Below are 1,034,267 nucleotides of genomic sequence, written 5' to 3' on the forward strand. Positions count from 1 at the left end.
CACAGGAAAAACCATAGCCTTGACTAGACGAACCTTTGTTGGCAAAGTAATGTCTCTGCTTTTGAATATGCTATCTAGGGTGATCATAACTTTCCTTCCAAGGAGTAAGCGTCTTTTAATTTCATGGCTGCAGTCACCATCTGCAATGATTTTGGAGCCCAGAAAAATAAAGTCTGACACTGTTTCCACTGTTTCCCCATCTATTTCCCGTGAAGTGGTGGGACTGGATGCCATGATCTTCGTTTTCTGAATGTTGAGCTTTAAGCCAACTTTTTCACTCTCCACTTTCACTTTCATCAAGAGGCTTTTGAGTTCCTCTTCACTTTCTGCCATAAGGGTGGTGTCATCTGCAGATCTGAGGTTATTGATAAGAATGGAAAAAACTGCAGAAAATAAAAATTTAGCAGATGAATTTGAAGGCCATGTTCACTTAGCAAGCAAATGCCTTTTAAATTTTTCCAACTTTTAATAAAACTTGGACAGAAAAGTTGAAAAAGTAGCAATAAAGAGACATATACCCCTTTAGCTATGCTCAGTAATTGTTAGCATTTTCTAGCTTTCATTTTCTACTCTCTTTTCCTGTCCACACATGCATGTTTTGGAGCGTCTTCACTACCTGAAAATAAATTGCAGACATCAATACACTTCACCCTGAAGTTCTTCAGCTCTTTTTTCTAAGAACAAAGACATTTTCCTATGTACCTACAATAGCAATCACAGAAAAGACATTTGCCACTGATAATTGGTATTATGCAATGTACATTTCGGAGAAAGCAATGGCACCCCACTCCAGTACTGTTGCCTGGAAAATCCCATGGATGGAGGAGCCTGGTAGGCTGTAGTCCATGGGGTCACGAAGAGTCAGACACGACTGAGCGACTTCACTTTCACTTTTCACTTTCATGCATTGGAGAAGGAAATGGCAACCCACTCCAGTGTTCTTGCCTGGAGAATCCCAGGGACAGGGGAGCCTGGCGGGCTGGTGTCTATGGGGTCGCACAGAGTTGGACACGACTGAAGTGACTTAGCAGCAGCAGCAGCAATGTACATTTAAATTAAATGTCTCTTCCAAAATATTCTTTATATCAATTGAGGATCCCTGTAGGACATTTGGTCTTGTTCCAAACATCTGATGAGACATTCGGTCCATACCAAATGGTCATTTGTATTTTATCTTTCCAAAATGTTCTTTATTATATCTGTTAATGGGGCTTAGGGCAGGCCACCTCAAAATATGGAAAGATGGCATATTGATTATTTTAAATTAAAGTTATTTGAGAAACAGATGGTACGAAAAGAACACCCTGAGCCTCCTTTGTTTCCCTGGAAGTGGAAAATACAGCTTCTATGGGAAAGGATCCTCCCTGTGCCAGGAGGATGGAAGACTGGAGGTAGGGAGCTTGACGCTGAGAAAGCTCTATAAACAAACAGACTTTGTTACTCTTCATTAATTTGCTGCTCCAAACAGAAACACCTTTGGCTTGCCAAATCTTCACAAATAATTGATTCTTTATCTAAAAAGGTAGGTGAACAGCATGCCTCAGTCACTTCTTAGGTCCCATAGCCAAGGGGCCTCTGTAATACAAAATTAGATTTGATTTGCTCTTATTAATCCATTTTATGTCAATTTGATTATTAGACCAAACAAAAGAATCTGTAGGGATAGAAGAAAATTTTCCTCCTCTACATTGTTAACAGATTCATTTATACTAATTTTTTTTGGTCAGTATTGTCCTGAAATTGATGGCCGTTTTTCAGTGTGATCCTTAAATACCCAGTGATAACTTATTCATTGCTTTGCTGCTCATACTTTAACACTTCAATAAATCTCCAAGGATGTTGCACTACCATCAGCTTTTGAGATTTCCTGTACCAGCCTTCCACTGCATTGTTAGTCCTGAGTTTGCCATCCAGTTCTACTTCACAGACATTCCAAGGTTCTGGTGGAAATCTTGGAGCCACTGGTTGTCTTCTGCTTCTCCCATGCATTCCATGAATATACACTCTCTCAACAAAATCTGTTATATAAATTTTTTTCTCCCTTCTCCATAATACACTCAAAAGCTTCATGCACATCTTCCAAAGGACACAAATTAAAGTCCCCCAAACATGAATGCACATTTATAGGTATTTTCCATTGTCATGTCAGTTCACTTCAGTTGCTCAGTTGTGTACGGCTCTTTGCAACTCCATGGACTGTGGCATGCCAGACTTCCCTGTCCATCACCAACCCCCAGAGCTTGCTCAAACTCACGTCCATCGAGTTGGTGATGCCAACCAACCATTTCATCCTCTGTCATCCTCTTCTCCTCCTGCCTTCAATCTTTCCCAGCATCAGGGTCTTTTCCAGTGACTCAGTTCTTTGCAACAGGTGGCAAAAGGATTAGAGCTTCAGCATCAGTCCTTCCAATGAATCTTCAGGACTGAATCCTTTACGATTGAGTAGTTTGATTTCCTTGCAGTTCAGGGGACTCTCAAGAGTCTTTTCCAACACCACAGTTCAAAAGCATCAATTCTTGGACTCTCAGCTCTCTTTATAGTCCAACTCTCACATCCATACATGACTACTGGAAAGATCATAGCTTTGACTAGATGGATCTTTGTTGGCAAAGTAATGTCTCTGCTTTTCAATATGCTGTCTAGGTTGGTCATAGCTTTTCTTCCAAAGAGAAAGCATCTTTTAATTTCATGGCTGCAGACACCATCTGCAGTGATTTTGGAGCCCAAAAATATAAAGTCTCTCATGGTTTCCACTGTTTCCCCATCTATTTGCCATGTAGTGATGGGATCAGATGCCATGATCTTAGTTTTTTGAATGTTGATTTTAAGCCAGTTTTTTCACTTCCTCTTTCACTTTCATCAAGAGGCTCTTTAGTTCCTCTTCACTTTCTGCCATAGGGTGGTGTCATCTGCATACCTGAGGTTATTGATATTTCTTCTGGCAATCTTGATACCAGCTTGTGCTTCATCAAGCCAGACAGCTCATGATGTACTCTGCATATAAATTAAATATGTAGGATGACAATATACAGCCTTGATGCACTCCTTTCCCAAGTTGGAACCAGTCCGTGTTCCATGTCTGGTTCTAACTATTGCTTCTTAACCTCTATACAGATTTCTCAGGAGACAGGAAATGTGGTCTGGTATTCCCATCTCTTTAAGAATTTTCCACAGTTTCTTGTGATCCACATAGTCAAAGGCTTTGGCATAGTCAATAAAGCAGAGGTAGATGTTTTTCTGAAACTCTCTTGCTTTTTTGATGATCCAATGGATGTTGGCAATTTGATCTCTGGTTCTTCTCCTTTTTGTAAATCTAGTTTGACCATATGGAAGTTCTCGGTTTGTGTACTGTTGGAGCGTGGCTTGGAGGATTTTGAACATTGTTTTGCTTGCATGTGACATGAGTGCAATTATGTGGTAGTTTAAACATTCTTTGGCATTGCCTTTTTTTGGGATTGGAATGAAAACTGACCTTTTCCAGTCCTGTGGCCACTGCTGAGATTTCCAAATTTGCTGGCATGTTGAGTGCAGCACTTTTACAGCATCATCCAGGTTACCCCACAGTCAGTCTCTCCCATTAGGAAGCTTCCATGAGCCTCTTATCCTTATCCATCAGGGGGCAGATAGAATGAAAACCACAATCACAGAAAACTAACCAAACTGATCACATGGATCACAACCTTGTCTAACTCAGTGAAACCATGAGCCATGCTGTGTAGGACCACCCAAGATGGATGGGTCATGGTGGAGAGCTTTGACAAATCGTGGTCCACTAAAGAAGGGAATGGCAAACCACTTCAGTATTCTTGCCTCAAGAACCCCATGAATAGTATTGTCATATACTCACCTGTTAGACTCAAAGGAGACTGTTGTACCACAGTGATTGTGAAAAGTGAAACAAGCATCCTTTACTTCTGCATATGGCATTCACATTAGCAATCTCAAAATCCATCAGGTGCAATAAAGAGTTAATGTAGAGATTTCATTCCCATGCAAATGCAAGTACTTTCCTCTATATGTAACTGCATGTGTCTTCTAGTCTTTTCATAGTTAATGTATAAATCAGTGGCATAGTATAAACCAATACTCACACTGTGTACAGTAAGTAGCTGAATGAACTGTGTTGGTGGTGGTGTAAATGTATCATCACTGAATAATGTGTTGAGGTCAATGCATTCATTGTCCATTTTATATACAGGCTTGACCAAGCTCCTCCTTTCAAACTTCAGCTTTGTTGAATGTCTCAGACACATCCCATTAAATGTCCAGTCACATATTAAGGCATCATGAGTTTCCATTTTTGACTTGTCTTCTGTGCCTTTCTCTAACTGTAGGACTCTTCCTTGGTATGCATAGTTAATATAAGTTCCACTCTTTTACTCTTTTTCCAGGAATTAATGTTTTGATGTATTATACTTATTTTTGTTTTTTAATTTTTATATCACATTTTTGTTTCCTTATGCTTTCCTTTGATTGACTTTTTTTCTTCCTTTACCAGTTATTGGGTTGGCTGAAAAGTTCATTCAAGTTTTTACTTAAGATGTTATTTTGAGTTGAGAATTTAGCTTATTTTCTTTTATTTATTTATTATTTTTAATATAAATTTATTTATTTTAATTGGAGGCTAATTACTTTACAATATTGTATTGGTCTTGCCATGCATCAATATGAATCTGAAATGTTTATTTAAGTGTATGAGATAATGCATTTTTCTTTGATTAGTTCTTATGTGTTGTCCCACATGTACTGATGCAAAGGGCTTTCATCATCATTAATCTTAGAAACTGTCTCTCTTGGTGTGACTTTTCCTAGTCAGCAAATTGTTTAACAGAGAGCTATTCAATTTTGAGATAGAACATTTGAAAATTTCATACTAATTCCTAGTCTTACTGCATTTTGATGAGATAATGTTTCTATTATTTCTGTTTTGTGGACCTATTTGAGACATTTTGGAGATTAGATTTTCATAAATGTTTCATGTATACTTCAGAAGATATACTTTTTTAAGGTTATAAAATTTGATATGTATATCCGTGAGGTCTAACTTAACAATAATTATTTAAGTCTTGTATATTTTCTCTGGGGCTTCCCAGGTGGTACTAGTGGTAAAGTGTCAGTGGCAGTGCAGGAGACATGAGACACAGGTTTGATCCCTGAGTGGGGAAGATGCCCTGGAGAAGGCATGGCAACCCACTCCAGTATTCTTGCCTGGAGAGGACCCTGGCGGGCTATAGTCCATGGGGTTGCAAAGAGTTGGACATGCGAACAACTGAAGTGACTCAACATACATATTTCTCTACTTAACCTATGTTGGGCTAAGTATAGTACATTAAAGTCTATGATGAGTGTGCTTCTGTTAGCTCCTTTTTGCATGGCTGTAGTTTCTATTCCAGTACTCCTGCCTGGAAAATCTCGTGGACGGAGGAGCCTGGTAGGCTGCAATCCATGGGGTCGCTGAGGGTCAGACACGACTTTTTACTTTCATGCATTGGAGAAGGAAATGGCAACCCACTCCAGTGTTCTTGCCTGGAGAATCCCAGGGACGGGGGAGCCTGGTGGGCTGCCGTCTCTGGGGTCGCACAGAGTAGGACACGACTGAAGTGACTTAGCAGCAGCAGCAGTTTCTATTTATAAATGCTGTCTGTAGATTGTTCTATTTATTAATTTTTGATGTATAGATTTGTAACTATTTTATACTTATTATAAATTATAGCTTTTGTTATTATAAAATTTTATTTTTTGTTTCACTTGGTTGGGCATGAATTCTCCCTTGTGTCTGATATCAACAATGGCCTTTTGTACATTTGGCCATTTATGGCCCTTTATTCTCAGTATCTGTGTATCATTTTTGTAGTTATGTCTGTTGCTTAATATAGAGCTTCATTTTGCTTTGAGAATCAACTTGAAATCCTTTTTTTTTTTTTTTAATTAGGTCAGTTGAGTGTATTTACAGTTACTGTGATGGCTTATAAATGTGATCCTGACTTTGTCATTTTTTCCTGTTTGTATTGATTTATACTATTTTATAACATTTCTTCTCCAAGACATATGCTTTTTAAAAAGCTCCTTCAAAAATTCTTTTTTGTATTGGCAATTTGCATTTTTGCTCTTGTTGTTCCTTTATACTAACATTTTTAATGGTAGTTTTGGTACTCTTTTCTTTAGTTGATCTTTGGTTCGGGTTTGGTTTCTTTGTTTCGTCAACTTCAGAGGAATATATTCTGATTCCTGCTTCATACCTGTTGATGGGGGTGGGGGAAAAGCACAACCTAAAGGTGAGTTATGTTTTATTCAGGGATCTTACAAAGAACTATGGCGTAAGAGACAGCGTTTCAGATAGCTCTGGGGAGAGGCGGTAAATGAGGACGTTTTTTGCCAAAAACAAAGAACAAAAATAAAGCCATTTGACCAAATGCCAAAAGATTAATGCTAATCACAGCCCCACCCCCAACATTTCAGGTTAATGATTTTACTGTTTTTCTATGCATGGGAAGATGCAAAAGTCTGGACTCATTGACATTAATCCTTAGATGTGCATCGTAACTATGTCCAGTATCCTGTTCGTCTCCATCCCGATTTCCTTTGGAGCACATCATCAGGGCAGCTGTAGAGGGTGATGGCTAGAGGGTGGGCAACATTTGGTGTATACTGGAATGGCAGGTGACGTTCTTTGTCCACATTCCTGTGGGCAGTCATTGTGTTTATGTAACTTTCCCTTTTTTCTTTTCTGTCTCCTCTCCTGTTTGAATTGTGATATTTACACGTGTTTTCCAGCCATGCCTCTACTATTATTTTACATTTACTTTAAATATATCGAATATAATCCCATCCTTTTCTCAATCATCTCTTGATGGCATGAGGCTTGTTTTATAGTAGATTTTACAGGGATGTTTTATGAATACAGTATTCCACGAGGTCCTCAATATTTAAACTGTTTCCTAAATCTTGATGCTTGATGGACAACTTGGTTAGATTAAAAAGTCTTCAGCTTATCCTTTCTTTCCTTGAGTTGCTTCAAAGCACTGCTGTACCACGATCTTGCTCTTTGTTGTCATTGAGATATTTGATGCCGATTTTATTTTTTTTTTCCCTTTTTAAGTCACCTAATCCTTTTGCCTGGAGGCTCAAAGGATTATATTTTTCATCTTTAAAGGTCATTTTGGCATGTAGATTTAAATTTCCTATTATTTCTGTAAAGATTCTTGAATTATGTTTTTAAGTATTCTATTTCATTATGTTTTCTTCAGTGATTCCAATATTTTTAAGAAATTTTCTTATTAACCATATTTATCAGCATCCCTATAATCTTTTTTCACTCCTCCCTTTATGTTATTTTAATTTTCTTGGATATTCTCCTACTTCTTCTCAATTTTCCTTATTTATATTTCAGTTGTACTTATTCTCTTGTAGAAGGCTTAGACTTTGCCTTTTTAAAGAGATAGTTTTGTGCTTTTCTTCAGTTTCTCTTCTGAGTTCAACTAATTATCATTCCATAGTTTCCATGTTTTGTCCATTTACATTCAGAGATTTAAATGTTTAATTCAAACCTTTAAAAATCTATGCATATATTTATTTTAAGATATTTAATTCAGCTTGGGATATTGTGTTTCAACCTTTTGGTGCTTTATGTATTTGATGGAAATTTTTTTTTTTTTTTTAGTATGCAAAACATGGATTTTATGTGGCTTACAGCTTTGATGTTGTAATGCTAGTGTTCACTGACATTTAATTTTTGGTATAATATCGTCCCAACTGGTGTCTACCTTTTTACACTATATAATTCAGGCTATTGTTTTTTTTTTTTTTTAATTAATTAATTTTATTTTATTTTTAAACTTTACAAATTGTATTAGTTTTGCCAAATATCAAAATGAATCCGCCACAGGTATACATGTGTTCCCCATCCTGAACCCTCCTCCCTCCTCCCTCCCCAGTAATTTTTACTCTTTTTATATAAGATGATTGATTTATTTTGCTGTTAGTTACCCACCTCTCACCTCTACTTCCAAATAATGTCAATATAGATTATATTGACATTATTTGATGGAAATTTTTATCAGCTAAAATATTTCTTTTTCCTTAGAATAACTTTGTAGTGATGACTTCTGCCATTTTTCATTTATTTTAAAGGTTTTACATTTTCCTCCATTAGCAATAACAGATGATTCTGTCTGTTATTCTTAAGTTTTGGTGGTTTCCTAGATGTGTTAGTTAAGAGCACCCTCTTCTTTTGGTGCTGTAAAATCCACTAAAAAATAGTAGATTTTTTTTTCTAAGGGGAAAGGTGAGGAAAGAAGGGGAGGACATGTCTTTTAATTTTATAGTTGTATTTTGTTTCTGTAAGAGTCATATTTCCATAGCTTGCTTCTTTACAAGCCTTAAGAAATATGTTTCCCAAAGATTGCTGCCATTAGTCCCACATGATGCAACTAGCATTCTGATCCTCAAAGTCTCAGCTTTGTTCTTACTTTCCCTCATTCAATATGTGACTTCCTCTAGGGTTGATTGTATCTGTATTCCACCAGGGTTAGGGCCCCCACTACTCTCTTCTCTATTCTGTTCAGTCTCTATCCGACTGAGTTCAAAACTGAGCACTAGTTTCAGATATTTCTCTTACTTACATGTATATTGAATTATATTGTATTCTTTGTCTTCCAATTTCTGCCTTGACATGGCTTATGGACATTTTATTCACTTTATTTCTCTCTGTGATAGTTGTATGATGGGTAATGACATTAGATTTAGGAAGGTGCCATTATTCCATAGGTACCCTGTATTCTTTCAAATGAGTATGTTCACTGCCTTTACTTAAAGTACTGATAAGTAGTGTTTTTGTACGATTTCAGTGCCTGCATTTGTATTTTAGTATGCAAATGCTCTGGTGTCAGGAGAAGATCAAATGACCTGGGAGCACAGTATTTGGATTTGAGAATTTGTCAGTGAAATAAATCATTCATTCACTAAACTGTACCTGCACTCAGGTAGTCAGAGCCATATCTAAAAATAGTAAACATATATCACCTTTATAAGTATTATCTTAAAATTGTTGTTAGTTGTTAGCATAGTAAGTACACAATGAAATTCAGTTCAGTTCAGTTGCTCAGTCATGTCTGACTCTTTGTGACCCCATGGACTGCAGCATGCCAGGCCTCCCTGTGCATTGCCGACTCCCAGAATTTACTCAAACTCAGTCCATTGAGTCAGTGATGCCTTCCAACCATCTCATCCTCTGTCGTCCCCTTCTCCTCCCTCTTTTGATCTTTCCCAGCATCAGGGTCTTTTCAAATGAGTCAGTTCTTTTTTTTTTTTTTTCTTTTTTTCTTCATAAAGTTTTCTCTCTCCTTTTTTTTTTTTTTTTCAGTTCTTTGCATCAGGTGGCCAAAGTATTGGAGTTTCACCCAAACTCCAATGAAGACACAATGAAGACATTTTTTTTTCACATGATGAAGACATTTTCTTTGATTATTTTCAGCATTGTATTTTTAAGTGTATTAGTGAAGAATTCAGTATTAAAAGTAATAATTGATTGTTTAGAAATGAGTCCATCATTAGAAAGGAAAAATAATGATAATGATGGCAACTAAGTGATAGTCTGTTGTGTTCAAAATATAAAGATTTATAAAAATTAAACATTGCATAAAACAATATTACTTTATTATATTTATAATAAATCATTTTTTATAAGTATCACTTAATACTGTTGATACTGGAATTTTATTGGTCTTACAGTTTCTGTTGGTAATTTATAAATTTTATATGACTTTCTAGTTATGTAAGAATTATAAGTATAGTGCTTATTCTTATTTTTATGTTTGTGCATATTTATTTATTTACTTTAAAATTTTTATTGGAGTATAGTTGACTTACAATGTTGTGTTAGTTTCAGCTGTACAGCAAAGTGAATCAGCTATACATCTACATATATCTGCTCTTTTTAAGATTCTTTCCCATAGAGGTCATTACAGAGTGTTGAATAGAGTTCCTTACGCTATATAGCACTTCTTCATTAGTTATCTATTTTAAATATAGTAGTGTGTGTGTGACAATCTCAAGATCCCGATTTTCTCTCTCCTGCTCCCCTTTGCCCTCAGTCACCATAGGTTTGCTTTCTACATATGCCACTCTATTTCTGTTTTGCAAATAAGGTCATTTGTACCATTTTTTAGATCCCACATATAAGTAATATCATACGATATTTGTCTTTCTCTCTCTGACTTATTTCACTCAGTACGGCAATCTCTAGGTCCATCCACGTTGTTGGAAATGGCATTATATCATTCTTTTTTAAAATAAAATAATTTCAATAAGTGCTAGGAGTCTGGAGAATTGTTTCCCTTTATATTATATCTGCACTATTCAAGTCTGAGAAACACTGTTATGGTGTGATATAATTTACATTAAATAGAGCTGAATTCAGTTCACTTCCCTGTCACTTATAAGCTTTCTAAGCTCCAAATTCCTTACATCTGAAATGTGGAAAATGATTTGAACACCATTAAGTTACTTAAAGTTTAAATGAAAAGAGATAATACATATGATAGTAGATGTTTACAAAATTGTAGCAATTATTGTTATAGTTGTAATTTACAGGCAATTAAGGACTGATTTAATTGAGAATCACTATTGAGGTTCTACCATAATTTTCAAATGGGCTCTCTCTTCACTCTCCACATGAACTCTTATATTGCCCCTCTCTCCTCAAGCTCCTACTCTGAGTCACTACTGTTTGCCTCAACTTCAGTGGGAAAATAGGAATCACGAGAAAAGAATCTTGTCTTCCTCCTTATATCATCTAGAAAATTCCAGGATCCACTCTTACTTTGAAAAAATTTCTTCCTGTTACCAGGATGATGAATTCCTGCTTTTTTTTCAAAGACCATTTTTTCCCAAAAGTACTCTATTCTACCCAAGAAAGGACTTCTCTTTCTTAAATATACCTTCTTTCTATTATATTATCAAGCTTATCCCTATTAAATTATTTCTACCAGAATTCAGACAATTTCCTTCCCTTAATTCTAGATTGCTGTCTAGTAACCTATTTTTCTGTTCCCACTTTTCACTAAAACTCTCAAAGGACTTTACATCTTCACACCCTTATGTCTCACTTACTCTTCAGTTCACTTCAGTTGATTACAGGCCTGCTACTCCCTTAAACCTGTTTTTGCCGTATTAACCAATGACTTCCATATTACTTACTGCAGCTGGGTAAAATTTTTTTTTTTACAAATAAAATCGTGTATATTTAAGGCATACAACTTGCTGGTTTGATACATGTATACATTGTGAAATCATTCCTACAGTCATGCTAATTAATTTATCTATCACCTCATATAGTTACCTTTTTTCCTTCTGGTGAGAATATCTAATATCTATCTTTTTATCATATTTCAAATATACAGTGCAACATTGTTAACTGTAGGCAGACTATTGTACATTAGATCTCTAGAACTTAATCTTTTTGCATATCTAAAACTTTGTATCCCTTTTCCATTATTTCTGTTTTCTCCTACCCCAACCCCTGGAAACCACCAAGTTTGTAATACATATAGACTATGTGTTGACGATTGTTTTATATCCCCCATATGAAATAAGGATTATTATTTTATTCATCATTGAGAATCTATGGACTACCACTGTTTTACATACAGCAGGGCTGTATGTAAATATCAAAGGAAAAAACAATTTAGGTCAAATGGTTGGCATTTTTTACATTTTTGTAAATATTTCTAGTGACAGCTTAATAGAGGAAAACTGAATTTTCCTGATTCTGCATTCAGTCTGTTGCCACCTCTTACACCATATATCATATAGCCTGTAGAACACTATCTACTCAGGAGTGGATGAAACTGAAAAAGGCTAATAACATACTGGTGTTTGCCCTCATGGACCCACTGAAAGAGTGACCCTGAACTGTTTAAGAATTATAGTCTAGATCATCAACAATTTGTTAGGTGGGAGTGGCATGTACTCTTCCTAGACATGTTCAGAACTTTAGGTGATGAAAATGGGCCAGAATCAGAGAAGTAACAATCAGCAGAACTGGTTTCTAACTCAAGTCTTAAACACAGCATTATAGCATTAGATATGCTATTTGTTTAACTTCTATTGTGGATTGGTTTCTTCCTCTATAAAATAAAGTTAATTGTACCTTTATCAATTCCTCTATAATGAAGGTACATGTGATATGGCAGATGTAAAGTGGCTAAAAGAAAAATTAGCGGAGGCAGACAAATGCACGAAGTTACTTGGTTCTCACCAGCCCTGCTTCACAAAATGAAAAACAGATGCAGGATTTTCCCTTCATGAAGTTTCATTCCTGGTGGATTTAGTTTTTCATTGTGCCCTCAGTACAAGAAAAGTTTTGGAGTGAATATCGATAAAGAAGGCTGAGCACTGAAGAATTGATTCTTTCAAACTGTAGTGCTGGAGAAGACTCTTGAGAATCCCTTGGACAGTGAGGAGATCAAACCAGTCAATCCTAAAGGAAATCAGTCCTGGATATTCATTGGAAGGACTGGTGCTGAAGGTGAAGCTCCAATACTTTGACCACCTGATGCGAAGATCCGACGTTAGAAAAGACCCTGGTGCTGAGAAAGATTGAAGGCAAGAGGAGAAGGGGGCAATGGAGGATGAGATGGTTGGATGACATCACTGACTCAATGGACATGAGTTTGAGCAAACTCAGGGAGATGGGGAAGGACAGGGAAGCCTGGTATGTTGCAGTTCATGGGGTCACAAAGAGTTGGACATGACTTGGCGACTGAACAGCAACAATTGATTTTGTGATAGTCTCTATTTTGGGTGGAAGGTGTGGAACTAGATGAGAAGAATCTTGCTATGATTTTGTGAAAATCTATTATCTATGAAATTCATTTATTTATGTAATGCAAAAAAGTCAATTTTGCTCTATTTCATGTCGATTCTCTATTCCCTGAAAGAGATTAAGTGGCTATCTCAGCAGTTTAGCTTCCCCTAGCAACAGCTCTGTGGCAGCAAGAACATCTTTTCTAAGAAGGTGTTCTGCCTCTACAGAATCAGAGATGAATGTCTTGACAGTTTTCTTGTCTTAAACCCCACAACATAACTGCCCTGTTTTGCAAAATCTTGCTTCTGGTAAAATTAAGAGGCTTATAATATGCAACACATCTTTAAAAGTCATCAAAGTTTTGTAGTGAGAATAAGAATTTAATATGTCAAAGAGTAAGTTATTGTTTCTTCATGTTAAAAAAAAGTTTAATAGACTAGAAAATAAGGACAACAGTTGTGCTAATGTTCAAATCCTCAAATGTCCAAATTGTTGGATTGTCACAGCAGTCTTCAATCAATTCTGAAGTTAAAGGTAATCCTGAAGATTTTATGAAGGAGGGAGGTTAGCTAGTACTACAGCCCTATCCCACCTCCTCACACTCAGTGACACATACCACTACACACACACACAGACACCACACACCACTACACACAAACACACCACTACACACACACACCCCACCAATACACACACACACATCCCACCAGCACTACACACACACACACACACACACACACACACACACACACACACACCCCACCAATACACACACACACATCCCACCAGCACTACACACACACACACACACACCACACACACACACACACCACCACCACTACACACACACCACCACCACACACACACACCAGCACTACACACACACACATACATCACTACAAACACACACATACATCACCACACAGAGCCCTGTGAGAGAGTTTAAAGTATTTGGAATGACAGTAGTTATCCTGCACTTGATCGTGCTCTCAATAATCTGATACTTAATTTCTACCTACTTTAGAACAGGGGTTCTCAAACTTCCCTGTGCATCAGAATCACCTGGAAACCTTTCTAAAATACAGCTGCCTGGACACTACCCCTGCATTTCTGATTCGTAGGTTTGCAGTGGGTCCTCGAATTTGCACTTCTTACAGATTCACAGGCCTAGGGACTGCACTTTGAGAAATACTACATAAGCTTATCACAGGTCTTGTTTTCAGATAGTATTCTCAGTCCAGACACTCCATCCTTCAATATTTGCTCAGTATGTGACTGAGGACAGTTTTTATTTCTCTATGCCTGAATTTCTTCCTCTGAAAAGCAGGTGTAACCCATCTATTGCAAATGTCGTATGAGATAAAGAGCTTAAGCCTGGTGTCTGGATTGGTGAGGGTTCTATAGTTCTTAATGTTTTTTAAGAATTAGCTTCAATTCAAAGTTGATTCTCTGTGTGTTTTCAGTGTGGATGTTTTATGTTGATGATTGAAAAAGCATTTGTTATATTTAGGTACCCAATCCACAGGTGGAGAGTCTGACAATGAAATGAAAATTGAAACCGCTTTATTTTCTTGATGCCAGGGAGGGCAAAATACCTTTTGTAATTTTTTTTTTAACCAAAATCTTAATACTAGATTTTCCACAGACCCTATGATATTTTGGCCTAAACTGAACTGTATAAGTACCTTAACCCTTATTGGATAGACCATATTTTTTCTGTACATGTGTTTTAGATTTTCTCATTAAATGTGATTTCTTCTCTGACTTTCACACTGTTATGTTAGGAATGAAAAGGGGATCCCAAGTCTTTAAATGTTCTTGCTAAGAACCATCCCCTCCCTTCTCACTGACACTCACTGTCTCTTTGTTGCATCCTGCTCAAGGATTTAGAAATAATCAGATTGTGCCCTTCTTTCTTGCTTATATCAGTTACTGCGAACCCCAACATTTCCAAACCACCCCCCCCACATCATCCATGCTCATCTCTTATTCCAATAAACCTCTTTACTTTATATGAATCTCTCTCCTTTCTTATTCTCCAACCTATGCATGGTAAGTCACTTCAGTGGTGTCAGATTCTTTGCAACCCTATTTACTGTAGCCCGCCAGGCTTCTCTGTCCATGGGACTCTCTAGGCAAGGATACTGGAGTGGGTTGCCATTTCCATCTCCAGGGGATATTCCCAACCCAGGGATTGAAGCTGAGTCTCTTATATCTCCTGCACTGGCAGGTGGGTTCTTTACCACTAGCGCTTACTCCCCAAACTTTCCAATAAATAACTCTGGGACTCTATTATCAATAAACCCTCTGAATTTTGAACCTATTCACCTTGTAGCTCTCTGATTCTTGTCACTCTCTGAAGAACTCCTTCCCATGAAGCCTCTGAAGGAGGAGGAGTTTTTTCCCTCTGTTCCTTTCTTCCTCAAGGCCTGGAGATAGTTACATATTCTCTTGGTGCCTTTCAGACCATTCTCATTAAAAATATTCAGATTTGAGGTTCAAGCTCTCAGATTATGCTGTTAATTACTATACTTTGCTGCAAGTTTCTATAGCACTCCATGTCTCTTTCTCTTCCATATACCTTCAAACTCCTACTGTTTAACAGATTTATTCTTTTTCATTCTATCTCCCTCATGTGTGTATCTTATGAACACACATACTGGAATGTATATGCATGTAATTATATACTGTACACACATATATACACACACTTAAATGTATAAAGACAGAGAGAATGAATTTGCAAGATACTAAGTGGTTTCATTATCCACATGTCTACCATCTAAGTTCCTTGACTGTGATCTGGTGATCATGTTCTTAACCCTGTCTCAGGCCCTCAGGCGTTCACTTCTGTGGTCATAATGTAGATGTTGGCATTACCAGTGATTGCACTCCTCCATAATCTTAAGCATTAGACTCTTCAGACACTGTTCCTCTTTTTCCAACTCACTCTCTCGAGTGCTCTGACCCCCCTAATTTTAAGCCTTGCTGGGATTTGTAGTCCATTGATTTTAGTACTCCTTCAATATTTCTACACACTACATCTCCTCACTTCCACTTCCACATAGAATTTATATCCATTATCATAATCACCATTTTGCAAATGCCTTCGTGGACTCTACCTTGTATGCTTCTTGAAAATTCTGAAAACTGGCTAAATCCAATTCTTTTCCTAGTTTTCAGAGCTAAAACAATATTGATTGCTTTTGTATACATATATGTTGCTTTTTATCTGTACTTGGTCAGTTGTGTGTGCCGCTATTGAAAGCCAACTCTTCTTTTAAAAAATTGAGTTATAGTTGATTTACAATGTTGTGTTAATTTCTGCTGTATAGCAGAGTAACTTGTGATTATTTTTCATATTCTTTCCATTATGATTTATCACAGGATATTGAGTGTTGTTCCCTGTGCTATATAGTTGGGCCTCATTGTTTACCCATCCTGTATGTAATAGTTCGCAGCTACCAACCCCAGACTCCCAATTCTTCTCTCCCCTGACCTTAGCAACCACAAGTGTGTTCTCTCTATCTGTGAGTCTGTTTCTATTTCATGGATATGTTCATTTGTATTGTATTTTAGATTTCACAAATAAGTGATATCATGATAAAATATGGAGAAAAGCTTATCTGTTAGAATATGTATTCTCAGGAATTCCCTGGTGGTCCTGTAGCCAGGACTTGGCATTCTCACTGCTGAGGGCATAGGTTCAGTTCCTAGTCAGGGAACCAAGATCTCACAAACTGCACAGTGCAGCCAAAAAAATAAAATTTAATTTCTTTTGTAATAGTCATCACATATCTATATCTATCTCTTTATCTATACCTATATCTGTATCTTCTGGGGTCAACTCTTTACTTCTACACTGGTTCCCATCCCCTCTCAAGGATGTGACTCAAGTGATCATCCTGGCTGTCTCTTTGGCATCATTGATTTCTCCCCTTTACTGCTTTATTCAAATAAGCAATAATATTCTCAGTCAAAAATAAAATATGCTTAGCCTCACGTTCCTCCTCCATTCTTGTTTTATTTCTCTAAGCTTCTTACAGCAAAATATTTAAAATAGTAGCCTGTACTTGTTGCCTCAATATGTATGGTCTCGTTTTCCTCATTATTTCTTGAACTCATTTTAATTAGGCCATATCTACCACTCTATAGAAGGCTTGAAAGTTACTACTATGTTGTTAGATACAATGGTCAATTCCTAGTCGTTGTCTTCCTAATTCATCAGTATTATTTCATCATTTGATCACTTTATTTTCCTTTAAAAATATTTTTTTTTCATTTGGCTTTCTGGATACTTGACTGGCGGTTAAGCTTCAGTTTGATTTTCCTCATTTCCAAGACCTCTTCCAATATTCAGTTATCAGATCTCTACTATTTTCTTTTCGTACTCTCTAATGAAGTGATCTTATCCAACTGTAAAGACTTTACGTCAGCTGGTGACTTCCAAATTTATATCTCAACCTCTCCTAGAATACAGATACATATATTTTATGACGTGCTCCGCATCACCCTACTGATAGCTCATAGCTATTAAAATTTATCATTTCTAGAAATGAGCCAAGCTACACCATGCCTTGTCTTTAACATCTCAGTTGATAACATATTCATCCTTCTTTCTTGCCTTAGCTGAAAACTGTGAATTCATCTATCATTACATTTGCAAACAAAAGCTGTTAGCTATATCTTTAGAAAACATTTAGAATCTGACCACATCTCACCATTATGTCAGCATTCCAATTCATCACCATCATTTCTTAGCTGGGCTATTGCAATAGCCTCAAAATTGATCTCTTGAGGGTTTCTTCTGCCTCACATCCTGCCTTTTACTTTCAACATGGAAATCTGAGTTGTCTTTTAACAGTGTAAGTCAAATCATGTCACTTACCTGCTGAAAATTCGTCCATGGCTTCCTATATTTCAGGATGAAAGTCCAAGTCTTTATAATAACCTCTAAAGCCCTAAACACTCTAACCTCAGTTAAAGCATATGTGTTCTGGCTTCCATGCTGTTCCCTGAACAGACTAGGCATCCTTCCACCAGGAAACTCTTCCACCTTTGCACTTGCTCTTTCTCTGCCTTGAGTGCTCTTTCCTTGGATATTTGCACTGTTCACTTTCTCAGTCCCTTCAGATCATTTTTACAATGTCACTCTATCATCTGAACAATAAAATAACACCCCTCCTTGCCCATTCCTCTGATTCCCCTTTACTTTAATTTTCTCCATAGCCTCAGTCATCTTCTCATAAAATGTGTCTGTATTTATCTTTGTATTTTATTTGTTGCCTCTCTCTTAACAAGAATGTAAATTCTGTGAGGGCTGAAACTTTGAATTTACCACTATATCCTCAGTACACTGAACTGTCATTGCCACATGGTAAGTGCCTAATAAGTATTTGTTGAATGAATTGAATGGAACAGGTTGACTTCATATTAGCACTCAAAGACAGTGACTTGCATGCTAAATTAAATAGACCATGTAAGCTGCAATTACTTTTTATTTTGTGTCTGATTTTTAAAATAGGTTTTGCTTACAGAATCTTAATTTCCAGACTGTGGTTATATAAAATTCTTTGTGTCAATGGTGATGATGAATGTAATTATGATAATGCTTTAAGCAATGATGATAATAAAAATCCCTTCCCTTTAAAGATTTTAGTTCAGTTAAATAGGAGAAAAAACATGAGAAAATTAAGCAGAACTTTTCTGTGTGCTTAATGATTTATTTCTCTGTTTCAGTGAAAAGTTTAAAAACCTTTGAATCATGAATCTGAAATTTCAGATTAAATGTAACATTTAAAATAAAAAAAATCATATTGCTAACTGGATTATTCTCATCTAGTACATTGTAGTGAAAAAACTTCAGAATTTTACTGATCACACTTCTTATGAATAGTAGATTCATAATCTCCTATTTTCTGTGACATGCAAAGTAAATTTTAAGAAATATTGGATTTCCATATAACTATTCATATAGATAGTTTCTTTAGGAAGTAGAGGTTGGATATTGCTTAGACATAGAAGCTATTTGATAGATGTGTTCCTAGTGGGGGCCAGAAGTGATTTATTACCTTTTTTGAGGGAAAAATCAGCATATGATAGAGAAGACATGGTGGCAATAAGACTCAGAGAGGAAACATTATTAGTTTAGGGGTTGACAAGGAGTCGTCTCTGGCAAACATCCCAGACTCCTATGATTTCAAAATGTTGTATCATAGGAATAATAGTGAACAGGTAATAGTTCAGTCTACACCAAACTGAAACCTAGCTTTACATTTTTTCAATTTGTAATTAAATTAATATCATTTTGGATTATGCTGTCTCTAACAAAACTAAGGCCTCTCTGTAAGGAAGCAATTTACAACATGTAGCATCTTAAATTATCTTTCCTGATCTTCATTTATAATGTGTAGGACTCAATAAAGAATGGATAGAACACAAGATTTTTTGAAATCCTTAAAGAGTCGGACACAACTGAGCAACTGAGCTGAACTGAAGACATAATAGGTAACTGAAACAGACTCCATATAATGGAGTTATCAGACACAAATTTGAATATGATTTTGATGACTATGTTCAAGAATTAAAAGATTTAATGAAGAGTTAAGGTGGATTATTTGTATAAAAATGAAATACATGGCAAAGACCGACAGTCTAGAACTGAAAATATAACTGAAAGTAATAAGTCTATGAATGGATTGCTCTGTAGATTAGGTACAATTTATCTTATTTAAAAGATAAATCAAAATTTAAAAAGCCATAGATGGTTTTATCCAACTATGAAAATGCAAACAATTATATGACATACATAATATAGTTTGGTATAATATATATATATATAATTAAAGTTATCAGAAATAGCAAAGAATTGGCAGAAATAATTAGTATATGAAGAAAAATATGATAGAGTTGGGTAAAACTAAGACACAAGAGCATAGACTTAAGCCCCAAGTACATCACATAAGTGTAAAATGTAGTTGTGGTTCAGTTCAGTCACTTAATCATGTCTGACTCTTTGCAACTCCATGGGCTGCAGCATGCCAGGCCTCCCTTTCCGTCACCAACTCCTGGAGCTTGCTCAAACTTATGTCCGTCAAGTCAGTGATGCCATCCAACCATTTCATTTTCTGTCACACCCTTCTCCTCGTGCCTTCAAGCTTTCCCAGCATCAGGGTCTTTTCTAAGGAGTCAGTTCTTTGCATCAGGTACCTTATAGTAATATCTCTTTTCTGAAAAAGATAAAATATCTCTAAAGTTGCTAGAGAAGCAGATGAAGTAACAACAAAGGAGTAGCCGTAAGAATTATAGTAGATTTATGAACAGATTAAAGGCAGAGGAAAGTAAAATCTTGAAATTACTGAGTTAGAATAACTTCCAAACTAGAGTTCTCAATTCAGTGCTTATTTCATTTTCAAAAATGACAAGAAAGTAAACATATTATTAGATAAAAACTGAGAGCCATGTTTAATACAGCCACACTAAACTATATACTGCTGCTGCTGCTGCTGCTAAGTTGCTTCAGTCGTGTCCGACTCTGTGCGACCCCATAGATGGAAGCCCACCAGGCTCCCCTGTCCTAATGGATTGTTACTCAGGCAGAAGAAAGATGAGAACAGATTAAACTTCCAAGAAACAAGAAATAATAAAGGGAAATGATAAAAAGTAAATATGCATGTTAATTTAATGTAAAGATGACTAAATATATGTAAGAATTATATTAAATGCTTAACATATTAAAAATTAAAATACATGACAACAATCACTAATAACACAGGAAGGAGTATATAGGGTTAAAGAGTAATTAAACCAAGGATATTATCTGTGAACTAAGATGTTCTTCAAAGATCAAGACTATAGAAATTTAATTTTGACTGTTCCAGAACTCAGGAAATACTGTGCACACATGCCTTCTAGAAAAATATACTGGAGAACTAGCTTCATCCAAACAGAAAAACTTCGGCAAAAAGACATAGTATTTCATATATTTAGTTGTAGAGCTAAAGTAGGGTGTGGATTCATTAACAATTGCATTAACATAAACATGTATGTTACATAAACATTGCATGTTATGGCAAAATGAGGAAACAGTGAGGAAATAAGAATAGGGTCACTGAATGTTTTATAGATGACAGATCAAGACATATGATACTATCTGTAACTGACGTAACAGTTAGCAAAAAGGTAAGGGAAAAAAGGTATTAAATAAGGTAACCAGAATAATAAAAATAGAATCTTTTCTGGGTAACAGGTAAGTTTTTAAAAAGTAGAGAGCACAACAAATAGAGACGAAGCTCAGTAAACAGTACACAATACTCACAGTAATTACAACATATGGTCTCATAGAACTGACACTAGCTATAAAAGTTAGAATTAATGGGTTTAACTGGCCTGTTGAAAACAAATTTTCAAATTGGTTCATTAGGAAGAACTTAACTCTATATCAGACATGAGATATACCCAAGGAGCAGTGATTCATAAAGGCAATATAATTTTATAAGTGGATACATGTTTACCAGGTAAATGGAAAAAATAAGAAAACTGTTATTGTAATCCCGACCTGAGATAAGTGAAAAACAAGCCAAAACATTTAATGTGACATATGAAAATAAAATTTAATAGCTATGAATATCTATGTATAAAATAATGCATGAACACCTACATAAAACAAAATCACAAAAGATCCAAGGGGAAATAAATAGAAATATAGTAATAGTAGATACTAACATCACTTTGAGTAAGAGGCTAAACAGACAAATATGTGAGGATCTAAAACATCTCAGTAACATAAGGTCTACTGAGTATGAATTGAACCCAATACTAAAAAATATTATTTCTTTTCTAACATATAGAACTTTAACAGAAATTATTTATGCTGCTAAGTCGCTTCAGTCATGTCCGACTCTGTGCGACCCCATATACGGCAGCCTACCAGGCTCCCTGTCCCTGGGATTGTCCAGGCAAGAACACTGGAGTGGGTGCCATTTCCTTCTCCAGTGCAGGAAAGTAAAAAGTGAAAATGAAGTTGCTCAGTCGTGTCCGACTCTTAGTGACCCCATGCAGTGCAGGAAAGTAAAAAGTGAAAATGAAGTTGCTCAGTCGTGTCCAACTCTTAGTGACCCCATGGATTGCAGCCCACCAGGCTCTTCCACATACTAAAGCACAAAGAAACATTACTGGGTTACATAAAATAGAAATATGTATTAAGTATAAATACTGCTAGTAACAGTTCAAAATACAGTGAAAGCAGAAATGAAAAATAGATCTCCAAACCAAAAGGCCTTTTTATATAGAGATAAAAATTATTTACCTTTTTTAAATAAAAAAGTAACAAACCAAAAATCTAAGAGAAAAATGGATAAAAGACAATTCTCAACAAGAGAAAAATTAACCCATAAGCATATAAAAAGATAGTCAATTTCACTTACACTAAAAGAAATGATAAATCTATGGAGGACTTTTGATGGGAGACAGCAAGTTTGTTTACTCTTTAAATGTCCCCCACTAAGAATGCTTACTGGTTCTAAGAGGAAAATAGTGATTATACCAGGGTGAATCTGGCCAACTCCTTGATCAGGTGATCAAAATTAATTATCACTAATAAAGGGCAGATGGACGTGCTGAGTCCTCAGCTGTAAAACTTACAGGACACATCACCTACATAGTGTTCTGAGTTAGAATGCCTAATCTGAATGTAATCTTGGAGAAACATCAGCCAAACCAATAGTGAGGAACTTTCCATTAAAAGAAGGTGCTATCTTACTTTAAAATGTTAATATTGTAAAAGACAAAACAAGAAAAGGCTGTGGAAATGTTTCAGATTAATGGAGATTAATTGAGACAGAAAAACTAAATTCAATACCTAACCCTAGACTGTATCCTGTCCTGGAGGGGAAAGAGGAGTCAGTGGACAAAATTGGAATTTGAATGGTAAATTATCCTATCAGTATTAACGTTGATAACTGTACTGTAGCCATTTAATGGCTTTATTCTTAGGAAATGAATTTTAAGTTATTTGTGGGTAAAAAGCCATAATGTAATTTACCAACAAATGGTTCAAAAAAATGCATATCTAGAGCACAGATGCACAAATAGTCAAATTGATGGAATAAACATTATCAATAGATAATTTGATAAGTCTGAGTAAACAATTTACAGGAGTTATTTTTTTAATTGTATTCATTTTTATTTTTTATTTTTTAATTTTATTTTATTTTTTAAACTTTACAATATTGTATTAGTTTTGCCAAATATCGAAATGAATCCACCACAGGTATACATGTTTTTATTTTTGCAACTTTTTTATATTTTGAAGTTATTTCCAAATAATAGATTAAAAACATAAAATAATTTGAGTTTTTTAAATTAAATTTATTTATTTTAATTAGAGGTTGATTACTTTACAATATTGTATTGGTTTTGCCATACATGAACATGAATCTGCCACGGGTGTACACGTGTTCCCCATCCTGAACCCCCCTCCCACCTCCCTCCCCAAACCATTCCTCTGGGTCATCCCAGTGCACCAGCCCCAAGCTTCCTGTATCCTGCATCGAACCTGAACTGGTGATTCGTTTCTTATGTGATATTATACATGTTTCAATGCCATTCTCCCAAATCATCCCCCACCCCACACACAGAATCCAGAAGACTGTTCTATACATCTGTATCTCTTTTGCTGTCTCCCATACAGGGTTATCGTTACTATCTTTCTAAATTCCATATATATGTGTTAGTATACTGTATTGGTGTTTTTCTTTCTGGCTTACTTCACTCTGTATAATTGGCTCCAATTTCATCCACCTCATTAGAACTGATTCAAATGTATTCTTCTTAATGGCTGAGTAATATTCAATTGTGTATATGTACCACAGCTTTCTTATCCATTCATCTGCTGATGGACATCTAGGTTGTTTCCAAATAATTTGAGTTTAATTGTCAGGATATTATAAGAAAGGACTTTTGCCCATGTTTTCATTGATTCATCCATTCATTTCTAAATACTTATTGAGTGCTCACTGGAGACTGGTACTGAGCTTAGGCAGTGGAGATATTGTAATGAAAAGAAGGAATAATGTCATTATCCTATGGGAAAATGCATGGTAGGAAGGAGACATTAAACAAGTAATAACAGTAAAAACTGTATACATCAAATGGGATAACTGCTATAAAGGATTGATAGATATATACTACTAAATATAAAATAGATGAACAAGGACCTACTGTACAGCACAGGGAACTATATTCGGTATCTATACTGAATATAATAATAATCTAATATGGAAAAGATTCTGATAAGTGTGCATATATGTATAATGTATATATAACTGAATCACTTTGATGTCAGATCAGATCAGATCAGATTAGGCGCTCAGTCATGTCCGACTCTTTGCGACCCCATGAATCGCAGCATGCCAGGCCTCCCTGTCCATCACCAACTCCCGGAGTTCACTCAGACTCACGTCCATCGAGTCAGTGATGCCATCCAGTCATCTCATCCTCTGTCGTCCCCTTCTCCTCCTGACCCCCAATCCCTCCCAGCATCAGAGTCTTTTCCAATGAGTCAACTCTTCACATGAGGTGGCCAAAGTACTGGAGTTTCAGCTTTAGCATCAGTCCTTCCAAAGAAATCCCAGGGCTGATCTCCTTCAGAATGGACTGGTTGGATCTCCTTGCAGTCCAAGGGACTCTCAAGAGTCTTCTCCAACACCACACTTCAAAAGCATCAATTCTTCAGTGCTCAGCCTTCTTCACAGTCCAACTCTCACATCCATACATGACCACAGGAAAAACCGTAGCCTTGACTAGACGGACCTTTGTTGGCAAAGTAATGTCTCTGCTTTTGAATATGCTATCTAGGGTGATCATAACTTTCCTTCCAAGGAGTAAGCGTCTTTTAATTTCATGGCTGCAGTCACCATCTGCAGTGATTTTGGAGCCCAGAAAAATAAAGTCTGACACTGTTTCCACTGTTTCCCCATCTATTTCCCGTGAAGTGGTGGGACTGGATGCCATGATCTTCGTTTTCTGAATGTTGAGCTTTAAGCCAACTTTTTCACTCTCCACTTTCACTTTCATCAAGAGGCTTTTGAGTTCCTCTTCACTTTCTGCCATAAGGGTGGTGTCATCTGCAGATCTGAGGTTATTGATATTTCTCCCGGCAATCTTGATTCCAGTTTGTGTTTCTTCCAGTCCAGTGTTTCTCATGAAAGACAGTATACTAAGCACTTAACATGCATCACTTTGAACTATTAACTCTATGTGGTAAGAAATTATTATGCCAATTTTACAGAGAGAACCAAAGCAGAAAGATAAAGTAACTTAGTGAAAGTCTCATGGGAAGAAACTGTATACCCAGAATTTAAACCTAAGTCAGAGTGAGTTCAGAGCCCACTACTCATAACTAATGTTGTTTATGGCTAAGTGTTTCCCATGAAGTGGTGGGACCGGATGCCATGATCTTCGTTGTACATCTGAAACAAATCATTGTAAATCAACTGTACTTCAATTAAAAAAAAAAAAGTGCAGGTTGTTAGCACTCTTGAGTCACTCTTCAGTGATTTAACCTCTTGGTCAGAACTACTGAATGAAAAGAAAGGAATCCACACCAGCTAGATCACTTAGAGTGTATACTGCTCATTCTTCTTTTGCCTCTTTCCCATCTCTATCTTCCTACCCACAATTCTGTTCTTTCTTTCTTTCTTTTTTTTTTTTTTTTTTACTCTTTCTCTGCCCGACTCTATGCCCTTGGGCTGGCCACTATAAACTAGTAGGATCCCTTCCAGTGGGTCTGGAGTATGGGGCACAGAGGTCTGGATGTTACCTGGCTCTCTTTCTGCCTCATCTGTGGTTTCTACAGTGGATGAGTCTGTCTTTACAGCTCTTTTTGGGAAAACTTGTTCTCCAGTGCTCCCTCTTCTTGCTCCCTCAGACCTAGTGGTGATAAAATCCTCCTTCTGTCGGGTACCTTAATCTCTGTTATTGGTTCTTTTAATTTTTCCTCAATCACTCTGAATATGCCCTTAATTAAATTCTGCTGAAAAATAGCAGCCAAGTAAGCCTTCTGTTTTCTGTGGGGACTCTGGCTGATATAGAGCACTTCTCTATTAACTCCAATTAGAACTAAGATCCAGACCTCAGTTCCTGACTTGGTTTCTTGAAACAGATGTAGTGAGAAAATGTCATTGTTAAGAAGTCACCTTACACTAAGTGAATGAACCTGGAAAGAGAAAAAGCTGGTGTTTGTAATAGAGAAATAAAGCAGGTGTGCAGAAACTAGAGTCTGCAAGTGAAAGTCACATGGGTTCTGAGGGCCCTGTACTTTTTGTTTTTTTTTTAATTGAAGTACAGTTGATTTACAATGTTGTGTTGGTTTCAGATGTACATCAAAGTGATTCAGTTATATATACATTATATGTATGTACACTTTGCAGAATCTTTTCCATAATAGATTATTATATTCAGTATAGATACTGAATATAGTTACCTGTGCTATACAGTAGGTCCTTATTTATCTATCTTATATTTAGCAGCATATATCTATTAATCTTTATAGCAGTTATCCTATTTGATGTATATGGTTCTTACTGTTATTACTTGTTTAATGTCTGCTTCCCACCATGCATTTTCCCATAGGATAATGACCATATTCCTTCTTTTCACTACAGAAAAGGGTTCATTCCTGCATTTGTGTCCAGTGAAACACTAATATTAGTGTCATAAATTACCCCATTATTTTCTGAGAACAGCCCAAGCCAGTTTTATTTATAGTGCTATGAAATTTTCCTTTGTGTTTGAGTTTTTGCTTCCTCTTCAAAACTTGTCAAAACTGTGTTGATAGAGTTCTCAACGTTTTTCTACTAGAATAGAAAAGTGAAAACACATAAAGTAACTTAAAAAATAATCTGGGAGGGTATATAACATTTTTTTCCTTTTTTCTACTGTGTATAGGACTGTGACAGGATTTATTTTTCTCTGCATTGTCTTAATTTATTGATAAGTACATCACAAAGTAGCACATAGACAATGTTTTTTCACTTTAAAAGTTATTAAGATAATCTAAAACTGGATGTAAAAATAACTTTCAATTTTTTTCTTGGATTATGACTGAGAAGGTGATATTAGACATAATTTTATTCTATCCATTCCACTTATACTTGAGAAAAAAATGAGCAGATTTAAAATCATGGCATCTGGTCCCATCACTTCATGGGAAATAGATGGGGAAACAGTGGAAACAGTGTCAGACTTTATTTTTTTGGGCTCCAAAATCACTGCAGACGGTGATTGCAGCCATGAAATTAAAAGACGCTTACTCCTTGGAAGGAAAGTTATGACCACTCTAGATAGCATATTCAAAAGCAGAGACATTACTTTGCCAACAAAGGTCTGTCTAGTCAAGGCTATGGTTTTTCCTGTGGTCGTGTATGGATGTGAGAGTTGGACTGTGAAGAAGGCTGAGTGCTGAAGAATTGATGCTTTTGAAGTGTGGTGTTGGAGAAGACTCTTGAGAGTCCCTTGGACTGCAAGGAGATCCAACCAGTCCATTCTAAAGGAGATGGGTCCTGGGTGTTCATTGGAAGAACTGATGCTAAAGCTGAGACTCCAATACTTTGGCCACCTCATGCGAAGAGTTGACTCATTGGAAGACTCTGATGCTGGGAGGGATTGGGGGCAGGAGGAAAAGAGTATGACAGAAGTTGAGATAGCTGGATGACATCACCGACTCAATGGACATGAGTTTGAGTGAACTCTGGGAGTTGGTGATGGACAGGGAGGCCTGGTGTGCTGCAATTCATGGGGTCACAAGAGTCGGACACAACTGAGTAACTGAACTGAACTGAATGAATATTTTATATTTAAAATGAAAAAAAATATAATAATCCATTATATTATGCTGTTCAGTTCAGTCGCTCAGTTGTGTCTGACTCTTTGCAACCCCATGAATCGCAGCACGCCAGGCCTAGCTGTCCATCACCAACTCCCGGAGTTCACTCAAATGTAAATTACATCCATTGAGTCGGTGATGCCACCCAATCATCTCATCCTCTGTCGTCCCCTTTTTCCTCCTGCCCCCAATCCCTCCCAGCATCAGAGTCTTTTCCAATGAGTCAACTCTTCGCATGAGGTGGCCAAAGTACTGGAGTTTCAGCTTTAGCATCAGTCCTTCCAAAGAACACCCAGGCTGATCTCCTTTAGAATGGACTGGTAGGACCTCCTTGCAGTCCAAGGGACTCTCAAGAGTCTTCTCCAACACCACAGTCCAAAAGCATCGATTCTTTGGCACTCATCTTTCTTCACAGTCTAACTCTCACGTCCATACATGACCACTGGAAAAACCATAGCCTTGACTAGACGGACCTTTGTTGGCAAAGTAATGTCTCTGCTTTTGAATATGCTGTCTAGGTTGGTCATAATTTTCCTTCCAAGGAGTAAGCGTCTTTTAATTTCATGGCTGCAGTCACCATCTGCAGTGATTTTGGAGCCCAGAAAAATAAAGTCTGACACTGTTTCCACTGTTTCCCCATCTATTTCCCATGAAGTGATGGGACCGGATGCCATGATCTTCATTTTCTGAATGTTGAGCTTTAAGCAAACCTTTTCACTCTCCTCTTTCACTTTCATCAAGAGGCTTTTGAGTTCCTCTTCACTTTCTGCCATATAAGGGTGGTGTCATCTGCATATCAAGGTCATTGATATTTCTCCTGGCAATCTTGATTCCAACTTGTGCTTCTTCCAGCCCAGCATTTCTCATGATGTACTCTGCATATAAGTTAAATAAGCAGGGTAACAATATACAGCCTTGACGTACTCCTTTTCCTATTTGGAACCAGTCTGTTGTTCCATGTCCAGTTCTAACTGTTGCTTCCTGACCTGCATATAGGTTTCTCAAGAGGCAGGTCAGGTGGTCTGGTATTCCCATCTCTTTCAGAATTTTCCACAGTTTATTGTGATCCACACAGTCAAAGGCTTTGGCATAGTCAATAAAGCACAAGTAGATGTTTTTCTGGAACTCTCTTGCTTTTTCCATGATCCAGCAGATGTTGGCAATTTGATCTCTGGTTCCTCTGCCTTTTCTAAAACCAGCTTGAACATATGGAAGTTTTCGGTTCATGTTTGCTGAAGCCTGGCTTGGAGAATTTTGAGCATTACTTTACTAGCGTGTGAGATGAGTGCAATTGTGTGGTAGTTTGAGCATTCTTTGGCATTGCCTTTCTTTGGGATTGGAATGAAAACTGACCTTTTCCAGTCCTGTGGCCACTGCTGAGTTTTCCAAATTTGCTGGCATATTGAGTGCAGCACTTTCACAGCATCATCTTTCACGATTTGAAATAGCTCAACTGGAATTCTATCACCTCCACTAGCTTTCTTCATAGTGATGCTTTCTAAGGCCCACTTGACTTCACATTCCAGGATGTCTGGCTCTAGGTGAGTGATCATACCATTGTGATTATCAGTATTGCATAGGGACCTGTAATGTTAGTTCCATGAATCAAGGTAAATTGGAAGTGGTCAAACAGGAGATGGCAAGAGTGAATGTTGACATTCTAGGAATCAGCAAACTAAAATGGACTGGAATGAGTGAATTTAACTCAGATGACCATTGTATCTACTATGTGGGTAGGAATCCCTCAGAAGAAATGGAGTAGCATCATTGTCAGTTAGAGAGTCTGAAATGCAGTACTTGGATGCAATCTCAAAAAAGACAGAATGATCTCTGTTCATTTCCAAGGCAAACCATTCAATATCACAGTAATCCAATTCTATGCCCCAACCAGTAATGCTGAAGAAGCTGAAGCTGAATGGTTCTATGAAGACCTACAAGACTTTTTAGAACTAACACCCAAAAAAGATGTCCTTTTCATTATAGGGGACTGGAATTCAAAAGTAGGAAGTCAAGAAACATCTGGAGTAACAGGCAAATTTGGCCTTGGAACACGGAATGAAGCAGAGCAAAGGCTAATAGAGTTCTGCCAAGAGAATGCACTGGTCATAGCAAACACCCTCTTCCAATAACACAAGAGAAGACTCTACACATGGACATCACCAGATGGTCAACACCGAAGTCAGATTGATTATATTCTTTGCAGCTAAAGATGGAGAAGCTCTATACAGTGAGCAAAAACAGGACCGGGAGCTGACTGTGGCTCAGATCGTGAACTCCTTATTGCCAAATTCAGACTTAAATTGAAGAAAGTAGGGAAAACCACTAGACCATTCAGGTATGACCTAAATCAAATCCCTTATGATTATACAGTGGAAGTGAGAAATAGATTTAAGGGACTAGATCTGATAGACAGAGTGCCTGATGAACTATGGACTGAGGTTTGTGACATTGTACAGGAGACAGGGATCAAGACCATCCCCATGGAAAAGAAATGCAAAAAAGCAAAATGGCTGTCTGGGGAGGCCTTACAAATATTATGCTGTAGTATGATATATAAAATACTGTACTCACTCTCAGTTGAAATTCTCCCATGGATTCAGTATTGATGGGGATTTCTTATTGTTAATGATGTGCTTTCAAGCCTTTTCTACCTAACGGGTCAACCCATAACAAGCCTCATGAATCATAACTTAAAGAGCCAGGGGAAGAGTTTTCATCTATAATTACGGAAAGATAATTAAGCAAATGTATTTTTAAAATTATGCATGCTTATAGAAAATTAGAAAATCTTAATGGGCTGTTATAGATCTGCCAATGAGTGGCTGTAAATACTTTGTGGAAGTAAATGTAGTGAAGGGAGACTGCTAAAATCAGAGAACTGGCTTCTCTTTGTGCATTTTGTTGTTGGTTGTGGCTTTAGTTTCTCTGTCAATGTATGTGGGGAAATGACTCCATTTATAAATCCCCTGCCTGTCTCATCCAGTGATTGTGAGACTTTTTGTGGTTAGGGGATGTGTAAGTACATTAATGTGTAAAGGTTCTTGCAGCCAAGTTGTAATTGTTATGTTTAGATTACAACACAAAGGGGATCATTTCCTCCCCCTTTTTTCAATATGGTGAAGCTGAGGTTCAGGGTTTTTTTTATTATTGCAGTAATGATACAAATTGATAGTGTTTTTGAGTATTTACCAAGTCCTAGGCATCAAACAGTTGACTCATTGGAAAAGACACTGATGCTGGGAGGGATTGGGGGCAGGAGGAGAAGGGGAAGACAGAGGATGAGATGGCTGGATGGCATCACCGACTTGATGGATGTGAGTTTGAGTGAACTCCAGGACTTGGTGATGGACAGGGAGGCCTGGTGTGCTGTGATTCATGGGGTCACAAAGAGTCGGACATGACTGAGAGACTGAACTGAAGTGAGGCATTGTAGTGTGGTTAGATAATGTGCCAACAGTTGGGTAGTCATCCAGAGGTGATGAGTGGATGTGTTAACAACATCTTATGACAAGTTTCCTGTAATTTCCACTATTAATTGTGGGTTTCAGATTTATACTCATTTCCTAAATCTGTTTTATCCACGTACATTCAGATTCGTATTTGAGTGCAATATGAGTTTTTTTTCTTAAGCCTGTTGAAGAAGCAACAGTCATTTCTGGTGAAGAGTGTGAAGGAAGACTTGGAGAAATTGATCTCAGGATGGCAGATGTATGGTGGGGAGGGTGTTACTCCTTTGATGTGCTTAGTCAGGCTGTGAGTGACGTGGTTCCCTGACTGTCCTTACCTACTTCTGTGATAACTTTTTTGATCAAGGGAAAGTAATAATAACTTAATTCCTGGGAATAAATAGTCATTTCCTAGACTTTCAGAAGAAAAGGAGTAGATACAAAATTTTGGGGTGCTTCAGGTTTTGGAACACACAGTAAACACAGTTTATGATAAATAAACTATTAATAGCTCATGTTTGTGTCAGACTTGATAACATACACGGTCATTTCATGTATTTATGTGTGTGTGTATGTGTGTGTGTATGTGTATGTGTGTATACATGTGTGTCTGTGTATATTTAATTGTGAGAGTTCTGAGATGCTGGTATGGTGAAAATCATTCTTTTCCATATGGTGGAAATGAAGTGTAGATGTTATTACTGTATTAGTAGTAATGCTAATAACTACTGTAAATTCTACTGCCTTTTAATGAAATGAAAGGACAAAGTGGAACGGCAAAGTAAACGGGGTTGACTGGATCATTCCTGAGGAATGAAGAGGTAGGAGAGGTTATAACCTTTTGGCTCCAATTGCTTGCTTATGCAATAAAAGGGTATAATATTACCTTGGAATAAGTGAGTAGATCAATAACCGAATGAATTTGTATTACCTATCTAATCTATCATTTAAAGAGTCTAGTTAAAGTACAATTCTATCAGTGGTTCTACTTGTGTTTTTTCATAAGGCCCTGCATTTTAAAAAATTAAAGAATATATTTACTGTTGAGAATGTGTGCATATATGTGTAGTTTTTCATTTAATGTGTCACAAAAAATAGTTCTTGATGCATTATTGAACAGAATCTAGCAAATATCGTATGCTGAGATGTTAGAAACATCTGTTCTTTCATCCAACTGTATAATAAACCTCCCATGCTTATGTAATTTATTCTAATACTTGTGTCTTCAGAATTTCAGTGATGTATCTATGTATTCTCTGAAAGCATCATAGCTTGAAATGCATTTTAGTCACTATCCTGTATTCAGTGAGTAATTTCAGCCATGTGTTTACTGCTTCAGGTAGACCAAGTGCTGACTGCAAAGTCATGACCATTTTGGGGCTTGCACTGGGGAATAAAGAATCCCAAAAGAGATTTTTCATTTTTTAGATTATATTTTATGAAATTTGTCATATCTAGGATAAAGAATTACATGGCTCACTGTAACATTGTAGAGATTTGTCTTTAGATTATAGATGGTGACACTTTCAGGGTACTGACGACTATATAATTGATTAGCTATTATCTCAAGTTACAGTGTATACTAGGACAATGTTATTGGTAAAAGTAGTGAATATAGATGTAGATCTAGATTTAAAATCTTGACAAATCCACGTTCTTGGAGCCTACTCTTGTTGCATGTGGACTGTTGTAGGTTTAATCTCAAAGCTGACAGAGAGTTTATACTTAGAATGGAAAGAATATTGACTCTGCTTCTGTTTGCTGCCTACTCGTGTTTTCATATTAGTATTATATCTAAACTGATTTTTTTGCAGGAAATTTTAAAGTGTTTTTTTTTTTTTTAAAACAAGGGTTAATCTGGTCAAATACAGGCAACACAACCAATTTTGGACATGCCTGGTCTAGACGACTTGGTAGAGGAAAAACCAGTGGCTAACACATTGTATTTCTTTCTTTCTTTTCTTTTTTTTTTTTTTTACTTTACAATATTGTATTTGTTTTGCCATACATCAAAATGCATCCGCCATGGGTGTACACATGTTCCCCATCCTGAACCCCCCTCCCACCTCCCTCCCCAAACCATCCCTCTGGGTCATCCCAGTGCACCAGCTCCGAGCATCCTGTATCATGCATCGAACCTGGACTGGCAATTTGTTTCACATACAATATTATACGTGTTTCGATGCCATTCTCCCCAATCATCCCACCCTCGCCTTCTGCCACAGAGTCCAAAAGACTGTTCTATACATCTGTGTCTCTTTTGCTGTCTCACATACAGGGTTATCATTACCATCTTTCTAAATTCCATATGTATGTGTTAGTATACTGTATTGGTGTTTTTCTTTCTGGCTTACTTTACTCTATAATAGGCTCCAGTTTCACCCACCTCATTAGAACTGATTCAAGTGCATTCTTCTTAATGGCTGAGTAATACTCCATTGTGTATACGTACCACTGCTTTCTTATCCATTCATCTGCTGATGGACATCTAGGTTGCTTCCATGTCCTGGCTATTATAAACAGTGCTGCGATGAACATTGGGGTACACGTGTCTCTTTCCCTTCTGGTTTCCTCAGTGTGTATGCCCGGCAGTGGGATTGCTGGGTCATAAGGCAGTTCTATTTCCAGTTTTTTAAGGAATCTCCACACTGTTCTCCATAGTGGCTGTACTAGTTTGCATTCCCACCAACAGTGTAAGAGGGTTCCCTTTTCTCCACACCCTCTCCAGCATTTATTGCTTGTAGACTTTTTTTTGATAGCAGCCATTCTCACTGGCATGAAATGGTACCTCATTGTGGTTTTGATTTGCATTTTTCTGATAATGAGTTTCTGATGTTGAGCATCTTTTCATGTGTTTGTTAGCCATCTGTATGTCTTCTTTGGAGAAATGTCTGTTTAGTTCTTTGGCCCATTTTTTGATTGGGTCATTTTTTTTTCTGGAATTGAGCTGCAGGAGTTGTTTGTATATTTTTGAGATTAGTTATTCGTTAGTTGCTTCATTTACTATTATTTTCTCCCATTCTGAAGCCTGTCTTTTCACCTTGCTTATAGTTTCCTTTGTTGTGCAGAAGCTTTTAATTTTAATTAGGTCCCATTTGTTTATTTTTGCTTTTATTTCCAATATTCTGGGAGGTGGGTCATAGAGGATCCTGCTGTGATGTATGTCGGAGAGTGTCTTGCCTATGTTCTCCTCTAGGAGTATTATAGTTTCTGGTCTTACATTTAGATCTTTAATCCATTTTGAGTTTATTTTTGTGTATAGAAACACATTGAATTTCAATGAATCTGCTTCTGAATCTTGAGGTTCTAAGACTTCTTGGTTTTTACTTTTTAGGTAAAAAATCTTTTTTCCCCCAGCTTTACTGAGATATAAATGTCAGCATAAATTTAAGAGGTACAACACAATGATACAATACATGTATGTATGCATTGTGAAATGGTTACAAGGCTTTGCACTTCTCACTCTGCTTTAATTAAACGAATTTAGTTAGCAACCTTCTGCTCACATATTTACACATTTTTTTCCCCTTATGATGAGAACTTCTATGATTTATTCTCTTGGTGGTGGTTTAGTTGCCAAGTTGTGTCTGACTCTTGTGACCCCAAGGGCTGTAGCTTGCCAGGCCCCTCTGTCCATGGGATTTCTCTAGGCAAGAATACTGGAATGGGTTGCCATTTCCTTCTCCATTTATTCTCTTAGCAGGTTTCAAGTATACAATACAGTCTTGTTAACTATGGCCACCATGCTGTACATTACACTCCTGGAACTTATTTATGTTATAGTTGTTAAGTTTGTGCATTTTGACCATCTTTACCCCATTCCCTGCTTCTCACGTTCTACCTGTGGTAACTTTCATTCTGGTCTCTGCTTCTATGAGTTTTTTTTTTAAGATTCCACATATAAGTGATAATATATATTCTTATAATATACACCAACATATTCCTCAAAGCACAGAGATTTTAGAAAACAGATAATATGCTTGTTACCAGTTATTAGTATTATCTGATGGGGCTGGGGGGAAGATATATGATTTACAGGAAATCCTTTGCCCCAAAATCTGTCATTCTGGCTTCAGTTTTCTACTAGATTCACTCTTTTGCATCAGCAGGAGGCATGTATAGAATCATCCCTTACTCAAAACTACATTACTTTACTAACTCTATTATTGATATTCATGTGTGGATATTTTCTATATATTTTGTTTTCTATGTCAGACCAGATAGGATATAAAAATGAAGCTATCTATAACTAATATAAAACCATATCCTTCCTGGTTGAGTTTACCTCATCAGCATTAGATTGATTTTTCTTTCAAAAAAATTCTGATCATCTTCAGAAAATAAAACATCACAACTGCTTCTTAACCATAGTCATACTTGTTACTTCCTGGTTTCTTAGCTTTAATGATGACTATTCTTCCATGACACTGATGCCTTTCAAAGGCACTGCTATCAAAGCCTAAAGGTAGTTGCTTCTATCTGCCTGTCAAGGTTGTCTGTACTCACGTTTCAGAGAGCTGGTGTCTGAAATGAGGGCACTGAAGCTGCACATAACTCAATGCAAAGGGCATGACTTTTGTGGCTGTTTCCACCTATTGGTGTCATCACTGAGGCTACAAAAGATTGGTGAAGGCAGGATGGTGATATCTCATGTGAAGTCATCTTGTATTTCACTTAGCCTGAGGACTGGAGTAGCCCTGTGTTGAACCCAAGTAGGTGCTAATGTTTATTGAGGAAATAATGAATCTTACAGCATGAAATTACATATTAATGACCTCATGCTACTATTTGTAGAACTTATGAAAATTGTAATTAATTGGGTTTGCATGTAATTGTTTATTTACCCCCTAGTTTTAAAACTATCTCCCTACCAAGAAAGCATCATGAATTGAGATCTCAAACCATGTTTAATAGCATCATTCTATTTGCATCTTGGAAGATCATGGTTAAAACTGTAGGATAACCTGAGTCTTTCTTCTCAGTCTGGTCTATTGTACTCAATCAAACATTTGTGCTTCAGCTTCTATTTCTTAGGATGAAATTTTCCCTCATGATGCTCCTTTGTCCTTTAGGAACATAAACTCTTAAAGTGCTTCTCTCAAATTTCTGCATATTTGCCTAGGCACCCTACATCCATGGCCTGGATATGAACTACAAATGTGAAAGCACAGACTTCTGTTATTACCGATGAGACTGGAAGAAGACAGGAGACAACGTGTCTTGTACCACTCTGAATAAAGCAGAGTGAGAAGTGCAAAGCCTTGTTCTGAGTGCTGGGTGACACATTAGAGCTGGAAGATTTGAGAAATTGTGGGTTTGAACTTTTTTTTTTTATAAATTATTACTAGTAATGAGGCTGTCCTTTTTGTTACCCTTGCATTTTCACATTTATTGCTTGGAGTAGATCTAGGTAGTTCTGTAAGAAGAAAGGGACAAGACAAATGTGCTTTGTGAGCAGCAAAGTGACAAAACATTAATGGCCCAAATGAGAATATATGGGAGAGCCAAGGGCACAATTAATGGAAAAATACAGAGTACTCAGGATTCATGCTGCTAATTTTAATCTCTGAAATTTGAAATGTGTGGTACAGCTTTCTAATTTATACCAATTACTGGCTTCTACTGGCCTATTGGAAGTATCTGCTGAAGTCACATGAATTGAATTTGACCAATGGGACTTTATTTCAAAGTAAAAAGATGGTGTAATAAATTCAATTTGGGTTGGATTGGGTAAGTGAAAAGCTTAGTCATGGAGTAGCAGAGAAAGACATGATCAACAGCAACAGGAACTTAGATACAGGAAACAACTAGCTTGCAAAAAAAGTGCCCATCACTCACTGCCTGAGGATTGAAGTAGCCTCACTTAGTGAGAATGAATGATCCAAGGTACAATGAAATTTTAAAGTGCCTCAGAATTGCCCCAAACAAGACCCCATGTCTCTCAATGTATCTGTTTCTGTGTGTGCTTTGAATGCATGTTCAACAGATGGTGGAAACCTTTGGACTCTTTGGGAGAGATGACCAATCTCACAGTAGGGAAGGGGAGGATATCCTCTTTAGGCCCAAGAGGAAAGGACTGAGCTACTTTCTAAGCAGACATCAGTCTATTCGGGAGACATCTGCAGGGACTGAGTTACACTCTCCTTGTAACAACTGTGTCGTGCCACAATATCACTGATCAAAGGGAGCTCCTCTAAGTGGTAAATACTACGCCATTTCTTTTAGAAATCATAACATCATGCCACGACTGGTGCATTTAAGCAAGCTCTGCTGTTGCTGCTGCTGCTAAGTTGCTGCAGTCGTGTGTGACTCTGTGCGACCCCATAGACAGCCTCCTACCAGGCTCCCCCATCCCTGGGATTCTCTAGGCAAGAACACTGGAGTGGGTTGCCATTTCCTTCTCCAATGCATGAAAGTGAAAAGTGAAAGTGGAGTCACTCAGTCGTGTCTGACTCTTAGTGACCTCATGGACTGCAGCCTTCCAGGCTCCTCCGTCCATGGGATTTTCCAGGCGAGAGTACTGGAGTGGGGTGCCATTGCCTTCTCCGAAGCAAGCTCTAAGAGAAGTGAAATGTGGATACATAAGACATTAGTGATTCCCAGACCTGAATTCAAGGAACCAGGATAGGATCTGAAACTAAGAACTATGACTCAAAAGAAGGTTTAATAGTTGAGGAACATGAAGCTTTTTATTTCTTTATTTATTATTAGTCTTTGGGGTTAGTTTAGTTGCTTAAGGTAAATATAAGCTTACTTTCTTGCAAAATCTCAGTGAATGACTTTCACTCAGGCCACCAGGCTATCTGGGGCTTGCCAGGTGTTCTTCAACACCTGGCAAAGCCCAGATAGGTAAAGAACCTATAGGTAAAGAACCTGCCTGGCAATGCAGAAGACTTAAGAGATGCAGTTCAATCCATGGGTTGGAAAGATCGCACGGAGAAGGAAATGGCAGCCCACTCCAGTATTCTTGCCAGGAGAATCCCATAGGCAGCGGAGCCTGGTGGGCTATGGTCCATTGGGTCACAAAGAGTCAGACATGACTGAAGTGACTTCACACGCACATGAGGCTATGTAGAAGATGGGTGAAGCCAGAAGATATATGACCTCTTTGAAAGATGTGTGTGTTTCTTTCTCGTTGTTTTTTTTTTTTTTTTTTTTTTTATTCACTCATTGGCTGTGGTGAGTCTTCCTTGCTGCACTGAGGCTTTTCTATAGTTGGGGTGCACCAACTTCTCATTGTGTTGACTTCTCTTTTAGGGGATCACGGGCTCCAGGCACATGGGCTTCAGTAGTTGCAGCATACAGATCCAGTAGTTGGGGCTCTTGGACTCTAGAGCATTAGCTTAGAAGTTGCAGAACATGGGCCTAGTTGCCTGCAGCATGTGGGAAATTCCCGGATCAGGGATTGAGCTGGCATCCCCTGAATTGCCAGGTGGACTCTTAACCACCTGACCACCAAAGAAGCCCCAGACCAGCTTGTTTATTAAGACTATAAAATCTGTAGCAAAAAGATTAACTTTCAAGTGAAAGCATTTTTTGTTTGTTGTGTCAGCTATGGGCTGTAAGAAACATCAAAATTTGTTGGTACTGGTTGTAGGAGATTCAAGGAGACAGTTTTCATTCAGGGTCTGCCAGTGATCTAAAACAGATGGTTGACTTTTAGCTAGTAAAATTTAGAGATTAAAAACAAATACAAAAAGAATAAGAGAATAGAAGAAGAAAGGGGAAAAAAGGAAGGATGGAAGGAAGAGAACACAGGGAAAAATGACAAAGCAAAAGGCAGTAGGAGAGGAAAAGATCACATATTCCTGTTGACCCTCATTTCCCTGTCTAGATATTTTCCAGATGTCTCAAAATTTTTAATTCATTTTTTTACTATCAGGGACAGTTTTTAGTGTTTCTCATTATATAGGTCTACACTAAGCAAGTTTGTATATTCTACTGAATATATAGTATAATTTATGTGATACTACTTCTGTTACAGGTTTTGAATTACTGAACATAGATCGATTACTCTCATTTCCAATGTCAGAAACTCTAGATTGAGACAATTACTTCTGACTTCTCTGATCATTTCAGGATATTAATCCTGTTAACTCTGGAACCATAGTGTAGGTTAGAAAAACCATAGAACTGCTCAAGAGTTCTCTGGATCTGCCAAAGTTGGCTTTTGGCCACTGGGCGCTCCCTCCCCCTGTTGCTCATCTGCATTTCTGGTTTGTCCTGTGCCCATACCCTCCAGTACCCTTCCTCAAGAAGTTCTCAGGGCACCATTCTTTTGGCTTTCTTTCCTTTGATTCCCTGAGAGTCTAAATATATTGTCTCTGGCTCTTAGACGTTCTTTTCTTAGCATTCAGCTTTGTGAAAGTAGGAATAAAGCAATTTAAAATAAAACAATTGTAGCTACATTATGCTATTTTAAGTACTTATTTTTGGTAAGCCATCAAAAAATATGGTATTTGACTCTTACTATATTCTTAACATTTATAGTCTCTGGAAAACGTAACCTCTTCTAATTTATATATTCTATCATTGTGGGTATGAAATTATTCAGAATACTGATAAGGTCCTGCATGAGGTATAAATTGGATGCTACTGCATTTTATCATAGGTCTCATAAACTAAGAGGAGAATGGCCTGAAATAAATTTTCTTCTGTAAAACTTTAAACCTCTTCTCACTTTCAACTTGTTTGATTTTATTAATTTCTGGGAATGTATTCTTTTTTTTTTTTCTGATTTTATTTTATTTTTAAATTTTACATAATTGTATTAGTTTTGCCAAATATCAAAATGAATCCGCCACAGGTATACACATGTTCCCCATCCTGAACCCTCCTCCCTCCTCCCTCCCCATACCATCCCTCTGGGTCGTCCCAGTGCACTAGCCCCAAGCATCCAGTATCATGCATCGAACCTGGACTGGCAACTCGTTTCTTACATGATATTTTACATCTTTCAATGCCATTCTCCCAAATCTTCCCACCCTCTCCCGTTGTCCAGTTTGTTGGCATGTAATTGCTCAAAGTAGCATCTTATGATACTTATATCAGTTGGAACTTTCTGTAATATCAGTTGGAGCTTCTTTCTTTTTTAAAAAGTATGTTTTATTCATCTTTTGCCCCAACCAAAAGACAAAGACTGGCTGAATGGATACAAAAACAAGACCCCTACATATGTTGTCTACAAGAGACCCACCTCAAAACAGGGGACACATACAGACTGAAAGTGAAGGGCTGGAAAAAGATTTTCCATGCAAATTGGGACCAAAAGAAAGCAGGAGTCACAATACTCGTATCAGATAAATTAGACTTTAAAACAAAGGCTGTGAAAAGAGACAAAGAAGGTCACTACATAATGATCAAAGGATCAATCCAAGAAGAAGATATAACAATTATAAATATATATCCACCCAACATGGGAGCACCGCAGTATGTAAGACAAATCCTAACAAGTATGAAAGGAGAAATTAACAATAACACAATAATAGTGGGAGACTTTAATACCCCACTCACACTTATGGATAGATCAACTAAACAGAAAATTAACAAGGGGAAAAAAAAAAAAAAAACATGTATCTATAAAGTTCACTAAAGCAAAGCACAGTAAAATGAGGTATGGCAATAAAAGGTGTTAAATTTATCAAAAAAAAAAAAAAATAAAGTGCTGAAAAATTAAAGCTGTCAATTCTGTAATAGATATTCATTGAAAGTATCTTTTGAAATGGGGGTGAAAACACCTTCAGAGAAATGAAAGCTAAGGAAGCATGCACGAGCTATAAAAAATGATAAAGTCCTTTATGAATGATGATAATATCAAAACAAAACTTGGAAATACAGGAAGGAGTAAAGAGCACTACGAACAGTCAATACATGGATAAACATTAGAAACTATTCTCTTTTCTTAATTTCTTCATGGTAAACTATCAACATTATATTGTGAAATTTTTCAGAAAAAAAAAAAAGAATATGGTATGACATAGTTCTGTCTTAGATATTATGCAAGTGGGATGAATACTGAAAATAACTAAAGTACCTCATGGTACATATTTTCACTTATAAATTGATTTCATTTAATTGGCTACTTGATAGTGTTATATTAAGCTTCAAGCTGAGTCAAAGATTTCCTTCAGGAAGCAATTCTTTTTTTTAAAAATAGTTATTTATTTGGCTGTGCTGGGTCTTGGTTGTGGCATGTGGGATCTAGTTCCCTGACCAGGGATAAAAGATGGGCCTGCATTGGGAGCTTACAGTCTTAGCCACTTTAAAGGAAATCCCAGGAAGCAATTCTTTACTAGTAGCCCTTCCAGGGATCACAATATTTTTCCTCATTAAAAAAAAATAACACACGCTAGTAATGGAAAAATAATGAGTTATCCATAATCTTACTACTCCTAAGGATTATCACTATTAATATTCTGGTGTATTCTTTCTCAATCTTTTTTTCATATATATGGATATCCATTCATGTATTAACTTTGAAAAACAAATTATCCCTATCATATATAGTTTTGTATCCTGCTTTTAAAAAAAAAAAAAAAAGTATGTTTTAATTTGGCTGTCTCAGGTCTCAGTTGAAGCATGCAGGATCTTTAGTTGAGGCATGTGGAATCTAGTTCTCTAACCAGGGATCAAACCTGAGCCCTTGCATTAGGAGCATTGAGTCTTAGCCACTGGACCACCAGGGAAGTCCTGAAACTTCTCTTTCATTTCTGAGTTTTGTCTTGGTGAGTCTAGCTAAAGGCTTGTCAGTTTTGTTTATCATTTTAAAGAACCAGTTCTTAGTTTTTATATTTATATATGAATATAAAATCTTAGTTCTTATATATATATATAAATGTAAGTATACATTTATAAATTTATACATGTAAGTAGAGTGTAAAAATCGCCTACCATTACTGTATTGCTGTCAAATTCTCCCTTTTTATGTCTATTAATACTTGCTTTAGATACTTATAATTTCTTTATTGTGTGCATATGTATTTATAAATGTTTTATCTTGTGGCTGAATTGACCCCTATATTATTATAATGTCCTTCTTTGTCTTTTATTACGCTTTCGGTTTTGGAATCTAATTTTTTTGACATGTGTAGTTGCACCAGTTTTATTTTCATTTCCATTTGCATGGAGTATCTTTTTTCATGTCTTTAATTTCAGTCTCTAAGTGTCCTTACTTCTGAAGTGGATCTTTTCTAGGCAGTCTATAGATGTGTCTTGTTTTTTATCTATTCTCTGTCATTTGTATAATTTAGCCCATTTACATTTAAAGTAATCAAGTAATCATTGGTAGATTTATATTTGCTACTTTGTTATTGTTTGCTATTTTTGTTTTCCTTTCTGTTCCTTTCTTCTTTCTCCTTTGCCTTGTAGTTTGACACCTTTCTTTAGCTCTGTGTTTAGATTCCTTTCTCGTTTTCTTTTGTGTATTTATTACAAGTTTTTGCTTTGTGATTACTGTGTGGTTCACATACTATGTATATAATAATCTAAGTTGATAGCAACTTAAATTTGAACACATTCCAAAACTACATTTTTATTGCCCCCTACATCTTACAGTTTTGCTACTTTACACACTTAAACGTTTTATATATCTTTTTACTATTTATTAATCTACAGTGTTTGCTATAAATTTACCTTTTCCAGTGAGATTTTTACCTTTATGTTTTCTTGTTATTGTGCCATTTCTTTTCAGCTTTCCATGTAAAATTTCTTGTTAGACTGAGGTAGTAGTGATAAATTACTTTAGTTTTTGCTTGTTTGAAAAGCTCTTTATCTTTTCTTCAAATCTAAATGATAACCTTGCTGAATAGAGTATTTTTGGTTGGAAGTTTTTTTCTTTCCCTTTATCACTTTAAATATGTCATGCTGCTTCCTTCTGTCCTGCAAAGTTTCTGCTGATAAATCTGCTTATAACTTTATAAAGTTTCCTTATAAATAGTAATTTGTTTTTAATCTTGTTGTTTTTGGAAATTTTTCTTTAACTTTAAAAATTTTAATCATAGTTTGTCTTGGTATGGATATCCTTAGTTTCATCTTATTTGGAAACTTTGGCTCTTCCTGGACCTAGATGTCTGTTTTCTTCCCTAAGTTAGGTACATTTTCAGGCATTTTTTTTCTTTTCCTTTTTTCCTTTCTTTTCCATTTTATCCCTTCCCTTTGCTTTTTTTTTTTTAAACCATTATTTCTTCAAATACGATTTCTGCCCTCTTTTCTTTTCTTCTTCTAGGACCTCTATAATGTAAATGTTATTCTGCTTGATGTTGTCCAAGAGGTTCCTTAAGTTATCTTCATGTGTTAAATTCTTTTTTTTCCCCAATTGCTGCTTTGTGTGGGTGAGTTCCACTGCTTTATTTGGAAGCTTGCTGAACCATTCTTCTGCTTTTTTTGTCTGCTCTTGAACCCCTCCAGTGCATTTATCAGTAGTATTCACCTCTGCAACTTCTGTTTGATACTTTTTTATGTTTTCTATCTGTTGAAGTTCTCATTGTGTTCACCCATTCTTCCTAGTTCAGTGGGCATCTTGAGGATCTTTATTTCAAATTATTTTTTAAGTCACTCTCTGTTACCTCATTTTGCTTGAGTCTCTGTGTCTGTTTCTCTGTATTTGATGAAACAGCTACCTCTTTGTCTTGAAGAAGTCGCTTTGTGTATGATAATTCTCCTTGTTTAATCTTACCCTTGGTTGTCTCCAGACCTTTGAGATTGTCTATACTGCCTGATTTATTCTTAATGGGCTCCATTTGTTGAGGGTATCCCAAGAGCTGTCAGTATTCAACTGGAAGAATCTTGTTTAGCACCTAGGCTTCCTAGGTGGTGGCACAATTAGTAAAGAATCTGCCACAATGCAGGAGACCTGGGTTCTATCCCTGGGTCAAAAAGATCCCCTGGAGAAGGAACTCTTCCCCAGGTAAGAGTAGGTAATCATTGACTACAAGTCGGTAGTTATTCCTAGTCCAGTATTCTTGCTGGAGAATTCCGTGGCTAGAGGAGTCTGGTAGGCTACAGTCCATGGGGTTGCAGAGTCTAACATGACTGAGCAACTAACATTTTCACTATAGTATCAGGCTGATTGGCCAGAACCTCAGGCAGCAGCTTTTAAACAACTTTTAAGCTATATAAATACATGCTGTTCTGTGAGGCCTTCAGGTGTCAAGTCAAAATCTGGAGGTGTCTTCCGGGAGACAGTTGTGAAAATTGAGGCTCTAGAAGAGTATGTGAGCTCCTTTCTGGGAGATTTCATTGAGCCACAGTGAGACCTGGGATATTTGTGAGGTTGATGTCTCCATATGTTACCTGAGAGTGCTTCCTTAGTCTCTAGATGTAAGGGAAACTCAAAGTCTGTGCTTCTAGCAAATAGACTATTTTCACAGAAAGAATGAGTTTGTGTTTTAGTCTGTTCTCTATGCAGTGCCCTGAGGGTGGTGGCTTGGCAAGAACAGTCTTTCCGGTTATTACTCCTGTGGAGTTCAGGAACGTCAGCTCCCTTGACCACCAGAGCGAGATGATGGAGTCATGTCCCTTGTATGGATTGTGGACACATGCTGGCTTTAGCAAGGCAGTTGGAGAGGTGAAGAAGCAAGATATGCTGTCTGGCTTATGTTGTTTCATTAATTGTGACAAATATATTGTAGTATGTTAATAATAGGGGAAACTGAGTATGGTGTATGTAAGAACACTGTATGCTATCTTCACATTGATTTTTTAATTATCATTTTTTCTAAAATTAAAACTTTATTTAAAAAAGAAAGGAAGTATGAACATGTCTTGACTGTACATGTCTACAAGCTTCAGTAATGAAGGGTAGAGTGCCTTGCTATGCACTTGTCCTAGCCTCAGGTTGGAAACAAGAGAAAGCCTGATTTGTTAGTGTTCTCCAACCCCAGCCAGGGGGCAGGGGAGTTCCACAATCACTTCTGCTCACAGACTTTAGCCAGGAGCTTGTAAACACAGGAATAATCTTCCTGTGTTGTCATCTTGGACTTCTCTTCAAGTTACTTGATCTTGAAATGAATATTTTTTAACCCCTTTTCCACAGTACAAACTAGTTGGTTGTATTTTGAATGTTCTTCAGTTCAGTCACTCAGTTGTGTCCGACCCTTTGCGACCCCATGGACTGCAGCACGACAGGCCTTCCAGTCCATTACCAACTCGTGGGGTTTACTCAAACTCATGTCCATTGAGTCAGTGATGCCAAACAATCATCTCATCCTCTATTGTCCCCTTCTCCTCCCACCTTCAATCTTTCCCAGCATCAGGGTCTTTCCCAAGGAGTCAGTTCTTCACATCAGGTGGCCAAAGTGTTGGAGTTTCAGCTTCAGTATCAGTCCTTCCAATGAATATTCAGGACTGATTTCCTTTAGGATGGACTGGTTGGATCTCCTTGCAGTCCAAGGGACTCTCAAGAGCCTTAACCAACATAAGAGTTCAAAAGCATCAATTCTTCAGTGCTCAGCTTTCTTTATAGTCCAATTCTCACATCCATACATGACTACTGGAAAAACCATAGTTTGACTAGATGAACCTTTGTTGGTAAAGTAATGTCTCTGGTTTATAATACGCTGTCTAGGTTGGTCATGGATTTTCTTCCAAGCAGTGAGTGTCTTTTCATGGCTGCAATCATAATCTGCAGTGATTTTGGAGCCCCCCAAAATAAAGTCTCTCACTGTTTCCATTGTTTCCCCATCTATTTGCCATGAAGTGATGGGACCGGATGCCAAGATCTTAGTTTTCTGAATGTTGAGCTTTAACCCACCTTTTTCACTCTCTTCTTTCACTTTCATCAAGAGGCTCTTTAGTTTTTCTTCGCTTCTGCCATAAGGGTGGTGTCATCTGCATATCTGAGGTTATTGATATTTCTCCTGGCAATCTTGATTCCAGCCTGTGCTTCATCCAGCCTGGAATGTCTCATGATGTACTCTGCATTTAAGTTAAATAAGCAGGGTGACAATATACAGCCTTGATGTACTCCTTTCCTGATCTGGAACCAGTCTGTTGTTCCACGTCCAATTCTAACTGTTGCATCCTGACCTGAATACAGGTTTCTCAAGAGACAGGTCAGGTGGTCTGGTATTCCCATCTCTTTCAGAATTTTCCACAGTCTGTTGTGATCCACACAGTCAAAGGCTTTGGCATAGTCAATAAAGCAGAAGTAGATGTTTTTCTAGAACTCTCTTGCTTTTCCAATGATCCAACAGATGTTGGAAATTTGCTCTCTGGTTCCTCTGCCTTTTCTAAATCCATCTTGAACATCTGGAAGTTCATGGTTCACTTACTGTTGAAGACTGGCTTGGAGGATTTTGAGCATTACTTTGCTAGTGTGTGAGACGAGTGCAATTGTGTGGTAGTTTGAGCACTCTTTGGCATTGCCTTTCTTGGGGATTGGAATGAAAACTGACCTTTTCCGATCCTAAGGCCACTGCTGAGTTTCCAGATTTGCTGGCATATTGAGTGCAGCACTTTCACAGCTTCATCTTTTAGGATTTGAAATAGCTTAACTGGAATTCCATCACCTCTACTAGCTTTGTTCATAGCGATGCTTCCTAAGGCCCACTTGACTTCACATTCCAGGATGTCTGGCTCTAGGTGAGTGATCACACCATTGTGATTATCTAGGTCATGCATATCTTTTTTGTATAATTCTTCTGTGTATTCTTGCCACCTCTTCTTAATATCTTCTGCTTCTGTTAGGTCCATACCATTTCTATCCTTTATTGTGCCCATCTTTGCATGAAATGTTCCCTTGATATCTCTGATTTTCTTGAAGAGATCTCTAGACTTTCTCATTCTATTATTTTCCTCTATTTCTTTGCATTGATCACTGAGGAAGGCTTTCTTATCTCTCCTTGCTATTCTTTGGAACTCTGCATTAAAATAGGTATATCTTTTCTTTTCACCTTTGCCTTTTGCTTTTCTTCTTTTCACAGCTATTTGTAAGGCCTCCTCAGACAACTCTGTTGCGTTTTTGCATTTCTTTTTCTTGGGGATGGTCTTTATCCCTGCCTCTTTTACAGTGTCACAAACCTCTGTCCATAGTTCTTCAGGCACTCTGTCAGATCTAGTCCCTTGAATCTACTTGTCACTTCCACTGTATAATTGTAAGGGATTTGATTTAGGTCATACCTGAATGGTCTAGTGGTTTTCCCTACTTTCTTCAATTTAAGTCTGAATTTGGCAATAAGGAGTTCATGATCTGAGCTACAGTCAGCTCCTGGTCTTGTTTTTGCTGACTGTATAGAGCTTCTCCATCTTTGGCTGCAAAGAATGTAATCAATCTGATTTCAGTATTGACCATCTGGTGATGTCCCGTGTAGAGTCTTTTCTTGTGTTATTGGAAGAGGGTGTTTGCTGTTACCAGTGTATTCTCTTGGCAAAGCTCTATTGGCTTTTGCCCTACTTCATCTGTACTCCAGGGACAAATTTGCCTATTACTCCAGGTATTTCCTGACTTCCTACTTTTGCATTCCAGTCCCCTATAATGAAAAGGACATCTGTTTTGGGTGTTAGTTCTAGAAGGTCTTGTAGGTCGTCATAGAACTGTTCAACTTCAGTTGCTTCAGCATTACTGGTCAGGGCATAGACTTGGATTGCTGTGATATTGAATGGTTTGCCTTGGAAATGAACAGAGATCATTCTGTTGTTTTTGAGATTGCATCCAATTACTGCATTTTGGACTCTTTTGTTGACTATGGTGGCTACTCCATTTCTTCTTCTTTCCCACAGTAGTAGATATAATGGTCTTCTGAGTTAAATTCACCCATTCCAGTCCATTTTAGTTCGCTAATTCCTAAAATGTCAATGTTCACTCTTGCCATCTCCTATTTGACCACTTCCAATTTGCCTTGATTCATGGAACTAACAGTCCAGGTTCCTATGCAATATTGCTCTTTACAGCATCAGACCTTTCTTCCATCACCAGTCCCATCCACAACTGGGTGTTGTTTTTGCTTTGGCTCCATCTCTTCATTCTTTCTGGAGTTATTTCCCCACTGATCTTCAATAACATATTGGGCGTCTACTAACCTGGGGAGTTCATCTTTCAGTGTCCTATCTTTTTGCCTTTTCATACTGTTCATGGAGTATCAAGGCAAGAATGCTGAAGTGGTTTGCCATTCGTTTCTCCAGCGGACCACGTTTTGTTAGAACTCTCCATGTGTCGTCCTTCTTGGGTGGCCCTCCATGGCATGGCTCATAGTTTCATTGAGTTAGACAAGGCTGTGGTCCATGTGATCAGATTGGTTAGTTTTCTATGATTGTGGTTTTCAGTCTGTCTGCCCTCTGATGGAGAAGGATAAGAGGCTTATGGAAATTTCCTGATGGGAGAGACTGACTGAGGGCAAAAATGTTGCTAGTGCTTATAATTTCCCTGGAGTTAGAGGCAGTTTTATCTCCTTGTTTTAATATCAAATTGTTTTCCCTGGTGGAATTGAGCTTACATGACATTTGAGTAAAATACAAACATTTTAGCTAAAACTCAGTTATTTCCAAATATTTTGATGTTGATCTTACAGAAAAATCTGTGTGATTAAATGACTTAACCTTTCTTATAAAGTTACCTTTCCTGTAATTATTTGGAAATCCAGAGTGACACTAGTCCAAAGTCTTTTGGTAGTCATAATGGTGAAGTTTTAAAAACTAAATATTCTGATACCACCCCTCTTTGGAATATCTTGCTTATAATAATTTCAAACCCAGTGAGCCTTCTTGATGGAACAACAAATGTTTTGTGTTAATCTATCATGTGATGTATATCAGTTTAATTAATGTTTCCACCTGTAGTTCAAGAATAAAGCCAGATGATGAAAACAATATTTTGTTCAAAGTATAAAAGTAAGCAAAGTTTTACAGATGAAAATCTCTAGTGGAGATTCAGGGGTATGCTAAGTGGTGATTGGTTAATGACCATGGTTCTTTGTTGAAGATCAAAATAATTCACATCAGAAAAATAACACAGAATAAACTGAGATAGAACTCTGAGTGTGAAAGATAAAAGACAAGATAATATAGCCACTTGCTATGTGATAAAATGAATGTATGTGAACACTAGATGCTTGCATAGGTGCATCATTTTTTCATTTATTCATCCTTAGATAGATACCAGATTTAGCCTATCTCCTATAGATATCTCCTTTACACTGTATATTAACTCATGGTAGGAATAGTAAAGATTTTATTTGACTTACAAAGAGAAAGAGAACTCCTAAATCTTATGAAAAATCATGATTTAAGGATTCCCATGGGCTTGGAACTGTAGAATTTTAGAATTTGAAGAGATCTTGGAGATTGTTTGGCTCAGTCAATTTACATTTGAGGAAACTAGGGACCAGAAGCCCGGTGTGATTCTTCTGATTATGTTGCCGTGAATCCAGGGGAATTTAACTCTTACACTCATGACAGTGGCTTCCCAGGTAGCTCAGTGGTAAAGAATCCACCTGCCAATGCAGGAGATGCAATAGACCCAGTTTCAATTCCTAGATCCAGAAGATCCCATGGAGCGGGTTGCCATCCCTGGAGCAGGAAATGGGAACCTGCTCCAGTATTTTTACCTGGAAAATTCCAAGGACAGAGGAGTGCTATGGTCCACAGGGTCACAAAGAGTCAGACATGACTGAGTTACTGAGCATGCACACACTCATGACAAACATCCCTTGCTTCAGTTACAGATGACTATATGCTCTACAGATACCAGCTGAACTTTCTCCCCATATTCAAGGATACAAGAACTACTGTAAAAACAAGCACAAAGTTAAGTAATCATAGCTATCATTTATTGGGTGTCTTCTGTATAAAATCCTTTGGACAATATTGTTTATTATTCTGACAACTTGTGAGCTGGTAGTTATCTTTAATTATACTGATAGGAAATTAAAACACAAAGGCAAATTACCATTTTCAAATCCATATACATAGTAAGTAGCTGAGCTGAGACTTCATCTCTTTTTAATAGTTTCAGGAGAAGGAGCTGGGGGGAAGAGGAGACACAGATTTTCTCATAACTGTGTAAAATATTCCCAGGGTGAGAATTCACATAATGGGAGATTTGGAGGGGCTTGCATTTCTGGTGGTGACTGAGATAAACAGCAATATCAGACACAAATGTTTGATTTTTAAGAGTTGGTTAAGTCTAAATTTAGGAAATGACATTTATTCTATATAAAGATATATAAAAACCAAGGTATACATATATGCCATTAAACTTTTCTACTAGCTGAAGAAAATTTAAAAGTGATGTATACTATAGGCAGAATAGAATCTATTTGTATTTCCAGCATTCCATTTTATTCTTTTTTTCAAAGGTTTTATCTCTTTCATGAGATTTTTCATTTGTTCATGCAGATTGCCAACCGTTTCTACTATATCACTTAGCATATTAATTATAGATATTTTAAAGTAGTTGTCGGAAACTTCCAAAATCTGGGTCATCTCGGGGTCTAGCACTAGTGACTGCTTGTTCACTTGACATGGGTGATTTTTATTTTAACTTTTTTGTATGCCATGCTTTCAATTAAATGCCAAGCGTTGTATAGAAGAAGGGTACAAACTGAAATAAATAATATTTATGCCTGGAAATGGGTTTCCCATGTGGCTCAGCTGGTAAAAAATCTGTCTGCACTGCAGGAGACCTGGGTTTGATCCCTAAGTTGGAAAGATCCCCTGGAGAGGGGAATAGCTACTCACTCCAATATTCTGGCTTGGAGAATTCCATGAACTATATAGTCCATGGGGTCACAAAGAGTCAGACACAACTGATGGAGGTGATGGAATTCCAGTTGAGCTATTTCAAATCCTAAAAGATGAAGCTATGAAAGTGCTGCACTCAATATGCCAGCAAATCTGGAAAACTCAGCAGTGGCCACAGGACTGGAAAAGGTCAATTTTCATTCCAATCCCAAAGAAAGGCAATGCCAAAGAATGTTCAAATTACTGCACAGTTGCACTCATCTCACACGCAAGCCAGGTAATGCTCAAAATCCTCCAAACCAGGCTTCAACAGTATGTGAACCATGAACTTCCAGATGTTCAAGCTGGATTTAGAAAAGGCAGAAAAACCAGAGATCAAATTGCCACTGGATCATCGAAAAAGGAAGAAAGTTCCAGAAAAACATCTACTTCTGCTTTATCGACTATGCCAAAGCCTTTGACGGTGTGGATCACAATAAACTGTGGGAAATGCTTCAAGAGATAGAAATACCAGAGCACCTGACCTGCCTCCTGAGAAATCTGTATGCAGGTCAAGAAGCAACAGTTAGAACTGGACATGGAACAACAGACTGCTTTCAAACTGGGAAAGGAGTACGTCAAGGCTGTATATTGTCACCCTGTTTATTTAACTTAAATGCAGAGTACATCATGAGAAACGCTGGGCTGGATGAAGCACAAGCTGGAATCAAGATTGCTGGGAAAAATATTAGTAACCTCAGATGTGCAGATGACACCACCCTATGGCACAAAGTGAAGAAGAACTAAAGAGCTTCTAGATGAAAGGAAAGAGGAGAGTGAAAAAGTTGACCTAAAGTTCAACATTCAGAAAACTAAGATCATGGCATCCGATCCCATCACTTCATGGCAAATAGATGGGGAAGCAATGGCAACAATAAGAGAATTTATTTTTTGGGGCTCCAAAATCACTGCAGATTGTGACTGCAGCCATGAAATACAAAGATGCCCTCTCCTTGATTTCCATCCTAAAGGAAATCAGTCCTGAATATTCATTGGAAGGACTGATGCTGAAGCTGAAACTCCAATACTTTGCCCACCTGATGTGAAGAACTGACTTCTTGGTAAAGACCCTGATGATGAGAAAGATTGAAGGTGGGAGAAGAAGGGGACAACAGAGGATGAGATGGTTGGATGGCATCACTGATGTGATGAACTTGAGTTTGAGTAGGCTCCAGGAATTGGTGATGAACAGGGAAGCCTGGTATGCTGCAGTCAATGGGGTCGCAAAGAGTGGACATGACTGAGTGACTGAACTGAATTGAACTGATGGCTGGAAATGGGCTTTACTTCTTCCTCTGTCAAATCAAATCTGGGAAGTTGAGTGAATCTAGTCAGTAGTTGCACTGGGTTTGAGTTTTTGTTGCAATCGTTGCATTCAGTACACACTAGCTCTTAAATACTTCTAACAGTGGGCTGCTACTACCTTGGGTTTGAGGTGCCATGACGTTTTTCTCAGTGTTCATGTTCCAATTTCATGAACACTTTGCATGTATGGGCCACATTAAGGATTTCTCTCTACACTCAGCAGCAGGCAACTTTTGTTCCTATCCTCCCTGGCTGCTAGGGACAGTAGGATTTCCTAAACCTGTTCCATTGCTGCATGCTGTGTTTCACATAATGGTTCAGAGAATGGGCATATTCTGTGTCTGTGCTCCAGCAAGGTGGCTCATTTGGACTTCCTGCTCTGACCCTTGTCTTATTTTGTAAGCTTCTGCTGCTGCTGCTAAGTCACTTCAGTTGTGTCCGACTCTTAGCGATCCCATGGACTGCAGCCTACCAGGCTCCTCCTTCCATGGGATTTTCCAGACAAGAGTACTGGAGTGGGTTGCCATTGTAAGCTTCTAGTGGAGGCTTATGAAAAAGAGCTTGTGAATGAATACATTACTGATGATAGAAGATACTCCTTGTATCTGTGCTTCCAGGGATTACAAATTGTCCCAGTAATCCACAGTCAGCCATAAAGTTTTGTTTATTTTGCTGTTTCTTCTTTTCTTTCAAGCAGGCTGCATTTTTCTCTTGTGTTTAGTCAAATGTGAAACAGTTCTTGTGTCCCATCTTTCCTTTGGAACTCAGCACACTCAATTTTTCTGAAATCTTAGCTTTTGGTAGGCTTAAGAAAATATATGATTCTGTGGATTTCCCAGCTTTTTTCTTGTTAGGATGGGACTTATACATCTCTTGAAGTTTTCCATTAGTGACAGTAGAAGTCCCTGTCCCATTCATGGTTTTGAAAAAAAGAAAAAAAGGTGGGTATGCCTATCTACTTTTTCTTATGCTTAGCTCTAGATATTCATGCAATAATAGCTAGCTGAATAGTCTCAATTTGAGCACTTTTTAGCATTTTTCTTTGTCATGTAGAAAATATGAGTCAGGCTTGCAATGAGACTGGGTGTTTCAGTGAACCTAGAAGCTTGTGCTTATGGCCAGACAGTACTAGATGAAATCACCTAAATGCCACTTTGAACAATAGCTTATTGTGTCTGTGCTTTGTAACATTATAAAAATGGCATCATTTTTTCATACTATTGTTTGAAAATTAGAATATATTTGTTCACTCAACACACCTTTTTCAAGCATCTATTTTGTACTAGACACCATTGAAAGTCCTAGGAACACAGGGATTACAAGAGAGAAGCAATACTTTGCCCTTCCAAAGCTTGTATTCAACTGGGAAGAGACAGATTCTAAACGCAAAAAAATAAGTTTATGTAGTGCTGAGGTCCATGGGGTTGCTAAGAGTCAGACACAACTGAGCGACTTCACTTTCACTCTTCACTTTCATGCAATGGAGAAGGAAATGGCAACCCACTCCAGTGTTCTTGCCTGGAGAATCCCAGACACGGGGGAGCCTGTTGGGCTGCTGTCTATGGGGTCGCACAGAGTTGGACATGACTGAAGCGACTTAGCAGCGGCAGTGCTTCCCTAGTGGCTCAGACAGTAAAGAATCTGCCTGCAATGTAGAAGACCTGGGTTTGATCCCTGTGTTAGGAAGATCCCCTGGAGGAGGGTATGGCAACCCACTCCAGTATTCTTGCCTGGAGAATCCCCATGGGCAGAGGAGCCTGGTGGGCTACAGTCCATGAGATCACAAAGAGTCAGACACAACTGAGACTTAGCACAGCACAAGCACCTTGAAGAAAAAATCAAGTAGGGCAAAGTTTAGAGCGTGAAGGGGCCAGGTGGATATTGGGTGGTCAACATATGTGAGTAGGTGACTTTTGATTAGAAACTTAATGAAAGGAAAGATAAATCAAACTGGTAAAGGTCAAGGAGAAGATCACTCTAGGCACAGGAAGCAGCAGGTGTGAGGCCCAGCCCCGAAGTGGAACAAGCTTAGTGTACTGGAGCAACAGGAAAGCCATTTGACTGCCACAGAGTAAAAGAGAGTGCAAGTGAAATAGGGTTGTTTGGAAAGAGGCAGAGTGTTGATTATGAAGGCTTTGTCAGTCCAGATTAGAAAAATTGTATGTCTGCTTGATTCTAACTGCCAAATTGACAGATTTTGTTGTTGTTCAGTCACTAAGTCATGTCCAACTCTTTGGTAACCCCATGGACTGCAGCATGCCAGGCTTCCCTGTCCTTCACTATCTCCCAGAATTTGCTTAAGTTCAGTTTCATTGAGTCACTGATGTTATATCTAACCATCTTGTCCTCTGCTGCCCTCTTCTCCTTTTGCCTTCAATCTTTCCCAGCATCAGGGTCTTTTCCAAGGAGTCAGTTCTTCACATCAGGTGGCCAAAGTATTGGAGCTTCAGCTTCAGCATCAGTCCTTCCAATGAATATTCAGGGTTGATTCCATTTAGGATTGACTGGTTGGATCTCCTTGCAGTCCAAGGGACTCTCAAGAGTCTTCATTAGCACCACAGTTCAAAAGGACCACAATTCTTTGACACTAGCTTTTTTAATGGTCCCACTCTCACATACGTACGTGACTACAGAAAAAACATGGCTTTGACTATACAGACATTTGTTGGCAGAACGATGTCTTTGCTTTTTAATATACTGTCTAGGTTTGTCATAGCTTTCTTGCCAAGAAACAAGTGTCTTTAATTTCACAGCTGCAGTCACCATCAGCAGTGATTTTGGAGCCCAAGAAAGTAAAATCTGTCATTGCTTCTACTTTTTCCCTTTCTATTTTCCATGAGATGAGGGGACTGGATGCCATGATCTTAGTTTTTTGAATGTTGAGTTTTAAGCCAGCTTTTTCGGTCTTCTTTTTAACCCTCATCAAGAAGGTTTTTAGTTCCTCTTCACTTTCTGCCATTAGGGTGGTATCATCTGCATTTCTGAGGTTATTGATATTTCTTCTGACAATCTTGATTCCAGCTTGTGAGTCATCAAGTCAAGCATTTTACATGACGTACTCTGCATATAAGTTAAACAAACAAGGTGACAATATACAGCCTTGTCATACTCCTTTCCCAATTTTGAACAAGTCATTTGTTCCATGTAAGATTCTGTTGCTTTGTGACCCACAAAATAGTGTGATAGTGCGTGTTTTAAAAAGTGTTAATTCCTTTATCATTTTTGGTTGCTCATCTCCATGGATGATTATATTTATCCCACCCCAAATGAGTGATAGGCAAAAAAGGAATGTTAATACACTGCTTTAGAATTGTGAATTTGATTAAGACTAACACTAATATATATATAAAATAGTTAAACAAGCACCTACTGGGTAACACAGTGAATTATATTCAATATCTTGTAATAATCGATAATAGAAAGAATTTGAAAAAGGATATATACATACGAATCGCTTTGCTGTTTACCTGAAACTAACACAGTATTGCAAATCAGTTATATTTTAATTAAAAAAAGAAGAAATAGATAAATATGTCTAAACTGAGAAGACTGTGTGGAAATTAGGAAACTAGAAATTTTGTCCTCCAAACTGTATCAATATTCTACTATATGCTGACTGTAACTAGAATTCTAGGGAAGATCTCAGAGTGGTCAGAGTTTGTATTTTGATGTTCTAACTCCCTTAATTACTACATTTCTTCAAATGCTCTTCTGTCCTACAGATAGCGAGGCTCTTTCTATCACCCTATGAAAGCCCTTATTCCTAAAGCCAATATGTGAATTAGAGATTGAAATAAAATTTAGAGGTGAATGACTAATAGGCTTTTAAACTCCTAAGCCCTGTCTGTATAAATGCATTCCTGCAGATATATCTACATTTCAGACGAAAGTGGCTGATAAATGTGAGAAAAAGTATTTTTGAACAAAGGCATCTTGCATATTCAGACTTACTACCTTCAATCCATGTGACTCTGGAACCACAATGCATTCACTACTGTTTGTTAATAAGCAGATACCTTATCGACTCTTACCTCATTTTCTTTGAAAAATCTTTGCATTAAAAGAATAAGCGAACTATGACTTTCATATCAAAATTGGCTCACCCTGCCACAGAGACAGGTTTCAAATCTACTTTCTCATATATCCTTTTGTTTGCTATTTTAACAGAGAAAAGCATAATACTTGGATTTAAGAACAGAAACTTAGAGCCAAGGCTGAAAGTGTCATAGAGGTACTTTGTTCTACCACCCTCCAAAGTTTCTATTCCTCCTACAGCCCTGCCACAACATCTCATGAGTTCATCATTGGCTGGACAAGCTCCTCTGGTCACTTCAGAAGTGTCTCAAGACAAAAAGATTCTCTTAAATCTTACGTTATTTATTTTACGTTCTTCATTTTGTAGGTAGTCATAGGCACATCTCTCATAATTCTCTCATCCTAAAGTATTCATAAATATTGCATGTTGGATTCGGATAAACTCCAAGCTCTCAAAATGCTGATGTTTTTCCTTCAATTTTATTTTATCTTCCTCTTTTGAGTGTTGCCTGTTACCCTCATGATTTCCTCTCTGGTGTGTGCCTGTGCATGTGTGTTAAGTTGCTTCAGTCGTGTCTGACTCTTTACGACCCTATGGCCTGTAGCCCGCCTGACTCCTCTGTCCATGGGATTCTCCAGGCAGGAATGCTGGAGTGGGTTGCTATGCCCTCCTTCAGGGGATCTTCCTCACCCAGAGATTGAACCTGCATCTCTTACATCTCCTGCACTGGCAAGCAGCTTCTTTAGCATCAGTGCCACCAGGGAAGTCCTTCCTTTTACATATTTATATTCTTCTGCATTTCTTTTGTGAACTTGTCAAGTTTTTTTGTTTTTTGGTGATAAAAAAGCTTGACTTTTTTCTTTTGCTAGCATTGTTACAAGAAAAGAGAAGTTTACTTGTTCATTTATTAAATAAATAGTTATTCAGAGTGAGGCATTTATTTAGTACATTCACCGAAAGCACAATAGTGAACAAAATGAAATTTTTTGATTTAGATGTTGTGACACCTAACCACACATGTTATCTATTTACTTTTCTATTCCCTGAAACTTTACACAGATCCTCTATATACATATGCATAACATATACATGTGTAATTCCCTTGGATGTCAAGAATGAGAAATTCTGGAGGTTCTCTAATTTATGGGATTTTAATTCTTGTAAAATCATAAATACCAGTGAGACTACAGTAAGAACCACTCCATAGGCCCTTTGTTACTGCTAAGAATTGGGTACTTTCTCCCCTCCTTTAGTCTCAGTGGATTCATCCTGTGCTCTGGCGTCTTCAGAATCTCAGCACTTTGGGACTCTGCCTTCTCAGTGGAGTTGTCTTGATGGTGCTCTCATTTCCTGTCCTCTCTGAAACTCAGGACTTTGTTCTGGTTTGAATTAGACTTTTCAAAGCAGTATACTCCAGGTGACAGTCCTGCTCTGAACTACTACTTAAACTTCCCTTAGTTCCTGAGAACATTATAATCTCTTTAGTTAGTTCTTTAGTTCAGTAACGCAGTTGTGTCCAACTCTTTGTGACTCCATGGACTGTAGCACACCAGGCTTCCTTGTCCATCAACAACTCCCGGAGCTTACTCAAACTCAATTCATCTCATCAGTTATGCCATCCAACTATTTCATCCTCTGTTGTCCCCTTATCCTCCCACCTTCAATCTTTCCCTGCATCAGGGTCTTTTCCAAGGAGTCAGTACTTCACATTAGGTGGCCAAAGTATTAGAGTTTCAGCTTCAGCATCAGTCCTTCCAGTGAATATTCAGGACTGATTTCCTTTAGGATGGACTGGTTGGATCTCCTTGCAGTTCAAGGGACTCTCCAGAATCTTCCCCAACACCACAGTTCAAAAGCATCAATTCTTCTGTGCTCAGCTTTCTTTATGGTCCAACTCTCACATCCATACATGACTACTGGAAAAACCATAGCTTTGACTAGATGGATCTTTGTTGGCAAGATAATGTCTCTGCTTTTTAATATGCTGTCCAGGTTGGTCATAGCTTTTCTTTCAAGGAGCAAGTGTCTTTTAACTTCATGGCTGCAATCACCATCTGCAGTGATTTTGGAGCCCCCCAAAATAAAGAACCTCACTGTTTCCATTGTTTCCCCATCTATTTGCCATGAAGTGATGGGATCAGATGCCATGATCTTGGTTTTCTGAATGTTGAGTTTTTTTTTTTTTGGTTTTAATTTTATTTTATTTTTAAACTTTACATAATTGTATTAGTTTTGCCAAACATCAAAATGAATCCACCACAGGTATACATGTGTTCCCCATCCTGAACCCTCCTCCCTCCTCCCTCCCCATACCATCCCTCTGGGTCGTCCCAGTGCACCAGCCCCAAGCATCCAGTATCGTGCATCGAACCTGGACTGGCAACTCGTTTCTTACATGATATTTTACATGTTACAATGTCATTCTCCCAAATCTTCCCACCCTCTCCCTCTCCCACAGAGTCCATAAGACTGTTCTATACATCAGTGTCTCTTTTGCTGTCTCATACACAGGGTTATTGTTACCATCTTTCTAAATTCCATATATATGCGTTAGAATACTGTATTTATGTTTTTCCTTCTGGCTTACTTCACTCTGTATAATAGGCTCCAGTTTCATCCACCTCATTAGAACTGATTCAAATGTATTCTTTTTAATGGCTGAGTAATACTCCATTGTGTATATGTACCACAGCTTTCTTATCCATTCATCTGCTGATGGACATCTAGGTTGCTTCCATGTCTTGGCTATTATAAACAGTGCTGCGATGAACATTGAATGTTGAGTTTTAAGCCAACTTCTTCACTCTCCTCTTTTACCTTCATCAAAGAGGCTCTTTAGTTCTTCTTCGCTTTGGGCCATTAGGGTGGTGTCATCTGCACATCTGAGGTTATTGATATTTCTCCTGGCAATCTTGATTTCAGCTTGTGCTTCATCCAGCCTTATATTTCTCATGATGTACTCTGCATGTAAGTTAAATAAGTGGGGTGTCAATATATAGCCTTGATGTACTACTCCTTTCCCAGTTTGGAATCAGTCTGTTGTTCGATGTCCAGTTCTAACTGTTGCTTCTTGACCTGCATACAGATTTCTCAAGAGGCAAATCAGGTGGTCTGATATTCCCAACTCTTGAAGAATTTTCCACAGTTTGTTGTGATCCACATAGTCAAAGGCTTTGGAATAGTCAATAAAGCAGAAGTAGATGTTTTTCTGGAACTCTCTTGCTTTTTCAATGATCCAGTGGATCTTGGCAATTTGATCTCTGGTTTCTCTGCCTTTTCTAAATCCAGCTTGAACATCTGGAATTTTATGGTTCGCTTACTATTGAAGCCTGGCTTGGAGGATTTTGAGCATTACTTTGCTTGCATGTGAGATGAGTGCAGTTGTGCAGTAGTTTGAACTTTCTTTTGCATTGCCTTCAGTATCTCTTTAATGAGTTGAAAATCTTATATTGAAAACCTCCTTTGAGATTTCCTTGTACACTTTCGCTGTCTCTCTAAATTCTCAGGCGGTATCCTCAACAATGTCTCATTTTTTACTTTTCTGTGTTGCCTTGTTTTCATGTGTAAAATGTTTCCTTTTTAGTGAAAATTCTTTTTACTGGTCGTTCAAAACTGGCAAGTAGACTCTGACTATGAATCAGAATCTTCTGGGTTTATTTATTTGTTTTTTATCATGAAGACATTCTGAGCTCCTCCACAGTGGTTTTGCTCAGCCTGCCATTCGCTACCCACCTTTCGTCACATGTTTTGCCCCCTAGCTCTTTTTCCCGTAGTCAGATAAGGAGTCCTGTTGGTAGGGGCTGTCCACAACTAGTGTATATGAATGAAAGGCACACTAGGACCATGTTATCATTTCTATCAGCTAGCAAATTCCCTATGAATAGATTTCTCTTTCTAGTTCATGTACTTCTGTTTCTTTTCCACTACAAAAACAGCAAATTTTCTTTTTTTAGCCCCTCCATCATTTTTGTTTCTTCAAGTCAATTGTTTGTAGTTCTGATTTTTGCCCTTTATCCCTATCTCTCTGACAGGCTTTTTATATCTTCTGGTTATTTCTTGAGAGAACCAACCACTGCATAGGCCATGATTGGATCTGTGGGGCCTAGTTGCCTCTATTTATTATGCATATTTATGCTGTTTTCAGTTCTGATATTTTCTCTGGAATGATCTTGAAGTTCCACAAATGTCCATACACTTCAAGGAGCTACTATTCACTCTTTAATTTTTTTCCCATATTCAACCTTGGTATGTACAGAAGCTGACCTATTACATAAACACATCAACAGCCTTTTTGGTGAAGGTTATTTTGCAGGATCCTGAATAGGATACCATTTATTAGATTGATAGACATTCTCTTCATACTTCCCTCCTCCGTAATGTGATTTATTTGTGTCAAGTTCAAACAGTCTAACGTATCTTCTCTAATTTTATACCTTGATTTATTCTTTATGTGCCCATTTATTCTTAAATGGGTAGAGACTTAAACATTTTCTTTTTAATCAGAATATAGTTGCTTTTACAATGTGGTGTTAGTTTCTGCTGTATAGCAAATTGAATCAGCTATATATATATATATACACACACACACATATTTCCTCTTTTTTGGATTTCCTTCCCATTTAGGCCACCACAGCCCTAAGTAGAGTTCCCTATGCTATACAATAGATTCTCATTAGTTATGTATTTCATACATAGTAGTGTATATATGTCAATCCCTATCTCCCAATTTATCCCACCCCTCTGTTTCTCCCTTGGTATTCAGATGTTTGTTCTCTGTGTCTCTGTTTTGCAAAGAATATTGTCTATACCATTTTTTTCAGATACAACATATATGCATTAATACCTGGTATTAGTTTTCCTCTTTCTGATTTACTTCATTCACTCTGTATGACAGTCTCTAGATCCTTCCACATCTCTACAAATCACCCAATTTCATTTCTTTATATGGCTGAGTAATATTTCATAGTATATATGTATATGGCATCACTGACTCAATGGATGTGAGTTTGAGTAAGCTCCAGGAGTTGGTGATGGACAGGGAAGCCTGGCATGCTACAGTCCCTGCGGTCACAAAGAGTTACACAACCGAGTGACTGAACTGACTGACTGACTACATGTTTATCCATTCCTCTGTTGATGAACATTTAGGTTATGTCCATCTCCTGGCTATTGTAAATAGCGCCTTATCGAACATTGGGTTGCATGTGTCTTTTTGAATTATGCTTCTCTCTGGGTATATGCCCAGTAGTGGTATTTCTGGGTCACATGGTAGTTCTATTTTTGTTTTTGGGTAGAGACTTATAATACTTATTTTTCTTCCTAAAGCCTTTGGATTTTCTCCTTTAATTCAGTTTTCATAGATTTTTTTGTTCTTCATGGTTTAAATTTTTCTCAAACCATAGAAATTTGTTTACTCTGTATACTATATATATCATCTTTTGGGAAGGGGAAAGAGAAAAGTCATTGCCACTGCAAGGTCAGCAAAGCAGTATTTTTCTCACTGTCTATTTTTCTCCAATTCATGCTTAGTATTACTGGGTCACTTTGCTTTTGAGTAAACATGTTCTGTTTCTTTGAGTTGATATAAACATTTGTATTATTTGGATCCCCATATAACTACTTCTGGTTTTTTCCCCTCCTGTTTTGAATTCTGCTGTCCCCCAACTACAATATTTCTTATACTAGGTAGGAGCATGTTATATCCTTGAATCATTTTTCTTTTTCTTTCTCTCCCTTTTTTTTTTTTTTGAGAAATTAGACACATGATAAACTTCTAACCTAGGTATTGCTTATCTGTTGAAAATCCACAATGTGTGAAAAATAAATAAAAAGTGCACCCTAGCCTGTCTTTCTGTGGGCCCCAGTGTGAAGTGCCCCCAGTGGCCTGGTGTGTCTGCTAGTTGATAGGTACACGCCCATGTATTAGGATGACATGATATTTTTGATAGAAAGGAGAATCACTCTGCTTGTTTGTTTTTCTGCTTTATAATGGTTTTTTAGTCTTCAAGATTTTCTACAGATCCTCTCTTCTCCTTCCACCTGTGCCACCTCATGTTCCTTTTTTTGATTTTTTCTTGGAAAATGTCCTTCCTTTAAATCTTGCAGCTGCCTGTTAAAACCACAGCTGCCTGTTCTTCACATGCGTTTGTCTCTCTCTGAATACTTTGTGTCCACTTTCTTTAATTCCTAATTGATTTTAAAGTCAGCCTTCTAGAGGTATAATTTTCGGATACTAAAATTGTTCCATTTTAAGTGGAAAATTTGATGTTTTAAAATATACAGTTATATAGCTACAGCACCATGATAAAAAGAAAAGCTTTTCCATCATTCTGAGAAAGTTGTCTCATTCTGCTAATCGACCAGTATATACATATATATGTATATATATTCTTTTTTTTCTAAAGGGAGTACCAATTTCTCTTTTTCTTTTTGTCTTTTTCTTTATCAAATGGTCTTCATCTTCCTAGAGAAACTGCCTGTGTTCCTTCTTCTCCCCATCTCAGTGTTATAAACACATCTTCATTTTCAATTATTCCATCTGAGTTCCCTTCTTGAGATTCTCTTTTCCCACATGAAGACTCTCCTGAGTTGATTGGAGTGTATTTTACCTGTGCTGATGCTGATTTCCTCTTCTGTATTCTGAGCCCTGAACACATGTGCTTGCCTGTTCTAATCGTTTCACGGTCTTTAGGAGCTTGGTCTTTAATAGTTTTATGGTCTTTAGTAGTTTCTTAAAACAAATTATACAAAATTTTCTTCCTTTTCCCCCTCAATAAGATCAGTGATGAACTTGTTTTATTTATTTTTTTTTCAGTTTTATTTATTTTACTTTATAATATTGTATTGGTTTTGCCATACATTGACATGAATCCACCATGGGTGTACATGTGTTTCCCATCCTGAACCCCCCTCCCTCCTCCCTCCCCATCCCATCCCTCTGGGTCACCCCAGTGCACCAGCCCTGAGTACCCTGTATCATGCATTGAACCTGGACTGGCATTTCATTTCACATATGATAATATATGTGTTTCAGTGCCATTCTCCCATATCATCCCGCCCTCGCCCTCTCCCACAGAGTCCAAAAGACTATTCTATACATCTGTGTCTTTAAAAAGAGTTTTTTTTTTTTTAATTTACTACATATTATATTTCTTTTATTTCCATATCCATTTTCATTATGCATGGTTTTTGTAAACATTACCTGCCCGCGAGTGAAAAGTATCTGGCAGTAGTTAATCTCTGCCTCCCTTGTCAGAGTTTTACTCCATTTTTGTATTTCTGGGTCCAGATCTTAAAATTTTATTTATTTTTTTTCTAAAATAATATTTTTATTGCTCTTACAGCAAGCTTTTTATTTTTAAAGAGAATTAAAGAAAATCTTGAGTTTTTTTCTTCCTATTGTTGCAGTTCCCAAAGTATATATGTGTTTACCACTGACTCAGTGCTGTGTCAAATGCTTTAATTCCTAAGCATGATGAAGTGCTGAGGAAAGACAGTAGACACTGGAGGCAAACAAATTCAAAATTTGGCAATTCAAATAACTTCCATCCTGAGTTCTGATCATGAAGCCTTGATATCTAATTTCCTTCAGTTTCAATTTCTTCTTTTATAAAATGCAAATGATATCTTTTAGGACATTTAAATAATAAAAACTAGAGCTAGTATATGTAAATGTTGATTATAAATAAATTTACATATAAAACATAATCTATATAAAACATCGAACAGCATATCTGGCCCATAGAAGGTGTTTGTTAAATGGTCACTTTTAATTATTTGAGCAAATTAGTGCTTTGGATTTAAGTTTATTTTCCAGTGAAAAATAACAATGATCACATACATAGTCTCTTGTACCTAGTGTCACAGCTGATTTTTCTCTTCTTCCAGAAGTTTTACAGATTATATTTATTTCTTGGGTTCTCTTTTTTACCAGAAATTCTAGGCTTCTAGAAAGCTAAACAGTTGCACCAAATCTTTGCTTCAGATTTTCTCTTTCCTGCCTCCCTTGACTTCCATTTTTTCTTTCCTTTTTAAGATTTCCAGCTTTGCGCTGCCTTTTCTCTTTATTTCCATTTTTAAGTGGCCCTGATCCTTTGCCTTTCACTGGTGGAGGTCTGAGAGAATGCGAGGAAGAAACAGATAAAAATGAAGTCTCAGCATATCCAGTCCTCCCCAGTTTATGACTTTTCTTGTTGCACTCAAGTTTTTCTGTCTTCTCATGAAAGCAAATTCACTAGGCTCTTTCCTCACACTGTTGCCTCCAAATCTTCCTCCTATCATTGACCATTTTGTCTTTTTCCCAGTTAAATTTCTTAGTTTAGAAAACCCACAGCAAACTCTAAGTGTTATCATTACTGTCTTATATTGAATAAATAAGACAATTAGGATTTGCAACTGGCAAATAAAATGAACAAGCATATCTGGGTCTCACATGAGTCCTATTATAGGACTTTTTCTACCTGGCTAATAGGTGTATCTAGTTCAGTTTTTCTCAAATCTGGCTAAGCATGATAACCACCAAGGGAGATTTTAAGCAGTAGTAAATGTCTGAGATAAGTCATATTAAGTGATTCAGAATCACTGAGACTCTGGGCCAGGTCTCAGTGCTTTTAAAGCCTCCCTCAGTGATTCTATTGTACAAAATAGGTTGAGAAACATTGCTGTTATGAACCAGCTAGTCCTAAATTGCTTTTATTTTAAAATTCAATTTCTTGGTTTGAAACCAAAGAAATAATTTTCAAAATAATATATATATATGTGTGTGTATGTGTGTGTGTGTGTGTGTATTTTTCTTTTTTTTTCCTGCAGTGGAATTTTTTCTTTAACAGAACAAAAAACAAGTAAAATTGCTCCAGGTTGAGAGTATGGAGATCTACCTAACCAGGATGGAGAGCTACCTAACCAGTATCCTTCAGACTGGATATCAGAGCCCACAAGGCCATCATTTGAAAATCCTTAGCCTAGGAGTAGTAGACAGCAATGCATGGTGTGCAGTGAACACATTACAGCGGTGTTTGGACACATTTATCCCTACAGGCCACGGGTCATCTGGGCAAGATGCAGACGATAGCATTTCCTGGCCAATTGTCTCAGTAATCTAGTGCTGTATAAACATTCCCATTTTCAGTGTATGAATTCTTGTGAAAAATGTTGAGAAGCACTGGACTAAGAATAAGAATTTAAGTTGGTTTTGTCACCATAAACATGGCTACAGATCACACACACATACACACACTGCAATTGATAGTCCACTGAACAATTTGCAGCACCTTTAAAATGCTTTTGTGCATTTATCCATTCATTGTTTTTGCAGTCTTTTGTTTTCCTTTCTTCCCAGTGTTTATTTGGTAATTCTTTCTGAAAAGGTATGTAATTAAAAATTAATCCACAACTGGTTATAACAGGAGATACTAAACCAAGGAATCATTTCTGTCACTGTTACTCAGGATTTCTCATGTTCCTCATGGGGTACTAGCCTTGTTGATATATATTTTTTACAGTAGAAGCCTTTCTACCCAGAGTGGAATACATTTTCACATTCAGCTTGCCACCACTTGTAGGAGATTCCCAGGAGGAATGTGCCCACCCGGGGTCAATAATTCTCACCTCATTTCATGCGTATAATGAATTGCTGTTGGGTGTAGTTTTGGGGTATGAGTGAATTTCAGCTGTCATCTCTAGGGCAGCTTACCTAGAATTAGATCCTGCCATTTCAAATGCTATTTGTCTTCATTAATCTTCACTCTTGCCCCATTTATCCTAAACAGTTAACATGACCAGAATAGCTTAATGGTGCCTATTTGCTGGCAGTCTGGGTAAGACTGAAACACACTATATTCTTGAGACAATTTTACCTTTAAATCTAAGTAATATTAAATCCTTACTTTTTGTAGATTTGTTGTGGTTTTTTTTTTTTTTTAGCTTTTCTTTTATTATTATCTTTTTGGTAATTTGGTACCAAGACTGCTGCTGTCTTCCTATTTTATTTTTATAAGACAAGAAGCATGTGTGAAAAAGAGCCATCAGACAGTCTCTTGAAATCTAAACCAGTCTGAAAATGTCTGTTTTATTCAACAAGGATTTAATGAGCTCCAGCTATCTTCTAGGTAGTTGTTTTACTAAATTAAAAGTTCCTTGGGGTCAGGGAGAATGTGTTAATCGCCTTCATAGTCACTTCTAACACAGTGCTTGAGATATAGTAGGCCTTAGAGTAGGTAGTTTAATGATAAACTGAAGAACGGGAGAATACAAAAGAAGTACATTAAAGGTTAATTGTCCTTAAGGAGTATAGCAATCTCTTTGTAGAGAAGGTAACTCCCTGAACAGGAAACATTACATACATTGTATATTTTAATGTTCTTAACTATCACTGTGAGGTAAGTGGTATTATCTTCATCTAGAGACAAATAACAAGGTTCAGAGAGGTGAAGAAACTTATACAGGTCACAGGATGTATACTAATACATCCTGAGCATTTTAAAATCTCAACTACAGTTCATAGACAAAGGCAGTATCAACATTTGATTTTTTCCTTTAACTTCCCAATTTTAAACTTTTCAGTTTAACAGGGTGATGTCCTGGCAACCTCCAATGGGAACCGATAGTTTGTTTTTAAAATAACACTGTTAATTCATTAATTCTAACAAATACATTTCTGTTTCAATCAGTTGTTGTTCAGTCTCTATTTCATGTCTGACTCTTGGCAACTCTATCAACTGTAGCATGCCAGGGGTCCCTGTCCTTAGCTATCTCCCAGAGTTTCCTCAAACTCAAATCCATTGAGTTAGTGATGTCACCCAAACATCTCATCCTCTGTCGCCTCCTTCTCCTATTGCCCTGACACTTTCCCAGCATCAGGGTATTTTCCAATGAACCAGCTCTTCACATCAGGTGGCTTAAATATTAGAGCTTCAGCATCAGTCCTTTCAATGAATATTCAGGATTGATTTGTTTTAGGATTGACTGGTTTGATCTCCTTGCTGTCCAAGGGACTCTCAAGGTCTTCACCAGCACCACATTTTGAAAGCATCAATTCTTCAGCACTCAGCCTTCTTTCTGGTCCAACTCTCATATCTGTACATGACTATAGGAAAAACCATAGCTTTGACTATACAGACCTTTGTTGGCAAAGCAGTGTCTCTGCTTTTTTAATATACTTTCTAGATTTGTCATTGCTTTTCTTCCAAGGAGTAAGCATCTTTTAATTTCATAGCTGCAGTCACCATGCCCAGTGCTTTTGGAGCCCAAGAAAATAAAATGTCACTGGTCCTAATTTTTCCCCTTCTGTTTGCCATGAAGTGATAGGACCAGAGGCCATGATCTTAGTTTTTAGAATGTTGAGTTTTAAGCCAGCTTTTTCACTCTTCTCTTTCACCCTCATCAAGAAGCTCTTTAATTCCTCTTCTCTTTCTGCCATTAGCATGGTATCCTCTGCACATCTGAGGTTGTTGATATTTCTCTGGGCAATCTTAATTCCAGCTTGTGATTCATCCAGTCCAGCATTTCACATGATGTACTCTGCATATAAATTAAATAAGCAGGGTGACAATATACAGCCTTGTCATACTCCTTTCCCAATTTTTAACCAGTCAGTTGTTCCATGTTCAGTTCTAACTGTTGCTTCTTGACCTGCATACAGGTTTCTCAGGACACAGGTAATGTGGTTTGATATTTCCATCTCTTTAAGAATTTTCCACAGTTTGTTGTGATTCACACAGTCAAAGCTTTCTCATAGTTAATGAAGCAGAAGTAGATTTTTTTTTTCTGGAACTCCCTTGCTTTCTCTATGATCCAACAGATGTTGGCAGTTTGATCTCTGATTCCTCTGCCTTTTCTAAACCCAGCTTGAACATCTGGAAGTTCTTGGTTCACATACTGTTGAAGTCTAACTTGAAGGATTTTAAGCATAACCTTGCTAGCATGTGAAATGAGCAGTGTTGTACAGTAGTTTGAACATTCTTTGGCATTGCCTTTCTTTGGGATTGGAGGGAAAACTGATCTTTTCCAGTCCTGTGGCCACTGCTGTTTTCCTGAGTGCAGCACTTTAACCACATCATCTTTTAGGATTTTAAATAGCTCAGCTAGAATTACATCACCTCCACTAACTTTGTTAATAATAATGTTTCCTAAGGGCCACTTGACTTCACACTCCAGGATGTTTCATCTAGATGAGTGACCATACCATCATGGTTGTCTGGGTCATTAATTGCAGATAACAATATAATCACTAACCATAAAGCACACCATTCTTGCACCTTCCTTTTCACTGGTATATATCCTGGAGATCTCCTGTACATAGAGATATTCCTCATTACTTTTTTCATAAATTTTTGGAAATCTTTTCAAACTTACATTAAAGTTATAATAATACTAAAATAAAAATAAGACAGAAAACCTCTGATATTCCCATATTCTCTTCACACAAATGCCCGAATTATTACTTTAGCACATATGCTTCATCAACCATAGTGTCTATCACATCCTCCTTCCCTCCTACTTCCCTTCCTTCCTTCTTTCCTTTCTCATTTAAGTATAGTTGCTGTGCAATAGTATATGTTACCGGTATACAGTATAATGATTCATAATTTTAAAGGTTATAGTGCATTTATGGTTATTACAAAATATTGATTATATTCTCTGTGTTGCACAATATATCCTTGTAGTTTATTTTATACCTAATAGTTTGTGCCTCTAACTCCCCTACCCATTTACGTTCCTCTCTGTTACCTTTTCCCTACTGGTAACCACTAGTTTGTTCTCTCTATCTATCTCCTTCTTATTTGTTAAGTTCACTAACTTGTTGTATTTTGAAAATTCCATATATAAGTGATATCATATAGTAATTTGTATTTCTTTGGCTGACTTATTTCACTTAGCAGAGTGCCCTCCAAGTCCATGTGAGACATATTTTGCTCTAATGTTCATATTGAGGGAGACTTTTACAAGTCTTGGCATCTTGATTGGTATCTGAGTGCTGACCATAGAACATTTTTTTTTTTTTTTGGAGATTCTAACTAATCAAGAAGTGTGTCAGTGGTGGCGAAAGTAAACATGGTATGAAGGATGCTTTCCTAAAGGAGTTTCTGAAGCAGTGGAAGTTAGTTTGCCTCTTTGAGTGTATAATGATGGATTTGTCATTCCCCCCTCTGTCTGCCTCTTGATCCACTCAGCACTGGATCTGACATGAATTCTAGAGCTTTCTAACTCAGAGATTTCTGGAAAGCTTTTGGCTTCCAGGATATTTCTGTAACATTCAAATGTCACATAAAATAATAAAAATTCATTCCATACCTTAAGCTCTTCTTTAGAAATTAACCCAATACTATATTCTTCTACATATGTAGTGTGATACCACTCCACAGCCTATAAATTTACACAACCTCTGTTGTCAGTGTCTGTTTTTGTTAGTTTTGTCATTTGGGCCAGAGAGCCCTGAGGATCCCAGTGCTAATTAATAGTGTCTGAAACCAGTAGAGCTTCTTCTTATCATTGTAACAGCCTTGATCTTTGTAGAAAAATTTATTGGAGCATAGTTGCTTTCCAATGTTATGTTATTCTCTGCTGTACAGCAAAGTGAATCAGCTATACACATATCCCCTCTTTTTTGGATTGCCCTTCCATTTAGGTCACCACAGAGCATTGAGTAGAGTTCCCTGTGCTATGTAGCAGGTTCTCACTAGTTATATGTTTTATACATGGTAGTGTATATATGTCAATCCCAGTCTCCCAATTTATCCCACCCACCCTTCCCACTTGGTGTCTATATGTTTTTCTCTATGTTTGTGTCTCTCTCTGTCTGCTTTGCAAACAGATTCATCTGTAACATTTTTCTAGAGTCCATCAGTTTAGTTCAGTCTCTCAGTCGTGTCTGACTCTTTGCAACCCCATGAACTGCAGCACATCAGGCCTCCCTGTCCATCACCAACTCCCGGAGTCCACCCAAACCCATGTTCACTGAATCAGTGATGCCATCCAACCATCTCATCCTCTGTTGTCTGCTTTTCCTCCTACCCTCAGTCTTTCCCAGCATCAGGGTCTTTGTACATATACATGCATTAATATATATTTTTTTCTCCTTTTTTGATTTACTTGCTCTTAAATAATAATTTCAGTCTGACTCCATTCAGAACCTCCATACTTATTCTAGAAGGTTTGGTTAGCCACCTAGAGGTTGACTCTTCGTTTATGTCAGTATTTTTTCCTAAAAGGAAATATATTGAGAGAAACATGTTTCACGTCATCTCTCTGCACCACTAGCAACCCCCTCCTGTCCTTCTCTAGCTAAGTGGCTGTCACTACTTGAGACATCCATAGTGAGGATGCACTATCCCCAAGCTGGCCAAAGAAAACCCAAGGGATCCCTCAAACAGACATGAAAAATTCAAATCCCACTGTGAGTTCGCAACTCTTTTGGAATTCGGGGTCACAAAAGGCTAATTAGGCTTTGTGGTAAAGAGAGAGTAACAACACCTACTGTGTGACTGGTGGGTTACCATCTGCAGACACAGTTATGTTCCCTGTACACAATGAATCTATTACCCAGTACAAACTTGCTCTGCTTGCCACATGATAGGCCAATGAATCAGAGAGACCAGGTGTTGCGGCAAGGAAGAGACTTTAACTGGGAAGCTGGCAGCCTGAGAAAATGGCAGGGCTCAAAAAATTACCATCTTATTGGGGTCTGGATGCCAGCTTCTTTTATAGATTAGAGATGAGGGGGGCTTGAGGAAAGCAAAGGAAAAAGGCCATTAATCTTGCAAACATCTCCTAGAATGGGAAGCCTCAGGCAGCGGATGTGTTAATTTCTTCCTTCCTGCCATCCACAGGTGGACAGGGTTCTGAACAAGGCACTTGAGTTTAACAGTCTGGCAGAGGGGCAGGATTCTCTGAGGCAAACCATTCTGTATGATTATAATAACAAAAACAATGAAAAGCAAGTCAAAGAAACAGTTCCAACATGGAGTCAGAATTGGCTTCCACTCTGCAACAAATCCAGTCCCGAGAGGCTAATAAATTGGTGCTCTGTTTTGTTAGCTGGACAGATAAACATGGCAGATAGGAATATGGGTGTCAGAATCAGACTAACTTGTGTTCACAGGCCTCTCGCATTTACTGAGTGTGTGACTTTACACAGTTTTGCTAGATCTCAGAGCCTCACCTGATGGAGTGGTCCTGATGCAAGATCTTAGCCCCTTGCTCAGGAATCAAACCTGGTGACCTGGATGAAAACCAGGAATCCTAGTTGCTAGTCCACCAGGCACTAAGCCTAGCAGCAAAGCACTTTCCCCCACTTGAAAGCAAGGAATGTTTCAAGGAGGCAGAAACTGTAAAAATGGGTACAAATTTTATTTGGAAAGACATAGCACAATGAATGTGAGAGCACACAGGGAAAGAGTTTATTTATTCAAGTCAGAAGCTTGGTAGAAATACACACCCAAGCATATGGAAGAAAGCATATGGGCATCCTCTCTAGTGAAGAGAGCAGTAAAGAGGTGATTTTTAAGTCGCTTTCATAGGACTGTCCTTCCAGATCTTTGTTTACATTTGGCCAATATCTTGGTGTTTTGTGCTTTTTTCCTCACACCTGACTGGTCCTAGGACCCTCCCCAACGTGCCCCATTGCAGCTTTTTGCTAAGACGGATCCCACTGCAGAGGCCTGTGGGTGCATATCCATGCTTATTATATGGTGGCACCCCCTCCTTTTCTGACCCCCTAAGATGGTTGGATGGCATCACCGACTCAATGGACATGAGTTTAAGTAAACTCCGGGAGTTGGTGATGGACAGGAAGCCTGGTGTGCTGCAGTCCATGGGGTCACAAAGAGTCGGACCTGACTGAGCAATTGAACTGAAGTGAACTGAGGAGCCTTCGTGTACGCAGACAGGGAAGATTTCCGTGACCTTAGGAGTGGTCATCATATTTCTTATCTCTTAACTTCAGCAGAGCTCAGCTTTCTTCATTAGCTTTGTCCTTGGAGCGTCTGGGTGAGAACAAAGCTTCAATTTTACTCAACAGACACCAAGCGTCCAGTCCAAGGACCATCTCCTACCTCAATAATGCTATTTATTTCATGAGAATTAAAAATATAAAATACTTAAGTACTTAGAACAGTTTCTGGCATGTAGTATGTGCTTTTTAAACAAGAGCAATTATTATTAAGGAAAGAAAATAGCTCAGTTGTCTAAAAGATTTCCCAGTTTCTGTGTTCATAGTAACCTGCAGATTAATCACACACTATCATCCACCCCAGCAAATAGCTTATGGCTTATTTGTAGCTTATGGCTACAAAGAAAATATTAATTCCAAGTGTGTGTGTGTGTGTGTGTGTGTGTGTGTGTGTGTGTGTGTGTGTATATATATATATGTATGTGTATATATATATATAAAACAAATTGCTAAGGCCAATGGGAATAGTTAACTCTTGGAAAAGGGATGACCTCAAAGATAGAGATGGGTACTTCTGGTGGTCAATTATTACCTATTCATCTTAAAGAAAAGTCAGAGTTGAGCAATACCCATTAGTGGAAAAACTTGACTTATAGTAGTTACAAATAGGCCTCTTCTAATTGCACAAGTACCCAGTGTTCCCAGAAAGGAATCTACTTGTCAGTAGCTGGATTGGATTAGACCTAATACTAGACCAATCATTGCTCAGAAGATTTGATCCTAAAGAAGTGCCAGGCCAGACCTCGAGCAAGTTTGTGCTGGGTGTGTATGCTGGCATCTGCCTGATAATTCTAATCCATTTGAGGGATAAAAAAGCTATAGTAAAAGCCAAATGCCCACTGACATATTCAATCAAAGTTTCCTCATGTCCTGAAAAACACCCGGATATTAGTTATCCAACTGTTTCTAGGAGTTCAGCCATCATTGTCTGGCTTTTTTTTTTCCCCTGTGGTAAATGCAGGATGAACTAATAGCCCTGCAGACTGGTGCTAAGCAGCTTTTAAAGGAAGAGTAAATGTCACTTAGGATTACATTTCCAATCCTTGTGTCAATCAGCCGGACTTAACAGAACCCTGAGAGCAGGCAGGAAAAAATAGATGTCATTAGTGCTAGGGGGAGACACAGTGTCTTTTGTTTGTATGTTTCATCTGTGGAAGCCATCTCATAATCTCATCTGTTCTTTCAGTGCTGGTGATTTCAATAATGAAGGTTGAAACTTGATGCATAGAAATTCATAGCATGATGTACTTGCTGATTATTCTTAATCTGCCCCTCAGTCTGCATTCTCAGCTTTACCTTATTCCTGTGTTCAGGTGGCTGACCTCCATGGATTGTATAAACCAGCTCTCTTGCCTTTCAGCTATTGGTTGAAATGGCCAGTGGGAGGAACCAAAAGGAGTTTGGTGCATGAGAAGAAAGAGGCTGGAGTGTTCATTTCTTTAGTCCACTCTCTGTGTCTCTCTGCTTGAGGCCACAACTCCTGTTGGATGGCCCTTCTTGGAACTTTGAGTAACATCAACTGACCATTCCCCATACTTGCTTCCTGTTGTCCCAGGATGCCTAAACATCCTTTTTGTTTTCTCTTAACTCTGTCTTTTGTGAATCTTTATCTTATTGACTCTGTGCTATCATCCCTATTGAATGGGTTATTTCCTGCTGTGACACTGTTTGCAAATGATCCTAAAGGAGAAAGGATGGTTCAGTGTCCTCACGGATTTCTACTGGGTTTTGCTACATGCCTGTTAAGAATTAGAAAGTTTAGTAACCTCCGTTCGCTATATTCCTGACTATTGGCTCACAGCCTGAGGGTAATTGAGTACTTGGCAGTGTGGTGAGGTGAGCACAATGCAGACTTGAGAAAAATAAGACATATGTGGAAATTAACATTTTAAAATAACCCATAGGGCAATAAAGATTCCATGAGGGAAATTGAAAGTATTTTGAACTGAATTAAAATGAAAACAAAACATAAAATGTATGACATGAAACTTTTGTCAGGATAAACATCTAACTTGTGCGTGAGCATGCTCAGTTGTGTCCAACTCTGAGACCCCATGGATAGTAGCTCCTCTGTCCATGGGATTATCCTGGCCAGGATATTGGAGTGGTTTGCCATTTCCTCTTCCAGGGGATCTTCCTGACTAGGCAATGAACCCATGTCTCCTGCATCAGTAGGTGGATTCTTTTACCACCGAGCCATCTGGGAAGCCTCTATGTCTAACATATAAAAACAATTATTTAATATACTTCTATAGTCTAGCAAAGAATAATTGGAAAATCAAATTTTTTAAATTGCCATTTAAAGTGGCATCAGAGGACAAGAAATCACCAGGGATTGTTAGCTGACAAAATACGCGCAGCCTGAGAGTTGTGAGTTAAGTTTAAGTTGGGGCAGAGTGAAGCCCAGGAGACAGTATTTCAGATAGCTCTGAGAAACTGCTCCAAAGAGGTGGGGGGATGGTCAGTATATATGTGATTTTGGTAAAGGAGGAGTGCATGCAATTAAGCATATATTTTTTGCAGAAGGTTTCTGGAGCAGACATCACCATGAAGGATTTCAGTACCTTTCTATGTATGAGGAGATACAAGAATTGGGCTCATAAAATTGTCCCCTGAAAATATCTAATTATCTGAAGACCTGTTCTTCCAGTTTTTTCCAGAGCACAGAGGGCTTCATCTGTGCTCTTCATCCTGGGAACTCCTTTCAGGGGGAATTGAAGATCAGCAGCTCATAACTTAATCCTTGTAGAGGTAGATGGCAAGTGCCAATTTGTAGGTGACAGGATACATTTAACAAAATATGTGCTTGACCTATATCCTGAAAACGACAAAATATTGCTGAAAGAAATGAACACAGATTCCTGGATTGGAAGATTCGGTACTATTCGGATGTCAGTTCCCCTCAAAATGCTGTGGCAGATTCACTGCAGTGCCAGTTGGAATACTTGTAGTTTTTATTTTTTTTTTTTGAGAAATTGAGCTGCTTCTAAAATTTACATGAGTATGTAAGAAAAGAGAGAAGATACAAGGGAATTAGAATATCCTAAATAATTTCTAAAAAGAAAGAGTAGGATGACATACTGATTTAAAGGATTTCCATAGTTATAGTAATCAAGATAGTGTGGTATTAGTATAAGAAGAAATATACATCAAGGGAACACAACAGAAACAGAATAGAAAATCCAAAAATAGACACACATATTGTGTATGTATTTGTGCATAAGTTGAGAATGTATGTATTTCATTTTTATTTTATTATAATTTTTTAAAAGTACTGCAATCTTTATGCTATAAGCAAACATGACTTCAAAATGTGTCAAAGATGTAAAAGTTAAAACTAAAACAACTTATCAAAGAAACAGTAGGATAAAAGGATAAAATATTCTTGACCTTTTTTATAGAAGGTCTGTTAGGACACAGAAAATATGCTTCACAAATGAAAAAAGTTGATAAATGGACTAAACTAAAATTTAAAACTTATGCTCACTAAAAAATACCCTTGAAATGAATAGGCAAGAAGCAGAAGACAAAGATGAAATTGAATGTATGTGTGTATGTATCTGTATATGTGTTTGTCAACCTATTTATAAGACAAACTAATTAAAAATGAGCAAAAGATTTGAGCTTATCTTGCATTTATAGGAGTATACAAATATGCTTTTTTATCACTTACCATTAGGGAACTGCAAAGTAAATCTTCAGTAAGATGTGAAGATTGCCCACCCAATGGAATGACTTATATTTAAAATGCTGATAATAATATGTTGGAAAGGATATAGAGCAATTGGAACTTCATATTATTGTTTTTAAAAATGTCCAATCATAACAACCACTTTGAGAAACATTGTAGAAATTTTTATACAATTAAATAAATGTACACTTAGGATAAACAGAGGTGGCACAGTGGTAAAGAATTTGCCAGCCAATGTAGGAGACACAAGAGATGTGGGTTTGATTCTTGGGTTGGGAAGATCCTTTGGAGAAGGAAATGTCAACCCACTGTAGTATTCTTGCCTGGGAAATCCCATAGTCAGAGGTGCCTGCTGGACTAGAGTCCATGTGGTCACCAGAGTCTGACACAACTTAGGGACTAAATCACCACCAACATACTATACCTTAATAAAGTTGATTAAAAATATAATTAAGAATATATACATGTAGTTTTATGATTTATGTTATGATAAAAATGCTGCTACAAAAGAAGAATTTCTTTGTCCTTAAAATTTGACTAAGATAATTCTAAAAACTACAGAGATTCCTATTATCCTCAGAAATATCCCTCTGCTTCTACAAACACACACTCAGAGTTTGATTTATAATAGCAAACAACTTTTGTGTAGTGCTCTATGAGACATTTTTTACATTCTACAAAGCTATTGAGATAAGTTAATGATGGATTCTTTGGTAAAGAAAGGGTAGAATGATCTATATAAACCTTCCATTTAAAAAAATACAGTGTATCATGTTTGTGTCATTGAACTTTCACTGATTTTTAATTAGTTTGTCTTATCAATAGGTTGAATACATACACAGATACATACACACATACATACAATTTCACCTTCGTTTTCTTGCCTATTCATTTTCTCAAGGGTAGTTCTTGGTGAGCAGAAGTTTTAAATTTTAATTTAGTTCAATTATCAACTTTTTTCTTTTGTGAATCATGTTTCTGTGTCCTAACAGATGTTCTCTACCAAAGTCAATAAAATTTTATCCTTTTTATCCTACTTTCTTTGATAAGTTGTTCAGCTTTAACTTTTACATCTTTGATATATTTTGAAGTCATGTTTGCTTGTAGCATAAGGTAAAGATTGACATTATTTTTGTCTGGGCTGTTAAGACTTCTCCTACCACTGTTAACAAAGGAAAAGTGGTCCAAGAAGTATGCAAAGGTTTGCAAAGTTTTAGGTTTACTAGGTTATGATGGAGAACTTCATCTTCGCGTCCATATTAACTTACTGTTTAATTGGGCATTTAACTCTACACTCTAGGAGCTTCCTTGTGAAACAGTACTCTGTATAGGCATTCATTCAAGTTGTGAATACAGTTGCATTGCTGGAAAATTACTGGGATGATGAGTTCCCCAACTAGGAAGTTAAAATTCAGCCTTAAGAGTCTTCAGTTCAGTTCAGTTGCTCAGTCGTTTCCGACTCTTTGCGACCCCGTAGACTGCAGCACACCAGGCCTCCCTATCCATCACCAACTCTCAGACCTTGCTCAAACTCATGTCCATCAAGTTGGTGATGCCATCTAACCATCTCATCCTCTGCTGTTCCCTTCCCCTCCTGCCTTTAATCTTTTCCAGCATGAGGGTCTTTTCCAAGGAGTCAGTTCTTCACATCAGGTAGCCAAAGTATTGGAGTTTCAGCTTCAGCATCAGTCCTTCCAATGAATATTCAGGACTGATTTCCTTTAGGATGGACTGGTTGGATCTCCTTGCAGTTCAAGGGACTCTCAAGATTCTTCTCCAATACCACAGTTCAAAAGCATCAGTTCTTCACCATTCAGCTTTCTTTATAGTCCAACTCTCACATCCATACATGACTACTGGAAAAAACACAGCTTTAACCAGATGGACTTTGTTGGTAAAGTAATGTCTCTTCTTTAAGGGCTTTAGAGACAAACTCAACATAGAATTTCAGTGCACCAAATAGGTAGTATTGTACTGAAAGAGTAAAATAAACTAAGGCATTTTTCTTTTATTGTGGGGAGGTCAAGTTAATAAGTATGCTTTATCGTAAAAAAAGAAAGAGCACTTTCAAAATATTAGCTCCTTCTAATAAAAAATTAGATAAAGAAGACTTTTTTTTTCATATTAACATGTTAAGGTTATGTCATTACACTGAGTCAAAGTGTAATATTATGAAATATCTTGATTAGGCAATTTTTCTCAGTCATTCTGAGTAATTGCAAGAATCTTTGGGAAGTTAAATATAGGTAGATTCCATCATGACTTATGATTGGATGTGATTTCATAGAACTGATGTGGGTTAATATAACAATCTAAGAGAAAAAGGAACCGCATTTTGCCCCTAAGAGGAATGTTCCCCATTACCAGGTTTTTAATCTCAGAGTTGAAAGTAAAACTGATGCAGAGAGAAGGTTAATAACTTGCTCAAGGTATATAGCCACCTAGAAGCAGAATCAGAACAAAGAGTGTCATTGATATAATAAAGAACAAAAATCCTTGAAATTTCTGACTCCTATTACATTTAAAAATTAAAGCAGTTGCCAAATATCTTCTATCATTTCTTTGGTGGAGAACATTACATTAGTCAGCTACATGTTGTTTCCTATACACCCTTCCATAGGAAGGTGAGTGCATCCGGACTCTATCTGACTCCTTAGATGTGCAGCCACTCAGTCATGTCTCACTCTTTGCAACTCCATGATCTGTAGCCCGCCAGGCTCCTCTGTCTGTGGGATTATTCTGGCAATAATACTGGAGTGCATTGCCGTTTCCTTCTCCAGGGGATCTTCCTGAGCCGGGGACTGAACCTGAGTCTCCTCTGGCTTCCACAATGGCAGGTGGATTCTTACCACTGAGCCACCTGGGAAGCAGCCCCATGGCCAGTTCACACACACAGGGCCGCCTTCCATGTTTGTGGTACCCAACTGCCTGACCCACACTGCCTCTTCTGAAACCAGATTTTATCAGGCTAAGTTTCTAGATTTGTATTTGTTTCAGACATTGAGTATTTTGCTCTTTGGCTGGAATTGTGAATGTTAGCAGTTTCCAACTATGTATTATAGTTTCACCAACATGAGAAAATTTGACTTCTTGATTTGGATGCTAAAGTGAATTCCCAAACCCATGATAGGCAAGCCGAGCAGTGTTCTTTGTGCAGACAGAATGTCCTCTGGGTCCTTTTGCAGTTTCTCAGAATGTTCTTACTTCTGGTTACCACTGCTGTGGTATCTGTCTGCTCAGTTTGAAAGTGGTTGGAGAAGACTGAGCCAAGTGGGTGGAAACTAGATCCAGATAAATGGATCATCTAACAGGATTAGATGGTGTTTAGTGTAACCATCTGACAGGACACTTTGAACAAAGAACTCAGAGGTGGAACTAAGTGTCATGTGAGTGGTGGGAAATGAGTGAAGAATACAACAAGGAGATCAGCAAACAATAAATGTACGGAAAGTGGACTTATGCCCAATGTGCTGCCAATTTCTGCCTGCATTGAATTCTAGACGAGAATTGTAGGTAGCTCCTCAGGATGGATTCAAAATAAAACAGAACAAAAGGAGAACAATGTAGTAATCTTGTCAGGTTCTAGGCTAGGAGCAGAGAATGAAATTCAGAAGAAAAAGCAAATATCAAAGCCATTATTAACAAAAATAATAAGAGTTAGTAGTTCATACAACACCAAACTCATAATTGGTATTTATCATGTACCTCATTATACTTGTGGGAGCAAATTTGCCCATCAATAAGATAGTTATTATTGTAATTTGGAGATTAAAATTTAACTTGATACATAAGCTGTTACTAGAGAAGTAGCTAGTCCATGGAGGATGTATTATTATGCCTAATGTAGAACAGAAAGGACAGCCTACCTGGAACTTGGAAAAAAGAAGGGGAGGCAGGCAAGTTTCCTTTTTCTTCCAACTCAGTCCTTCACCCCAGCTGAACTTCAGATATGAGAGGCTTCCTAAAATCTCAGGCTTCTCTTCCTGGTGAGAGAGTCATCCTGAAGGACTATAGGTCACACAATTGGAATCAAAATGTTACTACATTGGCAGCTCGGAATTTGAATGAACTAGACTTGTCCAAGGGAGAAGGCAATGGCACCCCACTCCTGTACTCTTGCCTGGAAAATCCCATGGGCGGAGGAGCCTGGTAGGCTGCAGTCCATGGGGTTGCTGAGGGTCGGACATGACTGAGCGACTTCACTTTCACTTTTCACTTTCATACATTGGAGAAGGAAATGGCAACCCACTCCAGTGTTCTTGCCTGGAGAATCCCAGGGACGGGGGAGCCTGGTGGGCTGCCATCTATGGGGTCACACAGAGTCGGACACGACTGAAGCAACTTAGCAGCAGCAGCAGACTTGTCAAAAGAACCATGGAAATAATCAAGAGATAAAACTCTTGAAACTTATAACTCATATCAGAGATTTATAGCCCCTGCTGCCAAATAGTGAGTCTTAGACCTCTCAGAGGACATTTGTCTGGTCATCTTTGGATACTGTACTGAGATGTGGGAAAGTGGGAATCTCTGGGGCTCTTTTCATCCTGTCCTCTGTCCTGCTGCATCTACGGGGAACTTCTGACTTCATTTGATATGCTTTTGCTCATACATTCAAGAAACTTTGAGCTTCCAAACCCTAAGGATACAGAAGTCAAGGTTTAATAATGGAGATAGATAAGTAAACACGGGCATAAGATAGGAAAGGGCCATCTGGGTGTGTTTGTGTTGGGGAGGATACTGAAGTTTCCTACAAAAATATGGACCTGAGTTAAAGGCAGGCTGCTGGGAGCTAACTAGATGAGAAAGGATGAGGACAAAGGTATTCTAGACTGAGGACAGAGCTTGAAGTCAGCTTCCACTTGGACATTTTGTTTAATCAGTTTGAGAAGATGTTTACAATTTCATGAGTATATTTGAAAGACATTTATTCTCTGAAAGCTTTCTTTTTCCCTCATTCAAAAATAAGTGAGCTGTGCTTTGTATAGAGGCTGAGCATGGCAGAAAGTCTGAAGGAGAAGAACTTGAAACACTTTGTGTGACAGGTCTTAGGAAACTGAAGGAATTGGTGAATCTGAAGAGTGGATGGGTTTATTAATAATGACAGAAGGCTTTCTTGAAGGAGGTGGGTAGGGGCTTAAAGAGTGCCTTCTGTAGATTTCTTAAATCAGACTGGTTTTATCTGTTTCAAAGGAGACAGAGTTTATTTGATAAGGATATGTGGAATTCCTCATCCAGCAAGGAGGCTTGAGAATGTGGATAGGGAGCTGGCTGTCCAGTGGGAAATACATGCAGTTTTATGTTCAGAATTCTGTGTTCACTGAACAACCATAGTGTCCAGAAAAAAAATGTGTTAAAAAAAAAAAAAAAAAGACATCCATCTCCAGACCTCAAATTCTCTCCCTTGCACTGTGGCAGATTTCAGGACAAGGTCTTCTGTAAGTTATAAATATATATGAAAGGTTCATCAGAGCCACACAATGATTGAATGTACTAGGAGCCATTAAAAAATCAAAATAGGACTTAATACTTACAGGATGAGGAAATAGATATATTTGTATTTGTTCAATGAGTAATTTAATTAGCTGTTAAAAGTTTTGTTAAACATTTATTCATCCTGTTTGTCCATGATTCTTCAGCAGTAAAACTCCAACTATCTGAGTGACATAAATGAAAAGCTAGCCTCAAAATGCTGGATGATATTTTTCTCTGAGATGACCTTTAGCAAGTGCCAGGCTTTGTTCTTTAGGAGTTGTAACACTCATTACATACTTCACACACCCTCCACATCAAGCTTCTTATGTTACTTGAGACAGGTCTCCTGTCTCAAATAAGAGACAAAATTAATATTAAAGAATGTTCTTTAAACAAGGTGCTAAAAATTTCTATCTTGCCATCTCTCTTTAGAGTTTGACTCAAACATTTTTTCATAAAACAAAAGACAAACTTATTTGCATCTCTATTTAAAAATCTCATCAAATCTCTTCTTTAAATGCTGTTCAAAATATAATGTAGTTTTCTGGAAAAGGGGGAAAGGAACTAATATTTAAGTGCCTAGATTGTACCAAGGGCATGATGTGTTTTTTTCCTGATCCTCAAAACAAACTCAGGAGGTGGGTAGTAGACTCTATTTGCAAAGGAGGAAATTGAAAGTCAACGGTAAAAATGATTGTTCAGGGTCACATAGTTAATGCTAAGTAAGGATTTGAACTTGAGTTTGCATAACATCAAACTTCTTCTTCCTTCTTTTAAACACTCTGTCAGAGGGAATCCCCAAACTTTAGGCTGCCATGGACTCTAGAACTGCGAAGAAAAGTGTTAACATATACTTATGTTTCAGGAAACAACTTAGCATCTAGCATCTCAAAACCACTGAAATCTAGCAACAAAACAAAACAAACACCACCACCACCAACTTCAGTTTAAGATAAATCTTTGTACCTTCTCCCAAAGTATGAGAGTTGAGATGTTTTGTTCAGTTTGAAAATACCAACAGGAAGTGAAATGACCATCTAAATTCAGAAAAAATATATATAAAATTGTTAAAACAAATAATACTCAATCTCATAACAATACCCAAAGAAAGAGATATATTTGAATCATTTAGTTTTCTCTACCAGGATTCTGAAATTATATAGCCTTTTGATAACCTTTGCAGTAACATATCCTGTTTAATAGTAACAATCACACATGCTAAACATCCTTGAAGTAACTGTGGGCACATAAGAATAGTAAGGGCTCTTACGGGATTTTTTTTTTTGAGTGGATGATAGTTAAATATTGTGCTAATGAGCATGCAAAAAGCTTTTACCGAGTATCTGAGTTAGATGTCTTTATGTCAAGCACACACTAAGTAAGAGGTAGAAGGATCCGAAGAGAAAAGCAAAGGTCAAAATCAGCAACAAAGTCTTAGCACAAAGCCCATTTATGAAAAAAGAACAAGCTATAATATTTGACATTAAATGCAAAGGAAAATGTAATGTAAAACAAGCAAATTCCCTGGGGAAGTGTTAATTAAAGGGGTATTTTAAACTGTGTGTATTCAGACAGGATCTCAGTCTCACTAAGCACTTTTTGAAGCTTTACATGCTTCTTTTATTCTGGGAGTCCTTTTATTTTTTAATTTTTATGATTATGTTGGATAAAGATGCATTTATGGAACATGTACGAATACTGAAGGATTTGCTTGAGAATACTTGAGCTCTCTATTTCCTGTTCTAGACTAGGCTAACAGATGTTTATTTTCTCAGGAAATTTAAGTTTTTGTGGACTTTACTGGCTATTCAACTTTTCTATAAATGCTTTAGCCTTTGCAAAGGCTACTGCTATCAAGAAATAAGAGATAGTGTTATTGGTTCAATTAAAACCTCTTACCTACCTGACAGAATTCAGTTGTCTGGTTTTCAAGATTTAAAAAGTATCTTTGAAAATTATTATTAATGCTATAGAGATTGAATTAGGGTCATGTTCCTAGGGTCATGCTACACTGCTATGTTAAGTCTTTGCTCTTATTCAACTTTACCTGTTTATTTCTTCCAGTTACTTCCTTTCCTATTCTTCCCAAAGTAGCCAATTTAATGAAATAGATCTATGCAAATATGTGTATGTGCATATTTTAATGCAAAGGAAATATTTTCTCAAACAGATAACTTTGGGTCATGTTTTTTGGAATTTGAAATATTTACTGCATTTTAAAACTTTTCCAAATTTGTGAAGTGAGCTTATTTAATTAAAAAAATATATATATAAAAATTGTTATTAATGCTAATTGTATGAAATATGAAACACAGAACAGTAAAATAAGGAAAATGTAATCCATGATTCTATCACTTATTAATATTTTAGGATATTATATATTCATTTGTTTATTATAGCTATTTAATCTGTCTCTTTCCACATATACACCTATATTAAGACCCCTTTTTTTAAAGAATGGCATAAGAATGCAATAATGAGCAAAATATATAAAATTCATGCTCTTTGAGCATCTAGTGTGTGTTTTGAGAGAGGGTACAGGTAAATAACAAAATAACCACACAAATAGGTAATTGCCAATGTAATTTGATGCTATGAGGGAAAATATATGACACAAAGGGATATTAAGAGGAAATATCAGATGACTATGAAGAGACAAGAATATATGATAATGAGATATTGAGTCAACTGGATCTTTATCAAATAAATTCCTTGGTAAAAAAACATTTGAGATGCTTAAGGATGCTGAGACCAAATGGTTAAGTGTGGAATAAAGAGAAAGGGGAAAAAAAGGACTTCAGGGAAAGGAAACAGTCTCTTCCAAGACTCCAGGGGAAATGCAGAAGGTGCATTTGATGAGCATAAAGAAAGAGAATCTGGAGCACAGAATACAATGATGAAGAGGCACAAGACAACAGCTTTTCTTTTAGGTTATCTATTTTGATCTTTATCATAAAAACAAAGGAAAATCATTAAACTGTTTTAAGCAAAATGGCAACCCACTCCAGTACTCTTGCCTGGAGAATCCCATGGAGGGAGGAGCCTGGTAGGCTACAGTCCATGGGGTCGCAAAGAGTCGGACCCGACTGAGTGACTTCACTTTAAATGTCACTGACTTTAAAATGTCGTACTGCCTGCAAAGCTACAGTGTAGCTTGAAGGAGACGTCAAAATTGATTCAGGGAGAAAGGCTTTTAGGTTTTGATAGTAGTACATAAGGCTGTGACAGTTGTGTAGACCTTGCTGGTACTGGAGAGAAAAAAGAGGTGGGCAAATTTTAGAGATACCCAGAAGCTTAAATAGATAATACTTGGTCATGGATTGGGTGTGGGAGATTAGGGGGATTGCCTTATTTTGCCCCCCAAGTTGTTGGCTGACCTTAAGTCAAAAGAAGATAAATACCGTGACAGAAAAGAGTTAAGGTTGTTGAGTTGGAAGGGAAGTTTCTGAATTTAGCTTTGGTCATAGCAAAGAGTCGGACACTACTGAGTAACTGAACTGAACTGATGCTGAGTTTAGTGCTTCAGACTTTTATTAGGTTCAGTGTTCAGTTCAGTTCACTCAGTCGTGTCTGACTCTTTGTGACCCCATGGATTGCAGCACACCAGGCCTCTCTGTCCATCACCAACTCCCGGAGCTTGCTCAAACTCATGTCTGTTGAGTTGGTGATGCCATCGAATCATCTCATCCTCTGTCGTCCCCTTCTCCCCCGCCTTCAATCTTTCCCAGCATCAGGGTCTTTTCCAGTGAGTCAGTTCTTTGCATCAGATGGCCAAAGTATTGGAGTTTCAGCTTCAGCATCAGTCCTTCCAATGAATATTCAGGACTGATTTCCTTTAGGATGGACTGGTTGGGTCTCCTTGCTGTCCAAGGGACTCAAGAGTCTTTTCCAACATCACAGTTCAAAAGCATTAATTCTTCAATGCTCAGTATCAATAAGCAATTGGATATGGATATTTAGGGTTCACAGGAGTAGTCTATGCTGGTGAAATGTATTTGGGGGTCCTGGGCAAGATGGTAATTGAAGTTATAGGTATGGCTGGCTGTACACAGCTGAGATTTTCTCTTTCTTCCTACCTTCCTTCCTCTTTCCCTTTCTTTCCCCTCTCCCTTTATTTTTGCCTCTCCTTTTCTTCCTTCCTTCTGTCCATTTGTTTGTCTTATCAGTTCCTCACTGAAAGTGATAGTGCCAAAAGAAGAATGTTTAATAAGATTGTGACCAAATGCAACTTTATTATTTTCCATAGGAGCTATAACTCTTTCTAAAGGTTGGATATAGGATTAAAGGAATTAAGGTTGTTTTAAATATTTTTGTTACACTAACATTTATTACCTCATGTATGCTGTAGAGGAAATAGCATATAACCAGCTAGGATTAGGTTCCATTCTATATAATATTGACTTGAGCACCCAGTAAGTTATTTTTATTCATGTAAATGGAATCTAGAAATTGCTCTCTGGGGTCAGGGTATTGGTTCCACTACTTAAGGGTTCCAGGCTTAGAATATGGACCTTAAAGATGCCTTATGGTCCAAAACGGCTGCTATACCTCCAGCCATCACACCTGCAATCCTGGAAGCAAATATAAAGCAGAAGAGGAGGGCACTGTTGACCCACAGCTACAAGGGAAGCTGGGAAATATCATCTTTTAAAAGGGCACTTTGCCATTTGAAATAATGTCTTTTTTTTAATCATCATGACAGATATTTTATTTTTTTTTACTTTACAATATTGTATTGGTTTTGCCATACATCAACATACATCAAAATAATGTTTATTCTCTCCTTCTGTTAGTGAAGAAGAAGAGGACAAGGAATATGGATAGACAGCTAGATCTCTTTGCCACGGAATGTGTGGAGATTGGGTTTAATTCTAGATGCTTCTGTGAATGGGCTTTATTATCTTTTAAAAGCCCTATGTGAAGAATAAATGACATACAGTGTGTGAAAATGTTGTTTAGTAAGTGATACATTGCAATATTAGCCACTGTTATTTCCAAATTGACTAGCTCTATAAGTATTTGAAAAGCCATTCAGTTTTTGTTATAAATATTGAAAGACTACTTGGATTTCCAAACTAATGCTCTAGAAATAAAAGTTATTCTTCTAAATGTATGAGTGCTGCTCTTCCATAGTTATACTAAATATAATTTTATATCTTGCTTTCCTGTTTAATATTACATTCTAGGCATTGTCTCATGTTTTTGCATAATGTCCATAACCATCAACTTTAGTGGTTGTATAAAACAACAAAACCATTATTTTGTAAATTTGCTGCTACTTCAGTAATTTTTATGAATGAAACAGAGAACCACACCTCCTTTTTCCTTTGATTCATGCATTATTGCAGTCTTTTACTATTCCAGAAAAGAAACTTTCATGGAGTATATTAACATTTTGAATCACTATGTTGTACACCTGAAACTAACATAATATTGAAAATCAACTATACCTCAATAAAACAATAGATGAGCAAACAGGAAAAAAAATCCCAGAAAATTATTAAATACTGTAGAAATTAAAAAATTTTGTCTTTTCCCTTGTTTTAAAGGGATCATTTCTTGTGATAAGAGTGATTTACTCCTATTTTCTCTAAACTTTTATCTAGTATATATATTAAATTTCATAGTTTGCAGCATCTAATGGGAGAATTATTTAAATTTTGTGTATCAGTGTGATTTCTGAGGAGAAATCTATTCCATATATATATATATATATATATATATATATATATATATATATATTGCAATGCTGCTGAATAGTTTGAAATAATTTTAATTATTAAAATTTAGATTACTAGTCTGTTACTTGTGACATGTAATAATTATAGGAACACACATATATATATATATATTTGCCATGCGCCACTACTTCCATGACTGCCTTAAAATGCTGCATGTGACATCCATGATTATCTTCTGTCTTGTCTAGATGACTGCAAGTGGAGGAAGTGTGCTAACATCACCGTTGAAGGAAAAGTTGCCAAGGAGTCAAACAACTTGCATCCAGTTTACCGTAAGTAATAAACCTTTATTGTTTTCACATTCTTGCTACAGAAGCTAATGCTATTTATCCTAACATGGTTGGTAAGTAAAATCTTGCCAGAAAAGTGGACATTTCATCCATGCTTTCACATTGAATACTATGGATTTATAAACTTCTTATAATTTTAAGCCTCTGTGCTGTTATTTTTCTTAAAAAGTTGTACCTTTTGCATTTTCAATTTTGTTTATTATTTTGCCTATCTTTTCACTTTTCCAAAGAGTGAACGTTGCAGTTGATTTTATTAGCTTTTAGTGTAAGGCTACTATGGCCTGTATGTTACCTCTTTGCTCCCTTCCTCCCTACCTAGTTAATGATATTTCCTTTTTGGCAGAATATTTGATTAATATTTAAAAAATATCCCATACAGGCTTGAGAGAATATGTGTACTGTTTATAATATTTTCAGGTTTCAAGAGTGACTTATCAAGTCTTTCTAGTCTAAGTGTATTATTCAAATGTTATGTATTTTTTTTAAACTATATTTTAGTGTGTCAATATCTTCTAAAATTTCAACCAATGTTTGATTTTAGTTCTTACTCTTGGTCCTGGATTTGCTCAATTTCTTTCTTTTATTTTTAATTGAAACACTTGACATGCAACATTGTGTAGGTTTCAGGTGTGCAGCACATTGACTTGATGCATTTGTGCTTTGCAGTATGATTGCAGTATAGCTATCACCTTTATCACATCATAAAATTATCGTTTCTTTCTTGTGGGATAATTAAGATTCTCTTAAAATATCTGGTTTATAATACAATATTGTTGTCTATAATCACTAAACTATGCATTAGATCTTTGGAATTTATTCAACTACTAGTTGCTACTTTGTACCTTCCTACATCTCTCTTATCCCCCAATGCTTGGTAATCATCATTTATTCTGTTTATAATGTTTGACTTTTTCAAGATTTCATGTATAGTGGTATCATACAGTGTTGGTTTTTCTATGTCTGACTTACCTCAGCATAATTTCCTCAAGGTCCATCCATGGCAGAAAGTCCTTCTCATGGTTGAACGATATATCATTGTATATGTGCTTATCACGTCTTACCCAGTCATCCTTTGAGAAACAGGTAAGTTGTTTACATATCTAATCTGTTGCGAATAATGTTGTTGTGAATAATGTTTACACATGGAAATGTATATGTATTTTTGGTATCCTCTTTTTGTTTCCTTTGGGCATATACCCAGAAGTAGGACTGCTGAATCATATGGTAGTTCTATTAATTTTTTAAGGAAACTTCATATTGTTTTCCGTGGGGCTGTATGAATTTACATTCCCACCAAAAAGGTTTTCCGATTCTCTACATCCTTGTCAACACTTGTTAACTCTTGTCATCTTGATAAAAGTCATTTCACCAGTATGATGTCGTACCTCATTGTGGTTTTGATTTGCATTTTCCTGATGATTATTGATATTGACCACCTTTTTATGTAATTGCTGGCCATTTGGATGTCTCATTTGAAAAATGTATACTTAGTTTCTCTGTCATTTTTCTTATTTACAATATTGTATTAGTTTCAGGTACACAGCATAGTGATTCAATATTTTTATAGCATATACTCCATTTAAAGTTATTAAATAATAGCTGTATTTCCCTGTACTGTACAGTATATTCTTGATACTTAGTTTATGCATAGTATTTTATGTCTCATAATCCTATACCCCTATCCCCTCGCAATTGGTAGTCATTTGTTTTCTCCCTATATCTGTGAGTCTGTTTCCGTTTTGTTACTTTATGTATTTGTTTAATGTTTTAGATTCTGCAGAGAAGTGATTACACGCAGTATTCGCTTTCCTCAGTTTGACTTATTTCACTAAGCATACTACCCTCTAGGTCCAACCATATTGTTGCATATGGCAGAGTTTAATTTGTTTAATGGCTGAGTAGTATTCCAGGGTGGGTGTGTGTGTATGTGCGCAAGCATCATACCACATTTTCATCCATTCATTTGTTTATGGGCACTTAGTTTGCTTACTTCAGTTCGTTCAGTCAGTTCAGTTCAGTCGCTCAGTTGTGTCCGCCTCTTTGTTACCCCATGGACTGCAGCATGCCCGGCCTCGCTGTCCATCACCAACTACTGGAGTTTACTCAAACTCATGTCTATTGAGTTGGTGATGCCATCCAGCCATCTGTTCCTCTGTTATCCCCTCTCCTCCCTCCTTCAATCTTTCCCAGCATCAGGGTCTTTTCTGTCTTGGCTCTTATAAATAATGCTGCTGTCGATATTTGTGTGCATGTATCTTTTAGTAGTTTTGTCTGGGTATTTAACCAGGAGTGGAATTGCTGGATCATATGGTATAATAGTTTTATTTTTAGCTTTTTGAGGAACCTCCATAGTGTTTTCCATGGTAGCTAAGACCAATTTACCATCCTGTCAACAATATATAATTCTCTATATCCTTGCCAACATTTGTTATTTGAGACTTTTCAATGATAGCCATTTTGATGGGTGTGAGTAGATATCTCATTGTGGTTTTAATTTGCATTTCTCTGATGATTAGCAATATAAAGCATCATTTCATTGTATCCATTGGCTACCTGTATGTCCTGTATGTCTATTCAGGACTTCTGCCCATTTTCAATCTTTTTTTTTTTTATTGATACTGAATTGTATGACCTGTTTATATATTTTAAACGTTAACCTCTTGTCAGATACATGGTTTGCAAATATTTTCTCTCATTAAGTAGGTTGTTTTTCCATTTTGTTGATTGTTTCTTTCGCAATGGAGAAGTTTTTTTGTTCAATGTAGCCCCATTTGCTGATTTTTAGTTTTTGTTGTTTTGTATTCTTGATGTTATATCCAAAATATCATCACTGAGACCAGTATTAAGGAGCTGCTTCCCTATATTTTCATGTGGGACTTTTAAAGTACCATGTATTATGTTTAAGACTTTGATCCATTTCAAGTTAATTTAGGGAAGTAGTGTAAGATAGAGATTCAATTTCATTCTTTTTTTGCTTGTGTTTATCTAGTTTTTCCAGTACCATTTGTGAAGAGACTGTCCTCTTCCCATTGAGTATTCCTGGCTTCATTTTCAGATATTAATTGTCCATATATGTGGGTTTTTTATTCTAAGCTCTCTCTCCTGGTCCATGATCTATGTGTTTATATTTATATCAGTCCCATACTGTTTTAATTAATTTAGATTTATAGTATAGTTTGAAATCAATAACTGTGTTGCTTCTAGTTTTGTACTTTTTTCTTATGGTTTCTTTGGCTTAACCCAAAGTTGGCAGAAGGAATTAATTAATGTTCAGGGTGGAAATTAATACAGGACAGAAAAACAATAAAAACGATCAATGAAACTGAGTTTGAAAAACAGTTTTTCAAAAAAATAAACAAAATCGACAAATCAGTAGCTAGATTAAGAAAAAAAATAGAGGACTCAAATAAATAAAATCAGAAATGAAAGATACTATGATTAATGATACAGAAATATATTGGATCATCAGAGACTATGGTGAACAATTATATGCCAACAAATTAGATTATCTGGAGAAATGGAAAAACTTCTAGAAACATAAAACCTGCCCAGACTGAATCAGGAGGCAATAATAAACTGAACACACCAATAGTGAGTAAAGAGATTGAATCAGTAATCAAAAACCTCCAACACAAAATAACACTAGGATCAAATAGCTTCACTGGTGAAATATAACACAATTTTAAAGAAGAATTAATGCCAACCCTTCTCACAGTCTTTCAAAAAATTGAAGAGAAGGGAACATGGGGACACTTCCAAACTCACTTTATGAGACTAGAATTACCTTAATACAACAGTAAGATAAGAAGATTATAAGAAAACTTAACACTAATATCCCTGATGAATGTAGATGCAAAAATTTTCAAGAAAATATTAGCAAGCTGAGGTCAGGAACACATTAAAAGGATTCTATATCATGACCAAATGGGATTTATCCTTAGGGTACAGAAATGATTCAGTGTATTAAAAACTCTGCTGCTAAGTTGCTTCAGTCGTGTCCGACTCTGTGCGACCCCATAGACAGCAGCCTACTAGGCTCCTCTGTCTCTGGGATTCTCCAGGCAAGAATACTGGAGTGGGTTGCCATTTCCTTCTTCAATGCATGAAAGTGAAAAGTGAAAGTGAAGTCTCTCAGTCGTGTCCGACTCTTAGTGACCCCATGGACTGCAGCCTACCAGGCTCCTCAGTCCATGGGATTTCCAGGCAAGAGTACTGGAGTGGGGTGCCATTGCCTTCTCTACCCTTGTGCTAAATGTTCATGTAGTCTATTTCACACATTTGGACCTATGTGAAGAAGGCTGAGTGCTGAAGAATTGATGCTTTTGAACTGTGGTGTTGGAGAAGACTCTTGAGAGTCCCTTGGACTGCAAGGAGATCCAACCAGTCCATTCTGAAGGAGATCAGCCCTGGGATTTCTTTGGAAGGAATGATGCTAAAGCTGAAACTCCAGTACTTTGGCCACCTCATGTGAAGAGTTGACTCATTGGAAGAGATTCTGATGCTGGGAGGGATTGGGGGCAGGAGGAGAAGGGGGCGACAGAGGATGAGATGGCTGGATGGCATCACTGACTCGATGGACGTGAGTCTGAGTGAACTCCGGGAGTTGGTGATGGACAGGGAGGTCTGGCATGCTGTGATTCATGGGGTCGCAAAGAGTCGGACACAACTGAATGACTGAACTAAACTGAACTGACAGCTTCTTTGGGATATAAAACTTATGAGTGGAACTTGTGAGTGCAGTCTTATTGCTTTTTCAATTAGCTGTTCATGTGTACACACTCACTGGCATTTTTGGAAAGTGAATATCTCAATAGATTTTCCAATGGAAAAAAAAAGCACTTTAGAGTTTATTTGAGGTTCTATACATATTTTGGTCAGTTTTGGCATTTTTATATTTTTCCATGCTTTTATCTGCCTCATCTGGTTTTTAGAGCAGTTTTGTTCATTATTCCATTTATTATTATATTTCTTTTGGGCTCATTGCTCTTCTTTTCTGTATTTTATGCACTAATATCTTTTCTCCTATTTTTCTTCACTAGTCTTGCCACAGGTTTATCTATATTATAAGTCTTTTCATAGGCCCAGGTTTTGATTTTGCTCAACTTGATTATGGACTTTTTTGTGAGGAATATCCAGGTCCCTGATTTTAAAATTTTTTTCTTAACCTTTATTTTATAACTTTCTTCTTAGTTTCTTTGGCCTATTTTCTTACTTGTCTTATAACTTCTTGAGTTGGATACTTCACTTATATTTTTACAAATTTCTTATTTTTGAAATAAATATATTTAAGGCTATAGATTTACTTACATGTATTGCTCTCATATACAAATTCTGACATGTAGTGTTATCACAATTCAGCTTCAAGTATTTCTTCCTTCTTTCCTTTATTTCTTCCATAGGGCAAAGATTATTTGGTAAGATGCTAATTTTCAAACACATATAACTCTTAGCTTTTACTTCTTAAATAATTTATATTGTTATTGCTTTTGTCAGAGAATATATTCAGTGTGCTAGTGATCGTTTGGAATGTTTTGAATTTACCTTTATAGGCTAGTAGTTATTTTTCTGTGCTGTTTGCTCAAAAGCAATTCATATTACTCATATTACTTATATGTAGGATATAGAATTGTCTTCTTAATATGTGTTTAATATCTTGGATTTACTGATTGTATTGTTGAGATCATTAATGTCAATGACTATTCTGGAGGAATTTATAAATTTCTGAGATGGGTATAACATTAAATTCTCCAAGTTTATTTTCTGATTTGTCTTTTTAATGATCTAGTTTATAGGCTGTTGCTTAAATATATTTTAATATAGTCTGTATTGTTAAGTGAATGTTTATAATAGTTATATCATTGCCCCTCTTTTTTTCCCCTTGAACTTCAAATTGGAATCAAACAATCCTAGTTTAGATCTTGGTTTCCTTAATAGCTTCATGACATTAGGACATTTACTTAAGCATTCCAAGCCATAATTTTATTATCACGAAAGCCATAACCTTTCTTTCAAAGGTTATTATAGTATCAACCTCATAATGGTACTGTGAATATTAAATAAGTTGATGCATTTAAAACATTTAGAATAGTGACTGGCATATTCTAGCTCTCAGTTAATGGTAGTAATTAGTCATTAAGCATTGAGACCAATAAAACTCAAAGGTCAATTAACTAAAAGAACTAACCACTCAAGGCAGAAATATTGATGAGGTAAACATAAATAATTTATTATATTAAAGAATTATTATAATAACAAATATGAAGTGAAAACAGCTGGATCTTAAAAATATTCAAAATTTAAATAATAGACTTAATTTCTCCAAAACAAATGGAAGACTGCAAAAGGCCAGGAAACTGAAAAATAGAACAAAACAAAAAAAGCCAAATCCCCCAGATATAAGTGTGTTAAATTTCTTGACTGTTAATTCTGAGTTAAAAGTTATTTTGTGCATGTATGATAATAATGACTATAAATGACTATTTTGCTGTTCAGTTGCTAAGTCATGTTCGATTTTTGTGACCTCATGGACTGCAGCATGCCAGGCTTCCCTGTCCTTCACTATGTCCCTGAGCTTACTCAAACTCTTGTCGAGTCGGTGATGCCATCCAACCATCTCATCCTCTGTTGTCTCCTTCTCCTGCCTTCAATCTTTCCCATCATCAGGGTCTTTCCCAGAGAGCCAGCTCTTTACATCAGGTGGCCAAAGTATTGGCGTTTCAGCTTCAGCATCAGTCCTTCCAATGAATATTCAGGGTTGATTTCCTTTAGAATTGACTGGTTTGGTCTCCTTGTAGTCCAGGGGACTCTAAAGAGTCTTTTTCAGAATCACAATTCTAAAGCATCAATTCTTTGGTGCTCAGCCTTCTTTATGGTCCAATTCTCACATCTGTTCACAACTGTTGGAAAGACCATAGCTTTGACTGTACAGACCTTTGTCATCAAAGTGATGTCTCTGCTTTTTAATACACTGTCTAGGTTTGTCATAGCTTTTCTTCCAAGAGGCAAGTGTCTTTTAATTCTGTGGCTGCAGTCACCATTCACAGTGATTTTGGAGCCCAAGAATATAAAATCTGTCTGTTTCTACTTTTTCCGCATCTATTTGCCATGAAGCGATGGGACCAGATGCCATGATCTTAGTTTTTCAAATGTTGAGTATTTAAGTCAGCTTTTTAACTCTCCTCTTTCATCCTCATCAAGAGGCTGTTTAGTTCCTCTTCACTTTCTGCCATTAGTGTGGTATCATCTGCATCTCTGAGGTTGTTGATATTTCTCCCAGCAATCTTGATTATTATTAAAAAGCTATAAGTCATTCACATAATTTTAAATGGAGTATCTTTCTTACAAATTATTTCAGAAGAAAAACTTGAGTAAAACATAGTCAATGCCCCCCAGTATGTTGAAGAATGGAGAGATGGAGCCCCAGGACAGAGTCTTTGGTACTAAAGAGCCACTATTACCAACTTTTATTTGGTGCTGCACCACTGGGAAACATCTAGTTGTCAGAAGGTTTTCTCTGAACTCTCAAAGAGAGGCTACACTGGATGGACACTATCTCTTTAAGCTGTAAAGTTTAGCCTTGGGAGTTTAGAAGGGAGAGGAACAAAGGAGAGGATCATCATGAATATGTTTACACCTATTTTCACAGTGTTTTCAAAGTGCTGGGCCAGTTCAGTTCAGTTGTTCAGTTGTGTCCAACTCTTTGCGACCCCATGGATTTCAGCATGCCAGGCTTCCCTGTCCATGGGATTCTCCAGGCAAGAATACTGGAGTGGGTTGCCATTGCCTCCTCCAGGGGATCTTCCCGACCCAGGAATCAAACCCGAGTCTCCTGTGTCTCCTGCATTGCAGGTGGATTCTTTACCCACTGAGCCATCAGGGAAGCCATGGATATAATGTCTTCTTAGATCTTGTTAATGACATGGATGAGGGATTGTTCAAACTATCATGTTAATTCTTGATCAACTTTTTCACATTTTTTCCCAGAGAGATGTTTTGCCTTTTTTAAAAAATTATTTCTATTGAAAGAAAACATCTCTAAATATATTTATTATCACTGGTATTTCTCTTTTGTGAATTGCTTAGTGATAATTTCCTGCATTTTTCTAACAGTTTTTAAGCAATTTTTAAAAATATGGGCCATAATGTAGTTGAGTTTATTAAGCTTGTTAAAATATTTTTTATTTTTCACCTTTGTTCTTTTAGTCATTAAAAAGTTTAAAATTTTAGTTATGTGTAAATTTATCTTTTATGCTTGAAATTTTGTTTTAAAAGTTGTTCCTAAAAAAAAAAAAAAAGTTGTTCCTAATTTCTCTGTGGTGAAGTTAATATTTTTCTTCTAAAATATTAGTTTGACTATTAATTCCTAGGTGTTCAATTCATCTGGATTTCATTTTAGTTTGGCATTGAGATCTAGTTTAATCTATTTCTTTACAAATACAGAATATATACATTTATTAAATCTATATAATGTATATATATATTTTAATATATTTTTAAAAGTCTACACTATGCAACTTGATATCAAATTCTCAGATATTCATAGATCTGTTTCTAGGGAATCTATTCTATTTATTTGTCTATTTATCTACCTTTTTGTAAAGTGGGGCTTCCCTGATAGCTCAGTTGGTAAAGAATCTGCCTGCAATGTAAAAACATACATTATTTACTACAGCATTATGACAAATCATGAAACCTGTTAGAAGTGCACAGCTGGGTGGGTACTTGATCATTCTTCAAAATTGCCTTGACTATTCTTTTGCTTTCATATGAATTTTAAAATTAGTTTGTAGTCAATTAGAAAAACATATTGTTTTTTCTTTTCTTTTTTTTTGGCTGTTATGCTTTTAATGAATGGAGGGAGATACAAAATGCATCAATGCAAAAGAATGGTTTACATACTCATTAGCATAGTGATTAATGTTAATTTAGGGATACACAACGTGTTAAACCTCAACTACAAAGTTTCCTGCAACCTAGGATAATGGAAAAGCTGCTTAAGTTTTTACCCACCACCTTTTAAAGTTCTAAATGGTATCTGGAAGACCTAAAAATAGGCTCCTTTCAGCTGTGGTTAAGAACTCTAGTGAAGCTGTATGGCAACAACACTGGGACTGTGAAGTTTCCCCAAAGGGGCTGTCTAGATTACCACATCACAAACTGTAAAGGTATTTCCAGTAACAGGCAAGTTGAGTGGCTTAATAGTTTAAAAGTGGAAAGCAGCTAAGATGTCTCATTTTAGAGAATTTTAAAACGTGGTATAAATACCACCTCTCTCCTACAGAGAAACTTTTTAAAGCATGGACATAACTTTAAGGATACTAAGGAAACATCGATAGTTTTCATAAAGCTTCAATAAACACCCCAAGGCACAAGTGTTCAAAACTTCCTATTCACTAAAATGTCACTGCATTACACTTTTATTAGAGGTATAGGTATGCTGTCTTGCAGTGAGCGGACGTTTAATTTATGCCTAGTTAAAAGCACCATGTGTCAAGTTCAGCTTCCATTTACACAGGATGCACCAATAACACTTAGGATAGTGAACAATTCAAGTACACTTCCAACATCCTTTGCTTTTTGATTAGTCGGCACTGGGGCTCTGCTGCCTGCAGTTCTTCAGAATATTTTGGAAGAGGCTAGAACTACTCTGAATATAGTCTTCAAGCAATATGGAGCCCTTCTGAAAGAGATGTTCTTTCATAATATTTAGAGAAGGAAATAAAGACAGATCTTGCAAAATCTGAATGTCTTTCAAAAGAAGAAAAATAATGTAGAATCTGGCACCTAAGCTAAAATGTTTTGTGATAAATGTCAAAAATTGCCAAGACTTCAATATGTGTTTTGGTAAGAAAAAACCACTATCTTGGAAAGGTTATGATGTAAAATACTATAGTATATTAATTAAATAGAAGAATTCACCATTAATGGAAGAAAACCCATGATAAGGGAAGCATCCAAAGACTGCCAGTCAAAATGTAATTTTACTAGCTTTAGAATACATCAACACACTTTGATTATAGAACTATTTCATTTTTAAAACTACAGTGTTTTAATGTACTTCTAATAACCACCCAATCTAAGGAGCCATGGAGGCTTATAAGAAAGACCTACCCACTAAGATGCATTTCTAGCACAGGGGTGAATTAATACTTCTGTAAGCAAGAACCTGAATCACCTCAGAATCAACAAATCGCCTTTTTCTTTTACACAGTAATTCATAGTTTGATGACTTATTAAAATGTAATGAAACTCATTGGTAGATTAATTTGGAAGTAAGTATATTGAGTCTTGTCTTTCTTTCATAAAGAAACCTATGTTTTCTTTTGTTTTCTGTTGTCATCTATGCCCTTTAATAGAGTTTGAATTTTCTTACACAAGTCTTTATATGTGGTTAGATTTCTTCCTAAGCACCTTAAACTTTCTGTTGCTGCTGTGAATGGAACATTTTTCTTCCATCTTAATACAGTTTATAATTGGCTATGAATATGTCCATGTGTTTATGTGGGCATAAACAGGTAAGAATGTATATGAATCTTGCCAAGTGATTTAAATTCCCCAAGGTTCAGTTTCCTCATATATAAAGTTGAAATTAAAACCATGTTCACAGGATATGATTCATTAAAATTAAATCAAATCATCTAGGTATATATAAAAATAAAAGATGATTAGCATTTATCAGTGATTTTAACCTCCCTTTTCTATAATGCTATATTTACAAGAGAGAATACCCAACCATCTAATGTTAAGTTGCTAAGTCATGTCCAACTCTTTGCAACTCCGTGAACTGCAGCATGCCAGGCTTCTCTGTCCATCACTGTCTCCCTGAGTTTGCTCAAGCTCATGTCCATTGAGTCAGTGATGCCATCCAAGCATCTCATCATCTGTCATCCTCTTCTCCTTTTGCCTTCGTTTTTTCCCAGCGTCAGGGTCTTTTCCAATGAGTCAGCTCTTCACATCAAGTGGCCAAAAGTATTGAAGCTTCGGCATCAGTCCTTCTAATGAATACTTGGAGCTGATTTCCTTTAGGACTGACTGGTTTGATCTCCACCTAATATCATTGCTTTAAAAAATGTGAGAATTAACAGGCTAATTTAAATACCACTTTTGGGATAAAATCACAGTTTGGCTGAACTTCATCCCTTTGCTTTCTGGAGGCAGCCCTGGAGGACTGATTTTAGAGTAACAGAAGTGCCCCAGACAAGGTATTGAGGTGAGGCACAGAAGATAAGTTTAGGAAAATTAGTTCATAGGATTCCAGTATCATATTATGTTATTAACTAGTTGATAATAGGCTAGTCATTATATACCTTTGGGTCTCAGTTTCTTAAGAATTTTGATTAAATTATCTGCATGATTACTCTCAGCTCTTACATTTTATGATTCTATCACATCTTTTTCAAGAAATCCAAGTGTAGATGCTTACAACTTGAGTCTGTAAAACCTTTTAAATTTGTAGCCTAAATGATTTTATTTAAAAAAGTCATTTTTATTGGAGTATAGTTGATTTACAATGTTGTGTTAGTTTCTGCTGTACAGAAAAGTGAATCACTTATAATACAGATATCTACTCTTTTTTAGGTTATTTTCCCATATAGGTCATTACAGAGTGGAGTAGAGTTCCCTGTTTTAGACAGTAGGTCATTATTATTTATTTATTTTATATATAGTAGTAGGTATATGTCAATCCTAATCTTCCAATTTATCCCTCCCTGCCTTTCTCTCTCGGTAACCATAGTTTGTTTTCTACATCCGTGACTCTATTTCTGTTTTATAGATAAGTTCATTTGTACCATTTTTTAAAAAGGATTTCACATATAAGCAATATCATACTTGTCTTTGTCTGACTTACTTCACTCTGTCCGATAATCTAAAGAAATCAAAAGACCAATACATTATGAGTCTTTTTATTTCAGCTATCTCATATCAGATTTTTGGCAATTTAAAAAATCTAATTAATTAGCTTTGTTAAATGGTCAAAATATACCACATAAAGACGGTCAAATTAGATTTTTTAAAAAGACCCATGTATGTCATATAGGTGCTAGCTACTATTATCACACTTTCAATATAGTGATACAGATAGTTTAAAAGCAAAACAGTGGAAGAAGGTATACCACTCAAACCTTAAAGAAGACTATACTACTAGTAGTTATTGCAGGCTTTAGAACAAGGAAAGTTACCAGCATGAAAGAGGAACATTACATAACCCAATGAGAAAAACATCATAATCCTAAATATATATGCACCTAAATGTATATATTCTCTTGCCTGGGGAATTCCATGGACAGAGGAACCTGGTGGGCTACAGTCCATGTTGTCCCAAAGAGTTGAACATGACTGAGCAACTAAACACACACACATACATGCACCTAACAATAGACCTTCAAAATAAAGCAGATAGGAATGAAACAATAAATACATTCATAATTATATTTGGAGATTTCAACATTCTTCTCAAAGCGAAACAAAAAAAATCAGTAAAATATCGATGATCAGAAGAATACTTCCTATCAACTTGACTTTGTTAGATTTCTTTATAGATGCCTTAAAATTATAACTCTAAAATTATGATTATAAAATTATAAGTAGATTCTTTTCTGCATATGATATTCACCATGCATATCTTGGATCATAAAAGAAATCTTACCAAATTTAAAGAATTGATATCATATAAAGTATATTCTCCAAGTATAATGAAATCAAACTAGAAATAAGTAAGAGAAAATATTTGTAAAATTCCCCAAATATTTGGAAATTTACCAAGACACAAAATTTGTAACTTATGGGTCAAAGAAGTCACAATGAAAATTGGAAAATATTTTTAACTGCATAAAGACAAAATATAGCTTATCAAAATTTATGGGATGAAGTTAAAGCAGTGTTTAGAAGATTCGTGGCATTAAGTGCTTACATTTCAAAAGACAAAGATGAATAATCTAAGGTCCCACTTTAATAAATTGGATGAGAAAATTAAACCTATATCAAACAAATGGAAGAAAATAAAGATATAACAGAAAAGAATGAAATTTAAAACAGAAAAAAAATCAGTGAAATCAAAGTTAGTTCTTTTTAAAGATTAATAAAATAAATAGAAATGCAGGAAACAGTTTCCAACTCTTTAGGAGGCAAAAAATATCCTGACATCAAAACAAGACAAAAACATTACAAGAAAATAAAACTATAGATCAATAGAATCCATGAATATAAATGTTAAATATTCAATAAAATATTACCAGATTGAATTCAGCAATATGCAGAAAGATAGTACATCATGACCAAGTGGGGTTCATCTTAGAAATGCAAAGCTGCTTCAACAATTAAAATATGTCTATGTAGTTTACCACATTCACAAACTATAGAACACAAATTATATGATTATCTGAGTTGATGCAGAAAATCATTAGACAAAATTCAAAAATCATTTTTGATTAAAAACTCTCAGCAAAGTAGGATTAGGAAGGAATTTCATATTTGGGGTTTCCCTGGTAGGTCAGACAGTAAAGAATCTGCCAGCAGTGAGGGAGACCTGGGTTCAATCCCTGGGTCAGGAAGATCCCCTGGAAAAAGGAATGGCTACCCACTCCAGTTTTCTTGCCTGAAGAATTCCATGGACAGAACAGCCTGGAGGACTACAGTTCATGGGGTCACAAAGAGTCAGACACGACCGAATGATAAACACTTACTTACTAACATCATATTTATTTACTTACTAACATCATATTTAATGGGGAAGAATGGTTTCTCCCTGAGATTGAGAACAAGTCAAGCCTATCTTCTTAAACTCTAGCTGTAATATTGTATGCTATGAGAACAGATTAAAAGAGGAAGCTAATGTATTAACAAATGGATAAAACTAATATAAAAAATAAAAATTGTGCCTCTTCCTTATATATTGTGGTGTGAATACATTATAGAGGGATTTTAGTTATTATAAATAGTTTGAGACCACTGAAGTTGAATTCTTTCTAGGGTCATTAGCAGTGCTACAAGTTTGTATTGTATATGATATGATTAAATCTGCATAAATACTTCCTCCTTGTTCTCAAAAAAAAAAAAAAGAAAAAAAGAAAACAAGACTGTACTAGAAGCTATAGCCAGTGCACTAAAGAAAGAAAGGCAATAATATGCATGCAAATGGAAAGAAACAAAAATGCCTCTCGACATGATTGTCAATGTAGAAACTTAGGAATCTACCAAATAGATATTGCAAATAAGAAGAAAGATTAGTGAGGTTATGGGAACTGTGCTAATACACAAGAATCAATTTCTATACAAAAATGAAGAATTGAAATTTGAATTTTATTCTCAAGTTCCTGTGTACACTATTATACATGCACATACAGAAGAAATACTTGGTAGCATCTTTATGCTGAAAACTAACGCTGATGAGAGAAATCAATGAAGATCTAAATAAATGGAGACAAGTATTGTATTCATTAGATTGATGACAGTTCACAGTTAAGATGTCAGCTGTCTTCAAAATGATTTGTGGGTTCAGTAAAATCCCAAAATTCCACTAGTGTTTTAATTTTTTAAAGAATGCAAAATTACTAGAACAGGTGACATTAAAAAAACACACACACACACACAACATGGAAAACTCACAGTTTAAGACAATACAAGGCTACAGTAATTAAAACAGTGTCAAATTGGTGAAGAGGTAGGAATTTCTCTAGGGAAGGAAATAGAGATTTAAAAAATAGACCCACACACATTTGGTTAAATGATTTATGACAAAGGTACAAAGATAATTTACAGGAAAAAGTATAGTCTTTTCAATTAATGGTGTCATGTGGTATTGGAACAATTTTATTTCCCTATGCAAGTTCAGTTCAGTTCAGTTGCTCACTCGTGTCCGACTCTTTGCAACCCCATGAATCGCAGCACACCAGGCCTCCCTGTCCATCACCAACTCCCGGAGTTCACTCAGACTCATGTCCATCGAGTCAGTGATGCCATCCAGCCATCTCATCCTCTGTCGTCCCCTTCTCCTCCTGCCCCCAGTCACTCCCAGCATCAGAGTCTTTTCCAATGAGTCAACTCTTTGCATGAGGTGGCCAAAGTACTGGAGTTTCAGCTTTAGCATCATTCCTTCCAAAGAACTCCCAGGGCTGATCTCCTTCAGAATGGACTGGTTGGATCTCTTTGCAGGCCAAGGGACTCTCAAGAGTCTTCTCCAACACCACAGTTCAAAAGCATCAATTCTTTAGCACTCAGCTTTCTTCACAGTCTAACTCTCACATCCATACATGACCACTGGAAAAACCATAGCCCTGACTAGACGGACCTTTGTTGGCAAAGTAATGTCTCTGCTTTAGAATATGCTATCTAGGTTGGACATAACTTTCCTTCCAAGGAGTAAGTGTCTTTTAATTTCATGGCTGCAATCACCATCTGCAGTGATTTTGGAGCCCAGAAAAATAAAGTCTGACACTGTTTCCACTGTTTCCCCATCTATTTCCCATGAAGTGGTGGGACCGGATGCCATGATCTTCATTTTATGAATGTTGAGCTTTAAGCCAACTTTTTCACTCTCCACTTTCACTCTCATCAAGAGGCTTTTTAGTTCCTCTTCACTTTCTGCCATAAGGGTGGTGTCATTTGCATATCTGAGGTTATTGATATTTCTCCCGGCAATCTTGATTCCAGCTTGTGTTTCTTCCAGTCCAGCGTTTCAAATAGTAAATTAAAAATAATAAACCTCAACCTCAACCTCACATCCTATAATTGAACTAAATAACTAATTTCAAAATGGATCATGGATTATAGACCAAATAGTAAAATCTAAAACTATAAAACTTCTTTGATAGAACGTGGGAGAAAATGTTTGTGACTGAGTGAGGCAAAGAGTTTTTAAACAGCAAAGCCGTGATCCATAAAAGAAAAACTATAAATGACTTTTTCAAAATTTAATATTTTTGCTCTCTGAGAGACACTGTTATGACAAGGAAAGGAGTAGCCACAGACTGGGGTGAAATAGTTATGAGTCTCATATCTGAAAAAGGACTTATATATCCAATACACAAAGATGTCTCCAAATTCAACAATAATAAAACAAAATACCAGTTGAATAAATGGACAGAAGGTTTGCAGACACTCACCAAAGATGATATATGGATTAGAAATAAACAAATGTACTTTGTTTATACTCAACAGTGTTGATCATCAACAGACTGCAAACTAAAATAGAAACAAAAACAAAACCTGACAATATCAAGTGCTTCAGGGATTTGGAGCAACTGGAACTCTTACCCATTGCTGCTGGGAATATAAAATCATACAATCATTTGATACTTTTTCATAAAGTTAGCTGTATAATATGACCCATAAATTTCCATTAGTATATATTCCTTTAAGAGAAATAAACACTTACAGTCATATAAAATCCTGTATAGAAATGTTTATAATAGCTTTATTCATAATCATCCAAAAACCGAAAACAACCCAGATGTGTTTGAACTGGTAACTGAACAGATATTCTTGTATATCTATGTAATTGGGTATACTCAGCAGTGAAAACAGTTGATAGATGCCATAAAATAGATGACTCAAATGAATAATGCCTAATGAAAGAAATTAGGCTCAGAAGGATACCTACTATGATTCCATTTCTATGACATTCTGGAGAACATAAAACCAGGGGGACTGAAAATAGATCAGGGCTGCCGGGAGCTAAATGTAGAGGGAGAGTTTGTTTAAAAAGCAGTTGGATAATGGAATTTTGGAGGATGATTGAACTTCCCTGATAGCTCAGTTGGTAAAGAATCTGTCTGCAATGCAGGAGACACAGGGTTGATTCCTGGAGAAGGGATAGGCTACCCCCTCCAGTATACTTGGGCTTCTCTTGTGGCTCAGCTGGTAAAGAATCTGCCCACAATGTGGGAGACCTGGGTTTGATCCCTGGCTTGGGAAGATCCCCTGGAGAAGGGAAAGGCTACCCACTCCAGTATCCTGGCCTAGAGAATTCCATGGACTATACAGTCCATGGGGTCGCAGAGTCAAACACAACTGAGCAACTTTCACTTTCAGTTTTCTTTATGGTCCAACTCTCACATCCATACCCGAGTACTGGAAAAACCATAGCTTTGACTAGACGGACCTTTGTCTGCAAAGTAATGTCTTTGCTTTTTAATATGCTGTCTAGGTTTGTCATAGCTTTTCTTCCAAGGAGCAAGCACCTATTAATTTCATGGCTGCAGTCACCATCTGCAGTGATTTTGGAGCCCAAGAAAGTAAAGTCTGTCACTTTTTCCATTGTTTCCCCATCTATTTGCCATGAAGTGATGGAACCGGATACCATGATATTAGTTTTCTGAATGTTCAGTTTTAAGCCAACTTTCCACTCTCCTCTGCGGTCATCAATAGGCTCTTTAGTTCCTCTTCACTTTTGGCCATAAGGGTGGTGTCATCTGCGTATCTGAGGTTATTGACATTTCTCCCAGCAATCTTGATTCCAGCATGTGCTTCATCCAAGCCTGGGATTTTGCATGATGTACTCTGCATAAAAGTTTAATAAGCAGGGTGACAAAATACAGCCTTGATGTACTCCTTTCCCAATATGGAACCAGTTCTTGGTTCCATGTCTGGTTCTAATTGTTGCTTCTTGACATAATAATTTTAGTATATGCAGATTACAATATATGTGATTTGTTAAAAAGATAAATAACTACTACTATTTCTACATTTGCTTATAAGAAGTTTTTCATTGCAAGATGAGCCATTATTTACTGTTTAAAAAGGGGGAAAAGCACTCATTAATCTATACCATGACAATGACTATAAAATGTATCCTGATTTCAAAATTGTTATGTGAAAAATACATATTTTAAAATAACTATCATATGATATTCACAAATTGGAGCTTAGTCTCCATCAAGTCATGTACCCTCGTTTTTTATTTTGAAAAACAAATACCAGCTGCCTGAACAAGAGCGATCACCCATTTGTAGAGAGCTGGGACTGAGCGAGGAACCAGCTGTTTCAAACAAGGGACTGGAGTGCTTTTAAACACAGCAAATGCCAGGTAAGGCAGTCCCTTCCCTCTGCATCCCCATATTCTGCCAAGTGGTAACAGGGGAATCCGACATGATTCCCTTTCACTGAGTATGAGATTGAAACTACTATCAGTTCAGTTCAGTTCAGGCGCTCAGTCCTGTCCGATTCTTTGCATGAATCGCAGCACGCCAGGCCTCCCTGTCCATCACCAACTCCTGGAGTTCACTCAAACTCATGTCCATCGAGTCAGTGATGCCATCCAGCCATCTCATCCTCTGTCGTCCCCTTCTCCTCCTGCCCCCAATCCCTCCCAGCATCAGGATCTTTTCCAATGAGTGAACTCTTCGCATGAGGTGGCCAAAATACTGGAGTTTCAGTTTTAGCATTATTCCTTCCAAAGAAATCCCAGGGCTGATCTCCTTCAGAATGGACCGGTTGGATCTCCTTGCAGTCCAAGGGACTCTCAAAAGTCTTCTCCAACACCACAGTTCCTTAAAAGTGCTTAGTGTAGCCATATCTTTATATAAGAGAAATTAAAAGGTGAAAATAACTCTCATTTCAAAAATTTTTTAAAAGACCAAATGCAAAAGAGACACTGATGTATGGAACAGTCTTATGGACTCTGTGGGAGAGGGAGAGGGTGGGAAGATTTGGGAGAATGGCATTGAAACATGTAAAATATCATGTATGAAACGAGATGCCAGTCCAGGTTCAATGCATGATACTGGATGCTTGGGGCTAGTGCACTGGGACAACCCAGAGGGATGGTATGGGGAGGGAGGAGGGAGGAGGGTTCAGGATGGGGAGCACGTGTATACCTGTGATGGATTCATTTTGGTATTTGGCAAAACCAATACAATTATGTAAAGTTAAAAAAAAAAAAAAAGACCAAATGCAAAATGTTAAGCTAGGTTTGTCTTTTATAAATGTGCCTCCTTTAAGGGAAATTCAATACATAAATTATCCTAGAAATAGATGAATTACAGCAGGCTGTTATAAGGACATCTGATTGCTTACCTTAAATAATAATTCATGAAAACCCCTTTAAATAATAAATGTTTCACTGTGGTTTTAAATACCTCCTTTTAGCAAAATTTGATTTTCATGTGTTTCTTTGAGAACTTCTACCATAATTTTCATCTGTAGGTTAAAAGTCAAACTTTGTGCATTTTATCTAAAATAAATAAATAGCTTCACACTTTAATGGAGCCTATAGTTGGTGGAGGTTGCTGTGAACTTCAGAGGGATGACTAATTTGGTTATGTAAACACAACAGGCATTATGCCAGAGACAACAAATACTTATATCTTGGGAGAAACAACAAAGACTGTAGAATTTATAACTATCTCAAAATTAGCACTGGTACTTTATGATATTAATAAATAGACACAATTCACACCATCACCATTAGTGTTTGATATATATTGTACACACACACACACACAGACAGAATGAATAGATCCAATTAAACAAATACTGGAAATATACTTAGGTCGTAATTTTTTGTGTGATCAATGCACACCCAAACTGCTATTTATTCAGTAGTCTTGTGCTTTATGACATTAATGTACTCCTTAAGTCAATGTTCTGTAAAATCGTTTTAAATCTCGAATGAATTTAAATCTCGAATGAATCCTTCAATAAAATAATGAAACCTTTTGTTATGTATAGTTTTATTTAATGGTGTTGCTTGTCTATATCTTGTATGTTGAATTTTTTCATAGCTTAACAGTATTCAGAGACATGCAGACAGGTAGATACATCAGTTTTTTTTTTTTTCCTATTTTCAGGCTCATTATTTTGTAATACGCAACTTTTTCCAGGAACAAAATTGGATTTTTTTCCCTCAAATTCTAATGAGATACTAGAACCAAACATTGTGAAGAGTGTTCTATTCAGTAAAAAGGATCTGGATTTCTTATTCCTAAATAATGAAATGATGTTGCATATATGAAATAAAAAGGCAGAAGATACAATCAAGTATTACATGTGCTTAATATATATTCATTTATTAATGCATATGCCAGAGAATTGCATTGAACTATGCATTTGAAGACGTTATTAACAAAGCACTTGCCTATCAATTTAACATAAATTAGTGGATCTTGCTGTCTGTGGTTTCACACCCAGTAACAGCATGGTTCTGGGAGTCATGATACTTTTCACTTGTTCTTAACATATTGGACCAGCTTGTTCACAAAGCAGTCATTGTTACAGGGTCTTTTTTCAGCACGTATATGTTGCCCACTAACAGTTATGACCATAAATTACAATTACAAAGTACTGTTCTACAGCCAACTATTTAGGTACAGACTCTAAAAAGTCAAACCATAAAAATAGAGAAAGTGCAAATATTTATAAACTATTTCATATTCAAAATCCAACCTAGCTATATTTTAATCTACTGAGCTGTAATAAGTTGTTTTCCTATTGCATTGTATGCATCTTGGGCTTATAAATAACATAAATTACAAAATTGTAAGCAATTTGTTCAGACTTCATTTTACATTTTTCACTAAATAGCTGAAGACATGACTTTTTTCTCCAGTGCAATATATAATAATGCTGCATTCAGTACAAATTGTTGAGTATTTCTAAAAAGGAAACATTTAACTGATTATAGCACTCAGTAAAGGAGGAGTTAGTCATAACTGTCAGAAGGAAAACACTAACGGTATAGTTAATTATCATAGGTAATTTTAAGAAACAATCCTTCCATTGTACTTCTAAACCAATAATCCTATGACTTTCTAAAGAATGAAATTTGGTAAAGCCAAGACATAATGCTAGATGGCAAATGCTTCAACTTACCTCTTTTTTTCTTTTTTCTTTTTTTACAAATGTGATGTGACCTTGGCAGTTTTAACGAACAAAGTTTTGTTGATATATCAAACATGTTAACAAACTATTTAGCATTGCTTTGCATAAGTTTGCTTTAAGAGCATTTCTTCACAGTGATATTTCAGAAAGGTTGGAAACTGGTCAGCATAAAATATTTCCCACCTTTTCTATTTTATTTTGTATGCAAAAATCATCACAATATATCTGCAACTATAAAATTACAAATGCTTTCTAGAAGTAACTGCATTTCTAGTCATGGTAGAAAAGGGTAATTGTAAGACATCTATTATGAGGTAAGTCTAAATAAAACAATCTGAGTAACAAATGATTTCATATCTACCAGATATATAAGCCAATGTAACAAGAATAACTAATGGACAAACTCAAAAGACTGTGTTTTAGTATGTTTAATGGATGAGAAATTGGTAATGAAATAAACATTTTAAAAGATACTCTGGATATTTCACTTAACATCATGATTTTGGCACTTCATGGAACATTTATTTCTCAAAGACCAGAATTGGTATAAAAGTTCTGCAGTTTTCACACATACCTTGTAGACACTGTACTTGAGCACTGGCAAACACTGAAATGTAGTGAAATAAACATTCCCCTGTATTTGCACATGCATGCAGTAGTCAAACAGAGTTTGTGAATTCTCAGAGATGCGATCTTAGGGTATGGTATTGTTTCAAGCATTCTCTTCAGCAGATCTTGTTTCAGATTTAAGTCTTACAAATTCTTTAGCCACATCGTCACTGGTCCTCTGAGAGAGGATTCTAAGGATAGTCAGACCGGTTTCATCCATAGAGACATTTTTCAAAAGGGGATACCATGCCCCGTAGCTCCCCTTTTCGGCTATATTCTGGAGCTGAATTACTGTCATTCCGATAATTCGATCTTCTCTGGCAAAGCAGTAATCTTTAACCGAAAGGTGGAGTTCATAGGCCCCTGGGCGGTTTTCTTTACTCAGAGTGCTGTGTGGATTAAAAACAGGGATTTTGAGCATTTTCAAATAGGGATCGATATTGTTCTAATAGACTGTGGAAAATTTTATACATTGTTTAGAATGTTGTATTGGCAAATAAAGTATCATTGCATTTTAACTCTGCAAATATTCTTTAAATTTTCCTTAGAATGTATTTACATTGCTATTACTCAGCAATCTAACTTAAAAACTCCTTCTTTTCCTAGATAGAAATAGGAAATCAATTTAAAAATGCTTGACTGCCCCCTTATGTTAAGGATATTACTAGAAACTCAAATTAAAATATTATGTTGTCATTAATCATTGGGGGCAAGGTCTCCCCAGTGATATAGGGGTAGGAGGGGTTACTAAGGGTCAAGGAAGCTAGGCTGGGGGGAGGGGTACCTTTTGGAAGAGTTTCTGTGCCACTGTTTCAACATCCATTATTACCAATTCCTTTCTCTACCTCAGACTCCTGGATAAGCTATTATATGTAGGAGCCTTTTCTCAGGGAAATGCACTGCTCAGACTATGAAGCACTATTCATAAGATGCTAAATTGGATACAAATCTCCAGAGTAAATCAGTTCCAGCAGTGCCTGGTGCTTCAATGCCAGTGCTTTCGTATGGCAACTGTTAGACCTGTCAAGGTTGGGGCTGAGGCTAGCCTCTTCTAATAACGACCCTAGATAGCCTGTCAACGCAGAACTGAACCTAATGAAGAAGGCTGAGCAGTGAAATGCTGAGGATAATACCCCCTGTCCCTTATTTTAATTCCTCCTCAGATAGTCCTGACTTTCTAATGAATGCACTTCTATTCCTCAGTGATACAAGCTTCCAGATTCCTTCCTTTTCTAAGTGACTTTTTTCTGATCTAATATTTTGCCAGGTGAGACTTTTGTTTCCGAGACATGGACAACTAAACTGAGTTCTTATTTTAGAGACAGTCTGAATGACACTCAGGAAAATGGAATCTTGGAGGGGTGTGCTAAAGAATAGAATGGCAAAATATGACAGGCTCTGGGACTTCTTAAATTAAAATGAGTCAAAATGCTGCCTTTTCCCCAGAATTGCGGTCTTGGTAGCTCATTGCATTATATCTGAAATTTTGCATTATTCAGGTATTCCTAGAACTTTTTGGAAGACTTTTTAATTGGATCAAATTTTTTTGTGTAATTTGGAGGAGTAGATAGGTGAACTCTTGTGAGCTGATTTGTTAGCAGGCATTATTAGAACCTTTTTAATAGATGTAGTAGGATAGTTAAGTTTTAATGAGTGGTAAGGCACCCCACTCCAGTACTCTTGCCTCGAAAATCCCATGGACGGAGGAGCCTGGTAGGCTGCAGTCCATGGGATCGAGAAGAGTCGGACACGACTGAGCGACTTCACTTTGACTTTTCACTTTCATGCATTGGAGAAGGAATTGGCAACCCACTCCAGTGTTCTTGTCTGGAGAATCCCAGGGACAGGGGAGCCTGGTGGGCTGCCGTCTATGGGGTCACACAGAGTCGGACACGACTGAAGCGACTTAGCAGCAGCAGCAGCAAGAGTTAATTATTCAGAAAACAGAGTGCTGAAAGGTCTCTGGGAAACCAAGAATACGAAATAACAAAGAATCAAAGCAGTAAGGGAAGCTTGGTAAGTGTGCGTGTGTGTGTGTGTGTGTGTGTGTGTGTGTGTGTGTGTGTGTGTGTATGAAAGGCCCTAGGGTTTTGTCTCATGTTCCCTCCCCCTTGGCTTCCTATCTGTCCCTAGGTCAGCTCATCTAGATTTGTAGAATTAATTACATCTATATACAGATAATTCTCAATTTATGTCTAACCATATATTTGATATGTCCTCTTGGATGTACAATACCCATCTCTAGATTAATAGATTTAAAAGAAAGTCTTTGCTTTCCTCATGGCCTGTCCCTACTCTCCCATCTCAGCAAGTGAATATCTACCCAACTGCTGATGCCAAAACCTAGGAGTCATCCTTGACTTCATTCAGTGCCAGATAACTTCCGTTTGCTCCACCTGCATTCTTCTCCTTGTACTTTGCAGGAGGATGCTGACCTGTAAGGACTTCACCCACTGAGTTTCTCTGTGCTCTGGCTTCCAGAGGGGTTTAGCCAAAACAGCATCATTGGAAAGTCAGGGATAATGATGCAAGTGAGAGCAGACTTTATTTCTTTGGCTTCTTGCCTGTGAGGCTCCTCAAGTAAGCTGTCTGTCTCCACAGAAGGTCACTCTCCTAGTGAGTGAGTGACTACATATGAAGTTTTCACAGTCCCGATTTTAGTAACAGCTCTTCTCCTTTAGGTGCAGTGGTGTAATAACCTGGCTACAACTAGCCCCATTATTTTCTCAGGTTCCTATTTAAAAGTCAGAGAGGCTTCCCTGAACACTTCATCTTAGCAGCCAATGGACCACCCTATCACGCTGTTTAATACTATGCTTAGTATTCACTATCATATGACAGCTTTTTATTTGTTTATGATTTTGTTTATCAAGTTTTCTTAATATCTAGAGTGTGACTTTCATGAGAGCAAAGCCCTCCTGTTACAGTTTTCTTCATTTGCCTTGGATCAGTGATGAACAGGAATCCTTAAACCTACAGGTTTCACTCTCCTTAGCAAAGCCCGGTGCCATTCCTACTCTGTGAGTCCCCCGTAAGTGTAGCTGTACAAGGCCTATTTCCTGGTTGGAAAATGGAGCTGGGTTATAACTTACAACTGAAATGTTTCATTATACTTTGGTGACCATGTGTTGCTTTTTGTTTTTGTGCCTTGTTTTCTCTTCTTGTCTCCAAGGTTGGGTCCCAGCATACAGACTTCCACAAAGGGGCGGAACATGGCCGTGGTCTGCCAGTTTAAGTCATTAATAGCAATCACTAAAAAACAGAAGGAAAACGAAAGGAATATAAAGTGTTAGCAAACCCATGTGTGGAATCCTAGGCTTTCCCTTTGATCTTTAAAGTGGATATTTATTTTTAAAAATGATGTATGAAGCTGTAACTTGCATTTAATAACACCCTAACCCCATTGACTAGGATTAGGAAAAACAATTTTCTCTCTGGACTGCATGCTTGATAGGGCTTTCAGCTCTAAGCCATGTGGTGTTGGGATGGCAAAAAGCTGTAATTAAAATGACAATTGTTACTACTGAAAAGTTATGACTTTTGTTTAGGTGAAAACATGATGTTTCTCATATTAAAATTATGACTGTTCATGAAATATTTAGAAAATATACATAAAGTAGATTAAAAGAAAAATTTATAATTTTATCACTCAGAAGAAACGACTGTTAATATTTTGGTGTGATGCTTTCAATCCTTATATACAGAATAGGATCATAATGTGTTACAGTCTTAAAAATATTTTCATTTTTTTAAGTCCATCATGGAGAGCACTGTAATTCATTATATATCTTCCAGTTGCAAATATTTATTGTGTGTAGATTTCATTCAATATTCAACAAATCACTTGTTGCATATTATGGCAGTTTCCTAATTTCAGGCATCATAAATAATACTTAACTGAACATTCTTATACATACATCTTCACTCATTCTTTAATTATGGTGATGATATCCTTAAGGAGGTGTCTTATAATTAAACTTGCTAATTCAGGAGGTTCATAAAACCTCTAGCATTTGGTATACATCAGCAAAATATTTTTGAAAAATGTTTAACAACACTGGCATATATAGTCATGCCCACTTATCTGATGCTTACTAATACCGTATATAATCTATTATATACCATAACAGTGCTAGTTTAGGTAGTGAAACTTTGAAATATATTAGAAGGCCATGCTTTTGATTAAAATAGATACTATTTAAAGTGGCTGTCCATGATAATATAAAAATAGAACATGGTTCTATTGAGAAAAGTAATAATCATTAAATTACATCTTCAAAATGACCCCTAAATTCAGATTTCATTTTTATAATATAAAGCCAATTGATTCAACCACCCATTAAAAAAAAAATCAAACCAGTTGTTGGAAATCACATAGAAAAAGTAGGTAGATTATGTGGATAGTAAGAATGTACTGAGTTAACATCTAAAATGTCATTGGTAAGTTGGCAACCACAGCCTCAACCATAGAGAACATAGTCATACAGTTCTGAAATGTAATTATCAATGTATTTTAACCATTTAGACTTTTCAAGTAATATAGGTTAAATATCTATGCTATTAATTTCTTTTGTTTTAAATCAAAAGTTTTGTATTCATGAAGGTATTCTAAGTATGCCTTAAAATAATTTAATATAGATTTTAAAAAACAGAGTTTCCAGAAAAAACATTTTGGATATAATTATTTTTTGAGAGGTTAAAGTCTTATAGGCTGTTTGATCTACCTGAACCCAAAATATACCTTTTACAGTGACTTTATGCTCTCCGGTTCCTGGAGTGGCGGTGATGTCCACATGAACAGATATCTGACCCACTGAATCTTTGGAGGGGCGACCTGCAAATCAGCAAAAGTTTACTGGCCTGACCTTCCAGACCACTTAATAAGGGACATTGATATTCTGTGCATTGGGAACTTTAAAGTGTGATCGTGGAAACAAATGGTTCTTTTTGTTAACAGCACATAATAGATACTGATAAATGTTCACTAAGTTAGATTTGCTATGCAGGTTTGAGTCTTGGGTATAATTATATTTAGCCCATTTAGCTAAACTTTCACACAGTCCTCAGATACCATAAGGCATTCTGTTAGTATTACTATTGTTAAAAAGAAAAAAAAAAAAACTTGAAGTTGCCTTACTCTAGGCACTTAATAAAGCTCTCCTTGTCACTTACGTATGAAGATGTATCACTGCCCTTCATTCCTTTCTGAAGTGCTCTTCTTGAGTGTGCCGCACCAGAGCATCAAGGATACAGAGATGGCTCTACAGAGCACCTGGCCTCACGAGGCCCAGACTCAGACCAGGGGAGAGCAACACACACACACAATATATCGTGTGATATATTCTAAACAGGTACATTTATAATTTGATGATATAAAAAGGATTAATCAATTCCACCCTGATAAAGGTCAGTCAAGGGTTAGGAATGTTGTATTGAAAAGTGCCTGTGATTTAGGCCCTTGGAATTCAAATCATAGTCATGCCACATCTGGTTCTGTGATCAGAATTTGCGATGTTCTCAAGTCTTGGTTTTCTTATTTGTAAAACAGGGATAATTGTATCAACCTCATATACATACAAACACACATCTATTAACATATCATCTATAAATATATACATTTTTTTTCTCAAATAGAAACACATACTCTAATTATCCTTTACCTTACCTTTGTCTTTTTACCTAAAAATGTATTAAGATCATTCCATTTCCACATATACAAAGCTATGTCCCACTCTTTAATATGTCTGGAATATCACAGCATTAACTGCAAAGTCAAGGTTTCATGAATACTTGCTTAAAAAACAAATAATCTGCTTACAAATAATGAAAACATTAAAATATTTAAAATAATATTTAGCCCTTATTCCATTATATGGACATACCATTATTTATTTAAACACATTTTGGTAGTTTCTAGTCTCTTGCTCTTATGAACTATAACAAATAATTACTTTTCGTGTTTACAAGTTTATAGTATAATTTCTAGAAATGGTATTTATCAAAGGTAGGTGGAACCTCATTTTGCCCAACAGAGATTTTAACCATTTGCAATATATATGAGATTAATAAGAATCTTATTTTCATGAAATAAATGGCTAATGACTAAGCTGAAAAGAAGAGATTCTAATAGACTTCCAGTTTCTAACTTGAGAAAAAAATCTCATTTTTTTCATTTCATACATTTCAGCCAGAACCTCTTAACAGGATCTACTGAGAAAACCTGGTTCACCACAAGCACCACTCTCAGCCCGACCCTGCCCCAACCATTTGTTAATAAAAGGACTGAAAGACAGAAAGTGATCACTTTGGGCATTAGCCAAGGAGCTGCTCATTGCTTGTGAGAAGGGTTTCATTTTCCTGAAGTGAAGAAAATTCTGAGAGAAGTACTCTGAAAGTGCCAGCTAGATGAGCATTTCATTTTTTAATTGGCTGCGTACTTAGCAGACAGTATGACCTGAGCACGGCCAAGTGTGTGCCGGGACCTCCCTCTCTGCTTAAGGTCACAGTTGCTGAGAAATATGAGAGATGGCTCCTGAATGGGCTTGAAGTGCCAGCGTTTGGGGACAAGAGAGGGAAAATGTGACCATAGGCTCTGGTTTTATCAGGGATTGTCATCAACATGGTGAAGAGGCAAGCATCTCAAAGGAATGTATGTGCCTATACACCCAGGTGGGGTGCAGCAGGAAAAAGTGGCCAGGTCTTGAGTCTTGGAAGAGTTCATCGATGCCCTGGGGAACTACTTGAAAATACATTTCACACCAGCCAGTTCTACCAAGCTTGTACTTCCCCTAAGAGAAGGATCTGGAAAAGTTCTACTACTAACTGAGTAGACAGTGACCCTTAGATAGATAATGACTACTAATGGTCAGCATTGCAGTTTTTTTTTTTTTTTTTACTTATTTTTAATTGAAGGATAATTGCCTTACAATATTGTGTTGGCTTAAATAAAGACTCATCTGTCTCTTTTCTCTCTTTCTCTCTTCCTCAGTATCATGGAAATTGCCTTCAGGAGAAAGAGGAACGGTGCACATGAGAGAAGCCACGGCTTCCTCCTTCTCCTTTCCTCCTTCTACTGCTAGAGTCATTATTTTTCCCTGTTTGTAGAGAGAGAAAGAGAGCTTTTAATCCAATAACTAATTAAAACTTTAATGTGGGCAGAACAAGGTCTTAAAAACCTGAATAACCTTCTAACAGTGCAAGTAACTAACATGGTGTGTACCCGGATGTTGATATCAGTAAGGGAGGTATCTATGCAGTAGAAAGTAGGGTACATAAGAGGGACTGGTAATACTTTTTGGGAAAATAAAATAGTTTGACATCATCCCTAAACTGGTGACATCCTTGTGATATGAAGAATAGAACATATCTTGCCATTATTTAAGTCTCCTTTTGTGTATTCTAATTATGCTTTACATTTTTCTTCATGTCAATCTTGAACAGTTAAAAAGCTTATTCCTAGTTATTACATATCATTCTATTTTAAATGGGATCCCTTTTCCATTATATTGGATAACAGGAAGGCTAGTGATTTTTGTATATTTTTTTATTCAGCCAACTAAATTTTTAATGAAATATTTTCATTACTCGTTTTGAGTTTTGTAAGTATACACATGTATTATTTTCAATGAATTACACTTCTCCTGTCCAGTTTTTATACCTCTTAATATTTGCCTTGGCTAATTTTATTGGCTTATATTTGTAATACTACATGCCATGACAGTGTTACAAGTGGATATGTTTGTTATCCTTCACTTGGCTCTCCAGATTCATTTTTCACCCTTCTCCACTCCGTCCTCTGCCCCTAGTTGGACAAGTCAGTGGTCTCTATGCTCTATAGATGGTGAGAAGTCCTGGCAAGATATGGGAAAGAGGCAGTAGACTCAGGTCAGATATTTATTTCTTTAGTTTCCTTCCTATGGTGTCACCATTTTGCTGGAAGAATCCTGCAACCAAAAAGGCGACATTGCCCTCACCATCCCTCAGCAGGTGAGTCTCATTCCTGGTTCTAGGAGCTTTTTCCTCTCTTGTTATTTGTCAGTGAGGTTAGTTTACTACTCTTTCTGGTCTGTTTTTATCCTGCCCATCTGTTGTCCATAGTTTCTCCACTGAATCTTTTTCAAGTGTGGGTGTGCCATCTGATTCCTTCTGTGACCTTGGCTAATAGAGTTAACATCTTTGATTTGCTCATAATTTTAATGGAAGTGTCCCTGGTATTTTTGTAATATTCTTAGGTCTTGAACATTGAGACAATCTTGGTGGGGGATAAGATGTAAAATATGGACATTCACTGTTTAACAACGATTATCATGATGGATTTTTTTCAGGGGAGAAAATGCTTTAAGAGGCTCTTGAAGGTTTAGTTGAAATTCACTTTTTTTTTTAGACAGAGAAGCAAGAAATAGCATGTTCCCATATGTGGATGCGTAAAACAGAATGGTGTGTCCTGGAAACTGTGAGGAGTTCAGGATGTATGGAGCATAGATGAAGTACAATAGGGAATGTTAGAGAAAATGTTAGTACTTTGAATGTCATTTAAAAATTGTTAGATATTATCTTGGAGCTACGGAGAAGTCTTTTAAGATTTTGGCTATGGGTGGCATAGTCAAATTTAGGTTTTGAAAGAATTTGTCTCATCTGTGTAAAAGATCATTTTTTTTTTTTTTCTGTCATTGTTGAGATATGTCAGAGCAAACATTTTTTCTATTTATTTTTTTTAATTAATTTTATTTTTAAACCTTACATAATTGTATTAGTTTTGCCAAATATCAAAATGAATCCACCACAGGTATACATGTGTTCCCCATCCTGAACCCTTCTCCCTCCTCCCTCCCCATACCATCCCTCTGGGTCGTCCCAGTGCACCAGCCCCAAGCATCCAGCATCGTGCATTGAACCTGGACTGGCATCTCGTTTCATACATGACATTTCACATGTTTCAATGCCATTCTCCCAAATCTTCCCACCCTCTCCCTCTCCCACAGAGTCCATAAGACTGTTCTATACATCAGTGTCTCTTTTGCTGTCTCGTATACAGGGTTATCGTTACCATCTTTCTAAATTCCATACATATGCGTTAGTATACTGTATTGGTGTTTTTCCTTCTGGCTTACTTCACTCTGTATAATAGGCTCCAGTTTCATCCACCTCATTAGAACTGATTCAAATGTATTCTTTTTAATGGCTGAGTAATACTCCATTGTGTATATGTACCACTGCTTTCTTATCCATTCATCTGCTGATGGACATCTAGGTTGCTTCCATGTCCTGGCTATTATAAACAGTGCTGCGATGAACATTGGGGTACACGTGTCTCTTTCCCTTCTGGTTTCCTCAGTGTATATGCCCAGCAGTGGGATTGCTGGATCATAAGGCAGTTCTATTTCCAGTTTTTTAAGGAATCTCCACACTGTTCTCCATAGTGGCTGTACTAGTTTGCATTCCCACCAACAGTGTAAGAGGGTTCCCTTTTCTCCACACCCTCTCCAGCATTTATTATTTGTAGACTTTTGGATCGCAGCCATTCTGACTGGTGTGAAATGGTACCTCATAGTGGTTTTGATTTGCATTTCTCTGATAATGAGTGATGTTGAGCATCTTTTCATGTGTTTGTTAGCCATCTGTATGTCTTCTTTGGAGAAATGTCTATTTAGATCTTTGGCCCATTTTTTGATTGGGTCATTTATTTTTCTGGAGTTGAGCTGTAGGAGTTGCTTGTATATTTTTGAGATGAGTTGTTTGTCAGTTGCTTCATTTGCTATTATTTTCTCCCATTCTGAAGGCAATCACTGCAATCCCTTTTGGAAAATCTCCTACTTGCATCCTATTATACCTTGAGTCAAATCCCCAAATGCGGCCCTTTGCTAGGATGCTCCTGATGACCTCTCCTTCATCAGCACTTCTGGTCCACACTGTCTTTGGCTTAATTTTTTCAAACCTTTCTTTGTTTTCATCAACTCAAAACAAATGTTTAGAATACCCTTCCTCCATTATCCAATGAAGTGCTGTCCAAATACCTCTACACTAAAATATTTTTTTTTTTACTATTCTAGAAATAATCTGTGGTTATATTTTTGATCTCCTCAAACACTATTATACATAGACCACGATGTTTATGGTGCCCCTTGAATTATAAGACATGTATAACAAAGTATTAAATCCCTGGGCAATGAAACCAGACTTCCCTGATCATGAATCTGTCTGTCACACATTAACAGTTTAAAACTGTGAATTTGCATGTCCTTATTTGTAAAGTGTTGATAATCCCATCTACCTGGCAACATTATAACGAGGCTAAAAAAGGATAATTTTTGAAAAATATGTAAGATAATATGTGCCTTGCACATAAGAGCTGCTGGTAAATGGATCCAGGTTTATGATAATAATAATTCTTAAGAGTATTCCAAAGTTATTAAATACCTTGAAGATTCATAGAAAATTAGAGAGAAAAATCCTTTGACACTATAGTTATCTAAATCAAATATTGCTGTAAGACAAAAGCAGAGGGACTAGAGTTTTCCCCAACAACTTTGGAATTCTTAGTTTCTTCAGTAAAATTTTCTGGGTTGAGTACACTAGAGATGGAAAGTTTTTAAGAGCCCTCATATTCTTTCCCACTATGATGTAAAACCTTTTGTGAACCAAGAATTCCGTGAAATGAGTTTTCTTGATGGCTAAAGGTTATATTGTTTGTTTAACTATTGTTGAAATCACAGTAAATGAGAGAGTGAAAATGCATTCAGGTTGTGTATTTGTCTCTGTTGTTATACTCAAGATTAGAGTCTGCTCAGTATGTGGGTTTGTGATCAAGACTTTTATGGGTGATCATGTCAGTATTACCATAAGCAGTCATGTAGCAATGGCTGGTTTGTTTCCAGAGTAAACATCTAGAAGTGATGGTCAGGAAAGTTATTGATTTAACAAGTTTGTAAATGAGAAAAGCTTTCCATCAAAGCGCTCAGCAGGAGGTGCCATTTCTTCATCTGGGTTCCTAATCGGAAACTTTACCAAGGTAACTTAAAGGCTTTGTGTTGTTATAGAATCTGATTTTTATTAGAAAATATATAAAACTTGAATTTGGAAAATATGTGCTCTTAGTTACAGAGGAGACATTTTATGCTGTTTGAAAACAACTAACAGCTATAGAAATGTGCCTAAAACTTTTTAAAAGGTACTCTAAATGCATAGGTACGATTTTCCCTTTCCCAAATTGCTGCTCTCTCATCATCCACTTGCACATCCTAACTCTGTGCCTGTGTGTGTTTTCTAAAAAATCTGAAGGATTCCACTGGTGGGAAAAAAAACATGTTGAAAACCAAACTTATGTACTCAACAATCCCCGAACAATTTTGAGGAAACCCTTGGGTGTAAAGATTTAGCAGAAAACACATTTCCTTTTTTTAAAAGAAGATGTGAAATTTACTGCTCAATCACGTCAAGCATAGTCTTGAGAGTTGCTTGTTTAATGTGGTACACCCCTAAAAAGTGGAATTAAAAATGGGACAGTTTTCTGACAGTTCTCAGTAGAAGCAACTAGTTTAAAAGGTTTTATTATTATTGTAAGTATTGTTTAATAGTCAGGCTATTCATAATTGTTACCTGAGAACTCCGGGTTTGTGCTTCCATGGCCTGGTGTTTATACCACTCCACAGCACCCATGTTATGCCTAGTATTGTAGATAATCAGGCAGATTTTTTCTTTCTAACTATATTCCATAATGGCAGGAAACCTCTATTAATAATAATAATCCATACTACTTATCTCTAATTCATATAATAAATAACATACTTTTGATATTTATTAAATGAAAATTTAATCAGAGGTTATGCCTGTTATCTTGTCAATTCTGAACCCATAGAAATTAGACTATTGTGCCTCAAATCAATCAATGGGCTCCTAGAATGTGTCCTTTGTCACCAACATTATTGGATCATGAATACCAACCTCTATCTGGGAATGAGTCATGCTCTATGAGTAAACATTGGTAAAGGGAAGGAGAATAAAAGAACTAATTGTTTTATTTGAAGTTCTCTTTACAAGAGCAGCTTTTGATAAAAAACTTTTTGATAAGAGATCCTTATTACCATAAGGTTATGATATAGTATTATATAATCTCCCTAATAGGATGAATCTCTCACCTAACGTAAGTTTAGTACATTCTGTGGAGGAGTGAATAATTTTAAAAGCAATTAGTAATGATTATGCATGTAATGTTTTAAATTGATAATTACCTCCAAGTCTCAATTAGTATCCTGTAGGATATTAGATTGGAGAAGGCAATGGCAACCTACTCCAGCGTTCTTGCCTGGAGAATCCCAGGGATGGAGGAGCCTGGTACGCTTCACTCTACGGGATTGCAGAGTCGGACACTACTGGAGTGACTTAGCAGCAGCAGCAGGATATTAGATGAAAAATATCATAGCTGCTCCAGTCATTTGAACATGTTTACCAAACTGCTTAAGCCCCTGACAAAGGGGTTTGAATCTGTCCTCATGGGACTCTGCTGGGAGCCTCATAAAAGGTGTGGAGAATTAAGGAGGAATGACCACTCTGGCAGTGTAGAATCAGTTTAGAATCAGCTGACCTGCTCTTGCTACCTTCAAGTCTAGGACTCCAGGTGGGAGTAACTCACTTCTGTTCAGGCTTCTAGCTTGTTAGACATCATCCGAGGTGGTGGAAGTAGAATAAACCAGGAAGTGGCTTGACTTAAACCCTGTTCCTCCTCTTATCCCTTCTTGTGCTTTCCTTCTCTGTTCTTTGCTCATTATGTCCCTGTCATTTAACATTTATATCTGAAGTAATTTATAGTAATGATAACAATAATGGGTGCAATTTTTGACTACTTGTGTGTGCCAGGCATCGTGCTGAATACTTTAAGGATAAGATCCTGCTCTGATATCAGATAAAGGTAGTGTGTACAATGGGTGAAATTGGGCACAGATGTTAGTTGCCTGTCAAAGTCAATAAATGGAAAACTGAGATTTGACCTCAGTTCTCTGACATGCTGTGATGTTCATGAAATAGCTTCTCTTCTTCTCGTTCCCCTTCCCACTTTCCTTTTTCACATCAAAGAGGAGAAAGTAAACTCGGTCTTATTGTTGTTGTTGTTAATGGCATTTAAAGTCTTGCTGAACTAAAAGGCAGAAAGGCAGAAATTGAAGACAAGGAACATACAGAATATGTTCTGTAAATGTTCCTTTCAGGAACATACAGAAAACATCTATATATTTTAAGATTATGTTTTTTGTGTGATAACACTTGGCTTTCATTTACAACTGTCTATATTAAGTCCCACAGTAATCATTCAAATGTATGTTTAAATTAATATTGGCTTCAGGGACTCTTATGGTTTCATAGTTTTCTGTGTTTTATCCTTAAACTTACTATTGATTGAAACATTTTTATAGTGTTACTTTATATCAGTGAGTTTCCATGGCTATAGCATCCTTAAAGTGTTGCTAAAAAATTAATCAGTGATTACTAAAATTTGAAATGTGTCAAATCCTAGAAGTAGTTACTGAAAGTTTAGTTATCCTAAAACTGAAATATTTTAGTATTGAAAAATATAGTTTTTATGTTAGAAACAGTGTTGGTCTTGAAACTATTTGAGCCAATATCTTTGTTTCAGAGGTGAGGGAGTTGAGGCTAAGTGTCTCATACAAATTTCCATAGCTGGGTAGCATCAGTGGTGGGTCTCGTTATTTTCATTGGAGTTCTCTTTCCACTGACAAACTAGCTTGTCTCTAAAAAAGTCTTTTGGAATTCACACAATGGGACAGACTGTCAATGAATAGTAAAAATCTGGCAAGTAAGGTAGGATGTGGATATGACAGTCAGTGCTTTTTTTTCCTAAGTGGAAACTCAGAAGTGGCAAAAATCAGAAAACCAAACTTTCAGTTCTGACTAGTGACTAAGAATTATTTCTAATCATTATGTGTGTCACTTGATCTGTTAGCATCTCTCTTTTAAGATCTATTCATTAGCACCATGACTGCTAGCAAACACTACTACCTGGGGGAGAATCGGATGAGAAAGATTACTCCCATACAGTAGTAGGCAGTATGTATTCACAGCATAGAAATCACTGTTGGTAAGAGAGATGAAAATAAGATCCATTGAGGGATGAGGGCCTTAGGCATATCTTTTCTTCTTGGTAGTCACTGACATCAATAAATATAATAGTAGAAACAGCTAGGTTAGATAAGGCTAGGGGCTATACACTGCACCCCACCCCCAGCTTCAAATGTTTGGATCTATCTGTAACCAAAGTTTTTTGAAAAGTGTCTAAGGGTAATCCAGTTTACCTGAAATGTATGACCTGAATGGATCTTCTTATTTGAAAATAAGCTGAAGAATTGATGCTTTTGAACTGTGGTGTTGGAGAAGACTCTTGAGAGTTTCTTGGATTGCAGGGAGATCAACCCAGTCAATCCTAAAGGAAATCAGTGCCGAATATTCATTGGAAAGACTGATGTTGAAGCTGAAACTCCGATACTTTGGCCACCTGATATGAAGAACTGACTCATTGGAAAAGACCCTGATGCTGGGAAAGATTGAAGGCAGGAGGAGAAGGGGACGACAGAGAATGAGATGGTTGGATGGAATCACTGACTCAACGGACATGAGTTTGAGCAAGCTTCCGGAGTTGGTGGTGGACTGGGAAGCCTGGCGTGCAGCAGTCCATGGGGTTGCAAAGAGCTGGATATGACTGAGTGACTGAACTGAACTGGAACGTATAAAAGGTTTCCCTGGTGGCTCAGATGGAAAGAATCTGTCTGCAATGCATGGGACCCAGGCTTGATCCCTGGGTTGGAAAGATCCCCTGGAAGACGGTATGGCACCCACTTCAGTATTCTTGCCTAGAGAATTCCATGGACTTAGGAGCCTGGTGGGGTACAGTCCATGGGGTCGCAAAGAGTCAGACACGATTGAGCGACTAAGTATGCTAAGATACTTCAGGAAAATAATTTCTACAACACGAGGTAACAATATCTCAAGGATTTAGGTGAAAGCATACTGCTGGAAATGATGCTCCTGAAGAAACCATGGATAATCAAATTATAATAAAACCAAATTTCTTGAGCTTAAAAACAGCTCTGAATTTTTAAAGAATTCAATTTGTTTTAGGAAAATTGAAAAACACAAACTATACACATATATATCCAGGTAAAAAGAAAAGAAATTGAGGAGGAGAGAAGGAGAAAAGAGGAGGAGCAAGAGGAGAAAAGAAGGAATTGGAGGAAGAAGAAATGTATCCAAGAATAAAAATGCAAAGAATTTCGGCTGGCTTATATTTTTCCTCCCAAAATAAACATCAGAAGGAAATAAGCAATGGCAATAAAGTTATGAGAGAGAGTGTCTATGCTCACAGAATTTTAGATCTAGGAAAGCTGTTTCTCATGTAAGAATGAAACAAAAGGTAATTTTCAAAAATTCAAGAGCTAAGAAAATTTATTTTACACACACACACACAGTTTCCTCACAGAATATGACTTGGAGACATATTTCAGCCAAAAGAACCTCAGACTGGGGAAGCTGTGTTGCAGAAAGCATGTCACTGAACAATAGCACCATTTAAACTATCAGGTGGATATCAGATAGCTACACCTCCTTCATTAGATTTGAATTTATTAGAATAAGCCTAGTCTTAATTTTATATTCCCAGTGTCTAGCTCTGTATGTGCATATTGAAGGAGCTTCATGAGAGACTGAACACAAATTTGGATAATGTTTGTATTGAACAGGAAGGTAAGTGTTAGGAAGGGATGAACTGTTTAATGGGAAAGTAACTTTGTTTTCTAGGTTTTAGTGTTGTGTAAGTCAATCAATGGCAAAGTAATAAAATTACAGGCATACTTAATGTATTGGGTTGCCAAAAAATGTTTGTTCAGGTTTCCCATAACATCTTACAGAAAAATCTGAGCAAACTTTATAGTCAACCCAATAGATTTTCTTTATCAAATAAATTGTTATTGATATACATCTGGCTTCTGTTACAGAGAAGTATTCTCTCTTGTAATACAGTAGCTACAGAGGCAAGTTACTCTCTTTGCAGGAAAAATGTGTAAATAGCTGAAAACAGTTTATATGAATAGATGACTGCTGCTGCTGCTGCTTTAGTCACTTCAGTTGTGCCCGACTCTGTGCGACCCTATGAACTGTAGCCTGCCTGGCTCCTCTGTCCATGGAATTCTCCAGGCAGGAGTACTGGAGTGGGTTGCCATGATCTCCTTCAGGCTTTTGGGAAGATCCCTGAAGGATCTTCCCAACCCAGGGATTGAACCCAGGTCTCCTGCATTCCAGGCAGATTCTTTGCCACTGAGTCACCAGGGAAGCCCGAATAGATGACTATGGAGTTTAAATTTGCTCTGTAGCAGCTCATGGGAATCCCTTAATTATAGAGGTTCTGGGAGTTTGGGGTTATGGGTATTCAGTTCAGTTCAGTTGCTCAGTCGTGTCCGACTCTTTGCGACCCCATGGACTGCAGTACGCCAGGCTTCCCTGCCCATCACCAACTCCCGGAGCTTACTCAAACTCATGTCCATTGAGTCGGTGATACCATCCAACCATCTTATTGTCTGTCATCCTCTTATCCTCACAAATGTTACCTTGAGTAAAATTTCAAATACTTTTAGAGATTTTATACATATTTTGCAAAATTTATTTGTAAGTATTCTACTGTTTTATTCCTATTTTAAATGGATTTCTATTTTATTTCATATTCTAGTTAGCTATTAATTGTGTAGTTATGCTGCTGACTTTGTATACTGACTTTATGGTGAACGAGCTAATGGAAAATTCTTATTAGTTCCAGTAGTTTCTCTATAGATTTCCCTATGCTTTCTGTGGAAGTAATTGTGTTGTCTACATATAAGGACTTTGGTTTTTCTTTTTCAATTCTATTGCTTTTGAATAGAGGACAAGATAATAATCTCCATAGTTTTATATATAACATTGAGACAAAACATGGGTAGTATAAAAAAAAAACCTAACTAAACCAATTTATACATATAATTACAAAAATTCTCAATGAAATATTGATAAAAATACAACTCTATCACAGAGTAGGGTTTATCTTAACAAGAAATGGTGTTTTAAGTATTCTAATAAATATCACTAATATCTAATATCTCATAAATTCTGAAAAAGCATTTGATAAATTTCAGTGCCCATTAATTATAAAAATCTCTTATTCAGATTTGAAGGATGGTTCCTAGCTGTGATAAAGAACATTTCTTTTAAAACAACAACTGAATCATTAGAAATTCCCTTTCAAAACTGAAAACAGAATAAGATTATACAAAATAAGAATAAACACAAGGTCTGAAAGTTTATATAAAGGCAATGATTAAAAACAGAAAATACAGTATAGTTTCTGGAAATGGTGACATTAATTTTTTTGGTAATAACTAAATTAACACTTGACAAATTGAAAAGAATGTTCCTTGAGAGATTAAAATATAATAGACAAAGTTACATGATTTTAGATGACAATATATCATTCTCAAAGCAGCCAGAAAAAAACAAGAAAAAGGTATATACTGAAATAAAGTTAATTAAAATGTGATAAAACAATGAAATGTGATTTAGGCACAAAACAATGAATAAAGTTTAAAGTTAAGATAAAATGCCTTAAGGATATCACTTATTTGGATATTTAGTTATATATTTACTGCATTTTCATCAGAATCCCAAATACTTAATTTTTTTATACAACCCAAAGCTAATTAGGGAAGTAATGACAATAGAAACTAAGGATTTACTAAAAACAGAACTTATTAAAAGTTACTAAGAACTTTTAAAAACACTGAATAATTGAGGACTTACTTAAAAAGAGAGAAATGAAAATGTATTATTCTCATGAATATTAAAATACTTTATTAGGCAACAATAAATAAATTAGTCGAATCCTGGGCTATAACTGGTCAAATAGGAGAAAAGGTCCAGAAACAGAATTCCAATAAATTTAAGATAGAATGGCAAAAGAATTATCAGTGGGACAGGGCAGGATTATTTAATAATTGGTGGGGGGATCAGTTACTATTTGGAGAAAAGCTTTATAGCCTTATTATATATCATATACTGAAAACAAATTTTTATAAATTAAGTTTAAATTGAAAAATCCAACTGAAAAAAGAAAATATGGATGAATTTTATTTGATATTTACATGTGGAAGTCTCCACAGGCTTAAAATTAAGGATATAAATCACAAAGGCAAACATCTGAAAATATTTGTAGGTCAAAAGACATCCTATGCATGTAATCAGTTGAGTGAAAAATATTTGCAACAAACGATATAGAGGGTTACTATCTTTAATGAATAAAAGAAACACAAACTGATAAACTCAAAAGCACCATTAAAATGAATAAAGGTTATAGACGATTCACAAAAAGAAATTCAGCTAGTTAATAAATATTGAAAATGTTTATTTTTGTAATCAAATTAATTATATTACCTAATATATTAACAAACATTTTAAACAAAAACAACCACCTTGTACTAGAGATTTTGTGGAAAAGTCTAATATTCTAATCAACTTTTCATTGGAACAAATTTATAGTTGGAAAGCTACTTGGGCATTACATGCCTTCTAGATATTCAGAACTTTGGATTTGATAATTCTGTCTCTGGAATTCTATTCAAAACATAATTCTAAATACAGAATAAGTTTACCTGGAAATTTTTTAGTAAATTTTTAGTATTTTAAATTTACTTAAAATATTGACTTAGAGTGAGAAATAAACTTAAGTATTTTGTATTTTGAAATATATAAATTATGAATTATATGATTGGATATAAGCATGACATATTGACAAGAAGTTATATAAAATACTTATGTAGGAGTGCTATATGAAAGGGATACATATTTCATATAAAGCTTCTGAAGTATTTAAAATAAGGATACAATGAAGTTGCAGGAAAATGTATCCAAGTTTAGGAAATTATAAATTTTTTCCTTTTTCATATTGTTCTGTATTTTCTATTCTCCAATATGTATCTATTATTTTTATAATCAATACAGTAAAAAAAACTAGTTGAAACAATGTTTTAAAATTTATGTTAATAAATTTTTATTTTATATTGGCTAAAACACAAAATTTATCAATAAATAGGAATTTTTCACTTCTGATTACAGAGATTGAAACAGTATATCTATATATTTTTGCAGAAGAGTTTGATAATGAGATTAAAATAACTTAATCTTTCAGGATCCTACAAGTTCCCCCAGAGATTAACTCAGAAATACTTAAGAAAATACTCAACCAGCCTATGCATCAACCTTCTGACTTCTTTAGATGTTATCTTATTCCTCATATTTAATTATGAAATTTCTTGAATGTACCGTTCATATTTAATCACTTATTTCCAATTAAGTTTTAAATGATCTCTTGTCATCTTACAGCAAACTTTACTGGAAATTTTGAGAGTCCCCAATGATCTCTCTTTAAACTATATAAATATAAATACTTTCCCAGTTCCGTGCCATTTTTCCATGTCTTTAGCTTTGACATGGTTGATTACCTCCTTGTAGTCACATCCCCCTTGGCTTCCTTCATTGTCTACTTTCTGGATTCACTGTTTCTTTCTTTGGTTCAGTCCTTTTCTGCCATCTTTGTAGCCACCTTCTTCTTTCAGATTTTTGTTATGTGCCATTCCCCAGTATCACCCCGTGGCTCTCTGCTCTCTTTTCTCATTACCCTTTCTATAGTTTTACAGTTTCAGCTCTCATCTTTATTAAACTTTAAAAATTTATTTCTAGTCCTTATCCTCATCTTCCAAATGAACTCCATTTCTAATTGTCTAATAGATATCTTTGCTAGATGTTTTACCTCTAGTTTAACCTCGTCAACTCTAAAAACTAACATAAGGTGTTCTCAACCTACTCCAGTTCTCAGCATCCCCATTTCCAACCAGATGACACTATTCTTTCTGCTATCCAAGTTCAAATCATTGAAAACCTCATGGAACTTACCCTTTCTGCTTAATTTGCTGATCCTAACCAATAAGTTCATCTTGTTCATCATTTGTAACAGAGTTTATTTGATTCAATCTGTACTTAAGTATTCTAGTCCCTTAGTCTGGAACCTCTTTACCAAATCTAGATATATCTGTCACCTTCCAAAAAACATTGTGCTTTCATACATTACTATTATATTTTATATCTCTTAGCAGGACTAAAATTTCCAGCATACAGATTTTATCTTACTAGTCTTCTTCTCCTAGAACCAAGGGTTCCTATTGTTTTGATGGGAAATTCCAAATTCCCTAAGTAACTCTTGGCTTTAGAAATATTGCCTCCATCAATTATGATCAAATTCACCCCACACTAACTCAACAATATCCCTTTCTGCAAGCCTTCCATATACTTAAGTACTACCCTCCATCCAAGTTCTGCCACCTCTCTATGGCTTTCCCAGTCATTCCAGCCTATTCTGTTGACTCTCACTTGCAGCCACTTCTCTCTTCTTATCCATACCACCCTTTTTGGCACTTAATATTCTGCCTCATTTTGTACCCTTGTGTTTATTCTACTGACTGAACTTTATTGCATCATGAAATTACACCAAGATTTAGATAGTTTCAATGTTAAAAGATCTGTAATTATCTAAAAATTTTAATAATATCCACACTTGGCAAAGCTGACAGGATAACTAATATAAAAATTAATTGGAAAGCAAGTTTTAGAGATGATGTGCATAGAGAGAATCCAGGCCACATTCCTTAGATTTGAATTCAGGATCTACCACATATTAGCTAGGGACCTTGTTTAAGCTACTGAACCTCTTTGTGCTTCAGTTCCCTCATCTGTAAAATAAGAATAACAGTAGTACCTGCCTCACTCAATTGTTGTAAAGATTAAATGTTATTACCTGTAAAGAACTTACAGAAGCACTTGGCATATAGAAAGTCCTCTGTATTATCATTGTGGTTGTTTACTAGAATATTAAATCACTTCTTTTGACCTAGCAATTTATTTCCTATGAATCTGTCACGCAGAAATATTTGCATAAATACACAAAGACGTGCATGACTAAAGATTTCATGGAAACATTTTTATAATGGCTAAAAAAATTAGAAGCAACCTATATGTTTATAAGTAATAAAATAGTACACCATCATATATCTTGTGGGACATTATTAATCCATTCTAAAGGAGGGAAATCTGTATATGAGACATGAAAAGATGTGTATGAAAAATCAAATAGCACAATAGTATGCACATCACCCAGTTTTGAGGGGGAAAAAGAAGAAAGTAAGTTTTACACGTGCATGATTAAAAGGTCTGGGAGAATAAACCTCAAAACATAAAAGTGCACACAGGAGGGGTGGGGTTGGCTGAGTGTATGTATTAGCTTTTCCATCACACTGATTTGTTCTCAATGAGAATCTATCACTTGCTAATTAAAGTGTTTAAATATATAAAAAATAATCAGAAGAGTAGAACAGGAAAGTACAGATGGTGAGTTCACGTCACTGATTTAAAACCCTGCGCTCTCCCTACGTACTTCACTGATGTGGCTGCCATTTGACCAGGATGTTATCCACCCCACCAAGCAGATATCATGAACCAGTGGCTGAAGAGAGCATGTGAGCAAGTAATGAAAGCGTTGAGAGGGAGACTGGTAATGTGCCATTGATGGGTAGATGGAGCGGTGTCCACAGTGATCTGCTAATAGGTACCTAGATGACAGCAGAAGACAGAACTGACCTCTCTAGGGTAATCAGTCAAGAATGCTCACCCAGCAGAATATTCTCAAGCAGCAGCAGTAAAAGGCATTTTAAAAAAAAATGAGTTTTGTTATGGACAAGAATGAAAACAGATCCAAGACATAACCACAGTAGTAGCTCCTAGGTTCAGAGTATATAGCCAAGAGATCATTTAATGTAATAGACTTCATTGCAGGTCCAAAGGTTAAAGAACTGGAGGCCAGTGTTCTAATAGGAAAACGTAACCCTCCCCATTACTTTGAGGAGGCTACTCTACAGGAGGTGGGCGTACACAAATGAACTCCTCTGCAGAAAAGGCGCCAGCGTTCAGTAATATATTGCTCTGACCTTTTCATCAAGAACTGGTCTAATCTAACGCAATGCAGTGAGACAGTATAACAAGATGGACAGAATCGTAATGGGCAAAATGAATAACATTTTGGAAAAGAAATAGAGAATAGATATGGTTCTACTTCCTAGCAAGTACAGTAAACGTAGAGTTCTTAAATTCGGGAAACCCTCTGCGTTTTATTTTTTCCTTTTCTTTATTTACTTTAGTCTGTTTTGCTTACTGATCATTTTACAGTACTGAATAAGACTTTGAAATCTGGATATACAAATACTGAGTTACTGTATAGAATTTAAAAACAAATGAATTAAACATGATTTCTTCATTTGGTTAGTAATTTATCAAACCTGCCCATTTGCTAGGTGTTGGTGGGAGCAAACTCCAAGAACTGAGTACACTGCATTTTCTAGTTAGAAGTGGGAAAAAATAGTTCCCTAAAAACTGTACTTAGATTCCTGGGATTTTTATGCTGAATTTAATTGGAAAGATTTGGATTTGACTTTGGGCTCCACTGTTTGTTAGCTTTGGCACTGGGCGATCACTTTCGTTCTTTATGTGTGGAGCTAATATAATCCCATCTCATTCGCCAGATGAAATGGACAAAATGAGGTAACACTGGCCAAACTTACTGTCTAACACGTGTTAGGTGCTTATGAATGTTAATTCCTTTCTTTACGTTTTTTCTATTTTAATTTGAGTAAGATCTACTTTATTTTTTTAAATCCATTTTATATTTATAACAAATATCAATATATCTTGTTTTAAAGGAAATTATCTTGACTATACTAATTTGATTTTAGTTTTGATTGACCTAAGCCTTAGATTTAATTAAGAATAATTTACGTATCTACTCTGTTAATGCTTATTTTCTTGGTAAACCTTGAACTTACTAATTTGGCAACTGAAGAGATATTGGCATTTTTCCCCCTAGAGAATAAATGCTTTTGAGGAGATTTTATGTTTTGAAGTAAGCACACATAAAAATACAAAATCAACTATTTGTCCGAAACCATCAGGAAAAAAGCAAAGGGGCTCAGAAGAAATTCCATGACTGTATTCTTTATAACTGCCACCACTCTAACACCTTCATAAGTCCCAACAATGCTGAGAAACTCCATGGCAGGGTAGAACATGGCAAATTACTTTTCTTTTTAAAGGAAACATTGGATCCTACTCTGAAAAGGGGGCAAACATGCATGGAGAAACACAGAGAAGAGACAGAGTTCTGAAGGAATTTAAATACTAGCTTCCAGTAATTTCCTTGGTCTGATACCTCCCTGCACCGTGTGGCTCAGTTCTCACCAAAGAGTTGCCAGCATTTTCACAATTCATTTCCCTCTTTGTTTAAATTATTTAAAATTAGTCCTCTGTCAGCACCTAATTGAATTGAATTCACAATGCAAAATTTGCCATAGAACTGAATACCCCTGCCCTATAAAAAGTCAAGTTCCATGTATTATATTTTCAAGTTAAAAAGAAAAAGCAAATGCAGGATTTGAAGCTGAGGTCAAATGCCATTTCCTACAGGAAGCCCTCCACCAGCAAATAATCTCTCCTTTGATATAACTTTGTTTATAATCTACTTAAAGCTTTTAGGATTTTCTATTCCGATTACAGTTATTTGTATACAAAATGCATGTACTTCCAATTAAGCGAACTATAAACTTCTTTAGGATGGGGATTTTAATAGATTACTGTGTGTGGCCTACCCCAGCACTGCAGACTACATGGGGCTTCAGTAATGGAGCACATGGAGGGCATGGGAATAGACTCTGGAGTATCTTATAATAACCTAAAGTGGAAAATAATTTGAAATATACACACACACATACATATATAAACATATAACAGGGATTGAACCCAAATCTCTTATGTATCCTGTATTGGCAGGTGGATTCTTTACCACTAGTGCCACCTGAGTAGCCCACATATATAAAACTGAATCGCTTTTCTGTATGCTTTGAACGAACATAATATTATAAATCAACTTTACTTGAATTAAAAAAAAAAAGATATAGAACTAGAGTTTATTCTGGGGGAATCAGGAAGTTAGAAGAAGGGGAACCCCTTAGGATAAAGATAAAAGTGATCCCCCAAAACTTCTACCACCCCAGTCAAGTGTAAAGTGTCTACAAGCAAATATGCAACTAAACTCCAAGTTGTAGCTGCTATTTTTTTTCTGGTACAAAAGTACATGCAATTGAAAACTCTTAGTTATTTTTCTTAATTGAAAAATAACTGAAAGTAACCAAGTGTTAGATGCATGGTTAACTACAGTTTAGCCTATGGTAGGAGATGATGCATTCTTTAAAACTGATCCTTTCAAAGATTTTTAAATGACAACTGAAGTTTTGTATAATGTTACTGGAAAAAGCAGGCCACCGGATGATATAGTGTGGTATTTACAATGTCAGGGCATGAATGACAGTGGGGCCAGCCAGTCCAGTGTAGGATTAAGAAAAGACCAATTCCATGAAGAGATGTGCAGAGGTCTCAGATCAATGAGCTGAGGTTTGTTAAAGCATCAGAACCAAATGAAAGGTCTGGAAACCTGGGAATCAGGCATCTGTGTGCTGAGGGATCAAAGGACCTGTGAATATGTGGGAAAGAACACTTGGATTTTGGTAATAAAGACAGTCAGAACACTGTATATAGGAAGTCAGGTAGAAAATAAAACCATGCTCAGGAGTGAGCTTCCAACAGTCTATTTAAACAGAGAATTTCTTTGTGTCATTACCATTTATGTGTGAAGGAGTTTGGGGGTGAGAATGATTATAGATCTGGACGAAATACTAGCAAAAGAAGTGACTGCATGTGTATGGCTAAGAATGAGGTCAGAGCTACAAATAGGGTTCTGGCAGCAATTTAATTGTGGAATGACCAAAAAACAAACAAACAAACAAAACAGATAAAAATCTCTCAATATACAGAATAAGCATGTTTTCCCAAAGTTGCTAGTAAAGTGATTTTATGAATATCAAGTAGTATTCTAATTAAAACACAAGGCTCTATTGTTTCAAAGATACATTCCATATGATAAAAAATCATACTAGAATTCTGGGAAGATGGCTCAGAATAGTCAGCCTAATTTTTGAATCTTCCTATGTCCACAAAAGGACTTACAGAGAAACCATTTGGTGAAACCAGAAGATGAAGGAAAACATTCACCATATAACCAGTGCCGAGGGAGCCCTGAGTCCCTAACCATGAATATGCAGAAGTGACCACCAACAGCCACCAGGCTTTTGTGTAATTGATGCCTGTTTGGAAGAGAAGCAGGGGGACATCTGACAGATTTGAGAACCAGAGAGCTCCAGAATACCCAATGGGTACTCACCGCACAGTCCCAAGGGCCAATTTGAGATAGCAGCTGGAACTTGGGGTGGGGGAGGCGCCCCAATCCAAGAACAGGGGAGTACACAGGGAACAGAGTGAGGACTGAAGGGGGGCAGGGGCACCCCAAGCTCTAAGCAAAGACAGTCTACACTCATTCTATCTCCTGCTTTGCCTAAGGCACGGGACTTGAGTCTAGTCAAGCCTCTGGACCCAGTGGCTGATATGCAGGAACACAGGAGAATATGCTGAATCACACTGTACATCTTCAATTGGGAAAATCCAAACGGTGCGAGAATATAATCGAGCAACCCATGATCTTCAAAAGATAAATTGTCAAGAAAAAGGATGGAGGAGGAATTTACAAATCAAAGGGACTTAAAAGGTCCAAATTGAAAAGAATGGAGGAGATGAAACTCTCGTCTAATGAAACATTCTTGGGTATAAAACTAGAAAGAGATGCTAACAACTAATTATTATAAAAGTCAAGATAGTGGTTACCTTTGGAGGAGGGTCAGGTGTGACTGGGGCAGGGAGCATGGAAAAGCTTCTGGGGGTGCTGGCCAAGTTGTCTTTGTTGATCTTTGTGGTTCTTACATGCATTTAATGTGGTTCTTTTTATTTATTTTACTAAAAATGTAACAAAAAACCCTCAAAAACATACTCTCAAAGTAAAAATACAGTTTTAAAACATGCTACCTACTTGATGGTGGAACAATGGGAGACACTTAAAGGCTATTGCTGGGTCTCACTTCTATGAGGTTGGCTGCAAGTGGGAACATGCTCTTGCTACTCTCAGCTTGCTTTAACCCCATCTCACTTGCAGCCCAGTGAAATTAATCTATTGTTTTCAGTGAAAGCTAGAAACAATTGTGTTCATTATTCTGAGCTGTGTGTTAAAGAGCTATTATGGTAATTAAGGTGTTTCCAGAAGTGAAGTTGTCCCCTCTACCTCCAGGCTGCAAAGCTCCATGGAAACCACCTATGGCTTAGCTGCCTTTGGATGCTTTCTTGGTCCTCAGAGGCCAGTAAAGAGCTAATCTCTTCTCAGTAGCTGTTAGTTGATGGAGAAAGAACTGCCTGTTGAGTGCAAACTCTGCTGAACCAGACAAGAAAAGGGCTAGTGAGGAGAGAAGGCATAAGACCAGGGAGCCAGCTGTGGGATCACAGAAGAGAAGGAGGGTGGGAATTTAGGTCAACCCTCTCACTGATGGGGGGAAGGACTGGAAATCACAGCAATAGACTGCAAAGACCAGGCACCTCTCATCCCTACTTTGTCTTAACTTTTGCTTCCATGTCTCCACTGCGAGGGGGAATGTTCTTAAATGGATGGTGGTAGCCCTGGAATGGCACCTGGGTGACTTTATTTCCTTCTGCCTGAGGTTATAATTGAACAGCACTGACAGAACTCTTTTAAGGTGGAAGTTGGGAGGAAGGGAGGTGTCTGGATTGCTCCACTGTATCCTCAAAATGAAAGAGCATGGTGATAATGATCAGGAACTCTTGTACTCTCTGTGATTACCAAAACTTTTACTGTTGTTTTCTGCTGACAGTCGGTGAAAGCCAGTTAATTTTTATTAGCCGTCTGCAGAAGACAGTGATACAAATAAGGCGATTGCTGTACCACTTTGCTCAAGGTTTATGGTTTTTCTTTGATTCTCTGCTTGTTGATGACTGTACAATTCCCACCCATCCTTCGGTGTCAAGCTAGGTCTTTGTTCCTCCCATGTCTCCTCAGCTCATTCCTACCATTAGGTGCTCTCTCCCCTCCCTAAACCCACAGCATTGCCCTGTGATGCTGATAGGCCTGGTCTGGATTATTAAGTGATTTTGTTAGTGGCCTATTCCCCTCGGAGGTTTTCTTCTTAATTTTAGAAACCCTGTTACATTGCCCTCTGGATTCTCTGTAGCATCTAGCAGAGTTCCTGACATATAGATCATTAAACTGTGTTGTTTACTTGACTTATTTAACTCATATGCATTACAAGACATGCCAAGCATTTCATGAAACTAACTAATTAATTGCTAGGAGGAATGCAGTAGTTCACATTAACCTAACCTAACCTAATCAGTTTAGATGATAGATGACTTTAGAGCGGGATTGAAGTGTTAAGTGTTATGTCCCCAACATTTAGAATAGTGTTTGGCCTATGATAAACACTTAGCTAACATTAGCCACATGAATGAATAAATGATCAATCTACGGAGTTTAATTAACACATAAAAGAGGTGAAGTGTATTTTCTCAAGGAGAGAAAAAAAAAATTTTGTATAAGAAAAAAATGATTAGATGAGAAGGATGTTTATCCAGAAACACTTGGAAAAATAAGTCACAGAAAAGTAAACTCTAATGAGTACTGCAGTGTTACAGTTTTTATGTATTTAGAAATATGAAAGTTCTCTATGGATGAAGAAATCTGAGGCATTTTATAATCTAATCTGCCTAAGCTCATCCTGTTCTCAAACTAGACGTTATGTTTCTGACCCTTTGGCCTGCTCTCCCCATACCCTGAACACAGCCTAACTCTTTGCCTTCAGTGATATGATACTGTGTTCATAGAAAGTCCCTGCCTCTCTAAAGCACATGCCTCTGTTGAGATCCATCTCTAGACTTTTTCACATAGTTCTCCTTGGATAACAACTTTGTTCCTCTGGGATTTATAGAGGCCTGGCTCTAATGAGGTCAAGGAGCAGTCCAGACCATCTGCATTCCCACACTAACATGTGCTGCTTTGAAGTGACCCTCTAATGGCCCCATGCTTACCTGTTATGCTCTGGTGAATGAGACCAACACTTACTCTGGTAGGAATAGTGTCCATTATTCTCCTTGGCTCAAAGCACTTAATAGAACAAGGGGTTAGACAATGATTATACATCTGTTAAGTTACACCTATGAAATCGCTTCCTAAAAACAAAAATAATCAAAACACTCAATTACTTTAAAAGCAAGAGAGGAAATTAATCATTTTACAGTCTCTAATTTAAATAGTATATATATTGAATATCCTCTTCAAGTTTATTTGCAATGGTTGAAGAGAGGTAGGAGAGAAAAAAGAGAGGTCCATTTATTCTTTAGGTTATAAGTAACATACAGGAAGGAAAAAAAACAGAGATGTCCTTCATTTCCACTTGGAATAGAAACAGACAAAATAAGCTTAACACATATCCAGAGACAAAGTGTCTAGATATGGGGAAGGATTTTTCACTGTACAAGAGATTAAACACTGATGTAGGCCACCTAAAGGAGATTCTTAAAAACAGTGTAGACAAAAATGTGTTTTGGTGATTTAACATTTGATTACTATAGGAATAACTGCTCTCTTGAAATTCTTCCAGGGCCCTGGATCCATAATGGTCTAATATTATAGAAGAATCTTATTTTTCAAAACTTGGACAGTCTTACCAGAGTTTGAGTGTTGGTTTGTACCTGTTATTACTGTGAAGATAAAAATGGTAACAATGGCTGAAAGAAGATACTAAAGAAATAGAAACTACATGGGGAGTTTATAAAACATACAACGTCAAAGTAGAAGTAGGGGAAGGAGGAGTCCAATGCAGAGGCAATTGCTCAGCTTTGTCTCTTCTCGATCTGACCTCTGAAGCTGGCATCAGTGCTGATGGATAGTAGAGAACTGACTGGCTACGGAAACCTTAAACAGGGATTTTTGTCCTAATAATTAGTGATGAGGCTTTGTGTGAGTTTTTCACCTCTTGGAACCTCAATTTTCTCCATTGATTAGATAAGAACAACAAGATATGTCTACCTGTGTTTTTGTGAGGATCAAGTAAGACCATGAAAACTCTAAAATCTGCTAATACACTAGGGTCTTATTATTATGAGAGGGATTAAGTGGGAAGAAGGGAAATGGTGAGAATAATAATAAAATAGATTGTTTTGGGGATTTTTTTGTATTAGCACAATTGCTGATTTTTTCATTCAGTAAATATTGAGCACCAGGCACCAGGGGTAAAACAATGAACAGAAAAAAATGCCCATGCCATCATTTCTGAAAGAAAGCAAACTCTAAAAATTCATGAGTATATGTGTATGCATATGTTTTAATCAATATTTATAAATGGCATTTTGATTCATCTATACCAAATGGGCTTTGTAAGTAAGAGATTTCTATGAACAAATATATGTGGAAATATTGCACATTATGTCCTCTTCATAATGCATACTGGGAAATTTAAAATGAGGGAAAACTGCTTAATTTTTTAAAGTCAGAGGTCACAAAACTAAATTGACCACATAACCTATTTTTTTGTTGCTGGATTTTTTTTCCCTTGTATCTTCTATCATTATCCTAAGAAACAATTAGAAAACACTGAAATAGTCTTTATCTGGTAGCTCTTAAATAGAATGATTCAAATAGCTGTTCTTTGTAGTCCATCAGCCTGAGGAAGACCCATGTGTCCTCTCAAAGGCTAACCTCACTGTAACACAATGAACATCTACTGCATGTCTGCTCAGCAATACATTTCAGAGATGTTTTGATGGAAACTTTAGAAGATGAATCTTTATGCTTAATGCTTTATGCTTCATGTCTTATAGAGAAGCAGCCAAGTCTTTCTAAAAATGGAAGGGACAATTTAGGAATCTAGTAAAAACTACAACACCAAATTGAATTTTTACAATACTTGAGCTAAATCAGGATATTTTAACTAAATTATTTTAGGAAAAAATTAATACATGTTTTCTAGTGCTGCTTCTTTGGCATGATTTAACAGAACTTCAATCCACCCAAATCAAACATACAATGCATGGAAATGTCTCTGGAGAATATAAGGCTGTATTTAGATAGCTTTTTACGCTGAATGTCTAAAACCCTGAAACAGTCTTAAGAATCTTAGAATTAAGAAAGGACCTTAGAGGTTAAAATCTTTCATTCATTACAGGAGTCCTTCCTATGACATGCCTGGAAAGTCTTGCCTGGTCTTAGCCTGGTTATTTGCTGACACATAGACATTACTAAGAAGGCATCCCATTCTTTTACTGGCTAGTTGGAGTGGTTAGTAATTGTTTTTTAATGTTAAGCCAAATTCTACTTCGTGGGAATACACTGGATAACTCTATTCTAAAAAATCATTATTTTGTTCCATAAAAATTAGATAAAGTTGGAGAATGGCTTATATTATTGGCCAGACATAACACTGTGTTGGCCAAAAAAGTTAGTCTGGATTTTTCCATAAGATCTTACAGAGAAACCTGAAGAAACTTTTTGGCCAACTCAAGAGTATTTTTTGTACAGTCAGAATAAAATTTTTACATAATGTATTTGCTTTTCTAACACTTAGAATCATCATTAATATAGGCAATTTCCTGTGATATTTCTGATATAATGTATTAACATGTCATTCTGTGATTTATTTACTCAAATAACATTGAGTTCTTTTTATGTGTTAGGCAATAGATTGCCAGTTCATGAGAAGATCAAATCCAGTTCTCAAAAAAAACCAAATTATTACCTTTCACGTGGTCTAGGCTCTTTTGCCCCCTTCAGCAATGCCTCGGAGACACAACAATTCTCCCTTCCTCACAATTCTCCCTGCCTCAAAATTCTCCATCTCCTTCCATACGGCTTCCCCAGACAGATGTGTGAGGTTCATAAACTGAGGGGCCCAAACCTTGGACTAGATGAATCCTGGTGTGTAGAGGGTCTGAAGCAGCAGGAACTCCAGCCTGGAGGTGCTGTGGATGTCTTTCTACCAGAGGATACTGGTTTTACAGGGTTTGTCCTCCAGTCTTTATCTCCTAGCAAACCTGGTAGGATTGCTCTGGCTCTTGCCTTTCTCTGGGCAGCCAGTTCTGTCCAGTGCCTCACACATGATCATACCACATGTCACTAGAGACCTTTCTTGTTTGGTCTCTTGAGTTTCTATTGTGTATGTGGATGCATACATGCATAGCAGCAGGCAGCTCCTCAGAGTAAGTGTGAACCCAAAGTCATTTGACATATTTTTTATTTAAACTCTAGTTAATATATGAAAAAAATCCACAAAAGTAAAAATGTTATAATTGGTTGGACTCTGTAGTCAGCAGTTATATGGAGATAAATTATCTAAAAATAATAGGGAAGCATTTTTGCCATGTGTTAAAGGAAAGATTCTTTTTAATATAGCATTTATAGGGGAAAGAATGCCCACAGTTGTAATTAGCACTATTTATATGCCATAAAAGAAGCATTAAAAGGGTAAAGTGGGTCTTAGGAAGCATCACTACCAACAAAGCTAGTGGAGGTGATGGAATTCTAGTTGAGCTATTTCAAAGCCTAAAAGATGATGCTGTGAAAGTGCTGCACTCAATATGTCAGCAAATTTGGAAAACTCAGCAGTGGCCACAGGACTAGAAAAGGTCAGTTTTCATTCCAATCCCAAAGAAAGACAATGCCAAAAAATGTTAAAACTACCGCACAATTGCACTCATCTCACACACTAGCAAAGTAATGCTCAAAATTCTCCAAGCCAGGCTTTAACAGTATGCGAATCGTGAACTTCCAGATGTTCAAGTTGGATTTAGAAAAGGCAGAGGAACGAGAGATCAAATTGCCAACATCTGCTGGATCATCAAAGAAGCAAGAGAGTTCCAGGAAAACGTCTACTTCTGCTTTATTGACTATTCCAAAGCCTTTGACTGTATGGATCACAACAAACTGTGGAAAATTCTGAAAGAGATGGGAATACCAGACCACCTGACCTGCCTCTTGAGAAATGTGTATGCAGGTCAAGAAGCAACAGTTAGAACTGGACATGGAACAACAGACTGGTTCCAAATCAGGAAAGGAGTACGTCAAAGCTGTATATTGTCATTCTGCTTATTAAACTTATATGCAGAGTATATCATGAGAAATGCTGGACTGGAAGAAGCACAAGCTGGAATCAAGACTGCCAGGAGAAATATCAATAACCTCAGATATGCAGATGACACCACTCTTATGGCAGAAAGCGAAGAAGAACAAAAGAGCCTCTTGATGAAAACGAAAGAGGAGAGTGAAAAAGTTAGCTTAAAACTGAACATTCAGAAAACTAGGATCATGGCATCAGTCCCATCACTTCATGGGAAATAGATGGGGAAACAGTGACAGACTTTATTTTCTTGGGCTCCAAAATCACTGCAGATGGTGACTATAGCCATGAAATTAAAAGATACTTGGTCCTTGGAAGAAAAGCTATGACCAACATAGCATATTAAAAAGCAGAGACTTTACTTTTCCAAGAAAGGGTCCATCTAGTCAAGGCTATGGTTTTTCCAATAGTCATGTACTGCCTTGCTGCCAGTAAATTATTATTGATTGACAACTTTAACAATCTGCTCAACCTAGTTATATCCCTGAGTCAATAGTTGATTCTTCTTCTGTATATTTACCGTTCTAGTTCCTGTCTTCCCAAAGATTGAGAGGAAACACTGTTTTTAACTATACCTCCCAAATACTGCCCATGACCAAGGAAAATATTTAGGCATATGTTGAATTAATGTCTATAGTTAACTATCTCTGCTACTATTTATCCTCACAAATAAAAAGAGGTTCTATTAGACTTTATTGCATCTTAGTTCTGCTGCTTGTATAAGTAACTAATGGTCGGCTAACAATAAAGAGAAATGACTATGGACCAAAACTAGTTTTACTCATATGTCCAGAGCATTATTGTAAATGTTTGAAAAATCAACTTTTCAGTGAAAGCTTTGGTTAGTGGGTTGAGCAGTGGAAAATACCTTGTGTTTGGATTTTGAAGACTCTGGATTTGAGACCATTTCTATACTTAATATCGATGTAACTCTTACAAATCACTCAATCTCAGCCCTATCTTCTCCTCTGAGAATGGGTATGGTCTCATGTTGCTTATAGGGTCACTGAGAGGATATTCAGGCATGCTTTAAGTAATGGACATTTGGACCATGTTTTTCTAGGATTAGCTAGCCTTGCCATCTAAATGACTGTAACATCTACCTGCTAATTTCCAAATTGTCTTACTCTAAAGGAAAAGAAAAACTGATCCTCATTTGTATTTCCAGTACATCTGTCTATTCTTCCATTCTTTTGAATTTCTTTACAGTGGCTTTCCTGCCTTTCAAGCCCATGTTCTTTCCTTTCTAAATGATGTAGGACATGCTGTCTACAGTTTTGCTCTGTTTAGTTTCATCTACCTTGGGAGTTATTATTGCTAAGGTGGATGCTCTATCAAGTTACCTCATCTTTTCAGTTAAAGAGAATTCAAGGTGTTTGTAAACCAAAGGAATGAAATGACTTCAAGTGGAAAAGGAAATGAGGTGTAACTATATACTACAAGACAGCAATGCAATTTAGAGCTAGAAGGATCTAATGTACTCTAAATCTATCAGAAGTTTGCACTATAAACATATAGGTAAACAGAAGTTTTCCCACAAAAATTGGCTTTTAAGTCACATAACATTGTTCATAAACAAAACTGAACTGAAAATAATTGAAAATAACCCCTTTTGTTTGGAATCACAGGCAGTAATCAAGTTTCTAGGTTCTCCTATTACACTAAAAAGGCAATGCCATTTAAACTGAAAGCTGAAATATGAGGAGAATGTAAGGAAAATATGCACAGCTGAAAGTCAACTCTGGCAAAGAGGAAAATACTTTTTCTGTATTTTACATTTTTGGGTCTGCGTGTGTCTATGTGTAGTGTCTACCTGAAGATCTTCCTTTGAGGCTGTAAAACACATACTTTCATTTGGAAAAAGATCATTTTTATTGACTCTATACTTTCTTTCTATGCCTCTCATGTTCCTTTTATCTAGAGGTTTCAGCCTGAAAATGTTAAAAAAAATTGCCTGCAATTAAACTTTGTAGTCAATGCCTTAAATGAGCTACGGGTGGCCTCATTATAGGGTGTGTTTCTGTGCAAGGCTTTAAAATGGTTCTCAAAGTGTGGTTCCTGGACCAGTAGCATCAGCAGCTCCTGGGAACCTGTTACAAATGCAAATTCTCAGACTTTGCCTGGGACCTAATGAGTCAGAAATTCTAAGAGTGAGTCTATGTTTTAACAAGCCCTGCAGGTAATTTTCATGTGCACTAAAATGTGAGAACCACACATTTATTCTAAGAAAACCCGAAGTGGGGTAACACACTTCTTAGGTACATATAAATGGCCAACAGCCTTATGTTCTTCCAATGGTACTGAAGGCCACTACACAGTTTAACACTAGGTAGGCTAGACATTACTTTGCCATAGTCTAGTCAAGGCTATGGTTTTTCCAGTGGTCATGTATGGATGTGAGAGTTGGACTGTGAAGAAAGCTGAGTGCCGAAGAATTGATGCTTTTGAACTGTGGTGTTGGAGAAGACTCTTGAGAGTCCCTTGGACTGCAAGGAGATCCAACCAGTCCATTCTAAAGGAGATCAGTCCTGGGTGTTCTTTGGCAGGACTGATGCTAAAGCTGAAACTCCAATACTTTGGCCACCTCATGCAAAGAGTTGACTCATTGGAAAAGACTCTGATGCTGGGAGGGATTGGGGGCAGGAGGAGAAAGGAACGACAGAGGATGAGATGGCTGGATGGCATCACTGACTTGATGGATGTGAGTCTGAGTGAACTCCAGGAGTTGGTGATGGACAGGGAGGCCTGGCGTGCTGCGATTCACGGGGTTGCAAAGAGTCAGACACAATTGAGCAACTGAACTGAGGCTAATAGCAGTGATGGTCATAATGAGTATTTTTTCCTAGTGGGCTTCCATCACAAGCATGATGATTTACCCACAGGACTCACAGAGCTACAGACTTTTTCCTTCTCAAGTGCTCAGACTCAATTAGAGACTAAGGCACTGGTAGCAAAAGTGCTGAAATGGCACTGCTATTCACCCTGCCCTGATCTTCATCTTGTTTCTGGCCAGGCCTTTCCTCAAAGTGGTAGTTTCTCCATGATTTCAATTATCCTCCCTTCCTGTGTGCCCCTCCTCAGAGCTTCCACCCTGCTCCCGCTCCCCAGGATTCGGTCATCACTTCCTGAACGGAGCTGCAGGACTGACTGCTCTCACCATACTTCTTCCATCTCTCCAGTGGACATAGTTCCTTGTATGCCCCACTAGTAACACTGACAGAAATAAGTAAAACTGCGTTTATCACAGCTCCCTATCAATACTTCTACACTTTGCTCAGTGGTAGGTGTCACCAGTCTACAAGTTATCAAAGTTTACCACTTTTTCTCCTTTGCTTGCTTTGGTTTGTATTGACCTGTAGAATCTTATTCCTCCCTTGTTGTCTATTCCTGCTATTATTGTACTTATACTGTAAACATTTAAAACGTAAAATGATTTTCTAAAAGTTTTCTCCTCTCCTCCCTCCCTCCCTCCTTCCTTCCCCTCGTCCCTCCTATGCAAAAGCAGATGGCACACCATGAGTACTTGAGATTGATCTGTTGATCACCCCTTTCTTTTGGGCCTCACAGTGACTACAAATCAATCTCTACATGCTTGAGCCTAACATTCAAAGCTCTTTAAGTCCTAATCAAAACCTACTTCTTTCATCTCCCTTCCATTCACTCCTCCCTAAAGACTCTTTACTCTAGTGGTTCTCACTCAGTGGTCTGGAGGGCTGGTGATTTTTCCCTTTCATGTAGTTGCTTTTAGTTTCACTGTAAGCTTCCTGGAGCAGGGAATCTTCCACATGTGTCTCCTACCCAGCATAGAGCTCTGTGCATATAGCAAGGATTCAAAAAATATACAATTATTGGTAACCATGGCATATATGGAGGAGAAGTTCATAGAAACTGCAGGTATGACTCCTTAAGGTGTCAGTAGGGTAGGCTTCTCAGTCACTCAGAGAGCATCTTGGTAACTTGGAGGTAGAGCTTACAGAGGAGCACTTGACTGATTACTGGCTTCCCTGCTCAGATAGCTGCCTCCTAAGAGAGTTCCTCTTTGTTCACATTTGTAGAATAAGATGTACTCTTCAGACAGTGTATCCAATAATAATGATCCACTAAGAATAAACATTCACTGAGAGATTGTGTGTCATGAGTATTACCACTGTGATCCTCCCAGCAACCCAAAGGACTTTGGAATGAATTATGTTATCCATTCTATAGATGAGAAAATTGAGGCTTAAAGGAGTTGAGTGACTTGTCTCAAGATCATGTAGCCAAGCAGATGTAGGACAAATGCCTGGGCCATGACTACTGTTCCCTGCTGCAGCTAAGTCACTGCAGTCGTGTCTGACTCTGTGCGACCCCATAGACAGCAGCCCACCAGGCTCCCCTGTCCCTGGGATTCTTCAGGCAAGAACACTGGAGTGGGTTGCCATTTCCTTCTCCAATGCATGAAAGTGAAAAGTGAAAGTGAAGTCCTTCAGTCGTGTCTGACTCTTCTCGACCCCATGGACTGCAGCCTACCAGGCTCCTCCATCCATGGGATTTTCCAGGCAAGAGTACTGGAGTGGGGTGCCATCGCCTTCTCCACTGTTCCCTACCCCCGATGTAATGTAACACACCGATTTCTTGCCCCTTCTTCTCCATAAATAAGCAGTGACCTTTATGCCAGAGGTTTATACAAGCTTGACTTTAAACCTTTAAAGATTGAGATTTACTATTTCCATGCCACTTAACACAGTTGCTATTTCTTTTTCTAAGTTAAATCACACACTGAATAGTAAGGGTTAACTTCTGGTGCTAAGGAATAACTGAAGGAGGAAACATCCAATATCTTTTCTTAGAAGTTAGTTATAAAGGGCACATAGAGGTTGAGAAGCAATAGTCTGCAATTTTCAATTAATGCCACTGACCCCATTGGTCACAAAAACTTGATCTGAGTGAATGAAAACAGAGAAATTGTACTGCATTTTGCTTTCTTGACTCAGTGATTTGAAGAATGTTTTTCTGACATCTCAGTTTGTCAGTGTTTCCATAAAATTCCCAACATTCTAACCTGATTCTAACCTATTTCACTTTCTAATTAGTCTTAAAAATAATAGCAGTAACAAAATTTGTGAAGAATATCACAATTATCCATAATAAAAAAGTGTTAGATATTTTTAAGAACACCTGTTTTAACACTGACATAACACTTACTTAATTTTAATCAATATATTACACATTTACTGCTTGATTTCTTCATAAAATCAGATTTACAAATCATTAAATTACATGTACACATATAATATATATATGTTTGTAATTATATATATTTACATGTTGCATTTTCTATATGATTCTCCTACCTCCAGAGCAATTTTGAGATTTTTAGAATCCTAAGGCAAAGGTTTAAGTGGGCTGTTTATTTTAACCCACAGATTTACAATCCAAGGCCCTGAAAGACATCAAAACCTACCACTTTGAACTGATTATACCTTGACAGTCAATGAAACTAATGTACTTTGCATATCAACATATCAACATGTTTTCTTCATGTAATTCTTTTAAAATTATGATTTAAAAAACCTGGACATTTTTTGATAATTTTAAAAGTACAGAAAATTATAAGCAGGCAGAAAATAACCATAATTTCACCACAGAGAATTAAAAGTTGCTTTACTTTGCTGCTGCTGCTGCTAAGTAACTTCAGTCGTGTCCGACTCTGTGCGACCCCATAGACGGCAGCCCACCAGGCTTCCCCGTCCCTGGGATTCTCCAGGCAAGAATTCTGGAGTGGGTTGCCATTTCCTCCTCCAATGCATGAAAGTGAAAAGTGAAAGTGAAGTCACTCAGTCATGTCCGACTTGTAGCGACCCCATGGACAGCAGCCCACTAGGCTCCTCTGTCCATGGGATTTTCCAGGCAAGAGTACTGGAGTGGGGTGCCATTGCCTTCTCCGTGCTTTACTTTGGTACCTTATAAATTTATTATCCTAAATTTTTATTAATTTGACAAGATTTATTTCACCAGATCATGCCTATTACAGTGCTGAACTACACCTTAAACCTACTCACATGTCTCCATAGCTATTCCCACCAGCCTAGCCTCTTCCAACCTGTCTGCCTGCTTTTGTTTTGTCTCCCTTCAGTTATTTTCTCCATGCCATACCCTTGCTCACATCACTTCAATGGCATCTATTGCTTTTGGGTGAAATGGCCATCTCAAAAGAGCATCCAGTGACCTCTGACTCCACAGGGCTGTTCTCAGACTAAAGTAAGAAAAAGTTATTTGAAGATGCCTATAAACTATAGTAAGGGCTTCCCAGCTGGTGCAGTTGGTGAAGAATCTGCCTGCCAATGTAGGAGATGCAAGAGATACAACTTCAATCTCTGGGTCAGGAAGATCCCTGGAGAAGGAAATTGCAACCCACTCCAGTAATCTTGCCTGGAGAACCCCATGAACAGAGGAACCTGGTGGGCGCCATGGGGTTGCAAAAGAAGAGCACATGACTGAGCATGCACACACACACACAAACTATAGTAAACTGCAGGTATGAGTGGTTATTAGCTAGATCTTTGACTGCAAGGCCAAATTTCAAGTGTTCTGTCATTGTTTTGTTTTAGAAAGAAAATAATTTTGATTTTGTTTAATTTTAGAAAAGTCTATATGTTACTATCAGAATTATTTAAATACAGCTTAGTCTTTAAGAAACAACTAACAGAGAGCACTTTAAGTGAGAAAGCAGTGTTCTGATACCTCTGATATTCTGCATAGTCTTGGAATTAGATCTAGTTTTCACCAAATTGAGAAATGAAAAGATGCCCCTCCCCTACACACAGTTGTCTGGGTAGTGTTAGAGCAAAATTAATCTTCTAACTATTTATGTTAAAAAATGAATGAAGTAACAATGAAATAACTCTTTTTCAGACCTAGAAATACATACACACACACACACACACACACACACACACACTTAGATGAATGCACAAAGAACAATAATTTCCCCATTACATGACATATAACAAACATCTGCTTTGTGCTGTGAGGATGCTTAGATTTTGCAAATGATTTCACCAGAGGCTCCCAGCTGTCTCAATCTGATGTCTGGTTTTCAGAGATGAAACCCTGGGTCAAATAAACTGCACTATGAGAAAGTGGAAGCTGGGATTTTGATGACTTGGCCACAGTATAATGGAAATATCCTTGTGAGTGAAAAGCTCATAAACTCTTTTATTCATTCTGGACAGCTCAGTCATCAAAATGCAATGTTTTTTTTTCTCAGTCCAAAGATAATTATTCTGATGCTTGACTTGTTTATTTTAAAATGTTTATCTTTGATGATCTGAGTGAAAGACTTGGCATGGAAGAAAAACCTAGCAAAGCCATGAATATTTGCCTTTGTATCCATTGGGGTATCATCAGCAAACAGATGGAAACTCAAATTAGGGTCATTTTGGAAGGTTTAGGAAAGAGGCTGTTTATGAAGGTTTAGGCGGGGGTTAAGGAAAACACAAGGAATAGCAGGGCGTTAATACCTGTAGTCCCTGAAGCCTGAGGGGCATAAGTAGCTGCTGGGATCCTAAGGGAGAGTTTTCTAGGGAAGGCAACTTCTAGAGACTTAGAGTCAAAGGACAAAGTCAGTCTGAATGAATGGATCATGCCCCGAGGAAGCAGAGAGAAGGAGTACCTGACCTCACTCTTTCCTCCCAGGGAGCTTTGCATGGGCTCCCTACTGACTGAACCCAGTGGGAACCAAACAGTAAGAGAATCCATAGTTGTAATGCATATAGCCAGCCTCCTAGGGAGAGAGGAGGGTAGCAAATGAAAGATATTCAGCACAGTCTTTCATTGGAGTTTAACTAGCATTTAGCACAAAGCCTGGCACATAGAAAATGCTCCTAAGGGTGAGTTAGTTGTGACCTTAAGTCTCTCCATCTAACTTTATATAGCTCTTTGAGCTTCTCCAGTGGCACTCATTATCTTCTGCCTGTACAGAAACTACTGAACAGCATCAGCCATCAAACTGTGGGCTCCTCTCTTTCACCCCTTTCTCCTGCCCTCCTTTCTTCTCCCTCTTCCTCTTTTTGGCTGTAAATACACTTGCTTTCAATAAAGATGTGTAATTGCATCAATTCAAATATGAGGACTATGTCATATCACATAATTCTAAATTTTCTGCATTTAACTTCCCAGCATTTATTTTTTTTCTAAAATTCACTAAATTTACCTACTTTGTATCTAGCACTGTTCTGAGCACTTAGATTCAAAGGATGAGTAGGCAAGGTCCCATCTTCCCAAGGTTTACATTGGGAGAGCAGAGAAATGTAGATAAGCAATCATGATATGACTCTATCTGCAAGGGGAGTGTTACAAAATGGCATTTCTGCGGGTGGACCCAAGGGTGAGAAGAGTAGAAAAGAGAGAGAAGACCAAAGTAGCAACAGCTTTGCGCTTACACACATGCGTGTGCACACACACACATACACACACACACACAGAGTGGACTCTAGAGGTGAGAAATCAGGCTATATACTAATAGAAAGGGCTTTCTGAAAGCAGAATGCATTTTCTTAATTTCAACCTAGGTTCCTATAGTATAATTACTTCCAATTAACATTCAAAAGATTCTCTGGCCACTAAGTATGCCCAGTACTGGGGGTCAGAATGAGAAGAAACTGGGGAAGTAAGGAAGATGTTCTTAGGGAGAGAGTTTCTTGCTGATATGAAAACAATACCAACTGAAAGATTATCTCCTGGGCAACAGGGAGCTTTAGTCATACCAGAATGAGAAGTAAGGAGGATGAAGCAACTTCAATTATTCAAAACTACAGAGAAGAGAGCTTGAGTTGTAGAAAGTCATAATGACAGATTCTGCTTTCTTTGCTGATTAAATTAAGTGTGATACAGTGGGAAGGGTCTTGCGTCTGCCACTCACCTCCATGACTTTAGCAAGTTTATTAATATATTTGCGATTCTTTTCTTACCCTGACAAGTGTGGATGAAGTTACTCACCCGAGGATTGTTGGGAAGACTAGCACAGTGCTGGCCAACTTGCTTTTGGTGCCCAGGATTGCTCGGCATTACTGTCACCTTATCTAACACATTTCTACCCTGGGAAAGGATTCGGTGTTCTCAGAAGCATATCACATCACCACTCCTGTTAAAGATTTTTATGTACAGCTTTTTGATTGCACTGAAGAGCCTCATCTAGAGTTGAATGTCTTCAGACCAACTGCAGTGTTTGAAGAGCCAAAGCACACAAACCCTCCTCAAGTTTTCCACTGTATCCCCCAAGAAATGCTAACCCCTATCTTGGAAGGCAGTACTAACTAGTGGAATCCCACTGTTCCAGGGGTAAGACGATGACATAGGTCTATTGGAGGGGATTCTGGTTATCTGGTGATCTCTGATAGCCTGATTAACTAAAATGGGAAACCAGGTCTGACTATGGTTTCAAATCAGTATTAAATTGAAGATGGCTGAATGGATTTCAATATTATTTCCCTGCATACCCTGAAGACATTCTTCAACATTTTCCATAGATGGGATCAAGGTGAAGTTCCAGTTGTGGCCCTTGACCTTAAAACTAATCTCTTTATTTCAATGCCAGCTCTTCTGCCAACTATATACCATTAATGTTAAGTTCTACATTTCTGATAAGAAGAGATCTTTTCTACAGTAAGTTCAGTTCAGTCGCTTAGTTGTGTCCGACTCTTTGCGACCCCATGAATCGCAGCACGCCAGGCCTCCCTGTCCATCACCAACTCTTGGAGTTCACTCAGACTCACGTCCATTGAGTCAGTGATGCCATCCAGCCATCTCATCCTCTGTCATCCCCTTCTCCTCCTGCCCCTAATCCCTCCCAGCATCAGAATCTTTTCCAATGAGTCAACTCTTTGCATGAGGTGCAAAGTACTAGAGTTTCAGCTTTAGCATCATTCCTTCCAAAGAAATCCCAGGGCTGATCTCCTTCAGAATGGACTGGTTGGATCTCCTTGCAGTCCAAGGGACTCTCAAGAGTCTTCTCCAACACCACAGTTCAAAAGCATCAATTCTTTGGTGCTCAGCCTTCTTCATAGTCCAACTCTCACATCCGTACACGACCACAGGAAAAACCATACCCTTGACTAGATGAACCTTTGTTGGTAAAGTAATGTCTCTGCTTTTGAATATGCTACCTAGGTTGGTCATAACTTTCCTTTCAAAACCACTTCACAAAGAGTTTCTTTTCTTCTTATGAACATATCTTTTATAATTTGAACAACATGATTAGAGATAATCCTTATATATAATGAATATTGAAGCATATTCATAGATTCAAAATGTAGCTATCTGATGTACATTTTAGGTGAAAATGTACTATACTTTAGCAGAAAATAGATTATTATAATGACCAAGATGGTATTTAAATTTTAAGAAATTTCAAGTAAGCAAGGACTCAAAGATATTGCTCATAAAGAGTTAAGAAGAGGATAGGGTATAGAATAAAAACATTTCATTTCATATATTTTAATTTATACAGTCATTTCTTTTTGCTTTATGAGCCAGTTGTAACTTAGACATAAAAAAATTCCCTTTGGAAAGATTTTTAGATTTAAGTTCCTCAAACTGTGATAAATGCTCAGGTAAGGAAACAGAATATGACCTAGGATAGCCCAGCAATTAATCATTCTGTGCCTCATTCCAAATTGTTATCCACTGAAAAAAATCCTACTTAATATGTTAAAGTTTTGTACATTTTTCACTGTCTTCTACTGTATGAAATATTCGAAGAGCCCTTGGTATAATGAAATAGCTGTTAGAGAAGCTTTTTTTTAAATGATGATGAATAATGTAATTAAGATGCAAGAAATGAATTTTGTACCAGCTTCTAAAACTGTAAGTAGCACATCTTTGAGAAACAACAACAAGGAGAAAGTATAAATTTTCAAGGAGACTACCCAAGTTAAACCATAGCGTCAACTTCAAGAGGAAGAGTTTGGTAATTATTACAAATATTAATATAAGTTCTACTAATGTTACACAAAATAGTGTTAAAAAGTGCCTTAGAGTTCCTTACACTATCATTAGTGTCAAACATAAGTAGTGATATGGTGAATTTTGCTTTAAAAACAAAATAAACTGTTTCCTCAAAAAAATAACTGACAATATGCTTGACATATTGGGATTTTAAAATTGAGAATGCAAGTATATTCTTTCTTGGGCAGTTTCTGAATCCAAAATACCTTTCTCTTTCTACTTTCATGACTCAGTTTTTCCACTGACTGTTCTACCTTTATTTGTCTTCCTGAGTCAAATTGTTCCCTCTTCTAACACGATTTCAAGCTGGTTTTAGAAAAGGCAAAGGAACCAGAGATCAAATTGCCAACATCCTCTGGATCATGGAAAAAGCAAGAGAATTCCAGAAAAACATCTATTTCTGCTTTATTGACTATTCCAAAGCCTTTGACTGTGTGGATCACAATAAACTGTGGAAAATTCTTCAAGAGATGGGAATACCAGACCACCTGACCTGCCTCTTGAGAAATCTGTATGCAGGTCAAGAAGCAACAGTCAGAACTGGACATGGAACAACAGACTGGTTCCAAATAGGAAAAGGAGTACGTCAAGGCTGTATATTGTCACCCTGCTTATTTAACTTATATGCAGAGTACATCATGAGAAATGCTGGACTGGAAGAAACACAAGCTGGAATCAAGATTGCTGGGAGAAATATCAATAACCTCAGATATGCAGATGACACCACCCGTATGGCAGAAAGTGAAGAGGAACTAAAAAGCCTCCTGATGAAAGTGAAAGTGGAGAGTGAAAAAGCTGACTTAAAGCTCAACATTCAGAAAACGAAGATCATGGCATCCAGTCCCATCACTTCATGGGAAATAGATGGGGAAACAGTGGAAACAGTGTCAGACTTTATTTTTCTGGGCTCCAAAATCACTGCAGATGGTGACTGCAGCCATGAAATTAAAAGACGCTTAGTCCTTGGAAGGAAAGTTATGACCAACCTAGACAGCATATTCAAAAGCAGAGACATTACTTTGCCAACAAAGCTTCATCTAGTCAAGGCTATGGTTTTTCCTGTAGTCATGTATGGATGTGAGAGTTGGACTGTGAAGAAGGCTGAGCGCCGAAGAATTGATGCTTTTGAACTGTGGTGTTGGAGAAGACTCTTGAGAGTCCCTTGGACTGCAAGGAGATCCAACCAGTCCATTCCGAAGGAGATCAGCCCTGAGATTTCTTTGGAAGGAATGATGCTAAAGCTGAAACTCCAGTACTTTGGCCACCTCATGCAAAGAGTTGACTCACTGGAAAAGTCTCTTATGCTGGGAGGGATTGGGGGCAGGAGGAGGAGAAGGGGACGACAGAGGATGAGATGGCTGGATGGCATCACTGACTCGATGGACATGAGTCTGAGTGGACTCTGGGAGTTGGTGATGGACAGAGAGGCCTGACGTGCTGCGATTCTTGGGGTCGCAAAGAGTTGGACGCGACTGATCTGATCTGATCTAACACGATTTATGTTACATCACTTCTTATATTGTTTCAGTCTAGTATTAGTGCAAGGTGTCCCAGCCTCTGCACTACTGCCATCTGGAGACTTAAAGATCAGTTCCTATTGTAGGAAGCTGTCTTGTACCCTGCACAATGTTTAGCAACCTCCCTGGTCTCCATCCACTAGATACCAGTAACAAATACCACTCCCAGATCAAAGGATCAAAGCTCCTCAGACATTGACAGATGCCCCAGGGGGACAAAATCACCTCTGCTCGAGAACCTCCATAGTAGAGCACCTGCTGTACATAGCACTGGGTTCAGCTTTGAATATATACCTTATGGTACGTGATTTCAGAGATGAGATTCAGTAAATATTTAAGTGAATGCAGGGTATTTTTTGTTGCTCAGTTGTGTCCAACTCTTTGCAACCTCATGGACTGCAGCATGCCAGGCTTCCCTGTCCTTCACCATGTCACCATGTCAAATTCATGTACATTGAATCAGTGATGCCATCCAACTGTCTGATCCTCTATCATCCCCTTCTCCTCCTGCCTTCAATCTTTGCCAGCATCAGGGCCCTTTCTAGTGAGTTGACTCTTCTCATGAGGTGGCCAAAGTATTGGAGCTTCAGCTTCAGCATCAGTCCTTCCAATGAATATTCATGATTGATCTCCTTTAGGATTGACTGGTTTGATCTCCTTGCAGTCCAAGGGATTCTCAAGAGTCTTCTACAACACCACAGCTCAAAAGCATCAGTTCTTTAGCATTCAGCCTTCAGCCTTCTTTATGGTCCAATTCTCACATCCATACATGACAACTGGAAAAATCATAGCTTTGACTAGACAGATCTTTGTCAGCAAAGTAATGTCTCCGCTTTTGAATATGCTATCTAGGTTTGTCATAGTTTTTTCCCCAAGCAGCAAGCGTCTTTTAATTTCGTGGCTGCAGTCACCATCTGTAGTGATTTTGGAGCCCAAGAAAATGAAGTCTGTCACTGTTTCCCCATCTATTTGCTATGAAGTGATGAGACTGAATGTCATGATCTTAGTTTTTTGAATATTGAGTTTTAAGCCAGCTTTTTCACTCTCCTGTTTCACTTTTATCAAGAGGCTCTTTAGTTCCTCTTCACTTTCTGACAGGTGGTGTCATCTGCATATGTGAAGTTATTGATATTTCTCCTGGCGATCTAGATTCTATATAGCCTTGATGCATTCCTTTTCCAATTTGGAACCAGTCCATTGTTTCATGTCTGGTTCTACCTGTTGCTTCTTGACCTGCATACAGGTTTCTCAGGAGGCAGGTCAGGTGGTCTGGTATTCCCATCTCTAAGAATTTTCCACAGTTTATTGTGATCCACACCGTCAAAGGCTTTGGCATAGTCAATGACGCAGAAGTTGATGTTTTTCTGGAATTCTCTTGCTTTTTTGATGACCCAGTGGATGTTGGCAATTTGATCTTTGGTTCCTCTGCCTTTTCTAAATTCAGCTTGAACATCTGGATGTTCTCGATTCACATACTGTTGAAGCTTGGCTTGGAGAATTTTGAGCATTACTTTGCTGGCAAGTGGGATGAGTGTAATTGTGCAGTAGCTTGAACATTCTTTGGCATTGCCTTTCTTTGGGGTTGGAATGAAAACTGACCTTTTCCAGTCCTGCCACTGCAGAGTTTCCAAATTTGCTGGCATATTGAGTGCAGCTCTTTAACAGAGTATAGTGGTATTTCATTGCCGCAGGACATTGCTAGACTAATAAACGTGTTACTCTTATAAACCAATCTGTCAGCTTCACTTGAGGACTTAAGAATACTTATCTCTCCATTTTGAATTTGTTTATTTTCCAGTATTTGGAACAGAAGAGTGTTTTTCCAAATTTATAGATTTCAATTGGACTCTTTGGCTCATAAATTTCTAATGAAACTCTACCCCTTGTCATTTTTTATTATTATTATTACTGGAAAAAGAGGACATCTAAATCTATTCTAAAAAGAGGTCAAAGAAAGAGGAAGAGAAGGCGAAAACAGAGAGAATTGAAAAAGAGAAAATAAAGAATAAGTGAGCAAGATATAGAGTGTTTTTCTATGCCACAAACCCATTTACGTAAAAGCTGAATTAAAAATATTTTCCAAGGAAAGTATATCTTCACTTTGAAGACAGTGAAAAATATAACCCAATTAATTATTCATTTTTCCGTATATTTAATGTTACAATTAATTTTCTAACACAGAGAAGGATAATGCAGAAAGGAGAAAGAGATGCAAAAGAACATTTTAACAAAAGAAAAGGAAAGAAGAAAATGGACTAAGGAAAGAGTTTATGAGAATATGAGAACAAAATATAGATACTTTAAAAAGCACAATTAAATTTCTAAAGGATTCCAATTTCTTTTACACAGCATGTTGATTAACACTTGAATGATAATTCCTTAATACTTGCACATGTATGAGTTAGAAATTAAGGAGACAAAAAATCAGTTTGCATTTTATAAATCATAATGTAAAATATTTTTCAAATAATGTTCACTGTGTTATAAGTTGTTTCTCTAATTAGTTCTGTATTCCTAACTTGCGAATTTGTAAGAGAAAAAGTTCAAGTAAAGGAGAAAGATTCATTCAGGGTATTTGACCTTTATAATTTAATTATTATCAAGAAGATGCAGGCATGGTGGTTAAGAGCACAGGACACAGATCTAGAGTAGCTGAACTGGAACCTGGCTCCCTACTTTCTAGTAATGTGACCCTGGATTTGGGTTCCCCGGGAGTGAAAGCTGAGACAAGCATTCCACAGTAAAGGATATACTTGGGAAGTTGTCCTCTCAGAGAGGATGGAGCTTCACATCACAGGGGAATTCTGGAGTTTGTGTAGAACTCATGTTAGAGTTTTCCCAACTGAGGAAGCTAAAGTTTTATTTGTTTTCTTTTCTGCCAACTGCCTATCCTCCATTGGCCAAGGGCTGCTTCCTGGGATACTGACTGTCTGACACCCTAGCTTAGCCTGGATAGGGCACCTCAGGCAGAGGGTGGAAGGGGTTCTCAGTGTGTAGCATTAGCTCCCATTTCATATTTTATATTTGAAAGACACCATAATACCAGAATGGTCTTTCTAAATTGTATTAACAAAATATAAGATTGGCAAAAATTAAATATAATAAATCTTCATGGGTATTTGATACTGTGCCAAATCCTAGAAAATTATTTGGATAATTGCAATTGTATTTAAACTGGAAACTGAGAACTTATCTGATCATTTTGGACTCTACCTTGTACTAGGATAAGAAATACAAAAAGGGGAGAATTGATCCTACTCTAATTGTAAATACTCATCTGCAGGGATATAAAAGTGGCACCCAAGCTCCTTTCTTTTAGTACAGCCCAGGTCAAGCATTCATAGAACAGCAGACCAGTCCATTTAAGTAAGACTCTTGAGAAGTCAACTTTTCCATGTTTGTCATTTAAAGAACCTGAGGAAGCTGAGGTTCTTTAGAAGACAAAGAAAACATGGACTGGCCCCAGGCATTTGGAGGTCATTTAGGGTCTGTTACAGAAAATGGAGATTGTGTCCTTTAATATGTCCTATTTTTGGTTGTGTTATAAAGAATTCTAATATTCAGTGAATTTTCCTCTTAACTCTCCTTTCCATATTTTATGAAGGATATGGTATTGTTGCTCACTTTATTATTCAGTCTGTGGTAATGAGTATTGAGATAGGATTGTGATAGAATTAGAATAAAATATGAATAGAAACTCAGAAACACTGCATCCTTTAATTGGTGATACTGGCTTGCCTCATTTTTGATTGAACAAGGGTTGTGTTATATTAGGCAGCAGTATTTCTTCCTTCCCCTTCTCCTCCAATTTAAAAGTATAAACAACTATCTGAGCAGGTAGAGAGGAGAGCTAGAGAGAGATGGCAGGTGACAGTGAGGAAGTCCTCATGATCATCTAAAACGTGGAAAGAATATATGAGCTCCATTGGGCCCCATGGAAGAAGCTGGTCATCAGTCTTCTTGCTGGGACCTCATTACAGAGGGCTGGACACTAGAAGATATTCAAGGAGCAAGAAGCCATGGCATGTGCTGCAGGAGGCAGCAACTGAGGGGTCCCTATAGGGACCTGGGCAGACTGCATTCATCATCAAGTTCAACGGATAGGAGGTTCCCTAGCATTGGGCCCCTGGGAAAGTCAGCATATGGATTCAACTGTAGGGGGACTTTAAAGATATCTCCCCCTCTCCTTCAATTTCTGCCCCCAATACCCTGAAGCAAGAGGTATCTAGGAGATGATGGGGAAGGGGAGCAGAGGGCACATCAAACACCCCCCATACCTCAGGTTCTGTGGACCTGATCATGGTGGGCTGGGACCAGCTGGAGCGATGCCAAGGGAGGGACAGAGGAGGAGATGGAAATAGTTTCCATGGAGCATGCTTGAAGGTAACTATCAGAGAAAAGGCAAAGTCATTTCATATCTAAAGCTTACCAATTTCAATTATGCAGAAAAAATTGCGTTACTTAAAAAAAGCCAGAAAAGGTAAGTAAAAAAGAAAAAGACCAGGACTAAAATAATTAATATAGTCGGGATTATTGGGATAATGAATCCTCTTATTCCCCCACTCCCCATATATTTTTAATGTTGCCATACAATTCATACAAAACAAACATGTGTACCAAATTCCATACACCAAAGTTGAAATTCATATGTAGTTTTTTGGTTTGACATCTCTGCTGAAACATGGGTTGCATGTATATACACATAATGTATACCTACGAACGTAAAGCTAAGTTTTTAAACACTCACATTCTCTTGAGAATAAAGCAACAACACTATTATGATGACTTGTGTTAGAATTGCATTCATATTTATAGTTTGGAAAACCTTGAGAGATCATGATTCAAGGAGTAATGTATTTCTTGACAAGGCCTTACACTCAACTCTCTTCTCCTTTTTGGAACCATCCTAAGATGTAATCTGGGTTTGAAGATTGCATTAAAAGGGGTGTTTGTAGCATTTATTGGACAAGGTCAGAAAGCACAAAGTATTAGATAGGTCAAGCAGCTACCTAGCACCTACCTTGGTATTATCTTCAAATGTAGTTAGAAAAGTGAAAATATCCATGATGAAACATAGATAAGTCTGAAGGATTTTTATCAAGAAAAAAAATCTGTGTGCTTCCTTTGGAAGGATCTCTCATGAAAGAAGTTGTGTCCTCCTCCTTATTTTGATTATAGTTGGGTGCAATTTATTATGTTCTACAATTTGAGCCTGCATTTTTTTTTTTTTTACTTAGAGTGACATTTTCAGTAATCACTCAGAAATGCCAGATTTTAAATGCATGTAATTACCAAAATACAATAAATCACAAAGCAACTTGAAAGAAGGTTCTTTAACAGTAATATCCTAGAAACTTATGAGTTGGCAACTTTGACATATGAAATAGATCTGAGTTTCCACTAACATACTTGGCTCTTTTCAAAGACTTAGAATTTTCTTCTATAAAATTAAGAGTAAATGAGATTTCCCTCCTGAAAACCCAAGAACAGGACATTATTTTCATTTGAAGTTAGGATCTGAGGAATTATTATTGTACTTTAGAAGTTACTGAGACCGATAAACACTGATTATTTTGTACTAATTTGAGAATATCACAGTTATGGTTATTCACAACGAGGGTTTACTAAATTTTATGAAATTAAAACCAACAGCAAATGTTAATTATTCCATACAATTTTAGTATTAAGCATATCTCAGTATTATTGAAATTATTTATAAAATAAGTTTCTAAAAATTGAGTATATTTTTTTTACAAATCATAATCATTCTTATTGATGCTTTAATTTATTATAGTCAAATTACAGATATTATTTATAGTGATTTCTATGTTGAAGTTGAGTTGTATTCAGTTTACCTCTGTTCATGTCCAATGTGTTACTTACTCTGTGAGGTTTGGGTGTCTATGAATTTCTTTATCAAGGCATCAGTCGTTTGGGTATAAAGACTGAGAGCATATCTCAGAGACTGAAGATCTGGGCTTTTCTCCAAGAAATTCTTTTTCAGGCCATTTCCTCCTGCATGAAAGTATTGCTAAAAAGAAAAGAAAAACAATGTAAGCAGAGGCATTTAGAAAAACAGTATTAGATGAGGGATTTTATGGCCATAATCATGAGGTCCAGATGGAATAATACAGTATGATTAACATAAGATAGATACAAAGACACAGTACTGTATGGCCATGACCACGTCATCGCCATGCAGTTCAGGTTACCTTAGTATTTCAAGTGTTGCTCTCATTTAAAACTTTAGTTAAATGCGATCATGAAGATGCACAGGCCGGATGCTTACAGAATGCTAGGTTTAAGACAATGTGTCAACTCGATTGTTGACTTCTGTTTCTAGAGCATGAGAAAAATATCCAGGTTTGTCAGATTTCACAAATAAAGTATCTTCTGGTCACATGTTTTCCAGATACTGATTTGCAATTCTAGGGCAAATGCCCACTGCTCCCACCTTCCCTGTGCTCTAATCAGACAGTGGTACACACACATAGGCCACCCTTAGAAACCCAATGCCCCCTAAACTGTGTCTGAGAAATGTAATAAAACAGTTTCTTTCTTCTTATTTTTCTTTGCTACAGACATCCAACAACTCAAAACATCACCATATTTATAGGTTAAATAATAGAGAAGATATATATTTGACAATAAATACGGTCATTGAGGGATGTCAGAGTTTCTAATGTTGCAAGTATTAAGCACAGACTTCACTTCAGAGGGCAGATTATTTATCTCAAGATATATGATAGAGCTAAGGATGTTATTTCCCAGCAATTTATAGATAACATGTTTATTGTATTTTGTTAAGCTTAGATAAATGGGTCTGTCTTGCCCTGTACTAACACTAAACTTCACCCGCACTGCAACCCAGCTCACTAGGATATAGGACTCTCACAGGATGGCATGTTTTGAAAAAGCTCAACAAACGATTCTGATACACTCTCCTGTGTGTCATCAGTCTAGCCTACTCAAAGATTTCCAAGGTAAAACATGTCAACTGAAAATTCAAAATTACTTCAGTTTTCTTCCCTCTGCAGAAACATATTCTGAGCATTTGTAGGCATTTGGTTGGAATTTTAGAGACTATAATATAGAGAAAATTCAGGGCACAGGCCTGAGAAAGTAGGCAATGGGGATATAAATTGAAGAAAGTGTTCTACAATCACAAACTCCTTCCTCAAAAGGAAAAACCCATGGTCACTTACAATCCCATTCCATTGTAGCTGAGTGCACTGTGAAAACACAAATTGCACCTAAATCCACCAATGATTATGAAGAGGAGGCAGAGAAAAATGAGGAAAGCCTTTTCTTATTTTTGAAGGGATGACAAAGATATAATATTTAAACATTTTCTATACCTTGATCTTATATAAATATTAGATATTGTGACATATAGAAAGCAATTATTGTGGAGTTAGAGTCCAGAATTGTTTCAGGTACCTTGGGGGATGAAAAGATATCAGAATTCCTTTCTTCAGGAAGTGTGATATGATACTTAAGTGGAAAAGTGTTAATGAATGTATTGAGAGGGGAGTTTTGCCTGGAATTGACTGCTTTTCCTGGAGGAGTGGTGGGGTGAGCTCTGGAGCTCTGTTTACGTAATGAACCAGGGAAGCATCAGATGAAATAACACACCCTACTTACAAAGAGCTGCGGGATAGACTGAACCAGGACTTGGTGGCTTCTCAGGAGGGGAAAGCATTCTCCCACTCATTGTTTCCCAGACAAGTTCCAATCTTGTCATACCTGAGCATAAGTGCTGGAGGCTTAAGTTAGTAAAGTACAGGAAGAGTAATGAGCAGCAACTAAGATGATGCTTCATGATGTCTTGGGACTATATGTAGTTGTCAGAAAAAATTGTGAAAAACTTTGAAACGGGCAAAAATGTTTAATGAGTGCTCCATCTATGACACCTATCTGAGTTATCTTCACTTTTCACTGTCTTGGAGCTATGTGTGTGCTCAGTTGCTCAGTTGTGTCTGACTCGCCGCAGCCCCATGGACTGTAGCCTGTGAGGCTCCTCTGTCCATGGAATTTTCCAGGCAAGAGTACTGGAGTGGATTGCCATTTCCTCCTCCAGGGGATCTTCCTGACCGAAGGACTGCACCTGAGTCTCTTGTATCTCTTGCCTTGGACTCATTACCACTAGGGCCACCTGAGTTATGTAAAACTCTGTAAATTGTAGAAAATGGATAATAATGCATATGACTCCTGTCCAAAGAGATGCAAATTATTTATTTCTGGTGGGATGCAACTGATCACCGTTTTGTGGCCAGATCTGTTTTGCCTCTATTCAAATTTATTTCAGCTTTCCTCATTGCTTGTCTTTATGTGAAGCTCTTGGAATTCTTCTTTGAGCCAATTGTAAGATCTTACTGGTTGTCTCATTAGTTGATGAGTTAAATAATAGTTTGACAAGTTTTATAACTGCATGAATGTCACAGTTATACTCTTATTTTTTAAATTAATTTTTATTGGAGTATAGTTGATTTACAACGTTGCTAGTTTCTGCTGTATAGCAAAGTAAATGTCATTTTGTCTCTAGGCATTTAAAAAATATTTTCTCTTCGATTTCCTCAGTGATCATATAAAACAAATGATCTTTCGCAGTGTATGTAAAGTAGCATGGTGACAACCTTAATATAGATTACTGTCTAATTTGTGAGGAAGAGCCATCACCTGTGGCTTACCCTAAAGAGCATCAGTGATGGGGTGACTTTCCTGGCCGTTCTCTCTTCCTCTTCTCCCTTAACAAATATTTACTAAATCTGTGTTGAGAACCAGAACTTACGCCAAGGATACGAAGCAAAAGAGGCCTAGAGATTGTTCCCAAAGGGACTCTGGTCAAGTAGGAAATGTTATTGTCAGTGAATGACTCCAATGATATGTTGGAGGCGTAATAAAGAGAATTTAAAAAGACAGACAATAGGACTGGGAAATAATGCTGTTGCTGAAGGAATCAATAAAGACTTTCAAAGAGGTGACACCTATGGTGTCTTGTTTATTAGCACTGCCATTTTCCACTTCAGCAGCCACCAGATAATTTACCACGATGGACTAAAGAAAGGGGAAAATCCCACTAGGTAACTGAGAGGAACTGCTTGAGAAGAAGTGAAGTACAGGTATTCCCCATTCTTTGAAAATTGCCTTTATGCCACTTCACTTTTGTAGATGACCTACATTAGTACTGTTTTCACTAACCAAAAAAGACATGAAAATGATTTTCACTTTTGTGAAAAAAGAGATGTTAAAACAGCAGTGAGCTCTTACAGAGGCAGTGTATACCCTGAGTCATGAGAGTGGTACCACCCAGCACCTAACCCAGGAATTACACCCAGCATCTGAGCATCAAGCTGTCATGATTTTGGACTGTATTTGTGCTTGATCTCGATTTATTTTGTGCATCCCTGAGCAGAATGAGTCCTAAGGTAATTGCTTCTTGCCTATGTCATTTCAGCTAATAAAAGGTTTCATAGGAATGCTCTCCTTTCCTATAGTGGGGGAAACCTGCAGTTGTAGTTCTCATATTTCTTTGGTATAGTTTAAAATATACTGTTTTACTACTGTCACTCTATTGTCATTACTAACCTTGTGCTTCCTCAAAGTTACAAGTTGCCTTTAGGAAGTAGAAAGCCTAGAGAAGTTAAGAGATTTCGTATACTCTTAAAGATTCACAATGCTTTTTAATACATTAAAGGCTGTGTGATTCACGGTGGTAGGGAAAACTGTTTGACCTTGCACTAACATACCTGTTCTTAAAATTATTAGGCTATAGGACACCTATCACACAGGACATCTATTAACTCTCAGGGACACCCAAGTGTTCCACGGAATATTGTTTAGGAAACTCTAAGATAGAAGAATGTAACTGGACTTAATTTAATTGAGGTATTTTTGAGGGCCTAGAAGACTTTATGTACATGCTGAACTAGATTTAGGTTATAAGAGCATAAACTATGTATAGTATTTGTCTTGAAATTCTCTAATAACTTTATAGGAAGACATGTTTTCATTAAAAAGGCATTATTTTGTAGGCCTTCGGTACATGGGGAACTAATCATATAGTGAAAACATAAATAAGGTATGAGCTTATTCCTGAGTAAAGCCTGAGGGTCTCTGTAGAGTTTCAGGTTATGATCCAGAGCTGATTTGTTCCTTTTGAGCCATGGAGCATTTTGAGTCATTCAGTAAAAGCTTTAGCAGGACAGTAAGTGAACAGTAGATGATTTGTAAGGGCAGAAACGATGCCTTTGTCTTTTAAGTGCATTGTATAATAGCAGATGTTGTAAGACAAACTCAGGCTAGAAGGTAGCAATGTTAGGAGAGAAAACAAGTTGCAGGAAGCTAAGCACAAAAGCCTCTGTTCAGTGGTTCAGTGAACACAAATAAATAACACATGCCATGGGCTCCTCATTCACAGAGAAAAGGAAATGATTTCTATGGTTATGCAAATGCCAACCTGATGACAAGGAGAAAAGGAAAAGGTCTGTATTCCCAATAAAATTTTTATTGCAAAGTAAAGAATGGGGGTGACATGGCTTAACATCAGTAAAATTTTTAAAGCTTTACTCGTGCTCAAATTTAATATGATTTATTAATTGATGAGGCAGCAATCAAAGCTAAATCTGATCATGTATTAATATCACAGATAGGTCAAGACAAAGGGTGTGATAGAGCAACAGCATTCTCTGCTGATTAGAACGTATCTGGAATATGAGGGTGGTTCCTTGGCATCACCATTTTATGAGAAATATAAAATGGAAATAGCCTCAAGGTAGATGACCAGAACTTTGTAAGCTCTAGAAGGCATGTTATTCAATAAACAGCTGCAGATAACTTGGGGCAGCATGACAGTTTTCTTTAATGTCTGAAAAGCATTGAAAAGGGGAAGACATAGAAAAGGAAACGAAACTATTTTATAGTAGTTTTAAAGGGTAGAAGAAGAACCAATTCATAATTAGAAGCACTGGGGAAGCAGATACTGGTTTGATATAAAGAAAACATTTTATAATCAGTGAATCTTAAAACCTGAAGCTGCTACATGTGAGTTAGTAAGGTCCCATTATTAGCCTTAATAGCCATTATTAAGGGACGGTCAGTTGACCAGAGGGCTCCCCTGGTAGCTCAGCTGGTAAAGAATCAGCCTGCAACGCAGGAGACTCTGGTTTGATTCCTGGGTCGGGAAGATCCCCTGGAGAAGGGATAGGATACCCACTCCAGTATTCTTGGGCTTTCCGGTGGCTCAGATGGTAAAGAATCTGCCTCTAATGTGGCAGTCCTGGGTTCAATCCCTGGTTTGGGAAGATCTCCTGGAGGAGTACATGGCAACCCACTCCAGTATTCTTGCCTGAAGAATCCCCATGCACAGAGGAGCCTGGCAGGTTTCAGTCCATAGGGTCACAAGAGTCGGACACAACTGAGGGGCTAAGCACAGTGCAGAACAGCACAGTTGACCAACAACACCATAGGTAACATGTTTCTATGTGAGCAGGAAAAGGGACATTGTCAGTTTCTGTTATCAGTTTCAAGATGTTAGAATCCTTTTCACTTCTTTGACCTGTTCTTTACTCTAAAATGTGCTAGAAAACACTCTGTCTTTCCTCTATGCAGTGTGATTTGCATAGGTTATTTAACCTCACAGAGCACTGGTTAATTTCTCTGTAGAATGGGAACAGAAACAGCCATCTTGCCTGACTATGGTGTTGTAAAGATGAAATTAATTACTCTGTCTGGAAGATTTTTGTGAACTATAGAGTTCTTTCTACTTATAACATAAGCTTTATTGTGAAAATAATTCCCCAGATTCTAGGTGGAAAGAGGAAAATGACCCTCCTGACTGATTTGCCATTTTTCTCTTTGGGACCAAGCTTCTCAACCACTTGGCTAAAACTCTGAGTCACCCTGGCTCCTCCATCATTCCTGCCCCATTTTTTTAGTTGCCAAGTTCCAATGACTGGGCCTTTCTGTGTCACTCATAGCCATCTTTCACTTTATACTCCTAAGATCACCCTCTTCATGATAGTCCTTGTCATCTTATGCATTGAATAACCATAACTGATCTCTGTGACTACAGTCTTGAACTAGTCAATCCATTCTGCACATTCCTGTAAGACTTCCATTGCTGAAATGGTACTTTTGCATGCCATGTATTAATATTTTCAATACCTACTTGCAACCCCAACATTTCCTGTAACCTCAATGTTACACTGCTTCACTATGAAAATTTCCAGTTAAATCCAGTCCAGTCCATTGAGCAGTCTAATCATTGACTCCCAGCCTTCTGGTCTTGTGCTTTTTCATGGTCAAATTCTTTCTCCCTGAGTATGTTTAAGTCTTCTCCAATGAAAACAATTATCTTTCTTTTCCAGCCAGTGAACTGTCATCTGTCCTTTGTGATCACTCTTTCATATTATTTCCCTGATTTCTGGAGTTCATGGTAGTTGCTAACTCCCCTAAATCCTTCCCACTTTTATATGTGTCCCCTCCTCAAGCCCTATAGCATCTGTATCACCCTATTCCATCTCTGACATGACTTTTTTGGTAAGTTGACACATATCATTACTTAATTTTCAACGGGCCTTCCCTGCCTTTTAATCTAGAAACTCCTGCAGAAAGAGAACAGCACTGCTTCCTAGAGGGGAGTCTCAGAAAGCACCAGAAATCTTAGGGGTTTTGTGCCCCTGTAGTGTGAAAATGCTGTGCACAGGAAACCAAAAGCATGGAGGACAGGACTTGGACTGTTACTTGGGGCAAAGAGTCAGATTTAATAGCATCATTGAGAGAGATGAGTGGTTTATTAGGAAAGGAGGAAAACAAAAAAAATCTAGTTGTACTAGAATATGTGAGGTCTTGGGTTTACCAGTGGAAAGAAGCTCCTTCAAAATAACCAATTCTCAGGCAAAAGGAGATGCAAGTTCAATTCCTGGGTCAGAAAGATCCCCTGGAGGAGGAAATGGCAACCCACTGCATTATTCTTGCCTGGAGAATCCCTGGACAGAGGAGCCTGGCAGGTTACAGGATCACAGAGAGTCAGACGTGACTGAGCACCCATGCACACAGGTAGTATGATGGTTATATTTATGAAGAGTTTTCTATACAATAGGAACTGTTTTCATTATTTTATATGTGATAACTCATTTTGTTTATTGACAATACATTCTTAAGTCCTAATAGTACTCCCACAAGAGAGGACAGTAACTTGTATACTCTAGTCTTTCTCTCTTGAGTTCAGTTCAGTCGCTCAGTCATGTCCGACTCTTTGCGACTCCATGAACCGCAGCACACCAGGCCTCCCTGTCCATCACCAACCCACGGAGTCCACCCAAACCCATGTCCATTGAGTCAGTGATGCCATCTCATCCTCTGTCGTCCCCTTCTCATCCTGCTCCCAATCCCTCCCAGCATCAGGGTTTTTTCAAATGAGTCAGCTCTTCGCATCAGGTAGCCTAAGTATTGTAGTTTCAGCTTCAACATCAGTCCTTCCAATGAACTCCTTCAGAATGGACTGGTTGGATCTCCTTGCAGTCCAAGGGACTCTCAAGAGTCTTCTCCAACACCACAGTTCAAAAGCATCAATTCTTTGGTGCTTAGCTTTCTTTATAGTCCAACTCTCACATCCATACATGACCATTGGAAAAACCATAGCCTTGACTAGATGGACCTTTGTTAACAAAGTAATGTCCCTGCTTTTTAATATACTGTCTAGGGTGGTCACAACTTTCCTTCCAAGGAGTAAGCATCTTTTAATTTCATGGCTGCAATCATCATCTGCAGTGATCTTGGAGCCCAGAAAAATAAAATCAGCCACTGTTTCCCCATCTATTTGCCATGAAGTGATAGGACCGGATGCCATGATCTTAGTTTTCTGAATGTTGAGCTTTAAGCCAGCTTTTTCACTCTCCTCTTTCACTTTCCTCAAGAGGCTTTTTATTTCCTCTTCACTTTCTGCCATAAGGTTGGTGTCATCCGCATATCTGAGGTTATTGATATATCTTCATTCAAGCTTGTGCTTCCTCCAGCCCAGCGTTTCTCATGATGTACTCTGCATATAAGTTAAATAAGCAGGGTGACAATATACAGCCTTGACGTACTTCTTTTTCTATTTGGAACCAGTCTGTTGTTCCATGTCCAGTTCTAACTGTTGCTTCCTGACCTGCATACAGGTTTCTCAAGAGGTAGGTCAGGTGATCTGGTATTCCCATCTCTTTCAGAATTTTCCACAGTTTGTGGTGATCCACATAGTTAAAGGCTTTGGCATAGTCAATAAAGCAGAAATGTCACCCACTATTCTGATACTCTATCAGTGGTATTCCTCATGTAGTTCCAGATATTTTCTTTACATTTATATCCACTTTCTGATGTTTGTGAAGATTTCCCACCCTCATAAAGGAATACATTGCTTCACTAATATATGGGTGAGTGATGAGGGGCTTGAAAGAGCTTTGTATGAGGTATCATTTTCTTTATCTTAAAAAATAAACAGAGATATTTGTATTTCTTGTATTCTTCATGAGTGCAAAAAAAAAAAAAAAATGAAAAAGTAGAACATTTCAGACCTTAATGTGATTTGTGAGAAAAAAAAAATAGAACTACTAACTAAAACATCAGGATACTGTCTGCATGGTTAACAAGCCATCCCTTTTATAATCCCAATAAAAAATGCTATATTCTTCTAAGCATTCATATTTGCCAGATATTTGAAGATCTTTCACACACTATATTTACTGGCTTATGGAAATATGCTAATATTTCAAGTCTGCTGGGAGATTTTACTTCTTTGGTTACATGTACCATTTTGGTAGAAATTTCCCATCATCACTCTCTTTCCTTCCAATACCAGTATCAGACTTCTGGAAAATTCATGCAGATGATCTGTTTTGCAAATTTAGATATAATCATCACTTGTTTTTAACAACTGAGGTTACTTTAAATACTTGATAGTTAAGAAATTATTTTTTAAGACAATAGGAGTCCTCTGTAATATACTGGATCATAATATGCTACTTCCTCCCTTTTGCCAGCAAACTGAAGTTCAGATTCTTGGTGTTTATGCTTCACCACTTTGGGTCCAAGTCAATGTGTCTCTTCTATTCTATATATTCCCTTTATTTCTCAACCAATCTTGATATCCTTCTACATTAGCCTATTTGAAGTTTTTAGGCTACCCCATACCTCAGTCACATTTCACCCAAGCTTTTCTCTAAGCCTGTGATGACTTTCCGCCTTGCTTTCCCATTTAATGATCTGAAACCTCCTTCACCAGGAAGCTTTCCTCTAGCCACTCACAGAGAATTCATCACCCTCTCTGCACTTCCCAGTACTTTGTCAGTAACTCTCATATTTTATGGATTGTGGATGTTTCTGTTCCTAAGAGCAAGATCTCTTTAATTTTCAGTCACCTCTTTACTGCTTATCATCTTTGTTCCACACGGTAAGCTCTCAAATAATGATTTCTGAATTGCAGTACTCCAAACTAGATAGGTTGTTTGGTTCCTCCCGTGAGCACCTGAAGTTTAAATAATGCAAAAACGATACTTACAAATGATTAAAGACAACATGCTAAGTAAGAAACAGCCACCAAAACTGACTCTTGAATAATGGATACCAGGATTGTGTAGGACTTGGTCAGGGTAAGAGCCTGAGAGGCATAATCTTCCATGTCCTGTTATTTGTCTGGAATCCTGAGTATCAGAAATGGTGTTATCTAGGATTTTTCAAGGCTGTATTTGAATAGATATTCATAGTTAGTCCACATTCTCTCCTGAACACCAAGAAATGCAGATTTCTAGAGGGCCCTAATGCATGTGTTTATTTTCAATTTTTATTGGACTGCTTTACAATGTTGTGTAAGTTTCTACTGTCCATCAAAGTGGACATATACATATACATCCCCTTTTTTGGATTTCCTTCCCATTTAGGTTACCACATAGCACTGAGTAGAATTCCCTGTGCTATTTAGTAGGTTTTCAGTTATCTATTTTACATGTATTATCAATAGCGTAAATATATATATATGTCAATCCCAATCTCCTAGTTCATCCCACCCTCTCTTTCTCACTTGGTATCCATGTATTTATTCTCTACCTCTGTGTCTCTGCTGATTTTTTCAGGTTCCATACATTTCAGAATGTCATGTTTAGGTACAAATAACAAGTGTTCCAGGGTAATTTAGAATGTTGGAAAAAATACAACCAGCCAGTTTTCTTGCCCTATGTTTTTGGAACTTCATCAGAAAATAACTAGAGCATGGTTCAAAGTTAAAAAAATAAAAAATTAAGTCTTGAGATTCACGATACTGTCAAAGAGTACATGCTGGTGGAAAAAGCTCTTCATTTTTTCTTGGAAAGAAACCCACATTTCAGGGACTCCCTTGTAAGTCCTGAATCTTCCTGAGATACAAGTTTGAGACTCCAAAGCTCAGCTTTAAATAGGGTTTCTGCACTGGCCTCTACAGCAGCTTGCACATGCTGATTAAGCTGTTGGCTGTTTCAGAGCTGTTGACTTGGCTCAGTGTTGGCAGGTAAATGTAATGCCTCCAAGGCCAACCATGCTAGCTGCAGCAGCTCATGGTAACTATTTCTTGTGCCATGTTCTATACTTTTGACTTATAGTTGAAACTACCTGTGACTGGTATGCCAAAATAACCCAGTCTAATTAGAATTTTAGTATTTAAGTTAATATTTTCATCAGTACTTGTGTAGAGGTTGAATGAGTTCATATTATTTTAAATCATTAGAAAATAATCTAAATAACTAAAACATGGTATTTTAATTTAGAAAGAACTAATCTATCTGTAGGGATATCACCCATTTTGGCTTGTTGCCTTTTCCTACACCTTGTTAACATTTAGTGAAATAAGACATAGAAGCAAGGGCACTGATTTTAGAGTTTGGCATCTTTTCTCAACTCTGCCAATTACAAGTGACTCTGGACTTAGGCAAACAATTTAAACCTGCTTTTTCATCTGTAAAATGTGAATGATCATTCTTGGTGTACCTAACACCCAGGATGTTTCTAAGGATCAGGTGAGAGGATGTATGTACGTGAAAGATGACTGAAAGAATGCACAACAGTATTTCAGCTACTGTCTACAAACTCCATAGCATCCTCTTCCTTCAATTTAACTTTCTCATGTTCAGCTTATTTGCTTAAATTCACCTAAAGAAGAATTAAGGATCATGTTGTCGGCAGCCTTTGGGAATTAGCCTGGATAGTGTCTACTACTTCAATATAAGAATGTCTTTCCCATGAAGTCTCCACCTGATAGTATTCCCTTGCTGAGCCCCCAGAAAATACTGAATCACTAGCTCAAGACTACAATTCTTTTAAGTAGTATTCCTCTTTCTCTTGAATTCCTTTGTAGTCACCATTAGAAGCAGTGCCTTGTAGTATAATCAGGGTAAATCTCAGAATCAGAAAAGATAAAAGGGAGCCCAGCTTTGGCAAACTGACTTCAGGGCCATTGGAAGAAATATTAGGTGACTCTCCTTCTTGGCAGAGGGGCAGAGGACAGGAGTAAAAGGCTCTCAAAGCAGGTAGAGTGGGTGTAGTCTGGAGACCCCAGAGGATAAGCTGGGGAGTAGTGAGACTGAAGAAGACCTGACCTCAGGTTCCGAGGTTCTGAAGGACCAAGGTCAGACTCCAGTCCTGGGAAACAAGATAATGACATGGACCCACTTACTGGATCTTAGATACCAGGCTGCTGCTGCTAAATCACTTCAGTCATGTCCAACTCTGTGCGACCCCATAGACGGCAGCCCACCAGGCTCCCCCATCCCTGGGATTCTCCAGGCAAGAACACTGGAGTGGGTTGCCATTTCCTTCTCCAATGCATGAAAGTGAAAAGTGAAAGTGAAGTCGCTCAGTCGTGTCCAACTCTTTGCAACCCCATGGACTGCAGCCTACCAGGCTCTCCATCCATGGGATTTTCCAGGCAACAGTACTGGAGTGGGTTGCCATTTCCTTCTCCAAGATACCAGGGAGTAGTCTTTCTTTTAAAGGGCAAGGCAAGTGTCTGGTCACTGAGGCTGAACTAAAGTATTACCAATGACCTGGGCAGGAAGACAGTATAGTTGAGATGTCAACATGTAGACCAGAGGGATTTGTTTGGGTATCGGGATTATCCCAGAGTTTGGGCAGAACTAGTCTTGTAGGAGGTGGTCATCTGTCCCCATCAAGAAGAACTAGAGAAAAGTTGGAGTTAGGGGACATGGGCCAGGTCTGTCAGTACAATGAAGGCCATTATCTATTTTCACAGAACACATTTTTCTTGTTCTCTTAGAGTCATACATTGACCTAATAAAATCTATTAAGGGCTGAATTCTGATTCTATAACCGTATTTTTTTACCTGTTTAGTGTGTGCCCCAGAGTTATTTTTTTCTCCTAGCACTTTCCTCTGTAGCCATGAGTGCTGGTATAATTTCAAAGGGCAGTCATTTCTTACACATATTTATGAAAATTCTTCTTAAAAAGAGCTGGTTTTGTATTTTTCCTTTCTTTCATGTTTTCTATTTTTAAAAATGATTTTGCACAATATTTATATACTTCCAGCCCATACTCTGGATATGTCTTTAGAAACTCCATCTCTGTCACCTCACAACTTTTATTTTTCAGTTTTTGCCACTGAAGCAGCAAAAGATGTTCTCTTATTAAACGCTGAAACTGCAAAAATCATGAGGTAATAGCTCTGTGGGGTGTCATATAGAACTCTGTTTTAATGACTCCTGTTGTAATATCTGTTTCTATCCAGTGAGATTATTCTGTGCTTGGAAAATGGCTTCTGGTAGCTCACAAGTCTCTGCTACACTTCCTTGGTAAAAGGTGCTTCCTCCTGTGAAGCATTCAGACATTGGACACAGTCCAAATTTAGAAGATGGATTAATATCTCACTCTTTAATAAACTTTCACATATAAATATTAAATGTATGTATATACATCTGTAAGGGAACATATGAAAACAATTCCGACATTATGTTTTGAGATCTACCTATATTTAACCCACACTATAATAACTTTTAGGCCAAACTTTAGCTATGAAACATTGATGCACACAATGCAATGCCTTTGGGTTTTCAGCAGAAAACTAAATTATTATCTTTACTGAGAGAGAAGAGAAAATTGATTTTCCAAAATAATTTCAACAAGCATTGAAAACACAAACAGAAATTCCATTAACTCTAAGTCCCCTGAAGCATCTATTGATATTTAACTGGACTTTGGACTTTGGAGGTATCTGTCTTTCTTTGAAAACATCTGTTACAACATAGATTTCTTACCCATTTTATAAAGGTATACAAAGAAAGCAACTCTAAGGGTAAAGTAATATGGATATAATAATGACATAGTATGGGCTAAGTCTGACACACTCCCAGAATGTCTGTATACAACTGTCTACCATGTCTGTGGATGTACAGCTCTACAGACACGCATCGGGGGTACACTTCTCTGAGGGTACATATCCAGGGACTCTCTAATCTTACCTTGATGGTAGCCAGGACCACCTCCATTATACCACACTGTCTTGCTGTCAGACCCTTGGCATCCTCTCGAATCATGTGCTCCTGGAAAACAGGTGAACAATTTCTTATAAAATTACCAGTTCATTTGTTTAAAAACTGTTTTCAAACAAAATGTGTATAATCCTTGTATACAGATATTTCCCATTTGAGATAACTTTTTCATATGAACACATTTAGATGATGATGATAATGACAATTTTGTCAGATATTTAATAAAAATTCATTTTGCCCAAAGAAGAAATACTACATGTTAACTTAAAAAGCAGTGCTTTGATTCATATATGGCTTTATTTTTCACCTGCAAAGTAATGTTATGGGGTGGGGAGAGATAATCCTGGAAAATGTGTGTCCAAGTTTTTCCACATTAATCTCTGCTTTCTGTTCTGTCACACTGAAGAAGGTCAACCTTGGAAAGGACTTAAGAGGTAAATTTTAGCCTCATTCAATTATTACTGATAAAATCTACTTTAAGTATAATGCTTTCACTTTACTCACTTTCTAGGATCCCCTTAATGCTCAGTCATTAACAGGAAAATTCCCAAAGAATTAACTGAATTCAGTTCTGGAGGTTTTTAATATTTTAAATTCAGTTATCAATATTTTAGAACTGATTTCCATAATAACAAATTTTCCTCATTGTTCACTATGAACTCTGTCTTCATCTAAAGGTATTTAGGGAAATGATGGTAGAGGACAACAATAAGGAAAACTTGTCTGGAGAAAAATTTTTAAACTCCTAACCATCTGCCCAGGGCATCCACTATTCTAGTCAACAGCATTCAACAAATATTTCCTGAGTGCTTACTATGTGCCAGTACTGTTCTAGGTGACTGAGATATATTGTTTCATAAAAGAAAGACTTTTGTCCTCCAGAGCTTAATTTCTAACTTAGATAAGTGTGTCTCTGTGAATCAGAAGGAAAGTCAATATGGGTGGACATAGCTCTGAGAATGCATGGCTTGGTCAAGGGATCAGTGTCTTTGTTCAGCAATAAAAAGTACCTCTTTTTCTATGGGGCACAGCAAGTGGATCATGGACCCCAATTCAGCCGTCATTCACTTCCTTTGTGGGATACTTTGTGAAATGTACAAATTGTACAGTCACACCCAGTGGCTCATCTTTCTATTCCAATCCTTATGTTACTCTGTCATTTAGCAGGTGCCATGACTTTCTAAAGATAATCCCTATGTTTTACTCACTTCTGCAACTTTTGGTGCCTGTCTTGGCAATTATCACCTGCTAAGCACTTACTATGTTTTTGGTAACTGAGTTGTACTTCTTCAGAATGTCTTAAATGATTCCATATGCTTGAATGGAATCACAAGCCCTTGAATATTGTTCAAAACTTGGTATAATGCTACATTCACAGTTTATACTTCTGCATCTCACTGAATCTTTCTCTGATGTGGGAATTTCACCACAAACATATGAGTCCATTTAATATTTTAAAAATAAAGATATTAAATACCTATTGAGACTCAAAGAATAATGGGAAATTTTTGCAAAATTATAGACAGAAATGCTTGAAGGCAAGTAAATAAATCTCTCTGGCTTTGTCAATCTTGACTGCTTTTCGGTGTGGTCACATTTTTTAATAGATGCTAATAAATAATAAATGTTGGTACTACATAAAAATACAATTCTTATAAGAAATGATTAACAACTTATTCAAATAAGGTAGTCTCTGAAAAAGGCTGTCAATGTGTTACTGCTTGCTTGCAGGAAATTCATTGTCCCAGATGTATTTTTACTAACTGGTTTTGATATTGTATCACCTGTCCATAAAAATGTTATGCCAGATAAATCTGATCCCATAAAATAGTAATAAGTTGGGCATACTTACATTATAAAGTTCCAGAGGATGAAGTAGTATAGAATATGTAAAAATCTGAATAAATCCTGCTTAACAAATTAATTCTAAATCATAGTCACAAGCAGAAAAGAAATTAGTTTCCTTCATTGTTCTATGTTCCTTGATTCTGTGTTCTTTTAAGTAAAGTAGTCACTTGTTAATATTTCTGTACAGGATTGCTGAATTTACTCATTAATACTATTATTTCAAATGACACTTTACCTGTGTATCCAATCTGCTTTCAAACTAATACATGAAAAAATTAAAAGACCCAGGATTTGAAATGAAAACAAAACATTGGAAGCAACATTCTAGTAAAATATGGGAAAACCATTTTATAAAATTTGCAGTTCTCCCTAGAAAGGAACATAGCCAATATTCTTTGACAAACTGGACCAATGTTTTCTTAGGTCATTCTCCCGAGGTAATAGAAATGAAAGCAAAAATCAACAAATGGGGCCTAATCAAATGTACAATGTTTGACAAAAAGCCTACAGAATGGGAGAAAATATTTGCAAGTGATGCAACTAGGAAGAGTTTAATTTCGAAAATATACAAACAGCTCATACAACTCAACAACAAAAAATCCCAAACAACCCAATTGAAAAATGGGCAGAAGAAACAGACTTTTATGATTAGCAAAGGGGAAACATGACAGGGATGGATAAACTGAGTCTGGGATTCTCATATACACATTAGTAAGATAACTGATAGGGACCTACCATTAGCACAGGTAACTCTACTCAATAATCTAAATGGTAAAAGAATTTGAAAAATAATGGATATATGTATAACTGAATCACTTTGCCGTACACCTGAAACTAACACAACATTGTAAATCAACTATATTCCAGTATAATTTTTTTAATTTTAAAAAGATGTAGTACATGTACATAATGCAGCAACATGGATAAACTTAGATATTATCTACTAAGTGAAATAATCTGAAAGACAAAGACCATAACGTGTCACTTATATGTAGAATTTAAAATATGGCATAAATGAACCTATCTACAAAAGACACAGACTCACAGGCACCGAGAACAGACTTGTGGTTGTCAAGGGGGAAGTGGGTAGAGGAAAGATGGATTGAGAGTTTGGGGTTAGCACATTCAAACCATTATATGTAGAATGGATAAACAATAAGGTCCTACTGTATATCACAAGTACATCTATTCAATATCTTCTGGTAAACACTAATGGTGAAGAATTTTAAAAACAATGTATATATATGTAAAACTGAATCATTTTACTATACAGCAGAAATTAGCACAACATAGTAAATCAACTATACTTCAATTAAAAAATGGTAGTTCTGTATTTTGGCTACAATCTTAATCTTTTACATAACAATATAGAAGACTTATTGCTCAGTAATTCAAATAATAATAACTAAATGGACCAATAACTTTAAAAACTCGAGGAACAATAATAGAAAAAATATGTTTTAAAACTAAGTTGTTTTTCTATCACCTATGAACAACAAGATTCTATTTTTAGTCCTTCGGATTATTTCAGTCTTAATGAATTAATGCTTTTAGGACATTTTATTCAAAATATGCTTTTAGTTTATTATAATCAAGAGAATTCACTGAATTGAAGAAATTTTGAGGCCACTAAAGGGATATAAGTGCTATGGTTTCTGCAGACTCTGATTTTTCCCAGGTAGCATACATATGCCCACCGAGGATCCAGTCTCTCTCTCACTTAGTGTTCATAAGATTTGAACAGGATTGACAGCACTCCTCAGCTCAGGTGTGGGTATGTGAATTAAGCCCAATGGTATATGTCATCCCCCAGGCCACAGTGGTTAGCTTGGGAATGGTGATAATATTGCATTAGCACTGATGATGCGCCTGTGGACTTTGCTAGAATTTCCTGCATCAAGGTGGGTGTTCTTTTCTATAAAATTTCAAGTTCAAAAATGTTAGATATAAGCAGAGAACTGTCCTCCAAACAGGAAAGGAGGATTGTTAAGGCAGTAAGTCAAACAAGGGAAGAACAGAGTTGAAAGAGTAACTGGCTTCTGTAACATTGTTTGACTTCCTAATCAAGCAGTGATGGAAACCAGAGTTAGCCCAGAACTGTAAAATTTCATGGAGCTATAAATTCTTTCCTTGCTTTTGTTAGTCTGGCTTTCCATCACTTGAAACTGAAACAGTTATAGCTGATAAAGCATTCAACTCAGGAAGCTGAAGCTGGAGGGGATGCAGTATCTGTTTCCTGATGTCACACAGATCTACACACACTGCCAAGGCCATTTCTTTTGTAATAAGGGACTGTGATGTTTCACTTTTCCAGGTTTTCTATGAGAAAGTTAAATGCTGTATAAATCCATTTTTCAAAAGAGGGGATAGAAATCTCAGGGAGGTAATAAGAGGGATCAAGAAAATGATAGAGATCCAAGATCCAAAACAATAGTTTGACAATGGCATCTACCTTCTACTTTCCCTCTGAACCACCAACAGCACTGAATACTTGTGAGAAACAATCTCATGTGATGGTTCTGTCTTCTAAATGGATTACTGGCTTTTAACTTTTCTTCTGACGAAGGGGACAAAGTAGGTGATATAACAAGGTACTGCCATTAATGGGCATCTATTTCAACTCAGTAAGCAAAGGTGCAGTCCCGTGGATGATCTTTCCCCTGTTGTGTACACACAAAACAGCCCCAATGATATGTAACCCTGAGCTGCCAGCCTGGGGAAGAGACAAGAGAATGCCCTCTGTGAGTGGACAGAGGCATACTCTTTGCAGTTACCATGCAAAGATAATGAAGACGTTATCATCACAACAATCCTATGAGCCAAGGGTTAACACTGTCTTGACTTTACAAATGGCAAATCTGAAAATTAGACATGTTCAGTACTTTGGCCAGTGTCACATATTTGGAAGCAGCTGAGGTAGAAGGTGGTCAGTATCTGGAAACTACCCCCATGCTACACCATATTCTCACAGGTAGAAATAGAACAAGAACATATATTTCAACTACAGGTACAAGTTTGGCCTATATGTGGCCCATGGATAAATGAATGTATAATAAAAAGTGGTATGTACTTACAAATACAATATTATTCAGCCTCTAAAAGGAAGGAACTCTTGTTATATGCCACAACACTGATGAAACTGCAGGATGTTGTGCTAAGTGCAAAAAGTCCGTTACAGAACAACAATATGTATTTTAACCAGTCAAATTTCTACTCTAGAGGGAAAACAAATCTGAGGTTCCCTAAGCAACTGCAAAGTCCTGTGACTCTCAAGCAATAATAACGGGTAGGATTGTTTATATAGCAAATCCTTGTTATAATGGGGTTGATTATCTTGACAAGCTCAATGTCTGCTTTGATAAGTTTATTTTCCTGCATTAGGTTTCTTGCCTGAAGAGTTCTCTAGACTTTACTGGGTTTCTGTGGAGCACTCTTTGCCTTTCTTCATACCAAGCCAATTCACTATAAAAATGAAAATATACGTTCTAATTTATTTCAAAACAGTAATCCTGAATGCTTCAACACAGTCAAAAATTCCCCACTGCCCTACAAATTGGAAAATACAAAAAAATATATGGTGTGGGGAGAAGAAGAAAGCACAATTCAGTCCCTCCATTTTACTCTAATTTCTTCTTAAAACAGATTGTGAAATCTCAGACACACATCCTTAGTCCTTCTGTATTGGATATCACTACTAACAGGAGGTTGGCTTCTCACAGAACTGTAGTCAGTGCACTACCTTTCACAGACATATTCTTATTACCTTCAGTTTGGAGAGTTGTCCCAGATCTTTAGCTGTAATGAAAATCATCTGGGGTCCCTAGGAACACACACACAGAAAAGGAGAGAGACAATTTGTAAGATCTTCAGTAACAAAGTTGAAATGTAGTCAATAGACAGTGTTCTCTATTTTACTGATTATGTTTGTGACTTGTGACTTTTATTTTATATGGCCTAAATTTGGTCTATTTTACAAATTGGATCTGGATACCTAGCACATATCTAGGGTTGTATCTGGCAATACAACTGTCCTCACAAGCATCCCACTTCTGGAAGTTTCACTGAGTTACTGCTCTGGCAGCTAGTTTAGTGTACAATGTGGATTACGTCAGTGAGCTTACCTTTTATTTATTTATTTGTAGCAGAGGCAACTCCTTCCCTCCACTCCCTACCCCTTAAAATAAATTACACAAAATTTCAAGATCCAGAGCTGAAGGTGGAGTTGGTCCTCCTGACATGCCATCCAAACTGTCAGAGCCCTGCCTTCTTAACTCCTTCCTCAGCCAGAGGTTTTTCCCTAGCACCTCAAGGCCCTGTGGAAAGCTGGAAAAACATCAGAATAAACATCGGAAGCACTACCAGAATACTCATTAGTAGCCTAGAATGTAAATAAAGTGTGTAAGTAAAGCAACCCAACTTGCAGGTTGCCCTGACAGCCTCCCCTATTGGCCAATTAAGTGAAAGCTAGCTGATGTTAAAGAAATACATTATGTATTATAGGAGAATAAGACGTAAGTGTGTATGTTTCTAAGTGTGATTTGGCTACCCATATGTGTAGGCTATGATTATACCACATACTCATGGCATGAAGTAAAACTCGAAGTCATTTATATTTAACACTCACTGTCTGGTGGTAAATCAACAAACATGAATCTTTGCACCTTGGAACAATTTGCAAGAAAATATTTTTTATATAATTTCACTGGCTAAATTTCACTGAATGTGCATGATTAATGGTGTCAATATATTCGTTTATAATTACTCATTATTTATATCAACTTGTCTTTCTCAGTCACCATAGCAAGTGCTTGTTAGGGTTATTTCTTTCTTTGCTTGGCTCAGGATATGTGAACTGAGCTGGCTGGTATATGCAGTTGATCACTGTCTGACTTTGCTGTCATTGATCTTTCTAGTTCCTTTTTATTTCACTGTGTCTGATACAATCATGTCCATCAAATCCACTAAAAGATATCACCTATATTTATGTCCAAGTGCAAAGGTGATTGATAAAAGCAAAAGGTTAAAAAAAGATTCCAGATAGCAGGGTTAGATTTATCATCTTAAACTGTAAAATTGCAGGAAGAAACACTGCAAGCATATTCTAGCATATATCTGTTCCTCTGGGGTGAAGTTTCATAATGAAATTAAATAAAAAATGATTTGTGTAGATGAGATAGCCCCATAAGTTAGGCTTTGATACATTTTTTTTTAAGAGAGAAAGTTTGAAATATCAAGCAAGTGTGAAGTTTGACTACTATTTCCACTATTTAAAAATGATTTGTAGTGGGGGTGGTGGAGAGTTGGATTGAGAATTTGAGACTAGTAGATACAAACTACTATATATAGAATCGATAAACAACAAGGTCCTGTTGTATAAGACAGGGAAACTATATTCAACATCCAGCCATAACGGAAAATAAAACTGATTCATATAAGGAAATGTCATTGGAATGATCCTTGCTAAGCCATTGTATATCAAACCCTTTTCCCCCAAAATGAATTTAATTACTATTTCATCTGGATCAAAACCATTCATTGAAACAAAAACCAATTAGATGGGTTATTGGAAGTATAATCAAACATGAGTTTGAATACTTACTGTTTGATCTGTCAGAGGAGGGAGAACAATTTGTTTTTCTATTTTGTTAAGAACTAGCTTCCACAATTCTTTCAATACTCGCTTCAGGACTGTTCTCTCACAGATCTTTGCTGAGAGACTTAATCTGAAATAAAATACATAATTGCTTAGGAGTCTCTCATTGAGGTATCACCTTATTTTACTGATCACACATTCACATTTTTCAGGGCTGAGATTCAGATACCTGAATAGGCCTTTATAATTTTCAGATGCTAAATTTCATTTACTGAAAACAAAATACATAATGTAAAAAATCTGTTTCATCATATTTTGTATAAATCATTGTTTTGTAGAAAATGAATTCAGAGTATTTCTTTGGTTAAATTGCTTCCCAAATTGACATCAAGGCTCCCAAAGTACATGATTTTTTCCTGCATTTTAGGGTTACATGCCCCATGTTCATGGTACAGGCCAAATACCAAAGAAACATATTTTCATCACTAACTGGCATTGGATCTGCACAATGACATGGAAAACCTGCATACGATTCACTCAAAAGCAAAATTTACCGCTATTTTTTTTCCCAATTTTCTTGAGATATTGATACATAACATCGTGTAAGTTTAAGGAGCACAAGACAATCATTTGATAAATGTACATATTGTGAAATGATCACTACAGTAAGTTTAGCTAACATCTATCACCTCACAGAGTTATATTGTTTGGCTATAGTAAGAACTTTTAATATCTACCCTTAGCAATTTTCAAATACATGATATAGTATGCTGCTGCTGCTGCTAAGTCGATTCAGTCGTGTCAGACTCTGTGCGACCCCAGAGACGGCAGCCCACCAGGCTCCCCCGTGCCTGGGATTCTCCAGGCAAGAACACTGGAGTGGGTTGCCATTGCCTTCTCCAATGCATGAAAGTGAAAAGTAAAAGTGAAGTCGCTCAGTCGTGTCCGACTCCTAGCGACCCCACGGACTGCAGCCCACCAGGCTCCTCCGTCCATGGGATTTTCCAGGCAAGAGTACCGAGTGGATTGCCATTGCCTTCTCCATGATACAGTATAGTTTCCTATAAATACTATACTATATATATATATATATATATACATATATGCTATCTATTACATCCCCAGGACTTACCTTCCTGGAAGTTTGTATCCTTAGACTTTACTCATTCCCAACAAACACAAATTTGTTCTCTGAGTTCAGATTTTCTAGATTCCCAGTTCACCAACTGTGATAGGCTTAAACTATTTACCAATTCTTCTCATGGTGAGATAATGATGGTAACCTCATTGAGCATTTATATAACACTTTAGTTTAGAAACCTCTTCTGCAGATATTTCTGAGATTAGTATATCCATTTCAGAAATCAAACACCAGCTCAGAGAGGTTGGAGGGACTCATCTAAGGAAGTGAAGCTAGTGAGTGAGGGCTGAGATTCAGTAGGTTGTCCAATAGCCCATGCTACCCTTGGTAAACGCACTTATGCATGAAGGCCCAGCAGTATCTGAAGGCACAGTGCTGCACAAAGATTTATGGAAAGTATAAATTCCATAACTTGACACTGAACTCTGAGACTCTTTTAATAAAAGTTTATCAAACCTGTTGTACAGAGTGCCAAAATTTGGATCATATATTTCAGGGTAGCCTAATGAACTTTCTATAGTGCTACTAAGTACTCTGAATGGCTGGATGCAGAAATTACAAACTGGGATCTGACAGAGACAGAATTAACTTTTAAATATTTAAATATATAATTAATACTAACACTTAAGGAGTTAATATTTAAAGGCATATGATGTTTGAGAGTGAAAGAGGAGAGTGAAAAAGTTGGCTTGAAGTTCAACATTCAGAAAACTAAGATCATGGCATCTGGTCCCATCACTTCATGGGAAATAGATGGGGAAACAGTGTCAGACTTTATTTTTTTTGGCTCCAAAATCACTGCAGATGATGATTGCAGCCATGAAATTAAAAGACGCTTACTCCTTGGAAGGAAAGTTATGACCAACCTAGATAGCATATTCAAAAGCAGAGACATTACTTTGCCAACAAAAGTCTGTCTAGTCAAGGCTATGGTTTTTCCAGTGGTCATGTATGGATGCGAGAGTTGGACTATGAATAAAGCTGAGCGCCGAAGAATTGATGCTTTTGAACTGTGGTGTTGGAGAAGACTCTTGAGAGTCCCTTGGACTGCAAGGAGATCCAACCAGTCCATTCTAAAGGAGATCAGTCCTGGGTGTTCATTGGAAGGACTGATGCTAAAGCTGAAACTCCAATACTTTGGCCACCTCATGCGAAGAGTTGACTCATTGGAAAAGACCCTGATGCTGGGAGGGATTGGGGGTAGGAGAAGAAGGAGACGACAGAGGATGAGATGGCTGGATGGCACCACCAACTCGATGGACGTGAGTTTGAGTGAACTCTGGGAGACAGTGATGGACAGGGAGGCCTGGTGTGCTGCGATTCATGGGGGTGCAAAGAGTCAGACACAACTGAGTGAGTGAACTGAACTGAACTGAACTGATGTTTGAGAAGCAAAGGAAGAAATTTCCCAAACTCATTTTCACATAGAAGTATCTCTCCTAACACTGCTGTGTGTAGAACCTAGTATATAAAAATACATGAAAGTGACCTACCCTGGAAGAAGGGGAGAGCTGGGGGGCCCTGGAGGCATAGCTGTGGAACTCTGTAGCCCCACAAGTTTGGAACCCATTGTTCAAAGGTGGTAGTTCTAGCTTGCTAGTAGATGGATATTCACTATATGGACACAGGGTAGAAACCAGATGATATGTCATGAAAAAACAACAGAACCTATCCTCAGAGAAATTCTTCGGATGATTTGAGACGCAACAAATCTGACAATTTTGCAACAGCTGTGTCATTTCCATTTCCTAAAGGTCTGAGTTTAAAAACTGATCTTGTTTTTATGGTCAGCTCATGTACTTGGTATGCTATCTAACTCTGTTTAAACTGGACTTGAACCAATAGGAATAAAATTGTTGATATGTTTGCAGCTCTGCATGGGATTTATATTAGCTGGAAATGGTCTTTATAGCTTGTTTTATAGAGTAGTGAGGTCTTGGTGGGGAAAATGAAGCATAAAGAAATATATTGTTGTATAATATTTAGGGAGGCTACACAGAGAGAGCCTGTATATTTATAATATAACACAGCTTTTAAGGGGATCATCTCAAAACCACCTTGAAAACTTTTGGCCTTAATCATTCATTTTAAATAACAAAAAATAGAGGGGAAATGTAGCAATTGCTTCCTTAATTTAGTCAGAGTTAACCAACTTGGTAATGTAAGCTGAACACATACATTTTGGAACCTGAACTGTCTATTTTGACTGATCCCAAAACCAATTAACCAGACAATTTTCAAATGTTATATATACTTGCTGACAAGAGAGATATCTTGCCATATAGTTTACCATATTTTTATAAAAAGGTATCCAGCTGTTTCTCCCTCCCCCTGGAATTCCCATCTCCCATTTTCATGTACCCAAATCCTATGTGTTTAAAGAAGACCTAACACAAATGATATTTCTGCTGATCATCCGAATAGGAGACTACTGTATTATCCCTTATTGCATTTATCTGCTATACTTTTCTTTTTTTCTTTCTAAACTGTTAGTTCCTTGACAACAGAATTGATATCTGACCTTTTAAAAGGTCCCCTAATAAGTAGATTTATGGTTATACATTCCGTATTAGCCCCCAAATTTCCAAGCTCTCCATGCCTATCTCTTCCTCAAATTTTAAAATCTTACAGATTTTTAAAGTTCACTGATGTTTTTCTATTTTTATAGTCTCTTTCTACTAAGAATGTGAGGAAGTTACATATGATAAAGTATAACTAGATATAGAAGAGACTATTTTAAGACTGACTAAAACAATAATTGAAATATATTGAAAAGAAGGGCCAACCTAGTTTATGTATTAGCTCTGTTTTATGGATGCTGAAATGGAGTCAGAGTCCCTTAAGTAGTAGAATACTGGAGTGGGTTGCCATTTCCTTCTCCAGGGGATCTTCCCTACTGAGGGATCAAAGCTGCAACTCCTGTGTCTCCTGTATTGACAGGCAGATTCTTTACCACCACAGCTCCTAAGAAGCCCTAGTAGGTAACAGTACTAGGATAATTTAAAACTTTCTGTATGTTTCCCAACTCTTGGTTACAGCATATGCAAAAATAAAAAGTTCTGCGTGATAAATGATGTACCTCTAAACTGCTGACTGGAGATCTCTAAACAGAAGGCATTCTCATAGGAGTTTTAAGAGGCTCAGGATTGCTTTATCCTGCTCTCCACTCACCATCACAGTCACAGCTAAATGGTAGTTTCTGTGAATCAACTGTCTTATCCATAGAGAAGAGTCATGACAAAAATTTCAAGGGGTTGTTAGGAAATTAGGTGGTAAGAGTAAAAGTGTCTATTAAGAACCTAAAGATATGAAGAAGCCTTTTTCTCTTTCATCCTCTCCTCTCCCTCCTTTCTTCTACACCACCTGCCTACCTGTTTCTCGATAAGCTACCTAATTACCTATTCACCTCTCTTCTATATATTTCTTCATAGCAAACAGAAAATAAGAATTTTTCTAACAAATACTAAAATTAAAGTGATAAGAACATTAGCCTTACTTATGCAGTAAGGTTATAAGCAAAGGGAAATGAAATTAAAGAAGTTATTAATATATAGAGAAGGTTCTTACTAATTCTTTCTTTGCTGTTCTTATCTTCAACAAAAGGTAATGTATCCTTCTTATTTATCTTGGTGTCATTGGTATTAATTAATTTGTCACAACAATATTAAATGAGGTAATATATGTAAAATAGATATTATGCTGGTCCCTTGGTAGGCTTTCAAAATTATGTTCTCCTTTTCTACTTTCAGTTCTGGTTTCAAGTATCACCATTGAAGAAATCATACCCCTTGTTGTTTTGGATCAATGGTTTCCAATTTTGGACACATTTGAAAATATAGGTGCCTACTCCAAACTTACAGAATTAGAACTTCCAAGAGGAAGGGACCAAATAGGGAAACAAGCCAACTTTTTAGTTAAGAACACTATCATAGTTGGTCATGAAGGCCTCCTTTCCCACCCATTCCCACCACTACTGAATTGAAATCTCCGTGGAGTCAAATACTTTGACTCTCCATCATCGCTGTCCAGCGTCTAGATTATAGAGTTTGATGCAAATGGACACTAAGTAAATAGTTGCTGAAGGTGGGACAAGGCAGCAATCTACTTGTCTCTGGGCTGAATTGATTCTAGTCATATTTGTGCTATTATCTTCTTCAGCACGTTTCCAACATGAACTTGGATATTCTGGACTCACTTCTATCTCCATGTCCAAATGTTATCTGAGAAGCATGAAAATCCTAATCTCTGAGGTGCTTCAGAATAGCAGCCTCCTTAGTTACCAATACTTATTTCCTTTCCATTTTTCCTTTTCTGTACATAGTCATTCCTTCTATTTCCCATCTAGTAATGAATTAAGTGTTTTGATTTTTTTTAATGAATTGATCTATTTCTGTAGAAGCCCTTTAAAACTGTCCTACATAGAGGAAAAGTATTTTTCCCCCCTCAAGTGCATATCTGCTGAACTTAGGGCAGTGGATGAAGAGAAAATTGAGTAGAATACTTACGTTTTGTCCAAGAAGTCCATGAGAGGTCTTAATACAATCTCTGCATCCATTGCTGCACTGTTCTTATTAGATGTAGTATTTCCATTTGCTCTCATTTGATTTAGTTCGAAACTCATTTGTTTTATGCACCCTTCAATGATAAGCTGGAAACTGAAAATAAAGAATATAAATTATGGAATAAAGCAAATAATTATGGTTTCCTTTGCCTGTGTCTGTTAAATTCACCCCAGGGAGTTTGATTTGTTTCCAATGGCATGATTTCCTTTGCTCATTAGTTTTCAAACTTATTGTTCAGCTGCAAAGTTTTTTGTTGCAATGAAAACTTACTTGGAACCCTTATATGTAAAGAAGATAAGAAAGATGCTTTTTGGGGTGAATTAATTTGAGTAGGGGATCATTTTGGTCCCCATCTCTCCCAGTAACAGGTGGATTTCTCAAAGCATTGTTTTAAATGACATTTTCTTATTGATTTTTAACAGTTGGTTACTCCTCCTTCAGTTAGCCTCTGGGACTCAACCCTTCTTGGCTTTCCTCCAACCTCATTGGCTGCTCCTCTTCCATTGTCTGGCTTCTATCTCTAGCCTGGCTTAGCATATTAAAACACAGAAAGCCTGGGTAGTTTTAATTTCAGATAGTGAATTTTTTTTTTTTTAGTGTAAGTATGCCCCATGTAATATTTGGGGCATATTTATACTAAAGATTGCCTACTTTTATATGGAGTTCAAATTTGATTTGACATATGCTATATGGTATCTGGCAACCCTATATTGGCAAGCCAACTTCTAGGCTCAGTCCAGTATTAACAAACACTAACTGTATGAGAGGAGACAAGTGGTAAAGGTAAGCACACTGGAAAGTGGGCTTGGATAAATCAAGGCATAGCTTAAATAAAAGCACTTAGTTTACACCTAGGATATTTCATAATCTATGAACGCTTTGAAGTAAAACTAGACAAAATCATCCTTAAATTTTACTACCACAAGCAAATTAATAATTTACTTAACATTTAAAGTATAGGATATAGAAAATTAAAACAACCTTTAGCTCTATAGAGAAAGTACTGTAAAGGAATGAGGAAAGAAGCATTAAAAGTAATAAAAAGCAACGTTTACCCCTTTTACCTTTTATATAATGATTTAACTAAACATTTAATGAAGAGAACTTAAGTTATATACCCTGAAACCAGAAAAGCTCCTTATGAACAGTTTGTAGGACAAATTCATCTTTGTAGCAAAATAAAAAACATATAAGTAGAGGTGACAAACCTAACAAGGCTGGTGATAGCTGGTTGTCCAAGAAAAAAATGTTAGTTCAACTTTAAAAATTACCAAAAAGTTATAACTTTTAATATATTTTTAAATGTTAATCTAAAAAGGTATAGCTTTTTAGAAACCTTATCAAAAGAGTAAACAAACACCTTAGTTAGCTTAAAAGCAGCCACTAAGTACAGGAAGCATAGAGAGTCTCAAACTCAAGGAGAAATATGCCAAGACACATACTAATCAAACTAACAAAAATTATATTCAAAGAAAAAATATTAAAAGCAGTAAATGAAAAGCAAAAAATAACATACACGCGAACCCCCATAAGGTTATCAACTGATTTTTCAGCAGAAACTCTGCAGGCCTTAGGGAGTGGCAGAATATATTTGAAGAAGATGAAAGGGAAAAACCTACAACCTAGATTACTCTACCCAGCAAGTATCTCATTCAGATTTGATGGAGAAATTAGAAGCTTTAAAGAGATGCAAGAGCTTAAAAGAACACAATACCACCAAAACAGCCTTACAACAAATGTTGAAGGAACTTCTCTAGGTGGGAAACATAAGAGAAGAAAAAGACCTACAAAAACAGACCCAAAACAATTAAGAAAATGGTAATAGGAACATATATATAGGGCGTCCTTGGTGGCTCAGACAGTAAAGAATCTGTCTGCAATACAGGAGACCTGAGTTCAATCCACGGGTTGGGAAGATCCCCTGGGAAGAGGGCACGGCAACCCGCTCCATTCTACTTGCCTGGAGAATCCCCATGGACAGAGGAGCCTGGCAGGCTGTAGTCCATGCGGTTGCAAAGAGTTGGACATGACTAAGCATGCATATGAATAATTACCTGATATAAATCGATAAAATGTTCTAATCAAAAGACTGGCTGGATGGGTTAAAAAAATAAGACCTATATATAAATGCTGTCTATAAGAGATCCACTTCAGACCTAGAGACACATAAAGACTGAAAGTGAGGGGTTGGAAAAAGATATTTCATACAAATGGAAATAAAAAGAAAGCAGAGTAGTAATACTTATATCAGACAAAATAGATCTTAAAATAAAGACTGTTATAAGGGACAAGGAAGGACACTACATAGTGGTCAAGGGATCAATCCAAGAAGAAGATATAACAATGATAAATATTTATGTACCTAACACAGGAGCACCTCAACACATTAAAGGAAATGCTAACAGCCATAAAAGGGGGACTCAACAGTAAACCACTAACAGTGGGGAAATTTAACACCCCACTTTACCAATGGACAGATCATCCAGACAGAAAATTAATAAGTAAACACAAGCCTTAAATGACACACTAGGTCAGACAGACTCCACTGAAATATATAGGACACTCCACCTGAAAGCAGCAGAATACACTTTATTCTCAAGTGTACATGGAACATTCTCCAGGATACATCACATCTTGAGTCACAAATCAAGTCTTGATAAATGTAAGAAATTTGAAGTCATAACAAGCATCTTTTCCAACCACAACACTATGAGATTAGACATCAATTACAAGAAAAAAAAACTCTAAAAAGTACAAACAGGTGGAGGCTAACTAATATGCTACTAAATAACCAAGAGATCACTGAGGAAGTCAAAAGATACATAGAAACAAATGATAATGAGAACATGGTGACTCAAAACCTATGGGATGCAGCAAATGCTTTTCTAAGAGGGAAGTTTATAGCAATATAATCCTACCTTAAGAAATGAGAAAAATCTCAAACAACTTAACCTTACACCTAAAGCAACTAGAGAAAGAACAAGCAGCAAAATGCTAAGTTAGCAGAAGGAAAAAATTAATAAAATTTAGAACAGAAGTAAAATAGAAATGAAAACAAAAGCAAAGATCAATAAAACTAAAAGCTGGTTCTTTGATAAACAAAACTGATAAAGCTTTAGCCAGACTCATCAAAAAAAAAGGAAGAGGCCTCAAATAGATAAAATTATTGAGCTGGCCAAGAAGTTTGTTCCAGTTTTTCCATTACATCTTACAGAAAAAACCCAAACAAATATTTTGGCCAACCCAATAGAAATGAAAAAGGAGAAATTACAAATTGATACTATAGAAATACAGAGGATAGTAAGACTATTACAAGCAATTGTATGCCAATAAAATGAAGAAATGGACAGATTTTTAGAAAGGCACAACCTTCCAAGGCTGAACCAGGAAGAAATAGAAAATGTGAACAGACCAATCACCAGTAATGAAATTGAAACTGATTAAAAATCTTCCAGCAAACGTAAGTTCAGGAACAGATAGCTTCACAGGTAAACTTTATCAAACATTTAGAGAAGAGCTAACAACCATCCTTCTCAAACTCTTCCAAAAAAAAAAAAAAACAACAACAACAAAACTTTTGAGGGAGGAATACTCCCAAGCTCATTCTATAAGGCCATCACCCTGATACCAAAACCAGACAAAGATATCACACATCCACATCCACAAAAATTACAGACTAGTATCACTGATGAACACAGAAGCAAAAATCCCCAACAAAGTACTAGCAAACAGAATCCAACAACATATAAACGTATCATACACCATGATCAAGTGGGATTTATCCCAGGGATGCAAGGATTCTGCAACATACACAAACCGATCAGTGTAATACACCACACTAACCAACAGAGGAATAAAAACTCTATGATCATCTCAATAGGTGCAGGAAAAGCTTTTGACAAAATTCAACACCCATTTACAATTAAAAAGCTTTTCAGAAAGTAGGCATAGAGGGAACTTACCTTAATTAATAAAGGCCATATTTGACAAACCCAGAGCTATTAATAACAATATGCCCAATGGTGAAAAACTGAAAGCATTTCCTCTAAGATCAGGCATAAGACAAGGATGTCCATTCTTGCCACTATTATTCAACATAATTTTGGAAGTCCTAGCCATGGCAATCAGAGAAGAAAAAGAATCCAAATTGAAAGAGAAGTAAAACTGTCACTGTTTGCACATGACATAATACTATACATAATGAATCCTAAAGAGGCCACCAGAAATCTACTGGTACTAATCAATGAATTTGATGAAGTTGTATGATGCAAAATTAAAACACAGAAATCTCGCATTCCTATACACTAGCAAAAAAGATCAGGGAGAGAAAATAAGGAAACAATCCAATTTACCATTAAAACAACAACAACAACAAAATACCTAGGAATAAACATACCTAAGGAGGCAAAAGATCTATACTCAGAAAACTATAAGATACTGATGAAAGAAAGAAAGATCACACAGACAGATGGAGAGATATACCATATTCTTAGATCAGAAGAATCAATATTGTGAAAACAACTATATTATCCAAAGCAATCTACAGATTGCTATCTATCAAGTTACCAATAGCATTTTTCACAGAATTAGAACAAAAAATTTTACAATTTGTATGGAAACACAAAAGACCCCAAATAGCCAAAAGCAATCGTGAGAAAGAAAAATGGAGTTGGAGGAATCAGGCTCCCTGACTTCAGACTATACTACAAAGCTACAGTAATCAAGACACTATGGTACTACACACACACACACACACACACACACACACACACACACACAGAAATACAGATCAATGGAACAGGACAGAAAGCCCAGAGATAAACCCTCCCACCTATGGTCACCTAATCTATGACAAAGGAAGCAAGAATATAAAATGGAGAAAAGTCAGTCTCTTCAATAAGTGGTACTGGGAAAACTGGAGCGCTAAAGCTAAAAGAATGAAATTAGAACACTCCCTAACACCATACACAAAAATAACCTCAAGTTCATTAAATACCTAAATGTATTTAATTTAGGAAAACATAGGCAGAATACTCTTTGATATAAATCACAGCAAAATCTTTGTGACCCACTTCCTAGAGTAATGAAAATAAAAACAAAAATAAACAAATGGCTCCTAAGTAAACTTAAAAGCTTTTGCACAGCAAAGAAAACCATAAGCAAGACAAAAAGACACCCTCAGAATGGGAGAAAATATATGAAGCAACTGACAAGGGATTAATCTCCAAAATATACAAACAACTCTTGTAGCTCAATATAAATACAAGGAACACCATCAAAAAATGGGTAAAAGACCTCAACAGACATTTCTCCAAAGAAAGCATACAGATGGACCACAGGCATATGAAAAGATGCTCAGCATCACTAATTATCAGTTCAGTTCAGTCGCTCAGTCATGTCTGACTCTTTGCGACCCCATGAATCGCAGCACGCCAGGCCTCCCTGTCCATCACCAACTCCTGGAGTTCACTCAGACTCACGTCCATCGAGTCAATGATGCCATCCAGATGTCTCATCCTCTGTTGTCCCCTTCTCCTCCTACCCCCAATCCCTCCCAGCACCACAGTCTTTTCCAATGAGTCAACTCTTCACTAATTATCAGACAAGTGCAAATTGAAACTACCATCTCACACTGGTCAGAATGGCCATCAAAAAAATTTACAAACAATAAATGCTGGAGAGGGTATGGAGAAAAGGGAACCCTTCTAAACTATTGGTGGGAATGTAAACTGATACAACCATTATGGAGAACAGTATGGAGGTTCCTCAAAAAACTGAAAATAGAACACTATATGACCCAGCAATCCCACTCCTGGGCATATACCCAGAGAAAATCATAATTTCAAAAGACATATGCACCCCAATGTTCACTGCAGCACTACAATAGCCAGGACATGAAAGAAAAGCTAAGTTTCCATCAACAGAAGAATGGATGATGAAGATGTGGCATATATATATATATATATGTAACAGCCATAAAAAGGAATGGAATTGTGTCATTTGTAGAGACGCGGATGGAGCTAGAGACTGCCATACAGAGCAAAGTCAGAAGGAGAAAAGGAAAATGTTATAGTAATGCATATATGTGGGATCTAGAAAAAGGGTACTGATGAACCTATTTGCAAAGCAGAAATAGAGACACAGACCTAGACAACAAACATACAGAAAACCAAAGGTGGCTTGGAGGGGCTGGGCTGAATTGGGAGATCGAAATTGACATACACACACTACCATGTATAAAATAGATAACTAATGAGAACCTACTGTATAGTATAGGGGACTCTACTCCATGCTCTGTGGTAACCTCAATGGGAAGGAAATACAAAAAGGAAGGGATATATGTATACTTACAGCTGATTCACTTTGCTGTTTGGCATAAATTAATACAACATTGTAAAGCAACTATAATAAAATTTTTTAATAAAAGCATTCAAGCTCAACAATTACATTATCTTAATATCAACAAAAGCAAAATCAACCCCAAGGTGTTACACTGGACTAATTTATTAACCAATAGAAGCAATAATGTTAATATGAGTTACAAGAAATATTTCTCCTTGCATAATGTATATAAGTAACTAATATTGTACTGATAGTTAAAAGCAAATAAGAGGTGGCAAGAATACACAGAAGAACTATACAAAAAAGGTCTGAATCATCTGGATAACCATAATGATATGATCATTCATCTAGAGCCAGACATCCTGGAGAATGAAGTCAAGTGGGCCTAGGAAGCATTACTACAAACAAAGCTAGTAGAGGTGATGGTATTCCAACTGAGCTATTTCAAATCCTAAAAGATGATGCTGTTAAAGTGTTGCACTCAATATGCCAACAGATTTGGAAACTCAGCAATGGCTACAGGACTGGAAAAGGTCAGTTTTCATTCCAATCCCAAAGAAAGACAATGCCAAAGAGCGTTCAACTACTGTACAATTGCAGTCATTTTACATACTAGCAAGGTTATGCTCAAAATCATTCAACCTAGGCTTCAACAGTACATGAACCAAGAACTTCTAGATGTATAAGCTGGATTTAGAAAAGGCAAAGGAACAAGAGATCAGATTGGCAATATCTGTTGGATCACAGAAAAAGGAAGGGAATTCCAGAAAAACATCTGCTTCATTGACAGTACTAAAACCTTTGACTGTGTGGATCACAACAAACTGGAAAATTCATAAGGAGATGAGAATACCACACTACCTTACCTGCCTCCTGAGAAACCGGTATACAGGTCAAGAAGCAACAATTAGAACCAGACATGAACAATGGACTGTTTCAAAACTGGGAAAGGAGTATATTAAGGCTGTATATTGTCACCCTGATTATTTAAAAAAGATGCAGAGTATATCATGCAAAATGCTGGTCTGGGTGAAGCACATCTGGAATCAAGTTTGCTGGGAGAAATATCAATCACTTCAGATACGCAGATGAAACCACTCTAGTGGCAGAAAGCGAAGAGGAACTAAAGAGCCTCTTGATGAAGGTGAAAGAGGAGAGTGAAAAATCTGGCTTAAAACTCAACATTCAACAACTGAAGATCATGGCATCCAGTCCTATCACTTCATGGCAAATAGATGGGTAAAAATGGAAACAGTGACAGGCTATTTTCTTGGGCTCCAAAATATCTGTGGATGGTGACTGAAAAACCTGGACAGTGCATTAAAAAGCAGAGACATCACTTTGCCAACAAAGGTCTGTAGAGTCAAAGCTATGGTTTTTCTAGTAATCATTTACGGATATAAGAATTAGACCATAAAAAAAGGCTGAGTGCTAAAAAATTGATGCTTTTGAGCTGTGGTTTTGGAGAAGACTCTTGAGAGTCCCTTGGACTGCAAGGAGATCCAACCATATCATCCTAAAGGAAATCAGTCCTGAATATTCACTGGAATGATGCTGAAGCTGAAACTCCAATACTCTGGCCACCTGATGCAAAGAACTGACTCATTGGGAAAGATACTGATGCTGGGAAAGACTGAAAGCAGGAGGAGAAGGGGGTGACAGAGGATGAGATGATTGGTTGGCATCACTGATTCATTGGTAATGAGTTTGAGCAAACTCCCGGAGATAGTGAAAAACAAGCAAGCCTGGGCGCTGCAGTCCACGGGGTGGCAAAGAGTTGGACATGACTGAGTGACTAAACAACAAGAGCAGCAAATAAATGCAATTAAACATTAAGTTACTTATTAAATACACTTTAACCCAACACAGGCAGGCACTCAAGAAAGATTAAAAAAAGATTTAACTAAGTCTGTGAGGTGTAATCTGTAGTACTATTGTTTTCATTCTTTATATCCTCCTACACCAACTTTGAAATATACCATGTTCATGGATTGGAAGAATCAATATAGTGAAAATGAGTATACTACCCAAAGCAATTTATAGATTCAACGCAATCCCTATCAAGCTACCAACAGTATTCTTCACAGAGCTAGAACAAATAATTTCACAATTTGTATGGAAATACAAAAAACCTCGAATAGCCAAGCGATCTTGAGAAAGAAGAATGGAACTGGAGGAATCAACCTACCTGACTTCAGGCTCTACTACAAAGCCACAGTTATCAAGACAGTATGGTACTGGCACAAAGACAGAAAATATTGATCAATGGAATAAAATAGAAAGCCCAGAGATAAATCCACGCACATATGGACACCTTATCTTCGACAAAGGAGGCAAGAATATACAATGGATTAAAGACAATCTCTTTAACAAGTGGTGCTGGGAAATCTGGTCAACCACTTGTAAAAGAATGAAACTGGACCACTTTCTAACACCATACACAAAAATAAACTCAAAATGGATTAAAGATCTAAACATAAGACCAGAAACTATAAAACTCCTAGAGGAGAACATAGGCAAAACACTCTCTGACATACATCACAGCAGGATCCTCTATGACCCACCTCCCAGAATATTGGAAATAAAAAGCAAAAATAAACAAATGGGACCTAATTAACCTTAAAAGCTTCTGCACATCAAAGGAAACTATTAGCAAGGTGAAAAGACAGCCTTCAGAATGGGAGAAAATAATAGCAAATGAAACAACCGACAAACAACTAATCTCAAAAATATACAAGCAACTACTACAGCTCAACTCCAGAAAAATAAACGACCCAATCAAAAAATGGGCCAAAGAACTAAATAGACATTTCTCCAAAAAAGACATACAGATGGCTAACAAACACATGAAAAGATGCTCAACATCACTCATTATCAGAGAAATGCAAATCAAAACCACTATGAGGTACCATTTCACACCAGTCAGAATGGCTGCGATCCAAAAGTCTACAAATAATAAATGCTGGAGAGGGTGTGGAGAAAAGGGAACCCTCTTACACTGTTGGTGGGAATGCAAACTAGTACAGCCACTATGGAGAGCAGTGTGGAGATTCCTTAAAAAACTGAAAATAGAACTGCCTTATGATCCAGCAACCCCACTGCTGGGCATACACACTGAGGAAACCAGAAGGGAAAGAGACACGTGTACCCCAATGTTCATCGCAGCACTGTTTATAATAGCCAAGACATGGAAGCAACCTAGATGTCCATCAGCAATGAATGGATAAGAAAGCTGTGGTACATATACACAATGGAGTATTACTCAGCCATTAAAAAGAATACATTTGAATCAGTTCTAATGAGGTGGATGAAACTGGAGCCTATTATACAGAGTGAAGTAAGCCAGAAGGAAAAACATAAATACAGTATTCTAACACATATATATGGAATTTAGAAAGATGGTAACAATAACCCTGTGTACGAGACAGCAAAAGAGACACTGATGTATAGAACAGTCTTATGGACTCTGTGGAGAGGGAAGGGGGGGAAGATTTGGAGAATGACATTGTAACATGTAAAATATCATGTAAGAAACGAGTTGCCAGTCCAGGTTCGATGCACGATACTGGATGCTTGGGGCTAGTGCACTGGGACGACCCAGAGGGATGGTATGGGAGGGAGGAGGGAGAGGGTTCAGGATGGGAACACATGTATACCTGTGGTGGATTCATTTCGATGTTTGGCAAAACTAATACAATTATGTAAAGTTTAAAAATAAAATAAAATTAAAAAAAAAAAAAAAAAAGAAATATCAACAACCTCAGATATGCAGATGATACCACTCTAATGGCAGAAAGTAAAGAGGAACTAAAGAGCCTTGCCGGGGTCCAGCCCCGGTGGATCCAGGGAATTCGAAGCGGGGACGGCGTTGGCGAGGATCAGGAAACAACTGCTTAATTAAACTTTAATTAAGGATATAAAGAGTAATAGAATAAGGATAGCTCAGTAGGAAAATTCAGTGAAGAAAGAGGCTGAATAATTCAGCCAGAAGGTAGGAGAAAGAATGACATGGTGAGACCAAGTTTCGGTGAACAAGGCCCGCACTTTATTTTCCAAAGTAGTTTTTATACCTTAAGTTATGCATAGAGGATAATGGGGGAAGGGGTAGAGTCATGCAGCAAGCCAGGCTTTCTTCCTGCAAACTTATCATATGCAAAAGTTTAGGTGATTTGCATCATCTTCTGGCCCGGAGGCCTTTTTCTCTAAAGGTGATTATTCTAAAGTCAGGCGCTAGCCTCCAAAAAGCATTAGATAAAGTTGCATTCCTACAGAGCAAAGGTGTGGTGGGCTATAACAAGAAAAAGAATTAACTCAAGGGTCCCAGGTTACAAACATTAAAGCTACTACTTACACCAATTATATTAATCAATACACTGCCAGGGACACAGCAGGTAAGGGATACGGAAACTTAGCAGCAAACATTGGCCCAACAAGTGAAAATCCCTTCACCAATACAATTTCTAATCAATCTTTTAACTGCTCAAAGGAATCTGTATTTAGACAGTTTAGAACATCTCATGCCTCTCACAGTTGGGAGGCTCTGAACAATCACGTGTGGCCGGAAAAACCTATTCAGGCAGGCTAGAGGATTTCCAAAAGAGTTTGTAGGTTGAAACACTGTCACACCCAGGAATTATTAACTGGAGCTGTAAGCTAACTCTTTTTTCAGAGAGAGGTAGTGGGGGACAGCCCCCCGTAAAGTCAGAGGTGTAGGTGAAAGCACAAAGCAGAAAGTAGGCAGACTCTGGTTTTGGGGGTAGATGGGGGACTCCTGAGGCTCGATCCCGCCTTTGCGTATGCCGAGCCTCCTTCCTCATGACCTTTGTCATGGGCGGAGTTCCTTACGCTGGCTCCCGGCAGTGACAGAATTCCAGTTGAGCTATTCCAGATCCTGAAAGATGATGCTGTGGAAAGTGCTGCACTCAATATGCAATATGCAATATGCCGGCTCCCGGCAGAGCCTCTTGATAAGGGTGAAAGAGATGAGTGCAAAAGCTGGCTTAAAAACCAACATTCAAGAAATGAATATCATGGCATCTGGTCCCATCATTTCATGGCAAACAGATGGGGAAAAAGTGGAAACAGTGATAGATTTTTTCTTAGCTCCAAAATCACTGTGGACAGTGACTGCAGCCATGAAATTAAAATGAACTTTCTCCTTGGGAGAAAAGCTATGACAGACCTAGATAGCATATAAAAAAGCAGAGACATTTCTTTGCCAACAAAAGTCCACATGGTCAAAGCTATGGTTTTCCAGTAATTGTGCATGATGAAAAAGTAGCCTGAACACCAAAGAATTAATGCTTTCAGATTGTGGTGCTGGAGAAGACTCTTGAGAGTCCCTTGGACTTTAAGGAGATCCAAGCAGTCGATCCTAAAGGAAATCAACCCTGAATATTCATTGGAAGGACTGATGCTGAAGCTTCAATACTTTGGCCACCTGATGCAAAAAGCCGACTCATTGGAAAAGACCCTGATGATGGGAAAGATTGAAGGAAATAGAGAAAGGGGTGGCAGAGGATAAGATGGTTAGATTGCATCACTGATTCAATGGACATGAACCTGGGCAAACTCTGGGAGATAGTGGAGGACAGAGGAGCCTGGTGTGTTGTAGGCCATGGGGTTGCAAAGAGTCAAACATGACTTAGCAACTGAACAGCAACAAGAAGTAGCAGTAGGTACTTGAAGCAATATATAGGAAAGGTAAATCATGCCGGAAAACATTTGACCTGGTTGATTTACCACTAGGTCATCAGTGATTCAGCTGAGTGTATTATTAAGCACCTTTGAAATAGCTACTTTCTTAGAACTGATTCTTAAAACAGTGAATTGAGGTGGAGGCTTGACTGAGCAGAAGGTATGATACTCATGATCCAAAAATGTACAAACAGGCTCCTACAACAGACCCATATGGTAAACACCCACCAGAAGACAGCTCTGTGTGTGGGATCAGACATATGGAGGAAGGATTACCAGAGAATAAGAGAGAATGCTCTTCTGCTGCTGCTAATTCACTTTAGTTGTGTCCAACTCTGTGTGACCCCATAGACGGCAGCCCACCAGGCTCTCCTGTCCCTGGGATTCTCCAGACAAGAACACTGGAGTGGGTTGCCATTTCCTTCTCCAATGCATGAAAGTGAAAAGTGAAAGTGAAGTCGCTCAGTCATGTCTGACCCTCAGGGACCCCATGGACTGCAGCCTACCAGGCTCCTCCGTCCATGGAATTTTCCAGGCAAGAGTACTGTAGTGGGGTGCCATTGCCTTCTCCAAATGCTCTTCTACCCTACCATTAATCCAGGCTGAATCAACACTGGCATCTTACTGAAAATCTTCTGTCTCTATCAACTTTTGGTAAAGTCACCTAAAGAGTCTTTTTTTTCTATCTATTTTCTGCTTGAAAAGTTTTTATTAATCAGTAGCGCTTCAGGTGGCTCAGCAGTAAAGAATCCACCTGTGATGCAGAAGACACTGGTTCGAACCCTGGGTTGAGAAGGTCTCCTGGAGAAGAGCATGGCAACCCACTCCAATATTCTTGCCTGGAGAATCCCATAGACAGAAGAGCCTGGCATGCTATAGTCCAAAGAGTTGGACACAACTCAAGCAACTGCACGCACACACACACACACACACACAGTACCAGAAAATAATGACAGACTCTATCGATCCCAGGGTCAGGAAGATTCCCTGGAGAAGGAAATGGCAACCCACTCCAGTATTCTTGCCTGGAGAATCCCATGGACAGAGGAGCCTGGTGGGCTACAGTCCATGGGGTCGAAAAGAGTCGGACATGACTGAGTGATTTCATTCATTCATTCATTCATGAGCACTTGAGAAGACACAGAAGACACACAGAACTTCTATGAAATGTTCATGATTTTTAAAATTTATTTAATCCAGCTGGCCACTGGTACCAGAGATTAAAAGAAGTGTAATAAACCAAAGAACTAAACTGCAAAATATGTGCATAAGCATAAACCTGAGTGGCAAAGGTTTAGAAAACATTAAGACATCATTAAGATATCACTGAGGTTTTATCTCACTTAGTCTCAGTTCCCAGGTGGGTTTCCTATGCATGTATTATAACCCAGAGACCCAGGCTTCAGATGTTTGGTTTGGCTTTGGCCTGGCTTTCCTGAAAAAATCATCCTGCCAGCTACATAGAGTAGAGTAATTTAATTGTGGGTTTTAATAACAGCAGATGAAATAGATTTGGGGCAATTAATTATGCACTTAATTTTAAAACTCACAACCACTAATTTACACTAAAAGAAAGGTGGACTCATACTGAAATTATCCAGTTTGACTCTACTGCATGATCAAACTGATCCTTATGGACTTCTCACCTACCCTGAGTGTGAGATACAGACTTGGTTGGTAGTGTGGAAAATAAATCCATGGCAACAGAATAAGATAATTATTCTTTTTATAAGGGAGGCCTAAAAGCTCAATACATCAAGACTGCATCTGGCTCAGCATCTAAACTGTGAAGGGGCTTTCCACGAAGATGATGAACACACCTCTGATACTGAAGAGGAGTCCAAGCATAGGACTTTCCTTTGCTTCGTTCCTACATTTGAGAAAAAGTATGATACTTTGTGTCTTTTTCTTTTTAGTCTTTCTGATTTAAGAGTGGCAAAACTAATCAGCAGATGTCTGTTAAGTATGTGTTTTTCCAAAATACACAAATAAGTCATGACTAGACTCCAACCGAGCGACTTCACTCTCATGCATTGGAGAAGGAAATGGCAACCCACTCCAGTGTTCTTGCCTGGAGAATCTCAGAGACGGTGGAGCCTGGTGGGCTGCCATCTATGGGATCACACAGAGTTGGACATGACTGAAGTGACTTAGCAACAGCAGCAGACTCCAAAGAGACAGCTAGCCCTCTTTTTAAGAATAAATTTCAATCTTATTTGAGAACTGAAGTCATAGGTTAAAATAATAAGTCAGTATTTATTGAACTAATACTTAAAGCAAATTCTGTATGAAATTAATGAACTTCTTAAAAGATGTGTTTGATTTACCATTATATCCAAGAAAACAAACAAACCAGCCAAAGAATAAACCTACTTAAGAAGGCAAAAGACCCATACTTCAAAAACTATAAGATACTGATGAAATAAAATTGAAAATCATACAAATAGATGGAAAGATATACTCTATTCTTAGATTGGAAGAATCAGCATTGTTCAAATGACTATACTACCTAAGGCAATCTAAAGATTCAATGCAATCCCTATCAAATTAACAATGGCATTTTTCACACTACTGAAACGAAGAAAAATTAAAATTTGTATGGGAACACAAAAGACCTCAAATAGCCAAAGTATCTTGAGAAAGAAGAACAGAGCTGGAGGAACCATGCTCCCTGACTTTTGACTATGCTACAGACTATATTAAAATACTACAGTAATCAAAACAGTATGGTACTGGCATGAAAACAGACACAGAGGTCAGTGGAATAGGACAGAAAGCCCAGTGATAAACTCATGCACTTATGGTCAATTAATCTCTGACAAATGAGGCAAGAATATACAATTGAAAAAAGATAGTCTCTTCAATAGATCATGCTGGGAAAACTGGACAGCTACATGCAAAAGAATGAAATTAGAACATTCTCTAACACCATATACAAAAATAAACTCAAAATGGATTAAAGACCCCAAAACAGGGTACTATACATAAATCTCCTAGAGGAAAGGAAGGGAAGAACACTATCACAGTGGTATTTTTTGGATCTGTCTCCTGAAGTAAAGGAAATAAAAGCAAAAATAAACAAATGAGACCTAATTAAACTTAAAAGCTTCTGCCCAGCAAAAGAAACCATGAACAAAATGAAAACACAACTTACTGATTTGGAGAAAATATTGCAAATGATATTATTGGTAAGTGATTAATTTCCTATTTTAACATTTGCTGATGAGATGATGGCTTTTTCCTATAAGACCAAAATGAAGTTTATCTAGAATGAACTTCTCATTCTTTAGAACCACACTATTAATAAGCAAAGTTAATTAATGGGAAGAAAAAGACATAACATAGATGTGTTAGTAGTTTCCCATGAGCTAATTGCATTAACATTTCTAAAGCCTAAAACATAGCAGGCTGTCTTAATTCAGTTATGGGGTTAATAGTTCAGTTCTTTGGAACCACACTGATATGTATGGCATGAATACAACTCATCCCTGTCATGCATGTAAAGATTTTCTCCCTGCCTTTCTTCCTTCCTCTATTCCTTCAACAGCCAATTGCTAAGGTCTACAAACCAGAATTTCAAAGAGGAATGAAATGTCATTTCTGCCCTTAAGAAACATACAGTAATGAGAGGAAAACAGGCAAGTGAACCAGAATTTAGAGTGTAGTGTTGTCAGTGCTCCTCAACTGCAGGATACTCAGAGTTCTGGGGAGCAAACAGCAAGACATCACTATAAAATTGCAGGGTCATGGAAGATTTTCCAGAGGTTCGGTTCAGTTCAGTTCAGTCGCTCAGTTGTTTCCGACTCTTTGTGACCCCATGAATTGCAGGGGTGCCAGGGGTGCCAGGCCTCCCTGTCCATCACCAAGTCCCGGAGTTCACTCAAACTCATGTGCATCGAGTTGGTGATGCCATCCAGGCATCTCATCCTCTGTTGTCCCTTTCTCCTCCTGCCCCCAATCCCTCCCAGCATCATAGTCTTTTCCAATGAGTCAACTCTTTGCATGAGGAGGCCAAAGTACCAGAGGTGGTGATGCTTAAATTGAGTCTTCAAGTTAAATAGATTTAGACAGTCAGAGGAGAGAGACAGCACTAAAGACATGATTATAATACATTTGCATAGTAATTACTTAGTCCACTTACCTTTCACCATAAGTGACACTGAGCTCATCCAGAACCCCACTGAGTTTAACCTGAAGTTCTTTTAGAACAGTACTAGCTTCAGGGTCTAACTGCAAAGAGATCATAAACAATATTACTTTGGAGTTCTGAGAAAGCATAGCTTTTATTTCTTAGAAGCATGAAGCATTTTGCTTATTATAAGGTAAATTTCAAACAAACATGGCATACATATCCTTTTTTCTTTCTTTAATCTTTGAAATAAAATGCAAAATTTAGAAAATTCTAATAAAATTAAAAGTTTTTACTATGAAAAAAATTGATTAAAATGCATAGCATGCATACAAAAAAGAGCTATAGAGCAAAGCCTTTGTTGGTTATAGCAGTGGGATGCAAGGCATGACAAAATATATTACAGAACATGGTAATTTCATGACTTAGAAAATTGGTCATATGTTAGTTGAAAATGTGTGTTGCTTGAAAACATTTTCATCTGTAATATCCCTGTAAATAAATAGAACCATTGAAATTTTTTTAAATTGCTAAAAATTAATTTTTGCACATTATGTTGTATCTTAGTGAAGGAGTTTTCATATTTTTTCAAGTATAGAATTAAAAGTAATAGATGAACAATTATCCTCTTGCTCCAGTGTGTTTCTCTATAGGTGATAGGCCTAACTTTTCTTCCTAGATGCCAATTTTTAACTCAGAGTTCAAGATTTAAGTTTCTCATTTTATTTTATATATATATTTTTAAGTTTTTATTTTGTGTGGGGGGAGGGTAAAATTATTAAATCAAGATGACATATTATGTTTATTCTTACAATGTAAAAGCCAAATTCTTTTTATCTGATTTCAGTTCTAAAATAATATTAATCAATATTAGAAAATAACTTACACTATAAGTAAACACAAACAAATAAAACACCAAACTGTTAATGTGGCAGAATTTTTTATAATTACAGTGATGGATGAACACAAACTTTACCAGCATTTTAGAAAATTTTATCCTTTGTTAATTATATTTTTGCAAGCTAGTTGTCAAAATAGGATGACATATATCAGATGTATTGTATCTAGCGGATAGAAATTCATATAAAGGGAAACCTAGAATATTCTCTGAAATTTAAACCAATCTTCATTTGAGTCTTCAGAAATTCAGTTTCGTATCATTAGTACCTATAGTTCTTGCTCAAGTTGGTCTATTATTGAAGAGAGGGGCTTAGGATAAAGACAACCTTGGGGAGTAGAGCAAATGAAAGAAAGAAGGACTTACTACAAATAAGAGAACCTAAGAACACCAAATACATGTATGACACAAATCAATTTAAACTCCTGGAAGCTAACCCAGCATCAAAAATTGTCCCTAATAGAATACACGATCATAAATCCTACAATCCTCCAAGAAACTTTTCTAAAACTAAGAAACTATTAGGAAAAAGTATTATCTATACACCTCACCAGCTGCATTGCTCTATGATATACTGACATGACTAAAAACAGAACAGAAACCAAAAATCCCATTTAACATCTGACACTTTACTGGTTATATCAAACCAATTCTTAATGTCAATTTTCACTCAAATCTAGGTGATTTTAGCATTAGTTAGTTTCTGCCCCTTTATCAGAGTCAGTGCTGTTCTTCTGGTCTATATCATTTTCTGCTGCTGTCATTAGAGATTATCCGCATGTGCATGAGCAAGCTTAACACATATAGATTTCTCTAGAAGTTGGAAACTTACAATAACCCTAAGCCTCATACTTTGAGAGTTACATTGAGCTATAACCAGTAGCAAGGCAGTAATTCATAAAAAAATAGATATTGCCTATTTTTATCTCTGATATTGATATGCATTTAAACACAATTAGTGTAATAAACTGTATCTCCCAACCCTTAACCAAGAAAACATATGTGGATTGTTCACCTCAATCCTAGGAACCAGGAAAGCTGATTATTTTTTTGAATCACATGTTTTTGCTATTATCCTAATATCAGTTTTAACCCAACTTCACTTGGATAAAAATGTTCATGAACAGAAAATGAGAGAAGACCTCCCAAAGAATTTTCTCCAGGTCCCCCACTCCTTGGTAAATCTTGCTGAGGGGATAGGTGGTTGTTCTGCCCTTCCCCACAAAACTGCCACCTCCAACAGCATGGTTTTCTTCAGGAAATTGGGCTGCTTCTTATTTAAAGTGTATATTTTGTTCCCAAATTAGTTTGATATACACATTGAGTTACCTTATTCACCTGTTAATATAATGACTTTAAAGTCATACAAAAATGGTTAAATAGCTCCGTTGGGTGAAATTATCCTATTTTCCTATGAATCATTTTAGTCTATTTTAGGTATTTTGGGAATGGAAATTTCCTATCAAATAATTGGTTATTACTTGAAAATCTGAAACTGTCAAACTATAGCAATTTAAACACTGGCTGACAGTTTTCATTTCCTGAGAGAAGCATGAGTTTTTAAGTGGGTGAAGTCAGAATGCCTCTGTCATATAAACAGGAAAAAAAAGAAAAGGTTTGGTTTTAGTTAAGTATTTTGATGTTTATTTAAAGCACACCAATAAACCTCTAACTACAAACAGTAATTATGAGGCCAATATGTAAATTGAAGATCTCTTGTAATAATAGTGGGCATAAATATCATACTCATCCTAATTATAAAACAATCTTTTTGGCCAGCAAATTTATCGGTTCTTGAGTTTTTCTGCATTTGTTTGAGTCCAAATTGAGAAAATTTTCCTTACTCCTACAAACTCTCTAAATTTTATAAGAAATAATTTCTTATATTTATTAATTGATTATATATTGATTATTTATTGCCTAAATTCCCAATAGCACATTTTACAAATTACTGGCCACTTTGGAAAGATAAAAAGCAACCTAATTTTTTTTTTTAATAAATGTTTAAAACTTAACCTAGTTCCTTAAGGAATGTGAAATCAAAAATAATTTGCACATTCCTATATTGTCATTTATAATTATTAAAATAAAAAAGAGAAACAAAAAATTTCAAGCATTCAAAAGCCACAATTAAAAAATTTTTAAATAAGAAACTGTATTAGCAGGTGTACATGAACACCTTGGCTGGCAACAAAATAAAGTAAAATATTAAGTGACTCCATGTAAAGAGGAACATACTCCATGAAAATTTAAGAATACTGGGTCAAAATCTGAATTTATAGTACAGCTTTCACAACAGATTTTATCCACACTTTGAAAAGTTGGGGAATTCAAAAATTTAGGCCGGATAAAGGGTGGTTTTAAAGGTCTGATTATAAAATATTAAAAAAAAATAAAGGTCTGATTGAACCATGGTCATGCTTACATTGTATTTGAGTTTTCATACCACTGAGATAATTTATAGCATTGAGCTGTGGTGATATTAATGAATTCTCTGGAAGAGATAGCTAGTAGGCAAGGTATCTTTGAAGTTCTTTGTCCTCAAGGCTCACTTCCACTTTTCTTTAAAAGACAATTTACTTATCACCTTCTTTTGCAAATCTGACCCCATGTGTCACTAACACCGGGCAGTTAGTGACTTTCATTTGTGCACTAATTGTGTTCTGCATTATCACTGTCTACAGGACAGTCTCCTTAACTGTTCTATAAATCTCTCTCTTCCACTAAACTCTACCTGACTTAACTTTCTCTCCTGGGTATCTGTCCCTGGAAGCCTAAGAATACATTGGCCTTTATTTTTACAGTATCAAAGAGTCTGGTCATTAGTCTTGTGGGTGTCACATCCTCTTCAAGATTTTTTTGCAGAAAAATCCTTCAGTAAATGCAAACTTCACTACTACTTGGGCAGCAAGTAGCATGAAAAAATGCTTTCAAAGGTAATTGTGATATGCAGAGTGCTCCTTCTTCTTACATTGATGCTTTGCACTGACTTATTAACAGAATAGTTTTGCATTTGAAATCTTTCATTCCTTAGCAACCACATGTTCTAGAGCTACCAAGTTAGTCCTAAATTTAAGTGTTTGAGTCATTGCCAGACCATGCCAGATTATATCCTGATATTTTCTTGGTTCCAAAAATATGATTACCATATCCCCACTAGAGTTTCTTTCCCCAGCATAAATTCTTTCCCTAAGGGACCTAACAGTATGTTAGGTATGTTATTTCAGCCTCTTGTAACAATGATTGCTAAACCAACCATTAACTTCTTACTAATATCAATAACCTCAGAGATTCAGATGACACCACCCTTATGGCAGAAAGTGAAGAGGAACTAAAAGGCCTGTTGATGAAAGTGAAAGTGGAGAGTGAAAAAGTTGGCTTAAAACTCAACATTCAGAAAACTAAAATCATGGTATCTGGTCCCATTACTTCATGGGAAATAGATGGGGAAACAGTAGAAACAGTGTCAGACTTTATTTTTTTGGGCCCCAAAATCACTGAAGATGGTGATTGCAGCCATGAAATTAAAAGATGCTTACTCCTTGGAAGGAAAGTTATGACCAACCTAGATAGCAGATTCAAAAGCAGAGACATTACTTTGCCAACAAAGGTCTGTCTAGTCAAGGCTATGGTTTTTCCTGTGGTCATGTATGGATGTGAGAGTTGGACTGTGAAGAAGGCTGAGTGCCGAAGAATTGATGCTTTTGAACTGTGGTGTTGGAGAAGACTCTTGAGAGTCCCTTGGACTGCAAGGAGATCCAACCAGTCCATTCTAAAGGAGATCAGTCCTGGGTGTTCATTGGAAGGACTGATGCTAAAGCTGAAACTCCAATACTTTGGCCACCTCATGCGAAGAGTTGACTCATTGGAAAAGACTCTGATGCTGGGAGGGATTGGGGGCAGGAGGAGAAGGGGACGACAGAGGACGAGATGGCTGGATGGCATCACCGACTCGATGGACATGAGTTTGAGTGAACTCTGGGAGTTGGTGATGGACAGGGAGGCCTGGCATGCTGTGATTCATGGGGTTGCAAAGAGTCAGACATGACTGAGCGACTGAACTAATACTGAAAGATACAACTAGTGTGTTGGAAAGGGTCTTTAGTGGAAATTTTATTCCTTTCCCACAGTGTTTATTACTATGTCATTTCCTTTCTCTTTTCTATAAGCTGCTAAACTGCCCTTTCTCATGTTCAGCTCGTCAGCATTAGGGTTCTATTATTTGCTCATTGAAAGAAATGTAGATTAGGAAGGTCCCCTGGCCCTTATCTTTACAGTGTTCAAAATCTGGTCATTAGTCTTGTGGGTGTCACACCCTTGTCAGTATTTTTTTGCAGAAAATCCTTCAGTAAATGCGAACTTCACCACTATTTCTATAAAAAAAGGAAATGTAGAATGTTATTCAACTTGAGTTTCTTTTTTTTTTTTTGCATTTTGTTTCCATCAAATATCCTGGTCTATCTTCAGTTCTTCCATTATTATTTTGATTACTCCAATGTATAAATCATACTTAAATAACATTTATATTAACATAAAATGTAAACAAATTTTAGAAGAAAAGCCCAACTTATTTATAAGTACTTTTTCATTGACATCTAGCTAGTATCTTTTTCTTTTCTTGATCTTCAAACTGTACAACATAAGTGTAAAATTAATTCTCTTTTTATCTCTTAAATATTTATTAATCCTTTATAGTGTGGTTTTGGCTCTGGATACTCCACTGAAATATTCACAAATCACCAATGATCTCTTAATTGCTAAGACCAGTGACTTTATTTATCCTACTCAGACTACGTTCACACTGCTGTTTACTCTCTCTTTCAACCTCTTTATTCCCTTGCTTCTCCAGAGACTACCTTCTAGATTTCCTATTTTTCTGTCTATTTGTCTATCTCTTTGGTTGACTTCTCTTCTTCTATATATTCATTATATATTAATGTCTTCAATTTTTCCTTCCTAGTCCTCTTTTTTCCACTCTATAGTCCCTTCTTGAGCCATCACATTTATGCCTATGGTTTCAACTCCCATCTCTATGCTAATGATCTCCAAACCATCACCAACATCTGTAACAGGATGCCTGAGCATATTCTCTCCTATTAACCTTTTCCACTTTGATGACTTCAAGCTCAACCTATCAAAAAGAGAACTTGTTACCTGCCCAACCTTAGTTTCTCTCTCTTCTTATTGCCTCTGATTTGATTGATAGCATGCAATCGTTTAAGGCAGAATTTTGAGAGCCATCTTTGACTCTTCTCTCCTTTTTTCCTTCCATATTTACTTGAATATCAAATATGACTGATAACATTTATGAAATGTTTTCTCCACCTGTCCTATTCTCTTCATTTTCTGATGCAGAATTTTTCTCATCTGAGCTATGTTGCAATCATCTCCAGGTTGTGTTTGCTGTTTTCTCACTTCTATTCAATCCTCCTAACTATTCCTAGAGTTGTTTTAATAAAGCCAAAATCTGATCATGGCACCTGCTGACCCCTCTACTGACCTTCAACCAGGCAAGTGCTTCAAGGATTTCTTATAGCCTTATCTGCACTCTTACTATTTCTTTTATTTTGAAAATATCACTTTTCTCCAGTCCTTCTACTTGACCAGAATTTATCCATTCTAAAGTACCTAAGTCAACTGAAAATAGCTGGTTGAGAAAGCAGTGAAAATTCCCTAGTGAATTCGGCAGGAAATTACTCTCCTTGAAATGCTCTAAATCACTTTCTAGACCTATAGCATTCGGCATGGATACTATGGTATGTTGTAAGAAATAAGGAACACATGGTTCTCTCCATTACAAAAAAAAATGCCCTAGATCTACCAATGCAACTCTGTGTTTACTTTCTTCTTTTATTCCTCATATGAGAGAACCTCCCCAAGAACTTATAAGATTGTTTTCAGAAATAGACTATGACATTTTTGTGCCATTCAGATGTGAATGAAGTGTTATGCTAGAGGTACCAATTATATAAATTCATGCTCCTAACCTCTTGCTTTCAAAAAGTGGCAGAACATCAGTAGCTGTCTCACATCCTAATTAAGGAGAATATGCAGTAAAACCAACTGTCATTTTGTTTCAAACCAACTAAATATCTTTGAGATATGTTAAGTTAGGTTCTTCAGACTAGACAACTGAAGGGAAAAAATGCCTCATCTTGTATAGTTCATTCAATATAGTTTTGAGTTAGTGAATGTATGGCAAATTGTTATTTTTTTCTATTTCTATTTCTCTGAACTTTTAAAAAATACCTTCAAGCCTTATATGAGAGACATGACATTCTTTTCTTTAAAACTTTTTTTTTTTTCCTTTTCACCTACGATACATACATTAACCTTATACTCTATGGATTGCTAACAAGGTTCTTTTCCTTATAATTACAGATTGTTAGACTAGAATGAACCTCAGAAATCCTATAGTCCAGTTATTTCCTTCTTATGGATGGGAATAATCAAGGTCTAGATAATGTGTCATTCACTTGACACATTTGGAGGCCACAGGAGGATGAAAAAGCGATCTAAGAAACTATATTCTTTTAAGAAATTCTCTGACTGTGGTCATTAAAAAGACAAAGAAGCACAATAACTTGACTGGGAAGGAATATGGGGCTTATTAGCTCTACCTATTGGCTGACTATGAATTAGGACAGAGTAGGGATGTCAGGAATAGAAGAAATGAGACACAAACTTTATGTTCAGATTTTTTTTCTGTAAAAATTGTTTGCCCTGTCTCACTCCGTCTTTGCCTTTCAGTTGTTCACATTATTGAATCTCGCCACGGTTCAGCAGTGTGAATAGAGTCTGTTCAATCAACTGAACTGACGACCTGTCAGAGTCAGCAGAATGCCTTCAGTGAGCCATCTGCATGAGGTGCCTGACGGCCACTCTGCCAAGTAGAAGAGGGACAATTGGCTGGATTAGAGAAGTAAAGTTTTACTAAGTTTCTGCATTGATTTATGGCTCGTTAATGCAGTCGTAAGCAATTGCAAGGGACCCACAATAAGACAATACAATAGGTCTATTATAGAAAATGGCAGTTAAAGTAAAACTCTGTTTCTCTCCCTTCTGGCTATGGCTTGCATTCTCTCCCCTGAAGTTTTCTTAAAGTGCAGAGGAAGTTTAGTTAAGATGCTCAGTAGCATGGGGGTGACCCCGTGCTGTCTGGAGAATGAGCTGGGAAATGAGGTCAACAAGAAGAAACTGCTTGGGTCTGAATTTTATTTTGACATGGATCTGCCACCCAGAAGCCTCTCAGCCTCCAAGAGAGCACCTTTCCTTAATATTGCCAGCTTAGCAGTTAGCTGAACTTTATGTAGTAGGAGTGCTAGAATCAATCATATTTATCAAATCGCCTCGATGTGATTTGCCCTTTTGGCCCTCATTATTCTCTTAGTTTTCTATTAATTCCAATTTATTAACTCTAATTGCAGAGTGGTTAGGAGGAGAAAGAAACCAGGTAGCATCTTCAGGCTGCCAAAATAAAGGGCCAGCGCTTAAAATTCAAGTTTTCCATTCTTGAAGCTAGAAATATCTGCTTACTTTTACGGAATTCAGCCAAATACATCTCACCTTTGAGTTTTATTTACACAATAATAAGCCACTTTGAGTTGATTCTTTGAATTATTGTGGGATAAGATGTAACAATTACAACTCTCCTTTGAAACACGTATTTGCAAGTTTAGAAATGGGGGTTCCCCTAATAAACCTTATTTTTTTAATTGTGCTGACTTCCCTAATAAATTCAAAGTTTTCTGAGGGTGGGGGTCTACATTTTATTAATTATTGTACCTCTGTAGTCTAGTAAAAATATACAGCTCATAATAGGTGTTCAGCAAATCAATAATTTGATGAATGAATTAATGAAGGAGTACATTCTTCTTCATGTTTAGCACGCTCTTATCTCTCTTTTTCTTGAGGCAGTCAGCCCAAGGGTAAGAGGTACTTAAAGTGGTTCAGGCAGAAGAGGAGGCATTTGTCTTCTAAGAATCCCTTTGCCTGAGCCCAACAGGGAGCTCTGCTCTGACTGTTGTTTTACAAGGACTCACTCCTCCTTAAGATCCTTGACAGCAAGAGCAGTTATTTAAATATCTATATTTCCTCTCTCAACTCTTGTCATCCTACAGAAAATAGACACCAGTAGACACTTTAATTACATGGGAAGAACTTGGCAAATTTGCTTTAGGAAATAGTTTGGAACTAACAGGAAGACATAATATGACCAGTTAAAATTGACTACTTTATTATCTAATGACATCTAGTACCTACTTTGATAATTTTATTTTCTAATTTATTTTGTACTTCTGGAAAAGAGAAATCATGGATGGCTTCTCATTTAACATATTAACTAGAGAGTTATATCTGTTTACATTGAGAAAAGGTGAGACAAGATCAGAAACCTGAACATAAAGTTTTTAGGCTTTTTACAACTATAACACCTCCTTTAATAAAATTATATATAAAATGTAAGCATAGAAGTCCAGAGTTTTAAAAATGCTGGATATTTGTATAAGACTGCAAGTTAGTCACCTGTATTTTGAGATTATTATATTATTTAATCCAAATACTTCCCTGTCTATTGCATGCTGTCTCAAGATCTGTTCAAATACACCGAGTCCAGTGTGTTCTCAAAATTCAAAATATTTTAAGTAGGTGGGTTAGGAGACAGGCACAGATAAGGCATAAGGGTATTCTCAGCCATTACCTAAGTATCTGGTAGCTATCCTAAAAGCAAACAGTATTAATTCTTACAATGTGGTCTCCTAACCAGTACCATCAGCATCACATGGGAATCTGTTAGAAATACAAGTCATGTGGCCCAACTCCAGATCTACTGAGTTGAATAGTCTAGGATGGAATTCAGCAATGTGTGTTATAATTAGCTCTCTGGGCATTTCTCATACCTGTTAGTTCAAAGACTACTGGCACGAAGTATTATTTCCCTTAAAGAAGTGGTCTTCAACCCCTGTAGCCCAGAAAGTATGAAATAACTTTGCTAATTGAAATAGAACAGAAGTCAGTTTCTATCCTCTCTGATCAGAGGTTGCTTAGCTGAAGGCTGCCTCTGTATGGCTAGTAAGTTTTACAATGAATTTCAATCAGCTACATGTGTTCACTTTTAGACAGATTCAGTTTCTAATTGACACATCAAATTCATCATTAAAAAATGAAGAGAAGTATAGTTTGCATCTCTGCCACAAAAGATAATTAAGTTGCTCATTATAATATGTACATTTTTAGGATAGGTGGATTATGTCTCTGATTCCCAGCCCTGTTCAGGAAAGTTTAAACAAGGTAAGATGAGTCAAGAGATTTAATCCTTCTGAGACATATCAATAACAATAATGTTGCTGTAACACCTACTTGGTCTGCTCTGTGGTCAGCAAAATGAGAGAATTTAGCTAAGTAAATATCTGCCCTCCATTTCTCCTAAATGTATTAATAATTGGCTAACTTCTAGAATTTGAAGTATGGTTAATAGGATAGCAGGCCTATGAATAATTATAGATTCTACTATTCAAGATTATTTTATCATCACAATATTGTGAAGGAGTAATGAACCCTCTGCTTACACAGCATGGTCATAATTCTTCTAAACCAATTACCAAAATGCAAGTTAATAACCAATATCTCATAACTTTCTGGAAGGAAATTAAATTTGGGATTATCTGATTTTCTTTTTCATGTACTTGTGCAAATTAGATTGCAGATCAAGCAACTACAACTAAGTCCCTTCTGTAGACTGTAGCAATATGTTTTTATGAAAAATTGAATATAGGACTAAGTATTTATTTGCAGTTGATATATACTCATGACAAAATTAAGCTATTAAAATGAATATACAAAAATATATCTCTTTTATTTTTGAGCTATTTGAACTATTATAGAAAGAAAGCCCCAGAAAGATAAAACCACTGTTAATGACTACATGAAAATTATTACCTGGCATTCTGATGATTGTTTTGCTGTTAGTGTTACACAGGGACAAGTAATACCATACGGGAATTGTGGTGTAAATGATTTAACTTCTAGCTCAAATCAGTCCCTACCACAGTTTGGTTATTTATCTGTTTTACTATAGTGATTCATAAAAGTGTATAAACTTAAGTGTATGCACTTAAAAAAAAGACTCTGGGCCTCATTCCTAAAGGATATGTTTGCTTCATAGTTTATGTGAATTTTAAAATTCCTGTTTTCTAGAGTAATCAGAGAGTCATCAAGCCAAAACACGCTCTCTTAATTTGTAAGCAGACTATAAGAGAAGAAATTTAGTATTTGTTCTTCTCTTTTGATTCTTTTTTCTAAATAGGGCATTGAAAAAGAATGTGCCTACAGGACCCACAGGCTACTGTAGGACTGCTCAAGTGGCTGTATTTGGAGTTAGTGTCAACAGCATGACCCCCAAGCCTGTCACAGCATTAGGCAATGTTTCCATCTTGGATTCCACACATAGAGTGAATTTAAAAAAAAAAAAAGTTTTAAACATTCTTTCTTTTTCCAGGGGGAAAAGAGATTGACCCTGCAAAGAAAGAGCAACTGTCCCAACAGTGGTTGGGTCAAAGCAACGGAGAGCTACAGCATCATGCAACCAGGCCTGCTAGTGGCTGGCACTTTACAGACGGTCCGAGAGGCCAGCCACGCTATTGTCAGAAGCCAACTAATGGACACAGGGCATCAAAAACTATTTTGAGCAAAATGCACAAGCGATCATTTGCTAATTAGTTTTCTGTAGCAAGAAGTGCACATCCTAGTACAGATGGTGGGGCACAGAGTAAGAAGAAACTCTTAGAAGAAGGATAAAATCTAGTTTAGAAAGTTTTCCTTAGCAAATAGTCGAGGTTTTATAACCAGTCCCCTGTGAGGAAACAACTGGGGATTGGCAATAGTACAAACACACTGTCTTATCATTAAAGGCCACAAAACATGCCTATATTAAGTGCTGTATATACTTTGCGTATCAAAAGGCAAATTTGTTTTTCTCAATAAAATCCTTTTTCATCTTTATGAAAGACTCAAGTTAAGGAACCATTTAAATATTGCCATATAGATAACTAGAATGAAAGGATTCTATTATATTGAGGTTCTGGAGGCTCACTGTAGCAATCAGCAACTCTAACATCATTCTGTGTTAAGATAGATACTTTCTGGGAGGCTGCCTGTTACACTCAGACCTGGGTTCAAGTCAAGCTTCTTCCTCACATTTCCTCAACCCCTACACAAAACTGGCATGGCCTGCCTACAGATTCTTCTTGGTAGCACAAGATGAAAATAGAAAAGAAAAACAGAAAAGAACTTCATAGAAAGGGAGACAGAAGAAACACAGAAAGAGGGTAAAGAGAGGGAGGAAAGGGAGAAAAAATATTTAAATTAGGAAAAGAAAGGAGCTAGGGTCAATGCTGTCCCTCTAACAGATTCCATTTTTAGGAGCTAGACATTCATTTAATTTGTTTAATTGATTTTCACTTGAAATTTTGCATGAGGAGTTTAACATTTGGCATTGCAAGAGTTATAAAGGGAGAAGGCACCCAGCTCCGCTCATCTTCCATCATTTTATCCAATACAGTTCTGTGATATAGTCACAGATCTGCAACTCAATTTATCACACGAAAACCTGTACCTTTCAAATGGGCAATTTTATCTGAAACAAGCAGTCAATTTTGGTTGGTGAACAAACCACCCCGCAGCTTTTTGGTTAGCAGGTGGCTTGGCCCACACAGCTTCCTTTAAATACAGGCATAATTTGTCTGGTTAACATTCAGCTCAGCAGTATCTCTCTCACAGAGTTCAACCACAAAATAGTAATGACATAGTAGCAGCATTAGGAGAAATTTCTGGAAATGTGGCATTTCAAATATAACTCTATCCTCAAATGATTTGTGGTCTTTAAAATTCACTAAAGCGAGAGAGAATTTCCCACAAAAAAATTAGTATTTTCTTCACTACTTTTCAAAACAGTAAGTGGACTTAAAGTCTGAATACAAAACATCACTAAATTAAAAAGGGAATCTCCAGCTATGAGCCCCAAGTGCTCACCTGATTCAGCAAAAGAATTTTAAAAATGAGATTGATGCCCTCAAACCAGGCAAAAACCATTACCACACTTTGGGGAATGAAGCCTTTTTTTATATAAACTAGACTGAGAAGGCAATGGCCATCCACTCCAGTACTGTTGCCTGGAAAATCCCATGGATGGAGGAGCCTGGTAGGCTGCAGTCTATGGGGTCGCTAAAAGTCGGACATGACTGAGCGACTTCCCTTTCACTTTTCACTTGCCTGCATTGGAGAAGGAAATGGCAACCCACTCCAGTGTTCTTGCCTGGAGAATCCCAGGGACGGGGGAGCCTGGTGGGCTGCCGTCTATGGGGTCGCACAGAGTCCGACACGACTGAAGTGACTTAGCTTAGCTTAGCTTAGACTGAGAGAGCAGTGGCAGCATAGCTCAGAAAAGTTCATTTTTGAAGTTTTGTACCTTCATCCATGTATCCTGGTGCTTCTTATTTGTAGAATGCTAAATAATAGTTCATTTCTCTAAAGACTGAGCCTCGGGAATAATGAAAAAGACTTTGGGGGTGAAAATGTATACATGTCTTTATGGGATTAAAACAAACATCATGTGTGAAGTCGGGGCAGTTGGATAAATTGGGAGATTGGGATGGACATATACACACTATTGATACTCTGTATAAAATAGATAACTAATGAGAGCCTACAATATCAAACAGAGAACTTCAGTCAGTGCTCTGTGGTGACCTAAATGGGAAGGAATTCCAAAAACGATGGTGTATATGTATAGGTGTAGCTGATCACTTTGCTGTATAGCACAAGCTAACACAACATCATAAAGCAACTCTACTCCAATTAAAAAAAAAAGCATCTTCAGCCTTATCAATTTAGAAATGAATGAGACCTTGGCTTTGAAATCAAACCTAGCTTTCCATACATCTCACACACTTACCACAATAATTAGGAACTGTGTAAATAAAACTGTAAACAAAAATATCCCCTCATCCTAGCCACCCTCGGGATTGATTTTCAGAGTAGGTGGTGGGAGAGTGACAGCTGCATGGCCTTCCCTTGCGGCACCGTCTCCAGTTCTCAAGCCCCCAGATGTTCATGTTGGTTTGTGAAATACAAGACTGTGGCAGCTCAAGGAGGCAGGTGCCCAGCTAATATTTCACAGTCTGCCTGATCCAAACAAGCAAGTGAGAACAAGTAGGAAGTGCAATGGTCTTTGGGTTTGGAGGGGAAACAGCCAGGTAAAGGGTAAGATGCTTACTATAACAAACCTCATAAAAGAATCTTTCTCCTTCCTTCTTCTGCTCATGGAATTGCAAGTCAGAGATGTTAGACAAAGACACAACACATTACAGACACAGTACACAGCACAGTTTTGGCAGAGATTTTTGAGATGCAAAAAATAAACCAGCGGTACATCAAAAACCACTAGTGCCACAAAGCACACCGCAGAAGAAAATCATATCAAGTTGACACTGCACAGAACAGTAAAAGGCATCTGCGATGGTGGGGCTTCACAGATCATTAGCATATACATAAATATATTTAATTGTGCACATATGACTAAATATATACATACACACACATACTACAAGAAGTTATTGACCCATCTTCCTTCTCCTACTCACACTTCTGATGTATTTACTGAATTATTGTATTGTGGATAATGATCACTTTAGCTGTTAATAGCCTTTTAGATTGTTAGCATGTCCTGTTCTGTAGTGAACCCATGTAAAAACTTGATTCTGTCACTTTTCGTAGCAAAGAAATATATGCTGCCAATGATCTCTAAGGAGATATTTAGCAACTGTAGGCATACAAAGGTACTCACCTCTTTTCCTCCCATGGATTCAAACACTTTTTCCAGCTGAACCCGCAATTGTTGAATGTTGTTCATCAATATACAGGGCTTTAAATAAAACAAACAAAACAAAAAATTCATTAAATTACTGAATGCATTGGCCTTCAATGTAATAATATACAGCTATCACCAAAATCCTATTCTATTTGGCAAATAGAACAATTATGCCACTTTAAGATTACACTTTTTAAACAGTTAATCATAGAAGAGGGAATATATAGCCACTTTGGGCAATGGAATTTAATACTGTACTTAGTAAACCATTGGAGACTTACTACTAGAATTGATTTACTCTTAGCAATGTGGCATTTTATACTTCAAAATTAACCAAATTCCAATTTTTTTTAAAGATTTACTTTAAGAAAAACAAATTAGTTTGAACTGTCCTGTTGTTTCATTGTTTCAAAAGCTAAAACATCTTCTAAGTTTCAAAAATGAAAACAAAAAACAAAAACCCTTTCCAAAACCTTGAATAAATTCTTACTATCGGTAAAGTCCACACTCTGGTATTGAAGGCCCTTAGTTATACAGCTCCAAACCATGTTTTTCTTCTCATCTCCCCCTACTATGTTATGAGGAACTCTCAGCTCCAAGAGGCTTATTCCCCACCAAACGCCTGTGCTTTCCGGGCTTGGTGGCTTGGCTTAGCTTGTGGGCCTGTCACTTGAACCTCTTCTCCTATTTGAGTCACTTCCATCATTCAGATTAGGGCCTTCATTTTCCCAGATTGTATCCTTTTGTCACTTGACATTTGTTTTATTTAACTTCACAACTGAGTTGCTTTTGACTGTCTTGCCAGCTGACCTTAAAAGCACTGTATGTACTGCTGTGTCTTTTTCTGCTTTCTCTTCCAGAATACTGTATAGAGCCTCACACATAATACATGCTTTAAAAATGTTCCTTGACTTCTTTTCAAGGAGGCAGAGATATAACAATAACATAAAGATGTAAAGCTTTGTGAAAGGGCTAGATGTGTCCTCAGAATAGTTGAAATTAATTTATAAGAGAATTCAGCATAATTATGGAATAACTTAACATTTGCTACATGCTGATTCGGAAGAACCAGCATATCAGGGGAAGAAACGAGTCAAAGAAATGAAAATGGATATGCCTTCCAAGGTGCTGGGAAATGAGCCAATAATGAATCAGAGAGAAACCTGCAAAGGACTTCCAGGACATCAGAGAGGTATTAGTGCTCATCAGTGGAAAGATTTTATCATTCTTTTAACCACATTACACACCTTTGAAGAACTTTCTACTTGACTCTTAAAGTGACCACATCCTAACTTGAACTTACAAAAACAATTTAGAACTTCTATTCTCTTAATTTCAGGCACTTAAATATTTTATTTTAATAACACAGATTTATCTCCTATAGATTCTGTTCAGTAAGCTGAATCACAGTATTCTACAAAGTGATTTGATTGTCAGTTGAAAGTCTCTGGCTCCAGGTCTAGTCCTTTCTGTAGCATATATGATCAGATTTTCAGGATTTCAGATTCTTGACCCAGTGTCAACAAACTGAATCAAAAGAGCTTTATCCACTAGGGGACGGGGTCATTGGGTTTTTTTTTTTTTTTTTTTTTCCTTTTTCATTGCAAAGGGGAAAGAATTAAGGAAGAGCACAGCTCTTAATAAGCAGCAGGAAGACTCCATGGGTAAAGGTTGTATCATCCTGCTTTCCATGGTTCTAAGTTATCTGGGTAGACTCTGATTGTTTGATATTAGCATTCAAGCTTATCTCTGTTTTTGATACACATAACAGGACTTTAGTTCTAGCTTTACACATTAAACCAACTCCAAGCCTTTTTAATGAAATAATTTCCAATGGAAAAGAGCTACCGAGAAGCAAAATGAACAAAGACACTTGGGCTCACTTGGCATAGATTGCTATTGATCTGAGTAAGGCTACATATAAAAAAAGAGATGCAGTTATCCAGAGGGAGATAAAAAGAAATATGAGACATTCCTCTTTGATTAAGCTTCCGCTGACCTTGACATGTTCAAATTTCAATTTAATTGAATCAATTTATCAAATCACTACTGAGAATTGAATTACACAACTCTACCTTAAACTTAATCAGGGAACAGCTTTTACTTACTTCTCTAGTAAATGAACAACAAATAAACAACTAAAATACCCACAGTAAAGGGAACATTAGCCTGATTTCACTAGTGGGTTGTATTTTTTAAGATCCCACCAAATCATGTTTCTGAGTAGAAAAAGATTTTTTTAATAAATCAAGTAATTCTGATTTAGATACTATTGCTTTGCTATAATGTGGAATGTGGAAGAATGGATTAAAAACTTGTGACCCATTCCAAATTTAAAATGTCACAGAAGAAAAAAAAAATTATTCTGTCACAGATATTTTGTTTAACTGTCATCTTTAATTCTGAGCCCCTGGGAAAGTAAATATCACGGTCATCTCTTAGGTGTCTCTCTTTAAAAGTTTCCAGTGCTATTTTCAGATAAAATGGGAATATTGTCATAAGCATACAGAGAAAACAAAAAATAATTTTCAATGTTCTTGATATTTAAAGATATTTAAAAATTTATATCTGAAACAACAGTGATACTTACACACACAAATGTGCAAAAGCACTTCTTTAATCTATCTTAGCTGAAAGCTTAAACTAAGTAGCTGACTGTTATCCTTTTATGGAAAAGCTAAAATAACACTTGGCATTTAAATGAAAGTCTAAGACTTGTCAAGACATCAGTAATTAGGAAAGAAAAGCATTAAGGAAGGAAAAGTAAGCTTGTGTGCTATCATATTTCAATGATTTTTTTTTCTTTATAAAAATTTCATTTTGAAAAGTATAAAATATAAAGAAAAATACAGAGGATAATATAATGCTGATTTATATTTTTCATATTAAAGATAAAATAAATTATAAATGTCAAACATAAAGTAGAAGTCTGCAAGGGCTTTTTAAAGCTATTTTTCCTTTCTGAATGACAGGAATCGGCCTTGATAATTCATAGCCACCTTTCAAAATCTTCAATTTTTGATACCAAGGAAGTCAGAATCTTTTCTGAAATTATCTGGCACTGTTTTGATTTTCAACATATTACTTTTCAGCTGTATTATAAATTTAACTATAACTAGATGCTTTCAATAAATAAATACTCTATCTTGTCTATTAGAATATTTGTAATCAATGGCAATTAGAAATCACTACTGAGATATCCAGGCATTTCAATAAAATTTCTGGGCAGCATTTTTACTTAAGGGAAAGGAGAATCTTCTGGGACCCTCAAGAACTGTTAGGGCTGACTTATCTTAATGAGCTGTCAGCAAGAGGTCAATGAGGTTTCAGCAAGCATTCTCTTTAAGATTTGCCAGATAGTGGGAACTGATTTTTTGACAAAGGAAAAAACCCTGATTTTTCTCTTAAAAATCTAGTACTGACTTTTAAAATATTTTTTAATGTTTTAAAAAATTCTTATAATGTTACCAACATATTTCTCCTAAAATTATTATGGTGAATAGAAAGATTTTACCTTCCACCATAAAATAACATTGATTGTATTCCAAATTACTTTTGGTTTATTTTACTTCTCTTTATTCCTTTCATTACTCTGTAATATTGGCTTAAATTTTATCAACATTTGTCAATCATCCAAAAAATAAGACGGTAAGTTAATAATTCAGAGTATAGATCAGTATCACTCCTTACTTTAACCATTCTTTCCAATTTATCTGAAAACTAAAAGAATAAATTATACTCATTTTGGTATCGATGCCAAAACTACACTATTTGGTGTGAACATTGAACTTTTTAACTCCTAGGTCCCAGCTCCAGTGTTTACAATGATGTGGGTTTTCAATTGTTTTTACGAGTCTTACTCCTTATTGTCATGGAAAACCACAAGCTGACTGGCACTGAGATGCTCTCAACCTTCCCCTGAATTCTATTTTATACCAGTTCAGGACTACTAGAAAGCTTTCTAACAGTCTCCTGAGATCTCTATTTTTATCATCTATACGAAAACAGAAAGAAAATTGCTTACTTATATCAGTTCTTAATTGAGGACTATTTGAAAATAGAGACATTTTTACTTACCACATTTTCCTTATCACAGTATGAACTGAAATCACTTGATACAATTGCAGCATACTGAAGTAGTACTTTATTGATGGTCTAGGGAAAAAAATTGTGAAATTCATTCAGGTAAGTAAAACTTTATATGTACACATATATCTACATATGTATCTATCCCCACAAACACACACAATCCGGGTTATGTTAATCAGAAAACCTCAAAAGACTTTTTCAGATGAACAAGGGTCAGCAAGTGAGCTCAATTGCTCAGTCATTTCTGACTCTCTGTGATCTCATGGACTGCAGCCCACCAGGCTCCTTTGTCCATGGGATTTCCCAGGCAAGAATACTGGAGTCGGTTGCCATTTCCTTCTCAAGGGGATCTTCCCAACCCAGGGATGGAACTGGAGTCTCTTGCATTAGCAGGCAGATTCTTTTAACCACTGACCTGGGAAGCCAAACAAGGGCCATGCTGCTGCTGCTGCTGCTAAGTCGCTTCAGTCGTGTCCAACTCTGTGCGACCCCATAGACGGCAGCCCACAAGACTCCCCCGTCTCTGGGATTCTCCAGGCAAGAACACTGGAGTGGGTTGCCATTTCCTTCTCCAATGCATGAAAGTGAAAAGTGAAAGTGAAGTTGCTGAGTCTTGTCCGACTCTTAGCGACCCCATGGACTGCGGCCGACCAGGCTCCTCCATCCATGGGATTTTCCAGGCAAAAGTACTGGAGTGGGGTGCCACAAGGGTCATAGTAGTGACTAAATCTACACCTTTGCCAAAAGAAGGATTTCAAACTTATATTTAAATGACAATTTGTAATATTTCTGAGTACATTTGGAAGACAGTCCACACGCATCCATTCTAATACAACCAGCTCCATCACAAAATGATTTATTTCTAACTTAAGACTCAGGAGGTATACTGTTTGGTGGTACCGCCTCTATGCCTGTATACTTATTACCTAATGCCCCCAATGACTTTTTTCTTTTCCTGAATGATTGATACTTTATGCTTTCATTATCTGGCATGATTTCTAGTTGGCATCTCCTCTTCACCCCAACATACCACACACACACACACACACACACACACACACACAGCTCTACCATGACAAAATTCCTTGTGGTGGTTCTTTTTTCAACTTTCTACAGTATTCCTGAATTATGAGTAGGGTCAGAACATACCCATATGTGTCACTTAGCAATGAATATTTTCAATGATACAGAGCCTTACTAATAACAAAGAACACCTCTTAAGACCTAAATTTCAGCTTTTGTTGCATCACAGTATCTATTAATTTACCATTAATATAGTAAGTTATTTATTGATGCAATATTTGCTAAAAATACTGCCTAATCTTCCCCTCCTTGGCTTTTTTAATCCTAATTCAACATTTTCCTTCTCTATCTAATAACTCTTACTGAGACTAAGGATGCCCTCTGCTTCCATTAACTATGCAAAAGTAGGGAAAATGAACAAATTTCATTAGTTGCATTTTGTTTTAATTACTTAAACAGATATTGATGTGTTTGTAGGCTACTGCTATTTCTTACAGAGTTTGAATCAAGTCCAAAGTGGACATGATTTTCTTAGAAGAGAGAAAGCAACAAGAGAAGTAAATAGAGATCATCTCTTTTCGTAGAAAAGCAAAGACACAAAAGCTTTTTTATGTACATTCTTCTGAATTTTCTTTGTGACTCAAAATCAACTTGGGGAGATAGTCCAAGAAGTTAAGCTGAAGGAGAGATGTATAATTTGCAGACCTGAAGTCACAGAACGTGACTATGAACTCATTTATAGACTTTAAAAATCACAATGAAAACCTGAAACCTGAAATTAGGGCTAACAGGCAGAAAGAAAATCAATAGTTCGTGGAAAGAAAAGAACATTGTTGCTCAGTCATGTCCGACTCTTTGCGACTCTATGGACAGTAGCCTGCCAGGGTCTGCTGTCCTTAGAATTCTCCAGGCAAGAATACTGGAGTGGATTGCCATTCCCTTCTTCAAGGGATCTCCCCAACCCAGGGATAGAACCCAGGTCTCCAGCACTTCAGGCAGATTCTTTACCAACTGAGACACCAAAAGTGAAAACATGTATCAATTTAAATAGAAAACTTGGCTTTGAAAAATATAACATCTTATCAAGAAGTAGACTAACAAATCTAGGAAAACAGGTGGTGGATCAGACTAAAGTATTTTCTAAATGCATCTGTTCAAATTTTATTTTAGACTTCATGTTGAAAATTACTTTGGGGCTTACCTAATGAGTGCTGATTTACTCATGCATATGAACACTACTCTCAGTTTATAGGTTCTTATGACAGTGTCAACTGCAGGAATCAATTCACTATATTACAAAATTAAAAACCAACAGAAGCCTGCCTTTAGGAGCTTGTTGCATCTCAGACTATCATGTGTTCAAGATTTAGTTTGGGCAGGGGAATCCAGACAACTATTTCTGATTATTCTCAGCATCTTCACATGGTCTAATTCTTGCCTCTGCTTCATAGGAATTATGAAGTGATTCACTTGAATTTCAGCTGGGAGACAACTGATCCTAGGATCTCACATCTAATAACCTACAAATGCCAGAGGTTTGCAAGTCAGGATGCTGCTGCTGCTAAGTCGCTTCAGTTGTGTCCGACCCTATGCGACCCCGTAGACGGCAGCCCACCAGGTTCCCCCGTCCTTGGGATCCTCCAGGCAAGAACACTGGAGTGGGTTGCCATTTCCTGATAGGTTGCATTTAAGGAAAAGGGCTTTGTCATGTACAATGTAGTTTAAAGCCTTGTGCTCATAGAATTGCTGGTACACTGGCTATAACAATATCCACTTATTTGTGAGTATATAAAGTGCACCTAAATGTGTTCATGTACATTTCAGGGGCAACTTCAATGTCATTCTAATTTATTCAACAAAGAAAAATCACTATTAGACATTTCTTAATTAATACTAGTGACTACAGTTGAACCTTGAACAACCAGAGGGTTAGGGACACCAACTCTCTGCACAGTGAAAAACTGACTTGTAGCTTACAGTGAAAGCATTAGTTGCTCAGTCGTGTCCAGCTCCTTGACACCCCATGGACTATAACCTGCCAGGCTCTTCTGTCTATGAAATTCTCCAGGCAAGAATACTGGAGTGGGTAGCCATTCCCTTCTCCAAGGGATCTTCTCAACCCAGGGATCGAACCTGGGTCTTCTGCATTGCAGCAGATCCTTTACTGTCTGAGTCACCTGTTTTCATAGTTCTTCCATATCCCTGGATTCAACTAACCACATATCATATAGTACTGTAAAATTTACTATTTAAAAACTGGACACCCAAAGTTCAAACCCATGTTGTTCAAGGATCTACTGTAGTTAGTTAAGACATATCTATCTGAAGCACTTTTTCCAATATCATCGTAAGCATCACCTAGGAACTTGTTGGAAATAAATAAATTCCTTGATCCAGGACTCCCCTGGTGGCACAGTGGATAGGAGTCCACCTGACAATGTGGGGAACATGGGTTCAACCCCTGGTCTGGGAAGATTCCACATGCAGCAAAGCAACTAAGGCCATGTGCCACAGCTATTGAAGCCCATGTGCCCTAGAATTTGTGCTCCACAACGAGAGAAGCCACTGCAGCAGAGAGGGGCCCCTGCTCACCACAACCAGAGGAAGCCCTTGCAAGGCAACAAGGACCTAGTGAAGTCAAAAAATTAAACCAATTAAAAAAACTTCACTGGTCCAGTCCCAGGTCTATTGAGTCAGCAATTCTGGGGTTTGTTATTGCTTACTCACCAAGTCATGTCCGACGCTTTGTGACCCCATCAACTGTAGCCCACAAGGCTCCTCTGTCCCTGGGATTTCCCAGGCAAGAATACTGGAGTGGGTTGTAGAAGTAGACTAAATATCTTGCCAATACTACCAGGAGGGACATCTAGGAGTATACTCTTACAATCAGGAAGACAAGAACCCTGGACCAAATCCATCTCTGCAGTCACATTTTATGCATGGAGCTTTACAGTATCAGAGCAACATAGAGGACAAGCAGGCTGCAGTATTTGTTAAATGGCACTAGTGATGCCACTTCAGTGCTTCACACAGTGTATTTTAACGTATCCAATAAAACAGAATTCCCTAGGGATGCCTATGTTTGGCTTAATGGATAAACATGAATGGTGAGATTTTGGTCTTCAACTTACTAATTGATTTCTGATAACACTGGAATGTGAAGGTAATACAGATTGGTGGATGAAAGTGTTCCGTTCATATCATTTCTAGTCTTCTCTGCATTGTTTAAACCTTCTGAGCTTGTTTTGTCATATTAAAATTAGGAAAAATAATTGTATGTATCTCTTAAGGCGGTTGTAAAGAATAAGTGAGACAATACATGTAAAGTGATTAGTACATAGTGGTACTCAATGAATTATTATTATTATTTTCAAAATTAGGATTAGGTTCCCAGATCACAAGGAATATGTGTTCTCATTCACCATAATATTGACAACTCTTAGCTAGGAGTGAATTAACATTTGTTGATTTGTTTTTAAGTAGTACTGAAAATATTACTTCACTGTTCTTTTAACTGAAGTACCTATACTTGTCAAGAGCAATAAGACAGCCATAGGAATATTCTTCAACCACATGCCCATTTTCCCATTCATCACAGCTCCTGAATGTACCTGCTATGGAATTTAAAGCATTTGCTTGGTACCTGATTCAGTCTTTTATATGCTTTAGTGAAAATAAATCATGTTTTTAAGATCCAGTTGACAGTGCTAACTCCTCTTAAATGTTTGAAGACATCATTGATGTGTCTTTCCTCCAGGGGATGATTTAAATCAGTCTATGTCCCAGAAAAATAATAGGATTTCAGTATATCTTGATACAAGGATCCCGATCCTAAGAATGATAGGGTTTTCAAGACCAATGGTTACAGCTGATGAAATAAAACAAACTTCAGTAGTATGCAGTTCCTGTGAAATAGCTAATTAGATTAACCACAAAGTCCCATTTTTAAATAATTATGCTAATAAAAGTTTATTTTTCCATGAAGGTTGCCAATTTATATTTTCCTAGAAAATGGTTTTCATTCCTTGTGATAATTCATCTCCCTATGATAGTAGCTGGTTAGTATTGAATGTCCATGGGTTAAAAGTGCCTTTATTTCACTGAAATTATTTTACTGTGCCAATAAAACTCACCTTTCCTCAGTGACACATGCAGCCTAATTCTTTTCCTCTTGCTTTGGACAGTCTTTCCACTCTGGGCTTCTTTGGCCCCATCTTACATAACCTGACTACTCTGTGAATTCTGCTTTTGTAATATGTGCAACTCTTATCTGATCCTGCTTCCACTACAGAGTTTCAGAAATAGCATGTGACATACTTTTAAAAACACTGTCCCTAATGACCCTATTTCATTCTTTTCTTGGCAGTCATCCAAAACACAGCTCGTAGTCAAGAAAAGACTTCGAGAATTTTTTAGAACACTTCTGCAGAATTCACTGCAGATTTCCCCATAGTCGGAAATTGGAATCAGCTGCTAAAGAAAGTTTCAATAAATGATTTTTAACGATTATCTCTAAAAGTAGGAGGTTACCTTAGTCTTCCTACTTAGCAGATATAAAAACTGGAGTTCAAAGTATTTCATGGCAGACAAATATTTTGAAACATTTTAGGCTGACAGCTGCATGTCTGCCTAAAAGCCTTCATGGGCTCCTCATTTTTTACTAAAGAAATTCAGCCACTTTGCCTGCTCTTTAAGACTGTTTACGACACGAGCCTAACATTCCAACTGTAGTTTCACAGCCCTCTATAAATCTTATGCTCTTTCCTTAGTGGGACCTCTCAAGCTAGAAGTCCTGAGTCACAGAATAGCGGAGAATGACAAAGATTCTCTGTTGAGCAAGCTCTGTCCAGGCTCCTCTGAGTCCCCTTCTCAACTGGGCCTTGACCTTGGCTTATAAAGACTTGAACAAGACAGCAGCAAAATTTCTTAGAGTTCAAAGACACACCTCTTGGATGATCCCACATCCCTTAAAGTGCCTGCCTGAAAAAACCCAAGGCTGCCAAAAGATTTACCATTTATTCTAGCCAACACCTGAAGATAGGGTCCTATCTCCGAGCCTCTGTGGAAAGGTAGGGGCCTAACTTCAATAAGTACCAGTTAGCAAACTAGGTTGGAGAAGCCAATGGCACCTCACTCCAGTACTCTTGCCTGGAAAATTCCATGGACAGAGGAGCCTGGTAGGCTGCAGTCCATAGGGTCGCGAAGAGTCAGACACGACTGAGCGACTTCACTTTCACTTTTCACTTTCATGCGTTGGAGAAGGAAATGGCAACCCACTCCAGTGTTCTTGCCTGGAGAATCCCAGGGATGGGGGAGCCTGGTGGGCTGCCATCTATAGGGTCGCACAGAGTTAGACACTACTGAAGTGACATAGCAGCAGCAAACTAGGTGGGCTTCCCATGGATCAATCCCGTCTCCTGCTCTTGAGGCCCTACTTGTGCTCTCCTGATCCTGTATTCTGCCTCTGAAACACCCAGTGATGGCTGTACAATCAAATCAGTCTGTTTTAGTCTGGACTCTCCACCATTGCAGTAGTTTATTACTGATTAAAATCTGTCCTTACCACTTTGACTAGTATATCTGGCTTTGTTTATTTATTTATTTTTTTTTACCAAAGGCTGAAGTTTGGTGAGCAGGAAGTCAATCTTTGTTGTGTTAAATCATACAGTTTCTTGGTTTACTAGTTCAGTTCAGTAGTTCAGTCATGTCCGACTCTTTGCCACCCCATGAATCACAGTACACCAGGCCTCCCTGTCCATCACCAACTCCTGGAGTTCACTCAAACTCGTGTCCATCGAGTCGGTGATGCCATCCAGCCATCTCGTCCTCTGTCGTCCCCTTTTCCTCCTGCCCCCAGTCCCTCCCAGCATCAGGGTCTTTTCCAATGAGTCAACTCTTCGCATGAGGTGGCCAAAGTATTGGAGTTTCAGCTTCAGCATCAGTCCTTCCAATGAACACCCAGGACTGATCTCCTTTAGAATGGACTGGTTGGATCTCCTTGCAGTCCAAGGAACTCTCAAGAGTCTTCTCCAGCACCACGATTCAAAAGCATCAGTTCTTCGGGGCTCAGCTTTCTTCACAGTCCAACTCTCACATCCATACATGACTACTGGAAAAACCACAGCCTTGACTAGATGGACCTTTGTTGGCAAAGTAATGTCTCTGCTTTTGAATCTGCTATCTAGGTTGGTCATAACTTTCCTTCCAAGGAGTAAGTGTCTTTTAATTTCATGGAAGAAAGTGAAGAGGAACTAAAAAGCCTCTGATGAAAGTAAAAGAGGAGAGTCAAAAAGTTGGCTTAAAGCTCAACATTCAGAAAACGAAGATCATGGCATCTGGTCCCATCACTTCATGGGAAATAGATGGGGGAACAGTGGAAACAGTGTCAGACTTTATTTTTGGGGGCTCCAAAATCACTGCAGATGGTGATTGCAGCCATGAAATTAAAAGACACTTACTCCTTGGAAGGAAAGTTATGACCAACCTAGATAGCATATTCAAAAGCAGAGACATTACTTTGCCAACAAAGGTCCATCTAGTCAAGGCTATGGTTTTTCTAGTGGTCATGTATGGATGTGAGAGTTGGACTATGAAGAAGGCTGAGTGCCAAAGAATTGATGCTTTTGAACTGTGGTGTTGGAGAAGACTCTTGAGAGTCCCTTGGACTGCAAGGAGATCCAACCAGTCCATTCTGAAGGAGATCAGCCCTGGGTGTTCTTTGGAAGGAACGATGCTAAAGCTGAAACTCCAATACTTTGGCCACCTCATGAGAAGAGTTGACTCATTGGAAAAGACTCTGATGCTGGGAGGGATTGGGGGCAGGAGGAGAAGGGGAAGACAGAGGATGAGATGGTTGGATTGCATCACTGACTCAATGGATATGAGTTTAAGTGAACTCCGGGAGTTGGTGATGGACAGGGAGGCCTGGAGTGCTGCAATTCATGGGGTGGCAAAGAGTAGGACACGACTGAGTAACTGAACTGAACTGAGACAATAAGAGGAGGAAGAGGTCTTAAGGGAAGGCTGGTTGCTCAAAATCAACTAACAAAGCCTATTTGTAAAAATCAAGGGAACTGCTCAGACTCACACTATAGTTATTGGCTGATTTGAAATTAGAACTCAATTTTCATTACTCCAAATTCAACATATTTTGTGCTACAGTGTATACTACTAAAAAAAATACTTGCCATTTGAATATGAAATTCCAAGATTTATTTTCTGCTACAAAGCTAAAGTGTAAATTAATTTGGCCACCCATAGTAGTCTCATCAATTACAAATGACTCAGTCATTCATGTGAATAGTAACTTGATTTTTTAGATGATAAATCTGTATTTAAGAAAAAAGAAGGGCAAGAAGACAGGTGACAAGCTTGAAACAGTCTTTTTTTGCTGGGATTAGGAAATTAAATTGGGGTAGTGGTCAGACAAGACTAGTGCTATAAAATAACAGCATTTTTCAGATTCTGTGCAACATGCCAGAGTCCCTGGTGGCTCAGTGGTAAGTAATACACCTGCAATGCAGAAGACCTAGGTTCGATCCCTGGGTCAGGATGATGCCCTGGAGAAGGGAATGGCAACCCACTCCAGTACTCTTGCCTGGAGACTTCCATGAACAGAGGAGCCTGGTGGGCTACAGTCCATGGGGTCGCAAAGAGCTGGACATGACCTGAGTGACTAACACACAAATACACACACACAAACACACACACACACACTGTCCCAGCAAAGAAAGGATTCATTCCATTCAACCTACCTTTGCAAATCTTCTCATTAAGTGTGATAATGCTTCAGGATTGGGGCATTCCAGTTTCTTAATAATCTCAAAGCTCTGATTAAGCTGAGCAAAGACATCAACCACGGAGCAAGAGAAGAGCGCATGATCAGATGTCTGTTGGAACTGAGGAGAGAGAAGATGAAACCATTCCCGAAACATATTACATGGACTGTGGAAAGAATTTTCATTATTTCTCAAAACAACTCAATCTCCTATATCATGCGCCTTCATTTCCCAGTAAGAAAATGCTTGTTCATTTTAAAATCATTCATCTCCTTTTCTGAAAAGTATAGTAAAACTAGTATCATGAGGCAGGTTACTATTAATTGAATTGGGGGAGTGGTTTTTTTCAATTTCTTATTCCCCACAGGCATTAGGATGGTTTAGCAAGCTGATTGTGGCTCGAGACATTTGATTTACTCTTAGAGGGATTGGGAGAGTGTCTGTCCCTAATCTTGGAATCCTGGAAAGGTTCCAGAGCAATGGGGACGCTTTGTATAAGCCTAATGAACTTGTAGATTCAGGTCAATTCAAGGAGTAAAGAATCTTGGAGCAAAAGGGTGATTGATTTTTTTTTTTTTTAAAGCAATTCCCTAGGTGTCTTATCAGACTTTAAAATTGTGTTCTAATTATATTTTGGTAATTAGAGTATTAAAAAAATGTTAATTAATAGCAATAAACCTAACAATTCCCATTAGCTTAAAAGTGAGCAGTATGAATAAATCTCAATAATAAGCAATCTGAAAGTCATTTAAACTCACTCCATCTTTTTTGTCTCTTCCCAGGGCTCCATGTAGGAACTCCATTGACACATCTTCATTTTCATCTAGCCACTGCATGACAAAAGGTTCAAACCACCTGAAAAAAATTAATATTATGACATACTATAAAAGATGTCATTCACACATAATTAATAGAAAATGCAGTATTGCTCTTTTCTTATCTGAGAGTAATTCAGGACCAAAACCTCTTTTCATTCTCTTTTTCTAGTTTTGCTACCTTGAAGACCTTTATCTTCACTTCTTAAATATATCCCCTTCTTGGAATTCCCTGGCAGTCCAGTGGTTAGGACTCTGAGCTACCATTGCAGGGGGCATGGGTTTGATCCCTGATTGGGGATCTAAGATCCTGCATGCTGTGCAGGGTGGCCAATATCTATCTATCTAACTTTCCCTTTTACCTTCAATTCCTTCCTTTCTCTTGACCCTTCTCATGCTGTTTCATTAGTTCCCAATTCCCAATCTATGATTCTCTTTACAATTCAAAATCCTGTAAAACGTAGATCTTGTATGCTGTGTGCCCCACTGTATCATTCTCTTATTTCTCAGGGCTTTGCCATCTGGCTTTCATCTACCACAACTCCTCTCCTGTAACTGATCCTGCAGGCTCACCTTCAAATTTTAATGATCTGTAATCAACCTGCAGTTGGGCTTTGTGAATGGTCTGTTTCAAAGTTCTTTTTTCCATAAGAATGTACAATGGATGTACAGTTGTCTAGCACCATTTATTTAGAAGGTCATCCTTACCCCCACTGCTGTGAGTTGGCATCTTTGATGCAAATCAATTAACAGCAATGAGTGGATTTCTCTTCAGACTACTTTATTTCATTCATCTATTTGTTACACACAACACTATACAATTAATAACCAGCTTTTGAATATGTCTTGACAACTGATAGTGTAGTTCTTCAACATTTTTACTTCCTCTTCAAGGTTGCTGTGGCTAGTCTTGGCCCTTTGTATTTTTATGTACTACATTTTTTTGAACAAACTTGTCAATCTTCACACAAAGAGTATAGTTGATTTACAATGTTGTATTAATTTCTACTGTACAGTAAAGTGATTCAGGTATATGCATACGTGTGTGTGTGTGTGTGTGTGTGTGTGTTCAGTCGTGTCTGACTCTTTGCAACTCCATGGACTGTGGCCTGCCAGGCTCCTCTGTCCATGGAATTTTCCAGGCAAGAATACTGGAGTGGGTAGCCATTTCTTCCTCCAGGGGATCTTCCCAACCCAGGGAGTGAACCCATGTCTCTTGTGTCTTCTGCCCTGGCAGGTGGATTCTCTACCACTGTACCACCTGGGAAGTCCGATCGATCTATCTATCTATAAAATTGGTTATTCTTGATCTCATGGGGAAGTTTTCAAAATTTTATCTATGTTTGTATAGTTTGTTTAAATGGGGGGGTTATTTTATTAGATTAAGAGAGTTTCCTTGATTTTTAATTAATGTTCTATTTTATCTAATTACTGCTATAAGTTTAGTGTAATGATTGTAGGAATTTTCTCCTTCATAATTTAAATACGGTGAATTGTGTTCATTGCTTTTAAAATGTGTAATCTCATATCCCAGGAGTAAATTCCCCTTTGTCATGTTTATATTAGCCTTTTTATATTGGCTAATATTTCATTTATTTTTTTAACTATGTTCAGAGAGAAATTGGCCTGTAATTATTCTTGTGTGCTGTGTTCTCAATGAGTTTTAGTAGTGAGGATATGGTGACCTTAAAAATGATTTGAGAAGTATTCCTACCTTCTCTGGAACAGTTTGTGTTACATTGGTGATATTCTTTCTTAAACATTTGGAAGAATTCAGTTTGGCGCCATCTGGGCATGCAGTTTTAATTGTGACATGAGCTTTAATTAAGGATTCAAATTTTAAAATACAGACCCATTCAGATTTTATATTTTTTTGTTATGCTAGCTTGGTTTTAGTTATTTTGCCTAACTTTTAAATGGCCTACCATAAATGCTCTCTTAATAATTTTTTATCTTTGTAGGATCTTTTGTGATATCTTTTCCTGATAATGGTAATTTGTAACATTTTTTTTTTTTTTTGCACTGCCCTTGCTAAGGTTTCTTGGATTTTCTTCATCTTCTCAAAAACACACTTGGCTTTTTAACTCCAGGTGGCACAGTGGTAAAGAATCTGCCTGCCAAAGCAGAAGACAGGAGAGATGCACGTTTGATCCCTGGGTTAGGAAGATCCCTTGGAGTAAGAAATGGCAACCCACTCAAATATTCTTGCCTGGAAAATTCAATGGACAGAGCAATCTGACAGGCTTCATTCAGTCCATGGGGCTGCAAAGAGTCAGACAGGACCGAGCACATAAAATTTTCTACTTTATTTTTAACCCAGGTCATGTTGATATTTTCTTTTTCTATTTTCTCTTGATTTTAAATATTTCTTCTGATAACTTACATCACTGATTTTATAGTTTTTCCTTTCTTTGTATAGAATCAGAGCCATAAATTTTCTTCTATTTCCTGTTTTAGCTGTAATCCACAAGTTTTGACATGCTATATTTTATCATTAGTTAAAAATACTGTGTAATTATACTGTGTAATTTACACTGTGGTTTATTTTTTGACATATGAATGATCTAGAGTATCTGCTTAATTTCCTATCTGTGGTCCAAGAACATACAGTATATTTTCTAAGCTTTTAAAATTCATTATATTTGCTTTTGGGTCTAGCAGATAGTCTGTTTTGGTAAGTGCACCATGTGTGTCTGTTAAAAATGTGTATTTTCTCACTGCTGGTTAATTATAAATTACAGATAGGTATTCTGTGTGTGTGTGTGTGTGTAAATGATTATCTATGAAAATTTGTGGAAACTCTGGGTGAGCAGATAGAGATGTATCTGGGTAGATAAATTCTCTGTTTTATTCATGCTTTTGAAATGTCTTTATTAATGACATTTTGTCTGATTCTTCAGTTTCTGAAAGAATTGTAATCTCCAAATAGGATTGTAGATTTTATTTTTCATTTTATTTCTGACAATTTTTGCTTTATATATTTTGCTGACATGTCATTTAATACATACAAATTGAGAAATGATATATCTTTTTAAACTTTATTTTTGAAAAATTTTCATTGAAGTACAGTTGATTTACAATGTTGTGTTAGTTCTTGGTGTACAAGAAAGTGGGTTAGTTGTATATATTACATTATATATTCTTTTTTATATTCTTTTCCACTTGGGTTTGTATGGGGTACTGAATATAGTCCCTGTGCTAAACAGTAGGGCCTTGTTTATCTATTTTATATATAGTAGTTTGTATCTGTTAATCCCCAGTCTCCTAATTTATCCTAGCCCACCTTACCCCTTTGGTAACCATAAGATTGCTTTCTGTGTCTATGAGTGAGTATTTGCTTTATAAATCAGTTCATTTGTATCATATTTTTTATTTCATAAATGTGATATCATATGGTATTTTTCTCTGACTTACTTAGTATGATAACCTCTAGATCCATTCATGTTTCTGCAAATGGCAATATTCCATTCTTTTTATGGATAAGTAATATTCCATTGTATATTTGATCCACATTTTCTTTATCCATTCATCTGTCAATTGATATTTAGGTTGCTTCCATGACTTGCCTATTGTAAATATTGTTGCTATGAATTTGAGGGTGTATGTATCTTTTCAAGTTAGTTTTTTCCAGATATATGTCTAGGAGTAAGATTGCTGAATCATAGGGCAACTCTATTTTTAGCTTTTTATGGAACCCCCATACTGTGTTCCATAGTGGCTGAGCCAACGTACATTCCCACCAACAGTGTAGGAGGGATCTCTTTTCTCAACACCTTTTCAGCATTTGTTATTTGTAGACTTTTTGATGTTGGCCCTTCTAACCTGCGTGAGGTGATATCTCAGTAGTTTTGATTTGCATTTCTCTAATTAGTTTTGTTGAACATCTTTCCATGTGCCTATTGCCCATCTGTATGTCTTCTTTGGGGATCTATCTAGTTTGGTCTTCTACACAATTTTTTTAAGCTTGAACAAATAGAAAAATGACATTTACTTATTTGTTCTGCCCATTTTTTCATTAGATTGTTTTTGTTGTTGTTGAGTCATGTGAACTATTTTTGTTTTTTTGAATTTAATCCCTTGTTGGTCATGCTGTTTGCAAATATTCTCTCCCATTCCATAGGTTGTCTTTTCATTTTGTTTGTGGCTTCTTTTGCTGTGCAAAAGCTTGTTTGATTTGGTACCATTTGTTTATTTTTGTTTTCAATTCTATTTCCTTAGGAGACTGACCTAATAAAAAACACTGATAGGATTTATGTCAGAGAATGTTTGCCTGTGTTCTCTTACAAGAATTTTATGGTGTCATATTTGAGCATTGTTCTATCTTCATTGATATACATATAGCTGTCCAGCTTTCTCAACATCACTTGCTAAAGAGACTGTCTTTATATTTTGTATATTTTTGCCACCTTTGTTGAAGATGAATTGATTGTAGGTTGTGTGGGTTTATTTCTGGGCTCTCTATTCTGTTCCATTGATCTGTATATCTGTTTTTGTGCCAGTAACATGCTGTTTTGATTGCTGTAAATTTGTAGTATTGTCTATAGTCTGGGAGGGTTATACCTCCAGTTTTGTTCTTTTTCCTCAGAATTGTTTTGGGAATTCAGGGTCTTTCATGGTGCAATATAAATTTTAGGATTATTTGTTCTAGTTCTGTGAAAAATGTCACGGATAATTTGATGGGGATCACATTAAATCTGTAGATTGCTTTGGATAGTATGGCCATTTAACAGTATTAATTCTTCCAATCCAAGCACATGTGATATCTTTCCACTAGAAATGAAACATCTTTTTGTTGAATTATTCCCTTAATTATCATGAAAAATTTCTCTCAAAGTGTTTATCTTAAAATCTACTTTTTTAATATTAATATAGCTGCATAATTTTCCTTTCAATTATTTTTTCATCCTTTAACATTTCTAGACTCTCATGTTTTAGGTGAATAAATTATAAGAAAGATATTTTGGGTTTTACTATTTTATCTAACAGAACAATACTTGTTGGCTAGAATATCAATCTACTTGCACTTAAGGTTTACACTTAATTTTCTGATACATTAAATTTTAAATCTATCATATTTCATTCCCACTCCCAGTTTCCTACTTGCCCTTCATTCCTTTCTTTCTCATTTTTTGCCTTTTAAGTAGTTTTATTTTACTCGCTCCTCCTTCCCCATAATCTTATTTGATGCCTAGTATTATATTATACATTAAGAGCTTGCATTATAAATTATAACACACACACCCAGACATAGTAAAAGCTTTTTAAAATGAGTATTTACACCTTCTAAATAATTTGAGGACCTTTTATTAACTCAGTCTATCATTCTCCTACATTTTCAGGCTATTTTTGTCCTCTATTTTAATTCTATGCAGATTTTATTCTACAGATTTTAAAACTTTTATATTGCTCAGTTCAGTTCAGTTCAGTTCAGTCGCTCAGTCATGTCCAATTCTTTGCGACCCCATGAATCGCCGCACGCCAGGCCTCCCTGTCTATCACCAACTCCCAGAGTTCACTCAGACTCACATCCATCGAGTCCATGATGCCATCCAGCCATCTCATCCTCTGTAGTCCCCTTCTCCTCCTGCCCCCAATCCCTCCCAGCATCAGGGTCTTTTCCAATGAGTCAACTCTTCGCATAAGGTGGCCAAAGTATTGGAGTTTCAGCCTCAGCGTCAGTCCTTCCAATGAACACCCAGGACTGATCTCCTTCAGAATGGACTGGTTGGATCTCCTTGCAGTCCAGGGGACTCTCAAGAGTCTTCTCCAACACCACAGTACAAAAGCATCAATTCTTCGGCACTCAGCCTTCTTCACAGTCCAACTCTCACATCCATTCATGACCACAGGAAAAACCACAGCCTTGACTAGACGGACCTTTGTTGGCAAAGTAATGTCTCTGCTTTTGAATATGCTATCTAGTTTGGACATAACTTTCCTTCCAAGGAGTAAGCGTCTTTTAATTTCATGGCTGCAGTCACCATCTGCAGTGATTTTGGAGCCCCCAAAAATAAAGTCTGACACTGTTTCCACTGTTTCCCCATCTATTTCCCATGAAGTGATGGGACCGGATGCCATGATCTTCGTTTTCTGAATGTTGAGCTTTAAGCCAACTTTTTCACTCTCCTCTTTCACTTTCATCAAGAGGCTTTTTAGGTCCTCTTCACTTTCTGCCATAAGGGTGGTGTCATCTGCATATCTGAGGTTATTGATATTTCTCTCAGCAATCTTGCTAATGTGCTTTAAATGTACTAATTTGTTCATCTTCTCTAATATTTTTAATTCTTTATTACTGTATTCTTAAGTCATTTTTCTCTGTCTGAAGGCTTAGAGTATATTTTTGATGAGAGTCTCCTGGAAATGAGTTCTCTTAGGTTTTCAGCTGGGCCTCCCTTGCAGCTCAGTTGGTAAAGAATCTGGCTACAGTATAGAAGACCTGGGTTCTATTCCTGAGTTGGAGGATCCCCAGTTATACTGTATAAATGTTTTTATCTTCCTTTATTTTTGAAGGATATATTTGATGCTTGTAGAATTCTAATTGCTCTCTTTCAGCACTTAAAAGATATCATTGCATCATATTCAGGTTTCAGTCACTTCTGTTGAATAATCAGTCAATTGTATTACTGCAGCTCTTTTGAAGGTAGTGTCTTCCCTTCCTCGACCCCAGTACACTTAAGTTTTACTTCTTTTTGATTTTAAGCAGTTTTCTATGATGGGCCTGCAGGTGGTTTTCCTTGCATTTATCCTTCTTAGGATTTACAGAAATTCTTAAACTTTAGTTTAAAACTTTTCATCAGTTTTGCAAAATCCACATCTAGTATCTTTTTACACACTGCTCAAATACTATTTATTCTTTCTCTCTTCTCTTTTTTGGGGACCCAATTCATTGCACACCAGACCTCTTTATAATTTGCCTCATATATCCCTGTTTTATTTTTTTCTATATTTGTATTTTTTGTTTCTACGGCTCAGTTATTTTAGGCCCTCTGCTGTGTATATTCTGCCATTAGGTCCATCTATTACATTCCTAACTTCCTTTTTCAGTTCTATGATGTCCAATTTATTCTTCTTATAGCTTCCTTTTTACTCTTGAAGTCCTCCCACAATTTGAAGGACATATCAAACTATGTCTGATAAGGCTAGTATCTCTTTTTCTCTTGGATTCTAGTCATTTGGTCCTATTGTCTGGCAATCTTTAACCTTTTAAATATTGTGCATTGTCTATGAAAAGTTGTGGAACCTTTGATTTCTCATTTCCTTCAGAGTGGATCTAAGTTTCTGCTTGTAGATAGAATGTAGGAAGATCACCAAGATCCAGGAAAGGCTAGATTTTAGGCTGGTCTCAGTTTGCCCTTATTTTTAGAACAGACTCCTTCAGGGATCTCACCTGAAAAACTGGGATGTTTATAGTGCTGCTTCTTTCTTAGAAAGCCTTACCTTCTAATTTTTGTCTCCCCAACACTGTGAGAATGTTGAAGTTTCTACCTAGCTTTTTAACCTCTTAGTGCTTGCATTCTACTCGATTTCTGCCTCACTCTCCACTCAAGGGCAGATTAGGAATCAGAGAACACCTCAAAAAGAAACTGCATACAACATGTTGTACTTCTGTGTAGTCCCCTTTATTCCGAGATCTTGGTCCCACAAGACCAAGCAGGCTTTAGAGCCCTGAACACCGATGTTTGTTTCTCTAGCCGGTGGAGTCACTATCAACTCTGAGTTACTGTTCTCTGTTTGACCACCAGGACTGGTATGGCACGTAGCTGGAGGGGCCTGGGGAGAAACTGCAACAGACACAGGGTTCATCTCAATGCATTTCTTTTCTCAGGGACCTTAGTGACTCACTCCCTGGTGACTTGCCTTGATTGCTCTCTGATGCTGTTTAATTTATTCAGCTTTTATAGTTGGTCTTCAGTGAGCATGGTAGTCTGATTATAGTTAGTTCAGACAGAGCCAGAAGCAGAAGTCTCTGGCAAACAGCTCCCCTTTTTATTTCCCTATTCCCAGCCAATGATGTCACCAACACTTAGACACTTGTACTGCACGTTTAAGTCTTCAATCCTCAAGTGTGTTTAGCTGACAAAGTCTGTAAATTCTATCTTTGAAATTTATCTCCCACACATCTTCATCCTTTACACTTTTACTACAGTCACACTATTATGTGTAAACTTTTTACTTCTCCTGGTATCTCATTCTAGCTTATAAACTTCTATGAGAAAAGTTATATGAATGGGTGTTCTAATCTTATCATTACATTACTCACTACCTTCTAAATCTCTTCTCTACCCCTTCCCATCTTTGCCTCTTCCAACCTCCACAGTGCCTAATGAAAGTAGCAAAAGCGTCACTGTATTTATATAATCTAGTCAAAAGCACTTTTCCTACATTACTTTCTACTAATTTTGTAAAAATACTGTGTTCTTCACTGAAATTAAACTATTTCCCATGGGCCACAGCCCATGTGTTCCTTCTTCCATAATTACCCTCAGAACTTTTCTTTCCTTTTCTTGTTATAACCTGACCAACCTTTCAAAGTCTATATTAAATGTTACCTTATTCATAAACACTGTGTAGAGTCACTGAAATAGGGGTAATATATCTCTTTTGTGAGACTGCACTGCATTTTGCTTATACTACTTGAATTAGTACTTATTTCAATTAGCCTTGTTTTATCATGATTTGTGTTCTTGTCCATGTCTCCTTGAGTATAAGCTCCTTTCAAGGTGAGGTCTTTATTTTTTTCTCCCTTTCCTAAATACTTGGCATAGTGCTTAGAATATGGCAGACCCCTCTCAACAGAATAAAATGGAATTCTGACAAATATCAAATGCACAGTATTATAAATCTGACTGTGTAATTACAACTGTATTTGATAGAAACATGCTTATGACAATGTTACCTGTTTAACAGTGACTTCTATTTTAGAAATATAAATTTCTAAGACATGTTTAGGTTTGAAATAAAGAGAAATCTGGATTATATAGATCAATATACAAGCCCCCTTCATTTTCCTAACAAAATCCGAGTTCAAGCACTTTTACAAGAAATCATTTCATCGTGTGAGCTTTTATGCATTATGTATTTCTTTCTCTTTGACTTGAATATCCAAGTAAGACATACTTACAATTCAATTAAATATGCTTCCTAAATATATGCAAATCATTTAACACTAATTTCATAACAGAAATGTCTGCATTCAAATGAAGATTATGAGAAGAGATTTTAGGGCTGCATAATTCAGGTGTAATTTTACAGGACTATGAATTGAGAATAAGCTTGGGGGTGAAAAAATCACTACTTACAAGGAGTATTCAGGAACGGCATCCTTGAAGGCAGGAAGTTCCCGCACATATTCATTATAAAACCATTTCACTTTGAAATGCAAATTCATATAATCAGTGCTCTTGCATAACCTCTGCTTTTCATGTTCTGTAATAGATAAAATCAAACATTTAATAACGTGTGGTTTGCCAACAATGCTGTGTTCCAGTCTACTTTTATTATTCCTATTTCAGAAAGGAAGAAAATATTATATCTGAGGTTAAGGCAAAGTGAATTGCTAAAGACAGACCTGAAATTTTACAAAATGCAAAAATCATCTGTTTGGTCCTGTGTAGAAATGTGAATGCTCTAATGTGCTTTCCTGGAAAAGGCAAGCATTGTGCTGAGTTAAAGAGTGATAACATACCAACATTTTTCTATTTATCTCCAAGCTTTCATATTTTGACTACTTTTAGCCTGATACTAAAGTGCCAGAAAGAATTAAAACTTGTAAGTATGAATAAAACATGAACCAAAGTAGGAGACATAATTCCTAATTAATACTGGAGATGTGAAAGAGTAGATCACATTTCTGGCCTGGATATTTAATACTTAAAAAATTAAGGAGAAGAAATATATCTAACTTCTAAGATAGCTGATTTTTTTTTCCACCTTTTAAGTTCAGCTAAAATTCTTTTGTACTCTGTGACTCTTCTGACATTTCTTTAAGCAGGATTTTCTTTTCTTTTTAACATTCTTTTTTTTCTTTTTAAATTTTATTTTATTTTTAAACTTTACAATATTGTATTAGTTTTGCCAAATATCGAAATGAATCCACCACAGGTATACCTGTGTTCCCCATCCTGAACCCTCCTCCCTCCTCCCTCCCCATACCCTCCCTCTGGGTCGTCCCAGTGCACCAGCCCCAAGCATCCAGTATCGTGCATCGAACCTGGACTGGTGACTCGTTTCATACATGATATTATGCATGTTTCAATGCCATTCTCCCAAATCTCCCCACCCTTTCCCTCTCCCACCGAGTCCAGAAGACTGATCTATCTATACATCAGTGTCTCTTTTGCTGTCTTGTATACAGGGTTATTGTTACCATCTTTCTAAATTCCATATATATGCAGTAGTATACTGTATTGGTGTTTTTCTTTCTGGCTTACTTCACTCTGTATAATAGGTTCCAGTTTCATCCATCTCATTAGAACTGATTCAAATGTATTCTTTTTAATGGCTGAGTAATACTCCATTGTGTATATGTACCACTGCTTTCTTATCCATTCATCTGCTGATGGGCCTCTAGGTTGCTTCCATGTCCTGGCTATTATAAACAGTGTTGCGATGAACATTGGGGGTACACGTGTCTCTTTCCCTTCTGGTTTCCTCAGTGTGTATGCCCAGCAGTGGGATTGCTGGATCATAAGGCAGTTCTATTTCCAGTTTTTTAAGGAATCTCCACACTGTTCTCCATAGTGGTTGTACTAGTTTGCATTCCCACCAACAGTGTAAGAGAGTTCCCTTTTCTCCACACCCTCTCCAGCATTTATTGCTTGTAGACTTTTGGATCACAGCCATTCTGACTGGCATGAAATGGTACCTCATAGTGGTTTTGATTTGCATTTCTCTGATAATGAGTGATGTTGAGCATCTTTTCGTGTGTTTGTTAGCCATCTGTATGTTTTCTTTGGAGAAATGTCTATTTAGTTCTTTGGCCCATTTTTTGATTGGGTCATTTATTTTTCTGGAGTTGAGCTGTAGGAGTTGCTTGCATATTTTTGAGATTAGTTGTTTGTCAGTTGCTTCATTTGCTATTATTTTCTCCCATTCTGAAGGCTGCCTTTTCACCTTGCTAATAGTTTCCTTTGATGTGCAGAAGCTTTTAAGTTTAATTAGGTCCCATTTGTTTATTTTTGCTTTTATTTCCAATATTCTGGGAGGTGGGTCATAGAGGATCCTGCTGTGAGGTATGTCGGAGAGTGTTTTTCCTATGTTCTCCTCTAGGAGTTTTATAGTTTCTGGTCTTACGTTGAGATCTTTTATCCATTTTGAGTTTATTTTTGTGTATGGTGTTAGAAAGTGTTCTAGTTTCATTCTTTTACAAGTGGTTGACCAGTTTTCCCAGCACCACTTGTTAAAGAGATTGTCTTTAATCCATTGTATATTCTTGCCTCCCTTGTCAAAGATAAGGTGTCCATATGTGCGTGGATTTATCTCTGGGCTTTCTATTGATTAACAATGTTGTGTCGGTTTCAGGTATACAGCAAAGCACATCAGTTATTCATATACATATATCAACACTTTTAAAAGATTATTTTCCCATATAGCAATATTTTCTAAATGTAACTTTTAAAAATCTCTTGCTCAAAACTATAGCTTAAAACCATACTTCAATCTGGACATACAGTACTGGGAAGTAGAGACAAAAATAGTGTTACTGGACCCATTTATCTTTATTCAATACGAATTTTGGCCAATTCTGTCTTTAAGTATAGACACTGCTGCTGCTGCTAAGTCACTTCAGTCATGTCCGACTCTGTGCGACCCCATAGACGGCAGCCCACCAGGTTTCCCCGTCCCTGGGATTCTCCAGGCAAGAACACTGGAGTGGGTTGCCGTTTCCTTTTCCAATGCATGAAAGTGAAAAGTGAAAGTTAAGTCGCTCAGTCAAGTCCGACCCTTAGCATGGACTACAGCCTACCAGGCTCCTCTGTCCATGGGATTTTCCAGGCAAGAGTACTGGAGTGGGGTGCCATTGCCTTCTCTGAAGTATAAACACAACCAAACCCAAAATATCCCTAACTATATGCAGGTTGAAAGTGTCCTCTGAGAATTTCTAATTGAGGTTCTGTGAATCTCCTTCAAGCTAAGGGCTTTGATTTATAATAGGAACATGCTTTAATTAGTATTTCAGGCTAAAAGCACTTATGGAAGAAATTAGATTGTTATAAAGTAACTGAGGGCATCCCTGCTTTTCAAAACCTGACTCTAGAGGGACTTAAATCCCAATAATAAATGCAAGAGGTAACACCACCCCAAACTTAACATCCTAAAATTATTTAAACAATAATTCAAGACAATTTGCAAAACCAAGGAAAATGCAGAGAGGGAGAACACATACAGTTATACACAGAAATAAGAGTAATATATTAGTACCTAGAGACCAAACTCCTAGGCAAAATTATGAATTAAGTGATGTTTTGCTGTTTCCTCCAAATTTATTCCACCCTTTCCCCCTTCACTGCTGGTTCTCTCCCTATCCTTCTCCCTTTGGACGTCTAGTATCCCTCCATACCATAAGAGGAAACATGTATTTGATAAATTTATAGGTCGGAATTTAATGCACTACTACCCTGAAGCCCAGATAAGGGAAGACTCTTGCCCTAACAGCCTACACATAAAGAGGTTTCTACTTATCCCAAATGCAAACTCAAAAATTAAATAGCTTGTAGCCTCTGCTATCACTGGGGATCCCACACTTGGCACTAGCACAGAACAAGCCATAACTCTAAACATCTGTCTTTGTGACTAACACCACTTGCTCTTATGATTAATACTCTCTAAAGCCCATAGGAACACTGGAATATCTTTTGTTCTTTAGTCTAGAAACCATAGGTGATGGTGTCCAAATGCTACCAAGGTTTGCCGATTGCCATTGTTGACAACAGAAATAGTTACAGATTTGGAATATGGGAAGGAATTTAAGCTATGGAAGCATCTGTGTAAGAGAAAGGATAAACTAATCAACCCACCATGTTCTTTCTCTGGATGGCATATATGCAGTAGGTTATTGCATATGAAAGTATCATTAAGCACCCATTTTCTTTGGGTCCAATTCATGCATTTGAAGGTGCTCATGAATCAATGCAGTATGCAAGGCAAATCTACTACTAGCTAGGGGGATATTTTGAATAATCAATGATTCATATTACTTGCAAAGTTTGTATATATGTAGTTTTCCATATACATATAGGAAGCCTGATATTGGTTTTCTGCCAACTAGATGGTTTTTGAATTCTAGAACTGTCAATATTTTTATGTCTGAAATTTAGATTTATGAGATTTAACTCATTAAATTTTAGCTTTATTCAAGTGATTTATGTAAAAATTTATATGAACTAATAACTTGCATTTGTCCTCATTTTAATACATATGTTTGTATATTTTAGAAGGAAATACTTTTCTGAAAACTATATTTGAATTACATCCCTAAAAATAGGAAAACAATTTAAATTTTTATAGTTTATTTTAAATTACATTTTTAATAAAATACATATTCAAATTATGTTCATTTTGAATACATATTCAAAAAAGTTCATATATAACTTTATTGTTTAATCCTTTAAATATTAAGAACATATGTAGATGAGAGAGTTCCCAATATGACAAAGGAGGAATACCCTGAGCTGAACTCTCACCAGCACAACAAAATCACAACTACTTACAGAATAATTATTTATGAAAAACACCCAAATCTATCATAAGTGACCTTTTACAACTGAAGATAAAAAGAAGGAACACAAGCAGGAGGTAGGAGGGCAGAATCAAGGTCCAGTCAAGCCTCATGCCCCTGGGTGGACAATGCACAAACAATAATTACAATTGCAGAGGTTCTCTCTAAGGAATGAGGGGTCTGAGCCCCACATCAGGCTCCCCAGCCCAGGGATCCTGTGCCAGGATGAGCCCCTGAACATTTGGCTTTGAAGACCAGTGGGGCTAACTTTCGGAAGACCCAGAGGGTTATGAGAAACAGACTCCACTCTTAAAGGGCACACACAAAATTTTACACACTTAGACTCAGGAAAGAAACTGAGATTTGAAAGGAGCCTGGGTAAGACCTGCCAGCTGATCTTAGAGGGTCTCCTGTAGAAGCAGGGGGGCAACTGGAGCTCACTCTGGGGACAGAGACACTGGCTAAAGTCACTTTGGGGACCTCCTTGTACCATGTGGACATTAGTGCTAGCAACCAATATTGTTGAATCCTCCCTTTAGCTTGCTAGCCTGGGGAACCCAGCCCCACCCCACCCACTAGCCTAAGGACACCAATGCTGGGATGTCTCCTGGCACTCACCAGTGCCAACTACAGCCCCACCCATCATCAGACAGGCTTCCTTAAGAGTCTCTGAGCCTAGAGCCACCCCTGAACATTGCCCTGCCCACCAAAGGGCTGAGGACCTGGCCCCACACACCAGCATGCTGGGGCCCCCAGGGCCCTGCAGCTAGAGACACCGAGATACAGCTTCACGTACCAATGCACAGGCACCAGCTCCAGAATCCCCGGTGCCCTGCCTCCCTGCATCCCCCTATCAGCAAGCCTGCTCTAACCTTAGAATCAGAGCCTCACCCCACCCACCAGTGAGCAGACACCAGCCCAAGGTCAACTTGAGTCCTGCAGCCCATCATGGCAGGGTCAAACCCACCCACCAGCAGTCTAGCACCAGCCCAGGACCAGTTGGCCCCTCACCCCAGCATCAGGAAAATACCAGTTCTGAAAATCTTGGGCTCTTCAGCCATTCTCCCTACCAGCCCCACTCACTAGAGAGCTCAGACAAGCTTCAGGACACTCAGGACCCCACAAGCCAGCTGTGTCAGGAGCAGGCCGCAACCATCAGCAGTCTGACACCAATTCTGGGACTGCTGAACCTTGCAACTAGACTGCTCTGCTCACCAGTCAGTCAGCACTAGCCCCAAGACCTGGTTTCACCTATGTATGGTGTGGACAATCCAGGATATCCTGGACCCCAATTCTACCTACCAGTGAGACAGCTCAGTACCGGGGACCCTATGAATTCTGAAAAACAGCCACCCCATGACCCAGCCCAACAATAAGCAGCTGGCAGCCTCAGCACAAGGCAGGGCCTGGCAAACAGCTGGACCTGGAGCCAGTCATGTGTGCCAGCCTGCCCCAGTAGTCTACCCTCCCCAACAGAAGGATCCACATACACAGCCCACACAGGGTACCCTAGAGCAGGCAGCTCTGGTGACCAGTGAGGAGTGGGCTGAGGGACGGGATGTCTCCTACAAAAGGCCATTTCTCCAAGGTCAGGAAACATAACCTCCTAGATACAGAGAAATAAAAACCGCAAATCAACAAAATGAGGTGCCAGAGAAACACGGGTTAAAACAAAGGAACATGATAAAACCCCAGAAAGAGAACTAAGTGGAGATAGGCAATCTACCTGCAAAAGAGTTCAAGTAATAATTGTAAAGATGATCAAAGAACTCAGGAGAAGAATGGAAAAACAGAGTGAGAAGTTAAAACTGTTTAACAGATGATGAAGAATACACAAACTAAATGAAAAATACACTGGAAGGAATCAATAGTAGATTAAATGATAGAGAGAAACAGATCAGTGAGCTGGAAGACAGAACAGTGGAAATCACCGAAGCTCAACAGAAAAAAAAAAAAAAAAAAAGAATAAAAAAATGAGGGAGGTTTAACAAATCTCTGGAATAAAATCAAATGTACTAACACTCACGTAACAGAGGGCCCAGAAGAAGAAGAGAGATTGGAGCAGAGAACATGTGTGATGATATCATATAATAGCTGAAAACTTCCCTAACCTGGAAAAGGAAAAAGACCTCCGAGTGCAGAAAGCACAGAGAGTCCCAAACAGGATCTACCCAAAGAGGACCACCCCAAGACACACTGTAATTCAAACAGCAAAAATTGAATATAAGAGAAAATATTAACAATTGCAAGGGAAAAGAAATTAGGGAACTCCCATAAGGCAATGAGCTGATTTTCAGTTGAAACTAGAGTAATGAAAGAGAAAAACATACAACCAAGGATAATCTATCACTGAGATTTGACGGAGAAATCAAAAGTTTTAGAGACAGGCTAAAATAGTTCAGTACCACCAAACCAGCTTTAGAAGAAATGTTAAAGTGACTTCTATAAGTGAAAAACAAAAGGCCACAATGAGAAACATGAAAGATTACAAAAAAGAAAAAGATCCTTGGTAAAGGCAGTGAGTGAGTGAGTGAAAGTCACTCAGTCGTGTCTGACTCTTTGTGACCCCATCGACTACACAGTCCATGGAATTCTCCAGGCCAGAATACTAGAGTGGGTAGCCTTTTCCTTCTCCAGGGTATCTTCCCAACCCAGGGATTGAACCCAGGTCTCCTTCATTGCAGGAAGATTCTTTACCAGCTGAGCCACAGGGGAAGGCCAAGTATACAGTAAATCAACCATTCAAAGCTAGTGCATGCTCAGTTGCTAAGTCATGTCTGACTCTTTGCGACCCTGTGGACTGTAGCCCACCGGACTCCTCTGTCTATGAGATTTCCCAGGCAAGAACACTGGAGTGGGCTGTCATCCCCTTCTCCAACAAAGCTAGTAAGAAGGTTAAAATACAAAAGTAGTAAATTCATCTATATCCACAATAATCAGTAAAGGAAAAACTGGATAGCTACATGTAAAAGGATGAAATTATAACATTTCCTACACCATATATAAAAATAAACTCACAATGGATTAAAGACTAAATGTAAGAGACTGGAAACCACAAAACTAGAAGAAAATATAAGTAGAACATTCTATAAGATAAATCATAATAATAATTTTTATGTGTCATTCTCTTAAACCAAAGGAAACAAAAGCAAAAATTTAAAAATGAGTCCTAATTCAATTTCAAAGCTTTTGCACAGCAAAGGATATCATTGACAAAATGAAAAGACAGCTACTGAGTGGGAGAAAATACTTGCAAATGGTATTACTGATAATGGGTAATATCCAAAATACATAAACAGTTCATACAACTTAACATCAAAAAAAAAAAAAGCCCAAACAACTCAATTAAGACACGAATAGACATTTTCCCAAAGAAGACAGAGACAGAAATAGTCACACAAAAAGATGCTCAACATCATTAATCATAAGATAAATGCAAATCAAATCCACAATGAGATGTCACCTCACACCTGTCAAAATGGCTATACAAATAACAAATGTTGTCAAGGATGTGGAGATAAGGGAACCTTAGTATATGGTTAGAGAGAATGTAAATTGATGCAACTACTCAGGAAATAGAATGGTGTTTCCTCAAAAAAACTAAAATAGAACTACCATATGACCCAGCAATTCCACTCCTGTGTATACATTCAAAGAAAATGAAAACAGTATTTTGAAAAGATACACGAATCCCAGTGTTCACAGCAGCATTATTTATACTTGTCAAGATAAGCAAGTCACCTAAGTGCCCATCAACAGATGAATGGATAAAGAAGATGTGGTGTATGTGTTGAATACAGTAGGATATTGAATACTACTCAGCCATATAAAGAATAAAATGTTGGCTTCTGCAAGAACATGGATGGACCTGGAAGGTTATTATGCTTAGAAAATAAGTCTGATGGAGAAAGACAAATACCATATGTTATTTCTTACAGGTGGAATCTAAAGAATATAACAAATGATTGCAACAGAGAAGCAATAAACACAGAAGAGCAAACTAGCTGTTACCAGTAGGGAGAGGGAGGTAGAGAGGAGCAAGATACGAGGAGGGGTTTCAGAGGTACAGACTTCTATGTATAAATAAATAGACTTTAATGATATATTGTACAGCACAGGGAATATAGCCAATATTTTATAAAAACTATACATGGAATATATATATATATAATCTATAAAGATTCTGAATCACTATGTGGTATACCTGAGACTAACATAATATTGTAAATCAGCTATATCTCAATGAAAAAAAGAATGCATATAAACTAAGTTTGGATAGAAGGAATGTAACTGCTAAAAGAAAAATAAATGGCTCAACAGAAATTTTAAAAGGTCAAAGATAAGGTGTGCTTTGGTAAGCAGGTAAATGCCAGCTGTGGGCAGTGTCCTAGTCAGTTTTCCAGACAAGACCTTCAGTTTATTTGCGTAACCTATTTACACTTCGTTTCTCCATAACTGCAGCGATTTTGCCTTTTTCCCTACTTGGGCACTCTGTTTAGAACTTACAGCCCTCCTCAAACCCATTGTCCTGGACTCTGCAAGCTCTCTACCCTCCCACATCTCCCTCATCCCTGCTGTTGCCACAGTTTCAGGAAAGGAACACTTCTGCTTGTCTAACTTTTTGTAGCCACACCTTAGCCATCACCCTGTCCCTTTTGCCGCCCACCTGCCATGTCTCTCTTATAGAGAATGGACACAGGAAAGAAGATAGAAAAGCGACCAATTATCTTTTATCTTTTAAAAGGTGAAATCTGGTTTTGCTCTAGTCTGGTGATCATCCATTCTAGTTTCTAAGACTGTATGTTATATGATAACTCAAACTATCAGGGTTTTACTTAGAAGAATTGCTAATAGTTTTCTCTTTACAGAATTGCTTTCATACTCATAGGAGTTAGTTTCCATCCTCTTAAGCTGCATCTCTTTCATGCATCATCAACTAGTATTTACTGCTCTGTGGACAGACACAGAAGACCAGTACCATCTGTTTTCACATTCTGCCAATTCAACATAAGAGTAATTGACATCTTTACACGGATTATGCACTCCAGCTTATCTAGCAAGAGGTTTTCAGTTTACTGAATTAGTTGGTGAGGTGAATTTGTGCTTAAGAAAAATGCAATTGATAATGGAAATGGTACACACCTGTATAAATAAGGTCTACATGTGATGCTTATACTTAAGTAGAAAATATTAAGTAGAATTTAAACTCTTTTCAGCAGTGACTAATGGTGATGATCATCATGAATCTCAGGATTTGTGGCAGGTTTAACTATTAGTTGGTTATAGAACTAAGTCCTTTTCCTCCAAGGCACACAAACAGACTGCGTTTCCCAACCTTCCCTGCAATAGATTGGCCTATGACTGACTTGTGGGTCAAAGTAATAGATGCCATATTCAGTCTTGTCCTCAAACACCTCCTGTGAAATCTGCTTTGCTCTCTTTTCCCTCATTTGCTGGCCAGATGCAGAAGATCCTGCCAAGGATTCTGAGGTTCTTGGGGAATGTAGAGCTGCTAAAGGGTAGAAGTCTGGATCCTTGAACCACTACTCAGAAGACAGCTGTGCAATCAAACACCTTCTTTGACTTGTACAAGCAAGAAATAAATAAGCTGTCACTGTGTTAAATTGTTTGTTATGGAGTTAGGCTATGTGAAGCTACGTTCTGTTGCATCACACAAAGGCTTTTCAAAGGTTAACATGTGCCTATTAATTAACCCTCAAACTATTCCGCTTTTTAATTTGTTTCATATACAAATGCATACACACATACACACACACACACACAGTCACACCATCCCTTTGCTCTATGTCACTGTATCAGCCTAAGAACTTCCAGCAGACCCCACTGTGAACTGATCCACCATAACACAGGGATCAGTTAATCAGACTCTTAAGTTCATGTTAAGAAAACAGTATATAGGCTCTGAGAGAGGAATAATCATAGAAATAAAAATACATGTATTTTGCAGCTGACTAACATTACCGTTTATTTTCCTATCACCCTTGTTTCATACTTGTAGGCTCTCAGCTATATTCTCAGTAGTTATTACCACTTGGATGATTCTATAAAAAGTGAGCTGTTATTTTCCAAAATCTGTATGCCTGTTTTTCTCATGTCTTCATATATTCCTCCCATAATGTGTAATGATATAGTATAAGGAAATATTTCAAATAAACTACAGTTACATCTGTTCATTTCCAAGGCAAACCATTCAATATCATGATAATCCAAGTCTACGCCCCGATCAGTAACGCTGAAAAAGCTGAAGTTGAACGGTTCTGTGGGACCTACAAGACCTTTTAGAACTAACACCCAAAAAAGATGTCCTTTTCATTATAGGAGACTGGAATGCAAAAGTAGGAAGTCCAGAAACACCTGGAGTAACAGGCAAATTTGGCCTTGGAGTACAGAATGAAGCAGGGCAAAGGCTAATAGAGTTTTGCTAAGAGAATGCACTGGTCATAGCAAACACCCTCTTCCAACAACACAAGAGAAGACTCTACACAAAGACATCACCAGATGGCCAACACTGAAATCAGACGGATTGTAATCTTTGCAGCCAAAGATGGAGAAGCTCTATACAGTTGGCAAAAACAAGACCAGGAGCTGACTATGGCTCAGATCATGAACTCCTTATTGCCAAGTTCAGACTTAAATTGAAGAAAGTGGGGAAAATCACTAGACCATTCACGTATGACCTAGATCAAATCCCTATGGATATACAGTGGAAGTGAGATATTATATTTAAGGGACTAGATCTGATAGACAGAGTGCCTGATGAAGTATGGATGGAGGTTCATGACATTGTACAGGAGACAGGGATCAAGACCATCCCCGAGAAAAAGAAATGCAAAAAAGCAAAATGGCTGTCTGAGGAGGCCTTACAAATAGCTGTGAAAAGAAGAAAAGCAAAAAGCAAAGGAGAAAAGGAAAGATATACCCATTTGTATGCTGAGTTCCAGAGAATAGCAAGGAGAGATAAGAAAGCCTTCCTCAGCAATCAATGCAAAGAAACAGAGGAAAACAATATTATGGGAAAGACTAGAGATCTTTTCAAGAAAATGAGAGATACCAAGGAAACATTTCATGCAAAGATGGGCTCAATAAAGGAAAGAAATGGTATGGACCTAACAGAAACAGAATATATTAAGAAGAGGTGGCAAGAATACACAGAAGAACTGTACAAAAAAGATCTTCACAATCTAGATAATCAAAATGGTGTGATAATTCAACTAGAGCCAGATATCCTGGAATGTGAAGTCAAGTGGGTCTTAGGAAGCAAGAGTATGAACAAAGCTAGTGATGTGATGGAATTCCAGTTAAGCTATTTCAAATCCTAAAAGATGATGCTGTGAAAGCACTGAATTCAGCATGCCAGCAAATTTGGAAAACTCAGCAGTGACCACTGGACTAGAAAAGGTCAGTTTTCATTCCAGTCCAAAGAAAGGCAATGCCAAAGAATGCTCAAACTACTGCACAATTGCACTCATCTCACATGCTAGTACCTGAAGAAGAGGTGTGCTTGTAGTACACCTGAACCATGAACTTCCAGATGTTCAAGCTGGTTTTAGAAAAGGCAGAGGAACCAGAGATCAATTGCCTTAAAAAGAGTACCTGAACCATGAACTTCCTGATGTTCAAGCTGGTTTTAGAAAAGGCAGAGGAACCAGAGATCAATTGCCTTAAGAAACTGGAAATAGAACTGCCTTATGACCCAGCAATCCCACTGCTGGGCATACACACTGAGGAAACCAGAAGGGAAAGAGACACGTGTACCCCCAATGTTCATCGCAGCACTGTTTATAATAGCCAGGACATGGAAGCAACCTAGATGTCCATCAGCAGATGAATGGATAAGAAAGCGTGGTACATATACACAATGGAGTATTACTCAGCCATTAAAAAGAATACATTTGAATCAGTTCTAATGAGGTGGATGAAACTGGAGCCTATTATACAGAGTGAAGTAAGCCAGAAAGAAAAACACCAATACAGTATACTAACGCATATATATGGAATTTAGAAAGATGGTAACAATAACCCTGTATACAAGACAGCAAAAGAGACACTGATGTATAGAACAGTCTTCTGGACTCTGTGGGAGAGGGAGAGGGTGGGATGATTTGGGAGAATGGCATTGAAACATGTAAAATATATATGAAACGAGTTGCCAGTCCAGGTTTGATGCATGATACAGGATGCTTGGGGCTGGTGCACTGGGATGACCCAGAGGGATGGTACGGGGAGGAAGGAGGGAAGGGGGTTCAGGATGGGGAACATGTGTATACCCATGGCGGATGCATGTTGATATATGGCAAAACCAGTACAATATTGTAAAGTTAAAAAATTAAATTAAATTAAAAAACAAAACAAAACAAATTGCCAACATCCGCTGGATCATCAAAAAAGCAAGAGTTCCAGAAAAACATCGGTTTCTGCTTTATTGACTATGCCAAAGCCTTTGACTGTGTGGATCCCAATAAATGGCAGAAAATTCTGAAAGAGATGGGAATACCAGACCACCTGACCTGCCTCTTGAGAAACGTGTGCAGGTCAGGAAGCAACAGTTAGAACTGGACATGGAACAACATACTGGTTCTAAATAGGAAAAGGAGTACATCAAGGCTGTATATTGTCACCCTGCTTATTTAACTTATATGCAGAGTACATCATGAGAAACTCTAGGTTGGAAGAAACACAAGCTGGAATCAACACTGCAGGGAGAAATATCAATAACCTCAGATATGCAGATGATACCACCCTTATGGCAGAAAGCAAAGAATAACTAAAGAGCCTCTTGAGGAAAGTAAAAGAGGAGAGTGAAAAAGTTGGCTTAAAGCTCAACATTCAGAAAACGAAGGTCATGGCATCTGGTCCCATCACTTCATGGCAAATAGATGGGGAAACAGTGGAAACAGTGGCTGACTTTATTTTGGGGGGCTCCAAAATCACTGTAGATGGTGATTGCAGCCATGAAATTAAAAGAGGCTTGTTCCTTGGATGGAAAGTTATGACCAACCTAGACAGCATATTAAAAAGCAGAGACATTATTTTGTCAATAAAGGTCCATCTAGTCAAATCTATGGTTTTTCCAGTAGTCATGTGTGGATGTGAGAGTTGGACTATAAAGAAAGCTGAGCACCAAAGAATGGATGCTTCTGAACTGTGGTTTTAGAGAAGACTCTTGAGAATCCCTTGGACTGCAAGGAGATCCAACCAGTCCATCCTAAAGGAGATCAGTCCTGGATGTGTTCATCGGAATGACTGATGTTGACGTTGAAACTCCAATACTTTGGCCACCTGATGTGAAGAGCTGACTCATTTGAAAAGACCCTGATGCTGGGAAAGATTGAGGGAAGGAGAAGGGGATGACAGAAGATGAGATGGTTGGATAGCATCACTGACTTAATGGACATGAGTTTGGTTAAACTCCACAGGTTGGTGATGGACAGGGAGTCCTGGTGTGCTGCGTTTCTTGGGGTCACAAAGAGTCATACACGACTGAGCGACTAAACTGAACAGTTGCATCATAATGACCACGTACCAGACATTGTTATAAAATATTATAATGTAAAATTCAAAGGTATACTTCAAATTATCTTTAATTTTCCCAAAGCATCTTCTGCTTAGTGGTAGACCACAGTTGCAAAACTGCCTTTATCTCTTATGATGTGAACAAAAAATTTGTTGCCAAAATTAAGAATGCTGAAGGACTGATCAGTCCTCCAACACTTTTACTTGTGGAAACAAATATTTAACACACTCATTATATTTGCAAAATAAAATGTTTAATTAGTTTTCTGAACTGCAGTATAATAATTATATAAAAAACGTATTCTTTGAATTTCAATGAGACGAATATATTACCACCAGAATAAAAGTGCTTCATTAAAATTATACAAGGAAAAAGCTTGGCAATTTTGAAGACTATTTGTAATTGCTTTTACTAGAATTTACTACTTAAAAGAATAGATTTTCCTTGAAAGTTAGTGGATGCATGGGATTTTATGTATAATCCAGAAATGTACAATTATTTATCTATTTATAGGTGTGGCAGACAATCCATTCTCATGCCAAATGCAAATGTACTACCATCAACCTTCACAGTGTCATTTTCTGGTTCTTAGTTTGTGATGTCATTTTACTGCATAAACACTCTGTCTTGTCCCATAGTTGGTGGTTCAGTTCTGTAGGGCTATCTTAAACATCCCTCTAAGTGTTTGGAAGGCTGCTCTGTCTCTAAGAGGTGATGATATAGAAGGTTTGGGAGGAATAGCAAATAAAACGCCAGCATTAAGGACTCAGTGCCTAAGATGTTTTGTGCAATACTGTGTGCTCACAAAGCTCAGACCTTATCACCCAGAAACTCTTTAAATATAAATATGTATCAGACTTTTACAAACAATGCACACATATAAACATCTATCAAAGATAAGCACAGATGCATATTAATGGTATACAGATGGAGATCATGAACTCTTTTTCATACACTGAGAATTCTAAACCATGTAACTAGAAGTAAAAAGAGAGAGAGAAAATAAGAATTATAATTTTCCATTTTAGAGCGGCTCTATAAAGATTTTGTAATATCAGCATATCTTTGGAGATGTGTAAATTCTGGCTGCCGAAGTAAGCTGTCATATTAACAAAGCATAAAGCTTGGAATAATAAAAGAAAACCTAAAAAATAAATGAATAAAGATAATAATAACACACTAGCAAAAAAAAAAAAAAAAGCAATTGGGACCAATGTGAAGCTTCCAGAGAAGGAAATCAGCAAACAAGAGAAAAGAGTAGCCATAATAAATTACTATAGCAAATTTTCTGAAGAATCAATGACAAGGAAGGAACAAGTATCATTAATTTTTGTAGGGTAAGTAAGAAGATAGCAAGCTTTTAAAAAAGCCAAGGAAAATTAATAAAATATTGTCCTCCTCCATGACCACTGAAACCGATGCCAGAAGCATGTTTACACGTGTAGCTGGTAGTCCTCCTCACACTTAATACCAGTATCTCAGCAGAATCCCAAAATGAAATGCAGTTCCCTGGGTAAATGAAACTAGGAATGGTGTAATGTCAGACATACTTCACAGTCACACTCTCTGATATATCCTCTTACAATTCTGGTGTAGCTCTTACAACCCATAAATCTAAACTGGAGGGTTTCAAGTAAGACGCTCTGTCCAGTGAAACCAAAGTGTCTCGAACTTCTTTTAGTATCATCTACAATTGGAAATTACTCTATTTCTGGAAAAGAAATCTGTTCACAGATAAGCTCTGCATTCAATCACCCTTTTAATTTCAAACGTTTCTTTGCCAAAGTTCAAGAGTACAACACCAACATTTCCTCTATAATCTTCTATGACACAGACTCCTGCATCTTTGAAGGCAAGCTGGAGTGTGGAGCTACTCTTCCCAAACACCCATAAAGAAGAGGATACCATTTTATGTACGGCCTGGAAGAATACTGCACGATTTGCCTGAGCCTTGGAAGTTCAGGAAGCTCTATGAAGTCAGCAGCACATAATCTTATGCTGGGAAACTAGAGATGGATAGTTAATAAGGAAAGAATGAGATGTGATGGGAAAGTATTTTTAAAAAGAAAGATGGCCAACAGGCTGAAACATAATGGTAAAATACAGGTACCCAAAGAAGCTACTAGCACTGACAAGTCACGGAGCAAGAGTATAAAAAATAAACAAAAAACAAGCTTCACTTACATTGTACTTTTACCCACAGTCTTAGGAACAGAAGTAACACAGAGTATTTCTATGGAAGTTAGTACTTGAGACCAAAATTTGGATTTCATTCATTTATGCAACATCTACTTATTATGTACTAGGAACCAGACACTACATACTGAGAGTACAGCAAAGAAGAAAACAGAGCATCCCTGCAATTTTGGAATTTATAATATAGTGAGGAGAGGCAGACAATAAAAACCACTCAATACAATGTGAAGTAGTGGTTAAGTGTTCTGGAAAAATAAAATGCAGAATAAGGGAGTATATGAACTGAATATACATTTTTTTTTTCTAGTAGGGTGCTAAGGGAAGATCTTTAATGAGGCAACATGAAAGTACAGCTGAATGAAGTCAGAGAGAAAACCATGCGGCCATTTCCTGGAAAAGCATTTCAGGTGGAAAACACATCAAGTAAGTGGTCCTCAAGCTAAAGAGTGTGCTGAGATGCAAAGAAGCCAGTGTGGCTGAAGTAGAGTGATGGAGAGTGGTACGAGAAGCCACGGCTGGGTCACAGAGGATTGGAGCCTGTTATAAGGACCTCTCCTCCTAAGAGTTATGGAATAACACTGCAGGTTTTTGGTCTCATTTTACATTTGTAAAACTTTGGTTGTTATCTGGAGAACAGATTATAGGAGACCAAAAGTGAAAACAGGAGCGTATAGAGGAGCCACTGAAGTAGAATAAGCAATGGGCAGACTTGGCAGCTTGGACTTGGTGGTCACAGTGATGGCTGTGGTAGAAGCAGTACAGTTCGGTTCAGTCACTCAGTTGTATCCAACTCTTTGCAACCCACAGACTGCAGCATGCCAGGCTTCCCTGTCCATCACCAACTCCTGGAGCTAGCTCAAACTCTGTCCATTGAGTTGGTGATGCCATCTAACCATCTCATCCTCTGTTGCCCCCTTGTCCTTCTGCCTTCAGTCTTTCCCAGCATCAGGGTCTTTTCCAGTTCTTTGCATTTTTTTTCAGTTCAGTTCTTCTCATCAGGTGGCCAAAGTATTGGAGCGTCAGCTTTAGCCTCAGTCCTTCCAATGAATATTCAGGACTGATTTCCTTTAGGATTGACTGGCTTGATCTCCTTGCAGACCAAGGGACTCAAGAGAAGATCTCCAACACCACAGTTCAGCATAAGGTCTAATGTTGGTTCTGTGTCTTTCTAACATACAACCGTGTCTCTTACCTCTTCTCTGCTTAGATAAACTTTTTAAGAACAGATAAGACAGCAGATAAGATAAATGTTTGATTCCCACACTACCTTGTCTGCTTAGAACCATAAATGGATAAACAGACAGACGAAAGAATGTAAAGGTTGTATCCAGTTCTTTGGCCATGTCTATTCCTTCATTTTCTTCTCAGACACGCTCAGAACAGTGGGTCATCAATCAGACTGGAAGAGGACATGTTCAACCCTGGATGTTATCTTAAAGTTTGCTGGTGTAAAGCTTCCCATGGGGGTGTGAAAGGATACATGTACCTCAATGTGCACTGCAGCACTGTACACAACAGCCAAGACAGGGAAGCAACCTAAATGTCATCAACAGATCAACAGAGGAATAGATAAAGAGGATTCTGTGTGTGTGTGTATGTGTGTGTGTGTGTATGTATGTGTGTGTGTGTGTGTGTATAATAGATCATTATTCAGCCATTAAAAATAATGAAATAATGCCATTTTCAGCAACATGGATGGACTTATAGACTATCATACTAAGCGAAGTAAATCAGAAGGAGAAATATCGTATGGCATTGCTTACATGTGGAATCTAAAAAGAAATGATACAAATGAATTTATTTACAAAACAGAAAGAGATTCACAGACTTAGAAGTGAATTTATAGTTAATGTGTGGGGAGGATGTGAGGGAGGGATAGTTAGGGCGTTTGGCATCAACATGTACACACTGCTATGTTTAAAATGGCTAACCACCAACAAGGTCCTACTGCATAGCACATGGAACTTGGTTCAATGTTATACGGTAGCCTGTATGGGAGGGGAGTTTGGGGGAGAATGGATACATGTATATGTATGGCCGAGTCCCTTTCCTGTACACATGAAAGTATCACAACATTGTTAATCAGCTATAGTCCAATATAAAATAAAGTTTTTCAAAAATGAGATGATAATGTACCTGAGTAAATTTTACTTAAAACAACCTTCATAAAAGAAAAAAAAAAAAAAAAGCTCCCCATGGTGAAAAGCCACTACTGTGTCTTAAAAGACCCAAATTTCTGCATGAATATAAAAGGCCCCATGCATATCAATATGAGGGGCTTCCCTCTCAGTCGGTAAAGAATCTGCCTGCAGTGCAGGAGACCTGGGTTCAATTCCTAGGTCAGGAAGATCCCCTGGAGGACAAAATTCCACTCCAGTATTCTTGCCTGAAGAACACCATGGACAGAGGAGCCTAGCAGGCCTCAGGCCATGGGGTTGCAAGAGTCAGGTATGACTTAGTGACGAAACCACCACCACCATGCATATCCATAATTTTTCATTAAGAATTGTCAATAAAATATGCACATAACTTTATTCCATATTCATAGCTCATAAAAACCACTCATAATTAATCAGTTTCATGTATTTCCCAGCTTATAACTTATATTGCAAAATCACTGCCTGTAGCTTTTTCTTAGAAGACTCAGATTTTTATGAACTTCATTTCTTGTAGTTTCCTGTACATTTTCTCATTAATTATTTAAATGTAATCTGTAGTTGAAGTTCTTTTTTAGGATAAAATTGATTTCCATCAATTATTTACAACTTATAAGATAAGATCTTTTTGGTAGATTTCAACTAAGTTATTTTGTTTGTTCTTTCTGAGTTGCCATCATCTACTCAGCAGAGGAACCAGAGACCAAATTGCCAATATCCGCTGGATCATCGAAAAAGCAAGAGAGTTCCAGAAAAACATCTATTTCTGCTTTATTGACTATGCCAAAGCCTTTGACTGTGTGGATCATAATAAACTGTGGAAAATGCTGAAAGAGATGGGAATACCAGACCACCTGACCTGCCTCTTGAGAAATCTGTATGCAGGTCATGAAGCAACAGTTAGAACTGGACATGGAACAACAGACTGGTTCCAAATAGGAAAAGGAGTTCGTCAAGGCTGTATAGTGTCACCCTGCTTATTTAACTTATATGCAGAGTACATCATGAAAAACGCTGGACTGGAAGAAGCACAAGCTGGAATAAGATAGCCGGGAGAAATATCAATCACCTTAGATATGTAGATGATACCACCCTTATCGCAGAAAGTGAAGAGGAACTCAAAAGCCTCTTGATGAGTGAAAAAGTTGGCTTAAAACCAACATTCAGAAAACGAAGATCATGGCATCTGGTTCCATCACTTCATGGGGAACAGATGGGGAAACAGTGGAAACAGTTTCAGACTATTTTTTTGGGCTCCAAAATCACTGCAGATGGTGACTGCAGCCATGAAATTAAAAGACACTTACTCCTTGGAAGAAAAGTTATGACCAACCTAGATGGCATATTCAAAAGCAGAGACATTACTTTGCCAACAAAGGTCCGTCTAGTCAAGGCTATGGTTTTTCCTGTGGCCATGTATGGATGTGAGAGTTGGACTGTGAAGAAGGCTGAGCACCGAAGAATTGATGCTTTGGAACTGTGGTGTTGGAGAAGACTCTTGAGAGTCCCTTGGACTGCAAGGAGATCCAACCAGTCCATTCTGAAGGAGATCAGCCCTGGGATTTCTTTGGAAGGAATGATGCTAAAGCTGAAACTCCAGTCCTTTGGCCACCTCATGCGAATAGTTGACTCATTGGAAATGACTCTGATGCTGGGAGGGATTGGGGGCAGGAGGAGAAGGGGACGACAGAGGATGAGATGGCTGGATGGCATCACTGACTCAATGGACATAAGTCCGAGTGAAGTCCGGGAGCTGGTGATGGCCAGGGAGGCCTGGCATGCTGCAATTCATGGGGTCGCAAAGAGTTGGACACGACTGAGCAACTGAACTGAACTGAACTTATAAGGAAATTAAGCTAATAGATACACAGTTAAAAAATGCTTCACCTAATCTATATTTTAGAAGGAGGTGATTAAAACATCCTAAGCATTTGATTACTTCTAATTTTTTATTAGTGATAACAGTTATTTTTTAACTTTGTTAATGATTTTCTTGGGAATTCTTAAAAAAAAGACAAGGGCCTTAAACACTTGAAAAATGCACAATTTCTTTATATTTAAAGAAATGAAAATTAATGAGATGGTATTTTTCTATCAGATTGCTAAAATAGAAAATGTACTGTTTGGCTTTTTAGGGAAAAATTAGAAAAAAATTTAAATACACAAATCTTTTGGCAATTCAACTTCAAAGAATTTTCTGTTTAAATATATTTGCACATGTAAACAAAAAAGATATGCTCCATTGTTTATATTAGCAAAATACTAAATAGTCTAAATATTTACTGATATAAGAATTAAGTCTGTTTTATACATCCATTCCATTGAAAATAATGACAAAATAATGATAAAAATTATCATAGAGAATGAGGTAGATCTAAATGTGTTTATATAGTACAAACTTCAAGTTACATTGTTAAGTAAAATAACAGGTTGCAGAAGGATATGGAAAATACATGATCATTTACGTAGAAAAGAGAAATGATCCATTCATATATACGTGTTTATGCTTAAAATGTTTCTGGAAATAGACAAGAAACTGGAAACAGTGGTAAACTTGTCAGGTATCAAACAAACTGTCCACAGAATATGTTTTTTTACTGCTTTAACCATGTACCCATATTTTCAAAAATTAATAACTTATTAAGGAATACAACTTGATAAAGGAAAGAGCAAAAAAGACAACTTGTGAAAATAAATCAGTAATTTGAAGGCTGGCTTAGTAAAATTCTCTAGAATTTAGGAATAATTCTCAGACCAGAAGATTAGAAACTGACTGATATAGTAGTCAGAGACTATACAAATCCACCGCCCCCCCAAAAAAAAAAGTCAAACGAATGGAATTGAATCAATAATAAGATGCATAGTTAAAGAGAATAAGCTTTTGGTGAGAAAGAAAGGGAAGCAAGTTAAGAAATTCTCTAGTAGTGAAAAGAGATTCACATCTAAGTACTAGTAAATAGGCACATCTGCGAAAACTCTTACAAGACCAAAATAAAGGAAAAACTTTCAGGCTTCTAAACAGAATAACAAATATATAAAATTACTTAAATAAAATAGGCTGACCCGTGACTTTTCCATCCCCCAGAAGCTATGGGATAACGAAACAACATCTACAGAATCATGAGAGGAAAATTTGCAGAAGACTGATGAATTGTATACACTGTCATGTTTTTGACATGAAGGCAAAGTACATACAGCTGAACTGGCTCTACTAATAAACATGCAAAGATATGCAGGAATTGGTTCCTTCTTTCATAAAGCATGTAGATAAACCATAAAAGTGATACATTTGATCATGAATCATTTTTCATTATAAAAATAAACCTATTTATTGGCCACAAAGAGTTCCTTTGTTAAAGCCTCTCTCTCCCCCAGGCCAGACTTGTACCAAGTTCGGAAGATTAATTAAATAGGAATTATAATTTTTATTAAAGGATAAAACAGCCACTATCTATGCCAAGAAAAATGATGGAAAGAAAAAACCTAAAAAGTTACTGTGGGTATCTTTGGATCATTATTCTCCCCTATGTACTTGCTTGCATTTAATAAGAATGGTTTTTCATGTTTATTTTGGAAATGAGATATTTATTCATTGAAAAAAATTCAAACAATACAGAAAAGCTCAAAGAAAAGTAAGGATTACCATAAGTCACATGATTCATAGATATGTTGTTACACTATGCCTGATTATCCTTCAGAATAACACTGTATGAATTGATTTATCTAAAATATATGTGTGCATGTAATTTGTATAAATGCTTTATGTTCTGTAACCTACTCCTTTCACACAATATTTTCCATGCCAGTAAAATTAATATCTTCATTTAATACTGTTTTTAAAAGCTATGCTTAGTACACAAAGAATAGTCTTATTGGGCATACACTTCTACATACTTCTGTTATATTCTCCACATCTGTCTGACCTTAAGAGAGTATAAGATCTTTCTATTATATCATATAACTTCATCAAGTGTAGGTTGATACACAAAAAATGAATTTCAGATGGATTGTAGGTCTAAAATTGAAAGGTAAAAAAACAAAGCTTTTAGGAAAAAAAATGAGACTATTTTCATAATCTTGAGTTGGCAAAGATTAATCAAAGAGGACAAAAACAGTTCTAATAATAAAGGAGGTTACTTATAAATTGCACTGTTAATATTAAGAACTTCTATATCTTAAATCATTCAGTGACATGTTAAAATGACCACACTATCCATAACAATCTACAGATTTAATGCAGTCTCTATCAAAATACTACGGCAGTTTTCACAGAACTAGAATAATCCTAAAATTCATATGAAATCACAGAAGACCCCAAATAAGCAAAGAAATCTTGAGAAAAAAGAACAAAGCTGCAGGTATCACACACCCAGATTTCAGACTGTACCTAAAATCTATAGTAATCTGAATAGCAAAGTACTAGCATAAAATCAGACACATTTATCAATAGAACAGGATACAGAGCCAGAAATAAGCCCACAACCTATGGTCAATTAACCTACAACAAAGGAGGTAATGATATATGATGGAGAAAAGACAGTCTCTTCAACAAGTGGCGCTATGAAAACTGGACGGCTACATGTAAAAGAATGAGATTAGAATATTTCTTCACACCATAAAAAAAGATAAACTCAAAATGGATAAAAGATGTAAAGCAAAGACCAGAAACTATAAAGCTCTTAGAAGAAAATACAGGCAGAACATGCTTTGACATAAATTGTAGCAGCATTTTATTGACTGTCTTCTCAGGCAAAAGAAATAAAAGTGAAGACAAAGAAATGGGACCTAAGTAAATGTATAAGCTTTTGTACAGCAAAGGGAAACACTGACAAAAGGGAAAGACAACTTACTGAACGGCAGAAAATGTTTGCAAATGATATGACCAGCAAAGGGTTGATATCCAAAATATATAAACAGCTCATACAATTCAACATCAAAAAGCAAATCAAAAAAGCGGGCAGAAGACCTTGAAAGACAGTTTTCAAGGAGACATACAGATGGCCAATGGGCATTTGAAAAACTGCCCCACAATGCTAATTATTATAGAAATTATAAATATTATAGAAATTATTATAGAAATAAAAACAAGGTACAACCACACAGCTATCAGAATAGCTATCATCAAAATATATACAAATAAAAAATGATGGTGAGGATGTGGAGAAAACGGAACCCTGTACACTGTTGGTGGGAATGTAAGTGAGTGCTGACGCTATGTAAAACAGCATGAAAGTTCCTTAAAAACTAAGACTAGAACTACCATATCCTCTAGTAAGTCTACTCCTGGGCATATATCCAGAAAAAATGAAAACTCTGATTCAAAAAGAAGCATGTACCCCATGTTCACATCATTTTTACAATAGTTAAGACACAGAAGCACCCCAAGAGCCCATCAACAAATGAACAGATGAAGATGTGGTATACACATACAATAGAATACTTCTCAGCTATAAAAGAATGGGCACTCCCATGGACAGAGGGGCCTGGTGGGCCACAGTCCATGGGATCACAAAGAGGTGGCCACAACTGAGCGACTGACCACATAAAAGGAAAGGAATTCTGCCATTTGTAGCAACATAGGTGAACCTACAAAAGTACTATGCTTCTTAAAAGAAGTCAATGACTCAATGACAAATACTATATGTTATCACTTACATGTGGGATCTAAAAGAATAAGTGAATTTATACACAAAACAGAAAAAAAGACTTACAGATTTAGAAAACAAATTAGTGGTCATCCAGAGGAAGAGGGAAGGGGATTTGAGGCAAATTTGAGGTAAGGGATTAAGAGATATGAACTACTAAAAACCAGATAAGCCACAAAGATAAATTGTATAGCACAGGAAATTATTGCCATTATTTTGTAATAACTTTTAATGAAGTATAATCCGTAAAGTACTGAATCTATAAACTATACACTTGAAACTAATATTGTATTATAAATCAACTATACTTCAATAAAGAAAAGACATTATTAAGAGAGCAAGAAAGCCATTGACTGAGAGAAAATATCTGCAATACAAATATCCAACAAAAGGCTAATATGTACAATGTATGATGAGTTTTAAATTTTAAGACAATGTCAGAGACCTCAACTAAAAAATGGACAAAAGGGCTTCCCTGCTGGCTCAGAGGGTAAAAAATGGACAAAAAATCAAAAAGTTGGTTCATAAAAGAAATACCCAAATGATCAACAACCTTATGAAAAGGTATTTCACTTTTTTAGCCATCAGGAAAGCAAAAATTAAACTACCATTTTAATTATACCATGATTATATGCCTATCAAAATGGCTAGAATGAAAAAGACAGGCAATAGGAAGTTGGAGATACGGAGCGATTGGAACTTGTACACACTTTTGATGGGCCAGGTAACTGGTATAACCACTTTGGAAAACTTGTTTGCAATATCTACTCAGCTGAAAATATGCATCCCTATGACTTCACTTTCACTTTCACGACTTAGTAAGTCCACTCCTTCGGTATATTCATGACAGTATACATGTACATATATAGTCACTGAGACATGTATAAGAACATTCATACCAGCACTTTAATAGCTTCAAATCAGAAACTACTCAAATATATCACAACAGTAAAATGCATAAACAAACAGTGGCATATTTGTACATTTGAGTATCATACTGTGTTGAGAATGAACAAACTATCAGGGTAAAATCTCACAAAAAAATAATATTGAGTGAAAGAAATCCAGCATGAAATAGATGTATTCTATGGTTTGATACGGAGAAGGCAATGGCAACCCACTCCAGTACTCCTGCCTGGAAAATCCCATGGACGGAGGAGCCTGATAGGCTGCAGACCATGGGGTCTTGAAGAGTCAGACACAACTGAGCAAGTTCACTTTCACTTTTCACTTTCATGCATTGGAGAAGGAAATGGCAACCCACTCCAGTGTTTTTGCCTGGAGAATCCCAGGGACGGGGCGGGGCCTGGTGGGCTGCTGTCTATAGGGTTGCACAGAGTCGGACACAACTGAAGCAACTTAGCAGCAGCAGCAGCATGGTTTGATATAAATGAAGTTTGGCAACAGGCAAAAGTCATATCATGTTAGAAGTCAAAGTAGTGAACAACTATCAGAGGGATTAGGTGACTGGAAAGGAACATGATCGTATTTCTGAGGTTCTGTTAACATGTAACTGCATTGTGTGAAAATTTATCCAGCTGGACAACTGTGATTTGCATACATTATGTATGCTATAGTTCAATAAAATGTGTATGCAGGGAAAATATACCTTATCCTTTAGGCAATGGTCAGTGACTCCATCTACTGGAGGATTTATGAACACATAAATTATATGATGTCAGCTGCACTGTATCTAGGCCACATTCTTCAAAACAGAGTATGAAAGACAAAACATCTTGTGTCTTTTCCCCCGTTTTTATCGAATTTACCATCAATAAAATTGCCACCTCAAAGTCAAAATTCTTTAGTCAAGTATTTTGTTTAACTACCTTTACATAATCAATCTTCTGCTCATATTAATTTATATAAATTTTTCATTCTGTCAGCAAACAGATTTTACTCTTTGGGTTAAAGTGAAGACAAAGAGAATCAATATATCCAGGGAACTAAGTAAACACAGACTTATTTTTTTCTGTTTATTCACAGTACATTGTAATTTAACTCAAATCAACAAATATCATTGTTTGTGATGTGCAAATCACATATTGCGCTTTAGGAATACAAAAGAAGCCTAGGATATAATTCCAAAATTTAAGCAAAGGTATATAGAAAGACTAATCTGTCTTTGGGGTTAAACGGATTCCCTGAAGGATAGACCTGAGAGAGTGAGAGAGACAGACATGGATTTTCATCTTGAATCTATCACTTACTGCCTTTGACAACTGGGCAAACCATTTTACTCCTAGAAGCCTCAACTTCCTTTTGTGTAAAATAGGACTGTAACTCTATCTCCCCTTCAGGTTGTTTTGTGAAAAAAGTGAGATAATATTGTATAAATGTGCCATCAATGAAATATACTTTATAAATGGCAGTAAATAGTGACTATTGTTTTAACAAGAATTACCATATTAAAATGCTATTACAATAACTTGGTTAAAAAGAACAGCAGAAAATGACATTGTTTAGTCTATTTTTTTATCTCCATTATTCAGAGACATTGATTTTTACAATTTTCTATTTCAATGTAATGCAAAATATACAGAAATCTTGCAAGACTAGTATAATTATTTCTCATATATTCTATACTCAGACTCAACAATCATCAATATTTTGCCAAACCTGCATAAATTATGTCTGTTTTATATATATATATGTTCATATATCTAGATGTATAAACACTTATGTTTAATATATATATACATATGCATCTAGATGTATAAACATATAATTATTTTAGTGAAATTTGATAAGGAAATATCCATCAATTTCTATGTTTTGAACATTTTATTAGCAATGTGCACTGAAATTTGTCAAATGCTTTTTCAGCATCTACGGAGACTATCAAATGCTTTTTCTTCATATATCTATTAATGTGATATATGATATTAATGGATTTTCTAAACACATGATATTAATGGATTTTCCAGTAATAAACTAGCCTTTTGTCTTAGTCTCTCTGGGCTGCTATAAAGTTAAAGAAAGTGAAGTCGCTCAGTTGTGTCCGACTGTTTGTGACCCCATGAACTGTAGCCTGCCAGGCTCCTCTGTCCATGGGATTTTCCAGGCAAGAGTACTGGAGTGGGTTGCCATCTCCTTCTCCATGAGTTGCTATAATCAAATGCCAAAGACGAGGTGGCTTATAAACAACAAACATTTATTTCTCATAGTTCTAGAGCTATGAAGTCCAAGATCAAGGCTCCAGCATGATGGAGGCCCTTTCAGACTTATAGAATGTGACTTCTGTTATCTTCACTGTGTGGAAGGGGCTTGAGAGTTTTCTGAGGCTTTTAAAAATAAGGGTACTATTCAATTTTGGACTAGAACTCATAAAATATTTCCTTTATCTTTAAAATCTAATAATTTTATCAGGATCTATTTCAAAGTTGACAGTTTCAAACTGATTTTCTAGTATTAAGTTATCTTTGTCAATTTGCATCCTGAGATCTTTTGTTTCTGTAAAATTTTTCTTTATCAGTTTTTAAATATAAGTTCTACTATTTTCTTAAAGCCAGCTTAAAACTCAACATTGAAAAAACTAAGATCAGGGCATCCAGTCCCATCACTTCATGGCAAATAAATGGGGAAACAATGGAAACAGTGACAGACTTTACATTTTTGGGCTCCCAAATCACTGCAGATGGTAACTGCAGCCGTGAAATTAAAAGATGTTTGCTTCTTGGAAGAAAAACTATGACCAAACTAGACAGCATATTAAAAAGCAGAGACATTACTTTGCTGACAAAGGTCCATTTAGTCAAAGCTATGGTTTTTCCAGCAGTTATGTATGGATGTGAGAGTTGGACTATAAAGAAAGCTAAGTGCTGAATAACTGATGCTTTTGAACTGAGGTGTCGGAGAAGACTCTTGAGAGTCCCTTGGACTGCAAGGAGATCCAACGAGTCAATCCTAAAGGAAATCAGTCCTGAATATTCATTGGAAGGTCTGATGCTGAAGCTGAAACTCCAATACTTTGGCCACCTCATGCAAGGAACTAACTCATTTGAAAATACCTTGATGCTGGGAAGGATTGAAGGTGGGAAGAGAAGGGAACAACAGAGGACAAGATGGTTGAATGGCATTACTGACTCTATGGACATGAGTTTGAGTAAGCTCCAGGAGTCAGTGATAGATAGGGAAGCCTGGTGTACTGCAGTCCATGAGGTCTCAAAGAGTCAGACACAACTGAGCAACTAAACTGTTTTCTTTTGTTTTTCCTTCTCTGTAAACTCTAATTCCACATATTAGAATTCTGTTTTAACCTATCCTCCACTTCCACAACTATCTCTGACTCTCTTTACTTCTTCAGAAACTCCAATTAAACATATTAGAAGTTATCACTTGCTAGTATTATTCCATGCTGACCTCTTACTCAGCTTGGGAATCATACTAATGATTCCTATTTTCTTACTAGCTCTCACTCAAATCAAGTATAATGCTCACTCTTTTTTTTTGTCATGTCAACCCAGTGTTTACATTTGTGTTTACAAAAAGCAGGAGTTAAAAAAGCTTTGAATAAATGAGTTGGAGTTAATCATTCAAGGGCTAAAAAGATCCACTAAATAACTATGAAGACCACTATGTATAATTAGTTGTCTTCTGATGTATTCTTGGTGACCAAATATAAATAATTTGAGAATGACTGGAGTCATGGAATAGTACAGTTCATTTGAAATCTGGGAATTTATACTATTCCCTTCATGGTCTCATTAGTTGTCTTTTGGGGAGGGGGTTTATTTATTGCTTCTTTCAAGCCGAAGTACCTCATAGACATATACCAAAAGCAGATAACAAGAGCATAAATACATATTGAAACTGCATGACACTGAATGTTGCCACCAGATAAGTATTATCAATTTAATATATAGAGACATTCTATTGTATTGTATAACAAATCAGCTTCCATTATCCTTTGAGCTAGACAATAAATGAAAATTTTAGTGAAGCATGTCATTATAGAAGTTTTAAGATATAGAGGAAATCAATGTGTGAAGACCTCTGAAATTGTTTATCCTTTAAAAGCATTCCATTTGTGAGTTTTTAATACCTTTTCATCAGACAGGAAAATAGTCAATAAATCTGCATTTCTCTTAGCATTATATTAATTTAATTCTCATTTTCTACTGAAAAATCCAACAAATTTATCTGAAGCACTATTGCCTATCTATGTGTGGGGTTGCTATTGAGAACCTAAGCTACTCAAATGAAGTCAAGTAAAGGCTTTTAAATTTAAACAATGTCTTTTTCCTTGTATTAACTATAGCCCCTATAAAATTTTACAAAAATATTTAACTTTTATACAATAAATTTTCATTATTTAGAGGAATACAATCCAAATAAATAATACATTAATCTGATGCTTTATCCACATAATTGATTACTAAATGTATACCTTAATTATAATGTTTATTTTTTAAGAATGGAAACATCTTATTAATATTTCACTAAAGTATCAATATAAAATAACTGGTAAGTACTGCAAGGCACTTGATAGCTCAGGAGGAGTTTTTCTATTCCAGGAAGATTTTTTTCAAGTAGCTAATAAAAGGTGAATACACATTAGCAGAAAAATGGCCAAGTTCACGAATGGGAAACAAATATAAATGACTAGACAGGAAAGATAATCAACTGTACTTACTGTTCAAAAAGGAAAATTCAATCCCAAGATATTTTCACCTAGTAGATTGATAACGATTAAGTGCATTGACGCTACCTGGTATCGGTAAGGTACTTTCAAATATCATTGATGGGAATCCTTAATAATACAAACTTACTGGAATTTACTATCAATATTGAATTTACATTTATTAGCCCACTGCTCTTTTCTTTTCACAATCATTACTGTCATCATTTTTTGGTGATCTTAGTAACTATGCAGATGGTCTACTTAGGGTCCTCATTCTCAGCTCTTAGCTCCACTCTCCCTTGGGAGAGAGTGTCCTGTCTCCCACACATCCATCCTTTGGATTCTTTACTGCTGAGCCACCAGGGAAGCCCTATCCAGGGTCTTACCTTAGATCATGTTGTTACCAACAAGGGCATTCCTTTCAAATCTCAACTTTAAGCATTCTGCTCTTTGAAAGACATCATACACCTTGATTATTACCTTATCTCATTTCCTCTTACATGTACTGAGAGCCATGTTTTCTTTATAAATGACCTCATTTATAATTTTATTTTTTCTTTATCTACCTCAGAGTCTATGGTCCATGACTGTAATCTCTTTTTTACACATATTTTCAAGTATTACCACTTGGCCTCTCTTGTCATATTCTCCTGGCAAAGGACAAACTTTGGAAAATCTAGTTCCTTATCTATTCTGTGCCTGAATCCCAGTGTCTCAACAGGACTAGAAAAAAACAAGACCACACTGGCTGTTGGTCTCTAAAGTAATGGCCACGAATGTCAAGATAACAAGATGTCCATATATGGACAGCCATCTCTACAGTTCATTAAGTACTTGGTCCCTATGCTCTGAGAGCATTATTTTATATTCCTATTCTTCTGTCTCCACAAACATCCAAGAACCCTTGTCCTCTCCTCACTCTTTTTTGATCACTTAGGTTCCACTACCACATTTACCATCCTGCCTTCTATAGCTGTGTACTTTTCCTCTTCTCCTGCTACTATGGCTGAACTATCTCTACTATGACCTGAAACTAACCCATCCACTTGTGTACTGGGTAATACCCAATTTCTCCCACTCGGAGTCTTCAGTGTTGCACTCATATACTATCTCTTCTGCATCATCAATTATTCCTCTGTCCAAATGAATTATTCCTACAGCCACAAAATATATGACATTTTTCTATTATAAAATAGATTTTCAACACTAAAATGAAGACCTAAGGGATTAAAGAATTGATAAACATACATCAATCAAATAGAAATCAACAACATATTTTTCTGGATAGCAATGAAACCAAAAGAAACCACAAAGATAGATTATATGATATAAAACCCCCTTATAACAAAACTAATGCAACTTAAATGGAAAACACTCTGAAAAAATATATGTAGCAACTGTTTTAAAAATTAAAAGCTATAGTTTATAAACAAGCCATAGAGATTAAAAATTAAAACAGTATTCTTTGAATTAAAGGCTAATATTTAAAAGGCAGGGACATGAACTTTAAAAAATGAATAAAATTAGTCAGCATATGAAAAATGTTCAACTCCTTTGTCATGGAAGAAATTCAAAGTATAAACAAACAATGACGTACCACTTTGAAACTATTTTAGCAGCAAACCTGAAGTCTTTCCAATAATCTATACTGTCAAAGATGGGCTAAACAAGCATACCCAGACCCTGGAGACAGTGCACAATGTTGAAAACTTTGGTACACGATTTGGCAATGCCCTTCAAGAAATATACACAGTATTAATTACAGTGTTGATACTCAATGATTCTACTGGAAATCTGCCTCAAGGATACAAACATAAGGAGGGAAAAGCATAATACAAAAACAATTTCACTGTAGCATTATTCATCGCAATTTAAAGAACACTATTAACTGATTATCCAAAAATAGGTTGATTAGAGTTGAGGTTTATGGATGTGGTGAAATATTATGTAACTATTGAAATGATTCTGAGACTCTATTAATATGACAAAATTCTAAATAAGCATGAAAAAATACAGAAGTACATTTATGCTATCATTACAATTATACAAAATTCTGTGTGCATATGTGGCAGTATAAAATGGAGATAAGGATCATGGCAAATTTAAAAATCCACTTCTGTTATGATTATTGAACAATAAAACATAAATTAACTCAAAATTAAAAATTATCAACAAAGGAACCAGTTTTCATGCACCATGAAGCAGAGAATTATTGTTTCTATTTTATATTTTAATTCAAACTTTAGATTACCTAGGCTAATGAAAAATGATAAAAGCAGTGGGTTCGAATTACTCCTTCAGGAGTAATAATATACCTACACATAAATGGCATTCATGAAGAATGAGGCAGCTTTTCAATGCAAAGGTATTGGATAGAATATTGTTATTAATGAAATTATATCAAAGTGTTTTTCATTTAGAACAATCCCATGTAGAGGAGAGGGGAAGAGGAAGAGAGGGAGAAGTAGGGAGGGAAGAAAGGAGAGAGAGGCAGGCAGCAAGGGAAAGAGAATGAATTTAGGCAGACCTCGAGCAGCAGGAGAGAGGCAATTTGAGAAGACTGGTATCTAGGAAGGAATCCATGGAAAAAAGGTTGTTGTCCTGAACTAGTGCAGCTATGAGTGAGAAGGGAGAAGAAGATTAACAAAGGGAGAAAAGAAGAGGGCACTTAAAAGTGAAAACTGATAGAGCTTTGACCCTGCAGAGCAGGAGTAAGGGAAAGTAGATCACCTAGTCTGATCTGAGGATGTGGGCTGGGTTCCAGGGCTCAGAGTGAAGCTGTCAAGTACAATAGAGAAATAGCAGTTTTGGAAAAAAGGTAAATCCTTGATTTGATTTCCCAACCATCAACCCTCTAGAAAGACTAATTGTAACTCACAGATAGATAGATGATAGTTCAAAAGATGGAGAAATTGTACCTAAATATCAAATCAGTGTGCCTTTATTGCAAGAGTATAAACATTAAGGTGTGCTGTGTGCTGTACTAAGTCACTTCAGTCATGTCTGACTCTGTGACCCCATGGACCATAGCCTACCAGGCTCCTCTGTCCATGGGGTTCTTTAGGCAAGAATACAGGAGTGGGTTGCAATGCCCTCCTCTGGGGGATCTTAAGGTATATTCTACTTATTTTTTTTTTAGAATTGAGAAGATTCTGAGTATATGAATCCAGGAATGCAGAAAAAGGATGGCTCATGTCGACTAGTAATGGGGGTTCAGTCACATTTAAATCGAAATTTAAAAAATGCTCACACTTATAACAAGGCCTTGGAAACAAGGGAACTGAAGGTTTAAAATACAATTCTTTTGTTGGCACAACATTTTCTACTAGAAGAAAAGCCAACATATAGGCATTTTTACAGTGATCCCCTTCCATTCATATTTTAGTAGAAGAGTTGGGGCCATTAGGAGATACTCATAGGAAAATCAGTTGAACTTTTAAGTTTTTAGTCATAAGTTTTATGTAAGTTTAGCATTTGCTGGGTGATCATAGCTGCTGGTTTGGTGACCTGACCTGAAAATCTCATCTAGGCTGGCCAAAAATATGACTTTTTTTTTGGCTGGGAAAGCCAAAAGCTTTTACTTATGTGTAAACCCCATCATACACTTTGTTTAGGGATTAAGCTGATGATCCCTTGGAAATTATTTGCCCCATTTCTACTTATAAGCACACTCACCCTTGCTAACTAGACAAATTTCTGAGTTTTAGACAGTCAAATAATATAAGATAAAAAAGGTAAAGACACAGGAGTAATTACTTTCATTTCATTATACCCAAATTGGACCAATACTATAGAGCTGGCTGCCAGTAGCTTTGTTGTTGTCACTGAGTCACTAAGTTGTGTCTGACTCTTCTGTGACCCCGTGGACTATGGCCCACGAGGCTTCTCCGTCTATGGGAATTCCCAGGCAAGAATATTGGAATGGGTTGCCATTTCCTCCTCCAGAGGATCTTCCTGTCCCAGGGATTGTCTCCTGCATCTCCTGCATTGCATGTGAATTCCTTATCACTGAGCCACCTGGGAAGCCCAGTAGTTTAGTAAAAGAATGTTTTTAATTTCATGGATTTAAAGGGATGATTTTTAATCAATGTTCTATAAAATGTATTGTTGTTGTTCAGTTGATAAGTTGTGTCTGACTCTTTGTGACCCCATCGATTGCAGTACTCTAGGCTTCCCTGTCCTTCACTGTCTCCGGAGTTTGCTCAAACTCGTGTCCATTGAGTCGGTTATGCTATCTAACTATCTCATCCTCTGTTGCCCATTTCTCTCCTGCCTTCAATTTTTCCCAGCATAAGGTCTTTTCCAATGAGTCAGTTCTTCACCCAGTGACCAAAGTATTAGAGCTTCAGCATCAGTCCTTCCAATGAATATTCAGGGTTGATTTCCTTTAGGACTGACTGGTTTGATCTCCTTGCTGTCCAAGGCACTCTCTCGAGTCTTCTCCAGCACAATTCAAAAGCATCAGTTCCATCGCACTCAGCCTTCGTTATGGTCCAACTCTCACAGCCGTACACTACCACTGGAAAAACCACAGTTTTGAATATAGGGACCTTTGATGGCAAAGTGGTATCTCTGCTTTTTAACATGCTGCCTAGGTTGGTCACAGCTTTTCTTCCAAGGAGCAAGCATCTTCTAATTTCATGGCTGCAATCATTGTTTGCAGTGATTTTGGAGCCCAAGAAAATAAAGTCTGTCACTGTTTCCACTTTTCCCCTTCTATTTGCCATGAAGTGATGGGACCAGATGCCGTGATCTTCAGTTTTTGAATGTTGAGTTTTAAGCCAGCTTTTTCACTCCTCTTTTTCACCCTCATCAAGAGGCTCTTTAGTTCCTCTTCACTTTCTGCCTTTAGAATGGTATCATCTGCCTGTTGATAAAATGTGCAATACAAACTATACCGGACAGATTCTGGAGAAAGTGGTTCATGCGTCTCAGCTGTGTTCTAACCACCTGTGTGAACTTGAACGATCATTTGATGTTTCTTGGTACCAGTGTTCTTTTTACAATTGGGCAGTATTGGAAAAACTGACCTTCTTCTGGTAGGTCTTAAATTCTAACTGGTCTGATTTTCTTCATAAAAGCTTCCCTATCACTCAACTTCCTTCTTGGCCTGACTTCTGGGAAAATGGCCCAACTCTGAAGATGGAAAATATTGGGGCCCGGAAAATAAACAAACTATGGATCTAGGGAAGGGAAGGGCTGCAATGTGAACAATCAAATCAATCATAAATGAGAGTCAGATTTTTATGAAAAACACCAAATGTTTTGAGAATTACAATTTTTATAAATTTTGGAGCATCTGTTAAGTTTCTTTGCAGCTTATGTAATAGATACAACAACAATATTTAGCTGCTATTGAATATGTATGTCAAGCTTGCCAGCTGGAAATTATTTCGTGACTAAAATATCACACATAGAATCCAAGAGCTAAAGAAGGACATGGATTTCCTCTTTTGGAGCCTTTTGGGGACTTGCCAGCACAGAATATAGTGAGGCTTGGTGGTAACTCTTGAGAACAATTATCCAAAAAGAAACTCATTTAATCATGGGGAAGAAGCATGTGTGCTACCATACATGCTGAACTAGTGAACACATCCACACATAAGCCAAATACTCTTCACTGCAGGAAGCCAACAAAAAAAATGTAAATTCCTATTTCACAAGCTATAGACTTGGAGGGTCAGTAATGATATTTAAAATCAGTAATTTAAAGGAAAGATTTTGCTCCATATTTACTGGTTTAATTTTTTTTTTCATTAAAACTGGTCTTTCCATCCCTTTTCAACTGGATAACTCCTGCCTGTTCTTGAGTTGTCAGCTGAACTATCACTTCCTTAGGGAACATGTTTCTGAATTGCCTGACAAAATAAAATGCCCCTCTCAAATGTTCTTACAGCACAATATATATATGTATATATATAATAGCAGATATCACAACTACTTTTCCCTAAAGAAGCATAAATATTTTTGCTTTGACAAGTGTCAAAGTGTCTTTGAAAGACTCTGAACTCCTAAGAGCCGGGATTCCCTCTCATTGGTCTCAAGTACCTACCACAGTGCCTGACACAGAACAGATGTTTTAAATATTAGCTCATTAACAGAATGTATCATACAACACAGGGAATATAGTCAGTATTTTGTAGTAACTGTTAACAGAATATAACTCTAAAATTTGCGAGTCACTATGCTGTACTCCTGTAACTTTTGTAATATTGTACATCAACTATACTTTAATCTTAAAATAAATATTAGCTTATTAGGCAGTCAAATAAGTAATTTTGTGGATGTCAGAAATATGTGCTAAGTCACTTCAGTTGTGTCTGACTCTTTGTGATCCTGTGGACTGTAGCCTGTGTCTCCTCTGCCCATGAAATTCTCCAGGTAAGAATGCTGGAGTGGGTTGCCATGCCCAATCTTCTCCAAGGGATCTTCCTGACCCAGGGATTGAACCCACATGTCCTGTGGCTCCTGACTTGCAGATGGATTTTTAACTGCTGAGCCACGCTTTTTAAATGCAAATTATAGATCAATTTATATATTAAGAATATTTTTGCAGTAACCTTTTTTTAATGATTTTTTTTTATTGATTTAAATTATCTTAACAAATGACTACCTGGTACTTCTTGGCATTACAGTTATGGAGACCACAAAGCCTGGATTCTCTAAGACTATTCCAGTTTTAAATGTTGTTCCACTTTACATGAAAATACTCTCTTACTTGGCAGACCATGTGTCCCATTATTTTGTTAAGAAGATATAATCAACATAACTACAAGATATTCTGAATTCCAGAAAATCCTACTTTACTAAAGAAAGTAATTTGCAAAATATAAAACCATCTTCAGAACTACTTCCTCAGTTGAAATCAATTCATTCTACATAGATTGCAGCACATATTTTAAATAGATTTGTTTTACAGAATGTGGATCCTGCAAGAATTGTGAAACAAAAATTCATTTCATCAACTTTGGAGTTTAAATAAAGGAATGCAAAATAAATGAAACCAGATGGATGCATATTAGTGGCACATCCTGACAAGATGTGATATTGCATATTTGATATTCTATTAGATATTCCAAACATTCAGACATTATAGAAAGAGGAGGTAAGTTCTAAGAACCCATATAAGGACAGAGAACAAATCCTGGGAAAGTACTGTGATTCAGAGAAGTAAAACTGGCTCTTTAATATGGTTATATAATATTCAAAGAGATCTGAAATTTAAAAAATTTAATTGTGTATTTTGGAAAGTTTGTTCATTTATAAAGCTGAATGGAGTCAGTGTCATACATTACTTTTCTTGAATATGTAATTTAACAAAACCAAACACATTCCTCAAAATAAAACCCCCAATATGATATTCTCTTAGGAATAATTACACTGAATATTCCTCCGTGCTGCTGCTGCTAAGTCACTTCAGTCATGTTCTACTCTGTGCGACCCTAGAGACGGCAGCCCACCAGGCTCCTCTGTCCCTGGGATTCTCCAGGCAAGAACACTGGAGTGGGTTGCCATTTCATTCCTCCGTGAGTAGTAGGTTAATCCATTTGTTTTCAAGGGCAATAAGAGGCAAAAAATAAAATACTGTTTAGGGTGTTACAGTATTTTGTCCAGGTTTTCTCTAAAAAGGATTTGCAGCATGCATCATATGTGAAATTCCCCATGGAAAGACCTGGATTACTAAGTAGGAAAGAATCTGTCCAAACCCACATACCAACCGTTCTCCCAGTTACACTAGCTACTGAATAGAGTTACCAAGTTCCAGAGTCTCTCTGTAGAATAAATGAATGAAAGACCTCTATTACCCAGCAGGCTCATTCTCCTTCTTGAAATTCCCGAGACAGTATTTAGTGTAGTTATCAATCTCGTGGACTCATGGAGTGTAAGAAAATGTGATTTCAATTTCTGTACAAACAGTTGTATTCGGTTAATGCAAATTTAGGCAAGATAAGCAATGACATAGGAAATATGACTTGACAAATCATTTAACCTCTGTGTACCTCAATTTCTATTCATATTTAACACTGATTTACCTCATAGTATGTTGAGAAGCTTAGCAGGCTAATGAGTATGAGCAAGCAGCACATTTAAAAAAAGTTTAAACTTATAAATAAATAGCAGAATTCAATATGAAAGGATCATCCAAAGACTAATTAAAATAATTTTAAAATTTCTATACATTTTTATCCCAAATCATCTAAAAACTTTGATAGCTGATTCCAGTTGGGTTTGACTACCAAGCACTAACCACATGTTTAAAATATCATAATTTGAGGACTTTAAAACTAAATGTAATAATTATTTATCACCCTAAGTGCAATAAGAATTTATAAATAATACTTTAAAAGGGGAGAGTGTACATAGTTTATTTTTCCTTATTCACACAAAAAAGTGAATATAGAATTTGAAAGTTTCACTCATCAAATATTCAACTTACTATTAAAGACTGTTTTATGGTTAAAGAAACTCCTTTAAAAAAGGGTACAAAGCATGTTATGACAATTAATTATATACTTGTTCATATTCTCAAATTGCTTTATTGTTTTGGTAATAAAGTATTTTAATGACAAGTGTACATTTCAGTGTATCATATTCCTTTCTTTAATTATAAAAGATAAAATACCATTAAAATACAATTTTTACTATCTAAATAAAATCTCTTACATTTTATCCACAATTTTACTACTTTTCAGTTTCTAATACTTACTTTTCAAGTGACATTTCTCTTTAGGCAAACAGAAGCAGATTAAAGGAACAGCAAAATGGCAATGCTACCATTAAATAGACTTCAAAGTTTCAATGTCAATTTCCCACAGAGATAAAGAATAAGAATTAGTAGATGATAAAATCTGAAGTAAGTGAACTTGGGTAGAATTTAACTAAGAGGAAAACTAATTAAAATTACAAGTAAATAAACATTCGTAAATTATAATGGTACCTATTTTGAGTGGAAATTACCTGTCTGTACATCTACATGAAAGAATTCAATAAAGAGAAATGATGCATACATCACTAGTAATAGTTAATATGCTAAGCTTACATGGAATTTTTTGTTTCCATATTTATTTACATGAAACCATATTTTATGGGTCATGAGTAATAGCTTATGACTTGAGAAAAATAATGGACAATGTGTTAAAATTATAAACTGTTGCATTTTTTAAAAGGTAAAAAGATGGACCACATGGGAAGTTAATTTAAGGATAGTCTTGTAACCTGTTACCCTTGAGGCATCTCTATTTTTCTCTTCTGCCTAAAAATTAAAAACATCTATATGACATTCCTGTTTATAAATCACTTTTTTAGAAGAGCGTTATTGAGTAATAAGAGTATTATTGAGTATTACACATATTGGCTGTGTAATTTACACAGCCAAAGTTCATCTATTTAATGTGTGTAAGTCAAAGAATGTGGGCAGATAGGGTACCTGATAAGGGGGTTCAAGCTTTCTTTTTGCAAAGATGAAAATATTCTAAATTTAGATTATGATGATGGATACACGGCCTTGTAAATATATCAAAGCACTTTGAGCATTTCATTCTTATTTACAAAAGCATTAAAAAGCCAAGAGTCCAGGGAAGAATGGCTTCATGTGTAAGAAACTTCAAGAAATGACATAAGACTTTGGAAACATGCAACCCCAAAAAAGGAAGGAGGCATAGGAGGGAAAACCTGGTAACAGCGAAGCAGTGACCCACCAGGACTTGATTCACCACCCTTTTGTAGCCGCTGGTGTAACAGCAGCTGACAAAACAGAAGGGCTTTTATGGAACTTATAATTTATAGGGCCAATAGCAAAAGACAAAAAGCATGCCTGAGGGTGACAGATTGGGGGTGGATCGATTTTCCTATTTTATAAGGTGTCAAGGCTCTCCATTCTAGAGATCTGAAGCAGGTCGACTTCCAAGCAGAAGGCACAGTACATGAAGAGAACCTAAGGGAGAAATGTGTTTGATATGATTGGAGAAAGCCAAGGGGCCAGAGTGGCTGCATCAAAGTGACAAGCTAAGAGTGCTGAGATGAGTTCAGAGGAAGATACCAGCTACTGTGTAGAACTTAATAGTCCACGGTAGGGACTCTGTATGTCATTCTGAGTGTGATCAGGGTTTTAAGGACCCATTGAGTACCAGGCAGAATTAACAATGGAAAAGGCCCTTCCACATATTTTCAACATTTGACATTTCAAGTATCTAATAAGTACTTAGGTGGAAGCAAAACAGAGCAGGGAAAAAAAAGTCATTCTGGTCTTATATTCCTTTGTTATAACCCTGAATACCACAAGGCAATAGAGAGATGTTTAGTGTTCTGAGAGAAAACAAATATGACCCAACAATTACATACTCAGCCACTTAGTCATTCAAGTACAACAGAGGGATATCTACAGATGTACAGGGGCTTAGAATATATAACCATATACACTTTCTAATAAGACTTATAATATATGGTGGAAAAAGTCAGTATAACTTGACATTGTTTAAAAAAAAATCAAGGACTTCTCTGGTGGTTAAGAATTCACCTGCCAAGGCAGGGGACATGGGTTCAGTCCCTGGTCAGGAAAGATTACACGTGCTGAGGAGCAACCAAGACCATGTGCTACAATTACTGAAGCCTGCGAACGCTAGAGCCCATGCTTGGCAACAAGCCACTGCAATAAGTCCACACGTGACAGTTAGAGAGTAGCCCCCACTTGCCACAACTGGAGAAAACCCACGGACAGCAACGAAGACCCAACACAGTCAATAAATAAGTCGAGAAAAAGCAAAAATAAGATATGATGCAGTATCACATTTTCACATGAAAAGTATTTTAATTATAATGTAAAAATTAAAGTTACACAAGTATTATTTGTATGAAAAATTTTTGAAAAACATTAACTTACTTATTTCATTCTTTCCTTTTTTTGTGCTTCTCTGTATCTTTCAAATTTCCCATAATGCTTTTTCTCAATCAGAAAAATAACATATATTTTTAATAGGGAAAGAAGAAATCATCCTGTCTTTATCTTTTGGTGTTTAATAAAATGTTATGTTCCACATTTTCTACATATTCTAAGAGTTGGCAAAATAGACATTTTAGATCATGAAACACATAAATCTTTAGATAGGGTTTTAGAATCTATTTATTTCAATAGTTCTCAACTCATGTTTGATCACTGAGCACCATTCAAGTAAAGACTTAAATCATCACCATCACTAAAGCTAATATTTACTGGGTACTTACTCATAGATACAAGGTAATCTTCTAACCATCTTGCTTATATATCTCATTTAATCCTCACAACAGTATAATTATCAGACAAAGAAAGTGAGGCACAGAGTGACTATGAAAAATTGCTGGATGTCACATAAATGGTTAGTAGTGGAGACATATTTTGGACTCATCTGACTAAAGCCAGTATACTTTGTTACTTAGCATTCTGTGGAAGACTTCCTCTAAACCCCCAAAATGATTCCTACCTTCAGGTGTTTATACCCTTGGGTAATCCCCTCCTCTTGAGTGTAGACTGGACCTAATGAATTATTTCTAATAAACAGAATAAAGCAGAAATTAAGAGATACCACTTTTGTTGTTGGGTTATAAAAGACTACAAATTCCACTTGCTATAGACTAACTCACTGTTGCTTTCTGAGCTTGAGTGGTTTGATAAAATCACATGTCATGTTGGAGAGACCAACCCTCTACCCATCCACCTAGCAAGCAACTACCAGGGAAGAAGTGAGGCAATCAGTCTAACAGCTTTTGAGAAAGTGAATTATGTCAACTACCTCATGATAGAGCTTGAAAGAAGATGCTTCATCAGTTGAGCCTCCAGATGAGACCATAGTTTTGAATGAAACTTTCATTTCAGACTTGTAAAAGGCCCTTGGAGAAGGCAATGGCACCCTACTCCAGTACTCTTGCTTGGAAAATCCCATGGACGGAGGAGCCTGGTAGGCTGCAGTCCATGGGGTGGCTAAGAGTCGGGAACGACTGAGCGACTTCACTTTCACTTTTCACTTTCATGCATTGGAGAAGGAAATGGCAACCCACTCCAGTGTTCTTGCCTGGAGAATCCCAGGGACAGGGGAGCCTAGTGGGCTGCCATCTATGGGGTCGCACAGAGTCGGACACGACTGAAGCGACTTAGCAAAAGGCCCTAAAGAGGAGCACTCACACACTATTGGTGGGAATGTAAATTGGTACAGCCACTATGGAGAACAGAATGGAAATTCTTTAGAAAACTAAAAATAGAGCTAGTATATGACCCTGAAATCCCACGCCTGGGCATACATCCAGAGAAAAACATGGCCCCAAAAGATACATGCACCCCAATGTCCTTTGCAGCACTGTTTATTTACAATGGCCAAGACATGGAAACAACCTAAGTGTCCATTGACAGAGGAATGGATAAAGAAGATGTGGTGTATATATACAATGAAGTATTATTCAGCCATTAAAAAAATGAAATAAGGCCATTTGCAGCAACATGGATGGGCCTAGAGAGTGTCATACGGAGTGAAGTAACTCAGACAGAGAAGGAGAACTATCATATGACATCCCTTATATGTGGAATCTAAAAAGAAATGATACAAACTAACTTACTTACAAAACAGAAACAGACTCACAGACTTAGAAGACAAATTCATGGTTGCTGGGGGGCAAGGGATAGTTAAAGACTTTGGGATGGTCAAGTACACACTGCTATATTTAAAATGGATAACCAACAAAAACCTATTGTATAGCATATGGGACTCTGCTCAATGTTATGTGGCAGCCTGTATGGGAGGTGGGTTTTGGGAGAAAACGGATACATGTATATATATGGCTGAGTCCCTTTACTGTTTACCTGAAACTATCACGACACTGCTAACTGGCTATTCCCCAATACAAAATGTTTTTGGTGTTAATAAATAAATAATTAAAAAAAAAAAAAAAGATCCTAAAGTAGAGGTCACAGATGAACCATGCTAAGACTACTAATAATGCACCCCACAAAATGTTCGGTTGCAATTAAGTATGATCTTAATAAGGTTTCATACTAATAAGACTTTAATAATAAGATGACCTTAAAATAGAGAAAGGAGCTTGAATTTCCAGATAGGCTTGATGTAATCACTAGGCCACTTAAGAGAGAGAGGCAGAAGAGTCATTATCAGAGTGAGGCAGTGTAAGATAGACTTGGATAAATATTGCTGACTTTGAAGACGAAAAGTGGTCATAAGCCAAGAAATGTGGCAAGTCTCTAGAAGCTATAAAAAAACAAACAGATTTTCCCCTAGGGCCTCCAGAAACACCCCAGCCAACACTGTGATTCATCCCAGAGACATTCTTTTCAGACTTGATCTACAGAACTGCCTGGAATAATAAATTTTTATCATTTTAAATACTAACTCTGGGAATCATTTGTTCCACAGCAACAAATACCTAGGAAACATACTACAGCACACAGGAGGAAAATTAGCTGCTTTGCAGTCTTTCTCTCCTAGCACCTTGCTTACTACCAAGGCAGCCACTGATGTTTTGACCTAGTGTTCCATAGAGCACAATACAAAGGTAACTGAAGCAGAATAACTTCTCAGGAGATGGAGAAATTCCTCTGGACAGTTTCACTAAGAGAGACTACAAATACTGAGAAAAGGATAACACAGTATTCTAGGTTTTGCTTGTCTTTGGGTCTTTTAATATGATCTTTCATGCCAGATAGTACCTGTAGGATTTTTTATGTTGGGTAAGAGATGATCCTTTTTTTTGAGAAATCCAATTTTTAAAAAATTGAAGTATAGTTGATTTACAATATTAGTTTCATGTGGACAACACAGTGGTTTAATATTCTTATACTCATTTAGATTATTATAAAATATTAGTTATATTTCCCCTGCTATACAATATATCTCTATTGTTTATTTTATACAGAGCAGATTGTACTTGTTAATATTCCCCCTCTCCTTCTCCCCTGTGGTAACCACTGGTTTGCTCTCTTTACCTGCGAGTCTGTTTCTGTTCTCTCTATCCCTTTGTTCTATTTTTTAGATTTCATAGATACGTGCTAACATACAGTATTTGTCTTTCTCTGTCTGACGAATTTCGCTAAGCATAATACTCTCCAGATCCATCCATGTTATTGCAAATGCTAGGATTTCATTATTTTTAAATGTCCGAATAATATTCCATTGTGTGTGTGTCTATATCTATATATCTATATATAATCTTCTCCATTCGTCTGTTGATGGACACTTAGGTTTCTTCCACATTTTAGCTATTGTAAACAATGCTATGAACACTGGGGTGCATGTGTTTTTTCAAGTTGCTGTTTTTGTTTTCTTTGGGCACATGTCAAGGATTGGAATAGCTGGATCATAAGATAGTTCTATTTTTAGATTTTTGAGAAACTTTGATCCTGTTTTCCATAGAATTTCACCAATTTGTGTATGTGTGTGTTAGTTGCTTAGTCGTGTCCGACTCTTTGCAACCCCATAGACCGCAGCCCACCAGGCCCCTCCGTCCATGGGATTCTCCAGGCAAGAACACTGGAGTGGGTTGCCATTTCCTTCTCCAAAAGAAACTATAGAAAGAAAGAAAGTGAAGTCGCTCAGTTGTGTCCAACTCTGCGACCCCATGGACTGTAGTCTACAAGGCTCCCCCATCACCAATTTACATTCTCACAAACAATGTACTAGGGCCTTTTCTTCACATCCTTGACATTTTTGTTCTTTTTGATGATAACCATTTTGACAGGTATGAGATAATATCTCATTATATATATTTGTCTCTTTAAAAAAATATTTTAATTGAAAGGTAATTGCTTTATTGTGTTTGTTTCTACCAAACATCAAAATGAGTCAGTTACAAGTTTACCCATGTCCCCTCTCACCTGAACATCCCTTCCACCTCCCTCCCCATCCCAACCCTCTAGGTTGTTACCAAACCCCGGTTTGAGTTCCCATTGCTTGTGCTTCACCCAGCCCAGCATTTTGCATGATATACTCTGCATGTAAGTTAAATAAGCAGGGTGACAATATATAGTGTTGATGTACTCCTTTCCCAATTTGGAACCAGTCCGTTGTTCCATGTCCGGTTCTAACTGTTGCTTCTTGACCAGAATACCGATTTCTTAGGAGGCAGATAAGGTGGTCTGGTATTCCCATCTCTTTCTTTTCTACAGTTTGTTGTGATCCACACAGTCAAAGGCTTTAGCCTAGTCAATAAAGGAGAAGTAGATGTTTTTCTGGAATTCTGTTGCTTTTTCCATGATCCAGCAGATGTTGGCAATTTGATCTCTGGTTCCTCTGCCTTTTCTAAATCCAGCCTGAACATCTGGAAGTTCATGGTTCACGTACTGTTGAAGCCTGACTTGGAGAATTTTGAGCATTACTTTGCTAGTGTGTGAGATGAGTATATTGTGCAGTGGTCTGAACATTCTTTGGCATTGCCTTTCTTTGGGATTTGAATGAAAACTGACCTTTTCCAGTCTTGTGGCCACTACTGAGTTTTCCAAATTTGCTGGCAGGTTGAGTGCATCACATTAACAGCAACATCTTTTAGGATTTGAAATAACTCAGCTGGAATTCCATCACATCCACTAGCTTTGTTATAGTGATGTTTCCTACAGTCCACTTGACTTTGCATTCCACAATGTCTGGGTCTACGTGAGTGATCACACCACTGTGGTTTTCTGCGTCTCTTTTGTATAGTCCTTCTGTGTATTCTTGCCACTTCTTTTTAATCACTTCTGCTTCTGTTAGGTCCATAACATTTCTATCCTCTATTTTGCTCATCTTTGCATGGATGTTCCCTTGGTAGCTCAAATTTTCTTGAAGAGGTCTCTAGTCTTTCCCATTCTATTGTTTTCCTCTATTTCTTTGCATTGATCACTTAGAAAGGTTTTCTTATCTCTCCTTGCTATTCTTTAGAACTCTACATTGAGATGTTATTATTCTTTGGAACTCTGAATTCAGATGTTTGCTTGTACAAGAAATTCTTTACCCTTGCTTCAATTCTGAATGATAATCTTGCTGGGTAGGGTATCCTAGGTTGCAGGTTTTCCCCTTTAAACACTTTAGTAATATCACACTGTCCCTTATAGCCTGCAAACTTTCTACAGCAAAATCAACTGATAATCTTACCAGGGTTCCCCTGTATATGACTCTGTTTTTCTCTTTCTCTTGCTTCTTTTCAGTTCAGTCGCTCAGTCATGTCCAACTCTTTGCAACCCCCATGGACTGCAGCATGCCAGGATTCCCTTAGAATTCTCCTTAACTTTTACATTTTAATTATATGTCTTTGTGTGGGCCTCTTTAGATTCATGTTGTTTGGGATTCTCTGTGTATCCTGTGCCTTGGTATCTCTTTCCTTCTTCAGGTTTGGGAAGGTTTATGTCATAGTTTCATCAAATAATTTTGATCCTTCTCTCCCTCTTTTTTCTGGGACCCCAATAACTTGAAATTTATACACTTGACATTGTCTCAGAGTCCCTTAACCTGTCCTTCTTTTATTTTATAATTTGTTTTCCTTTCGCTGTTCTGACTGAGTGATTTCCATTATCCTATCTTTCAGATCACTTATGCATTCTTCCGTATTACCTAGTCTGTTCTTTATCCCTTCTAGTGTGTTTTTCATTTCAGGTATTGTACTGTATGGTCGGGTGGTTCTTTGGTAAGAATCACTAGTTCTCTGGTAAAATTATCACAGTGTTCATCTACTCTTTTCCCTAGTTCAGTTAGCATTATTATTACTATTGTTTTGAAACCCTTTATCTGATAATTTATTTATCTCTTTCATTTTTTTTTCATTTTGTTGCTTTTCTTGTTCTTTCATTTAAAACAGATTTCTCTATCTTCCCATTTTCTCCCTAACTTTCTCTGTCTCTGTGAAATTAGGTTAAGCAATTACCTATTCCAGTCCTGAAGGAGTGTCCTTGTGTAGGAGTGTTCCTATGCTGTCTGTGTATGCCCTGTGGTTCTGATGGGAGAGCTGGATTAGACATGGATGAATGCTACATCTTTCTACCAAGCTATCACCTTGGTGGGAGGTGGGGTTGAGCTACAGTCAGATGTGAGTCAGGGCCTCTTCTATGCCCAGTGGCCCACACTACCCTATCAGGGCTACAGGGGTGGTCCTGAGGTGCTGGAGCAGAAGCCCTGAGGTTTAGGTTCAAGCCGGTTCTGTTTCTTGTAAGTGTGCTAGCCTCCCTCCCAGCATTAGCACCTTTGTCCCAGAAAGGAGCAACACTAGAGTAAGAGGGGCCAAAGCAAGCGCTTGGCGTGGGCTGGGGTTCATGGCCCAGAGGTCAGTGTCCTCCTCCTCCTCCAACTTCTCTGGATAGTACTTCTTTAGCCTTATACTTGTGTGGTGATTCTCCCATGTTTGGAGCTCTCCTGCTTGCATGTGACTTATCACTGGTTCCCTCTCTATGCTTCTAAAGAATTTTCACAAACACCTCCACCCTATCACTTTGGCTTCATCTTTCATTTTCCTTTCTGCCTTTGTATTTTTCTAAGCCAGAGCAGTGGCTCTTGGCAATGATACTGTGGTACTCTTCTATCTACACAGGGACTTTTGAGGTATGATATGTGAAGATTTTTTTTTTATCATAGTGATGGTACTAAAGTTTCTAGACAAGTGACTTCACTCTTTTAAAAGAAGAAGCTATTATTTAAAATCTTATATTAATAGTAAAAGATTATAATAATTAGTATTTATTTTAAAGTATATTAAAATAATTCCATTGATAATCTCTTAAAGCTAAAGTTGTTCCTACTGTGAGAGAAATGGCTGGAGCTTCCTATGTAGTACATATCGTTCGTGTAGCTTGTCAGCCTCAGCTCTATTTGGACCTATTTGGAAGTCAGGATTAGCCTTTTGTAACACTCCAACGACAAGCAATGCACAGTGCACTGAAGTCTCGTGGGGAGATGCAGGAGGGGTTTCCCAAAACAATGCACAGCCCAGTGGGCTCACCTTCTACATGACACATCTCTGTTCTCTCTCCAAAGCATCCCCATGTTCCAACCTGCTCTGTTCTAGCATCAGACTGTCAATAGGTATAATCCCTGTCTTCCTCTCCCACTAAGCTTCTAGAATTGCTCTCCTCTTGTCCCTTATTTCAGCTCTTTTCCATCTTGAATAGTCTGCTGTTACGGGGTTGATGTAAGTCTGACATTACACCACCACAAGCCACCCACAGGTAGTTTCTTCATAGAGTGAAAAATATGTGCATCTTGTCTATTATGCTTTCAAGCTCTGCTCTAAATGACAAAGGGACTTCACACAGGGCCTTTCCCCTTCTCAAATTATAACCAGGCAAAGTGGTCTGTGACTAGCAATCATCCCAAGAAAACCAACAGGTGATCACTCGTTCAGAGCTTCCCCTGGAAGGTCTCCAAATAAAATACATGGCAAAAGCATGGTTTCCTGGGCTCCTTATCAGGAGAAAGGTTTTGGAAACTGATTTTATACCAAATGCCATGACCTCCCCAGGTTTGTTGCCAAAACATTTTCACTGGCTGGGCTTTGGGAATCTCCAAATAAAGACAAGGATTTGTGATCAAAATATTACCTCAGAAGTTATAGATATTTGTATTCTGTGGCTGGATCTGTACATCTGCATGCACTGCTGCACTTGTGATTGATTTGATTTGATTTAATGAGGATATTAAATTTTACAAGTTCTACAAGTAAAAGTAGTTTAGATAATGTCCATGTATTGCTAAATAGTCTTGTCTTCTTTAATATCCACCAGGGCCGCAAGGCAGAAATTAGAATCTTATGGCCAAGATATTTAAATATTTATATTTCCTGTTTAAATTGACTTTTTCTAAACTAATTTTAACAATTACCTTCAATTTGTTATTTCTCTGATTTTTTTTTTTTTTTTAACAAAAACTGCTAAAAGGGAAGAAAAGTCTACTTGAGGCTTCATCATGTCTTCTTGTTCCTTATCTTTTTCCAGGTGAGGTGTGGTTGAATATTAACAGCAGGAAAACAACGCTGGTGGGGGGTGGGGGGTGGGGGTTGGGAATCAAGAGTTAAATACATACTTTTCATACAAATGATAGCTTACTATGTTATTGACACATGCAAACACACTTCTTTGTTTTCAGGAAATATCCACCTTATTTTCTTGACTGAACTCTTGACTACATTTTCCTCCTGGCAATTATGACCTACTACAGACTTCACATTCAAGTGCTCCAAAAATACCTTGCCCAAGGGATATGGTAATTGACCACTGATATCTTAATTACTTTTAGGAGAAACAAAGTGTGCTTAAATATAACATTCCCATTATAGATATGTAAAAATAAAGAGCTAGGCACCCCAAACCAAGACCAAAATTGCGTCAAATTCCCAATTATTATTGGAGAAATTATGTCTATGCTCTATTGGTATTTGAAAATTCATGAATATGGAAATAAGTCCAGATGATCTTTTGTGGAATTTAAGTCTTACTGCAGTGTATTTTAAATGATTCAAAGATTCTGAATACCTACCATGTTCTAGGAGTGAGGATTCATTTACAAATGGAAGTATAAGGTATCTAAATCCATAATGCTTGTTTTTAAGTTTAAGAACAGTGTTTTTAAACTGCTGGCTCAAGTCATCAATGGGTCATGAAGTCAATGTAGAGTATTATAAATAAACTATATGTATTATATGATTTTATTATATACATATATGTATATACATATGAAACTGAAAAAATAGAATAAGAAATAAATTTTGAGAGTTTGCATTACCTCTATCCTTGTCAAGACCCCATGGACCATGAAACTTTTGTTCTGGTTGTATGTGTGTATCTCTGTGTGTGTATCTACTGTGTTATTGTAAAAATGTAGTTCTTACTTTGGATTATGACCCAAACACAAAAAGTTCCGTAAGAGAAAGAGAAAAAATTAGTATGAACAAATGAACAAATAAATAGGTTAAATAAAATGATTGATACAATAAGTGTTTAAAGGAAAAAGGGGAGTGGATTTTGAGGGAGTGGAGTGGGGGATGGGATGGTCAGGGCAGGTCATGAAGAGGAATGAAATGTGAACTGAGGCATGCAGAGAGGGAAAGATCTCGAGATACTGAGAGCAGGGAGGAGCTTTACAAGTGAAAGGAAGAGCCAATGTGAGTGCTCTGCTAAAGAAGAAAATCTGGCCCAGCTGAAGAATAAGTGTGAGGACAGCGTGCTTACCAGTAAATGAGAGGAAAAGAGAAAGAGATGTTGGGGGTGAACAGAGTCGAACTACACAGTGTGACATAAGCCACGGTTTAAGAAAAAGGGTTTCGGTCTATTGAAAGGGAAAGATTTGGGCAGCTTTATATGCCAGAGAATGTCCAGATCTAATCTAACTGTGATGGGTCAGTCTGGATGCTATGAGCACAATGGAAAGCATGAGTGAAAATGTTTAGGGTTATTGCAGCTGTCAAAGCAAAGGAGGTTTGTAGCTAGAACTAATTGGAGGTAGTGGAGATGGAAAGAAGTATACATAGCTAGACATGTTTTGGAAGTAGAAGAAGTATCATTTGCTTATGGATATCTGGGTGTTGTATGTCTGTACATGGTGGTGGAGTGAAAAAATAAGGAAGTCTAAACACTATACAAATGACAGCATCTTTTGCTGGAATCGATATGCTGTGCTTAGTCACTCAGTCGTGTCCAAATTTTTACAATCCCATTGACTGAGCCTGCCATGCTCCTGTGTCCCTGGGGATTCTCTAGGCAAGAATACTGGAGTGCGTAGTCATGCCCTCCTCCAGGGGATCTTTCCAACCCAGGGATCAAACCCAGGTCTCCCTCATTGCAGGCGGATTTTTTACTGTCTGAGCCACCAGGGAAGTCCAACAGAGTAAAGGGACAAAGTAGGTAATTAAATAATTAATCCCACTACAGAATTGTAAGTACAGAAAAAATTATGAGAGACCCCTGAAAGTTAATGATTACTCAAGAAAGCAGGCCTGGTTAGCAACAAAGCCATGCCTCAGAAGCATGAGACAGGCCCCAAAACAGTAAAACAAGGATGGCATGAGACCCACATCCTGCCCAGTGAGCTCAATAAGTTAATGACCTGTAGGAGATGCTCTCAGGCTTCCGTTGTGGTTCAGATGATAAAGAATCTGCCTGCAATGCAGGAGACTACGGTTCGATCTCTGGGTTGGGAAGATATCCTGGAGAAGGGAATGGCTATCCACTCCAGTACTCTTGCCTGAAAAATTCCATGGACAGAACAGCCTGGTGGGCTACAGTCCATGGGGTTGCAAAGAGTCAGACACAACTGGGCCACACACACACACAGAGGAGATGTTCTCTGAAAAAATAAAAAATAATTTATGAAAAGATATATAGAGTACAAAGTAAAGACCCTCATTGTACTAGGTCTGAAATAATTTTTCTGTAGTGCCGTGACAGTCCCAGCTTGACCATATATGGAAAAGAAAACTCCCCTGCCCTACCTGCAGGAGAAGCTGATGATGACGTAAATTCAGGAATAAGGAAGAGGGTGGTCTTTTCCTCTCCCCAGTTTTCCTTTGAATATAAAACCACAGTCTACTAAGTTCTGAGGACTCAGCACCCTCTCCCCTGTTGCTCGTAAAGCCAGTATGTATTGTTCTAATAAATCACTTCTTATCTATCACTTTTATTCTCATTGAATTCTTTCTGTGCTGAGACCTAAAGGACTGTAGCTCTTTGGAGCTCCCCAAAATGCCACCAAAAGGTTTAAGAATGACAACGGCCAAGACATGAATAGAATTTAGGTGGGGGGTTTTTAATTCTAGAGGTTCATTTTTAACACATATATTTGAGATCTAACAGATATACTTTTCATCCATGCTCCTGATTCAATTTTATAATTATATATTTATTTGTATAATTATTAATGGACACTTTTAATAGCAGCCTACTCCAGTATTCTTGCTGCAAAAATCCCAAGTACAGAGGAGCCTGGTGGGTTACAGTCTGTGGGGTTGCAGAGAGTTGGACATGACCGAGCACCTAGGCACTGCATGTACTTTATGAATACCAGTAGTGGACTTTCCTTTGGTGATCATTGTTACCAAAGAAATCAAGTTTTAACAGAGGAAAATTTCTATCTGCCTAATCATGAAGAAAAAACAGTAAGATGTCTTTACAGAACCATGAAGCTAGGGTCATTGATTAATCATTTGCTTTCACACACCAGCCTTCTCGAACAGTGTTTTCTCACACTTTAGCACACATGAGATTCATTTGGAAGTCTTATTAAAATAGGGAATGCTGAACCTTATGCTCAGAATTTCTTATTCAGTAGGTTTAGGGTTTGGGCCTAAGGATTTGCAGTTCTAAGCACTTGCCAGGTCATACTGGTCCACGGAAAACAGGTGCTCTAACAAGAAAAGGTTCTTAATCTGGGGTTCTTGGGCCCCAGGGAAAAGTCTAACAAAACTACTGTGGGGGATTTACATACATATCCCTGAAAGGATATATGTGCATTTTTCACATATATGTTAAAAATATTTAACATATATGTGAAAACACATATTTTACATATATGCCCATGTGTATATGTTATGGGCATATTTCTGATAATGGAGCGGGCATATTTCATCAGATACTCAAAAGCCTTAAAAAACTTAGTTAAGAGTAGTGGCGTTCCATCCTGGATATATATTAGAACTCCCTGAAGTTTTGGCTCCTCTATTCAATTGCTGTGTGACTTTGGGCAAAATAATTAACCTCTCTGTGCCTCAATTTCTTCACGTATAAAATGGAGCTAAAGTAATAGCACTTTCCTTATGGGCTTGTTATGAAGTTCAAATAAGTTAATATTTGCATAATTTTTAAAGAAGGGCCTGCTGCTGCTACTGCTGCTAAGTCGCTTCAGTTGTGTCTGACTCTATGCGACCCCATAGACGGCAGCCCACGATGCTCCCCCATCCCTGGGATTCTCCTGGCAAGAACGCTGGAATGGGTTGCCATTTCCTCCTCCAATGCATGAAAGTGAAAAGTGAAAGTGAAGTCGTTCAGTCATGCCTGACTCTTTGCCATCCCATGGACTGCAGCCTACCAGGCTCCTCCGTCCATGGGACTTCCCAGGCAAGAGTACTAGAGTGGGTTGCCATTGCCTTCTCCAAAGAAGGGCCTGCTGCTGCTGCTGCTAAGTCGCTCCAGTTGTTTCCAACTCTGTGCGACCCCATAGACGTCAGCCCACCATGCTCCCCTGTCCCTGGGATTCTCCAGGCAAGAACACTGGAGTGGGTTGCCATTTCCTTCTCCAATGCATGAAAGAGAAAAGTGAAAGTGAAGTCGCTCAGTCGTGTCTGACTCCTAGTGACCCCATGGACTGCAGCCTTCCAGGCTCCTCCGTCCATGGGATTTTCCAGGCAAGAGTACTGGAGTGGGGTGCCATTGCCTTCTCCGAAAGAAGAGCCTAGTAAGTGCTAAATAGATGATTGCTAAATACGATTATAAACCTGGGGTGTTTTTGTTTTTTTTTTTTCAATTCTAGAATCTAGTCCAGGTGATTCTAATTACAGCCAGGGATGAAAATCACTGCTCTGTAATGAAAAGAGAGCAAGAGATAGATGAGTGCCTGCCTTGGTGAGTGTAGGGTTAATTTCATCTCAAGGAAGCAGACTTCCCTCCCCTGAGGAGCTTAGCTTGGTAACTAGAGAGAGCTAACATGAGCCTTAGCATCTTGGCAATGAATTTGTCTTCAAAAAACCTCAAGAAGTGGTTCATGCTGACCTTCTTTCTTGTGGTAGGGATAGGGGCTTAAGGAAAGCAGTAAAAGGAAGAAGTTGGTTTTATCCCCATTGATTGTAACTTTTGTTTAAAAATCAATACAATAAAAGCCTGTCCTAATGTAAAAAAAAATCTAATATTATAAATAAATTATCAGAGAGGCAAATACTAACTCTGTGAGTAAGCCAGCCTTCAAAATGGCACCAGTGACCCTTACCTCCTGGAGTTCATGGCCTTGTACATCCCCTCCTACACTGAATATAGCTAAACTGCGTGAGCAATAAGATATTGCAGAAGGGACAAAATCTAACTTCCCAGCCGAAGAATGGATGGGTTTGAACTGTGGTATTGGAGAAGACTCTTGAGAGTCCCTTGGACTGCAAGCAGATCCACCCAGTCCATCCTAAAGGAAAAAAGTTGAGAATATTCATTGGAAGGACTGATGCTGAAGCTAAAACTCCAATACTTTGAACACCTGATCCAAAGATCTGACTCATATTAAAAGACCCTGATGCTTGGAAAAATTGAAGGTGGGAAGAGAAGGGGACAACAGAGGATGAGATGGTTGGATGGCATTACCGACTTGATGGACATGAGTTTGAGTAAGCTCCAGGAGTTGGTGACGGACAGGGAAACCTGGCATGTTGCAGTTCATGGGGTAGCAAAGAGTCAGACATGACTGTGCGTCTGAACTGAACAACTATCTAATGAACACAATACAGTACTCAGATCAACATATTTTAAGTAATTTTTACTGAAATCAGCTATAAGACTAGTTAGTAGATGATTACAGGGTGAGATTAATAATAGCATTATAAACACTCCTGAATACCTATTTTTTCTTTCCTGTTATTTAGAGGCCAAACAGTTTAGACATGTTTTAGATTAATTACCCACATAGATTACCCTCTCTGTCTACTCCAGAAATATAAAACAAGTAATTTCAGCCTAATGATCGGGGTGTGGGGGAGCTTCCAGAGAGGAAGAAACTGCAAAATACATCTATTTTAAGTGTGAGCAGGGCGCAGGGTGCCCCAGTTTAGGTCATTTGAATGAACACTAATGCTTTCCTTCGAAGTAAAGATGAAAGGAGGCAAGAAACCCTAAGTATCTGAGAAATAACATATTTGGAAGGTGAAAAGCAGGGTCAGGTAAGCTTCATGTCTAGTTTCCATTTTATTTCCTGTTGTTTGTACCCACTTCCAGCTCGGCAGAGTAAGCATTTATTTTGCCAACCCTACCTCTCCCAGTTTTAAATTTTAATTCTTTTACTTCCTTATTCTGATTTCAGTTCTTTTGGAAGGGATAAGTAAGATGTCCCAAACACCCTAGTATATTCAATCTGCTGGAAAGTTATGAGTGTACCAGATGTTTGAGAAGATAATAAAGATTGGGTCAAGACAGGTGGGGAGTAAGAGGAAAGAATAAGACAAGTGGAGGAAGGTGGAGCTATAATACATCTGTCTACCTGGATCTTGCCCTGTTTTTTTTTTAACATTTATTCTCAATGATTTCTATTTACCCATTAAATTCCACTGGGGATGGCAGCTAAAGGTTTTAGACCTTAGAGAATAGCTTGACAGCTGATTTGTATTACCAGCCTGTGAAATCTGTTTGATGGATAAAATTTGACTCTATCTCATAGAAGTAGAGTTTTACCATATGCTTTGTGTGCTGTGCTTGCTAATGTGAAATAGACTGTCATATGTGGGAAAGCCTTTGGCTAAGGGTTGAATCTCAAAGGCTTACATGATGAAAGAGATCTTGATGAACTGAAGCTTTACCATGCTGTTGTCCAAATATCAATATGGACAATTCAAGTAATGAATAATGCACTTTAATACAGAACGCACTGGAAACATACAGAAAGTTTTACCAATGTGCAGTCCCTGGCACTAACATGGATGAAAATCACTTTGAATTATATAGTTAACCTACACACATATTCATACGCACACTGTTTTCATGCACTTTGGATTTTCACTGAATGACTAATGAGCCAGATATGTGCTGAGGACTGAATACTGTCAACATGGTCCCTTTCCCCAGAGAGCTCAGAATTTCACATAATTGAGACTGTCACTGGTAAGGTCATTCTACTTAATTAAAAAATTCTGTAAAATATATATGAAGCATGCTGGATAGTTAAATGTGGGAAATTTTGTTATGCAAAGCTTTACCAAAATCCCCAGTTAAAGTCACCCTGATAAGAACAATAAAACATAAACAAATGGTAAAGCTATTAATAGTTCTCCACTTTCTACAACATTTGGCTCTTGCAGGATTATGGTACCAAAAAAACATTAAATGTTTCAAAATACATTGAGTTTTTCTCTATTTAAGAAAGATGTAGACACAATAGGAAATTTATTTGCCCCTGTTGAAATTTGACTCCAAGGCAAAAGAATGAAAAATGACTTGACATAAATGGTGTATATGTTTCTGGTTTTCTTTTTATTAGGGCACTAAACATAATAAGTGGCTTTTTCATTCTTTTGTAATGGAGGTTCACTTCCTCTATGTTACTGAATACGCCATGGACTTCTCTTAGGTTAACCTAAGAACTGTATGCCTACACTGCTGAGTCATCAATATCTTTCTTGTCATGTAATTCCCACTGAGTTTCAAGCTAATGAATTAGGCCCAGTCCATTCCCTTTGTCCCTTCATTTTCTTGAAAATTACTATTAAATTCTCTTCTTTTAAAATTTATTATTTTAAGTCTTTTCTTTCTCTTTACTTAAAAACGTAAAAAAAAAAAAATGATATTAACAAATCAATCTGCTCCTTGAACTTGTTTTTCTTTCCTAATTTGTTGTTACATAGTTGATGCAACCATACTAGTTCTCCATTTTATCTTTTCATTATAAGGCACATTCTTCTGAGTTACTTAAGTATCTTCAAAAATCACTGTGCATTCATCAGTCAGAATGGCCATCAAAAAAAGTCTACAAATAGCAAGTACTGGAGAGAGGTGGAGAAAAGGGAGTCTTTCTACACTTTGGCGGGGATGTCAATTGGCGCAGCCACTACAGAAAACAGTATTGAGGTTCCTTCAAAAAATCTAAAAATAGAGTTGCCATATAATCCACCAATCCTACTCCTGGACATATATCCAGAAAAGACAAAAACTTTAATTTGAAAAGATACACATACTCCAGTGTTCATAGCAGTATTATATAACTCAATAGCCAAGACATGGAAGCAACCTAAATGCTCATCAACAGACAAATGGGTATAGATAATATTACATATCTAAGAAATTATCATACTTAGTGAGGTAAGTCAAAGACAAATATCATACAAAATCACTTACGTGCAGAATCAAAAAATATATAAATAAGCATATTTACAAGATAGAAATAGACTCACAGACATAGAAAGCAAACCTATGGTTACCAAAGGGAAAACCGAATAGATTGGGATTAGCAGATACACACTACTATATATAAAACAGATAAATAAAAGGACCTACATTGTATAGCACAAGAGCTATATTCAGTAACTAGTAATAACTTATAATGGAAAAGAATCTGAATACACACACATATATGTATTCAAAGTAACTGAATCACTTTGCTGTATACCTGAAACTAATACAACATTGCAAATCAACTATAATTAAAAATATCATTGTGTGTTCAGGTCATCAATGGAAGAAGGTGCCATGTTGATTATGCATTTCCTGGATTAAAAGTTCTTAAACTTTAGCATGCATCGGAATCACTTGGAGATCTTATTAAAACAAAAAACAGATTGCTGGGCTTCAATCTGAAACAACAGGTGCTGGGCGGATCCATGAATTTTCATTTCTCACATTTTTCCCAGATGACACTGATGCTTGCTGGTCTGGGACCCACACTTTGAGAACTACTGGCCAAGGGAATCAGGAAAACTTAAAACATACCAGCAAATACATTTTTTTCCCTTTTTTAAAAAATTTTTTTTGGGGGGTGTGGGGCAAATGTAATGTAATGTAATATACTATAATATAATATAATAGACTCTCCCAAATAAACTGCCACATCTAAGTTGATACATCCATCCAGAAATATTTCAGTTCATGGTGAGACTCATGTGAACCATAATTTGAATGAACAGAATTGATCTTTTTGCAATAATGAGCACTGAGAACTGGTAACTGTTTTTGTTTTCATTTGTTGTCTAGTAATCTAGACTTGAAATTCTGTGTGAAGATATGTCAAAACAAATTAGTGGGTTGTTGTAGAAAACCACGTGGGGACTGATAAATAGAGTGTGATTGAAGAGGTATTTCATAATTTGTCAGGGAAGCAAAGCTGCACTTCATTGTAATCCTGACTTCTCTTACAACACACAAAGGCATGAGCAACACACACACACACACACACACACACACACACACACAGAGTTTGTGTGGGTAAATGAAAGGGATTTAGGATTTTTTCCACATGTGTAAGTACTAAACCTTTCCAGAACTGTGGGGGAAATAATTATTGGGACTACATACTTAGATGGAAAAAATGAAAACAGTCACAGACTATATTTTCTTGGGCTCCAAAATCATTGCAGATGGTGACTGCAGCCATGAAATTTAAAGGTCCTTAGAAGAAAAGCTAGGACCTTGGAAGAAAAGCTATGACAAACCTAGACAGCATATTAAAAAGCAGAGACATTACTTTGTTGACAAAGATCCATATAGTCAAAGCTATGGTGTTTCCAGTAGTCCAGTGTGGATTTAAGAGTTGGACCATAAAGAATGCTGAGCACCAAAAAATTGATGCTTTTGAACTGTGATGATGGAGAAGACTCTTGAGCGTCCCTTGGACTGCAAGGAGATCAAACCAGTTAATCCTAAAGGAAATCAATCCTGAATATTCATTGGAAGGACTGATGTTGAAGCTTGAAGCTCCAATACTCTAGCCACCTGATGCAAAGAGCCAACTCATTGGAAAAGACCCTGGTGCTGAGAAAGATTGGAGGCAGGAAGAGAAGGGGACAACAGAGGACGAGATGGTTGGATGGCATAACCGACTCAATGGACATGAGTGTAAGTAAGCTCTGGGAGAGGGTGAAGGACAGGGGGGCCTGGCATGCTGCAGTCCATGGGGTCGCAATGAGTTAGACGCGACTGAGCGACTGAACAACAATATACTTAGAAAATATTTCTCCTTCATATGAGTGATTATATCAGGTTGTATGATTGTGCTGAATTGTGACTGGAAATTAGAGTTTGGGAATGGAACCTATATCTTTGCTTTTGTCTGTTTATAGCCATAGGCTTATATTCCTGCCTGCATTCATTGATTCACATTTTTATTAAGGGTCAGTGAATGGGAAGGAGAATAGGGAGAGTCACACAAAGACAAATAAAAGCTCAGGGCATGGTGGGTGAAGTATTTGTAATATATAATATAAGGATAGATGGTAAAGTAGGAAGTATAATGGGAAAATAACTAAGGAGTACTTATCCCCAGTAATCTCAGGGAAAACTTGACACAAGTAATGTTTGATTTGGACTTTTAAGAATGCATGAGTCTTTGCTGGGAATGGCAAGTAAGAACAAGCCTGAAAAGGGATGGGGTCGGGGGATGGCGGGGGGCGGTGCGCATCATGCACATGTCCTAAAGCAGAAACATAGAAGGATTTCAGGGAAATTTTAAATAGCTGCATGTAGCTAGAGCATACAGTATGTGTATAGAGGAAAGTATTAAGCATGAGGGCTGAAATCAGGTACAGAAAGGAGAGGAGGGAATGGGCATAAGCCATGCTAAGAAATTTGCACCTTTTCCAGTGGTCTGGGAGGCATCTACAAAGGAAGAATCATAACCATGAAAGTGGGAGCAGGGAGATAATGTATCTGAACAAGAACAGAAGTAAGAATCTCAGAAACATTTTAAAAGACACTCTTATATAGAGCTTTTATTATAAATTTGCTAATAGGATTCAGAGAAGAGGTCAACTATGACGTCCTAGTTTTCACTAGTCAATCCTAAAGAAAATCATTCCTGAATATTCATTGGAAGAACTGAGTTGAAACTGAAGCTTCAATACTTTGGTTACCTGATGTGAAGAGCTGACTCACTGGAAAAGACCCTAATGCTGGGAAGGACTGAACGCAGGAGAAGAAGGGGATGACCGGAGATGAGATGGTTGGATGCCATCACCGACTAGATGAACATGAGTTTGAGCAAGCTCCAGGAGTTGGTAATGGACAGAGAAGCCTTGCGTGCTGCAGTCCATGGGGTTGCATGACATCACTGAGCAACTGAACTGAACTGAATTTTCAGCTGAAGCAATTGTACTGTTTCAGTTCCGTTGCTTAGTTGTGTCCAACTCTTCGCGACCAGTACCGTTTATAAAGCTATTTAATAACATCAGGAATGTAGAAGTATCCTAAAGTAGTGTTGAACTATAGCTATTGCCAAATTACCTAATCTGAACAAAACAGTTTTCAGTACAGGAAAATAACTTATTAGTCTCATGAAATATAGGATATAATTTATTCAGGTTTAAGACATTATCCATTAAAAGCTAATACTTTATCAATAAATATTGTGCTACTTCTTTGAGTCATTCAACAGTTGTCTGTTTCTGGGCAAAAGTAATAGTGAAGAGTCTCAATAGGAGAGGGAAAGCCACCTGTCATCTCTTCTTAGTTGAGCAACATCAACATCTCTGATATTTATGGCAATTTCTGTACCTATGAGGAGTGTTGCAACAGCAAAGGACATCAAACAGGTTGAGATCTACTATGGTAATAAAAAGAGACCTGGAAGAGCCTTTACAAAGTGCTACCAATCTCGGCTCCAACCAGAGTCTTTGAAGAATACAGAGGCATTGCTTTAATCTTTGTCATTCCAATACCATTAAAGAAGTTTAAGAGTAGGAAAGAGGAGATAAAAGCTATCGGGTTTTTTTTTTTCAGGGAAATTTTACTGACTGTGGAAATTAGTCAGAAGCTAATCTTTTCCACCAAAAAAATGAAGATCAAGATAAATTGACAACCAGTGATTTGTGAGAGTAAACTTGAAAATTAGAAGAAAATTGCTGAAAGGAAGACAAGAAAGATGACAAGTATGAAATAATAGTTTGAGGTAGACTAGGTCTGAGGTAAACCAGAAAGGTGTTAAGGACAAGAATATTTTAAGGGAGCTACAGAAATTCAGGGGCCAACAGATCAGTTCTCTCGGTAGAACCAAGGCCAGTGAGGCCAGGAGAGATGTGGCTACAACTTTGTGTTCTCATTGTTCTGTGCCGACAAGGACAAGGGCAATGTTCTTCAATGTACAAGGTGGGCTGGGAACTGTATTGGGGTGAAGGGCAATAAAAAAATATACTTTTTTGAGTGAAGGCCCCCCAAAATAAGAGAGTAAGACATTCTAAAGATATTCAATATGCAAAAACTCAAATTCACACATCAAGAGAAGCCAGTACATGGAAATGGTTAAAGCAAAGTTTACAGCACAGTTGTACTTATTAAGATGATGAGACAGAGAAAAATTACAAAGGCAGTCTGATAATCTTCACCCGTTGGTGAGGACCAACCTGATAACAAACAGCAGGCAGGAAAAATTGGTGATAAAAAGATGGATGTCCAGAACTAATACCACCATCATCCCCCCACCGCCCAGTGTTGAAGCCTTGCTGCTACTAGTTGAGAGGTACACTAACCAGATGCCTGGGTATCATCCCAGATTTTGTTGGAAATGGAGACAACCACCACTCTGCCCCCAAAAGGTCTACTTAATCAGAACTTTCATTTTAACAGGATTCTCAGGGACTGCTGGTGCTGCTAAGTCGCTTCAGTCGTGTCCGACTCTGTGCGACCCCATAGACGGCAGCCCACCAGGCTCCCCCGTCCCTGGGACTCTCCAGGCAAGAACACTGGAGTGGGTTGCCATTTCCTTCTCCAATGCATGAAAGTGAAAAGTGAAAAGGAAGTTGCTCAGTTGTGTCCGACTCTTAACGACCCCATGCAATGCAGCCCACCAGGCTCCTCCGTCCATGGGATTTTCCAGGCAAGAGTACTGGAGTGGGGTGCCATTGCCTTCTCCATCTCAGGGACTAGTGTACAGATTAAAGTTTGAGGAGCTCTGAACTGGGAAACTTTACTAAGGCCAGGTGAAAGATGATTGTATTTTGTATGTCATAATTAATTCCATCTCTGCCTAAGTTAATTAAGTAAAACAGTCATTTTTAACTAATTTATTTTCAATGACTTTTATAATTAGCTTTCTATTCAAAGATTCATCTGAGAAATTGATAAATGACTTAGACACCCCTCTCCCATCCCACCCACTCACCCTTACATGTAGATGTAATTTCGGGATCCAGTTTAAAGCCCAGCCACAAATCCCAGCTTGAGAAGTAGTCTTTAAAGAATCCCAAGCACTCTTCTACAGAATTGCTAATTAGAAACCACCTGAATGTTTGTGGACACAATCCACCATCTGGCTTCTCTCTTGGGGACTAGCAGGGTTTCTTTTAATAAAGACTTTGAAAACACCAACATATGTTTGCACACTTTAGGGCCCTGAACTGGACTGCCCTGATACAAGAATTGCCAGGCAACCAAGTTCTACCCATACCAAGATGACAAATACAATGTCAGCTGCCAACTGGAATTCCCAATTAAAGCTTTCAGTCACTTTTAGGCATCTAGACATTTTGGTGGTATTATAAATTATCTGCAAATTTTGGTTTACTAAATTCTAATCCTCAAGAGTGTGATAATGGCTAATATTTGAATATTTATTATACACTGGGGAAGTAGCCCCTTCTTACCCCAAATCTCTCTCTCTTTCTTCCTTTCTCCTTAAAATAACTTTATAAGGTAGATATTTTTGTCCCTAATGTTAAAATATGGAAACTGAGACTTACTGTGATAAATTATCCAAAATTATAGTTAATAAGTAAATAGAAACTAGTGGAGACAAAATTCACATATAGATCTAACTTACTGCAATCTTAGAACTTAACCAGTCAAGCTAAAGATTATAACAGTCTTTAGAATAACTTATTTAGAAAAAAGAACTGCAAAACCACTCATTTCATTATAAAATGAAATATTTCATCAAATATTTCATTTGATGAAATATTTCTTCCATTTTTTCTTACTACATGACTTTTTTCCCAGAAAGTACATCTTTTAAAAAATCTGTAAAATAATTTACTCTGACTTATTCAGCACATTATCACCATAATGATCAATTTCTGCTTATCAAACTTATAAATGATTAATGTCAAATAGGAAAACAAAATAAGATGCCTAATATAGATTGAGTCAAGTTGGGAGAAAACTCATTTCATTTTTAAATTAGATTATTCTTTTTGTAGCGGCTGATGAGTTTATGAAGTAAAGCAAAAAGCTGCATCAAAAAGCCTGAAGTCTATAAATTTTAACTGACTCTTCTCTGTTGACCTAACTTCATCGAGGTTACTTACAATGTGAGCTCAGATGCTTTAATCATTAGACAAACTATGTAGCTCAAATTATATAACAACATGGAATCTTTCTAGGTCAACAGCCTGAAACAGTCGTCCACAGTAAATTAATTTTATAACAACATTCTATAAGGCAAATAGGGAGAGTAAGACATTACCATGTAGAGAGAGCCTGCCAGAAGAATGTTTTTCAGTGTATGCCCTCAACTCTGTGAGGCAGTCCTAGTCTTCATTTTCTCCAACAATAATTATTTATGTCACATTTTTTTAAAAGGGCACAATAAGAAGCTATCTATAGACGGAAATGGTGAAAGGAAAGGAAGGAGAGATAGGGAACGGATAAGCATGGATTTGTAAACACTCTGCCAGAAGTTTTAAACCTTAAATGACCCCTAAAGAAGACTATTTTGAGATTTTTACAAATTTTTATTCCTTATTGTAATAATAATGGTATCCTCCCATTAGCATACTACTTTCCAGTTGGCAAAGAACATTTAAAGTATGATATAAACCTCGCCCTATCCTAGGAACTCGTATTACCTCTTTTAGAAAGGAAAATTCACGTTTGGAGAGGTTATACATTAATTGCCGATCTGATGTAGCTCTTGAGTAAGAAAACTTTTGGAAACTAGGTTTTCCAGGCTCAGATCTCTCTCCAACTATCAATACTACAAATGTTAAATTTGAACCTAAGTATTCAGCCTTGTCTCCAAGGTTCTTCCTATAGGGTTGTCTCATCTGAAATTCAAGTAAGCTAACACAGACTTAGTTTCCATTAAGGTCCAGTGAATACAAAGATAACAAATACAATCTTTGCACTCAGAAGTCTTCTCATATGGTATGGAAGAAGATATAATACATAAACCAGGAACTGCAATTCATCATGACTTGCTTAGAATATGTGTGAATGTGCAAAATAGTGAACTGGACACCTTAAGCAGATGGTATGGGATGTGAATTAAATCTCAATACAGCAGCTAATAGAAAGTCAAGCAAACAAAAAAAAACGTTAAGAAAAAGATTCTTGTCTCCAAAAACCTAAGATAGCCACAGGGTTACTAATTACCATTGACCTTGGATCTGACTTTCAATAATACAATCTCAGCATTTTGGGGTACTGTTTTTGCACAAAACTATTAACCTCTCCATCTAGTCAAGGCTATGGTTTCTCCAGTGGTCATGTATGGATGTGAGAGTTGGACTGTGAAGAAAGCTGAGCACCAAAGAATTGCTGCTTTTGAACTGTGGTGCTGCAGAAGACTCTTGTGAGTCCCTTGGGCTGCAAGGAGATCCAACGAGTCCATCCTAAAGGAGATCAGTCCTGGGTGTTCATTGGAAGAAAGGATGTTAAGCTGAAACTCCAATACTTTGGCCACCTCATGTGAAGAGTTGACTCATTGGAAAAGACTCTGATGCTGGGAGGGATTGGGGGCAGGAGGAGAAGGGGACAACAGAGGATGAGATGGCTGGATTGCATCACCAACTCGATGGACATGAGTTTGAGTGAACTCCGGGAGCTGGTGATGGACAGGGAGGCCTGGTGTGCTGCGATTCATGGGGTCACAAAGAGTCGGACACGACTGAGTGACTGAACTGAACTGAATAACCTCTAGTCAATAAACATTCAAAGTTATAGTGCTTGGCCCACAGCCTTGTCTAACTCAATGAAACTAAGCCATGCCCGTGGGGCAACCCAAGATGGGTGGGTCATGGTGGAGAGATCTGACAGAATGTGGTCCACTGGAGAAGGGAATGGCAAACCACTTCAGTATTCTTGCCTTGAGAACCCCATGAACAGTATGAAAAGGCAAAATGATAGGCTACTGAAAGAGAAACTCCTCAGGTCAGTAGGTGCCCAATATGCTACTGGAGATCAGTGGAGAAATAACTCCAGAAAGAATGAAGGGATGGAGCCAAAGCAAAAAGAATACCCAGCTGTGGATGTGACTGGTGATAGAAGCAAGGTCCGATGCTGTAAAGGGCAATATTGCATAGGAACCTGGAATGTCAGGTCCATGAATCAAGGCAAATTGGAAGTGGTCAAACAAGAGATGGCAAGAGTGAATGTCGACATTCTAGGAATCAGCAAACTGAAATGGACTGGAATGGGTGAATTTAACTCAGATGACCATTATATCTACTACTGTGGGCAGGAATCCCCAAGAAGAAATGGAGTGGCCATCATGGTCAACAAAAGAGTCCGAAATGCAGTACTTGGATGCAATCTCAAAAATGACAGAATGATCTCTGTTCATTTCCAAGGTAAACCATTCAATATCACAATAATCCAAGTCTATGCCCCAACCAGTAATGCTGAAGAAGCTAAAGTTGGACGGTTCTATGAAGATTTACAAGACCTTTTAGAACTAACGCAAAAAAAGATGTCCTTTTCATTATAGAGGACTGGAATGCAAAAGTAGGAAGTCAAAAAACACCTGGAGTAATAGGCAAATTTGGCCTTGGAATACGGAATGAAGCAGGGCAAAGACTAATAGAGTTTTGCCAAGAAAATGCACTGGTCATAACATACACCCCCTTCCAACAACACAAGACTCTATACATGGACATCACCAGATGGTCAACACCGAAATTAGATTGATTATATTCTTTGCAGCCAAAGATGGAGAAGCTCTATACAGTCAGCAAAAACAAGACCAGGAGCTGATTGTGGCTAGACCATGAACTCCTTATTGCCAAATTCAGACTTAAATTGAAGAAAGTAGGGGAAACCACTAGACCATTCAGGTATGACCTAAATCAAATCCCTTATGATTATACAGTGGAAGTAAGAAATAGATTTAAGGGCCTAGATCTGATAGAGAGAGTACCTGATGAACTATGGAATGAGGTTTGTGACACTGTACAGGAGACAGGGATCAAGACCATCCCCGTGGAAAAGAAATGCAAAAAAGCAAAATGGCTGTCTGGGGAGGCCTTACAAATAGCTGTGAAAAGAAGTGAAAAGCAAAGGAGAAAAGGAAAGATATAAAGATCTGAATGCAGAGTTCCAAAGAATAGCAAGAAGAGATAAGAAAGCCTTCTTCAGCGATCAATGCAAAGAAATAGAGGAAAACAACAGAATGGGAAAGACTAGGGATCTCTTCAAGAAAATCAGAGATACCAAAGGAACATTTCATGCAAAGATGGGCTCGAGAAAGGACAGAAATGGTATGGACCTAACAGAAGCAGAAGATATTAAGAAGAGGTGGCAAGAATACACAGAAGAACTGTACAAAAAAGATCTTCAACCCAGATAATCATGATGGTGTGATCATTCACCTAGAGCCAGACATCCTGGAATGTGAAGTCAAGTGGGCCTTAGAAAGCATCACTATGAACAAAGCTAGTGTAGGTGACAGAATTCCCGTTGAGCTATTCCAAATCCTGAAAGATGATGCTGTGAAAGTGCTGCACTCAATATGCCAGCAAATTTGGAAAACTCAGCAGTGGCCACAGGACTGGAAAAGGTTAGTTTTCATTCCAATTCCAAAGAAAGGCAGTGCCAAAGAATGCTCAAACTACCACACAATTGCACTCATCTCACATGCTAGTAAAGTCATGCTCAAAATTGTCCAAGCCAGGCTTCAGCAATATGTGAACCGTGAACTTCCTGATGTTCAAGCTGGTTTTAGAAAAGGCAGAGGAACCAGAGACCATATTGCCAACATCTGCTGGATCATGGAAAAAGCAAGAGAGAGTTCCAGAAAAACATCGATTTCTGCTTTATTGACTATGCCAAAGCCTTTGACTGTGTGGATCACAATAAACTGTGGAAAATTCTTCAAGAGATGGGAATACCAGACCACCTGACCTGCCTCTTGAGAAATCTGTATGCAGGTCAGAAAGCAACAGTTAGAACTGGACATGGAACAACACACTGGTTCCAAATAGGAAAAGGAGTATGTCAAGGCTGTATATTGTCACTCTGATTATTTAACTTACATGCAGAGTACATCATGAAAAATGCTGGACTGGAAGAAACACAAATTGGAATCCAGATTGCCGGGAGAAATATCAATAACCTCAGACATGCAGATGACACCACCCTTATGGCAGAAAGTGAAGAGGAACTAAAAAGCCTCTTGATGAAAGTGAAACCGGAGAGTGAAGAAGTTGGCTTAAAGCTCAACATTCAGAAAACGAAGATCACGGCATCTGGTCCCATCACTTCATGGGAAATAGATGGGGAAACAGTGGAAACAGTGTCAGACTTTATTTTTCTGGGCTCCAAAATCACTGCAGATGGTGAGTGCAGGCATGAAATTAAAAGACGCTTTCTCCTTGGAAGGAAAGTTATGACCAACCTAGATAGCATATTCAAAAGCAGAGACATTACTTTGCCAACAAAGGTTCATCTAGTCAAGGCTATGGTTTTTCCTGTAGTCATGTGTGGATGTGAGAGTTGCACTGTGAAGAAGGCTGAGCACAGAAGAATTGATGCTTTTGAACTGTGGTGTTGGAGAAGACTCTTGAGAGTCCCTTGGACTGCAAAGAGATCCAACCAGTCCATTCTGAAGATCAGACCTGGGATTTCCTTGAAAGTAATGAGGCTAAAGCTGAAATTCCAGTACTTTGGCCACCTCATGTGAAGAGTTGACTCATTGGAAAAGACTCTGATGCTTGGAGGGATTGGGTGCAGGAGGAGAAGGGGACGACAGAGGATGAGATTGCTGGATGGCATCACTGACTCGACAGACGTGAGTCTTGGTGAACTCCGGGAGTTGATGATGGACAGGGAAGCCTGGCATGCTGCGATTCACGGGGTCACAAAGAGTCAGACACGAGTGAGCAACTGATCTGATCTGATCTGATGTGTAGCATTCCTAATTTCATTGTTGTTTCAAGTAAACATTGAATTTTTGAGATTTACTTTCCTAACATAAATATTTTATTTCACTGACTGAAATTACTACTTTTTTTTTGTTTTGTTTTTGACTTTATTTTTTTTAATTTTATTTTATTTAACTTTACAATATTGTATTGGTTTTGCCATATGTCAAAATGAATCTGTCACAGGTATACATGTGTTCCCCATCCTGAACCTTCGTCCCTCCTCCCTCCCCATACCATCCCTCTGGGTCGTCCCAGTGCACCAGCCCCAAGCATCCAGTATTGTGCATCGAACCTGGACTGGCGACTCGTTTCATATATGGTATTATACATATTTCAATGCCATTCTCCCAGATCATCCCACCCTCTCCCTCTATCACAAAGTCCAAAAGACTGTTCTATACATCAGTGTCTCTTTTGCTGTCTCGTACACAGGGTTATTATTACCATCTTTCCAAATTCCATATATATGCAGTAGTATACTCTATTGGTGTTTTTCTTTCTGGCTCACTTCACTCTGTATAATAGGCTCCAGTTTCATCCACCTCATTAGAACTGATTCAAATGTATTCTTTTTAATGGCTGAGTAATACTCCATTGTGTATATGTACCACTGCTTTCTTATCCATTCATCTGCTGATGGACATCTAGGTTGCTTCCATGTCCTGGCTATTATAAACAGTGCTGCAATGAACATTGGGGTACACGTGTCTCTTTCAATTCTGGTTTCCTCTGTGTGTATGCCCAGCAGTGGGATTGCTGGGTCATAAGGCAGTTCTATTTCCAGTTTTTTAAGGAATCTCCACACTGTTCTCCATAGTGGCTGTACTAGTTTGCATTCCCACCAACAGTGTAAGAGGGTTCCCTTTTCTCCACACCCTCTCCAGCATTTATTGCTTGTAGACTTTTGGATTGCAGCCATTCTGACTGGTGTGAAATGGTACCTCATAGTGGTTTTGATTTGCATTTCTCTGATAATGAGTGATGTTGAGCATCTTTTCATGTGTTTGCTAGCCATCTGTATGTCTTCTTTGGAGAAATGTCTATTTAGTTCTTTGGCCCATTTTTTGATTGGGTCATTTATTTTTCTGGAATTGAGCTGCAGGAGTTGCTTATATATTTTTGAGATTAATTGTTTGTCAGTTGCTTCATTTGCTATTATTTTCTCCCATTCTGAAGGCTGTCTTTTCACCTTGCTTATATTTTCCTTTGTTGTGCAGAAGCTTTTAAGTTTAATTAGGTCCCATTTGTTTATTTTTGCTTTTATTTCCAATATTCTGGGAGGTGGGTCATAGAGGATGCTGCTGTGATGTATGTTGGAGAGTGTTTTGCCTATGCTGTCCTCTAGGAGTTTTATAAGTTTCCGGTTTTACATTTAGATCTTTAATCCATTTTGAGTTTATTTTTGTGTATGGTGTTAGAAAGTGCTTTAGTTTCATTCTTTTACAAGTGGTTTACCAGTTTTACCAGCACCACTTGTTAAAGAGATTATCTTTAATCCATTGTATATTCTTGCCTCCTTTGTCAAAGATAACTACAGGCCAATATCACTGATGAACATAGATGCAAAAATCCTTAACAAAATTCTAGCAATCAGAATCCAACAACACATTAAAAAGATCATACACCATGACTAAGTGGGCTTTATCCCAGGGATGCAAGGATTCTTCAATATCCGCAAATCAATCAATGTAATACACCACATTAACAAATTGAAAAATAAAAACCATATGATTATCTCAATAGATGCAGAGAAAGCCTTTGACAAAATTCAACATCCACTTATGATAAAAACTCTCCAGAAAGCAGGAATAGAAGGAACATACCTCAACATAATAAAAGCTCTATATGACAAACACACAGCAAATATTATCCTCAATGGTGAAAAACTGAAAGCATTTCCTCTAAAGTCAGGAACAAGACAAGGGTGCCCACTTTCACCATTACTATTCAACATAGTTTTGGAAGTTTTGGCCATAGCAATCAGAGCAGAAAAAGAAATAAAAGGAATCCAAATTGGAAAAGAAGAAGTAAAACTCTCAGTGTTTGCAGATGACATGATCCTCTACATAGAAAACCCTAAAGACTCCACCAGAAAATTACTAGAACTAATCAATGAATATAGTAAAGTTGCAGGATATAAAATCAACACACAGAAATCCCTTGCATTCCTATACACTAATAATGAGAAAATAGAAAGAGAAATTAAGGAAACAATTCCATTCACCATTGCAATGAAAAGAATAAAATACTTAGGAATATATCTACCTAAAGAAACTAAAGATCTATATATAGAAAACTATAAAACACTGGTGAAAGACATCAAAGAGGACACTAATAGATGGAGAAATAGACCATGTTCATGGATTGGAGGAATCAATATAGTGAAAATGAGTATACTACCCAAAGCAATTTATAGATTCAATGCAATCCCTATCAAGCTACCAACGGTATTCTTCAGAGAGCTAGAATAAATAATTTCACAATTTGTATGGAAACACAAAAAACATCAAATAGCCAAAGCTATCTTGAGAAAGAAGAATGGAACTGGAGGAATCAACCTGCCTGACTTCAGGCCCTGCTACAAAGCCACAGTCATCAAGACAGTATGGTACTGGCACAAAGACAGAAATATAGATCAGTGGAACAAAATAGAAAGCCCAGAGATAAATCCACGCACATATGGACACTACTTACTTTTTTAAAGCAAAGGTAACATAAAATAAAATATCCAATAGTTGCACTAATGTTGTTATGTAAGCAAAGATAGAGGTCCTGCCCAAACAAAACATGCCCTGGTGGCAGAGCCACTGTGGAACAGTTCCAAAGAGTCAAGTTCCTGTGAAGTGTGGGCAGGATCCCCCCTGCCCACTGCCCAGCCTGTGATTCAGTGTGAACTTTTCATTTTGTAGGTGAGGACAATGAAACACAAAGGTGTTGCCATCTCAGAACATACCCAACATCACACAGAAAACGATCACAAATGGAAGTTTCCCCTACCCACTACTCCACTGAGCTGGCATTATGATAAAGTCTTCATTGCCTCAACACATAGAGATTAAGTAGGTTCTATGTACTAGATATCATTCTAGGCAATACAGATATGTTGATAAAAATCACAGACAAAAAAATATACATGGTGGTACAGAAGACAGATAAAAAGTAAGCCTAAGTAACTAAATAAATAGGATAGTAATTAGTTACTAGGCAGAGGGTTAAAATAAGGCTATTCATGGAGGTGACTTTAGATTCTGAGCAAGTGACATTAAATTGAGCCTCACGGGGCTGCTGGAGAAGAGTGGTGGGAAGAGAAATTCAGGCATTAGACCAGCTGGCAAAAAAAGCCTGAAGGCAGGAATGAGCTTTAAGTGTGTGAGGAAAGTAAAGGAATCCATGATAATTCTTTGCGTTTGATTTAAGTAACTGGATGAATGGTGGTGCCAGTAGTTTTAATCATGAGGCAAGGGAAAGAAGCAGGGTTTGACAGGGGAGATTAAGAATTCTACATTGAAGTGCTGCAGTCCATGGGGTCGCAGAGTCCAGCACGACTGAGCGACTGGACTGAACTGAATAGGCAATCAGGAGGGTGGTGATGTGTCAGGGATAGGACTAGGGGAGTAAATACTATCTGAAGAAACTTACTGGTCTAGTGGACTGGTGGCTACTGTCTGATTTAAGATGCTTAAGATGCCTTTTGGGTCCCAAAGAGACAACCAAAACAGAGTGGTATAAAAGGATGTGTTTGAGAGGAGGCAGAGGAAGAGAAAACAGGATTGATTAATACAATAGAGAAGGAATGCTTCACTGCAGAAAAAGGAGTTTGCATCTCTGAGCAACTTGTGGTGTAAGTTTAAGGATAAACCCTAATTTATTTAATTAGATTTTACCAGAAAACCAGGTATTAAAATCTATTGTGTACCTTCTTTTTTGAATAAGGAAAAGTATAGTATGTTTCCTCTGTGTGGCCTAGTAGCAAGCTTACATTTTAGTAATGCTAAAAACAACAACAACAACAACAACAACAACAACAACAAAACAATGGCACAGTGAGCACCAACTCTACCAATCTATCTGCCATGCTGATGTCTGTTCTTAGTTCCTGTGTGAACAGGACACGTCCCTCCTGAAGTTCTCTATGGGCTCTTATTTCTGTTAGCAGAGAGTTAAACTCCTCACTGTGGCCCAAAAGGCACTGCATGCTGGTCCCTGCCAATTCCTCCAGCCTCATTTCTTGCTACTTCTTGCTCACAGAATCAGCTAAAGTCTCTTCTCAAATACACCTTGTGCTCACTCTACTTGCTAATGCACTGTCCTCGACCAGAAAGAGACAGAGATGCTTCCTGTTCATCTGTTCCCAAAGTGAACTCCTACATATACCTTCAGTTCTTTGTCAAGATAACACTTCCTCAGAGGAGGTTCCTCTAGAAAACCTGCCTTACCCCTTGTCCCAAGTCTGACTTCAGAGTTTCACCTCTAGATAGCCCATCATCTTTCAGTTCAGTTTCTCAGTCATGTCCAATTCTTTGCAACCCAATGGACTCCAGCACACCAGGCTTCCCTGTCCATCACAAACTCCCAGAGTTCACTCAAACTCATGTCCATGGAGTTGGTGATGCTATCCAGCCATCTCATCCTCTGTTGTCTCCTTCTCCTCCTGCCTTCAGTCCTTCCCAGCATCAGGGTCTTTTCAAATGAGTTGGTTCTTCACATCAGGTAGCCAAAGTACAGGAGTTCCAGCTTCAGCATCAGTCCAATTTTCCAAAGAATATTCAGGACAGATTTCCTTTAGGATGGACTGGTTGGATCTCCTTGCAGTCCAAGGGACTCTCAAGAGTCTTCTCCAACACCTGATTATCCCACATGGTGACCGTTTGCATATTTGCAGCTGTCCTCCATAATATTGTCGAGGGCAGGGACCATGGCCAGCCTGTTCACTGTTGTATCTTCCATACTGAGTGTAGTCTGGGTATTTAGCATCTAGGGCCTTAATATACATTGAATAAGTGCAAAGAAAACTTTCTACAAAATTTTAAGTTCCTAGAGAGCAGGAACCCCAGGCTGGTTAAACATTCTATCTTCACCTCTAAACACAATGTTGGGTACTCAAAGAAACTTACAGTTTTTCGGCTGAGAGCTGTATCTTCCTCGCTTTACATCTGTGATTTGTGTATATTGAAAGTGGAATTTCTGGTGAAGCGTCCTGCCATTGTCCTTGTACCAGCTTTGGCCAGATTTTAACCCGCCCATTCTAAGACACCATTTCTAAGTCTATGAAGACAAATATCTGAACAAATATCACTCATCCATCCTCTTGACGTGATCTGATTTATGCCATAAAATATTCCTGCATCTAAACCTTATTCTACAAATTAAATACTCACTATTATTCTGCAACTGAAACCATTTGATTAAAAATATATGTATCTCTTCAGTAGTTTTAAATACTTTGTGATCATTATCTTTCTACAATGTGGAAATAAGTTTTAGAACTAAACTGATCACAACAATCAATGTTTGATGCATCAATTCTTCACATTTAAAACCAAGAACACAAAATCAAAATTTAACTAAAATGCATATTCTAATAAGTTTAAATATTTGTAATTACCTTCTAGTGCATATTTCATATCCTGAGCAAAAAGGGTCCACATAATTTCAGCACTTATTTTTCCCATGTTCAGCTCTTGAGGAAACCTAAAACCAAACACATACATTAGTAGATCAAAAAGAAAAAACATGTGACTGAGAAAAGAATACACTTTATATTACATATATATCACAATCATTATTATATAGTATAAATACTTTTACTTATGAGATTTCTCAATATCAATGGTACGGAAAAAAGTTACACATGAGTGTGGTCTTTATCACAACAGCCATTTTTCTTGAAGCAAACTTGAATGCTTCCATTCTGTGCTGTGCTTAGTCATTCAGTTGTGTCCAAATCTTTGTGACCACATGGACTGTAGCTTCCATTCTATATTTGCTTAAAGTAAATTATTTCATCAAGATTCCTTACTTCTCTGGTGAAATGGTCCATGGTAGACCTCATTAGTCAGGATTCAGAATTACCAGGCAGGCTGTGTTTTTTAGATCAAACAAGCTTAAGCCAAAGACAATGTTCCTACTGCTGCTGAATATGAATTTTGTTTGTATGTATTTTCAATCTCATGGTAAGGCTCAAAGTAATGTAAGCCCAGTGAAAATAATTTCATTCATTATAAACACCTTGCTAGTACATACGAAAGTATGTACTGTTCTGACAAATACATATATATTAAATTTTATGCATATTATTTTAAAATGCATACACATATATCTGTATACACATAAACAAACTATAATACATATATATTACATATACATATATATACACATATATAATAAATATACACATACACATATATAATATTAATATCTAATGTATAATACATATATAATGCATAATAATGTATGTATATATATATATATAAGGATGTGTGTGTATACACACACACACATACACACATATGCATATATATGTAAAGTAACAAAAGCAGCTCTCACATTCATTTATATCTTTGAGTTTAAATCAAAAAAAGAAAAAAATAAATAAATATGATCCTGAATGGGATATAAAGAGTTACTTAAATAAATATGACCTCAGGATAACCTCAACAAAGAAAAGACCATGGTTCCTACATACTACTTCACCAAAGGAAAGTATGTTTTATCAAATGTTCTTTTCAACTTCCATCTATCAATTTATCTAATAATTTCAACTGATACTTTAAAACTTAAATGTAGATGCATATTTATTAAGTACTTAAACTCAGAACACTTCCTATGATCAAAAAATTAATATAACCTACATATACACAAAATTAGTTTTCAACAATAAATTTTACTCTATTAATATAAAAATAACCTTAAACAAGTAATTTATTTCAAAAGGTTTCATTTGTGGATAGCTATAGATATCCCACAATTTGTAGTATGTTAATTTTTATGTAATATATACATAGCAACAAAACTATAAATGTATACTTAGAGTGATTAAGCTCATAAAATGAGAAAATTTATTACACTAATTTTTTTGAATCCAAAAAAAAGAATGTATTAATTAAGTGTATGGTGGTCTGATGCAAAAAACAAAGACACTGTACAAAAAAGTAAACTAAACCACATTCTCTCTCATAAAACTGATGTGCAAATCCTCAAAAACAAGTGACAAATTCAATTTTGCAATATATACATGGATAATACATCATGACCAAGAAACTTATCCCAGAAGTGCAGCATGGGTTCAACACTGAAAAATGAATCAATGTAATGTATCCTATTAACAGACTAAAGAAAAAAACTTTATCATCTCAATACATGAGTAAAACATATTTGGCAAACTTCAACATTTGTTCATGCTTAAAAACAAAACAAAAAACAAAAACTATGAAAACTAGGAATTAAAGGAAATTTCCTTAACCTTATAAAAAGAATCTACAAAAAACCTACAGCTAACATCACAATAATAAAAGGATCAAGGCAATGGTTTTTACTCTCTCTTCCTACAGAACCTTGTACTGTAGCTCCTATGGATTGCACACAGTCAAGGAAAAGAACAGTAAAAGAGGTATATAGATAGCAAAGGAAGAAACACTCTATTCGGAGGAAAACAATCTAAATCCTCAAAATACTACAAAACAGTTACTAAATAAGTTCAGCAAGGTTACAGAATGCAAAGTCAGATACAAAAATCATTGTATTTCTATATTCTAGCAATGAACTATTGAAAATTGAAATGAAAATAAGAGTATCATTTACAATAGCTGCTGCTACTGCTGTTGCTAAGTCGCTTCAGTCATGTCCGACTCTGTGCGACCCCATAGACGGCAGCCCACCAGGCTCCCCCGTCCCTGGGATTCTCCAGGCAAGAACACTGGAATGGGTTGCCATTTCCTTCTCCAATGCATGAAAGTAAAAAGTGAAAGTAAAGTTGCTCAGTCGTGTCCGACTCTTAGCGACCCCATGGACTGCAGCCTTCCAGGCTCCTCCATCCATGGGATTTTCCAGGCAAGAGTACTGGAGTGGGGTGCCATTGCCTTCTCCTTACAATAGCACCAAAATATATTAAATACTTTATACCTAAATACTTAGGTATAAATCTAACAATATATATGTACAAGATTTATATAAAGAAAACTGCAAAGTACTGAGGAGAAACATCAAATAAGACCTAAATAAATGGAGAAATACATTGTATTCATGAATTGATATACTTAATGTCAGAATATTAATTCTCCCAAGCTGATTTACATATTCAATGCAGTCTCACACAGAATTCTAGCAGATTTTTTTCTGTGGAAATTGACAAGTCCATTCTAAAATTTACATGGTAAAGCAAAAGAAATAGAAGAGCAAAAATGGTGTTTATTAAAATAGCTGAAGGTTTTACATCACCTATCTTCATAGCTTACAATGAAACTATAGTAATTAAGATACTATATCTTCAAGGTCAATTAATTTTCAATAAAATGCTATATTAATTAAATGGAGAAAAGGTAGTCTTTGCAATATGTCTGCTAGAGTAGTTAAATATCCCTATGCAAAAAAAAAAAAAAAGTAAACCTTGACCCAAACTTCACAACATACAAGAAAAAAAAAAAAAAAAAAAGACTCAAAATGAATCAGAGAACTAAATATAAAACCTAAAGATTTTCTAAAAGAAAACACAGAAAATTTTATGATCTAGGATCAGGCAATGGTTACTAAGATCTGGCACAAAAAGTGCAAACCATAAAATACTGATATATTGGACTTTATGAAAATTAAAACCTGCTTTTCTAAAGATACTGTTGACAAAATGAAAAGAAAGGTAACTGACCTGCAGAACACATATCTGATAAAGGACATATCTGGAATATACAAAGTACTTTCAAATCCCAATAATAAGAAAAAAAAAATACCCAACAAAAAATGGGCACGTGATCTGAATGATGATTGAGCAAAGAACATAATTAGATGGAAAAATAAGCACATGAAAATATGCTCAACATAATTAGTCACTGTGCTGTTGCTGCTGCTAAGTTGCTTCAGTCGTGTCCGACTCTGTGCGACCCCATAGACGACAGCCCACCAAGCTCCCCCGTCCCTGGGATTCTCCAGGCAAGAACACTGGAGTGGGTTGCCATTGCCTTCTCCAATTAGTCACTAGGTACTTTCAAATTAAAATTATAATATGATATCACTACATGTCTACTAAAACAGTTCAAAATAAAATAAAACAACACCTGACAATATCAAGGGCTGGTGAAAGTGTACAGACGCAGAGAAGTTTGAATTCTGATATAATGCTGCTAAGAATGCAAAATATGACAGTCCCTTTGGAAAGCAGTTTGCCAATCAAGTTAAATATACACTTATCAACAGTCCAACTCCAGGCATTTATCCAAGAGAAATGAAACGTATTTTTACAAAAACTATATATGTTGAAAGTCATTATTTCAGTCAGTGAATGGATAAATAAACTGAGCTAAATTCATAAAATTGAATCCACTAAGCAATAAAGAAGAATAAAAAACTGATACATGTAACAATGTGCATGAATCTATCATAAAGATACAAAGAAATTCATGGGGATAAAACATTCTAATAGTTAGGTTTGGGCAAGTAGAGAAGGGAATTGAATTCAAGGAGGCATATGTACAAATAAACCTTCAATCAAGTTTGTAATATCTTATTTTAGAAAAAAATATAAAAATTTTATACCAGTAAAATAAGAGGTAATGTAATAAAAATGAGTGTTAACATGTTTAGCATTTAATAAGTAACATTAGTTAATAAGTCACTATTAATTGAAGGCTAAGTACTAAATAAAACACACAATCCTTGCCCCTCAGAAGTTTACAACGTAGTGTAGAGATGGCAGTAAAAACAAATATATATATTACATTATATATGTATATATATACACACACAGACACACACGTGCATTTGATAAGTCCCGCAAAGAAGCTAAAGCCTGAGAAGGTTGAGCTGGTTGTGGAAAAAAGTAGTTCTGGAAAACTAAGAGTTTAGAGAAAACTCCTCCTCCTTACTGGTGCTTAGGGGCTGTGAGAGCAGCTTATTTTCAATGGAAGGTCACTCTGCAGCCTGTATAGAGATGGGAAGCAGCAGTTTGAACAAGTTTGGCAAGAGAGGATTCAGAACTTCTGTTATCAAGCAGCAATAGTGACAGGAAACTTGATGTATGCTGTGACTGATGGTGACTGCCATGATATCAAAGAAGAGCAACATGAGGAATAGGAAGATGGATCGTAAACAGAAAAGGAGAATGCGGATCAGCAACTGTAGCTGAAAGGATGCAGAGGAGCTAGACCAGTGAGCCAGGGCAAGAAGAGCCAAAGATATCCTGAGTGACTGGTTTTTATATTCTGCTGTCTACACTTGGGTTGATGTGATCTTAAGAAACAAGGATCACTACTACGCATAAAATAAACATCAAGGACTACTACCATATAGCACAGGGAACTATATTCAATAAAGGAAAAGAATCTGAAAATTTTATATATTTATAAAAATATATATATATATAACAAGCATTCTGCTGTACACCAGAAAGCAACACTATATTGTAAATTAACTATATTTTGGTTAAAGAAAGAAAACATGGATCACAATGGAAAGGCACATAGTACAGCACTAAGTAGAAATTACTCAACACAATAAAGCTAAGAGTATATGATGCAGAAGAATATCTGGTGCAATCATTCACAGAGGTTACTTGAAGAAAGTAAGATTTGTATGTACTTTTCAAGGAGGATAAAGATTAATTGGTGGAAGAGATAAGCTATGCAACCCCAGTTAATGGTTGTAATTACCATAAGAAAAGATTCTCAAAGCGACTTTTAAAATATTTTCCTTTAATCTAGACTTTTTAATCAGATAACTTCCAAATGGAGAATCTAAAAATAAGCTATTTGTGTCAGGATTTTCTCAGTTGCATAAGCAATGTCAAATTTGATTTTCATTCTTGTGAAACTAAGGTTTAAGGGTTCTCATTATTACTGTTGAGGATTTAACAAAAACCTAAACCAAAACCAAACTACCATTTAAAATAAAAACAACATACTAGAAAAATATACACTTGATATATAAAAGGCAAAGGGATAATACTACTAATATAAGAATTGTTATAAATCTGAGGAAAAAGATAAATATTAGAAAAATGGCTGTGATTAATGGACAATCTAAAAAGGAAAAAAAAAAAAACTCACAAAAACCTAGCAAACATAGATAAGAGAGTCTTACCACTCTAATATTCAAAGAAATGTCAATTAAAATAATAGTAAAATTTTTTTTACTAAGTACATTTCAGGCTAGAAAACAAGCAAAAAAAAAAAAAAAAAAGAAAGAAAAGAAAATCCAGGACCTGTCTGCATCTGATTTCCAAAAGCCTGATTCTCTACAAGTTTTCAGTTTTTATGCTATTCCAATACTTTAGTTATTTACACTCCCTTCTCTCCTGTGGCTCAGAATTCCCTCTCCATGGATGCATCATCATGGTGTTATATAAAACTACAGAACAATATGGAACTATTAAACAAAACAAGATAGGTCTGCCTGTACTGACGTGAAAAGATAAATGTCAGGCAGTTTTAAGCAAACAAGGCAAATTACAGATTAGTATACATATTATGAGCCTGTATTTTGTAAAAAAAAAAAAAAAAAAAAAGAATAAAAATAAATACTATTAAATGAATTTCTATGCTTATATATACAGAAATTAGTTGGAAAAAATACACCCAACTACAAACAATTTGTAAGACATGGGTGAATGAGTGAGTGAAGTTGCTCAGTTATGTCTGACTCTTTGCCACCCCGTGGACTGTAGCCCCCCAGGCTCCTCCATCCATGGGATTCTCCAGGCAAGTATACTGGAGTGGGTTGCCATTTCCTTCTCCAGGGGATCTTCCTGACCCAGGAACTGAACCCAGGTCTCCTGCATTGCAGGCAGATGCTTTACCGTCTGAACTGAAGGGTTTAGAGGCCGTCAAATGGACATGACCTATAAAGGCAATTTTGATGGTTTTACATAGAAATGACCTCTAATGGAAGAGAACACAATTGGGAACTATTTGAGATACATTTCTATGTAAAATGCAGTTTGCACATAATTCAGCATTTTAAATGAGCACTCTGCAACCGAGACCAAATATCAATCATCTCTTGAGGTTTTCTACTATGTACCAACATCTAATCTACATAGGAACAAATGTTACTCCTGCTTTTCTCTTCTATATCAAATGTCCTGAAGCCTTTGTGTCTCTTGGGAGTGAGGCCCAGTTTTGATGGGGTAGAGAAGGACCCAGTCAGTCACATTGTACAGTCTCAGGGCCAGGTGGCCGGAGTAGAGGAATCCTCCTCCTCGTAAAGGGAGTCTTATTTTGGTTTTATTTTTTTCTTTTCTTCACAAGAAATGATACATAAGCATTAGAACTTTCATTTTCTACTTCAAATAGGCCTGTGAAGTTGAATATGATTATTTTAAAAAATATGAACATTTACACTCATCCTGAAATAAAATCAAATGGAATTTTGCTAAATATTATGTGATTATTTTAAAAAGCTAAATAACATTCATTTATTGCTCACAAAATTCATTTTGGTTGTTGTTATTCTCATTTTACAAATGAAGAGCTGGTAGTCAGAATTAGAGCCTTGAGCTGATTTTCCAAAGCTCATGAGCTCTCCAATAAACAAGCAGCAAATATTCATTTTTTTTTTCATACTTAGAAGAGAGACAAACATAACTTTGACTATATTCGTTTTACACTTAGGGATATTAGGTATCAAGAACATGTTCTAAAACATGAAATAAATCAATGACAGAATCAGATCTAGAGCTTATGCTTCTTGACCATATTTTTTCATTCTTTTTCTTATGACAATAATAGAAATTCCCAAACATTTATGATGTCCTTACAGCTAGCTCTTTTGTTTTGTTTAAATGTATTGATTTTGCTTTAAAATATTTACAGTTCAAATGATTAACTTTATATTTTCTGCAACAGTCCAAATTTAAATCTCAAGATTTACTTGCCAAGCTCTGCTTCCATATAGAAGACAATCTGTGGGGTTTGAAATATCATTAGAAGTTTTGTTTATTGTGTATAATGACAGGGCAGCTTCAAACTTGGTTTTCTTACTATTAACGATGGAAATAATAATATATCCTTGTGCTAAAAAAAATTACTCAAAGATCCTTTATTTACTTAAATAATTACACAGGTTCTTTGAAAGTCTATATTTTTATTTTACTTTACTACCCCTCTACGGTATTTTTGGTGTATTTGGAAACACTTCTCTGGCTCTGTCTCACAGAAATCCTAGTTAAATAAAATACTTCATGAGTCAACCCTGCCTGAATCCAGATGGCAAACTTGGTCATCAACCTCTGCCACAACCCACAGCATCTTCTTTCTACTCTCCTGTGGATTCTTCCTTTGACGTAGCTGTAGAATTTATCCTTGCCCTGCTCCTACCATCTCATCCCCAATTCAAGTCATACTTGACTCAAAAGCTGAAGCAATCTGTTAGTATATGTTATGTACCTTCATTTCTTATTCTTCAAATTCATACTGTATACTACCACCTAATTTACCTTTGATGAACATAGGCTGTAATATTTCAAATCACTACTTTAAAACCATCAATTGCTTGTCACACATTCAGTAGCATAGAGAAATTTAAGCCCATTAAGGTGACTTGCCTGACCAACGGCAACCTGACCCCTACTATAACTTCTGTCTCTACTCTCCAACACCTTCCATGCTCTTGCCACTGAGACTACTTATAATTTCTAAACATATCTAATGCCCCATGTCTTCTGATCATTTTCTCCTATCTGTACTCTCTTCCTCAATTTCCATCTGATCATAAATACTCTCTCTGTTCTTTGAAGGCACAGTTCAGTATCTCTTCCATCTAAAGTCTTTTGATGTATTTGTTGTTTTGTCACTAAAACATGACCGACTCCTTGACAACCCCATGGACTGTAGCCCACCAGGCTCTTTCTGTCCATGGGATTCTCCAGGCAAGAATACTGAAGTGGATTGCCATTTCCTTCTCCAGGGGTTCTTCCAGACCCAGGGATTGAACCCGTGTCTCCGGAATTGGCAGGCAGATTCTTGGGTTCTTTACCACTGAGTCACCAGGGAAGCCCCAAGGCAGAATTAGCAATGATTAAGTGTGAAGGATAAGGGCAAAGACAAGTTTACAGTGACTATAAACTGAATTATAGCTCACAATATTAAGAGTTAGTGTAGTGTTGGTGGCTTTGTACTGTGTAAAACTGTAAATTCTATCATTTTACTGTTGCCACAAGATTTAACTTACCTAATTTTATTGACATTTGCTTTATAGTTCAGTACTGATGAAAATAACATGATTTTTTTTTCTCCTTAAGCAGTTTTGGCTGGCATTAGAAAACAATTCTCCATCTAGCATCTCTTCACTAACAAATAATATTAACTGTGCTTATACAGTCTTCTTACTGTATTTGTACATTTATATACACACACACTTTTATATATTTATTTATAAGTATGTACATTTCCTCTCCAATTTAAACAATTCTATAAGCCAGGATGTACCCTGGTAAGAACATCTGCAAAGCTAATAGTTTCCAAAACAACTTCTTTATTCCTACCTACTCAGTGAAAAAGGGGAGAAAAATTCACAACTATATACAACCAATAAAAGCAGCAAATCAGAACTCAGAGGAGAGACATAGAGTATTTCTTATAAGAGATTTTTATCAATTTCTGAGTAACCAATGGCAAGATTTTATGTTTCTAATTTATAGGGGCCACAAAATAATATTTCCATAACTGTATTTTTGCACTGTGTTCAAATTTCCTTTATAGATATACAAATACACAATCTCACTATGGCATCAAATTGTATATGCTATATCTGTGCTGTCTTCTCTGTATCAAACCAAATGGAAGAGTTGTTTTCTTCCAACACACTCCACAGTTGAAGATTTCTGCCTTTTCTTTGAGCTGGCTAAGAAGTCTATACATTTGCATATTTGTTAGAGGATTATTTTCTGTAATTTAACACAGTACTGGCTATTTCCTGTGCACAATTCAGAGAAGTATAATGTAGTGGTTAAGCCTCAATGCAATTCAAAAGACAGAGGCTTGATTTCTTCTGTTACTTAACTAATTTACCCAGTGGAGCACTGAGTAATCTCTTTAAAACTCAATTTCCTCATCTGTCAAGTGGGGATGATAATAACTGTGCAATTTGGGACTCTAGGGCTGTTATGAGGATTAAATGAAACTTTACATGTAAATACTTTGTACAGCCACTGGCCCACAGTGAGCACTTAATAAATGTTTACTGCGAATTATAATGAAAAATTTACCGCAAATGAGACATGCAAGAAAATATTTAGATTTATTGATTTCTAATGTGAAAAAAATTATCAAATGAATACAAGTTTACATTTGTGTTTGCTAGTTACTAGTTCCAGAAAAAAAAATTGCTAATAAAATTAATAGCAATAAACTTGACTGAAGAGGGAAATTATCTCTTCTTGCTATAGCAAGAAAGCCTTCCTCAGCGGTCAATGCAAAGAAATAGAGGAAAACAACAGAATGGGAAAGACTAGAGATCTCTTCAAAAATTAGAGATACCAAGGGAACATTTCATGCAAAGATGGGCTCGATAAAGGACAGAAATGGTATGGACCTAAGAGAAGCAGAAGATATTAAGAAGAGGTGGCAAGAATACACAGAAGAACTGTACAAAAAAGATCTTCACGATCCAGATAATCATGATAGTGTGATCATTCACCTAGAGCCAGACATCCTAGAATATGAAGTCAAGTGGGCCTTGGAAAGCATCACTACGAACAAAGCTAGTGGAGGTGATGGAATTCCAGTTGAGCTATTTCAAATCCTGAAAGATGATGTTGTGAAAGGGCTGCACTCAATATGCCAGCAAATTTGGAAAACTCAGCAGTGGCCACAGGACTGGAAAAGGTCAGTTTTCATTCCAATCCCAAAGAAAGGCAGTGCCAAAGAGTGCTCAAACTACCGCACAATTGCACTCATCTCACACACCAGTAAAGTAATGCTCAAAATTGTCCAAGCCAGGCTTCAGCAATATGTGAACCGTGAACTTCCTAATGTTCAAGCTGGTTTCAGAAAAGGCAGAGGAACCAGAAATCAAATTGCCAACATCTGCTGGATCAAGGAAAAAGCAAGAGAGTTCCAGAAAAACATCTATTTCTGCTTTATTGACTATGCCAAAACCTTTGACTGTGTGGATCACAATAAACTGTGGAAAATTCTGAAAGAGATGGGAATATCAGACCACCTGACCTGCCTCTTGAGAAATCTGTATGCAGGTCAAGAAGCAACAGTCAGAACTGGACATGGAACAACAGACTGGTTCCAAATAGGAAAAGGAGTATGTCAAGGCTGTTTATTGTCACCCTGCTTATTTAACTTCTATGCAGAGTACATCATGAGAAACGCTGGACTGGAAGAAACACAAGCTGGAATCAAGATTGCTGGGAGAAATATCAATAACCTCAGACATGCAGATGACACCACCCTTATGGCAGAAAGTGAAGAGGAACTAAAAAGCCTCTTGATGAAAGTGAAAGTGGAGAGTAAAAAAGTTGGCTTAAAGCTCAACATTCAGAAAACGAAGACCATAGCATCTGGTCCCATCACTTCATGGGAAATAGATGGGGAAACAGTGGAAACAGTTTCAGACTTTATTTTTTTGGGCTCCAAAATCACTGCAGATGGTGACTGCAGCCATGAGATTAAAAGACGCCTACTCCTTGGAAGGAAAGTTATGACCAACCTAGATAGCATATTCAAAAGCAGAAACATTACTTTGCCAACAAAGGTCCGGCTAGTCAAGGCTATGGTTTTTCCAGTGGTCATGTATGGATGTCAGAGTTGGACTGTGAAGAAGGCTGAGCGCCAAAGAATTGATGGTTTTGAAGTGTGGTGTTGGAGAAGACTCCTGAGAGTCCCTTGGACTGCAAGGAGATCCAGCCAGTCCATTCTGAAGGAGATCAGCCCTGGGATTTCTTTGGAAGGAATGATGCTAAAGCTGAAACTCTAGTACTTTGGCCACCTCATGTGAAGAGTTGACTCATTGGAAAAGACTCTGATGCTGGGAGGGATTGGGGGCAGGAGGAGAAGGGGACGACAGAGGATGAGATGGCTGGATGACATCACTGACTCGATGGACATGAGTCTCAGTGAACTCTGGGAGTTGGTGATGGACAGGGAGGCCTGGCGTGCTGCGATTCATGGGGTTGCAAAGAGTTGGACACGACTGAGTGACTGAACTGAACTGAACTGAAGAGGGAAATTATTATATACTCACAGGAGTTAACTGGTTTCCCAAACTTCAGCATTCTCTAGCCATATATTAACAATTTATATGTTAATTATAAATAAATTTCAAACTATGATACAAGCTTGACTGAAAGAGGTTTTAACTTTCCATGACCATTTCAGGGCTTCTCAGGTGGCACTAGTGGTAAGGAACCCACCTCCCAATGCAGGAGACATAAGAGACAGTTCAATCCCTGGGTCAGGAAGATCCCCTCAAGGAGGCCATGGTAACCGACTCCAGTACTCTTGCCTGGAGAATCCCATAGACAGAAGAGACTGACGGTCTCCAGTCCATAAGGTAACAAAGAGTTGGACACAACTAAAGTGACTTAGCATGCATGCATGCCATGACCATTTCCTAACCTCTTAGGAATTATAATATATACTTAAAAGTTAAGTACATGTATAATATAGTGTATTAAATATTCATATTTCATTATTTATATTTTAAAAGTAAAATTGGTACAAATTGAATTTTAGAAGGTATAGCTCCACCTCTTTATTTTCCATGCAATCATGACTTCACTTAGTCTATCATTTATAAAAAGAGGTTGAATGAAATAGTTGATCCATTTCAACATTATTTGAATGTCTCCCATTTTTAATTTGCAGCAATTAATGCAAAGCATAAATGTTTTAAACCTTGAATCCTATGAGACACAACAATTTAACAATTCAATTTATTATCTTGCAAATCTCTTAGTGAAATAACGCAAACACAGTCTTCCACTGTCTGATCTGATAATACTGATTCATTAGTCACAGCAGATAAAAATTAGAATTCATTATATGTGAAGTATTGTTTTGATATGCAAAGTTTGCCTTTGAAGAAAAATGTATTCTTTGTTTCATGTGAGTAAGCAACGGTTCTGATATCTGTCCTGTCTGCAACTGAAACTTCACTGTCACAGCCAGAAGTTGAGACACTTAGTTTGCTCTGCTCTTTCAACATTATTATTTTTTAAAATTCAGCTTTTGTTAATATGAAAATTTGACATGCCTTAGTGCAATTATCTACTATTACCTTGAAGACAGAGAACAGCCAAGAAGAATGAACTTTATATAAACAGGACTCGACTAGTAAATTACAAAGTAGCCTTACAAATTAAAGAGCAACTGAAACACATCATACCATTGCAGTTAAAGGTGAAAGTCAGCTTAAGCATATGCAGTGTGAACTCAACTACTCTTGGACATTTCCTGTGGTGATCATTGTTCCTTTTGTATTTAAGTTCTCTTGTAACAACAACAAAAGTGGGTCACTAATGTCATTTAAATGCAACTAACGTTTTATCCTTCTGTTTTCTCTTTATATCTACAACCTAAGGCATTATTTTAATGAACTTGGATCTTTAAATACATATTTAATTTAAATATGAAAAATAAAATTTGGGATGCATCTAGCATAACTATTAAAATCAGCATTTTGTAAGACAGTGAAGATGTTACCTGGTAGTAGTGAGGCAGGTAGAAATGGCCAGATAAAGCTTTAAAAACATTGGGTAATGTCTTTGGGGCAGGGAATAGCAAATGGAATTTACTGCCTTCAGATCGCTGTTTCTTAAGCTACTTCAGTATGTCCAGATTACAGATTTGGGGAAAGCAAGTTCTGAAATTCATGTCAGGGTCAGGGAGCTTGAGGCAGTGAAGGAGAGGTGGAAATTAACATTTGCCGAGTATCTAAGCAATACCAGGCACTGGGCTAGTGCTCTTAAGCTTCATCTCCTCGAATTCTGATAATGGTCCTATGTCTTCACTTTTACCTCCCAATTTTTCACATGTGGAAAACAGTTTGAAAGATGTTGCAAAACTTTTCTAAGGTCTCAGAGATCAGTCTCTCTCACTCAAAAATGTTAGATCACTAAGCCACTCAAGTCACATTTATCTTTGCATACTTGAAACATAGTCCTCTTTCTTTATTTTTACTTATTACTGATGTATTCATCATATTCAAAAATACTAAGATGGCTTACAAAATAACTATAATAAAATGAGATTTGTAGTAAAAGTAAAGACCTTAATGTCCACTGGGTGATCCCCAACAAACATCTTGAGTGCCCAAGCGTCAGTGGAGGGAGACTCTTTTGTTAGTTGTTTCCCAAGTATAGTGCATATTTATGAACGGATCTCTCATTGTCAAAGAATGAGGCATTGCTACAAAGACTGCTTAGAATTAGTTCCCTTAAATCCTTTCACTATGATTCAGCAGTCATTTTATCTGTCTGCATTCAGTGAAAAAGCACCTATTGTGTATGATCGTTCCTATCTGATGCCAATAAAGTTACAACGGCAATTTTCTGCTTTTTCTCACAATAAGCTTTTAGATGGCCTGTTACGGTAAGGAGCTTTTGGATGTTACTTTACTAAACCAAGTAATCATCTATTGTTTTGTTTCAATTGCATGTTAGGATGGGAGAAGGGTATATCACTTATCACTGAGAAAAATCTGAATAAGGCTGAAGACAAAGCAGAAGGACAAGTATGGAATTGGCAAATTTTACTTACTCAGTAAACATGACTATGGAACTGAGTAGAACCCTGCAGGCACCAACCCCCAACACCAAACCAAACAATTAATGATTAGACAAACAATAGAGAATTATTCTACAGATACTATAATTGCCACCAAAGGAGAAAAAAGCTAACTGCATGATGTTAGATGCTCCTACTTGAGCAGTACTGAATCTATGGCTAGAACAATTTCAAGAACAGGCCTCAAGAGAATGGGATTAACTTTATTGCTCATGATAATCTACATCTCTGTAGACATCAAAATAATTGTATGTTTCTCTGCCTATATATTGGAAAAGGAAATGGCAATGTACTCCAGTATTCTTGCCTGGAAAATCCCATGGATGTAGGAGCCTGGTAGGCTACAGCCCACAGGGTAGCAAAGAGTCGGACATGACTGAGCGACTTCACTTTCACTTTCAGCCTGTATATATAAGCAGACGACTAAAATTGTCAGAAATGCTACAGACTCACATTGACACCTTCCACTCTGAGAATACAGCGCCCTATATCACCATGAAGAAATTATAGAAGATAGACCTTTGCCCCTAATGTCATAGTAACAGAATCATGTTCTGACAAGTGGGGATTTGTAAGCAGCTCTTTACAGGAAACTCTCCTTAGCAGGAAGCCCTTTTTCTTGTCACTTTAACAAAGGTACATTAGAATTAACTTTTAAACCAGGCACCCCAATGCTCTGCTTATCTCTGGCTCAAGCACACCTCTCAAATCTTTTAATCACACAATACCTTGCCTAACTTGTCAGTTCTTTCTGTAGATCAAAGAAAAAGAAATGAAGAATGAATATCAATAAATAACAGAGGACCAGATCTCTTACCTAGCTTCCCGTTCACTTTGGAAGCTTGTGATCTTCTAAATAAACTGTGTGAACAAGATTACAACTAGAGGAAGATTACAAGAAGTCAATGAGTCTGCACACTAGGGGGGTGGGGCGGTGGGCATGGTGACCACTCTGAATCCCTATCTCAGTGATTAACTAAGATTACTTTACTCTTTCTCTTTAAAATGTCATGGCCAAGCAGAATCTTTAGAATTGGTTTTGGGGGGATGTTGAGTCCATCATCTCCCCAGACTATTGGCATTCTCATTAAAGGTGCCTTTCCTTTGCTACCAACATTTCTGAGTATGTAATTGATTTTGTAAGCAGGATGCAGTGGGACCTCCATTTGTTAACAAGTTGAACATCATCTCTTCATCTCACACTATGCTAAGGTTGTGAAGATAAAAGGATGACAAGAAATGTTCTTTTCCTTCAAAAACATTTTAGAATAGTGGAGAAAACACAGTTATATACATATATTCATAATACCAAGTTATAAATGCAATGACAGAATGCAAACTCATAGAAGAACCATAATGTGGTACTTATCCATCCTGGACGAAATTAGGGAAAACTTGCAGGAAGAGGTAATGCTTCAGCTAAGTCTTTACATTTTAAATGTAAAGGAACTCAGAGCTGGATAGTAGGAAGTCCACTAAGGTTTTGTAAAACTAACTTTGCTAAAGATAAGATAATAATTAGAAAAAAAAATCTTGATTAACCAAATTACTACTTCTTTTTCTCTCTAACCTGAGTAAACGCTGACCACATATCAGGTGCCTGCCTGCCTGCCTGCCTGCCTGCTAAGTTGCATAAGTCGTGTCCTACTCTTTGCAACCCTATGTACTGTAGCCCACCAGGCTACTCTGTCCATGGGATTCTCCAGGCAAGAAAACTGGGGTGGGTTGCAGTGCCCTCCTTCAGGGGATCCTCCTGACCTAGGGACAGAACCCATGTCTTATGTATCTTGCACTGGCAGTCAAATTCTTTACCAGTAGTTCTACCTGGGAAGCCCACATATCAGGTGACATCAACTGAAATAAGAACATGAAAGCAAAGTGTTGCAGTCTGTTTGCCTTGTCAACTATGAGAATCTGTAGCACCATCCAATAAATAAAAGTGCAACTTTTATGACATCAACTTTTCCTATAGCTTCTCCCATTGATTAACTCCTAGTCATATGGCCTTTCTTGCTGCTACTCCAACATGCCAGGCTTCAGCCCTGTACTTGTTACTGATTCTCCTGGTTACAGTTACAGAGCCCTGTTTCTGTCTGCCTTCCTTTAATCATCCAGGCTTCAATTCAAATGTCACTTTCTCCAAGAGTATCTTCTTAGCCATTGAAATTGACATATTAGCAACAACCCTCACTTCTGCCAAGTAACTATTTTTCTATTTATCTTGCTTTACCTTCTTATCAACACCTGAAACACTGTATTATCTGTTCATTTATATGCATTGTTATCTAACTCCTCTCCACTCCCTGAAAAAGTATTAAATAACTTTTTTGTCTTGTGAATTGCTAGGTTTCCAGTTTGGAACATACTGCCCAGTAACCAACATTAAGTTAGATGAATGAAACTTTCTACCAATGGTAGCAATCACTATCTCCAAATAACAGTGTTGCAATAGACCAACAGAGCAACCAGTTCAGAATCCAGCAGCAGGACACAGAGGGCCTCCAGAGAAAAAAAATGTGTTTTTTGAAAAAAAAAAAAAAAAAAGGAAAAGGAAGAAATAAAAATAAAAAAGAAAAAAATAAAAAGACATAGAAATGTAGAAATATATGAAGTTAGATTCTATAGAGTTATTAAATGTGGGCCTCAGTTCTGACATTTCTTGCACCTAATCCTCAAGAAAAAACTGATCACTTTTGTGTATCCCAAATGTTGGGGCAGAGAAATTTTTTAATGCAGAGAACTTTAGGGGAAAAAAAAACCTTTCTTGGTTTTTCCTGAGGGCCCCAGTGGGTACACACTTCAAATTTACATTTTTCCTACAGAAAATTAAACCTGCCTGCATTTTGTCTACTGGCTGATACACAACTACAAGTGGTGCCATCGTACGGCACATCTTCCACTTTTTACATTTGTGATTATTGTTTCAGGTTTCTCATGACCAGATCCAGATTCATCTTTGAGACATCAGAAGTTTTTGCACTGAGCTGAAGGATTAATGCCCTGCCCTTACTTATGGGATCTTTTCCCTACAATTAATCATTTTGTTAATGTAGAGGGTTGCTTAGATTCTGATTCTGCCACTTACTAAATGTGTGATCTTGGGAAATTTACTTACCCCTTCTGTCATCTGCAATTTGGGGATTTTAACAGCACTGATTCTATTGCAATTACATTTAAGATTCAATTAGACATTAAACTGTAAAAATGCTTAGTACAATGCCTGGCTGTAATTAATTTCCCATAGTTCCCTAAATGCCAATGATAATATTCATAACACAGATATCTAGTTGTGCATAAATCATCTGGTGAGCATAAGAAAATGAAAATCCAAGAGGAACCTTTTCTTTTCTATATAATATGTAGTCAGGGAGACAGAAAGTTGACATAAAAAGTGATTGAATTAGTACAAGTCTTAGTTAGAAATCCTATAACAGTACTCCTGTGCTCCTAGGGGGGAAAAAAAAAAACAACAACCTTCTTATTCTGTCCAAATAACATTTTATTTTGGAAATTTGCAGAAAAACATCTATTTTAAATGTCAAGAAGGCTATAATTAACATTCATAAACACTTTCAAAATGACTTATTTTCTTTGTTTTTTGTACTTTGATTAATAGTTTTTGGGTTTTCCGGCTATCCATTCTCCCCAATGTAAACCCTATCTTTGCTGAGAAAAGTTGAGCGCTGAAGAATTGATGCTTTTGAACTGTAGTGTTGGCGAAGTCTCTTGAGAGTTCCTTGGACTGCAAGGAGATCAAACCAGTCCTGAATATTCACTGGAAGGACTGATGCTGAAGCTGAAGCTCCAATACTTTGGCCACCTGATGTAAAGAACTGACTCATTGGAAAAGACTCTGATGCTAGGAAAGATTGGAGGCAAGAGGAGAAGGGGATGACAGAGGATGAGATGGTTGGATGGCATCATCGACTTAATGGATATGAGTTTGAGCAAACTCCGGGAGTTGGTGATGGATAGGGAGGCCTGGCCTGCTGAAGTCCATGGGGTCACAAAGAGTTGGACACAACTGAGCTACTGAACTGAACTGAAATGTACTAAGATTTTTTAAAAGAAAAAAGCATAATAGGGAAATGTCATGAGCAATTATACAACAGCAACTTTGGCCACTTATATTGAATGGAAAAATTCCTTGAAAGACACAAATATCAAAAACACAATCAAGCACAAGTAGTTTTCAGAGGGACCACGATGACAACGAAGGAACTCCTGAACTTCCCTGTACCCACAGACGCACAGACTGTACAACTACACAGTCAGAAAATCCCACTGAGAGACATGCAGTGGCTCAAGGACTATGGCAAACAAAGAAGTATTTGGCAATGGGTGTACTTCACTTCCTGTGGCTACCCCTCAAGGCTCAGCCCAGAAATAGCAGGCAAAACTGTCCATTGTCCAGTCTTCCCTTGAGGGATTTGATTGCCTACTTTACAAGCTGATGCCTGAAGGTCTGGCTTCTTATTTAACATGCATCTAGAGGCTGACTGACATCTCCCTAGAGTCCAGGGGAGCTGGTAGGCACTTCCCCTGCATTCCCTCTCTGGCTTGATCCAACAACAAAACCAAATTGCTAGTACCACCTTGAAAGGAGTTTGTCCATGTATTTAGTGACTCAATTTTTATGGCTGCCATAAAAGGGATGGAATTCCCAAATCACTTAGCTCTGAAAGCCAATAGGGCTGCATTCACACATTCCACAGGAGGACAGCAAGCAAAGCAGAAGCTTTTCCCTAGGTGCAGGAGCACCCCTTTGTTCCTCCCCCACTCTCATGACTATCTGCCTGGGCTTTCTGTAGAGAAAGCAGGTAAAACTACCCGTTTTCCAATTTCTCCTTGGAAGGAACTTAACTATATTGTTTTCCAGCTCTGCCATGAGGGTATAGTTTCTGGTTAGCCTGCATCTATGTGCTGACTGATATTCTCTTCCTTGGAACACTGACTGATCTTGGCACACCCTCTCTATGGGAGACAACCATAAAGGTTTGAGAGACAACCGGGAGCTTCATCTGGACTGATGATGAGACAGTGTGCCAAGACCAACATGTAATGTGCAGAAACCAACACAAAGAGTGAAAGAAATGAAAAAAAAAAAAAAGTAACATCAACAAGGAAATATGTCTCAAACAGAAGAACAAGATAAATCATTAGAAGGTGATCTTAGTAAGATAGAGAAAACTGACTTACCCAACAGAGATTTCAAAATAATGGTCATAAAGATGGTCACTGAGATCAGAGAGCAAGGCATAAACAAAGTGAGAATTTTAGCAAAGAAAATATAACAGACAAATAAAGAATCTTAAAATCAACTTGTTACTTAGAAGGGGATCCCATTAAGACCATCAGTGAATTTTTCAGCATAAACTTTGCAAGCCAGGAGGGCTTGTGATGAGTTTTCAAAATGCTGAAAGAGAAAACCTGCCAACCAATAATACTCCATTAAGCAAAGCTGTCCTTCAGAATTGAAGGAGAGACAAAAAGTTTTCCAGACAAAAAGGGAGGAAGTTCATAATTACTAGACTGATAGATATATGGGTCAACAGAACAGAGAGTCCAGAATTAGATTCACACATTTAATTAACAGATTTTTGACAAAGCTGCAAAAACAACTGGGGATAGGATAATTTTTCCAACAAACAGAGTGGGAAAGATAGATAAAAATGTGAAAAAAAAAAAAAAACCTAGAAAATCTTACAAGTTTGTATCACACCAGACATCTAAAATAAAACTATGGTGTTGCAACTTGAATGTGGTGGATGCAAAGATTTCTTAAACACACAAAAAACAAATCGTAAAGATGATAGTCAACAAATTGAACTACTTTATCAATTTTTTTAAAGATTGCTAAAGAAATGTAAAAAATGTTAAAGAAAGTCACAAAATAGCAGAAAATATTGCAACCTTCATATCTAACAGTAGATCTTAACCATTACAACTGGTTAATAAGAAGATAAACATTCCAATTTGGAAATGGCAAAAGGATTTGAACAGACATTTCACCAAAGAAGATATATGGATTGCAAATACGCACATGAAAGATGGTCAATATCAGTTCTCAGGAAAGTGGTAAATAAAACCATAAGGAAGTATCACTATACACCTAGTTGAATAGCTAAGAGTAAAATGTCCAATTGCACTAGGTTTGGCAATGTATAAACACTTTGGAAAGTATTTGGCAAAATACATGTACATATTACAATGTACATGTAATATGTACATATTACATGATCCAAGGAAAATAAAAATTCTACCTAAAATTTTATAAACAAATATTCACAGAAACCTAATCTTGAAAAAAAATCCAAATGTTCACCTTGACCTTAAGCCTAATCCTAACAGATGAGTGAATAAACATTTTGTGGTGTATCTATACAGTGGAATATCACTTAGAAATAAGAAGAGATGAAGTACCGATACCCACAAACACCCGGATGAATCTCAAAATAGTAACTAGTGAAAGCAACTAAACAAAGGGATGTACATAATATATTATTCATTTCACACAAGGACACAATTTTCAAACTAATTTGTAGTATTAGAAGGCAGACCATTGGTTGCCTGGGATAGGTTACAAAAGACACACAGAAATTATGAATATGTTTATTGTCTTGATTGTGGTGATGGTTCATATTTCAAAACTAAACACATTGTGTGTGTAAAGTTTTATTGTATTCAGTTATACCTCAATACTGTTCATACTGTTTATGGGGTTCACAAAGCAAGAATACTGAACTATGAACAAAGCTAGTGGAGGTGATGGAATCCCAGTTGAGCTATTTCAAATCCTAAAAGATGATGCTGTGAAAGTTCTGCACTCAATATGCCAGCAAATTTGGAAAACTCCGCAGTGGCCGTGGAACTGGAAAAGGTCTGTTTTCATACCAATCCTAAAGAAAGGCAATGTCAAAGAATGATCAAACTACCACACAATTGCACTCATCTCTCACACTAGCAAAGTAATGCTCAAAATTCTCCAAGCCAGGCTTCAACAGTATGCGAACTGTGAACTTCCAGATATTCAAGCTGCATTTAAAAAAGGCAGAGGAACCTGAGGTCAAATTGCCAACATCTGTTGGATCATCGAAAAACCAAGCGAGTTCCAAAAAAACATCTACTTCTGCTTATTGACTACGCCAAAGCCTTTGACTGTGTAGGTCACAATAAACAGTGGAAAATTCTTAAAGAGATGGGAATACCAGACCACCTGACCTGCCTCCTGAGCAATCTGTATGCAGGTCAAGAAGCAACAGTTAGAACTGGACATGGAACAACAGACTGGTTCCAAATTGGGAAAGGAGTACATCAAGGCTATATATTGTCACCCTGCTTGTATAACTTATATGCAGAATACATCATGAGAAATGATGGGCTGGATGAAGCACAGGCTGGAATGAAGATTGCCAGGAGAAATATCAATAACCTCAGACATGCAGATGACACCACCGTATGGCAGAAAGTGAAGAACTAAAGAGCCTCCTGATGAAAGTGAAAGAGGAGAGTGAAAAGTTGGCTTAAAACTCAACATTCAGAAAACCAAGATCATGGCAGCCAGTCCCATCACTTCATAGCAAACAGATGGGCAAACAATGGAAACAGTGACAGACTTTGTTTTTTGGGGCTCCAAAATCACTGCAGATGGTGACTGCAACCATGAAATTAAAAGACACTTGCTCTTTGGAAGGAAAGTTATGACCAATCTAGACAGCATATTAAAAAGCAGAGACATTACTTTGTCTCTGCTAGAACAAAGTTCTGTCTAGTCAAAGATATGGTTTTTCCAGTAGTCATGTATGGATGTGAGAGTTGGACTATAAAGAAAGCTGGGCACCAAAGAATTGATGCTTTTGAACTGTGGTGTTGGAGAAGACTCTTGAGAGTCCCTCGGACTACAAGGAGATCCAACCAGTCCATCTTAAAGGAAATCAGTCCTGAATATTCATTGGAAGGACTGATGCTGCAGCTGAAACTCCAATACGTTGGCTATCTGATGCAAAGGACTGACTCATTAGAAAAGACCCTGATGCTGAGAAAGGTTAAAGGTGGGAAGAGAGGGGATGACAGAGGATGAGATGGTTGGATGGTATCACCAACTCTATGGACTTGAACTGGAGTAAGCTTTGGGAGTTTTTGATGGACAGGGAAGCCTGGTATGCTGCAGTCCATGGGGTTGCAAAGAATTGGACATGACTGAGTGACCGAAGTGATACCTCAATACATTTGTTTAAAAGGGAGAGATCCATACCTGAAGTTCTAAAAATACTCTGCTTAATAGTTTTCAGTTTCAATAGAATAGTGAGATTTCTATAGGCATCTGGAAAACTACTTCGTAAAAAATAATTTTGAAAAGGTGAATAAGTATTCCTCAAAAAATAGTACCTTAATTAATCAGTAGAGTAGGAATGAAGAGAACAGACACTGAGATTTCCTTCAATTTATTCACTCAGTCAACTAATATATATGCCTGAATACATACTAGTGTACAAAGTAAACAAATCTCTCCCTGTATGTTTACATTATATGATTATAAATTAGTATCAAATTAGAATAAGCAAAAGCCTGCAATGTTTTTATTCATAATAACCCTGAGTACTTCATTAATGAATTATATCCATAACCCTAAATTATATTGAAAAATATAAAAATAAGGTCTATATTTTTAAATCATTCATTCTCTTGCTATAACGTTCAAAATAAAAACAAAACTTGTTTAAGCCAGACATGTTTTCTTCATAAATTGGCCTGTGCTTTTATACTTTGATGTATATAGAACACACAAGGAGTATTTTATTAATAATGCAGACTTCTGGGCCAAATTCACATTTTAACTCCATAGATTTGGGGTGGGGCTCAGAATCTGCATACACATCTAGCAGCCTATTTGATCCTAATGTCAGTCATCTGGACTTTCTACCTTGTGAAACACTGTGCTTTTCTACCCAATAAGATAACTAGTGATTCCTAAATGTGAAGATTTATGTGAAGCCATTCAATGTCACAATAATCCAAGTCCATGCCCCTACCACCGATGCCTAAGAAACTGAAGTTGATCAGTTCCATGAAGACCTAGAAAATCTCCTAGAATTAACACCAAAAAAAAAAAAAAAAAGATGGTCTATTTATCACTGGGGATAGGAATGCAAAAGCGGGAAGTCAAGAGATATTAAAAAAAAGAGATATCTGGAGTAACAGGCAAGTTTGGCCTTTGGGAACAAAATGAAGCACAGCAAAGGTTAACTGAATTCTGCCATGAGAATGCACTCGCCATAGCAAATCCCCTTTTTCAACAACACAAGAGATGACTTTACACATGGACATCAGCAAATAATCAATACCAAAACCACACTGATTACATTCTTTGTAGCTAAAGATGGAGAAGCTGTATACAGTCAGCAAAAACAATACCTGGAGCTGACTGTGGCTCAGATCATCAGCTTCTCATAGCAAAATTGAGTTTAAACTAAAGAAAGCAGGGAAAACCATGAGGCCAGCCAGGTACAACTTGAATCAAATTCCCTATGAATATGCAGTGGAGGTAACGAATAGATTCAAGGGATTAGATCTGGTAGACAGAGTACCTGGAGAACTATGGACAGAGGTCTGTAATGTTGTACAGGAGGCAGTGAACAAAACCAAAGAAAAAGAAAAGTAAGAAGGTAAAGTGGTTACCTGAGGAGGGCTTCAGTTCAGTTCAGTCGCTCAGTCGTGTCCAACTCTTTGTGACCCCATGAACTGCAGCATGCCAGGCCTCCCTGTCCATCACCAACTCCCGGAGTTCACTCAGACTCACGTCCATTGAGTCAGTGATGCCATCCAGCCATCTCATCCTCTGGCATCCCCTTCTCCTCCTGCCCCCAATCCCTCCCAGCATCAGGGTCTTTTCCAATGAATCAACTCTTCGTATGAGGTGGCCAAAGTACTGGAGTTTCAGCCTTAGCATCATTCCTTCCAAAGAAATCCCAGGGCTGATCTCCTTCAGAATGGACTGGTTGGATCTCCTTGCAGTCCAAGAGACTCTCAAGAGTCTTCTCCAAAACAGCAAAAGAAAGGAGAGAAGTGAAAAGCAAGGGAGAAAGGGAATGGTATATCCAACTAAATGCAGATTTCCAAAGAACAGCATGGAGAGACAAGAAGGGCTTCTAAAATGAACAGGCTTCTAAAATGAACAGTGTATAAAACAAGAAAACCACAGAAGGGGACAGACTAGAGATCTCTTCTAGAAAATTGGAGATATCAAGAGAACATTTTGCCCAAAGATGGGCACAAGAAAGGACAAAAATGGTAGAGACCTAGTAGATGCTGAAGAGATCAAGAAGAGATGGAAATACACAGAAAAACTGTGCAAAAAAGATCCAAAGAACCAGACTGCTAGGATGGTGTGGTCAGCCACCCAGAGCCAGACATTCTGGAGAACAAAGTCAAGTGGGCCTTAGGAAGCACTGCTGTTAATAAAGCTAGTGGATGTGACAGAATTCCAGTAGAACTATTCAGAACCACAAAGGATGATGCCATCAAGGTGCTACATTCAATATGTCAGCAATATGGAAGACCTAGCAGTGGCCACAGGACTGTAAAAGGTCAATCCTCATCTCAGTTCCCAAGAAGGGTACTACTAAAATGTGATAACCATTGAATGATTGACCTCATCTCGCATGTTAGTAAGGTCATGCTTAAAATTCCGCATGCTAAGCTTCAGCATTATGCTAACCAAGAGCTTCCAGATGTCCAAGCTGGATTTAGAAAAGGAAGAGGAACCAGAGATCAAATTGTCAATATTCGCTGGATCACAGAGAAAGCTGAGGAATTCCAGAAAAACATCTATCTCTGTTTCACTGACTACATATCAAAGCCTTTGACTGCATGGATCATAATAAACTGTGGAAAGCTCCTAAAGAGATGTGGATACCAGACCATCTTGCCTGTCTCCTGAGAACCCTGTATGTGGGCCAAGAAGCAACAGTCAGAACCCTGTAAGGAACAACTGATTGGTTCAAGACTAAAAAAGGAGTAAGACAGGGTTGTTTGTTGTCACCCTGTTTGTTTAATCTATATGCTGAGCACATCATGAGAAATGCTGGGTTGGATGAGTTACAAGCTGGAATCAAGATAGGCAGGAGATACATCAATAACCTCAGATATGATGCTGATACCACTCTAATGGCAAAAAGTGAAGAGAAACTAAAGAGCTTCTTGATGAGGGTGAAGGAGGAGAGTGAAAGAGCCAGCTTAAAGCTAAATATTAAAAAAAAAAAACACACAAAACCTAAGACCATAGCATCTGGCCCCATTACTTTATGGAAAATAGAGGGGTAAAAGGTGGAAGTAGTGACAGATTTCCTCTTCTTGGGCTCTAAAGTCACTGCAGATGGTAACTGCAGCCATGAAATCAGAAGACACTTTCTTCTTGGCAGGAAAGCTACGTATGACAAACAGTGTATTGAAAAGCAGAGACATTACTCTGCTGACAAAGATCCATATAATCAAGGCTATGGTCTTCCCAGTGGTCACATACAGTTGTGAGAGCTGGACTTTAAAGAAGGTGAAATGCCAAGGAATTGATGTCTTCGAACTATGGTGCTGGAGAAGATCCTGAAAGTCAATTATACAGCAAGGAGATTGAACCAGTCCATCTTAAGGGAAATCAAGCCTGAATACTTGTTGGAAGGACTGATGCTGAAGCTGAAACCCAGTATTTTGGTCATCTGATGAGAACAGATGACCCACTAAAAAGCCCCTCATGCTGAGAAACATCGAGGGCAGAAGGAGAAGAGGGCATCAGAGAATGAGATAGCTGGATGGCATCACCAATGCAATGGAAATGAACTTGGGCAAACTTCAGGAAATGGTAAGGGACAGAGAGGCCTGGCATGCTGCAGTCTATGGGGTTGCAAAGAGTCAGACATGCCTGGGAGACTGAACAGCAACAAATGTGAAGATACACGTGCAAATAAAGAAACATGCATCAATGGAAATCTCATCAAATTAGACAACTGCAAACATTGGCCGACTCAATGGACATGAGTTTGAGCAGATTCCAGGAGACAGTGAAGGACAGGGAACCCTGGAGTGCTGCAGTTCATGGGGTTGCAAAGAGTCGGATGTGACTGAGTGACTTCATAACAACAACAAACATCAGCCACTAAGGTCACACCTCGCTATCCAAGTGAGTTCACCTAAAACAGAGACTTAATGATATGAGAAACTAACGCCTTAAGGAATTTTGGAATGATTTGGAATTTTGATTCCTTAAGGAACCTTAGTAAGCAAAACATCTTTAGAAAATTATCAAAATCTGAGTAAATATAATCATAAAATACAGATTCCTAAGAGATGATATTCAGGTTTATTCGAGCTAGGTTTTCATAGAAAAAAAAGTGACTCTAAACTCTGACACTATTAATAAATAAAAAGCAAAGACATATCTTTCTTTGTGTCATGGCTTGTTTTTATACTTGGAAGACTCAATGTAGCCCATAATTTAAAATTTATTTTTGGCATAAGTAAATATATTCCCTCTACTTCCTTTAATACTGTAACAAAAAAGGAACTAAAAATCTTTGCATATTTTCAATGGTATATGATTAAAGATGACTCTGGGAAACTTTGATTCCATGATTTTATAATGTATCTTTTAATATATTCTAATTTATGATATTTGGTAAGTGTAAAAAAAATTTGATTAAAAATAAATTCTTTCAAATAACTTTTAATTAGCATTTCTCAGCAGATATTTGTCTTCATTCCATGGTCATTTATCAAGTGGCCTACCCCAGCCCAAAGGCACAGTCTTGAAACAAGTTATTAATCTCCTTACCTTGAGGAAATCTACTCTTTCTTCAAGAAAAGTCCAAAGAATAAATGAGAAAACAGCTCAAAGCCACCCAAGATGAAATGAGGATGTTATATGCTAAAAGAGCAGATCTAGTACTGAGCTATCAGAAGAAATAAAAGAGCAAAGTCTCTACAGATGCTCATCATGATACACTCTGGCATCAGGCAGAAAAGGTGGATATAAGGGAAAAAGGGAAAACAAAAGTGTAAAAGCAAACCTGATGATGCTATCCCTGCACACCAGAGAGAACCACTTTCTCCACATTTAGAAGAAATTTGGGGCAGGTGAATATTGGTGGTAAACATAAAAGGATAAAAATTAGAGTATTTACATGTATTTCTTCTATAACTAGAATTTCAATTGGATTACACACAAGCTTTTTGACCCTGTCTTGGAGATCCAACCAGTCCGTTCTGAAGGAGATCAGCCCTGGGATTTCTTTGGAAGGAATGATGCTAAAGCTGAAACTCCAGTACTTTGGCCACCTCATGCGAAGAGTTGACTCATTGGAAAAGACTCTGATGCTGAGAGGGATTGGAGGCAGGAGGAGAAGGGGACTACAGAGGATGAGATGGCTGGATGGCATCACTGACTCGATGGACGTGAGTCTCAGTGAACTCCGGGAGTTGGTGATGGACAGGGAGGCCAGGCGTGCTGCGATTCATGGGGTCGCAAAGAGTCAGACACGACTGAGTGACTGATCTGATCTGATCTGACCAGTATAGAAAATAAGAAACAATAAAACCAGTTTTCCATATTAAGCCGGAATGTACTTCATGGTTTGTCTATTTCTGCTATTCCTACATCATTTCAGGTATGACCAATAAGTCAAAATACTCTCTTCATTAAGCAGTCTGCAAATGCCTGGTTGGCAGAGTCAGCTGTTATTTTGGGTTGTATAGCTCTCAGTGTGTGGGTGTGAAATAAATCCTAAAGGCACAACATTAAAGGTAGACTGGGTCTTGGATATTATGTAATAATATGCCTTTATTTTATATATGAGGAAACTTCAATGGCACCCCATTCCAGTACTCTTGCCTGGAAAATCCCATGGGCGGAGGAGCCTGGTAGGCTGCAGTCTATGGGGTCGCGAAGAGTCGGACATGACTGAGCGACTTGACTTTCACTTTTCACTTTCATGCATTGGAGAAGGAAATGGCAACCCACTCCAGAGTTCTTGCCTGGAGAGTCCCAGGGACGGGGGAGCCTGGTGGGCTCCTGTCTATGGGGTCGCATGGAGTCGGACACGACTGAAGTGACTTAGCAGCAGCAGACCCAAGGAAATTAGATAATTTGCCCAAGGTCTCATAGCTAGTGGAATTTTGGTAAGTTGTTCATTTCAGACTCTTCTATAATAGCCATGAATTTTAATTCGTCTGCTTTACTACCTTTCCAGTTCAAGTTCAGTCACTCAATCGTGTCCGACTCTGTGCGACTCCATGAACCGCAGCACGCCAGGCCTCCCTGTCCATCAACCAACTCTTAGAGTCCACCCAAACCCAAGTCCATTGAGTTAGCGATACCATCTTGTCCTCTGCTGTCCCTGTCTCCTCCTGCCCTCAATCTTTCCCAGCATCAGGGTCTTTTCCAATGAGTCAGCTCTTTGCATCAGGTGGACAAATTATGGGAGTTTCAGCTTCAACATCAGTCCTTCCAATGAACACCCAGGACTGATCTCCTTTAGGATGGACTGGTTGGATCTCCTTGCAGTCCAAGGGATCCTCAAGAGTCTTCTCCAACACCACAGTTTAAAAACATCAATTCTTCTGCACTCATCTTTCTCTGTAGTCCAACTCTGACATCCATACATGACTACTGGAAAAAACATAGCCTTGACTAGACAGACCTTTGTTGACAAAGTTAGGTCTCTGCTTTTTAATATGCTGTCTAGGTTGGTCATAACTTTCCTCCAAGGAGCAAGCATCTTAATTTCATGGCTGCAGTCACCCTACCTGCCTTAATTCACCTGCATAGAATTTATAAATTCTATGCATGATAGCATAAGCTTAGGTTATTTGAGAAAATGGGCTTGTTCTCTTAAATAATGCATTAAATTTGTTAAATCCAGCATACACAACTATTTTGAAAGTATACGTTTGGGGCCAAATCCTTATGATTAAAAAGTCACAATGGAATATGTTTAATACGAGCTCTTTAACATGGGGGGGATGGCATTTTTCTAAGACAGTAGAAAGAGGGCATTTTTCTAAGACAGTAGAAAGAGGAAATTTTTCTACATCAAATAAAAATAAATGTGGGGGACATATTTGTTTCCATACTGAAATAATCACACTCGATGGGGTTGAAACTAAAAATTCATACTATCACTGAATTGATGTTTATTGATGAAAGTAGAAAATATTTCTTTCTATAGCTTAATTTTGGACAAGTCTGTCATTGTCATGAGAGTATAAGCTGTACTTCAAATAGTTTATGTTTCCTTAATTTTAGCTGCATAAAATCCATTTATTAACAAAAAAAATGTACTTACTGATTCAGGACAGGAGTGTAGGCAGTTTTATCCTCATCAATAATAGTGACCATCAGTGTAATAAGCTGGGGCCAAAAATCCAAATTCTTGGTGGTTGGTCCCTGATCTTCCCGAGGAATGTCCTGTTTCTTACTCTGCTCAGAAGGTCAGGCAACATGCAAAATAAAAGGTTAAAGGGCATGACTTTAGTTAGAAATCACTGTCAAACAGGAGGATCAGATAAAGAGAGCTATGAACAACTCTCAGATCACGTGAGCCAAAGTTAGTACATTCAGGTTTTCTGCCTTCATTGAACGGCATCCCACAGGGTAAAGTCACAACGGCCAGGCTTGGATTTCCAAACGCTTTGGTTCTGGGATGGAGGTTTATCTTCCTCTATTGCAGTTTATGATCTTAGGAATTATTATTATAGAGTTTATCCCTTTTATGTGACTTCTTCCAAGGCCAAAGTTTGAATTCTGTGTGTACATTGGTGTGTGTTTAAAATTTGTCCTGCCTAAGTATTTTTTCAAAAGTCACACTGCTTTATGTGGGCAGAACTCAAGAAAGGCTGGTTACAAAGTCAGTACTGATAAATTCTACAGATATAAAGTTACATGAATGGACTAGAACTCTCTCATTCCACTCACAAATACATCTAAGTTAACTCTAACTTTGTAAGTTTTTTTATACGCATATAGGTATAGTTAAATCATATTGGAATGCTTAATTTATCACACTGAATGAATTCTCCACTGTCACCTCTAGAAGGAGTGTCGTCTGAATGATCTAAATTTACAGTGAGATCAAAATAGTATAATACTCTTGAATGTTTCACATATAAACTTCATACTCAACACATGCAATTCTTTCAAACGTACAGGTAAATTATTCTGGTTGTTTTGTTTCATTGGGTATTTTTCTTACAGCACTTCTTTTACATTTACTTTTTAAAATTAGGAAAAAAAGATGAAGATGGAGACAATTTTCACTCAAGTATATAAGTGGGAAGCATATGGCTTCCTTGACTATTTTTGCTGAAGTATTTATAAGCTTGTAGGTCCAGGATATTTGAAAACTCCAATTGGTAGCTCGGGAAATTCATGGTCTCTCATACAAAAGGTAGATTAGATTTTATTTGGTCCAATCATTTGGCTTCCCTGACGGCTCAGTGGTAAAGTATTCACTTGTAATGCAAGAGATGTTGATTTAATCCCTGGGTCAGGAAGATACCCTGGAGAAGGAAATGGCGACCCATTCCAGGATTCTTGCCTGGAAAATCCCATGACAGAGCAGCCTGGCAGGCTACTGTCCCTGGGGTCACAAAAGAGTCAGACATGACTTAGCAACTAAACAAGAATCATTTGTCTTACTCAACTACAGTGTCTTTTCCAAAGATCAGGCACCCTCTGCTGAATGACTATATGCATATCTTCTAATGATGCCCAACATATGTAACCAGATTTAGATGAGTCATCACACTATTATTGTTCTCACTGAAGTTAAATATAACCCTGTGTTGTTCCAGACCTCATACAAAGACTATAATGTACCTTCAGGGACTTAAATTTTCCTAGGGTACTTCCAAGTGCTGTTCATTTACCTTTAAGCTCAAAATGTAACATATTAAAAGCTGAAGACTGAGATTAGTCAAAAGACTACTGGTTAGCACATATTACTTCAAATTGCGAGAATGAACTAAAAGTAGTCTTCAAAGGATCTTAATAAACCTTATGCATCTGGCCCTGAGAACCAGATGTTCTCAAATTCCAAAGTCCCTTAACTGTCACAAAGCATACTTCCATTCCTTTTTTAATACCACTAAAGGATTATAGCTGGTAACATTATTTTGCATAAAATTCTATATGATGCATCAGAATAAACCAAAGGATACTGTCATTAGTTTTTATGTATCACATATTGGTATCACAAACCACGCTTTATAAGGGGATGGCACCCCACTCCAGTACTCTTGCCTGGAAAATCCCACGAACGGAGGAGCCTGGTGGGCTGCAGTCCATGGGGTCGCTAGGAGTCGGACACAACTGAGTGACTTCACTTTCACTTTTCACTTTCATGCATTGGACAAGGAAATGGCAATCCACTCCAGTGTTCTTGCCTAGAGAATCCCAGGGACAGGGGAGCCTGGTGGGCTGTCAACTATGGGGTCGTACAGAGTCGGACACGACTGAAGTGACTTAGCAGTAGCAGTGTATTTTAATAGATTGCATGTTTAAAAGGATGGAGTACAACCATGTGTTTGGTTGGCCAAAACATTCTTATGTCTTATGGAAAAATGCAAACAAACCTTTTGACCAACCCAATACATAGGATACTCACTTGATTGCTGAGGAATTCAGTTGTGCTAAGTTGCTGTTTAGTTGCTAAGTCATGTCCGGCTCTTTGTGGCCTCATGGACTGTGTTCTGCCAGGCTACACTGCCCATGTGATTTCCCAGGCAGGAACACTGGAGTAGGCTGCCATTTCCTCCTCCAGGGGATCTTCCCGACCCAGGGATCAAACCCACATCTCTTGCATTGGCCAGTGGATTCTTCCACTAAGCCACCATGGAACACTTTATTACTATTTGAGAATTTTACTAGAGCATTTGAAATTATGGTTAGAAAAAATATAATGGCAGTGGAAATTCTGAAAGCTAGTAATAAGTACATTAATTACTTACTAAAACCTCTATTAATTACTATTTATAAGAAAAATATTTAAAATACATATTTATATTGTATACAGGTATAATACATAATTTAACCTAGACAAATAAAATCCAATAGGTTTATAAAACTATGACTTAGTATGTCAATTTTAACATTGCCATTAGTTTTATAGTGACTAAAAATTATCTTGTTAACAGATAATTGAGGAAAGATATGTGAAAGAAAGACTATGAGAGCATAATGGGGAGATAATTTTTTAAAAGTAGAAAGTTACCAGGGTGTAGGATCAACTGAGAAAAGCTTCTAGTTGTTATGTTGATAAAGGATATTCCAATACAAGAAGCTTGTACAGACAAGCTGATAAGATGTACTTTATACTTCACAATATCAAAGAAGAAAATATGAAGATACTCCATTAAGAAGAGATCGATAAACAGAGAGAACCATTACATGAAAAAAAAAAATTGAAATAACAGTAGCAGGAGGAAGCAACACTTCTAAGGTTGCTATGAAGTATTTCTGTGCCATCCCATGTATCAGTTCTATAAGCATATTTTGAAATATCTCTTCTAAGGAGTTGGCCAGACAAGGGTTGGGGGAAGATTTTAGTAAAATGATGCAAGGATAGGATATTTAAATACAAAAGCACACAAAGCTAAATAGAGAATTACTAGTAATGTAAGGCTTCAGGTTTTTGACAAGTTTCTCTAAGCATATTAATGAGTATCTTATACACACACACACACACACACACACACACACACACACACACACACACGGTCCATGCTCAAATTGAGGAAATGTTTGCTTAAACAAATGACTTATTTCCAGACTTCTTGTAGTAAGATGTTAATACGCATCTCTAAGACAGTGGTTTCCAAACCTTAGTGTTTCTTAGCATCACTGGGCAGGTGTGCTAACACAGACTGGTAGGCTCTACGCCCAGAGTTCCTGGTTCAGCAGGTCCAGGGTGAAGCTTAAGACTTTGCATATATAATGAAGTCTAAAGAAAATCTGGCGCTTTTGAGAATCAGCACCAGTTGAGAATCAATAGTCTGAAAGTTATCAACTGAACATTACTCTCTCAAATGCATTTGAACTCGATAGAGCCCTTCACCCCTCTCCTATTCCCCACGTTCCATCTTGTAAAACCGTCCACAGAAAAAGTGTTCCTCTGAGTATACTTTGGGAAAAGAAAGGCTAGAGAGATGCAAGTGTCAAATACTGAAGGACCTTTTTTCATACCAAGGAATTTGCATTTATACTAAATTTGATGAGGACTATTATATGATTTTAAACATGAGAATGCATAATTACAGTTGTGTTTTTAAAAAATGATTTGGCAGTAGCAGGAAGTTTAATAATATTATACTTATGAAATAGCCAATAAATAAAATTGATAGGCTTATGAAAATAGTTATGAAATAGTTAAGTAAAATAAATATAATTCATTATATAAATGGTGAGGAAAAAGAGAGGGAGGGAGAAGTCAATGGAACTATCCAGAAGGTAATCAGGTAAACCAATCAGTAGTTTAGGAAGCACCCTGAACTACTGACACAGCTTGAGGACTTCCAGGATGTGTGTGGTAGCTAAAACTATGGAGTAAACAAGATTACTCAAAGAGAACAAGAGAGGAGACTACACAGCCAGAGGCAAAACCTTGGAGAGAAAGTCTAAAAAAAGGATATCACTTTATGAAAGAGAAGCGCAGATAGGGGAGTGAGGCCCCTACTGAAATGAGAGAAACTGGTATCCAGAGTTAATGTGGGAGGATTACCCTCAAATATAAATGAAGAGCATGGTCAGGCAATAGAGTCTTGCAGGTAAATCTCATTGATGATGAGGAAGGAGAGCAAGGAATTTTTATCTTGAGGTAAGAGAAGTAAGGAGCAAAAGTTCGAAACAGCTTTTGCAAGGAACAAGAGCAGACCTTGAGTTGGACCCAGATGGACCTGCCAGGGAGCTTGGGAGCACTGTTGAGGGTGGGTCCTTGAGCATCTAGGACCATCATGAGTTCCCTCCAGGACTGGATTCAGAAATCAAGGAAATGGTGCTGGATTTACTACTGGTGGGCCATGCAGTCGGAAAGGGATTTAAGTGTTTGACAAGAATGGCTGTTTGTCTGTTGCTTCATTTGCTATTATTTTCTCCCATTCTGAAGGCTGTCTTTTCACCTTGCTTATAGTTTCCTTTGTTGTGCAGAAGCTTTTAAGTTTAATTAGGTCCCATTTGTTTATTTTTGCTTTTATTTCCAATATTCTGGGAGGTGGGTCATAGAAGATGCTGCTGTGATGTATGTCAGAGAGTGTTTTGCCTATGTTCTCCTGTAGGAGTTTTATAGTTTCTGGTCTTACGTTTAGATCTTTAATCCATTTTGAGTTTATTTTTGTGTATGGTGTTAGAAAGTGCCCTAGTTTCATTCTTTTACAAGTGGTTGACCAGTTTTCCCAGCACCACTTGTTAAAGAGATTGTTTTTAATCCATTGTATATTCTTGCCTCCTTTGTCAAAGATAAAGTGTCCATATGTGCGTGGATTTATCTCTGGGCTTTCTATTTTGTTCCATTGATCTATATTTCGGTCTTTCTGCCAAATGAAGCAACAGACAAACAACTAATCTCAAAAATATACAAGCAACTCCTACAGCTCAATTCCAGAAAAATAAATGACCCTATCAAAAAATGGGCCAAAGAACTAAATAGACATTTCTCCAAAGAAGACATACAGATGGCTAACAAACACATGAAAAGAAGCTCAACATCACTCATTATCAGAGAAATGCAAATCAAAACCACTATGAGGACCATTTCACGCCAGTCAGAATGGCTGCGATTCAAAAATCTACAAGCAATAAATGCTGGAGAGGGTGTGGAGAAAAGGGAACCCTCTTACACTGTTGGTGGGAATGCAAACTGGTACAGCCACTATGGAGAACAGTGTGGAGATTCCTTAAAACATTGGAAATAGAACTGCCTTATGATCCAGCAATCTCACTGCTGGGCATACACACTGAGGAAACCAGAAGGGAAAGAGACACGTGTACCCCAATGTTCATTGCAGCACTGTTTATAATAGCCAGGACATGGAAGCAACCTAGATGTCCATCAGCAGATGAATGGATAAGAAAGCAGTGGTACATATACACAATGGAGTATTACTCAGCCATTAAAAAGAATACATTTGAATCAGTTCTAATGAGGTGGATGAAACTGGAGCCTATTATACAGAGTGAAGTAAGCCAGAAAGAAAAACACCAATACAGTATACTAATGCATATATATGGAATTTAGGAAGATGGTAACAATAACCCTGTATTTGAGACAGCAAAAGAGACACTGACATATAGAACAGTCTTTTGGACTCTGTGGGAGAGGGAGAGGGTAGGATGATTTGGGAGAATGGCATTGAAATATGTATAATATCATATATGAAACGAGTTGCTAGTCCAGGTTCGATGCATGATACTGGAAGCTTGGGGCTGGTGCACTGGGACGACCCAGAGGGAGGGTATGGGGAGGCAGGAGGGAGGAGGGTTCAGGAAGGGAAACACATGTATACCTGTGGCAGATTCATTTTGATATATGGCAAAACCAATACAATATTGTAAAGTTAAATAAAATAAAATTTTAAAAAAAAGAAGTAAAAAAAAAAAAAAAGAATGGCTGGAGCTCTGAAACAAATATATATTATGGTCCGGAGGAAGGAAGAAGAGAAATGAGAGGGACGATGGAGGAGTAGATCTAGGAAGAAGAGGGAGGAGAAAGGAAGGGCAGCAGAATACGGGAGGAGGTTTGTGTCCAGGTGTTCAGGTCATGGGGGCAGGAATAGAGATCAGATAAAGGGCTCCAGCTGCAGTCCATGGGGCTGCAAAGAGTCATACACAACTGACCAAAGGGCTCCAGAATGGAGGTTGAGAAGAGCTAAGAAAAGATTCCTCAGGTAAGATAATGAAGTTGTGACATCTCTGCAAAGAGCTTACAGAGTCTGTGTGCATGCAGCGGCTGACTGCACTAGTGTACAGATCAAGATGGTTTTTGTTCAAGTCAGGTAAGTGATGTCTTGAAAGTTTTGGCAACAAGGCTTACAGACGATAGGAATTAGGAAAATCAGGACAGAGTGGACAAAAGGACACAAAAGAAAATGAAATAGTAGTGAGCCTGAGTATTAAAAAAAGAAATAAGCTTTAAAATATAACAAAAGGCTGGCAAATTATTGATAATATTAAAACATGAACTAGATAGCTCTCATATAATAAGTTTGCAATTTCCTCTGACTCTGAGTTGTCTGTTTATCTTCTCATACTTTGGAGATAAGGACATGTTAGCTCTAGTAGATGACAGGTTAGAAAAATTGGAACTTTTGAAATGGTTTTGGAAGCAGAACATAAAGCTACAGATGTTCAAGGGTTTTGAGATGTCTGTGATGCAGTGTGGACAGTTTATCATCCAGAAAGAAGAACATTTATATTGGCCTACACTTAGGCAGGATTAGACACAATTACTCTAGGTAAAGTTCCCATAGCCCAGGGAAAGCAGGTGGAATGCTTTTTACATGAGTGGAGCAGCTTTCTTGCGTCTCTCCCCCAGATACTATTCCCCCCCATTTTTGTTGTTGTTTAGTCAGTAAGTTGTGTCTGACTCCTTTGTGACCCCATGGACTGTAGCCTGCCAGGGTCCTCTGTCCATGGGATTTCCCAGGTAATAATAATGGAGTAGGTTTGCCATTTCCTTCTCCAAGGGATCTTCCCAACCCAGGGATCGAACCCAAGTCTCCAATACTGGCAGGTGGATTCTTTACCACTGAGCCACCAGGAAAGCTCATACTTTCCTTTACTGTCATACTTCTACCACCTCCAAAAGCAGCAACAGAGGCATCTTTCCAATTCATTCCATGGTCAATCCTCACAACAAAGCTGTAGCCTTAAAGACCGAATATGGTCTTTAAGACTACACATGACAGAAATCTGACCCACAGTCTCCATAGCAACCAGTCTGGAAGTCAAACCACAACTTTGCAATAGCCATCCCAGAATGGTTAGGATTTGGTCAATGATCCCAGTTTCCTTACGCTTTATATTCACTTCTAACTTACACTGTCACAAGGCATTTTTGTTGTGGGTTTTAAAATCTATTTATATAATAAATTATAGCAGTAGGAATATAAACTCTGCTCCAGCTATCCCAGAAAGGCAAAAATGACACATCTTTATCTGTGATGAAAGTAAACTCAAGTTGATGTAGATGTAGCCAGAATAGTCAGGGCTATTCATTCTGTGTAGGATCACAATCCAGTTCATTAGAGAATCCAGGCACTAAGTCTCATTCAGAGTAACTTCCCAGAGTCTCTCTCATTCACAACCAATATTTAAGTGACTTACTATGTATTAGTAAAATTCCGTGGTGAAGTAGGCATTTTTGACAGTGGCATTAAAAATTAATAGTGGAAAAACCTTTGAAGTAGGTTGATAAAAGGTGTTAAACTTGCAAATGGTCTAAGTGATGAACTAAACTTTGCCACAGGCAAAAAAGTTTTTTGTTTTTTTTTTTTAAATAAGTAATGGGAAATGTTGGCACCATCTTAAAATGGATACCCCATTTATATTAGATCTTAAGATATATAAGGAGACTTAGGTCATTTGTTATAAATATTAATGTTTCCATGTAACAATGACTTTCAAACTTTTTGACTAGACACAGGGATCATGAACCCTGTTTATCAATAACTTAATTTGTATCTTTATGCCTTAACAAACAAAATCCATTTTTTGCCATTTAATTGAGCCTCCTTCTAGTTAGGCGACTCCCAGTTTCTTCAGGCCAACAAACTCCAGTCATATTAGCCCTGAAACTTTCCTTGCCTTTCACTATAAAGCTTTTCCACATTCCTGCCTGCCTTTGGGTCTCTCCCACATTAAAGTGATTTTGGCTGCCTTCCCTCTTTTAGCAAGATCTGAATAAACAGTCTCTGTTAGTTCTCATTTGGGTGATCTTCAATGATTTTCAAATATCAAAGCCAAACATTAAAACCCTCACTTCAGAGATGAAGAAACTGAGGATTAACTTATTTCTGATCTCTTTGTTACTGAAAACAGAACACGTAGATCACATTTAAAACACATAGCTTTGGTTTGCTCTTTATATTCTGAACTCTAAGACCTGGTTATGTAGTTTATAGACACAGATGACAAACATTATTTCCCGCCAATAATAATGGGCTGATTTTTATTCTGAGTTCTCTATCTTGAATGAGAATGAATACTTTCAGAAAATAAAGTTATCAATGCTTATGTAAAATCCCTGCACATGCCCTGTGTTCTTGAGACTCTCACAACTGCTTAGCATTCATCTGCAGTTTGAGAGCTACAGGCACAAAGAAGGTTTGGTTCTAAATTAATTGCCAATTGTTCTCCCCTCCACTTTAGAGCTTTCTTTTTTAAACCATGTTTAGTGAAGTATAGTTAATTTACAATGTTCTGTTAGTTTGAGGTACATGGGATTAATATTAAACAACAGATATACATACAAATATAGATATCTATGCTTTTTCAGATTTTTTATTTTTCAGATTTTTTTCCATTATAGGTTATTACAAGACATTGAATATAGTTCCCTGGAAGAAGCACAAGCTGGAATCAAGATTGCTGGGAGAAATACCAATAACCTCAGATATGCAGATGACACCACCCTTATGGCAGAAAGTGAAGAAGAACTAAAGAGCCTCTTGATGAGAGTGAAAGAGGAGAGTGAAAAAGTTGGCTTAAAGCTCAACATTCAGAAAACGAAGATCATGGCATCTGGTCCCATCACTTCATGGGAAATAGATGGGGAAACAGTGGAAACAGTGTCAGACTTTATTTTTTGGGGTCTCCAAAATCACTGCAGATGGTGATTGCAGCCATGAAATTAAAAGATGCTTACTCCTTGGAAGGAAAGTTATGACTAACCTAGATAGCATATTCAAAAGCAGAGATATTACTTTGCCAACAAAGGTCCGTCTAATCAAGGCTATGGTTTTTCCAGTGGTCATGTATGGATGTGAGAGTTGGACTATAAAGAAATCTGAGTGCCAAAGAAGTGATGCTTTTGAACTGTGGTGTTGAGAAGACTCTTGAGGGTCCCTTGGACTCCAAGCAGATCCAACCAGTCCATCCTAAAGGAGATCAGTCCTGGGTGTTCATTGGAAGGACTGATGCTGAAGAGGAAACTCTAATACTTTGGCCACCACATGCGAAGAGTTGACTCATTGGAAAAGACCCTGATACTGGGAGGGACTGGGGGCAGGAAGAGAAGGGGACAACAGAGGATGAGATGGCTGGATGGCATTACCGACTCAATGGACATGAGTTTGGGTAAATTCCGGGAGTTGGTGATGGACAGGGAGGCCTGGCATGCTGCAATTCATGGGGTCACAAAGAGTCAGACACGACTGAGCGACTGAACTGAACTGAATTGTGTTATATAATAGTTCCTTGTTGTTTATCTACTTTATATAGAACATTGTGTAAATGTTAATCCCAAACTCCTAACTTACAGAGTTTTATTAATTGATACTGTTTTATTATTAGTATCCAATGTCCCAAAAGTTCTTACTAAAGTTTCTAGTTAGTCCCTACAGTTCATATGACTGTAGTCCCTTTATTTGTTTCTCCCAATTAGTGTTGGTTTAATTCCACTCAATTTTGGGCAGGATGGACAACCAGACATGGACATAATAGGAAATCCAGAAAGTGCAGTTCCCAACACTTCATAGACTCCCACTCTACTTGCTCAAATATAGAAAACCATCAACATGATACACGGTATCCTGAATGACATCAGTAAAATTGCTTATCTTAGTAATTCTGGAAGGCTAAATTCTTATTTGATTACACTTAAGGAAAATGATGTGAATCTCTGATCATGGTGTGATAGGAAGTAAAAAACAAAAAAAGAGAAGGTATGAAAATATTTCATGGAGGCTTTCACGTTTTAGAAGAGGAAGAAAATAAAACAGAAGAAAGACTGAAGATGTATTAACTGTTAACTGTATGAGAAACTTGGTTAGCACATCAGAGAATTCTACAATTATTTATCAGCACAAAGGCATTCAACTAGATCCTGGGATCCTGCGTTTGGAGTAAAATCAACTAGACTATCCACAGACAAGATAAAAGAGAAAGAGATAAAGAAGCTTAAATCAACACATAAGTAAATGCGTATCATTTTTGCTCACTTCTTAACAGCCAAGAGCTCACAGACCAACCCACACTGCTGTACCTCCTTTCTTTGTTCTTGAGTCACACTGTCTTAATAGTACTGGAAAGGCTACAGAAACATTTACTGCATTTTATACATGAGGAAACAGCCTAACAGATGAGGCAACTGAGCTTGACATAGTTTAAGGTGGTCCCGAGGTCACAGAGAAGATTCTTGAAAGTCCCTTGGACTGTAAGGAGATCAAACCAGTCAATCCTAAAGGAATCAACCCTGAATATTCATTGGAAGAACTGATGCTGAAGCTGAAGTTCCAATACCACCTGATGTGAAGAGCTGACACACCGGAAAAGACCCTGATGCTGGGAAAGATTGAGGGCAGGAGGAGAAGAGGAAACGGAGGGTGAGATGGTTGGCTGGCACACTCACTCAATGGATATGAGTTTGTGCAAACTCCAGGAGACAGCGGAAGACAGAGGAGCCTGGCGAGCTGCAGTCCGTGGGGTCACAGAGTCAGACACAATTTAGCCGCTAAACAACAAGATCACAGAAGGTCACAGAATCAGAAAACTAAGACCTTGAAAAGAGAGACTACCTCACTCAACCTCTCTTCTAAAGTTAAAAATTACTCAGTTAAAAAGCAGAACACAGAGTTGGATTTCGTTTGTTAAGGCATAAAGACAAATTAAGTTATTGATCCACAGGGCTTATGACCCTTTTATCTAATTAAAGGCTTAAAAGTCACTGCTACATAGAAAATTCACATTTGTAACTGAAGACCTAAGTCTTATACATCTTAAGATCTAATAAAAATGGGGCATTCATTTTAAGTGGTGCCAATATTTCCCATTACTTAATTTTTCTTATTTTGCCTATGGTAGAGTTCAATTCATCCCTTACTTAGACCACTTCCAAGTTTAACACCTTTTATCTACCTACTTCAAAGGTTTATCCACTATTAATTTTTAATACCATTGTCAAAAATGCCTTCTTCACCACTGAATTTTACTGATATATAGTAAGTCACTTAAATGTTGGTCGTGAATGGGAAAGACTCTAGAAATTACTCTGAATGAGACTGATTGCTTGGATTCTCTAATGAGCTGGATTGTGATCATACATGGAATGAATAGCCCTGAGTATTCTGGCTAGGTGTGCATAACTTGAGTTTACTTTCATCACAGATAAAGGTGTGCCGTTTTTACCCTTCTGAAATAGCTGGGGCAGAGTTTATATTCAAACTACCAAAATTTATTATATAAATAGCTTTTAAAATCCATAGCAAAAATGCCTTAGGAAATTGTGAATTATAAGTTATGCAGAAAACTTAAAAGAATCACAACAAGCAGTGAAATCTGAGACTATATGCAAAGCTGCCTCTGACATGTGCTTTTCTAAGTCTGATCCATGGGTTATCTACATCAAGATCACCTCAGTTGTTTATTAGAAATACATACATTTGATTTTAGAGTCCTTGTGCAGATCTACTAAGTCAAGATAACTAGAGCTATGACCTGGGAGTCTGGACTTAATACATACAGCTCTGCTCTCCTGAAATTCTCACATTCCTAGACTTCACTACTAAACTGTCAGTAAGTCAGGTAAAAATAGGCCTCATTTTTTTTTTTTTAAAGGAAGAATGATACAGTACCTCTCAGATGCTAATACTGGTCATAGGTTGCTAGATTTTGCATTCTGTGTGGTAAGAGAAGATTTCTGCTTTATCTTTATGTATGACAAATTTCCAACTACACAGCTCTCTAATTTTAAGACGAGGTGAAATAACTTCGAGGATATTCATGTGGTGCTCCTTCCAGGTGTTGATATGTTGCTATGCTAATCTTTCTGTAAACATTACTTTTTAAATTAACTCTCCCTAGGAAATTATTGTTGTATCCAAAAAACCTAATTTATGGTTGCTAATTGAAGAAAAAAATAGAGCACCTGATATTCTTAATAAGAGTATCTATAAACCTAAAAAATATGTTAACCTAGTTAGGAAAAAAAAAAGGAACTTCCTTGTTTTCTAAAAATATTAGAAATTATTCAATTTCCTTGAATTATAAAAATATTAGTATTTTTGTATTACAGTATAACAATAAAACAGAGAATTTTCACTGGGTCCTTTCAGCTTCAGTAAGTCGGAGGTATACTGATAGTTAAACTGTCAAAAACGCACTTAAAAGTTTGGATACTCTGAGTGATTTTTAAAATCTCTAAATAGTTCCTTGAATTTCAACAGACTACAAATGGCTAATGATCTACATACATAACTATAAATTGTTATAACTTTGAATGTAGACCTTAAATATACAAATTACTTAACAACATGAACTAATAGAAAATAATAACAACATGAAGTCAGAAACTGATATTTTGTTATGAACTTACATCAACTTGTCCAAACTTGGACAAGAAATTAGTTTCTTCAAATTTGGATGCTTAAAATTGAAATCAGAGTATATCTATTTAATCCTATTTTTCTGATAGTTCTAGTGAGTATACGGGTAGAACATCTTCAGTAAGAGACATTTATTACTGTAAGAAGTGAATACTCACCTTTAATTAAATTTATGGTAAATGCTCTGCTAATTGACAAGGTTCTTGTTTGAATTCCAAGAGAGATGCATAAGACAGTTTCATGAACATAAAATATTACTACCTTAATGTATAAACTAATAGTTTTTCCTTTTCTCTTTACATGAATTAAACTTGTATTAAAAAGGAAAAATGTAACTGGTCACATCTAGAAGGCATTTATTTTCAATTTAGGATATCAATATTTAAAAGAACTACTAGTAGTGAGATGACACTCTGGAGCACCGTGACGGCTGACTTCAAATACGTGGTGGGCTGTGGTATAGAAAGAGATTAGAAGAGAAACTGCATTTGTCTTGTTTGGTCAAGAAAATAAAACTAGGACTTGTGAGTAAAACTTTCAATAGAGATTTTAGTACAACATAAGGAAAAATGTTTAAGTATTAGATCTCTACAAATGTTATAAACCTCCAGTCACTTAAAGGTATACAAGAAATCCTTTATTCATCTTGTATTTAAAAACTGACCACAACCTGAGTTTCATTATAATAGACTTTCTATGATTATATGCCTGTAACTAAATTCATAGAGATGAACACTTAAATTTTGATCACTTGACAGTAAGTTGATTATAAATACTTGGAGCCTCTTTTTTTATTTATAGCTTTATTGATGTGTACAGTTTGATGAGTTTGAACATGTGTATATATCCATGATATGATCACTAAAAGCAAAGTTATAAAGCTAGTAATCACCTCCATAATTTTCCTTGTGTCCTTTTCTCACAAAGAGCCTTTGACACCATATCTATCCTCTCAACAAAATTTTTAATGCCCAATACCATATTATTGGTATTAAAAAGCAGAGATATGGAATGGAAACAGTGACAGACTATTTTCTTGGGATCCAAAATCACTGTGGACAGTGACTACAGCCATGAAATTAAAAAGACCCTTGCTTCTTGAAAGAAAAGCAATGACTAACTTAGCATATTAAAAAGCGGAGATATTACTTTGCTTACAAAGGTCCGTATAGTCAAAGCTATGGTTTTTCCAGTAGTCATGTATGGATGTGAGAACTGGACAATAAAAAAAGTCTGAGTGTTGAAGAACTGATGCCTTCAAACTGTGGTGGTGGAGAAGACTCTTGAGAGTCCATTGGATGGCAAGGAAATCAAACCAGTCAATCCGAAAGGAAATTAACCCTGAATAGTCACTGAAGACTGATGCTGAAACTGAAGCTCCAATACTTTGGTCACTTGATGCAAAGCGGTGACTCATTGGAAAAAAGGAAAAGATACTGATGCTGAGAAAGATTGAAGACAGGAGGAGAAGGGGATAACAGAGGATGAGATGGTTGGATGGCATCACTGACTCAATGGACATGAGTTTGAGCAAACTCTGGGAGATACTGAAGGACAAGGAAGACTAGTATGTTCCAGTCCATGGGGTTGCAAAGAGTTGGACATAACTTAGTGACTGAACAACAACCACCACATTACTGGGGCTTCCCAGGTGGCTCAATGGTAAAGAATCTGCCTTCAATGCAGGAGACTCAAGTTCGATCCCTGGGTCAGGAACTTCCACTGGAGAAGGAAATGACAATCCACTCCAGTATTCTTGCCTGGAAAACCCCATGGACAGAGGAGCCTAGTGGGCTACAGTCCATGGGGTCACAAAGAGTTAGACACGACTCAGTGACTAAACAACAACAAACAACTGTATTATTACCTCTTGGCACTGTGCTATATGGCAGACCTCTAAAACTTACCTTGTATAATTGCAACTTCATACCCACCGAGGATATGGCTACTGCTTAAAAAGGATAGAATATGTTGTGTCAGAAAAAAAGACAACTATTCACCAGATTTGTTTCCCCTTTTCCTTGAGTAAACAGCTTAACTACTGTGGATGGCTACAGATGCCTTTAAATTCTTTGATAATCCTTTCATTAAAAACTATGCCTGTATTGTCTTCCTTTGTATATGGGAGACTTTGACCAAAAGAATATGGCAGAAATGACCTATGCATGTGTCCAGAATGAGATTTGAAGAAACTAGCAACTCCCATTTCCTCTGTTTTGGACCAGCTCCTCTAATAATTTAGCAACTATGCTGTGAGGACACCCAGGTAGCCCCACGGAGAAGTCCATGTGGAAAAGAACAGATCTGCAGTTCCAGCTGGCAGCAGCATATCTTGTTAGTCGTATGAGTGTTGAAAGTAGATCCTCCAACTCCAGTCAGGCACGATCAGATAGAGCAGCATGGAGCAGAGATGATGCACCCAAACCTATGACCATGGCAGATGTGTGAGCAAACTAAGCTATTGTCACTGTTTTAAACCATTAAGATTTATAGTGGTTTGTCAACTAGAATAGAATTTAATGCTGGAAGTGGGGTGTTAATGTTAAAAACCTAAAACCTGTGGCACTGATTTGGGATTGAATGGTAGGCAGAAGTTAGAAAGGCTTCAAGAAAATTATTAGTGAAATCAGAAGACTTGCTGGTGAGAACTTGAAGGACAGTGAGGAAATTGTTATTTTAAGCCAGATAAAGGGTGACTCCTGTTATTTAGCAAGGAAAATTTGTCAAAGTTGTTACCTGCAATTAATACAGAAAGAAGAAGATATAATGTGAACTGGTAGATTCAGCAGAATAAGGAGTATGTCAAGTGGTTTCTAAACATCACATAGAATAAGATGAAGCTGAAAGAGAGATGGACTAAAAAACAAATGAATCATTTTCCAAGCAGAATTTGGAGGATATATAAAGGAACTAGGACTTCCTGGGTTCAAAACAAAAATGTCCTCATCCTTAATCTCTCCAGAGGACAAAACTTTCAATGTGAGAGAGAGTTTCAGGAAATGTATAAAATCCAGGGTACTTTATTAGCATGACTCTATTGATGCTTTTGAACTGTAGTGTTGGAGAAGACTCTTGAGAGTCCCTTGGACTGCAAGAAGATCCAACCAGTCCATTCTGAAGGAGATCAGCCCTGGGATTTCTTTGGAAGGAATGATGCTAAAGCTGAAACTCCAGTACTTTGGCCACCTCATGCGAAGAGTTGACTCATTGGAAAAGACGCTGATGCTGGGAGGGATTGAGGGCAGGAGGAGAAGGGGACGACAGAGGATGAAATGGCTGGATGGCATCACTGACTCGATGGACGTGAGTCTGAGTGAATTCCGGGAGTTGGTGATGGACAGGGAGGCCTGGCGTGCTGCGATTCATGGGGTGGCAAAGAGTCGGACACAACTGAGCAACTGAACTGAACTGACGGTTGCACAAGGTGTCTAAAGCAAGGTTTCTGAGAGGTTTATGAATATTTAAGATGTGTGCAGTAGACTTTCTGAGTACCTTAAGAAAGTTCCTCTGAGAATTTTTGTGCTAGAGAAAAAAAAGGGGGCTGGTAAGAATCATATAGGTGTGCTCTGTGGTTCCTTTCATCTAAACAAAACAACTTTTAAGAATATTAACTGCATTGTCCTACAGCCCATGACTTTTACTGTAAGGTAAAGGTCTTAGAAGCATGGGTGTTGCTTTTGTTTAATAGAATTTCTATAGATACCTGAAGTAAATGATATCAGTTTGGACAAAAGATTGGCAGTGTGAAATGAAAAGAGGCCTTTGGGTTCCAAACTTCCGTAGGCAGGAAGCAAGCTAGAAGTCTTCTCAGAGGTAATGATGAGCTAGTCCCCATGGAACAGGATAGATGACTCAAGGGTAAGGACAAGAGCTCAGAGCCAAAAGTCAGAGAGAATAACCCCTCGAGAGCAGGATTGGGCCCCAATAAGTTACTGGCACACGTTTCTCCCTAGATTTCTGTATTTTCATGAACAAATGACTCTCATCGCTCTCCTGTTTTTGAAGAGAAGTATCTGTTGAATCTTACACTCTATCTTAGTTTTGTCTACTGGCCATGTGGGAGGGGTCAGACTATTTGACTCTTCAGTTCTGGGTATTTAGACCAAGAGGAACCACCCTTCAGAAACAGGACCCAAGGAGTTTCAACTCCATCCAGATGTGATTTAAAGGAATCCTGAATCTCAAGTATGAGCCTGATGCTGAAATAGTATGAGAATTTTGCAAGGTGTTGGAAGTGAGTGTGTGAGTGCAATTTGCACTTGAGAGAAGTGTAAAGAATCCTTGGAGAGGCCCACAAGGAAATGAACGAAGGCCCCAAGATAACAGCCTCAGCCAAACTTCCAGATGACAGTGTTACCCACTTGCCAGCCACACGTGTAAGCCATCTCGGAAGTAGACCCTCCAGCCCCAGACGAACTGCTTCAACTAGTGCTGTAAAGAGCAGACTGGAGCCTTCCCCAAGCTGCAGATTTATGAGCAAACTAAACGTTTTCCCCCAATAGTTGAGATTTGGTATTATTAATCACAGAGCATCAGATAAACAGAACAACTATATTTCCTAGCCTCCTTCACTACAAACAAAGCTAGTGGAGGTGATGGAATTCCAGTTGAGCTATTTCAAATCCTTAAAGATGATGCTGTGAAAGTGCTGCACTTAATATGCCAGCAAATTTGGAAAACTCAGCAGTGGCCACAGGACTGGAAAAGGTCACTTTTCATTTCAATCCCAAAGAAAGGCAATGCCAAAGAATGCTCAAACTACCACACAATTGCACTCACCTCACATGCTAGTAAGGTAATGCTCAAAATTGTCCAAGCCAGGCTTCAGCAATACATGAACCGTGAATTTCCTGATGTTCAAGCTGGTTTTAGAAAAGGGAGAGGAACCAGAGATCAAATTGCCAACATCCGCTGGATCAAGGAAAAAGCAAGAGAGTTCCAGAAAAACATCTATTTCTGCTTTATTGACTATGCCAAAGCCTTTGACTGTGTGGATCACAACAAACTGTGGAAAACTCTGAAAGAGATGGGAGTACCAGACCACCTGACCTGTCTGTTGAGAAATCTGTATGCAGGTCAGGAAGCAACAGTTAGAACTGGACATGGAACAACAGACTGGTTCCAAATAGGAAAAGGAGTATGTCAAGGCTGTATATTGTCACCCTGCTTATTTAACTTCTATGCAGAGTACATCATGAGAAATGCTGGACTGGAAGAAACACAAGCTGGAATCAAGATTGCTGGGAGAAATATCAATAACCTCAGATATGCAGATGACACCACCCTTATGGCAGAAAGTGAAGAGGAACTCAAAAGCCTCTTGATGAAAGTGAAAGTGGAGAGTGAAAAAGTTGGCTTAAAGCTCAACATTCAGAAAATGAAGATCATGGCATCCGGTCCCACCACTTCATGGGAAATAGATGGGGAAACAGTGGAAACAGTGTCAGACTTTATTTTGGGGGGCTCCAAAATCACTGCAGATGGTGACTGCAGCCATGAAATTAAAAGACGCTTACTCCTTGGAAGGAAAGTTATGACCAACTTAGCAGATTCAAAAGCAGAGACATTATTTTGCCAACATTGTTTTGTCCGTCTAATCAAGGCTATGGTTTTTCCAGTAGTCATGTATGGATGTGAGAGTTGGACTGTGAAGAAGGCTGAGCACAGAAGAATTGATGCTTTTCAACTGTGGTGTTGGAGAAGACTCTTGAGAGTCCCTTGGACTGCAAAGAGATCCAACCAGTCCATTCTGAAGGAGATCAGCCCTGGGTGTTCATTGGAAGGAATGATGCTAAAGCTGAAACTCCAGTACTTTGGCTACCTCATGCGAAGAGTTGACTCATTGGAAAAGACTCTGATGCTGGGAGGGATTGGGGGCAGGAGGAGAAGGGGACGACAGAGGATGAGATGGCTGGATGGCATCACTGACTCGATGGACGTGAGTCTGAGTGAATTCCGGGAGTTGGTGATGGACAGGGAGGCCTGGTATGCTGTGATTCATGGAGTCACAAAGAGTTGGACACGACTGAGTGACTGAACTGAACTGAACTTGCAGGTATTGGGGAAATATGACTGAGTTCTAGCCAACAGAAGCGCTTAAACCTTTAAACCATGCATGTACAACCCTCTGTGTTCTTTTCCCTTCCATTTTTCTATGCAAAAGCACAGCCACTTTAGCACCACATTTAAGACGGTAGAATCACAGGACAGAAGGGATCGGGTTTTCTAAATTTCTGCTTGGAAGAGCGAAGCAGATGCTTGTGGACGTCAGTGTCATGTCTTCTAAGCCCGCTTGATTTCAGTGCAAGTCCAGTGAGTAATTTCACGTGTGCCACCAGGGTCCCACCTCAAACACTTGCTGCAACCTTTCTCTGACAAGATGCCTGGTGCTTTGTATAAAGTCACAGAAGGGCATTCCATCACATTCAATGTGGCCCAGATGTGTGAGAGGTCAACAGCTCAGCCTCCCTCTATTAGTTTTTTGTGGCTGCTGTAGCAAATTACTGCAGACTTAAAAGAAATTTACTCTCTCACAGTTCTGGAACTGAGAAATCCAAAATCAAATCCAACTGGATTAGTTCCTTCTGCAGGCTGCCAGGAAGAATTCCTTCCATGGCTCTCTCCTTGACTCTGATGACAGGAGGCAACCCTTGATCTTCTTCAGTTTGTGGATACACTGACTCCAATCTCTACTTCCATGGTCACACGACCTCTTCTATGTGTTACTGTGTCTTCTGTCTCTTACAAGAACACCTGCCACTGGATTTACACTAATCTCTAAATGCTTACCTTAGCTACACTGCAAAGGTCCTTATTCTAAGTAAATTCACATTCTGAGGTCCTGGGTGACACCATTTAACCCACCAAACTCCCCATCAACCCCTGGGACAATTCTGAGGTATGTGCCCTGTAATTTCCCAATGGACTTCCAAAGGAACAGAGCCTCAGGTGACTGAGAGATTATCAACTCATGATGTACCTTTATTGCTTCTCTGTCTTCTTTATCTCATTTTTCCTGCACACTCAACTTCTCTTTTCTGGGCTCATGTCTCATATGAATTACCTACAAGTTCTGCTAAGTTCTACTTCCAGAGAACCACAACTATGACAAGAGCATCCATTTTCATCAACTGCATGTGAGTATGAATAAAATATATCGTTCCTATTTGAATTTAAGTTTGTTTTACCATTCTGCTTTGATCTGTGATATGATGAGCCCATCATTCTTTATAAAATTTAAATTCTCCATTTTTTCCCCCCTATGTTTCAGGCATCATCCTCATTTTTCTTTTGTTTCTGTCATTGCTACCTTCTCAAAGCCTTTTCTGTCTTTAAAGGAGCCTGCAAAAACTTTGTTTTCTCTTAAACCAAGTTATTCTTAGATATTTCAGGAAAGCAATTTTTAGATATTTAGTCCTTGAAATTGATATACATAATTTCTCTCAAACAGGTTCCTACAGGTACACTCATTCATGGAAAATGAATATAATTTCTTCAAAAGGAAGAAGTTACCACTGGATACAATGTTACAGTTTGAATTTTAAGTATTCTCAGAGTTTCTTTTCAATGAATGAAGGATTCTCTTAAAGATAGAAATAATAAAGTCTTTCACTCCAAATACAAAAGACCCAAGAAACTGAATAGTCAGATGGGGAAAGTAAAGTGATGTGGTTGAAAAAAAAAGAGTTTTGCTGCTAAGCAGGTATATTTATTTTTTACTGCTTTGCAGCAAATTGTCACAAGTTTAGCAACTTTAAACAACACACATTTATCTTCACACAGTGTCCAGGGGTCAGGAGTTGAGGCACAGCATAACTGTCTGCTCAGTGTCCCACAGAGCTGCTATCCAGGTGCTGGCCAGGACTGGGAGCTCATCTGAGACTCAGAGTTCCCATGCAAGCCTGCATGACTGTTGGCAGAATTAATTTCCTTATATTTATAGAATATATGGCACTTGATTTCCCAATCTCTCTGACCTCAGAAAAGGTCCAATCTTGCTTATAAAGGGCTTACCTGTCTAGGTCAGGTAATACCCAGTGTAATACTTCTTTTCATTAATTCAAAGTCAAACTGATTAGGAACCTTAATTACATCTGCGAAACCCTTTAACATATAATCCAATCATAGGTTTAAGTTTTTATCTTAGGTTTATGGTTTTTGCCATATTCCACAGGCTAAAAGCAAGTCACAGGTTTTGCCCACAGTTAAGAGAAAAATGTTATATAAGAGCACAACTCAATAGAGTTCTTAGAATTCTGCTAACCTCTGCAGGGTAAAATTATTTTAAGGGTAGTTTCCCTTGGCTGGATGTGCCCAAATTAAAAAAAAAAAAAGTTATTTTAATACTTTATCCAGGAGGGAAATGATATCAAAGATGGCTTGTCTTCTGAACAATAGAATAGATATTCTGAATAAACCTCAGTTGACAGAACTGCACCATTGAATGAAAGGGCTATAATTTGTAAAATACATAACCATTTTGGAAAACAGCTTGGCATTTTCCAGTAGAGTAAATTATGCACATATCCTAACTCTAATTCCACTTACAGGCATATATCCTAGAGAAATCCTTGGGTTTATTCACCAGGGGGCATATACAGAACTGTTCAGAAAAAGTATTTACAACAGCCACACTTTCCCAAACTGGAAATACCCCAATTCTCTATTACCTATTGAATGTACAAATAAATTGATTTGTATAATGAGATTTCAATAGAGTACTGAAAATGAATGGCCAACTGCATAGTGGGTATTACGGTGCTCTGCTTAGATTCCCTCTTCAGGGCCTGGCACTAAACCCTTTGTTACTGGTAATATTGGCCGATGAAGGCTTCTAGTTGTGCACTTCAGTGGGAATTGCCCGTAGAGGCAAGAAACTGATTCACCCAAGATTTCTCCGTTTTCTAGAAGGCAGCACCAATAACTGGCTTATGCTGTGATACTCAAGCTCAGTTGCTTTGCCTCGACTGGGGACAACTCTGAATCAGCCATTCCCTGCTCCAGACCTTTCTGAGGGTTGGGTGAGGTCTGAGGTGTAACTACATGGCAAGCCAGCTTCTCCTTCTGCTCGATCCTGCCTTTCCCAGTTCCTTACAGGTATATCTCTCTCGAGTTGTCTGTCCCATACATAAGCCCACGAGTAACACATAGATACTTGCATTTGCACTTAAACTAAATTAACTAAATCACTCAAGTCATACATGGCTTGTGGCCATGGCTACCATAAGAGGCAGTGTAGATATGAAACACGGTCACCATTCCAGAAAGTCCCAACGGACAGCTCTGCTCTAGAGCACTCTTAGGTGAAGCTCTGCATGTGATTCCCCACCTCAGAATCTCTTTCCAGAGCACCCAAGCTAAGACGAGCTATTACACAGTCCAGGATATATGAATCTCAAACATAATACTGAAGAGAAAGACCATGACACAGCAGGATATACTCAGTATGATTACTTTTGTATCAATTTTAAAGCAAGCAGTACTAGATATTAACTAATTTAGAGAAATGTTTATATGTGGTAAAACTATATGGAAAAGCAAAGAGATCCTCAACATAAGCTTCACCATAGTGGTTATTTCTGGGAACCAGATGTTATCGAGGTAACCTCTTTCTAAATCTGGGCTACAAGTACTAGTGTCCATTATAATTTTTAAAACACAAATGGTCACTATTTTTACTTAGGATTTTTTTCAAAATAAACTTTTAAAAATAATCTGAGTTCCTAAGGGAAAGGGAATGTATTCTTTTCTGTATGGTTTTTAGTTGAGGACAGGTATCAATAAGATAGAACCTGCTGATGTGACATATTACCATTATTAGGGAGTCTTTCATTTTAAACAAAGTCATAGTAAAGTCAGAGACAAATCCTGAGTTCAATTATATGGAAATAAGATTAGACAAACAGAATAGTAATATACACAATTTAATTACATCTTTCTATAATAAGATTTCTTATGCACAATACACTAGTGAACTAAAAGCTGCTGATGAGCCTCACACCAGTCAAAAAAGTCTTGAGAAAAATTGGGCATGTTATTCAATTTGGAAATGTAATAGGGTGCCATGTTGATAGTAAGGATGGGCAATGAGTAGAGCATATGTTAACTAAATCTAAGAACATCTATCCTATCCATTTTCTTCAAATGCTTGATAATTATTCCAAACAGGAAAATTATCTAACAAAAGTTACATTTTAATCAAGATTCATGTTTTAATTTTTAAACTTATGTCAGTGGGATTTTCTGTTTTTTTTTTTTTTTTTTTTGGTTTTTTATGTACCTGCAAGAAATTTAGGTCCTTATACCTTATCCAGATACTGAGGTAAGAGACTGTTACTAGAGGCCAAAAAGCTGTAAATAGTCTTTGGAATATTGATTTAGAAACTGAAATCCATAAATAAAAATATGACAGGATGTCAGTTTAGAAATCAAAATTATTCAGCTAGATAACATCAAATGCCTGTTTTGTCAAAAGTAGGCTTGAAGCAACCTAGATGTCCATCAGCAGATGAATGGATAAGAAAGCAGTGGTACATATACACAATGGAGTATTACTCAGCCATTAAAAAGAAAACATTTGAATCAGTTCTAATGAGGTGGATGAAACTGGAGCCTATTATACAGAGTGAAGTAAGCCAGAAGGAAAAACACCAATACAGTATACTAACGCATATATATGGAATTTAGAAAGATGGTAACAATAACTCTGTGTACGAGACAGCAAAAGAGACACTGATGTATAGAACAGTCTTATGGACTCTGAGGGAGAGGGAGAGGGTGGGAAGATTTGGGAGAATAGCATTGAAACATGTAAAATATCATGTATGAAACGAGATGCCAGTCCAGGTTCGATGCACGATACTGGATGCTTGGGGCTAGTGCATTGGGACGACCCAGAGGGATGGTATGGGGAGGGAGGAGGGAGGAGGGTTCAGGATGGGGAACACATGTATACCTGTGGTAGATTCATTTTGATATTTGGCAAAACTAATACAATTATGTAAAGTTTAAAAATAAAATAAAATTTAAAAAAAAAGTAGGCTTGAAAGTCAAGATGTAGGCAGGGGTAATTTGAGAATTGGCATAGGGGTATCTGCAGATATTATCATGATATAACTGTCAGATTGCTGATATAGACAGTTTGAGAGTTGAAAAGAACTTTAAAGATCTCAAGTTCTTCTCTAGGCTTAACAACAAGAAACCAAACTTTACTGTATGTCCAAATATCTGTGTCTCATTATATGGTATTTATTGATTTTATGTAGTGAATTAAATTACTTAAGAGTATTTCAAGTTTCCAAAGTTTATGCTCAGTTCAGTTCACTTCAGTTGCTCAGTCGTGTCCGACTCTTTGTGACCCCATGAATCGAAGCACGTCAGGCCCCTCTGTCCATCACCATCTCCCGGAGTTCACTCAAACTCACATCCATTGAGTCGGTAATGCCATCCAGCCATCTCATCCTCTGTCGTCCCCTTTTCCTCCAGCCCCCAATCCCTCCCAGCATCAGAGTCTTTTTTCCAATGAGTCAGCTCTTCGCATGAGGTGGCCAAAGGACTGGAGTTTCAGCTTTAGCATCATTCCTTCCCAAGAACACCCAGGGCTGATCTCCTTTAGAATGGACTGGTTGGATCTCTTTGCAGTCCAAGGGACTCTCAAGAGTCTTCTCCAACACCACACTTCAAAACCATCAATTCTTCGGTGCTCAGCCTTCTTCACAGTCCAACTCTCACATCCATACATGACCACAGGAAAAACCATAGCCTTGACTAGATGGACCTTTGTTGGCAAAGTAATGTCTCTGCTTTTCAATATGCTATCTAGGTTGGTCATAACTTTCCTTCCAAAGAGTAAGCATCTTTTAATTTCACGGCTGCAGTCACCATCTGCAGTGATTTTGGAGCCCCCAAAAATAAAGTCTGACACTGTTTCCACTGTTTCCCCATCTATTTCACATGAAATGATGGGACTAGATGCCATGATCTTCGTTTTCTGAATGTTAGACTTAGCAAAAATAGACAATTACTAGACTTAGCAAAAATAGACAGTTACTAGAGCTTTGCTTTAACTGTTTCTCATGTTTAACAGTCACGCTAAATGGGGTCAGTAAATAGATTGGCTATCAGTTCACTCACGTCATTTACTGAGTAAGCACCACAAATCGCCACATTGTTTTGTGTGTGTGTGTGTGTGTTAATCTGTGTGTAGAGAGATGGAAGTAGGTAACATGGAACTAAGAAAATACTAAGTGTTATAGAAATGCCAAGTGCTAGATCTACAGGAGTGCCACAATATATCAGTGATAATAATACAAAACTCAACAATAGTCACTAAGTAGAATCAATGAGTTCATATGAAAGTTGCCTATTTTTTCTTACCACCCTTAAAAACACGAGGAGATTATGTAGTCAACATAACTGAGGATCCCTGACTAATCAGAGTTTCTAATACAGTCAACGGTCATTGTTACTAAAAATAGTAGAAAATGGTAGGGTGAGTAATTAGGAGAGCAGGCAGGCCCTCATATCTTTTTGTTCTCCTCTTTTAGGCATGTGAGTTGACTGATCTGAGTTTCACTTTTCTTCACTGTTTATCTATCTATTAGTAAAGTAACAAATCAGGGAAATTGCCATAAACAAAAAATGTAAAAGGTGAATCTAAGGTTCTTTCAAACCAGATCACCCACCTGCAAATAACCAAAAGGAGACTGTGTTTTCTTCATACCCTATCTTTAATTTTACAGCTGATAGTACCCATCTAGAATGTCCTGCTGGATTTATCAATTCAGTGGGTAAACATAAAATTTGTGATGTATATTTTTAAATTGTATGGCTTCTTTTTAATGCTTGAGTCATTACTTATAAGTTTAGTGTTACATGGGGCACAGTGATCTAAAAAGTCAATTAACAATTTAGTTGTAAATGTGGCTGTTAAGCTATATAAAAGAAGGAAATGAAGAAAGGAAAGGGCTTAAGCAATGAGGGTACCTTTGCTGATGGAGAAAAATCTCCAAATTAACCTTATCCCAAGGTTAATACTGCTAAACACCAAAGTAAGAATGTAACACCCTACCATTCAACTGGTGAATACCAATATTCAAAATGTAACTCCTCTTTGGCTAAAAATCCTTTAATCCACAAAATCTATAATTTGTGAATACAAAAACACAAAGATATTCAATTTTATCAAGTGTGGTGGCTAGACAAAATCAATTCTTATTCTTTATTTGTAGCTCTGGGAAGGCCTTATAAGTGTGCCTATGTGCTCAGTCATTCAGTCATGTCCAACTCTTTGCCACTCTGTGGACTGCAGCCTGCCAGCCTCCTCTGTCCACAGGATTAGGTACATTAGATCAGCCATTCGTTTAGGGAGGGATGATTCTAATTGTCTTCTTTTATCAATAATACAGTGAAATGAATCTATAGTTGTTTAACACAAGAATGCCATATTAATTCATTCATGCTCTGGGTTTCACAAAATAGACTCCTCAGCCTGAATAATAATAGAAAAGATAATATTAAAAGCTGTTATTTAATGAGTTCCTACTCTATTTCAGTTACCGAAACAGGAGCACTTCAGTCAAAATAGAAGCTATCACACTTAATTACTTAAGTATTGACCTAGATCTATTCTATGTAACAGAAGGTCAAATCTCCCATGCTGAATGAGTTACCTGTATTTAGTGCAGATACCAGGCATATAGCAGGCTCTCATGAAATAGTTTATAATAAACATGACAGGTGTTAGCATCACCATGTTGTGGGGGATGGGAGAGGAAAGGAAGCTTAGAAAAGATAACTTGTTTACATTTAACTGCTTTTCTACTGTTTGAACCCAATTTCATCAGGAGAAATGACTATTCAAAGCACTAAGAGTCACTTCACAGGGGAGACAATATATGATTTAATTGTAGAAAGAAGAGGGCTTGCCAGGTAGCACAGCAGTGACAAATCTGCCTGCCAATGCCAGAGACACGGGTTCAATCCCTAGGTCGGGAAGATCCTCTGGAGGAGAAAATGACAACCACTCCTGTACTCTTGTCTGGAAAATTTCATGGACAGAGGAGCCTGGTGAGCTACAGTCCATGGGGTTGCAAAGAGTGAACACGACTGAGCAACTAAGCACACAGACACACACACACACAGAAAGAAGGTCTGATATTTGAGAAGTTAACAAAGGAAAAAGATGGAGTTAAAGGAAACATATGTTGTTCCCACAACAGCAGAAACAATACTTTGTAGATTTGTGAATAATCTATTCTATGGATGATGCTGTGTTGTTCTCAAATAGTCAGTAGTGTCACCCCAACACAGTCAGTGGTTGTACAGGGGTGCAACAATTTAAGACAAAGTGTCAGTGTTGAGAAATTTCTGCTAAGGTTCATTGAAATGCAGGGTTGGGACCAGACCAAGGCAAGCGAGGTGTCTTCAGGATAAAACTTTAAGTGCTAACCCTATACTTGCACAATCTGGGGAGGTTTATCCTAGTGGACCCTGGCCCTGGTCAAGAGGGAATGCTTTAGTGCAGTGTCAATTTCAATGGCCTAAGTCCCTGAGTTATGCTTTCTAATACAGTTAATCAAATATGGCTCTTTAAATTCGGATGAAATTTAAAAACAATTGGTTCCTTAATTACTCCAATCACAATAGCTATAACTTGCTGAAATATTTGCATTTTCCCTCTAGGAACTTTAAGTATTTATTTTGAATTCATTTGTTTGATCACTATTTGTTGAGCAGATAACACAGGCAAGGCACAGTGTGTAGGCTGGGGAGTGGGGAAGAAAGGGATTCTTCAAATGAATCAAACCCTCTTTTCCAAAAGGCTGTGGTATAACAGGGAGCTAAGACTTGCAAAAAATAACAATAATATAAAATAAAACAAATATTATAGAACCAAGATATCAAAACTAAACAACTACAGGTACCACGTTTAGATGTGAGAGCTGTATCATAAAGAAGGATGAGTGCCAAAGAACTGATGCTTTCAAATGGTGGTGTTGGAGAAGATTCTCGAGAGTCCCTTGGACAGCAAGGAGATCAAACCTAAAGGAAACCAACCCTGAATATTCATTAGAAGGACTGATGCTGAAGCTGAAGCTCCAATACTTTGCCCACCTGATGCAAAGAGCCAACTCACTGGAAAAGATTCTGAGGCTGGGAAAGACCAAAGGCGAGAGGAGAAGGGGTGACAGAGAATGAGATGGTTGGATGGTCAGTCGGTCAGTCAGTCAGTTCAGTCGCTCAGTTGTGTCTGACTCTTTGCGAGCCCATGAATTGCAGCACGCCAGGCCTCCCTGTTCATCACCAACTCCCAGAGTTCACTCAAACTCATGTCCATTGAGTCGGTGATGCCATCCAGCCATCTCATTCTCTGTTGTCCCCTTCTCCTCCTGCCCCCGATCCCTCCCAGCATCAGAGTCTTTTCCAGCGAGTCAACTCTTTGCATGAGGTGGCCAAAGTACTGGAGTTTCAGCTTTAGCATCATTCCTTCCAAAGAACACCCAGGGCTGATCTCCTTTAGAATGGACTGGTTGGATCTCCTTGCAGTCCAAGGGACTCTCAAGAGGCTTCTCCAACACCACAGTTCAAAAGCATCAATTCTTTGGTGCTCAGCTTTCTTCACAGTCCAACTCTCACATCCATGCATGACCACTGGAAAAACCATAGCCTTGACTAGATGGACCTTTGTTGGCAAAGTAATGTCTCTGCTTTTGAATGTGCTATCTAGGTTGGTCATAACTTTCCTTCCAAGGAGTAAGCGTCTTTTAATTTCATGGCTGCAGTCACCATCTGCAGTGATTCTGGAGCCTAGAAAAATAAAGTCTGACATTGTTTCCACTGTTTCCCCATCTATTTCCCATGAAGTGATGGGACCGGATGCCATGATCTTAGTTTTCTGAATGTTGAGCTTTAAGCCAACTTTTTCACTGTCCTCTTGGTTGGATGGTATCACTGACTAAATGGACATGAATTTGAGCAAACGCTGGAGACAGTGAAGGACAGGGAAGCCTGGTGTGCTGCAGTCCATGGGGTCACAAAGAGTTGGACACGACTTAGAGACTGAATCACAGCAACAACCACATTCAGATGTGTGTGTGTCTTGTGCACATAAGTAAAATATAAAATGCTTTCAGACAAGAACATTTTTTATCCTGGGGATCTGACTTTGAGATGAAAAATGAATCCCAGGGAAAATACAAAGCAGGATTAAAATCCACATCTGTAAAGCCATAAGGGAAATCTGGATGGGCTAAACATAAGTACCCTAAGCTGACAGCTTCTTTATAACATTTTGCCATGTTACGGAACAAAATCTGTTGTACAGCAGGTAGAAAATGCATCAGCAAAATTATATGTAGATAAAACATCAGTAATTAATTTAGAGTAACATAATAATCATAATAAAAATGCTTTTAAAATAAAAGCTAGGTCTTTATATCTGAGGGATAGATGATATTAAAAGGAACCATTTATAAAAATAGCAACTAAGATAACACACATAGGTAATGTCTCAAATTGCTTTATCTATATGGAACAACTAAACAATTCTCTTTGAACATTTTAATCTAAAGTGCTGCAAATGTTAGGGAAATTAACATGATTCTAAATATCTTCAAAATGTGGAAATGAAACTAATAAATTCTTCTTTCCTTGTAAAAACCTATGATATTTTTATAACTGAAAAAGATGAGTAGTCTTAAGTACTGAGCCTTCAGGAAGACAAATTCTAACCGAAGAAGTTCTACAGACTATTTCTACAGTGCTCAGAAAGGTATAAACTGCTTCTGGGGGGTCATGGAGGCAGGGTAGGTGGACGTCCTCAAAAACTGGTCACATGACAGACCAAAAAGACTTGGACTCTTCTATCAGAAAGCCTGGTCTCTCAGCATCCATAACCGGCATACATTGATTTAAAATTGCAAATCAACATGAACATCTGCTGCTGCTGCTGCTGCTAAGTCGCTTCAGTCGTGTCTGACTCTGTGCGACCCCATAGACGGCAGCCACCAGGCTCCTCTGTCCACGGGATTCTCCAGCCAAGAACACTGGAGTGGGTTGCCATTTCCTCCTCCAATGCATGAAAGTGAAAAGTCAAAGTGAAGTTGCTCAGTCATGTCCAACTCCTAGCGACCCCATGGACTGCAGCCCACCAGGCTCCTCCGTCCATGGGATTTTCCAGGCAAGAGTACTGGAGTGGGGTGCAATTGCCTTCTCCGTGAACGTCTAGGCTATCCCAAATTCCTAGGTCATACAAAGAATATCTTATACAAGACTAAAATTTAGATAAATAAGAAGAAAAACTACTTCAATGCAGAGCCCTTGGGCCATTACCAGAGACTCACCCTACCCTGAGGTACTACAAAGATGGAGGTGAGACTTCTGAGGACTCAGTGAGCTTAGCCTCTGAAGATCTGCCAACAAGACAGGGAAGGATGGCGCAGAGCAAAGGAGCTCAGGGCAGTCCTTGCATCCAGTGAGGTCAGGAATAAAGACAGGGAAGGACTGAGAGGACCCTTAGGACCATCCAGGGTTGCAGGTGCTTCTGCAGATCTGATGGGGAACAGTTTAACTCTCTGGATTAGATCTCCTCTGCTGGACAAAGAGGAAAAAAAACCTTTCCAAATCAGAATGATGGTGGGGCTGCACTATCTCTGTGACTAGAGTCTTTGTAATTCAATCAGAGCTACTGCTCCAGGCACAGCGTTGGAGTCAGCCACAATGTATGGACCCTGCATGGCAGTGGTGACCCAGTTAGAGTCTTCTCAAGTCCTAGTAAAAGTGGTTCACGTACACCACTATTATTCATTCATGGTATTTAGTCCACATGACTATTGCTCAGTGAGAATCAATCACTAGATAAGTGCGCTACCAGCACTTTCTAAACAAACTACATCTAATAAGGTCCATTAAGCCATTTAATGGGGAATACAGTGATCAGTGCCATATCACGCTTCTAGTGCCCCGAGGCGAACATTAGATATGGTGCCTCTGTTTTCATTATAGGTTTAAAACTTTTTATTTAGATTCATGAGTTTGTTTCCACAAAATAATGTTACTAAACTGAATTAATACTGTCCCTCACTAAAAGTACAAACTATCATCTGCCCAATTCAATTACAAAAGTACCCGCCACTCAGAAAATGAGAGGAACCAAATTTGAATGTGAACAAAAACACATCGAACCGCACTAGGCTGCCAGATACCAAGACAAATAAATGAACACTGAAATGGGCTCTGTTCAAATACTGGGAACTTCCATGGCTTTCATGGAAGCCACTGCTTTTCCCTCTCATAGTAACTCTGAATATAATTACTTACAAATAAAATATGATTTTTAATCTCAAAACCTGAACTATTTTCATGCAATGTAATTTTCTTCTTTTTGTCTCAGATCATTTTTCTGCCTAACGCTTGGCTAACTCCCTAATTCCCTTAGGTCCAGCTACCACATAGATAACACGCCACAGTTTGTAATCTTTAAATAGCAAGATACATGCATTTAGTTTCTCCCACAGATTCTATTTCTTTTTCTTTCCTACTATATCAGTTAAGCAAAAAGCTCATTTTCTCATGTTCTGTTTTCCAGTGATATGCCAAGGTTAAAATGGAGTTTCTAATAAGCATTAAATGACCACAGAACCTATACTGAGTTGACACCACTTCAAACCAAAAAGAAGGAAATATAAATTTTAATTTGCTTTCACACAAATGTACACTTCTCACTGAACTTTATAATAACTGAAAATAGCTTTGTTATTCCCCCTTATTTTCTATAAACACCCACTATGTCATTGATTCCCAAATTGGAAGCCATTATTTAAGAGGTAAGACTTTAATCTTTCAATATGCATTATTCTTACTCAACATCTGTCAAAGACCTAAGGCATATTTTGTAAATAATTTTAGTGAGAACAAGTCAGATTCTATTAGAAAACTTAAGTCAGCCAGATTACTCAAATAGCCTCTCCTTGCTTCCAGTCTCATCCCTCCATTAATTCTCCATTCTGCAGCCAAACCCATTTTCATAAAGCATAAATCTGATGCTCCTACTTAAAATTCTTAGTGGCTTCACATGTCCTGCAGGATAAATCCAAACTTCTTGTCTCACAAAACATCTGCTTTTCTCTCCAGCCTTACTATCACCAGAGCTACTTTCACTATTTTTAGAGTGAGTATTATCGTTATTAGTATTTGTGACACTCCTGACCCTTGATCAGGCCTTATGATCAGCTCTGCACTGTGGTTGGTAAAAGTTGCTCCAGGCTTCACTCCTGGGAGGAAGCAAATTCTCACACAGCTCTGAGGTTTTGCACGTGTGGGACCCTCCTTGCTCTGTAACTCTCTCTCTTGCTTTCTTTCCCTCACCAGGCCATCCTCCTTTCACCTAATCTACCCTGCTTGCTCAGGTCCTATTTATTCTTTCTGTCTTCTTAGAACTCACTTTTCCTGAACGCCTTCCTTGATCCCCTCTTTCTCAGCCCAGGCCATTATCTGAGCTTCCAGTATGCTCATAGAACAATCTTTTCCCTTTCAGCCTATTTGCCACATTATATTTTAATTGCCCCCTTACTTGTCCGAGCTATGTGGATCAGGGATTCTCAACCATGTGTAAGCATCAGAATCACCTACAGGGCTTTTTAAAGCAAATTGCTGGACCCTACCCTCAGAGCTTCTGATTTAGTAACTCCTGGTCAGGGCCTACGGATATGCATTTGTGACAAGCTCTCAGGTGATGTCATTGCATAGGTCTATGACTATGCTTTGTGAAACCTGCAGTAGAAAATAAACTTTGAAAGCAAAGCTTTGAGTTATTCACCCTGGCATAACTAGCATCTAGCCTAATGCTTTACATGTAACAGGAAATATACAAGCATTTATTACATTGATTGGCAAATTAAGGGGCTTAAAATTAGGTTACATGTCGAGATAGTGGTAAAGGAGATAAAAACTTACCTTTGGCATTTCCTTAGCTCAATACTGACCACATTTCCTGGTATTTCAATATCTACCACTACCCATCATACCAAATTTTCACATGGTTAATTTTTCAACATTTGATCATCAGAATAATCTAGACTGAATACAGATTGAATACAGAATTCCCTCTATCTTTTATTTATATTCAATCAAAAAGAGGAATCTTTCAGAAAGACCATAATTAGCATAGCAAAGCCTACATAGCTTTTGATGATTAACTGAGTAAAGACTGAAATTATATATATATATATATATATGAAAGGAAAGTGTGTTTTGTAAGAAAATGCTACTCTAATAACAAAGTGAACTTATATGCAAACCATAGATTAATTTTTGTCTGCATTTCCCCTGACTCTCAGTGTTTATCTCCTCAAGTCACTTTCTCTTAAAAAGTTTAGACTTCCTAATTTATCTGTTTTTATAACTTTGGGAGCTTGAAGTTTTTTGGTTTTTGTTTTTTTTTTTTCCCTATTTTAATGAACGTGCCTGATGAGATCTCTTTTAGTTTCTGCTTTGTCTTTTAAAATATTGATCACTATACAAACAGCTATATAAAATATGAAGTACTAGGTTATTTTATTAGAGTTTTAGATAATAAGATTAGAACACACAAAAAATCAACTTATTCTTAAAGCTGAGTTTGACAACTGATTTTTAAATATACAACTATTTTTCATTAAGACAATTTACAAAATGACATGTTATAGATACTGTAAGAAAACAAGAATATTTTTATAATACAACAGGCTGTATTTTAGAATGAAATGGAATAGAAAGCAAATATATCATTGGTTGATTTGATTCTGCACTATAGTTCACACCTAACTTTTACTTCCAAAGTTGTAGTAAAACATCAGTTTGAAACAAGATTTCATCACACCTAATATCAAAATAAATTCCAGGTGAGCCACAAATTTAAATATGAAGAAATTACAAAAAGTCTGCTCAAAAAGATGAAATAATATATTTTAACATAATCTCAAAGTAGGGCAAGTGCTGATATAAAAAGACAGTTCATGGTTGCTTAAGGAAAAGAGGATATGTTTTCAGGAAAGAAGGTATGAGGAATGGAATTATACTTTATTAAGACAAAAGAAACAATGGGTGTCTTAGAACTGATTGTTTCTGGATGGATAAAGAAAGTGATGGAAGGTTTGTGGGAAGTGGATCCAGAGAAAGGAGTTTTGTGCATGGTCAGGATTGACTTTGTTATAATAAATTGAGTGAACAAATTTTGAAAGTAGGCTGGTACAAAACTTGAATTTGGCTTTTCACTCTGTTAAAAAGAACAAGCTTGTTTACTTGTTTGTTTCAATGCTGAAATGCCTCTGATAAAAATGCAAAGAAACTTAAAATCTGTAAGTGATGAGTTATGTATTTGTCTTTGAAATCTTTATTGTCACTTTGGCTAAATGATTAACTATTGTTTCACTGTGACCTATGATCCTCCTACCTGACCAAATGTTTTACATCCTTTTGGGTATTTTGATAAAACGTCTTAAATCAAATTCCTTTTGACCTCTAGTTAACTTTGTGATGCTTCAAAGGTCATTGAAACATTCCAAAGAGAGATATTAGACTAATTAGGTACCTCTAGTATGTTAAACTACATGGAAAATATTGTTAAATGAGCAATAAATCTTCTTAGGTTATACTGTATGATAAATGTTATTAATATAGATATTCTAGAAATTATATGGGGTTCCTAAAAATCTGATAAATCCTAGTAAAATATTATAGTTATTACTAAAACTGTTGTATGTCACAGCAATAAATAAGTTTCTTTGTCAATTGCACTGTAATCAGATTTTACACATGTCTCCTTAAGTCTTTCAATTATAGACAGCTATGATTTACTCTGATGCCTTTGAAAAAATGCTTGCTCTTCAAGATTTATAGAAAGGATTTTTGTATAACTACAAATTTCTGACTTTCAGATCATAATGCTGTAAATTAAAGAATTCTAAAGGGAAACCTGATGGCTTCATAAGACTGAGTGAACTGGAGAATATGGTCATAGATTTATGGTTTCTATCTGAAAAAATTCAATTCAGTTCAGTGGCTCAGTCATGTCTGACTCTTTGTGACACCATGGACTGCTGCACACAAGGCTTCCCTGTCCATCTCCAACTCCTGAAGCTTGCTCAAACTCATGTCCATTGAGTTGGTGATGCCTTCCAACCATCTCATCCTCTGCCATCCACTTCTCCTCATGCCTTCAATCTTTCCCAGCATCAGGGTCTTTTCCAATGAGTCAGTTCTTTGCGTCAGGTGGCCAATGTATTGGAATTTCAGTTTCAGTATCAATCCTTCCAATGAATATTCAGGACTGATTTCCTTTAGGATGGACTGGTTGGATCTACTTGCAGTCTAAGGGACTCTCAAGAGTCTTCCCCAACACCACAGTTCAAAAGCATTGATCCTTCAGTGCTCAGCTTTCTTTACAGTCTAACTCTCACTCCATAAATGACTACTGGGAAAACCATAGCTTTGACTAGATAGACCTTTTTCAGCAAAGTAATGTCTCTACTTTTCAATATGCTGTCGAAGTTAGTCACAGCTTTTCTTCCAAGGAGCAAGCATCCTTTAATTTCATGGCTGCAGTCACCATCTGCAGTGATTTTGGAGCTCAAAATAATAAAGTCTCTCACTGTTTCCATTGTTTCCCCACCTATTTTCCATGAAGTGATGGGACCAGATGCTGTGATATTAGTTTTCTGAATGTTGAGTTTTAAGCCAACTTTTTCACTTTCCTCTTTCCCTTTCATCAAGAGGCTCTCTTTAGTTCTTCGCTTTATGCCATAAGGGTGGTGTCATCTGCATATCTGAGGTTATTGATATTTCTCCTGGCAATCTTGATTCCAGCTTGTGCTTCTTCCAGCCTGGCATTTCGCATGATGTACTCTGCTTATAAGTTAAATAAGCAGGGTGACAATATACAGCCTTGATGTACGCCTTTCCCGATTTGGAACCAGTCTGTTGTTCCATGTCCAGTTCTAACTGTTGTGTCTTGACCTTCATGCAGATTTCTCAGGAGACAGGTCAGGTGGTCTGGTACTCCCATCTCTTGAAGAATTTTCCACAGTCTGTTGTGATCCACACAGTCAAAGGTTTGGAATAGTCAATAAAGCAGAAGTAGATGTTTTTCTGGAACTCTTGCTTATTCGATGATTCAGCAAATGCTGGCAATTTGATCTCAGGTTCCTCTGCCTTTTCTAAATCCAGCTTGAACATCTGGAAGTTCATGGTTCATGTACTGTTGAGGATTATTTTGCTAGCATGTGAGATGAGTGTGATTGTTTGATATTTTTGTGTCATAGTTTGAACATTCTTTGGCATCGCCTTTCTTTGGGATTGGAATGAAAACTGACTTTTTCCAGTTCTGCAGCCACTGCTGAGTTTTCCAGATTTGCTGACATACTGACTGCAGCACTTTAACAGCATCATCTTTTAGGACTTGAAATAGCTCAACTGGAATTCCATCACCTCCAGTTGCTCTTTCATTGTGATGCTTCCTAAGTCCTACTTGATTTCACATTCCAGGATGCCTGGCTCTAGAGGAGGGATCACACTATCGTAGTTATCTGGGTTATGAAGATCTTTTATGAAGTTATCTGTGTATTCTTGCCACCTCTTCTTAATATCTTCAGTTTCTGTTAGGTCCATACCATTTCTGTCCTTTATTGTCCCTTATTTTGATTGTGGTATATTGTTGTTGCTGTTCAGTCGCCCAGTTAAGTCTGATTCTTCACAACCCCATGGACTGCAGCATGCCAGACCTCCCCATCCCTCACCATTTCCAGGACTTTGCCCAGGTTCATGTCCTTTGCATTGGTGATTGTTAGAGAGATTAACTTCAAATAAAACTTCTTTGAAAGATAATTTGGTATAGCCGGGCACAACTGAGCGACTAAGCATGCAATAACACTAGAAACAACTTGAATTTCCACCAAAAGGGGCAGATTACATAAATTGTGAAATATATACTCAATAGAATAAAGAATGGGAATATTTTAGTTACTGATATAAATCTATCTCAAAGACACATAAGTGAAACAAATGTAGTATACTATTTGTGTAAAATAAGGGGATGATCCTCCAATACTTTGGCCACCTGATGTGAAGGGTCAACTCACTAGAAATGAACCTGGTGCTAGGAAAGACTGAGGGCCAGAGAAAAGGTGGTGACAGAGGATGGGATGGTTGGATGACGTCATCATATCAATGAACATAAATTTTGAGCAAACTGTGGGAGATAGTGAAAGACAGGGAAGCCCGGGGTACTGCAGTCCATGGGGTTGCAAAGAATTGGACATGACTGAATGACTGAACAACAAAGGGGATGAGGCACATATCTGTATACATGTATGTCTGTGTATCTATATCTATGAGGCACATATTTATATCTAGAAAGCACATATGAAGACAATATCTTTAAAATGGTTTTGATGGGTTTCAGTGTCAAGCTTAATTACAAAGTATATCCCAGTGCTTCTAAATACCTAAAAGATGCTTTGTGAGCATATAGAGAGAAATTGCATATACATTTGAGTAAGCCTGATGGGTCCAGCAAACTGGTATTTTGTGTGCTATAATCTCCTCCTTCCTTATAGAGCAAGCAGTCAGACTGAGTAAAGGAGGCAATGAACCAAATACTGTGTTTTAGTGCATGCTACTATAGCACAAACTCCTGCTTCCATCAGTTAATTATGTACAAGTATAGTTGATCCTTGAACAATGCAGGGCTTAGGGGTCCCTGTCCCCTTCACAGTCAAAAAACCTCCTATAACTTTAATGTCAGTCCTCCTATTGGCAGTTTTACATCCATGGATTAAACAACTGCAGATCCTATAATACTAAATGGGACACAATTGAACTTAAAAGCGTCTACACACAAAAAAGCTTCTACACAACAACAGAAACCACAAACAAAACAAAAAGACAAGCCTCAGAATGGGAAAAAATATTTGCAAATGAAGCAACTGACAAGGGATTAATCTCCAAAATATACAAATAGCTTATGCAGCTTATTATAAAAAGCAAACAAACAATCCAACCAAAAAATGAGCCGAAGGTCTAAATAGACATTTCTCCAAAGACATACAGATGGCCAACAAATAAATGAAAAGATGTTTGCCTTCTCTAATTATTAGAGAAATGCAAATCAAAACTACAATGACATATCACCTCACATTGTTCATAATGACCATCATCAAAACATCTACAAACAATAAATGCTGGAGAGGGTGTGGAGAAAAGGGGACCCTCCTACACTGTTGATGGGAATGTAAATTGGTACAGCCATTGTGGATAACAGTATGGAGGTTCCTTTAAAAACTTAAAACAGAGCTATCAAATGACCTGTGGAAGCAACCTAAATGTTCATTGACAGAGGAATGGCTAAAGAAGATGTGGTAGATATATACCATGGAATATTACTCAGCCATAAAAAGGAATGAAATAGTGCCATTGCAGAGACATGGATGGACCTAGGGATTATCATACAGAGTAAAGTAACTCAGAGAATAAAAATGTCATATAATATTGGTTATATGTAGAAACTAGAAAATACAGTAGAGATAAACTTATTTGTAAAGCAGAAATAGAGTCACGGATGTAGAGAACAAAAATGGTTACAAAGAGGGGAAGAGAGGGTAGGATGAATCAGTAGATTGGGATTGATATATTTATGGTACTAGGTATAAAATAGATTACTAATGTGAACCTACTATATAGCACAGGGAACTCAGTGCTTTGTGGTGACCTAAATGGGAAGGAAATTGAAAAAAAGAGTGGATATATGTAGACATATGACTGATTAATTTTGCTGTAGAGCAAGAAACTAACACAATCTTGTAAAGAGACAATACTATGATAAAGAATTCAATAAACCAAAAAAAAGATTATGCATTTATTGAAAAAAAAAAAATAAACTGTGCTTAAGAAAACCTATGCAGTTCAAACCCATGTTGTTCAAGGGCCAACTCTGCAGACAGAATTTTTTAAAAAAGGAAGACCTAAGAGCGGTGCAAGTTGATGATATAGGAAGATCCTGAAATTACTTTTCCTCACTGACACACTGAATCAGTAAGTTACATATGAAACAAATTTCTCTGAGAAAGACCTGAAAACTGCCAAAGTAGCTCTTTCACCTGCACAAAGGAGAAACGGATCACATTGAGACAGGTAGAAAGGCTGGGACACAATCTCACCAAACTGAGGGTAAGCAGTACCCCCAGCTCAGTGACCCACAATCATCAGGGAACTCACAAACATGGAGCTTCTCTCTGAGGAATGAAGGGTTCATGCCTCACATCAGGCACCACAGCTTCAAGACCTGCACCTGAAGGGCAAGCCCCCGTAACATCTGGCTTTGAAAACCGATAGGACTCAAGTCCATGGGCTAACCGAAGGGTTATAGCAAACTGGGAAATGATTTTAGAAGGGTTTTTGTACAAACTCATTCATCCAAAGACCCAGCACAGAGGCAGCTTTTGAAAAACATCCAGACTTTATGTCAATGAGATCCACTTGCTAATCTCAGAGTGTTAGGAACTGTTTGGATACTATCTGGGAATGGAGGTGCTGGTGGGTGCCACTTGCATATTCTCACTTGCTAAAGCTGGTAGGTGCTATTTTTCCTCCAGTGAGTGCCATTTTTATCCTCTAAACAGTGGGGCACCATATTTGTGCTCTTCGTCTCCCTTGCTAAAGCTAATGGTTACCATCTTTATTTTCTTACTGCTGCTGCTGCTGCTAAGTTGCTTCAGTCATGTCTGACTCTGTGAGACCCCATAGATGGCAGCCCACCAGGCTCCCCCATCCCTGGGATTCTCCAGGCAAGAACACTGGAGTGGGTTGCCATTTCCTTCTCCAATGCATAAAAGTGAAAAGTGAAAGTGAAGTCACTCAGTCGTATCTGACTTCTAGCGACCCCATGGACTGCAGCCCACCAGGCTTCTCCATCCATGGGATTCTCCAGGCAAGAGTACTGGAGTGGGTTGCTTTATTTTCTCTTACTCTGGCAGGTGCCACCCTCATGCTTTTCCTCTTCTATGTTTCACACCTTTAATATCTCCCTGAGGGAACCTTTTATACATGTCTGGAAACCTGATTTTTGAGAAGTAGAATCAAATATGTCCCTGATCATCTGGCTCTGCAGGCCAGTGGAAATGGCATTCCTGAGTCCCATGAGACTCTACCATTGGAAGAAACAGTTTCTGCAGGCTATCACCCTTGCACTTCACTGTACAGATAAAAGGTGGAAACACACCCTCATTCTCTTACCATGAGAAAAGAAAATTACAGGCAAATATTCCTGAGGAACAAAAATAGAAACAAAAAAATTCTCAAAAAAATATTGGCAAATGGAAGTCAACAATACATTGAAAGGATCATATACCAAAAGCAAGTAGAATATCCCAGGGGTGCAAGTATGGTTCAGTATCTGCAAATCAATTAACATGATACACCACATTAAAAAAACAAATGATAAAAATCATATAATCATCTCAACAGATCCAGAAGATGCATTTGACAAAATTCAACATCCATTTATGAGAAAAGTTCCAATGAATTGGGTAGGGAGGGAAGGTATATCAACATAATAAAGGTCATATATAACAAACTCACAACTAACATCATACTCAGTGACAGTTTTCTTCTAAGATCAGGAACAAGACAAGAATGCTTATACTCACCACTTTTATTCACCACAGTATTGGCAGTGCTAGCCAGAACAATTAGGCAATAAAAAGAAATACAAGGCACACCCAAATTTGAAAGGAAGAAGTAACTGTCAATATTACCAATGACAGTATATTATATTGGATTGGCCAAGAGATACAACTTAGTGATTGAACAACAGCAAAAGAAAATAAATCTTAAAAGTCCTCATCACCAGAAAAAAAAAACATTTTTGTAGCTCTTCATAGTTACAGAGGTTAACTGGACTTACTGTAGTGATTATTTTGCAATATATACAACTATTAAATCAGTATGTTATAAACTTAATGTTTATATGTATAACAATGTTATATGTCAATTATATCTCAATAAAAAAGTATAATAAAAAGAAAACGATCTGTTGAATACCTATGAGTAAGGTGATTCACAAGCACTATCACATTTAACCCTCACAGCAATCCTGTGAGATGTTTTATTATCCCCTTTTGCCAAATGAATAAATTGACACTTTGAGGAATTACATAACTTGCCCAAGACTCATATCTTTCTAAGTTGATGGTGGGGACAAGGTTTTATTTGAAAACAGATGTATGTGATTTCAAAACTTTATTTCTTCCTAAGACAATCACTTAAGTCAAAGCAAGATCCTTTGCTGATATAAGGCAGGCAGGACCATCTATTCATCTCTAGAAATTATGAGAACTATTTCCAGAACTGAAAAGGGATCTACCTCCTTCATCCTGGCCCACACACAAGCTGTTTTTCCCCAATAGGTTGATGTGATCCCAACAGGTTTTTTTCCCCAACACGTTTGTGATGCCCAAGCACAAAACCTTGTGTTTGAAGCACTTGGCTGAATCATTAAGTGCAGCCAGAGAGTAAGAGCCAAGACCAGAGCCCTGGGATCTCCAACGTTTAAAGACCTAGTAGAGGAAGGGGTGTGCTAAAAAGTTTGAAGTAGAGCGGCCCCTGAAGATGGAGGAAAGAAATATAGATGATTATTAACCACTTAGAAAATAGCGTTTCAGAAAAGATGGAGTAGCCAACAGTAAAAATGTTATTGAGAGGTCGAGTAAAATAAGAGTAGACAATTTATCCCTAGTTTAGGCAAAGTCTATTACTTGGTGACCTTGTTAAGATAATATCAGTAGATGCAGGTAACTGAAGCTCAACAAAAATGAGTCTATTTTATCTCTTTTGCTGAGATGAAAAACAGAAACATCTTACAGTACTCCAGACACTGCCTACTATATGTGATTTTGAACAAAAGTTAAGAGAATGCTTTATTATTTTTTATCTTGAAATACTTCCCTGCTGTTTCTGGATACATACCTCTAGAATTAATACCTCCAGAGAATGATCTTCTGTGATGGGTATCCAGATATCACATTATTATAAGCTATATTCTTTTCTGCATCCAAGACTAGGATGGTTCTTTCTGTTTTATATTCCAACAGTACACTATACATTTCCTTCAGAACACCTGACACTTTAGTTATTGGTTTAGTTATTTTTTAATATCCACCTCTCTGGCATGAGAAGGATGGCTATTCAGTGTCCTTTTCCTTATTCTTGTTACTGCTCTTTTCCCTATTCTAACAGTGCCTGGAACATAACAAGAATTCAACAAATTTTAGTTACTGTATACTTGTGAATGAATGTGTAACTTCTAAATCTCTTTCTCCGTATGGGACATAGAACTCAGAATCAATCTTCCATATGATATCGAATGCTTCCCTTTGGCTGCTTTCACCAATGCCAGAATAAGCAAGTAACTAAAGTTTGATGATTTTATCCGATGAAATTTTAAAAGGAATAAAATGGTATAAAAACTGAATTTTTAAAAAGATATTTTAAAGCATGGTAAAGAACCAAACCTCTCTGTGGAGAGCCATGTAGTACATTTGAGGAAAATAAAATGCAGCAATGAAACGTAAAAAGGAACCAATTCATTTCTATGTGAGATTCCATCATCCTTTAACTTGCTCTGCATACAGTGAGGGAAATTGGATTACCAGATTATAACAGCCTATTCTGCCTTTGCTGATTACGTATGTGAACAGACATCAGTTATGGGTGATGGTTAAATTGCATATATATTGTAAAAGTTAGAACAATGGCTAGTTTGTTGTATTTTGTTTCATGCCTTCCATTTGACACTGTTCTGAAGATTAGGAGCTTTAAAAGAAACTTGCTACCAAATGTCAGCATCTCTTAATGGAGACTGTCTCATCAATATATTATATTTCATTTTATTAATGTAACACCATTTGATTCATGTGAGTATATTGCTGCTTATGATGTTCCAGAACATTTAATATGATAAAAAGCATCAGGAAGGTATATCCTGGCTCTAAACATATGGATGGATGGACATAGATATAAATACGTGTGTGTGTACACATGCACACAGGCACACACAAATCTTTTATTACAAAAAAAATCATATAAATAAAATCAAAGCAATAAGGACAATAGTATCAATGTTTACTGGAATGATTTTTACATAATGTTTACATAGTGATTTTTTTTTAATACATCAAAGTGTTACCATGTAAAAGTCCTTTTAGATGGCCCAGAGTTCCTTTAGAATTTCACATTTGCCTTTCAACCTAGTCTGCATTTCAGTAAAAATCACTCAGTAAATAATGATATCTTGACTTGAATTTTGTCTTCAGTATATTTCTCTCTTTTAATTATGTTTCTGCATTGTCTTCTAACTTATTATACATGTGTGTGTATGCTAAGTCACTTCAGTCATGTCCAACTCTGCCACCCTATGGACATGTAGCCCGCCAGGCTCCTCTGTCCATGGAATTCTCCAGACAAGAATACTGGAGTGGGTTGCCATGCCCTTCTCCATGAGATCTTCCCAACCCAGGGACTGAACCCACATCTCTTAAGTCTCCTGCACTGGCAGGTGAGTTCTTTACCACTAGTGTCACCTGGGAAGCCCTAATTTATCAGATACTTTCAAACATATAACTTTCTGATTATGTCTTCGTCACTCACTCATGTCCCACTCTTTGAGATCCCATGAACTGTAGCCTGTCAGGCTCCTCTCGCCATGGGATTCGCCAAGCAAGAATACTGGAGTAGGTTGCCATTTCCTTCTTCAGGAGTTCTTCTTGACCCAGAGATTGAACCTGGGTCTCCTGCATTGTAGGCAGATTTGTTACCATCTGAGCCACCACAGAAGCCCTTTAAAGGACTTAAAAGTCAGTCATTCACTCACAAAAATATAATAATGAAAGGTCACTGGGTTTTGGACTAGAGAGAAAAAAATCATTATGTTTATTTTAGAGATAGGAAAACTGGTTAATTAGTGATTGCTTTGCTAAGTCTAGTGAGTAGCAGAGCCACGGTTTTTTTTTAAAGCCTTATAGTTTTAACTACATGTATTATAAACAAAAATCACAGCTACTGTATTCAGTATTTTGGGAGTATCTGTTATATGTGAATGTTATACCACATATGAAGGATTCATTGGTGGGCAATAATGACGAAACTGCTCCAGAGGGGTTTACAATCTGTTTCACCATATTGTCTCTTCTATGATCTTAATAGCTATATGATTCAGTAACATCACTAACATCTACTTATTTTTTTTTTTCTCTTAAAAGGGAATTATATTAAGGATTCTATAAATTCTGGGCATCTGGTAAAGAGCAGTCTAAGTCATGAAACACAACACAGACTATTAGGAAAAAATATCCCATAAGCAGATTTCTTACATACTATAACACTTTTTGCAATTTAATTTTTAACTGATGTTTACTTATTTTCCTTCTCTCTAGATATTTATCAATAAGGAAAAAAAATCTAAAGAAAAAAATAAAATCAGGGCTAGTAACAAATAACATTTTATTTGATACTTGCCTCATGTCAAATCTCTTGAAGAACTTGTTGAAATATGGACTCCTAGGATTCTTCACAGATAACCTATTTCACTGGGTCTGAGGTGGTCAAACTTCCCAGGTGATTCTTAGGATCAGGGCAGTTTGAGAAACACTGAACTAGAATCAAGCAAGTGTAAGAAAATGTATGCTTCTGTCTTTATGTTTACTGACTTTTCATGAATTTCAAGTAATTTGATTTACTAAAATGACCCATCTGAATAAAAAATGAGTTTTAAAAATAAAATATTCAAGACCCATTGATTTTCTGGGTAACTATAAAACCACAGAGTGAAAGAATAAATTCTAAGTTAGATGACTTGACTCCATGTATAACCTTCAGTGAAACATCATATTCCAAACACCTTAAAGGTGTGAAAAAAAAATACCAAGAAGCACGTCATGGAATAACTTCTTTTTGCCTATAATTATTTATGAATGAAGTTACACTTTTAAAGAATAAAGGTTTCACCTTGCTAATCATTTCCTTTGATGTGCAGAAGCTTTTAAGTTTAATTAGGTCCCATTTGTTTATTTTTGCTTTTATTTCCAATATTCTGGGAGGTGGGTCATAGAGGATCCTGCTGTGATGTATGTCAGAGAGTGTTTTGCCAATGTTCTCCTCTAGGAGTTTTATAGTTTCTGGTCTTACATTTAGATCTTTAATCCATTTTGAGTTTATTTTTGTGCAGCCTTCAGAATGGGAGAAAATAATAGCAAATGAAGCAACTGACAAACAACTAACCTCAAAAATATACAAGCAACTCCTACAGCTCAATTCCAGAAAAATAAATGACCCAATCAAAAAATGGGCCAAAGAACTAAATAGACATTTCTCCAAAGAAGACATACAGATGGCTAACAAACACACGAAAAGATGCTCAACATCACTCATTATCAGAGAAATGCAAATCAAAACCACTATGAGGTACCATTTCACACCAGTCAGAATGGCTGCGATCCCAAAGTCTACAAGCAATAAATGCTGGAGAGGGTGTGGAGAAAAGGGAACCCTCTTACACTGTTGGTGGGAATGCAAAGTAGTACAGCCACTATGGAGAACAGTGTGGAGATTCCTTAAAAAACTGGAAATAGAACTGCCTTATGATCCAGCAATCCCACTGCTGGGCATACACACTGAGGAAACCAGAAGGGAAAGAGACATGTGTACCCCACTGTTCAGTGCAGCACTGTTTATAATAGCCAGGACATGGAAGCAACCTAGATGTCCATCAGCAGATGAATGGATAAGAAAGCAGTGGTACATATACACAATGGAGTATTACTCAGCCATTAAAAAGAATACATTTGAATCAGTTCTAATGAGGTGGATGAAACTGGAGCCTATTATACAGAGTGAAGTGAGCCAGAAAGAAAAACACCAATACAGTATACTAACACATATATATAGAATTTAGAAAGATGGTAACAATAACCCTGTGTATGAGACAGCAAAAGAGACACTGATGTATAGAACAGTCTTATGGACTCTCTTGGAGAGCCAGAGGGTGGGAAGATTTGGGAGAATGGCCTTGAAACATGTAAAATATCATGTATGAAACGAGTTGCCAGTCCAGGTTCGATGCACAATACTGGATGCTTGGGGCTGGTGCACTGGGACGACCCAGAGGGAGGGTATGGGGAGGGAGGAGGGAGGAGGGTTCGGGATGGGGAACACATGTATATCTGTGGCAGATTCATTTCGATATTTGGCAAAAGTAATACAATATTGTAAAGTTTAAAATAAAATAAAATTAAAAAAAAAAGAATAAAGGTTTCTAAAATGGGAACACATTAAAACAAAAATCATATAATGCAATATAGATTCTAATAAGACAGCTTTATGGCTACAACATTATGCAGTGCCAGGGGTCATCATTTCTAGTTTTTTGTATAACCATATGAAGCAGGTAGTTTTGATAATAAACCTAATTCAGTTCTATACTTGTTAGATGGCAAATTCATATCAGTTAAAGGTTTTATGAAGATAGGTCCTAGATTCCAAATATATCACAAATAGATAATACTTTTCTTCAGAAATTTAAAGTCAACTTATTTTTTGACTTGAGGTAAGGAATACACTGGAATCTCAAATATATATATTATAACCATGCATGATTCATATATCTATCTGTCTTGTCTATCAATCCATCCATTCTTCCACCTATTCTTTTTTTTTTAATCACCATTTCAAAATCCTATCTTCTCCTGATCTATGTAAGATCATCTACTATATTTGGCATTTATTTCTCTGATCATTAGAATGTTTATTGCTGTGGTGTGTGTTTACTTTAAATTTACATAACTAGTATTATGCTATATATCACCTTCTGTATCTTCTTTTTCACTCTGCACTATGGTTTTAATTTCTCTATGTTACTATGTAAACACCTAACTCATTTCTTCTAACTGTCTCATGATATTCTATAGAGTAAGTCCACCACATTTTACTTATCTATTCTCCAATGAAGGACGTACAGATTACCTCCAACTTTTCAGTATCACAAACAATGTTTGAATAACCATTCTATTAAATATCTTCTTAGGGGTCTTTGTGCAAATATGTCTAACATATAGATATGTCAGGATTGCTGGTTCCTAAATCCTAGTTTACATGCTAACCAAAAGTGCATGGGGGCTCCAGTGTCTCCATTTCCTCATGAACATTGGCATTATCTATTTTTGCCAAACTTCTGGATATGATAGTAGTTCAATGTTGTTTTGACTAAATTAATAATGAGTTTAAGGAATTTCTCCAAGCTTATAAGCCTCTTGAGGAAGCATTTTTATAAATTTCCTGTTCATTTTTTGTGCCTATTTAATTGGAATCTCTTTTCCTGGTTATATTGGAATTCGTTAGTCCTAGGTCAGCTTTTGACACTGCAAAGATCTTTCACTTTTCTCACAGTGTACATTTATAAGAAATTGCCAACTTTAAAATAATTAAATTGATCAATTTTTCTATTTGAAATTTGTGCTTCGGCACTGTTATATTTAAAATAGATAACCGACAAAAACCTGTTGTATACCACATGGAACTCTGCTCAATGTTATGAGCTAGCCTGGATGGGAGGTGGGTTTAGGGGGGAATGGGTACATGTACATGTATGGCTGAGTCCCTGCACTGTTCACCTGAAACTACCACAACATTGTTAACTGGCTATACCCCAATACAAAATGGTTTTGGTATTAAAAAAATTAATACAAATAAAAAAAATAAAGAAGCTCAAAATTAAGAAAATTAAGATTTGTGCTTTGGAATTTTAAGAAGTCTTTTCTACATGCATCAGAAAGGTATTATCCTATACTACCATTATTAATGGGGTTTCCCTGGTGGCTCAGATGGTAAAGAATCCACCTGCAATGCAGCAGACCTGGCTTCGATCCCTGGGTTGGTAAGATCCCCAGGAGGTGGGCATGGAAACCCACTCCAGTGTTCTTGCCTGGAGAATTGCCATGGACAGAGGAGCCTGGTGGACTACAGTCCATGGAGTTGCAAAGAGTCAGACACAACTAAGCGACTAAGCACACACATTGTTATTATTACTACCATTTACACTTGCCTCTTTCATCCTCTCAAGTTCACACTGGATATGGTGTTAACTAAGAAACCAGTCCTTCCCACAACTCCCCCCACTCCCCTAGCTCCATATGATGAGACACTTTCCCTAACATTCTAAATTGTCTGTTCCTTTCCCTAGTAATACAAGTAACACAACTTTTAGTGTAAAGAAATTCCATTGTTCTTGTATTTGTTAAGTAAGATTTATTCTTATGTGAGCCAAGAGCTCTTGGTAAACTGTTAGTTTTCCTATCCATATGACTCATAAATTACAACAGTTCTTTTCCTTTCTAATTTATATTCTCTTATTTCTTCAAGAGTATGTTAATCAGTACTATTAATAAGATACTTATTTATTTCTTAAATGAATGTACCTAAATTTCATGTTAACGTTTGCCACAATTTTTTTAAATGTAAACTTAAATAAAAGAAAATCTGTTCCATTCCTAATTTTCAAGAGTCTCTTCTTTGATCATAAAGAGGCATAAAATTTCACCATATGTTCATTCTACATATATTACATAAGTACATGATCTTCCTCCTTTGCTTAACTACTGTAGTGATTCATATTGATAATTTTTTTTCCTAATGTCAAATCATCCTTGCATTCCTAAGACAAAATTGCTTGATCTGGTTCTATTTTATTTATTTATTTATTTTTGATTCTATTTTAAATATGCCATCTGATAATTTATTTGGAATGTTTAAATCACTGTTTATTTTCAAGATATGCTTATAATTTTCTTTTCAAATATTATCATAGTCCAATTTTAGAACCAAAATTATACTAGTCTTACTGGAAAAATCTACTCTGCATGTTGTTTATCCTTTTAGAATTTATTAACGTTCACTTGTTGATTAATTTAATGACCTAGGTCAGAAAAACTGAAATACACATTGATGGAAACATAACTATTTAATAATTCTTTATGCTTTGGATTTCTTATGTTCCTGTTTTCCTCACCCAATAAATAGTATACCACTCATTTTAAACAATTTATTTTTATAAGAATTTATATATTGATTATGAAGTTTATACTTATGAAATTTCCTTTCATAAACTTTCTTTTACACATTTTATAATAATATTTGAAGAAAATTAAGATTAAAATGTGTCTGTATTTACTCAGTTTTAGTGTGTAGATAATAATCACATGAGGTAGTGAAAAGTTATCTTCTTTTCAGAATGATCACCATTCCCCAAACTAATGCTACTGATTGCATAAGAAAAAGTTCATCACAGGGGGGAAAATATAATAAAAGTCAGGCACACTTTCTTGCTAATTCCTCAAGGATTATTATTTAAATAATATCTCAAATTAAGAATTATAGAATTGGAATTTTTCTACGTGTAAATTTCAAAGTTACATTTTATTTTAAACTTTCCTTTTATTAATTATTTACAGTTAATTATCTAGAGCAAAAACAATAGGAAAACAAAAACATCTATGGCAAAAGTTTTGACTAAAAGAACTGAAGAAGTACATATCTACAAATCAAGGAAGACTTTCTTAAACTTGATATGTATATATTCATATAAGTTTCCAATTAAGGTATCGTAGGAGGATATTTCTTTCTTCTGTGGAGTTTTCAGAAAACTTCTCCCCTGGAGAAGGAAATAGCAACCTACTCCAGTATTCTTGCCTGGAAAATCCCATGGACAGAGGAGCCTTGCAGGCTACAGTTTACAGGGTCACAAAGAGTCAGACACAACTGAGTAACTTCACTTTTCAGAACACATCTTGGTCAAAATTTTTAAATGAATAGCAGTATACTTTTGCTGTACATGCACAAATATTTTTGCATAGACTTTCTATGAAGTAAGCAGTTCTTTGCTAATTTCTGCTAATGTACTGTGCTCTAGTACTTAAGGCACAGCATTATGTACTACAAGTTGAATAACATTATAAGACAGCTTCTAGTCTCATTAAACTCAGTGTTTACTATGGAAATCAGATAAGTTTAGGACATTTTAAGATGTGAAAAAATAAGAAGGTGCTGTGACCACATGGTACAGTCAAGTCTGCATTATTGATAGTAGAAATGGAAAAGTAGAGGAAAGGAGGTCATTTCTCTGTTCTTTAAAAGCACAGTTTCACTGTGCTATTATTTGTAAAAGTGAAACACTGAAGCTGCTATTTAAATTGTGGTGTATTTATGTGATAGGTAGCCATTAACAAAATCAATAAATGTACTTAAAAGTATCAGTATGCATAGTTCTCAAAAAAGCAACACTAAGCCTTAAAAATTACAGATTTCCTCTCAAATACCTAAAGGTTGTTTAGTCCGGTATTGGAGTTAGTACATGTAACCACACCACTGCACTGCTTGTTTGTACACTGGAGTATGTGAGAGACACAGGTATCACAAATGGTTAATAGATATGTATTATAAATGTTCATAAAGATCAACAAGAAAGCTAATAACAAATTCATGACAGAGATTATCACAAAGGTAAGAGGCAGGGAAATTTGATTTTGGAGGCAAACACAGGGTCTCTGCACTAGTGTCTGATGTGTAGGTTCTGAGGACATCTCAGGAAACTAATGACAGTTTCTTTAAGAAAAAAGCAAAAACAAAACAAAAAACAGATGCTTTAAACAGACTTGATGATGTTTTGGCTTATCTTCTTCTGGAAGTTATCTATGTGAAAAGAAAAGCTATGATCTGAAGGTTGCTTTAGGAGCAGCAGCAAGGGAACTGGCTGGATGACATTAACAATAATTACTACTAAGCTAGAACACATCCATTTTGTTAAATTCCACATAAGGAGATCTTGTATTTGGGAGTGAGTGGGAAAGACTTTTTAATTCTTCAAAGATCATATTTTAAACAGAAAAATTGGTCAATTTGATTATATTAAGATTGATAATTTTTTTTAAATAAACGTACACTGTGACAAAGATAAAGTTGACAGATTGTGAAAAACTTTGCAACATCAAAAGCTGACAAAGAACAAAATAACCCCAGAATAGCAACCAGTAAAAAAAGAGATTCTATTTTTTAAAATAAGCATAAGCTACAAAGAGGTAATTTGTCAAAATGGTTATTCAAAAGCTAATAAGCTTGTGAGAAGATTCTAAAACTCATTATTAATTAAAAAATAATTAGAATATTGGGTTAGTTTATAAACTGATCCCTCATGTATCCTTATGCAAGAGATCAATCCTCTATGTCCACATATCCACACTTGAGTCCTTAGTTATGCTAAACTGAAGGACAAATGTGGGCCTCGTGATTAAGTCAAGATAAATGCTGTTCCATGAGGGTGCAGCCAGCCATTTCTAGCTATCTTGTCTAACTGCAACAATTTCAACTTTTCTCTTGTTTGTTTTTCATTTTTATTCTAAGTACTATTTGTATATGGTTCTTAAAAACTCCTCTGGAGAAAGAAAGTAAGCTTCCACATTTAAATAAGCAGAATTATACTGTGCCTAACAACCCTGAAATTCTTGTTTTTTTGGTTTCAGGCATGACATTATCTACAGAGAACTCAAACACAGAAGTGGCATAAACACTAAAAGTATATCTTGATGAAGAAACTGAGACTTGTAGAGGCTAGCCTATTTAAGGCGACCATGTTAATAAGCTTTACAGCCAGGATTTGAACTCAGGGGCTCTAATATTAGAGATTATGTTCTTGGTTACAGACTTAGAGTGGAGTCATTGAAGTAGAATATAAATAACTAACAGAGTGTTTTTCTTTTTTTTGTAAAATTTATTTCTTATTACTTTATCAACTGTACTCTGTGTTAGGCACAGTGTTTAAACACTGGAACTACAAAGATGAAACTCATGGCCTCAGGTCAGACAAATGTTACATTATATGTCTAATACATACATCATCATAAGCATGGTGGTGGTGACATGTCAGGGTATATTATGAGACCAGAAAGCAGCAACTTCTAATTTAGCCAGGAGAGGTCCTAGAGGCTTTCTGAAGAAAAGGTCAGTGAGCTCAAGTTAGCCAGGAAAGGGTTTGGGAGGTGAAGCAAATCCAGGTAGGTAAAGACAATGGGGAATAAGGCATTGTGGACTTATGTTTAAAGGTTGGGACTAGATGGGAAATCCATCAATTCCTTCCATATCCTGTCATCCAGGACTCTGCAACATGACCCCATACAATGGCAAGAGGTTTTAGGCAAGCACTGAAGGTCTCCTGTGATAGAGCACCTCTTTTGGTCTTGATTTTCAAATGCCATATGCATCTTACATGAATACAAGGTTAGAAAATCATGTAAACATCTTTTTAAAGCCAAGTCAGCAGATACTAAGCTATATTAATTTTTATGTGATAATTTATTTGCTTTTTGTTAGGGGTATGTTTGCTTTATGGGAATTGCACATATTTCTCTAAAGTGTGTTAGCCACTCAGTTATATCTGACCCTTTGTGACCCAGTGGACTGTAGCCCACAAGACTCCTCTGTCCCTGGAATTCTTCAGGTAGGAATACTGGAGGAGATAGCCATTCCCTTCTCTAGGGGATCTTCACTGCCCAGGGATTGAACCCAGGTCTCTTGCACTGCAGGCAGATTCTTTACCATCTGAGACACCGTATAAATAAAACTTGTTTATTATTATTATTAATATACTTGAAAGATATTAAGGCATGTCACTTGATTTTGATGATTTGATTCATCCACTGAGTGTGAACTAGTAGGAAAGGAGGTCATATTTAAGTTGGATTTTGATGAAGACAGAGAATGGGGGAAGAACATTTTAGGCATATGGAACAGGATAAATACATGGATGTAAAAGAAGATGATCAACTCACAGAAAATAATAGAATTTAAGGCTCAGGAGAAGGGGCCAGTTTGTGTTTGAAACTGTAGGAAGTAAGAAATCACAGATAATAAAGTCTGGTAAGATTGCTTATGAAGTTATGTATGGGTAACTTACATGGTACAATAAAAAGCCTAATTTTTATATTTTATGTGAAATAAAGACCATGATGTTGAAAATGTAGAGGAATAATTGAAAGAGTTTTGTGGGAGGAAGATAAAGAACAGAGAGTAGAAAAAGGGAGGCCATTAGAAAGCCACCCAAGGGGAGATTTGAAGTCAGGGACAATTTAATCCCTCGAAATCCCAGAGAACCAAGTTTCCAAGCTACTAATAGCACACATTTAGCAGAAATGATAAAGTTAAGAACAATTATGCAGTTAAATGTTGTTTTGCTTATACAATGACAGATTCCAGCTTTACTTTGTTTTCCTATTAGGCTAAGGAGTTATTGACCCAGAAAAAGTAATACTATAAGAATCCTAGCATGAAACCTCGTTTGAAAGAATCCTCCTGGCCTTCATCCAACATACACTTTTTAGACTCTGCCCCACTCTAAGCAACCAAGAAGTTCCATGGGTAATGGTTTTCAATATCAATTGGAACAATGGCTTTCTTCAGGGAAGTGAATAGGCAATAGAATCATATTAAAAAGTCATCCCCAAACAATAGGTCTACAGAAGTAATAGCAATATATATAAACCATAGTGTGTATTAAAAAACCTTGATGCAACAAAAAGATATATCACATAATACATCTTGTATTTATGTAATAAATGAATCACATAACCAACAAAGATTAGTATCCAAAACACATTTTAGAATTTTACGCAGATTAATGAGTAAAAGGCAAGCAAGCCAAGAGAAAAATCAGCAAGGAATTAATAGGCGACACACAGAAAACAAAACTGAATTGTTCACTGAGCATATATGCAAAGATGTTCCAACTCATTAACATTAAAATAGCGTTCATCTCTGTAAGACGACGAAGGGAGGAGGATGAAATTTGAAAGAACTATAAAGTGAGATGCCAATTTCTGTCTATTATTTAAAACCTTTAAACAATAAAGAGCAGAACAAATATTACTAAACACTAACAACTGGTCATCTAAGTGGTAAGTATATGCATTTTTATTTTCTGTAGTTTCTTTTGTATTTAGAAATATTTCTTAATAATAAATTTACATATGTGAGTATATTACCCTGGTGTTCTATAAATATGTCCCCACCTATCATTTTTGTGAGATAGAAATGATAAGGGAAGCAGGATGAGTTAGGGGAAGGACACAGGAGCAGAAGTTGAAATCCTAAATTCTAGTAGCAAATCTTCCACTTTCCCACTATGTGACTTTGAGACAATCACTTATTTGAAACTGACTCCTCACTTGAAACCTTGAATAATATCCACCATTAATATAAGAAGTTATTGCAAGGAGTGGATTGTTTCATGTACATTAAAGTGACATTCAAACGTGAAGAAAAAATATGGAAATTCTAACAACCTGCAGGTAATGTAAGTTGAATGAACATACTTTCCCACTTACTTATGGAAGCAGACATTAGAACAGAAAATAGACACATATTTTTTCTTACCGGGTCTATTAGCTGGGAATAGAGTTCATGGCAGTTGTCAAAAATATATTTGTACGTAGAATCCAGGCAAGCCCTGACGCAGTCCTTCACCACCATGCTGGCCTTAGGGGGGCTTTGCAGCTCCAGAACCTGGTATACAAATTATTTTCTTAAATTTAAAAATATAACACTGTATTAACTGTATAAAAATAGTCAAGCAATATTCTATAAATACTTTTAGTTGACCTTTCTATATCCAGGAAAAATGTGGTCTGAGAAAGGTTTTAAAGGTATAAACACCCACCTTAACTTCTTAATATAACAACTCAGAGAAAATGAACATAGTTGTAAATATTTAAATAGAAACATTTGAAGTTACCCATCACAATATCATCCATTCATTCCATCCAACCACTCAACAAATATTTATCACCTACTATACATCAGACTCGGATGCTGGGAGGGACTGGGGGCAGGAGGAGAAGGGGATGACAGAGGATGAGATGGCTGGATGGCATCACCAACTCGATGGACATGAGTTTGAGTGAACTCCGGGATGATGGACAGGGAGGCCTGGCATGCTGCAATTCATGGGGTCGCAAAGAGTTGGACACGGCTGAGCAACTGAACTGAACTGATACATCAGACTGCAGATGGTGATTGCAGCCATGAAATTAAAAGACACTTACTCCTTGGAAGGAAAGTTATGACCAACCTAGACAGCAGATTCAAAAGCAGAGACATTACTTTGTCAACAAAGGTCCGTCTAGTCAAGGCTATGGTTTTTCCAGTGGTCATGTACGGATGTGAGAGTTGGACTGTGAAGAAAGCTGAGCGCCGAAGAATTGATGCTTTTGAACTGTGGTGTTGGAGAAGACTCTTGAGAGTCCCTTGGACTGCAAGGAGGTCCAACCAGTCCGTTCTAAAGGAGATCAGTCCTGGGTGTTCATTGAAAGGACTGATGCTAAAGCTGAAACTCCAATACTTTGGCCACCTCATGTGAGGAGTTGACTCACTGGAAAAGACCCTGATGCTGGGAGGGATTGGGGGCAGGAGGAGAAGGGGATGACAGAGGACGAGATGGCTGGATGGCATCACCAACTCGATGGACATGAGTTTGAGTGAACTCTGGGAGTTGGTTATGGACAGTGAGGCCCAGAGTGCTGCGATTCATGGGGTCGCAAAGCTTTGGACACGACTGAGCGACCGAACTGAATTGATACATCAGACAATGGCAATACTACAGGGAACAGAAGAAACAGAAATCCGTTTCTTCATGGAACTAAATGTTAGTAGAAAATAAAAGAAACCAATAAGATATATTATATTGTATTGCATCCTGAAAGAAAAACAGACAAAGAGGGATAGAAAGGGTTTCATTAAAACAGAATTTAATAAAAAGGACTTTAATAGTAGATGAATTCAGAGAAGAGGGTGGGACCAGTGGAAAAAAATCATAGTCTACTCTAGAACTTAGCTTTAAGCAAGGGAGGAAGGAAGGGGACTATCTGAGCAGAAGAGCAAAGTGACCTAACACACTTCTTAAAAAGGTTCCCTTATGCCTCCTTAAGGCTGTCTATGGAAAAATCCAGAAAGGCCAATGATGAGAATAGTGCAGTAATTCAGTCTTGAGAGGATAGTGCTTAAATTATGATCATGCAAAGCTAGGAGGAGGTATTAGAAGAAATCCTGTTCTGGTTAATTTTTGAAGAAATGGGTAATGGGATTCTCTGACAAATTGGATGACTTGTGTCAGAGAAAGAGATGTGTCAGAACCGGAAGTGTATGATCAGGTCACCCAAGACAGCTGTCTTGCTTTCTGTGCATCCACTGCTCCACTAGTGTCTATTTCAGCTACACCCTACTACCTGACTGATCTCCTGTATACTTGCCTCAGGCCCCATCTAAAGATTCATCTAACTTTGAGTGAGTGAGTGAGTGAAGTCACTCAGTCGTGTCCGACTCCTTGCCACCCCATGGACTGTAACCCACCAGGCTCCTCCATCCATGGGATTCTCCAGGCAAGAATACTGGGGTGGGTTGCCATTTCCTTCTCCAGGGGATCTTCCCAACTCAGGGATCGAACCCAGGTCTCCTGCATTGCAGGCAGATGCTTTAAACTCTGAGCCACCAGGGAAGCCCATAATAACTTATCAAAGGGGTGGTGAAGGGCATGCTCCTCTGCTGGTTTCTCTGGTAATGGATGAGTCAATGGGACATCAATTCCCCATATATCTGGTAACCCCACTTTCTTCCCAGGATGAAGATGATAACCATATTCTGTCCACTGTCTGGGATACGCAGTGGGATGTCACTCCAAGACCTTCTTTCAGACAAGTAAGATCCCCCTATCAACTAAACCACTGATGTCTGTTGCTGACTCCAGGCTTTTTCTTTGGTCTTGAAGCTGGGTGAGCTGGGCAAGCTGGCCTGTGGGAGGCAGCACAACACCAAAATTTCAACCTAAATAACTGGTACAATGGAAGTGGCTTTAACTTAGATGAGCAAGTCTGTGTTTGGATGATCAAAAGATCAGTTTCTGACAAGTTAATACTGATAAGCCTGTTACACATACAAGTAGATTTCCAATAGACATCTGAGTAGATGAGCCTGGAGTAGTGTAGATGCCTGGACTAGTGGCAAAATTTGAGAATTATTAGAGAAGAATTTAAAGAAATGAAACTAGATGAGTACAGAGAAGAGAAGGGTTCCAAAAAGTAAACCCTGGGTAATTCTAGCCGTATGGCATTAAGTAAATGAAAAAGAACAAAGCAATAAAGAAAAAAAAAAAAAAAAACAGCCACTGAGATAGGAGGAAAAATAAGTTTAAGAGGGGTGTCCTGGAATCTAGAGAAGAAAGACTTTCTTGGAGAAAGGATTGATGAGATATATTAAGTGATACTGAACACCATAGGATGAAGACTGATGACTGATCACTATATTTAGCAAAGTGATGGTCACTGGTGATTTGGACAAGATTATTTTTGATGAAGTGATGGGGTAAAATCTGACTGGAGTTGGTTCCAGATAAGAATAGATTGAAGATTTAGTATTTTTTTTTAAATTTTCTATAGATTGAGCTATAGATTTAATGCAATCCCAACCAAAATCCCGGTGAGAACTAATATAATCTAAACAATACTGAAAAATAACAAAAAAAAGTGGAAGATGCATACTATCTAATTTTAAGATTTGCTATAAGGCTTCACCAACAATATAACATGGTGATGATTAAAGTATAGACATTTGGAAATCACGGAGTCCAGAAAGAGACTCAAACAAATGTGACCAACTGAATTTTTATAACGATACAACTGCAATTCATTGTATAAGGGATGAGCATATTAATAAATGGTATGAAATGGTATGAAAACTACAGAACATGCATAAACAATAAAATGATCCTTGACTCATTTTTCACTTATTGGGAAAAAAAAAAAAAACTCTCAAAATGAAACACAGGACTAAACATACAAAGTAAAATAAAACACTTGGAAGAAAAATAGAAAAATTTCATTGTGATCTTAGCTTCTTAGCCAGTAGCACTATCTCCAAATAGAAAAACTGATAAAGTAGATTTTATCAAAATTAAAAACTTTTGATATGCAAAGATAATGTTAGAGAATGATAAAACAAGGCACAGACAGGAGGAAAATATCAGAAAATAAAGTACCTTACAAAAGATTTGTGTCCAGGATATACAAAGAACTTAATACTCAACTGCTGCTGCTGCTGCTGCTGCTAAGTCGCTTCAGTCATGTCCGACTCTGTGCGACCCCAGAGACGGCAGCCCACCAGGCTCCCCCGTCCCTGGGATTCTCCAGGCAAGAACACTGGAGTGGGTTGCCATTTCCTTCTCCAATGCATGAAAGTGAAAAGTGAAAGTGAAGTCGCTCAGTCGTGTCCAACTCTTAGTGACCCCATGGACTGCAGCCCACCAGGCTCCTCTGTCCATGGGATTTTCCAGGCAAGAGTACTGGAGTAGGGTGCCATTGCCTTCTCCGTAATACTCAACAGTAAGAATGAAAAGTGGTCAAAACATTTCAACAGGTTTTTCACAAAAGACACTCAATTGGCAAATCAGCCCAATAAAGCACATCAACATTATTAATTATAATTTTATAGAAGGAAAAAATTAAGACCACATTATGAAACAACTCTATTCCTAGTAGAATGGCTAAAAATAAAATAAAATCATGGAAAATGACAAGAACTTCCCCAGAAGATGCAGAACAACTGCAATTGGCAATTCTTGTAAAGTTTAACATACATTTAACAAATTAGTGAAGAATCTCACTCCTTGTTACTTATCCAAGGAAAGTGAAAATGTATGTTTACACAAAAACATATATGAATATTTTTGACAGTTTTATTTGATATGACCCAAAACTAAAGACTACCCAAATGCATGTAGTACATACATAACAAAGGATTACTACTCAGAAAAAAAAAAAAAAAAAGAATCAACTGTAGATACACTCAACAAGATGGATGAATAGCCAATATATTACACTACAAAGATTATTTCATTCATACAATATTGTGGTAAAGGTAAAACTATAGGGGGACAATAACAAATCAGGGTGTGGGAGAGAGGCTGACTGTAAAGGGGAAACATAAGGGAACCCTGGAGGGTTATGAACTTCTGTATCTTAATTATAGTGGTAGTTATGATAACCACACATGTCAAAACCAATAGAACTTGACAAGAAGAGTGAAATTTACTGTCTACAATGAGGGGAAAAAATGACACTAGAAGGAGAAAATGTGTTCACAAGATAATGGAAGAAAATAAATTTGGAACAAAATGTTAAAAGGACTATTTTGATGAGTCTTAGTATTAAAGGAAAAAAGGATAAGAGTAGTAACGGTACCAGGGACCTTCCTGGTGGTTCAGATGGTAAAGAATCTGCCTGCAATGTGGGAGACCCAGGTTTGATCCCTGGGTTGGGAAGATCACCTGGAGGAGGAAATAGCAACCTGCTCCAGTAATCTTGCCTGGAAAATACAGTGGACAAAGGAGCCTGGTAGGCCACAATCCATGGGGGTCGCAAAGAGTTGGACATGAGTAAAAGTTGGACATGAGCAGCTAACACACACATACACACAATAACTGGAAAAAAAAATGGAGAGAAGCAATATCTTTAAGGCTGGAAATGATAGTATGTTTGGTGAACAGGAGTATCCAGTGTAGAGGGGAAGACTGATAATTCAGGTGAGTGAGGAAGATTGCTGGACGACTATTTTAGTAACTCAGGAGTAAAACCGAGCAGGACTCCGTGAGGATCCTGGGCGCTGGACCCTTTTTGTTCAGCCTCTATGTCCTTGTCTGAGTTTCACAGGGCAGGTTCAAACAGTTGCTAATCAGGGAAGTCAATCCCAAAGGAAATCAACCCTGAATATTCCTTGAAAGGAGTGATGCTGAGGCTGAAACTCTAATACTTTGGCCACCTGATGCGAACAGCTGACTCACTGAAAAAGACTCTGAAAGACTGAAGGCAAAGAAGAAGGGGGCAGAAGAGGATGAGACGGTTGGATGGTGTCACTGACTCAATGGACATAAATTTGAGTGAACTCTGGGAGATAGTGTACTCCATGGGGTCACAAGAGTCTGACAGGACTTAGGGAAAGAACAAGAAATCAGTGAAGGGAGGGGATGCAGAGATAAGGGCAGAGTAGCCAAGAAACAAAGTGCAGCCTTGGGGCAGGCAACCCAACTGAACTGGTAGCCTCAGTTCAGTTCAGTTCAGTTGCTCAGTCATGTCTGACTCTTTGTGACCCCATGGACTGCAGCACACCAGGCTTCCTTGACCATCACCAACTCCTGGAGCTTACTCAATCTCATGTCCTTCGAGTCGGTGATGCCATCCAACCATCTCATCCTCTGTTATCCCCTTCTCCTCCCACCTTCAATCTTTCCCAGCATCAGAGTTCTTCACATCAGGTGGCCGAAGTACTGGAGTTCCAGCTTCAACCTCAGTCCTTCCAAAGAACATCCAAGACTGATTTCCTTTAGGATTTATGGGTTTGATCTCCTAGCAGTCCAAGAGACTCTCAAGAGTCTTCTCCAACACCACAGCTCAAAAGCATCGATTCTTCAGTGCTCAGTTTTCTTTATAGTTCAACTCTCACATTTACACATGACCACTGGAAAAACCAAAGCTTTGACTAGACAGACCTTTGTTAGCAAAGTAATGTCTCAGCTTTTCAATATACTGTCTAGGTTGGTCATAGCTTTTCTTCAAAGGAGCAAGCATCTTTTAATTTCATGGCTGCAGTCACCATCTACAGTGATTTTGGAGCACAAAAAAATAGTCACTCACTCTTTCCATTGCTTCCCCATCTATTTGCCATGTATTGATGGGACCGGATGCCATGATCTTAATTTTTTGAATGTTGAGTTTTAAGCCAACTCTTTCACTCTCCTCTTTCCCTTTCATCAAGAGGCTCTTTAGTTCTTTCTTTCCTTTCTGCCATAAGGGTGGTATCATCTGCATATCTGAGGTTATTGATATTTCTCCCAGCAATCTTGATTCCAGCTTGTGCTTCATCCAGCCCAGCATTTTCCATGATTTACTCTGTATATATGTTAAATAAGCAGGGTCACAATATATAGCCTTGATGTACTTTCGCAATTTGGAGCCAGTCCGTTGTTCCATGTCCAGTTCTAACTGTTGCTTCTTGACCTGCCTACAGGTTTCTCAGGAGACAGGTCAGGTGCTCTGGTATTCCCATCTCTTTAAGAATTTTCCACAGTTTGTTGTGATGCACACAAAGACTTTGGCATAGTCAATAAAGCAGAAGTAGATGTTTTTCTGGAACTCTCTTGATATTTCAATGATCCAAAGGATGCTGGCAATTTGATCACTGTTTCATATGTCTTTTTTAAGTCCAGCTTGAACATCTTGAAGTTCATGGTTCACATAGTGTTGAAACCTCACTTGGAGAATTTTGAGCATTATTTTGCTAGTGTGTGAGATGAGTGCAATTGTGGGGTAGTTTGAACATTCTTTGGCATTGCCTTTCTTTGGGATTGGAATGAAAACTGACTTTTCCCATTTCTGTTGGCCACTGCTGAGTTTCCAAATTTTCTGGCTTATTGAGTGCATCACTTTCACAACATCATCTTTTAGGATTTGAAATACCTCAAGTGGGATTCTATCACCTCCACTAGCTTTGCTTGTAGTGATGCTTCCTAAGGATCACTTGACTTTGCATTCCAGGATGTCTGACTCTAGGTGAGTGATCATACCATCATGGTTATCTGGGTCATGAAGATCTTTTATTGTTTAGTTCTTCTGTGTATTTTTCCTACCTCTTCTTAACATCTTCTGCTTCTGTTAAGTCCACACCATTTCTGTCCTTTACTGTGTCCATCTTTGCATGAAATGTTCCCATGGTATCTCTACTATTCTTGAAGAAATCTCTAGTCTTGCCCATTCTATTGTTTTCTTCTATTTCTTTGCATTGATCACTGAAGAAGGCTTTCTTATCTCTCCTTGCTATTCTTTGGAACTCTGCATTCAAATGGGTATATCTTTCCTTTTCTGCTTTGCCTTTAGCTTCTCTTATTATCTTAGCTATTTTTAAGGCGAGCTCAGACAACAGTTTTGCCTTTTTGCATTTCTTTTTCTTGGGGATGGTTTTGATCAGTGCCTCCTGTACAATGTCAGGAACCTCTGTCCACAGTTCTTCAGGCACTGTGTCTATCAGATCTAATCCCTTGAATCTATACTTCCACTGTATAATTGTAAGGGATTAACCTCAAGGATTTATAATTGGAAGGGATTTACCTGCAATGTGGGAGACCTGGGTTCGATCCCTGGGTCAGGAAGATCCCCTGGAGAAAGAAATGGCAACCCACTCCAGTATTCTTGCCTGGAGAATCCCATGGATGGAGGAGGCTGGTGGGCTACAGTCCACGGGGTCGCAAAGAGTTGGACACGACTGAGCGACTTAACTTTAACGTCAAGGAACACACATAACAAAATCAGTAAACTCTTTATAGAACTAAAGTCCAACACATGGAAAATGTCAGCACTATTCATTCTAGAGAAGTCCACCTGAGGCCAGATGAAAGGAACCAGAGAAATTCAAGAGATTACCTCAGACAAAATCAAAGAAGCACAGGCCCTGAGCACACCCTGATCAAATCAGCAACATCGGGCCTACCTTCTCCCCCACCCCCCACAGCACTTGACGAATTTTTTTCTATTTCACCCAAAACTGTCTCAGAGATTTGATTAAGTACCAGTGCAGAGAGGCCAAATTTTTGGCATCAGGAGGGGAGGAAATTAATTGCATGAGTAGAAGATATAGCTGTTTTTTTAGGAGAACAAATATCTAAGCAATAACAATGCAAAACAAAATTAGACTATGGACACAGGCATAGGTAAGCAGGCAGATGGGGGAGGTGGCAGGTGTCTGTGGTCAGAGCCTGAGGAAACTCTCCTCATTTTTCAGTGAAATAGGAAGCAAGGTTACCAGTTATTAGTGAGGGTGGTGGAGGAGGAGCTGCAAGTTTAAGAAGATTTTGTTTCCTAAACACCACAAGGCTGTTGACTTAAGAATGGCAGGTTTGGAGCACTGTGTTGGCACTCCCCGCCCTCATTTCCATTTCCCCACCCACTCAATGTCAATGGCAGGCATCACTTGTCAATGAGCAAACATTCCTAGTGAGCCAGGACTGGGTATCGCTTTAACTTTCCAGAAACTGGAACAATGTGTAAATATTTGTTGTTTAGTTGCTCAGTCATGTCCAACTCTTTGCAATCCCATGGACTATAGCACACCAGGCTTACCTATCCTTCACTATCTCCAGGAGTTTGTTCAAACTCATGTCCACTGAGTCGATGATGGCATCCATCATCTGTTGCCCCCTTTTCCCCCTGCCCTCCATTTTTCCCAGTATCAGGGTCTTTTCCAGGGTGTTCGGTGTTTGCATCAAGTGGCCAAAGTACTGGAGCTTCAGGTTCAGTATCAGTCCTTCCACTGAATATTCAGGGTTGATTTCCTTTAGGATTGACTGGTTTGATCTCCTTGCTGTCCAAGGGACTCTCCAGCACCACATTTTGAAACATCAATTCTTTGATGCTCAGTCTTCTTACGGTCCAACTCTCACCTCTGTACATGACTACTGGAAAAATTATAGCTTTGACTATATGGAGATAAATATATATATATATATATATATATATATCACACACACACACACACATATATATATAACTGAGGTTATCATATATAATCTATATGATAGTGTGTGTGTGTGTATATATATATATATAGTTAGTATACACACACACACACACATATATACATATATGGACTTACATATCTCTGGATATAGATAGATAGATCGCCCACCAGTGCAGGAGACCCAGGTTTGATCTCTGGGTCAGGAGGATCTCCTAGAGGAGGAAATGGCAACCTGCTCCAATATTCTTGTTAGGAAAATCCCATGGACAAAGAAGCCTGGCAGGCTGCAGGCCATAGGGTCATAAAGAGTCAGACACAACTGGATGACTGAGCATGTATGTACACACACACACACATATGAAAAAAGAAGTCCAGCAAAATAGCTGAGTTAAAGCTGAAATGCAAAGTGAACATCATTTCCATTTAAAGTTCTTAGAGATTTTTTTTTTTAAGTAAGTGCCATGTCAACTCATTGGAGAGCTTTGTTTAAGATGGATTTAACTTAAAATTAAATTTGAGCCAAATGTATCAGAATATCCTAAGCATCTGGGATAATCCTTTTCTCAACATTTTATATTGTAACATTCATTTAGCAAAGGCACCACATCTTATTCACCAGGGATGAATAATACTTATCAAGACACAGGTAAAACAAGATTTTACCAGGGAATAAATGTGTGTCACGTGGGGACAGTGACCAAAAAATAAATAAATAAACGATGTACCTTCATCCTAAAAAAGGTGATACTTGTTAGCAGGTCAACAGTTGATTTCAGGTCTTGCAATCTTTCAGCATTGCTGGCAGGAAAGTGTTCCTGGTTAATTAGAAAACAGGAAATGGGTAAATTACCAGCATTAAGGTTCCAGTGGGAAATAAACTAGCTTTCAGTGGGAAAAATAAAAAAGGTAAGTAAATCATGTAAAATTTAGAAAGTATCACTACAGTATTCTCACAACATTTTTACTATAAAATATTACAGAGGGTAAAAAAGTTGGAGATAGTCTTGTCTTAGTCTTAGAAAGTCATTCTTCTGTTTATTCCCACAATATAATAAAAATGTACAAAATAATATCATTAATGCGGCACTATTAGGTTACTCATCTTTGATTCATAAATAGTATTGTTACTGAAAGAGGGAAGGTCAGTACCTATTTGAAAAATACGTTTTATAATTTTATCAAGAAAGGTAATTTTTTTTGAAAATACTTTTGGGAGCCTTTACATGTGCTATATTTACTTTTTGTTATAAAGAAACTTTTAAAAATTAAAAAGATAAAAATTAGACTGCACTGTACTTCTCTACAAAATGTATTTGGGATTTAAACAAAAAGTTTGGTGAGAAATGTCATATAAGAACAGATGTTCAGAATTCTGAAGAAACGGAAAGGTATAATTATTAAAATATTAAAGAAACGATTTTATCATTGAGAAATTTCTTGTATTAACATGCTTTCAGAGAGGCTTTTTAAATAGTCATCAGAAAAAATACAGGTAACTTTTCTTAGTAGATATTCAAGAACTCAAGCAAAGTTGGGGTGTCAAAGTGATGGTGAATGTGGTGGCCTCAAGGTCCTTCTTGTTCCCAAACATCATTTTCACTGCCTGGCATAGCAGTTCCCTTCTCATAGCATTGGCCCCAGTTCCAACATGATAGATGAGTCAGACAAAATCTGGTATTATAATTTCCAGAAATGTGCATTAAAGATATTCTTCAATAAAATACTAAAAAAAAAAATGAATATCGAAGAGATACATATGTGGACATATGTAAACACGTTTAGAATAAACCATTAAGTAAAGAATACAATAGCTATTAGTACAGATTTTTTGGTAAATAAAATATGCAATTATTTTTTTTGTGATTAAGGTATTCTGTAACTAAAATTATATGTTTGTTTTTACACACATACATGAATATATTTGTGTGTGTGAGTTTGTGCGTGTTTCACGTGGAGGTAAAGTGTAGAACTATTCACAATGAACTCTGGACAGCTTCACAAACACACATTGTATTGATCCAGGAGTGAACTAAGCAGTGACTACCAGAAGGAGTCTCAGAAGCTGAGGAAGTATCAGCAGGATATCTCATAAGAAGGGGGAACTTTCAAGATGAGGCCTGGGCCACATACTTCTGCTTCATGAAGTAGCAGTCAGCCACTCAATCTGATGACTATTAAAATATTTAAAGCTCTATGTGTACACACACACAGTATTGTTGTAGGCTGAAGTGGAGTGAGGTACCTGGACAAGGGATGTGTACTTGATTATTTAGGAGACCTGCCTACTGTGACAGGACACAAGATTCCAAGATCATTATCTTTACTTCTCTCTTACACAGTGGATAACTTTTTTACAATATGACAAGAAATGATCTGAGCCAAGCACAGCATTTTACCTTTAGGCAAATAATTTTGTACATACCCTATACTTTGACAGGTCAATTCTTAAAGAGTTATGCAACTGGTCCAGTAGTTTTATGAATTTTTCCCTCTGTACAAAGCAAACACAAAATAGGAAAGCGGAAATCAATGATCATTCTAAATGTAGTCCTCACAACAAAACTAGTCTGAGTTATGGTCCCCATTTTATAGAAGGTGTGGTGTTTAGTCTTTATGTCTGTCTCTTTTGTGACCCCATGCACTGTAGCCCACCAGGATCCCCTGTCTGTGGGATTTTTCAGACAAGAATATTGGATTGGGTTGCCATTTTCTTCTTCAGGGGATCTACCCAACCCAGGGACCAAACCCATGTCTCCTGCATCAGCAGGCAGATTCTTTACCACTGAGCCACCACAGAAAACCATTTTATAGGAAGGAAGGTAAAAAATTGTCAGTTATTTCTTCCAGATCATAGAGCTGGTATGTGCAATAGCTGTGATTCAAGCTTAGGTCTCTGACACCAAATCCACACTCTTTCGGTAAGTCACACTGCCTCTTTCTGATGAATGAGACTATATCCAGAGAGTTGTGTTAAGAAGAGTCCAGACAACACAACAGTATGCGTCAGGAAGAAAAATATAACCCAACCCCCTACAACCGTCAAATGCCACACCATCTCTCCAAAATTAAACCATAGGTTTTTAAAGTTCTCTCATCTATGGAAGTGGGAATAACTGCTTTTTGTCAAAATCAATTTCAAAAAGCATTTCCCTTTTGGTAATAGACTTCATAATCTTAAAGGATCGACTGCCTTTACAGTATATTTATGATTTAGTGCTAAAAAAAAAAAGTATAAAAATCAGGTGAACAAAAACTACTGATGCCTTCCTCTGATGTTGTTCAGGGTTGGACTGACCTCTTCAGAGAAGGATTTAAAGATGATAGGTGATAAGAATTAAGTAGTTTTGCTAATAATCATAAAGATATAGGTGTGTGGATTAAATAAATTAAACAAATTAGATATGGTAAAAACCATCAAAGTCACACAAAAAAGTTATAGGTCAACAAAAACCAGTCTGAGTCCCTGATTTCTAAACAAAAATGAAAAAAAAAAAAATAGGGAGACAGTTAGATGACATTAGAGGCTTATCCCTACATTAGTATTCTGTAAATACTACATTACACTCTGTAATATATTAGCAAAGGCAGAAATTTTTCCCAGTAGTTTCACATATAAGGTAGATTTATGGGGTATATAACTTATATTCCTTGGAGTCACTGATCTTGATGAAATGAGCTGAATATTAACAGGAGTTGATAAATTGTTCCTAAGTTGAGACTTCAATTTTCTGAATAAACTGCCTTTTATCAGGTTTATACATCAGTGAACAAAGTTTGAGTATGGCTTCTGTGTTAACTAACCCCTGTGGTGGCAATGAAGGAGCCTAAGAAATGAAACTTGTCTTCCAGAAGCTTGTCATCTTATTAGGCAAGTAAGATTCTCCAGGAAAGCTGCCAAAAAACACAATGAATGCCTTGGATTTTTCCTTCTTATGCCCTATCATACCTTCCTAGGGGAAAAGGTATACTGCCCTTTATTAACTCCCCATCACCCACTGATGTGGGTCAGTGACTCTCAATCAAAACAGAAAAATAAAAGAGCCAGTACAATCATCAGTTTAGGTCACAGTAGTTAATCATTCAGTGATCATAAAAATCAATGTGTTTGTGTCAGTCTCTGAATGCTCTATGCGACCTCCGTTATTGGTATGAATCATTAAGACAGCTGACATGACTCTAGTCAATCATGCTATGACCCAAACACACTGGGATATCTCATATGGCCATCTGCCTAATACCCATTCTTCTTCTTTTCCTTACTAATAGAACCTCAAGAGTCAAATGTGTCCTTTATGAAACACTTACCTTCCCAGGCTATTTTTTTTTTTTTTTTTACTCTAGGAATGGCCATATAGCAAAGTTTTGGCCAATAAGATGTATCTAGCTTATTAAAGGAGAAGGCAATGGCACCCCACTCCAGTACTCTTGCCTGGAAAATCCCATGGATGGAGGAGCCCTGGTGGGCTGCTGTCCGTGGGGTCGCTAAGAGTCGGACATGACTGAGCGACTTCACTTCACTTTTCACTTTCATGCATTGGAGAAGGAAATGGCAACCCACTCCAGTGTTCTTGCCTGGAGAACCCCAGGGATGGGGGAGCCTGGTGGGCTGCCATCTATGGGGTCGCACAGAGTCAGACACGACTGAAGCGACTTAGCAGCAGCAGCAGCAGCAGCTTATTAAGGAGATAGAACTAGCCAAAATATTACCAGTGAATTATTATTTAGAAAGATTCTAAAAGAATGTTGTGCAGAGTTGTATAATATTAGTGTTTGCCATATAATTCTTTGTCAGGTCATTTTTCCATTTGCCCTTTGTGTGTCCCTCCTTTTTCCACTTTAAACTCACACTAGATAAGAGAAGGTCAAATATACTGAGGCTATAAGATAAAAGCTAAACAAATGGTAAGAAGGATGAGGTAGGAAGATAGGAGCCCCCACATTTCACCCTTAATTCTGGCTGTCCATCCTTTCAAAACATTGCAATCCTGAGCAGTTGTATTAGCCCTGAAATCCTTACCACCTCTGGACTCAGATTACATGGGAAAAAAATATTGAGTTAACTCTGTTTAGTCTGTTTCATGCAGCTCAAGAAAATTCTGACTGATACAGATTATGCATTTGGTCTTCCTACCTAGGTCTTCAGTGCCCAGCTGGACAATTTACATTCAAAGAAAACAGAAAACTGGGGTGAAAACCACCAGGCTTGTTGTTGCTAAATCCCAAACAATATCAGATGATACGAAATTAAAAGTGTTCTACTGATTGAATTTTCATAGACATTTTTTAAACAGTAGGACAGCTTGAAATTTAATTTTATTTACCATGTTTCTATTTAACTAGAGTGAGATTGGCTTTGTGAGAGCAGAGGGGGCCTATTACCTACATGGTGTGATTTGAGAAATAAGAAAAGACTGTGTGATTAAAAAATGTTTCCCAAGGGGCATGCCGCATTCCTGCAACTGCCACGTTATGCCTGGTATTTGGTAGGGACCAAATCTATAACATTAGCAGTAAACATTATCTATGATCAAAAAGTAAGTTTTAATTAGTTGACAAGAATACTCCAGACCAGGGGTCAGCAAACTGCCTGTGAAGAGCCAGACAGTAAGTATTTGCAGCTCTGTGGTCTCTGTCACAACTAGTAAACTCTGCCATTGCGGCACAAGTGTTTCTACAAACAATACATAAATAAATGAGCATGGTTGTTCCCCAGTAAAATTTTGCTTATGGATACTGAAATGTAGATTTAATATAATTTTCATGCATCCAAAAATGGTAATCTTTTGATTTTTTAAAACTATTTAAAAATGTAAAAGCTATTCTTCCGGGAGCCGGTGAGGCATTCCACTCGTGACAAAGGTCATGAGGAAGGAGGCTCGGCATACGCAAAGGTGGGATCGAGCCTCAGGAGTCCCCCCGGATATTCTTGAGCATCTACACCCCAAAAAACCAGAGTCTGCCTACTTTATTGCTTTGTGCTCTCACCTCTGACTTTACTGGGGGCTGTCCCCCACCACCATCTCGCTCTCTCTGTCAAAGAGTTAACTTACAGCTCCAATTAATAAAGTTCCTGGGCAATTAGGAGTGTTTAAATCCAAACCCCTCAGATGGCTCTCTAACTCGCCTGACAAGTTTACCCGGACTCCTACAGCTATGCATGCGATTGTTTACAGTCTCCCAGCCTCGAGAGGCACGGGAAGCTTAAGATATTCAAATAGCTTAGAGCCTCTCAGAGAGAAACTGTCAGAATAAGACTAGTAAAGGATTTCATTGATGAGCCAATGCTTGTTGCCAAGTTTTCACATCCCCTGAATTGTATCCTTGAATATGTATTAATAGTTGGTATGTAGAAAAAATAAGTAGTGGCCTTGGTGTTAGTAACTTTAGACCCTTAAGGTAATAAATTCTTTCCTTTGTTGTAAACCCATTACATATTCGCCCTATAGGAATGCAATTTTATCTTCGGAAGATGGCGCCAAACCTTAAAATAATTACTCTTAGAGAAAATAAGTCTTTGTTGATAAGTCCTTGTCAAGAGTCGTAAAATGTTAATAGGCCTTCTGGCCAGAAGATGATGTAAATCACCTAAACCATTTGTATACGATAAATTTGCAGGAAAGAAACCCTGGTTGTTGATAAGGATCAAAAACTGCTGACTTTGCATCCCCTATTATCCTCTATGTGTAACTTAGGGTATATAAGCCCCTGTTAAAAATAAAGCTACAGGCCTTGCTCACCAATGCTTGGTCTCCCAAGAATTCTTTTCACATTCTGGCTGAAGTCGCCATCTGGAGCGCTGAACCCACCATGCTTACTAATTATGCCTGGGCTTCTAAGACCCACTCGAGAAGGTGTCTGGGGTGGGGCACCTTCCACTATTCAAGAGGGCGCCTGCAGCCTACGTAAGTGGTGCAAACTTCTTGTCTTGAAGTTTTATTGGTCTCCCGCGTAAACCAAGCTACTCAGCCTCTTTTCTCCACTGAATTTTCCTACTGAGCTATCCTCATTCTATTACTCTTTATATCTCTAATTAGCATATAAATAGTCGCCTAGGCCGTCTCTCCTTCGAATACCCTGGATCAGCCGGGGCTGGACCCCCGCACTATTCTTAACTATAAGCCATACAAAACCAGCTGGTGGGCCACTTTTGGCCCAAGGAAAGAGGGAGTATTTTGAGTAGGGGGAGGCAGTTGTTATCCCACAAGGACACTCTTAGTAAGTTTCCCTAGGATCCTGGGAATCGTGGAAGGATTATAAGGAAGGTGTGTAAAGGATGATAAGGAACCTCTGCATCATCGCCAGGTTCTCTCTCGATCTGCTTGCTTCTCAGTATCTCACTCCAAAATCGGTGGTAGATTTACCTGAGCTAAAGGTGTTTAAGCTCTGGGGGATCTTCACTTGATTCAGCTTCCCAGGGATGAGCCCTAGCTGCATGTTCAACCTGCTCTTAGATTTTTACAAAATTTATGAGAATAGGATAAACATATTCTGACCTGGACCAGAAAATTGTATTTTCTATAAAGCATTTCCTAGATTATATCAAAAGCAGTCATTCTTTAGGCTGAACAGAAATATTTCAAGTAGAATTAATGAATAGGCTATTTTGATAAATTTTGATAATTTAATTAATGCTAATTGTATGAATATTTTAGAAATATTTGCATTCCTTGTAGATTTGAGATTAATACTGATATTTGCAGGGATACCATAAAATTATAAAATGCGAATGAAACAATGCTATCAATGATACACTAATTAATAAATGACATAAATTCATGACATAAATTCAAAGAGTATATAGTCACTTAATAGGCAAAATTGAAGAGCACTGAGATATCATCCACAGAGCAAGAAAGCCTAATATTTTGCTCAGTTTGACTAAACTTTAGATAGGCTTCTTCTTGACTCTGAGTCTTACTTCCAATTTTTGTTTTTTTTTATTTTTAAAGTACTTTTTTTTTTAGGTTCCTTTTTTTTTTCACAATAGTAAAAGATGTTTATCAGTTTTCACAATCAATAGGATGACAAAAAATAAAAGATAATTACAATCGCAAGGCATAACAGGAACCTGATTAACAATATAAAATAGTTACATACAATTTGGGGGGTCAAGCAGATTCATATGTTAAGTGGAAGTGCATACACAAACAAGTGCACATTTTCATCCACCCAGCCAGTCTGTCTTTGGTTGGTTCATTTAATCCATTTACATTTAAGGAAATTATTGATATGTATGAGAAAGAAATGGCAACCCACTCCAGTATTCTTGCCTAGAGAATTCAGTGGACAGAGGAGCCTGGTGGGCTGCTGTCCATGGGGTCGCACAGAGTCAGACATGACTGAAGCGACTTAGCATGCATGCATGCATTGGAGAAGGAAATGGGAACCCACCCCAGTATTCTTGTCTGGAGAATCCTAGGGACGGAGAAGCCTGGTGGGCTGCCGTCTATGCGGTCGCACAGAGTCACGACTGAAGCGACTTAGCAGTAGTAGCGGCAGCAAAATCCTATTACCATTTTCTGAATTGTTCTGGGTTTATTTTCTGTAGATCTTTTCCTTCTCATTTCCTGCCTAGAGAAGTTCCTTTAGCATTTGTTGTACAGCTGGTTTGCTAAGTCACGTCAGTCGAGTCCAACTCTGTGCGACCCCATAGACAGCAGCCCACCTGGCTTCCCCGTCCCTGGGATTCTCCAGGCAAGAACACTGGAGTGGGTTGCCATTTCCTTCTCCAATGCATAAAAGTGAAAAGTGAAAGTGAAGTCGCTCAGTCATGTCCGACTCTGTGCAACCCCATGGACTGCAGCCTACCAGGCTCCTCCATCCATGGGATTTTTCAGGCAAGAGTACTGGAGTGGGGTGCCATGGTTTGGTGGTGTTGAATTCTCTTAACTTTTGCTTGTCTGGAAAGCTTTTGATTTCTTCATCAAATCTTAGCAAGAGTCTTGCTGGGTAGAGTTTTCTTGGTTGTAGTTCTTCCCTTTCATCAATTTAAAAATACCATACCCTTCCATCAACATAAACATTCCCTCTGGTTTATAGAGTTTCTGTTGAGAAATCAACTGATAGCCTGATGGGAGTTCTCAGGTATATTATTGATTGTTTTTTCCCTTAATGCTTTTAATATTTTATCTTTGTTAACTTTTGTCAGTTTGATTACTATGTATCTTGGTCTATTCCTCCTTGGGTTTATCCTGCCTGGTACTCTCTGGGTTTCCTAGATTTAGCTGACTATTTCCTTTCCCCATGTTGGGGAAGTTTTCAGCTATTACCTCTTCAAATATTTTCTCAGGTCCTCTCTCTCTCTCTCTCTCTCTCTTTTTTCTTTTTGCAATTTGTTTTAGACATTATGTTTTTTTCTATTTTTTTTTCCATTTTCTATGATTGCAAGCATTTCTTGTCATTTTATCAGAAATTTCAGGTTTCTCAGGGATTTGGAAAAGGAACACATATGTTGGAACATGGCTCTGTGATCAGGGGGAAGAGCTGACTTTTTAAATTATTACATAAGTTTCAGGTGAAGTGTTACAGTTTGACATATCTATACATTGCATAGGGATCACCACCACAAGTCTAGTTTCCATTCATCACCATACCGCTGAATCCCTGCCTGATACAGATGCTCTTTCACCTCCAAACTTTCCTTTACAGAGTGAACTTTCTAAGTCAGAAATTCTAACAGATTCTACATGATTCCTCAAGAATTAAGTCCAAATATCTTAGTGGGCATTAAAGGCCCTCAGTCATCTGATGTCAATCCAGCAACACAACAATCTCTTATATTTCCATCTTTTATTCTATCTGCCCTACTTAGTAGGCACACTACACACCCTTTTAACTTACTTTTGCATCTTTTCCTTGTCTTTACTTCAAAGACCCAGGTAGTTTTCCTACTATTTCTTGGACTTTGAAAAATACTACTCACCCCTAAAAGTACTGTTCCTTTCGGCAAGCTTCCATGAGCCTCTGAAGAGTATCAGTCACTTTCTCCTCCTCAATCTCAAAGCACATTTATAAATATGAGCTCCTTTGACACCCCATTTGGGGAATGATTTATGGTTATTATCACACACAGTTATCTGACTATCCCATTAGAGTATAAGCCTCAGAGAACAGAGGTCAATATCTATCTTTCAGTCCCTCTACTACTGGCCATTATGCCTTACATGAAGTATTACATAAATATGCATTTGATGAATAAGTGAATAAGTAAAAGAATACATGTAATAATAAGGGATTGTTGTTGCTGTTTAGTTGCCCAGTTGTACGGGTCTCTTTGTGACCCCATGAACTGCAGCACACCTGGCCTCCCTGTCCCTCACCATCTCCCAGAGTTTGTCCAAGTTCATGTTCATTCCATGGGTGATGCAGGGTATTTGTTTTGTGGGGCACTGGCTATGTCAAAGAAGGTGTCTATGCTGAAGAAAAAAAATGAGACTAGATAAACATAAATTTTACTAATAATTTATTTGCTATTTGTGTCTTAAGATAGGGCCACCCAGGTGACTCAGTGTTAAAGAATCTGTCTGCCTATGCAGGAGACATGGGTTTGATCCCTGGGTTGGGAAGATCCCCTGGAGAAAATGGCAACCCATGCCAGTATTCTTGCCCGGGAAATCCCATGGACAGAGGAGCCTGGTGCGCTATAGTCTTAAAATACTTACTAAAGTTCCTAAATTATTTTCTTCAGAGTTGAAAAACGGACTCCCACCTAATGGAAATTCTTCTTTTTCAACTCTTGTTCTACCTATGGTGTTTTCAACACCAATGAAGATGTTTTTGTTTAATCAAATTCTTTGATCTTGACTCCCAGCAATCTTTGCACACAAGGGTGTGCTGAAAAACCATTTCTTCAAAAGAATAAAGCCTTGATTTTTAGCATTTACCAATTTTCATGATGTACATACTCTCTGTATTTCCAGTTTCAAGAATGGCTGTATTCAACAACCAGCCTGCAATATTCTTTAAAATTCAGCAATCATTGTCTGTCAGCAGACACAAACTAGCTCTAGGACACCACTATTTTGCACTCAATTTTCAACAATCTTCCTCTAGGTATGGACGATGGCTCTTTCCTGATGGCTCAGTGGGTAAAGAATGCAGGAGACACAGGAGACTCGGGTTTGATCCCCGGGTTGGGAAGATCCTCTGGAGCAAGGCATGGCAACCCACTCCAGTATTCTTGCCTAGAGAATTCCCATTGATAGAGGAGCCTGGAGGGCTACTGTCCATGGGGTTGCAAAGTCAGACACAACTGAGAGATTAAGCACAGCAGCAGCATTATTTTTCTACCCAAATCCTTTGTCTCTGTCACTATCATGATTCCATTTATCAAACCTAGATTCCAGTGAGTCACTTCAACTTTTTTTGATTGCCTAAACCTTCCATTGCCTCTTTTTTTTTTTGGCAAAATTTCAGCCTTATGCTGAATCTGTTACTACATCAGAATCTGCATGCTGAGAAATTCTGAGAAAAATGCACAGCCACATGAATTATTATGACAACAGAGTTATGCTTCCTGATGCCAAATGAGACCTTCAGCTTTTCTAGGAACTTGTCTTATGAGGCCCCAAGGCATTCATCTTTCTATTCCCTTCAGGAGCTTAACTAGACCTTTTCCAGCCACCTCTAGCTCGCACATCTCTATCATAGGCCTTATCTTATACATGGATTTTTATTGTCCTGGAGACAATCAGAGAAGATCAGGAAATGCTGTAATGTAATGTGAAGAAGGCTGAGCGCCAAAGAATTGATGCTTTTGAACTGTGGTGTTGGAGAAGACTCTTGAGAGTCCCTTGGACTGCAAGGAGATCCAACCAGTCCATCCTGAAGGAGATCAGCCCTGGGATTTCTTTGGAAGGAATGATGCTAAAGCTGAAACTCCAGTACTTCGGCCACCTCATGCAAAGAGTTGACTCATTGGAAAAGACTCTGATGCTGGGAGGGATTGGGGGCAAGAGGAGAAGGGGACGACAGAGGATGAGAAGGCTGGATGGCATCACTGACTCGATGGACGTGGGTCTGGGTGAACTCCGGGAGTTGGTGATGGACAGGGAGGCCTGGCGTGCTGGGATTCATGGGGTCTCAAAGAGTCGGACATGACTGAGCGACTGATCTGATCTGAATGTAATTAGGGAAATGCTGACTTCATCAAAATTTCACTCCTATATCAAAAACTTAGCATTCTCTGCAAGGACTCACACAACATTGCCTCAAATTTCAGAGCAGAACTTGTTCTTTTTTCAATTTCAAAGAATGTTCCTCCTTCAGTCCTCTTGACCAGGTTTACTTCTTTGTCCTCTGGAATGTTATGAAATCACTTATGCTCCATCCGATAAATTTGCAACATCACTTTTGCAGCTACTTCCTGTCCTGCTGCTACTGCTAAGTTGCGTCATTTGTGTCCAACTCTGTGAGACCCCATAGATGGCAGCCCGCCAGGCTCCGCGGTCCCCGGGATTCTCCAGGCAAGAACACTGGAGTGGGTTGCCATTTCCTTCTCCAATGCATGAAAGTGAAAAGTGAAAGTGAAGTCACTCAGTCGTGTCCAACTCCTAGCGACCCCATGGGCTGCAGCCTACCAGGCTCCTCCGTCCATGGGATTTTCCAGGCAAGAGTACTGGAGTGGGGTGCCATTGCCTTCTCCCACTTCCTGTCCTAACAATGTATAAATATGTTCAGTGTATCTTATTAAACACTAAAAACTCCTACTCTACCAGACAGTAAAAATAACATGTTTTTTTAATGATAAAGCCTTTCAATCTTAACCAATCTCTCTTACCATTTCATTCAAGCTGCTTAACAGATTAGTGTCAATTTCCTCACACATTTTCTCTATTTTTTCATTATTATAAATTAAAAATATGATATAGAAAAATGTACAACTTTAACATAAAGATGAATACAAGCCCCCTCCCCCGCCCACACACACATCAAAAAAAAATATTAGCTCTTTCCTACCAAGTGGTTGCACCACTGGCATTTCGGTACATTTTCTTTCAGGCTTGTTTCTAAACCAGTAACTATGTATGTACATATATGTATGTGTGTGTATTTTCAGTGCTGGAAATAGAGTATATACAGTTTTGTATGTATATGTTTTTATTTGTCATTAGTTTATGGGCATTGCTCAATTATATACACGTTCCTTTAAAAACTTGATTTTTAAGTTACTGAAATAAAAAAAACTTGATTTTTTAAATGATTGCATTATATTTTAGGGAATAAACAAACCCTAATTTATACCACTATTGATACACACTATTCGCTGGGGATTTCTAAGAAATTAGGCTTTAATCTCAACCACTTCACTTAGCAATGACCTCCTAAGTGCCAAAACCTCATTTCTTTCTGGATCTTACTTGGACTTTTTACAACAGTTGACAAAGCAATACCTCCTCTTTTCTTAAAATATTTTTACCTTGTCTTTCATAATGTAGGATTTTTATTATCATTTTTACCCAATTTGTCTAACAATTTTTCTCAGTGAACTTTGCTTGCCCCTCTTCTTCAAACACATGTGTTCTATAGTTTTCACTTTATTCATCTAAACCATGACTTTAAATAGCACTGCACACAACAAATCTGGGTTTGGAAGAGTAGTGATTTTCTTTTCTTAAATATATGTTTGCTTTACAATTCTTATAGGTAAGAAATCTTTTCCACTCTTTTTATTTTTTTAAGATTAAAAGTGTCTAGATTACACCTTTGGGCAAGGTAAAAAGGGGGCTCTATAATGGTGTTTCTATCTGAATCACAACTGACAGTATCAGCTTCAGAAATCAGATTAATAAGAACTTCAGGCCGAGTGGATTTGGGGAATGTTATACTTTTGTATATGTATTTTCCTGAGCAAATTGGATTATTTTCTATAGGTAGAGAAAAATCTAGCCAAATTTATGTATCAAGTCACCAAGTTATCAAGATGTAGTCTGAAAAAAGACTTATCTGACCATCTTCTATACAAAATGAACTTTCTAATAATTATGTTTCTACTAGAACACTACAAAGTAGTGAAATCAATTTGGCTCCTCTTCTTTGGGTCAGCATGAAGCATGCTATCTCATTTTCCTCCAGGTAGTTTTACAGTGGAAATTAATCACATAAATGCAGCTTTTTCTCAGAGGTAGATGGGCTCAGTGTTCCACAAGATTGGCTTATTCTCTACAGTATACCCGGGAAGAAAATTAAAAGCAAAACAATTTCATAACACCAAATGCTTTATGTTACAGGTAAAATCCCAAGACAATGAATATTGTTATCAAGATGAGGTTTTTATAACAAAAACTGTTCTATGATCTGGTAATGGCTATAACAGTATTTTGTTGAGCTGGTTAGGGAGTTTTCTTTGGTGCCAGCTCTTATAAGAGTCAATCCGTCTAACAAAAGTAGCTGATGTTGTGTTGTATATACTGTAGGTAGTCAGAAGAGATGAAATCTTCATACCTTATATTTAGAGAGAGATTTGAAGTCTTAAAAACTAGTTTATCTTTTACTTCATTTGATTTCCATATTAAACTTGAGAAACATGTTACAGCAAAAATTTCTATCCTCACTGAATTTACTGAGATATTGAGGCTTAAATGACTGAACTGACTTGCTAAATTTGAATACAAACTCAAACTCCATGACTCCTAACCCAGAAAATGTTCTCTTCTATTGGTATTTATGTTGATTTGTCAATAAATAATAATTACCTTTTCCTTTAATTCATTCCAACTGATCTCACACATTTCCCACTCACTTTCTTTTAGATGTAAAACACAAGGAAAGAGTAGACATAGCAGCGCGTTTAACCTTTTATTTGTGAGGTCTCATTTGTTTCTGCTCTATGATACATACCTCAGAATTTGACTTCTAACAACATAATCAATAATGAAAATATATTCAGTGAACCGATTTGGAAGTGCAGTGAGAAAAGAAACTATGGAAACCACTTTCCTACAATGGATCTTAGTTTCCTCCACAAACAAATGAGGATAGAACCATTTGTCGTACATGGTTATTGAGAGAGAGCTACTGCCTACCAAAGGCCCTGGTGAAAATCTGGGGAATATTTCAGGCATCTCTCCCTTCCCCTCACTGTTCACAACATGCCTAAAGACACAAAGAACTGTTGATTCTATGCTCTGAAAAGTTCTGGAATTTTTCCTTCCAATCCCATCTCCACCAACTCTCGGTTTAGATCTTTATCACTTTACTGGGATTACCATAAATTTATATCTTATTTCCAATCTTGTCAGTTTCAATTTCATTATGCTTATAGAGAATGGGTTCCAGTGTTAGATACAACAGATAAATACTTGAGACTCCTTAGGATCCTGCATTTTTACTTTTCAATATGTTATTAAATGCATTTGAATATATCAGGTGGACAGTCTTAATTAGGTACAGATAGTTTTCTCAGTCTCTTTATACACCTAACACTTTTTCATTTTCACTTAGATAATATGTCTTTATCCATTAGTACCAGTAGAAATCCATAAGAAGTATAAATGGAGCCCAAAAGGCTCTAGAGAAGCCAACTGAGCTCATATTTACCAGGGAACAATATCTGGAAATTTGCATACATGAGGAAGTTTCCTATAAATTCTACTGCTGCTGCTGCTGCTGCTAAGTCGCTTCAGTCATGTCCGACTCTGTGTGACCCCATAGACGGCAGCCCATCAGGCTTCCCCGTCCCTGGGATTCTCCAGGCAAGAACACTGGAGTGGGTTGCCATTTCCTTCTCCAATGCATGAAAGTGAAAAGTGAAAGTGAAGTTGCTCAGTCGTGTCGAACTCTTCGAGACCCCGTGGACTGCAGCCTACCAGGCTCCTCCGTCCGTGGGATTTTCTAGGCAAGAGTACTGGAGTGGCTTGCCATTGCCTTCTCCGATAAATTCTACTACTCTATTATAAAATGTTTTCCTCCACTGGAGAAGCCATTACATATATGAAGATTTAAGCTAATGAAGATGCCTACTGACTGTCAAACTTTAAACTTTAGTCTATCATACTAAGAGACAAGGGCTTCCCTGGTGACTCAGTGGTAAAGAATCCGCCTCCCAATGCAGGAGACTCGGCTTCGATCTCTGGGTCAGCAAGATCTCCTGGAGAAGGAAATGGCAAGCCACTCAAGTATTCTTGTCTGGGAAATCCCATGGACAGAGGAGCCTGGTGGGCTACAGTTCATGGGGTCACAAAGAATTGGACACAACTGAGTGAATGAGCATGCACTAAGAGATTCTTCCTAAGATGTACATTCTGCAGCAAAATTCTAAGATAGGTGGAATCCAAAACTCCTTGAAAATCTAACTCTAATAAGTTGAGAAATTTTTAGTTCAAAAAATAATACTTACTCCGAAGTTGGTAGCAGCAAATCGATCTGAGGCGGAAACTTGCACATTTGTTGAAATGGTTGTATGAGCATAGAAAGCGTTGATATTCGCCAGCAAGGTGCTCATTACAGCAGGGACACCGGGGCACATGTATTTAGAAGACAGACAGGAAAAATGCCTGTAAGTCAAAAACATTAAATGCTTTAAAAACAGAACTAATTAATTCACATAGCAGCATAGCCTCTAACATCAGCAATTAAATAATTCCTCGACTATATCTGTGAAAAGGAGAGAAAACTCTTACAATCCCTAACTGAAAGAGAATGCAATTCCAGCCTTTTAAAAATTTCTCATTCACAAATGTGAAGTGGTTTATTTAAAATGTGATTTGTCACAGGGACATTTGCATAATTTCTTTTAACTGGAGAGTGCTGTGTGTACACACAAAAAGTGCCATTTCCAGTGGAATCTCACACTGTTGAAAAGCAATCCTCCAGGAGTCTATCATCTCTGGCAACTCTGTCCTTAACGATTTTAGTTCCTGAAGTGCTGTATTGCAACCAGAATGCTCTGCCACACTTGCATTCCTCTCACATCAATAAGGTAAACAGGAAGCCCTCCTTTCCCTCCTTTCATTGCACAATGATTAAACAAGTCAACCTAACATCTGACCTGAGTCCATTTTGTGAGCTTTTGTCATTAAGTAGTTTCCACAAGCAGTTTTATTTTCTGAGATTTTGCTAAATCCTGGATTTAATTAAGCAAACAAATGAACAGTGAAGACAAATTATGCCAGCTTTATGCTTAAAGATCATTTCTTTTAAACCTTGAATAATAGTATCATTTACAGATATCAGAAGCATCAAGTATTCAATTCTGTTACTTCTCTCAGGACAACCTGTTTCATTTGAACTCTAACAAAAGACTTAAAAATTGAAAGCACAGCTTGTGATAAAAGTGAAGAGATAAAACATCCATAGAATAAAGAAATTTTCAGTATGTAATTTGATCCCATTTTGCCCTCATATCTCAGTAATTTGTCTACCACTTAGGCACCCTTGAATTTTGAGAGAAAAAACTGTTAGGACTCAGTTCTTGATGAGTGAGAGAGAAGAAAGAGAAGTGGTTACATTCCAAGTCTTCAGTTTGGGTGACTAGGTGAATAATGCTTCTGCCAAGTGAGCTAGGAACTAAAAAGAAGAAAGGGAATTAAGGTGGGGATGATGCATTCAGTTGAGTTTAAGGCACCTGTAGAGCTATCATGTAAGAACGTCCACCAGGTTGATGGAGACCTGGGCTGAATATTTCAATCTGGGGATCACTTCAAAACCATGAGAACGGATAAGGTTATCCAGGGAAATCAAGTAGAATGAAGAACAGTATCAGGAAATGGAACCTGGGAAATACTGACATATAGTGAACCCGGGAGATTAGTAGTGAACCCAGAGAATAGTATACCCTGGAGATTAAATAGGAAGAAAAATAAGTGAATTCTAGGGCTGAGATAAAATTAAAAATGATAGGTTAAAGGAAAGCTAGTCCAGTGGAATTAGGGAACCCACGGAATAGGAGATTTGAAGGGTTAAGGATGACTGATGCTGATAGGTGCATTGAAAGAGTCTTCAGTTCAGTTCAGTCGCTCAGCCATGTCCGACTCTTTCCTAAGAACCTAAAATAACTATTGGACTTGACAAACAAACATCGTGTGACTGTAACAAAATCAATGTTAGTGGAGTGACTGGGGGTTGCATCAAGAGGAAAGAGGATGGAAAGTGAGAATGTAGCAGAAAATGATCAAGGAAAAATGGATCAAGACCAGATTTTGTTGATCTTTAGCTAAGGAGTTTATGGAGTTGGCTGAAATTTCTGCAGCGGGAAGTGATACCATCAGGTGAATCTGGGAAGATGACTCTGAAGTGTAAAGATGGACTGAAAAGAGTAGGTATTGGAAGCAGAAAAACAATGTAGGGGATGTAGAAGCAAAAAATGACCTTTCTGCCCAGAATCCAATATGACTAAGCACTTCACATACCATAGTCAGAAGGAACAAAATATTTTGCACCTTGAGATAATCTAAAAATCACAGAATCACTGTTTCTTATCTCCCAAATATAAAAACCTCAAATATTTCTCTAAAATCTGAATTTCCTAACAAAACAACTGTGAACTGGAGTTTAGCCATGATATATCTGAAAATGTATAATGACCTCTGTAAGTGTGAATACCAGGTGGAATGCTGTTGTTTCTGCCAAGAATAGCACAAGAACACCATGTAAACCAGGTAGCCTTAGGAATGTTATTTCTTTTTTGCCAGTGCTTCTAAAGTCTCATTCCCTCTTTGTACTTGTTGTAATTAAATATATTTTCCTTTTCTGATTTTTTTTCTCCTTAAGGTCACAGAGCAAGTAAGGTGATTAAGAATTAGAGTTCAGGCAATGCAAGTTCAGAAGCATCTCTCTTAACCACCAAGGTGACCTCTTAATTTATTCTCCTCCCTCTCTAATATTGTATATTATATATTGTGTATGTATCTGTTGCTTCCAGAACACTCAGTTGTCATTTCATCCAGCTCACCTCTAGCATAACGTACAGGAGTCGGTCCCTAAGTGTTTAATGAAACCAAGTGAAAGCAGTGTGAGTTACCGGTATATAAGGAGAGTTAGTGTATAGAATGTGTGCTTTGTTACTTTGAGTATGACAGTTTATTACAACATCCAACTGATCTGTGAATACCGAGTTGAAGTGCACAGCAGTTAATGCCATAATGATCACAACTCTGAAGGTGAATTGTGTTCTGCTTATAATTGGTACCCTGAGAGAAATATTTTAAATTTTCCTGGGCATTAGGCATGCATTCATCTTAGCGACCTGACAGAAATATTTTACCTCCTGATTCAAATGTAACTGAGATGATTTGTGGGGTATGATGGGAGGTAGCCAGCTGTACATGATCTATTCTGATCTCCTGTAGAAATAGCCACAAAAACCAAAAAAAGGATGTGAAATCATAGCAGTGCTACAAATCACGTGTGGCAATCAAAGCTCCTCCTATATCTGGGAGGGATTTTGCTTAAGCTTATAACAGTTGAATAGACTGAGAGGTATTCAGTGACTGACTAGTGTCTAAACTCTTAAACTGTTAACCTGACTAAGGAAGAAATGGGAGGATATTTCTGGGAACCATAGACTGTTACAACCCCCACATCAGAAATGTGAGCCCTAGGCTGCTGGCCAGCAAGGCTGTTATTCACTTTCCTATTCCATGGTAAATGGCTTCCCAAGGCAGTGAAGCTGCCTCTTATTTCCCACACCTTCTCAGTCTATACCCATTAAAGAGTACACAACTCCCAAGACTGCAATACAGCCTTCACAATAGGGGACAGGCAATGGGATTTGAAGCTACTTAGAAGAAAGGGCTGGAAGAACACGGAGAATAGTATACCCTGGAGATTAAATACAGCCTCTGATGTTCAGCTCTAGCAAGACAAGAATTCACAGGTTGCTTACATTATCCAGAAAAGGCATCTGGCTCTGCCACAGAGCCCACCAATAGGAGCAGGTAAAAATCTTTGCTCAATCTAAAAGCACATTGCATTTGAATAAAGTCATAGCACAGAGGGAACATTTTTGAAGGATCACTTACCATTATAGGATCTGCAGGTGAATACTGGTAACACACTGGTGGTTTACAAATACGGATTTAGAGTCAAAGGATCCCGTAAGTTGCCAAAGAAGCAGGATGCAAACATCCATGCCTGTTATTATCACAACATACACACATGTGCACACACACTTAAACAGCAAAAATAACTAAGAACTTGATAGGAAATTAATTAAAATGGTCAAAATGTTGTCTCTGGGTGGTGTTACATGTTTTTGTAATTAAAAAACATATCTTGTATTTTTAAAAATACTTTACCATTAGCATGTTTTATTGCCCTAATTGGAAAAATATAATATATACATATTTAAAATGTTAATTCAACTTTTGCTCTATTGTTGATTTTTATAAGTCTTTATGTAACTTTTAGCACCAATAAGAAACAAAGTAATACAACTCCTTTTAAATTTTGTTTGACTAAGGTTAACTTTTCTTTATATATTTTTTTAATAAAACAGTAAAACTTTTCAAGTATACAATGTAAAACTATATAACCTATACTTTACAGTATCATTAAATAAGGTTTTTATGAATGAAGTTAAACAAATCGTCCATAAAATAATCTTTTCCTTCAAAATGTATCATAGACCTAATTTCTGATTGAGTAAATGCAAAAAAAATACTATAAAATTACTAAGAAATAGAAGTCAGTTTTATAATAAAATATATTACTGGGAGAACAGGATTCACACACACAGTACAATATATATAATATAGATTACTAATAAGGACCTACTGTATAGCACAATGAACTCTACTCAGTACTTGGAAAAGAATCTGAAAAACAGTAGATGTATGGATATGTGTAACAGATTCACTTTGCTGTACACCTGAAATTATCGTCATTGTAAATTGTACCCCAATAAAAATTAAAAATAAATATCAAAAATTAATTTTAAAGATATTAATAAAATGTCTCATAACTTCCAATGGAAAATATAGGGATGAAAATGGTAAAGATGTGAAAAATCAAAGGGCAAAGAGGAAAATTTAACATTTCACTAAACAATAGTATTCATCCCATTAGATTTTTATACCAGTTTCAATATCAAATTAGCATTACTATGGTGCTTTTCTTGTCAGTTGGTTAAAATTACAAACAACAAAATTTTTGTTGTTTGTTAAAAGGAAAATAGATCAAAGTCATAAATATGACCCTCCTAAATTTGGTCAGAATTTCATTGAACATGTCTCAATATACCTAACAATTAAAGATATAACACTTAAAAAGAAGTTGTCACCTTTTGGAATTTATATTAAAATGTTCTTCAGAACTAGTGACTCAGGAATTAATCAGTTGGAATACCAGGATTAAAAGTTTAAGCATTTGATATTAACTACAAAAATGAAACACTGACACTGAAACCCAGAAAGATAATTTCCAAGTCACTCTAAGAAATATAATATTTTACCTAGCTGGTAAAAATGCCTGTAGTTCTTTAGAAACTATGACTATGAGTACAGTAAGTTAAAGACAGTAGCTCTTGGGATCAAAACAATAATCTATACTGAACTTTCTTTTTTACCTTCAGTTTTAACCCTAAATGATAAGTGGTTAGGCAGCCAATGTCATATACGTAGTAGTCTGCATCAAAGTATAATTCTTAGATGACTGAAGGGCAAAAAGAAAAAAGAGATGAACTTCAAAGACGTAAAGATATTCATTAGGGTAATGGCTACCTTTCTCAGAAATCTTGCAGGAATAGTCAACAAAAAGTTTTTTTTTTTTTTGTATGTGGAGGAAAGTGGTTGGGCTAGGGAGGGATAATGAGTGGCCAATTAAGAGTTAAAGGTACCATGGCGTAGAGATGATTCATTCTAACCCTAGTTCAGGCTGTGACCTCAGAAAAGTAACTTTCTCACTCATAGATTCAGTCAATCCATCTGTAAAATCAAAAGGCTATGAGAAGATCTAATTCTTACAGTCTCTAATGTGCTATGAATCTCTGAATACAGAGAGCACATCCAGCCTAGTCATACACATTATTTTCCCTTCCAACAACATTTGATTCATCTGCACAAATGGATAGTTGAGATGACCAGGAAGTAGAGGACAGGGGAGTTATACTGTGGCATCCTTTGCACTTGGAGAGTTTTCAGCTAATGGACTTCTACATAGTCTTCAATTTGGCAGTATTTGCCTCTCGGTTTGTGTGTACCCATTCTTTATGCGGGGTTACTGACAAGGCAAACTTTCTTGCCTCTAATCATTGCCAAGTCTATGCCACAACCACTAACGCCAAAGAAGATGAGGTTGAATGGTTCTGTGAAGACCTACAAGATCTTCTAGGACTAATGCCAAAAGAAAAGAAAGAGATGTCCTTTTCATCATAGGCGACTGGAATGCAAAAGTAGGAAGTCAAGAGATACCTGGAAGAACAAGCAAGTTTGGCCTTGGATTTCAAAATGAAGCAGGGCAAAGATTCACAGAGTTGTGCCAAGAGAATGCACTGGTCATAGCAAACACCCTCTTCCAACAACACAAGAGATGACTGCGCACATGGACATCACCAGATGGTCAATATTGAAATCAGACTGATTATATTCTTTACAAAGATGGAGAAGTTCTATACACTCAGCAAAAACAAGATGGGGAGCTGACGGTGGTTTAGATCATGAAGTCCTTATTGCAAAATTCAAAATTAAATTGAAGAAAGTAGGGAAAACCACTAGGCTATTCAAGTATGACCTAATCAAATCCCTCATACAGTGCAGGTGAAAAATAGATTCAAGAGATTAGATCTTATAGAGTGCCTGAAGAACTACGGATGGAAGTTCATAACATTGTATAAGAGGCGGTGATCAAAACATCCCCAAGAAGAAGAAATGAAACAAGGCAAAATGGTTGTCTAAGGAGGCCTTACAAAGAGCTGAAAAAGAAGAGAAACAAAAGAGAAAATGAAAGATATACCCAGCTGAATGCAGAGTTCCAAAGAATAGCAAGGAGAGATAAGAAAACCTTCTTAAGTGAACAATGTAACAAAATAGAGGAAAACAATAGAATGGGAAAGACTATAAATCTCTTTAAGAAAATTAGAGATATCAAGGGAGCATTTCATGAAAAAAAATGGGTACAATAAAGGACAGAAATGGTATGGACCCAACGGAAGCAGGAGATATTAAGAAGAGGTGGCAAGAATACATAGAACTGTACATAAAAGGTCTTAATGACCTGGATAACCAAAATGGTGTGATCACTCATCTAGAGCCAGACATCTTTGAGTGTGAAGTCAAATGGGCCTTAGGAAGGATTACTAAGAACAAGGCTAGTGAAAGTGATGGGATTCCAGCTGAGTCATTTCAAATCCTAAATGATGATGCTGTTAAAGTGTTGCCCTCAATATGCCAGCCAATTTGGAAAATTAAGCAATAGCCACAGGACTTGAAAAGGTCAGTTTTCATTCCAATCTCAAAGACAGCAATGCAAAAGAACATTCAAACTACTGCACAATTGTTCTCATTTCACATGTTAGCAAGGTAATGCTCAAAATCCTCCAAGCTAGGCTTCAACAGTATGTAAACTGAGAATGTCCAGATGTACAGTTTGAATTAAGAAAAGGCAGAGGAACCAGAGATCAAATTGCCACCATCTCTTGGATCATAGAAAAAAGAAGGGAATTCCAGAAATAAAAACATCTACTTTACTGACTACACTAAAGCCCTTTGACTGTGTGGATCATAACAAACTGTGGAAAATTATCCAAAAGATGGGAATACCATATCACCTTACTTCACTCCTGAGAAATCTGTATGCAGGTTAGGAAGCAACAGTTAGAACTGCATATGGAACAAAGGATTGGTTCAAAACTTGGAGAGGAATAGGTTAAGGCTGTATATTGTCACCCTGCTTATTTAACTTACATGCAGAGTACATCATGCAAAATGCCAGGCTGGATGAAGCACAACCTGGAGTCAAGATTTCTGGGAGAAATATCAATAATCTCAGATATGCAGATAACATCACCCTAATGCCTGAAAGCAAAAAGTAACTAAAGAGCCTCTTGATAAAGGTGAAAGAGGAGAGTGAAAAAGCTGGCTTTAAATTTGACATTCAGAAAACTAAGAACATGGCATCAGGTCCTATCACTTCATGGCAAATAGATGGGGGAAAATGGAAACAGGGATAGACTTTAGTTTCTTGGGTTCCAAAATCACTGCAGATGGTGACTGTAGCCATGAAATAAAAAGACGCTTGCTCCTTAGAAGAAAAGCTATGACCAACCTAGACAGCATATTAAAAAGCAGAGGTATTACTTTGCCTACAAAGGTCCCTTTTGTCAAAGCCCTGGTTTTTCCAGTAGTCATGTATGGCTGTAAGAGTTGAACCATCAAGAAGACTGAGTGCCAAAGTTGATGCTTTTGAAATGTGGTGTTGGAGAAGATTCTTCAGAGTCCATTGGACAGCAAGGAAATCAAACCAGTCAACCCTAAAGGAAATCAGTCCTGAACATTCATTGGAAGGACTAAAGCTGAAGCTCCAATACTTTAGCCACCTGATTCGAAGAGCCGACTCAAGACCCTGATGCTGGGAATGACTGAAGGCAGGAGGAGAAGGAGACGACAGAGGATGAGATGGTTGGATGGTATCACTGACTCAATGGACATTAGTTTGAGCAAACTCAGGGAGATAGTGAAGGACAGGGAAGCCTGGTGTGCTGCAGGCCATGAGGTCCCAAAGAGTCAGACAACTGAGTGATGAAACAAGAACCACCATTGCCTTGAAAATCATTTCCCTTTAAGGCTGCCATCTAATACTACATAAATTATTCCCAGGGGGAGGAGGAAGAGCGGGAACAGGATTATAGGCATAATTAGCAATTTAAAATGACAGTATATCTCTACAGCAAACCACTCCCTCAAATAGCCCATCTTCAAATAATATAGGTCAAAATTACTACCGAGTAATCTCTCAAAATGTTTAATATTTCCCCAGGAAGGCATGATTTAGAAACAATGGACTAAGAAGGCTAAAAAGACTTCACTGCTTTTGTAAGAAAATGGGTTTAGTGTCAAACCAATTTAACAAATGGAATTTCAATGCCATGGGGAAACTTAAAAGTCACAAACTCCAAAATGATGCTTAAATGCTTATAATGAGATAGTTACTGGTATTTTTTCAGTTGACACAACTATTACAACACTATCAACCATTCAAAATACTATTGAGAAAATACTAGGAAATTGTTGTTTAGTTGCTAAATCATGTGCAACCCTTTTGCACCTCTTGGATTTGCAATAGTTGGTTGCTGTTTCCTTCTCCAGGGGATCTTCCTGACCAGGGATTTCAAATAATAAATCTGGATTCAGCTCACTTGCTATTGTTTTGATGAAAATAAGACAATCATCTGACTCACCTGTCTTTTTATCAACAATTGTCCTTAATCACAGGCTTACTTGGTGACTCAGCAGTAAAGAATCTGCCTGTAATGCATGAGACCAGGGCTTGATCCCTGGTCCCAAAGATGCCCTGGAGGAGGAAATGGCAACCCGTTCCAGCATCCTTGCCTGGGAAATCCATAGACAGAGGAGCCTGGTGGGCTATATAGTCCATAGGGTCTCAGAGTCAGACATGACTGAGCATGGACAAGTAGCATAGCATAGTCCCTAATCACACCCATCTTATGGTTTCAAAGAGTGGGAAAGGCTTTTGATAGAAAAGATTGAAAAATCAATTATGAAAATTAGAGCAGAATGATTGGAAAGAAGCACCAAAATGCAGTGGTTCTTAGAGTCTTAGAAGAGATTTCAGAGAAGCAATATAAGACAAAAGGAACAGACAAAAGACAGACAAAAGGAAGTGTGTATTAGTCACTTAGTCATGTCCCACTCTGTGACCCTATGGACTGTAGTCTGCCAGGCTCCCCTAGCCATGGAATTCCCCAAGGATGAATACTGGTGTGGATTGCCATTTCCTTCTCCGGGGGATTTTCCCAACCCAGGGATTGAATCCAAGTCTCCTGCATTGTAGGCAGATTCTTTACCATCTGAGCTACTAGGGAAGATGAAAGGAAAGACTACCTATATTCCTAATGTTAGAAATACACTGAAATACACTAAAATAATATTCATGGGCTCCCAGCTGGTGCTAGTGGTAAAGAACCTTCCTGTCAGTCCAGGAGATGTAAGAGATGTGGGTTTGATTCCTGGGTTGGGAAGATTCCCTGGAGGAGGGCATGGCAACCCACCCCGGTATTTTTGCCTGGAGAATCTCATAGATAGAGAAGCCTGGTTGGCTACAGTCCATAGGGTTGCAAAGAGTCAAGACACAACTGAAGCAACTTAGCATGCACATAAAATAATACCTATCACATTTGCTCTTAAAAAATTCGGACTAGCATGCATTTCAATGATTTTATTCATCGTTACCAGTAATGAGGAGCTCAAACCTTTAAAGATCACTTCTCCTTTGGCCAAAAGCATCATAGCTTTTCATAAATAGTATGGATTGCTTGAGCTCAATTATGGACAGCTTGAGTACCAGGCCGGTGGGGAGGGACAGGAAAGTATGAAATGCATACAGTTTAGAGGAATGATGGAAGTTGAAGAGTAAGTAAGGATGACAGCCTCATGCTGCCTGCCTCTCAGCTTTATCCGAAACCTTTCCTCATCTGTGCCTGGAATGGTCTCTCCATGTGTACACACTTACAGCTCACAATCATGCCTTCATTATACTGTCTTATTATTAGGTAATTTATTCTTCCTCTTCTTCCTCACTGGGGATGAAGTGATATTCCATATTTCCACCGTCCTGTACAAGTCTTTGTACTTAGATGCTCAGACAGTGTCTATCACATAAATGAATTACATCTTCTGAAAAGTGGCTTCATGAGAAGCTGGAGCTTAACTTCTTGCTTGCTGATATATTCTCAGTGCCTATAAAACTTTTGGCATATAACAGGCACTCAATAAATATTTTTTAAAGGAATCAATGATTCAATTAAGCAGCACTCTCTTTAGAAAGCAGGCTCATAGCTCAAACAGCTATAATGACTAGTAACTTTAAAGTAAAGTGTATCTCAACAGCTCTGGTCCAAATATGAATTAGATTAGGATGACCAGCACCAAAGTACAGGTTGTTTGTTAAACATACTAAGGTTAAAAAAACAACCTAGTGCTTTTCTCTTATCGGTATTATAGAGGCATGACTATAATCTAATAGAATCTAAAATTCTGGGAGACATCACGGGCTTCATTTTAAAATAAATGAAAGGCTCAAATTAAACACTCAGTTAAAATGTATTTGTTGGACAAAAATCACCTCTAGATGACAATTTATTCCTTAATGCTTGACATGAAATTCTCCTAATTGTGTTCCGGGGTGAACAGTTGGTTGGTCTGCCAGAACATTATTAAAAACATATGTTTGAATAAATAGATGAAAAAAAAATTCTAAAACTCCCCAAATGATGAAAACAGGTTTTATGCCTAGCCTCATGCTAAACATGTGGAATAGCGTGCTCCTTTGAAAAAGGGAACAGACTCTCATTCTTACTGTCACAAATTGGAAAATTGCTTTTATGTTAGATGGATGGCTGCATTTACCCTGTGGGAACAAATCCTCCAGGTCCTTGATCAATCACTTGTCCCAGCAGGAAAACTGTAATCCCTTTCCTCCCTCTCATGAACGCTCCAAAACAAAAGATAGACTTTTTTTGCAACAAATAGGTCTAATACACTGTGTCCTCATAGCTAATGTTCTGCGGTAAAAGGAAAGAGCATTTACAGTAAGCAGGAGGTACCTTGGAGGAATGGAAAATTCGGTATTAATGTTCAGGTTATTTACCAGCAAAATAGATTCAGGCTCCTTATTATGGTGAGAAATATGTAAGACGAAAATTTAATAATGTATAACCAGACTCTCTGACTTAATACATACTTCCTCTTTATTTATTTGTGCTCCAAATCCATCTTCAAAGAAATGGGAGTATGCTTGAAAGAAACCAAACAATCTCTAATAAAACAGTTAGATTATGAAGTTACCTGGGGATCTGACTAAACACAGAGGGGCTTTAAATAGCAAGAGAAATTGTGATTTGATTTTTTTCTGAGCCAGTGGTGTCTAGGGAAGTACAGAGAATTAAGCAGTTTTATCCTTTCAAAACTGTATAAGTATCCTTACTATATAGAGAGGTCATATGTTTTTTCCTTGAAGCTGAATTTCTTAATTTTGTGTTTTTAAAAATAAGAGGGCATTTTATATTAACATATGGAATCTAGAAAGATGGTACTGATGATTTCGTATGCATGAGTTAATACACAATATTTGGCTTTCTCTTTGTGACTTACTTCACTGTGTATAATAGGCTCTAGGTACATCTACCTCATTAGAGCTGACTCAAATGTGTTCGTTTTTTTTTTTTTTTTTTTTTAATATCTGAGTAATATGAGGACATTTTAAAGAGATGGCTCCCAAGTACATGAAAAAGTTGGTCCTGGCTTGAAAAACTGGCAAGAGGCTTTACATTTTTTTTATATCTTAAAGGGACAGAGGAAAAAAAAATATAGTAAGTTTTCTAAAATAAATGCTCTGAGGAAAGGGAAGGCAGTGGTCTCTGAGGTTAGACTTTTCAGATTCTGTAAGAGCCAAGATGAGGGGGACACCCCAGGCCTAGAGGCATAAAGAAGCCTGTCTAAAGTTTTGTTAAGCCGAGGGAAATGTCAAGGTCATCTTGGTCAATGTTAAAAGAAACATTTAATAAATGAAAATATCAATATCAAATCAAATATGTAACCATCAGTAGATATAATGTGCCACATTTTGTTACTGTCAAAGTTCATTTGTCAATTTCTCCCACAAAAAGCAGGTATTCTTTTCCTTTATGTTTATCTACCTACAGTTCAGTTCAGTTCAGTTGCTCAGTCATGTCCGACTCTTTGTGACTCCATGAATTGCAGCACGCCAGGCCTCCATGTCCATCACCAACTCCCGGAGTTCACTCAAACTCACATCCATCAAGTCGGTGATGCCATCCAGCCATCTCATCCTCTGTCATCCCCTTCTCCTCCTGCCCCCAATCCCTCCCAGCATCAGAGTCTTTTCCAACGATCTACTCTTCTCATGAGGTGGCCAAAGTACTGGAGTTTCAGCTTTAGCATCATTCCTTCCAAAGACATCCCAGGGCTGATCTCCTTTAGGATGGACTGGTTGGATCTCCTTGCAGTCCAGGGGACTCTCAAGAGTCTTCTCCAACACCACGGTTCAAAAGCATCAATTCTTTGGTGCTCAGCTTTCTTCACAGTCCAACTCTCACATCCATACATGACCACTGGAAAACTGTAGCCTTGACTAGACGGACCTTTGTTGGCAAAGTAATGTCTCTGCTTTTGAATATGTTATCTAGGTTGGTCATAACTTTCCTTCCAAGGAGTAAGTGTCTTTTAATTTCATGGCTGCAATCACCATCTGCAGTGATTTTGGAGCCCCAAAATATAAAGTCTGACACTGTTTCCACTGTTTCCCCATTTATTTCCCATGAAGTGATGGGACCAGATGCCATGACCTTCGTTTTCTGAATGTTGGGCTTTAAGCCAAAAGTTTCACTCTCTTATTTCATTTTCATCAAGAGGCTTTTTAGTTCCTCTTCAATTTCTGCCTTACTCTTGGTCTTTAGATGAGAAGTTAGCAATTGGTAAAGTCCACAGTCAAACCCAGCTGATGGCTTTTGTTTTTAAAATAGAGTTTTATTGGAGCACAGCCATGCCATTTTGTTTACTTAGTATCTGCACTGTTTCTGCACTAGGAATGCAAAATTTAGCAGCTGTCACAGATACTGTACGACACACAGAACTGAAAATATTTACTCTCTGGCCTTTCACACCCATACAAAAAAACTGCCAACGTCTGCTTCAGAGTATTTCCAATGTAAGCAGAGACTTTGTCACACTGTCTTTTAAATATGATAAGATCCAAACTGACCTGCAAGTCATTAGATACCAAAAAGGCATTCAAAAATATTTGTATTGTTTACTTAAAAAGGTAGTAGAAAAATAAAAGTGGTAAGTTGAAGGATGGATGATTCTTCTCCTTTAAACTATCATACATTTATGTTTTTTCTCTGTAGTAACATGATTGTGCTTCTCAGAATATCAGAAACACAGCAATGAAGAAATCAGCTCACAGAGATATATGGAATAAATTAAACTTGATACCTTTTTTTACTGGGATTCTTTCCAAAAGATTTTTCTATGTGTTTTTTTAAACATAGTTCTCTTGGCAGTGCAGTTCATTTACTTTAGACTATTAAATCATAGTTATATTTTAATTGAATTCAAATGTTACACTAGCTGCTCTGATGAGTTCTTATAGACAATGACATGGGCAGACTTCATTGTGGCTGTCCATTTTCAAAACAGGCTGCCTCAAAAGGAATAGCTCCTGGACACTGGACCAAGATGGTAGAGGAGCAGGACATGGTGCTCACCTTCTCCCACAAATACATTCAAAAAAAGTGAGAAAGGAATTGGGATGGGACCTGTGCCCCTCTGAAAGAGGGAAAGCTTCCACATCCTGCGAAGTCCCCTCAGTGGTGGAAAGACTAGTCAGGAGAGAAGGGGCATTTCAGAGCCTTTGAAGAGAGCAGAACTAGTTATGGAGAGCATAGTGGAGAGATACTTGCACAGATGGTAGATGTCACTGCCCTGCACTCCCCAGCCTGAGATGCTCATCTGCTAGGATGGGTGCAGGCTGGCTGCTGAGGCTTGAGTCTTGGCGGTCAGACCCTAGAAGAAGACAGGGATTGGTTGTGTGGAGACAGCCTGAAGGGGCTAGGGTATGGTGTACCACAACCAAGGGAGTGGCATGCCAGAAGAAGCCAGAGCCCACCAGACAGGCAAGGCACCATTGTTCCGAGGTGCACAAACATAGGAGCTTCCTTTTCTGGGTGAGCACTCTTAGGTGGCAGGGCACCACCTGCATGAGCTCCAGGGTCAAGCACAGCCACCACTGGCATTTCAGACTCCAGAGGCAGGTACTGGTGCTGGGTTCCAACCACTCTCTCCACCTTCCCAGGAGTACATGCAGTCCATGAACCTGCCCACCCTCTATCAATGGGATAATGGCCAGCACACACTGAAGAAAGAGACAGCAAGCATCCAAACCAAAACAGAACCCATGCCAAAACCAATTAAATCCATACAAGCGATACAGTAATCCTTCCACATATAAATTGTCATCCAAAACTACAGTAGATAATTGTTTCCCTTAAACTCACAGAGTAGGAGAAATATAAGCAAAATGAAGAAGTAGAAGAACCACTTCCAGTTAAAAGACCACGAGAATTCCTCTGAAGAGGCAAACAATGAAACAGACTTCTTCAACCTAATAGACACAGAGTTCAAAAAGCAAGTAATGAAAATATTGAAGGAATTAAGAAAGGTTATTGACAGAAATGCAGATTGCTATAAAAAAGTAACTAGAAACTATAAGGAGGAGCCAAGAAAAATTAGAAAATTCATTTGCCAAGATAAAAACTGAGCTAAAGGTAATGAATAGCAAAATGAATAATGCAGAAGAAAGAATAGTGATATGGAAGACAGAATAATGGAAATTAGTCAATCAAAGCAGAAGACAGAAAACCATATAAAAAATAAAATGAAAGCAGTTTAAGAAATCAGTGGGCTAATATAAAGCATGCCAATTTATACATAATAGGGATTCCAGAAGAAGAAAGAGAAAAAGGAAGTAAAAGGTATTTGAAGTAATTAAGGTTGAAAACTTCCCAACCTAAAGAAGGAAACAAATATCCAGGTATGCAAAGCATAGAAAGTCCTAAACAAAATTAACCCAAACAAAATTAACCCAAATAACCCTATATCAAACTATATTATAAGAAAAATGGCAAAGTTAAAGATGAAAAGAGTATTCTAAAGGCAGCAAGAGAAAAACAGAGTGTTAATTAACAAGGGAACCTCCTTGTTAATTACAAGGGAACCCCCATAAGACTATCAGCTGATTTCTCTACACAAACTCTGCAGGCTAGAAAGTGAAAGTGAAGTTGCTCAGTCGTATCCGACTCTTTGAGACCATATGGACTGTAGCCCACCAGGCTCCTGCATCCATGGGATTCTCCAGGCAAGAATACTGGAGTGGGTTGCCATTTCCCTCTCCAGGGAATCTTCCCAACCCAGGGATCGAACCCAGGTCTCCTGCATTACAGGCAGACGCTTTAACCTCTGAGCCACCAGGGAAGCAGGGATTGACAAAATATATTCAAAGTCTTGAACGGAAAAAAAATCTTCCACCTAGAATACTATACCCAGCACGATTATCATTTAGAATAGGAGAGAAAATAATTTCTCAGACGAGCAAAAACTAAGAGAATGCAGAAATACTATTAATAAACCTACCCTTAAAAGAAATACTGAAAAGTCTTCTCTATGTAGAAAATTAGCAAGAAGGTATAGGATGGAGGAATTTATAAATAGAAATTGAGTCACTTAAATTAGCCAATACCCAGATTTAAGGGAAAAAAAAAAAAAAAAAAAGAAAACTATTGTGGAAACAAGGAACAGCAAAAGGATAAACATTAAGAAGTAAAAAAGAACATCAAAATCATAAAATGTGTAGAAGGAGAGAAATAAAATGAGAAAAAGTAGATTCTTTTTTCAGAAAGTGTAAATTCTTTTTTTTTTAGAATGTGAGCCTGCTACATGACTATCAGTCTAAACCAAACAGTTATAGGGAGGGGCTGCATGCTTGTGCTCCATTGCATTTGACTCTTTGTAACCCATGTACAGTAGCCCACCAGACTCCTCTGTCCATGGGATTTTTCAGGCAAGAATACTGGAGTGGGTTGTCACTTCCTTCCTTCCTGGGTCAGGAAGATCATGTCCCCTATGTCTCCTGCATTTGGCAGTGGAGTCTCTACCATAGTGCCACCTGGTAGCCCAGGAAAGGGTTTGAACTCATGTCTCCTGCAGATTCTTCACTGTCTGAGCCACCAAGGAAGCTACAGGAAGGGGTTAACATACTTATAAAATAGGGCAACAGATCAAAACTACACAAAAGATTCAAAAACCAAAAATAAAAGAACAAAAGCATAAAGTAAAAGGAAATCACCAAACTACAAAAAGAAAAAGAAACAGAAAAGAAACACAATCAACTGGAAATGGCAATAAATACAGATGTACCAATAATTATCTTAAATGTAAATGGACTGAAAGCTCCAATCAAAAGATACAAAGATATAGACTGGAGGAAAAAGAAAAGAAAATAACCGAGAGCATACAATATGCTACCTACAAGAAATGGACCTCAAGGCAAAGACATACATAGACTGAAAGTAAGAGGATGGAAAAAGATGTTTCATGCAAATAGAAATGACAAGAAAGCAGCCACTGCAACACTCATTTTAGACAAAATAGACTTTAAAACAAAGGCCATAAAAAAAGATAAAGGAGAACACTATATCGTGGATTAAAGGATCAATATAAGAAGATTTTACATTGTCAATATATTTACACCTAATATAGGAGGACTCAAATACATAAAACAAATACTAACTGACATAAAGGGAGAAACTGATGGAAATACAATAATAGTAGAAGACTTTTAACACCCCACTCACACCTATAGACAGATCTTCTAGGCAGAAAATCAATAAGGCAATGGAAATTTTAAGTGATACAACAGTTAGACTTGGCATTTTCAGGACATTACATCAAAAACAAAATAAAACAGAACATATACACTTTCCAACTGTACATAGAACATTCTCTAGGACTGACTGCATTACTAGGGCATAAAACTAACCTCAATAAATTTAAGAGTACAGACACTGTTTCAAGAATATTCTATGACCACAATAGCATGAAACTAAAAATCAACCATAGGAAAAGAAATGAGAAAAAAAAAAAAAAAGATTATGTGGAGACTAAAACAAATAGGAAAAGGAGTACGTCAAGGGTGTATATTGTCACCCTGCTTATTTAACTTACGTGCAGAGTACATCATGAGAAACACTGGGCTGGAAGAAGCACAAGCTGGAATCAAGATTGCCAGGAGAAATATCAATAACCTCAGATATGCAGATGACACCACCCTTATGGCAGAAAGTGAAGAGGAACTAAAAAGCCTCTTGATGAAAGTGAAAGAGGAAAGTGAAAAAGTTGGCTTAAAGCTCAACATTCAGAAAACTAAGATCATGGCATCTGGTCCCATCACTTCATGGGAAATAGATGGAGAAACAGTGGAAACAGTATCAGACTTTATTTTTTTGGGCTCCAAAATCACTGCAGATGGTGACTGCAGCCACGAAATTAAAAGATGCTTACTCCTTGGAAGGAAAGTTATGACCAACCTAGATAGCATATTCAAAAGCAGAGACATTACTTTGCCAACAAAGGTCCGTCTAGTCAAGGCTACGGTTTTCCAGTGGTCATGTATGGATGTGAGAGTTGGACTGTGAAGAAAGCTGAGTGCTGGCGAATTGATGCTTTTGAACTGTGGTGTTGGAGAAGACTCTTGAGAGTCCCTTGGACTGCAAGGAGATCCAACCAGTCCATTCTAAAGGAGATCAGTCCTGGGTGTTCTTTGGAAGGAATGATGCTAAAACTGAAACTCCAGTACTTTGGCCACCTGATGCGAAGAGTTGACTCACTGGAAAAGACTCTGATGCTGGGAGGGACTGGGGGCAGGAGGAGAAGGAGATGACAAAGGATGAGATGGCTGGATGGCATCACCGACTCGATGGACGTGAGTTTGAATGAACTCTGGGAGTTGGTGATGGACAGGGAGGCCTGGTGTCCTAGTGTGCTACGATTCATGGGGTCGAGCGAATGAACTGAACTGAACTGAACTGAATGTGCTGCTGAAAAACCAATGGGTCAATGAGGAAATAAAAGAGGAAATTAAAAAATACCTTGAGACAGATGACAATGAAAATTCAACCGTGCAAAATCCAGGATGCAGCAAAAGCAGAACTTACATGGAAGTCCATAGCAATAGAGGCCTTCCTCAAAAAAACAAGAAAAATCTCAAATAAACAACCTAACCTACCTACATACCACCTAAAAGAATTAGAAAAAGAAGAACAAATAAAACCTAAAGTCAGCAGAAGAAAGGAAATAATCAGGGAGGAAATAAATAAAATATAGAGATTAAAAAAAAAAAAAGAAAAAAAATCAATAAAACCAAGAGCTGCTTCTTAGAGACAATAAACAAAATTAACAAACCTCTGGCCAGGCTCACCAGGAAGGCAAGAGAGAGAATCCAAATAAAGAAGAAACAAAAAAGAAGAAAACTCAATCAATACTGAAGAAATACAAAATATCCTAAGAGAATACTATGAACAATTATATGCAAACAAATCTGACAACCTAGAAGAAATGGACAACTTTCAAGAAACATACAGCTCACCAAAACTGAACCAAAAGAAACAGATCATCTGAACAGACCAATCATTAAAAATAAAATAGAATCTGTAAAAACAAAAAAACTTTCTACAAACAAAAGTCCAGGACCAGATGGCTTATGAGAATTCTACCAAGTATACAAAGAACTTATACTGATCCTTCGAAACCTCTTACAAAATGTTGAAAAGGGAATACTCTCAAAGAATCCTATGAAGCCCCCCATCATGCTGATCCCAAAATCAGACAAAGATACCACCAAAAAATAAAATTCCAGGCCAATATCTCTGATGACTATATACATGAAAATTGTCAAAACAAAAACAAATCAGCAAACCAAATTCAACACACAAAAAAGATCATACACCATGACTATCCCAGGTTCACAAGAATGAGTCAACATGTACACATCAATGTAATATATCACATTAAAAAGCAAAAGTCAAAACCCACATGATCATCTCAATAGATACAGAAAAAAAAGTGACAAAATTCAGCATCCATTCATGATAAAAACTCTTACCAAAGTGGGTATAGAGGGAACATATCTCAACATAATAAAAGCCATTTATGACAAACCCACAGCCAATATAACACTCAATAGTGAAAAGTTGAAAACCTTCCTGCTAAAATCTGGAACAGGCCAAGGATACCCACACTCACCTCTTCTATTCAACATAATATTGAAAGCCCTAGTCACATATATCAGACAAGAAACATAAATAAAATGTAACCAGACTGCAAGGGAAGAGGTAAAATTGTCACTCTATTCAGATAACATGACACTATATACAGAAAACCCAAGGACTGCACACAACAACTACCAGATCTAATAAATGAATTCCAGAGTAGTACTACACAAGATAAACATTCAGAAATCAGTTGCACTTCTTTACACTAACAAGGAAATATGAGAAAGGGAATGTAAAAAAAAAGCCTTTGAAAATTGCACCCCAAAAAAAAAAATACCTAGGAATAAACATGACCATAGAGGTGAAAGACTTATAAGCTGAGAACATTAAAACATTATTAAAGGGGAAAAAAGAGGATTCAAAGAAATGGAAATATATCCCTTGCTCTTGGATTGAAAGAATTAATACTGTTAAAATGGCAATACCACCCAAAGCAATCTACAGATTAATGCCATCACTATCAAAATACCCATGATATTTTTCACAGAACTAGAATAAATTACTCAAAAATGTATATGGAAGTATAAGAGACCCAGAATTTCCAAAGCAATCCTAATTAAAAAATAAAAAAAAAGAAGGAGGCATAACTCTTCTAGACTTCAGACAGTGCTACTAAGCCACAGTAATCAAATCAAAACAGTTTGGTATTAGTACAAAAACAGGCATATGGATCAATGGGAAAAAAGCCCAGAAATAAATAAACCCACACATATGTTCAATTTATTTTCAACAAAGGACCAAAAAATATAAAATGGGAGAAAGACAGTCTCTACATCAAGTGGTGCTGGGGAAGTTGAACAGCTGCATGTAAATCAATGAAGTTAGAACACACCCTCCCACCATGCTCAAAAATAAACTCAAAATGCTTATAGGCAACAGAAGACATGACACCAAAAAACTCCTAGAAGAGAGCACATGCAAAACATTCTCTGTCATAAATTGTACCATGTTTTCTTGGGTCAGTCTCCCAAGGCAATAGCAATAAAAACAAAAATAAATGAATGGGACCTAATTAAACTTACAAGCTTTCATGCAGCAAAGGAGATCATACAAAAACATGAAAAGACAACCTACGGAATGGGAGAAAATATTTGCAAATGATGCAAGCAACAAGGGCTTAATCTACAAAATATACAACTGATACTGTACATAGCTCACACAACATAACAAAAAAGAAAACCCAATGGAAAAATGGGCAAAAGACCTTAATAGACATTTCTCCAAAGAAGACATACAAATAGCTATTAGGCACATGAAAAGATGCTCAAAATTACTAATTATTAGAGAAATGAAAATCGAAACTATAATGAAGTACCACTTCACACCATTCAGAATGGCCATCATTAAGATTTACAGATAACAAATGTTGGAGAGAACATGGAGAAAAGGGAATCCACCTACACTGTTGGTGGGCATATAAGTTGGTACAGTCACTATAAGAAACAGTATAGAGGTTCTTCAGAAAATTAAAGTTATAAATTACCATATGATCCAGCAGTTCTACACCCAGACATATACCCAGACAAAACTACAATTCACAAAGGATCCCTATGTTTATAGCAGTAATATTTACAATAGCTAAGACATGAAAACAACTTAAATGTCCATCAACAGAAGAATTGATAAAGAATATTTGGTACATATATACAATGGAATACTAAAAAAGAATGAAATAATGCCATTTGCAGCAACACAGATGCAACTAGAGATGATCATCCTAAGTGAAGGCACAAAGAAAAAGACAAATACCATATGATATCACTTACATTTTGAGTCTAAAATATGGCACACATGAACCTATCTACCAAACAGAAACACACTCTCATAGAGAACAGACTTGTAATTACCAAAGGAGAGATGGAGACGGATGAGCTGGGAATTTGGGTTAGTAGAAATAAACTATTATAGTTAGAATGGATAAACAACAAGGTCCTACTGTGTAGCACAGGGAACTATATCCAATCTTTTTGGATAAACCATACTTGAAAAGAATATTTTTAAAATGTTTACATGTGTATTATTGATTGGATGAAAAAAAAAAGCTTTGCCAGAGAGTAAAAATTAGCATAACATTGTAAATCAACTATACTTCAAATAAAAAAGAATTGAGTTCCCTATCACTGCAGGTGAGCAAACAAAGAGATGATGACAACCAGTAAGGGATGCAAAAAGAGTTTCCTGATTCAGAGAGAGATTCAACCGATTGGCCCCTAAGTACTTTTCACGCCTAAAAATCTATAAGCTTTTGAAATTTAGCACTAGGACATTCTGTAAACTGAAAAAGCATACACTATCAGAAAGTTTTAAAAAATCATTCTTAGATGATGGTCTAGAAATATGACTGTTCATTAAATTCTATGAGCAATAAACCTTGAAGATTTAATATGAAAGAACAGTCCTTTTATATATGTATGTGAGTGTGTGTGTACAGACATATACATATACATACAGACTTATGCGCATGCTAAGTCACTTCAGTCATGTCTGACTCTTTGCAACCCAGTGGACTGAGCCCATCCAGGCCCTCTGTCCACAGAATTCTCCAGGCAAGAATACTGGAGCGGTTTCTGTGCCTTCCTCCAGGGGATCTTCCCGACCCAGGAAATGAACCCATGTCTCCTGCGACTCCTGCATTACGGGATATTTACTGAAGCCCTATGAATGCATATGTGTGTATATATATACACACACACACACACATATATACATATATATACACACATACATATACATACATATATATGTACATATATACACACACACATATATACATATATGTATGTACATATATATACACACACACACACATATATATATATACATACATATATACGGAGAAGGCAATGGCACCCCACTCCAGTACTCTGGCCTGGAGAGTCCCATGGATGGAGGAGCCTGGTGGGCTGCAGTCCATGGGGTCGCTAGGAGTCGGACATGAGTGAGCAACTTCGCTTTCACTTTTGACTTTCATGCATTGGAGAAGGAAATGGCAACCCACTCCAGTGTTCTTGCCTGGAGAATCTCAGGGACGGGGGAGCCTGGTGGCTGCCGTCTATGGGGTCGCACAGAGTCGGACACAACTGAAGTGACTTAGCATACATATATATATCCTACATTATGGGATATTTACCGAAGCCCTACGTATACATATATATATATACACACACACATATATACATATATATACATATATACACACATACACACATATATATATATGTATACATAGGGCTTCGGTAAATATCCCATAATGCAGGAGTCACAGGAGACATGGGTTCATTTCCTGGATTGGGAAGATATTATATATGGTTTATATCTGAACAAAATGCACTTATAAACTCAGACTAGGTTTCAAAAGATTAACTCTAGACAAGCAATAATTCAATTTTAAATTGTTACTGAAACACATTAAAGGATGTGTGCCTGTATGGATCACTTTTAAAGGACCTTATTTACTGTAGTGTTTGGGTTAACAAAATTAGCAGAAATAAAATAAATATAGGGAAGAAGGATACAGTCTAAAGTTAGGGTTAAGACACCATAATGACTCTAGAAGTGTTTGTGATGTTAAACAGCTTTGTAACCTCGGACAACACATTTTAATCATCAGGCTCTAGTTTTCTCAAATATCAAATAAGGCTATGGTTCTCAAACTTTAGAGTACATGAGAACCACTTGGTGGGCATATTAAAATCTTCAGAGTTTCTGATTCAGAAGATATGAAGTAGGGTAGAAAATTTACATTTCTAAGTTCCCAGATGCTGCTAATTTAGTCAAGGAACAGCACATGGGAAGCTGCTAATTTAGTCAAGGAACAGCACATGGGAATGGAATAAGAATTGAGAAGATGATGGTAGTTACCAATCCTTAATACTTCATAGCTGCAACAGAGAGGGTAGCCAGCATCTAATAAACTACATCCAAACTGTAATTATCTATAAAATTAAAAATTCATTTGATTTGAAGAAAGAGTTCCCCTTTGGATTTCAACAGAGATTTTTGAACATGCAAAGATTCTGTAGTACTTACGTCATAGCTTGATAAATGGATTCAATCCCATAACGCATGGCAAATTCATCGACTATTTCTTGAGAGGCGTCATCAAAGAAAACTTTCCAGGCTTCATCCCCTTTGACCTCTGGGATTTTCACTCCACCATTAGCTTTCACTTCAGTCAAGTAATGGAACAAATTCTAAAAGTAAGTGTTTTTCAAATGTTCAGTTTCCTCAAACTAGGCCTGACATATTTAACTGTAACTTTCAGTAAATTATATTATAATTGCATCTAATGTTTCATCAGAATCTATAAACAATAGCAGTATCTCAAATTTTCATTTTACTGAATCTCATTTTAATGCAAATTCTGATTTTATTTCAGTCTAGGTCTATACAGAACCAATGATTTAAATGTTTCAGATATAGTGTATCATTTTAGAAGGAAGTAAATGGTTTTGCCAGTAAATATTTCTACATGCTAGCACAGATTTTGCATTCATAGGCTGTGAGTAAATTAAAAAGCTCTGGATGAATAATGTGTTTTGACTATGTTAATACAAAATCTAGATATGCAAATAAAACTAAAGCACTTCGGCTGCAAAACGGTACAAGTCATGACAATGAATTCAGGCTGAAAATAAATATTTTTACAATTTTGTAATGAAAAAAAATTACTACATACAATTCCTTTTTGCTTCTAAGTAGTTTAGCAACTGCTGCAGCATGGGTTATTTAAGGACCCTTTCTGAACTGGATTTCAGTTCTTTTGGGTTCTTGGACCCACAGAAAAGACTCTGAAAAGCAAAGCATGATGCTATTCCTGTCATTCCAAATCTCTGCCCACATTTTATGGCCAGAGTTGGCTCCCTATCCTGCCAGTTCAAGAGATTTATTGCTATTGGTCTAAAAACTGAACCACTTTTCTTTTTTTTCATAATTTTATTTTTAATTAAAGGATGTTTACTTTACAACATCGTGTTGCTTTCTGTCATACATCAAATGAATCAGCCATAGGTATATAAATATCCCCTCCCTCTTGAGCTTCCCTCCACCGCCCACCCCATCCCACTCCCCTAGGTTGTCACAGAGCACTGCATTTGGTGAACAACCTTCCTTAATGGATTATCACTGGTTAGTCTGTACTCAGGAGATTAAGTCTTGGTTCTATCTCTAATTACTGTGCAATGTGTAAATGGCTTAAAAACTGTTCCTTGTTTCCTTCTTTAGTGAAAGGGAGATGCAAATAATTACATATACATTTTCATAGATATACTTAGGAAAAATCATGTGCAAACAGCAATGATTCTCCCAACTATCTGTTTCTTAGGAAGGTACTTTGTCCGTACCTCTTTGAACAGGGGGAAAGGTATAGTCCTCAGCTTCACCACATATTTTTTGATACATGGGATGTGTCGTTTGCATCATGGAAAAGCTCTGGTGACATGTCAAACTAGGCTTTCAGTTGCAAAGCATCCGGTAGAAGCCCAAGATTACTTGTCTGTGCATGGACACTGAGGCACAAAAGGGAAGTCGTGCATCTGCCCTTTTGATTCAGTCTGAGTGGTCTCTACTTCTTTCTAAGCCAACCAAGCTCCTCTTTTTGCGTAGTATATTCTCTACTATTCATGGGTGCAAACCTACATTCTGATACTTGCTACCCAGATATGTTTCTGGAAAAGGTAGTTAAAATGGAGGAGGGTTCAGAATGTATGAAGTCCTCTGTTATACTCAGAAAGAGAGAGACAAATTTACTGTTAATTACATTGGCTCCCCAAAGACATTTCTACAACATCAAATTTTTCATATTTAATAGACAATAGTCCTAATTAAATCTTCAACAAAACCTGAGCACTAACTCAGAGTTCTCAAAAATTAGCATGATTTGGATCTTCTCCTCCATTATTAAAGTATTGATACTATAGATTTAATGTTTCCAAAATATCATGACTTATTTCTTCAATGAATGCTTTCTAACAGTCTTCTTCCTCCCTGAAAGGATGATAATTTGCTCTACTTGTTCATTATCGTCTCATTGCCTTGTTTATTAAAACTTGCCTCATATGCTTGTTCTAAACCTCAGTCTAAGACAACCAGCCCTCTCCTCAGGGGGCAATATAAAGGCTATGTGATACCCTAACACATCACTTGCTATTGTAAAGAATAAGAACTTAAGGGACAATTTCACAAACCTAATTCAATTCTATTTTTAAAACAAATATTTTGTTGCATTATCTCTAATCAATGCAATTTTTTCTAGGTCTTATTATTAATATAATTCAAGTTACTTACCTCATGTAGACATGTATATTGTATATGATATGGAGCAACTTTCTCCTCTCCTTTTATTTCCACATTAATTTTCAGTCGAATGGCCCCAGACACAGCTGATTTATCTGTCCGTTTCTCTGATAAAGCAGAAAGTAATTGGTCAGTAACTTTTGACAATATCATTTTTCTTATACAAGATCTCAAAAGCTTAAAAAAAGGCTTATATTGCTAAAAGTCATTTTTTAAGATCAGGTTTGATTAACAATAATGATTCTGCTAAATACAATTTAAAGTAATGCACCTATATGTCATTGAGATTGTCAAAATGTGGTATCAAATAAAAAAGCTTAATCAGACGATTCTACCATTCTGATACAAATTTCCATGTACTAGATCAGTTAAGATGATAAAAATTAATTATTTGGGCAATTAAAAGCAAAATAACTAAAAGATAAAATTAATCAGGAGAGTACTTTATCAAAAAGTCCCATTCTTTCTGTCCTTGAAAAAAATGAGTCAAAGCTCTAACAAAAACATCCGTTAATAGTTTTCTGTCAGTGATTCATGAAGACCTATGGTCTACAACCTGTGTTTACTTATGAGTGTTAGATTCCTTCTTTGTTTGAATGGAGTCAATATGTAGTCAATTCAAATAATGTGTGTGTAATATATGTGTATATAGGCATCTAATATGAACTTAGGGATAGCTTTGGGAGAAAGATAAACATAGCCACAAAATTTCTAGGGGGAATGTAGGTAGGGGACCTAAGACTGATCCCTGCTTCCCTGATGAAACACATGAAGAAGCAAGCTGATCCATCTGAAAATCCAAAGATGAAAAGGGAGAGCCACACCAAGTCAGCAGTGAAGACTTCTTTAATTGCCCCTCTTTCTAAGCATTACTATATTTCTAGCCAAATAAGATACAGTTAAATCATGAAGTCTACTTTCCTCTTGTGGAATGTCTGCTGATTCTTCATGGTTAACAGTTAATAGTCACTGTGTTGCTGAGAGTCTTCTCTTAATGCTGGGATTATGAGAGTTTCTCCTACTGGCTAGGAGAGAGTTGATTCTCAACAAATGCTTAAGTTGTCTGCTGCAGCCAAGAGAAAGTCAGGTCTTCAGACCTCTTTGTCACAGACCTTTCCCCAGGACCACAGGGAACATTTTAAGTACCATCATCACAATGGATTCATGGGACATAGGCTCTGCTTGGATACCCAGAACTTTTGGCTGACTCCTTCTCTGCATGGTGAAATGAATTCTGAGTGCTGAGGAAGGAGTAACACTGTACAAATAATGAAAATAAGTTCCTAATGGGGATTGAACCCATTGTGGATTTTATACAAAGCTAAAACCTGTTTTCCCTCTAAAGGTTAAGCATCAGTAATGACTGCACAAAAGTGTGAAATGAGGATGAGCAGGCACAGGCATCCATGGTGGGCTGCACTGTATTTTTCTCTCCATACACTGAAGGACACTTTCTGCAGTAGAGCTGGGTGGCTGATTTTATTAGAAGCATACTCAAATTCTTTTGCAAACTGACTATACCCTTGTACATTTTGTCAAAAGAATAATTTGAGAATTTCTCTTCTGAATTGCAACTCAATTCAACAACATGCTAATTTATCACAGGAAAACAAAAGTGTATGTATAGTCAATTAAATTGCTCTTTAATTAAAACACAACTTGTGAGAATTGTGCAGTTAATGGTCTGAAATCTACCCTTTCCTAACATCTCTGTTTTCACGTATAAAGTTATTTAATAGTATAAACAAGATATAGGGGGCTTATCATTATAAGTGAAGCAAAAACTCTATGCCAATAATGGAGAAGCATTAGTTTTAAGGGAGATTTCTTCAAAATAAAATATTTTTGATAATGTGGTTTTAGTCTAGTTTGAATCATTTGTGTTCAGTTATATATCTCTCCTTAATTCAGATGGCCATTAATTCCGTAACCTCATTCCTTTACTTTGCAAAATGCTGTATTATCTGAAGTACGCAGGTTCTAAAAAGTGAAAAGCACTCTTTAATTTTCTAAAATAAGTAGGTATCCTAAAATCAAACATTTCATAATCTTGGAAGTATGTAAACTTTTCTTAGATTCACCACCATATCTTAAAAATGTAATTAAAACATTTCCAATAATATGATAAGTATATTTTTAGATTATGTCCTTTACAGAAAATGAGGTGATCCATATCTTTTTACTGTTATTTAAGTCAGCACTAAGGATTCTAGGTTATTATTCAATTGTGGGAAAAGTCAAATTAAAACTTATCTTTAATTCTTGGTACAATAATAAAATTCCATTTTAAAATTATACCAATTAAACAGTCTCATATCTTCATCATCAGAACAAGCATATGGGTAACCAGCTTTGCATTACTAAAGTCTACGCTTACATCATCTTTGAAAGATATCTAAAATATACTTTTTGTTTATTGCCAAAATTCATTAAGGGACTAAAAGGAAATAAATAAGTCAGACATTATTAAGTCACAGGTTGTTTGTTTTCTATACATTTGGCAAAGTTTTTTGAAGCTATACTTTATGAATTAAAAATTCAGAATGGAATAATATTTTTCTCCTAAAAGACACCCACTTGACTCCTTGAAAGAATTTTTTTCATCTCAAATTTGCCAGTATCTTTCAATAATATTGAGTTTAAATAATTATCACCTTATTTCCTAATGAAACTTACCTGCCTAAAGGCCAAGTAAATGTTCTAGAAAAACATTAGTTACTTTTACCAACATGGGAATATAATACCTGTCACAGATATTCTGGAATTTTATTTAACATGTTTCAAGTAGACATAAAGATAGTCACCTAAATTGTACCAGACATCCATTTCTCCACTCAGGGTCCTCACTTCTACAATTGTTTGTCCCAGAAAATCATCTGACTCCTTTTTGAAATGTTGCTTCACTCTGGATTTGATGTCATCATCTTCATCCCACACTCTGACTTTGATTCGATCTGTGGAGTTATGGCACTCACTGAAAATAGATGTGGACAAGTTAATAACCATTGCTAACTTCTCTAAATGTCATTTGATGTTAGCAATTTGTTTTAAATCTTATCTAATCCAGAAAGGCGTACCACATTGCATAGTAAATAAGATTTCCCATGGACCATTCCATCCATGGGATGTTGCAGGTATCAGAGATACTGAAAAACGGCTGCAATTGTTAAGTAATGTTAATAAGAGAAAATCCTGCCCCATTCCATGTCTTTTAATTGAAATACATATAACTGAATATGGGTCAGAAATCTGTGGGGTGCTTTGTCTACGATATATTTCCTATTTGCAACAGTTATCTATGGCAACATGTCCATGCTCAGAAAATTATGTATCATGAGTGAAAGTGAAAGTGAAGTCGCTCAGGCATGTCAGTCTCTCTGCGACCCCATGGGCTGTAGCCTATCATGCTTCTCCATCCATGGGATTTTCCAGGCAAGAGTACCGGAGTGGTTTGCCATTTCCTTCTCCAGGGGATCTTTCCGACCCAGGATCAAACCTAGGTTTCCCACATTGCAGGCAGATGCTTTTACCCTCTGAGCCACCAGGGAAGCCATGTATCATAAAGCTAATTTAATTGCAATGGGTGTTGAGAAAGTGGACATTACATAGTCTGCCTAATAAGTTAAAAATCTCAGTTAAGCATATAAGACATTGTTAAATCAAGTCATGACATATGGATGCCCAACATCTCTAAAAATTCTTCTATTTTGGCTATATTTCTCTTTATGTTCCTCATCTTCTCTAAACTTAAGCTTGATAAATCACATTCTTAGATTCCTTTGTAGTTATGGTCCAGATGTTTAACCTGCATTCAATCAATACCTGAACTCAAATTGAAGAAAGTGAGGCAGTGGTTGTATTGTGTGGTGCTTAATTCTTTTGGCAACAGGGGTGGTGGTCTTTAGCAGTTTGTCACAGAGTCTCTGGTATTCAGTACTGAGGGACAAATAATTGATCAATAGTGGCAAATGTGTGTGTATGTGTTTTTTTTTTTTTTTGCAAAGAAGCCTCATGATATAATTGGACATTGCTTTTGCACAGTTGATTTAGAGGCTGGCCTCTGGCCTCTCTAAAAATTCGTGAGCAATCTGAGTCTATGAAATAATTTTTTTTCTGTATAAACTAGAGTGAGCTCTGTTGGCTGCAATGAACAATAATGATTAATGTAATAGCTTTTAAAGAAAGAAGAGAGCTACAATAATAGAACTTAAAATGTGGAATTGACTTTGTAGAGGAGATGATGAGGGCAAGCATTAATTACCTCAGGCTTCAAAGCCACTAAATTTTGGAGTGCAATAGCGAAACAGCTGGTCAAACTGTTGTTTGCTATACTTTGGAATCATGACCACATACCAACTCAAGCTTTTTTTATTAGTGTGAATGGTATGAGTAAAATTCAGAATATTGGAATATGCTCATTAAGTCTTGCTGCTTTCAAAAATGTACTGTGGTAGGTAGAGATGCACTCAAACTATAGCTTGACTGCTCTAAGCAGAGATGCAAGGGAACACAGCTATTCCAAAAGAGGTCACTCTGCTTGTGTCCCACACAACTGAGAATATCACAATTTGGAACTACACAGGGTTGAGGACTGCCAGCTGCTTCTGTATACAAAATGTATGCATACAAGCAGAGGTTTCTGAGTGGAACTTCAAAAATAGATAAACCTGTTACCCCAGGGTATTTCAAACACCTCTCTTTAGGAAGTCTCTAAGTGACAACGAAAGGGAACTTAATGGCAAAGATCAGATTAATGGTGCTGCACCCTGGCATACAGTGTTACAGGGGTAGAGGCAGCAGCCATTAGGTTAAGAGAAAGGAATTGGTCAGAACAAAGGAGCCAGTGATAATGAGGTAAATTTTCCAGGGGTATGTGGTTACTTAAAAATTATCTTGAAGCTCACCTCCTGGAAGTCTGATAAAACTTCCCGGGTATGGTATTTTTAAATGTGCCCTGGGGTTGCTACAGGCTTTATTTAAAGTAATTTCTGGGTCCTTGAACTCACAGCAGTAGAAAGTAGACTCCACGTAGAACCTCTTCCCAGCTACTGCTACTGCTGCTGCTAAGTCACTTCAGTCGTGTCCGACTCTGTGCGACCCCATAGATGGCAGCCCACCAAGCTCCCCCGTCCCTAGGATTCTCTAGGCAAGAACACTGGAGTGGGTTGCCATTTTCTTCTCCAATGCATGAAAGTGAAAAGTGAAAGTGAAGTCGCTCAGTCGTATCCGACTCTTAGCGACCCCATGGACTGCAGCTTACCAGGCTCCTCCATCCATGGGATTTTCCAGGCAAGAGTACTGGAGTGGGGTGCCAGCTAGGAAGACCATAAACCTGGATTTCCTAGGATGGTACCAATTTATGGTTTCGTAGATACACAATGCCTTTTAATTCTTTTTAGAGCCCTCTTTCATTTTCTTTCATTTTACACAGCTTCTGCGTAGAATGCAGGCATTGGCCCATTGGTCAAGCAAGGCCCCCCCAGATGTAGAACCAAGGACTTGGAGAAAATATGTAAAAGAAATTCACCAAGAAGTGCTAAGGCCTGCCAGATTGGCTAGCCAAGTAACGACTTCTGTTGCTAGTATCAGGAAGTCCTGAATAATCTGCTAAGCAAGACTCTATATTTGCTATGTACCACTGACAGTCATATGCTTCCCTTGTTCCCTGTTACTGAATGAGACTTTTTTTTTTTTTAAGGATAAACCGCTTTTATCCTAATTTCTTTTCTCTTTACACTAATACAGTGGGGATGTTCGAAGAAGATGATTTATCTTTAATTTATAGACTTAGGAATGACAAAGAACCAAACCTGGAGGTGATAAAGAGATTACCCAAAGATCCTAGACTTCATACTTAACCCAGTAACTGGATATAATTTGGGGACCACCTACCTTGGAAGACAGAGGATGGGTTCATTATGTTTAAAGTACATACAGAGATGGAAATTCCATGAATAAATATTGAATGCTCAAAGAGGTGGAAGGTGACAGATACCATAAGTTCATTCAGCCAATAATTTTTCAAGCGCTCCTTGCCTTTCCTACTTCTGTGCAATATCCTAGTCTCCCTTGAAACTAGAGATGACCACTTGACATCATTCTACAATGAGATATAAGCAAAAGTCTTCTGGCTCTGGCTCTTCTATGTTCTTCTTTTATTCCTCTGGAACATGGATGTAGAACATCTTCCACAGAAGATGATAAATGAGGAACATAGATTAAGCTTTTCACTTTGAAGGGATAACAGAGTTACCACTGTTGTTGTTTGGTTGCTCAGTTGTGTCTGACTCTTTGCAACCCCGTGGACTGTAGCCCACCAGGCTCCTCTGTCCATGAGATATCTCAGGCAATGCTGGGGAGGGTTGCTATTTCCTTCTCCATACTGGCCCTCAAATGCCTATACCTGGAATTCTTGTTGAATGAAATCTCTTTTTGACCAAGCTACAATCATGGCTTAATAAGAAGTTTAATAAAATTCTAACTGAATCAGTGGGAAAATAATTTAAAAATCTACCAAGTTCATTTTGTCTGATTATATACAAAACGGTTTAAAATGTTTAATTTGTTAACTCTTACTATTTTTATACTTGCTGTGTTTTATGTCATTCCTTAACTATTTAGCATGTGTTTCACAAACTTTGACTTTTATGAAAATACAAAGGTTTATTATTTAGATGGGAAACTGTATGCTTATTCAGGAAAATGTGACAGAAAGATTTTTTACACACAAGAGAAAAATCTATCACACATAACTCCCAATAAATCTTACTCTATTAGATCATTTCCACCTTGATTAATTAGCTGACAAAGATTCCTGTTTTAGTTCAACAGCTTGTGATTTGCCTTTCCTATAAGAGGAGAATAAGATATTTTGCTGCTCACTCTTGGTAAATAAAGTAAGCATTGTTAGGACAATTTGCATTGTATTTTTTTCTTAACTAAAAACAATGTGCATCTTAAAGAGTAGTTAATATGCCCAATTTTATGTTTTTTCATTATTAAAGACAGGAATGGCTTTGTTTCCATGGGAATAAGTTATTTTATTCTTTCCCAAGTTAAAGCAAAGCATTTCACTCTTTGGAACTCAGGATTATTACGTGTGTTTATGTTCTGTTTTGTCTTTATTTCTGTTTTCAATTTGCAGGTACCCTAATCTCTGCACAGCCAATCACTATTTGGCCAATATTCTTTTGGCAGCCATCCAAAAGGCTAATTTCTTTATAATTACTTATACCAAATTTTCAAATGGTCTCACTACAATTTTTTTTTTTTGATTTAGTTTCCTGGATATAGCCCGAATACATAGCTCCTATAATTAAGGCAAAATAAAGACAAAAAGCAAATAAAAAACAAACAAACAAAAATAAAACCCAAACCCAAGTTATCGAAGTTCAACCTATTCTGAGAAGGACTATTTAGCCTAAAGAGATGCTCATGAATTTCATAAAGCCTGATTTCAATAGAACAACAATCTCTTGCTAAAACAGTCGTCCTCTGATGGGAAGTCATTATGAAAGTAGTATATAAGCAAAGAGCCATTCAAAAATGAGAAATGATCTATAGTTGAACTAGTTATAATGAAGCAACTAAAATAATCTATACCAAGATTATTATACCAAATCTATACCAGCAACTATACCAAGAAAAAAACCAATAGTAAATGAAGTTGCAATTAAAATCATATTCTTTAAGAATCTGTAATGAAATTTCTATAATATTTTAAATGTCATTGTATCAAATTTTATTAATAGACACATAAGATAGACATTTAATGTATATATAAATGTGAGTTTATATACGGAGGAGCCTGGTAGGCTGCAGTCCATGGGGTCGCTAAGAGTCGGACACAACTGAGCTACTTCACTTTCACTTTTCACTTTCACGCCTTGGAGAAGGAGATGGCAACCCACTCCAGTATTCTTGCCTGGAGAATCCCAGGGACGGGGGAGCCTGGTGAGCTACCGTCTCTGGGATTGCAGAGAGTCGGACATGACTGAAGCGACTTAGCAGCAGCAGCAGCAGCACACATATATATGCATTGAAACAATCTGTAAGGTTATATTCAAAATATAGGTGGTAAGATTAGTGAAATTTTTTTAGTCTTTATCTTTTACTGTTATAATCAACAAAATTTTGTATTTTTAAAAATCTAACAATCATAAATAATCTCTTTCAACTCAAGCTGGAAGGCAGGGAATTGATTGAAAAAATCATCAGCCAGAAACTTGCAAGAGCCATCCAGAGGCAAAGCAGCAGCAGCCTTTCAAACAGTAATTAAATTCTCTAGTTACAGCTTAATTCCTTAAACTCTGACCCACCAAATGGAAATATGAAAGACACTTGATGCACACATTTCCTCTGAATGATTTATTATGAATTATGTAACCCAGTTCCATCACAGTATAGGTGTCTTATTATTGAATCAAGAGCCCTTAACCCTATTATCTTTCAATTGTATTAGAGCAGATAGACAAACTCTAAGTTCAAAACCAGTGCCAGTGCACAGGGACTTTTCCCACTACATTTATCAAGGGCATTTAATTATGGGAATTTGAATTGACCAAAAAAAAAGAAAGAAAACAACACCAGTCCTCAACATGTCCCTTTTGTTTAAGTTTTTCTGATGGTTTTCTAGGTAGTAACCGGGTGTTGTAGATCTATTCTAGTACTGTAATAGATCAAAGAACCAAAGGACAAAGATACACCAATCCGATATGATACACCAATTTTGCTACCCCACCTTAAGCCCTACAATTGGATCATTAATACCTCAAAGCCTTTTGTTCTGTTTTTATATCTAATGTTTCCTTCACAGGTACTAATATTGCAGATAAACTTATTTTAATAGCTGTTTTAAGTATTATTTGACATTAAAGATGATAAAATATTAGTTATGTTAAAGTAATAAAAGTAAGAAATTTGCTTGTTTAGAAAAATTCTGTGTGTCAATTTTGCTGTGAAAAGAGAGACCACTTAGGGAGAGAAATCCGAAAACAGGAAGGTCTATATGATACCACTTATATGTGAAATCTAGAAAACAAACTAGAGAAGAACAAAATAGTGCTTACCAGGCACCCAGAAGATGGGGAAATAGGAGAGATGATATTTAAAAGTACAAAATAGTAGCTAAATGACTCCTAAAGAGCCAATGCACAGTATAATAAATACAGACAATGATATTATATTATATTCATCAAATCTGCTAAGAGACTAGGTCTTTATAATACCCATGACAAAAAAGTAATGATAATCATGATATGTGATAGAGGAGCTAGTTAATGCTACAATGGCAACCATATTATAGTATACATGTATAAATCAACCTGCTGTTCCTTAAATTTATATGCCAAATATAATTTTTTTAAAAAGCAACGGCATATATAGAAAACAGAAGGATCAAATTACTGTCTCAAAAAACAGGAGAAACATAAATGAGTGTGAGTATAAGATTGTGTGCAATAAGGGTGGTTTCTATTCACCACTTCCCTAGGCTCACCAAACATTTTTGCAGCTCAGACACTTTTTTCATTGTTTCTGAGGGCAAGGATGTCTTTTCCCTAATCCTCTACCTGATGAACATCTACCTGCTTCTCAATACCTGATAAAAGATCACCTCTGTATGAAAATTCCCTAAAAAGCATTTTTTCCAGTCCCTAGTACCTAGAGCAATTAGATATGAAAAAATTATTTACCAAGAAAATAAGAAAATATCATTGGTCAGAGAAATCATACTCTTCATATTATTGTTCTTTAACTATTACAATTTAACTATTCCAATTAGTGGCTACTTGTATAGCTGAAAATTAACCATTTGCTTGAAGTTGGGAGGAAGATTCACTTTGGAAAAATGTTTGACATTTATTAGACATTGGATTCAAGGCATTATCTTTCTAAATCTGACTTTTCTTTAAATGGTGACATGCATTTTGTTTTCTAAAACTAACTTGTATGAAGATAAACTGCCTGTTAATGATCTGTGGGGCAGAAGATAGTCAGTTCAGTTCAGTGGCTCAGTCGTGTCCGACTCTTTGTGACCCCATGGACTGCGGCATGCCAGGCTTCCCTGTCCATAACCAAATCCCAGAGTTTACTCAAACTCATACCCATCGAGTTGGTGATGTCATCCAACTATCTCATCCTCTGTTGTCCCCTTCTCCTCCTGCCTTCAATCTTTCCCAGTATCAGGGTCTTTCCAAATGAGTCAGCTCTTCGTATCAGGTGGCCAAAGTATGGGAGTTTCAGCTTCAGCATCAGTCCTTCCAATGAATTTTCAGGACTGATTTCCTTTAGAATGGACTGGTTGGATCTCCTTGCAGTCCAAGGGACTCTCAAGAGTCTTCTCCAACACCACAGTTCAAAAGCATCAATTCTTTGTTGCTCAGCTTTCTTTATAGTCCAACTCTTACATACATACATGACTACTGGAAAAACCAAAGCTTTGACTAGACAGACCTTTGTTGGCAAAGTAATGTCTCTGCTGCTTTTTAATATGCCGTCTAGGTTAGTCATAAATTTTCTTCCAAGGAGCAAGCGTCTTTTCATTTCATGGCTGCAATCATCATCTACAGTGATTTTGGAGCCCCCAAAATAAAGTCTGCCACTCTTTTCACTGTTTCCCCATCTATTTGCCATGAAGTGTTGGGATCAGATGCCATGAACTTAGTTTTTTGAATGTTGAGCTTTAAGCCAACTTTTTCACTCTCTTTCACTTTTATCAAGAGGCTCTTTAGTTCTTTGCTTTCTGCCATAAGGGTGGTGTCATCTGTATATCTGAGGTTATTGATATTTCTCCCAGCAGTGTTGATTCCAGCTTGTGCTTCATCCAGTCCAGTGTTTTTCATGATATACTCTGCATATAAGTTAAATAAGCAGGGTGGCAATATACAGCCTTGACATACTCCTTTCCCTATTTGGAACCAGTCTGTTGTTCCATGTCCAGTTCTAACTGTTGCTTCGTGACCTGCATACAGATTTCTCAAGAGGCAGGTCAGGTGGTCTGGTATTCCCATCTCTTGAATTTTCTACAGTTTATTGTGATCCACACAGTCAAAAGCTTTGGCATAGTCTATAAAGCAGAAGTAGATGTTTTTCTGGAATTCTCTTGCTTTTTCAATGATCCAATGGATGTTGGCAATTTGATCTCTGGTTCCTCTGCCTTTTCTAAATCCAGCTTGAACATCTGGAAGTTCACGGTTCACATATTGTTGAAGCCTGGCTTGGAGAATTTTGAGCATTACTTTACTAGCGTGTGAGATGAGTGCAATTGTGCAGTAGTTTGAGCATTCTTTGGCATTGCCTTTTTTGGGATTGGAATGAAAACTGACTTTTTCCAGTCCTGTGGCCACTGCTGAGTTTTCCAAATTTGCTGGCATATTGAGTGCAGCACTTTCACAGCATCATCTTTCAGGTTTTGAAATAGCTCAACTTCAATTCCATCACCACCACTAGCTTTGTTCGTACTGATGCTTCTCCTTATTACCAAATTCAGACTTAAATTGAAGAAAGTAGGGAAAACCTGAAGATCATTCAGGTATGACCTAAATCAATCCCTTACTATTATACAGTAGAAGTGACAAAATAGATTCAAGGGATTAGATCTGATAGACAGAGTGTCTGAAAAACTATGGACAGAGGTTCCTGACATTGTATAGGAGGCAGGGATTAAGACCATCCCCAAGAAAAAGAAATGCAAAAAAGCAAAATGGCTGTCTGGGGAGGCCTTACAAATAGCTGTGAAAAGAAGGGAAGTGAAAAGCAAAGGAGAAAAGGAAAGATATACCCATTTGAATGCAGAGTTCCAAAGAATAGCAAGGAGAGATAAGAAAGCCTTCTTAGTGATCAATGCAAAGAAATAGAGGAAAACAATAGAATGGGAAAGACTAGAGATCTCTTCAAGATAATGAGAGATATCAAGGGAACATTTCATGCAAAGATGGGCACAATAAAGGACAGAAATGGTATGGACCTAACAGAAGCAGAAGATATTAAGAAGAGGTGGCAAGAATAAGAATAACTATACAAAAACGATCCCCATTACCCAGATAATCACAATGGTATGATCACTCACCTAGGGCAAAAGATAATGTAACTGTAACGAGCCGAAACAGTATATGTTGCCATTGCTTTATGGTTGTCTTATTCTACCTCTGATATCCCAAGGTCTATGATTTATATGGTAAGTTGTCTTTTTCGTCTTACTTTCAAGCCAATATTCATAGGCATAATGGAGTAATAACATAACCTACTTGAAAAAAGATCTCCCTGATTTAAATTCCATTTGAGCCATTTACTAGCAATATGGTTTTAGGCAAGTTATGTGATTACATTGGGCCTTCAAGGCTAATCTATAAAACTATTATAGAACATCAATAATAATCTTTTAAACATGTTTAAATATATAAAAAACACAGAATTATGCTTGGCACTTAGAAGGCTTTAACTAGACTATCTAATACAGCTAATTACATAATTCAAACATATATTTTGCTTTAATAGCAAAGGACAAGTTACTGCAAATTTCTAAAATAGGGAGAATTTTAGTTAGCCTAATTATCAAAACACTGAAAATTAAATGCTTGATGCATACTGATATAGTAAAATTTTATTCAACTACTAAAACAATGTTTTAGAAGAAAATTTTTATCAGGGGACTCTCTTCTTTTTCCATTGATCTATATGTCTGTCTTTATGATAGTACCACAGTATTTCAATAACAGTAGCTACTCAGTAATGTCCGACTCTTTGGTGACTCCATGGACTGTAGCCCACCAGGATCCTCTGTCCATGAGATTACCAAGGCAAGAATACCAGAGTGAGTTGCTATTTCCTTCTCCAGGGTATCTTCCCAACCCAGGGAATGAATCCATGTCTCCATGTCTTCTGCACTGAAGGTGGATTCTTTACCACTGAGCCACTAGGGATTGGATTTTCTTTTTTTTCCCTCCATAACAAAATTTTAAGTGTAAGGTACAGTATTGTTGTGTGTAAGTACACAGCATATAGCAGATCCTCAAACTTCTCTTGCTTAATTGAAACTCTGTGCCTATTGATTAGTAAATTCCCATTTCTCACTCTCTCTAGCCTCCAAAACCATCATTTTGGTCTATGATTCTGTTACTATTTCAAATATCTCATAAAAGTGGAATAATGCAGTATTTGTCTTTTTGTAACTGGCTTAGCATAACATCCTTAAAGTTCATCCTTATTGACACATATTGTAGAATTTCCTCCTTTTGTAAGGATGAATAATATCACATTGTATGTACATATCACATTTTCTTTATTCATTCACCTGTTGTTGGACAGTGAGGTTGTTTCCATATCTTGGCTATTGTCAATAACACTGAATGTGGAAGTACTAATAACTCCTTGAGATTCTGATTTCAATTCTTTTTGATATATGCCCAGAAGCCAGATTGCTGGATTATATGCTAGTTTTATTTTCAAATTTTTGAGTAAATTCCATACTGTTTTCCATAGCAGCTGCACCATTGTGCATTCCCACCAACAGTGGAAAGGTTCACACAAGGGGGAAAAGATAGATAGGAACTGAAACCACAGAGGAAAGTCCCATCCCGCAGGAGACTGAAACATGGAAGAGACCCAGGCATTATGCTGATGCTCTGCAAGGCATAGAGGGAAGGGAAAAACATATTCTGGCTTCTCCCATTCTCCCACCTTTGATCTTATGGCAATGCTTTCTCATAGCGAAATCTAGTTGGCAGGGAAATCTGGCCTTCAAAGTTCAGTTCCCTGACATAAAGAGCATGCCAAAGACATTTCAGGGAATAAATGGTATAGCTAACAGGTAAATAACCAGCATATATGCCAAACTCATAAAGAAATATGTTAATTCAATTCTTTGCTTCTCTCTTGTACTCCTTTTAGCATCGGCTTGTCCTTCCCTGACAGCTCTTAACATTTGCATTGTCATAGATAAAACTCCGTAATGCTAAAAGCATTTTTTTACAGTATATCATTTAATTTCCTTATTTGAGGAAAGGAAACTGATAGAGAATAATAAATATTTTTTGTAATAACACAATGAGTGATTTGGAAAGAAAATTTTGAGTATAAAAGTGCTTTGAAAAGATAACAGTGCTTTAAAATATGAACCATTTTATTATCATTAATATTATATAGCCACTCTGTATACATATATGGATGCTTTAAAACTTTTTAAAAAATATTGGTTTTTCACAAAGACGGAGCATCCCTCTACCAATTTCCACTGCAATAAGAACAATTTATATCACATTGTATTCAGTGCACTACTTCACTCATTGAATGTCAATGTCAATATTTTAATGGAAATATATTGTTAATGCTAGTTTTAACCTTTGAAAGGTTTGATACTTGATCTATATAATTGTATTTAATTTTACAATTGCGAGATCATACTCCACACACCTTTTAGAGTCTTTATAAATTGTGTCCATCCTGACATATACACATGTACATCATTCTTTTTAATGATTATATGATATATTCAGTTATATGATGTATCCTAATTGAATTCATCCCCTATAGTAGATAGTAGATGGCTATTTAGGTGGCTTCTAATACACTACTGCAGTGCTACTGTAAAAATATTCTAATCTGAGAAATTATTAAAAGTGGATTTTTTAGTTTGGAAATTATGTCAGTTACACATATCTGTACATCTGCTTGCAAAACAGGAGACCCAGGTTTGATCCCTGGGTTGGGAAGATGGCTCAGAGAAGGGAATGGCTACCCACTCCAGTATCCTTGTCTAGAGAATTCCATGGACAGAGGAGCCTAGTGGGCTACAGTCCATGCAGTTTCAAAGAGTTGGACATGACTGAGCAACTAACGTATACACACATTACTAAATAATTCTTCAGAAAGCATATATGTGTTTACACTTATACCTGTTTCTCTATACAATCATTAGTATTGAATACTATCACTATTCAATCTTTGCTAATCAGAAAATTTAAATATACTTTCTCATAATGACTTTTAGGAAGCACATCTTTTATATATGAATGACATATGTATATACAATATGTGTGCAATATTTTCCTCCTTTTCAATTGAAAAGGAGGGAAAAAAAAAAAAAAAAACAAATGAAAAATTCCCTCCTCCAAAGAGACCTTTAAAGAGCTTATGATTATTTTTTGCCAGAGACAAAGGGTTAAATTAAATAGCCAGAATTTGTCCCTGGCAAGAGAACAGAATCAGTCAGCATGAATTTTTATAGGCACTTAAGTAACCTTACTCTTAAATTCTCCCCTTCACTCTTTGCTAGAAGAGAACAACTGCTATTCTCTAGAGGAACTCTGGAGCAATAATTGGAAAGTCAGCAGCAAACTGAAGTTATACCAACTGCCTGATCAGACTTTATCTAAATACCACACTTGAAGCGGAAGCAGTGATCATAAAGGTAAATACTATTTACTAATATTCCTCTCAACCCAAACATCAGCAACACAGCAACAGTGCACAAGTTTGTGGAAGACTTCTGCACAAATGACCAAGGCGTTACTAAAAAAAAAAAAAAAAAAAAATAGAAGAAATTTAGAAAAGGCTGCCTTCCAATTGAATTTTCCACTTAAATCTAAGCTCAACCAATTATCGGGAATACAACAATTGAGCTTAAGAACTCGTAAATAGTAATGCTGGGTATACATCAGACCTCTCTGGATTCTTTTGCTGGATGTTATGGAAAATACAAAGAGATGCAATTCAAAAAGAAAAGAAATACCACATTGCTGAAGCCACTCGACAGCACCTGTATTATTTTGACTTTGGTCCTCATTATAGTAACAACCTTTCATCATTAAAATATAAACTCAAATGTCTTGAAAAGTAGATCTACTTAATAATGAATATTTAGCCAAAATTTACATTAAAAAACATCCATTTGAGTCTTTTCAGACTTCCAAAAGGATCCAGTTTAATCAGCTATGTGAGCGTGCATGCACGTGCATGCTCATGCTCAGTCATGTCTGACTCTTTGTGACCCAATGGACTGTGGCTTGCCAGGCACCTCTGTCCATGGAGTTTTCCAGGCAAGAATAGTGGAGTGGATTGCCGTTTCCTTCTCCAGGTGGGTCTCCCTGACCCAGGGATTGAACCCATGTCTTCTGAGTCTCCTGCACTGGCACGCAGATTCTTTACCTCTGGGTCACCTGGGAAACGAATCAACTACAAACATAGCTTAAGTTAAAAAAAAGTATAAAAAACACTATACTCCAGATGATATAAATATATAACTTATTATTCAGATAGAATTAATTTCAAAAGAAATTATTATTGTAGGCTGAACCATATGAAATTATAGTTTTTATAGGTCAAAAAATTATCAGCAATTTCATGTGGCTTGATCTAGCCATAACTACTAGCTCCATATAAAAAATCGTGTTTATGTCCTAATTGAAAATTCACTTTGTACTTGGCCAGTACAAGAAATTCTATGAGATTAAAAAAATGAGTGCATTTATAAAACCTAGTCTGATCATTAATCAAGATACTGAAGAAATTAGTGATGGTGGTATGAGAAGGCACATAAAACCACTAAATAACAATGATATTCAAGATTTACTAAATTGAAGTCACTGGAGAATGGCATTGATCCTAGAGAAAATATTTGAAGAGATAATAGCTGAAAGCTTCCTTAACACGGGAAAGGAAATAGTCAACCAAGTCCAGTAAGTACAGAGAGTCCCAGGAAGGATAAACCCGAGGAGGAATGCCCCAAGACACACAGAAATCAAACTAACAAAAATTAAAGGCAGGGATAAAATATTAAAAGCAACAATGGAAAAATGACAAGTAACTTTCAAGGGAACTCCCATCAGGCTATCAGCTGATTTCTCAACAGATACTCTATAAGCCAGAAGGGAATGGCATGATATATGTAAAGTGATGAAAGGGAAGAACCTACAACCAAGAATAAATACTCTACCCAGAAAGACTCTCATTCAGAAATTATGGAGAAATCAAAAGCTTTTCAGACAAGCAAAAGTTAAGAGAATTCAGCACTACCAAACCAGCTTTACAGCAAGTGCTAAAGGAACTTCTCAAGGCAGGAAACATAAGAGAAGGAAAAGACCTACAGAAAATAAACCTAAAACAATTAAGAAAACAGTGATAGGATCAAATGAACCAACTAGAAGACACAGACTAGCTAGGTGGATGAAAACATGTGCAATGCAGGCACTTCAATTTCCACATAGCTCTGCTTGACCCCCCAAATTGTATGTAGCTTATACTGTTAGGGTGATCATGTTCCCATTATGTCTTGCAATTGTAATTATTTTTTATTTTTTGTCTGCCTGATTGTGAAAACTGAAAAACATCTTTCACTATTGTGATTATGTAACTATTACTCACTTAATACCACTGTATCATACTTGGTCAACAGAAAAATAAGAGAACTCTATATCACCAAAACTACAATAGAAAAACCTTAATCACTTTTTAAAATCCAGATGCATATCAGAATAATGCTGAAATGTTTTGAAAAATACAAATGCCCAGGTATTTTTTTTTTTTTCCCTCCAGAGTTCCAAATATGTTTCTAATGAGTAGCTATCTTTAAAAACAACTGGACTAAACAATGATCTTTTACTTTTATCTAGCTTGTTTCACTTTTTCTATTTCATATTCAGTGACCCCATTTAATTAGGTTTATGTTTACCACTTTCTCCACCTATTTTAATATTCTTTCTTGTCTTTATCAAGAGTAGTAGAAAAGCTTTAGTATACTTATATATAAATATGTATAATATATATATATTTTAGAAAACCTATGAATTTTTGCCTAATTAAAAAATTTGACATTTTTATTTCACTTGTTTGACTTAGTGTGAATATAATGCTAGACTTTTCATTAAAAAATATATATGCAACAAGCAACAAAGGTTTCTGTATAGCACATAGAAATATATTCAATTTCTTATAATAACAAATAATAAAAAATAATTTCAAAAATAACGTGTGTATATACAGCTGAATCACCTTGATGTGCATCTGAAACACTGTAAGTCAACTATAATTCAATAAAATATATATATTAAGAAAAAATATATAGTGTCTCATTTTCAAAGGAATTATCCCAACACATGAACTTAATTATAATAGTAAGGTTTCATAAAATAATCTATAATCTATAGATTATATAGATTAGAAATTAGATAGATTGATATTATAGAAATCTATAATATCAAAAAGGGTATTATATATCATTTTCTAATAAGAAGACATGCTAAATGTCCCCTCAGAGTTAGTGGCAATTTTCCATCCTGTGTTTTCTTAATTTTACCCTTATCTCTGTCAAAACTGGGTCATAGTAAAAGCTCAAAATGTTATTCTACTGCTTATTTCAAGGCTTTAAATAAGTTAAAATACATTTTGTCCCCTTTACTATTCCTGCAAATCCAACTGTAATCAAAAGTTACTAGGCAGAGACATAAAACAAAGTAAAAAACACATCATGAAGACAAGATGCATTGACAAGGGTTCCTTTGAAAGGAAAACACATACTGGTGATGCTAAAAAAAAAGTTCAGTTCAGTCGCTCAGTTGTGTCCGACTCTTAGTGACCCCATGAATCGCAGCACAACAGGCCTCCCTGTCCATCACCAACTCCCAGAGTTCACTCAGACTCACATCCATCAAGTCGGTGATGCCATCTAGCCATCTCATCCTCTGTCGTCCCCTTCTCCTCCTGCCCTCAATCCCTCCCAGCATCAGAATCTTTTCCAATGAGTCAACGCTTCGCATGAGGTGGCCAAAGTACTGGAGTTTCAGCTTTAGCATCAGTCCTTCCAAAGAACACCCAGGACTGATCTCCTTTAGAATGGACTGGTTGGATCTCCTTGCAGTCCAAGGGACTCTCAAGAGTCTTCTCCAACACACACAGTTCAAAGGCATCAATTCTTTGGCACTCAGCTTTCTTCATAGTTCAACTCTCTCATCCATACATGACCACAGGAAAAACCATAGCCTTGACTAGATGTACCTTTGCTGGCAAAGTAAAGTCTCTGCTTTTCAACATGCTATCTAGGTTGGTCATATCTTTTCTTCCAAGGAGTAAGCGTCTTTTAATTTCATAGCTGCAATCACCATCTGCAGTGACTTTGGAGCCCCCCAAAACAAAGTCTCACACTGTTTCCACTGTTTCCCCATCTATTTCCCATGAAGTGATGGGACCAGATGCCATGATCTTAGTTTTCCGAATGTTGAGCTTTAAGCCAACTTTTTCACTCTCCTCTTTCACTTTCATCAAGAGGTAAATACCTGAATTCACCAAATAATGTTCAAGTTGCTGACACAGAGAAGAAAGACATACCTTTAGAATTTCTTGGGAAAATTAATACTGAAGAGAGAGGAAGGAGGGAAAATTAGGGTGAAACAATAGTGCAAATAAACAATTATGTCTATAAATATTTGAAAACATGTTATAAACATTTACAGACACACTAACTGGTAAGAAATTCACTTTAGAAGTTATCATTTGGAAATAACCATTAAGCAGATTTTCAGGCTTACTGTATACTCAACATTATTTTAGGAGGTCCTCATCATCAAATAACTCAATACTTAGGTTGGTAAACAACACTAACATTTATATAAAACAGGCATGAAAATCATTAAGGACTTTACCAAAAGTGCTATAAAGTATAGTATAATTAACAAGGAAACCTGTCACTGCAAGTAGACTTGCTAAGATGGCACATTGCTTTAATTTTGGGTAATGACTTTTTATACAGCAATCAATCAGTAGCTATGAAAAATGTATAATATTATTATGTACCAATTAGATCTTCCAGAAGGTCTGAGTAAGAGAGTCAAGCAATCAGAGGGGGGAAAAGGTAGAATCTCTGCTTTTGGCTGTACTACTTATTACTTCAAGAATACAAGGAAGAACTATACAAAAAAAGATCTTAATGACCCAGATAAGCACAAGGGTGTGATCACTCACCACTTGAGAAAACTATTTCTTTCTTGAAAGCATATGCTCATTTGAGGAGTTACTCATAAGCTTTCATAGCTGCTCTGCTTATAGTAGCTAAAAACTGAAAAAAACCCAATCATTCACCAATATGTGACTAGATATATGAGTTTCATATGCATAGACTTAAATACTCTTGTATGGAAAGAAATGTACTATATTGGTATATACAGTGACTTAGGTAGATCTCAAAATAATTAGGCTGAGTGTAATAATTCAGGAAAAAATGAGTATGTGTAGCATAAATCCATTTATATAAAATTATAAAAATGAAAATGAATTATGTAAGACATCAAATCAGTGGTTGGCCAGGGGAGAAGTTTTCAATAAAGGGAAATAATAGGGGAAAGTGATGTGAAAGAAGTCCAGAAAAATTTTTGGAGGTGATGGATGTTTCAGTTATATTGATTGTGGTGGTGTGGTTACATGAATGAAAACACATGCCAAAACCAAATAAATTATACATTTGCATATATGCAGTTACTTGAATGTCAGTTATATCTCAAGTGTACCACTTTATTTTCTCAACGGCAATAAAGTAATTCCAGTTCCTCCACATCCTGGCTAATACTTGGCCATCATAGCATAAAGGTCTATAAGAAACATTAGGAAGTGTACTTTTATAAAGTTCTTACATTGTGTGTGAAATGGTATATTATCACTGGTTGACTGACTGTAATAAAGATATATACTATATTCAATACCCATTTATGATTAAAAAAAACTCCAGAAAGTGGGCATAGAGGGAACATACCTCAATATAATAAAGGCTATACAGGACAAACCCAAAGCAATATCATTCTCAATGGTGAAACACTGAAAGCATTTCCTCTAAGATCAGGAATAAGATAAGGATGTTCACTCTTTCCACTTTTATTGAATGTAGCTTTGGAAGCCCTAGCCATAGCAATCATAGAAGAAAAATAAATTAAAGAAATCCAAATTGGAAAGGAAATAGTGAAACTGCTGCTGTATGTGGTTTGCAGTTTTATACATGATATGATACTACACATAGAAAATCCTAAAGACACTACCAGAAAACTACTAGAGCTTATCAACAAATTTGGCAAAGTTTCAGGACATAAAATTAATACACAGAAATACCTTACATTTCTATACACTAACAACAAAATATCAGAAACAGGAATTAAGGAACCAATTCCATTTGCCACTGCATCAAAAAGTATAAGATATTAGGGATAAACCTACATAAGGAGGGAAAAGACCTGTACTTAATGAAACTCCAAAATACTGATGAAAGAAATCAAAGATGGCACAAACAGATGGAGAAATATACCATGTTCTTGGATTGAAAGAATCAGTATTGTTAAAATGACTGCACTACCCAAAGTAATCTACAGATTGAATGCAATCCCTGTCAAATTACCAACAGCATTTTTCACAGCATAAGAAAAAAATGTTTTAGTTTGTATGGAAACATAAAAGATCCTGAATAGCAAAAGCAATCTTGAGAAAGAAAAACAGAGCTGGAAGAATCATGTGTTCTGACTTCAGACTACACTACAAAGCAACAGTAATCAACACAGTATGATTGTGGTACAAAAACATACAGATGGATCAATGGATCAGGATACAAAAAGTCCAGAGATAAACCCACATATCTATGGTCACCTAATCTCTGACAAAGAAGGCAAGACTATACAATGAAGAACAGACAATCTCTTTAATAAGTGGTGCTGGGAAAACGAGACAGTTACATGTAAAAGAACAAAATTAGAACTTTCTCCAACATCATACACAAAAATAGACTCAAAATTGGTTAAAAATCTAAATGTAAGGCTATGACTGTAACCCACCAGGCCGCTCTGTCCATGGAATTTTCCAGGCAAGAATAGTGGAGTGGGTTGCCATTTCCTCCTCCAGGAGATCTTCCTGACCCAGGGATCAAACCCACATCTCTTATGTCTCCCGCATTAGCAGGCGGATTCTTAACCAACTGCACCACCTGGGAAACCTTAAGTCTAGATACTATACAACTCTTAAAGGAAAACAAAGGCACAACACTCTCTGATAAAAATGGCAGGAAGACCTTTTTGATTCACCTACAGTAATGAAAATAAAACTAAAAATAAACAGATTGGAACTAATTAGATTTGTTGCTCATATTTATCTTAGTGTCTGCAGCACCTAGGAGAGTGACTCACACATAATGTTCATTGAATGAGTTATCTTTCTAAAGATGGTTGGAGCTGATACTGACACACACAGAAATGCCTGGAAAGCTGGACTTAATGGTGTAGGGTTCTATGTCAGTAGAGAGCTGCATGCTTCCAGTGTGGCTGCAGTTAGCCCAGCCATGTGGATCTTGTCTATCTGCCTTCAAGATTGTTGGTCCACATGTGGGACACATCCAAGGGACAAGCAGACGAATGAAATACAGGTTGACTGGCTGTATTGCTTGAGTCTTGAAAATGGTACATAAATCCAGATGATTCCATCTGCCTTTACTAGCTATATTCTATTTAGAGGGAATTGCTTCAATCCACAGGCTCAAATTAGTCACCAGGAGACCAACATGACTTTTACAGTTTGTTTCACAAACATAAGTAGGCTAATTACCTAAAAGTACAAAGAATCTCCCTGACAGCAAACTCTGAGTACTAGAAGTGGGAGACACAGGATGTTAGGACCAAGGCTAGTAGGAACCACATGAAAGCTAATTAACGAAAACTTACTGACACAGCCTTGTCTAACTCAATGAAACTATGAGCCATGCTGTGTATGGCCACCCAAGATGGACAGGTCATGGTGGAAAGTTCAGACAAAACATTATCCACTGGAGAAGGGAATGGTGAACCATTTCAGTATTCTTGCCTTGAGAAACCCATGAACAGTATGAAAAGGCAAAAAGACAGGACATAGAAAGATGAACTCCCCAGGTCAGGAGGTGCCCAATATGCTACTAGAGAAGAGTGGAAAAATAACTCCAGAAAGAATGAAGGGCTGGAGCAAAAATGAAAACAAAGTCCAGTTGTGGATATGACTGGTGATGGAAGTAAAGTCTGATGCTATAAAGAACAATATTGCATAGGAACCTGGAATGTTAGGTCCATGAATCAAGGTAAAGTAAAAGTGGTCAAACAGGAGATGGCAAGAGTGAACATCGACATTTTAGGAATCAGTGAACTAAAATGGACTGGAATGGGCAAATTTAATTCAGATTACCATTACATCTACTATCGTGGGCAACAATCCTTTAGAAGAAATGGAGTAGCCATCACAGTCAACAAGAGTCTGATATGCAGTACTTGGGTGCAATCTCAAAAATGACAGAATGATCTCTGTTCATGTCCAAGACAAACCATTCAATATCACAGTAATGCAACTCTATGCCATAGCTAGTAATGCTGAAAAAGCTGAAGTTGAACAATTCTATGAAGACCTACAAGAACTAACTTCTAGAACTAACAGCAAAAAAAGATGTTGTTTTTATCAGAGGGCACTGGAATGCAAAAGTAGGAAGTCAAGAGATACCTGGAGTAACAGGCAATATGGCCTTGGAGCACCATAGCAGGGAAAAGGCTAGCAGGGAAAGGTTAGCAGGGAAAAGGCTAACAGAGTTTTGCCAAGAGAACATACTGTTCATAGCAAACACCCTCTTCCAACAACACAAGAGAAGACTACACATGGACATCACCAGATGGTCAAAACCAAAATCAGATTAATTATATTCTTTGCAACCAAAGATGAAAAACCTCTATACAGTCAGCAAAAACAAGTCCGGGAGCTGACTGTGCTAAGGTTATGAACTCCTTATTGCCAAATTCAGACTTAAATTGAAGAAAATTGGGAAAACCACTAGACCATTCAGGTATGACCTAAATCAAACCCTTATGATTATACAGTGGAAGTGAGAAATAGATTCAAGGAACTAGATCTGATAGACAGAGTGCCTGATGAACTACGGATGGAGGTTCATGACACTGTACAGGAGGTAGTGATCAAGACCATCCCCAAGAAAAAGAAATTCAAGAAGGCAAAATGGTTGTCTTAGGAGGCCTTACAAAGAGCTGAGAAAAGAAAAGAAGCTAAAGACAACAGAGAAAAGGAAAGACATACTCATTTGAACGCAGAGTTCCAAAAAAATGGCAAGGAGAGATAAGAAAGCCTTCCTCAGTGACCAATGCAAAGAAATAGAGGAAAACAATTGAATGGGAAAGACTAGAGATCTCAAGAAAATTAGAGATAAAAATGGAGCTTTTCATGCAAAAATGGGCACAATAAAGAACAGAAATGGGAAGGACATAAAAGAAGCAGAAGCTATTAAGAAGAGGTGGCAAGAATACACAGAACTGTACAAAACAGATCTTCACAACCCAGACAATGATGATGGTGTGATCACTCACCTAGAGACAGACATCCTGGAATGTGAAGTCAAGTGGGACTTGGGAAGGATCACTACGAACAAAGCTAGTGGAGGTAATGGAACTCCAGTTGAGCTATTTCAAGTCCTAAAAGATGATGTTGTGAAAGTGCTGCATTCAATAAGCCAGCAAATTTGGAAAACTCAGCAGTGGCCACAGGACTAGAAAAAGTCAGTTTTCATTCCAACCCCAAAGAAAGGCAATGCCAAAGAATGCTCAAACTACTGCACAATTGCACTCATCTCACATGCTAGCAAAGTAATGCCCAAAATTCTCCATGCCAGGTTTCAACAGTACGTGAACCGTGAACTCCCAGATGTTCAAGCTCGGTTTAGAAAAGGCTGAGGAACCAGATATCAAATTGCTAACATCCACTGGATCATCAAAAAAGCAAGAAAGTTCCAGAAAAACATCAACTTCTACTTTATTGACTATGCCAAAGCCTTTGACTGTGTGGATCAAAACTAACTGTGGAAAATTCTTAAAGAGATGGGAAATCTGTATGCAGGTCAGGAAGCAACAGTTAGAACTAGACATGGAACAACAGACTGGTTCCAAATCAGGAAAGGAGAACGTCAATGCTGTATATTGTCACCCTGCTTATTAATCTTATATGCAGAGTACATCATGAGAAATGCCAGGCTGGATGAAGCACAAGCTGGAATCAAGATTGCCAGAAGAAATATCAATGACCTCAGATACACAGATGACACCACACTTATGGCAGAAAGCAAAGAAGAACTAAGGAGCTTCTTGATGAAAGTGAAGCAAGAGAGTGCAAAAGCTGGCTTAAAACTCAACATTCTGAAAACAAAGATCATGGCATCTGGTCCCATCACTTCATGGCAAATAGATGGGGAACCAATGGAAAGAGTGACAGACTTTATTGTCTTGGGCTCCAAAATCACTGTAGATGGGGACTTCAGCCATGAAATTAAAAGATGCTTGCTCCTTTGAAGAAAAGCTATGTATAATCTAGACAGCATGTTAAAAACAGAGACATTACTTTGCCAACAAAGTCCGTCTAGTCAAAGCTATGGTTTTCCATTAGTCATGTACGGATGTGAGAGTTGGACGATAAAGAAAGCTGAGCGCTGAAGAATTGATGACTTGGAGAAGAATTAATGTTGGAGAAGAATTTTGAGAGCCCCTTGGCTGCAAGGAGATGAAATCAGTCAATCCTAAAGGAAATCAGTCCTGAACGTTCATTGGAAGGACTGATGTTGAAGCTGAAGCTCGGATACTCTGGCCACCTGATGCGATAAACTGACTCATTCGAAAAGACCCTGATATTGGGAAAGATTGAAGGCAGGAGGAGAAGGGGATGTCAAAGTATGCGATGGTTGGATGGCATCACCGATTCCATGGACATGAGTTTGAGCAAGCTTCGGGAGTTGGTGATGGACAGGGAAACCTGGTGTGCTGTAGTCCATGGGGTCACAAAGAGTTGGACAAGACTGAACTGATTGACTGAGTAGTGATCAGCAATGAGGCCAGAGTACAGAGAAGTGAGAAAAGAAGGGGGAGAGGGCAAAGGGACAGTAGGCAGAACAGTGATAGATTGGGCAAAGCAAGACAGAGAGAATGAAAGGGAAATAAGGGCAGAAATGGAGAGAGAGGAGGAAAAATATAACAAAGGGCAGAGATGGAGAAAAACAGGCAAAGATGGACAAATGTCAGAGGAAAAAATAGAAAGAAACTAAAAGGTCACAATAATTTCTGCTGTTGGAGTTCTGCTGTTGGCTTTTCTTGTATTCCTGCAAGGACACTCTGTGTCCATAATAACATTTGTTTCCTCCTGATCTCTTTTCTATGGGTCAGTTTAAATGTAGACCCTTTCTTCTCACCAAGAGGGATCTCTACAGAATAGCCCCCATTGTCCTGAGCTTGCTGTTTGCAATCCCCTACTCCCTAAATATTTGGGGCATTTTGTCTGAACTCTATTTGATCCTCACTATAAAACTAAATACTGCTACTGCTACTGCTGCTAAATCACTTCAGTCATGTCCGACTCTGTGCAATCCCATAGACGGCAGCCCACCAGGCTCCCCTGTCCCTGGGATTCTCCAGGCAAGAACACTGGAGTGGGTTGCCATTTCCTTTTCCAAGGCATGAAAGTGAAAAGTAAAAGTGAAGTTGCTCAGTCGTGTCCAACTGTTAGCGACCCCATGGACTGCAGCTTACCAGGCTCCTCCATAAATACATGGCCCCCTATATCTTAGCCTATAGAACATCACAGCAGTATCTCCAAACATCTGTCCTGTTCTGAAATTTTACAGTTTGTTGACTATAAATCTTTTTGGTGGCTCTAAGCTTAATTCTAACCTCATTGAATTTCATCCAATCTTCTTTCTATACCTGCTCCTCTCCTTATGATCAAACCTTTAAGTTCTCATACAAGTCATTCATGAAGTAGGTGCTATTCTATTGGCTCTGCTGTGTATAGATGGGTATTGGCTCAACCACATTTACCAAATTAAAGGCAATATTGGTTATATGGACTTCCCTGGTGGCTCAGACAGTAAAGCGTCTGCCTACAATGCAGGAGACCCAGGTTCAATCCCTGGGTTGGGAAGATCTCCTGGAGAAGGAAATGGCAACCCACTCCACTATTCTTGCCTGGAAAATTCCATGGACAGAGGAGCCTGATAGGCTACAGTCCATGGAGTTGCAAAAGTCGAACATGACTGAGCAACTTCACTTTCTTTCTTTCTTTTCTATTGGTTATACATCCCCATGGTGCCACAATATAGACAAATGATTAGCAAACAAATCTGTAACCCCGTAAATTGTGACTAAGTGCCTTCTTGCTTTGGACAAATGTGGGACTATCTTCTTGACAAATGACTTCCTGATGCTGATACCATTGTTGCAAGCCAGCTCAGAAGACTGCGGAAATGCTCCCTTCCCACGTAGTCCAGAAGAGGCCTGTGCTAGTAATCCAGGCAATACATCAAATCCCTGATTACCTTCAGGCTGTCATTTTAAAATATGAACCTGCCATGCTCTAAAGACATTTTTATTTAATTGTGGTATTTAAATGCTATCTCCTATGGAGATTAGTTTATGCTTAATTCATACTCAGCCCTGGGCTGAGCAGCACACGGCATGGTGGAGAGTCCTGGGCCTGAGACACTCAGTGTGCCACTCCATCTGGGTTGCTGTGAATTGAACATAGGTGGCATATATTTTGAGGGCCAAGGCAATCACACCTCTATAAATAACAGCATTATGAGTTTCTGATACTTCTGGGTTAAAGGAGCTTCTGTATAATACTACTTCATAACAATAACTTTACTGAGTCAAGGTGGGGAATACTTTGAGCATTCTGTGCTCAATGCCCACTGTGAACAAACCTAGACACAATACACAAACCTAGTATATTGAAAAGCAGAGACATCACTTTGCCAACAAAGGTCTGTATAGTCAAAGCTATGGCTTTTCCAACTACTCACGTGTGAATGTGAGAGTTGGACCATAAAGAAAGCTGAGCGCCAAAGAATTGATGCTTTTGAACTGTGGTGCTGGAGAAGACTCTGGAGAGTCCACTGGACAGCAAGGCGATCCAACCAGTCCATCCTAAAGAAAATCAACTCTGAGTATTCATTGGAAGCACTGATATTGAAGCTGGAGCGCCAATACTTTGGCCACCTGATGCAAAGAACAGACTCATTGGAAAAGACTCTGATGCTGGGAAAGACTGAAAGGAGAAGGGGACAACAGAGAATGAGATGATTGGATGGCATCACAGATTCAGTGGACATGAGTTTGAAAAACTCTGGGAGATAGTGAAGGACAAGGAAGCCTGGTGTGCTACAGTCCATGGGGTCATAAAGAGTCAGACATGACTGAGTGACTGAACAACAACAACCCACTGTGAACCTGAGATTCAAAGAGGTTGAGGCATTTCCTGGTGGTTAAGAAGCATGCTGAATCCAGAAGGGCTCTGGAACTTAGGTTTATAAACTTTAAGTCCAGAGAGTTTTTTTTTTTTAATATAATATGAAATTATTCAAGTCAGTACTTCCCATGGACCCAGTACAGTGCTTTGAATATAAGGAAACGGAAGTAGAATTTAGCTGATACCCCACTAAGCAAGTGGAGCTGGTTGTTCAGACAATACATGAGTAGAATGTTTAAACACCACTGCCATGTCTATTCAACATTACCATGAATAAATGAGGGAATGTCCATACTCCTACCATAGGCATTGCATTGACTAGACTCTTTTTTAAATTAACTCTTTACTCTAGTGGTTAATACCAGTCAAAACAAGATAGCCAATACATGCCTGCTACTGCCCCTCCGAGAGGTAGTCAGTGTGACATTTTGTTTTCATTTCCTATGTTAGCAAAAATGAGGCACCATGGATCAACTATAGGGTTCTCTAGAAATCAGAGTATCAACATATAACATATAATCTAAGTCTCCTAACCACAAAATTTCTTATTCAAAGGGGCAGACAATACTGCCATTTTCTCTCTAGAATACACTGGAGAGACTGACTCCTTTCCCTCTTGAGGGAATGGTTTATGATAAGCATAAACATTTCATTAACTGTAGCACAGGAAAATAAAATAAAATGTCATAATTAATTATGTAATGATCAAATACATAAATTACTAGGATCCAAGAGCAAAGATAATGAGCACCTTAGATTTACATAACATTATCATTTTCAAAGTGTTTTTATATATATTAGCTTAACTCTCATGTGATATTTTAAAAATTCCACATTTACAACCCCTGCTAACCCACATTTCTGCAAGGGCTTAATTGGTCATGGCTCTTTTCCCTGTAAACACTCTCCAGAGTGCCCCGTTCTAGAATCACACATTCATAGCTTTTGAAGATTAAAATTTTTCAACTTCTCTTTTTAACCCACGGTAAGAGAGGTAGAATTAAAATTGAAATCACTTAGCATTAATCTCTTGAGGGCATCAAAGTGCCATTAGTGGGAGAACAATTAAGCTTTCAAGCAAAAAAAATTGAAAAATTACTTCATTTGCATTTTTGTCTTACCAGCTTGTGACTGCCTTGTTGGTTCAGGTCAACTGCATTTTTTCCGAAGGAAGAATTTAAATGTGGGTAAAAACAGACCTCTGTATTTCTACTTGTATCTTATTTTTGATTTCACAATAGGGGACTCCTTCGTAGACTTGACTGTACTATAACCTGTCTAAGCTTTGATTTTTTCATCAATAAAATGAAGGAGTTGGATAAAACCATCTCTCAATATTTCACTCAATTTCAATTCTCAAAGTCTTATTTCAGCAGTACTTCCTTCCTACAGCACCTTGTTCATCAGACTAATCTTGGCCTCATTATTCAGAATGGAACTTTTTCAATATTAAAGTATTACTGCTATGTTTCCTCCTGGGCACAAAGGATATGATGTCACTAATGTTAATCACTGTAATAATACAACTGCCATTTTGAATATGCTTAACAGGTAACAAAAGCTCTATATACATTATCTCAAGAAATATATCAATCCTATGAAGTGTGTATTATCCCAGTTTTTCATATTAGAAAAGCGAAAGTTCAGAATTTAAACAAATGGCCCCAAATGCAAGCTAAAGTCACACCATTAATAAGCCATCCTATTTTCAGAACCTCAGGACATGTTTTTACACTCCAGTTCACAGGGCAGAACTGTCAGGTTAGTGGGAGGCATGGATGAGTTCATCTATGACATATATGCATTTTTCAAAATCTGCACATAAATTCTCCATGAACTCATTTCCTCCTGCCAAAGAAAGCCCCTTATAAAGAAAGATAAGTTTGTAATTTTCATACCATTTTCATGGTCAAATGAAAACATGCACAGGTAGATTCAAAATAGTATTTCTAGAACCAATGATACAGAACATCAATAATAAAAATGGAATCTTTGCGTTCAGGTAGCTGGCAACAAAATTAATTACTGTTGAAAATTTAGACATTCATATTTTACATTCCAGAAGAAACAAAATATTTGTGAGCATAGTTTCACTTACAGCGCATAAATATTGATGGAGAGGTGAAAATAAGCAATATATACATATGTATATATATGTATAGCAGGGTACATTAAATTTAAATTTCCTCTTCCTTGAAAGGACGGCTGTTTAAAAAATACTTATATTGTTGTTGCCAGTATGTGGTGTTTCTTATCGAAAGGAAAACCAAGCATACAGTAAATTACACAAAAAAACTGCCAATCAGCATATCAAAACCTCATATTTTAACTACCTATTTCAATATACTCAACCCATGAACCATGATGTTTTCTGACCTGTCCAGTGGGGACAAACACTATTCCTGACATAATGAGCACTGGACGCTGTCATATCTAGTTCTTTTGGGTGGAACTTGTCTTGATTTGGGGCAGTTTTCTCATTGCATGTATGTACCATTACTCAGATGATTTGTCAAAGGGGGCCCTTTGCAGGATTAGAAAACTAGACTATTTCAGCATTTCTTTAGTAATGTCTGTCTAATGCTGCTGACATAATACTACAGCATTAAGGATGCTTTATTTAAAAGGTTGGGGACTGCTGCTTTGTTTCATAAACTGCAACTGGCAACCTATGGATCACATATATCCAGAGGTACCCTGTTTCACATGTTCTGTGTTGGCTCTCATGCTATCTTATTTTGTTGTGCTACCCAATTAAATTCAAAGGTCCAGACTTTCTATTCTAGTCAAGAAGTAGTAAGAGGGACTAGAGATACACCCTCACATGAAAAGTGAAAAAGTGAGCAAAATATTTGAAATATTGTTTTTCATACTGAATGATTTGTCAACAGTGATTTCAAGAAGACCAAAAAAAGAAAAAAATTATCAAGGTGAACCTCACCATTACTTCAGCTAACTTCCCTGAGGGAATTTCCAGGCCACTGTGCAAAGAGAGGAAAGCCAGGTAGAGTCCACTGAACTCTCTGAGTTAGAAAGACAGAGCTGAAAATCTGAGGAAACCAAAGCAGTTAGAAGTCACAAGGCATACTATCAAAAAGAAGAGAACTGAACTGAAAACAAAAACAAAAACAAAAACACCAACTTCCAAACTGCTACAGGCTCATCTTGAGCAACCAGTTGAGTAACAAGTGCATGCATGTGATAAAACTAACCAAGGCCAGGTTAGAAGCCATCCTCAAAATAATTAGATGTCACAATGCCCAGCACTCACCAAGGCCAGAAGTAGTGCTTATGTCTACTGCACACATAAGAAAAGTTTATCATTCATGAGTCAGTTGGCAGAGGATATGGAAAAGTCTTGCTTCAGCACTGAGGAGTAATTAGCCTGAAGTTGAGTGCCGTTTCATTTCCACTTAATAAATTTTAAAAGCAAGAACTAAAGGGTTTCCATGTAATTTAACTACACCTCAGAACAGAGCTCAGGAATATTTAGAGGATGTTATCTATTTCTGCTTTATTGACTATGCCAAAGCCTTTGATGTGTGGATCACAATAAACTGTGGAAAATTCTGAAAGAGATGGGAATACCAGACCACCTGACCTGCCTCTTGAGAAATCTGTATGCAGGTCAGGAAGCAAAAGTTACAACTGACCATGGAACAACAGACTGGTTCCAGATAGGAAAAGGAGTATGTCAAGGCTGTATATTGTCACCCTGCTTATTTAACTTATAGGCAGAGTACATCATGAGAAATGCTGGACTGGAAGAAACACAAGCTGGAATCAAGACTGCCGGGAGAAATATCAATAACTTCAGATATGCAGATGATACCACCCTTATGGCAGAAAGTGAAGAGGAACTAAAAAGCCTCTTGAAGAAAGTGAAAGTGGAGAGTGAAAAAGTTGGCTTAAAGCTCAACATTCAGAAAACGAAGATCATGGCATCCGGTCCCATCACTTCACGGGGAATAGATGGGAAAACAGTGGAAACAGTGTCAGACTTTATATTTTGGGGGGCTCCAAAATCACTGCAGATGGTGACTGCAGCCATGAAATTAAAAGACTCTTACTCCTTGGAAGGAAAGTTATGACCAACCTAGATAACATATTCAAAAGCAGAGACATTAGTTTGCCAACAAAAGTCCGTCTAGTCAAGGCTATGGTTTTTCCTGTGGTCATGCATAGATGTGAGAGTTGGACTGTGAAGAAGGCTGAGCGCTGAAGAATTGATGCTTTTGAACTGTGGTGTTGGAGAAGACTCTTGAGAGTCCCTTGGACTGCAAGGAGATCCAACCAGTCCATCCTAAAAGAGATCAGTCCTGGGATTTCTTTGGAAGGAATGATGCTAAAGCTGAAACTCCAGTACTTTGGCCACCTCATGTGAAGAGTTGACTCACTGGAAAAGACTCTGATACTAAGAGGGATTGGGGGCAGGAGGAGAAGGGGACTACAGAGGATGAGATGGCTGGATGGCATCACTGACTCAATGGACGTGAGTCTCAGTGAACTCTGGGAGTTGGTGATGGACAGGGAGGCCTGGCGTGCTGTGATTCATGGGGTCGCAAAGAGTCGGACACGACTGAGCGACTATACTGAACTGAAAAGTATTCAGCAACCAATAAGGTAATATTCACAAAGTCTGTTATCCAATCTAAACCATCAGGCACATGAAGTGGCATGAAAACATGACACAAAATAAGGGGAAAAAAATATCAATCTAAAATAACCAAGGATGGACACAGATGATAAGGGAGTTAAGGGCATAAAAACAACTGTCATAGTAATCGCATGAATCAGAAAGTTAAGTACAGGACAGTATCGGAGGAATGGGAAGACAAGCCACAGATAGGGACAAAGTATTTTTAAGACACACATGTGATGAAAGTCTATTTTCCAAAATATTCAAAGAAATAATAACATTCAATAATAATAACTTGATTTAAAATTGGGCCAAAAACCTTGACACCTCATCAAAGAAAATAAAAAGGATGGCAAAGAAGCAAATGAAAATATATCCCATAAAGTATGTCTTAAATGAAAATCACAGTATTAATAAAACAACAACAAAGTATCACTACACACCCATCACAACGACCAAAATTCAAAATGCAGGCAATGTCAAAAGCTAGAGAGGATATGGAGCAAGAACTATTACTGATTGCTGGTGAGAATGCAAAATGGTATAGTATAGCCACTTTAGAGGCCAGTTTGTCAGTTTCTTACTGAACTAAACATACTCTTATCATACAATCAAGCAATCATACCCCTTGGCATTTACCCTAAGGAGCAAAAAACTTATGGCCACATAAAAACCTACATTATTTATAGCAGCTTTATTCACAATGGTTAAAACTTGGAAGTAACCAAGACATTCTCAGTAGGTGAATGGATAAATTCAAGATACTATTATTCTAGTACAGAAAGACAAATATTACTCAGTGCTAAAAAAGAAATGAGCTATCAAACCATGAAAAAAACCACAGAATCTTAAATGTATATAAATAAATGGAAAAAATTCTTTCCAGATTGGAAAGAATACATATTGTATAACTCAAAATAATAGGGCCTCCTAGAATAGGCAAAATTTTGGAGACAGTAAAAGATTAGTCATTGTCAAGAATTGGTGGAGTGAGGAGTAATGAACAGGTGATGAGCAGAGGATTTTTAAGGTGGTGAAAATAGTGTGTATGATACCATAATGATGAATACTGTTGTTATACATTTGTCCAAATATATAGAATATAAACACTATGAGAAATTTTATGTTTCCTATGAATTTTGAGTGATTATCTTGTGCCAGTTGAGAAACCTATATGCAGGTCAGGAAGCAACAGTTAGAACTGGACATGGAACAACAGACTGGTTACAAATAGGAAAAGAAGTACATCAAGGCTGTATATTGTCACCCTGCTTATTTAACTTCTATGCAGAATACATCATGAGAAACGCTGGACTGGAAGAAACACAAGCTGGAATCAAGATTGCCGGGAGAAATATCAATAACCTCAGATATGCAGATGATACCACCCTTATGGCAGAAAGTAAAGAGGAACTAAAAAGCCTCTTGATGAGAATGAAAGAGGAGAGTGAAAAAGTTGGCTTAAAGCTCAACTTTCAGAAAACAAAGATCATGGCATGTGGTTCCATCACTTCATGGGAAATAGTTGGGGAAACAGTGTCAGACTTTATTTTTTTGGGTTCCAAAATCACTGCAGATGGTGACTGCAGCCATGAAATTAAAAGACTTTTACTCCTTGGGAGGAAAGTTATGACCAACCTAGACAGCATTTTCAAAAGCAGAGACATTACTTTGCCAACAAAGGTCTGTCTAGTCAAGGCTATGGTTTTTCCAGTGGTTATGTATGGATGTGAGAGTTGGACTGTGAAGAGAGCTGAGCCCCGAAGAATTGATGCTTTTGAACTGTGGTGTTGGAGAAGACTCTTGAGAGTCCCTTGGACTGCAAGAGGATCCATCCAATCCATTCTGAAGGAGATCAGCCCTGGGTGTTCTTTGGAAGGAATTATGCTAAAGCTGAAACTCCAGTACTTTGGCCACCTCATGCGAAGAGTTGACTCATTGGAAAAGACTCTGATGCTGGGAGGGACTGGGGTAGGAGGAGAAGGGGACTACAGAGGATGAGATGGCTGGATGGCATCACCGACTCAATGGACGTGAGTTTGAGTGAACTCTGGGAGTTGGTGATGGACCGGGAGGCCTGGCGTGCTGCGATTCATGGGGTCACAAAGAGTTGGACATGACTGAGTGACTGAACTGACTGAACTAACTGACAGAATGTAGGTTTATCAATTGTAACAATACACCCACACTCTCTTTGGAGATGGTAATAATAGAGGTAGGGTATGCATGTGTAGGAATAGAAGGTATATTGGGAAATCCCTACATGGGCTCTTCAATTTTCCTATGAACTTTACCTCCTCCAAGTACATCTTAATTTGTAAAACAGTTAAGTAGAGTTGCCGAAGATGCAAAGACTCAATCTGAACTTCTTTATATGGCAACTAAAACATCTAAGATGAAAAATACAGTGGCTTGGATTAAGAGTAGATTTGACATTACAGATGGAAAAGGCAATGGCACCCCATTCCAGTATTCTTGCCTGGAAAATCCCATGGATGGAGGAGCCTGGTAGGCTGCAGTCCATGGGGTCGCTAAGAGTTGGACACGACTGAGCGAATTCCCTTTCACTTTTCACTTTCATGCATTGGAGAAGGAAAAGGCAACACACTCCAGTGTTCTTGCCTGGAGAATCCCAGGGACAGGTGAGCCTGGTGGGCTGCTGTCTATGGGGGTCACACAAAGTCGGACACAACTGAAGTGACTTAGCAGCAGCAGACATTACAGAAGAAGAAGTCACAGCACCAGAAATAATTCAAAGTGAAACACAGAGAAAGGAAAGGGTGTGGGGGGGACGGGTGGGCAGAGCATCCATGGTCTGTGGGACAACTTCAAGAGGCTTTATATATGTGTAAGTGAAACCTCCAGAAGACAGAAGCAGAAAGGATATTTGAAGAAATTATGGCCAAACTTTTTCCAAATTTAAAGAAAACTTCAGACTCATAGGCTCAAGTAGCTCAATAAACCCTAAGCACCAGAAACACAAAGAAAATTTAAACCATGGCATACCATAATCAAATTGTATGGGTGAGTAAAGAAAACAAAACTTTAAAAGCAATCATGGGGGTAGGGGATAACATGTACAGAGGAACAAAGAAGACAACAGATTTTTCATGAAAAATAAGAAAGCAACGAAAACACAAAGACAATGGAACAATATTGTCCAAGTATATTTTTCAAAATGACATTTAGAATCAATCATCTCAGTATGCAGTAAAAGTTTATAGACAAAATGCAGTATTGATTTCTGATCAAAACTCTTAGCCTACTGGAAATAGAAGATTGCTGTCTTAAGTGGAAAAGTGGCATCTACAAGTCCACAGGTAATATCAGAGTTAATCAAGAAAGGAACTGCTTCCCTCTAATATCAGGAACAAAGCCAGGATGTCTGCTTTTATCATTTTTACTTGGCATTATACTGGAACTCTTAGCCAAGGGAATAAAGCAATCAAAACCATCCCAGGCTTTCCTTTGTACGAAAAAATGACGATTAAAACATACACATGGAAATAATTAAAAGGTTCTAAAATATATAAAATAACTTTGAAAAAAGAAAAAGTTGGAAAACTAGGACTACCTGATATTATGACTTTATTTATTACAAAGTAAAGCTGTATGATATACTGTATAACATAGGAAACTCTACTTAATGCTCTACAATGACCTATATGGGAAAAGAAGTGTTGGTGTATGTATATGTATAACTGATTCACTTTGCTGGTTTTGAACTTTCAAATGTTCAGTTTCTCCTACAAAATGAAGCTCTAGCTGCACTGCACCTACAAGACTGCATGGCAATGGAGACGTTTCTTGCCCATGAGTCACTTGCTCTCAAGTTTGCAACAGTGCCTTTCCCTCTCCTTTATGGTCCTTACCCTGCTTTATTCACTTACTTGACTGCCTTAGGAATAAGAATTTTTGATTATCCATCAGTTTCTTATCTTCTGTTAACAAATGAAGAGATAGTAAAATTGTTTCTCCCAGTAGTTTGAAGGGAGAAATCACAGAAAGCTCTTAACACTCTCTCTGGTACCCTCTGTTATTGGGTCCCAACTCATTCTCCACATCCTTTTCTTAACACTTCCTAAGCCAATATACACATGAAAAACTCTTATTTCATACAAACTATTTCCCACGTTCCCAAACAATCTGTATGTGTTGTGTTTGTTTACTTAGCATGTAAAGGAGATCCATGTTTAAACCATTAACAAAGAAAGAAAGAAAGAAAGAAAGAGAAAAGCATTGTTTACTTTTAAACTCATAGATTGGGATTTTCATTTCCAACAAATGGTAACTGGAAGTCATCTTATCTCTCTCTAAGAAGGAGTGACAGAAAGAAAAGAACCCTTGACAGAAAAATGATTCCTTGCTGTTTGGTACAGGATATAAAAGGTTTAAAAATAAATGACCCACAGAAAATGAGAGGTTCTAAAAGTTATCATCAACCATTTTATCAGTACAGCCTGGTATGGGTGTGATAGGCCATGGGATGCTCAAAGTCTTTCTACTGTTTTCAGTCATAAATCTTCAGATGTCAAGATATTGTTGAATCAAGCCTGTAAATTCCTCACTATCCTGGGTCAACTCAAGTTACAGATCATGTTGTAATCATTTTTTTTCTCCTGCAAACTAACCCCAGCTGTGCCACCTTTTTTGTTTGTAATATTATTTTTATTCACTTGTTCTCAAGATGAGGAACAAATAATAAATAAGACTATTAAATAAGTTCACAATATCAGTTCACAACATCTTTTTATAATTCCTGCATAGATACAATTAAAACATGAGATAATTATTGCTTGTGTATTTTGCATGCTTGTAAATTTACCAAATATTTCAATATTTTAATAGTTTTCCATTATATACTTACAAATAAAACTTTTCATCCCATACTGGATTCAAGTTTCCAAAAATGGTTTTAGTCCTTCTTTTGTTCTTTCCGACCTGAACTGTAACATACGGGTCACTAGACCCTGTTTTGTCTTTTGCCTGTAAGCCTTGTGCAGAAACCACTGAAACAAACCAAATTCAAACTTTTAGTATAAGTATTTTTTCAGAAACAAAAAACTGACAATGAAGGAAACGTTTTCTATTACTTTGTCCTTTGGGTTTGCAGACACATCCCCATTGCTTTCAGTCTCGTGAAAAACAGGATTTAACAAAATGTTTCATGAAAGAATGAATCACACAACATTAAAATCTTTCTTTGACTGATATTTCCTTTTGCCTGTAATGAACAGTAGCTATAGACATACATCTACATATATTTATTAGCTATCTACTCATATGTCACTGCATGCATGTATAGACAAATGATAATGCACAAACATTAAGCTGATTAATTCAGTAAATATTTTGAATTATCCAATGTAGTTCAAAGTCTGTAATTTAAAATGTGTTTGTGTATATGAGTTTGCTGCTGCTGCTGCTGCTGCTGCTGCTTAGTCGCTTCAGTCATGTCCGACTCTGTGCGACCCCATACATGGCAGCTCACCAGGCTCCCCCGTCCCTGGGATTCTCCAGGCAAGAACACTGGAGTGGGTTGCCATTTCCTTCTCCAACGCATGAAAGTGAAAAGTGAAAGTGAAGTCGTTCAGTCATGTCTGACTCTTAGCGACCCCATGGACTGCAGCCCACCAAGCTCCTCCATCCATGGGATTCTCCAGGCAAGAGCACTGGAGTGGGGTGCCATTGCCTTCTCCGTATGTAAGTTTACTGTCAGTATGAAAGAAAAGCTTCTTTATTTTACCTTTTGAATACAATATGAGTGAGTTAAGAGGCTTGGTAAATATTAACATGATAACCTATGCAGCTGCTGTTACTATTACGAACAACTTCAGAAGTTCAAATTACTAGACATCACTTTACTCAAATTGCATTGAGTCAAGGATCAAATGGATAAGGGGTATGGATCCAGGAGTAAGTAAAATGATATTTGTTTTCTCATTAAGAAAAACTGACTAAAGAGATTATTGGCTACTTGTCATTTATCAGTGTCAGGCAGCAACAAAACTAATCTCTTGTAAACTGCAGGGTATTGACAAATATAAAACAGAACTTTCTTCCTCTCAAAGAGCTTTTGATTAGAATGAGACATGGACTGAAATGACTTCAATTATCTGCCATACCTTTTAGAAATTTGAAGTTTCAATTAGACTTCAAAGTTGACAAGACTGAAAAAAATCTACTTATTTTGCCTATAACAATTATTAGCAGTGATTTCTAACATATATAAAAATCTCAAAGTGGAATGAAATTTTTTTCAAAAGACTCATTTTTACCTGTAATGGTTATTTTTGCTGACCACTTAGATGTCCCATCCAGTACACTCTGTTTGGCTGCCTTTGTGTACTGCACAAAATCTTCTTTAGAAATCTGAAACATTTCCTGAATTACTTCAAACACCTCTGGCCTGTTTGTCTCCCTGATCTTCATTCTTTCTTTCATGGCTGTAATAATGGTTTGAGTCTTATCTTCTGCACCATGCTTAGAACTCTTTTCTGCTGCTCCTATAATAGAAAAATTGATGATGACGTAAGTATACATGAAGCTCTTTTTCATAGACCAAGAGAAGGAGGGTCAGAAAAAAAGGAAGAACATGAGAATGAATGAATGCTTTAATTCTCAGGAGTCAGGGTAGCTTTTTCAGAAAATATCAGGAGAATAAGCACCATGCTGAGATTCAGAATGACTAGCCCTTATGCTACTGTAGGTAATGGACATCCATGATCCCAGGGTTTTTTAGTTGTATTACTGAACTGAATCACAGCTGTGCAAATATTTGGTTTGAATTTTTAAAAACAACTTTCCAAACCAAAGGAACACACACAATCAAATGTGTTACATACCACACATATTTTTATTTTATTTTGTTTTTAAACTTTACAAAATTGTATTAGTTTTGCCAAATATCGAAATGAATCCGCCACAGGTATACCACACATATTTACTCACTTGGTAACCAAGACGAAATTGAGAAACAGATACATATGGCACATGTCACTCAAAAATCAACATTTCAAATACTTGCACTCACCTAAAGTGCCTGATTATTTTTAATTCATGAAATTTATCATAATTAAAAGCTTACATTTTTCCTTGAAAAATGAAAACTACCACTATCCATTAGATTGAAATATAGGGTGAGATTTTACTTGGAATGAAAGTGATTCTATTTAAAAAGGATTTAGAAACCACTGGGCTGCACCATCCCCACATCATGGGCCACAGACGTGAACTCTCATTCTACGATATGGCCACAGTTTTAAACAGGCTGAATTTTCGCTTTCTACTCAAAAAATAATTTTTTTACTTCTAGGACATTATTTGTTATGATTGGTCTCAATCTTCTGGGCTATAAACTATCTTTGTGTCATAAACTCTTGTTAACAAATCCTGACAGTGAAGAATTTCCAAAAGGCAATCCTTGAGTTCCTCAGCTTCTCCAACCACCAGCCTGATAGTCTCAATGCTCTGTGTGGCCTCTGGGTTGCTCTGTATTCCACAAGCAAACAGTGGACCTTGATTCTGACTCTCAAGGTTCCTTACTGAGTGTGAAGTAGGAAAGTAAAAGACCATGTATCAGGGTCCAGAGGGACTGTCGCTGCTGAAACCAAACACTTTTTGGTACAGAAACAACTGAGATATAATGAAAAGAATATTGTGGCTATAGGTAATTCAGTTCAGTCGCTCAGTCGTGTCTGATTCTTTGTGACCCCATGAATTGCAGCACGCCAGGCTTCCCTGTCCTTCCCTTCACCAACTCCCAGAGTTTACCCAAACTCATGTCCATCGAGTCAGTGATGCCATCCAGCCATCTCATCCTCTGTAGTCCCCTTCTCCTCCTGCTCCTAATCCCTCCCAGCTGCTGCTGCTGCTAAGTCGCTTCAGTTGTGTCCAGCTCTGTGCGACCCCAGAGATGGCAGCCCACCAGGCTCCCCCGTCCTTGGGATTCTCCAGGCAAGAGTACTGGAGTGGGTTGCCATTTCCTTCTCCAATGCATGAAAGTGAAAAGTGAAAGTGAAGTCGCTCAGTCGTGTCCGACTCTTAGCGACCCCGTGGACTGCAGCCTACCAGGCTCCTCCATCCATGAGATTTTCCAGGCAAGAGCACTGGAGTGGGATGCCACTGCCTTCTCCAATCCCTCCCAGCATCAGAGTCTTTTCCAATGGGTCAACTCTTCGCATGAGGTGGCCAAAGTACTGGAGTTTCAGCTTTAGCATCATTCCTTCCAAAGACATCCCAGGGCTGATCTCCTTCAGAATGGACTGGTTGGATCTCCTTGCAGTCCAAGGGACTCGCAAGAGTCTTCTCCAACACTACAGTTCAAAAGCATCAATTCTTCGGTGCTCAGCTTCACAGTCCAACTCTCACATCCATACATGACCACTGGAAAAACCATAGCCTTGACTAGACTGACCTTTGTTGGCAAAGTAATGTCTCTTGAATATGCTTTTGAATATGCTATCTAGGTTGGTCATAACTTTCCTTCCAAAGACTAAGTGTCTTTTAATTTCATGGCTGGAATCACCATCTGCAGTGATTTGGGAGCCCAAAAAAATAATCATTCCAATTTTTATCTCTATGACTATAAATACTGCCAAACTTATATTTTTTGAAATACTGTATTTATGAAATAGGCATACTAATAGCTCATAAAATTGTTTAGAGATTGAATGTGATGATTTATCTACACAATTCCAACCACAAAGGATAGCCTCATTAATATTCTTTGTATCTACTTCTGTAAATGTTATGCACCCGATTTAAACACAGAAACTAAAACTAAAAGGGAAGGTCAACTATGAACTTTCCTTATAATAAATTCATATAAAATTTAACATCAGTATTTTAGTGAACATCCTCATTATTTGAAAATATAACATTTGTTTTCTAAAGTGGTAAAAATGCATTTGTAGTAATCAAGATGTAACTAAAAAGTATGGTAAAAGGGATGCATATTCTATTGGTATAAAAAGCAGTTTCCCTCTATATATTTTTTTAACCTTTGAGAATTTAAACCACATATTTAAAAAAAAATACTAAAAATTAACATATTCCATTTAAGATATAATTTGAAGGGACATTCTTAATGCCATAGTGATCTGTTAAAACATGCCCTAGAATAACTACACATTTGTGAATTATGTATCTTTAAGCATTCTTGTGATTTGTTAATAATGGCTTGGTTCCACAGAGCATAATTCTCACAGAGTAAAATTAGCATAGGCTAGACTACATAGTTGCAACTCCCCAAAAGAGATATTTTACTTCAAGTATTGGAATAGTCATTAAATAGAAAAAAAAACAACAGTGACTTGAAAAAGTCACCTGCAAGATTCAAAGTGCCTCAAAGTTTGGTTTTAAAGGGGATTGGAAGAATGTCCAAAGGGTTAGAAGCATCATTAAAATACTGGCTTCCCCCAATATTTTATTTCTAAACAACTATGCTTGTTATGTCTATTAATGCCCTCAAAGCTCTAGAAAAGTATGTTAAAGTCCTCAAAAGTTAAGTGCATTAACTTTTGGGTTATTTTTCTAATTCAGGCAGAGCCAATTGACTGCCACCCATATAATAAATGTTCATCCCAATAATAACTACCAAATTCAAGGTTAGAATGTCAAAAGAATTTTCTTCCTAAGAAATCAAACCTCTGTACTTAACAACCACTACTTAAATTCTCTTGAATCAATTAGGAAAGTTTGACAATTAACTTTGAAATAATTCACCAATGCTGTTGATGCTGGAGTAGAATATCTACTCTAATATGTACAGACAACAGACAGACCCATAAACTGCAAAATCACCAATCTGGGAGAGCAAGTTAGTACAGACTTATGTTTGAGCCTTTTATCTATTATTTCTAGAAAAGACACATAGCTTTTATGCTTTTGATCTTAAAAATGATTCAACTTTGATTTAGTTCAGGGATACAGACCAATTCATAATTTTTGTAACTCATCTACAATGACACTTCATTGCCCCATCATTTATTGAACCCACATATCTCATCTTATTTTTGTAATGAAACTATTTCTTAAATAAATTTCCAGCTCTTTGGTTTATTGGTTTATTCTTTTCCTTTGGGCTTATTCTGTTTATCTCAAAGTCATCAGAGATAAACAGATTTGTATTTATATGAGTCTTCCTTCAAAGTATGTGGTAGAAGATCTAGCAGCTTCACTGAAATACAGTAATAAGTCAACCAGAGATCAACAATAAAGATCAAAAGAGATTACACAATGAAAGCACTTTGTAAAGTGTAATACATTATCCAAATGGAACTCATCTTTGTTACTTTTAAAAACACTTAATTGACAGATCAGAAAATGCAATTATGTACAAGACTGCAAGGGAATTCAACCTTAAACAGAGGCAGGCTTATCTCACATGATGCCCTTACACCTAATTTAATGGAACAAAGCCAATTAGCTAGAAACCTTCATTTTTCTTTTATTTTTATTCATTACCCCAAGCATCTAAATTTCATATGAAAGTAACAGTTTCATCATTTTAACATGGTGATTTATAATTTCCATTTTCCTTACAAATAATTACCTATATGTATGTGACAAATGCATCATCCCACCTTGGCCCCAGTCTCTTCTCTTTCCTATTTTTTCAACAGCTGTTCTAAAACATTTTCACTCTCCATTACTCTCCACTCTCAACATATGATATTATCTTTTATTTAAAAGAAATCCTGGCTTTCTAAATTCAGTGGTCACATTTTCTTCCCTCCTCCATGGGAAAAAAACAAAACAACAAAAGCCAAACTTGATTTATAGCATTTGCAGATTTCTGTGCTGTAAATATTCCTAACATGGCTGATTTCAAGCAACTGCCTTACAGAATTCTTCAATATTTATCAACCGACACTGATGCAACTACTTGCGTCAGTATTGGTTTTACACACACACACACACACACGCACACACATCTTCTACATCTTAGTCTTTAAGGCCAACTTCAGTTAAATGTGTATTCCAAGTATCTAGTACACTGCTTGGAAAATAAGATACACTCAATAAAGATAAAATGTTTATTGGGGGAATCTAAAAGAAAATGATTACTATATTTGACTATTCAGTTTGGCCCTGGGTTTAATTTAATGTGCTATAAACTTTTTGCACACTGTGACCGTAAGGCCAAAAATACTGGAAGAAGCAAGAATGAATTGCTATGTAAAATGTCAGACATTCTTTGTCTTATCTTATGAAGAGACAAAATACACTGGGTTCTTAGCTTCAGATTTGGGATTTTCAGAAGACAAATGTGTGCCCACCACTGTAAAAGTGGAATTTAGTTGGCATATGTACTTCATGCACTTAATAACATAAAGCAAGGGCATAAGTTCAAATATAAGTGAAAAAAGTAAATCAAGAAAACTACTTGTAAATAAGACCAAAGAGCATAGCACTCATGGTGCTGTGGTTACAGGAGGAGACAGCCTTCTGTTAAAATTCTGATTTGCCACTTATGATCTGCACTTGGGCTAGTTAATTCTTTCTGTAAGCTTTAGTTTTGTCATCTGAGAAAAAGAAGGAAATAATATTACTGTTTTCCTTTACAGGGTCATTGTAAGGATTAAATGAGATACTTTTATAGTTTCAATACTAATAACTGAATAAGCATAGGGATTTCAGGACAAAGGTGAGGGTATAGCATTTATTACAGAATTTCACATTAACAAGAAATTTTAGGGTTTTGTTCTTCACTTGCCCCATGAAGCAACTCCTTGAAAACTTTGCCCTGGACAGTGTCATGCTTAGCATCTGCCAAGGCTAAATTCTCTATAACTGTTCACTAGATTGGAGTACAAACACAACAGAGTTCAGAGAGACTGTAGAAAATAATAATAACAAGAATGTTAATACTAATTTATTATTAACATCCATTAACCCTTTACCTGCATTTGAAGTTGATGAACCCAGAGGGTACAAGTGGTTACTAACCCTGCACTCAGGATCTGATACTGAGCCATGTGTCTCCCTAAGAGTGTCTAATCTGATAAACTTTACTGCTTTTACTGGTAAACCAGTAAAATCATGTAGGTGGACCTGCTTTTGATGTCCCTGCTTTCCTCTCCCATGAAATCACATAGGTGGGCATGTAGTTGGCATTTCCTGCCCTTTCCCTTTAGTTGCTTTAACAACCAAGATAATCTTAACCCTCCTCTTTTACCATGCCTTCAATCTTTCAAGGAACAGCCCTGCGACTCCCCCATCTTTAAGTCAGCCACCTCCTTTTCCTTGTAAGATCAAAGCCACACACTCCGCATGATTTCTCCCACACAACAAAGGACTGATGTTTAACAGGAGGGTAACTGGAGGAGCACAGATCCAGCCTAGCATCATCTCCCAGCCCTGGAGGTGGGGAATGTGGGCTGGGAGCCCCCTTTCCAGGAACTGCCACCTTCTATAAAGTGACTTCACTGTCATTAAACCTACAGCTCCAAACAAACAGAAGCAACCATTCCTGCCCTCTCCACCAGACGAAGCCCACCAGATTCCACCATCCCATTTTTAGTAAATGCAATCTTTTAGAAGAAGTTCAGAAACAGTTGTGTCTTGAAATCCTCCACAAAATCAGGAATGCACTCTCACAATTGTGTATCAAAACTGCATCTCATGAGCATTATTTAGACACTTGCTTTCTCAAGATTTCCCAATCACTTCAGAGTCTAAAACTATTTATAGGGATTATGGGAACAAATAAATTGTAAAAAAAAAAAAAAAGGGGGGGGGGTGGGGGAACTTAAAAAACATTTTTACTGTGTAAGAGAAAAAGAAGGGAGCAAGGAAGAGATAGGAAGAAGACAGAACTTTTTGGTCTCACCACTTAGCTACATAGATTACTTCAAATCCTTTTCAAAAAGAGAAAGAAAGAAAATGAATAGCAACAAAAAATTAAACAAAATTTTTTAAAAACTTTATTTTTTTCTATTTTTAAATAGCCTCTGTCATCCAGAAATTTGGCTAACACAACTGGTTCACACTGTGGCTGGAAGCTGTCCCAGTGCTCACCAGTAGGCCATCTTGCTCTCCAGCTGGGTGTAAGGACTCTCACAGGTCACCAACCTTGCACATGATCCCTCTTAAAACAAATAAGACCACTCTGTATGTTTTTCTAAGCACAGTTGAAAACCAGGTCACCATGTGACCACAAAACACCAAACATCCTACTCCACATATGAGTGACTACTGCTTCTTTACTAAATTCAGCTATTAATCTCTGCTTTCTTTTTTTTTCTTTTATGTACACAATAACAGGATTGTCCTCACTATAAGGCAACACCTGATCCAGAGAAATCCTCTCTCTTTAATACTCTTTTACTGAGATGTCCTGTGGTTCACCTTGGTGTGCATTCTCCATTGAAGCCATGGGTAATAAACTGAACTTTTAAAACTACAGAGTGTTCTTAGTGATCTTTAACTGGAGAGCATTGACAGGTATTATTAATCCTTTTCACATATATGGAAAATGGTACTCAGAGAGGTTTTAGAAAACTCTTACCAGTGACAGGATTAGAAGCCAGATCTTTCTCAAGTAGCTCAGGACTCCAAAAAAATACATACAGATAGATAGCCTTTTTTCTTAGGTTACATAGAATATCTCTGTCACATTGCTGCTGCTGCTGCTGCTGCTGCTGCTAAGTTGCTTCAGTCATGTCCAACTCTGTGCGACCCCATAGACGGCAGCCCACAAGGCTCTTCTGTCCCTGGGATTCTCCAAGCAAGAATACTGGAGTGGGTTACCATTTCCTTCTCCAATGCACGAAAGTGGAAAGTGAAAGTGAAGGCATTCAGTTGTGTCTGACTCTTTGAGACCCCATGGACTGTAGCCTACCAGGCTCCTCCGTCCACGGGATTTTCCAGGCAAGAGTACTGGAGTGGCTCCCATTGCCTTCTCCATCTGTCACATTAAGTGAGGCATTATTCGCCCTTTTTGTACCTCCACGTACTCTGAAAATGATCCTTTATGAGGTTATTCCTTTGGATTAAGAAACTGATCACTGTATTAAAGTAACTATTGATTCCACTTTTATCCAAATTATCTTATCAAATCATGTTCTATTTAGTATTGAAAAGTCAGTGTCGTGAGTATGTTGTGGCTGGAGATAGAGATGTTGGAGAGTGGGTGAACCTTGAGCTCGATGGGTTGGCCATAGAGGGAAGTCTTAGGGAGTCATCCTGAAGAGAAGGCCCAGGAAGCCAAGGTCTGGGCAGCATAGATTGTCTAAAAGACAGGGAGAGGAGGAAAGCACTAGAAATAAAAGTCAACAACTTTACATTTCCCCCTCTAGGGGTCCATTTTGCATGTTTCTTTACAATTAGGAGAGATCACTAGGCTAGGAGTTCAGAGACCTTAGTTGTAACCCTACCTATGTTATTTATTTATTTATTTATTTATTTATTTATTTATTTATTTTTATAAGATACTGAGCTGTCTGCACTAAGTAAAATCAGTAGCTTGGATTCTTCCAATTCATGGATCTCAAAGGCTCCCCTAATGATCTATGATTCTATGGAAGAATGATCTCTACACTATTTCATGCTATTTCTAAGTGTGCTCTCATGTCCTCATTTGTTGCTTCCCAACATTTATTATGTAGTTAGCTGTGCTTACACGTGTGCTAAATTATGGGGAAACAAGGACTGGTCTCCACCCTAAAGCAGCAAATACAAAGCTTCCTAAGTACTGATTATGTAAACATACTTTGTATAATTGCTATTGACAAAGCAAAATGTCAAAAGTTTCTAAGATATGTGTTCACATTTATTTACCTAAGTTGTAGAAAATATATCTGAGACAAGGGACAACACTGATAACTTTTTTTCTAGATCTGAAAGCCCAGAATAAAGTTCCCACCCACAGTAACTGTTCATATGTTATACAAATAACATATGTCTTAAGATAGCATGGTTGCAAAATGTGGTAACACAAATGCCAAAAAAAACAAAACAAAACCCAGTAGTTTGCAGACAGGAATGCACTAGCCAGATTTTGTGAATGTTATGAATTCACAATGGCTAAGCATTAGTGCACATAAGCTTAACATAATGTTAGTGGGAAACACTGAACAAAATAATACATCTCACAAGATGCTGCTTTCCTGAGCTCGATGAAATGCTTGCTCTTTTAATGCAGATGCTTGACATTTCCAGTTAGGAACTAAAACTAGGTAGAATGTTTTTTTGAGTGGGACTCTGGGATTTCTTTTTTGCAGATGTGTAAGAAAGTGCTGGCCACCTGGGTTAGGCTTCATGGTTACTTGCATATTTTTCTGATTTTGAAGTTTTTTTTCTACTTTAAAAAGATAATCAAGGGAAATATTTTATGCATGATATCTCTTTTACATATGTCTCACTCCGTATACAGCCTCATCCCAACCAACATACACTTCTTTTTTTTATGTTTTCCTAGTTTAAAGCTGCCATCATTACTGTTTGGACAAGGTCCTTACGGGTTACATTGACATCCTTCAGGGTGATACCTCTTAGAATAATAGAAATAAAAACAAAAGCAAACTAATGGGACCTGATTAAACTTAAAAGCTTTTGCATAGCAAAGGAAATAATAGACAAGATTAAAAGACAACACAATGGAAGAAAACAATTGCAAATGAAACAACTGACAAAGGATTAATCTCCAGAATATATTAGTGGCTCATGTATCTCATTATCAAGGAAAAAAAGCCCAATCAAAAAATGGGCAGAAAACCTAAACAGACATTTCTCCAAAGAAGATATACAGATGGCCAATAAACACATCAAAAAGAGGCTCAACATCACTGCTACTGCTGCTGCTAAGTCGCTTCAGTCGTGTCCGACTCTGTGCAACCCCATAGACAGCAGCCCACCAGGCTCCCCCCTCCCTGGGATTCTCCAGGCAAGAACACTGGAGTGGGTCACATCACTAATTATTAGAGAAATGAAAATCAAAACTACAATAAGGTATCACCTCATATCAGTCATAATTGCCATCATCAAATAATCTACAAACAATAAATGATGGAGAGGTTGCAGAGAAAAGGGAAACCTTTGGTGGGAATGTAAACTAATACAACCATTGTGGAGAACAGTATGGAGATTCCTTAAAAAGCTAGGGAAAAAATCTAGCATATGACCCAGCAACTCCACTACTGGGCATAGAGCCTAAGAAAATCACAATCCAAATATATATATATTGTGTTCACTGCAGCACTATTTACAATAGCCAGGACATGGAAGCAACCCTGACGTCCACTGAAAGATGAATGGGTAAAGAAGATGTGGTACATATGTACAATGGAATATTACTCAGCCATAAAAAATAACTAATGTGAATCAGTTCTAGTGAGGTGAATGAAACTAGAGCCTGTTATACAGAGTGAAGAAAATCAGGAACAGAAAAACAAATAGAAAATTCCACAAAACAAATTCTGAATGCTGGTGGAGGCCACCAGGCACCCAGAAAGGCAGCCCATTCTCTTTGAAAGAGGTAGGACAAAATACAAAAGGTAAAAAGAGAGACAAAAGAGTTAGGGACAGAGACCCATCCCAGGGAGGGTGTCATGAAGGAGAATAAGTTTCCAAATACCAGGAAACTGGCAGGTCTGTGGGGAGTTTAGGAATCTCAGAGGGCAACATAACTGGGAGAAAAAACAAAAACCAAACCACAGATTATGCACCTAACCGCAACTCCCAGTGGAGAAGTAGCAGTGAGCAGAGGCTGAAGATGGAGACATGGGCTGCATGCTTAGGGTAAGGACCAGAGCTGAATGCCCTGAGGACAATCAGAGGGAGCTAACGTGAGATAGCAACCCAAACTGTGAGACAGCCAGGGAGGGGGGAAAAAAAAAAAAGAGAGAGAGAGAACTTTTCCTAGAAAAGCTGTAAGGCACAACCTGGCCCGCTCACAGAACAAAGGACCAAGTGAATACCAGAGGACAGCTAGCCAGCTGCAGGCCGGGCCCTCCCTTGCCGGACACAGAGAGGCAGGCAGGTGACAGCCAGAGCCAGAAAGAGGGGCAATCTCAGATCCCTCCACCAAACTGGGAGCAGGTTCCCAGTTGCTAACCAAGTCTTCCTGGGATCCTGGACGGTTGACATGGGCCAGGAGGGTCGCAGTCAGAGATCAGCTCCCTAGAGGAGATACACGGCACACCTGAGATGGTGCTCCTGCTGTGCACCCAGGAAACCAAGGAGCTGGGACCAGGGAAGCAATAAGACACACCACCCACCTGTGAAGAGTGTGCTAAACAAACACCTGGTCATCTGCACTACTTGGACCTGGGAAAGGCACAAAACGCAGGCCCAACCAAGTCTGTGCCTTTGTGGAGTACCTGAGAACCTGAACCTGAGTGGCTTAGACCTGGGCAGTGCACGAAACCCAGGGCCCATTTAGGACAGTTCCCCTGCAGAGCAACCTGGAGTCTGAGCAGTATAAACTGGGAAAGCACACACGCCATGAGTGGGGGCAAACCCAGTGTGGCCCAGACACTGCGAGCACTCCCCACACACGCCAGTGATATTTGTTTGCAGTGTTCCTCCCTCCCCACAGCACAACTGAACAAGTGAGCCTAAATAAGTGACCACCTTCACCCCCTTGTGTCAGGGCATAAGTTAGATACTGAAGAGACTTGCAAACAGAGGAAGCCAAAATAAACAAAGAAGAGGGAACCACTTTGGAAGTGACAGGTGCAACAGATTAAAACCCTGTAGTTAGCACTGACTACATTGGAAGGGGCCTATGACCTTGAGAAGAAGTGTAAGCTGGAACAAGGAACTATCTGAAACTGAACTGACTCCACACTGCCCTCAACAGCTCCAGAGAAATTCCTAGATATATTTTACTATTATCATTTTTTAATTTAAATTTTTTTATTTTTAAGTTCTTTATTACTCCTTTAATTTTCATTTTTATAACCTACTATTACTTTGCAAAAAAAGACCCTATTTTTAAAGCAAATTTCATATATATATATATATTTTTAATAATTTTTGTGATTTTTTTTTAATATTGTATTTTTGAGAGTCTAACCTCTACTCTAGATTTTTAATCTTTGCTTTTTTTTTTTTTTTTTTTTAATCAATTTTGTACCTTAAGAATCCAATCTTCAGTAGCCATTTTTATTTAGGAGTGTGATTACTGGCTTGATTGCTCTCTCCCCCTTTTGACTCTCCTTTTTCTCCCCCAGGTCCCCTCTATCTCCTCCCTCCCCCTTCTCTTCTCTACTCAATTCTGTGAATCTTTTTGGGTGTTCCAGGCTGTGGAGAACACTTAGGGAACTGATTACTGGCTAGATCCATCTCTATCCCTTTGACTCCCCCTCTTCTCCTCCTGGTCACCTCTATCTCCTTCCTCCTCCTTCTCTTTTCCATGGAAGTCCATGAACCTCTCTGAGTATTCCAGACTATGGAGAGAACATAGGGGGTTGATTACTGGCTAGACTGCTCTCGCCCCTTTTGATTCCCGCTCTTCTCCTCCTGATCACCTCTATCTCCCACTTCCCTCTTCTCTTATCCATGTAACTCTGTGAACCTCTCTGGGTGTCCCTCACTGTGGAGAATCTTTTCACCATTAACCTATATGTTTTATCATTGGTGCAGTATGGATGGAGAAGTCTTGAGGCTACTGTAAGAACAAGACTGAAAGCCAAAGGCAGGAGGCTTAAATCCAAAACTTGAGAACACCAGAAAACTCCTGACACCAGGGAACATTAATAGACAGGAGCTCATCCAAAAGCCTCCATACCTACAATGAAACCAAGCTCCACCCAAGAGCCAAAAGTTTCAGAGCAAGACATACCAAGCTAATTCTCCAACAACTCAGGAACATAACCCTGAGCATTAAAATACAGGTGGTCAAAATTCACACCAAACCCACAGACAACTCAAAACTCACTACTGGACACTTCATTGCACTCCAGAGAGAAGAGGCCAGCTCCACCCACCAGAACGCAGACACAAGCCTCCCTAAGCAGGAAACCCTGACTAGCCACTCATCCAACACCACCCACAGGGAGGAACCTCCACAATAAAGAGGAACAACAAACTTCCAGCATACAGAAAGGACACCTGAAAACAGCAACCTAAAAAAGATGAAAAGGCAGAGAAATATTCAGCAGGTAAGGGAATGTGATAAATGCCCACCAAACCAAAGAAAAGAGGAGGAGATAGGGAGTCTACCTGAAAAAGAATTCAGAATAATGATGGTAAAAATGATCCAAAACCTTGAAAACAAAATGCAGTTACAGATAAACAACCTGGAGACAATGATTGAGAAGATGCAATAAATGCTTAACAAGGACCTAGAAGCAATAAAAAGAGTCAAACAATAATGAATAATGCAATAGCTGAGATAAAAAACACTCTGGAGGGAACAAACAGTAGAATAACTGAGGCAGAAGATAGGACAAGTGAGATGGAAGATAGAATGGTAGAAATAAATGAAGCAACGAGGGGAAAAAAGAATTAAAAGAAATGAGGACAACCTCAGAGACCTCTGGGACAATATAAAATGCCCCAACATTTGAATCATAGGAGTCCCAGAAGAAGACAAAAAGAAAGGCTGTGAGAAAATACTTGAGAAGATAATAGTTGAAATTTTCCTAAAATGGGGAAGGAAAATATCACACAAGTGCAAGAAACCCAGAGAGTCCCAAACAGGATAAACCCAAGGTGAAACACCCCAAGACACATATTAATCAAATTAATGAAGATCAAATGTTAAAAGCAGCAAGAGGAAAACCACAAATAACACACAAGTAGATTCCCATAAGGATAAAAGCTGGTCTCTCAATAGAAACTCTTCAAGCCAGAAGGGAATGGCAGGACATATTTAAAGTGATGAAAGAGAAAAACCTACAACCCAGATTACTGTATCCAGCAAGGATTTCATTCAAATATGAAGGAGAAATCAAAAGCTTTACAGACAAGCAAAAGCTGAGAGAATTCAGCACCACCAAACCAGCTCTTCAACAAATGCTAAAAGATCTTCTCTAGACAGGAAACAGAGAAAAGGTGTATAAACTTGAACCCAAAACAACAAAGTAAATGGCAAGGGGATCACCAGTTCAGTTCAGCTCAGTCACTCAGTCGTATCCGACTCTTTGTGACCCCATGAACTGCAGCGTGCCAGGCCTCCCTGTCCATCACCAACTCCCAGAGTTCACTCAAACCCATATCCATTGAGTCGGTGATGCCATCCAACCAACTCATCCTCTGTTGTCCCCTTCCCCTCCTTCCCTCAATCTTTCCCAGCATCAGGGTCTTTTCCAATGAGTCAGCTCTTCACATCAGGTGGCCAAAGTATTGGAGTTTCAGCTTCAACATCAGTCCTTCCAATGAACACTCAGGACTGCTCTCCTTTAGGATGGACTGGTTGAATCTCACTGCACTCCAAGGGACTCTCAAGGGTCTTCTCCAACACCACAGCTCAAAGCATCAATTCTTTGGCCTCAGCTTTCTTTATAGTCCAACTCTCACATCCATACATGACCACTGGAAAAACCTAGACGGACTTTTGTTGGCAAAGTAATGTCTCTGCTTTTTAATATGCTATCTAGGTTGGTCATAATTTTCCTTCCAAGGAGTAAGCGTCTTTTAATTTCATGGCTGCGATCAACATCTGCAGTGATTTTGGAGCCCCCCAAAATTAAGTCTGACACTGTTTCCACTGTTTCCCCATCTGTCTGCCATGAAGTGATGGGACTGGATGCCATGATCTTAGTTTTCTGACTGCTGAGCTTTAAGCCAACTTTTCACTCTCCTCTTTCAATTTCATCACAAGTCTCTTAGGTTCTTTTTCACTTTCTGCAATAAGTGTGATGTCATCTGCATATCTGAGGTTATCGATATTTCATATCTGAGGTTATTGATATTTCTCCCAGCAATCTTGATTCCAGCTTGTGCTTTTTCTAGCCCAGTGTTTCTAATGATGTACTCATACGTATCAATAATTACCTTAAATGTAAATGGGTTGAATGCCCCAACCAAAAGACAAAGACTGGCTGAGGGATACAAAAACAGGATCCCTATATATGCTGTCTACAAGAGACCCGCCTCAAACCTAGGGACACATACAGATTGAAAGTGAAGGGCTGGAAAAAGATATTTCACACAGATGGAAACCAAAAGAAATCAGGAGTAAAAATACAGGACACTACATAATGATCAAAGGATCAATCCAAGAAGAAGATATAACAATTATAAATATATATGCACCCAACATAGAAGCACTGCAATATGTAAGGCAAATGCTAACAAGAATGAAAGGGGAAATTAACAGTAACACAATAATAGTGGGAGACTTTAATACCCTACTCACACCTATGGATAGATCAACTAAACAGATAATCAGCAAGGAAACACAAACTTTAAATGATACAATGGACAAGTTAGACTTAATTGATATTTATAGGACATTTCAACCCAAAACAATGAATTTTACCTTTTTCTCAAGCATACACAGAAACTTCTCCATGATAGATCACAACCTGGGTCATAAATCTAGCCTTGGTAAATTAAAAAAAAACTGAAATCATTCCAAACATCTTTTCTGATCACAATGTGGTAAGATTAGATGTCAACTACAGGAAAAAAAACTATTAAAAATACAAACATATGGAGGCTAAACAACACGCTTTTGAATAACCAACAAATCACAGAAGAAATAAAAAAGAAATCAAAATATGCATAGAAATGAATGAAAATGAAAACACAACAACCCAAAACCTATGGGATTCAGTAAAAGCAGTGCTAAAGGGAAGGTTCATAGCAATACAAGCTTACCTCAAGACACAAGAGAAAAATCAAATAAACAACCTAACTCTACACCTAAAGCAACTAGAAAAAGAAGAAATGAAGCACCCCAGGGTTAGTAGAAGGAAAGAAACCATAAAAATTAGGGCAGAAATTAATGGAAAAGAAATAAAGGAGACCATAGCAAAAATCATCAAAGCGAAAAGCTGGTTCTTTGAGAAGACAAATAAAATAGACAAACCATTAGCCAGACTCATCAAGAAACAAAGGGAGAAAAATCAAATCAACAAAATTAGAAATTAAAATGGAGAAATCACAACACACAACACAGAAATACAAAGGATCATAAGAGACTACAATCAGCAACTATATGCCAATAAAATGGACAACTTGGAAGAAATGGACAGATTCTTAGAAATGTATAACTTTCCAAACTGAAGCAGGAAGAAATAGAAAATCTTAACAGACCCATCACAAGCACGGAAATTGAAACTGTAATCAGAAATCTTCCAGCAAACAAAAGCCCAGGTCCAGACGGCTTTACAGCTGAATTCTATCAAAATTTTAGAGAAGAGCTAACACTTATCCTCTCAAACTCTTCCAAAAATTGCAGTGGAAGGTAAACTTCCAAACTCATTCTATGAGGTCAACACCACTCTAATACCAAAACCTGACAAAGATGCCACAAAAAAAGAAAACTACAGGCCAATATCACTGATGAATACAGATGCAAAAATCCTTAATAAAATTCTAGCAAACAGTATCCAACAACATATTAAAAAGATCATACATCATGCTCAAGTGGGGTTTATCCCAGGGATGTAGGATTCTTCAATATTCACAAATCAATCAATGTGATACACCACATCAACAAACTGAAAGATAAAAACATTATGATTATCTCAATAGATGCAGAGAAAGCCTTTGACAAAATTCAACATCCATTTATGATAAAACCCCTCCAGAAAGCAGGAATAGAAGGAATATACTTCAACATAATAAAAGCTATGTATGACAAACCCATAGCAAACATTATCATCAATGGTAAAAAATTGAAAGCATTTCCCCTAAAGTCAGGAACAAGACAAGGGTGCCCACTTTCACCACTACTATTCAACATAGTTTTGGAAGCTTTAGCCATAGCAATCAGAGCAGAAAAAGAAATAAAAGGAATCCAGATGGGAAAAGAAGGAGTAGAACTTTCACTGTTTGCAGATGACATGATCCTCTACATAGAAAACCCTAAAGATTCCACCAGAAAATTATTAGAGCAAATCAATGACTATAGTAAACTTGCAGGATATAAAATTAACACACAAAAATCCCTTGCATTCCTATACACTAACAATGATAAAACAGAAAGCCAAATTGAGGAAACAATTCCATTCACCATTGCAAAGAAAAGAATAAAATACTTAGGAATATATCTACCTAAAGAAACAAAAGACCTATACATAGAAAACTGTAAAACACTGGTGATTTAAGAAATCAAAGAGGACACAAAAGATTGAGAAATATACCATGTTCATGGATTGGAAAAATCAATATAGTGAAAATGAGTATACTACAAAAAGCAATCTATAGATTCAATGCAATCCCTATCAAGCTACCAATGGTATTTTTCACAGAACTAGAACAAATAATTTCACAATTTGTATGGAAATAAAAAAACCTTGAATAGCCAAAGCAATCTTGAGAAAGAAGAATGGAACTGGAGGAATCAACCTTCCTGACTTCAGTCTCTACTACAAAGCTACAGTCATCAAGACAGTATGGTACTGGCACAAAGACAGAAACATAGATCAATGGAACAAAACAAAAAGCCCAGAGATAAATACACACAGCTATTTACACCTTGATTTCAGCTTGTGTTTCTTCCAGCCAAGTGTTTCTCATGTTGTACTCTGCATAGAAGTTAAATAAGCAGGGTGACAATATACAGCCTTGATGTACTCCTTTTCCTATTTGGAACCACTCTATTGTTCCATGTCCAGTTCTAACTGTTGCTTCCTGACCTGCACATAGGTTTCTCAAGAGGCAGGTCAGGTGGTCTGGTATTCCCATCTCTTGAAGAATTTTCCACAGTTTATTGGGATCCACACAGTCAAAGGCTTTGGCATAGTCAATAAAGCAGAAATAGATGTTTTTCTGGAACTCTCTTACTTTTTTGATGATCCAGCGAATGTTGACAATTTGATCTCCGGTTCCTCTGCCTCTTCTAAAACCAGCTTGAACATCAGGAAGTTCACGGTTCACGTATTGCTGAAGCCTGGCTTGGAGAATTTTGAGCATGACTACTAGTGTGTGAGATGAGTGCAATTGTGTGATAGTTTGAGCATTCTTTGGCATTGACTTTCTTTGGGATTGAATTAAAACTGACCTTTTCCAGTCCCGTGGCCACTGCTGAGTTTTCCAAATTTGCTGGAAATTAGCTGAGATCATGAACTCCTTATTGCCAAATTCAGACTTAAATTGAAGAAAGTAGGGAAAACCACAGACATAATCATAAACCATAAGGGATTTGATTTAGGTCATACCTGAATGGTCCAATGGTTTTTTGGGTGTTAGTTCTAAAAGGTCTCATAGGTCTTATTAGAACCATTCAACTTCAGCTTCTTCAGCATTACCGGTTGGGGCATAGACTTGGATTACTGTGATACTGAATGGTTTGCCTTGAAAACAAACAGAGATCATTCTGTTGTTTTTGAGACTGCATCCAAGTACTGCATTTTGGACTCTCTTGTTGATCATGATGGCTGCACCATTTCTTCTATGGGATTTCTGCCCACAGTAGTAGATATAATGGTCATCTGAGTTAAATTCACCCATTCCAGTCCATTTTAGTTCGCTGATTCCTAGAATGTTGACGTTCACTCTTGCCATCTCCTGTTTGGCCACTTCCAACCTCAGATATGCAGATGATACCACCCTTATGGCAGAAAGTGAAGAGGAACGAAAAATCCTCTTGATCAAAGTGAAAGAGGAGAGTGAAAAGGATGGCTTAAAGCCCAACATTCACAAAACTAATTTCATGGCATATGGTCTCATCACTTCATGTGAAATAGATGGGGAAATAGTGGAAACAGTGTCAGACTTTATTTTTCTGGGCTCCAAAATCACTGCAGATGGTGATTCCAGCCATGAAATTAAAAGACGCTTACTCTTTGGAAGGAAAGCTATGACCAACCTAGATAGCATATTCAAAAGCAGAGACATTACTTTGCCAACAAAGGTTCGTCTAGTCAAGGCTATGGTTTTTCCTGTGGTCATGTATGGATGTGAGAGTTGGACTGTGAAGAAAGCTGAGCACCAAAGAATTTGATGCTTTTGAAGTGTGGTGTTGGAGAAGACTCTTGAGAGTCCCTTGGACTGCAAGGAGATCCAACCAGTCCATTCTGAAGGAGATCAGCTCTGGGATGTCTTTGGAAGGAATGATGCTAAAGCTGAAACTCCAGTACTTTGGCCACCTCATGCGAAGAGTTGATTCATTGGAAAAGACTCTGATGCTGGGAGGGAATGGGCGCAGGAGGAGAAGGGGACGACAGAGGTTGAGATGGCTGGATGGCATCACCGACTCAATGGACGTGAGTTTGAGTGAACTGCAGGAATTGGTGATGGACAGGAGGCCTGGCGTGCTGCGATTCATGGGGTCACAAAGAGTCAGACACGACTAAGCAACTGAACTGAACTGATGGATACTTTATCTTTGAATAAGTAGGCAAGAATATACAATGGAGAAAAGACAATCTCTTTAACAAGTGTTGCTGGTAAAACTGGTCAACTACTTGTAAAAGAATGAAACTAGAACACTTTCTAACACCATACACAAAAATAAACTCAAAATGGATTAAAGATCTAAATGTAAGATCAGAAACTATAAAACTTCTAGAGGAAAACATAGACAAAACACTCTCTGACATAAATCAAAGCAGGATCCTCTATGATCCACCTCCCAAAATACTGGAAATAAAAGCAAAAATAAACAAATGGTACACAATTATACTTAAAAGCTTTTGCACAACAAAGGAAACTAGAAGCAAGGTGAAAAGACAGCCTTCAGAATGGGAGAAAATAATAGCAAACAAAGCAACTGACAAAGAATTAATCTCAAAAATATACAAGCAACTCCTGCAGCTCAATTCCAGAAAAATAAATGACCCAATCAAAAAATGGGCCAAAGAACTAAACAGACATTTCTCCAAAGAAGACATACAGATGGCTAACAAACACATGAAAAGATGCTTTGCTGCTGCTGCTGCTGCTAAGTCGCCTCAGTTGTGTCCAACTCTGTGCGACCCCAGAGACGGCAGCCCACCAGGCTCCCCCATCCCTGGGATTCTCCAGGCAAGAACACTGGAGTGGGTTGCCATTTCCTTCTCCAATGCATGAAAGAGAAAAGTGAAAGTCAAGTTGCTCAGTCGTGTCCGACTCTTAGCGACCCCATGGACTGCAGCCTACCAGGCTCCTCTGTCCATGGATTTTCCAGGCAAGAGTACTGGAGTGGGGTACCATTGCCTTCTCCAGAAAAGATGCTCAACATCACTTATTATCAGAGAAATGCAAATCAAAACCACAATGAGGTACCATCTTACGCCAGTCAGAATGGCTGCTATCCAAATGTCTACAAGCAATAAATGCTGGAGAGGGTGTGGAGAAAAGGGAACCCTCTTACACTGTTGGTGGGAATGCAAACTCATACAGCCGCTATGGAGAATAGTATGGAGATTCCTTAAAAAACTGGAAATAGAACTCAGCAATCCCACTGCTGGGCATACACAATGAGGAAACCAGAATTGAAAGAGACACATGTACACCAATGTTCATCGCAGCATTGTTTATAATAGCCAGGACATGGAAGCAACCTAGACATCCATCACCAGACAAATGGATAAGAAAGCTGTGGTATGTATACACAATGGAATATTACTCAGCTATTAAAAAGAATGCATTTGAATCAGTTCTAATGAGGTGGATGAAACTGGGGCCTATTATACAGAGCGAAGTAAGTCAGAAAGAAAAACACCAATACAGTATATTAACACATATATATGGAATTTAGAAAGATGGTAATGATGACCCTATATGTGAGACAGCAAAAGAGACATCGATGTAAAGAACAATCTTTTGGACTCTGTGGGAGAAGGTGAGGGTGGAATGATTTGAGAGCATAGCACTGAAACATGTATATTATCATATGTGAAATAGATCGCCAGTCCAGGTTTGATGCATGAGACAGGGTGCTCAGGGCTGGTGCACTGGGATGACCCTGAAGGATGGGATGGGGAGGTGGGAGGGGGATTCAGGATGGGGAACACATGTACACCCATGGCTGATCCATGTCAATGTATGGCAAAAACCACTACAATACTGTAAAGTAATTAGCCTCCAATTAAAAAAAATGAATTAAAAAAAGAAAAACAAATATTGTATATTTAATACATATATATGGAATCTAGAAGAATGGTGTTGATGAACCTATTTGAAGGGAAGGAATAAAGATGCAGACATAGAGAAGTGACTTGAGGATACAGTGGGGGAGAGAAAGAGGGAGACAAATGGAGAAAGTAGTACCAACATACATACACTCCTATGTGCAAAATAGATAGCTGGTGAGAAGCTACTATATAACATAAGGAGCCCAGTCTGGCACTCTGTGATGACCTAGAGAAGTGGGATGAGGGGAGGAGAGGGAGGCGATATATGTATAATTATGGCTGATTTGCATCACTGTATGGCAGAAACCAAAACAACATTGTGAAGTTTTTTTTTAAAAATATCCTCTGGGGAGGAGCCAAGATGGCGGAGGAGTAGGACGGGGAGAACACTTTCTCCCCAACAAATTCATCAAAAGAGCATTTAAACGTCGAGTAAATTCCACAAAACAACTTCCGAATGCCGGCAGAGGACATCAGGCACCCAGAAAAGCAACCCAACTCTTCGAAAGGAGGTAGGAAAAAATATTAAAAACAAAAAAAAAGAGACAAAAGAGGGAGGGACGGAGTTCCGTCCCGGGAAGGGAATCTTAAAAAGAGAGAAGTTTCCAAACATCAGGAAACCTTCTCACTGCCGAATCTGCGCCGAGCTTTGGAAGCACAGAGGGCAATATAACAGGGAGAAAAAATAAATAAACAATTTAAAACTCGCAGATTGTGAGCCCTACGGTAACTCCCCCAGCAGAGAAGCAGCGCAGACGCCTGCATCCGCCATTAACAAGCCGGGGCTGGGCAGGGAGGCGCGGCGCGGGCTGCATCGCTGAGAGTAAGAATCTGGCCTGAATACCCTGAGCGCTATCTGAGCGAAATAATTTGGGCTAGCAAACCAGAGTGTGGGATACCTACCACGCGAAAAGCCAGCCCTAACCTAAGACCGCCAGGCCCGCGCACGGAACAAAGGACTGAACAGAGATAGCCGGCTGCAGACCTTGCCCCTCCGGTGACAGGCAGCCAGAGCCGGAAGGGGGCAATCGCAGCCCCAGAGAGACATTATCTATTAAACTGTAAGCAGGCTTCTTTGCTAACTAAAACTTCTTGGGGGTCTGGACGGTCAACATCTGCCTGAGAAGGTGCGCCGGTTTTACATCCAGATATCCGAGTGGCGGGGAGGCGATAAGTCGCAGCATTGGCGCTCGCATGGGAAGAGCAAATTGGCGCTCGGACCTGGGAAGAGCACAAAACACAGGCCCAACTGAGTCTGCGCCTCTGAGGACTACCCGAGTGCCTGAACCTGAGCGGCTTGGACCTGGGAGGTGCATGCAGCCCAGGGCCAGCCTCGGATTGTTCCCGGCGGAACAACCTAGAGTCCGAGCAGTGTGGACAGGGAGGCTACACGCGCCGTGAGCGGGGGCAGACCCAGGGTGGCTGAGGCACTGCGAGCCCACGCCAGTGTTATTTGTTTGCAGCATCCCTCCCTCCCTCCCCACAGCGCGACTGAACAAGTAAGCCTAAAAAAAAAAAAAAAAGTGTCCTCCACCGTGCCCTTTGAGTCAGGGCGGAAACCAGATACTGAAGAGACTAGCAAACAGAAGAAGATATAACAGAGGGAAACGCCTTGGAAGCTACAGGCAATAGATCAAAACCCTGTGGTTACTACGGACTACATAGGAAGGGGCCTATAGATCTTGAGAAATATAAATCTGACCAAGGAACTAGCCAAAAATGAACTGAACCCACAACACCCACAAAAAAAAAAACCCAAAAAAGCCCTAGATATATTTTTATTATTTTTACGATCATTCTTTCTTTTTTTTTTTTTTTAATAAAAAAAAAAAAAATTTTAAGTCCTCTATTGTTCCTTTAATTTTCACTTTTATAACCTATTACTTTGCAAAAAAAAAAAAAAAAAAAGACCCTATTTTTTTTTTCTTCTTCAGCAAACTTCATATATATATATTTTATAATTTTTTGACCTTGTTTTTTTTTTGTTTGTTTTTTTCTTCTTTTCTTTAACACTGTATTTTTGAAATTCCAAACTCTACTCTAGATTTTTAATTTTCGCTTTTTGGTATATGTTATCAATTTTGTACCTATAGTTTTTTTTTATATAATTTCTGTGACTTTTTTTTTTTTTTTCTTCTTCTCTGTTTCTTTCTCTTCTTCTTTTATATAACATTGTATATCTGAAATTCCAAACTTTACTCTAGATTTTTAATTTATGCTTTTTGGTATTTGATATCAATTTTGTACCTGTATTTTCTTTATAATTTTTGTGACATTGTTCGTATTTGTTTGTTTGTTTTCTCTCTTTATTTTTCTTCTTCTTTTTTTTTTTTTTTTTTAACATTGTATTTTTGAAATTCCAAACTCTACTCTAGATTTTTAATTTTTGCTTTCTGGTATTAGTTATCAATTTTGTACCTGTACTCTCTTTATAATTTTTGCGACCTTGTTTGTTTTTGTTTGTTCGTTTTTTCTTTCTTTTCCTTCTTCTTTTCTTTAACATCGTATTTTTGAAATTCCAAACTCTACTCTAGATTTTTAATTTTCGCTTTCTGGTATTAGTTATCAATTTTGTACCTGTACTTTCTTTATAATTTTCACGACCTTGTTTGTTTTTGTTTGTTCGTTCTTTCTCTCTTTCTTTTCCTTCTTCTTTTCTTTAACATCGTATTTTTGAAATTCCAAACTCTACTCTAGATTTTTAATTTTTGCTTTTATGTATTTGTTACCAATTTTGTACCTTTAAGGACCCAATCTTCAGGACCCATTTTTCACTAGGGAGTGAGATTACTGGCTTGACTGCTCTCTCTCCCTTTGGACCCTCCTTTTTCTCCACCAGGTCGCCTGTGTCTCCTCCCTAACCCCTCTCTACTCTACCCAACTCTGTGAATTTCTGTGTGTTCCAGACGGTGGAGAACACTTAGGGAACTGATTACTGGCTGGATCTGTCTCCCTCCTTTTCATTCCCCCCTTTTATCCTTCTGGCCACCTCTGTTACCTTCCTCCTTCTTCTCTTCTCTGTATAACCCCGTGAACATCTCTGAGTGGTCCAGTTGTGGAGTGCACATAAGGAAGTGACTACTGGCTAGCCCACTCTCTCCACTATTGATTCACCTCATCTCATTTGGGTCACCTCTAACTCCTTCCTCCCTCTTCTCTTCTCCATGTAACCCTGTGAACCTCTCTGAGTGACCCTCACTGTAGAGAAACTTATCATCTTTAATGTAGATGTTTTATCAGTGGTGCTGTATAGAAGGAGAAGTTTTGAAACTACTGTAAAAATAAGACCGATAATCGGAAGCAGGAGACTTAAGTCTAAACCCTGACTCCAGGGAACTCCTGACTCCAAGGAACATTCATTGACAGGAGCTCATCAATTGCCTCCATACCGACACTGAAACCAAGCACCACACAAGGGCCAATAAGTTCCAGGGCAAGACATACCAAGCAAATTCTCCAGCAACAAAGGAACACAGCCCTGAGCTTCAAGATACAGGCTGCCGAAAGTCACCCCAAAACTACAGACATCTCATAACTCATTACTGGACATTTCATTGCACTCCAGAGAGAAGAAATACAGCTCCACCCACCAGAACACCGACACAAGCTTCCCTAACCAGGAAACCTTGACAAGCCACCTGTACAAACCCACACACAGTGAGGAAACGCCATAATAAAGAGAACTCCACAAACTGCCAGAATACAGAAAGGACACCCCAAACTCAGCAATTTAAACAAGATGAAGAGACAGAGGAATACTCAGCAGATAAAGGAACAGGATAAATGCCCACCAAACCAAACAAAAGAGGAAGAGATAGGGAATCTACCTGATAAAGAATTCCGAATAATGATAGTGAAATTGATCCAAAATCTTGAAACTAAAATGGAATCACAGATAAATAGCCTGGAGACAAGGATTGAGAAGATGCAAGAAAGGTTTAACAAGGACCTAGAAGAAATAAAAAAGAGTCAATATATAATGAATAATGCAATAAGTGAAATTAAAAACACTCTGGAGGCAACAAATAGTAGAATAACAGAGGCAGAAGACAGGATTAGTGAATTAGAAGATAGAATGGTAGAAATAAATGAATCAGAGAGGATAAAAGAAAAACGAATTAAAAGAAATGAGGACAATCTCAGAGACCTCCAGGACAATATTAAACGCTACAACATTCGAATCATAGGGGTTCCAGAAGAAGAAGACAAAAAGAAAGACCATGAGAAAATACTTGAGGAGATAATAGTGGAAAACTTCCCTAAAATGGGGAAGGAAATAATCACCCAAGTCCAAGAAACCCAGAGAGTACCAAACAGGATAAACCCAAGGAGAAACACCCCAAGACACATATTAATCAAATTAACAAAGATCAAACACAAAGAACAAATATTAAAAGCAGCAAGGGAAAAACAACAAATAACACACAAGGGAATTCCCATAAGGATAACAGCTGATCTTTCAATAGAAACTCTTCAATCCAGGAGGGAATGGCAAGACATACTTAAAATGATGAAAGAAAATAACCTACAGCCCAGATTATTGTACCCAGCAAGGATCTCATTCAAGTATGAAGGAGGAATCAAAAGCTTTTCAGACAAGCAAAGGCTGAGAGAATTCTGCACCACCAAACCAGCTCTCCAACAAATACTAAAGGATATTCTCTAGACAGGAAACACAAAAACGGTGTATAAACTCGAACCCAAAACAATAAAGTAAATGGCAACGGGAACATACTTATCAGTAATTACCTTAAATGTAAATGGGTTGAATGCCCCAACCAAAAGACAAAGACTGGCTGAATGGATACAAAAACAAGACCCCTACATATGTTGTCTACAAGAGACCCACCTCAAAACAGGGGACACATACAGACTAAAAGTGAAGGGCTGGAAAAAGATTTTCCATGCAAATAGGGACCAAAAGAAAGCAGGAGTAGCAATACTCATATCAGATAAAATAGACTTTAAAACAAAGGCTGTGAAAAGAGACAAAGAAGGTCACTACATAATGATCAAAGGATCAATCCAAGAAGAAGATATAACAATTATAAATATATATGCACCCAACACGGGAGCACCACAGTACGTAAGACAAATGCTAACAAGTATGAAAGGAGAAATTAACAATAACACAATAATAGTGGGAGACTTTAATACCCCACTTACACCTATGGATAGATCAACTAAACAGAAAATTAACAAGGAAACAAAAACTTTAAACGATACAATAGACCAGTTAGACCTAATTGATATCTATAGGTCATTTCATCCCAAAACAATGAATTTCACCTTTTTCTCAAGCGCACATGGAACCTTCTCCAGGATAGATCACATCCTGGGCCATAAAGCTAGCCTTGGTAAATTCAAAAAAATAGAAATCATTCCAAGCATTTTTTCTGACCACAATGCAGTAAGATTAGATCTCAATTACAGGAGAAAAACTATTAAAAATGCCAACATATGGAGGCTGAACAACACGCTGCTGAATAACCAACAAATCACAGAAGAAATCAAAAAAGAAATCAAAATTTGCATAGAAACGAATGAAAATGAAAACACAACAACCCAAAACCTGTGGGACACGGTAAAAGCAGTCCTAAGGGGAAAGTTCATAGCAATACAGGCACACCTCAAGAAACAAGAAAAAAGTCAAATAAATAACCTAACTCTACACCTAAAGCAACTAGAAAAGGAAGAAATGAAGAACCCCAGGGTTAGTAGAAGGAAAGAAATCTTAAAAATTAGAGCAGAAATAAATGCAAAAGAAACAAAAGAGACCATAGCAAAAATCAACAAAACCAAAAGCTGGTTCTTTGAAAGGATAAATAAAATTGACAAACCATTAGCCAGACTCATCAAGAAACAAAGGGAGAAAAATCAAATCAACAAAATTAGAAACAAAAATGGAGAGATCACAACAGACAACACAGAAATACAAAGGATCATAAGAGACTACTATCAACAATTATATGCCAATAAAATGGACAACGTGGAAGAAATGGACAAATTCTTAGAAAAGTACAACTTTCCAAAACTGGACCAGGAAGAAATAGAAAATCTTAACAGACCCATCACAAGCATGGAAATTGAAACTGTAATCAAAAATCTTCCAGCAAACAAAAGCCCCGGTCCAGACGGCTTCACAGCTGAATTCTACCAAAAATTTAGAGAAGAGCTAACACCTATCCTGCTCAAACTCTTCCAGAAAATTGCAGAGGAAGGTAAACTTCCAAACTCATTCTATGAGGCCACCATCACCCTAATACCAAAACCTGACAAAGATCCCACAAAAAAAGAAAACTACAGGCCAATATCACTGATGAACATAGATGCAAAAATCCTTAACAAAATTCTAGCAATCAGAATCCAACAACACATTAAAAAGATCATACACCATGATCAAGTGGGCTTTATCCCAGGGATGCAAGGATTCTTCAATATCCGCAAATCAATCAATGTAATACACCACATTAACAAATTGAAAAATAAAAACCATATGATTATCTCAATAGATGCAGAGAAAGCCTTTGACAAAATTCAACATCCATTTATGATAAAAACTCTCCAGAAAGCAGGAATAGAAGGAACATACCTCAACATAATAAAAGCTATATATGACAAACCGACAGCAAACATTATCCTCAATGGTGAAAAGTTGAAAGCATTTCCTCTAAAGTCAGGAACAAGACAAGGGTGCCCACTTTCACCATTACTATTCAACATAGTTTTGGAAGTTTTGGCCACAGCAATCAGAGCAGAAAAAGAAATAAAAGGAATCCAAATTGGAAAAGAAGAAGTAAAACTCTCACTATTTGCAGATGACATGATCCTCTACATAGAAAACCCTAAAGAGTCCACCAGAAAATTACTAGAAATAATCAATGACTACAGTAAAGTTGCAGGATATAAAATCAACACACAGAAATCCCTTGCATTCCTATACACTAATAATGAGAAAACAGAAAGAGAAATTAAGGAAACAATTCCATTCACCATTGCAACGGAAAGAATAAAATACTTAGGAATATATCTACCTAAAGAAACTAAAGACCTATATATAGAAAACTATAAAACACTGGTGAAAGAAATCAAAGAGGACACTAATAGATGGAGAAATATACCATGTTCATGGATTGGAAGAATCAATATAGTGAAAATGAGTATACTACCCAAAGCAATTTATAGATTCAATGCAATCCCTATCAAGCTACCAACAGTATTCTTCACAGAGCTAGAACAAATAATTTCACAATTTGTATGGAAATACAAAAAACCTCGAATAGCCAAAGCGATCTTGAGAAAGAAGAATGGAACTGGAGGAATCAACCTACCTGACTTCAGGCTCTACTACAAAGCCACAGTTATCAAGACAGTATGGTACTGGCACAAAGACAGAAATATTGATCAATGGAATAAAATAGAAAGCCCAGAGATAAATCCACGCACATATGGACACCTTATCTTCGACAAAGGAGGCAAGAATATACAATGGATTAAAGACAATCTCTTTAACAAGTGGTGCTGGGAAATCTGGTCAACCACTTGTAAAAGAATGAAACTGGACCACTTTCTAACACCATACACAAAAATAAACTCAAAATGGATTAAAGATCTAAACGTAAGACCAGAAACTATAAAACTCCTAGAGGAGAACATAGGCAAAACACTCTCCGACATACATCACAGCAGGATCCTCTATGACCCACCTCCCAGAATATTGGAAATAAAAGCAAAAATAAACAAATGGGACCTAATTAACCTTAAAAGCTTCTGCACATCAAAGGAAACTATTAGCAAGGTGAAAAGACAGCCTTCAGAATGGGAGAAAATAATAGCAAATGAAGCAACCGACAAACAACTAATCTCAAAAATATACAAGCAACTCCTACAGCTCAACTCCAGAAAAATAAACGACCCAATCAAAAAATGGGCCAAAGAACTAAATAGACATTTCTCCAAAAAAGACATACAGATGGCTAACAAACACATGAAAAGATGCTCAACATCACTCATTATCAGAGAAATGCAAATCAAAACCACTATGAGGTACCATTTCACACCAGTCAGAATGGCTGCGATCCAAAAGTGTACAAATAATAAATGCTGGAGAGGGTGTGGAGAAAAGGGAACCCTCTTACACTGTTGGTGGGAATGCAAACTAGTACAGCCACTATGGAGAACAGTGTGGAGATTCCTTAAAAAACTGGAAATAGAACTGCCTTATGATCCAGCAATCCCACTGCTGGGCATACACACTGAGGAAACCAGAAGGGAAAGAGACACGTGTACCCCAATGTTCATCGCAGCACTGTTTATAATAGCCAAGACATGGAAGCAACCTAGATGTCCATCAGCGGATGAATGGATAGGAAAGCTGTGGTACATATACACAATGGAGTATTACTCAGCCATTAAAAAGAATACATTTGAATCAGTTCTAATGAGGTGGATGAAACTGGAGCCTATTGTACTGAGTGAAGTAAGCCAGAAGGAAAAACATAAATACAGTATACTAACGCATATATATGGAATTTAGAAAGATGGTAACAATAACCTGGTGTACGAGACAGCTAAAGAGACACTGATGTATAGAACAGTCTTATGGACTCTGTGGGAGAGGGAGAGGGTGGGAAGATTTGGGAGAATGGCAATGAAACATATAAAATATCATGTAGGAAACGAGTTGCCAGTCCAGGTTCGATGCATGATGCTGGATGCTTGGGGCTGGTGCACTGGGACGGCCCAGAGGGATGGTATGGGGAGGGAGGAGGGAGGAGGGTTCGGGATGGGGAGCGCATGTATACCTGTGGAGGATTCATTTTGATATTTGGCAAAACTAATACAATTATGTAAAGTTTAAAAATAAAATAAAATTGGAAGGAAAAAAAAAAAAAATACAATGACCACTTCAAGCAAATAGTATAACACAACAGATAGCTGCATGTTTATAAATTATATATGATAAAATAGCCTAAAAATAAGGTATGTTGCAAGCTTCTCCTATATTTTATATGAGATGATAAAATACATGAGGTAATTCTAATACTTTGATAGTTAATGGAAGATGACAAAGACTATACACGTGTTAAATAGCAGTAATAATCACTACGGTTAGTTAACATGACACAGTTGATCTAACCCACGTGGAAAAGATAAATGGTGAGCTTTGAGATGATATAAGAATATTGAGCATCACAGATGGGAGTTTTGTCTCCTTTTCTTACCATAGTAATGTTAATTTCCAGTTACTTGTATTGAATTATTAGTGATTATTATCCCAGTTGTATAGTTGAAAATATTGAGGCTTAGATAAGGTAAGTTTTTTCTTTCTTCATATAAAAATGGGAAACTGAGGGCAGGACAATGGGAGATTTATTTTTCATGTTATTAGTTTTATAGGTTTAATATTTTAGGGTGCATGCTTTATTTCAAAAAGAAATAGTTATATGTATCACAATTAAATCAGATTGCTTTACTATTTTCCCGAAGCTGAAACCTGAAATTTTAGAACATTTTGTATTTAACTTCTCAGTTTATTTATTGGACTGTGGAATTAAATATAGACACTGACTCACTTCTGAAGGCAAACTGACAAAAAAAGAGTTGGCAAACTTATGTAAGTACCCAAATATAATAAAAGTAAGCACTATTAAGAGATCTTTGTCAATGTTTTCAGATTTCGTCTATACAAAAATATGTACAGATACATATATAAACATACAAACACGTAAATTGAAAAACATTTTGCTAACAAAAGCCAGGTTGGAAACTGCTTTTTTCTAGGTAAATGCTTCAGGAAATTAACCCTGTGATAACTCATTTGTGTCTGATTATGAAAATATGAGTTATACAGATTGATTCACTGAAAAATACATGGGTCCACGGCATTGATGATGGGAGGAGAGAAAAGAAGGAATAGAATAGGAATTTGAAGACCAGAGTAAAGTCTCAGTAATATTGCATGGTTAGTTGCATGTAATGTACTTTTTCTGTATACCAAATGAAGTAATGTAAATTGAAAATGCTATTAAAGATATATAAAATGAAAAAAAAAAAAAAAATATCCTCTGGGGTGAGAAACTACTTCTCCATTAGCTATATTTCAACTCTTCCATCATCAAATGCTGTTTCCAAAAAACTGTATTTTCAAGTAACAGGACAGAAATGAGTTAATTTAAGAGAAAGTAGATGAAATCTGGCCACTCCTACTGGCCTGGAGCAAAGAGGGTTGTGACAGGTCTGTGCTCTTCTCTGAAGCTTCTCTGTTTCTCTTTGCTATTCTCTGTTTCTACCTTCTACTTCAAATGGATGGTAGCCTTGGGCCAGGAAGGCAGTGAAGTGTAGAACCTCCAAATAAAATCAGCCAGACATGAACTGAGATGAGGCTGTTTGGGGAACTCATCTGACATTTCCATGCATCTCTGAACATGCATGGAGGTACTGCAATGGTGGGTGGGTTTATCACCTGTTCTAACTTCACTTGACTGCAAGTGTGCAAGTCACAGATCCAATATTCCATAAGATTTAAATACCAAACTCAAATGAAGTAACTTTAAATATCCTTTATTGTGAATTGGTCATTGGTCAGACCCAAATATAGACTTTTTGCTTCCTTTTGCTTTATTCTGTGTATGTGTGTATGTATATTGCCAGCAACATTTTCAGAAAAGAATTAGCAAAATAATGAGGGTTCTAGAAATCTAAAAATGATTATCTTGTAAAACTATTAAACAAGATAGGAGACAATTTATTAAATATTTTCTTCAAAGGTAGGATTTGGCTTAAAATAATATAAGTTCCTAGAGGTTATTTTGAACCAGTTACTAAAATTGGTTCAAATTTTAATTTATAAGCTAGAATTTTCTAATACAAACTGCCTGGCATACTGTTAAATTTTCTCTGTGGGTATTAAAACAGAAATTGAATGATAATTTTGAGAAGGAAATTGAAGAACCTCCTATGTTTACACGAGAATGCATTAGCTATGCTTTCCAACTCTCACTTCTTTAAATTTTTATTCTCTTTTCTTTTGATTTTGGCACACATGGGGGTATTTCAAACAAGGTGCCACCATAAAAACTTTTTTGCTTAAAGCACTGAAAAGAGAAGTTTCTTAAGGAAACATCACTAATTCTATAGTTCTGTACATTTGTTCTGTCATGTCCTACTCTTTGCGACCTCATGGACTGCAGCACGCCAGGCTTTCCTGTCCATCAGCAACTCCCAGAACTCACTCAAACTGATGTCCATTGAGTCGGTGATTCCATTCAACCATCTCACCCTCCCTCGTCTCCTTCTCCTCCTGCATTCAACCTTTTCTAGTCAGGGTCTTTTTCAGTTGAATCAGTTCTTTGCATCAGGTAGCAATAGTATTGGAGCTTCAGCATTAGTCCTTACAATGAATATTCAGGGCTTATTTCCTTTAGGGTTCACTGATTTGATCTCCTTGCAGTCCAAGGGATTCTCAAGTGTCTTCTTCAACACCACAGTTCAAAAGCATCAATTCTTCAGCGCTCAGCTTTCTTTATGGTCCAACTCTCACATCCATACATGACTACTGGAAAAAACATAGCTTTGACTAGACCGACCTTTGCAGGAAAAGTAAGGTGTCTGCTTTTTAATATGCTGTCTAGGTTTTTCATAGCTTTTCTTCCAAGGAGTAAGGGTCTTTTAATTTCATGGCTGAAGTCACCATCTATAGTGATTTTAGAGCCCAAGAAAATAAAGTCTGTCATTGTTTCCATTGTTTCCCCGTCTATTTGCCATGAAGTGATGGGACTGAATGCCATGATCTTAGTTTTTTGAATGTTTAATTTTAAGCCAGATTTTTCACTATTCTGTTTCATTTTCATCAAGGCTCTTTAGTTCCTCTTTGCTTTCTGTCATAAGGGTGGTATCATCTGTATATCTGAGGTTATGGATATTTCTCCCAGCAATCTAGATTCTACCTCATGCTTCATCCAGCCAGCATTTCACATGACTTACTCTGCATATAAGTTAAATAAGCAGGGTGACAATATACAGTCTTGGCATACTCCTTTTCTGATTTGAAACCAGTCCGTTGTTCCATGTCCAGTTCTAACTGTTGCTTCTTGATCTTCATACAGATTTCTCAGGAGGCAGGTAAGGTGGTCTAGTATTCCCAATTCTTGAAGAATTTCCCACAGTTTGTTGTGATCCACACAGTTAAAGGCTTTGGCATAGTCAATAAAGCAGAAGTAGATGTTTTTCTCGAATTCTCTTTCTTTTTCTATGATCCAACAGATGTTGACAATTTGATACCTGGTTCCTCTGCCTTTTCTAAATCCAGCTTGAACATCTGGTAGTTCTCAGTTCATGTACTATTGAAGCCTAGCTTGGAGAATTTTCAACATTAGTTTGCTAGGACAGCATTAAATTTTATTGATAGTTATTGTGGTAAGTGGTGAAGCTGAATTCATTTATTAGCAAAACCTCTTTCCATTCAGTGTGAGAATGTGAGTTTCAGGGAAATATAAGGAGTTATTAAGGAAAATCTCTCTTTCCTGGGGGATACACGTCTACTTTCATTTTTTTGTACTGTTTCTGATTCTTCAAATTTACATACATTTTAATGAATAACTTCAATGAAAAGCTTGCCACATGTATTTAACCATTACCAAATAAAGCATGCTCTCTGAAGAAATGGAAACAGACTATGAAAATTTTCTAAAGCTTATGAGTGGGTGTCATCTCTCTTCTCTGAAAGACCTGAAGAATGAGCTCATTTCTTAAGTATGACCTACATCATTTTTTTCTTGAAAAGATCTAAGCCATCGTTTCTATATGGCAATATTTTTTCCTACCTATTTTCTCAAAATATCACTGCCCTAATATGGTTGTTTCTTAAGACACTGTTCACAATTCACTTTTAAAAGAGGAAGACTAAAGTGTAATTGTAGGATGGGATGTTGCAGGTAACTTGGCTGGGTAATACTGAGTCAGTTTCCCTTCCTTACAAGCATTCATTCCTAAGTATGCACTTTATGTTTTAAAGGAGTACTATTTTGCTTTAAAAAACATACTCATTACCATTAACAGTCTCAATTGATCTGGTTGTATAGGGAGAATACTAATCAGGTAGAAGAAAGTGTACAATGTGTGTGAACTGTTATGACCACAGCCAGACATACCAGCATTTGTGATTTAATCTCTATTTTGACATTTTCCTCTGTCCTCCCTCAATTTCAGGCAACCCATGCACCTTACACTGACCATATTCAAATAAATAATAAAGGGGACGCTATTAAATGTGAAAAACACATCATTTGAAGATGAAAATCCATGTTTAAATAGAGTTCTTCAGCAGTACTTTTTTAGTTATTTAAGGTCAGCAGACAAATCAATTCAGCAGTGAAAAGTCAATAATATGTGTTTTAGAGTTTTGGCATTTCAGGACCTAAAGTACCAGTAAAGGGTTTTCTTTTTTCAGAAATGAAAAATCTAAGATAACCTGTCATAAAAGTCAAAGTGACATGTACTTATTCAGAAATGTAAGGCTATGGTTTTTCCTGTGGTCATGTATGGATGTGAGAGTTGGACTGTGAAGAAGGCTGAGTGCCGAAGAATTGATGCTTTTGAACTGTGGTGTTGGAGAAGACTCTTGAGAGTCCCTTGGACTGCAAGGAGATCCAACCAGTCCATTCTGAAGGAGATCAGCCCTGGGATTTCTTTGGCAGGAATGATGCTAAAGCTGAAACTCCAGTACTTTGGCCACCTCATGCGAAGAGTTGACTTATTGGAAAAGACTCTGATGCTGGGAGGGATTGGGGGCAGGAGGAGAAGGGGATGACAGAGGATGAGATGGCTGCATGGCATCACTGACTCGATGGACGTGAGTCTGAGTGAACTCCGGGAGTTGGTGATGGCCAGGGAGGCCTGTCGTGCTGTGATTCAGGGGGTCGCAAAGAGTCGGACATGACTGAGTGACTGATCTGATCTGATCTGATCTGAAAAGAATGGAGAGGCCATTAATATTCACTGAGCATCTACTATGTGCCAGATTCTTAGCAGCGACTTTCCCATTTAGTCTTCAAAATAAACCACTAAGGTAAATTTTATTATTCCAACTTATTTGAAGGAAGAAAAATGAAGCCCTGAGAAGTTAGAAAAACTTTTTCCAGGTCACATATCTGGTAAGTTAGATTTGTCTTTGACATTCAGATACATGGCCTCCCAATTTTAAGGTCTGCACAGGGGCTGCAGAAGAGCATGGCGCTTGCTTGCAGAAGGCAGAAGTCAAGCAGGCTTGGGAAAGAATTCCAGTTGCTGTCACCTCAGGGATGCGTCAGCCCTGTTTGAGGAACATGACTTTACATGTTCCCATGACCATGTCGGGCTATTATGAGATAAAAGTAAGAACACAGATTGGAAGTCACTTTGAAAATTTCTACTTGGGCCAAGTGCCACTGAACTCCAAGTAGTTATTCTGAGGAATCTGACAGTGCCAGGGTCAACAAAGTCAGTAGGTAATTGATGGGCAGTGTGTATAACTTCGTATGCCTGGATAGGATTTGTTGAGAATTAGCAAGAGCTGAAAACACACAGAATGAGACCAGCTCTGCACACCTGCTTCTTCACCTGAGTACTCACTCTGCAAACAGTCGGCATTCAGGAGGTCCTGACACTTTTCGTGGCACTTCACTCCACACTCCGAACACTTCATGCCTTGCCGGGCAATGCCCCATAGGAGCCCTTCACACTCGTAACAGTAGGTAGGTGTTGTAGCCGTCCAGACCTCAAAGTTGTGTGGGGTGGTGGAGGACATGGGGTAGATCAGTGCCTGTAGCGTCTTCTTGAAGACATGTATTTTCTGGGAAGGTGAGAGAAGTTACCAACGTAAGGTACATCAATGGATCTGGAGAAGTCCAACATAAAACAAACCATGTTATCACTTTTTCCTGAAAATGCTATTTTGAGAGAACTCTTTAATTATTTATTTAAGTGATGACAGTCATCACAGTGACTCTGCTTAAGTATTCTTCCTTCAATGCTCCAGGGCCCGATTCAGTAATTTGAATACTGCTGCTAAGTCGCTTCAGTCGTGTCCGACTCTGTGAAACCCCAGAGACGATAGGCCACCAGGCTCCCCTGTCCCTGGGATTCTCCAGGCAAGAACACTGGAGTGGGTTGCCATTTCCTTCTCCAATTTGAATACAGAAACTCCCTAATTTTCACATGGGACTGGGCTTCAATGCTGTGCAAGGTTCTTTCATGGCAGCACAAAGCTCTGGTTTCTTGATAATGACTACATCCTCTGTCCTGTTACTTCATGAGCACAAGGATGATGAACATCATGCTCACTCCTGGATCAATCCTCAGAGCATAATCTAGTCTACGGCTTGAGATAGATATTCAGGAAACACCAATTCAAAAGTCAAAAGAAATTTATATTACTATCCTTGGTCTAAGTTGGTTCTTGGTAAAATTATAAAGTCATGGAAAGTATTCTGAATGCTGATTTTAAACTTCTACAAACACCCCTCACTCCTCCTTTGTATCTTAACCAGGCCTCACCTCCCTGATTCTAACATAACATCCTCTGTAACATGACACCCCTCCCCAATTCCGAAGTATACTTCTAGAGATCTTTCTACAGGGACTTGCTTTCACTGCCTTAAAGGGAGATATATATATTTTTTAATTTATTGGGATATAATTGCTTTTCAATGTTGTGTTAGTTCTGCTGCATAGCAAAGTGAATCAGCTTTATGCATACATATATCCCCTGCCTCTGTGGTTTCCGTCACCACCCCATCCCACCCATCAAGTCATCACAGAGCTGAGCTCCCGGTGTTACACAGTAGGTTCCCACTAGCTATCTACTTTACACATGGTAGTGTATACATGTCAGTGCTAATCTCCCAATTAATTCCACTTCTCTCCCCACCATGTCCACTTGTTCATTCTGTATGTCTCCATCTCTACTCTTGCCCTGTAAATATGTTAATCTGTACCATTTTTCTTGATTCCATGTATATGCAGTAATATACAATATTTGTTTTCCTCTTTCTGTCTGACTTCACTCTGTATGACAGACTCTAGCTCCATCCACATCTTTACAGATGACTGAATGGAGATAATTTTTAACAGTGCAGGGAAGCCATTGGTGAAGTGAGCACTGAACAAGGAGCCCAGAGGCCTGAGTTCCTGAGCACAGGCTCTGTTGCATGACAGTTGAAATGGGCTTCAGAAGGCAGGAGCTGTCTTGTCTCTGAATGTTAGGGCACAGCACCTTTTCATGGCATGAAATGAACACTGTGCTACTTGAGAGTCTTATAATCTATGGAGAGATTTAAGTTCTCTAATCCTCAATTTCCTGCTCTACCTGTCTACTGTTTGTTGATGATCAAACTGTGTGACAGTAACAAATATAGCCCATAGACTTCAAACACTGAATAAATGCTAAGTAAGAGTGCTCATACTTCAGATTTGTTTAGATGAGTCTCTTTGCTTCTCATTTCCCACTCTGCTGGTGACTCGCTGGGGAGAAAGACCAGCACTCTCTGAAGTTACATTTATAATTCCCCACAACCACCTGATGCCTGAAGAATGGTTGTTTACACAAATTCTGTAGGAGTCTAGCTGATAAGCAACACTAGAAGGGAAGTGCTTGTGTTTTCCATTAATCATCCTTAAATCTCATTTCAGAGTATCTTCCCACGGTGTTGAAATGGTTACCTTTCTATTATTCTTCAATTCCAAAGTATGGAAACGGCACTTTTCCTTTTATCAGTAATTCCCCTCACCAGGCATTTCCCCAGAATATGTCTGGTAATGGCACAAGGAGTTTCCCTACAAGGAAGCTAATCTTCACTAAAAATTCATCTATCTTTTAAAAGGCAAGATCCGGCCTTGCCATTCAATGAGGGTCTGATCAAAGTTCTTTACATTTCAAGTGAGTCTACACACCAAAAGTGTGTTCAAAATATGGGAACTTCTCAAGTAGGGGAACCCCTGTGTTAGGGTTTATATAGAACAAGTGGATCCATCACTTTTCAATAAAGATAATCTGAGTCAATAAATCTCTTGGTTTCATTCTTTAATGAAGATGTCATGTCTTGAAAAGAACTGTTAAGAGTTCTATTAGAATTAGAAGCATGTATTATTCATCTTTGCTTCCCCTTTACTACCTAGCAGAGTGATATTTAATATCTTTGAAGTGAACTGAATGATTCTTGGCATGAGAGATATACCATTAGTTCTACATAGACAGTTTTATGTTCTGAGCTGAGGGCCTGGGGGACTGTGTGATATGTGTGTGTGCATAGTACAGAATTGTTGGTTTAGCTAAAATAAAACAAAAAAAACCCAAGATTGGAGTTCAGGTATATTTGCAATTGCATAATTTGTTATTTTAGTAGGGGTAAAAAACAACAATTCTAACTGGAACACTGGGTAGGAATAGAACAGAGTCTGCTACTGAACATAAGAGAGAGATACATATTAACTTAGAAAGCAGAGTTTGGCAGATCCTTTTCCACCTGAACCACAAGGGAAGCCCAAGAATACTGGAGTGGGTAGCCTATCCCTTCTCCAGCAGATCTTCCTGACCCAGGGATAGAACCGGGGTGTCCTGCATTACAGGCAGATTCTTTACCAACTGATCTATCAGGGAAGCCTAGAGTTAGACAAGCAGTTGCTTTCTAATATGAATTTATCCACATAATTTAAATTTAATGATTAACACATTTTATCTAATCCCCTATGTCCATTTTCTTTTTATTGAATTCAAGTGATATACAAGCAGTCCTCTACATTTTTAGGCTGTAGTAAGAGTATTAATATAAGGAACACTTGCTAAAATATTACACATGTTGAAGGAAAACAAGTGAAAGACAGTTTTGATAGACAGCTGGGAAGGTTTCATTGAAATTGAAATGTTTGTTTTGGTTTGGTTAAAGAAGCATGGTCCATTTCATGAGAAGAGAAGCTAATTTCAAAAAAGAAGAAACATGGAAAATTGATCAGACAGCACATCAAAAATCAATTGAATAGGGCATTAAAATAAACCATAACATTTGAAAGCTATAGAAGCTGGACAAAAACATAAGATAATTCACTAGAGGGTATATGTCCCCAGTCTCAAGAAAATGATAATATGAGTTTTTCATTCTTGATTTTGGAGATATGGGCATGTGTTTACTAAAGCTGAAAATCACTCTAAAATAAATGGTTTATGAAAATATTTCTTATTCCAGCAAAGCGTAAGATAGAATGATGGTCAACATAGAAATTCAGGAAATCAATAGCTAAGGAAATCATGGAAAAATACATCTGATATGATCATCTCAGGAGAATATGGTATACTGAGGGAAAGAGTGTATTTTTAGCAGCAAAATAACAGCAGATCAAATAAGATTACAACGACATAGCTTTTGTGGAATAAGGTGAAAACCTAGGATATGGGGCACTGAATGAAAACAAAACAGAAGAAAACAAAGGAAAACCCTAAAATGAGCCATGGGAAATGGAAGTCTGCCACTTACCTTGGATTAAGAATTGGATTAACAAGAAGAGAAAAAATATACACATATATACCCATGCATACAAGGACTCAGAGTAGATAGAAAGATAACTCGGTGCAGGTAATAGGATGCTAGCTGATGTGAAAGGATGGGGACTGGGAATTATGTTATCAAGAGAGGGTCTCTGGCCTAGGTAAACAAGGAACCAGACATATGGAGAAGATGGTTCAAAGAACAAGCAGAATCCTAATTACTGGAATTAGGACTGAGAGACAGAGTGGATTCAGCAATTTGGGAGACTTGCCACTAATCTATTTTAAATGTTTCTAAACTTTTCAAATCTTGTACAGTCAATGTAATATTATTAGCTAAAATGAATGTTCTGATAATAAAATCTATGCTCACTGCAGAAGTAATTTATAAACCGAAAAAGCCCTAAAATAAAAAATAGCTTAATCTTTCAAATTTAGGCATAGTTTGACCCATATTCTTCCAGGAATTTTTATATTTAGAGCCACGATATCAGGCTTTTGCAGAGAAGTAAAAAATAACAAACATTACTTTTATACTACTAAAGTGATTCCAGAAAATAAGGCAATTTTACTGTGTTTCAACAGTGCCTTGATCTGTAGAAATGAGAACAAGGAACACTTTCACTCAGATAAGACTTAATAACCAAGTATGACCTATGGACTACAAAAGAGAAGATGCGCATATTTTAGACGTAGATTTTGTTAACAATTCATGCCCCGAGAAACTGGAATTTAAAGCAAGCTGCTCTACTAAATGACTTCCTGAACAATTAGGACTCTGGAATTGCCTTTCTTATTGACAGCTATAAGGGAAAATTAGAATGAGTCCAAGAAATAAAGCAGTCAAGCCTCCTACCGAGAACAATTACCAGTGTTCTGGGGCCACCAAAATTCCAATCTACCAACTGTTGACACTTAAAACAGGAACAAAGCCTGGCTGCCTCCATTTGCCACATACCTTTTCTCTCCCCCCGCCCCCATGTTAACCAGCGACTTAACTAATAAAGTTCTATTTTTCTTCTCGTACTCCCTCACAGAAATATGCAAACCATCATTTTCTTATACTTAAAAAAACAATCACATTTTGATAATTCTAGGGAAAAAGTATGCTTTCTGTTTTTAAGTGTATTTCATGTGCTTAATGCTTGCTTTTTAGAAAAGAAATCAATTTACTGCCCTGTATGTATCATTTTGCTATTTCTGGACAAAAGCATCAGAAAGATTTGCAGAGCAAAGGTTAGATAAATGAGACCTTTGAAATTTGTTATGAGGACAGAACAATGGTAGAATAAGATCCTGAGCATAAAAACAGACATAATTTCATGACTGATTTTTTAATCAAACTAATCATTACATAAGATTGACACCAGAAGGTAAAATTACTCAGGCAAAATTTTTATAGCAGAACGTACAGAGACTAAAAGTTATGTGCCTCTACATGGAACACTTTATGTAGTTTGTTTTTGCTCACATTGTTTTACTCACATTACCACTGATCAAGTAACTAATAGATTGAGTCCAAATAAAGAGAGTAAAAGAGTGATAAAATCTCTTTTTTGATTCAATAATTTAAGAGGACAATACAGGATATACACCTTAAAAGATAATTTTGTTTCATGCCAATATATGACAAGGAACTTGATCTGATAACAAATTAGGACAAATTTGTCATGTACTGTAAGTATCGGTTTTTCTCCAATTCAAGCTTTCAATGTGTGTGTGTGTGTGTGTATATATATGTGTATATATATATATATATAAAGTGGTATAAGATGAGTAACTTATTAAATATAAGAGGCCAGGATGGATTCATTTTGATATTTGGCAAAACTAATACAATTTGTAAAGTTTAAAAATAAAATAAAATTTAAAAATAAATAAATAAATAAACATAAGAGGCCAAAAATAAGGTGAATTTCTCCACTGGGGGAAACATTGGACATTTTAATGTGGAAAGGTCTAGTTCTCATCAGTTGGGGCACAGCCTGAGTTTTTATATATCTTCTGATAGAGGTCATGAAAGAGGAAGAAGGATTAGGATATTATAAAAGGAAAAGAGAGAAAGGGGTGAGCATCTCTCTTAAAGGGAACCTATTCTACTGTTCTCTTTTGTAACTAAGAAAGTCACTCATACATCTATGAAAAGCTGTGTGGTGAAAGAGACAATCATAAAAACAATAACTAATATTTACTACATATTTATGTGTCCAAGGGGCTCCCCTGGTGGCTCAAACAGTAAAGAATTTGCCTGTAATGCGGGAGACCCAGGTTCGATCCCTGGGTCAGGAAGAGTCCCAGGAGAAGGCAGTGGCAACCCACTCCAGTATTCTTGCCTGGAGAATTCCATGGACAGAGAAGCCTGGTGGGTTACAGTCTATGAGGTCGAAATGAGTTGGACATGACTGAGCAAGTAACACTCACTTTTTACCATGTGCCCAAAATGGTTGAAGTGCTCTCAATTTATCTCATTTGATTTCCCCAACAATCTTCTAGAAATATTAGTATATTCAGTTTGTATATTGAAAAACTAATCTGGCAACCTAGCCAGAAAAAAAACAAAAAACATCATTTTACTGTTTCTTGTGGGTAAAAAATAAAACATTTTACTATATAGAAGGGGCTCAAAAGAAATATATTCCCCAGTTATCTCAGAAAGTTTTTAAAAAGGAACTTAATGACAAAATTACAAAAGTGGATTCTCTGGAAACCTAGGAGATATGTTTGGAATTCAGTTAAAGTCCATGGGCTTTGATCTTGGGCTTTTCATATCATTTTCAGATATGACATTCAGACTTGCCTCCTACCTAATGTTGCACTGAGAGTAGTAACCAAAGCCTAAGCACTTTCAGATCTTTATATATATGTGTGTGTGTGTTTGTGTGTGTGTGTGTGTGTGTGTGTGTATTTAAGACAGGGTTATTGATCAACTTTAAAATTTGAAAAGTATTTTAATTAAACATTTAAAAATTATCTACTTTATTAAAATAAATAGTATAGATAACTTCAATCTATTTAATGGAAAATAGGGAAACTAAAGAAAACTCAATCTACAGAATATAAACCTAGAAAGGAAACAGAGTAAAATGAAGAGAAATAGTAAATTAGTATGGTACTGGCACAAAGACAGAAATATAGATCAATGGAATAAAATAGAAAGCCCAGAGATAAATCCACGCATATATGGACACCTTATCTTTGATGAAGGAGGCAAGAATATACAATGGATTAAAGACAATCTCTTTAACAAGTGGTGCTGGGAAATCTGGTCAACCACTTGTAAAAGAATGAAACTAGACCACTTTCTAACACCATACACAAAAATAAACTCAAAATGGATTAAAGATCTAAACATAAGACCAGAAACTATAAAACTCCTAGAGGAGAACATAGGCAAAACACTCTCTGACATACATCACAGCAGGATCCTCTATGACCCACCTCCAAGAATATTGGAAATAAAATAAAAAATAAACAAATGGGACCTAATTAACCTTAAAAGCTTCTGCACATCAAAGGAAACTATTAGCAAGGTGAAAAGACAGCTTTCAGAATGGGAGAAAATAATAACAAATGAAGCAACTGACAAACAACTAATCTCAAAAATATACAAGCAACTCCTACAGCTCAACTCCAGAAAAATAAATGACCCAATCAAAAAATGGGCCAAAGAACTAAATAGACATTTCTCCAAAGAAGACATACACATGGCTAACAAACACATGAAAAGATGCTCAACATCACTCATTATCAGAGAAATGCAAATCAAAACCACTATGAGGTACCATTTCACACCAGTCAGAATGGCTGCGATCCAAAAGTCTACAAATAATAAATGCTGGAGAGGGTGTGGAGAAAAAGGAACCCTCTTACACTGTTGGTGGGAATGCAAACTAGTACAGCCACTATGGAGAACAGTGTGGAGATTCCTTTAAAAACTGGAAATAGAACTGCCTTATGATCCAGCAATCCCACTGCTGGGCATACACACTGAGGAAACCAGAAGGGAAAGAGACACGTGTACCTCAATGTTCTTCGCAGCACTGTTTATAATAGCCAGGATATGGAAGCAACCTAGATGTCCATCAGCAGATGAATGGATAAGAAAGCAGTGGTACATATACACAATGGAGTATTACTCAGCCATTAAAAAGAATACATTTGAATCAGTTCTAATGAGGTGGATGAAACTGGAGCCTATTATACAGAGTGAAGTAAGCCAGAAAGAAAAACACCAATACAGTATACTAATGCATATATATGGAATTTAGAAAGATGGTAACAATAACCCGGTGTACGAGACAGCAAAAGAGACACTGATGTATAGAACAGTCTTATGGACTCTGTGGGAGAGGGAGAGGGTGGGAAAATTTGGGAGAATGACATTGAAACATGTAAAATATCATGTAAGAAACGAGTTGCCAGTCCAGGTTCGATGCACGATACTGGATGTTTGGGGCTAATGCACTGGGACGACCCAGAGGGATGGTATGGGGAGGGAGGAGGGAGGAGGGTTCAGGATGGGGAACACATGTATTCCTGTGGCGGATTCATTTTGATATTTGGCAAAACTAATACAATTATGTAAAGTTTAAAAATAAATTTAAAAAAGTAATAGAACTAATTCACCCACAAAATAGAATTCACCCATAAAAAGGAAAATTCTGAAATTAAATTTTAAAATCAAGTTGTTTTTCTGTAAGATATCAATAAAGACACAATAAAATGTAAATAAAGGGCTAGAAAAAGTTCTATCAAAGAGGATACTAACCTAATTTAGTGAAAGTGAAAGTGAAAATCACTCAGTTATCTCCAACTCTTTGTGACCCCATGGACTTTAGTCCATGGAATTCCTCAGGCCAGAATACTGGAGTGGGTAGCCTTTCCCTTCTCCAGCAGATCTTCCTGATGCAGGAATTGAACTAGGGTCTCCTGAACTGCAGGTGGATTCTTTACCAACTGAACTAAAATTTAGGGTAGCTGTATTAATATCACATAGAATATTTTTAAGGAAAAATCATTTAAATGATTATTAAGATCAACTAGCAAAAGTTGAAAGAAATTATTAGAGATATAGAAGCCCCAAAACTTATGTACTAAAACAGAAAAAGCTCAGATGTGATATCTACAATGCTGATTATGTATTAAGCTATAAAGTGAAAGTGAAGTCGCTCAGTCATGTCCAACTCTTTGAGACCCCATGGACTGTAGCCTATCAGGCTCCTTAGTTCATGGAATTTTCCAGTCAAGAGTACTGGAGTGGGTTGCCATTTCCTTCTCCACTGGATCTTCCTGACCCAGGGATCAAACCCAGGTCTCCGGCATTGCGGGCAGACACTTTACTGTCTGAGCCACCAGGGAAGTCCAGCAATCCTCAATTAAATAAGAAAGACTGAAGTACAGTCCATCTCCTTTGAATACAATGCAGTAACAAAATAAAGCCCTTATCTTTGTAATATTAATGAAAACACTTTCCATATAACTGATGAGTCAAAATACTAATCACTGGACCATTTACGAAACAATTCTATCTAAACAACAAGAAAAGCACTATATATCAAAATTTGTACAATGCAGCTAAAGTGTGCTAAGAGGAAAATGGATAGTTTTAAATGCATACGTTAGAAAAGACAAAAAGAAAATTAAGTTATACACATGTGGTTAAAAATATAAACAAAAGCAATAAAATGATAGATATAAAATCTTTGAAGTTTGGAAGGAGAAAGAAATTGAGAAAGGAATACACAGAGGGTGGAAATATTCTCTTTTCAAAGCTAAGTGATGGATATACAGGTGTTTGTACTGTTTTTCACTTCGTTGATGCTGTATGTATTTTGTGTGTATGCAACAGTTAAAGATCCTGATGCTGGGAAAGATTGAGGGAAGAAGACAAGGGTGCAACAGGGATGAAATGGTTGGAAGGCATCACTGACTCAGTGGACATGAGTTTGAGCAAACTCTGGGAGATACTGAAGGACAGGGAAGACTGGCATGCTGTGGTTCCTGGGGTTGCAAAGAGTCAAACAGGACTTAGCAACTGAACAACAACAATAGTTAACAGCAACAATAAAAATTAACAAACTACATATTCAACTTAGTAAGTTAGAAAAATAGCTTCAGGATAAATACAAATAGCAGAAGATGAATTCAAATAAGACAAGAGCAGAAATAAATGAAATAGAAAGCAAATCAAGTATATGGAGTCAACAAATGCCAGAGAATCTCTTGTATACTGATTTACAAAAGAGAAAAAAGTACAAATAAATAAGATAAAAACAGCTCAAGCTTTTATGAATGATACAATTATATGAACAATTTGATGGTATTCAATTTGAAAATTTAGAAAAAAAGACAACCTTTGGGAAAAATATAAATTATCAAATTGACTCAAGAACAAATGTTTAAATAACAGGAATAGAACTGTTATACTAAATAAATTGATTCAGTAGTCAAATAACTACCCTCAAATAAAACAAACAACCCCCCCTCCCAAAACAAAACTACAAGACGGTTTTAAGAGGCAAATTTTGTCAGTCTTTCAAGGTACTGTTGCTACTGCTGCTGCTAAGTCGCTTCAGTTGTGTCTGATTCTGTGCGACCCCATAGTCAGCAGCCCACCAGGCTCCTCCGTCCATGGGATTTTCCAGGCAAGAACACTGGAGTGAGTTGCCATTTCCTTCTCCAATGCATGAAAGTGAAAAGTGAAAGTGAAGTCGCTCAGTCGTGTCCGACTCTTCGAGACCCCATGGACTGCAGCCTACCAGGCTCCTCTGTCCATGGGATTTTCCAGGCAGAAGTACTGGAGTGGGGTGCCATTGCCTTCTCCCTTTCAAGGTACAGCAACATGCATTTCACATAGATCATCCCAGAGAAGTGACAAAAAGGAAAGCCCCCTAGCTTATTTAACAAAATTAATTTATTATTGATGCCATGATTATTCAAAGACATGGTAAACCATAAGCCATTTTACTAATGAATATGGATGCAAACATTTTACATAATTAGCAAACATATGAGAAAATTGAAGCCCAGAAAATTTCAGTAACTTGCCCAAGTTCGCTCAGTTAATAAATGGCAGACTTGGACCAACACTTTTCTCAAGCCTAGGACCATGCTCTTGAAGAAGGCAAGAAGCAAGACCAATAGCAACACTGCTTGTAATGAAGCCCCTGTCAATCCTCCCTGCAACCTGCCGCTCAGGTGCAAAGGCGACAGGGATGCACTGGGCTCAGCATGTACTCTGCATTCTTGACCTTAAGTTCCTACTTCACTGCCCTGATGGCCATTGCTGTGCCTGGCAAGACATTTCCTTAATGCTCACTCTTTTTGAAATAAGTATTACTGCATTAATTTAAGGATGAGCCTGAGGGAGATAAAGTGTAACGACAAGAAATGAGTTCTGAAAAGCAGTAAGAGGTAGAGCTGAGATTCAAACTCAGATCACATCACTCCAACAATCATTTATGTGGTTTGAAAGGATTCCTGTTTCTGAGCAGGACCCTAGACTCCTTGGGTGAACTATGAGCCTTCAACTTTCAGACTGAATCCCAGATACTAGGCAGGTGGTTCTGACCTGTTTCCTTCTCCCATGTATTCTTCTAGTGTCATGCTAGGAATAGGACCCAGATCTGATTTCCTGATCACTCTCACACCTAGTTCTTGCCAGTCCCTTTGCTTTTGCCTGAATCCTGTATTGGAAGAAGGACCTCTATATCCCTAGACAAATCAACCCTTAGTGAGAATTCACACACTCTATAAGCATGCCCTTAGGCCAGCCTCCTAAACACGGCCATCAACCCAGATAGAACAAACCATGTTTGAGAATCTCTTTTAGCTTTGGTGATTTGGGTTCTTTACTCTGAGTTTCCCATAACCATCATCTATGTTATGCTATGCTAAGTTACGTCAGTCGTATCCGACTCTTAGCGGCCCCATGGACTATAGCCTACCAGGCTCCTCCATCCATGGGATTTCCCAGGCAAGAGTACTGGAGTGGGGTGCCATTGCCTTCTCCCAACCATCATCTAAGCCTGTCTTAATTTAAATACCCCACCAACTAAGAGCTTCTACTAAGAACCATAGCAACAGTCCTTGGGTGACCGTTATGTCAGCTCTCCCTTCACTACATTATAAGCATCATAGTGGCAGGGATTTTTAGATGAATTGTTCTCTGCCTTATTTCCAAAATCTGAAACAATGCCTGAAACATAGTAGACAGTCCATATTTGTTGAAATGTTGAGTGGATTTACTTTGATTGTGCTACTGTTGGGTCCAAACCTAGGAAATTATCACTGAGAAAGCAAGCACAAAGCTAAGCAGTATATCGCCAGGCAGATTACTGTGTATGAATACCAGATTGTTATTCTGCCTTGTGTTATTCAACCAGATTGGACTATTTAGAAATTTCAGGCCTTTAGGGCTAATTAGACTGAGATTCCCAATCAACTCCAGTAGCTCCTCATGGTGAGTGGGAATTGGTGACGGATGGAGCACTTGGCAGTGATTTGCCCACTGCCAACTGTGTGTCAATGGAGATGGTTCTGGCCTACCCACTGTCAACTTGCCTCAGATTTTATAGCACTTTCCTTCCTTCGAAGAGATGACTGAGATTTTTACTGTACATCTCTTTAATTCAAATAGAATAGGGCTATTCAAATAGAAGGGCTACCTTTTTGCACATGGCCAAGTCATTTTTCTTCATGTAAAGGCAAATATTTCATGCTTCACATTGAGGGTGCCTGGGACGTGCAGCACCAGGAACTAGAAATTATTCACTCCAGCGTTTATATTAGTTGCCCATGTAATGACTTAATGTGACAGCTTGTCAAGAATGAGATTTAATATGCCTGTTGTATGGAAGTCATATTTCATTTGCATTTTGAGACGCCGGCCCCAGGGAAATGGGCTTTATGAGTTTTAGCAGGAACTGTTGGGCTTGGTTCATCCACCCAACACTCACACAGAAAAATCTTTTACAGAGCCCTTCTGAAACTAAATACTAAAACTAAAATGAATACTTTTAAGTAAAGGAACAGTTGACCAATAGCTCTTTTAACCATACAGTGAGGGTGTGCTCTCTGTCAGAGCTTCAGAAAATGTAGAGGCATTCCTCTAATTTCTATTGCTTTCCTCTTAACTTTTCACAGGGATGAATATTTGTGCTTTAAACCAAAGACAATATTTTAAAACATAAAAAAACAGTCTAGAAATCTATCCAATAAAAACCTTCCATTTTGATTATTTCCTCTGAAGCAAAAGACTGGATACTCTGAGATTCAGTAAGCAATAAGAGGCTTTTTCATGTATCAGAGAATGTTTATTTTCTCTTGTATCCAAACTACACTGGAAGTATTACATGGCATAATAAACCCAACAGATAAAAATAAGCCCCTGGGAAAGCAGTCATGTTTTAAAAATACCATGGCACAATACAAAATGTTCTGAATGTGCTGTGGCACCCAGATATTCAAATAGACATGTACTACTGCTGATATGTATTGGGCTGAGGGGGGTTTGCTGATGGAGACCTAGGAAAGGTTGGCTTTGGGTGGAAGATGACAATGAAAGAAGAAGAAAATGAGAAACAAAAATGTAAATAATGGTGTTTACATGTCAAGTATATAGAAATTTAAAACAAGTAATAATAGTGGCCATGTTTTTATTCTCTAAGAAAGACAAAGTCTCTAAATTGGAGGAGGTAGTACACAGTTGCAATAATCTGTGCACAGGGGCACAGATAAATTTTCCTGGATACAAGCCCCAGAGTAGTGGCTGGCAGGATGCAGTTACCATGGCACAACATCCACTGCTCATTGGAATTGGAATTACCTGGGAGGTTTTTTTCTTTTTAACCCTTCTATCCAGGTTACACTTGAAGCCAGTTAAATCATTCATGGGAGTGAGACCCAGGCATCAGGGTTTAAAAGCTCCCCTCGGTGATTCTAGATGGCTCAGATGGTAAAGAATCTGCCTGCAGTGCAGGAGAAACCTGAGTTTAATCTCTAGGTCGGGAAGATCCCCTGGAGAAGGGAACGGCAATCCACTCCAGTATTCTTGCCTGGAGAATTCCATGGACAGAGGAGCCCGGCAGGCTACAGTCCATGGGGTTGCAAACAGTAGGACACGACTGAGCAACACACACACACACACACAGGCAATTCTAATGAGCCGAATTCAAGAATCCCTGATCTAGATATTTGCAATCTATTTCTACCTTCTAATCATGTTGGTTCTTTCATTCAATAAGGAATTGACAAAGCATCTATCTCATGCCAGACTATGTAGTAAGCAATAGGGATGAAAACATTTAACAAGGACATCAAACAAGACGCAGTTCTTACCCTCATGGAGTCAAAAGAGAAGGCTTATGCAAAATAATCAAATTGTACTAACGAAAATCATAAAAGCACCAGCTCATATTTATTGTATACTGTACCCTAGGATGTACAAGCATGTTAAACACTTATCCACTCCCTTCATCTACTGTATTATTATCACATCACTGTACATATGAGAGAACTCAGGCCCAGAGAAGTTACATAACTTGCCAGATATAATAAGCTAATTTAGCAGTCCAAATGGGATTCACCCCATGCAGCCTTCACTCTTAACCATACCATCCTCTGGAGTTTGTGATTAAATGCTAGGAAGGCCCAGAGGAAGAAACAAATAATTGAGCCAAAAGGGGAGGGAGGTGTTTGGGAAAGCCTCAAAAATGAGGCAACATGTGGACTATGTAGAAATTTAGCAGGAATTTTCAGGTGGATATAACAAGCAAACTGTGTTTGGATGAAATAGCATTTGTAAAGATGGGAAGGTACATGAATATTTGAGCAACACAGGATAATTTGTATGATAGTGCAGCTGAGGCTTTGAGGAAATTTGTTCAGGGTGAGACTTTCTGCATGTTCCCAGTTATTCCTAGAACTTTGGAATAAACGTAACAAACAAGCAGCCCAAGCAGAATGCTTTTCCCCAGACTATGATCAATGTATAGTTAGTAGCTGACTCTGCACCTACCAATTCCTCATTGTTTAAAGATGTCCTAATCACCATAGCCAGGGAGAGTCCAGACTTCCGGGCAGCCAGGGTCTTAAAAAATTAAAACAAACAAAAAAGACAATCGTGAGTTACTGATACATGAGGTGACTGTTATTTACCTATTACTCAGCAGAAGATGAAAATATAAGAGTATAGACTATCACTGTTCACACTTTAGGTAACAGGGACATACTATATTCAGTAGTCAGCCAATTCATCCAGAATGTGGAATCACAGAACATTAAAGCTAAAAAAGTCCCTTTTAGATCATCAAACCTAGACCCTACATTTCACAGATGATAAAACTGAGGCCCAGTAAGAAAGACTGAGTAACCCAAGGTTTTTAGGCTAGCATGAGACTTCTAAAACATTGTTTTTCTCCAAGAAAACCATAATCACATGCCTTCATAAAACATGACCATTGATACAGAGCCAGCTCACCTCTCTGATAGCCCTGAATCACAACAGGTATTAGATGATTCTTGAGTTGTCTATAGTTTCCTGGAATATGCTTCCATATCTAGCCAATGTATTTTCTTACCAAGTATGCATTTTATCAAGTGAGAATCATCATTCCCAGATTTGTTCTCTTCACTCACTGCTGGTAACTTAGGTGATTTTAAGTAAGAGTTACATTCCTTTAGTTTCCCCTGTAAAATAGAACCATTATACGGCTCCCACTAGAAATATACATGATATAAGGTTAATGTACTCAATGGTACTATAGAGAACTGTGGAAATCAGTTCTAGATGGGAATAATAAATATTCTCCTCCATTAGGGGTCAGAAATATATCTACTTGGAGCCACGAAGACACTGTGCCTAGTTAAGTTCAGTACAGTCCTAAGCGGGGAGGTGACTTTCCATCTGTCTCCACCCCTACCATGTGAACTTATAGGGCACTTATCTCCAAAGATAGTCTTTTATCACTGACAACTACTGTCCCTCAAATTATGTTTTTAGTCTATTTTAGTCCATATTTGCACTTGCTATTTACATAAGTTGTTCTATCTTTCAGAATGGAGATGTTCAATCCTTATAGAACCCAAACTTCTTATTCTTATATGTTTCTGTCTTTTTATTTCCCCACCATGTTCTCTTGGATTGCATGAATAAGAGTAGTATTTGAGAAGACTGCCAAATATTAATTAAATAAATTAAAAATCACTTACCATGGCCTGAAGAGTCCAAGTGATAGAGAAAATAAAATATAAATAATTAGACATATGAGAAAAGAACATAATAATGCTAAATAAGCCTAATGCTAAAAAATGATGTCACACTACAACAGCAGGAATCTGAGATAACTGTAGAGACATATCATGCTTTCCAGCATAAGTTTTTTTCCAGGAAAGACTTTGTCTTTTCTAATTTAAAGCTAAAGTGATGAGCTTCGGATAAAGGTTTTCACAGCAAAATTAAAAATTACCAGTATCAAGAATCTGTGTACATTGTTATAAAAGGGAAACTTCAGTTTCTCTGGGGGAAATATATTTTCATGCAATAAACCATGAAGAATATGCCTCCAAAACATGAAAACACTGTGAATGACAGAAAACATTTCTTTTTCCTGTTGATGGGCTATTTTTTAGACTTTAATACAGACTATTATTAATTCTTTTCATTTCCCAGCAGTCTCTAGCAATTTCCTTATAGGAGAGTTTGTTATTCAGAGTTATATTCAGGGCTAGTATAGGCTTTAATGACCTGGAAGCTATGGTTTTCTTTGGAGAGTGAAACAGCTTATTAATTTGGTTAGATGTGATCTTAAAGAATAAAGAACTGATTAACATTGTCTGCTTGCTTTATAAAACGCTAAAGATTATAGGGTTAAGGTGAAGACTTCAAATCCAGCCTTCCACTGCAAATTAAACTCATGGTCATTTATAAAATTGAGCACATCAAAGCCCAATTGCAGAAGACTGCTTGGCATGTTGTATGACTTCCTTTTTGCTCAATTATAGCACTATTTTAACTCAATCTGTAATTTCACCTAATATCAAAAGCTGTCAAAAGGTTAGAGCTATTTCCTCCATCTAATCGACTTTAAAGAAATAATAAGCCTAATGCTGCTAGCATCCAGCTTCTTCTGTGTTTTATGCTATGAAATATTTACAGGCTAGGCATTTAATGAGAAGGACAATATGACATCTAGTAAAGACAACGCATGCAGTCAAAATGAATTAAACAGGAGTGACTCACCACATCTCGTACAATAGGCAGAGTTTTCTTTTTGCGGAGATCCGGCATACTGTCAATACCATAAAGTCCCCGACCAGCTCTGAAAGAGGGGGAGAAGGAATGATTTCAATGGGGAATAGACTTCCTATTAAAAAAATTCCACTGTCTGTAGTAAAAAGTCTGTGAAAGAAGGTTAAAGGATTATCATACTGGTTAAGACAGCAGCAAAGATCCAAGACTCAAGGACCTTGCCCCAAAGTAAGAGACCAACTATCACACATAGTGATCACTCTCCATCTTAGATGGTTTCATACTTTGAAGAATTATACATGGTCTGGTTTGACACATTGTTTTATTGTACCACAGAGAGGATAATTAAAATTGTTAGGTATACGGAACTTTGCACCTAGAGGAAGAAACAGAATCAAACCAGTTTTGGAGAAAGTTTGATCTGTCTGCAATGATTAAAAAAAAATACTTTTATAGCAAAAATACTATTTTTGTGTGTGTGTACATTGTGTCTTCACAGATTGAACTCCAAGCAGAATCTTAAGAATTTACCAACATATTTAAAATACTAGTGATTATCCCAGTACCATAATTTCCACTTATCTGAATTATCCAAAGATAAATGCACAAGATTAAATGTCGTATACGCATGTTCACTGCAACTTTTTCTACTAACAACAAAAGCTTGGTAACCTAAATATTCAGTAACCGTATACTGATTGAATGAATTATAGAATATTACACAATGGAAGTGATGCAATCATTAAATAAGTTAAATAAACATGTGCATATATAAAAAATACAGTATGTTAAGAAAGCACACTTCCATATTATTAAGTTTCCTATTGACCCTCATATGAATGGGTGCTTATATATGCATGGAAAATGTCTAGAAATATATTCACCAAATTGATAACCATACTTACCTCCGTGGAATAAAATTGGATGAGAGAAAGAGAGAAGACTCCCTATGTTATAAATTTAGTAATGTTCAAAATTTTTATAATAAGCCTATGTTATATCTGCAATTTAAAATAATTTTAAATACATTAATATTTGTTTATTAAAATAAATTTAATACATTGAATTTGATTTTTCTTGCATCGAAGCCAGTCTTTTTATACAACCAAAAAGGTCATCATCATCCCCTTCTGCTCACTTGAACTGCACAACTCCTGCTAACCTCTAGCTAAGAGCCAGCTTTTGCACCAGAAGTATCACAATGCGGGCACAATGTTTTAGCTGGGCAGCTCTGCCATTGAAACAGGCTGCAACAGCCAATAATAGGTTATCAGCATTTTAATATTCAGTTTTCACTGACACAAAGATTGTCTTTTCATTCCTGCTGCTTAATTTAACAAAGGCAAACCTTTGTCTTGTTGTATCTCTTAGTAGCCAACAGTCTGAACTCTAATACTTCCAATTTGGTGATCTTGGACAATTTACAGAAATCCTCATCCAACTCATATAAAATAGTAGAGCAAAATATTAATGAAGATGTAATAAATAGTAATAATGCCATAACTTACATGTTTGAAAATAAGGAGCAAATCCAATAATACATGTGAAATATTAAAACCATTGCACATGGTTGTGTCACTGTCAGTGATGAACAGTATACTTAAGGTCATGCACTTGAAACAAAAGTTACCTATAGGTCACAGAATACAGGACAAAAGTAATTACGGGGCAGAGACTAAGGAAGGGGAAAGAAAGAATGGGAAGGAATAAAAGATGGGAGGGGAGACACGGTGTGGTAGCTGGAGATGACATTCAACAGTTAAGTGGTGCACCACTGAACCTGTGAAAAAGGAGTTAATACAGCTTCTGTTGTCTGATACTCTGGAGCAGCTGATTGGTGGCTCAGCAGTAATGAATCTGCCTGCAACGTGGGAGACCTGGGTTCCATCCCTGGATTGGGAAGATCCCCTGGAGGAGGGCATGACAACCCACTCCAGTATTCTCGCCTGGAATATCCCCATGGACAGGGGAGCCTGGTGGCTACAGTCCATGGGTTTGCAAAGAGTCAGACATGACTGAGTACATAAGACACTCTCTAGGTCAAGGGCTGTGATAGTCATGGTGACAAAGAGCAAGAATTGAGATCACAAAAGACACATTGGCAACATTCTCTCATGAACTCCAAGAAACCGCAGAGTACAGAAGGGCAGTATATTTTTTTTTCTTCTGAACACTCATCTTCAGAAAGACTACTGCTATCTCCATGTGACATCCTGCTTCCCTCCTATCCTCTTTCCATATTCTTCTCTCCCTGCTTGTTCATGCTTGAACCTCCCCCACCACACATGTATCTCAAACACTAAATATATGTGAAAATAAATAAATAAATAGATGGGAAAGGATTATGTAAGTGGGTTTCCAAAGCATTTTTCCAGTTTCATTTGCTCCAATCTAAGACTCTGATTCCTTGCACTTTCTACTTTCACTCCTCTGTGAACAGAATAATAATGGCATAAAATGTTCATCAATAAATGTCTTTCCACCACATTACATAGCAATCATACTAACTCACTGCCTCCAAGTGTTTTGAAATGTTTTGACTCCTAAATAATGTGACTTTAATAACTTTGTAGAGAAACATATTCAATTGTGATAATGGTTGAGAAAGTGATTTATAAACTGCAAAGTGTTATATGAGTCATATATTTTCCTCCTATCAATAACAGATTACTTATTGTCTTTGTGTTTTCCTTCTCATGGAACTTAAATTCCAAAGCCCATCTAGAATTTGGAGTAACTGTATATATTCACAGATTCAGGAATAAATAACGCAGATATGTTATTGAATCACACTTCACCCTTATGCTTGTCTCATCAGAAGAGAGATACACAAGGAATGAGGCCAAACTTGAGCCAAAGTTAGAACACATGGATCCAAAATTCATCTGTCTCATCTGAGCTTGTTATTCAACTAAACCTATATTTTATAATTTTTAAAACTGTAATGCAGTAAAATATATTCTCTTAAGCTTCACAGGTAGCGCCCAAAGTGTTCATCAGGTTGTGTTTTCTTGTTTTACATGTTTACCATTACTCTAAGAAGTTTGGATAAACATATACTTTAAAGAGCTTATCCATCAAGTAATAATAAAGCTTTTATTTCAAACTTTAAAAAAAGATCCTGCCCTAATAGCCTCACTTTTTGAATAGAAAAGTGCTTGGTAAATACTGTGAAGCGCTATACAAATGTCAATTATTTGTGTAATAGTTACCAAGAGGCTTCCTAACCAGGAGAGGTCTGGGAGTGATTAAATAACAACAACCAAAAAAAGGTGAAGCATGGAAAGAACACAGTAGGTAAGGAAATAATTGACTTTTTGGCAAGAGGTCAGGTTCATGGATATCAGTTAAAATCCAAAAGAAAGTAGTTAGGCTGGATGAGGAGGAGGTCAGAGGCAGTCATCAACAGCGGCAACAGCAGGTAGGTAATTCTGAAGGGAAATCTAATTTTAGGGAAGAGCTGTTTGATTTCACCCCTTTCTGTAATAGCTGATTCGATTATCCTGTCTCTAATGTATCCAACAAACTAGCTAATTCTAGCTGACATTTAAATGTGCTTACCAGGAGCCAGACATAATACTAATCATCAAATTCAATCTTTACAAGTATTATGTCATTTTATTCTCAAAAAAATCCACTGAGGAATAGGTACAATTATTTCTCCCATTTTATAGATGAAGAAACGAAGGCACAGAATAGTTCAGAATCATCCCAAAGATCATGATCTAAGTCAGAGTTAGCACTATCATACTCTACTGCTTTTATGATTACACAATTCTACATTTACAACAATATGAGTTGAGGCTTCCCATTAATCCCATTTTACCCTTGTTAAATCTTAAGGACAGCAACTTCCCCAGGCCTAGAAATACCTGGTAGATCTTGATATCCATTGTGGGAGTGTCTTGCCTTGAACATCATGTTCTTAATAATGTATATATAAATATATATAGAGAGAGAACTATATTATTATAATTATATAATATATATTAATATTAATAACATGCATATATATATAATGTATATATTTTGTAGGAGAATTCAGAGGCCTGTCCCAGTTGATTCAGAGGTGCTTCTAGTATTTGAATTAAAAAAAATGTATTCATACCCCAATGTTCATCGCAGCACTGTTTATAATAGCTAGGACATGGAAGCAACCTAGATGTCCATCAGCAGATGAATGGATAAGAAAGCAGTGGTACATATACACAATGGAGTATTACTCAGCCATTAAAAAGAAAACATTTGAATCAGTTCTAATGAGGTGGATGAAACTGGAGCCTATTATACAGAGTGAAGTAAGCCAGAAGGAAAAACACCAATACAGTATAATAATGCATATATATAGAATTTAGAAAGATGGTAACAATAACCCTGTGTATGAGACAGCAAAAGAGACACTGATGTATAGAACAGTCTTATGGACTCTATGGGAGAGGGAGAGGGTGGGAAAATTTGGGAGAATGGCATTGAAACATGTAAAATATCATGTATGAAACGAGATGCCAGTCCAGGTTCGATGCACGATACTGGATGCTTGGGCTAGTGCACTGGGACGACCCAGAGGGATGGTATGCGGAGGGAGGAGGGAGGAGGGTTCAGGATGGGGAACACATGTATACCTGTGGCAGATCATTTTGGTATTTGGCAAAACCAATACAATTATGTAAAGTTTAAAAATAAAATAAAATTTAAAAAAAATGTATTCAAAGGCTATTATCTTCAGATTAGAAGCCCTGTATCACTGTATAAAATAGTCCCAATCCTCCCCAAGTGGTTTCTCTCCAGCTATTCAAGTGTTCCTCTGATGAAAAAGGAGTCTTTAGACTAGAGGCATTACAAATGAGACAAAGGCATCATGAGATCCACAGAAATGTCTGGAACGTCAATGACCACATATAATTGACAATGGATATAATTTTATAGGCTAAATTAAGTGAGATGTATTCTAATTCAACATTTGTTCTCTTAAAAAGTTTTCATATTTTTCATGGTTTTATTTCTTACTTCTTCGCCTAATTATACTAAAAGGAGTTTACTGAGTTTAATAAAGTCTGTGTAAAAAAATGTATGGCTATATACCTTGAGTCAGGTTCAGTTAATTATTTCATTACAAAAAAAATACAAATTTTATAAAAGATATATATGATATTCAGCAATTTTTAAGAACTCTGACACACAGGTAGGAGGGGTAAAGCTGATTTTACTAAATACATAGCAGTTATTTTTACTTCAAAATTGACTTGATAACATACTGAGTCTATTCAGATTGAAAAAGAACTCTGAGAAGACTCAGAGGAGTAAATGCATGAAAGCTATAAGCAGGTTTCCTGAAAGTAGCACTTTCTGATTATGGGACAAAGATGTGCTATTTCCACATGTGGAAGCTTGATGCTTAATTGGTAATATTTGGAGACTTGCTGATTTCCATTAGAAATCAGAAAATTGGTAGACTCTGCTTATATCCAAAGGAGTTGTTAAATTAATTGAAGACTATAAGCCTGAAAAAAAACATAATACTTCTGTTTATGTCTGTGTTTCCAAGGCAATTATTGGGCAGGGTTATATAATCAATCTTTTTTAGCATTATGGAATATTAAGGCAGTGTAAAAGTTTAACTAAATCATTTTAACTCCCACTCCTCTAGTACAGCTGTACACCCTTTCAGACTTTAAAAAACAACTCTCTGCATTTATTACCTTACTTAAACATACAATGACCAATATTGCTTTTTCTGATTAATGTGATGTATTTTACACCCATTTTAACACTTTTCTTGATGACCATGATACACTTTATTCACCTGCAGCATATTAGGATATGTCATTCAGGATATTTTCTTTTTCTTTTCTTCATTTTCTGGAAAAGATTTCCATTATTGTCAACAATGAATGAATATTTGTGTTTGTGTAATTGATGACTCACTCCCCACAGGCAATTAATCAGCAGTTCCTAAAGATTTATTGATTCTTTATCTCATCAAAACTAAGATACTATCTGTCATAAGATGAAATGTTATTTTATACACCATTGGGGAAAAATCAAATTAATCTCTGATACCATGCTCTCCTTGAAGTTAGAATTTAAATTTTATACTTATTGAAGGGCCCTCTTTAAGTGACTCTCTGGCATAGATTTCTGTCATATGTCATATATATTTTTCTCACATATAAAAAGGAAAATATAAACAAAACAAATTATTATTCAGAGTCCAGCTTTTCAGAATTACTCAACTCAGAACTGTCATTGTCTAGAGCTTTTTCCAAATTATTGTCCTTTAAGCCATCAATTTTGGCCACCTGATGCGAAGAGCTGACTCATTTGAAAAGACCCTGATGCTGAGAAAGATCGAGGGCGGGAGGAGAAGGGGACAACAGAGGAAGAGATGGTTGGATGGCATCACCGACTCAATGGACATGAGTTTGGGTAAACTTTGGGAGTTGGTGATGGACAGGGAGGCCTGGGGTACTGCAGTTCATGGGGTCGCAAAGAGTCAGACACGACTGAGGGACTGAACTGAACTAATGCCATCAAGAGCAACAGTGATTGGGTATTATGAGTAACAGTGCTTCGTTACTGTCTCTTGTGTGATTCTTCCTCAAAGCATCCTTATTTTTCTAAACTGGAGCAACTGTCCAGCCATATCACTAGCAATAAGAAAAAAATGACTTTGCTTTCCCAGGGCAATTTTTAACTAAGTTTAACAAGCATTCAGGCTTATAATCTCTTACAGCTGCTGCTTGGCTACCAATTTTTTTAAAACACCATCAATTATTAACACACATCTCCATTTGTTCTAAAGTATAAAAGTATAAAATGCACAGTTGCCTCTCTCCTGAACTTTCCCATTGATGGTCCCTAGCCCAGGCTTTACTATCTTAACTAATATCTTAAAATTTTTGCCAGACTACTTTTTTTTAAACATCATTAACAGAGTGATTTTCTAGAACACAAACTTGAAAATGTCATCTTTTACACTCAATATGCCTCAGTGCCCACAAGATACCAGAACTCAGTAAGGTATGATTTCTCCTCCAGTCTCATCTTTTTGGACTTCTCCCTATACTTCCTTGTTCTAGTCATCTTGAACTCCTTATAGATCCTTGGAGAAATCACACAATTCCCTACTTGTCTAATTTTAACTCTGTTATTTCCTTTACTGGCACTGGTCTCCTCACTCGGTGGCATAAGCTGACACTGACTGATCTCGCAAATGAAACTTGAATGTAACAGTCATCAACCCATCAGGCAGGTGTAAGCGCATCTTCCTCATCTCTACCAACTCTACTTGACTGCAACCTCAACATCAGGGATGCTCAGTGGGAGGGACTTGGGAGTACGGGAATGAAGAAGGGGTAAGATCATGACTCCAGCTTTTCAGATGGACTTCTCAGCAGCTGTGTGGGTTAAAATTAAATATTTGTTACTGAGAGAATGGTATCCCTACTCTTTGGTTGAACTGAGGCTGAAAAATATTTGAGGATGGTTGGTCTAAGTCTTTCCCCATAATGCCTATAAAACAGAATTTTGTTTGTTCATGTGGATGTCCCTGATAGAATATAGGTTTCAAAAAAATGAGAAATAAAACTTAGTAACCTTTATCTCCCTATTGTCAACTCTGGCATGTAACAGAGAAGACAAACATGGAAGGTCAAGTGAGTAAGCCTTGCCACTGGAGAGATGAGGTATTAAGTTATCCATGGTCTTGGTTTGGAATCAAAGATTCTTATCTGTGAAATAATACATGGAAAGTATGAGACAGAAGCCTGAGGAGCAGGGGGAAAGTTAAGGACCCCACACTAAAGTGGGTTATCAGGCAAAGACTTAGTCACGTAAGAAGGTAAGAGCCTAGTGACTCAACCAGTAAATATTTTTTAAACTCTATGAACCTTGATTATCCATAGAAAATTCAAAAATTATCTTCACAGTGGCTTTGTTGTGAGCACCAATTGAGAAAATATGTGTAAGTAGATTATGTATTATTGATAGCAATTATTTCATTATCAGATCAGTCACTCAGTCGTGTCCGACTCTTTGAGACCCCATGAATCGTAGCACGCAAGGCCTTCTTGTCCATCACCAACTCCCGGAGTTCACTCAGACTCACGTCCATCGAATCAGTGATGCCATGCAGCCATCTCATCCTCTGTCGTCCCCTTCTCCTCCTGCCCCCAATCCCCCCAGCATCAGAGTCTTTTTCCAATGAGTCGACTCTTCGCATGAGGTGGCCAAAGTACTGGAGTTTCAGCTTTAACATCATTCCTTCCAAAGAAATCCCACGGCTGATCTCCTTCAGAATGGACTGGTTGGATCTCCTTGCAGTCCAAGGGACTCTCAAGAGTCTTCTCCAACACCACAGTTCAAAAGCATCAAATCTTCGGGGCTCAGCCTTCTTCACAGTCCAACTCTCACATCCATACATGACCACAGGAAAAACCATAGCCTTGACTAGACGAACCTTTGTTGGCAAAGTAATGTCTCTGCTTTTGAATATGCTATCTAGGTTGGTCATAGCTTTCCTTCCAAGGAGTAAGCGTCTTTTAATTTCATTAAAATTTTTTTTTATTTCATTATAGACTTGTCTAAATAGGAACATCATTGAAATTGATTGAATGTATGCTGGCCCACTGCTGCCCTGTGGCTAAGCTACATTCCTCCAACTAGTGCACATATTAGTAACAGAGTCTCTCTCAGACACACACTTGTGGGTAGCTATCTACTTAAAGAATTAAAGAAAAGGGCAGCAAGCCAAAGTTGTAATTGCACCCCGTGTGGTATTCTGAGCACCATTAACTTCCTCTTCTGACTCAGCTTTGGTCTAGGCATCTTTCCTCTGATATTATTTTGGTTAGTGCCTCAGCCCTGATAAGCATGTGTCTTGGCTGGGTTTATTCCTTGCCTAACCCTCATATATAATCCTGGTTCCAGTTATTTATGTTAGACAAAGGTCTCATAGATGCTCGAACCAAGTTCATTTTTTCTGCTAGTTCTAATCTTGAAAAACACTGCTTTTATCCTCTCAATTATTTAAGCTCTGACTTAGAAATAAAATTCAAAGCATAAAGCTTCTCCCTAGTACTAATCATTCCAGACTCCTCTTCATTATTTCCTGGGTACTGTGAACTGTAAGCATAAAGTAGGATGGTTGTCTTTATGGAAAGTCATATCTAGTCCTCTAAACCATCACTGATGATCCCGGTGGAGGGAGCTACATTAGAGACCAACACGATATCTCAATAAAACAGGTTCAGCCATATTTCCTTTTACCTTGCAGTATCATTAGTTCCTTGATGGAGAATGAGATGAGCTAGCCCTAGGGATCTACGAGTTCCATATCCCTAGGTTCAATCAACTGCAGATTGAAAATATTTAGAAAAAAAAATTCAGAAATTCCCCAAGGTGAAAATTGAATTTTCTGTGTGCTGGCAACTATCTGCATAGCATTTACAACTATCTAAATAGCATTTGGGAGCCTCTGATGGCTCAGCAAGTAAAGAATCACCCTGCAATGCAGGAAACACAGGAGACTTGAGTTCAATCCCCGGGTTAGGAATATCCTCTGGAGAAGGAAATCTATATTCTACTTGTTATTGTAAGTAATCTAGAGGTGATTAAAAGTATACAGCAGGATGTACATAGGTTATGCCCAAATACTAAACCTTTTTTTATATAAAGGACATGAGCATCTTCAAATTTTGGTAACTGTGAGGGCCCTGGAACCAATCTCCTGCAGATAGCAAGGGGTTGACTGCACTTGGTTTGAGTTTAGATTCCATGGTTGTATGAAAAATACAGAAAATTATGTGCAGTGGGACAATACTGTTCTCAACTGAGAGATCAGAGGAAAGTGAAACTATGAGTTACAGCATATTCTTATCTTCCAACTCTTACTCATTCTGGGCATGTGTTAATAAGACACTGAACTGGCATGTTGAATTGCCATCACTTCTAAATGGTGTCCTTTCTCATTTCTTGCTTTCACTCTTTCACTTTTTCTCTAATTCATACTAAACATGTATATGAATTAACTTCACCAAAGGAGGCAAGGAACATGTTTGTTCTGGAGCACAGTGATACCAATAAATAGTTTTTAAGTGTTCTTGAATATTTCCACAAACTTATCAGCACTCTCACGTGAAGACTCCATTTTAGAACCAATTATCTTTCCTGTAGATTTTTTTGGATGTCTTCTTTTGATTTCTCTGCTTTTTGTACTATCACCATTTGCTCAATTGCAGAGGCTTAAAATCCTTTATAACAGCTAACCCAAGTTGTAAAACTTGAACAACCTAAGAAATTATACATTCCATCATTCTTGTATTTAGGCCTGCAGAAACTGCGCTGCAAGACATGTAAATGCTTGTTCAGGATAAGCAGCTTGTGGTACCAAGCTGACATTCTCAGGGCTCCAGACCATCACTGATGCCCTTCTGTCTTCTTTGCTTCTCATATCCAAGAGGTATCAAGCCTTGTCCATTTCCATTTGTCACAGTCTCTTTTCCTTCTTCACATCCCCTCTCATTTGTTTCTTTCTTTAAATCAGGATCACCACAATTTTTTGTGACTTTTACCCTGTTACACCTGGCATTCTTTCTGTTGACTTCCTAATTACTAACCTCCCTATCTGCAGTTCATCTTGGACAGAACTGTCACATCCATCTTGCTGTGAGTATGTAGCCATGAGACTAACATGATGAAAGCAATGTTTTAAAAAGACTGGTCTGGCAGTGCGGTTCCTGATGGATTAGAGGACGGTTCAAGGAGACCGAGAGATGGTCAGACAGACTGTTGAAGTAATTCTGGAATCCTTAACGAGGGTCTTGACTGAGGTGGTTTTTACTACTTTCTTTGGCAACACCTTCATTCCACTTTGTGAACGCTGGTAAAGCTCCCAATTCAAACTGCTATAATATTTTAAAGAGTAAATGGTCTCATTGTCAAGGAGAACCTTTGTATTCTACTAAATTACTCTCTCCTTTCCTAGGCATTGACCTCTTGCCACTCTGCAATGCTCTTTAGCACTTTAAAGCAGGCTTTTTCAAATCTCTGTTCTTTTGAAACATGGTTTCAGAAGTGCTGACTACCTCATTATTCATTTTTACATTATTTTTCAAAAGCTAATGTCATTTTAAGTTTTTAAAGACATAAAGGGGATGTGAAAGAGTCACCATTCTGGTAGTAAAGGGGATTGCAGGTTATAGTTTCAATGATTAAAACTATTTTTCATAACAAAACAACCAAATGGTCCTAGGTTTTAGTATAATGAGATGGAGAAGCGAAAAGCTAAAATGCAGCTGTTAAATGTGCTTCTGAAAATTTCTTAACTTTAGTCTTATGAGGACAATGCCAGGTGTCGGGGATTAATTTCTAACAACTCAATTATTATATGTATCTTCCAGGGCTCATTTCCTTCACAGATTGTTTAATCAAAGAGACAACAGTATTTTCTAAAGCTTGCAATTCCCTACACCAGGAACCTTTCTTACCCCTCTATTAACATCATCTGCACTGAGATTAAACTCATAACATCACATGCTACACAAAAGAAAACAAGTAAAATACATAGCCCCTAAAGTCACTTGTAACTAAGCAATTGTTATGATATGAAAATAATGTTCATTTAATTAAAATTCATACCACATAGGGTCTCAATTTAGAGTGTTAGTTTTTAAACACCTAAACCAGGCTTCTGTGGCTCAAAGCTATAGTAAATATGAAATTGTATATATCAACATTTTTTTGGTTTAAAGCTAATTTTATAAGTAATCTCTCTGGAAAGACTCAACATTCACTTATACATAGTTTATAAAGTACAATTATTTGTAAGTTAATGAAACACTAGGTTCTTGTAATATGCTTTACTTGAAGGCCATTAAATACAATCAAATACCCAATAGCAAAGAACTACATTTCTCAAAGCTAAAGCCGCATAGCCTCATGTTCCTTTTAATCATACTGTTCTTTAGAAATATGCTGCATATTTAATCCACTGAAATTTTTAACAATCTGTCTCCTATCAATAAGGAAAATTAGGTTTTGTGTTTTTTTTTTAACAATCTCTCTCCTATCACCAATGAAAACTGGTAGTGCCTGAAGGCAGAAACTGAGCCATTAGGTTGCTGCCTGGCTTTAACAGCCTAAGTTCCCTCTTATCCTCAATGTTTTTGAATCCTTTTTACAGTTTACCCTATGCTAAAAGAAACACAAAACATGACCCAGCGTTTAGCTCAGAATAAAGACACATCTTATCCAGTGGTCTAACTTTGATAGGTAATACCAAGAAAGACCAAGGGGAAAATAAAAAAAGAAGAAAACTCGAGCTCTGTGTATCTAAAGAAGTACCCCATTCACAGAAAACATAATTGAGTCAAGCCCTGGGGATGTTATTCCATGGTTATCTCACTATTTGAAGAGATATTACAGAATCCTTTCAATACGATTAAAATATAGTTTTAGAAAGACAATGAATATATATCAAGTACTGGTTTGGCTTTCCCAGGTGGAGCAGTGGTAAAGAATCTGCCTGCCAATGCAGGAGACGCAAGAGACTCTGGTTTGATCCATGAGTTGAGAAGATCCCCTGGAACAGGAATTGGCAACCTGCTCTGATATTCTTGCCTGGGAAAACCCATGGCCAGAGAAGCCTGGTGGGCAACAGTCTGTGGGATCACAGAGAGTCAGACATGACTGAGGGCATGCATATACGCATACACACAAGTATTGGTTTAATGAATTGCCAACCAGGGAGTGGCTGTTGGAGAGATTCTAACTGAAACAAAAATGCAGGGATAGAATATTGTGTTATCAATCACTTATTTTAAAAAATGTTTCCCTGGTCACTGATTCCAAGTCTGTTACTTCTTTCCCTCAATAGCTTCGTCTGTGCTCTGACTCCCATGTTATTGGTGGAAAACTCCTGACACCATTAGGCTCAGCAACATTCTCATATCTAAGAAAGTTTCAAGCATAAGCCCTTTATGCTTAGCAAGTTCAGAAGTGGCTTCCCTAACCTATCCATCCATCTGCTGAAAAGTCCTCTTCAACTCATGAAGGTACTCAGAGGAGTGATGGCCCAGGGTTGTACAAGAAATCAGAAGTCTATAGCATTAATGAAGCTCAATTTAATGATCTTAAACAATTTTAATAGCCAAGAACCATTTGACTATGCTACCAAGGTACTGAATTTACTCCTCTTATAATAATAATCATTTGATCATATCTGATTTTCACTCAGATTGCAGACCTCTCAAAAATAGGAACTAATTTCATTTTCATCTGTAATATTTAGTTAAGATTTGACACATATTAGTATTGGTACATATTCTACTTCCTCTGGTATCTCAAACGGTAAAAAAAAAAAAAAAAATATATATATATACACACACACATATATATATACACACACACACACACATATATATGTATATTTGTGTGTGTGTATATATGTATATATACACACACACACACCTGCAATGCAGGAGACCTAGGTTTGATGCCTGGGTCAGGAAATTCCTCTGGAGGAGGAAATGGTAACCTACTCCAGTATTCTTGCCCGGGAAACCCCATGGACATCAGGGCCTGGTGGGCTACAGTCCATGGAGTTGCAAAGAGTTTGACACGACTGAGTGGCTATCACTTTCACACATACCATCAAGCAAAAACAGTAAAATCAGTGATTGGAAGGATTCTTTTCAGTTATTTTTTAGGTATTCCTTTTAAAGCAAATGAACATAAACGGAGAATCTGGAGTAATTAGATATTAAACTACTGTCCCAGTTCTCTTGTCTGCCTCAGGATTTGAGACAAATATTGTCATTCTAGCAACTATGCTCCTCTGAAAATTGAAAAACAAATGATTATTTTTATAATCAAAACTTTACTCTTATTGTTCTTATCATAGGAACACTTCACCTGCCCAATGCAATCAGAGGTTAATAGAGAGTAAGCATTGTTTGGTCCTGATGGATATACCTTGCATTTTCAGGTATAGTTACTGAAATTGAAATGGAACTTTAAAAAGCACACATGCAACTAAAAGGTGATTACAGCTATTTAGAAGAGAAAAATCCCTCTATGTTTAACCTAATGTGTCATCAACTCTGCTAGAAGGCTGTCAAACTAGTATTACAGAAACACTTTTTAAATCCAGTATTTAAAACAAACAAACACAGGTATAATTAGAATGGAAGGAAGGAGGAGGAAATCAAACTATACAGATTTGAGGAGGGGTTCACTGTGCTGAATGCAGAAGCAGAAAGTGATAAGACCTTACTGAATCTGCCTGGCTCCTTTGAGGAGCACCTTACCATGTGTGTAATCAATGATCTTCTCTCAATATACATTGATATACTGGAGCTGATTTTAGATTACAGTATGTGAGTCTCTGGATTTGGGCAAGAAACATCTGGCCAGTGATGCTTAAGTATAGTTACTTCCAATTAAAATAAATAAATTTATATTTTAAAAAATAAAAATAATTAAAAAATGAAAATGGACATGTTTCTTACTATGGTCATTAACACAAAAATGATACAGAGATCCACATGGATTTTTCCTTTAGATTCATATGTGGCTGTCTATCCATCCATCACATAAATCTCTCCTTAGAAGTCTGGTATCCTCAGCATCCTTTAATGAATAGGCAATAGCTGGTCACAGGATATATTAATTCCTGTATTCACAACTTGGTCATTCTGCCTCGCTATGCAAGATAAATCAATTGAGACATTGACAATTAGACTCCCATACAAAATACATGGGTCTTAAGAGTAAGTGACTAAGTCAGTGAGAAGTAGTCTACTATAAACTCTTACCTTATAACCTGAGAGCAATGTATCAGGGAAAACAGACTTTTGCACCCATCAAAATACTACTATACAGGATGCAAGCTCGGAGAAGGCAACAGCATCCCACTCCAGTACTCTTGCCTGGAAAGTCCCATGGATGGAGGAGCCTGGAGGGCTGCAGTCCATGGGGGTCGCTGAGGGTCGGACACAACTGAGCGACTTCACTTTCACTTTTCACTTTCATGCATTGGAGAAGGAAATGGCAACCCACTCTGGTGTTCTTGCCTAGAGAATCCCAGGGACAGGGCATCCTGGTGGGCTGCCGTCTATGCCATCTATGGTGTTGCACAGGGTCAGACATGACTGAAGTGACTCAGCAGCAGCAGCAGGATGCAAGCTAGGTAGCATCCTGATCTGAGTCCTGTTCACAGGCTAGGTGGCTGTCATGTAAAGTTAATCCCTTTGATTTTCTCTAGAAAAAACAACCAGGACCAGATTTATCAAATATGGTATATCCCTACAAGTTTCATTACACTTTTTATATTGAGAGAGAACACTGAGGGGGGAAAAAATTGAGAGAAAGGGTATTTGGTTCTATTATTTTCATTTTATCCAATACAACCAGTGGTGTAATAGAGCTGGTCCAGACTGTATACATCTTTCCCCAACTCCACATTCAGCACTGTCAGTTTAATAGCTTGAAACTGTCTACGTAGGATAACTTAGACCAGGAAAATAGGCAAACAATACAAATTGGGGCCTTGTTCCTTTAGCAATAAGCCAGCTGTAAAACACCAGCATACCACTAATTATAACTCTTGTTAATATAACCAATGAGGAACTCCTTATTGGTAATACTAACTGAACTAATTCCTTTGTTCCCATTCATCGCTATCTTTGATTGACGTGGGCCCTTAGTATTGGGAAACATCATTTTTATACAAATATTTGAGTTCTTAGTGTCTTCCTCAGAAACGCAAGTGACAGGGAAATCAGCACAGAGGACACATAAATAAGTGGTCATGTCAATTTTAGCAATGACTTCATGATTCTCTGGTCAGATTCATTCAACATTTATTGAATTACTACTGTGTATCTAGACTACTAAGTGCTGTGGAGTGCTGGGAGACAGTTTTTCATGAGTTTCTTGCATTTCTGTACACTCTGAAAGTGGAGGCATTGGCTTCTGAGTTAACCTTTTATAGAGTTTGTGGAATATATATAGAGATACTGCACTCTTCTGAAGTAGAAAACAGATATGTGTGCTGACCAGTATAGTAAATAAAATGTCTTTCTGGGGAAAAATTTGGTTTGTTTTCTTTCAAAAGATTGGGGGTTCCTAAGCTTACAACTGACACAAATCCACTGTGTATCTTGCATCCATCTAGGTCTGTCATCACATTGCCCGTGTGGGCTTAGGGGACAAGAGAAACAGATGCAAACATGAAGCTCATGCTATCTGCTGTGCCTTGAGCTATGTTCATGTCTCTGATCCAGGAGTCTCGTGTCTTCTGCCAGCAAGTGTGAAATTATGGTGGGCTAACTTGTCAGCTAGTAAGTAAGGTAAAGTACCAGGCTCTTCACAGTTCCTGACATGGAGGACCTAAAGTAGGTTATCCTTAGTCTTAAGGAGACATATGGCTTCCCAGTTAGTGCAGTGGTAAAGAATCTGCCTGCCAATGCAGGAGCCTTAAGAGATGTGGGTTCAATCCCTGGGTCAGGAAGATCCCCTGGAGTAGGAAGTGGCAACCCACTCCAGTATTCTTGCCTGGGAAATCCCATGGACAGAGAAACGTGGCAGACTATAGTCCATGGGTTTGCAAAGACTCGGACACGACTGACCATGAGCACACACACATGCAAAGAGACATATAAACTTGTTGAGATGTGATTATGTATGAATATGTGTAATTATAAGACACTGACTTATATACAACCAAAATAAATAAAGCTGCACCAAGTAGTATGAAGGGGGAAATATTTGTATCATAGGTGCATGAATCTGTCATCATGAAAAAAAATATGGAACATCACTGCATTTTATTACAAAAGCAAATATTTTATGCCACGCAACCTTCATTCATGATCGTGCTCACAGATGAAGCATGAATCATCTAACTAGTGACAAAGCAACCAATTTAAACAACCAAGATAAAAAATACTTTCAACAAAAATACTGATTAGAAAACTTAACACTTGTTTTGCTAGACAAAAATAATTGCAATCTAGTGAATTTTTGTTTAATATCAGTTCAGTGGCTCAGTCATGTCCGACTCTTTACAACCCCATGAATTGCAGAACACCAGGCCTCCCCATCCATCACCAACTCCCATAGTCCACCCAAACCCATGTCCCTTGAGTCGGTGATGCCATCCAACCATCTCATCCTCTGCCATCCCCTTCTCCTCCCTCCCTAAATCTTTCCCAGCATCAGGGTCTTTTCAAATGAGTCAGCTCTTTGCATCAGGTGGCCAAAATATTGGAGTTTCAGCTTCAACATCAGTCCTTCCAATGAACACCCAGGACTGATTTCCTTTAGGATGGACTGGTTGGATCTCCTTGCAGTCCAAGGGACTCTCAAGAGTCTTCTCCAATACCACAGTTCAAAAGCATCAATTCTTCAGTGCTCAGCTTTCTTTAATACATGACATTAAACATTTCTTCAATTTGTTGAACACCAGCAACAGGGCAGGTTTTGCACTAGACTCATTTTAAGTAGTCTTTGTAATACAGAAACTTTTCAAGTAGAAGTTATTATTTTTATTTTATAGAAGATGAAACTGTGGTTCAGAGAAGTTAAATGATTTGTTCAAAATTAGTACAGCTACTAAATAGCAGGGAATTTCTTTTGATAATATTAGTCTAGTTATAAAACCAGTTACTTACACTTTTAATAAAATAAACATGTACTGATTAACATGTGACAGACTCTTCACTCTATCTTGGAACTATTTAGGAGAGTTTATAACTGGCATATAGAATTAGGACTCCCAAGGACCTATAATGTCCTCTAATGTCAAAGTTAATAAGAGAGCTAGGAAATATCTTTTTTTCGTCTTTGGTTTCTAGGACTTTTACCCCATTAAACTTCTAGTTCTACCCTTAAACCCTATTTCCTCAAGCAACTAGACCTCCATACAGCTAAACATTTAGAGCGGAGGGAGACAAGGGCAGAGTGGGTTCAAGACGAGGGTTGAAGACAGGTGTGCAGTATCCCAAGGATGCTTGCTTTCAGCACAGGAGTCCCTGGAGCCCTGAGTCCTGAGGAGGGGGAGGACAGGTTCTCATGGTCCAGGGACTTGCCTTTTAACCATGAATAACTCTGCGTAAATAGGCATTGGCTTCTCTGTTGGAGACCCTGAATCACACAAAGTAAGACTTTTTGCTCCAATTTTGTTTGACCATGTGGACAAACACTGATAGGCATAAATACATTGCGGCCAAAATAACACAGAGGTGGCTGAGACCGAAGATTGGTGCTTCTGAACAGTGGTGTTGGAAGGGACCCTTGAGAGTCCCTTGGACTGCAGGAGATCCAACCAGTCCATTCTGAAGGAGATAAGCCCTGGGATTTCTTTGGAAGGAATGATGCTAAGGCTGAAACTCCAGAGCTTTGGCCACTTCATGCGAAGAGTTGACTCATTGGAAAAGACTCTGATGCTGGGAGGGATTGGGGGGCAGGAGGAGAAGGGGACGACAGAGGATGAGATGGCTGGATGGCATCACTGACTCGATGGACGTCAGTCTGAGTGAACTCCAGGAGTTGGTGATGGACAGGGAGGCCTGGCATGCTGCGATTCATGGGGTCGCAAAGAGTTGGACACGACTGAGCAACTGAACTGAACTGAGAGAACAAAAAAAAGGAAAAAAAAATTTACTTTTTCCTTGAGTGTGTGTGTTCTCAGTTGTGTCCGACTCTTTACAACCCCATGGATGGCAGCCTGCCAGGTTCCTTTGTCCATGGGGTTTTCCAGGCAAGAATACTAGAGTGGGTTGCCATTTCCTCTTGCAGGGGATATTCCTCACCCAGGGACAGAATCCAAGTCTCCTATATTGGCAAGTGGGTTCTTTACCACTGAGCCATGTGGGAAGCTGTTGAGAAGCAAATACAAGAACTCAAAATATTATAACTTAGGGCTATTTACTGCATGGAATATGTTTTTGTTTAAATCTCATATTTGCAATGAGACTTATTTAACCTTGCTGTATTTAATACTGCAACATGCAAACTGCCTCTACTCCCCTGCCAAAATTCACCTCCACCTCAGCACTCTCAATTCCCTTTATCCAGCTTTATTTTTTTCTATGTACTTAGATATTATGACCATCTTCCACATTTTTTGCTTATGTTTAATTTTCATTACCATGCCTACAAGAATTCAAGCTACACAACAAGCAAGACCTTGTTTTGTCTCCAAGTGCCTTGAACAATGCCTGGCACATCACTTCAGTTCAGTTCAGTCACTCAGTCATGTCTGACTCTTTGTGACCCCATGAATCGCAGCACGCCAGGCCTCCCTGTCCATCACCATCTCCCGGAGTTCAATCAGACTCAGGTCCATCAAGTCGGTGATGCCATCCAGCCATCTCATCCTCTGTTGTCCCCTTCTCCTGCCCCCAATCCCTCCAAGCATCAGAGTCTTTTCCAATGAGTCAACTCTTTGCATGAGGTGGCCAAAGTACTGGAGTTTCAGCTTTAGCATCAATCCTTCCAAAGAAATCCCAGGGCTGATCTCCTTCAGAATGGACTGGTTGGATCTCCTTGCAGTCCAAGAGACTCTCAAGAGTTTTCTCCAACACCACAGCTCAAAGGCATCAATTTTTTGGCGCTCAGCTTTCTTCACAGTCCAACTCTCACATCTATACATGACCACTGGAAAAACCATAGCCTTGACTAGACGGACCTTTGTTGGCAAAGTAATGTCTCTGCTTTTCAATATGCCATCTAGGTTGGTCATAACTTTCCTTCCAAGGAGTGAGCGTCTTTTAATTTCATGGCTGCAGTCACCATCTGCAGTGATTTTGGAGCCCCCCAAAAATAAAAAGTCTGACACTGTTTCCACTGTTTCCCCATCTATTTCCCATGATCTTCATTTTCTGAATGTTGAGCTTTAAGCCAACTTTTTCACTCTCGTCTTTCACTTTCATCAAGAGGCTTTTTAGTTCCTCTTCACTTTCTGCCATATGTCATCTGCATATCTGAGGTTATTGATATTTCTCCCGGCCATCTTGATTCCAGCTTGTGTTTCTTCCAGTCCAGCGTTTCTCATGATGTACTCTGCATAGAAGTTAAATAAGCAGGGTGACAATATACAGCTTTGACGTACTCCTTTTCCTATTTGGAACCAGTCTGTTGTTCCATATACAGTTCTAACTGTTGCCTCCTGACTTGCATATAGTTGTTCAATAAATAAATATTGTGGGAATGAATGAATGGATGAGTAAACAACCATTTATTGTTCAATAAGAGCAATGATTTCTTGGGTTCTTACTATGTGCCAGGTACTGTTATAGCTGCTTCACACACATTAACTCATCTAATGTATCGAATAAATCTATGAGATAGTATTACTATTATCCTTATAAATTAGCACACTGGAATACAATGATGTTAATTATCTTGCTCCAAAATCACATGACTACCAATTACAGAGCTGAGTTTTGAACTTGAGAGTCTGGTTTCAGAGTCAGTTTTCCTAACCACTGTATCCACCAACCACTTCAGTGGTGACCTGAGCCATTTCAAGAAAAGACAAATATTATGTACTGGTTATTTTAAGAAGGCAGAGAAGTACATGATACTTTTAGATAGTTAATACAAATTATTCAAAGAAAATATTAATTATTTATGTATCCTTAGTGGACATTTCAGTTATCTGAATAATTAACTTACATGAATTACCCCATTTCCTCAAAGACTTGGTTAATCATAGAATTCCAATGGGCATATTTGTTTCTGTAACTTCTTCTCTTACATCCCTCCCCTAATCCTTCTCTCTTTTCTGCTTCACTGTCCTTTCTCTTTTCTAATTCTTGATGATCCCCATCATCACCAACAACATCAGCAAGGTGTCACTGCTACTTTAAATTGGCTCACTTTATTGTATGAAAGTAAGAAGTCTCATATTGTGAGAACCAAAATTTTAGTCATAACTTTTATTTAGGGCTCAAGTTATTCTTGCTACTTCAGATACCTTGGGTTTTATTTTCCATTAGACGTGGGTTATATTTTAACAGCCCCAGCAGAATGCTTTATATTGGGAGTTATCACTGAAGGTCACCATATCATAGACTTCTGACATTCATGAATTGTGCTCTTACCAGAGCAAATTTCATAAACCAAGAGCCCTTGCCTTGCAGTTTCGCTCTACTGTAATTTTCCATGTTGTTTCATTGACCACACTAAGAGTTGACTCCTTACCTTCACTATATGTATTAGAAGCACCATTGCTTCAATGGAGACTTCCGTTTTTATATTACACCTGCTGAAAAGTGCCACAAATAGCTTTAACACAATTTACTGTCTGGTCTAGACAGACTCATATCTCACAGGAACTTCCTTCACCTCATCCTGGTTTATGTCCCAACTATGGGGTTGATCTGCTCTGTCTTAGGAAGTAGAAGCAAAGTGATAGAGACCTTAAATATTGTGAGCATTGATTCAAGGTCCAAGATGCAATAACCATCAACATTCAAATGTCTAAACAGAGACAGTTTATTATTGCAAGTAGTTAACCATTTTCTGTGAGGGATGCTAGCCTACACTGAACTGCTTCAAGAAGGTGGAGGTGAGTCTATAATAATCCTAATGGGAAAAAAATGCAAACCTTTGCTGTTATGGAAAGTAATTCTACTTATGTAAATGAGAACTTAATGTTATTGGAGGATGAGGGGTAAGAGCCTTATACAGATCAATTTAGGCACAACAAAAGGGTGATAAAGAGCACAAAGAGAAGGAGAGATACTATTACAGAATAAAAAAATCAGAAAAATAATTATTGATAATATTTTTAGGAAGGTATTTTTTTTTAGTTTTCTATGGAGCTTAACATCAGGAATAATGGTGTGTTAGTCATTCAGTCGTGTCCGACTCTTTGCAACTCTGTGGACTGTAGCCTGCCAGGCTCCTCTGTCCATGGAATTCTCCAGGCAAGAATACTGGAGTGGGTAGCCATTCCCTTCTCCAGGGGAACTTCCTGACCCAGGAATCAAACCCGGGTCTCTCACAGTACAGGCAAATTCTTAACCATGTGAGCCACCAGGGAAGCCAAAAATAATGGTACTCCCAGAAAACTGAATATTCACTATAAATCCAATCTACTAGCATTAATACTATTATATCATTGATTCCATGATATTGTTACTTTTGTTGTTGTTTTTGTTATTTAGTCACTAAGTCATGTCCAACTCTTCTGTGACCCCATGTTCTGTAGCCCATCAGGCTCCTCTGTCCATGGAATTTCCCAGGCAAGAATACTGGCGTGTGCTGCCATTTCCTTCTCTAGGGGATCTTCCTGACCTAAGAATCAAACTTGTGTATCCTCATTGGCAGGCAGATTCTTTACCACTTAGATGACAGCAAATGGTTGGTTGAAAATTAAAGTATACCCCTGATTCTTCAAAGTTAGAACTTAATAGTTCAGCTAGAAAAATTTGTCCTTAGATATGCCTGGTTTTATCTTACACCAGTCATATATTCTCAGAAACACAGTGGTAACTTAAACTGATCTGACGAAATTTTAAAGGAATGCTACAATACATTTCCTCCCTGTGTTGCTCTGTTCTACAACACGTTCACACTCGGAGAAAAAGGCTTGGAAAGGAGGGCGGTCTGCCTGCCAAATCGTACTCTAAATGGTTGTAAGTGAGGCATCTGGCTCCTAGTTAAACACCCATGTGTGTTCTTCAGGCCTTATCACAGACAGTTATGAAGGCTCTAAGTGGCAGCTCTTATAAGGGGAAGCTGCTCTCTCCAAACAAGACTTGGTGCAGGGCCAATGCACTGCTGTCTCTGGAGAGAGGTGGAGTCAAGGACTCAGGTCCCCAGTGGGTCACAACCTTTCACATATTGACACTCATAGACCTGGGGACTTCATTCCTGGGTCTCTCTAATTTTTTTAATTGGAATATAATTGCTTTACAATGTTGAATTAGTTTCTGCTGTTCAACAATGTGAATCAGCTGTGAGCTGTGTGTGTGTATCTCCCCTCCCTCCTGAGCCTCCCTCCCACTCCCCCACCATCCCAGCCATCTTGGTCATCACAGAGCACTAAGCTGAGATTCCTGTGCTACATGACAGCTTCCCACAGTCTATCTATTTTACACATGTAACTTTGTGTACATCAATGCTACTCTCTCAGTTCATCCTAACTTTCCCTTTCCCAAGCTATATCCACAAATCTGTTCTCTCTGTCCTTCAGTTTCCTCTCAAGTTCTCCTTATAGGGAGAGGGAAACATTAAAGATACTTATCTTCCTACTCTGACTCAGTACTTTATCCCCTCTAACCCTTCCCCCTTTTCCTCCTGCTGAACCCACACTCCAGGGTCAACGAAACTGCTGGAACCCTTCATACTGGGCTCCCTCAGCAGTGAGGACTATAATGTCTGCACTGACCCCTGTGGCCCTAGATCAGTGTTCCACAGGGGAGATGGGACAGGGAGAATCATCACTTTCTCTGGTTTTCAACTCCTCCTTAAACCATTAACCCTTTCATTTCTGGCTTGCTCCTTAAATCGGCTATTCCGGATACCTGGCAACTCCCCATGTCCCTGTCTCTGTTCCAGGTCACCTGAGTTCCTGACAGTAAGCACTACAGATATTTTGCAAAAAGCAGAGAAAATTCAAAGGTGATATGACCAGGCTTTTTAAATGTTTAAGGCCAGGTTTTATGACAGAGAAAAGAGATCCATTCTCTGTTGCTCTGGAAAGCAGAACAAGGACAATTGGTGGAAATGACAGTTAGTAACTGAATCAGCACCAATCACTGTAACTACAATCTATGGCATTACCCTAATGGCAGAAAGTGAAAGGGAACTAAAGAGCCTCTTGTTGAAGGTGAAAGAGGAGAGTGAAAAAGCTGGCTTAAAACTCAACATTCAAAAAACGAAGATCATGGCATCTGGTCCCATCACATCATGGCAAATAGATGGGGAAACAAAGGAAACAGTGATAGTCATCATTTTATTGGGCTCCAAAAGCACTGCAGACAGTGACTGTAGCCATGAAATTAAAAGATGCATGTTCCTTGGAAGAAAAGCTATGATGAACCTAGAAAGTGTATTAAGAAGCAGAGACACCACTTTCTTGACAAAGGTCTGTCTAGTCAAAGCTATGGTTTTTCCAGTAGTCATGTATAGATGTGAGAGTTGGACCATAAAGAAGGCTGAGCTCTGAAGAATTGATGCTTTCAAATTGTGGTGCTGGAGAAGACTCTTGAGAGTTCCTTAGACAACAAGGAGGTGAAATCAGTCAATCCTAAAGGAAATCAACCCTGAATATTCATTGGAAGAACTGATGCTGAAGCTCCAATACTTTGGCCACCTGATGCAAAGGGCCAACTCATTGGAAAAGACCCTGATGCTGGGACAGATTGAAGGCAGAAGGAGAAGGAGGTGACAGAGGATGAGACAGTTGGATGGCATTATCAATTCAATGGACAGGAGTTTGAGTAAACTCTGGGAGATAGTGAAGGACAGGAAAGCCTGGCATGCTGCAGTCCATGGGGTTGCAAAGAGTTGGATACAACTGTCTGAACAAAACAAAACAAAAAAAAAGGAATAATCTACAACTTCAGTATTCTTGCCCTTAGAATCCCATAGATAGTATGAAAAGGCACAAATATATGACACTGAAAGATGAACTCCACAGGTTGGTAGGTGCCCAATATGTTACTGGAAAAGAGTGGAGAAATAACTCCAGAAAGAATGAAAATGAAGAGACAAAGCCAAAGTGAAAACAATGCCCAGTTATAGATGTGACTGGTGATGAAAGTAAAGTCCAATGCTGTAAAGAACAATATTGCATAGGAACCTGGAATGGTAGGTCCATGAAACAAGGTAAATTGGAAGTGGTCAAGCAGGAGACGGTAAGAGTGAACATCAACATTTTAGGAATCAGTGAACTAAAATGGACTGGAGTGGTCAAATTTAATTCAGAGGGCCATTACATCTATTACTGTGGGCAAGAATCTAGAGAAGAAATGGAGTAGCCTTCATAGTCAAAAAGAGAGTCTGAAATGCAGTACTTGGGTGCAATCTCAAAAACGACAGAATGACCTCTGCTTGTTTCCAAGGATCTAAGTCTATGTCCCAGTCAGTAATGCTAAAGAAGCGGAAGTTGAACGGTTCTATGAAGACCTACAAGACATTCTAGAACTAATACCCAAAAAAGATGTCCTTTTCATTAAAGGGGACTGGAATGCAAAATAAGGAAGTCATGAGATGCCTGGAGTAACAGGCAAACTTGGCCTTGGAGTACAAAATGAAGCAGGGGAAAGGCTAATAGAGTTTTGCCAGGAGAACACACTGGTCATAGCAAACATCTTGTTCCAACAACACAAGAATCAACTCTACACATGGACATCACCAGATGGTCAATACTGAAATCAGATTGATTATATTCTTTGCAGCCAAAGATGGAGAAGCTCTATACAGTCAATAAAAACAAGACCAGGAGCTGACTGGTGGCTCAGATCATGAACTTTCTGTTGCAAAATTCAGACTTAAAGTTAAGAAAGCAGGGAAAAGCAGTAGACCATTCAGGTATGACCTAAACCAAATCCCTTAAGATTATAGAGTGGGAGTGACAAATAGATTCAAGGGGTTAGATCTGATAGACAGAGTGCCTGAAGAACTATGGACAGAGGTTTGTGACATTCTACAAGAGGCAGTGATCAAGACAATCCCTAAGAAAAAGAAATGCAAAAAGGCAAAATGGTTGTCTGAGGTGGCCTTACAAGTAGCTGAGAAAAGAAGAGAAGCTAGAGGCAAAGGAGAGAAGGAAAGATATACCCATCTGAATGCAGAGTTCCAAAGAATAGCAAGGAGAGATAAGAAAGCCATCCTCAGTGATCAACGCAAAGAAATAGAGGAAAACTATAGAATGGGAAAGACTGGAGATCTCTTCATGAAAAATAGAGATACCATGGGAAAATTTCATACAAAGATGGGCACAATAAAGGACAGAAATTGTATGGACCTTACAAAAGCTGAAGATATTAAGAAGAGGTGGTAAGATCACAGAAGAACTATACAAAAAAGATCTTAATTACCCAGATAACCATGATGCTGTGATCACTCAACTAGAGCCAGATATCCTGGAATGCAGTCAAGTGGGCCTTAGGAAGCATCACTATGGACAAAGCTAGTGGAGGTGATGGAATTCCAGTTGAGCTCTTTCAAATCCTAAAAGATGATACTGGTAAAGTTCTGCATTCAATATGCCAGGAAATTTGGAAAACTCAGCAGTGGCCACAGGACTGGAAAAGGTCAGTTTTCATTCCAATCTCAAAGAAAGGCAGTGCCAAAGAATGTTCAAATTACCACACAACTGTACTCATCTCACACGCTAGCAAATTAATGCTCAAAACTCTCCAAGCCAGGTTTCAACAGTACCTGAACCGTGAACTTCCAGATATTCAAGCTGGATTTAGAAAAGACAGAGGAACCAGAGATCAAATTGCCAACATCCACGGGATCACTGAAAAAGCAAGAGAGTTCCAGAAAAACATCTACTTCTGCTTTATTGACTATGCCAAAGACTTTGACTGTGTGCATCACAACAAACTGTGGAAAATTCTTCAAGAAATGGGAATACCAGACCACCTGACCTGCCTCCTGAGAAATCTGTATGCCGGTCAAGAAGTAAGAGCTAGAACTGGACATGGAACACAGACTGGTTCCAAACGGGGAAAGGAATATGTCAAGGCTGTATACTGCTACCCTGTTTACTAAACTTCTATGCAGAGTACATCATGCAAAATGCTGGGTCAGATAAAGCACAAGCTGGATCAAGATTTTCAGGATAAATATCAATAACCTCAGATATGCAGATGACACCACCCTTACGGCAGAAAGAGAAGAGAAAGTGAAGAGCCTCTTTGTGAAAGTGAAAGGTGAAAGAAAAAGTTGGCTTAAAATTCAACATTCTAAAAACTAAGATCATGGGATCCAGTCCCATCACTTCATGGCAAATAGATGGGGAAACAGTGGAAACAATAAGAGACATTTTTTTTGCCCGGGTGTGGGGCGGGGCTCCAAAATGACTGCAGATGGGGACTGCAGCCATGAAATTAAAGGATGCTTGCTCCTTGGAAGAAAAGCTATGACTAACCTAGACAGCATATTAAAAAGACAGCAGAGATATTACTTTGCCAACAAACATCTGTCTAGTCAAAGCTTTGGTTTTTCCAGTAGTCAGGTATGGATGTGAGAGTTGGACTATAAAGAAAGCTGAGTGCCAAAGAATTGATGCTTTTGAACTGTGGTGTTGGAGAAGACTCTTGAGAGTCCCTTGGACTGCAAGGAGATGAAACCAGTCAATCCTAAAGGAAATCGGTCCTGAATATTCATTGGAAGGACTGATACTGAAGCTGAAACTCCAATACTTTGGCCACCAGATTTGAAGAACTGATTCATTCTAAAATCCCTGATGCTGGGAAATAGTGAGGGCAGTAGGAGACGGGGACAACAGAGGATGAGACAGTTGGATGGCATGACCAAATCAATGGACATAAGTTTCAGCAATCTCCAGGAGTTGCTGATTGACAGGGAAGCCTGGCGTGCTGTGGTCCATGGGGTCACAAAGAGTCGGACATAACTGAGCAACTGAACTGAACTGAATAATGTAGCTGACTACACATGATAAAAAAACCCCAAACATTTGTGTATTTACTTAGTTCAAAAAATGTTTCCAAAACTATTTGCCTTTTCGCAAACTTATCCTCTCCTCCAGAGACAACTATCCTAAATTTTCTGATAATAATTCCCTTGTTTTCTACAACACTATTCTATTTTTATTATTAGATTTTAAACTAAGTTATTTAACTGGCAGTATAAGTCTCTCTACCTTGTTTACTTTCTTAAATTACTGTGTGAACTTATTTTTCTTTCTGTCTTTCATGGATGTTTTAAATCACCTTTTCAACTAAATTTCAAAACCGTTTGAGATTTTAATTATGTTAACTTGGTCAATTTACAGAGAATCGATAACTTCCATTGGACCACCTAAGTATGAACATAGTATGTCTCTCTTTATACCCTTTTTGAGCACTTTCAGTTTTTTTTTTTACTGTGTTTTTCAGTAAATGGCACAAATATTATCCTTTACATCATTCCTATGGTCCTTACATTCTTATTAGTATTGTAAATTCTTCCTTTTTATTGACTTGATTTCTCACTCTTTGTTGCCAATAAATATTACAGAAATGCAGTCAACTTTTAAATATTAAGCCAATTCAATATTCTTTCCCAACAGGCTTATTAAACTTAATATTTTATACTTGAATTTTATATGTAGACTACTGTATAATCTTCTAATAATGGAAGCTTTGTTTTCTATGTCCAAATATTATAGCTTTTATTTTTCTTTTATGGTCTATTTAGAATCTTCAAAACAATGCTGAGTAGAGGTGGTGCTGTAACAGACTCATTTCCTCGTTACTGGCCTAGAGGAAATTTTTTTTACCATTAAGCAAGGAAATGGCAACCCGCTCCAGTATTTTTACCTGGAAAATCCCCTGGATAGAGGAGCACGGTGTATAACAGTCTACTGGGTCACAAAGAGTTGGACATGACTTAGCACATGCAGGCGCATATGCATGAGCGTGCACACACACACACACACACTTCCTACAGGTTTCTATTATATAAATTCATTAGGTTAAGAAACTTTTCTTTTTAATTGAATAGGATTTTTTTTTTCAAAACCACTTAATGCGTTTTTGATGTCACTGAATGACTATTCACCATCTATTAAAATGGTCATAAAAATTTTCTACCTGAATCAGCATGTGTAGGTTCTATTGTTTACTGTTCAACTTGCACTCCTGGGATAAACCTCACCTGACCACAATATATTATCTTTTTATCAAAATGCTTGATGCTGTAGTTAGTAATTTTCTATGTATACACATGAGTCTGTATGGCCTGTAACTTTTCTGCTTCTTATTTTCCTGGTATGATTTGGCCAATACAATTACATTAATAAATAAGTTGGAGACTGTATCTTCTTTTTCTATTATCTGCAAAAATGACTGTAAAATGAGTCCTGCCAGGTCTGCTTTTTGTGCATGTGGATTTCCACTACAAACTCTCACTAATGGAGGTTGGAGGTCCATTTCTTCTATGGTCTTTTCTCCTATGGCCTGTCAAAGCTACAGCTCTAGGCTTCCAGGATTAGCAGATACCCTCCGGGGCAGGCGATACTTTTTCTATGCTTGTTGCTCTGGATTTGCAGTTCCACATGAAACTTATGAAGGTTTTATCTACTTTCCTACAAGTTCATGATACATTTAAGAGGATGATTTTTATGTTTTACTTAGAAATGAGTGTGTGCCATACCTTGAGTGGTGAGAAAGATAAACCTCATCTTTAATTTATAGGAGTGCTTTCCTACCATAATGAATCATCATCTGCTTGAATGACTACGGGGAAGTGTGCTTAGAGTTGGTTAATCTGGGATGAAACAAAGAAGATGGTCATGACCATGCAGTACTATAAGAAGAGGGGAGAACACAGGCATTTGCAAATGGCATCAATGAGACAAAATAAGGTGCATTTGGAGAACAAGCTATGTAGCTTGCTTTCAATTAATTCAGCTTCCGTGTATTATAAAGCAGTACATTAATTTGAGCAATTTCAAGCAACTGCAATAAAATGCCCTCTCTATAGTCATTAGCACTCTCTTCTTTGACTTTACTTTCCTGTAATCCTTCTTGTACCCTGCCACCCAAAACAAAAGTGACATCAATAAACATTCTTGAAAAGAGTATGAAAAAAATGACTATGATATTGATTTGCTAAGAATATGAAGACTGAAGAGCAAGTAGAAGAAGATTTGGAATATTCAGAGAAGTAGTTTGGTTTATATGAAGTTTGACTCACTTTGTACATGGGAATCTTCATGATATTAATGATATATTAATTGATCCATCTGGGGTACACAAGGGGCTACTTCTGTCCTCCTCCCAATACTCTACCTATGTGGTCAACAAGTGCAGAGTTGGCTACTCAGTATTTACTGGATGAACAAAGAAAGAATTGGTATGCCCATGGCTTTCTTCAAAACCTCTGTTGTTATACACCAGTTTAATACCAAAGTTACAATGAAATGATGCCTCGGAACAGTAGCGTTTGTATTATTAAATGATCAACTGACATTCTACACACCTACATTTTTTTCTACCAGACAAGCTTCTACTTAGTGATGTAGAATATAAACATTCTGTTGAGGGCATATGCTTTTTCCTTTTCCCGCAGAGTTGTTTATAGCATAGTAACAGACTGGAGAATAATCAAGACTGAAATTCTACTTTCCTTACATGTGCAATAGAGGACGAACTGTGAGATTAGGATTGACATATATACACTACCACACGTAAAATAGATAGCTAATGGGAATCTGCTCTATAGCTCAGGGGGCTCAGCTTGGTGCTCTGTGATGACCTAGATGGATGGGATGTGGGGTGGGCTGGGAGGGAAGGGATATATGTTTACATAAAATTAACAAGTGGTGCTGGGAAAACTGGTCAGCCACTTGTAAAAGAATGAAACTAGAACACTTTCTAACACCATACACAAAAATAAACTCAAAATGGATTAAAGATCTAAATGTAAGACCAGAGACTATAAAACTCTTAGAGAAGAACATAGGCAAAACACTCTCTGACATAAATCACAGTAGGATCCTCTATGACCCATCTCCCAGATTATGGGAAATAAAAGCAAAAGTAAACAAATGGGACCTAATTAAAATTAAAAGCTTCTGCACAACAAAGGAAACTATAAACAAGGTGAAAAGGTAGCCTTCAGAATGGGAGAAAATAATAGCAAATGAAGCAACTGACAAAGAATTAATCTCAAAAATATACAAGCAACTCCTGCAGCTCAATTCCAGAAAAATAAACGATCCAATCAAAAAATAGGCCAAAGAACTAAACAGACATCTCTCCAAAGAAGACATACAGATGGCTACAGACACATGAAAAGATGCTCTACATCAGAGAAATGCAAATCAAAACCACAATGAAGTACCATTTCACGCCAGTCAGAATGGCTGCGATCTAAAAGTCTACAAGCAATAAATGCTGGATAGGGTGTGGAAAAAAGGGAACCCTCTTACACTGTTGGTGGGAATGCAAACTAGTACAGCCACTATGGAGAACAGTGTGGAGATTCCTTTAAAAACTGGAAATAGAACTGCCTTATGATCCAGCAATCCCACTGCTGGGCATACACACCAAGGAAACCAGAATTGAAAGAGACATGTGTACCCCAATGTTCATTGCAGCACTGTTTATAATAGCCAGGACATGGAAGCAACCTAGATGTCCATCAGCAGACGAATGGATAAGAAAGCTGTGGTATATATACACAATGGAGTATTACTCAGCTATTAAAAAGAATACATTTGAATCAGTTCTCATGAGGTGGATGAAACTGGATCCTATTATACAGAGTGAAGTAAGCCAGAAAGAAAAACACCAATACAGTTTACTAATGCATATATATGGAATTTAGAAAGATAGTAATGATAACCCTGTATGTGAGACAGCAAGAGAGACACAGATGTATAGAACAATCTTTTGGACTCTGTGGGAGAGGGCAAGGGTGGGAAGATTTGGGAGAATGGCATTGAAACATGTATGATATCATATGTGAATTGAATCACCAGTCCAGGTTCGATGCATGATACAAGATGCTTGCGGCTGGTGCACTGGGATGACCCAGAGGGATGGTATGGGGAGGGAGGAAGGAGGGGGATTCAGGATGGGGAACACGTGTACACCCATGGTGGATTCATGTTGATGTATGGCAAAACCAATACAATATTGTAAAGTAAAAAATAAATAAATAAATAAAAATAAAAAGAGACCAGCAGGCAAATAAATAAATAAAATAAAATTCATGTTGTATAGCAAAACGTTGTAAACATGATTTACAACAACATTGTAAACATGATTCTCCAATTAAAAAAAAAAAAACTGAAGCAACATCAACAATGAAGATTTGTGGGCAAGAATAAAAAAAAAAATCATAAACACATACCAAAACTCTCATACTGAAAGGTTAACTGAACTCAATGCATGGAATACCTTAAGGAAATCATTACATAGGGAGGGACTTTGAATTATGGAATGTATCATAATTTCCTATTTGTGTTTTACTGAAGATTTTTGTTTGATGGTGTTTTTTAACCTTTCTCCAATAAATGTATTCACTGTTTAAAGTTGCTTTAAAATACATATTTATGTTTGTATTAATAATTTTCAACCTCATTTCATCCCCTTACCCTACACTTGACTCATAGTATAGTAGTAAATGAACCTCATAGCATTTTACCAGAGTTCAAAAAGTAGCTTTGATATAATTTGATTTCAAGAGTTGCATCATTTTGCCTAAATCTGTAGAATTATGCAATTTTGATAAGCAAAATTATCAATTCTCACAAGGAAGTCAATGTAGAAAAGTACCTTAAAGCTTCACTTTTCATTATGTGTTTATCTAAGAGCTTCAGCTTCAAAACTTCTGTCTTTTGACACTAGAAAATATCTTATGAATAAATTATAGACCAGTATTATTCTTGCTACTGAAAATCAAAGAACATTGGTAATAAAAAAAAAAAGTTGACAAACAGAATATGTTATTATCCTAAGTAATAAATCATCCCTCTGGGAAGTATGAAAATTAAGAGCATGTATCAGGAGAAACCTAGATAGCATACTCAAAAGCAGAGACATTACTTTGCTAACAAAGGTTCATCTACTCAAGGCTATGGTTTTTCCTGTGGTCATGTATGGATGTGAGAGTTGGACTGTGAAGAAGGCTGAGCCCCGAAGATTTGATGCTTTTGAACTGTGGTGTTGGAGAAGACTCTTGAGAGTCCCTTGGACTGCAAGGAGATCCAACCAGTCCATTCTGAAGGAGACCAGCCCTGGGATTTCTTTGGAAGGAAGGATGCTAAAGCTGAAACTCCAGTAATTTGGCCACCTCATGCGAAGAGTTGACTCATTGGAAAAGACTCTGATGCTGGGAGGGATTGAGGGCAGGAGGAGAAGGGGACGACAGAGGATAAGATGGCTGGATGGCATCACTGACTCGATGGATGTGAGTCTCAGTGAACTCTGGGAGTTGGTGATGGACAGGGAGGCTTGGCGTGCTGCGATTCATGGGGTCGCAAAGAGTTGGACACGACTGATCGACTGATCTGATCTGATCTGATCAGGAAAAACAAGAAGTGAGCTTAATAAATCAACAGCATCCTCAGTTGCTGCCCTGCCCCAAGACTGGATTACTGCATAGTCTCCTAACTTTTACACAGAGCTCCACAGTGATCTCTATGCATGTAAGTGAGATTCCCTAATTAAAATCCCCTCAGGGTGTCCCACTACACTTATTAGGTTGGTGCCAAAGTAATTATGATTTTGGACTTGATTTTAAATCATTATAACTAGACTCAAACACATCTTTATTAATCAAAATAGGAATCATTACAAACAGCACATTTTTGTCAATAAGTTTGTTTTTTCTAACAGCATAAAAATTCATGCTTTGGGATTTGGCAAGCCCTCAGAAAGCATTTTCTGCATTCTGCTGGTTGTGGAAACATTTTCCCTGCAAAAAGCTGTCAGGAGAGGTCGGTGAATATGGCAGATGAGGCAAAACTTTGTAACCCAGTTCATTCCATTTTTGAAGCATTGGTTGTACAACGTGCAGTCAGGCATTGTTGTGGAGAAGAACTGGGCCTTTTCTGTTGATCAATGCTAGTTGCAGGCATTGCAGTTTTCAGTGCATCTCATCAATTTACTGAGCCTACTTCTCAGTTGTAATGGTTTCACTGGGATTAAGAAAGCTGTAGTGCATCAGACCAGCAGCAGACCACCAAACAGTGACCATAAGCGGGTTTTGGGTGCAAGTTTGGCTTTGTTCCCAAATGCTTTGGAGCTTCTTCTTGGTCAAACCACTGAGTTAGTTGCCACTGGTTGTCATGTAAAATGCACTTTTCATTGTACATCACAATCTGAGAAATGGTTTGTTGTTGCATAGAATAAGAGAAGATGACATTTCAAAACAACATTTTTTTTTTTTTAATTTCTGTCAGCTCATGAGGCACTCACTCACCAAATTTTTTCACCTTTCCAATTTGCTTCAAATACCAAATGACCATAGAGTGATTGATATTTGAATTCCTGGGCAACTTTTAATGTAGTTGTAAGAGGATCAGCTTTGATGATGCTCTCAGTTGGTCACTGCCAACCCCTGATGGCCGACCACTGTGCTCCTCTTCCTCAAAACTCTTGTCTGTTGCAAAACTTACTGAACCACCACTACAATGTTTGTTCATTAGCAGTTCCTGGGCCAAATGTGTTGTTGACATTGCGAGTTGACTCCGCTACTTTATGACCCATTTTGAATTTGAATAAGAAAACTGCTCGAATTTGCTTTTTCTCTAACATTATTTCCATAGTGTAAAATACATATAAAATAAACAGAAAGTAATAATTCATTGGGTTTCCTGATGGCTCCTTGGGTAAAGAATCTGTTGGGAATGCAGGAGACACAGGAGATGCAGGTTTGATCCCTGGGTCAGAAGATCCCCTGGTGGAGGAAATGACAATCCACTCCAGTATTCTTGCTTGGAAAATCCCATGGACAGAGGAGCCAGGTGGGCTACAGTCCACGGGGCTGCAAAGAGTTCGACTTGACTGAGTGACAACGCATGCACAGTAATTCATTAGCAAAAAAATAAAATAAAGCAATAAATGTGCATTAAAATGATGTATAACATAACAACATTTATTAAAAAATGTATTCCAAGATCACATGGCAAAGTTCAACAATGCACAGCTGAAATTACTTTTGCACCAACCTAATAAAATATACTTCACACCTTGTAGGAAGGTCTGCTTGGCCCTCAGTTTTCTAGCCTTATCTTCTTCAAACTCATCTTCAACCAGTCTCACTCTTGGTTTATTGTATTTGAGCCACATTTGTCTGCTTTCTATTCCTCTATTGGATTAGGCTCCTCTCCTCCTCTGTTCCATTTGCTAGGCCAGGTCTCAATAACCAAATATTAATTCAAGTGTTATGTTGAGAAACAATCCAAAATGCTATGCTGTCACAATCCAGCATATTATCTTGTTTTCCATAGGACTTTACATTATCTGATAATCCCTGACTTCTCTCTTTATATTGGAAGTGTATATATATATATATATATATATATATATATATTAGAAATATATATTATACATGTATCTGTTTCTCTCTATGACAGTGAGATCTTGTTTGTCTTGTGAAAGTTACACCAGTGCCTGAAACACTGTAAGAGGTCAATAACCATGTGTTGAATGAATGATTAAAGAATATTCTCCAATATTCATAGAGAACTACTACAACTTCTGAGCAAAAGAGTGACATGACAAATTGTTTATGCATGTTTGTAGCAGTTGTATGAAAATACAATTAGACTTAGAAGAGGCTGCAAATAGGATGGCTAACAGCAGTCCATGGTGAGTTGTATCATTAAAGTGATTTTAAATGAAGATCACTCAGAGAATTTACACTCTCTGGTAGCAAATACAGAAGAATTTACCAGGAATAGCAGGATCTTAACACTTAGGAAGTCTTCCCTGGTGGCTCAGTGGTAAAGAACCTGCCTGCTAATTCAGGGGATGCAGGTTGAAATACTGGGTGGCAAAGATTACCTGGAGAAGGAAATGATAACCCACTCCAGTATTCTTGCCTGGAAAAATCCCATGGATGGAGGAGCCTGGCGGGCTACAGTTCATGGAGTCAGAAAAGAGGTGGATATGACTTAGCAACTGAACAATACAATAACAACTAACATTTAGGAAACAGGTAAGCAGGACTATAGCTGCTAGAGAAAAACTGTAATGTGTTTATACTGCATGTGTGTATACTGTATGAAAAGTGTGAATAAAAATTAATGTAGTTTTAAATATCATTTTCATTTGTGTAAGATACTCATTTTTAATTCATTAATAATAAAGGAGACCTAAGTGAGAATCAGAAATCAAGTCCAGATATGCACATTTAGGAATCAATACCATACAAGTAAGTGGAAAAGTCTTCACAGGAAGATGAAATTCCCTTGAGAGAAGGCCTTATAATGAGATAAGAGTAGATCACTTGACCTCTTCCTTGCCTTGGTTTCCTTATCATTAAAATGGAGATAATGGTAGGCACCAATAGATTATCTAGCTCTTCAACTGGTTTATTTGTAAAGGGTACAATAAAAGTGGGAGAGCTGATTAAATGGCCAGAGGATGTGAGTGTAGTTTTTCTGGTAGATGGACAGGAGGAAACTCTGAAAAGCAGTAAGACTGACAGCTGACTCAACACCTGGAAATGTCTAGGATATAAGTAGACAAGGGGAAGAGAAAGAAGATGATTAAATGGTGGAAAGTGATGGGCTGTAAGGAAAAAGCAAAAAAGGTAAGCCTTTGAAACCAAGACATTACTTCCTCAATGAGGAGGTGTCAACATGTGCAAGTATGGTAGGAAACTTGTGTCTTCTCTACTCACACTAATGACAACCCACTCCAGTACTCCTTGAGAATCCCATGGACAGAGGAGCCTGGTGGGTGATAGTCCTCGGGACAGTAATAGTTGGACATAACAACTAAGCACACACACATGTAGAGAAGGGAGTCATGAAGTATGGCTATTATGGCAAGCGTATCATGTGGTCATTACTTACCAATAGTGAGTGAGGCTGAATTTCTGATTCCTAAGGAGATATGTGAAGACTCTGATCAGAACTTTTATAAAAATGATTGCTCCTAAAAAAACCAAAACTTTAACTTTTTTCTCATTTGTCACATATTAAAATGTTAAATTTCACCTCACTTAGCATTCACAAAGCAGAAGAATAAAACAACTTCGTAAATACCCGAAGCCCCAGTTGTAATTATCAAGAACCTAAGATAATAGGTTATTTAGAAAAATAGTAGTGGGGCATTGAGAATGTAATGGAGTAGTATAGCAGAGTAATTTACAGGATGAGCTTTGAGTTGCTTAGGTTTCTATTTTGAAAACAGATAAATAACACTGCCTCCTTCCCTTTTCATTTGAAATTAATGAGACAGAGAGACAGAAGCAAATATGGTATTAGGTAAAACCAGGAGACATTTCTAATTCAAACCACAGCATATGAGAAAGGGCTGCCAAATGAAGTGAAGGTTGAATATGGTATAAAAGGAAACAGAATGTTGCCCTACAGCTACATCTCTCAGATGCAACTAATGGGCCACAACGGTCAAAATTACATAAGCCACTGTGAATAACAGAGCCAATAATTCTTTGTAGTGGCAAAAAGATATGCCATGACACTACACTGTGATAAAGTAAAACAAGGAAGAAAGGACAAGAGGAAATACAGAGATACAATAAAGAATAAAATGTTGAAGAAGAAAGGGTACATTGTGAGCAGTCTGGTTGTAAAAGCTAAAGGAATTCACATATGCACAGCTCTGTCATCAGGTAGCAGCTGTGAGTTAAGGAGAATCTACTGTTGCCTATGACATGCCTCTATTGGTAGATACCCAAAACAGACTTATGTTTTTTTTTTTAAAAGACTGGATACTAATAATAATGGAACACTAATAGAAGATTGACACAAAGATGCTACAAAAATAAAGGTGAAAAAGAACAGGAAAAATAAGTGACAAGAAAGAATGTTACCAAGGTATAAAAAATTTCCCATGAAGAAATTAAAACTGTGACAAGCACACTATCTTGTATTTCAGAAGTAGTGTAAAACAACTACCTCTATAAAACAAGACTTCATGGGAAACAAACATAAGCTCAGAGAAAATGCAATTAGATAGATATGGAGATAAATCATTGGAAGTAGTGTTAAAGAAGGATGGAAACCAAGAAGAAAAAATAATTACAGAAATGACTAACTAGGGGAGTGGTCCTAAGATGGTGGAAAAATAGGATGGGGAGACCATTCTCTACCCGACATATTCATCAAAAGAACATTTGAACGCTGAGTAAATTCCACAAAACAACTTCTGAATGCCGGCAGAGGACATCAGGCACCCAGAAAAGCAGCCCATTGTCTTCAAAAGGAGGTAGGAAAAAATATAAAAGATAAAAAGAGAGACAAAAGAGGTAGAGACAGAACTCCATTCCAGGAAGGGTCTTAAAAAAGAGAGGTTTCCGAACACCAGGAAGCACTCTCATTGCTGAGTCTGTGGTGAGCCTTGGAACCACGGAGGGAAACATAAACAGGAGGAAAAATAAATAAATAATTTAAACCCACAGATTACTTGCCCAACAGTAACTCCCCCAGTGGAGAAGCAGCACAGACGCCTGCACCCACCACTAGCAAGCGAGAGCTGGGCAGGGAGGTACGGGCTGCATTGCTTAGAGTAAGGACTGGGACTGAATGCCCTGAGGGCAATCTGAGGGAACTAACTTGGGATACCAAACCAGACTGTGGGATAGCTACCACACGAAAAGCCCTAACCTAAGACACCACCAGGCCCGCTCACAGAACAAAGAACTGAACAGAGCTCGCCAGCTGCAGACTGGACAATCCTCCTCCAGTGACAGGCAGGCGAGGGCAGCCGGAGCCAGAAGGGGGCAATCACAGCCCCAGAGAGGCATTATCTACCAAACTGCAAGCAGGCTTCATTGCTAACCAAGGTTTCCTGGGATTCTAGATGGTCAATATCCGCCTGAGAAGGTGCACCAGTTGTATACCCAGAAAACCGAGCAGCAGGGATGGGAGAGGCGATAAGTCGCAGCGACCACACTCACCAAACACCTAGTCACCTGAGCTGCTCCGACCTGGGAAGGGCACAAAATGCAGGCCCAACCGAGTCTGCACCTCTGAGGACTACCCGTGTACCTGAACCTGAGTGGCTCACACTGGGAAGTGCATACAACCCAGGGCCGGCCTCAGACCGTTCCTGGCAGAGCAACCTAGAGCCTAAGCAGTGTAGACAGGGAAAGCACACACGCCGTGAGCGGGGGCAGGCCCAGTGTAGCCGAGACACTGCAAGCACACGCCAGTGTTATTTGCTTGCGGTGTCCCTCCCTCCCGACAGCACAACTGAACAAGGGAGCCTAAAAAAGTGTCCACCACTGCCCCCTTGTGTCAGGGTGGAAATTAGACATTGAAGAGACCAGCAGACAGAGGGAACCTCCTCGGAAGTGACAGGTTAAATTAGATTAAAATTTAGATTACATAGATTAAATTAAACAGATTAAAACCCTGTAGTTAGTACTGACTACATAGGAAGGGGCCTATAGATCTTGAGAAACATAAGCCGGATCAAGGAACTATCCAAAAATGAACTGAGAGCACACTGTACATCTCTGATGTATACAACACCAGAGAAAGTCCTAGATATATTTTCACTATTTTTACTATCATTCTTTAATTGTTAAAATTTTAAAAAAATTTTTAACTCCTCTATTACTCCTTTAATTTTCATTTTTATAACCTACTATTGCTTTGCAAAAAAAAGACCCTATTTTTAAAAGCAAACTTCATATGTATATATTATAATTTTTGTGACTTTTTTCCTTTAATATTTTAATTTTGAAAATCCAACCTCTACTCTAGATGTTTAATCTTTGATTTTTGGTATTTGTTATCAATTTTGTACCTTTAAGAACCCCATCTTCAGTATCCATTTTCACTTTGGAGTGAGATTACTGGCTTGACTGCTCTCTCCCCTTTGGACTCTCCTTTTTCTCCACCAGGTCGCCTCTGTCTCCTCCCTCCCCCTTCTCTTCTCTACGCAATTCTGTGAATCTCTTTGTGTGTTCCGGATGGTGGAGAACACTTAGGGAACTGATTACTGGCTGGATCTGTCTCTCTCCTTTTGATTCTCCCCTTTATCTTCCTGGCCACCTCTGTCTCCTTCCTCCCTCTTCTCTTCTCTGCATAACTCCGTGAACATCTCTGAGCGGTCCAGACTGTGGAGTGCACATAAGGAAGTGATTACTGGCTAGCTTTCTCTCTCCTCTTTTGATTCCACCTCATCTCATGCTGGTCTATCTCCCTCCTCCCTCTTCCATTCTCCATGTAACTCTGTGAACCTCTCTGGGTGTCCCTCACTGTGGAGAAACTTTTCATCATTAACCTAGATGTTTTATCAACAGTGCTGTATAGATGGAGAAGTCTTGAGGCTACTGTAAAAATAAGACTGAAAACCAGAAGCAGGAGGCTTAAGTCAAAATCCTGAGAACACCAGAGAACTCCTAACTCCAGGGAACATTAATCAACAGGAGCTCATCAAACACCTCTAAACCTACACTGAAACCAAGCACCACCCAAGGGCCAACAAGTTCCAGAGCAAGACATACCATACAAATTCTCAAGCAAAACAGCAACATAGTCCTAAGCTTTAACATACAGGCTGCCCAAAGTCACTCCAAACACACTGACATCTCATAACTCATTACTGGACACTTCACTGCACTCCAGAGAGAAGAAATCCAGCTCCATCCACCAGAACACCTACACAAGCCTCCCTAACCAGGAAACCTTGACAAGCCACCCGTACAACCCCACCCACAGTGAGGAAACTCCACAATAAAGAGAACTCCACAAATTGCCAGAATACAGAAAGGCCATCCCAAACACAGCAATATAAACAAGATGAAGAGACAGAGGAATACTCAGCAGGTAAAGGAACAGGATAAATGCCCACCAAACCAAACAAAAGAGGAAGAGATAGGAATCTACCTGATAAAGAATTCCAAATAATGATAGTGAAAATGATCCAAAATCTTGAAAACAAAATGGAATCACAGATAAATAGCCTGGAGACAAGATTGAGAAGATGCAAGAAAGGTTTAACAAGGACCTAGAAGAAATAAAAAAGAGTCAATCAATAATGAATAATGCAATAAATGGTATCAAAAACACTCTGGAGGGAACCAACAGTAGAATAACGGAGGCAGAAGATAGGATAAGTGAGATAGAAGACAGAATGGTAGAAATAAATGAATCAGAGAGGAAAAACAAAAAATGATTTAAAAGAAATGAGGACAATCTCAGAGACTTCTGGGGCAATGTTAAATACCCGAACATTCAAATCGTAGGAGTCCCACAAGAAGAAGACAAAAAGAAAGACCATGAGAAAATACTTGAAGAGATAATAGTTGAAAACTTCCCTAAAATGGGGAAGGAAATAATCACCCAAGTCTAAGAAACCCAGAGAGTCCCAAACAGGATAAACCCAAGGTGAAACACCCAAGACACATATTAATCAAATTAACAAAGATCAAACACAAAGAACAAATACTAAAAGCAACAAGGGAAAAACAGCAAATAACACACAAGGGGATTTCCATAAGGAAAGACACTTACTCCTTGGAAGGAAAGTTATGACCAACCTAGATAGCATATTCAAAAGCAGAGACATTACTTTGCCAACAAAGGTTCGTCTAGTCAAGGCTATGGTTTTTCCTGTGGTCATGTATGGATGTGAGAGTTGGACTGTGAAGAAGGCTGAGTGTTGAAGAATTGATGCTTTTGAACTGTGGTGTTGGAGAAGACTCTTGAGAGTCCCTTGGACTGCTAGGAGATCCAACCAGTCCATTCTGAAGGAGATCAGCCCTGGGATTTCTTTGGAAGGAATGATGCTAAAGCCAAAACTCCAGTACTTTGGCCACCTCATGCGAAGAGTTGACTCACTGGAAAAGACTCTGATGCTGGGAGGGATTGGGGGCAGGAGGAGAAGGGGACGACAGAGGATGAGATGGCTGCATGGCATCACTGACTCGATGGATGTGAGTCTGAGTGAACTCTGGGAGTTGGTGATGGACAGGGAGGCCTGGCATGCTGCGATTCATGGGGTCGCAAAGAGTTGGACATGACTGAGTGACTGATCTGATCTGAACAGCTGATCTTTCAATAGAAACTCTTCAGGCCAGGAGGGAATGGCAGGACACACTTAAAGTGATGAAAGAAAATAACCTACAGCCCAGATTACTGTACCCAGCAAGGATCTCATTCAAATATGAAGGAGAAATCAAAAGCTTTACAGACAAGCAAAAGCTGAGAGAATTCAGAACCACCAAACCAGGTCTCCAACAAATGCTAAAGGATCTTCTCTAGACAGGAAACACAAAAAGCGTGTAAAAACTTGAACCCAAAACAATAAAGTAAATGGCAATGGGATCATGCTGCTACTAAGTCACTTCAGTAGTGTCTGACTCTGTGCGACCCGATAGAAGGTAGCCAACCAGGCTCCTCAGTTCCTGGGGTTCTCCAGGGAAGAATACTGGAGTGGGTTGCCACTTCCTTCTCCAAGATAAAGATTGCTGCTGCTGCTAAGTCACTTTAGTCGTGTCTGACTCTGTGTGACCCCACAGAAGGCAGCCAACCAGGCTCCCCCGTCCCTGGGATTCTCCAGGCATGAACACTGGAGAGGGTTGCCGTTCCCTTCTCCAATGCATGAAAGTGAAAAGGGAAAGTGAAGTCACTCAGTCGTGTCTGACTCTTAGCAACCCCATGAGACCATACTTATCAATAATTACCTTAAACATAAATGGGCTGAATGCCCCAACCAAAAGACAAAGACTAGCTGAATAGATACAAAAACAAGACCCCTATACATGTTGTCTACAAGAGACCCACCTCGAAACAAGGGACACATACAGACTGAAAGTGAAGGGCTGGAAAAAGATTTTCCATGCAAATAGAGACCGAAAGAAAGCAGGAGTAGCAATACTCATATCAGATAAAATAGACTTTAAAACAAAGGCCATGAAAAGAGACAAAGAAAGACACTATATAACGATCAAAGGATCAATCCAAGAAGACATAACAATTACAAATATATATGCACCCAACACAGGAGCACCGCAATATGTAAGACAAATGCTAACAAGTATGAAAGGGAAAACTAACAATAACACAATAATAGTGGGAGACTTTAATACCCCACTCACACCTATGGATAGATCAACTAAACAGAAAATTAACTAGGAAACACAAACTTTAAGTGATACAATAGACTAGTTAGACCTAATTGATATTTATAGGACATTTCACCCCAAAACAATGAATTTCACCTTATTCTCAACCGCACACAGAACCTTCTCCAGGATGGATCACATCCTGGGCCATAAATCTAGCCTTGGTAAATTTTAAAAAATTAAAATCATTCCAAGCATCTTTTCTGACCACAATGCAGTAAGATTAGATCTCAATTACAGGAGAAAAACTATTAAAAATTCCAACATATGGAGGCTGAACAACACGCTGCTGAATAACCAATAAATCACAGAAGATATCAAAAAAGAAATCAAAATATGCATAGAAACGAATGAAAATGAAAACACAACAACCCAAAACCTGTGGGACACTGTAAAAGCAGTGCTACTGCCGCTGCTGCTAAGTCACTTCTGTCTTGTCCGACTCTGTGCGACTCCATAGACGGCAGCCCAACAGGCTCCCCTGTCCCTGAGATTCTCCAGGCAAGAACACTGGAGTGGGTTGCCATTTCCTTCTCCAATGCATGAAAGGGAAAAGTGAAAATGAAGTCGCTCAGTCGTGTCCGACCCTCAGCGACCCCAGGGACTGCAGCCTTCCAGGCTCCTCCATCCATGGGATTTTCCAGGCAAGAGTACTGGAGTGGGGTGCCATTGCCTTAGGGGAAGGTTTATAGCAATACCGGCATACCTCAGGAAACAAGAAAAAAGTCAAATAAATAACCTAACTCTACACCTAAAGCAACTAGAAAAGGAAGAAATGAAGAACCCTAGGATTAGTAGAAGGAAAGAAATCTTAAAAATTAGGGCAGAAATAAATGCAAAAGAAACAAAAGAGACCATAGCAAAAATCAACAAAGCCAAAAGCTGAAACTTTGAGAGGATAAATAAAATTGACAAACCATTACCCAGACTCATCAAGAAACAAAGGGAGAAAAATCAAATCAATAAAATTAGAAATGAAAATGGAGAGATCACAACAGACAACACACAAATACAAAGGATCATAAGAGACTACTATCAGCAATTATATGCCAATAAAATGGACAACTTGGAAGAAATGGACAAATTCTTAGAAAAGTACAACTTTCCAAAACTGAACCAGGAAGAAATAGAAAATCTTAATAGACCCATCACAAGCACGGAAATCGAAACTGTAATCAGAAATCTTCCAGCAAACAAAAGCCCAGGTCCGGACAACTTCACAGCTGAATTCTACCAAAAATTTAGAGAAGAGCTAACACCTATCCTACTCAAACTCTTCCAGAAAATTGCAGAGGAAGGTAAACTTCCAAACTCATTCTATAAGGCCACCATCACCCTAATACCAAAACCTGACAAAGATCCCACAAAAAAAGAAAACTACAGGCCAATAATCACTGATGAACATAGATGCAAAAGTCCTTAACAAAATTCTAGCAATCAGAATCCAACAACACATTAAAAAGATCATACACCATGACGAAGTGGGGTTTATCTTAGGGATACAAGGATTCTTCAATATACGCAAATCAATCAATGTAATGCACCACATTAACGAATTGAAAAATTAAAGCCATATGATTATCTCAATAGATGCAGAGAAAGCCTTTGACAAAATTCAACATCCATTTATGATAAAAACCCTCCAGAAAGCAGGAATAGAAGGAACATACCTCAACATAATAAAAGCTATATATGACAAACCCACAGCAAACATTATCCTCAATGGTGAAAAATTGAAAGCATTTCCCCTAAAGTCAGGAACAAGACAAGGGTGCCCACTTTCACCACTACTATTCAACATAGTTTTGGGAGTTTTAGCCATAGCAATCAGAGCAAAAAAAGAAATAAAAGGAATCTAAATTGAAATACTCTAACTGTTTGCAGATGACATGATCCTCTACATAGAAAACCCTGAAGACTTCACCAGAAAATTACTAGAGCTAATCAATGAATATAGTAATGTTGCAGGATATAAAATCAACACACAGAAATCCCTTGCATTCCTATACACTAATAATGAGAAAATAGAAAGGGAAATAAGGAAACAATTCCATTCACCATTGCAACAAAAAGAATAAAATACTTAGGAATATATCTACCTAAAGAAACTAAAGACCTATATATAGAAAACTATAAAACACTGGTGAAAGAAATCAAAGAGGACACCAATAGATGGAGAAATATACTGTGTTCATGGATCAGAAGAATCAATATAGTGAAAATGAGTATACTACCCAAAGTAATCTATAAATTCAATGCAATCCCTATCAAGCTACCAACAGTATTCTTCACAGAGCTAGAACAAATAATTTCACAATTTGTATGGAAATACAAAAAACCTCGAATAGCCAAAGCAATCTTGAGAAAGAAGAATGGAACTGGAGGAATCAACCTGCCTGACTTCTGGCTCTACTACAAAGCCACAGTCATCAAGACAGTATGGTACTGGCACAAAGACAGAAATATAGATCAGTGGAACAAAATAGAAAGCCCAGAGATAAATCCACACACCTATGGACACCTTATCTTTGACAAAGGAGGCAAGAATATACAATGGAGAAAAGACAATCTTTTTAATAAGTGGTGCTGGGAAAACTGGTCAATGGCTTGTGAAAAAATGAAACTAGAACACTTTCTAATACCTTACACAAAAATAAACTCAAAATGGATTAAAGATCTAAACATAAGACCAGGAACTATAGGACTCCTAGAGGAGCGCATAGGCAAAACACTCTCCAACATAAATCACAGCAGGATCCTCTATGACCCCACCTCCCAGAATATTGGGAAAAAAAGCAAAAATAAACAAATGGGACCTAATTAAAATTCAAAGCTTCTGCACAACAAAGGAAACTATAAGCAAGGCGAAAAGACAGTCTTCAGAATGGGAGAAAATAATAGCAAATGAAGTAACTGACAAAGAATTAATCTCAAAAATATAAAGCAACTCCTGCAGCTCAATTCCAGAAAAATAAATGACCCAATCAAAAAATGGGCCAAAGAACTAAACAGACATTTCTCCAAAGAAGACATGCAGATGGCTAACAAACACATGAAAAGATGCTCAACATCACTCATGATCAGAGAAAAGCAAATCAAAACCACAAGGTACCATTTCACGCCAGTCAGAATGGCTTCTATCCAAAAGTCTATAAGCAATAAATGCTGGAGAGGGTGTGGAGAAAAGGGAACCCTCTTACACTGTTGGTGGGAATGCAAACTAGTACAGCCACTATGGAAAACAGTGTGGAGATTCCTTAAAAAACTGGAAATATAACTGCCATATGACCCAGCAATCCCACTGCTAGGCATATACACTGAGGAAACCAGAATTGAAAGATACACATGTATGCCAATGTTCATTGCAGCACTGTTTATAATAGCCAGGACATGGAAGCAACCTAGATCTCCATCAAAAGATGAATGGATAAGAAAGCTGTGTTACCTATACACAATGGAGTGTTACTCAGCCATTAAAAAGAATACATTTGAATCAGTTCTAATGAGGTAGATGAATCTGGATCCTATTATACAGAGTGAAGTAAGCCAGAAAGGAAAACACCAATACAGTATACTAACCCATATAAATGGAATTTAGAAAGATGGTAACGATAACCCTGTATGCAAGACAACAAAAGAGACACAGATGTATAGAACAGTCTTTTGGACTCGGTGGGAGAGGGCAAGGGTGGGATGATTTGGGAGAATGACATTGAAATATGTATAATATCATATGTGAAACGAATTGCCAGTCCAGGTTCAATGCATGTATAGACAAGACGCTCGGGGCTCGGGTGCACTGGGATGACCCAGAGTGATGTTATGGGGAGGGAGGTGGAGGGGGTTCAGGATGGGTACTATGTGTACACTCATGGTGGATTCATGTTGATGTATGGCAAAATCAATACAATATTATAAAGTAATTAGCCTCCATTAAAATAAATAAATTTATATTTTTTTAAAAAAAGAAGAAATGACTAACTAGAACCAAAAGAGAACAGGCACTGCTGAAAATAAGAAAGAGTAAAACTGGGTAAGTTTGAGAGAAGACAGCAAATTACATTGGAAATAATTTCAGCACATGATAAATTACAAATAAAAAGGTAGGTAGGAAGGCCAACAAAAAATGATCCCACCCATACATATTCAATACTCCAAAAGTAAAGGAGTAATAGTATAGTAGTTCCTGCTTATCCATGGGAGGTACATTCCAAGGTCCTCAGTGGATACCTAAAACTGAGAACAGTATCAAACACTATATATATACTATGTTTGTTTATTTTCTTGTAATAAAGTTTAATTTATAACTTATGCACAGTAATAACAATAAAATAGACAAATTATAACAATATATATAATAAATGTTATAGGAATGTAGTCTCTCTCTCCCCAAATATCTTACTGTACTTACCCTTCTTGTTGTGTTTATCTGAGGAGATAAAATGCCTATGTGATGAGATGAAAACAGGTGAATGACACAATCATAGGCTACTATGACCTTCTGATATGTCAGAAGGAGACCATCTACTTCAGGTGATCCTTGAGCCATGACGATGTCCATGGCTGGGTATCAGGAACACATATTACCCACAGTGAGGGACCCCAGTGGGATGGAGTGGCAAAGCACAAGATTTCATCATGCTACTCAGAATGGTGCATAATTTAAAACTTTAAAATTGGTTATTTCTGGAATCTTCCATTTAACATTTCTGGACCATGGCTGACTGCTGGTAGCTGAAATTATGGAAAGCAAAACCACAAATAAGGAGGAACAACTGTAGTAATAATAATTATAATGTATTGTAAGATATAATATTCCATAAATATTGTATTTCAAAATATGTTGAATATACATTATTTTCCAGAATGAAGACAACTCAGAAGTAATAAATTTAGAAGTATATCTTAATATTACTGAACCTTAAAGATAAAGAACACGTAGAGTACGTAGGCAAAGATGGGGGAGAAGTTATACTAAGATTCCTTTACAATAGAATATAGAATTGCTTATAAGTTTCTCAAGAAAAGAAAAAAGACACAAATTTTATTTTAACTCAGATAATGGGTACTATGAGCTGGTTAATTTGATTTTCATACCATTTTCCATTTAGTGTGTATTACAGGACAGCAGATAAGGGAAGGTAAAAACTCCACTCCCCAGACTCTCATGCAGATATGCCTATTATTATTTCAAATTAGGATCCACTAATCAAATGAACTCCAGTGAGATTTAGAGGGCAGAACTGCTGAATTCATTTTCTGTCTCTTTTTAGCAAGCAAGGTAACAGTTTTTCTGCTGCAATGTTTCATTTTTTTACTCTTTAGGTTTCTAAGACAGGTATGATGTTATCAGCAGCAGTGGCAACTTAATTCCAGCTTCCTAAGCTCTTAATTGCCTTCCAAATTGAAGGCAGGAGGAGACGGGGACAGCAGAGGATGAGATGGCTGGATGGCATCACTGACCTGATGGACATGAGTCTGAGCAAGCTCTGAGAGTCAGTGATGGACAGTAAAGCCTGACATGCTGCAGTCCATGGGGTAGCAAAGAGTTAGACACAACTGAGTGACTGAACTGAACTGAAGCTCTAAATTGTAGCTCTAGGTTTACAGATTTAATTCAGCATTTGCAGTGGTTGCCTCTGAGGTAATAACTCTGCTGTTGGGTACGTTCTGTGTTATTCTGCAAGATATTTCTGAAGGCTGCTTAAAATGGCTTTTGTTTCTTGGGTTGAGTTCTGATTAATAAACCAGTCAAATTATTGTTCAATGATAAAGGCAATAAACTCTTCTTGAATACTGAGAATTTATAGTACAGTTACAAGAACCTTTCATGGAAATAGTAGATGAATCTCAACTGATAGGTGAATGCAGAAACTATAGCAAAAGAAGCAGGAGGGAACACTGAGTCTTTTTATGTGTTACTCAAAGACAATGAGTATTAACACCACAACTGCAGAAAGAAATACAAATAAAAGCCCAGATGAGGCAAAAATGATGTAACTGACAAAAATCAGGATAAGAGAAAACTGAGGTGAGAAGTGGTTCAAGCTGGCTGAAATCATTATTTTTATAGTCATGGGGCAGGATAGCATTTACACCTAAGTTAAAAAGTTATTAATATTTAAAAGAAATAAGTAATAAAATCACACGGGTGGTAGAGAAGAAAAAATTAAAGGATTAAACTCGTGTACTAAGCTAATTCTATCATTGTTTATCACAGGAAATACTTAAAATACTGTCACAAATTCTAGAGAACTAATTATAGATAAAAAGATAAACTTTACTGATTACTAGAGAAATACAGACAGACTACAAACAAAGAAATCACAGGTTATAAAGAGAAAATGTAAAAATGAAAAACATGATAGAACTAAGCCAGCTTATCAATAAATGTAAATGGTTTAAGTATTCTAACATTATGTCAAAAAGCAGAATTCAACTCCACTATAAGAGACACCTGAAACAAAATTACTAAATGGTATATATAAAAATAATAGTCTTTGTAGCACTGCTGGTAATAAAACAAGACTGGAAGCAACCTAAATGTCCCTCAAGAATATTATGATACATAATATCATAGGTATGATATACTACCTTCTACAATATATGAGGTAGCTATATCTGTTAGTATGGAGGAAACTCTCTGCTACATAAAGTTTAAAAATGCAGGATAGCGTATATGATGTGTTTTCACACACATAGTGACATACATTAAAATGCCTGCAGAAATAGAATATCACTAGTAAGTGGGTAACTGTGGTTGTCTCTTAGAAATGGGTGACTAGTATTACAGGCTTGGGAGATTTTCTTATCGTGGTGTACTTTTGGTGCTATTTGAAGATTTGTGTATCTGTATTGCCTGCTATTCAAATAAACTTTTGTAGAAGGTACAGCTTTCAAGTTAGTAGGTCTTGGGTAGGAGTCTCAGCTCTGTCGCTTACTGTGCAGCAGCTGATCACTGCAAGAGCCCACTTAATGAGCTTGGGCTACTGTAACACCACACCACAGACTGGGTGGCTTATAAGCCAAAGAAGTTTATTTCTTACAGTTCCAGAGGCTGGGAAGTCCAAGATAAGGAAGGTGGTAGAACTTTAATTCATGGATAGCTTTTTACTCTGCTGTAACTTCACACAGTGAGGGTTCCCTTTGGGGCCTCTTTTATAAAGACAACTATCTGCTTTCATGACCTAGTCCCTTCCCAAAGTTCACACGTCCAAAAGTGCTTACATTGGGGATAAGGTTCAAACACATGAATTTTGGGGGGACACAGACATTAAACTTATAGCAGGAAGTAACATTATTAATCAGTTCATATGGCTAATTATCTGTCTTAATGGTTATATAAATATAAATTCATAAACAGTTATTTTTGCCACCTGTACAGACCAGAATACAGAATCTTTGACCTCATTGTACTTAAATATTACCCTGTAACCCTATGGAGTGAGGCATTGCCACACTGGACATTTTCATAAAATTCTGTGGAGTGAGTTCTGGCCCCTAAGCCTTCTTACAAATGCAAAAACATTAGCTATAAAGACTATTTATTTGAAATGCTACCATATTTTTATGATTTTCCCAAATTACCTAAATCATGTCTACCTTTGCAATAGTATCCTTTTCAAAATTACTTTTTAAATTATGTATAATACATACATATGTATTAAGTGTATGTTTTATTACATACATATGGAAATATGTATCTAGTGGCATTAAAAATACAGATGCCACAACGAAGCAATGGAGGGCACTGAAAAATTCATCTGCACATAGTCTAATCAGCACTTTGCTACAACTAATATTGACTCATGACCAGAAAACCTCTTGAGTTAGATAATTCAATTTTTCTCTTAATTATCTTGCATCTATTTGCCCAAAATACAAAAAAAAAAAAAAAAAATTGCCTCAATCGCTGCCTTCATTCTGCCTCTGTTGACATAGCTCCCCACCTTAATATACTCTTGAAATTTCCTAATAACTTCTATTGAAGTAGTTACTACTTACAGAGCTCATTTTCCTAATAGTTACAAAAAATTCAGTAGGCAACTGATGCTACGAAGGTGCTGTTTTTCTTGAAAGAGCTATTAAAATAAATTGAATTTTTAAAAATGGTAACAGCAAAGAGCTCAGTTTATAAGAAAAGAAACTCTAAATAGAATATGAGCAGGCAAGCAGCACACCCACATCCTCCCAACTCATTTCTCCCTTGTGTGCTGAGGCACTGTTTATTTTCTGGCTGAGGAAAAGAAAATTTTTCCTAAGCCACTTTTATACATTCTACCCTCAATCCAGACATTGATCCATAGGACAAAGAAAATGAGTTTCTCATATGCAGTGAACAGATGACCAGTACTCACAGTAATCAATGGGATGTCCCTGATATTTTATTTATTTTTGGGTGAAGATATTAAGATTTCTAATGACAATGTTTTAATATAATTTAGTCAAAACAATCTTCCAAATCAGTAACAGTCCCGACCTCTGATGTAGTTTTACTGAATAAGTGTTATGTAAATACATGCCCTGTTGGTAGAGAATTTGCAAACTGCAACAGTGCAAGAGAGAAGACATGCACTGCTTCCTGATAAAAATTCGTATTTAGAAAAATAATATTTAAGAATTTTTAAACATTAGTACCACATCTTCTTTTTTCCATTCCTCTGCTGATGGACATTTAGGTTGCTTCCATGTCCTGGACATTATATATACTATGGATACTATGTATAAAATAGGTAACTAATGAGAACCTACTATACAGCTTAGGGAACTCTGCTCAGTGCTCTGTAATGACTTAAATGAGAAGGAAATCCAAAAAAAGAGGGGATATCTGTATATACATAACTGATTCACTTTGCTTTACAGTAGAAATTAATAAAACATTGTACAGCTACTATAATTCAATGAAAGTAATTAAAATATTTAAGCATTAGTGATTTCCCCACTTGTGATAATCAATTTCATATTTCTAATACATGCAACTACAGAGAGTATATCTAACAAACGGAGATAATAATACAATCCTACCCAGCAATGAGGCTCAAGAGGGATCATATATATAAAGCTCATGGCAGATAGCCTGGCACATGACAGATGTTTAACAAATGACAGCCAATATTATACACACAAAATTGCTACAGCAAAGCACCACTATAATAACAGCTTAAGCTCTGGAATCAAGCAACCTGTTTTCAAATTCCATTCACATTTGCACTTACGAAAAGTAAATAATATTTGAAAGTTGTTTAGTAAATTACCACTCACAAAAAGGAGTCAAGACAAATGCAGTTTACTGTATTCCATTATCATTGTAACAGTCTTTCTATCAAATTCTATTACAATTATATAGATTGAGAATGACAGAATCTCTTCTTATATAATTACTATTTGCCTATTTTTATTTTGTGGGTGAGATAATAGCTCAGCAAGTATTTTTCTTGCTTTTATACACATCACAACTGGAAAATTACTTAAATTTTGGGTTTATCCAAAGCGAGGTGTTTATGTCTTCTTATGCTATTGAAATTAATTTCCATCGTAATGACTTTTTACTTAGTTTAAAAATGATATCATAAAATTAAACAGTTGTTCACTGAGCAGGCATATTGTGTTCACTGTACCAGGCATATCCTGCTAGATAATGGAGAACCACTGGTAAGCAGAAACATACAATCTGCACCCTGGTGCCCCTAACTACCTAGTGGGGAGAGGCAAAGTGAAAGTGAAGTTGCTCAGTCGTGTCTGACTCTTTGCAACCCCATGTACTGCAGCCTCCCAGGCTCCTCCGTCCATGGGATTTTCCAGGCAAAAGTACTGGAGTGGGTTGCCATTCCCTTCTTCAGGGGAATCTTCCCGACTCAGGGATTGAACCTGGTCTCCCACATTGCAGGCGGACGCTTTACCCTCTAAGCCACTAGGGGAGCCCTTCTCTAGGGAGGCGGAGAGAGAGGATGGATCAAATCATTATATTGATAAAGTGTAAATATAGCTGGCTGAGTGATGTAAAACAGACATACATGATGCCATGAGAACTTATTATAGAAGAGTCACACCATTACAGAGGTCAGAAAAGTCTTTCCTTGAGAACATGCTGACTGAGAATAGAAGAGACCTTTGTAGACAAAGACAAGCAGGCTACTCTGAGCAGAGAGGGCATCAGAGACAAAAGACTAAGAGTAAAGAGAACTAGACACACTTCAGAACCTGAATATAACTGGAATGCAAAAAGCAGGACTCAGCATTATGGAGAAGGGTCAGGCCACTTTATGGATGGCCTTGATCTTCATTTTAAGAGCAACAGAAGCCATTAAAGAATTTTAAACAATTCACAATGTATCTTGGAATAGTCCATGGTATGGAGAACATCTTGGTGTGGTCAAGAATGAATGTAGAGATGGATGCCACATAGGAGACTATGGTAGATGTCCAGGTCAGGGCAAGAAGTAGTGATGGAGAGAAGAAGAAAAATTTCAGAGACAATCAGAATTCTGCTTTAATTTTTAAAATACTCTCAGAAATGATTATGTACCCCTTTTCATACATGGTTTGTTGTTGTTTTAGTTGCTAAGTCATGGTTGCTGACTCCCTGCAACCCCATGGACTGTAGCCTGCCAGGCTCTTCTGTCCACAGGCTTTTCCAGGCAAGAATACTGGCATGGGTTTCACTTCTTTCTCCAGGTGGTCTTCCAGACTTAGGGATCAAACCCTTGTTTCCTGCATTGGCAGGTGGGTTCTTTACTACTGAGCCACTTGGAAAGTATATGAACACCATCCCAAAACTGTTCATGTAAAAATGATACTGTTCCTAGTGTGTGCCTTAGATCACAGTATTTTGTGATTGAGAGCAATGTGCATTAAGTACTTTAAAAGACAAAGACACTCTTTTTGAACAAAACAACAGATGTTTTCTTTAAAATCTTAAAGGTATTAAATTATTCTTATGTGAAGATTGACCTATCCTTACTCCCAATCCACAATGGCTTTTCCCACAGTGTGGGTTTATTCTCACTTGATGTAAATATCATAATACAAATAACTCCCCCTTGATAAAAGTTATATTCTGTGATATAAAGAGATAAATTTGCTTTTATAATCCTGAAATACGCTGTATAAATTGAGGAGAAAGTGTTTCACTATTGCTATACTTGACTGATTCTACACAATTTTTCTGTGTAAGACATAATTTTTCAAATGTCAAATATATAACAAACCTTTTAAAAATTTCTCCATCTGCTTTGAGTGAAATAAATTCAAACTGGATGGAAAATGGATAATGAAAAAAGGAGAAAACTTGAAAATTCAACATAGGAAAACACTTTGACTTGCTTTTTTATTAACTTTCTGATTTATTAGCATCTGATACTTCAGAAACAAAGAAACACACTAAATCAGACACAGGACTTCATGTGATGAAAATGCATGGTCAATATTTCATAGACTATTATGCTAAAAATTGTCATATATTTTAAAATGATACTTTTTCAAGGTACAAATATACTTGCAAAATTTTTCTAAATAAATATTAATTTCCAAGCCAAATCATTTAAGATACAGCTAATGTGTCTTGGCTATATATTGTCACCCTGCTTATTTAACTTATATGCAGAGTACATCATGAGAAACGCTGGGCTGGAAGAAACACAAACTGGAATCAAGATTGCCGGGAGAAATATCAATAACCTCATATATGTAGATGACACTACCCTTATGGCAGAAAGTGAAGAGGAACTAAAAAGCCTCTTGATGAAAGTGAAAGTGGAGAGTGAAAAAGTTGGCTTAAAGCTCAACATTCAGAAAATGAAGATCATGGCATCCGGTCCCATCACTTCATGGCAAATAGATGGGGAAACAGCGGAAACAGTATCAGACCTTTATTTTTTGGGGCTTCAAAATCACTGCAGATAGTGACTGCAGCCATGAAATTAAAAGACGCTTACTCCTTGGAAGGAAAGTTATGACCAACCTAGATAGCCTATTCAAAAGCAGAGACATTATTTTGCCAAAAGAGGTCCGTCTAGTCAAGGCTATGGTTTTTCCTGTGGTCATGTCTGGATGTGAGAGTTGGACTGTGAAGAAGGCTGAGCACCAAAGAATTGATGCTTTTGAACTGTGGTGTTGGAGAAGACTCTTGAGAGTCCCTTGGACTGCAAGGAGATCCAACCAGTCCATTCTGAAGGAGATCAGCCCTGGGATTTCTTTGGAAGGAATGATGCTAAAGCTGAAACTCCAGTACTTTGGCCATCTCATGCGAAGAGTTGACTCACTGGAAAAGACTCTGATGCTGGGAGGGATTGGGGGCAGGAGGAGAAGGGGACGACAGAGGATGAGATGGCTGGATGGCATCACTGACTTGATGGACGTGGGTCTGGGTGAACTCTGGGAGTTGGTGATGGACAGGGAGGCCTGGCGTGCTGCGATTCATGGGGTCGCAAAGAGTCGGACACGACTGAGCAACTGAACTGAACTGAACTGAATGTGTTTTGTCCTTTGTGAAGACTTCCTTGTCTCATTTGGATAAAACCAACCAATCCTCCCTTTGTGCCCTTGCTCTATATAGAATTTACCTCTACTCTAATACTTATCACTGTCTGCAATGATAGCTCTCTAGTAATAGGCTAAAATGCTTTTCATCTCACTACATTTGGATCTAAGCACAAAGAGTAGCATATATTATGTTCTCAATAAATATTCATAGTGTGAATAATTGAATTTCAAAACACAATTCATTGCTCATATTCTCTATAATGTTTCAATAATTCACAGCTCTTAACTCTATAAATTCTCTAAATATTGATAAATTGCTTTTTGATTTTTAGCACAAACCAGCAATATACTGGCCATTAATAACCTTGATATTATATATGTAAATATTCAGGCAAGGCAAATAATGATACTCACTTCTTCAGAAAGAAATGATTGAAGAATCATAATGTATTAAAGAACATTTCTTAAATATCATGTTTTGTTTTATAAAGACAAGTTGCTATCCCCTGATTATGTATATCAATAAGAGCATAGTCATCACTGGATCCAGTTAGCCTACATTCAGAAAGTATTGATATCCACTGCCACATCTTTTTTTCCCCTTTATTCTATATTCCTTGCCTCCTTTTGGGTCAGTTTTTAAGTTCTGCTATGCCATTTTGCTTCTCTACTAGCTTCTTTGTATTGTCACTCAGTCATGTCCGATTCTTTGCGACGTCATGGATCGTAGGCTGCCAGGTTTCTCTGTCCATGAGATTCTCCGGGCAAGAATACTGGAGTGGGTTTCCCCTTCTCTGGGGAAATCTTCCCAGTCCATAGACACAGGGATCAAAACCATGTCTCTTAGTCTCCTGCATTTGCAGGTGGATTCTTTACCACTAGCATCACCTGGGAAGCCCATTAGCTTCTTTGTATTGTATGTTACATTCTATTACAGTGGTAACTCTAGATTATTAAAGCTGTAACCTCAAATTAGGATTTATATCACTTACTTAATGATGAATGAAACATAATACTTTAACCCAATTTACACTATATCATTGGCATTTGTTTTATTGCTATATATATTATGGACCACACATGGTATTATTTATACTTAAATCAGCAATATTCTTTCATAACTATGTATAACATATTTTCCTTTTCTTGTACTCTTTGGTTTTTCCTAAACTCAATGCTTCTATTTGGAATTACTTTCCTTCAGTCTAAAGAACTTTTTTCAACATTCCTTGCAATAAAGATATACCACTGCATTTTTTCAGTTTATGTTAAAGGTTAATTTCTCTGGTTATAAAGTTATACAGGATAGAATTCTAGGTGGACTTTTAAAAAATAATTTAGTATTTAAAGATGTCATTTTCTGCTGGCACCCATTGTTTCTTTTGAAAAATTAGCTGTAAATCATATTCTCTTTTTTAAAAGTTTATACATGTGATGTTTAAATAAAACTTTAGAGCTAATTTATCAGGAAATAGACCCATAGAAGATAGTGCACTCTGGAGTAAAAGTGGAAAAATCAAGTTCTGCTTGTCTCTGCTTTTCCTCTGAATTAGCTTAGGACTGCTCTTTAATCTCTAAGCGAGAGAGACTGGTGACTCACAATATAAATATAACATGGTTATCTCTGTATTTATTATTTATAAGCTCATATTAATATAAGTAGCAATATGTAGTCCTTTCTCAAGAGGATGGGAAGTTGCCTTAGCCCATATGTGTGTGTGGGGTGGGGGGCACTTATGAAATTCTGAACTGTAAAAATTCTCTTTGAGTATCAAGGTAGAACCCAATCAACTGATGAAGTCATCATCCCAGTCTATTCATATGGTACCTCTGGTAACTGTTATATTACCATCACCATAATGTTTTGTCACTATTATTAGTTAGGCCAGTAGTGGCACTATTTTATGAAATAGTACCTATATAGGATCAGTTCTCTTTCGCTATATTAACCCTGAGACAAATGCATAGTATTATCCACAAATACTCATTCTTACTTTTAGATAGATATAGTTTTGCAGCGCTTCATTCAGAATGCCTTTGAAACATTCTAGGTTTTCAGATTCCTAGAATATAACCACAGAAAAGTATTCATTTGAGATATTAAGAGTTAAGCAATCTAATCATATATCCAGTTTGCCAGTTTAAAGATAGCTTAGGAGTATCTGTCAGAATTATTGGTATTCATTTGATAAAGACTGTTAAACTCTCTTCACCTTAATTTGATGATTTTTCATGGGTAGCATCCCTGCTTCTTTTACTATAAAACATATCCCATAAAACATCTATCTTCTTACTCCAGAGAACAAGGTGGAGATCATGACTGCATGGTGAAACAAAATCTTAACTCTAGATATGATGTCTTAGTTCTCAAATATTAAATCTATACCATACTTGTAGTTTAAGGTATTACTTGGTCATGTGAAATCTATTCTTCAATGCAAACTTTTATGAACGACAGCCCAACAGACCTAATTTTTTCATTCTTTCTTAGTGTGAATAAGAATTATTAGAATTATAATTTTTCCTTAAGAACTTTTTGATACAGGGATGCATCTTTCAACAATTGCCCCAACCCTATTTTTTATATATAATATCTGAAGAAATATTATAAAATGTGAATAAGAGTTAAAGAAGATATTACAAAATGTGACTGCAGACTATAGGGCCAAAGTAAGCAAGATCCCAAAACTCAAAAAGATTAAAAACCAGAATGGATAACACAAGTAAAAAGGCATATAGTCTCTGATGGAAGATAATAATCCCAATACCTTCAGTGAAACTGGCTCTTATTTTCCAGAAGATGCAAGTCTACAGTGTGATCTAGATATGCTACTAAAAAGTGGGAAATACATTGTTATACATAATGAGAAACAACTACTGTCAAGTTCTATTCACTGTAAAGAGAAAAAAAATCTACAGTTTGAAGACTCTGGCTAAAAATGGATGTCAGACTGTCTGCCCCTTATGATTCTTTTCAGGATGTTAAAATCTATGATTCTATGGGGTTTAAATGAAGGCTATTACAAAAACATAAGTGAAATGAAGGGCAAACACCTACATGGAGTAAAGGGCAGTTTGTCTAAGGGGTAGAGGAAGAGAAACCCTAAATATGACAGACATTATTTTAGGCACTAAAAATATGTTTTGTACTACTACAGAAGGCAAAAAAATTTGCCTACTTCTTAGGCAAACTATGGTGATGGCAAGATTTAGTTTTTAAAAATCCTATCCATGATAAACCACTCTGTGGTCTTCTTACTCATAACTAGTATGCAGTCTGCACTACATGCTTCATACCCCTGCTTAATCAGATGGGCCCCTGGTCATGGATCTGAATGTTGGTAAATCACTTTAACATTTTTCTAAATGCTTACTCTCAGTTCTATTTATCTCCTTGGGAATGGTAAGAGCTCTTGGACAACAACAGGGTTTTGGGGGACAGGTGCCTCTTCTCTTCCGACACCCTCCCTGTTCAAACACATCCTCATTTATTGATGAGTAAAGAATTTTAATTGGTCAAGTTCTAATGTCAGGTCAGCTATAATAGCCTAGGATCGTTCTGCATTAAAATCTGATTTCCATGTCCTGTTTATACATTAAGGTAATGATCTTACTCTCCTTTTTCTTCTCTGCCTCTTACTTTCCCCCAGATTTCTTCTCCTTGAAAGTTGGTGGTTTGGTAGGCTTACATCCTACCCTGCTGTTTTTATCACCCTCTCTTCAATTAACACCCAAGTTGGCTGTCTGCCAAAGCCAATAGAACTCTCCAATATTTATATTCAGACTTGGCAGGAATGTTGAGATTCACTTCTATCTCTGGTCTAAGCTACGTGCTCTATACCAGATTTACCAGAGAACCCTACATTAAGGTATCGAACACTCATCCAGATATTAAGAAATGTTTGTATTGGCAACTTGGAATTCAAAATAAAAATAAAAGCTTATGGAGAGATGGAATTTCAAAGATTACTGGTCATTTATTGTTTCTGTTTAGTCACTAAGCTGTGCCTGACTCTTTGTGACTCCATGAACTATAGCCCACCAGGCTCCACTGTCCATGGGGTTTTCCAGGCAAGAATACTAAAGTGGGTTGCCATTTTCTTCTCCAGGGGTTCTCCCTAAACCAGGGATTGAACCCGCATCTTCTGCTTGGCAGGCAGATTCTTCACCACTGAGCCACCTGGGAAGCCCTACTGGTCATTATGCCACTGAACATAATTTTAAACAACATAAAGGAGCTTAGTTGATGAACTAGCATTTGAGAGGTGAAGTGTTTTACTGAGAGAAGCAGGCTCTAAGTAATGTGACTATAACTGATATTAGGTGCACAGCAAAGAAGATTCTTCCAGCATCAGGAGATATTCATCTCAAAACCATGGATTTTGGTTTACTCTTTTTATGGGTACTTTGGGGCAAATAAGATATTGCTACTAATGCTTGATTGCCTTCCATGGGTTCTGTTCCTCTTGTGGTTGTTATAAAATTTTCCCTCTTTAGTCTATTTTTCATCCAGGACTAATCAATATTTTCTTTGTCCATGGTAAGTTATTTTCAGCTGCAGCAAGAAAATAAGTGATGCAGAGGAAATATTTTGGCCCCACTGGTGTCATGAAGATTAGCCAAGCCCTGGGGAACTGAGCAGAAATAAAGGTGTACATCATTTTGCTTCTCATTGCTCCTGGAATCACAAACTTGAGAAGTGCAAGTAGAAACATGTGGGGTCAGTAGGCTTGACCATGACAGAAGGATTTTGCAACATCTGGTAAAAGCAAAATTTAATCTCATGTGAGGTTTCCTCTAAATCAACTGAGAGTAAAAGTCTATGAACTCTGGCTATTTAGAATCTTAGTGAAACTCTCATTTGCTTACATGTATAAAAAATGGTTCGTGACTAGAAAAATTAAGAGGAGAATATACTTTTGATAAAGAAATGAACTTATTTCAGAGGAAATAACAGCTTCTGAATTGTGTGGTTCTGGGAGGCTGGCGCCGTGATTCCCACATGTGCCCTGTTGCCTCTTTAGTGCTTTGGACAAACAGAACTTGGGAAAGACTGAGTCCTAGATTAACTGAATGCTAGAGATATTTAAGGAGCTAATCCATTCCAGTGAACTTTGTCTTGGGCTACTGATGCTGAAGAAAGAAACCAGATTCTGATTGGGCTTCCTGGATTCAAATCTCTGTCTCTGACACATTACCCGTTAGGCCTGGGCAACACGTTTAACTTCCCTGTGCCTCACTTTGCTCATCTGTAAAATTACATTACTCACAGTACTTCTCTTACAGGGTTTCTGGGAGGATTAAACACATGACTTTTTATATTTTAGCTCTTATAAGAGCCCTTTTATAAATATAAATGCTAATCTTTGCTGTTATGATATCAGTTGGGCATCAAGCTTAAGCAATTGAGCACTTAATTAAAGCCTAATTAAGTTTTTAACTATAAGTTCTGCATTGGAGGTTACAGGATACTAGACAGTTCTTTCTACAATAAAATTAATTGTTGTTTTAACATGTAAATAGAGGATGAAACAAAGAGGGATGACCAGCAAGGTAGGATGCGACCAACACTTCTATACCCATCAGTTCAGTTGCTCAGTCGTGTCCGACTCTTTGCGACCCCATGAATCGCAGCACGCCAGGCTTCCCTGTCCATCACCAACACCCAGAATTTACTCAAACTCATGTCCATCAAGCCGGTGATGCCATCCAGCCATCTCATCGTCTGTCGTCCCCTTCTCCTCCTGCCCCCAATCCCCCCCAGCATCAGGGTCTTTCCAATGAGTCAACTCTTCACATGAGGTGGCCAAAGTACTGGAGTTTCAGCTTTAGCATCCTTCCTTCCAAAGAACACCCAGGACTGATCTCCTTCAGAATGGACTGGTTGGATCTCCTTGCAGTCCAAGGGACTCTCAAGAGTCTTCTCCAACACCACAATTCAAAAAAATCAATTCTTCAGTGCTCAGCTTTCTTTACAGTCCAACTCTCGCATCCATACATAACCACTGGAAAAAACCAAGCCTTGACTAGACGGACCTTTGTTGGCAAAGTAATATCTCTGCTTTTCAATATGGTATCTAGGTTGGTCATAACTTTCCTTCCAAGGAGTAAGCATCTTTTAATTTCATGGCTGCAATCACCATCTACAGTGATTTTGGAGCCCCAAAAAATAAAGTCTGACACTTTCTACTGTTTCCCCATCTATTTCCCATGAAGGGATGGGACCAGATGCCATGATCTTTGTTTTCTGAATGTTGAGCTTTAAGCCTACTTCTTCACTCTCCTCTTTCACTTTCATCAAGAGGTTCTTTAGTTCCTCTTCACTTTCTGCCATAAGGGTAATGTCATCTGCATATCTGAGGTTATTGATATTTCTCCCAGCAATCTTGATTCCAGTTTGTGCTTCTTCCAGCCCAGCGTTTATCATGATGTACTCTGCATAGAAGTTAAATAAGCAGGGTGACAATATACAGCCTTGATGTACTCCTTTTCCTATTTGGAACCAGTCTGTTGTTCCATGTCCAGTTCTAACTGTTGCTTCCTGACCTGCATATAGGTTTCTCAAGAGGCAGGTCAGGTGGTCTGGTATTCCCATGTCTTTCAGAATTTTCCACAGCTTGTTGTGATCCCCACAGTCAAAGGCTTTGGCATAGTCAATAAAGCAATAGATGTTTTTCTGGAACTCTCTTGCTTTTTCCACGATCCAGCAGATGTTGGCAATTTGATCTCTGGCTCCTCTGCCTTTTCTAAAAGCAGCTTGAACATCTGGAAGTTCACAGTTCACATATTGCTGAAGCCTGGCTTTGAGAATTTTGAGCATTACTTTACTAGCATGTGAGATGAGTGCAATTGTTCAATACTTTGAGCATTCCTTGGCATTGCCTTTCTTTGGGATTGGAATGAAAACTGACCTCTTCCAGTCCTGTGGCCACTGCTGAGTTTTCCAAATTTGCTGGCATATTGAGTGCAGCACTTCCACAGCATCATCTTTCAGGATTTGGAATAGCTCAACTGGAATTCCATCACCTCCACTAGCTTTGTTCATAGTGATGCTTTCTAAGGCCCTTTGACTTCACATTCCAGGATGTCTGGCTCTAGGTGAGTGATCACACCATCGTGATTATCTGGGTCGTGAAGCTCTTTTTTGTAAAGTTCTCCTGTGTATTCTTGCCACCTCTTCTTAATATCTTCTGCTTCTGTTAGGTCCATACCATTTCTGTCCTTTATCGAGCCCATCTTTGCATGAAATGTTCCCTTGGTATCTCTAATTTTCTTGAAGAGATCTCTAGTCTTTCCCATTCTGTTGTTTTCCTCTATTTCTTTGCATTGACTGCTGAGGAAGGCTTTCTTATCTCTCCTTGCTGCTCTTTGGAACTCTGTATTCAGATGCTTATATCTTTCCTTTTCTCCTTTGATTTTTGCTTCTCTTCTTTTCACAGCTATTTGTAAGGCCTCCTCAGACAGTCATTTTGCTTTTTTGCATTTCTTTTCCATGGGGATGGTCTTGATCCCTGTCTCCTGTACAATGTCATGAACCTCCATCCATAGTTCATCAGGCACTCTGTCTATCAGATCTAGTCCCTTAAATCTGTTTCTCACTTCCACTGTATAATCATAAGGGATTTGATTTAGGTCATACCTGAATGGTCTAGTGGTTTTCCCCACTTTCTTCAATTTAAGTCTGAATTTGGCACTAAGGAGTTCCTGATCTGAGCCACAGTCAGCTCCCAGTCTTGTAGTGCATTTTGGCCTCTTTTGTTGACCATGATGGCTACTCCATTTCTTCTAAGGGATTCCTGCCCACAGTAGTAGATATAATGGTCATCTGAGTTAAATTCACCCATTCCAGTCCATTTTAGTTAGCTGATTCCTAGAATTCCTAGAATATACCCCTATAAATCAACAAAATCTCACTCCACCTTGGCACAGCAGAGATAATGAACCAGGCTTTAACATAAAGTAATGATCCTGTCTCTAGACCTCAGCATCATCCAAAAGAAAGATAATGCAGTAGTTATACTAAATAAAGTGAAAGTGAAAAAGAAAGTGAAAGTGTAGTCACTAAGTTGTGTCCGACTCTTTGCGACCCCATGGACACCAGGCTCCTCTGTCCATGGGATTTTCTAGGCAAGAGTACTGGAGTGGGTTGCCATTTCCTTCTCCAGGGAACTTCCTGACCCAGGGATCGAACCCAGGTCTCCAACACTGTAGACAGACACTTTACCGTCTGAGCCACCAGGGAAGTCAAAATAAAGTGAAATGTGTTTTATTAGACTTAATATATTCAAATTTTTATTTTTACATGTAATTGATAAAAAATTAAGATATTTTGCGTTTTAAATTATTTACAATCCAGTATGTATTTTATACTTACTGCACATTTCAATTTGGTCTAGCTATATTTCAAGCGCTTGATATTTGTTTGTGGTAAGGGGCCACCATATAGGACAGCAGAGTCTAGCCACCCACCCCACTTTGCTCTAGTTTCATGCTTTACAACTGATCTTTGGACTATTAACTCAGTGTTTTATATTACACAGTGTGAGAAAGTAGATGCCCTCAGTAATTTAACAAAAAGTTGTGAGAAAGTTAGATGCCCTCAGTAATTTAATAAAAAGTATGTTTTAGAAAAGATCAGTTTCAAATGAATTTGGATACAGTGATCCAGTTACTATAGGAACTGAGCTTCCCTAAGTTCACCTTAACTGGCAAACTCTTTTGAAAGTGAATAGGGCATACTGTTGATAACAATGTAAAAATTATAACAGTTAACAATGTCCCTCACAACTGATACATATGACAACCTTGTAAAACATGATGTACATCATGCTGTTGCATAAGTTTTTTTTTTTTTTTTTTTTTTTTTTTTAATGAAGATAACCTTTAAGGACAAAGGTTTGTATGACTGACTTCTTGGCAAAATTCTAGATCCAGTTTGGGGTGATGGATTATACTCAAGGAAAATTTTGGAGGACAGAATCAGAAACCAGATGATCTCAAGGCATCCTTTCATCCTAACATCATAAGCTCAGTACAGTTGTTATTTTCTCCCTCCACTGAATTCTGATAAAATTTTCTCTTAAAATCCTGGAAATTACATGGATTTCAGCACACTTGGTTTCAAATTTTAGTTCTGTTACTTAGTAACTTTGGGTAGATAATCTCTCTGAGAAGATCCTTTCAGATGTGAGTGATAACATTTATCTCACAGGACATGTTAGTGACAGGGGATTATACATCCTTCCAGCACTGTAAAATGAGATACAATTGACTTCTGCAGATGCCTAGCTGTCTTCACCATTATAAAGACCTATGTATTTAAATTTTCACATACCTACTACCCTGCTGCTAAGTCACTTCAGTCGTGGCCGACTCTGTGTCCGCCATCCCTGGGATTCTCCAGGCAAGAACACTGGAGTGGGTTGCCATTTCCTTTTCCAATGCATGAAAGTGAAAAGTGAAAGTGAAGTCGCTCAGTTGTGTCTGACTCTTAGCGACCCCATGGACTGCAGCCCACCAGGCTCCTCCGTCCATGGGATTTTCCAGGCAAAGAGAGATACTAGTAATTGCATTATATCGTCCCAGGTTGGTCAATGAGTGCGGAAAATAGTCTCCATTAGTCTAGTCATGCCCTGGGGTTCCACCAAGTAAGAGAGGGTGTGGTTTTGCCAGTTCAGTATATCAGTTGATGAAAAGGGCTGACAGTAATAGGTTACAGGAGCTTGGTGATAATTACCGTCCTCCCCTATCATTGGGGGTTGCTGAGCTTCTCTGAGGGGCATCTGCAAGGGTATTCTTTCCTCTGGCTCTTTGGCAGAGAGGAGCCTTTGTTTAATTCCAGTGGTTCCTCCCCCTTGTCCGGGAGTACTTACCGGGAGTGGATCCCTGAGTGATATACTAAGTTCAAGGTATTTGATTGTAACTTTAGGGGCTGATACCCTTCCAAACGTATGTTAATTGTTCTCTTCCTTTCTACATCCAGATTTACATGGAATTTAAATCAAGGTTTGTTCTTCCCCCTTTCAATGCCATAGGCCTCCAACATATTTAATTAGCCCCAAGTCCTTTAAATTTTACCACCTAAATAACTACAGAATATATGTTCTTCTCTTCAGTACCACTGCTCTGTTTCTTTAGAGCTGGTATTTTTTTAATCCCGATTTTTACAGTTTTCTAACTGGCCTCCCTCCTTCATTCTCACAAATCAACAATACATTTTCTGCAGTATGCTAGACTGATTTCCCTAAAAGCTAGATTTACTTTGTCAAAGCTACTGGCTGAAATCCCACAGGAGTTTCAAAAACGTCCTATAAAATACCATGCACTTCAATATACTCTGTGGTCCCTCATAATGTGGACTTTGCCTATATCTCTTCTTGCCTTTGTACAAGTTCCACCTTACCTTGATTTTCTCCACCCTTAAACTCTTGTGGTTTCCCAGACTCCTTGTATTTGTTTAAACCTCATTTCCTTTCAGTGTTTCTGGCAGTGAAAACATATACCTCTGTCTAAAGTGCAAAGAAATAGAGGAAAACAACAGAATGGGGAAGACTAGAGATCTCTTCAAGAAAATTAGAGATACCAAGGGAACATTTCATGCAAAGATGGGCTCGATAAAGGACAGAAATGGTATGGATCTAACAGAAGCAGAAGATATTAAGAAGAGGGCAAGAACACACAGGAGAACTGTACAAAAAAGAGCTACACGACCCAGATAATCACGATGGTGTGATCACTCACCTAGAGCCAGACATCCTGGAATGTGAAGTCAAAGGGCCTTAAAAAGCATCACTATGAACAAAGCTAGTGGAGGTGATGGAATTCCAGTTGAGCTATTCCAAATCCTGAAAGATGATGCTGTGAAAGTGCTGCACTCAATATGCCAGCAAATTTGGAAAACTCAGCAGTGGCCACAGGACTGGAAGGGTCAGTTTTCATTCCAATCCCAAAGAAAGGCAATACCACGGAATGCTCAAACTACCACACAATTGCACTCATCTCACACGCTAGTAAAGTAATGCTCAAAATTCTCCAAGCCAGGTTTCAGCAATACGTGAATGGTGAACTTCCAGATGTTCAAGCTGCTTTTAGAAAAGGCAGAGGAGCCAGAGATCAAATTGCCAACATCCAATGGATCATGGAAAAAGCAAAAGAGTTCCAGAAAAACATCTCTGCTACTCTGCTAAGCCACTTCAGTCATGTCCGACACTGTGCGACCCCATAAACGGCAGCCCACCAGGCTCCCCGTCCCTGGGATTCTCCAGGCAAGAACACTATTTCTGCTTTATTGACTATGCCAAAGCCTTTGACTGTGGGGATCACAATAAGCTGTGGAAAATTCTGAAAGACATGGGAATACCAGACCACCTGACCTGCCTCTTGAGAAACCTATATGCAGGTCAGGAAGCAACAGTTACAACAGGGCAAGGAACAACAGACTGGTTCCAAATAGGAAAAGGAGTACGTCAAGGCTGTATATTGTCACCCTGCTTATTTAACTTCTATGCAGAGTACATCATGAGAAACGCTGGGCTGGAAGAAGCACAAGCTGGAATCAAGATTGCTGGGAGAAATATCAATAACCTCAGATATGCAGATGACATTACCCTTATGGCAGAAAGTGAAGAGGAACTAAAGAGCCTCTTGATGAAAGTGAAAGAGGAGAGTGAAAAAGTAGGCTTAAAGCTCAACATTCAGAAAATGAAGATCATGGCATCTGGTCCCATCACTTCATGGGAAATAGATGGGGAAACAATGGAAACAGTGGCAGACTTTATTTTTGGGGGCTCCAAAATCACTGCAGATGGTGACTGCAGCCATGAAATTAAAATACGCTTATTCCTTGGAAGGAAAGTTATGACCAAACTAGACAGCATATTCAAAAGCAGAGACATTACTTTCCCAACAAAGGTCCGTCTAGTCAAGGCTATGGTTTTTCCTGTGGTCATGTATGGATGTGAGAGTTGGACTATAAAGAAAGCTGAGTGCCGAAGAATTGATGCTTTTGAACTGTGGTGTTGGAGAAGACCCTTGAGAGTCCCTTGGACTGCAAGGAGATCCAACCAGTCCATTCTAAAGGAGATCAGTCCTGGGTGTTCATTGGAAGGACTGATGCTAAAGCTGAAACTCCAATACTTTGGCCACCCCATGCGGAGAGTTGACTCATTGGACAAGACCTTGATGCTGAGGGGGATTGAGGGCAAGAGGAGAAGGGGATGACAGAGGATGAGATGGCTGGATGGCATCACCAACTCGATGGACATGAGTTTGAGTGAACTCCGGGTGTTGGTGATGGACAGGGAGGCCTGGCATGCTGCAATTCATGGGGTCGCAGAGTCAGACATGACTGAGCGACTGAACTGAACTGACTCTTAAGTGGAAATCCCTATTTGTTTCTCTAGACTTAGCTCAGGAGGTCACAGCTTTGTTACCATTTTCCTGATGTATTCTTCTTCTCCCCTTTTTCTTTAGTCCACTTCCACTAAAATTCTTATTGATTGTTTTAATTACTTTTTTGTATATCTCCCTTAAATAGTACTCTTGCCTGGAAAATCCCATTGATGGAGGAGCCTGGTAGGCTACAGTCCATGGGGTCACAAAGAGTCAGACACGACTGAGCGACTTCACTTTCACTTTTACTTAAATAGTTAATATTAACTCCTTAAGAGCAAAGTCAAAAAATAATTATGGAATTAATGTATGATCCAGGCTTCATTTTACCTTAAGAATCTTAGACTAAAATAATAATATGCTATTTATATATTTTCAGTTGTTTTAAGTGCAAGTTTGTTTAAATCTTAGCATTTTAGTTTTATCTCTTGATGTTAAACTATGTCATAGTCAACAACACAATGATTATATCACATCTGAACCAAACCTGTTGAATTTGGCATGAATTAAAATGACAAAGGTATGATTAAAAATTGACAGTAAAAGATTAAATATAAAAGATTATTCCATGAATAATCTCTCCACAAATAAGTGAGAGTTGATTATGTAAATGAGGCAGCTTACTAGTTACAGAAATACTCCTATTTAAGGAGAAACTGTAATTTGCATAAAAGCAAATTGGGTTTTTTTACATTTTTTTCTACTCTATCATTTATTTTTTTAAATATGACAACCTAAATATCTAAAATAAAGTCACAGAAATAGAGACAGTATTTTACCATTCTCTATGTAACAAATTTACCTCAAATTATCTCTAGAAAATAGGGTGAAGTTCTGGTAAGTGTTGCTGTATTGCTGTTACTAGTAATTTTAATAACATTTTGAATAAGTATGAAAGAGAATATTAAAAAGTGTCAAGATCCATGTAACATGACATTAAGAACATGAAATCATAGGAACCAATAAGAAGTAATAACATCTAAATATATGCACACACATACACACATTGACTCAGCCACTGTGTCTAAACTGACCCTCAAAGATACTCCACTCAGTGTCACTGAAGCCATGTTTCTTTTCTGACACACATCTTTTCTGACACACATTTGACTCTATGGTGAAATACTGCTTGTCAAAAAGCAGTAAGAATGGAGGTTTACCCACCTTATTTTACTGCAGGACTTTGGAAGAAGCATTTGACAGGCAATGGCACCCACACCCCACATTTTACTGGAAAATCCCATGGACAGAGGAGCCTGGAAGGCTGCAGTCCATGGCGTTGTTAAGAGTCAGGCATGACTGAGCGACTTCACTTTCACTTTTCACTTTCATGCATTGGAGAAGGAAATGGCAACCCACTCCAGTGTTCTTGCCTGGAGAATCCCAGGGATGGGGGAGCCTGGTGGGCTGCCGTCTATGGGGTCGCACAGAGTTGGACACGACTGAAGTGACTTAGCAGCAGTAGCAGCAGCAATTAAAAACTCTTAGAATAGAAAAGAACTTAATAACGGGCAATTATGAGAACCTACTGTTCACACGTTTAATGGTGAAAGCCAGAATGCCTCCCTCAAGACTGCGAACAAGATGAGGATGTTGATTCTGTCACTACTACCTAGCACTGCACTGCGCAACCTGGTCACTGCATTATGGCAGGAAAAACAAGCAAAATCCATCTGTAGAAAGGAAGTAATAAAACTGTATATGCAGAAAACAGGCTTGCATACACAGATAATCCTAAGCAAGCTGCAAAAATGAAACCTAATTAGTGATTTTGGCAAGGTTGCAGAATATAAGATTAGTATTACAAAAATAAATTCTACCTCTAATTCTGAGAAACAAAAAATGGAAAATAAAAATTTTAAAGTATAATTTATAGCAGCACTCAAAACCATGAAATATTTAAGAGATGAATTTAGCAAATACTTGCAAAAACTGTACACAAATAAGTGTCAAGATAAATTGAAGAAAACCTAAATAAATGGAGAGACATTTTATGTTCTTTGATCATAACATTCATTATTTTAAGATGACAACCAACCAGCAATTGGACAAGAGATTTAATGTGTTATCAGTTATAATCCTGGCAATTTTTTTTATTGAAGAACTTGTAAAAATTTAAATTGGAAGGAATTATACTAAATGAAAAAATATTGAAAAAGTAAAACAAAATTGGAGAAATACACTACTGGTTTTCAAGGCTTATTAGATGGCTGAAGCAATTATGATGGTATGATATTAGCATTAAAAAAAATACAAGTATCAATAGATCAGTGGTCAGAAAAGAGAGTCCAGAAATTGATTCACCCATATAAGATCAACTCATTCTCAGCAAAATCCCCAAGAAAATTCCTTGGGTATAGTATTTTCAATAAATGATCTTAGAACAATTATATGTTCATATATAGTAAATTGTATCTCTTACCTTTATAATATACATAAAAATTAACTATAAATGGATCACAGGCATCAACATAAAAGCTAAAGCTACAAAATTTCTAAAGGACACTGCAGAAGAAAATCTTGATAATTTCAAAGTGGTAAAATATTTCTTAGATAGGACATAAAATGCCCTACACAGAAAATTTAAAAATATATAAAATGACTTGGAAAAAATTAAAACTTGTACAAGGATAGTTATAGAGGATTTAATAAAAATGGCAAAAAAGATCCCCAAACCTCCAAATATCCTTGGTATGTTTCAGTTGAAAACCAATAATCTGTGGTATATTCATACAGTAGAACAATACATATCCAAAGAAACAAATGTCTATTAATATAATCAACCAGTTACGAGCTAAAGAATCTGAGGTCAACAAGTACTTACTGTATTACTGCACTTATATAATTCAAGCAGTTACAGTTAATCTGTAGTGACAAAGTTGCTCAGTGACTGCCCATAGCCTAGGATTAGAGATTGAGTATAAAGGGACAAGAGAGAATGTTTTGCAATAGAAATATTTTGAATTTTTGTTTGCTGTTTAAATGAGCAGGTGTCCATTTGACAAAACTCACTGAATTATACACTTAAAATGGATTTGTTTTACTGTATATCATGCATATTCCCATCCTTGTGGGCTTCCCTTATCTGCACTTTGAACTTTGTCCCTTTGTAAGCAAACCTGCTCAGTTCTGTTTTACAATGCTATCTTCCTGTTCGGACTCTAACTGAAACAGATGCTTATACCTCCAGACATCAGAGTATCGAGTATCATCTATAAGTCTAGGCCAATTTACTCATTAAGTATTTGTGAAAGAATGGGGATTCCTGAAGGAGGTACCTTTGTTGTTGGAAAAAAAAAATCTAGTATAAAGGGTCGTCTGAGGAGTATTCATCGCAGAGCTCTCTCCAGCAGGATACAGCTCCTTTTGAGCACCATTGCTTATCTAAGATCCAACGAGCTTCAAGTACAGATTACACATTATCACAGACAAAATCCTGTAACTTGTTCAAGTGAAATGACTGTCTCTTTCAGAAAAATTAGCCATTTTAGGGAAAAGGGCAATGAAACCCTGTTTCCCATGTTTTCAGTCTTATAAAGGTCTCACAGCACCATATATAATTATAATAGCCTTTGTTTGAAAGGCACTTTGTTTGTATAGATCATTTCCTTTTCTATATTTATATTCCCTCCATAGCATTTATATTTTAGGAGATCTTGTCTTTTGTCAAATGTGGAACTTGAAACAGACAGTCACTTGTGCAACTCTGAGTTAAATGATTGCTTCTCTCATTTTTCTCTCCTCTAAGCACCCAGGAGTTTTATGTCTGAGAATTCTATCATTAGCCAAAATCTCTATTTCATTAACATGTGTACTTCTCAAATACAAATGCCTCTCAAGTGGAAGCCTATTTAGTCACTATCAGACATGAATATCACGATAGAGACAAGCTTTTCTTCCTTCCTTCTAAACAGACAGGTCTTATCTGAAAAAAACAGGAGCTCATTTTGATAGCATTCAATTTTTTAGGAAGTATTTATGGCACTCCTACTGCACAATACACTCTGTGCTAGATGTAGGAATACAGTCTTTGACAAAAAAAAGATATCCTGCTTGCTGATATGACACTTACAACATTGTGGGAAAGCAGATAGATATCAAACACGTCATCACAAAGAGGATACAGATTCACAGAAACCGTGAAGTGCTCCCTGAAGGAAAAGTCCTGGCCATTGTGTGAGAGAACAGGGGTACCTAATATAAACTCTAGGGCCAGGGAAAGCATCTTGGAAGAAGGGTCTCATACAGAGATCTAAGTTACAGACAGGAGTTGGTGAGGAGAGGTGAAAAGTGCACAAAGAGCAGCCCTGGCAATGCAAATATCAAGTTTAAAGCCCTCACGCTGAAAAGTGGAACTGTCATATTTGAGGAAACAAAACAGGCCATAACAGTGAGTGGAGGGGTGCAGGAAGGAAAGAGGGGCATGAGATGAGTCTAGGGAGGCAGACTAGGACACTTCCAGGTCATGTTAAGTGTATTGAGTTTTCTAAGTGCAATGAATGTCATTATTTACAGAGAATGCTTCTGGAAACACCAGAAGTAATTGAATAATTATTGGAATTGATAAGAGAGCTTAGTAAGATGGCTAGTAATGCTAAAATACTGACGAGAAAAAGAAAAAATAGTTTTTCTACCTAGAGAAAAATCCCATTCTTAGGGTGGATTCTAAAATGTTGTTCATAATTCCATTAGCATGTAAAATCAAAATGACCAAGAGAAATTTAAGCTTATTAATCAGATGCATTTCAACAAAATAAGCTTGTGAATTAGTCCACCAAATACAGTTCACCCTTGAACAAGAGGGGAGTTAATCTGCATATAATTTATAGGTGGCCCTGCACATCCAGGGGTCTTTCATATCTGCAGATTCAACCAGCTGCCATCCCTAGAGCACTGCAGTATTTACTACTGAAAAACACCTGTGTGTAAGTGGTCCCAAACAGCACAAACTTCTGATGTTCAAGGACCAACTGTTTATCTTACCCAGACAAACATTCTCTCAGATTAGGCTATTTTAAAAGGACAATTTTTATCTATATGGAAAAAAAAATGTAAGTAATGCCTACAGTTTTTGATGGTATCTGTCAGATTCTACTTCTTTGATAGGAACAACATCAAAACAAATGGCAAGGAAATTCTCCAAGTAACCTATCAAGATGGGCCTTCAATCTATCATCAGGATCTATCATGCTTACCTTTCTTCTGAATTAACATTAGATTCACAGGTGACCTGAAGGCTAAAGAGGCTAATGATGTTGCCCATTTTTCCATGTGTATAGACTATCCCTATATGTTCTTTTGTTAAGTATTTGTTGAAATATTTTTCTCATTTTTTATTGGGTTAACTTACTAATATCAAGTTGTAGGATTCCTTTGTATCACCTGGATGCAGTCCTTTGTCAAACGTGTCAAACGTGTGTTTCCTCCTAAAACACGGCTTGTCTATTTTCTTTTTCTTTTCTTTAAAAAAATTTTTATTTGTGTGGATCTCTAAACAGGAAACTGGAGCAAGCATTTCTGGTATAAAATTCAAACTCTTGGTCTCAATATCAACTAAGTTCCACCACCTTTTGTTTTTAAAATATAATTGTATAGTAGCAGGGGAAGATCAATTTTTTAACCATCATTCACAATCTAATCTTTCCAACTATCATTTTAACTTTTTATATTTTTTTTACCATATTTGTACCAATGTATGCCACACACAGAGATATTTTAAAAGTAAATGAAATAATACATACACTGTTATATACCTATATAATGTATATGCACATATAATATGTATATTATGAAGATGCATGCATGCATGCTAAGTCACTTCAGTCATGTCCGACTCTTTACGACCCCATGGACCATACCCAACCAGGCTACTCTGTCCATAGGACTCTCTATGCAAGAATACTGGAGTGGTTTGCCATTTCCCCCTCCAGGGCATCTTCCTATTTTCTTAATGGTATCATTTCATGAGCAGAATTTTGTTGAAGACTAAGTGGGCTTCCCTTGTAGCTCAGCTGGTTAAGAATCTGCCTGCAATGCAGGAGACCTGGGTTCAATTCCTGGGTTGGGAAGATCCCCTGAAGAAGGGAAAGGCCACCCACTCCAATATTCTGGTCTAGAGAATTCCATGGACTATATAGTCCATGGCATTGTAGAGAGTCAGACACGACTGAATGACTTTCACTTCATTTCACTTTAATGTCTTAATTTCTTAAATAGTTATCCTTTCTGTGACCTAAAGAAATAAATATATTCTTCCATGACTCCATCTAAAAGCGCTTTTTTTTTAAATTTTTAATGTTTCAGTATATGACATTTTTAAAACTTTTGTTAGGCATGAGTTAGAAGTAGAAGTTCCATGACCCCCTATATGGATAATCAATTATTTCAGCACCATTTGTTGAAAAGACTTTTTTCCCCGATTGGACTACTTTGTCACCTTTGTTGAAAATCAGACAAGCACAATTATGTGGGTGTATTTCTGGACCCTATGCATTCCATCGATATATTTTTCATTTTTATGCCAGTTCCCATTGCTTGATTATTACAGCTTTCTACTATATCTTGAATTCAAGTACCATATACGCTTAAACTTGTTCTTTGTTAAGACTGCTTTGAATTTCAACTACTTCACATTTATCTGTACATTTTAGAATCATTTGTCAATTTCTTTTTTAAAAGTTAGATTCCTGGGATTATAACAGAAGTTGAAGCAGAATCAGATTGGAGAACACTGACATTTTTCACAGTTTTGTAGTTTCAAATTCATGAACATGACATATCAATTTATTTACCCTCTCTCAATCATGTTAGAAATTTTTTGGCCACAAGTCGTGCATATCATTTAAATTTTATATTCCTATGTATATGTTTTGACACAATTTGATGACATTTTAAAACTTTAATTTTTAATAGTTTGCTTATAGCATATAAAGATGACTATGGATATATTAACCTTTAATCTCTACTACTTTGATAATTGTTCCAGTAATTTAGTAGACACCTTAGGCTTTTCTACATAATCATTCCCTCAACAGATAATTTTAGTTTTTCATTTCCAATCTTTAAGCTACTTTTTTTCTTGCATAATTGCCTACACTTAATTTAAGAAGCTGTGGAATTAGCCCTAAAACTGATAGAAAATGGAAAGTCTGGAAACAACCAAAGTGATTTGGTTACAAATACGTATTATTTTGCATAAATATCCAAATTTCAAATATCTGCAAAAAATAATGTGTTCTTCAATAAATGTTATTTATAGACAAATAGTTGGAGAAGAAGTTCTTTCATCTCATACCATACATTCAAATAAATTGATATAGACTAAAGACACAAATGGTTGTTTAAGAAGATTGGAAGAAAATCATTTTATAATTTTGATATAGGGAATAGTTTTATAATTTTATCCAAAGACAAAAATCAGGAGAATGTTGATAAACAAGACCAAAATTTATTCAAAATGACATCATAAACAGTATTTAAAATATTATAAGCTGGAAAATACTATGATATATAGTCAAAAATACTCTCAATATATAGATAATCCCCATTAACTTTAAGAGATAAGACAGTTACTCTGAAAGATAAAGGGAAAGTAAATAACAGGATAATCACACAATAAAAAGTGCAAATGGCAAGAAACAAGAAAATGTTTAACTTCACTGGTAATACATTTTTTTGAGGTATACTTGTGACCTTTCAGATTGACAAGAGAGAAAATTATAATATAAATAATATATAACACTTCATGAAGAAAATAATAAAATCCTCCTTGAGGGCAATTTAGTAATCCAGTAATTATAGTTCCAGTAACTTATCTTTGTGAAATAATTTTTAAGGTACATTATTTATAACAATGAGAAAGAAATAACTTAATATTTAATGATAAAATTTAAATTATGTGTCATTATATTTGAATGATATGCAATATTACATTAAAGATGATAACCTTTTATTTGATGAGAAAATGTCTGCAATTTCTAAGTTCTGAAATAAGATAGGGCTAGGATTAGGGTACAGTTCTGTCATTTACTCACTGTGTGCCTTGGATTTAATATCTACCCTTCCATTTCCTTACCTGTAAAATGACAATAATGGGAATTACCTAATACAGTTGTGAGAATTAAATGACATAATGGGATTAAAAATAGCAGTACCTGGAACACAGTTAACACTTATTACACCTTTTTATGCACACCCTCCCAGAAATATTGAAAATATATGCATATAATTATGTATTGCTGGTAACACATTTAAGTGAAAATACTTGATTTATAAATATTACACAAAATTATTTCAGCTTATTTTATATATAGGAGGGGGAGAGGAGGGAGAGAAAAATAATTTTCTAGAAGAATAGGTAACAAATTGTAAACAGTGGCTAATCCTGAAAAGTGGGAAAGGAGATACTGATAAAGAAGGTATGTGAATTTGGACTTTTTATTCCACTTTTGAAGCTGAAAATTATGAAATGGGTATGGATTATTTAAAAATATAGAGACAAAAAACACACACAAAATATTTATTCTATCTCTGAATAAGTAAAATTTCTGTTTTCCATTTTTAAATAAATTATTTTAACAATAGTACATGATGTACAAAAAACCCAAAGGTAGATATATTGGTATCTCACCACTTAAAACACCAATTTGTAAAATATTATGATGAAAGCATTCTAAACTAGAGCTACCTGAATTTTTTTCTGTCTGAAAATCACAGTTATCATTGTTTCTAGTACTTCAGTGCCAAGTGGATTGGTTGCTAAGAAAAATCAAATCCAAGTAGTGTACAACAATCCAGACCACTTGAAACTGTACTTCAAATTTGACAACACACATACATAATTGTTAGTGAAAGTGGCCCCTCTGCGGGTGACAGTTCTGGAAACTGCTGGACTGACAGAACAAAGGTGGCTTCCACTTGTAATACCTGTTTTCATCTAGATCTCAGATGTTGACTCAGTGTCCACCTGATATTTTAAGGCAGCAAATAACTTTATGAATAATAACTTTCCAAATAAACTGGTCTTATAATTTACATTTAAGAATATAATTCTCCAGCTAGGAAAATAAATTCCTTTCCTTTGCTAGTAAATGAACAAGAAAATAATTGATTTTTCAGGTTGCAAGTAACTTCACTCTCCAAGTTAACTACTCAACACATGATTACAAAAGACACTGCAACCTGTTAGATAAAAAAGGATATAGTAGATTAAGACAATACCTAGTACAGCACTGAGCACCTAGCCTATACTAGATGAATAGCTTCTGTTAGACTGATACCAGAAGCAACCTCAATCCCCAAGCAGTCATAGTGGTACATTTGCACAAGAGGTTCTGTTACAAAATTTGGAGAAGTTCTAGATAAGGTAGAAGACAGGAGGCTGAAAAGAACAGCAGCAGGTGTTCCAGAAGATGCAAAGTACTCTGGTGATAAAGTTTAAGAATTATTTAGACCATCTTAAAAAACAGAGGGACAGGGTACTAACTTCCTATATGTTGCTATAACAAAGTACTACAAATATTTTGTTGGTGGTAGTAGTGTTGTTTATTTGCTAAATTGTGTCTGACTCTTCACAATTCCTGGAGAAGGAAATGGCAACCCACTCCAGTATTCTTGCCTAGACAATCTTGTGGTGGAGGCGCCTGCTGGGCTGCTGTCCATAGGGTCGCACAGAGCCAGACAGGACTGAAGTGACTTAGCATGCATACATGCATTGGATAAGGAAATGGCAACCCACTCCAGTATTCTTGTCTGGAGAATCCCAAGGACAGAGGAGCCTGGTGGGCTGCCATCTATGGGGTTGCACAGGGTCAGACACGACTGAAGAGACTTAGCAGCAGCAGTAGCAGCTTCACAATTCCATGGACTGCCCAACAGAGCAGCCCATCAGGTTCCTCTGTCCATGGGATTTCCTAGGCAAGAATACTGGAGTAGGTTTCCACTTCCTTCTCTAAGGGATCTTCCCAATCCAGGGATTGAACCCATGTCTCCTTCATCTCCTGCACTGGCAGGCAGATTCTTTACCACTCAGTCACCTGCGAAGCCCTTTACTATACATTTAGTGGCTTAAAATAACACAAATGCATTATTTTACAGTTTTGATCAAAAGTTCTAAAACCAAGGTATCAGCAGAGTGTGATCCTACTGTTTGCTTTTGGGGAGAATCATTTTCCTTGCCTTTTCCAGTTTCTAGAGGCTGAAGCTTCCTGATTCCTTAGCTTGTGGCCCCTTCCTTACATGACTCTGACCTCTGCTTCCTTTCTTCTCATCTCCTTTTTTCAATCTAACCTTTCTGTTTGCCTTAAAAGGACCTTTATAATTACACTGGTCCCACCCAGATAATTCAGGATAATCTCATTTCAAGATCCTTAATTCAATCACATCCACAGAGTTCCTTTTGTCAAGTAAGTTAGGAATTCTCCAGGCAAGAATACTGGTGTGGGTAGCCATTCCCTTCTCCAGGGGATCTTCCTGACCCAGGGATTGAACCTGGATCTCCTACACTGCAGATGGATTCTTTACTGTCTTAGCTACTATGCTGTACTTATTCACTCAGCCATGTCCGACTCTTTGCCACCCAATGGACCATAGCCCAACAGGCTCCTCTGTCCATGGGGATTCTCCAGGCAAGAATACTGGAATGGGTTGTCATGCCCTCCTCCAGGGGATCTTCCCAACACAGGGATCTAACTCAGGTCTTCCACATTGCAGGCTGATTCTTTACCTTCTGAATCACCAGAGAAGCCCAAGAATACTGGAATGGGTAGCCTATCCTTTCTCCAGCAGATCTTCCTGATCCAGGAATCAAACCGGGGTCTCCTGCATTGCAGATGGATTCTGTACCAGCTGAGTTACCAGAGAAGCCCCATATATTCACAGGTTTCATGAATTAGAATGTATAGATTTTTGCAGGGTCATTATTCTGACTACCTTGGAGAAAGACAGAGAAAGAGAAGCAAATCCTAAAATATGGCATAACTTTATCTGGATGTCTCTCATCCCTTACCTGTTCAAGTAAAAAAGATTGAAACGTTAAAATTAAACATAGTGACTTGAATTGTTCAACATCTGTTTTCTCTAGATTTCCCCTTCGTGTTTAATCTAGTTGAATTTCAATAAAGGGTAATTTAGGAGATTATTTTAAATATGGAGATTTTTAAAGAATGTAGCTCTGTAAGAGATTAGAAAACTAATGAATTAAGTGGAAACTAAGAAGCACATTAACCAGAATTAACTAGTTTGCATTAGATGCAAGAAGGAGGTAGGAGATGATTTCTGAGTCTAGAGACCCCAGGAGACCTTTCACAGTAACATCCAGGAATTGTCTATTTTCTGGAACTGACCTAAATATCCTTGCCAGGAGATCTTCTGGCACAAGGCCATAACAGTTCAAATGTCTTTCTCACTGCAAAGACTGGCACAGACAATCTCTTGAATGCCTTTTGTTTTGTCCATTCATGATTTCATAGAGGCACAAGCAACACATTTGGTCTCTAGATTGTGCAATCACAGATGATGAGCCCTGCAGTGAACTAAAACACTTGGGTTCACCTTAGCCCTTTGAGTTATATATTGTTATCTATTATATGACTGGCTGTGGTGGCTCAGACGGTAAAGAATCTGCCTGCAATGCAGAAGACCCAAGTTCAATCCCTGGGTCTCAAATATCCCCTGGAGAAGGGAATGGCAACCCAGTCCAGTATTCTTGCCTGGAGAATTCCATGGATAGAGGAGTCTGGCAGGCTACCATCCATGGGGTCACAAAGAGTCGGACACAGCTAAGCAACCAACACTTTCACTTTCGCTGTTATATGGAAAAAAATACTAAAAGCATCTTTTCATACACACACACAAATTTATATAAGTTTACAAGTGACAACAATATGACTGTATTATATGTCACTTTCTAATAACTAAAGAACATAGAACTGAGAATTTTTGTTAACCAACATAAGATGTATGCTTCAAGAAAAACATAAATCTCTCTATGGCAGAGACCTGGAAGTGTGCGGAAAAGTCAAACTCTTAGCGACAATCAGCAAAATACCTACTGTATCCAATAGAAAACAAAACATAAAAATATCAAAAAAGGAACATTTTTCAAACTATAAAAATATTAAGATGCGTAAAAAGAAAATGTGACAGTATTATTAGTTTTCCAAGTTTATTGAAATATTTAATAAATATTTAAATTCAGATTATCTGCAGTTTCCCTGGATAATAAAAGCATTAGCCTCAGGAAGTTTTTCACCACTGTCACACTAGGCATATATGCCAGGTATCAAGTCATGGCTTTATGACTAATGCCAGTATAAGACCTCATTTTCTTTGTACAACTTCACCAGCTTATTTGTTATTATTTAATTTATTGAATGACTCTGAAATTAAATATAGATCAAAAGACTTATTTACAATAACCCATCAAGTGTGGACTAGAAAAGCTTTTTTTTATTTGGGGTGTGTCCTGTTACCCACACTGGCTTTTCTTAGACTGTATGAAACTGACATATCACAGTCAGCAATCTGAATCCACTCGTTAGAAAGGGTATTCACTGATGTGAGCACCTCAGTTCTCATTAAAACAGCTTGATGTTTAAAATCTAAACTATAAAGAAGCCTTCAAAGACAGAGATTTTGACGCATATTTGAAATCATGAAGTGATTATTAATGACTAGCATGTAATGAACATTTGTTTTCTGTATGTTATATATTGTGTAAAATGCTTACATACACTAATTCACCGAATACACATAGTGCTGAAATGAGGTGGATTGTAATTATTCATTCATGTGAATGAAAAAAATGTATAGATATTAATAAACCTGCCCATAGATATACTGCTGAATACCTATTTAGCTAGAAGTCCAGACATCAGAATCTTACACCAGACTTAAAGTTCATGAATTTCAATTCTAAATTTAATAAAAGGATGAATGACTCCTGATCTTTGCAAGATCTCAGATCACGTCAATCAAGGATATCCTGGAGTGATCAACCCCTTAACATGAGACTGTACTTTAACATTCTGTTAATTGAAAGAAGGAAAAAAGTAGTAGCATGCATTGCCATGAGGGCTTAACAACATTCTTCCTAGTCACTCTTCATAGGTTTCTATATTCTATCTGTGCCATTTCCATTTAGCTATCAACTTGTGCAGTGTTTAAACTCTAATCTATATACCAGTCTCAAACTTTCACTGATGATCTAGTCCCTCATTCCTAGAAGACTATCCAACATTATATTTGACTATCCACTTCATATTTTCCCCCAGCTAAATATGCCTAGAGCAAAACTCATTTATTTTCTTATAAAATAGTCTTTATGCTTTTTATCCAAAATATTTCAAGTCTTCCAATTGTCTGGTTTCCAGTATATATTGTACACAATTTCAAATTCAAACTTCATACAAATTAAAAAAAAAAATGTTCAAATGCCCTTCCTGACTCCTGATTGTCTAAAACTTTCTCTAAGGACAAGCTATGCAGATAACATAATACACTAGGGAAGAAAAAGATGCATTTGGAATTTCCCCTGATTCTGGTGAACAGGCACATCCTTTGAGTATTTGGAGTTAGAAAAGTAGTTTAGAAAACAAAAACCCCAAGCTTCGCAGCTGATTTTCAAGGTCCTTCCCCATCTGGCACTGGATGATGTGATGTCCCAATATTACCTCTCAAGACCAGCCTATTTGTCTACCAAAACGGATCCCTAATTCCCATGTCCAAGTCACCGTCAAGTAGAACCTTAAATACCAAGAGATCATTTATGTATATTCTAGCTACAAGACTACCTGTTTTTTCTTTCCTGTTTTCAATGATCACTTATAATTCACATGTCAGTATTATCCCCTCAACTTATTTCTCAGCTAAATGCAACATGCATAAAGAGAGAGAAGGCCTTTTGTTTTACATCCTCTAATCATAAACAATGCTTTTGCACTTGGTGTAAAATGTGTTGACTTGTCTTTGAAATTATACAGTCCTCCTTCTAAGTCTTTCCTCTACTCAAATCTATTGGTATTTATATTGTGTCAAATTTTTAGTGTGTTTTTACATTATCTGGTCCAACAATCTCCATACAATTTCAATGCTAGAGGAACTTAGAAATTATTATATCAGAATGTTTATTAGACAGTTCTATTGTAGCCTGCTCAGTTGTGAGCATGAAATAACTAAAGTATATTCATAAGACACATTACCATTAGGGAGATGTTCAATGGTGTGATGCAGGAAGTGTTGAGTTTTAAGCCATGGTAAGATCTGTTTTCAGTTCTGACTCCAAGAGGTTCATCATTTCTGCTCATGGCCCAGCTTTCAACATCAGGAAAAAAGAAACTTACCTCGGTTGAGATGATAAGCCTAATATCTAGTGAATAAAAGCAGAGGCCTGGACTATACTACATGCTAAAAGGGAAGAAGTATCTACCACCTCTCTGGTCAAATATCAAAAATTTTTAGAAAACAGATGTAGGCCTGCTGAGTTCTACTTACTCTAGCTTCCTTATAGGGGCAAGAGAAAATATTTGTTCTACCCAAGTTTCTCCTTCTCACTCTCAGTTCAGATCAGAAATGGATGCTCCATTCTCTGTTAAGGCTCCTCTCTTTCCTTTCCTTTGTTATTCTTGAGATATGACCTTTGTGTCTTCCAGAGGCAAACAATCATGTCTAATGAAAAATGCTGAGCAGAGAGCTGAAGTAGATAACTACTTCCCCACGTATGAATTTGTGCATTTTCTCAGGCAGAGCCTAGAGGAGTAGAGTTGCATAGATACAAGTATATTGCCTAATTTAATTCTCTTAATGAACCTTCTATTGAGTGACACATGCATTACAGGTACACTAATCTTAGGGCCACCTGAGGCAGCCAGAGTCCCTCAGACCCACTAGGGTGGCCACCTCATCCCAGTTTGCCCAGGGCTTTACTGGGGTTAGCATGAAAGCTCTGTGTCCTACCAAACTCTTCAGTCCCAGGAGACACCATCTCTGGCTTTCATGAGCAAAGCTTTTACTTTTCCTTTAATATATCATAAAATGATCATGTTTGCGTATGCTAGGTGAAAAAGTTGAGATGTATTAAATGATCTTGTGAGCTACACGTTATGGTTACAATCCGCATTTTTCAAATGACTCACAAATTAACTAACTCTCCCAAGCTCACCCTGGTAATGAGTGGTGTGGTCAAGATTTAAAAGTAGGACTTCTAATTCCAAATCCTGTGTATTCACTGTCACGCCACATCGGCCTGTAGCTCAGAGATGATGCAGGATTTTCCCCTCCTCAAGTCCCAGTGGCTAAACAGGAAAACTGAAAATATTATACCCTTACTTACTGTTCCGTCTCTAAATTTGTACCCTTGGAGCTGTCTGTACCCAGTTGGTGAGGGAATAGGATGGTTCAATAGTTTTTCTTGGACACCAAAGTCACATATACCCTTTTTCCTCCTTCCGAGCTACTTATACAACTTTTAAGACTGGATAAGGACAAACACACACAGACACACACACCTTTCTCTGCTGTTCGGATCTCAGTCTGAATTGCCATGTCAGACTACTTTTTTCACTTTTGATAAGACTTTTCACATAAACCTCCCTGTGTTTCTCTGAATTGTGCTGCAGATCACTTTCATTACTGCTAAACCAGTCTTCCCATAAAATATATCTAAGTCTAAATCCTCAATTACAAGTACTCCCCTCAAACTCTGTATAAATCAATGAAGGCAAATGCATACACTGTCAAGAGTTTCCACAGATTTTACCACGTTGGTCAAATCTGACTTTCAGCTCTGACCCAGACAATATACTCTATTGTATATATTCTGTGGTTTCATTCATTGCTTTGGTACTTCATGTACTTTTAAATGTAGAATATATATATTTATTATAGAAAAATAAAAAATGTATAGAACATATAGAGAAAAGGAAATATGTAAATCAAAAAATTCCAAATCCCCAAATCCAGCTAAAGATAGCTATAGCAAATATTTTCAGCCCACTTTTTTTTTTTTTAACTCCTAAGCACCTACATTTCCAATGAGACAAACTCAAAGGCCAACTATATTTCCTCACTTCTGACATTTCTGTTTTTTACCTATGTGAAGCTTATAAAGAACACTGTACTTCTCCCATGGTATACTTGGATTAATTTGCATTTCCAGAAGAAATTTTATGTCTTTTTTTTTTTTTTAAACTTTCTATACAGTAAGTCCCCTACATACGAACCTTTAAGTTGTGAACTTTTGAAGATGTGAGACTGTGTTCACAGGCCCAATCATGCAAGTTAGTTTACTTGAGGATGCACTGTTTTTGAGGAACAGGATCCAAATGCAGAACAGTACAAGAAGGTTGCAGCAGCCATTTAGAATGCAATCCAGTGCTACTGTGTCATCTATCAAGAGGAAAAAAGGGCTACTACCAAGACATCAATGGATCATTTTTTCCAAGAGGGTAGATAGAACTGAATCCAGCAAGGAATCAGAACCTGTGCCATCAACATCAGACTGGAGTGAAATTGCAGCTTGTCCTCCATCTCCTATTGCTGATGATCCTTCTGCTCTACTATCTCCCACCTTCTCTCCCTCCTCCCATCAGTAATTCTTCTTACCCATTCACTCTATGCCAACCCCTTTGTGCCAGTTGTTGCACTGTACTACTTTACCTTTCAAGGTACTGTACTGTGAGATTACAAATGTTTTATTTTGTGTGTCTGTTTTATGCATTAGTTGTATGAGAAGTATTAGAAAACTATTACAGTAGAGTGCAATATAGTTGATTGTGTTAGTTGGGTTCCTAGGCTAACTTTGTTGGACTTACAAAAAAACTGGACTTAAGAATTCACTCTCAGAATGGAACTCGTTCATATATAGCGGGCTTACTGTACTTGATACAAATACATGCATCTTATTAAACTTGGGGATTCTTCTGAAACATGAGATTCTGTAGTTGTCACCTGGAACAAGTATTTCAAGTGTTGCTTCCTGAAGGAATATTTATATATTAAGTTGATAAGGTGGATGATGTGACACTACGTGAAAAGATTCACACTCAGACCATTCTGAGCAGCAAAGGCTTCTATCCATCTTTACTTTGGCCTTTCCTACCCGGGACCTTAGAGTCTAATCATCAAGATAATGAGCAGGATTTGCAGTGATGTTTATCATGGTTGACAGAGTTATGTAAAAGCACTCCAAGCAAAAGACACGTCTGCCATGCCTAAATGCACTTGCTTCTAAAGACTAATATGCATCTAAAAATTAAGTTTCTTGTACTTTTGGCAGATGAGTCTGCTATGTTAATGAAAATTGTAAAGGCTTCTGAATATAAATTCATAGTTTCTTCCCCTCATTGTCATCACCTAGAAGTTACTGTTCAACCACTATGTTCCCAGAACAACTGAGTCATTGTCACAAGACACAGAAATTCAAAGTTACAGATATATTATTCAAAAGATTAATATATTTAATATCTGTAGTCAGGCATTCAGTTTCAACTTCCTGTTCAAACCCATCTTCCACTTTTCTCCTGCATATACTATGACATGTTATTGTCCCATACATTTTTTTGCCTGTGATGCTATTTAAGTTTTTGAACTACTTTCTGCTCTGATGTTTCTATAGGCACATATTAAAATTCTACCAAACTTCATATCCCAATTCAATGCCATCTCCTCATTAAATCTTTCCTGGCAACTCCAAATCATAAATATTTTCCTTTAATAAATTTTAGGAGAACTTTATCCACTGGAAAAGTGAAGTCACCCTTAACCTTGTGTTATAGCTGAGGTAATTGGTTTAATGCCAAAGATTAGATTCTATTTTCATGGTAATTTTTATTATTATTATTCCAAGTGCAGAGAATATCATTTTATAAGTGAAGGTAAACACATGAAATAGCATTCTATTTTCTTCAAATTCTAAGTATGTAATTTTGAATAACATTTAATTATAGGCATACATAAGTACGATAGATCAGATAAATGTCATGAATTCTTTCCTCCCATAAAGAGTCAGGGTCTTTTTCCACTGAGTCTGAGCTCACTATTACTTTTTCTAGACAAAAGAATGTAGCAAAAGTGCAGGCTGTCAGTTTCAAGCCTGGCCTAAGGTTGCCTTGCTGCTTCAACTTGTTTTCTTAGAATCCTGTCTTTGCCATATGAACAACCTTCATCTGGCCAGCTGGATGAAAAGTGACATATAGCCCACTCCCCTCTGTTGCCCAGATAATAGTCAGACACCCACAGACATGTGAGAACCAGCCCCTGTCCACCAGACCGTACGTGCATAAGTAAATGCAGACAAGATCAGTTAATCATTGTTTTAAGCTACAGAATTGCAGGGTGGCTCATTACACAGAAACATCTGTCTGATACCAAGATTATATTAGGATATTAGGATAAAAGGTAATAGAATCTTGAAACTGGAAGAATTTTTGAAGAATCAACCATCTCATACCCAATTTCCTTTGCAACATTTCTAACAAGTGATCACTCAAACTATTTAAGTATCTTTGGAAACACAGAATTTGGTTCTTCACAAAATCTTACTATTGGAAATTTCTCCTCATATTAAGAAGACTGGCTACTCATAATTTCACCAGCTATCCATGTTTTTCCCTCTGCGAAGCTTGGGACAATTTAATTGCTTTCCCACATCTGATCTTTTAAATATCTGAAGACCTTGAATACATTCTCTCCAGAACCTTCCCTTTTTCAGGTTCAGTGTGTCCCTGGCTCACTGATGGTTTTTCATATGGTGTGATTTGAGATCCCTTTTCAACACACGTTTGATCTACAAACCTTCTCTCTTACCTACACCCTGTGCAGGTGTTGGTCCCTGAACTGAGTGCACAGTCCTGAGAGGCAGGGGAGCTGGACATGGTGCAAGGCCTTCCGTCTTGTTTGGATTCTGCACTTCTCTCCTGGTGCTCTATAGGGACACTCCCTGCAGGCTCACCATGCTAGCATCACAATCTGACTTAATTTGCCACTAGATTCAATGAACACTTTGAATTTTTTCATGTGTCGATATTAAACTGTCTTTCCTCTCTTCTACAGTCTGAGTTCAAGGCCCCCACCTATCCCTAATTGTGACAATTAGGCTGCTGAGAAACACTCCAGGTCTTTTCTCCTTTCAGATATATGATAAGAGCGCAACAACCCTCCCCTTAAACTAGTCTTTGCCACATGATTTGCTTTGTTCATTGTAGTATAAACAGAAAGGAAACATGTCACGTCTAACAAAAAGCTTTAAGAGTAAGAGCCCAGTTTGTCACTGCCTACTTCCCTTACAGTGAAACCATGAAAATGTGTGTTGAGAATTTGCCAGCCTGGTTCCCTGGGCAGCTATCAAGTGCATCCTCCTTTCTTGTTTTATACACATTGAAAATATACTACAGACAAGAAATAAACCTTTATTTGATTAATACAAAAAAACTGAGAAGGATGGTGAGTTATTGCATAGTAACCTGGTTTATCCTGACTCATACACTATTTATACTTCACCTTACCATATTCAGTTCTAATATGCTAAAATCTTAGATATTAATTCCATTATCTAATAACACTATTTTACCAACAATGTCACCCACAAATCCTACAATCAGATCTTTTACATTTCCATTTACTTCAACTAAAAATAACCAAAGTGCTGGTGCTCAGTCATGTCCGACTCTTTGTGACTCTATGGACTGCAGCCCACCAGGCTCCTCTGTCCGTTGGAGTTCCCAGGCAAGAATACTGAATCAGGCTGCCATTTCCTCCTCCAGGGGATCTTCCTAACCCAGAGATCAAAACTGTGTCTCCCGTTTCCCGCACAGCAGGCAGATTCTTTACTGCTTGAGCCACCAGGGAAGCCTAAAGTCAATTCTTAAAGCACCCCACTAAGATATTCCACCTGATTCATTAGTCATCACACTTTGGGTTTAGTCATTCAATTCATCATTAATTTATCTTGGTGATATTATGAAATATTATATATTCCTGCTGCTGCTGCTGCTGCTGCCAAGTCGCTTCAGTCGTGTCCGACTCTGTGCGACCCCAGAGACGGCAGCCCACCAGGCTCCCCTGTCCCTGGGATTCTCCAGGCAAGAACACTGGAGTGGGTTGCCATTTCCTCCTCCAATGCATGAAAGTGAAAAGTGAAAGTGAAGTCGCTCAGTCGTGTCTGACTCTTAGCAACCCCATCGACTGCAGCCTACCAGGCTTCTCCGTCCATGGGATTATCCAGGCAAGAGTACTGGAGTGGGGTGCCACTGCCTTCTCCTTATATATTCCTAGGGGATATTATAGAAAACCTTAGCAAATACTTTCCTGGAATCTTAAAATGTATCTACAAGTTTTATCTGATACACCTACTTAGAAACCTTATCAGACCAATACATAATGTAACATTAAGTTCAAAATACATAATTACAAAGAACTGATATAGACTTAAGGATCATTTATTTGCAAATTACATTAGTTTGGCATACTAGTAAAGTGGTCAAGTCCTAGAATAACATAAACCTAGTTCAAACCTCAGCTCTAACGATCATTATTTCACCTTGACCATGTTAAATATCTCTAAGGCTTAGTAACCTCATTTGAAAAATAACTGTAACATCTACCTCAAAAAGTTGTGGTGAGGTTTAAAGAAAATCACACATAATGCTTAGATATGGGCCTGTTATAATTAACACTAGGGAAAGTATTTGTTGTTATAATGAATTTGAAACATCAGCCCTATTTTTTAAATATCTAAAATGTTTCCTTACATTTATCCTATATTTTATATTGTTTTTCAGTGTTAAGAAAGAATAAAGACCAGTATCTACCTCAGTTCAGTTCAGTCTCTCAGTCGTGTTCGACTCTGCAACCCCATGAACCGCAGCATGCCAGGCCTCCCTGTCCATCACCAACTCCCAGAGTCCACCCAAACCCATGTCCATTGAGTCGGTGATGCCATCAAACCATCTCATCCTCTGCTGTCCCCTTCTCCTTCTGCCCTCAATCTTTCCCAGCATCAGGATCTTTTCAAATGAGTCAGCTCTTCGCGTGAGATGGACAAAGTATTGGAGTTTCAGCTTCAACATCAGTCCTTCCAATGAACACCCAGGACTGATCTCCTTTAGGATGGACTGGTTGGATCTCCCTGCAGTCCAAGGGACTACCAAGAGTCTTCTCCAACACCACAGTTCAAAAACATTAATTCTTTGGCATTCAGCTTTTTTCATAGTCCAACTTTCACATCCATACATGACCACTGGAAAAACCATAGCCTTGACTAGATGGACCTTTGTTGACAAAGTAATGTCTCTGCTTTTTAATATACTGTCTAGGTTGGTCATAACTTTCCTTCCAAGGAGTAAGTAATTTCATGGCTACAATCACCATCTGCAGTGATTTTGGAACCCCCCAAAATAAAGTCAGCCACTGTTTCCCCATCTATTTGCATGAAGTGATGGGACTGGATGCCATGATCTTCGTTTTCTGAATGTTGAGCTTTAAGCCAACTTTTTCACTCTCCTCTTTCACTTTCATGAAGAGGCTCTTTAGTTCCTCTTCGTTTCTGCCATAAGGGTGGTGTCATCTGCATATCTGAGGTTATTGATATTTCTCCCGGCAATCTTGATTCCAGCTTGTGCTTCCTCCAGCCCAGTGTTTCTCATGATGTACTCTGCATATAAGTTAAATAAGTAGGGTGACAATATACAGCCTTGAAGTATTCCTACTAGTCTTCAATTTAGAATTGGTCATATCTGAGAATTATGGTTCGATTAACAAGCTGCTCAATATTTAAGAACATATGGTGGATTAAGCAAACTTGTTACTTCAAATGAGATTACAGAAGCAAACCATTTTGGTTCGCAGTGACTATTACTGTGTTTTTGTTTTCCTTTTTTTTTTTTTTTTTGCTCTCCTCTATCGTCTGCCTTTGGGCTTCCCTGGTGGCTCAGCAGTAAAGAATCCTACTGCCAACGCAGGAGCCACAGGTTTGATCCCTGGGTTGGGAATATCCCCTGGGGAAGGAAATGACAACCCACTCCAGTATTCTTGCCTGGGAAATCTCATGGACAGAAGAGCCTGGTGGACTATAATTCATAGGGTCCCAAAGGTTGGATATGACTTAGAGACTGCTGCTGCTGCAAAGTTGCTTCAGTCGTGTCTGACTCTGTGCGACCCCATAGAGGCAGCCCAACCAGGCTCCCCCGTCCCCGGGATTCTCCAGGCAAGAACACTGGAGTGGGTTTCCATTTCCTTCTCCAGACTTAGAGACTAAACAACAAATACTTGTCTGTAAGAGGAAATCTATGTTATCTACTTTCATAGAATAAGGTATTCATTTATTAAAAGATACTTAAAGCACCATTCAATATATGCTTTATTGGGATATAAAATGATCAAGCTCATTTTTTTCCCCTAAGATAGTTTATGCATGTTAGATATAGTCAATAGTCAAATCAATTAAGCTTTGGAAAGAACCCTCAGGTTAAGGATGCATAGTAATCATAATTGTCGTGTAACCTAGAGGCATTATTTTCAATGCTTTTTGACTAATAACTGGTAATTTTCTAACACAAGCCATTTTTTCTGCTCAATGTAGCAGATGATATTTTCCATAGTTACTGAACTGGCAGTGTTTTAAAACTGACTACCCAATTACTATATTCATAAAGGATTATCAGTGATTTTAATTCGCTGCTTTTCAAACACATAAAATAACTGGAAGGCATTCAAACATTAAACTTGATTCTATTTAGTGTATCTTTAAAGATTCATTGATTTTCTAATGAATTTAAGCCAAGCCAGAGACTTAACTCAAGAGTAAAGATCTGTTTTAAAGAACTGAAAATGCACAGTAATACTAGATGTTCAATAAGCAAATTAAATACAAATCAAGCTTTAGAAAAATATGCTTCTACATAGCAATTTTTTTTTCCCCAACATATATGCTCTCCTAAGGTTTCTTAACTAGGAATTTCTTTTTCTGAGGCTAGAATATCTCTAGAAGCTGCTACATTAATGAGGTGGGTCCTCCTGCAATACTTGAGGTTAGAAGAGAGGATGGAAAGTACCAGTTTGAAAGATATTTTGGCTTTCAGATTAGGAGCCTGGAAGAAGGAAAGCATTTCTGAATGGGAGTCACAAAGGTGAGAAAAGATATGGCCTCAGGGGCTGGGGGTTGTAGGTTGCAACTTCAATCCCTAAAGCTGAAGTGGCTTTACCAAAAGCTAGTCTTTGGAAAGTGCATTATCCGGGATTTATTTAAAGACCATCTCAAGTACAGTGAGCTGGGATTGGGCTTTCAGAAACTAGGGAAAGACAGACTTCTTGTTGGGTATATTTTTGACTGGCAGTCACTGAAAGATAAAAGGGAAAGCAGGCCCTTCCTGAGGAGCCAACCAGTACTGTGTGAAACAATTATGGAAAGGAAAGTTTCAGAGTTGGTAGTGGCTATGGTTTCCTTCCCTTGAATGAAGGGCTGCATCCAGGGCTGATATGGATGAAGGACCATAAGCATCTTCTCAATCAGAAATGTAAACCTATCTTTCTTAAAAAGCAGAGAGAGTGGCCTTTATATGATGAGTATATATTCTAATATTATTGCTCAGTTGTGTCCAATTCTTTGCAACCCCATACATTGTAAACCAGCAGGCTCCTCTATCCATGGGATTCCCCAGGCAAGAATACTTGAGGGGGCTGTCATTTCCTCCTCCAGGGTATCTTCCTGACCCAGGGATTGAACCTACATCTCCTGTGTCTCCTGAATGGCAGGTGAATTCTTTACCCGTTGAGCCACAGAGAAAGCTATGTGATGTTTCAGTGAAACCCTGCAACCCAGCATGATCCTGAAGTTGTATATTCTTATGAACAACTTAATAATAGAAATATAATCTGGCTGAGGAATACTCTCTGCACTGCTTTATCACCACAGAAAATGGTCTCATTTAGAGTGGACATCAGGTCTTTTGTGGATGGAGGAATCTTTTCACTAAAATCATTACCAGATTTGAGAGTCTTACACAGTATCCCTGGATTGAGTGTCCTTCTGCGTTTGTAGTCTACTACTGAGTCAGAAAAAATGTTAAGCTACAAACTAGGCCAGAAGAAACAGCTGTCAATCTCTAATTTTGTGAACTATAAGCTAGTAGTAATGAGGTAACAATTTCATTTTCTTAATCCTGTAAATGAGTTCTATGAATTATGTGCCAACATCTAAGTAGGAAAAAATACACCTGGAAGAAATTATTTATAATTTACTCCAAGAAAACTATGGTATCTATAAATCTGGTTCAGACTGCAGTCAGTAACAAATCTTCCTTCCACAGACGTTATGTTAACATATATTTCCTATTAACAGAGTCTAAGGATGTGGTCCTGGTGTTTTGTAGTTAAACCTGGTGGTTTTCCATACATTGAAGGAGTCGGCCTAGTGGCTGGGCTTTGTGGCTAACATAAAAATGGCGATATTAAGAAATTTACGAGTCTAATAACCAAGATCTTCTCAATGGCGATATTAAGGAATTTACGAATCTAATTTCAGCTCAACATAAACTAGGAAACTGACAGCTGGTGGTAGGCCGAAGTTAGATAGGCAGGGTTTTCTCTTTTTTTTTTTTTTGGTGGTGGTTTTCTTTTGCTTTGTTTTTTCCACAGGAAAATAATGGCTTAGTAATCATTTTTTGATAAATGAGTTTTAGAAAGTTGATAGCCTTACTGATATCAGCTTTCCTAGCTAAGAGGTTCTCTGTCTAGGCTAGATCTTGCTTATAAAATATAATGTGTCTGCTTGGCAGGAGGACTGCAGGCAGAGTGCTGAGCACTAGAGGACCCCAGCCTCACATAAGATTATTTTCTAGCTGATATAACTACACACTGTCATGACTATGTCTGACGTGAGTTACGAGATGCCAGGTTTCATTCATTCTATAATGGACTGAGCAAGATGACTCCCTTTATTACTTGTATAAAGAACAGGGTGAAAAAGATTATTCAATGATTAATCATAAACATTTTCCTTTCAAGTATGGAGTTTACTAGAGGAAATCTTTAACACAGTGTGAATTTATATCTAGAGTGTTCTAAAGAGGTGAGGTTTTCTGATAGAAAGGATAAAATTTATCTTAGAATAATTAGAGTAGGATTATTGTATAAATTTTCCCAGCAGAATCTTTAAACATTACTCCAAAATAGAAAAGAAGATTCATAATCCAAAGCAAAGCAACCTCCTAATCAACTGGGGTTATATCTTCTATGAGAAAAACTGCCTCGTGATTTTCTTTTCCTGTTAAGAGCTCAGTAACATTAAGTTTGAGAGATGTTTAAGTTTCTTTTAAAAAGTACTTCTCATATGTGTCTCCTCCTCAATCCACAGTTATTTCAAGAATATTTTTTCTTAAAATATGGTAGACCCAAGTCTCTTAAAAAATAATTCTAACCAATGATCTAAGAGACTGTCATTCTAAACCAAAATGAACTTATGAATGAGGTCCTAAAAGGGCAAGACACTACCATAAACTTTATAAAAGGAAACACAAATAACAAAAGACCGACTCTGTGCCTTTAGAGAGCTTAAAATCAAGTCATCAAGGATATGAATCTTGTAAAGGTTATGTAACTTAAGAAATTAATATATGTTATAGGAATGACATGGAAGAACATAGAAAAGGGAGTAATACTACTTTGTTGTAAAAAGAGAGAAACAGAAATCAGGAAGGACACTCAAAGCCATGTACAAACAGCCAACTTTATATTGCAGAAATGAGGACACATTAGACATATTTCAGTAGAAAAGGACTGTGCTTTAAGGAAATGGGCTTCCCTTGTGGCTCGCCTGGTAAAGAATCCACTTGTAATGCGGGAGACCTGGGTTTGATCCCTGGATTGGGAAGATCCCCTGGACAAGGGGAAGACTACCCACTCCAGTATTCTGGCCTGGAGAATTTGATAGACTAACAGTCCATGGGGTCACAAAGAGTCGGACATGACTGAGCCACTTTCACTTTAAGAAGATTAGTCTTTAACAACATATAGACTAGAATTAATGTGGAAGAATAAATTGATGCAGGAAGATCAGTTAGAAGATAACCTTGTAATTGCCTAGATAAAATGTATTGAAAACTAAAATGAGGCTGATGGCAATCTAAGTTGAAAAAAGTATAGGCATGGTGATTGAACTGTTGTACAACTATGAATTATGGAAGTAGATACGTTTGCATCTGATAACCCATATAACAATTAACAGTCCCTAATCTTAACTCAGGTCTCCCTAAATCTATAGTGCTCTCCTCTACCAAATCCCCTGGGAGGAAAAGGAGTTTTTCCATGAAAACAAATAATTGGAAAGTGAAAGAAAAAGGCTTCTATTTTGCCCCAAAGAGTGATTTGCTATTGTGAGTGAAGCAAAGTTATGTGAAGGCTGTCATTTTCTTGGTACTTGGTAAACCTGGTTGACAGCGTGCAAGGATGTTTATGCATGATGAACCACCAACCCAGTGAAGGGTTTATAGCAGTGGAAAGAACTGTTGTCCAGGCTTAGGAGAATTTCTGGCCTTTTTCTTTAGCAGAAAGGAAATTACCTGAGGGGGCACAGAAGAATTTAATTTATGGGCTAGATAGGAAAAAAAAAAAAAAGTTATCCATTACCAGGGTAAAGACTGCTGCTATGAGACAAGATGGGTTAAAAGCTCCTTAAGAGTAAGAACAATCTTAGCTTCTGTGTTAAGTGACTGATTTCACACCAGACGAAACATGGAGGTCAAGACTAGCAGTGGGGAAGAAGGCATGAGGACAGAATATAGGATCCTAAACTTTATAGAGAATATAAAAGCAATGTGAGAACTATGACAAACATGAAACAGTATATTAAACCTGTTATATCCATATATTTTACAATCTGTTTGTGTCTGGTGTAACAACTACAACAAAAATCATGACTTTAATCAAGGTAAACTTAAATACAAAAGAACTCTTCAGAATTCTGACTAATGATTGACTTGCTCACATTCACTAAGTTATTTGTTCATGGCAATAATTGAACCTTGGAAATCTCGGCACTTATTTCATATATATATATATGTGTGTGTGTGTGTGTATATATATATTTAGCAATTTTATCTGTTTGAAAGGGAGGTCAACACAGAAGCTAATCTTTTTCTATTTGACATATAGAGAAGATACTGCTCTTCAATAGTATGTCTCCATTTTCTCTTTTTCTTACCTCTTTCAACATCACCTCTTTTCTAACAGGTTCAATAATCCTAGTAGTGGTTGGAAAGTAATCACCAATTTCCTGGGGTTAAGGAGAGTGGCTATAGCATAGCTCAGAAGCACAGACAGAATATAAATCTCTCTTACCATAGATTCAGAGAACTTATTTCCATGAGAACTATCACGATAACTTTAGTGACTGAAGAAAGAAGGGAACAAAAATTATGAGTCTCTCTTCTCTCAAACTACATGTTTCCCCACTACCCTCATCACTGTTTTATAGACTTTCCTGAATTTTGATGGAGACACAACTGGTCCCTCTAGACTAGGAAGAAAAAATTACAGAGAGAGGCCTTGAAATGCTCCCCAGTATGCAATGAATAAAACTACTATATGCATATGCACAACTGATTCGCTTTCTTGTGCACCTGAAACACACACATTGTAAATCAACTAAACTTCAAAAAAATTAAAAATAAAACTGGCTACAAACATCCAGGGAAAAGCAAACTTAAGTAATGCAGTTAAAGCCCCAAGGGAGTGGCAGCCTAACTCAGAAAGTGATTCATGAAGGTACTTACGTGCCTTCATTCACTGTCACTGATTAAAGAAGTGGCATCAAACTGACATTCAAATAATGTCAAATTATCAGATGCCAGGCAGCCACGGGCATGTATCACTCAGATGTTCCTCAGAGAAATCTTCTAGGAGTAGCTGGTTGACAGACTTCAGTTAGCACACCTCCAGAACCAACTGCAGCATTCATTTACCCAGGCCACTCTCTCCCCAAGCTGCTGCCACCCAATGAACGGGCATAACAGACCAGCCATGGATGCTCAAGGTGGGACTCCTCTCACAGCCAGCCTGTTTTCTGGGACTCCCCACTAACTGACACTTCACTGTAGTCTCATCAGTTTCACTGCAGTCGGTTTAAGGCTCCTCATGCCTAGTTTTCCTTCCTTCTTCTCTCTTCCCAGGGTATCAGACCTGCATCATGGTTCAAGGCACTTCCTGCCTACCCCTATTGTTTCTCCACTTTATCTGAGATGGTTTTCTCCCAATAGGTCTTGTATTTTTGTATCTTGGTAAGACCCTTAGCTTACATTATGACAAAAGCTACCAAACTCAAAAAGTACTATAATGTAAAATGTTAAATGTATAACTTCACTGAAACAAGCATCTTTACATCCTTCTCTCTTTTTCTGTCCATCTTTTCTCTCTCCCAGAACCTGTCTGAATTATACTGTGATAGATAGGAAAAATAAAACTTTGGCATGTCTTTTCCAGCAACACTTACAGGAACTGTAGAGAGAGATGAGCAGAAATTAGCAGTATTGTTAACTACGTTACCTGGCTTCACTGTATATAGACTGTGCTTTTATTGACACTTGAGATGTGAGAGGGAAGGAAGGCTGTGGTCCGGCTCGGAACTGACTAGGAATGCTGAAGGCAGAGGGGTGAAGGATGCAGCACCCTTGTCATGAAACAGCAACGACTCCCTGTTTTCAAAGTCTGCTCCAGTCTCAGTTTCCCAGGACAATAGAAATTTTAATATTGAGAATTATAATTAAGCAAATTATAGAATTTGCTTTATTAAAATATATATTTAAATACTTATAGGGAAAGTAAAATAAGAAACAAATATTTCTGGAAGACAGTTTGACTGAAAATTTGCATTTAAATGTATTCTTCAAGTTCTTCGGGAGGAATCTACTTTCAGGTAACAGAAAATTCTCTTTCTGATGACTAAAAATTATCACCCCTTTCCCATACTGCCATAATTGCAAAATCCCTTGCTAAGTCTATGAAGGAGAAGTTTCTGGAAAAATAATGTGGAAAGGATCAAAATGCAAAGATGACCTATTGTAGCTAGACATTTACACAACATACACTTAACAAAAGATTTAGGTAGATTAACTCTTTTGCACTGACAATGAAAAAAGTCCATATTCAGACATGAGATAGGAAGGCAAGTTGTTATTAAGTGATGAATGCCACAGGGAGGTAAGAACTGTAAGAACTGTTATATGATAAACTCAGATAAGCCTTTAAGACCATGACATACAATGTTTTTTCCAAAATTAAATTGAAATTCAACTTATTTTCTAAGATAAATACTTCTACTTGATGTGTCACACTGTCACTTTTTAGTAACTAAAGAAAGTATATATGATTTAGTGGGGAGAGGATAATCCATTTACTACCTGAATTTTCTATAACTAATCCATAGTGAGCTTTTGCCACAGTTGGTTTTCATAATATATTTAAATTACTGTGATATTCCAGTATAAATGCAATTCCTCATGTATTTAAAGGGCATCAAAAAGTCTGTATATATAACAAATATCTTAGTTACTTATTTGAAAAATCCAAATAAAAATGATTTTACTATGTAGGAGCTTTAAAATCGAAACAAAAATTTTCATATGGGTTACAGTAAATAGCATGTGGATGTTATTTAACAAGATTCATTTTAAAGGAATGAAAATACTATAAAACATAACTGAAACTATTTCTTTGCCCCAACCTAAAACATATATCTAAATTTTGCTTCTATTTCTATTATACACAGATGTGTTCAAATTGCAATACTTAAAAAACAATTTATCTATACTGTGCATAAGCTTTGGCCCACACACTACACTTTGAAAACTGATTATACATCTGTTCTAGTATCATTTACAATGATGATGCTTAGAAATATCCTGGAAAAATTAATAGAAGAATGAACAAATATTACACAAAGGTTTTGAAATATTTCCATTATGTATAAATAATGGAAGTGGAAAGTTTTCCAAGGTACTAATGTGTTGTCAAGTAGTAAAAAAGAAAAGGTAAGGAAAAAGAAACCTACAAGTTGAAGATAAAGGATAGTATTAGTGATTAAGATCACAGATTCTGGAACTAACTGGGTTTGAACACTCACTTTGCTACTTTACTAGCTGTACGGAGAGAAAGGTCTTTTGTTTTTTTTAAACTGCTATATATATATCATTTCCTCATGTATAAAATGATGGTCAAAATAGTACTTACCTCATAGAGCCATTGTAAGGAACAAATGAGTCATTATTTATGAAACAACTATAATGATACCCACTATTAAATCAACACTAAATTATTGCTTATTTATAGAATGGCCATATGTTGGCATTTATGTTCAATGTACAGGGATATATGAAACTATTATTCTATAAAAATATATACAACATATAGATATAGATATATGTATGTATATGCAAGCACACAGAAAAAGGCCTAACAACACATGAGCCAAATTGTATCTTTAGGGACATTAAAGCAGATCTTTGTTGTTTAAGTGTTTTATTTAGAAAATATAATTGATATAACTAAATAGAAAATATAATTAACACATTATTTTGTGGTCACATTTTAAATACTTTTATACACCCATAAAATGCAATTGCAGAAAATGATTACATTGACTGACTTATTGAAACAGAAATATATTCTCATGCAAACATCATTAAGTGCAAACAAGCAGATCAAAACACTGTATTAACTGTACTAGTAATTAAAATTATATCGTTATGTTTTGTCTATGGAATGATCTATTCTGGCTAGGTGATTTCAATTTTCTTCTTTATATACAGATATATTTATTCATAATTAAACTTAAATATACACAAATCTATATACTTTTTAAAAAGCACTATAAAACTATTTTACTGCAAGAAGAAAGCAACAGCAAGGCAAGCTAATTATACCATCATGAAAGATTCTGCACTCAAAATACCTATGTTGAGAGCACAGCCAAGAAACATTGATGAATGGAATGAATTAGGAAGGTTATGAGTGTACTCACCCACCAAACGCCTGTAGTGCAGAGAATTTGGAAGCATCCAAATCATTGCCACTTACTATCCGAGCCTTAAATGAAAATGGAGAGAAACAAAAGAAACAGACTTTTAGCATTCTATAGCTATGTACACGTGAATTGGGAACACGCGTCAACTGCACTATACACGTAACACCTAGTATGACAGATGCTAAGCAGGGTCAGCTCCAAGTCAAAGCTACTGTGGTTTTATGGGTAGAGGTTTTGAAATTAGCTGTCAGCATTCAAACAAAAGCACTGGCAGAGTCAAGGAAAATATCATATTCCAATACCATTTGCCCTTAAAACTTGGTATGTGCAGTGAAGATCATGAATCAGTCAGAGGGATCATGATTTGCCAGACTTAACAACAGATGCTGCGTTTGACCGTAGCAGACCCCTAGGTTGGCAAGTGTAAGCTATAGTAAGCAAAGCTGGCAAGGTGTAATCTCTTCATAAAAGCAACAGATTGGGGCACACTTAAAGGACAACCAATGAATGGAAAGCTGGGATAACATGCACAGTTCACAACTAAAACAGAAGAACCAAAACAGGTCTAATATGTCACAAACAAACATGTACAAAAAGACAAGATCCCTCAGGAGGGAAGAAAAAGTATGATTTAAAACCTTTTCATCCACAGAACTGCTATCTGAAAGAGAATCAGGAAAAGAAGGAATAAATGTTAGATGGAGTACTTTTCAAGAAATCATTTAAACATATACATGAACCAAGTGTTAATGTTCTATAGTTTAAAATTATAAATGAACCCCAAGGGAAGAAGGATAGCTGGTCCCTGCAATTTAAAGAGTTGGAAAATGTGCCAGAATGCTTGAAAAGTATAAAAGGGTGATTACAGAGCTTAACGAAAGACAGTGTGTCATAAAAAGAAAAGAACAATTGAAGTATCAGAATGCCTAGGCTCCAGCCAGGACTCTGCCACTTGCTAAGCACACTGGGCAAACTACAAATGGTCTGGAGTCTAGACCTAACTCTGAAATAAAGTCACTAATATTTTGCTTTTTGCCTCCAAACTTTGTGAAGAGGCTCAATTAAGATCAATATATGTGAAAGTAAACCCCAGGTAACTATATAAATTAAAGGCATTTTTATTATGGGATTATTTATTGCTTCTCATATCATAGAACTTTAGAACTAAAAGATTAAGTATATTTCACCTTGCAAATAAGAAATCTGATGCCTGAAGGTGTTAAATTACTTAAGATCCCCAAACCACCAAATGACAGAGTGGTATAAATCCAAGTCTTCTGATTCCCCATCTTCTGCCCTTTGGATTCAACGTTTCAAGTAAATTGAACAAAACAGGGAGGGATGTTTGGTCCATGGTTCTCCAGTATAACTTAGGATAAAATCACCAAGTCAGTATTTCTCAGTTTCAACTGCTCATGGGCCCAAGTAGATGAACGATGGACTTGTGATTTTTCAAATTTTTTGTTTCTTTTTGAAACTCAAGTCTACATTTTCAAGGGTCATCATAGCATGGTCCATTTCTAACTTACACAGTGTTACTGTTTTTTAGCATAAAGCCAAAGGGATTTCCATATGAATACAAGTTTGCAGAAAGCTAGAACTGGAGTGACCTTACATTTTTTGTATCCGAGACCCCTTATTTTCATAGATGAGTCCCAGAAAGAGGAAGATTTGCTTGAGGACATGTAATTCAATGGTGATTTTTATTGATAAAAATCTGAAATTGTTTGTTTTCTTGACCCATTAAATATGAACCAGTTAACATAACTAAATATTTTTGTGTAATATTTTGAAGATTTTACACTATCCTATGGTTATATCTTTGAATACAAAGCACAGTAGGCACAATATAAAGTAATAAAGCAATATGGCCATAAATATTTTAAATACTTCACAAAATACAGAAAATAAAATTCAGCACTGTATCAGAAGAATAATATATCATAGCCATGAAGACTTTTTTCAAAAGCATGATTTAAAAATCATTGATGAAAAAATAAATAAATAAATAAATAAAAATCATTGACGACTATAAAATGACATCAACTGATCATAAAACACATATCTGCATTTAAGTAGGAGCATACAAGCTATTTGATAAAATTTCAAAACCTTCCAAATAATTTTTAACCTACTTAGCCTGGAATGAGTTAATTTTCATATGCTGAAAAATGTCTTTCAGAATCAACTTAAGTGTAAAATATTAAGGCATCCCTGTTATTAAAAGGCAAAAATGTCCACTACAATATTTTAATTTATTTCCATAAATCCTAACCAATAGAGTAAAAGAGAAATAAAGAACATAAATGCTGAAAGATAAAATACAAAGTTTTTATTTTTCAGAATTATAGTATTATACCCTGAAAACAAGTCAAACCACATGGAAAACTGTTATGATTAATCAAATAGATAGCAAATGAATAAATAACTAACACATCAAATAACAACATTATGGTATTTCCTACTAACTAGCAATAGCTAGTTTCGGAAACAATGACATTAAGTCTGATTTCGTATATCAGTATTTTGAAATAGTCCCCCATTCTAACTGGTTTCTATATCAATCATCTGACTGAATTAGGGTAATCTTACCAAAGTTATTATTTTTCGGCTGCTAACTGTAGTAATTCATTAACTTTTAATTCATTGTTTCATTCAGTGTTCACTCATATTTTCCCTGAATACATATTTTTATTAATTATCAATTAACGAATTTTGTTCACTTTGACTCCTTTCTTATCACCTTTAAAACCTTTCTAAAATACAAATATGATCCTCTCCATTCTTTTTTAAAAACCCACTGATTTTACCCATTGTCCACTTGAGAAAATAAGATCTTTGTCTACTGTAAATTATGGCTCACCAGTCCTGATTCACATCCTATACTTTGACCACAAGTAAATTTTTGCCATTTAGTTTTCATCCCATACTCTTTTAAATGTGAGTCTTTGCATTTTCAGTTTCTTTCCCCTAAAACAAGTTATCTCTTTCTTTATCCAGCTAACTGCCTCTCAGTCTCTAAAACTCAGTTGAAACATAACCCCTTTCCTGGAAACTTATCACTTTTCAGGGATTCATGATCTTTATACATAAGTACTATACAGTGCGTATTCCCCTTGGCTAATCCTCAACTTTTTTCAGTTTCTTTACCTGAAATCCTTCTAGACAATGCCTCAGTGATAGTGAGTCATCTCCTAGGCAGGTTGATAAGGAGTCTAGGGGTCCCCAAGGAGAGAGGGGTCTGGAATTCTCAAGGAGGAAGAAAGGACAAACTTTTTTTTCCTTCTCTACATTCCTTAGGATTATATAACAATAATGTGTCCTGCCTGAGAACAGTCTCTGGATTAAACCTTCTGGCTAATTCTGTTATCTTAAAATGTAAATTATAGGAGTAGGTCTGGTGAGGTCTTTACAACCTCCAGACATTCTTTGGATTCATTGGAGAGTATATAACTTCATTGCTAACACTAGCAAGGGGGTACTCTTTCTGCCCCTTCTGATGCCTATGTCAGAAGCTTTCTCTATCTCCTTTATACTTTAATAAAACTTTATTACACAAAAGCTCTGAGCAATCAAGCCTCATCTCTGGCCCCGGATTGAATTCTTCTCCTCCGGGGGCCAAGAATCCCGATGTCTGCACATGATTCAACAACAACCTTTCAATAGTTTAACTTTTTTAACTCCCATTACACTCTTGAAACATAGGAGATGTATAATAAACATTTGCAAAGCACAGAATGTACAACCTTACATAAGCTATACCACTTTACTGAAATATTTAAAAATTTGTTTTAAAAAAACTATTATTTCATATTTTGGTATAGGGAGGATGAATTATTTTCTAACAGGTTTAATAGTTAAATCCTAATGGCAAGTTGTTGTAACTTGAAATTATCCTATTTTAAGTGTAACTAGGTTAACAAACAAGTAAAAACATGTAAGTTTTTTGTCGTATAAGTTTTTTAAAGGCAATTAATGAGGATGGATTACATACATATTAAAATCTATAAAGCTAAAATATAATCCTGGCAAAATAGAATAAAAGATTAGTAAAACATAAAGTATAGCTAAGTAATATACCTTTATATGTAAGAGTTTAGTGAATAAGAGAGAACATATTGCTATCAAGAAAATAAAAAACACTAGTTACTAAAATGGTGCTTAGGGAGGTATAAACATGATGGCAGAGTAGAAGGACTTGAGTTCTCCCCCACCCACCAAATACCAAAACTACAAAGAACTGCTGAACAACCACTGAGAAGAAAACCAAAACACTAGAGTCTATATATATATTCTGTATCCAAAGATAAAGAAAAAGCCACAATGAGAAGATAGAAGGGGTGCAATCACAATAGTCAAACCCCACATCTGCCAGGTGGGAGACACACAAACTAGAAAATAGCTATATCACAGAAGTTCTACCACAGGGTTAAATTTCCAACACCCACATCAGGCAGCCCAGGCTGGACGCCTTGATCAAAAAGAAGAATCCTCAGAATATCTGGCTTTGGAGAACAGTAGGATTTGATCAAAAGAATTCCACAGGTCTGAGAAAAAAACAGAAACTCTACTCTTAGTGGGCATGCACAAGATTTCATGTGCACAAGGCCCTGGGAGAAAAGGCAGTGAGTTCATAAAAGCCTGAGGCAGATTTACCTGCTGGAATTGAAGGGTCTCCAGCAGAGGTTCGGGGGTGGGATGGGGTAGGCTTTCTGCAGTGAGAAAGATACTGGTGGCAGTAGTTCTGAAGAGTACTCATTGGCAAGAGCCCTCCAGAAGGTCACCATTTTTTCACCAAAACCTGGCCCACCCAACAGGCTTAAGGCTGAAATGATTCAGACCAAACGACCAACAGGGTGGGAAAACAGCCCCACTCCTCAGAAGGGAGGCTGACTAAAGTCTTCCTGACCCCACAGCTGCTCAATAAACATAGCCCTTGACATGGCCCTGTCCACCAGGACAAGGCCAAGCTCCGATCACCAGTGGGCAGGAACCAGTTCCTCCCTCCAGAAGCCAGCACAGGCCCCTTAGACCAGCCTTATCCACCAGGCAGGCAGCAGAAGCAAGAACAACTATAACCTTGCAGCCTGAGGAATGAGCACTACAATCATAGAAAGTTACACATAATGAAACAGCAGAAGAAATGTGTCCAAGATGAAGGGACAAGATGAAACTCCAGAAGAACAATCAAGTGAACTGAAGGCAGGCTATCCACCAGGAAAAAAAAAAAAAAAATCAGAGTAATGATAGTAAAGATGATCCAAAATATTGGGGAAAGAAAGGCACATATTGAGAAGATACAAGAAATGTTTAACAAAGTGCTAGAAGACCTAAAGAACAAACAAATGGAGATGAATAATAACTGAAATGAAAAACACTATAAGGAATCAATAGCAGAATACACAAAGCAGAAAAACAAGTGAGCTAGAAGATTAAATGGTGGAAACCACTGCTGCAGAACAGAATCAACAAAAAAGATTTTACAGAAATAAGGACAGTCTCAGAGACCTCTGGGACAACATTAAATGCACCACTATTCTCAGTATGGCAGGGTCAAAATGAGAAAAGAGACAGAAAGGACCTGAGAAAAAACCTGAAGAGATGACAGCTGAAAACTTCCCTAACATAGGAAAGGAAACATAAACCCAAGTCCAGGAAGTACAGAGTTCCAGGCAGGAAAAACCCAAAGAGAAACATGCTGAGAGACATGGTAATCAAGTCAAAAAAAATTAAAACCAAAGAGAAAATAATAAAATTAACAAGGGAAAGCAACACAACATACAAGTGAATTTTCATAATGATATCAGCTGATTTTTTTCAGCAGAAACTCTACAGACCAGAAGGGATTGGCACAATATATTTAAAGTGATGAAAGAGAAGAACCTAAAAACAAAAATACTCTACCAAGGAAGGCTCTAACTTGGAATTCACAGAGAAATCAAAAGCTTTACAGAAAAATAGAAGAAAAGAAACTTCAGAACCACCAGACCAGTTTTGCAACAAATGCTAAGGGACATTCTCCAGTAAGAAAAGAAAAGGCCACAACTAAAAACAAGAAAATAATGAATAGACGATCTCATCAGTAAAGGTAAACATAAAGGCAGAAAATCATCCAAACACAAATATGATAACAAAATCAGTAATCATGAGAAGAGTACAAATGCAGAATATTGGAAATGCATTTGAAATTAAGAGAACAGCAACTTAAAAAGCAATTTTGTTTATATATAGATTGCTATATCAAAACCTCATGGTAACTTCAAACCAAAAATCTACATTAGATATACAAAACAAAAATGAAAAAGAAATCCAAATACAATGCTAAAGTCAGTCATCAAATCACAAAAGAATAAAAGAGGAAGGGAAGAAAATGGACCTACAAAATAAATCCAAAACGATTAACAAAATGGCAATAACACAAGTATCTATAATTACCTTAAATGTAAATGCTCCAACCAAAAGACAGATTGGCTGAGTGGATACAAAAACAAGACCTGCATGTATGCTGTCTACAAGAAACCCACTTCAATTCTAGGGACAGATACTGACTGAAAGTGGGGTATGTAAAAATATACTCCATGCAAATGGAAATCAAAACAAGCCTGAAGTAGCAATATTCATATGAAACAAAACAGACTTTAAAGACTGTTTACAAGAAACAAAGAAGGATATCACATGATGATCAAACAATCGATCTAAGAAGATATAACAATTGCAAATATACACGTACCCAATATAGGAGTATTGCAAAATATAAGGCAAAAACTACTAGCCACAAAAGAAGAAATCAGTAGTAACACAGTAATAGTGGGAACTTTATAAATAACACCCCACTTTCATCAATGAACAGATCATCCAGAAAGAAAATCAATAAGGAAACACAGGCCTTAAATGACACATGAGACAATACAGACTTAACTGATATGTATAGAGAATTCCATACAAGAGCAGCAAAATATACTAAGTGTACATAGAATGTTCTTCAGAATTAATCACATGCTGGGCCACAAAGTAAGCCTCATTCAATTTAAGAAAACTGAAATCATATCAAACATCTTTTCTGACCACAATGTTAAGATATTTGAAATCAACTACATGAAAAATCTATAAAAAACAAACACATGGAGGCTACACAATATGCTAGTAAACAATCAATGGATCACTGAAGAAATTAAAATATAAAATACCTTGAGATATATAAAAATGAAACCATGACAATCCAAAACCTAAGGAATCCAGCAAAAGCAGTTTGAAAGGGGAAGTTTATAGCAATACATTCTTACCTCAGGAAATAAGAAAAATTACAAATAAACAACTTACACCCAAAGCAACTAGAGAAGGAATAACAAACCAAAGCCAAAGATAGTAGAACAAAAGAAATCATGAAGATCAGAGCAGAAAAAATTGACATAGTGATGATGAAAACAGTAAGAAAGGTAAATTAAAACTTGGTGCTTAGAAAAGGTAAATTAAATTTAAAAGGTAAACTAAAACTTGGTTCTTAGAAAAGATAAACAAAACCGATAAACTTTTAGCTAGCCTAATCAAGAAAAAAAGGAGAGAGCTCAAATTATAAAGATAGAAATTAAAAAGGAAAAGTTACAACTGACACCATAGAAATACAAAGGATTAAAAGAGAATACTACAAGCAACTATATGGTAATGAAAGGGATGACCAAGAAGAAATGATCAAATTCTTAGAAAGACACAATGTTCCAAGACTGAACTAGGAAGAAATAGAAAATATTAATAGGCAATCCAAGGACAGAAATTGAAACTGTGATTAAAAAATTCACACAAAAGTTCAGAACCAGATGGGTTCACAGGAAAATACTATAAAATGTTTCTAGAAGAGTTAACACCTATCCTTTTCAAAATATTACAAAAAAGAACACTCTCAAACTCATTCTATGAGGCCATCATTACCTTGATACCAAAGATAAAGACACTACAAAAAGGAAAACTACAGGTCAATATCACTGACGAATATAGATTCCAAAATTCTCAACAAAATACTAGCAAACCAAAGGCAACAATACATTAGAAGGATCATACACCACAAAGAAGTGTGATTTATCCCAGGGATGCAAGGATTTTTTAGTATCTGCAAATCAGTAAGTGTGATACACCACATTAACAAATTAAAGACTAAAAACCATATAACCATCTCAACAGATGGAGAAAAAAAATGACAAAATTCAGCACCCATTTATGATGAAAACTCTCCATAAAGTAGGCACAGATGGAATATACTTCAATATAACAAAGACCATGTATAACAAACTTACAGCCAGCATCACAGTCAAAGGTGAAAAGCTGAAAACATTTCCTCTAAGATCAGGGACAAGACAAGGATGTCCACTCTTGCTACTTTTTTCCAACATAGTTTTGGAAGTGCTAGCCATGGCAATGAGAGAAGGAAAGAAAGAAAGGAATACACATTGGAAAAGTAGTAAAACTGTCACTGTTTGCAGATGACATGACATTATACTTAGAAAATCCTAAAGATGCTACCAGAAAAGTACTAGAGCTCATCAATGAATTAAGCAAACTTGCAGGATACAAAACAAAGAAATCTGTTGCATTTCTAGCATGAACAATGAAAGGTCAGAAACAGAAATTAAAGAAATAATTCCACTCACAAATGCATCAAATACCTAAGGATAAACCTACCTAAGGAGGCAAAAGACCTATACTTCAAAAGCTATAAAACAACGATGAAATAATTAAGAGATGACACAAACAGATGAAAAGATATACCATGTTGTTGGATTTGAAGAATCAATATTGTCAAAATGACCATATTACCCAAGGTAATCTAAAGATTCAGTGCAATCCCTATCAAATTACCAATAGCAGTTTTCACAAAATTAGGACAAAAAAGTCTTAAATTTATAGTTGCTCAGTTGTGTCTGACTCTTTGTGACACCATGGACTGCAGCCCATCAGGTTCCTCTGTTGATGAGATTCTCCAGGCAAGAATATTAGAGTGGGCTGCCATTTCCTTCTTCAGGGGAGTTTCCTGACCCAGGCACTGAACCTGGGTCTCCTGTATTGCAGGCAGATTCTTTACCTTCTGAGCTACCCAAAGAAGCCCAAAATTTATATGGACACATGAAAAACTCCAAATATCCAAAGCAATCTTGTGAAAGAAAAACAGAGCTGGAGATATCAGGTGCCCTGACTTCAGACTATACTACAAGCTATAGTCATCAAAACACTGGTAATGACATAAAAACAGAAATACAGATCAGTGGAACAGGACAGAAAGCCCAGAGATAAACCCATGTACTTATAGTCACCTAATCTATGACAAAAGAGGCAAGAATATACAATGGAGAGAGAATAGTCTTTTCAATAAATGGTTCTGAGAAACCTGGAGAGCTACATATAGAAGAATGAAATTACAACATTCTCTATTCCCACACACACACAAAAAAAACTCAAAATGGATTTAAGTCCTAAATGTAAGACTGGAGAATATAGAACACTTAGAGAAAAACAGGCAGAACACTCTTGGACATAAATCACAGCAAAATGTTTTTTGACCCATCTCCTAGACTAATGGAAATAAAAACAAAATAAACAAATGGGACCTAATTAAAGATAAAAGCTTTTGCACAGCAAAGAAAACCATAAACAAAATGAAAAGGCAACCCACAGAATGGGAGAGAATACTTGGCAAATGATGTGACCAACAAGGGAATAATTTTCAAAAGTTATAAACAGCTCATGTGACTCAATATCAAAAAGAAAAGAAAACAAAAAAACAATCCAATCAAAAAATGGGCCAAGGATTTGGACTTAGAGATTGTCATACCCAGTGAAGTAGGAGAAACATGATCTGACATCTCCTATATGTGGAATCTAGAAAGAAATGATACAAATGAAGTTGCTTAAACAGAAAGAAGAGAACAAGATGGCAGAGGAGTAGGTGGACATGGAGTACATCTCTCTACACAGATACATCAGGAATACACCTTCAGACACAGAAGTATATGCAGAATACCAGCTGAGAGTGGACAGGAGTACCTGACCAGTGGAAAAGAACATATAGAACCATGCAAAACTCAGTAAGATGAGGAACTGGACGGGGGCGGTAGGACTGGACCTTCCCCACCTGCTGGTGGGGAAACTGAAGCAGGGGTCCAATCCCCACATCAGAGAAACTATCTGAGGCAGAGGAAAAACATTTTAGGCTAAGTGTGAAACAGCTGATATGTGGCAGCCTAAATGGAATGAGAATCAGACAGTCCTTGCCGTAGCCATACACAATCCAGACAGGAACGCTGGACCCCTGGAAAGTGCAGCAGTTGGGAGCTGGAGTTTAGTGATTGTGGAACAATCCCAGGGCGAGGGCTGCTGTTGAATGCAGAGGAGTGGATTGAGGAAATGTGAGGGAGGAGATCCTTGTGGAAAATGCTGGTGGGGGAAAGCCAGGCAGCCATGGAAGCAAGGCAATACTGCTGAGTCACGTATAGGGGGTGGAGCCATCACCATAGTGTCTCTCTCCTCTCATGCCAGCTGAAACAATAGAAAGGCTGGCCCATCAAATGCCTGACACACTGAACAACAGAGTAGGACCCCCCAGCGTGCTCCTTTAAGTGACTGATATGCTGAAATACAGAGTAGGACCCCAACCAAGGGGGCCCCTCTATGTGCCTGACATGCCGAAAAACAGAGAAGGATCCCAGGCAAGGGAACCCTCTAAGTTCCCTTGAACTTAGTTCAAGTGCCTGAATGGAAGGAACTATGAAGAAAGACTGGCAAAAGAAGCCTCGATTGCCAGCTACAAGAGGCTCAAAAAAAAAAGACTCAGATAGGGCCACATCTTCTGTAGTGGAGGCAGTCCATGTCCCTGCACACTTGGCACCACTAGGGTCTCCACAAGCCAAGCAATTGCGCCATCTTCGTGCTCAAATCTCACTGGGCCAGAGCTGCCACAGGCCAAAAAAGTCTTGCGTCTATGCGTGCAGGGTCGTTTTGGTCCTGTCTAAGCCTTTGCAACCCCGTAGAGTGGCCTGCCAGGCTTCTCTGTCAGGGATGGGGGTTCTCCAGGCAAGAATACTGGAGCGTATTGGCCAATACTGGTTGCCACACCCTTCTAGAGCACTATATTTCCTGCTGCCCTAGCTGGCAACCCCCCTGAGTACCTGGTGCTGCCAGAACCCCTGCGACCCAAGATGCTGCACCACCTCCATAACTGGCCCTCACAGGAGCAAACCCAAGTCCTCCAGGGTGGCCTCAGGAGCAAACCCACATGTAGAGGTGGAAATAAAATCACAACTGAAACCCAGGGGCAGTGTGGCTAAGGAAGAAAACGCAAAACATTCCCAGCAGCTGTACAAGCTGCAGATTAAATACACACGATCAGCTAGGCAGACTCTGTGTCTATGGAATATATAAAAGTCCATTGAGAGCTCCCACAAAAGAAAATGCACTAGTTCTGAGAGCTGTGGACCTTGGAGACAAGACACACAGAAGTGGGACCAGATTAGAATCTAGGCTGCCCCAACAGCAGATAAGCTGCCTCCTCCTAGGGAGGTAAGGCGGACTGTGATTCCCAGTGAGGGAAAGGACTCTCATAGCAGGGACTCAAGAAAAACATTTATTCTTCTTATTTTTTGACTTGTTATGTAGATTCTTTTGGATTTTTTTTCTTTTTCCTCCCCTTCCCCACCGCCCCCACCCCCCGCTCTATTGTAATTGTCAATTTTATTGGCACTAAGAAATCCAATTAAGCTTTTGAGCTTTATTTTTTTCTCAGTCACATTTTTTATTGTTGTTATAAACCTCTGCCTCTTTGTTGAGCTTTTGCAGTTCTATGGAGTTTTCTTTTTTTTTTTCTTTTCTTTTTATAATTTTAATTTTTATTTTTTTAAACCTATTATATTTTTTTCTACTTTTATTCCTTTGTTTGCCTTTCCTACTGTTCTTTTCTGATTGCAGTTAACCTTTAATGGATATAAATCTTATCTACCTCTATTTTTTGCATATCTATTCTTTCTTTTCTTTCTTTCCTTTCCTCTCAACATGTCTGTTAGTTTTGTTTTCATTGCTTTATTCTCCACTTGGCATCTTGCTTTAGCTTACTTTTCAGTTTATGATTTAGTTAGTTTTGTTCTTAACTGGTAAATATAATTTTTTATTTTCCTTTGTTTGCTGGGTCAATCTACTATACTTTATGTTGGACTGCTTTCACTTTGCTGATGGGTGTATATGTATATGTGTATATTCCATTATTTTAATTAGTATTTGCCTGATTTTTAACTGCCATTTGTCTGGGGTTCATCTTTGGTTTCTCGTTTTTGGATACTCATTTCAATCTCACTTAATGCCATAACAAACCTCTTCTGGAATCTTTGTTCCTGACCAGAGATCAAGCCCTGAGCCTTTGGAGTGGGAGCACTGACTCCAAGACCCTAGACTACTTAGAGAACTAACCCTAGAGAGTATCAAATAGTGAAAACTCACACAAAGGAAACTACTGGAATATAAGACTGGGTATCACCCAACCACCAGTAGGACCCTGTGCAGGATGCCTCATCTAAACAACAAAAAGACAAACCCAATCATCAACAGATAGGATTATCACCTCACTCAGCCTTACCCATCAGAGGAAAAACAAAAACTCAGCACAAATCTCACCCTATACAAAGCTTACACAAACCACTGGACCCAACCTTAGGAGGGCAGAAACCAAAACAAAGAAATAATTCACCCTTTTTCAAGGAAAGAATTCAACTTTCCCTGAAGCCTTAGAGAAGGGGACCTCAAATATAATAAGTTAAAAAAAAAAATAAAAACAATGAAAAGGCAGAGAAATACTACACAAATGGAGGAACAAACTAGAAACACAAAAGTCCAAATAAATGAAGAGGAAACAGGCAAACCATCTGAAAAAGAATTCAGAATAACGATAGTAAAGATGATCAAAAATCTTGAAAACAAAATGGAGAAAATGCAAGAATCAATTAACAAAGACCTAGAAGAATTAAAGAATAAGCATACAGAGACAAACAACACAATGACTGAAATTAAAAATACTCTAGAAGGACTCAATAGCAGAATATCTGAAGCAGAAGAATGAAGCAGTGAGCTGGAAGATAAAATGGTGGAAATAACTTCTGAAGAGTAGACTAAAGTAAAAAGAATGAAAAGAACTGAGGTCTCAGAGACCTCAGGGACAATATCAAATGCACCAACATTTGAATCATAGGGGTCCAAGAAGAAGAAGAGAGAAAGGGTATGAAAAAAATTTTGAAGGGATTATCATTGAAAATTTCCCCAACATTGAAAAGGAAATAGTCAACCAAGTCCAAGAGGCAACAACAGTCCCATACAGGAAAAACCCAAGGAGAAACACATCAAGACACATATTAACCAAATTCACAAAGACTAAACAGAAAGAAAGAATATTAAAAGCAGCATAGAAAAAGCAACAAGTAACATACAAGGGAAATCCCACATGTTTAACAGCTGATCTTTCAGCAAAAACTCTGCAGACCAGAAGGGAATGGCAGGATATATTTAAAGTACTGAAAGGGAAAAATCTACAACCAAGTTTACTGTACCCAGAAAGGATCTCATTCAAAATTGATGGAGAAATAAATAAAAAGCTTTTCAGACAAGCAAAAGTTAAGAGAATTGAGTACCACCAAACGAGCTTTAAAGGGACTTATGTAGTTAAGAAATACAAGAGAAGAAAAAAAGATCTTCAAAATCAACTGCAAATAATTAAGAAAATGGCAATAAAAACATATATATCAATAATTACTTTAAATGTAAATGGATTAAATGCACCAAACAAAAGACACAGACTGGCTGAATGGATACAAAAAAAAAGACCCATATATATGCTGTATACAAGAAACCCACTTCAGACCTAAAGATACATATAAACAGAAAGTGACAGGATGGAAAAATATATTCCATGTAAATGGGAAGCAAAAGAAAGGTGGAGTAGCAATCCTCAAATCAGACAAAATAGACCTTAAAATAAAGAAGATTACAAGAGATAAGGAAAGACACTACATAATGATCAAGGGATCAATCCAAGAGGAAGACATAACGATTATAAATATCTATGCACCCAACATAGGAGCACCTCAATACCTAAGACAAACACTAACAGACACAAAAGGAGAAACTGACAGTAACACAATAATAGTAGGAGACTTTAACACTCCACTCAGCAATGGACAGATCATCAAAACCAAAAATTAATAAGGAAATAGAAGTCTTAAATGATACATTAGATGAGATGGATCTCATCGATATTTTCAGGACATTCCATCCAATGCAGAAGAATACACTTTCTCAAGTGCATGTGGAATATTCTCCAGGAAAGAACACATCTTGGGACAAAAATCAAACCTCAGTAAGTTCAAGAAAACTGAAATCATAGCAAACATCTTCTCCAACCACAACACTATAAGACTAGATATCAATTAAAAGAAAATAAACTGTAAGAAACACAAACACATGGAGATTAAACAACATGTTTCTAAATAACAAACAGGTTAATGAAGAAATCAAAAGGGAATTCAAAAAATTTTGAGAAACAAATGACTGTGAAAACATGACAACTCCAAACTTATGGGATGTAGCAAAAGCAGTTATAAGAGGTAAGTTTATAGCAATATAATCTCACCTTAAGAAACAAGAAAAACATCGAATAGACAACCTAACTTTACACCTAAAACAAGTGGAAAAAGAAGAACAAAAAACCCAAAAATTAGTTCGGTTCAGTTGCTCAGTCGTGTGTGAATATTTGCAACCCCATGAACCACAGCATACCAGGCCTCCCTGTTCATCAGCAACTCTCAGAGTTTACCCAAACTCATGTCCATTGAGTCAGGGATGCCATCCAACCATCTCATCCTCTGTCGTCCCCTTCTCGTCCTGCCCTCAATCTTTCCCAGCATCAGGGTCTTTTCCAATGAATCAGCTCTTCGCATGAGGTTGCGAAAGTATTGGAGCTTCAGCTTCAACATCAGTCCCTCCAATGAACACCCAGGACTGATCTTTAGGATGGACTGGTTGGATCTCCTGGCAGTCCAAGGGACTCTCAAGAGTCCTTTCCAACACCACACTTCAAAAGCATCAATTTGGCGCTCAGCTTTCTTTATAGTCCAACTCCATAGCCTTGACTAGACGGACCTTTGTTGACAAAGTAATGTCTCTGCTTTTTAATGTGCTGTCTAGGTTGGTCATAACTTTCCTTCCAAGGAGTAAGTGTCTTTTAATTTCATGGCTGCAATCACCATCTGCAGTGATTTTGGAGTCCCCAAAATAAAGTTAGCCACTGTTCCCACTGTTTCCCCATCTATTTACCATGAAGTGATGGGCCCGGATGCCATGATCCTAGTTTTCTGAATGTTGAGCTTTCTTTTGTTTTAGCATCCAGTTTATTATTTTTTTTTATTTTACAATATTGTATTGGTTTTGCCATACATCAACATGCATCCGCCACAGGTGTACATGTGTTCCCAATCCTGAACCCCCCTCCTGCCTCCCTCCCCATACCATCCCTAAAACATGTATAATATCATATAAGAAATGAATGTTGAGCTTTAAGCCAACTTTTTCACTCTCTTTCACTTTCATCAAGAGGCTCTTTAGCTCTTCTTCATTTTCTGCCATAAGGGTGGTGTCATCTGCATATCTGAGGTTATTGATATTTCTCCCGGCAATCTTGAGTCCAGCTTGTGCTTCTTCCAGTCCAGCATTTCTCATGATGTACTCTGCATATAAGTTAAATAAGCAGGGTGACAGTATTCAGCCTTGACGTACTCCTTTTCCTATTTGGAAGCAGTCTGTTGTTCCATGTCCAGTTCTAATTGTTGCTTCCTGACCCGCATACAGGTTTCTCAAGAGGCAGGTCAGGTGGTCTGGTATTCCCATCTCTTGAAGAATTTTCCAGTTTATTGTGATCCACAGAGTCAAAGGGTTTGGCATAGTCAATAAAGCAGAAACCGATGTTTTTCTGGAACTCTCTTGCTTTTTCAATGATCCAGCAAATGTTGGCAATTTGATATCTGGTTCCTCTGCCTTTTCTAAATGCAAGTTGAACATCTGCAAGTTCACAGTTCACATATTGCTGAAGCCTAGCTTGGAGAATTTTGAGCATTACTTTACTAGCATGCGAGATGAGTGCGATTGTGCAGTAGTTTGAGCATTCCTTGGCATTGCCTTTCTTTGGGATTGGAATGAAAACTGACCTTTTCCAGTCCTGTGGCCACTGCTGAGTTTTCCAAATTTGCTGACATATTGAGTGCAGCACTTTTACAGCATCATCTTTCAGGATTTGAAATAGCTCAACTGGGATTCCATCACCTCCACTAGCTTTGTTTGTAGGGATGCTTACTAAGGCCCACTTGACTTCACATTCCAGGATGTCTGGCTCTAGGTGAGTGATCACACCATCATAATTTTCTGGGCCGTGGAGATCTTTTTTGCATGGTTCTTCTGTGTATTCTTGCCACCTCTTCTTAATATCTTCTGATTCTGTTAGGTCCATACCATTTCTGTCCTTTATTGAGCCCATCTTTTCATGAAATCAGTAGAAGGAAAGAAGTCATAAAGATATGAACAGACATAAATGAAAGAAACAATAGTAAAGATTAATAAAACTAAAAGCCGGTTCTTTGAGAAGATACACAAAATTGACAATTAGCCGGATTCATCAAGAAAAAAAGAGAAAAGAATCAAATCAACAAAATTAGAAATGAAAAAGGAGAGGTTACAACAGATAATGCAGAAATTCAAATGATTATAAGAGACTGTTGTGAACAACTATATGGCAATAAAATGGATAACCTGGAAAAAATAGACAGATTCTTAGAAAAGTTCAATCTTTCAAGAGTGAACCAGGAAGAATTAAAAATTATGAACAACCCAATTACAAGCACTGAAATTCAAGCTGTGATAAAAAATCTCCCAAAAAAACAAAATCCCAGGACCAGATGGCTTCAAAGGAGAATTCTATCAAACATTTAGAAGAAGAGTTAATACTTAACGTTTCTAAAGGATCCTCTATGACCCACCTCCCAGAATATTGGAAATAAAAGCAGAAATAAACAAATGGGACCTAATTAAACTTAAAAGCTTCTGCACAACAAAGGAAACTATTAGCAAGGTGAAAAGGCAGCTTTCAGAATGGGAGAAAATAATAGCAAATGAAGCAACTGACAAACAACTAATCTCAAAAATATACAAGCAACTCCTACACCTCAATTCCAGAAAAATAAATGACCCAATCAAAACATGGGCCAAAGAACTAAATAGACATTTCTCCAAAGAAGACATACAGATGGCTAACAAATACATGAAAAGATGCTCAACATCACTCATTATCAGAGAAATGCAAATCAAAACCACTATGAGGTACCATTTCACGCCAGTCAGAATGCCTTCTATCCCAAAGTCTACAAGCAATAAATGCTGGAGAGGGTGTGGAGAAAAAGGAACCCTCTTACACTGTTGGTGGGAATGCAAACTAGTACAGCCACTATGGAGAACAGTGTGGAGGTTCCTTAAAAAACTGGAAATAGAACTGCCTTATGATCCAGCAATCCTACTGCTGGGCATTACACACTGAGGAAACCAGAATTGAAAGAGACACATGTATCCCAATGTTCCTCGCAGCACTGTTTATAATAGCCAGGACATGGAAGCAACCTAGATCTCCATCAGCAGATGAATGGATAAGAAAGCAGTGGTACATATACACAATGGAGTATTACTCAGCCATTGAAAAGAATACATTTGAATCAGTTCTAATGAGATGGATGAAACTGGAGCCTATTCTACAGAGTGAAGTAAGCCAGAAAGAAAAACACCAATACAGTATACTGACACATATATATGGAATTTAGAAAGATGGTAACAATAACCCTGTATACGAGACAGCAAAAGAGACACTGATGTATAGAACAGTCTTATGGACTCTGTGGGAGAGGAAGAGGGTGGGAAGATTTGGGAGAATGGCATTGAAACATGTATACTATCATGTATGAAACGAGTCGCCAGTCCAGGTTCGATGCATGATACTGGATGCTTGGGGCTGGTGCACTGGGACGACCCAGAGGGATGGCATGGGGATGGAGGAGGGAGGAGGGTTCAGGATGGGGAACACATGTATACCTGTGGCGGATTCATTTCGATATTTGGCAAAACCAATACAATATTGTAAAGTTTAAAAATAAAATAAAATTTAAAAAAAAAATTGCAGAGGAAGGAACATTTCCAAACTCATTCTATGAGGCCACCACTACCCTGATACCAAAAGCAGACAAAGACAACACACGCAAAAAAGGAAACTACAGGCCAATATCACTGATGAACACAGATGACAAAATCCTCAACAAAATTTTAGCAAAACAGAATTTAGCAACACATCAAAATCTCATACACCATGATCAAGTTGGGTTTATTCTAGGATTCAAGGATTGTTCAACATACGCCAATCAATCCATGTGATATACCATATTAACAAATTGAAGGATAAAAACCATATGATAATCTCAATAGATGCAGAAAAAGCCTTTGGCAAAATTCAACACCCCTTTATGATTAAAACTCTTCAAAAAATGGGCATAGAAGGTACCTACCTCTATGTTTACACAGTAAACACCATAATGATAAGCCTTCAGCAAACATTCTCAGTGGTGAAAAGCTGAAAGCATTACCCCTAAGATCAGGAACAACACAAGGGTGTCCACTTTCACCACTATTATTCAACAGAGTTCTGGAAGTCCTAGCTACAGCAATCAGAAAAGAAAATAAACAAACAAATAAAAGGAATCTAGATTGGAAAGAAGTAAAGCTCACTGTTTGCAGATGACATGGTACTGTACATAGAAAACCCTAAAGATAGTATCAGAAAACTACTACAATAATCAGTTAATTTAGCAAAGTTGCAGGATTCAAAATCAATACACAGAAATCACTTGCATTTCTATATACTAACAATGAAAAATCAGAAAGAGACGTTAAGGAATCAATCCCATTCACTATTGCAACAAAAAGAATTAAATATCTAGGAATAAACTTCCCTAAGGAGACAAAAGAACTGAACACAGAAAATTATAAGACACTGATGAAAGAAATCAAATATGACATAAACAGATGGAGAGATATTACATGTTTCTGGGTAGGAAGAATCAATATTGTGAAAATGACTATACTACCAAATGCATCTACAGATTCAATGCAGACCAATGGCATTTTTCACAGAACTAGAACAAAAAATTTCACAATTCATGTGGAAACACATAAGACTCAAAATAGCCAAAGCAGTCTTGAGAAAGAAGAATGGAGCTGGAGGAATCAACCTTCCTGACTTCAGATTATACTACAAAGCTACAGTCATCAAGGCAGTATAGTACTGGCACAAAAACAGCAATATAGACCAATGGAATCAGATAGAAAGCCCAGAAATAAACCCATGCACCTATGGGTACCTTACTTCTGACAAAAGGAGGCAAGAATATACAATGGGGCAAAGACAGCCTCTTCAATAAAAAGTGCTGGGGAAACTGGACAGCTACATGTAAAAGAATGAAATTAGAACACTCCTAACACATACACAAAAATAAACTCAAAATGGATTAAAGACCTAAATGTAAGACCAGAAACTATAAAACTCTTAGAGGAAAATATAGGCAGAACACTCGATAACATAAATCAAAGCAAGATCCTCTATGACCCACCTCCTAGAGTAATGGAAATAAAAACAAAAGTAAACAAGTGGGACCTGATTAAACTTAAAAGCTTTTGCACAGCAAAGGAAACTATAAGCAAGGTGAAAAGACAACCCTCAGAATGGGAGAAAATAATAGCAAATGAAAAAACTGATGAAGGATTAATTTCCAAAATATACAAGCAGCTCATACAATTCAATACCCAAAAGACAAAACCCAATCAAAAAGTGGGAAAAAGACCTAAACAGACATTTCTCCAAAGACGACATACAGATAACTAACAAACACAGGAAGTGATGCTGAGAAACGCAAATCAAAACTACAATAAGATATCACCTCATACTGGTCAGAATGGCCATCATCAAAAACTCTACAAACAGTAAATACTGGAGAAGGCGTGGAGAAAAGGGAACACTCTTGCACTGTTGGTGGGAATGTAAATTGATACAGCCTCTACGGAAGATGGTATGGAGATTCCTTAAAAAACTAGGAATAAAATCAGCACGGGACTCAGCAATCCCACTCATAGGCATATACCCTGAGGAAACCAAAATTGAAAGAGACACATATATCCCATTGTTCATTGCAGCACTATTTGCAATAGCTAGAACATGAAAGCAACCTAGATGGCCATTGACAGATGAATGGATAAAGAAATTGTGGTACATATACACAATGGAATATTACTCAGCCATAAAACAGAACACATTTGAGTCAGTTCTAATGAGGTGGATAAACCTGGAGCTAATTATACAGAGTGAAGTCAGAACAAGAAAGATAAACATCATATTCTAACGCATGTATACGGAAACTAGAAAAATGGTACTGAAGAATTTATTTACAGGGCAACAATGGAGAGACAGAATAGACTTATGGACATGGGGAAACGGGAGGAGAGGGTGAGATGTATGGAAAGAGTAATATGGACACTTACATTACAATATGTAAAATAGCCAATGGGAATTTGCTGTATGGCTCAGGAAACTCAAACAGGGGCTCTGTATCAACCTAGAGGGGTGGGACAGGGAGGGAGATTGGACGGAGTTTCAAAAGGGAGGGGATATATGTATACCTATGACTGATTCATGTTGAGGTTTGACAGAAACTGCAAAATTCTATAGCGCAATCATCCTTCAATAAAACAAATAAATTTTAATGAAAACAGAAAGAAACTCATGGACAGAGAATGTACTTAAAGTTGGGGAGCAAAGGATGGGGGGAAGGAAAGTTAGGGAGTTAGGGATGGACATGTACACACTGGTATATCTAAAATGGATAACCAACAGAGACCTACTGTACAACACATGGAACTCTGCTCAGTATTATGTGGTAGCCTCGATGGGAGGGGAGTTTGGGGTAGATGGATACATGAATATGCGTGGCTGAGTCCCTTTGTTGTTCCCCTGAAATGACTGCAACACTGTCAACTGGCTAGACTTCAATACAAAATAAAAAGTTCAAAATGGAAAAAAAAAATGAAGTCATAAATGTAAAGTAAAAAATAAAATATTTTAAAAAATTGTTAAGACTTTAGAAAGAATAGATATTTAAGAAAAGATCTGGTTCACTTACACTACATATAGTATATAATCCTTAAATAGCATTAGGTATGTTGTACTTTAAATCTATGACAAACTATGACAAATTTTTAAAGAAGGATCATTATTGTAAAATGAAGAATTATGCATTTTAAAAAGGCTATATTTCTATACATTTAAATGATATAGTCCTACTTAGAGTTTTGAAAAAATATCCTCTCTTCAATTAAACATTTTCATAATGGAATGATGCAAAACAGTGGGCAGAGAACATAAATAGACATTTCTCTAAAGAAGAAATACAGATGGCCAAGACACAGATGAAAAGATGCTCAACATTACTAATTAGAGAAATGCAAATCAAAATTACAGTGAGATATTACCTCACAGCAGTCTGAATGGCCATCATTAAGAAATGTACAAACAATAAATGCTGGAAAGGGTATGGAAGAAAGAGAACCCTCCTACATTGCTGGCAAGAATGTAAACTGGTACAGACGCTATGGAGAAGGGTATGGAGGTTCCTTGAAAAATTAAAAATAGAAGTACCATATGACCTAGCAATCCCACTCCTGGGCAATATCCAGAGAAAAATATGCTTTGAAAGGATTCATGCACCACAATATCCATTGCAGTGCTATTTACAATAGACAAGACATGAAATAAACCTAACTGTCCATTGATAGATGAAGGAATAAAGAAGATGTGGCGCATATATACAATGGAATTTTACACATCCATAAGAAGAATGAAATAATGCCATTTACAGCAACATGCATGCATCTAGAGATTATCATATGAAGCAAACAAGTCAGATAAAGAAATTTATGACAGCCCTTATATGCAGAAAATTTAAAAAATGATACAAATGCACTTATAAAATAGAAACACACTCACACTTAGAAAACAAACTTATGGTTACCAAATGAAAAAGGTAGGGTAGGGATAAATTCAGAGTCTGGGATTCTTATATACACACTACATTTAAAATAAATAACTAACAAGGATCTAGTGTATAGAACAAGGAACTTGGCTCAATATTCTGTAATAACATAAATGGGAAAAGAATTTGAAAAAGAATAGATATATGAATAAGTGAATCACTTTGCTGCACACCTAAAAGACTACATTGAAATCAACTATAGTCCAATAAAAATTATAAATAAATAAATGTTTCTTAGGACATAGGGTAAATATTTATAATACTTATTTGTATCTCATACATATATCATGAAGTTTCAGATGAATAAAATAACTAAATATAAAATATTTCAAATTCAAGTATGAAAAAGTAAAAATTAAAATATTTTTTAAAAACCATTTATCAGGTGAACATGATTATTCTATCCAACATGCTGCATGGGAACCTAAGAAACTAAAACTTTTAGCAAATAGGAACACACATGATGTAAGTTTAAGCCCATCAGAAGTTCCTGTGTGAGCATCTCAGAGAAGGAAATCTGAATGTGATTTAGGCAACATGTGACCTCCGCTGCCCTCAATTTTCCCTCTCATAAGTGAAGTAAGGTTTGACTAGCATGTATCTGAAGCCTCTAACCCTAAATTCCAGGCTTTTGGTTTCTTGTGTATAATAAATTTTCACTATAACAAAGTGTATTTTCTCACAAGCTACCACAAAAAAATTTAAAATTAGCATCTACAGCTTAAATTAGCTATTTATCATTTCACAATCTCCTAAGAGAAAATAAAAAATTGTTGTTTCCTATTTTGACATTTTATCCCATAATTCCACACTTTGGGAAGGAAATTTGAAGAAGAGACCTCTAAATCTGTAAAGAATCTGAGTTCTAGAGTCACATCTGGCTTAGGAATTTCCTTCAACTTCTTTGCTCTAAAGTTCTTCAATGGGGGGCCGCGAGAGCCGGGGAACTACAATTCCCGGCGGGCAGCGCGCTGGCGCGCTTCCGTAAAAAAAAATAAATAAATAAATAAAGTTCTTCAATGATAATATAAATTTTCACTGGTGGCAATATTTCACTATTTGCTTTGGAAATATGTTTTAATTACCAGCATATCAAAATATTTATCACTTTTACAACATGTACAGTATACGCCTGAGAATCATGAAATGGGATATGAAAACAATTCAGAGAAAACCCTATAACGTTATCAGAGTTGAGTTACCATTAACTTTTACAGAGTACCTACCATGGACTAAAAAATCTGCAAAGCACATTATCTGCTCTTTTGCTAAATGTTTTCAACTGTCTTATAAAGTATTGATATTCATTAGATTCTGCCAGGGCAAAGGAAACCCTCTAGCATGGCTCACTTTCAGTCCTAATTCTAGATGCAATAGGATGGGTGCTAAGTGAAAGATTAATGCTTATTAACTCATCTTACACTTTTGTTCAAGGGGGTAAGTTGAAAAATTGAGTCAAAATGACAATACAATATGATAAGGATATATGAAATATGAAACATGAGATATAGGAGCACAAAGAAGAAATCTCCTAACTCTCCCAACAGAGAGGATATTGGAAAGAATTCACAGGGGAGATGATGTATAAGTGGGTGTTTGTCAGATGAAGGCATTCTTGGCAGAGGGAAACGAATTTTAATAGGCATTGTGAAAGAATATAGAGCTATAGGAACTGAAACATGGTAATATGAGAGTGAAGAATTCTAAGAAATAAAAGGTAGATGAATAGAGTCATAGAATGAAAGTCTTCATATATCTTATTAGGGAGTTTATACCCTAATTGCAATGTGGAATCACAGGTGGTTTCTGAGAAAGACACTGATATACAACATGACCAGAATTTAATTTTCTCTTTTAAAAAATCCAAACTAGTGCTCTGGACAAGGCATATCAAGATGATATGGAAGGGGACTCCTATCTGACCCACATATACCACAATTCCACATGCATATACATGTTCCAAATCTCAACACATTCCACTAAAATGTTATCATAAGTTCCAACTGCATAAGAAATCAACAATGAGTTAGCAATTTAAAAAATGAAAAACCTACACTTGGAAGCTCACTCAACATTTCCTTATAAGATTTACAGAGGTGAAAAAAATGGTGGAAATCATTAAATATGCATAACTAAAATAATATTAAAAATATACAAAGATACACATACCTATGTATTTGTGTGTTAAGTCTGGTATGATAGGATTACAGAATTAAATGTAATAAATAAAATAGAGCAAAACTGCAACTCAAGAAGCTAAAAGAATCATAGCATAAACCCAAAGAAAGTAAGTCAGAATAGCAAAGATTGGAAATAATGATGCAAAATTATTTTCTGAAAAACTAGGTATGAAAAAGATGTTTTAAAAGCTTTTTAATAAAAGTATAAACCTTGAGCAAGACTGATTAAGGGTAATGTACATTTGAACACTATTATGTGAAAGAGATATAGCCAAAGATGAAGTAGACATTTAAAAAGCTAAATATATGATACATCTTTGTCAATCAATGCTAAAACTTAAAGAAATGGGTAATTTTCTAAAGACATTAAATTACCAAAATATAAATTTCCAAAAGATAAATTACTAATATTTATAGGCAATGGCACCCCACTCCAGTACTCTTGCCTGGAAAATCCCATGGACGGAGGAGCCTGGTGGGCTGCAGTCCATGGGGTCGCTGAGGGTCGGACACGACTGAACGACTTCACTTTCACTTTTCACTTTCATGCATTGGAGAAGGAAATGGCAACCCACTCCAGTGTTCTTGCCTGGAGAATCCCAGGGACGGGGGAGCCTGGTGGACTGACGTCTCTGGGGTCGCACAGAGTCGGACACGACTGAAGCGACTTAGCAGCAGCAGCAGCATACAAAATATAAAAACTAAACTAACCAATAGTTACTAAATAAAACTTGAATCAGTAGGAAAATCTCCCCAAAAAAGAATACCAGGTTTTATAGTCTGTGTAAAACAGATAAAACAAACCTAACTACAGAAGTAAAATGAACTTCTATAATCACATAGAATATGCAGAATGGAAACAGAAGGAAATTTATCAAGTTAATTTTCTGAGGTTTGATCTTGTCATCAGGAAAGATGTTCAACATTACCAAAGAACAGAGAAATGCAGATCAAAACTACAATGAGGTATCATTACACCAGTCAAAATGACCATCATCAAAAGTCCACAAATAATAAATGCTGGAGAGAGTGTGCAGAAAAGGAAATGCTCCTACAATGTTGGTGGGAATGTAAACTGGTAAAATCACTATTAAGAACAGTATGGAAGTTCCTGATAAATCTAAAAATAGGGCTACCACATGATCTAGCAATCCCACTCCTGGGCATATACCCACAGAAAAACAATTTGAGAAGATACATGCACCCTAATCTTCACCGAAGCACTATTTACAATAGCCAGGACATGGAAGCAATCTACATGTCCATCAACAGAGGAATGGATAAAGGAGATAATACTGTACTATTACTCAGTCATAAAAAAGAACAAAATAATGCCATTTGCAGCAACATGAATAGACCTAGAGACTGTCATAATAAGTGAAGTAAGTCAGACACAGAAAGATAAATACTATATTCTATCTCTTACATGTAGATTCTAAATAAAGGGTACAAATGAACTTATTTACAAAACAGAAGTACAAAACAAACTAATGGTTATGAGAGGATAAGGGGAAGGGAATGTAAAATAGGAGATCAAGACTGACATGTACATCCTGCTGCTGCTGCTGCTGCTAAGTCGCTTCAGTCGTGTCGGACTCTGTGCGACCCCACAGAAGGCAGCCCACCAGGCTCCCCCATCCCTGGGATTCTCCAGGCAAGAACACTGGAGTGGGTTGCCATTTCCTTCTCCAATGCATGAAAGTGAAAAGTGAAAGTGAAGTCGCTCAATCATGTCCAACTCTTCTCGACCCCATGGACTGCAGCCCACCAGGCTCCTCCATCCATGGGATTTTCCAGGCAAGAGTACTGGAGTGGGGTGCCATTGTCTTCTCCAGATATGTATACCTACTATACATAAAACAGATAACTAATAAAAATCTGCTATATAGCATGAGAAACTCTATTCAGTATTCTGTAATGTCCAATATGGGAAAATAATCTGAAAAATGTGTGTGTGTGTGTGTGTGTGTGTGTCTATATAACTGAATCACTTTGCTGTATAACTGAAACTAACACAACATTGTAAATCAACTATACTCCAATAAAAAACTTAAGAAAAAGATAGTACATGAGATTATTCACAAGTATCACATATGTATTCATAAATTTCTCAATAGTTTTTTGTATTCTATAAAGTAGTGTGCATGGGGCATAGCCGAATACACTCATCCAAGTTGTGCTTATCCCCAAGGTAACAGTGCTTGAACAATGTAAAAGCAATTGAACAACTGCTTCCAGGAAAAAAAAAAAACAAAAAACAGATAGCCTTACTTTCCCTATCACTCTCACTAAATATAGCTAAAAACTTTGGGCATTATATATAAAATAAATATACATATAAAATACTGAAAGTTGGAGACAAAGCATATAGGCTAGAAACTCTGGCATCAAAGTACTATATGGTGATAAGTTCGCTCAGTGTTCTTTTTGACTCAGATATCCCAACTAAGCACTGGAGAAGCCAGTACCCCAGAAATGTTAATTTTACCAACAAGGAAAGTCTCTTCTCTCCAGCAGAATGACCAGGAAAGAAACAGGCTAGCAAAACAGCAAACATTTCACAGACTAGTTAACCCACTTGAGCTAAATATCACAGAAGAACCTGTGCCCCTATTTCCACTCCAGTCAGGGAAGGCCAAAAGGTATGCCTAGACATCTAACCCCTGCCATGCTGCAACGAGATGCTCCAACTCTCCACACCGTCTGGAGAGCTGTCATAGAAGGGGAGCTGGAAACCACACAAGGAGCCTGAACTTCTCCCCAAAAGAAGTGGTGGAGTAAGTGGGGAGTGAGGATTTTCACCACTTGACCAACAATAACAAGGTCACCCCACAATGTCAATGGTGGCCACACAGGAAGCAACAATTAGGCACCAATTTCCCTCTAAGCCAAGGTGGTGTAAGAAACTCCCAGTCTTGCCCAGGAGTAACGAAATCTCTCCACCTCCGTATTCATAGAAACTGAGAGAACTTGGACTTCCACTTTCACCTGGCAGAAGTAAGGCATAACTCACACACAACTACTGAAGCAGTGTCAGACAGCATTTGCTAAAACACAAGATTTAAGTAAGATCCAAAATCATATAATACCTCCGAGGTCCAGGTTTCCTGTTTTACCAAGAGCCTTACACTGAATGAATAAGGACAACAGATGCCAATGTGCTGACACTGGTTTTAGAATTAACTGACAAGGATTTTAAAGTTGTCAACAGAACATGTTTCATCATATAAATTTCTGAAACGAAAATATAGAAAGTTTTATTAAAGTAGACAGTTTCAGCAGGAAACTGAAAATATAAAAAAGAAACAAATGAAAACTTTAGAATTAAAATGTAACAACAAATCAAATATGAAGCAGATAGGTTTAACATTAATTTGAGAGAAAAAACACATCTGTGAACTTGATGATGGAACAGGAGAAACTGCACTATCACACCACCATTCTTTAACGCCATACATAAAAATAAACTCATAATAGATTAAAGACCTAAGTGTAAGATCAGATACTATTAAAGTCTCTTAGATGAAAACATAGGCAGAATACTCTGATATAAATCACAGTAATATCTTTTTCTATCCATCTCCTAGAATAATGGAAATAAAAAAGGGGGGAGGGACCTAATTAAACTTAAAAGCTTTGCACAGCAAAAGAAACCATAAGCAAAATTAAAAGACAACCCACAGAATGGGAGAAAACATTTGCAAATGGTGTGAATGACAAGGAATTAATCTCTAAAATTTACAAATGGTTCATGCAACTCAATATTAAAACAAAACAAAAACACAACCCAATCAAAAATTGGGCAGAAGACCTAAACAGACATTTCTCCAAAGAAGACCAAATTATAATGACAGTGAGATATCATCTCACTCTGATCAGAATGGCCATCACCAAAAAGTCGTGGGGGAAAAGGAACACTCCTAAACTGTTGGTGGGAATGTAAACTGGTACAGCCACAATGGAGAACAGTATGGAGGTTCCTTAAAAATTAAAAATAGAGCTACCATGTGATCTAGGAACCCCACTCCTGGGCATATATCCAGAAAAATACATGGTTGGAAAGCATACATGCACTCCAATGTTCAAAGCAGTGCTATTTACAATTTACATGCTATTTCCATACGAAAGCAGTGCCGAGGCATGGAAGCAACCTAAATGTCCATCAACAGATGAATGGATAAAGATACATATATACAATGGAATATTACTCATTCATTATTAAAAAGAATGAAATAATTCTATTTGCAGCAACATGGATGGACCTGGAGATTATCATACTAATGAAGTCAATCAAGAAAAAGACAAAATATCATTTATATGTGGAATCTAAAAATTCATACAAATGAAGTTATTTATCAAAACATAAAATGACTCACCAACTAAGACAACAAACATACAGTGACCAAGGAGGAAAGGTGGAAGGGAGGGATAGACTCAAAGTTTGGGACTGGCAGGTACACGCGTTATATTTTAAATAGATCAGGACCTACTGTATAGTACAAGGAACTCTGCTCAATAATCTGCAATGACCTAAATGGGAAAAGAATTTGAAAAAGAATATATAAAAGTGTACGTGTAACTGAAACACTTTGCTACATACCTGAAACTAACACAATATTGTTAATCAACTATACTCCATTATTAAATAAAAATTGAAAATAAAAAAATTAATTTTTGAATGAAAATGTATTTATCAGAAACCAGAGAGGCAAAAGAGAATGGCACAACACTTTCTAAGTGCTGAAAGAAGAAAATTATTAACTCAGGTTTCCAAATCCAGTGAAAATATATCCTCAAGAATAAAGCAAGACATTCTCAGACGAAGGAAAACAGTGAAACTTTTTAACCAGCCAACTTACTCTAGATGAATGGCTAAAGAAAACTCTTCAAACCAAAAGTAAATGACAAAAGGAATCCTGGACCATCTAGAAAAAGAGAGAATATGTTAACAGCAAACTATGGGTGTTTACAATATACTTTTCTCCTCTTGAGTTTTCTATATTTTATTTGATGGTTGAAATAAAGTGAATATCTAATGTGGTTCTCAGTATATACAGAAGAAATATTTAAGACATTTTAAATGTGTGAGAGTAAAGCAACAGAGGGAGATAAGATTACTGCATTTAACTTGAATTGGTTAAATGTATGCACCAGCAGGCTTTGATAAATTATGTATGTATAATATGTGGTAGGCAAAATAATGGCCCCCAAGATGATCATGTAATGAAATTTAGCATCCAAATATTTTATGTAACTTAGAAAAGGGGAAATAAAGTTTCACATGGAATTAGACTACTTATAGCTAACCTTAACCTAGATATTATCCAGGGTTATCTGGTGGGTTCAATGTAATCACAAAGGTAGGACCTGTTAAAAATAGAAGAGGGAAGTAGAACAAAGTCACAGTGATGTAGTATGAAAAAGTTCAACACACAGCTGCTAGTTTGAAGATGGAGGAAAATGGTCATGAGCCAAGAAATACGAGTGGCATCTAGAATCTGGAAAAATCCATGAAAAAGATTCTTCCCTAGCCTCCAGAAAGGAATACAGCTATGCTGATAACTTTTCTTTAGCCCAGTGCTACCTGTATCAAAATTTCACCTTCAGAATTCAGATGTTCACCTTCAAAACTCTAAATTTGTATTAGGTTTGTGGTAATTTTAAGGCATCAGTTGAAAATATATGCATAAATCAACAATCAGAATATCTACTTAAAATCTCTGCAAAGAGATACACTCAAAAACTAAAAAAGGACAGGAAAAAAATGAAATCTGGCATGAACAAACAAAAGACAAAGAATAAATGAAAGATTTAAGCTTGAACGTATCAATAATTGCATTACATACAAATAGTTTAAATATGTCACATAAAAGAGCTTAACAGAGTCCATAAAATATCATGACCTAACTAATGTTGTCTACAAGGAACTCAATTCAAATATGATATAAGCAAATTGAAGGTAAACAGATGGAAAGACATACCATACAAACATTAATCAAAAAAAAAAGCAACAATAGCTATGTTTATATCAAATAAAATAGACTTCAGAGCAAAGAAAACAGAAGCAGAAGGATACAGTATGGTATAAAGGTCAATCCACCAAGATGCTATAGCAATCCAAAATAACTATTTGCCGGGAGCCAGCGAGAGGCACTCCACTCATGACAAAGGTCATGAGGAAGGAGGCTCGGCATACGCGAAGGTGGGATCGAGCCTCAGGAGTCCCCCTGGATATTCTCGAGCATCTACCCCCAAAAACAAGAGTCTGCCTACTTTATTGCTTTGTGCTCTCACCTCTGACTTTTCTGGGGGCTGTCCCCCACCACCATCTCGCTCTCTCTGACAAAGAGTTAACTTACAGCTCCAATTAATAAAGTTCCTGGACATTAGGAGTGTTTAAATCCAAACCCCTCAGATAGCTCTCTAACTCGCCTGACAATTTTACCCGGACTCCTACAGCTATGCATACGATTGTTTACAGTCTCCCAGCCTCGAGAGGCACGGGAAGCTTAAGATATTCAAATAGCTTACAGCCTCTCAGAGAGTTAGAAACTGTCAGAATAAAACTAGTAAAAGATTTCATTAAGGAAACAATTCCATTCACCATTGCAACAGAAAGAATAAAATACTTAGGAATATATCTACCTAAAGAAACTAAAGACCTATATATAGAAAACTATAAAACACTGGTGAAAGAAATCAAAGAGGACACTAATAGATGGAGAAATATACCGTGTTCATGGATTGGAAGAATAAATATAGTGAAAATGAGTATACCACCCAAAGCAATTTATAGATTCAATGCAATCCCTATCAAGCTACCAAAGGTATTCTTCACAGAGCTAGAACAAATAATTTCACAATTTGTATGGAAATACAAAAAACCTCGAATAGCCAAAGCTATCTTGAGAAAGAAGAATGGAACTGGAGGAATCAACCTGCCTGACTTCAGGCTCTATTACAAAGCCACAGTTATCAAGACAGTATGGTACTGGCACAAAGACAGAAATATTGATCAATGGAACAAAATAGAAAGCCCAGAGATAAATCCACGCACCTATGGACACCTTATCTTTGACAAAGGAGGCAAGAATATACAATGGATTAAAGACAATCTCTTTAACAAGTGGTGCTGGGAAAACTGGTCAACCACTTGTAAAAGAATGAAACTAGAACACTTTCTAACACCTTACACAAAAATAAACTCAAAATGGATTAAAGATCTAAACGTAAGACCAGAAACTATAAAACTCCTAGAGGAGAACATAGGCAAAACACTCTCCGACATACATCACAGCAGGATCCTCTATGACCCACCTCCCAGAATACTGGAAATAAAAGCAAAAATAAACAAATGGGACCTAATTAAACTTAAAAGCTTCTGCACAACAAAGGAAACTATTAGCAAGGTGAAAAGGCAGCCTTCAGAATGGGAGAAAATAATAGCAAATGAAGCAACTGACAAACAACTCATCTCAAAAATATACAAGCAACTCCTACAGCTCAACTCCAGAAAAATAAATGACCCAATCAAAAAATGGGCCAAAGAACTAAATAGACATTTCTCCAAAGAAGACATACAGATGGCTAACAAACACATGAAAAGATGCTCAACATCACTCATTATCAGAGAAATGCAAATCAAAACCACTATGAGGTACCATTTCACGCCAGTCAGAATGGCTGCGATCCAAAAGTCTACAAGCAATAAATGCTGGAGAGGGTGTGGAGAAAAGGGAACTCTCTTACACTGTTGGTGGGAATGCAAACTAGTACAGCCACTATGGAGAACAGTGTGGAGATTCCTTAAAAAACTGGAAATAGAACTGCCTTATGATCCAGCAATCCCACTGCTGGGCATACACACTGAGGAAACCAGAAGGGAAAGAGACACGTGTACCCCAATGTTCATTGCAGCACTGTTTATAATAGCCAGGACATGGAAGCAACCTAGATGCCCATCAGCAGATGAATGGATAAGAAAGCAGTGGTACATATACACAATGGAGTATTACTCAGCCATTAAAAAGAATACATTTGAATCAGTTCTAATGAGATGGATGAAACTGGAACCTATTATACAGAGTGAAGTAAGCCAGAAAGAAAAACACCAATACAGTATACTAACGCATATATATGGAATCTAGAAAGATGGTAACAATAACCCTGTGTACGAGACTGCAAAAGAGACACCGATGTATAGATCAGTCTTATGGACTCTGTGGGAGAGGGAGAGGGTGGGGAGATTTGGGACAATAGCATTGAAACATGTATAATATCATGTATGAAACGAGTCGCCAGTCCAGGTTCGATGCACGGTACTGGATGCTTGGGGCTGGTGCACTGGGACGACCCAGAGGGAGGGTAGGGGAGGGAGGAGGGTTCAGGATGGGGAACGCGGGTATACCTGTGGCAGATTCATTTCGATATTTGGCAAAACTAATACAATATTGTAAAATTTAAAAATAAAATAAAATTAAAAAAAAGAAAAAAGATTTCATTGATGAGCCAATGCTTGCTGCCAAGTTTCCACATCCCCTGTATTGTATCCTTGAATGTGTATTAATTAATATAGTTGGTATGTAGAAAAAATAAGTAGTGGCCTTGGTGTTAGCAACTTTAGACCCTTAAGGTAATAAATTCTTTCCTTTGTTGTAAGCCCATTACACCTCTGCCCTATAGGAATGCAATTTTATCTAACACCTTCGGAAGATGGCGCCAAACCTTAAAATAATTACTCTTAGAGAAAATAAGTCTTACGGTTGACAAAACTTTGTCAAGAGTCATAAAATGTTAATAGGCCTTCTGGCCAGAAGATGATGTAAATCACCTAAACCATTTGTATACGATAAATTTGCAGGAAAGAAACCCTGGTTTTTGATAAGGATCAAAGACTGCTGACTTTGCATCCCCTATTATCCTCTTTGTGTAACTTAGGGTATAAAAACCCCTGTTGAAAATAAAGCTACGGGCCTTGCTCACCAAAGCTTGGTCTCCCCATGTCATTCTTTCTTCTCATTTCCAGCTGAGTCTCCATCTGGAGCGTGGGGGTCCTCTGCGACCATTTATTTGCCTGGGCTTCTAAGACCCACTCGAGAAGGTGTCTAAGGTGGGGCACCTTCCGCTATTCGAGAGGGTGCCTGCGGCCTCTGTGGTCAGAGCTAACCTGGTGTCACAGGTTATATTGATTATCCACGTAAACCAAGCTACTCAGCCTCTTTTCGCCACTGAATTTTCCTACTGAGCTATCCTCATTTATGACTCTTTATATCTTTGATGAATATTTAAATAGTCGCCAACACCGTCTCCCCTTCGAATACCCTGGATCAGCCGGGGCTGGACCTCGGCAACTATGCACTAAATACAGAGCTGCAAACCATGTGAAGCAAAAACTTACATAACTGAAAGGAAAAGAAGACAAGTCCATAATTATTGTTAGAGTCTTAAAACCTCTTCCCTACAGTGATTAAACTAATCTAAGAATATGTTAATACATACAAAGATATACCATGTTCATGGATTGAAAGTATTTTCCTTTTTTAATCGAAGTATAGTTGACATACAACACTGTATATTTTCAGCTGTACAACGTAGTGATTTGAGACATTTATATACTTTATGAATTGATCACCATCCTAAGTCTAGTAACCTCTGTCACCATACAAAGTTGTAATATCACTGATTATATTCTCTATGCTGTACATTACATTCCCATCACTTATTTCATACTTGGAAGCTTATACCTCTTAATTCCTTTTACTTGTTTTGCCCAACCACCTAACTCTCTTCCTCTGGGGCCATCGGTTTGTTCTCTGTGTCTATGAATCCACTGGTTTTGTTTTTTACATTCCACATATAAATGAAATACAGTATTTGCCTTTCTCTGACATTTCATTTGCATAATAATCTTTCAGATTGACCTATCTTGTTGTAAATGGCAAGACTAGATGCTTGTTGTGGCTGAGTAATATCCCATCACTCACACACACATGCAAAATACATATATTGTTTATATGTAATATGGGGCTTCCCATGTGGCTCAGTGGTAAAGTATCTGCCTGTCAATGCAGGAGAGTCAGGAAACATAGGTTTGATCCCTGGGTCAGGAAGATCCCCTGGAGTATTCTTGCTTGGAAAATTCCATGAAGAAAGAAGTCTGGCAGGCTGCAGTCCCATGGGGTCACAAAGAATCACACACAACTGAGTATGCACGCATACATGTAATACATAACACAAGTCACAGGGGAGCTTAAAGGATTAAAAAGAAAAGACCTATATATGCTGTTTATAAGAGATTCACTTCAGATTGAAAGAGTGATAGAGGAATGGATAAAGATGTGATACATCTATATATATATAAAAAATATTATGCCTTAATTGGAGCATTTAATCCAATAGTTATATACTTATTGTCAGTTTGTTCATTGTTTTTCAATTGTTTTTATAATTGTTTTTCTTCACTTTTCTCTTCCTTTGTGATTTGATGTTTTTCTTTAATGTTACGTTTGTGTTCCTTTCTATTTTTTGTGTACCTGTTATAGGTATTTGGTTTGTGGTTACCATTAAGGTCATATATAACAACCTATGTATATAGCTGTCTATTTCAATTTGATAGGGGAATTCCCTAGTGGTCCAGTGATTAGGACACCATGCTTTCACTGTGGAAGGCATAGGTTCAATCCCTTGTTGGGGAACTAAGATCTTACAAGTTGTAAAGCATGGCCAAAAACAAACAAAATAAAATTTTAAAAAATTCCACCTAAAGAAAAAGTTGATGGTACCTTAAATTTGAGCATATTCTAAAAGCACTACTTTTGTACCCTCACATTTTATGTTTTTGATATTTTATATCTTAGTAGTTTGTATATTTAAGGTAAAATTTTACTACTTTTGTCTTTAAACCTTCATATTTGATTTATATATGCCTTTCCAAAGTCCGCTTTGATCACTGAGATTTTTCTTAATTTTGGTTCTAGTTATGGCTTTGCCTTTTCCATTTGAAGAAATTCTTTTTACATTTTTTGTAAGGCCAGTTTAGTGGCAAAAAACTCCTTTAGCTTTTGCTTATCTGTGAAATGATTTCTCCTTCTCTCTGAACAATAACCTTGCCAGGTAGAGTATTTATGTTTTTCTTTTTTCTTTTTTTCCTTTTAGTACTTTGAATATATTGTCATTCCCTTCTGGTCTGCAAGGTTTCTTCTGAAAAATCAGCTAATGGCTTATGAGGGGTCTTTTGTATGTAGCTAGTTTTTCTCTTGCAACTAAACAGTCTCTAACTTTTGGCATTTAATTATAGGGTGTATTAATGCGGGTCTTTGGATTCATCTTGCTTGAGACTCCGGTCTTCTAGAACTTGTATGTGTTTTCTAGTCCAGGATAAGAAGGTTTATGGGCTTCCCTTGTAGCTCAGTCCTTAAAGAATCTGCCTGCAATGAAGGAGACCTGGGTTCAATTCCTGGGTCAAGAAGACCCCCTGGAGAAGGAAATGGCAACCCACTCCAGTATTCTTGCCTGAAGAATCCCTGTGGACAGAGGAGCCTGGCAGTCTACAGTCCAAGGGGTCGCAAGAGTCAAACTTGACTTAGCGACTAAACCACCAACCACCACCAAGGAGGTTTCCAGCCATTATTTCTTCAAGTAGGTTTTCTTCTCCTCCTGGGATGCATACAATGCAAATATTAGTATTCTTGTTGCCCCCGGGGTCCCTTTAATTTTCTCTTTTTCCTCCTTGCTGTTCCAGTTGTGTCATTTCTACAACTCTGTATTCCAAATTGCTGTTCATTCTTTTGCATCCTCTTGTCTGCTGTCAATTCCCTGTAGTGTACTTTTCATTTCCGTTACCGTATTCTTCAGTTCTAACTTATTCTTTATATTTTGTTTGTTCCAAGTTATTAGTTTATCCATTCTTCTCCAAGTTTGGTGAACTCCAAGTTTGATGAACAAGTTTGATGACTAACACTTTGAACACTTTCTTCTTGGTATATTGCTTCTCTTTCATTTAGTTATTTTTCTGTGGTTTTGTCCTGTTCTTTGGTTTGAAATCTATTCCTACTGTTTCCTCACTTTGCATAATTCTGTGTGTGCTTCTATGTATTAAGTTTATAAGCTATGTCTCTAGACCTTGAAAGAGTGGCTTTGTAGAACGTGTCCCATGGAGCCTAGTGGCACAATTCCCCCAGGCCACCAGAGCCATGTGCTCCAGGAGTATCCCCTGTGTTGGCTACAGGTGCCCTCCAGTTGTGGTTGAGCCATAATTTTTGCGAATGTGCCGGTGGATGGGACTGGTTAGTTGTCTTAAAGGCTTGGCAGCGACTGCTGTGGACACCCTTGTGGGTGGGCCTGTCACTCCACACAGCTGTCCAAGAGGCCTGGCAGTGAATCCTGCAAGCATACCGATGTGTGTCCCCCAGCATTACTGGATGCAAAGCCTGGTCACAACTCCTTAAGGCATGCTGGGATATGCGACAGGTGTCCCAGAACAGGAACCACTTTAGAAGTTTACCAGGACTGGCCAAAGTGGCCCACAGGTAGAATAGGGCAGAAGCCTTGTGGAGAGGCCAGCTGCAGGGAGGTTCAACAGTGGTTGGTCCTCAAGGGAATGCTGTGGCAGGGCTCACAGCACTAGCTAGTTTAAAGGAGAGTGACAGAAATGGCACCTTGCAGTGCCAGGCTAGCTAGTTGAAAGAGTAGAGAAAAGAAAGGTGCCCATCAGTATTTCTTTTCCTATAGAAAGTTCTACCACATTTCTGCCCCTTTGGCAGATACCTTAATGCTAGTCAATACCGCTCCTGTTGCATGCTCAGTTCCATCTGACTTTTTGTGATTCTGTGCACTGTAGCCCTCCAGGCTCCTTTGTCCATGAGATTCTCCAGGCAAGAATACTGGAGTGGGTTGCCATTTCCTCCTTTAGGGGATCTTCCCAACCCAGGTATCAAACCTGTGTCTACTGCATTGGCAGGCGGGTTCTCTACCACTGAGCCACCTGGGAAGCCCCTTTCTCAAATTATCCAGCTTCCTTTTAAGCTGCTCCTTTTGTGCTGGGGCTCAGAGTGAGCAAGTCTGTGTGCAATCCCTTCAAGAGCAGAGTCTCCCAGCTCTCTAGCTTTCCTACCTTTCCTCTCTAGGCCTGATGTGGGACTTATATCCCTTGCTTCTGTGGAAGGACCTCTGTGGTTGTGATATCTCCTCCTGTTTGTGGGTTGTTCCATCAGGGTGCAGTTTCTGACTAGACTGCATCCCTAACCTTCCTATCTGTCACAATGTCGCCTTCATATCCTTAGTTGTAGAAAATTTGTTCTATTGATCTTAAGGTCATTCTTAGGGGTAGTTATTCTATATGCAGTTGTAGTTTTGATGTCTATGAGCTCATCTAGAAGATGAGCTCAGAATCTTCCTACTTTGCCACTTTGATTTCTGTCTCCTAAACTGGAAGTTTTAAGACAGCAAGATGTCAGGTCTTTACAAATATATATATATAAAATTTTATAAAGTTTTATATATATTTTTGATAAGAACTGAATATATATTTCAATACATATTTAAATCAATCCTTAAAATTCCAGAAAGTTTTTGTAGGTGCAAAAAAATTTCTCTAAAAACTACATGGAAAGCAAAGAACTAGAATAGCTAAACCAAAGGAGACAAGGAAGAAAATTCTACTACTCAAATTCAAGACTTATTTTATAGTTATAATAACCAAGACTATGTGTTATCAGTGGATAGAATTAAACATAAATCAATGCAACAGAGCACAAAAATCAGAATAGACCTACACAACTGATTTTTTTCGAAGATGCAAAAGAAATTCAATGGAGGATAGACTTTTCAACAACTGTGCTTAAACAATTGTGCATTCATAAGCAAAACCACTACCTCAGCCTTAACCTCACATCTTAGGAAAACATTATCTCAAGACAAATCACACATTTAAGTTGTGGATGTGTGTGTAATACTCAGTTGTGTCCAACTCTGAAATTATAAAAGTCTTAGTTAATTTAGGAAAAAATATTAAAAGGCATAGGACTCTGTGAATAGCTCTTAATCATGATACCAAAAGTATGATACAAAAAATAATAACTTTCCTTTATTCAAAATTTACAACTTTGGTATTGGAAAGACCCTGTTAAAAGCATGAAAAAACAAGCTATGAACTGGAAGAACATATATGCAAACTACATATCTAAGAAATGATTAGTACCTGAAATAAAGAACTTTCCAAATCCAATGGTTAAAAAACCCCCCAAAAAAGACAAAACACCCTATAAAAGCCACACATAAGAATTAGAAAATGGAAAAAAAAAGATATAAAGAGACATTTCACTCAAGAGGACACATGACAAAAAACAAATACTTGAAAAGATGGTTTCACTAGATATTCAGGAAATGCATATTAAAGCCATGACAAAATGCTTCTGCACTCCTATCATGATAACCAAAATAAAAAACACTGACAATACCAAATGCTAGGAAAGATGCAGTGAAACTCAATCTCTCGTACATTGTCAGTGGGAATCTAAAATGATATGGTAACTCTGGAAAACAGACAGTTTCTTATAAAATTAAATATAGAGTTATAACCTGCAATTGCACCCCTGGGCATTTATCCTAGTGAAATGAAACATGTCCACATAAAAACTTACAAATGATTGTTCATAATAGCTTTATATTAATAGCCAAAATCTGGAAACCACCAAAATGTCCCTCAATAGCTGACTAAACTGATAAATCTATATCATACAGTATTACTCTGGCAATAAAAACAAACTGTTGATACACAACAGCTTAAATAGATCAAGCCCATTATGCTCAGTGGAGGGGGAAAAAAACACTATTATCCAAACATAATTTAAGAATTAAGGTTTTGTTTATATAATATTCTTGAAATGACAAAATTATATGGATGGAAAACAGATTAGTTGTTGCCAGGGGTTACAAATAGTTGAGGAGGGGAGGGATGGATAAGAATAACTGTAAACTAACTATGAAGGGAAAGCATGAGAGATAAATCTTAGTGATGGCATAGTTCCATATCTTGATTACAGTTGTGGCTATATGATCAACAAAATGCAATAAGGTGACATATATCTATATATATTTATATAGACAGACAGTACCAATGCTAAAATTCTGGTTTTGATGCTATTCTCTAAGATAACCACTGGAGGAAAATGAAGGAAGGATACATGTGGCCTCTACATTATATTTTCAATATATCCTACAAATCTATTTTTTAAGTTAAGCAATTTTTAAACATCAATGTCAAAAGAAAACTAAATGCATATTTCATCAAAATCTAAAAGTTCTGTTCTTTGAAATACTCAATAAAAGTGAAAGAAAAAGCTACGACTGAGGAAAAATATGAATTTGTATCTAAAACACTAAGAAAACCCAATTTAAAACTGGACAAAATAGCTGGCAGATACTTTACAAAAGAAAATATATGAATGACCAAAAAGCACACAAAAAGATGATCATCATTAATCACTGGGGAAATCAAATTTAAAACCATAATGAGATACTGTGACACATCCTGTAGAATGACTAAAATCAAGAAGAATGACAAGTGTTGACAAATTTGTGAAGCAACTTAAACTTGCTTATACTGCAGGTGACAATGTAAAATGCTACAAATCACTTTGGAAAACAGGTTACTCCCAAAATATTCAAACATACCATATGACCCAGGCATTTTGTTACTTGAAAAAAAAAAAATGAAAACATATGTCCACACAAAGACTTAAACATAAAAATTCACAGAAGCCTTATTAATAGCCAAACACAAGAAACAACACAAATGTCAACCAACAGAACAAGTAATCAAATTTTGCTATGTCCATAAAGCAATCAATACATTGCTGTTACATACAAGCACATAGATGGATCTCAGTAATACCATGCTAAGTGAAAGAAACCAGTACAAAAATATGTATACTGTATTATTTCGTTCCTCTCTAGTTCAAGAGGAAGTGAGATTAATCTATAGTAATTAGGATCAGATAGGCAGTTGCCTAATATAGCAGGCTGGAGGAATTTACTGCAAAGGGCATTGGAGAACTTTCTAGGTTGCTGGAAATTTTCTCTATCTTGATTGTGAAGTGAGTTACATGGTGTAAACAGCCAAAACACATCAAATTACATGCTTAAAATGGATATATTTTACGTTTCCCAGGAGGCCATGTGCTATGACATGAGATTTTATTTCTGAGAAGTCAGGAACAGGACAGCTGGAATATATAAGACCCCGCAAAGCAGAACTAGCATTCAGCAATACTAATTTGTCATTTTATGTAAGTATGCATTAACAGGAAGTGTACATTTTCTATTTGCAGTTGTGACAAATTTTCTTTTTAAAATAAATGAAAATATATCTTAAAAATGGTTGTGTTTTACAGAGAAAGCTTATAACTCAACTTAGTTGATGTAAAAACCCCGTCAGTATAATTGACCACATTAAAGTATTGAAGGAAAAAAGAAAAATCTCACTACATACATTAAACTAATAAAATTAAAGATTCAACAATTACCAAAAACAAACAAAAGAAAGCAAAACCATATTAAACTAACTCTTCAGCAATTTCCTTACCTTGATAAAAGACATTTACTAAAACACAACACACTATAAATAAATGATGAAACTTGACATCAGGAGTCAGAAACATATTCCTGCTACAATTTCTACAATTTAGCACAGTATTCCAACGACTACACTTAAGCAAGAAAGGTAAAAAGTCTGTTTGAAGACACTACTACTAACTGCATGAAAGTCCAAAAGAACCTACAGACAAACTACTAAAACTAGCAAGAATGTCCATTCTAGTCATTCTATATAAAAATTAACATAAAAAATGAAATGCTACGCTTACACTTTAATGAGAACCAACTAACCATACAGAAGGCTGAGTACCGAAGAATTGATGCTTTTGAACTGTGGTGTTGGAAACGACTCTTGAAAGTCCCTTGGACTCCGAGGAGATCAAACCAGTCAATCATAAAGGGAATCAATCCTGAATATTTATTAGAAGGACTGATACTGAAGCTCTAATACTTTGGCCACATGATGCGAAAAGCCAACTCATTGGAAAAGATCCAGATGTGGGAAAGATTAAAGGCAGAAGGAGTACAGGACAACAGAGGATGAGATGGTTGGATGGCATCACCAACTCAATGGACATGAGTTTAAGAAAGCCCTGGCAGATGATGAAGGACAGGGAAGCCTGGCCTGCTACAGTCCATGGGGTTGCAAAGAGTTGGACATGACTGAGCGACTAAACAACATCAAGGAAAAATATACCAAAAATTTTTATTCACAGTAGTGTAAGGATAATACTATGTCCACAGGAAATATCTAACAAAACAAGTTCAAGAAAAATAAAGGAAATTATAAAAACATTTTTGAAAGAGATAAAATACATGGAGAAATAGAAAACTATATCATTTTATGGGTAAGAAAACTCAGTATCTAAAGATATAATCTAAAATTAAAATGTAAAGACTGTGCAATGGAATCAATACCACAATAAGACACTTTCACAGACACATCTCAAAAGGTCTAAGAGTAGCCAACAGTGTGAAAAAGAGTAGACAATACCATTTCCCTACCAAATATCAAGGGTAATTTAAAAGCTATGAAATTGGTATAGTGTAATATTGTCACAAAACAGATTTGCAAAACATTGGAATCAGAGAGCCCCCAAATACACAAACACACACATATACATGGGGACTTACATATAAGGAAACAGCAGTACAAAACCATGAGGAATTAATAAAGTTGGCATAACTGGCTTTCCCCAAAGAGGAATTATATTCCTAGATGTCAGACTATACTACAAAGCTACAATAAGCAAAACAGCATGATACTGGTACAAAAACAGATACATAGATCAATGGAATAAGATACAAAGTTGAGAAATAAACCCATGAACTTATGGTCAATTAATCTATTTCAAAGGAGGCAATGAAAAGACAGTCTCAATAAGTGGTGCTGGGAAAATTGGACAGCTACATTTAAAAGAATGAACTTAGAATATTCTCTAACACCATACACAAAAATAAACTCAAAATGTACTGAAGACCTAAATGCAAAACTGGATGCTATAAAACTCCTAGAGGAAACCATAGACTGAACACTGTTTGACACAAATAACAGCAATATCTTTTAGGATTAACCTTTTAGAGAAATAAAAGCAAAAAATAAATGGGACCTAATTAAACTTGGTCTTCTTTGCAGTATAAAATCTTTCATCAACAAAATGAAAATATTTTAGAGCAACTGTCCTCCAATAATTGTATTTTGTTCTATACTTCGCAATATTATACAACTATAACCTTTGATAATTATTAGTTACTCAAGAAGTTATGTTCTATGAGTATTGTTCAATTGCCATCACCAATGGAATGACACTCAGATATGCTTTTTCTATAAAACTATGTAATAAAAAGATAGAAACAAAAAAGAAAATATTTGCAACTGATATGACCAATAAAGGATTAATATCTAACATATATAAAAAGCTCATACAACTTAACACCAAAAAATAAGCAACCTAATTAAAAAATGGGCAGAAGAACTGAGTAGATATTTCTCCAAAGAAGACATTTCTCTACACACAGATAGCCAACAGGCATATGAGAAGATGCTCAATATTGCTCATCTTCAGGGTAATGCAAATCAAAATCAGAATAGATTCATACTGGTCAGAATAGCTATCATCAAAAAGTCTATAAATAACAAATGTTGAAGAGGATGTGGAGAAAGGGAAACCCTGTATCCTACTGGTAGGAACATAAATTGTGCAGCCACTATGGAAAACAGTATGGAAGTTTCATAAGAAACTAAAAATAGAGCTACCATGCTGCTGCTGCTAAGTCACTTCAGTCATGTCCGACTCTGTGTGACCCCACAGACAGCAGCCCACGAGGCTCCCCCATCCCTGGGATTCTCCAGGCAAGAACACTGGAGTGGGTTGCCATTTCCTTCACCAATGCAGGAAAGTGAAAAGTGAAAGTGAAGCCACTCAGTCGTGTCCAACTCTTAGTGACCCCATGGACTGCAGCCTTCCAGGCTCCTCGGTCCATGGGATTTTCCAGGCAAGAGTACTGGAGTGGGTTGCCATTGCCTTCTCCAGAGCTACCATATGATCCAGCAATTCTACTCTTGAGTATATATCTGGAAAAAAAATAAAAATACTAATTCAAAGAGGTACATGTACACCAAAGTTTATGACAGCACTATTTAAAATACCTCAGAAATATAAGCAACCCAAGTGACCATCTACAGATGACTGGATTAATAAATGTGGTACATATACACATGATGGACTATTATTACTCAGGCATAAAGAAAAAATACTGCTATTTGAAGCAACACAGATAGACCTAAAGAGTATTATACTTTGTGAAATATGTCAGAGAAAGACAAATACTGTATGATATCAGTTACATATGGAATCTAAAACATGAAACAACATGAATATATATAGCAAAATAAAAACAAACTAATGATGCAGGAAGAAAAAACCTAGTGGTTACCAGTGAGGAAAGGGAAGCAAGTGGCAAGACAAAGGTGTGAGATTAAGAGATACAAATTACTAAGTATAAATCAGATAAGCAACAAGGATATATTGTTTAGCACAGGGAATTATAGTCATTATTTTGTAATAATCTTTAATGAAGTATATAAAAATGCTGAATCACTATGCTGTATACCAGAAACTAATATTTTAAGTCCACTATAATTCAATTAAAGAAAATTAGATTCACTTCTCAAAACATGTTTGAACACATTTTAAACTTAAATGTGAATAAAATCTTTTATAATATAGAATATATCTAATGTAGATTCCCATAAGAAAAATTTTAGATAAGACACAGGAAGCATAAGTCATAAAGGATAAGAATGCTAAATGTATCACCTGAAAAGTAAAAGAGACAATAACAAAAATACCACAAAAGAGCTGGAGAAGATATCTGCAATACACAGAACATCTTGACATCCTTAATAAAAGAACTTGAACAACCCAGTAGAAAAATAGAAAACTCATTCCAAAATGCAATTCATTAAGACGAAATCTAAATTAACACTAAACATAGGAAAAGATGCTCAAAGTCAACAGCTATGAAGACAGCTTAAATTAATATGGCAGTGCTGTATTATTTCCCAACCACTGAAGTGGAAAAAAAAAAAATAGCATCTAGGACTGCTTTGTTATTATGGATGGACACTTTCATGAGGTGCTGTTGGTAGTAAAAATTTATATTATCACTTTGGATAACAAAATATCAGTAATGGTAACATTTGCTTACCCTTTTGCTTAACAATTCTGATTCTAGGTATGTGAAGTGAAGAAATTCTTGCACATATGTACCAGATTACATGTAGAAAGACTATTATTACAAAATTATTTGTAATATCAAAAAAGATACATTATAAATACTAATATGAAATGGATACTTTGTATATATTCACATGACAAAATACATTAAAATAAATGACTTAGACCAATAGTCATCAATATGAATAGGTTATGAGCTAAAAAAACAAGCTGCAGAATTATCTAGTATGGCATCATTCATATTAAAATGCTCAGATAACAAAGCTCCACTTCTGCAGTAAATGTGGATAGTAAAAATATGACAACATAGCCTAAACGGACACATATGAAAGTTTGTATAGTGACTGTCCCTAGAGAAGGAAGGGAATGAGACTGGAAAGCCAAATAATCTTTAAGGAAAAGCAATTTCTCCCCTCATGTCTATTTACCACCAAACAGAACTCTCCTCTCTGCTTCCCATGGCTGGCTCCCACATAACTTCCATTATATTTTGGCTTCCCATCTGCTGAAATCATACCGTCTTTTGATGACAGGAACCTCTCCCATCAATTACTGGTATAGCAAAGTACAGAGAAAATAACATGGAAACAATAATTACTTTTTAAAATCCTATCATCTCAGAACCAGAGAGAGGACTTTTAAAGATCATACTGCCTGCTGATTTTCAAATTGTGTAACCAGACGCCTTTGGGTTCCCAAGAGACTTCAAGCAGTGAGAAAGGGGCTTGGTACCTGGGACACCCCACACACCTGATTAAACTACAGCCTTTCTGATATTACCTGCTTTTAACCAGGGTTCCAAGAAAGACTTTGTCCACAAAAACAGTTCTCTTCAAAAGGAGGATGAAAATCACTGGGTTTAGACATTATATTTTACAAGGAAATAAAAAGTGAAGTTAAAGTCATTTTCTAGCAAGGTCACATAGTTCTTTGTTTAACTAATTTGATGCCTACAAAATTCTCAGCAAAATGGTAAGTTGTTAAGGAAGATCTGTGAGAGTCTTTAGTTTCTACATCCATCTCAGCATACCATACAGACAGGAGGATGTTCCGCCAAGCATCAAATCAGAAGTAAAAATATATTTAATTTGCCAACACAGGAATTCTGGTATATATTCAGGGAAAAGAGAAGGTAGAATGTTGTCTCTCAAATTCTGGGGCATGCATCACATGCTACTCCAACAGGTGGAAGGTGAAGAAGCATCACCAAATGGAATGGACATGAACTTCTGGATTCCCTACACCACATGGACTATATGGTCCATGGAATTCTCCAGGCCAGAATACTGGAGTGAGTAGCCATTCCCTGCTCCAGGGGATCGTCCCAACCCAGGGATCACACCCAGGGTTCCCACATTGCAGGAGGATTCTTTACCAGCTGAACCACCAGGAAAGCCCACATCCAGCAACCTAGCCAAAACTCTGTAAATAGGCATTATGCATTAAAGATAGTGCACTGGTGTGCAAGTTTTCAGAAAGCAACTGATTACTTTTGTCCGAAGTTTCAGGACTTACGTCAACTTTCCATTCCTGCCTGTTAGCCTGGTAATCTCTAATGGAAGTCACTCATGAAGCTAATCAGTTATAGGAAATCACGACAAGGCGGATAATTATATTAGGCACTAAAGCTCATGAGGAAGAAAATTCACAAAAATACCACTTTGATCTTTACTCTAGGCTTTGCTTAATGGTGTGGAAAACTAATAATCATTAATTTTCACAAAAAGATGTCATATGGCTAGAGCTATAATGTTCAAATAACATTCAATTATAGCTTTCCTAATGAATGGAAGCCTCTTTTGATCACCTTGAAACCGACTACCACACAAAATACATTTTTTTAATTCTTTATAGTATCTTCACCCTAAATCTTCAAAACACAGAAAGCAATCTCATCTCCCAGGCTAAAGACGCAGAAGTTGATTTTGCATTCAGACCTCATTCAACTTAACCAAATAACGACATTTTTCTGTATTGTTCCTGGTATAAAATCTTTGAAAATTACCGGTTGTCTTTTGTACTGTTTTCCAGGTTAGGAATTGTTTGTTAATATTTCTACTTTAAAAAAGAAAGCACTGCAACCATACTTGAAGATGTTTAGAGTATCCTTTTTCCCTCTGCTAATGCCCAAGGAAGATGGTGTAGCCACCAAAGTGACTTGATGAGGAATGAACTGTCACCATTCGTCTTAACTGATTCTGCAGGGGGAGGGGAATAGTTAACAGTAATATCACAACCCCCACTTGTGCAACTCAGAAAGCACACTGTTCCATACTGATTCCACATCTTACCAAGAAGTGCATACACCTAGAGCTTATGGGGTGTGGACTATTCTAAAGGTTATTAAGTACAAAATTATTTGTTTTGGCCAGAAAATATAGTTTGTTTAAAGGGAAGCTGCTATTTCTAGCTTTTGCTTTTGTAAACCATTAATTGGAGGCTGAGATGCACAGGTAAGAAACGTTTTTAATCTTAAGTAGGAAACACCTGTTAATGCAAACGGGGGATGCACAAGATAAAGGTGGGTAGGGTATCCCCATGTGGAGGTGGAAAGTAGTATCATACCACTCTCGATAAAGGACCTGAAAGTTTGCGCCCTGTTCCAAGTTCTGGATCTATCTACATCTATCAGAATTCCTCACAGCTGAATGGATAAACATCCCAAGATGGACCAGCTACATAGGATGCTTTCTCCTTTGAGTTGCTGAGTGCCTCTGTCTAATGGTACCCCCCATAGTAGACTCCTCCTCTTTTTATTGCTAAATCAATCAATGGAGAGAAATTCAGCTGACTGAATAAATTTACCTCTTTTTAATCTGAAGTTTATATTTTCAGACAAAAGAATAGAAATGGAAAGAAAACATCAAGTTACAGCTTAAAAAAGGACAAGCTTGTTCCTTTGACCACTGATTTTCCAGCTTTGGAGGTGAATCTGTATGCTATGGGGAAACAATGTAAAGGGAACTTGGTATAAACTGAGACTTTGGGAAAAAAACAATTATAGTACTATGATTGTTATAGCAGATAATTTTTTCTTGACCTATCTTGAGATTTTAAATAAAAGGATTACTTAGTAAAATGCATTTCTGTTGAAATACCAAAACTATTGTCAAATTATTAACTCCAAAAATTTGCTATAGAACCAAAACGAAAAGTCATTCTTACACAGCAGGTAAAAAATTAGGTAATCCTCGTATTTGACTCTTCAAAAATTTCCTGTTTTTTTCCTGTTTTACAACGTGTGGCATCAAAGTTCCAGAATCCACCCTTATCTCCACTCATATCAATTGTTAGTAACTTTTAGCATAATATATTAGCATTCTATCCTCTCAAGACTCAACTCAACTCTTCTAATGGGAAGTTTCAGATGCTTTTTCCCTTTTTAATATAATCATAGACTGGAAATAAGGAGACCTGAGAGATGAACTAATCTATTCTTATGTTTCCTTAAAAGAGAACAAAACCATGGCAGAGTAATGGGAATAATGCTCTTTAATATAAAAGCCTGAGAGAAGACTATTTCCCTTAAGTATTATAAATCACATTAATTCCCTTTCAACAGATATAGCTGCGTTCTCATTTTGTAAGAAAGCAGCAGTACCTCTGGAAAGCCAATGCTGTTCCTGTTCTCAGCTGGGTTCCAAGGTTGAATTAATATCATAAATTTTAAAGACTGCCTTCTTCCACTGCCTCTCCTGCAGATTCTGAGCTCCTTCAAAAAATGGGAACCAGGTGGTCCCCTTTATAGGGGACTCCACATTCCACCTCCATGCCTGGCACATACTTGTGTCTACCAAGCAGTACATTACAGTACTACCAGTGCATAAGAAACTATATTAAACTGGCTTGAAAATGTTCATATTGATATGTGATTATCATTTTAAGATTACAAATATAAATCCTTTTTTTGGTTACAGCCTTTTTTCTCCCTTGTGCCTAGGTAGCCTTTATTTTCAGCCTTGTTCTATTCAACTATTAGTGTATTAAACATTAAAAATCCAGGCAATGGCTCATGTCTATAACTGCAATAAGGGTTAAGAATTGAAGTAAAGAAACTGTCTAAAGTATTAGTCACAATTTTTTTCACATCAATGAAAATAGGTGTTGTAACTCATGTGCTAATTTTCAGATATCGTTCTACACAAGAATGTATCTGATGTCAGTGTGGTCAGATGCTGCTGCTGCATAGGAACCTGCATAACAAAATCTGGAGAATTTGCATTTCCAGGAATGCAGCTTCACTCTAAGAGTAGTTTTCATTATACACAATTGTCTTGTGTGTGTGCTCAGTAATGTCCGACTCGTTGCTACCACACGATCTGTAGCCTGCCAGGCTCCTCTGTCCATGGGGTTTTCTAGGCAAGAGTACTGGAGTGGGTTACCATTTCCTTCTCCAAAGTACACACAGTAGAGGAACATAAATGAGTGAGAGTTCCCTGGAAATCAGTATGCTGCTGTGTGGCGCTTAGTCTGAAAGCTCAAAAAAACAAGGCAGGTGCTTTTTCCATCTTGCCTGCCTGCCAACTGCCAGTGAATCCTCAGTCAACTTTGACTATTGTCCAACTGCCTTTAGTATTTTTTTTAACTATAGTTGATTTAGAATAGTTTGTTAGTTTCAGGTATACAGCTTCAGATTCTTTTCCACTACAGATTATTACAAGGTATTGAATCTAGTTCCTGTGTTTTACAGTAAATCTTTAACTATTTTATATGTAGTTGTGTTATCTGTTAACAATCTATCTCATACTCATAATTTATCTCTCCCTACCCCTTTTCCCTTTTAATAACCATAAGTTTGTTTTCTATGTCTGTGAGCCTGTTTATGCTTTGCAAATAAGTTGATTTGTATTATATTTTAGATTCCACATATAAAAGATATCATAGGATATTTGTCTTCTGTCTGACTTACTTCACTTACTATGATAATTTCTAGGTATATCCATGTTACTACTTTTGATATTTTGGCCAATTTAAGCCTTAGTCTTATGGTAGATTATCTATTAAATGTCTTTTTGGAAGATGAATGGAAGAAAAGCAGCCTCCAGAAAGAAATTCAGTGGGTAGGATGAGATAGAAATATCACATGGAACATAAAATAAGGGACTGACGATTTGAAGAAAGGAGGATGACTTTTCAGCTGAAACTAAAGAGAAAAATAAGAGAACAAGACTGTATGTGAAATGATTATATGCTACTTTTATTCCGATCTAGTCCATCACATGGAAAAGGCAATGGCAACCCACTCCAGTACTCTCGCCTGGAAAATCCCATGGACGGAGGAGCCTGGTGGGCTGCAGTCCATGGGATCACTGAGTCAGACACAACTGAGCGACTTCACTTTCACTTTTCACTTTCATGCACTGGAGAAGGAAATGGCAACCCATTCCAGTGTTCTTGCCTGGAGAATCCCAGGGACGGGGGAACCCGGTGGGCTGCCATCTATGGGGTCACACAGAGTTGGACACGACTGAAGCGACTTAGCAGCAGCAGCAGTCTATCACAAGTCACTCTGTGCAAACTCTCAAATCAGAATCACTTTTTAACAGCACACCTGAATATCCTCACTTGATATTTTTAAGGTGTGGAGGAATTTAGGTGGTCACTGGGGTATTTCAAGTTCTTGTCTCAATATTTATTCTCTTCAACTTGGAATTAGGATCAGTAATGGTTCACTTTTATAAGAAAGGAAATTATCCACTCTGACAGACCTAAATTTCGGCCTTTAAATTCTGCTTTATATATCATTTTCTATTTCTAAAAGCATGAGTCTCAAAGGTCTTATAATTCTTCCTTATTTTAAACAAAGGCAGATGCTTCTGAGATGGAATCACTGTATTACTTATATTTGCTCAAGGAGTCAAAGGATCAAGAAATACTGCTATACCAACAAATAAAATTATTAGAGCTCATTACAAATACTTTATTCAGGATAACACTAGCATAATTGCAATCATTGCCTTTCAAACTTCAAGAACAAAGTATCTGCCTAGTGACCATCTCTGCTTGAGTGAGCCCCAGGCATCTCTGATTTAAAAATAAATAAATAAAATAGAGCTGACCTTTTCCTTTGCCTATCTTCCTCCTGGATTCTCTCTGTTTAAAGGAAGGCAATGGCTTCCACTGAATCAAGTCAAAAGTCTTAGAGTTATCCTACCCTATTTATTCTATTCATTATATTTACCCCCATACTCAGTAAGTCACCTGAATTGGTTGAAACAACTTCCTAAACTCCTCTCACATTCACACTCTCCTGCTGAGTCTGATGACTGCCGTTATTCAGATTTTCATGATTTCTACAATAGTCAGTATGATTTTCCTCTCTGTATTTTTCATTACAAACTGGTAGGGGTTTTTTTTGTTTGTTTGTTTGTTTGTCTGTCATTTGTAGTAGAGGGTGTTATTTTATTTAAACCCTTCACCCAAGGGCTTTAAAATGCAACATGGAACTTGCATTTAAACTTGATGAATTGGCCCAAAGCAAGTATCTCTTCTCTCTCTTGTGACGGCACTAAAGTGTAAGAAGTTAAAATACAGGAAGACCCTCAGAATGAAAGAAGCAATAGGAAAGAACCTTAAGTGAGTAGTTACTACAAGAAAGAAACATGTTTTAGTCACAAGAACCTTTGACATATCCCAGACTCTGAAACACTAGGTAATAATGAGTGTGCACCGGGAGAAAGCAAGAGAATGGCTGACCATCTGCATATAGTATTTGAACCTCAGGATCCTGTTCACCATAATGCAGAGTCCAGTGGTCATGCTTCAGGAAGGAGAGCCAAGGTTTGTTCTGGTGATAAATTGAATCTGAGAGTCTGTGGACCCAGAAAATCCAGGCAAATGCTGGGAATGAGATAAGAACAAAGTGAAATAAATCCTATATATGAACCCTGAACTTTAAGAACCCTTTCCCCAGCTGCTCCCAGAACTACAGAGGTCCTGTAGTTATGAGAACTTGAGACTTCGCTACATAAAGTAAAGAGCCTCAGAGACAAGATTCTCAGAAAGTGACATCTGAGATACTTTTGGATATAAACCAAAGAAAATTCAAGCTTGCCACCAGATCACCTTACAAAGGATGATTAATACCGAGAATCAACAGCAGTATAAGCACGTTATTTGGACATGGGGAAAAAACAAACATTTTGAGAGGTGGCTATGAGGCAAAGTTCTGACAAGTGAGAGAGGTATAATCTACTCACTTCATTCAGTCTTCTAGATCTCTGTTTAAAAACAATACATTATTTTAACCCCTAAACAAATTTAATAATTTCATCAGGCAGGTTTTGTTGAATGATAAATTGTTCTACCCAGCTTCTTACTTTCCTAGTAGATTTGAACCATTTGTGAGCAGACAGTATCTTACATGTAGTTCACACTAATATTTTTCTTCAATCTTTGTCTGAACTAAAGGATTCTGCGGAGTAACAGAAATAAATCAGCAAAATGAAAAGACAATCTACAGAATGGGGGAATACATTTGCAAATCATATATGAAACAAGAAATTTTAATAATTTTAAATTTTAATTTCAATAATTTTCCAAAATATAAAATCAACTCAATTAGCAAAAACCCAAACAATCCAATTAAAAAAAAATAGGCAAAGCACCTGGAAAGACATTTTCCAAGGAAGTTATACACAAATGGTTAACAGATTAAAATTTTTAAAAGGTGCTCAACACTAATCATTAGGAAAATGCAAATCAAAACTACAATGAGTCTTCTTCTCACACTTGTCAGAATAGCTATTATCAAAAGGACAAGCAGTAACAAACGCTGGCAAGGCTGTAGAGAAAAGGGAATACTTATGCATTGTTGGGGGCTTCCCTGGTGGCTTAGCTGGCAAAGAATCAGCCTGCAATGTGGAAGACCTGGGTTCCATCCATGGGTTGGGAAGATCCCCTGATGAAGGGAACAACTACGCACTCCAGTATTCTGGCCTAGAGAATTGCATGACTATATAGTCCACGGAGTCACAAAGAGTCAGACATGACTGAGTAACATTCACTTTCATGCATTGTTGGGATGACTATAAATTGGTGCAGCCACTATGGAAAACAGCACAGAGGTTCCTCAAAAAATTAATAGTAGAACTACCATACGAGCCAGCAATACCACTTCTGGGAATACATCTAAGGAAACAAAAGCAGTATGTCAGAGAGACATCTGTACCACCATGTTCTTAGCCACATTATTTACAATAGCTAAGACATGGAAACAACATAAGAGCCCATCAATCCATGAGGGTGGTATATACACAATGGAATACTGAAAAGTGAAAGTGAAAGTCGCTCAGTTGGGTCTGACTCTGTGACCCCATGGACTGCATAGTCCATGGGATTCTCCAGGCCAGAATACTGGAGTGGCTAGCCTTTCCCTTCTCCAGGGGATCTTCCCAACCCAGGGATTGAACCCAGGTCTCCCACATTGCAGGTGGATTCTTTACCAACTAAGCCACAAGGAGCCCAAGAATACTGGAGTGGGTAGCCTATCCCTTCTCCAGCGGATCTTCCCAACCTAGGAATCGAACTGGGGCCTCCTGCATTGCAGGCGGATTCTTTACCAACTGAGCTATGAAGGAAGCCCCCATCAGCCATAAAAAGGAAATCCTGCCATGTACAAAAACACAGATGCATATTGAAGGCATCATGCTAAGTGAAATAAAAGAGAAAGACATACAATGTATGCTCTCATATGTGAAATCCAACAGAAAACAAAATCAGACAACCCATAGGAGAAGTATGGTATGTTTGAAGTTAATAAACCTAAGAATTCTCACCACAAGGAAGAAAAACTTTTCTTTTTTAGTATCTACAGGGAATGACGGATGCTAACTAAATTTACTGAGGTATTTCACATTATATGTAAGTCAAATCATATGCTATACAGATGTAAATTTACATAGTGCTATATATGTCAATCATATCTCAAGAAAACTGGATAATTTTAAAATAAAAAATTAATGGGGAAAATGAAATCTTTATAATGTTCAGTCATTCTGTACAAGAACAAGAAGTATCTTTCCACTTGTTCAGGAACACTTGTGTCTGTCAGGAATGTCAAGCTATTAAATACACTTTAAAATTGCTTTCCAATAAATTTAAGTGGTGAACTGAGTTATTAGAAAGGTGATAACATGTAAAATGAGTATATGTCATATTCTATGCAGAAAAAATAACCAATATCTTAAATGCTAACATGTTTCACACTATAAGTGATGTATTAAAAACCTGTATCCTTTGAAAAATTATGTCAGCTGTAGAAAGATGGTCTGGGCAGCTAGGAAATGTCAGAAATACAGGGTTATTTTATTTCCTGGATCTTCCTCTCAGGGCTCCACAGTAAACCAGATCTTTTCCACCTAAACCATAATATTTCTTGAAAGGTAAACAACTTCTCCCTCCTGGAAAGGCAGAGAGGGAGGCTAATAACTAATGGAGTCAATGGTCTAAGACAAAAACTTGCTGCATAGGGGGGAAAGAAAGTGTGTAGGGATTTGTAGGCAGGATAGCAAAGACTGCGTAACAGATCAATCAGGCACTGTATATACTGCAGCAAATTTATACATATCCATCTACCCTTTCTGTCCTCATGCACAAACATACGCACAGAGGACAGAGAATGACAGAAAAATTGATCAAGACACAAAACAAAGGTCTGAGAGGGACAGAACAGAGACCCTGACTCTGCCACCGTGGCCACAGGATGATTAGCAAAGCCCCTGTGAGTGAAGTGTCATGTTCTAAGTCTGAAGCACCTTGACACATTAATTTCGAATTAACAGTATGTTTTACTATTTAGGAAATTTTGTCTATCACTGACATGTTGTATGGAGAATACTGTTCACTACAAGTTCCGCTTTAAGAACCTTAGCTGAACAAATGCAGAGCTCCTCCTGCCCTAATCCCTGGCTCAGGGTTGATGGCCCCATCCTATCTGGAGGGAGGAGGGTGCTGGCTGGATGACTGACAACCTAGTGGAGGGGGTACCTCCACAGCTCACCTGACTCGGGCCTAGTGAGATTCAGGTGAGCTCATGAGTCCTGGATACAAGGGTCTGAAGTTGTGTGAAGCTGGGGTCAGGAGACCATCCAACGTGGCCGACCTCACTTCTAGATCCGGGTCTGCTCCTAATTTACTCTGGGAGGAAAGCAAACCCTTGCCCTGTCGTGTTTTATCTTTCTGGTCTGTCAAGTGAGCAGAATGACTCTTGCCCTGCCTACTTTACTAGCGTTGAATCAAAGCAGACAATGAACATGGAAATACATTAAAGACAAAAAGTGCTGTCTGAATGGAAGGGCCTCCCTAGACTGCTCCAGTGGACTCCAGTTTCACAATTTAGGGAATGAGGAAACAATTAGATAATTTTCAAACATGTTTATCATGGATTAAAAAAAAATCCACTCACTTAGTGGCTGAGTCACTATTTTAACCACGACTCTATGTACCTTAGATTATTTTTAAAGGGCTGAGGAATCTGTGTCCCACAGCTGAAAAGACTTCCAAGCCCCATAACCCACGCGGGGCCAGACCTGGGAATGAGGCCATTCCAGCACTGCTGGCAGGGGACGACAGGAGACAGAGAGAGAGATTTAAGTCAAAGGGAAAAAATAGTTATTGCCATCCTGGAACATATTCTCTAGACACTCAGAGAAGCAGTGTTTGTTATATTTAACAAGGAACCAATATAATTAAAGAAAACCCCACATTTATTTCTGTCCCTTTTGGCGTGAGCATACTTGTTCTCTAAGTTCATGCTCATGAACAGTAAGCATCTTTTGAGTAACTCAATGCTTGAAATTACTTTTGCGGCGCAGCGATTTGTGAAATGTTTCTCCTACACCGGCGTCCTGAGCTCAATCTCATGCACATGAAATAACTCAAGTAGCTACCCTATCACAGCTGACGTCACAGCCGCCCACCGCGGGGGCTCTGCACCCCAACACCCACCCTGTTTCTCCCCGACTCAGATTTCAGGTTAACAGCCCAAGGGAACAGGCGAGACTCCAAACATTGGTCTTTTGCGTCCCGTGTACTTTACTACGAACTCATTGGGTCAGGAAATATTTGTCTTCTGTATTATAATTCAGTCTTTTAAGTATGGAAATGAAAGGCCTTATTTGCTATGAAAATAATTTCAGGCATCAGGTGTGGGGGCTGGGGGGATGGGAGGCTCATCCAATTGCCTTGACTCTCACCCCGCCAGTGAAGGAGCCCAGTCCCAAGGGAACTGAATTTACTCACTCGGGGTGCCGTGGGCTCACTTGAGTCACGGGGTTAAAGGGGAGAGGAGGGGCTTTCTTTGTCCTCCAGGGCTGCCTTCTTACCTACTCTCCGTCCAGGAGCTGCTGCGGCCTCATCCAGGCCATCATGTGACCACACCGCTTGCTCTGGGGCCCCTTGAACTTCCCCAGACTCCCTCCTCCAGGCTCTCCTTCCTCCCGGCCACCGGCCACGGGTCCTCCCACAGCGCATGCTCACTGCTCCCCTCGCCTCAGGCCCACCTGGCCTGTTTTAGGGGGCTCTCCTGCCCACGCTTTCCCCGGGAGGTCCCAGGTGGCTCCCATCAGGGTCGTTAGCCACAGGTGCCGGGGCTCCAGGGAAGAGGACCCGGCAGGGTCTGAGAGGGAAGCGAGCAAAGAGACATGGGGCCTGGCTGGGGGACGATTGGGAGCCCAGGTCATAAACAGGCATCAGGTTCAGGTGGGCAGGCCTGCCGGGCCTCGGGCAGGGAGGTCAACAAACGGATGGCAATAATTACAGGTCTTGGAATACCTAACAAAGAGTGAAGAAAAACCTAAAAGCTTGGTTTTGATCGGAAATACATTACCAACTGGGCTTCTTGTGTGGCTCAGCAATGAAGAATCCACCTGCAATGCAGGAGCCACAGAAAACTTGGGTTCCATCCCTGGTGGGGAATATCCCCTGGAGGAGGACATGCAACCAGCTCCAGTATTCTTGCGGGGGAATAACACAGACAGAGGAGCCTGGCTGGCTATAGTCCATGGGGTCACAAAGAGTAAGACATGACTGAGCTACTAAATAATTCAGCTGAATAAATCAGCTGAGCTACTAAATAAATCACATACAGCTGATTCACTTTGCTCTACAGCAGACACTAACACAGCATTGTAAAACAACTACACTTCAATAAAAATTAATTAAAAAACAAAGTATGGTGGCAGTGATTATTTTACTTACTTAAATCCATACTCTCTACCATCAGGCAGTTATCAGTGGCCTTAAAATTTACTAGATACATTCAATTCAGTTCAGTCGCTCAGATGTGTCCGACTCTTTGCAACCCCATGAACAGCAGCACGCCAGGCCTCCCTGTCCATCACCAACTCCCAGAGTTCACTGAGACTCACGTCCATTGAGTCAGTGATGCCATCCAGCCATCTCATCCTCTGTCGTCCCCTTCTCCTCCTGCCCCCAATCCCTCCCAGCATCAGAGTCTTTTCCAATAAGTCAACTCTTCGCATGAGGTGGCCAAAGTACTGGAGTTTCAGCTTTAGCATCATTCCTTCCAAAGAAATCCCAGGGCTGATCTCCTTCAGAATGGACTGGTTGGATCTCTTTGCAGTCCAAGGGACTCTCAAGAGTCTTCTCCAACACCACAGTTGAAAGGCATCAATTCTTCGGCACTCAGCTTTCTTCACAGTCCAACTCTCACATCCATACATGACCACTGGAAAAACCATAGCCTTGACTAGACAGACCTTTGTTGGCAAAGTAATGTCTCTGCTTTTGAATATGCTATCTAGGATGGTCATAACTTTCCTTCCAAGGAGTAAGCGTCTTTTAATTTCATGGCTGCAGTCACCATCTGCAGTGATTTTGGAGCCCAAAAAAATAAAGTCTGACACTGTTTCCACTGTTTCCCCATCTATTTCCCATGAAGTGATGGGACTGGATGTCATGATCTTCGTTTTCTGAATGTTGAGTTTTAAGCCAACTTTTTCACTCTCCTCTTTCACCTTCATCAAGAGGCTCTTTAGTTCCTCTTCACTTTCTGCCATAAGGGTGGTGTCATCTGCATATCTAGGGTTATTGATATTTCTCCTGGCAATCTTGATTCCAGCTTGTGCTTCTTCCAGCCCAGCGTTTCTCATGATGTACTCTGCATAGAAGTTAAATAAGCAGGGTGACAGTATACAGCCTTGACATACTCCTTTTCCTATTTGGAACCAGTCTGTTGTTCCATGTCCAGTTCTAACTGTTGCTTCCTGACCTGCATATAGGATTCTCAAGAGGCAGATCAGGTGGTCTGGTATTCCTATCTCTTTCAGAATTTTCCACATTTTATTGTGATCCACACAGTCAAAGGTTTTGGCATTCTAGGATGTCTGGCTCTAGGTGAGTGATTACACCATCGTGATTATCTGGGTCGTGAAACTCTTTTTTGTACAGTTATTCTGTGTATTCTTGCCACCTCTTCTTAATATCTTCTGCTTCTGTTAGGTCCATACCATTTCTGTCCTTTATCGAGCCCATCTTTGCATGAAATGTTCCCTTGGTATCTCTAATTTTCTTGAAGAGATCTCTAGTCTTTCCCATTGTGTTGTTTTCCTCTATTTCTACTAGATACATTAAAAAGCCATAAATTCACATCCAAAATGGACCTCCTTGAGGTGACCAAAATCATATAGTTATAAACTGAGAAAAAAATAGATTAAAAAAATGAAGTTCTGTTGTACAAAAAGGGCAATATAGAGTAATGGTAATAATGTGACAATCAAAATGTCCATCAAGGCTTTTTTAATCAAATTTGAGCAGGTTCTTAAATTTCTATGCAAGAACAAATGGCTGAAAATATCCAAGAAAACAGTAAAAAACTATGATAAATATTAATTTATGTAATCCTTAATATAATTAACTGTGACAACCTGGAGTGTCGGGGTGGGGAGTGGGGCTTCAGGATGGAGGGGACACATGTATACCTGTGGCCAATTCATACTGATGTATGACAAAAACTATCACAATATATTGTAAAATAATTATCTTCCAATTAAAATAAATAAATTAATTTTTAAAAAAGAAAAAATAATTAAGATTGAGGATTTGCTTTAGAAACAACAAGCAATAAAACCTATAATATTATTTCATGTTATACTTAACATAAAGTAATTGAGATTGAGGATTTGGTTTAGAAAACAAATGTACTAATAGAACAGAAGCTAGAATCTCCAAGTGATCCTGTATGTATTAATATCTACAGATAGATACAGATATATACATATATAATATGTACTAGGTACAAGACAGAGATAGCAGTGCAAATCAATGAGAAAAATGGAAGACTGAGTGAATTATGCTGAGATAATTATACACACATATGAAAAAATAAAATTAGATTTCTATCTCATGCTATTCCTTTTAAATGTCAAAATTAGAGAACTATCTATGAAAATTAAAATTCTAGGACTTTTAGAAGAAAATTTAAGAGAGTATATGACCTCAGAGTATGGAAAATTTTCAACAAAATCCCAAAAGATGCATCTCATAAAGAAAGAACATGTCAAGTTTTACTGCACTAAATATAAAACTTAACCAAAAGTCACTCTAAATGGGTGAAAAAAAGGTCATGGGTTATGATAAACACAATTAACTGATTTAAATAGGGATTATGAAGAATCCCTACAACTGAGAGATAAAAACAGTCAACCAGAAAAATGACAAAACATATGAATTAACAATTCCTTTAAAAAGGCAGAAATTAATAAATTATATAAAAAGTTGGCAGGGATATGGCATTTTCATACACTGCCAGTGGAAATTTAACTGGGTACAGCTTCTGGACGCAATTTGGTAATATCCAGTTGGGCTAAAGATATGCATTTCCATGACTGGGCAACTCACTAATTCTACATATTCCTTAGAGGCTCTCTTCCATGGCCACATGTGTAAGAATGTTTATAGCAGCATTATTTTAAATTTTTAAAAGGTATTTTTAAAAACCTACTGTGATTATAATAGAAAAATTACTATTTTTTTCATTTCACACATGACAAAACTGAGACAACAAAAAGTTATAAAACTTGTAAGAAGATGCACTAGAATTGTTTAAAAATACATTCATATGAAGTAAAAATTTAAAGAAATATAAAAAAATAATAAACACCAGATACAAAATAGTGGTTACTTACCAGGAAGAAAGAAAGGGGAATAAAGAAACACACACAGGGTTCAATTCTATTTGCAATATTTCATTTCTTCAACTAGGTGGTTGGTGCATGAGGACATTGGGTTTTTTTTGCATTTTTGTGTCTGAATAATTTTTATGTCAGAATAATTTTTATTTTTTTTAAATAAAGCACCCTAGATTGAGAAAAATAGAAGAGACAGAGAGAATGAGAGAGTATTATCTTGTAAAAGCTCTGTGAACTTGAGCATGTCCATGAATGCTAGAACTTTATTTTCTTTTTAATTTCTAAAAGGAAAATAATACAATTGTGTTTTTATTTCCACACACTTGGTAAACTATAAAATGTCCTATACACACCACCAGGTATGGCTTTTGCTTGGAAGAAATAGTATTCGCCTGTGTCAGGAAACAGAGTGGCTTTGTGTCTAAGAAGGTAGGGTGTCCACTCTCAAAGCCTCAATATGAAGGTGATGAAGGTGAACTGTGCCCGGTCACCTGGCACACGCCCCTCAGGGAAAGGGTGAGTATAGGTATTTATATGTGTGCTGGAGAAGGGAGTGGAAACTCACTCCAGTATTCTTGCCTGGAGAATTCCATGGACAGAGGAGCCTGGGGAGTCCACGGGGTCCCAAGGAGTTGGACACAACCGAGGGACTAACACAACATATGTGCCTGAGACTGCACAAGTGCATGTGTATGCCTCCTTGTATGTGAGTATATGAGTAAATGTGTTAGGAGAGTGTGAGTCTAGATGTGTATGTGTTTGTGAACGAGTCATCAAATAACCACAATTGACAGACCCCAGGCCTGTGATGGCGTGCAACACCACCTCAGAGCAAAGAACTGTGGAAATGTTTCATTTTCTCAGATATGCACCCTGAGCAACTCTCAGACTATGAACTTCCGTCCCAGAGGACAGAAACTGCCTTCCTTCCAGAACAACAGGAGTATTAATCTGCTAAAGCCATCTACAGGCTTCTAGCAAGAGACTCGGACTGCATCTGGCCAAGGGATCTCTTATTGTCAACACAACACCAGTGCAGTGGTAACCACAGAGGCAGAGAATACTGCTCTCCAAAAGAACTCATAAGATTTTCTTCTTTTTTATTCCATGAAACAAGAGCCATCAGGACTAAGTGAACACCCTCAGGGTTTCTGTTTTTAAAATACGAGGACAGTACCGGTAAACAAAGATGCAGAGCAGGAAAGACAGATGCCTGCTCAAGAGTAGAATGGGCACTCAGAACCATTGAATTTAATCACGTAAAAGTCTGTGGCTTTTTAAAAATACTCTGAGAAAAATATTAAGACATATACATAAAAGGGTTTCCTTGTCATTTTAAAATATTTGTTTTGCTCTTACACTCCCCAAAAGGAGACCAGAATACTTTCCTATGGTCAGCATATTCCCAGTTGTGCAGACACATGCTTCAAGAATTAATAGGATGAGTAATCACTCTGGGAATCATGACACAGATACACAGGAGCAAGTTCTACAAAAACAGTGAAATTTTCAACTTGAAAATTCTTTAGCCAGAACACAAGGCTCTCAAGGCTCTGGATGCCCTATAACATTTTCTTTGAAATTTGGAAAACTGAATTTTAATGAAAATACTCTATAATGGCACAAACACTTTTACGTCACACTAGACCTCCAGTTCCCAGGTAATTAGATTAAGAAGGATCTGGTAAAAGTTTATACACATTGTCCCTAAATGTGGAAAAAAGAATACTGGACTCTAAGACATAATACTTTGGTGTCACTGTGTTCATTTTAAAAAATTTTTATGATTTATTGAAGATTGCTTAGCCTGAGTCTTGACTTTCTCATCTGTAATATCAGTAGATCTCAGCGTATCTCAGATGCTTCACGGAGGATGCCAAGGGCATTAAATGTGATAATATATATCCCAAAACTGTTACATAAAAAACACTAAACCAAGGTAGCTGGTTTAGTAATTTGAACTGATTTACCTGACCTGTGTTTTTAAAATTCTGTTCTTTGGTTCTCTTGTTCCCCAAGGGAGAGTGAACAGTGGGGAGAGAAAGAGGAAGACAAATGGTATGAGCTCCGAGTCCCACAGCCCTTGACCTACATAAACTCCACTTATCTTGTCTACATATGGGAATGATGAATACAATTTTGTTTAGTAAAAAAAATGTAAGATTTTCAGCTTTAAAAATATTTGTAAAGAAAAACTATAATCAACAGGGTAATTAACTACAGATCAAAGGGGGAAATCTCTATTAATATATCAACATGGCAAAGACAGGCTATAAAAATAATCACAAGCTGTGAATCAGAAAACGGGCATTTTGCTGTCTTCCTGCGCTCAAGTCAAGTCAATGACCTTAAGCAAGTCATTTAACCTGCACAAACTTCAGTTTCCTTACATGTAGCATGAAGGCAGTGCTCTCAAGTCACAGAATTATAAAACTTAGTCCTGGAAACAGTTAAGGACTTTCAATATACCTATAAATTTCTCTTTGAATAATAATTAACTGCTAATGAAAAGGGCTAGGAGAAAGGGGAGAAGTTTTGGAAAAAAAGGAAAGTGTGTATTTGTATATGTGTGTGTGTGTGTGTGTATGTGTGTATGTGTGTGTGCACTGGGAGGAAGATAGTAAGAGACTGAGATTTAAATCTCTCACTATACAGGGCTAGATTCAAATAGTCTAAAGACTTTTTAAATAATTTTGGCAATGATACAAACTTTGGGGAAACATGAAAAGTTTCTTAGTTCAGTTTCATAAACACTGAAGGGCTTCTATGATGCAGGCTCTGTGATAGGTTCCAGAAATAGAAATAACACACAAATAACTAAGTCTTACATTAAATTAACCAGGAGGTAGGAGGAATCCCAGTCAATGCATCAAAATGCAAATTATGCTTTTCACATGGCAAAGCACCCTCATGAGACATAATTGTTGCAGTCCTGGACTGGGAATCAAAAGATCCTAGTCTTGTATCCAATTCTGTTACTCAATGCAGATTGTTTGCACTATTTTAGATCATAGAGTGGAGTTTGTATTTTACACTACTTGCAATGGACACTTGTTGGAGAGTTTCAACCAAAGGGGTGATGTGATTTGATTTTTGCATTTAAAATGGAGGAGAATTTTAATATCAAACTAACTCCCATACCAGGAATAAATATAAACTATTAAAAAAAATAATAAAGAGCTGTATGAAGGCATTGAATAATTACCAAAATACTGGTAACTGGGGTGACAAGATTCCAGACCGTAGGAAAAAAAATTACATGAAGAATGAAATTCTATAGGCTATTTCCCCAGAAGAATCTGCTAATTCCTAAATTGCACAAATGCAAGTGAGACACCAAGGAACCAAACAGAAAGTGATTGCTAAGTGACTGAAATGCTAAGCAGGTATTTCAGTTCTGGGTAGATAAAAATTAAAATTCAGGAGCCTTCAAGGAAAGGGAACACTACTGTTGTGGACTGACTATTTGTGTCCCTCAAAATTCATATGTTAAATCCCTACCCACGAATGTGATGGTATTAGGAAGTAGGGTCTTTGAAAGGTAATTAGGGTTAGGTGAGGTTATGAGTGGAGTGATCATGAAAAGGATTACTGACCTCACAAGGGTCAAGAAATAGCTTTCTTCAGTTTCCTTCTCTCCACCATTTTTGGACATTGCAAAACAGACAGCCATCTGTGAACCAGGAAATGCACCCCTCACACACCAGATCTGCCAGCACCATGTTTTGGATTTCCACCCTCCAGAACTGTGAGAAATAAATGTTTGTTTGTTTAATCACCCGGTTCATGGTTATGGAAGCCTGACAGGCCAAAACAATTGCTAGAGGCCTCAAGATTTCTATTGAAATCCCTGAAGAAGTCTACTCTAGGAGGAGGATAAAATTTGGAAATAAACCAGTCTCTAATGCAGCAAAGCAACTTGAACTTATTCCATCTGTACTCTGGAAAAGAAATGAATTCTTAATAGACAAAGATAAAATTATTTTTAAACTATACACTTTTTTACATATAATAATGATTTGATAATAATAATAATTAAAAAAAACACTACCAAGCATGTCAAATAACTAAAAAATGAAGAGAACAAAAGGACAATGAAAACAAGTTAACACAGGTTATCCAGATATTAGAATTATGAAAGATAGATTTTTAAGAAGCATATTACATATGTATTAGAGGAAATTCATAAGATACAGAATTTCACCATAAAACAGAAATATACATAAAACAAATCAAATGAAATTCTAGCATTAAAAATTACAAAAAAACTGAAACAGATTTAAGAACCAATACTCATCTTGGAATGCTAATAGCATCCTATTTTATCTGGATGCTAATTATTTGGGTATAATGCTTAATATCCATGCATTTTACTATATGTATATTATACATTATACCTCAATAAATGTACTTTTAATTAATTGCTTTCACCGTATGGGAAAGGGGCTGGCGGGAAGATTTTGATGAAGGGTAGGCAAAAATGAAAGCAGGGAGACCAGTTTAAAAGCCATGTGGTTGAAGAGATGTATAGTTAGCATCACCGACTCAATGGACCTGAATGTGAGCAAACTCTGGGAGATAGTGGAAGACAGAGGAGCCTGGTGTGCTACAGTCCATGGGGCTGCAAACAGTCATACATGACTTAGTGAATGAACAACAACAACAATTAGTGCCCAAAGAGATAATGGGGTAGATCATGAGGTAGTGATAGAAGAAGTGATACATTTCAAGTAATGGTAATCAGATTGTCAATAAATCTTTACATTTTGAGGATTTTTTAACATGTTAATTTTGAGATATGTATGAAACAGCTGATATATAGGTAATTGGATGCATAGGTACTCAAAGTGAAGATCTGAGCTAAAGATAAATTCTCAGTATAAAAATTGCATTTAAAGAAAACCCTAAGAATGGATGAAATCACACAGGGAGAGAGTGTAAATGAAAAAGAGAAGGAGATTCACATGTGAGCCCTGAAATGCACCAACATTTGTATGGCCATAGATTTACGGTGATACCACCAATCAGGTCTGGTTTCTTTTCATGCAAAGTTCAGTAGCACAGGTGTAGAATACAGTGTAGGAGCAGGGGGATTGTTAGATTTAACCAGTTTAGATTTTTCTTTTTTTTTTTTTCTTTAACTTTACAATATTGTATTGGTTTTGCCATATATCAACATGAATCCACCACAGGTATACACATGTTCCCCATCCTGAACCCTCCTCCCTCCTCCCTCCCCGTACCATTCCCTCTGGGTCATCCCAGTGCACCAGCCCCAAGCATCCAGTATCGTGCATGGAACCTGGACTGGCGACTCATTTCATATATGATATTATACATTTTTCAATGCCATTCTCCCAAATTATCCCACCCTCTCCCTCTCCCACAGAGTCCAAAAGACCGTTTTATACATCAGTGTCTCTTTTGCTGTCTCGTTTCCATAGGAAGCTTGTAAAAGGAAAGGGACATTCTATCCTTTTTTAGATGTTACAGCCTCTTAGCACTGAAATACCCCAGAAAATTCTGGCACCCAAATCACAGAGAAGCTAGGTTTGGAGATTTGGGTTTGTGGTCATTTATTGTGGTTCTACTCAGACAAAACTGCTCTTTTCCAAGTAAAATCTTCAGCCAGTTCATCAAGCACTATCAAATTCTTTGGACATCTTTGGTCAAAGGAAAAGAGACTGCTGAGCTTTGATAAGTCCGCTCAGAGTGATTCAGGTCAATAAAACACATAAGGCAGTCACAAACTGCAAAGTTACAGAAATGACAACTGATTTTCTAGCTCCAAGTTAAAGAGGCAATTGTAAACAGACCTAAATCTTCAGCTATTTCAAACTTTGCTGATCTTCTCTGGCAGTGTATTGCAAAATTAAAATGACCTTTAAGGGGTTCACTGATGTTTGATGAAAAAGATGGAAATCTCTTGTAGGAAGTTCATTATTTGCAAATTATCAAAAAGTAAACATTAAATTGCTTGGTTAAAAATGTTTCCTGGTAAGACAGTTTTAAAATGTGCCTATCGGAGAAGGCAATGGCACCCCACTCCAGTATTCTTGCCTGGAAAATCCCATGGACGGAGGAGCCTGGTAGGCGGCAGTCCATGAGGTCGCACAGAGTCGGACACGACTGAGCGACTTCACTTTCACTTTTCACTTTCATGCATTGGAGAAGGAAATGGCAACCCACTCTAGTGTTCTTGCCTGGAGAATCCCAGAGACAGGGAAGCCTGGTGGGCTGCTGTCTATGGGGTTGCACAGAGTCGGACACGACTGAAGTGACTTAGCAGCAGCATGGAAAGGTTAAACTCTGTGTGTGTGTGTGTGTGTACAATCCCTGGTCTTATGATTTTCCAATAAAATTGGAAAAGTGTAATTCTTTGTGACATATTATTATGTTGGTATGCATTATTTTCTTTATAATCTTGAACAAAACCCATGCAAAAATGGGAATGTGCACATGAATGAAGAATTGGGGATCTGATGATTGTTACAGTTCCAGGAAGATAAAGGGAAGGAAGTTGTAGAGGCAGTCACCAGACCCAGCCTACTCTGCTTGACTAAGGTCACTGAACCTGCCATGGCTTGTTATTGATCTTTGTACTGGTAAAAATGTATATCAATAACATCAGATATGCAGAGGACACCATCACTAAGGCAGAAAGCAAAGAGGAATTAAAGAGCATGTTGATGAAAGTGCAAGAGGAGAGGGAAAAAGCTGGTTTAAAACTCAACATTCAAACAATTAAGATCATGGCACCCAGTCTCATCACTTCCCGTCAAACAGTTGGGGAAACAATGGAAACAGTGATAGATTTTATTTCCTTGGGCTCCAAAATCACTGCAGATGGGGACTGAAACCATGACATTAAAAGATGCTTGCTCCTTGGAAGAAAAGCTATGACCAACCTATACAGCATATTAAAAAGCAGAGACATTACTTTGCCAACAAAGGTCCATCTAGTCAAAGCTATAGTTTTTCCAGTAGTCATGTATAGATGTGGGAGTTGGACTATAAAGAAAGCTGAGTGTCATAGAATTGATGCTTTTGAACTGTGGTGTTGGAGAAGACTCTTGAGAGTTGCTTGGACTGCAAGGAGATCCAACCAGTTCATCCTAAAGAAACCAGTTCTGAAAATTCATTGGAAGGATGGATGCTGATGCTGAAGCTCCACTACTTTGGCCACCTGATGGGAAGAACTGTCTCATTGGAAAAGACCCTGATGTTGGGAAAGACTGAAGGCAGGAGGAGAAGGGGATGACAGAGAATGAGATGGTTGGATGGCATCACCAAGTAAATGGACACGACTTTGAGCAAGCTCCAGGAGTTGGTGATGGACAAAGAAGCCTGGCATGCTGCAGTCCATGGGGTTGAAAATAGTCGGACACAACTGAGCAACTGAACTGAACTGGTAAAAACACTTGATTCTATATTTTTCTGTAACAGAGAGTACAATTTAACCAATATGACAGAGAAACTTTCATAGTCATTTAGCATATATGAAATGTAGCTCTATAGGAGGGAGACTTTGTTTTTGCTTTTAATTCCAATGACCCTACATATGAATGAGTATTGTTGCCATCACAACACTCATTTTGCAGGTAAGTTATTCCAACAATGATCTCAGTGTTATTTTGATGAATTCCTCTTAGAGATGCCATATCAGTCATTTTAGAATAGCAGTCTCATTACTAGATAAAATTAATCATTTCAAATCCATTGTGAACCAAAAGGGATGATCAGGTGAACAGATAGATAAATCACTAGATGAATTACAGATAGACTTGAAACCATAGCTCCCTCTGGGTCTATTCCTAGAATTTGCTATGAAGAAGAGTAAGTTACTAGAATTTCAGGGTCTCTGAGATTTTCTTCCTAAAAAACAGTATATTACTCTGGGCTCGGGATTCCTTTACAAGTTAAAGGAATTTAGAAAATAATGTTTGAAAATTTATAAAACTACACACAATTCAGAAAAAAAAAAAAATGACTGAATGTCATAAAACTACACACAATCCCAGGCACAGTAATCTATCAGAATCTCAGAATCTTCTTACAAAGATCTGTCCGAAGTTCCCCATTAAAACAACCATTTTCTTACACGTTTGATAAGAATCTCCTATCATAGGAAAACCTCTGAGATGTATGGTTACAGTGGGAAAAAAGCAAACTAACAAATAGTACATGTGGCAAACAGGTTATTTTAAAAGAGAAATGGTAACCATAACAATCAGACAGAATGAACTCCTTTAGGGAATGTGACTACCTTTGTAAGCTACATTTTAGGGGTCCTCAATAAATATATGTAGGATACATGCAATGCAATGCTGCTGCTGCTAAGTCACTTCAGTCGTGTCCGATTCTGTGCGACCCCATAGATGACAGCCCACCAGGCTTCCCATCCCTGGGATTCTCCAGGCAAGAACACTGGAGTGGGTTGCCATTTCCTTTTCCAATACATGCAATGCTAGAAGAGGGCTATAACCAATCTACTGTGAAAACATGGAAGGGTCTAATTGTCTCTATTTAGGACATTTGAAAAAGGGAAACACTATGTTAACTAAACTTTTTTTTTTAATCTGACTTAATTTTCCAGGTGATACATCAATTTATTTGTAAGGTAGTATGGAAAAATAGAAAACACTTACATTGGTCTCTGCCCCTGGTTCCTGGCACAAAGCTCCTAAAACTCTCATAATTTCCTCAGTGATATGAGTGTCTTGTGTTCTAATGAGCTGACTTTTGGTGGGCTCCTGGGTAGCTTCAGGATGCTGCATGGTCACCAGAAAGACCAAGCCATGATTAGAAACTTGTAATTTTCCTCCCTTGGTAGGGTAAAGAGGCTGGAGATTGAGTTAATGATCAATCATGCCTAAGTGATGAAGCCTCCATAAAAATCCCAATTATACAGGGTTCAGAGAGCCTCCAGGTTGATGACCACAGTTACATGCCAGGAGGGTGGTGAAGCCCAACTCCACCAAGACAGGAAGACAGAAACTCCTACATTCAGGACCCTCCTGGACTTTCCCTATATGCCTCTTCACTTGGCTCATCATTCATGTCCTTTATAACAAGCCAGGAAACCGTTTTCACTGAGTTCTGTGAGTCATTCTAGCAAATTATTGAACCCAAGAAAGGTTTGGGTTCTGTAACTGTAAATCCCAATTTACAGTGGGTATGTCAGAAGAGCAGATGACAACCTGAGACTTGCAACTAGTGTCTGAAGTGGGGACTGAGCCGTCACTTGTGAGATCTGATACCAGCTCCATGTAGTCAGTGTCAGAATTGAATTGAACTCTGGGACACCCGCTTCCCTGGTGTCTCTGCAGCAAAGAATCCTCCTGAAATGCAGGAGATGCAGGTTCAATTCCTGGGTTGGCAAGATCCCCAGGAAGAGATAATGGCAATTCACTCCAGTGTTCTTACCTGGAAAACCCAAGGACAGAGGAGCCTAGTGGGCTGCAGTCCCAGGGATCACAAAGAGTCAGGCTCGACTGAGCAACTGAGCATGTGCGCTCACGCACACACGCACACACCCAGCTGGTGTCACAGAGAATTGCTTGATGTGCAGAAAAACACCCCACACACTTGGTGATCAGATATGAAGTGTGGTAGGGTGAGAAGAAGCACAGGAGTGCATTTTTCCTGTATAGGTAGAGAACTGGATTCAACATTATCAATAAAGGAGGTAAAAATTTTTCAACTCAATCCAAACTTCCACCCACCAAAAAACATAAGCATAATTATTAATACACCATATATATTTCTAGATAGTTAAAATATATTTATGTACATAGAGAAACACATAGGGCCTCTTCTTCTTTCATTTTACATCTCCCTTACCAAGGGTTTCATCAAACCTCTGTCTGTGAGACTGGAGGAGTGAACAAGGGCTGGAAGAGCATGAGGCAAGATTGAAGAGGAAGACAGGAACTAGACCACATTAAACTTTAGACAATGGTAAGTAACTGTTGCTTAGTCTATGTCACTTTTAAATGCTTAAAGCAGGAAATTGTCATAATACGACTATTTCTAAAGACCACAACTGGGTATTGTTTTTGCTTTGGCTCCATCCCTTCATTCTTTCTGGAGTTATTTCTCCACTGATCTCCAGTAGCATATTAGGCACCTACCAACCTGGGGAGTTCCTCTTTCAGTATCCTATCATTTTGCCTTTTCATACTGTTCATGGGGTTCTCAGGCAAGAATACTGAAGTGGTTTGCCATTCCCTTCTCCAGTGGACCACATTCTGTCAGACCTCTACACCATGACCCTCCTGTCTTGGGTGGCCCCACATGGCATGGCTTAGTTTCATTGTGTTAGACCAGGCTGTGGTCCATGTGATTAGACTGACTAGTTTTCTGTGATTATGGTTTCAATGTGTCTGCCCTCTGATGCCCTCTTGCAACACTTTTTGGAAGGAATGATGCTAAAGCTGAAACTCCAATACTTTGGCTACCTCATGTGAAGAGTTGACTCATTAGAAAAGACTCTGATGCTAGGAGGGACTGGGGGCAGGAGGAGAAGGGGAAGACAGAGGATGAGATGGCTGGATGGCATCACTGACTCAATGGACGTGAGTTGGAGTCAACTCCGGGAGTTGGTGATGGACAGGGAGGCCTGGCGTGCTGTGATTCATGGGGTTGCAAAGAGTCAGACATGGCTGAGCAACTGAACTGAACTGAACTGAAGACCACTCGGAAAACTGAGTGGAGATTGTATCAGAATGGAGCTCGATCCACGTTTTATTTAATAACAATTTGTTTAATATCAAAACAGATAAAAACTTCCAATTGTCTCAAGTATCATAACTTTAAAAAGTCATTTTAACAATAACTTAAAAAATTATGTTTGTTTGAATCAGGATTCAAATTAAGTCCACACATTGTGATTGACTTGTTGTGTCTTAACCTATTGGTTTTTCTTCCCCTACCTCCTCTTTCTCTTCTTGCATTTATTTATTTTTAATAGATAAAGATGATAAAGAGACAATTTGTTCTATAACTACAGAGTTTCCCATAGTCTGGAGTTTTGCTGATTCTATTCCTGCAGTGTTGTTTTTCATTGAACTCTATTTCACTGTATTTTCAGTAGATTGGTATTTGGGTTTAGAGCCTTGATCAGGTTCAGGGACAATTTATTTGGTAGGATTATCTCATGAGTAGTGATAAGATCTTCCATTAGGAGGCATATATCTAGTTGTCTTTTTGTAATGTTACCAGCCCTGAGAAGGGGTTTCACCCATACTGAGGAGAGAATGAGGGTGAAACACTGGGAGACAGTAAATATTATTGCTAGGAAAGTTTTCCTGGACAGCAGAGCAGAAAATCAGCACTTCTCCAAAGCAGGTTCCCAAATACTGCACTGACACATTCCCCTTTTGATATTTCCAAGGGAGTCATTTAGACCGCAGTTACTTGATCTATTACAGATTATTATTTTTTTCAAATAGACAAATCAGCAGTATCAAAGATCATGGAACCTAGCACAGTCATCTCTAGATGTATACTTCACCTCAGCCAGATTTTGAATTCAGAAGCCATTAGTCTCAAGCTATTTCTCTAACACACTTGTAGTTGCTGAGGAGAAGCAATTGCTCTATCACCAGAGGAAGTCCTTCACTTCATTTCTAAATGAAGTATAAACTCTGACTCTGCATTCAAGGCCCTGATATATATTCTTTAGTGTGGCTCCCAGGATCACCTCCACTTATACACTCTTCCAGTCAAATAGAGCTGGTCTCTGTATATGTGCCTATGAATTGCCCCTCTGTGCTTTTATATACTGCGCGGGCGCAGGAGGGCTGAGAGGAGCTACTCCACGTTCAAGGTCAGGAGGGGTGGCTGTAAGGAGGTACCCCACTTCCAAGGTAAGGAGCAGTGGCTACACTTTGCTGGAGCAGCCGTGAAGAGATACCCCATGTCCAAGGTAAGAGAAACCCAAGTAAGATGGTAGGTGTTGCAAGAGGGCATCAGAGGGCAGACACACAAACTGTAAACACAGAAAACTAGTCAATCTAATCACACGGACCACAGCCTTGTCTAACCCAGTGAAACTAAGCCATGCCGTGTGGGGCCACCCAAGACAGGTGGGTCATGGTGGAGAGGTCTGACAGAATGTGGTCCACTGGAGAAGGGAATGGCAAACCACTTCAGTATTCTTGCCTTGAGAACCCCATGAACAGTATGAAAAGGCAAAATGATAGGATACTGAAAGAGAAACTCCCCAGGTCGGTAGGTGCCCATATGCTACTGGAGATCAGTGGAGAAATAACTCCAGAAAGAATGAAGGGATGGAGCCAAAGCAAAAACAACACCCAGTTGTGAAAGTGACTGGTGATAGAAGCAGGGTCCAATGCTGTAAAGAGAAATATTGCATAGGAACCTGGAATGTTAGGTCTATGAATCAAGGCAAATTGGAAGTGGTCAAACAGGAGATGGCAAGAGTGAACATCAACATTCTAGGAATCAGTGAACTAAAATGGACTAGAATGGGTGAATTTGACTCAGATGACCATTATATCTACTACTGTGGGCAGGAATCACTTAGAAGAAATGGAGTAGCCATCATGGTCAATGAAAGAGTCCAAAATGCAGTACTTGGATGCAATCTCAAAAACGACAGAATGATTTCAGTTGGTTTCCAAGGAAACCATTCAATATCACAGTAATCCAAGTCTATGCCCCAACTGGTAACGCTGAAGAAGCTGAAGTTGAATGGTTCTATGAAGACCTACAAGACGTTTTAGAACTAACACCCAAAAAAGATGTCCTTTTCATTATAGAGGACTGGAATGCAAAAGTAGGAAGTCAAGAAACACCTGGGGTAACAGGCAAATTTGACCTAGGAATACGTAATGAAGCAGGGCAAAGGCTAATAGAGTTCTGCCAAGAGAACCCACTGGTCATAACAAACATCCTCTTCCAACAACACAAGAGAAGACTCTACACGTGGACATCCCCAGATGGTCAACATCAAAATCAGATTGATTATATTCTTTGTAGCCAAAGATGAAGAAGCTCTACACAGTCAGCAAAAGCAAGACCAGGAGCTGACTGTGGCTCAGACTATGAACTCCTTATTGCCAAATTCACACTTAAATTGGATAAAGTAGGGAAAACCACTAGACCATTCAGGTATGACCTAAATCAAATTCCTTATGATTATACAGTGGAAGGGAGAAACAGATTTAAAAGACTAGATCTGATAGATGAACTATGGATGGAGGTTTGTAACATTGTACACGAGACAGGGATCAAGACCACCACCATAGAAAAGAAATGCAAAAAAGCAAAATGGCTGTCTGGGGAGGCCTTACAAATAGCTGTGAAAAGAAGACAAGTGAAAACCAAAGGAGAAAGGAAAGATATACGCATATGAATGCAGAGTTCCAAAGAATAGCAAGGAGAGATAAGAAAGTCTTCCTCAGCGATCAATGCAAAGAAATAGAGGAAAACAAATCAGAAAGACTAGAGATCTCTTCAAGAAAATTAGAGATACCAAGGGAACATTTCATGCAAAGATGGGCTTGATAAAAGACAGAAATGGTATGGACCTAACAGAAGCAGAAGATATTAAGAAGAGGTGGCAAGAATACACAGAAGAATTGTACTAAAAAGAGCTTCATGACCAAAATAATCATGATGGTGTGATCACTGACCTCAAGCCAGACATCCTGGAATGTGAAGTCAAGTGGGCCTTAGAAAGCATCACTATAAACAAAGCTAGTGGAGGTGATAGAATTCCAGTTGAGTTATTTCAAATCCTGGAAGATGATGCTCTGAAAGTGCTGCACTCAATACGCCACCAAATTTGGAAAACTCAGCAGTGGCCACAGGACTGGAAAAGATCAGTTTTCATTCCAATCCCAAAGAAAGGCAATGCCAAAGAATGCTCAAACTACCGCACAATTGCACTCATCTCACACGCTAGTAAAGTAATGCTCAAAATTCTCCAAGCCATGCTTCAGCAATACATGAACCGTGAACTTCCAGATGTTCAAGCTGCTTTTAGAAAAGGCAGAGGAACAAGAGATCAAATTGCCAACACCCGCTGGATCATGGAAAAAGCAAGAGAGTTCCAGGAAAACATCTATTGCTTTATTGACTATGCCAAAGCCTTTGACTATGTGGATCACAATAAACTGTGGAAAATTCTGAAAGAGATGGGAATACTAGACCACCTGACCTGCCTCTTGAAAAAACTATATGCTGATCAGGAAGCAACAGTTAGGGCTGGACATGGAACCACAGACTGGTTCCAAATAGGAAAAGGAGGACGTCAAGGCTGTATATCGTCACCCTGCTTATTTAACTCGTATGCAGAGTACATCATAAGAAATGCTGGGCTGAAAGAAGCAGAAGCTGGAGTCAAGATGCTGGGAGAAATATCAATAACCTCAGATATGGAAATGACACCACACTTATGGCAGAAAGTGAAGAGGAACTAAAAAGCCTCTTGATGAAAGTGAAAAAGGAGAGTGAAAAAGTTGGCTTAAAGTTCAACATTCAGAAAACGAAGATCATGGCATCTGATCCCATCACTTCATGGGAAATAGATGGGGAAACAGTGGAAACAGTGCCTGACTTTATTTTGGGGAGCTCCAAAATCACTGCAGATGGTGATTTCAGCCATGAAATTAAAAGATGCTTACTCCTTGGAAGGAAAGTTTGACCAACCTAGACAGCATATTGAAAAGCAGAGACATCAGTTTGCCAACAAAGGTCCGTCTAGTCAAGGCTATGGTTTTTCCAGTGGTCATGTATGGATGTGAGAGTTGGACTGTGAAGAAAGCTGAGCACTGAAGAATTGATGCTTTTGAACTGTGGTGTTGGAGAAGACTCTTGAGAGTCCCTTGGACTGCAAAGAGATTCAACCAGTCCCTTCTAAAGAAGATCAGTCCTGGATGTTCTTTGGAAGGACTGATGCTGAAGCTGAAACTCTTCACCTCATGTGAAGAGTTGACTCATTGGAAAAGACTCTGATGCTGGAAGGGACTGGGGGCAGGAGAAGGGGACGACAGAGGATGAGATGGCTGGATGGCATCACTGACTCAATGGACTTGAGTTTGGGTGAATTCCGGGAGTTGGTGATAGACAGGGAGGCCCGGCATGCTGAATTCATGGGGTCACAAAGAGTCAGACATGACTGAGTGACTGAACTGAACTGAACTGAATATTCCTGTATCAAAGGATCAATTCTTCAACCACACATGGCCAAGTGCTGTGTGTTTTTCAAGGCTCCATTCAAAACATAATCTTTCCTCATCTAAAATCCAGCATGCATGCATGCTTGGTCATTTCAGTTGTGGCTGATTCTTGTGACCCTATGGACTATAGCCTGCCAGGCTCCTCTGTCCATGGGCTTCTCCATTCAAGAATACTGGAGTGGGTTTCCATTTCCTTCTCCAAGGGATCTTCCTAACCCAGAGATTGAACCTGTGTGTCCTGCATTAGCAGGTAGATTCTTTACCACTGAGTCACCTGGGAAGTCCTTTTATACCTAATATAGTCAATATATATTTATTGAATAAACAGAAACTACAGTTGTGGCAGAATATTAAAATAGGATACTTCTCACTGGTTTCAGCTGCGTTCTCTAGGATAGTGCTTCTCAAAGTCACTGTGAATACAGATTACCTGGGAATCATGTTAAAAGGCAGATTCTGATTCAGTAGTTGATACTAGGATCTCAAAGTCAATATTTTTACCGACTCCCAGCTGAGGATGCTAGTGGTACTTGTTGTACTATCATTTGAATATCAATCTATTCAGTAGGTGCCAACTATTGCCACATTCCAAAGTAGAACCACAAAACCAGGAAAGGTTGCCTAATACTGCAAGAAGTTTGCTTAATAATAGCTTAGTGACATGAAGCATAATATACATCTCTAGCTCATGAGAAAGATTGGAGGGGTTAAGAGGAAGGCTTAGAATTTACAGGGATTTGGAAGAAAATGTTGCTTCACACCCAATCATGCCACAACCTATGTGAAATACAAAGGAGATTCTTTTTTCATGTCTTAGCTTTGGAAAAAGGTCTTAAATGGGACTGATAGTTTGATTTGTATCCCCCAGAGTTTAAGAGACAAGATGCCTCAGGAATCTAAAGTAAAAAACTATGGTAGTCTATCTGTTGAAGTGGACAGTGTACTTCCAATACTTCCAGTGAGCCTGAAGTACTGGGGCAGCTTGCATGCCAAGAGTTTGCTGAACAAAGGATATGTGAGCATTTCCTATGGAGCAGATGTGGATATACCTGTGAAAGAGTCACTGTTCAGGATGTTATTTAAGACAGCCATCAGAAAGTGTTTAAGACTTCACCAGAAATATGCTGAAGCTCTCTGGGTAGATTCCTCAAAGAGGAAGGAGAATTTAAACAGATAACTGAAAGTTTTGTATTTGGCCATATCAAGAGACCAAGAGTGAGAATCCCCCAGTAATGAAGGGTTTACTTGCCCAAACTCAGATATTGATCCATAGGCCTAAATGAAAGGAGAAGTATTTTAATAAAACTTTCGGAGACCTTTTGATTGTTACATGGGAGTGGGCAGTTCAATTGATAAACTGAGATGTTTGATAAACTAAAATGTTCAGAAAAACTTTTTTGTTACCTGAGAATAACATAAAAGTTAGTGGTATCTACTGAAGTTGTCATCTAAGAGGACAAGAAGAGAAAGTTCCCCCAAACAAGTTTGAAGGAACAATAGGAGACAAAAATAAAATTGTTTTAAAGTTTCACTCTATGGGTCTAGCTTATTTAAAGACACAAGTACACAGTTGCCTCAAGTTTTGATATAAAATACACAACTTCCTGAGTTCTAATTGGTCTTAAATCTAAGCTCATAATATTGTCTCAGCTTCAAAGATTAGGTGCTAATCAGGTCCTTCTAGAAGCAGATTTCCAGGTGGGATTGATTAGCTGCATAAATATTATTGAGGTTGACATCTGTAAAGGGAAATAACGAGGAAGATGGAAAAGCCTGAGAGACCTGTCAAGCAGAGATGCAGAACCTACCTGGAGCTCAGGTGAAAGAGAGAGAAGGAAGGTTGGGTAGAAGTGTCTTAGACAGCCATGTGGTTTTAAGAGAGTCCGGCAAAGACTTTGGAGAATGCTTATTTCAAAAATCACCCTGTTACAGGAGCTTCACCCCAACACGCAGAAAGCAGTTCTGCCTTTGCCTCTCTGCCCTGCTCAGGCATTGGCCTGGGGAAGTCTGAGCTCAGTGGAAACACAGTAACGGCTCTCAGAGTCCAGCAGCTGGGGCTCCTCACACTCAGAGATCCAAGAGGTGTATTCTCATAACTTCAACAGTGGTTAAGTATATTGTTTAAATTTATTTACTTATTTTTGCCATTGGACCTTGAACTAAGAAAACATCATTTTGAGGATGAACCTTGGCTGGTTTATTTTCAGAAGGTGTTAGTTATTGAAATATTCTTGGACAATGTCAATGTATTTATAAAACTGAATGCGACTACTTTCCTTCCTGAGAACACAAAAAGGTCGTACTAATATGAGCATATATGCTCAATAGCAGCAAGAGGTAGTCACGTCAAGGCCAGAATATACCCACATTATAGCAGGAAGAATCTGAATACAGCTTTGCAAGGTCTCTCAGATCATGCTAAGTCAGACCTTTGCAGCATCCGCAGCATTGCTAATTATCCACCAATATGAACAAGATCTTAAAATAAAAGCTTATTTAAAAATAAAAGATGTTCTTCTTAAGCTTTTCATTTCATGAGAACATTGGTAATAACCAGCTTGACAAAGGTTATAACCCATGCATTTTATTAATTGCTAATCATCAAATTATACCTTTACATAAAAGCAAAGGACAATTTAAGGAGTGACACTGATGCAAAGCAAACACAACTAGCTTAACTATTTAGCCGTATCGACAAATAGATATGAAACTAAAGGGCCCTGGGGAAAATGAAAAACTAATTCAGTCATTTTATCTATGCAATAAGAAATAAACATGTTAAACATATTTGAATGACTCAACTATTTGTTTGGAAACAGTTTTTGACTATATTGTCAAAACAGCCAAGATTGACATTTTTTAAAAAAAAATTTACTCATAATTTGCAGTATTCTATAAAAATAGCCTTAGGGATGAATTATAGAAGCATAAATATTAAGTTGGAGTAGGACTGGTAATCAAGAATTGGCTCCTATCAATCCAATCAAGATTAGGTTCCTATCAATCCAATCAAGATTAGGCTCCTATCCAAATAAGGATAGGAGCCTAAGGAACCTAGCATCATTGAGCATAAATGAATGGATACCACAGGAACTGAAATTTTAGAAGCTAGAAGAGTTCTTCCAAGCTCATTTTATCTTTCTATGAGAGGAAGATACAATCAGATACTTACTTTCTAAACAAAGAGAACTTTTTCCTATCTTTGTCATAGAATAGCTGTAAATTAAAAAAAAAAAAAAAAACATTTTCCAGTGAGGTCTCCAATGAATTAATGTCAAAATTCATGTTAAAAAAACAAATCTGGATGACATCATAGGTAACTATGTCCCCTATAATTCCATTACATCTTGTATATATTTTCATTTACAGTATACTTCAGTTTACATATTATATATTAATTATCCAAATGGCTATCTCCCTCAATATTGAAGTTGTTGAGCACTTCTTTTCAACTTTCACATCACTTGCAACAAGCAATGTTCTAGATTACTAAGGGATTTTCTGGGTTTACAACTTGGCTCCAACACTAAATGTGCTTCATTGAGCAAATCTGTAAACTTCTTCAAGAGACAGCTTAAAAGAGGAATTATAACACTACCTAACTGTGTTGGCATGAGTGTAAATGGAATAACGTATGTAAACATTTAGATTGTACCAGATATTTGTCTGTTCTAAGTAGCTTCAGTCATGTCTGACTCTGAAATCCTATGGACTGTAGCCCACCAGGCTTCTCTGTCCACGGGATTCTCCAGGCAAGAATACTGGAATGGGTTGCCATTTCCTACTCCAGGGGATCTTCCCAACAATAATGTATGTAAAGATTTAGACTGTATCAGATATAGTCATTATAAAATACTGATAGTTTATTTACTATCATTACTTTTAAAAATTATAGCACATACTCTGTCAATATTTGTTGAATGAATGTGCTTTGGGACCCTAATGATCAGCCCAATAGTAGCCCCTACGGTTTCGTTTATTAATTCTTGAACTACTTTCAGCCATTAATGTCATTCCTTTCTCTTTTTTTTCTCTTCCAGTCTTACTGAAATATAATTGACATATAGCACTGTGTGAGTTTACAGCACAGCATAATGATTTGATTACCACAAGCAATTTAGTAAACACCCATAATATCATAGAGAAACAAAAACATATTTTCCTTGTGGTGAGAACTCTTAGGATTTACCCTCTTAATTACTTTCATATGTAACACACAGCAATATTAATTAAATAAATCATGTGAACATTACATCCCTAGTACAGATTTATAACCAGAAGTTTATACCTTTCAATCACCTTCATCCAATTCTCTCTGCCTGACTCCCTGCCTCTAGTAACCACAAAGCTCATCTCTTTATCTATGAATGTAATTTGTTGGCTTGTTGTTTGAAGTACAATTGACCTGCATCACTCTGTTAGTTCCTGGTACATAACACAATGATTCTATATTTCTATACATAACACAACTATCACCAATGATAAGTCTAGTTATCATCTGTTACCATACAAAGACATTTGTTGTTGTTTAGTCACTAAGTCATGTCCAACTCTCTGTGATCCCGTGGACTGTAGCCTGCCAGGTTCCTCTGTTCATGGGATCTTGCAGGCAAGAATGCTGAAGTGGGTTGCCATTTCCTCCTCCAGGAGATCTTCCCAACCCAGGGATCAAACCCATGTCTCCTGCATTGGCAGGAGGATTCTTTACTGCTGAGCCACCAGGGAAGCATAATACAAAGATAATACACACATAATTATTGATTATTTTCCCCATGCTGTAATTTCATCCCTCAGTTCAGTTCAGTTGCTCAGTCGTGTCTGACTCTTTGCGACCCCATGAATCGCAGCATGCCAGGCCTCCCTATCCATCAACAACTCCTGGAGTTCACTCAAACTCATGTCCATCGAGTCAGTGATGCCATCCAGCCATCTCATCCTCTGTCATCCCGTTTTCCTCCTGCCCCCAATCCCTCCCAGCATCAGAGTCTTTTCCAATGAGTCAACTCTTCGCATGAGGTGGCCAAAGTACTGGAGTTTCAGCTTCAGCATCATTCCTTCCAAAGATGGACTGGTTGGATCTCCTTGCAGTCCAAGGGACTCTCAAGAGTCTTCTCCAACACCACAGTTCAAAAGCATCAATTCTTCGGCGCTCAGCCTTCTTCACAGTCCAACTCTCACATCCATACATGACCACAGGAAAAACCATAGCCTTGACTAGACGGCCCTTTGTTGGCAAAGTAATGTCTCTGCTTTTGAATATGCTATCTAGGTTGGTCATAACTTTCCTTCCAAGGAGTAAGCGTCTTTTAATTTCATGGCTGCAGTCACCATCTGCAGTGATTTTAGAGCCCAAAAAACCCATTTATTTTGTTACTGAACATGTGTACCTCTTAGTTTCCTTCATTTATTTCACTCATCCCCTCACCCCCATGCTGTTGCTACTGCTGCTGCTAAGTCACTTCAGTCGTGTCCGACTCTGTGTGACCCCATGGACGGCAGCCTATCAGGCTCCTCCGCCCATGGGATTTTCCAGGCAAGAGTACTGGAGTGGGTTGCCATTGCCTTCTTCCATACAAGCCCCTAATTTTTAAGATTATGGAGGTTCACAGTAAAAATAAGTCATGTTAAGTGCTTAACTTCATGATACTACACTCTGTCATCCTTAAGCTGTCTGTTCAGGTAGTATCCTAAACTGCACAGCTCAGAGAAGAGGCCTTCTGAGATCTCACACCCTGGCAGTGGGGTAGGAATATCACAGCCAAGGCCTTGAAGGGTGGCAATGTGGGAAGCAGAAATTAAAAAGACATAACTCTTTCCCTGGCTCCTAGGAAAGAGATTTCACATCAAAACCCACAAATCTAAGAAGTACAGTAAATCAGATTTTAATTCAAACCAATATTGATATTAAATGCCTCATATGTAAGGAAAGAACATGTTTGGATGTATAATAAGTAAAGCTTTCCAGTGATGAGAACACTAAAAATTAAGGAATACATCTCAAAAGGAAAATGCCAGTAGCAGAAACCAAGCCAAGTGGAAAATTTTAAGACCTGTGCAACAAAGTGATGTCTCCTGAAAAGTCTACCAACTTAAAAAAAAAAAAAAAAAAAAATCTTTAAAATCTAGTAAAGTTTTCATGGAAGAGGACAAGTTACAAAATAAATGTCTAGACACTGATAGCTTTTCTATACTACCAAAATCCAGAAAAGATACTGAAAACATTCCCAATTCAAAGGAACAATAAAAATGCAAAACCTATAAAAATAAACATATCAATATATATAAGGACCTATATTCAAAGCCTACAAAAATTTACAGAGACCAAAAATAAACCTCAAATAAATTTAAAAATATAGAATAGTGAAGATAGAAGGATTCATCATTACAAATGTATCAAGTCTTCCAAAACAATGCATAAGTTTAAAGCAACTCCAATATAAACAGATGATTTAGAACCATGAACAAACTATAAAATCCATCTGGAAGAATAAATGGGAAAAATAACCACCCCCAAAAAAATATGTGCTCTATAAGGACAGAACTAGGGATGGGATGTTACCTGAGTACAAGGTAAGAAGACTGGAGGGACACATCAAGGGAGAGTTCTGGAAGGAAAGAGGAAATCCTAAGCATAGGAGAGACAAATGCAAATGCTACACTGAAGATGAGAGGCAGGACAGAACCAGTGCTACAAATCAAGAGCTCAGAGCTGGCCAGGCAAGTCAGAAGAGACCCAGGGAGGAGGGCCGTGGGAGGCTGCTGGAGTAACCCCGGATGGCCTTGGTAGGTGATTCCTAGCCATCTGCGGATGATCCTTAGAGCTTACAGAACCGAAGCTAATGCGGCCACCAACTGCACTCTCACTCCTGTGCCCGCAAGCTCCAAATTCCCCTTCGTGCTCCTAGGGCATCATCATCATGTCCCTACTGACACGCACCAGTCACATTACGCATGTGCCATTGTGGAGGGACAGAATCAATCTGGTTCTTCTCAGAGCTGAAGCACTGCCTAAGTATCAGACAGCTTAGTCCAGTGATGGGAGCTTCCAGGCTGAAGCTTCCACCTTTTCCACAAGGAGCAGTCAAATATTGCGTTACCCACCATCTCTACGTACTATCAACATCCAGCTGGAAGAGTGGGGAGGATAACCCCTATCCTTCAGATTTATCAAGCATTTCAAAGTTGGACAGTGTGCAGAACGAACTTCTCGATAACTGGCTAAATATAATTGATAAGAGTATGAACTTGAGCCAGAGAGTGTGAGCTTCAATCCTGACTCAACCACTTTCAAAATGTGGATGGTCATGTAATTTCTCTAGACATATCTTGGGTAAACTGGGGTTAATATCTTGAAAGATCGCTGTGAGTATTATAAGCAAATATAAAAAGCATTGTCATATGGTATTATAATCGCATTTGCTCTTACTATCTTAAGTAGGACACTCAGTATCCAGTAGACAGAGCTTCTTAACCCTTCATTCTTAAGCCTTTTACAAATGTTGTTGTTGTTGTTGTTTTCCCTACAAAAACAGCAGGGTCTTAACTAACAAATCTTTAAAAAAACAACAAACAAAAAAAACACACAGTATCTAAAGAAACCCTCTAGAATAGCTTACAAGGCAACAAGAGAAGGCCCATAGAATGTATTGTCATCCCACAGGGGTGAAGTGGTTCCATTTTTCAGGGAGCCACTTCCCTTTGGCTAGCATAAAATTATCACTTGACATTTGCAGGTGATACATATCCTCAGAGAAAGAACCTTAACCAATGTCAGAGTTCTTCTGTACAAAGGAAACACATGTGCGCCTCAGGCAGTTGTGTCAGGGCCAAAGTCCTTCCCAGCAATACGGGTCAGAGCTCTGCTGCCATCCTCAGACATTCCACTCAGGATCAAAACACTGCATTTGGAAGTCTCACTGCCTGCTGTGGCCCTGATCCCACAGGCGCAGGAAGGCGGTGGGAAGGGGAGACATGTTAATGATGCATAGGAGAACGGTCAAGGGTATGGAGGTACAGCATAGGATGGGACCATAATATTGCCAATTTCAGCATCAAGTTTCTGGAACTTTCATGATGTTTCTTTCCTAGTTATCTGGTCCCAAAGCCAGGTGGGGTTGATCCCAAAATTTCTTCTGTCTCACTGGTGTGAAATTAGTTTCTTTTTTTCCTCGCCTCAGCAGTGGAAGAAGGAAGAGTGATTTACTCATGAAAGAAGAAAATGTTTAAATCTGCATTACTGTTTGCAATATGAGTGCTGAGTCACTACACATGAAGTTGTCCCCATTCTCTACATGCTTAGAAGTTAAGAATTAAAAGATACAGAGGGAGTTCATTCTCTTCTTGTACCACAATCCCGATTCCCATGTCAATATTTAAACTTCAGAGAATATTTTGGGGAAAGGAAGTACCATGCAATGATAAAAGTTACAGCCCAGGGGAAGGTAAACCTCATACTAGCTGAATTCTGATTAAGCAACAGTATTAACAACATATAACAACAAGAATAATGTCCTATGAGAAAAAAAAATAATGTTTGTATGAATCAGAAAAAGTCCCTACCCATATAAAAGCATTTATTGTTTGGAACTACACAATCGTATTTTGACGATGCTAAGAATGCTGCCCTCTCTTCATAGACTGGGATGTCCTCCCTCTGCCCAACTCTTCCTAAGAATGAAAAAGTGACTTCAAACTGAAGGCCACTGATATAGACAAAGATGTGTGTGCAGTCAAATGCTCTTCCACCATGTGTGTGAGTGTGTGTGTGTGTGTGTGTGTGTGTGTGTGTGTGTGTGTGTGCTAGGGTGGGGAGTGATCCCTGGGAACTGAATCTGAAGAATTAAGGCTATGAAAGCAGACAATTTTGGAGACTGAATAAAGAAAATAAAGAAAAAGAAGGAACTCATACTTGCTTCTGGGCTTCCCAGGTGGCTCAGTCGGTAAAGAATCTGCCTGTTCAATGTGGGATATTCAAGAGACAAGGGTCCCGTCCCTGGATTGGGAAGATCCCCTGGAGTGGGAAATGGCATCCCACTCTGGTATTCTTGCCTGGAAAATTCCATGGACAGAGGAGCCTGGCAGGCTACAGTGCATGGGGTCGCAAACAGCTGGACACGACTGCCTGCTACTTCATGTACATGTCACGTCCACACTTGCTTCTACGTCTCTGCCTAGTGTGCTTTTTAAAAAGGGAAATTCACCTGATGCAAATACGATAGGATCACATTTTAAGGTCATTTAAAAATCAAAAGATACATGTAGTAGTCTGGATTCCTAAACTACATGGGTATCATTTGTATACATTTTAATAGTTGGATGTTTTCTTAAATACTGGATGCAATTTTAAGTAAATGAAATCACATTCTTTCCATGTGGTTTATATTTTGACTAGAGACAATACTAGAAATTGTCTGTGTTTCCCTCCCAATATCTAAGTTAACCAGAATTGATTACAGTTGGAAATTATTTGATTATTTCCTCAGTCAGGGAAGTTTCTAGCAGAGATAAAAGCTTTAGTCAGTAGAGAAAGTGAGCTTGAAGAGTATGAAACAGAAAGTTGTTTTAATTCGGCTTCTTAGGTGCCAGGGCTAATCTGTAATAATTCTCTTTTGTGCCAAAACAAGATTCTGCCTAAAGGAACTGCTCTGTAGGCATCTATCAGTGGTAACTGTGGCAGTTTGGGCACAGGAAATCCACCGGTGGTAGTAACATTCTTCAAACTGATTTAACTGATTAAATCTGATTTAAAGTCCACAGCTGTGGACTTTAGGGACTCTGAAAATGTCTATATGCTAGTTAAGAGATGTTCATTACTGAGAAAAATGGAGATAAAAAATAAAATAAAAATGGAAATAAAAGAATAAGACAACAGAAGTAAGAATGAGTGGAAAATTCAAGGTTGTATATCTCAACCTAATACAGAGAATAACTTTCTCACATAGAGTTTTGCAAAAACGCAGATAGTTTCAAAGATAATGAGCCCTCAGACATCAATAAGTATTAAAGTGCATGCTAAAATCCATCATATCTGATGAACTAGAGGATTTCCCTGGCCTCTTTAAAATGTAAGATACTTTGATTCTACAAAAAAAAAAAAAAAAAAAGAAAAGAAAGTTTTCTTGCTCTCTCCCAAAAGCAAAGCACATGCTAAAACTTCATCTCTGGAAGTTAGAATTAATATTACAACATTGAATATACAGACAATCAGACTTTAAGCCTGTTCCACTGTGTGGAGCAGCATTTATAAAAATAGTGCTTGGCATGGAAACGATAAGAAGAATATGTGAGAGGAGGTGAGTGGCACTTGTCTGAATCAGATAAGTTCAATTTACATTGCTAGGAGAAAAGGAAACAGTGCTTCCAGAAACTGACAAGCACTGAGCTAGAAAATCAGCAGCACCTATAGTGCATGTGAAGTCAATGGCAGTTTTTCAAACCTATGAAAACAAGACACTTTCCATGGCAGCAGAGAGCTGCCTTTCAGTGGGTTTATGATTCCTTTCTTCATCACCCCAACTCTCCCTCCTTTAAACTCTCATTTTAGGGAGGTTACAGAACAAACACAAGAGCCAAGCAGAGATTTATATTCTTACTTTGTTAGGGCAGTATCAAACCCATCTAATCTTCAGGCCCTTTACTTAGCATTTTATTCAAGTGGACTACCAGCCGTGATTTTATCATTTTGTTGGTAGAGTTTTGGATATTCCACGTGACTCTTAAGGGGATAGGAAACATCACTTCTGAGAATTTTAGAAACACATCTTCTTAAAAAGATTGCTTTGCATGTCCCATACTACTAACATGTCTCTCTTCAAGCAGATTCTATTAAAACATGCCATCCTATTTGGGATGTAAATAAAGAAGCAGCTAAACAACTCTCCAGAGTTCTCCACTAATAGCTTCATAATTATTATTTTTTAATTCTACTTTGTTTTAAAGCATTTTTAATTGTGCAAACAGAAATCGGACTACACAAAACACAAAGATTACCATACTGTGAATGCCCACGTAACCCCCACACAGGCAAGAATATAGAATATTTCCAGTACCCCTGAAATTTATCTTGTGCTTCCTCCAAATTACTATCTCCTCCTACTTCCTCAAAAACTATAGTACTGACTTCTAAGTTAACCACTTCCTTGACCATTGTTTGTGCAGTGCCTGTACCTCTCTCCTGCTCATTTTTCTATTCGGTTGCCTACTTTGTAGGAATTCATCATATACTTTGTATACAAGCTCTTTGTCAAATATATGCTCTAGCAGTGTTCTAGGGCTGCCATAACAGAATACCATAGACTGGGTGGCTTAAACAACAGAAATTTATTTTCTTACAGTTATGGAGGCTAGAAGTCCAATTTTGAGGTGCTGGTTGGGTTGGTTTCTGGCGAGCCATCTTTTCCTGACTTGCACACAGATACCATCTTACTATGTCCTCACATGGTCTCCTTGTTCATACTCCTAGCATCCCTTCTTCTCATAAGAATGCCAGTCCTATTGGATTAGAGTCCATCTTTATGACCTCATTTAACTTCAGTTACCTCCTTAGAGGTCCTATTTCTAAATACAGTCACATTGGGGGTTAAAGCTTCAACATATGGGTTTGGGGTGAACACCATTCAGTCCATAACGAACGCTTAGCAAGTATTTTCTGTCACTTTGTGACCTCCTGTTTTACCCCTTTAATGCTATCTTTTGTTTGTTTTCTTCACAGATTTACTTTAATTTTTATTTTACATTTTTATTCACATTTATCAACAGAATGTCTTCACTTTAGTGACAGTCCCATTTATCAATCTTTCTCTTTATAATTAGTGCTTCTTTGTATTTTAAGAGATCTTTTCATAATCCAAAGTCAAAAAGATAATGTTCTATATAATCTTTTAGAGCTTTATTATTTTGCCTAATAATTTTATTTTTGTGTGTGACATGAGGATGGGATGGAAATGAGATTTATTTTTCCCACATAATCATTTATCCAGCAGCATTTATTGAAAATATCATCCTTTTCCCACTGCTCTGTGGGAACTACTTTGTGGTTAATCAAGTGTCTATTGATCAATTTCTAAGTTCTTCAGTCCCAACCTTTGGTCTATATTTTTAATCCCAGGATCAATACCACTCTGACTTTATTAATATAACTTTGTTATATGTATTAATATTCAGATAGCAAATTCTCTCACTTTGTTTTTCTTTATGAAGAATGTCTTGGAAAATTTATCTACTTAGGGATACAAATTAGTGTTTAAAAGTGAAATTATCTGGCACCAGGAAACTGCTTTAAAATATATCAACTAAATGATGAGAATGCTGCTGCTGCTGCTGCTGCTGCTGCTAAGTCGCTTCAGTTGTGTCTGACTCTGTGCGACCCCAGAGACGGCAGCCCACTAGGCTCCCCTGTCCCTGGGATTCTCCAGGCAAGAACAGTGGAGTGGGTTGCCATTTCCTTCTCCAATGCATGAAAGTGAAAAATGAAAGTGAAGTCGCTCAGTCGTGTCCAACTCTTAGAGACCCCATGGACTGCAGCCTACCAGGCTCCTCCATCCATGAGATTTTCCAGGCAAGAGTACTGGAGTAGGGTGCCATCGCCTTCTCCAAATGATGAGAATAGATGGGATAATATTGACAAAGTAGGTATATAGCATTTTTAACAGTTCTTTTCATACTGTTCATGCGGTTCTCAAGGCAAGAATACTGAAGTAGTTTGCTATTCCCTTTTCCAGTGGACCACATTCTGTCAGACCTCTCCATCATGACCCGTCCGTCTTGGGTGGCCACACACGGCATGGTTTCCTTGAGTAAGACAAGGCTGTGGTCCATGTGATAGACGGAGAAACAGTGGAAACAGTGGCTGACTTTATTTTTCTGGGCTCCAGAATCATTGCAGATGGTGATTGCAACCATGAAATTAAAAGACACTTACTCCTTGGAAGGAAAGTTATGACCAACCTAGAAAGCATATTAAAAAGCAGAGACCTTATTTTGCCAACAAAGGTCCGTCTAGTCAAGGCTATGGTTTTTCCAGTGGTCATGTATGGATGTGAGAGTTAAACTATAAAGAAAGCTGAGTGCCAAAGAATTGATGCTTTTGAACTGTGGTGTTGGGGAAGACTCTTGAGAGTCCCTTGGACTGCAAGGAGATCCAACCAGTCCTAAAGGAGATCAGTCTTGAGTGTTCATTGGAAGGATTGATGTTGAAGCTGAAACTCCAATACTTTGGCCACCTGATGCAAAGAACTGACTCATTTGAAAAGACCCCGATGCTAGGAAAGATTGAGGGCAAGAGGAGAAGGGGTCGACAGAGGATGAGATGGTTGGATGGCATCACCAACTCAATGGACATGGGTTTGGGTGGATTCTGGGAGTTGGTGATGGACAGGGAGGCTTGGCGTGCTGCAGTTCATGGGGTCACAAAGAGTCGGACACAACTGAGCAACTGAACTGAACTGAACTGAAATTACTTTCATGAATTCTTAAACAAATTTAATAAAAAATTTTAAAAATCTATCCTCTGTATCACCAAAAGAATATATTAAATAATTTTTTCCTTGCATTTTAAAACAGTTGTAAACTAAAATTCACTGAATTGCATACATTAAACAGGAGAATTATACGGTGTGTTTTGTATTTTTTAAATTATCGACTATATCCCCTGTGAATGATAATAGAATTATTTTATTTATTTTTTCTTAAACATGCAGGATCTTTAAAAAAAAAATGTCCAGTTGGAGAAGCAATATCAGATATCCTTGCCTTGTTCTTGACCTAGGGGAATTTTCAACATTTCACTCCTACAAATGACTGATATGTTGTATCACTTTGTAGGTACTCTTCAAACTGAGGAAGTTCATTTTTTACCATTTTGCTAAAGATTAGTCAAAAAAAGTTGTTGGTAGTTATCTAATACTTTCAAACTTTATCTAATGAGGTGATCATATGACTTTTCCCATCATTCTGATAATGTTGAATGCTAAGACTTCCTATTTGAATGTTATGAAATCTGTGTTCTTAGAAGAAATTCAGCTGGCTTATGTTATTTTTCTTATTTATTGTTAGATTTGGCTTACTAATATCTCTTAGAATATTTGTATTTATATTCATGAATGCTATTATTCTGCATTTTTGTTCTCATAATGCCTTTGTAAGGTTTTAGTGTCAAAAATGTGCTGCCCTAATGAAATTAGCTGGAGTGTTTCCTTTTTTTCTCAAGACTTGAGAGGAGTTTGTGAAAAATTGGCATTATGTGTTCTTTGAAAGTTAGGTATACTTTTCCAGTGATGCTCTCTGAGCCTGGCATTTTTCTTGTGAGAAGATTTTAAAGTATAGATTTAATTGCTTTCATTGTTACCCAGCTATTCAGACTTCCTCTTTCTTATTGTGCCAGTTATAATAATTGTATTTTCCTAAGTATTTGTCTATTTCATTTACATTTTCAAGTTCTAAGATTCATAATATCTTGCTATGATCTTTTAAATGTCTGAAAAATTAATGGCAATGCTTCTAATTCCTCACTTTGTTTCTGTTTTTTTCTGTTTTTGATCAGTTTCACCAGGTGTTCGGCAGTTTTCAATCTTTCCAAAGAACTAACTTTAGGCTTTCTTAATTCTAACTTTATATTTGTTCTCTTGCCATTATTTTGTACACTTTTATTTCTATTTTTTGTGGAGATTTTGTTAATATTTCAAAATGAATGTTTATATTGGTAATTTTCAGCCAATATTCTGGTCTAACATATTCATTAAAGATTATAAATGCCTTTCAAAATCTAGCTTCACTACATTCTGTGGTGATTATATAGCATTTTAAATTATCATTCTGTTTAAAATATTTGCTAGTTTTCACTGGAATTTATTCTTTGATTTAGAGGTTATTTCTAAATGCATTATTTTTTAAATTTTTAATTGTGGAAAATTTATAACACATATAAAGACTGAGATAATACTTTAATAAATCCATCAAGGGCTCATAAATCAGACTCAATAATTATCAGCTCATGTGCATATTATTTTCATCTTTATTCCCAGTTTACTTCTCTGTTCTCAGGACTATTTTGAAGCAAATCATTGGTAAATATGTCATCTGTAAATAGCTTAAAAATATAAGGACTGCGTTTCAAAACATAACAGCATTGTTCCTTAATATACCCAATGTTGAATCAGTTTAAATTTTCCTAATTCTCATAACCTAATTTTTATAGTTTATTAACCAAACAAGCCATATCTTCATTTCACAATTGCCCATATCACAAGTGTACTTCTTAATTTCTAAACATATGTGGATTTTAAAGGATCTTTTCAATGCTTATTTCTTACTGAATTTCATGTGGTCTAAGAACATACTCTAATTTGTATGTATATTCTGCCTTTTGGGGTTTAAGTGCTATAAATATATCCATCAGACCTAAAGTGTTGACAGGGTTTCTCAAATCTTTAATGTCCTTACTAATTATTTTCTGCTAGTTCTACCAGTTAGAGAGAGAGATGTATTCAACATCTATCATTCTAATAGTAAGTTTATACATTTTTTCGATCTATTCCTGTTGATTTTGCTTATATATTTTAAAACTAAATTATTAGATACATATAAATTTAAAATTATTTATCTGGTGAATGGACTTTATACCATTATGAACTATCTCTCTTTAATATTCACTTTTGCCTGAATATCTTCTTTATCTTGATATTAATATAATCACAATAGCTATCATTTGTAAAGAATTTGTATGATGCTTCTTTTTCCATCCTTTTATTTTCAAACTTTCTAAAGCATCATATTTTAGATGCGTCTCTTTATATGCCTAAAAAATGGCAATGGCAGTAGGGAGTACAGGTTCAGATTCTGGAATTTAGAAATATAGGTGGAAATAATCCAGACATGAGGCTGGGAATTTGCAAAGCCAGAAATCAGTAGTTTAAATAAAACAATCAATTTAGGAAGAAAAGAAGGTGGGTCTGCCTGCACATTCACTACTCCTGAGTTATAAAGACAATATAAGCTCATAAAATGTGATTACAAAAAGGGATCTTTGAGAAAATCAAATCTTTACCCCCTTTCTGTTATACATTAAGAAATTAGATGGAAATGATCACAAGGGATAGACTGACAGAATAGAAAAAGAACAGAGGCAGTAATGTCTTATTTAGCAAGCTGGCCTATAATTATTGTTAAGTTAAATTAGATATTATGGGACCAATAAAGCAGCTACTATTTGTGCCAATTACTAAATTAGTATTTTAAGTATGAGTTTAAGTATTTTAAGTAGTATTTTAGTATTTTAAGAATGAATATTGCTGAAAAAAAACTTGAAAATAAGATGATGCATTAAAATATTTAATAATTTGATATTTAATATGCATATTAAAGCTGAGTGCTGAAGAATTGATGCTTTTGAACTGTGGTGTTGGAGAAGACTCTTGAGAGTCCGTTGGACTGCAAGGAGATCCAACCAGTCCATTCTGAAGGAGATCAGCCCTGGGTGTTCTTTGGAAGGAATGATGCTAAAGCTGAAACTCCAGTACTTTGGCCACCTCATGTGAAGAGTTGACTCATTGGAAAAGACTCTGATGCTGGGAGGGATTGGGGGCAGGAGGAAAAGGGGACGACAGAGGATAATGAGATGGCTGGATGGCATCACCGACTCGAGGGACATGAGTTTGGGTGAATTCCAGGAGTTGGTGATGGACAGGGAGGCCTGGCGTGCTGCGATTCATGGGGTCACAAAGAGTCGGACACGACTGAGCGACTGAACTGAACTGAACTGAATGTATATTAATAAAGCATATTTAGCATTTTCTAAAAAATATAACCCATGAGAAATAGCATATACATGCTAGACGTTCTGTCCTCTTTTTTTTTTCTTTTCCTTTACCTCCAATGCTATTTGAGACCCATGGATAAAGGGATAAAAAACTCATGGTTTTCTCTGAAGAACCCTGGGTTTATTGCCCAAAAACCAAAATCTGAAATCCAGTTTAGCCACTGACTAACCATGTGCCCTTGATAAATCATTCATCTCTCAAATTATCATCATAATATGGGAATAAAATGTCCATTCTATAGATTAGGAAAATATATTGAAAACACAAGATGACTATCCAAAATGAGCTTTTATAATCATTTATCTAAATGAGTATATAACATTAAGTTAAATTTTCATGAAAAGAAAGCAGGTAGAAATATCTGTTCAGCTACATCCATGTCTTTCCCTCTCATCCCTCCTCTACAGCCAAGAATATTCTCACAAGTATTAGACCTAAAGCAGAACATGGTAGTAAAGTTAAAGATGAGTGTGTATGTCTGTGTTGGAGGGAGGTGCTAATGACAGAAATTCCTAGTTTTTTTCTTACACTGACACAAACTCATTATGAAATAAAAGTATAGACTTTTTCTTCTTTTCTGGAAGCCTTCTGGACACCTGGTAGAAAACTGAACTACTTCTATTTCACTACCCAATAAATTTGGTGTTTTCCTTGGAACTCTATAAGCATTAAACTATAAGCATTAAACACACATACACACACACACACACACACACACAATTCTCCTATACATGAATATGTATGGCTGAGTCCTTTTGCTGTCCATCTGGAACTATTACAACATTATTAATCGGCTACACCCCAATACAAAATAGGAAGTTAAAAACAATTCCTAAATGCTTTCCATGTTTACAGATGAAAGGCGAGGACACATTTTAAAGGCAATTAAATATAAGAAACTGAATGAGGAAAGGAAAAAGGTGGCCTAGAACTGTAGGAGACAATATTCATGGACTCTACCATGAACTAGCTGTATGATTTCAAGAAAATTACTAAGCACCCTCATCTATACTATGAGGCCAATAAACTAGTGGTCGTTAAGATCCTAAGACTTGGTTTTCATTTTAACAAACCATGATTTTCTTGTTTATGTATTTAATATTTGAAAATTATTCCCTGACACTATTATATCTCTGGAGATACCAGTTATACAGACACACATTGATGCTTTTTTAAATATGTGCACACTCTAATGCATTTTAAAATTCATCTAAACTGCACATTAATTCTTTGAATTAATAAACAGAAGTACAAGTGGGCAGATTTATATTTTACGTTCAGTACTTAAAATAGTACCAACAAGCATCATATATGAAAAGCTCAATCATCAGTGTGAGTTGCAAATGAAACACTACATATACTGTCTTCCTTAGCGCTTTCATCACTCTATGAGTAACAGTAAGTCATTGACCATCATACGATATCACTTATACGTGGCATCCAGAAAAAATGATACAAATGAACTTATTTACAAAACAGAAATAGATTCACAGACATGGGAAAGAAAATACAGTTACTAAAGGGTTGAGCAGTGGGGAGGAGGGAAGCTACATTTAGAAGTTTGGGATTAACAGATAAACACTATTATATATAAAATAGGGAAACAATAACCTATAATGGAAAAGAATCTGAAAAAGAATATATATGTATATATGTATAACTGACTAATGTTGCTGATACACTTGAAATTAACACAACACTGTAAATTGACTATGTGTGTGTATGTTGCTCCGTCACATCCAATCTTTCTGACCCCATGGACTCTGTCCACAGGATTCTACAGGCAAGAATACTGGAGTGGATTGCCATTTCCTTCTCCAGGAGATCTTTGCAACCCAGGGATCCAACTCCAACACGGGATGGAACCCATGTCTTTTGAGTCTCCTGCATCTGAACCACCAGGGAAGCACCTATACTTCAACCAAAAAAAAAAAAAAGACATTTGAGGAAATTGAGACTCATGTCATAAACAAATGTCAGAGATCAGGTCTGCTTGGCCCCTGACTAAACAATATTGATGATACTAAAAAGCTGCTAAAAGATACTAGAAATCACCAATAAGTCCTTCATGGTGACTGATTCTTAAAGAACTGTCAATAGGAAGACGCTATAGATCTATGGCTATTTAAATTGTTGGCAAGCTCTAAAGAGTTGGTTGGTAAATTCATCATTCAGTTACATAATTACACCTACTAGTAGTAAAATGTTCTTTTATACAGATCAACATGAAAGACCCCAAAGTGCACATTACCCAAGAGAAATGAGAGCAAAGCTCTCTTGTTAAGAGCTCCTAGATAATTCAAATCCCTTTCTCAATTTACTTCCTCCTACCCCAGGTTGAACTCCCCATTAAAATCACCTCAGTATGAAAAAGAAAATGTAATGGCTAGAAAGAAAGGGTGGGATAAAAAGGTCCCCTCATATTGTCTATGCAAATCAAGTCCCATGCAAGAGTGACATGGCAAACTGCCAAACTGGGGGACAATTTTCACCTTCTCATGCCCTAGTGATTCCATTTAAGTAAGAAGTGGATGTAAAGTACAGGCTCAACAGTTATCAAGGCTTTTTCCAGACACTCTGATGGAGATTTTGGGTTGCCCTAGATTTTGGTTTATCACCAATTTTATCTATAGATAAACTCAGGGGCAAACACCTACAGCATGGAAAAGACAGATTTTCAATAAAGAATCTAGTAGGCTCATTTTGGGTGGGGTTTTAGCAGCAGAGGCATGCCTGAAATACCAAATAAAATTATAGACTGCATTGTGCTGGAACAAATACCCTATAGCTCCCCACTACCCTTCCATGGATCTGCCAGAGATGAGCCACAGATCAGACTCCTAGTTTTCACTCCTGGAACTGGGAAAAAATGGGGATATAAAGTTCTTGGTAGAAATGATAACAGAAGAAAGAAGGCTGATCTGAGTCCCAGAGAAGTGGAATACCCTCAACTGCAACAGAAGCAAATCCAAGGTCATCTTAGCATACCAAGTAGAGTGAAATGGGTTTGCTTCAGAAGGCAAGATGTGGCTGGGGATGGACAACCAAGTCAAGAGTCAGAGAAACTGAAAGCAGCAGGAAGTGCCTGACCAGAGCTAATTCAGAGCAGGGGTTGGGAACCCTTTTCTGTAATGGGCCATACTATAAATACTTTAGGCTTTGCAGGACATACAGCATCTGCTGCATCTCCTCGTTCTACCGTTCAGTGGCTCCAGGAAACATGACATTAAAGCATATGGCTGTGTTTCTACTAAACTTGGTGTATGAACACTGAAATTTAAATGTTATATAATTTTTCACATTACAAAACATTGCTCTTCTTTGACCTTTGTTTTTATCCATTCTAAAATGTAAAAACACATTCTTGGCCCAAAGCCCTAGAAAGAGGTAGCGGGTCACATGTAGCCTATAGGTCACTGTTTCCTGTCCACTGGGTCAGGGTGAGCCATTCACAACTGATTATAAGAGTGCTTCTGCATGCTTAGAAGTGGACACTTAGGAAGTGGTTGCAGAAAAACAAATTGTGAATCTGCTTTAGGAAATCAATATTTTAGACAAAAATAAGAATAAAGAATACAACAATAATCATTACTTACATACATCTTACTATGTTCTAGCCACTGTTCTTTATATTAAAACTTTAATTAAGTAGAAACTATTAGTATCTTCATTTTTTACATGGGAGAACTGAGACAACAAACACAAGAGTATTAAGATAGCTATAGCTACCTATACACCTTTATCTATAATTCTAAAATCCCAATTTCAAAAGTTTAGAAACGGAACAAATTTATTGCAAGATGTGACCTGACCTGACCTGATTTGATAGCAAAATCTGACTGAATTTCACAGTTTTTCATTTCTATCACTTAGGTTTAACAGTCATACAATTAATGGTATAGGAATCTGCCCCAGACGCTGCTGAACTTGTTCCATAATAGTTGATCGTTGATAGATTAATAGCATTACCTTTCTAAGATTTAAAAATTCTGACTTTCTAGACACACCTGGTTCCACAAATGCTACATTATTAATTGTGTACCTGTTTTAAGTCCATATTCTCTACTAAAGTATGAACTGAGTCTCACGAATGATAATGGGACCTAGTACAGTAAAAAGAAAACTAGACTAATAGAAGTTTGGGGGTATAATTCATCCTATGAATAATTAGTTGGATTCTTAGAAATCGTTCCATACTCTGGGTCTAACTTTCCTCATGTTAATCAGGGGTTATAAACTCAAATACCTATCAGGCCAGGCAAGACATGTATGTGGGAAAAGCAGAACATTTATAACTCCTGGGAAAGCAATGGCCAGAAAACTGGGAGACAAACAATCTAACTTTTGCCATGTGTACATGCCTGGCCCACATCTTCCGAAAATTTCTTTTGAGAAATACCAAAAACCAGATTTGTATATGAACTGACATAAATTAAAAATAACATAAAACTGCAAACTATGAAAGCCATCAAAATAGGTCTGTAGGCTAAATGGATGTCCATGCTGCAACCTCACCCGGCTGGTGGCTGTAACAATGTCTTACACCACTTTCAGACTCAAATTCCTTTTCCTGGGGTTTTCACCTACATCTGAAAGGGACTTGCCTTCTCTAACCCCTGCAACACTAACATATTTCACTTAGTCAGCTCTTAGCATGGGTTGCCTTCCATTTTCAGTTATCATTTTATATTGTCAAGTCTTCTTTCCTTAACTAGATTCTGAGATCCTTGAGTCCTTGAGGGTGGCCTTGTATCTCTGAATTTTTATAAAAATTGGCACAGTGCCTTGAACACAGCAAGGGCTGAATGGAAACATTTGGATTGATGTCAAAACAGGCTATAAATAGTCATAGCTAAATCAGAACAGCCCCAAGTCTGAATTACTTGGATTCCTCATTGCTGGTGGGAGATCCTATAGCAAAACCATCCAACAGGAGCTTTGGAACCCAGCAGATCTAAACCACAATGCCATCAACTCAAGCTATACAACCTTTATATTATCACATAGTCTCCCTGATACTCAATTTCTTCATTTGTAAATCAGTTAGAACTGGACATGGAACAACAGACTGGTTCCAAATAGGAAAAGGAGTTCATCAAGGCTGTATATTGTCACCTCGCATATTTAACTTATAGGCAGAGTACATCATGAGAAACGCTGGGCTGGAAGAAACACAAGTTGAAATCAAGATTGCCGAGAGAAATATCAATAACCTCAGATATGCAGATGACACCACCCTTATGGCAGAAATTGAAGAACTATAGAGCCTCTTGATGAAAGTGAAAGAGGAGAGTGAAAAAGTTGGCTTAAAACTCAACATTCAGAAAACTAAGATCATGGCATCCGGTCCGATCACTTCAAGGCAAATAGATGGGGAAACAGTGGAAATGGTGTCAGATTTTATTTTTGGGGGCTCCAAAATCACTGCAGATGGTGACTACAGCCATGAAATTAAAAGACGCTTACTCCTTGGAAGGAAAGTTATGACCAACCTAGATAGCATGTTCAAAAGCAGAGACGTTACATTGCCAAAAAAGGGCTGTCTAGTCAAGGCTATGGTTTTTCCTGTGGTCATGTATGGATGTCAGATTTGGACTATAAAGAAAGCTGAGCACCGAAGAATTGATGCTTTTGAACTGTGGTGTTGGAGAAGATTCTTGAGAGTCCCTTGGACTGCAAGGAGATCCAACCAGTCCATCCTAAAGGAGATCAATCCTGGAAGGATTGATCATTGATTGTTCATTGGAAGGACTGATGTTGATGCTGAAACTCTAATACTTTGGCCACCTGATGCAAAGAGCTGACTCATTTGAAAATACCCTGATGCTGGGATAGATTGAGGGTGGGAGGAGAAGGGGACAACAGAGGATGAGATGCTTGGATGGCATCACCAACTCAATGGACATGGATTTGGGTGGACTCCAGGAGTTGGTGATGGACAGGGAGGCCTGGTGTGCTGCGGTTCATGGGGTCACAAAGAGTAGACACGACTGAGTGACTGAACTGAACTGAAATCATAAGGTGAACAATAGTTAACTCATTCTTCAGATTAAATGAAATAATACATAAAGTATGTGGCAGGAAACAGATGTCAGTAACCGCTGACTTTCTTCCTTGCTTGTGAGGCCAAGAAAAGCGAAAGGTTTTCATAGAAGATTGAAGACTATTCCTCCTCCTACCTGTATGACTCCTCCTCATCTATAGAAAATCAGGTCCAAGTGCCACAGAATCCCCTGGGGAAAGGTACACCTCACAAGGGCTCAAAACATGATCAGACTTCACGGTGTACCTTGTGTGATTTTAAATCATCTATGATTTTCTGAATTGTCTTGAAAAAAATTATTCTTTTCTGTTGAAATATCTCTGTGATACAAGACTTGTGGCAAGAAGATAGTTGTAGTTTCAAAAAACTGTTTGAAGCAAACTTGGCAAAGCATCAAGCCATATGTAATTTTCAACAGAAGCATCAGAGAATTTAGTCAAGGTTGTGATGCCCAGGATTATTTTTATGCAGAAAGTAATAAATTTGAAAAATAAAGTCTCCTCAGGAAATATGTACAGCACTTCAGTATTCATAGACACACTTGAGATGCTATTCATGTCTGTTCACATGGACTGCACCAACGGATGACTACCAATGACCACAATCAAAAGGAGATGGTAAAAGGGCCTAAAAGGCCATAGGCTGCTAATTATAGAATCTCAGCATAGAAAGCTGAGATCTCATAGCCTCCGCATCTAGCTCTTATTTCCATGCCTTTCTGATGTTCATTCTGCAGCTGCTTAAACACTTCCAACCTAATGGAGAACTCGCTCTTTCCCATGATGGCCTTCGTCTTATTGAGAAATGAAACAGTGACAAGACCAGCTTCCTTAGGGCTGCTTCCTATTCTCCCTTAGGCTGGTCTCTGCAGAGCAACTCTAATGTGCAAGCATCCATATATGTATGCATGTATAGCATATCCCCTTGTGTGCCTAGCATCATTTAAGATGTGATAGATAATAGAGAATAAATCTAGCACCTTCTTTTTAACATGTTGTCACCTTAATGGCAAAACCCATGCACTGTGGTTTAGTTTAGAATTTGTAAAACAGACATAATGCCCCGTGTACAAAGACCTCTCAAAAACTATTATTCACTAATAATATAACTTGCCCTCATTGCTGCTGCTGCTGCTGCTGCTAAGTCGCTTCAGTCATGTCTGACCCTGTATGGGATCTAAAATGAAAAGAGAAAGCAATTCCTTTCTGACAATTCTACTGCTACTGCTAAGTCACTTCAGTCGTGTCCGACTCTGTGTGACCCCATAGACAGCAGCCCACCAGGCTCCCCCGTCCCTGGGATTCTCCAGGCAAGAACACTGGAGTGGGTTGCCATTTCCTTCTCCAATGCATGAAAGTGAAAAGTGAAAGTGAAGTTGCTCAGTCGTGTCCGACTCTTAGTGACCCCATGGACTACAGCCTATCAGGCTCCTCCATCCATGGGATTTTCCAGGCAAGAGTACTGGAGTGGGGTGCCACTGCCTTCTCCATCTGACAATTCTAGTGCACCTTAAAGAAATTCAGTGACTACTACAGTTAGAGCAATTCATGGATTCACTCATGGGACGTGTAGCTTATGTTTTAGCTTATGTTTGGAAAAGGAAATTTTACATTTAGTATGGTCTTCCTGCAATAATTAGAAGAGCAAACCCCTTGTCTCCTTGTAACTATGAGGTGATGACAAACCTTTCTCCTTCAACAGCTATCAAGACTATTTTTATAAAAAGCCAGATAGTAAACATCAGGCTTTACCAGCCATACAGTCTCTGTTGCAATTACACAACTCTGCTATTGTAGAGTGAAAGCAGTCATGGACAATACATAAACAAATGGCCCAGGGCATTGGGCCCTGAGCTCCAAATAAAACTTTGTTTACAAAAGCAGGTGGTTGCCTGGATTTAGCCCCTCAACACAGCGTGGTTGGGGGTCAGGGGAGAACAGTGGCCTAGGAGTCAGGGGAAGGGAGTTCTAGCTGTGCTTCATACTCTAGCTAGCTATCTGTATGATGGCAAGCAATCCATTCCCAACTTTGGGCTTGAGTCTTCATCTCTAATAGGAACTTTTATAGTTTTTAACTGCACTGCAATTTCAAAATATCTGAGTCATTTCTAAAACTTTTTCAAGCAGTTGAGGCTATTGAATTACCCATGTTGCACTGCAGCAACATTCAGAAGAGTTTATCAAGGCTTTCCTTGAGACTGAAGAAAGGATTCCTAAAGGGCCCTCCAGAAATTCAGTCACCTATATAGAAGTCAAGGAGGGACAGAAACTTTCCTTCCTTTGGAAAGTGATGGAAACTGCCTTTTGCAGCTTCTCAAACTCCAATCTAGAGTTACCATATAAGCAAGTATAAATTATTTCTTGTTTTCTCTGAAATTTACATTTAACTGGACCTCCTGCATTTCATCTGATAATACTCCAATTCCTTAACTTGAGAAAAGAGTTAGACTGTAAGCACTTTTACAAGTGTATTTTCACATGTATTGATTCCACGTGATTCATAGCACTCTACCTGTTGGGCACAGGGAGCCTTATCTTCATTCTAATCCAGGAAAAGCTGAGGCCCAAGGACTTGAGAATTATCCAAAAGCTGAGGATTAGTGACACATAAGTCTAAACATCCCCTACTAACTCCAGACAGATAAAAGCAATTCATTATGGACTTACTATCTACTTCACATCATCGACACTCATATTTATCTGTCAAAAGTATAAACCTTCCATTCCCTTTTAGTTTTGTCTACACAGTGCCAACACTTACAGCTATTTCCTAAAACAGTATTCAAACACAGAATCACTGGGACAACCTTTACAACTGTAACAGTATGACTTATAGGCTGAAACAAAGAATTCTCCTTATCTAGGAGAAAGGGCCTTTTTAAAAATCAGTTGAATAAAATCAAATATTTCAACAATTTTTCAATATAAGACATTAATTAACTCTGACAATAGAGAATCCAAAATTAGGTAGGAGAATGAGTAACCCTAAAAGACAATTGAATAGATACATTTGTTCTCTCAGAAGTTAAGTAAATGATTAAAAGGCAATTTAAATACGGCATTGATCTAAATATTCATTAATGTTATGTAGATACTCCAGTTTTCCTTGAGATATAAGTAATTACTTGAGACAACATCATTTTAAGGAATACTCAACCTCAATTAAGAAAATAGTCATCAAATTAAACTGAACAGAGTATGGGGAAGAACTACTCTTAATTATCTTAGAAAGTCATTTACCTTGAGAGCTATCAGCATTAGCCAGGACTATAAGCTAAAAGATTGTCAAAGCAAGCAAGCCTAAGATGGAGTGAGTATGGTAATGCCTTGAATGAGCATGGCAAAATCTATCCCAGGTAGGTCTGAAACAACCAAATGCAAATGTCTGTATTTCTCTTCAACATTAATGTCTAGATGCCAGTGATCAGAAAGACAATTCTTGAGAGAAGATCTGTTTTTTAGAATAATGTGCCAGAAAAAATTTGGTGGCCATCCCAATCCTACCTTGCCAAGGACTTCTCTCTATTCCTTAATTTCAAGGACTGAAACACCCCTAACTGACCCTATTTCTGGTTTCCACTTCTCAGAGGAAAGAAATGCTCTGTCAGTTTGGTCATTAACTTCCTGGACAGGTCACCTGTATGTCCAGAGTGTGATCTCTCGGCATCACAAACCTCCCTCTGCAGGTCTCAGTTTCCTCAAGCGAGAAACTCTGAGGATTCCTCCAGCTACCTTGCGTCAGGGCTGAGTGCCAGAGGTTGAATGAAATCCCTGGCTCTTAGAACTTCTCTCCATGTCTATTTAACATAAATGTGCAGACACACTGAATTTAAACATAAACTTTCAAACACTGAAAAAAAAAAAAAAGTTTGAAAACAGTGGAGACAAGATGGGTTTGCTCTAAAGTCTCAGACAGTAAAGAATCTGCCTGCAATGCAGGAGACCTGGGTTCAATTCATGGGTCAGGAAGATACCCTGGAGAAGGGAATGGCAACCCACCTCAGTATTCTTGCCTGGTGCATTCCATGGACAGAGGAACCTGGTGGGCTACACTCCATGGCATTGCAAAGAATCAGAAATGACTGAGTGACTAACACTTTCACTTTTCAAACAAATATAAGTCCCAACTCTACTGGAAAAGTTTTTAAATGATGACCCATATTCACTGGAGAAATCAGTCTTTAGGTAACAGAAAAGAAATTAATCTTTATCCAGTATCTATTTTGTATTAAGCTGTTGACCATCATGATACATTCAGGAAAAGCCTTAGACCTAGCCTTAATGAATCTACAACTGCTTACTTATTAAATTAGATGATCTATCTTTTATTGACACTGACCATAAAAGTGAATTAAATTATTCCCAGAAGTTTCTCTGGGCTTGACTTTGATGACTGGTTTAAATATACTTTGGCCTTTTTTATTTTTTTATTTAACAGTGGCTCAAATACTGTGAAAGCCAGAATTAGAGATAAGGTAATCAGATCTCCAGAACTTTACCTGGATGTTCATGCAAATAGTAAAAAATTTGTTGGTATAGTTAATTAATCACAGAAGAAAATAATTAAATTCAAACTGTGCTTGTTGTTCCCCATGAGACAGTATTATAATCACTTAATATTACCTCCTTTATTGGAAGTTAATAAGTCATTTAGTGACAGGAGGTAGAGGGAGGCTAGATATTCACCAATAGCATTACCTATCTCTGTCTGCAGAAGAGTACACTTCCCAGGTCACTTGCAGTTATATTGGGAGCTAGGACTAGCTCTGGCTGATGCAATGGCCTGGTCCCTAAAAGCTTCTGTGAGGTTCCTGGATTTTCTCCCACTAACTGGAAATTGTAAAGTCACCCTAAAAGAGGTGTCTAGACATGTGCCTTCCTACTTGGAACACAGCCTCTTAATCTTCATTGAGCTGTCCTGTGAACAAGGGGTGAATCATATTAAGCCATGAGATTTTGTTGCTGTTTAATACAGCAACCAGCATTATCCCAACATTGAAGGGGGGCTCACTCCAACTCAATATTCTGAGTTCTCTTCACAGGGCTCATCATTAAGGAAGAATATTCTTGGAAGCAAAAGTGAGCACTGAGAAAATGGTGAGAGTTGGCACCAGAAATCCTGGCATACAGGAAAAAAAAAAATAGAAGAATGGAGTTGGGAACCTAAGGGAATTGAGACTGTTGGTAAATCAAAGACAGAGATAGCAGGTGTCAGTGCAGATCTGAAGAACGAATCTTGGAGCTGGCCCCCTTGTCAGGACTGGGAAAGCGGGCAGGCAACAGGGAGGAGCGCCCCTGCAGGCTTTCCTGACTGTACCTAGTATTTCTGTCTGATCTAGGCTAGAAGGTGAGCTGCTGTACAGCCAGCCCAATCACCATTCGTGGTGTAGTCCAGAGCCTGGAGAAAGACACTGTGGTTTGCATATCTAATTTGGAGGCCTAGATACTAATTCAGAATTCCAAAGCCACCATGAAATTGGAATGAATGAATCTTAAACCCAAGTAGTTTTCTATTATAAAATTATTATTCAGTTCAGTTCAGTTCAGTTCAGTCACTCAGTCGTGTCTGACTCTTTGTGACCCCATGAACTGCAGCATGCCAGGCCTCCCTGTCCATCACCAACTCCCGGAATTCACCCAAATCCATGTCCATCGAGTCGGTGATGCCATCCAAGCATCTCATCCTCTGTTTTCCCCTTCTCCTCCTGCCCTCAATCTTTCCCAGCATCAGGGTCTTTTCCAATGAGTCAGCTCTTCACATCAGGTGGCCAAAGTAGTAGAGTTTCAGCTTTAACATCAGTCCTTCCAATGAACACTCAGGATTGATCTCCTTTAGGATGGACTGGTTGGATCTCCTTGCAGCCAAGGGACTTTCAAGAGACTTCTCCAACACCACAGTTCAAAAGTATCAATTCTTTGGCGCTCAGCCTTCTTCACAGTCCAACTCTCACATCCATACATGACCACAGGAAAAACCATAGCCTTGACTAGACAGACCTTTGTTGGCAAAGTAATGTCTCTGCTTTTGAATATGCTATCTAGGATTGGTCATAACTTACCTTCCAAGGAGTAAGTGTCTTTTAATTTCTGCAATCACCATCTGCAGTGATTTTGGAGCCCAAAAAAATAAAGTCTGACACTGTTTCCACTGTTTCCCCATCTATTTCCCATGAAGTGATGGGACTGGATGTCATGATCTTCGTTTTCTGAATGTTGAGTTTTAAGCCAACTTTTTCACTCTCCTCTTTCACCTTCATCAAGAGGCTCTTTAGTTCCTCTTCACTTTCTGCCATAAGGGTGGTGTCATCTGCATATCTAGGGTTATTGATATTTCTCCTGGCAATCTTGATTCCAGCTTGTGCTTCCTCCAGCCCAGCGTTTCTCATGATGTACTCTGCATAGAAGTTAAATAAGCAGGGTGACAGTATACAGCCTTGCTGTATTCCTTTTCCTATTTGGAACCAGTCTGTCATTCCATGTCCAGTTCTAACTGTTGCTTCCTGACCGGCACACAGGTTTCTCAAGAGGCAGGTCAGGTGGTCTAGAATTTTCCACAGTTTATTGTGATCCACACAGTCAAAGGCTTTGGCATAGTCAAAATTATTATTAGTCAGCTAGAAATCCCTGCAGAATGATTTTGTTTGTTTATATATTCCACTTCTCAATATTGTCATCTCTCTTCAATTTTGATAACTAAATTCAAAGCTTTCTTCATTGAAAGCTTTCTCACCTAGTGATGGTCAACAACAGCAAATTAAAACCTCTAAGCTTTTGGCAGTTGCATCCAAAGAGATGGGAACTCTCCAATTAAAGCCTGTTTCCCGAAAGTAAATTAAACAGTACCTTGAGTGGTTCCTGTTTAACTGCTCTTAACAAGATTTTTAGGTGTTGGTTCCCACTGACAGATTGAGTGCAGAGAAGCAAGAAGCACAGGAAATGGGGGGAGGGAAGTGACAGATGTGAGTAAATATGTATTGGGAAGATTTCCGTTTAATTCTTCTGAATGAGCTCCTGGCTTGTGTTAGCATCATCTCTTGGGAAATCAGCCACATTGCATTTGTTTCACTGCTCCTACCTGCAGTGAAAAGGAACATACTGAATGGAATAGTGCAGTCACACTATGAATTTATTCTCTGCTGATCGTAATGAAGGAGAGCATAATGGAAATTTAAGACACTGACCTGCCAGACCCCTACCCTAAATGCTAATGTGAGATCTCTTCATACCCTCTTCTATTTTCTCAAGTTTCAAGGATGTGATCCTTGCTGCATTATCTTCTTAGCAACAAACTGGCCACATTTAGATAAAGTCTGTAGAGCTATTTGGTTGACCAAAAAGTCCATTCAGATTTTTCTATAGCATCTACAGAAAAACTCAAATGAACTTTTTAGCCAATCCAATATCCATAGTCAGAAATAACAAATAAAATCATGGCAAGATCTTGGAACCATGGATCTCTCTGTCACCATGAACTGGCCCTATGACCTTGAGGTAGTGTCTCCAAATAATTCTCTGTACCTCACCTTTGTAGGCAAAGCTTCTTTCATGAGAACAATTTTGCCAAAAAGTGCACACAAAAACCATATAATTTAAGAATACAAAGGAAGGAAAGAAAATTTAAGGAAGAAAGATGCTGAGAAGTTAGACATAAAAAGCAACTGATTCTTATCCATCCAGTAACTTTTGCACTTGACTATAAGTCAGATCTCAGAAATTCATGGGTGGCCAGGTGCTCACAGCCCCAGGTCATTCCAAGGTTGAGGTGGGATGTCATCAGAGGAGAAGGAGTGAAAATTGACATCCTCACGATAGCTCAGTTGGTAAAGAATCTGCCTGAATACAGAGGACCCTGGTTCAATTCCTGAGTCAGGAAGATCTGCTGGAGAAGGGATAGGCTACCCGCTCTAGTATTCTTGGGCTTCCCTTATGGCTCAACTGGTAGAGAATCCTCCTGCAATGGGGGAGACCTGGGTTCAATGCCTGAGTTGGGAAGATCCCCTAGAGAAGGGAAAGGCTACCCACTCCAGTATTCTGGCCTGGAGAATTCCATGGACTGTATAGTCCATGGGGTCGCAAAGAGTTGGACATGACTGAGCAACTTTCACTTTCACTTTCATACACCCCCAGAGCCAGTGGGAATTGGTATAATCATTGTGGAAAACAATCTAGCATCATATCTAGAGAGTCATTAAAGTGCTCATACCTGCTGGCTCATGCTCACTTCTGGGAGTTTATTCCAAGATAATAATCAAAAAGAAAGAAAATTTATTCATGTAGGTGTCATGAGAGTATTATTTTCAAATGGTGAAAATTTGGAACTGTACAGAACAGAGGTTGGTGATCTTTTTCTATAAAGGGCTGGATGGTATTTTTGTGTGTGTTTGTGAACTATGCAGTACCTGCCTCTCATATTTAACTTCTCCTTGGACAAAGTTGTGAATACATGGGTGTAGCTGGGTTCCAATAAAACATTATTTATGAAAATTTTAACCAAAAAAGAAATTCATGGGTGGAAACAGTGATTTTTCTATCCATAAAACTCCTATTGTCCTTTGTTCATCAAAAAATTCCTTATTTCCAAGTAGCAGTACAATTATTTGCATACTGCCTCCACCCTGCGCCATGACAGCCACTTTAGGGCAGCCTTTGTGTTTCTCATCTTGGGATCCCCCTACATTATCTGTGTGGATCCAGTCTCACCTTTATGCTCACAAACACAAAATGTTTGTGCATTTAATGGAAGCACAGCATTTCTTCCACACTCAATACAAAGAATGGTCATCTTTTGAAGGTCAAGTTACTCTTGTAGCATTTCCTGAGTACCTAAAATTCATTCATCAGAGAATCCCCTTTCAAGGTTTTTGTTCCAATATGCCATAGCCAAAAAAATACTAGTCTGCTTTCTTACACTCCTATCTCCTGAACCCAGGAAGTTGAAAATGAGTGAGGGAGAACTAGAAATGTTAAAAGAAAGAAAAAGAAAAAAACAAAACAAAACAAAGAAGCATGACAGCTATCCTTGACTGATTACCAACAACTTCTATGAGGAATCTAAAATAAAAGTGCAGAGGATGAGATGGCTGAATGGTTGGATGGCATCACCGACTCAATGGACATGAGTTTGAGTAAACACCGGGAGTTGGTGATGGACACGGAGGCCTGGCGTCCTGCAGTCCATGGGGTCGCAAACAGTGAGACACAACTGAGCGACTGAACTGAACTGAACTGAAAATAAAAGTGAGAAACAGGTAGCATTGCTTTGGCTTCTATCTTTAGTACCTCTTTCATCCTCCTTGGTGCCCTGAGAAAACTCACTAAGGCCCTTTCTGCCTGTATCTTTACCCATCACTCACCCCTCCCCACTATAAAGTCCCACAGCTCCTATTCAACTTCGTGTATGTCTGGCTTTGAAATTACCCTTCCCCTAAATCAAAACTCTTATTTTCTCTAGGCATCTCAACCAGGTCAGAATGAAAGCTAATTAAGGTAGTTCATATTAAGTTTATGACAAATCATCAGCCCACACACTCTTTAACCTACTCAGGAATATTTTCTTGTTAACTCAAGCTGGTGAAATTTCAGTCAGTGTGGAAGAGAGATATCCTCTGTCTTCCAGGAGGGAGAAAACCAAAAACCACAGATTTTCTCTTCATCCATCCCTACCAAGATTCCCAGGGCCTATCCCTGATGGAAAGCATGGGCTTTTCTCTCCCCTGTCAACATCTTCCTGAAGCAAAACCAATGAGTCTTCCTAATTACAATTCTGTCTCTTGGCGAGAGGAATTGGGATGGAACAACTGGGTTGCCAGCTTTACTCCAAGCTATAGAAGGACCTCCTTGTCTCAGGTCTCAGTATTTGTAACCAATCATATAAAGTATTACGGTTCTTGAAATTTATGGTGGATCAGAATTACCTGAAGGGCTTGTTAAACTCAACTGCTAGGCTCTATGTGCAAAGTTTCTAATTCAGTATATTTGGGTGGGGCCAACATTTTTCATTTCTAACAAGCTCCTTGGCCATGCTGATGCTGCTGGCCCAAGGAACCATGTTAAGTACCACCTTGTAGTAAACTTCCCTTTCATATGGAAGATAAAGCACATTTCAGAAGGAGGAAGGGGACACGCAATAGCACAGAGGTGTGAAAGAGCATCTCACGTGCAGTAACAAGGGCATTTTTCTTTCCCTAGAGATTGAATTTTATGGAAAGTAGGAGAAGGAAAATGAAGTGGCAGAAATTTAGGGATGAAGTGAAGAACCATAACAGTTTAGAATGTGTTGCTCAGGTCACCTTCTTCAGGAAACTGTAACCTCTAAATTGTTAGGAGAGTAACAGAGAATGGGAATTGTTAAAAGATGTATGTAATCACCTTGAGTCATTCCCCATCTTGGCATAAACTAAGAATCCAGTTGTCAGTGTGTTACAGAGGAGGCCTAAATTATAAGATGTATTTTTAATATTTATAAACATCAATAACCCTGATTTAACTGATATACCTGTGGTAAGAGGACAGGGTGAGAAGATCTCTGCCTCATTCACTTCCCACTCCCTTCTCCTTCTTTCCTCCTTGACACTTCCTGCCTCTAAATCATTCTAGGAACTTAATTTGGTCTGTATTGATACTGAGCAGGGGCTTCCCAGGTGGCTCAGTGGTAAAGACTCCATCTGCCAATGCAGGAGACACAGGTTCAATCCCTGGGTTGGGAAGATCCCCTGGAGAAGGAAATTGCAACCCACTTCAGTATTCTTGCCTGGGAAATTCCATGGACAGAAGAGCAAGATGGGCTACAGTCCACGCAATTGCAAAAAAGTCAGACACGACTTAGCAACTAAACAACAACATTGATACTGAGCATGGCCATTGAGTTTGAAAAGATATTGTGGAACCAGATTTTCCTCTTCTATGTTCTCTTGTCCCCATGTTGGGGTACTCATACCTTCTTCTCTTCACCATCTTTCTCCCTTTTTCCTATCCCCGTTTGGCATACCCAAGGGATTTCTGCATTATATTCCTAACAAGAGAGGTAAGATTTTAAGATCTGGCCTTGGACATAAGGATTATCTACTTCCTCAGAGACCTTTAGGGTTGTCTTTGTTGTCCAACCCAACTTTAACAGAGAGAAATATGGCATTAAGAGAGATGAAGATTGTCCAGTTAATTAGCGGGAAAAACCTCTGATCCAGGGCAAAAGGTAGGCAAGCTTCCAAGAGCAGAAAGGAAGTGTTTCTTCTGTTTGTGCAACCAAAGTATACCGAGTAGAGTTGATGTGTCTTCCAAGAACCTGAATTCGAAGGAGACAATCATTGTTCACCACCTTAGATTGTGTTCTTCCAGAATCAGAGCCTGAAGTAGGATGTAAGTGCAAGCAGTTTACCTGGGAGGCAATGTTAACAAGCAACAGTAGAGAATTGGGAAGTGAGAGAGGTCAAGGAAGAAAGCCAACACAGAAAAGCTAACTTCAAAAGGAGCTGGAGCTTATTACTGTTGAGCATAGAAAGTGGTATAGAACACACTTCAGAACTGGCCCATGTAAGTTCAAGGAAGCTGGGGCTATGTCTACCATCTCCCTCTGCTGCTGCTGCTGCTAAGTCACTTCAGTCATGTCCGACTCTGTGCGACCCCATAGACGGCAGCCAACCAGGCTCCCCTGTCCCTGGGATTCTCCAGGCAAGACCACTGGAGTGGGTTGCCATTTCCTTCTCCAATGCATGAAAGTGAAAAATGAAAGTCAAGTCACTCAGTCGTGTCCGACTCTTAACAACCCCATGGACTGCAGCCTACCAGGCTTCTCTGCCCATGGGATTTTCCAGGCAAGAGTACTGGAGTGGGGTGCCATTGTCTTCTCCAACCATCTCCCTCTAGCTGTAAGTTAATTGCTCCTCTAAGATGTGAACACCCTGTCTCCAGATGGTTCATGCATGCTCCTGCAGTCAAGGAAATCATACAGAGACTAACAGATGCTAGTGGAGAACATCCAACAGATGTGGGGAGAGCACCCATAACTTTCCTATGATAACTGGGGGAGTTCTCCTCTTCCATCATTCTGTTGTCCTAAAATTCCTTGTTGTAAAGCATGAAGTATAACCCTCCCAGACTATAGACAATACTACAAAGGTAGAGTAATCAAAATGGCATGGTATTGGCACAAAAACAGACATATGGAACAATGGAAAAGTAAAGAACCCAGAATAAACCCACGTACCTGTGGTCAATTAATCTTTGACGAGGATATGCAAGGGAAGGATATGCAAGGAATCAAGGATATGCAATGGGAAGTTCTCTTCAGCAAGTAGTGTTGGGAAAGCTGGACAGCCACATGTAAATCAATAAAGTTACAATGCACCCTCATACCACATACAAAAATAAATTGAAAATGGCTTAAAGACTTAAACATAAGACATGGCACCATAAAATTCCTAGAAGAGAACATATGCAAAACATTATATGATATACATTTTATCAATGTTTCCTTAGGTCAGTCTCCCAAGGCAATAGAAATAAAAGTATAAATACAGAAATGAGACCTAATGAAACTTCCAAGCTTTTGCACAGCAAAGGAAACCATAAACAAAATTAAAAGACAACCTATGGGATGGGAGAAGATATTTGCAAACAATGCAACTGACAAGGGATTAATTTCCAAAATATGCAAATGACTCATACAAGTCAACAATAACAAAAATAGACAACCTAGTAGAAAAATGGGCAGAAAAACTAAATAGACATTTTTCCAAAGAAAACATACAGACAGCCAATAGGCACATGAAAAGATGCTCAACATTGCTAATTATTAGAGAATTACAATTATTAAAGAAAACTATAATGAGGTATCATCTCACATCAGTCAGAATGGCCATCATTAAAAAGTCTACAGATAACAAATGCTAGAGAGGGTATGGAGAAAAGGGAACCCTCCTACACCATTGGTGGGAATGTAAGTTGATGCAGCCACTATTAAAAACAGTATGGAGGTTTATATGAAAACTAAAAAGAGAACTACCATATGAATCAGCAATCTTATTTCTGGGCATACAGCCAGACGAAACTGCAATTTAAAAAGATACATGCACCCCTACGTTCATTACAGCACTACTCACAATAGCCAAGACATGGAAACAACCTAAATGTTCAACAGATGAATGGATAAAGAAGATATAGTACATACACACCATGGAATACTACTCGGCCACAAAAAGAAGAAAATAATGCCATTTGCAGCAACAGGGATGGAATGAGAGATTATCATACTAAGTGAAATAAGTCAGAAAGAGAAAGACAAATACTATATAATATCCATTTATACATGGAGTCTAAATATATGACACAAATGAATTTATCTATGAAAGAGAAACAGATTCATAGGCATAGAGAACACTTGTAGTTGCCAATGGGGAGAGGGGTTAGCTAGAGGTAGAGTGGAAGTTTGGAGTTGGCAGATGCAAACTATTATTATATTTTATTCTATACTATTATATATAGGATGGATAAACAAGGTCCTACTGTACAGCACAGGGAACTATATCCATTATCTTGTAATGAACTATAAGTGAAAAGAATATGAAAATGAATATAAATATATGCATAACTGAATCACATGCTGTATGGCAGAAATTAACACAATATTCTAAATCAACTATACTTCAATTAAAAAAATTCCTTGTTATTTATAAATTTTATTCATTGGAAGTGAAATAGATATTCCAGTTTCATGATTCAGTTTGTATTAGTGTCATTGTAACTCTGTTCCATTCTGTTATTTGACCATTAACATTTTCCTAGAAAACATACATAGGAATAAAATAATCCCCCAAACCAAATAACACCTATGCAAAGATGTCATAAAGCCATGAAAATTAATTCTATAAAACAACTCAGAGAAGTATGTTCAACACTTTTCAAATGCATATGACAGCAAGAAAGAAAAATCAAATACCTACATTTGCATTTTGTCTAGACATGGTTATATACTAAAATCTTCAGTTGATCAGTTTGAAGAACCAAGCAAATTTATCATCAATACAACAATAGTGCTGGCTTGTGTGTTCTGTAGCAGTGCACATCAAAATCAAAAGAAGAAATTTTAAAAAAAGAATCTCAAGAAAGGCATTTCCCCAAGGTGAAAAATAACCAAAGTATAAACAAAAGGTCAGTTTGTTATAACTTTACTAGAGAAATTACTGAAAGAAGATAGGACAAAATATAACAATAAAATTGGTAAGGAACAACTCCCAAACAGCTAATTTAGTATTCAAGGAAACCAAAGTATACACAAGTGTGATCTTTCCATTTATATTTTGTTTATATACCACCAGTGAGTTGTTTTAACCGTTATAAGTGATATATGAGTATTTTGTTAAAATGAATTAATTACATGGTATCATGTCTTAATGAATTTAATCATATCAATTTGCCTCTGTAGACAAAGAATGACTTTTATAATGTAGCATGACCAAGCTCAACTCCTAAAATAATGTCTGTTAATCTACAACTCAAAACAAGAAAATAAATAAAGCAATCTAGCAACCTTGATCAAACAACACAGGCCACTCTTGATTCAGACATCGCAATAGATTATCCAACTTGTTGGGTAGTGAACTTCATGGGCATTAAATAAAAACAATAATCAACTATGTAAAACTCAACTGAGTTTATACCTAGCCTTCATTAAAAACCAACAATATAGAGTAATAACCAAACAAAAAATCTTGGTAAAAATCTCATTTGGACTCTCAACTAGATGGCAGGGTATTGAAGGAAAATACATATTTCAGGTAAATAATCGCTATTGTGATATGCCTTTATGTTGGCAAATAGCTGACTTAGTATATTGCAGAATATTGTAGAACTATATAGAAATATGTAGAAATATATATTGTAGTATATTGTAGAACTGACAGAAAATGTAAAGTTATAAAGGAGTGAAAAAAATATCAAATTCAGTTCACATGTTCAAATTTAAATTATAAACAATGGGTGATGCTTAATATGCAGCTTAATGATCCCAGCTTCTTGATTTTGCAAAAGTATAAGAACTTTTAAAATACAAAGTCTTAGATTCACCACATTTAAATATATTCACAAAATTACCTTTGAACAAAATTATGCAATTGATATTTAACAGAGTATGATCTTAATACAGGCATTTTAATAGGAAAATGCAAGACAAATCAGTCACGGTCAATGACAGGAGTTTACAGCCTAAGAAGAGACTAACAGGAGCAAAAGAGTTGATGGATACTCTGATGGACATATCTTTTGGATATGTGGAGATCTAGAGAATAGATTTGTCAAATCATAGATGGGCGGGAAAACATATACCCCAAAAAGTTTTATTTAAAAAAAGAAGTGACTAACTATTGTTGAGCTAACTATTCATTGTGGGGTTTATTTTTACCTTTTTGTATCAATCAGTCCAATGTTCCTAGAATATAGTCCAGGTTAAGGATGACAAAGTTTAAGAGTCATTTGGATGTCAATGTTTCTTTTTATATATGCTTTTATTTGGACAGTAACCACTTCACTGAGCATCCTATTTCTATTACTAGATAACTATAAGATGAAATAAACAATTATGTTGAAGACATTGTCTTAGATGGTAAATGAAAGCAAACCAAAAAGAAAAAAGTGGGGGTAAGGGAGTGGTGAAGCACAATGTGTGCAATCTAAGAAGGGGGAAAAGACACCAAATAAACTTTAGCATGTAAAGAGCTATATACTGAAATTCAAGACAGAGTTTGACAAATAGAAAGGTATTCTTGGATAATATATCTCAATGCTATGAACATATCATGGTCATTTATCATTCAAATATGTTATAGTATATGTAATATATTAAAATCTCCATGAAAATATCAACAAGATTTTTGAGTTCAACAAGTTGGATTTTTTCACGTGAAAAAAACAAACAAACAAACAAAAAACCCAAAACAGAATAGAAAGCCAAAAAGAGAGAAACCATGGATTATGCAGCTATCTGGTTATCAGCAGATCTTTCCAGATACTGAAATATATATACCAAAGCCTCTATCATTGAAAGACTGTACTATAGCACAATGAATGGAGAGATGGAACAATGGGGAAAAAAAAAAAAAACCGAAAGTTCAGGGGAAGAAAAGCCCAAGTACATATAAAATTTTAATACAGATCTTCCTCATCTTACAATGGGATTATTGATCCTGACTACCCCATGGTAAACTGAAAATATATTTTCAGTTTGACGCAATATTAAATGCATCAAAAATGCATTTAATATATCACTCCTGCTGAACATCATAGCCTAGCCTGGCTACTTCAAACATGATCTGAACAGTTACATTAGCTTATAGTTGGGTAGAATCACTTAACACCCAAAATTTTATGAAGTGTTGAATGCCTCATGTCATATACTGAATACTGTATTTAAAATGAAAAGCAGAATGGTTGTGTGGGTATATATGGTTAAAAGTCTATTGGTTGCTCACCCTCACAATTACATGGCTGCCTGGGAGCTGCAGCCTGCTACCACTGCCCAGCATGGTGAGAGAGTACAGCATATTGCTAGCCTAGGAAAAAATCAAAATTCAAAATGGAGTTACAGTTTCTACTGAATGTGTATCACTTTTGAACCATCATAAAGTTGAAAACCTTTAAGTCAAACCATCATAAATTGGAGAACATCTGTATAGTATATAGGCATACCTCATTTTATTATGTTTTGTACTGTTGTACTTCATAGGATATGGCTTTTTTTTTTTAATTGAAGATTTGTGGCAACACTAGGTTGAACAAGTCTAATCAGTGCCATTTTTACAACAGCATTTTCTCTCTTCATGTCTCTATGTCACATTTTGGTAAATCTAAAAATATGTCCAACTTTTTCACTCTTATTTCACTTGTTTTGGGGATCTGTGATCAGTAATCTTTGGTGTTACTATTGTAATGGTTTTAAGTCTCCATGAATTATGCCCATGTAAGACGGTGAAATTAATGCCTAAATGCCGTGGGTGTGTTCTTACTGCTTCACCAGCCAGCTATTCTTCCATCTCTCTCCCTCTCCCCTGGCCTCCCTATTCTGTAAGAAAAAAACAATATTGGAATTATACCAAATCATAATCCTACAATGGCCACTAATTGTTCAAGTGAAAGGAAGAGTTCCACATCTCTCACTTACATCAAAAGTTAGAAATAATTAAACTTTGTTAAGTAGGCCAGTCCACAGCCAAGACAGGCTATAAGTCAGGCCTCTTGCCTCAAACAGCTACACTGTGAATGCAAGTGAAAAGTTCTTAAAGGAAACTGAAAGTACTACTTCTGTGAACACACAAATGATAAAGCAGCCTTATTGCTGATACAGAGAAAGTTTTGGTAGCCTGGATAGAAGACCAAACCAGTGGCAACATTCCCTTAAGCCATCGGGTAATACAGAGCAAGCCCTAATTCTTCAATTCTTTAAAGGCTGGAAGAGGTGAGAAAACTGCAGAAGAAAAGTTTAAAGCTAACAGAGGTTGGTTCATGAGGTTAAAGAAAAGAAGCCATCTCCATAACACCAAAGTGCAAGATGCAATAGCAAATATTGATACAGAAACTTCAGCAAGTTATCCAGAAGATCTACCTAAGCTCATCAATGAAGGTGGCTGCACTAAACAACAGATTTTCAGTGTAGATGAAACAGAACAGCCTTATGTTGGAAGAAGATGCCCTCTAAAACTTTCATAGCTGGAGAGGCAAAGTCAACACTTGGCTTCAAAGAACAGAATGATTCTCTTGTTAGGAGCTAACCCAGTTGTTGATCAGAAGTTGAAATCAATGCTCATTTACCACTCTGAAAATCCTAGGACCCTTAAAAATTATTTTAAATCTACTATGCTGTGCTTTATAAATGGAATAACAAGGCCTGATTGACAGCATATCTGTTTACAACATGATTTACTGAATATTGTAAGCCCATTGTTGAGACCCACTGCTCAGAAAAAAAGATCACTTTAAAATATTATTGCTTATGAACAATGTACCTGGTCACCCAAGAGCTCTGATAGAGATGTACAGTGATGACTAATGTGATTTTCAAGCCTGCTAACATAACATCTATTCTGCAGTCCATGAATCAAGGAGTAATTTTGACTTTCAAATCATTCTTTAAGAAATATATTTTGTAAGACTTATGGTTGCCATTAATTTCTTCTGATGGATCTCAGCAAAGTAAATTGAAAACCTCTGGAAAGGATTTACCACTCTAGATGCCATTAAGAATATTGTTATTCATGGGAAGAGGTCAAAATATTTACATTAACAGGAGTTTAAAGGACGTTGATTCTACCCCACATGGATAACTTTAGGGGTTTAAAACTTCAGTAGAGGAAATAACTGCAGAGGTGATGGAAAGAGCAAGAAAACCAGAAATAGAAGCAGGGCCTGAAGATGTGACTGAATTGCACAGATCTCATGACAAAATCTGAAGGGATAAGGAGTAGCTTTTTATAGATGAGCAAGGAAAATGGTTTCCTCAAGATGGAATCTACTCCTGATGAAGATACTGAGAAGACTGTTGAAATGACAACAAAGGATCTAGGATATTATACAGACTTAGTTGATAAAGCAGTAATAAGGCTTTAGAGGATTGATTCCAGTTTTGAAAGAAGTTCTACTATAAGTAAAATGCAATCAAATAGCATTACATGCTACTGAGAAGGCATTCATAAAAGAAAGAGTCAACTGATGTGGCAAACTTCATTTTTGTCTTATATTAAGCAATTGCCACAGCCATCCCAGCCTTCAGCAACCATTACCCTGACCTGTCAGTAGCCATCAACACCAAGGCAAACCCTGCACCAGCAAAAAGCGTTATCACTCTCGCAGGTTCAGATGATGGTTAGCATATTTTAGCAATAAAGTTTTTTTCAATTCAGGGATGTACATCTTTTAGACATAATGCTATTGCAGACTTAATAGGTTAACTTTTATATGCACTGGGAAACCAAAAAACATATATGACTTCCTTTATTGTGATATTCACTTTATTGCTGTGCTTTGGAACCAAACCCACAATATCTCAGAGGTATGTCAGTATTATAAAAGTGTCAACTCAATCCACTAGGTTAAAAAACAGACTTTTAAATAATTAGTACTGGACACTGAATAGTGATTTGGAAAATGATAAAATTGGATTTATTCCTTAAACCACACACAAGAATAAATTCCAAATGAATCAAGGATATGAATGAAATAGGTGAAATCATAAAACTACTAGAAAAAATAGGCCCATTCCCTTAGAATCTGAGTATAAGGAATACCATTCTATGACTGAGATCCACATGCAATAAAAGATTAGTAAATGTGACCAAATAAGTATGAAATTTTGATATGGCAAAAATTCACAATAAGCAAAGACAAGTATAAAACTAGGAGAAAATATTTGCAACAGAGTCACAGCTAAAGAAGTAACAATCAACATAAAAATATTTTAAAAGTTGAACACTTAACACATTTTAATTTATTAACTGAAAACAACTAACAAAAATATATTAATAGTAGTTTACAGAAACAGATATATAAATAACTCTGTGAAAGAAAGATGCTTGATTTCATTCATAGCAAGAGAAAAGCAAACCAAAATTAATTAAAATATGTCATAACTATTGACTGACAAAAATATGTTTGACAGCATATGTTGGTGAGGCTCTGACAAAACAAGCTGCTCATATTCTACTGGTTTTTAAAAAATCACTGTTAAAGTTATAACTACAAACTTGCATTCTCAATGATAAGGTCACATTTATCAATGGTAAGTTCCAATTGTTTTTACTACTGCTAAGTCACTTCAATCATGTCCGACTCTGTGTGACCCCATAGATGGGAGCCCACCCAGGCTCCCCTGTCCAGGGGATTCTCCAGACAAGAACACTGGAGTGGGTTGCCATTTCCTTCTCCAATGCATGAAAGTGAAAAGTGAAAGTGAAGTCGCTCAGTCGTATCCGACTTAACGACCCCATGGACTGCAGCCTACCAAACTCCTCCATCCATGGAATTTTCCAGGCAAGAGTACTGGAGTGGGGTGCCATTGCCTTCTCCACCAATTGTTTTTATTTGACTATAAAAAATGAAACTAACTGAAAATAAGAAAAAATATTCTGGCAATCATTTGAATCTAAGAGCTCCAATACCTAAAACCATACAACTCTTATAATACCAAGCCCCAACTCCACCGTGCTAAATTAGAAGTAAAAGACCAAGTTTTTAAATATTGCAGTCTTCATAAATCTTACATACAATCTTCTTCACCACTGAGAGCACTGTACTCCCAGGACAGATAAGCTTCAGTTGGGATGAAGTACTAGAAACGTTCCATTACCAGAACCGTGCCCAGCAACAGCCTCTGTGACAGATGGCATCAAATTATTCATATAAAGCCAGATGTTTGGTGTCCATGTGAGAACATTTATTCCATAGCCTCTCAGAATCTTCCCCCAGGTTAAAGCTCTCTGGGCATCACTGTCTCAACTCAGCTATGAAGGAGTTACAGTTAATGCCCCTGCCAATTAGAAAGAGTGCAGGGGAGTTTACACTGAAGCCCTGAGGAGCTTCATGGGACTCCTATGAAAATGTTGAAAAAGAGCTCTCCCATGAAACTTTTCACCACAGCTTCTGATGACTGAGGAAGAGAATCTGTCCAATTTCTTCTCTGTCCTTATCCAAATTCCCTCAAAAATGACAGGCTAATTTAAGTGATCAGAAATAAAAGCCAAGTTAGAACTTAGTTCCTAAAATACAGTACAGTGCATTTTAAGGAGATAAAGGAAGAAAAAATAAACCACTAACAATAAAAATTAAATCTAAAATATAGGTGTATCTCTCTCTCTCATTTCTGAATGAGAAAAATCTTCTAAACTTAAAAAAACGAAGACATGATATAGGAAAATGTTAATATACTATCATAATATACACAATTTGTAGATATCAAAGATAGATGATTAAAGAGCAAATAATTAGTTAGAAAAATATTCACTCCAAATATAAGAAATCAATATCCCTACTATGTAAACCAATAAAAAAAAAAAACACTGAGAGCATAAAATTCTCAAATGCAAAACATAAACGCCAAACATAAAGGGAAATTTTCAACTTCCACAAGACCCAACTTCAAAATGCATATAAAGCATAAGCAAAGTGTCCTTTATTCACTCATCAATGTGTTATTATATTGAAAAGGTGTAATATAATAATAGATAATGTTACATAGTGCTTATCATGTTCAAGTCACTCATCTAAGTGCTTTACCTGCATTAAGTAATTTAATCTTTCCCACAGCCCTGTTTGGTAAGCAACATTATTTGCAACATTCCCATTTAACAGATAAGGAAAGTGAGGCACAGGTAAGTGAAATAACTTGTCCAAAATCACATAATTCGTAAGTCAGAGAAGTGGTTTCAATCCAAACCAGTTTGTCTCCAGAAACCTGCTCTTAATTACTGTCTCCAGATACCTGCTTTTAACCACTGTACTATCCTGCCTCAGATTGATGGAAAGGAGGTGGTGATTCAGGCATATTCATTCATTACTGAGTAGAGGCATTTGGGGACAGAAATAAAGAAAACTTTCTATGTTCATATCAAGAGTCTTGATAATTTTTAGCTTTTGTCTAATATTTTGACTTCTAGGAATCCATTCTGAAGAAATTATATTTAAAATGAAACAGACTTATGCACAGAGAAGCTCATGCCAGCATTATTTATAATTGCCAAAACAGGGAAGAAATGCCAAACATTATAAGAACGTTTAATTATAATTTATAGAGATGTTAGAATTTCTGGCAGCCAATAAAAATGACATTTATTATGGGTTTTCATCATATGAGAAATATTTATGATAAGCAAAATGCAGAACAGAAAAGTTTATATATACTATTTTATTTATATTCAAAAATAGGAAAATTTACTTGTTCAAATAAGTAAGCAAAACAAAGTTTCCTGTTGTGATAGAGCTAACTTCCCAGTGGAAAGGCAAACAATAAACATGATAAATAAATGAATTATTCAGTGAATTAGAGTAAGTACAATTGAAAAACAGGGAAATGCAGTATGACGGGAATTGGGAATCTGAGTTCCTACATGCAGGTAGCAAAACTAAAAAGAGGAAAGCCTCAGTGCGACAGTAAAATCTGAGCAAAGACTTAGAGGCGGAGGAGGATTTAGCCATGTGAATACCTGAGGGAAGAGCACTTCAGGCTGAGATAATAGCTACAGTGAAGTCTTGGTAGCACATGCTGTTGGTACCCTAACCATAGTCTGGGTGTGTACCTCACACATCTGGAGACAGAATACTGCAAACAACTGTGATTCACTTCCTGCAAGTCCCTATTTTCAGGCCATAGAGCATGCTCAGCCAGTATGTGAGACAATCCAGAAATGAATGGCCCTGAAATCAGGACTCAGCCAATAACAGCTAAGCAAGTGATGACAACCTCCTCCCAGGTCCCCTGCCCTTAGGTAGGCTCAGAGACATGCTGTACAGGATCCCCTAGAGCAGTGTTTCTCAAACATCTGTTAGGACATATGAACCACCTGAGCTCCTTGTTAAAATGCAGATTCTGATTCAGTTGGTCTAGGGTGGGATCTAACTGTCTCATTTTAATAAATTCTCAAATGATGCCAATGCTGCTGGTTCACAGACTATATCTAAAGCAGAGAGGTCCTAGAGTTATCCAGTGGGTCTAGGCCCACATGATCACAGCAGTCACACACCCTCAGCTGGCTTCTTACCCATCAGATTCATTTCTTCTCTCCCAAACAGTGTTAACTTGGCATCACCTTTAGAATAAACTAGCTGCATTCACTTGTCTTAGTGTCTGCTAAGACAAGCTTCTACCCTAGCCTGAAGCAGAATTCTCTGGTGAACTAGAGGAACACAAAGAATTCAGTGTGGCTGAAGCAGAGTGAATAAGAGGCTCAGGAGCAGGAAAAGGAAAAGAGTTCATAGAGGTTATGGGCAGAAGATGGATGATATAGGACCAAGGTAAGGGTTCTGGCTCTGAGTCAGAGGAAAATGATGTGCCATTAGTACAGTTCTTAGTAGAGGATGACATGATAACATGCTTTACCATTATCAGCCTCACCCTGGCTACTGGCAAGAGTCAAGCGGAGAAAGGCAGATGCAGCTAGGTTAATTTGGAGGCCACTGCAGGACCCCAGGGCAGAGATGATGGAGGTATATCGTAGAGTCACAGATGGGAGGTAATGAACATGTGAGAAGAAATCAGATTCTGGACATCGAAGTATAAAGTCATCAAGAAAACAGCTGGATCATAATGCTCTAGAGTTTGGGAAAGAGGTAAGAAATATAAAAGTGGCTGTTGTCAGCATATATGTAGCATTTAAAATCATGGGACTGAATGGAATCACTCAGAAAGAAAGTGCAAGTAGAAAAAAGGAGAGTCCAAGAACAGACACCTGGAGCACTTTAACCTTGGGAGATTGGAAGTCCATATGCTCAAAGTCAACAGTAGCCATGCTGTGTGGAGGGGTTCTGGGTGGTGGTCATTTTCCTTACTGTCATTAGCCTGACTTCAGTGTAATGTTTGTGGAACCAGAGATCTAAAGGACACACAGAATCCAATGCTATGTCATTCTATCTCACTGTGGCTCTGCCTGTCAGGAACAGCATGAAGCATGAAAAGAATACAGAATTTCAGTAACACAAATAAGGCAACAAGGCTAAATGAGATTGTACAACTATTACATATGTGTGTGATTTATCCAATGGCAGAGAAAGAAAATATGTTTTGAGCCAGATGGGAAAACATTAAAAAGAATTAAGACAATCAAATAAGTGCCAAACCTAATCAAGTTGTGAAGAGAATTACAATCTCAATGTAGGGAGTGGAGGGAAGTTGGACAGAAATGTTAACGACAGTCTGAACCCAGGAGAGAACAATGTCCTCTAAAGGACAGGAAGTCTCTGTTGTCATAGCATCTATAAAAAGCAGGTCAAGTTGTAGGTAAGTGACACAGGGAGAATCAAAAGCTTCATCTAGGCCCAAATTGCTCACTGATGTGTAACTTTAACTGGCATTAAACAGGAATTTTACAATTTAGCACAGAGATGATAAATTAAAACCATAATCAGAAAATAGTTGTAAGTTCAGGAAACTGGTTTTTATAAAACTAGAAATAGTCTTCATTTAGTGATTAAAGTATTACAAAATATGGTATTTAAGACAATTTAATTTATTAAGCTAACTTAGAAGCCAGAGTATTCTAAATTTAATCAAAATTAATTGGTTGGAACTGTGGTCCAGTTACTCAAAGATAATTTATTCAAGTTTCTAAACAGAGTTGGGATGCTTAAGAGAACTTGATATTCATCTTATTTATAATTTCACTTATTATATATAGAGAATCACATAAATACCTGTTCTGTTTATCAAATGCTCAAGAAGTAACCCAAATATTTTAATGTATAAAGGCAATTTAAAAAAAACACAAAACTTAAAAAAAACATAAACCACAGAAAGATCTTTTTTGATCCACCTCCTAGAGTAATGAAAATAAAAACAGAGATAAACAAATAGGCCCAAATTAAACTTAAAAGCTTTTGCACAGCAAAGGAAACCATAAACTAGATGAAAAGACAACCCTCAGAATGGGAGAAAATATTTGCAAACAAAGCATCTGACAAGGGATTAATCTCAGTTCAGTTCAGTTCAGTTGCTCAGTCATGTCCAAATATTTGCAACCCCATTAACTGCAGCATGCCAGGCCTCCCTATCCATCACCAACTCCCGGAGTCCACCCAAACCCATGTCCATTGATTTGGTGATGCCTTCCAAACATCTCATCCTCTGTCGTCCCTTTCTCTTCCTGCCCTCAATCTTTCCCAGAATCAGGGTCTTTTCAAATGAGTCAGCTCTTTATATCAGGTGGCTAAAGTACTGGAGTTTCTCTTCAGCATCAGTCCTTCCATTGAATATGCAGGACTGATTTCCTTTAGGATGGACTGGTTGGATCTCCTTGCAGTCCAAGGGACTCTCAAGAGTCTTCTCCAATACTACAGTTCAAAAGCAAAAATTCTTCGGCACTCAGCTTTCTTCACAGTCCAACTCTTACATCCATACATGACTACTGGAAAAACCATAGACCTGACTAGACGGACCTTTGTTGGCAAAGTAATGTCTCTGCTTTTGAATATGCTGTCTAGGTTGGTCATACTTTCCTTCCAAGGAGTAAGCGGCTTTTAATTTCATGGCTGCAGTCACCATCTGTAGTGATTTTGGAGCCCCCAAAAATAAAGTCTGACACTGTTTCCACTGTTTCCCCATCTATTTGCCATGAAGTGATGGGACCGGATGCCATGATCTTCGTTTTCTGAATGTTGAGCTTTAAGCCAACTTTTTCACTCTCCTCTTTCACTTTCATCAAGAGGCTCTTTAGTTCCTCTTCACTTTCTGCCATAAGGGTGGTGTCATCTGCATATCTGAGGTTACTGATATTTCTCCTGGCAATCTTGATTCCAGTTTGTGCTTCCTCCAGCCCAGCGTTTCTCATGATGTAGTCTGCATACATGTTAAATAAGCAGGGTGACAATATACAGCCTTGACGTACTCCTTTTCCTGTTTTGAACCAGTCTCTTGTTCCATGTCCAGTTCTAACTTTTGCTTCCTGACTGGCATACAGGTTTCTCAAGAGGCAGGTCAGGTGGTCTGGTATTCCCATCTCTTGGAGAATTTTCCACAGTTTCTTGTGATCACACAGTCAAAGGTTTGGCATAGTCAATAAAGCATTTCAGAAATAGATGTTTTTCTGGAACCTTGGTTTTTTTCCATGATCCAGTGGATGTTGGCAATTTGATCTCTGGTTCCTCTGCCTTTTCTAAAACCAGCTTGAATATCTGGAAGTTCACATATTGCTGAAGCCTGGCTTGGAGAATTTTGAGCATTACTTTACTAGCATGTGAGATGAATGCAATTGTGTGGTAGTTTGAGCATTCTTTGTCATTGCCTTTCTTTGGGATTGCAATAAAACCTGACCTTTTCCAGTCCTGTGGCCACTGCTGAGTTTTCCAAATTTGCTGACATATTGAATGCAGCACTTTCACAGCATCATCTTTCAGAATTTGAAATAGCTCAACTGGAATTCCATCACCTCCTCTAGCTTTGTTCATAGTGATGCTTCCTAAGGCCCACCTGACTTCACATTCCAGGATGTCTGGCTGTAGGTGAGTGTGAGTGATCACATCATCATGATTATCTGTGTCATGAAGATCTTTTTGGTACAGTTCTTCTGTTTATTTTTGCCACCTCTTCTTAATATCTTCTGCTTCTGTTAGGTCCATACCATTTCTGTCCTTTATTGTGCCCATCTTTGCACGAAATGTTCTCTTGGTATCTCTAATTTTCTTGAAGAGATCTCTAGTCTTTCCCATTCTATTGTTTTCCTCTATTTCTTTGTATTGATCGCTGAGGAAGGCTTTCTTATCTCTCTTTTCTATTCTTTGGAACTCTGAATTCAAATGGGTATATCTTTTCTTTTCTCCTTTGCTTTAATCTCAAACATATGCAAACAGTTCATGTAGCTCAGTATATGTATGAAAAAAACCTAATAAAAAAATGAGCAGAAGACTTAAGTAAACATTTCTCTAAAGAAGACATACAGATGGCCAAGAGGCATATGAAAAGATGCAAAAAATTCGCTTTTTGCTCTTTTAGGCACCACAGTGAAATGTTTAAAAGTAAGTGCTTTCTAGACAGAAAGACCTAGGTTTTCTACTCTGAGTTTCTCTATACAACATACTTTGGGCAAGTAGATCAAGCTCTCTATTCTCTGGCTTCCTAAGCTATGAAATTGCGATAATAGTATTTTCCTTATCTATCATTTTGCAGAAATAAAAAATATATAAAAGGCTCAGCTTGTTATTGGGTAAGCAATTAGAAAACATCCATAGTTATTTTGCTATTTTAGTATCTTTGCTATACTGTGCTCATTTGTGTATGACTCTTTGCAACTCCATGGACTGTAGCCCACCAGGCTCCTCTATCCATGGGATTTTCCAGGTAAGAATACTGGATTGGGTTACAATTTCCTCCTGCAGTGGATCTTCCCAACTCAGGGACCAAACCCGCATCTCCTGCATTGCAGATGGATTCTTTACCACTAAGCCACAGGGGAAGCCTCATTTTAGAATCTAGTTAACAAAAGCAGCTTTTAGTTAATTTATGCATTGATATGAGTATATAATTTGATAGTTATACAAGCATCTATAGCATATTGTATGCATGTTCAATCATGTCTGACTCTTTGCAATCGAATGGACTGTAGTCTGCCAGACTTCTCTATCCATGGAATTTTCCAGGCAGGAATACTGGAGTGCATTGCCATTTTCCACTTCAGGGGATCTTCCCCACCCAAGGATAAAACCAGCATCTCCTGTGTCTCCTGCATTAGCAGACAGATTCTTTACCACTGTGCAACCTGGGCAACCCATTTGAAATATAGTAGCAGATTATTTTATAATATTTTATAGGAGATTATTTTATAATATAGCAGATTATAGTAGCTGGCTTAAAACTCAACATTCAAAAAACTAAGAACATGGCATCCAGTCCCATCATTTCATGGCAAATAGATGGAAAAACAATGGAAACAGTGACAGACTCCAAAATCACTGTAGAAGGTAACTGCAGCCATGAAATTAACAGACGCTTGCTCCCTGGAAGAAAAGATACGACAAACCTAGACAGTATATTAAAAAACAGACATTACTTTGCTAACATTACTTTAATATGCTAACAGCATTTTAAAAACCATATACTCAAAACTGTGGTTTTTCCAGTAGTATGGATGGGAGAGTTGGACCATAAGGAAGGCTGAATACCAAAGAATTAATGCTTTTGTACGGTGGTATTGGGAAAGACTCTTGAGAGTCCCTTGGATTGCAAGAAGGTCAAACCAATCAATTCTATAGGAAATCAGTCCTGAATATTCATTGGGAGGACTGATGCTGAAGCTGAAATGCCAATACTTTGGCCACCTGATGCAAAGAGCCAACTCATTAGAAAAGATCCTGATACTGGGAATGATTGAAGGCAGGAAGAGAAGGGGATAACAGAGGATGAGATGGTTGGATAGGATCACCGACTCAACGGACATGAGTTTGAGCAAGCTCCAGGAGATGGAGAAGGACAGGGAAGTCTGGTGTGCTGCATTCCATGGAGTTGCAAAAAGTCAGACACAACTGAGTGACTGAATAATGAAAACAGATTATCTGGGCTTCTCTGGTGGCTCAGATGGTAAAGAATCTTCCTGTAATGTGGGAGACCTGAGTTTGATTTGCTAGAGTAAGCACTAACCTGATTTCTAACATTAGAGACTAGCTTGGCCTGTTTGGGGATGCAGTGTTCTCTTTAAGAAAAATAATTATCTAATTCATATGAGACATTCCCATGACTTCAGCAAGTGTTCTAACACTATTGATGTAGCATCTAGATATAAAATAGTTTGGTTTCTAAGTTTCATTGGGAATGAATACAAGACCAAAGGTAGGTAGAGACAAACGTCCCTGGAAAGAAAGGGTTATGGTCTCGAAACCAACCTCCTACCTTGGCTTTCAAGTCCCTAGGACAACAATAATTCTCTGTAACTCAAGTCCCAGATGGCCAGCCTACAAAACTACTCAAGTATTACTACCTGACCTGCCTTTTAAGACAGAGGAATTTATGACCACATCTTCATCTTTTCTATCTTTGCCAGGCAGCCGATGACTTCATCTAAGAATGTAAATCCTGCTTTCTTTGATTTAATATCTTCCTTCTGTGTGAAACCTCTCTGTGAGTGGCCCAGGCTTTTGGAGTCTTATCCTGAACTGTCTCTGCTTCCTGGCATCATGCTCTCATTCATTCTCATTTGAGTCACTGACATCTTAGATGACAAAAGCTTTCTTATCACTGACAGAAATCAGCTTCCCCATTCCCCTCTGAGTGATGATGCACATAGATATTCCTCTGTAAATAAAGTCAGAGCTTGCTACCTCCCTAGTGACAAAGGTGCACACACCCAGAAATAGGTTTTAGATTTCAAGCGGTTGGTATAAGAGCAAAGAATTTGAAGGGAGCTCCCTATACAAGTCTCTCTGAATTGGTAATGATAAGTTTCTGTGAAGTCAGTTATCAGTATGTTAATTAGCAGTAAGTGTTCTCACCATCACCTTTAAGGAATTATGGCTTGTTTTTATTATATAAATAATACATGCTTATGATTTAAAACCAAGAAATAGAAAAACATAGGGAAATATTTCACAAATAGAGTCATATAGCACATGCTGTTCTACATCTTGGAATTTTTTCAGCTTACCATATGCAAGCATTTATATATACCTCATTCTTTATAATGACAACAGAGTAACCCATTGTCTGGATACATTATATGCTTTTTTTTTCTTTTTTATATATTTTTAAATTTTATTTTATTTTTAAACTTTACAATATTGTATTGGTTTTGCCATATATCAATATGAATCCGCCACAGATATAAATGTGTTCCCCATCCTGAACCCTCCTCCCTCCTCCCTCCCATCCCTCTGAGTCGTCCCAGTGCACCAGCCTCAAGCAACCAGTATCATTCATCGAACCTGGACTGGTGACTCATTTCATATATGATATTATTCATGTTTCAACGCCATTGAACAATAGACTGGTTCCAAATTGGGAAAGGAGTATGTCAAGGTTGTATATTGTCACCCTGCTTATTTAACTTATATGCAGAGTACATCATGTGGAATGCAGGGCTGGATGAAGCATAAACTGGAATCAAGATTGCCAGGAGGAATATCAATAACCTCAGATATGCAGATGACACTACTGTTACAGCAGAAAGAGAAGAAGAACTAAAAAGCCTCTTGATGAAAGTGAAAGAGGAGAGTGAAAAAGTTGGCTTAATACTCAACATTTAAAAAGGTAAGATAATGGCATCTGGCCCCATCACTTCATGGCAAATAGGTGGGGAAACAATGGAAACAGTGACAGACTTTATTTTGGGGGGCTCCAAAATCACTGCAAATGGTGACTGAAGCCATGAAATTAGAAGAAGGCCAAAGAATTGATGCTTTTGAACTCTTGTGTTGGAGAAGACCCTTGAGAGTCCCTTGGACTTCAAGGAGATCCAACCAGTCCATCCTAAAGGAGATCAGTCCTGGGTGTTCACTGGAAGGACTGATGCTGAAGCTGAAACTCCAATATTTTAGTCATGATGCGAAGAACTGACTCATTGGAAAAGGCCTGATGCTGGAAAGATTGAAGGTGGGAGGAGTAGGGGTCGACAGAGGTTAAGATGGTTGGATGGCATCACCGACTTGATGGACATGAGTTTGAGCAAACTCTGGGTGTTAGTGATGAACAGGGAAGTCTGGTGTGCTACAGTCCATGGGTTGCAAAGAGCTGGACACGACTGAGGGACTGAACTGAACTGAACATGAGGCGAATCAGTTTGTAGTAAGCTCTTGAGCACCATCACTGTGTGATCTTAGACAAAACATCTAACCTCCAGGTCCTCATTTTCCTCCACTCTCAAATGACAGAATTGGGCTAAATCATTGAGAATGCTCCTTAAAGCCTAAGACCCATTAGTCTAAGAAATGCTACATTAAATCTACCTGTCTTCTATGTTTTCTGCTGTTTCATTTTAAAAGAAGTCTGGATACAAATAATTGTATAGGTAGTCCATGTTTATGGATTGCAATAATTAATTTTCCGTTCAGTTCAGTTGCTCAATCATGTCTGACTCTTTCTGACCCAATGGACTGTGGCACACCAGGCTTCCCTGTCCTTCATCAACTCCTGGAGGTTGCTCAAACTCATGTCCATCGAGTCGGTGATGCCATCCAACCATCTCATTCTCTGTTGACCCCTTCTCCTCCCACCTTCAATCTTTCCAGCATCAGGGTCTTTTCCAATGTGTCAGTTCTTTGCATCAGGTAGCCAAAGTATTGAAGCTTCAGCTTTAGCATCAGTCCTTCCAACAAATATTCAGGACTGATTTCCTTTAGGATTGACTGGTTTCATCTTGCAGTCCAAAGGACTCTCAAGAGTCTTCTCCAACATGAGAGTTCAAAAGCATCAATTCTTTGGCCTTCAGTTTTCTTTATAGTCCAAATCTCATACCCATACATGACTACTGGAAAAACCATAGCTTTGACTAGACAGGCCTTTCCTGGCAGAGTAATATCCCTGCTTTTTTATATTCTGCCTAGGTTTGTCATAGCCTTTCTTCAAAGAAGCAAGCATCTTTTAATTTCATGGCTGCAATTACCATCTGCAGTGATTTTGGAGCCCCCCCAAATAGTCTCTCACTGTTTTCATTGTTTCCCTATCTATTTGCTGTGAAGTGATGGGACTGGATGCCATAATCTTAGTTTTATGAATGTTGAGTTTTAACCCAACTTTTTCACTCTCCTCTTTCACTTTCATCAAGAGGCTTTTAGGTCTTCTTCACTTTCTGTCATAAGGGTGGTGTCAGCTGGATATCTGGGGTTATTGATATTTCTCCCTACAATCTTGATTCCAGCTTGGGCTTCATCCAGCCCAACATTTCACATGATGGAATAATTAATCTTATTAATATTAAAATGTCCATACTACACAGAGAAATCTACAAATTAAATGCAATCCCTGTCAAACCACCATGTTCACAGAATTAGAACAAATAATAACCTTAAAATTTGTATAAAACTACATAAGACCTGAAATAGGCAGAGAAAACTTAAGAAATAAAGCAGGAAGCATCATACTTCTTGATTTCCAGCTATATGTCAGATATAAAGATCAATGGTATAAATAGAGACCCCGGAAATAAACCCATACACATATCATCAATTAATCTATGACAAAGGAGGCAAGAATACACAATAGAGAAAAGACAGTCTCTTCAGTAAGTGTTGATGGGGAAACTGGAAAGTTACATGTAAAAGAATAAAATTAGAACACTTTTTAACACCATATACAAAAATAAACTCAAGATGGGTTAAAGATCTAAATATAAGACCAGAAACCATAAAGCTCCCAGATGAAAATAAACACAGGCCATACACTTTTTGACATGGAACTTAATATTTTTTTGATCTGTTTCATCACACAAAGGAAACAAGAGCACAAGTAGACAAATGGGACCTCATTAAACTTAAAAGTTTTTGCACAGCAAAGGAAACCATTGACAAAAGACAGCACACTCTCTTTCCACTTATATGTAGAATCTAAAAAATAAAACGAATGACCGAATATAACAAAATAGAAACAGACAGATAACAAACTAATGGTTATCAGTGGGGAAAGGGGTTGGGGGATAGGCAAGATAGGTGAAGGGTATTAAGAGGAACAAACGACTAGGTGTAAAATAAATTAGATACAAGGATATAATGTACAGCACAAGGAATATAGCCAGTACTTTATAGTAACTCTTTATGGAGTATATCTATATCAATATTGAATAACTGTGATGTTTACTCGAAAATAATACAATATTGTAAGTCAACTATATTTCAATAAAAATAAATAAATAAGAGAGTCTGAGTTTTCCAAAAACTGGGTACCTTGTGCTAAAGAGAGTATGATAAATAAGCAATTGTTGGAAAGTTATTTACACTTCAAACCTGAGTTATCAACAGGGAAGTCCAAGAGGTTGGACAAAGTTTCCAAGCATCCCTCATGTTTATTCAGTCTTGTAATCAGAAGAGTGTTTTCTTGTCCATCTGATTTGATTTACCTTGACATGGAAATAACTTTTTTATCCACAAACTGTTTCTTCTTTCTAAATAATTTATACTCACACTGAACAATGCCAGAGAAACAAAAGCCAGCAACAGAATCAAATTATAGTAATAAATATAGTAATAAATACATTCATAGCTCAATAATAGTACTCAGCACTTCTATAATATTTCTCAGCCTAGAAGATGCACAGAGCCATGTCTTTTTCATGAGAAAAGGAGATCCTTCTAATTAATACTCCATTGACTAGTTAAGTTTTGGGAAGAAAAATGAGTTACTTAAGCAACCGACCATAAGAATCAAGGACCTGTGAAATAATTTAGAGTTGTAACAGACAAAATGTATGACAAAGTTCATCAGTGATTTGCAAAAAAAATTTTTTGTTTAATAATTGGTTTTAATATTAATGTATGACAAACCTAGACAGCATATTAAAAAGCAGAGACATTACTTTGCCAGCAAAAGTCCATCTGGCCAAGGCTATGGTTTTTTCAGTAGTCATGTAGGGATGTGAGAGTTGGACTATAAAGAAAGCTGAGCACCAAAAAATTGATACTTTTGAACTGTGGTGTTGGAGAAAACTCTTGAGAGTCCCTTGGACTGCAAGGAGATCCAACCAGTCCATCCTAAAGGAGATCAATTCTGAGTATTCATTGGAAGGACTGATGCTGAAGCTGAAACTTTAATACTTTGGCCACCTGATGTGAAGAGCTGACTCATCTGAAAAGACCCTGATGCTGGGAAAGATTGAAGGCAGGAGGAGAAGGGGATGACAGAGGATGAGATGGTTGGATGGCTTCACCGACTCAATGGACATGAGTTTGGGTAAACTCCAGGAGTAGGTGATGGACAGGGAGGCCTGGTGTGCTGCGGTCCATGGGGTCGCAAAGAGTCGGACATGACTGAGCGACTAAACTGAACTGAACTGAAAAATAATGTATCCACATTATTTTATAACATACTTGACTGGGACTGTGGCTAAATTTATGGAGCCAGATCAAAGATTTACTGTCTGGTTTTTATTCTTGTATTGACTATAAAAGGCATCTGTGAAAATCATTTGTTACCTGCCCAATTGGGTCATTATGCATGTATACACACTCAGTCAGGCAAACACACACTTGTGTTCCTTCCAAAATATTTGCACAGAAATATCGCTCTGATTCTTTACATGACTATCAGTCCTGTTAACCCCACGTCAAAAATGTAGAGACTTCAAATTGTTTAAAGATAGTTTCATTCAAGCCTGGCCTTATGTGTGCTCTGTTACTGAAATGGTGAGATTTCAGGATATCTGGACAAACTCACCTATCCAGAAACTATATAGTTCATCTGTTTGACAATTCCTTAAATGGCTTTATCAGCAAGAAAACCTGTCATTGTATCACAGAAGAGAAAAGGCGTAAAAATGCCAACATCCCCAGGAGATGCAGTTAATGAACTGAAAATCAATTACAATAAATATCAGAGTCACTCTACAAAGCAGTGTTGGGAAGGGCAGGGGATGATAAGGCAGGGAGCAGTGGACACAGAACTTGCCAGCCCAGGATACTGGGAGCCAGGGGCTGGTGGGGGGCGGTAGTAAGAAGCATGTAAGCCCCATTCACTTCTACACAATCTAGTCCTGATAGTCTTCAATATACACAGAAGTGTGTTTACTCATTCAGTGCTGTCACTAACACTAATCTCTAACCCACTTCACATCACTGTCTAAAATCATTTCTAAGGTCTCTCAAACCTAGGCATTCTGATTACAATTAGTGAGGCCTTTTTCATAAATATCAATATCTTCCTATTGTTCACAAGAGGCAGTATAATAATTAAGAGCGAGCATTCAAACCCTGGCTCAGCTTAAGGTGACTCAGCTAGGTAAATGACACTAAACTTAATGGCCTGAGTCTCTGTTACCTCTTCAGTAAAGTGAGGTCATTAATAGTCATGACTGCATGTCTTAGTTTGGGTTTCCACAAAAGTAGAAGTTAGGACGAGGACATGAGGGTATAAGTAGCTTCTTTGGGAAGTGGTCCCTAGAAGCAGAAAGGAGAAGCAGTAAGAACGAGGTAGAGAAGTAGGGTCTAGTCTAAGGGTGCATCGCTGGGGCTGCTGCTGTAGACAACAGGGGCTTGATTCAGCAAGGCCCTCCAGAGCTGTGGTCTCCTGAAGGGTAGGTAGAAGGCTGATGCATTTTTCTAATAACCCCACAACACCTTTGCGTGAAGGCTGCTGATGAGAATCCCTGAACATCAGGGAGACTCCAAAGCAGAAATTCAAAAGAATGAAGGCACCTGTTTGAGTTGGGAGGCTGGCAGTGAAAGATGAGGCTGAGCACCCATGCTGTGGTCCATGACAGCTGCAGCCAAAACCAGAGAAAGGCTCAGATGTGTGACCTGAAGCTCCAGAAACACTGCCGCACTCAGTGGTTTGTGGAGACTTCAGCTGAAAATTGAATGCAAAGGATTCACTTCTGTCATATAGTTTGAGATGAATAAATGTTAGTTGCTATCTTTAATGTGATGATTCCTTTTTATTTTCTAGGCTTACTAGTAATAACAGCTACATGTTAAATGAGAATTAATAATTAAATAGTAATTGTCATTAGCTATCTGGTGATTTATCTTTTCTATGTCCTCTCCTAATTATAATTATGATGTCCTTCACTGTACACATTCAGGTAAGTGCTAATGAATATTTTTATAATAAACAATTGAATAATAATATTTGATTACAAGCCACAGTGTCTCTTAAAACAGTTTAAGAAACCATTTTGTTGTTTTTTTTTTTAATTGCTGAATAGTTGGCTTACAATGTTGTGTTAATTTCTGCTGTATGGAAAAATGATGCAGTTATACAAACACACATATATTTTTTCATATTCTTTTTCATTAGAGTTTATCACAGGATATTAAATATAGTTCACTGTGCTAAACAGTAGGAACTTATTGTTTATCCATCCTATATATGCTAATTTGCATCTGCTATCCCTAAAAGAAATAATTTTGAACTGACCTGAATTAGGTTGTAACCTTATCAAGGAGCAAATCTAAGCCTTGTGTCTTGTGTTCTCTCCCATCCCAAAGCCCTAATTCTGAGCACATCACACTTCTAGTACTCAAAAAATGCTGTTGGATTTCCTTGGTTCTCTGTGCTGAAATTGCCCTGAGGCAAAACAGTTAACCAGCCAGAAGTTGCATGTTTTCATGTTCCATGAAAACATCAATAACTGTAGTTATTAATACTGTGTCCAGCACTTTGTGCTAAGTTGCCGAGGCTCAGTCTTTCAAGAAGTCAAACCACAAAAATAATAATATAATTGATCACTTCTCAAAATGCATTCTAAATGGTTTAGTTCAGTTAGGAAACATATAAGAAGGTAATAGTACTTGGGGCTTCCTTTGTGGTTCAGTGGAAAAGAATCTGTCTGCCAATGCAGGAGACCCAGGCTCAATCCCTGGGTGGGGAAGATCCCACATGCCGTGGAGCAACTAAGCCTGTGCACCATAACTACCGAGCCCATGCTCTAGAACACAGGAGCTGCAACTCCCAAAGCCTGCATGGCCTAGAACGCGTGCTGCTCAACAAGAGAAGCCACTGCAATGAGAAGCCTGTACACTGCAGTGAAGAGCAGACCCCACTCGCCGCAACTAGAGAAAGCCTGCAAAGCAACAAAGACCCAACAGCCAAAAAGAAAGAAAGAAAGAAGATAATAGTACCATTTGACTTCTGGCAAAAATTTCTCAGAAACAGTTTAAGATCAAAATAAGAAATCTCTTTGCTTTTTGGATAGATTGGCTCCCTACTGATACTTACTGGTTTGTCTGAAAACCCACTTTATTTTTATTTATTTATTTTTAGTACATGGAGGTACGATTATTATTTGCTGAGTTTGAGGAAACTCAGCCACAGAGAAATTAAACAACTTGCCTGAGATTAGACAACTTGGAGGCTGACTCCAGGGCCCCTGTGTTTAACCCTCTGCTTGGCTACCTCATTGGTGGTCATTGAGGGATATTGTGAGAGATGCCTGGCAATGACCAGCAACTCACTGCCTATGAGGGAAGCAGCAATAGGCACTTTCAGCATGATGAGCCCAATGCTTGCTGGACCTCATCCTCAAAGTATTACAAAGATGTTCTTAAAAGATTTGTGGATTTGTATGTGTCTCTGGACACACAAAGGTGATGGACTGTGGGGACCACAGTGGAACTAGGGCAAAAAGACAGGAGATTCTAGTAATAGTCCAGGCAAGAGATGATGGTTTCTAGAACTAGGGTAGAGACAAGAAGTTGGAAAGAATTTGCTATGGTTGAGAGATAATTAGATGGTCAAATGGTCAGGGCTTGTGAAATAACTGATTCAAATTCAGAATTCTTGATGGATTGAGGGTTAATGAAGCCTTAAGTCCTGTTCTCAAGTCTGGGCTGCTAAGTGAAGGGAGGATGCATTTCCAGTCACCTCCAGCTTCAGAAGCACCTCCCTGCAAGGACTTACACATCAGGAATATCAGAAAGAAAGGAATTCAGATGCTGAGCAGCCAAAAAGAAGACAAATGTCTACTAAAGAGTGACAAGGAAGGGTCTAAGAACGATGGTTCTCTGACCTGAGCAAACAAAGGGTAGTGGTGCCATGTACTGAGAGAGGAAATCCAGGAGGAGAAGCAGGATTAGGAGACAGAGGATGAAGAAAGTTTGCTGTTAGGCATGGTGAGTTTGAGACCGATGGAATATCCCATTTGAATCAAGTCCTACATTCATTTTGGTCAATCTGTGGTAACTAGGAGAAAAGAAAAAGTGCCAACTGCTCCACAAGACTCAGAAAAATCTGGGCTCTGGATATTTCACCAGATTTGTCTCATGCCATTCTCTGCCTTGCTTGATAGACTCCAGCCACATCAGGCTTTCCTTAATTTTCTTAAATATATCACAGCACTGTCTGCCTTAAGATTCTGGCTCAATACACTTCCTCCGCCTGGAATGCTTCTTTTATTTCCCTTAGCCTAGTTCATGGTATTCATTCTTCTGACTTCAGGGTAGATGTCATTTCCTCAGGGAAGACTTTTCTAAACTTCAAATAAGATGCTGTCTTAGCACTTTCTACTTATTTCTCCCACACAGTTTAAAATGACGCATTTGTATGCTTTTGAAATTTAAATTCATCATACATACTTCACAAGGACAAAGACCAAATAAGATTTGTCACTACTATAACCCAGATGCCTAGCCAGGCAATTAGATACTTATTAAGGAATGAAGGAACTAGTGGGTGAACTAATGACTAAAAGAATGAATGTCTAGTTTTGGGGAAGGAAGAGTTAGCCCAAAGACACTGATTCAGGACCATCAACACAAAAATGAAAACTCAAGCCAATGGAACATGAAATCATCCAACAAAAAACAAAAGGACAAAAGCAGTATTATTAACTATTAATTAATATGTATTTCTTAATGTGATCCATGACTCATCTTGCATTGAGATTAACCAAAGATTTGGTCAAGGAATTTATATTTTCACCAAGTGCTTCCAAGTGATCCTTCTGTATTCTAAAATCTGAGAAACCTTAACTTTAATATTCAGCAGAGAGATACTCTTGACACAGCTCCAAAAGTTTGTATTGCACACTAGGTGTTCTCAAGTCCAGAAGAAAGAAGCATAGACGTATATAGTAGCTAAGGGTATGCTGTGTGTACAGGGCATCAGAATAGGATTCAGAAGTCCTGGAGCTGATCCTTGGTCCCATCACGTGCCAGTTTTACAACCTACATAACAGCTAGTAATGAACTTGAGGGAACAGATACTTGAAGAGGTTGGCTATCTCACTGATGTTGTACGAGAATTAAATCTGTGAGAGTTAATTCTTAAAAAAAAAAAAAAAAGGAAGCAGCACAAAAGTTGTTTTGTGTGTTGAGAAACTGCAAAGAGAATGTTGATCAACTTGGGAATTATCCTATTGATCTTCCTCAGATAGTAAAATACGACCCTGTTAACACTGAGTAAATTCACATCTTCTGTGTGTGTGCATGCCCATAAGAGTGTGTATGTCTTTAACTGTAATCACTAAAGAACAGAAATAGAAAATGAAAGCCATGAACTTTCCACAAGACATCATTAAGCATCAGAAAAGGCATTAAGGAAAGGGGAAGCTTAACCTACATCTCCGGGAAGTAAGATCATATTCAATCTGTCATTTCTTGTTGCCACTATTACTTGCAACCAACAAGTTTATCACGAGTTTCACAGAAATGATACTTGGATAATCATGTTTCCTGTAATAATGTCATGTAAAATGGAAGAACGGTCTGATAGCTTGAGTGCTGGCTTATGATTTGGGAGGACAGCTGGTAACTGCAGATCTGCTGATAAATCCATGCTGTCAGGTAAATCAACATTTTGCCAGCTCACATCTCCATCTTATAAAGTTGAATAGCAATACTTAATTTCTGAAATCTTAAAGTCAGCAGCAGTGAGTAAGCACATAGAATCTGGAAAAGAAATGCTAACTCTAAATCCTGGTTCTTGTACTTCTTAGTTCCTTTTTTTCTCCTCTCCTTAGGTAAATTTACCTCTGTTTCTTATCTATAAAATGGAGATAATAGCAGTATCCATCTCATAGGATTATCGTGAGGATTATATGACTTAATATAGTGTAAAATATGTGGAAAAGTATCTGGCACATAACAAAGCACTCAGTAAATGTTATCTATTTTCAAGCCACCTATCTTACAGGGTTCTTAAGAAAATTAATGTGTGTGTTTGTGTGTGCCAACACTACAATAAAAAATACCCACATAAACATCAAGTTTAATACTTGGAGATTAGTTCTATCCTTTTTAAAGTAGTAATGATGGTTAAATTGGAGAAGAAGTAAGGGATTAGTTGGGGCAGTGAAGATGGCTGGAGGGAGTAGAGAGAGATATTTATTTTAAGTAACACTGCTCAAAGTATCCTTGGGATTGACTACAGAGTCATATCATAGTTGTTAGAATCTGCTGAATGTTATTCATTTTTATCCTCTAAGGGTTTCTTTTATTTTGGAAGTAGCTGAGACCCAGTGTGAACCAAGTTTGATGAATGAGATGGTTAACAAGATTCCATAAAACAATTTCCTTTTAAAAAGAATAAGAAAATGCATACCGTAGGTTGGAATAAACAATGGTGAAGAAATCTATTAATGCATTTAGTTCCTTCTGGTCTTGTAGTCTATGGAGGCAACCTAAACTATTAATAATACCTTATCATGGAGACCAGTTTTATTTGGGGTCAGGGTAACCCAGCAACCTGAAACTCAGCATCAGGTCACTGCCTGCAAGTTGAGCTCAATCCTTGGATGCCAGGGGAACAATCAAGCTATTTTTTTAACCTGTATTAGAGACTCATTACTGACTAGAGATCCAGGTTCAGATATTTGCGTCACTCTCTAGATGACCAATCTAGTATATCAATCCCTCCGGGATTTGCTTTCCTCTGAGTAGTTACTATTCTGAGATGTTCAGATCCTTTCCTAATCCCTAAACAAGTAACCAAGGCCCAATCAAAAAACTGCCTTCCTGGGGGAAATTCGTGCCCACATCAGGTCCCCAGTCCTCTCTGTTCTTGGCTGCTCTCTACCTCCCCAACTGATGCCCAGAGTTAGACTCTAGGTTCCCTAGTAGTCACTTGTAGTCTGAGGTATGTTTTCCAAGTAGGAGATTTTCCTCTAATGCATTGGGCTTTCGTTCTTCACTTCCTCCTGAGATTTATCCCAGAGCCTGAGTTACCCCAGTGGGTATATCTAGTCAGATCCCAGCACCTCAAACTCTAACCTAATCAATAACAATTGACTAGGCCATACTTTCCTGTGTCTTACACCAGACTCCAGTTTCTTTATTTTATCCCACACTCCACAGAAAAGTCTCACATGATTCACAATTTCTATAGAAGCTCTCTATTTGAACTTGCAAAAACTATATGAACAATGACATTAGCGGGAAAAAAAAAACAAAAAAAAACCCTATCCATCTGAGATTTTGGCATAATACCTTTCCTTGAATCCCTGGAGTTTGAAATCTATACTGCAGGCTTTGAAGCAATATTATTAGTATAATCTGGAAATCATCTTTCATCATCAGTTAATATTTCCTTGTAAAATGTGTTATATTTTTAGTTTCCCTACAAAGACAAATGTTATAGGAATACAGTTTGGAGCCATTAATAATTATAAATAAACAAAATCTTTGAACCCTAGAAATTCATTGTTCCTGTTAAAAGCTGACCTTTGTGTATCCTTGTGAATTTCTTCTCTACCTCCTGTAAAATGCTTTCATTCCTCAAAAACTCTGATTACTGGCACTCCTTAATTTCTATAGTCTTTTAATATGAGAACTGTCACCCTTCCAGATTTTCTAAACTTTTTAAAAAATATGACACTATCTCATCCCAAACTATTATCACTTGCTTTGTGTTAACAGAGATCAATATTTACTACAGCAGCCAACACAAAACTGGCTGATCTTAAAAGCATAACTTATCCGTATGCTTAAAAATATAAGCTATGTCCCTTCATGAAAAGACTCACCTACACCTGCAATGAGATGTCATGGAAAGAGCATCAGGTGCTGAATTCTGTTATATGTACATCAATTTCCATCAATACTCTTACTAGCTGTGTAGCCTCAGACCTGCCTTTGCCTCTTTAAGACTCAGTCACCTCATTTGCAAAGTGGGGCTAATACCATACAACAAAGATTAAATATGTACTTAAAGATTCTGGAGGTGAATAGAATTGGAAGGTGTTATGCATGTGTTGGTTCTCTTCCTATCTCTTAGTTCCATACCACATCAGAATAATAGCTTTGGGTCCACTTGGAACTATCTTCTTGTACACACCAGCATTACCTGTCTCCCCACTCAAGTGATTTATAAACACATGTGTTCTTTTGAGCACCAATCCTCTCTCCTAAAAAAATTACTCCTTTGGGCATTTTGGGCTTTCTGTCTAGCAAGAAGCAGAGATGCTAGCTGTTTCCACTGCCTGTAAGGATCCTTGGCCCCTTCACTCCTTACATAGATCATAGCCTGTCTCAAAAACCAAGACAATCACTTGATATTTTAAGTAATTATCGAGTATTTGGAAGCAAACAATACTAAACCAAAACTGTATTGCTATGCACTGATTTTAAATAGAACATTTTACAAATGGGCTGTCTTTTGTTATTACTAGTACTGTTATACTTGCCTTGAAGAAGAATGTTTACATTTGAAGGACTATATATATTGCTTCTCTATATTTTAATGTGTAGAAATTACCAAAACCTCCTCATAAGTGTAATAACCTGCTGCTCTGGAGAATTATAAATCATTCTTTATTTTAAGCAAATTATTCACACATTTTCTTAGACTGATTCTATCTCTTCCAATTAGAAAAGAGGAGATGAAACAATCCTTCGTGGGCAGGTATAGTATTTGCTACACAGTACTCAGTGGCACTCTTCAATTGTGCTCTGATGCTCACTTGCCTCAGAGAACACCCTAAAAAGGCAGACTTCGTAGCTCCTGAGCTGGACTCTCCACAGCAGAGGCCCAGAGATGTTCAAAAGTGTAAGCACCTCTTGATAGATAAACTTGGACCAACAAACCTCCAAAACTTAGTTGAAATATTTATTCTTTAACATTAAACCTGGAATTTAAGTAAATTCAGTAAGTTTTTAAAGATGTATAAGTTAACATCATCATAGAAAGAAAGATGTGATTAACTGAGCCAAAGGTGAGAAAAGTCAAGTTTTCACTCTCCATCACATTCTCCCTTTTGTACTATATTAAAATATATCTGATTTAAAAAGTCTTTTTAATAGAAAGAAAGAAATTTAAAGTTTATCTGAATTCTAAGAATTCTCCACGGAACTAGAGAGGAGTCTAGCATTTATTTGTGGACTAGATAAATATGCCAGATACTGGGGCAGGCTCTGGCATTACAGTAGCAATGGAAAGGGAAATTCACTCATGGACTTTACAATCCTGTCTAGCAGCAGCCTCTTCCAGAACGTACAGGCAGCCTGGAAATGACATTTCAAAACAAAACATTTTTTACTATTTTTCTTGAAAAACTTACTTCAAACTGACTTTAGAATCTAATTCCTTGTAAAGTGTACTCAGACTTTAGAACATCATCCTTCAAACATCTGTTGTACAGTATTTTTTGGGCTCTACAAGCCTTGGTTTATAAGATGAACCATGCATTTGGACTAGAAAAACTGAGAATGAACTATTTAACAATAAAACCTCAGTGCTTTTCATAGTATTTCTATTTTCTTGTGAAAATCCTTTAGTTGGAATCAGCCCTGCCTGTGGCCAAGGTTACCTCCATCTTTCATCACGTCTCTCCACCTTAAAACATGAACAAAACAATCTTTGAGGGGAGTAAGCATATGGCTGCTCTCAAAAACCAAATTAACCATCTATTTAATTCTATATTCACCATCTTACTACCTGTATGACACTGAACAAGTTATGTAAGCTTTCCGCATCTCAGTTTCCTCACCTGTAAAATGAGATAATAATGGAATCAAACTTACAGTGATGCTTTAAGAGACAAAGGAATAAAAAGATAGATAAAACGCTGGGAAAATGCCTGGTATATAATAGTACTCAATTATAAGGTTGCATCTCTAATCATTCTGAACCCCTAGGAAATAAAGGCACAGTTTAGCAAGTAAAGGCCACAGTTTGGATTTGGATTTTACTTGAAAGCTCATGTTTTTTATTCAGTATCCTGCTTCCTTTGATGTAGCCATTCATCCAACACATTCAGTGCCATCTTTGTATAAAGCACTGGTCAAATGAAAGAATGAAAAGACAAGACTTCTGACCCTCAGATTACACCTTAGAAGAGAACATAAGGAATACAGATAAATTGTCATTATAAAGGTGGACACCAGAGCTCCAAGAAATAGGTATAGGGAAATTCAGAGGAGATATTAATTAATTCCAGTCGATGGGTGGTGAAAGGCTAAGGGAAGGGGATCAGATATTCACCATCATGGTGTGTTTCAGACCAGTTACACACATAGAGTCCAGCAGCAAGGGAAGAATATGGCCTCGTGGAGGTTCTGACTACATGTAGACTAAAATCTCTCTCCTGATTGGCCTGCTGTTCAAAGTTAAGATTCTCATATAAACTGGCATCAAACATCCATGTACACTGGGGTCTTTAAAAAGTCCCTCTTTACCAGGACCCTGAAGACAAAAGTTGAAATAATTGATTCAAATTCATAAGCCAACAATTCCATCAAGGAGAACCACCTCCCACATTGTTTACAGCAAGAGATCTAAGGTCCAATCTTGCCAGGTCAGTAATGGAGAGAAGACAGCACTGCTACCTAATGGTGACTGCATCGTCATGAAGAGAAAAATACGCTGGCATCTGCCCAAAGCCCAGTAAGCAGATGGCCATGGGCACAGAAGCCATCATGACGATTGGCACCTCTTTGGGATGCTCTGAACCGGGAAGGGGCCTGAAAAATGCCCTCCCTTGGCTGCCCTTCCTCATGAGGCATATTGGTGTCACAGGAGGGGGACAACTGCCTGACTGCTGCCAAAGAGAGAAGAGATGGCCTTTAAAATCTAGGCTACTGCAACCTCCTGGGTAGTCAATCTGGTGCCTTTCAAGCCATCAGAGAGCATCTTAAAGATGTATGTATGCTTTCCTGTAGGATAAATGATATCCAACAGATTCCATTCAAAGTTGGCTCATAGGACAATAAGCCAAGTTCCAAGATGGTAGAGTGGTTTGAGTCATCTGGAGTCAGTGTGTCAGGTATGACACACCTGGTGTGTTAGGTATGTGGTACACAATTGTTTTTCCTATGTTAGGATTCCGAAGTGGGTGCTGTGTGAATAACCAAATGAATTCATATTTTCTGAGGATAAGTACCACTGAAAGACTAGGATTTTAGCTATGTAAATAGTCATTATAAGTAACAAACTACCTTGCAAAAGTTTGCTAACTGGGGACCTTTTTATGAGTTGATGAAGATCCACTTTCTTTTTTGAAACATATAGTTTCATTGTATTTATAATATTGCCTAACATTTTGGATACCTTAACCAATTGGCATGAAAACACTCATGTGTTGCACCACAACAAACACACACACCTACACACTTTGCTTATTCTTAATATGCTTTTGAGTAGATCTCTCTGAATCCAGAGTAAGTAAAATATAATGTCAAAATCCTGACCTGTATTTCAGGCTTTGAACTATGAACTGAGTTTCAGTAATAAGAATATCTAGTATTAAAAGTCACTCCAAAATAAGATATTCCAGTATGCATTACATTTACATAAAATTTTAGCTACTGCCGTTTCAAATCAATTTTAAAAATATTTGACAATGCTTCCCTTTAAAAATAACAACCAAAAAACACAGCCTATGTACCCAAGATGCCCTTGACTTATGTTTTTTAAAAAAATTACATAAGATATGCTGTTTTATATGAACAGAATTTTAGAACAGAGAACCATAATAGTTATTTCAATTGTTTTAGGGTCTAAAATAGTTTAATCATGAAGGTATCTGTTTAGTCAATGATCCACCCATGTTAGCCAGAACATGACCAGTTTGAAGTTGTATCTGATCACAGAAAATGAAGCCATAATCAGCTACCAGATAAATAAATTATTATATTATTTTATAATAACAAATAATGTTTGATCATATAAATATATAAATTTGTGAAGTATTATGTAGAGTATTTTGAAGATGACATTTCCATATTCAAAGAAACCATTAACAGTATATGATCAATTAAAACTGAGATTATATCAAACTATCCTAAAGATATAAAGAGATAAGCATGCAAATAAAGTAAATTTTAAGGGACTGAGATAAAGTTTGGTTGAGAAATTAAAAGTCAACAAAACTTTTACTTATATGTAGCTACTTTTCAAAACTATATGATCCAAAATTGTTCCCCTAGGAGGTCAAGGAAAATTATTAGGTAAGGTACTATTTTCATTTCCATAATGGTCAAGAGATTCTACTCCACTCTTTAGGAGGAAGATACTTGTCTCTATCTCCTTACTGACTCCTTCAAAAGAGTGACTTGTGACCATTCCGGCACAGCCTGGGACGTTAATGTCCTCCCTTAGCTTCATCAGTAAGTAGTGAGTGAAGTTGTCATCCGTGGTTCAGGATGGGGTTGGCTGTGTACACCTAGTTCTTCCTGCTGGCATGCTCCAAAGTACAGAAGTGATGGGGAAAGGAGTGGTAAATCTAGGAATCTATCTTTCTTAATTCTTTAAGATTAAGTTTATCTTTCTCCCTATCCCTATACAAAACCAAAATGTAGACCCCAGGCTGCTCTTTGATTTCACCCACCCTTCCTTTGATACCTGATGCCATTAAATTGGAAATATGAAGGGCCTTTTTTGACTAATCCTAGCACAGAAATCTCTATCCTCAGAGTATAGTGCTTATTTTAGTATGACCTATTTGAAAGCATGTTGATTTTAAATTGTCAAGCCCAGCTTGTTGGGGGAGCCAAGTAAAATAAGATTCTTCTCAGAATAAACATGCAAATTCCTTGAAACTAAATTCCTTCTCCCAAGAGTAAACACAGAACATGTTCTAAAGAACACAACCCAATGAGCTCATAATATAGCAGTTAAACATAAATACCTCCAGCCAGGATCTTCTCTTCCAGTTCTGCCATTTGCTTCTTATAGGCTTTCAAAGCTGCTTCTTTGAAAGAGGGACGAATCCTCTTTGGCTTTGTGACTTCCACTAGTTGTTCAGGGATGTTTTGGTTTTCGTCTTCTTTCATTTCCATTTCAGCCGGTGCTTCATTTAAGGGTTCCAATCCCCCTTCACTAACCACATCATCTGCCTGCCCATCATAACCCTCATCTTGTGGGGTTTCATAAGGGGTTTCATATGAAGGGTGATCATACTCCGGCATTTGTTCATCTGTTTCAGTAACACTAGTCCTGTTTTCTAGCTTAGCAAGGACTTGTTCCATTACTTCAACATAATCTGTTTCATTATCAGCCACTGGTTCACTATAGTCCTCTTCATCCTCTGCTTTGTAATAATAAGGTTCTGTGTAGACATCAGAGTCAAGGGTTGTACTCGATTCATTTGCAGTTGATTGGGATAATGTCCGAAATCTCCCCATTAAGGAAGAGCCGCTGTCCTCATACCCACTGAGACTCTGTGTGCTTTTGTTCCATACCACTTCCAAGGCTGACTTAGCTCTCTGTAGTGTAGATCCAAATTTTGGGAAGCTGAAAGCCTTATCGGAAAGGTCAATGCTTAATCGACTATGCCAAGATTTGGGTGGGGCATCCTCTGAATCATCACTTTGCAATTCACTTTGACTTCGATACATCATGGACAACTGGTTTTGGTTTTGGTACAGCTCATTAGAATTAGGTTCCTGATAAGAATTATACTGGCCAACCCACTGTCCTTGTGGTTCATTATCCAGCCCAGGGCATGGAGATGAGTTGTCATCTTGGGTTAAATCATAGCTCTCAGAGTCATCCTGAAGGTCACTGTGGCCCTTTCCCAAGTCTTCTAGGTCTTTATGGTAAACATCAAGTGGTTGATCAGATAGACTGTTTGTGTCATAGTCAAAAGCTTCCTGGGTAGATGAATCCAAACCTAAATCAGCTCCTTGCTCTTCTTGATTCCATTCTTTCCATGGAGAAAGATCTTCATGTAAAGAGAGCTGAGAATCACTGTAATGGCTCTGGTCTCCAGAAGCACACACCATGCCATTACTCACTCCACTGTCCACGGTTTCTGTGTATTCAATTTCACTCTGCCCTTGGACACCCAGAGGAGCCCCATTCAAACCCTGATCCTGAGGGTTGTCATACATGGTAGGGGTGCCCTCCTGTTTCCTCTGCCAAAGTTCCCGGTCTGAAGAAGACAGGAGGGAACTTCCATTAGTTCTAGTGAAAAACTGATTTTCTGAAAAATCCTCTGAATAAGATTGACACAATTTGGAAAAATCAGATTCAGAACGGCTAAGTTTAGCAGTGAAAAAATCACTCTGTGAGTGCCAGAGAGGTGTCACATCTGCATAATGGGTTGTGGTTTGTTTGGCCAAGTTATCCGATTCTGGCAAATGTGAAGAAAGTTTATCATATTCTGATTTATTTGCAATTTTGCTGCTACTAGCAGTTTTATTCTTGGCTCTAGCATTGTGTGATTTTGAACTTGACTTGGAAGCACTTCCTTTTGTTGGAAACTCTGACTTGGAAAGTACAGCATAACTGTTTCTATTGAGATCAGATGCCAGCTCTCCATCACTGTCATCAGGAGAGTGCCAACTGTTCTTCTTAAGTCTGGGCTCTGGAGTAGACAGCTTTATGTCCATGCTTTCATATGTCTGGGAGGATGGTATCCCTCTTTCTTTTCTTTCTTTGATGTCATGAGTAAGAATATCTGTTGAGATTCCGATGCCTGTTCCTTTGAGTTTATAGGATTTTTTTAAGACTAAATCCCTTTGCTGAGGGGTTTCAAAGTACACAAGGATGGGTCGAGGCTTTGCATTCGGGCAATCCCTTTGGTGTCCTATCCTCTGAGCAAATTCAATTTTAATAGCATTTGGTGCATCGGAAAAACCCATTTTATCTATTAGAACTTGGTACACCACACTTTCAATATATTCAAATCTTTCTTCGGGCACATTTAAAAATCTCAGGCTTGCTTTGCTTCCCACATGACCTAAGTGTTTAATATAATCATGGATGTCTCTAGTTTCCCTCCGAGACTGGACAAACCCTGTCCGCAGCTGCTCAATTTCGTTTTGCACAACCTCCACGCTGCTGGAGATCTCATCAATGGAATGCTTGAGAGCATTGACATGCCCTCGGAGTTCAGAAAGTTCTGTTTCTATCTGACTTATTCCCTGAAGTTCCTTAAAGATCATTTCCATGACATCCTGCGTTTGGCTAATGCAGACAGAGGAACTGAATCCAGGCTCCAGGGCGTTGGTCTTTGGGTTTCGGGCAGTTCGGTCCAAAGATTTGCTTCTGATTCCCCAGGTTTTCTTCATTGTGCTCAACTCTGAATCCGAGGAGACACACTCTTGACTCTTTTTCCATTTCCTCAGTTTGCGTAAAGCTCCTAGCTTTAAGCTCTGCAGAGTGCGTTCCCCGTCGGAACTCCCCTCTGAGGGCGCCAGGCTGCTGGAGCTCTTCCTGTTGCGTCTAACGGGCATCATGAGTGCTGACTGTGCCTGGTTTTCTGTACTGCTCCTTAGTTCACTGAGTGATTCTGAGTAGGAGCTCTCAATGGAAGATAACTCCTGAAGGAGCTCCTCATGATCACCGTTGGCTACATGAATCTTCTTCTGGAGGCCATTGGCAATAGCTACTCGGTAACTGAATGTGGGGGAGAGAGAAAATTCTTTGTTAGCCTCCTCTTCTTCGGTGGATAAGTTGCGAGTGGATGAACACTTTGCAAGCTTCTTTACTGTGCTTTTCAAGGTGTTAGAAAATTTGGGGGTTTTGGTCTGGCCAGCAACAGGAAGGTCTTGATCTTTTTTTGGCTGACGATTCTCTTTTTTTTTGGTTGTATTTCCCAATTTCTTTGTAAACATTCCTTTGCAAAGCTTATGGATGTAAGGTAAAATCAGGCTCTTGAAAACATTAGCCACCATGGAGAGCAATTAGAGCAAGCTTTTCTGTCCCAGGAAAGTAAATAATGTATCAGGATGGAACTCTGTAAATCCAAGGCCAGCATCACTGTTCAGATGTTCTGTGAATCAGTGAAAATAGCAGGAAGGGCTGCTGTGGCTGCCACAGTGTCACTGTCCTGGGAAAACCAGAAGCCAGGCTCCATTTATGAAAGACATTCATTCTCTCTTGGAGGAGGGGTTTCATGAGTCTCTCTCATTTCCACATAACTTCAGGCAGTACCTAAAAAAAGGAATTACAAAGTCCATATCAGAATTTGATCCTAGATTTAGCCCATGGCTAACAGTTTTTGAACTCTTCAAGATACACAGTGTGTGAAAAATTGCAGAGGGGACACAGAAATTTCAACACACAGTTTTAAAACAACTAGGTAAGGAAAGCAGAACCGATAACTGTGTTTAAATTATCATTTCCTTTTCCTAAATCGCTTATGGGTAGACACAGTTAAAATACTAGTAAAGGTAATAGTAATTATTTAGAAAAGTTTGTATAAGATGACAGGCAAATTTTAATAACTATTATATATTCACTATATGAGCTTATCATTTCCATTTTATATCTTTTCCTAAAATTACATTTACTTATACAAATATTACATTTCAATTTAAATATATTTGCCCCACCTCAAACATTTAAAATTCACTGAATTAATATTATTCATGTACTTAAGATTTTTTCTTATTCAAATAGTCTTACTTTTCTAGGTATTCAATGATTGATAATTTCTTAAATAATGATTAAAGAAATCCAAGTAAGAAAATATTTCATAGGATGATGTAAATACCAAGAGAAAATTCATCCTGTATAGACATCAAATTTGTCAATGGAGTATCATGAATTGAAAAAATAGACAATTATATAATATTTAGGCATATAATAACAACAAAAACACAATAGGAAAACCTTATATTTGAAAATAAGGATAATACATCTAAGTTCTTAGAGAATGTGGCTTGGAAAAGCAAAGCCACCCTAACCAACCAGTGCAGACTTGTGGCAGGTGGCAGGAAACCCATCCCTAGGGTTAAGATGATAACTGAAGATAGAGTGCCAAATCACAAAAAGAGATTGTACCACAAATAAAACATGTCTAAAGATACTAAAAAACTGGTTGGATATATAATTCATCCTATGATTTGGTGTTTTATAATGTAAATGACCACATAACTAAGTCATATTTGTGATAGTTAGCTTCTTGAATTATCTGGACAACAATGACAGTTTACATTAATTTTTCTGGTTTACCAGCACTGTGCCTTGTATGTAATAGGTATTCACATATAATTTTGTTGACTTGAACTATTTCATCACTGAAATATATCACAGAGTAATAGTAATGACCAAAAATCTTTGTTGATATCAAGCTATGGATTTGAGTAGATAAATGTTCTAATTCTTTAAAGAATACATCATAAACTGCACATTGTTTTAGGAGCCTGATGGCTCTTTATCAGCTCCCTCCATTTGGAAATCTGCCAATTTCACTTCACTAGGATTCTGCAGGGACTTGGGGAATACATTCTCTGGCCAGGAGCCAAGTTTCATAGGAGACAGGGCACTGCAATGCAAGAAGGAAGCAAAAAGATGGAGAGAGACAGACTCTAAATCCATGTCTTCTGGATTTCATAAACAGTCAGAGTCAAATTTTGCTTGTCTGAAACAATTTGTCAGTCATTCAGAATTACATGCCAGGACCTGTTTTCTAATAATAAAAATGTCAAGAAATTAATTTCTGAATTAAATTCAAAAAACATTTATTGTACCCCTATGCAACTTCTCCTATGGGGACAAAAAAGACATATTGGAAAGTTAAGTAGCAGTAGAGTAGATAAATTATTTAAAAGCCAACTTCAGTAAAATAAATTGTTCTACTAATCACTCTGTCGAAGATCCTGGGTTTCCCAAACCTTGAAACAAATACCTGATTTTTGTTTAGATGAAAGCAGGAATTTTGTCAATGCCTCTAATATTTTCATGAAATTGTGTTCAGGCTTCCTGACCTGTGTTACTAATTCAGAGCCAATGATCTAGACAATAATGGTTGGAACAATTTTGAACAGGAAAATTTAACCTGCAGTGATGCCCTGCTTCAAAATGCAAACCTGAGGGTATGTGGACACAGTTGCACAGATGAACTCACTTGTTCTGTATTCTAACCACATGGAACAACTTGTTATTCACTACAAGCTCTACTCTCTTTCACACCTCAATAACTTTTCTGTTCTCTCCACCTAGAATATCATTCATGTCTAGCCCTCCTTGTCTATAAAAATTGTGTTTCAGCTTCAGAATCATTTGTTCAGTGAAGACTTCACTGACCACCCACACTGAGCTTTTCTCTCTCTTTGCCACACTCTCCTGCAAGCCAGTGCATAAGCAATACATATTATTCCCTACTGTACTCTCATTCCTGTTTCCATCCCCTGGACTATGTCCTATTTAATGGGAAGAATATGACTTGTCCAGTTTTAAACATCCTGAACCCAGCATACATAAAAACATTTGATAAATAGTTATTGAAGAATTGGTCCAAAAGGTACAATGTTTCAGTCGTGCAAGTTGAAGAAGCCCTGAAGACCTACTGTACATCACAGTGCCTTTAGTTAATAATACTGCTGCTGCTGCTAAGTTGCTTCAGTCGTGTCCGACTCTGTGCGACCCCATGGACTGCAGCCTACCAGGCTTCTCCATCCCTGGGATTCTCCAGGCCAAAACACTGGAGTGGGTTGCCATTTCCTTCTCCAATGCATGAAAGTGGAAAGTGAAAGTGAAGTCACTCAGTTGTGTCCGACTCTTAGCGACCCCATGGACTGCAGCTTACAAGGCTCCTCCATCCATGGGATTTTCCAGGCAACAGCACTGGAGTGGGGTGCCATTGCCTTCTCCCAGTTAATAATACTGCATACCCAAAATTTTGCTAAGAAGGTAGATCTTGTGTTCATAACACAATCTTGGTGATGGTTTCACAGAGGCATACTTACCTCCAAACTCACAGAAAGTTAGAAATTAACCCACATTTCAGTCACTTATTAAATATCATCAGCTGGTTGTCCAAATATAAACTCCATCAAACACCTAGTCATTTTCTTGAATGATTAATCTCAATTTAATATCATATCCTAATTATTGACTTCCCCAAGACATATAACTAGGAATCATTCTAGATTCAATATGATCCATCATATTTCCATACCCTATATATGTTCACTCATCCCACTAGTGATGCCTCAGTGCTGAACTCCACAATTTCTCATCTGGACTACTACAATTGTATCCTATATGGTCTTCTTAACTCTAAGTTGGCTCTTCTCTCAAATCAACCTTTCTTAAAATTAATACATTTAAAAGATGTAAATCCTTCCACTTAAATCACTATCTCAGTAGTTTCATGCCCTGTCACTTCCAGAAGCATGTCTGCCTAAGACACACTGAAATAGTAACAGTTCTGTGATCATTGTATTGTTGCCTCACCAACGTGCTTTTGCCCATGCTGTTCCTTCTGGCTTCATTTCTTTCCTGTCCCCTCTATCTCCACATCTTACTCATGAATGTCTCTAAGGCAACTAAACATCTTAAATCCAGCAGGGATTAGCATCACCTTGTTTGACCTCCTTTAGACTCCAGCACTCCTCCTCTGTGCTCCCCCAATGCCTTGAATGCACATTTGTTATGGTAATTCTTAGAATATAACAGTTATGTGTGTGAAATAGTTATGTGTCTATATCTCAAATGTGATTTGAGGGGGCAGGGGCTATGATCTATTTAACTTTAAATATTCAAATTGCTCGATATATATTAGACTTACAATATTTGTTGGGCAAATAAACACAAGCACAAATGAATGAATGAACAAGTAACAAGCCCATAAATTCGAAGATGGGTTATAAAGATTCCAAGAAGCCCGAACTAGCTGAACTTGGCCTTAAATGATCCAGATAAAGAAAATCAGTATACGCAGAAGGTAGGCATCACAAACATTCACATCATGTTAAAAATGAAGAAGCACCCACCTCGGAGAGAGATGGGAACTAAAGGAGGATGGGTCTGCATGGACAAAATGTAAATAGAATGTGGAAATCTCTGAAACTTAGGTTCAGAAGCTCCATTTGATGAGGGGGCACTAATGGTTTTTGGTTTTCAGCACAGCTTCTGGATGAGGCATATTAGCCATATAAGCATGAGAAAGTCACTTCTATACTGGCTTCACTTGTATATTTTTTTCTTCTTTTTATTCCATATTTTTATTTTCTATTGGAGTATAGTTGTTTTACAATATTGTTTGTTTCTCCAAAATATACGCAGTTCATGCAGTGCAATAACAAACAAACAAAAAACAACAACAACAAATAACCCAACCAAAAAAATGGATGAAAAACCTAAACAGACATTTGTCCAAGGAAGACATACAGATGGCCAAGAGGCACATGAAAAGATGCTCAACATCACTGATTTTAAGAAAAATACAAATCAACACTACACTGAGGTTATCCTCACATCAGTTAGAGTAGCCATCATCAAAAAGTCTACAAAAAAATAATTGCTGGAGGGGATGTGGAGAAAAGGGAACCACTTGTACACTGATTAAATTGGAACAAAAATAGTATCTCCTCATGGGATAATTGTAATGAGTTAACACATGTAAAGTTCTTAGAAGAGTATCTAAAACAGTGCAGAGCCCAGTACCTATTAGTTACCATTAGAACTAAGAAGTCTGTTGAAAAGATGAAAGAAGTATTCACAGAAGATTCATCATGTGGTATCTGTTGTGAACATTAAGGTAGATAGAAATGGGAGGCAACCTAGGAACCCTACTCAGTTGGAGGATGACATGAAAAACAAACAAAGAAAAAAATACTAAAAAGAAGCAATTGGAGGGGAAATAGAGAATGCTTTATACCTACATGGTCCAGAGGCAAATATCCAATATAGAAATCTCACCTTCCCAGTTACTGGGTTCTCTTTCTCAACTTCTGTTACAATTTCATTACAAAGCCATAGCTACCTTACCAAGGTTTGTGGTTGTTGTTTTGTTGCTAAGTCACTTTTAATGCTTTGTGCAACCCCATGAACTGTAACCCGCTAGGCTCCTCTGTCCATGAGATTTCCCAGGCAAGAACACTGGAGTGGGTTGCCATTTCCTTCTCCAGGGGATCTTCTTGACCCAGAAATCCATCTCACATCTCCTGTATTGCAGACAGATTCTTTATCACTGAGCCACCTGGGAAGCCCCTAACGAGGCTGGTGAGTCTCAAATATCACCTGCAGAACTTCCTTCAAGCAAGTGGGCAGGATACAGCAGGAAGCTAACATTAATGAGCACCTTTGTGTTTTAGAAACTTGTGTGTGTATTAGTTGCTCATTCATGTCCAACTCTTTGAGACCACATGGACTGTAGTTCACCAGGCTATAGTCTGTCTATGGAATTCTCCAGGTAAGAATACTGGCAGTGGGTTGCTATTCTTTTCTCCAGGGGATCTTCCCAACCCAGGGATCAAACCTGGGTCTCCTGCATTGCAAGCAGATTCTTTGCCATCTGAGCTTCCAGGGAAGCCCTCAAGATACTTAAACAATCCCAAATAATCCTCACAGAAACTCTCTGAAGAAGACATTATTATGTCCATTTTATAGATGAGGAAACAAGAGGTTCAAAGAGATTAAGAGACAACCAAAATTACACAGCTAGTGAGCAGCACCATGTTATCCTCTCTCTCAATACCTTCCACCAGAGCTTTATGAAAAACAACTGAAGCAAAAAGATATCTTGGTCCTTAGACCTGGGATCAATGAAGCTATCAGCTGCATACAAAGTGAATGTTACCAGTGGTAATGGACACAAGTCCTAAAATGCACCATATACAAACCCACAGATCTACTCTCTTCTCTAAAGTTCTATTTAAAAAAAATTGTTAGTAGCCCAGATCAGGACAAAATCAATATCAGTAAAAGATATGTGGGAGGAGAAGGGGTTGAGGAGGGGCGGGGAGACCAGTCTATCATCATATGCATCATATGATGCTTAACTACTTGAATTCAGAATCTCATATTTACCTTCCAGTTGTATTACTTTAATTACATACATGTGTGCATGCTAAGTCACTTCGGTCATGTCTGACTCTGTGCAACCCTATACACTGTAGCCTGCCAGATTCCTCTGTCCAAGGCATTCTCCAGGCAAGAATATTAGAGTGGGTTGCCATGCAACCCTCCTGCAGGGAATCTTTCTGACCCAGTGATTGAACTGTCTCCTGAGGCTCCTGTATTGGCAGGCAGGTTTCTTACCACTATCACCACCTGGGAAGCCCTTTAATTAATTAATCTTACAGGTGGTGCTACTGGTAAAGAACCTGCCTGCCAGTGCAGGAGAGATAAGAGATGCAGGTTTGACCCCTCTGTTGGGAAGATACCCTGGAAGAGAAAAAGGCAACTCACTCAAGTATTCTTGCCTGGAGAATCCCATGGACAGAGGATCCTGGTGGGCTACAGTCCATAGAGTTGCACAGAGTCAGTCATGACTGAAGAGGCTTAGTATGCATGCACATTATTTTCAGTAATGATGTTTGGGGGTATGATGTAAAGTTTTTGGCAGGAAATCTTTGAGAGAGATTAAAATGCTAGACTATGTTATGAGACATGTTATGAGACACTTAGTAGTAATATTTAATTATTACTTATTATGTTCCAAGCACTGTGTATATAATTTTTTAAAATTTGCCTCACTTCATTTTAATCCCATAATAATTGGGTGAAATTAGTATTATTATTTTCCAGAAAAGGAAGCTGAGGTTTAGAGTTTTCAAGGAAACTTGACTTAGTACATGCAATTAATAAGCAACACAGTCTTGACTCCAGGCCCCAGATTTGGACTGAGAATGTATCAACTCCAAATTGAATATTATGGTCTGATGGGGATTAAAATATTTGTTGCCAGTGTGTTAACAAGTCCATTTTGTAAAAAAGCTATTTAGTATGACCTCAACAGTAGGTGTCCTTGTGGGCTAAAAGAGCTAGTGAACCTTTGAACAGTCAGCAATTTATTACTAAATCATTACCAAAATTAAGTTAAAGTCTTTTCAGATCAATAAACAATTCTAAGTTCCTTATCAAATGCAATAAAATAGGTGACCTGGGTATCTGAATGCTAACTTGCAAGGGAGAGAAGAGAAAGAGGATGATCTGAGAAAGAGGCCCTACCAGGTTGCCTCCCCAAGTTCTGCCCTGTATTTCAGCATGACTCTTCTCTCTCAGTCCCTGACTCTGAACTGAATCCCCACCTTTGGCCTAGGAACCTCATGGCTTGCCACTTGAGTTTCTGACCTTGTGTTTATTACTACCTGCTTAATCCCTGCTACCAGCCCAATAGGGAAATCTCTTCACTGCTCCTTTGTTGGCATTGATTTTGTGTTAAGCACTCAGGACCCTGTTAGGATGATCATTAATCCCCCACCAGAAGAGAGCAAGAAAACCTCTGTTTCTCATTACAGCACCTCAACAGTAAATATCCTGTACTATCTGACTGCTGGTTTAAAAGACATTTTCCAAGAATAAGTCAAAGAGAAATATATGAACACAGGTCACCAAATATCTGTTCAACAGTAAATTCTTGGTGATTTGAAAAACAGCTGGCTGGAAGATACTTCCTATGAGGTGGGAAGGAAGAAGGGCTGTTGCAGAGACAGAGCAAAACCTAACCACGTGCAAGGGCAGGTCATCTGAGCCAGAAGGCCCAGTGGAAAGTAGCTCTGACCTGTGTGCTGACCACACAACTCAATGAGCAGGACCCTTAAAGCACGGCAAAGTAACAAGCCAGGGTAGCTGGAGCTGGAAGGGAAAGCTAGTCACACCATTAGCCACAGGGAGCTGATGGGAGGGAACAGCATGTAGCTGGGACAAGGCAGGTGATGAGAAAATAAAAAGATCAGGTTTTAAAAAACCTCCCTTAGAAAGTCTTTATTGGATTTTATACCTGTCTTATATATCTTTCATTTTTGTTGTTTTTATTTTTTAGATTGGCGTATAGTTGCTTTACAATGTTGTGTTAGTTTCTGCTGCACAATGAAGTGAATCAGCTGCACATACACATATATCCCCTCCCTCCTGGACTTCCCTGCTCCCCATCTCACCCATCTAGGTCACCACAGAGCACTGAGCTGAGCTTCCTGTGCCAAAGAAGGGATACAGATGACCAGGAGGCACATGAAAAGATGCTCAACATCACTAATCATTCAGTGCAGTTCAGTTCAGTCGCTCAGTCATGTCCAACTCTTTGCGACCCCATGAATAGCAGCACACCAGGCCTCCCTGTCCATCACCAACTCCCGGAGTTCACTCAAACTCATGTCCTTTGAGTCGGTGATGCCATCCAGCCATCTCATCCTCTGTCGTCCCCTTCTCCTTCTGCCCCCAATCCCTCCCAGCATCAGAGTCTTTTCCAATGAGTCAATTCTTTGCATGAGGTGGCCAAAGTATTGGAGTTTCATCTTTAGCATCATTCTTTCCAATGAACACCCAGGATTGATCTCCTTTAGAATGGACTGGTTGGATCTCTTTGCAGTCCAAGGGACTCTCAAGAGTCTTCTCCAACACCACAGTTCAAAAGCATCAATTCTTCGGCCCTCAGCTCTCTTCACAGTCCAACTCTCACATCCATACATGAACACTGGAAAAACCATTGCCTTGACTAGACAGACCTTTGTTGGCAAAGTAAGGTCTCTGCTTTTTAAGATGCTATCTAGGTTGGTCATAACTTTCCTTCCAAAGAGTAAGTGTCTTTTAATTTCATAGCTGCAATCACCATCTGCAGTGATTATGGAGCCCCCCAAAATAAAGTCTGACACTGTTTCCACTGTTTCCCCATCTATTTGCCATGAAGTGATGGGACCAGATGCCATGATCTTCATTTTCTGAATGTTGAACTTTAAGCCAACTTTTTCACTCTCCTCTTTCACTTTCATCAAGAGGCTTTTTAGTTCCTCTTCACTTTCTGCCATAATGGTGGTGTCATCTGCATATCTGATATTTCTCCCAGCAATCTTGATTCTAGCTTGTGCTTCTTCCAGCCCAGCGTTTCTCATGATGTACTCTGCATGTAAGTTAAATAAGCAGGGTGACAACATACAGCCTTGACGTACTCCTTTTCCTATTTGGAACCAGTCTGTTGTTCCATGTCCAGTTCTAACTGTTCCTTAGAGAAATGCAGATCAAAACGATAAAGAAGTAACACTTCACACCAGTCAGAATGGCCATCAAAAAATCTACAAACAATAAATGCTGGAGAGGGTGTGGGAAAAAGGGAAACTTTTTGCACTGTTGGTAGTAATGGATTAATAAATTGATATAGCCACTACGGAGAACAATATGGAGATGCCTTAAAAAGCTAAAAATAGAACCATCATATGTATCTTTTTTATATGAGGGAGTAAAATAATTTTGTGTATATATATATATATATGTATATGTAATTTATGGTCACATGACTGACTATGACAATGAAAATTGCTGAAATACAATAATGCATGTGAAATGATGTCCCTGAGAACTATTTATTTTTGTGTCTTATGTTAAGATACAAAGGGAAGGGAAGTCACTCAGTCGTGTCTGACTCTTTGCGACCCATGGACTGTAGACCACCAGGCTCCTCCATCCATGGGCTTCTCCAGGAAAGAGTACTGGAGTGGATTGCCATTTCCTTCTCCAGTTAAGATACAAACAAGAAACCAATACATAGAAAATGTTTTCAACAAAAATGAGCAAACTAGAAAGTGATCAAGAGGTTTATCTGAAGCTAATAAATCCTTTTTAATAAACAGAAAAACCCATTTCTCCAAGAATGAATGCCAAATGATTCATATCCTCTTTATTCTAGCTAATAAGGTATTTTATGAGTTTTTTTTTTTAATCAAACAATAGCCCATCTACAATTTTTTACTCACCTCCATTGCTGCTACTTTGGGTTAGAAGTCCACAATGACATCTAGTACCAATCATTCTATAAGCACTTTGGAATCTACAAAATACTTTTGTGTGTATCAACTCATAATCTTCTTGATGACCATATAAGGATATTATCCACAGTGTATGGGTATGGATGGTGAGTCTCATAGATGCCAAAGTATTGCCTGGGTCTCAAGACTCCAAACTTGTTCCCTTCACTATAATGTACATTCTCCTTACTCCAGACATTTAATATTATGATAGCTTACTGGCCTCCTAAAGTAATATCTAATACTCCAAACCATCCCTTGAACTAATTTCCATCTTATTTTCCTTAAATATAGCTTTCCCTCTTATTCTCTGGGTACAGATTATTTCATACCCTCTACTCCAGGCTTCTTCATGGTGCCATAGATACACTAGTTTATTCCTCCATTGTCTCTCTCTTTTTATTGGAGTACAGTTGCTGTGTAATGTTGTGTTAGTTTCTGCAATACAGGAAAGTGAAATCAGCTTTATGTATACATGTATCCCTGTTTTTGGATTTCCTTCCCCTTTAGGTGACCACAGAGAATTGAGAAGAGTTCCCTGTGCTATATACTTGGTTCTCAGCTATCTATTTTATGCTGCTAAGTCACTTCAGTCGTGTCCGACTCTGTGCGATCCCATGGACTGCAGCCTACCAGGCTTCTCCATCCCTGGGATTCTCCAGGCCAAAACACTGGAGTGGGTTGCCATTTCCTTCTCCAATGTATGAAAGTGAAAAGTGAAAGTGAAGTCACTCAGGTTGTCTACTTGAAAGTTATACAGTCATGTCCAACTCCTAGCGACCCCATGGACTGCAATCTACCAGGCTCCTCCGTCCATGGGATTTTCCAGGCAAGAGTACTGCAGTGGGTTGCCATTGCCTTCTCCGATCTATTTTATACGTAGTAACAATAGTGTATGTTTCTCAATCTCAGTCTCTCAATTCATCCCACCTTCCCCCTTTCCCTTTTAGTATCCATATGTTTGTTCTCTACATCTGTGTCTCTAATTTTGCTTTGTAAGTAAGATCATCTGTCGGAGAAGGCAATGGCACCCCACTCCAGTACTCTTGCCTGGAAAATCCCATGGACAGAGAAGCCTGGTAGGCTGCAGTCTAAGGGGTCGCTGAAAGTCGGACATGACTGAGTGACTTCCTACTTTCACTTTCACTTTCATGCATTGGAGAAGGAAATGGCAACCCACTCCAGTGTTCTTGCCTGGAGAATCCCAGGGATGGGGGAGCCTGGTGGGCTGCCGTCTATGGGGTCACACAGAGTCAGACACGACTGAAGCAACACAGCAGCAGAAGCAGCAGCAGCAGCAGACCATCTGTATTATTCTGGTCCTCTAGCTAATCTGGCTTCAGAAAGACATCAAGAACTAATTGTTTTCATAATAGTTTCTTTATCTTCTCTTTTTCATATATTCTGAATCATGATCTTTAGTCTTTCATTATTCTTCTAAACTATTTATCAAATACTCTTGTACATGTTTTTTCCATTTTCAAAATGCTTATTAAATGCCATATTCTGTCGACTCCTTTGTAGAGATTACTACATTAAAGTTTGTTTATAATATCTGCAGTGGGTAATGTTATTGATCCCCATTTTACAGATGAAGAAACTGAGAACCCAAGTAACTGACCCAAGGACACACAGCTGGGAAGTGACACAGGTAGAAATGCAACCCACACTGACTGGCTTCAGAGTCCTTTCTCATAAATACTAAGATCTACTTCCCGTGAGAACCAACCCTAAGGAAAAAAGTGGTCACCTATGTAATACATTTGAAGAATTCCTGCCTCAAGAAGCTATGTCACTTTTATTTTAGATTTGGTCTTTGTTGAAATGCAAATCTCACCAAGGGGCTCTTACGTTTTAAGGCATGTAAGTCACTTTGTGTCTTGGTATAAAAGATTTATGAATACATTCCTCAAGAGCAGGAGGGAAAAACAGAGAGAACACAGAAAAGCATGAGATTGGGGAGAATTTCCCATCAAAAGGAGATAAGAGGTAGAAAAGGGCAGATATGAGCCACTAGGCAGCCTTGAATAAGCCTGGCCCACTGACTGTCTTGGCCATGGCCTGGCCCTGTTCCCAGCTACAGACACTCCTCTGGAGAGTAAGTCTTTGCAACTTTTTTTTTTCCCCAGTCTTCGTAACTTCTGCCCACTGATGTGGACAGTAGGCAGAGCACAGGTACACTGGCTACCAATGAGCAACTTAGAATGATGTCATTTCAGAGACATATTGCTTTAGTTTACCTGGATTTTATCCTCAGATTCCACCACCACCTCTATTTTCCCCAACTAAAGCAGACATAGAAATTCAATGAATATAACTGATCAAAGCCGAGCCTCTTTGGTTGAATTAAAGAAGCGGTGCTGGAGGCTCACTTTACCTGCTGCTTCCACACTAGCTACTGCCCATACAGACCCTCTACAGGTACCGGGGCTTGGAGAGTACAGTTCAAACCGCACTCATCCTCAAATTGTGCACAACATGAAATGAAAACCTAAAAGGGTCAAAACCCTTGCCTGAGTTCAAACAGCAGAGCTGGAGCAAAAATACAGGTCTCCTGCCCCAGCTTCACTGCTTTGCCTGCCTGTGCTGCACTGCCTTCTTCTAAGGCAATCCATCCAAGGATTTGGCATCTTCCTACCATGGCAACATTCTCAGAAGCAGCAATCACATGTATGCCTGTGGCGGATTCATTTTGATATTTAGCAAAACTAATACAATTATGTAAAGTTTAAAAATAAAATAAAATTAAAAAAAAAAATAATAATAAATCCATCTTTAAGTGATTTGACTTTGACCTTGATTCTCTATGGTCAACATCAGTAATTTTCTGGAGCTAGAAAGTCTTTTGATATTAAGAGAGCTTTCTGTAAGAAAATATCATGAGCACTTTCATCATGTATTGGAATTCTTACTATCACATAAGCTGTATAAAGGAAGGTGACTGAGGAAAAACAGCATCCTGGAGCAAAAGTTGCCACTAATTCTAATGTTTCCCATGTCTCTGTCCTATTAGGTTGCTTGGAGACACACTACCAGCCTAGTGACCTGTGATAAGGCAGGGGCCCAAGTCCCTGTAAGAGCAAATTACGTGCCCCTGCCTGAGCTTCCCAAGCACTTTTTTGCTGTTTTCATCCTAATAGAAAATGATTACTCTGTCTTCAATATTTTAAAATGATTAATCCTTAAATCCTCATAAGGTAAAATATTATTCTTATTCTAAAAACGGGCTTCCCTGGTGGTTCAGTCAGTAAAGAATCTGCCTGCATTGCAGAAGACCTGGGTTTAATCCCTAGGTTAGGAAGATCCCCCTGGAGGAGGACATGGCAACCCACTCCAGTGTTCTTGCCTAGAGAATCCCCATGGACAGAGGAGCCTGGTGGGCTGCAGTCCATGGGGTAGCAAAGAGTCGGACACAACTGAGCAACTAAGCACACACATTCTAAAAGCAAGAAAACTGAGACTCAGAGACCCTAAGTAAGTAACTTATGACTTACTCAAGTGATGGGAGTAGAATTTAAATATAAGTGTGGCTCCCAAACCATACACAGCACACAGTTCAAATAAGATGACCACGGTTCTATCAGGGAGCACTTCCATCTTTGGTGAATACAAGGCATATTCCATTTGGTGCCCAGGTGAGCTCCAACATATACTATTTGTTACATTAGGGGAGGGGCATGGGTTGGAGGCTTAAGCCAGACCAAGTGGTCTACTGTGAATCCTGGCTCTCTGTATACAGTGAGCAAACTGCTTAACTTCTCTGTTCCTAAGTTTCCTCGTCTGACAAATGAGATAATAACAGTACCAACTCCTTCATATTGCTGTAAGGATTAAATGAGAGATCATGAGAGGAGTGCCTGGAACCACAGAAGTACTCAAAAATGTTAGATATTATTTATGTTTTTAATACATAACAATAAGCTTGTGATCTGATCAGATCTTTCTTCTATCCCCATGCCCTTCCTGACTATAAGACAGAAAAGAGAGTCCTAATGTAACACGGCTCCTCTTTTGCACCCATTTAGACTAGAGCAATGGAGAAGGCAATGGCACCCCACTCCAGTACTCTTGCCTGGAGAATCCATGGACAGAGGAGCCTGGTAGGCTGCAGTCCATGGAGTCACTAAGAGTCGGACACGACTGAGTGACTTCACTTTCACTTTTCACTTTCATGCATTGGAGAAGGAAATGGCAATCCACTCCAGTGTTCTTGCCTGGAGAATCCGAGGGGCGGGGAAGCCTGGTGGGCTGCCGTCTATGGGGTCGCATAGAGTTGGACACGACTGAAGCGACTTAGCAGCAGCAGCAGCAGACTAGAGCAAACTGCCCAATGTTTTTCAGCAGAGGGTAAGAATCATACCAACTCTGAGGCCTTGTGAGGAAGATAAAAATGTGTTGTGTTATATATAGTTTAAAATTATTTCTTTTAAAATGTTACATACTCTAAAGGAGTGGATAAAAACTCATAATAATGATTTTATAGTATTTTATTGATTTTAAGACAAACATATTTTAACATTTCTGAAACTGGGATTGGGACCACAGAGATTTCACATTCCTTGCATATAAACCAGGAATTATACTATCTATGTCCTAGGGGTGTTTGCAAGATATGTGCGATGATGTGATAATGAGAGTGAACACATCTGTCACATTTCTTGGTGGGGCATAGTGTCTGGTTTCATTAATATCCACTTTCTTCCTTATCATTCCCTCCCTTACTCCAACAAAATGTTCTTTAAGCCAAAACTCATGAAGCCAGCCAGAGTAACTTAAATTCCCTACTTGGCAAGTTGGATTCTAGATCCAGGTCAAGCAGTACCACTCTGCAGAAGTCTCTCTGATGACCCAGGTAGGAATTAATGTGCCCCTTCATCTGTGTCATGGGCTCACATGAACACCACTGATACACTACACTACACTGTGTTACATGTATTATTGCAATAGCATGAGGTAATATAACCTCTCATTTTTGCATCTATCTTCCCTAATGGAATGTATGAGGGTACCCAACATTTAATAGTTGTTTAATTTTTATTGGGAAAAAAGCAATAAAAAATGTACCAATATTTGATGAACTATTACTAATCTGTTCAACCATAAACAGAATTTGACCTAAATGTTAGTACGGTGGCAGGGAAATGGATTTATCCTGTTCTTAATACAAATTTAATACCCTCCTGGCTGAAGTAATTATTACACATTCTATAAAAGCAAGGTTCAAATTTATTATATATTATTGTATTTCTACAAGAGTTGCTTTAATATTTCAACCACAAATATGCCTCATGCTAAAATTACATTGAATATATCTATAACAAGAAATTATGAGTATTGCTGGCAAATTGGTACATTGATTAGATGGCCACATGTCTAATTAATGAAATCTAAAGAGCTCTGAACCTTGAGTGTCTCAATTAAATATCTGTTCACAAAGTATTCTTTATAGATGATTATGCACTTGCTAGCTTATTTTGCTCATTTTATTGCTTTTGATCTATAATGGCAAGAGCATATCCTTCAAAGCAACACAAAGGGTTAGTAATCAGTGATGATTTCATACTGATTTCTAACTGGTCAATGTATGCGTGCATGTTAAGTTGCTGTGTGTCCGACTCTTTGCGACCCTATGGACTGTAGCCCACTAGGTTCTTCTGTCCATGGGATTTTCCAGGCAAGAAAGCTGGCCAATAGGGGTAAGGGAATGTGTTCTATAACATTAAATATCAGGAAATGCAAATTAAAAACCAAAAATGAGATACCATTTCATTTCATACAGATGAGAATGGATAAAATTTTAAAAGACTGGTTACATACCAAATTCAAGAGAAGATGAAAAGTAACTAGAATTTGTATGCATTAAAGAAGATAATGTTAAAGAATATAATCACTTTAAGAACTATCTGGTAGTTTCTGGTAGACTTAAACTGACACTTATACTAAGGTCTAGCAATTACATTCCTAAGTATTTATGCAGGAGAAATTAAGACATATTTTTTCAAACTAACTTGTATAAGAATTTCTGTGCAGCCTTATTAATAATGGCAAAAAGGTGGGAAAATGTCCATCAGGAGGAGAAAGTATATACAAATTATAGTATATTGAAACAATGGAGCACTAAACAACAATAAAAAATGAACCACTATTACATACAAATCTTAAAACATGATGGGCAAGGAAGGCAGACACAAAACAGTAAATGCTCTCTGATTCCATTCATATAAAGTTCAAAGCAAGACTAATCTATGATAACATAAATCTGAAAAGTTGTTGCCTGTGAAGCATGGGAATTGACTTGAAAGTGACATAATAAAACCTTTGGGGTGATGGAAATGTTCTGTATCTTACTTGGGATAGTACGTATGTTCATTTTTTTGTATGTGTGTGTGTGTTTTGTTGCTCATTCATGTCTGACTCTTTGCAGCCCCATAGACTGTAGCCTGCCAGGCTCCTCTGCCCATGGAATTTTCCGGGCAAGAATACTGGAGCAGGTTGCCATTTCCTATTCCAGGGGATCTTCCCACTCAAGGATTGAACATGTGTCTCCTGCATCTCCTGCATCACAGGCAGATTCTATACCACTGTACTACTAGCGCCACCTGGGAAGTCCAAATTATAAACCTGAAATCTGTGTATTTTACTGCTTACAAATCTCATTCTAGGAAAAAATATAGCAGGTACTTTGATGATGGAAATTACACTTGAGAGTCAATTTCCTGGAATGGTGAAAACCTGTTTAATTGATTTCAGTATGAAAATTAGCATTTTTTTAGTTTCCCCAGTTAGAGCGTGCAATGCTGAAAAAGGCAGTTGGGTTGTATACTCAAAGACATAAATGTATAAACAGAAAGACATCCTGTTTAGGGAAGAAAAGGTTCTTTGACATCCAGTCTCATCACAAAGGCCAGACCTCGATTCTCGTATCTGCTTGGAAATCTAGCAGACACAGATGCCTCCTTGACTGAAGGCAGACTGAAGTTATCCACAGGTTTAATGTCACCCAATTGGAACAACTACAATAAGTATTCAGAGAGAGATTAATTTCAGCATTGTATGTTCACTGCACATCTTGTGGATGTGAGAATGTCTTCTTTCCAAAGGTCATATCTCCTCCTGTGCTCCTGATTGCATCATCTCTCACCACCTCTAGAATCATGCTCCAGCAATTATCTCTTCCCTGGCTTCTATCTTAATTCTCTTTCTCTTTACTGGGTTTATTCAACCTAAGCAATAAGCATGTTTATATCCTACCCGATTGTAAATAAAAAACATACAAAAGAGACTTCAGCTTTCCTTCAGTGTTGTTACCCCCTCAGGCTACTGCACCTTTCACCTAACTCAGGAGTTCTGATCTTTACTTCCTCATGAGTCAGTCACTTCAGTCACTTCAGTTGAAGTCAGTTACTTCAACCTCCTGCTGTCCCAATTTCAGCCTCAGAACTCTACTAAAATTTCTCTTTAATTGGGCACATTTGTACCAAATGTTAATATTCCCTAACTTATCTGCTGCATCTGAAACCAATAACCACTCAGCCTTTCTTTCGTCATTCTCTACACCTCCATGACAACACAGCCTCTCTCTGGATGTGGTATTTTGGCCAGAGTGGTTACATGATGGAAACTGGGCCAATTAGTTTTTATATCTTGGGAACTGGGAGTTGGAACATGGAGATTTTGTCAGATCCTTTCAGGCATTTCAACAAGAAAGTGACAATGTTGTGACCTGAGCAATCAACTTTTGATCTTTGGGAAAACTGAGCAGTGAAAACATACTTTCAGAAAAAGAAAAGCATGAACACAGGGTGTCAAAAGCAGAAATAAGAGACCACAGGGCCACAGAAAAAGCAGATCCTGTTTCTGATTATTCTCTAGGCCTGGGTCTAGGGCCAGTGAATTTTGTCTAAGGGATGATGAGACACCAGCAGAGGTAAGTGTCAGTGTCCTTCCTTACCAAGAGGCCCTAACCAGGTCCTTTGCTGGCCTCTCATCCTCTTTTCAGATTTCTTTTATTCTTTTTTCTCTAACTTTCTCTAACCAAATCAGTATGTCTGCACCTAGCTTCTCATCTTTGCATTAATTCCTATTTGCTAATTCCATTCAGTTTGGTCTGAATAACTATTAACATCTCCCATTCAGTATTTGAATTCAATAGTCAATATATTCAAATTTGTATTCATTCATGAAATACAAAGTTCTTTAAATTTCTCATACAATACTAATTAGCAAAACCAGCATTCTCTTAGGTATGCGGACTAGAACTCTAGGTTCAGCTTTAATCCCTCTATTTACTTGCTCCAAACTTCTACCTGGTTCTAAATTTTATGGTCCTAAACTTGACTATTTCTCTCATTTGCCAGGCCGCCTTTCATTCCAGGACTTAACTGCCTTGGTTCAGGCCTTCATGCATGTTCACTTGAGGTCATTACCTTTTTTAGAAAACAAAAATCCACAAAAAATTAAATATTTCCATGGAGGTAGTAAAATTTCTCGTCACTGTACTCTACACATTAAAGGACATATATAAACACATGTTTGCATAATCCTCACCACAGACTTTTGCACTTAACTACTGATAAGACTTCTCAGCTGTTCTTCTCACCTCGCTGATTATACATAACTCTAGATGTGTCCTTATTCTGTAGTAAAACAGAATTTAAAATTTTAATGAATGCTGTCCAATGTGCCAACAGACCAAAACTTCGATGCTTACATAATTAATATCCTCCCTCCCTTCCCCTTTGAGAGTGTTAGGTCCAATGCAATTCTCCTCATTCAGTGGAACTTGATTTGATTTTAACTCTTGGGTGAAAGTCAATTATTTACGCTTTAGAGCATGGAAGCAAAATGGGTGTGGCACTTAAAAGTAAAGTTAAAATTAGTGTCTCATAAATACAGCTGAAATTTCATCCTTTTCCTATATCACAGGGTACTTTTAAAGCAAATCTATAAAGAAATTATTTTAAACTACCTAAGAGCAAGACATATTTCAACTTTTTTGGCAAAAATAGAGCACATTCCATATAATGATTGGCAATATATGGTCCCAATAAAGGATTTAACATAAGTTCAGTACTTTAAAAGTTTCTTATATTTTGTATTATGGAATACTAAATTATACATGGAAAGTCTCTTTAGTTTAAAACATGCTTAGCATCAGCCAGCTCTTACCTCAAAGAGCATCTGGGAATAAATCCTCACCCAAGAAGCAGTTGGTAACTTGAACTATGGCAAGCCTAGGTGCTGGTGTAATTGAAATAAGAAAATAGGAAGAAATTACAAAGGAAATACAAATTTTTTTTTTTGTATCTCAAATAACCACAGACATAACAATATACAATGCCTCTCCAAATTCAAGTTTTCAAAAGCCCCTGCTCACAAATGATGGTAAGCTTTCCTGCCTCCCATAAAATTACACTAAGATTCAGTCTCTGGTTGTATCCTGTGTTTACCTGGCCCACTAACTCAGTCTGGACCCTTCACTTAGGACTTGATAACAGCCAGAAAGAAAATTAGAGAGACAATCTTTGACACTCAGGAACCACAATCTGCTAATTTTTAATACATTTAAAAATATTATCTAAAATAATTTAAATAAAATTAGTAGTGTGAAAGCCTTCTGAGTAAACTTCTGTGTCATAGAAGAAAGAAGGACATAGAAGGGGTTTCCCAGAGTGCTTACTGTTCCTTGATATTAAAATCAAAGTAACTGAGACCATAACATTTGCATTCCAACCTCCCATCCAAGTCCTCTCTCAGCATTAAAGGAAAGATTCTGTATGGCATAGCTGTGGTGTGCCACACAAACATCTGCTCCAAGACAAAGTCATTCATTCATGCAGTTGACAAAGGCACATAGCTGAGTCACTCTCTGAGAATGGCGGAGGCCAAGGGGTTATTCTCCCTTCTCTGGGTCAGCCCACATGCAATGACTCATTGATGGGGGTTCCCAAATGCCTAGCCCTCTTGCTTTAACACAGGGGCCATCCTAGTATCAGAGGCCTAGGATTGGCTGAGGTCTCTGTTGCAAATACATTATGGCTCAGCTTCTTCCAAAAGAAGCTCTGCACATATATCTCTGTTTCATAATGTGTTTCCCAGGAAACCTGACTTAAGAAAGTTGTTATCAAGGGAGCACTGAGGAAGTGACTCTAAAATGAGATCTTTTATCTAAATCCTCTCTGTTGGACTGGCAACGAGGACCCAATCACTGATGCCATGTCAAAAACTGATGGCCTGTGGTATACTGTAACAGAACAATTGTTAACACATTCACTTTTAGTGGGGGACCAATGTGTGAATACCACTGGAAGGAAAGAACTTGCATGTACTACATTGAGGTATTAGAGGTTGGGAGAGAAAGTGATTAGAGCCATGGAATGGAATAGCTACTGAAGCCTCTTAATGCAATGGAGAAAAGACATTGAAAGGCTTAAAGTGATGCTACCAATTTAAAACTAGAGGTAACAACAGCAGACATCTATGTCATTAGATAAAGAAATTCTCACCTCTTGCAGCAGATGCAGAAAAAGTTGAGCATCAGACCCAGGAATTGATCATAAGTGTGGCAGAGCTCCAGAGAAGGTTTAACTCTCAATTTAGACAGGTTGCCTGTGCCAAGATTGGGGCCTTAATTGAGAAAACAAATGGGACTGTGAGTCATGTGAAAAAAAGTGGGACTGGGGACATCTGGGTTAATTCACTGGAAGCTCTTTAATCCTCAGATTTCCCTGAATCCTCTGACAAAAAGTGGCTCTCCCCTGTCAGAAGCTAGTGCTCCACTCTTGCTTGAAAACGTGCAAGAAAATGTGTGCACCCTCTGACAAGACCTACCAAAAGCATTCCCATGGACCCCCAGACCAATAACTAGGAAAAAGAAACAACATAAGCCAGCTAAACAAAAGAGCCTGTAAAGGGAGGAAAAAGACTATGTGTTGAAGGAACGGAAGAACCTCAGCAACATATATGCACCAATAGGAGCATATAGGAACTGACAGAGTACGTATGAACTGGATTCTGTGAGTACTAGCTCAATGTGGATGTATATAAAGTTAGATAGGGAAGACTGGATTGCTACTGAAGCAGCCTTCCTTAGTGCATGGACAGGTTATCTAATGTGTGGGTATCTCAACATGTGGGTATTCCATGAAAATGGACGGTTGGTACACCATCCCACTCAATATAGCACTGAAAGACATCAGAGAGGGAAAAATCTTTCCAATGGGTAGAATTTAATTTTTTTTACCTTTTTTAAAAGTCTTTACTTTTTTATTATTATTTTTTTTTTACCACAGACTGTCATTGTCACTTTTATTTTGAAAAATTTTTCCTTGTCATTTTCTTACTAAAGAAAACATGTCCCTGAGTAAGTCACTTCATTTTTCTTTTTTTTTATTATAAATTTATTTATTTTAATCGGAGGCTAATTACTTTACAATATTGTATTGGTTTTGCCATACATCAACATGAATCTGCCACGGCTATACACGTGTTCCCCATCCTGCAGCCCCCTCCCATGTCCCTCCCTGTACCATCCCTCTGGGTCATCCCAGTGCACCAGCCCCAAGCATCCTGTATCATGCATCAAACCTGGACTGGTGATTCGTTTCTTATATGATATTATATACGTTTCAATGCCATTCTCCCATATCATCCTTCCCTCACCCTCTCCCACAGAGTCCAAAAGACTGTTCTATACATCTGTGTCTCTTTTGTTATCTCGCATACAGGGTTATCGTTACCATCTTTCTAAATTCTGTATATATGCATTAGTATACTGTATTGGTGTTTTTCTTTCTGGCTTACTTCACTCTGTATAATTGGCTCCAGTTTCATCCACCTCATTAGAACTGATTCAAATGTATTCTTTTTAATGGCTGAGTAATATTCCATTGTGTATATGTACCATTGCTTTCTTATCCATTCATCTGCTGATGGACATCCAGGTTGCTTCCATGTCCTGGCTATTATAAACAGTGCTGCGATGAACATTGGGGTACACGTGTCTCTTTCAATTCTGGTTTCCTTGGTGTGTATGCCCAGCAGTGGGATTCCTGGGTCATAAGGCAGTTCTATTTCCAGTTTTTTAAGGACTCTCCACACTGTTCTCCATAGTGGCTGTACTAGTTTGCATTCCCACCAAGAGTGTAAGAGGGTTCCCTTTTCTCCACACCCTCTACAGCATTTATTGCTTGTAGACTTTTGGATAGCAGCCATTCTCACTGGCGTGAAATGGTACCTCATTGTGGTTTTGATTTGCATTTCTCTGATAATGAGTGGTGTTGAGCATCTTTTCATGTGTTTATTATCCATTTGTATGTCTTCTTTGGAGAAATGTCTGTTTAGTTCTTTGGCCCATTTTTTGATTGGGTTGTTTATTTTTCTGGAATTGAGCTGCAGGAGTTGCTTGTATATTTTTGAGATTAGTTGTTTGTCAGTTGCTTCATTTGCTATTATTTTCTCTCATTCTGAAGGCTGTCTTTTCACCTTGCTTATAGTTTCCTTTGTTGTGGAGAAGCTTTTAAGTTTAATTAGGTCCCTTTTGTTTATTTTTGCTTTTATTTCCAATATTCTGGGAGGTGGGTCATAGAGGATCCTGCTGTGATTTATTTTGGAGAGTGTTTTGCCTATGCTGTCCTCTAGGAGTTTTATTATTTCTGGTCTTATGTTTAGATCTTTAATCCATTTTGAGTTTATTTTTGTGTATGGTGTTAGAAAGTGTTCTACTTTTATTCTTTTACAAGTGGTTGACCAGTTTTCCCAGCACCACTTGTTAAAGAGATTGTCTTTTCTCCATTGTATATTCTTGCCTCCTTTGTCAAAGATAAGATGTCCATAGGTGTGTGGGTTTATTTCTGGGCTTTCTATTTTGTTCCATTGATCTATATTTCTGTCTTTGTGCCAGTACCATACTGTCTTGATGACTGTGGCTTTGTAGTAGAGCCTGAAGTCAGGCAGGTTGATTCCTCCAGTTCCATCTTCTTTCTCAAGATTGCTTTGGCTATTCGAGGTTTTTTGTATTTCCATACAAATTGTGAAATTATTTGTTCTAGCTTTGTGAAAAATACTGTTGGTAGCTTGATAGGGATTGCACTGAATCTATAGATTGCTTTGGGTAGTATACTCATTTTCACTATATTGATTCTTCCAATCCATGAACATGGTATATTTCTCCATCTATTAGTGTCCTCTTTGATTTCTTTCACCAGTGTTTTATAGTTATCTATATATAGGTCTTTAGTTTCTTTAGGTAGATATATTCCTAAGTATTTTATTCTTTTCATTGAAATGGTGAATGGAATTGATTCCTTAATTTCTCTTTCTATTTTTTCATTATTAGTGTATAGGAATGCAAGGGATTTCTGTGTGTTGATTTTATATCCTGCAACTTGGAGAGATCACAGCAGACAACACAGAAATACAAAAGATCATAAGAGACTACTATCAGCAGTTATATGCCAATAAAATAGACAACTTGGAAGAAATGGACAAATTCTTAGAAAAGTACAACTTTCCAAAACTGAACCAGGAAGAAATAGAAAATCTTAAGTGACCCATCACAAGCACAGAAATTGAAACTGTAATCAGAAATCTTCCAGCAAACAAAAGCCCAGGTCCAAATGGCCTCACCACTGAATTCTACCAAAAAATATAGAGAAGAGCTAACACCTATCCTACTCAAACTCTTCCAGAAAATTGCAGAGGAAGGTAAACTTCCAAACTCATTCTATGAGGCCACCATCACCCTAATACCAAAACCTGACAAAGATGCCATCAAAAAAGAAAACTACAGGCCAATATCACTGATGAACATAGATGCAAAAATCCTTAACAAAATTCTAGCAATCAGAATCCAACAACACATTAAAAAGATCATATACCATGACCAAGTGGGCTTTATCCCAGGGATGCAAGGATTCTTCAATATCCACAAATCAATCAATGTAATACACCACATTAACAAATTGAAAAATAAAAGCCATATGATTATCTCAATAGATGCAGAGAAAGCCTTTGACAAAATTCAACATCCATTTATGATAAAAACCCTTCAGAAAGCAGGAATAGAAGGAACATACCTCAACATAATAAAAGCTATATGTGACAAACCCACAGCAAACATTATCCTCAATGGTGAAAAATTGAAAGCATTTCCCCTAAAGTCAGGAACAAGACAAGGGTGCCCACTTTCACCACTACTATCCAATGGGTAGAATTTGGGGTAAGTTACCTGATCATTCACTTTGCATGCAAAGAGAAGTGGCCCATGGTAAAAATATACATGGACTCATGAACAGTGGTGAACCACTTGCCTAACTTCTCAGGAGCCTGCAAGAAGAAAAATTGGAACATCACAGTCAAAGAGACTATAGAGGAGAAATGTGGATGGTTTGAAAGAAAGAGTTCAAAATGTGAAATATAGTGTGTTGCATGTTAAGGTCCACCAGATAGTATGCACCATGGAAGTAGCAATGAATAACCAAGCAAACAATGATGATCAGCTGTGGCTGAAATAGAGATTACATATGAATTCAAAAGCCTGGGCTCCTATTAATCAAGGCTGAGCAGGATACTGCTGCTGCTGAATGCCCAACACACCAGCAACAGAGATCAATGCTGAGCACCTAATAACAACAACATCTTTCAAGAAGATCGACCAGCCACTTGGTAGCAATTGATTACACTGAACCTCTACTCTGGGAAGGGCACTGCTTCAGTTTAACTGGAATCAACACAACTCCAGATATAAGTGTGCCTTTTCCACACACATAATTTCATCTTTGATCAAGGGTATTACCTTACAGTAGTGTTTGTGCAGCAGCAGGGTCCTCACCAAGGACTCTGTTGTTCCATGACACACCACATCCAAACCCAGAAACTTCCAGATTAATAATTTCAATAATAAAAGCCTTTGAAAACACATTTGAAATGCAAACTTAGAAATGACACCCTGATGGGATGGGATACCGTACTGCAGAATGTAGTATACATTCTAAATCCATGACCATCACACGGTATTGTGTCCCCAGTAGATAGAACACAGCAGTCTAGAAACCAAGGAGTGTCCCTGCTTATTACCTCTCTCAATGTCTCAGATGGAACATCTGTACTTTGCATCCCCACAACTTAGCTTCTCCTGCTTATAGAGTATCTGACTCCCAGGGGGGCCCTGCTACTACTGGGACACAGTGAAGAACTAAGAAGCTTTAAGATACAGTTTCCATTCCATCTCTTAAACCTATGGCAGGAAGAATTGACTCTGATCATTAGGAGAACGTAGGGCTGAAATTACACTATGTGGACAAGGAGGAACAGATCTGGCACCCATAAGCGACTGAGGAAAATCTTCACAATTACCTGCCAGATTTGATGGTGAATGGATAAGAATGGCAAAATGACTGAGATCTCAGGTCACTCAGGGATGTAATCTGGGTCACCACAGGAGGTATGACAGCTAGACCAGGAGAAGTGCTAGCCATCAGGTAGGAGACATATAAAATGCTATATATAGGAGGAAGGTAATATGTTGTGGTCTTGAGAGCAATTGCAATTACAAGGGCTCCAGCTCATTCCAATAACTTTCTTGTAAGTTTCCACAGGAAAAGAGATCAGCAAGCTATCCCAGATGGTGAACTTGAGAAATGAAGCAAGAGTGTTTGCGTGACACACAGGGCAGACTATAATGGATGTCAGAGTGTGATGACTTCAGGATCAAGGAACAAATCCAGAGTCAAGCCCTGGAATGGCCTTAGTTCCTGGACTGACACAGACATCAGTTCACAGATTTCCACATTGTCCCAGAATGTGCCCTAGTTGTGATCTTCAGGTTAAGTGACTCCAGGTCTACAAAATATGTTTATTGTCACAATATAATATCATATGTAGCACAGACAGGTAACAGGTAGCAAATATCAATAATAGTATTGCAGTTGCCATTTTATATTTGCTTGCTCTGTTCTAGGAGCTATGTTGAGTATTTTAAAAAGTACCATGCTAAATCATTGAAACAATTCTCTAAAAATATATTAACTATTCCTGCTATAGAGAGGAGAAAACCATGGCCTGGCACAATTCAGCATCCTGCCTAACACCACAAGTCTAAAAAGTGGTAGTGCCTACATTTGAGTACAAAATAGGAAACGCCAAAGCTTTCACGTTGCAACACGTTGTTATATAGATAACTGGAAACTATAAAAAGTACATACTTTTGTTACGGAAAACATAATTTGAATTTAAACTGCCTGATTTGAATCAGTTCTAATGAGGTAGATGAAACTGGAGCTGATTATACAGAGTAAAGTAAGCCAGAAAGAAAAACACCAATACAGTATACTATGCATATATATGGAATTTAGAAAGATGGTAACGATAACCCTGTATGTGAGACAGTAAAAAAGAGACAAAGATGTATAGAACAGTCTTTTGGACTCTGTGGGGGGAGGGGGATGATTTGGGAGAATGGCATTGAAACATGTATAATATCATATAAGAAACGAATCACCAGTCCAGGTTCGATGCAGGATACAGGATGCTTGGGGCTGGGATGCACTGGGATGACCCAGAGGGATGGTATAGGGAGGGAGGTGGGAGGGGGGGTTCAGGATTGGGAACACGTGTACACCCATGGTGGATTCATGTTGATGTATGGCAAAACCAATACAATATTGTAAAGTAATTAGCCTCTAATTAAAATAAATAAATTTTAAAAAATAAAATAAACTGCCTGATTGTCTATTTAAATATACTACTGAATACACTAAATATAAATGTAATAAATATTCTACTGAAAACGCCTTGTACTGATATATTGTACAGAATTTAAGGAATTAATTATTGATGGATCTTTATTAGAAACTGCATCTCCAAGGCAGATTCTTCAAGTCCCAGCTGTGTCCAAATATGGAACACTATTCTAAATCAAATATTTCCTAGCAGCTGATGAAGTTCTCAGTCAGTTGGTCTGAGCCTTGGAACTGAGGGGCACAGAAAAGCCTAGCCCGACATATACAAAGCTTGTGAAGTGTATGTATTCGGTTACCAGCTACTTGGCCTCATCTTTGTTTACCTTTTCTGCTGTATTTTCTCAAGGCCTCCTGCAAGTATTCAATTACTCAGGTCTTACCTGACCTACCACAATTTTCAGGAAAGAATCTAATGACTACAGATGTTAAAAACTGATGCTATGTAAATTATTTATTTTTCTTAGATATTTGGAAGAATTTTAGACTAACAAAGCATCAGCATCCTGGAGTAGAAGGATAAAGGTTATATTGTTTTCGTTTCTCAAACATAAAACATCATGGCCCTGAAATCTTACCAAATAAATAGAAAATAATTTACTACTTCCAACACATCTAATATTTTTTCCTTTAAAATATTTGTGTATTGGTCATGTTCAACTTGAATCATTTACACAATAAAAAGAAAACTATGAAGAAAACATAATTTTTGGAAGAGGGTATGAAATAAGAAAGATATGTGCATATATCACTATTGAAAGATTTTAAAAATAAAAGATTTAAAATTTTATTACATAACACTTAGGTAGGCCTCCAATAAATCCTTTATAAACAAATATTGAATATCTCACTGAAGCTAGAGTTCTGTCACCACTTTTTTGGCCAGCAGAAGGCTTGGTGGTCCCTGTCCTCTTGCTCTATATTTAATCTTCCTAACCTTTTGTTTGGAGAAGGCAATGGCACCCCACTCCAGTACTCTTGCCTGGAAAATCCCATGAGCGGAGGAGCCTGGTAGGCTGCAGTCCATGGGGTCGCTAAGAGTTGGATACGACTGAGTGACTTCACTTTCACTTTTCCCTTTCATGCATTGGAAAAGGAAATGGCAACCCACTCCAGTGTTCTTGCCTGGAGAATCCCAGGGACGGGGGAGCCTGGTGGCCTGCCGTCTCTGGGGTCACACAGAGTCGGACACAACTGAAGTGACTTAGCAGTAATCTTTTGTTGGGTTCTCCTGAAAGCTCTATCATTCGTTATTTATTCTTGGTCTCTCTTTCACAGATGATTCTGTGGATTCATGAAATAATTATCTGCTTATTTAAGATAATTTTAAACATGCCAAACATGTAAGGAAATGAGAAACAAAATAGGTATGCTTTAATAGACAGATGGAAAAACATTTTTTTCCTAAAGAAAAGAATGGAGGAAAGGCAGAAGGGGAATTGAGTGAAGGTGAGGAGGTGGAGAGACTTCATATTTGTTATGATTTGTTTGCCCTTTGGACAAGCTGGTCTGTTCTTCCTTTATGTGTCCTTCCCCAATTAAATAATCCCTACCTTAAAACCCTGCTTAGGGACAGCAGTCAGAATCACAGAAAGAAACGTGAATGTGGTCTTAGACTCTTCAGCCCAATGTTTCCCCTGATTTCCATATTGTAATAATTCTGGAGATCTCCACCAAATCAGAGATGCTGGGCCATTGCCGTGTTACATCTTCTTACCTGGGACAGCTCCTTTTAAAAACAGAGGACACAGTGACCATGCTGTCACTGTTTAAAAAAAAAAATGTCCAGTTATGTGTCAATATAAGCAATTTAATACTTAAAAAGCAAGTAAGTCAATGGATTGATACGTGCTTTACAAAGGTACTTTGCACAGTTTTACAGAAAACAAAAAGCTAGCTCCCTAGAAAATTTAACATTGATATTAACTTGCAGAAAATTTAAAAACCTATATGGTATATAAATTAAGGGACCTCTGAACATAAGAAATAATTCTCCCTGTAGTTTGTGTTTGGGTTGTGTTTGTATTCAACAGTTAAAAAAAGAAAAAGAAACAGGCTTTATATTCCATAATAAACAAAGCACAAATCCTAGGTTTGGCAAAGAAGAAATCTATAGATTTAACGGCAAAACAGGGGAAGCATGAGGAGTTACAGTTTTAATTTAAGACTACTGCCATGCCTTGGTGTCTTTAGGAATTGTTTGGGCTAATGATTAACTAATTTATTGTTTTTGTATTTATATCCCTGAATTTCTTACCAGGATATTATTTCAGGCAAAAACCAAGAAAGATTACCTAATTTTTCTTTAACAATTAAGCAATACTTGTTAATTGGAATTTGCTGACAGTTTCCCAAGACTGTAATTAAGGTTGTATAACTTTGCCTTCACTGATAAATGCAGACTGAACCAAAATGTTCAGGTGAGATATATCTGATCACAGTTTGGAGACAAGGTACTTATTCAACAGACTCCAAAATACTGAACAATATGCTGACATTAAAGGGACAGCTCAACATATCCTCTAATGTTCTATTCTCACCAAGATGGTACCTGCCTATATCTTCTCTCCCTAATATGGCTCTAGGCTTCTTCTTTAAAAGACAATTCTTTATAACACCAGTTCTTGCATGGTGGTGCATGGTGCTCTATGCAGATTAAAAACTAAAAGATATATTCAAAAGAAATCTAACTATTTACAAATTTGGAGTCAACATTTTTAAAAGTACCAATAATGTGGAGATAACAGCACTTTCTTCATTCACCCAACAAATTTTTATTGGACACTAGCTATGGTTGTGATCTGCACTAAGTTTGGGGACACAATGGTGGGCAAAACAGAAACAGCCCCTGCCTGCATGCTCAGTGGTGTCTGACTTTTTGCGACCCCATGGACTTTAGTCTGCCAGGCTTCTCTGTCCATGGGATTCTCCAGGCAAGAATACTAGAGTGGTTTGCATGCCCTCCTCTGGGGAATCACCCGACCCAGAGATCAAACCCAAGTCTCCTGCACCTGCTATAATGACACATGAAATCTTTACTACTGAGCCACTAGGACCTCTGTAAAATCAGAATTAGTAAATTATTTATTAATAAGTTGATAATAATAAATACATTAACAAGGAGAATTAATTAAGCAAGCAATTTTAATAAACAACAGTATTTTCTATCCAACCTATTTCACGAAAAAGTGACTCCTTAATGCCTACTCCATGAAATTCAGACCTCCCAACAGCCCTAACTCATTACTGTATACTCTCTCCCAAGATATTTCTTTACGTCTTTGCTTGAATAGACTGTACTTTCATTTCCTCCTCATCAGACCATTACTGTTGCAATGGGGAGTCTTATAATTCATTCCTTCCATTTGTAGTTTGTGCTTAGCCCGCATTCACATTCACTACTTTGGCAGCCTACCCTTAATTCATTCTCTGTATAATAATTTGTATTTACTTTTCCCTCCCCCAATAGACCTAAGAGCTTTTGATGGCAGATCCTCTATTTATTCATTTGCACATTCCTTCTGCAGAGCCTACGAAAGTGACCAAAGGCTTCTTAAATAGCAACAAAACAGCTTGCTTTCCTCCATTTATGACTTTGTTATCTCCTCTTGACCCACAACATTCACTGCCTGGAATATTCTCTCTGATCAATAATCGTAATCTATGTCATCCCCTCTTTTTGAAATGAGCTACCAAGAAAGAATCTTTTAAGCATTATCTTTTATTGTTAATAATCTCAAACACAGAAAACTGCTATTTTCATACTCCATCTGAACCCTTTCCATTTATTAGTTCTTTCTTTCCTTTGCAACTAATGTCTGTAAGCATTCTACCAGTTTTGCAGGAAGAATAAAAATGACATCAGCCTTGTCCTCAAGGAGCTCACCAGCCTGTGAAGAGAAAGGCACTGGAAATTCAGAACCAACTTGATGGTGAGGGAGAGAGGTGCTGGGAAAGCCAAGTCCTTTGTTCTCTGCACAGGTCACTACATGGTAAAACCACCCAGACACCTCTTGTCTGAAACTGAATTTGTTTCACTTCTGCAAAACCTGTTCACAGCTCTGTAATCAACCCAGAAGGAATTCCCTAGACTACAAGTTTTGTGTAGTTTGTCTGCTGCTAAGTCACTTCAGTCGTGTCCGACTCTGTGCGACCCCATAGACGGCAGTCCACCAGGCTCCCCCGTCCCTGGGATTCTCCAGGCAAGAATTCTGGAGTGGGCTGCCATTTCCTCCTCCAATGCATGAAAGTGAAAAGTGAAAGTGAAGTCGCTCAGTCATGTCCAACTCTTCGCGACCCCATGGACTGCAGCCTACCAGGCTCCTCCGCCCGTGGGATTTTCCAGGCAAGAGTACTGGAGTGGGGTGCCATTGCCTTCTAGTTTAAGACAAAGGCAGCAGTTCAAGAGGCAGGATATACACCTCTCAATCAGAGAGGGACAGGAGCTGTCCCTCAGGCAGCCTAAGGCACACAGCAAGAAAAAGAAACATAGACACGGTCACCTTGCTGTCCTGGGGTTTCTGAAATGTGCATTGTGTGGACACGTTTTAACCCAAGTTTGGCTTTCTCCTGTTGTCTGCGACACTCCTGCCCCACCTTTTTCCTGAGTTACCTGCTGAGTCTTCAGGACCCACAGACTTATTTCAGTTGTGATCTAAGCAATGTGTAATTAAGAGAAGCCTGCTGGTACTCAGAAATACGAAAAATGTACTGTCTTTCATTCATCGAGTTGATGTTTTATTTTCCCTTCAGGAGGATAATGGCTTTGAATTGCTTTCTTGAGAAAATAGATGGTTTTTCCACAATAATAATTTTTTTTTATCTCTCTTTATGACTGATTGTTTTCCACATGCAGATAATATGTTGAGATCTAGGTCTGTGATCTTGGGACATAACAGTTCCCTTAGTGCTGATAATCAGTCTATAAAGGAATTAACTTATGTTCCAAAGTCATTTCTACTATCTCTCAAATCAAATAAATAGGAGTCTAATTACCCAGTCATCCCTCATCATTGAGACTATGCTATTTAACTAAATATAAAATGACAATTCATCCAACATATCTACTTATTGATTTCAAATAATTAAAATGTATTAAATGAAATTCAATCATAATAAGCATAAATTAATATTTCATAATGTGGAAAGCACTAAGGGGAAACCTTGAGTATCTTCCATGTCATTATAATGATATCATTATTGTACAATATTGCAAACATAAGATATATTAATGTTTGATAGCATTATAACCTATAAATATCTATTATAATCTATCCTTATTCTAAAGATATTGTCACAAATTAGTTAATTGTTCACTAGTGTTTGGATTCTTGATCAAAAGGAGTTCATAGTATCTCTCCATTAGTTTCAAGATAGTCTGGTTTTATCACTCATTAATATTTACAGACATATAGTAACACATTTTTTGCAAGAAAATATGAACAGGATTTATTTTTTGGTCCATTTCATTTAGTATTTAGCACTACAATAAATCTGTCCTTGAGACATGTTTTATATAAATTTATTTATTTTAATTGGAGGTTAATTACTTTACAATATTGTATTGGTTTTGCCATTTTAGATAAGTGAACTGAGAGCCAGAGTTGACAATGAAAAGTGAGACAATATGTGGATTAACTGAGAAACAATTTAAAAATAGGCATCCAGAAATTTTAAGTATTTTCACAAATACTTTCTTTGTATTCCTATAATTTTTTTAAAAACTACATCTAGAGTTTTATAATTATAATTACATTTTGAGATTTGAAATTAGTGTTATGTCTTCTGGACTTTTAACACTTTCTGCATTCTAAGAAATATATTTTCCTTTCTCACAGAGGAAAGCTTTATATTCCACACACAAAACAGCAATTAATAGCTTTGGGTGGGGCCTGTACTGCAGACAACTGGAACCAACTATGAGAGAAATTAATCAAGGCTTATGGTATCAAGCAATAAACTGTGGAAAATTCTGAAAGAGATGGGAATACCAGACCACCTAACCTGCCTCTTGAGAAACCTATATGCAGGTCAGGAAGCAAGAGTTAGAACTGGACATGGAACAACAGACCAGTTCCAAATTGGGAAAGGAGTACGTCAAGGCTGTATATTGTCACCCTGCTTATTTAATTTATATGCAGAGTACATCATGAGAAATGCTGGGCTGGAAGAAGCACAAGCTGGAATCAAGATTGCCAGGAGAAATATCAATAACCTCAGATATGCAGATGACACCACCCTTATGGCAGAAAGTGAAGAAGAACTAAAGAGCCTCTTGATGAAAGTGAAAGAGGAGAGTGAAAAAGTTGGCTTAAAGCTCAACATTCAGAAAACGAAGATCATGGTATCTGGTCCCATCACTTCATGGGAAATAGATGGGGAAACAGTGGAAACAGTGGCTGACTTTATTTTTCTGGGCTCCAAAATCACTACAGATGGTGACTGCAGCCATGAAATTAAAACATGCATACTCCTTGGGAAGAAAGTTATGACCAACCTAGACAGCATATTCAAAAGCAGAGACATTACTTTGCCAACAAAGGTCCATCTAGTCAAGGCTATGGTTTTTCTAGTAGTCATGTATGTATGTGAGAGTTGGACTATAAAGAAATCTGAGTGCTGAAGAATTGATGCTTTTGAACTGTGGTGTTGGAGAAGACTCTTGAGAGTCCCTTGGACTGCAAAGAGATCCAACCAGTCCATCCTAAAGGAGATCAATCCTGAGTGTTCATTGGAAGGACTGATGTTGAAGCTGAAATTCCAATACTTTGGCCACCTGATGCGAAGAAATGACTCATTTGAAAAGACCCTGATGCTGGGAAAGATTGAGGGCAGGAGGAGAAGGGGACGACAGAGGATGAGATGGTTGGATGGCATCACTGACTTGATGAACATGAGTCTGGGTAAACTCTGGGAGTTGGTGATGGACAGGGAGGCCTGGCGTGCTGTGGTCCATGGGTTCACAAATAGACACAACGGAGCGACTTAACTGAACTGAACTATGGTGTCAAGTGTTTGAAGAGAAAGATAACATAAAACCTGGCTTCCCAGGTGGCCCTAGTGGTAAAGAATCTGCCTGCCAATGCAGGAGACTTGGATTCAATCCCTTGTTCTGGAAGATCCCCTAGAGGAGGAAATGGCAATGTAATCCAGTATTCTTGCCTGGAGATCCCATGGACAAGACAGACCCTCATGGGCTACAGTCCACAGGATGGCAAAGAATCAGATACGACTGAGAGACTGAGCATGCATGCAATATAAATGCTAGTAACTCATGGATTTCTCTCATGGTACTGCTGCTGCTGCTGCTAAGTCACACAGATTTAGCAGAGTCTCACAGAGTCGGACACAACTGAAGCAACTTAGCAGCAGCAGTACCATGAAAGAAATCCATGAGTTACTAGTGTTTATATTGCATGCATGCTCAGTCTCTCAGTCGTATCTGATTCTTTGCCACCGTGTGGACTGTAGCCCATGAGGGTCTTGTCCATGGGATCTCCAGGCAAGAATACTGGAGTACATTGCCATTTCCTCCTCTAGGGGATCTTCCAGACCCAGGAATTGAACCCACAGTCTCGTGGATTTCTCTCATGGTACAGTGGATAAGAATTGGCCTGTCAATGCAAGGGACACCAGTTTGATCCCTGGCCCAAGGAAGATTCCATATGCCACAAAGCAACTAAGTTCATGTGCCATGACTACTAGGCTCACACGACTAATGAGTCTGCAAGCTGCAACTACTGAACCTCATGTTCCTAGAGCTCAAGCATCACAACAAAGAGTAGCCCCAGCCCATCACAACTAGAGAAAGCCCATGTGCAGGAACAGAGACCCAGTACAACCAAAAAGAAAAAAATAAATAAATTTATATACATATGGGCATACATAATATATATATATATATATGCTTATATGTGGGAGACTTGGGTTCAATCCCTGCATTGGGAAGAACCCCTGGAGAAGGGAAAGGAACAGCTACCCACTCTAGTATTCTGGCCTGGAGAATTCCATGGACCAAATAGTCCATGGGGTCACAAAGAGTCAGACACAAATGAACGACTTTCACTTCACTTCACTTCATATATATATTTATATAGCTCATAACTCACAAAGAAAACTTTCAAAGCCACGCTCAAGTTTTCTCTCCATAGATTCTAAAGTTAGCTATTCTTTGCCCCTCCTAACTGACATCCCCTCCTTTCACCGTCATTATTGAGAAATTTAGAGATTTCAAGATCAACCAAAGAACTCAATGCAGGTTTTGCTCAGACTCTTCATTTGCTCTTTTCGGGGTGGAAATTTTTCTCTAACAAATTGTCACAAGTAAAAGCAGCTGTCTATAATCAGCTATACTGCCTCCCATCTTGGAATAAACAAATGCTCTAAGAATTCCTTCTAGAAAACTAAAAAGGACCGTTGGGAATTCTCTGGATTTCTTCACATAATTGTGGCTATTGCTAAATCCACTGGGGGCTGGATGTCATAAAAGCAGAAGCCAGGATGGTAAAGACCAATAATGTGGACACAAATTGGGTGTCCCACTGGCCTAAATAGGAGAGAGGCAGACCACATCCTGGCTTATTAGCTGAAGTTAAAGGGGAAGATTTAGATCAAGGGATTTTCCACATATATACATTAATATATGATATTTGTATACATACAGCTGATTCACTTTACTGTACAGCAGAAACTAACACATTATAATACACTCCAATTAAAAAAAAATGATGAAATGAAGGATATGGGACTTAGAGACAATGAGGGAAGTACTGTGACTAGAAACATCAAACTGAAAAAGTAGTACTTAGTCCCTGAATCCCTGATTAAGAACAGGAAGACAAACATCACGGGGAGTTGACAAAGACCTACACTATGACATGCCTCTGACCTAGATAAAGTCAGGCAGGCAGCTCCCCTGTTTTAACTGTTAATCTTCCATCTCTTTTGAAGCTACATGTCTTCTGCCTTTCAGTGCTTGTGCTCATGAGCTGCTAGGATACTAGATCCTGACATTCACCATAGATTTACAGAGTTCCTCCTAAAGTCAGACCTTTGAACAATGAGAATAAAATAGGGTCACTGGTCATATTCTAATCTCTCTTCTTGTTCTTGGGACCATTTTACAGTGTTTGACTCTTCATGAAACCCCCATCTGCTCTAACATAGAAAATAATTAGTATTTGCTCCCTTTTGTATCATGGAAAATACACATAAGAATGTTAGAATCTCAGGGCCCTTGATTTAAAAAAAATGGAGTATCCAAAGCCATTCTAGTTTACTCTAAATGTAACTGCTAGGAAATTACTATCTTAAGTCACCGTGGAAGTTTGAATTTTTCCTTCTGACTTTAGTCTTTTGTTGTTATATTCTATTTTGTATACCACCCTCTCGTCTCCCCTTACTAGTCTTTCCCTTTAGTAACTGATAATATTATAGAATTCAAATTAAGCACAATAGCAAACAAATTTACTAAGCACGTACATTTTATATACAAGGTAGTTAGGAGTATGAACATAACTACAATTAAGAATAGCCAGTATTCTTTGGACACTTAATTATATTATCTCATTTAATCTTCCTGAAAACTATGAGGCAATACAATTTACGCTGCCATTATTTTCTGGTTGTAAAGTTAAGAAGCAGAAATTTAAGTAATTTGTCAAAGTTTACACACTTAATGTGTTTATAGTCTTGCTAGAATTTTTTTCAAGTTGTGTGCAAGAATAAATATTTAAACTACAGGTCAAGAACAAAGGTGAAATCTCATGAGAAAGTGTATGATGCATTAGTAAATGAATGATACAAATACCTTAGTACGATGGAATTGTATAAAGTTTCAGTATTTGGAAATGTGAGCAATCTATTTTTTTTCATATTTATTGGAACGTAGTTGCTTTATAGTGTTGTGTTTCTACTGGACTGCAAAGTGAATCAGCTATACATAAACATATTCTCCTTTGTTTTTGGATTCCCTCCCCATTTAGGTCACCACAATGCCTTGAGTAGAGTTCCCTATGCTATACAGTAGGTTCTCATTAGTTATTTACTTTATATATACTTTCAATAGTATATATGCTAAACCCAATCTCTTAATTAGTAATCTGTTTAACTAGGGCAGAGACTGATCAGGAACTCAAAGGTAAAGTGAAAAGGCATTCTGGCATATGGTTGTTAAAGGTGTATTTTTTTCACACTACATACTCAAGGTTTCATTTCATATACAATGTGATGTCCTTGAAAGTTTCTGAGCAGAAAGTGACATGTGCCATGGTCCAGGCATTTTTTAGGACAATGAATCTGGCAGTAGTATGCAGAACAGATGCTCAGAGGAGAGGCTCGTGACAGAACAATTGGAAGATTAGTGCAGTATTCTGATTGTAAAGTGACAGGAACTTGAACTAAGGTGGTGCCAACAGGGCAAGGAAAGAATACATGGCTAGAAATGATACAGAGAATACATGTGATTAGTAACTGAATATAGGACATGAGGGAGTATAAGGCAGTGATGATGACTTGAGATTTGAGCCTGAGAGGTTGAGGAAATCAGGAAAAGGAGCTGTTTGGGAGAAACTGGAAGAGCTGATTCTCTCAATTTTGGTGGGAACACCTTAGTGTAATTCACCTCAATGAAGTAGATGTCCCTAAATAAATTCAGCTCACCAAAATAGTGAATAGACAGAGAGGATCAAGAGAACACTCACACTCAAGGCTAAGAGGAGGAAGACAGCAACCAATGTATGTGTTTATTGTAACTTGTTGTATTTATCCATCAAACATTATATGTCTTGCTGCTGCTAAGTTGCTTCAGTCGTGTCCAACTCTGTGCGACCCCATGGACGGCAGCCCATGAGGCTCCGCCATCCCCGGGATTCTCCAGGCAAGAACACTGGAGTGGGTTGCCATTTCCTTCTCCAATGCATGAAAGTGAAAAGTGAAAGTGAAGTCGCTCAGTTGTGTCCGACTCTTAAGGACCCCATGGACTGCAGCCCACCAGGCTCCTCCATCCATGGGATTTTCCAGGCAAGAGTGCTGGAGTGGGGTGCCATTGCCTTCTCTGATTATATGTCTTATCATCTACTATATCAAAAGATGTTCTTCACCTATTGTCCAAGAATATTTTGACACTCTGTTGGGAATCCTATAGATCACTTTCTAAGAAACAACTAGAATTAAATTTTTACTTTTACGTATATGAAATTAATTTACATATTTTGCCTCTTGCCAATCAATCTTTTTGGAAATTAAGAAGGAAATATAAAATCTCCGATGCTCTGCCTTCAGCCATGAGAGAGCCCCTCAATCCCCTTTTTTCTAGCATGTTCTCATGAGTGTGCCCATACAGAAGAAGACAGCTGGAAGGAGAGTAAATCTATTCAAATGACTAAGTAGGGTATTTGCACTCACTTTATTTATAAAACCTCTCAACAAAACTGTTCTATGAATGATTCAAAGTTATTCTAAGTATCCAAATGCCATATTTCTTGTTAATGTGGCAGGATTTCAACATCTATCAAAGCTGCAGCAAATATTTTATGAGCAAATATTTTATGACTCTCAAATACAGGGCCTTATATAAAATATGAGGTCATATGGAATATTAATAAAACAATACTTATCATAACCTAGTTGTGTGAAGGAAAATAAGCTATCAGATTTCTTAAAAGTGCAAAAAAGATCCATACAGGTTCTTTGACTTATCAAGCAGGTAAATGACATTTATAAGCCTTGGGAAAAATGAATTGGAGTCAAGTAATTCTGTAGCTACATTTCAAATGGAGTTGACCATATGGAGTCTGCATTACATAGATTTTATAGAATTTCAGGTCTGAAAACTGAGTCTCCAGGAGCATCAGTTAAGTCTTTCATTACAGAGAAGGAAATCAACGCTAGGAAATGATAGCCTGAGTTTACCCAGCCAGCTAGAGACCGAACTTGGATTTGACCAACTCCAGTATTTTCTACTAGAAAGCAAAAAGCAATGAACTCTCATTAGAATGTGTGCTTTAGTTCTCTGATTAGCAATTTTGACTAAGTAGTTCCCATAAATAAAGCAATTGTTTAGGTTTTTCAGTTACGTATCACTTCACAATGACATGATTCAAAGCATGTTTGTTCTTCCCTCAGTTTTTCTAGGATCAAATTTACATTTCCTGTCTCAGAAACCCAACTTAGTGATCATGCCTGTCATCAGGCACGTACAACAGAAACATCTGTACAATAGAAATGGTTATCCCTAGCTTGCTCTTCTTCTTTTCTTCCCCATCCTTAAGTATAAAAAGCCTGGGAAAGTTACTTCTAGAGTAGGCTATTTCAACTTGAACAATACGTGAAACAAAGTATATCCACCCAAAACACTTTTTGTCTACCAAGAAGACGTGCTGCACCCAGATATTCAAAAGCCAGAATACTCAGGGGAAAAAAGGTGTTTTACATAGGACTTGGGCCATGGAGATTGTTGGGAAAAGAAACAGGACAAAGACAAGGTTGTGAAACTGTAAGGGAGACAAGCAACTATTTTAGAGAGAAACCCATCTTCTCTGATTACTTTTTTTATACTTCACTTTTTTAAATACTTTGAGAATCCTGAATATAATTTTTTAAATTGAGTTTATATCTTGCTAACCAACATTTATTTCCACAAAATAGTTTCTTAATTCTCTAAATAGACAAAATAATGCAAAATATTCTCCCATATCAAAATTACAATAATTTCTATATGCTGAGGCTAAACTGGACAATGTAATGAGGATATGCGAAATATACATGCCTATTGGGTCAGTTTCACAAGAGAACGAGAAGTGGCTGCGTGTCTTCATTTCCACTTCTCCTCTGGAGGACTTTCATTCTCCAGGCTCCAATGCCACCTGTCCTCCTAACTACGCTTTAAAAGACAAATGGTGCAAGCACTGCTGTGGCATCATTATCTCCATAGAGATTACAGAAGTGGGAGCTCAGTCTTCTGCATGCTCAAAAGCTACAGACTGAGAGGGCTATTAATAAATCCCCCCTTTTTTAAGTTAGAAGGGAACTGGAGCTTAGCCATCCAAGCACAGAAAACTTAAGAGACAGAAGGATTTGTAACAACAGCAACAACAGATGCAAAGTTAATGCCTTGAACTTAAAATTGTTGCTGAATGACGTTTTAAATGTATGGTTTCAAGCAAGTTGATATTAGGTTTTAAGTCATAATACAGTTAGAAAGTGAGTTTCTACCTGTAAAAGTGTGTTTTAGAAATAAATTTGGCATATATATTTCTAAAATCTCAAAATTTCTAGCTGAAAGACAGTTCTTTTTTCAGGTGGGAAGATGATTCTCACATTTCAGAGATTCTAGAGAAAGTTCTTCCATAGTAGACAGAATGGAACGGAAAGAAGGAACAATAGAAATTGATGGTATTAAAAGTGGACGATAATGTGCAGGTAACAGAATGCCCAAGGAAACTCACAGTGGGTGTATGCATTGCATTAACTGAGTAGGTCAATAGAAATAAAAATAAGTGGAGTACTGACAAAAAGATATTCAAAATCACAGATTTGTCCTAAATCATCCAAGACACAAAAGCTATTTCCTTCTCAACTGACCCCTACACACACACACACACATACACACACTCTCTCTCTCTCTCTCTCTCACACATTCACACACACACATACTTCATATAATTTGTCTTTGAAAAAGGAATCACCTCAGTTGCCATCTGTTTACAATGTTCCATGTTCTCTTAAACAAGTAGATCCATGCATCACACATTTACTTCACTATTTAAGACTAACAACCACAGAAAGGGGTAGATGGCCTAGAAATGTAAATAATTTGTTAATAATAGGCATATGAAAAGTGGATTCTCTAGGCTTATCTAACATGTTTACCTCATATTTCATGGAGGCATGGATTTATTGAATCACGTGTTGATGACAATTTCTGGAAGAAGTTACCATATTCTATAATGGAAGCCTAACAATGAATAATGAAATACTAGGAAATAAACCATACCTGTTTATCCTCTTTCAAAACCTAGAGGGATGGGATGGGTTGGGAGATGAGCGGGAGGTTCAAGAGGGAGGAGAGAATGTATACCTATGGTTGATTCATGTTGATATATGGCAAAGACCAACAAAATATTACAATGCAATTATCCTCCAATAAAATAATTCATAAAAATTATTTTTTCAACAGAACTCCATTGTTGTATGAAAAGGAAACTTGGCAAATGAGAGTTCTAATATTCTTTTCAATTATCTTAGCTCGGTTTACTCACTTCTTTGAAAAATAATCCTTTAATGGACTCAGTAAAACTACTGTTGTATTTCTGCTATAGTGTTTCATCTATAAATATTATAACATTCCCCGTAAGATGTCAACACAGAAGAAATTCACAATTTTTTCCACTCATAAATTCAACTCTTTGTCCACCTTCCAAATCACTTCTCTGACCCAGGAACTGATGGCAGTTGCTTACCATGTTTTGATGATGTTATTACAGTAATGTGTGGAATTTTGAAACAACTAATTTCCTCATTCTGCTAGGTGGCCCAAATCGGCACTCCAGATGGTTACCATTTGGCAAAAATGAGGTTTTAGTTTTAAAAGAGCAGGGTGGTGATTTACTTTACAGTATGCATAAATTGTAATTTAAATCCCATGTACTTCTATTTCATTTGTACTTTTAAACCATAAATAAAATAGGACCAATAATTAAAAATCAGTGTCTTACAGCTTTGGCATGAACTCTCTGTATTAACAAAACACTTAAAAATAAAATACTTTGATATATTAAAAAGTAGCAAACTTTATCATTCTCTTGTTTCTCTCTCCTAGTAAAGCTCATTGAATTAAAATACATATATGTTTAATGTACTACTAATTTTACCCTCTTTCATGATAATACTATATTTAAGTGTAAAAGATGTCAAGATTATTTTTAAAGAACTACATTTATTATTAATTAAAAATGAGATAAACTTATAGTCTTAGGTTTTTAAAGAAATACAAGGTATTTTCAAAAACTCATTTTATGTCTGCTACTCACCCACCACTTTCCTTTTTTCCTCTAAAAGCCTAATACGGAAAAGTGACTTTGAGCTTTGTCATCTCAGCCCAGGTGCTAAAGGCAGTCAACATTACTATTGTTACCATAATCTGTTTTTCTCTTTATTATACAAGTGTATCGATGATGTAATTGCAGAAGTTCGGGTTTACTCAAGCTGTTGGAGCAGAGCGATTTTTTTTTTTTTTTTAGACTGCCTCCTTCAGCAGGGTAGAACAATTGTAAAACAGAACCAAGTACACAATTAAAGCATTTCATCTTTTGAAAGCCAATCTGCAGGATCTTTATCTTGAAGGACTGATCAAGAGGTGGAAATGCAGAACCACTGATAAAGCTCAGTTTGCTCCAGACTGGATGCTGAGCTGGAAAAACACCTGGGTGGCAACAATGCTAGTCTATGACATCTTGGCTTTTAACCCCTTCCTAGAAGCCCTCAACTTTTCTTTACTGTTTAGTCCTCATCCTTCCCCTGAATCCCAAGGGTTTAGAGAATGCCCTAGCCTTTTATCTCAGTTTTGTTTTTCCCTGAGCAGATCTTCCCCTGAAAGTTGAGCAGAAACTAAGCAATCATTTATCATTCTGCATTTAACATAAAGCAATGCCTGAGAAGTCTATAATCCTCAACAGAACCAACCATATTATAAACACAGGAGAGCTGACCATTGATAAATTCATCTACTATACTAGGAGAACCCCCTGGTTGTGAATTAAAGTGCAGACAAAAAGAGTCGACCAGGAAAGACACACACATAATCCCATGCAGATGAGGCAGCGCTGATGGAGAAAAAGAGAACATACCTGAGGGATTCTCCTTTAAAAAAAAATGCACACACCAGCTGGGCTGTTCCCCCCTCCCCTCCTTTTCGAGTGTCTGTGTTTTCCTTTCAGGAATATCACTTTGCAATCCCGTTTCTAGTCTCCTTCCCTTTATTCGGCCACAGACAGTTGGAGCGAAGGCTGCGTCCCAGCGATCTGACTCAAGTGCAATCAGGCACGCCTGGGGTCTGCAACGGTGTCTGTTCTTGTCAAATTCTCTTGTGCTCCCGGGGCAGCCTCCAAAGCAATTCTACAACTTAGCTGCTGGCACCAAACTGCCTTTCACTCTCCTCCTTGCCAGATTCCTTCGGCAGCTCATTTCTCATCTCTGTCTCTAAGAAAGCAGAAGGGGTTGTCTCCCCGCGCGTTGAGGAGCGCCCAGGCTCATCAACAACTGAGGGTGAGGAACAGCGGGGCTGAGTGCGTGCTGGGAACTTCCCAAGCGCTGCCGCGGCCGCTTTGGGGAATGCAGCACAGACGCTGCGATCCCCAGGCTCCTCTACCCATAGCGCCTCGGATCCTTCTACCGCCGCCGCCGCCGCTGCACCCAGCAGCGACTCTGGGCCGAGCCACAGCCCCTGCTCTCAAGAGATGCGCTGTGGCCTCTGCCAGGTGTGGCTGTCACCACCGCACTGACAACTAACTGTGTGGGGCGCAGCTTCATCTCTAGGGAAGACGCCTCTAATGCTGGCGCTTCCTCTGCCTAATTTTCTCGGTATCGGAGTGATGACCTAGGAGCCAGTCCTACGGTCGGTTGGGCTGGCCGCGTTTGCAGCCTCTTTGGTAACAGATAATGTAGTAATCACTGGTGTAGGTGTAGTTGGCTCTGCTTGGGATTATGAGAAGTACACTGCACACAGTATAATTCCCAGTTAGCCACCAAGAGGCAGCTAAACAGATCCCCCTATTTACAGGGAGGAGATGCTGAGATCTCAGTTCGGGTGGTTTTCCTCTTTTTAATGTGTGGAAATCCATCTGAAGGTGATTGCTCAAAAATCTGAATTAAACACACACACGTGCACACACACACACACACACACACACACACACACATACACGTCAAAGTGGGAAATGGTTGAAAACTTAGAGTGATACAGAGGTTTTGCTTCTCACTTAGAAATAATGCCTTCCCATTTGATATGAGCTTTTACAGATCTGGCAAGGAACTGAATGGCCTTGCTTTCTTTTTTAGTTTTGAGGAGTGGAGGAGGTGGGGGGAGTAACAGCTCCCACTTTCTATCAATAAAGCATTTTCTATCCTCTAACCCTCCTGTTGAAACAAACACAAAAAAGTAAGGATCTTAAAATAGAGCCTTCAAGAAGCTTAAGTCCTGGAATAATTTGCAGGTTTTAGACTGCATCTGGTCTGCTGGCTTTCTCCTAGTTACTTTTCTCAGCTTTTTGGAAAAATAGGAGGATGGTTCCAGGACTGAACACTCAACTATCAGCTGAGATAAACAATATAAGAAGCATAGACAGACCCAGACTTGTATGCCACTTTTCAGTACATTTAAGGATAGCTATTCCATTAAGGTGGAGAAGGCAATGGCACCCCACTCCAGTACTCTTGCCTGGAAAATCCCATGGATGGAGGAGCCTAGTAGGCTGCAGTCCATGGGGTCGAGAAGAGTCGGACACGACTGAGTGACTTCACTTTCACTTTTCACTTTCATGCATTAGAGAAGGAAATGGCAACCCACTCCAGTGTTCTTGCCTGGAGAATCCCAGGGACGGGGGAGCCTGGTGGGCTGCTGTCTATGGGGTTGCACAGAGTCGGACACGACTGGAGTGACTTAGCAGTAGCAGCATTCCATTAAGGATGGCTATTCTAAAGTGATCAACTTTAGAAATGACTGTTCTTGCCTACATATTTACTATACAATGAATAGCTGCTAGCAAAATGAAGAGTTAAGCTTGATATCACATTTTTGGCAAAACTTATGGCAAAAATCATTCAATCTTCTGTATATGACAACCAAATAATATCTCTATGATTGTTTTAAAAAACTGTCCCTAAATTTAACACCGTGTGTGTGTGTGTGTGTGTGTGTGTGTATCAGGTGCTGGTAGCCAAGCCCTTCCCAGTTCTCAGTCCCACCTTTAATTCATAACAGCACAACTTTCTCTACCTGCTGCTTAAGTGACTGTTAATGGACTCAAGCAGCTGCTCAAAGTCTAAGGAGCTGCATCAGGGGGCAAACACTGGGGCAGTATGATCCCCACCTTTAGCAGCACCAGAGTGGCTGCCAGGACAAAGCTCTGCTGCCCCCGGCTGTTAGCACTCAACAGCAGCAAAGGAAAACTCTTAGACCTGAAAGCGGATTGTAGGGCAAAACCTGACTTTTTATACAGAAAAATTCAGGCTAGCCAATACACAGTTTTGAAGAGTGTCCTTTAATACATAGAGAAAAGAACACCTATTCACAGAGTCCTTTTTCTTCTTGTTCTGGTGTGCATTACCCAGAACAAAGCACTGAGGCCATCACCAGCTGGGAGCCTCCAGCACCCAGCCTAGTGCAATATATATATATAAGTCCTCAATAAAGTGGGATATAATGTCAGTGGTAAAGAATCTACCTACCAATGCAGGAGATGAGAGAGACAAGGGTTCAATCCCTGGGTTGGCAAGATCCTCTGAAGGAGGAAATAGCAACCCACTCTAGTATTCTTGCTTTGATAATCCCATGGACAGAGGACTCTGGCAGGCTATAGTCCATGGGGTAGTGAAGAATCAGACATGACCGAGTGACCACATGTGCAGGTACACACACACACACACACACACACACACACACACACACACCAGTGGTTTAAATGTTTAAACCTACAGAAGAAAATACAAGAGGATCTTAACTGAGTGGTGTCCAGAACGTACTATGTAGTATAATGAAAAGAGGTGTGAAAAATACTGTCCTAATTCAAATATACTCACAGAGGAAACAGTAACGGGGTTAATAATTGTCAGTGTTTTTAAGAGGAATGCTCCAAAGCAGGTGTGTGTGTGTGTTCTGATAAATGGCATTGCTTCGCTTTAATCATCAACATTCTGGTTATATGTTTCAACACAGAAATGGTTTACATCTCTGAAAGTGACAGGAATCATGTATCTGAGGGACACCAGCTGCTAGTAAAATGTGTCACAACTGGAAAGAATGGCAGACCTTGATGACTTCATTGACCTGAAAGGACACCGCATTCCCTAAGAGAATTTCCTCAGCACTTGATGGGTAGTTTTCCTGCTGAGTATCTGATTTGAATAATATATAATCACTATGATATAAATGCAGCATTGAGTTAGAGTCCTGCATATGCTTATTAATAAGACACATTAGTTTCTGCAAAGAGCTTTTGGAATTCTTGGATTAGTGACAGTAAACAACGCAGGAGAGTAAACAATTGATTTCCATGTATATACCTACAATTCCACATATAGTGTCCCAAAACTTACTCACAGATTGACAATAAAATTATTTTCTTCTAATTCTTTCAGCTGTAATTTCAGAATGGATAAAACCTTGAGGGTACTATTCATCTCCCATATCCTAGGACATAAGCTAGGCCAGATCATTTGTCTCATTTATGGCTCAGGTGTGAGAAAAGCAAGCTGTCTGGATCATTGGTCATTTTTTATTGGTAGTAAAGCTTGACTAAACCAAAAAGATCGAGTAAAAGGGCTATTTTTGTATAACTCTGTTATTGCCAGCGCACTTGGCTTTAAGCAACAAAAGAATTCTTGAAAAAGCATAAATCAGCTTGTGTGAACTGAATTGTACTTTCGGCTTTCCAGAAGTCTTCAGTCTTTGTTTCAGGGAACTGGGAGCCAATTACTGGATGTCAATATTAAAAAAAAAAAAAAAACAACTGTGACCAATCATTGGCTCTCTGTATCAATTCAAATGAATTGGTAACACTGACGACCTGTCACGATGCCTGAGGACATAAACTTGATTACACCTCAAATAGCAAGCTGATGTTTCTAGCTCTGTATAACTGCATGATATATAGGGAAACGAATATTTTGGAATAAGCCATCCATTGCAGCTTGCAAAGATATGCAAAATGTTGATTTCATGATAGTAAAGTACACGCTAAGTTGACTTGCAGAATCAAATGTTGATTTCATGATGGTAAAGCACACATTAAGTTCTATTCTTAAACTTTTCCATTAAATTATGGGTCACTTAAAAACTGTACCTTAGAGCTGAAGTATCAGTGCATAACTTTGGAGGCTAGGTCACACAGATACCACAGCCTTCCTTCGCCCACTCTCTCTTGCTCACTCTGGGAGAAGCTAGCTAACATGTCATGAGAACACTCAAGCAGCCTAGGAGAAAGTCAACATGGCCAGGAACTAAAGTCTCTTGCCAACAGCTGGATAAGAAACAAAACACCCTGCCAAATTTCATGTGCACAAGCCATTATGAAAGCTGAAATTGAAAGCCACGTTCAAGTTTTGACATGATTACAGCCCCTGCTGACATGCTGAATGAAGCCACCTGAGAAGCCCTAAGGCAGAAACACCAAGCTAAGATATTCCTGAATTTCTGACCCACAGACACTGTAACATATTAAATGTTTACTGTTAAGGAAAAAGAAGAGAGAGAGGGATGGAGGGAGGAAGGGAAAAGTGGGAAGAAAGAAAGGAAAACGTACCTTTGAAATTTCCAAATAAGGAAATTATTTAACATATAGATTTTAGTGCACTTAAGTGTTTTAAGATGTAAAAATGTTGGGTTCTACAAATTCAATAACAAGATGAGAATACCATACTTCCTTTGTCAACATTGGTAGTTTTCTTCTCCAGGCCTTCTTAACATTTTTATAAATCTCTACTACAGCATTAGTTTATTATAAAGTATGTTACCTATTTATTTATGCATCTGCCTGACACTGCATGCTAGAATGTCACTCGAGGACCAAGATCGGGGTCACTCATCTTTATGTCATCAACGCCCAGATGAAATCCAGGCTCGTGAAAGGCAGGTTGTGTGAGTAACAGTGTGCTTAGTTAGTAGAGCACAGAGTTAATGAGGCTAAGGACACGGGTTGAGTTCCCGTGTAGCCAATTAGCTTTGTTCTGTTCCTTGGTCCAAATGGCATCCTTAGTTCACACCAGCTGTCTCATATTTATGTGCCAGATTAAACCTTCTAACTGCATATTACAACAGTGGGGAGTCCATAACACCATAAAAATGTCTGAAGTTTAACACCCTTACAAAGGCTTTTTACATACATTTGTCATTTGATACTCATCTTTTAAAAACCTGCAAGACCCAGTGGTCTTGTTATTGGTCTCATACTAAAATGATGAAACAGAAACTCAAAAAGGCTATTTTTCTGACTTACCTGATTGTACAGAACTTGGAAATGATGGCGACTAGATTACAAGTCAGCCATTCAACTCCTATTTTAAGACTGGTTTCAAGGGAAGGAGCTGACAGGTATTTGTTTAACACCATAATCGACAACAAACTTTGTAAATTTTTTAATAAATAAAGGGAGTAAAATTATTGAAACAGATGCTCTCTTAGAATATTTCTGTTTGGGTAATGATCATTAGACTTTGAGTAATGATCATTCAATATCAAATGCTATTTGGCATGATAGCACTTATATTTTTATTCTGATGTACTATTTTTTTTTAATTTTCCTTTGGTAAAATTAGCATCAGCACTGTACTCAAGCAAATAAATCATCAGATGAAGGTATCTTTGAAGGTGTTCTAATCTGCTAAAAAGACACAGTATTTGGATGAATAGAAAGTTTTTCTTTTCCTTATTTTTTTTGATTTTTGTTGATTTCAGGGAACTAGGATTTAGTGATACAACACAACATCGAAAAGTTCTGAGGCCGGAATCACAGTGCCATGTTTCTAACATTAGCCCTAACATGTCTTAACCTCTTTAAATTTTAGTTACTTCATCTATAAAATTGTATGAAAATAACCCCTATTCACACTCTTGCTGATGAATCAAGTGAGAGAGTCCCTGTAAAGCAGTTTGGTAAACACGAGACATGTAGTAGGGACTTCATAAATATTAGCTAGTAATAATTAACATGTTAATTTGAAAAAACCCTGATGATGCTGGGAAGGATTGAAGGCAGGAGGAGAAGGGGACGACAGAGGATAAGATGGTTGGATGGCATCACTGACTCAGTGGACATGAGTTTGAGCAAGCTCCAGGAGTTGGTGATGGACAGGGAGGCCTAGAGTGCTGCAGTGCATGGAGTTGCAAAGAGTCGAACATGACTGAGTGAACTGAATTAATATGTTATCAAACTTCTTAACAGATATTATTGTCATCATTTTCTGCTGTTACTAGCCTGCCTTACATTCATCATGGTATAGTTTTCAGAGAAGTATTTTTTAAATATTTTTTTTAATATAAGTTTTAGGATACCAAAGCTCTTACTCATAGCTCTGCTGCTTTCTTCCTGTATGATCTTATATCAGTTTTGTTACCCTACCTAAGCTTCAGTTTCCTGTGTTTATATATACTATATGCTCAATATCTGTATTCTATTCCTTTTTTTCTCCAATTGTTTTGTGGGACTAATGAACCATGTGGTTAGAATTATAAACTCAGAGAAAGTTAAAACAGAGAGGAACATATCAGTTAATTAGTACTTTTCCCTTTCATTTTATATATGAGAATGATAGACATACTTAACTTTACCAAGAGAAAATCAATGAAGACTAATAAGCTACATACATATGTCATAGATAAGTCAAGATAATGTGATACTACCTTTTCTATTCTTTATTGATATCCATCTGCAAATTTCAACTTGGTTTTACTAAAATAAAAATTATCATTTTGATGGGTTATATTTGCTTACTAAACATTTTATGCCCATTAGACATTTTTACATGCTTGATAATAAAGCTCTTATATGAATTAAGATATCTGGTTCAATACTAGGAGGAATAAATGTCTCAGATAAAATATTTGTGTATAATCATGATAAATAAATGATTCTTGGGTTTTCCTTTATTCAAAAAACAACAGTGATTTCTTTCTGTCTATTGAGAACATTAAGAAGTAAAATTTTAAATCATATGACTTGCCAGCATTTCAGGAGTTATTTAACATATGCTGATGACTCCAAGGACCGTGAAAATTACCTCAGTAGAAGCTTCAGTAAGGATGGGAAACATTACTGATAATTCTGCATTGATTCTAAATTTCTGAAGATATGTCCTTTTTCTAACCATATTTGATACTAAACCATATTTGGTATTAAAGAGATTTTAATTGCCCATTTTCTGGTTATAAGTAATGGTCCATGTCTTACACTAAAAGTCCTTTCCACTTAGCTTAAACAACAACTGTATATGACATTTGCAAACCATGTACAATAAAATATTTCCCTGAAGCAGTCTTAAGGTGGGGGCTGAAAATAATGGAAATACTATGAAAAGATTAAGGAGAAAGACATGGCCACCATGGAAGACATCAGCTACCTCTGAGAACCTAAGTCAGAGGAGAATATCTGGATTTTAATTTTAAAGGAGAATGAATGGTGAAGAATTTGATGAAGCATAACATAACATATATATAGTACTGCCTCAAGAAGTGTGGGTATAAAAGAAATTTTTAGTACTTAGCAGTAACAGCAGAGTGAAATAGGGAATTGTGTGAATATGTGTAAGACCAGGAAAGGGAAGGAAGTGTCAGGAGACTGGGAACTGGTGCACATTTTAAACACAAGAGAATATACTAATAATCAAAACCCAAAAACAAAATAATTTAATTGGCTAAAAAAAACAACACACATTTCTTTGAAATGATCAAAAATACTTGTATCAAAAATAGATCCACATAGAGCATTTCATTTAGTATGACTGGACTCATAGCCTTCCTCTTCATGCCATTTCATATTCTGCAGTTTCCTGGTTATTATCTCCAGAGAGCACATTTAGGTACTCTGCAGAGCCTGAAAGGAAAAGAGCGAAAACAAACCCTGCTCACTAATTTCAAGCCAGGGAGAAAGGCTCTCTTATCAGAAGGACTAACTCTGTGTCAGGTGTGAACTTCATGAAGTTTCTCATCAGAGCTTTTCACTTTCCACGTCTTTGCCCTCTCCTTCAGCAACTCTGTGGTTAGTTTGGCAACTCAACTGAGAAAAGGCTTTCAGGTAACCAAAGCTATCTTCTAAATTAATAAAGTGTATCACTTGAGAGAAACAGGAAGTTAAGACAATGAACCCACAGTCTTTTTATAATGATTCTGACATCATAACACTGAAGTACAACTGATAGTTTTGATTTTAGGACATCTATGAAATGAGGGAAAATAAAGAGCAGATACCTATTTGTGTGTTTGTTGTGAAACTGCATGAAAAATGTAAAAATTCTTGATAGAATATTAGCTGATATTGTTGTCAACATCTTCATTATCCTTTTTGTGGATTCTGGAGAATGAGATGCTATACTTCTGGAAGTTGTAGAACGAAGAAAAATCTTGCTGTATCATAGAAGATTTAAAAGGGAGATAACAGTCTTTCTCATACAGATAGATTTTTTCAGTTTCCAAATATATATCTTGGGAAAAAAACGTATTTTTTAAGAAGACCAGGAAGATCTTCAGTTAAAGAAATATCACCATGTTACAATACCTGAAATTCAATAGCTAGTGGAGACTTCTTATATTGATAAATGATCCCATATTAAGTTAAATATAGTGTTACCTGCAAATACTTTCTGCAACATACAACATTGTATGTTGATGGTTTTCTTCAATGTACAGAAGATTTTTAAACTTGATTTAGTCTCATTGGTCTATTTTTGCTTTTGTTGACTGTTCTTATATTGTCATATCCAAGAAATCACTGCCAAAGTCAAGGTCCTGAAGCTTTCCCCCTACATTTTCTTCTAGAATGTATATAGTTTTAGGTCTCATGTTTAGGTTTTTAATCAATTTTGAGTTAAAGTTTGTATATGGTATAAGGTAAAGTCCAGCTTCATTCTTCTGCATCTGGACATTTCGTTTTCCCAACATACAATAGAATATTATTCAATCTTAAAAAGGAATTAAACCCTGCCACTACTACAACATGGATAAACCTGGAGGACTTTAGGCTAAGTGATATAAGCCAGTCTCAAAAAGACACATACTGTATGATTCCACTTGCAGGATGCATCTAAAGTAATCAAAGTCACAGAAATGAAAAGTAGACTGTTGATTACCAAGGCCTGGGGAGAAGAAAATGAAGTATATTCCATGGTTATAGAGTTTCAGTTCTGCAAGATAAAATGTTCTAAATATCTGTTGTACTATGATATGTATATATTTAACACTACTGAATGGTATGCCTAAAAAAAATGGTTAACATCAGAAATTTTAAAAATATTTAATTTTAAATTTTAAAAATAAACTTTCAAAAATATTGCTACTTGAAGTGAGTATTATGTTTAACTATGTATTAACATTTGGAAAATTCTTTACCAAGTTGCTGCTTGAGGTACAAGTTACAATGCTGGACATGCCTCCAGTTTGAGCTCCTAAGAGCGTGACCAGGGGTTGCCCTGAGGTACCTCGTATCTCTCAAGTGCTCTCCCTCCCTGCTGTTTTATCTTTTATAGGCATATTCCCAATGATCAATTGTCCTGCTCTGACTCTTCATCATTTCTTCTTAATCAATTTGCAAGCATTTTCCCTTGACTTCTACTGAGATCTCTGGATAAATTGTTCTGGTAAACTCTTTTCCTGTAGAACAGAGGTGGCAAATACAAATAATTCCAATAGTTAAGAAGGTATGTTGATGTTTTACATCAGTTGAGTGTGATAAAATTTGGAGAAATAGGGACTGTAGGAAATGGCAGTGTACAAGCCTTATAAAAGGAACAATGAGAGGTACACCAGACAATAATATCTGCTCTTTTTTAAAAAGACAGGCCAGAAATCTGGAACTGTGTGTAAAAACTTGCAATTTTAAGACAATTTCCCTGCAGAAACAAAACAGAACTGTGGGTTCTTTGCAGTTTATTTGCCATCAGCTTTTGATTCTTGCTATAAGGCTCAAAGAGATAAGAAATGTGGATCTTCTCTCAATCTCCAATTACATACAAAAAGAGGACCAATTCCTCTTTTCTCAGGGAGAGACCCAAATACGACACCTAATGAAACCCTAGGACTTAAGATCTTTTGTTAGTCCAATATCCTTCGCAGTGCTGCTGCTGCTTGGTATCAGTGACTTCCACAGGCTCTTGTTAGTTATAAATTTGATTTCAAAAGCTCCTCCCGTAGAGTTTCGGTGACTTTACAGACCCACTTGCCTCTGTCAGTCACTGTCCCAGGTGTATCTGCTTTCCCACCATCTTCCCTGGATTCTTCCTCATCCTGAGAAGTATTCACTATTTTTCATGTTTCTACTATTCTTACTGGTGTCAAACTCTCACTGATAGATGACTTCCAATGTCAAAGACCCTTGCCAAATTCACTAAAGGCAACTGGGAGCTCAATTTCAAAACTCACTTAGGAACCAGGTCTCACAGAAATAATCAGAAGCCACTGAGGTTGCCTAGAGAAATACAGCATAAGCAGTCTCTTTGGCTCTCTCTAAATCACCCTCTGGCATGTGATGAGTTAGATGATGTTCTCCTCTGGCCCAAAGTGCAAGGACATTTTTTCTCTGTATTCAGACACAGGGCTTCGCTGGTGGTTCAGTGGTAAAGAAGCCACCTCCCAGTGCAGGAGATGCAGGTTTGATCCCTAGTCCTGGAAGATCCCCTGGAGAAAGAAATGGCAACCCACTCCAGTATTCTTGCCTGGAAAATCCCACGGACAGAGGAGCCTGGCAGACTACACAGTCCATGAGGTCGCAGAGTAGGACGTGACTTAGCAATTGAACAATAACAAGAATCCAGAGGCAAGTCTCCAAAGCCACAAGGACAATCTCATTTAATCATCAGAAACATTCATTATCCCTGGGTACAACTAATCAAAAGCCAGATATAATTATTAATCCTCAGTAGTTTCTCCAAATTAAATAGCAAAATATTTTGAGATATAGAAGCTATAGGGGAAAAATGAAGTTACCTATTTAAGAACAAAGACTCTATAGAGACTACAGATTGATTTTCTTGAAACAACCCATGACGGTTGATACTGCTCCATATTACAATTATCTCCATGAAGCCACTAAAACAATCTTAACAAATTAGCTTATGTCAAATATAGTTTATATTCAAGAAGAGAAAATATTTCATTAAAGCAAAGAAAGCATAATTTTTGCTTCTCAATCCTAAAGTAAATCAACCCTGAATATTCATTGGAAGGACTGATACTGAAGCTGAAACTCCAATATTTTGGCCTCCTGATGCAAAGAGCTGACTCATTGGAAAAGACCCTGATGCTGGGAAAGATTGAGGGCAGGAGGAGAAGAGGGTAACAGAGGATGAGGTGGTTGGATGGCATTACCAACTCAATGGATACAAGTGTGAGCAAACTCTAGGAGATAGTGAAGGACCTGGAAGCCTGGCATGCTGCAGTCCATGGGGCTGTAAAGAGTCAGGTACAACTTTAGTGACTGAACAACAACCATGTTTCTTTCCTTCTGTTTCCACCTTAATCTGCATGATAAACTGTCCTTTAAGTTTAGCTCAAGGGAACACCACTTAAAATTAGACAGAATAGCTAGGATAGTAAAACCAAAACCCACAGACAGGAACGTCCCTGGTGGTCCAATGGCTAAGACTCCGCACTCCCAGTGCGGGGGAGCCAGATTCAATCCCTGACCAGGGACCTAGAACCCACATGCTGCATCTGAGATCTTGTGTGCCACAACTAAGACCCAGTGCAGCCAAATAAATCATTAAATATAAAACATTTTAAAATAAACCCACAGACAACCAATAAACAAGAATATCTTCCGGTATCATCTTTTATATGGGAAGAAACCGAAGCCACAAGGAATGTGAAAAACTTGAGAACAGATGAACCTCAAAATAAAGGCATTCACTTGAAAGTACAGTGGGTCATTTGAAAACAGCAACTGCATACTCCAACTCAAGATGAATTTTTTAAAATACATTCTTGAAAACTACTTTTGTGAAAAAATGAAGAATAGAAAAGGAACACATTCAAACTCCATACAAAGTTGATACAAGAAAAAACAGTGTGTATATGAGGCAGATTAATAACCCCCCAGAAGTAAAAACATAAGAACAAGCCCACAAAACAGATTTTAAAAAGTAAATTAGCATTTCAAATAAGCTCAAATAAATTTTAAGAAAATGATATAAGATATGAAAGAATAACAAATTAGAATTAGAAAAATCATAGAAATTTATAGAACTCAGAAAAGAATCAGAACTATATTTTCTTTTTTTAAATTTATTTTAATTGGAGGCTAATTACTTTACAGTATTATGGTGGGTTTTGCCATACATTCATATGAATCAGCCATGGGTTCCCCATCCTGACCCTCTCTCCTACCTCCCTATGGCCATCCTACCCTGAACACGCCCAATCTTGTCTGATTTCGGAAGCTAAGCAGGGTCGGGCCTGGTTAGTACTTGGATGGGAGAACTATATTTTCTTAAATTATTTTTTTAAAAGAAAACTTCAAAACTGAAAAAGCAGAGTTTAGATATACAACTCACTACCTCAAGAAAAATATAAGTAAAAGGAGTAAAAATTTTTAATAAAAAATATGTAAAACAGTAAAAGGAATGCAAGATAAGATAGCTAGGCAAAAGAAAATTTAAAGCTAGGCAAAGAAAATTGAACATATATGTAACAGGCAGACCTGAAAAAGGAAAAAAAAAAAAGTAAAATCTTGAAGGAAAGTTCCCTAAAATTTAAAACAAACAGAAAAATGAAATCTGTTGTTATGAGAGAGTCTACTCCCTTCTTGGAAAATTAAGCCATGAAGATCAATACCAGCATATATTCTAGCAAAGTATTTGGACATTCAGACAAAGAGACCGAGTTACATATATGGTGAAAAATCAAATTGTTTTCAGACTCTTTGGCAACATTTTGTACCAGAAGGCAATGGAGTAACAAAATTAAAATACTTCAGAAGAGAAAACATGAGCCGCAAACTTGACATTCAGGCAAACTGACTTTTCAAGGGTAAAAAAAAAAAAGTATAAACTGTTTTAAACATACAAAATTTAAGGAATATTGTGATTTTTTTTCCTGACAAATAAACTATAAAAGACAATTTCAGATAACAAAAGTAAATGGGAACATTTCAGCATAGAAAAACTGGTGGCATTGAACTTCAACAGCTGTTACCACCAAAAAAAGAGAGACAATCAAATAGCATATGTCTTCTTATGAAAAAGTATATACAACCACATATGAAACAGTCATGCCAAAGAAGACTGAACCTAAGTCTAATTGAGCCAGTGGATTTAACTACTGATTTTTAGGAAACACGGCTTCTCTGGTAGCTCAGCTGGTACAGAATCCACCTGCAATACAGCAGACCCTGGTTCAAGCCCTGGGTTGGGAAGATCCTCTGGAAAAGGGAACAGCTACCTCACTCCAGTATTCTGGCCTGGAGAATTCCATGGACAAAGAGCCTAGTGGGCCCCAGTTCATGGGGTCACAAAATACCAGACACAACTGAGCAACTTTCACTTTTAGGAAATATAGATTCTGTTAACTATGCCAGAGGAATTTGATCAACAAAATCCAGGAAGTGAGAAGTCTATAAGACAACTAAATTCTTCAAAATTTTCTTCAACAAATAAATTTCAAAAAATAATAAGGAAATCAATAAAGTGTCCTTAAAAATGTAATATAAATACAATGTTTAAATATTATTTGGATTCTGATTTAAAGGTAGGGAAAGAGGGGGAAGAGACAGGGAAAGAAAACCTTTGTGAGATAACTGGAAATTAAAACATTCAAATGGAGATTCAGTGATATTATGAAGCAATAGAATGGAAGATTGGGTTATGAAGAGTTCAAATATTTTAAAGATGTATACTGAAATATTTATGAGTGAAACGATATAATGTCTCAGATTCATTTTCAATAAGACAGGCTGAGAAGGAGTGGATGGGGTAGAGCTGCAAGTCACGGTTTTTTGATAGTCACTAAAGCCAGCTGATAAGCACATGAGAAGTGAAAGTGAAATCACTCCGTCGTGTCTGACTCTTTGCGACCCCATGGACTGTAGCCTACCAGGCTCCTCAGTCCAAAGGATTTTCCAGGCAAGAACACTGGAGTGGGTTGCCATTTCCTTCTCCAGGGGATCTTCCTGACCCAGGGATCGAACCCAGGTCTCCCGGCATTGTAGACAGATGCTTTACTGTCTGAGCTACCAGGGGTAGGCACATGGGAGTTTATAATAATCTGCCGACTTATTGTAGATTTAACATTAGTGATCACATTGTAAAAGAACTAGTTTATTTGGGGCTGTATTGCCTGTGTGAATGTAATATACCAAATATTTATATACCTTCATGAATAAGAATAAAGATTATTTGTGCTTTATTAGAACCATCAGAGAGAAAACATAAGGCCATTAGCTACACTTTCTTGAACAATTGCATTTTCTTGTTTAAAAACATGCATTTGGGGGCAGGACATATCCCAAACTATGCCAGCCTTAGAAACCAAATTTTTCCCTGAATGGGAATTTATTTGTATCAGACTCCTCACTTCAACAACATCACAGATTTCTGATGAAAACTGTCATTAAAATATCAAATTATGTTAATTACAACATTTAGGTACATCAGGTGTGGTTTGAACAGTGTGCTATTGCAGAAGTGAGTATCAGTTTGTTAATGAGAATTGAAAGTTATGATGCTAGAACTGCCTTTAGGGTGACCATGAAGGCATAAATCATCTTTAAATGCTGTGAGACATGCCTTTGGAGGGTCCTGATGTGGTATTTAACAAGCTTCACATAGAAAAATCGTAATGACAACTGTATTATGACAACGGTACTGTGAATGACAAATGCATCTCCACCATTTGTTGGAAGGGGTGTGTCTTGTCCAAGTTGTTGTCTCCACAGAGAGGGTAGAAATCCAGAAGTCATCTTAGCTAGTAATACACGGGCGTGATTACAGCTGACAACATGGCTTTAAGCTGCACTACCTTCTTTCCCCTGTGACGCTGGCACCTGTCAGAAACTGTGAGGGACCCAAGGGTTGTAAATTCGTTACTTGTCAAAACTTCACCTGGTGCTGACTCAAGATAAGATGTTATTTCTAAAACACTATGTGGTGTTGAAGAAAAGTATGGCATTTCATACTTGTAATAATGAAAGTGAAGTCCTTGTTTAATGTGATAGATTTCTAGTTCGCATAAGTATTCAAGCCTGTTTTATTAAGTTTCACTTTTAAATACCTCAGAAGAACACCTGAGCATCCCTTCAGAATTTATTTTGCTTGATTGTGATGCCTTACATGTCCTCAGAGCATAGAGAAATACGGGAGACTTGGTAATTATTCGAAGAATCTTTTTATCTATTTTTCTTAGATACCGATAGGGATAACTCTGTACAAATGGCTGTTAACAAAAATAGTGTTTGTACTAAATAAAATACTTGGACATAAAATATTACTTCCACAGAGTGTTCAGGATTTAGGAACACAGATCAACCATATCGACTCTCTTCAGCAAGTGAATGAACATTTCTGCAAAATTGTTAGTTTGCTTCCAAATCCTTTTCATCAAGCTGTTTGATTTAGCGGTTTCCTGAATACCTAGTTCAGGATGAGGAGGCAGACTGTCTTTCTCAGGGGGAATTCTCAGTGCTCAATCTACTCCATAAATATGTTGGTTCTTTCCGATTTTATTTCCTGCAATTGTAACCTATTTTTGCTCCCCAAGCTCACATCTTTCATCTGTCAATCCTCCAAAGTGCAAAAGAGCAATGGATAAAGAAGATTTCCTTCCAGAACAGATGGGTCTGGGTCTGCTTGTGATTTGCCAAACTCCAAAAGATATGTTCTTCCCTAAATCCTGCCAGCAAGAACTTGGGTGCTAAAATAGATGCATAAAATCCCTCTGTCCTGACACAATTGCTTGACTGTAAATTATGTTTCTGGGTATAAAACCATCCAGACTGTTTTATTTCCATTTCCATGTGCAGCACTCAATTCCCCTGACAATTTCTTAGTCATCTGAGGTTTGCGAACCGTGAAACTTCAGTCATTGGCTTCATATTCCTGTAGCTCCACCTTTGCTAACTGAAATATTAATATGCATCAGACTTACTTGAGCATCTCATTTGTCCTTCAGTTCTGCAGACTCATCTTGTCATAAGCCTTCCCAAATCCATTCTTAGCAGACTTTTCTAATGGGTTATTATCACTATTCATGTGTGTCCAACTCTTTGGCAGGGACTGAACTCATTGCGAATGAAAGATAATATTTACCAGGATTTTATGATGTGACTTACAGAGCTAAACTCCTTACATATGTCAGTTCATACAGTCATCTCAATAATGCAGTCAGGTAGGTACACTTATCATCCCCATTTCACCAAGGAAAAAAACTGAAGCTCAAAGAAGTCACAAAATTTGCTTCGGGTCACTTAGGGATTCAAATTCAGGCAGGCTCCACGTAATTCCCAGCTTCATGTATTCTGTTATGCCAAGCTGTTTACCCCCAAACTAAAGCATTTTTACAACAGAAGTCTTGGGTATAATTTTGGTGACTCTGAAGACACAAGTTGAGGGTCTATATATAGTGCAAAAATTTAACAGTCGAAACCTTTAATTCACAGAATAATTAAATACAAGTGTATGAGTGCCTGTAAGGGAGAATGTGTGAGCACTTGCCCTGTGAAAAATAAAGCCTCTCTGAGCCTTTCTCACAGCTAATGCTCGCCCCCTGCTGGCATATCTAACCTGTTTCAAAAGCATTCTCTGCAAGCCCAGAACCCTTCTGTAGGGTGATTAAAACATAATCCAGCTTCTGTCAGTTTAGAATGAGGACAATAAAATCAGACTTCTGACCCCCATAAGCCAATATGGAAAATCAGGTAATGGAAAAGACTACTTGAATGTGCTCTATTATGGTTTGTTTGCTGGTGGAGATAACCCGTTCCCTTTGATTTCCAGGCATTCTGAATTTTGTCATGTGCAAAAGACAGCAGATGAATTCTTATTAGTTATTCCCTTCAGATGGTTTTGATGAGAGCAGCATAGAAGAAAAAGGTTGATATTCTAACCAAGGGAAGAATTAACTAAAGCAGAAGCTCACCTCTGTGATTCCATTTTATGTCTGGGAAAAAAATCAGACACTAAAAACTCTGTCATTTGCTCCAGTCTATTCCTCTCTTCTCTTTAATAATGCAGGGTTCTTTTTTGCAGCCAGCGGTTAATGAACACTGCAACACTGAAATGGAACAGTCAGCATCTTGTACATGTGTCTGCTTCATGAGACACATGACTGTCACTCAGTTTGCTAAGGTGCACATACAGCTGAGGGCATTAGACATGTGCTTGCAGAAAACTGGAGTGGGTTTGGAGTGTAACAAACTCACATTCAAGCAATACACACATATGAAAATAAAATTTTAAATAGCAACTGATTTACTTGAAATAAGTTGTAAATTTATAATGAGACTGTGAATATATCAAAATATTAACTTGCTCAAATGTCATCAGTATGCTAAAAGGTCAATATCTAAAAATAATTAGCAAGTTATTTATTTATTAAAAATAATTAGCAAGCTAGTAGCTTTCAATCTAGCTTTCTATTCTATTTTTCATGTAGTGATTTATACATTTGTCTGATTTCCTCATTAAAATTGCTAATGTGGAAAATGATATTTCATAATCCAGCAAAATGCTTAGAACTGTGCAGTAATCGAGAGCTTTGACAAAACACAGAGATCAAAGATTATTCCTAAAGCTTGATAACATAAACAGAAAATTTTGATAATATAAACAAAAGTGAAAAAATAAGAAAGAGGGAAAATGAAGAGTAGCAAACAGGTTTGTAATTTCTATGACCTCTTACTTTCTCCCAAATTCTTGACACTGTGAGGCTGGTTTATATATTTCTCAGGCTAGTGTATCACCCAAAACACAATTTATTCTGTTACACTACATGCTTGCATAAGGAGTTTTGGTGTATATATTTGTGGTAAATAAGACACTAGCTACAAGGTTTTTAGCTTTTACAATGCCTGTTTTGTTATAGGAGCAAATTACCCAAAGATAAAAACAGTGTTTTATGCTAGGCACTGACATACATTAACCAATTTAATACTCTCAATAATCTTATTTTTTCTTTATTTTACTATTAGGGAAATGAAGGGTTAGCAATGGCACACAGCAACAAAATCAAGATTCAAATGCAGTTTGCAGACTTGTTCTTAACCACTGTGTGCCCATGAGAAAAGCATCCCCTGCCCACTTATTAATTTACCTTCATCATGAAGAACTTAGGGGCACTGTTTTTCAGTCAAAAGAGCTGCAACTGTGGTGACTTTTTGCAAGCTGTCGATTTCCTAGGAGGTTGAACAATGTGGAAAAGAGGACTGCCAGAATCGAGTCCTCTGGGGGAGGAAGGACATCACTGAGGCCTCAATGGATTGATCGCCAGGACCTGGGAGGAACAGGTATTCCCTGCACTGGGCTGTGCTCCATTCTCGGGGGTGTCTCAGAGAGATCCAGGGAATTGTTCACTGCCCACTGGCTACAGCAAAACCCCAGGGATTAAGGAAAGCTTGAGGGCAGGAGACACGGGGGCCATTAGAAAGTAGCAGTCACTCAAGAGATGAATTTTACTAGTCTATACATCTTAGGCAAAGGAATACACAGAGAGAGAGACTTTTGAACTTTTCAAAATAATTTAGTGATTTATCCATCACAAAGGATAATTTAAAATACCTACATCACATTCTTTACCTATTGTATAAGAAATCACATACATGGAATCTTAAAAAGCTGAGCTCATTGAAATAGAGAATACAATGCTGGTTGCCACGGGGATGGGGGTGAGGGAAATGGGGAGATGTTGGTCAAAGGGTACAAAGTTTCAGGTATGCAAGATGAATAAGTTCTGGAGATACAATGTATAGCATGGTAAGTATAGTTATCAGTGTTGTATTATATACTTGAATGTTGTTAAGAGAACAGATCTTAAGTGTTATCACCACACACAGATACACACAAAATGATAATTATGTGAGGCAATGGAAGTGTTAACTAACCTTATTGTGGTCACCTTTTTGCAATATATAGGTATATCTAATCATATTTTACACTTTAAACTTGTAAAGTGTGTCATGTGTCAAATAATATCTTAATAAAGCTGGAGGTGAAAACTGCAAGAGAAGCAAAAAAACTAGGACAGATGTGAGGGTGAGACCTTGGCTGCACAGATCAATGTGCCTATGGCACGTAACTCAGTGGACAAACTTGATTTGGTGTTAGTATCAATTTAAATAGGTATGAAAGTGTTGACTATTAAAGTGATAAAACCGGACAAATTATGCCTCATTTTCTAAAAATAATCTATTTCAGAATTTAAATTGTTTGGGTCGTTAGTGACTAGTAACCTTTTAAGCTGAGTCAGTTTGAGACCACATCCTTTCTTCCCATTGTACTGATACATGTTCATAATCTCAACTGTATTTTCATCACAGTCTGTGTGTACATTCCAGTGTATGGTTCCTGGATCTTTTATTTAGATAGGCTTTCCTTAAATGGTACACTAATGGCCTGAAAGATTTAATTAAACTCTGAACATGACAGAGTACAAAATAATTTTTTAAAGAATAAGGAACACTGGTGTTATATTCCTGGGATCCTGTGAAACCCAAGCTACCATCTAGAGCAGAGAGAGGCAAAGGGGTGGGTTCTATATTTGAAACTCTGCTATAGGATCCTAAACACTTCTCACTATAGCCCTGAGATAGTTGTCACCATATGGAACAGATAAAGACAGAGGTTATTATCTGTCTGAGGTGACAACTGCAGCATGAGGATCCTTACCTAGATGTGATTCTACTCAAAAGCAAATGGCCCTTGGGTAACTGCACACAATTGGTGAAAACAGTACAACTACTTAGGGACAGTACATTGCTTTAGAGCCTGCAGTTAGCCAGGGCAAAAAGGTGATCTCAAAAGTCTCTTTAAGTATTAACTATTTTTTAAAATGGAAAATGCAATGCTTATCTAGGGAGTTTTTAATGCTGCCTTCTAACTACTTCACCACATTTATTAAAATGTCCTAATTTTTTCTCTTCTAAAATGTGATCTCTAAAGATTTGCTTCTTCGATTTAATTTTATTACAGTGATACCCAGCTCAGATTGTGTAAAGAAGTCCATGGAAAAATAGAAATGGAAATTCACTCTATGAAAAACTTGGCTATAAGATTTATTCTGAGCAACACCAATCTTTTGTACCATTTTGAGTTTCTATTTTACTATTGCGGTTTGAATCTGTTTTCTGTTATCACACTTTAATACACAGAACATTGCTGTAAAATCTCTCAAGTAACACAGCATATAAAAACTTATCAAACTGGGTTAGAAAGCCTTTTTTTGAGCCCTGAAACCCAAAGAGGGCTGCCTCATCCTTACACAAATGGGGGGAATCTGCTAGGTGTGGATGGAAAATCAATAGTGATAGTTAACTGACGAGGCCACCAGCATGAAGACAAGCTAGAGAAGGAAAGAAAGCAGGACGGGGCAGCAGGAGGACCCTGTGATGAGGACCAAACAGCTCAGGTCTTACTGCTGCTGCTGCTGCTAAGTCGCTTCAGTCGTGTCCAACTTTGTGCAATCCCATAGATGGCAGCCCACCAGGCCCCGCCATCCCTGGGATTCTCCAGGCAAGAACACTGGAGTGGGTTGCCATTGTCTTCTCCAATGCATGAAAGTGAAGTCGCTCAGTCATGTCCGATCCTCAGCGACCCCATGGACTGCAGCCTTCCAGGCTCCTCCATCCATGGGATTTTCCAGGCAAGAGTACAGGTCTTACTAGAGCTCATCAAAAGATCAGGCAAGCCAAGAACTCTGCTTCCTCACCAGTAAGGTGAGGTATATACACATCAGAGGCACTCTACTCCTTCAGAGTATGAGCTCTTTCTCTGACAGGCAGCCCAAAGCCTCTAAGACCAGGTGAAAAGTCAACAATAGAAAACAGGCATTCTGACCTTGACAGTGAAGGAAAGAGGAGACAAAGAATTCTGTAAATTAGGCAGTCGTGTAGAACCATGAGGCTGAATTCATCTGAAATTTAGAGTTAACTTTTCTTTTAACTGAAGTATAGTTGATTTCCAATATTGTGTTAGTTTCAAGTATATAGGAAAGGGATTCAGATATATGTGTGTGTGTATGTGTATCTATATTCATTTTTATTTATTTCCATTATAGCCTATTATAAGATATTACATATAATTCCTTGTGATATACAGTAAACCCTTATAGCTTATTTATTTTATATATGGTATTGTGCATCTGTTAATTCCATACTCCCAATTTATCCCTCCTCCATTTTAGTAGCTTTAAGTTTGTTTGCTATGTCTCTGAGTCTGTTTTGTAAGTAAGTTCATTTGCACTATTTTTAGATTCTACACATAAGTGATATGATGTAACATTTGCATTTCTCTGACTGACCTACTTCACTTAACATGATAATCTCTAGGTCCAATAACATAGACAAAACATTCTCTGACATAAATTGTAGCAACATTTTCTTAGGTCAGTCTGCCAAGGTGATAGAAATAAAAGAAAAATAAACAAATGGGACCTAAGCAAACTTAAAAGTTTTTGTACAACAAAGAAATTCACACAAAAAAAAAATGAAAAGAAAATCTATGGACTGGGAGAAAATATTTGCAAACAATGTAACCAACAAAGGCTTAATTTCCAAAGCAGAAAAACAGCTCATAAACTCAATACCCTCCAAAAACAACAACAACCCAATCAAAAATTGGCCAGAACATCTAAATAGACATTTCTCCAAGAAATAGATGGCTAACAGGCAGAAGAAAGGATGCTAAACAACGTGAGTTATTAGAGAAATGCAAATCAAAACTACAGTGAGACATCACCTCACACCAATCAGAATGACATTCTTATACAAAATTCTACATATAATAAATGCTGAAGCATGTGTTGAAAAGAGAACCCTGCTACACTGTTAGTGGGAATGTAAACTGGTGCAGTCACTATGGAAAACTATATGGAGATTCTTTAAAACACTAAAAATAGAGTTTCTACAAAATCCTGCAATCCCACACTTGGGCATATATCCAAAAAAAGACAAAAGCTCTAATTTGAAAAGATATATGCACCCCAGTGTTCCTAGGGGCACTATTTACAACTGCCAAGACATGTAAGCTACCTAAGTGTCCATCAACAGATGAATAGATAAATAAAATACACCATATATAGAGAGAGAGAGGGAGAGAGAGAGAATAGAATAGAATATTACTCAGCCATAAAAAAGATGAAATAATGTCATTTGTAGAGTTAACTGGAGAAGGAAATGGCAACCCACTCCAGTGTTCTTGCCTGGAGAATCCCAGGGACTGGGGAGCCTGGTGGGCTGCCCTCTATGGGGTCGCACAGAGTCAGACACGAGTGAAGTGACTTAGCAGTAGAGTTAACTTTTGAGTAGAAAGATCATTATATGTCTCCAGAGCTGTCCATGTTTGAGGTGGTTCTGACTCTAGAAACATAACCCCAATCCTTTAAACACTGTATAACAGAGAAGGACTAACCTGACTCCATATTGGACCAGTTCCTTTAGCTCTAACCTTTGTGTTCTGTTGCCTGTGCTTAATTATGCTGGCTCTGCACCTTTGTCTAAAAGAATGTTGACTATAACCTTAAGTGTACATGATAGATCTTTCTCAAGACTCTGACTCCAGGACTTGACCTTTAAAGCCATAACGCTTTTCATTCATATGGAGATAAAAAGCTGCAGAACAGAAAATAATCCCTGAAGATGGTGACTGAAGCCATGAAATTAAAAGATGCTTGTTCCTTGGACAAGCATCTTTTAATTTCGTGGCTGCAGTATAGCCACTATGGAGAACAGTGTGGAGATTCCTTTAAAAACTGGAAATAGAACTGCCTTATGACCCAGCAATCCCACTGCTGGGCATACACACCGAGGAAACCAGAATTGAAAGAGACACGTGTACCCCAATGTTCATTGCAGCACTGTTTATAATAGCCAGGACATGGAAGCAACCTAGATGTCCATCAGCAGATGAATGGATAAGAAAGCAGTGGTACATATACACAATGGAGTATTACTCAGCCATTAAAAAGAATACATTTAAATCAGTTCTAATGAGGTGGATGAAACTGGAGCCTATTATACAGAGTGAATAAGCCAGAAAGAAAAATACCAATATAGTATACTAACGCATATATATGGAATTTAGAAAGACGGTAACGATAACTGTATGCGTGACAGCAAAAGAGACACAGATGTATAGAAAAGTCTTTTAAACTCTGTGGGAGAGGGCAGGGGTGGGATGATTTGGGAGAATGGCATTGAAACATGTATAATACAATATAAGAAACGAATCGCCAGTCCAGGTTCGATGCAGGATACAGGATGCTTGGGGCTGGTGCACTGGGATGACCCAGAGGAATGGTACGGGGAGGGAGGTGGGAGGGGGGTTCAGGATAGGGAACACGTGTACACCCGTGGCGGATTCATGTTGATGTATGGCAAAACCAATACAATATTGTAAAGTAATTAACCTCCAATTAAAATAAATAAACGTATATTAAAAAGAGAGACATCTGTTTTTTTATATCAAAGGTCCATGTAGTTAAAGCTATGGTTTTTCCAGTCATATATGGATGTGAGAGTTTAACCATAAAGAAAGCTGAGCACCAAAGAATTGATGCTTTCAAATTGCAGTGCTGGAAAAGAATCTCTAGAGTCCCTTGAACTGCAAGGAGATGAAACCAGTCAATCCTAAAGGAAATTAACCCTAAATATTCATTGGAAGTACTGATACTGAAGCTGAAGCTTCAATACTCTGGCCACCTGATGTGCAGAGCCAACCCATTGGAAAAGACTTTGATGCTGGGAAAGATTGAGGGGAGGAGAAGAAGGGGGCATCAGAGGATGAGATGGTTAGATAGCATCACTGACTCAATGGACATGAATTTGAGAAAACTACAAGTGATAATGAAGGACAGGGAAGTCTGGAGTGCTGCAGTCCATGGGGTTGCAGAGAGTAGTACATGATTCAGTGACTGAACAATAACAACTAAACTATGTGGGAAGCATAATTTAAGCACTGTTTGACTACCTTTAAAAGTGCTCTGAAAACAGGGAACAAGATCACCCTCAGTCTCTGTGTTTTCCACCCACCAAAACAGTTTAACCTGACATTGTAACAGTTAACCATAGTTGGCTACCTAAGAGATCTCTTCGTTGATGCCTGTTGCTTTCCCACTTAGCTTCTAGGGGTCAGGGACTGTTTGGTGTTTGCTGCTACCTTCTGTACAAGGCTTCACACTGTTTCTGGCATCTTCTAAGGAAGAGAAACAAAATGTGCTGACTTGAACCAAAGGCGAAGGGAAGTGAAGTGAAGTCGCTCAGTCATGTCTGACTCTTTGCGACCCAATGGACTGTAGCCTACTAGGCTCCTCCATCCATGGGATTTTCTAGGCAAGAGTACTGGAGTGGGTTACCATTTCCTTCTCCAGGGGATCTTCCCAACTCAGGAACTGAACCCTGGTCTCCTGCATTGCAGGCAGACACTTTAACCTCTGAGCTACCAAAGGTAAATTAAGGCAAATTCCTCTCTTTCCTTTATTCATTTAATATGCCACTATAATTTAAAGTTAAACAATAACCACAAGAAAGGAATTAGTGTTTATATCAAGCTACTGAGAATTTCTGAGGTATAAAATGAAATGATTTGCTTGGTGTAGAGGAGAATTTTCTATTGTAGTACAATCATTATATCATAAAATGAATTACAATCAGGGCATTCACAATGTTGCGAGAATTTCTTAAAGTCTAACAAGCAAAGTATTTACATTATCTTCACAAACACTACCTTAAGAACATTCTCATTTCTGTAAATTCTCATTTTTCTTGTGTTAGAACTTCAGAGTAAGGATGTCATAATTAACATACATGTAGTAATAGTGTAATAGCATATATTCTTTGGCATTTATTTTAGTGATAAAATATTCTATGAAGGCAAAACCAGTGTGTTTGGAGCCTTACGGATAGTACTCAGAGCTCCTCGAGTATTTTATAAGCCTGGAGTGCAGGGCGTTCACATTTATACAAGCACACTGTAGTCCATGAACAACCCAGCCAGAAAGGCCGCCTCTCAGCTCTCCAACACCCTCAGTTTGGATTCTCTTGTCTTCCCTCCTGCTAGAGGACAGTATGTCCACCATCCAGTCCTTGGACCATCTCATGACACTGCCAACACCTGTAATTCTTCAAACTACACATTCTCTGCTCGTTTTCATTAGTTTTATGGTTCAGCCGCCCCGCTGTGACCAGTTGGCAAACTCTATGAACTATCCCTTTGAGTTCCCAAATTTGCCCCAATCCTTAAGCTTTCTTTTACTTGTCAACTTACACCGTGTAAGACCTGTCATTTCATAACACCCTTGTCAGTCCCATAAACTTTCTTACCCCTCCATTTTGTTTTAGAGGCAAACTCCAAGACAGGATCACGTAACAGTAACAGTAGTCTGGACCAAGGTGGCATTTTTGATCACCAAACATTCTGAGCACCCAGCACAATGCCTACAAATTGCAGGCAGGAAATATATATTTGCTGTGTGAACACCCCATCCCTTAATACTCTTAACTGGGTGAAATCTGATTAAAATGACCAGGACTAGAAGGCATCAAAAGGGGACAAGTAGGTGACTGTAGTATTGCCGACCACCCAGCTGACTGTGTGTACAAAGCCTCAGGATTTTCTGTACCAACCTCTTCTCTCACAGTGCCCTCCACCCTCCCTGTATTCTTGAGTGGCTGCCATCATTCACTTATACACCAGCACATCACGACTGCCCCCAAATTTCGATAGAGAATACTCTATGGCATTTAAATGTTCAGGAGATGGAATTTCAACAGCCCTGTCACTTTGATTGTGCTTCAGCCGAATGGAGATTGCTCTAATTACCCACATCACTTTGGCTGGAGCAGTTTCAACTTTTCTAGTCCCTCTCATTCTAATGAAATAACAGGAATACAGCAACTGAAAAAGCATGTCTCTTATTAAGCCTGTCTCTCACAATTTTGTATTCCTTAATTCAGCATGTTCAATATTAAAAACAATTTCTAGTTTGTTCTTTTCCTATTACGACTTTTCTGCCAGCTAAGAGACAATACATGTGACTCTTTGGGAAAAACATAACTTTGATTCCATCATATAAAAGAGACAGAGGGACTTTCCTGGTGGTCCAGAGGCTAAGATTCCATGCTCCCAATGTAGGGGCCCAGGTTCAATCCCCGGAGGGTAATGGACCCCACATGCTGCAACTAAGACCCAATCAGTTCAGTTCAGTCGCTCAGTCGTGTCCGACTCTTTTCGACCCCATGAATCACAGCACGCCAGGCCTCCCTGTCCATCACCAACTCCCAGAGTTCACTCAAACTCACGTCCATCGAGTCAGTGATGCCATCCAGCCATCTCATCCTCTGTCGTCCCCTTCTCCTCCTGCCCCCAATCCCTCCCAGCATCAGAGTCTTTTCCAGTGAGTCAACTCTTTGCATGAGGTAGCCAAAGTACTGGAGTTTCAGCTTTAGCATCATTCCTTCCAAAGAACACCCAGGACTGATCTCCTTTAAAATGGACTGGTTGCAGACAAATAAATACTTTCTTTTAAAAAAAGGCAGAAATCTTCACAGAGAAGTCCAGCATCTCTGTCTATACAGGTGAAATACTATACTTAAAGATATTACCTAGATAATTCCTGCTCAAAATATATATTCACCTGAAATTATCTCCTGCACCATAAATAAATGTCAAGTGTTAGTCACTCAGTCCTGTCCAACTCTTGGCAAACCTATGGACTGTAGACCTCCAGACTCCTATGTCCATGGGATTCTCTTGGCAAGAATAGTTGACTGGGTCACCATTCCCTCCTCCAGGGGATCTTCTCAACCCAGGGAAAAAACCCGGGGATCCTGCAATTGCAGGCAGATTCTTTACTGTCTGAGCCACCAGGGAAGCCCTCCCACATCATAGCACTGATATTTTGGTGCTTCTGTGGCTGAACATATCATATTCTAATTCTCTTCTGACATTTTCCAAAATATCAAAATTAGAACCAAAAAGCTGAATTTCAGATGTCCTAGCCAGCTCACCTTAGTATTATAACTGGACTATGAAAATATGCAGATATCTTGATGATTTTGACCTTAGACATTAACCATTGATTTTGACTTTGATATCACCATAAATAACAAGAGCTGTCTTTAAAGTAACAAGATAACAGTACCTTGACAGTCCAAGTAAGGTTAGAAGCACATCATTTATCATACTTTTAAAAATATAATTCAGTCATAGCATTTTGTAATTCATATACATTTTATCCCTTAGGCTTGAGTGACAACTACCTATCCCTAAACATAAACCAAATCACTGAAAAGAACTCTGACTGTTCTTTCCTAAGCTGATCCTGGCAGCCATCTAAATGTTCTTTGTTCTATAACAAATTTTGCACCAAATTTGTTCTATAACAAATCTATGTCATAACTTCCACCTGAAGTGTACAGTTAGAAGACAAAACCTGAAAAGTTCACTCAAGAGCAAGTTGCAAAAACATATGAGGACATCTAACTTTGGATTTCATCATCCTTAAAAGAGACTGTTTGTTAGCAGGAAAAGCCCTGCAGCCTGAAGTTAAAGCTTTGGTATCTGAAACCCAGGTTAATCAATGTATAATTCTGTAATAATAAATAATTATCAATAAATAATCAATTTATACCTTGCAAAAATTACTTTAAACTTCCATACTTTCTTTGCAACTATCAGTCACTAATTTAAAACAGACTTAAACGTATTCAAACCCTTGTGTGTGTTTGTGACCCCATGGACTGTAGCATGCGAGGCTCTTCTGTCCATGGGATTCTCCAGGCAAGAATACTGGAGTGGGTTGCCATTTTCTTCTCTAGGGGATCTTTCCAACTCAGGGATCTGTGAAATACTATGCTAAGTAGCAATACTTCAAAGAGAAACATTGCCTTCACCCTCAAGAAGCACACAGTCTAGTGAGACAAAGAGAGAAAAAAACACTGTATCAGCAGAGATCAGACATGAAGTAGGCTTTGAGAACATGGCAGAGAAACACCTGATGCAGTCTTTGGCTAAGGAGGTGACGATAATAGCTTCTGACAGGTGACTTAGATAAATGAGATGGTGTATGTAAAACTGACAGGCACATAGTAGTTATTCCTCTTACAACCCATCACTACAAGAAAGTCAGGCTCTTTAAGGGGTGGATGGGAAAGGATGAATGAGAAAGGAGATGATGGCAGGGGATGTGGAGAGCTGTGCTGCCCTGCTGCTCTTTTGGGTCTAAGCTGGAGCTTTGCATACTTACCTGGCCTGCTGTGCATGCCTTCAGAGTCACAGCACGTTTCTCTTCCAGCCAATTGCTTATGGCATCTGAAGTCTCATTAACAAGAAACTCTGGACACTTTTCTGACATTGCTTCTAAGGGATATAAGAGCAAGGAGGGATTTGTGATGAGGAAACCTATCATCACTAGATATCTTAGACATCATTTAGCAGGAGACCAGAAAGCATGGCAAAAATGAGTATATAATGTGTTGGCAAGTGTTACCAAATGCTATGGGACAGGTAGATCATACCTAAATATCTACCGTGCCTCTGAGTCATGGCCTCCAGTTCCTTCCACAGAGCAACTGCCCCCAATTTGTAATGCATCCATTTTTAGAGTAAACTTGTTCAAGCTTTAGCCAAGTCCAAAAAGGAGGATCTTTATTCTATTTGTCCTGTAATACTCTTGGACAATGCTATAATTTTGCTATTCCAGAAATGTCCCTGAGTCTAAAGTTTCCTTAGGGTTGAACTGGACAGATTTGGGAGACTCATTGCTAATGTAACTTGACTTTTGGCCCTCCTAAGGGGAAATCCCTAGAGCACCACCCAGCAGCCTAGGTCCCCGCCTCTTCATCATGCTCTTAGAAAGAAAGCCATCAGTTTCTCATTTCCCTCAGGATTCTAGAGTGCCTGCTTTGCATCAATTTAATGGAGGCTTTCCACATAGAAATTAAATGTGATCTCTGATCATTTAACTGTGTGAATCTGAGGGAGAAAAGGAATTCTCAAAGTGAATTTCAAAATCCTCTCATCACATCAAAGTTTGAGCCATGATATAAAAAGAAGCCTAAATTACCCCCTGAGAGGAGCTGTTGTGAGGTGCTAAATTCAGTAACGATTGCTCTATTCACATCTTCTATTTTGCTTAATGTTTTGAACATAGAAATGACACGTATTTCACATTTTGCACTTGGTATAAATACAAGGCACTCCAAAAATCTTATTTTCATTTTCCTATGTTCCTTGCCAAACCTCTCCCTCCACCAAAAAAAAAAAAATCAGGCATTTTGAGAGACCATAAAATTTTGCAGTGTTTTATTATCCATACCCTGGAGGCTATGAACTGCATGGGTCCCTGTGTTTTAATGGTTTCTTGGAATAAGAAGGATAGGCTTTGAATCCCCTATTTTGTTGCAATGCTTCAGGTCATCTTTAATTCCTAGTTTCTAACCAAGGGCCTAGCTCAGTGGATTCCTGATTTGGTTACACACTAGAATCTACAGGGAGGCTTTTAAAAATTCTGACGCCCAGGTCACAACCCAGCAACTAAATCAGAATGTCTATGTTGGCATATGCAGGAATCAGTGTTTGCCAAAGATTCCCAAGGTGTTTCAAACAGGCATTAAGATTTGGAACCCCTGTTCAAGCATGTAGTTGGTACTCAGTACATTTTTTCTGATAACTGTTAATGTAAATGAGTTGATGCATGGGAGGGTGAATCAATAAGGAAAGAGAGAATGAATAGGAGAATGATTTAGAGTTAGAAGATCTGAGTTCAAGCTCTAGCTTATTAATCTCTGTGTAACTTTGGGAAGGTAAGTCATAAGCCATATGAATCTATTTCCTTTTTCATCTGATCAAGACAATGGTACTTAACAAGTAACACCATCATCCTTTTAATGACCATCACCACCTTTACTTCTTAACTATTTTATGAAACTAACACTTTAATTCACATCTGCACAACTTTAGGACATAGGACACAGTCTTCCAGGCCATGTGACCAAGGTCTTCAGAGTCGATACTTTTTAGAAAGGATTCTTCTCTTCTCAGAGCAGTGACTTGTCAAGGAATGATGTATTGATGTACAAATGATGTACAATCATTTGCCATCAGAATATGACCTTAGCCCACCACTTCAAGCCTCCACATTGCCCAAGCCCTCACACTGCTCTAGAGTGGGTATGTGAACCGAAAGGGCACAGCATCCCTTGAAACCTCTATCCTTTGTTCTTTGCAACCAAAGTGTTACATTTACAGTGACTTGAGGGATAAATAACACCTTGAACAAAGACAAAATCCTTGTGACCAGCTGGTCTGTAGCTCTGCTGGGATAGCTCTGCTGGGACATAAGCCAAAACTGATTTCTCCAGCCAAAGGAATCACTTGAACTTGCAACAAGATTTGAGTTTAATATCAGGAAAAATGTCCCAGGTATAAAGGTTATTTGTTCTTATAAAAACTAAAGGACGTGATACCCTTTTCTATGTCCCATTTTTGTGTAATTTTTTTTCTAGCATTTAGTGGGAAAAGGTGTCCTTGAAGTGTAACGGCTAAGAACATTAGTTTTGGCATCAGACAGAGCTGAATTTTCATCCTGGCTCCATGGCTTTCAAGCTTAAACTCTCAAAGCCAGCTACCATTACCTGACCTCTAAGATAAGGAGGCCAATACATACTTCACAAAGTTGTGGTGAGAAATACAGTGACCATATAATTTGCCACTTAAATCAAGGTACTCTGGAGAGGGAAAAGGGGTCACCTCATTAATTAGTGAGTTTTAATTAATCTATCTAGAGTTAAACAACGTCTGTCCCTGGCCCAACCTGAAGATAGATATGGTCAACCCACACAGTGGGTATCCCCAAAAAGTTATAGTTATTCACATTACTGCATTAAAATATAACAGAAAGCCTTCACAGAGAAGACACATGTGAAATCAGGGTAAAATGTTAAAAGGAGTCAAGATGGAACTGAATCCCTCCAATTCAGCTTGTATACTGACCTCCTGGGAAGCATTTCTTCTGCCAAGTCACACTCAGCAATGCAGGTTTATTGAGCTGAATGAGGTTTAAGAGAAAAGGTAGAGAGTTTCACACTTGTTAAATACATACATAAAGAATCATTAAATAAAGTTTGACAAAAGGGACCTTAGATATTCAGTCTATTGCTCATATCTTACAGTTTAGGAAACAAATTCAGAGAAAAGGCATCATCTTCTCGTATTCTCCTCACAGAGAAAATCAGAGAATGGAGAAAACTCCGGGATTCTTTCCATCAAGTTATTATAATAAATTTCATTGTAATATATCAAAAAGTATTGCTACATAGACATAAAACTTTGGGGATTATGACTATGAAGGAAATGTATGTGCCTTAGCTGGTCTCCTAAAAGCCTCTTGGAACACAAATGCGTCATTTGTAAGCATAACAAAGTGCTATAGACTAATGCCATACCTGAGCTGCTCTCTCCCCTGAAATAGAAAAGGCCATTTCTTCATTTTTCTAATTTCTTCATATCCTCTAGAGTCATTTCAGTTTTCCTCCCTCTTTTTTTTTAAATTTAAGGCCCCATAAAATAAAGGACTGTGGCCCTAGATTGCTACAAAATATAATAAATCTACTTCTGTTGGTCTTTATATAATACTTCTTTATAATACTGTATAATAATATAAACAGAAGTTTATATATAACTTCTGTTGGTCTATAATAACTCTTTCTTCAGTAAAGATTTCACAATACTTTCTTTTGATAGTATCATTTTTTTCTATCTTTAAATGGAAACTTCAAAAAATTACATTCAATAAACTGGTAATTTAAAAAGTTAAAAATAAAAAGAGTAAGCAAGTAAGAATTATGTTAGCCTAGATAGATCTCACCTGGGTAGTTTTCAAGAGATAAAATGTTTTTAAATCAAAATTTTAGTTTTGGTCTGTACCCTCTTTTTGTTACTTTTAGTTCTTGTTCATTTAGCTTTAGAACATATTCAGGTACTTTCACTATTGAGTTGCATAGCAAATCAATTCCACTGACAAAGTTAAAACTACAGCTGACTTTTTATTCAGAAGGTACTAGCTGTCACTTCCCAAAATTTGTATCTTGATATAATTCTGAGGACAAAGTTATTGTGATACTAAGCACAAGTTCTGGTTCTATATATTTTTCTGCCCATTTGTTCTTTCCAGTAAAACCTGAAAGGTCATGTAACCTTGACCATTCTTTACCATCATCATCATAGAACAGTTCCAGACAGTAGCATCAACCACCTCACATGGTCACACTTTTCTGCAGTAGACACTCAAGAAGAACCCCTGAGGCTCACAAAACACTAATAAGAGCTCTCTTTCACTTTCTGCTTCTTTGGTTCATGAACCAGTGAAGTAGAAAGTGAAAAAAGTATTAGCCAGAGAAAGCGAAAGTGATAGTGAAGTCACTCAGTCGTGTCTGACTCTTTGAAACCTTGTGGACTGTAGCCTACCACGCTCCTCCGTCCATGGGATTTTCCAGGCAAAAGTACTGGAGTGGATGGCCATATCCTTCTCCAGAGGATCTTCTGGATCCAGGGATTGAACTCAGGTCTCCCACATTGTAGGCAGATGCTTTGCCATCTGAGCCACCAGGGAAGTCCTAATGAAGTAGACGGTTAATTTATTAAGCGTCAACTCAATAATAGTCCTCGGTTGTTAGAATATCCTTTCTTGCATCTTTTGTCTATACCAAATACCCATCCTTCAAGGCATAATTCAAAGTCCAATTCCTTCTCAATGTTTTCAGAATCTTCTCATCCCTTCCCAGAAATAGACAGTCTCTTCATTTCCTGAAATCTAACAGTTTAAAATTCCACTGATAACTTTCTACTTCTTCTTGGGAGATATTTATTCACATGCCTTCTTAGGATCTTGCAGATTTCTTCGTTTCTTAAAAAGGACGTCTATGTCCCTTTGATCTTTTCACCACACCTCTTATTGGTGTTTTTTGTGCCAGCTTCCCTGGTGGCTCAGACAGTAAAGCATTTGCCTGCAATGCAGGAGACCTGGGTTCGATACCTGGGTTGGGAAGATCCCCTGGAGAAGGAAATGACAACCCACATCAGTACTCTTGCCTGGAAAATCCCATGGACAAAGGAGCCTGGTAAGCTACAGTCCATGTGGTCACAAAGATTCAGACATGACTGAGCGACTTCACTTTTTCTTTCTTTCTTTCACTTTCTACTTCATTGGTTCATTCACTTATTTGACAAATATTAATCAAACATCTCTTATGGGCTACACAATGCTATGCTTTAGCATAAAGTGGGAAGGAAAAAAAAAAAAAAGATACAGTCTCTCCCTTAATGGAGCTTAGAGTCTAAAATCCTCTATCTACATCCTTTCCATGTTTTCACTTTGCAAGCCTGGGACAGTGTACAAACCTGGGACTAATTAGAGTATAGATTAAAGAGTTCAGAGAAGGCCATATAGTTGTTGATTACATGGAAGTGATCACTGTAAACCTGAGACCAAGTTTTATATTTACATTTGTAATGATAAGATACAAAGGAGAAAAGATTAACTTTTCCATTTGTTCGCTCACAATCCAAATATAAGCTAGAATTTTCATTATAAATGACTAGGACCTATGTAATGCCTTTATAGAAATTGAGTAAACAAATTAAATCATCCAAATAATAAAATAACTAAAAATAACTAATACATTTTTTTTTCTTTTTTTGACAATTACAAAAATATATTTATTGAATATATCCTGTCCTTGGGTTCTGGAGTATGAATTAGTTTGAGGTTAAGTTTGGAGCTTTTTGTATTTTTAATTATTTAGAGGTTTAATTTCACCTGAAGATACAGCAGAAAATGTACTAGGCTTTGTTTTAAAAAATAATTCTCAAAGAACTGTAAGCATTTTTTCCTTTTAAAAGCTTTAAGAAACAACAACCATTAGGAAGCCTGAAGCCATCTTAGGATGAGCCATTTGTATTAAATATAAGTTCAATTCCGTTCAGTTCAGTCGTTCAGTTGTGTCCGACTCTTTTCGACCCCATGAATCGCAGCACGCCAGGCCTCCCTGTCCATCACCAACTCCCGGAGTTCACTCAGACTCATGTCCATCGAGTCAGTGATGCCATCCAGCCATCTCATCCTCTGTCGTCCCCTTCTCCTTCTGCCCCCAATCCCTCCCAGCATCAGAGTCTTTTCCAATGAGTCAACTCTTCGCATGTGGTGGCCAAAGTACTGGAGTTTCAGCTTTAGCATCATTGCCTCCAAAGAAATCCCAGGGCTGATCTCCTTCAGAATGGACTGGTTGGATCTCCTTGCAGTCCAAGGGACTCTCAAGAGTCTTCTCCAACACCACACTTCAAAAGCATCAATTCTTTGGCACTCAGCCTTCTTCACAGTCCAACTCTCACATCCATACATGACCACAGGAAAAACCATAGCCTTGAGTAGATGGACCTTTGTTGGCAAAGTAATGTCTCTGCTTTTGAATATGCTATCTAGGTTGATCATAACTTTCCTTCCAAGGAGTAAGCGTCTTTTAACTTCATGGCTGCAGTCACCATCTGCAGTGATTTTGGAGCCCCCAAAAATAAAGTCTGACACTGTTTCCACTGTTTCCCCATCTATTTCCTATGAAGTGATGGGACCAGATACCATGATCTTCATTTTCTGAATGTTGAGCTTTAAGCCAACTTTTTCACTCTCCACTTTCACTTTCATCAAGAGGCTTTTTAGTTCCTCTTCACTTTCTGCCATAAATGTAGGTTATCTAACTATAACAATTAAATGACTCATACTTACAGAGAATTAAAATAATATGACCTCATTATATGATGTCTATGAGAAACTTATTTCAAATATAACAACATAGGCAGGTTGAAGTAAAATATAGACAAGATAATTATAAACATCCTCAGCCGTCCCCTTTCCCTCCTGCCTTCAATCTTTCCCAGCATCAGGGTTTTTTTCAAATGAGTCAGTTCTTCGCATCAGGTGGCCAAAGTATGGGGAGTTTCAGCTTCAACATCAGTCCTTCCAATGAATATTCAGGAGTGATTTCCTTTAGGATGGACTGGTTGGATGTCCTTGAAGGAGACAACAGAGGATGAGATGGTTGGATGGCATCACCGACTCAATGGACATGAGTTTGAGTAAACATGGGAGTTGGTGATGGACAGGGAGGCCTGATGTGCAGCAGTCCATGGGGTCACAAAGAGTCAGACACTACTGAGAGACTGAACTCAACTGAATTATAAACATTAATCAAAACAAAGTAAAAGTGGCTATATTAATATCATATAAGACCATAGACTTCTGAGCAAATAAAACTATCAGACACTGAGAAAACCATTACATATATATAAAACAGTCGATCAACCAAGAAGATATATCAGTCCCAAATATACACACCAAATACAGTTCTGCAAAATAAGTCATGTAAAAATTAAGAGAACTGAAGACAGAAGTAGACAAATCCAATTTAATTGTAGACTTTAATCCACTCTCCATTAATAGGGCAACTAAATAAGAAAATAGCAAATATATATAATTCAATGACAGCAACAACCAAGAGAACCTAATTAACATTTGTAGAACAATCCCCCCAGTAATAGTAGAAATCACATTCTTCTCAAGAACCCATAGAACATATATCAAAATTGGCTATATTATGACTGAAGAGTAAATAAACTTAAAAGAATTAAAGTTATATATATGTATTTTCCATCCACAATGAACTCAAACTAGAAATCAATAACAGAAAGATAAGAAAATCTCCAAACACTTAGAGATTGAACAACACAATTTAGTCAATGAGTCAAAAAATAAATCTTAAAGGAAATTTTAAAACTACATTGAACTGAGTAAAAGGAAAAGTATAAAATAACAAAATTTGCAGGAAAATGCTAAAGCAGCATTAAGATTGAAATTTAAAGCACTAAATGCATGCAATCAAAAAGAAGTTTCAGGTTAATAATCTAAGTTCCCATCTAAAATAGGAAGAGCAAAATAAGCCCAAAGTCAGTAGAAAGATTGGAATAATAAAGAGCAGCAATCAATGAAATTTTAAAAAGAAAAACAATAGACAGAAACAATGAAATGAAGTACTTAGTCTTTGGAAATATCAATAAAATTGACAAACCTGTAGCAAGACAATTTAGTCAAAATTTAGACAAAAAAAGGGAGAAGATGCAAATTACCAACATCTAAACTAAAACAGAGAATATTACTACAGACTCTACAGACATCAAAATAATAATTAAAGTATACTCTTAACAACTTTTCACCATAAATTTGACAAGTTTGATGAAATATACCTATCCTTTCAAAAATACAAAGTACCACAACCCTTAAAATATGAAATAAACTATTTTAATATCCCTGTACTGTTAAAGAAACTGAATTTATTAATTAAAACATTTACAAAGATTTAATTAAAAAATATATATAGTTTCACTGGAGAATTTTGCCACACCTTTAAAGAATTAACACCAATTCTACATAACTTCTGCCAGAAATCCCTTCTCAATTCACCTTACAAAGCTGAGATTACCTTGATATCAAAATCAAACAAAAGATAATACCATAAAAGAAAACTACAATATGCCTCAGGAATTTAGATGTAAAAATTGTTAACAAAACATAGGCAAACAGAATTTGGCAATACATAAAAATAATTACATGCTTTGACCAACTAGTATTTATTTTAGGGGTACAGGCTGGTTCAGTATTTGAAAGTGTAATCAACTACATTAATAGTCAAAGGAAAAAAAATCATATCATCATTTCAATAGATGCAGAAAAAGGCATTTGCTAAATTTAACGTTTATTTATAGTAAAAATTCAGAAAAGCAGAAAGAGAGGGGAACTTCCTCACCTAATAAAGATTATCTTAAAAAACTTATAGCAAACAATATATTTAATGGTGAAGGATTAGTAGTTCTTCCCTTATGATGGGGAACAAGGCAAAAGTATTCGCTTTCACTACTCTTATTCAACATGGTACTAGAAGTTGTAACCAGTGGAATAAGGTCAAAAAAAAAAAAAGTAAGTAATTCAAAGACATACAGATTTACCGGAAAAAGTTAAACTGTTCCTATTTACAAAGGACATGATTGTCTATATAGAAAATCTCAAGGACTTTACCAAATTAAAGCACCTTTTAGAAATAATAAGTAAATCAAGGTTGCAGAATACAAGATGCTGCTGCTAAGTTGCTTCAGTCGTGTCCCACTCTGTGCGACCCCAGAGACGGCAGCCCACCAGGCTCCCCCGTCCCTGGGATTCTCCAGGCAAAAACACTGGAGTGGGTTGCCATTTCCTTCTCCAATGCATGAAAGTGAAAAGTGAAACTGAAGTCTCTCAGTCGTGTCCGACTCTTAGCGACCCCATGGACTGCAGCGCACCAGGATCCTCCATCCATGGGATTTTCCAGGCAAGAGTACTAGAGTGGGGTGCCATTGCCTTCTCCGAGAATACAAGATAAACACACACAAAAAAATCAGTCTTATATAAAGTAGTGTTTTTATGTGCTAGCAATATATATTTACAATATCAAAATTTAAAATACAATACCATTTACAGTTGCTCAAAACTTTAATGCTGCACTGTGCTTAGTCATGCGCAACTCTTTGTGACCCCATGGACCGTAACCCACCAGACTTCTCTGTCCATGGGGATTCTCCAGGCAAGAATACTGGAGTGGGTTGCCATGCCCTCCTCCAGGGGATCTTCCCAACTCGGGGATCAAACCCAGGTCTCCCACACTGCAGGCAGATTCTTTACCAGCTGAGCCACCAGGGAAGCCCAAGAATACTGGAGTGGGTAGCCTATCCCTTCTCCAGGGGATTTTCCTGTCCCAGAAATTGAACTGGGGTCTCCTGCATTGCAGATGGATTCTTTACCAGCTGAGCTACCAGGGAAGCCCAAACTTTAATATTTAGGTGTAAATCCAAAAACTTGTATAAAATTTTATGCTGAAGACCATAGAAACACTGATACAACAAATCAAAGATCTAAATAAATGGAGTGATATGCCATTTCACAGATTAGATGATGTAACACAAAAAAGATACCAATTCTCTCTAAATTGATACTCAATTTTAACACAATTGCTATAAAAATTGCAGCAAGAATTTTTACAGATAAAGATTATTCTAAAATGTACATAGAAAAGCACAGGAACTAGAATGGCTAAAACAATTTTGAAAAAAAATCAAGTTGGAGGCTTTAATCAACCCAATTTCAAGACTTCAATAACTTTAATCAAGACATTTCTGCAAGGAACACTGCCCTTAAAGGAACCAATAGCAGTCAAACCTCTGTCATGGTCCAGTGGGATAATTCCCCAAATGATAACTTAGAAAAACTGGTTAGGGAAGACCAAAAATTGGCTTTAGAAAATAAGGAACAAGACTGAAAATTCATCAGTTGTTTTGATAAAAAGAGAAAACTCTTGTTTGAACTAAATAATAACCCAGCTCTAGTGGAGACTCCACCATTCCCAGTCCTAATCATTGTACAGGCATTAAATAATTGGTTTATTGATAAAGTGATAGCATTCATGAATCAATATCAATGGGGAAATAAACCTTAACAATGCCGCAAAATATGCCTACCTCACTCATCCCACTTACTCAAAACGCAATCTAGGGAAGCCTGCTCCCAGACACATTAAACTGTCTAATGAACCATTCAAGGTCTGGCAAATGGATGTCATACAATTTTCTCCATCTCAAGAATAGAAATGTGTTTTAGTCATGGTCTGTATGTTTTCACACTGGATGGAAGCCTTACCTGGCAAACAGGATACTGCCTTCGCAGTGGATCAAGTCCTTTTGGAAAACATTATCCCTATTTGGGGAATTCCTCTCAAACTCCACAGTAATCAAGGACTTGATTTTGCAGGCCAGGTACTTTGGTAAGTCTGCATTCTCTGGCCGGTTTTATAATACTTTCACTGTGCTTACCACCCTCAGTCCTCTGAACATAGTAATGGCTTTAATAAGACTCAGTTGACAAAATTTATGACTGAAAGTGAAGATATCCCAGAACAGAAGCAGATGACATTTGATGAAATAGTTTTCCCAAGATATCCAGACTAGGCCTATTAGAACCTTTGTGTTCTCCACTGTTTATATCCTGATAACATCTGGACTTTAGATAAAATGTGCCTGAGAGATCTCCCTCCTATACCTCCTTGTTACACAAATGTGACCTCAATAGGTTTTAGTCTGCACACTTTCCCTTAAACATGGGGTATTATGCCCAGGAAAGTTCCTTCTGGCCTTGAGGAACAAAAAGTCATTGAAACCAGAAAACCTAATTTTTAATCAGAGATGCTTTCAAATGAAGATCTTGACCAAAAGTGGTAAATATAAAAATTAATAAACAGAAACCTCAATTAAAATAGTCAGGAGGCCAGAGGATGGTCCTCATGCCCTAAACCAATAGCAGCATCCAACAGAAAGAAGAAAGACTTCCTCTTCTTGCTTGTCAAGAGCTCCACCAATGAGAGACAGTCACAACTTAGCCAATGAAAAGCTATTATATTTTGAACTCTCAATTCCTCCAATTCCTCTTTGTTTACTCTAGCCTCCCAACTTCCTTTCCCCCTCTTTAAGTGGGTTCTCTTCTCCCTGTTGTGCGAGGACTTACATGTGGCTCACCATCATTGCAGACTGAATTGCAATTCTTCATTGAACCCAAACAAACCCTTCTTTGCTAGAGAAATAATTGGCAGTCTATTCATTTTGGCAACCCACTCCAGTACTCTTGCCTGGAAAATCCCATGGACAGAGGAGCCTGGTGGGCTGCAGTCCATGGGGTCGATGGGAGTCGGACACAACTGAGCGACTTCACTTTCATGCATTGGAGAAGGAAATGGCAACCCACTCCAGTATTCTTGCCTGGAGAATCCCAGGGACGGGAAAGCCTGGTGGGCTGCTGTCTCTGGGGTCGCACAGAGTCGGACACGACTGAAGCGACTTAGCAGCAGCATTCATTTTAGGTCAGCAGAGAAAAGGGTTCTGTTACAAGAATGGAAGGTCAAGTATCAGTAGACTATTATAGATACAAGCAAGTGCAGTGAGATTGTGTAAATGATGTTCTTGGTGAGGTTCTGTACAGATTATTGTTGGGTAAAATTGCAGGAAAGACTTCAACGATGAAAAGATTTAGGAAATGTGCCATGAGTGTTTGATAAATGGTCACCAAGTAGACAAGGTTGGGAAGGGTACTCCAAGCTGAGATAGCAGAGGGAGCAAAGTTACAGAGGCATGCATCAGCATGGTGCTGCCAGGGAGATTTGGGGTTCAGCATGACTAACACACAGTGTGCTCAGTGGGTTAAGGCAAATGGCTGAAGGAGCAGAGAGCCATCAGACCACGTAAGACCTAAAACTGTGGAACTTGCTCCACCTTAGTATGATCATCCTTAGGTCCATTCATGTTGCTGCAAGTGGCATTATTTCATTCATTTTGAAGACAAACATTCAATATCATATGACACTGATTATATGTGGGATCTAAAAATATATATACAAATGAACTTATTTATAAAACAGAAATAGACCCACAAACATGGAAAACAAACTTTACAGTGACCAAAGTGGACATGTGGTGGAAGGATAAATTAAGAGTTTGGGATTAACAGATACACACTACTATGTGTAAAATAGGTTAACAAGAATCTACCATACAGTAAAACAAACTATACTCAGTATTTTGTAATAATCTATAAAATAAAAGAATCTGTAAAGGAATCACTGTGCTAAACACCTGAAACTAACACAACATCATAAATTGATGATACTTCAATTAAAAAATTTTTAAAAACAACTTTGGAAGTATCCAATAGTTCAGAGGTCTACCTGTGGGATGTATCTACCACTGGTGCTAATACACTCCATGCTGGAGCATAGGAAGTAAACATTAGAATGTATACTTACATTTATTTTAATCTCATGCTAAATTTATATTTTTGTGTATGCTTTATAATGAAATATATTTCTGTAGTAAATGCATGTTGATATGTTATAACTGAATAAATATACATATATTAGGAATATATGTTTAAGTTTTTCCTTTACCAATGAGGTCCATTACCTACAATGTTTGGATACAACAGCTATAACAGCAGGACCATAAAGTAATGAGATTTTTGCATTATAAAGTCCTCATGGTAGGGGAGTATGGGGCAGTATGGAGTATATATTAGGGGAAGGTAGACTAGTTAGGATGTTATTATAGTTGTTCAGACTGAGATGATGAGGATCTGAATTATGACAGTAGCTTTAGAGTTAGCAAGGAAGGAATGGATTGCTATTGGAAGATTTTACAGAAAAATCATTAACAGATTTTAGTCACTTATGGGGCTTCCTTGGTGGCTCAGTAGCAAAGAATCCACCTGCCAATGCAAGAGACACGGGTTTGATTCCTGGTCTGGGAAGATCCCCTGGGAAGGAAATGCCAATCCACTCTAGTATTCTTGCCTGGAAAATTGCATAGACAGAGGAGCCTGGTGGGCTACAGTCCATGGGGTCACAAAGAATCAGACACAACTGAGTGACTAAGCATGAGTCACTTACAGACAGGAGAGGTAAAAAGAGGGAAACATCTGGAATGTCTTCCATGGGTGTCACTGGATTCAGATGACCAAGGGAATGGCAGCAAGAGTCATGGGGACTGGGGGATGGGAACAGAGGACAGTCTAGTGAAAAAGGTAACGAGCGCTACTTTTGATGTGTTTAATTGTGAGACTCTTCTCTAACAATTGGATGGAATTGGCTTAGGATACATACTTTGGTTTCAAACTTCTGAAAAGAGATCTGACCTGATAGTAAATATATACGGGCATTACCAGCCAGAAGCCCATATGAATGAACACAGTGCCCACCGAGCAAAATGAATAAAAAAGGAAGTTCAGGACAGAAGCTAAGGGAATGCCAACATTTAAAGGGGAGTGATAGGAAGAAAAGACAGAAAAAGCAACTCAGAAGACAAGCTTAAATTGCTAGGAACAGTATGAGCAGAGATGGGTGTCATGGCAATCCAGGTAGGGGAGAGTTTTTGGCTTAGGTAAACAGCACTTCCTTGTTCATCTTCCTATTAAAATTGTCAAGTCTTTACTGAGTACATGTAGTTACACAGATTGCATTAATTTTAAATCAGAAGTATAGACATCGACTAGTTTAGTACAGAGCACTTGTGAATCGTATTTTCAACATGAAACATTTTTGTCTGCCGTTTAACGCTCTGAGGTCAGCGCTGTAGATTCAGCGCTTCGTGTGTGAGCACCACAGGTGCGTGTTGTGGATGGTTAAAACTACTGGTGGTGCTCCAGTTCAAGTTAATGATCTTGTTACTCATCTTGATTTTAGTCAGTGACCTGGTTCTACTGCACAAATCAGTGACAACATCATAATGCCAGGGACCTGACTCTACATACACTCTATGTGTCAGATGTAGCATTAGACATACTTCTTACAAGCAAAATAAGAAATGGTGTTAACCAAAACAACTCAGTTGATTCCATTGTTCTTAAGGAGAGAATCCTAGAATCTTTCACACAACTCACTTTGGTTTATTTGGCTCAACAATGTGCTTTAAAGCTTAGGCTAGACAGTATTAGCTGGAAGTTGAGTGACCTGGAAATCAACTCCTCACCTTGAGTCACGCAGGAAAGCATGCATGATTAAGAACAAGGCATCAAAGACAGTTTACATACACAGGCATATACTTTGTGATACACAGGTTATGATTAATGAACAAAAGAAGGAAAACAACTTCCTTCCTGACACGGCAAGCTCAGCTCACTTAATCAGAAGTCATTGTTATTGAGTGTCATTAGACAGTTAGCACCTGCTGGTTTTTTCTCCAGGAAACCACTTAATTAAGTGTCCTTTCCAATTAGGCACATTCAATTTAGAAATAACCCATTAGACAATGACTAGATGGTATTTTTTATTCACCATGACAAAGTGTTCTCTGCAGAGATTGACAATAACTTTATTTGGGTTTAAATCTTGCCTTCAGTTCATTGCTCGAGAAATCTTAACTCTGGAAAGAGTCTTAAGATCTCAGAAGTAAAGTGCACAAGGGCAGCATTATGTTTGCATCATGCATGTGCTTTCCAGCTCTGACCTAACAGTGAGTGGATCCTCAGTGGTTGTCAATGAAGACATTAGAAAAACCTATACATTATATTGGTTTTGTCAGGTAATAAATATAATGTATGAATTCAGAAGGCAAAGATAAAGAGAAAATCCAACAAAGCTACTGAGAAGCACTCTTTTCTGTACAGATGAACCAACACAGTTCTTCTTCAGCATCAGTATTCCAGACACTGAGTTCGGCACTGCCCTGAAAGGAACCACAGTAGCCCTCATCTCCGAAAATCTGTTTTTAACGATGTGGTTGACTGTCTCCAGAAATTCCACCCATCCTTATAGCAACCGGCTACTCCTCCCATCAAAAGTGATGATTATTTCCCCTCTCTTTGAATTCCAGCTGACCTTGTGATTTGCTTTGACTGATAAAATGCAATGGCAGGGACATGTATGAGTTTAGAGCCTGGCCATTAAGATGACTGGTAGCATCTGCTTTTGCTCTCTTGGGACTCAAGTGCCATGTTATAAGGAAACCCACACTCTCCTGCTGGGAAGATCGGTCTTATGGAAAAATCTTGGATGATAAGACACTATGTGGAAAAAGAGGCCATATAAAACCCTGGAGAACAGATTAGCCCAGCTGACAGTCAGCATCAAGGCTCCAGACATGTGAGAGAGGCAGTCTTGGATAATCTACTGCTGCAAAGTTGCTTCAGTAGTGTCCAACTCTGTGCGACCCCAGAAATGGCAGCCCACCAGGCTCCCCTGTCCCTGGGATTCTCCAGGCAAGAACACTGGAGTGGGTTGCCATTTCCTTCTCCAATGCATGAAAGTGAAAAGTGAAAGTAAGTCAATCAGTCGTGTTCGACTCTGTGTGACCCCATAGACGGCAGCCCACCAGTCCCTGGGATTCTCCAGGCAAGAACACTGGAGTGGGTTGCCATTTCCTTTTCCAATGCATGAAAGTGAAAAGTGAAAGTGAAGTCGCTCAGTCGTGCCCAACTCTTAGCAACCCCATGGACTGCAGCCTACCAGGCTCCTCCGTCCATGGGATTTTTCAGGCAAGAGTATTGGAGTGGGTTGCCATTGCCTTCTCCATTGGATAATCTGCTGCTGCTGCTGCTAAGTCGCTTCAGTCATGTCCGACTCTGCGTGACCCCACAGACGGCAGCCCAACAGGCTCCCCCGTCCCTGGGATTCTCCAGGCAAGAACACTGGAGTGGGTTGCCATTTCCTTCTCCAATGCATGAAAGTGAAAAGTGAAAGTGAAGTCGCTCAGTCATGTCTGACTCTTAGCAACCCCATGGACTGCGGCCCACCAGGCTCCTCTGTCCATGGGATTTTCCAGGCAAGAGTACTGGAGTGGGATGCCATTGCCTTCTCCATTGGATAATCTAACACAGCCCATTTGCCAACTGAATGCAGCCAACTGAGTAGTGCTAGCTGGATCACCAGCCAACCCACAGAATGATAAGAAATAAAACCATTATTGTTTTAAGCCTCTATAATTTGGCTAGCTTCTTACACAGTAATAGATAACTAAAACAAATGACATTACACTTCTCCCCTTCTGTGTTACCATTAGCCTCTCTTTCTCTTTTTTATACTTTTCTCATAGAAATTCTACTCTGTTCCCTTTAGCTGTAGTGTTAAAACCAGTTTTTAGAATGTAGAGCTATAGCTGGAAAATGCTGGTTTCTAAAACTTTCCAATGGGTACGATGTCAGATAACTTATTATAATGGAAACAGTCTCTAAAGTGTTTATAATCAAATGTGCTGTACTTGAAATACTCAAACGCATAGAACTTTTAACATTCCTATAATTCTTAAGTAGTTAATACAAGGAGAGCAAAGCCCCAGTTTCATGTAGTCTGTCCCCACTACACGAACCTGCAAGAATCGTTCGGGTTTACTTAGTTACATAGTTAACTACATAATTACATAGTTAACTATATGTCTAAATATTTAAATTTTTCTAATCAGAAATGGTTTCTCCCTCTGTCATTTTACATCAGTATTAGATGTTTTAATATCACTTAGGGCAGGTACACTCATCCAAAATCTCTGGCAACATCATTTTACTCAATGGCATTTCAAAGCAATGTGGCACAATGTTGTAAGCAAACATTGTAGATTAGCATTAGTTGTACATTTTCTAGATTTTCTCATACATGAAATCTAGAAAATGCTACAGATGAGCCTATTTGCAGTGCAGGAATAGAGATGTAGACATAGAAAATGGACACGTGGACATTGTGGGGGCATGAGTTGGGAGACCGGCATTGACATCTATACACTATCATGTAGAACAGATAGCCAGTGGGAACCTGCTGTATAGCACAAGGAACTCAGCTCAGTGCTCTGTGGGGACTTAGAGGGGTGGGATGGGGAAGTCAGGTGGGAAGGAAGTCCAGGAGGGAAGGGATTTATGTATACATATAGCTGATTCCCTGGTGGCTCAGATAGTTAAGAATCTGTCTGGAGTGCAGGAGATAAAGGTTCAATCCCCAGGTCAGGAAGATCCCCTGGAAAAAGGAATGGCAACTCACTCTAGTATTCTTGCCTGGATAATTTGTGATTTGCTTTGACAGATAAAATGTAATTGTAGGGACATGTATGAGTTTAGAGCCTAGCCATTAAGATGACTGGTAGCAGCTGCTTTTGCTCCCTCGGAACCCGAGTGCCAAAATACTCAAGGAGTGGACAGAGGAGCCCGGCGGGTTACAGTCCATGGGGTTGCAGAGAGTTGGACACGACTGAGCAACTATCACATAGCTGATTCACTTCATTGTACAGCAGAAACTAATGCAATATTGTAAACCAACTATACACCAGTTTAAAAAAAATATTGTGTGACCCTGCTCTTTAATGACTCGTGCCATAAAGTAATCCTTGTCCTTTTCATCCAGGCTGAATTTTAGCGTGAAGTCCTCCCAAACAGAACATAAAGGGCATGACCTCTTCCTGAAATCCACTGACATAAAGGATCTTTTGTACGTTAAGATTACTTATACAATGGATAAAACAGAAAGTTCAACCTCCCGGGTACTCTGTAAAAACAGCAGCGCCTCCAGTAATGGACTGCAGCCTGCCCCGAGAAAGCTATTCCCTGAAAACCACCTTATATTATAAAGCCCAACTGCAAGCGCCTACAGTGACACTTCCTCATAACAAAACTAAAAGCAGATATAATCAAGTATCTGCCCAAGGGAGTCTACAAGAACTTTCCTTTCAAATAGTCAGATATTCTATCTCAGTGAGAAAATACTCAGCATGCAGACATGCTTTATCTTTTCTTTTTCATAAACTATTATTTCTGCAGTTGTTAAGCTCTAACTGAGGAGTTACATATGCCTAATTTCAAGTAACTACTGGCAGAAAACATTGACAGGATTTAAAGACACCACAAGAATTGGCTTTCCTTAGCATTCTATTCCAAAACCTTTGCTCACGTCACTTTATGCCCACAGCCAAACTCAATCATCTAAGCCGGATCAAGTCAGTAGGGATCCATTAGAAATGTCCCTGGGCATTCACATATATACCCATAGCTTCAGTGATGACTCCCAAAGCTAAAAATTCAAACTTAGACCTTTCTTTTGAATGCCAGCCCCTATAGCCATTTGTGTTCTGTACCTGGCCACCTGCATTTTCCACAGTTGCTTCAAAATTCACACTATCAGTTTTCTTTCTCCTCCTAGTCTTACTCTAGTTCTTCCTGTCTTATTAGTGGAATCATCACTTGCCCCGAAACTTGAGATCCTTAACTCCCTCTCCCTTATACTCCACAGTCAGCCACACCAATTACTATCAGTTGAACCAAAAACGCATCCTTTGAACTCATCCATTCCCTCTCACTGAAACACCATTTCTTGTCTCCATTCTTATATCTCTGTCCCCACTGGTCTCCTTGCCTGTAGCCTTGCCTCCTCCCCAATCCATTCCCTGCCCAGAAGCCAGGGTGATGGTTCTAAAACAGGGAAGTAATCCTGAGTGACAGCATACTGGAGTGATTAAGTCTGTGGACTTCAGAACCTCGGTTGAATCGTGGTTCCATCACTTATGAGCTGTGTCATCTTGGGAATGTTACTTATCCTGTTTTTGCCTCACTGTCCTCAGAAGGTAAATGGGAATAAAAACAGTTTTTACTTCACTTGATAGTTATAAAGATGAAATAAATTAACACATAAACTCTTAGAACAATGCCCAGAACACAAAAAGTGCAACAGAAATATTCACTTAAATAAAAGGATGCCACTTAACCTGCTTAAAGCCCTTATCTAGAGGGAAGTACTTACCACTTAGGGAAAGAGACCCTCCACAATCTGCTACCTTTTCCCCTGTCTGCCCTCAGCTGACTCTGTTTACCCCACATAGAAGCAGAGCTCCAGGCATAGCAAACTAGTGGCAGATCCTAAACCTGCCCTGTTCTTATATTCCTCCAACACTCTTCTCTCTGAATACCTTCTTCCCCACGGGAGGTAGAAGGAAACTCTTACTAATCCTTCAAGCTTCAAATGATGCTTTCAAGTGTCCTTTTCCTTTGAAAGTCCTTCCAGGCTCACTTAAATAAAATTACTCCCTTACATTTTGGTTTCATCCTAGAATCCAGTAGCTATTTCTATTATTCTGTCTACCACATTGCCTTGCAATTATATTTTTGTATCATATGCATCACAAGTCCTTATATTTTTAACAGATAGCATAATATCTAGTATAGGACTTAGAATACAACAAATATTTACATTTTTCTTTATGTGTTTTCCTTCCTCTCCCAATAGGCTTAGTAGTAATCATAATAATAGTAATATCTTACTGCTGTGATATTCATAAAACACTTTAAAATACATTATGTCATTTTATTTTGATATGCAGAATAAAATACAAAAAAAAAAAAAAAACCCACTCTACTACTGAGAAAACTGAGGTCCCAGGAGTAATGTGAAATAATCACGGGCTTGTGATTTCAAATCTTATGCTTTTGGTTTTGGCTATTTTGTTGTTGTTTTGTTTTTTCCACAAGCCCAGAACCTCCCTTCAAGATGATCATGCTGTACTGTATGTACTAGTTATACTCTGGGAAATTAATGATATGGTCCTCTCTACGTCCTTCCAAAAATACCTCTGCTTTAACATCTGTAAGATTCATATGTTTCTATCAAAAAAAAAAAGACAACTAAACTATCTCTGAAAGAGATGGGAATACCAGACCACCTGACCTGCCTCTTGACAAACCTGTATGCAGGTCAGGAAGCAACAGTTAGAACTGGACATGGAACAACAGACTGGTTCCAAATAGGAAAAGGAGTACGTCAAGGCTGTATATTGTCACCCTGCTTATTTAACTTCTATGCAGAGTACATTATGAGAAACGCTGGGCTGGAAGAACCACAAGCTGGAATCAAGATCCCTGGGAGAAATATCAATAAACTCAGATATTCAGATGATACAACCCTTATGGCAGAAAGTGAAGAAGAACTAAAGAGCCTCTTGATGAAAATGAAAGAGAAGTGTGAAAAAGTTGGCTTAAGCTCAACATTCAGAAAACTAAGATCATGGCATCTGGTTCCATTACTTCATGGCAAATAGATGGGGAAACAGTGACAGACTTCATTTTTGGGGGGTTCCAAAATCACTGGAGATGGTGACTACAGCCATGAAATTAAAACACACTTGCTCCTTGGAAAAAAAGTTATGACCAACCTAGACAGCATATTAAAAAGCAGAGACATTACTTTGCCAACAAAGGTCCGTCTAGTCGAGGCTATGGTTTTTCCAGTAGTCATGTATGGATGTGAGAGTTGGACTATAAAGAAAGCTGAGTGCCGAAGAATTGATGCTTTTGAACTGTGGTGTTGGAGAAGACTCTTGAGAGTCCCTTGGACTGCAAGGAGATCCAACCAGTCCATCCTAAAGGAGATCCGTTCTGGGTGATCATTGCAAGGACTGATGCTGAAGATGAAACTCCAATACTTTGGCCACCTGATGCAAAGAGCTGGCTCATTGGAAAGACCCTGATGCTGGGAAAGATTGAGGGCAGGAGGAGAAGACAGAGGATAAGATGGTTTGATGGCATCACCAACTCAAAGGACATGGGTTTGGGTGGACTCCGGGAGTTGGTAATGGACAGGGAGGCCTGGTTCATGGGGTTGCAAAGAGTCGGACACGACTGAGAGACTGAACTGAACTGAAACTATCTCATCTGAATCAACAATAATAGTATTGTTCCTGGTCAAATGCATTTTTTCTCACAAATATGTCTTCAAAGCTCCCAGACAGGTGTCATTTTAAAGTACTTTGTGTTCCCATGGGGATGACCCCATGGGGTCTGTGGGTTCTAGTCCAGGGTACCAAGTCCTTGGTTCCAGGTAAGGAAGCCTGATCTATGAAATCATGCCATATTCGACAGACCCAGGCAGGAATGTTCACAAAAACAAAGCATCTAGACATGGAGATTTTTTTCATCAGATCTAAACAAGGAAGATCATTCTTGAAAAAAATAGTTTTTGGAGACACCTGAAGATTAGGCTTAGAGCCAGTGTCTCTGGTAAATAATAGTCTGGTGTTTATGTTTTCACTGGGGATTGTTTCCCCCGACGCCACAAATTAAATGAGGCAGCCAGACTGAGAGCTTGTAATTTTACCAGGCAAGCTGTATGTTTAAAATCCAAACAAAAGAGCTAGTCTGCCTTTACAGGGAGTTTAAGAAAAGCCAGAATTTAGAATGCAAAAACACTCTGCCCTGCTTGGCTAAGGGACTTTATTTATTTGTTTTTTGGGGGGTGGGGGAGGACATTATATCAAAGCTCTCAAATGAGTTTTTCCTCCTCACCTCAGAAGTCCTTCCAATTTCAGGTGTGTGGCAAATGCTAATAGCCACCAAGAAAACAAGCTTTTCCCTTGGGAAGGAGACGCTGTATTGCCAAACAGAAACCCTCTGGGATTTGAAATCTTGACAGGCTCCAAACAAAAGTGTCTTGTTTTTGTCTCCTCTTTATAGATTTGGTTTAACTTGTATAAGGTAAAAAGACATAATTACTATTTTTGGAAGTTTTCTACCCTACAAGAAGCTGTCTGAAATAAAAATCAAATGTAAATACTAAAGTTCATTACTACCTAATCAAATCACTGGGTGACATTTATCCCCTCATTGAAGAAGACGAATAAGAATGCAAATAAATTCCATTTATTCTGGGACATTCCCCATGAAACTAAGTGCTACTTTCTCTTTATAAAAACCAATGACTGAAATAATACTCTGGTTCAATATTTGGCCTGGAACAGCTGTGAAAGCCAAATTTTCTACTGAAAGCTCAATTCTTATATCACCTTGGAATTCTTAGTTATAAGGAGGCTCCCAAATACATACAGCCATGTACCCTTAACATAGTTTATAAATAGCATTCCATCATCAAGAGGAAACAGTAATTTGCTTTAGAATCAAAGAGTCTATTAACTTGTGTCTAAAGAAGTCATATTTTGACTGTTATCATATTCAGATGATTCAATATTCTAAAGTCTATGACTTAGTCAAATTAAACATAGGCTTTCTTTAAAAGTAGGAAAGAAGAGCTTTTGCTTTTTAATATGCTGTATGTATGGCAATCATCTTCTAAATTTGCAGTGAAAATTAAATGATTGTTTAGGTTAAGCTAAGCACAAGATCACAGACCAGTGTTATTGCACAAATTAATCCAACTAAACATTGTCCTAACCACAAGCTAAAATTATAGTACAGTCTGTCATCATTTTCTTCATTTATTAAGGTAAAATATAAACAGGAGAGGTAAATAATAGCATCCTACATTTTTTAAACACATCTATCTTCTAAATTGAGCCTCACAACAATTCCATGAAACAGAAAAGAAGAGATCATTAGTTCTGTTTAATAAATGACAAGCTGAGCCTCGAAACAATAACACGGCTTCTGCAAGTTCCCCCCGTTAGTAAATGACAGAACCAGAAAAAGTGTAGTCTATTGACACTGAATTATGCCATGCTACCTCTGTTGAATATATTTTACTGTCGTTCCCTATAATAATCTACTTAGTGCCAAAACTGCTATTGGTTACCAGTCTGTTGTAAATTAACTCTAGCACAACAGTTCTTACGGATCTGGTCAGCATGCAGGGAGGGTTCTTCAGAAGCAGCTGTTGAGGATTTATAAACCAAGGGAAGATTGTCAAGGTGATAGTTCCAAGGACAAACCACGCTGTCCCTTCATATGCCTTGGGCTTTCTGTGGGCTCATCTCTTTCACAAAATCCTACTCTCTGCAGTTCCACATTTTGATAGTTTCCACCAGGAAACAAATTAAACAACATACGCTCTGTTGTGACAGCTAACACTGAAGGAAAATGCAAAGCATGGGATTGCACAGTTACTTTTTGAGTGTCAGTTGAAGGTCACAGGGGCAGGGTCCTGCAAGTCATCAACGTTACCCAGGTTGTCACAAGCTTTTCATTATGGTTTCTACCATAAACATTACACACGGTCAAACATGCAATGACAGAGAAGGCAATGGCACCCCACTCCAGTACTCTTGCCTGGAAAATCCCATGGATGGAGGAGCCTGGTAGGCTGCAGTCCGTGGGGTCGCGAAGAGTTGGACACAACTGAGAGACTTCACTTTCACTTTTCACTTTCATGCATTGGAGAAGGAAATGGCAACCCACTCCAGTGTTCTTGCCTGGAGAATCCCAGGGACGGGGGAGCCTGTTGGGCTGCCGTCTGTGGGGTCACACAGAGTCGGACATGACTGAAGCGACTTAGCAGCAGCAGCAGCAAACATGCAATGAAGATAATCCTGGGATAATCTGAAAATTGTTCTGTTTTAGCACATTCAGTGACAGACACATGGAGCCTTACTAAATCATTCTTCATCCATTCAGTAAATAATTATTGAGAATCTATTTTGTGCCAGGCTCTAGATTAGATTCTGAGAATACATCAGTCTTGCATAGGAGACAGACATATAAACAACTTGCTGCTAAGTCACTTTAGTCGTGTCCGACTCTGTGCAACCCCAGAGACGGCAGCCCACCAGGATCCCCTGTCCCTGGCATTCTCCAGGCAAGAACACTGGAGTGGGTTGCCATTTCCTTCTCCAATGCATGAAAGTGAAAAGTGAAAGTGAAAGTGAAGTCGTGTCTGGCTCTTCACGACCCCATGGACTGCAGCCCACCAGGCTCATCCATCCATGGGATTTTCCAGGCTAGAGTACTGGAGTGGGGTGCCATTGCCTTCTCCGATAAACAACTTGGTGGGTAGTAATTAAGTGCTTTTGGTGTGATTGTTTCCACTTGGATGAGTTGGAAAGCATCACAGAAATGATGTCATTTGATTTGGTTGTTATAGGTTAATAGTAGTTCAGTAAAGATAGAGTAGAAAGAGCAGTGTTTGGTGGCGCCAGTGGTAAGGATCCCACCTGCCAATGCAGGAGACATAAGAGAGGCAGGTTCAATCCCTGAGTTGGGAAGATCCTCTAGAGGAGGGCATGGTAACCCACTCCAGTATTCTTGCCTGGAGAATCCCCATGGACAGAGGAGCCTGGAGGGCTACAGTCCTTGGGGTCGCAAAGAGTCAGACATAACTGAAGTGGCTTGGCACATAATTCACAAATGTATAAATACAAATGAATAATCAACTCCCATAGGAAGTCCCAACAAATCTAAAGTTGAAATATTTTAATAAAAAGAGAAAATCTCCAGAACAATGTATAGAATGGCCTAGTGTATCATAGCTACATAGATGTACCTCATGCATTTCACTATTAATAATGGCTTCTGGTAAGCAACAAGCACTTTAATTATTACATCTGTGCATAAATTTTCAAAATATTAAGGGTAGAAAAGTTCTAGCTATATCCCAGTCCAATATCATCTTTTTGATAAAGCATAGAATGGTTAAGTGTCTTATTTAAAATCATACAGTTAATCACTGAAATTGAAAGACTAAAACTTAAATTCCCTGATGTCCAATTTAGTTTTTTTCCCTTGCAACATTGCATGCTCTATTATTGTAAGCTGATAGTTTCTGATTAGAGATATCTTTTGTAAGACATAAGAGTGGTAGCTTGAGGTCAAAGGGTCTTATTAATACAACTCATGAATGCTATTTATTTTATGCTTAGTATGAAAAGGAATAAGTCTCTGAAGAGGAGAACATGGGCAGGCAAAGAAATTCCAAAGGAGAAGGACAGGAATTGAGATAAATATGAAAGACCAAGAATCAGGAGACCTTGTTTTTACTGGAAAGTGGTCTTAAAACAAGTGGCTTGCCCCCATTCTCTTCCATCCCATCACCTGTCAACATGAGCCAGTAATACCTCGATGGGAACTTTTTTCAAATTTTCAAGTCTTACTTTTTGTGTGAACAAGTGTGGCATTTAAAAAAATATTTGTAAAGATTAAACATGAAAAATTTTCATATGTGCCCTCAATTATTACTCAAGCCAGCCTCACACATTTGGTACTAGTTACCTCTATATAGGGGCTTCCTCGGTGGCTCAGAGGTAAAGAATCTGCCTGCAAAGCAGGAGACACATGAGATGCTGGTTTGATCCCTGGGCTAAGAAGAGCCTCTGGAAGAGGGCATGGCAACCCACTCCAGTATTCTTGCCTGGAGAATCCCATGGACAGGGGAGCCTGGAAGGCTACAGTCCATAGGGTCACAAAGAGTTGGACATGACTGCAATGACTGAGCACTCACGCACACACCCCCATATAGAAATGGGGAGACTGTGTTATAGAGTTTATATGACTTGCCCAAAGCCACTAATCTAATACAATACATTACAGAGCTTGAATTTGAACACAGTTCTGTGTGAACTTTTTCTGTTAAAAACACCTTTAAATAACCATTAAAGGTGATTATTTAAATCACAGATATATTCTGGTTCTAAAACTGTACTTTTAACACAATAAGAAATATGGAAATGTTGTAGAAAATTTTAAATGCCATGGAAATATGAGGTTATAACTATAAGATTCTCGTTAATCATATATATCCATCTATATGGATCCAAAGCACTATAAATCCACCCACTGACTACATGTCAGAGTGAGAGAGCAAGCATTTTGAGTCCTTTATAGCCCAGAGAATCTTAAGTCATAAATAGCTGTAATTTGCCCTGGCATTTAGAAAGTTGATATCCCACTGAAGAACTTATCAGATTGGAGAGTTCTGAGATAACAGACATTTAAGTAAGTTGACTTCCTTTCATAGGAAATATATAGCCTCTGCAGAGATTTGGCCAACTTTAATGCTAACCAGAATATTTATATTTGCTTTGCTTGGCTCAGAGTCATCTTGAAAACGAAATGTCTTTTACTGACATAAAATTATGGATATAAATTTCCTCTCAAAGAGAGTTAGATAAATAATATGGCAACTCATTTTACTTTTTGACTATAAATGGAGTACTATTTCTAATATGCACAAAGAGACCACCAAGCAACTTTGAAAGCTTTTACCAATAACAGAACCAATTTTTACAGTAGCAATACAAAGTTGCAGAATAAAAGGTTATAAAAGCATCAACTCCATTCTCCCATTCACATTCAGAGTAAATATTCTAAAACAATGTGCCTCTTGTCCCAGAAAACAGAAGATGTCTCATTATCTGTGCTCCAGTGACCCATTCATGACCTTCTGACCCCAGGGAGTCTTTCCCCTCCTGCCATAGGGCCAGTTCAAATGTTCTGCTCCCTATTAAAAGACGCCTCAGCCCCTTAATATACTTTGTAGTCATCCTTCACACCTAAACTAAATAATACTTCCTTAGAAAAATTTCCCAACCCAGGGATTGAACCCTGGTCTCCCTCATTGCAGGTAGATTCTTTACCACTGAGCTATTAGGGAAGCCCCAGATTCCTTATTCAGGGCATAACACATTTAACTCCTGTACAATGTTATGAGTTACTAGTCATTTATGCAATTTGATTAGCAATGATTCCCTCACTAGACTCAAGTTCTAAAAGTGCTGGGAGCAGGAGCTCCGCCCGTGGCAAAGGTCATGAGGAAGGAGGTTCGGCGTACGCAAAGGCGGGATCAAGCCTCAGGAGTCCCCCTGGAAATTCTCGAGCATCTACCCCCAAAACCAGAGTCTGCCTACTTTCTGCTTTGTGCTCTCACCTACACTTCTGACTTTACGGGGGGGGCTGTCCCCCACTACCTCTCTCTGAAAAAAGAGTTAACTTACAGCTCCAGTTAATAATTCCTGGGTGTGACAGTGTTTCAACCTACAAACTCCTTTGGAAGTCCTCTAGCCTGCCTGAATAGGTTTTTCTGGCCACATGTGATTGCTCAGAGCCTCCCAACTGTGAGAGGCATAAGATGTTCTAAACTGCCTAAATACAGATTCCTTTGAGCAGTTAAAAGATTGATTAGAAATTGTATTGGTGAAGGGTTTTTCACTTGTTGGGCCAATGTTTGCTGCTAAGTCTCCTTATCCCTTACCTGCTGTGTCCCTGGCAGTGTATTGATTAATATAATTGGTGTAAGTAGTAGCTTTAATGTTTGTAACCTTGGACCCTTGAGTTAATTCTTTTTCTTGTTATAGCCCACCACACCTTTGCCCTATAGGAATGCAACTTTATCTAATGCTTTTGGAGGGTGGCGCCTGACTAATCACCTTTAGAGAAAAATAAGTTTTCTGAAGAAAGGGTCTTAAAATGTTAACAGGCTTCCGGGCCAGAAGATGATGCAAATCACCTAAACTTTTGCATATGATAAGTTTGCAGGAAGAAAGCCTTGCCTACTGCATGACTCTACCCCTTCCCCCATTATCCTCTATGCATAACTTAAGGTATTAAAAACTACTTTGGAAAATAAAGTGCGGGCCTTGTTCACCAAAACTTGGTCTCCCCATGTCGTTCTTTCTCTCACCTTCTGGCTGAATTATTAGCCTCTTTTCTCCACTGAATTTCCTCACTGAACTATCCTTATTCTATTACTCTTTATATCCTTAATTAACATTTAATTAAGCAGTTGTTTCCTGATCTTCGCTGACGCCATCCCCGCTTCGAATTCCCTGGATCCACCGGGGCTGGACCCTGGCATAAAAGGGTGGGAACTATATCATTTTGCTCATCACCACATCCTTGGGGCCTAGCAGAATACCTGGAACATGCAAAATACTGTTATTTTTCCTTTGGTGACCTCCTGAAAATGACTTATGCCAAGATGCTATGCCTCCCAGGACTCGTACAGTCAGTGTCCCTGACTCCATAGCAGTCCACTGTCGACCCATGCCTCTGCTGGAGAACCCTGAACACTCTTAGGAGAATGAGTGCACATCCTTCTACTTCACCTTCTTGACTCACTCACCAAACTGATCACATAAATCAAAGCCTTGTCTAACTCAGTGAAACTATGAGCCATGCCATGTAGGGCCACCCAAGACAGACAGGTCATAGTGTAGAGTTCTGACAAAATGTGGTCCACTGGAGAAGGGAATGGCAAACCACATCAACACTGAAAGATGAACTCTGAACTCCCCAGGTCGGTAGGTGGCCAATATGTTTGGAGAAGAGTGGAGAAATAGCTTCAGAAGGAGTGAAAAGGCTGAACCAACGCAGAAACGATCCCCAGTTATGATGTGTCTGGTGGTGAAAGTAAAGTCCCATGTAGTGCAGAACAATATTGCATAGGACCCTGGAATGTTAGGTTCATGAATCACGGTAAACTGGAAGTGTCAAACAGGAGATGGCAAGACTGAGTGTTGACACTTTAGGAATCAGTGAGGTAAAATGGACAGGAACGTGCAAATTTAATTCAGATGACCATTATATCTACCACTTTGGGCAATAATCCCTTAGAAGAAATGGAAAACCCCACATAGTCAACCAAGGGTCTGAAATGCAGTACTTGGAAGCAATCTCAAAAACGATAGAATGATCTTGGTTCATTTCCAAGTCAAGCCATTCAATATCACAATATGCCCCAATGAGTAACGCTGAAGAAGCTGAAGCTGAAGAGTTCTATGAAGACTTACAAGACCTTCTAGAACTAACACTAAAAAAGATATCCTTCCCATCATAGAGGACTGGAATGCAAAAGTAGGAAGTCAAGAGATACCTGGTGTAACAGGCAAGCTTGGACTTTGAGTACAAAATGAAGCAGGGCAAAGACTAACAGAATTTTGCCAAGAGAATGCACTGATCATAGCAAACACCCTCTTCCAACAACACAAGGCCATCTACACATGGACATCATCAGATGGTCAATACCAAAATCAGACTGATTATATTATTTGCAACCAAAGATGGAGAACTATACAGTCAGCAAAAATAAGACCAGGATATGACTGTGGCTCAGATCATGAACTCCTTGTTGCAAAATTCAGACTTAAATTGAAGAAAGTAGGGAAAACCACTAGACCATTCAGGTATGACCTAAATAAAATCCCTTATGATTATATAGCAAAAGTGACAAATAGATTCAAGGGATGAAGTCTGATAGACAGAGTGCCTGAAGAACTATTGACAGAAGTTTGTAATACTGTAGAGAAGACAGTGATCAAAGCCATGCCCAGGAAAAAGAAATGCAAAAAGGCAAATTGGCTGTCTGAGGAGGCATTACAAATAGATGAGAAAAGAACAGCAGTGAAAAGCAAAGGAGAAAAGGAAAGATATACCCATCTGAATGCAGAGTTCCAAAAAATAGCAAGGAGACAATAAACTCTTCCTAAGTGATCCATGCAAAGAAATACAGAAAAACAATAGAATGGGAAAGACTAGACATCTCTTTGAGAAAATTAGAGATAACAAGGGAACATTTCATGCAAAGATAGGCACAATAAAGGACAGAAACAATATGGACCTAACAGAAGCAGAAGGTATTAAGTGGAGGTGGAAGAATACACAGAACTATACCAAAAAAAATCTCAATGACCCAGATAACCACGATAATGTGATTACTCATCTAGAGCCAGACGTCCTGGAGTGTGAAGTCAAGTGAGATTTAGAAAGCGTTACTTTGAAAATAGCTAGTGGAGGTGATACAATTCTAGCTGAGCTATTTCAAGTCCTGAAAGATGATGCTGTTAAAGTGGTACGCTCAATATATCAACAAATTTGGAAAACTCAGCAATGGCCACAGGATTGAAAAAGGTCAGTTTTCATTCCAATAACAAAGAAGGGCAGTGCCAAAGAATGTTCAAACTACCACACAATTGAATACATTTCACACGCTAGCAAGGTCATGCTCAAAATCCTCCAAGCTAGGCTTCAACAGTATGTGAATTTAGAACTTCAAGATGCACAGGCTGGATTTAGAAAAGGCAAAGGAACCAGAGATCAAATTGCCAACATCTGTTGGATCATAGAAAAAGCAAGAGAATTCCAGAAAAAATTATCTACTTCTACTTCATTGACTACACTAAAGCCTTTGACTGTATGGCTCACGTCAAACTGGAAAATTCTTAACAAGATAGGAAAACCAGACCACCTTACCTGCCTCCTGTGAAACCTGTATTCAGGTCAAGAAGCAAGTTAGAACCAAAAATGGAACAGCAGACTGAAAATTGGGAAAGGAGTGTGTCAAGGCTGTATATTGCCATTTTGTTTATTTAACTTATAGGCAGAGTACATCATGCAAAATGTTGGGCTGGATGAATCACAAGCTGGAATCAAGATTGCCGGGAGAAACATCAATAACCTCAGGTATGCAGATTATACCACCCTTATGGCAGAAAGCAAAATGGAACTAAAGAGCCTCCTGATGAAAGTGAAAGAGGAGAGTAAAAAAGCTGGCTGAAAACTCAACTTTCAAAAAACTAAGATCATGGCATCTGGTCCCATCACTTTATGGCATATAGATGGGGAACCAATGAAAACAATGAAAGACTTTATTTTCTTGGGCTCCGAAATCACAGCAGACTATGTCTGCAGCCATGAAATTAAAAGACACTTGCTCCTTGAAAGAAAAGCTATGACCAGCCTAAATAGCATATTAAAAAAGCAGAGACATCACTCTGCCGACAAATGTCCATCTAGTCAAAGCTACGGTTTTTCCAGTAGTCATGTATGGATGTGAGAGTTGGACCATAAAGAAGGCTGAGTGCCAAAGAATTGATGACTGTGTCATCTTCATGGGATATTACAATGATTACAATGTGTTCTATCACAGGATGGTGTTAGAAATGGACATGTGCTGGCCTAGAACATTGATGATTTTGCATTGTTTTAAATTGCCTTCTGCTTAGAAATAAGCATCCAAGAGTGACAAGGATCCATCCTCTGAGAATTTCTCTCTAATTCTAATCAGGGAGTTAATTCATTATCCAACCAAGGAAGCTCTACCCTAAGAGAACTGGTTGACTGAGGCATGTGCGGTCTCTTAGGAAAATAAGCAGGTCCTTCTACGTGCTCACCAAGTGCTAATATGTTTGTTTATAATGTGCCAGACTCATCTCTGAGCAAGACAGCCCTGCTGCTCTATTCACTCACACAACTGCACAGATGAGGCATTACGATTATACTCCACTTTTTAATGGAAGGGAGTGAAATATCACAATGGTACATAACATGCCCAAGGTCACAAAGCCATTAAGTGTCCAAGTCAAGAACAGAACCCAGAGCCCCCACATTTAACGATTAGACTGTGCTGCCAGGAAAATATGAGATTTGCAAAACTCTAGGGAAAAAATGGCAAGTTCAAAAATACCTGCTTCAACTCTATAGAATAAAATTCACACAAAAGCTAGAGTTCTGATATTCCCACATGGGCTAGGAATCAAAGACTGGAGAGAAAAAGAAATCCATTGTTTACTTCTCCCTCCTGTGGAGCCAGGGTCACATATGCTGTGACTGTAGAAAATCCCTTTGTGTCCCCATCTTTCTAAAAGTACTCTATGCAATGGTCCCCAAAGAATTCAGAAACCCATGACTTATATGACCAGACAGATTTCATGGAGTGTAGGGTGGAGGGTCTCTGATGGCAGGTACTTGCAGGAAGAAGCATCTGGCTTCATGGCCCTTCTTTTATCACTAGTGTTTGTCTTGGGATACAGCCAGTTTTTCAGTCCCTGAAGGCTCAGTAGTGACTAGGCAATCGGAGTCTCCAGTAACCTCAGATAGTGTGCAATATCAGCTACAAGGGCTGGGACAGTCCCTGTGCTCAGCACTGACTGGCTATCATAACAGGGAACAGACAGAAACAAGACTCTCTGGCCAGGGACACAGATATCAATGTCAGATTGGTGCTCCTCTAAGGGGAAGGGAGAATCATTTACACCCTCTAAAAGGTTGAAGGTTGAGGTACTATTTTTACCTCTGTCTCAACCACAAAGACTGTTAACAAGCTACTAATAAGTGTGACTTGTGACAAGAGGGTGAGAAAATAAAAAGAATCTTAGTCAGGAGATAAAAAGTTGTTGACAACAGGAGGAAGGCAACTGGGCCTGAGGCCAAAAACCTGCTCATCTCGCTTGAGCTGCAGCTTCACTGGTGAGAGTAACAGGAGCAGAGCCTCCATACACCACTGATTTGAGTCCCTGCTGCGTCTGCAACTGAGTGGCTTTCACAAGCAAGCAAAATATCCCAATAAGCCAGGGTTGAGAAGGAATAATCATTCATCCTCATTAAAAAACAATTTAAAAAATCTTTGCTGCAAGCAAGTAGAATTTATTGTAATCATATTCACATTTCTCCCCCCGAGAGTCTCACTTTCCAACTAGGTTCTTTTCTTCTGATTCTGCGGCTAGCACCACACCCAGCCCAAGGAATAGTTCACTCTTCTTAAAAGGTGCTAAACTAAACAATACTGAACAAAAATCCTTTCGCTCTTCCTCTTCTCTCAGTTAAGACAGGTGACTGTGCTTTAAGTTAGTAAAACTTTAGAAAAGGCAAAAAGGAAATAGCAGCCAATTTTAAAAAAGAAAAAGACAAAAACTCTCCAAATCAATGAAAGCAGCCAAAACAAATGATCAAAAAATATAATTTCACAAGCAAAGTTAATGAAAGTGGCCAAGAATTTTACATAGCCCCAAATCCTTTATTTCCTAAGCCTAAAAAGCTGGTTCCCTTTGGATATATTGCCCATCCTATTGTCCTATTTGCTAGAGAAAAACTTGAGTACATGAGGTGAGGAGTAGGGTGAGGAGAAGGGCGGGAGATGGAGAAGAGGCCCTTCCTATCCTGTGTGTGATACTTCTGTCCATGGTCTGAATTACCACTGAGTTACATTTCCTTAAATACAAAAATTTTCACCAACTTCAAGCCTGCATTCAGACAAAGGACAATTAATGACCACTTGCTATCTAAGAACTGATGCACTTACAAGTTCCATCCTGGGGACTGTAAGAGAACTCAGCTTCAATTTCTCTTCTTTCTTCATTGTATTTTCTTATCGAAATATCTGGTAGTTGAATGCCTTCTCACTTTGTTCTAACTTAAAGGCAGAGCCAGCTGGAAGGAGGGTGTTTGACGCTGCTGGGCCAGCTGCTTCTCACTCAGACGTCAACTGCAGACACCTGTTAAAGAATTCCAGGAGGTACAATTGGATGAAACCACTTTTTACTCAAGAAGTAAGTTCACAAGTCACTTCTTTGCCTGTTTACAACATACATGATAACCAGTGATGATGGTGTGGAGATAAGAGAGGACAAGATTCTCTCACAAAGTTCTCATATTTATTTAAATGTTAAACGGATTCACCAGAACTAGAGTATCATATAAGTAAATAAGTAAATAAATAAGGAATTAGGACATCATCGTGATGTTCCACTTAATATCTAATCATGACTCTTTGTTTCTCCACTAATTTTTAACTTTATTCAAAGAACCTTTAACCTGATTTCCCTAAGTCCAATCTGTAAACCACCTGCTTCCAAGCCTGAAGGTGCCGGTTAAAAATGCAGACACCTAGACAACACCCCAGCTGCAGTGAGTCAGAATCTCCAGTCCTGGAATCCAGGAATACATCTCTTTGTAAACGTCCTGCTGATTCTTAAGCATGCTGATGTTTGTTAAAGTGCATGAGAATCATTTTGAGAAGATGCATAAAATGCCTACCCTGGGGGACAAGGACTCAACACTTCTGAATTAAGCTGAGCAATCTGCATTTTCAGAAGGCAACCCCAGTAACTCTGAAATAGAAGCACACTTTTCACAACATCATGTAGAGTTTCTGAACACTTGACCACACAGGCAGCTCTACCTCCTAACTCTGACTATTGATAGGCCTCAGTTTACTTTGCAAGTCCTGGCAGTTTCCATTCTCTCCGATTCCTTCTGAGACAGGAGAGAAAGGGGCAGACCACAACCTTTAAAACAATGACATAGCCATTGAGGATATGACAAACTGCTGCTGCTGCTCAGTCACGTCAGTCGTGTCCGACTCTGTGCAACCCCATAGACAGCCGCCCACCAGGCTCCCCCATCCCTGGGGTTCTCCAGGCAAGAACACTAGAGTGGGTTGCCATTTCCTTCTCCAATGCATGAAAGCGAAAAGTGAAAGTGAAGTCTCTCAGTCGTGTCCGACTCTTAGCGACCCCATGGACTGCAGCCTACCAGGCTCCTCCGTCCATGGGATTTTCCAGACAAGAGTACTGGAGTGGGTTGCCATTGCCTTCTCCGTTTGACAAACTAGTTAGAACCAATTAGGCCCAAGATGGAGAAGGCAATGGCAACCCACTCCAGTGTTCTTGCCTGGAGAATCCCAGGGACGGGGGAGCCTGGTGGGCTGCCGTCTATGGGGTTGCACAGAGTTGGACACGACTGAAGCGACTTAGCAGCAGCAGCAGCAGCAGCAGCAGGCCCAAGATAGCAGAAGACTTGACTTCCAGTAGACCTTGAGCCTCACCTCACACTCATTGTAATACATTAGCTAAATGACATACCCACAGGTGCCATGACGGTTCCAAGGCTAAACATAAAATGCCCAAAAGTGGGCGATGGCCCAATTTCTGAAAATATCCACCCTTTCCCAAAACAGTTGGATAATCTTCCCACCCACTAGCCTATGAAATTGCCCAGTGCATAGAAACTAACCACCCTATTTCAGACTTCTCTCACCTTCTGAGTGTAGACTGCATTCTGCCTATGGAATTTGTATCTCTCTAAAGAAACCTTCTTTCACTTTACTATGCATGTATGCAGGCTCAGTTGTGTCCTCCTCTTTGAGACTCTGTGGACTGCAGCCCACCAGGCTCCTCTATCCATGGTATTTTCCAGGCAAGAATACTGGAGTGGGTTGCCGTTTCCCATTCCAGGGGATCTTTCCAACCCAGGGATTGAACCCATGTCTCTTGTGTCTCTTGCATTAGTGAGGGGGGGGTTCTTTACCAATTATGCCACCTAGGAAGCCTGCACTTTATGATGGCTGGCTCTTAAATTCTTTCCTGTGCAAAGCCAAGGACCCTCACTTGGTGGCTCAACCCTGCAACCCTCTGGAGACCTGGGACATGACCATCCTCTCATCCTCCTGAAACACTTCCTCACTGTTACATACCCTCCATCCTTTCTATTTCAGGTCAGCTGACTATTTAGATTCAAGTACAGAATGTACAGAGTGTCTTAACTGGATTCTCATTGTTCAAGTTGTCCTTTTCAGATATATCATTTTGTCCCACCTTCAACTGACCTGAACTCCTAGCCATCAGGCTGTGACTTGGGTTGTATTCTTAAGGTGGGCTTTCCTAATCCACCCTCCAACCCCAGGCATGGACAATGACTTAAGCTATTCTGGAGGTCTCTGTCCTCAGCTGCCAGCTCATCTACTGTTCCCTGAATGGTAACTAGTCCTGATCTCAGGCTACCCCGCTCTACTGCTTCTTTCTTACATCTAATTTATAAGTTGTTTATTCTGAAGCCCTTATCTTATAGGTTTTTATTTTAAAAGTATGAGTAATACTGAAATTTGGGGGCAAAAGTAAACTTGGAAAGATAATTTCAATAAAAGGAAGGAATACTGAAGTTAATGCATTCTTTTTTCTTAATGTTACAGAAAAGGAAATTGAGATGAAGAGCCATGGATATTGTTCCATCAGTATTTTTCAGAGATATGCCTTTATTTTTATGTGTAGATTTCAAACATAGTAAAAAAGAATTTTCATCTTGTATTTCCTCTAATATTCATCAGTCTATCTCTTTATTTATCTATTCATTCAAAAATAGTTAATGTGCTACAGTGTAAAACTATTGATTTCAGTTCAGTTCAGCCACTCAGTCATATCCCACTCTGTGACCCTATGGACTGCAGCACGCCAGGCTTTCCTGTCCATCACCAACTCCCATAGCTTGCTCAAACTCATGTTCATTAAGTCAGTGATGCCATCCAACCATCTCATCCTCTGTTGTCCCCTTCTCCTCCTGCCTTCAATCTTTCCCTGCATCAGAGTCTTTTCCAATAAGTCAGCTCTTCACATCAGGTGGCCAAAGTATTGGAGCTTCAGCATCAGTCCTTCCAATGAATATTCAGCACTGATTTCCTTTCGGATGGACTGGTTAGATTTCCTTGAAGTCCAAAGACTCTCAAGAGTCTTCTCCAACACCACAGTTCAAAAGCATCAATACTTCAGAGTTCAGCTTTCTTTATGGTCCAACTTTCACATGTATACATGACTACTGAGAAACCCTAACTTTGACTAGATGGACCTTTGTCAGCAAAGGAAAGCCTCTGGTTTTTAATATGCTGTCTAGGTTGGTCATAGTTTTTCTTCCAAGGAGGAAGTGTCTTTTCATTTCACAGCTGCAGTCACCATCTGAAGTGATTTTGGAGCCAAAGAAAATAAAGTCTGTCACTGTTTCCATTGTTTCCCCATCTATTTGCCATAAAGTGATGGGACCAGATGCCATGATCTTAGTTTTCTGAATGTTGAGTTTTAAGCCAGCTTTTCACTCTCCTCTTTCACTTTCATCAAGAGGCTCTTTAGTTCCTCTTTGATTTCTGCTATAAGGGTGGCATCATCTGCGTATCTGAGGTTATTGATATTTCTCCTGGTAATCTTGATTCCAGCTTGTGCTTCATCCAGCCCAGCATTTTGCATGATATACTCTGCATCTAAGTTAAATAAGCAGGGTGACAATATATAGCCTTGATGTACTCATTTCCCAATTTGGAACCAGTCTGTTATTTCATGTCCATTTCTAAATGTTGCTTCTTGACCTGCATACACGTTTCTCAGGAAGCAGATGAGGTGGTCTGGTATTCCTATCTCTTGGAGAATTTTCCACAGTTTGTTGTGATCCACACAGTCAGAGGTTTTAATGTAGACGATGAAGCAGATGTTTTTCTAGAATTCCCTTGCTTTTTCTATGATACAACAGTTGTTAGCAATTTGATTTCTGGTTCCTCTGCCTTTTCTAAATCCAGCTTGAACATGTGGAAGTTGTTGGTTCATGTACTGTTGAAGCCTACCTTGGAGAAGTTTAAGCATTACTTTGCTCAAGTGTGAGATGATGCAATTGTATGGTAGTTTGAACATTGATTTATATTATTTTAAAATTTTTGCTGATGTAATAAGAAAGTTATGATTCAACCTTGTTGTTCAATTTGTATTATTTTGCTTGCTAGTGAAATTTAACATGGTTTTCAAATATTGTTTTTAATTATATTCCTCATCTGAAATATTCACTTAAATCTGTTTTCCATTTGTCATTCAAGTTCTTTATGGCTTTTTATTTATATGAACACCTTAAGAAATATTAAAAACTTTGTTGCTCATAGTTTCTACAATATTTTCCCAGTGTTTAGTCTGTATTCCTCTTTGATTGTTTGAAAATTTTATATATGTAAGTGAAACTTTAAAAAATTATGGTTAGTAGTCTCATTTGTAAATGTTTTCAATTATTATGTGCTTTTCATTACTTGATATAAAAATGTATTTCTTCTCCATTTGTTTAATAAATATGCTGCTCTATTTTCTTCTAATTTTCCCTGAATCTACTAGATTTTGGGATAAGGCTCACATATGCCTCAGAATTTCTCTTTAGGCCTCTATAATCCCTAAGACCTGTCTCCTTAATAGTATGGTTATTGTACTCTTCTTTTAAAACCCAGTAAGCTTAAGAAATAAAGGGTGTTCTCTTTGTATTATAGGTTATTATTCATGGGTTGAAATCTTTGCTTTAGCGTGTGCTCCTTGGGGTAGAAACTTTATTATATTAATCATTCAGTCTACCCAACCACTCTGCGTATCCTAATCCCAGCACAGAGACTGATGCCAAGTATCAATATATTTACAGAATGAATTCAAAGTCAGGATCCATTGTCTTCATCAGATATGTTCAATATATTAAAATCCTAGCTAGAATGAACTATAGCACTCTATTGGAAAGACACTATGCCTGCAAGTTCAGAATTATATGTAAACTTAAATGGTGCTTTGCTAAAGATACCAAGAAAAGTTCACATAGAGACGTGTGGTTACTTTGTTAGAAGCAGTTAGATGGTTAGCTAATTCTATCTAAAAGCTAGAAATTACAACATAGATCAGGATGAATTGATTTTCCCCAGGAGAAAGTCAGGTGTTAAAAATGTAAATATAGAAAATTATTGTCTCTTCGATGTGTTTGATAAAGCAATATCCCCACAGATTTTTTAGTTTGTAAAATATTTTGCCTAATTAGGTAGAACATTTCTGTGAAAACTTCCCCAGGAGCTCAGACTGGTGCGCTGGGCTGAACTGGGCCCCAGGGCTCAGGCTCAGAACTGAACAAGCCTCTGTGGAATGGGCCTGGCTTCACTTGGGCTCAGTCCCCTGTGGGGTTAGAGGAGGGGGCAGGGGGCCCTCTCCCTTTTGCTGGCAGACAGAAAGCTAGTAATTGTAGCAGCATCTAATTTCCAAGGCCTCTACATATCTGCCCCAGGTTTCTAATCAGTAACTGAATCAGAACTAAAAATTGTGTCAGCCAAAACTTTTAGCAAAGGGCCTCTAAACCTTTCTCAATTGAATACACTGACTGACTGACCATAGTTACTATTTTGTAATCTTTTTCTCTTTTCTTTCAATATTTCACCTAGAAGGAAATCGAGGATTTCTGTTAACTTTCCAGGCATACCACTTTTCAGTGGTAAAGAATCCACCTGTCAATGCAGGAGATGTGGGTTCAATACTTGGGTTGGGAAGCTCCCTCAAAGAAGGAGATGGCTACCCACTCCAGCATTCTTGCCTGGGAAACACAAGGACAGAGGAGCCTGGTGGGCCACAGTCCATTGGGTGGCAGAGACATGACTTAGCAATTAAGCAACAACAACAACCCCTAGGGTATAACACAGAATCAGAGGATTGAGAAAGAGTTTCCCTTCTCTGTCACAGTCTCATTTTCACATTACCTCCTTGAATCATCTTCCCACCACAAAATGGGGGAGTTAGACTCTATCAGCACTAAAATCATGTCCTGGTGCTGCAGAGTTTCCACTAAATTTGGATGCATAGTTTAGGGCTAGATCCATAATTTAATATGTGTTGATAGTGAATAAGATTTCCAAGATAAAGTGGTTTAAAAAAATAAGGACAGTGCAGAAAATGTTCTTATATACAATTTTTAAAAGATATACACATAAATATGCTTATATTCATTAGGTATTCCTATAAGAATGCAAACAGTACTAGTAATGGCAGTTTCCTCTGAGGAGTGAGATTTGGCCACTCAGGAAGCAAGAGGAGAAATCTACTTTACAATGAATTCTCCTTGAGTGTTTGAATTTTCACACACCTTATGAGTTTTCAAAAAAACCTTTATGTATGGATACAAAAGTGTTTCCCATGGATTAAACTTATTATTAGTACTGTTTGGTTAATGATAAAATTGTCTAACATTTCCCTATTTTGCTACTGTATTTTTACTGTTCTAAAATCAATTTGTGTTGTAATGCTTTAAAAATATTAAGTATTTTAAAATATGAATTTTTTAAAACATGTATAAAATCAAATGTTTTATTCTACATTTTTAACACAGTGGATTTGCCCCACTGGGTCATGCACTGCTAACCTGATCACTTTTTGTTGTGACCCTTAGAATCAAGTTTCTACTATTAAGTGTGTATTTGAACTTCTGTGTGTACCATTAAATAGAAGCTTTCCAATACTGCCTACTGCTAAGTCACTTCAGTCGTGTCCGACTGTGTGACCCCATAGACGGCAGCCCACCAGGCTCCCCTGTCCCTGGGATTCTCCAGGCAAGAACACTGGAGTGGGTTTCCATTTCCTTCTCCAATGCATGAAAGTGAAAAAAGTAAAAGGGAAGTCACTCAGTCGTGTCCAACTCTTCGCGACCTCATGGACTCCAGCCCACCAGGCTCCTCCGTCCATGGGATTTTCCAGGCAAGAGTACTGGAGTCGGGTGCCATCGCCTTCTCCATAGTACTGCCTAAGTCTCTTTTAAATGCAGGTCTCTGCAAGCTTGGCAGGGTACAAAGAAGGCAGACAAGGGCACTAGGAAAAAAAAACTCCAGCGACAAGGATACCAGAGTATCCTTGATACAAGGCTCGTCAATAATGAGTGCACACCTGACACTAAACACAGAGTATGTTGCCAAGGACCTATTCCTGTATTTACCCTATGATAAGAAATGCCATCAGGTAACAGAACAGTCAACTACATAAAGGAAAAACATCCTCCTAGTTCTGCTTCAAATATTTCAGTGTAATTGAAACAAATCCTAAAACTTCAAGATATCTATATTTTTTAAAATGTTGCCAGACTTCCCTGGTGGTCCAGTCGATAGGAATCCAACTGCCAGTGCAGAGGACAGGGGTTCGACCCCTGGTCAGGCAATATTTCACATATCACAGAGCAACTAAGCCCACAACTTCAGAGTCCACGCTCTAGAGCCCACGAGCCACAACTCCGGAGCCGTGCGCTGCGGCTGCTGAAGTCCTTGTGCCTAGAGCTCACGCTCCACAACAAGAAAAGCTACTGCAGTGAGAAGCCTGAGCGCTGCAATGAAGAGCAGTCCCGGCTTGCTGCAACCAGAGAAAGCCCACATACAGCAATGATGACCCAACGGGCCCCAAAATAAATAAATAAATAATGAAAAACGTGATCTATGAAAATTAGAAAGTTCTTAGTTCTGATAGAACAAAATCAGAAACAAACTGAATGATAAGGGTGATATAATCTCTAATGGCTCCATTTATCATTTTGCTTTTATTTTACCCATTTATTCAACAAGTATTATTGAGCATCATCTATGTGAGCATCATGCTTAGGACTAGAGATTCCGGGGTAAAGAAGATAGATATAATCTCTGCTCTTTGGTAAAGGAGAAAGACCTGACTGCTTATTCGGATAATAATAAATGATGAGTATTTACAGAATTCTAACCATGAGCAAAGTTGTGTGCCAAACACTTTCCCCTGCATCACCTCAGTTAATGATTACAGTTACTTTTGCCAGAGCTATTATTATCCCCATGTAACAGATAAAAAAACTGGTCCAGATAAAGAGATTAAGTAACTTGATCAAGATCCCCAACAAGTTCTGAGGCAAATTTGAAGTAGAACTAATCCTACATAGCTTTCTCCCCCATTTTAGGTGTTATCTATTTGTCTGTTCAATGCTGATCTTTTATTACAAATATTTATTACAAAAGTTAAATATGTTATTTCCTTTGAAAGCATTGTGTGTGTGTGTGTGTGTGTGTGTGTGTGTGTATAAATAGGCAAGATCAATAAATAGGCAAAATCATGTACTGTTCACATCAGTAAATAGATACTGCCCAATCTCAGGAGTTCTTTTATTGCAAAAACAGAAATACACCTTAAGTTAAAAATAATGACATTAATGGAGTATATTGATTAGTTCATATACTTGATAAGAAGTTCAGAAACAGGCTTTGAATAAAGGAGAAGACAGATCAGCTCTGAGGTTCTTGGTTGAAAAAGAGAAGAACAGACAAAAATCCAGTCTCATAAGAAGCAGTGATGACCATTTAAGTCCTTGAATCAGTTGACTCAAGATTCAATGTCCTGGAGTAAAAGTTTAATTGTCCTGCTTAATCCCCCAACCAAAGGTCTCCTTATTAGGTCTTTAAGATTTAAAAATTGCTAGTCTCTGTCTTTCATTAGTCAAATAAACCAATCAATCAGCCAGCCAACCAATCAAGAATTCTTAGGTATGTAGATATTCATGTGAGCAAACTACTGAGATTCATTTTTAACCTTTTTATGTCCCAGCACAATACTGTCTCTATTTTGTATTATCTTTCTTTTTTTATGTGCTTCCAAGATCTATACTAAGCACTCCCTATCTCAGGTGGAAACTTCATTATCTCCCTTTTCTTTCATGACCATGACCAGCAAGACAGGTCTCAGTGAGGTCGTTGGTCACTAAATACCAGCTCATTCTCAGTCAGTTAGGCTGCACGTATGATTTTATGTGTGACCCAGCCATGACACAGCTCCCCCACTTCCAGTTTTCTAATACCAGATCATGCCTACAGCCTGTTTTCCTTTGCCTGCCCTCAGGCTACAGAACATTGCTAGAGAAAGTCCCTGGGCAATAGTGTGGACTGAGTAGTAGACAAGATTGGAGATTGATAAGGATTGCCATACAATTGATTTGGCTGAGGGTGATAGGATTGATATGCAGATGACACCACTCTTATGGCAGAAAGTGAAGAGGAACTAAAAAGCCTCTTGATGAAGGTGAAAGAGAGTGAAAAAGTTGGCTTAAAACTCAACATTCAGAAAACGAAGATCATGGCATCTGGTCCCACCACTTCATGGGAAATAGATGGGGAAACAGTGGAAACAGTGTCAGATTTTATTTTGGGGGGCTCCAAAATCACTGGAGATGGTTACTGCAGCCATGAAATTAAAAGATGCTTACTTCTTGGAAGAAAAGTTATGACCAACCTAGATAGCATATGGAAAAGCAGAGACATTACTTTGCCAACAAAGGTTTGTCTATTCAAGGCTATGGTTTTTCCAGTGGTCATGTATGGATGTGAGAGTTGGACTATGAAGAAAGCTGAGTGCCAAAGAATTGATGCTTTTGAACTGTGGTGTTGGAGAAGACTCTTGAGAGTTCCTTGGACTGCAAGGAGATCCAACCAGTATATTCTGAAGGAGATGAGCCCTGGGATTTCTTTGGAAGGAATGATGCTAAAGCTGAAACTCCAGTGCTTTGGCCACCTCATGCGAAGAGTTGACTCATTGGAAAAGATTCTGATGCTGGAAGGGATTGGGGGCAGAAGGAGAAGGCAGAATCCAACAGAGGATGAGATGGCTGGATGGCATCACTGACTCAATGGACGTGAGTCTGAGTGAACTCTGGGAGTTGGTGATGGACAGGGAGGCCTGGCGTGCTGCGATTCATGGGGTCGCAAAGAGTCGGACACGACTGAGCGACTGAACTGAACTGAACTGAACTGAAAGAGTCGGACATGACTGAGCAACTGAACTGAACTGAACTGATAGGATTGAAGAAAGGCAAATTTATCTGGTCAGCCTTGTGCTTATCCAGTTTCACATGGAGGTGTCATCACAGTGACTAGGATCAAAATGGTCTTGCTCTGGCTGGATTTCAAATTCTGGAAACTTAATTAGAATGGAAATTATTTTCTCTTGAGAGAATGTACTCTGAAATATTCCAAGTGACATGTGATGGATGTGCTTCTGATTTATCTCAATAGGCACCATGAAAAAAATCTAGTGATGTAGAACAATATGTCTGGACCCTTTTATTTACACCAGGAAATTCTAACATCTTACATCTGCTGAGGTCAAGGCAATCTTGAAGTCTGAGTTGATCTGATGTCATCCAATTTGCATTAGCTTTAGAGTTTTAAAATAGAGACTAATATCTATATATCAACATGACATTTGAATTTCTTATGAAGACTTTATCTTCTGTATTAGAGAATATTTTTAGGCAAACAATTGATTACATCAGCATTATCTTCTATTTATTTCAAAAAGAGTAAAACTTTGGATTAACTATGTGATTCCATTGGCATCTTTCAAAGATACTCTTATTAGGACACTTGTCCCACCAGTCTAGCTTCATCACTGCCACCTTCGAAGCTTCTGCTGCTTCTGAATTTCCCTCCTATCTCTCCTAGTATACCTCTTACACCATTATTTCCTTCCTTCATATTTGTATTATTCCAAAATGAGTTTCAGTTGCCTTCCTGCTGCTGTTGACACTGGGATGCATTTAGGCTATAGTCAACATGCATCCTTGTCCCCCTAAATTACCTGGAGACCCTAGACCATTCTGTTTCTGCCTTTGGTTTCTGTAACTACAAACGTCTTGTTTCTTCTAGTACTGACAATGAATTATCTACACCTGCACCTTGAGACACTGGATTGCCTGTACTTAGCATGTAGGAAGTATTTGATATAAGTTGAATAAATAAATCATACTTGTGAGTTTCAACCATTTTCTGGTCTTCATCTGTCATTGCATTTGGTCTCTTGGTCCCATCACTTCATGGCAAATAGATGGGGAAGAATGGAAACAGTGACAGACTTTATTTTCTTGGGCTCCAAAATCACTGTGGGTGATGACTACCGCCATGAAATTAAAAGACACTTGCACCTTGGAAGACAAGCTATGACATACCTAGACCATCTATTAAAAAGGAGAGACACCACTTTGCTGACAAAGGTCCAACTAGTCAAAGCTATGGTCTTTCCAGCTGTCATATATGGATGTGAGAGTTGAACCAGAAAGAAGGCTGAGTGCCAAATAACTGATGCTTTCAAACTGTGGTGCTGGAGAATCCTAAAGGCAATCAACTCTGACTATTCTTTGGAAGGACTGATGTTGAAGCTGAAGCTCCAATGGTCTGGCCACTTGATGTGACGAGCCAACTCACTGGAAAAGACTGATGCTGGGAAAGACTGGTGCCCAAGAGAAGGCGGGAAGTGGAGAAAGTTAAGTTTGGGCATTAAGACCACTCTTTCAAAGGAACTTGGATATAAAAGGAAGTCGAGAAATAAGAGTACAGCTAAAAGGAAAAACTAGAAGGAACAGTCTTTTGGACTCTGTGGGAGAGGGAGAGGGTGGGATGATTTGGGAGAATGGCATTGAAATACGTATAATATCATATATGGAATGAGTCGCCAGTCCAGGTTTGATGCACGGTACTGGATGCTTGGGGCTGGTGCACTGGGATGACCCAGAGGGATGGTATGGGGAGGGAGGAGGGAGGAGGGTTCAGGATGGGGAACACATGTATACCTGTGGCGGATTCATTTCGATATTTGGCAAAACCAATACAATAGTGTAAAGTTAAAAAAAAAAAAAAAAAAAACCTAGAATGAAGAATATTTAAGAAAACAAAATTGATAACTGTTATAAGCGAAAAAGAAAGAACCAAAAGAGAGAGATTGAATATACTGATATATTTTTTTCAAGATATTGCAAATATTGAAGACAGGAGTGTGGCTAAGAGAGTATGATCTTGGAGGATATAGAAAGAGATAAGAAATAAAGGACAAGTGGAGGTATTCAACTAAGTTGAAAAGGTAATTTCTTTTACTGAGGCAAGTCGGGAGGAATAAGAATGAGCCTGGTTATGGATAATTTTGTAGGTAGATGGGCAGAAATTCCAATTTTCACTTTAAAAAGGAACAAAGATCATATGTGGAGATAAGTCAGTGGCAAGAGAGAAGACCTGAGAGGAGAGACACATGGAATTACCAAGTACCTTAAAATATTTTTTAATGAGAATATCCAAATGTTCTGGATGCAATAAAACATATAATTTCATATTGATGGCAGCATTATAATTTGGCAAAGTATTTTTAGAAATCAACGTGACCTTAAAAGTATTTATATATATTTGAATCTATTGACTTCATTTCTAAGAAAATAATTCAAAGATATAGATGAACCTTTATGTACAAAACTGTTCCCTGCAACATTATTCATTATGGGGGAAACACTGCAAACAACATAATTGTCTAACAATAGAGAAGGGGCTAAATAAATTATGGTGAATCCAAGCAGTAGAAACTTATGCAGATATTAGAATAATGCTTACCAAGAATTTGTAATTTTACGGAGAATTTCTTTTATAAAAACTAAACCAAATGACTTTATTATGTTAACTGAATATACCATAGACTAATTGAAGAAAATATGTAAAAATGATAGCACTGTATAGAAGAATTGTTCTTACATTCTTATGTAAAGAAAATTTCCAGTATTTTCCAAGTTTCTTTTAAGGGTATATATTACTTTTGTCATCAGAAGACACATACTAAATGTTTAAAATATCTCTGGTAAATTATTAAGACTAGTGTTAGAAAGGAGAAAAAGAAATATTTGCCAAGTGCAAATGAATGAAGATTAAGTTGGGGGAATGAAGTGCAGATTCCTGGAATTCAGTTATTGACAACACAGAACATTTTTTGAGTTAACACTGCAAAATTACAAAATAAAGTTTATAGATACGGGCCTCAGATATGTTGAACTTTTAAGAATCGGGTATTTCAATATAAAAGATATATATTTCTCGTCCTCCTTGGAAAAAGGAAAATCAGGTCCAATGAACAGTGGGCTTCCACTGTTAAGCCATAATAATTCCCTGGACATGTGCTGTGGTCGCCCTCCTTAGGGGAGTTATGTGACTGCAGTTATGCATAACCCTCACCACCATCCCTATTATTTTCCTAACAATGAAATCAAATACTAGTTGCCTTTTGTTATCACTCTTGCTTTTTTATATTTTTTGCAATAAGTAGGAATTAACAGTAAATAAATGTTTTTCAGATAACATGTGTAGTAAAATCAGAATTAAATAGATAAACTATTTGTGGAACATCATGCTAGGAGATAGATGTGCATACTCAATTGCTCAGTCATGTCCAACTCTTTGTGACCCCATGGATTGTAGTCCGCCAGGCTCCTCTGGGCATGGGATTTTCCAGGCACGAATACTAGAGTGGATTGCCATTTCCTCTTCCAGTGAATCTTCCTGACTCATGGATTGAACCTGTATCTCCTACAGCTCCTGCATTGGCGGGCAGATTCCTTACCACTGAGCCACATGGAGAAGGCTCCCTTATATTCAGATTCAGTCTTTCAGGGGGTTAATCTACACATAAATAAAATAGTATAAGGATATATTATATAATCTGATAACAATATAAAAATAAGAGATATATGTATCAGAAGAGCTTTCTATAGGTGGGAATAGTGCTCAGTAGGGGAGGGGAAATTGAACCCTGTGGAACTGGGTGAGAATTTATAGTTGGATAGATACAGCAAAGACGGGAGACCAGAAAGAGACTTTCTCAGGGACATGGAACTCAGTCTTCCAGCCCAGGGTTCACTTGGGATAAAAAGTTTAAAAATTCATGGGTGAAAATGTTCATGAAGAGTAGGTTAAGAAAATTAGTGTCTTGAAATTTCAGGAAGAGGAGTTTGGAAATTTATTCTCTGAGAAATCTATTATGTGCTCTTGAACACAAGAAGTTAATGTTTCATGAAGCTTAAGGTTGAAGGAAAGTGATTTGAAAGAAGAGATTAGAGACAAAGTTGACAATAAAGTGTTTGTAACGATTCATATTATTCAGACAGTCAACACGTTCTTACAGAGCACTTATTATGAGAGGTTCTTTCTTAGGCTTGGTAATCAAATTCCTTGACCTCAAAGATATACACAGTGGATATAGGCAGGTAGGTAGCAAATATGTGTAGAAGTGCCAAAATGCAAAACAGTGGAGTGATTTTGTATACACAAAATCCTACTGCTGTTAAGATGATCAGAAGAGAACTCTCTGAGAAGTGACATTGATCTGAGTAGTCTGTAATGAAAATAAGACTGTTACAGAGGAAATAAGAAGTGCAAAGGCCTCAAGAGGAAATAAGCATGGTGTGTTTAAGGAACCAAAAATAAAAGGACCCAAGGTTGCAGAAATGTAGTGAACAACAGGAATAATGATAGGAGATATGGTCAGAGAATCATGTAGAGACTTACAAATCATGGTAGGAACTTGGACATTCTCACTGACCTGTGAAGGCACTGCCGAGTCTTAGGCTGGACAGTGATATAATGGCATTCACACATTTGGCTATTAGGAAAATGTACCGTGGGAGGACAAAGATGGACAAAGGAGACCCATATAAAGATTGTTGTAATAGCCCAGAAGAGAAACAAAAGTGGCTTAGATTGGGACTTATCAGTGCAAATGGTTTTAGGTGTCAGATTTGAACATGTTTTGGAGGAAGTATCAATAGGATTCATTGATGAATTGCATATGGAACAGAAGGAAAAAAAGGAAGTCAAAGTTTTGATTGGTTGATCTCCTGAGCAACTGGGTTTGGCCCCTCCTGACATGGTGAAAGTTAGGAGAAAGCAGGCCATAGAAATTAAGACTTCTGTTTAGAAAATCTTAAATTAGACTTCTCTATTAGATTTCTATATTAGAAATGGAGTGGCCATCATGGTCAACAAAAGAGTCCGAAATGCAGTACTTGGATGCAATCTCAAAAACTACAGAATGATCTCTGTTTGTTTCCAAGGCAAACCATTCAATATCACAGTAATCCAAGTCTATGCCCTAACCAGTAATGCTGAAGAAGCTGAAGTTGAACGGTTCTATGAAGACCTACAAGACCTTTTAGAACTAACACCCAAAAAAGATGTCCTTTTCTATATAGGGGACTGGAATGCAAAAGTAGGAAGTCAAGAAACACCTGGAGTAACAGGCAAATTTGGCCTTGGAATACGGAATGAAGCAGGGCAAAGACTAATAGAGTTTTGCCAAGAAAATGCACTGGTCATAACAAACACCCTCTTCCAACAATACAAGAGAAGACTCTATACATGGACATCACCAGATGGTCAACACCGAAATCAGATTGATTATATTCTTTGCAGCCAAAGACAGAGAAGCTCTATACAATCAGCAAAAACAAGACCAGGAGCTGACTGTGGCTCAGACCATGAACTCCTTATTGCCAAATTCAGACTTAAATTGAAGAAAGTAGGGAAAACCACTAGACCATTCAGGTATGACCTAAATCAAATCCCTTATGATTATACAGTGGAAGTGAGAAATAGATTTCAGGGCCTAGACCTGATAGATAGAGTGCCTGATGAACTATGGAATGAGGTTCATGACATTGTACAGGAGACAGGGATCAAGACCATCCTCATGGAAAAGAAATGCAAAAAAGCAAAATGGCTGTCTGGGGAGGCCTTACAAATAGCTGTGAAAAGAAGAGAAGCAAAAAGCAAAGGAGAAAAGGAAAGATATAAACATCTGAATGCAGAGTCCCAAAGAATAGCAAGAAGAGATAAGAAAGCCTTCTTCAGCAATCAATGCAAAGAAATAGAGGAAAACAACAGAATGGGAAAGACTAGGGATCTCTTCAAGAAAATCAGAGATACCAAAGGAACATTTCATGCAAAAATGGGCTCCATAAAGGACAGAAATGGAATGGACCTAACAGAAGTAGAAGATATTAAGAAGAGATGGCAAGAATACACAGAAGAGCTGTACAAAAAAGATCTTCATGACCCAGATAATCACGATGGTGTGATCACTGACCTCGAGCCAGACATCCTGGAATGTGAAGTTAAGTGGGCCTTAGAAAGCATCACTACGAACAAAGCTAGTGGAAGTGATGGGATTCCAGTGGAGCTATTCCAAATCCTGAAAGATGATGCTGTGAAAGTGCTGCACTCAATATGCCAGCAAATTTGGAAAACTCAGCAGTGGCCACAGGACTGGAAAAGGTCAGTTTTCATTCCAATACCAAAGAAAGGCAATGTCAAAGAATGTTCAAACTACCACACAATTGCACTCAACTCACACACTAGTAAAGTAATGCTCAAAATTCTCCAAGCCAGGCTTCAGCAATATGTGAACCGTGAACTTCCTGATGTTCAAGCTGGTTTTAGAAAAGGCAGAGGAACCAGAGATCAAATTGCCAACATCCGCTGGATCGTGGAAAAAGCAAGAGAGTTCCAGAAAAAACATCTATTTTTGCTTTATTGACTATGCCAAAGCCTTTGACTGTGTGGATCACAATAAACTGTGGAAATTCTGAAAGAGATGGGAATACCAGACCACCTGATCTGCCTCTTGAGGAATTTGTATACAGGTCAGAAAGTAACAGTTAAAACTGGACATGGAACAACAGACTGGTTCCAAATAGGAAAAGGAGTACATCAAGGCTGTATGTTGTCACCCTGTTTATTTAACTTATATGCAGAGTACATCATGAGAAACGCTGGACTGGAAGAAGCACAAGCTGGAATCAAGATTGCCGGGAGAAATATCAATAACCTCAGATATGCAGATGACACCACCCTTATGGCAGAAAGTGAAGAGGAACTCAAAAGCCTCTTGATGAAAGTGAAAGTGGAGAGTGAAAAAGTTGGCTTAAAGCTCAACATTCAGAAAATGAAGATCATGCATCCGATCCCATCACTTCATAGCAAATAGATGGGAAAACAGTGGAAACAGTGTCACACTTTATTTTTTTGGGCTCCAAAATCACTGCAGATGGTGACTGCAGCCATGAAATTAAAAGACGCTTACTCCTTGGAAAGAAAGTTATGACCAACCTAGACAGCATATGGAAAAGCAGAGACATTACTTTGCCAACAAAGGTCCATCTAGTCAAGGCTATGGTTTTTCCTGTGGTCACGTATGGATGTGAGAGTTGGACTATGAAGAAAGCTGAGTGCCAAAGAATTGATGCTTTTGAACTGTGGTCTTGGAGAAGACTCTTGAGAGCTCCTTGGACGGCAAGGAGATCCAACCAGTATATTCTGAAGGAGATCAGCCCTGGGATTTCTTTGGAGGGAATGATGCTAAAGCTGAAACTCCAGTACTTTGGCCACCTCATGCGAAGAGTTGACTCATTGGAAAAGACTCTGATGCTGGAAGGGATTGGGGGCAGGAGGAGAAGGGGACGACAGAGGATGAGATGGCTGGATGGCATCACTGACTCAATGGACGTGAGTCTTAGTGAACTCCAGGAGTTGGTGATGGACAGGGAGGCCTGGCGTGCTGTGATTCATGGGGTCGCAAAGTGTCAGACACGACTGAGTGACTGATCTGATCTGATTAGATTTCCAAAGAGAGGTGTAAGGGTGAAGAGGCACTTGGATTTGTAACTCAGGAGATGCTCAGGAGATGTGCACCTAAGAGTCATCAGGTAATATTTAAATGTGCAGTTCTAGGAAAGAACAAAGAAAAGCCAAGAGTGGAGCCTTGAGATAATCAACATTTTGAATTTGGGAGAGTAGTGGATTAAAACTCAGATGTGTCTGATTAAATCAGAATCTTCTAACAATATTCTGGATAATGGCTCAGGCAGTAAAGTGTCTGCCTGCAATGCGGGAGACCTGGAATCGATCCCTGGGTTGGGAATATAAGGAAATAACAACCCATTCCAGTCGCTACCAACCATGGGGTCACAAAGAGTCGGATACGACTGAGCGACTTCACTCCTTTCTTTCTTTCTTTCAATCCCTGGATATTCTTGCCTAATTGCTCATCTAAAGATGAACAAAATTCTCTCTTAAGTCATTATTGGTCTACAAAAAAAAAAAAAAAAATGCTTCTCCATTCTCTTAAGATACATGGACTGTCTATTCCTGAAACCTGCTAACTTAAAAACAGCCCAGTCAACACTCTGCTCCTTCAGTAAGCTGATGCTTTTTTATTCTTTTCCCCTTCACTAGAGGATCAGAAGAGGCCATGGTGACCTCCCTCTTTAGGTTGCCATGCAGCAAGCCAATTTAGGAAAGTGTTATTTTGAAGAAGGCACAAAGATGCAGCTACTGGGGTGGGGGAAGTACATGTGTGTCTGTATGTGCATTTGTGTCTGTGGGCAAGAATCATTTAAAATAATTTTATTATGGCCACGTTTAAAAGATAAACAAGACTGGTCTAAAAATAATATTGCAGTTTTAATATTAGAATAAGATGGTAATGATGATGGTAATAATGATCATCAGCTTTATGTAAAAGAAGAATAGGTTACATTTTTAAGATTGTAAGAGCCAGCAGGAGAAAATAATCTACAAATTCTCATATTGAACTGACCAGCATGAATTTCACAGCTGGAAAAGTTATCTCCAAAAAAGAAAACTTGTGCAGAGCAGGATTTTCATCATCAGACCAATGTTCATCAAGGCTTTTATCATAAGAAATTGAAGAACATAAAATACCCAACTAGAACTACAATGGTCAAGACTCATAGTTTTTCAAAGTACAACATTAATTCCTTGGGATTTTAGTAGTGGTCAGCCACAGAAGGAAGACAGACAGGATAGTCAGAGAGAAAATAAATTTATGTGGGCTAAGTCGCTTTAGTTGTATCTGACTCTTTGTGATCCCATGGACTGTAGCCTGCCAGGCTCCTCTGCCCATGAGATTCTCCAGGCAAGGCTACTGATCTCCTTCCTAGGGATCTTCTTGACCCAAGGGTCAAACCTGCATCTCTTATGTCTCCTGCATTGACAGGCAGGCTCTTTACCACTAGCACCACCTGGGAAGCCCCAAAATAAATTTGGAAAGTGTTAAATTGATTTTTTTAAATATTGTGCATATTATTAATAGAATAATATGTGAAGGTGTCTTGTGATTTTCTAAGAAACAGATCATGTATAGAGCCCTTTAAGGGAGAGCTTCTAGTCATGGCAATTCAGGAAAAGTGTCAAAAATTACATTAGATGAGTGACAAGCTTGAAGAGGCAACGCCATAAGAGTTTGATGACATAGCGAGTATATTCAATTGGATTGAAATGTGTTTCTCTTTCAAGGTGTGAACAGAATTATCATGGCTATCTATGGTGACTTAAAAGAGCACCCAAGGCAGTAGTGCAATGAAGGGTTACTGAGCTGGTTATCGACAACTGGATTTTAATCCCTATGTTACATTTTCTTAATCTAGTTACTGGACTCCTGTGAGAGCTCATTGATTCATGCATTTATTCAAAGGACACCAAGTGTGTCTGCTGTGCGCTAGGTGCCAGGAATGTAGCAATGGACAAGAGCTATCTAGTTCTTACCCTTGGGGAACTTAGATTCTAATGTGGAAGATGGATAGTCAATAAATACACAGTTTCACCTGATTTACCATGAAGGAAAATAAAGTTAGACAAAGTGTAAAGTGAAGGAGGAAAATTAAGTCTCAGTTACTTTTACCAAAAAAGAGGAGGCTGAACTCCATTAGCAATTTTCAGTTTTTAAACAATTACATGTAACAAAAACCAAAGCAAATTCATTATTTGGCTTTCCTAAATAAAAGTTTTTTTTCACATTTAACAAAAAGGTAGGAGGTAGGCATTATAGGACTGGCAGAGTAGTTTTATGATGTCATTGGCGTCCCGAGTGCCTTCAGTGTTTCTTAGGGTGCAGTTTTTATGCTTATGGCCATGCTGCAAGATAGCTATCTCACATTCACATTCCAGGTATGGGAAAGAAAGAAATGCAAAGGACCACTGAATAGTGTCTATATTAGGAAAACCAGACTTCCTAGAAGTCCCTAGCAGATACCCCTCACACCTTTAGGGCTGCTGGGAAACGGGTATTTTTCAGATGACTATCATCCCTGAAAAATATTCAGTTGCCCTGAAACTGGTTCACTTAAGAAGGGAGGATAGAGTAGAAATTTAGGAAGGAATTAGTCTGCTAAATTGCTTGAGGATACAACTGGACGTCTACTTCAGCTCCCAATTTATTACTGTAATAATATCCATACTGGTATCCAGCATTAGGAAGAATATACTAATTCATATACAAGTATCTATAAGTGGTATTTTTGAAAAACAAAATATCCATTAAAGCTCAGAGAAATCTAAACTAAACCAGAAGTGCAAAATAGCACCCAACTAAGAGTGAGTACTAAAACTACAAGAAACATTGACACAATTCACTATTAGATCTAGACTTACTGTCACTTTATCGGGTTTGGCATGTATGGGCTATACTATATGGGTAGAGGTATACTGCTCACATTTAAGTAAAAATATCTAACACCAAATGAAACAATGATAGCTACATTCTTCAGTCAACAACTTTTTTATAAGATACTCCTTCTCCAATAAGATATTCAATAAAATTGTTGTTCTTGGGACTGCACAAAAGAGTATCACATTGGCAATTCCAATTAACTTGATGGTGGTAACTAATATGTCATATCTGACATTAGAATATTCAGGTTCATATGTTGCTTTTCTCACTAAAATTTTAATTTGTTTCAGATGTATTTTTAAATAAAAATCAAATAAAATATTTGCAGAGCTCTGAAGAACTTCAAAGAAGTACTAAAAATTGAAAAACACAGCACTAAATAACTTCAACTTCAACTTCAACTTCACCCTCAGACTCAGACTTTCTTAATTTTTTGTCTTACTAAAACTCTATCTTTGTTAAGGACTTTAAGATTAAGCAATAGATTGATTAAAAGTCTTAGTTGATGCTTTCAGTGCTCATAAAAGAACAGTGACTTCTCAAACCTTTGAAGAATTTATAATAGATACTACAAAACTGGTAGAAATATTAATGATATAATGAATTCAGAGATGGATTAAGCCTTCTTATCAATAATTCCTAAGAATCACAAAAAACAGTGTTCATTCTTTAGCTATTTGCACACATTCTAATCTCACAGACAGCTGGAAAGTATAAAACTCATCTGCAAAGGATTATACATATTATTAGTTAGAAATGCAGCTTACTTAGGCTGGGGTACATTTTAATTATGTTTCTAGAAGAATTCTGAGATATATTTTATGAAAACTATTTTTATTTTGTCAATATATGAGCATTCAGTGATATCAACTGAGATTTAAACAATATCAGATCATACCTGAATCTTCTACATTTATCTATCAAAAGTCAAAAAGCTACTGACCCAATAATTTCATTTCTAGGGAAATACCTTAAAGAAATAATCCTAACAATAATAATAAAAAAAAAAGCTTTATCCATGAAAATGTTCGCTGGGCAATTACACATAATTGAATTTGGAAGCATTATAATTATCAATTTAATAATGTTCAGAGCAGAATGAAAAATAAACATACTAAATAAGAAAGGATTATAAGGCTATAGATGATAATGAACATTTTTAATGCAGTCAAGTTTTTAAATAAACTTTCTTTCATAACAGGTTTATATTTACAAAATTGAGAAGATGGTACATAAAACTCCTACAATGCAATTTGTTTGATGTTTTTATCATGATCAGACTAAAGTTATGGGTTTAGGGGAGGAAAATCAGAGGTAAAGTATCAGTTTCATCACATCATACCAACAGTAAAGACTGTCAAACTGACATATCTGGTGGTACTGACTGTGACCATATGGCTTGAATAGCATTTAATTATTTTTCTCCACTGTAAAGTTAACTCCTCCTCTTTCAAATAATGTATGCTTTGAAAGAAGTCACTAAGTACAACTGTACTTAAGGAATGGAGAATTAGAGTACCTTCATAAAGGATTTATAAAATTTCTGCATGGAGATTCATCTCCCACCACCCACCACACTTATGATTCAATCATTTCCTTTTGTCAGTATGAACTCAGAGATATTTGCTTTATACTTTGGGTTATAGTCAAATACTGCTTTTTGGGGGAAAGGGGAACTCAAATTTTTGTAGTTCCGTAGGCTCTTTCAGTTGGCACCCACGTCCTTTGGAATAATCTTATCTTCTTAGCTTCTCACAGAACTGCTTTCACTCAGTTGTGCCTTTGCCTTTTGTTTAAATAAAGGCACTCTGTGGGTAAAGATGTGGCAAAAGGGAACACTTGTGCTCTGTTGATAGGAATATAAATGGTACAGCCACTATGGGAAACAGTATGAAAGCTTCTCAAAAAATTAAAAGTAGATCTACCATATGATCCAGAAATTCCAATTTGGGGTATTTAACCAAAGAAAAAAAGCCACTAACTCTAAAAGATATATGCTCTCCAATATTCCTTGCAGCATTATTTATAATAGCAAAATATGGAAACAAGCTAAGTGTCTATAGATAGATAAATGGATAAAGAAGATGTGATATACATATACAATGTAATATTACTCAGCCATAAAAAAGGAAAAGTTTTGCCATTTATTATATAGTTGGACGTTGAGGGTATTACGCTAAATGAAATAAGTCTGATAAAAGCGGTTGAAAGTGAAAGTCACTCAGTCATGCCCGACTCTTTGCAACTCCATGGACTATACAGTCCATGGAATTCTCCAGGCCAGAACACTGGAGTGGGTAGCTGTTCCCTTTTCCAGGATTCATGAAATTCTCCAGGCCAGGATACTGGAGCAGGCAGCCAATCCCTTCGCCAGGGGATCTTTCCAACCCAGGGATTGAACCCAGGTCCCCCACATTGCAGACAGATTCTTAATCAGCTGAGCTACCAGGGAAACCCCAAAATACTGGAGTGAGTAGCCTATCCCTTCTCCAGCAGATCTTCCTGACCCAGGAATCAAACTGGGGTCTCTTGCATTGCAGGTGGATTCTTTACCAGCTGAGCCATCAGGGAACCCCAATAAAAGTGGTTGGAAGAGGACAAATAGGTGAAGCGGATCAAAAGTTACAGACTTCCAGTTATAAAATAAGTCATGGGGATGTAATGTACAGCATGGGGAATACAGTCAATAATATTATATTGACTCTGTGTGATAACTGATAGCAACTATACTTACTGTGGTGATCATTTCACAATGTATACAAATGTCAAATCACTATGTTTCACACAAGAAACAAACAGAATATTTTATGTACTTTAATTAAATATAAATTTTGCTCAACCTTATACAAATCCTATGTATTTAATTTTTTGGTTGAAGGATCTTCATTTCTAAAATGAATACAGGGTAAACTAATAAGGAGAAGCTAGTAACTTGCAACACTGTTTGAACCTTTGTAGTTTTGTCACTTATATAAAAGGAATAGAAGCATGCATAGTGGAAATGTTGGGAGGGGGGTGCTGCCTTTCAGTCTTTGAGTTGATGTTAGCCTGTTTAAAAAAAAAAAAAACAACTTTTAGGCTATACATAAAATTTTTAATCAAAAATTCAATATCCATCTTAATTGGAAGATATACTAATGATTAAAACACAGTTGTTATTAACAAATTATTAACAAATCACTGGTCAACAACAATATAAAACCTTTAACTGCAATATGTTTCATATTGTCTCCTGGGAAATGTCAACTTTGTAAATTAAGAATGTTATCCCCATATATGAAGTACTTCTAGCATAGGCAAAAATAAACATAGATTTTTACATTGGCCATCAAAGAAGCCAAGATAATGTTGTGCTCTATAATCCTTTTTGAAAAAAACAAATTTACTTGCTATTGCTATGAAATGTCATTTGTAAAAACACAGTAAACCTTTCACAAGCTTTTGCAGATGGTGTTCTAATCTATTTACCAGTGCTCAAAAATAAAGGTCTTAACATTCAGGCTGCTTGTCAATATTACCATGGTTATAAATGAAATACAAAATTAGAAACTTGTAGCTATGCATTTATCTCATAATTTACCTTTTAAATTTAAAAACAAGTAAGTGGTATCTTGGAGATAACTGTAAATAAATTTATCCTTATAAATCTCTAATTTGATCATGGACAATTCTTCCAAATCATTTTATAGAATTAAGAAACCCATCCTATATTGGTCAATTCCCCAAACAACGTGCTTGCCTGTAATTCTAATAATTAGGATATTTATGCTGTTCCAAATCTTATTTATTGTTCAAAACATATCATGGAAGGCCTCCCAAGTCCACATTATCAACTGGAAAACAACAACAACAACAACAGACATTTGAAAGAGGGAAGGAGTTTGTGTATTGATAGATGCTATGAGATAACAATTCCAGCAAAAGAAGACTGGCATTCCCACCCAAGTCCTAAATCTTATCACGGAAGTGAGAGTAAAGTCTTCAGTCATGTCTGACTCTTTGCAACCCCACGGACTGTAGCCTGCCAGGCTCCTCCATCTATGGGATTTTCCAGGCAAGAATATTGGAGTGGGTTGCCATGTCCTTCTCCAGGGGATCTTCCAGACCCAGGGATTGAACCTGGGTCTCCCACACTGCAGGCAGACTCTTTACTGTCTGAGCCACCAAGGAAGGCCCTAAATCTTATCATAATACCTACCAATTGAAACTAACTTCAACTCAACTTAATTAAATAAATATTAATTGAGCACCTGCTTCTGTGTGGAGAACTTGTTTGGATTTTTGCCCTCAGTGCAAGAGTGCCTGACATGTTCATGTTATGACAAGAAGGCTGAGTGGCTGAAATCGAATGAAAAAGGAGAAGAACTCAGAGAGGGCTGTAGGGGGAGGAAACATATCATTTTAAGGCCTCTGGCTTTCACTTTGCAGGAAATGCAGAGCCATTTTAAGGTTTTGAGCAAAAGAGTAACATGCTCTAACTCATGTTTTAAAATCATTACTTTGACTATATTTTGAGAATAAAAAATAAGTGAACAAGAATATTAACAAGGAGATTTTTTTGGAGGCCACTGCAGTGTTCTTGCCTGGAGAATCCCAGGGATGGGGGAGCCTGGTGGGCTGCCATCTATGGGGTCGCACAGAGGCAGACACGACTGAAGCGACTTAGCAGCAGCAGCAGCAGTAATGAGAGAAGAAATAATGGTAGACAGAGCCAGGATGGGAGAAGTAGAAGTGAAGGTTGAGTCAAAGGGGAATTTCTGATTGATAGGATGTGGAAAGTGAACAAAAGAGGATCCAGTAATGACTGTGATAGTGAGCCTGGCCAGCTGGAAAAATGAAGTTGCCATTAGTTGAGATAAGGAAGGTTTGGGGGAGTAGATCAGTGACTCAGGTTTAAACACATGAAGCTTAAGATTGGAAAAATAGATTGAATGTCAAACTGCATAGGCACAAAACCCAATATCTGTATATTTTTCCCCAAACAAATCTCCATTTTAGGCAAAAGGGGAAAAAAAACAACTGAATGACAACAAATCCATTCCTTCTGTCTATCCTGAACAGTTTTTAAATGAACAAAAATAAAATAAAGGTCACTGATTTTGAAGCTCTTCAGAAAAGGAAAATGTTTCTATTCACATAATATCCCATATGCTTTTAAAATTGTGAGGACAAATTAACTTCATCACAATACAGACAGCTTATTTGGAAAAAAATCAAAAGGAAAATATATAGAATATTCAGGTACAGTGGTTTGAATGCTCACAAATGAGATTCTCTACTATAAAAAAACTTCTTGGAATCTGGAAAATTAATAGTTGCTATCTCAGTGTCCAAAAGTTATGCAAAAGCCTATAAAACATTGAAAAAAGAAATATGAGTAATAACATAAGTTGAATTACATGAAATCGTCAATATTTTCAACTTTTGTCAATTTTTAAACAGCAAAAATGGCAAGAGAATATGGTTCAATTTAATATATTATGAAATTGAAAAGAAACAATCACACATTAGACAAACAATAGGCTTTGGTCATCACTTTTTGAACAGTAAATATTGATTTTTCCATTGCTATCACAGTGGTGCCAATCAGCAGCTCAAGAATTCTTTTCAGCCAATGTTTCTTAAATAGCCACTGTCTACAACATCCCTGAGAGATGCTGCTGGATAAACAAAGTTGAGGGAGTAGAGTGTTTGAAAAACTTATAATAAAGATGAATAGGGTTAACGGCCAGGGTGATCGCACCTGGAGTTAAAATAAGATAAGTGGGATTCCAAGCAGGAAGTTCCAAAATCCAACGGGTACTTCAAGAATGTTTTCACGCAGGAAGGGACATTGAAGTGGAGGTGGAGATGTACTATAATGGTGCCAGTGAGACTTAAAGAAATCTGAGGGACAGTGATCCTGAGCTTTAAAACTGTATTTCAGGCTCATTTAGGAGAGAAAGAAGAGGGGCCTTATGAAAGAAGAGCTTCTAGGATGTGTCTTGGCCTAAAATGTTCACGGAAACAACTAAGAGTGACTAATCCAACCAGGCTGAGAGGTGTTTACTTAGCCACGCTGAAGACTTTCCACCGCTTTGTTTGTTTCATCTTCGTCATTTATGACTGTGCCTTTGGAATCACCGTGGGACCTAGAAGGCAAGAATCAATAATTCTATTCCACTGCTTTTGCACCAATACAGGAGGATAATAGCATATAATACACAATAAAGCTAAATAAGTTAATAAGTATCTCATTAAAACTCCCCTTGTAGCTCAGTTGGTAAAGAATCTGCCTGCAGTGCAGGAGACCTGGGTTCGATCCCTGGGTTGGGAAGATCCCCTGGAGAAGGAAATGGCAACCCACTCCAGTATCCTTGCCTGGAAAACCTCATGGACAGAGGAGCCTGGTGGGCTGCAGTCCATGGGGTCGCAAAGAGTGGGGCATGACTAAGTGACTAACACTTACTTACTTACATCAAAACTCAGAAAAGTAAAATCTTATAATGGGTTTCTTTGAGCAAGGAATGGTACATTACCCAACTACTACTGACTTTCTTTTTACTTGATGTGCTGCCTTTAGTGTAGTATTTTAATGAGCATAAAGTATATGAATAAATCTGTTCATAATTCATGTGCAACTTCAATCATCCAACCCTACTTTTTGTTATATCTTATCAAATTTCTTAAATGCAAAATGGAGATTTTTAGAATTCTAAACCTCATGCCTAAGACATGAATACATTTGAAATAATTTATAAAATATAAAACCTAATAGATAAGTATATTACTCTTCTCTTTTGGGAGCCTTAAATTATATAAGTATATAAAGATGTAATACATACATTTTCTTACCAAGATTTTTATTAATATAGAAAAAGCTTTTTTTTTTTTTAATTATTTTTTGGATATTGAGAAAAATGCAAAAAGTCCTTCAGAAGGAGAGAAGATTGAATAAAAGTACTCTAGGCTTTTCTTTCTATAAAGCTTTCTCCTTAGTGAGGTTGTATTCCTAGAATGGAAACATAGCAAGCATCACAGGTTTACACATGGTTGCACAAAACAACAGAGAAGGCAATGGCACCCCACTCCAGTACTCTTGCCTGAAAAATCCTCTGGGTGGAGGAGCCTGGCGGGCTGCAGTCCATGGGGTCACTAAGAGTTGGACACAACTGAGCAGCTTCACTTTCACTTTTCACTTTCATGCATTGAAGAAGGAAATGGCAACCCACTCCAGTGTTCTTGCCTGGAGAATCTCAGGGACAGGAGAGCCTGGTGGGCTGCTGTCTATGGGGTCGCACAGAGTCGGACACGACTGAAGTGACTTAGCAGTAGCAGTAGCAACACAAAACAAACATTTGTTGAGTTGAATATGGTCTAGTGAAATTGGTAACAAGTTCGAACAAACCTCAGTCAGGGGATCAGGAGAAAGTCTGGGGCAGAAGCTTCTGCCTGGTCAGCAAAGAGAACTAGTGGGTGACTGAGAAGCAAATAAGAGGACTGTAGAGAGAATAGGATGTCCATGAAGAGGAAATAGAGGAGGATCCACACTGATAAAACTGAGAGAAATGGCAACCTATCCCTGCCTCACTCTGTTGGACAGAGGGGGGTACCTTGTGGTTGATGAGGGCACTGCTGAAATTTTATGCAGAGTAAAGAATAAAATTTGTTCCTTAAGGTTCAACTCTTTTAACCAGTTTGAGAGACATATTGAATCATGTAATATTTTAAGTTTAATGTTCTTGTTTTTCAGAAAAAGAAATTCAAGTTTACTGAGATGACCTGAATTACTAAAAAAAAAAAAAAAAAAGGTAATTTATCATCAGCTTCTTAGAAAAGAATATCTTTAAAAGAAGACTGAATGCATCCTGGCAGTTTGGGCTTAAGGTATTGGGTTGGGCTGGCTACAGGAGATAAAAGCAGGAGAGCATAGGGATGGGAAGAGAGAAAGAGGCTGCAAGAGAATAATGATTTCAATGAAATTCTCCTTCAAGTCAGGTTTGGAGCTATCAATTCAGAGAAAGAAGAATTAGTTAGCTACTCTAGTCAGCTGGATTATTTTTTCCCTTGGGACTTAACACATATACAAAATCATTAGGTAGAAGAATACACTGACTCTGTGCCAAAGGAAACAGTGTCAGCCTCCCCAGCTACCAGGGGCACACTGCAACAGGAGCATCATCACCGATGCCCAGCCACTGTGGAGGCAAGGAGATGAGGGAAACGACAGGAAGCTACAGGCTCCTCACGTAATCTCTGTGTAGCAATGTAAATCACACTCTGTGTTAAATGGAGATAAAATTTTCAAGGCTTAGGGAAGATTCTTATTAGAATTTCTGAAACCAGGGTCTGAAATTCTGAAACCAAGTACTGTCTAAGCCTTGTAGGATGAGAGTAATGATGGGTGAATTGACGGAGGATTGGACCCCAGGACCTTGGAGTATTCAGAGGTAGCCTGGTAATACATAGAGAGCCAGTCTCACCTAGAGTCAAACATCAGCCATACCCATTAATTGTGTGCTCTTGAATAAGTGATTTAACTTCTCTCTAACATGACCATAAAATCCCATACTTCATACAATTATTATGAGAGTCAGTTGAGGTAATGTGTGTGAAGAACGAACTGTAGCACATTTTTCTGCACATAATAAACACTCAATGACTATTTTTCCCTCCTTCTCCATTCTGGCAGTGAAGAATCCTGCCAGAAAAATATATAATGTTAAGACTGTCACACAAGAGCCTTCTAAGTATGTTTATATCTAAGCAGCTGCCAACAAGGCAGAGCAAAGTAAGCAGATGCAACTTGCTTTAGCTAACTAGACAGCAGCTGTCCTTCAGCAGCTATTGGAACAAAGGCTACCACTGACCTCTCCTGACCATGAGAGTGACTGTGAAATGATTTGAAAGGGAATTTACTTGTTCCTTGAGCTGCAGAAGTAGGAGTAGGGAAGACTACAGACATATTTAACAGTGTTACATCAAACATTCACTGGTGTTACACCAATCAGCTCAGGGCATTCTATGATCTTGCCATTTGGAGAGTCTGTTTTCAGCTGGAGTTTCAATCAGAAAGTTAGTGTTTCAGCCAGACAGAGTAACTGTTTCAGCCAATAGCATGACATTTAACTGTCCCCATTCCCACATCCAGAACACATAATAGGACAGAATATTGAAACAGAGCCCTAAGGGCATAAAGCAGGGTAGTCCTAGTATTGGAAAAGCCCAAAGAGGGAAGCCTCACATGTTAACACATAATTAAGTGTATTTTACAGAGCGGATTAATGGGAATGAGAGTGCTCTAAGTAGACTAATTTGCAATGATTTGACACTAAAATCTGAGCTGTAAGCAGTTCAGACTGGGACTGAGGGGTGTCGTGGAAAGAGAATGGCATTTGGACCTTCCTGGGTTTTAATCTTGACTTACACTCACCAGCATGAGATGATGTGGACAAGAGTTAACCTCTCTGAGCACTGATTTCCTCAACAGCAAGGTGGTAAAATACCCATCTTAAAGAGCTGCCGTGTGGAGTACATGAGGTTTTTTTTAGCAAGTGCAAAGTACTGCCTGGCAAGAAGTCATAACTGGATAAATTATGGTGCGGTAGAGCATGACCACAGCAGGTAAAGGCCAGCAGGTGGAGCGGGAGTTCCAAGGTCATCAGCAAACAGAACCTCTGGAGGTACATCTGAATCAAAACCATCCAGAGAATGCCAGGACTCGAGGTGGGGAAATCCCACTTAGTACAAACAAACAGCAGGACTGAAGCTAAAACAATAACGTGATCAAGATCTGGGGCCAATGGAGGAAATGGAATGGAAACAAACCAAAGATGAAGTAAAAAGGATCCAGGAAAATTACTGAGAGAATGGCTGAATGGAGAGTAAGTCTTCTTAGATCACAGTTCTGACACTAGCTGATCATGACCTTGACAGGTCCTTTCATCTCCCTGCACCTCAGCTTCCAATTTGGAAAATGACAGGATTATACAGTTGATTTGGACCATTGCTTCCAGCCTTAAGCACTGTGTGAAGCTCTTTTACTGACAGTGATGATGGCCTCAGTTGGTCTCGTGGCTCCTAGCCCCTATGTACTCAAGACCTGAAGCATTTCCCCTGACCTCTGAGTCAAGGTAACTTGGAAAACTGGAAACAAGAGAGAGAAAATGGAAGAAGTCTATCCTCCGATTTTCTCTAGGATTTTTTTTTGTTGTTGTTCAGAATTATTTATCAATAATTATATCAATATCAATACCTTGAAATATTTTATATATTTATTCCAAATATTACAATGCTTTATGGAAGTCTGAGGCTTTCAAAGTCAAAAACAAAACCTATCTGGAAAGAAAATAAAATTACTCTTCAGGTTTATGTACTTCTTAATAGTAAAATTCTGCCTCTGAGATTTCTGCAACAGCCAAAACCAAATACATCTTCTTTGACAAAAAAAAGAGTTTTGTGTTATGACTTAAAAAAAAAAATCTTGTCATAAAAATCTAATCTTGGGAAAACACATACTCTGTCTGCATAAAGTAGCAACAATGGGACCAGCATCTATCATTTCTGTCATTTGTGCATTTCCCTGCTTTAGCAACAACTCCGTGAGAGGACATGTGATAGACCCGAATCGGTATTTTACTCTTTCCTTTGGGATAAGAAAATTAAAGTGACTCTTGAATCTGATGCAACGAAGACAGCTATCTTCTGCTTGTGACTCCATCCAAAACCCTGAGAAATGTGCTCTGTTTGTTCAGTCCTTGAACCATCCCCACCTCGTAGGCTTGTTTTTGGCCTTTCTTTTCCTTCAAAGCTGACCTGTGCTGTTTTTTGGTGTGTGTAATGTGGGCCATTTTTTTAAGCCTTTATTAAATGTGTTATAATATTGCATCTGTTTTATGTTTTGGTTCCTTGGGCACCAAGCATGTGGAATCTTAATTCCCTGACCAGGGATTGAACCCATACCCCCTGAATTGGAAGGTAAAGTCTTAACCACTGGACCACCAAGGAAGTCCCTGTGCTGACTTTTGAATCAAGACTTCAAAAGGTTGCTGACTAGATAACAGAAAGATAATTAGTGTTAAAGTAATCACAGAGGTTAGGGGCTAGGTATAGAATTCTTCTGGATATATTCATATTTTAACAAGATCCTTTATAATTTTAGTGAAAACTCCATTCTAATTATTATTATTATGTAGAAATAATCCACTTATTGGAAGCCATGGAAAGATTTTTGAGAACATAAGCCCTCTACATACTCCCCAAATGAATAAATGCATTGTTCAGGAATTTGATTGCAAGTGACAAAACAACTTTCAAATCTCACAATTTCCATAGCAAGAGAAAAATGACAAAGAGGCTTCCTAATCAGGTGGTTAAAAGCTCTGATTGTTAGTTTATGTCAGATGGATAATTAAACTGTGTGGATAATTAAACTGTGACCTGGGAAGGGGATCTAGAGGTTGACAGCCCCTACATATTCTCTAAAGGATATTCTTTACACTATTTCTCATTCATGTTCATCTGGTTTGAAGTGGCTGAAAGTGGCTGAGCAAAACTTTTTAACAATTATATGAATTTGATTTCAAATGTCTTCAAATCAGAAGTTATGGTCCCAATACAAGGCAAAGCTTTCTAACTTTAAGATAATTAAAATGATTATTTTTGCAATGGGGTAGGATACTTTTCCACAGATTTAAACACAATTTCAACCCTAGCATTGCCTAACCATGGAAATTTGAGTAAGCAGATATCTCTTCAATCAACATGCAATTCATGGCAACTTTGAGACTCTAGAAGAACTTAGACATTTAAATAAGTTTCATTTCTTCTTCATAGAGCAAAGCAAATGGAAAAAATAGATTTAAATCCCCCCCTCCCCCAACACACACACACAACTTCTCCAACTGACTTAGGGAGTCAATTCTGCCTGTAATGGATGGGTTTCTTCCTTGCTATAGCCCAGACACTACTGAAACTTGACTCAAGTTGTGATGCATTTGGCAAGGCCAACATTACTTGGGGTGATACAGAAGGATTGATTCTTTTCTATTCCACCTCCGAATCAGTCCCAAGCTCCTTTTCTCTCTTGATGTGTTTCTTTATTGCCTTCCAAACTAAGACACTTACTTACAGGCTCCTTCTTTTATTCATGAACATTAAAACCAAGCCATTGTTATCCTAAAACTCCCTTGAATGTTCTCTAAAAGAGAGTGAGAAGCAATTGTGTTGGGACCTGCATGTTATTTTATGTATTATCTACTGCAATGTCTTAAGCAGAACCACTCTCTCTCAAGCCCCTCTTTTGAGATAATTTCCATAAAGAAAGAATAACAGTGCAGTTTGCTTTTAAAAAGAGGAAAAAGAAGCCCAGGTTAATTCCTGTTAGAAATCTCATTTCAAGAGAACACTGGGTTATTCTGATCATAGGTCAGGATTTGGTCCCAGGAGAGCCCTCCACTGACCTCACAAAAGCTTCTTGAAGCTCAAGTTCTTTCACGCTGTCATGGAAATGCTGACCCATGGTCCTACTCTAAGGCCCTGCACACAACCCTCTCTGAAAACCAAGTGTGCAGTTCAAACATTACAGGGCTAGTCCTTCCGCTCTTCAGAAAATAACTGTAAAGCTGCTGCAACACAAATTAACCTTTTTGAAATTTAAGTAATTAGTCAATAAAGTTTCTTCTGGATGAATATTAATTTGCCATCTAGTTTTTTTCAACTTTTATAATTCATCCAGCTTTTTCAGCCAGATTTCTAATTCTCAGATCCAAATAAAAATTATTGCTCATCCAGGGCTCGCATTATGCCTTTGCAGACCCTTTCTGTTCTTGGTTTTGTGCCTGGTCCTCTCCTTGGGTGACTATGCCCAAAACTGAAAAAGATAAGCAAGAAAGAAATGTGCATAAGACAGAATACTGAAAAATCACTCAGAGGGGCTGAATTTTGACCACAGCCTCATCTCTTTCTAGCCATTTAATACTGCAGGATCACCATCCCCTATTTGTAAAATGGGAATAGTATTTGCCCATTTTAATTTAGTAGAGGAATTGCATGGTTTAAACAAGAATACCAGTCATCCTCGATAAAATGCGTTGCCTGAAAACAGATAAAAATAACACATATACATGCACATACATGCTTTGTATAATTAATTTATTTTAAAATTTTAGTATACCTTATATTTTATATTTGATTCTGGATTTACTTTCCAAAAAGTCACAGAAAGGCACAAGCATAAAGTTCATCATTTACTGACAGAAGCTATAAATAACTATTAACATAAATGCTATAGCTAAAGTAATTGGATGAAAATTTATTTATTAGAATCATAAAGGAATATTTTTCTCGCTAAAATTCTTTTCTTTTACTTTTCAATATGCTTTTCTTAGCAAGGCAATCAAAATACATAAGGCATGTCATCTTTACAAAGAGAGTTTGGAGGCAACTCTTTTTTCCTGGGGAAGCATGGCCAGATTTGATTTAATTGTTGAAAAGCAAAAAATAGCTTTGAAATGAAAGTCATTCCTGAAACTATCACAACATTGTTAATCGACTATACCCCAATACAAAATAAAAGTTTAAAAAAAAATGTAAGCCAAAGACCTCTTAACATAATACATTTTCTAGAGGTCCTCACTTTTCCAGATATCACACAATATGAAAAGGTGCATTCACTGCTCTAGAGGTTCATTTGTGTGCTGGTTCTGAAACTGCATAACTCAAATTGAATGGACTTGAATCCATGTCTTTTAACTGAAATCATATCCCTGGTCTCAGAACTTAATGAAGCTCAGGTTTTTTATTTCTCATTACAGAAAGAATTTAGTGAGAAAAAAGTGATAGGTAAGAAGTGGATTTTTTGAGAGAGATACACATTTTATAGATAGAATGTGGTGTCTCTAAAAGCGAGAACAGCCCTAGGAGAAAACTTCCACAGACAGATGTGGACCATTTCAGCAGGTGAGAGGCCTGAAATGTGGGGTGGTTAGTTTTCATGGGCTAGGTAATTTCACAGGCTAAAGAGTGGGAGGATTATGCCAACTATTTTGGGGAAGGGGTGGACACTTCCAGGAACTGGACCACCACTCACATTTTGGCCTTTTATGTTTGGCCTCAGAACTGTCACAGTGCCTATGAGTGTCATTTAGCTCATGCATTACAGTGAGCATATAATTAGGCTCAAGGTCAACTGGAAAGTCAAGTCTTCTACCGTCTTGAACCTAACTGATTCTGCTGCTGCTTCTGCTGCTAAGTCGCTTCAGCCGTGTCCGACTCTGTGTGACCCCATAGACGGCAGCCCACCAGGCTTCCCTGTCCCTGGGATTCTCCAGGCAAGAACACTGGAGTGGGTTGCCATTTCCTTCTCCAATGCAGGAAAGTGAAAAGTGAAAGGGAAGTTGCTCAGTCGTGTCCGACTCTTAGCGACCCCACGGACCGCAGCCTAGCAGGCTCCTCCATCTGTGGGAGTTTCCAGGCAAGAGTACTGGAGTGGGTTGCCAGTGCCTTCTCCGTAATTGATTCTAACCAATTTTTATCATATCTTCAATAGCTATGTCATACTTTAAAAGGTTATGCCCTGCCCCTTTCTCTCCTGTTTCAATTGCATGAACAAGATACTAAGTAGTTCTTTAGTAATGCAAAGGGACACTTACACAAATCTCTTTTTTCCTTAAGTGAGTTCAGAACTAAACTGGATTGAAAATATCTTGATATGGCAGCTAGAGCTTTCATTTCCTTTTTTTAGAACAGCTTTTAAATATTCTTTACTTTTATTTATTTATTTATTTTATTTTTTTAAACAAAAGCTTTTTTTAAATTTTTTAAAATATAAATTTATTTATTTTAATTGGAGGTTAGTTACTTTACAATATTGTATTGGTTTTGCCATACATCAACATGAATCTGCCACAGGTATACACATGTTCCCCATCCCAAACCCCCCGCCCTCCTCCTTCCCCATAATTGTAGTTGATTTACAATATTTTTAAAAAACAACTCATACAATCAATGTAAAAAACAAACAACCCTATTAAAAATGGGCAGAAGACCTGAATAGATATTTTCCAAAGAAGACATGTAAATGGCCAATAGACACATAAGCTCAATATCACTAATTATTAGAGAAGTGCTAATCAAAACTACAGTGAGGTATCAGTGCATAACTGTCAGAATGGCTAATATCAAAAAGCCTAAAAATACCTAATGGTGAGAATGTGGAAAAAAGGAAACCCTCTTTCCTGCATTATTGGTTTTAATATAAACTGGTACAGTCACTACTAGAGAACAATATGGAGGTTTCTCAAAAAACTAAAAATAGAACTACCATATGATCTACCCATTCCACTCCTGGGCATGAATCTAAAAGAAATTAAAATTCTAACTCAAAAAGAGACATGCACACCAACATTCATAGCAGCATTATTTACAACTGCCAAGAAATGAAAGCAACCCAAGTGTCCATCAACAGATGAATGGAGAGAGAAGATTTGGCATATATACATACTTCCCAGGTGGCACTCAGTAGTAAAGAACCTACTTACATATGCAGGAGATATATGAGACGTGGGTTCAATCCCTGGGTCAGGAAGATTCCCTGGAGAAAGAAATGGCAACCCACTGCAGTATTCTTGCCTGGAGAATCCCATGGACAGGAGTCTGGCTGGCTACAGCCCATAGGGTCACAAAGAGTAGGACTTGACTGAAGTAACTTAGTGCACATGCACACACACACACATATAATGAAATGTTTTACAGAAATACAAAGAATGAAAGTCTGCAATTTGCAACAATATTGGTGGATCTAGAGGGTATCATGCTTAGTGAAGTAAGTCAAATGGAGAAATTCCTTGCTTTTAAAAAGCAATGTGTAAAAGATTTTCTCCAAGATGGTGAAGTAGAAGGACGTGCGCTCATCATCTCCTGCAAGAACTCCAAAATTACAACTTGCTGCTAAACAACTGTCAGCAGGAGAATGTCAGATCACACCAAAAAAAGATACCCTACATCCAAGGGCAAAGGAGAAGCCCCAGCAAGAAGGTAGGAGGGGCAAATTTGCATTTAGAATCAAACCCCATACCCACCAGAGATGCTCGAAGGGCTCAATAAAAACCTTGTGCACACCAGGACCTAGAGACCCCACAGAGACTGAGACAACTGTGTTTGAGTGTCTCCTGCAGAGGTATGGGTCAGCAGTGGACTGCTGCAGGGTCAGGGGCTCTGGGTGCCACAGACCTGGGTGTGACATAAGCCCTCTCAGAGGAGGTCGCCATTAACCCCCCATAGAGCCACCAGAACTTACACAGGACTGAGGAAACAGACTCTTAGAGGGCACAAACAAAACCTTGTGTGCATCAGGACCCAGGAGAAAGGAGCAGTGACCCCACAAGAGACTGACCCAGACTTGCCTGTGAGCGTCCAGGAGTTTCTGGTGGAAGCATGGGTCAGTGGTGTCCTGCTGCAGGGTTGGAGGCACTCACGCAGCAGTGCATGCATGGAACCTTTTGAAGGAGCCATTATTTTCATTACCTCCACCATAGCTTGGCCTCAGGTCAAACAACAGGGAGGGAACACAGCCCTGCCCATCAATAGAAAATTGGATTAAAGATTTACTGAGCATGAGGAGAAGGGGACAACAGAGGATGAGATGGTTGGATGGCATCACCAACTCGATGGACATGAGTTTGAGTAAGCTCTGGAAACTCGTGATGAACAGGGAAGCCTGGTGTGCTGCAGTCCATGGGGTCACAAAGAGTCGGACATGACTGAGACTGAACTGAACTGAACTGAAAAGACCAACCAGCAGTGAACAAAGATCAGCACAGAAAAGAAGCACACAGATATAAACAGACATGTTCAGCAGGGCAGTAGGGTTGGCTGCCCTGAAACCCTGGCCTGGTCCTATGGACAGGAATTGGAATAAGAATTAGTAATTCTTATTACAGTCCCAGAGAAGTCCAATAGAGTAAAACATCACAAAGTTAGAATTTGGGATCTTCCCAACCCAGGAATCAAACTGGGGTCTCCTGCATTGCAGGCAGATTCTTTACCAGCTGAGCTACCAGGGAAGCCCATAAGCCATAGAGTCCTATGTAAATGTGAAGCAGTAATACCAAGTAGATTTGGGTACTTTAGAGGTCATTAGTTTTGGTTAAAATGTAGTAATAAGAAGCTGATAATAAAGGGCACAGATGAAGTTTCCAAGTTGACTCCACATTTCAAATATCATTTGTTTCCAAATGATATGGTCCCTCATCATTTGTGAGCACATGTATGCTCAGTTCAGATATTGAAATTGCAGTTATCAGAACACAAAATGAAAAATCAAATATCACATAATGAAACAAGAAGACAAGTATCATGGGTAAACAAATGTGGCATATTCATAAAGTACAATCATACCCAGCATTATGGATGAATACCACAAACTTTATATGAAGCAAAAGAAACCAGATACAAAAGAGAACAGCCTATATGATTCTATTTGCATAAAGCTAACAATCAAACTAATCTACAGTGACAGAAATCACCAGATTTGTACAGAGGGTAGAACATTTAACTGGAGCTTAAGTAAAAAGACTCTCTGAGGGAAAGAAAATGTTCTGTGTCTTTACTGGGAATCATTTATACAGGTACACATGTTGTAACCTTCACCTGATTCTACACTTATGTACATTACTTCTCACACATTTTTAACCTCATACAGTTTTAAAAGGTGAGCATTCCTCTTTTCTCTCTTCATTTCTCTTCCATTTTCTTCTTCATCTGTGCCCCTCTCTCCTTCCTTCCTGTCCCCTCCTCCTGCTCTGGTTTCTCTCTCTCCTTCTCTCCCTGGCCCCAACTCCTCCTCCCTTCTTTCCTCTTCCTTTTTTCCTTCTCACCTCCCCTCTCTGTCCCTCTTACCTCCCTCTCTCTCTCTACCACCCCAGAAAAGCACACTAGCCTTTCTATTTAACTAGGTCTTTCTCCATCCTAGCCCTGGAGGAAGTGAAGTCCTTTCTCTTTTTTAATTTCTATAAGCATTGACCTAAGTTGAAGCTGAATTAAGCCTAAGAAATCCTCTGACACTCAGAGCAGAAACTCCTTGAAGTAGGTTCTGACCCTGTGATCCTAAGAGCTTCTGCTCACCTTAGAGAACATGGCACTGAAGGGATGGATAAGGCAGCAGACCTTGGAGAGGGTTAGATTAAGGAGAGCAGGGGTCTTTTCCAGTTCTGCTAGACATTACCACGGAAGACTGAAAGATGTTTGCATGAGTCCTCTAATCAAATTCAGCAATCATCTTAAAATGAATTATTTAACCTGGACTTTTTGGTATGCTATCATATTACCCCAGAGGGAATTTATCTTGACAATCTCTTAAAGCATCCAGGAAAACCAGCTCCAGAATCTCCAGGACCCAGTAAGTGATCTACCAGGTTAACTCAATTACTGATTTAAATTATTGCACAGAATGGTTTAACAGCTAGACAGTGAGTAGTGCTTTAACAGCCACAGTTAAGAAATATACCCCACTGAAGCTGTTGACTTTTAAACCAAGATAAAGTCCAAAAGGGAAATAAACTGCCTCAATGATTCCTGAAGAATACATATACTATAGTTGGACTGATAGAAACACCATTGTTTGCTCTTTTGTTCAAAGCATCAAGAATCCTATTTATCTATCTATCCAGCCAGCCAGCCAGCCATCCCACGGACAAACTAGCAGTGAATCAGCTAACAATGATTATCTCTTCATAATCATAGGAAGCCTTCTTTGTCTTACACGCCTCTGAACTTGTTTGTTATTTTGTTTTTACAATTAGTATATTGTCTTTCTAATCACAAAAAGACTTAAGATATTATAAAAAGTATTTCTAGTATGAAACAGAGATGAATATCTTAACAGTCTATACTCACTTTGTTGCCCATACTTTGTAAAAAGTGTAAGCCTGAACAGACCTGCCATTTGGGGCAAAAAATGATTTGAGCCAGAAAACCCTGACAGACAACGGTCTCTGCTCCTATCATTTGATTTCCAAGAAAACATGTTGTGTGAGCACTACGAAATATGAGGTTTCTATAGAAAAAAATCAGCCCATGTCTCTAGCCTTTTCTTAATTATCATTGTTTTATAATGTGATAGATAACATGGGGCAACTGAGTTGCCAGGCCTGTTCACTATTTCTGTGATGAGCAACACAACCACTGAGTTGATCCTTCAAGCCTCCAGCATAATATTGAAATCAAAAGTTTCAATTTTGAGGACAGCTCAATTAAGAAGGTACCTCCTTGAAGCTCAGTGGAAGTTTTAGTACTTGAACTTAAAGGTTTAACTTTCCATTGAATCAGAAAAACAGATTCCAACGTATTAGTGAATGAGCTTAGTCCTGCATTATACTAAGGTGTCTGTGCAACTGAACTTCAGAATGCAACATAAGCAAAAGCTGAAAACACTCATGAATAATTCGGATCACATCATGTATGCCAGACTAGAGAAAAGAAAGGTATTTTATCTTGAACATTAAAGATTATTTAGCATAAAAAGTCATTATGTGGGCCCAGCACTGAACAAAAGCATTTTAGAACACATGTCCTGTGCTCAGACACCTGAAAGAACTCCTTTAATAATTTAAATGGACATGGCATGTGAATTAATGTCCCTTGCTCACTCCTTCGGAGAAGGCAATGGTACCCCACTCCAGTACTCTTGCCTGGAAAATCCCATGGACAGAGGAGCCTGGAAGGCTGCAGTCCATAGGGTTGCTGAGAGTCAGATACGACTGAACGACTCCCCTTTCACTTTTCACTTTCATGCATTGGAGAAGGAAATGGCAACCCACTCCAGTGTTCTTGCCTGGAGAATCCCAGGGATGGGGGAGCCTGGTGGGCTGCCATCTATGGGGTTGCACAGAGTCAGACACGACTGAAGTGACTTAGCAGCAGCAGCAGCAGCTCACTCCTTCTCATTCAAAAGTAGTAACACTGAGTCTCCAGTAAAACAATTGTACCAGACTTGGCTGCATGTGTCAGACACACAAATGATACAAAGCATGACCCCAGATCTCCAGTGTTTGAAAAATGGTACAGATGAGCCAGTTTTCAGGGTGGCAACAGAGAAACAGATGTACAGAACAGACATCTGGGCACAGCAGGGGAACAGGTGGGGAAGGGGTGCATGCTAAGTCGGCTCAGTCGTGTCCAACTCTTTGTGACCCATGGACTGTAGGCCACCAGGCTCCTCTGTCCATGGGATTCTCTAGGCAAGAATACTGGAGTGGGTTGCCATGCCCTCTTCCAGGGGATCTTCCCAACCCAGGGATCGAACCTACCTCGTTTATGACTCCTGCCCTGGCAGGTGGGTTCTTTACCACTAGCACCACCTAGGAAGGGGAGGGTGTGACAAATCAGAGATTAGGATTGACATAGATATATCCCCATGTGTAAAATAGACAGCTAGTGGGAACATGCTGTACAGCTCAGGGAGCTCAGCTCAGTACTTGTGATGACCTAGAGCTGTGGGATGGAAGGAGGCAAGAGGGCGGTCAAAGAGGGAAGGGATATGCATATACATATAGCGGATTCATGCCTCCCTGGTAGCTCAGCTGGTAAAGAAGCCACCTGCAATGCAGGAGACCCCAGTTTGATTCCTGGATCAGAAAGATCCTCTGGAGAAGGGATAGGCTACCAACTCTGGTATTCTTCGACTTCCCTGGTGGCTCAGATGATAAAGAATCTCCCTGCATGCAATGCAGGAGACCTGGGTTCTATCCCTGGGCTTGGAAGATCCCCCGGAGGAGGGCATGGCAACCCGCTCCAGGATTCTTGCCTGGAGAATCCCCATGAACAGAGGAGCCTGGTCCATGGGGTTGCAAAGAGTCAGACATGACTGAAAGACTAAGCATAGCACAGCAGGTAACTGATTTACTTCATTGTACAGCAGAGACTAACACAACAATGTAAAGCAATTATACTCCAATTAAAAAAAAATGGAGAACACAGATGTTGCTAAATTGCATAGTGCAGGCCACAAGAACTATTGGAGATGTAGAATTTCCTGTGCCTGCAAGGGACCTGAGGGAACACTGATTTCTTGATTCTCACTTCTTTCTGCTTCAATAAGTCTTTCTGCCAGATCCATTGTCCCAAAGTACAGCACCAACCACAGCACTCTTTGACTCAAAAACTTGAGTCTCTCCTGCATGACTTGTTGGTTTGAAAATCTTTACACTGACATAACATTGGGCTCCCAGCCACCTTACCAGCATACTCCCATTGCTCAACTTACTCAGAAGCCTTCAGGGTCTAGGGAGGTAAGGGAAATGCTATCTAAGCAAGATAAGCATTCAGATTATAACTGGAAAAAAAATCTTATGCTGGTCAAACAAAATAAAACTGTGAGCCACAGTCAACCTGCTGGGTCACACTCTACACCCAAGGCAGATCATAGTAAGCTCTGCACCCAAGTGCTGTTTGCCTTTCTCTTTACTGTTTCTTTCAAGCCTTCCTCAGTGATCAATGTAAAGAAATAGACGAAAACAACAGAATGGGAAAGACTAGAGATCTCTTCAAGAAAATTAGATATACCAAGGGAACATTTCATGCAAAGATGGGCTCAATAAAGGACAGAAAACAGAAGCAGAAGATATTAAAAAGAGATGGCAAGAATACACAGAAGAACTGTACAAAAAAGATCTTTACGACCAAGATAATCACGATGGTGTGATCACTGACCTAGAGCCAGACATCCTGGAATGTGAAGTCAAGTGGGCCTTAGAAAGCATCACTACGAACAAAGCTAGTGGAGGTGATAGAATTCCAGTTGAGCTATTCCAAATCCTGAAAGATGATGTTGTGAAAGTGCTGCACTCAATATGCCAGCAAATTTGGAAAACTCAGCAGTGGCCACAGGACTGGAAAAGGTCAGTTTTCATTCCAATCCCAAAGAAAGGCAATGCCAAAGAATACTCAGACTACCGCACAATTGCACTCATCTCACACGCTAGTAAAGTCATGCTCAAAATTCTCCAAGCCAGGCTTCAGCAATATGTGAACCGTGAACTTCCTGATGTTCAAGCTGGTTTTAGAAAAGGCAGAGGAACCAGAGATCAAATTGCCAACATCCGCTGGATCATGGAAAAAGCAAGAGAGTTCCAGAAAAGCATCCATTTCTGCTTTATTGACTATGCCAAAGCCTTTGACTGTGTGGATCACAAGAAACTGTGGAAAATTCTGAAAGAGATGGGAAAACCAGACCACCTGATCTGCCTCTTGAGAAATTTGTGTGCAGGTCAGGAAGCAACAGTTAGAACTGGACATGGAACAACAGACTGGTTCCAAATAGGAAAAGGAGTACATCAAGGCTGTATATTGTCACCCTGCTTATTTAACTTATATGCAGAGTACATCATGAGAAACACTGGGCTGGAAGAAGCACAAGCTGGAATCAAGATTGCTGGGAGAAATATCAATAACCTCAGATATGCAGATGACACCACCCTTATGGCAGAAAGTGAAGAGGAACTCAAAAGCCTCTTGATGAAGGTGAAAGTGGAGAGTGAAAAAGTTGGCTTAAAGCTCAACATTCAGAAAACAAAGATCATGGCATCCGGTCCCATCACTTCATGGGAAATAGATGGGGAAACAGTGGAAACAGTGTCAGACTGTATTTTTTTGGGCTCCAAAATCACTGCAGATGGTGATTGCAGCCATGAAATTAAAAGACGCTTACTCCTTGGAAGGAAAGTTAGGACCAACCTAGATAGCATATTCAAAAACAGAGACATTACTTTGCCAACAAAGGTTCGTCTAGTCAAGGCTATGGTTTTTCCTGAGGTCATGTATGGATGTGTGAGTTGGACTATGAAGAAGGCTGAGCGCTGAAGAATTGATGCTTTTGAACTGTGGTGTTGGAGAAGACTCTTGAGAGTCCCTTAGACTGCAAGGAGATCCAACCAGTCCATTCTGAAGGAGATCAGCCCTGGGATTTCTTTGGAAGGAATGATGCTAAAGCTGAAACTCCAGTACTTTGGGCACCTCATGCAAAGAGTTGACTCATTGGAAAAGACGCTGATGCTGGGAGGGATTGGGGGCAGGAGGAGAAGGGGACGACAGAGGATGAGATGGCTGGTTGGCATCCCTGACTCGATGGACGTGAGTCTGAGTGAACTCCGGGAGTTGGTGATGGACAGGGAGGCCTACTACTGCTGCTGCTGCTAAGTCGCTTCAGTCGTGTCTGACTCTGTGCGACCCCATAGACGGCAGCCCAACCAGGCTTCCCCATCCCTGGGATTCTCCAGGCAAGAACACTGGAGTGGGTTGCCATTTCCTTCTCCAAGGCATGAAAATTAAAAGTGAAAGTGAAGTCGCTCAGTCGTGTCGGACTCTAGCGACCCCATGGACTGCAGCCTACCAGGCTCCTCCGTCCATGGGATTTCTAGGCAAAGGTACTGGGGTGGGGTGCGGAGGCCTGGAGTGCTGCAATTCATGGAGTCGCAAAGAGTCAGACACGACTGAGCTACTGAACTGAACTGAACTTGCTGTTTCTTGCTTTTCCCTCTTTTCCCTTGGCCTTCATGTTCATAAATCCCCATCTTCACCTTCAAGGCCGATCTTAAGTATGCTTCCTCTAAGAAGTCTCCCAAATCCCCTCAAACCATATGCAATCTGTTCTTTTAAATTTCACAGCTATAGCATTTGTACAACCTATTCTCTTGACAATAAAATCTCTGCACTTAAATAATGTTCTTTACTAAGTAGAAAGCAAGTTCCTTGAGATTAGGAATTGTTTTACTCATCCATAGGTACATCGTATTAGGTGCTCAACACATTTTTATAAGCCATTTTTATTATCCTTTTCAAGTATATACCACTTTTTTGAAAAGTAAGTACAAAGATGAGCTGTGTCCATGCTGCCAACATGGCTGCAGAGGGGAATGTCAGGCAGTTTTGTTTTGGTCACTAGGATGGCTGCAGCTACATATAGAATATTATTAGGCCAAGTCTTTTAAACTGAGTTAGAGTAAACAAAACAAGAAATTGTACGATCATCAAGACTCTGTTGGCATGTCTGAGCCCCTGTTCCCAAAAGGGCCACTAATAGATAACTGGCAACTGAATTAAATTGCAACATGAGGGAAAATTTTTTAAATTAATACTCATGTCAGTATTGTCACTAACTATGTAAAGGAGAAAGTCATGTGCGTATGAAATGATCTTTTAAATTAGTTACATGGCAACTAAGGAAATGCCAAAACTATGTACGTCAAAGTGTTGAGTGCGTGGTATCTACAGGAAGTGGTACACGTTTCAGAAGAATGTGAGACCACTGAGGCCTGGGCTGGACAGGAAAGGCTTTGTGAGGTGGGATGGGGTCGGATTGGAGGTAGGTGTTAAAGTCACATAGAGTTTGGATGTGGCTGCAGTGGTTTAGTTGCTAAGTTGTGTATGACTCTCGCAACCCCGTGGACTGCAGCTTGCCAGGCTCCTCTGTCCATGGAATTCTCCAGGCAAGAATACTGGAGTGGGTTGCCATTTCTTTCTCCAGGGGGATCTTCTCGACCCAGGGATAGAACCTGCATATCCTGCATTGTAGGTGGATTCTTTACTGACTGAGACACCAGGGAAGCCAGGGTTTAGTTATAGAGAGTAACAAAAGCTTTTGAGGAAAGTTCTACTGTGTGACCTTGACAAATTTGCCTGCCCTCTAGGGGAAGGTTCTCCTCTGCATGATGGAAATATCTAATTAGATACCTTCTCAAGTCCAAATTCAACAACAGGAGTAAAGGCATAGTTCATGGTACTATGTGGTAGATCAATATGTCATACAGGTTAAAGTCAGAAAGTCCTGTTTCCCAGTCCTGTTACTGCTGCTTCCCATACATGTGACCCAAGAACTAAAACTGACTTAAGCCTCAGTTGCTTTCATCTATAAAATGTCTATAATACTAATAATGCATCCTCCATTGAGTTGTCAGAGAAGTGAATGAGATAATGAATTAAAGTGGTTGGTACAGTACATAGGATCTTCAATGATTATATTTAGCTATTTTTATTAGAAGAAATATGCCTATCTGAGAATTTGTAAGAAAATAGACTTCTCCTGTTTTCTCAGAATTGGAACTAGAAGTTAAAGTTAAGGACTAACAGCTGATAAGAATATTCTGAAAACTCTTGGAAGAGCTGATACCTCTTTAGAGCTTTTTGGAGGTATGTAATAACTAAGTCATCTCATCCACCCTACAGCCGGCCCCTCATAATAGCTGTCCCATCAACCTACACAAGCGGTGGAGAGTGCGACTTTGGAAGGTGCAACTGAGAACATGTGAAAGGACATGTTGGAACATGAGAACAGGTGGAAGGACAACCGAGAGCATGTCAGACATGCGAGTCATGGGCCAGGGCGAGAGTTTCATACTGTTTTCCCCCTCAGTTCCCCAAGATGGGGGGACAGGGAGCTCAACTCTCCCTACAGCCCAGTGAGATTCAGCTTCAAGAGATTCAGTCAGCCTGAAGGGTGAATGCTGTTCACTGCATGACTGCAAGTAGGTGTGTACAGACTTTGACCTGAGGATAAGAAGAGAGCTTGGGAACAGAGAAGGGATGTGGTTGTGGAACAGTTCAGATGGCGATAACGTGACAAGGAAAAGCTGCTGCATGAGGTTCTTGTGGGTCAGATGGACCTTAGGGAAAAGGAGCCAAGTATAGCCATTCTGCAGGCAACACAGGAGGGCACTTCAGCCCCAAAGGCTACAAGGATGTTGCTTCATCAGAGACCGAGACAGAGTGGCCAAAGGAAGATCCAGAATGGACTTCCCAAGACCCCACCTCCACAGGGAAGCCCCGACACTCACAGCTCCCGCTCCCCAGAGCTAACACTAAGTGGCCTGAGACAGTGTTGATGGTGAGTTGGTGTCATAGTAACAGGAATGACCCAGAGGGAAGGTCACACACAGGAAAAGGGGACTCACCCTTGACCCTCTCCCTGCTCCTTAACACCAGAGGATTCCAAGTCAGGGGAGAAAGGGAAAGGGCACAGCAGGAACAGGCAGTGTCCCACCCTCCTCAAGATCTTACAGGACAGAAATGGAGCCTCTGTCATGTGGAAGGGAGGAGATAAGGCAAGAGTTTAAATTTGCACTAGATGGGACTTTTTGAGAACTAGAGTGGACAAGAAGTCATGGAACCTGATGGAACTGCCATTTACAGAGCTTTAGCCTGCTGAGGAAAGTGACCAAAGAACAAATTAGGATTTCACATGATGCTTTCAATAAGGTCAGTTACAGGTATAGTCAGCCTAGAGGAATAATGAGAAAAGACATCAGAAAGGTAAACTGCATTGAGAGTGTGAGAATTTTGACTCGTTTGCATTTGAAATTTATCTTGAAGGTAACAAGGACCATTCGGTGTTTGGGACCAGGTCTATACAGCCCTTTATGAGGACTGAATGAGCTGTGGTGTGTAGTGTAGCTTAGAGGATGATGCAGCTAGAGATGTGGAGACTGGAGCGAAAGTTGTTATAATAATCCTGATGACTCTTGAGTCTCTGGAGTCTGCACCAGTGATGCCTGTAAAAATGGAATATAAGAGACAGACAGTAATGGTGTTTTACATACATAACTTAAAGATCTTAGCAACCAGCTAAATCTAAGGGGTAAGAATAAAGGATAACTAACCTGATTTGAAGTTCTTGAACCTAGATCATGGTTACCATTGGCCACTACTCTCTCACACCAAACTTTATTGAAAAGAAAGAACAAGCTATGAATGGTGGTCACTTTAAGAGAAAATATTGGATTGGCCAAAAAGTTCATTCAAGTTTTCCATAAGATGTTACAGAAAAACCCAAACAAACTTTTTGGCCAACTCAATATGAAGCACTCAGTGTGGCCTAGAGTCATTTCCCCTTCCAACCCATCAAAAGCTTCACTCCTTATCCCACCCCTTCCTCCCAAAAAGTTCCTATCACCACTAGTCTTCCCCTCCTCTGAGAAGGGAGTTGGTGCATCGTGGCCAGTCCTACTGAATGTTGAGGCAGATGCCTGGCACTCTGAGTGATCTGGCTGTGAGTCTAGAAGCATAAACAATAATCCAGATTTCCTGACTCTTAGATTAGAGGACACTGGAGCACATTCCAATAGTTGCTCTGTGGGTTCACCTTGAAAGTGGGATATTTGAGTCTTATCTACCCCACCACACACCCACTGCATGAACACTCCCAATATCACCAGCTGCAAAAAACAAGCAGCAGAGAAATTTGTTTCTTTCGTATTTTTTGGTGGGGGGTGGTGGGAGAGGAGGGGAGGCAAATTGAAGAGTTAAAATAGAAGTACTCATAACCCTAACAATCACCGTCCTAACCTGAATGCTTTCCACTGCTAACAGGCTTGATGTATCATCTTATTTCAATCAAGATGCTGGGTGAGCATAAAGAAGCCACAAGTCATCAATATTTCCAATTTCTGAAGTTCAAAACTTCAGACCTGAACCAAAGCCACAGGCTCAGCCCTAGAGAGTCTCATCAACACCTGCTGCCCCTCCCAATTTCATCCACAGATTCAGCCATTCAGAATATATGTATTAAAGACCTCCTCTGTGCTCTTAACTGGAATACAGCCATAAACAACGTAGACCTGCCTTCAAGGAGCTCATAGCCTTGTCAGGAATACATAAAAGAAGAACGTTACATTGAATGTGAATGAGCAGAGGTTGCTATGGAATTGATCAGCCAGCACAGACTTGGAGAGTCAGGGTATGCATACCAAAATTCAGACATTGAAGCTGAAGAAGTCAACTAGGGGATATCAAGAAGATTCCCAGCAAGAAAAAAAGCTGCAAAGCAATAATAAACATGGGTGAGCACAGCGTCAGCACAGAAGGTCAATTAAGTATCACTGGAACCTAGAGAATGGAGAGAAGAGAGGGGTTGGCAGGAGCAGTGGGGCAAAAAACAAATAATACAAATGAATGTATGTGCATAACAGAAACAGACTCACCAAGAAAACAAGCTAGTGGTTAACAGTGAGGATAGGAAATATGGGAGCGGCAAGTTAGGGGTAAGAGATACAAACTATTATGTGTAAAACAGACAAGTAACAAGGACAGATTGTACAGCACAGAGAACTATAGCCGTTTCCTTAGAATCACTTTTAATGGAGTAAATTCTGTAAAAATATTAAATCTCTATGTGTACACCTGAAACAAAAATAAAACTGTAACTCAACTATACCTCAATTAAAAAATAAGTAAATAACTGATTGTAAAATTATATTTTGTGTGTGTGTGTTAGTCACTCAGTCGTGTCTGACTCTTTGAAACCCCATGGACCGTAGCCCACCAGGCTCCCCGTCCATGGAATTCTCCAGGCAAGAATACTGGAGTAGATTGCCATTCCCTTCTCCAGGGGATCTTCCCAATCCAGGGATCAAACCCAGGTCTTCTGCATTGCAGGCAGATTCTTTCCTATCTGAGCCATCTGGGAAGCTATATTTACTTTACCAGGGAAGTTATATTTTATAACTGCACAAAGAAAAAAGAAAAGATATTCCAGGATCCATATCACAAATGAAGGCTTTTGTAAAATAATTTGACAAAGAATTCAAAGACAATGCACAACAGTCAAATTTATTTGGGGTCAGGTAACTTTGTAGGCTAAATGAGAATGAATCAGAATTAGAGGAGAATATGACTGGCAGCTGGGAAAAAAATAGGGGGACTAAGGATGGTTGGTGGTAGTAGGAATGAAGAGAAAGGAAAGGAACAGATTATGAAATTATTGTCAAGAGTGACTCTCAGGTCCTGGTCTTAATTATAGGTTAGGAATGAAAGAAGGGGCGGTGCTACAGCATGCCAGTTCAGGGCAGAGGCTTTAGTTCTCTAACCCATTAGCTATGTGACCTTGTCCAGCCTTCTTAATCCTCTGCCCCTTAGTTTACTCATTTGTAAAATAGAAATAAGGATAAGACCCACCTTATAGAGTGATTGTGCAAATTAAGTGTGATGCACATAAAGTGTTCAACTATTACCAGGCACATGTCAGATGCTTGTATTAATTCAACATAGGCTCCCTCGCTATAACAGAATCCCCAAATTACAGTGTCTTAAATAAGGCTAAGGCGGGGTATATTTTCTTTTAAATAGCCAGATGCAAGCATTCCAATAAAGCAAACTAGATGGCCCAGGACTCTTTAAACTTATTGCTCTACCATCAGTGAGATGACATATGTATCCACATGGCTCAGGCCATCTCCATTAAAGCTATTGGGGAAAAGAAGAGAGGTGAAAGTAGGTAGAGCTAAAGCTCAGGAGTTGTCATCACAGAAAAGGAAAGGATGCATGTCAGGAGATAGCAGCTAGCAACATTTGAAGTAAGTATGTTAGGATTATGTATTGAAGTATGTTAGGATTGGAGAAGGAAACGGCAACCGACTCCAGTGTTCTTGCCTGGAGAATCCCAGGGATGGGGTACCCTGGTGAGCTGCCATCTATGGGGTTGCACAGAGTCGGACACAACTGAAGCGACTTAGCAGCAGGATTATGTAAAGATAGCAATTGGCTGCTTGAATGAGAGAAGAAAAGCAGGAAACAAATATTTTTGGTGGGTAAGACTTGGTAAACTTAAAATATAAAATATTTCCATTGTTTTACTGAGGGAGAAGAATTTAGATGAAACTATATTGTGAAATTAAAAGATGTTTGCCCCTTGGAAGGAAAGCTATGACAAATCTAGACAGCTTATTAGAAAGCAAAGACATCACTTTGCAGAAAAAGATCCATATAGTCAGAGCTATGGTTTTTCTAGGAGTCATATACGGACGTCAGAGTTGGACCATAAAGAAGGCTGAGCACTGAAGAATTGATGCATTAGAACTGTGGTGTTGGAAAAGACTCTTGAGAATGCCTTGGAATGCAAGGATATTAAACCAGTCAATCCTAAAGGAAATCAGCCCTGAATACTCATTGGAAAGACTGATGTCTAAGCTCCAATACTTTGGCCACCTGATGTGAAGAGCTGACTCAATGGAAAAGACCCTAATGCTGGGAAAGCTTGAAGTCAAAAGAAGAATGTGGCAGCAGCAGATGAGATGGTTAGATAGCATCATCGACTCAATGGAAGTGAATTTGAGTTAACTCTGGGAAATCGTGAAGGACAGGGAAGGCTGGTGTGCCACGGTCCAGTCCATAGGGTTGCAAAATGTTAGACACAACTTAGCGACTAAACAACAATAACAAAAATGAAGAACCCAAAGGATTTGGTCTCCACATAATAGGGATATTGAGAGAATTAAAGTATTTGGAACAAAGCTACAATAACTACCAAACATTATTCATTAGCTGTTTTCAAGGAGAAGGGAAAGTGAAAATGAAAGTCGCTCCACTGTGTCTGACTCTGTGATTCCATGGACTGTAGCCTGCCAGGTTCCTCTGTTCATGGAATTCTCCAGGCAAGAATACTGGAGTGGGTTGCCATTCCCTTCTCCAGGGTATATTCCCAACCCAGGGAGTGAACCCAGGTCTCCTGCATTGCAGGTGGATTCTTTACTGTCTGAGTCACCAGGGAAGCCCTCTGAGCCACCAGGAAGCCTTGCAAGAGAGGAGACATATATTCTACTATTGAGAGAAACTGAGAAACTCACAATGGAGTTTCAGTGGAAGATGCTTGCTCCTTGGAAGAAAAGTTATGACAAACCTAGACAGCACATTAAAAACCAGAGACATTACTTTGCCAACAAAGGTCCATCTAATCAAAGCTATGGTCTCTCTAGTAGTCATGTATGGATGTGAGAGTTGGACCATAAAGAAGGCTGAGCACCAAAGAACAGATGAACCATGGTGTTGGAGAAGACTGTTGAGAGTCACTTGGATTGCAAGGAGATCAAACCAGACAATCCTAAAGGAAATCAACCTTGAGTATTATTGGAAGGACTGCTGCTGAAGCTGAAGTTACAATACTTTGGCCACCTGATGTGAAGAGCTGACTCAATGGAAAAGACCCTGATGTTGGGCAAGATTGAAGGCAGGAGGAGAAGGGGACAACAGAGGATGAGATGGTTGGATGGTGTCACTGACTCAATGGACTTGAGTGAGCAGGCTCCAGGAGTTGGTGATGGACAGGGAAGCCTGGCATGCTACAGTCCATGGGGTCGCAAAGAGTCAGATGTGAGTAACTGAACAATAAATGTGGAATTGTGGAGGGAAATAGTAATGATTTTCTTCGGCTCCTAGGATGTCATCTAAAGAAAAAAGTCATGAATGTTCATGCCAGTGTAGGAACACTTGCTTTTAGGTAGTTCATTAGATATGCTGCTATCTGGCAATCCACTCCAGTATTTCTGCCTGGAGAATCCCATGGATGGAGGAGCCTGGTGGGCTACAGTCCTTGGGGTCGCAAAGAGTTGGACACGACTGAGCAACTTCACTTTCACTTATCTCATCTGAGAGTCACAGGCCCTTGAAGGAAGTAGCACTTGCCACTTCATGATAGCAAAGGTTTGCTGCCCCCATGTGGCAGTGCTTTGTAACTGCAGGGGTCGCCGGTCTTCACTTCATGCTCCGCCATGTGAGACTCTGTGACCCCATGGACTGTGGCACTCCAGGCTTCCCTGTCCTTCAGGCTTCGCTGGTTTTACACTGCCCTAAACTTTGTATCTTCAAATCCCAGACCCTGATCCAAGATCTCTGTCCATCTCTCATCCAAAATGGTGGGCCATCAGTTTAGCTTTCTGACCTTACGGTTATTGTTTTTAAATCTGGCCCTCAGTGAAGTCTCTATAGAAAACCTCAAAAAAGATTTTCCACTCCTCTGAGTAATGCAATGGAGTCTCTAGCTCAGAATGTAACTAATTTTCATCCCTCCACACCACATGGGTCACTTTTAGCTCTTTATGGTTTGGCCAAAAGCAGAGTCAACAATGCTAACTTCCTATGGTTTAAACAGTAGGAGATGTATGGCTTTTTGTGGACTGGGCACTTTCCCAAGCAAGAATACTTTGCATATTAAGCACAGATAAAAACCCTGCTGGAGCAGGGTATGCAGGCTATTCCAACCCCTGCAGCATGGTTAACACAAGCCCAGCATTCAGCCTTCAGATCTAAGAAAGATAAACCAGGAGCTGATTTTCAGATGGATTCTTGTACATACTTTCTTTTTTTTTAAATAACAAGTCCTCTTGTTATTAAAGAACCATAGGCAACCAGTTCGAATGGACCCTGGCTTCAGTTTTCTGTTGATCAGTTCAAGCACATGATACAATTGTGTTTCCAATGGATCCTGAGGTGGGGGTGCAGTGAAATGTCCTCCACACGACCCTGCCTGCCTGCAAATACAGTCAGGTGGTCAATGGGAACCTCTGGGTATCAGAGAGCAGCAACTGGGTCATTTTCTATTCATAGATTAATGTGATAAAGATGTGTAATTTAACCTTCAACAAGGAGGGAAAGAGTACACCTTCACAAAATAAGGTAAGGGCTATTATTTTACAGGAAATAGGATACACATCATGTTAATGGGCAGAAAGGAAATCAATCTTCACAGTGGCAACATGTGTTTATTCTCAAGATATTTCAGGGAAAAAATAACCACAACACCAGAGTGCTCCCCCACTCCACCCCCACTCAATTACTCAGACTCATCTGAGAGTTTTTTCCAAAAGATAAATCCACTGACTTTCAGCAGATGTCCTGAGGCTTTGAAATTATAAAGAATTAGTTGTAAAGTCCTTTTCACTAATCCATAGAGAAGGGGGGCACAAAGAAAGAGAGGGCAGGATATGGTCACCTCTGAAGATGTAAGGGCATAGGTAATGGGAGCAATTTCATCAAAATCAAACATCATTCATGTTCTACTTAATATGTAAAAATTGTATTTTATGGAAGCTTTAGCTTTCATTCCTATTAGTATGAGAGACAAGCACGTTTTCTCATGTTTACTGTTCATTGTTAATTTGCGTTTCCTCTTCTGTAACTCCACATATTGCTGAAGCCTGGCTTGAGAATTTTGAGCATTACTTTACAAGCATGTGAGATGAGTCCAACTGTGCGGTAGTTTGAGCATTCTTTGGCCTTACCTTTCTTTGGGATTGGAATGAAAACTGACCTTTGCCAGTCCTGTGGCCACTGCTGAGTTTTCCAAATTTGCTGGCATATTGAGTGCAGCACTTTCATAGCATCATCTTTTAGAATTTGAATAGCTCAACTGGAATTCCATCGCCTCTGCTAGCTTTGTTCATAGTGATGCTTCCTAAGGCCAACCTGACTTCACATTCCAGGATGTCCAGCTCTAGGTAAGTGGGAGTGATCACACCTTCATGATTATCTGGATTGTGAAGATCTTTTTTGTACAGTTCTTCTGTGTATTCTTGCCACCTCTTTTTAATATCTTCTGCTTCTGTTAGGTCCATACCATTCCTGTCCTTTATTGAGCCCATCTTTGCATGAAATATTCCCTTGGTATCTCTATTTTTTTTTTTTTTGAAGAGATCTCTAGTCTTTCCCATTCTATTGTTTTCCTCTATTTCTTTCCATTTAGAAAAGGCAGAGGAACCAGAGATCAAATTGCCAACATCCTCTGGATCATCCAACAAGCAAGAGAGTTCTAGAAAAATATAAATTTCTGCTTCATTGACTATGCCAAAGCCTTTGACTGTGTGGATCACAATAAACTGTGGAAAATTCTGAAAGAGATGGGAATACCAGACCACCTGACCTGCCTCTTGAGAAATTTGTATACAGGTCAGGAAGCAACAGTTAGAACTGGACATGGAACAAGAGACCGGTTCCAAATAGGAAAAGGAGTACGTCAAGGCTGTATATTGTCACCCTGTTTATTTAACTTATATGCAGAGTACATCATGAGAAACGCTGGACTGGAAGAAGCACAAGCTGGAATCAAGATTGCTGGGAGAAATATCAATAACCTCAGATATGCAGATGACACCATCCTTATGGCAGAAAGTGAAGAGGAACTAAAGAGCCTCTTGATGAAAGTGAAAGTGGAGAGTGAAAAAGCTGGCTTAAAGCTCAACATTCAGAAAACGAAGATCATGGCATCCGGTCCCATCATTTCATGGGAAATAGATGGGGAAACAGTGGAAACAGTGTCAGACTTTATTTCGGGGGGCTCCAAAATCACTGCAGATGGTGACTGCAGCCATGAAATTAAAAGACGCTTACTCCTTGGAAGGAAAGTTATGACCAACCTACATAGCATATTCAAAGGCAGAGACATTGCTTTGCCAACAAAGGTCCGTCTAGTCAAGGCTATGGTTTTTCCTGTGGTCATGTATGGATGTGAGAGTTGGACTGTGAAGAAAGCTGACCGCTGAAGAATTGCTGCTTTTGAATTGTGGTGTTGGAGAAGACTCTTGAGAGTCCTTTGGACTGCAAGGAGATCTAACCAGTCCATTCTGAAGATCAGCCCTGGAATTTCTTTGGAAGGAATGATGCTAAAGCTGAAACTCCAGTTCTTTGGCCACCACATGCAAAGAGTTGACTCATTGGAAAAGACTCTGATGCTGGGAGGGATTGGGGGCAGGAGGAGAAGGGGATGACAGAGGATGAGATGGCTGGATGGCATCCCTGACTCGATGGACGTGAGTCTGGGTGGGCCCCGGGAGTTGGTGATGGACGGGAAGGCCTGGTGTGCTGTGATTCATGGGGTTGCAAAGAGTCAGATACAACTGAGCGACTGAACTGAACTGATAAAAGAAAGTGAAAGTCATTCAGTAGTGTCCACTGTATAGTCCACGGAATTCTCCAGGCTAGAATACTGGAGTGGGTAGACTTTCCCTTCTCCAGGAATCTTCTCAACCCAGGGATCGAACCCAGGTCTCCTGCATTGGAGGCAGATTCTCCAGCTGAGTCATAAGGGAAGCCCAAGAATACTGGAGTGGGTAGACTTTCCCTTCTCCAGGGATCTTCGCGACCCGGAAATTGAACCAGGGTCTCCTGCATTGCAGGCGGATTCTTTACCAACTGAACTAACAGGGAATTCCGATAGCTATAAAAATAAACACCTTTCAAATTAAGCATATTTCCTTTAATTTCAAAGTTACTAAAGATATTCCCCAGAAATCGGTGTTGAACTTCATCAAATGCCTTCTAGCATCTATCATACACTTTCTCTCATTAATGACTGATGCAATGAATTACCAATACATTTCTCAATATTAAACCACCTCTGCATTTATGAAATATGGTATAGCATTATTTTAATATTCCTCTAGATTAGATACTTATTTTTAATATTTTTGCTTCTATGTTCATTTATGAGATAAGTTTGCAATTTTTTTGTGTGGAACTACTAGCATACTACTTTCATAGCATGAATTGCTAATTTGTGTATCTTTATCTATGCTTTACAATAGCTTAAAAATCTCAGTTTCTTATGTTTTGAAGTTGGTATTGGATTTACTGTCCGAACATTTGAATCTTGTGCCTACAAATCAGAGTGGAGGTGGGGAGAGAGCCCTTTGACTATCTTTCCTTATAGTTCTTGACTCCAAATTGCTATCTTTTCAGGAAGTTTATTTATATCTTTTATATTTTCAAATTCATTGGTACAAATGTATAGCTAGTATTTATTTAAAATGGTGAAATTATTTTCTCAGTAAATACCTCATTACTGAGGTTGCATATTTGTATTGTCTTATACAGTCTTTTCAAATAAAAAGCTCTGATGACAGTATTTTTTATTTCCAATTCATGAATTTCTGCTCTTACCTTCATTAATTTCTTTATTCTTACTTTAGTATTTCAATTTATCTGCTCTCTCAGAATGTACAGCTTGTATATTTTGATTTTTCTTTTGTCTTTACTATCATTTATTAATAAATATTAATCTATTATTATAACTGTAATATCCTAATTTCAGAATAACTAAGAATGGCAACTGAAAAGTTTTTTTTTTTTATTCCCCTTGTCTACCACATAGTTTTTAACTTGCTGTTTTAACCTGAGTTTTTAGAAGAGTTTCTTTTAAAAAATGGTTTCCTTGTGGTTATTTTACTGTCTTCCTGTGCTTTGTTGTTTCATTTTTACCATCTTTCAGTCATTGATTTTTGCTCTATTGCTTTGTAGGTTCAAGATTTACACTTTGGGGAATTTACTCACATTTTTCTTTTGCCCTAATATGTAAACAGTTTTTTTGTGTGAACATTTCATAGTCAACTTACTTTTAAGTGGATCCAATTTTTAGCAAATTTCTATATTTACAATTCAAAAGAAAATAGATAAATAGAAACATAATGTTAGATACATATTTTTAAAGCTATATCAAGAAAAACACAAAGTAAGATTCAAAATAGATTTTAATGGATCATTAAATTACAGAGTTCAGGGTTTCTCAAAACCTGAGACTTTATCGTTCCTTGACTTTCCTCTAGAAGGAGAGACACCAGGGACCTGTGTGCAGAGAAGCAGTGAGGAGGTGGCCATCTGCAAGTCAAGGAGAGGAGCGCAGGAGAACCACACCCGCTGAAGCCCTGATCTTGGACTTCCAGCCAGAAGAACTGGGAGAAAATAGTTCCTGTTGTTTAAGTCTGTGGTGTTTTATTGTGGAAACCCTAGCAAACTATTAACGTTAATAATACAATCACCCATAGCCCACAGTTCCCACCACACCTTCATAACCTCCACCACCGCTTTTCTGAGGTAAAGACATATTTCTCAATATCCGTGTTTTTTTTAAATGTGGAAAAACAAAAGTCCAAGTCTGATCACTCTACTTGTTATGTAACTTGTCTGCTCCCAGTAGACATGAATTCATTTCTTTAATTTACTTAACCTTTTCTCTCTGCTTGAAGTCTACCATACTGACATCTGAACAAATAGGTAGCTGGTCCAAGGTTATGAAATCAGGTCTCCTGATTCTTGGGTCAATGACTTTTCCTAACCTTTACACTACTCATTTCACAGATTCAATGATTTGCCTAGAGAATTTACTTCTCTCTCCATCTCTACAAATAGAATTACATGATAGTTAAACAACTGCCCTTCAGCTTTTGTGAAAATGGCCATTTCTGAAGTTCATCATAAGGGCTGATGCCTTTTCATCTGGAAAGAATTAGGATTGCTTCATGGTAAATAATATAATCTAGGAGGAAAGTATGCTTCAGGATATCTATACCTAAAATTCTGCAGGTCAAACCCTCTTTTGGTGAAAAAGAGAATTTCTTAGCTCTGAAATATTTAAAGATGTAGTCAAGGCAGAGAGAATATTGAAAGTTTAAAATTGAAATTGACTTGCTGAAGGAACTGCTTTAAGCCTGTATTACCTTTAATTTTCCTTTGAGTGAAAACCATTATATAATTATGCAGTAAGTCTTTGTGCTGTATATCAGTGAAACTCATGTTAAGAGCTTTCCTTTGAAAGGACTGAAATGAGGATGGGACTGAGAAAAAGTGAACGGAGGACAAAGTATTTGTTAATTTTTCTTCTTTAAAATAACTTTTATCTTTTCCCTTCTTCTAGGTTCATTAAAGATAGTATAAAAGAGTAAAAAGGAAGAAAAGGCCCACCTATCCGTCTCACCAACCCAAGTAATAATATTGCTAATTCAATCTACATATTTCCAATCAGATTTATACAGACATACTATTTTCAATTTAAATTCTGTTTGAATTTGTGTTTTAGGTTGGATTTCCCTACAAGAAGACCTTCAGATAAGGATTTGAGTGGTAGTGGTTCATTTGAATGATGTCAGGAAACCCACGTAGGAGCGTACAAGACTGAGACAGAAAAGGGAAAGCAGCCAGTTCTGAAGATGTTACCAGGAAGTGACCATTGTGGGCAAAAGGAGCTGATTCCAAGAAGGAACTCTGACTCCCACAGTCAGTATACATAGGACAAAGGTCTCAAAGTTATCTCAACAAAGGCATGTGGACCTGAGCTATTTAAACATGAACTCCATCAATTAGGGTGCCAGTGCTCACCCAGGGGCATAATTCTTCAGCAGCTCTGGCCTGATAAGCACATGGAAGAAGAAAACTCAAGCAAAGAGAAGTAGATGCTGGCAGCTGGAAGCATATCAAGCATACACCTAAAATAGTGAGGGTAAAGTTATACATCTGTGGTACTCGTAGCATCTGCCATAATTGGAATATTGTTTGGTAACTGCCTCATTCATTTATTTTACACTGAATCTTTTTCAGGATATTAAATGATCTAAGTATGCTATTGTCAATCCTTTTGGTTGCATTCTAATCTACTGAATGACTACATCAATCTTGGGGGTTTTTTTGGGTTTATACTTTTTGTCATTATAATATACAAACTGTGATAAACATTCTTATATTGAAATATTTTGTACAATTAAAGTGAAAGTCACTCAGTTATGTCCAAAGCCTTGTGACCACATAGACTATACAGTTCATGGAATTCTCTGGGCCAGAATATTGGAGTGTATAGCCTTTCCCTTCTCCAGGGGAATCTTCTCAAACCAGGGATTGAACCCAGGTCTCCCACTTTGCAGGTGGATTCTTTACCAACTAAGCCACAAGGGAAGCCCAAAGAAGTATCATTATTAAAAATAGCCAGAATTTGAACTACTGAATCAAAGGATATACAAAGTTGTATGGCTTTTGATTTGCATTGCAAAGTGGCTTTTCCAAAAGACTGCACTGATTACACAATTAGCAATGTGTATTACTTTTATTGTTTCCTGCTGAATTTTGAGTCAGAGGGACAGGGCTGCCCCAAAGAGTCATGGGTGTGATGCTGCCACCTCAGTGGGCTTGATGCGCAGAGCATCAAACTACAGAGAATTATTCTTGAGACTTATAATCTAAAGGAATTCATCTTGCTAGATTTGGGACTTGGTTGGGAACTGTCACCTCATTCTTTCTTCCAATGTTTTCATTTTTGGATGAGAGTACTTATCCTATTCTTGTCCATCATTTTATTTTGGATGCACATAACTTGTCTGGTTTCACAGGTTCATAGTTGGAGAAGAATTGTGCCTCAGGATGAATTGTATATTGATTCTCATCCCTCTCTGATTTAGATGATATTCAGATGAAACTCTGAATCTGACTTTAGAGTAGATTGCTAGAACAAGTTAAAAGTTTGGGGTAAAAAAAAAAGTTTGGGGGATGTCGGGATGAAATGGAAGTATCTTACATGAGAGAACATGAACTTGGGTGGTGGGCAGGTATGGTGCAGTAAAATGAACTGTGTCCCTCCCAAACTCATATGCTGAAGCCTTAAGCCCTGATGTAACTGGAGATGGGGCTTTGAGAGGTAATTAGATACAGATAGGGTGCTGAAGGTATTGGAGAAGGAAATGGCAACCCACTCCAGTATTCTTGCCTGGAGAATCCCAGGGACAGAGGAGCCTAGTGGGCTGCCATCTACGGGGTCTCACAGAATCGGACCCGACTGAAGTGACTTAGCAGCAGCAGGGTGCTGAAAGTGGCCCTTCACAATGGGATTATTGCCCTTAACAGAAGAGACACCAGAGACCTAGCTCAAGCTATCTGCCAGGTAAAGACACAGCAAGAAGGCAGCCACCTGTAATCCATAAAGAGAGCTCTCACCAGAACACAACCATGCTGGTACCCTGACCTTGGAATTCCCAGCCTTCAGAACTGTGAGAAACAAATTTCTGTTCTTTAACCCACTCTCTTGGGTTTCCCGGGTCTCTAGTGGTAAATAATCTCTCCGCCAATACAGGAGATGCAAGAGACACATGTTTGATCCCTGGTCTGGGATGATCCCCTGGAGTAGAAAGTGCAATGCACTCCAGTATTCCTGCCTAGAAAATTCCTTGGACAGAGGAGCCTGGCAGGCTACAGTCCATGGGGCTGCAGAGTCAGACGTGACCGAGCATAAGCACACAGTCTACAGTGTTTTGTTACAGCAGTCTGAGCAGACTAATCCCTGGCTTATTTCCAAGTTTGAGACTTGATGCCATGTGCCTGCTAGTGCAGATATGCCAGGTGAGAATTAGGCTAGAGGCATATGGCAGCTGTGCTGGCAGGAATGTAAGCACTTAGTGTTGCTGAACCTTAACAAACGCAAAGCAGAGCACAGAGCCAGGCAGATGCATCTCCCCCTGTTAACTCTTTTCCATAGACTACACTGAAATGTCATTCCTCTTTATGATCCTCTGAGAAGTGCTGAACACCAAGTAAACATGCCCACTGAGCAACCTGCTGGATCTGTTTCCAGCTCACTATGTTTCATGTCTTTCTTTGCCTCTCCTCTCTTTTTCCCTCTGTCTTACCATGTGTATTTGTATCTCGTTAGGCAGCATCATTTTGTTGCCTGGGGCTCTGTTTTCTAGAGACCCCATAATAAAAACACAATTTTGAAAGATGATACTATATTTTGATTATAATAGAAAACAAGTCCAATGAACTTACAGAAAATAAAAATATATGCAATATGTAATATATGCAAAAGTACTGCATTGGGTCATTTTATATTTAAGATGGGTATTGGACACCATTATCTTTTAGACTACAAGCAATAAAGTTTCCAATTATATCCTTGTATAAAAGCATGGTCTGAATAATAAAATATACTTAATTGGATTCATAACTTTCAGACAACTATACCCAAATAATATGAATTACTGACAAAGTGTAAACTTGGTGGGAGGGCTCAAATATACAGTACTTGAACAAATTCATTTTAATGTTTAACACATTTATTTTAAAAGCTAAGTTGAATGTATAAGTAATAGAAAATAGAAATATATATCATAAAAAAATTAAAAATGATCATTTAAGGAACTCTGAAATGGACTGGAATGGGTGAATTTAACTCAGATGACCATTATATCTACTACTGTGGGCAGGAATCCCTCAGAAGAAATGGAGTAGCCATCATGGTCAACAAAAGAGTCTGAAATGCAGTACTTGGATGCAATCTCAAAAATGACAGAATGATCTCTGTTCGTTTCCAAGGCAAACCATTCAGTATCAGAGTAATCTAAGTCTATGCCCCAACCAGTAATGCTGAAAAAGCTGAAGTTGAACGGTTCTATGAAGACCTACAAGACCTTTTAGAACTAACACCCAAAAAAGATGTCCTTTTCATTATAGGGGACTGGAATGCAAAAGTAGGAAGTCAAGAAACACCTGGAGTAACAGGCAAATTTGGCCTTGGAATACAGAATGAAGCAGGGCAAAGACTAATAGAGTTTTGCCAAGAAAATGCACTGGTCATAGCAAACATCCTCTTCCAACAACACAAGAGAAGACTCTATACATGGACATCACCAGATGGTCAACACCGAAATCAGATTGATTATATTCTTTGCAGCCAAAGATGGAGAAGCTCTATACAATCAGCAAAAACAAGACCAGGAGCTGACTGTGGCTCAGACCATGAACTCCTTATTGCCAAATTCAGACTTAAATTGAAGAAAGTAGGGAAAACCACTAGACCATTCAGGTATGACCTAAATCAAATCCCTTATGATTATACAGTGGAAGTGAGAAATAGATTTAAGGGCCTAGATCTGATAGACAGAGTGCCTGATGAACTATGGAATGAGGTTTGTGACACTGTACAGGAGACAGGGATCAAGACCATCCCCATGGAAAAGAAATGCAAAAAAGCAAAATGGCTGTCTGAGGAGGCCTTACAAATAGCTGTGAAAAGAAGAGAAGTGAAAAGGAAAGGAGAAAAGGAAAGATATAAACATCTGAATGCAGAGTTCCAAAGAATAGCAAGAAGAGATAAGAAAGCCTTCTTCAGCGATCAATGCAAAGAAATAGAGGAAAACAACAGAATGGGAAAGACTAGAGATCTCTTCAAGAAAATCACAGATACCAAAGGAACATTTCATGCAAAGATGGGCTCGATAAAGGACCGAAATGGTATGGACCTAACAGAAGCAGAAGATATTAAGAAGAGATGGCAAGAATACCCAGAAGAACTGTACAAAAAAGATCTTCATGACCCAGATAACCACAATGGTGTGATCACTGACCTCGAGCCAGACATCCTGGAATGTGAAGTCAAGTGGGCCTTAGAAAGCATCACTACGAACAAAGCTAGTGGAGGTGATGGAATTCCAGTGGAGCTATTTCAAATCCTGACAGATGATGCTGTGAAAGTGCTGCACTCAATATGCCAGCAAATTTGGAAAACTCAGCAGTGGCCACAGGACTGGAAAAGGTCAGTTTTTATTCCAATCCCAAAGAAAGGCAAAGCCAAAGAATGCTCAAACTACCGCACAATTGCACTCATCTCACACGCTAGTAAAGTAACGCTCAAAATTCTCCAAGCCAGGCTTCAGCAATATGTGAACCGTGAACTTCCTGATGTTCAAGCTGGTTTTAGAAAAGGCAGAGGAACCAGAGATCAAATTGCCAACATCTGCTGGATCATGGAAAAAGCAAGAGAGTTCCAGAAAAACATCTATTTCTGCTTTATTGACTATGCCAAAGCCTTTGACTGTGTGGATCACAAGAAACTGTGGAAAATTCTGAAAGACATGGGAATACCAGACCACCTGATCTGCCTCTTGAGAAATTTGTATGCAGGTCAGGAAGCAACAGTTAGAACTGGACATGGAACAACAGACTGGTTCCAAATAGGAAAAGGAGTACATCAAGGCTGTATATTGTCACCCTGTTTATTTAACTTATATGCAGAGTACATCATGAGAAACACTGGGATGGAAGAAGCACAAGCTGGAATCAAGATTGCCGGGAGAAATATCAATAACCTCAGATATGCAGATGACACCACCCTTATGGCAGAAAGTGAACAGGAACTAAAAAGCCTCTTGAAAGTGAAAGTGGAGAGTGAAAAAGTTGGCTTAAAGCTCAACATTCAGAAAACAAAGATCATGGCATCTGGTCCCATCAGTTCATGGCAAATGGATGGGGAAACAGTGGAAACAGTGTCAGACTTTATTTTGGGGGGGCTCCAAAATCACTGCAGATGGTGACTGCAGCCATGAAATTAAAAGACGCTTGGACTCCTTGGAAAGAAAGTTATGACCAACCTAGATAGCATATTCAAAAGCAGAGACATTACTTTGCCAACAAAGGTCCGTCTAGTCAAGGCTATGGTTTTTCCTGTGGTCACGTATGGATGTGAGAGTTGGACTGTGAAGAAGGCTGAGCGCTGAAGAATTGATACTTTGATCTGCGGTGTTGGAGAAGACTCTTGAGAGTCCTTTGGACTGCAAGGTGATCCAACCAGTCCATTCTGAAGGAGATGAGCCCTGGGATTTCTTTGGAAGGAATGATGCTAAAGCTGAAACTCCAGTACTTTGGCCACCTCATGCGAAGAGTTGACTCATTGGAAAAGACTCTGATGCTGGAAGGGTTTGGGGGCAAGAGGAGAAGGGGATGACAGAGGATGAGATGGCTGGATGGCATCACTGACTCAATGGCCGTGAGTCTGAGTGAACTCCGGGAGTTGGTGATCACAGGGATGCCTGGCGTGCTGCGATTCATGGGGTCGCAAATAGTCGGACACGACTGAGCAACTGATTTGGTCTGATCTGATCTACACTGCTGGTGGGAATGTAAATCGGTATAGCCACTATGGACAACGATCTAGACTTCCCTGATGGCTCAGACAGTGAAGTGTCTGCCTACAGTGCAGGAGACCCTGGTTCAATCCCTGGGTTGGGAAGATCCCCTGGAGAAGGAAATGGCAATCCCACTCCAGTATTCTTGCCTGGAAAATCCATGGACAGAGAAGCATGGTAGGCTACAATCCATGGGGTTGCAAAGAGTCAGACACGACTGAGTGACTTCACTTTCATTTTGATTTCACTATGGAGAACAATATGGAGGTTCCTTAAAAAACTAAAAACAGAGCTACACAATGACCCTGCAATTCCACTCCCAGCCATATATCTAGAGAAAACATGGTATGAAAGGATACGTGCACCCCAATGTTCCCTGCAGCACTGTTTACAACAGTCAAGACATGGAAGCAACCTAAATGTCCACTGACAGCGGAATGGATAAAGATGATGTGGCACATATATACAGTGGAATATTACTCAGCCATTAAAATGAAAATAATGCCACTTGCAGCAACATGATGGACACAGAGAGTGTCATACTGAGTAAAGTAAGTCAGAGAAAGAGAAGTATCTTATGATACCCCTTATATGCTGAATCTAAAAAGAAATGATACAAATGGACTTATTTACAAAATAGAAACAGACTCACAGACTTAGAGAAGGAATTTATGGTTATGTGGGGGGGGCGGTGCGGGGGAGGTGAGAAGAAGGGATAGTTAGGGAGTTTGACACTGTTAGGTACACACTGCTGTATTTAAAATGCATAACCAGCACGGACCTAGTGTATAGCACATGGAACTCTGCTCAGTGTTATGCTGCACCTGGGTGGGAGGGGAGTTTGTGAAGAATGGATACATGTATGTGTGTGGCTGAGTTACTCTGCCGTGCACCTGAAACTATCACACTGCTAATCAGATACTCCAACATTAAATAAATCACTTTTAAAAAAGAAAGAGGTCTATATTGATAACAATTTCCTGCCTATTCAAAATGGAAATGAACAATCAGGAAGGCAAAGGCAATAAACTATTCTTATTTTTCCTGTACAAACGTGCTCAGTAGGTCTCTTCTCAATCTAACTATGGTCAATTCAATCCATTTCTACACAGAGAATGTGTTTAAAGTTTTTATTATTATCATTACCATTGTCATTACTATTTTATTTTTTCTCAACCATAGACGGCAATTCTCTTCCTCAATTTACCCCTTTTTTATCAAACAAATTAAAAAAAACCAAATGTAAAAAAAGTGATCTCATTCTATAATATGACACATCTTACAGTGAATGCAAAATGTATTCTCAAGGTCAATTTTAACAAAGATAAATCTAAAACCTCATATTTTGTTTCAGAAATTCAAAGGTAGAAGAACTGGTTAGAAATAACAGCAGCAAAGATCAAATCTGAAGATTAAATCAACTAAGCCTTCAATTGATTAAAAAAATTCATGTGAACACCTTAAAGAATCTAATCCAACCTCAATTCTGTTAACAGGTTTACTCTGTCCAGATGACCCAAAGGAAATAGTCCATCATTCTGTTTTGTAAGGCTGTTTTTTCAGGACTATGTATCCAGCTTTGGGAGTCAATGAGAACTGGGACACTATCAAAATAGTCAACATATATAGGAAAATTAAGTCTGAGAGACCGAAGATTTGAAAAATATGTCATATGAAATGTAAATGGTTGAAGGGATTAGGGATATTCAACATAAAGGAGCAAAGACTCCTGGAGAATTTAACAGCTATAATCAAATTACTCAAGGGCTATTATTAAGAAAAGATACAGACTTACAGACTTTAGGCCATTGTAAGAAATTTCCAATGATGATGTCCATTCTTATGCAGTGATGACATCTCCATGATTAGAACTAACCAGATAGAGGTTGGGTGGCCATTTATTTAGCTGTTATCATTGTGCATTGTGAGTAGAATAGTGGAACAATGTCCTCTAAGGTTCTCTTTAACTCCAAGCAACCTGCTGGAGGATCCTCAAAATATCCTCCCGTAATTTTGAAACTTCATGAGGTTTACCTCAGTAAATTACTTTTTAGGTAATCAAAAAAGTCCTACACATCTTCAAAACTCAAGACAACTAGTGAAGTATTTCATAGAATTGAACAAAATATATTCTTTTTTTAAAAATGTCATGGGCAACAAGGAAGCATTAATATTCAGGAAGAGAATATGCACAGTGCTGTATAACCAGCATAACTGAAATTTGTCCCAGGTGGGGAAGATCATGTCTGAATTTCTAATTAGTTGGAAACATCCTAGTTAGGGTGAGGATTTCAAGGGGCAAGGGGACAGCATAGGTATTCCTCACCCTAAACAACAGAGAATGACAAAGCCAAGGGCATGTGCATAACCCAAAACCTTTGTATCAATATAAAACCTAGGTCACCAACCCAGGAGTGGAATCAGAAGGATTATGCAATAGAAAGACATCACAAACAGCTATCGGAAATGAAATATGATGCCAAGACTCTGGCCAGGGAGATAGAAACAGGGTCTGGGTAACAGCCAAGAATCATGTTCCCTGGATGCCCATTTAGATGAAGCTTTCTGAACATGAGATTGGAAGTTCATACCATGAAAAATGAAAAAAATCAATATGAGAGCAAGAAAGATAATTTGTTTTATAAACTGTTCTTCTCAAAGGTGTTTCCTATATGAGATTATAATTTTTCGCCTTTTTTGGGGAGGGTGTGGTGGGGTATTTATATATCTTCTGTTTTATAACATAATGATAACTGCAAATTTTGTTTTGTTTAATGCTCTCACTGGCAATAGGAAATACTAACAGATCTGTGCCAACCTCTTGATTTGTTTTCCTTTTAATTTCACCAGTCTGTGAAATTTAAAAAATCTGGAAATAACTGGCTCGGAACATCAATTCGTGTTTGTAATTTGATGTGAGGCACTCAGGGTGATAAGTTTAGACTAAAAAAGGATCAATTCATCTAGTAAGTGAAATCAATAACTGTACAAATTATTTGCTATATGTCACAACTTTATTAATTTTAAATATTCAGATTTTTAAATAACATCAAAATATTATAAAGACTATATAGGGTTCTTCTTTATTTTATCTAGTTTTACTGTGTTCATTAGCTACTTTGATGAATGCATGGTGACTAGTATTATTTTTCTGTGAGTAGTACATGCTCATTTACAGCATTCAAGTGAGGAAAAAAAATTAAAGCTAATAATTTTCAGTACTTAAATTTAGCAGACAAACTATTAAACATCATTACCCACATATATTTCTAAATAGAACTTCTTAATACTTCAGTCTCAAATAAAATGTATTTATGGCATAAAATTATACTTTGGATCATGCAACTATGACTGATTTCTGCTGGGTACTTACCCCAACCTATGAATCAATTCTTTAAAAGATTAAAATAAATCATGACTATGAACTCTATGCATACTTACACTTGTAAAATTTAAGAGGCAGTATGTTAGCCATTAGGCCACAGACCAAAAAACAAGCATTATTTTTCTGAGCTTGTTTTCAAATTTCATTATGAAGAAAAAAAATGAGATAATGTACAATACACAACTGTGAGTTATTTTTATCACTGAAAGTTATAAATTTTCATATCATGTCACAAAGCTAAAGTAAAATCAAGCATAGTTTAATTTATAATATTCCTAAGCAAATCATTCAAAATGCATGCCAAAGTCTTATAATATTTTACATTGTTACCTTCTGTTCTCACTGTGTGTAAATATGCTTTAAAACATAGTTGCAATTGATAGAATACTAGATAACACATTGCCTTATTTCTCTCTAATCACCAATATTATAGATGTACATATCAAAAATAAAAAAATTAAAATGACATACAACATTCATATGAGCATAAAAATACCATTTCTGCAAGAGCTAATTTAGAAGCCCCAAAATAATGTGTCATTTTCTTATACTGTGTTCCAAATTAAGAAAGCAGCATGTTAAGTATAAATCTTAATTTATGAACTGCCTTTGGGAATGAAATAAATTCTGGGTGACTAAGTTACTTTAAAAATAACTTTGAATTTATTATTTTAAGAAATATTGAAGAAAACTTTCATACCGGCTCAACACCCTGTACTTTCAGCCTGATAATGCAAGTGTCATCCAAAAAAAAGCCAAAAAAAAGATTTACTTTATCATATAACATTTATATTAAATCATTTCATTTTCACATAATTTTCCTACTAGTCTTCTGCCAAAATATGAGAAAGAAATAGGATCTTTTCTCTAAGTAATTTTTCCCCAGCAGACTGCCACTGCCAGCATAAGTAGATTAATAATAGATGCTCAGTGACTCTTGGAGTCTTACTGGTTTTAGGCAGCACAAAGCCTGGGGTTAACACCAAGGTCACTTGGGGTTTTTCTGCTCAAATGACTTACAAAAATATTTTACTAGATCTCCCTTCCAAGAAACAAAAAAATATATTGTCTTAGATTTATGAAAATTCCCGGGAATGTATGTTTGCAAATCTGACTTCAAGCTTTTTCTCCCAATATTAAATCAGTTTAGAGAAGCCCTTCCATCTCCTGCATGTTGTTTTCATGTTGCCTGGTGCCAGTCCAAATAGGGAAACCAATAGTCATCCCTCATTTCTATAAAATTCATTCACTCAGTTTTTTGTGTATCTAGCAAATTCTGCTAAACATGTGAGATATCAGAAATATTTATATCACAGAAACACAACAACATTTATCAGGCAGTCTCTTTTTCTCAAACACCTTCTCCTTCCTTAGTCTTTTTGTCTTCCTTCCCCTTCTTTTTATTACCAATTCCCAATTAAAAAAAAAAGTGTATAATCTGGGCTCTAGCCTCCTACTTTACTATTTTTCCTCCATTCTAGCTTCCTTTCCCCCCCTTCTATGCTATTTCCCAATCTTTTTTGTCCCTCAGGGGAGTAAAACAGAAATAGGTCATTTTTTTAATGCAAATTAGTTCAAATTCCTCTTAACAATACTGCCTATTACAATGACTATAAAAGCAACATGAAAGTAATTCTTTTAGAATTCAAAAGTGTTTCTTAGTTTCAAGGCTCCCATCAAAATTCAAAATTACTTGGAATAATGAAACCCTAAGTAGCTCTGATTCAAATATCCCCTGCTAAATGACCTTGATGGGGAATAAATTCTCTGTAGATGACTTCAGGCAAGTAGTTCCTACCAAAAAATGAACATCTCAGAGAGTCAGAGGCATAAGCTAGTGAGAGGCACAGCATTTAAACAGAAACCAAGGTTCATGAGCCCTGGATGTGCTTGCATATGTGTTCATCTGAATCAGATCTTACTTTTCCTTTACATGTGCAAGCCTGGGTTGCAGGGAAAATTAGTTACTAAGACTGTCCTTTAATTAGCTCTTCGGCAATTTACTTAGATATACAAATACTACCTAAAAATGTCTTAAAGAAAAACTATCCCTATGTTAGTACATGTATATGCCTGGCTTTGTGTGAACAACCTAAAACATAATTTCATTTAATCTTCATGCCACTCAGCAAGCTAAATACTAAAACTCTCTTTTTTTTAATGTGTAAATTAAGTAACTTAACCAAGTTCACAGACTGCTGAAATTCAAGCTAAGTTTATAACATCAGTGATTTCATGGAATCATTAGTAATTGTAAAAATTGTTACATAAGTATAAACAGACAAACAAAAAGTGTCCACCATAAAATTTTAATTGTGTTTAAACAAATGAAGAGCATCACAAAATGCTATGGACTGAATGCTTATAGCCCAAATTTCATATGCTGAAATCCTAGCCCCAAAAGTGGCGGTGTCAGGAGGCGGGACATTTTAGATATGATTAGGGCTTGAGGGCAGAGCCCTCACAAATGCAATTAGTGCCCTTAGAAAAGGGACCTCAGAGATATCCCTTGTTATTATGCCAGGTAGGACACAACAAAAAGATGGCTGTCTATGAACCAGAAAGCCAGCCATCATCAGATAGTGAATCAGCCAAGACTTTGATTTTGGACTCCCCAGCTTCTAGAACTGTAAGAAATAAATTTCTATTGTTTATAAGCCACAGAGTCTATGGTATTTTGTTACAGGAGCTCAAATGAACTAAAATGACTGACTTCATGAATTCATTAGTTACATGTTCTAAACCTCATCATAAATATTTTATGAAATCATTTCAGTATAAGGATTCTGCCCAAGAAAGGAATGATGGTGCTGCCTATAAATGTCAGTTGGATCTGCTCCATTTCAAATATGTCTCATTAAAAGTACCTAAAAATCTCCTTGAATTCAGGACTTTTATGGGAAATAAAAATACTTATTAATAGAGCTTCACAACCTCAGGGATTGAATCACATACAGTTTACTGACAGTTATATTAAACATTAATGTATACAGCACACAATTAATAGTTACAACTACTTATACTGAGTTTTTCATCCTCAGACTGGTGCTTGGCATATAGTAGGCATTTAATAAATCTCATGGATGATTAAAACACTAAATGCATGATGAAATAACATGCTCTGGTATTAAAAACCAATTCTGTATTATGAAATTTTGTTGAAGGCTGCAGGTAAAGTGTGAGAGTCATGCCTGACTTGCAGCTCTGTTCTACCTTCTCTTTTTTTAGGATTCTAGTCATGTAGTTGTATACTTTTTACCTATTTGCTTCATTTTTCCATATTGCTCTAAACTGAACATTCTGTCAGTTTTTATATGATGAGTCAGTTTTTATATGATTAGTCCAGAGAGCTTTCTATGGAATTTCTTAAACTTGTTTATGCACCACTCTTGCTACTTTATCACCTGCATGCACATCTGAATCATGCAAGTCAATATGACCTTGAGAAAGTCAAACACCAATGTGGTGACAAGCACTCTCTTCTTGGCTAAATTCTAGCAAGGCTCCTATCTCCTCAAGGTCATGTCCCTAGGTTAATGAGTCCAGCTCCCTTGAAATGCCTGCCTGAGAAAGCTCAATGCTCCAAAAGAATTTGCTGGCAGTTTCAGTCAAGTCCTCACTATGAGCTTCTTATCTCCTTTTTCTTAGAGAATTTACTAGACAATTCACAATTATAAATCTTCATTCTATCCTTTTGAGACAGATCTTCTACAACCCAGGAATGTCTTTCTCAAGGACCTGGGAGCCATCTTTTTGAAATGTGATCATCGAAAAAGATAAGGCCCCTGTCTTCTAATTTCAGTGCAGGGTAGGAGCCTAACTTCTTTATGGAGAAGGCAATGGCACCCCACTCCAGTACTCTTGCCTGGAAAATCCCATGGGTGGAGGAGCCTGGTAGGCTGCAGTCCATGGGGTCGCTAGGAGTCAGACACGACTGAGCGACTTTACTTTCACTTTTCACTTTCACACATTGGAGAAGGAAATGGCAACCCACTCCAGTGATCTTGCCTGGAGAATCCCAGGGACGGCGGAGCCTGGTGGGCTGCCGTCTATGGGGTCACACAGAGTTGGACATGACTGAAGTGACTTAGCAGCAGCAGCAGCAGAAGCAGCAAACACAGCTAGCCTAATCACATTGACCAATCCACCCCCTTACATTCCATTAGCACACTCCAGGATTTTAAAAGCCTCTCACATTTTGTTTCAGCAAAGATACCTCAGTTTACACTGAAGTCTCTCCACTGCTGCAGTAGCCTGAATAAAATCTGTCTTGCCATCTTTAAAAAAATCCAGCTCTGTTTCTCTTTGATCACAGCCAAATGTCCTTCTCTCATAAACAATCTTGTTTCTTACTTCACTCATAAAATTTACATTAACAGTAGTAATCAGCCCCAGCTTTCTGGTTTATAATCAACATACTGGTGCACACTAAGACACAGTTTTGGCCTTCTTTCTCCTGATTTCAGAGGTGGCATCTTGCCAGTTCAAGACTGACACATTTACATATGCTCTCTGGCATTTACTCATTTTTCTCTCAGCTGGGAACTAACTTTATCAAGTCCCCTCTTTTATGTATTCAGTTCAGTTCATCTCCTTTAAACTGGCTTCTTCTCCTTCTTTACTTATCAGTATATGTAGGGTCTTTCATTCTGAAAAGATTTTAAACTCTCCCTGATTCTATGGTCTCCTATTTTCACTGAATTTCTTCTCTTCTTATTCATGATTCTTCAGTGAGTCATCTCTACTTTTCAACTCCTATTTTTTAATATCCACCCTTTATCATTCCACTGATATAGAGCTTCTCAATAAATATCATGGAATTGCTCTCTCTAATTACTAAAAGCCTTGTAAATGCTGATCTCAAGGGAAAATTTTCAGGCCCCATTTATTGGGTCTCTGTATTGCATTTAAACAGGCAAAACATTAACACATTCGTGACATGTTTCATTTACTTCCCTGACTCCATGAAATTATACACTTTGCCTTCACTCTCATTCTCTTTCAAGGATTCTTCTTTCTCCACATACATGTAACATATAACCTTTGAACTTCTAACTTCAGTCCACTTCTCATCCATTGACTCCTCTGTCAACAATATCACTAGTCTCATGGTTCTGTTACTCATTGTAAAAAAATAAAATGCAAGCAGATAAGCCCCACCACAAAAATTAAAGAGAAAGAGTCCTTAAAAAGTCAATTATATTTACCAAATAATTGACCTCATATATTATTCAGAAACAGAAATATTAAAATAGCGACAAAAAATTCAACTGAGAAACATCTAAACAGCATGTGACATCAAAGTCAGTGATAGCTAATCTTTGACCATTCTAGTTATGAGAAAGATTTTAGTTATTTAGCAAGTTTTAATTTAAAATAACATATGTGTAAGTATATCGATAGTTCAGAATTATTTTTAGTTTTGAGCTATAGAAGCCCAACTGACATTGGTTTAATCAATATATCCGCTCACATGATTTTTGAAAAGGTAAAGATCAGATGCTGCTGAGTTCAGGTTGTCAAAGTGTGCCATGTTTCTTTCTCAGATCACTTTCCCTATGTGATAGGGACAGAGTAAAGGGACAAAGAGGTGATTAAATAGTAAATATCTCTAGGGGATTATAAGTAAAGAGAAAAGTACAAGAGACCCCTGTAAGTTGATGATTACTCAAGAAAGCAGGTTTGCTCGACCACAAAACTGGGCAGGCTTGCTTAGCAACAAAATCATGCAACAGAAGCATTAGATGTGCCCCAAAACAATAAAACAATGGTGACATGAGACCCGCATCCTACCCAGAGAGCTTGGTAAGTTAATGATCGCTAGGGCATGCTCTCTTCACACATAAAAAAAACAATCATTTATGGAAAGGTGACATTTCAGAGTGAAAGACCCTCATTTATTTAGACCTGAAATAATTTTTCCATAGTGCCATGATAGTCCTGGCTTCACCATGTAGGGACAAGAAAACCCATCTCCTGATGGAGGAAGAGCTGATGATGAAACATGATGTCCACTTAAATGAGGAAGAAGGCAGTCTTTTCTCCCTTTTCACTTTTCTTTTGATTATAAAACTGTAGCCCACTAAGTACTCAAGACATGGCATCCTTTCACCCTTCTCCTGTAGGATGCCTCACAAGCATTCTATTCTAATATTACTTCTTATCTATCACTTTGCCTCTCACTGAGTTCTTTTTTGTGCTAAGACATAAAGAACCAGAGATTCTCAGAGCCCCTTGAAATACCACCTAGTGGTTTCATATGCATAAACTTCATTTTCAGGCTGAATATCCTCAACTGGTAATCAAGACATGGTCAACTCAAGTTGACCAAGATATGGTCAACTCAAGAGTACAGTTCTCTCAATATATTTGATAGAAGTTTCAAGAAGGATTCTCAACAGCCTGGTCTATGTCATAAATCCACTCAGGATCATTTGCTATGACCAAGAATCACAGGTTATGAGTCACAATCTCAGTCAAGGTCTGAGAAAATTGTTTGCATGGATTAAGGATAGTGGAGAAGAGTTTCCCCAGAGGTAAGTCAGGGTGGTATGTTACCAGAAAACTGGTATCTAGACAGTCTTTTTTTTTTTTAATCATCTCAACAAAAGAAATTATTCACATTATTCACATTTTTGAAGGATAAAGCAAAATTCAGAGGTATTAAATTCAGTCACATAATAACAAATGGGATTGGACTTTAATTTCTATTTTTCATTCTAAAGTCAATATTCTTTCCACATTCCAATGCTTCCAATTCTCCTGCTCAACAGAAATAAGAGACTACATTTTTAGTGAAAGTACTTTACTGAAACCTTCAATTAATGAAAATGCAAGTATACTGTTCTCAATTCTCATGTTCTCACTTATGATCAGATTATTACAATGTACATCAAAATAGAAAGAGGAACTAAGATACTCACAGTCACTATCTTAAAGAACAGCTTTATACACTCATCCTGGCTTTAACACACACATATATATATACACACACACACACACACATATATCTTCCTCAAAGGGTTCTAAAATTGTTTTTATGCAGCTCATGCCATAAACTATAGGTAAAAAGCAGCAGCACCCTCTGTGCAAAGCTTGATGTCATAACATCACCATGGCAACAATATCTCTGCAATGTGGAGATGCAATTCTTTCCTGAAAATTAATCAGCTGCAGTGACAATCATAGTTGCTATCTCAGGCAAGTAGTATAGATCCACCTAAGACCCCGGAGAATCTTCCACTGTATCCATTAAATAAGACCACAAGATTTTATTAAGAAAATAACTGTCTAAAATCAAAATCCTAAACCTTCTATTCCTAAAGCATCTAATAGGACATACTCATTTATCACATGTTCTCTAAACTTCTTAAAAATTGCATTTAAAAGATGATATTTCCACATATCGGCTCCCAGACACTTTAATTTTTAACTGATTCCTTTAAAGGTTATTAGTTGCCCAAAGATTTATGTTTAATAAAAATGTCCTGAGAAAAAGGACGTAAAATAAGAAATTAGAAAAATCCATCCAAATTATATTTTGAAAAAGTAAAAATGCCTATTTTTCAGCCAAACCTGTGGCTGGAGCTCTCAGGATGCAGTTAAAAGAAAGAGTTGAAAAAAAAATAAAATTTAAAAAAAATAAATAAATAAAATAAAAGGAAGAGTTGATTTTATTGAGAGATGCAAAAGTGTAGTGGAAAAAACACAACTCTGGAGTGAAATAAACTGCTGTTTAAATCCTAGAGATATTATAGTGGTTTAATTTATAAAATCACTAGTAAAAATTTCCACATAAAGTTAGAAGAAGAAAATGATAATACTGTGTCAACAGATAAGCTAAACCATGCAATAAAAATCTAACATCTGTTCAGTAAAAATAAATTCTAGAAGAGAACTTACTCAAACCTGATTTTTAAAAACATATTTAGAAAAACCTACACTAAGCATTACAATAATAATTTTTTTAAAATTCCTTTAAAATCAAGAATGAGACAAGCACGCTGGCAAATTTGCTGGTTTGAAAAGTAAGTCTTCCAAGAAAATTATCAATGAATAAATCAACAAATGGCATAATCTGTGATACTTTTATAGAAAAATTGTAACACTTTAGTGAAGTACTGGGCTTTCTAGATGACAACAGGTAAAGAATAGCAGTTCAGTGCAGGAGACACAGAAGATGCGGATTTGATTCATCAGTCAGGAAGATTCCCTGGAGAAGGATATGGCAACCCACTCCAGGATTCTTGCCTGGAAAATCACATGGACAGAGGAGCCTGGTGGGCTAGAGTCCATAGGGTTGCAAAGAGATGGACATGACTGAACAAGTAGCACTTTGTATTTTAGTGAAGTACTAAAGAAGACATAAGGAGAAGGCAATGGCACCCCACTCCAGTACTCTTGCCTGGAAACTCCTATTGACAGAGGAGCCTGGTGGGCTGCTGTCCATGGGGTTGCTGAGAGTCGGGCATGACTGAGCGACTTAGCAGCAGCAAAGAAGACATATAATGGGTAAACATATTCTGCTTATAGACAGGAAGGTAATATTTACAGATATTTATCCTTTCCAAACTGATCTATAAATTTATGTAATTCCAATCAAAATCCTAACAAGGTATCTTCATAGAGAATAAGCTAACTTAAAATGCTTCATAAAACATCAAAAAACAAAAACAGAAAAATATTACATAAAACTGATGATTAATGAAAACATTACCCAACAAAATAGTAAGATTAGAGATCTGATAGTAATTCATTGATATAAATGTTATACATTGATTTTTTAAAAAAGCAAAGCAGACCAATAGAACACAATCTAGAACTCAGAATGTGACCAACACTCATAAACTCAATGTGATTTCTAAGACAGTGTTGCAAATCAGTGGGGAAATGGTGAACTATTCAGTAAATGGTGCTGGGGGAACATTCCATATAAAAAATTGACTCTGGATCCCTACCTCACACTATGCATAAAAACCAATTCCAACATGTAAATACAAAAGCAAAACATTCTAACTTTCAGCAGAGACTGTCATCTCCCTCTCCTGCTGTCTCCAAGTGCCACCTGTATGCTAGTTTAGTGTTGCCTGGCATCTCTTTGGAAAAGGGCAGCTAAAACTACCCCAGCATTCACTTGGCCAATAAAAAGCCCATGTGCGGAGTCAGGACTGAGAATGAGGATCAAGCTAATTAGAAGTGGCAAGGCAGACACTACAGTGCAGTTTAAAATCAAAATGTTTAGACCACTTAATAAACTAATGAAAACATATTGTGAACAACAGGGCTTTTCAATAAGGCAGATGAGCTGCTGATTTGGTGGGAAGCCAATCAATAAAACAGACACACCTGCAGAGCCGGAAATGGAGACTGAAGATGTCAGTGTGTTCTAGCAGCAGATAGAGGTGTCTAGTAAACAGAGAAAGTACTTGCTACTTTTCTCTACCTGTGCTCGCAAATAAGGCAATGTATTCTAAATGAAAAAAAAAAAAAAAACCCTGATTCGGTTTCAACACATTCTGACTGTTATGGTAGATTTCTTTAGTCTTTATTTCCCCCTTCTTGATTCACTTTACTTGTACATGAATAAGTGATGTAAGCAAGCAGGTACACTGTTATTTTCCAAATAGACAATGAAATGCAAAGCTGGGAATGAAAGGGTTACTCAGCTCTCATAAATTCTGATATGACCCTTACTCCTTTAAGCTTTTGTAATTACAGATCAGATCAGTCGCTCAGTCGTGTCCAACTCTTTGTGACCCCATGAATCGCGGCACGCCAAGCCTCCCTGTCCATCACCAACTCCCGGAGTTCACCCAGACTCACGTCCATCGAGTCAGGGATGCCATCCAGCCATCTCATCCTCTGTCGTCCCCTTCTCCTCCTGCCCCCAATCCCTCCCAGCATCAGAGTCTTTTCCAATGAGTCAACTCTTTGCATGAGGGGGCCAAAGTACTGGAGTTTCAGCTTTAGCATCATTCCTTCCAAAGAAATCCCAGGGCTCATCTCCTTCAGAATGGACTGGTTGGATCTCCTTGCAGTCCAAGGGACTCTCAAGAGTCTTCTCCAACACCACAATTCAAAAGCATCAATTCTTTGGCACTCAGCCTTCTTCACAGTCAAACTCTCACATCCATACATGACCACAGGAAAAACCATAGCCTTGACTAGACGAACCATTGTTGGCAAAGTAATTTCTTTGCTTTTCAATATGCTATCTAGGTTGGTCATAACTTTCCTTCCAAGGAGTAAGCGTCTTTTAATTTCATGGCTGCAATCACCATCTGCAGTGATTTTGGAGCCCCCAAAAATGAAGTCTGACACTGTTTCCACTGTTTCCCCATCTATTTGCCGTGAACTGATGGGACCAGATGCCATGATCTTCGTTTTCTGAATGTTGAGCTTTAAGCCAAATTTTTCACTCTCCACTTTCACTTTCAAGAGGCTTTTGAGTTCCTGTTCACTTTCTGCCATAAGGGTGGTGTCATCTGCATATCTGAGGTTATTGATATTTCTCCCGGCAATCTTGACTCCAGCTTGTGTTTCTTCCAGTCCAGCGTTTCTCATGATGTACTCTGCCTATAAGTTAAATAAACAGGGTGACAATATACAGCCTTGATGTACTCCTTTTCCTATTTGGAACCAGTCTGTTGTTCCATGTCCAGTTCTAACTGTTGCTTCCTGACCTGCATACAGATTTCTCAAGAGGCAGGTCAGGTGGTCTGGTATTCCCCCCTCTTTCAGAATTTTCCACAATTTATTGTGATCCACACAGTCAAAGGCTTTGGCATAGTCAATAAAGGAGAAATAGATGTTTTTCTAGAACTCTCTTGCTTTTTCCATGATCCAGTGGATGTTGGCAATTTGATCTCTGGTTCCTTTACCTTTTCTAAAACCAGCTTGAACATCAGGAAATTCATGGTTCACATATTGTTGAAGCCTGGCTTGGAGAATTTTGAGCATTACTTTACTAGCGTGTGAGATGAGTGCAACTGTGCGATAGTTTGAGCATTCTTTGGCATTGCCTTTCTTTGGGATTGGAATGAAAATTGACCTTTTCCAGTCCTGTGGCCACTGCTGAGTTTTCCAAATTTGCTGGCATATTGAGTGCAGCACTTTCACAGCATCATCTTTCAGGATTTGGAATAGCTCAACTGGAATTCCATCACCTCCACTAGCTTTGTTCGTAGTGATGCTTTCTAAGGCCCACTTGACTTCACATTCCAGGATGTCTGGCTCTAGGTCAGTGATCACACCATCGTGATTATCTGGGTCGTGAAGATCTTTTTTGTACAGTTTTTCTGTGTATTCTTGCCATCTCTTCTTAATATCTTCTGCTTCTGTTAGGTCCATACCATTTCTGTCCTTTATCGAGCCCATCTTTGCATGAAATGTTCCTTTGGTATCTGTGATTTTCTTGAAGAGATCTCTAGTTTTTCCCATTCTGTTGTTTTCCTCTATTTCTTTGCATTGATTGCTGAGGAAGGCTTTCTTATCTCTTCTTGCTATTCTTTGGAACTCTGCATTCAGATGTTTATATCTTTCCTTTTCTCCTTTGCTTTTCACTTCTCTTCTTTTCACAGCTATTTGTAAGGCCTCCCCAGACAGCCATTTTGCTTTTTTTGCATTTCTTTTCCATGAGGATGTTCTTGATCCCTGTCTCCTGTACAGTGTCACAAACCTCATTCCATAGTTCATCAGGCACTCTATCTATCAGATCTAGGCCCTTAAATCTATTTCTCACTGCCACTGTATAATCATAAGGGATTTGATTTAGGTCATACCTGAATGGTCTAGTGGTTTTCCCTACTTTCTTCAATTTAAGTCTGAATTTGGCAATAAGGAATTCATGGTCTGAGCCACAGTCAGCTCCTGGTCTTGTTTTTGCTGACTGTATAGAGCTTCTCCATCTTTGGCTGCAAAGAATATAATCAGTCTGGTTTTGGTGTTGACCATCTGGTGATGTCCATGTATAGAGTCTTCTCTTGTGTTGTTGGAAGAGGGTGTTTGTTATGACCAGTGCATTTTCTTGGCAAAACTCTATTAGTCTTTGCCCTGCTTCATTCCGTATTCCAAGGCCAAATTTGCCTGTTACTCCAGGTGTTTCTTGACTTCCTACTTTTGCATTTCAGTCCCCTATAATGAAAAGGACATCTTTTTTGGGTGTTAGTTCTAAAAGGTCTTGTAGGTCTTCATAGGACCATTCAACTTCAGCTTCTTCAGCGTTACTCTTTGGGGCATAGACTTGGATTACTGTGATATTGAATGGTTTGCCTTGGAAACGAACAGAGATCATTCTGTAGTTTTAGATTGCATCCAAGTACTGCATTTCAGACTCTTTTGTTGACCATGATGGCCACTCCATTTCTTCTGAGGGATTCCTGCCCGCAGTAGTAGATATAATGGTCATCTGAGTTAAATTCACCCATTCCAGTCCATTTCAGTTCGCTGATTCCTAGAATGTCGACATTCACTCTTGCCATCTCTTGTTTGACCACTTACAATTTGCCTTGATTCATGAACCTGACATTCCAGGTTCCTATGCAATATTGCTCTTTACAGCATCGGACCTTGCTTCTATCACCAGTCACATCCACAGCTGGGTATTGTTTTTGCTTTGGCTCCATCCCTTCATTCTTTCTGGAGTTATTTCTCCACTGATCTCCAGTAGCATATTGGGCACCTACTGACCTGGGGAGTTTCTCTTTCAGTAGCCTATCATTTTGCCTTTTCATACTGTTCATGGGGTTCTCAAGGCAAGAATACTGAAGTGGTTTGCCATTCCCTTCTCCAGTGGACCACATTCTGTCAGATCTCTCCACCATGACCCACCCGTCTTGGGTTGCCCCACGGGCATGACTTAGTTTCATTGAGTTAGACAAGGCTGTGGTCCTAGTGTGATTAGATTGACTAGTTTTCTGTGAGTATGGTTTCAGTGTGTTTGCCCTCTGATGCCCTCTTGCAACACCTACCATCTTACTTGGGTTTCTCTTACCTTGGGCGTGGGGTATCTCTTCACGGCTGCTCCAGCAAAGCGCAGCCATTGCTACTTACCTTGGACGAGGGGTATCTCCTCACCACCGCCCTTCCTGACCTTCAGTGTGGGATAGCTCCTCTAGGCCCTCCTGCGCCCGCGCAGCCACGGCTCCTTGGACATGGAGTTGCTCCTCCCAGCTGTCACCCCTGGCCTCGGGCTTACTCCCTTGCAAATAAACTATCTTAATTTGAGAGAGACATTTATTTTCTTGGACTCTGATTCATATACCTATTTTCCCCAAGCTTGGCACCAAATCAGAATGCTTGGTGGCAAAATCCATATGACTGTCCATTGGTTGGTGTGATCTGTTCTTCCTGAGGTCTGCATCTAAATTCTTAATCCTCAGAGAAGAGACCAAAATTAGATACAAGGTCCTAAATGTGTTTCCAGGAATTAGGAAGAGAAATGAGGAAGTGAGTCTAGAGGAACCTCAGTTCTAAACATCGGAATATAGTCACACAAAAACTATATGTAATCCATAAATAACAAAATGGAAGCAAGCGTATGGAACACCTATTTATTCAGGTAATAAATTTCTTTCTTGCATAAACTTGATATTTTATACAATATATTTTTAATCTGCTTGTATATGAAGACATTTGTTAACAGGAATTTATTTGTGGAGTAAAGTATAAAATCTTATTGCTTATATATTTTAATACAAAAATATGAGAATGAACCAAGAATGAAAAAAAAAAAAAAAAGATGATGCTGTATTTCTCTGGTCTAGAGGCCCCTTTAATTTCAAGCATTAAAGTTATTAGCTCTGCAATTACAAGGTCAGAAGCAAGGACGCCAGACCCAGGAAGTTTTATTTCCTAATGGCTTGTAAAGGTAAAGATCCTTAAGCATGCTGATCACATCTGGGAGGATCTGTTTTGCTGTGCTATTTTTCTTTGCTGTCAGATCATTAGTAGTATTTAAATTGTATTTTTTAAGCCCTCTGCTCTTCTCCAGTCTGTGTGTGTGTTTTTTTTTAATTTGTTTCTAACATAAATGACAGAAGACACTTCACAACCCAGCTCTAACTATTCTCCCAGTGTCACCTCCTATTTATCCACCTAACAACCCTTCTCCTGCCTCTCCCTACTACTGGCATAGCCATACCTCAATACTTCTATCTCAGGCCATGTCACTCATTCTCTTACCTGTGCAGTAAGTACATCATGTCTCCTTGTCTGGAAAGCCCTCTTCCTCTTTTTCACTGAACCCTTTCTAGCAGCTGCCCCTTGATGTTTTCTTCCCACTCCTTTTCACATGGGGTTGACTTCAGGTCAGGTCAGTTCAGTCACTCAGTCATGTTCGACTCTTTGTGACCCCATGGACTGCAGCACGCCAGGCTTCCCTGTCCATCACCAGCTCCTGGAGCTTGCTCAAACTCATGTCCATCAAGTTGGTGATGCCATCCAACCATCTCATCCTCTGTCATCCCCTTCTCCTCCTGCCTTCAATCTTTTCCATCATCAGGGTCTTTTCCAATGAGTCAGTTCTTCACATCAGGTGGCCAAAGTATTGGAGTTTCAGCTTCAGCATCAGTCCTTCCAATGAATATTCAGGACTGATTTCCTTTAAGATTGCCAGGTTTGATCTCCTTGCAGTCCAAGGGACTCTCAAGAGTCCCTTGAAGCTAAAGGCAAAGGAATTGTCTTAGGGCGTTGGTGTATGCAGGGACCAGAAACTCCTTCCTTCTTCCCTACATTGTCCTGGGCAAGTGTTGTCAACTCTGCCCTGAGATATTATATTGCCCCTAAGTCAACCTGCCATGCGTGTTGTGAGAATCAACCATAAGCCAGGTACCCTGCTAAGCTCTGGCAATACCAAGATTGCCAGGGAGGCAGAGCAAACAGGGTGGGAGACAACAGGCATCCAGCAAAGAAGCACATTACAAAGGCCTATCCTGGAGGCACACATCAAAGGCTATGAGCACACAGATGCTGCCATCAAAGGCCACGCCATGTGGGCAGGAAAGAGTTAAAGCCATTTCCTGCTGGTTGCCATCTGTACTCTATCACTGCAAAGTCACATTCATACAGTTTCTGTTCATTTGGGAGAGAAGATAAAAAAAGGTATCTTAGAGCAAGTTTTCTGGTGGATACCAATCTTTCTGCAGCCCTTTTAAGAACACACAAGAGCCCCTGTGGCTATAACTAATTCTGGACAACAGAGCTCATGACAAACAGGTCTCTCTCCTTCCTAGCATGTGGTATGGCTACAATTTTGAATTTTTAAAACTTCATTGTTTGATGATTTTCTATAATGCTGAACTGTTACAGCCACAGAGCTAGATCTATGCTTATTTTTCCCATCTTTGTATCTTCAATACCTACCACAATGTCTGCCCCATTAAAATGCTCAACAGATATGTCTCAAAGAAGAGTCAATAAGTAATACTATTATCAGCTCAACAGCAACATAAATTTGGATACACTGTCTCATGTAATTCTTATAATAATTCAATTTTAAATAGTAGGTAATTCAGTCTTTGACAGCTGGCAAACGGCAGGTTAAAATTTAAATTCAGATGGGAGGAAGGTTCAAGAGGGAGGGGATATATGTATACCTGTAGCTGATTCATGCTGATGTTTGGCAGAAAACAACAAAATTCTGTAAAGCAATTATCCTCCAAGTAAAAAATAAATAACTTTTTAAAAGATATTAAAATTTGAGTTTGTCTGGCCTTGTTGCAGCCACACTCTTAGTTCTACCATAAGAGAATAAGATTCATGTCCTTAATGATAAAAGGAGAGATGGTTGATACAGCAAGTTTCCAGAAACAGCAGGAGCTGGAAGCAACAGACAGAATGAAGAGTCATTTTTAGAAAGTCCATCTGATACCACATGCAGAAAAGCTGAATTCCTGCCACCTCCTATTCTACAATGATGAAACCACTTAAATATTCAAAATAAGAAAACTGTTCAGTCAATATGGTACATCTATATGATGGAACACTATTTAATCATTAAAAGTCATGTTTTACAAGAATATGGAAAAATGTTCAAGATAATCATTAGGTAGAAAAGGCAGATTATAAAATAGGCTGTATAAGTAAGTAAGTGAAGTCACTCAGTCGTGTCCGACGCTTTGCGACCCCATGGACTGTAGTCTACCAGTATACTATGACTCAATTTTACTAAAGTATATATAGCATGTTTCAACAGATGGTACACACACACACACACACACATTTTAGAACAATACACATCAAATGCCAAAGTGTTATGAGTAAAACTACAAATTATTTAAATTTTGTCTATTTTTTATTTTTCCATAGTTTCTATAAAGATCAAACACTTGCAATTCAAGTACAATTTATGATAAATATACAGATAAAAGAAACTAAGCCAAAATGTTAATTGTGATTTTTCTGTGTATGGTAAAATAATTATTTTACTTATAAACTTCCTGTATTTAAAAAATTAAAGCAACAGAAAAGGTTTGTAAGACTGAAACAAATCCCCCCTCGATATGCTTTGACGATGCTCAAGATGTAAATACAAGTACTCTCTGTTCCTTCTCACTGCTTTCTGTGTGATTCCACTGCCCACACTGATGTTCTCAGCAACTTCTATAACATATGTTCACAGTTGCATTACTTTTGGAGCTCCAATCGTTTGTCTAACATGTTTATATATCTCAATAACATGGACCCTGAAATAAACAAATGGTTTGCCTCCAGAACACTGCTAACACCCCAGAGTTCCTGAGGAAGTATTAGGTTTATTTTCACAGCCAATTTCTGTCTTTTGACTGCCCTGGGTCCTGGCTTCATTCCCAGATCAGGTCTTAGCTCCTGCTAGGAGTCAACCAACTACCGAAAACGCAGAGACTTAGAAACCAAAAGACTGGAAAAGAAGAGCTTGAAGAGCCAGTCCGCCAACAGGCTGTATCTGGTTGGGGAGGCAGAACAGAGGCTCCTGCCAACCATCAGAGGGATTCCAGGACAGGCCTCAGAGCCCCTGAGACAAGCTACAGGAAGGTCAGGGGTGGAAATGCTCTGAACTGAATCCTGACTATAACCTAACAGCAATTTTTCTCATTTGATATGTTCCAGGAGGTCCTAGCTTTTAGTGATAACTCCTGCCATCATCAGGTAATAAAAGTCCTTTCTGCCTTGTTAACTGCCCCAGGAGAATGTGAGTTGGCCTAGTGGCCTAAAAGTCTGTATCCAGTGTGGAGGTATCCAGTGTGGAGGTATATATAGGTTCCTAATAAGATAACAGGATGGTCCTCAACCTCCTACACACTCTGAAAACCAGGCCTTTTAGAAAGCCCAAGAGCTTTACTAAACTAAGAGGGTTGCCCCAGGGTCAGCTTTCTTACGTTCACAGATGCAGAGCATTAAGCAATAAAAGAACAAGAGAGGCGTGTTGGGCAAATAACATACAGATGTAGTTGTCATTTAGTCGCCAAGTAATCTCAGACTCTTTGGTGACCCCATGGACTGTGGCCTGCCAGGCTCTTCTGTCCATGGAATTTTCAGGCAGGAATACTGGAGTGAGTTGCTGTTTCCTTCTCCAGGGGATCTTCCTGACCCAGGGACTGAACGCATGTTTCCTGCATTGGCAGGCAGGTTCTTCACCACTAAGCCATCAGGGAAGCCCCATATAGATGTGGAGTATTGAGCAATAAAGGACAGAAAAACAGCCTGTCCCAAGAATTGGAGGCCGTGGTTTCAGGTACAGTCTCCCCACAACCCCCATCTGTAAATGCAAGAGGGAAGAAAACCATTCCCAGCAGAATTACTGGGTTAATACACACATTTTGTTTCAAGCAGAGTTTTCCCTTTCAGAAGTATCCTCCATTTTGATGTATCAATATTACTTTACTCTAAATTTAATCTAGGCCAAACATTTAAGTTTAATATTACTCCCCCTCACTTGCTGGAAATGTTCTATGTATTTAAAAGTAAGAAATCCACAAGGAATTCTTGTGATATTACAAGGATTATAATAGCAAATACATGACTGTAACAGCAAATAGATGAACTGACACAGATGAAAAAATGTATAGAACTTAATACACACTTACATACTAACAATTCCAAGTAAAATTGGGGAAATCAGAATATCTTTGGACTGTATATACGTCAATATCCTGGTAGTGATACTATGCTATACTTTTGCAAAATGTTATCATTGGGAGAAACTAGGAAAAATGTACAAGACATACCTTTACATTATTTCTTAAAAGTGTATGTGAATCTGCAATTACCTCACATTACAAATAAGCTTTAAAAATAAAAGTAAGTCAAGCAAACAATCTGCTAAATAAAATATATTCCATCACTCCAACCTGACTTTGAAAAAATGTACATCATAACTACCAGAATTCCAGGTTCAAATTTCAAGTCGTCTCATTCTTGGACTTTTACACAGGTGTGTGGCTGCCCCAGGATCCCCACGGATCCTTGGGGTCCCCATTCCAGGTCACCCCTCTTCTCACCTTCTTATCAGTACTGCACAAGAGGTCTGAAATGCACATTTGTGGCCAGCCTTGTAGAGGATCATGTTATTCTGTTCACACCCCTCCTCAAGCAGGACCTCTTGGCCACCTCAGGCAGGCTCTGAAAGCAGGCTCGGAGTCCTGTGAATGGGAAATCCTGGGGTTCTACATGCTTGGAGCTTGTCTTTGGGGTGGAGCGGGGGTGCTGCAGGTTCTGCATGGAGACATCGCCTTGGCCCTACCAACTTTTCACACCTCGCCAAGAAGCATGGTCAGAAAGGGCAGGGGGCTGCTCCCAGGACATCAGCCTCTCGTCACAGTTTAAGCACATGCTAATCATTATTACCATTTATAAGTAAGAAAATTCAGACTTACAGGAATTATGCCTCTTGCAGCTGAAAACTGCCGCTTTTTCAGCCGGTTGCCAGCTAGATTTGTCGGACTCCAGAGACTTGTTGACACCCCACTCCAGTACTCTTGCTTGGAAAATCCCATGGACGGAGGAGCCGGGTAGGCTGCAGTCCATGGGGTCGCTGAGAGTCAGACATGACTGAGTGACTTCACTTTCACTTTTCACTTTCATGCATTGGAGAAGGAAATGGCAACCCACTCCAGTGTTCTTGCCTGGAGAATCCCAGGGATGGGGGAGCCTGGTGGGCTGCCGTCTCTGGGGTCACACAGAGTCGGACACGACTGAAGTGACTTAGCAGCAGCAGTAGTAGAGACTTGTTGAAAATCTGAGTGTGACGTCCATTTTACTGTCTTTAAGGCATCCACCAAGGGCCTTCCTATCCTTTCACAGCTGTTGTAGTCATGAGCCAGATAGATAAGCTGCCTTTCTCAGGACTTGTGTCATTCAATTAATGGGACAATTATTGAAATTGAATTCAACTGGCATTCATTGAGAGCCTACACCATAGTCCTTCAGATGCTGTCACTATTCACAGGGCCAGTTCATTAATCTTGATTAATTCAAGGTGCCAAGGCTGCAACATTAAAAATAGACGCTAGACTTAAATAAATGTTATGCTGTCACCAATATAAAAACTAATGTTTTAGCAGGCATTTGTAAGACACTTTGAAGTAGTTTTCTTTTTTTTTATTATTTCCACAAATTAATCTCTAATTCCTAAAGAATAAACAGGATGATACAAAACTCATGTCCTCCCTTCCCCACACAGGCAGACAGAAAAGGGACAAAGAGGAAGGTGGCCAGTGGAAAGGAAGAGGAGTAGAGAAAAATAACAGCAAGTTTAAGAGTTTGAAGTGCTTTCTAATTTGTCAACCCTAGCCATTCCAGGACCTCTTTATAGTTTAAAAAATGTCAGAGATACCCTTACTCCCTCAGGTGGCCTCAGTATTTCCTGCTGATAAAGCAGTTTTCACATTGTGAGACTGACTTCACCCTACATCAAACTGAGTGAGATGAGAGGCCCATTCTACCAGCTAGGGAAAGATAAATTCTTCTTCTAGCTCAGAGGCAAAATAAGGGAGACCTCCAGAAACAAAAAAGGCAGGGGGTGCGGAAACTCCCTGCCACGGAGCACCATGTTTGACGGAGCAGTACCCTATGGAGCCTTCCTGGGACAGACCCCCGCCCCCGGCCCTCCCCATGTCTTCCACCTGCCTCTTGTTTGTGGAGCAACTTTAGCCTCCTAAAGCCTTCCCCGGGTTGCAAAGAACAAATTTAATCAGGGAAGTGAGAAAATGCAGAAATAAAAACAATGAAATAAGAAAAAGTCATAATTTTTATTATTATTTAGTTTAGCCATTAAACAACATCAAACACTTTAAGTTCCTCCCCAAGGAGGAAGGCATGTCAACCTACTCCAGTATTCTTGCCCAGAGTATTCTGTGGACAAAGGAGCCTAGCAGGCTACATACAGTCCATGGCACTGCAAAGAGTCAGACACGACTGAAGCAACTGAGCATGCATGCGCAGAAGGGCTTCAGATAACATTCTGAGTCACATCATTTGAGTTGTTTTGCAGATCCTAAAACCCCCACCAGGCAGAGGAAGTTAACTGTATGCTGCCCACAAGCACAGCATGCAGACCCAGACCAGCTCGAACTAAAAGGTTGATGATGTTGACTCCTGATTACCTTATCACTAACCAATCAGGAAAGTGTCCATGAACTGATCATATACCCCACAACCCTCTCCCTTACCCTCACACTGTAAACACTTTTCCCTGGAAAATCATAAGGAAATCCAGGTCTTTTGAGCATTAGCCACTCATAATCTTTGTCTTGCCCCTTGCAACAAACGCTGCACTTTCCTTCATCACAACCCGGTTACTGTAGATAGATTTTACTGTGCATATGCAAGGGGACCCAAGTTTGGTTCAGTGACACATGGAGATGAGACTGTAAGAAGAAAAAATGTGGACTTTAGGGCATGAATTGCAGTTCCTTTTCTGGCAGCCCACAGGCATTTTTATTTTTTCTGGATTCTCTTCTGCATTCCATTTACAGGTGGCTTTGGAGTCAGAATCTCCAGGTAAGAAAAGTGTTACTTTAGTAAGGTAGAATCATACACATCTAGCAAATTAGACTTAGATAACTTATTTAGTTGGAAGAATCCAGGAATGTTAAAACTATATGAAAGATGTAAAGAGAGGTCACCTGTAATGTTTTTCTGAGTATAAAATATGCTGGATGAAATCAGTCAATGACAGAAGCTGGATCACAAAAGATTAAATGAGTGGAGAGAGGAATGGTACAATGTCTAGCAAGACATCAGAGCAAAGGTCAGGAAGCAGGGGGGATGTGAGTGATGAGTAAGAGTGAGGCAGAGATGAGTCTTCTAGATTGGATGCATGACTGCTATAGCCAACAGTGCTATAGCCTCTTGTCTCCCCAACTGTCGGCTACCTCCTACTCTCAAACCAGTCATCAACCCCCAAACCCTAAGGCCTTTTTCCTACCTACTGAAAGGAAACTCTAAGATATCATGCCCTACAACCTTGTATGATCTGGCCTCTGGCTCTCTCTTCAATTACATTTTCCATCATTCTTTCCCTAGTTTATCCAATCATCCAGTTTGACCTGCTTGCTATTCCACAAATATTCCACAAATACTTCAAGCATGCTCCCACTTCAAGAACTCCACAGTCACTCTACCACTTGCCTACAATGCCCTTTCCCTAAATAGGTACACAATTCCCTCCCTCGGATTCAAGTCCCTATTCAAATGTCTCCTCAATCCAAGGAAAATGTCCCTAACCACTCTATCCTAAATGGCATGTATATTCATCTAAATTGCTCTCTTTCCTCCTATCCTTATTATTTCTCCACAGCCAGGGTTGCTAATGATACCATGTTGTTCTGTTTGTTTATTGTCTGAGCCCATAATGGCTTTAAAATGCATGAAAGCATGGACTGTTTAGGTTGCATCTGAACCCATAATCGGAGAAGGCAATGGCACCCCACTCCAGTACTCTTGCCTGGAAAATCCCATGGACAGAGGAGGCTGGTTGGCTGCAGTCCGTGGGGTCGCTGAGGGTCGGACACACTGAGCGACTTTACTTTCACTTTTCACTTTTATGCATTGGAGAAGGAAATGGCAACCCACTCCAGTGTTCTTGCCTGGAGAATCCCAGGGACGGGGGAGCCTGGTGGGCTGCCGTCTATGGGGTCACACAGAGTCGGACACGACTGAAGCGACTTAGCAGCAGCAGCAGCAGAACCCACAATGCCGACAGCAATCCCAACATATGGTATGTTGAGGTCCTTCATATGTTGGTATTCCTAACCTCAATTTAATTATATCTGGAGATATGGTCTTCAGAAGACAATTAAGGTTAAATGAGACCATCAGGGTGGAGCCTTAATCCAATAGGAACGTGGTCTTATAAGAAGAGAAAAATCTTTCTTTCTCTCTCTCCTTCCCCTCCCTCTCTGCCCTTCTCCCTCTTCTCCCCTTCTCTTTCCCACCCTCTCCCTCTCCTTCCCCTCCCTCTCTGCCCTTCTCCCTCTTCTCCCCTTCTCTTTCCCACCCTCTCCCTCTCCTCCTCCTTCCTCGTTCCCTCCATCCTCTGCTCCTCACCCCACCCAGTACCCTCCTCCCTCTTCCCTTTTCCCAGTCCTGCGTGCTCTCTTTACCTTGTGAGGACACAGCAAGGTGGCCATTTGCCACCAGGAAGAGAGCTCTCACCAGAAACTGAATTGATCAACAGCACATTGATCTTGGATTTCTCAGCCTCCAAAACTGTAAGAAATAAATGTGTGTTGCTTAAGACACCCAGCCTGTAGTATTTTGGTATGGCAATAACTAAGTGAAAAAATAAACAAGAGTTTCTGCACTTCTTGTTTGTCATGTAGAAAAATAAAATAGTATTTATTTAGTATTATAAATATAAACATATTATATTATATAAATATAAATAGTATTATTTATATTTTAGTATACTTAGGATCAATACACTAAATTCTAGGTGATATACTAAGTATAACCTAATACAACAAGCTGTTGTACTGAATTCTGCCTTGAATGAATAAAACTCCATTGGCCATTTCTTGCTGAGACTTTTTCTGAAAACAGACAACTGCATATATCCTGATGGATTGACCCATACCTTGGAAAGAAAGCCTGCTGTGACTGCATCTGCAATTTGAATCATGATTTTCAAAAGAATTAAACCAGAAAAAGAAAACTACCCTGGCATGGTATATGATTTGAAAAAAAAAAAAATTGTTGAAACCATTTTAGCTTTTCAGAATCATTATCCAATTAATTCTATTTAACTTTTTCTGAAAACAGACAACTGCATATATCCTGATGGATTGACCCATACCTTGGAAAGAGAGCCTGCTGTGACTGCATCTGCAATTTGAATCATGATTTTCAAAAGAATTAAACCAGAAAAAGAAAACTACCCTGGCATGGTATATGATTTGAAAAAAAAAAAAATTGTTGAAACCATTTTAGCTTTTCAGAATCATTATCCAATTAATTCTATTTAACTTTTTAATTCTATTTTAACTATTTAACTTTTTCTATTTAACTTTAACATATTTTAAAAAAATATGTTTTTTAATTGTTAAAATTTTCTAAAAGAGATACTGACTTTTAAGTAGGGAAAATTATACAAGATAACATGGTATCAATTGAAAATAACTATCAGCCCTTCTAGGAAGAAACCTGAAGAGAAATAAGAGGGAGGAATCCATCCTAATTGACCAAAGTTGATTTTCTATAGTTCAGAACATGTAGTTTGGGAACATTTTGTTTCATACTCATAATTAAGTGGATACTAGGAATGCAATTTAATCAACTTTGTAGAAATTAACAGCAAAAAAAGAAAATATTAATCATTATTAAGTATAGTATGTGCTTGTAAAAGGTATATTACTTACAGGAAACTCTATTAACATACTCTTGTTAATTTAAATATTATAGATGAATCAAGAAAATATATTTCATATACACTGAAATCTGTACATGAGGTATACTCAAAGAATCAGTGTATGTTCCATTTTACAGAAGACCCAGTTTGGATAAAGGTCTAAGGAGGGCCATATTTTGGCTAAGCACTGGTCATACAGCCAAAGTGATACACACAGCTACCTGTCCATGACGTAGTCTGTGTCTCCGTGGCAGGCTGTGCATGATCTTAAGGAAAAGGTCAATGATTTTCTTAAAAAATTTGCTTCTGATCAACATTACTTTATAAAGAAAAATATTCATATATTGGAAATAAGATACAAACTTTTAAAATTCTTAAATATTTATTCAGAGTTGGAAAATATAATATCTGATGGACTGCTGCTGCACATCACTGAGTATGTAAAGGCCACACTTAATATTTTACTTGGAGGAAGTCTCCTGCTTAATGTTGTTGCTATTGTTATTTAGTCACTCAGTCATGTTCGATTCTTTGATACCCCATGGACTGTAGCCCACCAGGTCCCTCTGTCCATGGGATTTTCCAGGCAAGAATACTGGTGTGGGTAGCTATTTCCTCCTCCAGGGGATCTTCCAGATCCAGGGATCAAACCCACATCTCCTGCATTGCTATGTGGATTCTTTACCAGGCAAACCTCCTGCTTATTGTTACACAACTACATATTCACTATTTTATATATATTCACGATTCATCTATAAGATTTAAATTAACAAGAATATGTTATAGAGTCTCCTGTAAGTAGTATATCTTTTACAAGCACATACTGTACTTAATAATGATTAATATTTTTTTTGCTGTTAATTTCTACAAAGTTGATTAAATTGCATTCCTAGCATCTACTTAATTATGAGTGTGAAAGAAAATGTTCCCAAATTACATGTTCTAAACTATAAAAAATCAACTTTGGTCAATTAGGATGGATTCCTCTCTCTTAGTTGTTGACAGAATATGCTTCTTCCATCAAATGCATAATAAGTTAATACTTTTAATCATGAAATAAAAGTACAAATATAACCATAGATGATAATTCTTAAGGGTTCATCTCTCTATCATGCTTATCAAGGCATATCTGAATACCCTGTGAAATTTGGCTATGCAAAGAAAAAAATCCACATTAGGAATGGAATTAATGTTAAACTGTGACCCCTGTCTTACTCTAGCTATAAAAAGTGTTATTCTACAGAAATATTTAATTGAAGAAAAAAAGTCCTGTGCATTTCACTAAGGGATGATTTTACAAAGTGATTTTGCTAGTTATATTTAATAATTAGTTCAATATATTTAAGATAATTTTGTGATATTTTTATTTTAAAATAGTGATATTTTTAAATGAAAGGAATTTTTCTCCAAAATTTAAGTTGTCCATTTAAAAATACCTAGGGGCATTGGAACCAAAAGTATGAAGAACATTCCTATAGAGATTTTTAATTTAACTTTAAATGCAATTTATAATTCTTAAAGATTTATCATGAAATTATAGAATAAGATTCACATTCTTAAAAAATTATGGTAGTTGACATATAGGGGAAGAGGTTAAAGAATGAAAGGAGGGACACTTGTTGAAAGGCAGTTTCTCATCCTTTCCTGAGAAAGGATGGTGGTATGGACAGGACTGGGGTGGTGACTATAAGAATTGAGAGAGGAACTGGATAAAAAACATTTTAGAAGTAAAATCAACAGAAATTGCTAATGGGCTTGATGTGGACTATGCACATCAGTTGAATGACTCTTAGATTTTTATATTCTTTTGTGTTTTGATTGCACCATTGAATCCACAATGGTGTTGTTAAATTAAGAAGCCTGGTAAGAGGGTAGAACTGAGAGACATCAAGAATTCTATTTCTACATATTGTGTGAGTTGCTTATGTGCTGTTTAGCTGAGCTTCAAGTAAGCTATTGGATATAAAATTTGGAACTCATAGGAGAGATCAAAGCTGAAGATATAAATTTAGATTCATCAATATCAGTATTGATTAATACTGATTAAATGCATGGAATTAGAAGAAACCATCTATGGAGTGATAATGAATAAAGAGAAAACTTTTAACTCCACAGAGATACTCTCCTTAATGTGAGAGTCAGGTAGAAGAGGAACAGCCTGTAAGGAGACCAAGAATTGGTAGCCAGTGAAGCAGGAGGAAAATCAGGAAAGTGCAAGCACCCCAGGGAGCAAGAAAAGAAAGCTTTTCCAGAAACATTCACTAATGTGATTATCCAAAGCATACCTTGTTTTGGCCCATACCTGAAATGAGCTCTGTATAGCAAAACAGTCTTAAATAAAACCAATAACAGAATAATTTTGTAAAGGCAGGACAAAAAATAAATAATTTAGATAATTATTAGAGGGACATTCTATTCCTTTATTAACCTGGTATTTATTAACCAGAGGTTAACCTGGAGCTTGTAAACTTGGGATCAAGGAAGAGGAAGCTGAGAAAGCTGTCCTGGATCTCTCAGCAAGTCAGGATCCTGAAGAAGAGAATCCTCTTCACTTGCAGAGTAGTGGTCACTTCAGGTCATGGCTTGGCCACTGAGTGCCAAGTTAAACATTCAGAAACTTGAGAAAATGGCAAACTGGGGAGAAAAAAGAGGCAGGGGTTGTGAGATACGAGTAGAGAGGAATGTTCCCTCTCTCTTCACGACCACTCTCCACTCAGTTACCATCAACAACTGCATGAAGTAACCAGACTGTAAACACTGAAAGGACAAATATTTTCCCTCTGTTGAAAATAAAGAAATTTCCCATTCCTCCTTTTTCTTTGATTTACTTTATAAATCTAAGTATTTTCTCCTCTCTTTGAAATGTATATAAGTCCCTTTGAAGACTAGACTGACATTTTGTCAGCTTTATGATCTAGGAATGTCTTTCTCAAGGACCTCAAACCATCTTCTGAGATATTAACATCAAGGGAGATAGCCCTCTTGATCTCCCTCTTCTGGGAGAGATTAGGAGCCCACCTTCCTTATGCACCTGCCTCAACTTGCAAAATTACCTCCTGTCGTTAATGAGAGGACATTTGGTTTTCCCCTGCATAAAGCTAATTCAATAGCACAAACGGGTCACCCCTATTACCACATAAAGTTAGGATAAACAGTGTGTGACAAACGATGCTGTCAGGTCCTTTTACTTGAGGCTTAAGTATTGTATGTAAAGGGGGAGATTTCTTTCATCTTTGCAATCTCTCAGTGGATTTGAGGACAACATAGAATCTTTGTTTATATGAGTTATATTTGTCAATAGTTAACCATATTAGGCAATAAACTGAGGATTTTAAAACATTTATTATTTACTTTAAAATAATGATAATAAATCAATACGTTTTAACGTTAAAAAACAGAATGTTTTCAATAACTTGTAGAAAACTGTGACATTGTTTTACAATTTTGAAAAATCTCTTAGTGTCAGGCTTAATAGAAAACACCTACACTCTTTCTGCTTCTGCATCCAATCTGCTTTAATACACTGTTTTTGTTGAAGTATATAAAAAAAAAATACCTAGCCTCACACAGGAATGTAGTTGGAAAAGAGAATAGCACATTAATAGCCTTTCAGATAATTATGGATAGTCTTCTTTGACACTGTACCAAAACTCAGAGATGGTAGATTTTCAGGCTAGTTGCAATGAGAAATATGAAGCTGTATCATTGAACTTTCATACTCTATTGTGTTAAAATCCATTGGTCTCTCTTACATTTTGAACAGGTCCTTTACTCACGCATGATTCTGTAATGTCATACTATTGCCGTTGCAAAGTCACTTCAGTCGTGTCCGACTCTGTGTGACCAGACGGCAGCCCACCAGGCTCACCCGTCCCTGGGATTCTCCAGGCAAGAACACTGGAGTGGGTTGCCATTTCCTTCTCCAATGCATGTCATTTGTAAAATATTGGTTCATGAAGCTATGCAAATATTCCAAATTGACACATTATACAATTAAAAAATCATATTAGTTATTATAGCCAAGGATCTCATCAGGAAAACAGGTTTTGGGTAGCTGCCAAGTTCATGTGATGATATATGCTACAAGGTACTAGTAAGGTTTGATCAACTAAAGAACTGTTCAAATGCAATGTATTATTTCATTGTGCTGAGATCTACTAATGCTAATACGTTAAGGGACACCCAGGTTATAAGGGCTTCCAAGGTGGCACTAGTGGTAAAGAACCTGCCTCCAGATGGAGGAAATATAAGAGACACAAATTTGATCCCTGGGTCGGGAAGATTCCCCTGGAGGAGGACATGGCAACCCACTCCAGTATTCTTGCCTGGAGAATCCCATGGACAGAGGAGCCTGGTGGATTACAAGTCCATGGGCTACAGTCCATAGAGTTGCAAAGAGTCAGACATGACAATCAATTTAGCACACAGCCCATGTTGTCATAATAGGAAAAAGTTTAAGGATCCTAATAATGTATAACCTAATCTTGAAATGAGCAAATGTCTGTGTTTTGCATTACTATAAGTCAGAGGAGGGGATATAGTGGTCAGTATAGACAAAACAAGATTATTCACGTAAGTTGAAAATTATTATCACTGGGTGAGTGGTTCTTGTAGGTTAATTATATTAATCTCTACTTGTATTATTTACTCTGTGTACATATTTGAACGTTACCACAATAAATACTAATATATAGTTTAAACTCTTCAATGGAGTTATGGTTTTTCTTTTGAGACATAATTAAGAGCAAAAATTTTCTTTAATTTGATGGGTTAGACAACTGAAAACTAAAAAGAAGATTTATCTTATAGTTGTTATGAATTGTTCTGGGTCTTAATACATTTATTTGTCATACTCTTCTAAAGTAGAAAATTTATTTTGCAAATATCACCAAATAACCTTTGTCTTTACCTTAAGCCAGAGCTCAGACATGGGGGAGGAATCAGGCGATAGTATTGTAGTTTACCAAATACTCTCATACACTCAAATTTTTTCCAGCAATGGATTTAATTTCAAACTTTATACAAAATATATTTTTTTGCACTTGAGGAAAGTCAGAAATTTTCTCAAACCCTTTCATTGAACTAATGTGTTCTTTCCTACAACTCAAACACCACTTCTGTTCTCAATTTAAGCAATAATTTCAACATGGTTACTATGTACAAATGAAGTCATTTGCCTTTTAAAAAATGGGTTAATGTATCTACAATAGTACCCCTTTTATTTGAGATTTGATTTCCACTGCTTCAGACCCAAGGCAGCGTGAAAATGTTAAATGAAAAATGCCAGAAATCAGCCATTTGTGAGCTTTAAATTGTGTGTCCTTCCGGGTAGCAGTGAAACCTTGTGAAGAAGCTGCTGTCACATTTCTGGCAGGGTTGAGGTTGAGAGATATCATCTTCACATAACTTTTTACTACAATACATTGTTATAATTGTTCTACTATTAGTTAGAGTTGTTAATTTATTACTGTGTAATTTATAAATTACACTTTATCATGGGTATGTTTATATAGGAAGGAACACAGTGTTACATAGGGTTTGGCACTATCAGCAGTTTCAGGCATCTTGTGGTCTTGGAACAGAATCCCATGGATAAGGGGGGACTACTGTACTGAATTTCAAATACTTGAGAGCAAACTTGAAAAGAGGACATCTCACTGACAAAACAGCAAAGCTTCTATTTTTGTCTTATTGGAAGACTATTCCCCATGCCTTCTAACATTAATATAGAATTGATAACCACTCAAGAGGATCAGTAAAATGAAGTGAGATAGAGAAAGGTTACTCATGCTCTTTAACCATGTTCTCTGGAGGCATCGTAAAGAACTTATACTTTTATATCTTTCAAAGTTCAAGTTTCACTGAAGTGCATCAAACAAAATTGAAGAGCTCTTCTTTATAATTTATGCACTCTTATCTTTTAAAAACAATGTTCTTTTGTCACCTTTAAGCTGGAATACTTTGCCAGCATGTTCATCTTTCATAACATTAATATTTTTAGAATCAAAATCAGTTATTTTGCAAAACTTTGGTCAAAAGGCTAAAACAATATGAAAACAGAAATAAGAGAAGTTTCATTTTCATCCCGTTCCCACTGTTTCCATTTATGTAACCATTCTTAGGAGTTTTTAGTTTCTAATTCCTGTATTTCTTTTTAATTTTACAAAAGTAAGTATATTTACCTTTTTATTTTCTCTTCTTTCTTATATAAAGGTTAACATTCTATATCTGCTGCTGCTGCTGCTACGTCGCTTCAGTCGTGTCCGACTCTGTGCGACCCCATAGACGGCAGCCCACCAGGCTCCCCCGTCCCTGGGATTCTCCAGGCAAGAACACTGGAGTGGGTTGCCATTTCCTTCTCCAATGCATGAAAGTGAAAAGTCAAAGTGAAGTCACTCAGTCGTGTCTGACTCTTACCGACCCCATAGACTGCAGCCAACCAGGCTCCTCCATCCATGGGATTTTCCAGGCAAGAGTACTGGAGTGGGGTGCCATTGCCTTCTCCGGTTCTATATCTACTCCTCAATATTTAGTTTTTTTTAATTTATATCTGGAAACACTTCATATCAGATTCTTGAACTCTTCTTCCTTTTACTTTTTGGCTACAAATAATCCTTGAAGTGCCAACATCCGTTGGATTATCAAAAAAGCAAGAGAGTTCCAGAAAAACATCTATTTCTATTTTATTGATTATGTCAAAGCCTTTGACTGTGTGGATCACAAACTCTGGAAAATTCCTAAAGAGATGGGAATACCAGACCACCTGACCTGTCTCCTGAGAAACCTGTATGCAGGTCAAGAAGCAACAGTTAGAACTGGACATGGAACAATAGACTGGTTCCAAATAGAAAAAGGAGTACATCAAGGCTGTATATTGTCACCCTGCTTATTTAACTTATATGTAGAATACATCATGAGAAATGCTGGGCTGGAGGAAGCACAAGCTGAAATCAAGACTGCTGGGAGAAATATCAATAACCTCAGATATGCAGGTGACACCACCCTTATGGCAGAAAGTGAAGGAGCTAAAGAGCCTCTTGATGAAAGTGAAAGAGGAGAGTGAAAAAGTTGGCTTAAAACTCAACATGCAGAAAACTAAGATCATGGCATCTGGTCCCATCACTTCATGGCAAATAGATGGCAAAACAATGGGAACAGTGACAGACTATTTTTTGGGCTCCAAAATCACTGCAGATGGTGACTGCAGCCATGAAATTAAAAGACGCTCACTCCTTGGAAGGAAAGTTATGACCAACCTAGATTGCATATTAAAAAGCAGAGACATTACTTTGCCAACAAATGTCCATCTAGTCAAAGCTATGGTTTTTCCAGTAGTTATGTATGCATGTGAGAGTTGGACTATAAAGAAAGCTGAGCATCAAAGAATTGATGTTTTTGAACTGTGGTGTTGAAGAAGACACTTGAGAGTCCCTTGGATAACAAGGAGATCCCACTGGTCCATCCTAAAGGAGATCACCCCTGAATTTTCATTGGCAGGGCTGATGCTGAGTTGAAACTCAAATACTTGTGGCCAGCAAAGAGCTGACTCATTTGAAAAGACCCTGATGCTGGGAAAGATTGAGGGCAGGAGGAGAAGGGGATAACAGAGGATTAGATGGTTGGATAGCATCACCAGCTCAATGGACATGAGTTTGAGTAAACTCCAGGAATTAGTGATGGGCAGGGAGGCCTAGCATGCTGCAATCCATGGGGTCACAAAAAGTCAGACATGACTGAGAGATTGAACTGAACTGAACTGAACTGAACTAATAACTCCGTTGTGTAAATGTGCCATAGTTTTTCCAATTACTTGCTATGAATGGGCATCAAGGTTATTTACCATCTTTTGTGCTTATAAAAAATACTGAAATAAATAATGTGCACATTCTGTTTCATATTAACAGAGGAATGTCTTCAGCGTAGATTCCAAAAAGCAGAATTGCTGGGTCAAAGGATATATTTATGTGTGGATCTATTAGACATTGCCAGTTCAGTTCAATCACTCAGTTGTGTCCGACTCTTTGGAACCCCATGGACTGCAGCATGCCAGGACTCCCTGTCCATCACCAACTCCCAGAGTTTACCCAAACTCATGTCCATTGAGTCAGTGATGCCATCCAACCATCTCATCCTCTGTCGTACCCTTCTCCTACTGCCTTCACTCTTTCCCAGCATCAGGGTCTTTTCAAATGAGTCAGCTCTTCGCATTAGGTAGCCAAATTATTAGAGTTTCAACTTCAGCATCAGCACCCCCCAATGAATATTCAGGGGTGCTTTCCTTTAGGATGGACTGATTGGATCTCCTTGCAGTCCAAGGGACTCTCAAGAGTCTTCTCCAACACCACAGTTTAAAAGCATCAATTTTTCCGTGCTCAGCTTTCTTTATAGTCCAACTCTCACAATCCATACATGACTACTGGAAAAACCATAGCCTTGACTAGATGGACCTTTGTTGGCAAAGTAATGTCTCTGCTTTTTAATATGCTATCTAGGTTGGTCACAACTTTCCTTCCAAGGAGTAAACGTCTTTTAATTTCATGGCTCCAGTCACCATCTGCAGTGATTTTGGAGCCCCAAAACATAAAGTCTGCCACTGTTTACAGAAACAGTTTACACTGTTTCTCCATCTATTTTCCATGAAGTGACAGGACTCAATGTCATGATCTTTGTTTTCTGAATATTGAGCTTTAAGCAAACTTTTTCACTCTCCTCTTTCACTTTCATCAAGAGGCTCTTTAGTTCTTCACTTTCTGCCATAAGGGTGGTGTCATCTGCATATCTGAGGTTATTGATATTTCTCCCAGCAATCTTGATTCCAGCTTGTGCTTTATCCAGCCCAGCATTTCTCATGATGGACTCTGCATATAAGTTAAATAAGCAGGGTGACAATATACAGCCTTGACGTACTCCTTTTTTTATTTGGAACCAGTTTGTTGTTCCATGTCCAGTTCTAACTGTTGCTTCTTGACCTGCATACAGATTTTTCAGAAGGCAGGTATGCCCATCTCTTTAAGAATTTTCCACTATTTATTGTGATCCACACAGTCAAAGGCTTTGACATTGTCAATAAAGGAGAAATAGATGTTTTTTTCTGGAACTCTCTTGCTTTTTTTGACGAAACAGCAGATGTTGGCAATTTGATCTCTGGTTCTTCTGCCTTTTCTAAATCCAGCTTGAACATCTGGAAGTTCAGAGTTCATGTATTATTGAAGCCTGGCTTGGAGAATTTTGAGCATTACTTTACTAGCGTGTGAGATGAGCACAATTGTGTGGTAGTTTGAGCATTCTTTGCTCAATCTATGAAGGGCATTGCCTTTCTTTGGGATTGGAATGAAAACTGACCTTTTCCAGTCCTGTGGCCACTGCTGAGTCTTCCAAATTTGCTGGCATATTGAGTGAAGCACTTTCACAGCATCATCTTTTAGGATTTGGAATAGCTCAACTGGAATTCCATCACATCCACTAGCTTTGTTCATAGTGATGCTTTCTAAGGCCCACTTGACTTCACATTCCAGGATGTCTGGCTCTAGGTCAGTGATCACACCATCATGATTATCTGGGTCATGAAGATCTTTTTTGTACAGTTTTTCTGTGTATTCTTGCCACCTCTTCTTAATACCTTCCGCTTCTGTTAGGTCCATACCATTTCTGTCCTTTATTGAGCCCATTTTTGCATGAAATATTCCCTTGGTATCTCTAATTTTCTTGAAGAGATCTCCAGTCTTTCCCATTCCAGTGTTTTCCTTTATTTCTTTGCACTGATCACTGAGGGAGGCTTTCTTATCTCTCCTTGCTATTCTTTGGAACTCTGCATTCAAATGGGTATATCTTTCCTTTTCTCCTTTGCTTTTTGCTTCTCTTCTTTTCACAGCTATTTGTAAGGCCTCCTCCTCAGACACCCATTTTGCTTTTTTGTATTCCTTTTTCTTGGGGATGGTCTTGCTCCCTGTCTCCTGTACAATGTCATGAACCTCTGTCTGTAGTTCATGGCACTCTATCAGATCTAGTCCCTTAAATCTATTTCTCACTTCCAGTGTATAATCGTTAAGGATTTGATTTAGGTCATACCCAAATGGTCTAGTGGTTTTCCCTACTTCTTCATTTTAAGTCTGAATTTAGCAATAAGTAGTTCATGATCTGAGCCACAGTCAGCTCCTGGTCTTGATTTTGCTGACTGTATAGAGCTTCTCCATCTTTGGCTGCAAAGAATATAATCAATCTGATTTTGGTGTTGGCCATCTGGTGATGTCCATGTGTAGAGTCTTCTCTTGGGTTGTTGGAAGAGGGTGTTTGCTATGACCAATGCGTTCTCTTGGCAGAACTCTATTAGCCTTTGCCCTGCTTCATTCCGTATTCCAAGGCCAAATTTGCCTGTTACTCCAGGTGTTTCTTGACTTCCTACTTTTGCATTCCAGTCCCCTATAATGAAAAGGACATGTTTTTTGGGTGTTAATTCTAGAAGATCTTGTAGGTCTTGATAGAACCATTCAACTTCAGCTTCTTCAGCATTACTGGTTGGGGCACAGACTTGGATTACTGTGATATTGAATGGTTTGCCTTGGAAACGAACAGAGATCATTCTGTCGTTTTTGAGACTGCATCCAAACATTGCCCAGTTCCTCTTTATAGGGGTTCCACTACTATACAGGTCCACTATTAATACCAGCAATATGAGTGTTTCTCTACACCCTTGCTAGCAAAGTGCACAAACTTTTTACTTCTTAATATTTGAAAATGACACGTTGGTATTGTTTTAATTTGCCTCTTCCTTGTTATGAAATTGAAAATATTTTATGTATTTAAGGACTATTTGTTAATATTTTTAAATGAACTCTGTGCTCACATCTTTCGTCCAGCATTCCACAGGAAGGTTTGGTCTTTTTTCTTCTTTTTTGGTCTTTAAAATTTTTCTAAATAGAATTTATACCTTAAAAATATATATAAGTATCCTTTTACAAATATTATGTCCCAGTGTGTTATCTGTCCCAGTTTTACCTCTGATTTCTTTTTGACATGAAAATCATACTATGGGATCACACTCATCTATCTTCTATTTTATCTGAATTTTTAATCATAGGGAAGAATTCATATTTAGGAGTTTATCTTAATTATAAAGTTTAAGAAAAATCACTCAGGTTTTCTTGATTTCTATGATATTTTTTCATTGATACATTTGATCCACTGGAGTTTATTCTTGTGCATGAAATAAGGCATGATCCAATGACCATCACATTGTCACAATGCCATTTATTTAAAAGCCCATCTTTTTCCTCAGAGTTTGAGTGATCACATATATAATATACCTCTATACAAACTTTGGTCTTTTTCTGGATTTGATTTCTGATATTCTCCCCATTAGTCTGTCTACCATCCACAATACCATGGCGTTTTAATTATAGAGCCTTTATGTGTGCTTAGTGGCTCAGTCATGTCCAACTCTTTGCAGCATCATGGACTGTAGTCCGCCAGACTCCTCTGTTCAAGGGGATTCTCCAGGCAAGAATATCGGAGTAGGTTGACGTGTTCTCCTTCAGGGCATCCTCCCAACTCATGAGAAAGAGGCTTTATAGTATGCTCTAATATCTGATGGGGTTTCCTTGATGGCTCAGCGGGGAAAGAATCCATTTGCAAGGCAGGAGACACAGGAGACTTGAGTTTGATCCCTGGGTCAGAAGATCCCCTGGAGGAGGAAATGGCAACACACTCTAGTATTCTTGTCTAAATTCCCATGGACAGAGGAGCCTGGCGACCAAAGGGTCGCAAAGAGTTGGACATGACTGAGTGACTAAGCACAGCGTTAGGCCACCTCATTATTCTTTCCTTTTAATAAAATAAACAAACAAAAGAATTTTCATGTTTTTTCTTATAAATTTACTTTTATATGAATCTTAGAATTCATCTCTATAAATACTTGTAGTATTTCAACTGGGATGGTATTAAATGGATGTGCTGATATCCACATTTCACTGATACATCACATCCAAAAAGGGCTTTTAACTTGCTGAAGTTTATTGCTACATCTTTCAAGACTATTATAAAGTTTCCCTTATATGTGTTCTGTATAGTTTTGTTACACCTAAGGATTTTCTTTTTATCGCTGTTCTAAAAAAATATTTATATTTTTGTACTAAATCTGTAAGAAATAAAATAACCCTACTTTGGATATCAAGACATTTATTACATTTCTCTTGGTGGTAAAATAATTTTACTTCAGTAAGATAATTGTAGTGTTTCCCCAGGCAGATGGATAGCAAAGAGCTGAGTAAACATAAAATTCACCTATACACTGGAGAAGGCAAAATAGAGCATCTTTCTACCTTGACAGTTAGCTCACTTATTTTCTAAGGGCCTTTTTAGATAATTTCTGTGTCAGATTGACACCTAGTGGCCCACTCTGGTACAGTACTCTAAAGAGAGGTAATAAATTCTATTAGACAATTATGGACTGCATAGTTACTTTGCACATGTTTGTTAGATAATTTTATACATAATTAACTGTTTTATAATCATGGTAAGAACAAAACCCCCAATTAATGGATATCAAAGAATCATTGCTCTACACAATACAAAATGAAAGTGAAAGTGTTAGCCACTTAGGCATATCTTACTCTTTGCAACCTCATGGACTGTAGCCTGCCAGGCTCCTCTGTCCATGGAATTCTCCAAGCAATAATACTGGAGTGGGTAGCCATTCCCTTCTCCAGAGAATCTTCCCAACCCAGGGACTGAACCCAGGTTTCCTGCATTGCAGGCAGATTCTTTACCATCTGAGCCACCAGCGAAGCCCAAATAATACAAGTGAAAATGTTAGTCACTCAGTCATGTCTGACTCTTTGCGACCCCATGGACTGTAGCCCTCCAGTCTTCTCTGTCCATGAAATTTTCCAGGCAAGAATACCGGAGTGGGTAGCCATCCCCTTCTCCAGGGAATCTTCCTGACCCAGGTATCAAACCTGGGTCTCCCACATTGCAGGCAGATTCTTTACCATCTGAGCCACCAAACAATACAAATTTTCCCTCTAAAATAAAGATTTGTAAATTTTCCATTTCAGATGTTTTACTAAATTACAATAAGTCAAAGTCAATTTACTCTAGTTCCCTGCCCACTGTATGTAGCTGGCAAAAAGAAAAGTGAATATTATAGCTCCCAGGTTTTGGAGAGAGACAAATGAAGTTCCTACTTCATCAAATTACCTAAACTTTCTTAAACTCTGATGGATTCGGTTTTCTATGGATCTGAAGCAAATGTTAAAAAACTCAAGAGAATTTAACCAACATCTAAATCAGATATCTAAATTACCTGATACAGTAGATGTTATAGACATTGTAGTTCTCTATCCATATGTACTTCCTCCTTTTCTTTTTTGTTTTGGTTGTTTTGTGTTTTTTTACTTCCTTTTTTCTTAATGAATAAACTGTAATAAACAAAGGAATTACATGCTATCTTTGGTATCATTTGCCTCAAAGTACAAATTTTGGAATGTGGTGAAAACCTCTGATGAGGAAGCCCATCCTAATTTCTCATTATAGAGGATACACACACACACACACACACACACACACACACGCCCCAGTTAATGCTTAAGATAAATGAATCCTTAAGAGAAGAGGAAACTGGAGCATAAGGAAAGGTTGTTAATTTTTGACAACAGAAAACACTGTCAGTATTAACAGAGACTAATTGTTTTATTTGTGAGATGACCCTGTATTGGGATTTGACTGTGGAATTCTATCTATAATTGTTAAAGAAAAAAGTGTTAAAGTGTTAGTCTGACACGTGTTAGAACAGTAAGGAAGTCCTGAACCATTTATTAGAATGGTGAGGACTACCACAATTGCTGTCAGACTATCACAAAAGGGGAGACAGGTTGGGCTCAACTCCAAATATACCAAAAGAACTGAAAATTTATAGCCAAGGAGCAGAATGAAAGGGTCAGTGGATGGAAAATTAACCAAAGGAATAAAGTGTAGGGGAACTATTGCAAAATCAACTTAATAGGATTCTTGCTGAAGGAAAGTTAGGGTATCAGATATCAAGGGTATGAGATTCCTGAGTTAATAGGTTCCTTGCTATACCCGGACTAAACAGGCCAGAGACAAGGCCCAAGGAAAAGGTCTAGCTTGCTCCTCTGGTCAGACTGGAAGAGAGGGACTAAGATTTGATCCAGGAGAGAGTCTTTGTTCACAATCAATGACTGTCACCATGGACGTCAAAGAGATGCTGCTCCAGAATTACGAGGACTCTTACATGATCTAGCACATGACCAAATATTTAGGCTTATTGTGAATGACCACATTTTTTATTTTAATTTAAAGAATATTTTCTAAAAAAAAAAAAAAAGGCATATTTTAACTCTAAGAGGGAGAAAAATTTAGTGTTGTGTGGAAAAGTGCCTTAAGCAGGAACGTGGACAAACATGAAGTCTTGAGTTTTGTCTCGAATCTTGCCTGCTTCAGCCCCTATATTAAGGCATAAAATATCAACCGTTTATATCAGTTTAGTTCAGTCGCTCAGTCGTGTCTGACTCTTTGTGACTCTAGGAACTGCAGCATGCCAGGCCTCCCTGTCCATCACCAACTCCTGGAGTTTACCCAAACTGATGTCCATTAAATCAGTGATGCCATCCAACCATCTCATCCTCTGTTTTCCCCTTCTCCTCCTGCCCTCAATCTTTCCCAGCATCAGGGTCTTTTCAAATGAATCAGCTCTTCACATCAGGTGGCCAAAGTATTGGAGTTTTAGCTTCAACATCAGTCCTTCCAATGAACACCCAGGACTGATCTCCTTTAGGATAGACTGGTTGGATCTCCTTGCAGTCCAAGGGACACTCAAGAGTCTTCTCCATCACCACAGTTCAAAAGCATCAATTCTTCGGCGCTCAGCTTTCTTTACAGTCCAACTCTCACATCCATACATGACTACTGGAAAAACCATAGCCTTGACTAGACAGACATTTGTTGGCAAAGTAATGTCTCTGCTTTTGAATATGCTATCTAGGTTGGTCATAACTTTCCTTCCAAGGAGTAAGCATCTTTTAATTTCATGGCTTCAGTCACCATCTGCAGGGATTTTGGAGCCCCCCAAAAATAAAATCAGCCAGTTTCCCCATATATTTGCCATGAAGTGATGGGACTGTTTATATATCCACTACCAAAAATAACCTACTTAGAAAAGAAAGATTACTCTTTTCTTTGTATCCTAAGATGTTAGGGTGACACCTCGTGGACAGACAGGCCTAATACATCTAGCAAGATAGTAATTACCTAACTCTAAAGTTGTGAAAGCGTAGAAACTTTAAAGAGGTTGGGCCTCAACTGGGAAGACAACACAATACTTAAACCCAAACACAACTGTTCATAGTGGATCCTCGTAATTGAATGCCTGGATCTAGAGATACCACAAATTCCACCAATGCCATTTCTAAGAAGCAACATGATTATGAATGAAAAGAAATATATGTTTTTCATCTTGTCAAAGGACAGTTTTTAAAAGAGGGTATATTCATGACTGTCATGTAGATATAAAAATATCCTGTATCAAATATTTTATTTAACTCAATTAAAAAATTTTTTTTAATTAAAATATAGTTGATATACAATTCATATACATTAAGTTTCCTTGGCAACTTACCAGTAAAGAACCCACCTGCAATGAAGAAGATGTGAGTTCAATTCCTGTGTTGGGAAGATCCCTTGGAGGAGTGCCGGAGCCAGCCGGCAAAGTCGATCAGGTCCCGAGAACGTGCACGGCGGGGCTAAGAAAGAAACTAAAGCAAGAGACTACAAAGATGGGGTCGAGAGGTTCAGACACGTCACCACGAAGGGACGCAGTCTGACACCAACTTTATTCAACATCTCATATTTATACAGAAAAGCGTGAGAGAGACGAAACAGTTGACATTTTTTCTTGGTTAGCCTATACATCTTACAAACAGTCACAAGAAATCTTGAGAGCATGGGAATGGCTCCCTGTTATTATTTCTTACACCAGATAACATTTCTCTGTGCGTGAGAAGTTTGCACAGAACTCCAGGTGCCTGCAGTAAATAAGCGCCTAATCTCTGGGGTGGCGGGACAGAGAGCTATGTTTGCAAGCAAACCCTCAAGGACTGAGGCAGCTCCCAGAGCTGTGTCCTTCGGACAAAGGACCCCGTTCTCACGGGCAGCTCCCCGCATCTCCCCCTTTCTTTTTATATAGGCATACGCTTATGTTCCTTTAACCGCAGACCATTTCCATAGATGGAAGCCTTTATGATCCATAGATCATCAGTCAGTTTTTTAATTAAACAAGGTGCAAGAAATAAAACAGTTAAAATTATTAAGAACAGTCCTCCCATGGCTGCTCCCAAGTACCAAATACTATTGACAGTAGGTACATGTCGAAAAAGTTCTTTAACAAAAGACTCAGCTCTTTTTGCAACATCCAAATCAGGTCTGGGTGCATTTTCAATGTTCATTATTTCCTGATGTAGATGCAGCAAATCTAAGGAAATATTTTCATTATGCCAAATACCTTCTAAATGAGCTTTCACCTTATCCCAAGCAGTTATACTACCATTATATTTTTTGGGAGTAACACAGATCCATCGAAAATCAGCATGACATTGTACTCGTAATCTCAACTTTATACTTTGAACCTCTTCACCTAAATATTTTACAACATCATAAAGGGCATTCAATCGATCCTCTAGCTTTTTGTCAATATCTTCTTGAGTCCCCAGGGCAACGGATGCATTTTGTGCCAGATTATTAACAAAAGTTGCAGTTTGCACTGATTGTGCCAAGGACAGGGCTGCAGTAATCGAGGAAGCAATAAGAGTTACCAAAGCTACAAATCCCAGAATTATTAACCCTATTCCCCTGCGATAACGCATTAAAGCACCCTCTACTTCTCTCCAAAGTTCAAGTCCCCTTTCATCATACCAAGACCCATTAATCTTTACAGGAACCATAACAAAAGCAGGCTGTCTTAAGACTAGAACCCTAGTTTGATTGGTAATTCCCCTAACACAGTTAGTCAAAGTACAATTGTTACAAGTTACATTATAATTTTGTAACCCAGGTTGTATTTTTACAGATCCTACTAGTAAAGCATAAGGGTGAGGCACACATGCACGAGGGTATCTCATGGTGAGATTCCACAAATGACCGTGTCTCACTTTCAATCCCACCTGAAGGTAGGAACCCTCACATCCAAGGGCGGCAGCTAGTTTCCAGATTTCTGTTTGGAACACTTTAGAGCCGCCCAAGTTCCAAATACGGGATGCAAAGTTCCTATTATCTTGAGCTCCAGGGTTTCGGGCCGAGTCTGGAGACCAGTCCCACAATGACTCATTTGTCCCAAATATGTTATAAACCGTAGCAGTTCCATCTCGACACAGTTTCCATGGTGCAGCAGTGACTCTTCCCCTTGTTCCAAAGTCGCAGAAAGGAATATCTAAAGGACCAGTTCCATTACGACGTTGAGGAATTCCATACTCTTTCGTTACTCCAGAAATATATAGGCTCCAACCATTGTCAAAATCAGCATATCCGGACTCCCCAACAAAAAGACATCCTGTTGAATTAAAATATCTAGACAGACAAATAGGTAAGTGATCAAACACTCCATGATAAGAGAAATTAACTTGATTAGGAATAATATGTTTATCTGAAAAACCACCCAAAGCCACAGTATCATTAGTGTATATGGGAATAGACCGACCCTCCCAGCCCACGGGTTGGAGAAGGGGAGGATCGGGAAAATAAGCCCAGTAAGCACTTGAATATTCTTCAGAGTGTGCAGTGTTAATCTGATTTAAGATAATTAATAAGGTTATCAGGAAGCTTAAAGGCGGTATCGGATCGCCCTGCACCGCAACACGATTCTGTGCCTCTCGCATCAATGCCTGAAGTTGTTGCCGAGATGGTAATTCATCATGCTCTTGAATTGTCAATCTCCTCATCTGATTTGCTAGAGACTGTCTCCGCCGTGCGTACCAACCTTTCCGGCAGCCAGCGCGGCGCTTCGGCATCCTGTGGGAAAACACAAACATGCCCTCGTCCCCAGATTAGTACTGGATCTGGTCCATACCATTTTCCTACAAGTGGGTCTTTCCAAAAGACTTTAGGTCTTATTGTTTGTGCATCAAAGTTCCAAAATCGCTGTGCTGCTGAACGGCCACTTATATCCAATTGTAAAAAATTTAGAACAAATAAAGCATGGTTTAGAGAGTTGGAGGGGGTATTGGGATACAGTTCCCCCTTCTTTAGTTTTTGCAATTGATGTTTGAGAGTTTGATGTGCCCGTTCAATAATTCCTTGACCTTGAGGATTGTAAGGGATACCTGTTTTATGTGAGATAGACAATTGCGTACAAAATAATTGAAAATTTTTTCCAGTGTATCCTGGACCATTGTCTGTTTTTATGGTTTTAGGGGTTCCCATAACAGCAAAACATTTAATGCAATGAGCTATACAATGTTTGCTAGCTTCTCCGGATTGTAGAGAGGCATGTAAAAAGCCGGAGAAGGTGTCAATAGTAACATGAACAAATTTTTGTTTACCAAATTCAGGAATATGGGTAACATCCATTTGCCATATATCGTTTGGCAACAATCCTCGAGGATTAACTCCATAGTGGGGGACGCTAAAAAACTGAGGACATGTTTGACATTGCTTAACAATCTGTCTGGCAGCTTCTCGAGTAATGCCAAATTGAAGTCTTAAGCTATTGCTGTTTTGATGGTGTAAGCTGTGGGAAGTTTTTGCCATTTGTTCCAATGAAGGAAATATCATACGTGTAGCTTCATCAGCCAAAGCATTGCCTCGTGCTAAAGGTCCAGGAAGTCCAGAGTGAGCACGAATATGACCAAAATAGCATTTATTAACTCTGGAGCAAATTAAATGTTGTATATCACGAAAAAGAGTTTGGATAGTAGAATTCAGGGTACCAATAAATGGAACAGTCTCAATAGTGTTTAAGGCTCTTATGATATATTGACTGTCAGAATATAAATTAAATGGAGCAGAAATTTGTAATAAAGCCTGAAAAACGGCAAATAGTTCTACTTCTTGAGCAGACTTATAATTAGTATGCCAGGTGGTAGTGTTGTCCTGTATAATCAAACTAGCTATTCCATTAGAAGAGCCATCAGTAAATACAGTTAGGGCGTCGGCAAGGGGCTGAGAAACAATGATTTTTGGGAAGAGAAATTGGTGATAATGAGCAAATTGCAAAATTTTATCTGAGGGATAATGATTATCAAGCCGTCCACTAAAACCAGCTAAGGCAATAACCCAATTGTCGCTAAACTGCAACAGCCAGTCCTGCTGAATTTTAGAAAATGGAACACATATAAAATGTGGGTCTCTTCCTAGATATACAGTGGATTCTGACCGCCCAAGAGCTATTAGGGCAGCAACCAAATCATAATAGGGGGTTAATACCCGAGAGGGAGAGGCAGGCAAGTGAAGCCATCTTAAAGGCAATCCTTGGAATAAGACTGCTGTAGGAGCATGTTTAGTAGGAAGAATATATAAACCCCATTCTTGAGTATAGTCACAATAAGTAGCTTGTTGTTTAGACAGGGCCTGTTCAACTTTATCTAAGGCTTGCCTTCCCTCCAGAGTCAGAGTTCGGGGAGAAGTTGGATCAGGATCACCCTTCAGAATATCAAAAAGAGGCTTCATTTCCCCTGTAGTTAGCTTCAAGTAAGGTCTTATCCAATTAATATCTCCTAACAGTTTTTGGAAATCATTCAAGGTAACCAAATTATCTTTACGAATTTCTAACTTCTGAGCTCGAAACCATTCTTTTTCCAGAAAAAACCCCAAATAAGAATAGGGGGGGAAGCGTTGCACCTTTTCTGTTGCAATAATCAAACCATAATCCTGTAATGCAGTTTGCATATAAGCGAATGTTCTTAATAGCAACTCCTCATCTTCATATGCCAAAAGAATATCATCCATATAATGAATAATATATACTTGGGAGTACAAGGACCTAGTGGTTTTTAAAGCTTGAGCAACAAATTTCTGACAGAGAGTAGGACTATTAGCCATTCCCTGAGGTAAAACTTGCCACTGATATCTTTTCATAGGTTCTTTATAATTTGTAGAAGGGACACTAAAAGCAAATCTTTGACAGTCATTAGTGGCAAGGGGAATAGTATAAAAGCAGTCTTTTAAGTCAATAATAATTTTGTAAGTATCTTTTGGAATGGCCATGGGGGTAGGCAACCCCGGCTGAAGGGGGCCCATCAATTCCATTGTTTCATTAACCTTTCGTAAATCTTGTAATAGCCTCCATTTACCTGTTTTCTTTTTAATGACAAAAATAGGTGAATTCCAAGGTGAATTTGAGGGGGTAATATGGCCGAGAGCAAGCTGTTCCTGCACAAGCTGATTGGCGGCCGTGATTTTTTCTATTGATAGGGGCCACTGATCAACCCATACTGGATCATCAGACTTCCATTTTATCGGATCAGCATGGATTGCAGGACGATCAATGACCCCTCCTAAAAACATCCTATACCTTTTCTATCATTCTTAACTGCAGGGATCAGGGGTTGTAAAGGCCCTTGTGAATTTATCCCCAACCCCTGATGGGGCAAAAGGCCTTGGTCTAACAATTGATTACTAATCTTTTTATCTGGACTATAAAGATATACCCCCATATTCATCATAACATCTCTCCCCCATAGATTAACCGGCAGTCCTGGCAAAACATAAGGTTTAAAATGTCCTTCATGTCCTTCTTCGTCCCTCCATTTTAAAAAGGTTGAACTCTGTTCTGGGTCATGTGATTGCCCAATGCCTTGCAAAGTAGAAATTACAACCTGCTTAGGCCATTCATCAGGCCAATGTTTTTGAGATATAACAGAAACATCTGCACCAGTATCCAAAATACCTTTAAAAGGCTTTTCTTGAATATACAGTAGAAGCTCAGGGCATTGCTTATTAATGGCCTGAATCCAATAAGCGTCTGAAGACCCGAAACCTCGGGATCCTCGTTCTTGCCTAATGGCTTTTCCAACTGGAATTATAGGAAGTAGAATTAATTGAGCAACACGTTGACCAGATTGTATTACTGTTATGCCCTGTGGTGAATGGGCCATAATTTTTATTTCACCCATATAATCAGAGTCTATGACTCCAGGGGCTACTAATAAACCTTTCATCGTAGTACTGCTTCTCCCCAATAGGAGGCCCACAGTGTTCTTCGGAAGAGGGCCAAAAATTCCAGTTGGCAAAGCCTGCATGCCCATTTCTGGAGTTAATACTGTGTAGGTGGAGGAACTGAGGTCCAATCCTGCACTCCCTGCAGTTGCTCTGAACAACTCGGTAACAGTTCTGCGTTTTGGCCTTGAAGCGTCTCCAATTTGGTCAGATTTTGCATCGCCCCATAACATTGTTTCGGGGCCTGGGGCTGGCCCCTCACCCAGTTTCCCGAGACCAGAGGAAGTGGCTTTCCCTGTAAGTCAGTTTTAGAACGGCAATCCCTTGCCCAGTGTCTGCCTTTCTTACACCTAGGACAAAGGTTAGGGGTTTGAGCAGGTCTCCGGGCCTGCTTCTGCGGGCAGTGGGCGGCCTGATGACCCATCTGGCCACAAGAAAAGCAGCCAGAGCCAGGGATTCGAAGCCGACCACTAGTTTTATCCCACTTTTGTTGTTGATACAGTACTTCTTTGACTGTCTTTCCTTGTAATGCCTCGGCCAAAGTTATGCCTTGAACGTATGAAGGGCCGATATCAGCACAAATCCGTATATAGTCAGATAAGCCTCCCTTTTTCCTGTAAGGTCTCAGGGCAGCTTGACAAGCCGAATTGGCGTTCTCATAAGCAAGCTGTTTAGTCAACACCATCCCCGCCTGCTCATCCCCTATCATTTTACCAATTGTCTCAAGCAGGTGGGCAACAAAATCCTGATATGGCTCATCTGGCCCCTGGCGAATTTTAGATAAATCTTCAGTCTTTTATCAGAATTTGGAAGCTTTTTCCATGCTTGTAGAGCCGCAGCACTAATCTGAGGGTAGGCTCCAGGTAAATAATTAAGTTGACTATTAGTGTCTCGATATTCTCCCTCTCCCACCATCATTTCATAAGTGGTGTTCAGTCCCTGTCGCCGGTTGATATCGGCTGTGATCCCACATTGCTCAGCAAACTCAGATTTCCATAGTAAATAATCTCCTCCAGATAAACAAGCTCGAGCAACCTGTTTCCAATCATTAGGTGGCAGATTTTGATTTCCTAAAGCCTCTATAATAGCCTGAGTAAACGGCGCAGTCGGGCCATATTGTGCACAAGCCATTTTTAACTCTTTCAGTTGCTTAAAGGGCAGCGGCTCATAATACCTCTGCTGTTGAGCATTTTCAAACACTGGATAGATTCCTGAAAACCCGGGAATATGTTCTCCTTCTTCATTAGCTCGCTTAATTGCTTGTTGAAGAGGAGATAATAATATCTCACTTTTAATTTTTATGTTTTCACCGGGCAAAGAAGCAGGGATAGATATAAGCTCTCGCGGTTCTACGAAAGGCGGAGGTGGATCGAGTCCAGCAAGAACCGAGGGAGGATATGCTGGAGGCGCAGGCTGGCTGGAGTGGGAGTCTCCCTGTGCATCCTTTTTTACTGCTATAACAATCTTCTGAATTAAATTCTCCAGCTGTTCTTCAGAAAGCCCTGAATGCTTTAATTCCCCTTTTCCTGGGGGGGATTCCATGTTAACCATCATCTCCCAAGGCATATCCTCTCTATGGTTCTGAGCCGCTTGTTCATTTAACTCTTTCTGTTCATCAGAGCTTAACACATCATCACTCCCTCCAGCCTTATAAGCTGTTCCCTCAGGCACAGCATAAAGCGGCTCAGGTGATGGGGCACAAGGCTCTGTAACTTCGGGTCCTGTGGAATCCCTGAGAGCTGTTTGAATTTTATGTCCCTCATGTTCAGGATCCAGGCAGTCTCTTATGAGAGTCCACAAAGAAAAAGCATCCACAGGAACACAATTGGGACCATGTAAGGAATAATATGTCTGCAATTGTTTTCCTACTTTTTTCCAAGTTTCCAGACTAACTGTTCCTTCCTCTGGAAACCAAGGACAAACCTCTTCAATAAAAAGTAAAAACTTTTCTAGCTGTAACTTATTTACATGAATTCCCCTACCTTTTAACATAGTTTTCAACATATGTACAAATAACTGGCGGCTATTGCCTTGTCCCATGATTTATTACTCTCGACAATCACCCTCCCTGCCCTTTACTTTTAATTACTTAGGAATTCCTCTTTACTTACCTCAATCTTGGCGGGCAGCGGCCGTCGTTGCACTCCGATTCTCGGGTCCCTGTTCGGGCGCCACCTGCCGGAGCCAGCCGGCAAAGTCGATCAGGTCCCGAGAACGTGCACGGCGGGGCTAAGAAAGAAACTAAAGCAAGAGACTACAAAGATGGGGTCGAGAGGTTCAGACACGTCACCACGAAGGGACGCAGTCTGACACCAACTTTATTCAACATCTCATATTTATACAGAAAAGCGTGAGAGAGACGAAACAGTTGACATTTTTTCTTGGTTAGCCTATACATCTTACAAACAGTCACAAGAAATCTTGAGAGCATGGGAATGGCTCCCTGTTATTATTTCTTACACCAGATAACATTTCTCTGTGCGTGAGAAGTTTGCACAGAACTCCAGGTGCCTGCAGTAAATAAGCGCCTAATCTCTGGGGTGGCGGGACAGAGAGCTATGTTTGCAAGCAAACCCTCAAGGACTGAGGCAGCTCCCAGAGCTGTGTCCTTCGGACAAAGGACCCCGTTCTCACGGGCAGCTCCCCGCAGAGGAGGAAATGGCAACCCACTCCAGTATTCTTGCCTGGGAAATCCCATGGACAGATGAGCCTGGTGGGCTACAATCCATGGGGTTGCAAAAAGAGATGGACAGGCCCTAGCAACTAAACAACAACTATATACATAGTTTCAGGTGTACAGCATAGTGATTCCCAGTTTTTAAAGGTCATACTCCATTTATTTATTATAAAATATTGGCTATATTCCCTGGGCTGTATAATAAATACTTATAGCTCATTTATATTGCATGCAGTAGTCTGTACCTCTTAATTCCCTATCCCTATCTCGCCCCTCCTCTCTTCTGTCTCCCCCTGGTAACCAGCAGTTTGTTCTCTACATCTGTGAATCGTTTCCTGCTTTGTTTTATTCACATTTATTTACTTTTTAGACTCCATGTGTAAGTGACACCACACAGTATTTGTTTCTCTCTCTCTCTGATTTATTTCACTTACCATAACACCCTCCAAGTCCACTCACGTTGCAGATGGCAAAATTTCATTCTTTTACATGGCTGAATAGCATTCCAATTAACGTGGGGACCAGTATGTTTTCATAACCTGTTCAAAAAAAAATTCAAAGAACACATATATATAGTCAGATAAGGAATGCTAAAATAGAATTGATCAATAATCAGTTACATTCCACCAGACACAACTAATTTGCACTTTTATGGACAAAATAGTTTGCATTATTATTAATTTTATTAAATTAATTGAGTTGTAAAGTTACCCAAAATGCTGAAAAGCAGAAATAACCTGAAAAGATACTCACTTCCAACTCTTTCATTAAGTGTCTCATTAATTTTTCTGCCACTCTTCACTCAATCAATAATTACTTATGAAACACCTACTATGCACAATGCTAGGCTAACTGATGGGAAAAGCAAAAAATATTACATACACTTAAGGAACTTAAGTACTCTTGCCTGGAAAATCTCATGGACGGAGGAGCCTGGTAGGCTGCAGTCCATGGGGTCACAAAGAGTCGGACACGACTGAGCGACTTCATTTTCACTTTTCTCTTTCATGCATTGGAGAAGGAAATGGCAACCCACTCCAGTGTTCTTGCCTGGAGAATCCCAGGGACGGCAGAGCCTGGTGGGCTGCTGTCTATGGGGTTGCACAGAGTCGGACATGACTGAAGTGACTTAGCAGCAGAAGCAAGGAACTTAAAATACATTCGGTAAAACAAAGGTAGTGCCTCAAACAGATCTTTTGTAATTTTAATACATCCTTTGTAATCCTTTTCCTCCTTACTTCCTTCCTTAAATATTTATGAAATGCCTACTATATACACTAAACACTTTCTAGAGACTTGGTATTCAATGTGAAAGACAGACAAGTTCCTTTTCTCCTATGGTGTTTTCTTTCTAGTAGGGGAATGTAGACAATTAACAAATAATTTTAAAAAATCCAGATTAGTATTTAAACCTTGACATTACAATTCCTCAAAATTTTCAAAACAAATGACCTTTTCTTTTATGTCACAGAAGTTATACAGAATTTCTTTTATGTCACAGAATTGAAAGTATGCTCCAAAGTAGTTTATCATGCAGGTTCTGGTGTTAGTTTGATTGTATTCAAACTTTGTCTCCATCTTTGGCAGGCCAGATAAATTTAAGCAAGTTACTTAACTACACTTAACTACACAGATTTTTTTCCCCTGTTTAATGGGTATAGAAGTGACTTAGCAGCAGCAGCAGTAGTTACCTCACAGGACTGTGGTTAGGACTAAAGAGATATTACAGTGTATCTTATGGCAAGAGTGTCTGATACATAGACAGTGTTCAATACATGCTAGCTATTGTTACTGTCAGTAATAATGTTACTATCATTATTAGTATTATTATAACCTTGAATTTCATCACCTCTTGCATATGCTTGAGTCTTGCAAATTCTTTTCATCTTGATTCAATATCAGAGAACATGTAAACATATACTGTTCACTTATTCAATAAATATTTGTAAATGCTTATCATGTACATTGTATGTGACACTGTGGATCTAAAAATAAGGGAGATGTTTAAATGCACAATAATAAAATTAATGATAAGTTTGTGTTGAATGTGATTAGAGCATGAAGTGCAAGATGCGAAGGCTGAATGAAAGGTCTATGCAGAGACAGCAAAAGAGACAGATGTAAAGAACAGACTTTTGGACTATGCGGGAGAAGACAAGGGTGGGATGATTTGAGAGAATAGCACTGAGACATGTATATTACCATATATTAAATAGATGACCAGTGCAGTACTTCAATGCATGAAGCAGGGCACACAAAGCCAATGCTCTAGTACAACCCAGAGGGATGGGTGGGGGAGGGTGATGGGAGGGGGATTCAGTATGGGGGGACACATGTGCACCTGTGGCTGATTCATGTTAATGTATGGCAAAAATCACAACACTGTAAAGTAATTAGCCTACAATTAAATGAATTAATTCAAGTAAAAAAAAGAGAAAGGTCTATGAAGGATGGCTGAAGTCAAATCATGAAAACATTTTCCAAATCACACTGAAGATGGGACATTTTTCCAAAGAAAATCAGGAATCATTGAGATTTTTAAGCAGAAGAGTGAGATAATCTAATTTGTGCCACAGAAAATCAATCTGACATTCATAGAAACTTGGCGAAAGAAGACTAGATCCAGGGAGAAATGGAGTATTTCCTGACACATCAATAAACAAGGATGTCACAGTCATCAGTGATTCTGGCCCTCCAAATGTGAATTTCTGAGCCAGGAAGGCAGCCAGGAAGAACAATGTCTATTATACAGCAGCCATCGAGCTGCAGCCACTCCCTTCTGCAAGCACTGAGGAGCCGGGGAAGGGGGCAGGGATGTAATAAAATGCAGGATACTGACCCCAGATAGCCAAGAAGCATATGAAAGGAATGATCTCAGTAAGCCCAGACTTGCATCTTCCCATACATAGAAAAGCAGTAAATTCCTTAACTTGAGATATCTGGTTTTCCTAAATTAACAATAATCTTTGGTGTTCAGACTACCTGCCCCTTGTTGCAAATATAACCTGACTCCTGCCCCCACTTCCTTGGAGCAGTTCTCCCAGGGTCACTCGAGATGCTGTCTCCTGGGCTTGAGGTCCTAAAATTTTCCACCAAATAAAACATAACTCTCAATTTTTAGGTTGTGACTAGTTTTTAAGTTGATGCAGGTTAAGAAGCTGGCACAGTAGTGCAGGTGAGAAAGGAAGTCAGCAGTGGCATGGGGAGGAAACAGAAGGAGACAAATCTGAGTGGTATCTAGGAAGACAGATATGTCGAAGCCTCACAAGCCTGTGAGTCATACCCACTCATACTCTAATCTTGCTAGCTCCATGCCTCCCCTGCTTAACAGGATCTTCCTTTCTCTGTACAATCTCTCTAAAATATTTCTGCACATGCTTTTCTTTGCCATCAGATCCCAGTCCAGAGAAAAGCTTCCACCCTTCGCCCACACCCCAGCTGAAAGGAATGTTGGGAAACCAACATTTCTACATCTACAGCGAAAGAGGGTCACAAGTTAGGCAGCTAAAAGGAATGAAAATATTTACAACAGTGATACTTCTCTTCTTATTTATGCTGTTCCACATACCCTACTTTATATAATAACTAGTATTACATTATATATATTTTATATATATATATATATATATATATATTTTTTTTTTTTTTTTAATCAACTTTTTACACTAGAGTTTCTTTTTCAGGTCTTTTAACCAGGACTGTCTGGCATCACTTCCCCCTCTAGTGGACACAAAGAGGAAATACACAGGTGGATGAGACTCCTGATCTTTCTGGACTATACTGTTAAATGTAATCCTTCCACTCACTTCACAAGTGAGTAAACTGGGGCTGAGAGATAAGAAACATGATATACCAAAACCAGGTGTAAAATTAATAAGGATATTGAAAGGCTGTTGTTGAATCATGCAAAGACGCTGGGATTCTTGGCCCCCGGAGGAGAAGAATTCAATCTGGGGCCAGAGACGAGGCTTGATCACTCAGAGCTTTTGTGTAATAAAGTTTTATTAAAGTATAAAGGAGATAGAGAAAGCTTCTGACATAGGCATCAGAAGGGGGCAGAAAGAGTACCTCCCTGCTAGTCTTCAGCTGGATGTTATATAGTCACTAGTAGTCTGTTAATGAGAGAAAGGAATGTCTTAAAATTCAGAATGGCACCAGGCCCCTCACCCATAACATGCATTTTGGGATAATCTTGGCACCAAATGGTTTATCCTGGGCCATAAAATTATTAACTTGAACCTTGAAGAAGGGCAGATTACCATACAAATAGTTTCATTTACATAGATTAGGGGAACAATATCTGAGTATAACATACTGGTTTGTCAAGTAGGTTCTGAGCCACTAGGCGGAACTGACTTGAAGACAGAGTTTAGGGGTAAATGCATAGTACATTAGCATAGCTTAAGACAAACATTTCCATAAGAGAAATGGATTGGTTATCTCTAGGTTTGAGAATAGTTCACTTCAGGTGAAACTAGGTGTCATTATGGCAACACAGTATTTTAAGAGAAACCTCCTTTTATTTATTTATTTATTTATTTTTTTGTACTTGACTAATTTTATTTTATTTTATTTTTTCTGGACTGGCAAGAAACCTCCTTTTAAATTTGTATAGAGAAGGAAAAAATATCACTAGTTTGTTTCCTCCTGCCGCTGAAGAGAGATAAAAATGTCTGACGCAGGCTATTTCCTCCGTTTGGAGAACCCTGGCCTTCCTGCCTGTTACCCTCTCAATATCTTGATGTTGTCTTCCCTTTTGTTACTCCCATAGACTATAAAGGGCAGCATTATGGTATGATCTGAGGGACAGAATTTCTGCATCAACTCTTGCTATTTTTTTTTTTTAATAAAAGAAGATGCATGGGCTACATACTAAGCTGGGTTCAGCATTTACCCTCCTACCGGTTGTGTGAACTTTGGCAAGTAAGTTAACCTCTCTTTAACTCAATTTTTCTGTTGGCAAATAGGAGTAATAACAACAGTTCTCACAGGGGCTGTTTCCAAGGAATGAATGAGTTAGCATTCACAAAGAACTTAGAAAAGTTCACGGCACTTCATAAGCACTAAATGAATATTTGTGCAATAGAATGAGCAAGAAACAGGACAGACTTCTGATTTTAAACTGGGTCAAACTTTGCTGGCCCTCCAAAAAGAGTTCCATCTGATAATGGTAGAGTAAGTAGCTTGAATAGACCAACAACCCAAAGATTAAAGTTTTAAATTTTGAGCAGAATTATTTAAAAGAATACCCTTCAGGAGACACTGGAGGAAAACCAAAAGCAGGAAGAAATTGGAAGGACATCTACTCTGGAAAAACAGAAATTGCAGTTGATGAGATTAAGGAATTTCTAACTTCTTGCCTGAGGACAACCCCAATCTGCATAGCAGCTTGGGACAGCAGAACGGGAATGCTTTACTGCTCTGAAGCCTAAGAGGCCAGTGTTCAGGGTTTGGAGAGTAAAGAGAAAACTTCTGAGAAGAGCTTGGAAGGGAAGAGCCACCAAGGGCACAAGTCCTAAAATATGCAACCAATGTGTGCCAACTCGCTTCAGTTGTGTCTAATTCTGTGTGGCCCTATGGACTGCAGCCTGCCAGGTTCCTCTGTCCATGGGATTCTCCAGGCAAGAACACTGGAGTGGTTTGCCATGCCCTCCTGCAGGGGATCTTCCTGGGCAACGAATATTGCCCTGAAATTTGGCTGACCACTAAACTAACAGTCACAGGAGAGATCACAGAGACACTAGTCGGGGAAAAAAAAAATGGTGGAAACTACACATCTAAAAGAAATGTCAGTTACTGACTGCAGAGGGACAGAGTATGTAGTATGAGTTCAGCCAAGTTAACTGTTGCTTAGGAATCCTCAATGTGTCTACCATGTATCATTCATGTCAGGTATGCAGTGGAAACTCAGTAGATATCCAAAGAACAGAAACATATGACCTATACTTAATAACAAAAGAAGTCAAAATAAATCCAAATTGATAGAATCCAAATGGTATAATATGCAGAGAAGTTTTTTTTTTTTTTAACTAGCACATGTAAGTAAAAGGAAATACAAAATAAAAACTGTTCCTCTTGGAAATGCAAATCAAAACTACAATGAGGTACGACCTCACACCAATCAGAATGGCCATCCTTAAAACAATCTACAAATAACAAGTGCTGAAGAGGATGTGGAGAAAAGGGAACCCTCCTACACTGTTGGTGGGAATATAAATTGGTGCAACCACTATATTGAACAGTATGGTGATTCCTTCCATAATGTCATATAACTGTAATCATACAGTATGAAAGATTTTCAGATTGGTTTCTTTCATTTAGCAATATTCATTTAAGATTCTACCATGCCTTTCATGGCAAAATAGTTCATTTCTTCTTATTGCTGAATAATGTTCTATTGTATGGATGAATCACTGGTGTTTATCCATCTATCTATTGAAGGACATCTCAGTTACTTTCAGTTTTGCTGATTTTTTAAAAATTAAACTGGAGTTAATTTTCAATATTGTGTTAGTTTTAGGTGTACAGCAAAGTTACTCAGTTATATGGGTATATATGAGTGAAAGTGTTAGTTACTCAGTCATGTCAGACTCTTTGCAACCCTATGGACTCTTTGCAACCCCATGGAGCCCACCAGGCTCCTCAGTTCATGGAATTCTCCAGGTAAGAATACTGGAGTGGGTAGTCATGCCTTTCTCCAGGGGATCATCCCGATCCAGAGATCGAACACAGGTCTCCTGCATTGTATGCATATTCTTTATCATCTGAGCCACCAGGAAAGCCGTGTGTGTGTGTGTGTGTGTGTGTGTGTGTGCACTTGTGCATATATATGTGTGTGTGTATACATATTTCAGATTATTTTTGATTATAAGTTATTATATGTTATTGAATGCAATTACCTGTGCTAGACAGTACATCCTTGTTGCCTATTTTATATGTAGTAATTTATATTGTTAATCCCATAGTCCTAATTTCTCCCTTCCCCCTTCCTTTCCCCCTTTGTTAACCATAAGCTTGTTTTCCATGTCCATGGTTCTATTTCTGCTTTGTATACAGATTCATTTGTATTATTTTTTAGACTCCACATATAAGTGATATCATATAATGATTTCCTTTCTATCTGACTTGCTTCACTTAATATAATATTCTTCAGGTATTGCTGCAAATGGTAATATTTTGTTCCTTTTTATGGCTGAGTAATATTCCATGGTGTATATATACCCCATCTTCTTAAGCCAATCTTTTGAGGGTGGCTACTTAGGTTGTTGCCATGTCTTTATTATTTCAAATAGTTCTGCCATGAACAAAGGGGTGCATCAATCTTTTGAAATTACAGTTCTCGTCTTTTCTAAATATATACCCAAGAGTGGACTGTTGAATCACATGGTAGCCTATTTTTAGTCCTCTAAGGAATCAAATTGCTAACATCCGCTGGATCATTGAAAAAGCAAGAGAGTTCCAGAAAAACATCTATTTCTGCTTTATTGACTATGCCAAAGCCTTTGACTGTGTGGATCACAATAAACTGTGAAAAATTCTGAAGAAATGGGCATACCAGACCACCTGACATGCCTCTTGAGAGACCTGTATGCAGGTCAGGAAGCAACAGTTACAACTGGACATGGAACAACAGACTGGTTCCAAATAGGAAAAGGAGTATGTCAAGGCTGTATATTGTCACTCTGCTTATTTAAATTATATGCAGAGTACATCATGAGAAACACTGGGCTGGAGAAAGCACAAACTGGAATCAAGATTGCCGGGAGAAATATCAATAACCTCAGATATGCAGACGGAGAAGGCAATGGCACCCCACTCCAGTACTCTTGCCTGGAAAATCCCATGGATGGAGGAGCCTGGAAGGCTGCAGTCCATGGGGTCGCTGAGGGTCAGACACGACTGAGTGACTTCACTTTCACTTTTTACTTTCATGCATTGGAGAAGGAAATGGCAACCCACTCCAGTGCTCTTGCCTGGGGAGCCTGGTGGGCTGCTGTCTATGGGGTCACACAGAGTTGGACACAACTGAAGTGACTTAGCAGCAGCTTAGCAGATATGCAGATATGTAGAAATATCATTTTCTACTCTTATGGTAGAAAGTGAAGAAGAACTAAAGAGCCTCTTGATGAAAGTGAAAGAGAAGAGTGAAAAAGATGGCTTAAAGCTCAACATTCAGAAAACAAAGATCATGGCATCTGGTCCCATCACTTCATGGCAGATAGATGGGGAAACAGTGGAAACAGTGGCTGACTTTATTTTACCGGGCTCCAAAATCACTGCAGATGGTGACTGCAGCCATGAAATTAAAAGATGCTTACTCCTTGGAGGGAAAGTTATGATCAACTTAGCATATTAAAAAGCAGAGACATTACTTTGCCAACAAAGGTACGTCTAGTCAAGGCTATGGTTTTTCCAGTGGTCATGTATGGATGTGAGAGTTGCACTATAAAGAAAGCTGAGCACTGAAGAATTGATGCCTTTGAACTGTGGTGTGGGAGAAGACTTTTGAGAGTCCCTTGGACTGTAAGGAGATCCAACCAGTCCATTCTGAAGGAGATCAGTCCTGGGTGTTCATTGGATGGACTGATGCTGAAGCTGAAACTCCAATACTTTGGCCACCTCATGTGAAGAGCTGACTCTTTTGAAAAGAACCTGATAACTGGGAAACATTGAGGGCAGGAGGAGAAGGGGATGACAGAGGATGAGATGGTTGGATGGCATCACTGACTCAATGGACACGAGTTTGGGTAAACTCCGAAAGTTGGTGATAGACAGGGAGGTCTGATGTGCTGTGGTTCGTGAGGTCGCAAAGAGTCGGACACAACTGAGCGACTCTGCTGAACTGAACTGAAGGAACCTCCACGCTGTTTTCAAATTAGCTACACCAATTTACATTCCCACAGTTTTAGTTATTAATATTGCTGCTACAAACATGTACACATAGATTTCTGCATGAATACACATTTTTAACTCAATTGGATAAACACCTCAGATCATATCAGATCAGATCAGTCGCTCAGTCATGTCCGACTCTTTGCAACGCCATAAATCGCAGCACGCCAGGCCTCCCTGTCCATCACCAACTCCCGGAGTTCACTCAGACTCACGTCCATCGAGTCAGGGATGCCATCCAGCCATCTCATCCTCTGTCGTCCCCTTCTCCTCCTGCCCCCAATCCCTCCCAGCATCACAGTCTTTTCCAATGAGTCAACTCTTCGCATGAGGTGGCCAAAGTATTGGAGTGTCAGCTTTAGCATCATTCCTTCCAAAGAAATCCCAGGGCTGATCTCCTTCAGAATGGACTGGTTGGATCTCCTTGCAGTCCAAGGGACTCTCAAGAGTCTTCTCCAACACCACAGTTCAAAAGCATCAATTCTTCAGCGCTCAGCCTTCTTCACAGTCCAACTCTCACATCCATATGTGACCACAGGAAAAACCATATCCTTGACTAGACAGACCTTTGTTGGCAAACTGATGTCTCTGCTTTTCAATATGCTGTCTAGGTTGGTCAAACTTCCCTTCCAAGGAGTAAGCATCTTTTAATTTCATGGCTGCAGTCACCATCTGCAGTGATTTTGGAGCCCCAAAAAATACAGTCTGACACTGTTTCCACCGTTTCCCCATCTATTTCCCATGAAGTGATGGGACCGGATGCCATGATCTTCGTTTTCTGAAATTTGAGCTTTAAGCCAACTTTTTGACCCTCCACTTTCACCTTCATCAAGAGGCTTTTGAGTTCCTCTTCACTTTCTGCCATAAGGGTGGTGTCATCTGCATATCCCGGCAATCTTGATTCCAGCTTGTGTTTCTTCCAGTCTAGCATTTGTCATGATGTACTCTGCATATAAGTTAAATAAACAGGGTGACAATATACAGCCTTGACATACTCTTTTTCCCATTTGGAACCAGTCTGTTGTTCCATGTCCACTTCTAACTGTTGCTTCCTGACCTGCATACAGATTTCTCAAGAGGCAGGTTAGGTGGTCTGGTATTCCTATCTCTTTCAGAATTTTCCACAGTTTCTTGTGATCCAAAGTCAAAGGCTTTGGCATAGTCAATAAAGCAGAAATGGATGTTTTTCTGGAACTCTCTTGCTTTTTCCATGATCCAGCGGATGTTGGCAATTTGATCTCTGGTTCCTCTGCCTTTTCTAAAACCAGCTTGAACATCAGGAAGTTCACGGTTCACATATTGCTGAAGCCTGGCTTGGAGAATTTTGAGCATTACTTTACTAGCGTGGGAGATGAGTGCAATTGTGCGGTAGTTTGAGCATTCTTTGGCTTTGCCTTTCTTTGGGATTGGAGTAAAAACTGACCTTTTCCAGTCCTGTGGCCACTGCTGAGTTTTCCAAATTTGCTGGCATATTGAGTGCAGCACTTTCACAGCATTATCTTTCAGGATTTGGAATAGCTCAACTGGAATTCTATCACCTCCACTAGCTTTGTTCGTAGTGATGCTTTCTAAGGCCCACTTGACTTCACATTCCAGGATGTCTGGCTCTAGGACAGTGATCACACCATCATGATTATCTGGGTCGTGAAGATCTTTTTTGTACAGTTCTTCTGTGTATTCTTGCCATCTCTTCTTAATATCTTCTGCTTCTGTTAGGTCCATACCATTTCTGTCCTTTATCAAGCCCATCTTTGCATGAAATGTTCCTTTGGTATCTCTGATTTTCTTGAAGAGATCCCTAGTCTTTCCCATTCTGTTGTTTTCCTCTATTTCTTTGCATTGATCGCTGAAGAAGGCTTTCTTATCTCTTCTTGCTATTCTTTGGAACTCTGCATTCAGATGTTTATATCTTTCCTTTTCTCCTTTGCTTTTGGCTTCTCTTCTTTTCACAGCTATTTGTAAGGCCTCCCCAGACAGCCATTTTGCTTTTTTACATTTCTTTTCCATGAGGATGGTCTTGATCCCTGTCTCCTGTACAGTGTCACAAACCTCATTCCATAGTTCATCAGACACTCTATCTATCAGATCTAGGCCCTTAAATCTATTTCTCACTTCCACTGTATAATCATAAGGGATTTGATTTAGGTCACACCTGAATGGTCTAGTGGTTTTCCCTACTTTCTTCAATTTAAGTCTGAATTTGGCAATAAGGAGTTCATGGTCTGAGCCACAGTCAGCTCCTGGTCTTGTTTTTGCTGACTGTATAGAGCTTCTCCATCTTTAGCTGCAAAGAATATAATCAATCTGATTTCAGTGTTGACCATCTGGTGATGTCCATGTATAGAGTCTTCTCTTGTGTTGTTGAAAGAGGGTGTTTGGTCCCTAGAACTATAATTAAAATTTCTCAATCTTGTCAGAAGACTGTTAAGGTCTAGAGCAAACAGACAAAGTGTTTCCAAAGTTTCTCTTTTTTGCACTGTCGCAAACAATGAATCAGAGCTCTCCTTGATCCATATTCTTAACAGTTTTTGCAGGGCAGGTCTACTAGTGATAAATTTCTTTATTTTTCACTTTTCTGAGAAAGTATTTCTTCTTCACTTTGGAAGGATGTATTTGCTGCATATAGAATTTTAGGTTAGTGTTTCTTTCTTTTTGCTCAGTTAACACTTTTCATGACTCCCCAGGTTGCTCAGTGGTAAAGAATCCGCCTACCATACAGGAGTAGCTTGTTCGATTTCTGGATCAGGAAGATCCCCTGGAGAAGGAAACAGAAACCCACTCCAGTATTCTTGCCTGGAAAATTCCATGGACAGAAGGACCTGGCTGGCTACAGTCCATGGAGTCACAAAAGAGTTAGAGACGACTGAGCAACTAAACAACGACGGCACTTTGAATATTTTATTCCATTTTCTGTTTGCATACTTTCTGGCAAGATTTCACTGTAATTCTTATTGTATCTTTAATGGTAAGGTGTTTTATACTTTGACTTTTTTCAAAAACTTGTCTTTAATTTTATACCATCTGAGTATGTTTATTTTTTATTTTATTTTTTTTTTATCTGTGTTCCAGAATGTAGCTATAGTTCATAAATTATGAGAGCAGAATATAGTATTTCATTAGATGAATTTTGCTGGGCTATAGAGATCCAACCAGTCCATTCTAAAGGAGATCGGTCCTGGGTGTTCATTGGAAGGACTGATTCTAAAGCTGAAACTTCAGTACTTTGGCTACCTCATGCGAAGAGTTGACTCACTGGAAAAGACTGTGATGCTGGGAGGGATTGGGGGCAAGAGGAGTAGGGGACAACAGAGGATGAGATGGCTGGATGGCATCACTGACTCAATGGACATGAGTCTGAGTGAACTCCAGGAGTTGGTGATGGACAGGGAGGCCTGGCGTGCTGCGATTCATGGGGCGCAAAGAGTAGGACACGACTGAGTGACTGAACTGACTGAACTGCCATGTTTTGCAACTGTGTCATAGTTCTTGGAGATATATATAAATATATCTATGTGTTGTGCAATGTTGTAGGTTAATCATTCAGTCATGTCTGACTCTGTGACTCTATGAGCCCGCCAGGCTCCTCTGTATATAGAATTCTTCATGAAAGAATACCGCAGTGGGTAGTCATTCCCTTCTCCAGAGGATCTTCCTAACCCAGGGATGGAACGCAGGTCTCCCACATTGCAGGCAGATTCTTTACCATCTAGATCACCAGGGAAATCCATATCTCTATCTATATATCTCTAACTATCTATCTAATTCTTCTTCTTTTCTTTGAATTTCAGTTTGGGAAATTTTATTGATTTATCTTGAAGCTCATGTATTCTCTCCTTGGCCATGTCTAGTCTGATGATTCCATGAAAGGTACTCTTCATTTCTGTCACAGTCATTTTGATTTCCAGCATTCTTTTTTGATTTTTACCTAGAGTCTCCATATCTCTAACATTTCACACTGCATGTTTTCATGCATGTTGTCTTCTTTTTCCACTGGAGCTCTTCACATATTAATCAATTAATCATTATTATTTGAAATTCCTTATATGATCATTCTAAAATTTATGTCATGTATGAGCCCGGTTCTGATGTTTGCTGTTTCTTCAGGCTGTTTTTTTTTTTTTTTGGTCTTGTAAGCATACCTTGCAATTTCTTACTGAAAGGAGGACAGGATATATTGAGTAATGGGAATGAAAATAAATAGGCTTTAGTATGAGATTTGATGTTGACCTAGTGAGGAGTTGAGCTCTTTTTAAAGTCTGTGCTGGACATAGATATCAAAGGCTTTGGTTTCCTCTGTTGTTGTTCAGTCACTCTGTCATGTCCAACTATTGGCAACCCCATGGACTGCCAGGCTTCCCTGTGCTTCACCATCTCCCAGAGTTTGCTCAAACTCATGTCCATTGAGTCAGTGTTGCCATCCAACCATCTCATCCTCTGTCATCCTCTCCTGTCCTCAATCCTTCCCAGCATCAATGTCTTTTCCAATGAGTCGGCTCTTTGCATCAGGTGGCCAAAGTATTGGAGCTTCATTTTCAGCATCAGTTCTTCCAATGAATATTCAGGATTGATTTCCTTCAGGATTGACTAATCTGATCTCCTTGCAGTCCCAGGGTTTCCTCTAGTGTATTGGGTTTTTTTTCCCCCTTCTCTCATTTATCTGGTTTAAGTACAGCTTCTAAAATTTAGTCTGTATCTTGCAGCTCTCAATTACAACCCACTGTTATTATACTGAAGCCCTGTTGATGCAGTGGTAAAGCGTGGAGGGTGAAGTGTGCTATAATCTTATAATTATATCTCAGGGCTTTAGTGGGCCTACAAACCTTGGTTGTGACCTTCACGAAAAGTTCTTTGCCTTTTTTTTTTTCATCTTTTAGATGAGAGAGAAAAGCTAGAGGGGGCTAGAGTTGTTTTACCACCCTGCCCCTGGCTCAGATAAGGCTCAGATAAAAGGATTTTCCCTTGCTTAAATTAAGGCAGGTAGATCTTTGCCATGGAGCCCATTCTCTGGGTATTTCAAATGGTTTTCCCTCTCCTTGACCAAAGTGAAATTTTTCTCAGATCTACATACCTTGAAAACTAGCAGGTTTCTGGAGGTTTCCAATATAAGGAATCGCTAAGCCAGAGAATCTGGTAGTTTCTCACTCTCAGTCAGCGCCTAGCCTTCAGGAATTCATCAAAACTGCCATTTAAGAGTTTTTACTTTATCTGTTTAGTTTTGGCTGTCCTGGGCCTTCGTTGCTGCACAAGGACTTGCCCTAGCTGTGGCGAGCAGGGGCTCCTCTTCATTGCAGTGTGCAGGCTTCTCAATGTGGCAGCTTCTCTTGCTCCAGAGTAAGGGCTCTAGCCGGTGCAGGCTTCAGTAGTTGTGGCTCATGGCAGGCTCAGCAGTTGTGGTGCATGGGTTCAGTTGCCCTGAGGCATGTGGAATCCTACTAAACCAGGAATCAAACCTGTGTCCCCTGAATTGGCAGGTGGATTCTTAACCACTGGACGTATTTTTACCTCCAGTTCTAGTAATTTCTAGTGCCAAGAGAACACAAACATAGCAAACACCCTCTTCCAACAACACGAGACAACTGTACACATGGACATCACCAGATGGTCAATACCAAAATCAGATGGATTATTATTATTTCAGCCAAAAATGGAGAAGCTCTATACAGTCAGCAAAAACAAGACCAGGAGCTGAGTGTGGCTCAGATCTTGAACTCCTAATTGCAAAATTCAGACTTAAATTGAAGAAAGTATGGAAAATCACTAGCCCATTCAGGTATGACCTAAATCAACCCCCTTACAATTATACAGTGGAAGTGACAAATAGATTCAAGGGAATAGATCTGATAGATAGAGTGACTGAAAACCTATGAATGGAGGTTTGTAACACTGGACAGGAGGCAGTGATCAAAACCATTCCCAAGAAGAAGAAATGCAACAAGGCAAAATGGTTGTCTGAGGAGGTCTAACAAAGAACTGTGAAAAGAATAGAAGTAAAAGGCAAAGGAGAAAAGGAAAGATATATCCGTCTGAATGCAAAGGTCCAAAGAATAGCAAGGAGAGATAAGAAAGCCTTCCAAAGTAAAACATGCAAGAAATAGAGGAAAAAGAATAGAATGGGAAAGACTAGAGATCACTTCAAGAAAAGTAGAGATACCAAGGGAACATTTCACGCAAAGATGGGCACGAGCACAATAACAGAACAGCAGTATTAAGAAGAGGTGGCAAGAATACACAGAATAACTATATAAAAAAGATCTACATGACCCAGATAACCACGATGGTGTGATCACTCACCTAGAGCCAGACATCCTTGAGTGTGAAGTCAAGTGGTCCTTAGGAAGCATCACTACAAATAAAGCTAGAGGAGGTGATGGAATTCCAGCTGAGCTATTTCATGTCTTAAAAGATGATGCTGTGAAAGTGCTGCACTCAAGATGCCAGCAAATTTGGAAAATTCAGCAGTGGCCACAGGACAGGAAAAAGGCAGTTTTCATTACAATCCTTATGAAAGGCAATGCCAAAGGATGTTCAAACTACCACACAATTGCACTCATCTCACATGCTATCAAAATAATGCTCAAAATTCTACAAGCGAGGCTTCAACATTATGTGAACTGTGAACCTCAAGATGTTCAAGCTGGATTTAGAAAAGGCAGATCAAATTGCCAACATCCACTGGATCACAGATAAAGCAAGAGAATTCCAGAAAATATCTACTTCTGCTTCATTGATTATGCAAAAGCCTTTGACTGTGTGGATCACAAGAAACTGTGGAAAATTCTGAAAGAGATGGGAATATCAGACCACCATACCTGCCTCCTGATAAATCTGTATGTAGATCAAGAAGCAACAGTTAGAACTGGACATAGAACAACAGACTGGTTCAAAATAGGGAAAGGAGGTTCAAAATTGGAAAAGAATATACATCAAGGCTCTATATTGTCACCATGCTTATTTAACTTATATGCAGAGTACATCACATGAAATGCTGGGCTGGAGGAAGCACAAGCTGGAATTAAGATTGCAGGAAGAAATATCAATAACTTCAGATATGCAAATGATACCACCCTTATGGCAGAAAGCAAAAAGAAAGTAAAGAGCCTCTTGTTAAAAGTGAAAGAGGAGCGTGAAAAAGCAGGCTTAAAACTCAACATTCAAAAAATGAAGAACATGGCATCTGATCCCATCACTTCACTGCAAATAGATGGGGAAACAATGGAAACAGTGACAGAGTTTGTTTTCTTGGGCTCCAAAATCACTGTGGATGGTGACTGCAGCCATGAAATTAAAAGATACTTGCTCCTTGGAAGAAAAGCTATGACAAACCTGGACAGCTTATTAAAAAGCAGAGACATTACTGACAAAGATCCATATAGTAAAAAATATGGTTTTTCCATAATTTATATGGAAATTTATCTATGTATATGAGAAAGTTGGACCATAGAGAAAGCTGAGCGCTGAAGTATTGATGCTTTTGAACTGTGGAATTGTAGAAAACTCTCGAGAGTCCCTTGGACAACAAGGATATCAAACCAGTCAATCCTAAAGGAAATTAGTCCTGAATATTCATTGGAAGGACTGATCCTGAAGCTGAAGCTCCAATACTCTGGCCACCTAATGCGAAGAACTGATTCATTGGAAAAGACCCTGATGCTGGGAAAGATTGAAGGGAGGAGGAGAAGGAGATGACAGAGGATGAGATGGCTGAATGGCATAACTGACTCAATGGACATGAGTTTGAGTAAGCTCCAGGAGTTGGTGATGGACAGGGAAGCCTGACATGTTACAGTCCACAGGGTCACAAATAACCAGGCATGACTGAGTGACTGAACTGAACTAGTGGTTTCTGCTCATGTAAGCTGACCCCACGTCCAAGGGCAAAGAAGCCCCAGCAAGGCAGTAGGCGCTGGAGTGGCGGCTGCACAACACTGGAGCAGCTGTGATGAGATACCCCACGTTCAAGGGCAAAGGAGAAGCCCCAGCAAGATGGCAAGAGGGTGAATTCACATTTAGAGTCAAGCCCCATTCCTGCCAGAGATGCTCAGAGAGATCAAACAAACCTTGTGCACACCAGGACCCAGAGACCCCACAGAGACAGACAGAACTGTGTTTGAGTGTCTCCTGTGGAGGTACAGGTCAGCAGTGGACTGCCACAGGGGCAGGGGTATGCTGCAGCCTTGGGTATGGCTGGGTGCAGGAGACTTGGGTATGGCATAAGCCCTCTTGGAGGAGGTGGCCAATAACCCCACCATAGGGCTGCCAGAACTTACACAGGACTGGGGAAATAGACTCCTGGAGGGCACAAACAGAACCTTGTGCACACCAGGACCCAGGAGAAAGGAGCACTGACCCCACAAGAGACTGACCCAGACTTGCCCAGGAATGTCCAGGAGTCTCCAACAGAGGCATGGGTTGGTGGTGGCCTGCTGCAGAGCTGGGGGCACTGAGTGTAGCAGTAGATGCATGGGACCTTCTAAAGGAGGTCACCACAATCTTCATTACCTCCACCATAGTTTGGCCTCAGGTACATAATAGGGCGGAGTTCAGGATCTGAGTCATAGTCAGCTCCCTGTCTTGTTTTCGCTGACTGTATCTAGCTTCTCCATCTTTGGCTGCAAAGAATATAATCAATCTGATTTTGGTATTGACCACCTGGTGATATCCATGTGTAGAGTCTTCTCTTGTGTTTTTGGAAGAGGGTAATTGCTATCACCAGTGTGTTCTCTTGGCAAAACTCTATTAGCCTTTGCCCTGCTTCATTCCGTACTCCAAGGCCAAATTTGCCTGTTACTCCAGGTGTTTCTTGAATTAATACTTTTTCATTCCAGTCCCTTATAATGAAAAGGGCATCTTTTTTGGGTGTTAGTTCTAGAAGGTCTTGTAGGTCTTCATAGAACCATTCAACTTCAGCTTCTGTAGCACTACTGGTCAGAGCACAGACTTGAATTACTGTGATATTGAATGGTTTGCCTTGGAAATGAACAGAGACCATTCTGTCATTTTTGAGACTGAATCCAAGTATTGCATTTTGGACTCTTTTGTTGACTATGATGGCTACTCCATTTCTTCTAAGGAACTCTTGCCCACAGGAGTAGATATAATGGTCATCTGAGTTAAATTCACCCATTCCAGTCTATTTTAGTTCACTGATATCTAAAATGTCAACGTTCACTCTTGCCATCTCCTGTTTGACCACTTCCAATTTGCCTTGATTCGTGGACCTAACATTCCAGGTTCCTATGCAATACTCCTCTTTACAGCATCAGACCTTGCTTCTATCACCAGTTACATCCACAATTGGGTGTTGTTTTTGCTTTGGCTCCATCCCTTCATTCTTTCTGGAGTTATTTCTCCATGGATCTCCAGTAGCATATTGGGCACCTACTGACCTGGGGAGTTCATCTTTCAGTGTCCTATCTTTTTGCCTTTTCATACTATTCATGGGATTCTCAAGGCAAGAATACTGAAGTGGTTTGCCATTTCCTTCTCCAGTGGACCACATTTTGTCTGTGGCTCAGATCATGAACTCTTTATTGCCAAATTCAGACTTAAATTGAAGAAAGTAGGGAAAACCACTAGACCATTCAGGTATGACCTAAATCAAATCCTTTATGATTGTACAGTGGAAGTGACAAATAGATTCAAGGCATTAGATCTGACAGACAGAGTGCCTAAAGAATTATGGACAAAGGTTCATGACATTGTACAGGAAACCAGGATCAAGACCATCCCCAAGAAAAAGAAATGCAAAAAGGCAAAATGGCTGTCCTAGGAAGGCTTACAAATAGCTGTGAAAAGAAGAGAAGCCAAAAGCAAAGGAGAAAAGGAAAGATATACCCATTTGAATGCAGAGTTCCAAAGAATAGCAAGGAGAGATAAGAAAGCCTTCCTCAGCAATCAATGCAAAGAAATAGAGGAAAACAACAGAATGGGAAAGACTAGAGATTTCTTCAAGAAAATTATAGATACTAAGGGAAGATTTCATGCAACAATGGGAAAAATAAAGAACAGAAATGGTATGGACCTAACAGAGGTAGAAGATATTAAGAAGAGGTGGCAAGAACACACTGAAGAACTGTACAAAAAGATCTTCACGACCCATACAATCATGATGGTATGATCACTCATCTAGAGTCAGACATCCTAGAATGTGAACTCAAGTGGGCCTTAGGAAGCATCACTACGAACAAAGCTAGTGGAGGTGATGGAATTCCAGTTGAGCTTTTTCAATCCTAAAAGATGATGCTATGAAAGTGCTGCACTTAATATGCCAGCAAATTTGGAAAACTCAGCAGTGGCCACAGGACTGGAAAATGTCAGTTTTCATTCCAATCCCAAAGAAAGGCAATGCCAAAGAATGCTCAAATTACTGCACAATTGCACTCATCTCACACGCTAGTAAAGTAATGCTCAAAATTCTCCAAGCCAGGCTTCAACAGTACGTGAACCTTGGACTTCAAGATGTTCAAGCTGGTTTTAGAAAAAGCAGAGGAACCAGAGATAAAACTGCCAACACTTGCTGGATCATTGAAAAAGCAAGAGAGTTCCAGAAAAACATCTATTTCTGCTTTATTGACTATATCAAAGCCTCTGACTGTATGGATCACAACGAACAGTGGAAAATTCTTAGAGAGATGGCCATACCAGACCACCTGACCTGCCTCCTGAGAAATCTGTATGCAGGTCAAGAAGCAACAGTTAGAACCGGACATGGAACAACAGACTGGTTCCAAATAGGGAAAGGAGTATGTCAACGCTGTATATTGTCACCCTGCTTATTTAACTTATATCATGAGAAATGCTGGACTAGATGAAGCAGAAGCTCGAATCAAGATTGCTAGGAGAAATATCAATAATCTTACATATACAGATGACATCACCCTAATGGCAGAAAGCAAAGAAAAACTAAAGAGCCTCTTGATGAAAATGAAAGAGGAGGGTGAAAAAGTTGGCTTAAAACTCAACATTCAGAAAATGAAGATCATGGCATCTGGCCCCATCACTTCACGGCAAATAGATGGAAGGGAAACAGTGGAAACAGTGACAGACTTCATTTTTGGGGGCTCCAAAAATCACTTCAGACGGTGACTGCAGTCATGAAATTAAAAGACTTGGAAGAAAAGCTATGACCAACCTAGAATATTAGCATCCTATCATATTAAAAAGCAGAAACATTACTTTGTCAACAAAGGTCTGTCTAGTCAAAGCTATGGTTTCTCCAGTAGCCATGTATGGATGTGAAAGTTGAACTATAAAGAAAGCTGAGTGCCGAAGAATTGATGCTTTTGAACTGTGGTGCTGGAGAAGACTCTTGAGAGTCTCTTGGACTTCAAGGAGATCCAACCAGTCCATCTTGAAGGAAATCAGCCCTGAATATTTTTTGGAAGGACTGATGCTGGAGTTGAAATCCAATACTTTGGCCACCTGATGTGAAGAACTGACTCATTTGAAAAGACCTGATGCTGGAAAGATTGAAGGCAAGAGAACAAGGGGTTCACAGAGGATGAGATGGTTGGATGGCATCACCAATGCAATGGACATGAGTTTGAGTAAACTCTGGGAGTTGGTGATGGATAGGGAGGCCTGGCGTGCTGTGGTCCATGGGGTCACTAAGAGTCAGACACATTAAGTGACTAAACTGAACTTCCCAAAATAGTTGGAATAATCCTCCCACTCATTAGCTTATGAAATCACCCAGCCTAACCAGGCCACATTAACCAGGCCACATTCCTCTACTCACCCTCTGCATTGGCCCACACTCTGTCTGTGGAATGTGCTCCTTTCTGAATCTGAATAAATCCATTTCTTACCTATCACTTTGTCTCTCACTGAATTCTTTCTGTGATGAGACATCAAGAACGTAAGTTTCATTAGGTCCTGAAACCAGGTACTGTGGATTTTGGCTGGGTTTGTGTCCTAGCCACATGGGTTCAAGTTCTAAGCAGGGTTTTGGCCAGGTTCAAGTCCTGGTCATGTGGGTTCAAGTCCCAAGTAGGGTTTTGGCTGGGTTCAAGTTCCAGCACATGGGCCAAGTCCCAATCTGAGGTAAAAAGTTTCAGTTTCAAAACTGAAATCCAAAGTCTCTTGCATATCTTTTAAATCTATAATTTTCCCTCACTGTCTTTCTCCCTTCACAATTTATTTCTTGAAGAAATAAGCTAAACTTTGCTCCTTGCCTTCTTATGAGGACTTTTCACATCTGTCTGGTTCTGGAAAGCTATTTTCTGGAAAGCTAAAATTACGACCAGATTCAGCCCAGGTTTATAGCATGACTATTTTATAGGAGTACTGTGTAATTCCGCTAGGAGAAACATAATGTCTGCTTCTTTCTCTTTTTTGTGACATTAAGACTGGGCAGTAGATTTGCTGTTGTCAGCCTGATCCACCTTTGTAAAGCTTCCCATCAGCAACTCACCTAATGGTTTTAAGAGCTATTAATGATCATGGCCTAAATCCATTATTTCATTAGAAGTTCAATGGTGATATTCCATTGCTTCCATATGCATTAACTGAAATTCTTTTTAAAAATCTTTTTCAAATTAACTATTTTGCACCCTTGCTGCTGCTGCTAAGTTGCTTCAGTCGTGTCTGACTCTGTATGACCCAATGGACCGCAGCCCACCAGGCTCCTCCGTCCCTCGGATTCTCCAGGCAAGAACACTGGAGTAGGTTGCCATTTCTTTCTCCAATGCATGAAAGTGAAAAGTGAAAGTGAAGTCACTCAGTCGTATCGGACCCTTCGCGACCCCATGGAAGAAATGCAATATAAAAGCTCAATTGCTTTACTTCATTTACCAGTTTTCAACACAGTGTTGGTTTCATAGCGTCTTCCAAAGATGACTGAGAGTTTATGTGTGTGAGTATCATTAAGAACTAATGGATTTTAACATATTTGATGTATCTCAACTCATTATCATTCTTTTTTGTTGCTAATATTACCCCATCTTTGGCAAGTTCTGCTGCTGCTAAGTCGCTTCAGTCGTGTCCAACTCTGTGCGACCCCAGAGACAGCAGCCCACCAGGCTCCCCTGTCCCTGGGATTCTCCAGGCAAGAACACTGGAGTGGGGTGCCAACCCCCTTCAAATTGGCTCTCATGTCCATTTGATACGAACCCAGTCTCTAATAGCTTCCTTGTCTTTCAGTAGGATAAGATATGCCAGACACATTTTATGCACTTTCTGGCCTAGAATTGGTACCAGCCACTTCTCCAAGGAACTCAACACTCTATAAGCCCTATACTTTTAATACAAACCACACATATAAGACAATATGAAGTATCAGTGATGATGGGCTGCAATTTACTGGTATTTGATACCAATCTGTCAGCTGTCTGCCCTTACGTGCATATAGGATGTTTATCAAAATAGTAAATGTCATTGCTGTAGATATTTCTGTAAAACAAAGTGAGTGAATGTCTCAGTCAAAAGTCTACTTGCTTCAGGTCATACAATTCCAGTGCACCAAAATAATATTTATCTATTTCTGAAAACTAACTTGGTATTTTTCCTTTCTAGCTATGGCTTATTTGGATACTCTGTTCATACTTCTGCAGGAACAGCTCTCCAGTCTTATTCCAACCTTCATCTTCCAATGGCACCCAAGCTCTCCCCAACCCATTTAGATATTATTCCCACTTCAATTCTGCCTAAGTATGCAATACTCCTCCAAGATATCCTGGTCAATGAATGTGTGGAATTCTCAACCTTGGATGAATGTAGTCATTTTCTTTCCTCACTCATATTCTGTCATAGTCCTACAAAAGAGGACACAAGGCCTGCTATAGGTGTGTGCACAGCAATACTTTGTCCTCCTCACTACCCAGCAATTCTTTTTTACCTCTTCAGCAGTCATTTTCTGCAGAGGAAGTCCCTGTGAATTTGTAAAGATGCCATTCTGATTCAGTAGGTTTGAAGAAGAGACCAAGTTCTGCATTTCTAACAGGCTCTAACATATTGTCCCTTATGCTCCTATGAGGAGATATTTCAAACACATACCTTTCTCCTTGATCTCATCCTCTGTTCATCTCTGCTCTCATGCTTGATGGTCTCCACCCTTGCTTCATCTAAAACAAAAGACTGACATCAAGTGGGAGCTTGAACAATTGATGTACTACTACCTTTTTGACAGAAAGACAGACCACCACTACCTTTTCGACCATGAAAAACCCGTTACACCTTGTGGTATTTTTAAAACATGTTTCAGATTATTTGTCATCTTCTGTCTTCAAAAAGAGAAGTCTGATGCCCCTCCCTATGAACACAAGCCAGCCTTGGAGACTTGTTTCTAAAGAATCGCAGAGGAAGTGAGGCTGAGCGACTTTCAAGGCTAGGTCATAAAGAAAATACAGCTTCTGCTCCCCTCTCTTTGAACCATGTACCTTGGAACCTACCCTGAGGCTGTTTGTTAGAGAGACCAGGCAGAGATAAGAGATGCCTGAGGAGCCCTCACTATTCCAGCCCAGGTGTTTGAGTCTTCCCAGCACAGGGACCAAACACGTGAAGGAACTGGGTTTCAGATGATCAAAGCCCCAGGCACTTACTGCAACAACAGCATGAGACACCAAGAGCCAGAACTCCCCTGCTGAACCACAGGAAACACACAGAACCATGAGCTAATAATAAACACTTTTTAATGCTCTAAGTCTGTTTGAGGTGTCTTTTTATTTAGCAAGAGATAATTAGAAACATATCACATTTCTCCTCGGCCCAGACTGCCAAAAATTTCAGAGTCCAATTTGATACCGGATCACTCCAACTGCAGTAGCTCTCATGGTTATCATATTTGCTTCTTCCTCTTTTCTAAGTCCTTATTTTTCCTTGTTTATTAGCTTCATTACTCCTCTGTCCTTTTTTTTTTTGTTCAGTTCAGTTCAGTTCAGTTGCTCAGTCATGTCCGACTCTTTGCGACCCCATGAATCGCAGCACGCCAGGCCTCCCTGTCCATCACCAACTCCCGGAGTTCACTCAGACTCACGTCCATCGAGTCAGTGATGCCATCCAGCCATCTCATCCTCTGTCGTCCCCTTCTCCTCCTGCCCCCAATCCCTCCCAGCATCACAGTCTTTTCCAATGAGTCAACTCTTCACATGAGGTGCCCAAAGTACTGGAGTTTCAGCTTTAGCATCATTCCTTCCAAAGAAATCCCAGGGCTCATCTCCTTCAGAATGGACTGGTTGGATCTCCTTGCAGTCCAAGGGACTCTCAAGAGTCTTCTCCAACACCACACTTCAAAAGCATCAATTCTTCGGCGCTCAGCCTTCTTCACAGTCCAACTCTCACATCCACACATGACCACAGGAAAAACCATAGCCTTGACTAGACGGACCTTTGTTGGCAAAGCAATGTCTCTGCTTTTCAATATGCTATCTAGGTTGGTCATAACTTTCCTTCCAAGGAGTAAGCGTCTTTTAATTTCATGGCTGCAGTCACCATCTGCAGTGATTTTGGAGCCCCAAAAAATAAAGTCTGACACTGTTTCCACTGTTTCTCCATCTATTTCCCATGAAGTGATGGGACCCACTTCCCATGATCTTCGTTTTCTGAATGTTGAGCTTTAAGCTAACTTTTTCACTCTCCACTTTCACTTTCATCAAGAGGCTTTTTAGTTCCTCTTCACTTTCTGCCATAAGGGTGGTGTCATCTGCATATCTGAGGTTATTGATGTTTCTCCCGGCAATCTTGATTCCAGCTTGTGTTTCTTCCAGTCCAGCGTTTCTCATGATGTACTCTGCATATAAGTTAAATAAACAGGGTGACAATATACAGCCTTGACGTACTCCTTTTCCTATTTGGAACCAGTCTGTTGTTCCATGTCCAGTTCTAACTGTTGCTTCCTGACCTGCATACAAATTTCTCAAGAGGCAGGTCAGGTGGTCTGGTATTCCCACCTCTTTCAGAATTTTCCACAGTTTATTGTGATCCACACAGTCAAAGGCTTTGACATAGTCAATAAAGCAGAAGTAGATGTTTTCTGGAACTCTCTTGCTTTTTCCATGATCCAGCAGATGTTGGCAATTTGATCTCTGGTTCCTCTGCCTTTTCTAAAACCAGCTTGAACATCTGGAAGTTCATGGTTCACGTATTGCTGAAGCCTGGCTTGAAGAATTTTGAGCAGTACTTTACTAGCGTATGAGATGAGTGCAATCGTGCGGTAGTTTGAGCATTCTTTGGCATTGCCTTTCTTTGGGATTGGAATGAAAACTGACCTTTTCCAGTCCTGTGGCCACTGCTGAGTTTTCCAAATTTGCTGGCATATTGAGTGCAGCACTTTCATAGCATCATCTGTCAGGATTTGAAATAGCTCAACTGGAATTCCATCACCTCCACTAGCTTTGTCTGTAGTGATGATTATTACCTGCTACCTCTCAAATCTCAACTGGAGTTATCAACCACATAGAAGGCCTGACTACCCACAGTTGGGTAATCTGCCCTTTCTTGATGTTCGTAAGAATCCCATCATGTCACTACAACCACTATACGGGATTCACAGTCTCATGTGTTTGAGAGTGGGGCGGTGGGAATCAGTTGTTTTCCTTTAACATTATAGCTCCTTTCTTATAGAATCTAACATAACACTGGAACATGATACATTTGCAATGAATGCTATATATCAAAGGAAACCTGCACCTTCCTTCTCTTCAATGATTAAAAACAGCATATTTTATACATTTGGAGGTAGGTTTGGTTTTCTAATATAATCAAAAGTTATTAGGATTAAGTAGGGAAATAAAACAAAGATCAAATTTTAATAAAAGTTTTTTGAGGGGATAAGCAACATAACTACTATCCCTCTCTAAAAAAACTTGTACAGCTGCAGAATAATGAGGCTTCTTTTGAAATGTCACTGAAAACCACTCCAAAGAAGGATTTAGAGTGTGAGAAATAACATCTGAGGAAAATCAAAATATCATGCCTTAAAGAAAATTTTCTCAGTGGGACAATTTTGCTTTGGCTGTATAAGGAGCAATTATGTAGAACAGTGGTTCCGGTGGAAAAAGTCCTGCAGTGGAGTTCCCAGTGAGATAGGCTGGGACCTGGGATGCTTTACCAGAGTGCTCGCACAGGGACGAATGATCCTGGAGCAACAGAATACATGCAACTATAGGGGCTAAATACAACTGCACACATGTGCGTCTGGTGCAGCCATGAACAACAGGATACAAAAAGGCCACACACCAACTGCCACTGCTGAGATGCAGGGAGCAAAAGCAGGTCCTGCGCACATCCCTGCCCGCAGCACCACCAAGGGGCTGAGCAGGGCACCTAAGCCAGACCTCCTGCCCAACTTGTCTACCTGCCTCTGTGTTACCCCTTTTGAGCAGTGGGAAATAGGTACTTGTTTTTGCTCCCTTGTGCTTCAGTAAGAGGCCCAAAAAAGCCTTGCCTAAAGTTCTCATCAGGCTTGCTATCAATTTCTATTGATTAAAGAGTCCAAGGACCCAGGTCGGTAACACAAATTCTGTTTCTAGCTCTGGTGTTCACTGGGCATATGACCTCAGGGGAAAGCTTTCACTGTGTGTTTCCTTCCCCTTGGCAAGAGAATGGATTAATAGTGCTGTTTATCCAGGTTCTGCTACACTGTGAGCATTCTGGGGCCCGGGTAACTAAATGCCAGGACCAACTCCAGGTACTGTCACAACCATAATGTCCCCAAGGGGCAGTACTGCCCCCATGGAGGACTACCACCTGACAGTCTTTCCAGTCCTTTAAAGCTCAATTGTTGGGCTGCACTCCACAGGCCTGCAAGACTTGTACTTGCCCAGAGATAGCAACAGAGACATCAGTGATTTCTTGGACAGGGAGATCTTACACAAAGGGTCCCAAAGTGACACCCCACTGTGTGCAGCTCAGGGTGAACAGGAAGGACATGGCCTCTGCCTCAGCTACTCATGGGAGAAGGAGACTACCACTTACAGGGTGAAATTGACATCAGGTGGGTTCATCAGTTATGAGGGACTCATTAAGCCCTATAATTCAGAGGGTCGACTAGTCATGTGAGTGAAGCAAGAGAAGAGCCAGCTTGAATGGCCTGATCATACATCTATCATCCTAAAAGAGAAGCAGGGACTTCTGAACTTAACTAGTTTTTTTTTTTTTTTTTTTTAACAATCATCACTTTTATTTGCTTCCAACAGCAGTCTTAGGCGATTCAGCCAATTAAAGTGCTTTTCTGATATGACTCTTTCTCATTATTTGGGCCCTGTTAGGATATCTGAGATCTCACCATAAGATTCTGAATCTGGGTTAAAACACTGACATTTTGGGACTTTTACATAGGTACTGCTGCTGCTTAAGTCGCTTCAGTCGTATTCAACTCTGTGCAACCCCATAGACGGCAGCCCACCAGGCTCCCTCGTCCCTGGGATTCTCCAGGCAAGAACACTGGAGTGGGTTGCCATTTCCTTCTCCAATGCATGAAAATGAAAAGTGAAAGGGAAGTTGCTCAGTTGTGTCTGACTCTTAGCGACCCCATGGACTGTAGCCCCCCAGGCTCCTCTGTCCATGGGATTTGCCAGGCAAGAGTACTGGAGTGGGGTACCATTGCCTTCTCCGTTACATAGGTACTAGATCCCTGAGAAACTCAAACTAAGGTTTACTTGTTATCTGGAAATAAGTACAGAAGAAAGAACTAATCTACTAAGGAAAGATAGTCTAAAATTAGGAAGATCTTGATACAGTTTTAGGAATTAGAATATTTCCCTCTAGGGATAAGAGATAAAGGTAGTAAGCATAGCCATCAGCTAGTGCACCAGCTAAAAATACCTTAATCCACTGCTAAGGGATACAGAAAACTTCACTACCTCTGACGTTTCCTATGACACCGTGGGGAATAAATAATAAAAATTAAAAGAGAGAGAACATAAGTACTAGGGGGAATACAAAAGAAGCACTAGAGCCAAGAGGCTAATGGGATAGAAATTTTTCCTAGACTTTCACACTATCAGGTTGAAACAATGTAGTTTGAAACAATCTCAGTCACACAGTACTAAGAATTTACAGACTATTCTTTGCTTTTTCT

The 1,034,267-nt window shown here is 38.0% G+C and overlaps 1 protein-coding gene, 1 long non-coding RNA gene and 1 other non-coding gene across 4 annotated transcripts; 1 reads left to right on the forward strand and 2 right to left on the reverse strand.

Annotated features, from left to right (window-relative positions):
- Positions 1-87,223: 87,223 nt before the first annotated feature.
- LOC139185264 (uncharacterized) lies at positions 87,224-214,134 on the forward strand. Its single transcript, XR_011568868.1, has 3 exons — positions 87,224-87,311; positions 88,319-88,412; positions 213,704-214,134. It is a non-coding gene; the product is annotated as an uncharacterized lncRNA (long non-coding RNA).
- Positions 107,307-830,386, reverse strand: UNC13C (unc-13 homolog C). Of its 2 annotated transcripts, XM_070797523.1 has the most exons (34): positions 829,673-830,386; positions 807,597-807,717; positions 806,260-806,331; positions 784,083-787,333; positions 640,437-640,459; positions 639,796-639,860; positions 540,939-541,017; positions 538,716-538,787; positions 523,792-524,011; positions 488,281-488,508; positions 486,870-487,011; positions 451,902-452,071; positions 449,089-449,204; positions 446,833-446,996; positions 423,124-423,280; positions 409,210-409,278; positions 407,513-407,602; positions 397,611-397,739; positions 342,869-343,002; positions 313,202-313,287; positions 240,077-240,203; positions 230,721-230,817; positions 229,939-230,082; positions 221,150-221,227; positions 217,049-217,126; positions 202,323-202,411; positions 186,086-186,235; positions 180,446-180,569; positions 178,610-178,666; positions 172,969-173,049; positions 159,373-159,520; positions 113,494-113,586; positions 111,845-112,004; positions 107,307-109,141 (listed from the first exon to the last, which is right to left on the reverse strand). In XM_070797523.1, the coding sequence occupies exons 4-34, from the start codon at positions 787,072-787,074 to the stop codon at positions 108,856-108,858; spliced, it is 6,648 nt and encodes a 2,215-aa protein (XP_070653624.1). In that variant the 5' UTR covers positions 787,075-787,333; positions 806,260-806,331; positions 807,597-807,717; positions 829,673-830,386; the 3' UTR covers positions 107,307-108,855. The 2 variants fall into 2 exon arrangements, with proteins under 2 accessions (XP_070653624.1, XP_019824364.2); XM_019968805.2 differs by lacking the exons at positions 806,260-806,331; positions 807,597-807,717.
- Positions 438,878-438,949, reverse strand: TRNAY-GUA (transfer RNA tyrosine (anticodon GUA)). The gene has a single exon. It is a non-coding gene; the product is annotated as a tRNA-Tyr (tRNA).
- Positions 830,387-1,034,267: the final 203,881 nt, after the last annotated feature.

The sequence above is a fragment of the Bos indicus genome, chromosome 10, assembly GCF_029378745.1.
Source record: "Bos indicus isolate NIAB-ARS_2022 breed Sahiwal x Tharparkar chromosome 10, NIAB-ARS_B.indTharparkar_mat_pri_1.0, whole genome shotgun sequence".
Taxonomy (NCBI): Eukaryota; Metazoa; Chordata; class Mammalia; order Artiodactyla; family Bovidae; genus Bos; species Bos indicus.

Bases quoted from the DNA above. Each gene is read 5' to 3' on its own strand.
- UNC13C (XM_019968805.2), bottom strand. From the start codon at position 787,074: ATGGTGGCTAATGTTTTCAAGAGCCTGATTTTACCTTACATCCATAAG. The intron at 409,279-423,123 runs GTAAGTATTATT...TGCTTTGTACAG, and splicing joins TTGCTGCTACCAACTTCGGA to AGGGAAAAATTCATAAAACT. The intron at 202,412-217,048 runs GTGAGTACCTTT...ATCTCTTTGCAG, and splicing joins AATCCATGGGAGGAAAAGAG to TTAGACCCTGAAGCTAGTAC.